General features: G+C 36.4%; 21 protein-coding genes and 3 long non-coding RNA genes across 45 annotated transcripts; 15 read left to right on the plus strand and 9 right to left on the minus strand.

Moving 5' to 3' along the window:
* Window positions 1-273: 273 nt before the first annotated feature.
* On the plus strand, window positions 274-3,831 carry LOC131433061 (serine/threonine-protein kinase polo). 2 transcript variants are annotated; one of them, XM_058599814.1, is made up of 6 exons: window positions 274-749; window positions 1,354-1,578; window positions 1,641-2,262; window positions 2,331-2,658; window positions 2,719-2,965; window positions 3,045-3,831. In XM_058599814.1, the coding sequence occupies exons 1-6, from the start codon at window positions 648-650 to the stop codon at window positions 3,234-3,236; spliced, it is 1,716 nt and encodes a 571-aa protein (XP_058455797.1). In that variant the 5' UTR covers window positions 274-647; the 3' UTR covers window positions 3,237-3,831. The 2 variants fall into 2 exon arrangements, with proteins under 2 accessions (XP_058455797.1, XP_058455798.1); XM_058599815.1 differs by having other exon boundaries at window positions 1,641-2,235.
* A 20,396-nt stretch (window positions 3,832-24,227) lies between these two features.
* Window positions 24,228-223,545, plus strand: LOC131433055 (protein TANC2). 5 transcript variants are annotated; one of them, XM_058599800.1, is made up of 11 exons: window positions 24,228-24,367; window positions 54,383-55,344; window positions 190,553-190,747; window positions 199,993-200,150; window positions 213,043-213,334; window positions 213,659-213,907; window positions 218,416-218,754; window positions 218,818-221,241; window positions 221,301-221,652; window positions 222,378-222,630; window positions 222,699-223,545. In XM_058599800.1, the coding sequence occupies exons 2-11, from the start codon at window positions 54,399-54,401 to the stop codon at window positions 223,056-223,058; spliced, it is 5,568 nt and encodes a 1,855-aa protein (XP_058455783.1). In that variant the 5' UTR covers window positions 24,228-24,367; window positions 54,383-54,398; the 3' UTR covers window positions 223,059-223,545. The 5 variants fall into 5 exon arrangements, with proteins under 5 accessions (XP_058455783.1, XP_058455781.1, XP_058455784.1 ...); XM_058599798.1 differs by lacking the exon at window positions 24,228-24,367 and adding an exon at window positions 35,583-35,939; XM_058599801.1 differs by lacking the exons at window positions 24,228-24,367; window positions 213,659-213,907 and adding an exon at window positions 35,584-35,939.
* Window positions 24,412-25,693, plus strand: LOC131433064 (phosphatidate cytidylyltransferase, mitochondrial). Its single transcript, XM_058599821.1, has 2 exons — window positions 24,412-24,503; window positions 24,567-25,693. Exon 2 carries the CDS (start codon window positions 24,570-24,572, stop codon window positions 25,602-25,604), a length of 1,035 nt encoding a protein of 344 aa, XP_058455804.1. The 5' UTR covers window positions 24,412-24,503; window positions 24,567-24,569; the 3' UTR covers window positions 25,605-25,693.
* LOC131428781 (GPALPP motifs-containing protein 1) lies at window positions 27,234-28,134 on the plus strand. The gene is made up of 2 exons (XM_058592826.1): window positions 27,234-27,926; window positions 27,982-28,134. Exons 1-2 carry the CDS (start codon window positions 27,234-27,236, stop codon window positions 28,132-28,134), a joined length of 846 nt encoding a protein of 281 aa, XP_058448809.1.
* Window positions 223,546-227,943: 4,398 nt separating the features above from the next.
* LOC131433070 (uncharacterized) lies at window positions 227,944-236,498 on the minus strand. The gene is made up of 10 exons (XR_009230017.1): window positions 236,132-236,498; window positions 235,854-235,922; window positions 235,598-235,651; window positions 235,223-235,347; window positions 234,401-234,507; window positions 233,438-233,553; window positions 233,136-233,228; window positions 232,850-232,940; window positions 232,564-232,619; window positions 227,944-228,413 (listed from the first exon to the last, which is right to left on the minus strand). It is a non-coding gene; the product is annotated as an uncharacterized LOC131433070 (long non-coding RNA).
* A 1,813-nt stretch (window positions 236,499-238,311) lies between these two features.
* On the minus strand, window positions 238,312-239,660 carry LOC131433067 (small ribosomal subunit protein eS1). Its single transcript, XM_058599823.1, has 3 exons — window positions 239,279-239,660; window positions 238,872-239,181; window positions 238,312-238,603 (listed from the first exon to the last, which is right to left on the minus strand). Exons 1-3 carry the CDS (start codon window positions 239,617-239,619, stop codon window positions 238,442-238,444), a joined length of 813 nt encoding a protein of 270 aa, XP_058455806.1. The 5' UTR covers window positions 239,620-239,660; the 3' UTR covers window positions 238,312-238,441.
* Window positions 239,661-239,753: 93 nt separating this feature from the next.
* On the plus strand, window positions 239,754-240,824 carry LOC131429621 (mitochondrial import inner membrane translocase subunit TIM14). Its single transcript, XM_058593857.1, has 3 exons — window positions 239,754-239,852; window positions 239,919-240,158; window positions 240,629-240,824. Exons 1-3 carry the CDS (start codon window positions 239,850-239,852, stop codon window positions 240,740-240,742), a joined length of 357 nt encoding a protein of 118 aa, XP_058449840.1. The 5' UTR covers window positions 239,754-239,849; the 3' UTR covers window positions 240,743-240,824.
* Window positions 240,825-246,072: 5,248 nt separating this feature from the next.
* LOC131429804 (single-pass membrane and coiled-coil domain-containing protein 4 homolog) lies at window positions 246,073-246,969 on the plus strand. Of its 4 annotated transcripts, none has more exons than XM_058594178.1 (2): window positions 246,073-246,138; window positions 246,444-246,969. In XM_058594178.1, the coding sequence occupies exon 2, from the start codon at window positions 246,509-246,511 to the stop codon at window positions 246,689-246,691; it is 183 nt and encodes a 60-aa protein (XP_058450161.1). In that variant the 5' UTR covers window positions 246,073-246,138; window positions 246,444-246,508; the 3' UTR covers window positions 246,692-246,969. The 4 variants fall into 4 exon arrangements, with proteins under 4 accessions (XP_058450161.1, XP_058450160.1, XP_058450159.1 ...); XM_058594177.1 differs by lacking the exon at window positions 246,073-246,138 and adding an exon at window positions 246,145-246,276; XM_058594176.1 differs by lacking the exon at window positions 246,073-246,138 and adding an exon at window positions 246,146-246,346 and having other exon boundaries at window positions 246,425-246,969.
* A 310-nt stretch (window positions 246,970-247,279) lies between these two features.
* LOC131429801 (programmed cell death protein 6) lies at window positions 247,280-248,567 on the minus strand. The gene is made up of 2 exons (XM_058594173.1): window positions 248,440-248,567; window positions 247,280-248,380 (listed from the first exon to the last, which is right to left on the minus strand). Exon 2 carries the CDS (start codon window positions 248,355-248,357, stop codon window positions 247,833-247,835), a length of 525 nt encoding a protein of 174 aa, XP_058450156.1. The 5' UTR covers window positions 248,358-248,380; window positions 248,440-248,567; the 3' UTR covers window positions 247,280-247,832.
* A 36-nt stretch (window positions 248,568-248,603) lies between these two features.
* On the plus strand, window positions 248,604-250,017 carry LOC131429800 (S-adenosylmethionine mitochondrial carrier protein homolog). The gene is made up of 4 exons (XM_058594172.1): window positions 248,604-248,649; window positions 248,745-248,848; window positions 248,913-249,592; window positions 249,643-250,017. The coding sequence occupies exons 2-4, from the start codon at window positions 248,789-248,791 to the stop codon at window positions 249,746-249,748; spliced, it is 846 nt and encodes a 281-aa protein (XP_058450155.1). The 5' UTR covers window positions 248,604-248,649; window positions 248,745-248,788; the 3' UTR covers window positions 249,749-250,017.
* Window positions 249,764-250,733, minus strand: LOC131429802 (uncharacterized). Its single transcript, XM_058594174.1, has 2 exons — window positions 250,264-250,733; window positions 249,764-250,202 (listed from the first exon to the last, which is right to left on the minus strand). The coding sequence occupies exons 1-2, from the start codon at window positions 250,444-250,446 to the stop codon at window positions 249,996-249,998; spliced, it is 390 nt and encodes a 129-aa protein (XP_058450157.1). The 5' UTR covers window positions 250,447-250,733; the 3' UTR covers window positions 249,764-249,995.
* A 997-nt stretch (window positions 250,734-251,730) lies between these two features.
* On the plus strand, window positions 251,731-253,954 carry LOC131427865 (DALR anticodon-binding domain-containing protein 3). The gene is made up of 5 exons (XM_058591418.1): window positions 251,731-252,373; window positions 252,429-252,610; window positions 252,667-252,800; window positions 252,855-253,022; window positions 253,086-253,954. Exons 1-5 carry the CDS (start codon window positions 251,799-251,801, stop codon window positions 253,203-253,205), a joined length of 1,179 nt encoding a protein of 392 aa, XP_058447401.1. The 5' UTR covers window positions 251,731-251,798; the 3' UTR covers window positions 253,206-253,954.
* A 4,575-nt stretch (window positions 253,955-258,529) lies between these two features.
* On the minus strand, window positions 258,530-266,842 carry LOC131427864 (protein CLEC16A homolog). Its single transcript, XM_058591417.1, has 10 exons — window positions 266,469-266,842; window positions 266,267-266,406; window positions 265,831-266,209; window positions 265,195-265,769; window positions 264,916-265,125; window positions 264,496-264,615; window positions 260,197-260,389; window positions 259,867-260,132; window positions 259,214-259,805; window positions 258,530-259,153 (listed from the first exon to the last, which is right to left on the minus strand). Exons 1-10 carry the CDS (start codon window positions 266,669-266,671, stop codon window positions 258,670-258,672), a joined length of 3,162 nt encoding a protein of 1,053 aa, XP_058447400.1. The 5' UTR covers window positions 266,672-266,842; the 3' UTR covers window positions 258,530-258,669.
* A 116-nt stretch (window positions 266,843-266,958) lies between these two features.
* On the plus strand, window positions 266,959-268,085 carry LOC131427866 (splicing factor 3B subunit 6). Its single transcript, XM_058591419.1, has 3 exons — window positions 266,959-267,133; window positions 267,193-267,311; window positions 267,749-268,085. Exons 1-3 carry the CDS (start codon window positions 267,104-267,106, stop codon window positions 267,969-267,971), a joined length of 372 nt encoding a protein of 123 aa, XP_058447402.1. The 5' UTR covers window positions 266,959-267,103; the 3' UTR covers window positions 267,972-268,085.
* An 8,778-nt stretch (window positions 268,086-276,863) lies between these two features.
* LOC131427849 (protein NASP homolog) lies at window positions 276,864-298,647 on the plus strand. 6 transcript variants are annotated; one of them, XM_058591394.1, is made up of 4 exons: window positions 276,864-277,022; window positions 296,907-297,635; window positions 297,698-297,972; window positions 298,185-298,647. In XM_058591394.1, exons 2-4 carry the CDS (start codon window positions 296,930-296,932, stop codon window positions 298,443-298,445), a joined length of 1,242 nt encoding a protein of 413 aa, XP_058447377.1. In that variant the 5' UTR covers window positions 276,864-277,022; window positions 296,907-296,929; the 3' UTR covers window positions 298,446-298,647. The 6 variants fall into 6 exon arrangements, with proteins under 6 accessions (XP_058447377.1, XP_058447381.1, XP_058447379.1 ...); XM_058591398.1 differs by lacking the exon at window positions 276,864-277,022 and adding an exon at window positions 296,158-296,243; XM_058591396.1 differs by lacking the exon at window positions 276,864-277,022 and adding an exon at window positions 296,217-296,351.
* On the minus strand, window positions 279,327-296,044 carry LOC131427851 (uncharacterized). Of its 3 annotated transcripts, XM_058591399.1 has the most exons (5): window positions 295,420-296,044; window positions 288,183-289,281; window positions 285,129-285,407; window positions 283,654-283,791; window positions 279,327-280,351 (listed from the first exon to the last, which is right to left on the minus strand). In XM_058591399.1, the coding sequence occupies exons 2-5, from the start codon at window positions 288,517-288,519 to the stop codon at window positions 280,077-280,079; spliced, it is 1,029 nt and encodes a 342-aa protein (XP_058447382.1). In that variant the 5' UTR covers window positions 288,520-289,281; window positions 295,420-296,044; the 3' UTR covers window positions 279,327-280,076. The 3 variants fall into 3 exon arrangements, with proteins under 3 accessions (XP_058447382.1, XP_058447383.1, XP_058447384.1); XM_058591400.1 differs by lacking the exon at window positions 295,420-296,044 and having other exon boundaries at window positions 285,162-285,407; window positions 288,183-289,146; XM_058591401.1 differs by lacking the exons at window positions 288,183-289,281; window positions 295,420-296,044 and having other exon boundaries at window positions 285,125-285,263.
* A 3,364-nt stretch (window positions 298,648-302,011) lies between the features above and the next one.
* Window positions 302,012-303,550, plus strand: LOC131432525 (uncharacterized). The gene is made up of 2 exons (XR_009229887.1): window positions 302,012-302,727; window positions 303,090-303,550. It is a non-coding gene; the product is annotated as an uncharacterized LOC131432525 (long non-coding RNA).
* Window positions 303,551-427,121: 123,571 nt separating this feature from the next.
* On the plus strand, window positions 427,122-837,085 carry LOC131431618 (serine proteinase stubble). Of its 5 annotated transcripts, XR_009229703.1 has the most exons (16): window positions 427,122-427,638; window positions 448,926-449,472; window positions 499,453-499,488; window positions 536,269-536,305; window positions 614,450-614,540; window positions 684,832-684,855; window positions 717,261-717,317; window positions 768,984-769,326; window positions 769,514-769,782; window positions 769,844-769,989; window positions 770,048-770,327; window positions 775,796-775,985; window positions 776,171-776,468; window positions 836,271-836,420; window positions 836,502-836,789; window positions 836,885-837,083. XR_009229703.1 is itself a non-coding variant. In XM_058597443.1 (15 exons), exons 7-15 carry the CDS (start codon window positions 717,305-717,307, stop codon window positions 836,634-836,636), a joined length of 1,809 nt encoding a protein of 602 aa, XP_058453426.1. In that variant the 5' UTR covers window positions 427,122-427,638; window positions 448,926-449,472; window positions 499,453-499,488; window positions 536,269-536,305; window positions 614,450-614,540; window positions 684,832-684,855; window positions 717,261-717,304; the 3' UTR covers window positions 836,637-837,085. The 5 variants fall into 5 exon arrangements, 4 of the variants coding, with proteins under 4 accessions (XP_058453426.1, XP_058453427.1, XP_058453424.1 ...); XM_058597443.1 differs by having other exon boundaries at window positions 769,529-769,782; window positions 836,502-837,085; XM_058597444.1 differs by having other exon boundaries at window positions 769,685-769,782; window positions 836,502-837,084.
* LOC131431621 (protein croquemort-like) lies at window positions 703,480-705,323 on the plus strand. The gene is made up of 5 exons (XM_058597448.1): window positions 703,480-703,652; window positions 703,706-704,011; window positions 704,072-704,904; window positions 704,958-705,048; window positions 705,103-705,323. The coding sequence occupies exons 1-5, from the start codon at window positions 703,521-703,523 to the stop codon at window positions 705,229-705,231; spliced, it is 1,491 nt and encodes a 496-aa protein (XP_058453431.1). The 5' UTR covers window positions 703,480-703,520; the 3' UTR covers window positions 705,232-705,323.
* On the minus strand, window positions 739,125-757,057 carry LOC131431620 (UDP-glycosyltransferase UGT5-like). 2 transcript variants are annotated; one of them, XM_058597445.1, is made up of 5 exons: window positions 756,782-757,057; window positions 746,789-747,949; window positions 745,722-746,152; window positions 740,577-740,796; window positions 739,125-739,683 (listed from the first exon to the last, which is right to left on the minus strand). In XM_058597445.1, the coding sequence occupies exons 2-5, from the start codon at window positions 747,415-747,417 to the stop codon at window positions 739,386-739,388; spliced, it is 1,578 nt and encodes a 525-aa protein (XP_058453428.1). In that variant the 5' UTR covers window positions 747,418-747,949; window positions 756,782-757,057; the 3' UTR covers window positions 739,125-739,385. The 2 variants fall into 2 exon arrangements, with proteins under 2 accessions (XP_058453428.1, XP_058453429.1); XM_058597446.1 differs by lacking the exon at window positions 756,782-757,057 and adding an exon at window positions 748,272-748,457.
* Window positions 837,059-888,443, minus strand: LOC131431623 (uncharacterized). The gene is made up of 5 exons (XM_058597450.1): window positions 888,054-888,443; window positions 837,708-838,376; window positions 837,566-837,645; window positions 837,366-837,513; window positions 837,059-837,299 (listed from the first exon to the last, which is right to left on the minus strand). Exons 2-5 carry the CDS (start codon window positions 837,925-837,927, stop codon window positions 837,214-837,216), a joined length of 534 nt encoding a protein of 177 aa, XP_058453433.1. The 5' UTR covers window positions 837,928-838,376; window positions 888,054-888,443; the 3' UTR covers window positions 837,059-837,213.
* LOC131431617 (probable serine/threonine-protein kinase clkA) lies at window positions 847,520-913,481 on the plus strand. 2 transcript variants are annotated; one of them, XM_058597439.1, is made up of 8 exons: window positions 847,520-847,834; window positions 879,138-880,009; window positions 889,838-890,322; window positions 898,448-899,122; window positions 899,591-899,721; window positions 911,997-912,202; window positions 912,370-912,487; window positions 912,565-913,481. In XM_058597439.1, exons 2-8 carry the CDS (start codon window positions 879,522-879,524, stop codon window positions 912,688-912,690), a joined length of 2,229 nt encoding a protein of 742 aa, XP_058453422.1. In that variant the 5' UTR covers window positions 847,520-847,834; window positions 879,138-879,521; the 3' UTR covers window positions 912,691-913,481. The 2 variants fall into 2 exon arrangements, with proteins under 2 accessions (XP_058453422.1, XP_058453423.1); XM_058597440.1 differs by having other exon boundaries at window positions 879,161-880,009.
* A 4,838-nt stretch (window positions 913,482-918,319) lies between these two features.
* LOC131431622 (MICOS complex subunit MIC27) lies at window positions 918,320-919,371 on the minus strand. Its single transcript, XM_058597449.1, has 3 exons — window positions 919,212-919,371; window positions 918,815-919,150; window positions 918,320-918,750 (listed from the first exon to the last, which is right to left on the minus strand). The coding sequence occupies exons 2-3, from the start codon at window positions 919,146-919,148 to the stop codon at window positions 918,383-918,385; spliced, it is 702 nt and encodes a 233-aa protein (XP_058453432.1). The 5' UTR covers window positions 919,149-919,150; window positions 919,212-919,371; the 3' UTR covers window positions 918,320-918,382.
* A 5,808-nt stretch (window positions 919,372-925,179) lies between these two features.
* LOC131431624 (uncharacterized) lies at window positions 925,180-926,003 on the plus strand. Its single transcript, XR_009229704.1, has 2 exons — window positions 925,180-925,440; window positions 925,730-926,003. It is a non-coding gene; the product is annotated as an uncharacterized LOC131431624 (long non-coding RNA).
* Window positions 926,004-955,474: the final 29,471 nt, after the last annotated feature.

Here is a 955,474-nt window from a genome sequence, read left to right on the forward strand (position 1 = left end):
TCTGCTAACAAACGAAATTTCAAATTTACATACCAATCTGAAAACCTGGCATCTGTTGTTCTGACGCTCATTATTTCGCTATTTTGCGACGATTCCGTCGCATTCTGTGTCCAGCAGAAAACCACTATATATCTCGTTACTGTTATGTGATTAGTTTTGTGACTGGCTGATTTCAGTTATGTGTGTAAATGTGGCATATTGTCGTTACGCCCTTCAAGCATATCGACTGGCATCAGGTTTTGAAATAGATTTCGCTCGTTTTAAATGAACACATTGAGCACGAATACATTCGCAGTATTTCGTCAGTTGCAAAGCCCGCAAAAGTTGTGACCTCCTCCATCATTGTCGGATTGGGAAAACTCTTGCGTGCTGGTTGTGCTAGAAAACTAGTTTTCCTGTGAGTTTTATTTTTATTTATTGGAAGTTGGAGCTCTCTGATTGTCGTTTGTTTTCTCGTCAACCGTTTGTGTCAGTCAATTTGAAATTCGCCCTACACAACTAAGACTACCGAGTAAAGAAAAAGACGGACTGTTTTGTGTCGCGAGAAGATATAAAGAGTAAGAAGAACCATTGGTAGGAGTCGGTTGCTGGTATCCTTGGAATTTGTTGGTATCTATTGGAAGCAGTTTGGAATCCGGCCATTCATAATGAGCTCTATAAAACCAGATGATAAGTCGAGTGATATCCCGGAGAAATTGTACGATGCTACCACGAAACGAAACTACAAAAGATTGCGATTTTTCGGCAAGGTGAGTTTCAACAAACTAAATGTCGTTATCCTCGGTTGAGCTTGAAATGGCTGTATTTTCAACTCTTATAATTGTCGTGTGGTCACTGATTGTTTTATATTCATTATATTCATAGTTTGAAAATACTTTGATGTTTGAATTTTAGCACTGATCGAATCCTAACCTCAATTCAATTGTTAGATACTTATTTATTTTGTTAAACTTATCAAATATTTCCGATGCCGATGCGATTGTTGTTCGTTTAAACACTTTTTATTGCTAAGGTCGTGTATAAGAACTACATGAATTCCACCAGCTTGATAAAGGTTTTGGTTTGACAATAGAAATAGTTACAAACATGATTTCAAATTTTTTTAAATATGAAAGTTTGAGTATCTTTAATATCTTGTGTACTAGGTATTGTGGTTAAATTTTCTGTGGTGCCATGAGGTAATGTTTTTTTTCTCGAAATGTTAATGTTTTCATAAATCAAATATCGGTTTTAGCCGATAATATCTAAACATGTTTGGTTTTTTTTTACCCTGGCTTTAATCTCTGGTTAATCATTCTATAAAGTTATGTTCGTGGCAATGTTCTTAATCAGTTTTATACTTTCGTTTTATAGGGTGGTTTCGCAAAATGTTACGAGATTATGGATGTAGTTTCGGGCGAAGTGTACGCCGGGAAAATTGTATCCAAAAAGCTCATGATGAAACACAACCAGAAAGAGAAGATGACTCAAGAAATCACAATTCATCGTTCACTAAACCACAAAAATATTGTTGGTTTCCACAGTTTTTTCGATGATCCGTTGAATATTTATATTGTCTTGGAACTGTGCAAGAAACGAGTGAGTTTCAACATTTGATGGTAATAATTACTATATTGCTAAATTTGTTCATTTTTTCACAGTCCATGATGGAGCTGCATAAGCGTCGAAAAGTCATAACCGACTACGAGTGCCGCTACTATATCCATCAGGTGCTGACAGGAGTGAAATATTTGCACGAAAGGCATATCATCCATCGGGATCTCAAGTTAGGTAATCTGTTTCTGAACGACGATTTACACGTTAAGATAGGAGATTTCGGACTGGCTACTAAGATCGAATATGAAGGTGAACGCAAAAAGACGCTTTGCGGAACACCGAATTACATCGCTCCGGAAATCCTTAATAAAAAAGGTCATAGCTATGAGGTTGATATTTGGTCAATCGGTTGCGTTATGTATACGTTGCTTGTCGGTCAGCCACCATTCGAAACGAAAAGTCTGAAGGATACCTACACTAAGATCAGAAAATGTGACTACCGTATACCGGCGACATTGCGATCAAGTGCAGCCGAAATGATCTGCTCTATGTTACAATCAGATCCTATTAAGCGACCAAGCGTTGGACAACTCTTTGATTACGACTTTATCTCCAGTTGCCACATTCCAGCATCACTGCCAATCTCTTGTTTAACGATGGCTCCTCGAGCTGATCAACTGGAATCCACGGATCGCACGGGTAGGAAACCACTTTCTGAAGTGAATGGTATTAATTCTGCGCTACGTTTACCTATATATTTGTCTGAATTCGTCTATACTTCATCCACTTTTCAGATGACACTCGATTTGAATCATCATTTCTTAAGAACAATTTGCACGATGCAATCACGGCTTCTGGTACAATATCGCGGCACAACGAGGGTTACCGTACTGATATTGATAACCTTTACAAACAGTTGAGTTCACTGATTGCGTCGAAACCTCCTAAATTGATGGCCAATTTGGACGATGAAAATACCGATCCGGCCGTACAGCCACTGTTCTGGGTGTCGAAATGGGTCGACTACAGTGACAAATACGGCTTTGGTTATCAGCTGTGCGACGAAGGGATGGGAGTGATGTTTAATGACACCACTAAATTGATTATGCTTGCCAATGGACTGTGAGTTTTTAACCGACAAATATTAAATAGTTTAGTATACTGATAAAACCTAAATTCTAGCAACGTACATTTCATTGACAAGGAAGGAGTGGAAACGTACATGGATACACATAACTATCCTCCTCAAATGGAGAAGAAAATGAAACTTCTGTCCTATTTTAAACGCTACATGACAGAACACCTTGTCAAAGCCGGTGCCGGAGCTGTAAACATTGAAAGTGATCAAATCTCTCGTATTCCTCATCTGCATACTTGGTTCCGTACGATGTGTGCGGTGGTAATGCACTTGACCAATGGCACTGTTCAGGTAATTGGTTCAATCCAACGTTAACACATTTGTTATTTACTTTGAATTTAATTTTACGGCTTCTTTCTTCCTGTACCAGCTTAATTTCTCCGATCATCAAAAAATTATCCTGTGTCCACTGATGCGAGCTGTAACGTTGATGGATAATAACAAGAACTTCCGAACATACCGCTTTTCCACCATCCAAGAACAAGGATGCTCAAGCGATCTGTACCAGAAAATCAGATACGCCCACGAGAAACTAAAGAAACTGTTGGAAAAGCTGACGTAGATTACAACAGTTTTCCTGCGGTGACATGAAGTTTGATAGCTCAATTTAGCAGCAACGTTTTCTCAACACGACAATTAACCGGTGACGCAGTGCTTTGCGATCAGTTTCTCTTTGGAATTATTTTTACGTCCTGTTTAGTATGCTATAAAGATCTAGATTTATGTTATTTTCCGCGTAATAAACGAATAAATGTGTTGTAGGAACGCTGTTACCGGAATATCTGCCTTTCTTTGAATTTTGCAGAGGGATTCATATGACCGTAATATCGAAAAAGAAAAAAAGAAATATATTCAGTATTCCTAACAGTTGAAAACATAGATAGAACAAACTGTGCCTTCTTTCGTAACAGGGCTACGGCGTATGAAGTTATCCTTTAAGTCCGTTTTCCTTGTGGTGGAAAATGAAATCGGTCTATACAAGCCTAGCTATCTTATCGATCTGCTAAGCTCGTTTTAAATCATTACTCGTAACAGTACAAATTTGTGCAGAGAAGCGGATGAAACCAGTAATACCTTGAACTTTGTCGATTCCATTTGTGAGGAGTATGATAGCGTTAAGTTAAGCGTTGTAGATAAATAATCGATTTTAAAATAAATAAGCATTTTGTAAAAAAAAAAAATTGTGCAATTATTGTCATTTCGAAGCACATAACGCTCTTGAGAACGGCTAAGGGCTTGGGTTCATTTAGGGATTCGACGGGACTTTAATCCTCTACAATGTTCATATAATAGATTCATAGATTCTTTGGTTTAGAATTTTAGTATAAGCATAAGTAGCATATGAGAAAAAAACTGTTGTTTATCCACCTAATGAAGTGGTTATGCCTTTCTTTTTTTCATTAAGATAATTTCGGACTCAAATTTTGGTTGATTTTTTGTCTAAAATTCATTCCAATTAATTAGGTTAGTTCACAAATGCGTGTTTCAACGCTAACGTCGCATATTCGATGAAATTCCCGAAACCAAAAGTATCAGCAAGAACAAAAAATGTGTGGATAGAAAGATATGCGTTTTAACGGCTACTTCGCCTCTACGATTAACGCCCTGAAACTGGAAGCGTCAGTCATGTGGTCTTCAAACTTGATCCACAACCCATTATTAGTTTGAAACGAGCCTGAACTTGTTGAAATCGTTTTAACAATCTCTGAGAAAATTGAGTGCAGGGATAAAAGGCACTTTTTTATGTATGCCCTCTATGTAAGGGCCCTTATGCCATTATATCTCTGAAACTAAAAGTGACAGCCAATTGATCTTCGAATTTCATTTACTGCCTGACTGGCTCACGAATGAGCTTAAGCTTGTGAAAATCGATGTAGTCATTCCCAGGAAAACTTACTTTTGTCGTTTACGTCAGGATCCGGACATATAATGGGATCATAAACAGCCATTCCTCGATTAATATTAGAAAAGGAGCAGGATTAATAAACCTTGCGGACAGTTGAAGGCAGTTGACGACAGTAAGTACATTACATGAGTCATGCCTAGCGTGAAACTTCAATCCGATTGAAAGTCTCTAGAGCTGATCTACCATATATCTTAAAATCCGTTTTTGACCATAACATTACTAAAAAAGATTTAAATTGCGTATTTCTGTATCCATATTCAGGAAACCTTCAGATAAAAGAAACTTGCGACTAGTGTTAAGTTATGCATTTTTTATTCTAACAATAAATTATTAGTGTAGCTTCGATAAGAAATTGTTTGTGATTTTGTACATTTTACTCCACAGATTTTCTTACTGTTTCTCCTTTCTCAGCAAGTATTTCTTCAATGTTTCTTTTTCCGTTGAGGTCGGTGAACCAATTTAAATTGTCTGCAATAATATGATGATTTTGACAGCCCTCACAAGTGACAATAACCACTCCACTTTCATAGGCTTGTTTAGATATTAATTTTGTGCTTCTGCAGCCACAACTTTTGCAGGTAAATACCAATTGTTTCTGGCTTTGAATTTTTCCCACAGGTTGATTGTGAAAGTTTCTATTTAAATTTGCAGGTAATTTTATTGCTGGTAATGTTCTCGAAATTGCGTCATTCGATATATAATTGCATGCTACATTTGACTTTATGAATGTTTGCAAATGACCACGAAATCTCGTACCACTGCGCAACAGCTGGAATGAACTGTACATATTAGATGTATAACTGCAAAGAATGTAAAATTAAGTTTAGAAACTATAAAAAAATATTCAAATGTTTACCAGTTCTTTGGAGTTATCAAATCCGATAGATAACATGTAAGCAGCGTTGCCAGGTTGCCAGATTTTTCTTGCTTTGCCAGACTAACTAACAAAATCTTTTGCATATTTTACAAATTTCACCAGATTTTGTCAGATCTCAACAGATCTTTACGCTTTTGGCCTCTAGACGCTAGGTGGTGAGACCTTTTTTTGCTTACGAAAAATGAAGCCCGGTCAAAATTTCCAACAGACACAGATAAATCCGGATGTTTTTTTGAGTCAGAGACAAATTTCTGAAGAAATAACATGGCAACTTTGCATGTAAGACGAAAGCATGCGGTGTTTTTAGCCCGGTGGCAAGTACCCGCATATGCATGGCTGCCAGATGGCTGACTAAACGCTGCCAGCTGGAAAAATATGGCTGGCAGACATTCTGGTGACCGACTGCCTCACCGCTGCCAGGAATACAACACAAACGATACACCCGTATCCACCTAAGACAAGACCTGACAACTGAGGGGGCTGCTTTTGTTCCAAAATGGACCAATTTCTGATTGGCTGATTTTGATGTTGTTACCCGGACATTGTGGAAAGAAAAAACTTTTGCAGGGTACGCGAGCAATGATGCCAAGTGTAAAGAAAATCAGAAAACAAGTTTATTGAAATGTATAATTTTAGCTCACCAATGAAAATTAAAATTTTCAGAGAATTTTTCACTTTTTTTCAATCTCATTTGTAAGAAATGTTTATAGTGGCAGCACTGTGTAATTAAAATCAGCATCAAGCCGTTTTTCTTTTTAGTGAATTAAAGTTTAACCAAAAAAGATTTTTTTAATTAGTGTAAACTCGAAAGTGTGTTTAGTTTTACGAGGAGAATTAACTGTTGTGTTCCACACTGTGGTCGCACTAAGCATTTCTATCCAAACTTGACTTTTTCCGGTTTCCAAAAGATCCGGCAATACGTCAACAATGGATTCGATTTTGCGTTCAACATGAAATATTTCGTGTTTTGTCATCAAAGCTCAATTAATTGTTTTTAAGCATTAATGTTTAATAAAAAATGAATTCACCAAAACACGTTTTATATTTATTTCAAATAAAAAACCGAGTCTAAAAATTTTAATTTAATACTTATTGAAAAAATTATTTCTTTCAAGAAATAAAAAACTGCTGGACTATCCGTCCAATTTGGTGTCTAAAATACAACTGATTTATTTACAAATTTTTGATTAGTTTACATTTTTCTTATGTCTATGTTAGTTCTTTAATCTATACATTTTCCTCTCATTTGAGAGTTTTCCGAATAACAAAATAGATGTGTGCGTGAGATTTACTCAAAATTTACCAAAGCAAAAGGAGAATCCAAAATTAAGCGAAGAGTGGAAATAGAGAGCGATTCTCTTCTCACCACTCGATCAAGGATCTAAGTGGTGAATATAGCTTACGCATAGGCGAATAGAAACATAACAAATCTATGCCGTAAAGGAATAAACATTGAATTCTGTTTATCCTGCATTGAGGATAAGATTTGGTCCTTTTTTTATTGCCCCAATTTCAACATGAAGGCGGTCTAGTCGATAAATATACAACCGACGTCTCCGTCTAAGTCTAGACCGCATGTTCGTTTCCTTGGTTTACAAATCATTTTGAGATTAAAATTTATTGGTTTAGGTTATTGTAAACAAGCTCAAATTCATCCTCGTAATCTACACCGGACCCCGTAAATCAACTATGTAGATTTACAAACAAAATAGGACCTCCGGACCCCGTGAAAAAATTTCCTTGGAAATTAAGTCGGTTAATTTGATCTTTCATCCACAATAATTCTAGGGTAGTAATGAGCTGGTGGCTGTCTAAGCTCATTAGTTTCAATTTCAAGATTTTTTATCTCTCTGGCTGAATTTGAAAGATCATCGTTCACCTCTTTTCGTTGTTTTTTTATAGCATTTCTATGAGATAGAAATGTCGTCAATGAATCCCAAAACGACGCTAATAATTGCCATCCAAGACCGTAGATGTCATATAATATTTTTTAGTGCATAATAGTGTCGAAAACAAATTTTATTATTCGTCCAATCATATAAATTCCTATGAATGTTGATGTTACATTTCCTATCCAATTTGACCATGAAATGAACTTTTTCCAATATTTATTTAAAACATTTTCGATTATCTTTTCTGATACTAATGCATCAAAACTGAATCCCTGATAATTTGGGTGTTGTCCCGATAAGACTTTATGTAAAATGGTTGAGGCTATTCTCCTATCTCCTTGCTCATAAATCATATTTCGCATTTTATCAATGCTGTCTGAATCATAAACGCCACTCTCCATTAAACTCGGAAGTGGGGTGTATGACCACGTAGTTATTATGTCAGTGGTTAATTTGTTGGGTGATGTGGTCTCTCTAAGACGTCCGTCTGTAGTGTACCATCGATTTCCAAATCTGAATTTTGCTGGGAGTATAGGGGTGCAATCAATTTCAGTACCTCTTTTTTGCAATATACGAGTTACTGGAGTCAAAAACATCGTTGCATTATTATAATTGACTGGTATCTCTTGGTAGCATCTCTCAGATGTTCGATAGGTTACATAAACCGGTTTACATTCCAGTATGTGAAGCACTTCTCCAGCTACAACTGCTGTGTACCCAGGCTGCTTTACAATACTATTAACAAATTCTGTGGGATTCAATCTTGCTAGAGTTAGCTTTGTTTCCATCATGGCTTTATCAATTTTACACATTTCAGTCATAATGGTTCCATAAACATCGTCCAGTTTTTGACCAATATAATTTTCCACCAACGTGATTTTTGAATTAAAATATGTAAAAATATCATAATTCTTACTTGTCGGTTTACGCTTAAAAGGAGACCTGAATTCAGCTTCCTCTAATATCAGAATGCGAGGATGATCTGTTTTGTAACCAGTATATCCGCAAATTTTCGTCACATCTCTTGTTTTTATTGAAAATAAATGCGTATTTGAAATAGTTGTATATATAGCGTTAAATTTTCCTCCAACTTTATGTGTATTATTATCTAAAGTTTTATTAACTATACCTTCATATATTACCTCAAACTCTGTATCTTCGCACCTTTCCTTCAGATTTATATCCCAAGTTAAATACCCATCTTCAGAATCTAAACATTTTCCATGGGTATAAATACACACTAATCCATTTCGCAATTTTATTTCATTATTTTCAATATCAATTGTTGCCATATAGTCGCGCAATGTTATTTCGTATTCATAGTAAACTAATTCATTAGTCCACGTATAAAACGGTGTTCTATAAGTTCCTCCATCGCAAGTGCTACCTTTTACATTTCCTATAATTAGAGCTTCTCCCCGTGTAGTTCCATTTCGTTTTAATTCTCTCAAGTTATAATCATGTGCAAGATTTAAGGAATTCAATAAATGAGCTCTTCTGCACTCATCCGGAGTAAATTCCTTTACTATATAGGCATACCCATGTTCATAATCAGAGGTATGCGAGTGCATGCCACAATGTCGAATTGATCTTTTAATTATGACCTTACACTGAAATACTTGCGTTGTGCCTTTCGAATTTCTTTGAAGGACTTGAATTGGAACTTCCTGTGTTGATAAATTTTTGCTAGTTGGTAGACATGAGGCTACATCTAATAGCGAATAAGATGTTAAGTTTACTTCAGCGTTGGTGCAATCGTATGCAATGAACCCATTCGAAACTGCTCCAAATGCTTGGCAAATGAGCAGTAATAATAATAGTATATTCAAACATAAGTTATTCAATGAAGTAAACCCTGTACTGCTTTGTATTTCTAAAGTTGGTTTCTTTGAATTATTTTTTAATTTATTTTCATCGTATATAATACGTTTGGGTTTGACATCCTGATTAATGTAATTCACTGTTTTTGAGGACTCGCTAATTTGAGTTTTGGCGGATGACTCTTGTTCATCCGCACTACTGGTCCTTTTAACGTCTAAAACGGTTAATTTAATAACTGGTCTTATTAAATCACCTTTCTCTGTTTTAATCTTTACAGATCTTATAATTCCATCTTTGCCTGGCCTGACAGCGAGAACCAGGCCTTTGATCCATTTTCCTCTTTTTTCCTCATTCGGGAAAATAACTAAGTCGCCTACTTTAATCTGCGTCACGGAATTTAACCATTTTTGTCTCTTAGTCAAAGAGGGCACATATTCCTTCAACCAGCGATCCCAGTACAGTTTAGCTAATTGTTGCGACCTTTTCCAATGTTGTCGGAGACCTTCTGAATTTGAAATATCATTTATAGCAGGCTCCGCATCTCCAGCGCATCCTATTAAAAAGTGATGTGGAGTTAACACTTCGTCATCTTCCGTTTCTAACGGTATGTGAGTTAATGGACGACTGTTTATAATAAATTCAATTTCAGCAAATAACCCTCTGAGCACATTTTCAGGTAGAGTATGTTGAACAAATTTCAATATACTTTTCACCTCCTTTACCATCCTTTCCCATACTCCTCCGAAATGAGGTGCGGATGGAGGATTGAAGTGCCATTCAATTCCATCGCCTGCTAATCTTTGTTTTATTCTTTTAAGATCATTGTTCGCCCCAATAAAATTCGTTCCGTTATCACTAAACATATAGGTTATTTTGCCTCTTCTACATTGCATATTTTTGAGACATATCATAAATTCATCGGTACTAAGTGAGTTTGCCAAATCCAAATACACAGCACGTGTGTTCAGACAAGTAAACAACACTCCCCAGCGTTTTTCTTGTCTTCTACCAATGGATACATGAAGTGGACCAAAATAGTCCACACCAGTATAAGTAAATAGTTTCAAATTAGGTATCATTCTGTAGCTGGGTAAAGCAGCCATCATAGGAGGTTGGGGCTGAGCAGATAGATTCTTACATAGCTGACATGACTTTTTTATCCGCTTCATGGAGGCTCTAACGTCTATTACCCAAAATTTTTGTCGTACCGAAGCAATGGCGGCATCCATCTTTAGGTGAAAGAACTTTTCATGATAGAATTTAAGAATCAGATTCGTAACGTGATGTTTTTTCGGTAATATTGCGGGATGCTTTGCCGTATATGAACATGCTTCCGCATTTCCTATACGTCCTTTACATCGCATAATGCCATTATCATCCATAAATAGCGTTAGATTTTTAAGTGAGCTTTTTTCACTTATTTGAAGATTTAGATACAATTTAGACATTTCTGATGGAAACGACTCCCATTGTGCCTTTCTTATAAGAAGTATTTCTGCTTCATCAAATTCCTTCTTTGATAAACAATTTGTGTGTGGCTCAACCTTTATTTTTGAATAGAGCCGATCTAAATAATTCAATGCTAAACAAATTGACCTTTTCAATCTTTTCCAGTCTGAACACCAGTCGATGTTGATGTTCCTAAATTTAGGTATTTCAACCCTTTGTAATGTTTGTATAGGTTTCAGTTCTTCGGTGGTAGTTAATCTTATATTCGATTTAGGCCAAGATAATTCATCGCTTTTCAGAAATATCGGTCCATCCTTCCATTTAGAATTGAACCTCATGAATTTAGTTGCTTCATCAGCCGGGTTATTTATTGTATCAACCCATCGCCACTGGGACACGGTTGTACTGTCTAATATTTCGCTAATTCTTAGCCCTACAAACTGTTTGTATTTTCTGGCTTCTACTTCATCTTCCTTCCATAAAAGCCTGGTCTCATACTGGCCACTTTCATAACTAGTATTTTCCATAATACTTAGTGCTCTTTCTTCATGTTTCGATACAAGCGGTTTATTTGTAAATCTTACCCCCATATCTTCAATAGAAAAAGAATTATGCATCATTTTTCCTATAGAGGTTTCCTCTTTATTCAATTCTTGATGCATGGCTACGGTATGGGTATTACTTGGTTCGCCTGTTTTTCTTCCATACAATACCCACCCTAGTCTTGTTTTGTTGGCAATAGGTTCGTTAAATCTGCCAGATTTAGATTCAAAACTCTGAATCATGTATGCATGAGGTAAACCAATTAGTAATTTTGGTTTGCCATCTTTATATCCTTCCAACTCCAAGTCGGATAAATAAGGATACCGTTTCTTTAAGTCTGCAATATTAATCGATTGAGACGGTAAACACATCTTCTCTATTGTACGTACATTTCTTAACATGTAGGATCGATTGCTAGATCCGGTTATACGCACCGAGACCTCTTCACTTTCTTCATCCTCTTGTATTTCACCATTTGTCCAAGTAAGGGACAATGGCCTTTTTTTACCCGCCAAATTAATATCGTTTTTGACTTCATTCAATAGTAAACTTATAGATGATCCCAAATCAAAAAATGCAAGAATTTTAGTTCTTGATTTTCCGTTACTTAACGTAACTGGAATTATTTGATAATAAACTCCATTATCTATTTTATTATGATGATTAATCTGATTATTGATATCTGGAGCATTATTATCCCTGTTCGAAATTTGTTTAAAATTTTCATGCAATGCGGGGTGATGATTCTGTTTACAATTTCCGATATTGCATTGCCGAGTAAATTTACAATCTTTCTTAAAGTGATTGGAAAAATTGCAGCAACCGAAACAAATTTTATTTTTTGATAAAATTTCCCTTCGATCTTTAACGCTCATCTTCTTGAAGACCGAGCATTCCGTAGTTTTGTGATTTAGATCACAAGTAAAACATTTATATCTTTTTTGTTTGTTGTTAAATTTACCATCTAATTGAGCGAATACATGTTCTTTAGTTTTGGGGTTTATTGTTTTTTCTCTTTTTTCAGATTGCAACATCGTCGCAAGCCTTTTATGTGGAATCAGCCAATTACAGAATATTTCTAAGCTGGGTGGACTATAAACAGAATCATCTTCCTCCCTATCAATTTCATGCTTCAACCATTGTTGATGAAGATTGGTAGGAAGTTTGGCTGATAAATCTTTGATCAATCTTTGATCCTTAAGATAATCAATTTGATTTAAAGCTTTAATATTTATTACTAGGTTTTCGACTGCTGTAATAAATTCGATCATTGTTTTGGGGATGTCGAAAGTCGGACTTTTAATTGTAAGCACGTCTTTCAGTAACCCTTCATAAATTTGGCGAACACTACCAAATTGTTGTTTTAAAACTTCCATTATTTTTGGAACGTTTCGTTGATCTAACAACAAAGGATCAACTAATTTTAGGGCATCCCCTTTTAAATGTTTTTGGAGTCTAGAAAGATTTTCTAGATCCGAAAACTCACCTGCCTTTGTAGTTTCTTCAAAGGTGGTTTTAAATTTAGGCCATACTTTATATGACCCATCAAAGTATGGTAGTTCCATCATAGATTGTCTCGCTATGATTTTTATTAATTTTTCAGAGGAATCCACTCCTCTGTTTGAATCACTCACACCAGATGGACCTGGTAGAATGAATTCATTTTTAAATGAACTGAGCATTTCAGAAATTGCATTCTGTTGTGCTTTGAACATTTCATTCGTTGTAAATTTAATGACCTCTTTCTGGGCCGTTATCATTTCATTGGTAGAAGTGCAAATTGCTTCTCTTTGCGCTTCTACCATTCCCTTGGAGCCTTCCAACTCTAGGGCTTTCAATTTTTTATACAAATGAGAACATTTTGGACAACTCCAATAGTCTCGTTTTTTTGGTAAATTCTCGAGTTTTACGCATCGTTGGTGTAACCAACGATCGCACTCATCACAACACACCATTGCATCATCATTATCTGGTTTGTCGCAAAGTGGACAGTGACCATTTTCGTTTTTCTTATATAAAAAAGTATCCATTTACTTGCCTTAAAATTTCCGCTCCGCTGCCGGTTGGGTTTGCACCAGCCTTGTTGAGCCGGTAATTTTCCAACTGTCCGTTGGAGAGTTTAGGTTGCCGACAGTCCGTCGGATTCAATCACCAGCGTCTGTGCCGGTTGATCACCAGCCTTGTTGAGCCGGTAATTTTCCAACTGTCCGTTGGAGAGTTTAGGTTGCCGACAGTCCGTCGGATTCGATCACCAGCGTCTGTGCCGGTTGTTTACCAGCCGTGTTGAGCCGGTAATTTTCCAACTGTCCGTTGGATAGTTTAGGTTGCCGACAGTCCGTCGGATTCGATCACCAGCGTCTGTGCCGGTTGTTCACCAGCCTTGTTGAGCCGGTAATTTTCCAACTGTCCGTTGGAGAGTTTAGGTTGCCGACAGTCCGTCGGATTCGATCACCAGCGTCTGCGCCGGTTGTTCACCAGCCTCGTTGAGCCGGTAATTTTCCAACTGTCCGTTGGATAGTTTAGGTTGCCGACAGTCCGTCGGATTCGATCACCAGCGTCTGCGCCGGTTGTTCACCAGCCTTGTTGAGCCGGTAATTTTCCAACTGTCCGTTGGAGAGTTTAGGTTGCCGACAGTCCGTCGGATTCGATCACCAGCGTCTGCGCCGGTTGTTCACCAGCCTTGTTGAGCCGGTAATTTTCCAACTACCCGTTGGAGATTATAGATTGCCGACCGTCCGTCGGATTAAAAACTTCTGACAGTCCGTCGGTTCACCAGCTCCGTTGCCGGTTTGGTTTGCACCAGCCTTATTTAGCCGGTAATTTTCCAACTATCCGTTGGAAATTTTAGATTGCCGACCGTCCGTCGGATTAAAAACTTGATAGCTTGGATAGCTATTCTTTTAAGATTCTCATCAATTTTGTGAGAATCTATTACTGTTGAGTTGTTCCTCTCTGGAGCCACCATGAAAAAATTATTTCTTTCAAGAAATAAAAAACTGCTGGACTATCCGTCCAATTTGGTGTCTAAAATACAACTGATTTATTTACAAATTTTTGATTAGTTTACATTTTTCTTATGTCTATGTTAGTTCTTTAATCTATACATTTTCCTCTCATTTGAGAGTTTTCCGAATAACAAAATAGATGTGTGCGTGAGATTTACTCAAAATTTACCAAAGCAAAAGGAGAATCCAAAATTAAGCGAAGAGTGGAAATAGAGAGCGATTCTCTTCTCACCACTCGATCAAGGATCTAAGTGGTGAATATAGCTTACGCATAGGCGAATAGAAACATAACAAATCTATGCCGTAAAGGAATAAACATTGAATTCTGTTTATCCTGCATTGAGGATAAGATTTGGTCCTTTTTTTATTGCCCCAATTTCAACATGAAGGCGGTCTAGTCGATAAATATACAACCGACGTCTCCGTCTAAGTCTAGACCGCATGTTCGTTTCCTTGGTTTACAAATCATTTTGAGATTAAAATTTATTGGTTTAGGTTATTGTAAACAAGCTCAAATTCATCCTCGTAATCTACACTTATTTTTTTCTTAGCATAAAGCTATTAAAAATCTGTAAATATGGCTACACTGTAGCCGATATGTTGGTATTTATTCCACAGGGCGAAAACGACGAGAAGGATGATTCGGAAGGAAGAATAAGAAGCCAGTTGTCAGGTCTTGTCTTAGGTATCCACCAGGAATTTTCCACATTGAAATCTTTGACATTTCCAGCGAAGGTGAGAAGATGAAAACGCTCGGCTAACTTAGATACAGACGACTTTGTTTTGTCAAATAGGATTTGACAACCGTCACTGAATCAATTTTGGTAGCCGTGTGGTGGCCATGGCTGCCCAGGTAGCCAAAACGCTTTGCGGGTATAAGGCGCTCCGGCAAATGCTATCGTACACTGATCAAAATCGACACGTTGGACTGATGTGTTTTACACTCAAATTCGCCGTATTTGATTCGACACTCTAATTGTAAGTGTAAGTCTATTAAAATCTGATTCAAATAATACAATATTGATTTCTATTGATAACACAATTGATTTTCATCAAACAAATAGCAGATTTATTTTAATGTTACTTAGTATTCGATTCGTTCGACACTTACATTCGAATTGTCAGACAAATAAATATGAACTTATGAAAATCCTTAGATTTTAACAGATTTATACCTTTAATAAATAAATTTGATATAAATTTATAATTGAAATGTCAGCATTCAAATAATTTGTTTGATATAGTGATAGAAAATCTGATCCAATCAATTTCACGAAGATTCTTATCGCCATTTTGGTCTAAACCGTTTTATTATATGCTTGACACTTAGTATTTCGACATGTTGTTACATTGATCTCTGTCATAAAGTTACACGCTTTAATCTCATGTACAAAGCATTCTATATCAACAAGTCTGCACTTAATATTAATATGTTATGACATTTGATTGAGCCATATGACGACGTACTTGATATGTTAGTGAGTCTAGAACTTGAAATGTACACGCAGAAAAAAAAATTGTAAAACTGATCAAATCAGGGTTCACAACAACGAATTATTTTGTTGATATAGTGACAAAAGAAAATCTGGGTAGATTCAACAAATATTGCTGACTGAAACTACAAACAATAATATTTATTTAAAATTGTTTGGTCTAGTTATTTTTACTAATATATTGTTTAAAATCAAAAATGTTTTTCTTATACGTCCTGTCATTTTTATTACCAAACAATTTTTCAATAAATTCAACTATTCAATTCAGTTCGGGGAAAACAAATTGAGGATAAAATCAACTGAGTATTCTAGTGAATATTAATAAATAACTGGTTCGAGACAATCACATTATTTTCCAAAAAATAAATCAGTTCATTTCACTGAACATTTTGTTGAATTAAATTGATGGATAAGGTATTCGAAACACATTTTTTTTTAAACAAATCTTTTGCTAGTTAATTCACTTCATTCATTTCATTAAACAAACCATACATTCGATGATTTATTTTAAATAAAAAAAATTAGTTGAATCAATTATTAAACTAGTTAGAATTAAAAAAACGTTTATTTGGAATAACTATTTATTTTTGGTTCTAAACCAAAGGTTTTTTTGTCGTTAAAGAGAACATGGATTTCTTTTAAATAATACTCAACTTTTGTTTTAAGTTATATTTTTATTCAAAAATTCGGATGGGTATACTAGTACCCTTGGAAATACAAAAAATCCTCGATCTTAAAAAAAATAATTCAAATTTGATGATTTCATGGTTCACCTTTTTCCAGTTCAACGGTGATTACAAATGCACGACTAAATAACAATATTATCTCGCAGACCTCGAATACACTAAATGTGACTAACCACTTAAATTATTTTCTTACTACTATGAATTTGTAGACCCTCAAAGGTTCTATGGCTTCATCGACTGATATTGATTTTTTTAGATCTGAATGTCGGACGTGTTGAAAATATCAAATCGTCATAAAAAAGACAAGATCATAACAAATGAATACCGTAGATTCCGATGGAAACAGTTTACTAAGCTCCGCTGCCCGGTCTTCAAGCTGCTTGTGAGTCAATTTACCAAAGCGGTCTTTGTACTCGTCGATGACTATGTGCGTAATGTTTCTCCTGTCTGTTTTACTCAATACTTTCGTCTCTTCGTACACTTTCAGGATGCGTTTACCTCTGGCTGAATTATTCAGTAAGAAAGAGGCAGTACAGTTCTCGCTTTTCATTGGACTTCGGTGGGTGCTACTAACATTCTCACTTGACTTCAAAGGTTCTACAATGATAAAAAATCATTAAATTGTTATGAAAAAAGATGTTTTCATTATCTAGTGAACTAATGATGATACCTGTGAGATTCTCCAGGAGTTTAAACCAGATATGATTCTCGTTCGATCTGCAAGGTACGGCTCGCAAACAAGGGTTTCAATTTCTTTTCTTTGTATAACTTTGAGTAATTCGATATCGTATCCGTTATCTATTTGAAAAAGAAAAACAATCTAATGAACATATTTTACTTGAAAAAACACCATTTATACCAATAAATTTTTTAATGACATTTTTGCATACTCCTAATGAACGGAGTAATTTCACAATGTCGAGAGATTCCCAATCGATTTCTTCATAAATATCCTCTAAAGAATCACCAGAGTCGAAAGACACTGGCGATTGATTATCGCATCAGGTGACGATTGCTTCGATGTACAATCGAAGGATGAAAATATATTTTTATTCTCCTCCGACATAACCTACATTCACGAGATATAAGTTAGATACTAGACAATTTGCGTAGTATGGTAATAATTCTTAAATTGATATATTCATTAAATTTGGATAGTTTCTTTACTATAGAAAACTAGGGACTGAACATGAATATAATCATAAATCGATACTTATTAATCAATCGTCAGTGATTATAAAAAAATGAAAGTTATGAGACAAAAGCCAGAGAACCAGATGGTAAAGTATATTATTCCGGTTCGAGCAGGGAATTGGAATATATCATATATTTTATTAGGATTCGTTTTCTCATGAAGAGAACGGCTAATGCTCGCATATAAATACCGTAAACAGTATAATGGCGATATGTTTCGTTGGCTAAATCGAGGAGTATCGAAAACAGTTTGGAAGAATGATAAATTATCATACTTACGGTGTAAAACTACTGCCACAGAAATATTTAAAAATAGAACTTTAATAAAATTTGAGCGCTTTCTTTTGTTCATTACTGATCCACGGATAATGGTACTTTTTTTCTCCGCAGCAGGGATGCCAGGTAATTTTCCAAAAATTTGTGATCAAGCCAAAAACCTGTCTGTAAATATCTGTGCACGTTTCCCGTACCATAATAGCTGATTGGAATCATTTTGGTGAGCAAAAAAAGGTCTCACTACCCAAGCTAGGTACCTTTTTATTCAACCGCTCTGTACTATTTGGTGCTAAACTGTGATCGATTTCAAACATCTGTGATCATTTTCAAAAATCTGTGCCATTTTTAAAATCTGTGCAGAAAGTTGAAAATCTGTGAAACACAGATTAATTCACACCTGGCATCCCTGCTCCGCATTTTACACTGATCGAAAACAAATTAAATTTAGTTGATTAATTTTAATAACAAATTTGGTTGTATCACATTGCAAAACACATTCTGTTAGAAACAAACAAATATTTTTTTAATGTAAAGGTGAAGCTGAGTTGAATCAACTTTATTATTATTCATTGTTTTGAATTAAGTTTTGTTTACCAGCAATAAACATTCTGATTGATCTTAACAGTATATAATATTCGATTAATTTGCTGTTGTTGTTTATTTTTGCAATAATTTTAATTTAAATTGAAACTGATATCATTGTTGTTGTTAAATACAAAAATATTTCAAAACAATCACACTGTAGTTTTAAATAAACAGTCTTTGAGTTTAAAAATCTACTAACACTTTTGTTATTTTAAACAAGCCCCATTTTTCTGCGTGTATTAAGAGAAACACATTTTAAAAGGGTGTTGAATTTTAGCAGTGTAGCCCAACTTATGGGGAATTTTGTGGGCAATCAGAACGCTTATGGTGAACAAAAAATCGAGCATTTCAAATCGAGTAGTCTTAATTTTCTTTATCGTAGTGATGATATTCTGATCGATAATTTGTTAGGGAAGTGCGGTAAAGGCTACTGAATAAACAGTTAGTTAGTAATATCCAAATTTCTGTTAGCCATTCTTCTTCATTGTTTTGGTCTTTGCAGAAGGATCCTGATCACAGTTACATGACATCAGCTGTTTTTCAAAGAACGGCGAATCTAATGTCGTTTTCGTTTTTAAATTGCACTACACCGGTGTAGCGAAAGCTGCACTGAAACCGTTCGTTTTTGCCAATTGCACTACACCAGTGCTACACTTTTTCTGCACCGATACCACTGGTGTAGCACTCATCAAAAGTTTGGTGTAGCTCTGTGCAATGGAATCGTTTATGGTAGTCAATGGTTACTGTTTATGTTTTCGTCATTTTTGTTCGTTTATTCATGCATCCGTGTAGCCCTGCACCGGTGTAGTGCAAATTAAAAACGAAAACGCCATAACATTGACAGCAAATGGAGAATAGCAGGAGCTGGGCGTTTTGTTGATCACACCAGAGCTGCCAGGTTATTTTTCAAAAATTGTTTTACTCGCAAAAATCTATCTGTTCACGCAAAAATAAAAATATTCCGGCGAACAGACATGACACTATGAATAAATTCTAATACAAAAAAAAATCATAGGGCACTAGTTCCACCTATATTGAACTGCGTGAACTATTTACTATTGGTACACCAACTGTGTTATGTTGAAGTTTTTTACTAGTTGGTTTCCCTCAGTTTGTCAACACAGATCAGCTGCGTGCAGATATGCCTGATTTCATCCGGCTTTGTATAATATTTGAAAATGAATTGTCGCAATAAATTATGAGATTACGTTTATAATATTTTCAACGGTTTTAGTGATGTTTGAAGGCATCAGAAAACTGACTTCTCAGGTAACAGATCGTCTGAAAAGTTCGTATCGTTTCTATGAGAGGGTGCCACTAGAATTAAATCCATACCATTTTCAGTATGTACCAACCTTCAAAAGATACGTGTATAAATTTGACAGCTGTTTGTTTATTAGTTTGTGAGATATTGCATTTTGAGTGAAGCTACTTTTGTTATTGTGAAAAAAAAAATGGGAAAAAAAGGAATTTCGTGTGTTGATGAAACACTACTTTTTGATGAAAAAAAGTGCCGCCGATACCAAAAACTGGCTTGATGAGTGTTATCCAGACTCTGCACCGGGCGAAGCAATAATTCGTAAGTGGTTTGCAAAATTTCGTACTGGTCATATGAGCACCGAAGACGATGAACGCAGTGGACGTACAAAAGAGGCTGTTACCGATGAAAACGTGAAAAAAATCTACAAAATGATTTTCAATGACCGTAAAGTGAAGTTGATCGAGATAGCTGACACCCTAAAGATATCAAAGGTACGTGTTGGACATATTATTCACGAATATTTGGATATGAGGAAGCTTTGTGCAAAATGGATGCCGCGTGAGCTCACAATCGATCAAAAACAACAACGAATTGATGATTCTGAGCAGTGTTTGGAGCTGTTATATCGAAATAAAACCGATTTTTTTCGTCGATATATAACAATGGACGAAACATGGCTCCATTACTTCACTCCGGAGTCCAATCGACAGTCAGCTGAGTGGACTGCACGCGATGAACCGAACCCAAAGCGTGGAAAGACTCAACAATCGGCCGGTAAGGTTATGGCGTCTGTATTTTGGGATTCGCATGGTATAATTTTCATCGACTACCTTAAAAAGGGAAAAACCATCAACAGTGACTATTATATAGCGTTATTAGAGCGTTTGAAGGGCGAAATTTCAGAAAAACGGCCTCATTTGAAGAAGAAAAAAGTTTTGTTTCATCAAGACAATGCACCGTGTCACAAGTCGAAGAAAACCATGCTGAAATTGAACGAATTGGGCTTCGAATTGCTCCCTCATCCACCGTATTCTCCAGATTTGGCCCCCAGTGACCTTTTCCTGTTCTCAGACCTCAAGAGAATGCTCGCTGGTAAAAAATTTAGAAGCAATGAAGATGTAATCGCTGAAACTGAGGCCTATTTTGAGGCAAAGGACAAATCGTACTACAAAAATGGTATCGAAAAGTTGGAAGATCGCTATAATCGCTGTGTCGCCTTTGATGGCAATTATGTTGAATAATAAAAACGAATTTTGACAAAAAATGTGTGTTTCTATTAAACGATACGAACTTTTCAGCCGAACTGTTACGTGAAACCGATTATTGGTTTGTGGTATATACATAGTTAGTTTTTCGCACGGAATGTTTAAAAACTTCATTATCGAGTGTTGGGAATTGTCACCCAAAATTGAATGGCGGCAAACCAAAAGCAAGTAAATATCGTAACAAAACATGGGTTCGATTTTGTATTGCGTTGGAGTATGAGAAAAAGGGACAATTATGTATTTAGTTTTGGTAATATGTATTAAATCTGTATAACTGCATGAAATCCACATGGACGTAAAATGAACGGTGACCCTAGTGAAAAATGGGTGACCCATATATTTCCTGATGAAAACAAAACAATATGTAAGAACGATTTCACGTAGCATCAGACAACTATTACGGTTACGGAACGACAACGTTAATCGTAAGCAACTCATATGAAGAGACACAACGTCAAGTTCACGGAACATTTTGACGTCGGGTACGTGAATAATATTCGGCTAAAAAAATTAATCAATAAATCTTGACGTCGACCGAAGTTAATTGATTGATCGTCTGAATCGTGTTTAATGCAGGCGTTTCCTGATGAAAACAAATCAATCTCATTTGCACTTGTGGTTGTAAACGAGCTGTCAGAAAGCCCAATGAAATAAAAGAACATAGTCTAGATGACAGACTGAATGTTTTTGATAGGGTAACCTGGTTCGTGCTTTATTTCTTTATTATTGTAAAATCAACAGACACATTGTAGTCCTAATGATAGTTTCTAATACTAAGTAAAAAATTTGCTTGAATTGTTTTCCGTGAAAGGTTGAAGTCAAATCCAGATGATACACGATTGAACGATCTTTGCAAGCCTATAACGGCACCGTTTGTTCCATAGTTGGTGCGACGTAGAGGTAGTCGAAGAAAGGCGTTGTTACGGAGAGCACTGGGACGAACATTGATATTAACCTCATGGAGCAAAGCGGGGCAGTCAATCCTATCATTCAAAATATCAGCTATCATCAAAGCACGCGACAGCTCTCGTCGTACTTGTAGTGTGTCAAGACCAGAGCTAATAAAAGTCATTTTCATTGACTGAAAAATAAATGAAAATGACAAGAAATTATTGTCACTCTCAGTTTCGCTTGCAAACTATGAGAACGAAATCCATGTCCAGTCAATGACATAAACGGGACAGTAGTTTCAAAATTGTGTTTTTCCTTTCATTTGCCCTTTCAGTCATTTGCAGTTTTCAGTGAAAATCCTATAGTATTCAGTGTCGATATTCAACCAAAGCTGTGAGAATTGAAAACGACAGAAAAAGGTTTCACAATAAGTTTTAGATGTTGGTGCTCGAATTTGTAGTAGTTTTGGGATGTAATTACTTCGATTTGCCATATTTTAGTCACTTTTTATAGCCAAGCGTCACATATTTTCAATACACCGATGCAAGAATGAAAATTTCAATTCTGCTGTTGCTACCTGAAGACGTCAGTTTGGTTTCGTCTTGTCATAGAAGGAAGAGTGACGTTGGCAATTATGCTCTCTCATTTTTTCGATGAGAAACTAAAATGCTTCGTCTCTCTTCGTTTGTTCTGGTGTCGGTCATTTGCGAATGAGACAGAAAAACATTGAAAACGAGACTGCTGAAATGGTTTCTTTCATTGAGAATGTGTGACAATTTTAAGCTCTGGTCAAGACCAATCAGCAATCCGCGACTTTCATAGCTCGGCAGTTGATGTGGATTATTCCAAGGTAATCGTCGAAGAACAAAACGTACGAATCTTCGTTGTATAGATTCTATTCTATGAGCTCCATTGAGGTAAAGAGGGTTCCAGACAACTGAGCAATATTCCAAAGTAGAACGAACGAGTGTACAGTATAGAGTCTTCAGGCAATAAATATCATTGAAGTGCTTAGCCATTCTAAATATGAATCCCAAACAGCGTGATGCTTTCGCAACAATGTAGTTAATGTGCTGTTTGAATGATAACTGCTCATCGAGAAAGACACCAAGATCTTTGACGCATGTCGATCTACTAATCATGAATCCTTCAAGATAATATTCGAATTTGAACGGTAACTTTTTCCTTGTGAACGTAATGATTGAGCACTTCTCGGGATTCACTGTCATATGATTGATTTTGCACCAATTCGCAAAGATTTCCAATTGCCGTTGAAGGAATGCCGCATCTTCTGAGCTGCGGATGGTATTATAGATCTTGAGGTCATCAGCAAAAGAAACTCGTGGTCCATCCAGACAAAGATTTACATTATTGAAGTACAAAAGGAAAATCAAAGGGCCAAGATGACTCCCCTGTGGAATTCCAGACGTTGCAACAAATTCTTCGGAAACACAATCATCAATTTTGATAGTAAGACGTCGATTGCTGAGATATGATTGTATCCATTGAATGACGTTTGTACCAAAGCCAAGTCGATTTAATTTTGCAATTGTGATGTCATGATTGATTTTATCGAAAGCAGAAGAGAGATCTGTATAGATAACGTCCGTCTGCAACCCGTCAGACATAGCGTTTGTTATGTAAGATGTGAAAAATACGAGGTTAGTAGCTGTTGAACGCTTCGGCATAAACCCGTGTTGAGTATCATCAATGTACTGCTTGCAATGGTTAAAAATTTGAGTCAGAATGACTTTTTCGAATAATTTAGGTATTGCGCTAAGAGAAGTGATACCGCGGTAGTTGTTCATATCGCTTTTGTCGCCTTTCTTGTAAACCGGATACATAAACGAAGCTTTCCATAAATCCGGAAACACTGCTGTAGTTAATGAGGTTCTGAATAAACGATAAAGTGGTGATATTATTCCAGCCGAACATTTCTTCAAAATAACTGCCGGTATGCCATCTGGTCCTGCAGAACTCGAAGACTTCAATCCAGCGATAGTCATCTGTACCGAATTCACGTCTATATCAATGGAGTGCAAAAAGCAATTAGATACCGGAACGTTGATTGCCGCTCGTTCGATTTGCTGTGGGGATAATGCTTCAGTAGAGAAAACACGAGCGAATTGTTCCGAAAAGAGCTGACAAATTTCTTGAGTACTCGAACTACTTCATAACTAGTACTAAATCCTAAACAATGCTTTAGGCCAAATAAAGAAAAAAAAATCGTACTTTGTATGAAATCTGTATAAATCTGTATTAAACATAGGAAATCTGTACAAAATCTGTATTCTGTATAAAATCTGTATGGACATGTAAAAATCTGTATAATACAGATAAATCTGTATAAATGGCATCTCTGCTCACTGTAGAAGTATTAGAATTTGACATTCGATGAAATATTAATTTTAAAACAACAATAACAAAACATTCTGCGTTTAGGAATTACAGTTTTCTTATTTTTTTATCATTTTAAAGTGAATCATAGTGATTGTAATCTATGTTAGATATATTCCTTGGCACTGATAAATATTAGCATTGACATTCCGGTAAGTTCTGAAGTACTTCATATTTCATTTCGATGTGCACCATTATCGATTATATCATCAAACGATGTAATTCCATCGTCAGATTTGACATTTTGTTTCGATTTGTACGCGTGTGAAAAGTCAAATTTGAGAATATGTAATATCAAAATGAACTATTTTGTTTTATTGTGATAAACTGAGACATTCGTATGAATCGTAGGCGATGAAAATAGAAGAAAAACTAATGATGCTGACCAAAGGAAATACCGCTCCAATGTTTTATCGGATTCTGTCTCGGTTTCCACAAAATTTTTCTTTCTGTTTTGCTTACGGTTCCGGAGTTAAGCAGCAGCTCGGATATAATTCTGTTAATAAGAAGAAAAACATGATTGATTTGATCTACGCTGTAGATAACGCTCATCGTTGGCACGCAAGTAATCTGGAAAGAAATCCGGAACATTATTCGGCCATTCAACTTCTAGGAAGTGGATTCATCACGAAATATCAGGAGACAATGGGAGCAAAAGTTTTTTTCAATACTTTAATTCCAATACCAGAAGAAGATGTTGTCATCAAGTACGGTGTTGTTACAACTAAAGATCTGCTAGAGGACTTAAATGGTTGGATTAATTTGTATCTTGCTGGGAGACTTCATAAACCTGTTGAAATAATACGGACGGCGGCCGGCTCAAAAGTTCAAAATGCGATAGACAACAATCTTAAGGCAGCTGTGCATGCTGCACTACTCTTATTACCAGAAAAGTTTACTGAATTTGAATTGTATCGGGAAATTTCAAGTTTGAGTTACGCGGGAGATTTTCGCATGATTTTCGGCGAGAACAAAGATAAAGTGAACAACATCGTTCGACCGCAGCTGGAAAATTTTCGCAACTTATACGCACCTACGATAGCTCAATTGCAGCATGTGCTGAACCTTCCACTGGAAAGTAGTGACAATTCGATATGCAGCCAAGATCGGTCCGAGAAAACTGTTCTGTATCACCTAAATAACCTACCAAAGTGGCCAGTGAGAGAGATCGTGTGTACACAAACAAGCGGGCGCTACAGAGAAGACACAGAAGATATTTTGTCGGCCGTTTCTAAGTCATCGAACTATAAAGAAATTGTCTCCCGATGTCTCCGCTCGATCGTATGGAAGAGTAGCGTGACGCAATCGCTGAAAAATATTCCTACTGCCGGCATTGGCAAGTCACTTAAATACAGCTGGTCGAAAGCACTTAAGACGTTCAATTTATAACTTCGATGCATTTATTATATCAAGAAATTGAAAACTAGTCTCATATGTTGTTTAAGTCTTTAGTCTATAATAAATATTGATTAAACATTGTTCTTTATTTATTTACAACTTGATATAACCTTAAACACATTGAGGGTGCGGGTTGTTATTCTGCACAAAACTGCCGCAAATTTGTACTTCAACGTACCGTGGTTGTTGAAGTAGTAACTTGATTTAATATGCATATTTGAAAATTGACAAATTATTAGTATGTTGCTCTTATAAATTACTGTGTGGCCCTTATTACCAGTGTCACTACACGGTGAAAACCAAGTGAAGTGACTGTGACCCTTATTATCGGTATCACTTCACGGTGAAAATCGAGTGGAGTGAGTTTAGGTCCTCAGTACGGAAGTCGCTTCAAAGGCAAAAGTAATTATTTGGATGAACTTGATGTCATTATGAACATCACGCCACCAACATTTCGTTGCAAAAACGAGTTTTTTCCACTACAGTGATCACTTCACTATGCGTGATACTGGTAATAGGGAAAATCAAGTGAAGTGACATGTAAGTGAAGTGAATGTGAAAGTGGAAGTGAGAACGGTAATAAGGGCCTGTATGTTTAACCTATCCCAGGTCTTACTTGCAGCGGTTTATAAAACAAAAATGTTTCCATGTGTTTTGTTCATACATCCAAATATCTATAGCCCAGAACTCAGGGAGGAGTAAGCTCAGTAAGAATTCCGATGACTCATTTCGTGTACAAAGCATATCGAGTTTCAAGGTTACCTTTTCATCGACCAGCCCTGCCTCAATGTAATATTTGCATCAAATAAATTCAACCATTACGAATAAAAAACTCGACCTCAATAATTGTCATGTTAGACCTAGGAGAGAGACAACTGGACTTAATCATTAAAATCTACAGAAAGCGAAAATTCACTTCTCATTATGCAGAGCGTTGGATTTTATAATAGCCAGTTTTCAAATATCTAAGTGCTCAAAATTCGCAGGATTCGCTCGATAGTCGTATAATTATTTAGTACATTATACATATGATATGTTTCATATTTAGTACTTTTCTATTATTTTCTTGTTTCAGTAAACAGTATCATGTCAGATAGCGACACTTCGGATTCCGATTCTGGAATACGTTTCAAAACGACCTCAACGCGTTACAAAACGGATGAATCGGATAAATATTCACCTTCTACTGGTTTCGCACGCTTAGTATCATCTAATAAAAGACATAGTCATGACAATGATCGAGAAAAGGATCGCTATAAAAAGCGCGATAGTAATCATACTAGCCGACGTAGCAGAACAAGTAGTAGAAGCAAAAGTCGTAGTCGCAGTAGAGATCAAAGAAAACGCAAAGAAAAAGAGCATCGTAGTCATCGAAGCAGATCTAGATCTCGATCAAAGCGATCTTCACATAGCAGAAGAGAGCGGAAGAATAGTTCCGATAATATAATCAGCAGTTCACACACCCAAACAATAGTTTTAGATAAAAATACTGACGAGCAATCGAAAAGCGTACAGAATAGAATTTTAGATATTTCTGTATCTTCCCTTTCTTCGCAAGATGAACACATTGGTAAAGAAGAAGTTTCCGAAAACTACTTTGGTCCCGCACTTCCTCCTACAATGCAAAATTCGGAGGACAAATTGACTGATAATGAGTGTGGAGAAGGGGTAGAAAAGACTGATGAATTTGGTCCAGCTCTTCCTCCAGATTTAGCAAACAAACATCTAGTAGAAGAGACGCAACTTTCTGATAAAAATTTGCGTATAATTGGACCAGCTTTGCCAAGCAATACTCAAATTAACACTGAACCAATGGAAAGTTCGGAATCAGAACTTTCACCCTTCTCTGAAGAGGAACAGGTTCCGGATGACGAAGATTTGATCGGTCCTCTACCAGGTGGCTCCAGTTCAAGAATGAATGTGGAACTAGAACAACGTGCCCTTGAAATAAAATTAAATCGATTTAATGAACCGAAAAATGTGAATGTTACGTCTCGTGAAGATTGGATGCTCAAATTACCTGACGTACGAAAGGTTAGTGATATGGGCCTTGGAGCGCGACAGTTTCGTACCCGTGAGAAACAAGACATAGGTGATAGAACCGTTTGGACCGATACACCATCCGATAAAGAACGAAAGAAATCGAGCAGTTCGTCAATAGATACAACACGCGATCGCGATGAGGAGCAAGAACGTCGAAGAATCGCTGAACGGGACAGACAGCAAGAAGAAATGGTAAAAAAACACAAAAAGAAGCACAAGCGGGATAAATCCTTGTTGGACATACATAAAAAGAAATTAGAAGAAAAAAAGGTTAGTGTTGTCGCTAGAACAATTACTTTTCTTAAATGTTCATTGTTTGTTACAGAAGCAGGACACGGCTGAACCAACGCGAAGACCTTTCGATCGCAATGTCGATTTGCATGCAAACCGTTTCGACGAAGCACAGAAAAAAGCTATTTTCAAGAAAGCGCAATTGTTGGACACGCGTTTTTCTAGCGGAGCATCTAAGTTTTTGTAGAGATCATCAAATTATTTTACAGCTGGCGTTTTTTTCTTCTCGTTTAGAAGTGCTGATATAATTTGTATTGTGAGCGTACTGTTTTAACTGTTCAACAAAAGGTACAAAAATAAATTCCTAATTTGACTGGCACTTGAAATTGTGTTGTAATGTTTTTAATGGCATTTACGCATAATTGTCCCTTATTCTATAAATATGGTACAATTATACTTGAAAAGGCATTATACCTACACTCAAAATTCACGTTCGATTTACTTGAAAAATCTCGTAAAATGGGTTCAAATGTCAAATTGAATATTTTACGTGACGAAAATGAATGTTATACGAACATCCCTCGAAATGAATAGAATCATCACATAAGATTTACGTGATCTCTGCAGTTAGCAACTATGTCTTTATTTATGTATAACGTATGATACGCTAAACAATTTCAAAAGTTCGTCAATGTTGATGAAAGTCTGCGAAAAACCAGCTTTTCAAAAGTCTGCAAAAGTCAAATCTGCAGATCTGCCTTCTCTGATTCACACCTATTCGGCACAGTGCCGTTTCAGTGCAGCTCGCCGCCAGTGTAGCGTCCGTCCGCAAACTCAAATTCGTCATCACCGATATTTTCTATTTTCACTGAAGTCGGTATGTCCCTGCCTTTGATGTGCCAGAACGGGAACTGTACGGAAGGGTTCCGACAAAAAAAAAAGAACACTGACGGTGCACTGAAGGCATTTTCACTGAACCGTCACGGAACTGAACCGGAACGGAAATGTGTGAATAGTCCTTTAGCATTAGAGACCGCCCGTGTGTTGCTACTAGATTATTGATCAGAAGCAAGAAAGTTTGCAAAACATTTCTCTGAAACAACTTACTTGGGAATTGCACATAGTTTCACATTGTGTAAACTGCATTGATCCCTGCATGCTGATCAATACCGACGGCGGCCACGCCCGAATGCAGATCCAGTGCTGTAAAACTTCATTCAATTCAATTGAAACCGAATGTGAAACACACTGACGATCTCTCTACTGCAGTAAACTTCACACTCTGACCAGTGCGGTAAAATTTCATTTTCAATCGAATAATATGAGATAAAAATGAAATTTATGGCCACTGACCGTCAGCATATTCCTACTAATTCATTTGACTTTTGCTGCTATTTTCAAGTGCTATTTTCAAGTGAAGTTCCCAGAATTCATCGTCAGTTGAATAATCGCACCTAGTCAATTGAAGTATTGCTTACTCAGTTTCAAGTGCTAAGTAGTATAGATGCTTCATTGTCTTCACTCTTGGTAGTAAGCAAGTTCAAATGAATATATTTATAAATGGAGTAAAGTATTAAAAAAGAAAACTGAAGGAGGAAATTATTGATTTATGTATATTCTGTAAATGATATTTTGGCTATATAATTTGTCTATCATCTATTATCTTGAATCATTTGAAGGCCGCTCTCACACTATTGGAAAAGATATTTTGTTACTTCAAGAGATCAACTGACGGTGGTAAAACTGAGCTTCGATTAGAAGAGAAACGAGTGAAGAACTGAATGCTTCGTCAACGTCAACGAATGTTGTGTGTGTGTGTGTTTTTTTTACAAGGTGAAATACCTTATGTACTTTCCCAGCTCACGCGCTCGGTAGTTGTCAAGCTACCGCTATTGTGAACCAGTGAGTGGGACTGGCTGAACCTTACCCACGAAAACACCTTGGGCATCTTGCCTCGATCCCCCCGGAACTACGCTAAGCTCAAGTGTGTGTGTGTGTGTGTGTTTTTTACATTAAATACTTTATTCATTATCCATTTTTTGTCTACATTTATATACAGTGGCTACAATATTTTAGTGACAGTTCCTAACTTCACATCTATGGAATTATCTGCTTAGCAAAGCAAAGTCTTGGCATTACATTCCTTTTTGTGGAATTTGGCCTTTCTGTTTCAACAGGCTTCGCAGCCGATTCTTAGTGTACAGAATCATTGCATGGCTAGTACTATGGATCCTACTGACACTAAGAATCCTTCCAGGTCGGGGCTCGAACATACGACAACTGGCCCGACTGAAGACCTACTGAAGACCAGCGTCCTATGCATTGAACATTGTTTGCGACTTTTATTTCAGATTTGGATTTATATCCTTGAAATTGTATAGTTTTATCTACTTAACCTAAACTACACTAACTACACAGCGCTCCAGGCGCGTATACAGGGGGGTGTTTTAGGGGTTCAAACCCCCTCCGAAACTCAAAAAAGTATGATATTATGTAAACTCTTTTTTTCAAATAAGTAAAAAATAAAATGAATAATTTTCAACAAACGACTCCACAATAAAAAAATTTCAAATAATTATATAAAAAGTTCCATTTGTATGGAAATTGATCAACATGTTCTGAAACACCCCCCGAAATTTTTTTCTGGGTGCGCGCCTGCAGCGCTCTAATAATGGGATGTTTAGAAGTCGAACATTTAGTTTTGAACTTATTGGGACGAATAAATAAAATGTAGTAAAGTCTGTTGTTTGTAGTGTCTTCTCAAAAACAAAGTCCACAGAGTATAACGCGGCTTGGTATGAATAAAAAACAAGTTCGAACATGTAGTTAATGCTACTTCCGAATTTAAGCATTCACTGCATACCGTATCGACACAGAGCCGGAAAAGCTGGCATAAGCATGCACAAAACAAAAACGTATTTACATCTGTAAAAATGCCACTTTTTTAATTTCTGTACTTTACTTTATCAGCAAACACACGAGTAGCAACCTCTAGAGCTACCTATCGAAAACTTGTAGTAAATACTACAGTTTGTAGCATGTTTTGACAGGAACGTGATCCACACGTAGCATTTACTACCGAAATTCAAGCATGCTACATTTTATTCATACGGCCCATTGTATGTGTTTTCAATTTACTGTTCGATTATTTCTTGTTCAGCAATTGTATGACCATGAGAAGTTCTTGTCCATGGAGGTAGATTCAAAATCATTTTTGAAAATTTGTTTTGAATGACTTGGAGCTTGTTTTTGTGACATTTTGCGCAATTTTCCAAACTGGAACTGCATACTCAATGACTGAATAAACTATTTGCCTATAAACAGCTTGTTTGTTTTGAGGTGATAATTTAGATTTTCTGTTAACAATGGGTAGAGAGATCTCAATAAAATGTTGCATTTTAACACTATTTTGTCCGTATGTGACCTAAAGAGAAACTTGCTATCCATGGTCAGTCCTAGATAAACTGCCTCATTCAACCAATCTATTTTAGAGCCATTTATTTTAATTTATTTATTCTCATGTAGAAAAAGTCGGAGATTTAGAGTGGGAAAATACGATAGCTTGAGTTTTAGTTCCGTTGATGTATATTTTACAACTGCTGAAATAGTCGACCAATATATCCATTCCTCATTGCATTTTGTTTAAAAATAAACTAATTACGCGGTCTTTGTAGATGACGGAGGTGTCATCGGCAAACAGTGAGAGTACGCCTTCATTCGGAAGTGCCGGAATATCTGACGTGAAAATATTGAATAATATTGGGCCAAGGATACTACGCTGAGGTCTCTTTTTACACGGGGGATACGTGTCGCGTAAAAAACCCGCGTAAAAATACCGCCTTATCAAATTTTTTTTTGTGAAAATCGACTAGGAACATAGGGTCATAGGAAAATTTTGAGACTTTCAAAATCGAAATTTTTTTGATGCCGAAACAGAACCGCGTAACTTTGGAAAACCGCGTGATCTCGGAAATCCGCGTAACTTCGGAAATCCGCGTTAAAAAAGCTGCGTAAAAAGAAACCACATTAGAAAAAACCGCGTAAAAAGAGACCCCAGTGTACCTTGAGGAACACCAGCGGGAACATGAAATTCATCTGATGATAAATTGTTAACGAAGACTTCGAAACTTCTGTTTGATACTTAGTTTCTAATCAATTTTACCGCAGGTAAGTTGGGAAGTTAAGATGATGCATTTTATGAATCATGCCAGACATTGTCGAATGCTTTTTCAACATCTAACAAAATCATGTCAGATGTTTTCGAAACAGCTTTAACACATGGATCAGTAAGTTCCGAGACTAACAATGAAAACAACATTTTTTTGCAAAAATTTTTTTTTATTCATCAACATAATCACCTTTTAGGGTGATACAATGGTTCCAACGTTTTTCCAAATTTTCAATACCATGTTTATAAAAAAAATTATCTTTCGCTTCAAAATAAGCTTCAGTTTCAGCGATGACCTCCTCATTTAAGCCAAATCTTTTTCCCTGGAGCATTTTTTTAAGATCAGCAAAGAGCCAGTAGTCACTGGGGGCTAAATCTGGCGAGTAATGAGGGTGGGAAAGTAGATCAAAGCCCAATTCGTTCAATTTCGCCATTGTTTTTATTGTTTTGTTCATTGCTGTTTTTATTCCATCGAAAGCAATCGCGGCACCCACTTGGAAAAAACCTTTTTCATGCTCAATTTTTCATGAAGCATAGTAAATACACTTCCATATAATATCTGTGTCATCTCAGAAATCTCACGGAGCTTCACTTTACGATCTTTCATTGTAATTTTTGTCACTTCACTCACATTTTCCGGTGTAACGGCTTTCACAGGTCTACCCGAGCGTTCCGCGTCATTTGTGTCGATACGACCACGTTTAAACTCGGCGAACCACCGACAAATCGTTGCTTTTGATGGACAAGAGTCCGGATAACATTTTTCAATCCATTGTTTCGCTTGCACGGTGTTTTTACCCATTAAAAAACAATGTTTTATCAAAACACGAAACTCGGTTTTTTCCATTTTTTAAACAAACTACAAAACGACTTTACTCCAACCTCGATAACTCAGCTGTTTCTGGTCGGATCGACTTAAAATTTTGACCCGTTTCAAGCAAAGGTTAGTACTCTAGAAAGACGTGGTTACTGGTTTACTACGAGCGCCATCTCTGCTCTAGTCTCGGGACTTGTTGATCCATGTGTTATTTCTGGAGATGGTGTTATTGACTCTGACCAACTGGTGAATAACGACATCTTCTAAACCCAAATTGTTCTTCAGGAAAAATGTTATTGGTATCTGCAAGCTCTAACAAACGAGACAGGATTGTTTTTTCGAACATTTTGGACAGTTTAGATAGGACACTGATCGGACGATAGCTCTTCGGACAGGTGGGATCCTTTCCAGGCTTTATTACTGGGATCACTTTGGTCACTTTCCAACTAGAGGGAAAGTGACTAAGGACCAAACATTGGTTGAAAATAGATGCAAGATGTTGGAAAAACCTAACGCTAAGGTGTTTGAGCTCTATGTTGAAAAAAGAGTCAGCACCCGGAGCTTTAATATTTTTTGACTTTTTGATGGATTTTTACAATTCTTCTTCTGTGATTACGTGAGTACTGCTTTCGATAAATATTTCTTAACCTAATCAATATTTTAGTGGTAGCAACATTCAATATTCAATAAATGACACTTTTCACGAATCAACACACATTTGCTACAGTTGCATTATCACTCAAAATAACTGTTTCGATCAATTACTTTACTATAAGTTGTTTGATACACATTGAAATAAGACTTTTTTGAGGGCAACACTTGGGCACCGCATTGTACTCCAAGTGACACCAACTCTCTCCTCTGAACCTGACTAGATACTTGCAACACCTCGTAAAGTAGCTAATAATTTGAAACTTCTCATGATGCCCAATTTCGGTTTCAAACCCTACAAACTGTTCCGAAAATGTTTTATGGTGGTTGTTGGATTTATCCCTACTGCCATAATGAACAGCCGAATCAGTAAAGTTGCTCAGATATTTTTTATGTCAATGTATTATGGTGGTTTAGAGTGTAAGGTGCTGGTCTCGCCGGCTTTTTGTTGTATGTTCGAGGCTTGACCTGGAAGGATTCTTAGTGTCAGTAGGATCGAAACACTAACCATGTAATTGTTCGTGACATTGATGATGATGCGATGTCGGATCCGGAAAAAACAACAGCTTCCTATGGAACCATAAGACCTTTGATTTGAACTTTCATTTCATCTCATAGAAAACGAAGTGAGTTCCATTTTTGAATTTTGGCCACTATTACCGGTACTTCCGGAACCTAAATTCGAGTGACTAGTATAGTCGAAGTAAGATTATCTGGTGACGATCACACCACTAGATCGATTATTACAGTTTTTTTTCACACCACTAGATCGATTAATACAGTTCAGGTTTTAATACAGTTTAATATAGTTTTCAAAGCAATTTATAAGAATTATTGCTACCAGAAAATATGTGAATTTTATAGAAAGAATAGTACACTTGCAATTAATGACGTTTGACTGTTACTATTGGATCATGTATCAAGTTCCAAGAATAAATGGCTGAATACTGAATTCTGAATTCTTTCCTACATTCTTTTATCCATTCAATTATTTCGGATATGGCTCAACTGATTTCGAAAATTTGGCTCTTTTGGAAACTATAATATGGTCCCTCCGGGCCAGGACTTTTTCAGGGGGCCCGGAAACTCGAATATTTTAAATTGATTTTTATTCTTCATAATAAAAAATATTAAAAATAAAATCTCATTTGGCATGTGAATCAGGTATAGCCCATAATATTGCAATCCCCCGGGCCCGTATTTTCTCTCGGCGGGCCTGAATGTCAGTAGATCATGATGCACACTTATTGTTCCGAAGATATAACTGAATAAGTGATGCAACAAATCCCACTCTTTTCCAATGATCAAGTTCAATTCTTTTACTCCCAAATCTGCGTTTGTGATCCTTTACGATATAAGGTTCGTAAATGGAGGTTTGGGAGTTCAAGCGATAAAGCTGCCTTTTGGGAATCATCCGAATCATTCTGGAAATTATTTCATCTACTTAAATTTGTTTCAAAAATCTGCTCTTAGAAGGACATATTGCAATGATTTGGATGATAAGAGAAAACTAATATCACACCACTTGGAGGATTAGAAAGCGGTATTTAGTGTGATTTTGGAAAGTTATGTGTTTTGTACTCTATAACGATCATAAATAGTTGACATAGTACGGAAATATTATTGAAGTATTCCTTTAGTTTTACTCTGGTGAGTACTCAAATAAACACCAATTGGCAAAGTAGCTTTGGAGTAGTATATGGTTCCGAAATAAAAATTGTATTGCTAAGAACACCCTTCCAAACAATATAATGAACATTGATTACAACCTAGATGAACTGAGAATATGTGTATGATTATGTTTATTGTTTATTTCAACAGCTTTTGAACTACCTTTTACGAATTTTTCGTCTATTTGTATTTTAATATAAGCATACACGTTTGAATACACGCAACGTTTGAAAGACACTCGGTGGAAACGCATTTTCCCTTGTATCATTGCATCTCATCCGTTTTCCTTTTTGCTTCTGTCTGCCGAATAGTCCCGCCACGCTGAACAGCAAAAGAAGTACCAAACGTGTCTACTCTTCCTTGAGGATTAGTTTTCACTTTCATTTCGTAGACGCAACATCTCGCCGGTCTTCGACATTCCGGTCGCGCCGTTTCTATTTAAATAGAACAGAATGTAGCGAATTCGCTGAGCGAATAACAGGAATTTTTTGTGGAAAATTTCTGTACGTCCGTCAAGTGATAATTTTTTGTATATTTGTTTATTTATTTGTGTACTTTCCTGAGGAAGTAAAAAGAAGTAATTAATAATTGGAAGTATCATAAATAGTGCATTATAACAATTTTTTCGAAAAAGTGTACGAGAAGGCGCAATCGAACTCACGGTTACATCACTCGAGGCTTGGATTACAATTGATTTTTTGAAAGATTTAGGATGAAATAATCTAAAGTTGCAAGATCAGGAAAGGTTAGTTGCTTGAATCACTATTTTCTTTTAAAAAAATTGACTTTTTTGTTAACATGTGTCTTTAATTGTGATGAAAATTTTAACTGTTGTCAACTGTTTAATGTACTGTTCTCTAATAATATACCGACTGAATATTCGTGTATATTCGTGTTCTGTGGCAATGGTTGCATAATTCATATTTGAAAATTTAAAACTAGTATTGCTACCCGAACTAAAATAATTTTGAAGAAAGAATTCTGCCTATGTGATTTTTAACTTAAGGCGATTGATGTGTTTTTGGATTGGATTTCAATTCAAATCATTACTAGCACAGGTGATCACTATTTCCGTGGCTTCCGGAACCGAGTATCAAGTTATCGTGTGTCCTACTGGATTTTTGGAGATACGCAAAAATGTGTCTATCAATGCTAAAGTGCTGAATTTTGGTCTACGTGCTTTGGGAACAGGGCAGACTTTTTTGATATTTTTGATTTTGCGTCATAACGCAATGAGTAAACATCTACCACATCTATCTTATGATGATTAATCACCAAGTTTTGTCAATCATGAAATTTTGTTAGATGGTTGTCTTCAATCATAACTCTAAAAGGAATTTCATATTTGATCAGACTCAGACTCCGTAACTCCGGAACCGAAACAATCATTTGTATGGAATTGAACAGTATATCATGAGGTAGGATGACTTCATTTGAGCCCAACTTAATGAGAATCGATAAATTTCCGAGAAACTGATGATTTATTCTGGGCCGTATTGATCGCTTTTTTTAGGCTCCTGAACCCGATTATCGAATTAGACGGAATTTGCTCGACCTTGATTGGAAATCAATGCTCAAGACCTGTAAATTGGCGCAATTTGATGTGCTTTATTTTAGAATTTTACCATTCTGATTAGTCTACTACACTCAAAAACTCATAAATCCGAACTCGCGAATAAGATCCGAATGATCGTGCAGCGTAAATGTTCATAAATGATATTTTTAAGGAGTTTGTTCGAGTTGTCATTTTCAACTGTACTGGGTTGACATTAATTAAACAACCAAGTTGAATCGACTTTTTCGTATTAGTGCTCGTACGAAGAATCGTTAGCTTTTAGTTTTATAATGCGGCCCTTGTTCAGGAACTGTATAATATTCGGAAAATATTATACAGTTTATTTTTTTTCTTTTTATTATAGATTATAGAGACTTTAACCTTTAGGTCAATCGCCTCTTCGGGACAGAAAAGTTTTCTGACCTTATGTGCGGGGTTGGGGATCGAATCCAGATGGGCTGCGTGTATAATTTATAGTCAGTAACTACCTCATGTCATTTTTAACTGTACTGATCGGTAATTTGTAACAAAGATTCGGCAAATGTTGTACTATTTTGTCGTCAATTTCACAACTGGTGGGCTAGGCAAATTTCATAGCTCGTTAGTGGAAAAAAAATAGGGAAAAACCTTTTCTAATCCACCCAGTTGTGTAATGATGCCTTTCTCATATTACTTATATTTTTATAAATATCACTAGATGATTATGTCAATAAATTTTGTAGAAAACTTGAATAAAATCTAGAGAGTTTAACATAAATGTGAAAATCGGTTTTTACCAACTGACTTTCAATTTCGGAGTGAATAAGTGTAGAAATTTCGATTTCAAGATTGTGTCTATGCAAGACGATGTAAAACCGAGCGAAATCATTTAAACTAGCTTTATAATTCTTCAATGAGGAGTAAAACAGGTTTTGCTTCTTAGAGCCGATGCAAAGACATTGTTTCCAGTTTCATCATAATTTGTTAATTGAAAGTCGAGTAATCCATAAAATAAGAAGGGGACTTTGCTAATAAGATGACTATTGGTACAAAATAACCCTATTTAGATTAATAGCAAAAACTCTGTTATATTGAATTTGATTTGTAGAAGTATCAAAATCGGCCGATTATGAATGCCTCGAACATATAGTAGTCGCAGTGTTGTTGCTATCATTAGTTTTTTAATATGGTCATTATTATCATGATAATTATCATCGCCCTGTATTTACGGAATTGGAAGTCGGATCCGGATGAAATTGAACAGTTACTTCTAAGATAATGGAAGCTTCGTGTTAAATCAAGACTTGTGAAAATTGATTCTACCATTGCTGAGAAATCGAATCGAGTTCCTCTTTTAGAGTTTTCCTTCGCTACTTTTGGTGCTTCCGGAACAGAAAACGGAACACCAGTAGGACCGAATAAAGTTTATATATCCACCAACTAACAAGTTCAGCATACTAGAAGCATTTATCAGTGAGTTTTATGGGCCTATTTTTGCTATCTATATACTGGGGAAAAATACTTACGGAATTGATGGAATTTTTTACTTATCGCGCTGTAATTCCGGAACAGGAAGTTTACAAAGCTGTAGAAATCTTGATTAGTGAAAATCGGTTCAACCGTCTCCGAGAAAATCGAGTGCACATGTTTTCATTAATTTGCACATATTACCATGTAACTCCGAAACCGGAAGTCGGATCCAAATCAAATTCAATAGCAGGCTATGGTACTGTAATACCTTTTACGCTGGTTGCATGGATTGCTCCGGTTTTGCACTTTCGAGCAGAAGTGCAATTTTTTGACAGTGTTTCATTGTAATTTCTACTCGAAAGTGCAAAATCAGAACAATCTACACCACCAGTGTTTTTCAATGAAAAACGCCATAAATTTGTGAAAATCGGTTTAGCCATCTCTGAGAAAAATGAGTGCATATTTTTCCCATTTTTTTGGTGCATATTACCCTGTGTTTTCGCTTTCGGATCGGGATGATATGAAGCAGGCTATGGGATCATAAAACCCTACATTTGAATATAAATGCAAACATCGGTACAGCCATCTCCGAGAAAAGTGAGTGCATATTTTTTGTTACATACACACAACTATTTGCTCAGTTCGTCGAGCTGAGTCGAATGGTTTATGACATTCGGCTCCTCAACAGAGGCCAATTGAAAAGTCGGTTTTTTTTCAAGAGGAAATAAACTTAAACAACAGACAGCACAAGCATTTGTGTTAGTTTTGTTAATAATGATTATGAAGATGTTAAATTTATTACTCACTAAATATGCCATAGAGCTAAGAATTCATTGATTTGCTCTTAATTTTACTATCATATCATATTTACTACATACATACATTTAAAATTGCTCAAAATTCTTGGCGCTCATCGAATCTATGGCGTTATCGGAATTGGTTATAATTCTTATAGGAAACATGATGCAACCGTTCTACGGGGGATCGCAATATTTTATTACATTTTACATATAGGTGGCCATAAACCGTGGACTGAATGACATGTTCCATACGGTGTTCCGTGAAATTTCAGACCCCTGAACAGTCGGCCTGGTAACCGCTTTCCGTCCGTTCACTGGCGTCCCGAATAAAATAAAATGTTTCCAGCCATTTTCATTTACTTGTGAAATAACACGTTTATGGAATCAGATCAGAATCGACCTGAGGGAAATGCATCTAGGTACGCATGTGTTGAAGCAGCCAACCCCTGTTCGTAGTATTTTGTCTATCGATACGAAAGTATTTTTTCACAACGTGAGTGGCTTACGTTTCCATACATCAACAAGGAAGCACATCATCAACTAAATCTTTAGGCGGTTGTTGACCTTCCTAGCACGCGGAATCGAAGTCAGTGACTTCCAGTAGAAATAACAACATACAACCACGAACATACTGTCAGTGAGAAAATCCAAGGGAAAATTCTCACTACCAAACTGAACCACGTAGCAACGTGATCCTGGTGAACACGTCGAGGGTTCAAAGATCTTGGGGTTTCTTTTGTTTTTCTCCGTTTAAAGGGAAAGGCACAGCTTACTTCCTAGAGACACGTGTTGTTTCTACTCATCTTCTAAATCTTTTATTTCCTTCTCTGTGTCCACGTTTCTAGCTACGCAGGCCTACAGTTTATTGCTTGGGGTGTGCGTAGGATATATTCATAAGGAAAGGTGTTACAACGATTTTAAACATGTGCGCACAGTGAGAAAAGGAAACAAATTCGCTTGAAGGAGCACATTTTCCCTTTCAATGGCTCTCTGGACCGGCCTGTGCAGTTGCTGCAATCTCGAAACATCAATTCTTGGATGTGTGAATCGTTTTTTTTTTGTAATTTTGAAACAAGAGACGATTTTACTTTATAAATAAGAGACGATTTTACTTTATTAATTTACACTGGTTTGGACATCGGAAAAGACAATGTATCACCATCAGCTTTCTGTATGCGTTGTGGTTCATGTTGAACTGCCACTGTATTTGAAAATCGGAGAGAAAACGTAAGCAAATAATAAAACCGCATTTTATTTTGCTGCAAGAGAATTGCTTTTAGCCAAACCTGGATTCGTTTCCGGATATCAGTCGTTATATTACAAATAATAGGAACATGAATTCAAATTACCGTGCACTTAAACATTTTTACCATATTTATCAAATTCGGGGAAACCGAAGTTCACTTCAAATATTCATCCTGCCACAAGGATCGTAGCACTAGCAATACAATGGTTCTGTATGTTCAGAATCGCCGCGGAGTCTGTTGAAGCAAAATGATCAAACGTTACAAAAGGAATTGGCTTTACTTTAGCTTTGGAGTTCGGACCATTTGTGGGTTATTTCTATTTATATTATTAACAATATCACTGAAACTATTAATTATTTTGTTCCTTTATCATATCACGTTCGTTCAAATTTAGAACTAAAATTACTGATGTAGACACGATCGACTTTGAGACATTTTGAATGGTGAATTGAAATTTTGAACACTCATCATCCTACATTTTTTGAACCGAAAGTCAGAATAAAAAAAATTACAGCAAAAATCAATTAAATCTAAGTATGTGAGAACCAGTCTGAGAAATCGTAGTGAGTTCCGTTTTAGCGTTTTGTTTACTATTTCAAGAACTTCCGGAACCAGAAACCGGAAGCCAAACATGCCGATGCAGGTTCATTTGGCCATACACTAACAAAACTTACAAATTGTAATCGTTTTTATAACAGTTGCGATAAGTGTTTACGCTCTTTGCGTGACGATTTGGAATTTATAACACTCATCATACGATAATGCCTGAACCGGATATCAGATCTGAATAAAATTCAACAGTCGTCTATGGTTTCTTGGACTTTCATTTGAATCTAAGAGCAAATTCAGCAGCCATATGTTCCATATGGAAGCAAAAACTGGAACAAACGTATCCCCAGCAAGCCGTTCTAGTTTTATTTATTCGACCAGTTTTTCTGTCATATTTAAAACTGGTCTACGACGCCGTTCTATTTTTTGTATATTTGAAACACGAGTAAAACACTGCTGGGGCTGCCAGTTTTTCTTGTCATTAAATTCAGATTTAAATTTTGTAACTGACATAAATTATGCATCTAGAACTAGAACACTACTGAATATGCCCTAAGTTAGTGAAAATCGGTTCAGTCATATCTATTTAGGAATCACCTTTTGTAGCATAACCGGGGCTCAGTATAGTCGAAATGAGTTTGTTTGGTCATAAACCAACACGATATATGAAAAAGTTTGAAGTTATTTCAACAGGAAAACATTGTTAAATATTTTTGTTTGTAATTCAAATATAGAAAAAATTGAACGGCAGTGTATACCAGTTTAAATTTGACAGTAGAACTGCTCGAATAAATAAAACTAAATCGGCATACTGGGGAAACGTTTGTTTCAATTTCAGTTATATTATAGACCACCCATATGAATCTTGCAGCTGCTGAACTTTCTCTTATCGATCTTCTATATAAAACTTCTAGCTGCTGAATTTGTTCTAATAATTTTTATTTTTATTTTTATCATCCCACGGCATGCTTGGATTTACGTCATGTGTAACTCATTTTTTCTACGAGTGTACGTTTGGTAAAATCGTCATCGCCGAGAATAATTTGTGAACATTTTTTCGCTTATTTACTCATATCACCCTCTAGTTTTGGAACCGAAAGTCAGATTCGGAAATGTATAATATTCAGGTGCCTAAGAACATGTTCAGGAGGCATTTAGGGGTTAGCCAAATTGTGTGCTAGGGCACATAACCGTTTTCATTATTTTTACGTTTCGTCTTTGACTGATCAGTGCAGAGCAGTTCAAATTGAACTGCTTAGTGCTAAACTCGGTAGTTCAATTTGAACCGCTAAGCAGACATAAAGTTTCTGCTACTTACAGAACACTTTTTGTTTTGCAACGAAGTGCAATGTCTTAGCGGTTCAAATTGAACTGCCGAGTTTAGCACTAAGCAGTTCAATTTGCACTGATGAGTCAAAGACGAAACGTAAAAATAATGAAAACGGTTATGTGCCCTAGCACAAAATTTGGCTAACCCTTCGGCACGTCAGAAAAGACATTGCACTTCGTTGCAAAACAAAAAGTGTTCTGTAAGTAGCAGAAATTTTACGTCTGCTTAGCGGTTCGAATTGAACTGCCGAGTTTAGCACTAAGCAGTTCAATTTGAACTGCTCTGCACTGATAAGTCAAAGACGAAACGTAAAAATAATGATGTTCAGGAGTGTTCTAGTTTTAGATGCATAATTTATGTCAGTTTTAAAATTTAACATTTAACATTCAATTAAATAAGTGCTGATAATACCACCCATAAACACTTAAACTGCAAACAAAGCTTGAGAATAAGTTCTTTCCAATTCCGAAGGTGCGATGTGTAGTAAACACTAACGATCTTAACACCCAAACGCTCGGGTTGGGATTTTCATCGATTTTTTTTTTCAAAAATTTGTAACTACTGAATAAATTGACCGATCTTGATGCATTTGGTGTCAGAAAAACCGGGTATTCTTTAATTTCATTCTGCCTTAATCGGTGTTGATATGGTCCAAAAACACCGGTGTTATTCTAGATCGCCTTGGGGTAAGTCGATTTTGCCATTTGGGGTATTCTATCTAAAAAACTAAAAATGTATATGGGAACAGTTCTGGAACAATCTGAAATGTGCAAGATTTACTAAAACGCATCAATTTGAAAAAAATAATCATTTGGCCAACCATCGCAGAGGGTACTGGAACCGGTTACAAAACTTCTGAAAGACTTTTTTTGAAAAGACGCAAACAAAAAATCGATGAAAATCCAAACCCGAGCGTTTGAGTGTTAAAAGTCATTTTCAGTTTAGTTGAAAATGACTATTAACACGAGTGGGACGACATGGGTATTGGATTAAGATCTATACACGCAGCGACAGAATTAAAGAGGAAGAATGCTGAAGCAACTAATTTCATCGACGTAAATCACTACTAGAGTTATATTATATGAAATTCTCGTTGATATCAATGACGATGCTGACATCATACGCCACAACTAAGCGGAATAGACGTCGTCGTATAATTTACGATAGGGATTGAAGATCTGAAGACTGATTATTCATTTTATGGAACGACAGTCAATGATCTCGTGAATTGTTGAGTGAATGGTTTAAGTTAACTTTCAAACTTTAAATTAGTTCTCATAATCGTTTTCTTAAAGACAACCTGTTCCCTTTTTTAAAATTTTTCTCTAAAAACAAATGATAGTGCTTTTTAAACTCTCATCAGAAACCGTGTTAATTGCGAAAACCGTGTAAATAAAAACCGTGTTAATTCCGGAATCCGTGTAAAAAAAGCCGTGTATAAAAAAACCGTGCGAAAAAATACCGTGTAAAAAGAGACCTTAGTGTACCTTTAATTCGAATCTAAGATAGTGAAAATCGTTCTAGTCGTTTGAGTAAAATCAGAATAAGTTCCATATATTTATAAGCCTGTAATTTCGGAACCGGAAGTCGTATTCGAATCCAATTCGATGGGATTGTAAGACCTTTCATTTGAATCTAAGATGAAGAAAATTGGTCGAGCGGTCTCAAATAAAATCAAATGCACTTTTTCAAAATGTCGGATCCGGATAGCATTCAAAAACAGGCTGTGAGATTATACTGCCTTTCATTTCAATCTAAGTTTGAGAAAATGGGTTAAATGGTATCTGAGAAAATCAAGTGCACTGCTTTAATTTTTTAGTACATTTTACATCATTTCTCTCGAACCGGGAGGTTAATCTGGATAAAATTCAATAACAGACTGTGGGACTAAGATACCTTTCATTTGAATCTAAGTTTGTGTAAATCGGCCCAGCCATATCCGAGAAAATCGAGTGCGTATTTTGGTTACACACACAGGTATTTTGCGTACTAGATGAACTGAGTCGAATGGTATATGACATTCGGCTCCCCAACCTCGGCCCAAAAGTCGGTTTTCACATTGATTATATATTTTTTATGGCGTTTTCGTTTTTAATTTGCACTACACCGGTGCAGTGCTACACTAAGGCATGAATAAACGAACAAAAATTACGAAAACATAAACAGTAACCATTGACTACAATGAACGATTCCATTGCACAGAGCTACACCAAACTTCTGATGAGTGCTACACCAGTGGTATCGGTGCAGAAAAAGTGTAGCACTGGTGTAGTGCAATTGGCAAAAACGAACGGTTTCAGTGCAGCTTTCGCTACACCGGTGTAGTGCAATTTAAAAACGAAAACGACATTAGAAATTGTATCAAAGTTCAAGTATAGCCATCTAAGCAGCCCGGTTTTTACTTTTGTCACATACAAAACTATGCAATCACTGTGGAGAAACGAGTGTGAGAGGAAATTCTGTGCGATTTTTTTAGAAATACACAAGCGAGATATATTTGAATTATGAGTTTCCTCTGACTTATTTTAAAATGAATATAGAAGAATGATATAAATAAAATGGATAATATTACTAGAATCATACATGTTTCAATCATCATTCTGATTATCATTTCAAGAGATGTTCATTTTCTCTGTTTAATTATAGATGATAAAATGACCACTTTAACAGAACTGATTCAAATTTCCGTTTGTACATGAATAAAACCTGAATGTACATAATATTATATTTTAAGTCATGACAAAGACCAAGGATTCATCTATATCAACCGTCATCTGAAAAGTGACATTGTTTGATTTCCAAAATAACTACCTCCTTACCTCTGTTGTTGGGAGGCAGATTTCCAAGTATAATCAATCAGTGCAATGCAGGAAGCATCTATCTGAGGTTGTTTGAAAATTTCTTTGAATCTTCACCTCAACTGCAGCAGCCGACATCCGATTTTGATGAGAACGTTGGCGGCGACTTGGCTGTGTTCGCGTCATTACGCACGCCCATGCCATGTGGTCGATACTGCGCCTGGTTAGTTCTGAAGTCAATGTCAAGCAAGATGATGCGTTGAAATCGTCGGATGTGTGTATGTTGATGATTGAATGCACTAGGTATTGGACGCAGCGACCAAGCATCCATCGGAATGCAGGCAAGCAATATGGCTGCATAATGCAGCGTGGCTGAACAGAGGAACAAGACAAGACTGGTTTGCTATTTTTTTTGCTATTTCGCACTCAGACATGCCGCACCGGATGTATTTTTAAACATTGTGCTAAATTTCATTCTGTTGCTACATTTTCGGTCGAACTTAGGAAGAGTTGTTTAAAGCTTGATAACAATACGGCATCACTGTATCGTCGTGAACTCAGTGCAAACTCGTGGGCGGGTGAAGCAGACAAGCATAAATCAAAGCAACAATTACTTCCTTTTGCTTTGGGTGATCCATCGGAAGTCGTTGAGGCCACGTTTTTCTACATGAATCATGAGGGTCAACGACAGTAGACTTAGGGGAACCGGATTCGTCTTGGAATAATATACGTTTGAACTACATTTAGAAGAAATTATATTATGTTTTTATAATATATTTATCTTGCAGATTTATGATTTTTCTAAACATTGTTTCAATCGTTTTTTTGTTTTTTTTGCCCGAACTTACCATAATAAAGAATTTCTTCATAGCGACCTAATTTTGTTCTTTCAATCTGGTAAATATTTCATTATAAGTCAGCGGATTACGATGTGGTTTAAACCAATCCTCTCGTGTCGCCCCTGAAAAGCAATAATCATACACACTAATCTCAGATTTTGCTGTCCTTGTCGGTAAAATATGGTAAGCATTATAAGTGAACGATGTGGATATTTATTATCGATTCATTCCGGAAGTAGTGGAGTTATCAACGTTTTCTCAGAGAAGACTCCAACGATCTGAGAACTGTTTAAATTTGTAGGCTATGTTAGCTGACGCTCATACAAGACTCGATGAGAACAGTCCGTGTTGGCACTGCATTGGAGCTGCCAAAAAGGACATCTTCAACTAAAGGCAACCGTTTACCAACGGTAACTAGTGAGCGCAGTACTTCTGTTTCAAAAACACTTTCACCATCAAATCAACTCACAACTGCAATCAATGTACAACAAGGCTAAAGAAACTAACAACAAGCCCAAGACTGCCAACAACAATGAAAACAAAAAAAGAAGGGAAACTATTTATAAAAATACTTTTGACAGACGAACAGACATAAACTAAGAGCACAATTTACAAACAGTTTTGGCCCAAATTTAAAAGATTTTTTCCCGTTTTTGGCATCAGCCTAAGTTTGTAGAAATCGGTTCTGCTATCTCGAAGAAAATTGAGTGAGTTCATTTTTGAGAAAATAAAAAGAATTTGAGCCCAATTTAGAAGAATTTTTCCTTATCTTGTTTCATCGCTCTGAATCAAAGGGTTTTGGACACTATTTTCGGTACTTCCGATATCAGGAACAGAGCACCGATATATCAAAAATCAAGTTCAGTTCGAAAAAATCTTGTGATTTTACATCTTATAAGATGCACATAACTGCACGGAAAGACCGAAATCAGCATTTTTGCGAAAAAATTAGTTGATATTCTGATTTTAGTTAGTTATTTTTTGAGACAACTAAAAAAATCTTACTTTTGCTAATTTAAATTTTTTTATCCTCATTCCCTTAATAATAATAGAACATTTGTTGAAATGGCTATTTTTTTAGTTGAATTCACCAATTACACGTGCTGTCATTTCTTAGCTACGGCACACGTCATTTCGGTTCAACTAATTTTTCAGTTGAATTAGAGAAATAAAACGTTGTTTTCAACCAACATAAATAGTTAAATTGGTTTCTGCAATTTGCAGCTATATGGCGCTCTGTCACCGAAAACAAGTTCACACCGTAATTTCTACTAGCCACTAGATGGTACACTACTACCGAAAAAAAAATTCAGTTGCGGTTGTCTTTTCTATATTGGCAGGTATAAATACGACGTTGTATTGGAGAAAAGAACATAACAAAACAGAAACTTCTTTACGAAATATTTTCTTCTAAATCGCTGTTTTCTTCATTTGACTTCGCGAAATCGACTCTCTCACTGAAAACTTTGAGCACTCGGAAACAAAAACCGAATACAAGTAGTACACCGGACGGCGTAGCCCGGAAGGTTGTAAGATACAAAAACATCGTTTGACATATACAATTAGAGTGCAACATTCGAAACTCACTTCACTGTTCCGCGTAAAAACATTAGTACGCACAATCGCTTCAAATGCGCACAAATTCAGAATAAATCCACTTTCCACTAAGAGTTTACGTCATTTTTACATATCGGTTTAGAAATTTATATATATATATGGATATATCGTAACACATGCGAAAAACATCTAAACAATTTACAAGCAGTTTCAACAAGACTTTTAGCTTTTTAATAGATTGTTTTACTTTGACACTTTTCATGAGATTTTGGCTAATAAACTTGTTAATAAAACCCATTTCATTTTTGTTTTCTTTGTGCTGTCCTTCAGCATTGATGGTGATAGATAAATAGAAAAAAAATTTCTGATTTTAATAACAAAATTAGTTGTCAATGAGAACTTCGTGTTGGATTGAATTATTGCTGGTTTGTGTCCAGGGTATTCGCCAACTAAACACATTCTCTAAATATAAGAGTTTTTTTTAGTAAAATAAATTCTCAATTTTAACTAATTTTATAGTTATTTTGGAAATTTTGTTGTTGAAATCAACTAATTTAAAAACAGTAATACGAATTAGGCGCAGAGCTAATTTCGGTCGTTCCGTGTGGAGCGTCGTATTTCATACAAATTTATTTTCAAGAACATGTAAAATTGTGTGATTTGAAAATTACATGTCTTGAATTCGAATGAAATAAAAACAAAAGATCGATAGCAGCAGCGCGACTTGAACCGAGAAACATTAGATCACAAGCGCATCGGTTACTCGACTGGACCGCAGAGCTCATATCTGGTCATTGAATAATTGATAAATATAAATCCATACAGCGGCACTTGGTAGCCGAGTGCAAATTACACTCCGAACATGTATAATTCTGTGTGAGTGGAATATTGCGCCATTTAAAAAATTAAGTAGTTGTGAATTGTGTCGTTTGTAGAATTCTGTCACCTGAAAAATTCATTATTTTTTTCTGTGTAATTACATGACTAGTTCAAAGGATTTTATTAGTTCTTACATCGTCATGTATAGAAACACGTACCTAAAATAAATATTTCTCTATACATCATCATATAATTCCGGAACCGGGAGTCGTATTCGATTAAAATACATTAGTGTTCTATGGGTATGTGAAACCATTTGAATCTTGAACCAAGTTTGTGAATGGCTGAACTGACCATCTCGGAAAAAAATGAGTGCATATGTTTTGAATTTTTTTGTACATATTACCCGGTAATTCCGAAACTAGAAATCGGATCAGGATACAATTCAATAACGCTCTGAAAAAAACTGAACAAAAATTTCGCAGTGTTTTCGAAAGATCCAATTTAGACTCGAAGGAACTTGAAGGTGCTGTAATGTTATAATATTAATGTCGATATACCATGCGGAATGATTCGTGAACACTTGCTGGCAAAAACGAACAAATTGGTTGGCAAAACGAGAAAAAAAACATATGGTTAAAAGAACAATTTATTCCGCGTTTGGAGCTACGTAATCTAAACTATTCTGATGAATTAAATTTTAGAGAATTTTCGCTAGAGGTGTTTCTTGAAAAAACGTTTCGTTATTTTGTTAATTTGTACAGATAATTTGAATGAGGAAAATAGTAAACAAAATCAAAGGGTTTTGAAGGATGTTACAAAAAATGAAAAAAAAAAAAACGTTTCAATGTTGTTGTTCCCATTTTCATATAACGATTGTTTCATTTGATGAAAAGAACATCAGTCGGACTTTAAGAAAAACAGTTTTCAAATTCTATGTCTCTTCAGCGCATCCTTTGTCATTTGCGAAGCATCTTTACCAAATGTGAAATATAAAGTTGAAGTTACAAGATGTGTTCCAGCTAAGAGACAAAACAATGATTCGAAAGACATTTGTACAGTGATTCAACATTTGAAACAAAAGCATTTTACGGAAAAAGTCTCATATATGATTTTTTGGACTGCCTAAGTTAAGGAGTGTATCGAAAAGTAGTTAGCAACATTGATTATTGAATAAAAAAGCGAAAAAAAAACATATTTTGACATCAGTTTTCGATATATTGTAGAAAAATTACATTTTTATGCATTTCACTGATTATATTGAAGAAAATCCTTTGGACTTGACATTCTTCATTAAATTCTGCACAGTTACTTTTGTGACTTTCCTGGTGGCAGCTGTCCAGTTTTTTTTAACTCCTACATGTTTTGGGACACTGTACCTTCCTTCCGAAAGTGCCGCTTGACAATTGGCCGAAGATCCGGGCAGTTCGGTGGGTTGATGCCCTTTTCCACGAATTGTACATTATTTTTTGACAACCACTGTAGAACGGAGTTGGCGTAGTGGGCTGAAGCCAAATCCGGCCAGAAGAGAGGAGAAGCCTTATGCTTTCTGTACAGTGGCAGCATTCTCTTCTTCAAACATTCTTCCTCGTACACCTTGGCGTTAATTGTGCCCTTCGTGAAACCACAGGTACAAATTGCTTGCCAGACCAACACCTTCTGTCCAAACTGTCTCATGTCTCGAAAGGACAATGTATGGAACATTTGTAGAACTAATTTGATACTATTATTTTGCTGAAGAAAGTGTGTTGATACGTTAAGGCGTTTAAGAGTTATGCAATGTTTTTGAGTTTTTTAAGGTATTTTTAAAACTAGTTTAAATAAGTTAAAAAAATAACACCCTTCCAATTTTCTCCTAAATCTTTACTTATATTATGACCTTTCAGGAACCGCATAGGATACATTTTTATCGATCTGGCATCTAATGAATATTGATATTTGAAACTTGATTTGTTTTAGATGAAAAAACAATTATAACTTTTTACTGGTAGCTCATATGAAAAAGCTTGGTTGAGCAAAATTGTGTGCAATGATTAGTTCAACAACTCTTTTAATGACAACTTTTCGGTGGAACGTTTCACAAAAACGTTGGAACAAAAAAAGTGATATTTCAGAAGCCACACTACTTTCACTCGGGAAAATTGATGTAACTCGATAAAATGAAGAGCTAGAGAGGTGCTTTTTTCAGTAAAGTTGCTGGTAATAAAATTTCCTACAACTTTATTGTACAACAAAATCATTTTTGAGTACAGTTAAGAAAGTTAGATTTCAGATTTCAATTTGAATAAGGACTACCCTAGTAACTTTTTTCATCAAAAGGAGCGCCATTTGATTACAAACAACTTTTGTGAAAACACCAACTACAAAAAACTAATATTTAATAGTGAAAATATTTTTGTCACGGTAATTTCCCGTTTCGGACCATAGTGCATTGTATGAACGCAAGAGCCCATACAAAATTACTGGGCTGCTCGAAGCGCCTCTACAGGAGAATTGCTACTTGGTGATTGCTTTTTAAACAACCGTTGCATTTCTTACACATATTGAAATCTCTACTTGGATATCTGTTCTCTGTGGTTATAGTGACACGAAAGATCGAGATAATTGCACCAATTTTTATCAACCTTGAGCAAATGTGTTGAACGGAGATGGATCTAACTAATCGTTTTCCGAACAAAGCGAATTGCTTAAAGATTTCATGTTCAAATTCATTAAAATGTCAGTTTTTTTTTACTTAGCCTGTGTTTTTCCTCTAGATGTCACGTGTCTTGCTACTGACACAGAGAACAGATATCCAAGCTAGTAAAAACTTTATTTTAAAAAGCTGTGCAAAGCATAGAGAACCTTAGCGTACGATTTCACGTGCATGAATAACCATTGTATACAAGCTCGAACACAAGAGTCCATAAGCGATTGCTGGGCTGCTCGAAGCGACTCTGTAGGTGAATTGCTACTTGGTTTTCAGTTTGCCAAACAACCGTTAAATTTCTTACAAACATTGAATTGACTACTTGAATGTCTGTCCTCTGTGCTTTTGAATCGAACTGCATGTGTTAAACAATGTGTTTTTCATATGAAATTCATACAGAATCTTGTGGCAACGAAATATCTTATCGTGTTGATGTACATTCCAAGAGAATGTAACATGATTTCCATTGAAAATACACAGTTTTCACACCAATCTAATGAGTTAGATGAAATTTTCATGTTTTTTACATGTCGTGAAATTTTAAATGCAGATGATTCTAACGTGCAAATTTTTATTAGAGTATTGAGTTTCCTGAATCCTAAACGGAATCGCCAAATTACTTAATTTTGATTTTTTTCCACTTAACATCGGGGTTTCGTTCGAAAACTGAATTCTAGGTAAAAACCGAGTTTCGTGTTTTGATAAAACATTGTTTTTTAATGGGTAAAAACACCGTGCAAAAAAGATTTCTTGCGTCGTCACGTGACCATGGACGAAACATGGATACATCACTACACTCCAGAGTCACCGTGCAAAAAAGATTTCTTGCGTCGTCACGTGACCATGGACGAAACATGGATACATCACTACACTCCAGAGTCGAAGCGGCAGTCATATGAGTGGCGCACAGCTGGCGAAAGCCGTCCGAAGCGTCCGAAAACGCAGCAGTCAGCTGGCAAAGTCATGGCGTCAGTTTTTTGGGATACGCATGGCGTGATTTTCATTGACTACCTCGAAAAAGGTAAATCGATCAACAGTGATTGTTATATTGACTTACTGGTGCGTTTGAAGGAGGAAATCGCAAAAAAAACGACCGCACATGCAGAGAAAAAAAATCCTTTTTCATCAAGACAATGCACCCTGCCACAAGTCGATGAAAACAATGGCGAAATTAAACGAATTTGGCTTTGATCTGCTTCCCCACCCTCCATACACGTCAGATTTAGCTCCCAGTGACTACTGGCTCTTTGCTGATCTTAAAAAAATGCTCCAGGGAAAAAGATTTGGCTCAAATGAGGAGGTCATCGCTGAAACTGAAGCTTATTTTGAAGCGAAAGATAATTTTTTTTATAAACATGGTATTGAAAAATTGGAAAAACGTTGGAACCATTGTATCACCCTAAAAGGTGATTATGTTGATGAATAAAAAAAAAAATTTGCAAAAAAAATGTTGTTTCCATTGTTAGTCTAGGGACTTATTGATCCATGTGTTATTGACTCAATTTTTGGTTGAATGCGGCTTGCTTAATTTTATCTTATTGACCGAAAGTTTCGCTGTTGGGTGGTTTTGCTCTTTGTATTGAAAAAGAGAGTGAAAGAAAAGATTCAAAACATTCAAAAACTAAGTGAATAGAAGTCAAACCATTTGTAGTTTTTATTTTCCGAGTATATAAACCAAAGAGAGCTCAATTAGCGTAGACGTCATTATTAAATTTCATTCAAATTTCATCAATGGTGAACTATTTAATACCGTCACAGAGAACAAGTTATCAAAAATAATATTCTTAGGTTAAGTTTGCCAATTGATCAAATTACATACGTACTGCAACAAGCATCTTGTGACACAGCTGTGGAGAAAGTAGAAATGTGTTCGGGAGATTAATTGCACCTTCTTCTAGAAGGGGCGATATATTTAGAAGCAGTGCAATTTAAAAGTATACTGAAATGCATTTGTTGTGGGTATGAGAAGATCTTAATCAGAAGACAGTCTCGATTTACAATTGTCTGAATGTGTTGACATCTGGAAAATTGGGTGGAATTTTGTTAGCAATATAGTATAGTTATATTAAACTGAATGTTCACTATGCTAATTTGGTGGCTTTGGTCACAATAGGCCAGTTGTAAAACTCGAATATGAGCATTGTACATTCTTTTTAAACTACAATCACAATAACTTGGCTCACAGTTGCAATTAATTCTGATGGACATTAATAGCTACTTCAGGATGTATATTTTTGTCCTCATCTGCTGCGTGCGCATCTATACCAAAGGAACCATAGCGCATGCAATGGAACCAGTGGCGTTTTCTTGGGAAAACGAATAGGGAAATACACTAGGAAGAAAACCGTATGAGCCGCCTGATCGGAAGAACCCCCAGCAAAGATTTTTATGCACGCCGACGAAGGTAATTGTCGGCGGGAGAACGGTGAAGAGGTGTATGTATAGTGCGAATGACAAAATACTGAACCCTACGTATGGTCTAAGGTGCGACATGATGTGCATGGCTGGAAACCGTTTCCATCCATGTTGCAGGAATGTACGCATATAACGATGATGCTGTGCTGTTCGAATGCACGCTGAGATCGTTACTGAGGCTTGCCTAGATCGAGAGAGTTCCGCTGGGCCGTTATATAAGTGGCAGGAAAATTAACTATAAATGTACAGATGTATTTTCACTGATGACGACAGCCAACGGGGAGTTTATCGTTACTTCCCCTAGAGTATGTTCAACAAATTCTTGTGTTTTATCCTTATGTCTATTATTACTCTACCGTCTGGTGTTGCTATGATCTAAATTTATTTGCAAATGTGAGAAAAAACCAGTATGCTATTCTAACATTATAAAAAACATCGTTACTGTGTAATAATGCTACCTATAATTGTGAAAATATGTTGTTCGAAATTTCAATCTTTATACGTTGAACCTCAGAAAGATAATAAGACTGTTTGAAAATACATTCAGATCCCCGATTTAACTATGGCTGTTCAGATTACAATGTACTGGGAGTTTTTCGACGTTTAATGCGCAATTAAGATACACTAACAAATCTACGGTTTTTGAAATTATTATGGTTGTTATTTGTGCAACAAAAAATTTACGCGTAATTATTGTCGTTTCCAGATTTCCCTTTTTTTGCACTAAAATTACCCAATTAAGAAAGTTCTGTCTACAAGACGCATGAACCTCGTGTAAAAAAACTTTACTCACCCCTATTCTGTACTTCGATTGTATGAAAAACTCGATTGAAATAATACGATTCGAATTCAATCGTAATACAGAAGAGAGGTGACTGTATATTAAATGCTGGCGTGAAGAATAGCTATGAAAATATTGAATTTTTTCCAGCTAGAACTTTAAACGATAAAAAACGTATCTCGGATCAATCGGATATCAAACTACAGCGCAATCCAATTCTACCCTTCTATCACTTATTTTGTCTAGTGTCCGTGCCAAACCGTCTTTCTGACGAGCAACGGATGAACGCACACTTGTTGAAATTTACTATTACATAAATGTACGATTGTAATATTTTTCTTCATCTCTTTGCATTTTAAGGACAACTTATCTAAAGATGGATGATTCGATGGAAAAACTACTTAACGATTCGATCATTTCAACCATGTCAACCAACACCGACGACCTTGGATCTTCAGCCGGGGTTGACAATTTGAATTACGTTCCTGGAAACCCGGAAAGTGCGGAGTACGCAACCATTGTGAAAGACAGATTCGTTCCGGAGTTTCTCGTTGGAGAATGCAGCCGACCAATTGTTCCTAAGGCGGCGCGACCCGTTTCCATGTACGAACCGTGGATTGATACCAATACTTTTACCTCTCTACCAACGGAACTGATGCCTTTATCGACCAAAGTAGTAGATATCGATTTTGAATCAGATTTGTTAGCTCGCAAAGTTTGTTGGGAAGCGGAAGATGCTGACGATTTTATCACTACCCTGGACGAGTCTGCTATATTAGATATGGAATCATGTGATGATTTCCACGAAATATATACACAGCCTAATTCTAAATTGGTTGTATCGGCAGATATCCATCATCGATCCGAGCTGAATGACAATAAGTACGAGGAGATTGAAATTTATGCTACCGTGAAGAAAAAACCTCGCGAGAAACCTACCGCTCATGCTCAAACAGTTGACTGTCAAGTGATGATTACTTCCGGTGGACCGATAGAGAAATTTCCGAAAATAATGACTACTTCTTGCTATGGTGAATTACACTCGGCAAATACCATCAGCGCATGGCATGATTCCGGTTCCATAGTAAAAAGCAACGAAAATTTATTGGATTCACGTACATTTTCAATTGGAAATAACAACTCGATGAATAACTCAATTGTGGATGGTTTTTCTTCGATGGCAAGTTCTACCTGTGAAGCCAATTCCATGAACTCATCTATTGAAATTATGAAATTTTCAACCAATGAAAAGACACGTGTGAAATGGTGGGATGAGTTTACCGAAGAAACGGAAGCAGAACTGAAGGAAATAGCGGATAAAGGTTAGTAGCAAACTATCTTCTTGGAATTTCCAATGTTCTATATTTTTTGGGCTTTGGCACAGATAACAGATATACAGGCTTAAAGCCGGGTATAAATAAACGATATAAAAAAAGATATACAGGCTCGAACAAAAATTTTCAAAATCCTGTGTGAATGCCAAATTTGCTATACGCTGCACCCAAAATAGTGTCGCAACGCTCAATAAGTGTATTTCATACACAGTTCATATGTGAGCCTGTATATCTGTTTTCTGTGCTTTTGGCATGATATAGTTGTATTTAATTATGTTAAGCACCAAGAAACAGAATGCGACAAAAAGTTTTATCGCTGGACTATACAATTTTCTAAAGAAACAATAAACAATTGATGTCGGTATGCACTTAAGATGCATTCTTGATGTATAAAAAACTGCGATATCCACTTCCAGACCAACGTGTATAGATAAAATATATCAAACAAAAACGCAGACAGTTTAACGAGTTCAATAAACCAAAATCGCGAGACGGCTGTCGATGTTTTCGGAGTGCATTTTTAAAGACGAGAAAAATCTAAAAATACCATTTTTTGTGTTTAGCAGACAAAGTGCTAATGATCACCAACAATAATCTAGAGAAGCACTAAGACTTCTGTTTTGGCGTTAAAATGTAATTCTTTTCGTCGAGATTTAACAGTAAGCACCTGTCGATCAACAAACGTAAATTCACTTCATTGAAGTAAATAAGTATTAGGAAAGACCGAGGCAAAAACATTCAAAGGGCAAATACCCAAACCTACTGTTTCTTTAAAAGCATTCATTCAAATTACGCGCAAAACATCTACAGTCTTCGTTCTTCGTTGCTAATGCTGCTAGGTAAGCTTGTTTTTTATCTTTTATTTGAGTGAGGAAAATAGAAACCCAGAATGTTTTGTCGTTGAAAATTTTATATGATTTGTTTTTTATTTTTAAAGAAAAATTTGTTGGTCGAGGCAAATACGCCCACCTAACACATATATAAATGTTTACCTGCCTGAAGACTAGAGATGAGATTCGGAATCCACACATCGAAACCTAATGAAATTTGTCTGAATTCTAATATATTTTTCCAAAGTTGAAAAATTTTCGTCACTTTTCGTAGAACTAAAAATCGTTCAAAAAATTCGATAAATTTAATGTCTAATTTTTCTCAAACATTTTTGAAATTGTTAGTTTTGTTAAAGTGCCAAAGGATTCCACAATTCAGAAAATTACGAGAAAATTAGGTGAACTGGGATTCGCAGTGTCCATGAGTCGAGTTAAAAGAACGCATTAATCAGGAACATTTCAAATTTGAAGTTTATCTTTTAATTTTGAGTTTCGTAAAAAATGTCGACTAAAAAATAGGTAAACTCATTTCCGAGCTTTCGAGACTGCACTGTATAAAATACATGTAAATGATAAAATAATTTAACATCTTCATCAAGTAATAATAATCAAATACAGCTGAACATGCTCGGTTCCTTTGTTCTACTACACTGTTTCATCGTGTGTGTGTGTTTCACGTGCAGGGTAGTTTAATTATCAATACAATTTTCCGGATACGTGTTCGAGTCTACAAATTCGTTTCCCGTCTCTTCGGTAGCTTTTTTCGTGGTTTTAATTACACAGTTTTAATTGCATGTCATTTTTCAAATCTGTTTTGCTCGTTAGATACTGATCAAATTTATAAATAATGCACTTTACTTAAGAAATATTGTTTTATGCTATTTTCATGCGAGGTTCTTGAATTAATAAAGTGCGCGTATTCTCCCCGGCACACAGTAATCCCAATCATGCCAAAATACGTTTTTTTGATTTGGGGGTTAATAATGGAGCTTTCATGTCTTCAGAAGAATTGCTGTTTGCAATAGTGCGGTTCTTTTAATATAATCAAAGTTGTCATTTTTCCACCTACAAGTGAGTTAAAAAAGTTATTTAGCATACATTGTAGATCATGTTCAAACAAGAAAACATGCCAAAGACATGCACACTTTAAAATGAATTGGTGTCGAGATATAATGCATTGTTTATTAGAGACCCCCAAAATCAAGTTTTTCTATCATAACTTTTTTCAATGAATTTATAGAATTTTCGGATGTTCTACAATTATATTTTAATTATCAAAATACATATTTTTTTCACAAACTAAAATGTCTTTGAACAATTTATTTACAAAATACTACACATTCAAGTATCAATATCTCGAAAATGTGGAAATATGTGGAACCAATTTCAACCAAGTGATCAGATAATTATCAGAAAAATTATTAGTCAAAGCTTAAATTCGCTTTAATTTATATGAAAACACACTTTTGAAAAAGCATGTCCCAACATTCCCCAATATTAACTCTGCACCCTAAATTCAATATTTGTCAAAGTAAGCGAGAAAATAGGAACAGTTGAAAACTTAAAACAAAAGCAAAAAGAATTTCCTGAGGTAGACAAAGTTTTCAATGTTTTGTATTTCATTTTTGTTTGTAAGGAACACTGTATCAGGAGACCGCTCGGTTCTTGTTTATTTAGTTTTTTTCTGCTCCTATTTCCTCGCTCACTTTGATTTTTTTTGTGGGACCACTGTTCGGTCGTGGGTGCGGTTTGCCGAGGGTATACCTGGTCATATTCGCCACTACTTCAATTTATTTATTGTAACTATAAAAAAAATGATAGATGTTTTATTCCTTAGGAAAAATACTAGCGGGTGATAGAAGTTGTTATTCTAGAATCATTACCTTTCTATTGAGAAATAAATTAAAATATTCGCAATTCGTACAGATCACTATTGAGCTTCTCTCAGATCGCTTTTTTTATGCTTAAGTTATCAGTGTAAAATTTTATTATATTGTTACAACCTAGATAATTAACAAACATAAATAGTTTTAGTAAAATAGCATTCAATAAATTCAAATTCTTCTAGATCCTTCTACCGTTTTCAAAGTGTAAATTGATCAACAAAAGCGAAGTAAAAAGTCTAAAAATATTTTAAACTGGGCTCAAAACTATTCCACTCAAGTGTCATTGTCAGTAGACGGCCAATCAAACCAGGTATCCTGGTTTAGGAAGCACCGGAAAAAGTGTTCATACATTCCAAAATGGTTCTCTCTCGCTTTTCTCAGAGATGCCAGAATCGATATTCACAATCATAGGTTCAAGTGGAATCAGAGCCGGTGAAACATATTAAGCCCAGGTGGGTAATTATTCGTACCGGGGAGAACGACTCACTATTTTGAAGTATTATTTAGTCGATTTTTAAATAATATTCTGTTTCGATATAACTTTGCATAAGACGCGTAAATTCGATATTTTGTTGTAAAACAAAGTTGTGCATTTAAGGGTTGCATACAATATCAAACTACAAAGTTTCCGCAATATATATTTGGAATATTAAGTCAGCAGTCTTTTAGGTTCCGTATTAACTTATTTGTGTTTGCAAATTTTCGAAATTATTTCTTTGAGAATTTTGGTTACCCTGATCGTTTAGTTGGTCGGGGTTGATGGTGAAAGATGTCTCGCATGAATCGAAAGCAATGTCTTGGAATTACATTCCTTCTGTGGAATTTGGCCGTCGGGGTTCGAACATATGACAACTGGTTTATAAGACCAGCGCCGTATGCATTGAACCGCAAACCCGAGCGAATCGAACGGTGCACAAAACAAATCCAGCCGCTGCTATGTATAGCATAACGAACACTCAGATTAAAAACAAAGCTTTGTGGTATTCTGATTTTAACGTGACCAAATTAAACAGTCATCCGGAAAAAATGTGAGCAAGTTTTGATAAATGTTATGGATGAACACAAAATCAAAGTCCGACTGAACTGGAAGTGAGTTTATGATCGAATGCGAAAATCTGGACATGAAAAAGATCTTTTTCAAATAGGTGCCTCGTTCGCTCACAATCTTTTCAAAGCAACAACGCATCAACAATCCAGAGAACTGGTCAGCACTGTTTAGTCACAATAAAAAGGATTTCTTGCATTGGTATGAAACAGTGGACGAAACATGGATCTATCTTTTTTCTCCGGAGTTGTTTAAACATTTAGACGGGGAAAACGCAACAGTTAGCTGAAACAAGTATGGCGTCAGTTTTTAGATGCTCGACGTATAATTAACGTCGACTATCTTGAAAAGGAAATACCAACAAAAGTTTTCAGTTATTAATGCGTTAGGAGTTATTAATGCGTTTGAAGTATGGAATTGTAAAAAACGGCCTCATATGAAGCAGAGAAAAATATATTTAACCAAGACAATGGCCCAGCCCTCAGCGACTACTTGTCATTTGATGATCTGAGAGAGTCATCGCCGCAACTGAAGCCTATTTTAAGGCCATGGGCAAATCATTCTATAAGTATGATATAAAAATTAAGATTAAAAAATAAAGAAATTTTGCTCAAAAAATGTTGTTTTCCCAGTACTCTGAACTTTTTGGACGATGTGGAAGCAACCTTCTCTACGGCAGTATCGAACCGCACAGAGTGCAAGTCGATTCGACACTGAATTTGGTTTTCTGTGAGTAATTGAAGAGCAGAAATCATATGGAAAGCGTGAAGTTATGTGTACGACACCGTCATATCAATTAGAGGAACGACAATGGTTTGAAAAACAGGGAGAATTAGACATTGTTCGTGGTTGAGTTGCAGATGTTCAAAACCTAACCACTGTCTATATGGTTTTACTTCTATGTTATGAATTTGTACCCCGGTATAGAAAACAAAGACGCAATCCTACGTCAAATGATTTTGAGTGATTTTATTTATGTCAAGATAAAGAATGGAAAGGCTAGATGTGACAAGGTTGATTTTAGCAAGCTGAAATCTTTTACTAACTTAACTTTCGCAAGAGGAGTTGAACTTAAGCATCTCATCAATGCAAATCACTCGAGGCTCTGGTATGCCGGAAAGTACCGATAAAGGTCTTTTACCACTTACTATCCAAACCGACAAAAGAATAGTTATCAGAAGTTGTTACTTTCTACTTGCGGCTGCATTCTCGTACACAATTAATTCTTCACTATCTCTAATAGTGAAAAAGTAAAAATAGCATGATGGGTTTCCATCAGATAGCGGTGAGTGCTTATAACCTAGGCTAAACAGCCAGCACGCTGTGACTCTGGGGGTATAAGCAATAGTTCGAACAAACCTTTCATTCTGATGTTCAACTAGCTGTATAGAGATTGAGAAAAATATCCATACAGTGAAGATTTCTGCATGCTCAAATGACCGTTCTCACGCCTCACCTTTTTGTTGTATATCTTGACATCCTTGCTCTACCTTGAGTACTAGCATTTTATAATTCTGATTTTATTTATTATTCTCAGTTACAATAAAACTACTTTTATTGATATAAATGATACTAATATTACTATTATTTTTGGTTTAAAATTTCAGGTGGGTAATTACCCACCTTTGGAATTTTCGGGTGGGTAGTACTACCCACCGTACCCACCTCTTTCACCGGCCCTGAGTGGAATGGTCCCTGAATTTGAAGAAAAACTAATAGAGTTTGAAGGTCATATTAGATTATGGTTTCGTTTTCTTGTAAATAGCATAACCGATCTGAGAACTATTTCATTTTGTAGGTTATACTAGTTGATGCCCATAATTATACTTTTTTGTTTGCTTTCAATAATATTAGTCTGAAGAATATCACAAAATTGTATAAGAGAACATGAGTGGTATGAGAAAGGCATAATTACACCACTAGGTAGATTTTAAACAGCGACGAGATGTCCTGATGTCGCAGAAAAAATCACATAACAATTCCATTGCTCGTGCAACGATCCATGAATCTATTTATAGAGGATTACTAGCTTATCATACTAGTTGCGTGCTTAACCACGTGTATAATTTAAATATGTCGTGTACAATAAAATATGATGTCTTGCCTCATCACTCTGTTCGGTAGGTCAAACAGATTTGGACTTGAATGCTACAGAATTCTATCGCTTGAGCTAAATCAATTGTGCGGACAAAAATAAATCCAATCAATATTCGTATCATTCACAGTTTGGATACAATGGATTGTCTGAAGAACTAGACCATTTTGCATTCATTCCCTCTGATCAGTTTGTGCGTGCTGGAAAAGAAAACAAAAAATGCAAACACCGAAAAATGAACTGCAAAATCGCGAAGCAGACACGAATCGTTATCGCAAAATTAAAAAAAAAGTGTAGCTTCGTGTAACTCGGAATGATTGGTTTTGTCTCAGTATTGAACTTACGGTTGACTAGTTAAGGAAGTGAGGTGCCTTTTTTAATACAACAGTTCTAACGAAAGGCATTATTTTATCAATGAAAATAATGTTTTATTTAACGAGATCTTCACATTATTTGTCATTAGTAGGTGTGAAGTGAAGATTTTCAGTGTGTTATATATGAACAAAATGTTTCGGAGAAAACATGAAAACAACAATGGCATTCGAATGGGCACTCGTACTTACAGCAATGGAAATAGTATCACCAATCATCGTTTCGGTAAATATCAATCAATATCATTTCTAAAACTAGCAATTCGGAAAATTAATGGCCGGTTCGGCACACTCTGGTATGTCGCGTTTTGCCATTGATCAGTATGGAAGAGCTTAAAATACGTGTCACTTTACTGATAAGTGAGCTCACCGATTCAGAGTTATAGACGTGCGATTTACTTTTGGTAACAATGTTGTTTATTTGTGTTTACCTTGAATGTGATAAGGCGCCACTTTGAAGACAGTCTCCCTTATGGTGTTATTTAAAGATTTTCACGATTAGCCATTTATTTAAAATACACTTGTATGTATGAGAATTCCTTTTTAGCGTTCTTATATAGAAAGATTATGCAAAGCAATGGCATTACATTCCTTTTGTGGAATTTGGCCTTTCTGTTTCAACAGACTTCGCAGCCGATTCTTAGTGTACAGAATCATTGCATGGCTAGTACTATGAATCCTACTGACACCAAGAATCCTAGATTATGCAATCGCTGTGAAAACCGACTATCGAACCAAGAATGTTGAGAACGCAAAATGTATGTATGAGTATTTTTTTTTTTTACAAGGTGAAATACCTTATGTACTTTCCCAGCTCACGCGCTTGGTAGTTGTCAAGCTACCGCTATTTGTGAACCAGCGAGTGGGACTGGCTGATCCTTACCCACTAAAACACCTTGGACATCTTGCCTCGATCCCCCGGAACTAAGCTTAGCTCAATACTTCGGGGGAGGCTGTGCTCATGCACTTCTTCGTTTGGGAGAAAATGAGCTCCCGTCTCTTTATCCATCTCGGCTGTGCTCATGCACTTCTTCGTTTGGGAGAAAATGAGCTCCTGAGTTTCTCTCTTTATCCATCTCGATCCACCTTTGGCGCCTCGACAACCCAATGCCGCTACGTCGCGCCACACTACTCGACTGATCCCCGACGATGGATCTAGCCTACACCGACTGAGAGTTTCCCCTTTTACGCCACGCGGGACACCCGAAGGAGTGCCGAGGTCTGCTCTGCGATTCCGGTTGGAGCATGGCGTCCGATTCGCTGATGCTCCGACGACTCGAATCGGTGTTGTGGTGTCTACTCGACTAGTCCCCGGTGATGGATCTAGCCTACACCGACAGAGAGTTCCCCGACGATGGAAGTTCTCCCGAAACCGACGTTTTCGATCCCCGTCCACGGCCCTACCGTAAGGATGCCTGGGTCGATCCAATGATGCCGGTTGGAGGATGGCTTCCGGTTCACTGGTGCCCCGACTATCTTAACGGTGCTACGCCACGATCTACTTGTCTAACCCCCGATGAAAGATCTAGACTACACCGACGGAGAGTTCCCCGGCGAAAGAGGCTCTCCCGACACCGAGCCCCCTGTTGCACCACACCGGACACACGAGTTGCACCACACGGCGCCAACGATGGCAGTCATTTCGCTACGCGGTTGGATAAACCGTGGGCAACTGAATATTACATGCTCCGGCGTTTCTTCTGTTTCCTGGCACTCAACACACAACGGCGACCTCGCCGTGCACTCGAGTTGTCCAAACCGACAGGTTAGGAATTAATCGATGCGTCCACCTTCCCTTCTCCGCGTTGTCCCACTGCTGTTGTCATTTAGTGAGCGTGTTGGCTCTCTCTCTGCTCCGGGCTCGTCATGTGCCTCGATCCCTGTAGCATAAGCTATCCTCTTCCAGTAGCAGACAGATGGGGATCATTCCGGCTATCACGTGCACAGCGTCTGACGATATTGTTCGGTACGAACTTGTCACGCGCATTGCCATCAGTCTGAAAGTGCGGTTCAACTGGGCTCGGTTCCTTGTTGTTGTCAATGCCATCGACCACGCTGGAGCTGCGTATCGTACGATCGATGATGACACGCTCGCTAGTAACCTCCTCTTGCTACTGACAATCGCGGAATTATTGGGCATAATCCGAGATAACGCCAATATCACCTTCATTGCCTTCTTGCATATGTAGTCAACGTGACTGTTAAAGTTCAGTCGATCGTCCAGTATAGCGCCCAGATGCTTGACCTCACGCTTCGAATTGATGATGCACTCACCGACCAAGATGCTCGCATGTTGCGCCGCTTTTCGGTTGCTGATGATGACCATTTCAGTCTTTTCATGTGCCAGCACAAGCTTCTTTTCCCGTATCCAATTCTCAACGATGTCTACTGCCTCCATGGCGAGAACCTCCACCTCTTCTCGAGACTCGCCGATTACTAGGAGCGCCACATCATCCGCAAAGCCGACAATCCTAACTCCCCTGGGCAGATTTAGCTTCAGCACTTCATCGTACATACGTACCCTGTGGAACGCCAGCCGTGACAGACATATTTATGTATCCGGCGTTTGTCTCGTATATCAGCGTCCGGTTCTGAAAATAACTTTTCAGAATCTGACATAGGTACTCTGGTATCCTCAACCTGTGCAGAGAGTCGGCTATTTCTACCCAGCTGGCACTGTTGAAAGCGTTTTTCACGTCCAATGTGACCACCGCACAGTAGCGGTTTCCCCTTTTCTGCTGCTTCTGGGCCTTTTCCATGGTTTCCCTGACCACTCGTATGGCTTCTACAGTGGACCTGCCTTTCCGGAATCCGAACTGCATGTTCGACAGACCGTTCTCGCTCTCAGTGTACTTTGTGAGCCTGTTAAGGATCACTCTCTCCAGCAGTTTTCCGACTGTGTCCAGCAAGCATATAGGCCTATATGCTGACGGATCGCCAGGTGGTTTGCCTGGCTTTGGTAGCAGCACCAGCTTCTGCCGCTTCCAGATGTCAGGAAAACTACCATCCTCAATGCATTTTTGGAATGTAGTCCTGAACATGTCTGGATTCTCCAGAATCGCAGCTTTAAGGGCCACATTTGGAATTCCGTCCGGGCCTGGAGCCTTCTTCACCGGTAAGGCTTTCGCTACCGCAAGCAGCTCCTCGTTTGATACTCGGATTTCGTCGCCGTGGACATCCTGTACGTCGTACAGTACTGGCGGCCATATCGTAGGCTCATGCTTCGGGAACAGGGTCTCGATGATAGTTTTCATCCTTTCCGGGCACCTATCCGGTGGAACTGCTGGACCTTTCATCTTTGCCATGGCCATCTTATAGGCATTACCCCACGGATTCTCGTTGGCGTTGTTGTTCAGCTCTTCTAAACACTCTTTCTTGCTGAGCCTGATTGCCTTGGTGAGTGCGGCTCTTGCTATTCTATAGGGCAACCTTCTTTCCTCCCTTTCGCCGCTGTTTCTAGCTCTCTGCATCCTTCTCCTGGCATGTAGACAACGTGCCCGCAGGTCAGCGATCGTCGAATTCCACCAGAACGCCGGACGTCGCCCATTTCTGGGTTTTCCCATTCTAGGCATGGTTGCATCACACGCACGTGATAGTGTTGCAGTCAGCTCTTCCGCGCTGAGGTTTATTGTGTTGCGCTCGAGCCTCAGTGCTTCCACAAATACGTCCTTGTTAAAGTTCGCTGTTTTCCACTTTCGCTCACCAAACTGCGTTCTGCTTGATTCCACCTGCGAGTTGCGTCCAACACAATACCGGATCGCTTGGTGATCGCTGTGGGTGTATTCTTCGCACACTCTCCAGTCCATGCTCCCTATCATTCCCGGGCTGCAGAAAGTGACATCTATGATGGACTCTCAACCATCCTTACGGTAGGTGGTGGTGGTACCGTCATTGGCAAGATCTACGTTCAGCTTAGCTAGGGCCTCCAGAAGACTGCTTCCCCTTGGGTTCGTGAGGCGGCTGCCCCATTCGACCGCCCAGGCATTGAAGTCACCAGCTACTACAGGGTCCGGCACTCGAAGTGTAACCAATTAAAAATGCCATAAATTCAGTTTGGAAAATTACTTTCACTTAATTCAAAGTACAAAATGTGTAAAAATAATACAAAATTCAGAATCAATTCACTTTTGCTCGATATGACCACCTTTTGCCTTGACTTGATGACTTGAGAGAGCGAAGGAGTTGCTTCGTTTGGCCGAAAGCGGTCAATTTCCGAACATTGTATTTTCTGACGAGAAAATTTTTCCAATTGAGCAATTCGTAAACTCTCAAAACGATAGGGTTTACTTGACCGACCGTTCATACGAGAATTTAAGTCATCGATTGGCCACCAGGAGGCAGCACCCGCAACAGATAATGGTTTGGGCCGCTGTAACCGCAGATGGGCGCTCTTCAATCGTTTTCATCGAGCCTGGCGTCAAGGTAAATGCGACATATTATCGGGAAAGTATTCTGGAGGTTGCTTTGAAGCCGTGGGCAGACAAACATTTCGGTGGTAGACCATGGACGTTTCAGCAGGACTCGGCACCGTCTCACAAAGCTCGAGTGAACCAAGAATGGCTGAAAAACAACGTTCCGAACTTCATCACGTCCACACAATGGCTCTCGAATTCACCAGATGCGAATCCAATGGATTATTCTCTTTGGGCCATTTTGGAGAGCAAAGTCCGAACTAAAAGATACACCAGTCTCGAGGCGCTGAAAAAAGTGATTGTCCGCGAGTGGGCCAAAATACCTGCAAGTCACATTCGGCCAAACGAAGCAACTCCTTCGCTCTCTCAAGTCATCAAGTCAAGGCAAAAGGTGGTCATATCGAGCAAAAGTGAATTGATTCTGAATTTTGTATTATTTTTACACATTTTGTACTTTGAATTAAGTAAAAGTAATTTTCCAAACTGAATTTATGGCCTTTTTAATTGGTTACACTTCGAGTGCCGGACCCTGTACTACTGGTCTTTGGTCGGTTAGCTCTTCCGTTAGTTTGTCCAACATTTGGTTGAACTGTTCGATCGTCCATCGTGGAGGTGCATAACAACTACAGATAAAGACTCCGTTGATTTTGGCTATAACAAACCCTTCATCTGCGCAGTGCACCCCTTCTTGAATGGGGTATTTTCCCACTGCCCATATCGCTGCCGGGTGGAATTTGGTATGGCTCCGAAATTATCGCAACATCGCATCTATGTTCCGCAACAGATTGCCGCAGAAGATGTTGTGCCGTATCACAGTGGTTGAGATTGATTTGCACTACCTCCACTGGGACTTCGTTGCACTCGCTCGTTTGAAGGCTGGGCATCTGCTACCGCCTGTAGGATGTTTGTTATCCTCCGTGGCAGCGCAAATAAGGCATTTCGGAGGCTCCGTGCAATCCTTTGCCTTGTGACCTTCCTCGCCACACCTTCTGCATAGTTTGCTCCTATCCGGCCCTTGACAGTTCCGTGCGAAGTGACCAAAACCCAGACACTTGAAGCACACGTCCGGTAGCTGGGAAACGCTCAGTGGGCACACAGACCAACCCACACATATTTTCTCCACTTTCAACGCTTTATTAGCTGCATCTACTGGCAGCTTAATTGAGGGTACCTTGGTGCCGTCAGGTCCATTCCTGATACGGATGGTCATCTGGACCTCTCCTAGTTCGCATTGCTCCTTCAGGGCTAATTTTACATCCTCCTCCGTAGTAATCTCGTCCAGATCTTTACACCGGAGAGTCGCTTCCGGGCACAAGGCTCTTACTTCCACCTTGTTTCCGAGGGCTTTCTCGGTAAGCTCCTTGTACGAGATGCTGCCTGCTTTGGGGTTTCTTTTCAGCTCGAGGAGCATCTCACCATTACGAGTGCGCCTGACCTTTTGCACGTCTTCCCCTAGCTCCTTAAGATCCGGGTTCATCCGCATAGCGCGTAGGACTTCGGCGTACGAGTCGTCGCTCGCTTTGACGATGAGAGCCTCGCTCTTATTCCTCGTCCTGACGACCTTACGTTTTTTGGGCGGGTTTTTCTTGCTCGCTTTCTCCTTTTTTTTGCCGACGATCTGCCATTCAGTGCGGCTGTTTACCGCGTCGGTTGCTTCTGGTGGTAGTTTAGCTCCAGTGACACGGGCATCCTTGTGTCTCTTGGGACCACCTGGTCTAACATCTCCAGGCGATGCCCTTGGCCTCTTTGGTGTGAAGAAGGGCGTAGACTGCACCCCAGGGGGGACACTACTCGCCGTGTTGACCTCCCTCTTAGCTGTGTCGGCTTCTGCCCTTTGCATTTGCGCTGCGCGACGTGCCTCTAAGGCAGTTTTCGCCGCTAACAACTCCTTCTCCCCAGCTTCTGCTCTCTGCACTACGCTTTTCCACTCCTTTACAGCTGAACCAAGAGTGCCTTGGAGCTTAATCACCAACGCCTTGATGTCTTTGTGCACGTTACTTCTCTTATCCACATACTCGTGTAGCTCGTCCACCAACTTTTTCGCTGCCTCTACCCTCGGTGGTTTTGGTGGTTTCGTCCACGCGCTATACTGCTGCTGACCCTGCTGCTGAGCCTGCTGCTCGTTCGTGTGCTGCTTTTGCACCTGCTGGGTTTGCGGCGGCGGTGTCCTCACCAAGCCACTCTTGACAAACGGATTTGTCACTTCTTTCTCAACTTCGATTTCGATTACTTCCATTCTTCAGGGTCCCCACTCCGGGCCGCTATCTCCACTCGTTGTAGTAGTCGCTTATGATCCCTAGGTTATCTTTGCGAGCAGGGAGGCCTAGCGAGGGTTGAACACGTACCTTCATAGGGTTCGTGTCCAGGGCCGGATCAGCGTAAGCCAGGAGTGCTCTCAACTGGGCCTACTACCCACCTTAATTGGTGCGAGTATTGAACGTACCCGGAGGCCTGCCAAGGTTTTAACGGGACGGAGGCAGACGTACTGTTGGCCCGCTCGCCGTTTCAAGTCGGTATCACCCTTCCTTACTCAGGGAACAGAACAGCACGAATGTCAGCCCATCATCGTCATCCGATCCATTATCCGCATCATGTCCGTTGTTGTTCGCCGTGGCCAGTATATAATAATCAGGGTCTTACTGGTATCGAACCTGATGTACCGGTTGGCACTCCTGCTGGGCTTGTGTGCTTTGAGCGGTACACAGTCGCTTTGCTAGGGCCTACTTGCGGACACATGCAGCTTTTTATAGAAGTTCAACAGAGCCCACTGCCGAACCCCACCACATCCTAGGCAGGCCCCCTAACTCGCAGTGGCCATGGGGAGGGGTCGTTAAGCCCTTGGACTAGACCCTGCTGCCCCGATGTATGTATGAGTATGTACCTATGCGTGTGTATGTATGTGTGTGTATTATGTGTGTGTATGTATGTGTGTGTATGTATGTGTGTGTATGTATGTGTGTGTATGTATGCATGTAATATGTTTGTGAACTCTGCGTGTGCAAAACACGTGCAAGTTTTTGCACTGACTTTTCTTATAGATGGCTAAACCGATTTTTACAAACCTAGATTCAAATAGAAGTTCTTAAGATGCCGTACATTTCCTAAATTTTCCATATATACGACTTCCGCTTCCGGAATAACAGGGCTATTAGTGTAAAAATGTAGAGCAGCAATATCCTTGAACATTGTTCATACACGGGTATAAAATCGATCTCGTAAATGAGCTAAATCAGTCATGATTTCAGGAAAATACTGTATTTTGATGTTATGAATATACACCATGAACAATATTCATGAAATGAATAATTTCGACTGATATCATGATCATAAATCATGAAAACTAGAAGAATTATTCCGAACCTTGACTGAGATTGTTCATGATTCCAGGAATATTTATGATTAGGTTGGAATTCTTTTGAAATCAATTAGGCAAGTTCATTCGATTATTTCGTTTTATTTTAAAAAAATAAACAAAGGGCAAACTCAACATTTTATTCTTCGAAGGTAATTGAAAAAAAATTATGTGTCTATTTCCTGTAGAAGATCGCGTGTACTTTTAGGCATTTCTATTATTGATGCGGGAATTTTGAATAAATATGCTTGAATGAAGACCCACACAAGTTTGCAATCTGAAGCGTATTCTAAATGCAATACATATATTATATTCATGCATAGACATATAGCATGAATAATGTTTTCAGCTGCATAATCTGCTCCACCGAACATAACAAATATGCAGGGGCGACAAGTTCCATGAAATATTAGGGGGGGGGACACAAAAAATTATTACTATAGATCATTGAACTTTGCTATATATAAAGCATTTTTATAAAGGAAAAGGAGAGGTTAGAACAAAGCAACCAAGAAAAAATCACAAATATTTTCCCTACTATTCCAGTAATAACCAATATTCGAAAGCGGGAAAGTATTTATGTATTTTATACTAACAGAATTTTCTCGTGGGAACAATGTTGCGATCTTTTGACTCACGAATTCGTTGAATCTTGCATTTAGTTCAATTCCTTCAACGGCGGCGTCCGTTTGTAAGAGTAAGAGGTTAGAAGCATACCTTTTTTGAAATGTTGCTCTTAGTATCGGGATTTTCTGACGTCGTAGGTTTACTGAATAGCATTTTCTTAAAGTGGATTTTGTTTAATGAAATGGAAATGACAATACGAATGCATGGTAAATTGGTTTATTTATTAGCTTAAGATTGTTTTCTTCCAATTCACTAAATTCTTCGTTTGTTGTTATACCATGATCCCCAGTTACAATACCTATGTAATTGTCGAGACCAGCTCGCCATAAAACATTCTCCAAATCTAATTTTGGAATTTCTGGGTCAAATCGTGGATTATGTCTTTTGCTCATCGGTAATTTCAATTGCCACTAGCGGTAATGTAGATCTAATAAAGTGAATATACTCGATTTGCGCCTCTTTATCCATTTAACAGACCAACTGTAATCGATGATTGTGACAAATAAATTTACGAATTCAGAAGAAAAAAATAATACACGCCGGAATGCCAACGTTTTTAGCGCAAAGTTTGCAGAAATAAAAAATGTACTATGGTCGCGTTTTTTCCAACGGCCAATAACAGATCGGCTGAAAAGTTCGTATCGTTTCTATGAGAGGGCGCCACTAGAATTAAATCCATACCATTTTCAGTTAGTACCAACCTTCAAAAGATACGTGTATAAATTTGACAGCTGTCTGATTATTAGTTTGTGAGATATTGCATTTTGAGTGAAGCTACTTTTGTTATTGTGAAAAAAAAGAAAAAAAAAAGGAATTTCGTGTGTTGATGAAACACTACTTTTTGATGAAAAAAGTGCCGCCGATACCAAAAAATGGCTTGATGAGTGTTATCCAGACTCTGCACCGGGCGAAGCAACAATTCGTAAGTGGTTTGCAAAATTTCGTACTGGTCGTATGAGCACCGAAGACGATGAACGCAGTGGACGTCCAAAAGAGGCTGTTACCGATGAAAACGTGAAAAAAATCCAAAAAATGATTTTCAATGACCGTAAAGTGAAGTTGATCGAGATAGCTGACACCCTAAAGATATCAAAGGAACGTGTTGGACATATTATTCACGAATATTTGGATATGAGAAAGCTTTGTGCAAAATGGGTGCCGCGTGAGCTCACAATCGATCAAAAACAACAACGAATTGATGATTCTGAGCAGTGTTTGGAGCTGTTATATCGAAATAAATTTTTTTCGTCGATATATAACAATGGACGAAACATGGCTCCATCACTTCACTCCGGAGTCCAATCGACAGTCAGCTGAGAGGACTGCACGCGATGAACCGAACCCAAAGCGTGGAAAGACTCAACAATCGGCCGGTAAGGTTATGGCGTCTGTATTTTGGGATTCGCATGGTATAATTTTCATCGACTACCTTGAAAAGGGAAAAACCATCAACAGTGACTATTATATAGTGTTATTAGAGCGTTTGAAGGACGAAATGTTAAAAAAAACGGCCTTATTTGAAGAAGAAAAAAGTTTGGTTCATCAAGACAATGCACCGTGTCACAAGTCGATGAAAACCATGCTGAAATTGAACGAATTGGGCTTTGAATTGCTCCCTCATCCACCGTATTCTCCAGATTTGGCCCCCAGTGACTTTTTCCTGTTCTCAGAACTCAAGAGAATGCACGCTGGTAAAAAATTTAGAAGCAATGAAGAGGTAATCGCTGAAACTGAGGCCTATTTTGAGGCAAAGGACAAATCGTACTACAAAAATGTTATCGAAAAGTTGGAAGATCGCTATAATCGCTGTATCGCCTCTGATGGCAATTATGTTGAATAATAAAAACGAATTTTGGCCAAAAAATGTGTGTTTCTATTAAACGATACAAACTTTTCAGCCGAACTGTTAAGTCACCCGTTAATTCATTTTTCGAGAGAAGCTGCAGGCGAATCGTTGCAAATAGAATATTTATTTTAATATCAGACGAAAGAGAGAACATTTCTTGTTTGTTAACTGCTGACATAAGCTCTTCCAATTACCAATGCAAGAAGCGAATGTTACTTACCTGGTTTTTGCGGTAAAAACGAATTCCATTATAAATAAAGAAAAAGAACAATGGATACGTGTATGTTACGCAACAGAACGATATCTAATGTTAATTTTACTGTACTGAGCGCTGGAACAGCCAACGAATAAAATGAATATGGAAATCTGCTTAGCGTGGAAATAATTTGAACATGATTTGACAAGTATTTGTAACGCTTGTAACAATCATGAAAGTTGCGCATGATCGCGCTCTTTATTTTTCATGAAATTCGCCTTTTCAATCATGATATCATGAACAATGATCATGATATCATAAAGTAATTTATTTTCTTTATCATGATTTTTTGTTCATGAATTTAGAAACGATTTTGTTTCCGTGTATATTATTCGTCTTTGTAAATCTTGCTAGAAGATGACTAAATAATTTCGATTTAGTTATATCGGCTTCCAGTTTCCGGTTTCGGAAGTACCGGAAATAGTGGTCAAAAACTCTGAAACGGAGCTCACTTTATTTTCTTAGAGATGGCTAGGCCAATTTATACAAACTTAGACTCAAATAAAAGATCTTACTTAAATTTAAGTACGTTTTAACTTTTATCTGGATCCAACTACCGGTTCTAGTATTATAAAGTAATGAATGTTGAAAAATTCATACCGTAATTCAAAGAGACGATGACAAAAACGTAAAAACTCTTCGGGACTTTGCTGAAACTATTCCAATTTATTGGCTTTCTGGTTCTGGAAGTTTCGGAAATTGTAGCCCAATTTTCCTAAAAGTAGATCACTCCGATTCCTTCGAAATGCCTGATTCAATTTTCATAAACTCAGATTAAAATAAAGGTTATTATGATCGAATACGAAGCTGCTGACCTTTGTCCTGATTCTTGTTCCGAAATTGCTAGGTGCTGCGGGTTTAAACTTACAAACCGCCGTCTAGGACGAAGATACAAAAAAAAACGTAAAACAATGTCCAAATTGCACTCAAAACTTCTTCAATTCATGAATCATTCTAGTTGTTGATTATTAGGCATCGACTAATCTGGTCTTCGCATTATGGTTCCAGATGTACCGGATAGAATGATCTCATACTCCAGAATGGAACTCATTCACTTTTCTTAGAGATGGATTAGCCGAATTTAAAAGACGGTGACGATGCAAAATAGAAAAATAATTTTCTGAGCTGAGATCTAACCCGATTTGTAGGTAACGTTAGTTCTTGCCCGAAATACTTTTTTGAAAAATACTGTTGCTTTATATTTGAGAATATCAGTGATATGAGAAAGGCATCATTGCACCTCTAGATGGATTAAAACAGATTTTATAGTAACCAAACAAAGGATTGTTTTTTACTTTATTCTGTTATGGGATTTTGGTCACATCGAATTATATTTCTTGTTTCTAGCGAGTTGAATGTAAGTTAAGAAAACTTTCTGGCTTGAGAAAATTATTATTTTTTATTTCAGTGAGTTACAAAGGATCAATGAAAAAAAGCTTGTGAAAAAACAAACATTTGTAAAATTGTAAATTGTATGGCTCCTGCCCCATACTGCATTTTTGTAGTAGCCATCAATCAATTGGAACGAAAATAAAAACCATATTAGTACATATTGTAGCCTTGATCGTCAACGAAGTTTTTCTTTCGAAATAATCAATCAATTCGATGATCTGAAAGTTAACTATAGTTCATTAAACAGAGTAGTTTTAATATTTGGCTTTTCGGTAGATTACCGGTTGTAAGCAGTAACGATATTTGAAGCCAACTTAAATAATACAAATAACAGGTGTTGAACTTTTGTAATATATTTCATTTTTTCATTTTAAAAATTTAGCTTGAAAATACAGAAACATATATATTACTATTTTAATAATAAAAACCTGTTTTAATCCACCTAGTGGAGTAATGATGCCTTTCTCATATCAATCATACTATCATATATAATACTGTGGTATTCTTCAAAATAATTTTCTTAGATTCTTAAAAGAATAACCGAAATCGGTTTGTTTGACCGTCTACTGATAAAAACTATCAATTGGAAAAGAATTGAGGTCGATTTAGAAAACTTTTTACGGTTTTTCGCTCTTTTTAGTGATGGTATAAAATTTTTAACACATTTTACCCTATATTTCCGGATCCGGTAGTCGTATCCAGATGAAATTCAGGAGTTACGTATGGGACCACAGGACCTTTCATTTGAACCTAAGTTTGTAAAAATCGGTTCCGCCATCTATGAGAAAAGTTAGAACACATATTTTGATTTTTTTGCACATTATACTCCATAACTCCGGAACCGGAAGTCGGATCCAAATAATATTCAGGAATTTTGTATGGGACTACGACACCTTTCATTTGAATCTAAGTTTGTGAAAATCGGTTCAGCCATCTCCGAGAAAAGTTAGTGAAAAAAAACGTTACATACACACATACGCACATATACACACACACCCACACACAGACATTTTGCGTACTCGACGAACTGAGTCGAATGGTATATGAAACTCGGCCCTCCGGGCCTCGGTTCAAAAGTCGGTTTTTACAGTGATTGCATAACTTTTCTATATGAGAAAGGCAAAAATACATACTTATTTGTTTTGTACCACCAGGAATAATGTTTGAAGGATTAAATCTCTAGCCATGCGATCGTCTTGAACAGAACCGATTCCGTCTTCCGAATCAGGATATCTAGGGTAACAGTTCCTCAATTCATCTCTGCTCCAGTTTTCATCTTATTACATATAGGAAAACCATTAGTTAGAGTGAGATCTTTTTTGCTTTGAGTTTTTGCGATGCTATAAAAGCAGTATTGCACAATTTTCAAACTATTTTTTCTGCAGTATTGCTTCTTAGAGCCGAAGTAAAAATATCGTATCCGATTTTTTACAATTCGTTGATTGAAAGTCGAGTATTCCGCAAAATAATATGACGACTCCACTAATGAGATGACTATTGGAACAACAGCCCTGTTTTCATATCGGAATACCAAAACCAGTTTTACTTTACTGATGTCATTGTTCTAGTCAGAAGATTATGTAGCTTGTGACATAACCGACAATTTGCACATATTTTCAATCCGTCCAATTTTCTCGGAAATGACTTCAACGCTTACAATAATCTTTGGTACGCTTGAACGCTACTATTGGGTCGTTGAACAAGTTTGGCTTCCACATCCGATTCCAGTGATTTAATGGTAGCCAACCTCGAAGATGACTGAACCGTTTTAGACAACCTTAGACTCGTTTGAAATCTACGTAATTCATCAAGGTCGAAAATCAAATGGTATACAATTTTATACAAGTGTCGAAACCGACAAACTGTACTTTCTTCTGTACGATTATTGTTTTCTGAAATGACAACCCAAGTAACCAGAAGTTCCACAATTATATTCATCTTTATTGTATTCGACTAGAGCTATCGCACAGATTTTTAACTTTAGAGTTAAGGAAAAAAAATAAAAAAAAATAAATACTTTATAGCTACACAGTCAGCATACAACTCACTGTAAAGATCGTCCACAAATAACACGAAAAGAAGTGGTCCGAGATGGCTCCCTTGCGGTACACCCGAAGTAACGTGAAACGAATCCAAGAGTGCAGATCCGAATCGTACGAAGACATTACGATCCGTGAGATATGATAGAATCCGATTGGTTAACCAATCAGGGAATCCACTACGCCTCAATTTTTCCACAGCGAACTGATGAGCCACACGGTTGAATGCTTTTGAAAAATAAAAATACACGGCATCGATTTGTTGTCGTTTTTCAAGTTCGTCAATCAATAAAGAAACGTAGCTCATTAAATTGGTAGCAGTAGACCGCTTTTTGACGAATAACTTAAAACATCCACTTTCTTGCTGCTTAAAAGTACACGCGAAACATTTGAGAACTTGAAGGTACAGATCAAGTTTCGCGTGAACTTTCTAGCTGCTTAGGAAAACACGTGGCAATTTTTGACAGTTCCGCGTAAACTTTCTGCTTAAGAGTACACATGGTGCTGAGAGCTGCTTAAGCCAAATCAGTACCTTTTATCCGAACTTTTGGTTAGTTGTGAACCTATTTAGACAATCATATATATTAATTTAAAAGTCATTGATTGAGTTTCACAGGCCATTGGCTAAAGTGATGAAACCGACCAATCGCACTGTTCACCGTTCCTTCAATTTTAGATGGTTCAACGAATTTTGATAAACTTAACCTTGTTTGAAGGCAACTTTGACCAAGTTCATGATCCCGTTGCCGAAATATAATCTAATAAGTGACGAAACCAACAAAATGGAGTTTCTTTTATTCTTGAACTGAAAAATAACTGGAACATTTTTTTATGGATTTATCTTTAGGATTTCTAATAAAGTTTTCTAAACACGAACCAAAATTTAATATTATTATATATGAAAATTGTATAATTATGTATGAAAATTGTTTATAATCGTTTGAGTCATTCAATTAGTTTAGTTGAAATACACAAAACTACCAACGGCTTAGTATGCTATGAATACTTAACAATAAACTAATTGTGTTCGATAATTCGTAATTTTTAGACGACACTCTCTCTGCAACTTCAAGAGTTGCAACTAAATAACTGGAGTAGTGCATAAAGTTACTACAAAAACATAATTTTTTTTGGATTGTGGGTGGCTTTCTGTTTATATTCAATATTAAACGCACCTTGAAGGTAGACACGAGATGTTCAGTATTACATTTGTTCATGTGATCGCCCCGGTTTGCAACGTAATAAACATTTCTTGCGCCTTTCAGCACTGACCTTTTACATTGCATTATTAATACTGTTAATTTTTGCCCCGAACTCCGATTAATGCGATTAAAGGTCAGGAACAGACCTTGGTCGCTGTTGGTCGCTTACGAAGAAACTTAACCATGCAGGCTCAGTGTGCCACAACAAACACCCAACCCAACGCCAGATAGTCTCGTGCTGCTTTATGTATGTCCATCGGAGCCTTATGAATGTATTTTTTATGCGGAATAATCAATAAGACTGGAATGAGACCGCGAACATAATTTACGAGAGCCCTAATTATACTTGTTGTGCAGTTTCGCTGCAATTTTTGTCTGTGGTCAAGATGTGGATGCGGAATTAGTGTTGCTATCAGGTACATCTCACCGTTTTGTAGTTTCTTATAAAATTATTCATACAATAGCATCATTCTACGGTTAGCAAGTAGACTACAAGCCCAGGGTTATACTAAATCAAGGTGATCATTTGTTTACATTATTATATTCTTTATCAGGTTATTTGAAGATGCTTCCCAAAGAAAATGTAAATTTTGTGATAAAAGTGATAATAAAGAAATACAGTTACAGTAAAAGTCTGTTTAGAAGGTTGATGTGTTCAGCTGAATATTAAAATATTAGAAGCTTAAGGCTAAAATAGAACTTTGTTATTTAATGTTACTATAAGTTGTGGGCAGTCGTCGGAGTAGACAAAAACTAATGAAAACACTCTTAGAAAAAATGAAATTTACGCTTGACGTAAATACAAGTATGCCGTAATTTCTTTGGTGATGACACAATTTTACATCTATTAACATGTAAACATAATTGTTGTGTCTGTATCGATGTAAGCTTCAGCTAAATTAACTGTGAAGTTAAAGATATGATTTATCTTTACATGCTTCGAATTGCACATTTAAGTGAATTACGACGCTCCTTTTATGTGCATCTATAAAGACGTAAGTTTACACGATTTCTTCTTAGTGTGTAAACTCTTAGAAAAAAATGAAATTTACGTTTGACATAAATTCAAACAAATCGTAGTTGCTTCGGTGATGACACAATACTACAATATTAGTTAGAGTGAGATCGGTTGCCTCTGTTTGATAGATTAACCACATGAAGTTTGCGCGTCGCTATAACAGCAGTATTGCACAATTTTCGAATTATTTTTTTGGCATTGCTCGTTAGAGCCGAAGCAAAGATTGTATCCGATTTCACAACAATTCGTTGATTGAAAATCGAGTAATCGGCATAATAATATGGCGACTCTACTAATTTATTTATTTATTTGTTTATTTGGGAAGCAGAGAAAAGCCCGATGGAGATGAAATATAGAAATCGCTCTCTCTCCAGCAGGCATAAAACCTCCTCATCTTTTTTATCAACAGATTACATTAATCCAACAGATACATTTACGTTTAAAACTAGCAATTAAATCTAACAGTCAAAGCTAAACTACTAACCCTATAACTAACTAGTTGATGACACAGTATTACAGCATTACAGAACAGCTTCCTTGAAAGCCGAGATAAGAGAAAAGTGAATATGAAGATGGAAGAAGAAGGTTAGTTGAGGGAGGAATGAGTGAGCGTGGACGAACAACGGGGTTAGAACCGGCATGTAGATCTAATTAATGATCAAAATGATGGTGGAAGACGGAGAAAATGAGAGGGAGGACGAACGGGTTAGTTTCGGCGAATCTGATTGGTTTCCAATGAAAATGGTGAACAGTTATTTACTGGATAGTAAAGGAATCATTGAATAAGCATTTTATCGCATTACGCGGGAGATGAAAATCAAAGACCTGCGAGCAACTGTTAAATAAACGACACATACTGAGAAACGGTTCATTATAGCCGTAGTTAGTTCTAGCACGAGGGATTCGTAAAAATGGATGTGAACGAAGATTGCGACGATGGATGTCAAAACTGACCAATCGTAGGAGATCAGGACAATCAATATGTGATTGTATTAAATCATCGATGAAAACAGCCTTGTATACGTTTCCAGTTCGATTAGTCGGCAACGATCTTTATAACTTGGAAGGTTTAATGGGTCTTTCCATGGTAGATTTCGAAGTGCAAATCTATTGAATTTGCGTTGAACAGCTTTAATACGATCAATATCAGTTCTTTAATACGGCAGCCGCATATTCAAGTGATGATCGGACTAGTGTACAATAAAGAGTTTTCAAGCAGTGTATGTTAACGAAATTTTTGTTAATTCGAAATATGAAGTCTAAGAGTTTCGATGCCTTCGAAATCACGTAAATGATAGTTTGAAACATTTTAGTAAGAAGTGCAGATCATTGAGGCAGAGTAAAAATATATACGGTCCTAAATGACTTCCTTGAGGTACTCCCGAACTCACTGCAAACGGTGATGTTGTACAGTTTCCTATTTCAACCGACAGTAATATATGAATGCATCAAATCCAGTAAAGAACCACCAAGGCTAAGTCTGTTAGGTTTAGCAATTGTTATTTGATGGTTTATTTTATCAAATGCCGCTGAGAAAACAGTGTAGATAGCGTCTACCTGTAGACGAGATTGCATGGATTGGATGATAAAAGATGTGTAAGTTTCTAGGTTAGTAGATGTTGACCGTTTAGGCATAAATTCGTGTTGATTTTCAGATATATAGTCGTCGCACTTATGAGTTATGAAGTCGAGAACAATGATTCAAATAACTTGGAAACAGCACATAGGGAGGCTATTCCACGGTAATTTGTAATATCTGATTTTTTAAAAACCGGGAATATGTAAGATTTTTTCCAGAGGTCTGAAAATTTTCCCAACTAGAGGGACATTTTGAACAGCATTGTCATTGATAAGACGAGGCTATCCAAGCACTTTTTTATTACTATTTAAGAAATACCATAAAGTCCTGCGTTTGTGGAGCTTTTTAATTTAAAGCATGGTGTTGTCAAACAGGGGAACGAAGAGGAACATAATGAGATGACTATTGGAACAATAGCCCTACAGCATGAATTTTCAGAGCTTTCTCCGTAATGTGTAGGAAAAGTATTCTGATATTTTTGAAATACAACTTTTTTTTATGCGAAAATCGGTTTAGTCGTATATTTTTGGCTATTTAAAATATAGTTGGAAAATGAGTTTATAACGATTTTAAAAAGGACTTACACAAATCAACAGTACTTCCTTTTGCGTAAGAAGAGGTTAGACAATCGCTCTGAAAACCTACATTCGAACCGAGGGCCGAGAGTCATATACCATTCGACTCTGCTTGTCAATAAGAGAAAAAGTCTGTGTGTGTATTTGTCAAAAATGGACACTTGGTTTTCTTAAAAATGGCTGATCCGGTTTTCTCAAATTTAAACTAAATTATAATTTTTACCGTTTTTATAAATATAAAAAAATAGGTTAGAATTCGCTCAAACTTTAGAACAATTTTCCGAAGCTCGACGGCCGAGTGTCATATACCAATCGTTTCAGCTCGACAAACTGAGCAAATGTCCGTGTGTGTGTGGGTCTGTATGTGTGTTGTCAACAAAGAGGTCGAGATTTTAGAGATGGTTGGACCGATTTTGATAAAACTACTGGAAACTAGAAACCGGTACAGTCGATTTCTCATCGATTGCGATGGCTGTCACAATAGTAGATTGGTCTTTCATAAATACAAAGTATAGATGCCCACCTTAGTTAAGGTGTTTGCGTTTTCATAGCCCGGTCGAAGCTTTAGCATACGACAATTGGCTTGATAGACAAGCGCCTTACGCATTGAAGTGTCAACCCGGGAGCAGTGCAGTAAAACTTCGTTCAATTCAATTGAAACTGAATGTGGAACAAATTAACGATCTCTCCACTGCAGTAAACTTCACTCTCTGACACACACAATGTTTACTGACGGCCCGAACGAGCAGCAATAAGTTCATTACTCGTTTCTCTTCAATCGAGGCTCATTTTAATTACCGTCAGTTGATCTCTTGAAGTAACAAAATATCTCTTTCAATAGTGTGAGACCGGCCTTCAAATGAGGTTCATGTAAACATTCGAATTGGTTCAAGATAATAGATGAAAGACTAATCAGATAACTGAAATATCAATCACAGAATACACATAAATTAATTGTTTCCTCCTTCAGTTTTCATTTTGAATACTTTACTCCATTTATAATTCTATTCGTTCGAATCTGCTTACTACCAAGAGCGAAGACAATGAAGTAGCTATACTATTTGGCACTTGAAACTGAACAAACAAAACTTCAAATGACTAGGTACGACTATTCAACTGACGATGAATTCTGGGAGCTTCACTTGAAAATGGCAGCAAAAGTCAAATGAATTGGTAGGAATACGCTGACGGTCAGTGGCCATAAATTTCATTTCCATCTTATATTATTCGATTGAAAATGAAATTTTACCCACTGCCCGGGAGTTTATACTTTTATAGACATTTTGGCGCGTTGATTATGAGATCTTTGATTTGTGCCTAAGTGAGTAACTCTAAGAAATCGATATAATTACTATTTCGGTTTGTTTTGACCATAAATTGCGAAGTTTCTGTAACCGAAAAACGGGGACCGGTGCAGCAGAAGTGAGTTGGTTTGACAATCAATTAACACGATTTTCCAATCGGTAAAGTTAAAGACCTGTTTTGAAGATTTTGAATCTCTGTTTAAACTTAACTTCTTAAAAATTGCTTGAACCATCGCTGAAAAATCGATGAAATTTTCTTTATATTATTTTTTTATAAATACTTTAGAGCTTCTGGAATTGGTAATCAAGGACCAAAACAGTCGTAGCCCAGTCCACGAATCTTATTTAGAAATCAGAAGTAGAATCAGAGGTATCTGAGAAAAGAGCATGTTGGAAATGTACGAAAAAGAATCGATATTCCGAGACAAATACATGGATTTGAAGCGGACTAGAGAATAAATTACAAATCTTATTATGTCTGCTCCGGAATCAGAATATTCTTTCAATTGCTTATTTTCAGAAAGATACGCTAATATGATGTTTATGATATCAACTGTAACTGGTTGAGCGCAAAATAATCAAATGTTTTGAATTTCAAAGTGAAATAACAGAGCTGATATTTGAACTTGACAACATAATATCGCAAGTTGTACGAATACGAATGACCCTTCACTTCTGTCATTCTTCTAGAAGTTGATATCCACATTTCCCGTAAACAGTTTTTGGTATCGAAAAGTAGGGCATCGTAACATTATCTTGCTGTCGATCAGTGGACCTCGTTACCTTGCTGGTATCTCGGAACGTGCAAATAGAGAGCGGACTGGTACAGGTGACGATTTCTCGTGGACAGTGACCGTGAAATTGTGAACTGCTTCATTGGGGCACGGGCTGACGGCCACAACAGAGTAACACAGCAAAGACGGCTTAATGTAAGTTACGAAATAGTCAGCCAGCTCAACAGCAGTGCACTGATATGACGTGAAACCGTGCCAGAAATTTATTTTGGTTCCATCCGGCGGAATGAACATTGACTCTCAGTCCCCGGGTTATCGGGAGCATGTGTTGGAGGGATCAACGGTTGCGGAGAAGCGAAAAGATAACGAGATTTTAATTGAAGAACGCGAACAGAGATAAAAAATTATCATTATCGTTGTCCGATCGAATATCAGAGCTTGGGTTTTAATTGATGTGCGGACGCTGACCATGTGCAGTGGTGCCACTAAGCTGATGGTAGCTGATTGTTCGGGTGCTCCGAGGATCCTATATGTTCCACTAGTACAAATGCGAGACCTCCAGCATGTTGTAAAGTTTATGAGAGGACATGAGATTTAAATGGACGGTATAGCTACTGAAAGGAAAATCGACAATTGAGACATGCCGCTGTGAAGGATTCAGTTTTGTTTTGGTTATTTTCGAATGCATTCTGCCGTGTGTATGGTAATGATACGGATTTTAGCGAGGGGTTCTTTATGGGAGAATGATTAATGATCTTCACTTACTTTCAAATTGTATTTTTTCATAAAAGCGGTATAGTTTGGCTGGCATTGATTTTTTTAATCTGCCAGTATAAATGCTCATCAACTGATAATCAACATAGTCACAACTCATATCCATATGAACAGAATAAAAATGATGGCAAGAGACTGAGTTAAATAGTGTCGCAACCATTGGCGGATTAACGACTAATAATAGACAACTGATTAACTTGATGTACAAATATTGTCCTGCTATACTCCTTACGAGTCGTTATGAATATCAATAATTTTTATCGAATACTAAAAAGTTTGTTTGTACCCCAAAGCAAAGAATGAGAATATATTTAAAATTGAACAACTTAAAAAAACTACGGCGTTCAACATTAGAACTACAATGTTAATCTTTTGTTACTCTTCCCGTTGAAGTTGTAATGATAATCGTTTGATACCAACCTCAACGGCGCGTAGGCAAACAGGATTATTACGTTGTGTTTGCAATATTTCATGAAACTGAACGATCGGGGTAGTATTACGTAGTGAAAAATACTTAGCTGTTGCATCGGTGGTCAGATATAATTCATAAGCAAGAAATATTTGCGTACATATGGAAGGCTAGGGTAGGGGCAGGTTACTAGAAACAGATTGAGAGCAATCGATGAATGGGTTAATACATAAGAACTAGATGGCCAGTCTTAAAATTGGATTGCTTTATATCCTACTAAGAATTCGTATTATCGGTATACTGTTTACTCCCGAGGTCTCTCTGGTAAGCACACATCAGACCAGTTGGACTTTACACCAACGTCGTTATACCGTACCATTACAGGTCCTATTGGAAGGGGGTTGAATGTAAATACCGACCGCTTCAGACTTGTTGACGACGGGCTTATAATTTATTACGCGATAGGGCGGAATTGGACACCTTTCGCTTACCAACGTAAGGTTCTAGGAGTCGAGCAGCATACACACAGAACTAGATCAATGGGGTTGATGCTAATCGTGACTAGCAGCGGGACGAGATTTATTGCAAAATGTTTTCTGGCTGCCTTTGCAGTGATCAGTCTCATACTAATTATTGTATAGGCCAAGTATGTACGAGATATGCAGCAGCTGCAGGGAACAGGTTGACTTTTTCGATTATTAAGTGCTCGAGTCAGCAAGCGATGACCGAGTGTGTCACTTCAGTATGACCAGTATTTTACTAGTACCTACATGCAATATTGTGAATGGCTTTGTTTAGTTTTAAAAAGCAACTGCACAATCTGACAATATGACGAAAGTACGATATCATTGCATTAAGCCTTCATATTTTGGAGTTTTCTTATTCGTCGCAGTAATGTCATATTGAGACAATACTTGTGTGGAAATTCGATCATAATTCTGTGAGACATGTTTTTAATAGAACGCACAACGTTTTAATTACAATTGTAAACACTCTCAAACTTCTGAGCTACGCGTTTTCGCCGTTATTTTATATGATTCCTCTGAGAGCTGAAATCGGTTTGTGAAGTTTATTGAGACCCTTGGAAAGCTTTATACTATTGTTTGATTTGTTCACTTTAACTGTATATTCAATTAACTTTAATAGGTATCTGACTATTGACTTCATAGAAGGATCACGAGAACGATGATATTGTCTTCGAAGAACATTTTTCAAACAGATGAGCAGTTTAAGATTGTCGTCCATAATTTAATTTAATTAAATTCAATCTATCTATGACTATAGAAATAATTGGATTGATTATTGCTTTATTTGAAATTCTAAGTGTTCTTGGGAGATGATCTGAATTGAAGTCTACATGGGTAGTCACTACAAATGTGACGTTGATCCATTAAAACCAGATCGATAGTATGTAGAAGGGTTTCCTACAGAAGAAAAACAAGTTGGGCTATATAGAAATAAAACTGAATAGTTGCTGGTTATCAGGTCTGTACCCAGGATTTCGATTCGGGAGGGGCCCTCAGATAAAAAATAATGCTACTGAAGATTACTTACCTTATGATAAAAAAAAGAACCGGAATTTTAATTTTAAAATTCCCGCGCTTGTCCAATCGGTAAACTTTTATTCTCTCAACGTTGGCAACACTTTTATACACATTCTGTCAAATTTTGACGCATATCGTACGATTAGTTTTTGTTTGGCGTCTATACAAAGAAGTTGAAAAATTTTCGTGTGGCGATTTTTATAATGGATGAAAATTTAGAACAACGGCTCGCCTTCGAAGCGCCATTCGGTCGATTGTTGTGCGGTTTCGACGTCATATTCATAGATCCACACCTCATTACCAGTTATGATGCATTCGATGAATGTGGGGTCACTATCTGCGTTGGAAATCATCTCTTTGGCCACATTAACACGACGCTGTTTTTGAATGAAATTCAGCTTTTCTGGCACCAGCCGAGAAGCGACGCGTTTCAAACCCAAAACATCAGTTCAAATGTGTTCGGCTGATCCATAAGAGATGCCCAACAACACAGCAATCTCTCTAATCGGTACAGAACGATTTTGCAACACGATTTGCTTAGCCGATTCAATGTTTTCTTCAGTAACAGATGTTGTTGGGCGGCCAGGGATCTCATCATGATCCAAGCTTGTACGACCACCTTTATAGCATTTATACCACTCGTATGCCTGTGTTTTTCCTAGACACGATTCACCAAAGGCCTTTTCTAACATTTTCAACGTTTCGGAACACTTAAATCCATTTGCAACACAAAATTTGATGCACGCACGTTGATCTAACTTTTCATCCATTATAATAATCCCCACACGAAAATTTTTCAACTTCTTTGTATAGACGCCAAACAAAAACTAATCGTACGATATGCGTCAAAATTTGACAGAATGTGTATCGGACACTTTAAACTTTTCCACTGGAACTGTCATTATGGAGTATTCAAATAAAATTTGTGACTGTGACCGTGAAAAGGTTATTGTATTACATTTCTTTACGTTCACTATCATGCTATTTCTGTATCACATATCTAAGACCTTCTAAATATTTACATAGCACAACAATTCACAAGACTTTGCCATATATTCTAAGATCATTTACATTCCTACAACCGGTTCGTGGAGAACGGAAAACATCTTCTAAATTTATAGGTCATATTAGTAGATGGTCATATAGATTTACTTTGGCTTTACTGGTTTCAGGTTCTGGAAGTAGTGGTCTTAAATTTCAAAACGAAACTCACATAAATTAACGTTTTAGCACAGATAATAGCACAGATAAGCACAGAGTACGATGAAGCCAAATCAGGTGAACGAGAGTGATGCCCAAGTAATTCATAGCCTGAACCGTTGATTTTAACCATGGTAGCGATGCTCAGGTGCTTCATGTAAGGCCATTTTACAGCGATTTCGGTCTTCAATCACTTCATTAATGCACGCTAATACTGGTTTTTCTCTGATTCGAGGTAGTCCTCCAAAAGTATACTATTGCGATCCCAGAAAATGGACATTATGATCTTTCCGTCCCATTAAGACGACCTTCGAGGCACTAGTGCCGCTTCGAAACACTCGTGCTGTACTCGAAGTGCGCTTGCGTTCGTCTTTCTAGCTCTAAATAAGTATGTGCGGGATCCAGCAGCAGGATATCTTTCTCATCTTCAGAATCTTGCTCGCATACTTTCTATTTCTGGTCGTCAAGTACAATTTTATATATTATTATTAAAAATAAATACCCTGGTTTCATCCTCCATTTTTTGTGGTATTGTCTCTGTTCTGATTCGTAGGGCCTGCTGCTGCGTGCTTTATCGGCAGTAGAGTTTTGACCATCACGCCACTCTCAAAACCACTATCTCACGGTGTAATCTACAGGACCGCCCCATAATGTTCCTCAAACTCCTTTTTACCTTTCTTTATAGAAAGGTATTAGAATTGCTGGAAAATCCACTTTAGAACGGAGCCTCGAAGACCCATAGTGTTGTATACCATTCGACTCAGTTCGACGAGATCGTCTGTGTGTGTATGTGTGTGCACTTTTCGAGGATATTTTTACCGCTCAATTTTCTCAGAGATGACTGAACCGATTTTAACAAACTTGGGCTCGTTTAAAAGCAACTATCGGGCCATTGATCAAGTTCAAAGATCGAATGGCTGTGACGTTTGGTTCCGGAGATATGATGGTATATATGACGTAACCGACAAAACATGTTGTTTTTTACCGCGCAAGTTTCTTGGAGATAGCTGAACCGATTTTAACAAGTCTAGGCCCGTTTGAAAGCTACTATTAGGCAATTGATCAAGTTCGAAGATCAAATGATTGCGACTTTGGGTTCCGAAGATATGATGGTATAAATGACGTAACCGACAAAACGTGTTGTTTTTTACCGCGCAAGTTTCTTGGAGATAGCTGAACCGATTTTAACAAGTCTAGGCCCGTTTGAAAGCTACTATTAGGCCATTGATCAAGTTCGAAGATCAAATGATTGCGACTTTGGGTTCCGAAGATATGATGGTATAAGTGACGTAACCGACAAAACGCGTTGATTTTTTACCGCGCAAATTTCTCGGAGATGGCTTAATCGATTTTAACACGCTTGGACTCGTTTGAAGGCTACTATTGGGCCATTGATCAAGTTCGAATATCAAATGGCTGTGACTTTTGGTTCCGGAGATATAATGGTATAAGTGAAGTAACCGACAAAATATGTATGTATATAAGGGTGCCAATATTTTGGGATCACCTCTAATTTAGTTAAGCACTATTGTTCAAAAGTTTAAGTACCTCGAAAAAAGTCCCCATGCAAAATTTAAGCTAAATTGGACATAGGTAATAAGGGGTGCTACCCAGCGGTTAAGGTTTGAAAATTTTCGATCTTGAAAAAGTACCATAGGGGGGGATACATTAGATTTCCGAAATCAAAATATTTTTTTTGATGTTAAACGTCTTGAAATTGCATGAAACGTCGAGATTTAGTGACATCTAAAAAAAATATTTTTTTGAAAAAATCGACTTCTGTGACATAGAAAAATTTTGAGATGAGTCCCAGAAAGTCAATTTTCCGAATTTTCTTTTTTCAATATGACACTAAATCTCGACATTTCATGCAATTCTAAGACTTTTGGCATCACAAATTTTTGGCATCACAAAGTTTTGTTTTGCAAGACATTGTTATTAATTGAATTTATGATGTCCATTACAATAAAGAGTATGAAAATTTCTCTGTGGTTTCATTCATCGAACATCTCTTGAATTCAAATCATCGCTATTCAAGTAACATATGACATAGACATATAGCAATTTGTTTTAGAAAGGTAATTTTCTCAGAAAGGTAAACGTCTATTTTATACTTGTTTTTCTATGTCGCTACAATTCGATTCGAATATGATGTATAATGTTGGGAAGAATTTCGTGTTATAGGAGAAGAGTCTATACATATTATTCAACCGTATAGCAAAGCAAAGTCTTGGCATTACATTTCTTTTGTGGATTTTTTCCTTTTTGCTTCAACAGACTTCGCAGCCGAATCTTAGCGTACAGAATCATTACATGGCTAGTACTACGATTCTACTGACACTATGAATCCTTCCAGGTCGGAGATCGAACATACGCCAACTGGCTTGTAAGACCAGCGCCGTATGCATTGAACCGCCAAAACCGTGTTGGCCTTCAAACGTGTGCTCACTGCATTTCTGAAAGGGCCCAGTTATTTTAGGAGAATCTAAATTAAATAGGCTAAATAAGTCTTGGAACGGACTTCTCGTTTGAACGAGTCTTTAAAAAGACTGATTTTCAAGATAGTCAAAAAACTGATTCAAAAAAGGCTTATCAACTCGAAAAATTAGAAAGACTGATGAGATTAAGTAATAAGTTTAAGTTATTATAACTCTTTGGATGCACATCTTTAAAAACGGCTGATTGATTATTAGTCTTCTAAATGATTGTTAGTGTTTTGGGTATCCTTGGAAAAGACTGTGAAGGGACGATTTATTCTAGAAAAATATTGTCATATGAAACAGGTTTCATTAGCTCATGTATTTTACTAAGAATCCACTAAATATTTTTACATAACTATCGTTCAGTTTTGTAAAAGTTTTCGTACCGTTGCATCAACTTCCTTCAATTCCCAAAACCAAACCCTCTTCCCAACTTTCACAGATACGCAAATGACTACAGAACCAAAACTGCGCTTCAAATAGTTGCACGATCAAGTTTATTACCCGACCTACTCGCTCTTAACTTTCAGTCCGATGTATGTTTCCATCATCCGCTCAAAGTTGCATGTCACAATATCAACGTTGTCAGTTAGCTCTTCTAATCACACGTTCCAGTATAATAAAACAGTCAATCCTTCACATCAATCTATCCACCGTTGTGTCGTTTGATTCGTTGATTTCAATAAATTGGTGATGCTTTCGAGTTTTCAAATCAATGGCGAAATATATTTAATTCAAAGTGTTGGCCTTCGCTTTCAACAAATTTTGTTCTTTTCACGGTCAATTGATGGATATCATCTCAAAAGAAATGGATATCTTCACCTTTCATTTTTATTTATTCATCGAGCCATTTTCGTACATCCTCGAAAGTCTGGAAGTGTTTCATCTGAAAGTGCCGGTTTGGTAACTATAGTGTGTGGGGTAGGATTATCTAACCAAGCGTTGGAACTTGTTCTTTTACCAATTTGACTGAATGAGCAGTAACGCTTCAGAATGATTTTGTTTCGATTTATGTGTTTTTCAAATTGATCATTTGTTGACGGTAGCGTACGATATTGACACTTTTAGAAGCCGGGTTTAAGAAGCCTGTAGTACACTACTCCCTTCTGATCCCACCAACCATACACACACATAGCATTGTCTTTTTATGCGTCATTTGGGGACAGCAATATGACATTTCAAATTTGTATATCAGGTGTACAACTTTGCTTCCGCCGTTTTCCGATAGGTGGCTGTACCGGCTGAGGCTGGTCAAAATACATAGATGATAATGCCTTTAAAGTAAGTGTGTACAGTGCCTAACGAATTGTCATCGCCGTTTCAGTGGCAGTTGTTCTTGTTTTCGTGTTATTCACGCTCGAAAATGTCTGTTTATGTGCCCAATTCTGCCATTTGCGGGAGCTCAAGCGCATCGAATGCTCTCAGAAACTTACGGTGATGCTGCTCTGAGAGTTGTTTCAACGTTTTGAAAATGGTGGTAGAAGAGAAAAAACCTTCAAAGATAAACAACTAGAAGCATTGCTTGATGAAGATTCGTGCCAAACCCGAGAAGAGCTTGCCGAATCGTTGGGAGTGAATCATCAAGCCTTTTTAAAACGTCTCAAGACCCTGGGCATGATTCAGAAAGAAGGAAACTGGGTGCCGTACGAGTTGAAACCGAGGGACATCGAGCGCCGTCTATTTGTATGAGAGCAACTGCTTCAAAGATAAAATCGTAAGGGGTTTTCACATCGAATCGTAACCGGTGATGAAAAGTGGGTTCGATACGATAATCCTAAACGCAAAAAAAACATGGGGAAAGCCCGGGCATGCTACTTCGTCGAAGGCAAAACCGAATATTCACGGCGCCAAGGTTATGATTTGTATTTGATGGGATCAGCTCGGTGTGATTTACTACGAGCTCTTAAAACCGGGTGAAACCATCACAGGAGATCGCAACTGATGCGCCTTAGTCGCGCGCTAAAAGAAAAGCGGCCACAATATCAAGAGCGACATGACAAAGTCATCCTCCAACACGACAATGCTCGGGCTCACGTCGTAAAGATGGTCAGAAAGTACCTGGAAACGCTAAAATGGGAAGTCTTGCCCCACCCGCCGTATTCCCTAGATATCGCCCCTTCTGACTTACACCTATTCCGCACACGGCCTGGCAGATCAGCATTTTCAATTCTTCGAAAAGTTGGAAAAATGGATTGCTTCATGGATAGCGTCAAAAAAGGACTCCTTTTTTCGCACCGGGATCCGAAAATTGCCGGAAAGATGGGAGAAAGTTGTCGCTAGTTGACGGACAATACTTTGAATAATACATCTGTAAGCACTTTTTCGCAATAAAGTTTGGAAAAAAACGGCGAAAGCAAAGTTGTACATTTTGAGAATTTTTTTTTAATGAACAGCAATATTTGTTTCTGTTTTCAAATCAGTTGACGATTAGAAAAACGAAGCAGTATTGCAATGGTAATTGCATTAGCCAACTCTTCTTCTTATTTTTCTGTTCTTGTATAATATCGGCATAATTTTCCCAGTGGTGGTAGTGTGGCAATGCCTATTCACGAAAGCGTGAAAGGGCGCTAGTCTTAAAAACCAGTTGTCGTGAGCTCGAGCCTCGACCTGGAAGAATTTTTAGTATCAGTAGGATAGTAGCCATGCAATGATATACGATATGAATCGGCTGCGAAAGTTGTTGAGACAGAAAGGTCAAATTTCATAAGTTTACGTCGTTTTTTTGGTAACATTCCCTGAACCAAAAGTATCAGCAATAATCCATTTTTAATCGATCATTGGCCCAGAAAATATTGCTTATACTTATACGATTATGTTTCCAGAACCGAAGGAATTGACCAGTAGCCTTGAAATCAAATAACCCAATAGAGGCGTCAAAGTTCAATTTGAACTGCTCTGCACTGATGAGTCAAAGACGAAACGTAAAAATAATAAAAGCGGTTATGTGCCCTAGCACAAAATTTGGCTAACCCCTAAATGACCAGACCTGCATCGGCCAGAAATAGTCGAAAACACGTTTTTGTTCGGCACGTCAGAAAAGACATTGCACTCCGTTGCAAAACAAAAAGTGTTCTGTAAATAGCAGAAACTTTACTTCTGCTTAGCGGTTCAAATTGAACTGCCGAGTTTAGCACTAAGCAGTTCAATTTGAACTGCTCTGCACTAATGAGTCAAAGACGAAACGTAAAAATAATAGTCAAAGATTTTCTAAATCGATTCAGGCATCTAAGAGAAACTTTAGCAAATAAAAAAACTGTGACCTGTCGCAAACGTCACTTATAGGATTATATTTTCATAAACGGGAATGTTCACGATGACACTTCCAAATTTGTCCAATGACTGTTAAATAAGTGTCAAATTGTATAGAGAATTGTATATCGAAGTTCCGATCTAGAGTCAGTTTCCCAAACAATTCGTTATGCTTTCTATAGAGCTTAGCCGAAATGGCGCTTTGTCGGTTATGTCACTTTTGCGATTACATTTCCGGAACCCGAAGTGTCAAGTTTGTTATCTTTTAAATTTGATTTCAAACAAGCCGAAAATTGATGAAATCACTTCAGTTATTTCCGAGAATTTAGAAAAATGTGGTTTGTCAGTTACGTTTGTTATACCAATATATCTACGAAACTGGGAATGTCAGCCATTTGATCATCGAATTTGATCATCGAATTTGATCAATGACCTAAGATTGTTGAAATCGGCTTACACATTTCCGGAAAAAAGAACAGATTCATAATTCGTTGAAAAGAGCTCCTTTATATACATAACTTTTTCCATATCTCGTCGAGCTGAGTCGAACGGTGGAAAGAAAGCTAGGAGATTCCAGGGCTCCGATTCGATCTTTTCTATAGAGTAAGTCAAGAACGGCTGGTGATCATAGTATGAATAGCAGTCAGCTAACAGCCGAAAGGAAGATTAACTCGTACTCCCAAGCACATTACTAATGAATGCATAAAATGTCTATTTTGCATTCATTTAAAAGGACGAAAAGGCATTTCAAGCACCACTATACATCATGTGATTTCGCACTATAAGCTTGTCAACATTGTTGTTAGGTTACACGACAAAACGTATTGGATCAACAAGTGTTCTCGGTATGAATACTAAATAATGTGACCAGTATGTTTGATTCGTTATGTACCTTAATTCATTCATCTTCTCATATATCAAGCAATATACTCTCATTTCAGTTTTTCAACCATTCGAAATCTGCTTCCCTAGAAACCAGTATTTTCGAGCAGTTCATTCAATACTCGCAGTTCATTCTCTAAACTAGCGATGTAGTAAAGTTTTCAAATTCATTCAACTCTTTCGCGGCAATACAAGTTGATAAATGTAGCTCGTGAAGCCCGCGATGACTCCATACACGTTTCTCGTTTCTATAAACTGGAGGCTTGCAGGCGTGCTATCGATAGACCGGTACCACCTTACGGTGTTCATCACGGAGGGTTCAGTTCAGTCGCAGCCACCGTTCGCTTCGGATGCGTTGCAGTAAATTCGCTGATTCAGACGCCATTCCTCGCGGTTTGATGTTTTTTCCATGCATCGGTTGTTGTTTCTGTTCTTTTGAAGACCATAGAGCATACCGGTTTTTGCTGCTTTGTGAACGTCTATTTCTGTCCGAATAAAGTTTTTTGCTACTTTTGCAGTTTATTTTGTTCAATTCGAACGGCTAGTGTTGATGGAAACCTGTGAGTTCTAACCCGGAATATTGATGAAGCGTGAATTGGCAGTCTGATAACAGTGCCAGCAGGTCGCATGTGCTGGTGGAAAAGACTTCGCTGTGAATCATAATTTGGTGATCTCACGACACAAAACTGCTAGCGTGCTGAAAATGGACGGGGGACTAGACGTATGCGGAATTAGCTTGCGTTTGAAGGTACATCTGATGTAGGTTACCCTTACCGTAACTGACGAAAGCAAAATGTGAACAGCTGATAACGTTGAGTGTGTTGTTCTTTTAAACGAGATATAGTTGATTGGAGGAATGTTACGTTGGTGGATGAAGCAATCAGACCTATTTCCGTGAAAAGTTATCGTCAGTAAATTCCAATATGGTGCGGGGTTTCGATAATAATTCACACGAGTGCCGTCTCACAAACAGACCGGTGGCGATGATGGATGTATGTTTTAGCTAAATAATGAAGCCTACAGCTTCAGAGATATGCCGCAACGTGTGAATGAAAGGTGAATAAAAATGAGCATACGATGTAGGAAGTGTGTACATTCATGAATCGAATCATTTCGGAAGATGTGAAAAAGAAAAATCTGGAAACATAAACAGTGAGCTAGAAGAAATAATAATAATAAAAAAAAATAATGTAGGTCTTGAAGGAACAAAAAAGAGTTCTTCTCGTACCGCAATTAAAATGTGAAATGTCTATAAAAGAATCGGCAGTGGTCGTCTGTTCACCGCGATGACCATCAACATCAGCGTTCAATACTGCCATCAGAAACGTTATATGAGGAACAAAAGTAGGTGTGTAGTCCTACGTTCCATTCGGGTTTAATTACAAAACATAATTTATGTACCTCAGCCAGTACACCTTGTAGAATTACGATGCACTTCTTCGAGTATAATAAGTATGTGGAAACGGCTGAAGCACGTTGGAAAAAAAGTTCTCTTTTTGTACTCACTCATGTTGTACTGATTCTTCTTTGCTGTTAAGCCTCGTGGGATCACCTTTACATAATATAATGCATAAGTGCACATCTCTGTCGGTTGTTTTATAATGCCTGAAGCTGCAAGTGTGAGTGAAACTATACATTCTAAGATAGTGTACAAAAGACGATCAAACAAAAGACTTCGATAACGATTCAAACGAAGATAGCAAAAAGAAAAAGTAGTGAAATGTTTTATTGCGCAAAAGATACAAAAACAGAAATAATTGATAATGATAATTCCAGGTAAAGATATTAAGTTCACAGCAGAGTGAGAACCGCAGGAATAGATAAGTAATACACAAATGTGAAAAATAAACGAAGATGTTTGTTTGTGATTGGGAATAACTAGGCATTGTGAATGCGAAACGGTGGCACCAATATTTACCGACCTATTGAATTGAATCAGATCTGTGCACAATTGCTAACCAATAGTAATTCATTATCAATTCAACTAGCTTCAAGCCTGTGAACAGCAACAATCGCGTGCTTCTCATCGTGCTACCAGCGGTGACAGTGAATGGTGAGATAGTAGTGGGGTTGATAGATTAACTATTATCTCTTGTGTCAGTCCAGTGTTAATGAGCTGAAATCAAACGTCCTGGAAATGCCTATCACCACAACGAAAGCAGCCAGTGCAATTGCATCTAACGGAAAAGATTCGTCTACGACTGCTGCAGCTCCCAGAGCTAGTTTGCTGGCGTCCGGTAGCGGTGGAACTGATGTACAAAATGTCCCCAATTCTGTTGCTTCAACCGCTCTAACTGCCAGCGGACGAAGTGTACGACCAGGTAGTGGACTTAGCCTGAGTGTTCTAGGTAAATATATTATGATGAAGTATTAGGCATGTTACTTTTATTAATTAACAGGATCCATGAGCTGGTCGTACGAACACTACAAATATTCGCCGATGCGGATATAAAAGGCAGTAGTATATGAAAATGCAGTCAGAGTGTTAACTGAGATACGCTCAATTACTGTTAAAATACTATTACAAACTATTGAAACTTCTTTCAATGGCTTCAGTTTCGTGTGGGCAGAGGAAAATTACTATACTTAGACAGTTGTGTTTTGCGATGGGTAGGGTTGCGTATTTGCAATTGACAACAGCTCTATTGACAACACATCGGTAGTACTCAAAATTTAAGTTGGATTAAATGCTTTAGTAAACGAAACGGGGTTTTCTGTAATGTTCCCATAAATAGCATTTTCTACAATATTGTCGATGTCAAAAACTCTCTATCTGCTTCCAGTAAAAAGTTTATTTTAGTATCTCTCTTTGCACACGTACTGCAACATGGCCGTTTTATCCTATAAAATCATGTTAATAACCCCCTCCAATTTTATGAAAGACACAAACAGGAAAAAGTTTACGATAATACCGCAACATAATTGAAGACATGGAATTTCAGTTTTAGACCATTGTGCTTTCGATAGAATGTACCATTTGGCAAAAGGCTACTTGAATAATTGGATTTCAATGAAGCAGAATGGCATTTGACGAAATGTGCTAAAATTTCCGTATGAAACAGAAGTATCAAAATGTCTGACTCTTTCTGCGTTCCGTTTTCGTATCTTTAGAAGTAAAAAAAAATGAGTTGCATTATTGTAATTTCGTTTCACATATCATTCTGTGATTCCGCTATCAGAAGTCGGATCCAAACGGAATTCAGGAACCTTGTTTGGGTGTATACGACTTTTCATATGAATCTGAGTTTGGAGGAATCGGTTGAGTCATCTCCGAAAAAATCGAGTGAAATTATTTCTCACACACGCATTTGCTGATCTCGACGAAATGATTCGAATGGTATATAGGTGTTATGTTCTTCCAGCATTTATTGCTGTAAGTAGTTGAAATAAATATAATTATGGAATTACTTTCAACGTGAAAATGCTGCCATCATCTTGTCATATAATGTTTACATGTCATATTTGTACGATTATGTTGCCAAAAATGAACCATGCTAAAATCGGTCCGAGCAAAAAGTCATGATAAAAGATGCTGTACACAGTTTTTTTGGTACTCAGAAACAATTGTATGTTACATTATAAAAAATCGTGTTTCACGTTGCTCCCAAGCATTGCTTTGTCATACAGCGCTAAAAACTGCTACTGCTGGAATAGGGGGAAAAGTCGCTTACACAAAAATATCGATAATTCCGTTAAAAATGGACGGATTTTAACAATCTATGGCTTGTTGGATAGCTATTACCGTGCGGAATCTAAATCTGAAAACTTATTTTGTTTTCAAAGTCAATTGTGACAGATATTGTCACATTAAACATTAAACTTCGTATAACTCGAAAAGTAAACATTCGATCTCAAAACCATTCAATAGCGTTCAGGGTGACAGGGAGACCCTTCATTTGCGACTAGACATTAAACTTCGTATAACTCAAAAAGTAAACATTCGATCTCAAAACCATTCAATAGCGTTCAGGGTGACAGGGAGACCTTTCATTTGCGACTAGTTTGATCAAAATCGGTTCAGCCATCTCTAAGATCTCGACCTCTTAGTTGACAACACACACACGGACATTTTCTCAGTTCGTCGAGCTGAATCGATTGATATATGACACTCGGCCCTCCGGGCCTCGGAAAATTTTTCTAAAGTTTGAGCGAATTCTATGCCTATTTTTTATATTTATAAAAACCTGTTTTTATCCACCTAGTGGTGTAATGATGCCTTTCTCATATCAATCATACTATATATAATACTGTGGTATTCTTCGAAATAATTTTCTTCAATTCTTAAAAGAATAACCGAAATCGGTTTGTTTGACCGTCTACTGATAAAAACTATCAATTGGAAAAGATTTGAGGTCGGTTTAGAAATTTTTTTAAGTGATGGTATACAATTTTTAACACACTTTACCCTATATTTCCGGATCCGGGAGTCGCATCCGCATGAAATTCAGGAATTACGCATGGAACCACAGCACCTTTCAGTTGAACCTAAGTTTGTGAAAATCGGTCGCACCATCTATGAGAAAAGTTAGAACACATATTTTCTCTTTTTGCACATTTTACCCCATAACTCCCGAACCGGAAGTCGGATCCAAATAATATTCAGGAATTTTTTATGGGACCTCAAGACCTTTCATTTGAATCTAAGTTTGTGAAAATCGGTTCAGCCATCACCGAGAAAAGTTAGTGCAAAAAACACACACAGACATTTTGCGTACTCGACGAACTGAGTCGAATGGTATATGACACTCGGCCCTCCGGGCCTCGGTTCAAAAGTCGGTTTTTACAGTGATTGCATAACCTTTATATATGAGAAAGGTAAAAAGCTAAAACGAAGTGGGTTCACTATTATATGTACTTCCAGCATTCGGAACCCAAGAACCGGTATAATCGAAGTCGGCTCGTACGGCCACCAACTAACATGACGTACAAACTGTACTAGTTTTTATTCAAATTTTGAGGATTTTACCATCGCACTCTAAATGACGATTTAAATGTGTGTTGTATCCGAATTTCATTTCAGCCTAAGATTGGGAATAAGCGTTCCGCCAGTTTAAGTGACGGTGTACAATATTGAACACATTTTACCCTATAACTCCAGAACCGGAAGTCGGATCCGGTTGAAATTCAGGAATTGCGTATGACACCGTGAGACCTTTCATTTGAATCTAAGTTTGTCAAAATCGGTTGAGCCATCTCCGAGAAAACCGAGTGAGATTATTTGACACATACACACACAGACATTGCTCAGCTCGATGAACTGAGTCGAATGGTATATGACACAATTTTTACTAGTCGGTTTTTCAAGTGATTGCATAACCTTTCTATATGAGAAATGCAAAATGTAGCAAAATGTAGAAGCAGAACAGTTGAACGGATAGAAGAAGATATTAAATTTCATAAACTGTCTCCAGTGCAATGTCATGTTTGATGGCGAAGAAAGATGAAATGATATTTGTACACCAATCTGTTCCTCTGTACCAAAAAAAAACTGTAAATGTAAATGAGAATGATAGTATCAAATAAGTTATCCCGGAAAAATTAGTTCACGGCGGATCGATGATTGATTACTTTGGGATTGAGGCATATTAATAGTCATTATAATCAGAAGCTTTCGTATTTCAGAGTTTCGTCATGCTTGCTGAACAAACTCTCAATGTTTGTGTTTACTGTAGCCCAAGTAATATAAGCTCCCCATTATCTTAATTTATTGAAATTAGAATCGTTACATGAGTTGCATTGTACTCTGAGCTCTGTGTTACTTAAACACGTTATTTGAAGGCTACATGAAGCGAACAATTGTTACAATTATCTCATAGCATAACGAATGATTGACATTATCAACATGGAAAATAATGGTTATTAGATATTAACAACAGTTTGCATACTGTACAAAATAAATATATGATGTAAATACTGTAAATGGGTCAAATTAATCTAGTATTGCACAGTGTAATGTTTGCGACAACAAAACTCCCGATGTAAAATACAAGTAAATACTGGTAATGGTACCCAATCATCTCAGCTCCACTATTAATCGCATATACAAAATCCATAAGTTAGAGTGGGATCTTCTGTCTTTGTTCGATCTATTGGTTTCGAGGGTAAGATGGAAACAGGTGAATTTGCTTCGAGTTTCGCGTTGCTTTAACAGCAGTATTGCAACAATTGTCAATCCATTTCATCTGTGATATTGTTTCTTAGAGCCAAAGTGAAGATATTGTATTCGATTTTATCACAATTTGTTGACTGAAAGTCGAGTGTTTCGCAAAATGATATGGTGACTCTACTAATGACATGGCTATTGGTGCATTAGCATTAGATCTTTCACCGAGGTTATATAAATACTACTACTGACTATAAGTCAGACACAAATATTAATCATACGTACGGCGGATTGTATATAATTCAGTATATTATAGAATCATAACATTGAACAAAAATCTGAATATGCAATAGCAAAACAAAAATATATTATTAGTGCCTGATAATTCACAGGATGTTCTGTATACATACAATATTCAACTTACAGATTTGCTTTTGAAACGAAATTATACACGACTCGGTAGCAAACTTCCAGCAACTATTAAACACATTGAATCCGAACGCAAACAAATAGTATTTATATGCATAACCTGTACAGGCTCCTCAGGGTATCATACAACAACTACTGAGAAAATTATTTCGTCACGCAGCTCACGGTGGCGATATACATACTATCCTTCGGTCATGTGCCAGTAACAGATAATCATCTCAATAACGGTGCCTATCGCTGTGCAGGGCTAATCGATGCCTCGAGGTGGAACGAAATATTAATACCCATTTCCGTTGGACTCCCGTCCGCACAGCGGCACAGTACTCACAGTTTCAAAGCGGTTGCATCATTTCGTCGTAAATATATCCCAAGCACTTTGGGCCTTCTGTTTGCAGATTACTGCAGTTGGAATTGTAGACAAAGCCTTGCCGTCCATCAGACGGAACGGGTTGTCCGCCTAGATCGGTCTTCTAAATTATTAAACTCCAATTGATTGATTGATCGCTTCGGGGTGAAAAGACCGCCTGGAAGCGAAAGGTGCGCCTTTCTCGTATTAAAGGAAACTGACACGTGATAGCATATTTTGCTAGGCGCCACCAGGTACCGTACACTGCACTAATGTTACGTATGCACGTGGAATTCAATACATTGGCTATCGGTTTTCAAAATAAATTCCTCAGAATCGAGCAAGATGCAAGCGCAACAGCCGGTAGTCACATCATATTTGTCACAACTCATTCGTTTCTGCTCTCGTTTGCATATCAAGAATTGTGTCCTAAACCACTCCACATGGTAAGTGCCGAATGCTTACAGTCGAACCTTGAAAACAAAGCGGAATATGCTACGCTTTTGCATTCCGCCGCAGGAAAATAAACCGGGCTGCCACCGCATGTTCCAATTGTAAAAAAAATGTACCGACGCTTATGAATATCGGCTGTACAAGTAGCAGCCGCGGTAACAAATTATGCAAATGACAGCCTTTGCGTTCCTGGAATTCATCATCACTGATCCAAACATGTCTGGCACCGGTCATATGACATTTGTACGTTGTACACATAGCCCACTATAATGACCAGCAGTCAATAAAGGTGTGCGGTTGTATTATTGTCGGTTGTATGCTGTGATAAAAAAAAATATTGCTAAAACGAGACAGAAAAAAGTGAATGTTGGCTCCGTTTTCGTACAGCTTGCTGCCGTCTGCTTTCAGGACCACATGGAAAACGGGTGAAAGTTGAAATAAGAAAAGCCTTTGCCGTTCAACTTCGTTCATTTATACTATGCGTAATGTTCTGTTCAAATTTAATTAAACCTTTAATCGCTGAACCTATCAGCTTGTTATAATTGTTTTAAATTAGCTTCGCGTTTTTTTTTTACTTTTTGTTATTTTTATATTGAACTGATCAATCTTTAAAGTTTGTAGAGTGTAATGGGCAGTACAATATTGGGGCAGATTATTTCCGTCCGGATGCTTTGACTGTCAATAACTCAAATAAAATATAATTAACTCGATCGGTCGGTTACAGAAAGAACGATGGTTTCGCATACAGCGCTCTGTTGTAGCTTTCGAAAGTTACTGCTCAATATCATTTCAGCTTTCTGAAATCCGCGGCAAATTGTGAAACACGAGTCGACAAAATGCTGATCCCGGAAACACATTTTGGCGCTCCCTTTGTTTCGGTTATGCAGTTCGCAAACCGACCCCCAGGCCAGCCGGTCCCCATCGAGAAGAAAGGGAGAAAATTGCCAACCGAACTTTTTTTTTCTTCTCTGTAGTACGTGCGAGGTCAACGGACAAATGCATCGCCCCAGGGTGAAGAAATGATGTGTGCTATGTGCGTCTCCGCGAAAGTTTACAGGGAATGAAATGAACTGGTTCAGTCCAGGTGAAACTTCCTTTCCCTGACTGACCGTTTGCACTACTATACTGTTCACTGATGGCTTCCATGCTCCTTCAGGCAGGCTCCGTTTACAGTGCTCTGCTCTGATCGGCTGATTCTGAAGAAGCTTTGTGTTTGAAAAACACTTAACGTTCATCAAATATTTACTGCCGAGGACTGCTTCCATTTCTACAGACGAGTGTTGCCGTGCTTCGCTCATTCGAAGGAGATTTCGCTACTCAACGAGCAAATAGAGAAGATGAGTCAGGCTGGCGCTTTAGCGCTTCCATTGACTTACTACACTAGTGTGGAACACTTCAACCTGCGATCAACAAGGAAAAGCTTCTAGAATCACACCATGTGGTGAAGATTTTTCGCCGCTTTCAAGTATGTGTTTGACCGGGCCATACCCAGATACAACGACTTGATCAATCACTTTCCCTGATCGGTCTTTGCCCATCTTCATACGTGCGGTAAAAACCGGCTCGGTGTTTCTAAGACCGAATAAAGGGTGTAGAACAAAATCCAGCAAAGCCGAGAAATTCCGACAAGAAACTGTAGAGGAATAGAACTAAAACGTATATAGTTTTCAATGATATCATGTACGGAGCATGATTTCAACATTTTTGTAAGATATGTAAACTTATTTAAAAATGAGTTTTTTTTTGATAAACATTGTAATTGCTTAAAACATGGTAACGATACATTTTACCCACTTTTCCTCAGCCAAATAATATGTACGAACCGAGTCATTAAACGATAGTGGATGGCTACGCGATGTACCACGTAGCATGAGAAATAATGTGGAAGCCAAAGAGCTTCCCTTTTTCTTTGCGTTCTCAGGCAGGATTGTTTTAAAAACTTCTCGCAGACATGGTCGTAATTTGAATCATGTGTTCGTCTGGCCGTTAACAGTGTTTCGTGCTCGAGTTATTTGATGGCTCTAGCATAAATTCTAGTGAATCAGGTTGAGACATACGAAATCATTGTGTTGTTTTCACGAATCTTCAACGTCAGAGTTTGAGCTATAACTTTGATGCCAAATTATTCGCAGCAACATTTTTATATCTCATTTGAATCGAGTGAATAAAGAGATTTATTGATTCGGATTTATTTGAAAAATTTTACAGTATAGGCTTTATGAAGTTTCTCGAGTTGCTTCAGTTCTAGTGCTTTTGCTTAGTAAATAAGTTTTTCTTATTATCTCTTATTATTCTTAAGCGATAATAATCATTAACATAATAAACACCGAACTCCTGCGTGAAATGTTCTTACATATTTCTCTGAATCTCAAAAAGTTTGTTCAAACGAAATAATCTTTTAATAATTGAAAAAAGAATAAGATTTTTTTTCAGTTTCTTACACGACACACCTCAGACTAACTAATTTAATCTCTATTTTCACAATTACATTCCATTTGAAGGATCTCTAGTTGGTCTTATAATCACTAAACAGCATGTATCGTAAGAAAATGTTCCTTAAGATAGCATTGCTGAAGAAGCGCTACTTGTAGCTACTTGACAAGGGACGCGGAAGAGGTGAACTCACCACCACCTTTTCGCAATGATGAACCCTATTCGCTTGTTGTAATAAAATCATTGTTTATGAATTAGGCTATATTTGTGTTCTGCATATGCACTATAATTTCAACAAATTCTAAAAATTAGACCAGTTTTTTCTCAAAATGACTCGGTGGAATGATCCGCTCTCGTACAAGAGACTTCAAGCTTCTAGGAAGTAGAATGAGCGTAGAAAATATTTTGATTTATATCGATTATCATCACATAAAACTTTGGAATAATTCTACTGTTATACCCAGGCTTTTGGTAGGCTTTTATTAAATTGAATACCGTTAAAGATATTTTTTTAAACACTTGAAATAACACAACATGAGAGATTATAAAAAAATACTAAATAAACACATATTTCTTGGGCGATATTTTGACAGATTCTGGGGAAAAGCAAGTGAATTATATTCATTTGTACCAATTACTAAACTGGTTTAAAGAAAAGTCATCGACTACCTAGGAAAGTTATCATTCGACACGAAGCATATCTGTAGCTATCAACAAAAAATGGAAAATTATTGACAATACATGTTTTTAAAATTAATGAGTGTGCAAATTATCTGGATTCATTGTTCCATTTAGGTAAATTTGCACGGAATCGTAAATTTATCGCAAGAGCGAAATGCTGGACAGACCGTAATATTGCCGTTCTCTATAGAAAGGGAATAAAGTCTCTGATAAAAAAACGACTTTGAAACAGAGTCCCGAAAACCCATACTGTTACATACCATTCGAATGGAGTGAGTGAAGTAACGGGCAAAACGCATTGTTTTTTACCACTATATTCCGTCAGAAAGTCGATCTTTACAAATCTAAAGTCATTTGAAAGCTACAATTGGATTGTGGATTAAGTTCGAAGATCAAATGGCTGTTACTTCTGGTTCCGGAGATATAATGGAATAAGTGACTTAACCGACACAAGGCGTGGTTTTGATGCCGCTCGATTTTCTCAAAGATGCCTGAGCCGATTTAAACAAGTCAAGCCATCGAGTTCAAGAATTGTATGGATTTCACTTCCGGTTCCGGAGATATAACAGTATAATTGACGTACCCGACTAACCACAAATTTTTCATAGGCTGATTTTTTTCTCGAAGATGATTCAATGAATTTCGATAAACTGTTGCTTGTTTGAAAGCTAACAATGTGGACCAAATTTGAAAGGGTTATGACAAACATTTTCGAGAAACATAATCTTATATGTAACCGACAAATCACAGTGTGATTACTATAAATGCATCAACATTTCTTGGAGATGAAAGAATCGCTTTCGAAAGACTTAGACTCATTTGAAAGCTACTATTAAGTTATTAGATATGCTCATAATGCTAATTAACAATGCTAATAAGCAAACTAAGAGATGAAGGTTAGTAATGCAAAAGCAGGGCAATTGCCCTTCATAAGCACTTTTAATGGAGGAAATGTCGAACCGATTCAAAAGGGCTCTGCCAGGTTTGTATGGCTAGAATTTGGCTGAAAAAGAACCGTTTTTTATCTCCAGGGAAATTTTTCTCTTTGAAACAGTTGTTGAACTTTTGCCAGACTCTTGTCGGAATTCTAGCAGTATATCGGAAAAAGCTTCAAGCAGGCTAGCAGAGACAGTCGTCATGGAGAAACTCTGGTCGTCGCGTGCCGGAGGGGCCGTACAAACACACGATGTCTAATGTACTGGTGAGAACCCGAACTTTTTATGATTGATTTTGTATTTTTCTCACAAAATTCGTAGCAAAACGTGGTTCGAAATTTCATGCACTACGTCACTATGGTGTGTTGTTGTGATCACCACAGTTTACACATTGTGAAGCAGACAATACCCGGGTACTCAAACAAAAATTATTGTTTTGGTAAATTATTGTATTGGCAATTCAAACACTAAACAATGAATGAATACTTTTTATTTTATGCGATGATGTGTCAATTTTTTGTTTAATATATTTACTAACATCTTTCGTCGGGTGTTTTTTTTTTGTTATAATTTAATTATTGTTATTAATTGCATACGACATAAAATATGCATTTGAAGCATAGTCAAAGCATCGCTTAGAAGCAAGTCAAAGCAACACATTAAAATATGAGCTCGTGAAAATTACTGACAATAATTGTTACAAATTGTCATGATGAAACAAAAGTGGATTAGGGATGCGCAAAATTTTTCTCTATTACTCATATCGATCATTTCTATTTGATTGTTTTGAAATTTGTTATGATATAAAATATTTAGTACTCGATTATTGTGTTCAGAAGTTGTTTAAGTTTTACTTATGGGAGTGTGGATCGATATATAAACATAATTATAATCAAAATACTTTGAATATTATAAATCGCACTACCGTGAAAAAATGGGAAGAAGAACACTAATTGTAAATTTAAGGCACTTCGACACATCTCAGCTCCACCATTCACCTTATCTAATGAAACCATTAGTAATACTGAGTACGATAGTATGATTGCAAAGCAAAGATATGTTATAAAATTTCTTTTGAGAAATTAGATCATACTTCTTAAACAGACTTCGCAGCCTATTGTTATATATCATTATAAGACTACATTTAAAAAAAAATTGAATTTGACAGGTGACTTAATCCCTCATACGATGTAATTCATAAAGACCTAATTTGTCAAATGACGGAAAACTTTATTTGTAATGACTTAATGTTAGATGAGCTTGAATTTTACTGGCTTCGACTGTAACTTGCGTTCTGCTAGTAGGTTCGAATGTATAAATTTAAATGCACCTTTTACTAACCAAGCAGATGCATGCTTCTGTGGCTCAGTCGATTAACAGACGTACTTGCGATCCAATGATTCTCGGTTCAAGTCGCGGTGGTTGCTATCAGTATTCTTTTTTTTATTTCAATGAATTTCATGTCATGGAGTCACAATTTTAAATGTTCTTCAAAGTAAATTTGTGTGAACTGCGACGCTCCATTTATGTGCATTTAATAAGATGTAAAATCACAGGATTTTTTAAAGTGTGAATATTTTTTCCATTTCATCAAGCAAATTTAGACTACATATAAATGGTTTACAATGTTTATTTACATACTATGCATTATTTATACGACAAGCTGAGATTTAATTTGATTTTTGGATATAGTAAAGTCAAAACGTTCGCAGTATTGATTGTAGTGGTGCATTATTCGATTGACTGGACCATATTGAGCATTTTGCTTGTGTGTCTTCCTAAAAATAATTTCATGGTTCGTAGATAATGGCTAGGTATATGAAAACCTAAATGCAAAAATAATGAATGTATTGAGAAATTATGTCGCTAATAAAATAAAGCATTGTAAGGTTCGTTCTTTAGGTAGAGGAAAAGCTGTTCAGTTTAATTTACGAAAAGCATATAAAAGAACTTGTGTTTTGATCGATTCAATGCATTCTTCGTAAATATTATTATATGGATTCCATACTTGGCTGCAATATTCCAAGATGGGTCTGACATACTATACAGCAATTTGATTGTATGTAGGTCTTAAAAGTTATGACTGAAGCGTTTAATAAAGCCCACCATATTATTGGCTTTGTTAATTATTGTATTGTAATGTTTCACAAATGTGAGATTGGAGTCTGAGATTACGCCTAAATCTCGTACAATTTAACATTTTTCTACCATTTGATTGTCTAAACATATATCAATAGATTGGGTTTCGTTCTCTCTACTAAAAAGTTATTGAGTTATTTACATTGAGTTGGATTAGACTTTTACTGTACAAAAAATGGAATAGATTGATATCGTTCTGGAATATTGCAGCGCCGTTGATATTTATAATTCCCATGAAGAGTTTTAAGTCGTCTGCATATATATATATATATATATATATATATATATATATATATATATATATATATATATATATATATATATATATATATATATATATATATATATATATATATATATATATATATATATATATATATAAAGGGTGATTTTTTAAGAGCTTGAGAACTTTTTTAAACAATAAAACGCATAAAATTTGCAAAATCTCATCGGTTCTTTATTTTAAACGTTAGATTGGTACATGACATTTACTTTTTGAAGATAATTTCATTTAAATGTTGACCGCGGCTGCGTCTTAGGTGGTCCATTCGGAAAGTCCAATTTTGGGCAACTTTTTCGAGCATTTCGGCCGGAATAGCCCGAATTTCTTCGGAAATGTTGTCTTCCAAAGCTGGAATAGTTACTGGCTTATTTCTGTAGACTTTAGACTTGACGTAGCCCCACAAAAAATAGTCTAAAGGCGTCAAATCGCATGATCTTGGTGGCCAACTTACCGGTCCATTTCTTGAGATGAATTGTTCTCCGAAGTTTTCCCTCAAAATGGCCATAGAATCGCGAGCTGTGTGGCATGTAGCGCCATCTTGTTGAAACCACATGTCAACCAAGTTCAGTTCTTCCATTTTTGGCAACAAAAAGTTTGTTAGCATCGAACGATAGCGATCGCCATTCACTGTAACGTTGCGTCCAACAGCATCTTTGAAAAAATACGGTCCAATGATTCCACCAGCGTACAAACCACACCAAACAGTGCATTTTTCGGGATGCATGGGCAGTTCTTGAACGGCTTCTGGTTGCTCTTCACTCCAAATGCGGCAATTTTGCTTATTTACGTAGCCATTCAACCAGAAATGAGCCTCATCGCTGAACAAAATTTGTCGATAAAAAAGCGGATTTTCCGAATGGACCACCTAAGACGCAGCCGCGGTCAACATTTAAATGAAATTATCTTCAAAAAGTAAATGTCATGTACCAATCTAACGTTTAAAATAAAGAACCGATGAGATTTTGCAAATTTTATGCGTTTTATTGTTTAAAAAAGTTCTCAAGCTCTTAAAAAATCACCCTTTATATATATATATATATATATATATATATATATATATATATATATATATATATATATATATATATATATATATATATATATATATATATATATATATATATATATATATATATACATATATGCACTTTTAGATATTCGAGTATGCAGGAAATGTCGTTTATATGTAAAATGAAAAGAAGAGGCGTAAGGTTAGAGCCCTGAGGTAAGCCAGATGTTACATTAATTGGTTTAGAGTTTATGTTTTGGAAACGAACTACTTGTATATGATTCGTTAAGTTTGATTCGTGCCATTTCAGAAGCCTATGTTCGTTGCCATCTGTTTGTTTGTGGTTTGTATAGAAGTAATGGTATTTCATTACGGTCGAAGGATTAGCAAGTCGGCGTTAAGAGTTTCTACGCCAGCGTTCATTGCATTCAGAGTGAATGTCACAAATGCTAGGAGATTTGTGGTAAATTTTGTGCTAGGGCATATAACCGGTTCAAATTGAACTGCCGAGTTTAGCACTAAGCAGTTCAATTTGAACTGCTCTGCACTGATGAGTCAAAGACGAAACGTAAAAATAATATGATTTGTGGTAGTTTGGCGAAATGTCCCGGGTTAGCGGTTCAATGCATAGGACACTGGTCTTACAAGCCAGTTGTCGTATGTTCGAGCCCCGACCTGGAAGGGTTCTTAGTATCAGTAGGATCCATAGTACTAGCCATGCAATGATTCTGTACACTAAGAATCGGCTGCGAAGTCTGTTGAAACAGAAAGGCCAAATTCCACAAAAGGAATGTAATGCCAAGACTTTGCTTTGCTTTTGGTAGTTTGGCGGCCTTCAAAAAAGCCATGCTGATTATTTGTTATTACATTATTCAGTTGGTGAAAAATTTTTTCGTTTACACATTTTCAAACTGCCTGAGGCTCGATTTCTACGACAACAGGCTTGTAAGATCAGCACCTTATGCGTTGAACCTCCAACTCAGGGTGTTTCACAATTATAGATTTTTATTAAGTTGATCCGCAAGCGAACACAATAAATATGCACATATAAAAACAGTTATCATTTTTCTTAATGTTTCTTCTAGAGCCGGAGATGATCGTGTTTGAATTTAAGACTATACTCGTGTTTTCCTGCTACAACATTGTCTTTATTATAACGCAGGTACGCAGCTGTGTATAATTAGTAATTTGCATTTTTATGCAGCCAGTTTTGCATGTTCCACAGATACTGGTTATGATAGTTGGCAATCTTGAAAGTATCGTACTTGATGACATGCGAACCTGAAATGTTACTTCAAAAGTATCGTGGTGAAATCATCACGACCTAATTTGCAATTAGTAATTGGCTGTGCATAGAATGCGTTACTAGAAATAATTTAAAACACCGTTTTCAGTCATCTAGTTAGTGGTTATGGAAGAAATTAGACATCAACATCAGTCAATACCTATGTAGTTCATGAGACTCATGGTCACAGCGGCGCGTGCAGAGCGTTCAGCTATCAATATTCTTCATGGTTTGCATCGTGTTTGAGACACGCAAACCGAATCGCGAACGGATCGAAATAGCTAATCGAGCGTGATTGCATGAAAACAGTAATTTGGGCCGAATTTTCAACAGCCAAGAGTTACTTTTTGTTTATTATTTTGCTGCCATTCTCGGACACGTCATCAAACACATGTTCGCCTTGACTCGACCCTCGACTATGGCCCGGATTTGTGCACGCCGAAAAACACTTCTAAGCATTGGTTGACCGAATAAGGTGCACCGAAATGCGAAGGAATGAGATAATGATGATTATGCTGTTATTTAATCGATTTCTGCTGCTTAGATGCTTGTGGAAAAAAAACTCATATTAAAACACCTAACGGAGTGAATGGGATTTGATCGTCAATGTACTAGATGATATTGACCAACACAAATTGCACCACATTTAAGGGATGGGTCGATTTTAATTCCCCCCGGTGAGTGACCGACAGGTTAAAACCGGGTTAAAATAAACAACTAACTGACTAACTCGATTTCAATTCGTTTGGTGATGATATTGCAGATGAATATTCTATCCATAATCATATTTACGTTTTATCTCCCCTTAACTTCATTGAACTACTAGTGCGACTTGACGGTTTTAAATGAACCGCTTAGAAGACGAAAACATTAACTCTACTGTGAGTGATACAGATTGCATCGAAGTTCAATGTCTAATGCATGAAATAAAATACGTTCTATAAACTTTGCATTCTGGGCCTTGGATAGTCTTTTTTAGACGTATATCAAAGCCATTAAACATTTACCAAATTTCTAAAGGTTTGACATCACGATTCTCTTCAATCAAAGAGATCATAAAAGTAAATAACGATAAAATTCGTGTTGTGGTAAATAATTTGAAACACGCGAATGATATTGTCTCTTCGGAACATTTCAATAAAGAGTATAAAGTTTACATACCCTCCAAAGATGTCGAAATTGACGGTGTTGTTACCGAAGCGAGTCTTTCGGTAGATGATTTACTCAAGCATGGTGTTGGTCGTTTCAAGAACTCTATGCTTGAGGGTGTGAAAATACTGGAGTGCAAACAACTGTACTCAGTAGTTTATGAAGAGGGAAAAAAAGTTTATCGCCCATCAGACTCGTTTCGAGTGACATTTGCCGGATCTGCGTTGCCGTCCCATGTCTATGTCGATAAAATTCGCCTCCCTGTTCGGCTTTTTGTTCCAAATGTAATGAATTGTACGAACTGCAAAAAATTCGGACACACAGCTACTTACTGTAGCAATAAACCAAAATGTATTAAGTGTGAAGGACCTCATAAAGATAATGATTGCAACAAGGAAATTGAAAAATGTATTTATTGTGGGGAAAGTCCTCATGAGGATATTTCAGTATGCACTGCATTTAAAGTGCACAAAGACAAACTTAAGCTTTCTTTAAAAGCACGGTCTAAGCGCACATATGCAGAAATGCTTAAAACGGTCATTGATGTCCCCCCTTTGGAAACCGAAAACGGGTTTTCAAATCTAGAGGAAACAGAGGACTCTGACTCTGACGAAAATAGTGAAGGTAATTCGTTTATCACTACCCAAGGGTCAGTTAAGAGAAAGAAGTCTTCTTCCAAATTACCAAAAAAGACACCTAAAGTTTCATCTTCAAAAAAAGATCCCCGTGATAAACAAAAAAAGTCAAAACCAAAGACTGTGCCTCCTGGTTTGTCAAATTCACAAACCAATCCAGGATCTAGCACAGAAAAAGGTAATAATCCTGTGGGCTCCATTTCACAGCCACCAACAGGATTACTGAAGTTTTCGGAAATTGTTGAATGGATTTTCTCAGCATTCAATATATCTGAACCCTTAAAGACCCTCATAATGGCATTCCTTCCAATAGCTAGAAATTTTTTGAAGCAGTTATCAGCTCAATGGCCAATTGTCTCAGGTTTTGTATCTTTTGATGGATAATTTATCACCCGCCGCAAATGATACAATCACTGTCCTGCAGTGGAATTGTCGAAGCATCATGCCAAAACTTGATTCATTTAAAATTTTATTGCATAGTCAAAAATGTGATGTATTTGCTTTATGCGAAACATGGCTTACTTCAAACATAGCTTTAAATTTTAATGATTTTAACATTATACGTCTCGATAGAGACTCTCCGTATGGTGGAGTGCTTTTGGGAATTAAGAAATGCTATTCCTTTTATAGATTAAACATCTCTTCAACTTCTAGTATAGAAGTTATTGCTTGCCAAATAAACATTAAAGGCAAAGATATTTGCATAGCTTCGGTTTATATTCCTCCAAAAGCACAAGTTGGACAGCGACAGCTTAATGAAATGGTTGAAGCCCTTCCTGCTCCACGATTGATTCTGGGGGATTTAAATTCGCACGGAATGATGTGGGGTTCCGTTTACAATGATAGCAGATCATCTTTAATACAAAACATTTGTGACAATTTTAGCATGACGGTATTAAATATGGGTAGCATGACACGGATCCCAAGACCTCCTGCACGCCCAAGTGCATTAGATCTATCTCTTTGCTCAACATCAATTCGACTAGATTGCACCTGGAAAATATTGCCTGATTTACACGGTAGCGATCATTTACCAATCATCATCTCAATTAGCTGTAACAAATGTATTGCTAATTCAGCTAGTATTCCATATGATTTGACAAAAAATATCGACTGGATTAAATACCAAAGTAGAATCTCTAGTATTTTGAATTCAATGGAAGAGCTCCCCCCACTTGAAGAATATGACTTCCTCGTTTGTTCGATTCTGGAGGCCGCAGAACAATCCCAAACTAAACGCTTTCCTGGGCCAACGACTAACAGAAGGCCTCCCAACCCCTGGTGGGACAAAGAGTGCTCAGAGGCTAAACTCGCAAAACAAAATGCTTGCAAGACGTTTCTAAAACGGGGAGGAGGAACTCCTCAGAATTTTGAAAAACTTATGGTTTTAGAAACCAAGTACAAGAGCATACTTCGAGCCAAAAAATGTAGCTATTGGAGACATTTTGTCGAAGGTTTGTCAAGAGAAACCTCAATGAGCACTCTTTGGAATACGGCCAGACGAATGAGGAATCGTAACGTGGGCAATGAGAGTGATGAATACTCGAACCGATGGATATTTGACTTTGCTAGGAAAGTTTGCCCAGATTCTGTTCCTACGCAGAGCATTATACGGGAATCTCCTCCAAATAATGGTTTTATTAATAACCCATTTTCAATGATGGAATTTTCTATAGCACTCTTGTCTTGTAACAATAACGCCCCTGGGTTGGACAGAATTAAATTCAACTTGGTGAAGAATCTGCCCGACCTCGCAAAAAGACGTTTGTTGGAATTGTTCAACAAGTTTCTTGAGCAAAATATTGTTCCACCTGACTGGAGACAAGTGAAAGTTATCGCCATTCAAAAGCCGGGGAAACCAGCTTCCAATCACAACTCATATAGACCCATTGCGATGTTGTCCTGCATCAGAAAATTGTTCGAAAAAATTATTCTACGACGTCTCGACACTTGGGTCGAGACGAACGGTTTGTTGTCAGATACTCAGTTTGGCTTCCGTAGAAATAAAGGGACGAATGATTGCCTTGCATTACTTTCGTCTGACATCCAAATTGCCTTCGCTCAAAAGCAACAAATGGCATCTGTATTTTTAGACATTAAAGGAGCATTTGATTCAGTTTCCATTGATGTTCTTTCAGACAAGCTCCACCAACATGGACTTCCAGCGGTTATAAATAATTATTTGCACAACCTTTTGTCAGAGAAGTGCATGTATTTTTCACATGGCGATTTGGCAACATTCAGAATTAGCTACATGGGTCTCCCGCAAGGCTCATGCCTCAGTCCGCTCCTCTATAATTTTTACGTGAATGACATTGACAGCTGTCTAGTAACCCCATGTACACTAAGACAATTGGCAGATGATGGCGTGGTTTCAGTTACTGGGCCCAAAGCTATTGATCTGCATAAACCATTGCAAGATACCTTAGATAACTTGTCCGTTTGGGCTGTTCATCTTGGTATCGAATTCTCTGCGGAGAAAACAGAGTTAGTCGTCTTTTCAAGAAAGCATGATCCCGCGCAGCTTCAGCTCCATATGATGGGAAGAATGATCCAACAGGTTTTAACTTTTAAATACCTCGGGGTGTGGTTCGATTCCAAATGCACGTGGGGAGGACACATTAGGTATCTGATAACGAAATGCCAACAAAGAGTAAATTTTCTTCGAACAATAACAGGATCTTGGTGGGGTTCTCATCCGCAAGATCTAATAAAATTGTATCAAACAACGATACTTTCAGTGATGGAATATGGATGCGTTTGTTTTCGTTCCGCTGCAAACTCTCATATTATCAAACTTGAGCGAATTCAGTACCGTTGTTTGCGAATTGCCTTAGGCTGCATGCATTCGACACATACAATGAGTCTTGAAGTTCTGGCGGGAGTTCTTCCATTAAAAGATCGATTTTGGGAGCTTTCATCACGCCTGCTAATAAGATGTGAGGTGCTGAATCCCATGGTAATTAATAATTTCGAACGACTAGTCGAGCTTCGATCTCAAACAAAATTTATGACAGTATATTTTAACCATATGTCACAGGAAATCAACCCTTCAAGATATATTCCTATCCGTGTCAGCATCCTAAGTGCCCCTGACTCAACTTTATTTTTCGATACATCCATGCAGCGTGAAGTGCGTGGAATCCCGGATCATCTACGCTCGACGGAAATCCCAAAAATATTTTCAAGTAAGTTCAGGCATATTGACTCTGAGAAAATGTTTTATACGGACGGATCGCGAATTGAAGAAGCGACAGGGTTTGGTATGTTCAACAATAATGTTTCGGCCTCATTTAGGCTTCAAGAACCTGCATCTGTTTATATAGCAGAGCTAGCAGCAGTTCATTATAGTTTGAGTGTAATCGTCACATTATCTCCAAACCATTATTTCCTCTTCACAGATAGTCTGAGTGCAATTGAAGCCATTCGCTCAAACGCTGCTGGCAAAAATGAACCGTTTTTCCTGGGCAAAATAAAACAGTGCCTGAACGACATATTGAACAATAATTATCTAATCACTATAGTCTGGGTCCCGGCTCATTGCTCCATTCCTGGCAATGAAAGAGCCGATATTTTAGCCAAACGTGGTGCTATTGAGGGTGAAATTTATGAGCGACCGATTGCTTTCAACGAATTCTATAGCTCGTCTCGCCAAAGAACACTTGCCAGCTGGCAAGCATCTTGGGATAGAGATGATCTGGGTCGGTGGATGCACTCAATTATTCCGAAAATATCGACAAAGGCATGGTTCAGGGGACTGGATGTGAGTAGGGATTTCATTCGTGTGATGTCCAGACTCATGTCCAATCACTACACGTTAGATGCACATCTCCTTCGAATTGGGCTCTCCGAGACTAATCATTGTGCTTGCGGAGAAGGTTATCGGGATATTGATCATGTCGTTTGGACATGCGTGGAGTATCGTGATGTCAGATCTCAACTAATAAATTCTTTGCGTACCCAAGGTAGACTATCCAATATCCCAGTTCGAGACATTCTTGCTTGTCGTGACCTTTCATACATGAAACTTATTTATCATTTCATAAAGAAAATTGGAGTTTCAATTTAATAAAGGCCCCTTTTAAGACTTAGTTCTGATCCCAGCTGCGTCCATGAGTTCAACCAATAGCTAAATTAGAATAAAAATTATGTAATGACACAAACAAACTCGAAACAGTTTATGAAATTATCAACAAAATGTCTGAAAATAACAGCTTATTTTATAATTTATAGAAGTTAATCGTTTGGTTCAAATAATATTTCCGAGTAGATTTCATAATTAATGACGAGTTACCTAAGATGATATTTAAGCTATAAGAGAATATGTTTTAATAAATTCAAAACGTTGTGACTATGTTAGAATTAAATTAGGATAAGAATATTATGTAAAAGTGATGCTACGGCGAAGAAAAACTTATGTAAACTGCCTTAAGAAATAAACGTATTTATGGAAAAAAAAAAAAACTTTGCATGAATCTAGGCTAATTTTTAACCAAACCCATAAAGAACAACTTGATGGCAACTCTAAACTAGTTCCGTCAGAGGCATCAGTTTAGATATTGAACTGAACGGTGCAATCTGAAAAGTACCACTCGCAGTAGGGTTGAACTAGTAAGTCGAATCGTAAAAATTATTAAAATAGATTTCATTCCATTTGCATAAATTTGGACTTTTTTTTATCAAACCCACAAAGAATTGATTTTTTTGTATACATTGATGTTGCACCCAAAAGTCAAACGTCTATTTAAATTAAAATTTTTGAGCTAAGGCTTCTGGATGATCAATTTCGATTCTATCTGTGATTTTATCGATATTTTTTTATGACAAGCCTATCCTTTGACATCAAAAATTTCTGAATGAAATCGACGAAAACTAATATTACACGTAATACGCTGCTACTGTATCGGGTCCACGAACATAATTTCTATATATAATGGCAAATGACAGATTATTTTTGTTTACTTTCTCTTTCGAAATATACTTTATAATCTGTCATTTGTACTTAGGTCATAATGAAAATTTTTCTACAGATTTACAAATTTTGCTGTCTGATCTGCATTTTCGGCATCCCCAAATAAAAAGTATAGAATCTTCTTTCTGGTAACTTCTATTTTGAACACCCTGTAGAATTTTGTGTCATCATGAATGCTTGATTGATATTTTCGAAGTCTTCTACTTGAAAAAAATCATGGATTTCATTTTCATCTTCCCGATGTATGACTGTTCTCAGAATTCTGCTTTTTCACGCTTACATTCATATATGTGTGCTTTGTTAATCTAATTAATCATCATTTGAGCACATTTTCATAAATATCTCAGCATATCACCAGTCTGAATAGTGAGTTTTCAAATAATTTAAATAATTCCGAAAAGAAATGCGCTTCTACATATTTGTTTCTGGTTGTCCTTGTTTATTTGCCATGCTACAACTTCGAGATTCTTGGATGGCTATAGCATCGTATGTTTGATTCAGTTAAATGAAAACAACAGCAACAACAATTGCTTACTCGATTATCGCTAGTCAAGAACTTTTCCACCAACTGTCCCATAACAACTGTGCCATCATTAGTGGTTCATAATTTGATTGACTATAATTATTGACAATGAAGTTTTCGAGAAAATCAGAGACCCATTACTGCCAGCTTCGAAGTTCCTCAAGAAGGACTCAGAAAATTTTTTGACTAGAGATTATATTGTATATTGTAAATTGAGTCTTAGAAGTCATGTCTCTCATAGACAATCATTAACTTTTCGGTAAGTTTTTGTCGAGTGTAGTCTTTTTCGAGTCCATATGAACCGTTTGGTCTCAAAAAAGCATGTAGTTTAAAGGACTATTCACACATTCCAGTTCCGTGACGGATGGATAAAAACAAGTTACATGTAAAGACCATACCAATTTCAATAAAAAGGCTACACTTGTTATGAAACTGGTATAATTTTCAACAGTTACTTGTTTGTATCCATCCGCTTCTAATAATCGAAGGGCGTGCACAAAAATACAGCGCTAACAAATGCTTTCAAACATAAGTTCATTATCAGTTTGTAAAAAAAATAACTATGGATTTCTTTGATGATTGTATAACCTATCTTCTAAGAAAAGGTCAAAAATGCATAAAAAAACGCAAGCCACCCGAGAGTAGCCAATCGATGGAAGAAAAGAGAGTCGAGCCTGTCGGGTTGAGATTTGGAACAATAAAAAAAGCGAACTTCATGACTAATTTTGTATTGGTATCTGGCAGCAGTCTGTTCGCTTTTGTTAACGGCTGGCTGTGGCTTTGCCATACGGTTAAAGTACCATCATTGAAGTCATTTAATTTTCCTTCTGCCGGGCGGTTTGTGGTGTCCGGTCGGTCTGGTTTGATGGGGCTGTCCGGTTGCTTCACTACCATTTATAGAAGACGAGACTTCGACAACTTGCGGCCATACGACTACACTGACGACGACAATGCGGCTGTCGCCCGTGTCGGTCTGTTTACCTCCTGGAAAGGCTCTAACCGGAGGGGAAGGTGTGCGAAATCGGGTTTTGTGTGGTATTGAACCTCAACGGCGCAGACGCTCCTGTTACAGCCCCGACGAGCCGACTCAACACTGTAGGTGCAATGGTGAAGGCGGCAGGCAGGCGTTCAAGAAAGGCACAAATGGAGTGGAGGACGCAGGAAACATTTCATTCGCCATGCCATGGTGGAAGTCGAACCTACTCAGCTGTCTTAGATAGAGATAGAGCGCGAAAATTCATTCCAGCCACAGGTCGGGCGTAAAATAACTATGAAATTAAATCTTAAATAACTACCTTTCAGACCGAGAGCTTACGAGCTTGCTGCACTAGCAGAGCGCCATATTCCTGAAGACGGGAACCTGGCTCGTCAGTTGCTGCCGTTGCGTTTTAAGTCTGAGATGGCTCCGTCGACTGTGGTTCATCTGATTTTACATGTTGTTGATAGAATGATGAGGAAAATTAAAGTTGCATACACAAGATAATGATCATACTTCCTTTCGTGTTTTGTGAATAGGCGTATTTGCTTAGAAAGGTTTAGTGGTTGTTTTGTTTCACATGCTTCGTCGTGTGAACTAGAAGCGCCATGAATACAAGACCAAGGGAAATACATATTGTTAAATACTGTAAAGGATGCATTACTGAATGCAGTTCATTCATTACTGAATAATGTAAATTTTAAATTATACAAATATTCATACCACGGATCATACGTAACCCTTCCTGCAAATTTTCATGGCCAAGATCAAACAATTTTTGTGGACGACCAATATTAGATATTTTAGTGTCGTTCTATCCAATAGGATTATCCCCTTGGCATTAAAAATTTCTGTCCCGTTTGGGTGTTTAATAGAATGTGCCTGTCTTATGCATTGGAACCTCTTAGAGTCGATTTAAACCTATTTTTGGGGCATACGCTGGCGCAGATATATGTTTATGCATTTTGTTAGCACGCACTATTATTCACGCGACTCAGAAGTAAAAACTTCACAAATACGTAAAAAATATCGGCATCTTGGCGCAGCTCTGAAATAATTCTTTTAGTTTTAATCACCTTTCCTGGAATGTTGAAAATATATTAAGTTTTCTGGTCGCTTGATCAGTAACTTCTTAATTATCTACGGTTTGTTTGAATCATTTTTCATACCGCACTAAGGAGCGTATCGAAAAGTAGTTAGCAACATTGATTATTGAAGATCCGGGCAGTTCGGTGGGTTGATGTCCTTTCCCACGAATTGTACATTATTTTTTGACAACCACTGTAGAACGGAGTTGCCGTAGTGGGCTGAAGCCAAATCCGGTCAAAAGAGAGGAGGAGCCTTATGCTTTCTGTACAGTGGCAGCATTCTCTTCTTCAAACATTCTTCCTCGTACACCTTGGCGTTAATTGTGCTCTTCGTGAAAAATCGACGACCGCAAACCACAGGTACAAATTGCTTGCCAGACCAACACCTTCTGCCCAAACTTTTCCATCGCCACAGTGGTGTCAGCGTCGTCCAGGTCCTGGTCCACCGATTTCGTATAATATTGCGGTCCGGGCAGCGCTCGAGAGTTTTCCTTGGCGTAGGTTTCGTCGTCGATCAGGATGCATCCGTATTTATTCTGTAGAGTCCGGTTATACAGTTATCGCGCTCTTGTTTTTGCCTGAACTTGCTGTACCAGGAACTTTTTCGGCCCCTTCTGTTTGTTGTACGTTTTCAGGGAGTTCCGAACTTTGATCCGTTGAATCATCCCGTTGCTGGTGTTGAACTGCTTGGCCAAATCCCGCGTCGACGCCGATGGGTTTTTCCTGATGTACTCAACCACTTTTAAGTCCCGGCCGGGCTGGCTGGCGTTTTCGGATCAATTCGACTCATTATTGAAACGATAAACCGTACCGAAACCAATCGATTGCGCAGCTGTTATTGACATGTAAACAAACATGTCACCGCAAAACACGCTGCAAAAAATTAAGCCATTTCAGTGTAATAACTGTTTGAATGCTGCTAACTACTTATCGATACACTCCTTATCTTTACTCTTTTACTAATGCTCCTATTTTCGTATGGGGTACGGATTTTCGATATACAGTTAGAAAATTGATTAGAACCTATGTCGTTTTTCAAATGGATTTTTTAAAAATATTGTACTGTATAAGTACTTTCAGCTCCGAAATCACATTTTAATAAGTATTTAAAACCGGAATTTTAGGATAGAGTTTCTTTGAAAGAATTTTAAAAATGAATCAAATTCCTTCAAAACTGAACAGTAATTATTTCTAATATACAAATCTTGTTACTTCACTAATGCTAGACTTGTTTCCGATTTCTGAATCCGATCAACTGAGAATTTGGTAATATTTTAGTTGACGACCAAACAGAGTAATAGTTTTTTAGGAATCCTTAAAAATAAAGCTTATGTGAAAGGCAAGGGGTTTTTTTTAGGGTGGATTTGTGAAGTTATTATACAGGCTCGAACATTTTTTTTCAAAAACCGATTAAAATTCTAATTTTGCTCTACGTTGGAAGTAAAGAGTGCCACCTACTCGACTGCTCGACGAGATTTTTCAAAACATTCCACCTCGTTTCGAAACGATAACATAGTTTAAAAGCTAATATTGAATTTGGGATAAAGTTTGAAAATCAAATGGTTGACACTTTCGATACTGAATATATAATAGTATAAGTGACGTAATCGACAGCCTGGTAATCTAACATTTTTAATCGAATTTGGGACAGTTATGGAGAAATTTGCCGGTTCGAGAGATGTAAACTTATATGTGACGTAACCGACTAATCCCGGTGATTTTTAGAGCGCAAAATTTTTTTCGGAGATGAAAGAATCGACTTCGAAAGACTTAGACATACTTTGCAAACTTGAAAGCTACTATTAGGATATTTGATAAGCTCACAATTCTAATAGCCGAGGATAAAATCTTACAAATATTTGAAAAACACTCTAAATGGCATTATCACACCACCAGATGGATTAGGAAGGCTTTTTAAAACAATTGTTTTCAAAAACCTATGTCAATTTTAAATTTGGTGTACGTTTGTAGTACAACAGTTTCAATCGTCATGCGATTTCCACAAGTGTGAAACACACATTTTATTATAATGTTGTTTTAATCACACGGAAATTCAATCTGAAGATCGTGATAAAACAAAAAAAAATTTGTGCTTTTAACCTACAGTAAAACCAAAATTTAGCGTGAAGTGAATGCAGCACGATTTTACACACAGTTCCAATGCGAGCCCTGCCTGTGATTATGAGGTATGTGGTTTCTCTAATGCATAGTTTCGCAGCATATCCTGCACAAAAAAACTTCAGTGTAATTTAAGCATAAAAAGAATTCCTATTTCCATTTTGAATATTTCTCTGATGAGAAATACGTTCAATAACCAGCCTTAGTCATTGGATTTGAGACCAAAAAATATAACACAAGAAAAACGAATTACACAATTAAGCCTAGGAACGAGTATTAATCAAGTCTGGAACAAAAAATTAGTCGAATGAAATCTCGATCCGTTAAATGATATTCAACAAAACTTCGGGAATCCGGAAGCTGGCTGATAATACACCAAATTTTGCCTTCATATGTATGTGCAAAAATTTTGCCAACTCAGTCGAAATCAAACACGTTCGAACTTGTAAAAACAAATAACGCCTCTTCACTGGCCTGTTATTCGATTGTCGTTTGTAGAGATAAATAAATTAAACGATTTCCCCCACATAAACGTCTCGCAGCAGTCATTCCGACCGGGGACATGCGGAGGCGCGTGTGCAAACCATATAGACCGACGGGGTTTCTGAATCGAACCAAAGACTTACTCGATGCGAATGACTGAATGAATGTAAACGTCATTGCAACTTGACTCATTCAATCCTCTATAAAACGTATAACGTATGCTCGTTGAACCGCTGATCTGTTGGCCCACAAGACTAGGCACTGAGTAGGAGACATTACGGCTGCATTTGGGATATCGCAAACTCAGACCCATGAAGGTTTGAAGCAAGTTTCCGCTCTTCGTCATCTGCCCGTCAGTAATTCCCGAAAGTGGGCGATCCAGAGGTAGTAGAATGGAGCTCAGCTGAAATCTGCAAACTGGCCCTGAGTGGTCGTCGATGATCTAGTTGCAAAGAGCCAATCAAGCGGAAATAGGTAGGCTGACTTACGTTCAATACTCGAAAGGTGTCATGAGATTTCCTTTTGCATACAGTCATAGTCATGCACATATTTACGCATGGCTAATATTTGTTCACCAAAAAGTAACGCGAGAATATGCCGCAGTAGGATGACAGTTTTGGCGGCCAAGTAAACGGTATAATCAATTACAGTGATGTCACCTGTACAGATCCCACCTCTTCTATTTACGATATTTGGCAGACCGGAGGTACCGAAAGAAAACATGACGACTATCATCAGTCGTAAATCTGCTCACAGGAAAGCGAAAGCAGCACCAGCCACGTAATTATTAACAATAAAATTTTACAGTAATACAAACTGCAGCAACACGATGGCCATCAAGTTTTATTGTTATTCGTATGGCAACAATACCTCTCGTGAAAACTATTTTGCAGACTATGGTCAGCCATGCTAAGGGTCAAGCCGCAGTGACCACTGTGATCGTGATAAGTATGGCCAAATGGTCAGTCTGAGTTGAACGAGATGACAGTTGCATGATGAGCTGCGCAGATTTTTACTGCGTGGGATATTCGATCAAACCATGGGAAACAAAACTGTTACGTGTGCGATCTGAACCAGTGGATCGATCAAACAACTGGGAATGGAACATTAATTTTCATGGCCAGGAGTGGTAAATCTCCTGCACGCTTATGTCTTACCATTCCGGAGGTCTCCGATGAGAAACTTATCGTGGTTTTTCGTGGAGTAACACGTAAGATCAAATACGAGTTCATGGCAAAAAAAACGAAACGCTATAATATTGAAAAGTTGGAATAAAACTAATTAGTGGTAGTGCTGTTCGAAAAATTACATGTGTAATTCTGTCTAACTATGAAAAAATAGTATGTCATGTCATAGGTAATATATGCAAATAAACTTCAATGGCTGGATACTTGACTATTGAATAAATTGGGTTTCAAAGATCGCATTCAAGTTTTCTGATGGGATTTTAAACTAATACCGATTTAGCTCGAGGTAGAATCTAACCAATTTCTGCCCATACAGCTGTCACACTACCAGTTTTAAAGCTTGATTTAACGCCATTAATCCGACATCCGGATCAGTTGCGAGCCTGATTCACTCACTCTGCCATTGTTAAGTTCAAACCCATTCAGTTGGGTGAAAATTGTATATTTGAATAAACTACTCTAGGTTTTTCTAACCGAAACGACATAAATATCTTGTAAATAGTGCCGGAATCAGAGAGCATACCATCATCTCACAATTAATACTTCATGGATCTGAAGAAAGAGACATCAACTGTTCTTTTGAAGGAAATATTTGCCGTCAGTGTCACTCCAAACGAACAGACAAAATGTCAAAATCAATGTAAGAATAAGAAATTGTCATGACACACCTATCATACCTTATGATCAAAAAAGAACCGGAATTTTCATTTTAAAATTCCCGCGCTTGTCCAATCGGTAAACTTTTATTCTCTCAACGTTGGCAACACTTTTATACACATTCTGTCAAATTTTGACGCATATCGTACGATTAGTTTTTGTTTGGCGTCTATACAAAGAAGTTGAAAAATTTTCGTGTGGCGATTTTTATAATGGATGAAAATTTAGAACAACGGCTCGCCTTTGAAGCGCCATTCGGTCGATTGTTGTGCGGTTTCGACGTCATATACATAGATCCACACCTCATCACCAGTTATGATGCATTCGATGAATGTGGGGTGACTATCTGCGTTGGAAATCATCTCTTTGGCCACATCAACACGACGCTATTTTTGAATGAAATTCACCTTTTTGGCACCAGCCGAGAAGCGACGCGTTTCAAACCCAAAACATCAGTTAAAATGTGTTCGGCTGATCCATAAGAGATGCCCAACAACACAGGAACCTCTCTAATCGGTACAGAATGATTTTGCAACACGATTTGCTTCGCCGATTCAATGTTTTCTTCAGTAACAAATGTTGTTGGGCGGCCAGGGATCTCATCATGATCCAAGCTTGTACGACCACCTTTGAAGCGTTTATACCACTCGTATGCCTGTGTTTTTCCTAGACACGATTCACCAAAGGCCTTTTCTAACATTTTCAACGTTTCGGAACACTTAAATCCATTTGCAACACAAAATTTGATGCACGCACGTTGTTCTAAATTTTCATCCATTATAAAAATCGCCACACGAAAATTTTTCAACTTCTTTGTATAGACGCCAAACGTGTTTTTCCTAGACACGATTCACCAAAGGCCTTTTCTAACATTTTCAACGTTTCGGAACACTTAAATCCATTTGCAACACAAAATTTGATGCACGCACGTTGTTCTAAATTTTCATCCATTATAAAAATCGCCACACGAAAATTTTTCAACTTCTTTGTATAGACGCCAAACAAAAACTAATCGTACGATATGCGTCAAAATTTGACAGAATGTGTATAAAAGTGTTGCCAACGTTGAGAGAAAAAAAGTTTACCGATTGAACAAGCGCGGGAATTTTAAAATGAAAATTCCGGTTCTTTTTTTTATCATAAGGTACATTCTGCCTAATACTGCATAGAATTCGAAAGAAAGAAATTCTCCACACGTTTTTGTCATGTAAATGTATTCTTCTCCTTCGTTTTTTCATTAATTTTTTTGATTCGGCTCAAAATCCTTAAGGTTAAACCGAGCCGATTTATCTTATGTATTTTAAGTATGAATAAAGTCACTGCAATATTTCTTTGCACTGGGTCTCTTCGAAACCCTTTCGCTTAGAAGAGAGGCATTCTTTTCACTATCCAACGAGGCTTGGAAGGCTATTGGTTTACCTATTGCGTCTTCGTTGTTCAATTTGTCGTCGTTATTGCTGCTTTCATTGCATTTGTTGGTGTGAAGAGACGCACAGACGAGTAACTCGTACGGTATTATGGCAGGATTGTCAGTGTGAAATTCTACCATTGTATAAGAATATGATGAAACTATTTAGTGATGGGTACAAATAAATCGTTTGGCATACAGACGAATAGTTGCGTTGCGCGGTGACGCCAGCGTTTTGACAAATACTTTTTGTGTGCTCCTCCACAATTCGAGCATCGTTATAAGTTTTTTTTCCAAAAATTATACTTATCCCCTTATAACCTGAGTTATTTTCGCCCTTATTATTTTTCGGCTTTTCAATGTCGTTATTTTTCCATAGCAGATGTATTTTGTTGTAGTATTTTATTGTTGTCATTGTTTGTTTGAGTTCTGGGATTGCTTGGAGCCGGTATAGAAATGTTTCCCGTTTATCAAAATGGCTAGGGGTCAGACAGTATTGATAGGTTACCCGTTGACCTTCTAATGTGATAAGAATCTCTCAAAGAATAGATTTCGCTAAACGCCGACGTAATTCACGAATGTCATTGCGTACGCCTGGGAAAAAATCGTCACACTTCTCTCTCAATGGAGAAAAATCTCACCGTTCGGCGTTATTTGTTTTCTGAATAGAGTAATTTTTGATCAAAAAAATCGAATTTTGAGTGCTAAACGTGGTTTTCCAATAAATAAAACGGAAACTTTGGGAATGAAGACAAGCATGAAAAACCTGTTTTAATCCACCTAGTGGTGTAATGATGCCTTTCTCATGTGCATATACCCAAGTAACAATTTTTGTTACGCTAGCTTGTTTGTGACTAGTTTGCAACCAGATATTTGAGTGATTGTTACTAACATCTAACCACTTGCATGACTCAAAAAGCGCAGTTTCTACTAGTTGTTAGGTCGGCTAAAAATAAGTTGTCGTTACGTTGTAATGTCATACTGAAAGAACTTATCTTTTCATAACTTGAAAATAACTTGTTTACAAGTAAACTAGTTGAAACTTAGTCACCATCGATATTATAAACATTGAATGAATACAGAACACTTTTCTATCATCAATAAAAAAAGCAGAAGAGTGCTTTAAATCACAAACTTGATACAAGGTACAAATTTCACAACGATTTTAAAACTGTCGAGCGGAATTAAATTTTACTTAACTGTTTTTTATGCGCCGTCAATCAAAATCTGTTTATAAAGATATAAAAAAATAAACAGCAAAATAACCCTATGTTCAGAATGCTCAAAATTATTCCAAGTAGAGTGATTTCTCATCATTTTAAATTCATATATCATGAGAATTATAGAATTATCACAATCGATGTTCAATCCCTATATTATTTTCTTCGTGTTTATGACAGTGCATAGAACAAAAATGACTATTCTGCCTTTCACTATTTTCGGCAAAAAGTAGTTTTGAAAAAAGTAATATCCTGGTTTTATTTATGTTTCACACACTTCTTGAGACTCCATATTGTGTTCACCATATTCAAGCCAACAAAGGTTATTTTGTTTGCATTTTCGTTATCATAACGTTGGGAAAACCAACCGATAACTGTTTGAATCATTGAAGAAGTTATATGTTATAATCTTATAATATCTAAGTTATTACTACATCAATTCACAGTAACGATTTACATATACGCTTACGTATTTATAATGGTTTCGCAACGGAAAATAAACCTTTTTCAACTAGTACCTAAAAGCATAGCTGTGATTAAAGATATGTTAGAATCAAGTAACGATAACTTATAAATGATAGCTAGTTCAATGTTTACGTTATAAAGAAACATTGCTGTCACCTTGTTTAACCAATATAACATGAAAAAAATGTTCGTGCTCTTGTTGCAACACAGTTGGGTTAAGTGGTATCAAAACTTGTTACGGGTTGCTACTATTGAAGTCAAATAAACTTATTTTCAACTAGTAGCTAGAAGCATTGTTGTGATTATATGTTTGGATTAAGTAACGATAGCTTATAAATTATATTTAATTCAATATGACACAAAGATGTTATTATTGGAAACCTAAATAACTATTTCGTAACTAGTTATGTTATGATGAAACATTGCTGTCACCATGTTTTAACCAGTATAACATAAAAAACATATTCGTGCTCTTGTTGCAATATAGTTTGGACTTTGTCGTATCAGAACTAGTTGCGGATTGCTACTTGGGTAATATTGTGGTATTCTATTCAAAATTTTTCTCTTCGATTTTTGAAAGAAACCAGAAAGACACACACACACACACACACACACACACACACAGACATTGCTCAGTTCGATGAACTGAGTCGAATGGTATATGACACTTGGCCCTCCGGGTCCCTTTTCACTAGTCGGTTTTTCAAGTGATTGCATAACCTTTCTATGTGAGAAAGGCAATTGTTTTTGATAGATAAACGAAAAATAATCAAAATGGAGTGTTTCCTTTAATTTAGGCTTATCGTTGAGTTAACGCGTTGTTCTCTTCCGCTTTTTGTATGTTTTGAGCCTATTTTGACAATTATTCACTAGTTCTGTGTTTTTTCACAATAATATTATTATTTTTGTCATCTATTTATAACACCGCGTCCAACGCATACTTGGAATGTTGATTGTAAAGTATGTCGTCCAGTCGAATAGGTGTTGTACAAAAACAAGTCTACACATGACATACATAGGTTGTATAGTTCAATCTGGTATCGATCAAATTGACACAGTAGTCGCCATAATTGTAATTATATTCACAGAACACGCACCAGCAGGTGTAGAAATAATTATCACTCTGAAGAAGTGGCACATGATTATCGCTAGTCAAAGGTTAATACCGTACTATAATTTTCGCACCATTCACTGCCGAAAATATCAAGAGGTCATTAGGTAATTAATGTAAATTCTCGCTTCATATGTGGCACCATTTCATGATGCAAAATTGGTAACCAGTTTCAATTATCTTCTTCCTTTCTGGGCGCTAGCTGCAATTAAGTACCAGTGCTACCGATTATCGCATGCCTTTAGTGGTGCTCGAATCTTGTTTCAATTATAATGAGTCAGTTTTACTGATGTATGATTTGGAAATAAACGAATGAAGGTCTAAAAACAATGTTAACTTTGGTGGAATATGTTTTCAAACCGAATAATTGATCAGATCTGATTAATCTAAAAATACATTCACTACTTACAGTATTACCTTGTGTTCATTTCGCGTCATCGTCATAATTTCGCTTTGACACCTTCATTCCATGTCTTCAACTTTGGTTGATAGCAAAGCAAAGTCAGAGTACTGCATTCCGATGCGGAGCTTTACCTTCTGTTTCAACAGTCTTCACCTCCGCTGCATAAGTGTACAGGACAATCGCATAGCTACTGCTAACTCTAAGAATCGTCCTGGACTTGAACATACGACAATTGGTTCAACATTGTATATTCTGTATCACAAACTCAGGTTGCGTTGTTTTGGAAACCAACCGCCATTGTAAATCGTTTTACCTTTTTCTATAGAAAGGTAATAGAATTGCTGAAAAATTCTGAAAAATTGAAAAATTCAAACGGAGCCTCGAAAACCTCAGCTCGACGAGATCAGAAAATGTCTGTGTGGGTATGTGCGTGCACCTATTAACGATTTTTTTACCGCTCAATTTTCTCGAATGGCTAAACTATAAATAAGCTATATAAATTAAATTAACTTAGATTCGTTTCAATGCTACTATGTGTTCATTGAATAGGTTTGAAGTTCAAATTGCTGTAGCTTACGGTTTCGGTTATATAATGGTATAAGTAACGTAAACGCGAAAACTCATTACCGCTCAATTTTCTCGGATATGGATTAACTGGTATCAATAATTTCAGGTGTAATAAATTATCTTAATAAAAAGGTAAAACATATTTTAATAAGACTGTTTCGATAAAAGAGAAAGACATTATCACACCACTAGATGGATCTTTCTACCTAAGGTTCATTTCTGGAACGTACATAGTCTGTGAAGGACCTTGGTGTCCTCTTGGACTCTAAGTTAAATTTCAAAGAGCACATTGAGTTTACTATCTCCAAAGCCTCCAAGCTTTGGATTCTTTTTCCGCGTTACTAAAGAATTCGATGATGTACATTGCTTGAAAGCATTATAATGTGCCTTAATTCGCTCTACGCTCGTATACGCCTCGGTTGTCTGGCCACCGTACTACCAAAACGATATCCAACGCATTGAAGCAATTCAACGAACAATTGTTCGATTTGCTCTGCGTCGGCTTCCTTGGAGAAACCCTTGGAACCTTCCAAGTTCCGTCGCGATGTCAGCAAGGCTACTTTTGTGGCTGATCTCCTCCAATCAAGAATAGACTGCTCCGAGCTCTTACAGCATTTACAAACTGATATACATATACTGATATATAGAATCCCCTATGCTAGAAGTAATTATGGGTATAACGAGCCTTTTGCCAGCATGTGTCGAACATTCAACCACTGTTCCAATTCATTTGACTTTAATCTATCACGAAACATTGTCAAGAAATTGTTCCTAGGGTTACTATCTAATTAGTTTTAGTTTTAGTTAGTTTAGAAATACTATGTTTAAGTGAAATGTATCATTTGGATGACTGTATTCTGTTGATGCAAAAGATGAGGAGGTTTTATGCCTGTTGGAGAGCAAGTGTGACAGACGCTAACTCCACCGGGCTTTTCCCTGCTCCAAATAAACAAATAAACAAATAATACTAATTTGACTTATAGAAATGGCTGATTTGGTTGAACTTGTTTACTATTTCACATTTCTATAACGAGGTAAGCTTCCTCACTGTAATTTTTCGCAGTTTCTAACGTAGAACTACATCTTTGTTTTCCATGTAGGGATGTGAATTTAAAATACAGAAAATAAAACAGTGCTAACAGCGTTCATGTTTAGTACAACCGATTCTAAAAACAAATTATCAATAGCATTTCACCTATTACTTGGAAATATTTCAGAATTTTCTTATAAATAAAACTATTTATTCCAGATGATTTGTGATCGAGATTTCAAATAATAGCGAGCAATGTCTAATTTTCCCGGTTTGTCAAGCCATTATCATGGGGTCCCGTAACAGAGATGACAGTTTCATAAACATAAATTCATGGTTTTCATAGAAGAAAAGCCCCTACACAAAACAAGAATCAGTATTGGACCGACTTATACTCTTTGCGGTTCGTAATGCCGTAGGAAATGTTGCTGTACACAGCAAGAGGATTTATGTTATGCGCCTTTTGCCACCCACGTCATTTATGCTTACGTTCTATGCATTTTTCCGTGCAGTAGACGATGTGTAATTAAATCGAAAATCTGTTTGAATCTACAATTTTTAACACCTGACTACAGTTTGTATGGATCTATTTCCCGTGTTTTGGATTCACTCTCCTGTATAAAGAACAAAAATAGTTAGCTTAGATACAAGTAAGTTTATACGGAACACAAAAAACTCCTGCCTAGATATTTAAAACAAATTTCAGCAGTAATTTTGACGATAGTTGTGTAGTCCTACGTCAATTGTTCAAACAACCCAATAGTGCTAACCCTCGTAGTTTTTGTTTCAACTTAGGGGCGGGTATGGTCCAACACTTTTGAAAAATCTTTTTTTTTCTTATAGTAAAATTTTTCAAAAATATTGTGTGAAATTTTCAGACCTATCGGAACAAAAGTTATGGATCTTTATCTTTGCTTATCTCATACTGCGAAGAAGTAAGAGCTCGCAGCTAAGGCCCGAGATTTCTGCTTCGATTGACTCAAAAACTTGACAAAACATTCTTGATTATTTTGCAAAATTTATGACATTAAAGATTATTTTGCAAGTTAAATATTATTAAAATTGTGATGAATAGCTTTTTCTAATAAAATCATAAGTAATTACTAAACAATGTACCTGGTAGATTATGGACGTAGAATTGATTTTTTATAAAATATTGTGTATAAAACATACAACATCTGCTACATAATAGGGTGAGATCGAGTAGTCATCTTATATACGAAAATCGTTAGTTAGAGTGAGATCTGCTGTCTCTGTTCGATAAATAGACTTTGAGGGTAAGATTAAAATAGATGCACTCGCTTCGAGTTTTCGCTTCACTATAACAGCAGTGTTGTACAATTTTGGAACTATTTTTTCTGCGGTATTACTTCGTAGAGCCGAAGCAAAGATATTTTATCCAACTTTATCACAATTTGTTGATTGAAAGTCGAGTAAGTTAACATAGCGACTCTACTTATGAGATAACTGTCGGTGCAATAGCCCTATCTTGTTTTATAGTTGAAAAACTAGGCATACGTGACAATAAAACAAATACAATTTAAAATTGACTAAATAAGAAGTGCTATTAGGAACTATAATAACTAACCATCAATAGCAAATAGAATCGCAATGGAACAAATCCATAACTTTGTTTTCAAAGTCCTTACATTTTACCCTATTTTATAAAAATAATGAAAATACAATCATGTGTAAAACAGTTCAATGCTGAATGCATTTTGTTATGTAATAGGAATCATGTACAAAATATTTACCGTTCAATTGATTGGAAATGGGTTTATACGGTTCTACTTGAGAACCCAACACCTCCTATTTTTGGGACTTCGGACCGGAACACTTGATGCTTGAATCTCATCTCCTACACACTAGAGATGGTCGGGTATCGGGTATTTTAACCGAAACCCGACCCGTACCCGTACCCGACGGGTTTTTGGTCGGGTACGGGTAAAAATTTTTATTTTCAATCGGGTACGGGTCGGGTACGGGTAAAAAAATTTACTGCTCACTCGGGTACCGGTCGGGTACGGGTAAATTTTTTTTTCTGATCGATTACCCGACCATTTGTACTTCACATAAATATGTTTACACGTTGATGAGAATTTTTTATTGCAAAACAGTACTTCCGAAAAATAAACAATTTGATTCAAGGGGTTTTGACATTTCCAGAAAAAAAAACATTTCTTTTCTTCATTAAAAAAAGCGATCAATCATAGTTACGTAAAAAGTTATGTGAATATTTCCCGCCCTACTTTGTTTATAACATATTTAATAAGACACACTGCCTAAGACAGCTCTAAGATGTTGCGGTCGGAATCTACTTTTCACGTAGGTTTTAATGGACTGCCAATTTAAAGCTGTTTAATGCACAATCCAGTAAAAATTATTTGATTTATATATAAAATGTAGTGTAGTACTCATATCACATTCAGATACAAGAAAACTGTTATTTTAAATATTGGTTGGAGATTTAAAATTTTCATATAAATCATTAGGAAGTTCTTCTTATTCTTTACTTCTGAGTGGTGTTACCTCACTTGAAATGACTCCGATTGATGGCACAGCAAGTTGGGCTATATTGCCAGTTAATTTTCGGTTTTTTTCACTGGACTACAAGTGAAAATCTTGATACGTGACAACGTGGAGTCGCAAAAGTACGGGTGAAAATCTTTTCTCGCGAAATACTAAAATTTTCACCGTGTGTACTCGTTGAGGGTTCCACCGGAGGTGGCAAAGAAGTTCAATTGCTGTAAAAACCACCAGCTACCGTTTACATAGTGGGTGTGGGTTTGTGAGGCTTACAAAACGGGCACAGTTGACAGATAAATTTAAATCAAAATCATAATTCATTTGGCTTTGTAGTAAAAAATTGTAACCAAAAAAATATTCCTGCGAATGTTCAAACTACTTACACTTGAAGGACTCACTGTTCACCATTTTCAAAATTGATTTTTTCACACCGGGAATACACGTACATTGTTTGATGTTTGGTCAATACACGTAAACGAACTGATGATACTCTATTCGTTTTAGGGGATGCTCGCATAACATTCATTTTCGTCACGTATAATCACAAACGAATTTCCAGACATGACAGTCACGATCTTTTTTTGGCGCACATCTACGGTCCTCTGTGAAACTGGCACCAATGGTGATAAATTGGTTGCACTGCTGAGTTCCCATCATCGCATTCATAATGCAAATGTCAAACCGTGAGAACCCTTTCGATACGTTAGCTCATTTGTATATATTGAGATTTCATGGCACACTTTGGTCGAAATGATAACAATGCAATTAATCTCGCGCTCCACCAAGCGGTGAGTGCAGTCATTTCAGAAGGTACCGGGAACGGACCAGATTTTTTTTAATATTTGTAAGCACATACATGTCTCTATTATTTGTCTTTGGTATAATATTCAATTAGACATTTGGAACCATTTTACGTGATTTTTCAAGTGATTTGAATGTGAATTTTTATTTGTGTGTCAAGATAATGAGCACGCTTACTTGTGGCTCTAAAGAATCGAATCAAAAGTCACACTGTTTCGTAAAAACCATACCTACCCAAAATTGAATAAAACTGGTATTACGACATATTGGGTAAATATGCTTCTCGAAAAATTTGAGTAAATATTACTCCCTTTTGATGACATGTGTAAATGAGTATAAAGTACCAAAGACATTGGAAATCTACAGGGTCCGCCATCTAACATTTATTTTTGAACTAGCGGTTATTTCGACATTAGTAACCTCAATGTCACTTCTGATTTGACAGAAACTTAGTTGTATCCTTCCGCTGAACGAAATTGGTTGTGTATACGCTTGAGAAACGCGTGAAAATAGTGCAGTTTTACCTTGAAAATCATGGTAATGTTGCGGAATGTGTGCAAAAAAAATCATCTTCTCGGATGAGGCGCATTTTCATCTCGGCGGGTCTGTTAATAAGCAAAATTGTCGCATCTGGGGAACGGAAAACCCGCACGTTATCGTGGAGAAGCCGATGCATCCTCAGAGAGTGACGGCCAGCCGAGGCAGCAGTTTGAATGAAATTATATTCCACAATTAACCGGAAGGATTGTACTTTAATATGAAAAAAATAAATTTTGAAATCGAATGAACCGTTTGTGTTTTATTGCATGTTTAAAAAAAAGTTACATGACGGACCCTGTATTCATGCTTCACAGTGTATTTATATTTTTAAATGTAAACAAGCATTTTAATGTATTTTACTTACCAACTAGAGCCTGATACGGCTCGATATGTAAAACACTTTAATTTTTCCATACTGAATTTTGGTAAAATTTTTACTACTCATTCGGGTCGGGTACGGGTACAGGTAATTTTTAATCGGGTACGGGTAAAATTTTTTATTTTTTTCGGGTACGGGTCGGGTACGGGTAATTTTTTTAAATTATTGATCGGGTACGGGTCGGGTACGGATAAATTTTTTTGCTGATCACTCGGGTACGGGTCGGGTTCGGGTATAAGAATTTCTATACCCGACCATCTCTACTACACACATCCGTTGGTCATATTCAAATGTATTAAAGAATCGAAACATGCATCGAACGTGATACGATTAGTAAGATCAAAACCGGTCGTTCTTCCTCGACCTACAATTTTATAAACTCCCAAATTCTCGTTGTATAATGTCCACAAAAAATTCTACATTTATCATCAAAATATTCATTTGATGGTCTATAGCTAAATTATGAAAGATAAAACCCAGAAACGCTCAATTCTCTAAACTGTTCGGAACAGTAAAATTATGCAGAATCTAATTGAAAAAGATAGCATATCTTATCTGAAAATAATAAACAAGATAATTAGTTGTATTAAAACAAATAGCCAAGCCAAATTTTTTTCATTATAACTGTAAATCCAATTTTGTGATCCAGTTGACTGGTTTCCTTCGTCGTATGATTTATTTGGATGCATCACAATGACGAAAGAACGTCTGATAGACGAGGAATTCTTATGGAAGAGCACTGGCCAAAGTTTTTTTTTCCTTTTCGTTCGCCTGGTATCGTTTTTGTGGTCTCAACACGCTCTGTTTTGTCGTTCCTCTGCCAGGAAAGTGCATAAGAAGGAAATTAAAACTTAAATATTTTCCCACGTTTTGTTTTCGTGGAAGTTTTACTTTGTTTTCATGACGCTTGAATTCCACTTTTTCCGACGATTCGCTCAAGCAGACTTCCATTACGTTTACTGATAATGTTACCGTGTTCTTAGGTTCATGCTTCATTTGAGATTTAATTGCCCTTTTGTGTTAATTTCAAGTTTTCTTTATATAACCCTAAATGCCAACAAACATTAACCCAATGTACAATGTGAGAAATGATCTTTGCCATTCAAGCGCATCAACCTGCGACTGGGACCAATCAAACCAAATCATTAAAACTGAACTCGCTACTAGCGCAGCCTCTACGCTATCCCCAGGTGACGCGAATCAGTCACCCCCGACTGATGCGCGCTGCATATACTCTTTTTAATGGCCATCACGAGTCTGTTGAAACATCCGAAATTGATTTATCGCCAATTTTTGTTTGATGAACCGTTACTCATGGTAGCCTTTGGCGCCGACCAACCAAATCAGAAGCATATCTGACCTCCACACGCCTATCAAAATTTGTTGTTTTGCAAAATCTCGTCATACAGGCGACATAGCCTGCCTATATAACAAACAAATCCATTCAACGACGCTAAGGTCATGCCATGTTTTCAACGCTGCCAAATCTAACAAATTAATGAAAAGTCATTTGTCCAGCAGAAATGCCCATTACTGTGAGACCACTCGCTGTTTCTGACAATGATACTATTCAATGTTACTTTGGTTCGACAAATTACGTAATTGATTAGTAGAAAAACAATTTTCTACTTTTTGAATACTACAGGGGGTACATTGAATTTTTTTTGTTCATTGGTTCATGGCTGTTCGATTTAATAATCTGCAGTTCTAGTGCTATGAATAGATATCTTTGTCGTTTCGTGCTGTTTCGTTAAAACTAGGCAGGTTACAAACGGCGGTCGCCTTTGTCGCTTCACCTTCTAACGATGTGCGATGTTGAGAAATTGTCGCTATGGCGATCTTTATCTGCTCACGATCATCCGCATTATAAACTCAGCAGACTACGGTGCAGTGATTGTCTACCCCTAGAGAGTGGGATGAACGTAACCCCACTGGAAGCTGTTGCTGTAGGCAGCTATCTGGGGCTTGTTTCGGAATTTTATGGCTGTGACATTTGGCACATCATTTCTACCACTATGCCTGACAACGATGACATAATTCCGTTCGGTTGTTTTTGGAAAGCTGCGAAAAGAAGTCAAGAGTTTGGTTAACATATTTAAAAAAAAAAACAAATATTATTTATCCAATAGTTCTTTAGTCATGTAATACATTATTAATGATATTCTAGCTATGGCAGATGTCAGTTGAATGCTTTTTTAAAGAATTGCAAAACAAAGTGGAAAAAAACATATAAAAAGATGCATCTTGCTTTTTTCAGAGTGTCCAGTTACTTTTCTACAACTTCTTCTTGGGCATCAAAACTTTGTAGAGTCGGTTAGTAGGAGTGGGAAGATCAAACATTTTCCTACTGAATTTTCTTGAAAATACCGAAAATACCATTTTTTGATAACAACTTCTTAAAATTCTACAGTTGCCGGAAACTTCCTAAGCACAGAAATCTCCGTAAAATTTCAATACTAGTCTTGCTCAATTTTGTTTTGGAATAGAAGAAAATTTGAAAAAGTTAAGGATTCGGTATGTTTTTTTTTCCAAGAGACGTTTTCTTCCGAATAAATCTCTGATTTTAAGTTTTTCTTAAATCCTTTATGCATAACTTGAGACATATAGTGATTTCAAATGATTTCAATGTGATTTGCACATAGAATGACAATAACTGTCACAGTTTTCGAGTTACAATGATAAAAAAAAACATTTTCCTATCGCCACAAAAGCGTTCTGAGGCAAGAGCCGTACAATCTTTAATCCACTTGTCACGATGAATTTTGTTTCATTATGGTAATTCTTTGAAATAAAATTATTATCATATTTCCTTGATATACCGTAACCTGGGTTGCTGGTTCAATGCATACGGTGCTGGTCTTACAAGCCAATTGCCATATGTTCGAGCCCCGACCTGGAAGGATTTATAGTATCAGTAGGATCGTAGAACTAGCCATGCAATGATTCTGTACGCTAAGAATCGGCTGCAAAGTCTGTTGAAACAGAAAGGCCAAATTTCACAAAATGGAATGTTTTTCCAAGAATTTCCTTGATTCATCGAAAGAAACCTGTAGGGTACCATACCCCGAGTCATACTTTTCGTCATGAGTTTTAAAATAATTGCTGACTCACAATTTTTTTAACGGATTAAGCTTCTACGATTTTTTATTGTATCATAATTTTCCCGATTTTTTAATAGATTGAATATGTTTAAGTTTATTGTATTATCTATAATCTGTTATTTTTATTTATTTATGAATGATATGATGTTGTTATTGGCCCTTATTACCAGTATCACTACACGATGAAAACCAAGTGAAGTGATTGTGACCCTTATTATCGGTATCACTTCACGGTGAAAGTCGAGTGAAGTGAATTTAGGTCGTTATTATGGATGTCGCTTCAGAGACAAAAATATTTACTTGGATGAACTTGGTGTCATTGTGAACATCACGCCACCAACATTTTGTTGAAAAAATAAGTTTTTCCCACTACGGTGATCACTTCACTATACGTGATACTGGTAATAGGTAAAATCAAGTGAAGTGATATGTGAGTGATGTGAAAGTGGAAGTGGGAACGGTAATAAGGGCCATTATTATTATTATTAATATCATTTATTTTACCCTGGCTTTAGCCTTTTGGTCGTTCAAGCGGGGAGAAAAGAATTTGATGCTGTTGAAAAAATGACAAAGAATTTCATTTTACAAAAACTATTAGACAAAAAAATTGAATTTCATTTTATTGTTCAAATACATCCAAATTATCAACACTTGAACAAAACATTTAAAATAGTTTTTTTTCTGAGCGATTTGACATTATAATTTCCTCGAACCGGAAGATATAGAACCGCTTTATCATGTGTGCGATTTGTTATAACATCTTAAGTGACGAAATGTATGCTTAGTCCGATGATGATTTTTGAGTGTTTAACATTTTAACCGTGCCGAAAATCAATCAATCTTTCTCTCATCAATCCCCTTTTCTCTTTGGTTTTTAATTCTCATCAGTAAATTTCAATTATATAGGAGTTTTGGTACCGCATAGGTTACCACTTGAATATTATTATTTAGAATGTCTCAGACATGTGTTACAAAAATAATAAGACAGTAAACGCAATGAAATGTAATACAATATCAGTTCCAGTGGAGAAGTTTAAAGTGTATGTTAAAAACAGCCGTAAAATCCGTGAATTAGGTACATAACCCAAGTAGCAATTAAAACTTGTTATAATTGGCATGTTTCACAATTGCTTCATATCGGTTATTTTTGTTAGATAACACATAGAAGTCCCGAGACTAAAGCAAAGATGGCGCTCTTAGTAAACCACTAACCACATCTTTCTAGAGTACTAACCTTTGCTTGAAACGGGTCAAAATTTTAAGTCGATCCGACTAGAAACAGTTGAGTTATCGAGGTTGGAGTAAAGTCGTTTTGTAGTTTGTTTAAAAAATGGAAAAAACCGAGTTTCGTGTTTTGATAAAACATTGTTTTTTAATGGGTAAAAACACCGTGGATTGAAAAATGTTATCCGGACTCTTATCCATCAAAAGCAACGATTTGTCGATGGTTCGCCGAGTTTAAACGTGGTCGTACCGACACAAATGACGCGGAACGCTCGGGTAGACCTGTGGAAGCCGTTACACCGGAAAATGTGAGTGAAGTGACAAAAATTATAATGAAATTTCGTAAAGTGAAGCTCCGAGAGGTTGCTGAGATGACACAGATATCATATGGAAGTGTATTTACTATCATTCATGAAAAATTGAGCATGAAAAAGGTTTTTTCCAAGTGGGTGCCGCGATTGCTTTCGATGGAACAAAAACAGCCTGTCACAAGTCGATGAAAACAATGGCGAAATTGAACGAATTGGGCTTTGATCTGCTTCCCCACACACATACTCGCCAGATTTGACCCCCAGTGACTACTGGTTCTTTGCTGATCTTAAAAAATGCTCCAGGGAAAAAGATTTGGCTCAAATGAGGAGGTCATCGCTGAAACTGAAGCTTATTTTGAAGCGAAAGATAAATTTTTTTTATAAACATGGTATTGAAAAATTAGAAAAAACGTTGGAACCATTGTATCACCCTAAAAGGTGATTATGTTGATGAATAAAAAAAAATATTGCAAAAAAAATTGTTTCCATTGTTGTTTCTCGGGACTTATTGATCCATGTGTTATGTAAGACAATTGATTCAACACGTTTTTGTAAGGGATGTAAAATTTATTCATATTACTGCTTGTGAAACCAACTCAAAAACCTGAATGGATTAAGTTCCACATCCGGTTTTTCAACTGACTGTACGACATCATTTGAGCAGTTTCAATTCCGGTTTCCACTTAGCATATATTACTGTTGCGAAACATATGAAACAAGAAACTTGTTGCCCATCATTCAAGAAAAGTGCGCTTCTCCAATCGCATAATCGTTGCGAGAAGAGTTAATAAATTCAGTACTAGAACAATGTATCCTTGGGAAGCAAACTTCAGTAACATTATTTTTTAATCTTTGGGCCCCTCCCGAAATGAAATCCTGGGTACGGGCCTGGTAAGCAAGTACCAAAACTTTTTCACATTGTCCACAGCGATATGATTAAGATTTCATGCTACTTCAAATGTTATATTTCCAATATAAATACCTACATATTTCGTACTCTTTTACCTTTACAATTTTCATAAATCACTAAATTTACGGTTTGCCAGTACTCTTTTTATAGTGTTCCTGTTTTACTTACTATTGAAAAGCAGTGGTGGCACATTGTGATAGAAAAAACGGCTACACGAGGGAGCGATTTCCGATGCGAAAACAAACGATCATTAGCGATAACATAAGATTACCGTCTGCATTTGAACTCTCACTTGCCTCAAGCGCTGTATATCGTGCCCTTGAACAACAATAAATATACATATATGTTCACTGCACTTACTTACACTTGGCCGATACTAGGTATAGCCATTTCTGATCATGGTCGTATGCAAATGCATGCTGCCAGCTTATTCTTGTTTGGGCATCGTACACAACGTAATCCAATCCGACGGAAACCCATATTTATAGAAGCCAAGTATGAAGCGATAAGAGCTAATATTTAAAATATAAATAGAGCGTAGCGATTAAGCTTCCTGTCCACAATCTGTTGTAGCTGCCACAAGGTAATCGATGTACAGTAGTAAGCAGTTTAGGCGTTATTCGCACACTTCAAAGAAATAAATTCACGATTGAAAAAAATGAAAATGAATTTACACATGCAAAATTTTCCCTCGACTCGATCTATTAACGCCTTAAAATTCTGAAACCTTCGGTTGGTTTTTGAATCATTTTCTACTATCAGATATTATTAAAAGGTTATAGTTTGCCTTCGATTCTGTTACGACAGATTCAAATAAAAGAAAATAAAAAATGGTAATTTAGCGAAAATTTAAAATAATTTCTTCAAAATTCACATGAATTTACAGCGAGAAGACACGTGCCCACATTGCAGACAATAAGACAATCGCGCTTGCGACAGCGACACAATCAGCATAGCATCATCACCATCCAACTATTTTACTCTGTCATGAGCAAATAAATAATACTTACTAACGAGCAGCTTTTCGTAGGAAATTATTACCCTACATAGTTCTTGGGATTTACACTGTTTTTTTTGTAACTAGGTTTCCTCTCAGGTGAACGGCTAGCATAAATGCATGTATCGCCAAGGAACTGCGCTGTTGTTTTATCTGTTTATTTGATTACCACTGAACATAAAGTAGGACTATTCAACGGGTTTCTTCCTCCATTGGACTTCTTGGTATTCTTTCTGCGCTTTACGAAGGCAAGCCGCGGTTGCTTATCGGTCGTTTAGACGCCGCTCTGTAATGTTTCGGTGCCTAAGCCAAGTAGAGTGTGGAAATATGAAGTGCTTTATCTCTAATCTAAAGCGATATAAATCCCCACCGTTTTATTTATTGGTTGTTTTTATCTGGACCTACCCTTCTACTTGTTGTTTTCGTGCTCCTTTTCGATTCTGTTTCGCTGGGTGTTTCGTTTCACTAAAGTGGTGCTGTTTGATTTTGGAAAGGGTTTTAGTATTTGTAATAATTGAATGTTTATTTTTCTCTCTCTTATTTGTTACAGGTAAGCAATCGGCAGTACAGTACAGAACAGCTATTACGTATGGGTATGTCAAATATAGATATGATATTTGTTTTATCTTTGCTTCTATTAGATATGGCAGTTTCTTCGCTGCAGAGAAATAGACTTCAATTTATATGTAATAATGATAGTTTTTCACAGTAATCTTTTTTTTTCGTTTCGATTAAAGTCATTCGCCTCTTTGGGCCAGAAAAGCTTTCTGACCCTATGTGCCGGATTGGGAATCGAACCCAGGCAGGCTGCGTGAAAGATATCGGCTTACCCATCACGCTCACCCTTAAATAGTAAACGTCAAACTTCGTCACGTTCACAATTTTGTTTTACTTTTTTCATAAATGTAAAAAATAGGTATAGAATTAGTTCAAACTTTAGGAAAACTTTTCGAGGCCCGGAGGTCTGAATCTCATATACCAATCGATTCAGCTCCACGAACTGAGCAAATGTCCATGTGTGTGTTGTTAACAAAGAGGTCGAGGTCTCAGAGATGACTCGACCAATTTTGATCAAACTGTTCGTAAATGAAAGATCTTCTCGTCGGCCTGAACGCTATTGAATGTTTTTTTGATAGGATGTTTACTTTCCAATTATATGAAGTTTTATGACGAATTTTTCAGTTTTTTGACAATATTTGTCACAATTGTCCTTGTCAACAAAATATTTTTGGAACTTAGAGTCCACATGGTAATATCTATCCAAGAAGCCATAGACTGTTAAAATCCGTCCATTTTTAACGGAGATATCGACATTTTTGTTTAAGGGACTATTCCCCTTATTCTAGCAGTAGGAGTTTTGACCGCTATATTATAAAGCGATGCTTGGGAGTAAAGTGAAACACGATTCATCATACTGATGCATGCAACTTTTTCTAAGTACCAGATAGACTGTATACAGCACCCTTTCCAATGACATTTTGCATCGTTTCGATTTTAGAACGGTTCGTTTTGGAAATATCGAATTCGTTTGAATATGACATATGTATTGGAAAGGCGGCAGTATTTTCGAATCCAAAAAACAATTTCATAATTATATTGATTTAAACTGCTACTGCTACTTTGAAGAACATAATTTCTAGCATCTATATACCATTCAAATCAGTTCGTCGAGATCAGTAAAGTGTACGTGTGTGATAAAAATATGAGCTCACTTTTCTTCGAGATGGCTTAACCGTTTTCGACAAATTTATATTCATGTGAAAGATTTTGCTCCCGAACAAAGAACCTGAATTTCATCTTGATCCAATTTCTGGTTCTGGAACTACAAGATTATATGTGCAAAAAATTAAAAATAGTGTAACACATTTTTCTAGTAACTTACTGAACCGGTTTCCTTCCATAAAAACATCCTACTTTTAGTAAGATCCGACTTTCGATTCCGGAGATGTAAACATGTCAATTTCACATAAATTAATCTGGTTTATCGGGTTTGCAGATTTTGGTAGTTGATAACCAAATGAACTTATTCCAGTTATACCGGTATTTGGTTTTCGATCCCGGAAGGTACCCAGCAAATTTTATTTGGAACGCAATATGATTTTGCAAAGATGGCTACACTGATTTACATAAATTTCGAATCGAATGAACTCGCTTTCAATCCTTCAACTAACTTCGGCTACACCTGTTTCCGAATTCCGGTTCCGAAAGGGAATAGAGAAGATTAATCTTGTTTTCAAGGAAGGCCAAAACGAATTTCAAGACCAAAAATTCTAATTAAAAGACTACAAAATTGCTGAATTTTATCCGATTCAGGAATTGAGGAATTATGTTTTCCAATGACACAATGTTCATACGACTATTATTGTTAATGATTCTCCCCATTCAGTGAATTCAGTGAAAATACTGTCGGTCCGAAAAAGAAATGAAATGAAAAAATATCATGGGAAAACGAGCATTACTTTTGATATATAAAAAAATCTACCAGTTGTCATTATATGATGATTGGGATGATTGAGAGTATCATTAACCATTGAACAAATTGATTCTGAAAATTTTCAAAATCTGCTCTCGGGACTTTTTGATGTGGAACATATCTTTATTTCCTATATAGGGGTGCAAATCAGAAACTCAAGAAAAACTACACGTAGAAATGTGGTCAGGTTTTATACACTTACAGCTCAGTCTATTTTGTATCAATTATTAATATTATTTCATCATTTGATAGGAAATATTTCTAAGTTTCGATTTGAATGTATCAAGCCACGTATTTTCAATTCTATATGATTGATATTTTGATTACTAGCGAGCAGTGTCCTATTTGTCTGCTAAAAATTTTCATCATACCGGATTTCCCTGCCATAGACGACTTTTTTGAAGGAGTAAGCGTTCTGATTGGTCAATCGATGCAAAAGCGAAGCTGTTGGAAGCACGCGTCCTACTCGTAGCATGCTAGAGGTAGGTTGTTGCTAGACAACACGACAAAAACGTGCCATAAAACGATTTGAAGCTTTAAGGGCTGAGGCCAGTTGTTAGCGTAAAACCACGTGGCTCGCTGTGCGTATTACATTTCTCTCCATGCTCTCTCGTAAATGTGTAAAATGACTCTCGATGTGGCCGGGTGACCAGAAAAGTATCGATATTTTCGATTACAAGTTTGACTACATCACATAAAATCCAAGAAAGCTGCCGCTTGTTTGGCAGCCTTTTTGAGCCGATTTTATTTCTCTCTCATGTTTCGTTACGTTACCAGGGAACTAAAATGGCGCCGACATAGAAATCGACTTACATTTACAAAAATTACATTCACTTAATTTTTATCGCGACAACATAGGTGTATGTTTTTATGCACTAATCGCATCTAAACTAAATTATCTAGACATTGTCAGGATAGATTTTTTATCCATGCTTTTGAAGGCGAGATATTCAATGAACAGGTTGAAAGTTGCCGTTTTCAGCTATGCAATTCTTCCTTCAGAAAAAAGACTTTCTCGATCGCTCAAACAAATCATTCTGAAATTTTCACAGCATAATCTAAACTAATTTTCTAAGAGATTGTCAGTTGGGTTTTTTGATATTCGTCACCGTTTCTGAGAAAATCAGATTTTAAGCGTGAAAATAGTTCTTTAAAACGCCCTAAAACACACTGGCCTCAGCCCTTAATTGGAATGCTCTGATCTTGTGTCATGCAAGCTCGGAATTCCATGTTATGTTGTTTCCTCATGAGAAATTGACAACTACCCTTGGATAAATTTTGAGTGCTTAAGATTAATTTCTAATTTATATTAGATGAACTCGATTGAACACCTTTGAACTTGATTATATTTTTTATTTGAGGATAGGTGGAATTAAACGCACCCTTGCCTTGCTCAGAAGTTAACAATTTTGTTCACAGAAATTTCAATGAAACTGAAAGTCCATCATGACAAGAGATTACTACTGAACTGATTTTCATAAACTTAGATTCATAAAAAAATCATTACTTTCCTATAGAACGCTTTTGCACTTAATTTGAATCCAATTTCCAAAACATTGTAGAAAATATGCAGATTCATATGAAACGTCTTATGTACCCATTAAAAGCTATTAAATTTTATTCGAATACGGCGCCCAGTTCGGATGGTGATAGGCAGAAATTTTTTAATTTCAAGAGCCTGTTTCTAATCATAACTTTGTAAAAACGAACAAAACCACTTGAATTAGCCATATAATTCTTATTTTTTTTATATAAATACGTTTATTTCATAGACAAATATAATTCTTATGTTGTACACGTTTTCCGATTCCCGCAGTACCGAAAGTAATGGTCAAATATCTTGCCGAAACAAAAAAGGAGGAATTCCCAGTTTCCAGTTAGGAAAGTAGTCAAAAATAGCAAAACGATACTTTTTTTCATTTTCTCAGCGAGTGCAAGAACAAACAATCTTGTTTATATTACTAATTCAATGAAAAGTTTTTTCACGAAAGTATGAGTAATATGAGAAAGGCATCATCGCACCACTAGCTAGATTAAAATAGGCTTTTTGAATTTGGTTTCAATAGAGATGATAGATTCCACACATATTTCAATGGAAGTTTGTTAAGTTTTCTGAAAAAAAGTCCTGAAAAAGTCCTGAATATATTATCTTTTTATATTAAAAGTTCAAGGCATATTTGGTATTCAGTTGTTCAGCTAAAATGAGACTTATTTTTCGTAAGCTTCAAACGGCTTGTTGATTGAAACCGCGATAGCTTCAATCGTACTACCTACAATATTTTAACAAATTCATGCTTCAAGCATGAGGTATATTATTTACCTTGAAAGAAATCGTTTTACGAGCTGAAATATGGCTCGATACATTTATATCCATGCAGTCTGGAACTCCAACAGCATAAACGTTTCGACCAAAACCGAATATATTGCACCCAAGTCCGCAAGCCATCAGAGAATGGAGTGTTTATTTTTCTTCCGATTAAATCAAATAATTGTTGAAAATAAAATCTAGAGGACAGGTCGCTCCTATAAAAGTTTCAAGTGTGAGATCGCCGAGACCTTGCTAGCATTATGGTTGCCGACTGAGACTTTGTGACCCATGGTAGCAGTTGAACTGACCAGCACCGCTTCAGAATGGACGGGTGGCATGAATCGAATGCGGTGAAAGTAAACAATATTTCAATGTGTTTGAGCAGCGATAAGTTGAACCCCACCGAAATCTATATTTGTTTATTCAACGCTGCTCATGCGAAGCTTCGGTTACTCTAAATAAAACCCAACAAATTATCTTTGCTGCTGGATACCGACTTTCGTTTTGCTTGTTCAAATAGCTGGTTAGTTCTTAGGGGTTTCTGGTTTGTTTTATTGAGGCTTAGAGTAAAAGTTATGAATTTTGGATTTTCAAAAGTTGTGTTATGAAATAGTATTGTACTCAATCAGAATGAACTTAATACACCTAACGGAAAGAGCCAAATTTGTGTATTGATCCAAAATGTAAGAACATAGCTCGACTCACAACGCTAATCAGCTCATTGTTTAAACTATATGTTAACTAATTTCTGCAAATATTTATCTTTAAAAATACGTGATTAAAAACACAATTTATCACAAGCGGGTCATATTCATTGGAGGTCCCATCTTATTCAAGCATTCATTATGCATAAATTCAATACCGATATTTTCAATGCAATATTTTCCAGTGTACAATATTTATCATGGGGATCACCAGGTCACATTTGTACTCAGGCAGTTCTCCTCAATTACAGCTGATTGGCTGTGTTTGATTATATTTTATTTGATAAGTAACGCGATGAGGAACCCTGGCTGGGCAATACGGATGTACTTACGGTTGTCTGTTCGGCTTAGATGCAAATATGTTCGACCCTCTACCGCCTGAGACACACTCAGCCCGTTCGGTGCATGCGTTGGTTCGGCTATTCAAAGTTGATGAACTTTCCATTTCGCGCTCTAAGTTGACTCAGCCAGCATAACATGCATTTGCAATTTACTGCTGCCCAGGAACTGCCTACGCCAATGCAAATTCACATTTCTCGCAAGCAGACTTTTGATTGAAGAACTTGCGACGCGGATAGAGTTGTTTCTTATAACGCGGGAGTACGGAGTGAGCATCTCTGTTTCCACGCAACCGTCAAAGGTTTCCGCTGCCTACGGTGTTTGTTTCGATGCTTAAATGCATTTTAAAATAATCAGTTACAAGCTGTTGTACCTCTGCTTTAGATCATGATGATAGTAGCTGCTGCGGCTGATGATGTTGATGACGATGGCAACGATAATACCGGCCTGTAAAATGTCGCGAAATGCAGTCCAATTGATGCCCAGCATTGCCCGGTGCAACGCGTAAGAGTTTACCTCTAATAAATCTCTGCAACAGCATCATACATGTTATGCAGTCTCTCTGTAGGCAAATAGGATTACACCAGAGATTCAGGTCTAACGCAAGTAGTACTGCATCGACCGATTATCGCCTTGCCTCTCTCTTTCTTTACTATCGCGCCCCAGCTTGCCTGCACAGATTTCTTCGTGATGCTAAATAACCAAGATATGAACAGAGATAGTGTCCATTGAATTGAAAATTTGCATATAAATTTTCCTTTAATTAACTGGTTGACACCCTCTAGAGTGGCCCACTGAGTGTTACTGCAGCATCGAAGTAGTTTCTATCATAGCACGGATCGGTTTCCCGTTTGACGTAGACGCCCACATATATCTCTTCGGAAGAGATCAGTGCTCCAGACGCCATTTACCACGGTGCAGTTTCATCCCGAGACTCGTGTTGAATTTCTAACATTTGCTGATATGTTGCTGAAAAGTGCTTCCTTTATTATTACTGCAGCAGCACACGATAATTTATTTAAATCCAAATTTAATGCTTAGCCAGGTGTATTCATAGTCCGCACTCAATAAAGCTTGTTTTTATGGTTTAACGAATCAGTGACGACTCACTGGCCGACAGGAAATGGGACTTTTTTTTACAAAATGCCCAGGACGGAATTTACGATCAGCTTAAATAAGCGCAACCAACGTGCCTCTTGATTGGAATTAGGCGTTCGTTTGGTAAGATTCGAATGCAGACAAGATTATAATTACAAACTACCGTTACGGATATCGATACTCAACGCCTCTCCTTCGTTAATTTGGTCAGGTCAGATGTATTGGATTGAAATGATTGAACAATATTTGCTGATTAAAAAACGCTTCATAATACAGATATCGAATGAATACATCATAGCTACTTGAAAATGCTGATTTTGAACTTCTTGTTCTATTTTGTTTGTTATAAATATTCAGAAACTAAGTTAATTATTCAGTCATTGCATAATTTCTACTAAGCTATTATAATCGAGTCAACGAGTAGATTTCTTGCTGAATTCAATATATATAGCTAAGAAAATTTAGAAACAGATACGCACCTAGTTTTGCAGAAATCCTAAGTGTAATTCTTTATTCATTTTCGATAGGGATATACGATTCAATCCGGGTGTTTGTCAATTAATTCTTTTATACATATGAAATGGTATAATGTATTCAATGCGTTTATGTGGAAAAGGGTCTCTTTAAAATTCCAAATTTATATACCAATATACCAATATAGGTATATAAATTAATCAAAATTGAGCCAATGAAATGACAGCTAAGATATAAATAACCAGCGAAACGTGTCTCTTGAGCCTGTTTGTTCTGATTCCAGATACATACTTGGGAATAACGCGTTTTTTAGCAATGTTGAATTTCTGTTTACAAGAGGATATAAATATTTACTCTCTTTGACTATTATATTCGTCTGGATTCCTTCTATGTGATACCAGAAAGAGCGATTTGTATCATAGCATATTAGTTCTAAACCATCTTATGTGATGGTATGATTACTTCGTTTTTGTTTAGGGAAACAAACTCTGAACTTACGCAGAAAGATAATTAATTAGTGTCAAGCACTGTCAAATGCTTTTTTTAAGTTTAGAAGAGAAACTGCAGTGTATATACCAGAAGATTTACAGTTTATGAGTAGTTAGTTTCGTCTTAGTAATGTCATTTGTTGTGTTGTGTAGGAAAGTATTATAAAATGTTCCTCTTAAGAAAATAATGAGATATTTCTAAATGTATTAAAATATTTTTTTCCAGAATGTGGGTATTTCATTGCAATACGGCTGAGAAATATAATTGTCAACAATAACATAACAAAAGACATTATGCCTCAAAACAATGATGCATTATACACTTTAAAATATCAAAATAGTAAAAAAAAACAGTGGAAGAAATATTGCTTGCATTAAAAATTATTAACGTAATCAACTTATTGCAATTGGAAATCCAAATTTGAAATATTAAAGATGTGGTTTTGCTTCTTTGCATGTTTAAACCATGAATAGAAACATAAGCACTGCTAAAAGTTAATTACTAAATAACAGCCGAGTGTTAGACGTTTTATACAGATAAAATGCTTATTTATTGGACGCAAAATCATACATTGAAAACTGCCTAGTGATATTCTCAGTTTATTCATATTTTCCAGCAGACGGTAACTACCAAACTTGAAGAGCAGAAAGATCCTACAAAAAGATAGTGCTAGTGATATAACTTTTGTTTGTCTTGAATGCTTAAAAAGGGAAGGAGTGCGTTCTAGCCAGTAGGAGCGCCTTATTCTACTTTCCACTATCAAATATGTCGTGTTGTTTTATTACATTTACATAAAAAAGTGCAACGGAAAGTCATTGCATCTCTGTGAAAGTGTACTCTTTGAGTAAACATGCTGTAAGTGGTTTGTTTCATTTCACTAAATTTTCAATCCGCATCTATGTTCAATTTCTTTATGTCATTATTTAACTATGAATTTATTAGAATGATCACGAGAACGATTATATTGCCGTTGACGAGCGTTCTTCAAACGACTGTGCAGTTGAAGATTGCCGTCGATGATAGAAGAATTGAATTTGTTTTTCTTGTAAAACAATTTCTTGAAATCTGTTTTCAAACCAATTAACCCCATGGTAGTTAAGTAGAGAACTAATTGCTATGATTTTTTTACTTGAAATTCCGAATGTTCTTGAAGGACGACCTAAGTTAAAGTCTACATCAGTAATCAGTTCACTATTAGTGCGACTTCGATCAGTTTGGACTGGATCGTAAGAGTAAAGAATGATTTTTTACAAAAGTGAAACAAGTTGGGCTATGTGAAATTAAAACTGTATAGTAACCAGTAGAGAATTGATTACGAAGAAGTCGTACATTCCGGTTACTTTGCCGGTGATTTCATGAACTATGCTTAGCATTTAGATACCCTATTACGAAAAATTTAGATGAGTTTTTGCAAATCGACTTTAAATAAATATATTTGCTCACCGTGCATTAAAATGGCTAATACGCCGTAGCAATAAAAAATACTTCCTAAATGGTTTCTGTTTTGATTCCCATACTCTCGATAAGTTTAACAGCAGAAAATAAATATACAAGCTCACAGATGTACTGTGAGAAAAATTTGCTCATTCAGCGTGACGAATAATTGGAGATGTCACCGCGATCGACACTATTGAGTGTACACTTGGGTGCCGCGTTCACATGAGATACTATTTTGGGTGTTCACTTTTCGCTACACGGAAAATAGAAACTACCCAAAATTAGCTATTTTCGACTCATCCAAGCACATTCATTTAATAAGGTAATTTTGAGTTAAATGAAAATACCTCGTTTTGAGTTATTTCCTCGAAATTATTAATTGGGTAAATATTACTAACTTAGAAAAAGTCAGGTTTGGGTAAAATAAACTCACTTGATCGTAGAAATAGCTGAAATGAGAGTTTTGCAACTTATCCAATTTAGGAAAAAAAATAACTTACCTGTAAAACAAGATTCTCCCAACCACAAAAATATAAGGAAAACAATCAGATGATTAAGAAAACACCCCAAGTAGCAAATGTAACTTATTGAACTTTCAAGATGTTTTACAATTGATTTAGAAATGTTATTCATGTTAGATATATTTAGAAATATATATTAAAATTGGTTGTGAAACTTATCACTATTAAGTTTCACAATACTATCGAAAAAATCACTGTAGAACAACTTTAAGTACATCTAGAACAATTCTGCAGTAAATCACCAACTTGTTAATGTTTCACTAGAAGCTTTACAAAAAAATTCACATCGTCATGTAAAACGGGAGTAACTATAACAATTGTGCAACTTATCAAAAACTTTCCAAACGGCTGTCATAATTGCCCAAGGCACAATATACGTCGAAACTGCTATAAATCTCTTGTGAAAGAATAATTAGTGAAATGATTGATGCTCTCTGCAAGGCTAAAAATTCTAAGCCGAATTGATAAACTTGCTGTAAAAAATATATTTCTGCACAGTACGCATTGTTTTGGCTTCCTCTTGAATTTTCAGATCAGTGTGTGCAGTTTTCTTCATTTTTAGAACAACATTGATATAAAATTCAAAACTTGCAAAAAAGTTGTGCAAGATGTTTGAATTGAAAACAAAACTTGCAGACATGAGATTATTATCATAAAAGTTGCAGATAATATAGTTCAATCAGATAATTTGTATTCGGTTCTCATCTCGCGGAAAAAAAGCAGACCTGACATCACTTTTCAAAGATATTGAACGAAAAGTTAATTTCATCATAGTTACTCCCATAGTTATATCACAGATAACAGATATACAGGCTCGAACAAAATTTTTCAAAATCCTGTGTAAATTTCAAATTTGCTATACGTTGGAAACACTTCTGCCACCAAGGTGCAACCACGATTTGGGTGCAGCTTTCACATGAGCCACAATTTTTTGGTGCAACATTCACTCACGCTAGAGTTTTGTTTTGCTGTTGGGTAAAATGACAAGTTTATTTTTGTTTTATTCCGATCGATTTCTCGTGTGATTTATGCGCTATGGAAATTAAGTTGTCTTTAACACTTAGAAAAATCGTGTGGTAAGTGTAAAAATTGTTGTAGTTGGAATATTCCTATAACAGGCAGGAGGATTTTGTTATCGTTGCGGAACGTAGTAGAATGTTTTGAAAGCTTGAGGCGAATAGTCGAGTAGGTGGCAGTAGTGAGCTCCTTCTTTCTAACGTATAGCAAATTTACAATTTACACAGGTTTTTGAAAAATTTTGTTCAAGCTTGTATATCTATTTTCTGTGGTTTCATATTGGAAGAAGGTAAAATTCGATGATTTAGTTGACGTCGGATAAACACCCCTTCCAGTAACACTGTCATGTTGATAAACAACATAAGTTGGGATAATTTTGATTTTAGAAAGGTTTCGGTCACAATAGCAATATGCATTTTGTAAACTTTAAGAAAGTTAAGAAATTAATCTGCGCTCTACTTTAAAGAGCAAACTTTCCAATTCCAGGACCCATAAATAAGATTACTTATACTTTGTTATGAATGTGTTTCATAATACTCAAACATTAATTTGCAATAAATTTTCAGTAGTCTAAATCCTAATTTTTTTTAACTGAAACACAATCTACTACGAAACAAGCGAAAAAGTTCCGTTGTAAGCGATTCGAAAACTAATTGAACTTTCTTATGTCTGATAGCATTGTCCTCTAATGCCCGAGCTATGAACTTGTCACAATCCACCATATACGTACTCAATTATTTGCGTCATTTGCTCTTTTTATTAATCATTTAATTAGAAGCTCTAATGAGCCATTTTTCATTGCATTGCCACCTCACTGCTATGCATCGTTCGGCCTTTCCTTATGCAGGTCTGTGTGGCTAAGAGTGAGGATTCAACGCTGCTGTGCAAATCTCCCAGTCAAGTTTATGCTGCATCGTAGTACCGCTACACCAGAGAAGCTTTCCGTGAGTTTCATATTGATTGGTGGTGCACTTGCATATTGCCGTCGTGGCGCTGAATTGTAGATTTATGCATGCTTCTTACTGGTTTTTCCAGTAACATTTAGATTTTATGGCTCAACGGCTAAGACAAGTTGTACTTCAATCTTTTTTTTAGGGAAAAGGAAAAAGTAAACCACAATTACCCGACTTAAGCCAGATTGACTTGACGGTAAAAATCGTTCAAGCTACGTTTCACGCTTATTTGTCGGCGATAAACTTGATGGCCGGCTCGGCATGGTATAAAAGTAAAGAGACATGAATATCACGACTTATGACCTTTATCATTTTTATTGAAGATTTGCTGAAATGATGTGAAAAATGTGCAGGTTCGCCATGAGAGATCTCATTTGGTGATAAATTGTTTAGCCTCAGGAAATGGTTTGCTGTGAGAAGAACGATTGTATCTAAGTGAGTAAATGAGTTCGACTTAAATGTCAAAGCTTAATGCTGCAAGTATGGCACAGTAATATTCCTTGATAATGACCTAATGAAAGCAATTCTGCTTGGAGAAATAGAAGAAAAGGCGATAAAAATCATTAGTAAAATGATCTGTTTTACACACACTGGAACTGCAGAAGTAGAGAAAACAAAAACCAAAGAAAATTTATGTTGCGGGTCAGAGTTGCATCAGCGTTAACAACAACATTCCGTAATACAAAGCAATGTGCAAAAACGGCGAACTAAAGTGCAATGTACTGCTGGAAGCAAAAAAATCCAATATTGAGTGGCAAAACAAAAATTAGTAAACGGAAGTAAATGCCAGTTCGCCTACGGGATGTAATAATTCAACAGTAGGCGTATAAATAACTGACAATCCGGATTAGTTACGCAGTCCAGTCCTATGTTTGCTCGGTTCACAACAAAGTTGAACGAATTACCGGCTGAACAGGTTGAAAACAAGTCAAAATTCTCATTAGGATTATTTGTGGCCGTTGCAGCGCGCACGTCAACGACAACGTAAACACATACAGCTATAGGCAGTGGAGTGTCACTGCCATGGCTAATTCAGGTTTACTGATTTCTTTTGTTGCAGTGCGGAAGTTCTACTTGGTTTTGTTTTTTGCCAATCAGTGAACCGTTATGAGAATGCTTTTTACCAATGCAGACGGATGCATGGTGGTCTATTGAGATTTAGAATACATGAATAAATATATTTAACCTGCTAAGACAAGACTCATGTTTGATATTAAATTGTATTTTAACCGAAACAGTTAGTAACTAACAGCTACTAACAAGATTTGTCGATTGGTCCAATTAGACTTAACACATCTTATTCAGTACAATATTTCCATTATTCTTCTAGTTTCGTTAATTGACGAAACAATTTTATGTGTCACATTCGATAAGACCGCCAAACCCTTATGGACTAAAACCTTCAATTCCTTGAATTCACTCATTTCTGGCTTTTCAGAAAAACGTTCATCGACCGGTCACGACAAGTCAATCGCCTCATAACCCGATCAACATGTCGTATCTAAACTATTTCTCTTTTTGATACTTGTTAGAACATTTTGATATTTTAATTACTAACGAGACAAGACTTATATCAGCACTTGCTACGAAAACAGTTTTTTGTTATAAACTTGTTAGGGCTTGATGATCGAAAAGTTTTCGGGAGCAAACGGCAGGTGTTAGTTGCACTTTTTATAAATGAGCTCAAAATCTATTGAAAACAACTTTTAGTTAGTGTTCATAGAGATTGGAATATAAAAACAATTCATTTTGTTTATCTTATCCATTTTTGTTTCGAACTAGAAAATATAAAGATAAGTGAATGGTACATGATAGCTTAAAACGTTTAGATTCAAGATAACATAATAGATTACTCACACCCGACAGTTGCAACATAACAGCTTAACTTTAGTGCAGGTCTGCTAGTTCCACTAACTGTTAACATAATTTGATGTAACCAAAGAACGTATTTAAACTAGCTGGTCATGACAGGGTTGATAAAATAATGTTGAAAAAAAAAACACTATAATAACTCTGGAAGTTTACTCGTCTCCGCAGCCACACTCTAAGGTTTTTGCGTCACTCCGAACATCTCGTATTCCTTTTCACAAAAACTTTGTACATGTCGAAACGATTCGCGCGAAACGTGACCTACCAGTTATTTTTATTTGAAATGGCATTGCTTCGGTCGTTCGTAAAGCAGAATGACTAGCAGAACTCAGTACTGGCGCTAGTCATCAAATTTCACAAAAAAGCTCAATAGGTGTACGGTGCGATTGTATTTTATGCTTATAAAAACTAGTCTAGTCGTAGGCTTCGGTGATCTTGAGGGCAGTATAACGTAAAAAGAGACACTTCGATTTTTTTTTGTTATGATGTAATATGTCGATATGTTATAGTCGATTCACTTCAATTCATCAAATTTAAGCGTCATCGATTAAAACAATTTGTTTACTATTTCCTGAAGAGCTCAATGCTTTTTTTTTATTTAAAAGATATTTTTATTCAGTCCTATTTGTTATACGTGGCCGATTGAGCCGATTTTTTAGATAAATTTTTTTTTGTATTGGATCTCGTTGTCAACCCTTTTTCTAGAGAGAGAGGAGCTTCCATTTCCCTTCTGAAAGGATTGAGAGGCACTTTGTTCGTGGCTCGATTCGTCAACGATAGACGCATCGGTGGTATTATTATTGATTTTTGTCTTCTATTCGTTTACCTTTTTATTCGCAATCTTCAGCTCGTTGCTAGTTGCTGTAGATGCGCCTTGTTGTACATTGGTTGCAATTGCTGGTTGGTTTGATGGTGGAACAGAAGTACTGCGCTCACTAGTTTCCGTTGGTGAACGGTTGACCTTGTGTTTGATTGAAGATGTCCTTTTCACAGTTTCAGTGCAAGGTTTTCCGTAGTGTGCAGGTTGTTCACAAAACTGACATATAATTAGCTGATTTTCAGAGGTAATCAGCTTTTTACACGGATGTATTCCATCTTGACCACAAACGATGTAAGATGGAATTGTCTTACGTAATTGCATACGTATCACTCGCACGCCATTCCGGATACCGGGGAAAAAAATCCTCCATACTTCCCTTTCGATGGAAAGAACTTCACCATACTGCGACATGTTTTCCCGAACGTACTGATCGCTGGTTTGCGGGGGAAGGTCATGCACGCGTACTTCTTGTCCACCATGTACCCAGGGATTTTATATTTAACATTGTCATGATCAACACCGTGTACCTCGTTGTGAACCGAGGCAAATGCAATTGCATCTCTTTCACGTTTGAACATTATGTACACACAGTTAGACGCCTTGTTGAATTGAATCTCACTTACATTATTAGAGTCTAGATGCATTCGTTCTCTAAGTAAGATTTGCTGCTGGTCTAACTTTGCAGTGCTTGAAATCTATACAAATTGAATTTGGTCTTGTAGGCCAAGTTTCAGGCTTTGTTAAATCGTATTGCCCATTTCGTACACTCTATTGTTCACTGTACTGTATTGTCTTTGTTTCTGTTGTTTCGACCGTATATGATTTGCGACCGTAAACGATTTCCTACTGTGTCGGATGAGATGCTAGCACGAACTGAACTCAATGTTGACATAATAGTTGTTCATTGTTATACGGTTATAAAATTTTGTTACTATATTAATATTTTTTGTGTGTGTTTTGTATTGACGATACAAACATCACATTTTATTGATTTAATTGTGTAATTAAGTCTCACCACTATCTCAATTTAAACATTTTGTTTGTGTAGGGGAGTTTTCATCGTTATTTTTATCACAAAATGTATAGGTGAAACATTTCTCAATACATAACACAATTGTTTATATATTCGCTATCTTTCCATTGAGCACAACAGAGTGACGCAATTAATTGAATTGTTATTCGTCAAATAACTGTTTTTTTTTCAAAATGTCTTAAATCTATGACAAACATACTCAGACTTCCACGCAGACTCGAAAATGTAGGTATCAGGAGACGTAAATTTGCCCAATTTACTTTAAGTATGTGAGCACAAACTTCTTCGAAAAAAGCTGAAACACATCGAAATCATCGAATTACTACTGATTTCAGTCCAAAGTAATTGTTGACGATCATAACATTTTAACATATTTCATTCTTAGCGGGTATTCGCGTAGTATCAAAGCAAAGGTACTATAATCCGATTAGGAACGACTTAAGTGTACTATAATTCAAAGCTTCTAATTGTGTAACAAGATGAAACAAGGTACCATAGAAAGAGTCGAACCATGTTTAGTCAAACAAAAATCGTATTTTCATTTCACACTTTTTTGCTGAATCTCGGCAAAAGAAAACGTTGCAAAAAGTCTCTGTAAACTTAATTTTGACAAATGTCAGTTATTACCGAAATCGTTACCAAAAAGTTTATTGTCTGTTCGGTATAACCTTTGCTGAATGTTCAGCAAAAGCAACGAAGTGGAATTTATGAATCACTGAGACTTCAACAATTGAAATTAAATAAAGATATTTTTAAATTATAAGCAATCGTGGATCACGATTTAATTTTATTTTTGTATAACCATACAAAAAATACATTTAATGACTTCCCGACGATGAAAGTAGAATGTGGAAAGCACTCTCTATAAATAACCAACAAACAGTTTGTACTTACTGAATAGATCGAAGATTCTGACGTCTTTCTCTTGAACTATTTCTCAAATATCATTAGTTTTTTTCTAATGACCACCGGGAAGTTTCTCCAAAATATTCCGTCGGAAAATAACTGCGGTAGTATAAACCGAAAATTTAGAACGAAAATGACAGTTGTCTTGCTGAAGTTCGGCAATCGCTAGCACATACTACGAAACGTCCAACTCATGTGATCTCTATTTTCGACAGACCTGAAAACTCCTCGTTTTTTGTACCAACACATTGTTCGCACCAAAATTAACTAGAACTGAAATTGAACAAATTTGCTGCATTTAAATTATAAGATGAGTTCGGTTAGGTAGAGTAAAAATATATATGGTCCAAAGTGGCTACCTTGAGGGACTTCATACATTTCGAGACCAATTCAGTATGACCGTAGCCATTTAAGCCATAATTCTCTGAAATCCAGTCTATTGACTTCAGTAACTGTTAACCAGTAACTGATAACGAAATGAATCCATACTTCAATTGTAGCTATTTTTATATCTTTTGCATTGTCCATACTGGATTTTAGATGTGTTATTGTTGCAGTTATGCGGTAAAAAATTTAGAACTACAATTTTGAGCAATTTGTATAGGCGCATCCCGAGAAAATATAGGAAAAAAGCGTTTTTTGCTTACAATAAGAAATGTTCTTGGCTTGAGTGAGAAATAGCATCGACAGGGGACATAAAGTTTTTTAAGACTATGCAGCATCCGGATGTCAGAGGAACCAGTCAAGGAGGAGAGTTGATTGAAGCGGTTCAACGTTTTTATATTTTTGGATAAAAAACTTTTTACTTTTATCCTAAGCTGATGTTGCGCCAACGCCGGGCTCGCGATCTAGATCTAAACACTCTTGCTTGAGTTTATTTGAATTGTTATCGAGCTGCCAACCTACTAATATATTCAATACAAACGATTTTCCAGCTGACATAATAACTCCATTAGGGCTCATTTATAGGAATGGAAATGACTCACCCACCGATCGTTAAATCTGTGCCGACCGAGGTGTTTGCTTTAATTGGCGGCGCTCTGACAAATTGAATACCCGTCGCATCACTGCAAACTTGCGCCCGGATTTCTTGTTTGCACTGTTCAAATACCCTAGAGTAATAACAAATTCCACCAGCTTCGAACAATGGCTTGCTTTCCACTGCTAAAGTAGTGGGCTTTGTTTTATCGCGATTTTATACGGAAAATTTGTTTTATTAACTTGTTCTTTTGCAGTTAGTCATAACGGATAACACAACATGTGTTCTCGCTTTCAGATACAGTCGTTTACGTTGTTAAAACTTAAACTAGTTCAGCTCCTTATAAATTATTGCTAGCGTGCATTTTTAAGCAGCCCCATTAGATCAATAGTTTTTTGATTCAATAACAATTAAAATAATTATTTACTTTCCAAATTCATTGCAAAATTATTTGTAGCAAATCGCTATATTAGTAATTAGTTGTTCCAAAAAATAAATAAACGTATTAGAACTCCTGCTGGTAGCCTGCTACTTAGCTTTTCATGCTGAGTTCACATGTTGACCGCCTGCTAAATGTATGTACTACGAATCATTATAAAAATTATTCCCACTTCAATTAAATCCGCCGAGCTTTGTGCAGCGGCCACAGTTCGTCTCTGCACCGCACATAGTGATTAGATTTTTTTTTTCATAATAATAATTTCCATTTACTCATGTCATCAAGGAGCACTTGCACTTTCACTTTCTGCGCCGATACACTGAACATTGAAATGATATCGACTTTTACTCTTCCTGGGCACTCTCGTTGATAGATGTTGTTTTATGATTTCACTCACAGCTTTCAAATCCCAGCCAGACCAACGTGCCATCTTGTTTGTCTTCTATTCGAATGTTGAGGGTCTCGAGTGGCTGTATGCTTATGTCTTATGAGTAACCAACGCTAACGAGACAAGTGATCGTTATCATCGCACATTGCATAAAGCTATTAAAAGCTGAATAAACTTATGTGATTGACTTTCTGCTAAGTGAAATAATAGGCAGGTATACCGAAGGAAAGCACAAGGCATCTACCAGGTTGTTTATAAGGGCGTTCGATAAATCGTTAAATGAGTCTCACATAGTACACCTTGGGTGAGGGAATATGGACATGGAAATCCATTCAATTACATTGTTACTAATTGGGAATAGGGATGCTAAAATAACTTAAAAGGTTTTATTTAACACATATTTTGAACACTCATATACCGTGTACATTTGGAAAAAATATGTAAATGTAATGTTATATGTTCAAGTCCCAATCTAGAAATAACATGTCTATAACATTATAGCCCTAACCATAACATTAATAGTATAATGACTCTTTGAAATTTTTTTATATATTTTTATTAATATCAGTAAACCGATCGATAGTAAAGCTTTGTTTGTTTCTATGATTCGAACATTTTATGTGTAATTCAAATGATTTGTGCTTCAGAAATCAGCGGCAATATTTTGGTGGACAATGTCAAACTTCAGTCAGCTCATTGTTCTTTATTTTTCCCATACACTAATTATTAATGTTGGCAAGGACCCAGAAAACTCTTGTAACTCTGAATCAGCAATATGAAAGCTTATTATGAAATGAAAACAATCAGTATTCGGAATTCGGAATGCATACTATCCACACATATGTATTATCATTTATTAGCTGTATATTTAGCCTATTAGCGATTAATGCTATTATCATGTAGCATCATCCGTTATTTATTATCTGGAGTCTGAGGGCACCATGCTCGCAAAAAAGGATGTTGCCAATAATTTGTTCGGGAAATATAGGAGCTGGATCTTGTTAATATGATGTCTTTGCTGGAGTGTAACTACATGTATTCACAATATTTTTAAACTATATTTTAAGAGTGATTTTTAAAATGAGCGGAAGTGTTTTGAATGCACTATTTTCAAATCGTTGTAATTCGGAATCTGTTAATAGTATATAAATGGTGTTCAAGATGTAGTTGTAGGAAATTGATTAGGCGCTCTAGAAAATTGTAGAACAAACTGGAAAAATAAAGTACAACTACAATTCGAAGTTTTACAAATGTCTGAGAATTTTTCCAAGAGAAACTTCTTTTAGGATTGCTGGAAATCCGACTTTTGATCCAAGCCTATCCCTAGTTTTATATACTATTTGACTCAGCTCGACGAGCTCGAAATCATCTGAAAGTGCATGTGTTCTTTTAGTAGAGAGGCAATGTGGGCAATCTTCATCATTACCAGAGTGGCTCAATTGGCAGGGCATCTCCGTGGATTACAGAAGGTTTTCATGATTGAGCTTTACCTACGGGAGATTTTTATCATTCTGTTCCTCATGCAGAAAACACCCAGTGACTGAAAAGGCTCTAATCTCATTTCACGACAATAGACACCAGCACCGCTCTCAACCTCAATCCTTCTCTGTTTCGGAAAATAATGCAGATAATTGATATATTGATTACATCGAACAACGTATCTATCGTAATACATCGGCTTGCTTGAATATCGTATAATTTTTTCTCGTCTATTGAGAACCCATTCAATGTTGTTACAATTCTATTTTTGCTATGTCTGTTATTGAAAAATATAAATATTGTCCTTAGTCAGTGTTGGTGATTGCCGAAAATTTGACACAAGCTGCTATATTGCTATCTATATTGTATACAACATTTTTAATCCGGTAGAAGATGCTACAAGAACTCGAGTCTCTCAATGCATGAACCGTGAGAGAATTTTTCTACATTTCTTCGCTCCACTTCATACTCTGAGTATTTCACGGCCCTTAAAAAATTTACAGTCTGATAATGATCGTTGCTGTGTGGAATTTCCCAAGAGAGAATCGCAAGTTGACAATTTCGCAGAAAATCGAATCGATGATTCAACTTGATGATTCTCATACTAGGTTGCCATATTTCAAAACCCTTGTGTGGAGCATTCACAGACATTTTCATAGACACAACTTATACAAAGGTTATATGCACATAGTTAGAATAAGCGGTAATAGTGAAAAGATTTTATCGCAATTATCCACAGCCCGTATAGAATCGGATCGCAAAACGAGAATGAGCTACCGTTTTTTGCTTCATAGAGGATCCCCACAGCAGCGTGCTAACCTTTGATTCTCAGAAATGTCATCGAGAGAAATTCGATCTCGCACTGGTGTCTATTCTATGTTAAATGAGCCATGCCGGGTGTATGTTGCTGCGATGAAATCCGTCTCTCTTTGATGGCACTGATTAAATCGTGTGAAGAGTTACTAGTGAGCGTTCTTTGATACGATAAAAGCCATCCTTGTCCTTAGTTTATATAAAATTTTACAAGTAACCGAATTGGAGTACAGAATCATCAGGAAGTGTACCAAAAATAAATTAGCTGATAATGCTGATGAAATAGGAATTTTCGAATCAGCTCTTTGAAATTACTGTTGTAGTCCTGAAAATACATTAATTTATAAATACAAGGTTCTAAATGAACGACACTGTTACCTATTATTGTACATGCATTAGAAACAAATCAAATCCCTGTGAATGATTCCTGCCTATGAATGAGCGGACTCTGTTGTAAATGAACGAAACACACTTATAATTTGTTGAAGTACGATTTACACTCAGATCACAGTCTTACAACATTTTCCTTTTGATTAGAAAAACAATCACTGCAAAAATCGAACGTTTTTTTTTTTTAATCCAATCTGGAGTAATTTTATTACACCCTCGATATCTGAAATTTGCAAAATGACACCTAGGTTAGTATCCGCTGTCGAAAACAACTCGAAATTTGCGGTGTTATAAAACAATTATTGATCGTTATGATTAGGATCGAACAGGTCGATTCCCACAGTGGCAAGCAGTTTAAATTTTCGATTTCTTCTTCGATCTATACCTACACTTTTATAAAAACGATATAGTCGCAATGCATCACATGGTATGCCAAATATAATGTATCAGACGATAAACAAAATATCACAAAGCAATGGATGACTATAAAAGGTAATAATTTAAATCTTTTCAGAAAGCCTACCTATCCACTACCGTCTCGCATCCTTGCTCACACTAACACTGTTGAGCATAGCCGTATGCGTATCGATTGGTTCAAAACAAAACCAATCGCAGCTAATAATTAGCATAATCTAGTTGAACACACCAGGCATTAGGGCACCATTAGACTGTTATAGGCGATAAAAGGCCTTCGACTAGATCTCGTTGAGTGCAATCCATTAAGTTAGGAAGAAATGTGCACATTTATGGTCCATCCAAACTTCTGCTCCCAGAATATTTATGATTTTTGTTATTTAAAATCGAAAGGAATTAATATATCTAGCAGTCTATTTACGGTTGATTTGCATATGACAACAATGATCTACAATCCAGTCGACGTCGAGAAAAGGTGCTTATGCCTTACATGTTCCACTCAAGGTTAAACTTCGATGGGGCTCCACAACCGATTGTGGCGTTATTAGCAAACATTTGAATTGTGTGCGTCTCCACAACCAGACGAAAATAGTGATTACTTCCACAGCAAAGGATTATCGCCATTCATGTCAAATATGTCGCTTAGCCCATCATTCAAGTTTCTTCAGCACCCGTTGAAGTGTGAAGGCATGCTAAACGGCCTGAGAATAACTTCGTCTGCTGACCAGCATCAGTGTTTAAATCGAAACCCAATCGTAAGATAGAGCCGTCTTGTCGTGGATTAGACACTATGTTTGACATGTAAATTAGATGTGTTTTCCCTTTTGGAGTGATGTTCCAACATATGCTTTGTCCACATCGACTGATTTAGGCGCAGCTTATTGTTCATATTACAAACTCTATAAACTATGGGTCATTCAGCTGCTGTTTCCTACTGAGAATTGAATACCCCTGCGGGTTTAATTGGATTTATATGACGTTCGTTATACTATGACACGTTGATTTCATGCCACACACAGTTTAATTAGAAAATACACACAAAATAAGTCACTTTTTGATATCAGTCGGACAGTCTCAGAATCAATATTGAAACTTATTACGAACCGCCTATGCAAATGAATATAGGCAATGAAAAAACTAGTCTCTCGTCGTTAGTAGAGAGCGTCAAAAGCTTGTTGGAAAAAAAAGCATTTTAATTATATGCAGCTACTGTCAGTCCTAGCGAGTGACACAGACACTGCGTCTCAGTCCAACACGGGGTGCGACCTGTTCTGCTGGTGGAACAAGGTCTGCGAACCATACCTGTAGCTACATGTCTCCCAAACATTGTCCCTCCGTTTACCGGTGAAATCGTGATTTAACTAATGTACGTCAACAAACAGATTTTGTAGAGACATTCAAGGCGTTGTCCAGTAGCACTAGGCTGTAACAGCATGTGTATCGCTCTGAGCTAGTTGTACAATGAGACGGTTGTAATCATCATGGAAAGTTTTTTTCTCGCTTTCGTGGCGTTTAGCATGAGAAGCGGAGATGTTTACTGTTTTGACAGTGGAGTAGAGTGATTCATATTGTGTTACCTAGAGACGTCCAAGCTAGAACAAACTTCCTCAAACGACTGTGTAAAGCATTCAAATGAAAATTCGGTAGAAACGACTATTGTAAACGATTTTGCACGCATAAATTACCATAATATGCAAGTTCGAACCAAAATTACTGCTTGAAAATGAAGGTATATGTACAGCAAAATCAAGTCAAAGAATAATCCGCCGTACAACATTACATCTATTCTATGAATGAATAGTAAGAAAATACTTGTTTGTTTGATCACCTATAAATTTATAATCACCTAACTCTTGATATTCGATAGCAGAGATTACATGTCACACTGTCATAGTATCATAGTAAATTAATTAATATTTTTTTCTCGGTACCCGGCTGCTCAGATCATCCGATGTAAACAATGAACCATTTTTTGTGGTAAATAGAAACAATAAATGGACGTAATAAACAATTAGGACGCGCGTGAAGTCTTTCGATCTTTGTTGAGTTTTCATTCGCTCCGCAAATGAAAAAAAATGTTACATTCATACAAACATACGTACACACACAGACATTTTGCGTACTCGATGAACTGAGTCGAATGGTATACAACACTCAGGCCTCGGTTCAAAAGTCGGTTTTCATAGTAATTGCATAACCTTTCCATATGAGAAAGGCAAAAAAAGGTAAAAAGTGTGTCCAAGTCATGTTTCACACAAAATACTGCAATCAGTGAACAAATTGATAAGTTTTTGTATGCATTTATCCCACATGAACTTTTGTCACATGCTCTTTTAGAAAGTCACGTGTGGATTGACCCAGTACTTTTCGTCTTCGTCTTTTTTATAAAAGATTGTGCTAGTGATGCGAACCATTTGGATGTATACAAAAAATGTGATCATTGTATATATAAGAGGATAGAAAAAACCTCTTCATATCTCAAGACACTTACGAACGTTTGGTGCGTTGATGGACCATTGCTTTGTTCCAGTGTGTTTATAAGCAGTTTTCAAACCACACACGCAGTTCAATGTTTTTTAGTGAAATTAAAATCCGTCAATTTCCGCATCAGTAAAGTGGGTACTCTCGGAATTACTCCGTGCCGCACTTTACCAGCAAGAATTGGAAGTACGTACGTACTGAACCCATTTACCTCTTAGTTCAGCCTACCAGCAGCTCGCTTACTCACGACTGTGACTCCTGGTGTTTTCACTTGCAATTATAGCAAATACCGCCAATTCTACTTCAACTTGTTTTTTGTTTTTCGGACATTCAATTACATATGCGTTATGAACGAAGTTGCTGTAGACCCACCGGTACCATCTGTTTATGTTCGTTCGGTTTCTGTTTTCCCAAGATGAGCCATCACGCTCATGTGCCTACTTACCATCATTTACTAATTAGCGAAACGCTATTTTTTCTGTGCTGTTTGCCGCACTCTAATCTTCTGCATCGTGTTGAATTCTTGCGCAACTTTCACTCGGAAAGCGTATAGCGTTTCCAGTGTGGTTAAAGTTCGGGTTAAAGTTGGAAAAGTAAATATTGCATGGATCAAACATAAGATTATAGATTTTTGGCTGGTTAAATTTTTAATTGGGTTATTTTATTTATTTGTTAAAGAAAGCCGTTATCTGCACTGCTATTGATTCCGTTATATGGTATATCAATGGAAAATAGGAGCTGTTTTGGAAGATAGATTTTCAACGCTCACCTCTTGGTAATTTATGAAACCATGACACCTTTCATTTGAATCTTAGTTTGTGAAAATCGGTCCGGCCATGCCCGAGGAAACCAATTGAGTTCCGTTTTGGAGTTTTTTTTTATCACTATCAGAGGGTCTAAAAAAATTCCGGAATATTATTTAAATATGACTTCCGATTTTGGAAATACAAGGCGATATCTGCAAAAAAAAATAAATAAATCAACTTTTTTCAGAAATTGCTGAGCCGAACTCAAACGTAAATTTAAATGAAATATTCATTTTCTATGTGAATTTCATTAGGATTTTTTCATCTGAATTTCATCTCCAAATTCCCGTTCCGGAATTAAATGATAAGTGCTTATATAAAAAGACACACATTTATTAATATTAGAAAAGTAGTATAGTTTATAAAACTCGTTAGTTGATGTCCATATAAAATCAATAAATAAATCAGTAATAACTACCGGCTCCCGATATCCCATTCTAAACAGTGGTCAAAAACTCTAAAATAGAACTCACTTGGATTTTTCAGGGATGGTTTGGCCGATTCAAATGACAGGTTTCATAGTACTTTAAACACGTTCTAATTTTTTTCAGGATCCGTTTTCCGGCTCCGGTATTATAAGGTAATGCATATTTAAATTTTTTAAATCATCGTTCAAAGTGACGATACAAAGAACATAAACACTCTTCGGAACTGTACTTAAAACTATTCCAATTGGTAGATCTTGCTAGTTGATACCGGCCCCAGATTCCAAAAAAAGTGATCATATGTTTCAAAACGAAATTCGTTCCGATTTCTCAGAAATGGTTTTACTCAGATTCAAATGAAAGATATTATGGCCTCATATAAATGAATCATGAATTTTGAATGGATCAAACTTCTTTTTTCGGTGTTACAAGGCGATGAGTGCATAAACTTCCGGACCGTCGTTGAGATGCAAAGAACGTCAAAATTCTTCCGGTCCCGGATTTCGGCTCCGGAAGTACCAAAAATAGTAGTCGAAATCACCATGATGGAACTCAATTCGATATCTTGAAAACGGCGTAACCGATTTCCACAAACTTAGATTCAAATGTGTCCCTGTCCCGGGTTGGCGGTTCAATGCATAGAGCGCTGGTCTTACAAACCAGTTGTCGTATGTTCGAGCCCTCACCTGGAAGGATTCGTAGTGTCAGTAGAATCGTAGCACCAGCCATGCACTGGTTTTGTACACTCTGAATTGGCTGCGATGTCTGTTGAAACAGAAGGTCAAATTCCACTACTGGCTTTGCTTTAGATTCCAATGAGAGGTCTCCTGGATTTCCTTCGGGTCCGACTTTCGATTCCGAATTTGTATTGATGAGTTTTTGAAACTTTAAACTGCCATTTAAAGTGACGAAGCAAAAAATCGGATAAATTTATTTCAAAGCCAGGGCTAGGTCATGTTAGATGATGGGCATACAATCTGAGCGGAACTCACTACGTTTTCTCAGATATGTCTTCACCGATATGAGAACTTCTTCAATTTGTAGGTTATGGTAATTGATGACGAAACAAACTTTTTTGTTTTCTTTCAACAATTCAAGAAAAGTATTTTATAGAATACTATAGTATTACATATGATAGTATGAGTGATATGGAAAAAGAATCATTACACCACTAGGTGGATTAAAACAGGTTTGTTTAACATGTATTACACTGTAACTCCGCACCTAGAAGTCGGATCCAAATGAAATTAAGATGTTTTCTATGGGGTATAAGACCTTTCATTTAAATATAAGTTTCGTGAAAATAAGTTCATGCGAAAAAATCAAGTGAAATTATTTTGAGAAAATCAAATGAAATTATTCACTACAATTACATTATATTAGCAATCTCGACGAATTCGTTCGAATTGTATACGAAACACGACCGTTGAGCCCCCGTTAAAAGTCCACAGTGATTGCATTCCTAAAATTATGATGAAACACTAACCAACGAATACTAAAATCACGATTTGAATGTATGTCTTATGTTTTAAGCGATATAGAAAAAAAGAATTTTATTCAAGTTATGTTATGAAAAGAAATCTTGATTTCTCAAGTTAGTATTGATACACGAGTAACGGATAGTTAGGAAACTCGCACCAACAAACCGTTTTAGTCACGGTAGTGAACACAAGTATATTTGTATAGACTAATAATATATCAAATTATTATCAAAGTTTTGATATATATTAGTATTTAACTTATATGCAATGTTACGGAACTACACGCCATTGAAGAACTTGGCCTTCTATGTCAACAGCCTTGCAGCAGATTCTTTGCGTATAGAAAAAGTTGCAATACTATTAATACGATCCTACTCGGTACGCGAACAATGTAATGGATTGACTAATTGGATGATATCTAAAGACCGAACAGGCTCTGTATGGGATAACAGTCAAAGAGCGTGGGAACTTATGATCGTTAGAAATCATGTACACCGTGAAGTTATGCTCCAGTAAATAAATTATGTTGAGAAAAATGTAAAGTGCTCAGCAGGTTTCAGGTATCATTCGAGAGTTCAAGTGTAGTCAGTCCCTACCCCTAACCATCCTGTTTTTTTATCTTCGTCAGAAATCCAATAGCATTGGCCTGATTATCACGGTCCACATCGATCAGATTTGTGAATGAAAACTATTATAGTAACCTGAAACATGCAAAGCTAGTGTAATCAAGAAAGCCTCATGCTAGCAAATAAACTAGGTGGAGCCTTCTTGTTTGGTGTGGGAAAAGCGTAACTTGTTGACTCGTACCCATTTGCTGCGATGTCCTGTTGGCAGTGGCAACCACGCTAAATGGTTACCGACACAAAGAACTGCAACACCAAAAGGGGCAGTAGGTCGATTTGCACGAGAGCGCTCGTCTAGAATGTGGAGTTGGAAATTTTATCCGGTCGGTGGAATTGAATGAAAATCGCATTCAGAGCTCGTCTGACCGCTAGTTTACGCTGTATGTGAGCGAAATGATGCAGCAATGTTAAAAACAGGCCCCAAAAAGTTTCATACGAAGAGTTGCAAAATTGTTCAAACTAGTTCTACGGTACGTTTGTGTTGAGTTTGATATTTATGCGATTATTACGAACATCTAATCTTTCTCAATTGATTGGGTAGTTTTGATAAAAATTTTGATAAGTTCATCAGATACATACACGTAGAAAAGTTTGTTGTAAATTATTCGTATAAAATATTACCCGTAATGCTTGACCTAAATGCATGCATTATGTACTAAAACACCGTTCTATGCAGTCGAATATGCCAACAGTGGATATGTACATTCATTATAAATCAAGTATATTTTGCTGCGCAAATTTTCATTCATTGGTTGGTCTACAGTTGTAGTTTTGCACAGCGCTGGTTATTCACAGGTAGAGCCGATAGAACATGATGTAATTTCTGAAGAAACTGGTCCCCTTTCCAATAGTCAAACTAGTAAGCTGTAAAACTAATCGTTAAACTCTAATACGAAAATAGGTATGTTCAAGTAAATATGACGATAGCGATCGACAAGTTTGATGGATAAAATATACGGCAAGTCTAGTCGAAAATTTTTATGAATGGATGTATATCAGGTAGGTGCAAGTGAAAGAAAAGAGCCACGATAATATTACTGAGCATTTGTCAATGAAACGCAGATAGCCTGTACATAAAACAGACACGGTACGGCGAATTTGCGTAGGTTGAAATTTTACGACACGGTATACGATCAAGTGGGTTCATTCCCAAACGGAGTATTTTACCAGGTTGTATGATCTCGGGTGTCGCTTTCCGGCCAGTGGTGAAAAAGGCGACTTGGAAAAAGGCAGAACTCAACTAGTCAATGAGCTAACGGTTTCTGCTTGGTTTTACGCTCATGAATGAACGCCTCGTCGTTATTTAAATTAGCCACATCTCCGCTTTAAAGGACTCTTTGTGAGATTACTTGGTCTGTCTCAGTACAATGCGGACACGCAGTTGATTAAGGCTTTATTATTGAACAATAAACTAATGAAATAATTTGCTTGTCAACAACGACGAATGAGGAAGAATTTATAAAATGTAGGATAACTTCACTTCGAACATGGCTTTTGACTTTTTACAGAATTCATCCGAATACAACTGCAGGGAAATAAATCTTCAATTGAATGCCTGAATGCAAAAATCGTTTAGGTGCAACATAGAAAACCGGTAAAAGTATTTTTTGATTGCAAAAACCGGATAGAACCATCTTGTGCAAATGCCGTACTACAACTCTTCTTTCGAAACAAATGTATTTATCCTGTTCTTACATTCAAAGTTTTTTTTTTTGCGACTAACGCTATGCAGGAAGCATGATTTGCTGGTTTGTTACGGGCGGTCTGATTCATGCTGCGATTCTTCACTTGTGTAAGAGTTCAGTTAATTGTCCGCTATATTTTCGCTATATCGTTGTGGTATACCGCACTACACTTTTATTATGTCACAATTAGATTATCGTTTCGAATGAATAATTCTACTGTTTCTTTCAGTCGTCATTTGATACAGAGATGATTGTATGGCAAAAATATCGTATTTAAAATTACAAATTTCTCACGTTTTTTTCGAGGAAACTAAAGAAAAATTTGCAATACTATGAAATTACGTGATACAAAATAAACGAGTGAATAGGATTTAGACAAAATAGTTGATTCATTGCATTGACATATTCTAAACAGTTGTTATAAAATCATTTTAAATCACCAAATAAAGGTCAACAGATTTCACGCGCGTCTTGATTCTGTATTTTTTCCGCTTTATTATTTGAATTATTTATTAAAATTATTAAATGGTTATATTGGTTGATCTGGGCAGCCGGCTACGGAGAAAAATATTAATTTTTTGTTTGAAATATTAATATCAAGTGTTTTTTACTATGTATTCAATATACCGATATATGTTATCTCTGCTATTAACTTTGTAATATCAACGAATTTGTGCAATAGTTGATTTTTATCATTCATTTTATAATCCTGAAAGACAATCAATAACATGGAAAAAGAAAACATTCTAAATAAAACTTTTTTCCGTAGCTAGACGGAAATTTATAGGTTGAATGAAGAGATAATTTAATAAAATAGAGTCATCAGAAGTGAAATATTGAAAATATCTGACAACTGAAAGGAAAAATAAACTCCGTCAATTGTCGCCTTTTACGACATGGAAGCAGAAACCCAGTTGATCTATTCTTGGTTCATTTTTTTCCGCCGGATTCCACACGGCATCTAGGCTGGTACTGTCCGGAGAGAGCTAATAGGTACTATCAATCTCCTAGTGGACCCCAGTCCCTTCACAGCACTTGACTTCTTTTGAGTTCAGAAACTTTTTCAATCCCTTACTAAAAATGTAGATTCACGAGATACCTGAGATTGTAGGTATGTCATGTTCCATATGACCAGCATGAGAAAACTGTCAGCGCGAAGGATGTCACGTTTGCTCACATTGTACACGTCGAAGACGTGTTTAGTGTTGTAGAGGACTGTACTCGAAAAAAAATACAACCGACAAAATTGATCTCCAAAAATTCGTTTTACGTCGGATATTTTTGAAACTCTCATGGATGAAATACACTAATATTCGCTATGTTTTTGAACAGTTGGATTATTTAATGCCCGCACCTTGGGTTCCACCACTGCTTTCGCATAATAGCACGAGACCAATTCCAGCCAAAACAGAGTGTCACCTTCGGGAGACCGGAGGAAGGACAACAGGCACTTTTGAAAGCACTCTTCTTTAATAAATGCACGCAGACATTTATATGAGTTCACGAACTTTTTCAGCCCCGTAAAATGGATTCAACGCCAAATTTAAGAAAAAACGGCCCTATTGGACTAGGAAAAAAAAATCATGACACCTTCACTTTCGCCAAGGCCAAATTTATTGAATTGCGCTACGAACTGTTGCCTCATACATCGTATTCTGCGGATCAGGCTCTCGGTGATTTCTTTCCATTTCCAAACTTGAAAAAGTATTTCCAGCAATTAAGTTAGGGTGAAACCTAAAGGTTATCTCTACCATGAAGGCATATTTTTATTTTTTCAACGTAAGCTCTAATTATTTGAATATTTTACTATGTGTTTGATAATTCAAACTAAGTTTAATGTTCCTATACAAGTTCAAATTTTTGTCTTCGAAAACTTGCTTGCTGATCAAAAATATTTTTCCAATACTCTTTTAACTTCAATTCGAAAAATCGCTTGGCTCGAAATTGATACAATTACCAATAGTCTAATATTCACTAGGCGTGCTACGGAATGGTATGCCGCATTGCTAAGTACAGAGCTTAGAAGAGACAGGCAGCGTAATTTACTACTAAAAGGTCACTCGTACGGATAGTCCCTTTCATTTTTTATTATATTTAAAAAACCACATCCACCCAGATTCACATTAATGGGATGCCCTGTAGTAATGGAAAGCAATCAATAATAATAAGGTTCGACTGTTTGTTTTTTGCTTTTCACTTTCTCAATTGTTCAACTTGTTGTTTACTAACCGCGTACACGAACTTGAATGCTCCATTGTGTGATTATTAATGAGTTAAAGCGTAATTTTTCACTGCTGGCAGCGTTGGTTGGCAAAAAAACCATCGAAAGATGTAATCATTCCCATTTGAGTGTTCTTTATGTTGTTTTACTTTAAAAATTTGTCCATGATAGTCAATGATTATTCGAAAATCATACTCTATAGCAAGATTGCCATGTATATGTCTAGTCAAAGATTAGTTTGAATAAAATATGGTATGTTTAAAAATGATATAATCGTTGTTTTAGCAAACGTCACCAACAATTCCACAATCATCAACTCCCTCGCGTGATCTGACAGTTTTGCATTCATCTTGTTAATATTTCAATACTTATCTGAAGTATCTTGCGCATGAACATCGCAAATGGAACTCAAACTACTTCACAGTACAACTCAGCATGAGAGCGATAAGCTCTAATGCAAATGCAGTCATAAATTATAAGTAGCACGTGAGCAGCTGTCATAAAAATTCCGCTATTCGGAAGCCTCATTTCGTGGAACGAACATCAAAGTGGCAGGGGCATGAAACCCGAGGGCCCAATAGATTTTCGCTCGAGGCGCTCAACTTAACTTAGTGTCTGTCACGGGTTACAATGGAAATTGGGTTCAAATCACACCAGGACAGCCGACATTCAACATGAGCACGTAATGAGAATTAGATTTCAATTAGCAGGAGATTAATTTTGATCACGTTTTATATGATATTAGTGGTTGCGAAAATCCGCTTCACCTGAGGCTTCTTGCACGGACAGACAGTGGTCTTGCATTTTGCCAACAAGGTGGCATTTTCGTTTGCGAAACTGCCGCTTACTCGATCTCGTTGCACTTTGTGCACGATCTAACCAGATAATCAACCTGCTGTTAATGTTTGTCTTGCCGATATATGTTGGAAGAGTCGATCTTGCTTGATTGTTTATAACTACGATGAATGGTTTCTCTGGTTTTATGTTCAAAACACTTGGTATGGAGCTGTGAGTTTGCAAAAGTTGGCTGAATGTTATGTTTTATACGACTTATTGAAAATGCATGATCGAATTCTTGCTTATTAATTATTTAGCGATGCTTTGTTATACTTAACCTAGAGCATACGTATTTATTTTATATTCAAATATCTTTTCACATAAATGCCTAAACTGATTCTCACGTGAAAGAAATAAAAATAAATTCAAATAACAATTTGTTTGCATAGGAACCTAATTTGACGCGCCATTATAATTCCAATACCGTATGGGGGTTTGGGCTTCATGGTTTTATCCCGAGTATTTTGTCTTCAACAACGTGCGCGCATACGATCGAGGTAGACCAGAGGAAATATCCATAGTAGTTTGTTGTTGTTTAGTCCCATATCTAGACGACACAATTCGAGGTACTAAAAATAGTCGATGACAATAATTTATCGACGGAACCTGGTATGAATTATACAATAAGTGATATAAACCAGATATGCCGCACCCGATAGTAAAAATTTCTTGATTTATTATTTTTGAATAACCTATAAAATTCTCCTCTAAAATCACTCATATTCGCTTCGTATATTGAGGACGAAAGCAATATGTAATTTATATGGGATGGATGACGTTCATCTGACTTCTCAACCAGAGTCCAAACTTAAGGCATCAACACAAAGATGGCATATAACAGCTTAACAGGATTTGAGCTACCATCAGTGAAAATTTGAACGCTTTCAAAGAATATTTGTATCATTAACAACAAGTCGAAAACCAGCTAGAGAAGAACGAATTCAATCATAGTTTACAATTTTACTTCCTTAAAGCTAAAACAACGGCGTACAACGTTATTTTTTATGACAGTTTTAAAATTTTGACACTCATCTTGACATATAATTTCCGACCCGGAAGTCGGATTAGTTGAAATTGCATAGTATCTTTTAAGACAATTAGAGAGCTTCGAATTGAATCGAGATTTGTGGAAATCGGTTAACCGTTGCTGAGAAATCGAATAGAGTTCCGTTTTAGGAGCTTTTCTTCACTATTATCGGTGCTTTCGAAACCAGAAAATCTTTTATACATGTAGTAAATACCATAAGACCTTTTATTTGAATCTAAGTTTGTGAAAATCGCTTCAACCATCTCTGAGGAAAGTGAGTGATCATTTTTCCCATTTTTTTGTACTTTGTACATTTTGTAATTCCAGAACCAGAAGTCGGATCGAGAATAGCAACCTATGGGACCATAAGGCCTTTCATTTGAATCTAAGTTTGTGAAAATCGATTCAACCATTTCTGAGAACTTAGAGTGACATTATTTGTCACATACACACAGTCATTTAGCTGTCATACACACAGTCATTTAGCTGTCTCGACGAACTGAGTCAAATGGAATACGAGAGTTAGCCCTCCGGGCTTCGTTTTTAAAGTCGGTTTTCACAGTGATTGCATAGCCTTTCTAAATGATAAAGGCAAAAACAAAATGTTATACCCAGTTACAAACAAAATAGTTTAGGTATGATGTGATTTTTGAATTCCGCATGAATTAAAGAAAAATCACTTTTTTAAACGTCTTAGTATCAGCGGCACAATGCTGATACGTAACAAAAAATTATGATAGGGGACGGGTATAGCGTGATGGGTAAGTCGATGCCTTTCACGCCGCCCGCCTGGGTTCGATTCCCAACCCCGCACATAGGGTCAGAAAGTTTTTCTGGCCCGAAGAGGCGAATGACATTAATGTTAAAGCCTCTTTACAAAAAAAAAATTATGACTACCAAGGACCAAGCGGAATGAGCCACCAAAAAATCACATTAGAGGCTGAGTCTAAGGAGTGTATCGAAAAGTAGTTAGCAACATTGATTATTGAATAAAAAAGCAAAAAAAAAACATTTTACGCATTTCACTGATTATATTGAAGAAAATCCTAGTTTCTGTGAAACGCTCGCACTTTGGACTTGACATTCTTCATTAAATTCTGCACAGTTACTTTTGTGACTTTCCTGGTGGCAGCTGTCCAGTTTTTTTTTTAACTCCTGCATGTTTTGGGACACTGTACCTTCCTTCCGAAAGTGCCGCTTGACAATTGCCCAATACCTTTCAATTGGTCGGAGATCCGGGTAGTTCGGTGGGTTGATGTCCTTTTCCACGAGTTGTACATTATTTTTTGACAACCACTGTACCCGACCCGAAGAGAGAGGAGCCTTATGCTTTCTGTACAGTGGCAGCATTCTCTTCTTCAAACATTCTTCCTCGTACACCTTGGCGTTAATTGTGCCCTTCGTGAAGAAAATCGACGACCGCAAACCATAGGTACAAATTGCTTGCCAAACTTTTCCATCGCCACCGTGGTGTCAGCGTCCTCCAGGTCGTGGTACACCGATTTCGTATAATAATACGGTCCGGGCAACGCTCGAGAGTCTTCCTTGGCATAGGTTTCGTCGTCGATCAGGATGCATCCGTCTTTATTCTGTAGAATCCGGTTATACAATTTTCGCGCTCGTGTTTTGCCCTGAACTTGCTGTACCAGAGACTTTTTCGGCACCTTCTGTTTCTTGTACGTTTTCAGGGAGTTCCGAACTTTGATCCGTTGAATCATCCCGATGCTGGTGTAAAGCTGCTTGGAAAAATCCCGCGTCGACGCCGATGGATTTTTCCTGATGTACTCAACCATTTTTAAGTCCCGGTCGGGATGGCTGAGACCCGTTTTCCTACCGGATCGGGGCAAATCCTTCATGGAAAGGGTCTTACCGAACTTCTCGATAATATTTTTGACACTGGTGTGGCGCACTTTCACCCGTTGTGCAATTTCGTTGTGCGTGACACCACTTTCTGAGCACCAAGTGTGCAGAATTTTCTTTCGCGTTTCCGGATCAATTCGACTCATCATTGAAACGATAAACCGTACCGAAACCAATCGATTGCGCAGCTGTTATTGCCATGTAAACAAACATGTCACCGCAAAACACGCTGCAAAAAATTAAGCCATTTCAGAGTAATAACTGTTTGAATGTTGCTAACTACTTATCGATACACTCCTTATTTGCTACTTACACGAAGTCAACCTATCAACTCGGAAGTGTAATGTCGCAAAGTAAATTAGACATTGAACCTTAAAAGAAGAACTTAGAACGGGTCAATCGAAAAGGTGTCGTTACATCTTGGCTCACATCAAAAATTTCTGCTGCTGAATTAAAAAGTTATGTCACTTCTTCCGAATAGTACAATAAATGTTTAAAACTGAATAACTACCGTTACAATGTCTAATTTCTCAACGAAAGTTTTTGAAATTTAAAGTTCTTCGTTTTCAATCAATGTCACTGTCAATATATTTTTCAAAAAACATTTATTTTCGAAACGATTTTAAACCTAGAGATCTGAAATTTGTTTAGACAGTTATCATTATTGCAAACAGAAACGATTTGAGTTTGAGTTCACTGATTCTACTGAAGTTTAATGTGTACAATTGGCGAAAGCTTTAATATACTTTAATGAATGTTTTATAGTCACTTCTGTCAAATGTATTTGTTGAGTGTCCCTTTATTTTCATCTAGTCACGTACCCAGAAAGGGGGGGGGGGCCCGAGGGGACCTGGCCCCTCCCGAATTCAAAAACAGATATATAATTATTTAGAAGGTCTCAGACATGTGTTACAGGAATAACAAGACGGTAAACGTAAAGAAATGAAATACAATAACAGTTCCAGTGGAAAAGTTTAAAGTGTCTGGTAAAAACACCCGTTAATTTTTATCTTTGGACCCCACCCGAAACGAAATTCTGGGTATGGGCCTGTTTTCATCGTTGCCAGAGTCTCATTGTCTTTGTATTTTAATGGTGTTCTTAAAAACATATTTTAATTTATTTCTTAAACACCAATAATACCTAATACTAATGCAAAAAGCTGCACTTTTTTCACTCTTGATTTTTAATTCAAACAATCTCAGTTACTGGTTTTATCAGAAACAATCAATCTTCTAATGGAGTGCACTTTTAACCGCGAACGTATTTTGTTTCATTCGGCAACTTTGTTCTGCTTCGCCTCACATGACAAAAACTACAGAAAATATCGTCAGGGCACACGAAGCTCTGCTGATGGTAGCTGCGGATTGAGACTTATACTGTAAAATGGATGCAACCCAATGCGGTTTGAATGTTTCTTACTAGTGGATCGGCAGCTTAAAATGCACGGTAAACAAGATAGGTTGGGCACTTAATTTACATTTTCGTTTTAATGTTCCATGCTCCATGAAGCAGCATGCCATTACGTTTCGTACTTTAGTGATTTCGATGCTACCAAGCTTGACGAAAGAATAGTTCAACTTTCCCGATGCATTTTCAATTTCTCCCAATATAATGATGTGCTTGCCAACAATAATTCAATCAAGTCTTATTTTTTTATTTATATTTACCACAAAGTATTTGTTGCTTTCGTAGATACCGAAAACAAACGTGCAAACAGATGTGTTCAGCATTGCACTCAGTAACGGAATCTGTGTAACACACGAAGGTAAAAACAAGTACAACTTTGATTGCATAAGACCGCCCCCTTCTCCTTCCTCCACAAATGGACAATCGTGATGTTGCCTGAATCAGTTCGTACAGTTTACTTCCTTGGCTCATTGGTTGTCGCGTTGGATGGCATTGTCTTAAAGCTCAGGTCATCAATCATCAATCGCGAAATACCATGGAGTGCATTGCACAGAAATCAACTTTCATCGCTAAGCGCATTATATACATTAATTAGGACGATTATATACCCCTTTTCGTTTACAAGCTTCATGTGATTTAAAAACGCGAAGATTTTTTTCAATGGTGATGTGTACACATATTTTAAAAATCCATTCGCTGAAAGTTAATAAATATCAAACATATTCCACATAATTTGATAATTTTGATCATATTTCATACCTTTCTACCATGCAAACTATGCTGGATGTCTTGAGGCATTCGGAGGTATTATTTCAACCAACGATTGGTGGAATTATACTGGATTTCTGTTCCATGTCGTAGAAGCTCACAAATACGAGAGCACCCAAGTCAATGTGAGTTTTCGTACCAATGACTGAAAGGTTGCTTGAATAATGAAGTCGTGAATGGAATATCTGTTTATTTGTTTTACATTTTATCATAGTTTTATCAATTGAATCGTTGAAATGGACTGTTAAGAGTTTTGCTCCGCACAAGTCTCCTGGAAAGAATAAAATGTTCCAAATGTTAATGTCTATCCGCACTAGACCGATCCGATTATCTTATTTACTGGGTGGTTACTGCAATGTTTTCCAGGATAATATATTCGTGATTCTGTGTGGTGTACAATCGGCATTTTCACAGAAAAAAATTTTGGTCTTCTACTAACAATAACTACAGATTGCAATAGTTTTGACCTCAATTCAGAATATTTTTTTTGTCATTTTTTGCCTCGAACTTTGCTTTGAACGACGGTATAACATTTTTATCACCCTGTAATTCCTGAAACGGAAGTCGGATCTGGATGTGAAATTCAGGACTCATGCATGAGACTATGAGACTATGAGACCGTTCATAGTCATCGTACATTTCCCTATATTACAGCATTACAATTGTGATGAATACTATAACTCTCATAATATAATGATTTACAATACATATAACATTGGCGACGGGTAAAGTATGATGGGTTAGTCGTTGCCTTTTAAACAGCCCACCTGAGTTTGATTCCCATCCCCGCACATAAGATTAGAAAGTTATTCTGGCCAGAATAGGCGATGACCTTGAGGTTAAAACCTCTATAATCTACACAAAAAATAGTATATTGAATATCAATCTCGTTCGTACGCTCTTTTTATCAGCAACGATAGATGAACTGTAATCAATTATGTGACCACACTGGATAATAGGCTCAAAGAAACACCAATAACCTGCCTTTTAGTGTTGTTCTAAGCACAGATAGCAGATATAAAGGGTCACATATGAACTGTATGTAAAATTTGAAATGAGCAGCATTGCGAACACTTGTAGATGTCGCCGCGATCTACACTATTTAAGGGCTCCATTCACATTAGGCTTCATTTCTGTTGTACTATAGGTCGTAATCACAAATTTATTTTTGTTTTATTTCGATCTTCCGATTAAAACGACATTGGAATAAAATGCGTATTTCACAAATGTGGAAATCACATGAGAAAAGTTCCAATCGTTGGCAAACTGTCGAGTAGGAAATAGTAGTGAACTCCTTATTCCGAGAAAATTTGAAATTTACATAGGTTTTTGAAAAATGTTCGAGTCTGTATTGCAATAAAAAAATACTAAGTATCCTAAGTAAACGTATGCGTTCATCATCATTTGTCTTACTTGCATGTGATCATTCCTCGGTTTTAAAATATCTTATCAATTTTCTTTTAAATTGCATATCTGCATCAGCCATTATCTCGGTATTCTATGATTGCATTTTTCCAGTAAGTGGACAATTTTCGACTTAATTTTATACGCCGGCATTTGAAACCATTTCGTAAACTGAACTTTTGCGTTCATCATTGCGGCACGTTACGAGCCACTACTTCAATACCGTAAAAAATGAAAGTTACAGGTTGTTATGGAGCTGCACATTGGCGGATGCTGCTTCCTGATCATTGCATTACTTGTAGTTTCTAATACAGTTTGCACACGTAAAAACAAAACCTAACACTGCGCAGGTTGGTTTGAAGACGTCATTAGTACGCTTGAAGTAGGGACAAAAACTTCACCACGCTCGGGACCTTTGCTTACCTTGGATTCAAGCCAGTTGCCTGTGTGAGAAACAATTTTACTATGAAAATCACTGCCACTAATGCTTGCGAGGTGTACGAAACGGTAGACGACCCCGACAGACGAGGTACAAGTGGAATTGTCAGGACTGACGAATTTATAGTCGGCTTGATTTGTACCTTATAAAGCGTCGAAAATTGAGATGAGAAGTGCTTGACATTTCAGCATAAAATCGTTAAAGTATGCGATGAAGGCTGACTGAACTCAAATGACTGGAGATTGATATTGAATATTTTACTGCACAAGATTGGATAACTATTGAGTGTTTTCTGAGCGCCATGAATTTATTATATTCATTGGATAAATAAGTTAAATGGTCAGTTCAGAGTTCATTAAATTCGAAATCCTACATTGTTGCAAAAGTTTTTAATTCACAGTTTTGATCATTAACCTTTCAATGACTGAATGAATTTTGTGTTTTTGCTATGGATTTTCACATTAGAATTCGAATGAATTTTGACAAAAATCATTCAACGTTAACAATTTGTAAATATTTTTCAGGCTATTAGCACTGAAAAAATTGGTTTTACTTTGTAATATGTAACATAAATCTACGTTGGCATTCAAAACTATGTAATTTTAGAATTAGCCATTCAGTTTTCATTCCAACATGTAACCATAAAAACTTACGGTCTTTGAATCAAAAGCATGTATCCAAAGATTACATAGAAAATCTAAGATTGCAATATAATAAATGCTTACTGTTTTGGTAAAACGTTTAGGTCGAACTGCTTCTGCACTGAAGTGAAGAGGGTGAAACGCAATATTTTTGTTTCAAAAGAACCGTTGAATAGTTCAAAGATTTAACTTGCATGATTGTTCTGCTATAAATTAGGCCTTTTTCAACTCTAGCGCTATAATTGACCTGTATTACACACCAAAAAAATTTGAATAATATAGGTGACTTAATTTCTCATACGATGTAATTCATAACGACCTAATCTGTCAAATGACGGAAAATTTCATTTGTAATGACTTAATGTTAGATTATCTTGAATTTTACTGGTTTCGACTGTAACTTGCATTCTGCTAGCAGGTGTGACTGTATACATTTAAATGCTTGTTTTACCAGCCATGCAGATGTGCGCTTCTGTGGCTCAGTCGATTAACAGACGTACTTGCGATCCAATGATTCTCGGTTCAAGTCGCGGCGGTTGCTATAAGTGTTCTTTTTTTATTTCAACGAATTTCATGTCCTGGAGTTTTAGACACAATAATAAATGTTCTTTCACGTGAATTTGCGTGAACTGCGACGCTCCATTTATACATCTAATAAGATGTAAAATCACAGGGATTTTTTTAAGTGTGTAAGTATGTCTTTCAATGTCGCATTCAGAACCATCTTAACACCCATCTTAATAACTTCAGGAAGTACGAGATTGAACAAAGAAAGGAACCAGGTCTGCTTAATCACATGTCACTTGACAGTTTACAAGCATCATCCACGTTCAATGTTTGTGATCTTTTTATGCTAACACTTCAGTAGCGTCTTTTGCCGCATTATGTGTTGTATCTAAGCTTTTTGAAATAATTGTTGTGGATTCTGTCACGCACAATTGCTCTAACAATATATCTTCAATTTAACTTGGTTTATACCAAAACGAATACCAAGTTAAAATCAGGGACTGCATAGACGAATCTTTTCCAGAAAACTCGGGGCACTTCAAGGTAGCCATTCGAACCCTTTTTGTTCGTACTCTGTTTGAATGATTTAAACCTTTTGCTTCAATGCCAGAAGCTATTTTTCGCTGATAATTCAAAATTGTTCCATCTTGGATATCTTCTCTAATTGATAGATCAATAGAATGGTTTGAACGCATCAAAATGCTCTTTAATTTCTTTTACTCGCAAACACTGTAAAACTGTAATTTTAAGGAACAAATCGAATACACAATCTCTAAGTCTTGAAGGTTAGAGATTATATCTCGTATCACGAAGAACTTTAAAACATATATTGCTATATTGCGCACTGGCCTGCTCTATTCTCGAATAAGGTACTTTCGTTTGGGCTCCTTATTATTATCAATCAGTTTCGATAATTTTTTGAACGCTCGACAATCTCGAACTGTCTGTTATAATTTTGGATAATTAAAAAGCTTTCACTCAAATGAATCAGTTCCTAATAAATTGATATTTTCATACAAATTTGTGTTAATCTGAATCACACGTAGTAATGGTTATGGAAAATTCGAGTTCTAACGATCCCAATCGAACGAAGAGTAAATATCTCTTTGCTTTCCAACCAGATTAACGAACCATCCTCTAATGTGTTATATTTCATTCCATTTGCTTAGTCACGTCTGACCGATTGTTAAACATTGTCATACCAAAAAAGAAAACTACAGCACCGATGCTAACATAAAACACATTATTTTGACATTTCCTAATTTGCCATTCGTTCACGTCAAATTCAATCAATCAATGTTAGCGAAAGTATAAAAACTTGCACCGCAACATATCCGTAAATCTTTGCTGTTGACGCTAGTGATGTTAGTCTTGTCCAGTGATTTAACTTGAACCTCTGCTGTCGCGTTCCTTTAAGGTGTTGGTCCAAATGTGAAATGGCACACCGTCTCGGGAGCACATCAAGATCGAGGAGATAAATTTTGCGAATGTCGACATTTAGATACATGCTTTGTCTCCTATTTCCAATATGCGTTGTACGACTAGGATGCAATCATAAATTTTGTTTTGATGTTACCGAGCAGAAATGCTGGTTCAAATATTCAAATGTCTACCGACACGTTTTAGAAAGACTGCGATCTTCAATGTGAGTCCTAATAATATGTTTTAGCGAGAATGGAAGAAGAAAATCGCTGATACTATTCAAAAGTACGCGGACCGATGAAGTTTCTTCCAATAAATTTGAAAACATTTATGAAAGCATGCCAAGAGCATTAAACGAAATGAAATCTAAATGAAAAATATAATAAAACATCGTGTTCTAGGTGTCTTTCTCCAAAAACGAAATATTTTAATACTCAAAATGATCCTGACCCAATGATTTCAAATTGATCTTTAGAAGAAGTATGTATATTCATAGCAATAAATAAAAATTAGTAAAATCAGTCGGTGTTGAACAGTCGTTCGCACCGCACGCGTATAGCTCTTGGCTCCTGGAATTTTTTTCTGGCTACCTAGAGTTTCATTGATTCAAGGCTTCAGTCTATTTCAAGGCTACCTGAATCACTAACCAAGTGACTAAGTGATACAAAGAGTGATATTAGAGTGACTAAGTGATACAAAAAGTGATATTAGAGTGACTAAGAAATTAATCAGCCTTTTTTAAGGCTAGCTAGGAGTCTAATTGAAGACTAATTTAGCCTAGTTAATTCAATTTAAAATTTCATTAATTTAAAAAATGCCTGCGTCCAACCGGAAAGGCAACAAGCCTAAGGCTAAAAATAATTCAATACGGAATAAATCACAATCCGTTATTCAACATTTTTCTAATAACATTCACGATCTTATAGAATCTGAATGTAAAAATAAAAGACAACGGACGGATTTCCCTTCCATTGATCCTATGCCGTCTAACAATATTTACGAGATTCTTCCTGAATCCGATTGTAGCGACATAGAAGAAAATTCTTCAAAAATTCCCAAAATGGACGCTTGTCGTTCTGGGAAGAAACATCAATCTATGCCACCAGTGACGGTGATGATTTCCGACTTCAAAGCATTCCGTACTGAGCTTTCTACTTTTCTCCCGGAAGTAAAAGTCTCATTTCAAATCGGACGAAGAGGAGAATGTCGAGTCTTGGTGGATGGATTGGAAGATTACGAACGTCTTATTCGATATTTGTCCGAGAAACTTCATAAATTTTATTCATATGATATAAAATCAGACAGACCCTTCAAGGCTGTCTTGAAAGGATTATCAAATGATCAAAGTATTGATGAAATTAAAAATGAACTAAAAGAACTGCTTGGTTTTGCCCCTTCCCAAGTAATACTTATGAAAAAAAAGAGCGAATGGTACTTCTAAACAACGCTCTGGAATTTCCCATGAACTTTACCTAATACACTTCAATCGAAGTGATGTAAACAATTTGAAAATTTTAGAAAAAGTACGTTTCATTTCCCACATTAAAATTCATTGGGAACATTATAAACGGCATAATCGTATTGCAAACTTAACGCAATGTCGTCGTTGCCAAGGCTTCGGTCATGGAACCAAAAATTGTCATATGGATATACGGTGTTTGAATTGTGGTAAATCGCATTCGAAAGACGTTTGTCCAATGAATGAAACCACTGATAAATTTTCATGTTCAAATTGCAATGGAAATCATAAATCCAATTATTTGAAATGTCCTGTCAGGGAAAAAATTTTAAACGCTCGTTCGCTTCGACAACAAGTCAAATCAACGACCTTAAATTTACAGAACATACCTGAAAATACAGGTACGCCTGCCAATTCATCTTCTAACGAAAACAATTTATTGACAGGTAAATCGACCTCGCCATCATCTTCTTCTAATGTCAGTTATGCTGGTATATTAGGTAGAAATCTATCACCTATTTCTTCTAATGTAAATAATCAAAACACAGGACCGCCTTGCAGTTCTTCTTCTAACGAAAACAATTTATTAATAGGTAGACCGGCCAAATCATCTTCTTCTAATGGCAGTCTACCTACAAATATTCCTTCAATGCCATTCGCTTCTTTAAATGAAGTCGATTTAGGCGATATAACTGAAAATAAAATGATCTACCTACAAGATCAACTTTTTCAAATGATCATCCAAATGAATTCGACTTCATCACTTTTTGAAGCATTTCAAATCGGATGGAAATTTGCAAATAATATTATAATGAATTTAAAATTTAACAGTGATTTTAAATAATTATTTGAATATTTTAAATTGGAATGCTCGATCTTTGAAATCGAGTGAAGATGAATTTTATAATTTTCTCAAAGTTCACAAAATCCATATTGCCATTGTGACAGAAACTTTTCTTAAACCAAATGTCAAATTGAAAAGTAATCCACATTATGTGGTTCATCGATTTGACAGGTTTACTGGAATGGGTGGTGGAGTTGCCATTTTTGTCCAACGGCAAATTAAACATCGAATTTTACCTTCTTTCAATACTAAAGTTATTGAAAGCTTGGGAATCGAAGTTGAAACCATTCATGGAATTTATTTCATCGCTGGAGCATATTTGCCATTCCAATGCACCGGCGAACAAATAAATTTCTTTAAAGGCGATTTGCAAAAACTTACAAGATATCGATCGAAATTTTTCGTAATAGGGGACTTAAATGCTAAGCATGTCCAGTGGAATTGTAGGCAAAATAACAGTAATGGTAAAATACTTCATAATCAACTCTCAGCTGGTTACTTCACAGTTCTTCATCCCAGTAATCCTACTTGTTTCTCTTCCGTGAAAAACCCGTCTATAATTGATCTGGTTCTAACAGATCAAAGTCACATTTGTAGTGAACCGATTACTCATGCTGACTTTGACTCAGATAATCTTCCTGTAACATTCAGACTTTCCAACGAAGCTATAATTAATCCAATTAGTTCTATTTTCAACTATCATAGAGCTAATTGGTTGGATTACAGATCTCACATTGAAAATCATGTGGATCATGAAACTATTTTAGAAAATTCTGCGGACATTGACACAGCAATTGATAATTTGAATCATTATATTATCGAAACTAGAAATCTTTCAGTTCCCAAAGCTCAAACTAAATTAAATTCTCCTATCATCGATGACAATCTTCAACTGCTCTTTCGGTTGAAGAATGTTCGTCGACGACAATATCAACGTTCTCGTGATCCTGCTATGAAAAACATAGTTAAGGATTTACAAAAAGAAATTAAACATAGATTTACTCTTTTGCGAAATGAAAATTTCGCTAAAGAAGTTGAACAAATTAAACCATATTCTAAACCTTTCTGGAAACTTTCTAAGGTTCTTAAGAAACCTCAGAAACCAATTCCTGCTCTCAAGGAAGGAAATCAAATACTTCTTACAAATGGTGAAAAAGCTCAAAAGCTAGCTCAGCAGTTCGAGAGTGTCCACAATTTTAATTTAAACGTTGTGAGTCCTATTGAAAATGAAGTCTCACTGAAGTATGATCATATTTCAACCCAAGTGTTATCACACGATGACATTATTGAGACGAATTTTGATGAAATTAAATCAATTATTAGGAAACTCAAAAACATGAAGGCTCCTGGTAATGATGGAATTTTTAATATTCTTATTAAAAATCTTCCCGATGTTGCCTTGAGACTCCTGGTTAAAATTTTCAACAAGTGTTTTTCATTAGCTTACTTCCCAAAAAGATGGAAAAACGCTAAAGTAATTCCTATCCTAAAACCTGATAAAAACCCAGCAGAAACATCAAGTTATCGCCCAATTAGCTTACTTTCTTCTATCAGTAAACTTTTTGAAAAAATTATCTTGTTGAGAATGATGACTCATATAAATGAGAATTCAATTTTTTTACCAGAGCAGTTTGGATTTCGTCATGAACATTCAACTACTCATCAACTTGTCAGAGTAACGAACATGATAAAATCAAATAAATCTTCTGGGTTATCCACTGGAGTTGCTCTTCTAGACATAGAAAAAGCATTCGACAGTGTTTGGCACAAAGGTTTAATAGCAAAAATGTCTAATTTCCAGTTTCCTATTTATTTGATCAAAATGATTCAAAATTATTTAACTGATCGTACTCTTCAGGTTAGCTATCAGAATTGTAAATCTGAATTGCTACCCGTACGAGCCGGTGTTCCGCAGGGTTCGAGTGTAGCTCCAATCTTGTATAATATTTTCACTTCTGATCTTCCAAATCTACCCGTTGGTTGTCAGAAATCGCTATTCTGTGACGACACAAGTCTGTTAGCCACAGGTAGAAATCTAAGAGTGATCTGCAGTCGCCTACAAAGAAGTTTAAATATTTTCAGTGATTATCTGTCAAAATGGAAAATTAAACCAAATGCAGCAAAAACGCAATTAATTATCTTTCCTCACAAGCCAAGAGCTTCTTTTCTTAAACCAAACAATAGTCACATTCTCAAATTGAATGGCTTGGAATTGACATGGTCTGATCAAGCTAAATACTTAGGTTTAACGTATTACAAAAATCTCACTTTCAAGGATCACATTGAAGGAATCCAGGCAAAGTGTAATAAATATATTAAATGTTTGTATTCTCTTATAAACAGAAATTCTAAGCTCTGTCTAAAAAACAAATTGTTAATTTATAAACAAATTTTCAGACCAGCCATGCTTTATGCGGTACCAATTTGGTCAAGCTGTTGTTCCACCAGGAAGAAAACGCTTCAAAGGATTCAGAATAAAATTCTGAAAATGATTCTGAAGCGTCCTCCCTGGTTTAGTACAAATGAGTTACACAGACTCACAAATATAGAACCATTAGATGTAATGTCACATAATATTATAAGCAAATTCCGACAAAAATCGATGCAATCTTCAATTGAATCGATTCGATCTCTGTATTAGTTAGTAAGTTAGTATATAAGTTCCTTTTCCCCATTACACAATACAAGTAGGTTTAGAATTTTCCCTACACAAAAATCTCAGAATTGCGGAAGCAAATAATGTCCTCATGGTAATAACCAAATCATACAATGTTGCAAATATTCTTCGTGTAACTAATTCATTCATCTTCCTCGCTGTGATTATACTGCCTTCGAATATGCCAGTCTCGAACAACGTTGAACTATTCACTGCTCGAAAGAGAGAAGGGTGCGAAAGGAATAAGCAATAATCGTAGAGAACCCGAATATACTAATCCATTCTTCGCTGCTGGTATACATCGTGCATGTTCGTTTTATACATTCGTTTGTCATTCGTTCATTTATTTTATTCTTCGAATTGGTTCGAATAGCGTCACGGCGAAGATCGTTGGTTTCCATTCTTCGCGAAGCATTCTTCATCTAATAAATTCATCCTATCTCGTTGCGTAGCAGCAATGGGAGAATGCTGGAATATGGTTCATCACATACACATAAGACTATGGTAATAGTGCGGGGGGAAACATCTTAATTTGCATGTTTCAAAGACAGCACGAACGATCATCGCGAATTAGGTTTGGCGATGATCGCTGTATGAATATTCGTTCGATATTCGCGTTAAGTCATTCGGGGGTATGTCCAATGCGAATAACAACTGCAAGGAATAGATATTCGTGCGAGTAACGAAGCAGCGTCGGCTTCGTTCGCGCCCGAATATACGGACAAGTCCGAATACCAGAACGATTATCGAACAAAGGCGAAGGAAAGCGAGCGATGTTCATAGACATTCGTTGTATTTTTGATATTCGAGCAACATTGCCAAATCATATATATAATAGGGCTGAAAAGTCACCACTTGTGGCTGAACACCCAATTTAAATCTTAATAATTTAATTTTAACTCATATTCCAATTAATAGTTATTTTAAAAAAAAAAAAAAATAGTAAAAGTCAAACAACCGAAAACATGTGAAAATCATATTTATTTCCGTCATTTGGGGGTTTGGTACCTCGTGGGTAGCCGTTTTGTGCAAAGTGCACATGACTTATTTCTAGTTTTTACGTTTCGTCTTCGACTCATCAGTGCATCAGCAGATTATGCTGAACTGCTGATGCAAAACCCCCGGATCAACATAATCCGCTGAGCAGACGTAAAGTTAATGCATTTTGCAAAACACTTATTTGCGCCGAGGCGCTATGTCTAACCTGACGTGCCGAAAGAACGAAACAAATTCGACGGCATACTGACCGCTAACAGATTTTCGTCATTTGGGGGTTTGGTACCTCGTGGGTAGCCGTTTTGTGCAAAGTGCACATGACTTATTTCTAGTTTTTACGTTTCGTCTTCGACTCATCATATTTATATTTATTTATTTTTATTTATTTATTTTTTTATGAAAATAAATATCGTTAACTTTTACCATTTTTAATAAATATAAAAAATAGGTATAGAACTTTGGAATACTTTTCCCAGGGCCGCAGAGCCGAGTAACATATACCTATCAATTCAGCTCGACGAATTGGGCAAATGTCTGTGTATGTGTGTGTATGTGTGAAAAATGAAATGGCGTGAATCCCGGAGATGGAAAGATCGATTTTGACCAACTTAGTTGCAAATAAAAGATTTTACTGGCAGTATGTACGCCATTTTTGCCATTCTCTATAGAAAGGTATTAGAATTGCTGGAAGAACCGACTTTCTAACGGAGCCTCGGAAACCCATAGTGTTATATACCATTCGACTCAGTTCGACGAGATCGGAGAATGTCTGTGTGTGTGGATGCATGTGTGTGTGTGTGTGTGTGTGTATTTTGACGCGCTCAATATTCTCAGAGATGGCTAAACCGATTTTTACAAACTTGGGCTCGCTAGAAAGCTACTGTCGGAACATTGATCACGTTAGAAGATCAAATGGCTGTGGCTTTTGGTTCCGGAGATATGATTGTATAAGTGACGTAACCGATAAAAAGCGTTGTATTTTTACGCGCTCGATTTTCTCAGAGGTGGAAAGCCTCGGAAACTCATAGTGTTATATACCATTCGACTCAGTTCGACGAGATCGGAAAATGTCTGTGTGTGTGGATGCATGTGTGTGTGTGTGTATTTTGACGCGCTCAATATTCTCAGAGATAGCTGAACCGATTTTAACAAACTTAGGCTCGTTTGAAAGCTATATATATATATAGCTATATATATATATATATATATATATATATATATATATATATATATATATATATATATATATATATATATATATATATATATATATATATATATATATATATATATATATATATATATATATATATATATATATATATATATAAGGGTGCCAATATTTTGGGATCACCTCTAATTACCTAAAGCGCTAGAGCTTTCCTCATGCAAAATTTGAGCTAAATCGGACATGCGTAAGGGGTGCTGCTCGGCGATTAAGATTTTAAAATTTTCGATCTTGAAACAGCACAATGAAATTTCCAAAATCGAAATTTTTTTTTGTTTATTGTTTATTGTTTATATTTATTGTTTATTTATTATATTTCGAATTTTGTGTCATCTCAAAAAATTTTTTTTTGAAAAAATCAACTTTCTGGGACTTTTGATATTTTTTTTCCCAATAAGTCGATTTAAAAAAAAAAATTTTTTTTCGAGATAACACTAAATCTCGACGTTTCATGCAATTCTAAGCCTTTTGGCATCAAAAATTTTTTTTCGAAAATTTCATATACTCCCCCCTGTGGTGATTTTTCAAGATATATGAAAATTCCACTAAGTGGACTGAGGAGGGTTTTTTTAGATTAGCATCACTGTTCTCATACAAATAGGCAACGCAAATGTCAAGCACTAGTTTGGAAAAAATGAAGCTGACTGTGTGACATAAACACTGAAGCATGCTTTTGTGAACTACTCGAATCAATCTGAATCAATTAGTATCCGAAATCATTTAATAAAAGTATGAAATATATTTTCATGTGACTGTTATGGAAGAAAAGATAGGCATTATCACACCACTAGGTGGATTAAGAATGGTTTTCGATTTTGAATCTGATGAATACCTTCCGAGTTAAACAAACTTCTATGTCATAATTAGCAGTTTTTTGATAATATCTGTCACAATTGACCTTTAAAAGTAAATATAGTTTCAAGTTTAGATACCTTATTGTAATACCAATCTAAGAAACCATAGATTGTAAGAATCCGTCAACTGTTTATGGAGATATTTTTGTGTATTCGATTTTCCGTCATATCCCAATAGTAAGGGTTTTGAACGAAGCACGATGAAATGACGCTTGGAATGAAAATTAGACACAATTTTTTTTTACAATCGTTCCTGAGTGATTGACAAATAGAATATAGTGCTCTTCAGCGCGATTCTTAGTGTCAGTAGGATCCATAGTACACAAAAGGAATGTAATGCCAGGACTTTGCTTTGCTTTTCAGCGTAGTATTTTTGCTCGATTTGTTTTTAGTACGGATCCTGTTTTGGCAACATAATTATTTGACTGTAAAGCGTTGAACTTTATATTGGAAACTCTGCATTATAACAGTTCGGCTGAAAAGTTCGTATCGTTTAATAGAAACACACATTTTTTGCCAAAATTCGTTTTTATTATTCAATATAATTGCCATCAGAGGCGATACAGCGATTATAGCGATCTTCCAACTTTTTGATACCATTTTTGTAGTACGATTTGTCCTTTGCCTCAAAATAGGCCTCAGTTTCAGCGATTACCTCTTCATTGCTTCTAAATTTTTTACCAGCGAGCATTCTCTTGAGGTCTGAGAACAGGAAAAAGTCACTGAGGGCCAAATCTGGAGAATACGGTGGATGAGGCCCAATTCGTTCAATTTCAGCATGGTTTTTCGTTGTTGTTTTTGATCGATTGTGAGCTCACGCGGCACCCATTTTGCACAAAGCTTTCTCATATCCAAATATTCGTGAATAATATGTCCAACACGTTCCTTTGATATCTTTAGGATGTCAGCTATCTCGATCAACTTCACTTTACGGTCATTGAAAATCATTTTGTGGATTTTTTTTCACGTTTTCATCGGTAACAGCCTCTTTTGGACGTCCACTGCGTTCATCGTCTTCGGTGTTCATATGACCAGTACGAAATTTTGCAAACCACTTACGAATTGTGGCTTCGCCCGGTGCAGAGTCTGGATAACACTCATCAAGCCATTTTTTGGTATCGGCGTCACTTTTTTTCAAAAAGTAGTGTTTCATCAACACACGAAATTCCTTTTTTTCCATTTTCTTCACAATAACAAAAGTAGCTACACTCAAAATGCAATATCTCACAAACTAATAATCAGACAGCTGTCAAATTTATACACGTATCTTTTGAAGGTTGGTACTAACTGAAAATGGTATGGATTTAATTCTAGTGACGCCCTCTCATAGAAACGATACGAACTTTTCATCCGATCTGTTATTCGAACTCAAATTTTTATAACCAAATCGATTGTAACTGTCTTCAACTACAACCAACGAAAAACGAAATGGTCATTTCATTTGAATATATTCAAGAATATATATATATATATATATATATATATATATATATATATATATATATATATATATATATATATATATATATATATATATATATATATATATATATATATATATATAATGTATAACGTGTGTACCTTTCCCATGCCTTTGTTTAAAACCGTTGCAAGTATGAATCAATGAATTAACTAATAATTGCATAACTATTATTATTATATAGTTAATAACTTGTTTTAGTTACATTTATATAAATTCATGTATTTCACATGCAAATATTTTTGGTGGTATATTCAAAACTTTTGTGATATTAATGATAAGCATAAATTCCTAAGATGATCATATTTTTCACTTTTCCACAGATTTGGCGGCGATTCGTAAAATTTTAGAGAACGAAACTGGTGGTGCGCTCTGTCCTAGCTGTCAGATGCCCTTCGATAAGGGTAAAAAAAGAAAGCTTATAGACACTTGCGGACACGAACGATGTTACTCCTGCATGTTCCGGAATGAAATCTGCCCGATTTGCCACAAGACCGCCCAGCAGGATATCGATCACGGTATGTATTTAATGTATGACGAATTAAATTAATTGGAACACTTGTAATATGTAGTACCCACGATTAATATTTTAATGCACCTAATTCAATTCAATATTCAGATTGTTTCAAAAATTCGCTTTTTTATTCTGATGCTCCAAACAACCAGGGGAACCCTACTTGAGCAAAGCCTTAGTTTTACATTTTTGTGTAATTTGACTTTCTATTTCAACACAATTTGCTGTAGAACCTGCTGCTACGTCTGGACATGATGCAGACGATGTATATGATTAACTGTGGAATCCAACGCACAAATTCTTAACATAAATCTCATTCAAGTTCAAAAAATGTTTATTCTCAAAATAACTCTTCTATTTCAAAACACAATATAAATTATTTGTTTAGTTATAAAAATCAAATAGAAATTATTCACAACATGCGATATTTACTTCCAAATGTCTCCCAGTGCATTTCTATTGCATTACTTCGTTATAAGACTACTATACCATTACAGACTGTGATTGACTTGCCAGACAGATTGGCTCGCTGGCATACTTTTAAAAGTGATTGCTCATTATTGCATGTCGCACCAGACAGTAGAACGTGTTTTCTCGTACATACCAACTGTCGTCGGTTCGTTGTTACCACCTGAAAACGTAATTTCAGCGATCGGTCAGCTAAATGGTGTTTTTTTATTTATCTACATGATTATCAATAGGACTCCTACCAATCCCGAACGCATAATTGCATTTTATGTATTCTGATCACCTACCATAATCCGTGATAATGAGCCTGCCCTGTTGTAAACGACTTGTGCTGTCGATTTTGGTTCGTGAATCCTTGAATCTGGTAAATTCACCATGCATCAATCAAGTTATCATCGACTTGCCAGGCGCGATTCTCGCTTCTCTATTTTTGGTCACACGCTGAAGTATTTCCACTACACAAAGCAAGGTAAAACCTTTGTACTACAATCCCTTTGCAGAATTTCAACCTTCGGCTTCGACAAGCAACAAGAGGTGTCTCGTTATAATGGAGTATTACTAGATATGCTTGTGTGTTAGGTTATCGATCAATGGCATTTTGTTGAAAGATAACATTGAGTTTTGCCTTTATCCACAGAAAAGATGTAAAATTGCCGGAGAAACCGACATTTGATCGGAGCTCCGGAGAAGCATAGTGTAATACACGTTTCGACTCAGCTCGACGAGATCAGAAAATGTATGTGTCCACCTTTAAAAGATTTTCTTACCACTCAATTTTCTCGGAGCTGGCTGAGCCGATTTCCACTAGTTTGAAAATCAAATTGCTGTCATTTCTGGTTCCGGAGATATAATGACATAAGTGACGTAACCGATAACACACTGATAATTTTTTCGTTTGGAAGCTACTATTACGTCATTAATCAAGTCCAAAAATCAATATTTCTCGAAGATGCCTGAATAGATTTCGAAAGTCTTAGACGTGTTTTAAAGCAATGATTAGATTATTTGCTAGGCTCACAATACAAATTGCCGACGTTATAAGCTTATAAATATTTTAATGAGACTATTTAAATATCAAGAGAAAGGCATTGTCATACTGTTAGATGGATTGAGAAGGGTTTTTATTGAAAAAATGGTATGCAAAAAGTAATAATTCTCATAAACGTTACCTAAAGACAATAAAGTTTTCACTTCGCGATTTTATTTTCAAATTTTTAATTTTCGTTTTGTTTGGCTAGCTTTATGTTTTTCGCGTTTTATTAATAACGACCAACAAATCACCTGTTCAACAAGGACTACAAGCGAATCATTGCATTGCATACATTTAAACACCTGATGAAAGAGAAAACATACACTTTTTGATTACTGTTATGAGCAACGCTCAGCGAGTGCCGAATTGTTAAGAATTCCTCTTTAAAGAGAATGTTGACAGATGTCATATTGGTCGATATTGAAAAAGCGACATTGATCTTATAGTTAAAGTGAACACGAAATTATGGCAGCATTCAAGATTGGCTTCCACGCTTAAAAATAGTTACTCAAAAATGAGTAAGATCTCACTCATCTACAGAAAAAGTGGAACAACTCTAATTTAGAGTAACTCCGAAGTTACTCAAATTTGAGTTCTTCCACTGGAAACGATATTTGGGTAAAATCTACTCATTTACTGAGTGATACTTTATTTGTACATGTACCAAAAATAGAGTAACTATCACTCAAATTTTGAGTGAAATTTTATTTTACATTTACCAAATTTGCAAAAAAATTGCTCCTTTTCTGAGTGTATTGTATTAAAATATTAAGTAATTGAACTCAATACTATATCAAGTGGTGGTCGCTTGGAGTAGTGTGTCAATCGCAAATTAACATACATGTCAGTTATGCTCAGGCATCAATCATACACTTTTTCCTCATAACGACTCACCCTCGAAATACGCGATCTCACTAACAAAAAATACAACCTGTTACTACAAATGGTTATTACAACTTTTAGACTGATCTTGCGAATAGTAACAAAAAAACGAGTTCTTGCGTTAAACTCAAATTTAGAGTAGGAGTTACTCAATATCATTGATGATAACTACTCAATTTTTGACGTTTCCATGTATCATTTGAAAATGAGTAACTAGTACTCAAACTTTGAGTAACTTTTTCTAAGCGTGTCCACTTTTTGCCCATTGCACATAAATAGACCAATTTTTTCTCAGTTCCTCTTTGAAGTGTACTATTATTTTGTTTCAATTATAGAAATGTTGACACACATACATGGGTATTTGTCGATAAAGATTTTTATATTTTTATCTGGTACGGATCGAGTTCTTGTTTGAAAGAAAAATTAGTCTGGGGTTCGAGTCGGTTACGGGTAAAAGTATTTTATTTTCGAACGGGTACGGGTCTGGTTCGGGTTTGAAAAAATGCTTACCATCTTACAATCTCTAATACATTCATAGCGAGAACGGAAATTCAATACATTTAAAACTCGGTTGTATCGAGCACTTAAAAACAGAAAGCCCTGGCATCGCCGATTAAAAACTAGTAATCGAGTAACAATTAATTACTCAATTTCAGAATTAATCACACACTTAGCTTACAAGTCAGTTTTCGTATGTACGCGGCTTGGCCTAGTCGGATTCTTTTTATCAATAGTCACTAGCCAAGCTGTACGATAAGAATGGTAAATCTTCTACAAAATGGACGTAACACTTTGTTTTACTTATTAGTTCTCGTAGATTCCATGCAGTGCAACATACATACAATAAAAATGGAGTCATATTTTGACTAGTTTAAACTAACTCCCATTTTTTGTGTGTAATAAATCATTTGAAATTTGCCCTTGTCGTTGGATTGAATCAGTAACATTTCCATCAGCCGGCATCAAGTTGCACAATGTGCGGATCGAATCAGCATGAAGCATTAAATTCGCGCACTCCTAAACTCGACCCGCAATTGACCGTTCCATATCCATTAACTTAATCCTTCACATTAATTCAATAACATATCACACGTTTTTATGTGCTCAATTTCCATTTAGGGGCCAAGAGTTGCGCCTGTTGGAGTAACGCAAGAATAAGGGTGAACGTTTAATTAAAGAAAAAAATCACCCAACAAAACCTATTTTACTTGATGAACGACAGACGAAGGATCTAGAAAAAAACAAAAACAAGATTAAAGCTGCGTTCAAAGCTACCCGTAGAATCACGTGAAACAGGGTCACAATTTTTGCATCATCACGTTCACTTCTACGGTCCGCGGAAGGGGAAACTGAGGAAAGATCAATGGCTCCGTCAGAGGACATTAATCGGATAAAAAAATCTGCCGCAACGAAATTGCATTTGTAAAAGGAATCCGCTTCTGCATTTCGCACATGTGTATTTAAGTCACCACCCAGTAGAAAGCTTTTCGAATAATATGCATCTCGTTCAGTGTCCAATAAATAATATCAAAGCCACTAATTTATGCATTCGTGTGTCCGTTCTAATTTATATTGCCTTATTGTTGATTTATTAACTTATGAGCTGTCGTCCCACCGATGTGTGGTGCATTTGGTTTGATTTGAATGAGCATCCAAGGTAGTCAGCTTCGAGTGACTTGAATCCGTCCTAAAATTTTACTGTTTAGTATAGGAGTTGTCAGAATTTTTCTTGAAATTATTTGTGCTCAACAAAAATACGTTGAACATCACATCACTTTCCAAGGCTTATAGTTCTCAGATAATATTTTATAACTGCACATTTTTCCATTTGGATTTGACATCCTTGAATATTCGTTGTCAGGTTTTGAATCGTCAATTTTTATTATCGATGAGTAATATTTGATACCAGCTGGAATTGGAAATATTTCTCGTTTTCGTTCACTTAGTGATGTAATGACGCCTTTCCCATATCACTCACATTCTCATATATGATAATGTGGTATTCTTCAAAATACTTTAGGGGGACGGGTATAGCATGATGGGTAAATCGATACTTTTCACGCAACTCGCCTGGGTTCGATTCCTTACCCCTCACATAGATTCGGAAAGTTTTTCTGGCCCGAAGAAGCGAATGAGCTTAAGGTTAAAACCTCTATAATCGAAACATAAAAAATACTATAGAAATACTTCCCCGGCGAATGACCAATTATGGTTCAAATCGGGGTAGATAAAAAAAACATTAATAATAATAACTATAGAAATAAAAAAAAGATTGGTGAATGTTATGAAGCTGTTGATCCTGCATATTACACCATGAAATAATGGTTTTAAGAGTTTCGTGATGGTCGAAGCTTCACTACCCCTGATAGTGTCAAAACTACATGAAATGGAACTACATAAAACCGGGAAAACATAAACGACAATAATGATAATGCAGTCACGTACCCAGAGGAGGGGGCCCAAGGGGCCCGGGCCCCTCCCGAAATCAAAAACAGACATTTTTTTTTTATTCAATAATATATTATAATATTAAGGCACACTGCTTAAGCTCTAAGATGCCAAGGGTATTTACTAATCTTAATTACGACTAACTTAAAACTAGAACAGTATCATTATGTAATGTAGTATCGGGGTAGCGGACTCTCGACAATTCAGCTTTCAGCAGGCGAGGTGAATTGAATATTGGGTGAGGGTCTTCCAAATGGCGAATATCCATGTTGGCCGCATCCTTCGGTCCGTGTGGGTCCGCGGGAAACACCCCCAGGGTGAAAAACAGAGATATAATTATTTAAAAGGTCTAAGACATGTGTTGTAGAAATAACAAGCCAGTAAACGCAAAGAAACGTAACACAATAACAGTTCCAGTGTAAAAGTTTAAAATGTCTGTTAAAAACACCCATAAAGGGCACACCGAGAATTAGGTACATAAGCAATCTTCAGTAACATTATTTTTTTATCTTTGGGCCCCTCCCGAAATGAAATCCTGGGTACGGGCCTGTGATAATGCATAAAATCTCGCACATACATAAAAAGACGAACGCAAGCGCACTTCGACTACATGTTTAGTTGGATACATTATTATACACCAGAGAACAGAATGATTATCCGACAGTGGACTGAAGCCGGCATGAGTGTCTCAAAGGAGGCTCAATGTGTCGGAAAGGCCATTGTTGTTTTTCCGAATCAATAATACATCAGCTATTCGTTCGAAGTTAAAATATTTAAAATTCCTGGTTATAAACATTAGGTTAAAATTATTTTCAATTCCTGGTTATACACGAATAATAATTTTAGATTCTTGAATTCAAATTCTCTATTGACTTACGTTTAGCAACTTTTTATAAACTAGATGTGAACAGTATACCGTTTGGTTTCTACAACCTTATTTAACACTGAGATGAAGTTAGGATATTTAACTATAGTTGACCTACAAAATCTATTAGAACTATCAATTATATCAATTATCTACATAAAACAAAGTTTCAGTTTACCTTGAATTCCCCATATAATTTATATGACAAATCCATTCGGAAAATGGGGAAAAATTATAAAATTATTTTGTATGGAATTGGATTTTTTTCATTCAATGCACACACTTAGAAAATTTCGCAGAATTCGGGAATTTTTTACCTAACGCTGAACGTTCGGTAATGAGTTCGGCAATAAAATTGATTACCGCTCGTTCGGTTATTGCTGAATTGTCAAACAACTACCGTCAACTGTAAACCAAATGATAGATTCAATGCTTCGGTAATATTTTGTCTTTGTTAACTTTTGGTTAAAATTTTGAACTTGAATGGATTTAGGGATTTCATAAAACAACATACTTTTCAAGCTTACGATTAGGTTTTTCGGATTTGAATATTTTTCTTAGAAACGAGTGAAGGAAATTCGAACCAGTCGTGACTTGCACCGTGACTATATATCCACGAAAAAATATAAAAAATGTCTGAAAAAATGTAACTTCATTTCCCGGTTGATCGGCATTACGAGCACTTTTTGGAACATCGCACAATCCGTCATGCCCACCAGAAATTACTCTCGAACGAAATGTATTGGCAGCAAGTGGACATGGTGATTTGAAATTATTATTTGCCTATAAGTAAAAAAAGCTTTGAATAGCGTACCTCGTTCTATTCGACGAACCCTCCAAGATATTTTTTTCCGTTTGGTTAATAAAGGCACTTACTGAAAATTTCAATAACTGTTTGACAGTTAGTTTTCACAACAATCAGTATTTACAGTATTCGGTTAGGGGCTGTCCATAAAAGACGTCACGCCGTAAGGGGGACGGGGGTGTTTCATAAAACGTGACCTTTTGTGACAGGGGGAAGGGGGGGAGGTTTTTGGAATGTGACGTCCAATATGTTCAATGAGCGCATTTTTGAAATACCTAATTGTGTTACTGCTTTGCTCTATTTCCTGAAAAAATCTTCACAATAAACGTTCACATTATATATGAAAACGTGTATTTGTTGATGTAAAAGCTTCTTCTTGTAAATTCGGAAATGAATGATGCAGGAAATCATTTCTGTTGTGATCAGCAAAAGTGCACGGAGGAGCGAGTAAATTAGCGAAATTAATAAATTTTGCCGTGCCTGCCGGACGGTATGGTTTTTACCGTACTCGGCGACTATTCAGAGTTACTCCATGAATTGTATATCTATTTACAGAATTCTCTAATGAAAACTTGCGCAAAACTGATCGTCCGGTGAAAATTTGCATAATTGTTGTAAAATGAAATTCATGTACTGAAATATCGGTAATTTCTATTGATTATCGAAAGTTTTCGTCAAAAATATTACCGAATAACGGAATCAAATCTTATTGTGCATGCCTAAGGCTCGTCTATTTTTTTTTGACAAAAAACAGTGCATTTGGGGTAAAAATCAAGAAAACACAGTACATCGACTTTGAAAAAAACAGTACATTTTACAGTTTGCATTTTTCTAAAAATAGTGAATAAAAATCTAAAGCAAATAAATTTGATCAGCATCTTTCGAGGAAAAAATGACATTCGAATACAACTATGCATGTAATGAAAACCACGAAAAAGCCACCGCAGAGACGGGACTCAAACACGTAACTAGCTCCTATCCGGGTAAATTGTTTTGTCAATTAAACTATCCTGCATGTGAAACACACGAAGAAACAGTTTAATTGAACAAAAGAACCAAGCATGTTCAGCTGTGCTCGGGCACCACGGCGTAATCATTTCTCTGTTGCAACCCCTCTGCCTGTTGTTTCAGCGCTCAATTAGTCTGTTTGTTTTTCGTGTCATTCACATACAGGGTAGCTTAGTTGGCAAAACGATTTCCCCGGATAAGACCTAACTACGGGTTCGAGTCCCGTCTCTGCGGTAGCTTTTTTGCGGTTTTCATCACACAGTTGCATTCGCATATCATTTATGCGATCAGATCTGTTTTCCTCGTTAGATACTGATCAAATATAAAACTAGCTCAATACGACTCTATGCCTTAATAAGACGAATCGTTAAAAGCAAATAATTATCAAACGATTTTTTTCATAATCTAATTTTCTTTTTAGGGCATTTTTAAGTTTGACAAAAACTGAAAACTGCACGAATTTTTCATCAAACATTTTTGAGAAGCGTATGATTCTACTTAGTAATTCATTTTCTTACGTTGGCATGTTAGTAGCATTTTCAATCAATTTCACTCGAATCGCATTTCACTTTGTTTATCGCTATAAAATTCTAATTTCCACTGCCACGCCACTATACTTTCACAATACGAATACGCTATTTAAATTACTTTTGCAGTATTTATTAGTTCATTTCAACAAACTTATAAAACGGATACAATGATGAAGACTACAAAAAAGCAGTTCGAAATCGGAATCTGTATTGTAATTATTACACCTTAGTGAAAGTGCAGTGACGTGACAGTGGACAATAGAATCGAATGGTGACAAGGAAAGTGAAATTGGTTTTTAATGATTATTTCCAAGCACGATTAATTTAAAATTACCTCAAAAATAACATGGTGGGCTTTTGGAAAATGATGCATATAGACTGTCATCAACATTTTAAAAGTTTATTGCGTAATATCCAAAAAACAAAATTGCACCAGTCAGAATATTAAGCATTAAGCGCTGAAGCTGATAAATAGCTGTGAGTACATGTTCTACGAATTCTTTTCAGCAAAAACGTGTAGTTATTATTGAATTACATTGTTACGATCTTGTTTAATTTAAATGCGTTTAAGGTCGTTTGGGACCACAAAGATGTCAAGTTCTTACCGTTTTTCCTTTCGTTGTAGAACAACACTAGAATTTGAACATGTCCCACAGAAATATAGACTTCCAAAGAAAGTTAGCCGATAAAATTGAAAATAATAATAATATTTTAGGAGAACATAACAAAAATAAAAATAATTTCAATGAACATTTCCACATACCGTTCGATGATTTTGACATTAGTCATTTGCTGCGAATCCATCGGTTATTCAAATAATTTAAGTAAAACGAAATGAAAGCGTGCTTGTGCTCTATTAGATTAACTCAAAGTACTGAGTTCAATTAATAAATGTAATAAATTTGAAGTGAAATGCGAATCACTTGAGTCCTTTGATAATTTTGCAGTCTGAATGTTGTTCGAGCTCGGGTGATTTCATGTTTGATAGAAATAATGTGTGCCTAGATATGAATTTTGGGACAGCTACTACATAATAGATTCTAATTAAATTCTATATTCAAATGATTGATAAGCTGTCCATGACCACATATGTAATCATTCAAACTATGTACCCCGTATCTTCTAAAATTTCGGATAATAAATTAGCATAAGATTACAAATAATTAATACATTTCAATCACATTGTTAATTCAACTGTTTTCTTAAATTTCAGACATTATATCCCGGCACGGTGGCTATCTAAGCAGAAATATGCACGGTTACGACACTGGCATCGATAGCACCACGACGCTGTTGAGTCCACTCGGATCGCCACGACCAATTTGCCGATCGCAAGCCAAACTCGGCGGACATCTTTCGCCAACATATCAGGTATGATTCATTTTTCAAATCCTCATAATGATTTTCATTTATTTTGCAACACCTTGTCATGACCAATATCAGCCGATATTCATCATCGCAGTTATTACCGTGCTCTGTGTTCAATGATAAATACATCAATCTGCGCTCCTAGTAGATAATTGCTGTACATGACCTTAGGCTTAATTAACTCCTTGGTGGATAGACTCGCCGTCGGCGGTTAGCCTTAAAACACAGCGACGAAAAATTCCAAATCGAGACAACGGAGATCTTAATTTCTCGTTATGTAAGATTTCTTAAACGTTACTAATATTCTGATTGGCTTCGCTCAGCGATTAGTTTATTATCTTATGGTGGCTATGATCATCATACAAAATATTCAGTCAGATAGCTTGTCACTGGCTTTTTCCAAGCAATTATGACGTTGTAAGTCAGATAACTAGTGTCCTGACCTTTTTGCTCTACAGTGTAACAGCAAAACTCAACGTTCGCTTACCTCCAAAATGATAGATGACCGTTACAAAGTCGTAAATTAATTTTGGCCATGAAATCGTACAACTCCAGTTTAGGCTGCCGTTTGCATTTGATGTCTATCTGATCCGTCCTAACTCATTACAAAAGCGGAGAGCCATTATTCGCAGGGAAACTAATTGAATCGTGTCTTTTTGCTGGAAAACAGATATATAGTCGCAATTATTGCCGTGTTTGAACATGAAATATTGACGCGTTTAACCATTAATTGACACTTTTCGTCACGCTTTCTTGAGACTCGATAGAAAAAGGTTAGCAAATGTAGGCTTTTGTCCGCCTCGCCAGATCGTCAAGTCGGCCCAAGCCAGGCTAAGTCAAGACAGTCCCTTGAGCATGATTGCAATGCAAATTACACAGCTCGTTGACGGTAGCTTGACTATTGATGCGGGTTCCATTGCTCAACAAAAACTAAAGGAAACCTAATGTTACATAATCGCTTTAGTAGCAGTGATTGTGTATCTTAATTTGAAATAATGGCATACACTATGACTATGTGTGCTATTATTTGCGTTGAAAAAGGTTCGCAAAATGGGTTTATTGAAAAGCAATCTAAAATCCAAACTATTTATTTCAGTGGACTTCGTTAATCAGTTGAACAGTATTGAACATCCTCGTAAACAAATAAAATTTTACAGCATTTTCAAAATAAAGAAATGGTAGTATGTTTCAGTAAAACTAATCATTTTCATGCCGTTTTCCGATAAGACGTATGCAGTAAAAAAAATTGTTTTTATTCGCCTAACAAGCAACATGTTTTTGTAAAAACTGCTCATAGAATTGAAACAAAAGTTTGTTCGGGCGTGAAATAGCATAGCATTAAAATCGAAATAGTTTAGAGTCAAAATAAAAAGATTTTTTTTTTAAATTTTTGCAGCATCGGTCCAAATGACGGTTTGAAATTTAAAACACACCTCTTCCTGTAGTTCCGGATTACCTTTTATTTGGGACTTTTGTTTGTGCAAATTGGTTGAGTCATCTCGAAGAAAAATGCGTGAGCTCCGTTTTGGAGGTTTTGGACCACTATTTCCGGTACTTAAGGAACTTACATGACAGTAGCATGAACTTACATGACATGGAGCAGTATTGACGACGGCTTGACATTTCAAACCCTTATCACACTATAAATCCGGAACCGTAAATCAGATCCGAAAATTCAGAAATTTTGTATAGGCCTTTCATTCGAATCTACTCAAGAAGATTGAACCGAGGCCCGGTGTGTGTATGTAACATTTTTTTGCACTCACTTTTCTCGGAGATGGCTGAACCGATTCTCATGAAAGGGTCTTGTAACCCCACACAAAGTTCTTGAATTTTATTCGAATCCTACTTCCGGATCCGGATTTACAGGGTCATATGTGCAAATAAAATTAAAATAAGTGCACTCACTTTTCCCAGAGACGGCTGAACCGATTCTTACAAATTTAGATTCAAATGAAAGGTATCATAGTCTCATAAAACTGTTGAATTCCATCCGGATCCGACTTATGTATATATATATATATATATATATATATATATATATATATATATATATATATATATATATATATATATATATATATATATATATATATATATATATATATATATATATATATATATCTCAAAATAACACAAATTGTTATACATATCAACTAAAAAAAATAAATGGAACAAGATTGACCCAATAGACCTGGTCATATATTCCTATTATTAGTTTTGACTTATTCTTTTGATGTTAAGGGGGTCGATTTGGCAATTTTCTCGAATACATGTATTGTAGATTGAATTTACAATACAAAGTGCTGTTGTGTTCCAAACTTTAACTCGAAACCAAGTCTTTAAAATTTGTGGGAAAGATTTAAAAAAATCTACCAAACAGATCGAATCGAAATATTTACAGACTCATTTGTAGATATAACTGAAGGCGTAGCATATTTTCGAAATCTGTTTTTTCTTTCTCATAAAGAAAGGCTTATTACTCAAATATAGTAAATAAATTCCTCTATTTTACAAGTCTAGCAAGTTGATAACCACACAAACTCACATCAGTTATACCGGTCTCCAGACACCGGTTCCGGAAGGAAACATATATATATATATATATATATATATATATATATATATATATATATATATATATATATATATATATATATATATATATATATATATATATATATATATATATATATATATATATATATATATATATATATATATATATATATATATATATATATATATATATATATATATATATATATATATATATATATATATATATATATATATATATATATATATATATATATATATATATATATATATATATATATATATATATATATATATATATATATATATATATATATATATATATATATATATATATATATATATATATATATATATATATATATATATGTTTCCTTCCGGAACCGGTGTCTGGAGACCGGTATAACTGATGTGAGTTTGTGTGGTTATCAACTTGCTAGACTTGTAAAATAGAGGAATTTATTTACTATATTTGAGTAATAAGCCTTTCTTTATGAGAAAGAAAAAACAGATTTCGAAAATATGCTACGCCTTCAGTTATATCTACAAATGAGTCTGTAAATATTTCGATTCGATCTGTTTGGTAGATTTTTTTAAATCTTTCCCACAAATTTTAAAGACTTGGTTTCGAGTTAAAGTTTGGAACACAACAGCACTTTGTATTGTAAATTCAATCTACAATACATGTATTCGAGAAAATTGCCAAATCGACCCCCTTAACATCAAAAGAATAAGTCAAAACTAATAATAGGAATATATGACCAGGTCTATTGGGTCAATCTTGTTCCATTTATTTTTTTTAGTTGATATGTATAACAATTTGTGTTATTTTGAGATTTTAACTAATGAAAACAGTTGAAAGTTAAAACTTATGATAACAATATGATAACAAAATCAGTTATGATGTTTTATTTTCGTTTTTACAAGATTCAAGATAACGTTCATCAATTGGAAAAATGAGTTCTTCCGTTGCTTTATATAGAAATATAATGATCAGAATTTCAAAAAACTAAAACTAGAAACCAAATCACTAAATAAATTATTCATTTAAGAAAAAAATGATTTAGTTTTTCTGTGTTAAATTTGTTATCTAATTTATTACAACTATTGTTATAAATTTCTGCTTTCGGACTTCTGTAGTTATATCAAATTCAAACATAATTGTGACACAAACGTTTCAAAATCTGTTACGGTTTGTTCCCGCTAGAGTCTTTTTTGTTATGATTTTTGTTAGTTTAACAGCTTACCAGCCAAAAATATTTCAAAATTTGTTACAAAATATTTCTGAAATAAAATACTCCAGTTATTATAATACTGTTATTACCATCTGATCGGGTTTTTAATCAATGTTATCTTTTTCAAGAGCGATACAATCATTTAAGCGCTTCTCTAACTTCTCGATGCCGTACTTATAGAAGAATTTGTCTTTTGTCTCAAAATAGGTTAGACATTCTACAATCGCTTTTCCATTTGGAAGAAAATTTTAACCAACAAGCATTTTTTTTAAATCAGTGAAAAGTCATTAGTCAGTATTCGCTAAGAATAGTTTTTCCTTTCACAAGATAGACGATGAAGATTATACCATGTGCATCCCAAAGTACTGAACCCATAACCTTACCAGCTTTGTACATGGTTCACTGCAGCCCACTCAGATCATGATTGTGTCGAGCCCGAAGTGACGTAATGGATCCATATTTCATCCATTGTTACATATCGACGCAGAAAACCTAATGTATTTATTTTAAACAAAACCGCTCTGAATCACCAACACGTTGTTGTTTTTTTATCGACCCACTATGAAAGAGCTCTCTCATGCATAATTGTAAACACACTGCCTTCTGATATGTTTACGGCCTCAGCTATCTTACGAAATTTCAATTCACGATTAGATATATTTTAATTGAGGGCTATTTTGATATTTCCTGGTTTATACTGCTTACTTTTCTATTTTGATATGTTCTACGGATGTTCAGCGTCATCCAAGAACTTCATTGAGAACAGGTCTTAATATCTTCACGTGCAATCAGCTTGTATAACATGTTCAATGCTGTTTATAGTTGTGGTTTTTCATGCTATTGAGCATGGATCGAGTACAAGAATTTCGTTAATGCACTTGGTTACCGCAGGAGATCTAAACGCTTATGCTCCATGTAGTTATTGGTTGAACAAGAACATCCTCTTAATTCGGCATTGATCACATTGATTGAATGTAATACAACGAATATGGAACCGATAATCTTTACATTGGTTAATCTTAATGCCTACATTCAAAGACCTATAAATACATATAGTACCACGAGTACATACAGCACTTAAGCGTCAAGTCACCAGCTACGCGCGTATTCACCGATTTCTTTTTTTCCAGAGTTTTTTAGTATGTTAGGCATCTAACTCTGAAAAAAATCACTGGATTCTATAAAAATGAAACAATTCAGTAATGTACCCAATATTCCCAATATTCCATTCCCAATATTCCGTTTACTGAACCATGTAGGATTCATTCGTTAATCAAATTCGGGTGAATTAGGGTTCTAGTGTATTATTTTAAATATGATAACGAATAGAGGTCTTGTTTTAAAAATTAAGAGAAAATTTGTCGTGGCTTAATTCGATTCCACAACACATTTGCCATCGATTATTTAACCATTTCTGTTCGTTTCTCAAGAGTTGAATGAAATTGTTTTATGATGAAATGATGAAATTATTTTATTTTATCACTGTTAGTATTTCACTATTTAATCCTCTTAAATCTGAGTCAAGAGGTGCGTTTCAGAAATACTGCGAACAAAATAAACAGTGCTAAGTATTTGATACATTAAATCATAATTTATTCTAATTGTTCCTTAGATACACATAAACTACCTCATTTGTTTCAATCAGCTTGAATAATTGGCATTTCAAAAGTATACCATTCTGCTAGATGTTAGTATGGTATGAATTAAGTGCATAATCTTACGAGCGTTATAGAAACGCATTAAAATTAAATGCACCCTCAATGTCATCACCTAGGTGCATAATTTACTCACTCTGATTGCACATTCGCATATATGCACAAAAATGGAGATTTCATGCTAAATCAGGTGTTGGGCGCCATAAACATGCACCGCTGAGGCAAGGTAGCCACCGCTGACCGTTTGCGCAGGTAGGCCAAGTGTCACATCAATCAAACTAAATGTAGCGATCATTTATACGCACGTTTCATGCTGTACATGATCAATTTAGGTAGACAGCAAATCTATCTGTACATTTTGCTAGCGTGACGAGAGAATGTTAAAAATGTGTGCAGTGATAGGAGATGCCATTACCTTGTTTGAAACGCAAAAGTTCTTCCATGAAATTGTTTCTAATGATCTGAATGCTGCAGCAAAATTATACTGTTTTATGTATATCTCGTTTGAACTATAAGAAGTTAATTCAATGTGATCTTATAAATTTTGTTTGATCCTCTTAACAAGGGTCTAAAGCTATACCTGAATTCAATACATATATTGTTATAACAATAAGCTGCTATCGCAAAGCGAATACATCGACACTGACCAATGAATGAAAAAGTCTATCCAAATTGACTATTCCGAATAAAAAAGACTCATTGTATCAATTTATTCCATGTGATTGGAATCGGTAAACTATGCGCGGTAATTCACACCTTTGCTTGATCATTTGTAGTAGCTACTATGTCATTTGTATGCGAAGAAGAAAAAACACTCAAGTAAACAGACTATTGTTCTACTCATTGAAACCATTGGCGGTTGCGCAATCGAGCCTCCATGCTTATGGTATCATTAGGGGTTCATTTGAACAAAATTGTAGCCCTGTTCACTTATTGCGCTAACCTACATATTTTCACAGTAGCTTGTAAATTGCAACACAACTTTGAGTAAACTTTGGATTTTGCTCATTGATTAACAGTGTTCCGAAGGATTTGGTTTATTGGAATTCAGGGTAGCTTACTGTAAAGGTTGAAATGTTGCGATGCACGTGGGTAAACTGCCAGAATTTTGACAAAGTGATCATCATTATATCTTGAAACACTAGTTAGTAGTCTTCAGCCGTCTCGACTTGAATCATCTATGACGAACAGAAGATTGTGCTAGCACTAAGTGAGTTGTTTATATAAAATGACAGTGTGCTATTTACTACAGAATTTTAAAAATAAAAAATAATAATACTATTTCACCTAATATTATCGAAATATTCGGACCGAATATAAAATTCACACATTTCGTTCGAGTTTTCCTTGCAAAACATTACTCGATCGAAAACAAACGAAAATTTACATCAGATTAAAATATTCCGAATCCAATTATTATTATGACAAATGGCATTATGCCAAATGACCATTATGCCAAATGCCCATTATACCAAATAACTGTTATGCCAAATAACCATTATGTCAAACGACGTTATACCAAACGGTATTATGCCAAACGGGCTGTAAAAATCTGTAAATTTTGATAAAATCTGTGTTCTATGACACAGAATCTGCGTGGAAAAATAGGCAAAAAATCTGTGGTTTTACAGAAAAATCTGTGAATATGGTAACTCTGTCGCCACCATTGCATACATAATTCTGAAAATTAAGTTGCGTTTCTAATTAATGAAAACATAAGTTATTTAGTTTACACATTTTATTTTCATACTCAATCATAAGATTCAAGTGTAATTTTTGCAATCATTCTAAAAATATGTTTATAAATAAGTTTTCTTACAAATGGCGTAACTTAACTTTTATTCCAGTGATTCAGTACCCTAATATGCGTTGGAAATCTACAGCTTCAGAATCAGTATGTGTCGTTTAGCTAAAGCGTCCTTTCCATTGTAAGAAAAGTATGTACATTTTTACAATGGAAATTTTGAGTTTCGTGGTGAATGAAGTGTTGTTATGGGGAGTTATTTAAATCAGAGGTGGAAATAAGCCCATTTTGAGCATGAAAATGTGAATCAAGATTTCCGATTGTGAATCAAAAAACCGAACACCGCGAATTAAAAAAGTTGGGTAACAAAACTAAAATTGCGATTATATTTTGAATTGTGGGAAATGAAATTGAAGACCTTTTTAATTTATAAGCAAAATCAAAAATTTTCTTATCAAAATCATTCGTTTTAAAATTTATTATAATATCTATAATAAGTATGTGATATGAAAAGATAATACTGACAATTTTTATTTACTGTGAATCAAAAAATTTGCTGACCCCTGATTTGAATATGATAAAAACAACCGCCGAAATTTATCGTATTTTCGTGGAAGTGTATGGTGAGCATGTTCTAGCTGAGCGAGTTGTTTGTACGGTTCAGAAGTAGCAATTTTGAGTTGTAAAACGAAGAACGAGTCGGAACACCACCAAAGTTTGAAGATGAAGAATTACAGGAATTGCTCGATCAAGACACGTTACAAATTAACTCGAAGTTACTAAACCAGCAATTTGCTAACGTTTAAAAACAAAGGGAATAAACCGAAAGGTAGGCAATTGGATGCCATATGAATTAAACCCAAGGGACGTTGAACTCCGTTTATTTACTTGCGGACAAATACTTCAATGGTACAAAAGAAAAAGTTTTTTTCGTCGAACTGTTACTGGCGATGAAAAGAGGATCCATTACCCACCACACGCCGCATTGCTTAGACTTTGCTCCTTCCGATTACTATTTGTTCCGGTCGAGGCAGCTTGGCGTTGCTGACCAGCACTTCTCCAATTATGATCAAGTAAAAAATAGATCGATTCGTGAATTGCTACCAAACCGGTCGATTTGTTGAGAAAGATAAGAAAAAGTAGTGGCTAGCGATGGACAACATTTTGAATATTGACTTTGTAACTATTTTTTGTCAATAAAGTTTCAAATATTGAAAAAAAAAACGGCACGAACTTATTTATACTTCCAATACAAATAATTTGGATTACAATGAAATATATATTCCCAAATACATAACTACAGCGATGATGTAGATAATATAGCGTTAATTCAAAATTCCAGTTTAAATGAAGTATCAAAGCAGAATAACAAAAAGGTTACACGTTTCTCTGTCGATATTCGAAAAGATTTATTTCCGTACACAGAAGCAATATGAATCAGCTGTCACATCGTATGTAATGTATATCGCGAACGGTAGCATCGCTGGAATACGGTATAATTTTTCTTCTTTTCTCGTCCGCGCAAAACATGGTATCCTACCTGGTAATCGCCAAAATTGGACATGACGGAGAAACGAGTAATGCAACTTTTGGCTGAAACGGGGTACATTTATGGGTTCTTCTTCGTGCTCACCCACCACCACCCCTGGCCAAACAAGTAATACATTTTGACCACATCTGTCGTAGAGTGACCAGTGTCAAATAGACAAGTCTGTATCATACTTAACATGATAATTGAAAATTAGTGAAAATATGGTAACAATATGTGCAAATAAAGCTACACAGACGATACCTGTGATAATAGATCTCTTTATACTTTAATAAATTGCATGAAAATAACGTTGTTATTATGATATTCATATCTATTATATTTTACAATCTCTAGGATTTGATAAATTAAGCGACTGGTGACTACAAAGACTAGCGTTCCCGAATCAATCGCGCTCACCTACATTCGCTGCAATTGTTTGTTACGAACAGTCACCCTATAGTACATGCAATGTATGGCGACGTCTGATCAGTCGAGCCCGTCGTAAAAGTCGGCAGCTCACTGCTGGATTCCTTGTATCTGAGCAAAAATTGAGAACGAGTCAATTTGTTTTAGTTTTAGATACTCTTACTGGTACAGAATTGGAATCTGTCCATATACAGTAATAATTTATCAGAGAAAACGATCAGTTAACAAAAAAAATTCGCATATTTAAGAACGGAAATATTCCCCAGAAACCTAATTCGATTGAATGAAATTAAGTGCAGACGAATTGTTTGTTAGATTTTCTTACAATTCTGCCATTTCTGACTGCGGCCTTTTTCAAGGAAAATTTTGTCATATTGTTTATATAGCTGTCATTTATCGCCAACAATGTAAAATCTGGTGGATTTATGATGGTCCATATTGTAGGCAGGATTTTGAATTCGAATGAAACTGTTAATAAATACCTAATTCGTTCAAATTCAGAAGCTCGGGTACGACGAATCAATCACGGTATTTAAATACCGACGGGTAGGAAATATCAGATTTATTTTCAATGCAGAAAATATTACTTCAATTGGTAGGTTTCGACAATTGTTGATTGATGAATTGCCGACAATAGCAGTCAACAAAGTCGGAAAAGGAACTCACTTTCTTGTCCCATAAACTTCCAATGAATTTTATTGATATTCAGTTCGGCGAATCCGGTTCTTAATTGTATGTGAATTTGTAATGATTACTGTACGGTTTGTTTTAAATTTTAAAGTTAAGTATTTTGACGAATTCTATAGTAATGTGCAAGTTTATGAGAAACGTACTATCCTACCAATTAGTGTACCGCGCTAGAGAAAGACAGAAATATTTGCCAAAAAAATATATTTTAGTTGCATTGATATTCATTATGAAGTATAAATAGTATATAAAAAAATTACCACTTGAAACACTGATATAGCACTCAGAAAAACTTGCAAGTAAAACATTTTTAATAATTCTAGAGAATGATATTCAAATGCATTGGAGTTAATACGACTACTCGCTTCAATGATTACTAAAAAAAATTAGAGGGTTGTATGCAAGACACGACCGATCACGATTACATTAAAATAAAATAATTCTAAGGTACCCATAATAAATAGAAAAATAAACATAACGATGGATGTACTAAAAGTTACAAATTACAAACTTGCTCTACTCTACTTTCTTTCAGAACAATTGATTCTATATTTTATGCTGTCAACAAATTTTTACATTTGAAATATCCTTTAAATGAAAGTCTATTATGATGATTTCAAAGTTACTTAAAAGAATTAATTTTGATGAGTCGATATCATATTAGGATTTCAATCTGATGTTGCTATCATCATCAAATATCAATTTGTTCTAATTTTGATGTTAGACTTTACTCGGGAAGGTTGTCAAAGGCATCAATCAGACCTGGTGGAATAAGATAGCTAAAACGATGGACGAAGAAGGTGTGCGCCGCCTAATGAGCTGTGTTACAGGAAAAATTCGAGAATTCCTTCGAAACCATGACCAATAATTTTATCCGTATTTTTTCTTAAAAGTATGAAGAAAACGCTACATTCATATAAAAAAGATCTTGAATTCAATAATAAATAACTGAAATACAGGCAATTGTCTTTGTTCCAATTCTATCTGATGCAAGTTTTAGGTTACACGATTATTGTTTGGTTTAATAATAGGATCTGAGGGATTATGCTGAGAGACAGTTTTTTTATATCGTTTATAAGATAGTTCTTTGTATTTAGCCACATTTGATGACAAATAATTATCTATGATTATCATCATTACACAACTTTATACTAAATTTATTTGCGCGCCATCGTGTTGTTCGTATGTAAATGGAGATTTCAGTATGCAAACTACCCGTTGACAAATTAAAACGTTTTTAAACTTTTTCGAATCAAGTTAAATGAGACAAATTTATCAATAAATCACAAAGATACAAGCGCTTCAAATTAGCTTCGAAAAATCTATCGCCGATAATTCTAAGTTGGCCTGCTAGTTACCGGAGAATCAAGATAAGCCATGGGTAAACTAAAGCAGAAATGTATTCGGGCATATATTTATAGATTCCCTTTTGTGCTATAGTTCATACTGCGCAAATCGGACGAGAGTTTGACATCATTCACTGAGACTGTCATTGGTTCGTGAAAACATAGGACAATTAAATCCAATCTTTCAATGGTATGCAATTGAAATACTAAATCACGTTACCGCATAAGTTTAAGTTAAATGTTTTCGAATCGATTGGTAGGTAAATTATATAAATTCATCAACAAATGACTGAGTTCTAAGCGTTATGATTTATGATAGAAAAAGATTCCGCGGTTATTTTTGCATTTTTTTAAACTGTTAGGGCATATTCAGGAGTGTTCTAGTTCTAGATGCATAATTTATGTCAGTTTTAAAATTTAAATCTAGAAATTAAAACAAAATAAACTGGCAGCCCCAACAGCGTTTTATCTGTGTTTCAAATACAGAAAAAATAGAACGGCAATATATACCAGTTTTAAATTTGACAGTAGAACTGGTCGAATAAATAAAACTAAAACGGATTGCTGGGGATACGTTTGTTTCAGTTTCATTTACATTATAGACCACCCATATGAATCTTGCAGCTGCTCTTAGCAAAAGTTAGCAAAAGCGACAATCCAACAAGCGAACGCATATACAATCTAGTCATCACCTCACCTCATTCGCAGTCAAGCATCAACTGAAATCAAGAAATGATTTGCAGCATATATTTATAGATTCCTCTTCGAGCTACGCAGAATGATGCGGTGTTTTTATGCATGACGCAAAGTCTCCTATGCCGAACAAGAAAATGACGTCAATTTGGTCAGCTGGGATTGGTGGATGAAAACATAGGTCAATTCTAACCATTTTTTCAATAGTATGCTATTGAAATACTGAAACGACGTTGCCATACATGTTTAAGTTAAAAGTTTCCGAATCGATGGCTGTTAAATTATATCAATCCATCAACAAATGACTGAGTTATTAACGTTCAAATTATGACAAAAAAAGGTTACGCTGCTATTTTTGAAACTTTTAATTGACCCCCGGCCCCGTATAGTGAAGAGTAAGGCATTTTTAATGCCAAAAACTAGTTCATGTCAAAAGATAACTTGAAACTTATGGTGTGGCCATAATTGCATTCCGTCAAAACGAAATTGAGGTGTCCAGCACTACGTACCTTTTGTGATTTTGACTGTAACAGACTCGAAATAATTATTATACGGTCATGCGTATTATTGAGAGCTTCTTATTATCCAGACACGACATATGATTACTGAGAACAGACATGTAGTGATTTCAACGTTTGTAAGAAATTTAATGGTTGTTGTTTAGTGATCACTAAGTAGCAACCCGCCTATAGAGGTGCTTTGAGATGGTTCGAGCTTGCATAAATTGATAATACATTCATGCAAAGTCTCATGCAACGGTGTTTCAACGAATTTTCAGTTGTATGCTTTACATAGGTTTTTTTAAAGTTTATATTAGCTTGGATTTTTGTTCCTGTGAAAGAAGAAGAATTGAGAAACGTCACAAATTTGACTGACCAACATTAGTAATAAACGAATCAAAAACAGAAGTTAGATATTTCTATAAGACTTAAGATTACTAAGTGCCAAGAAGACTACTTTTATTTGTTTAATCTAAGGCGCATTGTTAACGTTTCTCCCCGCTCTTTGTGTCATTTCAGACTCCAAATGATCTCATGTCATCGGATGTATACAAATTGAAAGAACGACCGCCACGATGTCCTTCCGGTAACAGCAAATCGGAGCCCCATTACGCTAGCATATCCAATACCTCTTTTGGAGTTGGAATGAAAACCTCGCAGCGAAGTGGACTTAATAGCAGTAGTGAAATTTCCTCCAGTGCATGTGCAACACCTCCGCAAAACCGGAGACGTTTGTTCAGTCCGAAGAACCTGCGAAGTCCGTTCGGTTATCGTAAAAATAATGCTACAACCGACAACTCAACGCTCTCCGGTAAGTTTAGTGTTATGTCATCGTTATTAACAGTTAAGAGCAATTAAGAGATCAGATCGTTTAATCGGTCTGATATTTTAATTTCCGCTTCAGACAACGTGTCTATAGACATGCTAAATCTCTCCGTCACATTGAGGATATTTTTAATGGTGGAATTAAGTCTTAATACCGTATCCTGTAACCCATAATTATGAAAATTTATGCAATTTTTTATCTAGAATTTGATTAAAGCACTCTCCCAAAAATCCGTCATCCTCAAGCGTTTATATTCTACCCATATCTGTTATCTTTGAATCTATAAAACCAAAATCATTCCGGAAACAGGCTTAGCGTCTTTGCTGAATCCAGCAACCTACCACCGAGCAGCGGCCGCAGGAACCAACATGACCGCGTCGTCCACCAGTGAAACAGCAACAGCAGCCGCCATGGTCAACAAAAGGCAACGGAACGCTAATGATAGCCATAAATTTCATCGTCTAAGTTTAGGTACAGCGTCGATGGTTTTCGGTAAAATCAAATCCCTGTGGTCAGCGCAAACGTCGACGGCCAACTCCGGACTGAATCAATTAGCAGGCACGGGTTATTCCGAGTTCTTCTGGTTGCTTTGTGTGGATTACATGATTTTTATTTACTTATTTATGCCCACGTTTTTTCTTGTTTGGATTAATTGTTTGATTTTTAGTTAAGATACTTTCCTTATGATGTTTGTCCGTGCGATTGAAACTAATTGATCGACTTTTATGTGTTGAGTGCTTAGTTTTTTTTATATTTTCTTTTAATTTACCTCTTTTAAATGCAGTTTGCATGCTTCTGTGTTAGATAACTTAAAATAAAATTAAATTTTAGAATTTTCTTAATTGCAAACAAATAGACATTTTGTATAAATTTTTTTTAAAACAAGCAGTTTTTGTTTATCAAAACCTGTTTCAACCCACCTAGTGATGATACCTTTCTCATATCAATCACACTATTATATATAATACTTCAAAATATTATAGCAGAACAGCCGAAATCAGTTTGTTTAGCCGTCTACTGATAATGTGATGGTATATAAAAGATGGAAATGAAGCAAGTTCAGATTTTTTAAAGATATGTTCGCTCCTTAAGTGATCATCACGTGGGAAAGAAGCAACACTTTGAACAGAAATGCTGCGTCATCCAAGTATCGACATGGAACAAATTCTGAACTTTATAACTTAAGTAATATTCTATTGTTCATGGAACTTAATGTTGAATAATTTTCCATGGGGTGTGGTTCAAAACCCCCCTCCGCACGGGCCTGATTTGAACAAATTTGTTCTGAATCTTGAAAACACTACATCTGTTACCTCTTGCTACAAAATATAAACTAGTCTAAAATAGGGACTATATTGGTCTCAAGACACCAATTTTCCAAATTGAATTATCAATAGATTCGGCTTTGCTTTGAATAACCAATCAGAGCGATTCTAAGCACAAATTATTTGCAAACAATCGAAAATTTAACAAATTCCACAGACATTCAGAGATTACATGGCTAGTGCCACGATCCTTTTGACACTAAACCCCCTTCCAGGTCAGGCTCTAACATACGATAACCGGCTTGTAAGATCAGTTCCCTATCAATGGACAAGGGGGAATGACTTGAAGGTCTCGAAAAAGAAGTTGTGATAATTATTATTGAGTTTCAAATTTAAATTTTAGACCTACTAAATCAGATTTCGTTCATATCGACTCGAATACCTGCTCTTCAGGATTCAGGATGCAATTTGATTCACGTTCCGACCGGAGCAGGATGGTACAACGATACGATAGCTTCATACAATTGCTAATCGGCAAACTGCGGTTAAACGAAATGCATTGCTAATTGTTCGAGTGGACATACATCATCACAGCCGGCAATGATCAGTCCCATTGCGTTTAGAAATTAGAAGAAGTTACTAGAAGTGTACAACCTTAACAGCAATTCATTTTAAGAACGAAAAAGTTAATTGGGCTTTCAATTTTCTTTACGGATGAATTCTTTGTTCTTTGAAATGTCGAAGCGCATTGTTGCGTAATTAATGTTTTGGTATCTGATTCTCGATCTTACATTTTGTAGCAACTTGAGAACCGCTCAGTTTCAGGTGATCGTATTTCATTCGCGGATTGTTTTATGCTCTCACGAGGCAAGATCGCAGCATAAAAAAATTGGCGAGTCAGCTTTACATTAAAAAGAGTAAATTATTACCAATTTAGTGCCCCGAAAGGTTTCAGAATGCCCTAAACCAGTATGATTACTTTTGTATTGAAAATCCAGACAACGAATGAACACTTTGATGTAACCAATATTAGTAAGGTAGGATGCTTCAAGCCTCTTCGCCACTCGCTAGTAGAACGTTACGAATGATCGGTAAATTTTCACAAAGGCGAAGAGAGTGGCAATTCGCGATAATGGTGCACCGTGCATCGATCAATAAACTTCGTCTTCTATATCCAGACGGCTGTTGTTCTTCCACATTTATCGAATATCGCAGTGCTGACTCATCGTAAAATGCAGACGCAATTTTTGAAATCAAACCGTCTGGGATGCATCTTGATAATGCTGGTAGCAAACGAGAAATGCAAGAGATCTTGATATACTATTGATAGTGTGATTCACATACGTTGATTTCAAATATTTACGGAATCCAACGGAATGCATTTAAGAATGAAGGAATGCCGTTCTATAGTCACGTTGCATGGATGCATACTTTATTGTCGAAAGTTGTGACTTGATAATGATAAAAAAGTAGATCGTTTGACACTTTAAGAGCGATATTGAAAATTTATCATGTGTACAATTTTGCTTCCGCCGTTTTTTTTTCAAAATTAAAGACTTTATTGCGAAAAAGTGCTTACAGATGTATTATTCAAAGTATTGTCCGTCGCTAGCGACAACTTTCTCCCATCTTTCCGGCAATTTTCGGATCCCGGCTCGAAAAAAGGAGTCCTCTTTTGACGCTATCCATGAAGCAATCCATTTTTCCAACTCTTCGAAGGATTGAAAATGTTGATCTGCCAGGTCATGTGCCATGGAACGGAATAGGTGGAAGTCAGAAGGGCGACATCTGGGAAATACGGCGGGTGGGGCAAGACTTCCCATTTCAGCGTTTCCAGGTACTTTTTGACCACATGAGGCCGAGCATTGTCGTGTTGGAGGATGACTTTGTCATGTAGCTCTTGATATTGTGGCCGCTTTTCTTTTAGCGCGCGACTAAGGCGCATCAGTTGCGCTCGGTAGCGATCTCCTCAGATAGTTTCACCCGGTTTTAAGAGCTCGTAGTAAATCACACCGAGCTGATCCCATCATATACAAATCATAACCTTGGCGCAGTGAATATTCGGTTTTGCCTTCGACGAAGTAGCATGCCCGGGCTTTCCCCATGATTTTCTGCGTTTAGGATTATCGTATCGAACCCACTTTTCATCACCGGTTACGATTCGATGTAAAAACCCCCATACGGCTTTGTCTTTGAAGCAGTTGCTCACATACAAATAGACGGCGCTCGATGCCCCTCGGTTTCAACTCGTACGGCACCCAGTTTCCTTCTTTCTGAATCATGCCCAGTGCCTTGAGACGTTTTGAAATGGCTTGCTGACTCACTCCCAACGATTCGGCAAGAATCTTCATCAAGCAATGCTTCTAGTTGTTCATCTTTGAAGGTTTTTTCTTTTCCACCACCATGTTTGTCTTCGACATCGAAATCACCATTCTTAAAACGTTAAAACCACTCTCGACACGTTCTTTTGCTCAAAGCAGCATCACCGTAATTTTCTGAGAGCATTCGATGCACTTCAGCTGCATTTTTTTCGAATTGTAACTGAAAAGTAAAACTTCCCCCATATGGCGAGAATTGGGCACATAAACAGACATTTTCGAGCGTGAATAATACGAAAACAAGAACAACTGTCACTGAAACGGCGATGACAATTCGTTAGGCACTGTACACACTCACTTTAAAGGCATTATCAACTATGTATTTTGACAAGCCTCAGAGGGTACAGCCACCTATCGGAAAACGGCGGAAGCAAAGTTGTATACCTGATAAACAAAATTAAGTAATCGAATTTTGTTTATTTTCATACTCAATGATTAATTGAGCTCATCTTTGTTACGAACACAAATCGAATTGAAGGTAAACCTACATAACATAACTGAACGAAACTTATTATACAGGGTGATAACACCAATAATTGTTCGCGAAGAATGTTCGCTAGTGAGCTTTTCACAACTGATTTTTAGACATGTGTGATCAGTTTCAGCGTAATATCCAATGTCAGCGATTTGAAGAACTAAATTTTTCAATCTTTTGACGAAAGTCATGCCACCAAAAGTCTATTCATCGAAAACCATTTCGTCAAATTTTATCTATTTCGCTGAAAAATTATTGTCCAAGTTGATCATAAAGCTAAATTGATTTATTTCGTTTTATTGAATATTTGTTTGAGTTCTGAATTTTGAAATGTGTATAAAGATTCTCTTCCAAAATCATACCCAGCACTTGTTGCAGATTTGATAAGATAATTTTTTAATATTTCTACGTGTAAATCACGAATAATTTGCTGATTCAAGAGCCTTAAAACAAATGTATTTATGTGGACGAAGCATGGTTTGCTTGTTTGTTAAGGGCAACTTGATCCGTGCTGCGTTCCTACAGCGGCAGTTTGTAAAAACATTGAATGTAAAAACCGGATAAATACAATTGTTTTGGATGAACCGGTTAAGTTTTTGTCTGGTTTTTGCATTCAAAGTTACTTTGTCCGGTTCTTGCAGAAAAACGATTTTTAAACTATTCTTGCATTGCAACATCCATGTCCGGTTCTGGGTCTCAATGTTTTTATCTGATTTTTGCATTCAAAAATACTTAAACGGGTTACACTTATCCGATTTTTGCTTTCAGCCGTTCATATGAAACGTTATTCGAATAAAGTAATTTGATTAAGTGATTATTTAGATGTTTGATTTATTTTCTGCATGTTGAATGTATTTCACCGTTTAAATATATCGATATTTGTTCATCATTGTAGAGCTTTCCTTTTTTGCTCTGTCTCTCTCTCTCTCTCTCTCTCTCTCTCTCCAGATGATGAAGGTGGAAACGTGAAACCTATGTTGCTCAACTCAAAATCGAAGACATCTCAAGACGAGCTGCAGGTTCGACTTGGATTCTTCCTGGAGAATAACCCACGCCGCAATATGCGCGTACCAAATCAATCCTGCAGCTCGCTCACCTCCACCAACACGAGTCCGGTATCAACGCTGACAGGATCGTCCGAGGCCGACGTCTCCCGAACGTTGCAGTTGCAAGAACCTAACCACTATAATAACGGCTGTGATTCCATCGGATCCATGATGTCAGTTTCTATATCGGAGCAAAGTAATGCCTCATCAAGTCCACTAAGTAGACGACATTCGGTTACCAGTAAGTATAGCATTAATCTAGTATCTAGTGAACTTAAACGAAAAAAAAAATTTTTTTTCGCAGCATCTCAAAACGGTGTAAACATGGATGATCTAACCCTGTTCAAAACCCGAAAAACGACAGTACGGAGATCTGCAAGATCCGGACACATCAAGGGCCCAATAGATCCTAAAATTCGCTTCGCGCAATATCGTCCACAGCAACAACTGACATTAAAACCGCTTTTCTTCGAAGTGCCTACTCAAGAACCCGATCCGTTATTTGTCGGTCGTCATTGGCTAGTACGGGAGCTGGCCAACGCGGTTCAAGCTACTGATTCACCAGGAATCTTGTTAAGTGGTAACCTCGGAACAGGCAAAACGGCACTCCTTTTACAGCTCGTAGAGTACTCCTGTTTCGGTAGACGGAAAGAGATGCCAATCCAAGAAAATGATGGAATATATTGCCAAATCAATGTTGCACACGACCGATTACGTAGTTTGGCCTCACACGTAGTCGCTTATCACTTTTGTCAAGCGGACAATAATTCGACTTGCCTTATACCAGATTTCATCCATTCTTTGGCAGCTCAGCTTTGTCAAGCACCTCAGCTTTCTGCCTATCACGAGTTTTTGCTTGGAGAACAATCTCTGCAGAATGTGTTGAGTGTTAAGGAATGTATCGCTGATCCCGAGCGAGCTATGATCATGGGTATACTAGAGCCCCTTTCTGCATTGCGCAGAGTAGGAAAAATAGCACCTAAAAATTGTGTGATCTTGATTGACGCCTTATGTGAAGCGGAGTACCATCGACCGGATCATGGTGACACCATAGCTTCTTTCTTGCAAAAAATGACAGAACATTTTCCTACGTGGCTCAAAGTGATTGCTACCATTCGAACCCAAATGCTTGAGTTTACCAAAGGTTTAGCCTACACAAAGATGAGCCTCGATAATTGGAATACTAACGAGAGTTTACAAAAGGATATCCTCGAGTACATCACATTCCGAATAAATCAGAGTTCCAGTATTCAACACAATATTGCTGGTGGAAAAGAGATCATCAATACAAGCCTACATTTTAAATTCGCTCAGTACTTGCTCACACTGACAAAAGGTTCCTTCCTCTATGCCAAGCTAACGCTGGATCTAATCGAGCGTGGCAGCTTGGTGATCAAATCGAGCAGCTTCAAGGTGCTCCCAGTTTCACTGGCACAAATTTTTCTACTTAATTTCAACTTACGCTTTCCGACCGCGACTGCTTACGATAGGATCTCTAGTATACTGAGCGTTTGTCTATCGGCTCTCTATCCATTAACACTAACTGAAATTTTCTACTCCGTCAATGCTCTGATCGTGGAAGGCGAAGGTGGTGAACATATTGATAGAGATGAATTTCTGTGCAGATTCAAGACTCTCACCGGATTTCTAATCAAGCGCATCGATAATACGTACATGTTCTTCCATCCATCCTTCAGGGAGTGGTTAATTAGACGAGATGACGGAGAAAGTTCAAAGTTTCTTTGTGATCTCAGAAATGGACATGCCGGAATCGCGTTACGATTTTCACGACTGCAAGCTCCACTCGATCCTGAACAGGCACTCGAGCTTGGACATCATATTCTAAAAGCTCACCTTTACCGTTCCGCGCCACAGCACCAATCGCCAAGGGATCTGCAAGCATATTGGGTAGCATCAGTGACGTCCTGTGTATCGTCCGCACTTTGTACATTGAGAAACGTTTATAACCCTAATATAAAGGTATCAAGGTTGCTACTACTTGCTGGAGCGTCACCAGATCATGTAACAAGTTTTCTTGGAAATGCACCGATACTTTGTATAGCTGCACATGAAGGAATCGTTCCAATGGTGAGTCTGCTTTTGGAATTCGGAGCAAATGTCGAAAAAACGAACAGTCAAGGCTGTACTCCTCTTATTCTGGCATCCGCAAAAGGGCATTGCGACGTTGTTCGACAATTAGTTGCTGCTGGTAGTGCTCTAGGACAAACCGACACATCTCAACGCTGTGCTCTAGTACATGCCGCTGTAACCGGAAAACTGAAAGTAGTGAAGTATCTGGTAGCGTGCGATTGGAATGTTAGATCTGATAGCAACGACGTTACTCTGGAACAAGCAGCCCAACAAGCACTAATAGCAGCTGCCGGACATGGCAATACCGAAATTGTCGAAGACTTTCTAGATATGGGTGAGGTACATGTGAATCGATTGGACATTATTACCGGAGAAACTGCCCTCACCACGGCATGTGCGAATGGACATACCGAAACCGTGACAATTCTTCTTAGTCGGGGAGCAACAACTGATATAAAGAATAGGAAAGATCAATCCCCTTTGCTTATATCTGTCAAAGAAGGGCATTGGGCAATCGTTGAGCGATTACTTCAGAACCAGACTGACACTGAACAGAAGGATAGCAATGGCAAAACGGCACTTATGGTTGCAGCGGAAGAGGGTCATGTTGGAATCATAGAATTGTTACTTAACAGAGGTAGTTATTTACAATAAGTTAATTAGGTTTAAAAGCACTCAACTCTTTCATTTTATCAGGAGCTGTAATGGGTACGCAGGATAAAGATGGTTTGACTGCACTCAGTTGGGCCTGCCTTCGAGGTAAACAGCAAGCGGCCAAATGTCTGTTGGAACGAAATGCAGACAAACAACATGCTGATGGTACGGGTCGAACGCCGCTAGATTTGGCAGCTTACCAAGGATCAGCTGCGTTGGTGCAAATGTTACTGGATCATGGCGCACAGATCGAACACGTTGACATCAACGGAATGCGACCTTTAGACCGTGCCATAGCATGCCGGAACGTTCAGGTGGTGCAAGTCTTTTTGAAACGCGGAGCTAAACTTGGCCCCGCAACCTGGGCGATGGCTAATGGCAAATCCGAAATAATGTAAGTGTAATACAGTAAACTCGAATATTTGGCATAACTATTGGTTTGATACAGTAAACTCGAATATTTGGCATAACTATTGGTTTGTGTTAGAAAATGGCCGACGTTATTGAATGTTACTTACTAACGAGATCAGTTTGTTGCAAATCTATATAAAATTGGATGAGTCAGAAGTTTCTTTTTCTTAACATTTTAAAATTCATTTTCGTCTTTTTAATGCATCGCAGTTCAAACTGAACTGCTAGTGCCACTTAACAGCTCAACTTGAATCACTAAACAGACGTACTGCTTAAATTCTACTTGAACGGTGAAAACATTGCGGAAGTAGACTTCAAGTTTTACTCAGCGAATTAAATTAAACTATTGAGTTGCAATAAGTTTGAATATTATTTTTTAAAAGAATTTAAGTTGTTGTGAATTTGATTTTGACTACCGTTTGATTTCTAGACCATTGATTTTCTACTCATGTAAACTTTGAGTCGAATATGTTTTTCCGTACCAACTCTGTCCTTGGATAATAGCTTAAATTTGAATTCAATGAAAGTTGAACATAGTAATGAATTGATTCACAATAAATAGTTGAAGGCAAATTTGTCCAAACTCTCTAATTTTGATCGAAAATAGATCACAAAAGCCCAAAAAAAATTTCAATTCAAAATCTCGTATCAATAAATAGTCATAAAGATGACGTTCCAGAGCTTTAAATTATAATTTTGTTTTTTTAGGCTCATACTATTGAATAAATTACTGGAAGACGGAAATACACTGTATCGTAAAAATCGTCTACAAGAAGCCGCCCATCGTTATCTATACGCACTGAAGAAGATACCTTCGACTACCATCGTGTCCAATAACGGTAATATCCCGGAAACGATTTACACTGCCGATGCCAACAACAACTCTGCTAACAACGCAACGTTCCAGCAGCTAAAGTTCAATTTTTTACTCAACCTTTCGCGGTGTAAGAGAAAAATGAACGTAAGTTTTAGTTAGGTCTCGCGTAAAGCTCACCAATGTAATTTTCATTTTAAATGCTACTTTAATAGGATGCAGCAGATGCTATTGAACTAGCGGCTCAAGCTATTGAAATCAAACCAAATGCTTATGATGGGTACTACGCTCGATCCAAAGCGCTGATGGAATGCGGAAATTACGTCGAAGCACTCAGGGATGCGGGTGTTGCGATAACCAAATCGCATTCAGCTTCACTTGAAATACGTGAAACGCTAACACGTTTGCACAGTGATCTAAAGAAGCGCCATACGTATACTGTCAACGGAGCCAACAATTCAATGCTAACAAATGGTATTGGAATAGTAGATGGAACTGGTAGCAGTACGAGATCTAGTTCAGTTCACAGTAGCCGTTCAATAGCCGAGTCCATGGATATAATCACAGACTTGTGATTAAATATTTGAATACAGTAAGAAATATCATAGTGAACAAAAAAGAAAAATTGAAAAAGACTAAAGCAATCAATCATTCGCAATGCAATACGCGCCTCAGTAGTGCTATAGCTTCTTTAGAATAATATTTTCGTAAAATTTATTATTTTAAGCATATTATGTTCGCTGCACTAAAAGTGCACAATACTATAGTAACGAGTAATTCCTTAGAACAAAACAGTAGTGTGCAACATGTATAGAGTAGACTCAAATATTTAAATTCGTTTTAAACTTAGAACCTATACATAGATTAAATTATTCACATATTAACATCAACCACACTTCACTTCTATAAAATATAGCGAGTGCTGTATCAGAAGATTTTTTTTTCTGTAAATACGAACTTCATTGTCCACAACCCTTATGCACTATTCTATGATTATTATTATTTATCGAGCATGTTAACGAAACTATGAGAAGAATTTGATGTTTCCGATCATTTCTAGATTAGAAATAAATTATTTTTATATGTAAATGATTATATCTTATGATGATATAAAAGAAATTGTGTAAAATAAAACAATAAAAAATGTTTGAAGATAAACCTAAACCGCCAATATTTTTTAAACTTTTTAAGTACACCATCCATTTGGTCGTTCGATCATTCTCGCTGTTCCTTACTTCCTTTTTTGCCTACCGAGCTTTCACTGGGTTGTTCATTCTAACCATCAAAATTTAGTTTTGTGTACGAGCAAGTAGCTTTTGTAACTCGTGGTTCATGTGATATTCGCAACATATTTGTTTCGAAAATACTGCGTTGATCTTCTACCAACATAGTCTAGGTCTCGTAGCTGTATTCATTCATAACTGATCTCGGTCGATTGTTTGCCGCTTTTAAATAAAAAAAACTCTTCTTAATTCACCTATTTGTGTGTTAATGTTTTTCTCTTGCCATTTAAATAGTCACATTTGAAAGATTCAATTTGATTTTCAAGCTTCGTCCAAAATTCAATAGTAGCTTTCAAACGAGCCTAGACTTTTGTTAAAATCGGCTGAACCATCTCTGATAAAATTGGGCGGTAAACACAACACGTTTTGTCAGTTACGTCACTCCGTCCGGTTACGTCATACCATTATTTCTCCGGAACCGGAAAGACAGCCATTTGATCATCAAACTTGATTCACAATTCAATAGTAGATTTAAGGGGCGGGTAGGGTCTAACTTTTGAAAATTAATTTATTATTTTCTTTATTTTATAGTAAAACATTTCAAGTATATTCTGTGAAATTTTCAATCCTATTGGAACGAGACTCTGGACTCTGGACCTTCATCTATGGCTATCTCATTCTGCAAAGAAGTAAGAGCTCGGCGCACAGGCCCAAGATTTCTGCTTCGATTGACTTCGAAACTTAACAAAACATTCTTGAAATGTTTCATTATAATAAATTATAAAAGAAAAAAAAAATTAAAAATGTTACACCCTTCGGGCTCCCTGGAGTAATAAATTGTTTCCATTGATTTTATAGACAAATAATTTTTAACGAGTTTTTCTAGAAAGCAGGTTTTGAAAGTCCGTGTCCATCATCATTCAAAAACTACTGAACCATTTTTTTTTTCAAATTTTACACACACTTTCTACATATAAAAAACGAGACCCCAAAGTTTTTTTCGTTGTTTGTCACTTTGGGGAGGTTTAACAGTTACAAAATGGCGGTTTTCACTTTGAACCTCCAAAAATTAAAAAAAAAGATAAAAAAATCATACAAAAACGTGGGAATCTAGATAAACTCATACTCTAACTATGCTGCGTTCATTTGTGCACTTCTGATTAGTCTGCGCTGGGATACGGTGAACACAGCAAATCATGATTTTAAAGAAGCGTCCTCAAAAATACCTCTTCATCGACTTAACTCATGGACTTTCCGAAAGAACGCTTCAATAATATCCGATATTGAAATCTCGGAAAGTCTTAATCCCCAGTTCTTATTCGTGGAAACTGAGGGAAAATTTTAAATGCTCTTTTGTAATGAACAAAAACTTCCTTAATTTAGTTCTAAATGAAACTGCCTGCTACAATATAAACGAGTAAAAAATACACAAAATAGTTGTTTAATTGGCATATTGAAATCACTCGAAAGCTCTATTTAACAGATAAAGCGCATGAATTAATTATGCTATAATTTATATAAAAATATTTGAAATCACCAAAAAAAACGGTCAACAGATTTCACGCGCGTCTGTATTGTTCTATATTATTACTATATAATTTACCGCGAAAATTGTTTAATTAAATTATTATTGTATTTACTTCAAATCTATCGGAGTAGCATTTTCTTAATATTCATTTAACACATCGATTTATGTTATTGAAAGTGTAGTATTAACGGATCTTCGTGATAGTTGATTTTTATCATTCAATTTATGAGTTAAAAAACAAATAACATGGAAAGAACAAAACGGATAAAACTCAGAAGCTAGATGGAAATAGATAAGAGATCATATTGACGTATAATAATGAGAAAATATTTTTGAACAAAACTCTTTATTGAATGAAGAGATAATTTAGTAGCCAGATGTGAAACGTAGAAAAAATCTGATAACTGAAGGAAAAAAGAAACTCCTGCAATTGTCGCCCGGATCTATTCTTGGTTAAGTTTTTTTCCGCCGGAGTTTCGGAGAGGGTTTGAATATACGAACGAAACACCAGGCGCATTTTAAAAATCCACGCAGCAAGTCATTTTCGTCACAAGTTTGTAAATAATTGCTGGCACACGAATTTTTCAACGGACTCAGATTCTACGATAGTTTTTTGAATTATGATATATTTTCCCCGATTTTGCGAAGGTTTTCTATACTTTTATAGTTTAACTTTGTTGTATTATCTGTGATCCGTGAAAGCTCCGTTCAAATCTTTTTATTTGTTAAAAATGGCATGATTTCGTTGAAAATGTGACTAAAATTTCATTTAATAATAACTTTTATAAAAATATGTTAATGTCAGAGAAATACTAGTTAGATGATTTTGTATGACGAAATGAGAATTACTAATCATCAAACGCCAACGCCAGCAAATAAAAACATTAATAACATCATTTATGTTATTTCGTGAAAAAGTGTGTTATGAGCGTTTTATGTTCAAATATCTTGAATTTGGCTACACTTTGGAAAAACGTCAAATTTGATGCTTTTGAACTATAAAATCATATTGTAGTGATTAAATGATTATTTTTTATCATAACGTTTCGCGAATACAGACAGGAAAAAATATTCCAAACAAAAGCTTTTTTTTGTTTATACAGTGATCGTTTTGTTGTTCTAAGAAAGGAACACACATATATACACATGCATACATACCTTTCTTGTATTCCACAATCAAGCATCATAACATTGAGTTACTATTTCTACTCTAATAGATTCTAACTAAAATTAGTGTGCCAATAGTCATCTCATTAGTAGAGTCACCATGTTATTTTACCGATTATTCGACTCTCAATAAATATGTGGTTCAATACTATTGTTTTAGCGACGCAAAATTCTACAAGTTTCATGTTACTCTTGAATTTAATCTATCAAACAGAGATAACAGATCTCATTTTAACTAATGGTTTTCGTGTATGAAATGACTAATGGATTTGAGATGAATGGGAATACCGTTACCCAATTTCTATTGGTCGATCGTTAAGTCCTGAGCTGAAACGGTGGCCTTTATTACCGTTCATGCATGCAGTTACTCTTACATTTCTCACACATCATCTCAATCATCAGGTCCCAAACGACACATCCTCACAATAAAAACTGGATGAACATCGTTTGACAGCTATTAGTAGTTTGCTCATTGGTTTAGTCATTATTATATTATTCTATTCTACAATCTCATTCCACAGTATTTATTCCATGGTACACAATCCACCAATGGACTACGTTCACTCCAGTTAATTTCCACTTCACACAGGGTCGGTAGTATGAAAATGAAACATAAAAAAAGAGCTAAGTTAAGCCCTACCGGCCTCTCCAACCCCGGATGTTGGAGCGTAATGAAATCAACATCTTATTCAAGTCGTACAATATCTTATTCATTTAATTAAACTATGAAGCTAAAAGCTGTAACGCATATCTTTATCATCGGGAGATATTTACTCTCGCACTAGTACTTATTCTAGTTTTGATGAACCATGCCTGCTATTTCTCTTTGATGGCACTGATCGTATTACCAGAGAGCGTGTTTTGATACGATAAAAGATACGTTGAAATTATGAAGGTACGGGAGGCAACATTGAATTGAACAGGGTCATTTCGCTAAAAGTCATTTAACCGAAAGCCACTTCGCCGAAAGGGTTAATTCGCTAAATCCTTCAATTTTCTTAATAACGTAATTGGAATTGATTCAAAACAAAGACAAAAGAAAGGGGTTTACGCCCCTTTTGTTGAACTACTTATGAAATATCTTATATTTAAAATTACGGATAAATCCATGATCCTCAGAAAGGAATTCGCAAGAAAACTTAACTTCATTAGCTACTAAGCACCAAAGCATTTGCATTGGTGTATCTACCAGGTAAATGTTCCCGATAGCGGGTCGGCTGCCAATTCAGCTGGCATCGCCTCGGCGGCTTCGAACCACCGAGCCATCTTGGTTTCGGATATGTGGCTGCGTCACATCAATTATCAAATTATTTCTAATTAATGTGATATATTCGAAATTACCCTTTCGGCGAAATGACCCATTCGGCGAAACGACGATGATCAGTAATTCTGCTGCAATAAGGGTTAGAATAACATAACATATATAATCATAGAACACGACCTCAGAACAAGCGGAATTTTAAATGTTTTACCCTTCTATAGAGAAACATAATTTCAAGGACGTCGGACGTCACATATCAAACACATTAGAAAACAAATGCATGTGGAACGAAAATTTTTATTGCATGTAATTTATGTATCAACAAACACACCGCAAAAGCCTTGGTATTACATTCCTTTTGCGTACTTTTTACCTTCTGTTTCAACAGACTTCGAAACCGATTCAAAGCGTACAGAACCATTGCATGGCTTGTGTTACGATCCTACTGACACTGACAACCCTATTCTGCATTTCGATCGATTCTGATTGTTTCAACAGAATATGAGAATTTGCATTCTGCAATTCGATCGATTGCTACTTTTTTGTATGGAAAACTCGAACTCGTTCGATATAAAGAACGCACAATTTTGAATTCGGTAGAAGTAATCCGTTCCGATCGAATTTCAGAACAGGGGTGTAAGAACCTTTCCAGGTAGGGGCTCGAACATACGACAACTGGCTTGTAAGACCAGTGCCCAAATGATACCCGTCATTTTATTATGTTACGCAGCATACGAAACCAGTAAGTGTTCTGAAAAAAAAGACATAATGTGAGGTCGATTAACAATCTCAGTAGGTACTGTAAGCACAGAGAACAGACACCAAGCTAGTACAAACTTTTTCAAAAAAAGCTGTGTGAAGCATACATGCAAAAATTCGTAAAAATCATCGTTGCGCACGACTTTGCACGCTTGAATAACCATTGCACTATGGTTTGAAACGGGAAATTAGCGTGACAAAAATATTTTCACTATTAAATATTAGTTTTTTGTAGTTGGTGTCTTCACAAAAGTTGTTTGTTATCAAATGGCGCTCCTTTTGATATAAAATATTACTAGGGTGGTCCTTATTTAAATTGAAATATGAAGTCTAACTTCCTTAATTGAGCTCAAAAATGATTCTATTGTACAATAAAGTTGTAGGAAATTTTATTTTGAGCAACTTTGCTGAATAAAACACCTCTCTAGCTTTTCATTTGACCGAGTTTATTTGTTAAAATAATCCATCTGACAATTAAAAGTCCTAATGAATAACACGAAGTACAACGAACAAACTTATAACAAGGATACACTTAATAATTTCTGTGAGAACTTGTGGATCGGCTCACCAAATTCAAAGAGATGCTCAACTTTGGAAAATGCACGTATACATGCTGTCATTGGTTCATGTTGTCCGAAAGTAGTACGATGAAATCTTGGTTGGAGTTACATCAATTGTCCCGGGTAAAAGTAGGGTGGCTCCCGAAAAATCGATTTTTTTGTTCTAACTTTTTTGTGAAACGTTCTATGGAAAAGTTGTCTTCAGAAGAGCTGTTGAAATAAATATTGCGCATAATTTTGCTGAGTAAAGCTTTTTCATATGAGCTACCAGTAAAAAGTTATGATTGTTTTTTCATCAAAAACTAGTCAACATTCAAATATTAAAATTCATTAGATGCCAGATCGATAAAAATGTATCCTATGCAGCTACTGAAAGTTCATAATATAAGTAAACATTCAAGAGAAAATTGGGAGGGTGTTTTTCTTTTAACTCATTTAAATTAGTCTTGAAAATACCTTGAAAAAACTCAAAAACATTGCATAACTCTTAAACGCCTTAACGTATCAACATACTTCAGCAAAATAATAGTATCAAGTTAGCCCTACAAGTGTTCCATACATTGTCCTTTCGAGAAATGAGACACACAAAAACTACAGCCGAAAATAGATTTTTTGCTGAACAATTTTAATTTATTTATTACCAAAATAACTGATTCAGTTAAGCTTAAGCAACAGAGACACTGTGTAATATGGTTATTCCGAAGTAGAGGCCATGATGAATATATCAACAGAAATTTTCATATATCTTGACAACCAAAGCTCAAACAAGCTGGTGCAAGTTAGTGAAACGCAAATATTTTTATCCAAATCGTACCGAGAAGCCTTTTTTCTCATCCACTTGTGTACCGAATAGCCTGTGACAACCGGAAAACGATGCACAATGAGTTTTCGTTAGAATAAATACAATCTACTCATTTTAACAAACTAATGATTTACTTGGGTTTCAGGAAGTGCTTTGTCTTACGCAAAGCTAACGGATTTAATGATTGCTGGTAGAAGTAATAAGGACATTTTACAGTATATCATTCAAGAATTGCGTATGAAAACCCCCACCTGGCGTGTTAGCAAACTGAACAAGACCGTGAAGGGAAGGGATACAAATACAGGGTGATTTTTTAAGAGCTTGAGAACTTTTTTAAACAATAAAACGCATAAAATTTGCAAAATCTCATCGGTTCTTTATTTTAAACGTTAGATTGGTACATGACATTTACTTTTTGAAGATAATTTCATTTAAATGTTGACCGCGGCTGCGTCTTAGGTGGTCCGTTCGGAAAGTCCAATTTTGGGCAACTTTTTCGAGCATTTCGGCCGGAATAGCCCGAATTTCTTCGGAAATGTTGTCTTCCAAAGCTGGAATAGTTACTGGCTTATTTCTGTAGACTTTAGACTTGACGTAGCCCCACAAAAAATAGTCTAAAGGCGTCAAATCGCATGATCTTGGTGGCCAACTTACCGGTCCATTTCTTGAGATGAATTGTTCTCCGAAGTTTTCCCTCAAAATGGCCATAGAATCGCGAGCTGTGTGGCATGTAGCGCCATCTTGTTGAAACCACATGTCAACCAAGTTCAGTTCTTCCATTTTTGGCAACAAAAAGTTTGTTAGCATCGAACGAAAGCGATCGCCATTCACTGTAACGTTGCGTCCAACAGCATCTTTGAAAAAATACGGTCCAATGATTCCACCAGCGTACAAACCACACCAAACAGTGCATTTTTCGGGATGCATGGGCAGTTCTTGAACGGCTTCTGGTTGCTCTTCACTCCAAATGCGGCAATTTTGCTTATTTACGTAGCCATTCAACCAGAAATGAGCCTCATCGCTGAACAAAATTTGTCGATAAAAAAGCGGATTTTCCGAATGGACCACCTAAGACGCAGCCGCGGTCAACATTTAAATGAAATTATCTTCAAAAAGTAAATGTCATGTACCAATCTAACGTTTAAAATAAAGAACCGATGAGATTTTGCAAATTTTATGCGTTTTATTGTTTAAAAAAGTTCTCAAGCTCTAAAAAATCACCCTATATAAAAACGGCGTTTAGAGAACATTTGGGCCTACGTATCGGTGAGCCATTGCCATCAGGAGGTAATTCCAACGACGGAAACACGGTCCGGAAATTTTTCAAGAAGTGGAAAAAAAACATCAGATATAACAGGCCTTGATGAAAAACTGTTGGAAGGATTTCACGTTGTTCTCAGTGTAATCAATAGTCGATAAAATAAACGTCGACGAATTCCAAAGTTACACTGAGAAAATACGAGCATTGTAAGTATCGTTGTATGGCTGATATCCACTATCACCAACTGCTCATAAATTGTTGCTACATGGAGCCACGATAATTAGACACGCAATTTTACCTATTGGTATGCGTAGTGAAGAAGCTCAGGAGACTCGAAATAAAAGTATTCGGAACTTCAGAGAGCATTATGCTAAAAAATGCAGCAGAATCGCGAACATTGAAGATGTTTTTAAAAGGCTGCTGTTATCTTCAGACCCTATCTTGGCATTGTCGAACAAACAAAATAAGAGAAGTTCAAAAGACTTACCCGAACAAGCAAAATGTTTAGTTTTAGATAATAATTAGAATAATTCATTGCTTAATTTATTCAATACATACCAAACCATAATCAACTGTTGTCTTATGTTTTATTTTGAATGTAAGCGATACGATCATTACGATAACGGAATCAAAATCAATTGAATCAGTTATTTTGGTAATAAATTAATTAAAATTGTTCAGCAAAAAATCTATTTTCGGCTGTAGTTTTTGTGTGTCTCATTTCTCGAATGGACAATGTATGGAACACTTGTAGGGCTAACTTGATACTATTATTTTGCTGAAGGAGGTATGTTGATACGTTAAGGCGTTTAAGATTTATGCAATGTTTTTGAGTTTTTTCAAGGTATTTTCAAGACTAATTTAAAGAGTTAAAAGAAAAACACCCTCCCAATTTTCTCTTAAATGTTTACTTATATTATGAACTTTCAGTAGCCGCATAGGATACATTTTTATCGATCTGGCATCTAATGAATTTTGATATTTGAAGGTTGACTAGTTTTTGATGAAAAAACAATCATAACCTTTTACTGGTAGCTCATATGAAAAAGCTTTACTCAGCAAAATTATGTGCAATATTTATTTCAACAACTCTTCTGAAGACAACTTTTCCATAGAACGTTTCACAAAAAAGCTTTTTTCAGCAAAGTTGCTCAAAATAAAATTTCCTTCAACTTTATTGTACAATAGAATCATTTTTGAGCTCAATTAAGAAAGTTAGACTTCATATTTCAATTTAATAACAAACAACTTTTGTGAAGACACCAACTACAAAAAACTAATATTTAATAGTGAAAATATTTTTGTCACGCTAATTTCCCGTTTCAAACCATAGTGCATTGTATGAAAGCTCGAACGCAAGAGCCCATTAGGATTACTGGGCAGCTCACAGCGCCTCTGCAGGAGAATTGCTACTTGATGATTACTTTTTAAAACAACCGTTGAATTTCTTACAAAAATTGAAATCTCTACTTGTATGACTGTTCTCTGTTCTATAAGTTTAAGTTTAGAAATGTATTACCTTTAGAAGCAATGCACATATTGAATGTATCATAGCGGAAGGTCCGGTTTTTCTATCTGAAAGTGTAAAATATTTGGTTTCGTTATTCGAGGAAAAACAAGCGTTCTAGGTAATAGAAGAAAAATGAAATCAGTTGCCAGTGTAATCTTTAACAAAATCGAAACACCTTACTTTCGTAAAACACAAAAGTAATAGACGTCATCGAATTGAGTTCAGTCTCGTCATCGGTATCATCAGTTAGGGGGGTAAATGTTTATGTTTAGTTTGAAAATAAAGAAATACACACCTTGAAGTACGTCCGCACACATATGATAAAATGTATTAGAAAAGCATCGAAACATTTGCATGTACCTCAACACTTCTGCGATTCGATGTTCCTAGAAAATTAAAAACAGTGTCAGTATCTTAAAAATGCATGCTTCGAAAACTATAAATACTAGAGATTCAGTTATATTCAAATGCGTAGGAATTTAGGAACAAGTTTTCTTCATGTTTCTATCGAAGCGAGCTGAGTTGGAAATCATCATGAATGGATACTAATAGATTGATTATAAATGAAAAAAAAAACTTACCATTTTACGTCGCCATTACTGAACACGCTCCATTAGCTTCACCAGGACTAGAAAAGCAATGTTTATCTTAGCACTATAATTTGACCGAGTGCTCTGAAATGAGAAACTATAGTTGATAAGCGAAAACTATAATCGGGATGTCTGCATATGCGAATGCTCAATCAAATATCAGTGTAATATAAATGCGTAGGAATTTAGGAACAAGTATTCTTCATGTTTCTATCATGGCGAGCTGAGTAGGTAATCATCATAAAAGTCGAGCATTCACAGTTTCTTTTTAGGTCATACGAATGAAAACTTACACATTTATGCAGAAATTCTTAGCGGAACAGGTTCACACATGAGATCATCCAAAAGCGCAGTTTTACTAGAAAGTTTATATTTCAAGCTCATGAAACTGCTCGCCATTTGGTCAATCCTGAAAGTAAAATATTTGTAATGTTCTTACACAAAATATCGTTAACTTTTGACTAACAGATAGAAAAATCAGACGCCAATATAATCTCAACTCAAATCGCAACATTTTGCTTTTGTAAAACACAAAAGAGATAAATGTCATATGATTTGAATTCAGTCTCGTCATCGGTATCATCATGTAAGGTATTTAAATCAATACAGTTGTTTGACCCTACACTGTTAAAAATGGCACGATGTCATCATATGCAGGCATATAATCACTTCATGTAAAACTTGAAATTTATGAACATTTTACTTAGTTCATAAAAATAGTGCCAAAACTGTTTACATTTACATTCATTTGAGAATTCAATTTGTGTAAGAAATAGTGTTTTGAAAAGCAATCATCAAGTAGCAATTCTCTTGTGTAGGCGCTTCAAACAACCCTTATGGGCTATTTTGTTCGAGCTTTCATGCCTGCAAAGTCAGGAGCAACGGGGATTTTTAACTGAATTTTACTTGTATGCTTTACACAGCTTTTTTTGAAAAAGTTTTAAGTACGACGAGAGCTTTCCAATTTGCTCCGCGCGGGGCATATCAATGTTCGTCATATACTTTCGTATGAATGACATAGATTTTAATTAAATAGTGTTTATTCAAATACATTTGAGGTACATTTTTTCATATACATTGCGAGATATTTCAAATGGCGAAACATTTAAATTCAATGAAAAAAAAAAACATATCTAAGTGAGAAACACAACAGTTTCTGATTGACATAAAAAAGCACGTTGAATTCAAATCGAAATAACACGTGAATCGATCGTTCTTTTTTAGCAGTGTAGGGATCAATGAAATGCAACATTTACCTTTTAGATAGATTCACCAACCAGGGAATGAATGAATGAACGTTTTAAACGTTTGGTCTTTTGCCGAGGTTACTATCAGAATATGTTTATGTGATTGCATGAATAATCTGAGAAATGAATAAATAACATTAGCATATATATTTTATAATAATTCAAAGAAGAGTTCAGCCAAAAAAAGTTCAGTCATAACTAATGCGTAGGAATTATAGGAACAAGTTTTCTTCATGTTTCTATCATAGCGAGCTGAGTAGGTAATCATCATATAAACAGAACATTTATGTCGTTTTCGTTTGATGCCGAACAAAACCACCAGTTTTCTTAAACAAAAACGACGTTGGTTTCTTTTAGGGCTGCGAAACATTTCGCGAAAAATTTTATCCATTGGTTAAAATCTGACATTCGAGTAGTTATTTACTACGGCGGTCAAAGATAATTCTTTTCATGAGCCATGGTTGTTTTTGACAGTTCGATAATTATTTTTCATACACTGAAAAAAATTATTTCTTTGTAATTCATTCCTATACTATTTTGCCAAAAAAAATACTTTCACAAAAAATGTGGATGTATTGACAATCGGATTATATGTTTCTCGAAGTATTTCTTATGTTCACTGTATTGCAATTATACTACATATCATTTTATTTTCAGTTTAAAAAAATCCATCTGCCTAATTTTGAATTGACTAGAAGAATTAAGCTTAAACTCTATGAACGTAGATTAAACGAACTACGAACGATCGCAACCCGGTAAATTTTCAAAGTTTAACCAAAAGTAAAAACAATTCGCGATTCACAGTTATAGGTGATATGAATAATAACTTACACATTTGTGCTGTAGTTTTCAGCGGCGCAGGTTCACACTTAAATTTATACAAAAGCACTGAGTTTTACTATTGATTTGATGCATTAAATCACGTAAAAATGCCATGCCATCTGGAGATTCGCATCCTAAAAATAAAATATTTGTAATATTCTAACACCAATGTCGTTCCCTTTTGACTAACAAATAGAGTAAATCAGACGCCAATATAATCTCAAATCAAATCGCAACATTTCACTTTTGTAGAATACAAAAGTTTTAAATGTCATGTGATTTGAATTCAGTCTCGTCATCGGTATCATCATGTTAGGTATTTTAATGGATAGAGTTGGTAACATTCTACTTTTACCCTATGGATTACAGAAATGCAGTAATTACCTTTCAGGTGGATCGACCAGTACGAACAAACATTGATGTGATCGCAAGAGTATCCTGTGAAATGCATCAATATCATTAGTATAACTGTTTCGCTATGCTCAATGTCGAATTATTCAAAAAAAGAAGTTCAGTGAAAAACTAATGCGTAGGAATTATAGGAACAAGCTTTCTTCATGTGTCTATCATAGCGAGCTGAGTTGGAAATCATCATGTTTTCACCAGGAATATTAAGTAATGTCAGTGCGTAAATACTTACATGCTACGCTGTTCCATGAATCAGTTGCCAGTATAGCAGCAATAGTTTGCTGCTTTGACCACTACGAAACTATAAAATAATGTCTTTTAGTGATGGGGAACGTAAAATATTGATATCGATCGTTATGATGACGAACAACTTATCAGTATTGGTTTCAATGCGTAGGAATTGTAGGAACAATTTTTCTTCATGTTTCTGTCAAAGCGAGCTGAGTTGGTAATCATCATGTTTTTGTATCGTTTTAACTATTTTAACATTCTTAGAGCGTAAATACTTACCATGTTCTGATGTGTGACTGCTTTGCGAACATGTAACATGTATCAAGATGAAACGGTATCAGGTCATTTCGCCGAAGGTCGTTTGGCATAACTTTGCTGTTCGGATGACAATTCCTTGCTGTTCGGATGACCACTGCGAAATGATCGAAGAAAATGTGTAGTTAATGATGGGCTACCTAAAATATTGATATCGACGGTTATGATGACGAACAACATCAGTATTAGTTTCAATGCGTAGGAATTGTAGGAACAATTTTTCTTCATGTTTCTATCATAGCGAGCTGAGTTGGTAATCATCATAGAAAAATATTATCTGTAATTCAAGTAATATACTCAACTTTCCATTACACGGTCATGAAGTCAAAATTTCATATAATATATAACATAATCTGACATAAAAACAACATACAAAAGTTAAATATTGTAGATACTTAAAATAAGCAAAAAAATATCGAATGAAAAGCGCAGGCCAGTATAATCGAATAAAGGAACGTTGAGTTGCTTGTAAATAATTAATATAAAATGCACCTTATGCACGAATCCTATCTTGGAAACTGGTGGAATGATTCAGCAACCTACGAAAAAAAAATCTTACATTAGAAAAAAATCAACTGATTAGAAGAGTATCATGATTTTTTTATGCAAAGTTTAAGAGTTATGCGGTTTTTTTATGCGAATTTTCAGAGTTTTGCGGTTTTTTTATGCGGTACGTAAATTTGCATAAAAAAGATGGGCATGGGCTAGTAATATTTTTCTCAATTTTGCCTGAAATTTCCGATTTTTTCCTTGATTTTCGGAATTTCCAGGTCGCTTGCCACCATGCTATCTCCAAGAAAATTGATTGCATACACTTCGGAAATTTGCATTAAAAAACCCCGCAACTTCGGAGATCCGCACAAAAAATAAACGCGTAGCTTCAGAAATGAATAGTTGCACTATTTATGTTTAATTTAATTTAATTCCACTATTTCACGTTATTACACTTTCACAAAGTCTCTATACTTTAATGAAGCATAACAAATGTTACAATATTTATACTCGTATTTCGGAATGTTATTTACATCCTTCTTCAGTGTATCGATTTTATAAGTTTGAAAACAAACTTTTAAAACCGATACACTGAAGAAGGATGTAAGTAACATTCCGAAATTTGAAAACAAACTTATAAAACCGATACACTGGAGAAGAATGTAAATAACATTCCGAAATACGCGTATCTGTATTGTAACGTTTGTTATGCTTCATTAAAATATTGTGACTTTGTGCAAGTGTAATAACGTGACAGTGAAATAGTGGAATTAAATGGTACATAAATAGTGCAACTATTGAATATATTCCGGTAACAGCTCCAGGTAAAAATAGTTCAGAAATCAGATTTTTAATTTTTTTTTGTTGCCTAAAATTCATGAAACATTGAGATCTGGTGTTATCTAGACAAAAGTTTGCTTAAAAAGTTTTAGATTTTTAAATCGAAATTGTATGAAACATCAAGATCTGATGTAGTCTCGAAAAATCGACATAAAAAGAGCGGCATAACACCAGATATCGACACTTCGTGACAAAACAAGAAAAACGTATAACTTTGAAAATTCGCATAAAAAATAGCGTAATCTTTGTAAAATTAGGATGAAAAACGACCTGTGTATTTTTATGCATACACACATTCATGAAAATTGATGCTCGAGTTTTAAGTTTTGTCGTCGATATAACAAGAGTATTGCAGCTTCATGTCGCATTAGCATAAAGAAAAACAAGTACTTACCTTATTTTAGGTGATGTTTATATTTCATATTCAACATACATTGTATCTGAAATTATGAAAAGACACATTAATCGTGCTGGCAGAACATAGAAAATAACATTAGATTTTCTAATTTACGTCAGTTGTAATCATATTCATCGTTCATAATCGTTAGAATTCAGAGACGAGAAATAACTAAAATATGATCGCATCATCACTTTAAATCAAAAGAGAATTTCGTTTTCTCTTCAATAATTACCTTAAAAATGTTACACTAATAATGTACTGTATTCTGATAATCTGTAATAAAAAAGAAAGTAAAAACAATTGCTATCGTTGTTTAAAATCTACGATACTCACCTAACCCAAACATGGGATTGAAAATGTGGAATTTAAGAATTTAATAACTATGATATTGAAAATGGACATAAAACACATGTTTCGTTTACAACAGCGTCAGTTGTATTTACGCGCTCTACCCTACCAACGCACACACTTCTGTATCAGGTTTGCTGTTTGCCGGATTCACATGGAAATTCTTCTTAATTTATAGCGTTTATTTATGCTGTTTAAACCGATTCCTGTACTGGCGGTTCGTAGCCCTCCGGACGGTCAATGGTGACACCGCCTTCGGCAGCTCCAGTAGAAACTTCGGCACCTTTGCCACCGCCGTCACCGTGCAGCTCCAGTAAGTTGGCCAAATCGAAACGAGGCTTCTTCAAAACCTTCACCTGTAATGAATTATTTTTTTGACGATTTACTCATTGTCACAATTTTTTATAAACAAGCTTTTTAGAATCCAGAACAGACGAATCACTCATATTACTTATCATGTACTTTTTCCTATTTATAAACAACAATCTATAATTTCAACTTTCATTCAAAGAAAAAATTGTGTATAAAATAGTATTTCACATTAGCGTAAAATCTTTCTGTTGTCTACTTTGCAAACACCATTATATTATGATGTCGAAAAAAGTCAAGTGGAAATCCACTTACCTTACGAATGTACACATCGTGCAATGGATAAACTCCTTGGCATGCCTTCTCGATATCCTTGGAGATCGAATCGGGCAACAACTTGTTGACGACCTCCTTCAGATCGGAGCTGGTCACATCTCGGGTGATGATGGTCGTCATCTTCTTGCGGATTTCTTTAATTTGGGAATGCTGAGCATAACAAGTCTTACGTTGAGACGCTGCATCCTTAATAGTAAATCCAATGCAGAAAACACGCAGCAGATAACCATCGGTGGTTTTAACATCGACGGAACACTCGATTAGTGTTTGCCATTTCTTGACCATGGATCTGAAAAAAAAGAATTTCGAAGAAAATACATTGATTAGCGTTGTTTGCATACGATGCGAGACAGTCAACAAACCGGCATTGCAATTCAACTTTTTACCTCAGTTTATCGGTGGTCAAATCCATACCATGGAAGTTGCACAGCACATTACGGCCGTGCACATCCTCCGCGATCAGCTTGAACTTCCGGAAAGACCTCTCGGCATCGGTGTCATTCTGCAGATCAGCCAGCGAAACTTCAAACACGCGGCCCTTCAAACCGTCCGAAGCAATTCTGGTACCTTGGGTACGGTTTACCAAGGTTTTGCCAACCTGGCGTATCGCGAACATATTCGGTGCTTTCACATCGTACCAGTCCTTGCGAGTAAACGGATCTACGACTTTCTTTTTCGAGCCTTTTTTGCCTCCTTTCGAGGTGCCTTTATTTTTGCCGACCGCCATGATTACACTTCACGATCAAAAAGAACGGAAACAGCATTCGTTTGACAGTTCATACACCACGTATCCACTGAACTAACTTTTTAGAACATTTTGACAATTCAACGTATTTGACATTTCGAACTAGTACTACATTTCCGACTGTCATTTTCGATTGTCAGGTTGTTTATGTATTTTATTTTGATAGCAATTGCACAACTTTTCAAAATTTGCATTTTTAATATTTTCGTAAAATGGTATTCAGTTCATGCATAAGAAAGGGAACAGATTCAGATTCAGATAACAGATTCGATTACTTCTAGGCAGGTTCCATGATTTTGGCAGGACTGGGATTGGCCGCACTAGGCTTCGGAGGCAGAGCGTTGATGCGGCAAATGCCGAATGCAGCAAGCAAAATGCAAGAAGCAATACAAAGTTTGCCCAAGTTCGATGCGGAATCGATGGCTAGCTCCAAGTACTATCGTGGAGGATTCGAACCAAAAATGAACAAACGAGAAGCTGCCCTTATATTGGGTGTAAGCCCTTCGGCATCTAAAATGAAGGTAACGTGTGATGTAGAATAAGTTCCAATCGTTTTGGAAAATTTAACAAAACACACCCAATTCTGTTTTTACACGGGAAATATAACCGTGCCATAATACCGGGTAAAATAAATCCGAATTATCTCGCAATTCGCAATATTTGTGAGAAACATTGAATGATTTTTTAAAATAACGGATTTTCTACAAGGTTTTTGAGTTTTATTTCATTACGTATCTACATTTATGTATATTGTCTATGTGAATTATGTGAACTTAGTAAAAATGTTTCCTCAACCGTGCGAATAAAGTAATGTTTAAAGAAAAAATATGTATTCAGAATAAAAACGAAATTATGCTGCCTACTGACTCAGTATTCTCACACCGCTACAAACTAAGCGTTGCATTGCTAATAATGGAAGTAGACTTAATTCAAAGTTTAATGTAGAGTAAGAATTAATAATAAATAATATAAATCTTTTCCTTTTCATTAGATAAAAGATGCACATAAAAAGATCATGCTTCTGAATCACCCAGATAGAGGAGGATCGCCGTATTTAGCAGCCAAGATCAATGAAGCGAAGGATTTTCTTGATAATGCGAAATAAGGAAGACAATCACTGATTATTTTATGTACATAGTACCCCTATCCTTTGTTCAAGTTTAATCTAATACACAAATAATGATGAACATGTCTATTTCTTTTTTGGCATTAAAAATGCCTTACTCTTCACTATACGGGGCCGGGTGTCAATTAAAAGTTTCAAAAATAGCCGCGTAACCTTTTTGTGTCATAATTTTGAACGTTAATAACTCGGTCATTTGTTGATGGATTGTTATAATTTAACAACCAATCGATTCGGAAACTTTTAACTTAAACATGTATGACGACGTCGTTTCAGTATTTCAATAGCATACTATTGAAAAAATGGTTGGAATCGACCTATGTTTTCATCCACCAATCCCTGCTTTACAAAATGACGTCAACTTATTGTTCGGCATAGGAGGCTTTGCGTCATGCATAAAAAAACACCACATCGTTCTGCGTAGTATGAAGAGAAATCTATAAATATAGGCTGCACAATATTTCTTTGCCTAGTTGATGTTTGACTGCGAATGAAACAAGTAGCTCGTCCAGTGAGCTGATGACTGGATTGTATATGCGTTCACTTGCTGGATTGTCGCTTTTGCATTATGTGTTGGTGAAACTTCCTGCTGTCTGCACAACACCGCTTCGTGTTCGCTTGAATATCTTATATATCATCTAGCTATTGAAGAACCGAACCAGCATTGTTATCGGTTCTTTTGAAACATCCCATGTATTTAGCAAATTGTTGGTCGATTTTGCCATTAAAAATGCCTTACACTTCGCTTCCCGAGGCTGGGTGTCAAATTAAAACATGCAAAACTTATCGCGTAACATTTTTCTGCCATAATTTTGAACGCTCATACCTCAGTTATTTGTTGATGGATTTATATAATTCAACAACCAATCGATTCGGAAACATTTAACTTAAACTTATGAGAAAACGTCATTTGAATATTTCAATTGCATTCCATTGAAAAATTTATTTGAATTGAGTATTTTTTTTGGTTCTCTGGTAACTATCAGGCTAATTTAGTATTATCGGCAATAGATCTAATTCGGATCTAATTTACAGCGCTTGTTCCTTGATGATTTTTTAATGGAATTTCCTCATCCTCGCGTTCTGATTGGCTGGTGCTGTCATGGGTTAAATCAAACAGGTTTTTCAATAGTGTACTATTGAAAAACTTCAATATTGTTGTAATACACGTTCAAGTTGAAGATTTTCGATTCTATTGGTAGTTAGATTATATAAATTCTTCTACAGATCACTGAGCTATGAGCTTTCAAAATACGAGAAAGGCAAACGCGCCTTATGAATTATCTTCTTTGATACTCGTTTATACCAAACATTTCAGAAAAGTTTAATTTTGAACTATTTGAGAATATGTCACACAACTGAAAGTTTTATCATAAAATTGTGATCATATTTCCGATGGCATGTAGCAAGAATTATGTTGATTCGTTAGATATAACAGGAGATATTCACGATCAAAAACTTATCACTCTCTCAGAGGGTAAATTTTGAAAAGGCGCCCCATAGTAAAGTAAGTCGTATTCACGACAAAAGGTAAAAATGATATACGCTTTTTGACTTTCCCAAAATTTTAACCCCTGAACTATCAGGTGTACAACTTTGCTTCCACCGTTTTTTTTCCAAAATTAAAAGCTTTATTGCGAAAAAGTGCTTACAGATGTATTATTCAAAGTATTGTCCGTTGTTAGCGACAACTTTCTCCCATCATTCCGGCAATTTTCGGATCCCGGCTAGAAAAAAGGAGTCCTCTTTTGACACTATCCATGAAGCAATCCATTTTTCCTACTCTTCGAAGGATTGAAAATGTTGATCTGCCAGGCCGTGTGCCACCGAACGGAATAGATGGAAATCAGAAGGGGCGACATCTGAGGAATACGGCGGATGGGGCAAGACTTTCCATTTCATCGTTTCCAGGTACTTTTTGACCACTTTTGCGACGTGTGGACGAGCATTGTCGTGTTGGAGGATGACTTTGTCATGTCGCTCTTGATATTGTGGCCGCTTTTCTTTTAGTGCGCGTCTAAGGCGCATGAGTTGCGTTTGGTAGCGATCTCCTGTGATGGTTTCACCCGGTTTTAAGAGCTCGTAGTAAATCACACCGAGCTGATTGCACCAAATACAAATCATAACCTTGGGGCCGTGAATATTCGGTTTTGCCTCCGACGAAGTAGTATGCCCGGGATTTCCCCATGATTTTCTGCATTTAGGATTATCGTATCGAATCCACTTTTCATCACTGGTTACGATTCGATGTAAAAACCCCTTACGATTTTGTCTTTGAAGCACTGCTCACATGCACTCGTTGTCCCTCGGTTTTAACTCGTACGGCACCCAGTTTCCTTCTCTCTGAATTATGCCCAGGGTCTTGAGACGTTTTGAAATAGCTTGCTGACTCCCTACCAACGATTCGACAAGCTCTTTTGGGTTTGGCACGAATCTTCATCAAGCAATGCTTCTAGTTGTTCATCTTTGAAGATTTTGGCATTAAAAATGCCTTACTCTTCACTATACGGGGCCGGGTGTCAATTAAAAGTTTCAAAAATAGCCGCGTAACCTTTTTGTGTCATAATTTTGAACGTTAATAACTCGGTCATTTGTTGATGGATTGTTATAATTTAACAACCAATCGATTCGGAAACTTTTAACTTAAACATGTATGACGACGTCGTTTCAGTATTTCAATAGCATACTATTGAAAAAATGGTTGGAATCGACCTATGTTTTCATCCACCAATCCCTGCTTTACAAAATGACGTCAACTTATTGTTCGGCATAGGAGGCTTTGCGTCATGCATAAAAAAAACACCACATCGTTCTGCGTAGTATGAAGAGAAATCTATAAATATAGGCTGCACAATATTTCTTTGCCTAGTTGATGTTTGACTGCGAATGAAACAAGTAGCTCGTCCAGTGAGCTGATGACTGGATTGTATATGCGTTCACTTGCTGGATTGTCGCTTTTGCATTATGTGTTGGTGAAACTTCCTGCTGTCTGCACAACACCGCTTCGTGTTCGCTTGAATATCTTATATATCATCTAGCTATTGAAGAACCGAACCAGCATGGTTATCGGTTCTTTTGAAACATCCCATGTATTTAGCAAATTGTTGGTCGATTTTGCCATTAAAAATGCCTTACACTTCGCTTCCCGAGGCTGGGTGTCAAATTAAAACATGCAAAACTTATCGCGTAACATTTTTCTGCCATAATTTTGAACGCTCATACCTCAGTTATTTGTTGATGGATTTATATAATTCAACAACCAATCGATTCGGAAACATTTAACTTAAACTTATGAGAAAACGTCATTTGAATATTTCAATTGCATTCCATTGAAAAATTTATTTGAATTGAGTATTTTTTTGGTTCTCTGGTAACTATCAGGCTAATTTAGTATTATCGGCAATAGATCTAATTCGGATCTAATTTACAGCGCTTGTTCCTTGATGATTTGTTAATGGAATTTCCTCATTTAAATGATTCCAAAGCTTCAATATTGTAAGCTTAAAAATGTTTTAATTTGTCAACGGATCGGTTTGCATACTTTAATCTCCATTCCCATACGAACAAAACGGTGGCGCGAAAATGGATTCAGTATAAAGTTGTGTTATTATGATAATCATAGAAACTTCTTCTTCATTATATGTGACTGAACAAGTTGTTGTCCCACCAGGTATTAAACGCTTCAAAAGATTCAAAATTAAATTCTGAAACTTATTTAAAAGCAGTCTCCTTGGTTTAGTAGTATAAATGAGTTCCACAGGCTCACATATACAGTACAATTAGATACAATATCATATAGTATCAAAGATAAACTAAAGGTAAGTTTACTTGCGATTTTACATGTATCGTTTGAATAGCAACCCTCGTAGAATTTGGTTAACCGCCAGTTTCAGTTCAATTATTATTTGCATCAAAACACGCATTGTAAGTATGACAATGTTCATTCATGTGTTAATAACATCAAGTTACAATATGAACAAAATTTCTGAATTTTGTTGCGTATCAATTTCGTATATTCCTAATATGCCAAAGCGAAAATCAATGTAAGTAACTAAATATTTTATGCGGACTGTTTCACATTTTTCTTCCTCGTATTGTTGCCATATTATTTACCGACACTTTCCGAAGATTATCGACGATTTTGAAGAAGGATTAATAAAATTACACTATTACTGAGCTTACTGGTACAACATTTTTCGTTAAAATAAATAAAATCTTCTCTTGGATCGATTAACTGTTAATAAAATTAATAAGTTTGTATGTTTCTCGAAGATTATTGTCATAAAATAAAACAGTTTCATTTGTTCAGGATTAAATCTTTAGGTTGTTTGTATCTAAAATTGAGCTTTCAAGTAACTTTGAATTCTAGTTAAAGGACGTTATTCAAAATCTTAACAATGTAAAAAATTGTGGAAAGGGATCAAAATTGAATATAATTAATTATCAAGAAAAAATCTAATTGTCAATTTTATCATTCGCCACCAATCTAAGCGCTTAAACTAGAGCAAGTTTGTAATTAGTCAATTGAAAAAGTTTTTAGTTTAGTGTATCATCATCTCTTTATTTTTGTATATATTATGAAGACCTTAGAAACGTTCCATTTTTAATGTTATTGTGCTCGGTCGTGTCTTGAATACAACCCTCTAATTTTTTTTTTTACAAACTTTCTGCTGTGGTTGTTCTCAAGAACGGCACATTTGCGTGAAAATGAAATTCAAAGTCTCTAGAGATGATACTTTTCGCAAGAACTGTTGAATCCATGAAATTTTTAATGAGTATGTTATTAACAATGTCCGACAAAAACGAGTAAATTCATTTGAATCTTTAATGAAATGTAGAATAAAAGTTTTTGCTCTGAGAAAAATGTCTGATGTACGATATTTGGCCGAAATTTGTTTGGCATAGATTCTTTTGGTATAACTTTTGATAGGCGTAAAATAAAAAGACATACTTGAAAAAGTCAGTAAACTCGTTAGTAAAAAGCTGCGTACCTCAAGTTCTATGTACAGTATGATGCCAGGAATCGGTTAAGCGAACAGAACAAATAAAATGCGATTTTAAGGATCTGTAAAATTTGACGAATGTCTGTCATGATGCCATGCTTAGTTTAGTGGAATATTACAAACTCAATCAAAAAAACTGTGACCGCCAGTTCAGTTTACATCGTGGTGGCAACCCGCATAGTTCTGGTACGTTCGTGTACTAAAACAAAGCTGTAACAGAAGTGGCAAACTCGGTTTGTTTATTTAAGTGAGTTTCGCCCTTCGTTAACTCTGGCAGAATATTATTTACTTCAAATTTGAAATTTGGCACACCAGCGTTACCGCAGTTAGGCATTGAAGAGATTGAAGACATTTGTTACGTTTGATACCTGTCAGGTGCGTGCAAGCAAGTGTGTGTTGAGTTGATACAATCGTTTCGACACGTCGCGTTTCATATATCATACGCGTAAAGAAAAAGCGCAACAGCTGTGATATTCAAAATATACATTTTTCTGAATCGTTTGTAAAAAAAAGGTTGACGATAATATTTGAACAGTACATTATAGCACAGTAGATTAGTTAATTGAAGCGGATTTCTTAAGTTGTAAGCTAATGCCAGCGTTCCAGCGTGGCACTTTTAGATTTTATACATTTGTATTCCAATGACAAAATCCAATTACAGTTATGTTTTACATCTGCAGATTGATTGTTCGATACGCTATCTTATCGTCGTTTGAATAGTAACAATACCATTTAATCATTCAAAATGCGAAAGCTGCGAGGCGGACAAACTCGCGAAACCCGCAAACAGAAGCAGGAGCGTCGAGAGGAGAATATGAAAATTCAACAGCAGTTGAAAACAATTGTGCTTCCCACTTGTGGAGTCATATTTCTGTGTATAGTGGTTTATGTATTTTTAAAAACACGCCCACGCTTTGAAGAATTGTGAGAAATACGCTAATTCCAGCACTGTTTTCAAATTTTCCTGCAATACTACATAAAATCTATTGAATGCTTTATGTTTTACTACGTTAGTAACTTCTTTATAGTTTTCTATATATTTTGACATTTTGTCATATTGTTCCCAGTTGTCAAATAAACAAAAAACAGCATTTAACTAAATAATATATAAGCGTAAATGTACGTTCTAGTGTACAAAATGATGCACCCTTGCGGTATATTATAGTGACAAAACAAATATATTTGAATTGTCGACAAGTGATCAAAGATTTTTTTTTGGAATTTTATGAAAACTACCCTTTCGGAGATCGGTTGGTTTACCCCTTTTATCAAATGTTTCTCTTATCAGAATGCGGAAAAGTTGCTTAGATTTTTAGGTCTCATCTTCGGGTTACGGAGTGCAAATAAAGCACTTTGTGCAGTTTCTAATCACACTAGTTGCAGCATTAGGAAAGATATAAAATTTATGCTCGACAGCATTTAACAGTCAGTTTATTATTTCCAATTCTCAACTGAATATCAGTTCTTAATCTTGAAGAAAAAGGCTTTCGGATGAGTTGAATTACATTACACAATATTTGTATACGGCAAAACGAAAACTGTATTCAAAATATGTAAATTGCGCAAAAACTAGTTTGGCAAATTTTTGTTGATTCTCTTGTTTTTATATGTTCTTGTAGACTTTTAAAAGTAAGATAACAGGTAGGTCTATAGTTTTGTATACTGTAACAATTTTATATCGCTTAGAAGTAAACGTTCCTTATCGATAGAAGTGAGGGTAATCAGGCGCACTGTTTATTTTGATTCTTCATTACATATTAGAACGAAAATTGTTGCATATGTATAATACCACAAGTAGTAGTTTCTAACGTTGTGACAATTCTGAATAACTGATACTTAACTGAACATTGTTCGGCTAATGATTTTTTCTTCGTGTAAAACCGAACAAAACATTATTTTTTTTAAGGAATTAGTTTAATAAGAATGGGTTTCACATATCGTTTGCCATGATCACTGATTGGTAAAATAATATAACAGAATGCTTAAAAGATTATTTTTAGCTCTGATTAAAAAATACTCATGTGAGAATTTCACAGAATCGACGAGACAAGTATTTCATAGAATTTCGATTAAATTTTTAGACTGAATACCATATTTAGAAACTGTTCATAATGGATTGTTATCACTCCGTCCTGATCCGTATCGTACTGTCTGAAAGCGGATGTTAGAGTGTAGAGTATGACGCAGCATTGGATAAAATCATCAAACAATATCGTGCCGTTTCCGTATCGATCAAACTTTCTTATTAGTATATCGTACAGCCCATCGGAGAGGCGATATCCGAATGCAGTCAATGCTGACTTCAGCTCATTTTTGTCGATGTTCCCCGAGTTATCCGTGTCGAATGAACGGAAACAGTTTTGCCAGTCTGTAACGTACTTCCAAAGTGCACCAAAATCCTGAAAATTTACGCACCCTCGATTTGACCGATCAAACATCCCAATCATTAATCGGACGGTTTCCGGATTAAATGGGTTCCATGTCCCATTGGATAAGGCTTGTTGCAATTCGTCTGCTGAAATGAACCCGCTTCGGTCTCGGTCGACTTTCTGGAATATGTTCCATAGGAACTGTTGATCTGGCATACCAGTCATTGTTGTGGCGTGATTTCGACTAACTATGTTTCAAAAACGATTGAATTATTGGAGTACGGTAGTAGTGACATTGAATACTTACGAAAATAAGTTTGATTAGCTAACGTTCTACGTAAAACAAACAAAAATTACTTGAACTCGTTCCTTCGCTAACTTTCGCTTATGACGTATGTGACTCATCTGATGCAAAATCTGACGTTCAAGAAGCATGTTGTTTTGAAATACATTAAGCGTTACATACGTTACAATCGATGTGAGCAGGGATGGTTTTCGTTCGCAGAATATCGAATTGGTAAGTTATGTTTAGGCATGGTTTACATGAATTACTTCATTTGAAAGTAGTGATCTTTTTGTTATGATATTATCCATGGCACTGGTACATGCTAGTGTTTCAGGTTTGAAATTTGATTACAGCTGAACTTATAGCAAACATGACACTTGAAGCAAAAACTCTTTCTTCAACGGATTTTGTGTACTGGTCCTCTTTGATTGTAAGTTACTATTGTAGATTCCAAGTTCAATAAAAAAGCTGATCAAACGATTACTTGATTTTAGTCTGGTGGAGTTGCGGGGTTAGTGGTAGACATTGTGCTATTTCCAATCGACACAATCAAAACACGTCTTCAAAGCGAACGCGGTTTTATCCGCTCCGGTGGATTTCGTGGTATATATAAAGGGTTGGCACCTGCAGCGGCTGGTAGTGCACCGACAGCTGCACTGTTTTTTTGCACTTACGATGGTCTAAAATCTCACCTTGGCCAGTTTGCTACAAAAACCCAGCAACCGTACGTACACATGATTTCTGCTGCCAGTGCCGAGATCGTTGCTTGTCTTGTTCGTGTTCCGGTGGAGATTGCGAAACAACGTAGACAAGCGCTGTCGTTAAAGTATAACACATCTTCATTGGAAATTTGGTTACATGCGTTGAAAAGTGAGGGTATTCGTCGTGGATTGTATCGCGGGTTCGGCACAACAATTATGCGTGAGGTTCCATTCTCCTTCATTCAGTTCCCTCTTTGGGAATACTTCAAACAAAATTGGACAATGGTGACTGGGACCACATTGACACCTGTGTCAGTTGCTATATGTGGGGCAGTCGCTGGTGGAATAGCAGCCGGATTAACCACTCCACTAGATGTGGCAAAAACTAGAATCATGCTAGCCGATGAGATTGCAACAAAGACAAGTGTCTACCGAATTCTGCGCGGAATTTATCAAGATCGAGGAATTAAAGGGTAAGCTTTATGATGAGATGAAAACAAAATTTAAAGAAAAACTTTTTTAGAATTTTTGCTGGTTTTGTGCCTCGCGTGTTATGGATTACACTTGGTGGTGCCATATTTTTTGGTTTCTATGATCTGACCACACGATTATTGAATTCGGACGAATAAAAATAGTAAAAACGATGGAATAATTAGGACTTACTTTTTACTGAAGCCAAAGTGTTTTAAATATAACAAGAATAGTGATCAAAATATTGATCGGAAAATATTAATAAATCTATAACAAATAAGTATTACTTTTTGGTGTATGCTTGACTGGAATGCGAATACATAGATTTTTTTTAATGCTAGCGCTAAATGCACAAACTTAACAAGGGTATGGCAAAACGGAAGAATAAATTATTCCTACAAGCTTTTAGGTGTACAACTCAGTGTTACTTGAGTACATTTTACAATTGTTAACTCCCTTGAAATAAGGCTCATCCAGTAGCAGTTTACCCTTCAGTAAATGTTCTGTTTCTAGATCCTCATTGTCCTCCAGATCAGATGAATCAAATGAATAGCTGGGTACGTAGGAACGCTTTGAGAATATTTTATCCTTTTTCCGTGCCATCAGATAAACCTATTGAGTGCATATTTGGGTGATTTATGTTTTTAAGTTAAATTTTGAATCGAATGCTTACCATTATCGAAAGAAGCATCACAGTAATTAGCACGGCCAATGGAATGAATATAAAACGCAGGCTTTCTGAATTTCCAGAATGTGATTTATCATAATCTGGAATGGCCATTCCCAGTTCCGTATCTGTACTAGTTTTGAGCACAGTGCCGATCGATAACACAGTTTCATTTAATGTGGAATTCATATTGGGACTGTTTACACTTTGCTGTATAATTTATATTTTTATCGCATAGATAAGCACGGAGTTTTTCCTATGAGAATGAAATCGATGAAATCATTTTAATTTTTCATACCAAGTATATATCCAATTTGCACATCCTTTTCTAATACTTCTTTACTGTTAATTAAATTTGTAGACATAAAACAATAACAGCAATCATACGAAGAACCAATAAGTTTTACTATCCAGCTCTTATCTTGAGTGCCCTGATCTCTTCGTTATGTTCTGCGCCAGTGTGTAATTGCAAAAAAAAAACAAGCAAAACGTCGTAGCGACGGCACACGTTCACAGAAACGAATAGATATTTACCGGCTAACACAGTAACGCACACGGTATATACCTGAGAAGGTCTATCCGCACTAGGCCGACATGACTCTAACTTTCTCTGCTTCGAATATCATTCAGGCAAAAAATATGAAATTTCATTATGATATCGTATAGTTTTAGCCACAAGAATATCGTATGGAAATCATAAGACTGCCTTATGAAGTCACGAAAATTGGAATTCCAATAAAAAGCCTTATGAAATTCATTCGAAATTTTTTGGAACATTGTGTGAAATTTCTATGACAAACATAGCTTCTCTCATATACTGTGGAATTCATAAATTGTTCGTATGAAAACTATAATACAGATTGCAGAGTCGTGAACATTATAATAGCGGTATATTGTTTATATTAATCTTTTGAAATGATGATTTTGATGCATCATTAGACTTTCAATGCTCATTTTGAGTGATGGATGAGCTGCACATGCACACAGTTGCATTTGCAACTAATCCATTAGGCTCTCTGACAGCTCACTTACAACCACAAATGCAAATGAGATTGGTTTGTTTTCATCAGGAAACGCATGCATTAAACGCGATTCAGACGATCAATCAACTTCCGTCGACGACCAGATTATTTTTATTAATTTTTTCAGCCGAATATTGCTCACGTATCCGACGTTAAAATTTTCCGTGAACTTGACGTAGTGTCCTTTCATATGAATTGCTTACAATTATTGTTGTTGTTCCGTGATCGTTGCATGCAGGCGATAGTCGCTTGATGCTGCGTGTGAATCGCTTTTACATATTGTTTTGTTTTCATCAGGAAACGTGCTGACCACCCATTTTTCAGTAGGGCCGCCGTTCATTTTTCACCGGGCATAGAAACCTCAATAGCTGAAAAAAGACGCCATCGGGTCGCTCGAGTCGGTCTAGTGCGGATAGGCCTTTAATCGAAATTGAGTGATGCACCGTCGGTATCAAAATAATTATTGTTATGTAGTTATGTTGAAATATGGTAAATGCTATACGATAGTATTCATTTGCAATGGAAGTTTTGCGAAACCTTCAACAACAGTTGGCAAAATTTTTACAGCATAACTTGAACTTAAATAGGTTTGTATTGAGGTATCAAAACAAGCAGCTAGCAGAAAGTGGCGATATCTTAATTAAACAGAATGAGTTCCAAAATTTCAACGAAGAAGAACTAGCTACATTGGTCTCCGTTAGTAAAGAATGGGAAATCTCCGTAAAGACAGCACAGCTGACAAGTACTGCAAGTATCAGTTTATTTCTGAGTAGAGATAGAGTATATCGGGCATTCATCCAAAAATGCACGGAAAGTGGTTTTGCAGGGACAGCTCGTGATAAACAGATACTTTTAATTTGTGATATCGATGAAAATCAGAATAATCTGTCGATGGTAGATTTTAGAATATTGTCTGTTAAAAATGTGGCAAGTAATTTGTTACGGTTTGATGGTTACAAAGTATCCAAAGAGTTTAATGATGGTGTGCAAACCATGAGCATAACCAGAAATCGCTCTAAACAATCTACAGATAGTTATGAAATCCTGTGTGGCTCAGTGGCTACATGCGGAATTACTGCTGATGAATATATCAGGTACTGCTATTGATTATCTACGAATATCTTTTGAACATTTTTGTAATCCCATCAGGAAACGTGCCAACGACATGCAGTTAATCGCTCAGCACAAGTATGGGATTCGCGTTAAAGACCATCGTCGTTTTCAAAATACGATTATTAGTCTCGGTCGATCTGCAGCCATCGTAGATATGCTGGAAGCAAAAGCATCCAGTCCAATTGATATAAGAAAGAACAATAATCAATCTAGTAAAGGTAAATTCACTTGTCGTCAAGCATCGTCGACATTCTTAGACAATTTGCCGTTTCAGGAGCCCAGTTTGTCTTGTACAACTACGCTCGTTTATCAGTACTGTTTAAAACTTTTGAGGAAAAACAAAAAACGAACTATTATCCACAGTTACCATTAATAATAGATATCGATTTTAAGCTACTTAAGGAAGAGGTTTGTTGACAATTTCGATTCTGGTTTTTTAATTGATTTAAATTTACGTTACAGGACGAGTGGCAATTGTTTTGGGTTTATGTAGCTGGTTTTCCCACTATGATCAATCAAGCCTTAGGAGACGGTCAATTAAGTAGATTGGCTCCTCATGTAGTGCTTAGTTTCACCTCGAGTCTGGTGATATGCCTCAGCAAATATTATCGACGCATACGAATACTAACGGTAAATTATGTTATTTACAGGTTTTTTTTTACTCATTCACTAATACCAAAATGTATTCAACAGGAAAATCGTCAACACCTTCTACCAACTATGTTTGCACGAATTTATCTATTACAAACGGTGTACAATGTATTATCCACTTTGCTACAATTACTGAACTTAGAGCCTGTAACAGAGATGTAAAATGATTTTCTACGACTTTCTCTCAAAAATCATTCCCCAGAAAATAAAACATTGAACTCCAGAAAATTATCAGCGAAGTAATTGATATTGCTGCTGGAGAAACTTGTAGCAGAATGTATCAATTCCTAGAAAGTCATGGACCACAATAAGCAAATACCCAGGAACCCAGAAAAAAGTAGTAATGTACATCATTTGGACAAGGATCTGAGTCACGGCCAATGACTCAACACTATGATATTCCTTCTTATAATCAAAAACCTCAACTTGACGCATTTTTAAATCGTGTATTGAAAAACTTGCACGCCTTTCATTTTAAAGGATATGTAACTTGTTTAATGTTTGATTTTGACATTTTGCCCTTCTAATGTGAAAATCGTTAACCAGGCGAATGTGTCCTTATAGTTTCTATATATTACATTTTGGTGGGGAAAGGGTTCCAATCAGCTTTTTACAGCCCTGTCCAAAACGTATTGCCCTCCCCGTTAATTTGTATCAGGCCGAATTAGCGCATGCGCGCCATATAAACGCCTCTTTCAATATGAGGAAATTATATTATTACCCAATAGTTTCTATTATTTATTCATGTTGGTTTTCTTACCTTTGGTCATAGTTTATATTCTGTTTTACCTTAATTCCAGTGTTCTATTCAATTGTGTTTCGTAAGTGTCTTTTGTTTTCCTTCTATTTTATTTCCATTCCGTACTTTTGCTGATGTTATTTTATTCCCTGAAATGTAAAAGTTAGTTGTATGCAGTGGTGTTTTTATTCTTACCGATGTTCCATTTTGTATCTAAGATTTCCTAAGAGTGTTAATTAAATTATTTTCCAATTTTTCAGCTCCACATCTATTACATTTGTTCCTGCTTTTCTTGAGTATCTTATTCTTTATTCCGGATTTCTTGTTCATGCTCAGTCATCCATTTCCGAAAAAAAAGAGAGACAAAAAAGGATTAGTGTTTTTTTATGACATCTTTGTACGGCCGGTCATGATGGTTTGACGGAAAAAAACTGAGAACATGCATTTTTATTTAAATTATATTGACACTTGGGTTCCATAAGTATTGCTACAGCATGTTCACATTTAGTTGTCTTCGGTTGATCCTTGACAGTGTTACCATCCGCTCAGGCACTTTTGAGCATCTGGTGTACACTGACCCACAATCGAAATGCATCACTACCAATTTGGTACAACGCACTCAAAGGCACGGTAAAATGTATATTGTATGTACACACAAAAACACATACATACACACACAGTCACACACATACACACATACATACATACCCACATGTATTCCACACGCAAGCATTACAACATTAAGTTACTATTTCTACTCTGGTAGATCCTAACTAAAATTAGTGTGCCAATAGTCATCTCATTAGTAGAGTCACCATGTTATTTTAGCGATCACTCGACTTTTAATAAATGAATTGTGATAAATACGAAGTCTTTGCCTCGTCTCTAAGAAGCAATAACGCATAGCAGTAGTTCGGAAGTGGTTCAATACTGCTGTTTTAGCGAAGCAAAATGCTCCAAAATTCATGTTACTTCTGAAATTAATCTATCAAACAGAGATAACAGATCTCACTATAACTAATGGTTCTCATATATGAAATGACTAATGGATTTGAGATGAATGGAGGTACCGTTACCCAATTTCTATCTCTTCTAATGGTCGATCGTTAATCCTGAGCTGAAACGGTGGCCTTTGTTACCATTCATGCATGCACTTACTCTTACATTTCAGTCACACATCATCTCACCCATCAGGTCCCAAACGATACATCCTCACAATACAAACTGGATGAACATCGTTTGACAGCTATCAGTGGTTTGTCCATTGGTTAAGTCATTTCGTTCTATTCTACAATATTCTATCTCATTTCACAGTAATCCTTTGTACACAAACCACCAATAAACGTCAAATATGGACTCGATTCACCGTTCACCTGTTGTCATCGTGTGAAACCCAATTGGGATACGTTCACTCCACTTAACTTCCACTTCACACTGGTAATAGGGACCGGTAGTATGAAAATAAAACATAAAAAGTGTTCAGTTAAGCCCTACCGGCCTCTTCAACCCCGGATGTTGGAGCGTAATGCAATCAACATCTTATTCACTCACAATCGAAATGTATCACCATATACGGTTTGATACTACGCATACATACATACATGTATAAATATATACAGGAACCAATGCATACTGACATACACACATCCATACATACATACACACACATGTGTACATACATATACATATATTAGTGGCCTTTATTACCGTTCTTGCATTCCATTTCACTTATACTTCACTCACATATCACTTCATCCATCAGATCCCACACGAGCACAACACAACCTCACAGAATAAACGTCAAAGATGAACTTAATTCACCATTCAACTATTCCGTTATCGTATGAAACCTGATTGGGGTACGTTCATTTCGCTTAATTTCCACTTCACACCGGTAATAAGGGCCGTTAGTATGAAAATGAAAAATAAAAAAGAGCTCAGTTAAGCCCTACCGGCCTCTCCAACTCCGGATGTTGGAGCGTATTGCAATCAACATCTTATTCAAATCGTTTCATGGCTCAATCAATAAACTCAATAATTAAACTAAAAGTTATAACACATATTTATATTAAATTGTATCAATAATTAATCGTATCTGATGATGTTTGCAATACCGTCAAGCCCATCAACCACGGGAGGAAAAATCGTTAACTAGGCGAATGAAAAATAATAATATGTACACGTTACTCGGCTTTAATTTTCCTATAAACAATAAACAATACAATTTCGTAGCTGGTAATGCGATCTACGAAATAGTATACAATATGCTTGAATTCACTGCTTAAACCCAAAATAATTATTATATTTCGTAACATTTGCAAGGTCCTATTCTACTATCACCTCTATTCTGTACTTCGATCGAATCGGAATATTTCGATCGAATGTAAAAATTAGCATTCTATAATTCTTATGCGTTTGTATGAAAAATTCGAACTCGATCAAGATACAGAATGCAAAATGGGAACAATCCGATTCGAACGAAATAAATAATCGGGGAGTATAATTTCTTTTCACATGTTGGTAACAAAATCGAAGCAAGAATAGTTACGCGTAAAACTGTTGCTCGTGTATCGCGAAAATCCGAACTACTCGCATTTTTTCTGATTCGAATGGAACAAACTGATTAGAATGGTATATGACACTCGCCCTCGGGATCTGCGTTCAAAAGTTGAGTTTCACAGTGATTGCGAAATCTTCATACTGAGAAAGACAAAACGTTTGTCACGTTTGTAACAACATCGCAATTGATCTGCTCTGTTTTGGTCGGATTTGGCATTTTTCCATTACGAAAAAATGTCAAAAATTAGAATGCTACGAACAACGTTTAAGTGGCATAAAAAATTATTAATCCTTTCAACATGCCAGAGCTTCACCCAATAGAAAAAATATTGGGCCACCTAGGAGTGTGGTGATGCCTTTCTCTTGTCATTGACACAATCCTATTAATTTTTTTTCCTTTTCATATTAAGATAATTTCTGACACGAATTTGGGCTTTTTTTTATACAAACTCATTCAAATTGATTCGGGTAGTTCACAAAAGCATGCTTCCACGCTTGCATATTCGGCAACATTTCCTTAAACCGACTGTATCAGCAATAAAATATTTGAACATGATCATTGTTCACATTGGTTTGTCGGTTACGCCACTTGCACGATTATATCTCCGAAACTTGAACTGTCAACCATATGACCTTCGAACGCGATCTAAAACCCAATATGAGTCTCAAATGAGCCTAAAATTTTGGAAATAAGTTCTTCCATATCCGGGGAATTAGAGCGGTAATGAGTTTTGTCGATTACATCACTTATACTTTTATATCTCCGAGCCAAAGCCATTTGATATTCAATCTCGAACGGTTTCCCGGATAAACTGACGCGATTGGTCAAAGTAACGATGGATAGAATGATGTGCTACGTCCGAGTATCTGGGCTCTCTCGAGGCAAGGTGGTGGAATATCTTGTTCAATATTGCTTTGGAAGGTGTGATTCAAAGAGCGAGGATCGACACGAATGACATAATCACAGCTGCTAGGAGACCCACCCATCATATGGACAGCTTAAATCGGACGTCTACAATTAGCTGGGCATGTCACAAAGATGTCGGATGACAGACCAGTGAAAATGGTTCTTGAATCTAATCCGACCGATACGAGAAAAAGAGGGGCGCAGCGAGCAAGGTGAATCGATCAAGTGGAGGGCGATTTACGAAGCATCCGTGCTTTGAGTTGCTGGCGACGAGTAGCCATGGACCGAGTTATGTGGAGACGTATGCTTGATACAGCAAAGAACACCCCAGGATTATAGCTGTTAGGTAAGGTAAGATCAATGATCTAATATTAATTTTCAAACGAACCTAAGCTTTTCAAAATTGTTTCAATTATTTCCGATAAAACTGAGCGTAAGGAGTTCACACCTTTCGGAACCTGAAGTAATAGTCATTTGATATTCAAACTCGATCAATGACCATTCGGAACCAAAAGTGATAGTCATTTGATATTCGAACTCGATCAATGACCCTAGAATAGCATTCAAACGAGTTCAAGCTTGCTGATGTGGGATATTGATTTTGCCATTTCCGATAAAATTGAGCGGTAAAAAAATGGGTTTTATCGTTTACGTCACTTATACCATTATATCTCCGGAACCATGAGTGATAGCCATTTGATCTTCGAACTTGATTAATATCCCAATAGTAGCATTTAAACGATTCTAAGCTTGTCATCTCCGAGAGAATTAAGAGGTAAAAAACTCTTTGAAAGTGTGCGTCTCACCTCTTAATTCTCACATACACATGTAGACATTTTCCGACCTCATCGAGCTGAGTCGAATGGCATAGAGCACTAGAGGTCTCTGGAGTTCAGGTCCGTCGTTTTTTCAATATAGAGAAAGATATAAAAGAACCTTTCTCTAAATTGAAGCTTGATCGAGTTCTTGTTTGGTCACTTTTTGATCGTAACACTCTTTTCTCTCTGTATACGGATTTGGTGTTACGTCAAGTATACACTTTTGCCAAACCAAAGGGCAGCACATCGCGGCTAGGTATGTCGGATTTCTCGAATTACTCGATTATACAATAATTGCGTAAATTTTTAGAAATTTTAAAAGTTTTTTAAATCGATTATCAAGATTTTGAGAACATCCCAACGTACTTTGATTTCCAGTGTTCAACTAGGACTGAATTTTACTACTTCGTTACATGATTTCAATGTTTTCTCTATACAATCTTTTACAGACTATCGTCAACAATTGCGTAAATCATTAATGTGATCTTGTTTATTCCACCTAATAAATTCATTCGTTTTTTAGATTCCTCTAAGAATTAAAAATTGAATAGTCCCAAAATAAAACATTTCTTAAACAACACTAAAGAACAAATACCATCACAGCTAGACGGTTTCGATAACGCCTTTTTTCTTCTGACGTTCTTCGCCAGCGATAAATGAAGTCTCCTCCGATGTAGGACTAAGCTCTACTGGTATTGTGATAGCTGCCGGATTGATACCGACAGACACAATCGTAGGAACTGTATGTTCTTTTACTACGAGACCAGTATTGCCCGCGAACTGGCTACTGCACGCAGCTGCTTGCATACTGGATGGTTCGAGACTTAAACGTGAAGGTGTATGGGAGCGAGAAGCTGCATTCGATGAACCACGTGAAACGGGGCTTGAGTTTTGTGAACGACGGAAATCCTCTAAAGGGATTTCCTCCGATCGTGGCCGGGGCACACGTGGGCTAGATTCTCGTGACCGAGGCGTACTCGATCGATTGTGGGAAGAATCACGTGGTTTTGCTGAGGTAACTGCAATTGGTTGACTGCTTTCTCGACGTGCTGGATTAGAGCTTTTGCGACGTGCTCCTGTTGCATCGCTGCAAAGAATAATGTTTTCTTCTAAAAATGGTAAATATGGTTAAACTAATTTGAATTACCCATCAATGGAACGACTTGAATTGATTTGTACCCGGCTCACGCTTCCGGAAGGCATGCTATCTCTTCTCAACGCCGCTGCCACACCAGGCACTCGATTTGCGGTGGAAAATAAGGGACGATGTTCTCTTAGTTGACGTCCCGTTCCTGATCGTAACATGGAGCCGGGCACCGAAGACCCACTGGTTCCTGCGAGCGACGGAAATTGCGTATCGTTCATTTGACCAGGCACCTCCAACAGTTGAGCAATTTGGAACATTTTCTTCTGGCGAGCTTTACTACGACCTTTTGTGAGTCTTTGTTTGGCCGCCATACAGCGAATATGATCGTCGAACATGAACTTAGCTGACAGTATCGGAGTACGATTGTTTGTTGCACCACCACGATGAATAGTTAAATGCAAACTTCGCGAGTCTTCCTTGTCACCGTTGACTTCAACATCCTGCAGGAATCCAACGAATTTGGCAACACCCCAACCCAGTCGTTTACTGTCTGGTTCTACCAGAATAAGCTGCAGAATGTCCATCACTAAAAATCTACGGTATTTTGTTCCATCGCGCATCAGTACTGTGCATGCAATAAGATCACTGTTATCTGAAATTAACAATTACTTACAATGTACCTCAAGTTTCTTCACTTGTACCAAACATCTTACTTAAATCCAGTGCATTTTCAACTTGTACGCAGTGACTAATGTTTGTCAGCGGTAGCAAGGTTTCCTTTTCCCCGGTAATACATTGGCACATCCTTCGCAGTAGAAAGAAAACACGAATAGCCCGACGTGCTTTTTCAACCTCTCCACAGGGTAACCGACGGGTGAAACTGATTCCAGTCAATGGTGTTCCCGTTGGGGGCAGCAAAATGTTCGAATCGTTGCATAAAAACTCTACATTTAAAGTAGATTTCACCATTTCGTTGTACCTAGAACAGCAGAACAAATATGAGTTGGCGTGCGATGTATTCGAGTAAATAGTTCATGTATTACTCATCCTCGAATAAATCCAAAAAGATGTCCTCGGATTTATAAAAGTTCCTTAGAACAGTCATACTTTGATTGCGCGCAGAGAAAACGGAGTGTTTATGTTGTTCGCTTATGTTAATGTTACTCGTGCCGATTCCAACAATTTGAGAAAATAACTTTAGTGTTAGTTCGATTGTAACTAATCGAATTCGACATGCTGGAAAGAGAATATCAAGAAATCCGGTTTCGTCAATCACAAGTTAAAGGGTGTATTAGATAAAAATGGCACACCGAGAATCCTCTGTAATTTTTCAACAGTATGAGAAAAATGTCTGAAAATTTGAATAAATCTTATAGATAGTGTATTCTTTACATCTGTTAAGTTTCTTAGTTATTGATGCAGTAGTTCCAGTCTAGGACAGCTATGTGTCAGCTTTAAGATCCAGTTTTAGACAAGCTCATGATTGGTTGAAGCAAGTATTAGATTTGGAAAACAATGTTACAGGGTGAAATAAAAGTGTTGCTAGGATCAACGGCAATGGTTTGTTTAATAGTGGGAGAAACAAAGTGTTTTTAGTTGATTACTGTTTAAAATAATCTGTGCATGTAATAAATATAAAGTGCAAAGCATTGTTTTTCAACCGAAACAGTTCGAAAAAAACAGCACTGAAGTTGTACCGATTTCAATAAGATTTCGTGCTCCGATTAAAATGATTTCAGTTCTGTGTACGAAGTGATGAAGAGGTTTCGTTCTTCAAAATCAAAGCGAAACCAGGCTTTGCAGTGTAGGTCTATTGAAACGGTTAAACAACAGTAATGATTGTAGAACAACAAACACATCCGAACAGCTCCATTTTTCCGAATCAACGCTAATGGAAACATGAATTTCCTGAAACGATACTACTGATATGAACATAAATAAATGATGGAAAAAATCATCATTTTTGCGAATTTTTTTCAGAACGATCGTCCAACAAAATAAATTCAAAAGTTTTGGATAATAAAATGCATCATTCGAACAACATTTTGTATTTTTTTATGGACAAATATTGAGAAATAATTCAATGAAAAGGTTTTCGAGGACGCTTCTTAAAAATCATGATTTGCGGTGTCCACTGTATCTCTGCGCAGACTAATCAGAAGTGAATAAATCAAAGTAGCATAGTTAGAGTAGAAGTTTTGCTAAACCCCAACGTTTCTGTTTTAAAGTTTTTTTTTGTGGTTGTTCAAAGTGAAAACTGCGATTTTTCATGAAAAAATCCTCCACTTTGTAGCTGTAAAACCTCCCCAAAGTAACAAACAACGAAAAGGAAAACGTTGGGGTCTGGTTTTTTATATGTGTGTGCAAAATTTGAATAAAATGGTGCAGTAGCTTTTGAATGACGATGGACACGGACTTTCAAAACATGCTTTCGAGAAAATCTCGTTTAAAGTTTTTTTTGTGTATAAATTCAATGGAAACAATTTATTATTCTAGGGTCTAACATTTTCAAAAAATCTAGGGTCTAACATTTTCAAAAAATCTCATATTTCTTTTATAATCTGTTATAATAAAACATTTCAAGAATGTTTTGTCAAGTGGGCCTGTGTGCCGAGATCTTCCTTCTAAGCAGTATGAGATAAGCAAAGATATTTGCTCATAACTTGCTGAATTTTGTTTCGATAGCTTGAAAATTTCACAGAATATTCTTGAAATGTTTTACTATAAGAAAATAAAAAAAATAAGTCCTTTGGTAGGGATGTCAACAACAGCTTGTTATTTGACACGAAGTTTCTAATTAAGAATTCTGCATTATTATGCTTAATAATCATAATATCCTTTACTTTTTTAGTGGCCTCAACTACTGTGTGAAAACTGTCTGTGTAGTCGTCGTCGTAATATTTTTTTATATTTAAAAGATATTTTTATTCAGGCCTATTTGCGTACAAGCTTTACGTGGCCGATTGAGCCGATTTTTTTATTTTTTTTTGAGTTGGATCTCGTTGTCACCCTTTTTCTAAAGGGATTTTCCCTCCTGCAAGGATTGAGGGGCACTTCGTTCGTGGTTCGTCTCGTCATCCATTACCGCATCGATGGTATGGTTGTCGATTCCCGTCTTCTTTTCGTTGCTAGCTTCATTGTTGTTGGCGGCTGTCACAGGTGTACTGGGGTTGCTTGGGGTTTGTGTGAAGGAAGCACCGTTGTCCGTTGGTGTAGTAGTCTCCTTGTCCAGTTTATCACATGGCTTACCATAGTGAACAGCTTTTTGGCAATATTGACATGTGGCCATCTGATTGTCATAGGTAACAAGTGATTTGCACGGAATTCTTGTATCTTGACTGAAAATCACACAAGGAGGTATAGGCCTTTTCAAGTGTATGCGTAACAAACGTACGCCTTAGAGAATACCGGGGAAAAAGTTCTTCCACTTTTCTTTTTCGATAGAGAATCTCTCCGTATTGGGACATAGTTTTGCAAATATATGAATCGGTGACCCTTGAGGGAAGATCATGCACACGCACTTCTATAGTACTATCTTCCATATATACTGAAATGTTGCACTTAATGTTCTCGTGCTCCACATAGTGCACATTGTTATTGTCTTTTGCGAATTGAATTTCATCCAACTCTTGTAATCCAACTGGATGCAAATCACATTATTTGTCTTATTGCATTGAAGTAAATGCACACGTTTAATGTCAAGATGCATTTGCTCCTTGCAAACCTTCAAGTTCTCGTATCGAAGGTCCTTTTTGAACAGTTCAGTATTGTGATTTTTAACTATCTAAGCGCACGCTGACGAACAAATGGATCCAAATATCATCACTTGTATAACATATACATCAGGTTGTCGTTTTCCATTGAAATCACGCCATGAGAAACATTGTTTCCTTTGATCTAGCTTAATTATACACACTTAACTGAACATTTTCGTAATATCTTCAGCTACAGCGACTGGGCCTTTTCTAAATCTAATTGTAACTCCAAATGATAAGGTGATTGCATCCGGTCCTGATAATAGTGCTGAGTTAAGTGAAACACCTTTCACCTTGGCTGCGGCATCAAATACTAAGCAGGGTTTCGATGGATTTTTATTTTTATTGATGACGATAAATTGAGGTAAATAGAACATATAAATTGAGGTAAATAGAAACATATCTACAGTTTAATAAAATAAATTCCAAAACGCTTATTTTTGGGTAATTAATTTTTGTAGCTTTATTTAAAGTATCCAACATATTCAATTTGAGAAAAATACTAACAAACAGAAGTGTCCAAAGATTTGGTGCTATTCTCAAGTACAACCATCATAATCAATATTCTTGTCAGACTTTCTCTTTGTATCATCCAGTGATTGTTAAATGTACTCGTATACTTTCCACAGTAACAGGACTTAAAAACAAATTGAACCTTAACCCTATTGAAATTAATAATTTTAAAAAGATGATCCGAAAACAATATATGCAATATCAAACTACATTGTTACCACCGAAACTGACAACACTTTTTCTACTACCCTGCAGTAATATTAATTTCAACAACTTGTACTTGCTTATGTCAATGTCAACCAACCCCGAGCTGCTCCGAAACTGGCTCTCGAAGTGGACTAACAATTGTCAGGTCCTGTCCTAGGTTCTAATAGCAATTAATTCAAACTTATTTTTCTTTCAAATCCGAACCCTACCCGTACCTGATAAAAATTTTCACCCGTGCTCGACCCGGACCCGAAACCCGACCAAATTTTTAATCCGAACACAACCCGTACCCGTTGAAAAAAAAATCGACAAGCGTTCCCGATCCGAATCCGTGATGTTATCATGATATTAAATAACAAATATTAAAAATCAATTATTTTACAAACTAGAGAGCTTCATCATTCAAAAACAATCAAAGGCTTTTCTCAAAAACCGATTACTTTGTAACCAAAAACCTCTAAATGTTAACAGGAGGTATTTTTTACGTATGACAGTGAACTCAGAAAAAAAACACATTCTCAAAATGTCACCATTTGTCCCGGTCTCCCCGACATGGAAGAGTTTCTTAAGAAACGTTTCATAAGGAACTACACAGTACTAACTCTGTTTTGGCTTGATATAACATCGTATCAATACGTTAAAAAACGTGTTGGAGCGGCACAGAAGGGAGATAAAATTGCTTCAAAAAATGTAAATCATACCTCATTTGTAGGTTTGTAACCCAGAAAATTTCAAGAAATTCGATAATCGTTTTAGTTTTGTTGAGTAAATATGTGTGAGCCATTTTTATCGGATGCACCCTTTACATGAGTTGATTGGCCCTAAATTAGTACTGTTCTGCTAAATTGTTTAACAAAGAGTACTTACATGGTTGATTCGAGAGCGTGATGATTTGGAGTAGTTTTTCCAGCAGTATTACATTATACTTAGAACAGCCGGTCGGTGAAGAGCGGCTCAGTACAATTTCAAGCCATTCGGAATTGACACCTAGAAATACGAAAAACATGGGACTTTTAATTATTTTGTGCTCAGCCTACGTTGAATATATATATTTGAACAGTAACACAATATACGTATGACAGAAAGAATTTCACCAACCATCTACCATCATTTGAATACCAGAAGTTTGAATTCCACGAAAATGTGCATAGTCAGGTTGTGAGCAGACAGTTATGCGTAACAGGGCGAGTAGCGTGAATGATAAGCGAAAATGAGATTATTGTTTAGCACCATCATATCTAAATTACATGAATATACGATTTCTGAGAACATGAAACATCGTATTACCTTTGTTGTTTGCTAAAGCGTACAACAAACACAGGGCCAGTAGTGCTAAATAATCGTTCTCGGCACAGTCTAGTGACGAAAGCACCATATCGAGAAATGGTCTGTTAAACTCTGGAGTTCGATATGCAATAAGCAATAGTTTTTCCTTTTCTTCGTCCGTAATGTTCACCTTTTCTATTTCGTCCGATAGTGTTGGTGGGCTTGGCGAATCTTTGGGAATGACGTAAAAAAAACGATTATACCAATGATTAATGTCCATCCTAAAAACAGGCCACCTACTTGATGTCTGAGGCTCATTGGTCGAGGTGCTACTGCTGCTATTGGCATCTTCCGCACTTGGGTCATAGTTATAGGAACTGGATGATGCAGCCGAGCTTTCCAGTGCTTCTTCTAAACTTTCCACAGGTTGTCCAAATCCAAGTGCAACAACCTCTCGATTTTCAATGTAGGCATTCAAGATTTGTGATGCTCCTTCTTTAAAAACGGTATGGTCCGCATTCAGGATGACCCAAGTGAGCGCGTTGATCAGGGGGCGATGCGTAATTACCAGGAAAACAAGGGATAACAAAAATAGTGCTACCACACTGGACACCCGAGGATTGTTCAGTTCCTTGATGTCAATATCCACTACTTTGTTAAGCACGGCAGCCAGATTTCGTGTTACAACTGCCATTGAAATAGGCGGGCTAGGCGTTAACGAAAATATGTATAATGGGACGAGCAGCTTGTGAAGCAAATGTTCTGTGAGAACAGCATTAAGATCAGGGATGTCCAAGCACAGTATATCGTTCAGGTAGTGCAAGTGATCAAGATGTTCTGCTACAAGATTAGCTAGACGATGCTGAGATTGATGACTGAAAGAACAATAGTAAGACTTAGTTGACCACCAGTACACGAAATTACGTATAAACTCACTCGGTGTCGTTACGAACACATGCGTCCAACTCCAGTATGTGCTTTCCGATGAACCAGACTAAATTACTAAAGTAAGGTGCGGCTGTCTTGTCACGAATGAACTGTAGCATATTTGGATTCTGCACCTTGTAAACATTCAAAGTAATAGTACGTACAGCAATGCGTACCATGGATTCTGGATGATTGAAAAATTTGATGGCTTCCGTATAGAGAGGGAAATCGTTCGTATGCTCGTTGTAGAAAAAGTGTATTGTATGGGTATTTAGCTTAAGGCTGAGTGTTTTCAAAAACAGAATGTAATATCCCATTACGTCTTCATCCGAAAAATCAAACTTGTGAACGATTATCGAATTTACTAAGTTGTTACTCAACAAGTAATCTAAAAATAATTAAACACAATTTATTTGCCTCAAAATTGTTGATAAATTTTACTCACATAGCGACGTCTCATTACGAATGTTTTCGAAAAGGATGTTTAACGTTTGTAACAATTGAACACAGACGAAACTCGATCCCCCGCTTTTCTGTCGCATAATGTGGAGGAAGTACGAGAGCATATTTTTTTCTAGAAAGAAACTAAACAGAGCAACAAGATTATTAGAAGGCCACCGTATTTTTTACCTTTTACGGATACTTACTCGAATACCGATGAATCATTCTGATCGCCCCATATGAGAATTTCTGCTATGCATCGAAGGGATTCTACGAGCAAACCGCGGTTGCTTTCGGACACCGTAGTATTGCGTTCTAGTACACTGTACAAGTATTTCAGATGATCCAGCGAGAGTCGATTCTTAGGACGATTCCATCCTCCGCCAAACCAACTTCTACTACGAAACATTTCGTTGGTTTGAGTGTAACTTTTTTTCTAGTTCATAGCAGGAAATTTTATTTTTGATTCAATGGACGTTCCAACGAATTTGAACTTAACTTTTTCATCACTAAATTATTTTCGTACGGGAGTGTGTATACCTAATTGCAAAATAAAATTTTCTCGCATGACACCTGTCACTTTACAAAAAGAAAACAGTGTTATCATCGGTGTTATGCCCTTTGAAATTTATCCAGATTATCATACTGCTGTCAACGACGGAGTACGTTCTCTAAGTTTTAGTAACGGATGTAACCTCACTGGGTAAATTAGCGATAGCATCGTTGACATTTCATTCGTTTCATTAGTCTATCTTGAATCAACTAAAAACAGCATCGTTAAAAACATTAAACAACATTGATTTGTGTGACATAGTTAATTGCAGCTAAATAATCTTTCGAAATGGCTTTGGCTATGCAAAAACGGAACAACGTACGCATCAATCCATAAACATAAACAATGCATATACAACATATATTTTATCATTTCAGGTGCGGCTACCTCCGGAGGTGAATCGGGTTTTATATGTTCGAAATCTTCCGTATAAGATCACTTCTGACGAGATGTACGATATTTTCGGTAAATACGGTGCTATTCGACAAATCAGAGTGTAAGTTCATTAATATCAAGTAAAAATACATATAACACTAGATTAGTACTATCACTACTCCTGATTGATAGTCTTGAAACGAAAAAGATAGTAGAAACAATAGTATTTTTTTAAAGATAAACATCAACAAAGCCAAACCAGTCGGAAGTGACGTTCTCTTGCAGATAATCACTTTCTTTACCTGGTCTACTAATAATTAGTTGCTATACCTTATGTTCGATCGAACGCCAAAGCGGTCAGACAACATAATCAGAACGATCGACGGTGAAATTATATCAGTATTTTTTTTACTTCTGCCTGATAAGAACTAATATTTTTAGTTAACTCTTTCAACATATTAAATATACCGAAATAATGTTAATTCTAGCGACAGACTCAATCTAGTGTTGTGTATATATTTTACAACTCTGATTATTATTTAAAATGTTTCGTTTTAGGGGTAATACTCCGGAAACGCGTGGTACTGCCTTTGTGGTGTATGAGGATATATTTGATGCCAAGAACGCCTGTGATCACCTCTCTGGATTCAATGTTTGTAATCGATATCTGGTGGTACTTTATTACCAGTCGACAAAAGCCTTCAAGAGATTGGACGTGGATAAGAAACAGGACGAGCTCGACCAGATGAAGGCGAAGTATAATATTAATTTCGACGAGTAAAAGTTAACATAGTTTTTATTTATAAGCATAGGCGATACGAATGATTAAACATTATTTCATAAGCTTACGATTGTATGTCAATAAACTTTGTAACAATCATCTCTAAAACCTAAACTGCTTTTGAATTGGAAATTACAGAGTTAGTAGTTCCTATGTTGATTTTCATCCAGGTCATATTAATAATCTGAATATTTAAATAAGTTTCCCGACGAGATTGTTTATTCACTAATTGTATATCAGCAAAGACAGCTGACTGGGTCAAAATTTGTGCTCTAATGGTTGAAACAGAAGGTAAGTAGTTTAATCTAAACTGATGGTTGCAATTATTCATTTATTCAACGATATTGCAAGAATATCAGAAAAACTTTTTATTATTCAATTATTCATTTATTGAATGGGGCTGGGGTCCACTAGGAGATTGATAGTACCTATTAGCTCTCTCCGCACAGTACCAGCATAGATGCCGTGTGGAATCCAGCAGAAAAAAATGAATCAAGAATAGATCCACTGGGTTCCTGCTTCCATGTCATAAAAGGCGACAGGAGTTTCTTTTTCCTTTCAGTTATTAGATATTTTTAATATCTAACTGATTGAAATAATTCACTTCTGATTATTCTACTAAATTATCTCTTCATTCAACTTATCAATTTCCATCTAGCTTCGGAGAAAAGTTTTCTTCTTCCATGTTATTGATTGTCTTTCAGGATTGTAAATTGAATGATGAAAATCAACTAATGCGTCTGTTGACTTTTGTTTGGTGATTTAAAATGATTTTATAACAACAGCTTAGAATATTCTAATGCAATGAATCAACTGTTTTGTCTAAATTCTATTCACTCGTTTATTTTGTAATTTCATTTATAAAAACAAGGGAAGTTTTTATTCTTTACGCGATAGTATTGCAAATTTTTCTTCAGTTTCCATGAATAAGAGCTGTGAATCAAGACTTCCCGGGACTTCAATATAGGATATTGTTGAAACGTTCACTCGGGAAGTGGTGCATCCGAGCATCTTGAAACCGGAACATACTGAGTCGTGCGCGAATACTACCAATGCTGAAATTTTTACTAACAAATATTCTTCTCCCGTGACACTTGTGGGATGCGCAGTAGTATATACGGCCTTTAGTAACAACAAGTGTTGGACTAACATCCCTTTCCATTCCTTAGACGATCTACGTTCGGGCCTGGCCGACGCCGGTACTGATCAATGAATTCTGAGATTACCAGAATATGTACATTGAAGGATGATTTATCAGTCCCAGGTCGGATCATCTAATAACTCCCTGTACTATTTCAGCTAATCCCGATCAATAACGGAGTAGCAACCAGGGGTGGTCGCTCAAGCTCAATTATTCATTTATTGAACGATGTTTCAAGAATATCAGAACAACAACTTTATATTCACGAGCATGTGTAAAGTGTGCTACGATCAAAATTGGTAAAACAAGATTGTTTATAAATCAATAAAAATTCAATAATAATTCAAATCATACATCTTTTTCAAGTTCATTTCATACAAAATAAAAAAAGAACGCTCCATAACAAGGTTTCATCTAACGCTACAAAACCACGCTAAAGGACTAGAGATGGGCAATTCGCTCCTGAGCTGTTCCAATGAATCGAATCATAAAAGTGAGCTGACAGCTCACAGCTCTTTTTAAAAGAACCACAGCTCACCAGCTCACTTATTTGCTACCCAGTTCGCCGCATTGTTGAAGAGGGGAATAAGATACGAGCTGAATGGATCTTCGGCTCTTGAAGAACGAGTTCTAAACGAGAAAAAAAATTGCACCAACTTTCGTTATTTCTAACATGCCTGCATCTATCCTTCTTTAACGGATTGAATGAGACATTATCAGTAAGAAATCTTACCTCTCATGGCGCAAGAAAAACGGGCCACAAATTAACCATCAGTTCAATCTAAATGAGCTGATGAGCTGATACATCGAATCGATTCATTTTGGTGAGCTGATCGGTTCGGAGCTGCTCACCAATATGAGCTGTTTCGCACACCTCTATAAAGGACTACTTATACATATTCGATTCGGTACAGTAAAGGCACGACATCGTGCCAGGGTTGCCACATTTAAATCTGCATTTTTCAGAAGAAAAATCTGTAAATCTGTATCGCTCAAAAACCTGTATTGAAAATCTGTATACAGAAGTGATAAGAAATCGTAGCACAACGGAATAAAAAAGTCTTTAGAACCCAAATTTAAAGAAACCAAAACTTTTCTCAGTCTAAATTTTATGATTTTGTAGTTGAAAAAAACGCTGGAAGTTGTTTTTGCGTTGCAGCCACAGACTAACAGACAGGACACTCAAATTAGATTCTTCAATCATTTTAACGGTCATTTCGAATATTCCTTTATTTGGGACAGTACTCACATGTGTCATGATGGCGCCACGTTACCCTATCAAAAACATCCTGTCTGTCATCTATACTGTGTTTATTTTTTTCATTTACCGACAGAGTTGCCATTCATGCAGAATTACCTGTAATGTATTGATTTGTATACGTCCATGCGAATTTCATGCAGGATACAAATTTAATACATATTGCCAAAACTATATACAGAATTATGCCTACTTCTCATCCTCCAACGCAATACAAAATCGAACCCGTTTTGTTACAATATTTACTTGCTTCTGGTCTGCCGCCACTTAATTTCGGATGAAAACTAACAACACAATAAAAAATAGTCTAGATGAACAACGCTGAGTCAAATAAATGGTTACCTTCCAACATCGCGAAAAAGTTAAATATATGATCAACGTAATCCAAAAATTTATTGTGACGATTCATTTTCAAAAATTTTGATGAAATCAGGCATCCCTGCAAGCAGCTGATCGGTGTTGACAAACGAGGGGAAACCAACTAGTAAAAAAACTTTTACGTAACATAAGGGGTGTACCGATAGTAAATAGTTCGCGCAGTACAATATAGGTGGAACTAGTGCATCACGAAAAATTATTTTTATAAGAATTTACTCATACTGTCATGTCTGTTAGTCTGTGTTGCAGCCTTTCGAAATAATGATTTGACGAAAAACTTTCAAAATCCATCTTTTCATCTTATCAGAATCAATTTTGAAAGCATAAGCAATTACGCTACGCTAGTTGTAAATAAATGTAAGCATAAACAAATCTTTATTAGCAGATAGAACATCTGTGTTTACTGTCCTTAACATACTCTTTTTTATTTAGTTTTATAATCTTTTTAGAATTAACACACAATCAGGGTAATGTTTTCGCATTGAAATAATAATTAATACCATCATTTAATATATTTTAATTTGATATTTATTCAATTTTTAATCCACGCTACCAAAAATCTGCATTTTTTGCTAAAAATCTGTAATCTTCATATACAGAATCTTGGTCACAAATTTATCTGAAAAATCTGTAAAATGCAGATTAATCTGTATATGTGGCAACCCTGCATCGTGCACGGACACTGATATATTAGGCTCTCTGACAGCTCACTTACAACCACAAATGCAAATGAGATTGGTTTGTTTTCATCAGGAAACGAATGCATTAAACACAGTTCAGACGATCAATCAACTTCGGTCGACGTCCAGATTGGTTTATTAATTTTATTTAGCCGAATATTGCTCACGTATCCGACGTTAACAAGTTCCGTGAACTTGACGTAGTGTCCTTTCATATGAATTGCTTACAATTAATGTTGTTGTTCCGTAATCGTTCCATTCAGGTGATAGCCGCTTGATGCTGCGTGTGAAGCGCTTTTACATATTGTTTTGTTTTCATCAGGAAACGTGTTGGCCACCCATTTTTCAGTAGGGCCACCGTTCATTTTTCACCGGGCATAGAAACCTCAATTGTTTCGTTGGTTTTCTATGCGCACATTCACACCTACCGGACGGAGTGCCTTTTCAGTGCTGCACGCCGTCAGTGTAGAGAAAAATAGAACACTGACGGCGCATTGAAGACAATTTCACTGAACCGCACGGACAGACAAAGTTATTGCCCGAGGGGGGCTTCACTTCCGAAATTTGTTATTTTTACAATAAATTTGCTTGAAGTTTCTTTATTCCTCCGAGATTTTATTTATTCTGGTCGACTCTTGTAAGCTTGTAAAAAATTTTGGACAATCCAGAAAAATCAATCAAATCCCAAATTTTCAATCCATTTTATTTATGTCTAATTTCTACAATTCCATCGATCATTTCGAGATATCTGGCAACCATTTAAAAGAAATAAAAAAAATAATACATTTAAATTTGTTGTTCTAATTTAAATTTCTTATAAAAATCTGCTTGGAATTTAGACAGCAAATCTGTTAAACTGTAAATTTCAAGCAGTTAAAAATTTTCAATAGCTCTTATTTCACATTATTCTGTATCATTCAATATTTGCTGTCATTCCAGTCCAATCCCAACTATTCTAAAAGTATTTATAGTATTATTTGATTTATATAGTTTTACTTGTTTTGATTATAGTAACGATTTGGAGCCACTATTGATTTATGAGCCTAATAAATTCATCATATCTCGTGAGTTTGCAGTAATGGGAGAGTACTGGAGTATGGTGAGGTGGCGTATTTAGGGGAAAGAGGGGGAGGGTCCGAAGGGGCACTCGCCCCGGGCGCAACGTGTTTAGGGGGGTGGCAAACTAATCCTTGGGACCTTTTTTTTTTGCTCGCCCAAATCATTTTTCCAGAGATGGACTTCAGCTTTGTTTTTTTTTGCTCACTAAACCAACGATGGGGGCGGCAAATCTCCCCGGACGGCAAATCCGCCCCGGGCGCCAAATTTTCTCGGTACGCCACTGGGTATGGTTCATCACACACACATAAGACTATGGTACTAATACAGAGGAAAGCGTCTTAATTTACTTGTTTCAAAGACAGCACGAACGATAATCGCGAATTAGGTGTTGACGATGATCGCTGTATGAATATTCGTTCCACATTTGCTTTAATTCATTCGGGGCTATGTTCAATGCGAATAACAACTGCAAAGAATAGATCTTCATGCGAGCAACGAAGCAGCGTCCGCTGATGAACCTAATTCTCGGTGTGGCTTTTACAGGTGTTTTAACAGACACGTTAAACTTTTCCACTGGAACTGTTATTGTATTACATTTCTTTACGTTTATTGTCTTGTTATTTCTGTAACACATGTCTGAGTCCTTCTAAATAATTATATATGTGTTTTTGATTTCGGTAGGGGCCAGGGCCTTTTAGAGTAAGTGAAAAAAATTGCAGTTGAAAGCCCTTGTGATTTCGAAACAAATGTATTTAAAAGTATAAGCTTTTGAAATGAAAGTAATGAAGCTTTTGAATGAAGAAGCAACACTGAATAGTGTATATTTACACAAAAGTGACTAAATATCTTTAGAGCTAATTCAGCATCTAGAAGAAGATATGGAAGATCTATAATAGAGCAGAAACTGGAACAAACGTATCCCCAGCAAGCCGTTCTAGTTTTATTTATTCGACCAGTTCTTCTGTCAAATTTAAAACTGGTCTACAATGCCGTTCTATTTTTTGTATTAGGCTCTCTGACAGCTCACTTACAACCACAAATGCAAATGAGATTGGTTTGTTTCCATCAGGAAACGCATGCATTAAACACGACTCAGACGATCAATAAACTGCGGTCGACATCCAGATTAACTTATTATTTTTTTAGCCGAATATTGCTTTAGTATCCGGCGTTAAAATGCTCCGTGAGCTTGACGTAGTGTCCTTTCATATGAATTGCTTACGATTAATGTTGTTGTTCCGTAATCGTTCCATGAAGGTAATAGTCGCTTGATGCTGCGTGTGAATCGCTTTTACATATTATTTTGTTTTCATCAGGAAACGTGGTGGCCACCCATTTTTCAGTAGGACCGCCATTCATTTTTCACCGGGCATAGAAACCTCAATATCTGAAACACGAGTAAAACGCTGCTGGGGCTGCCAGTTTTTCTTGTTATAAAATTCAGATTTAAATTTTGTAACTAACATAAATTATGAATCTAGAACTAAAACACTACTGAATATGCCCTTATGCATACGTTTCGATGTGTCCCGCTTGTGAGGAATTCTGGCAACCGTTAGAAGGCTGGCTGCATTCCGGCCGCTGTCAAAATTGTCCAGGCGAAATTGCGTCATTATCTAGCCGTACGTGTCTTGTTTATTTCCCTCCTCTTTCTTTTATCTGTTTTTTTTATTCGACTTCATTCGATATTCGTCAATCCCGCATGTACGTACGAAAAACGAAGTATGGAAAACAAGTGGGATATAGCGGCCCTTACACGAGTCATTAAAAATGTCATTACTAAAAAATAATATCATTTTAATGAACGTGTATGGTGCAGTAATGACGAGTTTTCCATCAAATTTGAAATACATCATCACTTAGTCATCATTAGAAATGACAAAAATAATTCCCGTGTAAAGGCCGCTTATCATGGTTATGTTGTTTCTCGAGGAAAAAATGAGCGCCTACGGGATTATTATTACTGTCTGGTGAGTGTTTCTGTAATTTGTTGTAGTTAAATATTTATTGATAGGTTATTATTTTTAGTTTTATATTTCTTCAAGTATTCACAGGACTACTTTGAAAGCGCTGTGCAGCTCCCCGCACGTCTTTTTGGCTACCTGTGCAGCCATAGCCCCCAGACGGCTACCAAAATTGATTCAGTGACGGCTGTCAAATCCAATTTGGCAAAACATAGTCGCCTGTATCTTAGTTAGCCAAGCGTTTTCATCTTTTAACCTTCGCTGAAAATGTCAAAGATTTCGATGTGGAAAAATCCTGGTGGATACGGTTGTATCGTATGGGGTGTATATCTGGCAGCGGTGAGGCAGTCGATCACCAGAATTGCTGCCAGCCATATTTTTTGGTAGCGTTTAGTCAGCCGTCTGGCAGCCAAGCGTATGCGGGTTGGAGGATTTTTTATACCGAAAAAAAAGTAAATGGTTCTAACGAAATGTGCTGATTCCATCTGCCATTGTTTACCTCTGGGGATGCTGCCTGAGAGCTATTGAGGTTGGAGCATTGGAGCAAACGTCATTCGTAATGTTATCGATGGAAAATAAATAATATGTAAATAAAAAAGCTTCCAATACATATATTTCATTATAAATATTTTTATTTATAAGTAAAAAAACTGTTATTTATAAAGCTTTTCTATTTGCAACCAATACAGGTAGCTTTTGTATTAATATGAGAACACAATCATTCTAACAGAAACATGCTCTCCATTGAAAAGAATACTGTTTCATATTAAATGAAGAGCCATTTTCGAAATAAAAGTTTCCTGGCTCCTAAATTGATAGTTTTTACTTTCTGCAAAAAAAACCAACGAAAGCTCTCAAATTTACCAACGATCTTCGTAAAATATAACCAACGTTATTTTTTGTGTGTAAGTCAAATCTACGGGTAATTTTATCATCTCATTTACTATTTCCAGTAGTAAAAGGTTCGGAAACCATCTAAAATAAAACAAAAAATAGTTTCTCCTTTCCTTACTAGCAATTGAAGTATCGCCCTGTTTGTTGACATGGAACACGGAGTGCGACACTTACGTAAACAAATGGAATGACAGTTTCGCCCTTTGTAGTTCTTTGTATTACTAAGATTGAGATTTTTGTAGAATCCGAATTTTTAGGCAAAATTGTAGGATTCTGAAGCATTTATTAGTAGGAGAGAGAAACTCGATTCGTTTATTTTCTTCTTTGAAAAACAGCTGATATCTGATATACGTGCACTTTTCGTTGCTAATAGTATGTTCAAATTAGTGCTGATATCTAGTGATATTGGGATATACTTCATATCCGATGATATCATGTGCTATATCACTTGATATGCCATACAATTTGATGTCAACGCGTATAACCATTTTAGCATGATATCCGGGATATCATGTACGATATCATATCAACTTGTCAAAAATCGCAACTAGCAACACGGATAATGGCATTGAACGCCAGTGCTGTCAACTGTTTTTTCCAAAAATCTATTTGGTGGAAAAATCTATTTGTACAATATTTCTTGAAAAATCAAACATCGATTTAGCGCAGAAACTGGTTTTGCGACCAAAAAAAAGGTCGCTCGACCTGGTTTAACCCCTATGGAATCCAACACAAAAACTGAAAATCGAAATGAAATTTATCTGCATGAAAATTGAAATATCGGTATTTTGAGAGAGCTTATCTGTATTCCTGTATCGAGTCCAAAAATCGGTATAAATACCGAGAAATCGGTATAGTTGGCAGCGCTGTTGAACGCACTCATTTATGAACGTCACTTTGAGAGTGACAATAAACAATAATTATAATTTCGAATATTTCAACGAAAACTGACGTTCGGAGACCATTAAATGCAAGACTTCAATTCACGCCTTTTTTTGAGAACGGCCAATAAGCCATCCATCAACATTCACTTTGAAGAGTAATTTCGGAAGACTCGGCACTCGCTGAGAGTAAATCATAATAGTAAACGGCAGAGAAAAGTGTTCTCTTTCGTCTGGTGTTAAATTTAATACTCTATCTTTCATAGCTCGCTTGCAATAACTTTTGAAAGTGGAAGTTGACAGGTGGTTTATTGGCCGTTCTCAAAAAAAAAAACGTGTGAATTATTGATTGAATTGTAGGAGAGAAAATCAATATTATTGATCTTACCCCTAATGGGAACATTCAATATGACAACTTGACTGTCAAACGATATCATTTCGATCATATGTGAACACTTCCACGTGATATGCATATCATCTCGGTATATCAAGTGATATAAGCGCTAATGTGAACATGATATAAAAACAAATCAGAGAAGCAGAATAAGATCATTTAATTATTATGTATTTTTTCGGTGTATATTTTGCTTTGCGATAATCGAATCGGACATAATGGCAGCTCTGATTTTGATGTCTAATCTGAACGCGCCATTTGTCAAATATTTCGGCGTCTTGAAGAAATTGTCCACTGAACATTCGGAAGTGATTTGCGTGAGCCGAATTTGTTTCGTTTCAGTATAATTCTGAATTGTTTTAATCTATTTGAGAGGCTGTTCAACTTTATATTATAAAATCGGTATGTTAATATAATATTACTCTTCAACAGATTACAATTAGTATTCGAGTAGCCGGGTTGAGATACTAGAAAACTGCATACCTATGCATATTGTGCAAATTTTTGGTTGATATTAATTGAAATTGGCAATGTGTTGAGACGCCATGAGATAGGGTTAAAAGGCAGGCAATATGTTTCATTGTTTGTTTTATCACAATATAAATTTGACAACATTTTTTAAACCGGTAAATTGCTGTTGTTTTAACCCTTAAACTAGCGTAGATGTGTCGACTTGATTACAGATTTTCAGCAACAGACCGGCGAAGGTATTTCTTGGGGAAGCCAAACAAACATGACGTCATTTCGTTTTCAGTTGTTTATTTGAACCCGGTTTTAATTTTTTGGTTATTCGCCGGGGACATTTGATTTCGTTCTTTAAAACAAGAAAGTATTGTTATTTATTGGGAAAACTTCAGTTGCCAAATTGATAATATAAAGTAAATAATTGCTAAAAAATGGTAGCGGTGATTCGTATCTGCCATGCTCTACGGATAATAATGCAAATTCATCAACTTTCAGGCAAAATGAGTAGTGAAAATCATAAGGTAAATCTTATGATTCATCAAAAATCACCATTTCAAAGAATAATATGAAAAATATACCTCTTTTATAATGTTTATGACTCTGCAATATACACCTCATCTTTCACTGTAATATTTTTCATACGAACAACTGATAAATTCCACACTATATGAGAGAAGTTATGTTTTTCATAGAAATTTCGCATTATGTTCCTAAAATGTACGTATGAATTTCACAAGGCTTTTTATTGAAATTCCAATTGTATCTTCATAAGGCTGTCTTGATATTCTTGTGTTTTTAGTCACGATATCATTATAATGAAATTCCATATATTTTTTGCTTCAGTGTAATTTCAGTTATTTACACTGAGACAAAATGATCTTCGTAAGAACGAATTATGACTTTCAGACATGAGGATAATAAATGTATTGAGGAAGTCTTCGTTTTCGTGCTTTGTCTCTCTAAATTTGTTTGAAATTTTAAAAATATCATTTTGTTGTGCTGGAACCGGAAGCTGGATTCAAACAAAAGTCAATAAGACACCGTAAAAATTTTCAAACAAAAGTCAATGAGACACCGTTTAAGTTTGTGGAAATTGACGGCCGGTGGGAGTTCCGGTTTTGAGTTTTTAATCACTATTTTCGATACTTCCGAAACCGGGAACTGATAACTATTATAACTGAAATCGGGTTGCAACTAACAACTAAGTAGCAACTAGCATAATCTATATATTGAAATAGCCAAATTAGGAAAAAAATCGTTTTTGCATTATCGCTCAAAATGACGGGTTGTAATTTTAAAGACACCTCACCCCGTATTTCCGGAACCGTACAAAATTCTACACCAACTTATAGGAAAACAATACCTTTTATTTTCATTTAAATTCGGTCCAGCCATCTCCGAGCGTAACGAATGGTATATGACTGTTTTCACAGTGATTGCATAGGCTTTCTATATAAGAAAACCACAAGGAGGTAGGTGTTGATGCAATATTTTCAAATTCATTCAAACATAGAAGGAAATTACCCATCGTGTCAAACTCATTGCTCATCAGTATCAGGTATAGTTATATTTTTTGAGTATGGTATAATAATGCACTCAGCTGAATGTTTTTATTATAGACGATTGTTCATAAACCACTGAGAATACGAATAGATAAATTGTTCATACTCAAACAGTTACTCTTACTCATAAGACGTATTTTGCTGTATCAAATGTCGAAATAATTAGGGATGAAATGATAAATGCAGATCTATAGCGGCCCTTACACGAGAATTATTTTTGTCTTTTAATGATGACTAAGTAATGATATTTCAAACATAGAAAATAGAATGTCATCAAAGACACACGGTGACGAATGAGATAGGAATTTGTTAGCACTTCGTTATTTCTCGGTTGATTTTCCAGAAGGCCGTAACAGCAAGTGACAGTTTCTCTTCGTTTACTTTCTCTTCTATTAATTACCAAGCGGTTTACACGTTTATCACTTAACTCTTTGCATAGAATGATGCTCGAAACGTTCGAATTCCAAACAGAACTGTGAAATCCAAGAAAATCTTTTTAGATCACATCACAAGAGAGAGTAAACAAAGAGAAACTGTGACTTGCTGTTACGGCCTTCTGGAAAATCAACCGAGATTTCACCTTTTGACGACCTTTTGCATTCCTAAGTATTACGTATTACGGTCAGCTTCTTCTATCATTCGTGTTTCTGTGATATGAGTTGATAAAACTACAATAATATTCTGGTAGTTAATGTTGTTTATTTGTATATAGTTTGAATTCTAATGCATCTGGATTTTAAGGCAAAGCAATTATATGAAATTTGATGCAGAATGTCGATGAGTATTGTTACATTCAGAGTTGTAACTTATTTGTTTGATGTGTTTTGTTCAACGCTTGATTATGATTCTCTAACATCATCATTTTATCCTATAGATAGAAGGGAGAGCAAACTGTATGAATAAAAATGTCTAGCAATGAAAGCATTGCAAAGTCGTGTTTTGCTTTTTGTTGATTCGGATTCTACTTATTTCAATGGCGTAAAGAGCTCATTTCAAAACGTCCGATGTATAGCTCACCTAATAATAATAGCGTTCAAAAAGCTTGAGTTTGTTGGTGTATAGCGAAAGAAACTTTTCATATAAATCTCATGTTTATTTTTCAAAATGCCTTTCGTCTGTAAAAGTCTTTTGGTTCTGTTGTTTATGCTTCAAATGCGAAACTGATGAAAAGCTATTAGTTCTACATCTAGAAGGTGGATTTGTAAAATGGGCGTTTTTAATATCAACTTGTGTAGTAAATTGAATAGATTTGTCCTAATTAAATGGACGCGCTATGCTGGTGCTCTAACCTATAGGTCAAATCAGTACAGTGTGAAGAGTATGCTTGTGGCAATGTTTGATTAGCAATATTTTAACAACGCAAATAGCACCGCAAACCATTTCATGTCACATTGTAAACAGCAACTTTGTTGAACTTGAATTTAACTAATCAAATCATCGCCGAGAGTGGATTAAATCTCATGATCTTGGACAGCAATATCCAAAGGAACGACGTGAAGGCGCAAAGAACAACGCCACCCCAGCCCAAGTCCAGGCTCCAAGCGGTCACGATGACTCGAGCGTCCAGTAGCGGTTGTGCATATAAGAAGTCGGGTTTAACGGCAACCACCCCATCGATGGAAACGCCATAGTCGATCTCGGTCAGCGGGCGTCCTTGCTGGCGCTTGAAATGTATTATCATCAACGTGAAGAGCGCGAACAAAGCTGAAAAGGATACCGTGTAACAGAGCAGATATAAACATTCTTATTAAAATATGCATACCAAATGGAATATGGGAAATTGTTGTCGCTATCAGCTACTGCGACAAAAAGAATTCAAGTTTTTAACAATTCCTCTCCCACTATTAGCTTTATTTACATGGATATTGGAGGATTATCTGGTCCTGATTTTGCTGTTATTATTTGTTAACTTTTGTTTAGTAATAATTAGTAATATACTTTTGGTGACTCCAATGGCTGGGTTAGGTTAGATGCTTGATTTGAAGCATACAAATTACTCAAGTGGTACCAATGTGTCTGATAATGCTATGAGTGAGGCGTTATGCAGTCGATTTAGTAAATGAAATTAGGTCCGATTGTTAATTCAATCCCAACACATAAATTTTCTTCCTAGATAGCATCATTGAATAATGCTAAAAGATTTGGAAATATGCAGACAAATGGCGTTAAATGACAGTTAATAGAGTATGTTTGAGCTTGTTCAAATGTTATCAGGGATTGATAATATTTTAGGCTTGAATTTGAAATTCATAGCAGGAATTAATTTCCTATGATTCTCTCTATTAAACTTTTCTTATTTTTCTTCCAATTACAAATTGTATTTGAAGGATTGAATTTTGTTCGCCGAATCAATTTTGGTAGATGGCTTTTAAGCGCTCATCATAAATTTCTTCTAATGTGTGTTTTACCATTTTTTTGATGTCAAGTGCTATCGCAAACGGAACAAAGTAGGAGGAGGATTCATGTTCATTATTCCATCAAAAGCCGTTTTGTCGAAGGTCATTCCGATGAAAGAGTATTTTGACTGAATCATACATTAATCTAAAAATTCGTTACAGTTTATCAACTGGCTAATCTTCAGGTCTTACTTCCATTCGTTCAGATTCAAATAAATATTAACTCAATTACGAAAGAAAGACTAGTAAAATGAACAAATCACGATATCTTCTGCCAAACGATATAGTTGGTGAAATGATTTACGAAGGAATAAACCTTTCGACGATATAAATCCAGTACGGAAACGTCCGCGATCGCAAAACTACCAAAATATTGTTTTTCTGAGTAACATGTGCAAACAAATAAAAAAAATCCGGTGATTATTACATTCCTTTTATGGAATTTGACTTTATGTTTTAACAGACTTCACAGCCGATTCATAATGTACAGAACCATTGCGTGGTTGGTGCTACGATCCGATTGACACTAAGAACAACTCCAACATACGACAACTAGCTTGTAAGACCAGTGCCCTATGCATTGAACCGCCAACCCGGACATGTTTTTATATATGACATGGAAAAATCGAGCCAAATACTTTAAACTAGCCGTATAATTCTTCTTCCGGAAGTATCGAAAAAAGTGATCGTGTACTCACTCATTGGAAATCACTCCTATTTCTCGAAAATTCAGAATTTTCACAAACTTAGACTCAAATGAAAAGTATTATGTTTCCATTAGTTGATGTAGAATTTTATTAATACTCTTGTTCAGTTGTTTGGAATCCTCGCTTCCTTAATGGCGTTATTAGAATCGAGTCGATTCAACGTAGATTCGTTTTATTCTCTCTTCGCCGTTTACCTTGAACAAATCCTCATCAACTACCGAGCTATGAAAGTCGCGGATTGCTAATTGGTCTAGACACACTGCAAGTAAGACGGGAGCTGCCGCGAGCTTTACTGATAGCAGATGTTTTGAACGATAGGATTGACTGCCCCACTTCACTCCGTGAAGTCAATATCAATGTTCGTCCTCGCAACAACGCTTTTCTTCGATTTCCTTTACGCCGCATCAACTACGGGATAAATCGTGCCGTTATCGGCGTACAACGGTCATTCAATCGAGTGTCAGTGTTCGACTTCAATCTTTCACGGAATAAAACAAGGGTAACTAATTTTACATAAGGCGAAAGTCTGAACTTAGCGCTTGACTTAAGGCTAGAATGGAGTACACTATCAAAAATTTGTTTTATTTTTGATAATTTATTGAAATCAATCGGACGTCTTGAGCTTAGTTTAATTTTTCTCAGTGTCCAACAAAAAACATATTGGAAAAAGATTGATGAATGAAATAGCATAAATGAAAATTTACGTGAAAGTTACCGCTTGAGCGCACAATTTTCTCCAACTCCGAAAATAAACTAATTAAACACATGTTCACCGTACACCAAAGCTACCATACGTGTTCAGACTTCACACGGCAGCTGTGTGGTTCAATTCTCAGTTTTGTCCCTTTGGCATCATACCGCCGGACAATAATACGTATTACATTAAGTAATTCCTCTGAATTGGTGAAGGGGCTCAGTTGAAATATCTCACATATAAGTATGCAGATAGAAAACAAGAGAATTTAGTTGGGTGATTTTGAGCGGTCTGTTCTCCTACCGGTTCAATCCTTTGTCAGTATATATCCTCATTTTCAATACCCGATACAAGTTAGGGAGAGTTCTTCCTCCTAACCAAAAAATATATTATATACATAAGTTTGTAGTCACGAAGAAAAATGTCTACAAATAGTCGTAATTTGCAAGCAGTTATCGAAAAGATATTTTACAGTGGCTTCGCTACATCCAAAGTTTCGCTTCAGCCGCAGAAGATAGATGGAATGCAAGAAAATCGCGACAAATTTTTTTCAGATTTAAATACAACGGCCGAGCCAAAAGTAGTAATAAGATAACACTAACCAGAAGTTGATTCTTTGACAAACAGGTGAAACAGGCTCGTTAAAATTTTACAAAAGTCGTTTTGCGGAATGTATCTTGAACCACTCAGAATATCTGAATCATCCGAACAGGTTATTATTGGAAAGCCTATTGCCAAAAAGTACATCAACATGATTTTACGTCACTACGATTCATCATTCCGATGTGATGAAACTGAACGGAACACATTTCACCAGCTGTCAGTGTTGTAGCAACTGATGATACTTATAAATTTACTGCATGTTATCGTCGCTAGTTTAGCACGCGAAAAATAGTTCTAAATTTACATAGAGCACTTGTACTGTGTCAAGAACACCCATTTCGGTGGTCATTTATGTGTCAGTCATGGTATGGTTTGCATGTTTGCAACGTAAAGAAGCAGCCCATATTTGTACAAACCCATCGACTTTTTCGCTAGACCATGTGCATCACTTGTTATTCAGCGAAAATGAGCCTGTTTCTGTTACATCGCATGTTTCACGAAGATGCCATCCATTGTTTTTCTCTGTCTTTTGCCATACTATCTAGGGACTGTTTTTAGTGGGGCAATAAAAAAGGCGCGTGAAGTTGAGGCTATTTTTGTACTTACCGGCCAACAGGTACATCACTCCAGTGACCAACACAGCACTAATTTGCCGTTGACATACTCCGAAGGCTCCTACCAGAGCAGCACTGCCCAGTATAATAAGGCACACCAGTGAGCACGAGATCGATAGGTTTTGCATTCCTTGAAGTGGTGTTGATTGTGGAAATAAAAAAATACAGTTCAATGCAGTGCAAATGCGGTTGTAGATTTCGGAGCATAGAGAAAAGAAGTGTGTCGCATAGTGCAGTCCATGGATTTGTGAGGGTAATAAACTTTATACTACACGCAGAAAATATAAATCAAATTTTTGTTTCGTCTGTTAATCAATGCCATGTTTTATCATGTTCCAAGCGAACATCGATACTTTTGTTTGAAACTGTCGCTGTCTTGCTTGATAGAAAGTTTTCAGAAGCTTTTCATTTGACTGAAGTTCTCCTTCTTTGTAGCAAATATGTATGTGTAGTCAAAATGACAAAAGAAATCGTAATTCAAATCAGAGTCATGAAACCAACGAAACTGCTGGAACTAATATAGCATTTTTTTATGATTGAGCTATTCTAGATTATTAGGGTGGGTACTTCTATTTCTTAAGGGATCCACCATTGGTTTTTGAAAATGTGTTTCTTTTCTCAACTAAATCAACGTAGTCGCTAAATTTTGATAGAAGCTAAGTTTCGTAGATGCATGACTTAAATAGAATAAACATTTCATTTCTTGTGCTACTGATACACCTACCCCAATAACTAAGCGTTTAATTTTGGCCATTTTGCGGTAATTGTGATTGAAAATTTATAAAAAAAGCAATCATGTAAGCTTGTTCGTATGGGTAAAAAATGCTCTTGTATTGTCAGGTATTAGATTATATATAAAAATATGTGATTCAAGCGATTTACAGCATGTGCGTGATTGCTTGTTGTATGAATAACTTGTCATCCAGATGAATAGTGATATTTCTTTATGAATGATCGAACAAATATAAAGCGCTAGTTCAAAGCGTTTCCTAGAAAGAATTGTCTAATGTTGCCAAAATTATTTGCAGTACACCAGATGTGAACAAACTTCTGTTCTTACCTTTATTAAATTTTCATCATTTTAAATATACTTCAATGACAAGTTCTGGTTTTATTTGTGATCAACTCTGAAAATCTAGTTGTCAATTTTGTTGGTCAACACAATTACAAAAAAAAGTTTTTGCAATGTTTCCAAGTGTGATAAAAAAGAATTTTTTATACAGATGGTACTAGATCAGAATACTTGAGCCATAATGAGGCTACGAATATCATGAAACTAAATACTTTTTATCTATTGACAACCTAGAATGAACATTTGTGGTGAATCCGAAAAGGTATTCCCACCCTTAAAGTAGGATAAAATATTATGAAAATCTGCCTCTGGTTACCAGATAGCGCACATATAAATGTATAGTTACAAATATAGGAAGCATATTAAAAAGTTTTATCACATATGGTTGTACCTACTTAAATGCGGATGTAATGAGGGCTGGAACTCACTGTGTTGCCATTCAGCTCGGGTATTTTCTTCATTATTAGTGGCGCTGTCGGTATTGTCGGCGAGATAGTTGACGCATTGATCGACCTGCGGGAAGCCATCGCTCGACATCGATCGTATCTCATCCGGTGTCAGATCGACGCACAGCGTCCAAATACCTCCGTTCATTGGCACCAGAAATACATTTGCTCGGTTATCGAAGGCAGGTTTGTTGCTTTTCGCTCCGTATCGTCTTGGTAGTTCCAATTCTGTGTGATATGAATTGAGTTGTATAGATTGTAGATTAAATGAAACTAGAATAAAATGTTCATATTCGGCTGAGACTCGTAAAAATATTATGAAATGCATAGTGTTTTATAAAATTTCTCTGTTCACTTTTATTCTCGTGAAAAAAAAACAGAATTTTTGGACGAAATAAATTGCCTGGAATGTCTCTACTTGGCGAATCATGCGTGCCATTTGAATGATTCGGAGTGTTACTTCCGATAAAAGGTCTTAGTGAAGCCAAAACTAAAATTGAGACAAATGAACTGTGAAAGGTTTCAAAATAATTAAATTAATAGTTAAGAATCTTAATCAATGCATTAGCAGTTTTTGTTGAACTGCTTAATGCCACCTCGCTGTTCAACATAAAAATAAATATTATAAATGTAAATTGATAACACGGACTCAAACAGGATAATAATGTGAACATCGATCAACAGATGACCGCTTATTTATTCACGGAAAACCAAAAACATACAGACAGTGCTTTCATCATTCATTCATCAATGCGAGGAACGAGCAAAAAAAGCGTTCAGCGCAGCTATAGCACTCATACAAACAGACTGAGTTACCGGCTTCGATGCTGAAAATATACACGAGCAAACAGAGTGGAGAACGAACCATTCCATACATACTTGCCGACGAGCGTGCTCTATTACGTTTAATAGTATTGAACCTTCTTGAAAAACAGTATTAATAATTCTCTTTTCTCTCAAATATAGGCAACTCGTTCAAACAATTCCTCGGTAGTATAAGTGATTCAAGCACACTATCGTTGGTGAACCATTCATCATCAAAGAATACTGTTGAATTTGAATGTAAAAATAATTTAAATCATTAATGTATTCAAGCATAAAAAAAATAAATTTAGAAGGTTTCACGCTGCTGTAGATTTTCCACATCATTTTTTACTACCAGTAGCTATGATTAATGTTCATGTTTATGAGATCTTAACTGCAAGCAATGGCCAAACAGAGTGAAGAAGAAGAAGTAAGCTTCATCTGTGCTTAACGATTTCACTGCTCACTCGTTGGGCTAGTAACCACATGAAGAGATTCATGTATGTACAGCCGACGATGAAGAACCAACAATAATCTCTCGTTGCTTCGCTCACTAATGTAAAAGAGAATGAGCAACAAGTAATACTTCTATACGCTTACCTTCCAAGTACAGAAGAGCTTTGATTCACTAATACATACCAATGTGAACCAACTCCGTCTGCTTAGAAGTGTCTGACGAATGGTTCAGTTGCTGGTGCATTCATGAACCATGAAGCGAATGAATGATGCTTACTTTTATTCAGTTCATTCATTTTCCAAGCACTGCATACAGACCTTTGAAATACTTCTGTCTATCTACAGGGTGAAAATGGCTGGAAAATTCGGAGGATTTTCCGAGTCTTATCAAAAATAGCTCTGAAAAATGAGTGTTTTTGTGATCTTTCACAATTATCTGGAAATATAATGCGATGACATAATTTTTTTTTTCAAATAAACCTTATGATGGATACAAAGATCACATTCGGACAAATTTTTGGAAAACCTTTTCACGCTTTTCATAGAAAATCCACGAATTTCAAAAATTTCCACGAAATCGGTTATATGAAATTCGTTGATTTTCCATGAAAAGCGTGAAAAGGTTTTCCAAAAATGTGTCCGAATGTGATCCTTGTGGCCAGCATAAGGTTTTTTTGAAAAAAAAATTCATTCCATCGAATTATTTTTTCAAATAATTGTGAAAGATTACAAAAAAGCTCATTTTTTTCAGAGCTATTTTTGATAATAATTTTCACCCTGTAGATAGATAAAAGTATTTCAAAGGTCTCTATGTTTCTGGTTTTGTCAAATTTATCAAAATTTCCATCGAAAATTTCCTAAAACCACCCGCGCGCATGATACTTGGACGATGGCCCAATATATTCCGCCGCTCGCACCGAGTCAGTATTTAGGCAATATTTCACTGTAGAAGCTTCGCATTCGAGGAAAATGCTGGAAATGTTTATCATAGAGGAGAATAACAATCTGATTCTTCTAAGAACTTATTGACTGCAAACTATCAATGACGCAATATTTAAATAACGCCTTTTCGTTCATTCGCAGAGCAGCGGATCGTTTTTTACTTGCTTCGCCGTATTTACATGTGTATTAGAAAATGTTTGACGTGAATAAGTCGAACATTATTACATCACATACTGGAAGCGAAAAAGTAGAAGATTGGAAATTTCACGCAACCAATGAACTAATAAGATCGAATTTAGATATTCGGAAATGTGAAAGAAGCATGCCAGTATTAGTATTCGCGTCATTTAGTTATGTCTGAAGTTCTAACTCATTGTATACGTATCCTTAAATTTCTCGGAAAATTATAAATGATCAGTTTTTGCAATGACTGAGTGGAACCATGTATTGGAGAAGCCAAATGAATGAGAAACTCACAGAAAAGATGAGTTTTTTGAAAAAGATTTGAATAAATCACTATAAATGATATCCCAACACGAAAACAGAAAATCACCCAATTTAGAGAACATTCCACTAACATCAAGCCACCAAGCTATCACAGATTTCTTTCATTCGGTGTAAAAATGAACGTGTAACGTAAAAATAAGAAAATAGTCATGTGCACTAAGCACAAACATGCGGTACCAAAACCAGCAAATGACAATATTTGTATGTTAGGTAAAGTTACTACCAAAAACAATCTCGTCCTATGTCTTGTACATATTAGTATAAACGAACAATAGAAAAATACTAAATTCTTACCTTTACTTCTACCATCCTGTGTCTTTCGGTGTACATCGGATACTGAGAACTTGGCTGCCCGGCCATCGAGATACCATTGCAGCTCAATCGAGGACTTGTTGCTTAGTCTATCGAGCTGTTCCCGGTTCCAGGACACGTGTTCCCAATGGTCGGTCATAATGGCGGCACAAAGCATAGCGGTAGCACTGGATGTCATCAGCAGGGTGAAAAAGAGGAACATAACCGGTGGTGGCATCATGCAGCAAGTCGTGTTGGGTTGAGTCTGATGTGCAGTAGAAGTGATGGTAGTTGCTCCTTGTCCAGCGGCTGTGGTCATTGTTGTGGTCGACTGTTGCATACTAGGCTTGTAATGAGGATAATAATAGCTGTCAATGCTCGGAGATTTATCGTAACTGCTACTGCCTAGATAATCTTCGTTCGAGTTGTAGCTGATGTTGTTGTTGGTATCATTGGATGAACAATTTGCGTTGGTTAGGGCGTCATAATCATATTGGTAATACTGGTGTGATTGTTGCCGCCGATGGTTATGAGTCGACGGATGTAGCTGGTATCGACACGAGTTGTTCCGGTGTATTACCGGCCAACTGCGTGTTGTTGATTTGTTTCTAACGTAATCTGTCCTTTGGTGGTCCACGGTGGCCGTTGTAACTGGATTCGTGACGTTGATATCAATACCAGAGTCCTTGATTGAGTTATGGTGATGGTTGCTACTGTTTTCCGGATGTATACGATAATCGTTTGGGGTGGCAGTTTCAGACAGGATGTGTGTTTGGTTATGGGGCTTACTGTTGGTTGTGGTTCCGCTTTCCGTTCCTAGCTCGAACGTGACAGCAGTTTTGTTGGTCGGTACCGGCGTGTGGAGGGGTGCTACAATCGGTGGTGATAGGCTGTATGTTGTGACGGTCGAAGCAGCCGGTAGACAACGGGTCGTCACCTTTATTTTACAGCCTCCCGATCTGTTTTTTACGAGTCATAAATCGGTGTCACGTTTCTTCATTTTGTCGGTGGTGCTGTCTATGTTTATCTTTGAAATGGCAATGTGCACTTCGAGACCGGGGGATGTTTGAGTGTCTCAGTAAAACCTAGTTTTATGGCCGACCTATATTGCGGAACGATAGAGAGAAAATTACACTGCGAATTACAGGCTACTTATAACACGGAGTGTTGGAAAATTGAAGAGAGTTATCATTCAAACGAAAAACGATACTGCAAAACGACATGTTGCTTAGCATTATTATTACAAGACGTTAGAAGGATGCATTAGGTCTCTAGTTTTTTTTTACCATTTCTACAAAGTTGAATTCAGTAGTCTCATTTATATGTGCTAATGATACACGTCCACATATATCTTAGTCGTTTAGGAAATAAAAGTCGTTTAATTTGGGCTCTACTCGACGCATGCAATGATGTCCTTATATGAATAATTAATTATTTTGTGGCCGTAATGGGAAGGAACGCTAAATAAATAATTCGGCCGCATGTTCGTTTGATATTTATTGAACACATAGTTAAAGCTCCGTTTGTTGCCCTTTCCATCCTAAATTACGACTCACAGAGGCACTGATAAAGATTTTATGGACGTATTTCCTTTAACATTCGTATCAACGCTCAATAAACTGATTACTCTGACGGTTCATTGAGGTAGTGAGATAATTATATTTACAGATCTGACAATTATGCGTATGATTGAACTTAATAATCGAATAACCATTATTTCAAACTTATCCAAGCTCCTAGAAAAGATAACTTACACAAAAAACCTGTTTCAAAGCGAATATTTCGTAATTTATATAATGCTCAACGGAGAAGTGGGCACAATCAAGATTAAAGTCGATCAACCTCATTATTTAAATGATTACCTACAATCAAACAAATGTAATTTGTAAGAATCAGTATTAGACAAATTAGTTATGTTTTGGTGGATTGGAAAATCAAATGCTTCAATTTTCAATTCTCATCTTATCCTTTGTGCTAATGCATTGAACTGAGCTAGTAGATTTCAGTCGAACCATTACAATGATTTCGATATATTAGTTGAATGTGTGAGCAGAGATGGTTAAAAGTTACCGTTACTCTATATGTCAATAACAGCTCGGAAGTATATTGGTCGAAAACATAAAATCATAATGATCTAATAATTCTGTTAATATACAAACATTAAAATATTACTGAATCATAGAAGTTTCACTGCAATCTACTAGAAAATTTATAGTGCATATTATCTTTCTCCGGAGGCCGTATGGAATCCGGCGGGAAAAAACTTACCAAAAATAAATCCACTGTATATATGCCGTAGAAGGCGACAATTGCAGGAGTTTTTTCTTTTCATTCAAGAAACAGTTTGTTTCAAAAATATTTTTTCATTATTTTACCTCAAAATGGTTTCTATTTCAATTTAGCTTCTGAGAAAAGTTTTATCTTGTATTGGTTTCTTCTTCCATATTATTGCTTGTCTTTCAAGATTATAAATTTTATAATAAAAATCAGCTAAGCGAAGATTCTTCAACATTACAATGTTAATAATAGAGATAACATAGATCGGTATATTGAATAAATAATAAGAAAATACTTGTTTGTTTGTTCACTTATAAATGTTTGATCGACTAACTCCTGATAACCTATAAGAAAGGTTACGTATCACATTCCAGATTAAAAGAAATAATTTTACAATTTGTTTTTCGGTAGTCGGCTGCCCAGATCAACCAATATGAACAATCAACCATTTTCCGTGGTAAACAGTAATAAAGTGGAAATAATAATCAATTAAGACGTGCGTGAAGTCTGTTGATCTTTGTTTAGTAATTTAAAATGTTTTGATATACGTACTTTATCTGATATCTTGATATCTTTCGGATGATTTCAATATGTCACTATAATGAATCAACTATTTTGTCTAAATCCTATTCACTCGTTTATAGTGTAGCAACCAATTTTATTTGGAAAAAATTAGGGAAGTTTCCATCCGTTTCGCAGGGGGGTTTATATTTTGCCTTCAGTTTTCACGATTAAGAACTGTGAATCAAGAATTTTAGGACCTTCACTCAGGAAGTCCATGAGTTTTGTTGTGTATCAGAGCATCTTGAAACAGGAACATGTCACGTGGCACTACCATTACCATTACCATTACTGAACTTTATGCTAACGAATATTTTTCTCATGTAACATTGTGGAATACGCAGTAGTATATACGGCCTCTAGCAACACACAAGTATTGGACTAACTCTTCCCATTCCTTATACGATTTACGTTCAGGCCTGGCCGGCAAAGCAAAGTCTTGGCATTACATTCCTCTTGTGGAATTTGGCCTTTCTGTTTCAACAGACTTCGCAGCCGAATCATAGTGTACAGAATCATTGCATGGCTAACCCGGGACAAGGCCTGGCCGGCGCCGGTAATGAATATCGAATTCTGGGGTTACCATAAGATGTACATTCAAGGACAATGTGCCAGTTTCTGTACAATTTCAGCTAATCCGATCAGTAACGAAGTAGAAGGTCAAAAATTCGTATGTCTCATACTTGTAACATGGTGTTTCATACATGAGCCAAAGATCTTCTATATAATTGAGAATCTCCATGAAATAGGAAGCCCTTTGGAAGATTCATTCGCGCATTTAGCGTCCGTGAAGTATCTCGATATCCTTTCGATGGTGCTAATTATTCTGGGCTTAAGAAAAATTGGTTTTCATCTTTCTCAATTTACAGAAGGTGATTCCCTTTCTCTAAGGGATCAGAACATTTCTGTTCGTTTTTACAGTAGTGACCAGAATAAATTGCACAACCGATTTTTTCCGTTACCTTCTCCAATACTGACATCATCATCATCATAGATAGAATACAACGTGCTTCGGACGAAATGAAGACTGTTATCTGTTTGTAGTACTAGTATCTACGAATATGTTCGTAAAATATTACGTCAAAATTCGAAATTTTTGTACTATTTTTAATTACATGATGTTACATTATACACCTTTTCATTGTAATGCTTCCTGAAGCTTAAGTTCTTTTTCGAATTACACGAAACTTTGGAAATAGATAAACATCTATTTCTGTCATAGAATGTACAAAAACTTGTTTGAAAATGATTATTTTACTAATCTTTTTATTTAAATTTCCCAAAGAAATCGTAATGAAAGTACCTTCTTTACACTATTTTTTTAATTTTAGATGTAAGACGAAATATTTTTTAAAGATGTTCGTAAATACTAGTACTACAAAATTTGTTTGAATCCACCTAGTGGTGTAATGATGCCTTTCTCATTTTCAAGTTCTCCTGTATATTACAGCAGAATTCCCAAAAACCCACAATTTAAAAAAGTTTAGAAAATAGTTTTGAAGATTTCTGTTGCATAATACTGCTGCATTCATATACTACATTTGAATTTAAGTTAGTGAAAAATTATTCAATCATATTTGAGAAAGTGTGGTGAGCTACATTTCAGGGTAACAGAGGTATTTTGGCCTACTTTAGGATTAGTTTTATTTTGGCCCACTTTGTAAAAATATCCATCAAATGTTGTAATACCTTCGGAAACCCCTTCAGCAATAGGTAATTTAATGTGATTAACTTCAAACTAATGCAACATGGGTTACTTAACATCGATTAAATCCATAAAGTTTGTTAGGTGGGCCAAAATATATGAAGTGACCGAAATACCTGTTACCCTATTACATTTGATTACTATTGTTGGTACCTCCGCAACCAAAAGCTGCATATCGGCATAGTGACGTTCGGTTCATTCAACCATACACTAATATGACCTAAAATTTTTTTAACGATTCTCTATGAAGACTTGAATTTTAGAAAATAAATGTACCCGTAGTCGGACTTGAATAAAATTCAGTAGATCTTTCGTGGGATTATCAATGGTGGTTTATTTGGTTACAGACTCTTATGGTCGACAAACTAGAAAAATTAACTAGCAAATATAAAAAGGTAGCTTATGAAAAAAAATCTTGAAACTGACATTTTCACACTAAGCACTCTACTTCTAGAAGCAGAGGTTTAAGCCGAATGAAAATTGGAATATTCTTATAGTATTTCAAGACCTTTCATTTGAATATAAGTGAGTCAAAATCGGTTCAGTCATTTCCGAGAAAAGTGAATGATATTATTTTACATATTTGATGCATATCACCCTGTAATTCCGGAACCGGAAGTCGGATCCAAATGAAATTCAGGAACTTTGTATGGGGTCATGAGACCTTTCATTTAAATCTAAGTTTGTGAAAACCGTTTTTTATCCATCTTCGAGGAAAGTGAGTGACATTTTTTTTTCACATTTTTAATGCATTATTTCCACATTTTTGGTGCATATCACCCTGTAATTCCGGAAACGGGAGTCGGATCCTAATGAAATTCAGGAGCTTTGTATGGGGCCATAGTACCTTTCATTTGAATCCAAGTGTTTTTTAAATCGGTTTAGCCATCTCCGAGAAAAGTGAGTGACAATATTTGTCACACACACACACACACACACACACACACACACACACACACACACACACACACACACACACACACACACACACACACACACACACACACACACACACACACACACACACACACACACACACACACACACACACACACACACACACACACACACATTTGCTCAGTTTGTCGAGCTGAGTCGAATGGTATATGACATTCGACCATCCGGGCGGTTCAAAAGTCGATTTTGGCAGTGATTGCATAACCTTTCTATATGAGAAAGGTAAAACGATAACATTTATTGAAAATTCGGTTGTTTCGTGAAAAATGGAGGGGCCTTGAGTAATAGTTCAAATTTTGCTGCAACTATGCGTTACGCTTGTTACATTGATGTGTATAGCTTCAGGCTTATCTTGGTTGTGATTGACGATGTTCGTTTCTGTGCAGTAATGATTTCGAATGTGGTTTATATGGATTATTTTGCGTATGATTTCAATTTTCAAATTTTCATGATTTATATGATTTCTCTTTGAATATCTTCTTTCATTAGATCAAATTGAATTTAATTATTCTTAATCATTTCAAGTATTAAAATACCACCTTTTTGGAGAACGACACACAAAACACGTTCTGCTGTAATTGTATACAGTTTATTGTTGCTCTGCATGCTTTCGCACGTTATTTCGAACGAATATTTGACAGTCCGCTTGAACTTAAACTTGAACCTTGTACAAGCATATTAAATTGTGAAAATTGTACAGACGTGTTATTTTAACATTTCATGTCAGAAAAATATGCTAAATATTTATAGCAAAATACTGATGAGAATGAACCATTTCTTGTTGTTATGGGAGATATTAGAGAATGAGGTGAAACAAGACAGTTTATTCTGATTTCATAATCAAATTATATCTTTGATTTTCACTATTTGTGTGAAAGGTATTTTAAAATCAGAAAAATCAAAATATCTAAGAATATATAATGGTGTATTTATACCAAACATTCTCATCTGTCATCTCTTATGATACCATCCTTCTCATTATTATACCTCTAATTTCGTAGAATACTTTCCGCATGTATGGCATATTTCGATCATTATAAATTTCCCCCAGAGAAGTAATGTTGCTCATAATAAATATAAAGGCTCTCTTCCATGATTTTTAATCATGATAGTGGTTTCAGATTTCTTTCCATGTAAACTTATTTCTATCAGCTACTTCGTCGTTGAAGGTATATTTGAGCCTCCCGTCTAAAGAAATGCTCTTTTGAGGGTGATGGATATGAGCTCCAGTACGATGTTGTGATTGCTTTGAGTGTTTCTGTTGTTTAAATATTAGCATGATATCACAGAACAATAATATTTCAATGCGTTCCATCGCAATGAAAGTTATTTTATTGTTGAACAAGGCCAACATTTTCATGTTTTTGATTCGCTTTTTGGCATAATATACATTTGTATGATTTGCATGATGTTAAGGTTAATCGTTTGGCGTAAGTTGCTTGAGTTAGTTAATCTTGTGTAAACGCGATTTGATTGGGATTATAACAACCAATAGCTTTCTACTCTTCCTCATGGTATAACCTACTCAATTAATTGTAAGTTGACTTCATTCACAAGTTAACTATATGCTGTGCTAAGAAAAAATAGTTCAAAGCCATTAATTATCATTTACTCAATCGATATGGAAATTAGTTTCATTTGTTTTCGTGATAGAATAGTGAACTGCAATGTAATGAAATCTCAGGATTTATCACAATACATTTTTGCGCATAATTGATTTGATGTCAACAATATTCTCACCTCTTAAAAATCTTTGATTTGTTTGTTGGCTAGCACTTTTTTACACGGCACATATATCCCGTTTTGTAAATTTCCAGGATTTTTTTTTTCACGGCGATGTGAATAGCAAAGTCCGGTTCACACTACTTATAGAATCTGGTTTGCACTGCTTATATATTATATATGTAGAACCTTCACACTTTCTGCTTTCGTGGGGTTGATTGCCTTACAACTGTTCCAATTTCGGTTGTAAAGTCTTCCAATGCGAGTTGCACTTTTCTAAATTCTATGATAGCCCTATAAACTTACTCCATCGAAGATATGAACTTGATTCTCAATTAATATAATTTAGAAAGTAGAGACACAACATTTGCATAATACTTTTGAAGCCTAGTTTTTCGTGGTACTACCAGCAAAATTTATCTGCATCTAGGAAAACATTCAAAGGCCAACCTGTACCGGATTTAAAAATAAAACAAAGCCTGGTTCAGATTTTTTCTTTGGATCCTTAAATTTTCTACCCTGTTTCTTATTCTTTCTAACACTCTTTGCAACCGTGTCAGGACGGACTAGATTGTAGTTCTTTACGTGCCAAGTGTTCGCGATACTTTAATCCTTGCAGGGCGAATTGCCTTTCGTAGGAATTTGCAGTCGATGAGAAGAAAGAAATTCGCCCAATGTTTACTCTGTTGTTTTCTAGCACTTATACACCCACATACATGTGGATTCAAAGCGTGCGCACTGTCGCGTCAGTGCTGAAGCGGAAAATCAATAGGACGGACTGTGTGTTTGTCCCTTTTGTTGTTGGTCGACCGGCTTTCGACTGAAAACGTGTGTCTCCCATCGTAAGGACTCATAATTTTACTACCGGGTCTCGTGATAAGAACTACGAACACGTGACTCTGTTGTGCGTGATTCTACGATGCTGTCAAATGTCATCGTTCGCGATAAATGTGAAGTGTATCTTCTTTTTTTTTAAATTTTATTGTAGTCGGTCTGTTTTGATCCTGTTTGCAATTTTAGATTCTGATTATTGTTTAGAAATTTGTGCTTAGACAAAGGTACATGAACGGCGTTTTACTCGATTGAAGAGTTTTCTTTGTTCGGTAGCATCAAGTTAATTCTGCTCCATCTTCAATCTCCTTCATTTCTTTTGCTGTTACACAAAATTAATTAATGACAAACAATTATTACATTGAAGCTAAAAGACGAACTTCTAATCAGCATCTCTATATGATGTCAATGGCATCATATGAAATTCAAGTGTTTTTTTGTAGGTATAATATTAGTAATAAAAATCGCTTACTTACATTGCAGTTATAATGCTAATCTAGCAATTATAATTCATTTATCCTATTTATTTATTATTTTCATTTTGATGGCATAAACTATTTGACTTCAAAATGGTCAATATAAATGAATCTAGATTATTACTGTTATTTATTATTACTACTATTATTACTGGATAGAATAATTTTTAATAGTTGTTTAATGTCTTTTATTTGCAGAATCATCACATTTTGTCAAAACCATGGCTGAAAAATCGGAAGTTCTCGTAACGAAAGAAGAGAAGATCGCCGAAGCAAAGGAATTATTCGGTCGGGGCAGTCGAAACTATTGTATGAAACAGTACTCGGATGCTGCTGACGATCTAAGCTCCTGTTGCACTATTTACTCTGAACTATATGGACCAACTGCTGCGGAATGTGGCGAACCATATCTAGTCTATGCTAAAGCTTTGATTGCACTATCTAAAGAGGAGAACAATCTGCTTGTTCCGGAAGAGGGTGCTGAAGGGGAGGACGATGGTGCAGATGATGATGAAGAAGGAGGTGAAGATGAAGGTGAGGATGAAGGTGAAGATGGTAATGAAGAAGAAGAAGAAGAAAAGGAAAAACAGTCGGAAGAAGCTGGAGAAAACACAGAAAAAACTTCGAATGAAAACAAGGAGGCAACAAAAGATGAAAATCCTACTGCTTCTTCTACTTCGGTAGAAAATGAACCCCAGCCTGGCCCGTCAACTTCAAACGGTACTGAACAACACGAAGAAACTGAGGAGGGTGAAGATGAAAAAGGTGGAAGCAGCCTGCAAGTGGCCTGGGAGATACTTGAGTTGGCTGTAAAAATTTTCGAGGATCAAGCAGATAAATCACCAACTAATTTGTCTGAATGCTATATGGAACTTGCGAATATATCTTTCGAGAATAGTAATTACTCTCTGGCAGTCAATGATTACAGTAAGATTAATTATTAAAGTGTATGATACTATACATCTCATGGTTTATTGTAATACTTTCAGAAAAATCACTCGAAATATACGGAAAGATCGGTGAACCCAACAGTCGTCTTATAGCAGAAATTGACTATAAAGTTGGATTGTGTCATATGATGCTGAACGAATTCCCGGAATCAATCAAATTTTTCCGAGAAGCTTGTGCCGAGTTGAGTAAAGTTATTGAGCAAGAAAAAGCCAAGGAGCAGACTGAGGAAACAAGGGCCACTATTAAGGATCTGGAGGAAACCATGCAGGAAATCATTGAAAGAAGTCGAGAGGTCGAGGAAACTACAAAAACGGTTAGTATGTTTTTACATATCGGATACTACTAGAACGGAAACTAATCTCATGTGAAGTAATTTCCAACATAATATAGGACAATTATCATTGTTCATATCAATTCGATTGATAATTCGAAGAATCGGTTTTTGCACTTCACAGACATCTTAAAGAATTCATGTTATACAGTTTCTAGTGAATAAATGTCGATTTTTTTTCTCGGTTATTTTAGTCAATCGAGGAACTCAAACGTGAGCTATCGAAAATCATCGTCAAAACGGGAACCGCGAATGGTACTGAAGTGCCCGGAGAACTTGTTTCGTCATCTTCCTCGAGTAACGGAGTTTCTTCAGGATCAAAAGCTGCTGACAAGCCGAATGATATTTCGCATCTTATTAAGCGGAAGAAACCAGATACCACCGAAACCGAAGTTGAAGGATCACCAGCAAAAAAGACTGCAGTCGAGGCGGAGGAAGTTAGCGAAGGAGTTTGATTGGAATAATCTGTTTTCCACTTTTCAAACTGTTTCCAGTCACATTTTGTTTGTTTTTTTTTTAAAGTGAACATGTTACTTGAAGTAAATGTGTTATTTTTTTACTCATAATTCAGTTATCTCAGTGCAGTTTTGCATAGACACATGATTCAAAATTAGTTCGTATTTTCCTAACATATAAGTCAACAGTAATTTATCGAAAATAAACTATTATCTATGTGTAATGTCTTAATACATATTTTATATTGGATCACTAAGGGTGAAATTTAGATTAATGCAGTGAACAAATAATCCTAGTTTCGGTTTAAGAGGTACAAATTATTGAACAATGAAAATCACACTCATTCTTGTTTACGTCCGTATTGGCAATACGACGAACGGGTACATTCGAACGAATACGAATAAGCCATTCTTTTTTTTTTTAAATAACTATTTATTGGAATATGAGTTAAAATTAAATTATTAAGATTTAAATTGGGTGTTCAGCCACAAGTGGTGACTTTTCAGCCCTGTTATATATATATGATTTGGTTATTACCATGAAGACATCATTTGCTTCCGCAATTCTGAGATTTTTGTGTAGGGAAAATTCTAAACCTACTTGTATTGTGTAATGGGGAAAAGGAACTTATATACTAACTTACTAACTAATACAGAGAGCGAATCGATTCAATTGAAGATTGCATCGATTTTTGTCGGAATTTGCTTATAATATTATGTGACATTACATCTAATGGTTCTATATTTGTGAGTCTGTGTAACTCATTTGTACTAAACCAGGGAGGACGCTTCAAAATCATTTTCAGAATTTTATTCTGAATCCTTTGAAGCGTTTTCTTCCTGGTGGAACAACAGCTTGACCAAATTGGTACCGCATAAAGCATGGCTGGTCTGAAAATTTGTTTATAAATTAACAATTTGTTTTTTAGACAGAGCTTAGAATTTCTGTTTATAAGAGGATATAAACATTTAATATATTTATTACACTTTGCCTGGATTCCTTCAATGTGATCCTTGAAAGTGAGTTTTTTGTCATATGTTAAACCTAAGTATTTAGCTTGATCAGACCATGTCAATTCCAAGCCATTCAATTTGAGAATGTGATTATTGTTTGGTTTAAGAAAAGAAGCTCTTGGCTTGTGAGGAAAGATAATTAATTGCGTTTTTGCTGCATTTGGTTTAATTTTCCATTTTGACAGATAATCACTGAAAATATTTAAACTTCTTTGTAGGCGACTGCAGATCACTCTTAGATTTCTACCTATGGCTAACAGACTTGTGTCGTCACAGAATAGCGATTTCTGACAACCAACGGGTAGATTTGGAAGATCAGAAGTGAAAATATTATACAAGATTGGAGCTACACTCGAACCCTGCGGAACACCGGCTCGTACGGGTAGCAATTCAGATTTACAATTCTGATAGCTAACCTGAAGAGTACGATCAGTTAAATAATTTTGAATCATTTTGATCAAACAAATAGGAAACTGGAATTCAGACATTTTTGCTATTAAACCTTTGTGCCAAACACTGTCGAATGCTTTTTCTATGTCTAGAAGAGCAACTCCAGTGGATAACCCAGAAGATTTATTTGATTTTATCATGTTCGTTACTCTGACAAGTTGATGAGTAGTTGAATGTTCATGACGAAATCCAAACTGCTCTGGTAAAAAAATTGAATTCTCATTTATATGAGTCATCATTCTTAACAAGATAATTTTTTCAAAAAGTTTACTGATAGAAGAAAGTAAGCTAATTGGGCGATAACTTGATGTTTCTGCTGGGTTTTTATCAGGTTTTAGGATAGGAATTTCTTTAGCGTTTTTCCATCTTTTTGGGAAGTAAGCTAATGAAAAACACTTGTTGAAAATTTTAACCAGGAGTCTCAAGGCAACATCGGGAAGATTTTTAATAAGAATATTAAAAATTCCATCATTACCAGGAGCCTTCATGTTTTTGAGTTTCCTAATAATTGATTTAATTTCATCAAAATTCGTCTCAATAATGTCATCGTGTGATAACACTTGGGTTGAAATATGATCATACTTCAGTGAGACTTCATTTTCAATAGGACTCACAACGTTTAAATTAAAATTGTGGACACTCTCGAACTGCTGAGCTAGCTTTTGAGCTTTTTCACCATTTGTAAGAAGTATTTGATTTCCTTCCTTGAGAGCAGGAATTGGTTTCTGAGGTTTCTTAAGAACCTTAGAAAGTTTCCAGAAAGGTTTAGAATATGGTTAAATTTGTTCAACTTCTTTAGCGAAATTTTCATTTCGCAAAAGAGTAAATCTATGTTTAATTTCTTTTTGTAAATCCTTAACTATGGTTTTCATAGCAGGATCACGAGAACGTTGATATTGTCGTCGACGAACATTCTTCAACCGAATGAGCAGTTGAAGATTGTCATCGATGATAGGAGAATTTAATTTAGTTTGAGCTTTGGGAACTGAAAGATTTCTAGCTTCGATAATATAATGATTCAAATTATCAATTGCTGTGTCGATGTCCGCAGAATTTTCTAAAATAGTTTCATGATCCACATGATTTTCAATGTGAGATCTGTAATCCAACCAATTAGCTCTATGATAGTTGAAAATAGAACTAATTGGATTAATTATAGCTTCGTTGGAAAGTCTGAATGTTACAGGAAGATGATCTGAGTCAAAATCAGCATGAGTAATCGGTTCACTACAAATGTGACTTTGATCTGTTAGAACCAGATCAATTGTAGACGGGTTTTTCACGGAAGAGAAACAAGTAGGATTACTGGGATGAAGAACTGTAAAGTAACCAGCTGAGAGTTGATTATGAAGTATTTTACCATTACTGTTATTTTGCCTACAATTCCACTGGACATGCTTAGCATTTAAGTCCCCTATTACGAAAAATTTCGATCGATATCTTGTAAGTTTTTGCAAATCGCCTTGAAAGAAATTTAATTGTTCGCCGGTGCATTGGAATGGCAAATATGCTCCAGCGATGAAATAAATTCCATGAATGGTTTCAACTTCGATTCCCAAGCTTTCAATAACTTTAGTATTGAAAGAAGGTAAAATTCGATGTTTAATTTGCCGTTGGACAAAAATGGCAACTCCACCACCAATTCCAGTAAACCTGTCAAATCGATGAACCACATAATGTGGATTGCTTTTCAATTTGACATTTGATTTAAGAAATGTTTCTGTCACAATGGCAATTTGAATTTTGTGAACTTTGAGAAAATTATAAAATTCATCTTCACTCGATTTCAAAGATCGAGCATTCCAATTTAAAATATTCAAATAATTATTTAACATCACTGTTAAATTTTAAATTCATTATAATATTATTTGCAAATTTCCATCCGATTTGAAATGCTTCAAAAAGTGATGAAGTCGAATTCATTTGGGTGATCATTTGAAAAAGTTGATCTTGTAGGTAGATCATTTTATTTTCAGTTATATCGCCTAAATCGACTTCATTTAAAGAAGCGAATGGCATTGAAGGAATATTTGTAGGTAGACTGCCATTAGAAGAAGATGATTTGGCCGGTCTACCTATTAATAAATTGTTTTCGTTAGAAGAAGAACTGCAAGGCGGTCCTGTGTTTTGATTATTTACATTAGAAGAAATAGGAGATAGATTTCTACCTAATATACCAGCATAACTGACATTAGAAGAAGATGATGACGAGGTCGATCTACCTGTCAATAAATTGTTTTCGTTAGAAGACGCATTGGCAGGTGCCTTAGAAGAATTTTCAGGTATGTTCTGTAAATTTAAGGTCGTTGATTTGTAACCGTTTGTTACAAAGTCCTCTGATTATTTTTAGTATATGTTTAAATGTTATTTGTACTGTCACGTTTCTAAATGTTAATACAAGGGTTTATTGTTAGTAGGGTTAGTCAAATAAAAATGTTTAAAAATTGTTAGATTATATGTTAATTGTAAAACTAGGATTAGTAGGGTTAAATAAATAAAAACACACAATTGTCAAAACACTAAAACAACACAGTGGGTACAAATGAACACCGAAGCGTATAACAGAAAATGTAAGGTGGCGGAAAGCTGTTCTACGGCTGATGAAGTACGATTGCGCGGCACACTAATTGTTCGCGCCTGGAAGGAGGTAAAAACAACCGCCAAATTTCAGTGAATAGGAAGGAGAAGAGCAATCGAACCCAGAGCAAAGGTTCAGAATTAATCTGGCGTTCGTGTGCTGAGGTTCAGTAGAGCAGTGAATAGTTTGAAGATTGTGGTATTTTATAGAAATTGTGAGGTGTGATAATAATTCGTTCAGGTAATTATATAGAGCTTACGCAGACCCTGTCAGCTTGGAGCGATCTCAATCTTCAGTTCAGCAACGCCATCGCACGGCGTCTCATTCAACATGTCATGTCAATTGTATGGGTGCGCAGCCCTGCTATTTTGGCGCGTACGAATTTGACATTCCTCTCCCCTACTTCTATGTATGAGATTCGATGCGGACTCACCTGAGGGCGACATGCTCGCAAAAAAGGATGTTGCCAATTATTTGTTCGAAAAATGTGAGAGCTGGATATCTTGTTAATATGATGTCTTTGGCTTACGAACAGAACTGAACAGAAGCCAATTGTGCCAGTCCGGGTAAAACTAATACCCGTATTACATATACCCTCACAGGACCTTTTGGTATATTTATTGATCGCCTTGGACTGAAGGAAAATCTTCCCAAGGTAGCACACGATTCGGCCTAGTGAGCCCTGGATGCTCACTACGTCTAACCCGTCAAAGACCAGCGATTGTTCTCTGGCCTTGGGCCATAACTGCAAAGGAGAACATACCCCTCTCGGCACGGTCACTCCGGTATCGTCCTGGGCCTGTCGATCTCCGTCAAAGAGGGAAGACGCCAGTACTAGCCGTAACTTCAACCTAGAACCCACCAATTTCGACCAACCGGAATTCTACGCCAGCCATAGTTCCCGTACAACCGCACCGTCTGTAGCAGCCACGCGAGCGCTCGCCGGACCATCCCAATTCACCTAACAACAGCATTGGTACGTACCAGGAAAACCCCACAGCACTCACATACACTCACACTTACAGATTGAAAAAAATAAATAAAATAAAGTGAATCCAATAAATCCGTTTTGTTAGTCCAAATACATTTCATTTTTAATTCACAACCCATATTCAGACAGGTGACAGTACCCTACAATAGTTGTTCGCGAAGCCCCTCCGAGTACCCAGTAGTAAGCCGACCCTGAGACCCAGCTCGAGGGGTCTCTTGCTATTGAGCTTTTCCGGGATACACAGTAGAATAGTTACAGATTTGACTTGTTGTCTAAGCGAACGAGCGTTTAAAATTTTTTCCCTGACAGGACATTTCAAATAATTGGATTTATGATTTCCATTGCAATTTGAACATGAAAATTTATCAGTGGTTTCATTCATTGGACAAACGTCTTTCGAATGCGATTTACCACAATTCAAACACCGTATATCCATATGACAATTTTTGGTTCCATGACCGAAGCCTTGGCAACGACGACATTGCGTTAAGTTTGCAATACGATTATGCCGTTTATAATGTTCCCAATGAATTTTAATGTGGGAAATGAAACGTACTTTTTCTAAAGTTTTCAAATTGTTTACATCACTTCGATTGAAGTGTATTAGGTAAAGTTCATGGGAAATTCCAGAGCGTGGTTTAGAAATACCATTCGCTCTTTTTTTCATAAGTATTACTTGGGAAGGGGCAAAACCAAGCAATTCTTTTAGTTCATTTTTAATTTCATCAATACTTTGATCATTTGATAATCCTTTCAAGACAGCCTTGAAGGGTCTGTCTGATTTTATATCATATGAATAAAATTTATGAAGTTTTTCGGACAAATATCGAATAAGACGTTCGTAATCTTTCAATCCATCCACCAAGACTCGACATTCTCCTCTTTGTCCGATTTGAAATGAGACTTTTACTTCCGGGAGAAAAGTAGAAAGCTCAGTACGGAATGCTTTGAAGTCGGAAATCATCACCGTCACTGGTGGCATAGATTGATGTTTCTTCCCAGAACGACAAGCGTCCATTTTGGGAATTTTTGAAGAATTTTCTTCTATGTCGCTACAATCGGATTCAGGAAGAATCTCGTAAATATTGTTAGACGGCATAGGATCAACGGAAGGGAAATCCGTCCGTTGTCTTTTATTTTTACATTCAGATTCTATAAGATCGTGAATGTTATTAGAAAAATGTTGAATAACGGATTGTGATTTATTCCGTATTGAATTATTTTTAGCCTTAGGCTTGTTGCCTTTCCGGTTGGACGCAGGCATTTTTGAAATTAATGAAATTTAAAATTAAATTAACTAGGCTAAATTAGTCTTCGATTAGACTCCTAGCTAGCCTTAAAAAAGGCTGATTAATTTCTTAGTCACTCTAATATCACTCTTTGTATCACTTAGTCACTCTAATATCACTCTTTGTATCACTTAGTTAGTGATTCAGGTAGCCTTGAAAAAGACTGAAGCCTTGAATCAATGAAACTCTAGGTAGCCAGAAAAAAATTCCAGGAGCCAAGAGCTATACGCGTGCGGTGCGAACGACTGTTCAACACCGACTGATTAAGCCATTCTTGTTTTCACTCGCGATTCGTTTGCCACAAATGCTAAGCCTTGATTAAATCAGTCCAATTCTTGTGATTAACCATATGCGAAACGTTAGAATGTATGTCAGTTTTGCTTCAAAGGAAACGTGTATTCGAACATCATTCGTACGAACGAAAAGTCCCATTCTCGTTTACGGACGAATAGACGAAATGCCGTGGTTTCGATTCGTTAGTTTTATTTGGCGAATCAATCGTTCGAACACATTGGAAAAAGTTTAACCGATTTCCAACAAATTTATTTTTGATTCTAAAGGTGATTTGTAATCAAATCATAAATTTGTGTTTTATTGCAGAAAACATTTAGAAAGCATAGCAGTATCGTAAAATGCTGTTTTATCTGGCGAGCCTTCAAATATATGCGCGGTTCCAAAATTTTACGCATCAAATTTTACATCTATTAGGTACTTTATGGAAAAAACGCCATGGGAAAACATGCTTTATTCTATATTAAATGCATGATTTTACCAATGTAATAAATATGTAGACTGTCGAAAACATGACAAAACTGCAAGAAAAATGTAATATATTTTTCGCAGATACTACTGATCGGACTACTATTTTAAATGCGTTTTTTACTTTGCACGAAGTTCAATTTGAAAATTTAATTTACCGACTTGAATAAAATTGGTCCTGAGTACGATATTTATTTATTATGTAGCATTCGTCACTTCCTTGATGCTTGGAATCTTCCTAAAAAAACTACCTGCGATACCGATCCTTCTTTTGTACAGGAATCGCGTACGTACACCTTCGGGTGAAAACAAGAATGACTTGCTCGCATTCGTTCGAAAGCATGTGTTCGTCGAATAGTCGATACGGACGTAAGCAAGCATGATGATACAAAATCAGCGAAAAACACAAGTCAAATAACAAATGATAGCAAAGATTTTTAATTACAACTAAAATCTGTACCAGTACCTGTGTAGTGTGTATAGTTTAAAGTTGGATGGGCGTTGTTTTTATGCATGTACGATGTTTAAAAGTGTGATTGATTCGAACGTAAACGGGAATACGAATTTGATATACTTTCGAACGTATCGCATACGCCCGTAAACAGGAATGAGGGTAATTAACATTTTAATATTATAAATTAAGGTGGAGGTGATAAAGAACAATCATAGTCATTCATGAAAACGTTTAAAAACTGTTACAAAGTCACCCAGGTTTACGGTAACCGTTTGAAAATCCTTCAACAATAGGTAATTTAATGTGATTAGCTTCAAATTTTTACAACATGGGTTACTTAACATCGATTAAATCCATAAAGTTCGTAGGTGGACCAAAATATATGAAGTGGCCAAAATACCTCTGTCACCCTAGCAGAAATGAAAATTTGCAATACAATTATTACCACAGAGACGATATCTGAGCCCATTTTCCTTTTCGGGTATATCACTTTACCAATAAAACTATACTGCACAACACAACAACACAACACAACGCAGAAATCAGCATAAATGCTTACCTCTGTACATGTTTAACTGTGCACAATCACTACACAGCTCGATCCGAGCTCGATCCAAAGCAATGTCCTGGCATTACATTCCTTTCGTGATAATTGGTCTTTCTGTTTCAATAGACTTTGCAGCCGGTTCATAGCGTACAGAATCATTGCATGGCTAGTGTTACGATCCTACCAGGTCCAGGCTCGAACATACAGCTGGCTTGTGAGACCAGTGTCCTATGCATTGAACCGCCACCCCGGTATAAACTACTGATCCGAGATCGATCCACTAATCGCAATTGTCATTCTAACTCACCCTATGTATTTTGCTGAGTTGGTAACGATATGAGATTTTTGTCTTTTTGCACCTTCCGGAGTTTAAGGAATCTGAATTGGATTGGAACAGTGTGGTTTGAGTTTTGAGTTGTCACGAAATCACCCCGTCGATTGGAGTGACTTTGTGACAGTATTGGTTTTGGCTGGAAATGCATGGATAAAAATGACTTGTTTAAAGTTACCTCATTAATAGCTTGAACCTTTATTCTATATTTCAATCCAATCGAACGAAATACAGAATGCAACTTTCCAATTTCGATAAATTTATAGGTAGTAATATAGGACCTTTATTATTTCTCTTATACATAAATAATTTAGGCAACTTGAATCTTAACGGTACTCCAAGACTATTTGCCGATGATACAGCCTTATTCTATCCCCATCATAATATCAGTGCCATTAAAAGCTCGATGAACAGTGACCTAGATGTCCTTGACAAATATTTCAACGCTAAATTATTGTCATTGAATTTACTTAAAACGAGATATATGATTTTTCGTTCCATGCAAAAAGTGTTACCAATTCATGACAACCCGAAGCTAACAGATTACGTGATTGAAAATGTAAAATGCTTTAAATACCTGGGCATACATCTTGACCCTACTTTGTCTTGGACTCATCATATAAGTTTTGTTGAAAAACGTATCGCATCTTAATGTGGTATCATGTGGAGAGTGCGATCATATGTTCCTCGGCGTGCAATTTTGAGCTACTACTATGCTTATATTCACTCACAACTTAATTATCTTGTATCAGTCTGGGGCCGTGCAGCTAGCTCTCATCTGAAAAAATTACAAACTCTTCAGAATAGGTGTCTTAAAACCATTTTTAAGAGACCTCTGCTGTTCTCTACGTTTTCATTGTACTCCGACCAAGCTCATAATGCTCTACCAATAGCTTACTTATGTGACATGCAAACCTTGTTGTTCGTTCATGACACCTTGCATGCCACGACACATCGTAACATACAGTTTTCAACTACAAACCATTTGTACGCGACGCGCCGTAATGGCAACTTGCAACGCATTCGAACAACCACAACTCTGGGCCAAAGGCGTATTCTGTTTGTTGGTCCTACAAAATTTAATGCACTTCCTCTTGACATACAACAAATCAACATCCGTACCATATTTAGATCTAGATTGAAGCACTACTTTAGACAAAGACTGAATGAAATTTTTATACAATAAGCGTAAAGTTTAAACAATCGTAATCTATCTGTATATCAATGTTAGTTAAACGTCAACAGTATTATATTATTCGAGTCGGTGTTGAACAGTCGTTCGCACCGCACGCGTATAGCTCTTGGCTCCTGGAATTTTTTTTCTGGCTACCTAGAGTTTCATTGATTCAAGGCTTCAGTCTTTTTCAAGGCTACCTGAATCACTAACTAAGTGACTAAGTGATACAAAGAGTGATATTAGAGTGACTAAGTGATACAAAGAGTGATATTAGAGTGACTAAGAAATTAATCAGCCTTTTCTAAGGCTAGCTAGGAGTCTAATCGAAGACTAATTTAGCCTAGTTAATTTAATTTAAAATTTCAAAAATGCCTGCGTCCAACCGGAAAGGCAACAAGCCTAAGGCTAAAAATAATTCAATACGGAATAAATCACAATCCGTTATTCAACATTTTTCTAATAACATTCACGATCTTATAGAATCTGAATGTAAAAATAAAAGACAACGGACGGATTTCCCTTCCGTTGATCCTATGCCGTCTAACAATATTTACGAGATTCTTCCTGAATCCGATTGTAGCGACATAGAAGAAAATTCTTCAAAAATTCCCAAAATGGACGCTTGTCGTTCTGGGAAGAAACATCAATCTATGCCACCAGTGACGGTGATGATTTCCGACTTCAAAGCATTCCGTACTGAGCTTTCTACTTTTCTCCCGGAAGTAAAAGTCTCATTTCAAATCGGACGAAGAGGAGAATGTCGAGTCTTGGTGGATGGATTGGAAGATTACGAAAGTCTTATTCGATATTTGTCCGAAAAACTTCATAAATTTTATTCATATGATATAAAATCAGACAGACCCTTCAAGGCTGTCTTGAAAGGATTATCAAATGATCAAAGTATTGATGAAATTAAAAATGAACTAAAAGAATTGCTTGGTTTTGCCCCTTCCCAAGTAATACTTATGAAAAAAAGAGCGAATGGTACTTCTAAACCACGCTCTGGAATTTCCCATGAACTTTACCTAATACACTTCAATCGAAGTGATGTAAACAATTTGAAAACTTTAGAAAAAGTACGTTTCATTTCCCACATTAAAATTCATTGGGAACATTATAAACGGCATAATCGTATTGCAAACTTAACGCAATGTCGTCGTTGCCAAGGCTTCGGTCATGGAACCAAAAATTGTCATATGGATATACGGTGTTTGAATTGTGGTAAATCGCATTCGAAAGACGCTTGTCCAATGAATGAAACCACTGATAAATTTTCATGTTCAAATTGCAATGGAAATCATAAATCCAATTATTTGAAATGTCCTGTCAGGGAAAAAATTTTAAACGCTCGTTCGCTTAGACAACAAGTCAAATCAACGACCTTAAATTTACAGAACATACCTGAAAATTCTTCTAAGGCACCTGCCAATTCGTCTTCTAACGAAAACAATTTATTGACAGGTAGATCGACCTCGTCATCATCTTCTTCTAATGTCAGTTATGCTGGTATATTAGGTAGAAATCTATCTCCTATTTCTTCTAATGTAAATAATCAAAACACAGGACCGCCTTGCAGTTCTTCTTCTAACGAAAACAATTTATTAATAGGTAGACCGGCCAAATCATCTTCTTCTAATGGCAGTCTACCTACAAATATTCCTTCAATGCCATTCGCTTCTTTAAATGAAGTCGATTTAGGCGATATAACTGAAAATAAAATGATCTACCTACAAGATCAACTTTTTCAAATGATCATCCAAATGAATTCGACTTCATCACTTTTTGAAGCATTTCAAATCGGATGGAAATTTGCAAATAATATTATAATGAATTTAAAATTTAACAGTGATGTTAAATAATTATTTGAATATTTTAAATTGGAATGCTCGATCTTTGAAATCGAGTGAAGATGAATTTTATAATTTTCTCAAAGTTCACAAAATTCATATTGCCATTGTGACAGAAACTTTTCTTAAACCAAATGTAAAATTGAAAAGTAATCCACATTATGTGGTTCATCGATTTGACAGGTTTACTGGAATTGGTGGTGGAGTTGCCATTTTTGTCCAACGGCAAATTAAACATCGAATTTTACCTTCTTTCAATACTAAAGTTATTGAAAGCTTGGGAATCGAAGTTGAAACCATTCATGGAATTTATTTCATCGCTGGAGCATATTTGCCATTCCAATGCACCGGCGAACAATTAAATTTCTTTAAAGGCGATTTGCAAAAACTTACAAGATATCGATCGAAATTTTTCGTAATAGGGGACTTAAATGCTAAGCATGTCCAGTGGAATTGTAGGCAAAATAACAGTAATGGTAAAATACTTCATAATCAACTCTCAGCTGGTTACTTTACAGTTCTTCATCCCAGTAATCCTACTTGTTTCTCTTCCGTGAAAAACCCGTCTACAATTGATCTGGTTCTAACAGATCAAAGTCACATTTGTAGTGAACCGATTACTCATGCTGATTTTGACTCAGATCATCTTCCTGTAACATTCAGACTTTCCAACGAAGCTATAATTAATCCAATTAGTTCTATTTTCAACTATCATAGAGCAAATTGGTTGGATTACAGATCTCACATTGAAAATCATGTGGATCATGAAACTATTTTAGAAAATTCTGCGGATATCGACACAGCAATTGATAATTTGAATCATTATATTATCGAAGCTAGAAATCTTTCAGTTCCCAAAGCTCAAACTAAATTAAATTCTCCTATCATCGATGACAATCTTCAACTGCTCATTCGGTTGAAGAATGTTCGTCGACGACAATATCAACGTTCTCGTGATCCTGCTATGAAAAACATTAGGATTTACAAAAAGAAATTAAACATAGATTTACTCTTTTGCGAAATGAAAATTTCGCTAAAGAAGTTGAACAAATTAAACCATATTCTAAACCTTTCTGGAAACTTTCTAAGGTTCTTAAGAAACCTCAGAAACCTATTCCTGCTCTCAAGGAAGGAAATCAAATACTTCTTACAAATGGCGAAAAAGCTCAAAAACTTGCTCAGCAGTTCGAGAGTGTCCACAATTTTAATTTGAACGTTGTGAGTCCTATTGAAAATGAAGTCTCACTGAAATATGATCATATTTCAACCCAAGTGTTATCACACGATGACATTATTGAGACGAATTTTGATGAAATTAAATCAATTATTAGAAAACTTAAAAACATGAAGGCTCCTGGTAATGATGGAATTTTTAATATTCTTATTAAAAATCTTCCCGATGTTGCCTTGAGACTCCTGGTTAAAATTTTCAACAAGTGTTTTTCATTAGCTTACTTCCCAAAAAGATGGAAAAACGCTAAAGAAATTCCTATCCTAAAACCTGATAAAAACCCAGCAGAAACATCAAGTTATCGCCCAATTAGCTTACTTTCTTCTATCAGTAAACTTTTTGAAAAAATTATCTTGTTAAGAATGATGACTCATATAAATGAGAATTCAATTTTTTTACCAGAGCAGTTTGGATTTCGTCATGAACATTCAACTACTCATCAACTTGTCAGAGTAACGAACATGATAAAATCAAATAAATCTTCTGGGTTATCCACTGGAGTTGCTCTTCTAGACATAGAAAAAGCATTCGACAGTGTTTGGCACAAAGGTTTAATAGCAAAAATGTCTGATTTCCAGTTTCCTATTTATTTGATCAAAATGATTCAAAATTATTTAACTGATCGTACTCTTCAGGTTAGCTATCAGAATTGTAAATCTGAATTGCTACCCGTACGAGCCGGTGTTCCGCAGGGTTCGAGTGTAGCTCCAATCTTGTATAATATTTTCACTTCTGATCTTCCAAATCTACCCGTTGGTTGTCAGAAATCGCTATTCTGTGACGACACAAGTCTGTTAGCCACAGGTAGAAATCTAAGAGTGATCTGCAGTCGCCTACAAAGAAGTTTAAATATTTTCAGTGATTATCTGTCAAAATGGAAAATTAAACCAAATGCAGCAAAAACGCAATTAATTATCTTTCCTCACAAGCCAAGAGCTTCTTTTCTTAAACCAAACAATAATCACATTCTCAAATTGAATGGCTTGGAATTGACATGGTCTGATCAAGCTAAATACTTAGGTTTAACGTATGACAAAAAACTCACTTTCAAGGATCACATTGAAGGAATCCAGGCAAAGTGTAATAAATATATTAAATGTTTATATCCTCTTATAAACAGAAATTCTAAGCTCTGTCTAAAAAACAAATTGTTAATTTATAAACAAATTTTCAGACCAGCCATGCTTTATGCGGTACCAATTTGGTCAAGCTGTTGTTCCACCAGGAAGAAAACGCTTCAAAGGATTCAGAATAAAATTCTGAAAATGATTCTGAAGCGTCCTCCCTGGTTTAGTACAAATGAGTTACACAGACTCACAAATATAGAACCATTAGATGTAATGTCACATAATATTATAAGCAAATTCCGACAAAAATCGATGCAATCTTCAATTGAATCGATTCGCTCTCTGTATTAGTTAGTAAGTTAGTATATAAGTTCCTTTTCCCCATTACACAATACAAGTAGGTTTAGAATTTTCCCTACACAAAAATCTCAGAATTGCGGAAGCAAATAATGTCTTCATGGTAATAACCAAATCATATATATATAACAGGGCTGAAAAGTCACCACTTGTGGCTGAACACCCAATTTAAATCTTAATAATTTAATTTTAACTCATATTCCAATAAATAGTTATTTAAAAAAAAAAAAAAAGTATTATATTATTCAATTTTAGATATTAAACGTGGATCCCTTAAAAGGAAACTTATTTCCACTGGGATTCCACATCAATAAATTAAAAAAAAAGATCATTTTGATAGAAATACAGAATAGGGGTTGAATCTATTGATGAGGAGACTTTACAATATCGAAGCATTTTTAACAAAAATTATGTTAAATTAGCACACGATTCGGCCTAGTGAGCCCTGGATGCTCACTACGTCTAACCCGTCAAAGACCAGCGATTGTTCTCTGGCCTTGGGCCATAACTGCAAAGGAGAACATACCCCTCTCGGCACGGTCACTCCGGTATCGTCCTGGGCCTGTCGATCTCCGTCAAAGAGGGAAGACGCCAGTACTAGCCGTAACTTCAACCTAGAACCCACCAATTTCGACCAACCGGAATTCTACGCCAGCCATAGTTCCCGTACAACCGCACCGTCTGTAGCAGCCACGCGAGCGCTCGCCGGACCATCCCAATTCACCTAACAACAGCATTGGTACGTACCAGGAAAACCCCACAGCACTCACATACACTCACACTTACAGATTGAAAAAAATAAATAAAATAAAGTGAATCCAATAAATCCGTTTTGTTAGTCCAAATACATTTCATTTTTAATTCACAACCCATATTCAGACAGGTGACAGTACCCTACAATAGTTGTTCGCGAAGCCCCTCCGAGTACCCAGTAGTAAGCCGACCCTGAGACCCAGCTCGAGGGGTCTCTTGCTATTGAGCTTTTCCGGGATACACAGTAGAATAGTTACAGATTTGACTTGTTGTCTAAGCGAACGAGCGTTTAAAATTTTTTCCCTGACAGGACATTTCAAATAATTGGATTTATGATTTCCATTGCAATTTGAACATGAAAATTTATCAGTGGTTTCATTCATTGGACAAACGTCTTTCGAATGCGATTTACCACAATTCAAACACCGTATATCCATATGACAATTTTTGGTTCCATGACCGAAGCCTTGGCAACGACGACATTGCGTTAAGTTTGCAATACGATTATGCCGTTTATAATGTTCCCAATGAATTTTAATGTGGGAAATGAAACGTACTTTTTCTAAAGTTTTCAAATTGTTTACATCACTTCGATTGAAGTGTATTAGGTAAAGTTCATGGGAAATTCCAGAGCGTGGTTTAGAAATACCATTCGCTCTTTTTTTCATAAGTATTACTTGGGAAGGGGCAAAACCAAGCAATTCTTTTAGTTCATTTTTAATTTCATCAATACTTTGATCATTTGATAATCCTTTCAAGACAGCCTTGAAGGGTCTGTCTGATTTTATATCATATGAATAAAATTTATGAAGTTTTTCGGACAAATATCGAATAAGACGTTCGTAATCTTCCAATCCATCCACCAAGACTCGACATTCTCCTCTTTGTCCGATTTGAAATGAGACTTTTACTTCCGGGAGAAAAGTAGAAAGCTCAGTACGGAATGCTTTGAAGTCGGAAATCATCACCGTCACTGGTGGCATAGATTGATGTTTCTTCCCAGAACGACAAGCGTCCATTTTGGGAATTTTTGAAGAATTTTCTTCTATGTCGCTACAATCGGATTCAGGAAGAATCTCGTAAATATTGTTAGACGGCATAGGATCAACGGAAGGGAAATCCGTCCGTTGTCTTTTATTTTTACATTCAGATTCTATAAGATCGTGAATGTTATTAGAAAAATGTTGAATAACGGATTGTGATTTATTCCGTATTGAATTATTTTTAGCCTTAGGCTTGTTGCCTTTCCGGTTGGACGCAGGCATTTTTGAAATTAATGAAATTTAAAATTAAATTAACTAGGCTAAATTAGTCTTCGATTAGACTCCTAGCTAGCCTTAAAAAAGGCTGATTAATTTCTTAGTCACTCTAATATCACTCTTTGTATCACTTAGTCACTCTAATATCACTCTTTGTATCACTTAGTTAGTGATTCAGGTAGCCTTGAAAAAGACTGAAGCCTTGAATCAATGAAACTCTAGGTAGCCAGAAAAAAATTCCAGGAGCCAAGAGCTATACGCGTGCGGTGCGAACGACTGTTCAACACCGACTGATTAAGCCATTCTTGTTTTCACTCGCGATTCGTTTGCCACAAATGCTAAGCCTTGATTAAATCAGTCCAATTCTTGTGATTAACCATATGCGAAACGTTAGAATGTATGTCAGTTTTGCTTCAAAGGAAACGTGTATTCGAACATCATTCGTACGAACGAAAAGTCCCATTCTCGTTTACGGACGAATAGACGAAATGCCGTGGTTTCGATTCGTTAGTTTTATTTGGCGAATCAATCGTTCGAACACATTGGAAAAAGTTTAACCGATTTCCAACAAATTTATTTTTGATTCTAAAGGTGATTTGTAATCCAATCATAAATTTGTGTTTTATTGCAGAAAACATTTAGAAAGCATAGCAGTATCGTAAAATGCTGTTTTATCTGGCGAGCCTTCAAATATATGCGCGGTTCCAAAATTTTACGCATCAAATTTTACATCTATTAGGTACTTTATGGAAAAAACGCCATGGGAAAACATGCTTTATTCTATATTAAATGCATGATTTTACCAATGTAATAAATATGTAGACTGTCGAAAACATGACAAAACTGCAAGAAAAATGTAATATATTTTTCGCAGATACTACTGATCGGACTACTATTTTAAATGCGTTTTTTACTTTGCACGAAGTTCAATTTGAAAATTTAATTTACCGACTTGAATAAAATTGGTCCTGAGTACGATATTTATTTATTATGTAGCATTCGTCACTTCCTTGATGCTTGGAATCTTCCTAAAAAAACTACCTGCGATACCGATCCTTCTTTTGTACAGGAATCGCGTACGTACACCTTCGGGTGAAAACAAGAATGACTTGCTCGCATTCGTTCGAAAGCATGTGTTCGTCGAATAGTCGATACGGACGTAAGCAAGCATGATGATACAAAATCAGCGAAAAACACAAGTCAAATAACAAATGATAGCAAAGATTTTTAATTACAACTAAAATCTGTACCAGTACCTGTGTAGTGTGTATAGTTTAAAGTTGGATGGGCGTTGTTTTTATGCATGTACGATGTTTAAAAGTGTGATTGATTCGAACGTAAACGGGAATACGAATTTGATATACTTTCGAACGTATCGCATACGCCCGTAAACAGGAATGAGGGTAATTAACATTTTAATATTATAAATTAAGGTGGAGGTGATAAAGAACAATCATAGTCATTCATGAAAACGTTTAAAAACTGTTACAAAGTCACCCAGGTTTACGGTAACCGTTTGAAAATCCTTCAACAATAGGTAATTTAATGTGATTAGCTTCAAATTTTTACAACATGGGTTACTTAACATCGATTAAATCCATAAAGTTCGTAGGTGGACCAAAATATATGAAGTGGCCAAAATACCTCTGTCACCCTAGCAGAAATGAAAATTTGCAATACAATTATTACCACAGAGACGATATCTGAGCCCATTTTCCTTTTCGGGTATATCACTTTACCAATAAAACTATACTGCACAACACAACAACACAACACAACGCAGAAATCAGCATAAATGCTTACCTCTGTACATGTTTAACTGTGCACAATCACTACACAGCTCGATCCGAGCTCGATCCAAAGCAATGTCCTGGCATTACATTCCTTTCGTGATAATTGGTCTTTCTGTTTCAATAGACTTTGCAGCCGGTTCATAGCGTACAGAATCATTGCATGGCTAGTGTTACGATCCTACCAGGTCCAGGCTCGAACATACAGCTGGCTTGTGAGACCAGTGTCCTATGCATTGAACCGCCACCCCGGTATAAACTACTGATCCGAGATCGATCCACTAATCGCAATTGTCATTCTAACTCACCCTATGTATTTTGCTGAGTTGGTAACGATATGAGATTTTTGTCTTTTTGCACCTTCCGGAGTTTAAGGAATCTGAATTGGATTGGAACAGTGTGGTTTGAGTTTTGAGTTGTCACGAAATCACCCCGTCGATTGGAGTGACTTTGTGACAGTATTGGTTTTGGCTGGAAATGCATGGATAAAAATGACTTGTTTAAAGTTACCTCATTAATAGCTTGAACCTTTATTCTATATTTCAATCCAATCGAACGAAATACAGAATGCAACTTTCCAATTTCGATAAATTTATAGGTAGTAATATAGGACCTTTATTATTTCTCTTATACATAAATAATTTAGGCAACTTGAATCTTAACGGTACTCCAAGACTATTTGCCGATGATACAGCCTTATTCTATCCCCATCATAATATCAGTGCCATTAAAAGCTCGATGAACAGTGACCTAGATGTCCTTGACAAATATTTCAACGCTAAATTATTGTCATTGAATTTACTTAAAACGAGATATATGATTTTTCGTTCCATGCAAAAAGTGTTACCAATTCATGACAACCCGAAGCTAACAGATTACGTGATTGAAAATGTAAAATGCTTTAAATACCTGGGCATACATCTTGACCCTACTTTGTCTTGGACTCATCATATAAGTTTTGTTGAAAAACGTATCGCATCTTAATGTGGTATCATGTGGAGAGTGCGATCATATGTTCCTCGGCGTGCAATTTTGAGCTACTACTATGCTTATATTCACTCACAACTTAATTATCTTGTATCAGTCTGGGGCCGTGCAGCTAGCTCTCATCTGAAAAAATTACAAACTCTTCAGAATAGGTGTCTTAAAACCATTTTTAAGAGACCTCTGCTGTTCTCTACGTTTTCATTGTACTCCGACCAAGCTCATAATGCTCTACCAATAGCTTACTTATGTGACATGCAAACCTTGTTGTTCGTTCATGACACCTTGCATGCCACGACACATCGTAACATACAGTTTTCAACTACAAACCATTTGTACGCGACGCGCCGTAATGGCAACTTGCAACGCATTCGAACAACCACAACTCTGGGCCAAAGGCGTATTCTGTTTGTTGGTCCTACAAAATTTAATGCACTTCCTCTTGACATACAACAAATCAACATCCGTACCATATTTAGATCTAGATTGAAGCACTACTTTAGACAAAGACTGAATGAAATTTTTATACAATAAGCGTAAAGTTTAAACAATCGTAATCTATCTGTATATCAATGTTAGTTAAACGTCAACAGTATTATATTATTCGAGTCGGTGTTGAACAGTCGTTCGCACCGCACGCGTATAGCTCTTGGCTCCTGGAATTTTTTTTCTGGCTACCTAGAGTTTCATTGATTCAAGGCTTCAGTCTTTTTCAAGGCTACCTGAATCACTAACTAAGTGACTAAGTGATACAAAGAGTGATATTAGAGTGACTAAGTGATACAAAGAGTGATATTAGAGTGACTAAGAAATTAATCAGCCTTTTCTAAGGCTAGCTAGGAGTCTAATCGAAGACTAATTTAGCCTAGTTAATTTAATTTAAAATTTCAAAAATGCCTGCGTCCAACCGGAAAGGCAACAAGCCTAAGGCTAAAAATAATTCAATACGGAATAAATCACAATCCGTTATTCAACATTTTTCTAATAACATTCACGATCTTATAGAATCTGAATGTAAAAATAAAAGACAACGGACGGATTTCCCTTCCGTTGATCCTATGCCGTCTAACAATATTTACGAGATTCTTCCTGAATCCGATTGTAGCGACATAGAAGAAAATTCTTCAAAAATTCCCAAAATGGACGCTTGTCGTTCTGGGAAGAAACATCAATCTATGCCACCAGTGACGGTGATGATTTCCGACTTCAAAGCATTCCGTACTGAGCTTTCTACTTTTCTCCCGGAAGTAAAAGTCTCATTTCAAATCGGACGAAGAGGAGAATGTCGAGTCTTGGTGGATGGATTGGAAGATTACGAAAGTCTTATTCGATATTTGTCCGAAAAACTTCATAAATTTTATTCATATGATATAAAATCAGACAGACCCTTCAAGGCGGTCTTGAAAGGATTATCAAATGATCAAAGTATTGATGAAATTAAAAATGAACTAAAAGAATTGCTTGGTTTTGCCCCTTCCCAAGTAATACTTATGAAAAAAAGAGCGAATGGTACTTCTAAACCACGCTCTGGAATTTCCCATGAACTTTACCTAATACACTTCAATCGAAGTGATGTAAACAATTTGAAAACTTTAGAAAAAGTACGTTTCATTTCCCACATTAAAATTCATTGGGAACATTATAAACGGCATAATCGTATTGCAAACTTAACGCAATGTCGTCGTTGCCAAGGCTTCGGTCATGGAACCAAAAATTGTCATATGGATATACGGTGTTTGAATTGTGGTAAATCGCATTCGAAAGACGCTTGTCCAATGAATGAAACCACTGATAAATTTTCATGTTCAAATTGCAATGGAAATCATAAATCCAATTATTTGAAATGTCCTGTCAGGGAAAAAATTTTAAACGCTCGTTCGCTTAGACAACAAGTCAAATCAACGACCTTAAATTTACAGAACATACCTGAAAATTCTTCTAAGGCACCTGCCAATTCGTCTTCTAACGAAAACAATTTATTGACAGGTAGATCGACCTCGTCATCATCTTCTTCTAATGTCAGTTATGCTGGTATATTAGGTAGAAATCTATCTCCTATTTCTTCTAATGTAAATAATCAAAACACAGGACCGCCTTTTAGTTCTTCTTCTAACGAAAACAATTTATTAATAGGTAGACCGGCCAAATCATCTTCTTCTAATGGCAGTCTACCTACAAATATTCCTTCAATGCCATTCGCTTCTTTAAATGAAGTCGATTTAGGCGATATAACTGAAAATAAAATGATCTACCTACAAGATCAACTTTTTCGAATGATCATCCAAATGAATTCGACTTCATCACTTTTTGAAGCATTTCAAATCGGATGGAAATTTGCAAATAATATTATAATGAATTTAAAATTTAACAGTGATGTTAAATAATTATTTGAATATTTTAAATTGGAATGCTCGATCTTTGAAATCGAGTGAAGATGAATTTTATAATTTTCTCAAAGTTCACAAAATTCATATTGCCATTGTGACAGAAACTTTTCTTAAACCAAATGTAAAATTGAAAAGTAATCCACATTATGTGGTTCATCGATTTGACAGGTTTACTGGAATTGGTGGTGGAGTTGCCATTTTTGTCCAACGGCAAATTAAACATCGAATTTTACCTTCTTTCAATACTAAAGTTATTGAAAGCTTGGGAATCGAAGTTGAAACCATTCATGGAATTTATTTCATCGCTGGAGCATATTTGCCATTCCAATGCACCGGCGAACAATTAAATTTCTTTAAAGGCGATTTGCAAAAACTTACAAGATATCGATCGAAATTTTTCGTAATAGGGGACTTAAATGCTAAGCATGTCCAGTGGAATTGTAGGCAAAATAACAGTAATGGTAAAATACTTCATAATCAACTCTCAGCTGGTTACTTTACAGTTCTTCATCCCAGTAATCCTACTTGTTTCTCTTCCGTGAAAAACCCGTCTACAATTGATCTGGTTCTAACAGATCAAAGTCACATTTGTAGTGAACCGATTACTCATGCTGATTTTGACTCAGATCATCTTCCTGTAACATTCAGACTTTCCAACGAAGCTATAATTAATCCAATTAGTTCTATTTTCAACTATCATAGAGCAAATTGGTTGGATTACAGATCTCACATTGAAAATCATGTGGATCATGAAACTATTTTAGAAAATTCTGCGGATATCGACACAGCAATTGATAATTTGAATCATTATATTATCGAAGCTAGAAATCTTTCAGTTCCCAAAGCTCAAACTAAATTAAATTCTCCTATCATCGATGACAATCTTCAACTGCTCATTCGGTTGAAGAATGTTCGTCGACGACAATATCAACGTTCTCGTGATCCTGCTATGAAAAACATAGTTAAGGATTTACAAAAAGAAATTAAACATAGATTTACTCTTTTGCGAAATGAAAATTTCGCTAAAGAAGTTGAACAAATTAAACCATATTCTAAACCTTTCTGGAAACTTTCTAAGGTTCTTAAGAAACCTCAGAAACCTATTCCTGCTCTCAAGGAAGGAAATCAAATACTTCTTACAAATGGCGAAAAAGCTCAAAAACTTGCTCAGCAGTTCGAGAGTGTCCACAATTTTAATTTGAACGTTGTGAGTCCTATTGAAAATGAAGTCTCACTGAAATATGATCATATTTCAACCCAAGTGTTATCACACGATGACATTATTGAGACGAATTTTGATGAAATTAAATCAATTATTAGAAAACTTAAAAACATGAAGGCTCCTGGTAATGATGGAATTTTTAATATTCTTATTAAAAATCTTCCCGATGTTGCCTTGAGACTCCTGGTTAAAATTTTCAACAAGTGTTTTTCATTAGCTTACTTCCCAAAAAGATGGAAAAACGCTAAAGTAATTCCTATCCTAAAACCTGATAAAAACCCAGCAGAAACATCAAGTTATCGCCCAATTAGCTTACTTTCTTCTATCAGTAAACTTTTTGAAAAAATTATCTTGTTAAGAATGATGACTCATATAAATGAGAATTCAATTTTTTTACCAGAGCAGTTTGGATTTCGTCATGAACATTCAACTACTCATCAACTTGTCAGAGTAACGAACATGATAAAATCAAATAAATCTTCTGGGTTATCCACTGGAGTTGCTCTTCTAGACATAGAAAAAGCATTCGACAGTGTTTGGCACAAAGGTTTAATAGCAAAAATGTCTGATTTCCAGTTTCCTATTTATTTGATCAAAATGATTCAAAATTATTTAACTGATCGTACTCTTCAGGTTAGCTATCAGAATTGTAAATCTGAATTGCTACCCGTACGAGCCGGTGTTCCGCAGGGTTCGAGTGTAGCTCCAATCTTGTATAATATTTTCACTTCTGATCTTCCAAATCTACCCGTTGGTTGTCAGAAATCGCTATTCTGTGACGACACAAGTCTGTTAGCCACAGGTAGAAATCTAAGTGTGATCTGCAGTCGCCTACAAAGAAGTTTAAATATTTTCAGTGATTATCTGTCAAAATGGAAAATTAAACCAAATGCAGCAAAAACGCAATTAATTATCTTTCCTCACAAGCCAAGAGCTTCTTTTCTTAAACCAAACAATAATCACATTCTCAAATTGAATGGCTTGGAATTGACATGGTCTGATCAAGCTAAATACTTAGGTTTAACGTATGACAAAAAACTCACTTTCAAGGATCACATTGAAGGAATCCAGGCAAAGTGTAATAAATATATTAAATGTTTATATCCTCTTATAAACAGAAATTCTAAGCTCTGTCTAAAAAACAAATTGTTAATTTATAAACAAATTTTCAGACCAGCCATGCTTTATGCGGTACCAATTTGGTCAAGCTGTTGTTCCACCAGGAAGAAAACGCTTCAAAGGATTCAGAATAAAATTCTGAAAATGATTCTGAAGCGTCCTCCCTGGTTTAGTACAAATGAGTTACACAGACTCACAAATATAGAACCATTAGATGTAATGTCACATAATATTATAAGCAAATTCCGACAAAAATCGATGCAATCTTCAATTGAATCGATTCGCTCTCTGTATTAGTTAGTAAGTTAGTATATAAGTTCCTTTTCCCCATTACACAATACAAGTAGGTTTAGAATTTTCCCTACACAAAAATCTCAGAATTGCGGAAGCAAATAATGTCTTCATGGTAATAACCAAATCATATATATATAACAGGGCTGAAAAGTCACCACTTGTGGCTGAACACCCAATTTAAATCTTAATAATTTAATTTTAACTCATATTCCAATAAATAGTTATTAAAAAAAAAAAAAAAAGTATTATATTATTCAATTTTAGATATTAAACGTGGATCCCTTAAAAGGAAACTTATTTCCACTGGGATTCCACATCAATAAATTAAAAAAAAAGATCATTTTGATAGAAATACAGAATAGGGGTTGAATCTATTGATGAGGAGACTTTACAATATCGAAGCATTTTTAACAAAAATTATGTTAACTGCAATATATGAAATGAATATTCTCAAATATATGCAAAGATAATTTTGTGTTGAAATTTATTTATTTACTGTTTCAACAAACTTTGCAGCCGATTCATAGCGTACAGAATCATTGCACGGTTAGTACTACGATCCTACTCACACTATGAATCCTTCCAGATCGCAACTCGAACATACGACAATTGGCTTGTAAGACCAGTGCCTTATCGGTTGAACCGTCAAGTAGCAGGAGTAGCGGAATATATTATTTCGCGTGATGGCTCTAGCAGTTCAACACAATCTGCTAATGCACCGATGAGTCGAAGTGCACAAACTGCTTATCCCCGAATGACCCATAGAAGTAGTCGGAATACAAGTTCCAATAAAGCGACTACGAGAAAGTGAGGCAGATGAGCTGGAACGTAAGCGTAGGAAAGTATTGAAGGAAAATTAGTGTCATCATGCAAAAACCTGATAAATTTTTCTTATCTAATCTCGTTACCGCTCGTTTGGATTAAACGATGAAATAGCTGGGTAAACGAGGATAAACGAGCAATGTTACACAGATCTGATTTCTGTGGGAACGGGAGGACTGCCTCACCGTAGTGATCTTCAACGACGGATCACTGATCACATTCGCGGCTTACAGTCGCATCGCGGGTCGAAGGTTCCGGTAACATTTACGGATCACTGCGCATTGTCCAGAATTATCTATGCGGTGTTAAAAATGAACTTCTTTCTCCATGCCGTTAAGTCCTAGTCCGTTGCACGAGAACAATTTATTTAATACAAACCGTACCGACACTTTTTCTTCAATGGATAATTACTTTAAAACTGGTCAAATCTGTTTTTGGAACGTTTACCCAAGCAACCAGAAGTTCCACGATTACTTAAACCATCCACTTTCTTGCTGCTTAAAAGTACACGCAATACTTTTGAGAGCTTGAAAGTAGAGAACAAGTTCCGTGTGAACTTTCTCTCTGTATAGAAGCTGAATAATGTATTCTAGAAGTAGCTCTTTCGGTTGCATCGCGCGAACTTTCAAGTGTGAATAATTACTTAAAAACGGGCTGCTTAGAGTACTATTAATGAACTTCATAAGCTGCTTAAACCAAATCAATCTCTTTTATTGCCAGCAAAGTAATAAACCCTGCAAAATGACATTCGATGAAAAACTTCCAAAGGAACAATTCACTGTCGTTGAAAACCGTCAACAGAGAAGCGATTTCTTCGAAAAAGAAATTGATTTTGTCGAAGAAGTTGTGATCGACCAAAGAATGGAAAATTAAGTAACGGAATAGTAAACATTGGTATTCTATTAAACAGATCACTTGATTTATTTCAAGACGAATAATTTCAATAACCCTGTTTTTCTATTACGTAGCTTTCATAAGTTAATTTTGGTTATAACAGCGAATTGGTTGGTTTTAATATGTTGGTATTTTGTAATCCATCTCTGGAATAGCTCTAAAAGTATAGTTTACGCAAAAATCTTGAATTCTTTAGGGAAATGTTCCATATAGTTTCAATTGAATTCTGCGATGATCTACTGATTGGAATTTACAGCGAATAATTTTCGAACACTGTTCTATCCATCCAGCACGCAGCAATTTAAATTCACACATTGGAAGAATGTTCTCAATTACCCTGCAATTGAATTGCTTCAATTTCTTTTCTGGCTGGTGTAAGTGATCACTATCCACACAACTATGTTGTGTGATATCCACATGATTCATGATAATGGGTGTGGTGGGTGATCTACTCAACAGAATGCATGATTTGTTAGTTCTGCCAGAATGAACGCGTAAAGTTATCATAGAATTGCTTGATATCGTGATTTCTTTAATAAACACGCAAAGCCAAAGTAAGTAAGTACACTGGACGCTCAGTCTACGACCATGAAAGCGCATATGGTTCATAATATGAATATAATAATTATAATTAAACATGCGTGAGCAGATGTTCTGTACCGTTGAACTAGGTCAGGACTGTGTCGGATATCATTGTAGTAAACTATAATCGGCTATTGGTCTGAATCTCTATGGAAAATAACCGGACGATTGTATAATGAATAAGTTTTCTGCTTACATTTCGAATGAGTTTGATGTCTACTTCATCTGGCCAATTTCGGGGTTCTCTTTTCAAGATATCTTCGACGTAAACCCATTAAAATCAAAATCCAGGAATTTGAACATATGTGTGCAATATTCGAAATGTTATCCGTTTCTGATTATCACCCCGATTCTGCAATCCGACGGATTTGTGATACGAACGAATCTACACTTTCGTTCGAGTTCGAGTTTTGCATTTTTTATTCCATTCGACTTGAATGATTCGATCGACTCTTCTTCGGGAACACTTGAAATTTCGAACACCAACCATCAAAACTGTCAACACTACTTACACAATCTTTTTCTTTTTGTATTATTCATTTTTTAGTAAACGAAACCGCCACACTTGCAAACTTATGATTATAGAAAGTATAGAAAACTTACTCAAATGTAGAAAAAAACATTTTCACACGTCTCAAGATCTGGACGATTGAATAGGGACAGTTTATCGTTATAATTTTTTGCAGCCTTCTTGCCTTTATGCTTTTTTCTTTTAATTATTATTTGGTGGACAAACTCGGCTATGCTTGGAATAAGTATTGATTGACCTTGATTGCGAAAGCACTAAAAGCGGCTCTTACACGAGACAATATTATTGTCAATACAAGGAGTATTGACAATACTTTTGATCGTGTTGTGGAAACTTCATCGAATTGACAAAAATATTGTCAAAAATCATCATCAATCCGACAATACTTTCTCTCCAGAGAGGAGATTGTTTAATATTTGCAAAGGACTCTTCTCTCAATGTTTCAGTATTCAGTTGTAATATTTAAAGCGCAAAGCGTTCGATTTTTTCGAAAAATTCGGGCACAAGTTACCAAGCCAATTGTATTGACGATATTGATTATATCGAGAGAGAGAGAGTTGGCATCACTGTGCCTGAGAGTACCATGCTGTGCCTAAGTGTAGCTCTCAAAAAAGTCTATTTCAATGTGTGTCAAACAAATTGTAGTAAAGTAACTGGTAGTATGATAAAAAACGATATTTCATTCAAATTAAAAATTGATCATTTATTGTACGAGGTTAAACTTGAGTATAATGAAAACCGGATGAAGTGGTGGTTACGGCATAGTGAGCCGACGCTAAATCCTGCCAAAGCAGTGGAGGTGTACTATGCTTCTCATATAAAGGCAGCAATCTTCTCTGGAGACACTCAGATCGATTCTGCATTTATAGTTCCGTTAGTGTAAAAAAGGTTGACTTCAAACCACAGGAACAAATTGCTTGCCAAACCAGTACCTTTAGACTGAATTTCTCCACTTGAATCGACCTGTCTGCATCACTCACATCCTCCCCAACGACGACAGTAAAGTATTGTGGACCTGAAAGGGTTTTTGAGTCTTGCTTTACACAAGTCTCATCGTCTATCAAAACGCATGCATCCGGACACTGCAAAAGAGGCGAATACAATATCCGGGCCCTTGCTGCTGCTCGCTTCTTCTGTTCTACACTTTGTTTCGAGATTTTCTGCTTCTTGTAGGTCTTCAGGTGATTTCGCCTCTTGATACACTGGATCATTCCGACACTCGTTCCTGCTTTTTCGGCCAAATCACGTATTGACATTGATTTGTTCTTCATGATTAGAGATACCATTTTCTGGTCCAGTTTCAAGTTGGAAGATCCTGGTTTTCTGCCTCTTCCTGGTAGCTCATCCAAAGAAAAGTGTTCCCCAAATTTATACATGATTGTTTCAAGACTGGCATAATGAATTCCAAACCGCTTCGCCAATTTTCGCATAGTAATACCCTTCTCACTTAGCCATATGTTCAGCACGGGAGCGGGTCATTGCGCCGAAAGCCATTTCGCCGAAAGTCGTTTCGCCGAATGCCATTTCGCCGAAAGTCGTCGGAAGTGGCGGCCTCTTGCATACAAACCTGTAACCGCCTCGTTTGCCCGGTCTACTGAAAGCTAGGTTTCTTTAGTTTAGTTAGGTCCGAACGAGCGGTAGCGAGGTCGGACAGCACACGAATCAAATCGATGTGGCGAAGCCGCATTAGATATTTTTTAATTTAGTAAACGGAAAACACCACATACATTTGCTTGGAATTGCTTTGATGATTAGTAGTCAACAAGTTTCTTTGGGAACTCCGTTCTGAGGATCATGAATCAATCTTTATTCAAGAAATACTTTAATTTGTCTTTATTTTAAATCGATTCCCATTACGATTTTAGGACAACTGCAGGAATCGGCGAAATGACCCTTTCGGCGAAATGGCTTTCGGCGAAATGACATTCGGCGAAGTGGCCCATTCGGTGAAATGACATTCGGCGAAATGACCCTTTCGGCGAAATGACTTTCGGCGAAACGGCTTTCGGCGAAATGGCTTTCGGCGACATAACCCTGATCCGTTCAGCACCTTAATTTTCACGTTCAATACGCGACATTTTGAAAACGCAGAATTTCAACCGCACGAACAAGTAAACAAACGAAAACTGACAGCGAAACGCACAGCATGACGTTATCTGAGCATAAAAAACCATCACATGTATTTGTGTACAACACAAATGTATGTGGATAGCTTATTTTCGATACACTCCTTACGTTGTGTTAGTTAGTGAAAGTGTTGTTTATTGAATAATGCTGATTAGTAAAACTAAAAAAATGTTCCAGCAAGGGATACTGCGAATTTACCGTCCAAAGCTAAACTATGTCAATCGATCGAAGCGCCATCTGTATATCATTGTCGGTGTTATCAGATTTTTTTTATCAGATTTAAATTAAATGTGTGAAAATTTACAAGTCAATCGAGTGATCCAAGGAAAAAATTCGGTTTGCAGCAAATCCATCCGTGAGTGTTTATTTTTTCAGTAGTGGTGTGTTATCTCGCATTGTTCACAGCAATGCGAATAGGAGAAGCAGGATACTGGTGATACAGTTCCTTAGAGATATTTCACATTTTTCTTACTTACAATGTCTTATTATATTTCTTCTTACTAACAATCGGACTAGACTAAACTCCGTCGATTATTCGGGGAACGTTTGATCAATGGATTTCTTTTTCTTCGAGTTAAACGCTAAGTTTGAGACGCCCTCGTGAAATTTATAACCGTGCAGATATTTCTTGCGACCGTGCTTGACTGGGACGTATGTAAATATAGTTAAGACTGCGAGAAGGAGCCATTTGGTATTTTATTATTTTGGTTACGGAGTAGATATGGACCTCAATTCGTATCGCGTAAGGCGTTGTTGTTCGATTAATGATGATCGAGTGATATCTTGCCAGTATTACGGCTGTCTATTGAAGAAAAAAAAATCGGAACACAATGAGCTAAACGTATGAATTGATAACGAACCTCCCGACAGCCGCCAGTTCGAAGTTTTACAAATTTCGGAGGAAATTTCGAATTTCAGTAGGAAGCACATATTAATACAAAATGCAATGAAATTGCAACTTATTTTCGGTAGCCAGCTACCCAGAGCACATGATAATTGAGGCCTTGTTTTTGCTAGGGCATGCTAATATTATTCGAAAATTTACTAACAAAATAACCCGTTCCTGTGAAGCATTTCTCGGTTTTCACATGCAATATGCATTAAACTAACAGTCTTTCCTTTCCAAGTAGTTCTGCATTGGGACGTGGTCGGCGTCGGTATTGATCTGCATGCAGTTAACACAATGTGAAACTACGTACTATTCCCAAGTAAGTTGTTTCAGAAAAAAACATTTTGCGAGCTTAATTGGTTCTGATCAATAACGAAGTAGCAACACACGGCGGTCTCCATTTGTAATGCTTTCATGTCAAAATATATCGGAAACGGCTACTTCTACTACTATATGAAAATTTATTCCATATTTTATTCTGTAATGTTTTATCTGTAATTACTTTATTTTTCAATCGTTTTAATATCAAGTGTTTGTTTGAAGCTTAAGTTTAAAAAAATATTGAAAAAAATAGTTGAAGATACGTTTGTTTTAAATTAATTTTTCGGTTAGTTTTTTTCCGAATTCATTTTAGTACAATTTACATTTTACGAGTTACTGTTGGTTATTTTTCTATTTCTCAAAAAGCATCAAACTTTTTTCGAGAGTTAACTTTAACAACAAACTTCGGGTGCAGCCAGAGTTATTGTGATTTACGAATCAATGCGAAGCGTTTTGGTGCAATGCATTACATCTCATTCAAAGAATGTTTGTATATGACATGTTATTAATTGATAGAGATTGCTACAGTTTCTCTCACATCTCATTTAATACGGTCGACACAATTCACCGCTTATGGCTGCGACAACTGATATACGGAATAGAATATAGTGTTGTGAACAATTAGACGGTATCGAAAAGAGCTAACTTAATGAGCGAACGACGATAAGGCAAATATACAGTCATTGGCATACTTCCATTGTTGGAATGGCGTAACGTCATTGCATAAAAGTATATTTATGTCTGCAGAATATATTTAATGTATATTTTTCATTCAAGACTACATTGTGATTATGATATGTATGGGAATTTATTTGAGGACAGAAGATTTAGGATCATTTTGAAAAATACACGGAACGACCGAAATCAGCATTTTCGCGAAAAATTTATTGATTTGCTGATTTTAGTTAGTTATTTTTTGAGACAACTAAAAAAATCTTACTTTTGCTGATTTAGATTTTTTATTCTCATTCCCTTAATAATAATAAAATATTTGTTGAAATGGCTAAGGCACATTTCATTTCCATTCAACTAATTTTTTAGTTGAATTAAAGAAATAAAATGTTGTTTTCAACCAATATGAATGATTGAATTGGCTTCTGCAATCTGCAGCTATATGGCGCCCTGTCACCGAAACGGTAACACCGTAATGACTACTAGCCACTAGATGGCACACTACTGCCGAAAAATTTTCAGACGCGGTTGTCTTTTCTATATAGGGAGGTATAAATACGATGTTGCATTGGAGAAAAAGACATAAACGAAACATAAACATCTTTTTGATTTTTTTTCTTCTAAATCACTGTTTTCTTCATTCTCACTGAAAACTTTGAGCACTCGGAAAACAAAAACCGAATACAAGTAGTACACCGGACGGCGCAGCTCGGAAGGTTTGAAGATACAAAAAAACTTCATCACAATTAGAGTGAAACATTCGAAATTCACTTCACTGTTCCGCGTAAAAACATTATTACGCACAATCGCTTCAAGTGCGCACAAATTCTGAATAAATACGATTTCCACTAACAGTTTACGACATTTTTACATATCGGTTTAGAAATTTAAATAAAGATATATCGAACACATGCGAAAAACATCAAAACAATTTTGCAAGCAGTTTCAATAAGACTGTCCTTTTTAGCTTTTTAATGGATTGTTTTGCTTTGACACTTCTCATGAGTTTTTGGCTAATAAACTTGTTAATAATACCCATTTCAGTTTTGTTTTCTTTGTGCTGTCCTTCAGTAATGATGGTGATAGATAAATAGAAACAAATTTTCTGATTTTAATAACAAAATTAGTTGTCAATGAGAATTTCGTGTTGGATTGAAATATTACTGGTTTGTGTCGAGGATATTCACCAACTAAACACATTCTCTAAAAATAACAGTTTTTTCAGCAAAGTAAATTCTCAATTTTAACTAATTTTATAGTTATTTTGGAAATTTTGTTGTTAAAATCAACTAATTCAAAAACAGTAATACGAATTAGGCGCAGAGCTAATTTCGGTCGTTCCGTGTACATAAAAAGACATTAAACGAAACCGTCAATTCCAACATAAAATATAATTACTCCAGTGACCGAATAAGTAGCCACAAGAAAGTCATGGTATATATCCATAGCTCTCCGACAGTCAATCAGATACTCTGTGAAACGATATTGATCGAACGCTGCATGTTGAACTACGGGATACGATCAACGTCAATTCGAGTGGTCATGACAAGAATATTTTATTCATACTCACATGCGAGCCTTAATAGAGACGCAGCAAATCCAATTTATTTTAATGATTTCCAATTTTATAGATACATCTAAATATTGAGCAACGGCCAAGTGACCGATAGCGATTCGCATCGGAAACAGTCATCATAGAAATTGAATAGAAAAATCAGTAGGGGTTTTGATATCTTCAATCACATAAATGCAGTTATCGTGAAGAAAATTTGCTGATATACATGCCCGGAATGATTTTCGATAGCTTTGAATGGCTGGAATAAAAAAAGCCGAATGATAAAACCAGATTGATTCATTTCTATAACTATTGTCTTTACTGGAATAATTTAAAATTAGCCAAAATTAGCCATATATTATTTCAGTTTTGAATATCATATAATCATTCCTACTTTTACACTTTGAGTATCTGGGTTGACGATTCAACGCATGAGGTTCGGGCCCAGACCGGGAAGGATTCTGGGGGTCAATTGGATCGCAGTGCTAACCATGCGATGTCTATAGTGATTACTCATGTTTTAAAAAGGGAAGTAAGTATTGTACACACTTAAATTGGATTACCGACCTCAGCTGTTCAAATCTCGGTAGATGATTTTGTCGGTAAAATTCACGTTTTATCACTGCGGTACCTTGAGGTACTGCTGTCAACAAATGTTCATTTGTGCTGATATATCAGTAGAATGGAAATATTCGGTAGTTCGGCTGTTCAAAACTCGTCAAAAGAGGCAAGATTTACCGAACGAAATTAAGTGTGTAGATGACGAATAAATAGGATGGCAGAGAAAGGCGAAGCAGTAAAATATCTGTAATCATTCATTGATGGAACCCTTGTGTAGTAATTGTAGTAATAGAGTGTTTTGTCACGCACAAATTCGTCTCAATTATTGTTGACCAGTGGAGTGCACACGACTAATTTTATCTTGTTCCGCTAGCATCGCGTTAAAATGCCAGTGCTACTGGAGAGAGGTTTGGAGAAAGTTAGCATACTGGCATGTACAATTACTCTAACAATAAATCGTGCGTCCATTAGTTTGTCCACTGGGTGTACCACGCAGTAATGATAGTTTTCTGGTAAGGAATCGTGGCAGGGATTGATCAAAAATTGTAGTTATTGATCAATTGCAAAATTTCGTTTAATGCGATGCGATGACAAAATTGTGGTCTTGTATAACATTTGATATTATTCTATAGCGAAATTTGAGTGTGTTTTCATGTCAACCATGTTTGAGCGAATGGCTTCAATTGCACTAAGACTATCTGTGAAGAGGGAAATAATGGTTTGAAGATAATGTGACGATTACACTCAAGCTATAATGAACTGCTGCTAACGCTGCTATATAAACATATGCAGGTTCTTGAAGCCCGAATAAGGCCGAAACATTACTGTTAAACTTACCAAACCCAGTGGCCTCTTCAATTCGTAAACCGTCCGTGCAAAATATTTTCTCAGGGGCAATATGCCTGAATTTACTTGAAAATATTTTTGTGATTGCCATCGAGCGAAGGTGAACCGGGATTTCATCCACTTCGTACTGCATGGATGTGTCGAAAAATAAGAAATATATCTTAAAATATACTGTCATGAATCTTGTTTGAGATATACTGCCATGAATCTTGTTTGAGATCAAAGCTTTCGAAGTTTTAATAACGAGAGAATTCAGTATCGCACATCGTATTTGCAGGTGTGATGAAGGCCAAAAGCGACCTTTCAATGGATGAACTCCCGCCAGAACTTCAAAACTCATTGTATGTGTCGAATGCATTCAGCCTAAGGCAATTAGCTGTCAAAGATACTGAATTCGCTCTAATTCAATTGTATGACAGTTTGAAGCGGAACGAAAGCAAACACATCCCTATTCCATCACTGAAACTATCGTTGTGTGATACAATTTTATTAGATCTTCCGGATGAGCATCCCACCAAGATCCTGTTGTTGTTCGAAGAAAATTTACTCTATGTTGGCATTTTGTTATCAGATACCTAATATGTCCTTCCCACGTGCATTTGAAATCAAACCACTAAAGACTGTCCCAGAAAGTATGGACGCAACCAAAAACCGCTGTCATTTCGCAATGGTTCAGAATCTGTCAATTTTTATGGCTGCGTCCTGTCCTAACCTCTTGTGCAGTTGTTTATTCGTTTGCATTAGTTTGTTTCGAAATGAGTGGACTTTCAGCAGAACAACGTCAAAAATTGTGTACAAATGGTGTACAGAACGCGGACTGTCACTGAGAAAGATTGCAAAAATGGAAGGAGTAAGTGAAAAAGCCGTGCGAAATGCAATCAGGAAGTTTGGTGAGGATAAACCGAAAACGGGTCGAAAAAAAGGTCCTGCTAACCCTCAGTTGGATAAACGTATACTGAAGGCATTCGAGCAAAAGAAGGAGGTTTCAGTTCGGGATGTGGTCAAAAAAGTGGTCACTTCGTGCTAAAGAACGTTTGAATCTTTGAACCTATAAGAAGCAGAAACAACCAAAACGTAGTCCGAAACAAGAAGCATCGATCAGGCCGAGGGTTCGAAAGCTGTACAATACGATTCTTGCTGGAAATTTCAACTGCATAATCATGGATGTCGAAACCTACGTGAAACTCGATTTCAAATCCTTGCCGGGAACACAATATTATACGGTGCGAGGAGGGCAAGTGCTAAACCAGTCCGAGACATCGATTGAAGTCGAAAAATTTGGTAAGAAAGCTATGATCTGGCAAGCAATTTGTAGCTGCGGTAAGATTTCGAAACCCTTCATCACCACTGCTTCAATGAACTGCGAAATATACATCAAGGAAAGTTTGTCTTCTGGCTATATCTTGCTTCTTGCCACTAATCGAAATCAACGGTAGATTGGTATACTACCAAAAATGTTACTTTCCTCCCAAAAGACATGAATCCACCAATTGAGGAATTTTGAGCATTAACGAAGGCACATCTTAAAAAACATGTCTAGGCAGCCGAAACCATTCAACAGTTCGAAAAAGATTGGAAAAAAGTGTCAAAACTTGTCGCCAAGAAGTATGTACGGAATTTAATGAGGAACGTTCGCAAGAAGGTGCGCAAGCTAGTCTACAATGGCTAAGTAGCAAATGTTGAGAATAATATTCTGTTGTTGTAGTCTAATATTATCAGCATATTGAATAAAATTTGAATATCTAACACTTGTGAATTATTTACAGCGAAATCAAAGTGCGTCCATACTTGCTGGTACAGTCTTTATAAGCACTTTTTTGGTTTTACACGGGTATCTTTTTTTGATGGTGAAATTTTCTTAGGTTTTCGGGTAATTTGTTTTTGGTCGCATCCGGATGAAATTCAGGAACTCCGTATGGCACCGTAAGACCTTTCATTTGAATCTAAAATTATAAAAATTGGATGAACGGCCTCTGAGAAAATCGATTGCACCTTTTTAGTTCATTTTGCACACTTTACCCCATAACTCCCGAACCGGAAGTCGGATCCAGATGAAATTCAATAGCAACCAATGAGACTACATGGCCTTCAATTTAAATCCTAGTGGAAGAAAATCGGTTTAGTGGACTCTGAGAAAATCGAGTGCACTTTTTCTTCATATTTTTTGCACGTTTTACCCCGTTACTTCCGAATCGGAAGTCCAATCCGAGTAAAAATCCTATGGGACCAAGAGACCTTTCATCTGAATCTAAGTTCGTGAAAATCGGTCCAGCCATCGCCGAGAAAATTGAGCGCACATTTTTGTACATACACACATACGTATACACACACATACACACACAAACACACACACAAACACACACACACACACACACACACACACACACACACACACACACACACACACACACACACACACACACACACACACACACACACACACACAGAGTGAAATTTGCTCAGTATGTCGAGCTGAGTCGAATGGTACATGACTCGGTTAAAAAGTCGGTTTTCACAGTGATTCTAGAACCTTTCTATATGAAAAAGGCAAAAAGCAAAATCTTGGCATTGCATGGCAATTACTACAATCCTACTGACACTAAGAATCCATCCAGGTTGGGGCTCGAACATACGACAACTGGCTCGTATGTATATATGTATATAAGTAACTGATAGCTGTTAAACGACGTTCATTTTGTGAGATTTTGATATGTTCGTGAAATACTTAAGATCCATCCGATTGAGTTATTGTGGAACCAATTTCAAAGAAATATGGATGGATCAATTTCAAATAATGTGCAATTATTTTCTAGCAATATAAATAAATACATATAAAACAAAACGAGTATATAAATAATAGACATTTTATCTAGTCAATTATATACGTACGTTATTATTTATGCTAAATCTGATAATGGAAAATCGTAATGTGACGTACCGTGAAATGGAGACAGCCTTGGGTATTAGTGTGGAAAGATTATATGTTATTTTTTATGAACATTTAGTCGTGAAAAAAATATTGTTCAAGTTGGATCCCACATAATTTGACAATTGCTAAAAAAAAGGCTCGATGTCGATTGGTACAAAGAAATGATGAATCGTAGTGCTTCAAATTTGGTGTTTAACATTTTCACATGTGGCGAAACATGGATTTACTCATATGAGCCCGAAACTAAACAGCAGTCGACTGTACGGGACTGCTTAAAAGAAGAATCAAATCCAATAAAAGTTGTTCCCGCTCGAAGCACTTCAAAGAAAATGGACTTTTTTTTGTATAAATGGACATATCGCTACCGTTGCTTTAGAGGATCGTAAGACCGTCAATTCTGATTGGTATACCATTTGTTACCACTTGTTTCTGATTGGTATACCACTTGTTTGTCAGAAGCGAAATCATTCTTTACCACAATAATGCAAGCTCTCGGTTCAAACATCCGAATGTTGAAGCACCCAAATCGTCGAATTGATGGGTCACCCGCCCATCCCGACTTGACACCTAACGACTTCTATTTGTTACCTTCCGTGAAAAATAAGCTATTGAAGCGTTCAAAAGCCATGTTTTGAGAGTCCCTTAAGAAGTGTATTGATTATCTAGAAGAATATTTTGAAAAACAATAAAACCATTTCCTACATAATACTTTTTTTCATTTTTAGGCTAACTCTAAATGCATAAGTAACAAGCCTCGTAATTTTTTACTATCAAAATAAATGAACTTTTTCGATAAGTTTTATTCGATGCCATTTACACGACTTTGTTATTTCCATTACTAGATTAAAATATGAAAATCTATTCTTTGCTTACTTATAATTTAATTTGATAATTTAATAATTTAATTTAATGTAATACTTAAGGATACTTTAGAACGATAGCAATATCATTCATCTTGTTTCGCATAAACAATGTTATAATCATTTATTCCACCTTAACTCGTTTCTTACGATATGTTTGGTGTGAGTCTAAGAAGGTTGAAATCGAAATATTAAAAAATTCTGCATAGTCAATTATTGGAGCAACATGAAATAGTTAAGGTTGGAAGGCGCCCTCACTTAAAAATATGAACGAGCAGCCTTCACTGTTCAACGAAACTAACCTTTAAGAATTTAACTAACTACATAGTGAACAAATCGGAGGGTAATTTGGCAATCAGTATGGAAACGACCAAACGACAGTATGGAAGCCTTCGAAGAGGCGCTTCAATGCGATTCATAACTACCCCCTACCAGTGGATGGCTGTAAGACCAAACATTGCGAAATTATCTAACCTTAATATTAAAATGGCTCTTCTACCAGTGTGTGCTTCTGTTTTTGTTTCCAGCGATCGCCCAAACATAATGGAAAGTGACATTCACCCAACCATTCGAATGCGTTTAAAATCAGACGAATTACAGTCAGCATTCATGAAACAATGCAAATGATGCAATCACAGGAGGGAAGTTCAGAGCGGATTGTCTATCATTATATAAATGGTTAAGGGTGCCTAACGAGAGTACGACATTGTGGTAAATTCTATTCCGCATTGTTTACTTTCGTTCAATCGGTAATGTACTAGATTCCGTTTATTTAAGTTACAGAGTATAGACTTAAAGGTTAGATGAAACTTTCCCCCACACATGTAATATTCAAAAGTGAATACGTTACAAATGGACTTTGTATTGAAGTTTATTGTCAATTTCCTCAGTATTTCCAGGGTCGCCGAGAGGGAGGGGGATGCTTCGAAACATTTTTATTTTTCGCATTTATTTAACACATAGATCAACACGTTAAAGCCATCTCGTAAAGGGGTATTTTTTTTCGATGTTATGTTTTCAAAACTCAATCATTAGACATCACAAATGTTGACTAGTTTCAGTTGGGTATATAAAAGTTTATTGAAAACGAAATGGAAAGAGCAAAACAAATTATAAGAAATTTATTGTATATCTGAGTTGATCTGTAGAAAACATGTGTGTGCTCACAAAAATATTACATGTTTTCACAAGTCGTAACATTACTACAATTGTTGTTGGAAGAATGATTGAAAGTTGTTTACCCATGATACTTTTTTGCATGTTTTAAAACTTCCTCATCTGCTCGAAAATTCAAAAAGTTGAATTTATAGTAGGATTCATCACTAAGGATAGATTTGAATCTATCTGAATTTGTATACAATACATTAATAAACAGTAGAAAGACGCCACCGAAAGTTTTTTTTTTACGAAATATGTTCCATAATAAGCTTTAACCGTAAACGAAATCGAATAATGTTCATGTATTCGCTTCTTGGTGTTGAGCTACATAGAGTAAGCTGCATCAAAGATCTTGGTGTCATACTTGATAGCAAATAAATTTTTTGTGAGCATATATCGTACATCGTCTCAAAGGCATCCAAGCAACTCGGTTTTATCTTCCGAATGACGTCTTTCAAAAACATCCACTGCTTAAAAGTATTATATATTTCCCTGGTTCGCTCTGTATTTGAGTTCTCGACAGTAGTCTGGTCACCTTATTACCGTAATGGAGTACAACGAATCGAGGCTGTGCAACATAAATTTGTCCGATTTGCTCTACGTCAGCTGCCTTGGAGAGACCCTTATATTCTTCCTAGATATGAACACAGATTTAACCTAATTGGACTTGAGCTACTTAGCGATCGACGCAACGTCTCTAAAGCAATGTTTATTTCCGATTTGATACTTGGTCATATAGACTGTCCTGATCTGCTTGAACAAATGGATATAAACATCCGACGCAGAACTCTCCGGAGCAACTCTTCCCTCGTCATCCAGTTTTCTAGAACAAATTACGCGAAGAATGAGCCCCTGTCTAGTATGGCTCGCATATTTAATCGGTGTTATACAATATTTGATTTTAATCTATCTCGTGTCACTCTCAAACGTTTATTTATTGCTTTTTTTAAAACTTGACCTATTATTGAATGTATTTAAGAACCTTCGTATGTAATTTAATTTTGCTTAAGTGTAATGTAGTTAATGTTTGTATATAAAGTATAGCTCGTATTAGTTTTAAGTAAAATTGTATCATTTGGATTTTGTATTATCTGTTGGTACTAAAAGATGAGGAGGTTTTGCGCCCTTTTGAGTAAGTACTAATAGTTGGTCAACTCAAGAGGATTTTTCCCTGCTCCAATAAACAATAAACAATAAACAATAAACAATAAACAATAAACAATAAACAATAAACAATAAACAATAAACAATAAACAATAAACAATAAACAATAAACAATAAACAATAAACAATAAACAATAAACAATAAACAATAAACAATAAACAATAAACAATAAACAATAAACAATAAACAATAAACAATAAACAATAAACAATAAACAATAAACAATAAACAATAAACAATAAACAATAAACAATAAACAATAAACAATAAACAATAAACAATAAACAATAAACAATAAACAATAAACAATAAACAATAAACAATAAACAATAAACAATAAACAATAAACAATAAACAATAAACAATAAACAATAAACAATAAACAATAAACAATAAACAATAAACAATAAACAATAAACAATAAACAATAAACAATAAACAATAAACAATAAACAATAAACAATAAACAATAAACAATAAACAATAAACAATAAACAATAAACAATAAACAATAAACAATAAACAATAAACAATAAACAATAAACAATAAACAATAAACAATAAACAATAAACAATAAACAATAAACAATAAACAATAAACAATAAACAATAAACAATAAACAATAAACAATAAACAATAAACAATAAACAATAAACAATAAACAATAAACAATAAACAATAAACAATAAACAATAAACAATAAACAATAAACAATAAACAATAAACAATAAACAATAAACAATAAACAATAAACAATAAACAATAAACAATAAACAATAAACAATAAACAATAAACAATAAACAATAAACAATAAACAATAAACAATAAACAATAAACAATAAACAATAAACAATAAACAATAAACAATAAACAATAAACAATAAACAATAAACAATAAACAATAAACAATAAACAATAAACAATAAACAATAAACAATAAACAATAAACAATAAACAATAAACAATAAACAATAAACAATAAACAATAAACAATAAACAATAAACAATAAACAATAAACAATAAACAATAAACAATAAACAATAAACAATAAACAATAAACAATAAACAATAAACAATAAACAATAAACAATAAACAATAAACAATAAACAATAAACAATAAACAATAAACAATAAACAATAAACAATAAACAATAAACAATAAACAATAAACAATAAACAATAAACAATAAACAATAAACAATAAACAATAAACAATAAACAATAAACAATAAACAATAAACAATAAACAATAAACAATAAACAATAAACAATAAACAATAAACAATAAACAATAAACAATAAACAATAAACAATAAACAATAAACAATAAACAATAAACAATAAACAATAAACAATAAACAATAAACAATAAACAATAAACAATAAACAATAAACAATAAACAATAAACAATAAACAATAAACAATAAACAATAAACAATAAACAATAAACAATAAACAATAAACAATAAACAATAAACAATAAACAATAAACAATAAACAATAAACAATAAACAATAAACAATAAACAATAAACAATAAACAATAAACAATAAACAATAAACAATAAACAATAAACAATAAACAATAAACAATAAACAATAAACAATAAACAATAAACAATAAACAATAAACAATAAACAATAAACAATAAACAATAAACAATAAACAATAAACAATAAACAATAAACAATAAACAATAAACAATAAACAATAAACAATAAACAATAAACAATAAACAATAAACAATAAACAATAAACAATAAACAATAAACAATAAACAATAAACAATAAACAATAAACAATAAACAATAAACAATAAACAATAAACAATAAACAATAAACAATAAACAATAAACAATAAACAATAAACAATAAACAATAAACAATAAACAATAAACAATAAACAATAAACAATAAACAATAAACAATAAACAATAAACAATAAACAATAAACAATAAACAATAAACAATAAACAATAAACAATAAACAATAAACAATAAACAATAAACAATAAACAATAAACAATAAACAATAAACAATAAACAATAAACAATAAACAATAAACAATAAACAATAAACAATAAACAATAAACAATAAACAATAAACAATAAACAATAAACAATAAACAATAAACAATAAACAATAAACAATAAACAATAAACAATAAACAATAAACAATAAACAATAAACAATAAACAATAAACAATAAACAATAAACAATAAACAATAAACAATAAACAATAAACAATAAACAATAAACAATAAACAATAAACAATAAACAATAAACAATAAACAATAAACAATAAACAATAAACAATAAACAATAAACAATAAACAATAAACAATAAACAATAAACAATAAACAATAAACAATAAACAATAAACAATAAACAATAAACAATAAACAATAAACAATAAACAATAAACAATAAACAATAAACAATAAACAATAAACAATAAACAATAAACAATAAACAATAAACAATAAACAATAAACAATAAACAATAAACAATAAACAATAAACAATAAACAATAAACAATAAACAATAAACAATAAACAATAAACAATAAACAATAAACAATAAACAATAAACAATAAACAATAAACAATAAACAATAAACAATAAACAATAAACAATAAACAATAAACAATAAACAATAAACAATAAACAATAAACAATAAACAATAAACAATAAACAATAAACAATAAACAATAAACAATAAACAATAAACAATAAACAATAAACAATAAACAATAAACAATAAACAATAAACAATAAACAATAAACAATAAACAATAAACAATAAACAATAAACAATAAACAATAAACAATAAACAATAAACAATAAACAATAAACAATAAACAATAAACAATAAACAATAAACAATAAACAATAAACAATAAACAATAAACAATAAACAATAAACAATAAACAATAAACAATAAACAATAAACAATAAACAATAAACAATAAACAATAAACAATAAACAATAAACAATAAACAATAAACAATAAACAATAAACAATAAACAATAAACAATAAACAATAAACAATAAACAATAAACAATAAACAATAAACAATAAACAATAAACAATAAACAATAAACAATAAACAATAAACAATAAACAATAAACAATAAACAATAAACAATAAACAATAAACAATAAACAATAAACAATAAACAATAAACAATAAACAATAAACAATAAACAATAAACAATAAACAATAAACAATAAACAATAAACAATAAACAATAAACAATAAACAATAAACAATAAACAATAAACAATAAACAATAAACAATAAACAATAAACAATAAACAATAAACAATAAACAATAAACAATAAACAATAAACAATAAACAATAAACAATAAACAATAAACAATAAACAATAAACAATAAACAATAAACAATAAACAATAAACAATAAACAATAAACAATAAACAATAAACAATAAACAATAAACAATAAACAATAAACAATAAACAATAAACAATAAACAATAAACAATAAACAATAAACAATAAACAATAAACAATAAACAATAAACAATAAACAATAAACAATAAACAATAAACAATAAACAATAAACAATAAACAATAAACAATAAACAATAAACAATAAACAATAAACAATAAACAATAAACAATAAACAATAAACAATAAACAATAAACAATAAACAATAAACAATAAACAATAAACAATAAACAATAAACAATAAACAATAAACAATAAACAATAAACAATAAACAATAAACAATAAACAATAAACAATAAACAATAAACAATAAACAATAAACAATAAACAATAAACAATAAACAATAAACAATAAACAATAAACAATAAACAATAAACAATAAACAATAAACAATAAACAATAAACAATAAACAATAAACAATAAACAATAAACAATAAACAATAAACAATAAACAATAAACAATAAACAATAAACAATAAACAATAAACAATAAACAATAAACAATAAACAATAAACAATAAACAATAAACAATAAACAATAAACAATAAACAATAAACAATAAACAATAAACAATAAACAATAAACAATAAACAATAAACAATAAACAATAAACAATAAACAATAAACAATAAACAATAAACAATAAACAATAAACAATAAACAATAAACAATAAACAATAAACAATAAACAATAAACAATAAACAATAAACAATAAACAATAAACAATAAACAATAAACAATAAACAATAAACAATAAACAATAAACAATAAACAATAAACAATAAACAATAAACAATAAACAATAAACAATAAACAATAAACAATAAACAATAAACAATAAACAATAAACAATAAACAATAAACAATAAACAATAAACAATAAACAATAAACAATAAACAATAAACAATAAACAATAAACAATAAACAATAAACAATAAACAATAAACAATAAACAATAAACAATAAACAATAAACAATAAACAATAAACAATAAACAATAAACAATAAACAATAAACAATAAACAATAAACAATAAACAATAAACAATAAACAATAAACAATAAACAATAAACAATAAACAATAAACAATAAACAATAAACAATAAACAATAAACAATAAACAATAAACAATAAACAATAAACAATAAACAATAAACAATAAACAATAAACAATAAACAATAAACAATAAACAATAAACAATAAACAATAAACAATAAACAATAAACAATAAACAATAAACAATAAACAATAAACAATAAACAATAAACAATAAACAATAAACAATAAACAATAAACAATAAACAATAAACAATAAACAATAAACAATAAACAATAAACAATAAACAATAAACAATAAACAATAAACAATAAACAATAAACAATAAACAATAAACAATAAACAATAAACAATAAACAATAAACAATAAACAATAAACAATAAACAATAAACAATAAACAATAAACAATAAACAATAAACAATAAACAATAAACAATAAACAATAAACAATAAACAATAAACAATAAACAATAAACAATAAACAATAAACAATAAACAATAAACAATAAACAATAAACAATAAACAATAAACAATAAACAATAAACAATAAACAATAAACAATAAACAATAAACAATAAACAATAAACAATAAACAATAAACAATAAACAATAAACAATAAACAATAAACAATAAACAATAAACAATAAACAATAAACAATAAACAATAAACAATAAACAATAAACAATAAACAATAAACAATAAACAATAAACAATAAACAATAAACAATAAACAATAAACAATAAACAATAAACAATAAACAATAAACAATAAACAATAAACAATAAACAATAAACAATAAACAATAAACAATAAACAATAAACAATAAACAATAAACAATAAACAATAAACAATAAACAATAAACAATAAACAATAAACAATAAACAATAAACAATAAACAATAAACAATAAACAATAAACAATAAACAATAAACAATAAACAATAAACAATAAACAATAAACAATAAACAATAAACAATAAACAATAAACAATAAACAATAAACAATAAACAATAAACAATAAACAATAAACAATAAACAATAAACAATAAACAATAAACAATAAACAATAAACAATAAACAATAAACAATAAACAATAAACAATAAACAATAAACAATAAACAATAAACAATAAACAATAAACAATAAACAATAAACAATAAACAATAAACAATAAACAATAAACAATAAACAATAAACAATAAACAATAAACAATAAACAATAAACAATAAACAATAAACAATAAACAATAAACAATAAACAATAAACAATAAACAATAAACAATAAACAATAAACAATAAACAATAAACAATAAACAATAAACAATAAACAATAAACAATAAACAATAAACAATAAACAATAAACAATAAACAATAAACAATAAACAATAAACAATAAACAATAAACAATAAACAATAAACAATAAACAATAAACAATAAACAATAAACAATAAACAATAAACAATAAACAATAAACAATAAACAATAAACAATAAACAATAAACAATAAACAATAAACAATAAACAATAAACAATAAACAATAAACAATAAACAATAAACAATAAACAATAAACAATAAACAATAAACAATAAACAATAAACAATAAACAATAAACAATAAACAATAAACAATAAACAATAAACAATAAACAATAAACAATAAACAATAAACAATAAACAATAAACAATAAACAATAAACAATAAACAATAAACAATAAACAATAAACAATAAACAATAAACAATAAACAATAAACAATAAACAATAAACAATAAACAATAAACAATAAACAATAAACAATAAACAATAAACAATAAACAATAAACAATAAACAATAAACAATAAACAATAAACAATAAACAATAAACAATAAACAATAAACAATAAACAATAAACAATAAACAATAAACAATAAACAATAAACAATAAACAATAAACAATAAACAATAAACAATAAACAATAAACAATAAACAATAAACAATAAACAATAAACAATAAACAATAAACAATAAACAATAAACAATAAACAATAAACAATAAACAATAAACAATAAACAATAAACAATAAACAATAAACAATAAACAATAAACAATAAACAATAAACAATAAACAATAAACAATAAACAATAAACAATAAACAATAAACAATAAACAATAAACAATAAACAATAAACAATAAACAATAAACAATAAACAATAAACAATAAACAATAAACAATAAACAATAAACAATAAACAATAAACAATAAACAATAAACAATAAACAATAAACAATAAACAATAAACAATAAACAATAAACAATAAACAATAAACAATAAACAATAAACAATAAACAATAAACAATAAACAATAAACAATAAACAATAAACAATAAACAATAAACAATAAACAATAAACAATAAACAATAAACAATAAACAATAAACAATAAACAATAAACAATAAACAATAAACAATAAACAATAAACAATAAACAATAAACAATAAACAATAAACAATAAACAATAAACAATAAACAATAAACAATAAACAATAAACAATAAACAATAAACAATAAACAATAAACAATAAACAATAAACAATAAACAATAAACAATAAACAATAAACAATAAACAATAAACAATAAACAATAAACAATAAACAATAAACAATAAACAATAAACAATAAACAATAAACAATAAACAATAAACAATAAACAATAAACAATAAACAATAAACAATAAACAATAAACAATAAACAATAAACAATAAACAATAAACAATAAACAATAAACAATAAACAATAAACAATAAACAATAAACAATAAACAATAAACAATAAACAATAAACAATAAACAATAAACAATAAACAATAAACAATAAACAATAAACAATAAACAATAAACAATAAACAATAAACAATAAACAATAAACAATAAACAATAAACAATAAACAATAAACAATAAACAATAAACAATAAACAATAAACAATAAACAATAAACAATAAACAATAAACAATAAACAATAAACAATAAACAATAAACAATAAACAATAAACAATAAACAATAAACAATAAACAATAAACAATAAACGAAATATGTTTTACTTCAAAAAAGTTTAAATATATGATTGAAGTTTCATATCTTATAGAAAAGATAGTTCTGAATTCCTAAAATGCAAGTATAAAACTAAATTCTCTGAACATATCTCGTGTTAATGTGTGATAATGATAATGGACCATATCGTGATAATGGTCAATAAGCCACCTGCCAACTTCCACTTCCGAGAGAAACTGCAGGCTAGTTATGAAAAATAGAGTATTAACATCAACACCAGACGAAAGAGGAAACTTTTCTCTGCCGTTTACTATTATGACTTACTCTTAGCGAGTGCCGATTAATTCGAAATTACTCTTAAAAGTGAGTGTTGATGGAATATTCTTTAAAACATATTTATTCTTCGACTTTGATGGTTACTTCTGTTGACTTATGTTAATTCTTAATACGCATTTGGTGACCACAGACCAACGAATCCTCTTGATTGATGCTAAGCGTCGTCATCCTTTCGTAAAGTAGGTAAAGCATCAACGGCAATTTGATGATTGGGAATATGAATTAAATTTTCACTATTGAATGTAACTGAAATGAAATTAAAATTATTTATTAACATATTTAACATTCTGAAACTTTAACAAATTGCTGGTTATGATTTAGAAAGAACTTTTGCGTTCGTAGGATTTATTTAATAAACTCAGTTTGAAATGATAGATTCAAACATTTGTGAAAATATTTTTTTGTATCATTATCATATATATGTGGTACTTGACTTTTTGGAACTAATTACACTAAAAAACCAAGTTTTGAAGCGACTAAGGACTGTGCTCCACCAAAATGCAAAAATGGTAATAAAAAATTAATTTCAAACATGAAATTTTTTATACTCTCTGGAAATCGTAAAGCTGGATTATTCACCATCTCTCAGATTAAATGCCGACCAAAATTTGGAGCTTTTCAAACCCCTCGTTTGTTCCAAATAACTAGGGGTACGTGCCACTTGAGCCAATTAGTTCTGATTCCTGATTCAGCCTTCAAAATGGGTCACCGGGTGGTACTATGAATTTTCAGTTATTACAGATACACAAGTCTCAATGAGATACAATGAAACTTCGATTGTTTGCAGACATTCGTCAGAAATTACAGACTTTTGAAAATTGTCGCGATCTTTTCTTTTTGCTAGCTAAACTTATTATATTACCTGGCATCTCTGATGATATGCAACACGTGGATAACTTGACGGCTTCAATACATCCGTCATATAAGTAAGAACTTTAGTTTTCTGGTTCTGTTAGCCATGGCGACTTCAAACAAATCGTTCAAGTCAAGGAAAATAAACTTTAATGTACTGTTTACTGCCATTAAACGTTGCTTAGTGGATAAGAAGCCAATAAATTCGTCTGCAACAACGTATTCAATCCCGCGAAGCCGGTGGAAGACCGGCCAAATCAATACCAAAGGCGCCACCATCCAAATCATCGGCCAAGAGAGCCAATGCGAAGTTATCATCAGACAATGAAGACTTTGGTCCAAAACGCCTCCGAAAAGAATAAATTCCGTTTTTTCTTTGAATATTTGCAGTCTTTGCTTATATTTTTCCATTTTTAACGAAATTTCTTGGGGTGCCGGTAACCGAACACCTTTTTTAGAAATGGCCATAATTTATCACTTTACTAAATTAATAATTAATTGTTTTTCAATATATTGAATCAACTTAGTTTGAAATTTCTTGGGGTGCCGGTAACCGAACACCTTTTTTAGAAATGGCCATAATTTATCACTTTACTAAATTAATAATTAATTGTTTTTCAATATATTGAATCAACTTAGTTTCTTATTCAGTTGTTAGCTAGGGACTTTAGCTTTCCATTGAAGGTTATATGTCCGCATAATGTGCACTTAGTCAGAAGTTATAAGCTTAAAAGAAAAGGGTGCCTGTAACCGAACCGAACCGAATCGGCTGCGAAGTCTGTTGAAACAGAAAGGTAAAATTCCACAAAAGGAATGTAATGCCATGACTTTGCTTTGACTTTTTTGTTCCTAACCGAACACTCTCCCCTATATTTAATGAATAATTTAATGGAATAGAGATAGTTTGCATGCTCACGATCAGCCTGGTATATTTTTCGCAAAGTTGTACTTCCGTATTCTTTCGAATCTAGTTTTCCTTAAGTAAAGCTAAACTATTGAAATATTTGTCTGATTGAGTTGACTGAATTTCGCAGTTAAATTTTTTTCAATAAAAAAAATTTAGAGACCACATAAACTTCGAACAAAGATCCCCTTTCCCTCTCGTTGACAAACGTAGACTTTTATAAAACCCTCCGAGAGTTTACGTGGTTTATGAATGGTCCTTTAAAGCTACTCATCAAATCATGAGCAACGCTAGCTTTTCAAATCCGGCACAATGCTACCTTTCTACAAATCCATGTCGTTTTGATAGACCTTTCCTATTTATCAGAGCATGCCATTCATACACGGATAAAAATCCAAAGTCGGTACCATGTTTAAAAATTCATTAAATATTGAAACATGTCCTTTTATAAAATTTCATGAGAAAAATGATTGATATCATGAAAATCTTCATAGGAGATGAGTTATTGTTTATGATATCAATTGTTTAACTCGTGATATCATGAATAATAACGCATGATTGACATGTTTCATTATTTCATATATTTTAATCAAGGTACTGGCAATGGATTTTTATCCGTGTTCCGTGTTCTGGTGAGTTTGGCGGATTTACCTTAGTGGCACAAAATCAACATCATTGGTTTTGTGGTACTCCATCTCAGGTTTCGCGTAATGCCACGATGTCAGATCGACCTAAATCAGAGTGTCATTTTCGTGGTACCGGAAGTGCTTCTGGAGGCATTTTTCATAATGAATTAGGCCGTTGATAGTACCGGTCGATAATCACGGTTTTCTGAATTTGCTTGTCGATCGTCTGCAACACCTACTACTTTTTGGCGACCTTCTTTATCCGTAACATATAGGTAGAATTTGCAAACGAAAAATTTCAGGCCGAGGATCTGCTTGGCGCCCTCTTTAATGTACGTCTCGTCGTCCATTATGGTGCCTTTCGCGGGATTTTGCCACTATATTTCGTTTGTCTGTTCGATTAGGGGCATTCCTTACCTTGAATACATGAAGTTCGGCTCGCTTCATTGTCTGCTGGACGAACAATACGGACGAATTGACCTTGGCCACGTTCCCAATCGAAACGTTCGGATTGCGCTTGAAATTATCCTTCACCTTCCTTACTTTCACGGTGTTGCATTTCTTCGCCTTTTTTCCGCTACTCTCTCGACGCTGGGTCGTTTAGGTCTTGAACGATTCTACCACGGTTTAACACGGTCGAATTGTCGATTCGCAACTGTTTCACGGTTCACCTACGGAACTGATCAGAATTTTACAACACTGTTTTGCATTTTTTCAGTACAGCCTTTACATTTCCCAGTTTATCAATAGAGAGAGACACAAAAAGTAAATCTTTGAAAACCATTTTCAATTATATCTTATTACTGTTTCAACTAGCATATTATGCACTTTTAACAAACAGTACCTCAGAAAACCAATAACCAATAACCAATAAACTTAGAAAATCGCAAGTATGACAATTGCCATGTTCGACGATCGTCGCTACCATAAAAGACACATGCCGCTAGTTGTGTCCAGCAAACGCAAAGGTATAATTTGATTTATTGCGTATCAATGACCTGTCGGTTTCAATTTTTGTTGATTGATTTATTGGTATTTAATCAGCCCATCAGACGAGTTTCTCCGGACGTGGGCAGTTTTTTTTCTCTTTCGTTTGCCACCTCTGCTTGAAGAATGGAACGCAGACAAACTGATGTACGAAATCGGTCTGTTTTATGGAATAATTATGTACTTTCATTATTTTGTGTCACTACAATCGAGCCAAATTATCATGTTCGGTGCAAAGTATTTCATTGAATTGACGTTTTGGATTGGTGTTCTTTGGGGTCATTTTTTCGGGAGCGATGTAAAGTGATTTGGAGAAGTCACATTGTCAAGTTTGCCGTAGACTTCACTGTTTGAGAATTGATCCTTACGAAATTATTGGGTCGCGCACCAAAACAGTTAATAAGGATTTTGGAATTTGTAGGATGGTCAGTAGGATCTAAGCAAAATTCAATTCTTGTTATTTTGAAAGTATTTGTTCGTCTTGTTTAACTTAGTATTTCTAAAACGAACTAGTGAACAGACCAATGAGAGGTAAACAGATATACGTTGCGTATTTTGCGGGTTCTTTGGACTCTATCTATGTGGGTTTTCAAGGGTTGCGTTAGTCTTTCCGCGGACCCTTAAATGCGTACCAATGTCATCTGGAGGACTCACGGGTTATATTCAATCCACCGGCCACTACCGATCGACAGCTAAAGGCCAGCTAAATACGACATTACCTAATGATACTACCCTAGTTTTAAGTTAGTCGTAAAATAAAATTAGTAACTTCCCTTGGCATCGTATAGCTTAAGCAGTGAGCCTAAAATATTATGTTATCGATTAAAAACCTATTTTAATCCACCTAGTGGTGTAATGATGCCTTTCTCATATTACTCATTACATCATAAATATAACCGTGAAATTCGCAAAAACAACTGTTTATTGAATAGAAATAGGAGAATTTGCTCGGACCTAATCTTACAAACTCTATAAACCCTGTTTACCGTGTAGTTCCGGAACCGAAAGTAGTATCCACAACAAATTAAGGAATTCCGTATGAAACTGTAAGACTTTTCTTTTGAACATTTTGAACGATTTGGCCATCTCCAAGAAAAGTGAGTGAGATACTTTTTGTAGTTTTTAATCACTATTTCCAATTCTTCCGAAACCGAATTCAGATAAACGGAATAGCCGAAGTTGGTTCGTTTGCTACCAAAAAATATGACCTACAAATTGGAACAGTTTCGAACGTAGTTAAACCTATACTTACTATCTCATGCTCTATTTTGATTAAACCAATTAAACGATATCTAACAAACTAAATGAACCTGCGTTTCTGTTACTTCTGCATATGTAAGTCAAGCAAAACAGCATGAATCAGCAGCATAAAACATGTAGTAGGATTATTATTATTATTATTATTATTATTATTATTATTATTATTATTATTATTATTATTATTATTATTATTATTATTATTATTATTATTTATTTTTTTATTTAAAAGATATTTTATTCAGGCCTATTTGCGTACAAGCTTTACGTGGCCGATTTAGCTGAGTTTTTAGATAACATTTTTTTTTTGTATTGGATCTCGTTGTCACCCTTTTGCTAGGGGGAGAGGAGCTTCCATTTTCCTCCGGCGAGGATTGAGGGGCAGTTTGTTCGTGGTTCGTCTCGTCATCCATTGCCGTGGTATTGTTGTTGATTTCGTTGCTAGTTGCTGTAGATGCGCCTTGTTGTCTATTGTTTGCAGTTGCTGGTTGGTTAGATGGTAAGCTGTTAATTGCAGCTGGTGTACTTTGTTCTATAGGGGATACGTTGAATGGTTTCGTTGAAGCGGATGCTTCACTGTTGTTGGTGACTGTCACAGGTGTACTGGGGTTGCTTGGGGTTGGTGTGAAGGAAGCACCGTTTTCCTTTGGTATAGTTGTCTCCTTGTCCGGTTTATCACATGGCTTACCGCAATGAACAGCTTTTTGGCAATATTGACATGTGGCCAGCTGATTGTCATAGGTAACAAGTGATTTGCACGGTATTCTTGTATCCTGACCGAATGTCACATAAGAAGGTAAAGGCCTCCTCAAGCGCATGCGTAACAAACGTACGCCATTTAGAATACCGGGGAAAAAATTCTTCCACTTTTCTTTCTCGATAGAGAGAATCTCTCCGTATTGGGACATAGTTGCGCGAATATAAGGATCGATGACGCTTGAGGGAAGATCATGCACACGCACTTCTATAGCACTATCTTCCATATATACTGGAATGTTGTACTTGATATTTTCATGCTCCACATAGTGCACATTATTATTGTCTTTAGCGAATTGAATTGCATCCAACTCTTTATAGAACTTGATGTAAACAACATTATTGGTCTTATTGCATTGAAGTAAATGCACACGTTTAATGTCAAGATGCATTTGCTCCTTAAGCAAACCTTCAAGTTCTCGTATCGAAGGTCGAATTTTTCACTGTCTGAAGTCAACAATAATTGTATTCTTTCGTACCGGCGGTAGCTTTTGTTCGTTTGGTTCACTCATTTCGAGATCGTTCTATTGTTCACTACACAATACTGTACTTGGTTTCCTCTGTCCCGACCGTAAGCGGTTTTGGTTTGTCGACTGACTTGGATGAGATGTGAAACCGAACTGATTTAGTTTATATTCTTCATGTGCTGCATTTATGGCTATTTTGAGTTGATTGCAGAGGTCTATGTAATTTTGAAGATGAGTGTAACATTTTTCTTGTTTGGAAATTTTGTGTGCTTTTTGCTTTCTATTTTTTAAATGTTTCAGTTGTGAATTGAACCATACAGGTAATTTGCTATTATAATTTTTCCGTCTTTTTTTCTTCGGTAAATTTTCTGCTAATATATTATTTACAATTTGATAAAATTTTCTATTTCGTCGTCGATATTCCCTTCTATACTCAATACATTTCGCTAATTAATTATATTTAGTCTTCGCTTGACTTCTTCAAAGTCAATTTTATTGTATTCCGGCACTTCCTCGTACTCCAAGTCGTAGGGAAGGGAGGCATTGTGTGAAAATAATGAATATTCAATTGCGGTGTGAAATGCTTCATTTTTCCATAATGGCAGGTTTGATGCACTCACACAAAAGTCTTCTGTGCAATTTGTCAAAAGAAGATCTAAATATGCATTTTGTCGATTTTTTACGGAGTTTACTTGATGCAGGCCAAAATTAGAAATTTTGTCGAAAAAGTAATGCAATGTTGCATTTTCTCCTACGACTGGAAGTAAGATGGATTCATTTTTAATGTCAGAAATGAAGTCCGCATGACGTTGGTTGAAGTCGCCAAAAATATGAAGGTCTCATATTCGAAATAATTGTGTCTAAAGATTGAAAGAATAATTCAAAAGAGAATTTGTTCGCATTTTCGGGGGGGAAGTAGAAGGAGCAGAAAATATGAACTTCACCCGATATTGAGGCTTTGGCGAAAAAAAAATCTGGAGGTTAAGAGGCGAAAAAGTTTTTGAGAATTTTGTTATACTTACTTCACAAATTTCTGGGTCTATTACTTCGTCAAAGGGCGTCATTTGTTTCGAAAATTTGGCTGGTAAAATTTGTTCGTACTTTCGCGTACTTGTTGTAAGTGACGGGTCCGCTCACTGGATAGATAGTTTCGATATGAGTCGAGGTCTGCTACGGCTTCGTCCGGCTTAAGTCCATATTCTTGATGAACTTCAGTGAAGATGCGCAGGAGATGTTCAGCAGATACTGGAAGTCTTTCGGAGACTAGCAGCATTTTTATACTAGTTGGAGTGTGTCCGTCGATGCACGCATTGGATGATTGGTCCTTCATGTATGCTAGATAAAGTCGCACGATGTTCAAAATTTTTGGGTCGCGAAGTCTAGCTTTCAAGAACCGACCGTCGCCATTTGAAGACTGTTCAGTCAGTCGCACAATAGGTGGCCGCATGGGGTCCAGTTCAGATTGACTGTCCTTAGTACTGTCGAACGAAATTGCGCCAGTGCAGTTGACTCCGATTGATGATGGTTCGGCGATGTTGTTTTCTGGGTATTGGACTATAGATTTATTGTTGCTGCCTTCTGCTGGGGTTTTCCGATAAGGGTTGATTGTTTCGCCATTTTGTAGTTTACAAATGTTGAGGTAATACTGACATTTGTACTTCGTTGTCCAGAAAATTGAATACGCGCTGCTGCCAGTAATTCCTTGTACGAAGGTAAGGCATTTTGGATAACCGACGGTTATTATCTAGTGCTATTAGTAGCGAAATAGTAAAAATTTGTTAATATAGTGGCCTTAAATAGAATGTATTTTTTTAAAGCGCTAGATGAAAGGCCAAAGGGTCGGAACCCGTGACCGATTGAACCATATTTTTGCTATAAAAAATAAGTTTTTTACTATTGGATCTCGTTGTCACCCTTCTTCTAGGGGTGAAGGAGCCATTTAGCGAAGATTGAAGGTAACTTTGTCCGTGGCTCATATCATTCATTGATTCATTGTCGGAATTGTGGGTGGTTTCCGTTTTCTTGTTTTCTTTGTTGCTTGTTGTCTTGGGTTCGCCATTCAGGATACCGGGGAAAAATCTGCCATACTTCCCTTTCGATGGAAAAAATTTAATCGTACTGCGTCATATTTTCCCGAACGAATTGATCGTTGGGCTGCGGGAAAAGGTCATGCACGCGTACATCTATTTCATTGTCCACCATGTAAATAGGTCGAATGAGATGCGAGCACGAACTGAAATTTGGTCAAAATAATATTTGGTTGGAGGAAGATCCTCTTTTTTATCGAAAATTTGTGTTCAGCAACGAAGCTTATTTCTGGTTGAATGGATACGTCAACAAGCAAAAATCGAATCTTCATTCAGTAATAGCCGTTCAACCGAGAAGGTTGTGTATAGAAGCGTACAGTTTAATAACGCTGGTTAGTTTACACGCGTTAAATACGACAACGGTTGAACTACAGGTAGAGACCTGTTGGCAGCAGCCGTTAAAACGTAAAATCGTGCTGCATAAGAGAGCCCTAGTGCTGGGCCAAGCTGGTGAAGGAAACAACAAAGGGCGTTTCCCAAGCTCTACCCAGGCCACAATATACAGCCACAAGTGCTGAGCAGAAGAGTGCAAAGGCACACAGAAGCAGGAGAGTGCAAAGGCACACCGGTGCGAAGGCACTTCGGTGCAGAAGCATATCGGTGCGGAGCACAAGGAAGAAGGAGACAAGACAACTCGGTCTTTCCACTGCCATAAAACACGCAGGTATACACCGGTGACCTGCGCTGGTTGCAGCTGGCGAAGACAAAAGTAAATCGGAAATCGAGTGGTGCTGGATGTCAGGTAGCAGTAGCATCACATCCAACAATCAGCATCCAACAAGAACATCTAGAGCAACGAGGATCTACACGGCAGTGCAACGGAGATAGACAACAATTTCAAGGTAGAAGTTTTTTCTTTTCCTTTTGATTGAGTACTGTGTAGTGTTGGTTTCATTTTTTACTTTAAAGTTTGATTAAAAATTTTAATGTGATGGATGAATCCATGGACGTAAATCCTAGCATGAATCCTATACCCCCACGAACGAAAAAATATCAGGAGAGCTCTTCTGGGCCTTGGATAGTATTTTTTAGACGTATATCAAAGCCATTAAACATTTACCAAATTTCTAAAGGTTTGACATCACGATTCTCTTCAATCAAAGAGATCATAAAAGTAAATAACGATAAAATTCGTGTTGTGGTAAATAATTTGAAACACGCGAATGATATTGTCTCTTCGGAACATTTCAATAAAGAGTATAAAGTTTACATACCCTCCAAAGATGTCGAAATTGACGGTGTTGTTACCGAAGCGAGTCTTTCGGTAGATGATTTACTCAAGCATGGTGTTGGTCGTTTCAAGAACTCTATGCTTGAGGGTGTGAAAATACTGGAGTGCAAACAACTGTACTCAGTAGTTTATGAAGAGGGAAAAAAAGTTTATCGCCCATCAGACTCGTTTCGAGTGACATTTGCCGGATCTGCGTTGCCGTCCCATGTCTATGTCGATAAAATTCGCCTCCCTGTTCGGCTTTTTGTTCCAAATGTAATGAATTGTACGAACTGCAAAAAATTCGGACACACAGCTACTTACTGTAGCAATAAACCAAAATGTATTAAGTGTGAAGGACCTCATAAAGATAATGATTGCAACAAGGAAATTGAAAAATGTATTTATTGTGGGGAAAGTCCTCATGAGGATATTTCAGTATGCACTGCATTTAAAGTGCACAAAGACAAAATTAAGCTTTCTTTAAAAGCACGGTCTAAGCGCACATATGCAGAAATGCTTAAAACGGTCATTGATGTCCCCCCTTTGGAAACCGAAAACGGGTTTTCAAATCTAGAGGAAACAGAGGACTCTGACTCTGACGAAAATAGTGAAGGTAATTCGTTTATCACTACCCAAGGGTCAGTTAAGAGAAAGAAGTCTTCTTCCAAATTACCAAAAAAGACACCTAAAGTTTCATCTTCAAAAAAAGATCCCCGTGTTAAACAAAAAAAGTCAAAACCAAAGACTGTGCCTCCTGGTTTGTCAAATTCACAAACCAATCCAGGATCTAGCACAGAAAAAGGTAATAATCCTGTGGGCTCCATTTCACAGCCACCAACAGGATTACTGAAGTTTTCGGAAATTGTTGAATGGATTTTCTCAGCATTCAATATATCTGAACCCTTAAAGACCCTCATAATGGCATTCCTTCCAATAGCTAGAAATTTTTTGAAGCAGTTATCAGCTCAATGGCCAATTGTCTCAGGTTTTGTATCTTTTGATGGATAATTTATCACCCGCCGCAAATGATACAATCACTGTCCTGCAGTGGAATTGTCGAAGCATCATGCCAAAACTTGATTCATTTAAAATTTTATTGCATAGTCAAAAATGGGATGTATTTGCTTTATGCGAAACATGGCTTACTTCAAACATAGCTTTAAATTTTAATGATTTTAACATTATACGTCTCGATAGAGACTCTCCGTATGGTGGAGTGCTTTTGGGAATTAAGAAATGCTGTTCCTTTTATAGATTAAACATCCCTTCAACTTCTAGTATAGAAGTTGTTGCTTGCCAAATAAACATTAAAGGCAAAGATATTTGCATAGCTTCGGTTTATATTCCTCCAAAAGCACAAGTTGGACAGCGACAGCTTAATGAAATGGTTGAAGCCCTTCCTGCTCCACGATTGATTCTGGGGGATTTAAATTCGCACGGCATGATGTGGGGTTCCGTTTACAATGATAGCAGATCATCTTTAATACAAAACATTTGTGACAATTTTAGCATGACGGTATTAAATATGGGTAGCATGACACGGATCCCAAGACCTCCTGCACGCCCAAGTGCATTAGATCTATCTCTTTGCTCAACATCAATTCGACTAGATTGCACCTGGAAAATATTGCCTGATTTACACGGTAGCGATCATTTACCAATCATCATCTCAATTAGCTGTAACAAATGTATTGCTAATTCTGCTAGTATTCCATATGATTTGACAAAAAATATCGACTGGATTAAATACCAAAGTAGAATCTCTAGTATTTTGAATTCAATGGAAGAGCTCCCTCCACTTGAAGAATATGACTTCCTCGTTTGTTCGATTCTGGAGGCCGCAGAACAATCCCAAACTAAACGCTTTCCTGGGCCAACGACTAACAGAAGGCCTCCCAACCCCTGGTGGGACAAAGAGTGCTCAGAGGCTAAACTCGCAAAACAAAATGCTTGCAAAACGTTTCTAAAACGGGGAGGAGGAACTCCTCAGAATTTTGAAAAACTTATGGTTTTAGAAACCAAGTACAAGAGCATACTTCGAGCCAAAAAATGTAGCTATTGGAGACATTTTGTCGAAGGTTTGTCAAGAGAAACCTCAATGAGCACTCTTTGGAATACGGCCAGACGAATGAGGAATCGTAACGTGGGCAATGAGAGTGATGAATACTCGAACCGATGGATATTTGACTTTGCTAGGAAAGTTTGCCCAGATTCTGTTCCTACGCAGAGCATTATACGGGAATCTCCTCCAAATAATGGTTTTATTAATAACCCATTTTCAATGATGGAATTTTCTATAGCACTCTTGTCTTGTAACAATAACGCTCCTGGGTTGGACCGAATTAAATTCAACTTGGTGAAGAATCTGCACGACCTCGCAAAAAGACGTTTGTTGGAATTGTTCAACAAGTTTCTTGAGCAAAATATTGTTCCACCTGACTGGAGACAAGTGAAAGTTATCGCCATTCAAAAGCCGGGGAAACCAGCTTCCAATCACAACTCATATAGACCCATTGCGATGTTGTCCTGCATCAGAAAATTGTTCGAAAAAATTATTCTACGACGTCTCGACACTTGGGTCGAGACGAACGGTTTGTTGTCAGATACTCAGTTTGGCTTCCGTAGAAATAAAGGGACGAATGATTGCCTTGCATTACTTTCGTCTGACATCCAAATTGCCTTCGCTCAAAAGCAACAAATGGCATCTGTATTTTTAGACATTAAAGGAGCATTTGATTCAGTTTCCATTGATGTTCTTTCAGACAAGCTCCACCAACATGGACTTCCAGCGGTTATAAATAATTATTTGCACAACCTTTTGTCAGAGAAGTGCATGTATTTTTCACATGGCGATTTGGCAACATTCAGAATTAGCTACATGGGTCTCCCGCAAGGCTCATGCCTCAGTCCGCTCCTCTATAATTTTTACGTGAATGACATTGACAGCTGTCTAGTAACCCCATGTACACTAAGACAATTGGCAGATGATGGCGTGGTTTCAGTTACTGGGCCCAAAGCTATTGATCTGCATAAACCATTGCAAGATACCTTAGATAACTTGTCCGTTTGGGCTGTTCATCTTGGTATCGAATTCTCTGCGGAGAAAACAGAGTTAGTCGTCTTTTCAAGAAAGCATGATCCCGCGCAGCTTCAGCTCCATATGATGGGAAGAATGATCCAACAGGTTTTAACTTTTAAATACCTCGGGGTGTGGTTTGATTCCAAATGCACGTGGGGAGGACACATTAGGTATCTGATAACGAAATGCCAACAAAGAGTAAATTTTCTTCGAACAATAACAGGATCTTGGTGGGGTGCTCATCCGCAAGATCTAATAAAATTGTATCAAACAACGATACTTTCAGTGATGGAATATGGATGCGTTTGTTTTCGTTCCGCTGCAAACTCTCATATTATCAAACTTGAGCGAATTCAGTACCGTTGTTTGCGAATTGCCTTAGGCTGCATGCATTCGACACATACAATGAGTCTTGAAGTTCTGGCGGGAGTTCTTCCATTAAAAGATCGATTTTGGGAGCTTTCATCACGCCTGCTAATAAGATGTGAGGTGCTGAATCCCATGGTAATTAATAATTTCGAACGACTAGTCGAGCTTCGATCTCAAACAAAATTTATGACAGTATATTTTAACCATATGTCACAGGAAATCAACCCTTCAAGATATATTCCTATTCGTGTCAGCATCCTAAGTGCCCCTGACTCAACTTTATTTTTCGATACATCCATGCAGCGTGAAGTGCGTGGAATCCCGGATCATCTACGCTCGACGGAAATCCCAAAAATATTTTCAAGTAAGTTCAGGCATATTGATTCTGAGAAAATGTTTTACACGGACGGATCGCGAATTGAAGAAGCGACAGGGTTTGGTATGTTCAACAATAATGTTTCGGCCTCATTTAGGCTTCAAGAACCTGCATCTGTTTATATAGCAGAGCTAGCAGCAGTTCATTATAGTTTGAGTGTAATCGTCACATTATCTCCAAACCATTAATTCCTCTTCACAGATAGTCTGAGTGCAATTGAAGCCATTCGCTCAAACGCTGCTGGCAAAAATGAACCGTTTTTCCTGGGCAAAATAAAACAGTGCCTGAACGACATATTGAACAATAATTATCTAATCACTATAGTCTGGGTCCCGGCTCATTGCTCCATTCCTGACAATGAAAGAGCCGATATTTGAGCCAAACGTGGTGCTATTGAGGGTGAAATTTATGAGCGACCGATTGCTTTCAACGAATTCTATAGCTCGTCTCGCCAAAGAACACTTGCCAGCTGGCAAGCATCTTGGGATAGAGATGATCTGGGTCGGTGGATGCACTCAATTATTCCGAAAATATCGACAAAGGCATGGTTCAGGGGACTGGATGTGAGTAGGGATTTCATTCGTGTGATGTCCAGACTCATGTCCAATCACTACACGTTAGATGCACATCTCCTTCGAATTGGGCTCTCCGAGACTAATCATTGTGCTTGCGGAGAAGGTTATCGGGATATTGATCATGTCGTTTGGACATGCGTGGAGTATCGTGATGTCAGATCTCAATTAATAAATTCTTTGCGTACCCAAGGTAGACTATCCAATATCCCAGTTCGAGACATTCTTGCTTGTCGTGACCTTTCATACATGAAACTTATTTATCATTTCATAAAGAAAATTGGAGTTTCAATTTAATAAAGGCCCCTTTTAAGACTTAGTTCTGATCCCAGCTGCGTCCATGAGTTCAACCAATAGCTAAATTAGAATAAAAATTATGTAATGATACAAACAAACTCGAAACAGTTTATGAAATTATCAACAAAATGTCTGAAAATAACAGCTTATTTTATAATTTATAGAAGTTAATCGTTTGGTTCAAATAATATTTCCGAGTAGATTTCATAATTAATGACGAGTTACCTAAGATGATATTTAAGCTATAAGAGAATATGTTGTAATAAATTTAAAACGTTGTGACTATGTTAGAATTAAATTAGGATAAGAATATTATGTAAAAGTGATGCTACGGCGAAGAAAAACTTATGTAAACTGCCTTAAGAAATAAACGTATTTATAAAAAAAAAAATCGAATCTTGGTGAAAACCAGTCAGAAGCATTGCAAGAGCTACCAATGCATCCCCAGTCACTGTTTGTTGTGGATTATGTACATTATTCGTGTAATACCGGCCGATATGTTGGAAAGAGTGTGCCAAAATTTGACCTTGCGTATGGGCCATCTAAAGCGGAGCTGCGGCCAACATTTGCTTGAAATCATCTAGAGACATAACATTATATTGATCATTCTATCGATTTTAATAAAGATTTAATCAATTTTCTCAGTTTTTTTTCTGAAAATCAAGTCCTATACCCCTTAAAAATCATCCTTTATATCAGAAAAAACTACTATTCTATCGTTTTGTTTGATTGATGAATTGGTTTCATTAGTCAATAATAAAATCGGTACATTTTCTTTCAAATGTGTTTTGATAAAACAGATAGCAGCTGAGAGCTCAAGTTCATTACCATCACATGGTAACGTTAGTTTCATCACATGGCATCAGTGTCAATCTACGTAGTAATAAAGCTACGTGGATCTTGTCAGCATTATGTCATACTCACTCGTTGAGCTACATCTCGGGCAGATATTGAATTACCATTCCTTGTAAGTGAAATCAATAGACAACAAATTGTAACGCATTGGTACATTCTTGATGGGCATTGCCTAGCCGACTGCTCATCGAACGGTACATGATGGAACAGCGGAACAATCGGAACGCTCCGGTTCGAACGAAATCTCGTGCCCATAAAGCGATTCTGACAGGATGCGATTGTGAAATCCGACGCCTTTGCGCCACTCACGATTCGCAACATACTCGATTTAGTGCTGTAAATATGTTATCATTCTTCCAGAAAATCCAGAACACACATCGTGCGGTAAGGCTCGCAGTTCATCATCACTGCCGCTCGTTCAACGCTCGCAAGTAATTAATCACCCTAGAGTAATCCTCAATTGAGCTAGGGATGAAGCATTCTGTATGTATTCTGGAATCTGAAATTTTTGTAATGGTTGTAATATTTTCTATTTTCTGTAATTGGATTCCACTGATGAATAGATAAATGATTACCATTGCATGCCGATTGAAAATTGCACATCTCTAGTAGCACAGATCTTCGTTAAAACAAAATATGCACTACCCAGACAGTCCGAACGGTCGAACGCATTAGCACGTGATGGCTTGAATTTTAAATTGCTGATCTATACGCGCAAGTAAACATTTTTCAGAATTTTGCAAACGCCAATGCACGAAGAACGGAAAAAGTGTAGAGGAAAATTGCATAACTGGTTTGGAGTTTCTTCCATTAGCACGTGCTTGCGTGGGTTGTGCCAAATAAACATGAACCGCTCAGGTAGATCATCCGACTACCAGGTTTCTGGTATGGCAACCACGAGTGCCCATTCATCGGAAATTGGATTTTGTTTATTTCATAAATTAAAATTCTATATGATTTTATTCAATGCACATAAATACACCACTGACTGTTCGCATGTAGCTTTATTTCTGCCGACAAGAGAGGAGTTCTTGGTTAGATTGGTTCGGATGGCAACGGCGCGTGAAAACTTCCTGCAGCGAAGTCTAACTGTTCGAGTTCAATCAAATTCATGGCATGTAAAATTTCACGATTGCATACATCGTCAGTTTTAATCTCCATCACAGTGTCTGATTGTGGTTTGCGTGTAATTTTTAATTTATTAGTTTGCAACTGAATTGCAATACGAGGATGCGACAGTGTTTCGAGCATATATTTACGAAGCATGATTTGATTCTCATCCCAAACAATCGGTAGGGTCTAACACTTTTGAAAAATCATTTATTTTGTAATTAAAATACAAGAAAAACCTCTCATTGGTATCTAAGTATGTTAATATCGGCCAACCCACTTTTGATAGCCTTAAGTGAGTTTTAACGCAAACATTCTCGAGCATACATCCACACACATATACAGACATTTTGCAGTGTAAGAATAACTAGTTTTAAAATTTCCTATTGTTCTAATAGAGAAAAATTAGTGTAAATACCGTTACCAAAACTAAAAACAGCAATTTGAACTTTCGGATTATTCAGGTATCTGTTTTTGTCTCAATCAAATGTAAATTAGTTATTCACATCAGTCATCAGAAAGAAAAGGTTCAATTGATTAATAAGTATTAGCCAAAGAAATCTCAATGTTTTCAATGATCTTATCAAAATAGAATTGTGCCTGGAGATGTCTTAAAAAACTCGATCAATAGACTTTTCGAAGTTGACAAAAGCAAAAAATAGTAAAATAAAAGAATGCACTTATGATAAGTAGGTTTGGTAGCAGTTTCTTCCTTAATTTGATACTAGAATTTGTTACAGGCAATAAAACTGAGCTGAACGATTATATACTCGGTTTCAAATTTAATGCAAAAATGTGAAACAGAGGTACATATAAAGTTTGCAGGTTCTCGCTAAAACGTCTGGAAAGTTTATAAAGATCGGTTTGTAATTTTCCAAGAATCCGATTTTACTTACATTTCGAAACTTCGAAAAATTCAACAGCCGGTTATCTAGAGCCTTGACCTTTTTATCTATTTTCCGCAGTGACTCATCTGAGGAAATTATACTCATAAATCCGCAACTCTGTACCAAGAATGCGGATAAATTTTAATAGCAGCGAATAATGCAAGACAAGAAGTAAGAAACTGATTTGTGTTCCCATTCCGATTCTCATTTCAACTACTAACACGTCGGTCAATAAGTCCTCGGACTGACAGACAGATCGCGTCACTGATCCAAAGCCTTTCTAGCGTCTAATAAAGATATCGGTCAGGTGTCTTCTGTCAAATTTCATGACACACGGTACATTGGTGTGTTAGTTATTGTTGCTTTTACTAACGTTACTTTCTTGTTGTCAATAAGTATGTTTCTTCATGTGTTTTCACAGGAAGGGCAGTTTAATTGGCGAAACAATTTCCCCGGATATGATCTACCTACGGGTTCGAATCCCGTCTCTGCGGTAACCTTTTCGCGGTTTTCATTACATAGATGTATTCGCATATCATTTTTCCAATTTGTTTTTCTCGTTAGACACTGATCAAATTTAAAACTAGCTCAAGACGGCTCTACGTCTTAACAAGACTAAAACAAATCATTGAATGTTATGTGTTGATAGAAAACTTGTTTTACTGAAAATGTTGGAACGCCGTTGGAACAATTGTATTGCTCTGCAAGGAGAATACATTTGATAATAAAATCGGAATTTGGAAAAAAAAGTATTGTTTTCTTTGTCAGAGTGGGGACTTTTAAACCGATCTGTTATTACTGGGGCTTTCGAATCTATTTTGCCATTATCTAAAACAGATTTGTGAATTGGAAATACTATTCCAGTATTGCAGATCTAGGCACTTTTTTTTGCGGCCACACTGATATGACTGATTACTCGTATTCAGACTTTTGCAGAGCTTCTGAATCCGTATGCAGGGTACCGCAATAGCGGAATTGAGTCTGAAAGGATATAATCGTTACCCATAATACTGCAAATGATTTTTATATTACTCGTTATTTTAATTAACCCATAATTACGAGACAGTAAGTCAAATTTACAGAACGTAGTATTTTTAATTGTGCTATAATGCCTTTCATTTGAAACCAGTTTTGTGAAAATTAATCTGATCATATTTGAATAATCAAAGTGAGTTCTTTTCCGAATTCTTTTGAAAACTACTCTATGGGTTCCCGATTTTGAAGAGCCATGCCATTATGGGGTGTGAATATTTGTGTGTGTGCTTTCTTTATTTATATAATTATTTTATCACTCGTACCGGCGTACCGAGGAAGTATGGCGCCCAGGCAAAATAAGAATTGCGCCATCATCGTTGGTTTAGTGAGCAAAAACAAGTTGAGCTCTATCTCCGGAAAGATGATTTGGACGAGCAAAAAAAAGGTCCCAAGCAGTGTTGGTGATTGCCGAAAATTTGACAGAAGCTGCTCAATTTCTATCTATATTGTATACAACATTTTCAATCCGGTGGAAGATGCTACAAGATCGCGAGTCTCTCAATGCATGAACCGCGAGAGAATTTTTCTACATTTCTTCGCACCACTTCATACTCTGAGTATTTCACGGCCCTTAAAAAAATTACAGTCTGATAATGATTGGTGCTGTGTGGAATTTACCAAGAAAGAATCGCAAGTTGACAATTATTGCAGAAAATCGAATCGATGATTCGACTTGTTGATTCTAATACTAGGTTGGAATATTTCAAAACCCTTGTGTGGAGCATTCACATACATTTTCATAGACACAACTTATACAAAGGTTATATGCACATATTCTAAGTGGCAATAGTAAAATGATTCTATCGCAATTATCCACTGACCATACAGAATCGGATCGCGAAACGAGAATGAGCGACCGTTTGTTGCTTCGGAGAGAATCCCCTTAGCAGCGAGCTAACCTTTGATTATCAGACAGGTCATCAAGAGAAATTCGCTCTCGCACTGGTGTATATTCTACGTTCAATGAACCATGCCGGTTTTTTGTTGCTGCGGTGATATTCGTCTTTCTTTGATGGCACTTATTGAATCGTGTGAAGAGTTGCGAGTGAGCGTTCTTTGATACGATAAAACCCATCCTTGGTCTCAAGGATTGGTTTGCAGCCCCCCTAAAAACGTTGCACCCGAGGCGAGTGCCCCCTTCTCTCCCCTCTAGATACGCCACTGTATCATTCATAATCCCGGAATAAGTGGCAGATTGAACCACAAGAACTTCTATGTTTGTGAAAATCAGTATATGTGAGTTCCATCTCGAAGTTGTTTATTCATAATTTGTATAATGGTAGGATTTCAGTAGTACAGAATTTTCTTTTTTTAGTCCGTCGTGCACAATTACCCGGAACTAAAAGTTGGATCAGAATAAAATTGAATAGCATCTTCTGGTGAATGTAAATTTTTCCTTTTTTTAAATCTCTTAGAAAATTAAATACACAGTTTCTTTTTTTGTGAAATATTTGTGTTTATTGTCAGATCTTGAATTAGGTCAGCATACAATATTTACAAATCAAGGTGAAACATTGTTTCAGCTACATTTATTCTACCGTTTCTTTTATTTACGAAGCAGATGTACTTTATAAATATATTCAAAATTTGCACTCTTTTTCTGTTGTCCAAGCCTCTGAGAGTAGGTCTGACGAGATCTTCGAACGATAGGCGTGTCCATCCGTTTGTTATACCTGTTAACTTCTGCTGTAGGGCCGTTCAAGCCGGCGCGACACGAGTACAGGTACTAAATTTGTGGCAGAGGGTTTCTTCCGTTTGATTTCCACAGTGTGTGCAGAATTCATCTGGAGTACGGTGCATAACGAACAACAGTTTGCGGTGTTCGATCTTCTCGTCTACTAGGAGATACAGCTCCGATCGTTGCGATGAGGAGAGCTGATTTAGAGCTATGTTTCGCCACGTGCGTGGCCAGTCGTTTGTTGGGTTGTGCCGTTCCACCCTTGCCAGATCGGTTTGCTTCAAGAAATGTCATTGTATTAGATCGACGGACGGGTTTTGTTGAAGTTGGTGGGGAATTTGGGATATATTTGAGAGGATTTGTATGAGGTAAGAAAGATCTGCTGGAATTATTGGGCGGGGATTTTCGTGACGAATTAAGGATTTGTAGTAGGGTAGGGAGTCGATCTCACGAAGATGCCGGTTAACTGCTAGCGATTTGCACTTCAGCGCTGGTAGTTGCAGTTTCAGTCCACTCTCTGTTGCGGGTCAACTGCATCATTGGGACGACTATCATTCCTCTCCATAGAAAGGTTCCCATCGTTGATGTAATTTTAGCCGTGTGTACTGCAGGGGTGGTAGTATCGATGACATGTACCATATCCTTGACGTGCCGAACGTATTGACTTTTTGAAGAAGTGTCAGCTGCCGCGGAGAGTGCAGCCACATAAGCTGAGCGAATTTTTTTTTTGTTATCGCATCCTAGTTTATTTTCGTCATCATCCGTATAGAATTAACGAACACAACACCCAGGATTTTCACCGTATCCATTGTTTGTATACACGTAGTTCTGATTTCTTACCCTTCCCAGTCTCCAACGTTAACAGAAGTTCGGCTTGCGATTACAGAAAGTAGATTTATGAGATCTTCATTAATGCCGAGTGAGCGCATGGTTCGGAAGAGAAATGAGTGTCGTACTCTATCGAACGCTTGGTCCAGATCGAAGCTGATGGGTTTATCGGCACGACGACGGTGTCGCAAATCAGCTATTCGGTCTTTCAGCGGGTAGATTTCCTGTGAGCGCTTCGTTCAGCAGCAGATTTAACTCTCGGTGGATGACGTCGAACATGCGTTGGTAGAACTCTGTCGGGATGCCATCGATGTCGGTAGATTTTCTGCGTACACTAGTACGTATTCCGGCTAGAATTTCTGCTGTGGTACTCTCGTTCGTACATGCCTCGTTCAGTGGGTCGTTCGGTGGAATGACTCTCTCTGACACAAAGTCATTTGAGCTCTCGTCATTTGTTTCTTCACCGTAGAGACTCGAGAAATAGTCTGTCGGGATGTGCGACTCGATGGCACGTGGATCCTCGACGATTTCTCCCACCTCCGTCTGTAGTTGCGTGATGATAATTTTTTTTTACTTCGCCTCTCTCCCAGTTGAAAAACCGATGTCGTTTCCCCCGCGACGTACGTTTCATTGATTCTCATGAACGTGTGTGAGAAGTTTCTTTGAAGCTCCAACATTCAACATTCATTAACATTCCTGGGTTTTAAAAGTATCCGTCGTACGCTAACCGTAGCTCAGCATATAATCACTGATGATGACTGTGAAAATCTTCGAAAACTTCATGAGATTTCCATTTGAAGAAACATTTTATCTTGGGCTTAGCATATGTCAGTCACCATTCCACCCATGAATGATAATTTGTGCGCTGTCGGGTCCAGTACTGCCACTTGTACTGAAACTCCTTGACATTTTCATCGGTTAGTAGATGGGGTCCCAAGTAACAATTTTTGTTACGCTAGCTTGTTTGTGACTAGTTTGCAACCAGATATTTGAGTGATTGTCACTAACATCTAACCACTTGCATGACTCAAAAAGCGCAGTTTCTACTAGTTGTTAAATCGGCTAAAAATATGTTATCGTTACGTTGCAATGCCATACTGAAATAACTTATCTTTTCATAACTTGAAAATAACTTGTTTCTAAGTAAACTAGTTGAAACTTAGTCACCATCGACATTATAAACATTGAATGAATCCAGAATACTTTTCTATCTTCAATAAAAAAGCAGAAGAGTACTTTAAGTCACAAACTTGATACAAGGTACTAATTTCACAACGATCCAAAAATTGTCGAGCGGAATTCAATTTTACTTAACTGTTTTTTATGCGCCTTCAATCAAAATCTGTTTATAAAGATATAAAAAATAAACAAAATAATAATACTATGTTCAGAATGCTCAAAATTATTCCAAGTAGAGTGATTTCTCATCATTTTAAATTCATATATCATGAGAACTATAATATTATCACAATCGATGTTCAATCCCTATATTATTTTCTTCGTGTTTATGACAGTGCATAGAACAAAAATGACTATTCTGCCTTTCACTATTTTCGGCAAAAAGTAGTTTTGAATAAAGTAATATCAGACCCTGTCAGCTTGGAGCGACATCAATCTTCAGTTCAGCAACGCCATCGCACGGCATCACATTCAACATATCATGTCAATTGTATGGGTGTGCAGCCCTGCTATTTTGGCGCGCACGAATTTGACATTTCTCTCCCCTACTTCTATGTATGAGATTCGATGCGAACTCACCTGAGGGCGACATGCTCGCAAAAAAGGATGTTGCCAATGATTTGTTCGAGAAATGTGAGAGCTGGATATCTTGTTAATATGATGTCTTTGGTAATATCCTGGTTTTATTTACGTTTCATACACTTCTTGAGACTCCATATTGTGTTCGCCATATTCAAGCTAACAAAGGTTGTTTTGTTTGCATTTTAGTTATCATAACATTGGGAAAACTTACCGATAACTATCTGAATTAATGAAGAAATTATATGTTATAATCTTATAATATCTAAGTTTGTAATGATTCACATATACGTTAACGTATTTATAATGGTTTCGCAACGGAAAATAAACCTTTTTTCAACTAGTAGCTAAAAACATAGCTGTGATTAAAGATATGTTAGAATCAAGTAACGATAACTTACAAATGATAGTTAGTTTAATGTTTACGTTATAAAGAAACACTGCTGTCACCTTGTTTTAACCAGTATAACATAAAAACATGTTCGTGCTCTTGTTGCAACACAGTTGGGTTAAGTGGTATCAAAACTTGTTATGGGTTGCTACTATTGACGTCAAATAAACTTATTTTCAACTAGTGGCTAGAAGCATTGTTGTGATTAAAAATATGTTTGGCTTAAGTAGCGATAGCTTATAAATTATATTTAATTCAATATGACACAAAGATGTTATGATTGGAAACCTAAATTACTATTTCGTAACTAGTTATGTTATGATGAAACATTGCTGTCACCATGTTTTAACCAGTATAACATAAAACACATATTCGTGTTCTTGTTGCAACATAGTTTGGACTTTGTCATATCAGAACTAGTTGCGGATTGCTACTTGGGGTCGCAGTCACCAAAAACCACGACCGTGCTCGCGTCCTAGTGAAGGAAGGCAAAGTCTAAGGTTGATGTCAGAGTGAACGTGAAACGCGGTGTAAAGCGAAGCGATTCAATGCGATGTGTTGTTTTCGCATCGCATTCACTCTGACAGGTTTGCTTTGATCAAATGTACTAAACTCGCACGCGCGTCTTGACACTATGAGTGACGCTTTCACTCTGACAGCAACCTAAGCGTTAGAGCTTTATGGTCAGTAAATGAGCAGACGTGCGTGTGTGCTGTTAGCAGGTTGTCGAGAAGTCCACTGCTGACATACATGCGATCGAGACGAGAACGGGCATTCCTGTTGACGTAAGTAAAACAAGCATCGCGGTGGCATAGCTTCTCCCAAACATCGTGTAGTTTCAGCTGCTGCATAGTGGTCTTCAGAGCAGAACTGAGATTCGGACTGCTCGGATCGCAGTTTCGAAGCACGCAATTGAGGTCGCTTGCTAAAAAGACGTGTTCTGTACCATGCCGGAGATAATACGCCAACGTTTCATTGAAAAATTCCTCCCGTGCCGTACGTTGTGAGGAACCGGAGGGAGCCCAAACATTGCAGATCGTCGTATCTTGTACTCTCAGTGCAAGATAGGCTGCCCGTCTAAACTTCTCTCGACGTGAGAGACCTGGATGTGTTCTTTCAGAGCGATAGCGGTGCCTCTTCTCACGTGATCGACATTGCAAAAAACCACGAAACCCGGCAAGGAGAGTTGTTCGTTCTCTACTTCGGCTGTAGCCCGCTGATATTGGGCAATTCGTCGTTTTGCGACAGTTTCTTGTTGTAACACCGATCTTTGCCGATGTACGCATGGCGAAATCATACTTGCTGTAGGTTGGCTGCTAGTAGGCGTTGTTGTACCAGCCGGTTTAGCCAGTTCGGGAAACGTTTCAGACGTTAGTGGAGGTGGTGTCGAGTTGCTAGCTACGGCCAGTCGCTTATTGACCGATTTCGTAGCGTTTTGCTTTTTCGGCTGCTGTCGTGACACATTTTGGCTTGTAACGTTTGCGTAGCTCTTTTGAACAAGCAGTTTTTTGTTTTGGACACAAGATATGCCTGTGTGTGACTGATCCTTACAGTGCCGGCAGGATTGTAGCTGTACTTTGTACACAATGCACGCTTGTTCACCATCAATCGTAACCCACGAGTCTATGTTCCGTGTCACGATCATCCGAACAGACCAGATTCCGAGTGGATTTCCCCCGAAATCAAACCCTTTGTCCCATGTCATTTCACGAATCGTTAATACTTCACCGAACGCGCTCAAAAATTTTACGATTTTCTCCTCGCTTACATCTTCGGGGAGGTCATGTACCTTCACTTCGACATTTCCATCCTACAATGTTATTCGGAGTTTGTACTTCTTCCCCTCTAACTCTACTTGATGCTTTTCGTCGTGTTCGTCGACCACTTTTTGTGCTAACTCAAGCTCACTAACCTTCACGAAAGCACACGCTCCACCTCGGTGGCACTGCAGTCTCATGACATCTTCCTTCTTCAAGCCAAGCACTGTACGGCACAACCCATGCACTTTTTCGAAAGATGGCTTTATGGGGAAGGCCGAATAGTCTATTTTGAAGATGTTTTCACGCCTCATCACAGAAACCGCTTACGCGACGCGGCACAATCAAATCGAGTTTGGGAAAAACACACGAGTATAATTTCGGTTTGACTCTCGGATAGCGTAATCAGATAAAACGTCCGTTCGGTATCGAGAACAACCGATGTATGAACAGTTTAGTCACACACACGAATGCAAATATAATGAAACTCTCAAGAAGTGAATGAACTCATATTAGATATGTTTTTTTTTAAGTTTCTTATGTTACCGAGGTTGCATTCTTCTGTAGCCAGCTTGTCGTGGGATCGTCTAGGCCTTTTGAACGATTTTACAACACAGAATACGGTCGAATTGTCGATTCCTTACTGTTTCGCGATCATCTTCTTGGGCGGGCCTGGATTTTGCCCAGCCGCGCCTAATATTTTTCCTCGTAGCACTTCTAGCTTGTAATCCTTCTCGATAACCGCTTCACAGATTGTGCCGAAATTTTTCACATGTAAACATTACACTCTAAAAATGTTTACTCAAAATTTCGTCAACTTTTACTCATACAATTAAGAGCTATATCCAAATAAGTCTTGCATTTTTTGGGTAGTCTTCAGTCATTGCATACATATTTTGCAAAACAATTCGTTTTGACTCGCTGACCTCCGCTACACATACATTTGTAAATATGTAAAACGGAAATCCAAGATGGCGACTTCCGGTTTATCGATATTGCTTAAAAACCCTTACAATATGGGTATTTTCGGAACAGGATTGATGAGTAGATGACGGAAAACGATGTTTGAAATGGTTCGGAAATCCAAGATGGCGACTTCCGGTTTATCGACATTCCTTAAAAATCGTTACTATGTGGGTATTTTCGGAACGGGATTGATGAGTAGATGACGGAAAACGATGTTTGAGGTGGTTCGGAAATCCAAGAGGGCGACTTCCGATTTATCGATATTCCTTAAAAACCCTTACAACATGGGTATTTTCGGAACGGGATTGATGAGTAGATGACGGAAAACGATGCTTGAAGTGGTTCGGAAATCCAAAACGGCGACTTCCGGTTCTTTGATATTGCTTAAAAACATTTTCAATAAGCGTATTTTCTAAACGGGTTTGATGAGTATATACCGAGAAATTATGTTTAAAAGCGCTTCAAAAATCAAAATGGTGAGTTCCGTTGTATCGGTATTCTTTGACGATCATTACGATATGATTATATATCGTTTAAAAAGATGTTATGCCTTTGACAAAGGTGTTTCCTGTTTATTGTTTGAATATTGTACTATATTTTCGAAATGACCATAATAACAGCTATAATAATTTTATATTGTTATAGTTATACACCCTCATTCTTGTTTACGGCCGTATGCGATACGTTCGAAAGTATAGCAAATTCGTATTCCCGTTTACGTTCGAATCAATCACACTTTTAAACATCGTACATGCATAAAAACAACGCCCATCCAACTTTAAACTATCAGTTCTGGTACAGATTTGAGTTGTAAAAAAAAATCTTTGATATCATTTGTTATATGACTTGTTTTTTTTTCACTGATTTTGTATCATCATGTTTGCTTACGTTCGAACGAATGCGAACAAGCCATTCTTGTTTTCACTCGAACGTGTACGTACGCGATTCCTGTGCAAAAGAAGGATCGGTAGCGCAGGTAGTTTTTTAAGGAAGATTGCAAGCATCAAGGAAGTGACGAATGCTACATACATAATAAATAAATATCGTACTCAGGACCAATTTTATTCAAGTCGGTAAATAAAATTTTCAAATTAAACTTCGTGCAAAGTAAAAATAAGTATTTGAAATAGCCGATCAGTAGTATCTGCGAAAAATATGTTGCATTTTTCTTGCAATTTTGTCATGTTTTCGATAGCTTACATATTTATTTCATTGGTAAAATCATGCATTTAATATAAAATAAAGCATGTTTACCCATGGCGTATTTTCCATAAAGTACTTAATAGATGCAAAATTGATGCGTAAAAACTTTGAACCTCGCATATATTCAAAGGCTCCCCAGAAAAAAACAGCATTTTACTATACTGCTTTGCTTTCTAAATGATTTATGCAAAACACAAATTTATGATTTTATTAAAAATCACCTTTAGATTCGAAAATAATTTTGTTAGAGATCGGTTAAACTTTTTTCAATGTGTTCGAACGGTTGATTCGCAACATTAAACTGACGAATCGAAACCACGGCATTTCGTCTATTCGTCTGTATACGGGAATGGGACATTTCGTTCGTACGAATGATGTTCGAATACACGTTTCGTTTGAAACTAAAATGGCATACATTCTAGCGTTTCGCATATGGTTAATCACATGAATTGGACTGATTACATCAAGGCTTAGCATTTATTTTAAAAAGTTTACTGATATTTGAATATTTTGTGGCAAACGAGTCGCGTTCGAATTCATTCGAGTGAAAACAAGAATGGCTTATTTGTATTCGTTCGAAAGTACCCGTTCGTCGTATTGCGGATACGGACGTAAACAAGAATGAGGGTGATATTGTATGCTTTCAATATTTTATTGAACAACTGGAAGTCTCAATCTAATATTTGAAAGCAATCACAAACATTAAAATTTGGTTTCAAATCAATGACCGTGTTCAATTTTTTTTATTTTCAGTGTTACACTTATAATTCCAGTTCATTGCCGTTTCAACCTTCCGAGCGAACGGACGTGATTTGGATTTACTGCGAAAGCATTGAAAACCAGTTGTGTGTGTGATAAAGTGGTCGGACGATATTGTGTGATAGACAATAGTGCTTTTTCCTCTGAGAGGTTTTTTTTTTTCGCATTATATAATAGAACAGTGCCTTATTGCGAGCGGTCGATCGAAACGGTACCGTTAGCCGATTATTGTTTCGCCGATCAAGGCCAAGTGTGAGGATTATAAACAAGCGGCCATTGTGTGAGGATTATAAATAAGTGTGCCTTTTCCTCTCGGAGGTTTTTTGCACATCATCAAAGCGGCGATACGCCGATCGACGAAGTCCAGCTTGATGTCCCCCGTTGGATCTTAGTTAAGTACCTTTACTTCGTTTATTTTTATTTCTTTATTTGACCATTATATTCCCCCCCGAATCATTTGTTTTTGCGCGGAAGTAGTTCCGCTATGTCTAATTTAAAACCTACCCCCCCCCGCTCCCGATGTTCAAATGGAGACTTCCCTTGTCAGTAAAAAGTCCCGCATAAAGAGCTATCCTGATGGGCTCGCACTACCGGCCGGGCCTTACGCGGTCTATTTCCGGACCAAATCAAAGGAAAAAAAACTGAATATTTTAAAAATATCGCGGGACCTGAATTCGCGATATAATACCATAAAAAGTATAGATAGAATACGGCCAGACAAGCTCAGGGTCCTGTTTACCAGCTCAAAACAGGCTAATGAGCTTGTTCAAAATGATCCTTTTACGCTGGAGTACCGCGTCTACGTGCCAGCTCGTGAAGTCGAAATCGACGGTGTGGTCACCGATTCGAGTTTGACTTGCGAGGATATTCTTAAGTACGGGGCGGGTTGTTTTAAAGACCCCTCACTTAAGAATGTCAAGATACTGGATTGCAAGCGATTGCATTCAGTATCGATCGCCGGGGATGGAACAAAGTCTTATCCCCAATCAGACTCTTATCGTGTGACCTTCGCCGGCTCGGCATTGCCCAACTACATCCTCTTGGACCGGGTTCGTTTGCCTGTTCGTTTATTTGTACCCCGGATAATGAATTGTACCAATTGCAAACAACTGGGGCATACAGCTACCCATTGCAGCAATAAGCCACGTTGTGCTAACTGTGGGGAAGCTCATGCGGACGGCTCTTGCGGTAAGGATGCTGAAAAGTGTCTCTACTGTAAGGAGGGTCCGCATGACCTCTCTGACTGTCCCGCTTACAAACTGCGAGGAGATCGGATGAAGCGTTCCCTGAAGGAACACTCCAAGCGTTCCTTTGCCGAGATGGTTAAGAGTGCCACCCCTCCTAAACAGGCAACGAATCCATATGCCTGCTTGTCAACTGACGAGAGCGATTCTGACGACCCTTTGGAAGGTCCATCTTCAGCGGTCCCTCATAGCTGTAGGAAAAGAATGAATAAATCTTCTCATAAGCTACCTAGTAAGGGTTCGAAGGTGTCTTCCGAAGGGCTTCGAAAAGTTACAGCTAACGGGAATCGGGAAAAATCACCGAAGCAAAAAGCTCCTGGTCTCGGAAAACTCAATTCCGAGATGGAATTCCCACCGCTTCCAGGGACTAAAAAATCCCCAAGCGTCCCTGAAAATCCACCAGAGAACCAACTAGGTGCTGGACTTATAAAGTTCTCTGATGTTGTGGACTGGATTTTTACAACTTTCAATATTTCAGACCCTCTTAGAAGCATTTTAATTGCTTTCATGCCAACAGTAAAAACATATTTGAAGCAGTTGACTGCAAATTGGCCCCTTCTTTCAGCGATTGTATCTTTCGATGGCTAAATCATCCACCGAGGTCACGGATCTAATCACTGTTTTACAGTGGAATTGCAGAAGTATTATCCCAAAAATAGATTCATTTAAATTTCTAGTAAACAATCTGAAATGTGACGCATTTGCATTGTGCGAAACTTGGCTAACTTCTGAAATACCCTTAAACTTTCACGATTTTAACATTATTCGTCTGGATCGAGATAATCCCTATGGAGGAGTACTTTTGGGGATCAAAAAGTGCTATTCTTTTTATCGAATTAACCTCCCCTCGATACCAGGTATTGAAGTTGTCGCATGTCATGTTACAATCAAAGGTAAGGACCTTTGTATTGCTTCCATCTACATTCCCCCAAGAGCCTCGGTTGGGCATCGGTGGCTCAGTGATATCGTAGAGCTCCTTCCTGCACCGACGTTGGTTTTAGGAGACTTTAACTCACACGGTACGGGATGGGGCTGTCTTCACGATGATAACAGATCAACTATGATCCATGATATCTGCGACAACTTCAATATGACAATCTTGAATACGGGAGAAATGACACGGATTCCTGCACCACCAGCAAGACCAAGTGCGCTGGATTTATCCCTTTGCTCGACATCGCTACGGTTGGATTGCACGTGGGAGGTAATTCCTGATCCCCACGGTAGCGATCATCTACCGATCGTAATATCAATCACCAGCGGCTCAAAACCATCGAAGACAATCAATGTTTCGTATGACCTCACACGAAATATTGATTGGAATAGCTGTGCGACCTCGATATCTGAGAAACTTGAAAGAACTCATCAACTTCCTCCGGAGGAAGAGTACACGTTTTTGGCTGGCTTGATTCTCGACACCGCGACTCAAGCTCAGACGAAACGTGTACCCGGCGCGAGAACTAACATCCGTCCTCCCAACCCGTGGTGGGACAAAGAGTGCACAAATTTAAACGCGGAGAGAGCCTCCGCGTATAAAATATTCAGAAAAAATGGAACACCTGATAATTACCGGAATTACGCGGCGTTAGACGTTAAAACTAAGAACTTGATTAGAGCCAAGAAACGCGGTTACTGGCGTCGGTTTATAGACGGCTTAACGAAAGAAACATCTATGAGTACTCTTTGGAACACAGCCCGACGAATGCGCAATCATAACACCACGAATGAAAGCGAGGAATATTCCAACCGCTGGAAATTCGATTTCGCTAAAAAAGTATGCCCAGACTCTGTTCCGGAACAGAAGATCACCCGCGCCGCGACACCAAATACAAACGAAACACCGTTTTCGATGGTAGAGCTCTCACTTGCACTCTTGTCATGTAACAATAAAGTCCCGGGATTAGACAGAATAAAATTCAACTTGTTGAAAAATCTGCCAGACCCCGCCAAAAGGCGCTTGTTGAGTTTATTCAATAAGTTCCTTGAGGACAACATTGTTCCACATGACTGGAGACAAGTGAAAGTGATCGCCATTCAAAAACCAGGAAAATCAGCCTCCGATCACAATTCGTATCGGCCGATTGCTATGCTTTCCTGTATCCGGAAATTGTTCGAAAAAATGATTCTCTTCCGTCTAGACAATTGGGTCGAAACTAATGGCTTACTTTCAGATACACAATTTGGTTTCCGCAGGGGTAAAGGAACGAACGATTGTCTTGCGTTGCTCTCAACAGAAATTCAAATGGCATTTGCTCGTAAAGAACAAATGGCGTCAGTTTTCCTAGACATCAAGGGGGCTTTTGACTCAGTTTCTATAAATATCTTATCTGAGAAGCTGCATCAGCATGGTCTTTCGCCAGTTTTGAACAACTTTTTACATAATCTATTGTCTGAGAAACACATGTATTTCGCGCATGGTGATTTGTCGACAATACGATTCAGTTACATGGGTCTTCCTCAGGGCTCATGCTTAAGCCCCCTTCTATACAATTTTTACGTAAACGACATCGATAAATGTATCAACACATCTTGCACGCTAAGACAACTTGCCGACGACAGCGTTGTGTCTATTATAGGACCCAAAGCTGGCGATCTGCAAGGGCCGTTACAAGATACTCTTGTCAACTTATCCACATGGGCTCTTCAAATGGGTATCGAATTCTCTACGGAGAAAACTGAGCTGGTTGTATTTTCGAGAAAGCGAGAACCAGCACAATTACAGCTTCAACTAGGGGGTGAAACCATAGCTCAGGTCTTCACATTTAAATATCTCGGGGTCTGGTTCGACTCCAAAGGCACCTGGGGATGTCACATTAGGTATCTGAAAAGAAAATGCCAACAAAGAATCAACTTTCTTCGTACAATAACCGGGTCGTGGTGGGGTGCCCATCCAGGAGACCTGATCAGGCTGTACCAAACAACGATATTGTCCGTGATGGAATACGGATGCTTTTGCTTCCGATCCGCGGCGAACACTCATTTCATCATGCTGGAAAGAATTCAGTATCGTTGTTTGCGTATTGCCTTGGGTTGCATGCAATCGACTCATACGATGAGCCTCGAAGTGCTGGCGGGTGTTCTCCCATTGAAAAACCGGTTCTGGGATCTCTCATATCGTTTGCTCATTCGATGCGACATTTTGAATCCTCTGGTGATTGAAAATTTCGAAAGGTTAGTTGAGCTTAATTCTCAAACCCGTTTTATGTCCTTGTATTTTGATTACATGGCTCAGAATATTAATCCTTCTTCGTTTGTTTCCAACCGTGCTCATTTCTTGGATACTTCTGATTCTACTGTGTTTTTCGACACATCCATGAGAGAAGAAATTCGTGGAATTCCGGCTCACGTGCGCCCTCAAGTGGCCCCAAATATTTTTATAATAAATTTAGAACAGTCAACTGTGAAAAGGTGTTTTACACTGACGGATCAAACATTAACAAGTCCACAGGCTTCGGCATCTTCAATCAAAACATCACCGCTTCTTACAAACTCAGTGATCCGGCTTCAGTTTACGTCGCAGAATTAGCTGCTATTCAGTACACCCTCGAGATCATTGAAACCTTGCCCAAAGACCATTACTTCATTGTCACGGACAGTCTAAGCTCAATAGAAGCTCTCCGGGCAATGAAGCCAGGAAAGTGTCCCCCATATTTCCTGGGGAAAATACGGGAACATTTGAGTACTTTATCTGAACGGTCTTATTTAATATCGTTAGTCTGGGTCCCTTCGCATTGTTCCATTCCGGGCAATGAAAAGGCAGACTCATTGGCTAAAGTGGGCGCATTAGAAGGTGATATTTATGAAAGACCAATCTGCTTCAATGAATTTTTCAGTATCTCTCGTCAGAAAACTCTCGAAAGTTGGCAAACTTCATGGAGCAATGACGAACTGGGACGATGGCTACACTCCATTATCCCTAAGGTATCGACGAAACCTTGGTTCAAGGGGATGAACGTGAGTCGTGATTTCATTCGTGTTATGTCACGACTCATGTCAAATCACTATACATTCAACGCACATCTCCGGCGTATCGGGATCGTGGAGAACGGGCTCTGCACCTGTGGCGACGGTTATCAGGACATCGAGCATGTCGTGTGGTCGTGCGTAGAGTATCGCGACGCCAGGTCGAAGCTACTGGAATCCCTCAGGGCCCGAGGTAGACCGCCTGAGGTTCCGGTTCGGGATGTGTTGGCGAGTCGGGATAGTTCATATATGCTTCTCATATACCAGTTTCTCAAACACATTAATATACAAGTGTAATCTGTTACATCTGGCTTAGAAAGTTCCTCCTATTTATCGACGTTGTTTCAACTGTGGCTAAGAATTATTTCTCAACTGCAGGTTCGACACTAACTTCCGCCGATTATCCCGATTCCTCATCCGCCGGGTATTCGTAATCTGGGGGTGTTTCCCGCGGACCCACACGGACCGAAGAATGCGGCCAACATGAATATTCACCAACGCCATATGGAAGACTCTCATGAAATATTCAGATCACCGGCCGATCACCACATGAAGGCTGGATCTGCCAAAGTCAACCACTGCGACCCAAATATGACATTACTTAATGATACAACCCTAGTTTTAAGTTAGTCGTAAATTTTAAATTAGTAAAAGCCCTTGGCATCTTAGAGTTAAAGCAGTGTGCCTTAAACATTATATTCTTGAATAAAAAAAAATAAAATAATAATTCCAGTTGTTTTAGTGTATGTGATAAGGGTGAAAAAAGTACTGTTACTCTCATCAATACTCATTTGTTTTAATTTAAACTTATCAAAATCTTATGTCAACTTGCCCGTCGGAATATGGTTTAACATTTTGTAAGCCATTGAGAAAAAGGGATATTATTTGGCTCAAGTGGTAAGAGTCAGTTAGACAACCACATTACACTGAATTTCTAACATTTATGAGCAATTCCAGAAATAAATAGCAGATAAACTGACAGGATCGACTTTCTCCGAATGGGATGAAACAATGTACACCTCTTCAGTATGGCTCTTCCTGATAAAGGAACCTTTGCGACTCGATATTAATTTTTAGAATGTCGAAATATAAAACCGTAATTAACCACTTCAAACATCGTTTTCCGTCATCTACTCATCAATCCCGTTCCGAAAATACCCACATTGTATGGGTTTTTTAAAAATATCGACAAACCGGAATCCATCTTGGATTTTCACTTTTCTTTTCACCACTTCAAACATCGTTTTCCGTCAACTACTCAACAATTCCGGTTCGAAAATACCCACATTGTGAGGGTTTTTCAGGAATATCGATAAACCGGAAGTCTCCATCTTGGATTTTCAAATCACTTCAAACATCGTTTTCCGTGAACTACTCATCAATCCCGTTCCGAAAATACCCACATTGTAAGGGTTTTTAAGGAATATCGATAAACCGGAAGTCGCCATATTGGATTTCCAAACCACTTCAAACATCGTTTTCCGTCATCTACTCATCAATCCCGTTCCGAAAATACCCACATTGTAAGGGTTTTTAAGGAATATCGATAAACCGGAAGTCGCCATCTTGGATTTCCGAACCACTTCCAAACATCATTTTCTTGCACCCACTTATCACATCCGTTCCAATGGCCATGTGATTGGAGGTTTTCACATTCATTACACAAAACGAAGTAAATTCCAAATAACGTAAAATTTTTTTACGAACCAAATCCCAAATAACATAAACTTTTTTTACGAACCCCGTTTAGTTCGTAAATGGAGGTTTCGGTGTATTACATAAAATGTGTTTATAACTGTTGATTTTTTAGGCGGTTTGTTTTTTCCAACAGAAATTACTCTATTGTCTGAAAGTTGTTTTTACAGTGTAAAATGACATATCTACTCAGTATTGTTTGGCAAATCATCATGAATAGGTTAACTTCAGAACAACACTTCTAAATCGTGAAAATTTATTTTAATTATTCAATTAAAACTTTTTAAAGAGCACTTCGTGAATTTTATGGAGCACATAAACGTCCGTCTGAGACCATCATAAAGAACGTAATTAGAAAATTTCGGTCTACATTCATTTTTTTGGATGCCAAGTCATCGACAAGAATGAAAAGGTGCGGTCTATGGGTTGGTGGAGTCATGGGTACTTATTTCTTTAAAAATGAGTAAGGACGGCGCGTTACCGTGAATGGAAATCGATACAGAACCACGATGAATGAATTTTGGTTGCCAAATCTTCATGATATGGATGTCGACGAAATGTGGTATCAACAGGATGGTGCCACTTATCATACTGCGGCCGAAATAATCGACTCATTGAAAGGACATTTCAACGATAACATTATTTCGAGAAATGGACAGGTGAATTGGCCTCCGCGTTCATGTGATTCGATTATGATTTGTGATTATGTTTTGTGGTGGTACGTAAAGTCATTGGTTTATGTGAATAAACCAGCATGCTTTGGAAACCAATGTTCAACGTGTCATTGCTGAAATACGCCCTCAAATGCTTGAAAAAGTGGTCGAAAATTGGATTTCTAGAATGACCTTTGAGAAAAATAGTCGTGGCGGCCATATGCTCGAGATCACATTTAAATGTAAATGCCAAGAAATTATCTAAAAATAATAAAACATTTCATAATTTGGCATGTGTTTTATTTAAATTACAAATCAGCAAGATCTTAAAAACACCATTTATCAACTCAATTACATTTAGTTGCTCCGCATACTTGTTAGCACGAAAGCTTAATATTGCGTAACGGAATGTATTACCAAGAGTAATTTGATTAAAGGTAAGTAAGTTAGCTAGATATTTTTTCTGCAATGTATGTAACTTAGTAGATTAGCAAAACGGATATTAGGAATATTTAAATGACGGAATATTATAATACAAAAATGCAAGAATTTAGCAAAGTGTAATAGGACAATGAAATGAGATTTTACTGATTTTAGTAGAGATTAATGAAACGTCTCAACATTTCTCTTGGACCAGAGTTCCGCATTTACGAGCTGTTCTTCCCAGTGATATTCAATCTCAATGAAGTGATTTACACTTAACTCATATAAATGAGTTTAACAACAGCAATTACTAATTGATACAATCTTGTTGATACGATCTCTGGGTGGGGTCGAACGAAAAATCGTTCCCTCCTCATAATCACCAATCCATTAAAAAACTTTACTCGATTATAGGAGACATTAATAAAGTACAAAAATGGGACAAAAAGGTCACTTCAGAAACTTTAAATGAATAAATTAATTCCCGAGGCAGTGAAAGTGGTAGCATGTTGCCAGCAACACGCATACTTCGGTATCGTATCGTCGGGGAGTATTCTGTCGACCGAGGAGCATGCTTTTTCCGATGAATCTCACCTTTGTCAACGGCCGCCGGCCTCGAACATCCGAAAAAGAAGGAAGCGAAATTGTCGGATTACTGCTTACTTTTAGCGTGTTCGTAGCCATCTGTACCGTTCCGTTGGCCAAACATCGCGATCGTACCGCTGCATGTGATAAGCGTATTTTTTGCCGGTTGGATACGCTGCGGACGGCCTTCATCAATACTGCCCTGGTCGTGGCCAATCATCGCTGGTTGACCAACCGATCTTTTGGGTGAACGAGATATGACGCGTATAAGCATCAATAAACAATTCGAAAATGCCAAACATGCCGAAGCCGGCGAATGGAAAATATGTCAAATTGCGATGTTGACCGCGATGATAATGGACGACCCGAGGGCTCGTCATTCGGTTGCCACGGTCTCACCTCGTCAAATATCGGGAAAGAAAGCAGTTCACGCCATGTGACAAGTTTATGCGACCTTAAAGTAGAATAAAATGTTTTCACCACCGGTCGACCCAGACAGAGGAACGTGTGATTTAGTAGACAGCCGAGCCTGTTTCGGAGGAAGAGCATTTCCTGGCTTTGTGCCGACCTCGACAGAATAAGTTCGATAAATTTTTCCCGTCAATTCCTTCAGCTGGCAAGCGGTCCGACCCTACAGGGCGAGACAGTGTACCTCAAAGCTGAGCTGCATCCCCAGCACGTCCATGTGAATTAATTATATCCATGGGACCAAGGCGTTCGTGTAAGATGTGTAGATCGAAGCGACAGGTTTGATAATAAAAAACAGCAAGACAATTGCTAAAATAATACTCATTGAACAGGTAGGTAACGAGTTTCAGTATAAGTAAAACGATTATCTTATCCCCTTCTTGTTTCTTTTTTTAGTATATGTTAAGGGGAAAGGTTAAGGATAACATGCTTTCAAGTTGAATGGAGAGTGTTATTTATGATAATTGACTTTTACTTTTGCGTATATTCTTAAGCTTATTGTTTTAATTTTGCTTATATTTTGGCCAACATAAACTTTCTTTTCTGCGCAGTACACCCAATAATGTATCAAGTATTGAACTATCATTTATTTAAAGTAGAAAGTGTTAAGCACAACTTTTCTGCTCTACTCTTGTGCGCATTTTCACGAAGCTACCGGCTGCTGAACTAGATGTTGCATATCCGACTCCTAGATGTTATTCGACTAGCAGACATTGAGATACAGACACTGTTTGTCATTGTTGACTAATAAACACCTGCGTTTGCATCCATTGAATCTACAGAATGTGGTTCCAGCGGGGGATCATCGTGAGATATCGAAGATGTTAACATATAGGTTGAAGAAAGTTTAATTTAATTAATGGGATCGGAGGAGGGACACCATTCGTACCTTGGCCGTATGCGTCCACGAGCATTCGGACCAGTTTTCACTCTTTGTCTTTCAATCTACAAGACATTGTCTATGAAGTACACTATCATAAGCCTAATAAGATTCTTTGGCAACTGGTAAAAAAGAAACATTCGACGATTGAATCGAGTATCAATTAAACATTCGATATTGTGTATTGCAGGCAGGGACGGCAACTATGGGAAAAGCACTTTTTGCCCCTTCAAAATATTTATTGGAGTTGTCATGCTCTCCCAACATTTTGGCAACTGGAATAAATATTTAAAAATTTGCTAGAAATATCTTATAATATAACACTTTTTTCTGTTATCATCGTAATTCGACTTCGTAATCGTTCATATTTTCTAACTAAGTTACTAAAATTTGTGTACTAATTAACTACAATCTGTTATACTTTACCACTTTTGAATATTGATTATTACTGGTAATAATAAGGCAAATGTTGTGATCGTGTCATAACATTCGGAAGAGAAACTAAACTTGCTTACTTGGTTGCTTTTTATTTGCTCTAACTTATTCGTTCCCTTTATACAAATGTTTTATATATTGCAAAATTTGATAATCTGTAGTAATAATTTTAGAAATAACCGATATTTTGGTTAGGGGATACCGGGGCTACTCGAATATCTTATAAACCAGCAATTATGAGGCGTTTATAAATAACGAACAATATATAATTTTCCATGTTTACCAAGCCGTACTCATTGCTTCCCCTAAGAGAAGCGACAATTTCGTATACATTGAATCTTTTTGCATTTCGTATAGAATGGACGCGAATATTTAAACTGAGCCTCTTCACACAATTGAAATTAGTATTGAATCGACTTGCATTCTGTGCGGTTCGTTTGTGCCATGGAAAAGGATTCTATGCTCATTAGCTTTCGGTGGATTTTTATACGCCATTCGCCTTGAGGCTCCCGTGGCAATGATTCTTATTGCAGTTCTGCTGATTTTTCCCATTCGAGATGATGAACTACCTTGATCATCGAGTGCTGGATAATTTTTATCTGGGGTAACATTATGCATCCAAGTAGAATCGACTTGTCCGTACAAAGGAATGCAAAGTCTTGGAATTACATTTCTTTTGTGGAATTTGGCCTTTCTGTTACAACAGACTTCGCAGTCGATTCTTAGCGTTCAGAATCGCTTGGAGTAGTGTGTCAATCGCACCTTACTACACATGTTAGTACATGTGCTACAGCATGCGAGGAGGCAGGAACGCCCGTAGGGCCTCTAAAGCCGCTTCTCTACGCAGATGGCAACAAGAGTGGGACAGCTCAACCAAGGGTAGGTGGACACATCGGCTCATACCTAGGGTCTCGAGTTGGTTAGATAGACCTCACGGAGAAGTGAACTTCGGCCTGACGCAATTCCTCACAGGTCACGGGTGCTTCAGATGGTACCTCCACAGGTTCGGCCACGCGACATCCCCTGTATGTCCTGGCTGCCCAAACGAGATCGAGACGGCAGAACACGTCTTGTTCGCATGTTCCCGTTTCGCGGCTCAAAGGAGTGAGCTACTGGAGGCATGCGGCATTGACACCACACCGGAGAACCTGATCCAGAGAATGTGCCACTGCGTAGAGAACTGGAACGCAGTGTCGACCGCGGCATCTCAAATTGCGGGCATATTGCAGCGGAAATGGAGTGCGGAACAACAACAGGCAGTCGCGACCGCTAGCCGCGTGCAACCGTAGTAGGCTCAAGAGGGATCAGCGAATAAACGTCGGTCCGGGAGAACCTCCTTCGCCGGGGAGCTCTTCGTCGGAGTAGTCTAGATCCATCGTCGGGGACTAGACGAGTAGTACGTAAAACTGTTAGGATCGTCGGGGCGGCAGTGAACCGGAAGCTATCCTCCAACCGGAATCAAAGGATCGACCCAGGCATCCTCTCGGTCGGGCGATGACGGGAATCGAAAGCGTCGGTTTCGGGAGGGCCTCCTTCGTCGGGGAACTCTCCGTGGGTGTAGGCTAGATCCTTCGGCGGGGGCTAGTCGAGTAGTTGCCACAACACCGATTCGAGTCGTCGAGGCGCCAGCGAACCGAAAGCCATGCTCCAACCGGAATCGCGGGACCGACCTCGGCACTCCATCGGGTGTCCCGTGTGATGTAAGAGACTCGGTGTCGGGAGATTCTCCTCCTCTCCGTCGGAGTAGTCTAGATCCTTTGTCGGGGATTAGATGAGTAGATCGTCGCGTGGTACCGCTAGGATTGTCTGAGCGCCAGTGAACCGGAAGTCACGCTCCAACCGGAATCATGGGATCGATTTCGGTCGGGACGTAGACGCGTACCGTAAGCGTCGGTTCGGGAGAACTTCCCTCGTCGGGGAACCCTCCGTCGGTGTAGACTAGATCTTTTGGCGGAGACTAGTCGAGTAGTTTCGCGACGTAGCATCAGTTTTGGGTCGTCGAGGCGCCAGTGAACCGGAAGTTACCCTCCAGCCGGCATCACTGGACCGACCTCGTCATCCAACTGGTCGATCCCTCGAGAGCAGGATGCTGATCCCCATTCTGCATAAATCTGGGGAGGGTGCTGTGAGTACCAATAGCCTTCCACACCGAAGTAATACCTAGCGGTGGTGCCGGGGAGGTAGGGTTGGAGATCCAAAGTGTTTTAATGGGTAGTTCCAATCAACAGTTGGGTAGTCCTGTGGAGAGTCCCACACTCCGTGCGTAAATGCATTTCACCTTGTGAAAAAAACAAAAAAAAAACACATGTTAGTAATGCTCAGACACCAATCAGACACTTATTCCTCATAAATGACATATTTGATTTCTGTGCATTGTAGTGATTATTGATTATTGAGTGCTTTTGATTACGTGGAAAATTAAATTATTTTCGCGTCTCAAAAATGAATTGTTTGTACGGAGCTAAGCCGGACAAAAACGTGGGGCTTAACCTGATCAACCATTTTCGACTTGAAATTCTTAACAGATTCTTGAAACATACCTAAATATTGATATCTTTATTATTATTATTCAACTTCTTATCACTTATTAAAACTTGCCATTCAATTTCTTATCACTGATTATACAAGATTTACTATAAATTTGAGTAAAACGTTCATTATATGTAGCGACTTAATCAAAGAGTTCTTACTAAAGACTCTAAAGTCAGTTTCAACATCAATTATTTGGTACTGCAGGGTGTAAAGTTTCTAGACAATACCTAGATTCCCAACACGCTAGGTTGAAGCTAACAGACAATCCATTCGAACACGGTTTCATTTATTTTGCGCTCAGTTATCCTAGGATTTAGCGCCCTACTGTATAGGGTCTAATGGGTGTTTTTTTCAATTTCCAAAAAGTGTCCGGTTTCAGAAATTTTGGATTTTGGGTTGGTTACTTCTTGGTGACTTTCTACGGAAACTATTTTTCTATACCACAAAGTGAGAATTGTAGCTGAAGGATGAAACTACACAACCGTATAGACAACTTAGGTAAAAGCTTAGTTATAATGGATACTTTTTTCCAATTTCATAAAAATGTCCTGCTTGCCCCCGGTCTCCCCTAAATGAATTTTATTTTACAAATAATAGTCAAATTCATACCGAACGATCAGTTATACGTTAGTTTTTATTACATAGTTTTGTTAATGAATATACAATTAATACGGCAACTCGACTACGGTACGGTAAAAATCATGTCGTCTGTATGGTAGAATTAACTTCCACTTACCGAGCTTCCGTAAATTCTGATTGTCGCGAAAGCTAACTGTCAAATTTTCCACAAGAATCTTTAAATTTACTAAACGATAAACATTTTTTTGAAAGGCTCGTTGTATGGATTGCGGTACATGTTTTTAAAACATCAGTTATTTGTTTATTTATTATCAGAAAATAATTTCATATCCATTTGCTGCCAATACATATCGTTCTGCACAGAAAGAAAAGATGAAACTTACACGACATGTAAACCAATCGTACTATTAAACAGACATCAGTTGAAACGAAAATATTATTTAAAACCATGATTGATGTGAAATTACATTGAAATGCATTTACTTTTTCATCGAACAAGGCTGTATATTTACAAATCGCTTAGTTTTGGAATGTAACATTCCATTCAATTACCTGCTCCAAATATGTGCATGAAATTAATGTAAATTCACAAAATATTTTTATCTGTGTGGTGTATTCGACGGATTGTGCGGTGTGCTCATAATTCTGGTCATCCGGGACAAGAAGTCTCATTTTTCTTAATTTTTACCGGAAGCAACTGATAAATATATCTTTCTTTTTTCGTGGATCTATTATGGGAATGAAATCAATTTTCATCACTCGTTTCTGTGAAAAACTTGTGTTTTTTAATAAAAAAAAATCAACAACAAAATTACCGAACCTTTCGATAGATTATTCCATTTGGTTTACAGAACTGTTCGGTATTTGTTTGACAGTTCAACAACATTTTAATTACCGTTCCATCAGTAATCAATTCAATTACCGAACTGATTTCCGAACGTTCAGCTGTTGAAAATTCGGTAAAAAAAATTATCAAATTTTCTTAGTGTATGGCAAGACACATCATCAGTGAATCAAGGGAACGTGCTTCTTGAGCCAGTTTGATCAAATCGGATTACTGCATTACTATTAACCGACCGGTGAGATTTATTAAATATAGTTTATCTTACACTGTCCCTGCCTTGCAGCAATTTTACATTGCGATCGTTAGATGGTCTTGCAACCCGTGGTGGTAATGGTAAGCCTTTTGTCGTTATATGTTAATCCAAGGATGCTTTTTTAATATCAGTACAGTTTAGTAGTTTTATTTTTAAATCATTGAAAGTATTTCAATAGTCGTTCTGTCTCTGCCAAAATGGTAACAGATTCAGTTTAACTTATGACTGCATAATTGTTTGGTTAGAAAACCACAAAGCATTTCACTGTCCTCGGTTCGGTGTCATACTAATAATGGTCGCAAAAGTGTGAAAATCTCTCCGAGAGCTCAGACCTAGGTGGAAACAACGACACAATCGATTTGTGTTAATCACTTGCTGGGTATATAATTTGAAAGTGTATCCATTTTTCCAATAGCTCAGCGTGCAGCGCGTGAAATTGCATTTAGGACGGATGTAAAACTAGTTCCGTGATGGTGTTTAAGATTGTTTGAGATTAGCGGTGGAAGTGTATACAAACAAATTAATATCCAGCATCATTGAACGTGGGGGAGGTGGAGAGAGACAGTGACAGTGACAGTACCGGTGTTGGTCAGCTATATAATCAATTAAAATCGACATTAATCGTTTTCCTTTTCGAGCATCACCATTATGATTCGCACATTATCGTCGGTTAGATGCGTGTGCGTTGAAAGATATAATCTATTAGGTCGGGCATGGATGGGATGCCACAATAATAAATTTCCGGTTGAACCGCACAATCTTGGCATTGTCTCTCCACGATAGCTCGCAGCTACTGTGCTTTTTAAGTTATGCTCACCGGCACCGAATCAGGTCGACGTTTTTGTTCGAATTCAATTAAACAGTCTGCGCCTTACCACTTCTATACGATTATCCATCGCACGCACGTGGGAAGTTGAAAAGCGTCTTTCGATGTTTCACCCGCCGAATAGGAGCGGAAAAATTGACGCTTTTTATGACACTTTTGTTGGTGTATACTTTTTTTCGCCTTATGTGGATTGAAAAGAAAAGTTTTACACGTAAACTTGCATTGTTTTCTCGTTTATTGGCACACTAATGTTGTTATGTTGTGCTGCGAGGTGATTCCATGATGAAAGAGGCCGGCATTTATGATCACAATAAATAGCAATTTGAAACGGAATGAGGGAAAATAATTTTGACAACGAAAATGAGTTAGAGACACTTTCGTTTTCGGTTTGAAGCTGGAGACAAGTTTGATTTTGCCTTTCTCTCATCGATTTATTTGTTTCATTGAATGTGAATGCGTTGTATTATAGATTCACAGTTAGGTGATTTGTAGCATTTCAAATGCTCAATTGATTTTCTTTCAACGATTTAGTTGTTTTTTTTTATAATGTGAGTGTATAGTGTTTTAGTTTCAGACTGGGATGAGTGCTGCTTTTCAAATATAATTTGACATTGATACATTGTTTTCAAAAACATCCATTTGAATAAAGGTAACTGTAACTGATAAATGGTCAATAACCAAAGTGTAAGGGTGGAAAACCAGAGAAGCCAAGTCATTTTTTCAAAAATGTGTGCTCGCCACAATAATCAGTTCTGTGTACATCTAAAATTAATACAGAATTGTTAGTCTGTAATGTAAAACGTCAGAGGAATCAGTAACAGCATGTAGCAAAAAGCTTCGTCAAATTTCAACAAAGGCAATTACGGAACGACAATCACATAAAGATCGAAATCTTTAACGAAAATCGAAGACGATTCAAATTATTCAAATGTGTCATCAAGTATATCAATTAATGATTAATTCGTGCAGAATTCCAATTCCACAAATGTTCAAAATAAGTCATGATTTCGGGGAAAGAGTGTATTTTCATGTTATGATAACACACCAGCCATTTGGATCGATTTAGCTGGAATTTAAGTGCTACGCATCTTGCAGTGACGGGTAACTTTAGGCGTATTTTTGTCTTTTGAAGCATAAAATCAAGGGTCATAAAATATAAAAACATTTCAAATGAGAGAGAAATGCAATGGTATGATCAACGTATTTTTGTGCGTGTAATCACATTATTTTTTGACTATATCGAATGTTTCAAAACCTATTTCTTTGAATAGAGAAAAAGTGAATAGCAAATAGCGAATTTCTTCTAAACATCAATTTGAAATTCAATCCATCTGATCCCTTTTTTATAATTGCGTTTTTACAGAACGACGCCCAGAATAATATATTTTTGTGGAGAACAAGCCTCTAAATGGTCCAATAACAAATTTCATGACAATCTATCCACTAGTGTTTGAAAACAGCTGATCGTGTCAGACGAGTTCTGGTTTTCATCTAGCTATGGAAAAAGACGCACCAGACCATTCATGCATAAAAGCAACAGTGAAACTGAACGAATTGCGGTACGGATTAGTCGACCATCCTCCGTATTCTCCTGACCTGAACCCCAATGACTAGTATCTATTTCCAAATCTGAAAAGGTTTCGTCGAATGCTGGGGTCATTGCAAAAACGGAAGCCTATTTTGAAGCCTTGACAAATCTTTTTTTTTTCAAAGGGCATCAACATGTTAGAGGACCGATTGGTGAAGTGTATCGCTCTATATGGAGATTTTACTGAAGAATTAAAAAGTTTTCATGGTAAAAAATTAAAAGGAGTTTTTTTTTCTGTGGTTCGCATCGTCGCTTCAAATGATGGTATTTCAATTGTTACACGGGTAGAAATCCGTTACTGCTGTCATGATTAGAAAATTATGAAACCAATCATTTTAACTTCTCATGAAACCATGAGCAATAACTCTTCTCCCATGAAAACTAATCATGGTTCGAAAAAGCGTTACTTGACGAATGTATTGCCTTCAAAGCGCGTAACTCCAATTTTCTACCCGGATATCACTTTGAACCCTCTGTAATTTGATGTGATAGATTGCTTAATAGATTAATGGTAAGGCAAAAAGCGGACTTTGAGAAGCAAGAACTATTGAAAATGTTTACTTGATCCTGAAGCATATTCATGTTATAATCGTGTTGTTTTACCCACCGGCTGTTAGAGAAATGGCAACATAAAGTTATGAACCGAAAATTGACGTCATGAGAGACTAAACACGGCTACACATTTCATTTGACAAACATCAATGTTACATTTTGTTTGAATAAATTTTACATATTTGATGTGTCCGTTGTTGCTAGATTAATATTCCGAGAGCTAGCGTAAACCAACGATTAAATGCGATTGTGAATTTGGAACACCATCTAACGAAAATCAGAAAAAAAATTGTTTAGCACTTTGAATAATTTGTTTCATAGACATTACAACACAAGCTGCATTGATTCACCTAAATATTTTAAATAAGACGATTTTGCAAACGATGTTTTAATAACATAAAAGGAAAAATCAATCCATGGTATTTGCAAGAATTCGACATAAAGTTTCCTTTCAAGAGGTTTGTTTTGTCTAGCAGTTCGTTTATGTGATTAAATTCTGAAACACAAAATCAAAACTGGAACAATAAACGCAAGTAAACACGTTATTTAAGGTGTCGTCGTTTTTCAAAAACATAATATTTTAATTGTTAATGATTCTGATTTAAAGAAGTACGTCGTGCTTTTCACTGTTTTGCTATTCAAATGTACACCATTTGAGACATTAGTTAAAATCGCGTAGAAAATACGTTCATCACTCCATTCCATTTAACTCTAATATGAAATCTTCATATTTTAAAACATAACGCCTGAATTTATGTTGCAAAAATTACCATCATAGCAAAAACACGCCTGAAGTTATACTCAACAACGTGAAGTGCGTTACGTTTAAATTTCAGCGAAATCAGTTCAAATGGATCATGATCCGAGAAGTTTTATTCATGGTGTATTATCATAACATGAAAATATATTATTTTCCCCAAATCATGACTCATTTTGCTCATTTCTAGAATCGGAATTTTGCCCGGGTACTCATGTGACCGTAATACCTTTCAATGGAATCTAAGTTTATGAGATTCGGTTTCAACATTTCTAAGAATTCGATCTGAGCTTCTACACGTCCAAATGCGTTATAGATTTACTTTTTGCTCGACTTTAATTCGTCTAGATTCATCAGATTTACAGAGTAACTGAACCATAGAGCACTGGTATTACAAGCCAGCTGTCGTATGTGCGGGCTTGACCAGGAATGATTCTTAGTGTCAGTTGGACCGTAGAAACCGTCATGCAATAGTTCTGTATGCTACGAATCGGCTGCGCAGTTTGTTGAAACAAACTTTGTTTGTCGAATTCCACAAAAGGAATATTGCATTCCATTTATTAACAGATTTTTTGATAATTTAACAATCATTATATCAATTGGCAGTGCCAGATGCATTTCTAATTTCGGTAACATTGCAACTGTAACCAAAAGACCTTTCAACCTTTAGTAGTGCAAAGAATACTTAGATGCAAATCAGGCGAAACAAAATCCTTGAAAAGTGTTTCTAGAACCTGATGGGAGAACCCCTCAGAATTTCTGCCAATTGCTGATTTTAGGTACTAGCTACAAGAGTGTGAAGAAGTGTAGCAACTACAAAATTCGTTGAAATTACCCGGAGTTAGTTTATTTTTAAAATCATTTTGCCTGCATGTGGAATACTTTGGACTTTTTGTTCGTTCGGGCTGTTAAGCTGGCCGATCAGCAATACTAATTAAATTTGGTCTCGTTGGTAGATATTTTCTAACAAATAACAAATTTTCTAACAAGTATCAAAGAGAAACAGTGGGTATCGAGTTCTCTACGAAGAAGACACAGCTAATCGTCTTCTCAAGGAAGCATGATCCCGCCTAGATTCGGCCTAAGTTTAGACTTTCAAATGCTTCGGGGATTGGTTTGATGAAATTTAAACAGAGGACAAATTATGTTCGATCAATAACAGCATCTGGATGAGAGAAATATAGAAAAATTGTATCAGACAACTGTTTTCACAGCGATGGAATAGGGATGCGTTTATTTCCACTCCACTGCATACACTCATATTAAATATGCAAGTTATACACAGAGAGGAATTGGTCTAGTTTGAAACAACTAATTATATTATTGAAATCAAAGTAAAATATTTATCGAATCGAACCTTAAAATTGTCTGTTTCAAACCAATGAGTTATATTAATCCAAATTATGAATTTAATAAGTTTCTAATCATTTAATATTATTGTTGTAAGATCAAAATTGTTTGATTACACCAAAAAAATTGGTTATTTTAAATCATATTTAAAGTTGTACCAATCAAAATTCAGCTTGTTGGATGATACACATTTCAAATCAGTTCAATCTAAAATATTACTTTGAATCAACATATATGTTGAGTATAAATAACCTAAATGTTCGTTATGGTAAATACCATCCTGACGATTAAGTCAAAACAAAATAGTTTTTCAGTTTGCTTCGGTTGCTTTCATCATTAGATCGCTTCTTCTCGACTGTGTTTAGTTTTCGATTCATCTCAGTTTCCATTGTTTTTGAAGTGATTTTATATTGTAAAAAGTGTGAACTAAACTGTGCAAATGTGCATTCAAGTAACATTATACATGATATTCAAGAGCATTATATTAAAATGAAAAGAATCAAACGTACTACCAACGAGTCGAAGACATTAATAACGTTTCTTCCGTTGATTATAGGTCCTCTAGTGCCCGAAACAGATGCTGTATGGCAGCTTGCATGTGCTTTGGTAAAAATAGTTCACATCTTACTTTTGAGAGAAATTCTATTACCGTTGGTCAAATAGCTAAAATCACTTATAACATTTCATCATAATCAATATGTAAAACCATTCTAAGATACTCTCGATTCGAAACATCACAACATGGTACAGTACATGGTACACACATTGGTCAATGAGGTTTGAATCGAAACATAAAGAATTCATAGCGTATTGTAGAATTAACAGTAATCGTATAGATATGTGCTCAACCATAGCCATAAAATCCGGTTTTAAATTTGCATATGATTGTGTCAGAAACAATTTCTCAACCTCGAAAATTACATACGACGAAAGTCAAATATATTTTAATCAATTCCGGTCTGAACAAGAGAAGTATAACTTTAATTCAGTAAATGTTAATGTTTGCAATCGTATGAAATAAGCACTACAACTAAGCCAGTAGTAGAAAGTAACATTAAATACAATAATAGCAATGTTATAGATCTACATAATTTAGAAGGGACCACTTATTTATGACTACGTAACTACAAAACTTAAAGCAATGTACTTATGTGGAAAAAACAAACGAAAGAATTAAATTCATTTCCTTTCCCTTAACCAAAACACTGCGTTTTACCTCAAAACTTCTCATTTCGTTCGAACAAAAATTTTTCTTTGAATCAACAAGAAGTAATGATTGCACTCACTATTTTGTTGCTCATTTTAGAAAAAAATCTCAGTATGTGTAATCCAAATTTTGTTTGAAATAAGTTGTGAAGTATGGTTGAATTTACCTAATAGTTTTCAGCTGTCAAACTGGAACAACTATAATTATAGTTGTTTCAAACGAATATTTGTTGAAAATACCTTAAAATCGGAGCTGAAAACAACCTTGTACTCCAGTTTATTTCGAAGTTCATAGTCAGTCAAAGTAAATCAAAAACATGGTTGTGCAAATTTTAATGTAGGAATTAGATTGAAGTAACCTTCAATATGGTTGATAGTACCATAGATTTTTCTCCGTGTAGGAATACTTCAAAATATGATAAAAGGGAAGTCTATACGATGCATGCACATAAGATTAATAATTAATAAACTTAAACTATTATATTTGGTAACATGGATGTTCGACGAAGAAAAACAAAAAGTATTTATAGAAAAAAATGGAAGACATGGTCTTAGTTGTTGAATCAATAGGAAACTTTCAGGGTACGAAATGCGAAATGCAATATGAAGCTATTAACAATCATTACTTTTTTGATCCTCCATTTGCGACTATCATTTCAATCAGTTTGTAAGCATGATTAATGCTAAACTATTACTATTTATTGAGCAACCTTGAGATTATTAGCGCATGTGGTCATTTTACACAATTTTCGGATAAACCTGACCACACTCATGTTGCTGTCATCCGCAAGCAATACGTACAAATGCGTCCTGTCTGACTCACTTGACACCGATCACACACAAATGAGTAATTCATTATGCAATCGTGGCCTGCTGTTTTTGTCAGCTTCTTTCGGTTGAATGCACATTGAGTGAATCACTTTCGTTTACGACTGTATAGTAATTGGTATTCTGAAGGACACTTTCTTCGACACGCTCAGAAATTTGTTTTGGATGCGGCTACGTTATGACTGGACGGGAATATTTGTTTATGAGTATCTTTTTATGCTCATACAATGAATACCGTTGAACGTTGTTGCCAATGAAGAACGTGGATGAATCAACTTTGATGATAATCTTTCCGACACGAGTGTGAAATTTGTTATAGCACAAGTCCAATTCGCTGTACACTTACCCTACTTGAACATATGAACAAGATTAAAGATTTTCAGATATTGCATGGGAAACAATCCGTTTCTCGAAATGAGCAAAACGAATCATGATTTAGGGAAACAGTATATTTTCATGTTATGATAATAGACGTTGATTAAAAGTTCTCAGATCATGAACCATGACAAATTTCGCTGAAAATTAAGCGAAACGCAATTTACATTGATGGACATAACTTCAGGCGTGTTTCTGCTACGATGGTGACCTTGTCAAATTAAATTCAAGTGACTTACCCTTCAAATACGATTTAATGAAATGGTGTTATAAACATATTTTTGTATCCGATTCCTTCATTTTTGGAATTTTTCACGCAACCTAATGTCTAAAATACTATACCTTTGAATAGTGAAAAGCTCAGCAGTTTTTTTAAGAGGTAAATTCCAATTCAATCAATCTAAATCACTTGAATTTATAATTAAAATATTGTATTTTTGAAAAACAACGACGCTTAAAATAACGAGTTGTTCAAGAAGTTTGACGTTCATTGCTCCGGGTTTAATTTTGTATATGAAAATTCACTCTAACGAACTGCGAACCTCATAAAAACAAACTTCATATCGAAATCTTGCAATTAATTTTGTTATAAACTGTGGAATGGTTTTCAATATTTTTTTTCAAAAAAATATTTAGATGGATCAATATTGCTTGTGGTGGAATGAAACAAATTGAACAAAGTGGTTAAACAAGGTTTTTAAGACTTTTATTAGATGGTGTTGCAAATTAAAAGTCGAAATTATTTCTCGAGTTACGCTAGCTTTCGAAACGTAATTCCAACAACAACAGATAAATCGAATATAGTAGTAAACATTCAGATATATCCGATATATTCAGACAATCTGTTTATTATCTTTCATGATGTCAATTCTCTTTCAACCGGTGGATAAAAAAAAACATAATTTTGAATTATTAAATGAATATTTCCCATAATCAAGTTAACTTTTTAGTAGTTTTTGTAATACATGTAGGCGTTTTGCCTTCCCATCAACGACGCCAGATCGTGAGCGCTAAATTTCCGTATTCCATCTACTATGGGGGTGGCGGTAGAGGAAAAATCCGTTTTTAATCCACCTAGTGGTGTGATGATGCCTTCCTCATATTACTTATATTTTCAAAAATATCACCAGAAGATTATGTCAAGAGTTTTTTTCCCTTCTTGAATAAAATAAGAAACTTTCTTTGAGTATGAACTAACATAACCTTTTCAATTTGTAAACAGTTATGTCAATTTAATAAGAATTTTTCTCTATTTTGCATCGTCGCACTAAATGATTAAACACACTTTACTCTATAGATCTAGAATCGGAAGTCGGACCCGGATGAAATTTAATTAGCGACCTATGAGACTGTAGGAACTTTAATTTAATCCTAACTTTGTAGAAATCGATCAGATCATCTCTGAGAAAATTGTTTGAGTTTCGTTCTAGAGTTCTGGCCACTTTTTCCGGTCCTTCTGAAACCGGGAACTTGGAACCAGTATAGCCGGAGTCGGTTCGTTTAGTAATCAACTAATGTAGCCTACAAATTGAATTTGTTTTGAGACAATTCTAGAAGAATTTTACCCCACGGAACGACCGAAATTAGCTCTGCGCCTAATTCGTATTACTGTTTTTGAATTAGTTGATTTCAACAACAAAATTTCCAAAATAACTATAAAATTAGTTAAAATTTAGAATTTACTGTGCTGAAAAAAACTCTTATTTTTAGAGAATGTGTTTAGTTGGCGAATATTCTGGACACAAACCAGCAATATTTCAATCCAACACGAAATTCTCATTGACAACTAATTTCGTTATTAAAATCAGAAACTTTGATTCTATTTATCTATCACCGTCATTACTGAAGGACAGCAGTGTCAAAGCAAAACAATCCATTAAAAAGCTAAAAGGGACAGTCTTGTTGAAACTGCTCGCAAATTGTTTAGATGTTTTTCGCATGTGTTACGATATATCCCTATATAAATTTCTAAACCGATATGTAAAAATGACGTAAACTGTTAGTGGAAAGTGTATTTATTCAGAATTTGTGCGCAGTTGAAGCGATTGTGGGTAATAATGTTTTTACGCGAAACAGTGAAGTGAGTTTCGAATGTTGCACTCTAATTGTACACGTCAAATGATGTTTTTTTGTATCTTCTCATTCCGGGCTACGCCTTCCGGTGTACTACTTGTATTCGGTTTTTGTTTTCCGAGTGCTCAAAGTTTTCAGTGAGAGAGTCGATTTCGCGAAGTCGAATGAAGAAAACAGCGATTTAGAAGTAAAATTTTCAAAAAGAAGTTTATGTTTCGCTTATGTCTTTTTCTCCAATACAACATCGTATTTATACCTGCAAATATAGAAAAGATAACCGCGACTGAAATTTTTTTCGGTAGTAGTGTGCCATCTAATGGCTAGTAGTCATTACGGTGTTAACGAGCGCCATATAGCTGCTAATTGCAGAAACCAATTTAACCATTCATGTTGGTTGAAAACAACGTTTTATTTCTCTAATTCAACTAAAATATTAGTTGAATGGATATGAAGCGTGCCTTAGCTAAGAAATGACAGCACGTTTAATTGGTGAATTCAACTAAAAAAAATAGCCATTTCAACAAATATTTTATTATTATTAAGAGAATTAGAATTAAAAAATCTAAATTAGCAAAAGTAAGATTTTTTTAGTTGTCTCAAAAAATAACTAACTAAAATCAGAAAATCAACTAATTTTTTCGCCAAAATGCTAATTTCGGTCTTTCCGTGCCTATTTTGCATCTTCGCTCTGAATCACGGTCTGAAATTTTAAACCCCCTTTTACCCTATGAAAGCATGATGAAATTCAATAGCTATGGGACTATGAGATTTTTGTCTTTCTCATATAGGCTATGCAATCACTGTGAAAACCGACTTTTTAACCAAGGCCCGGGGTGCCGAATGTCATATATCATTCGACTCAGCTCGATGAACTTAGTACATGTCTGTGTTTCCTAAAAATATATAGAACCTTTTATTCAGATCCAGATCCGACTTCCGGTTCCCGAGCTAAAGTGTGATAAGTGGAAAATTACCAATTTCATTAGTATTTTTTCATGGACGATGGTCAAAGACAGGTACAAATCCCATAAAGCTGTCAGTTAAATTCTTCCAGTTTGAAGAGCTTGTTAGTTTGTGGGCATGAAAATATATAAATATATAAAATATATATAAAAATATACAATATGTACAACACCAGTACGGGGTGAAACGGGGAAAGAAGAAAACGCAAAACGAACGATACGTGCTTTGTTCTATGTCTTACACGTTATAAAAAATGTAACGGTTACGGATGTCTGCTACTAGTGTGTGATATTGGTAAAAGACGGTGCTGCTTAAAGTATTAGCTATTTTATGATAAGTGCGACCGAAAGAATAAAAGAATGTAAAGCCGGTGTAAAATAATAATAATAATAATAATAATAATAATAATAATAATAATAATAATAATAATAATGAAAATAATAATAATAATAATAAAAATAATAATAATAATAATTATAATAATAATTATTAAAATAATAATAATAATAATAATAATAATAATAATAATAATAAAAATAATAATAATCCTACTACATGTTTTATGCTGCTGATTCATGCTGTTTAGCTTGACTTTTGTATGCAAACGTAACAGAAACGCAAGTTTGTTTCGTTTGTTGAATTTCGTGTAATTGATTTAATCGAAATAGAGCATGAGATAGTCAGTCTAGGTTTATGTAGGTTCAAAACTGTTCAGGTCATATTCGTTGCTGGCAAACGAACCAACTTCGGCTATTCCGGTCATCTGAATCCGGTTTCTGAAGAATTAGAAATGGTGATTAAAAACTGCAAAAAGGATCTCACTTACATTTCTTTAAGGGGCGGGTAGGGTCTAACACTTTTGAAAAATCATTTATTATTTTCTTTATTTTTCATATGTAAATCATTCTAAGAATTTTCTGTGAAATTTTCAAGCCTATTAGAACGAAACTCTGGAAGTTATTGACCTTTATCTATGGCTATCTCATTCTACGAAGAAGCAAGAGCTCGGCGCACAGGTCCAAGATTTCTACTTCAATTGACTTCAAAACTTGACAAAACATTCTTGAAATGTTTCGTTTTAATAAATTATAAAAGAAAAAATATGATTTTTTGAAAACGTTCGACCCTACGGGCTCCCTGGAGTAATTAATTGTTTCTATTGATTTTATAGATTTTTGATTTAAACGCGTTTTCCTCGAAAGCACACACTTCCTACATATAAAAAAACCAGACCCCAACGTTTAATTTTTGAATTTAAATTGAACGATAATTCTGGAAAAAATTTGCGAAAATGATGATTTTTTTCATCGTGTGAGTTTCGTTTTTGGAGCTTTTCTTCACTATTATGGTACTTGCGGAAGCGGAAACTGGGGATTAGTAGTCTAAAATAGATTTATATATTCACTAACAAGATCTGCCAACTAGATGAATTTAGCAGTAAGTTTTATAAAACTGTGCATCTCGTTTCGCCATCACTTGTGAAAAAATACTCATGAAATTGAAAATTTTCACTAATCGCACTGTAATACCGGACCCGGAAGTCGGTTGGTGTATCATCCTGTAATTCCGGAACCAAAAACCGAATCGGGATAAAATATAACAGCTGTTTTTAGGACCATAGGACCGTTCATTTGAATCTGAGTTTGTGAAAATGGGTTCAGCCATCTCTGAGAAAATTGAGTGACATTATTTGTAACATACACACACATTTACATTTTGTTCGTAGAAAAAGTCTGAAACAACTTTCAGTGTTAATTATTGCACAGTTAACACCAAATCGAACTGCACAAAGTATAGTATAGTATGAGAGTGTGCCGAGTCGAAAGTATGGTCATAAGCGCTCCAGCTTTGAACTGACAGAACTCTGACGTCTAGAATCGACAACCCAATCACATGTTTCTGTTTTTTTCTTCGCTTCTTTTCTGAACGTTGTAAAATTCGTAATCATGGTTACCAGTTATGCAGACATTCCAGAAAGCTCCAATGAAAAACTGTGTTTTTCATCCATTTGATCAACTTTTTCTCGCAAAAGTTTGTACATGTACTACAACCTTTGAATGCATTCTGAAAGTTTGTTCATTTGTTTGTTTGTTTGCGATTGCGACACTTTCTGAACAAACATATGCGATGATTCACCAAAACCGAATAAATTTTCAACTAGGGAGAAAGTTCGAACACACGCTGCAACAGGTTCGTTGGCTCCAAACGATGTCCGATGGAATCTTCGTTGTAGCAAACCTGTTGATCGTGGAGTTCGTTGTGAAATCCGGAAGTCGATGAGAGACAGGATCTTTGGAGAGTCGATTTCGCCACAAACGCAGCTTGTTGAATCTTCCTTTGTCGTTCCAGGGTGTCAAGACCTAACAGGCGATATCGATCAGGGTACGGTGGCAGATCCAAGGGATTTCGCCAGGGAAGATCTCTTAGTGCAAGCCGAATAAATCTTTTCTGAACACGCTCAATCCGCAAATTCCAAACGAGTTGATATGGACTCCAAACTGGCATTTTCCAGCAATGGTCGCACTAAGGAACAGTATAACGCCTTCAAACAATGTGGATCCTTGAAATCTCTGCTGATTTTAGCTACAAATCCGAGTTGTTTCGTTACCTTAGACATTATAGCAGAACGATGCAGATTAAATGTGAGTTTGGCATCCAATACAACACCAAGGTCGTTAACACGGTCAACTCTTGTAAGTGTTTGTCCATCAATTTAGTAGTCGAAGATTAATGGACGAAGTATTCGGTGAAATGTAATCACTTGACATTTGGCAATGCTGATCACAAGATGGTTTCGTCGACACCATGCGACAAATTCATCTAGCAGTTCTTGAAGATGGACGCAGTCCTCATAATTACGAATTACTAACTACAGCTTCAAATCGTCGGCGTAGATCAGCTTGCATCCATAACCAAGCAGCAAAGCGGCATCGTTGAAAAACAGTGCGAACAGAAGGGGACCCATATTACTGCCTTGTAGAACTCCTAATTTATTCGTAAACGGGGATGAAACTGAGGTTCCCAATTGTACACGTAGGACTCTACCACACAAATAGGAACTCAACCATTCAACGAACTTGTGTAATGCACCAAGTCGCATCAGGTTACATAATAGAATTCGGTGGTCTATACGATAGAATGCCGCTTTTAGATCGGTGTATACTGTATCAATTTGTACCCTTTCCTCTATACGCGAAAAGCAGGTCGAGGTAAAATCGAGCAAATTTGTACTAACGGATCGTCCTGGCATAAATCCATGCTGATCGGTTGATATATAGCTTTTTATACGAGAAAGAACAACAGAGCTGACAACTACTTCGAATAGCTTGGAGGCAGCAGATAGGCTCGTAATACCACGATAATTTCTCACGTCCTTTCGATCACCGTTTTTGTAGATTGGAAACATGAACGACTGCTTCCGTCAAAACAAACGTTCTGAGGAATGATTGAACATTTTCGCTTCGAATTCACGAAGTTCCAAAAATTCCTAGGGTTCCTACGTAGGTCCGTTTGAACTCTCATGACGTAAGCTCTACAGGGTCCGGCACTCGAAGTGTAACCAATTAAAAAGGCCATAAATTCAGTTTGGAAAATTACTTTTACTTAATTCAAAGTACAAAATGTGTAAAATTAATACAAAATTCAGAATCAATTTACTTTTGCTCGATATGACCACCTTTTGCCTTGACTTGATGACTTGAGAGAGCGAAGGAGTTGCTTCGTTTGGCCGAAAGCGGTCAATTTCCGAACATTGTATTTTCTGACGAGAAAATTTTTCCAATTGAGCAATTCGTAAACTCTCAAAACGATAGGGTTTATTTGACCGACCGTTCATACGAGAATTTGAGTCATCGATTGGTCACCAGGAGGCAGCACCCGCAACAGATAATGGTTTGGGCACCCGCAACAGATAATGGTTTCAGCAGGACTCGGCACCGTCTCACAAAGCTCGAGTGAACCAAGAATGGTTGAAAAACAACGTTCCGAACTTCATCACGTCCACACAATGGCTCTCGAATTCACCAGATGCGAATCCAATGGATTATTCTCTTTGGGCCATTTTGGAGAGCAAAGTCCGAACTGAAAGATACACCAGTCTCGAGGCGCTGAAAAAAGTTATTGTCCGCGAGTGGGCCAAAATACCTGCAAGTCACATTCGGCCAAACGAAGCAACTCCTTCGCTCTCTCAAGTCATCAAGTCAAGGCAAAAGGTGGTCATATCGAGCAAAAGTGAATTGATTCTGAATTTTGTATTATTTTTACACATTTTGTACTTTGAATTAAGTAAAAGTAATTTTCCAAACTGAGTTTATGGTCTTTTTAATTGGTTACACTTCGAGTGCCGGACCCTGTATATAAACCGGCATTCAATTTGCGGTATTCATCACTCGATTTTTTGAAATTTTGTTTTAATTCTAAGCTCCCCTAACGACGGTCTCTGGCTGCGAAGCATTGCTCTGGCGCAGTTCAATAGCTTCCAATTTAGTTTAACTGAGTTCAACTTGCATGAGTTAACCCAGTTAAAAATTTGTCGGCCGAAGTCGGTCCGATTGTCGAACCGATTGGTCAAGCTCTATCATCATATGATATCTATCTATCTATCATCATATGATACAGCAGAAAAAACTTTCTGTAATATTATATTAGGTTCTATATAAAATCAGTATTTTGCAAAATCCGTACAAAATTCAGTAAATTTTACCAATGTACTTGAAATCTGAAAAATCCGTATATCTGGTAAACCTTCATGAGTTTATAAGAAGTTAATATTATCGGTTTCATGATTTTCAACTTATGTTTCATGTTGCGTCATAATAAAACATCAAAGCAACTTTTTTATGTTTTATTAGTCAACTTCATTTTCCGTCGAAATGAAATGGTCAGCTTATGGTAAACTGTCCTGACAAATCTTTATATATTTGGTATTAAATTTCTTGAAAAATAAAATCGAATGCTTCGTCGATCTGATATTATAGGAACGTCATAACATAATTCAATACAGCCTTAAAGAAACCATAAATACATTGTTGATATACCTTGCCCTTCTGTCGGACAACACGGAGAATGTATGTACGTAACGCAAAAAATAGTTGCTTCACTCAACGTGGTAAGATAAAGTTATATATTGCACTTTTGGCAACTTTTTAACGAAATCTGGACATCGTTAGGTAGGTCCACCAAGCCCACGAAAGGTCATGACTTTCGATGTCGATGATCTTACTTTGTGTCCACTTTCTTTTCCGAACAATACTAAAAAGCCCTCGTGGACAGAAGGTGCAGAATATATGTTCGTTAAAATACCGCCATTGTTTGTATAGTCACTTGAAGGTTCTTTATGGGCCATTATCCGAAGTGCAGTGAAATTTTTTTTGTAGCAAACCAAGCATAATCGTTTTCTCCGAACGAAAGTGAAATAAATTTTTCTTTATTATTCGCACTCACTCACCCACCCAGCTTCACTGATAAGACCAAGCTTATTTTGCGAGCAGGCAGATGCACAAACACGTGATATGAACAAAGAGATGCCCCAGCGGATGGATTTTGATGAGCGTGGCTTCGGAGCAAGTTTTTATTGTGTTATGATTTGATTCGACACACCTCCAACATGCAACGATTCAGGGTATTTTGATTGGCAAAAACGCAATTAGCAAAGATAAACGTAAGATACTTATGCGTTTTACTTTATGGCATTTTCACGAATTGAATATCTAACAGAAGCAAGATGAGGACATGTTTGTTTCTATAGTTACACACGATTGAATACATAGCCTTTTGAATGACGAATAAATAGGTGGAAAGACTTGCTGGAGAAAGAAACGTGTGTAAAAATTAGCTTAGGTAATATTAAAATTCCTTCAGTAGGTGCATATGGTATAAAAATAATTAATGCAATTCTACGAAAGATCTTAACATTATTAATAGTTAATTTTGAATCTAAGAAACCTTTCTGCAATCATTCAAGTTTAAACAATTAAAGATAAAGCGTTGCGTACGACTGCGTATGAGTTCGTGAAACTGAGCATAATTTAAGTTTCTCCAGATGAACATTGTATTTGGCCATGGGCTCACACCGCAAGCAAATTGAAAAACGTGCCGCTAGGAAAACGATGCTGGACAGACGCTGCTTGCACCAGTAGTAATTATTCGCATTTGATTGTGTGCATGATTGTGTGTATACATAAAAAATTCAATCGAAATCGAAAATATTACTAATCTATCATGACTATCAATGAGCAACTTTTTCTTCATTTGCAGATGATTACATGTTTCTCCATTTCATGGTTTACGTCACACTAGGCACATAGGTATGATATATGGGCATGAATCACCGGATACGAATCATGACCGAACGGTTTTGAAAATCAACTAGCAGTGCCATGTCTATCGATTGTATATCGGATTTTTCAGATCACCGTTACTGGACTGATAGTGAAGAAAATAAATTTTAGTTCTAGAATAGGTGTATTGGCATAATTTTCTCTTTTCGATGAAGAATAGACAAACAAATTGATATAGTACAAAAAAACTGAAGGAGTTAATAAAACGACTTCAATTGTTATGGTAATAAACTAGTTATCATTTTGTTATAATAATTACTCGAAATAAGTGCAATAATAGTCGCATATTTTTATGTTGTGAATATGAAAATATTCTTCCTATTATTGCGAATACTGTCTATAAACTTTTGCACTTCCTCTATGATGTGTTTGTTGACAATAAATAAAAAATGTGAACGGTTATTTTCCACGAATCAGTATTATAGAATAATAAAACTTCGAATTTACACAGAGCACAGCAATATTGTTACTATTTTGGGCATGCTTAGCAACTAATAGAGTCATTTGATCTTCAAACTTGTTCAATGGCACAATAATAATTTTCTAATGAGCCCAAGATATTGAAATATCCGAGAAAATTGAGTGGACTGAAAAAAGTATATAGAATGACATGAAGTATATTTGTACACTGGGCTGAGTAGAATGGTTTTTAACGCTTGGTTCTTCGATCAAACGTCAGTATTTGCGAATGTGAAGCTTGAGTCATTTAATATGTGGACACACTGTTTATTTTACTGCAGTGCTTCTTGTTATCGGATCAAAAATGTTTCACAGCAGTTTGTTTTCTCTTTCAGTGCTGAAACTTTCGTCACTATGTATTCCGTTTCAAAGATGTTATACTTGATGGAATCCACTAACGAAGATTAATATTTGACCGACGAATTCGTGTTTGACGTGAGAAGGGTTTTACTTATTACGGGTCAGTAAGCAACCGAACAGAACACTGAACCTAAATCTAGTAATCAAAAGGCGTGTTTGGAAGTTGTACAATACAATTTTCGCGAGATACGAAGGTTAGATCCTCATGAATGACGTAACGTACGTGAGCAGCTTCCTGCACGGCCAAAATTCCGATTCTAGAAATGAGCAAAATGAGTCATGATTTGGGGAAAATAGTATATTTTCATGTTATGATAATACACCATGATCAAAAATTCTCGAATCATGATCCATTTGGACTGATTTCGTTGAAATTTAAGCGTAACGCACTTGACGTTGTTGGGTATAACTTCAGGCGTGTTTCTAGTATGATGGTAATCTTTGCAACATAAATTCAGGCGTTATGTTTTCGAATGTGTCGATTCAAATAGAAATAAATGGAACGTTTTCTTACGCGATTTTAACTAATGTCTCAAATGATGCACATTGGAATATCAAAACAAAGCACGACGAGTTTCTTTTAATCTGAATCAATAACAATTAAAATATTATACTTATACTTATTCTTTTATGACGTCAATTTTCGGCTTATTATCTTTATGTTGTCAATTCTCTTTCAGAATGTGAGTAAAACAACACATTTTCAGTAGTTGTTGCTTTTACCTTACCTTTAACCTAATAAGCAATCCATCACATCACTTGAAGCACAGGGTTCAAAGTGATATCTGGATAGAAAATTTGAGTTACGAGCTTTGAAAGAAATACATTCTTCTAGTAACGCATTTTCAGACCATGATTTATTTTCATGGGAGAAGACTTATCGCTCAAAATTTCATGAGAAGTCAAAATTATTGGTTTCATGATTTTCTAATCATGACAGCAGTAATGGATTTCTTTCCGTGTGTATAAAAGTTATATGATACCATTGGTTGAGATGATGTCTCCAGAAAATTCAAATACGTTTGTGCCACTAAATTTGCAAGAAAGCTCTTGATCTGGCAAGGTATGTTATTTGCAGCTACAAAAATACTACAACAACTAAAAATCTATAGGGGACGAGTATAGCGTTATGGGTTAGTCGATGCCTTTCACTCTGCACACCTCACCGATCCCCAACCCCGCACAAAGGGTCACAAAGCTTTTTTGGTACGAAGAGGCGAATGACCTTAAGGTTAAAATGTCTACAATTGAAACAACACAAAATACTAAAAATCTATCAATTTGCCAATATAGGAACAGTATTGTCTTAAAATCGTATTCTTCCATGCATGGCTAACATTGGACTTCACTCGGGAACTTCGCCAAAATGAAAAATTCTAGAAAATTATGAAGATGAAACTTTATGAACAAATTTATAAAAAACAGAGTCGAAGACATTCGAAAAAAAAAACAACGAAAACACTGACAAAATCTATATTAAAGATGGGAGAGAGGCGAAATTGAATATTTTTGTGTAATTTAAATCGTAATTCATTACAAGTTATTCATTCACAGAAAATTTCAAGAAAATCTGTTAGTCGGTTTAATTTTGGAGAGAGTGTGTGCTATTCTTATCGAATATGCTCTTTATTCACACTTCGAAAAAAAACTGTGGTCTTACATCTTATAAGATGCCCATAAATGGAGCATCTCATTTTTCTCAAATTTACGTGCAACGGCATGTAATATTGCATGTTTGGAGAATTCCATGACATGAAATTCATTGAAATAAAACAAAATACTAAGAGCGAGCGCCGCAACTTGAACCAAGAATAGTTTGATCACAAAGTACGCCCGTTAATCGACAGTACCACAGAAGCACACTACTGACTGGCTGTAAATGGTGCATATAAATTAAACCATTATTTCCTAGCGTATGATATATCATATGGAAAACTTCCTATATTTTAATGCATGTTTACTTTAGAAGTTTAATACCTAAAAGCTTTACTAGAGCACTAGTTAATAGTTTACACTTCTAATTTCTTTGTAAAGACTGTCCCAGAAAGTATGGACGCAACAAAAACCGCTGCCATTTCGCAATGGTTCAGAATCTGTCAATTTTTATGGCTGCGTCCTGTTGTTTACACTCTTCTCTAACCACTTGTGCAGTTGTTTATTCGTTTTCATTAGTTTGTTTCGAAATGCGTGGACTTTCAGCAGAACAACGTCGAAAAATCGTGTACAAATGGTGCACAGAACGCGGACTGTCACTGAGAAAGATAACAAAAATGGAAGGAGTAAGTGAAAAAGCCGTGCGAAATGCAATCAGGAAGTTAGGTGAGGATAACACCTTTGAGGATAAACCGAAAACGGGTCGAAATAAAGGTCCTGCCAACCCTCAGTTGGATAAACGCATACTGAAGGCATTCGAGCAAAAGAAGGAGGTTTCAGTTCGGGATGTGGCCAAAAAAGTGAGCACTTCGAAGTCATGTGCTAAAGAACGTTTGAATCTTCGAACCTATAAGAAGCAGAAACAACCAAAACGTGATCCGAAACAAGAAGCATCGATCAGGCCGAGGGTTCGAAAGCTGTACAATACGATTCTTGCTGGAATTTTGAACTGCATAATCATGGACGACGAAACCTACGTGAAACTCGATTACAAATCCTTGCCGGGACCACAATATTATACGGTGCGAGAAGGGCAAGTGTTAAACCAGTCCGAGACATCGATTGAAGTCGAAAAATTTGGTAAGAAAGTTATGGTCTGGCAAGCAATTTGTAGCTGCGGTAAGATTCCGAAACCCTTCAACACCACTGCTTCAATGAACAGCGAAATATACATCAAGGAATGTTTACAAAAAACGACTTCTACCCATGATTCGATGCCACAAGAATCCTGTTGTCTTCTGGCCAGATCTTGCTTCTTGCCACTACTCGAAATCAACGGTGGAATGGTATACCATCAAAAATGTCACTTTCGTTCCAAAAGACATGAATCCACCAAATTGCCCACAACTTCGACCAATTGAGGAATTTTGGGCATTAACGAAGGCACATCTTGAGAAACATGTCTCGGCAGCCGAAACTATTCAACATTTTGAAAAAGATTGGAAAAAAGTGTCAAAATTTGTCGCCAAGAAGTCTGTACGGAATTTATTGAGGAACGTTCGCAAGAAGGTGCGCCAGCTAGTCTACAATGGCTAAGTAGCAAATGTTGAGAATAATATTATGTTGTTGTAGTCTAATATTATCAGTATATCGAATAAAATCTGAATATCTAACACTTGTGAATTATTTACAGCTAAATCAAAGTGCGTCCATACTTTCTGGGACAGTCTTTATAATAAAATTGTTTTCAAGTGTCTATGTTTTATTTGTATTATAACCTTGCAAATTAGCAATAACGATAACGAATAACGATGTATAGGTTTTTCGATCGAATATGGTTCGGTCGAATCCTAGCTACCTTTGATTTTGCTAGCGTTATTAGGAATAGGAATGAAATACGATCGAAAAAACGATACGTCGTTATTCAGAATAAGGATGAATACTTCCATATTTTGACAAACTATTGCCAAAGATTCAAATTAGTTATTTCAAAAGTGAAATTCCAAAAATATATGTTAAACAATAAACAAATTGTGGTTGACATTTGAACGTATGATATATCATACGGTGGGGTAATGCAGTAGTATTTTTCCAAAGCATATCGTTAACCGATAAACTTGAGCATCAAAATTTTGTGATTAGTTGAAGTCTTTCGAAAATCTCTTGCGATCAGTAAATCAAATCCATTTTGTTATATCTTCGAAATGTGGAATTTTCAAAAACATGGCTGCAAAAAATAGTGATAAGGACAGGAACGCTAATTCTAATTCGAAATACGTATCTGTGATATAACGGTTATTATACATTTCCGAAGTGTTGTTGTGTATAGTGACGTGAATACAGTGGAATGAAATGAAGTTAAAACATTATTCTAGTGAAATTATTCTACTGAACGCTCAAGTAACAAATTAGTGGCCTCAGCATTAGTTTCTTTACTCTCATGGACAAATTGCTCTATTAGACATCCCGAATATAGTCATCTTCGAACTAGATATGAACAATGAACAATTGTCGATTATTGCAAAATACCTACTGACTTGGTTTTCTCAGTTGACCAATTGTTTTCGAAGGTTTCCCATTGCACTGTTTATATCTAATCGTAGTCTGAAGTGATCTATGCCTTCGCTATTTTTTGTTGTTAGGTGCGGCAAACCATCGCAATTGTTTGTTGATGTCGATTCAAGAGTAGGCGTGTGTGTATACAATTTTCTTTTTAATTCTGCTTTAACCGGGAAACCACATATCTATGCTGATCTTCGCTATTCAGTCGGGTTTGTGAAGGTACGAATGAAAGAAATCGAAAGTTTTTTTTACTCCAAATGAAATCTTTAATCACATTAGTAATTAGAAGTAAATAGAGATTTGATACTTGCACTTTTAAGGCCAGTTCAATGCTTCCTCTACTTTTGAACTTGCCGATTGCTTGAAAAACGAAGCGATGAAAATTGTCATTAAAATCATTTCAACAGCAAATTGGAAATATGTTCACTGGAGCTTACGAAGAAGTTAATTACTGTGGCGTTTAGGTTACAGATATCGGTTTAGCAGATACTTTGAGTTGGTTATTTTCAAGTTCAAACAAGTTTACTAATGGAAAATTTAATCAAAAATGAGAGTAAGTTGTAGTGTTTATTGCCAATGGCGAGTCTTCACCAGATTGGATCGACGCTTGTCATGTCATAAAATCGTTTGTGGGAATAATGTCTTTCTCAGTTCAACTGCTTTTGCTAGATCAATCACCTTCTCCACATTTTTTATGAGTTGCAATTGAACTGTTCAGGAAGATTAATTTCATGAAAATTGTTTCGTCATTCTTTAATTTATTTCTCGTAATAGAAGTATTTACAGAAACTTGAAACATTGAACGTCATGAGTATTAGCTTCAAGTTACCCAACACACTGACTCGGGCTGAAAGCATAAATTATATTATATTGTGGGCTACCGGTCAAGGATGTCCGACATCATCGCACTTTGAAAAGTGAAAATTCGTTCAACAGACAGACATAACTGCTTGGTGCACATATTCAATATCGCTGTGCAGTGAAAGAAAACGTCCGAAAGACTATCGAGCTGAACCAGCGAGTGAATGAAAAGTGAAAATCGACACTGTTTCAGATGAGTAGCCAAGTGCCAAACAAAACGGCAAGCATCTCTGAGCGATGCCGTCCAGCCCGGTATGGTTGGAAGCATACAAGGTCCGAAAAAATGTCAACAAATTTCTCCCGACGATCTTGGGAAAGGAGTAATTATTTTTCTACTCTAAATAATACAGCTGTTGGGCTGCCGTGCTTGTACCTCGACCTCGAGACGCGAATGTCGCCCAACGGCAAGAGCCAGCTAAACGCGCACAAATTGCTCTGGGAGTGACAATAATATTAATTGCTTTATAAAAACAATAATTACTCCCCGCCTGATGCGCCGATTTCGGTGCTATAGGGAGCAAAAGTTTGGTGTCTTGCATCTCGTGAGTAACTGCAATTTGTTTTAGTTGTCAATGTTATTAATTGCGGCCTTTTAAAGAGAGGCTAAAATGCTGACTTAATGTTGAGGTTAACCGTTGGACAAAATGTGAATGTCCTCGCGATATAACGCAAAGGCTTATGCTGTGAGACAAACCTCATTTTTACTAATTAATAATCCTTGCGAATTACACGCGCATGTTTTATTTATTGTGTAGTTTTGCTCATCAATTTAAAATTAGTAAGGAGAGACAATCCACTGTAACCGTCGTTACCATTGAAAACGTGCTTAATCCACCTAGCAGTGAGATGATACATTTTTTATCAATCAGTTTGTGTTTTTCGCGTGAATATCCTTCGCTGTGTTTAGCTGTCATGAAATTTTTTAATGGCCGTCTTTTTGAATGAATTGTTATTAAAATTCTGGAACTGCAAGACGAATCGAAGATAGAAATTGTATGAAATCATAAATTGTTCATTTCAATCTAAACATGTGACAATCGATTTAGCATTCTATGAGATGTTGAAGTGAATTCCTCTTGAAAGATTTTGTCATTATTTATGGTACTTCCAGAAACGGTATTCAGCGGCCAGCAAAACCCAAAATAGTTTGTATGTCCATGAATTAGCATGACGAGCTCGGAATAGTTTTGAGCCAAACTTTGAAGAGTTGTTGGTATCGTCATCTCCTAAGACTGTTTGAATTTTAAAAACTCATCATCCTGTAATTACAAAATTGGAAGTCGGAATCGGATAAAATTCACCAATTTTGTATGGAGCTATAATTATATTTTAATTTTAATTTTTGTTTGTTTCGCCTTCTTTTAGCTTTTCTATTCCCGATACTTTCAGCAACGGAATCCGGAAATCGGTGTAGCCGAACTCAGTTAAATTCGCCTAATGGTTTGAAAACTATTTTTTTAGACTCGAAATTTTTGAAAATTAGTGTAGCCATCTTAGAGAAATCGTAGTGCATTCCACATAAAATTCTTGGGTATCTTCCGGCAGGCCCGTACCCTGGATTTCATTTCGGGAGGGGCCCAAAGATTAAAAAATAATGTTACTGAAGATTGCTTATGTACCTAATTCTCGATGTGCTTTTTACGTGTGTTTTTAACATACACCTTCAGTTCACTTTCACACCTCATCCAAGTCAGTCGATAAAACAAAACCGCTTACGTTGGGGACAGATGAAATCAAGTACAGTATTGTGTAGTGAACAATAGACTTCGAAAATGAGTGAACCAAACGAACAAAAGCTACCGCCGACACGAAAGAATACAATTATTGTTGACTTCAAGCAGTGCAAAATTCGACCTTCGATACGAGAACTTGAAAGTTTGCTTAAGGAGCAAATGCATCTTGACATTAAACGTGTGCATTTACTTCAATGCAATAAGACAAATAATGTTGTTTACATCCAGTTTTATAAAGAGTTGGATGCAATTCAATTCGCAAAAGACAATAACAATGTGCACTATGTGGAGCACGAGAACATTAAGTACAACATTGCAGTATATATGGAAGATAGTGCTATAGAAGTGCGTGTGCATGATCTTCCTTCAAGCGTTACAGATTCTTATATTCGCAAAACTATGTCCCAATACGGAGAGATTATTTCTTTTCTAAATGGCGTACGTTTGTTACGCATGCGCTTGAGGAGGCCTATACCTTCATATGTGACAGTCGGTCAGGATACAAGAATCCCGTGAAAATCACTTGTTACCTATGACAATCAGATGGCCACATGTCAATATTGCCAAAAAGATGTTCACTACGGTAAGCTATGTTAAGGTAGCGCTTCGCCGTGGTCAGGTCGAAGCGAGACAACTCACTGCTTCCTCTTGCTTTGTCGCCGAAATTTCACCCTAAATTGCAAATTTCTCTAATACTAACCCGATTCACGAAAAATCAAAAACATACAATTGTAGGTAAATGATTTTACTATGCATTTGGCGAAAAATATCAGTTAGAAAGCTTTTCTTTCGCGAGATTTCGTGCGAGTTTTGTTAAACATTTTGTTTTATTTTTGCCTTTTCTCGCTATAAAGAACTCGCATATGTAGGGATGTGCTACGTTTTCAACAAAGCGTCAAAGCTAGTAACGATGAAAATCATTGCTGATTTCTCGTTCTATTGAAACATGAATAGTAATTATTTTACAAAGTAGTAACACTTACTTACATTTTCTACTCATCTATATTCAACGTTTACGCAGAGAGAACGGAAAACGAAAACAAAAGAAATGTTGTTAGCGTCTACCGCATGTGGCATTTTGCACACCCCAGTGCATGCGTTGACATTGTGTGCGTGCGGAAGAATAAGGAAAAACTCATTTATTTTTATAACTCGCACGAAATCTTTCGATAAAAACGTTTATCCGGCACAATTTATATACGAATCGATAGAAAAATTAATTATCTAGAATCGTATGTTCTTGGAATTTCCGTTTTCTTTCCCGTTTTCTCACAATTTTGGGTAAAGTGCGTGAAACCCCGGGATAGGCAGCGAACTCCCGTGACCACGGCGAAGCGCTACCTTAAACTGGACAAGGAGACAACCACACCAAAGGACAACGGTGCTTCCTTCACACCAACCCCAAGCAACCCCAGTACACCTGTGACAGTCAGCAACTGCAAACATTGTACAACAAGACGCATCTACAGCAACTAGCAACGAAATCAACAACGATACCACCGATGCGGCAATGGATGACGAGACGAACCGGGACCAAACTGCCCCCCAATCCTCGCAGGAGGGAAATGGAAGCTCCTCTTCCCCTAGAAATAGGGTGACAACGAGATCCAATACAAAAAAAAACTCAGCTCAATCGGCCACGTAAAGCTTGTACGCAAATAGGCCTGAATAAAATATCTTTTTAATAAAAAAAACATACACCTTAAACTTTTCCACTGGAACTTATATTGTATTACATTTAATTACGTTTACTGTCTTGTTATTTCTGTAACACATGTCTGAGACCTTCTAAATAATTATATGTTTTTGATTTCGGGAGCGGCCAGGGCCCCTCGGGCCCCCTCTTCTGGGTACGTGACTGTCTTCCGGGATCAAAAACCGAGTACTGGCAAAACTGAAATAAGGTTATTTGGATGTCGACTCTTAAAGTCTGTGAACGCGACAAACCCCATAACTTTATGAGAAATTTTTACACTAATCACCCTGTATCTCCTGAACCGGAAGTCGGATCTGATTAAAAAACAAGCAGTTTTTATGAGATCTTAAGACCTTTCATTTGAATGTTAGATGGACGAAATCGGTTCAGCCATCTACTAGGAAAATGAGTGACATTATTTTAATGTTATTACATATATCATCCTGTAGTTCCGGAACCAGAAGTAGGATCCGATTGAAATTCAGAAACCTTATATGGAAGTATAGGAGCATGTTCATATGAGTACAAGTTTGTAGTAATCAGTTTATCAGCATATCTCCGAGAAAAATGAATGAAATTATTTTTCACCCACAAATTTTCTTATCTCGACGAACTTCTTTGAATGGCATAAGTGTGTAAGAGGTTGTGTTTTTTCAGCAATCATCGTTGCAAGCAGTATAAATCAATATAAATATGAAATTGTTTTGAATTTGAAAATACTGCCATCTTTTCAGGCCCGTACCCAGGATTTTGTTTCGGGAGGGGCCCTCAGATATAAAAAAGTAAGTTAATGTTACTGTGCGCCTTGTATCGGCGTTTTTAACAGACACTGTAATCTTTTTCGCTGGAACTATAATTATTGAGTATTATTGTATTACATTTCTCAATATTTTCTGTGCTGCCATTTCAGTCGCACATGTATAAAACCTTCTAAATGTCCATTTCTAGAGCACTAAAATCCACAAGAGTAGAGATAGATTTTGAGATGTGTTTCGAGATAGCTCTATTACTTTGATTCGTGGAGAACAGAAAACATCTTCTACATTTGTAAGTCATATTAGTTGATGGCCATACAAACTTACTTTGGCTAAAGAGATTTTGGTATTATGTTACGGAACTAGCGGTCTAAAATTCCAAAATAAAACTCACATCGATTGCTCAGAGATGACTTGAGGTTTGTGAACAGATTATAGTTCGAGGAGGCCAAAACAGGTGAACAAGGTGGATGGGCAAGTAATTGAAACTCTAAACCGAATAATCGCTCCATTATTGCACGCAAATACTTGCATTGAGGTAGTCCTCCAAAAGTATATTATGACAATCCCAGAGAACCGGCATCATGATCTTTTCGACCCATTGAGCCTCCCTTCCAGACACACGTGCCGCTTCGAAGCACGACTTCAGTCTATTGTCGGGTAATCGTTTTGTTCTCTGGTGTATTATAGTGGATATAGCCAAACATGTACTCGAAGAGCACTTGCGTTCGTCTTTTCAATCCTAAATAAGTATGTGCGAGATTCAGCGGATATCTTTCTCATCTGCACAATTTTGCCCAACTATGGTAAGCTCGCGCACTTTCTGTTTCCGTTCACCATTTTAGTGTCGAATAATAAGTCGGATCTGATTAAAAAACAAGCAGTTATTTAGTTTTGACACTGTTCGCATCGTATCAAACATTTTTTTGCCTTTCTCATATAGAAAGGTTATGCAATGACTGTGAAAACCGACTTTTGAACCGAGGCCCGGAGGGCCGAGTTTCATATACCATTCGACTCAGTTCGTCGAGATCACAAAATGTCTTTGTGTATGTGTGTATGTATGTATGTGTGTGTGACAAATAATGTCACTCAATTTTCTCAGAGATGGCTAAACCGATTTTCACAAACTTGGATTCAAATGAAAGGTCTTGAGGTCTTATACAAAGTTCCTGAGATTCATATGGATCCGACTTCCTTTTCCGGAGTTACAGGGCGATATGCACCAAAAAAAGAATAAAATAGTCACACACGTTTCTCAAAGATGGCTGAACCGATTTTCACAAACTTAGATTCAAATAAAAGGTTTTATGATCTTATACAATTTTCCTGAGTTTCATTTGGATCCGACTTTCGGTTCCGGAATTGCAAGGAAATATGAGAAAATTTATGAAATATGCAAACAATTTTTTCGGAAATTTCTTGACCACACAATCTGAGAAACAAATAAAAGGTCTTGAAATTCTTTAAAAAGTCCCCAAAAAGTTTATCCAGATCCGACTTCCGGTTCCGGTATTACAGTGCGATTAGTGAAAATTTTCAATTTCATGAATATTTTTTCACTAGCGATGACGAAACGAGGTGTATATTTTTATAAAACTTACTGCTAAATTGATCTAGTTGACGGATCTTATTAGTTAGTGAATTTATAAAACTACTTTGAAACTAGTAGTCCCCGGTTTCCGCTTCCGAAAGCACTGATAATAGTGAAGAAAATCTCCAAAAACGGAACACCCGTCGACTTCTCAGCAATGGTTAAGCCGTTTTTCACGATTCATTATTCGAATTAAGGCTCTCATTGTCTTAAAACATACTGTGCAATTTCATCCTGATCCGACTTCCGGTTCCGGAGCTATAGGGCGAGGAGTGTCATAACATTCAAATTCAAAATGACGATGCAGGGGAACAGGTATAGCGTTATGGGTAAGTCGATGCCTTTCACGCTGCCCATCTGGGTTCGATTCCCAACCCCGCGCACATAGGGTCAGAAAACTTTTCTGGCCCGAAGAGGTGAATGACAACAATGTTAAAACCTCTATAATCGAAAAAAAAATGACGATGCAAAACTGGTACGCGACGACGGTACGTGCGGCTTTGCTACATTCACAGCGTGCTTTGTTCAATTTCGTATAGCGTGCAGGGTTGCCACATTAAAATTTATATTCTTCAGGAGAAAAATATGTAAATTTCTATTCCTTTTATTCAATTTGTACCTACTTGTTAGTGTTATTACAAGATCATGATAACGATGCTTTCCAATCCAAGTGCACTTGTTGGCTTTCTCATATAGAAAGTTTATACAATAAGTTCTAGATAATTCGACACAGTTCATCGAGCTGAGTAATGTATGTGTCTGTGTGTGAGTATGTGTCAAATAATGTCACTCATAAAAAACATCTCGTAGTCCTGTAGGTTGCTATTGAATTTCACACCATCATTTAGAGCGACGAAGGGTAAAATTCTTCTAGATTTGGCTTAAAACTGATTCAATTAGTAGTACCAGAAGTAGTGGTCAAAAAGTTGAATACGAGGCTCACTCTATTTTCTTAGATCGATTAGAGATTTGATCGATTTCCACAGACTCAAATAAAAGTTCCTACAGTCTCATAGGTTGCTGTTTAATTTCATCCGGGTCCGATTTCCGGTTCCAGAACCATAGGGTAAAGAGTGTTTAATCATTTAGTGCGACGATGCAAAATAAAGAAATCAATTTGACATAACTGTTTAGAATTTGGAAAGGTTATGTTAGTTTATACCAAAAGAAAGTTTCTTATTTTATTCAAGATTAAAAAAAATTTCTTCACAAAATCTTCTGGTGATATTTCTGAAAATATAAGTAATATGAGAAAGGCATTATTACACCACTAGGTGGATTAAAACAGGTTTTTGTTTCTGTTTCTGATTTCGGGAGGGCCCCTCGGGCACTCCCTCTGGGTACGTGCCTGCATCTTTCTAATACATATGTCATATTCGAACGAACTGTGCTAAAATCGAAACGTCATGAAAAAGGGTGCTGTGCATAGTCTTTTAGGAGCTAAAAAACAATTGCATAAAACAGAATTGAAAATCTTGTTTCACTTTGCTCCGAAACATTGCTTTATTATATCAATCGCGTAAAACTCCTACTACTGAAATAAGGCGAAAAGTCGCTTACCCAAAAATATCGCTATTGAAGGATATTCTCTCGTTTCTCACCCAATGTGGTAAGGAGCTATAGTCAGAAGGGTTCATCGTTCTTCCTGGAGTGAATGAATCCCTTCTGTATTCACCTTAAATAGGGTTTAGCAGATTGTTTGGCATCCTTTAGGGGGTACCGAATTTACTTCTACTCGTACATACTGCGAATCGTTCTGCATTATTCAGGGAGTGCAGAATGGTGTCGCTTTTGTAAAATCTCTAAATCCTCTCGGAAGTTGAAGGTTTTATTAACTGTTCACCGTTTATCAGAAAGAACGCACATAGTAACAAACCTAAATAGGTTTTACAGCAGACTGTTCGGGACCTCGTAGAGGTTCAAAATTTACTTCTGCTTCCACTAAATGTGATCCCCAACCGATTGTTCAGCATCCCTTAGGCATGCAGAGTTTACTTCTGCTTTTTTGTGTTTCTGTGTCGTCAATTTTTCCCATCCTCCTAGTCCAACCCTTATCATTTCCTTTCAATCCTTCCCTCTTATATATCGGGAAAATGATGCTAAAAACAAATTGATGGCAAGGCACAAATCTCCAAATATCAAGGGGAACGTGCCATTTGAGCCAATTTGTTCTGATTCTTGATTCCTGAACAGATATTATCAAAAAATCGTTCCTGAGATCATCGGTTTTGAAATTTGTAATGAATTTTTGCTTAGGCCCTTTTCAAAAGTTAGGCTACAGTAAAAATGGCAAACTGATGATACCAATTATATGTATTGTCAGGTCATGAAAAAGCTTACGAGAAAATTTCAGCCCAATCAAAAGTTACAAATAGAATATAGACCTTCAAATTCTCCGGTACTCGATTCGTTAGTCGAGCTTACATATGTAATTTTTTTTTTTCATAAATACGTTTATTTCATAGGCAATATACATAAGTTTTTCTTCGCCGTGGCATCTACAATACATAGTACTTTAAACCTAATACATTTCGAATATCCTATTAGTATGTTGGTATTCATTAGTTAATCTAAACACTGTTTTTATCAAGCGAGTTGCTATTATAAATTACATTAAATGAAATACATTTATTTTGTACATGATCTTATAACTATTTCAGGTTTGTTTGTATCAGTTCATCACTTTTATTTAATATAAGATAGCTGGCTATTGGTTGAGCTCATGGAAGAGAAAACAATCTAACATAAAATAAAATTTAAATTGGAACTCCAATGGACTTAATGAAATAATAAAGAAGTTTCATGTAAGGAACGTCACGACAAGCAAGAATGTCGCGAACTGGGACATTGGATAGTCTACCTTGGGTACGCAAGGAATTTATTAGTTGAGATCTGACATCACGATACTCCACGCATGTCCAAACAACATGGTCAATATCGCGGTAACCTTCGCCACAAGCACAATGATTAGTCTCGGAAAGTCCAATTCGAAGGAGATGTGCATCTAACGTGTAGTGATTGGACATGAGTCTGGACATCACACGAATGAAATCTCTACTCACATCCAGTCCCCTGAACCATGCCTTTGTCGATATTTTAGGAATAATTGAGTGCATCCACCGACCCAGATCATCTTTATCCCAAGAAGCTTGCCAGCTGGCAAGTGTTCTTTGGCGAGACGCGCTATAGAATTCATTGAAAGCAATTGGTCTCTCATAAATTTCACCCTCAATAGCACCACGTTTGGCTAAAATATCGGCTCTTTCATTGCCTGGAATGGAGCAATGAGCCGGAACCCAAACTATTGTGATTTGATAATTATTATTCAATATGACGTTCAGGCACTGTTTTATTTTGCCCAAGAAAAAAGGTTCATTTTTGCCAGCAGCCTTTGAGCGAATGGCTTCAATTGCACTCAGACTATCTGTGAAAAGAAAATAATGGTTTGGAGATAATGTGACGATTATACTCAAACTATAATGAACTGCTGCTAACTCTGCTATATAAACAGATGCAGGTTCTTGAAGCCTAAAGGAGACCGAAACATTATTGTTGAACATACCAAACCCTGTCGCTTCTTCAATTCGCGATCCGTCCGTGTAAAACATTTTCTCAGAGTCGATATGCCTGAACTTACTTGTAAATATTTTTGGGATTTCCAACGAGCGTAGGTGTTCCGGAATTCCACGCACTTCGCGCTGCATGGATGTGTCGAAAAATAAAGTTGAGTCAGGGACATTTAGGAGGCTGACACGGATAGGAATATATCTTGAAGGGTTGATTTCCTGTGACATATGGTTAAAATATACAGTCATGAATCTTGTTTGAGATTGAAGCTCAACTAGCCTTTCGAAGTTATTAATAACTAGGGGATTCAGTACCTCGCATCTTATTAGCAGTCGCGACGAAAGCTCCCGAAAACGATCCTTCAATGGAAGAACTCCCGCCAGAACTTCAAGACTCATTGTATGTGTCGAATGCATGCAGCCTAAAGCAATTCGCAAACAACGATATTGAATTCGCTCTAATTTGATAATATGAGAGTTTGCAGCGGAACGAAAGCAAACGCATCCATATTCCATCACTGAAAGTATCGTTGTCTGATACAATTTTATTAGATCTTCCGGATGAGCACCCCACCAAGATCCGGTTATTGTTCGAAGAAAATTTACTCTTTGTTGGCATTTTGTTATCAGAAACCTAATGTGTCCTCCCCACGTGCATTTGGAATCAAACCACACCCCGAGGTATTTGAAAGTCAAAACCTGTTGGATCATTCTTCCCATCATATGGAGCTGAAGCTGCGCGGGATCATGCTTTCTTGAAAAGACGACTAACTCTGTTTTCTCCGCAGAGAATTCGATACCAAGATGAACAGCCCAATCGGACAAGTTATCTAAGGTATCTTGCAATGGTTTATGCAGATCAATAGCTTTGGGTCCAGTAACTGAAACTACGCCATCATCTGCCAATTGTCTTAGTGTACATGGGGATACTAGACAGCTGTCAATGTCATTTACGTAAAAATTATAGAGGAGCGGACTGAGGCAAGAGCCTTGCGGTAGACCCATGTAGCTAATTCTGAATGTTACCAAATCGCCATGTGAAAAATGCATGCGTTTCTCTGACAAAAGGTTGTGCAAATAATTATTTATAACCGCTGGGAGTCCATGTTGGTGAAGCTTGTCTGAAAGAACATCAATGGAAACTGAATCAAATGCTCCTTTAATGTCTAAAAATACAGATGCCATTTGTTGCTTTTGAGCGAAGGCAATTTGGATGTCAGACGAAAGTAATGCAAGGCAATCATTCGTCCCTTTATTTCTACGGAAGCCAAACTGAGTATCTGACAACAAACCGTTCGTCTCGACCCAAGTGTCGAGACGTCGTAGAATAATTTTTTCGAACAATTTTCTGATGCAGGACAACATCGCGATGGGTCTATATGAGTTGTGATTGGAAGCTGGTTTCCCCGGCTTTTGAATGGCGATAACTTTCACTTGCCTCCAGTCAGGTGGAACAATATTTTGCTCAAGAAGCTTGTTGAACAATTCCAACAAACGTCTTTTTGCGAGGTCGGGCAGATTCTTCACCAAGTTGAATTTAATTCTGTCCAACCCAGGAGCGTTATTGTTACAAGACATGAGTGCTATGGAAAATTCCATCATAGAAAAGGGGCTATCAATGGAACCATTATTTGAAAAAGATTCCCTAATAATGCTATGCGTAGGAACAGAATCTGGACAAACTTTCCTCGCAAAATCAAATATCCATCGGTTCGAGTATTCCTCACTCTCATTTCCTACGTTACGATTCCTCATTCGTCTGGCCGTATTCCAAAGAGTGCTCATTGAGGTTTCTCTTGACAAACCTTCGACAAAATGTCTCCAATAGCTACATTTCTTGGCCCGAAGTATGCTCTTGTACTTGGTTTCTAAAGTCAAGAATTTTTCAAAATTCTGAGGAGTTCCTCCTCCTCGTTTTAAAAACATCTTGAAGGCATTTTGTGTCGCGTGCTTAGCATCTGAGCACTCTTTGTCCCACCAAGGGTTTGGAGGCCTTCTGTTAGACGATGGACCAAGAAATCGTTTGGTTTGGGCTTGTTCTGCGGCCTCCAGAATCGAACAAACGAGGAAGTCATATTCTTCAAGTGGGGGGAGCTCTTCCATTGAAGTTAAGGCACTTGAAATATTACTTTGGTATTTAATCCAGTCAATATTTTTTGTCAAATCATATGGAATATTAACTGAATTAGCAATGCCTTTGTTACTGCTAATTGAGATGATGATTGGTAAATGATCGCTACCGTGTAAATCAGGAAATACTTTCCAGGTGCAATCTAGTCGAATTGAAGTCGAGCAAAGAGATAAATCTAATGCACTTGGACGTGCAGGAGGTCTTGGGATCCGTGTCATGCTACCCATATTTAGTACCGTCATGCTAAAATTGTCGCAAATATTATATATTAAGGATGATCTGCTATCATTGTAAACGGAACCCCACATCATTCCGTGCGAATTGAAATCTCCTAAAATCAAACGTGGAGCAGGAAGGGCTTCGACAATTTCATTAAGCTGTCGTTGTCCAACTTGAGCTCTTGGAGGAATATATACTGAAGCAATGCAAATGTCCTTTCCTTTAATGTTTATTTGACAAGCAACAACTTCTATACTAGAAGTCGAAGGAATATTTAATCTATAAAAGGAATAACATTTCTTAATTCCTAAAAGCACTCCACCATACGGAGAGTCTCTATCGAGACGTATAATGTTAAAGTCATTAAAACTTAAGGCTATGTTTGATGTAAGCCATGTTTCGCACAAAGTAAATACATCACATTTATGACTATGCAACAAAACTTTAAATGAATCAAGTTTTGGCATGATGCTTCGACAATTCCACTGCAGGACAGTGATTGAATCATTTGCGGCGGATGATAAATTATCCATCAAATGATACAAAACCTGAAAGAACTGGCCATTGAGCTGATAACTGTTTCAAAAAAGTTCTAGCTATTGGAAGGAATGCCGTTATGATAGTCTTTAGAGGTTCAGAAATATTGAATGCTGCGAAAATCCATTCTACAATTTCCGAAAACTTAAGTAATCCTGTTGGTGAATGTGAAACGGAGCCCACTGGATTATTGTCTTTCCTTGAGCTAGTTTCTGGATTGGTTTGTGAATTTGACAAACCAGGAGGCACAGTTTTTGGTTTTAAATTTGGCTTTTTAGCTTTAACACGGGGATCTTTTTTTGAAGATGTAATTTTAGGTGTCTTTTTAGGTATTTTGTGGTTTGTTAATCTCCTCTTAACAGACCCTTGAGGAGTGACAAACGAGGTATCTTCACTATTTCCGTCGGAGTCAGATTCCTCTGGCTCCATAAGATTTGAAAAACCGTTTTCGGTTTCCAAGGGGGAGACATGTATGACCGTTTTAAGCATTTCTGCATATGTGCGCTTAGACCGTGCTTTTAAAGAAAGCTTCATTTTGTCTTTACGCAACTTAAATGCAGCGCATACTGAAAGATCATCATGAGGTCTCTCCCCACAATAAACACATTTTTCAACATTTTTATCGCAAAGATTATCCTTATGAGGCCCTTGACATTTGATACATTTGGACTTATTACTACAGTAAGTAGCTGTATGCCCGAATTTTTTACAGTTCGTGCAATTCATAACATGCGGTACGAAAAGCCGAACAGGAAGACGAATTTTATCGATATAGACATGGCTAGGCAACGCAGATCCGGCAAATGTTACACGAAACGAATCTGAGGGACGATACGACTTTTTTCCATCGACAATAGATGCTGAGTACAATTGCTTGCACTCGAGTATCTTAACTCCCTCAAGCATGGAGTTTTTAAAACGACCAACTCCATTTTTAAGTAAATCATCGGCCGTCAGACTTGCTTCAGTCACGACACCGTCAATTTCCACCTCCTTCGATGGAATGTAAACTCGATATTCAACAGAAAATAATTTACAGGTTACAATTTCGTTCGCCTGTTTCAAGTCATTGACAACAACTCGAATTTTATCTCTATTAACTTTACATATTTCTTTAACTTCAGAGAAATGTGATGTCAAATCCTTGGTAATTTGCATCAAATTTAAAATCTTTTCTTTTTTTCGAAGATAGACTATCCATGGCCCAGTGGTACCCTGTGGATAATGTTTAGCCCTCGGAGTATTTAAACTCTTACTAGTATCCGGAATCGGATTCGGATGATCTTCCATAAGATCATCCATTACATTAAATTTTTTTGTAAATTAATAATACCAAAATAAAAACTTATGTTTAGTAAAATTTCAGATATAAGAAATAAAAAATAAATTAAATTAAATCTACCTTGTAGCTGATGTCTCTGTTCCTTTATCGTGAAGAACGACGTGAAGCTCTTCCAACGATTTCCAATTGGCAGTCTTCTGCTGTTTCCAATTGGCAGTCTTCTGTCGTTTACTGCTATCTCAGTTGCTCTGCCGTCGTTGTGAACACCACTGCACTTGCTGTGCTGCCTGTACCTGACCCCAGGTACAGTGCTTTTGCTCTTGGTGGCGATCAAATGCGATGCTTGCAGTGTAGCACCTCGCGATATATGCCGTCTCTTTTGATCCTACGCAGCGTACAAATTCTGGTACCTGGTAGATCAGCACTGGGTTGCTTTAGCACCTTTGTGCCTTTGCACCCCTTCGTCTTCGCACCTTTATGCGATGGCACCTCTGTGACTCGTCACTTCTATGCTCTCGCACCTCTGTGTTTCTACACCTCTGTGCGTATGAACGGGATGGCCTTCGTTGCTAGCTTTCCAGTCGGGAAACGCCCCGAATATTACGTTTGCTATGGGCAGTTTAACTACCTGAAGCTTAGAATTGTCTCGGTATCAGCCGTTAACTCACGAGCCAGTACAATCGAAACACAACCTCTTCGCTTGAATGGTTTTTACTGAATGACATATGTAATTGATGACGGAAAATAATCGAGCGCGAATTTATCATATCTCTAAACAGTAGTCAGAATAGTCGTTGGCCTCTCGAAAGGTCCTACTATCGATGGCAGTTATCTATCAATATAGGGTGCAAAACAGGTGTTACATATAGTTATTTACTTCCATTGGCGAAAGAAGTCTTTACTTTTAATGGCAGCCGATAGTGCAATTCAAAAGAAATTGCGAATATTACTCTCACTAATGATTTTAAATGATGCGATAAATGTAGAAGGAAGATAAATATGGACGCGTCTCCCCCTTCTGATCTTCAGTGAAGAAGTTATTAGTTCAACGCAGCTGTAATCACAAATGAAACGAGACATTTATTAGTATAAGGTGATTTTTTAAGAGCTTGAGAACTTTTTTAAACAATAAAACGCATAAAATTTGCAAAATCTCATCGGTTCTTTATTTTAAACGTTAGATTGGTACATGACATTTACTTTTTGAAGATAATTTCATTTAAATGTTGACCGCGGCTGCGTCTTAGGTGGTCCATTCGGAAAATCCGCTTTTTTATCGACAAATTTTGTTCAGCGATGAGGCTCATTTCTGGTTGAATGGCTACGTAAATAAGCAAAATTGCCGCATTTGGAGTGAAGAGCAACCAGAAGCCGTTCAAGAACTGCCCATGCATCCCGAAAAATGCACTGTTTGGTGTGGTTTGTACGCTGGTGGAATCATTGGACCGTATTTTTTTAAAGATGCTGTTGGACGCAACGTTACAGTGAATGGCGATCGCTATCGTTCGATGCTAACAAACTTTTTGTTGCCAAAAATGGAAGAACTGAACTTGGTTGACATGTGGTTTCAACAAGATGGCGCTACATGCCACACAGCTCGCGATTCTATGGCCATTTTGAGGGAAAACTTCGGAGAACAATTCATCTCAAGAAATGGACCGGTAAGTTGGCCACCAAGATCATGCGATTTGACGCCTTTAGACTATTTTTTGTGGGGCTACGTCAAGTCTAAAGTCTACAGAAATAAGCCAGTAACTATTCCAGCTTTGGAAGACAACATTTCCGAAGAAATTCGGGCTATTCCGGCCGAAATGCTCGAAAAAGTTGCCCAAAATTGGACTTTCCGAATGGACCACCTAAGACGCAGCCGCGGTCAACATTTAAATGAAATTATCTTCAAAAAGTAAATGTCATGTACCAATCTAACGTTTAAAATAAAGAACCGATGAGATTTTGCAAATTTTATGCGTTTTATTGTTTAAAAAAGTTCTCAAGCTCTTAAAAAATCACCCTTTATATAGTACGTTGAAAAGGCATGATTCAATTACCGTCCGGGTTTCAATGAATCGACAGTTTCAATATCTGCCATGAATAGTTTGGTCTCCATCTAGTCCGGAAAATGATTATCAGTCTGATAATATTCAATTTTTCAAATTCATGTCAAACCAAACACTGGACACGGGTTTTCATCACGCCTTTCGTTGAAATCGTTCAAAACACACACCAAAGTCGCCTGGTCGAGATACACGGCTTCTCTTTGCGAATCAAGATCGAGATCAAAATCGATTAGATACCGTTTCGAACACACATATTCTTACTGTGCTATGATTCGTGCTATGTGTATGCTACGACTTGGGCAATGGAAAAGTGGGAGAAATTTTCCTTCTCATTAGCAGCTTCTGTTGCGGTTGCTGGTTGCTTGCGACCGCAGTTTCGTTGCGGACAGAGTGCGACTGCGGAAGAGAAAAAGCTTTTTTTTTCTACGCACCGCACCAGAGACTGATAGAAGCGCTTCTTTGCTTTGATGCGTTCAACACACGACGAGGCAGCCGCTTGTGGGATATTGGGTTAAATGTTATGCGAAAAAAGGCTACCACCCGGTCTAGAGCCTTATTTTGGAGAGGGGAGCAATGAATCCTCTCTGTTGTTCTCTTTTTTGTTGACTCTTCTCTTTTGTTTCTCTTTGCAGCTCAAATCGCAGATGCATCGTTATTTGCTTATTAGCTTTTCACATTTCTTCTTTGGCCATGTGTTCATACGTGGATATCGTTATTATCTTTTACCCGTTTGTTCTTTGCCAAGTCGATACTCCGGTTTGATTCAAGTTTTTCTTGTTCCAGAGCTAATTCTCTCATTCGCTCTCGGCTAGGGTTTACCTTTTACCTTGAAATCGTTAAGCCGCTGCCGTTTAGTGGCCGCCTCGGGTCCGCCGTTAACGCCGCCAAAATCCACCGTTTCCTGCCGTCGCGTGTTGCCGCCCGCAATGATGCATTACTACTTTGCCTCGGTTCGACTGTTTGCTTCTTGCATCGAACCTCGATAACGTTACCATCATCTTGGACTCTCTGTCAGTAGTCTTCCGACTGCGATCCGGTTCAGTCGCGTTTGGGGTGTTTGTTCCGAGCATTGACGTTTCGACCGTGTTAGTGCAGCTGAATGATCCAGGGAATCTGTCCGTTTCCGGTGGCTCCCTGATGGAGCACTGGTGTGCTACCCGGTGTGCAATAGTGATATTTCTTTCGCAAGGATACTAGACGTTTTTTATCGACTGCAAGTGGGATTTATTTACCTTATATTGGATGAAAATTTTTCTGAAACAGATTTCAATTTTCCAGTGGCGACAATAATTAATCAGTGTTTTTGGAAAATTGTTTTGAATGATCTAGCAGAAGATCGTTTGATTGTTTGAATACTTGATTGAAGATTAGTGTGACAGTGATTCAGTGACGAAGTGTTAGACAACTCAGATTTCAATCTGGCAAAGTTTTTTTTTGGACAGGTGGAAAGCGGCATTTCGTGCAATGTGTGAAGTGAAGAGTTGAAATAGCTACAGGTTTATGGTGCTACGATCATGTTGTTTGAGATTTATAGCTGATATAAAAACTGGTGAGTAGCATTTCGGAGCCTTGGTATTGTGTGTTTTTTTGTTTTCGTGTCAACTGTACCGATGATTAATAAACTTGAAGTTATGTAGAATCTTTTAATAGTGATTAGGAACTCGAAGTGACACAATATATTTTTCTTACGACTTTTTATTGATTTCTTGGCAACGTCAAGATAATTATTTTGTGTCATTTATAATTTTTTTTTTTTGTATTGTTTTCTGTTTATAAAATTAGATGTAGTTTATTAAATATGCTAGCCCGGGTTGGCGATTCAGAGCATACGGCCCTGTTCCTACAAACCAATAACCGTATGTTCGAGCCCCGACCTGGGAAGATTCTTAGTGTCAATAGGATCGTAGCACCAGCTATGCAATGGTGCTGTAGGTAACCAAGGCTTTTTCATCGAAAGGCATAAAAAAAAAAACGGATGAAGTAATCTATGAATTTTCAAGTCTAATTCTGAAATTTATGGAAACAAACATTTATGTTTTTTTTTGTAATTTCTTAATGTTTCGTCGAATTTAGGATACTTCTCAACAAATGTTTATAGTATATTACTTGTTGGCCAATTGATAAATATAGATGATAAATTGCCGACTTTTCAAATCATTTTCTTATTTTTTAATTATTTTGAATATAAGAAGCAACTTGATTTCTTGAACAAATGAATGCATATTTTTTGTTAATTTATGTTTGGTTTTGTGCATATATTTTGATCAGAAGATGGAACATAACGTTATTTATTCGATGTTTTTTTATATCTAATTGAATTTAACAAATCTAGCATTGACTTACTAAGCATTAAAGTTACATTGATTAAAAAATTATCGTGTTCCAATTTGGCTTAACATCTACAATTGTTTTGTATGTATTTTCGTAAGCAACAGTTCGTATGAAAAGTTCATATCGTTAAATAGAAACACACATTTTTTTTGCCAAAATTCGTTTTTATTATTCAACATAATTGCCATCAGAGGCGATGCAGCGATTATAGCGATCTTCCACCTTTCCAATACCATTTTTGTAGTACGATTTGTCCTTTGCCTCAAAATAGGCCTCAGTTTCAGCGATTACCTCTTCATTGCTTCTAAATTTTTTACCAGCGAGCATTCTCTTGAGGTCTGAGAACAGGAAAAAATCACTGGGGGCCAAATCTGGAGAATACGGTGGATGAGGGAGCAATTCGAAGCCCAATTCGTTCAATTTCAGCATGGTTTTTCGTTGTTGTTTTTGATCGATTGTGAGCTCACGCGGCATCCATTTTGCACAAAGCTTTCTCATATCCAAATATTCGTGAATAATATGTCCAACACGTTCCTTCGATATCTTTAGGGTGTCAGCTATCTCGATCAACTTCACTTTACGGTCATTGAAAATCATTTTGTGGATTTTTTTCACGTTTTCATCGGTAATAGCCCTTTTTGGACGTCCACTGCGTTCATCGTCTTCGGTGCTCATATGACAAGTACGAAATTTTGCAAACCACTTACGAATTGTTGCTTCGTTCGGTGCAGAGTCTGGATAACACTCATCAAGCCATTTTTGGTATCGGCGGCCCTTTTTTTCATCAAAAAGTTGTGTTTCATCACCACACGAAATTCCTTTTTTTCATTTTTTTCACAATAACAAAAGTAGCTTCACTCAAAATGCAATATCTCACGAACTAATAATCAGACAGCTGTCAAATTTATACACGTATCTTTTGAAGGTTGGTACTAACTGAAAATGGTATGGATTTAATTCTAGTGGCGCCCTCTCATAGAAACGATACGAACTTTTCAGCCGATCTGTTAATGATCCTTGATTTACGTGTCATAAAAATTTCGTTATTTTTTGTGTACTTATAAGTTAGAGTGTACACTGATGTTTTTATCATACAGTTTTTTATTGATTTTTTGACGAATTTCAAAAGTAACGCATTTTCGAGCAAATTTTTGCAGATATTTTAATTGATATTTCCGAAGTAAATTTTTTTCATGCATTTCGCATTTTTCATGAAGGAAGGCTATGCAATCACTGTGAAACTTGACCGAGACATAGAGAGCCGAGTACCGTATACCATTCGACTGAGTTCATTTGAAATCACAAATGTATAACAAATGTATGCACTCACTTTTCTCTGCTATTGTATTTAAAAAAAGTAAGGAAGTGGAATGTTTGAAAAAAATATATATATTCCTTGAATTGTGCTGGCCCAGTTAGTTGAAGATAAAAAAATTTGCTTTCGATTATACCAGAAATAGTGGTCAGATACTCTCAAAACAGCCCCTCACTTCTTTTTCTCGGAGATGGCTTAACCGGTTTTCACAAACTTAAATATAAGGTTTTATGATATCAAACGGTATTATAAAGCATATTTAAATCCAGTTTCCGGTTCCGGAGTTATAGGGTAGAGTATGTTAAAGGCTTAGAGACTTCATTAAGAGTGACGATGCAAAAATCCTAAAAATCATTCTAAATTTGTCTCAAAAGTGTTTGGTTCTGAAAGTGATGTTAGCGGCTGGCCAAGTAGATATTGACTCTCATGAAAAGTGTTTTGAAGAATCCCACAGTAATATGAGGAAAAATAGAACAGAAAAGATTTTAGCACACAAGTTTTCTGTTAAACGGATTTTTTTTTATTTTTCTTAAAATTGTATTTTTTCCTAGCATGAAAACAAATTTTAATGTATATATTTTTTTACTTTCGAAAGTTATAGCTGCTTGATTTTTATAAACACCACATTATAATCTTACTTTTGATGACGCTAAGCTTCCAAAATACGTATGTGTTTGGTTCAAAGACATTTAATCGGCTTTAAAACGTTACTTCTATTCTCTACCATAAAAAGCTTGCTTTACCACTAGAAAGCCCGGAATTAGTATATATCTATATAGCCCAAAAGCAATCATAATGACTGAAATAGAGAATGTCATAAACAAAATTTTCCATATTTTTTATATTATTAACAGTCATATAACAAGTTATGTTCTACAGAAAATCACAAATATCTAAGCATATGTGCCGTTGTGTACATATTGTTTTTCTAAATGGATTCGAAAAGCAGTCAAAATGATTTCCTTGAGCAATCTAGTGTAAAGTATTTTCAACTATCAAGAGCTTCTTTTAGGTAATTACCACTAAATTTAATCCACGAACAAAAGATCGTGCGAAACTCGTGCTGAGTTTGGAAAATGATTTACGTTTACAAGTAGCATTACATGGACTAATCGATATCAACTTCCTTATTCATCTCTTCATTTTGCATTTGAGATAAATCTTTCTACAACTTCTTGTTCTTATGCACTTTCGGCATAATGTCGTCCACGACGGTTTTTTAAACGCTGTTTCAAATACAATATGGTTGTGTTGTTACCAGAGGACAAAAACAATGATTTGACATGTGATTTATGCGGTCCATAAACTCTTGTGTTGATCAAAACCATCCGTTGCTTAATTAATATCTCAGGGGATTGAAAGTCCAATTGAATTAGTAAAGTGGTGCTTCCGATGTCCCTGATGACAAAATAAATGCATTAATAGAAATGTATTTCAACCATCCACAAAAGAAAACAAATGTATATCGTTTACTTTTTTTTACCGCGTCGCTTCACTGGTGCAGAGTAGAAAAAGATGCTCTGATTGCATCCAAACTCGAACGAGTGTAGTCTAGCGTCATAAACGATAACGCTATCATACGGTTTGGTTAGTCTGGCACTGAAAACGGTTTGATACAAACTCTCGCTTACATTAGCCATTAATTGCTCAAAATTACCAACAGTTGTATTTATCGATATCGGAAATAGAGCAGTAAATGGGTCAATGAGTTGTTCAATTAGCATAGAACATGTACGGAGTTCTGTTCAATCGTGGTGCTTTCTAAGCTGTTTTCCATCACATCCAGAGTAGTTCAATTGGCAGAACGATTTTCGCGGATTAAAGAAACTTTGAGGATTCAAGACCTGTCTTTGTGATAGTCTCAATTTGCTGCTATTTCACGTCAATCTGATTACTGACAAAATGCAGAAAATTGATTGGAGTGAAATGATTGGTATTCGAATTCGTCGTGGGGTATTTAGTAGGTAGGAAGAGATTTCGACGTTTCTTTTGTTTCTTTCTAGTAAAATCTTTAAAATCAAATGATTATCAAAATAGCCTGAACACTAAACAAATTTCACTGAATTTGGAAAAGGCTGACAGTAATCAGTTCGGTAATTTAAACTATTGGATACTTCATTAAGTAGAGTTATTTAAAACTAACGAATAAATCAGAAAACGATATATACTGTAATGATGCCTTTCTCATATCAATCATTCTATCACATGAATAGCTGAAAGCAAAAATCGGATAAGTGCAACTTAGTTTGGAAAACCGTTTAAGTATTTTTGAATAAAAATCGGATAAAAACATTGAGAGCTACCGACTGTCGCTGACGAAGCATGGTTTGCTTGTTTGTTAAGGGCAACTTGCTCTAAGCTGCGTTCCCACAGCAGCAGTTTGTAAAAACTTTGAATGAAAAAACCGGATTAATACATTTATTTTCGAAGAATCGATTAAGATTTGGTCCGGTTTCTGCATTCAAAGTTATTTTGTTCGGTTCTTGCAGAAAATATGTTTTTAAACGATTCTTGCATTGCAAATTCCATGTCCGGTTTTTGCTCTCAATGTTTTTATCCGATTTTTGCATTCAAAAATACTTAAACGGGTTTTTTATACTAATTTGCACTTATCCGATTTTTTTCTTTGAGCCGTTCATATATAATAACTAGCTGACCCGTCGAACTTCGTCTCGTCAGAAGAATTGTCAAAAGACTAAGTGGTCAACGTTTCTCTTCATTATTTTTCTGATTACTTAACCTACAATCAACGGAATTCGACACACACTCGCTTTAGCTCAAAAAGAAGAAATACTACCAAAGATTAATGTGAAAATATGTAATACCTCTGTTAAGCTAAAACTGAACAAATACACAGATTTCTATTCTGAACAGTCCGTTTTAAGGAATTACTCATACGTAAATGTTCACCCGACAGAACCGAAGCAGTTTCTTATACACAAAAAATTTCTATTTTTGTGTTCGGTAATAATTTTTCCGGCAACGATCTGTAAAATATTATTTTTACTGAAAGTTACGAAAAATTTATTCAACTTACGGTCATCTGTCAAAAAACTACTGAATATTGGAAAATCCTATGTAAAAGTTACAATTATTTATTTTTTACTGACACGTTCTGTGAACTCTGAAATGTCATTTCTCTTGATGAACTCAGTGAAAGCTTTACCAATATTCGGAAAATTAATAAAAAATAATGAAGAATTTCGGTAATCATATCTATACATTCAGCAGAAATAAAGATGTGTCAAATAACATAATTTTCGGACATTTTCAGTGATGGTATACTATTTTTAACCCACATTAGCCTATATTTCCGGACCCGGAAGTCGGATCCGCATGAAATTCAGGAATTACGTACGAATTAGGACCTTTCATTTGAAGCTATGTTTGTGAAAATCTGTCGCGCCATCTATGAGAAAAGTTAGAACATATATTTTCTTATTTTTGAACATTTTACCCCATAACTCCCGAACCGGAAGTCGGATCCAAATAATATTCAGGATTTTTTTATGGGACCTCAAGTCCTTTCATTTGAATCTAAGTTTGTGAAAATCGGTTCAACCATCTCCGAGAAAAGTTAGTGCAAAAAAACGTTACACACACACACAGACATTTTGCGTACTCGAAAAACTGAGCCGAATGGTATATGACACTCGGCCCTCCGGGCCTCGGTTCAAAAGTCGGTTTTCATAACCTTTCTATATGAGAAAGGCAAAAAGTGGTGCGAATTGATTGCTTGCGAAAAATAGATAATACTGATTCCTAGCGGTAATTTTTCATTTAGTGAATATATTCAAAAAGCCTTCTACAACTTTTTATTTCAGCACTCTAAAAATATGAAGGGTGATCCCATATTCTACTGAATTGCATCCGAAAGATATCTGATCATTTTATTTGAATAAATTATTTCTGGAGAGCAAATGTAATTGAATTCATTCATCACACGAAAATAAATGAATTAATCGGATGGAAATATATTTTGAAAACTAAATTGCTCCTTCCTTTCCCAGATCTCTAATACAATTTACCAAAAAAACAGTAATACTTTACGGATCAAGACGTTTACATATTTTTAGAATTGTTTTGTAAATTTCACCGAACGTCGGTATTGAATGATGATGAAGTCATTAGAATTATGACAGATCGAAGTTCAGTGGAACTGTACCGATCATTCAGCAAATAAAACTTTTACTGAACAGATTACCGAATGTCCAGTTGTTTGAAAGTCAGTTAAACTGTACCGACATCCGTAAAAATAATTCGGTGTGTACAGCTGTACAGCAGCGAGAAATTTTTCTCAGAATCTGTTCTGTATGTTCAAGTTATCAAAAAGTACCATGCGTACTTTAGAGCTCTAATAAAGTGGATATTTTCAGGTACTGGGGAATTTTGATTGCTTGGAGACGACGCTTAAATTGTAATTTGATATTGATCTTACCAGTTTGCACATTCTTCACAGAATATGCAACATGAAATAACAGTCTTCATTCATTATGGTAATCATCTTGAATATTGATATCTAATAACCACTTACTGTGTGCGCTTAGTCTAATCTAAATCATTTGAAAGAAAAATGCAAGGAAAATCTCTTAGTTTGACCTTAGCGCTTCTACAGCGCAATCTTTACATTGATTCATTAAAAAAATTTCTGATTTGTTGATCTTGTCCCCGCAATGACCAATACTATTCATCTGACTCCATTGAACACAATTCATCAACTGATAAATGATATCAAAACTTCTTCTCCTGCCTACAACGGTTTTCTAGAACAGTCATTAAGTCATTCATGTCGTTTTCGCTTGATGCAAACCTAACCCAGCTTCCACTCTAACTGCTGTCAAACCGTTTGTTTGAAGTCAGTTTCGAACCTAGTTTCAACGTTGTTGAACTGAAAATCGAGTCAGTTTCGAACCTGTTTTTTAAATCAGTTTTACTCAAACCCCCGTTGCTAAGTGCGAAATCAACACAGTTTCGTGAAAAGTGTTTGTTTGATGAAACTACCTTGGGTCAGTTTCAGATTTTTTAAGCGAAAACGACATTAGTAAGCAATAATTTTGATATCCATTTGAGCACGTGGTTCGAAATGACGAATTACATCGATCAAGTATGCATGTGAAATCTCGACACTAAATATCTCGTTGCGCGCCAAACAATTTTTTCAACGATCTAGTATTCTTTCCTTCGACGGCCAAACACTTATGCAACTCGTTATGCCTCAAACACCTATCGATGATCTAGCAATCATTGGCGACTTTTTCAGTGGAAAATTCCATTGTCCATACAAAATAACTTTATTGGTTTTTTCCACTTTTTCGGTAAGTTTTCCTAATTTTTTTGATGTACGAACCCGGTGGGGGTAAAAACTGATCAAACAAAAAAAAAGCATCTCAATCCGTCCATCCGTTCTTACGTGATGCGATTACAAAGAATGATCTCTGCATTTTTATATATATAGATAGATAGATAGATAGATAGATGTGGTATTCTTTAAAATAATTTTTTTTTCTATTCTTGAAAGAATAACCGAAATTGGTTTGTTTGACCGTCTCCTGATAAAAACTATCAATTGGAGAAAATTTTGGTCGATTTAGAAATTTTTTAACGGTTTTTCGCCCTTTTCAGTGATGGTATAAAACTTTTAACAAACTTTACCCTATTGAACTTAAGTTTATGAAAATCGGTCACGCCATCCTTGAGAAAGCTAGAAAACATAATTTCATTTTTATGCACATTTTACCCCATAACTCCGAAACCGGGAGTCAGATCAAAATGAAATTCAGGAATTTTGTATGAAACCTAAAGAACTTTCATTTGAATCAATTGAAGACACAAGATCACAAGACATTTCATTTGAATCTCAGTTTGTGAAAATCGGTTCAGCCATCTCTGAGAAAAGTTAGTGCAAAAAACGTTACATTATGATTCACACTAGAGGATGAATGTTGGTAACAATTTCTCAACTTTTTTGTTGCGAAATGCTCAGTAATACGCTACCGTGAATAACTTACAAGATACCAAAGTTAGATATTCTATGTCGAATTTACTAGTGTTCAGTGACTTAAAGTTGAACCATGCCGGAAATTAACATCAAAAAAAGGTGATAAAATCAGGATCGATTGCCCTAATTTAGATCAAACTGCAAGCATTTTCAAAATAGAAAAATAATTGTATTGCACCGAAGCAGAGGTAAATTCGACTCAAGACCCCAGTCTCAAAGACGATTTTTCTCAAAACAAATATTTTTCAATACAGCAGATCTTGAGATTTCATGAATTTTCAAAACATCTGACAACAAAAAATCCACATAAAAACCCGCATAACTGAAGATATGTGGGTTTTTATGGGGATTTTAAAAGATGTGCGGACATAACCGAAGCCAAGATGGCTCGGCAGCACAAAGCATTAGATATTTTTTCATTTTTACTTCCAAAACGGAAAATACCACCTTCATTTGCTTGGTAGATACACCTAAGCAATTGCTTTGATGCTTAGTACCTAATAGTCAACAAGTTCTCTTAGGAACTCCGTTCTGAGGTTCATGAATCATTTTTTTATTCAAGAGTACAAGAATCAATTTTTATTCAAGAAGTACAATTGTAGGTCAACAAAACGGGCGTTAGAGCTATAATCTTCCATTTGTCTTTATTTTAAATCAATTCCAATTACGATTTTAAGACAATTTCAGGATTCGGCGCGATGATTCTTTCGGCGAAATGGCTTTCGGCGAAATGGCTTTCGGCGAAACGGCTTTCGGCGAAATTACCCTGATCCATAACTAACTAACATAACTTACTAATTGAAACTGTTTTTAACCAAATTTTGAAAACTTTTGACGTTTTTCTGTTTCACAGCTCTAAATGACGTTTTGAGATTTAAAACACACATCACCTTGTATTTCCGGAAGTTGGTTCCAGAAAAAATTGAAAGCAATCAATGGAACCACATGACCTTCTGTTGGATTCTAAGTGTGTGAATATCAATTTTGCCATCTCTGAGATAATGATGTTTTGGAGTTTTTGACACTACTTTCGGTACTTTAGGTTTCGATGACTTGAAGTCGACTTTTAGCCACTATGACTTCTTTTCATTATGAATCATTTAATTTAATTCAGTGACATTATTACTTTGTTTTTATATATTTTACCCTGTAATATCTGAAGTCAGACCCGGATAATATTCATTATCCATCTAATAGATTTGTTCGAAATCAATTTCTAGTCTGAATCTTGTACTTATCACTGACGATTAGCAAAGACTGGGATGCGAAAGAATCGTCGATTATCGATTCCAGAAGCTAGAAATATATTTTCAAAATTTACCGTCACGATTAATAAATTCAATTATGGCAGAAATTTAGTTTTTTTTCACGAAAAACAGATTGTTATGCTCTTAAACGAAACGTGAGTAGATGTAAGCATAAGCGTAAGACCGGAAGTTCTCATCAATAGGAATAACGAACAACCAAATAAAATCCGAGTGTGTAAATATATAAAAAATCTATAAAATTCGCTCAATTTAGGAAATTCCAATCGATTCAGTTTGAAAAATTGAGCAAAATATCAGTATATGTATACCCAACAAACTTTATAGTCCGATTTAGGCCCATAGGTTCCTAAATATTGGATTTTGGGTGGGTCATTTCATCGTGACTAAACTCAGGCATATTTTTTCAAATTACAAATTGGGAATCGGAGCTGAAGGTTGAAATTACACAACTGGGTAAAAATCTAGGTCTAATGGGTGCTTTTCCAATTTCCAAGAATTGTCCGGTTTCACCAGAGTGTCGGTGTCCGGTTTAACCCTGCAGTTTCTGAAATTTTGGATTTTGGATTGGTCACTTCATCGCGACTTTGTACGGAAACTAATGCATGTATTTTCGAACCACAAATTCGGAATTGTAGCTTATGACTGAAGCTTAACAACGGTAGGGGAAGATGTTCGGTTGCCGGCACCCCACCGTAACTTAACTTTTGACAGAAAGCAGATAGCGTCATTCCGACAAATGTCATGTGTGTCAAATTTCAATTGCGTGAAAATCAACACAAAAGTTTTTATGACTTTTTTATACTATCATAAATTGAAAAGCATCAATCGAAAAGGTGAATGGATTGAAAATTTATGAGGTGCAATCGATCTATTTCGTGATTTAATACCGGATGCTATCAAAATTATCGTAACCAAAGATTTGTTTTGTCATTTTCAAAATGTCTACCAATTTCGGTTACCGGCACTCCATTTTTTTCGACAAATCGTAAAAAAATCTTAGTGATATGCAGGCTGCTGTCGAGATAAAGCAAGCCAAAGTTTTGGTCAAACATCTAGCTGCGTAGAAGACCGGCCAAATCAACACCAAAGGCGCCACCATCCAAATCATCGATCAAGAGAGCCAAGGTGAAGTCGCCATCAGAAAATGAAGACTTTTGTCCAAAACGTTTCCAAAAAGAAAAATAAATTGTTTTTTCTTTGAATAACTGCAGTCTTTACTTATATTTTCCCATTTTTAGTGAAATTTTTAGGGTGCCGGTAACTGAACACCTTTTTTGAAATGGCCAAAATTTACCACTTTACTAAATTGATAATAAATTTTTCTTCAAACGATTGAATCAACTTGGTTCAGTTGTTAGCTAGGAAGTTTTGCTTTTCATTGATGTATATATGTCCGCATAATGTGCACTGTTAGTCAGAAGATATAAGCTTAAAAGAAAAGGGTGTCGGTAACCGAACACTCTCCCTTATAAATAAACCTAGTTGTATTGGATATTCTTTTTTCAATTTCCTAAAAGAGTTTGGCCCGTTCTGTTTTTTTTTCGCTAATGACCTAAGAAACAAAGTTCCTTTAATTCCTTGATAGCTCATGATAACTCGGGGTGTTTGTTTGTTTATTTGTTCAAACAATTCATCTGACAAATAATAGTCTGAATGAAGGGAAAAAGGTACAAACGGTCAATTTATAAAAAAGGAACACTTGATAATTTTTGTGCAAACTAATGCGATGGTTACCCAAATTCGAATAGATGCTCAACTTTGGAAAATGCTCGGATACATGCTGTTATAAGTTCATGGTGTCCGAATGTAGTACGATGGGACCTGTGTTGAAATAGACTAGTCTAGCGTAGAGGTCGCTGAGAAGCACGGAAGTCGAAAAGAGATAAGATCTTTGGAGAGTCAATATCGCCGTTGATTACTTTAGCCACAAGTAACATTTGCTGTATCTTTCTACGTCGCTCTAGTGTTTCCAGTCCAATCAGGTGACAATGGTCAGGATACGGTGGGAGATCCAGTGGGTTCCGCCAAGGGAGGTCCCGCAAAGCAAATCAAATTAATCTTTTTTGTACACGTTCTATCCGTAAATTCCAAACCAGTTGGTAAGGACTCCAAATTAAACACGCATTTTCAACTAGTGGACGCACCAATGAACAATACAACGCTTTCAGACAATACGGATCCTTGAAGACCCGACTAATTTTTGCAATAAATCCGAGTTGCTGCGTTGCTTTGAAAATTAAAGTTGAACGGTGTAGATTAAAGGTGAGTTTAGCATCCAACAAAACGCCGAGATCATTGACAAATTCGACTCTATCAAGCGTTTGTCCATCAGTTTGATAGTCGAATACTATTGGATTTATTTTACGATGAAAAGTTATAACTTGACATTTCACGGTACTGATAATTAAAAAGTTCCGTCGACACCAGCCTACGAAAATATATAGGAGCTCCTGAAGATGGACACAATTTTCAACAGCATGGACTGCCAGATACAGCTTCAAGTCATCAGCGTAAACCAATCTGCATCCGACGCCAAGTAGTAAAGCAGCATCGTTGAAGAACAGCCTAAACAGTGGTGGACTAAGATTACTGCCCTGAGGAACACCCGATTTATTCGTGAACGGAGAAGAAATACAAGAGCCAAGCTGCACACGTAGTACTCTGTCGCATAGATAAAAGTTCAACCATTTTACAAACGTTCTCGAACAATTTTGCTATTATTATTCCATGAAATATTCGATTAAATTCAACTTTTAGATCGGTGCAGATTGCATCAACTTGTGACTTTTCTTCGATCCGAGTAATACATGTCGTATTCACTGATAGTCCACGCATAAAACCATGCTGGTCGGTAGATATGTATGTCTTCGTTTGAGATAATCGCCCTTATTATGAATAACGTCGTATCGTTTTTTCGCTCGTATTTCATTTGTATTCCCCATAACGCTAGCAAAATCAAAGGTAGCTATGATTCGATCGAACCACATTCGATTGAAAAATCAATACGTCGTTATTCAGAATAAGGGCGAATATGGAAGCGCTTACTACTAACTCAAATAGTTTCGACGCTGCTGTCAAACTAGTTATACCACGATAGCTTCGAACATTCAGGCGATCGCCACTTTTAAAAACTGGAAACATAAAAGACTGTTTCCAGATTGTTGGAAATATACCATGCCTAAACAACTTAGTAAAAATTGCACATAAAGGATCGGTCAGGACGTGAACGCAACGGCTATAAACTATTGCTGGAATACCGTCAGGTCCCACAGAGTATGACTTTTTTAGTCTTTTTGCGGCGGTAACGATCATATCAGGAGTAATTGTAAATGTAATTATATCCACTAAACTGTTAGGAACATCCAGGGTACGAAACAATCGTCTGATTCATCTATCCGGCAAATTTCCTCGTAAACGACGTAAGCTTTGGAAGTCTCCAATTCGCGATCACGTGTAGTGTTCACAGTGATCATATTGATTTGGATAGAGACGTGATCCTTTGTATGAATGAAACGGATGCTGGGTGAGTATTTTCTAAGGCAGTTCAAATCAACGTATTTTCCAGTATCCACATTTCTGTTTATTTTGTTTGACATGAATAACCTGCATTCTTTCGGCTTTATTGTGTAAATACTCTTAACACAGTATTTTGAAAATGAACGCGAGAAGTACTAGGTTCATAGCAATCATTTCTAACGATCATAAAATATTGTTTGTTTTCCCCATCTGGCCAATTCATTTGAGTAACCTCTTTTCGTTTAGCTCATTCGAACACTGTTTTTTAGGATTGAATTTGTATTTTTTCGTGTAGGCATATCTGTTGTGCAGCAGTATTCTTTCGCCCATTTGTGATTCATTTATTACACTTAGGCATTTCTTCGTTATCAAACCCGGCGCAGTAGCCAGAAAGCCCAGATTGCTGAGTGCGTGGAGGTGAAAAAAAAAGTTACGAAATGGATTTTCGATCCGGCAGTCGATAACAATAGAAGCCGCCAAAATTTGGGAAATTGCTCAATTATCGGCTCACAGTGTTCAATTTTCCTCGCACCTATTAAATTGTTCTGGTGTTTTGCGAACCATGTGATGTACCTACCAGCAGCCAGTCTTTGGCTTACTGGTCAATTTCGCAATGGCCAACGTTTCGTAACAGTTGAGTGCAGCGCACTCAGATTCAGGCAGTTTCGCGAGACGGTCGGGGAACACGATAAACTTTTTTTTGCATCCCGAAAGCATTACCGGGAATATGGCCCGATTTTTGCCGACTGACGCGGCACGAGGTGTTTCGAAAATGTAGGTTATAAAAATTCAAATTAATGACAGGCTCCGTAGCGCTGCATTACTGATAGAATGGCGGTGCGTCGCTTATGTGAGCCACTCAATAATTTGGAATCAAGCTGATTTTCACATAAACTTACAAAGTATGCCACCATTAATAAGTGCTTCGTGACGTAGACTTCGGTACAGTTTTCGATTGAAAATTTTGGCTTGCTTTGACTATTTTCGAACGTATTTACCAACAGTACACTCGTTAATGAGTCATGACAAAATGGTGATGGATTATGAACATGTATTTGGAGATGATTTAAAATAGTATGGACAAGTTAAAAACAAGCATTTTTCCTGGTCGGTCTGATATACCGTTCGATATTTACGAATAATTTAGTGCAATTATTACAGTATTACAGTATTAATGGCATACAATTGGGTTTGCAGAGTAAATACTTAAATTGAGTAGTTGCGTTAGAGAAAAAACTTCATTTGGAGATACTCTGAAACAATGTATCGTGGGAAAACGAATCAGAATTTACTCAGATGAATTATTATGCATTGAAATTTTGATTCTCGGAATAATATTGGTCATTTATTATTTCTTTGTTAGCACAATAATTTAAATTAGACCAGAATATTTCTCTCTCTCTCTCTCTCTCTCTCTGTGTGTGTGTGTGTGTGTTTGTGTATGTCTTTGCACTCACTTCTTTACTCGGAGATGGCTAAACCGATTTTCACCAACTTAGATTCAAATGAAAGGTCTTGTGGTCTAATACAAAATTCCTGAATATTATTTGGATCCGACTTTCGGTTCCGGAATTATGGGGTAAAATGTGCAAGAAATTGTGAAAATAAGTGCACTAACGTTTCTCAGAGATGGCTGAACCGATTTTCTCAAACTTAGATTCAAATGAAAGGTCCTGTAAAAAATTCCTGAATATTTTTTGGATCCGACTTCCGGTTCGGGAGTTATGAGGTATGTGCAAAAAAAAAGAAAATATGTGTTCTAACTTTTCTCATAGATGGCGCGACCGATTTTCACAAACTTAGATTCAAATGAAAGGTCCTGTGGTCCCATACGTAATTCCTGAATTTCATGCGGATCCGGATGCGGATTCATTTCTAAATCGACCTCAAATCTTTTCCAATTGATAGTTTTTATCAGTAGACGGTCAAACAAACCGATTTCGGTTATTCTTTTAAGAATCGCAGAAAATTATTTTGAAGAATACCACAGTATTATATATGGATAGTATGATTGATATGAGAAAGGCATCATTACACCACTAGGTGGATTAAAACAGGTTTTTTTGTTAGTATTAAAATTACCAGTGTTAATGAACTGAGATCTATTACCAGGGGGCTCCTTGTTGTGCTTTTTGGTGTGGGGGAGTGTGGTGGGCAATTAAAAAAAAACTTTCACATCACGAGTTGAATAATCATTACCCACTGAACATAGTCAGATAGACACTTTACGAAGGGGCAAAAAGAAGCCAAATAGGTGGATCCAGGGTACATCACTTTTAATAATAAGCAGTTCTGCCAAACGTTCCACGGGAGTGTTGAAGAATCTCCTTTCAATATCTACATCATATGAATAAGTCGCAGTAAACGCCATCGCAATGGAAATTAGTCCCAATAGGTGGGGTGAAGAACCTTTTATCCACGTATTGTTAATAGTAACAAGTTAGCATTTCCACTCGTTCTGCCCATTTCTTTTGGGTACCCTGATGGTCTCTCTCTCGATATCTTGTAAAACTATGTTTCAATAATAATACAATATTATAAATACAGTTAATAACAAGAATTTATCATATTGATATGACTTTTTTATAATAGATATTTTTATTCAGGCCTATTTGCGTACAAGCTTTACGTGGCCGATTGAACTGAGTTTTTAGCTAATTTTGTTTGTATTGGATCTCGTTGTCACCTTTTTTCTAGGGGGAAAGGAGCTTCCATTTCCCTCCAGCGAGGATTGAGGGGCAGTTTGTTCGTGGTTCGTCTCGTCATCCATTGCCGCATCGGTGGTATTGTTGATTTCGTTGCTAGTTGCAGTAGATGCGCCTTGTTGTACATTGTTTGCAGTTGCTGGTTGGTTGGATGGTAAGCTGTTAACTGCAGCTGGTGTACTTTGTTCTATAGGGGATACGTTGGATGGTTTCGTTGAAGGGGATACTTCGTAAAACATAGTTTTACGAATATAAGGATCGATGACGCTTGAGGGAAGATCATGCACACGACTTTCTATAGCACTATTTTCCATATATACTGGAATGTTGTACTTAATGTTTTCGTGCGCCACATAGTGCACATTATTATTTTCTTTTGCGAATTGAATTGCATCCAACTCTTTATAAAACTGGATGTAAACAACATTCTTTGTCTTATTGCATTGAAGTAAATGCACACGTTTAATGTCAAGATGCATTTGCTCCTTAAGCACTGCCTGAAGTCAACAACAATTGTATTCTTTCGTGTCGACGGTAGCTTTTGTTCGTTTGGTTCACTCATTTTCGAAGTCGTTCTATTGATCACTACACAATACTGTATTTGGTTTCTTTCGTCCCGAACGTAAGCGGTTTTGTTTTATCGACTGACTTGGATGAGATGTGAAAGCGAACTGAATGATATGACTTGTTTATAGCAAAAACGGTTTGAAATCTATAATGATGAATGATGAATGAATCATCATTATTTTGGCAACTATGATGTTGTTATGTTATATGTTGTGAAGTATCATACTAAAACAATATGATACTCTATTTTTCTCTGAATTTCATATAAAACCTCAAACTTACTGCTAGACTAGGTTCAAGGGTACGGTACATTTCGAACACCGTACCCGAACGAACAAAGTACGTACATTAGTTAGAGTCAGAAGCGCCTCTCCCAACTAAAACGCCCCTCTTTTTTTTTTTTTGATATTTAGGTCTTTTCTTAACAAAAGTTTTTTAACTAACAATATCTTTTTGTGGGATCTTTCTGCTATTTCCAGTTGTCGTCTAAATAAGTCTAAAATGTCGTTGCAGTTGTCGTCTAAATAAGCATTTTACGCGCACAAAACGTCAAAGAGTCGGTTGCTATGTTGTAACTTTTTTTTTATCAGTGCTCATAAAGCAGTTCATGCTTCAAACAAACAAAGAAACAAAGTCATGTTTCCGACAGGAAAAAGGGGGACAAAGCTGGATTTTCTTGATATCTCTTTTGGACAAAATTTGGAATTTCGTTTTGAAACACCCTCGAACTTTACTTCAATTTACTTTATATTCATTGTAGTCGTTTTTTTAAATTGTTTATATTTCTACAGAATGGTATGCAAAAAATTAACTTTGTAACTTTGAACAATTTTTGTAAAAAATGGCAAGAATAATTTTCTAACCTTCAATTATTGACGGAATATCAGTTTTCCAAATATTCATAAAGATTTGTTAATGTAAATGATATTATCGTGAGATTTTAAAAAGTACCCCGCTTTGCCCCGTACATGGGGAAAAGCGGGGAAATTTATTTTTGTAGTACTTTTCTATACACCGGGGCCGTCTTAGGTTCTGGCGAAACAGTGATAGAGGAAAGATAAAACAAATCAAATAATAATCAAAGTGAAGGATGAGATTAAGATGATCGGAGCAAAGCCGTGAATTTCAGTGTTACCGTTTGTTTTTTTTATTTGGCAAGAAACAAGGTTTATAGCCCTTCACAGAAAGAAATAATGAAATTTACACGACATGTAAATCAATGGTAACATGGAATAGTCATGGGTTGAATCGAAAGTTTAATTGAAAACCATCATCGATGCAAAACTAAATTGGATTGCATTGAGATTTTAATGAACAGAGCTGTATCTTTCAATTAACGCTTAGTTTTGCGATTAAATTATATTGAAACGTACAGAATTGCAAAGCAACTTTATGTTTAATTATCTGCTTCAATCATATGCATAACACTAGATGTAAATTCACAGAATTCACACACCGAAATTGTAAATTCGCATTGAGTAAAAACGAAAATGATGATTTGAATTAAAAGAAAATTAAAAGAATGTGGTTTATTGTTCATTCCATAACTCATACATACATATGGGGCATTCCACGCAAAATCAGCCACCCAAAATTATTTTTTTCATCTAACTATCTTGTTTCGGTAAAGAACGCGAAAATATTCGACACGTATTTTTTTATTTCGATATGGTACTTGGAATTTACGAGATATGATTTTTTGAAGTTTCGCGTTTACAAAAAAGAGCCTTTTTTCAACAGCCTGTATTGTAAAATCTAATAAAGATACAAAAATTCGTCCAAGACATGAAATGTGCGTCTTTTCCTTAGCTTTCAAATAAGTGATTCCATAAAACAACCTTCAAAGTAAATTTGATGAAAAAAGTTTAAAGAAAATCAACCTTGGGCCTAATTTGTTTTCTTTTTTTAGTTGAAAAAAGAAGCCTTAGGGACTTAACTCAATCTTGGCGAAGTTTCAGAGTTCAGAGATACAGTTGCCAAATTTTCGAAATATGGATGTGGACGAAATGTGGTTTCAACAGACTGGTGCACTTGTCACACTGCGGCCAAAACAATCGACTTATTGAAAGAACATTTCAACGACAACATCATTTCGAGTAATGGACCGGTGAAGTGGCCTCCGCGCTCGTGTGATTTGAAGCCACTCGATTATTTTTTGTGGGGATACGTGAAGTCATTGGTTTATGTGGATAATCCAGTAACGATTGGAAACCAATGTTCAACACGTCATTGCGGAAATACGCAAATGCTTGAAAAAGTGGCCGAAAATTGGACTTCCTGAATGACCTTTTTAAAAAATAGTCTTGGCGGTCAGTGCCCGAAATCATATTTAAATTTTAAAAGCCAAAAAATTATCGACCAAATAAAAATTTTTTGGCCATTTCATAATTTGGCAAGTGTTTTGTTTAAATTTGAAATCAGCAGGCTCTTGAAAAAACACCCTTTACAAATGTATGAGTTCGGGTTAGAACAACAATTAAGAGTGTGGTAAAAGTGAAGAACTATCTCGAGTGTGGTATTCGGTGCTTATTTGGGAAGACTGTACCTGATTTGAACCTTTCGAATAACATGGACTCATGCCAATGCGTTAGCAAAAACGTACTTGAAATCCTACTTGTCTAAAAGTATAGTTGGGCTTCTTAGTTTCATACCCATTTACGAATAAATCAGATCTACAAACCAGTAATATGGGTTCCACTCTGTTCGCACCGTAGGCCAATAATTATGAGCTATTTGAAAGCTATTATGAAAATGAAAACAAAACAATCTTTCATAATTAAAAATTACGCCATGTCCAAAGTACCTTCCATATTTTTAGAAAAGTTGCATTTTCGCCATAAGAATTTTGATATTGCGTAAGGTGACTGATTGTCAACAACAATGTTACAGAGCTCGATATTCGGAGTTGGTGCAAGAAAGTGTAAGCGAATTTTGAAGAAAAAGGGCTCTCTGAAGTACTTGCGAGCGCCGACGGTGTACTGAATGAGTCTTTCTTCTATCTTGACCCAGCTATCGATAAAGTGATTTCTAGACGTGAAAATAAATAAATGTATATACTACCTTGATCAAAAAGTTCCTGGTATTTATTCAGAGAATTCAAAATACAAGATCATTCATCAAAATCGACATTCAGTACTCCCCATCGACTGCAACACACTTATGCCAGCGCTTAATCCAATCCTCAAAACATTTTTTATATTCAGTTTTCCATAATCTCATATCGGGTACTGAAACGCGTTCCACGGAACGGTTTCTTGAGTCGACCGAATAGGAAAAAGTCGCAGGGAGCTAAATCAGGTGATTTCGGTGGGCGCTGAATAGTTTCGTTTTGTTTTTTGTTTCGGATAACGATGGCATTGTGCAACGGTGCACGAGTTGTTTTCCCAAAAATCTGGTATTTTTCGGCTAACTGCTTCACGACTCATAACGCTAAAACCATACTCCTTGTTGACGGTCTGGACTTGTGGAAGGAATCCTCTCATCATCATTCAAAGACTCACGGCCACTTCTGAAAGGTTCATGTCACTGAAAAACGACAGTTTTCTTCAGAGTATCATTGCCGAAACACTCTTCTAATATTTGCAATGTCGTCGCACCATTGAAACCGTTTTTTAACGCAAAATTTAATGCAAACTCGTTGTTGCAAATTCAATTCCATTTTGAAAATTGCGCAAATTCGAGGACACGTACAATCGCAGATGTACTCAATTCAGCGTAACTTTTACAAATGGCCAGGTATCATGCTGATAATTTGATAGAATATCAATAACAGATGTGGCAACTTGAAAAAAATCTAACCGGGTGACTGAGAGCACCATACGGTGGTGATTCTGGGAACTTTTTGATCAAGGTAGTAAGTTCTCGACCAGGTCCTGCAAAAAGTAATATAACAGTTATGTTTACTTGTGTGGCTAATGGATTCCACCTGTGGATGTTTTGCCACATGAAATAAATTTCAATTTTTAACATCACCAGAAACGCTACATAGAACAGGAAAAAAGACGTTTTAAACGTCGGAGTCCAGCTGTTTCTACTCCACGTCGTACGTTGCAATATCATATAGCAATAACTGTTTGTATTTGAGTAGACAGATTACAAAATTGCGCTTTGAGCAAACTAATTTTAAATTTGAATTAGAGATGACATTGTTATGTTGATAGCTAGAAGAGCTTTACAATCTAGCTATAGGTTAATTTCAAGGTAACTTATTTAGCTTATTTTAAGTACAAAGAGTATTCCAAAAAGTGGCCGAAAATATTGTTGATCCATATTTACTGTGGCCAAAGTACTATTGGGGTGGCGGAAATAAACAAAAAAAAAACATGATATTTGGAATCGACAATTACAAACACAGATCAGATGTCAGTAACAGATTTTTCGGTTTTATGTTAGCAGTGGAGCTGTACAACAATAGAAATGTAGGCAGAGCTCTTCCAATGAAAAACAAGTACAGAACATCTCAAGAATTCGATAGTCCCACGACAAAAAGGCCTAACTGCAAATGAGAGCCTCTCTTTGTTTACTTTTTCTTTTGATTATTACGGAGCCATTATTGCAAATTCTCTAAAGTTTCCAATATAAATCAAAAGATTGTAGTTTTACTTTGAAAGTTTTGCGAAGAGTAAAGCGTCAAATATAAAATCAGTTCGGTAAATCGTGAAAGAAAAAGTAAACAAAGAAAAACTGTCATTTGCAGTTAGGCCCTTTTGTCGTGGGACGGTCGAATTGATGGTTTACTGTTAATCAAACATTTAAAAAATGTACACAATTCCCAAGGGCAGCTGATTTTGTTTTGTCACTAGAACAGTTGACATAAACCTAAACGAACCGATCATTTTGTCATCCCGCTCAATGTCGGTTCTTTGAAGCGTGTCGACTGCTAAGTCAATAGCAACGTCCAGTTTCGATGTAGTGTTGGCATGTGTCGCTTATGTTGTTTTTTGTATGCACAATCTAACGGACTTCTCAGTATCCCACACCTGAAGAATGTCGATATTCTGCGTTCAGTTTGTTAATAGATTAAACTAAAAGAAATATGATTCCACTTATCGATAATTTAACGGAACATATTGAACTTTTAAATCTTAAAAAATTCCTAGTTCTAGTACTCATTCTTACTATTGTTTTTCTTTCCAGAGCTTGCAAATTTCGTTGAGTGGTTCGGGATTAGCCGATATATGTAGATTTTTATGTCCTTCTCGCTGCAGCCAGTCTTCCGGATTTGATGTGTGCTGAAGTGAACGATAACTGAATGACTCATTGACAGGTTGGAGCTAAGAAAGTGAAACCCGCAGAAAACTTCAAGCACAGCTCTGTTGGACCAAACCGAAAGAAGAGGAAATCGTAAGGCAATTGTAAACATAGTTGAACCGTTGGCTGAACTAGTGCTTCTCTGCGTGTGATCGACAACGTTATTCTGGAGAATAATGAAATTGACCTAGAAGTGGAGTTTGCGTAAATCGAGTGTGAATTTGATTCGGTCGAAACGTGCTTGTATAGTGGACTTTCGTCACCTACGGAGTCATTGAAATTTCCCAGAGGTGAGAAGCACAAAAGAAGAAAAACTCAGCATCTTCGCACAGCATAGATCCTACGTAAAGAACGGTTTCCTGTGAATCGATATAGTGTTTTATGTAGAATTGATCGATCCGAAGAGGAGCTAAACAACGGACAACTAATTAAGGTAATATCTGTTGTTGCCTTTTATTTTTACTGTTTTATTCACCTTGGCGTTGGATCGCTGACTCCGAGTGAGCCAGACCGAATATCGGTGGTTTTATTGCTTTTTGGCGGTCGACGTTTATTGACTTTTTAAGAACGAAGCTGGATCCGTACATAAGCGTGGTGATGCAACGCACGTTTATTCGTGTTGTAAAACGTAGGTTAAAATTCAGGTTCCCGGTTTTACTTTCATCTAATTGGAGTTCGTTGTACTGAACATTTTTAGTCGGAGGTCAATCTCTCCAATGGGAAAGGGCGGATTTCCCTAAATTTCTCATCGAAAAAACAAACCGTCTATTTTTTTATTGTTTTTCCTTTAACGTTTTGGCATTGCATGGCCTAGGGGCAATGGAACCGTACGGACTGCGGGCGTCTAACTCAATGAAATCCGTTGTTTCGTTTGTGTGTTGGTGGTGGCGCGATTGTGATCGCACGTTTATCTATAAACCTGTAAAATTTCACCCATTACTATCATCTAGAAGGAAGATTTTGTTCGAGAAAATTGCAGATAATGAAGTGGATGCTGTTTTTACAACTCAATTAAATCCGTTTGTCTGGCTGATTGATCGCGGGTATTGTACTTTTGGTGTGCTAATAAACACCATCCGAAGGATGTAGTGAATGAACGACGTGATTAGAATGGGCAGTGATATAACGCTTACTGCTGTTCTACATTGTAAAGAAAAAAAAACAAGAGATGTATAGCTTGATCGTGATGTTCTGGGGGTTAGTTCCTATCATTCTATAGAACAGATTTTATGACGTGGAAGTTGTATAAAACCAAGCAACGATGATAATTTATTACATTTAAGAAATATAGGCAATCCTAAACAGCATCTTCATTTTTAATAATAATAATTAAAAGTACGATCATAATATTGATATCATCTGTCACGTTTTTCTGCAATCGGATGCTCCTAATAAACGTTAATTATGTTTATCATTGTTACGCTTCGGTTTTTACTCATCAATGCATTAGTAGTTCATGTTGAACTGCTAATGTCACCCAGCGGTTCCACGTAAACCGTTGAGCAGACGTAAAGTTAATGCTTCTTTGCACCGAAATGTCGAACGATGATAGGACTATTGCAACAATAGTAATTTCATTAGTAGACTTTCAATCAACGAATTATGATGAAATAGGATACAATATCTTTGCTTCGGTTCTAAGAAGCAATACAGCAGAAAAATTTGTTTGAAAATTGTACATTCCTGCTGTTATGAGATGACTACTGGAGCAAAGGTGAATGGGGGTACCGTTATCCTATATATAGTCATGTGCTCTTTGCTCAAACCGTTTACCTAGCCTTATCCCAAAATGACTACGAGCCTTAATTATTGTTGAACAGTTGAACTCATTGAACAGTTTGAAGTTGAGTAGAAAAGGTGTTAGATGACTTTTCAGAATCTATCTTTACAGTTAGAATGATTTTTTAAAAATAAAATCCTCTAGATTATAAATATTATTTATGAATGTATAAAGATCTAGATTATATACGATAAGCTCTACCAATGCTAAGCACAAATATTACTGTGCTTAGCATTGGTAGAGCTTCAATATTTTTTGTATAAGTATTCTTTGTTTTACTTTGAAGGTTTGAATTGAATTCTTGTATTTTCTTTAACCATACGATTCAAAGTATTCCATTTTAGTCTTTTCATGGCAACGGTTAACTGTTATGCCGTAACGTTAATATTTTAATTCAAGAGCATCTCCAACAGCATGGTAGCTTAGGAGTTTGATCGGTCGTGTTGAGGAATTGGTATCAGAGGCATATCCATCAAAATATTACGGCGAATAATTTTGCATGCTTTTTATTCCAATCGTCGTAGCTCGGAAACTGCTACTTCAACACAAATGGGGTCGAAGAAAGGTCGTAGGAAACCAACAGGAAATCTTGAAAAAGTGAAATATACATTGTATAACTAACTAAGTGAAATATACATTGTATAGCTTAATCCACCTAGCAGCGAGATGATATCTTTTTTTATCAATCCGCATGTGTTTTTTGTATGAATATTCTTCGGTCTTTTAGTTCTCATGATATTATTTTAATGACCGTCGTTTTAAGCGTCAATTTGAGATTTCAATCACTCATTACCCAGTAGTGTCGAAACTTGCAAATCGGATTGAATTTGAATCTAAACGTGTGACAATCGAATGAACATTCCATGAGATGTCGAAGTGAATTCCACTTTAGTGTTTTTCGTAATTATTTACGGTACTTCCAGAGCCGGTATTCAGGAACCAGCATAATCCAAACCGATTCGTATGGCCATAATTTAATATGACGAATAAATTGCAATAGTTTTGAATCCAACTTTAAAGCTTTTTGGGATTGTTATCTTCTATATCGGTTTGCTTTTTAGATTTCATTTGAATCTTAAATCGGTTCAGCCATCTACGAGAGAAATGAGTTACACGATTTTAAGTTCGTTTCACATATCATCCTGTAGTTTCATGAACCTTGCTTGGGAGCATTCGATTTTTCATATGAATCTGAGTTTTTAGAAAATGGTTGAGTCATCTCCGAAAATAAAACTGCAGGAATAGGGGAAAAAGTCGCTTACACAAAATTGTCGATATCTCTGTTGAAAATGGACGGATTTTAACAATCTATGGCTTGTTGGATAGGTACTACTGTGCGGAATCTAAGTCTGGAAACATATTTTGTTTTCAATGTCAAATGTGACAGATACTGTCGAAGACAAAAAAAAAATTTACATGAAAATTCGTATAACTCAAAAAGTAGACATCCGATCTCAAAACCATTCAATAGCGTTCTGGGTGACGGTGAGACCTTTCAATTGCGACTAGTTTGATTTGATGAAATATATATATATATATATATATATATATATATATATATATATATATATATATATATATATATATATATATATATATATATATATATATATATATATATATATATATATATATATATATATATATATATATATATATATATATATATCAGGCGCGTAGCCAGAGAAAATTTTCGGGGGGGGGGGTTTTAGAACATGGTGATAAATCAACACATGTACAATTTATATCACAATGTTTCCCATGGGTTATAATTTTTTGTTTCGGGGGGGGGGGTTTGAACCCCTAAAACCCCCCCCCTGTATACGCGCCTGATATATATATATAAAAGGAAATACATTTACCAAGGATCTTGTAACTATTTGCATTTAAATTTTTTTCGTAATATTTTCAATTTAAACTTGCTATTGAAGTCAACATTCGGCGTTGATACGGTTTGTGTTCTTTTAAAAATGAAGGGTATACATAAAATAAAGAACAATTTATGAGTATTTGCGGAATTTCAAGTTCTCGCCAACACCCGATAGCCAATCAAGCACTAGGATATGATTTTAGATCTCAAGAGTAATAAATTTGTTCATATAATTTACTGAGTTGTTATGGAATTATGTCGCTACATACAAACAATTGGACTAAGATCTTCTTCGTTAGAGATATGCTGTCTTTTCACCTGAATAAATATCCTTGCGATAATGTCTTAGTTTTAATAAATATCTGTGCCTTTCAAAAAATGTCAATTTCACAACATTCGATACATATTTTCTCAAATTCCTCCCTCCCCTCTCCACCTTAAAATATACCTTATAGCAATCTATGAGCAGTAAGGATTACTTGTTCCAGGTTAGGTGGTAATCTATTGAGTTGTTTCGGGGTTATGTTCGATCATATAAACAATTTTTCCTTTGCACTACTTCCCGTCTCCCTTCGTTGACACCCGTACTTCATTCAATCTTTCTCCTCCCCTAGAATACCCTTATGGTTATCTGAAATGAAAATAATATCTGCACACAGCAAGAAGTATCGTGTTTTTGGAAAAAATCTACAAACTTCACATTAAACTCCCTTTTTCAAAGGTATAAACTGCTACATACTGATGAGTCGAAGACGAAACGTAAAACCAATTTGAAAATGGGTTTATGCACCTAGCATAAATTTGGGGGTAAAAAAGTAAATTTTTTCCCTTGAAATTAGCCTTATTAGAGTTTTACAAAAAGTATATATGGTCTTCAAAAAGTATCGATTCTCGTCAAATTATAAATTTTTATAATGTAACCTTTGAATGACACTTGCTACGCTCTCTTCCCTCTAAAACTGTCTAAAGTGTCGAGTTTGTTGGCTATCCCTTGTGTGATTCCGGAGTTATGCCGTTGCAAACATACAAACCCACGTTGTAAAATACCTCGTGATCACGTTTTTCTATGTGTTAGTGAGGTTGTCATTTTATTTTGGAATAACAGAGATACGTGAAGAAGAAAAACATAAACAAATGACGTTCCGGGAGTTGCTTTTATGAAAATATTTAGAGTTGATTCTGTTTGCGAAAATATTGACAGTGAAATGCGGTGTTTTGTTCCGGTATGTTTCAATCGTTTTCATCACCTGCATTTGAAATGCCACCCACAGCACAATCACTCCATTATCCGTAATAACTGTAATAGACACCACAGTGCGATCCGCCAAATCCTTCCTCCAACGAAATGAACAGAATCGGATGTGTGTAAAATTTTCTATATTTCGACGTTACCTTGCAACCCTTGAAGAAAAAATGTCCAGATTTTCAATTAGTGCCAAAGATTCGCCAGGCTGCGCGACAACTGGAATAACTTAGGCTGTGAACCATTTCGCGATTAATTTTAACTTTTGGTTAAAATCTGACACTCGAGTGGTTAATTTAATGTTGTCAAAAATAACCCTGCTCGAGAGCATGGTTATTTTTGATAGATCGATAGTTATTTTTCAACACTGAAAAAAATCTCGCAATGAAAATTCTAATACTAATTCTTTAGTTGAAATTATTTCCAGTGGAAAATAAACCCAAATAACTTTCCGTCCGTCAAATTTTGAAATGGGCCACAGTTCTAGTCAAATTTAACTACTCGACACCAAATAACCACTCAAGTGTCAGATTTTAACCAAAAGTTAAAATTAACCGTGAAATGGTTCACAGCCTTAGAAGTGAAATCCCGATCTGAAATGGTCGTTTGTTTATGTTTACATGCTTGAATCCCGGCGCGCCATACTTAATTTCGTGAGAAAATTACCAACACAACCAAAACTGTCTTATCACGCCACCAGTGTATTTTACGTCGTGATACAAACCTGCATTTTACTTTATATAGAAATATTTTTGGTTTCCAAATAGTAGTGAAGAGAATCTGAAGTGTACTAACTTCGATTTATCATATTTTAGACACTCGTTCTAGTCAAACTTAAGAGATTTTGATTTAAATGAAGAAAGAATGAGCATTGAAATTTGATTGAATTTATCTACAGATGATATTTTAGTTTCGTCTTGTCGTAGGGAAGCGAGTGACATAGGCGTTAATACTCGATTATTTGTTGAATTGAAAGACGAAAAGGCTTCGTCCATCTTCGTTTGTTTTGAACGCGATGATTTACGAATGATACAGTAAACAAACGAAGATTAGGCTGTTGGTTGGAATGGATTCTTTTTGTTGTAAATATGAGACAATTATCGGCTCCGCTCCAGAGTGGTTCTGAAGTGGTACGTGGCCAAAAGCTAATGAATTCTTCGAATTGCCGGAATTTTGACCGATCGAAAAGTGCTGGGTAACTGCAAAGTAGCGATTTCAACGAAGCGGCGAGCAATCCAGGATATCGAGATATGTTGTCTTCCCAGTTTGATAAACAAAGAAACTTTTTTTCTGGGGAAAATTTGGTAATTACGCATAGCTATTCAATGCGATGCACTGTTTTCGCATCGCATTCACTCTTACAGGTTTGCTTTGATCAAATGTAACTAGCTCACACGTGCGTCCAGACGCTTCGCGTGACGCTTTAGTGCTGGTTAGGTGAACTTATTATGCAAAGTGTCGATGAGAAAATGCGAAGAAAAAGTAATCGAAGAAATACTCTCAAAGTTACTAAGGTCCTTGTTTCTACTGTCCACATATTTAATGACAAGTCAGTCTTTTCTGTTCATATCTATTATTTTCATTTAATACGTTTATGGTCATAACAGTGATAGTCAGTAAAGGTTATTTTTCCGGTATTATAGAATTCCTGATTCATTCTTGATAGCCTATTGTAAATGTGGAGGGTATCGTATCTTTCCAGGTAATGGTGTTACCAATAGATCAAACTAATATTCGAAATGCGTTTTTAACGATCCACGTGCGGCTTCTCGCCTAATTTAAACCTTCCCGCGTACCACTTTCTCCATCATTTATTCCCACCGACACAGCAATAATGCTATGCAATTGATATTTATTATGCACATCGATGCCATTAAACAGCACTATTTATATTGAATGCGTCGACTTGCTTCGTGCACAAGGCCGATGGTAGTCTGGTGGCTGCTGGCAACTGTCTTTGCCCCCAACGAGCACTTGAGGCTAAGCAGTCGGTCCGTCAACCGACATTTGTCCCTGTTGCTATTCTTCACAGGAAAACAAAAAATCGTGCCGCCTTACACGAGTGCAGTGCAGGTATCGATACGTGTGTGGTACAATTTTGTGAAGACTGCACTCGAAGAGCTAATTTTCAGTTTATTTGTTTTTCCTTTTACGTTGGAGAAGGAGCTCTCTATGGCCGTTTCGTTGATCCGTCGGACGCGCCGGGTGCTGGCGGAATGCTTACAGTGCGGTATTCTTCCCGAGGCCCGAAGAGGTGAGTAGCGTGGAGTGTGTGCTTTCTGCTCTTCCGAGTATCACTTCGAATATCAACAGGCTGACCGGCTCAGTTGGGCTCAGGGTTGAAAGCCTGTACGCGCCTAGACTGCGGAGGAGCGTCACGCTCGTTCGGCGAGGGAGGAAGTTAGTCTGCGTGCGTTCGGCACTGATTTCCGTAATTTGTTTCCTCATCCACGAATCGATTTTAATGATCGGATGTTTTCTTTTGGAGCGCAATTTTCGAAAAAAAAACTTTGGAAAAGACTGGCGACCGGTAACAAATTGCGGCTCGATGCCGAGATATTCCAAGCATTAATCGTTACAATTTATGGAGAAATGCTGGGAAAACTGATTTACTGTACAGCGAAAATAGTTCAATTGCAGAGGTCAGCCCAATTTGTTTCGCTGGTGGATGAACCGATTTCTGGACACGAGGTTTTATAATTCCCTGTAAATAGGCTGAGGCTAGCAAAGAACGTGTCTGTGGACTTCGCTGAGAATGTAACTCCTATTAGGTTTGACCTGATAATTTCTCAACCTCATATTTATAATTATCAGAGCACACGTGTGCCCAGGAACATGTAAACTAATTTTCGGACTGTTCCAACGGACTTATGGGTAATGCTATGAAATTTGCTTCGATGATACACTGTGATTTCTCTTTAATGATGTGTGTATCGATCAAATAACATAGATTGGTTTGCTAAACAATGTGGTTAGATTTAATAATATTGTTTATCTGATCAAATCTGAATCGTAACGAAAGATGAACAACAAAAAGGAAAATCTGTTTTTTTTTCTTTTCTTCAGAACGTTGTTATGCAATTTCATTGCCCAGTAAAATGCGAACCATATGGTTGGGCAAGCAACTTGGCAGTAATTTCGCTCCTGGTATGGTAGTTGATTTTATTGCTTTTCAAATGGCTCACAATATCCTTTATGTGCGCAGTGCAAATAACCTCCCTACCAGTTGACTTCTAGTTCTGCCATTGGTACGAACAGAGTAAAAAAAATATACTTCATTGAAATGTTAGTGGCACAGCAAACGCACAGGTAGACGAATTGGATGCAGAATCATTCAGCGAGAAGGGCGAGAAGTCTATTCCTGATGCTAAATGGTTTATTGTTACACCATTTCTGTTTGCTGCTGGCTGAACTTGAACCGTAGTCCAACCGCAATGTTGGTCCCACTTGTTTATGATGGTGGTCAAAATTTTAAAAATGACTTCTATTGCCATAAAATAAGTTTTTTTTCAATAGTCAATTTAAATTAGTGTAGCTTTTATGTTAAATAACTATTAAATTTTCATATCAATTGATCTAATATTAGTTCATAATGATTGTTAGAAATTTGTATTTTGAATAATTTTTGAATTTTGGGCTCAAAAAACTTGAAAAACTTTCAACGTTTTTGTGCATCAATGTAGAAGACCCAAACTTAAGTTGGTGTAATGTAAGTACCTTTCGGTACCTCCGGAACCGGAATCCGGATACCAGTATATTCGACGTGAGATCATATAAACTATTGAAATCTATTAACTAGTTTTTTTTGCGAAATTAGCTCATCTTTGCAACTTATACCTATTGTTAAAGCAAATTCTCAAATTTGCAGTTTCTTCAATCATCATTCTGGGATTTTGGAACCGCAAGACAGATTCAAAAAACTAGGAGACAATAGGACCTTTTTTGAGCCTAAGTTTGCTGAAAATGGCTCAGCCATCTCTGATAAAATTAAGTGCATATTTCTGTTACACACACACACACACACACACACACACACACACACATATGGTCATTTAGCGAAACAGGCGAACTGATTCGAATAATACATGACACTCGGTTGAAAATGCCACTATTAAATTTTATTTGCATCCGACTTTCGGTCCCGGAGTTACTGGTGATAAATAAAAAAAAAGTTTCAATGTCGTGTTTATATACATTAAAAAGAATAAAACTACGTATTGTTTATTGTTTCTCTTTTATATAATTTTGATCTGGTTAAATTTTTGATTTTCATTCGCTTTCTATATTGTTGCCAACACACAAAAAGTAAAACTATCCAACAGATAGAGAGAGTTTCGTTCAATACGCTAAAACTAAATAAACCGCATCCAACCAAAAATTGAGTCAATACGACTCAACCGTTGAGTAAATACCACTTACTAGTGAGTAAAGATAGCTCACTTTTCAGTATATTTTATAGACAGAATATACTTAAAATTAGAGAGTTTTACGGTTTCGTGTACATGGTGTTGTAAAATCGAATAAATTCCGTTGAACTAGCCATTTATATTGTGTACGATTTGCTAGTTGATGCCCAAAACCTATGATTTCAGTTATTTCGATTCTCATTTCTCGGTTCCGGAAGTAATGCGAAAAGTGGTGAAAACCTCTTCTCAATCCACCTAGTGGTGTTATAATGCCTTTCTCTTGTCATTCAAACAGTTTCAGCAAAGTATCAGCAACAATCCATTTGAACTTGATCATTGGTTACTTTCTGAAAAAAGTGTGGATAGAAAGAAAAAAAAGCCGGAACGAAAAACGAGGAAAAAATTGTGTTTTGTCGGTTGCGTCTCTTATACCAATATACTTATGGAACCAAAAGAGACAGCCACTATATATACACACTTGACTCACCACCCAATAGTAGCATTGAAAGGTGCCTAAGTTTGTTCAAGTCGGTTCAGCCATCTCTATTATCTTTCTATAGAGGAAGGCAAAACCTCGAAACAAAACCTCTCTTCCTAATTTTCTCAAAGACCTCAAATGCGATTTTCACAAACTTAGGTTCTAATAAAAAATCTTACGATTCTATCGATAGCAATTGATTTTCATCCGGATTCGACTTTCTGTTCCGGAGTTACAGAGTGAAGTGTGGTTTTCAATCCGTCTTTCAGAGCAACGAAGACAAAAGAGAAAAATTCTACTAAATTTGGCTCATACTTGTTTCAATTTGTAGATTATTTTAGTAGCTATCCAAACATTGATTCGGCTTCACTGGTTTCCAGTTCCCGGTTCTGAATGTACCGAGTTCTCAAAAACCTGAAAATGGAGAACTCACTTGATTTATCAAAGATATGCAGACTAAAATGTGAATAAAACTCCAAACCGTCAGATTTAAATTTTTTTTCAGGAATTCAGACCCAAAATCTAGGCCTGGAATCAGAACTTATGTTCAAAACACACGAAATCTTATGTATTTCTGTCAGGAGTTCTGGTCTATAACCCAGGTCCAAGATGCAGGCCTAATATTCGGATCCTGATTTTCGCTCAAGAAGCCAGGTCCATGTTCTGAAACTAGGTTCATAATTCAAGTCCAGAATTCAGGTGAAAAGTCAAGGTTAAGGATCTAGTTTCAGGTTCAAAAACTCTGTCAGGTGTTGATCCGGGGTCGGAATTCTGGTCCAGAACCAAAGTCCAAGTCTAGGTTGAAAATTAAATTCCAGAATTCAGATGCAGAATTCAGATTCACTTACAAAATCTCTGTCAATAATTTTGGTCTAGAATCTTAGTCCAATTTCAGAATTCAGGATTCAGATCCAGACTAAGAATTCCGGTCCAGAATCGAAGTGCCGATTTGAGGTTCAGAATTCAGATTCTGCACTCAGATGAAAAATTCATGTTCAGAGGTTAGGTCAAGTTATTCAATTCAGGTTCAGGTTCGGAGTTCCACTTATAGTACGGAATCATGGTCTGGAATTCAGATCTTGGCTTAGAATCCATGTACATTCTCCAGGTCCAGATTCAGAATCCAAATAAAGAATTCTGTATCAGCTTCAGAATACAAAATCGGGATCCAAGGTCAGAAAGGAGGTCCCGAACTCAGATCCAGAAACCAGGTCCTTAATCATACTTCAAAATTTTGGCCCAGAATCCAAGCCCAGAGTTATGTTTCTGAATCCAGCTTCAGGTTTAGAATCAAGCTCCAGATTCATGATTCTGATGTATTGCTAGTATTTCTGTCAAATATTTTGAGTCAAAACCTTGTTTGGAATCTTGAATCCGGTTCAGAATCCTGCTCCAGATTTAGACCCGAAACCTTCATCGAGAGTTCAAGCCAAGATCGGGTACAGGTCTAGAATCCAAATCCATGCTCAGTATTAAAAAGTAGATTTCTACTTCAGGCTCAGAATCTCTGTCAGAATTCTGGTTCTAAAACCATGTCCAGATTCAGTGTTCAGATCCAGAAACCTTGTTGGATATCCAACTCCATGGTCCTGGTTTAGAAACCTGGTATAGGTTTAGAATCTCTGTCAAAAATTTAGTTTCAAGTTTAGAATTAAGGAATCCTAGAGAACTCAGGTCCAGAATCCAATTCAGGCTCACAGTACAAGTGCAATATAGGTTCAAAGTTTAGTTTCGGAAAATCTGTCAGAAGTTTAGAAAACAGAATTCTGACTCAAAATCCTGGTCCAGAATCTAGGTTAAGGTATCTGTCAGGAGTTCAGATTCACGATCTATCTCCAGGTCTAGAATCCAGATCCATGTTCCGAATATAAGTACTGAATTCTGCTCCAAGCTCGGAATCCATATTCGGATTAGGAATCTCTTTCAAGAATCTAGGGTCAGATTCAGTATTCTGATCCAGAAACCTTGTTCGATGGTTCAATATTCTAATCCAGTGTTCAAGACTAGAATTCAGATCTAGATATCGCTTAGTTATTACTGGGTGGGAGGACTTGGGAGTTTTTCTAACAATCATAGTACCAAATACTAACAAATGTAATAAACACAGTCATGCGCATCTTTATCACCAAAACTTATTGTTTGTCGTAATTTCCCCTGTGGAAAGTCGTCGCTTGAGAGTCGCAAATAAATCTTGCCTGTTTGATTTAACATGTTTTCGTTTTTTCTCTCACACAAGAAGTAAAACCAGAACTAGAAATGACTCGAAAAGTTACCTCTTAAAAAAATCATAGTGTTGCCCACATACGCCACAAGAAAATACGCCTAATGCAGAACTTTTCTTCATTACCCAACTCAAAGGTGGTCTGAAATTATGACTGATAAAATGAAAATAATGAAATCCAAAAACTGGCGTCATAAGCTTTCAGAGACAGTTATAAATCCGTCCACAACCTTCTCCAATCCGGGGAAATCACTCTGCCAACTGAACTACTGTAGATGTTATGATACACAACGCAGTAGAATTCCGGCTAGAAAAGAACTTGGTATTTGATCTGACTGTGCACGCTCGGTTAAGTTCACATTTTAGTTGATCCCCTAAGATCGAATTCCGCATCTTAAAATCTTCATTCCTCTACCAGTCTAACTCACTTTATTTCTCCGTTTGAGCAATGATATGTGAGGTTTTGTTGCTGTTTGCTTTTTGCTTGAACGAAAGGGTCTTGAATTAACAATTAATTTCTACCCCGTTGGGATTGGAAGCAAATTATTTTTTGTATCATTTCTATCTTTTATATATTTAAATCTCGAATTAACTGCAAAAATGTTGATTGTTGTAGAATTTTAATAACTTTTTCCTACTTGGTGGGTAGTAGAACGAATAATATATTTAAAATGGGCATTCAACCAAAAAAGTTTGGGAACCACTGCTCTAGATGGAAATTATACTGAAGAATAAAAAAGTTTTCACAGTAAAAAATCGACTTTTTCTTTGTTAGTCTTCTCATTTTATGGAGTACATCGTTATAATACAGGAAAAAAAGCAGCGGACAAAGATGACTACCTCTAGGAATTAGAAAAATAGCAAAGAACTCTGGAGATAGATTGCACTTTATTTCAACCGAAATTTGATCAAATTCAACGAAGAATACTGGAACCGAATATCAACATGTCCAAATTGATGATTATAATAGCGTTCAATCTTGTTCGAGCGAATAACTTCAGCTTGAGCTTAATGAGCACCTTAAGCCCAAGCTGAAGCTGTTCGCTCGAACAATATTGAACGCTATTACAATCATCAATTTGGACATGCTGATATTCGGTTCCAGTATTCTTCGGTGGCTATCGGTGATGAAGCCAATGACAAACAAAGTATTCGTAAGGAGTGTATCGATAAGTAGTTAGCTACATTCAAACAGTTATTACTCTGAAATGGCTTAATTTTTTGCAGCGTGTTTTGCGGTGACACGTTTGCTTACATGTCAATAACAGTTTCGCAATCGATTGGTTTCGATACGGTTTATCGTTTGAATGATGAGTCGAATTGATCCGGAAACGCGAGAGAAAATTCTGCACACTTGGTGTTCAGAAAGTGGTGTCACGTACAACGAAATTGCAAAACGGGTGAAAGTGCACCACACCAGTGTTAAAAATATTATCGAGAAGTTCGGTAAGACCCTTTCCATGAAGGATTTGCCCCGATCCGGTAGGAAAACGGGTCCCAGCCAGCCCGGCTGGGAATTGAAAGTGGTTGAGTACATCATGAAAAACCCATCGACGTCGACGCGGGATTTGGCCAAGCAGTTCAACACCAGCATCGGGATGATTCAACGGATCAAAGTTTGGAACTCCCTGAAAACGTACAAGAAACAGAAGGTGCCGAAAAAGTCCCTGGTACAGCAAGTCCAGGCCAAAACAAGCGCGCGAAAACTGTATAACCGGATTCTACAGAATAAAGACGGATGCATCCTGATCGACGACGAAACCTATGCCAAGGAAGACTTTCGAGCGCTGTCTGGACCGCAATATTATACGAAATCGGTTTACCAGGACCTGGACGACGCTGACACCACGGTGGCGATGGAAAAGTTTGGGCAGAAGGTGTTGGTCTGGCAAGCAATTTGTACTTGTGGTTTGCGGTCGTCGATTTTCTTCACGAAGGGCACAATTAACACCAAGGTGTACGAGGAAGAATGTTTGAAGAAGAGAATGCTGCCACTGTACAGAAAGCATAAGGCTCCTCATCTCTTCTGGCCGAATTTGGCTTCAGCCCACTACACCAACTCCGTTCTACAGTGGTTGTCAAAACATAATGTACAATTCGTGGAAAAGGACATCAACCCACCGAACTGCCCGGATCTTCGGCCAATTGAAAGGTATTGGGCAATTGTCAAGCGGCACTTTTGGAAGGAAGGTACAGTGTCCCAAAACATGCAGGAGTTAAAAAAAAACTGGACAGTTGCCACCAGGAAAGTCACAAAAGTAACTGTGCAGAATTTAATGAAGAATGTCATGTCCAAAGTGCGAGCGTTTCACAGAAACTAGGATTTTCTTTAATATAATCAGTGAAATGCATGAAAATGTAATTTTTCTACAATATATCGAAAACTGTTTTTTCGCTTTTTTATTCAATAATCAATGTTGCAAACTACTTTTCGATACACTCCTTATTACATTCCTTTTGTGAAATTTGTTCTTCTGTTTCAGCACGTCTCGTAGCCCAAGTAGCAAATGTAACTTATAGAAATTTCAAGAGGTTCTACAATTGTTTTTTATGTTAGATATGTTCAAAAAGATTTTTAAATATATTAAAATCGGTTGTGACACTTATTACTGTTAAGTTTTACAATTTAAGGTACATCTGAAACAATTGTGCAGCAAATCACAAACTTGCCCACGTTGCACTAGCTGTTATAGAAGCTCAGCAAAAATTTTCACATCGTCATGTAAAAACGAAGTAACTAAAACAATTGTTCAACTTATCAAAAATTTCCAAATGGCTGTCATAATTGTATCGGACTCAATATATGCCGAAATGGCTGTATATATCTTGTGAAGAAAAAAATAGTGAAATTATGCTCTTCGCAAGGCAAAAACTGATAAGCCGAATTGAAAACCTCGCAGTAAAAACTATTTTGCTACCGAGTCCACATTGTCTTGACTGTCTCATGAAATTTTAGGTCAGTGTGTGCAGATTTCTTCATTTTTAGAAACACAATTCGAAACTTGCAAATAAATTGTACCAGATTTATCTGCTTGAAATGAACGCAAAACTTGCCGACATGAGAATATTATCATAAAAGTTCCAGAAATACAGCATTACATATGCAATCAAAACAAAAAACAATGAGATAATTTGTAACCGGTTTTTATCTCGCGAAAAAAACATGAACAGACCTGACATCACTTTTTAAAGATATTGAACGAAAAGTTAAGTTCATCATAGTTACTCTCCTAGTTATATATTACCGCTTGAGCAACTTGTTTTTGCAACTAAAGCACACCTACAGTGCGTATCACAAAAGTCGGGTTCACTAAGATGAATGACTAAATTATATTGTTGTTTAAATCAACTAGTTTGATAAATATAAAAACAATTGTTTTTAAAAAATAAAAACAAAAATTTCTCTTTTTAATATTTACACGTTTATATTTCCATTTATTTAGGTAAAATAAATCATTACGTTGGGTGAACCATTTTCAACACACTGTTACCCTCGATGCCATAATGGAAAATATTGAAGAAAAATTCATTCCAAGATTTTTCAGATTAATTGAAACATTGATTTAAATCGTCTGAAAAGGTGTATGAATGTTTGATAACTTTCTTATACATATTTAAAACACTCTCCCGATCATGTTCATTGAAAAGAATAGATTGTTATTTTCATAGAAATTGATGTCCAATCATCAAAACACGTACATTCGAAGGCGCCTGAAAATTTCATGCGTACGAAGACATGTTTCACCATAAAAATGCAGTTCGTTGTCGATTTTCTATTTACTAAAACATGAAAGATCAATTCTACAATATGTAGTATTACCATTTATTTATGTGAAGAATATTTTTAAAGTTCCATGTTTGTGTTACGAGCAGTTGTTTTGAAAATCAAATCTGCAACTTATTCATTAGAGATTATGTTTGCTATTTTTTTGTAAACATCAATTCAATTCTTGTTTACATTACGTAGTAGTTTCACAATCGTTTTTTCGCTGATTTAATTGTAGCATTTGTAATGGGATCAATGCATGAGTTTTTGTATCAGTTGCACAATAATTGTGAATAAATGTTCCCAACGACGGAAGAACTTGAAGATATGTTGCACAACAAAAAAAAAAATTGCGCTTTTTCCATAACACAACAGTTACTAGAATAGTAATATAAACTAATTTGATTAATTGCACTATCAGTAGAAAAATACAGGACAGGAACTTAACGTGCTACTTGGGAGCCGATTTCTAGCGTAACGAGTGTATCGAAAATAAGCTATCCACATACATTTGTGTTGTACGCATGTATTTGTGATGGTTTTACCTTTTTTATGCTCAGATCACAGCATGCTGTGCGTTTGGTTGTCAGCTTTCGTTTGTTTACTTGTTTATGCGGTTGAAATTTTGCGTTTTCAAAATGTCGCGTATTGAAAAGGAAGTGAAAATTAAGGTTCTTGGCATATGGCTAAGTGAGAAGGGTATTACTATGCGAAAAATGGCGAAGCGGTTTGGAATTCATCATGCCAGTGTTGAAACCACCATTAATATGTTTGGGGACCACTATTCTTTGGATGAGCTGCCAGGAAGAGGCGGAAACCCCGGTTCTTCCAAGCCGAAACTGGACCAGAAAGTGGTATCTCTAATCATGAAGAACAAATCAATGTCAATACGTGATTTAGCCAAAAAAGCAGGAACGAGTGTCGGAATGATCCAGCGTATCAAGAGGCGAAATTCCGAAACAAAGTGTAGAACAGAAGAAGCAACGAGGGCCCGGAAATTGTATGCGTTTTGATGGACGATGGGATGTAAAAGAGGACTCAAAAACCCTTCCAGGTCCACAATACTTTACTGTCGTCGTTGGGGAAGTTGTGAGCGATGCGGACAGGTCGATTCAAGCGGAGAAATACTGACATGGCAAGCAATATGTTCCTGTGGTTTGAAGACAACCATTTTTTACACTACCGGAATTATAAATGCAGAAGTCTATCGATCTGAGTGTCTCCAGAAGAGATTGCTGCATTTATATAAGAAGCATAGTACACCTCCATTGTTTTGGCCGGATTCAGCGTCGGGTCACTATGCCAAAATCACTCTTAATTGGTTTGTGTAAAAGGGTATAGATTTCGTTGAGAAAAATATCAATCCACCAAATTGCCCTCGGCTTCGACTCATCGAACATTACTGGGCAATCGTGAAGAGGGTCTTTAAGAAGACTGGTTAGGCAGACGGGAACATTTGGGCTCTTGCGTCCAAAAAATGCGATGCACTACTTGTCCGGAATTTGATGAAGAGCTTTCGATCAAAAGTTCGAAAATTCGTGGAGGAATAACTTAAATGTCATCCGGTTTTCATTATGCTCGAGTTTAATCTCGTACAATAAAGGATCAATTTTTAGTTTGAATAAATTATTTTTTTATCATAATTTGAAAGAAAAATTGTGAGATAGCTTATTTTTGATCCACTCCTTACAGAACAACCAAAGCATGGCTAGTGGCACGTTCGCACTGACGCTAGAAACTCTTTCAGGTCAGGGTTCGAACATATGACCACTGTCTTGTAAGATCAGCGTCCTATGCATTGAACCGCCAACCAGTATGTCGATGCTATACAGCTATAATAGCTAGCTTAGCTTATCGCCCTTCACTGATTTTGATTGGGATCCGATTAGAAATTAATTATTGAAACTGGATTTTTTTGCTTTTATATATTTTTTTTGCTTTTTTAAACTGTTCTACATATATATATTTCGGTCGTGATTTTGTAAATTTTTTAATCTAGCTGTTAGTAAAATTATGTTGTTGTTGGATGTAAAAAATGCGGTTTTCTAACTGAATAACTTGATTATTTTTATATCTTCAGTCTATCACGAAAGATTGATGTGATTTCTTGTGCTATTTTGCCGGACCTCGACTCACTATGCGATGGTGGCTTGAGGTGGTGAGCGCTAAATGGAATCTTGCCAAAGTTGCGAAGCAGTTACACCAGTTGCTCGTTTCGTTCAGCACCATAATCTTATTCGTCCATTCCGGAGGCTTCCCAGTGAGCGTCCTTCTCCCTTCTAGAATCGAATGTAGTATAAATTGAATAATATGCGCATATTTATCGCATCGTCTATTTAAGGTCAACAAGGTAGCTCTGCGGTATGGTTTGATACCAGAGCCCAGCAACTTAATGGCATAATGGTTCTAAGATTTGAGGAAGCAATCTGGTGTCTCGGTGGCAAACTCAGTTATAGCACCCATCCCTACTGGGAGCCTTTATATTTTTTTTTCATCGACGGTCAACAGGTTTTTAAGCGTTCGGTTGTTTAATCCCCGTTGAAGTCGAATCTTCTGATCGTCACCGAAGCCGTTGCTGCTGTCATTTCTTCCACCACCATCGGAATTGTTAGCCGATGTCGATGTTTATGTTCATCATGATATTCTGATATTTTAATTTGAAATAAATTGTTGATAGTACGGCACATATACCCTTGGTCTAACGCAGTATTGTCAATCTGGTCCTTGCGGACCGCGTAGAACACACAATGTTGAATAACCAACTTACTCCTAAACCACCGTCTGTCGTCATCAAGTCAACTTAATTGTAAATGCATTCGAGGAACGACTTGTTGCCCATCAGTCGCTTTACAGGTTACCGGGGCCAAAGTGTCAGTTGGGCAAACCCTCCTGAGAAGAAGCTGTTTGACATTGCCTGTGTGCGACAAAATGATAAGTGAGGATAAGGTGAAGTAGGTACCTGTAAAGTAATTTAGTGTAATTGTTATAATGGCTATAAAGTTTCCGTTCGTTTGTTCTATTGCTCCTAGCGTTGATCGGCGGAATGCTCCTGCTATGGGGGCATAAAAAGATACGGCCGTTGGAAGATGAAGCTGAAAATCGTCACCGGTAAACAATGAAGATATTTTTTGCGCTTCTTTTATGGAATGTAGTGAATGAATTTATGTAATCGCATAATTGTATAGAGTATGAATAGTGCTACTGTTACTTGAGGTTTCCTACACTGTGTTGCAGAAAATAATGCCCTCGCCAAGGTAGACGAACAGAGGATGCCAATTACACCTATGAAAGGTGTATAATTCTGGTTGAAATATAATTAAACATAGGACATGGGAGTGGGTAATTGACAAGGGTAATTAGTAGGTTTTGCAGAAACTTTTAGCATGACAACAAGATTATTGGTGGAGATTTCAAATAAAAAATAAGCTGTGCAATCGTTTGCCACCTGCGAAGTGTTATGGCGGATGTTTGCATTGTCGTTGCCATGCCTGATTTTTAGTCGTGATTGTGTAAGTTGATAATTAAAAATCATTTATCATATGTGTATTCTCAGTAAGCATGTTGAAAGCTTTTCGTATTCGTATTCGGTTTCCGTTATAATGATACTGAAACTATGCATTTTTTTTTAAATTTCACTCAACTGATATTATCAATGTACGATAAGCGAAACTCAAACCGCTTTAATTACAAGTTTCATTACAATGTTTGAGGTAGAGAACATAAACTCTAGAAAAGCTTGTTCGACGGTAATGAAATAGGTATTTACTAAGTGAATCTAGAACACTGCACGTTTAAAATCTTCAAAAGAAATAGAAGCCGTTGTAATTTGCTGAACGTTTGCTAGTGGTCTTTGATAATGATGATTGTGGTAAAGATACTGAAACACGTGCCGATAGCGAAAAGTTTTGTCATCCTTTTCTGCGCATAGATCTACTGATAATAATATATTACATTGGAAAAAAAGTTAGAATTTGTAAAGTTTTGTGCCATATTTCGAACTCAAAATATTTGTGCGAAACTTCCACGAACCTTTGAGGCTTTTAATCTTTTCGATCGAAACCTTCCAATACAAACACATCAATGTCAACTCTCACTATGAAGTTTAGTGATTTAAATCCACCTTCTATTTCAGGAATCTCTAGTGTATTCTATCTGCCTACACTGCAGACTCTTTGAATTGATGATGGACAGTAGTTCCTATATAACAGGGGTACACCTAATTAATTTCCGGTTCATTCCGTGTTGTGCTGCTGCTGGTAAAACATAGATGTCATTTCATTTCGTTGTATTGATTGTCAAAACCGCGTTGGAGTTGTTTTGAAAAGATTTTTCAATCGATTTTTTATCGTGCGCCCGAATCAAATTCTGAACATTTGCGCTATGAATTGCTTTTCAACTTAAATCAAATAAAAAAAATTAGAGTTGTACTACTGAGCACAATTGCATTAAAAAAGAAACAATGTTTGATTATGGTGGGTGCACTTAACTAAAGACTTATTCTATTCAAAGCACATAGATTATTTGCGAATGAGAACACTGACGATTAAAATCTTTCATAATAATTTATTTTACTCTTTCCAAAAATTCTTATATGACTGCCAACTTTTCAATTCTAACAGATCGGCTGAAAAGTTCGTATCGTTTCTATGAGAGGGCGCCACTAGAATTAAATCCATACCATTTTCAGTTAGTACCAACCTTCAAAAGATACGTGTATAAATTTGACAGTTGTATGATTATTAGTTTGTGAGATATTGCATTTTGAGTGAAGCTACTTTTGTTATTGTGAAAAAAAATGGAAAAAAAGGAATTTTGTGTGTTGATGAAACACTACTTTTTGATGAAAAAAAGTGCCGCCGATACCAAAAAATGGCTTGATGAGTGTTATCCAGACTCTGCACCGGGCGAAGCAACAATTCGTAAGTGGTTTGCAAAATTTCGTACTGGTCATATGAGCACCGAAGACGCAGTGGAAGTCCAAAAGAGGCTGTTACCGATGAAAACGTGAAAAAAATCCACAAAATGATTTTCAATGACCGTAAAGTGAAGTTGATCGAGATAGCTGACACCCTAAAGATATCAAAGGAACGTGTTGGACATATTATTCAAGAAGATTTGGATATGAGAAAGCTTTGTGCAAAATGGGTGCCGCGTGAGCTCACAATCGATCAAAAACAACAACGAATTGATGATTCTGAGCAGTGTTTGGAGCTTTTATATCGAAATAAAACCGATTTTTTTCGTCGATATATAACAATGGACGAAACATGGCTCCATCACTTCACTCCGGAGTCCAATCGACAGTCAGCTGAGTGGACTGCACGCGATGAACCGAACTCAAAGCGTGGAAAGGCTCAACAATCGGCCGGTAAGGTTATGGCGTCTGTATTTTGGGATTCGCATGGTATAATTTTCATCGACTACCTTGAAAAGGGAAAAACCATCAACAGTGACTATTATATAGCGTTATTAGAGCGTTTGAAGGACGAAATTTAAAAAAACGGCCTCATTTGAAGAAGAAAAAAGTTTTGTTTCATCAAGACAATGCACCGTGTCACAAGTCGATGAAAACCATGCTGGAATTGAACGAATTGGGCTTCGAATTGCTCCCTCATCCACCGTATTCTCCAGATTTGGCCCCCAGTGACTTTTCCCTGTTCTCAGACCTCAAGAGAATGCTCGCTGGTAAAAAATTTAGAAGCAATGAAGAGGTAATCGCTGAAACTGAGGCCTATTTTGAGGCAAAGGACAAATCGTACTACAAAAATGGTATCGAAAAGTTGCAAGATCGCTATAATCGCTGTATCGCCTCTGATGGCAATTATGTTGAATAATATAAACGAATTTTGGCAAAAAAATGTGTGTTTCTATTATACGATACGAACTTTTCAGCCGAGCTGTTATTGGAGAAGCTAAATGAATGAGAAACTCACAGAAAAGATGATTTTTTGGTAAAAGATACGCTCAGAGACAGGACTCGAATCTGCGTTCTTATGCAATCTGTGCATACGCGTTACCATTTTCACCACCCAGTGCTTGAGCGGAAGAATAGATATTGAGCTAGAAGACTAGTGCTTGTTGTCTGATGAAAAGATTAGATATTTCGATATATGACACCGGTCGTGAGGCAGGTAGGATTTAGACCATGTTCCAGTATTGGTCGAACTAGCGAGCAATGTAATGCCTTCAAACAATGTGGAACTTTAAAAACCTAATTGTCGTGTCGCTTTTGTTATTAATGATGAACGATGGAAATTAAAAGTGAGTCCAACACCAAGGTCATTAATACGATCAACTATTTGAAGCGTCCGTCAATTTTATAGTCAAAGTGTAATGGATTTAATATTATTGGAACGATTTAAGGCTGAAATTGCTTTAAAAAGGTCTCAAACTAAGCGTAAAAATATCGTTTTATCGCGACAATCAACGATTTAGGGTTTCAATTGCCTTCCCATCCACTTTATTCGCTCGATTTGGCTTCCTCGGACTATTGTCGGTCGGAGTTTCGTTTTGGAGTTTTCGACCGTTACATTCGAAACCTGAAACCGAGAACCAATATAGTCAAAGTAAGTTTTTAGGGTCATAGTTTTGAGGCACATTAATAATATTTCTTCAGTCCTTCGCGAATTGGATGAAGCCAGTTATCTCGGAACACTCTTTATCGTGTTGTTCATGACTGAACTATGCAGTGAATTGTCGCCATTTCAAGTAATGTCTACAGATCTCTGCCCGAGTTGAAAATTCAAAGTATAAAACACGATCCAGATGTTTTCTGTCCGAGTTCTGACTTGGAAGGGTAGAACGTAGCACAGACCACGCAATGAGTCATGTACATTTAAGAGTTGATTGCGAGGTCTGTTGAAACAGAAGGTCAAGTTCGGCATCAGAATGTAGTTCATTGACTTTGCTTTTTTGCAGATGATCTTAATATCTATCACACCTGTCACGTCGGGTGCTTTATAATTAGGCATAAAGAGGACGTACGTGAGAAACTGCATATGAACGTGAACCTTGTGAACGTTTAGAAATGTAATACAATAACTTTATCTCAGGTACACTCACCAAATTTATTTGAATTCTTTGTGATGGCAGTTCCAATTCGAAGAGTTCCATCTATTAAAAACGTAATCCTTATTCTCGATCACAAGCCATGTCTCATCGAACAGTTTACTTTTATTACTGCAAAAGCCTATGCAGTTTTGGGACTTTTCAAACGGGACGCAATTCACATCGCACTAATACGCAGTATTCGGGAATACGGAGTTATAATTTGGACCGGATCAATCGGGTAGAAAGGGAACAGAAGTGTTTTGTCCGTTTTGCACTCCGAAGACAATCTTGGTAAAATACATTTCAATAGCCCCATTGTCCCATGCTATTGGAGAAAAGTAATGTTAACCTCTCGGATAGATCCGTGTGGAAAGCAGGCGTTCTTCGAAGCTCAACTCATCGCATACAGTACTCCCATGACAATGAATATTTGTCACGTCACTTCTAATGACAGTTTGAAATTTTCAACACACATCACCCTGTATTTCCAGGTATGGAAGTTGGATCTCAATGAAATTAAGCGTCGTATAGGATTCGGTTCAGCAATCTATAAGAAAACGGTGTAAGCTTCGTTTTACATCATCACACACTCTTGAAATTGATGGTTTTAATACTCATCATTCTGTAATTCCGGAACCGGAAGTCGAAACTGGACAAAATTTTTTAGTAATCTATGGAATCATATCATATGAGAAAGATAAAAATCGATTCCTTCCCTTTTAACACTTAGAACTTTTTGCTCCAATCCATGATAGTCCCATCCAAAATTTATAACTAATTATTTAAATTGCTAATTAGGCGGATACAAATATTTTTTTTTAATTATGTCACCCCCCCTTCAAAAGAAATCAAATTAATGAAGGGGAAAATATTATTTTTTTACATTGATTTTTTTTATCAGTTGACCAAAATTTTTCAGTGTAGAAGAGAAAACATGTTTTAAAATGGACTTTTTCGGTAGGTATACGTACTCCGTAGTTTTAGCGCTGGGTATAACATAAACAAATATTTATCAGTTATAGTATCCATCAGCGCTGCCAACTATATCGATTTTTGTACTTGATACTGGAATAAAGATAAGCTGTCTTAAACACCGATAATTCAATTTTTACAGATATATATCGGTTTTCAGTTTTTGTGTTTGGTTTCCTACGATTAAACCAGGTTGAGCGATCTTTTCCTTTTTTTTCTCGCAAAACCAGTGTAGATCGATTTAGAATTTTTCGGGATAGATATTGAACAGATAGATTTTTCCGCCAAATACAGATTTTCGAAAAACAAAACTGTTGGCTGCTCTGGTATCCACATATGAATCAAAGTTCATTGTCATGTGAGATCTATCATGATATCAACCAGATACAAAATTAGTGAACAGTCATGGTAAGTTTCAAAAACAATTTTCAATAGATCCTCAAAACACACTTGCTTCACAGGAAGAAACAATATCGGTGGCAGTACGCGTTGAACGTGGGAAAAAGTTGATTCAACAATCGGTTGTATCTGTTCAGATCACCGATGCTTTTCTATTAGTGATCGAGCGGGTAACTGGTCCAATTCCTGGCGCAAAATTGCGAATACACAAGGTACTTACGGGCCACAAATCTTTCAACAAGGAGGATCTTTTCGACGTTGATGTTTCATCAAAGCTATGCGACGTGATTTCCGCACTAAGATCGTGTTCCAAAATTCTTTGTATGCTACTCGAAAAGATTCCGGATACTCGGACAAAGACAAATATATTTAAAAAAATAATGCAAAACGCTGCTACGTTAAAAATCTCAGAAAAGCATGAAATTAGAGATGGTCGAGATATAATCTTCAACAAAGTGGTCGACTATCTAAGTAAATATAACCTCGGTTTCCGCACATTCCAAAAAACCGAAATGTATATGTTCATGTCATCATTGGTTTCTGTAATCTCTACCCTCGATGGACACTAGCATAAGATAGAATCCACCTTGCGTTCAGCCGATTGCATCCCTGTTGCTTTACGATTCCAACCAGATCATGGTATAACCTTCGGGGTTCTCCATCATAATGGCATGAAGAAGAAAAGCTGTTCAAGACTTAAATCAGCTGATTTGATTAACTGCTTTGAAAAACTCGACAGATTGATTTCTAAATCTTTTCTCAAAACAACGGAATGGACTGCTGTGTTAAATGATGTTGAACAAATGAAGCTGTGTTTGGCAAAATACATCGACCATATTAATCAAGCCGATATCAAACGAAAAGCTTGTCTATCACATTCTGAAATTCGTGAAAACCGATCCATACGATTGATACCTGGTTCTTCTACGCGAAGTGAGAATAAAAAAGTAATCTATAACACTCTAGAAGATCATCTTTCGAAGCAACAATCATATGTAGAAGTTAGTATGATATTTTTGGCAACGGTTGATAGACGAGCGAAATACAACTATATATATGGTTTAGTCCTTCCATTCGCTGTAAATACTTATCGATCTCATAAGCCAGTGACAACTTTCATCTGGCGCATTTCTGATATCGAGGATACATCTGCCTTTGCCACAACTATTGCTAGGATTGAAGCAAAGATCGTATCAACTGTCCAGTCTGATAAGAACAAGAAGGCACGTGAATTGTTTTATGGCACGACAAACTGGACGAATAAGAAAACCAATCAGTTTATTTCGTTGATAGAAGGTGTTGTATATGTTTTATATGTCTATGACAATATTTACAAACGATCTTTTACGTAGGTAACGACACAGACGAAGAGTGCTCGCCCTCGAATGTTAAAGATAGTGTTAAGTTACTCATCGACGAATGCTATGAATTAGATGAGATCGTCGATATAGAAAAGGATGCACGAGATTGCCGAAAGAATCGATTCAAACATTTTTGGGAGGCTACCGCGCAGGTATTAGCAGAGAATGACTACGCTGTTGCGGAAGAGAGGCGTCATGGGGAAACATCTTGGATTTCTCCATTATGTGTATCATTGCGAGATCTGATGGTTAAATGTGAAAAGAAAATGGAAGAAATATTCACCCACTGTGATCAGAACGTTATCCCATCATACGAATATTTTCGTATCCAATTTCAACCAAGGAACAGCAAATCCGCTGTTAGTAAACGTTTTGACGTCCAATTTGGTTTGCAGAAACGAATCCTTCATAAAGCTCATGTGGACCAGCATTATGGAGCTAAACAGTTTCAGTATTAAAAAAAATGGCTGGTGAGTATTCAACGTTCGCCAAACTCTGATTTCAATTCTAATAATACAAAATTAGGAGCTCCAGTTAGTGCAACCAAACGACAACGCTCTGTGCTTATGGCAGGATTAGATCCCAGGGGATTAAATGCTATGGATCATGACAATATTCCCCAACATCTTGTCCCATCAGTCTCATTAAAGTTAGTTCATCCGAAGGAGATCAACGAATCATGGTATGGAGGTGAACCACTGATCATCCTTAAGGATGCAATATTTCGACCATCTAGTGCTTTTAGACATGCATCTGAGCTGATCAAACACCTATCTGACACTGACAAACAGAAACCCATGATGTTTATTGGGACAGATGGAGGACCAGATCATAACGTGACATCGATACAGGTTATTCTCATCTGCATTTCGTTGTTTTTAGATCAAAATTTGGATTACTTGTGCGCTGTTAGAACATCGCCAAATTTCTCGGTTATCAACCCAGCCGAAAGATTCATGAGCACAGCTAATATTGCATTGATGGGAGTATCTTTGGCACGCAATTCCCTAGGCAAAGATGAGAAAAAGGTACATTCTCTACTGTCAAAAAAACAGTGGAGAGATGCCCGAGTGAAGCACCCGAATGTCGATTATAGAAAAATGGCTTTGGATGGAACTAAAGATCGCATGTAAGATCGACAACGTATGCTCTACAAATCAAAAAGTGTACTGATCACCAATGCAAGTTTCACATGAAAAGGCGAATGGATACGTTCAATTTCGATAAAATACTGTGGATGCCATCAGCAGAACCAATTGATGACAAATTCAAGGATTTTGAATCTGTCTATGGTCACCAAGAACCACACGATAAGCATGTACCTAGCAAAAATTCGAAAACTGCGTTTATTGAGTCAGCTTTACCAAAACCTTCATTTCCACTAGCTGCATCCCGTGCACGAACGATTGCAATGCAATTTTCCTCGCCTTTTGTATTCTAAATATGCGTTGAGTAAGGATGATGCTGCGGCCTTAAACAGATATCTGGAGGAAAAACTTGTCATTTGTGAGGCACAACTGGAAGAATTTCCAGATGTTTTTCAAAATTATAAACTGAATTGCTTTGATCCTGTTTCACTGCATTATTATCAGGCTGGCCCCTCGCTTCCAGATTTCCATGAATTGTGTTCCGAGTGTTTGAACAAATCAACTGTTGCTACCGTAAATAAAATGCTTTTTTTGTAAAAGATGCTACGCAAATGTGAAAAAAGCACACAAAAACTGTAGATCGTCTTCAAAAAGGCCGACCTAAGAAGCAATAAAATGCTGTTACCATGAATATTCAATTTGAAATACACGTGTTATACCATTGAAAATAATTTTTAATTTGCATTTATCTTTAATTTTTTTGTCCCCCCCCTTTACCATGAAATCATCAGATGGACAAAACTAAAAAAAATAAATTTGAACTGCATAATCATGGACGACGAAACCTACGTGAAACTCGAATATAAATCCTTGCCGGCACCACAATATTATACGGTGTGAGAAGGGCAAGTGTTAAACCAGTCCGAGACTCAGATTCTTCAGATTCTGTGAAAGACCATATTCAAATGTTGTGAACTTTTGTCTCATCTCTTTATGGAGGGGCATAACATTTTTCTTTCAGACAATCACCACTGGCGTCAAACGACACTGAATATTGACTAATTATAGGAAAATGCCGTTTATTCCAACAGTAACGGCAAGCATTTTGGCAGATAATGAATTCATTTCGTCGAAACTTGGTCACCGCTCTACACTCCATTCTCAACCGTTCATTTTCGACCGTTTTATTGAACTAGTTGCTGATGGGAAAGACCATCGAAGGCTGTGTTATGGGAAAGCTTCGCCGAGTCCAGCGTCATCCATCATTTTGATAATTGTTCTAGCGAACGAGGTGGCACAACTGTTTGTGTAAACGAGTTTCTATACTATAATGAACGATCGATGAATGAAAATGATAAGGTCCGTTGTGGACTACCGTTTTGCATTGATTTGTTTTCTCCGACTCTTTTTTGTTTGTTTTGGCTCTGATACCGTTGGTACTAATGGGCCTAGCAATGAACCTCTCCATTCAACAATATAAGCACATCATTTATCTGCATCATCTTTGACACTTGCACCGGATGTTCCATATCTAATGTTTCTCATTTCATTAAAATTCTTTAAATCATTTTTTAAAAGCATAGCGGTCCATATAACTTGGGCGGCTTCGGCATTAAAATGTGTCCTCCTATTTCTACATAGATCTAGTTTATTTGGTTTTACTGGCTGCGGTCCGACCTATCAGCGGATGTTTTCTGGCTCCATTAAACAGATGAACCAGTTTCCCAATGTTGCTCTGCCATCAGCCAGATATAGGTATGGTTGAGGATGCTGCAAAACGCACTTTGCATCAGCAGTGCCCGGAACAGTTGTATTTTCAGGTAAAAGCTTTGCATAGTTTAACTCTGTAACCAACCTCCTATCGACCGGAGATTGTAAATTGATGCCTTTCTTTTTATCAAACGGTAAAATATGTGTTATGCAATTTACAGCACGTTGTTTTCTAAGGCCGCTGCTGCAGATTTATCTCGGGTATAACTTTTAAGATGTGTGTTTCTGTAGGTACAAACGAGCACTTTAACACATGTTTTGCTCCTTCTAAGTACTCGTAGCAAAACTTGAAAGTAGGCCGGTGTTTTGAAACGAGAAGAACGCTGGTATGAGGTGTTGGTCGCGTTCCGTTCGCACTTTTACCTAACCGCTTGGTATGTGGCGGGTCCGCTCCAGGGCATTTGTTGAAGCAATTTAATGATTAATTTTTATTGGAAGCGACTTCACGCGAAATTGTACGGAACTGTACGGTGTGAAATAGCGATCTTAAATGAATATCTACAAACACACACGTCGTAGTGTGGCGGCTTTAGTTCAACGATCAGGCTCGACTGGCACCTTGCGGTTCCAAATAGCGACTCCTTCGAAGCTAACCAAAGCTCCCCTCCGTGATCTCCGGATGTATCTCATAAACGTGTTTCTCTGAACTGGAAGGTCAGAATGGTGAGGTAATATTAATGCTTTTGATTAACCTCTGCTATGCTTTTAATTCGGGCAAACAGTTCGACGTAGCAGGAAATCATTTACTCTAATAATCATTTTCTCTTGTTATGGTAATGAGGATGAAAGTTGTCGACATAACTATTGCACAAGTGAAGTTTGTCAGACTAAAAAGACATGCTTGCCGGAGAATTACTCTGTGCATCTTCCATGGCAGTGCTTCTCGCTACGTGCGTGTTACATTAGCCTTATGAAACCGCAGTCACTTTCCTCGAATGCAAAGCAGCGAACTGTGAATTGAATTATGCAATTGTGTTTTGTCACATCGCACAGTATGCGACTCGACTGGTTTTCGTTTGTCGATTCGCTGAAACAGAAAGTATTACCGCTAAACGGTGACGACGATTTACTTATTTTCGTTGACTCCGAAATGATGTGAGAATGTAATATTTGATATGATTTTCAATGAAAATATATGTATAATCTCTCTACATATGACTGTTTTTTTATTATAGAGGTTTTAATTGAAAAGTCACTCACTTCTTCGGGCGCGAAAAACTTTCTGATCCTGGGTTGCGGGGGTAGGAATCGAACCCAGATCGGCTGCGTTAAATGCGTCGACTATTCCCCATCACGCTATACCCGTCCTCTGAATCTGACTTAAATTGATCAGATTCATGTAAATCAAATCATGAATTGTTCGATAAATTCTCGTGATTTTACACCTTATAATATGCACATGAATGGAGCGTCGTATTTTACACAAATTTATATTCAAGAACATGTACAATTGTGTGATTCGAAAACTACATGGCTTGAAATCAAATGAAATAAAAAAACAAAAGATCGATAACAACAGCGCGGCTTGAACCGAGACACATTAGATCACAAAGCACTAAGTTAATCGACTGAGCCACAGAAGCACATATCTGCTTGATGAATAATTGATAAATATAAATCCATATAGCGGCAGTTGGTAGCCGAGTGCAAGTTACACTCGGAGCCTGTAAAATTCTGTACGAACGGAATATAACGTCATTTGACATGTTAAGTAGTTATGAATTGTATCGTTTGTAGAATTATGCCACCTGTAAAATTCATAACTACTTTCTGTGTATAGTTTTCCAAATAAATTTACTTCAACACCAAGAGAAATATTGTACAAATCGAATACAATATGCACTTTAAAAAAAATTGAATTTTGCAGGTGACTTAATCCCTCATACGATGTAATTCATAAAGACCTAATTTGTCAAATGACGGAAAATTTTATTTGTAATGACTTAATGTTAGATGAGCTTGAATTTTACTGGTTTCGACTGTAACTTGCGTTCTAATAGCAGGTGCGACTGTATGAATTTAAATGCACCTTTTACCGGCCATGCAGATGCATGCTTCTGTGGCTCAGTCGATTATCAGACGAACTTGCGATCCAATGATTCTCGGTTCAAGTCGCGGTGGGTTGCTACAAAATTAATTGTTTATTTACTACTTAAAAATTAACTCGAAACAGAAAAACGTATGAGGTTGGTTAATCTGTTGAATTTGAGCAGAGGTCATTGACGTCACTGTGTTGATCATAATGAATACTGATGGCTTCCAAAGGCAATAGAATTGCTAGGATAACCGACTTTTGACGCCAACCCTAGTCGGCATTTCCACTCGACAATGTAAGAAAATGTTTGTGTGACATTTTCATAATTTGCTCGGAGAATGCTAAGCCGACTTTAGTAACCTTGAGCTCGTTTGAAGGCATTATTGCGTTTTGAATCAAGTTCGAAGATCAATTAGCTATCACTTTCGATTCCAGAGCCATAGAGGCATTGGTGACGTAACCGACAAAACGAATTTTTTTCTCTGTTCATTTTTTTCGGAAATGGTTGAACTGATTTATGCAAGCTATGGCCCATTTGAAAGTTGCTTTTGAGTTGTGGATCACATTTCAAGATAAAATGGCTATCATATCTGGTCCCGGAGACATAACGATATGTGACATAACCGACAAAACGTAATTATTCTCATCGCTCAATTTTATCAATATGGATAAACCGATTTTCACAAGCTGAGGTTTATTTGAAAGCTATTATTGAATCATACATCAAGATCGGAGAATTGCAGATACTTCCAGTTCCGAAGATATAATCGTATAACTGACGTAACCGACAAATCGCGTTTTCTCCGCATTTTTTTCAGAAAGTTATCAATGATAAAGTTCGATTGTATTATTGATGATACTTTTTGTTTCGACAAAGCAAAGTCTTGGCATTACATTTCTTTTGTGGAATTCGGCCTTTCTGTTTCAACAGACTTCGTAGCCGATTCTTAGTGTACAGAATCATTGCATGGCTAGTACTATGGATCCTACTGGCACTAAGAATCCTTCCTTTGTTTCAAAAATTCTGTCCAATATGGGACGTAAGTGTTGCGTCCCAGTTTTGTGAACTAATAACCGAAACAATCTGAATGAAATCTCAAATTGGTAATCTCCAACTTTTTCTATATGAGGAAATAGCTTTTGTCAATTAAAGTATCCTGCATGAGAAACACACTGCACCAATCAATCTAATTGAGCAAAAACTAGGTACATCTGTGAACAGTCAGTACGCAGTTCAGATAGCAGTCATACCAATGAGTAATTCTCCCGTTAGAAAATACTCCGTTTTACCTTTTGTACTTTTTAGCTTTCACCTGGAAGGTGCTACAAAATTTATACCAAATCTAGATATAATAAGAATTTATACCAAATCTAGATATAATTAAAACTTATACCAAATCTAGATATAATAGTGAATCAAAATATATTTATAATTTCTGTAATTTCAACCTTAAACGAGACTAATATTGCAACTTAATTAGTTATAACTAATTGTTAACAGCGTAACAACCTCAGTTATAATTTTGTTTCATAGTTTGTTCTCGAAACGAATAACGCATAATAGTCCATTTTTTTCTTTTTGTGACATTCAGCTAACCAGAGATCATTTGGTAGAAACAGGAAATGAAAATGATAGAATGATAGTAATCAAGGGAGAGCAAGGATGTGAAGAATTCATTACTGAAGGACTCGAACCTGCGTTCTTATACAATCCATGCATACGCGTTTACCATTTTCGCCACCCTGAGCTGTGGTAGACACAGTTCTACCGCAAAACTGGGTTGGTAGGCGTTTATTGAACAACGGTTTAAATCCTAGCCGCCTCACGACCGGTACCATATATCCAAACATCTTTTCTGTTCATCAGACGACAAACACTAGTCTTTTCATTTAAATCCGCTCAAGTCCTGGGTAAGAGAGTGTATTTATAATCGCTTTTTACCTTCTATACTGTGCCAATCGCTACCTGGCTATCATCAGCGTTAACTAAATCATCTTTTTGTGAGTTTAGCATTCATTTGGCTTCTGCAATATCCAGCTCTGTGAGTTCATCATTCAATTTGCTTCTCCAATATATATTTCCACTAAGTAATTGCAAAAATTAAAATTTAAAGAGCTTTATTGAGAAATACCATCGCATACACTTTACATTCTAAACCTCGCCCGTCCGACTACAATTTGTTTACTTCGATCGGACTCGCATTTACAGAGTTGCGTTTTGGCATTTTCGAAACAGTCGAAAATGATTCGTCGAATGGTTCGCCACGAAGGAAAAAAAGTTGTTCGTGGATTTACCTAAAATTTACCTGTAAGATGGGCGAAATGTTTTGAATACAAAGTCAATACTTTAACATAAAAAAATCATATTTCCCAGAAAGTTTAGTGTTTTCGCCATCGAGGAAAACGGAAAATTTCATTCAATAGCCCTGGTACGATTTCGAATAGATCGATAGAAAGGTCAGTACGCTGATTACATTTCAAAAGAATGTTTTAATCTACGGTTGTTATGTATTTACGTGATCAATGTAATTTATACGACAAAACATGAAGTAAACTAACTCGGATAAAATGTTTCAATAAGGTTGGCAAACCTAAGTAGCGTTTTTCTAAGATGAGTCAATTTTGATGATAGCAACCCGTTAAATTTTTAATCAGATTTCAATTTAACTTTTATTACTAATGCGTGAAAGTCGTGCTTTGAATATTTTATTTCATTGTAATACATTCACGATTTGTTGTTTCTGTTTCTTAAGAACTAAAGTAAATATACAGATTTAATTGTAAAATGAACATTAGCCCTGAAAGATAAATTAACGAATATGGATATAAATTGATTCATACACATATTATTTATATTTATGACAGGAAAATAAATCAATTTATACCATTTGTTGGCCTGATTGTCTACAGAAATCGCGCGCTTTTTATCGTTCAAAGCTAACCACACGAAGTTTTTTTTTCTCTCATCTTTACTCCTGCTTCCGTTGGCGTTCAGTTAAAGTTTATTTAATTAACATTTCTTATGGTTGAATCGAATATGGGTTTGGGGAGAAATGAAATCGTTGGCATGAGAGGTCGATCGAATTCATGGCACCATCTGTCGATTGGGTTGTTTTGACCACACAATGGAGCGTAGCCGAGATTTCGGTGGTGTTAGGTGTGTGAAAAAACTGGAATGGATGCGCGGATGATGATCTGGCTGATTTATAGTTCACGATAGCAGGTCAAAATCTGGTGTAATGATGGGATTAGCAGAGGAATAAAGATAGTGTTTGTATGGGAGGACTCTACGTATCAATCATGCCTCTCACTATGCCGAGATGGAATATATGGTCCATCTCCAACCGCTACTACATTATTCACTGTGAATTTACCGGGAGGATCCATTGTTGATAATGTTAGGGGTGTAATAGAAACTTCTAATCCTAATAACCTACAAACACATCAACAATTTAGAAATTTAAACAAAAGCTTGCAGATCACTAGCGCCATACACTTAATCGAATTCAAAAGTTTGATCAGCATCTGTGCGAACTTTCGATAAACTCAATAGAAGATTGATTGTTCGATATTTTGAAAATTCGAATATTATAAATTGAGCGACGCAAGTTGACATACCTGGATGTCAAAGTGATTGATGATTGGAATCAAAAAAGTTATCATACGCTCATTTAACGTAACTCATGAGCTTTATATTTAAATTCTAGTATCGGTTTGAGCGAATTTTGTTCAAACCATGAGTATTATCGAATTTGATTAGAAAGATTAGAGTTTTCAAACAGTTGAGTGAAAATAGTATATCTACCGCCACGGTGAATCGATCTTTAACAGAAATTTGAGTAAAAATCACAATTTCCGAAATATTCGTTTGATTATTACCGAATTCTAGCTAATTCAAAATGTTATGATGAAATAAAAGTTCTGTAAAATGCAGTCATATATTTTCTTCGATTTTAGACAATAAACTTCAAATACGTTTTTCTAGGCAGCACGTTTTACAAGTCTGTGCCCATCGTCATTTGCAAACTATACTTCACCAAATATTTTCAAATTTTGCACACACTTTCTACATATAAAATATCCAATCCAAACGACAAGCACTAATCAATAACAAATTTTCAAAGAATACAAGTATAATTACTAATTATTAAAGCCCAAACACCTCTCGATTGTTTTAAACCTAACAGAAGGAGAAATTGAATGCCATTTCAGATAGCGCACTAGATGCTACGGTCTGACATCATTTTCTGTTCGTACCGGTCGCTAAATCTATCAATTACCAAACAGTAGTGAAAAATGGCACGCTAGTTACACGTAATCATACACTTACGCTTCTAAAACTCAGACAAAATACCTTTATTAGGTTTAATTCATTTATCACGTTTTGAGTGCGACTGGCAGCCATAATTTCTCCTACTTGGCGGCTATCTCTTATTTTCCTACCATACAAATCTAAACAACCAACGATTGGTATGCGGGCTAACAGTGACTACTGGAGAAAGACCTCCGATATCTCTGCTGGAACGACTACGGGCAGAAATTGGCAATCAGCTGTGATGCTGATATTGCTGATGATGATGGCTACGATGATAATGGTGGCGAGACTTTCTTTACGAAAACCCAGTGTGAGGGCCTGCATCAGTTGTGAAGAAACTGAAAAGAATTCATTCACAAATCGCGAGTTCGTATAGATCTCCGTGTACGTGTCTGCGAAAATCTGGTGCCACTTACGATTGGTGGTGCTGCAACGATCAAATTCAACTGAATTCGTGCACCGTTTTATCTAACCACCAGCAATAATGATCATTATCATCTTGGATTCTCCACTCCTTCTCGGGCTGTTTGATTTGGCTGCGACTACGCCACGGTTTTGTGCTATAATATATAGGTAAGTGCAGCTGCATTCAAGCCGGGCAAAGTGGTTAGCGTGCTAGTCTCCTCGTTTCCTAGCCTCATGCCATTTCGGGGGATACATTTAAATTCAATTGTTTCAGCTCACTGGTGTTACTGTTTGGTTTGGTTTGGTCTGTCCGGTAATCCATAAGGCATAAGGAGCGGAAGGTTCCCTGCCCTGGAGCCTCCTACAACGTTTCAGCATACATACCGACATACGTAGAGAGCCATAATTCCATCAGCATACGGAGATAAGTGAACTATGGTGGGTCTTAGCTATAGCTATTGTATTACAATTATGATTGCTCTGAAAAGATTTACAGCCGCGGGGAGTTTATAACTTGCACCAGTACGATTGTGGCGCTTTCCATTTATGAACAATTCAACACATCGAACCAGCATAAGCGAATGTGTTTAATGCTGTATGTAAGGTGCTGTGGAATTGCCGGGAACTCCTTCTGGGGTGTATGATTCAAGATCAGAAGCAAGCCGTACTGCACCTTCCTACTAGATGACGCGTAATGATTATATAACGGTCAATTTGCTAAGCCAAACAAATGTGGGACACCACATTCGGGAGCAGCTTTGAATTGTGATAGGTTATGTATGTTGATTTTGTCTATTGCAATGCGGTTCAGCTTATATAACTTATATATTCATCTGCAATCCTTACTAGCTAACAGTTAAATAATGTTAACATGGGTTCAATTTACTTATGTTATGTGAATAGTGCTTTCTGTCGTTTAGTGCAATCTGCATAAGTTCCGTTGCTAACAGACTCCGTTCATCACAGTATAATAAAGCATTGCCAAAATAACATCAGAAGTTGATATTTACAGGGAAAAGGGGAACAAAGCGGGTTTTTTTATATCTCTTTTGGTTTATGGAACCAGCTACCGAAAAATTCTGAAATTTTGTTTTGAAACACCCTTGAACTTTACTATGCATTTTCGCCAATTTTCTTGTAGAAGTAGGGTAAGGGGTTCGGTTGCTGGCACCTCACCGTCACTTTTAACAAGCAGATGCGTCATTCCGATAAATGTCATGTGTGTGTAATAGTAGCACGTTCTTTTTGTGCCGAATAACAAAGCAAACAGACGCTTGTACTTTTTGCTGCGCTAAAAACAAATTTGAATTACGTGAAAATCAATACAAAAGTTTTTTTGACTTCTTTATAGTATCATAAATTGAGGAACATCAATCGGAAAGGTAAGTGGATCGAAAATTTATGAGGAGAAATCGATTTACATCGTGATTTAATACCGCATGCTGTCAAAATTTTCGCAAAGTTTGTTTTCATCATTTTCAAAATGTCTACCGAGTTCGGATACCGGCATCCCATTTTTTTCGATAAATCGTGAAAAATTGTCAGTGATATGCCATATATTCAACACATCTGAGCTGAACTGAAGTAGATTGCCCGTAATTGCACTTCGTGATTGGAAATGTACAATGAACCAAGAAAATGAAGCTTGGGAAAAGTAAATCATTTTCACTGTGCATACCCACTCACTCCTAACTTTTTATTAAATGATCTATAACGACGCTGGCTACGACCAAAGGCTGTGCTACTGAGGGAAACGAAGGAATGTTAGTCCGATACTCGTTGTTTCTAGAGACCGCGGGTACCACTGTATCTCCACGAGCATCACGGGATAGGAGATTTGTTAGTAGGGAGGGAAAGAGATCCGGATATGTTTTGGTAAACAATATGATCTCAACAAAACCTGATTTTCGATACTCAGGAGAAATATAATAAGTAAGAAAAATATAAAATATCTCCAAGGAACGATCTCACCAGTATCCCTTTTCTCCTGCTCGCCCTGCTGTCAGCAACGCGAGATGAAACACGACCACTGAAAGAATAAAATAAAATCACTCGCGAATGGGTCCGCTGCAAACCAACCCTAGACCTTCAGTCTGAATGACGCGATCGACTAGAAAACTTTCAGACATTCCATAGAAATTCGACAACACCGACAATGACATGCAGGAGGCGCTTCGATCGGTTAACAGGTTGACATCGTTGAAATTTGGGGCGGTAAATTCTCGGTTTCCGCCGCTTGAGCATCTTTAGTATCGCGGATCAATATTATTCAATAAATAGCACTCTCACTACTAAACACACATTTGCCACACCTGCACTATCACTCAAAATAACTATTTCAACCAAATTTTTAGCTATACGTATCAAACAACACATTGAAATTATATTTTTTGGAGAGCAGCACCAATACACCGCATCGCACTCCCAGTGATGCCAACTTTCCCTATGCCATATATTCAACACATCTGCCATATAAGTAAAAAGTTTTGTTCTCTTGTTCTGTTAGCCATGGGGACTCTCAACAAATCGTCCAAGTCAAGCAAAATGAATTTTAATGCGCTGGCTTAGTGGATAAGAAGCCAGTGCGGTGCTTAGTTGATAAGAAGCCAATGAATTCGACTGCAATAACGTATTCAATCCCACGAAGCCGGTGGAAGACCGGCCGAATCAACACAAATGGCGCCACTATCTAAATCATCGGCCAAGAGAGCCAAGACGAAGCCACCATCAGACAATAAAGGCTTTTGTCCAAAACTCCTCCGAAAAGAATGAATTCCGTTTTTTCTTTGAATAATTGCAGTCTTTACTTATATTTTTCCATTTTTAGCGAAATTTCTTGGGGTGCCGGTAACCGAACACATTTTTGGAAATGACCAAAACTTATCACTTCACTAAATTGATAATACATTTTTTTCAATCGAATGAATCAACTGTGTTTCTTAATCATTTGTTTGCTAGGGACTTAAGCTTTCCATTGATGTATATATGTTCGAATAGTGTGCACTTAGTCAGAAGTTATAAGCTTAAAATAAAAAGGTGTCGGTAAGTGAACACTCTCCCGTATTATAACACATGGATCAATAAGTCCCGAGACTAACAATGGAAACAACATTTTTTTTGCAAAATTTTTTTTACTCATCAACATCACCTTTTAGGGTGATACAATGGTTCAAACGTTTTTCCAATTTTTCAATACCATGTTTATAAAAAAAAATTATCTTTCGCTTCAAAATAAGCTTCAGTTTCAGCGATGACCTCCTCATTTGAGCCAAATCTTTTTCCCTTGAGCATTTTTTTAAGATCAGCAAAGAGCCAGTAGTCACTGGGGGCTAAGTCTGGCAAGTATGGGGGGTGGGGAAGCAGATCAAAGCCCAATTCGTTCAATATAAACTGCACCTGAATCATCGACTCGTTGCTGTTTTTGTTCCATCGAAAGCAATCGCGGCACCCACTTGGAAAAAACTTTTTTCATGCTCAATTTTCCATGAAGGATAGTAAATACACTTCCATATGATATCTGTGTCATCTCAGCAATCTCACGGAGCTTCACTTTACGATCTTTCATTATAATTTTTGTCACTTCACTCACATTTTCCGGTGTAACGGCTTCCACAGGTCTACCCGAGCGTTCTGCGTCATTTGTGTCGGTACGACCACGTTTAAACTCGGCGAACCACCGACAAATCGTTGCTTTTGATGGACAAGAGTCCGGATAACATTTTTCAATCCATTGTTTCGCTTGCACGGTGTTTTTACCCATTAAAAAAAATGTTTTATCAAAACACGAAACTCGGTTTTTTCAGAACTACAAAACGACTTTACTCCAACCTCGATAACTCAGCTGTTTCTGGTCGGATCGACTTAAAATTTTGACCCGTTTCAAGCAAAGGTTAGTACTCTAGAAAGACGTGGTTACTGGTTTACTACGAGCGCCATCACTGCTTTAGTCTCGGGACTTATTGATCCATGTGTTATTTATGGCATTAATTATACAATCCTTGTAATTTAATTCACTTTATATCCATTATTATCTTTTTTAATTATTTATTTTTCGACAGGATGGTATGAAAAAGTTAATTTTCTGCTCGATGTAATCTGTGAACCGTTTTTATCAAAATTAAATAAATTCACGCTTTAGAGGGAGGGGGTGATTTAAAAAAATGCGTCAAACATGCGTGCATTTGGCAAAATGTTACACAACGGAAGTTTTTTTTGACTGCCAAAGCAAGTAGTATAATATTTTAGTATGCTATTGTATTTGATTAAAATCCGACTTCGGATTCCGAAGATTTGAGTCGACTAGAAATACCCATTTGGCACACAACATCAGAGGGGATAGATCTAAATGCACCAAATTGTTTCGGTTCGTAGGTCTTGGTGACTTATTGAGACTCCTTTGTTTTTCAATTACCGCTTCCAGAAGTCTCAAGTAGCACACGTTTTTACTCTACAATGACAGTAACTTATATGAAACGAATAAATTGAAGCCTTAGCAACTTGCATTATAACTGCTGTTCTCAGTAACGAATATTTGATTTGCAAATCAGTCTCATTGAAACAGAGAAATTTACGTTTGTGTCAAGTTACAGTTTGTTGATATTTTTTTCCATTCAACATTTATGTACAAAAGTTGTCATCCGATTACCTAATCAAAAATTTATAATTCTAGCTTGTTAAGTCCGGAGCTACCTCGTTTTGATTAGGTCGTTTGGCATAATACCGTTTGGCATAATGCCGTTTGGCATGAAGCCATTTAGCAATGGCTATTTGACCTAACAGTCATTTCTTTCAGAAGTTACAAGAAAAAAATTATTTGAATGGTTTTGCCCTTTAATATGTTGCACTTTACTTGATGAAGATAAAGGATTGTATTTTAAAACGTTGACTATACACAAAATAATGCAGGGAAACTTTTCGATAAGAAAATTATATTTAAATTCGAAAAGATTGTAAAAGCATCGTTAAACTTTTTGGTGGACAGAATATTGGTCATACCTACATGTACAAAAGGGAAATGTTTCGGTTGTCCGAAACTTTTGGTGCAAAGCTATCAGAGATGTTATTATCAACGTGTGTAGGGTTTTTTCCTAACTTTAATATAACTTCTCTGCTTTGTCCAGGATACAAAGGATATAAAGGTTTCTGTGACTTTTAATTTTGTTCAAAATCTAAATTTGTCGGCACGTGATCTTGCGAAGAAACTAAAACTACAGATAAGCAGTGATGTCCGAGCTCAGCACACGAGATGACCTATACATGCAGTATGTGCGTATTAAGCTCATGTGCTGTGCTTTTCAAACCAGACTCATGAGCGTGTGCTATTTGTGTAGTCCACCTTCGGCACTTTCGGCACGTCAGAATAGACATAGCACTTTTAGTGTAAAATAAGTGCGTTGCAAATAGCAATTACTTTACGTCTGCTTAGCGGATTATGTTGGTCCGCGAGGTGGCATTAGTAGATCAACATAATCTGCTACCGACAAAAATCGATGCAATCTTCAATTGAATCGATTCGCTCTCTGTATTAGTTGGTAAGTTAGTATATAAGTTCCTTTTCCCCATTACACAATACAAGTAGGTTTAAAATTTTCCGTACACAAAAATCTCAGAATTGCGGAAGCATATGATGTCCTCATGGTAACAACCAAATCATATATATATATATATATATATATATATATATATATATATATATATATATATATATATATATATATATATATATATATATATATATATATATATATATATATATATATATATATATATATATATATATATATATATATATATATATATATATATATATATATATATATATATATATAATAGGGCTGAAAAGTCACCACTTGTGACTGAACACCCAATTTAAATATTAATAATTTAATTTAAACTCATATTCCAAAAAATAGTTATTAAAAAAAACATAATCTGCTAATGCACTGATGAGCTGAATGCGAAACGTAAATGATTCAAACTAGTCATGTGCACTTTAGCACAAACCGGAACCCAAGAGATTCCAAACCCCCAAATGAGTGCTAAGGAGCTTTTCACCAATTTTATGCAAACATTTTTTTGTACTATACTGTACTATACTATTTACACCGTAATGCGAATAAACGTCGATGCCGAGCAATTCCAAAAAACATTTTCGAGTATTTCGGGACAAATTTCCGAAGTAATGTTTGATTTGCTTTCTTACCATACCTAACAGCTATATTAATTGGGTGTCCTTCGCTGTATCAATCATATGTATATATCTAACTCGGTCTATGGCTGCTCGTCGCCAGCCACTGAATACATGGATACTTTGTAGATCGCCCACCACTTAATCGATTCACCCTGCTCGCAGCGCTCCTCTTCTACTTGTCTCAACCGGATGGATCAAATTCAAGAAACCTTTTTCACTGGACTGCCGTCTGGCATACTAAAGATAGCTGATTCTCCAAGAAGCTGTTGTTTGATTTAGCAGACCATGTGTAGTTGGGGTTGAAAATCTAAAAGTACGCGTATCAGAGGCCACGACTCTCCAGCTCTGTATTGGAATGATTTGGCCTCTTGTCACTATGCGAAATCCGTTCTAATGGTATAAGATGTCGAACACGTGCCAAATAGTCAATCCACCAATCTGTTCAGAACTTCAACCAATAGAGAAATACTGGGCTCTGTTTAGGCGGAAACTTTTCGAAACTAAAAAGCAAAGTCTTGACTTTTCGAAACATTCCTTTTGTTGAATTTGGCCTTTCTGTTTCAACAGACTTCGCTGCCGATTCTTAGCGTACAGAATAATTGCATGGCTAGTACTACGATCCTACTGACACTATGAATCCTTCCAGGTCGGGACTCGAACATATGACAACTAGCTTGTAAGACCAGCGCCGTATGCATTGAACCGCCAACACGGCAATAAAGCAAAAAGCAACACCGGTGATTTCACGAGAAGATGGAAAATCATCACCTCAGGCGTATCTGAGTACACTGTGTAAAACCACAGGAAGTTCGAAAATTTTACAGAAAGAAGTATAAGTAAATAAAGAAATTAGGTTGAAGTTTTGTTATCGTTTAAAAAGTGTGCACTAAAGAAACAACACATGTTTTAATAATATATATTACTTTCAGAAAGTGCATAGATTATTCCGTTTATAGTTCCACTCTATCTTGAGTCTTCATAAAGAGATAAAATAAACTTTATTTGATTATAGAATATTATTTTTGCGTCTAGAAGCATCCATTATCACTTCTTCGGCTGTACCGAGAGGAGTCGCTGTTATCCTAGGCAAAACTCACCCACTAAGGTTAAAGCAGATGTAAATAATTCCGTCTCACTATCGAAAATCAGGAATGGTAAATTTCTATTACACGTTTCTTGTTTCCTTTGAACGAATAACCAAAGATTAATTCTGGTGGAAGGTTAAATTTTGTTTCTAGCCCTTAGAATATATTAGAAAGTATGTCAGTAATTCTGTCAGAATCAAAAAATTTATGCATTACATCACACCAAGCTTCCTGATTAGCGGTTCCATCCAATTGAACAGGCCGTTGAATGAGTATGCACCGTTTCGCCGGGCTACAACCTAGCAGTTACGCTGCACCGCAGAGATAGAGAGAGGAAGAGAGACAGGATACCTCCCGTAATAGATATTCAATGATCGGGCGGAGATTATTGCACGACGGACACATCCGAGCTAACGGTTTTCGTTAACTGGTTCCATGAGCAGAGCTCGCGAAATGGAATGAGCGAAAACAAAACCCGCGTTCCATGTGGACGCCTGGGACCGGGTGGTTGTTTGGCCTACGATTTTGCCCTGCAATGTTGTAACCACTGACCGATAAAAACTATAATAGACGCAAATATACGAAAACATGCTTGGACAAGACGATTTACGATGAAGGGTTCTCGCGGCAAGTAGTGAGCAAGCACACAGTGAGCCTGAACTTTCGCTTTCATTCTTGGTGTACAAGTAATCGTGGTTCACTCCACCATATAAACCAATATGAATAGAAGAAGACCGTCACCGTATGCAGGTCTTTGGAGCATCGACAGTAACATGGAATGTTTCGGACCTGTCTAGGTAAATTGGGTAAGCAATGTGCTCTGGTGCCGCCAAGCGGCTAGGTCTATATATTAAGTATGAACAGCCATGTCTTATCTCCCAGGGTGTACATGGAAAGTACTTTGCAGCGAAATAAAGGAATAAGCGAACCGTACCGGTTGCGACGGGGTATTCTTGATTCTTGACCATCTGTGTGCGCAGTCGGTATTGTTTTTGTAATTACAATGTTGGTATGTGGTCGGCTTCCACGGGGTCTCAAAGGGGAATTGGTCGCTGGAACGTTTTACCTAGATTTGCTCATGCTGCCGGTTTTAGTGGGACGCGCCAGTGAACTCTGCATGCCGGCGCGCAACCGTGTGGAATAAAGCCAGTTAGCGTGGAAAGCCGCATCGGCCAGATAAATAATGGGCAATTGGATAAACCTGTTCTGAAATCAATTGTATAATCGCCAAGTCGTTTATCCCAGTTTTATTTCCACCGACCACTTATGATGTTCGTTTGCAGGAAGCCACAGTAGAAGCACTGAAATGCTGTTCAGTAACTGACCGTGTCGGAATCAATTATCAGGCTGCGAGCCTCCGGTTTCGAAGGAACATTTTCTTTTAGTTTCGTCACGATTTGCGCCGTACTTTTTGATCAATTGTTTGTCCATGTACTTAAAAATCGTCGTGGCCGTTCAATGAATAAATAAAAAGAATAAGGATTTTCTATAAATTGTTCTATCCACGATTTTGATAGTTTGTGTATATCTCGTATATATGTGTTGTTTTGTGCTATTTCGCTTAAGTTCCTAATACGATAAGTGAGTTCAGCAGAAATAAACTAGCGCAGTAATCGTTGTAATTTTCAAAGAGGAAAAGCTAAAAGTGACACTTATTAAACATCCCTCTAGCGTTCATTAGAGACAACCTTCTGATGTGTTAGTTGATGTGCTTTCAGTAACGCTTCTTTTGGAAAATTAGAAACAATGGAGAAAAAAGTATATCGTACGTGGATCAAACACTGTTTTTAAAGGAAAATAAAATCTGTGGTAGCAAAGAGGTCAGCATTAGTCGGGCTCTGCTCCAATAAAATCAACAACTATTAACTGGTATGCTAAATTAAAGCGCAATCGTTTAAATTACGATAATGCATCACGCTCTGCTGATATTGTAAAGATTCTAGATAAAGGCTAAATTCAATGAAATGAATTTAGAATTTCTACCGCATCCACCATATTTGCCAGATTCAGCCCCTACCTTGCATGCTGGAAGAAAATGTGCATCGCATGAAGAAGCAATCGCTAAGTGGTGTTGAAATGTCAGAGCGCCGTTGGAATAATCGTTTCAACTATTTATTGGGGTTTGTGCTAAGACATGAATCAGCTTTGAATTCAATTTTAACCTCATCACCAGAGCTTAAAATTGTCACGCATTCTCTATGAAAGAAACCATTCCAACAGTCTCATTTTCAATGTTTTACTGTCTCATTCGTAAATGACCGACACCAGAACAAGCGAAGAGAGACATTATTGCCAACGTCACTCTTTCCTCTGTGACAAGACGAAACCAAACTAACGTCTTCAGGTAGCAACAACAGAATTTCAATTCTCATTCTTTCATCGGATGTATTGAAAATCTGTGACGCTTGGCAATAAAAAGTTACTAAAATATGGCAAATCGAAGTAATTACATCCCATAACTTCTTTGGAAACCAAAACTACTACAAATTCGAGCACCAACAGTTAAAACTTATTGTGAAACCTTTTTCTGTCGTTTTCAATTCTCACAGCTTTGGTTGAATATCGACACTGCATACTATGGGATTTTCACTGAAAACTGCAAATGACTGAAAGGGCAAATGAAAGAAAAAACTACAAGGATCAGCCCCATGGGGTTGTTCGAGCCATTTATGTAGATCAAGGCAAATAAAATTTCTAATGATCGACAATTATGAGTCCGCAAATGCACGAGAGTCTGCTTAGATTGATCTTTATTAGGAACTACCACCGAACACGCGAACCCAGAATATAGACTCTATTTGTCGTGATTTGTATTTGTTTTGTAGCCGACAAAATTACATCAATAGCCCAAATGTATGCAATTATATGTTTGTACACGCTTGCGATACGGATATCGATATTTAAGCTTCTCTTCGCCAAGCTTATGTTCAAGTTTTGTATGCAAGCAGTAATTTTTATAGCGTTTCTCTACCATTACTACCATTCTGCGATTTCGGTTGAAGCGATAAAGTATTTCTCATTATCAATCGAGTTCATCTTATATAAATTAGAAATTAATCATGCACTCAAAATTTACCCTGGGGTAGTTGTCAATTTCTCAGGCGAAACGACTTATGGGATTTCATCCAATCTTGCATGACACAAAATCAGAGCATACCAATTGAAGCTTCAAATCGTTTTATGACACTTTTTGCCTTGCTGTGCAGCAACAACCTACCTCTAGCATGCTACACGTCGGACTGAAACGTTAGCTATAATTTTGCTTATATTTATAGCTTCGCGTGCTTCCAACAGCTTCGCTTTTGCGATTTTTTTGAGCAATCAGAGCGATGCTTTCCCTTTGATACATCGCTTACTCCTTCAAAACCGTCGACTATGGCAGGGAAATCCGGTATGCCGGAGATTTTTTGCAGACAATAAAGGACACTGCTAGCTATTAATCAACATTTCAATGATATACAATTGAAAATACATGGCTATGAACATTCAAATCAATACGTAGAAATATTTCCAATCAAATGGTGACATAATATTAATAATTGATACAAAATTGACTGAGCTGTAATTGTTCAAAACCTGATCACATTTCTACGTGTATTTTTCTTGAGTTCCACATTGAAACACTATTTTGAAACTACTGTCCCGCTTATGTCATTGACTGGACATAGATTTCGTTCTCATAGTTTGCAAGCGAAGCTGACAGTGACAGTAAGTTCTTGTCATTTTCGTCTATTTTTAAGTCAATGAAAATGACTTTTATTAGCTCTGCTCATCACTATCAACGAGCAACATGAAATGAATGAAACAGTGAAATGAGAGTTTTGCGGAAAGCTATCGTTCAGAGGAAGGACTCGAACCTTCACCGATGCTTTACCAACAACGCTTCTCTGGAACATGTGCATGGAACACTCTCCAAAGCGCAACAGATGAAGTACCGCTGAACTTGAGAACAATATTGCACGCAAGCCGACTAAATACTCTACTACTGCCCAAACTGCTGGTTGACCTCTTTTTAAAAATTAAAACTCGGGCACTAACACTTCTCACGCTTATCTATAGAAGGACCCTTTGGGATTTTTTAATTTTGTTTTTTGCTTTATGTTGCTGTTAAGAAATCCGAAAGCGTCCTGCTGGTGAACTGTGGGGAAAGTGGAATTGGATGGGACAGTTATCCGAGTGTTAGTCTTCGAAAAGAGTGATTAGTAGAGCATCTCTACGGTAAAGAGAAGGATGTTTTTCGGAGTCCTCGAGTATCTCAAGACGATACTTTCTCGCAAAAAATTCATTTTTCGCTGTTTCATTAGTTTTCATCTTCTCTCTGTTGCTCTTTCGTAGTTATGGTTATAAAATTGTATTGCTTTTCAAGAGGAATACATTGATGAAAATTAAAACGATGAAACGAAATTTGGAAAAAAATCGACTTGTTACCCTTGTAGAGTGTTGAATGTGAGAGCATGACTTTAATAAGTAGAAACATTTTCATAAATGTATAAAATAAGATGTACTAGATTCAATCCCTAATTATGTGGCTTTCTGGTCTATAACCATTTCGACTGATTCTCAACAAGGAATGTAATTTTTAAACGATTTGAGAGAATCAACAATCTTTTTTCACATTATTTTCACGAAAAAATTCTGTTCAAACTGATAAGCAGCGGAAAAAACAGAGGTTTATTTATCATGAAACTTAAAATGCTCACAGATTGTTTTTATTATTCTTACAATAAAATTTTTATTTTGAAATGTATCAATGTAATTTACCATATGTATAACACATAAAACATTTTTTATTTGATTATCGAGTTGTAGTACACACATAAAATCTGCTTTTTGGATTTAACACGAGGATCTTTTTTGAAGGTGTAATTTTAGGTGCCTTTTTGGTAATTTGTGGTTTGGTAATCTTCTCTTAACTGACCCTTGAGGAGTGACAAACGAGGTATCTTCACTATTTCCGTCAGAGTCAGATTCCTCTGGCTCCGCAAGATTTGAAAAACCGTTTTCGGTTTCCAAATGTGGGAGATCAATGATCGTTTTAAGCATTTCTGCTTATGTGCGCTTAGACCGTGCTTTTAAAGAAAGCTTAATTTTGTATTTACGCAACTTAAATGCTGCGCATACTGAAAGATCATGAGGACTCCCCCCACAATAAACACATTTTTCAATATCTTTATCGCAAAGATTATCCTTATGAGGCCATTGACATTTTATATCAGGTGTACAACTTTGCTTCCGCCGTTTACCGATAGGTGGCTGTACCGGCTGAGGTTGGTTAAAATACGATAATGCCTTTAAAGTGAGTGTGTACAGTGCCTAACGAATTGTCATCGCCGTTTCAGTGACAGTTGTTCTTGTTTTCATATTATTCGCGCTCGAAAATGTCTGTTTATGTGCCCAATTCTCGCCATTTGCGGGAAGTTTGACTTTTCTGTTACAATTCGAGAAAAAAGCAACTGAAGCGCATCGAATGCTTTCAGAAACTTACGGTGATGCTGCTCTGAGTAAAAGAACGTCGGGAGTGGTTTCAACGTTTTAAAAATGGTGATTTCGATGTCGAAGACAAACATGATGGTGGAAAAGAAAAAAACCTTCAAAGATGAATAACAATGTACTACAAGCTCTTAAAACCGATGAAACCATCACAGGAGATCGCTACCGAACGCAAATGATGCGCCTTAGTCGCGCGCTAAAAGAAAAGCGGCCACAGTATCAAGAGCGACATGGCAAAGTCATCATCCAACACGACAATGCTCGGCCTCACGTCGCAAAAATGGTCAAAAAGTACCTGGAAACGCTGAAATGGGAAGTCTTGCCCCACCCGCCGTATTCCCCAGATGTCGCCCCTTCTGACTTCCACCTATTCCGTTCGATGGCATACGGCCTGGAAGATCAACATTTTCAATCTTTCGAAGAGTTGGAAAAATGGATTGCTTCATGGATAGAGTCAAAAAAGGACTCCTTTTTTTCGAGCCGGGAACCGAAAATTTCCGGAAAGATGGGAAAAAGTTGTCGCTAGCGACGGACAATACTTTGAATAATACATCTGTAAGCACTTTTTCACAATAAAGCTTCAAATTTTGGAAAAAACGGCGGAAGAAAAGTTGTACACCTAATACATTTAAATTTGTTACGACAATAAGTAGCTGTATGTCCGAATTTTTAACAGTTCGTGAAATTCATAACATGCGGTACGAGAAGCAGAACAAGAAGACGAATTTTATCGATAAACAAATGGCTAGGCAACACAGATCCGGCATATGTTACTCGAAACGAATCTGAGGGATGATAAGACTTAATTCTATCGGCAATAGATGCTGAGTACAAATGCTTGCACTCGAGTATCCTAAATCCCTCAAGCATGGAGTTTTTAAAACGACCAACTCCATTTTTAAGTAAATCATCGGCTGTCAGACTTGCTTCAGTGACAACACCGTCAATTTCCACCTCCTTCGATGGAATGTAAGCTTTATATTCAACAGCAAATAATTTACAGCAGATATTACTACATCTGCTGAAGCTGACGTAAACTAGCACCAAAAATGTCATATTTGTACAGTAAATCAGACACCTTCATTGTAGTATATTTTCAAATGACGACACATGTAAATTTACGTCTCAGTAGTATTGTATCTCTCGTCCAGCAGGAAACAACAATTGTAAATGGTTACTTATTTATCATTCCGGAGTACCGATTCATATAATAATATTGATGTACACAGAAAGAAATAATGAAATGTAAAATTATAGAAACTTAGAATAGACATCGGTTGAATCGAAAGTTTGGTTGAAAACCATCAACGATGCAAAACTAAATTGGATTGCATTGAATTTTCAATATATGACCCTGAATCTTTCAATCAAAGCTTAGTTTTGCGATTAAGTTATATTGAAACGCACAGTATTGTAAAGTAACTTTATGTTTAATTTCCTGATCCTAGTATCCTAATATTTTTATCTGTGTAATACCTGAATTTGGAAATACACTTGCATAATAATTCTAACATAATATTAGCTCTTCGTAAGGTCTATGATGCATGCGAAAAGCGCTTTGCTTTGCCTGAGTGGGTTGATTTCAAATTTTGGGTAATCTGTTGGTTTGCGAAGACTTGTGGGATATTCAACCAAAAATGCGGCTCAACACTGAAGAAAATTTCGCACTATAAACAGTTTGAATTTAACACTGATTTTGAAAAAAATATCCACGATTCGGAAGCGTTGTCAAACAATACTGAGTAGAGACGTCATTTTACACTGTCAAAAACAAACCTCATAGGAAAAACACCCGTTAGCTTGAAAAATTATCATCTTTCAACAGCACAGCGGAGCGCGAAAGATGAACGGTTACAGCCCTCATTTCTTCTTATTTCTACTTGAATTTATTCTACCATTTTGCATCATTTACAGTTTCTGATTTACAACTATTTGAAGAACTGAAATGCTTTCAAAAATACAAAAATAAATCTTGAATCAAACTAGTTTCTCCTTCCCTGTAAAACGCATAGCTTGCGTACTTAAAATGTGCCACGACTTCTTATCTGTAATGTTGGCAACAATTCAAAACTTTTAATCCGAAATATTGGTAGTGTCGTTAGCTTCACATTGTAATTGACAGGTCGTTTGCTCGTTTGGAACTAGAAGCTGTCATTCCAAACGAACAGCTGTCGTCACTCTGGTTATATGCACTTTACTGACAATGTGTTTGAAATCGAAATCGTAGCAACTTAAGTTGAGTTCTGCTGTAATTAAATAATTATAATTCAATGAATGAATAAACCATTGTTTTGCAATCGACCATAATTACTTAAATTTGACATAAAAGTTTAAAAATTCATGAATTTTATACAATGACTGGAACTAAAACTTGATGGCAAAGTGCAATAAATTTAGTGTCATCTTTGTAAAATATATAGTCTAGATTTAAATATGTATAACTTGGCTCACTAATGTTTAAAAGAATATATTATGTTTTTTATTTTCAGGTGATGATCAGGTCATGAACAGTCCATTTAAAAAAGGTAAATATGCCAATCAGGAAAAGTAATTTTGTCTTTTAGTGTTGAAGATTATTTTCTACTCAATAAAAATAACAGGAATGACTTCTTGTTTGAAAAATACTTATTATTTGCAGGTGAGTTAATTTTTCTGATGATATTGGTAGTTTTTTTTCAAGTTGTAGTGAGTATTTGTGTTAAAAGTTAGTTAGTTACACAGAAAAAAATTATGAATTTTACAGGTGACAGAATTCTACAAACGATATAATTCACAACTATCAAAGACATCATATTAACAAGATATCCAGCTCTCACATTTTCCGAACAAATCATTGGCAACATCCTTTTTTGCGAGCATGTCGCCACCAGGCGAGTCCGCATCGAATCTCATACATAGAAGCAGGGGAGAGAAATGTGAAATTCGTGCGCGCCAAAATAGCAGGGCTGCGCACTCATACAATTGACATGATATGTTGAATGTGATGCCGTGCGATGGCGTTGCTGAACTGAAGATTGATTTCGTTCGAAGCTGACAGGGTCTGCAACTACTTAATTTTTCAAATGACTCAATATTTCACTTGCACAGAATTTTATATGCTCCGAGTGTAATTTGCACTCGGCTACCAAATGCCGCTGTATGGATTTATATTAATCAATTATTCAATGAATAGATATGACCTCTGCGGTTCAGTCGAGTGACTGATGTGCTTGTGATCTAATGTTTCTCGGTTCAGGTCTCGCTGTCATTCGATCCTAATTTAATCCTATTTTCAGGTCTTTCTTCGTAATATCAATCGATTTTCATCGACCGCAATCAGCCTGCTTTCGGTATGCGAGAGAAAGTTTAACCAGAAATACTACTTTTGGTATAAATTAGGGGTAAAACGGTTTAAACAGGCTAGTACTGTCATTTCCATTGTGTTTAATTGGATCACAGATGTTTTGCATGTATTATGAACCAATATTGATAGATCGCATTGGATCTGCTTCAGGATTGTAGATCATATTTCAACTGAATATTATATCAAGAAAAGAAATGGGGTAAAACGGTGCAACGAGTTTTCTGCTGTCAATAAAACTATATGCAATCGATTTGTTAGACTTTTTTACATCGGAAACACTCTATTCGCTCTTCTGCAAGTTCTTCGGTTTCATGTTGTATAGTTAAGCTTGAATACAATGCAGTATAAAAAGGGATCTTGGGGTAAAATGAACATGATAGTGTTTCGTGCGGTCCTTCTAAATACATGGAATCGATTTTACTGACCATTTTACACCAAAAAAGTGCTTTGTGGTCAGCTGTATCATGCCTCCAAAAAATCGTCGCGGTTGTGGTTCATTTTTCCCCACTGTGCAATGGATGATGAGATAAGCCGCGGACAAAGTGACCCCTCGGATGGAAATGGAAACTCATCTCCCCCTAGAAAAAGGGTGACAACGAGATCCACTAGCAAAAAATAAATTGTTAAGTAACAAAAATGTAAGCCAATCGGCCACGTAAAGCTTTTACGGAAAAAGGCCAGAATAAAAATTTTATTATAAAAAAATCCTCATAACTCAAGAACATTTCTATTAAACAAACATCGACAATTACATGTAAGAACGACATAATTATTTTTTGTTTGTATTTGCAGATAAGACTTATCTATAGCTACCAACATTTCATAGTTATATCATGTTACTGTCAGGCTTTCAGTTTCTTTACAATTCCTGCGTAAAAAGTTTGTAACCTCTGAAAAAAGTATTGAGTTAGTTGCAAAACTTCCAATCTACCCCTAAATACGTTTATTCTAGAATACTTTCATGAAGAGATAATTATATGATTTGTGACGTTTGTTGCCGTAAACATTTGAGATGTATGTGAAGCTTTGCTTTTAATTAGTTTACATCAACGCAGTGAATGATAGTACGCTTTGATTTTCCTAGATTTTTACTGCAAAACCTCGAATCTTTGCATGACTAGAACATACAACAACTTTCTTATAAGATCAGCACTCTACGCAAAAAAAAGAACAGTAATTCGTCTAATGACGGAACTGTACAAGAATGACTTAATCTGCGCATCATATGATTCAAAACATTGTAATACACGAATCAAATGATAAATCAACAGTAATATTATGTTATGGTCATTTTTGACGTTCCAATAGGTTGTTTTCAAAAGTAGTAATTTTACACGATGTTATCTGTATGTGTAACCAATTATAAATTTAAATATCGTTCAGCTCTCAGCTGTGGTAGTTTTATATGGTTTTTTCTGCATGGTTCGCGTACGAGCGAACGTTATTCTTAAATGTCTAATTAATTAATTAGTTTATAAAAGCAGTGGAGATATGATCAAAAACGATTTGTATAATTAATTTACATCTCATGTTTCTTCACCGTTTTATGAACCGGGAATTGCAAAAATCATATGAGATTTGGCGCACCTGGTTAGCACTACATTTGTCGTTATTTGACATCAACTCTCGAGGATTTCGATGTGCAACAACAACAGCAAGATTAATTACCAGTTGCGGCTTTGGCCTATCGCACAGGAGGGATTCACCTCGGCAAAGTAGCAAAATGTGCCATTTGGATCGTTCGCTTGTGTATCAACTCCGGTTGACGTACGGAGCATGCACATTTCAACATGTTGTAGTACTGGGCCTACTGGAACGGCTTTCATGTCATATCCGCTAATGACTCATAACTCAAATTCTTGCATCTGCAGTCTGTCAGCCATCCACAAGAAAGCATGATTGATTGCATTAATTTCCTTTGACGTGCCCACAGATTAGTGTTCCTTGGCAATGTGCCATCGGACAAGTGCCCAGTTGATCCAAAAAGGCTTTGCTCGGACAGATTTCGTTACCGTTGTTGTGATCGAAATGTGCTCTGGTGAAACTTTGCCACACAGAAATCAGTGCAGTGTTCCATGGGACGAGTCGGTTGGAAAAATCGAACATGAGCAAAAACCAGTGACAAAATTGGCGTTGACGATTATGAGTGGATTTTTACGGATTTCTCTACGGGCAAACACATACGGACAAGATCGTTTTCTTTACTACAAACGGATCAATAAATTGCTTCGGTTCGAAATGAAATTAGAAAACGAGAAAGTGCTCGTGCTGTTGGGTTTTCCTGGGAATCTTCGTGTGAACTTCAGCGCCCGGGTCGTTAAACCAGATGCGAAATGCTAAACTCACTGTAAAATTGAAGCTACCGGAAACCCTTTCGCATGATATGTTCATGATATGTAAAGTTCCTTTCTGTCCTTGACTATGAGCTTTGGAAACTAAATTCAGAACAGCACAATTAATGTTCATTACCATCAAATGTCTTGCTAACGATTGTTTCATTCTTCTAAATGCTGTTACACTATTCCAAGCGACCGCCACTTGATATTATGTTTCGAAGCTAGAAATCAATTGTAAACGGAATAATAAATAAACACAGTAGGGTTATTTTAACTATTGAGTGTCAATTACTCAATATTTAAATACCATACGCATTGAAAAGGAGCAATTTTTACCCAATTTGCTTACATGTGAAAGAAAATTTTGTTCAAAATTTGAGTGCTAATTACCGAATTTTTGGTTCATGTACAAATAAAGCATTACTCAGTAAATGAGTAGATTTTACCCAAACATCGTTTCCAGTGGAAAAACTCAAATTTTAGTAACTAAAATTGAAGTTGTTCCACTTTTTCTGTAGATGAGTGGGATCGTACTCATTTTTGAGCAACTATTTTTAAGCGTGTGGTACGCGTGAATCCCAGCAAACATGTCAGAGTACACGCGACGTAGCGACATTCATTCTGACGGTAAGTTAAAGACTGTCCCAGAAAATATGGACGAACTTTGATTTCGCTGTAAATAATTCACAAGTGTTAGATATTCAAATTTTATTCGATATACTGATAATATTTGACTACAACAACAGAATATTATTCTCAACATTTGCTACTTAGCCATTGTAGACTAGCTGGCGAAACTTCCTGCGAACGATCCTCATTAAATTTCGTACAAGTATTGACACTTTTTTCCAATCTTTTTCGAACTGTTGAATGGTTTCGGCTGCCGAGACATGTTTCCTAAGATGTGCCCAAAATTCCTCAATTGGTCGAAGTTGTGGGCAATTTGGTGGATTCATGTCTTTTGAGACGAAAGTGACATTTTTGGTAGTATACCATTCTACCGTTGATTTCGAGTAGTGGCAAGAAGTAAGATCTGGCCAGAAGACAATAGGATCCTTGTGGCTTCGAATCATGGGTAGAAGTCGTTTTTGTAAACATTCCTCGATGTATATTTCGCTGTTCATTGAAGCAGTGGTGATGAAGAGTTTCGAAATCTTACCACAGCTACAAATTACTTGCCAGACCATAGCTTTCTTAACAAATTTTTCGACTTCAATCGATGTCTCGGACTGGTTTAACACTTTTCCTTCTCGCACCGTATAATATTGTGGTTCCGGCGAGGATTTGTAATCGAGTTTCACGTAGGTTTCGTCGTCCATGATTATGTAGTTCAAATTTCCAGCAAGAATCGTATTGTACAGCTATCGAACCCTCGGCCTGATCGATGCTTCTTGTTTCGGACTACGATTTGGTTGTTTTTGCTTCTTATAGGTTCGAAGATTCAAACGTTCTTTAGCACGAAGAACATTTGACTTCGCAATGTTCACTTTTTGGGCCACATCCCGAACTGAAACCTTTTTGCTAAATTTCTTATTTTTGATAAGAATGTTTGATGACTAATTGATTTCATACAACTTCCTAGATACTATTTGTGTTAGTTGAATCAGTCCCTTTATCCATGCATAATTAATGGCTTTCCATACTTCAGAGTCGAACAAAGTTTCTTTCAAATCGGAACAATCGTATCTACAATTTTTGCTCAGATGACAGTTTGTAGACAGTTCAAGAATACTTGGAGTTTGGAAAATTCTGGGAGTCCATCATGAAGAATGCATGTTTGAACCAGTATTTATTCATTTAGTTGTTTAATGATGCCTCTCTAATTAACGACTCTATGAAAAATCATCCTAATTTCCATTATGTTTTTTTTTATCGTTACCAGTGAATCCGGAACCAGAAACTGAGAATCAGTTTGATAAAGTTCACTAAAAAAAATTTACAAATTTTGTTAATTTTGAGAGGTTTTGAATATGACGGTTAGATGATTTCAAGTCTCATTACCCAGTAATTCTGGAACCGGAAGTCGGATTCGAATAACAGTTAATAACAATCGATGGCATTTTAACAATTTTCAAACAATTCAGTTCACATTATTTTCGTGATTGAAAATTGAGTGTATAGAAAAAAAACACCTTTTTAGTAAAAAAATTCAAGTGTGCAAGAGCAATGGCGACGTAATGCGATGTAAAATCGACAAGTGACATTAGATGATGAGTGTATGTGTCGAATCCCGGTAAAAGCTAACACATTGTTCGAAATCCAGCCAAATACATTCACTGATTTTGATATATTTGTTATTTACTAGTAAGTTAGCAAATCAAAATTTCGGGTTACCTACCCTTTTCGGCATTTCATTTTACTGTACTTAGGAAGCGGTTTAAAGTGCGTGGTAGACTGGATGCACCTAGAAATAAATGTACAAAAATAATCACGAATTATTAAATTAATCTTAAAGGGAAAACTGATTAAAAATTATATCAATTATTCATCTAGATTCTGAGTTTGTGTACTTTTATTTGATCATGGAAGCATTCTACTTGAAATCCAACAAAGTGCACATACTCAGAGTCTATAGATAGTCTATAGATAGATAGTTAGTCTATAGGTAAATTGTTGAAAAACTTTTCAACCAAATTTGCCTTCTTCCTCTTATTTTCCTGTAAACTTCGCCAAATTCTAGATAATTTTTCTTCTAACTTTCTGAGTACTACAGAAGCATGTATTTCTAGGTGCATCTATTTTACCGTGTGTGCCACACGAAAATTTTCACATTCGCTTTGATTTTTCACTTTTTTATAATCAGGGCTGGGAAAATCATGATAAAAAATCGTCAAATAGACGTAAAAGATCGCTTGTGATCTTTCCTAACAAAGATCACTAGTTGATCCGTTGATCAGTGATCTTTAAATCACATCGATAAAAATCGGTAGTGATTTTTAGCTAAAATGATTCTTTGATCTTGGTGGAGGAAAATCACACATGATCAAGATCAGACATGAGTGTCGATTGATCTACATTTGAAATCGTTGATCCACCGAGTAGGGGTGTGAAAATTAGTGACAACAGCAATTCTACAGGAATTTAAAACTAAAGATAACGCGTGTCAATGAGACTTACAAAATCGAGAACAATTATCAATTTTGTATGTTTGGGGAGGGTTTGAACGCACATCAGGCGTTGTATTTGAATGGCGCGTTTGAATTGCCGTAGCAAAGCCTGTACTCATATAACTTCTGTGTAGGATATTCAAGCTAAATCGGGTAATTAATCAAAGCAAAGTCTTGGCATTACATTCCTTTTGTGGAATTTGGCCTTTCTGTTTCAACAGACTTCGCAGCCGATTCTTAGTGTACAGAATATCATTGCATGGCTAATACTATGGATTCCTTCCAGGTCGGGGCTCGAACGTACGACAACTGGCTTGTAAGACCAGCGTCCTATGCATTGAACCGCAAACTCGGAACTAATCAGCTACTTTGTGATTGAACATGTTTGTTTTATCATTATAATAATTATTAATCGAAGCATATATGTTAATGTTATTTTCTGGTTTTATTGATAGTACTCTGCCAACACGGTATTGCTGAATAAATTTCAAATACATCAAGAAGCATGAAATTCCGATGCGACCGACCAAACAAACTCATTGACATTCTTTCATTTTAGTAAAGTGGCTATGATTTTTCTCAATCGCTGTGCAAGTGCAATCAAAACGTGTTGTGGTTTTTCAATCCTAACCAACACATGTATTAACCGGTGTGGTTTATAACCCACCTCTGCTTACTACCTATCATTAGATTCCAGAAAGTTGGAAAATCTACAATTTCCTGCGATTGGTGCTTATATAAATTGACTAAAATTATCAGTGCATAACTTAAGTTCGACCGTTTGACGGCATCATCTTTCAATACTCATATTAGGCAAATTTATTAATTTCGTTAGTTTACTTGCCCCTTCGTGCACTTTTGCTGATGACATCATAAATCAATCATTTCCGATCGAATCAGTAGTGATTTTTGTAGAATTTAGATCTTTACTGATCTTTTTTTCTTTGGCTAAGATAACTTGTGATGAAATTAGTAGTGATTTGTTTTATGTATGAGATCAGTGATCTTAAGATTAGCAGTGATCTTAGTCATTTAGATCATTAATGATTTTTGATTTGCGATGATTTTCCCAATCCTGGTTATAACCAGAATAGTTACTAATCTTTTTCACTAGTTTCGCTTTTTAAAACCAAAGCGAATATATTGAATCTGATTCCATGGCCAAACGTTATTTGTAGTCCGAATAATGAGTTGAAGAAATGCGGAAGCTCGACTTACTTCTCTTTCCTGACAGCTATAGTCCTGGGGTGTCCTTTACCGTATCAGGCATGCGTCTCCAACTAACGCGGTCTATGGCTGCTCGTCGCTAACCGCTCCCGGCACGGATCACTTTTTAGATCTTTCTCAACTTAGTCGATCCACATTGCTCGCTGTGCTTTTTTTCTTCTGGCTCCAACCGGATCCGGTTCAAGAACCAGTGGCAAGATTATTAAGATGATTATTGGTATAATTGCCCTACATATTGTTTATCGAGCGATCGACTCAATTAGATATCTGTCAGACAGGAAAGATTTCTTAACTGTTAGATTGGATTTTAGAAAGAAAATTTATTTCATTCGTCATTCAGCAGATTGAGCTAATCAGGTAGTTACACTGTTTCGTTTATATCTAGCTTTTTTTTGTATATAATGACTATGATTTGTAGATTCTAATTCAATGAAATTTTCTAAAGATGCACGATTTTGCGTAACTAATGTATATATCAGGGATTCAGAGCAAATGTTGGATTCGATTAATGATTTCATGGAAAGACATCGATCTATTGAACCGGGTCAACTATTGCAAACGCATTAACTAGCGCTTGGAATGTACTATTCCTAAGCATAAACCTAATTCCAAGAGGAATGTTCCATTTGCCATCCTCCGGCGGTCTCTAGATGGAATTTTACTGTAAGGTTGCACCTCGGTCAGTTCTCGTTAATGATATCCTCCGGAGGAAACTAGTTTTCGTGTGATGCGTCGGGAACTTGTTAAACTGCAGCGCAGTGCAGAGTCAATATACTCCGGAACGAAAATTATTTCTGCGATAAAAAGTTTAATCCCGTAGCTCTACTTCAGCTACTTGAAGGTGGTGGAAAGTTTTCTGTTAATTATTTTCAACGTTTTGCAAGCATTACGCTGCAGGTGAAACCGCACACACTCAATCTTCATACGTGATCAGAATCAGAGTGCGAGTTTAGCCTTTCAAGGAAATAGTTTTTCACGGATTATGTAATACTTCAGATCTTATTAGTCGGTTTCTTGATTCTGGTTGGCTTCTTGTTAATCAGAAATACACCCGATGTGACATTTGGCGATGATGTCTTAAAGTATTAGATTAGGATTTGTTGCTTTAAAAGAATCCGCGATTCATGTCCTAATTTTACAAGTAACTTTGTTTACCAGCTGACTACAACGAAGATCGGTTCGAAAAGTAAACATGGTTCGTTTCGATGGTATTTAAATAATTTAACGGAAATGTAGCATGAACGATAGTCGCATATGATACTCTCATGGATACTGTGTTAAATCGAACGATTTCACGATGAGTCAGGATTGCCGTAAAACAAACATTTTAGTCCTCGGGATAATGATCCGATCTTAAGTTTTTGCGTGGTTTATAGTTTTGCTTATGTTTCGTTCAAATATATTCGATTGTATGATTATCTTTCAGATTATGATCATCTTTTCTCGCGCGCTTGTTTACTTTCTCGTTGTTCGACACGAGTGAGGAAGCTATATGTTCATAACTTTCGGAGAGCATTTGATTGAAAAACATTGTTCATATGACGGAATGGCGGGGTGACGTGGAGTGGAGAACCAGGAAGAATATGTTCCATTCTTGCCGTGATTCTTTTTTTGCCATGATGAATCGTTTTCCCATGACCAGCGTTAAATCAAATGATACACCAGAAGCAAAACCAAAATTGGCTTTAGAACACTGAACCTTTGAATTATGTGTAGACAATTGAGTGAGTGCTGATAGCTGTCGAAACTACCGGTCGGCTGGCGGAATGAGAAGAAAGTCCGGCTGGACACATCATCTGTACAATAGTAGCTCATATGAATTGTAGTAATTGGTGGGTTTGAGGGGACGAGCAAAAGTATGATCCGCGCAGGGTACAGGTTCGCCATAGCCGCAATCTCCTTTTACTGTAGCACACTGGAGTAGACCCACTACGCTACGGTAAATTTTTATAGACAAACAGCCTCACTCTGGCGGACTCTGCCACCACTCGGTGGAGGGGCAAGAGACGAAAGTATCGTCGTAACCTTGTCTTGCTAACTAACCCATCAGTGAGTGCAAACAGGCAGCGCCAAATCCCAGCTTGTCTCCCTTCTTTCCTGGCACTTGATCTCTGGGCGAGGCAATAGCCAAGTTCGTCTTACAAATTACACCTAACTGAAAAGAGTAAACAGGAAAATACCGCACATATGTGTATTACGAGTCGAGTAGCTCAGCCGATCGCAGTTGGAATGGTTTTAATCTCGGGAGGTTTCACAACCTTCTTTCATCTCACTTTTTTTGTTATTAGATTCTTTTGGCTCTACACGTTGAATACACTATTAGCCTAAGTGCAATTAAAGAAAGAATAGAGAGATATCGGAATAATGAATGTACGTTTATATCATGCGGTTTTCTGGGTCGGTATGCCACTTTTGAGTATCCGCGGCATTGAACTATCGCTAAGGTCAACGTTTCGGCAATGAAACGAACTGTTTTTGAAATGATTGGAACTTTAGCTCGTGAAGTGATATGATAACAACATCTTCAAACAAGTTTATATATTTTATGTTCCGCAGTTGAAATTGAATCGAGAGTGCAACAGTGCAGTTCTGCTTGACAAACATAATTCGCTGGTTGTTATACATAGCCAGATATTCCGGAAGTTTCACTTTACCGTAATTTTCTTTTCAAGAATACGTTTATTTCTTAAGGCAGTTTACATAAGTTTTGCTTCGCCGTAGCATCACTTTTACATAAAATTCTTATCCTAATTTAATTCTAACATAGTCACAACGACTTAAATTTATTAAAACATATTCCTCTTATTACTTAAATATCATCTTAGGTAACTCGTCATTAATTATGAAATCTACTCGGAAATATTATTTGAACCAAACGATTAACTTCTAAAAATTATAAAATAAGCTGTTATTTTAGGACATTTTGTTGATAATTTCATAAACTGTTTCGAGTTTGTTTGCCAGTCATAATTTTTATTCTAATTTAGCTATTGGTTGAACTCATGGACGCAGCTGGAATCAGAACTAAGTCTTAAAAGGGGCCTTTATTAAATTGAAACTCCAATTTTCTTTATGAAATGATAAATAAGTTTCATGTATGAAAGGTCACGACAAGCAAGAATGTCTCGAACTGGGACATTGGATAGTCTACCTTGGGTACGCAAAGAATTTATTAGTTGAGATCTGACATCACGATACTCCACGCATGTTCAAACGACATGATCAATATCCCGATAACCTTCTCCGCAAGCACAATGATTAGTCTCGGAGAGCCCAATTCGAAGGAGATGTGCATCTAACGTGTAGTGACATCACACGAATGAAATCCCTACTCACATCCAGTCCCCTGAACCATGCCTTTGCCGATATTTTAGGAATAATTGACTGCATCCACCGACCCAGATCATCTTTATCCCAAGAAGCTTGCCAGCTGGTAAGTGTTATTTGGCGAGACGAGCTATAGAATTCGTTGAATGCAATCGGTCTCTCATAAATTTCACCCTCAATAGCACCACGTTTGGCTAAAATATCGGCTCTTTCATTGCCAGGAATGGAGCAATGAGCCGGGACCCAGACTATAGTGATTAGATAATTATTATTCAATATGTCGTTCAGACACTGTTTTATTTTGCCCAGGAAAAACGGTTCAGTCTTGCCAGTCATGTTTGAGCGAATGGCTTCAATTGCACTCAGACTATCTGTGAAGAGGAAATAATGGTTTGGAGATAATGTGACGATTACACTCAAACTATAATGAACTGCTGCTAACTCTGCTATATAAACAGATGCAGGTTCTTGAAGCCTAAATGAGGCCGAAACATTATTGTTGAATATACCAAACCCTGTCGTTTCTTCAATCCGAAATTCGTTCGTGTAAAACATTTTTTCAGAGTCAATATGCCTGAACTTACTTGAAAATATTTTTGGGATTTCCGTCGAGCGTAGATGATCCGGGATTCCACGCACTTCGCGCTGCATGGATGTATCGAAAAATAAAGTTGAGTCAGGGGCACTCACGATGCTGACACGGATAGGAATATATCTTGATGGGTTGATTTCCTGTGACATATGGTTAAAATATACTGTCATGAATTTTGTTTGAGATCGAAGCTCGACTAGTCGTTCGAAATTATTAATTACCAAGGGATTCAGCACCTCACATCTTATTAGCAGGCGTGATGAAAGCTCCCAAAATCGATCTTTTAATGGAAGAACTCCCGCCAGAACTTCAAGACTCTTTGTATGTGTCGAATGCATGCAGCCTAAGGCAATTCGCAAACAACGGTACTGAATTCGCTCAAGTTTGATAATATGAGAGTTTGCAGCGGAACGAAAACAAACGCATCCATATTCCATCACTGAAAGTATCGTTGTTTGATACAATTTTATTAGATCTTGCGGATGAGCACCCCACCAAGATCCTGTTATTGTTCGAAGAAAATTTACTCTTTGTTGGCATTTCGTTATCAGATACCTAATGTGTCCTCCCCACGTGCATTTGGAATCGAACCACACCCCGAGTTATTTAAAAGTTAAAACCTGTTGGATGATTCTTCCCATCATATGGAGCTGAAGCTGCGCGGGATCATGCTTCCTTGAAAAGACGACTAACTCTGTTTTCTCCGCAGAGAATTCGATACCAAGATGGACAGCCCAAACGGACAAGTTATCTAAGGTATCTTGCAATGATTTATGCAGATCAATGGCTTTGGGTCCAGTAACTGAAACCACGCCATCATCTGCCAATTGTCTTAGTGTACATGGGGTTACTAGACAGCTGTCAATGTCATTCACGTAAAAATTATAGAGGAGCGGACTGAGGCATGAGCCTTGCGGGAGACCCATGTAACTAATTCTGAGTGTTGCCAAATCGCCATGTGAAAAATGCATGCGTTTCTCTGACAAAAGGTTATGCAAATAATTATTTATAACCGCTGGGAGTCCATGTTGGTGGAGCTTGTCTGAAAGAACATCAATGGAAACTGAATCAAATGCTCCTTTAATGTCTAAAAATACAGATGCCATTTGTTGCTTTTGAGCGAAGGCAATTTGGATGTCAGACGAAAGTAATGCAAGGCAATCATTCGTCCCTTTATTTCTACGGCCAAACTGAGTATCTGACAACAAACCGTTCGTCTCGACCCAAGTGTCGAGACGTCGTAGAATAATTTTTTCGAACAATTTTCTGATGCAGGACAATATCGCAAAGGGTCTATATGAGTTGTGATTGGAGGCTGGTTTCCCCGGCTTTTGAATGGCGGTAACTTTCACTTGTCTCCGGTCAGGTGGAACAATATTTTGCTTAAGAAACTTATTGAACAATTCCAATAAACGTCTTTTTGCGAGGTCGGGCAGATTCTTCACCAAGTTGAATTTAATTCGGTCCAACCCAGGAGCGTTATTGTTACAAGACAAGAGTGCTATAGAAAATTCCATCATTGAAAATGGGTTATTAATAAAACCATTATTTGAAGGAGATTCCCGTATAATGCTCTGCGTAGGAACAGAATCTGGGCAAACTTTCCTAGCAAAGTCAAATATCCATCGGTTCGAGTATTCATCACTCTCATTGCCCACGTTACGATTCCTCATTCGTCTGGCCGTGTTCCAAAGAGTGCTCATTGAGGTTTCTCTTGACAAACCTTCGACAAAATGTCTCCAATAGCTACATTTTTTGGCTCGAAGTATGCTCTTGTGTTTGGTTTCTAAAACCATAAGTTTTTCAAAATTCTGGGGAGTTCCTACTCCCCGTTTTAGAAACGTCTTGCAAGCATTTTGTTTTGCGAGTTTAGCCTCTGAGCACTCTTTGTCCCTCCAGGGGTTGGGAGGCCTTCTGTTAGTCGTTGGCCCAGGAAAGCGTTTAGTTTGGGATTGTTCTGCTGCCTCCAGAATCGTACAAATGAGGAAGTCATATTCTTCAAGCGGAGGGAGCTCTTCCATTGAATTTAGAATACTAGAGATACTACTTTGGTATTTAATCCAGTCGATATTTTTTGTCAAATCATATGGAATACTAGCTGAAGTAGCAATGCAATTGCTACTGCTAATTGAGATGATGATTGGTAAATGATCGCTACCGTGTAAATCAGGCAATATTTTCCAGGTGCAATCTAGTCGAATTGATGTTGAGCAAAGAGATAGATCTAATGCACTTGGGCGTGAAGGAGGTCATGGGACTTTACCGTAATGTCATTGCTGGTTCCTTGGATCACGCTCCGATACGATACAGAAGTCGTTTGCACTCGCAACTATCCAATATTTCGAGAGTTATTATTCAGACGAATGTATTTTCCATTAGATTTTTTTTTAATTTTGCGCAAAGCTTAATATAATTGAAGAGTTATCGGTTTAATATTACTTCTATTTATTTATGAACTTTCTCGACATTTTATTGTAACAAAGGTTTCCTTGCTATATCGGCATGCTCTAGCTTTACGTTTGATTGCACCCTTTAAGTTATGTACGGTGTTACCTGTTTTAACAAAATATTTCTCATCATTTGCCTTTCCTCGCGATTTTACACAATATTATGGGACAATTATTTTCTTATTGAACAGTTTTGGAGTGTTCGGAATATTGCAGTTTTATGGAACAATTTTGACTTTATCATAATGGCAAGATGCCAAATCATACCAAATTAACACGGAAGTCATGTGTGCTTGAATGTAATGTTTTTATAAAAGCTCGTCGATGTCAATTTGAAGATAGGTAGGTAGATATAGATCGTACCTGAAATTATGACGATTTTTCTGTTTAAACCACAACTACAAAAAGACAGCCAAACGATGTATTTTTAAAAGAACTTCGACAATGCGTGTTTGTGTGTTTAACCTATCCCAAGCATCACTGTCTGGCAGCGGTTTATGGAAAAAGGATGTTTTCATGTGTTTTGTTTATACGAACAAATAACTTCAGTTTAGGACTCAGGGAGGTGTTAGCTCAATCGAATTTCGATGACTCATTTTTTCTCATAAATACGTTTATTTCATCAGGCAATGTACATTAGTTTTCCATCATACATTGTACTTTGAACCAGGGGTGGAAATAAGCAAAGTTTTTGATTCACAGTAAATAAAAATAGTTTGTATTATACTTTCATATCACATATTTATTGTACGTAATATTATGAATTCTGCAACGAATGATTTTTGATAAGAAAAAATTTTGATTTTACTTAGAACTTATAAATGTATTCATCGTTATCAGTATTACTGTCTGATTCGGAATCAACATTTCAACAAAATTCGGTTTGTTTTAATGTTTTAATGCTACTCTGTGTTCATTCAACAGGTTTGAAGTTCAAGTGGCTGACACTTACAGTTCCGGTGATGTAATGGTATAAGTAACGTAAACGTCAAAACTGATTACCGCTCAATTGTCTCGGATATGAATTATCCGATGTCAATAACTTTAGACTCGTTAAGTGAGATTATTTCGTCGGTCGCATCGGAATTCCATGTTTCGTGATGTATTTGAAATTTATTCAGTAATACCGTCGTGGTGGAGTAATATCATCAATGAAAACAGCTAATACTATTAACATACAAAAATAATTATTTAGCTTTATTATAATTATTATTTAGCTTGAATATCATACATAGAAGTGACAAGAGTGCAGGATATGACTACGCCAATTCAAACGCACCATTGACGCGCTGCGCCAAATGCTGCGCTCCAGTTACTTCTTTTAATCAAATTCGTGTCAAATAGCGTTTCATTGGATTTAATCTAGATAGTGCATGAATATCATCATCAGCATCAACCAGCTGAAAGTAAAACAAAGTATTTTGTCGCTATAATCACTATTTGGTGTGGTATATTGTTTTACTAATTTTTAATAATTAATTTTTAAATTAACATTATCAATTGGACTACGATCCAATCTGATTATTTTCATAAAACCTCCATCGAGCATTCATTTCCTTTCATCTAAAATTTATTTTACTGCAATTAAACAACATGTTGCGAAATCGAATACGGTTTGTATCAAAGGAGAACATGTGTTGAAACTTCGTAAACTGCGCCGTAACGAAACCGGTGTTTTTCCCAACTCTGGTGACAAAGACTGTTAAACGAGCATTCCTGAAAGTTACAAATTAACAATTTCCCTCAATTTGAGTAATAATAGTAGCTCAAAATCACCACCGATCAGTATTGATTTTGATCGATGTGATTCAAATGTCACTGATCAACTGATCTTAAAAAGATTAGATCAGTAGTGATCTTTATTGGGAAAGATCACAATCGATCATCTTTGCTAGTGATTACGATTTAATGATTGTTTGTTTTTGATTTTCCCACTTTGAATGGGATAACCGGATAGAATCTTCACTGGTACTTTCAGAACAAATGTGTTGGTTTTATCGACGACACGACCAGACACTCCGAAGAAAAATCGGAATAAAAAGTGTTCGTGTGCGATTTACCACCAGTTACCATAAATATAGCGACCCCTTGAAAATGACAAAAACTAACTATTCGAGCAACACTGTTTAAGTTGCTATGAACTAGTTACCAAGGAGCACCAGAATAAATAAACAAACAGTTTGAAATAGTTGTGGAATAATTCCACATTTCATTATTAAGAATCTTTTACAAAAAATTACTGATGACGTGTCTGGATCGATAGCTTCCGTTCGAAAAGCTGTTTCTACGCTAGAACAAGCAACAACACAGATCCGCAACGTCGTTTGTCAAAAGTTTGAAGATGCAATCAAAAAAGATAATTTGGCATCGGTAGAACGATTCTTCAAAATTTTTCCTTTAATTGGAATGCACGATCAGGGAACACATCAGGTGGTGGATCGGTTGATAAACTGAATGCGAGAGACATTGATGCCCTCATTGGTGGAATAACAATAATTCATTCGAGTTTATAGAAACACTGTGGTCGACTGGAGCGAGTTATCAAAATGCCTACATTCAATCGGCTTGGTGGACTAGTTTTAAACCAGGAAGTTCGAGCAAAACTGTAAACGAGGAATGTAATTCTGGGAACGTTATGAAAGTGATCAATGCTTAGTTATATGAATATATTCCCTCTGAAGATAACACAAGAGAAGTTTTTTATTGCCTTAAACAACCGAAATCAAATTTTTGGTAGTGAATAATTTGCGTTGCCGGTACGGTACGCCACTACGAATTACATATTCGTTATGAGACAAGTACTCCAGAAGTGTCGAAAATACAACGCGCCATTGAATTCAAAGCGGCATACGACACAATCGCTATGGCAGATTATGCACGAATGCGGATTTCCGTATAATTTGACGTGATTCTTCGAGGCAACGATGGATAGAGTAATGTGCTACGTCCAAGTATCTGGGACGCTCTCGAGTCGTCTCAAGTCTCAGAGAGGGCTACGGCATGGTTTTGGATTCTTTCGTCTCTTGTTCAATATTGCTTCGAAGAGCGAGGATCAACACGATCTTCCGAAAGTACGTACAGCTCTTTGGCTTCCCTGACGATGTTGATATTGTGAAGATTATGGAAAGAAACATCGAACTGATAGTCGAAGCTAGAGGTATCTGACTGGCTATAAAATAAAACAAATTAAAAAAATGAGCAAAAATGACTCAAAACTCTTTGAAAGAATGCATTTAATACCTGCCAGCGCCAACTGGTTTCGTTTCAAGTGAGAATCTCTTGTTTTTGTTTACATACCATATGTAGTTACCAAGGCTACTGGTAACTGTTTTTCAAAATCAATAACTTATCAACTTGTGTTGCCAGTTCCAACATTTTTTCAAGCAAATCCGTTTTGACATTACCAGTTACTGAGGGGTAGTTAAATTTGCGATACAGTTTTGATAGTCGAGTGGCAGGTCGTGTCGTCGGTTTTATCATGAAAACTTTGCACATGTTTCCCTCGGCTGTGGGATTCATTCCAAATATTGAATGTTATGTATTTTATCGAACAGATTCAAAGTAGTTTGCTGTATTAATGCTGTATGCGCTTGCAGTTCACTTTTTAACCTACATGTTGTTTGTGATCTAAAAGATTTTTTTGCCTACTGGATATTGATGACGGAATTTTCATTTTAATCTAACTGTATATAATTCAGATATTTTTATCTTGACGAATTAAGTTCGATAATATATGCCTGTTAAAATATTTTTCGGATTCAAAATTTATGAAAGTGTAAAAAATTATTTCAATTATCGATATTTTTATTTTAAAAAGTAGTTTAATAGAATTAAAATTACTAACATGATTACTATATTTAATTCTAGATCATATTTGAATGATTTTTATGTACCACGCAAACAATTTTAAATAAATTTTAAGGTGGTGTTGAGCAAGATCGCATCAGGGTTTTCAAAAAATAGATAAAAAACTTTAGAATGATTGAATAGTTACAGATACTTTTCCCCGCTTTTGAAAACCTAATTATTAACAAATGTGCCGTACGCGAAGGAAAGTAATTAAACAAGTCTCAGAAAACATACTGGGGTATGCGTGGACCGATCTGCAAATGATTTTTTTTTGTTCGAAAGGTGACGTTTATGCGGAGGTTTTAGGTTATAGTACATAAGAAAAATCCTTCGGAAAAGTGGAGAAAATCTTGAAAAATGTTATGTATGGCCTTGGAAATTTTCCACTCAATGCATGCTAGATCTTCAATGATTGTTGGGCGCGTATCGAGTTGTGTAATGCTTGCCCACTGGAGAGAAAAATATGAATACTAGATTATTTATAAAATCGTTTGGCGCCAAACGAGCTGATTTGTGTTCAAATTTTATTGAGCCTACTTGATTCACGTGTTTATTTGTTTCGAACCACATGTTCAATCAGGTATGGGCGCCAAATGAACAGCATACAGTTTTCCATTTTTCGCCGTCAATTCAAATTAAAGAACGACATAAAAAAGAAAGTGCTTTCTTAAAAGTTCAGAAATGTGAATCTCTATCTTCACGATGCATGTAATTATTGTTGTCACAATGACTGAACTTTCATCCAAAAACAACAAGATTGAAGTGTGCAATGGAACAATTCCATTTGAATTCAAAGGTTGTTTTATGTTTTTTTCGGCTTAAATTTTACATAAACATTACAAATGCCCGAAAAGTAAAATTAACATCACCAGTTGGGGTCAGTTGTAGTCCTACTTCTTGAATTTCTGTAGATTAACCCAAATAAAACTGTTACAAAAAGTACATTTGATTGATAAATGAAATAAATTTGGAGTGAAATGCGAATATAATTTGGAAGGGTAACGACTTCCCCGTTCACCGAAACTCCAGTAGTCATTTCATATGCGAAAACTAATTGTCAGAGTGAGGTCTGCTATCTCTGTTCGATAGATTGACTTTCAGAGTAAGTTTAAAATAGGTGTTTGCGTCGCTATAACAGTAGTACTGGAAAAATGTTCAACTATTTCTGTCAAATCCATTCACCTTCAGCACCAATAATACCTTGGGAGATTTTGTGCGTATTTTTCGCAAAATTACCTCTAAATATTGGAGAATGTTGGACATCATGGATAGAACGGGGTTTGAGAATCATCACATTGAAATTTTTCACCTTTTTTAAACGATACATCGACTTTCTCACACACTGAAAAATTGCCAAGACTCATTTTATCATTCAACTTCATTGATCGCGAACAATCATGATCACATTCTTCTGAAACCGAATTTCGCTCAGGTCGTTTGATTATTCTGATTTTGTGAGTGTTCGAAATAATTTCCATCCAAAAATAATTTTTCAGCGGTGCGAAGTTTGCCGGGAGAGCTGTAGGTACAGAAATAAGGAGAACAAGTGCAGAACGCACAGGAACAAGTGTGGAAGGTACAGGAACAGATACCAAAAGTGAAAAAAATACAGAAAGTACAGGAACAAGTAGTGAAACAAATACTGAGAATACTGTAACAAGTGCAGAGATGACAGGAACATGTAGAGAAAGCACAGGGAAATACAGAGTACTGAAACAGGTACAGAAACTGATACATAAAATTGAGAAACAAGAACAGAAAGAACAGGAATAGGTTCAGAAAGTACAACAATAAGTACAGAAAGTACAGGAGCAAGTGCAGAAAAAATGTCAAAGTTAAAAGGTTAATGGCAAATGTTATCGAGAGAACGATTCCAATGATACCTACTGACATGTCATTCAAATTTAAACGTCATATTACCGTCAATAAAGCACAAGAGTAATCGTAAGGAGTTTGTGTCATGAAGTTTGAGTTTTTATATGGAAAATTGTATGTTGCCTGTTCGCGTGTTGGCAAACCATCGGTTTAACATACTTTCACTGAGAATGGAGAAACAAAAAATGTTTTCTTTATCGCAGAGCAGCTATTTTCAACCTGTGGTCCGCGATATAAAAATGTTCCGTTTTATTGACAATAACCATTCAAATTGATTGAAAAAAGTATTGATTTATTCACATCTAATCTAATATCATTGCGCTACGAAGTGTGCAGGGGTCCGCTAGTAACGATATATTTTTTTACTAAACTTATTTCGTATCATCGAATACAATTCCTGAATATTGTTTGAATCCGAGTTCCCGTTCCGTAATTAAAAAAAATGTGCAAAAAATGAATATACGTGTACAACTTTTTCTCGGAGATGACTGAACCGATTTTCACAAACTTAGATTCAAATGAAAGGTCTTATGGCTCCCTATAATGGTCCTGAATGTGGTTTAGTCCGGCTTCCGGTTTCTGAATTATGGTGTAAAATGTAAAAAATGAAAATATGTGTACAAACTTTTCTAGGAGATGGCTAAACCGATTTTAACCAACTTAGTGGATCTTTTGTGAATCAGCTTTTAGGGTTCTATATGAAACTTCTGAATTTCGTCTGGGTATGACTTGCGGTTCTGGAATTACAGGATTAAGAGTGTTAAACATTCAAGCAGTTATATAGAGCAGTGATGCAAAACACGGAAAATGGGATTGCTGCGGGCTCAAATTGATAGGCCTTGTAAGTTGACGAACAAACGTATATATTCCAGCTCTACCAATCCCCGGCTTCCGTTTCCGGAAGCATAGGAATTAAAAAAAATTTCAAAATGAAACGAACTTACTTTTCTCAGCGATGGCTTGAACGGTTTTTATTCTAATGATGTTTCTATGATTCCAAATGGAACTCCTGAATATTATCCTGATTTGTCTTTCGGTTCCTGAAATACAACGGGATGAGTGTCTAAAATTTCAAGCGTTTTTATAAAGCGAACCGATTCACACTTGCGCTGGTACGGAAGAAGAAAACAAAACACCGCCTCGGCGACCGAAACACGCTGGTGAAGAAAATGGAACAATCATAATACTAGAAACCGCTAAGAATGAATATTGCATTCATAATCACCGAGGAATCTTGCGATGTTAATAACTTCCGAGTTGTGGTTGCCATTAGCAACACGAGTTAAAAATGTTAATTTTGAGTATTTTTCTCTACTGATCTCTGATTAGGATATATCAGATATAGGAATAGTTTTAACTTGTGGGCTTAAAGGTATCCGTTTTATACCGTGAAAATGCACTGCATTCGAAAATAAACTTAACGATGTCTTATAGTGCAATCATGTTCAGGGTGACATGTAAAATTTCATCCAAATGCAGTCATTTGCTTCGTTTTGGCAGACGATTTTTGTTAAGGTGTTAGGTAGTATAATGAATATGAAAAAGTGATTTTCGCTCTCTTGTAGGACAATAATATTTGAAAACCAAAACGGCGAAGGGAATCAATTTAAATAACATGGGACTCAACGCATCTAAAGTAGAAAAGAATTTAATTTGCATTCGATCTTGCATGCAGTGATTATTTATGGGTACAGTTTTACGCAACAGTATCTTTTAACGAGCTTTCACTTACATGTCTTACACAGCTTTTAAATTAAAGTTCGTTTTGACTTGGATGTCTGCTCTTTGTGTCAAAAGCCAAAGGTTCTAAAGCTAGTTAGTCTGAGTGAATTTATAACAAATCCTAAAATTGAAATGCAACACTGTGGAATTTTAAGTCGTTTGAAAGCTTGTCGATTAGTAAGACTCCAATTCAAACATCCATTTTGGAAAGGTTCGATAACTAGCAGAAATACTCCATGGGAACAATATATGAATTTTTCACTGTTCCACTTTTTAGGTCGGTCGTCAGACACGCACTTCCTAAATTATGTAGTTCGTTGGAAAATGAAGCCGTCCATTCGGTAAAATGCAACACAACGACAATGCGAACGAAATGCCCAGTAGCGTTTCCACAATCTCGACCGGAGTGTTCTCCATCGGAATCCAATGGAGATTCCATGAAAGGCTAAGATGGTGATAAGGATGATTTGTTCGGTGCAACCGCAGTGGGTGAAATGAGCAGCGCCTTACAGTCGAACAGGTTCTGGTTAGAACCACGCGTTGGCTGTAGGGTTCGGTGGTCAATTGTTGTCGAGTGTGTTAGAATGTAATAATAAAAATTGTAATTATTATTGCATATATTATGGTTTAATAAGAATGGCGGCTCTATATTGTCTGACGTTTCAATCAATGGTTTATTACGAAAAAAATTATTAAAGTCTTTTTTTAAGTATCGTATGCCAACGAGCCAACGAATTACCTAACTTTCAACTAATCCCTAGTGCTAAATACCATTAAATTCTGCTCGACGTGTGTGTGTGTGTTCGTTGGTTGCGTATATGATAAAACTAACGACTTTTAACCATCTTCAAATTGAGTTCTACACTAAAATAATCGATTTTTTTAAATAATTTATTTTGAACGAAATTTGATCCAAAGTCATGGCATTACATTCCTTTGGTGGAATTTGGCCTTTCTGTTTCAACAGACTTAGCAGCCGATTCTTAGTGTACAGAATCATTGCATGGCTAGTACTATGGATCCTACTGACACTAAGAATCCTTTCAGATCGGGAGAAATTTGATCCAAGATAGGTTATTATAATCCTTGTGAACCGTTCATACATTATAAGAAAAAACAAATTCTGCTTTTTTTGGCATTTAGGTGATAATTTGCAAATATTATCAATTTTTATAATCATCAAAACGTGTTTAAAACCACCTAATAATGTGAAAATACCTTCTTCATATTTATTCTCAGAAATAAAAGCTATTTTTTATCAATCCGCATGTTTTTTTAAGGTTTCATGAAATTATTTTAATGACCGTCGTTTTAAATGGTAGTTTAGAATATCAATCACTCATTACCTTTTAATTTTGGAACTGCAAATCGGATCGAAAAAAGAAATTGTATGAAAAAATTAAATTTATTCCTCAGAATCTAAGCGTGTGACAATCGATTAATCATTCCATGAAATTAAATTTAGAAATCCTACATGGCTAAAAACAAATTTCAATTTATGAATGATTTTGAACATTGCATTTTTGTTTTAATCGATCGTGTCCCCTATACAACCCCGTAGTTTTTTTTAACGCGCGCGTTGAAAGTTTTCAAAATTAAACTAGTACGTGAAATTATCGATATTCGTATGTGTGGAAAAAGCATGTCAGTTTTATTCGTATTCACGTCAACCAGTTATGTCTCTGACATTACCTTTCCGTCTTTTTATTTATGAAATTCGTTTTGGCCTTCTTTGCGAACATGATTGAGCTTCTCTATCGCTGATACTTTCGGAACCTGAATTTGGAAACCGGTGTTGACGAAATCAGTTAAATTTAATAAAAGGAGTGTAAACCATTTCGAAATGTTTGAAAATCAGTGCAGCCATCTTTAAGAAATCGTAGTAATTTATTTTTTGGGTGCCTTCCGGTATCGAAAGCCAAATTCTGGTGCAAACCCGATTAATTCATGTGAAATTGACTATTTTACACTAATCATCTTGTATCTCCTGGGCCGGAAATCGGGTTTGATTAAAAAATAGTTTTAATGGGATTTTAGGACTTTTCATTTGAATCTTAGATGGAGGAAATCAGTGCAGCCATCTATGAGAAAAATGAATGACATTATGTTAATATATTTTTGATTTTATTCGGTTTACAAAAATTAACCTTATATGGGTAATATGAGTATATATTTTTTTCTAGCAATTCTAGTTGTAAGCAGTTTAAAAACATCATAAATATGAAATTGTTTTTAATTCGAAACAGCTGCCACCTGTTTAATACACATGTGATATTCGAGCCATTATGATGCTAAAAATGAACCGTGCTAAAATCGGAACGATGCAAAATGCCATGAAAAAGGATATTGTACACAGTCTATTTGGTGCTTAGAAACAATTCCATACAACAGTGTTAAAAATCGTTTGTCATGTTGCTCCCAAGCATCGCTTTATCGTACAGCGCTCAAAACTCCTACTGTTGAAATAGGGGGAAAATTTATTTATACAAACTTATCGATTTCTTCGTTAAAAATGGACGAATTTTTTTAGCTATTACCGTGTGAAATCCAAGTCTCAAAATATTTTTTTTTACAAGGACGAGAGTTAACATTTGCTTGTAAATGAAGTATTTTTGATTGTAATGAGATTTTGTGGTGAATCTACAGTTAATAGAAATGAATTTTCATTTATATTTCGTATGAAGATGCGTGATTTGGTAAGGTTATTTCATCGAATCATACCATTGTCTTAATGTTTATTTGGTATACATATAGTCACTGCATCTTCGTTAAATTGTGTTGTTTTATTGATTCTTATAGAGGAGAAATAAATTATTTCTCACCGATAAGAATCAATAAAACAAAACGAATTCTTTTAAGGGGCCTACCCGTTAACACTTTTGAAAAATCATTATTATTTTCTTTGTATTTTCTTATATTAAAACATTTCAAGAATATTCTGTGAAATTTTCAAGCATATCGGAACAAAGCTCAGCAAAATATGGGCCTTTATCTTTGCTCATCTCATACTGCGAAGAAGTAAGAGTTCGGTTCACAGGCTCCAAATTTCTGCTTCGATTGACTTAAAAACTTTTAAAAACATTCTTGAAATGTTTCATTATAACAAATTATGAAATATAAACCTTTTTCAATCCACCTAGTTGTGTAATGATACCTTTCTCATGTTACTTATAATTTCAAAAATAACACCAGAAGATTCTGTGAAGAAATTTTTTTTCAATCTTGAACGAAATAAGAAACTATCTTTGGGTGTACACTAACATAACCTTTTCAATTTGTAAACAGTTTTGTCAAGTTAATAAGAATTTTTCTTGTATCGTCGCACTAATTGATTAAACACACTTTATCCTATAGTTAAGGAACCGGAAGTCGGATTCGGATGAAATTGAACAGCAACCTATGAGACTATAGAAACTTTTATTTGAGCCTGTTTGTGGAAATCGATCGAATTATCTCTGAGAAAATTGAGTGAGTCTCGTTTTAAACTTTTTGATCACTATTTCCGGTACTTCTGGAACCGGGAACATGGAACTAGTATAGCCGAAGTCGGTTCGTTTAGTAAGTAACTAAACTAGCCTGCAAATTGAATCAGTTTTGAGCCAAATCTAGAAGAATTTTACCCTCTTTTGTATCGTCGCTCTAAATGACGGTGTAAAATTCAATAGAAACCTATGGGACTGTGAGATTTTTTATTTTACGAGTGACATTATTTGATACATACTCAAACACATACACGCACAGACACATACATTGCTCAGTTTGATGAACTGCGTCGAATGATATAGAGCACTTACCCCTCTGGGCCTATTTTCACTAGTAAATTTTTCAAAAGATTGCATTAACTTTCTATATAAGAATAGCAATAAGTGTACTTTTATAGAAAAGCATCGTAATTGAGATCTTGTAATAACACTAATAAGTAGGTACAATTTGAATGAAAGAATTATAAATTTACATTTTTTCACCTGCAAAATATAAATTTTAATGTGCAACCCTGCACGCTATACGAAATTGAACAAAGCAAAGCCGCACGTACCGTCGCATACTAGTTTTGCATCGTCATTTTGAATGACGATTTGAATGTTGACAATGACACTCATCGTCCTATAATTTCGGAATCGGATCGGAAGTAGGATCAGGATGAAATTGCACAGTATATTTAAATACAATGAGAGCTTTAATTTGAATCATGAATCGTGAAAAAACGGCTTAACTGTTGCTGAGAAATATAAGTTAGTTTCATTTATGAAAATTTTCTTCACTATTATCAGTGCTTTCGGAAGTGGAAATCGAGGACTAATAGTCCCAAAATAATTTTATATATTCACTAACTAACAAAATCTGCCAACTAGATGAATTTAGCAGTAAGTTTTCTAAAAATGTGCACCTCGTTTCGCTATCGCTTGTGAAAAAATATTCATGAAATTGAAAATTTTCACTAATCGCACTGTAATACCGGAACCGGAAGTCGGATCTGGATCAGCTTTTCGGGGACTTTTCAAAGAATGTTAAGACCTTTTATTTGCCTCTTAGTTTATGAAAATCGGTTTGCGAAATTTCCGAGAAAATGGAGTGCGCATTTTATCATGCAAGTGGAGTGAATGTGAAAATGGAGGTGATAACGGTAACAAAGGCCACTATCATATATAATACTGTGGTATTCTTCAAAATATTTTTTCTTCGATTTTTGAAGGAATAACCGGAATCGCTTTGTTTGACCGTCTACTGATAATGACTACCGATTGGAAAAGTTTTGATGTTGATTAAGAAATTTTTTCGTTTTTTGGTTGGCCGCTTTAAGTGATGGTTTAAAATTTTAAACACACTGCACTCTATAATTCCGGAATCGAAAGTCGGATCCGGATAAAATTCATGAATTTCGTATGGTACCACAGGATCATTCATTTGAATCTAAGTTTGTGAAAATCGGTCAAACCATCACTGAGAAAAGGAGTGAAATCCATTTGGGAAAATATGACCACTATTTCCGGTTCCTTCGGAATTGGAAACCGGGAATCAAGAATAGCCGAAATCAGTTTTTTCCATTACTGATAATGACTATCAAGTGGAGTAGTTTTGGGGCCAGTTTAGGAAAATTTTCAAAGGTTTGTTTCGCCCATTCAAGTGATAGTATAAAAATTCTAATACACTTTACCGTATAATTCGGAAGCCGGAAGTCGGATCCAGATGAAATTCAGAAGTTTGGTATATCATCAGAAAACCTTTAATTTAAATCTAAAAATATGACGGTTCAGCCGTTTCTAAGCAAGATCTGGTATACCCAAAATCAAGGTATTTGGATTTGAATGTATTTGATTGAATTTTCCGTATCAGGTATAAAAACAAGTCCCTGAAAATATTTTTTTTCATTTATTAGTTTGGAATTCAGAAACCGGAAGTCATATCCGGATGAAATTTGGTAGAATTATATGGGGTTGCAAGACCTTTCATTTGAATCTACGCTAGTGAAAATTTGTTGAGCGGTTTCTGAGAAAATTTAGTACCCATTTTTGTTACATACACACATACATACAACACATACAGACAAACACAGGCAGAGCTGAGTCGAATGGTACATGACATTCGGCACTCTGGGCCTCGGTTGAAAAGTCGGTTTTCACAGTGATTGGATAATCTTTCTATATGAGAAAGGTAAAAATAAATGATTTTTCAAAAGTGTTGAATTCAACCCGCCCTTAAGAAAACGCTAGACTTTTTATCGTATTTAAAGGTTAAGCAATATTCATTTCGACTCATTATAATTTAGTTTTAGTGATTGGTTTCATTTCCATTATTGGTCATCGTGCTTTTCGGTGTTTTGAAAAATGTAACGCGTATTGAGTATACGATGGTTGCTCGGCTACAATCAACTACATCACCTTATTTCCTTTGATTGTTAATGGCAGTGCAGGGGCCTTGAGAACGACGAGGAAAGCGATGCACAACTGGCAAGTGGAGATCATTTGTCTGCGCGGTAAATTGATTCTTTGTTTTTCTAGAGAGGTATGCATGCGATTGCACCGTAGGAACATCTCGGAGGGCACGATTAGCGAGAATACAGCAAAATGAATAGAAGGAGCAAAAAAAAAAAACGGCTTGCAAAGAGAACTACACTTGCTTGCCTAGTTGATGTAAAGCTGGCTCGTTGCAATTTCATTTGTTTATTTGTCCGATGATTGAGACGTAAATTGAATGCTTTTAACAGCAGCTCCAACTCACGCGTCGTCTCCAGTTACATTTGATCCTGGGCGTTTCTGGGAAAGACCTATTAGGTATACATATATGTAGGCGATCATTTGCCGCGGCAATCGGGAATGGGGATTGAATTGCAGTTGTCTGAGAAGACTGGAGCACGGAAATCAATTTAAGACTCATGAATAATATCAGCCATCAGTTAGCAAGAATGTGTCCCTGCTGCTTGAACTGGTGGGTTTCCAGTGTGGGAACATTTATTGTGCCGGAGGAGGTAAGATTCCTTACTACCATGAGCTTCATCGGTTTTTTTTTTCGATTATAGCGGTTTTAATCCTTCGCTAAATTGCTACTATATGTTTGAAATCGTACCATGATCTGTTGAGTAAATTCCTGGTTTTGCAGGTATTATTAGGTAATTAGTAAACGTTGTAATCAATGTTCGAATGAAAAATATTTTAAAATACCTATGCCTTTTAGTATGTTACTGCTATTTGTTTCGATTAATTTGGAATAAGCAGTATAAGCTACCGATCGACCATCAAACTGGCACATCAGTTTAGTTCCTCGAATTCCTTTGGCAACATCAAACCACAAGCGCTTACATCCGTCAATCCTGTTATCTGATTGTTCCGAGAACGTTTCTTGCTGGTTCACCCTCTACTGCGTTACCGCTAAATTGAACCGATGCGAATTGAGGTCACTAACTGTGATGCGCTGACTGGCCATTCCGTAGAGCACCCTAATGCGTGTGTTCCGCAATGGCTGATCTCCGCGATTATCGCTATCCGGCGGGATAATCTTTTTCCTGCCGCAGCACTAACGGATTTTCAATGTGTGCCGAGCAAGTGTGAAAAGTTCTGTTTTACGATACGTTCTGATCAACTGCTGTTCATTAAATCATTGAATATCAAGCACAGCGCGGAGTGAACCGTTCCAACCGCAGCCATCAAAAAGAAACAGAAAGAGAGAGAGAGAATAAAAGAGAAAGAGAGAGATGCATTGGGCCGGTGCGTGAAGTATCGATAGCATAAATTGTGCAAATGTTTTGAAGAATAAAAACGGAGAGAGCATAATGCGAGAACGCAACCGAACGACGCTGCGTGATGTACGAGTGTAACGGTAATACGAAAGGAAAATCTTTTATTTATGTTCTTCGACTAGTCCTAGCTGGATGAAAATGCAGTCTGCCGCACGATGCGCATAAAGTGCATTGCGTACCATGCCGGAGTCAATGCGGCGATGTAATCGGTCCAGCTGTGGTGTTGGTTAGTCAGCGAGTGAGCTACCATCCCAACGTCAGTTTGTCCTTACCCCCTTACTCGTGTTCGTTTTGTCTACGGTGCTTCTATCTAGATTCCATGCCACAGTTTTCCGTTATATTTCTATGCTGTCTATATATGTGTATCGATCTGGGTCTACTAGCTACTTGCTCCCAAAGCTACGCGATACCATCACGCCTGCTTTAGAATTCTACTGATTAATCCTTGAGATTAAATTTCGGTTTTAGTGGCATCTGTATTTGGGTCCCTGATTCGTTATGATCCGGTATTAAACTGCGCAGGAAAATCAGCACCGCAGATTTTGCAAGATACGGTGGCCTGTGGCCATCGTCGGCTGCATGAATTGAAACAGAGAATGTGGTAAAAAGTGCGCCGTTACTTGCTAGGAAAGAAAAACAATTAACAGTCACGGTGGGGTTCGTTCAGCCAGGGAAGACCCACGGCTAATAGCAATGCATTAGGGATTCTCTTCGATAAAACAAACAGCGAGACATTGCTCGAAGCATCCGGAAGACGCGTGTCGGCTATAAAACAAACTGAAATTAACATGCATATGCTAGATTAGATAAATCATCAACAACTGTAAGACGATTGTGAAATTAATTAACTAGTCGACTGTCTTCCACCTGTTTTTGGCATTAGCTTTTTATTTGCATGCTTTTTCGCACGATTAAGTCATTCAAGTAATTCATACATTTTAATGAATTTCGGTGTCTGGTGGTTTTGTTCTCGGATTCAGTAATAAATCAGCTGGTTATCACTTCGCTGAAGCAAGGTGTCAGGCACGCGCTCATTTTATAATATATTTATTTCATATTCTCTTTCTAGAACCGCATCATTTATGTATAAGCGCGAACTTAAAACACCGATTTGGATAGTGTTTTATAGTTTCAGTTTTGCATAGTAGTAAATCTTATATAATATAGAACCTAATAATTTATAAAACTCAAATGTAAATAACAATTGGGCTTAAGCGTCGTTCATAAATTAAGTCACGCTTTAAAAGGAGATCGGGGGTTTTAAATATTGTGACATATTGCAACAATGCACAGTGGTCCGGATCCACAATTTAGGGGGACAAAAACATTTGTGGCTTAGCCTTATACTTTAGAGCTATGATGTCTTCGGAACAAACGATCAGTGAAAGATAGGCCATATTTTGAAGCATATGGTATTAGGGTGGTTCTAATTATTAGGGTGATCCAAAAATTATTATCCGTATGTGTTGAGATAGAGGACTGCATCCTTCGGCAAAATTGTAGGGAAACTTATATCAAGCAACTTTGCCGAAAACACTATTGTAGTATCTCTAACGGTTTTAGTGTTACAGCTATTTTAATAGATCGACTTAGGGTGTTCCTAAAAAAATCAGATTTTTTGCTCTAGCTTTCTTAATATTCACTTCTCGATTTTGGTGTGTTTGAATATCTTTTAGAGTTTGTTGAAACCAAATTTTTCATGACTAGCGCATTCAGGTAGCATTTTCTGAACCGAAGTTATAAGCAAAACTAGTTCAAAAACAGATCATTTTTAAAATGCTATATCTAACATTGGAGCAAACGAAAAAAAATCGGTTTCTTCCATTCCACTAAACGATTGAAGTTCTGCGGATGGAACTGCCTATACTTGCGAATTGATTTATTTCGACTCTCTTGCGCTTCCTTACTGTACATTATTTGCTATCTGTTTGGTTCCCTTGCGATTGATTGTTGAGCAAGAAGGCTGGATAATCTGGAACAACAATTATCCTTCATCTGTTTCCCTTTGCTAATCAAAATAATAATCTTTCAAAAGGAAAACACGGAACTAACAGCAGGAAGTGGACAAAGTAAATGCAGAAATTGCAGAGCTTTCTCCCACAGTACTGGGGAAAGTATTTGTATCAACGAAGCTAGTGTTCTGTCTGAACGATACGAAAGTGTTAAACGACATAACAGGCATACACTCCCAAGCTTGGTACATATGCAAGCGCTCAGGAAAAGCTCTGAATTTTTCAAGAACTGAAACAAATGAGAATAATCCAAACAAATATCAATTTGGAATTTCGCCTCTACACGCAATGATTCGATCTATGGAACTTTGGCTAAAAGTGAGTTATTGTTTGCATATTGAGAAACCGATATGGCGCGTGTCCCGACAAAATCAGCATGTCAAGGAGCAAGAGACAAACATACTAACGGCATTAAAAGAGCAGCTAGGGTTACGTATTGGCAAAGACATCACATTAACAAGATATCCAGCTCGCACATTTCCAGAATAAATCATTGGAAACATCCTTTTTCGCGAGCATGGTGCCCTCAGGTGAGTCCGCATCGAATCTCGTACATAGAAGTAGGGAAGAGAAATGTCAAATTCTTGCGCGCAAAAATAGCAGCACTGCGCACCCACACAATTGACATGATATGTTGAATGTGATGCCGTGTGATGGCGTTCCTATACTGAAGATTGATTTCGCTCCAAGCTGACAGGGTCTGGCATTGGTGAACCATTACCTGGAGGCGGCAACTCGAATGATGGTATCTGGGCCCGTAGAGTTTTCAAAGATTATAACACAGTAGCGCAAATCATCGAGTTAAATGGAAATATACTTGAATGGTTTTTTTATAATCTTAACGTTGATAAACAGCAATGTAAAGATTTCGGTACCTGCTTTCCAGGAGTTTGCTGAACAAACAAGAATTCGTTTTGTGGAGCTGTATGGATGGTATGCTCTGTCGCCAACCGTGCATAAACTTCTTGTGCATGGGACTGCAATTATAAAACATGATTTGCTTCCTATTGGTATGTACAGTAAGGAAGCGCAAGAGAGTCGAAATAAATCAATTCGCAAGTATAGGCAGTTCCATCCGCAGAACTTCAATCGTTTAGTGAATCTAGAGGATGTATTCAAACGATTTCTTTTAACGTCTGATCCTGTAATAGCATTATCGAATAGAGTAACAACCAACGTGAGTGTACTCCATCTTCCCGATTATGCAGCTGAGTTAACATTTTTAATTTTAACACGCTAGAAGGCAGCAATACTTTATTTTAATATGCATAGATAATAAATTTCTTACATGAAAGAGCAGTTTTCAATGAAAAAACCCAATGTTTGAACACAATTTAAAAAATTTAAAAAAATATCTCCTTCGCCATTTTTTCTATAAACATGCTCGAAAGTATTTTCTATCAAATGAAAGAAACCGATTTTTTTTTCGTTTGCTCCAATGTTAGATATAGCAGTTTAAAAATGATCTGTTTTTGAACTAGTTTTGCTCATAACTTCGGTTCAGAAAATGCTACCTGAATGCGGTAGTCATGAGAAAATTGGTTTCAACAAACTCTAAAAGATATTCAAACACACCAACATCGAGAAGTGAATATTAAGAAAGCTAGAGCAAAAAATCTGATTTTTTTAGGAACACCCTAAGTCGATCTATTAAAATAGCTGTAACACTAAAACCGTTAGAGATACTACAATAGTGTTTTCGGCAAAGTTGCTTGATATAAGTTTTCCTACAATTTTGCCGAAGGATGCAGTCCTCTATCTCAACACATACGGATAATAATTTTTGGATCACCCTAATAATTAGAACCACCCTAATACCATATGCTTCAAAATATGGCCTATCTTTCACTGATCGTTTGTTCCGAAGACATCATAGCTCTAAAGTATAAGGCTAAGCCACAAATGTTTTTGTCCCTCTAAATTGTGGATCCGGACCACTGTGCAATGGGGTAAGAGGGATTTGCCAAAACGTTACGTCACGTAAGCTCAATTTTGATTCGAATTTTTCTGCGAGAATTGTGCTTACACGAGAAAACTAATTACAGAGATAAACGTTAAATTCGAGGAACGCTATTTCTTACCAACTGAAACAAAAAACTAAACTAAACAAAAAAAACTTATTTTTACTAAAATTATCCATTGAAAGTTCTGATCCAAAAACGTTCAATCCGATGTCCTGTGTATTTTAACACACAATAGATTGTTTTTGAGGCAATCTTTTAGTTAACGAAGAAAATAATTTTCTATTTACAACATCTTCTTTGATGACGGTAACGATTTACTTATCTTACCTAATCGCTATCCCGGGTAGAAGTGATTTGCAAACCAATAACACATTCTATTTTTAAAACCAAACATCTCAATGGTTGAAATTAACATTATGTAGTTTGAAATCAGAGTTAAAATATCAGAAATCATACCGAAGGCTTCAATAGAAAATAGCAACAATATATAAAATTATGTCATTGTAATATCAAACCAAGAACAAAATATTTCTAGAAGACCAATTTTTCAGTTATTTTATATTCTAGCGTTCAGAATAGAGTTACATCATAAGTATTTCTCTTATCTGATACTGATGCAGTTTATTCAATAGTATTTTATTTAAAGATAGAGCTACTGGATCAATTTACTTAATGAAATTGGAATAACTCATCAGTAACGAAATAAGATATAATAACTAATTTTGATGCTAAACAGATATTGTACAATTTCTTGACTCCTTGGATGAAATGTCAAGGTAATGTCGAATATTGCTATGGCAGCACAGAAACATCAAGACATGTTTTTTTTATAATAAAATTTTTATTCTGGCCTTTTTGTGTAAAAGCTTTACGTGGCTGATTGGTTTACATTTTTGTTACTTAAAATTTTTTTCTGCTATTGGATCTCGTTGTCACCCTTTTTCTAGGGGGAGATGAGTTTCCATTTCCATCCAACGAGGATCGGGGGTCACTTCGTCCGCGGCTTATCTCATCACCCATTGCTTCATCGTCGGTGTTGTGTGTGATTTCCGTTTTCTTTTCGTTTTCCTTGTTGATCGTAGTCTTGGGCTCGTTGAGAGTTGGTGTAGATGCGCCTTGTTGTAAATTGGTTGCAGTTGCTAGTTGGTTGAAGGGTAAGTTGTTAACTGCAGCTGGTGTACTTTGTTCTATAGGGGATACGTTGGATGGTTTCGTTGAAGGCTATGCTTCATTGTTGTTGGTGGCTGTCACAGGTGTACTGGGGTTGCCTGGGGTTGGTGTGAAGGAAGCACCGTTGTCCTTTGGTGCGATTGTTTCCTTGTCCAGTTTATCACATGGCTTACCGTAGTGAACGGCTTTTTGGCAATATTGACATGTGACCATCTGATTGTCATAGGTAACAAGTGATTTGCACGGAATTCTTGTATCCTGACCGAAAGTCACATAAGAATGTATAGGTCTCTTCAAGCGCATGCGTAACAAACGTACGCCATTTAGAATACCGGGGAAAAAGTTCTTCCACTTTTCTTTTTCGATAGAGAGATCTCCGTATTGGGACATAGTTTTGCTATAATAAGAATCGGTGACGCTTGAGGGAAGATCATGCACACGCACTTCTATAGCACTATCTTCCATATATACTGGAATGTTGTTCTTAATGCTTTCGTGCTCCACATAGTGCACATTGTTATTGTCTTTTGCGAATTGAATTGCATCCAACTCCTTATAAAACTGAATGTAAATTGTTGCATGGTATTTGGTCTTCTGCCTCACCGGCGGCTATTTTGTAGAGCATTCCTTGTGAGGAATGTCGAACCACTGTGTGATTGATCACTAATGTGCCAAACATAGTCGTTCGAAAATTTCACTTCTGATAAAACCACATCGGTTTGTAATCTATATTTTGCATTAAAATCCTGGTTTTTCTTACTCAGTGGAAAATAATCGGTTGTCATCAATATTGGTTCAAATGGTCTGGTTTGGTTTGGAAAGGTGGTTCGAAATTCTCCATATGTTTTCAAAATGACAAATTGAGTGTTTTTATAATCCTTGAAATTTAGAAATAAATTTGCATTTTTAAATTCCGCAACTTCCAAAACGTGGAATTTTGCTCCTACTTTAACCTCTATTTCTCAGATTTCGAACGTATCGGTGCGCATTTCATTGTGAACTCCTGTCAATGTTTATTACTGTTTTTTTGCGATGAACATTGAGATTTGGTCCCATTAACTTCATTCGTCTACATTTCACCTTCCCTGTTAATTTCATATCAATACGACAAAACATTAAATCTGTTATTCTCTTGACGTTTATGGGTCAGAGTAAGTTTTTCACCATTCATTTTTTTGGTTTAGTAACAATTTTTAGACCAAACCGGAGTAATCATTTTTTCATCGTGATTAGAAATTATAATGTCATGGTTTTAAATAGTGCGTAAGCCGCGCTCGATCCTAATGCGAGTCGCGAGTCGAGCTATATTGATAGTTCTATAAGGGGTAATGAGTCCCAAGTTGTAGTTCCGAAACTTATCAAGAATTTATCGGAAGCTTATTTGTTGTTGATCGTTGTTCTCTTAGTTCGCATTGCTAATGGATCTACCAAACAGTGCTTTAAAATTTCATTCAATTCAATTGAAATCGAATGTGTGCACACACTGATGAGCACTCTACAGCAGTAAATTTCACATTCTAAAACACATCCTTCGCATTCGCACCGAATGGGCATCATCCCGTCCTTCATTCTCTACCCGATCAGATGCACATAACAAAATCATAACACAAGTATAACAGTTGAAAGTTAAAACTTATGATAACAATATAATAACAAAATCAGTTATGATGTTTTATTTTCATTTGCAAGACTCATGATAAAGTTCTTTAATTGAAAAAATAAGTTCTTCCGTTGCTTCATATCGAAATATAATGATCAGAATATCCAAGAACTAAAAGAAGAAACCAGATCACTGAATAAATTATTCATTTAATAAAAAAAAACCTTCAACAATTTTGGATTAGAACGATGCTAAAAGTTAGCTGTGTTATAGTTTTTCTGTGTTAAGTTTGCTATCATTAAATTTATTGTTATAAATATCTGCTTCAGGACTTCTGTAGTTATATCAAATTCAATAATAATTATGATACAAACGTTTCAAAATCTGTTACGATTTTGTTCCCGCTAGAGTCTTTTTTGTTATGATTTTTGTTATTTTAACAGCTTACCAGTCAAAAATATTTCAAAATTTGTTACAAAATATTTCTGAAATAAATTATTTCGGTTGTTATAATTCTGTTATTACCATCTGATCGGGTATCTACCGAAGGTCAGTTTAATCACCGTCAGTTTATCTCTTGAAGTAACAAAATATCTCTTACAATTGAATGAGAGAGCGGCCTCCAAGTGAGAGTTATTTAAACATTCGAATTGATTCAAGATAATGGATGAAAGATAAACCAGTCATGAAAACTGAAATATCATTTTTAATACTTCGAAACACATCTCAATACATTTCAAACAGTCCAAATTATCGATTTTAACTCGCTGGTGATAATTGAAAACTTAAATGAGAACCGCCACCCTTCATTTATCATTATCGTCGGAGAGAGTTTTGTGCTATCGAGTTGATGTTTATAGGCATTGATTAGGCATTCGCGCTTGCTCACTACCCACAATGACAGAAGACAATGAAGCAGGTAGACTACTTGACAATACAAACTGAGCTAGCAAAACTTCAAATGACTAGGTACGGTTATTCAATTGACGATGAAGGGACATTCTGACAACCAACGACTATAAAATTCATTTTCAGCACAATTAGATTGAAATGAAGTTTTCCCGCACTGCTACAAAACGTTCAATTTTTGTGACCTTATATTCTAGTACTTTTTGACTCTATATTATAGTACTTTCATAACTATTGTATTCGAATAGCTATTATGAAGCATAAAACTGTTTCTCCAAAAACAAAAGTTAAGTTTGTAAAGTTAAGAGTATTCAGTAAAATTCTTCACTTCGTAAATTATTATAATTGAAATTCCTTACCACTTTATCAAAATAACTGATCCAAAACCTAAATAATATTTTTCTGTAAAGTTAAAACAGCTAACAATTTGATTATATAAAGTAAGTGAAATAAAATATTACATGTTGCAAAAAAGATTGATGATTAACTGTTGCAAAAAGATTGATGATTAACGATTTCAACTTGCATTACTCATTTATATAATCAAGTATAGCGGTTTCATTGATAGATTTATTTTATCTGTCGTTACAGGTGGACCCATCCGAGGTTTCTTATGAAGTCGGAGCAGGTATGTAATAGTTTTACGTACTATTGTATGTGTATACAGGGTCCGGCACTCGAAGTGTAACCAATTAAAAAGGCCATAAATTCAGTTTGGAAAATTACTTTTACTTAATTCAACGTACAAAATGTGTAAAAATAATACAAAATTCAGAATCAATTCACTTTTGCTCGATATGACCACCTTTGCCTTGACTTGATGACTTAAGAGAGCGAAGGAGTTGCTTCGTTTGGCCGAATGTGACTTGCAGGTATTTTGGCCCACTCGCGGACAATAACTTTTTTCAGCGCCTCGAGACTGGTGTATTTTTAGTTCGGACTTTGCTCTCCAAAATGGCCCAAAGAGAATAATCCATTGGATTCGCATCTGGTGAATTCGAGAGCCATTGTGTGGACGTGATGAAGTTCGGAACGTTGTTTTTCAGCCATTCTTGGTTCACTCGAGCTTTGTGAGACGGTGCCGAGTCCTGCTGAAACGTCCATGGTCTGCCATCGAAATGTTTGTCTGCCCACGGCTTCAAAGCAACGTCCAGAATACTTTCCCGATAATATGTCGCATTTACCTTGACGCCAGGCTCGATGAAAACGATTGGAGAGCGCCCATCTGCGGTTACAGCGGCCCAAACCATTATCTGTTGCGGGCGCTGCCTCCTGGTGGCCAATCGATGACTCAAATTCTCGTATGAACGGTCGGTCAAGTAAACCCTATCGTTTTGAGAGTTTACGAATTGCTCAATTGGAAAAATTTTCTCGTCAGAAAATATAATGTTCGGAAATTGACCGCTTTCGACCAAACGAAGCAACTTCTTCGCTCTCTCAAGTCATCAAGTCAAGGCAAAAGGTGGTCATATCGAGCAAAAGTGAATTGATTCTAAATTTTGTATTATTTTTACACATTTTGTACTTTGAATTAAGTAAAAGTAATTTTCCAAACTGAATTTATGGCCTTTTTAATTGGTTACACTTCGAGTGCCGGACCCTGTATAAGAGAAATTGTTTGGAAACAAAAATTTAACGATCTTTCAATTGAATGAGCTTTCACAAACTCCGCTTTCTAAAGCGAATAAGATTTCCAAAAATATTTTGATTATTTCCTACTTTATATTGCCGAGTTTTTATCTCCAAGTATCGAAATGTGGTGATGCTATACGGTCAAGTTCGCTTATTAATGTAGTACTACGTTTTAGCTTTTGTGGTAAATCTATCTATGCCAGACAGGCTTAGTGCTGAAAAATGCTTGAAGTTGTCATTTCTCCAACGTAATTATCAAGTGATAATGTTAGATACCGAACGAGGTTGTCAATGCGTTCATTTATCTTGGAAAACTAGTGACATGCGATAATGATGCTAGCAGCGAGGTGAGAAGGGTTTTTGCCTCTACGAATATGACTTTCTACGATTTACTCAATTCATCCCCTAAAGTCCCGTAGCTTGTAGGCCCGCGCAAAACTAGTTCTGCTGATACTCTCTGCATGCTAGTATTGTATGACTATGAAGCATGAACGTTGGGAAAGCCTATTATTGGGTTACTCGCTGACTTCTGAGCTCAATACTATTAGAATTAGCTGAGTGCTGATTGAAAAATGTAACCGATACATCATCCATTAGAAATATTCAGTAGAAATAAGCAAAATAGTTTACTTTGTATAACAGCTTTGGAAAGAATAACTCTACATGAGACGGGATTAGCGAGATGAGTGAAACTATTACCTTTTGACAACCTACCTGGATTCGTATATGGAAAGTTTTTCTGACCTAAGCGGAGCACACAATTACATGTTTACGATGAAAGGTAAAAATTGATTTCTATGATACTGTGATGTAATAATACAAATTTTAAGTTTCATCGTAAGTTTCCAGATTAGATTAGAGTAGATTAGATTAGATTAGATTAGATTAGATTAGATTAGATTAGATTAGATTAGATTAGATTAGATTAGATTAGATTAGATCAGATTAGATTAGATTTGATTAGATTGAATTAGATTAGATTAGATTGATGTAAGATTTCATGTATTATAATGAAATCTTGGATATCTGCCAACGATATTTCTTCATTATGTGCAAATGAAATGTAATTTGTTACCTTCAAAAGCGACACATCATATTTAAGTTGGAATTTGTATGTACCTTACTAAAAATACGTATTTCAAATGAAACAAAGTAATATTTAAGTGCAATTTTAACTAAGTTTGATGACGTAGGATTGAAACAATGGCATGGTCAAATGATTTGGGCATTAAACTATTTGAAAACTTACACTGTTCACATAGTTAAGAATTTGCATAAGTTTAACCTGTAGTTCCAGAAGCGGAAGTAGTATCCACAACAAATTTAATAATTCCGTACGAAACTGTAAGACTTTTCTTTTGAACCTATAATTTTGTGAAAATCGATTTGGCCATCGTGAAGGAAAGTGAGTGAGACCCATTTGCAGTTTAAATCACCATTTTCAATTCTTCCGGAACTGGATTCAGAGACCGGTGTAGCTGAAGTTGGTTTGTTTGCCAGCAAAAAATATGACCTAAAAATTGGAACAATTTTGAATCTAGTTAAACCTAGACTTACTATCTCATGCTCTATTCCGATTAAATCAATTAAACGAAATCTCACAAACGAATCAAACCTGCGTTTCTATTACTTCTGCATATGTAAGTCAAGCTAAACAGCATGAATCAGCAGCATAAAACATGTAGTAGGATTATTACTTTTATTATTATTATCGACATCATTGACACCACCGGCACGGTATTACCGGATGTGAAAACTTCATATTTTTTCAAATGAATTTGAATTCATTGACATTCGTTTATTCTTTCGATAGTACCGGTAATTGGTAATTTTCCACTTATCATGCATTAGTTCCGGAACCGGATGTCGGATCTGGATAAAATATTTTAGAAATTTTTAGGAAACTATAAGACCTTTCATTTGAATCTTAGTTTGTGAAAATCGGTTGAGCTGTTTCAGAGAAAATTGAATGCACACTTTTTCTCTAATTTTCACATATTACCATGTAATTTCGGAACGGAAAGTCAGATCCAAATGAAATTCAATAGCAGGCTATGGGACCAGAATACATTTTATTTGAATCTTAGTTTGTGAAAATCGGTTCAGCCATTTCTAAAAAAAGTGAGTGCATATTTTTGTTACATACATACACACATACACACACACACACACACGGACATACACATTCACACACAGACATTTGCTCAGTTCGTCGAGCTGAGTCGAATGGTATATGAAATTCGGCCCTCTTGACCTCGGTTAAAAATTCGGTTTTCACAGTAATTGCATAGTCTTTTTATGTGAGAAATGCAAAAGGACGACCGTTTCTCACTTGAAGCGCTGTCAGTGTCACCGTGAAGTGGGAAATCTATGTTTACTTAATTTATGGTGATAGTTTCTGTACTTCTTGATATCGTCAATATGACACAATTTTTCTCAGTGCATTTTTAACACGATGAATAGTGCAACTGAGGACTAACATTTGACATATGGATTATTATTATGGAATCGACGTGATGTCAGTGATTTAAACAGATCAAACTGATAGTATTTTAAAGTTGAAGGAGTGCTGCGGGAGTTTGAAATCTTTTCAAGACTTTAGATTTGAAGGTTTTGTTGCTTAAGAATTCACGACAACACAAGAAATAATGCATGTTGCATCATTGAGTGTGACCCAAAAAGATATTTCCATTCAAATATTTCAGTACCAACAGAATGAAATCCACAAGTCAAACCTGAAGAGCTGACCAAATCGACGCCGAAGTGAATTATTCATGTAGATTAGATCACACTTAGTACACTGCAGGATCACAGAACTGTTGTACACGGAGACGAAATAGTACTCAATGATTGACACTTTCTTCCTACTTTGGAGTGTTTTCTAGATGTCACCTTTCGTTGTCTTCTTCGATTGTTGTTAGAAAACAAAGTGAAAATCACCAAACGAGAAGTTAACATTAAGTATGTCACATTTAATCTTAAGCTGAACCAAAGTAGTACAATCATTTTAAATCGAGTACTTCTACTTAGTATTAGGTTTCTCCATGCAACACATTTATTGAATGAAAAATACTAAAGAATAAATGATATGAACAGTTTTCTATAGAAGACCATTGTATTGAAGCGAACGGTCTGAATATGTAACCTTGGATGAGTCTGTAATTTTACATAACGATCACGCTCGTTCACATTCTCCGACTCAGGCCCAAAACATTAAAACTGCACTTTCAAACAACCTTCAACTTTTTCAAGCCTATCGGAACCAAACTCAGCAAGTTGTAGGCCTTTATTTTTACTTATCTCATACTGCGAATAAGTAAGGGCTCGGTGCACAGGCCCAATATTTCTGCTTCGATTGACTAAAAAACTAGACAAAACATTCTTGAAATGTTTCATTATAACAAAATACAAAAGAAAAATCATGATTCACATTCTACTTGTAAAAAACCAGACCCCAACGTTCTCCTTTTTGTTGTTTGTTACTTTGGGGAGATTTCACACCTACAAAATGGCGGATTTTTTCGTGATAAAACGTAGTTTTGAGTTTCAATAGCCACCAAAAATTAAAAAATCAAACAGAAACGTTGGGGTTTAGAAAAACATTTACTCTATCTATGCTCTATTTGGATCCTACCCCCCTTAAGTTTTTGGTCCGCAATTGTGAACCACATGTCAAATCAGAAACCTTCAATGATTTTGTAATTTTTTATTAAACAGCCCAGTGTTATGTATTCGGCTTTCGTTTGTCATAACTTTTTTAACTCCTAATGAATCGAAACAAAACTTATGCCACTGAAATAAAGAGCTTTTTTTTAAAAAAAATAAGTGTCAAAGCATCTTTATTTGTGTACAGATAATGAGTAAATCGAGTTTCATGGGATGCCAAAAGTGCTTGAATAGATATCTCTTGTTTGAAAAAAAAATTACGGGCAATATTATTGCAACACAAAAAACACTATTTGCAGAAATATTTGTTGTCAGTTACTAGATAACCATATCGAACTAATTGAATTAGTAATTGTTCAATGGTTATTTTTTCCAACTGTGATTTCTAATTCAGGTAAGAGGAATTATTCAGATGTTATTATGGTTATTTTCCCCGTAGTCTGTAATCTATTTTCCAAAATAAAGCGGTTTATAAATATTGATTCGACTTCAACACATGTTTTCAAAAGTAAATTATGAAAAATTCCAGCAAAATCAAAACCATCGCGAGCTCGAATAATCATTCATGGAAATAATAATTATTCAATTAGGAAAGCTTTGTTTATACAGATTTAAACTTAACTGGAAAAACTTTATTACTATTTCATCACCTGCTGACTGAAAATTCATGAAATGATTTAAACGGAAAGTATAATTAAAGATAAGAAAAATAAATCATCGCTTCAAAGCCTTACTGACGTTACGTTCGCGGTTCTGTCTTTCATGCCAGAGCGGAACTAGTCCGAGGGAAGTGAACTTGACAAAAACTATAATTCACGCTGGTAGTGGAACGAAATCGAAATTTCTCCAAATTGAATTATATCGCCCAGATCCGATAAAAGCATCGGTGAACCCGAGCAGCGCAGAAACCCGTTCGTTTACTTATAGTCAGCGACTAGTTGAGGTTTTGGAAAGTATATAATTAAAAAAACAGCAGCAGCGACCCAATCTGTATCAAAAATACAATTCGCGCACTCTTGGGCCCAGTTTACTTTCGCTTTCAGCACAACCGCTCGAATGGAACGACGATCGCGGAAGGCGGCCCGGCCGCAGTTCCTCTCAGTCTGGACCGTGACCTACGAGAAACCGAAGTAGAACCAGACACAACGTAAACTCGACCTCTGAGGTGGTCCAGCCAAATTTCCACCATCCACTCCGTGCATAAATGGCCGGGAATCGGGCGGACGATTGATCCGATCCGATCGACTGGTTAAAAGTAAAAGTCCATCATCTGTTGGTTCATTGATTCGCATATCTGTAAATCACGTTCCATCAATCATTTTACCCTTGAGGCGCGCCAAGGGTCAATTGGTGCAGTTGCTCCAGTTAGCCAAAGTGCTGCCGTTTTCCGTTCCTCTCTTTCCTTTTCTTTGGCAGAAAAAGAGGCCACTCCGTCTATTCCGTGTGTCGGCAGACAGACCAATCGACAAAGAGAGCATTGTACTCCAGTCGGCTTTAAATCTGTAATGAATGCAAAGCATTAAGAAGCTGGCCACGGATCGCCGCTCGGCCGAATTTGCCTAAAATGCTGATGATTGAAACAAGTGGATAATTATAGAGTATAGCTTTGCGAACCGTCAACATTAAAACAGAACTTGAAACCATTTTTTTCCACAATCTGGGCAAAACCGAGCATCAGTTGTATACAACGGATTATGGGTTGTTCTGATGGAAATGAGTTTCCAGTTGTTTCTATTGGCTATGCTTTAGAACTTGGGATTCAGGTTTTTATTGTTGCATTCAGGTTTTATTGTCCGGATCTTGCAAAAGAAGAAAACGTTTTCAAACGAGTTTTCCTTGAGACATCCGTGTCCGGTTATCGCATTCAAAATTTTTATTTGGTTTTCCATTCAAAAATATTTGAACCAGTTTTCTGAACTAATAAATTACATATATCCGATTTTTTCTTTCAGCCATCCATTGGATAGTGCTGTATGCATGTAATTCTGGAATATCTTTGTTGTATATTGTAACATAAACGTTTTCTGCACAAACCTAACGATACAAGCATAAACATTTTAGTACACGAGTTAAACGTTTCTGCGCAAAATTTTATTCGATTGAGATAAAATTTGCTCCTTTATACATATGTGTCTCTTGCACTAGTGTAGACATATACTAAGATGGAACCAAAACATACTCCATTGCCTGTTTCATACGTTCTCAGATTTTAGTACTATTATCTTAAATCTTATTTACTAATTTGTCAGTTGAGTGTTTAGTAGAATAAATTCATTTTATAATATCATAACATTCTAGGTAAATATTTAATTTAGACTGGACAATGGTTTAAATGTTAATATTAAGGATATAAAGGATTGTTAATAGAAGCATTTGTATTTCTGGAATCAGTTCGTGAAAAGGTTCGGTATGAAATTTATATTGAAGTGGTTCAATTTATTATACAAAACTATTCGCAGCAGTTAATTTGGTAAGAACAAATTCGATGAAAAATAAATAAGATCGGGCGTTTCGAGAAATCGTTCCTTTCACGAATGATTTCGGTCTCACACCAAAGAGAGAGTTTTCAGTGATTCAATAACTATCGATTGCCTATAGATTACTATTAATTTGAACCATTTACACTGGTGCTGAGAGATTATCATACTTTCAACTCATTTTTGTACCAACAGATTCCAAAAATTCAAATGATCATTAATTTCAAACAATTTCTAATAGAATCATTCTAATCTTGAAAACACAAACTATTGCACCGAAACTTCCATTTACGATCTAAACGGGGGTTCGTAAATTGAGGTAGTTCGTAAAAAGTTTACATTATTTGGGATTTGTTAGTAAATAAAGTTTACGTTATTTGAAATTTACTTCGTAAAAAAAGCTTTGTGTAATGAATGTGGCAACCTCCAGTCACACGGATATTTTCGGAACGGATGTGTAAAGTAGGTGCAATGAGGTTTGGGGTCGTTTCAAAATCCAAGATAGCGACGTATATTGAAAATAATGAACTATAAATTACCTTTTTATTCAATTTCCTGTTCTAAATATTCGCATGCAAAATTCGTCGTGATGCCATTCTCACTATTTTGATGCAATTTTACATTTTAGAATTGTTGATCATTCCTTAAGAAATTTCCGGCCGAAGTAAAATCCTTTGGTCTTCAGTTATGAAGGCTATGTTATGTGTTGATACAGTTTCAAATATTTTGCATCGTCATTTTGTACGAAGGCTTAATTTTTGTAGCTTTCTTGACCCAGAAGTTGGATACGGATAAAACTCAACAGCCTATGGGACAAGAACCACTTTTGATTAAATCAAAGTCAATGAAATCTCCCGGGTTGGCGGTTCAATGCGTAGGACACTGGTCTCACAAACCAGTTGTCGTATGTTTGAGTCCCGACCTGGAAGAATTCGTAGAATAAATTCATTTTATAATATCATAACATTCTAGGTAAATATTTAATTTAGACTGGACAATGGTTTAAATGTTAATATTAAGGATATAAAGGATTGTTAATAGAAGCATTTGTATTTCTGGAATCAGTTCGTGAAAAGGTTCGGTATGAAATTTATATTGAAGTGGTTCAATTTATTATACAAAACTATTCGCAGCAGTTAATTTGGTAAGAACAAATTCGATGAAAAATAAATAAGATCGGGCGTTTCGAGAAATCGTTCCTTTCACGAATGATTTCGGTCTCACACCAAAGAGAGAGTTTTCAGTGATTCAATAACTATCGATTGCCTATAGATTACTATTAATTTGAACCATTTACACTGGTGCTGAGAGATTATCATACTTTCAACTCATTTTTGTACCAACAGATTCCAAAAATTCAAATGATCATTAATTTCAAACAATTTCTAATAGAATCATTCTAATCTTGAAAACACAAACTATTGCACCGAAACTTCCATTTACGATCTAAACGGGGGTTCGTAAATTGAGGTAGTTCGTAAAAAGTTTACATTATTTGGGATTTGTTAGTAAATAAAGTTTACGTTATTTGAAATTTACTTCGTAAAAAAAGCTTTGTGTAATGAATGTGGCAACCTCCAGTCACACGGATATTTTCGGAACGGATGTGTAAAGTAGGTGCAATGAGGTTTGGGGTCGTTTCAAAATCCAAGATAGCGACGTATATTGAAAATAATGAACTATAAATTACCTTTTTATTCAATTTCCTGTTCTAAATATTCGCATGCAAAATTCGTCGTGATGCCATTCTCACTATTTTGATGCAATTTTACATTTTAGAATTGTTGATCATTCCTTAAGAAATTTCCGGCCGAAGTAAAATCCTTTGGTCTTCAGTTATGAAGGCTATGTTATGTGTTGATACAGTTTCAAATATTTTGCATCGTCATTTTGTACGAAGGCTTAATTTTTGTAGCTTTCTTGACCCAGAAGTTGGATACGGATAAAACTCAACAGCCTATGGGACAAGAACCACTTTTGATTAAATCAAAGTCAATGAAATCTCCCGGGTTGGCGGTTCAATGCGTAGGACACTGGTCTCACAAACCAGTTGTCGTATGTTTGAGTCCCGACCTGGAAGAATTCGTAGTGTCAGTAGAATCGTAGCACCAGCCATGCAATGTTTCTGTACACTCTGAATCGGCTGCGAAGTCTGTTGAAACAGAAGGTCAAATTCCACTACAGGAATGTAATACCAAGGCTTTGCTTTGCAATTAAAGTCGGTCTAAGTCAGAGAATTCAAAGTTAGTTCCATTTCGAAATTCTTGTTCACTATTTTTGGAACAGGAATCTGTTCGGTCAAGCAGGTTAGTTCGGTCATCAACTAGCAAGCCTTCGGTATCTTAGAGCTGAAGCAGTGTGCCTAAAAAAATAATAATAAATAAAAAAAGACTAGCAAGACCAAAATATTGGATCAGTTCTTACCATAATTTCTCACAGCTCTTTGTATTTTCATTTTAAATGAAGGTTTGACATTATGAACGCTCCTCGGAACTGGAAGTCAGAACCGGATAAAATAAAACAGCCCTATATGAGACTATAAGATCATTTATTTTTTTATCTTTTATTTAAATCGATGAGAAATCAAAAAGAGTTCCGCTTTGAGTTCTTGATTCCGTTTTTCTTTGCGAAACTCATTGGTACATCCGGAATCGGAAACCGTAGATTTATGTAACCGAAGTGAGTTCGCTTGATCATCCAGTTTAAAGGAATTCGCGACCTCATGAGAAAGGCAAATAAACTCTTGATACATTTCTCTTGAGCAATATTGACAGCAAGATAACGAAATACTGGAAAAAGAATGCCCTCGAATAGGATTTAAACCAGCGCTCGCCGAATTATACCTTGCCGTATGAAAGTGTGAAATACAAAATCCCTGCGTGCGTGGTGGACGATGCTATAGAAGTACGTGTACATGACCCTTCCACGCAGACCAGTGATCAGTACGGACCAGTACGGAGACATTCTTTTCATCGAAAGGGAAATATGGTGTAATTCGATTGGTATGGATGGAACTACATAGGGCAATTCCATCTTACATCATTTGAGGTCAAGGCAGGAGATACCCTTGTGAAACGTTGATTACCTATGAGAATCAGCTGATTATGTGTCAGTTTTGTGAACAAACTAAACGGTAAAACTGAGAAAAGGACATCTTCAATCAATAACAAGGACAACCGTTCAGCAACGGAAACTAGTGAATCCAGTACTTTTACCTCAAAAACCTTTTCTGCATCAAACCAGCTAGCAACTGCAATCAATGCCCAACAAAACTTATATACAAATGTGTGGCATTCTTAAAAATGATTTTATTCGATTCTTAAAAAACAAAAAGGTTTGTGATAAACTAGTATAACCTACAGGGTGAAACAGTACTCAGGTCGGTTTTGTCATCTCTGACGAAACGAAAAGAGGTACTTCCGAGACCGAAATCTGGGAACCGGTATAAGCAAAGTTGGTTCGAGAAAAGTGATTGGGATCCATTAGGGAGGCTATGGCTACTATCTTAGGCCGTTCATCAAAAATTTAATAACAAGGAAAACCAAATTAACGTTTGGTCGTTTAATGACAATGATATCGATTGGGATAGTTTTGAGGCAAGTATAAAAATTATTTTACTACTATTATTTTATTTTGCGTCCGGAATCGAGTTGTTTGGTTGTCTATTGACAATTGCTGCCGATTTTTTACGTGTTTTGCTTCGCTGCTTCAAGTGATGGTATCCAATTTTTAACAAACTCTACCATATAATTCCGGAAACGGAAGTCGGATCCGGATGAAATTTGGATGTTTTATGTGGAACAATGAGACCTTTCATTTGAATCTAATCGGGCACGCTATCTCTGAGAATCTCCTCTGTTCTTTTCACTAATCACCCTGTAACTCCAGAACCGGAAGTCGGATCAAAATTCAGGCACTTTGTATAGGATAATTATACCTTTCATTTGAATCTAAGTTTGTGAGAATCGGTTTAGCCGTCTCTGAGAAAAGTAAGTGCACTTATTTTCATTTTATTCTTGCACATATCACCCTGTAATTCCGGAACCGGAAGTCGGAATCAAATATAATTCAGGAACTTTGTGTGGGGTTACAAGACCTTTCATTTAAATTTAAGTTCATGAAAATCGGTTTAGTCATCTCCGAGAAAAGTGAGTGCAAAAAAAAATGTTACATACATACAGACATTTTGCGTACTCGACGAACTGAGTCAAATGAACTGCATAACCTTTCTATATGAGAAAGGCAAAAAGGAAACCACTTACAATAATACTTTTGACAACAACAATACCACTGATGCGGCAATGGACGCGAGACGAGCCACGAACAAAGTGTCCCTCAATCTTCACTGGATGGAAATGGAAGCTCCTATCCCCCTGTAAAAAGAGTGACAACGAGATCCAATATATCTCCATGCATTCGACACTTACAATAAGTCTTGAAGTTCTGGCGGAAGTTCTTCCATTAAAAGATCGATTCATCACGCCTGCTGATAAGATGTGAGGTGCTGAATCCCATGGTAATTAATAATTTCGAATAGCTAGTCGAGCTTCGATCTCAAACAAAATTCATGACAGTATATTTTAATCACATGTCACAGGAAATCAACCCATCAAGATATATTCCTATCCGTGTCAGTCTCCTAAATGTCCCTGACTCAACTTTATTTTTCGATACATCCATGCAGCGCGAAGTGCGTGGAATCCCGGATCATCTACGCTCGACGGAAATCCCAAAAATATTTTCAAGTAAGTTCAGGCATATTGACTCTGAGAAAATGTTTTACACGGACGGATCGCGAATTGAAGAAGCGACAGGGTTTGAAATGTTCAACAATAATGTTTCGGCCTCATTTAGGCTTCAAGAACCTGCATCTGTTTATATAGCAGAGCTAGCAGCAGTTCATTATAGCTTGAGTGTAATCGTCACATTATCTACAAACCATTATTTCCTCTTCACAGGTAGTCTGAGTGTAATTGAAGCCATTCGCTCAAACATGACTGGAAAGACTGAACCGTTTTTCCTGGGCAAAATAAAACAGTGCCTGAACGACATATTGAACAATAATTATCTAATCACTATAGTCTGGGTCCCGGTTCATTGCTCAATTCCTGGCAATGAAAGAGCCGATATTTTAGCCAAACGTGGTGCTATTGAGGGTGAAATTTATGAGAGACCGATTGCTTTCAGCGAATTCTATAGCTCGTCTCGCCAAAGAACACTTGCCAGCTGGCAAGCTTCTTGGGATAAAGATGATCTGGGTCGGTGGATGCACTCAATTATTCCGAAAATATCGACAAAGGCATGGTTCAGGGGACTGGATGTGAGTAGAGATTTCATTCGGGTGATGTCTAGACTCATGTCCAATCACTACACATTAGATGCACATCTCCTTCGAATTGGGCTCTCCGAGACTAATCATTGTGCTTGCGGAGAAGGTTATCGGGATATTGATCATGTCGTTTGGACATACGTGGAGTATCGTGATGTCAGATCTCAACTAATAAATTCTTTGCGTACCCAAGGTAGACTATCCAATGTCCCAGTTCGAGACTTGTCGTGACCTTCCATACATGAAACTTATTTGTCATTTCATAAAGAAAATTGGAGTTTCAATTTAATAAAGGCCCCTTTTAAGACTTAGTTCTGATTCCAGTTGCGTCCATGAGTTCAACCAATAGCTAAATTAGAATAGAAATTATGTAATGATACAAACAAACTCGAAACAGTTTATGAAATTATCAACAAAATGTCTGAAAATAACAGCTTGTTTTATAATTTATAGAAGTTAATCGTTTGGTTAAAATAATATTTCCGAGTAGATTTCATAATTAATGACGAGTTATCTAAGATGATATTTAAGTAATAAGAGGAATATGTTTTAATAAATTCAAATCGTTGTGACTATGTTAGAATTAAATTAGGATAAGAATTTTATGTAAAAGTGATGCTACGGCGAAGAAAAACTTATGTAAACTGCCTTAAGAAATAAACGTATTTATGAAAAAAAAAGATTCAATATAAACAAATTAAATAAAAATCGGCTCAATCGGTCACGTAAAGCTTTTACGGTAATAGGCCTGAACAAAATATCGTTTAAATAAATAAAAAAAATATCACAGGGCCCATAGCCCTATAGGCTACTAGACCCTTCGGTTATGACTAAAATGTTTTGAAATTACAGTTATTTGAATATTCAAATTTTGAATTATCATATAAGTGACGACGTAAAAAGGGGACTCAATTTGTAAAACTGTCGTAGACTTTTTCCCAAACCAACTTCAACATCCGCCCTTTTCGAAGATACGTCTTGTTTTGAATTAGTATCTTCTTCTGTGTAAGATAAAAGGTTTTATACACTGAAGTCGTGTGCAAAGTTTCATTCAATACGGAGTATTCGATGCCAAATCTTAGCATTTTCCATTATCAAGCGCTATATTGAACAACTTGTTGGTCCACTGTTACTTTACCAGTGAGTTGAACCATCACCATTCGCATCGTTACACATCGTATAAGATTGCGATTATTGATGGTCCTTAGTAAAATACATTTTGAGTTCTTTGCCGACAAAGTATTTTTCCTACGCAAACGAGACGAATATTTGTTCATATACGTAGCCCTGGCAACACTAAGTGTTGAATATGGATTTGATGTTCTTATCATAAAGTTTGACATTTTTAACCATTCGCATCGTCAGAATATTCTGTAATTTGAGCGTTATTTGTTTTATTTAAAGTGAAAGTTTTCAATCAACTTATGGCGTTTTCGTTTTTAATTTGCACTACACCGGTGCAGTGCTACACTGAGGCATGAATAAACGAACAAAAATGACGAAAACATAAACAGTAACCATTGACTACAATACACGATTCCATTGCACAGAGCTACACCAAACTTTTGATGAGTGCTACACCAGTGGTATCGGTGCAGAAAAAGTGTAGCACTGGTGTAGTGCAATTGGTAAAAACGAACGGTTTCAGTGCAGCTTTCGCTACACCAGTGTAGTGCAATTTAAAAACGAAAACGACATTAGTTTGATTTTTGGCAGTGTAGCACCATCCTAAGCGACTTTAAAAAAAACTGGTATAACGAATTCAATCGTAGTCGTAATTCGAAGGTTTTTTTGGCAGAAAACATCGATGCTGTGAAAAATTTGATGATGGAAGAACGCCATGTGACGTACCGTGGAATGCAGGCAGCCCTAAACATTACTAAACAATTGTTGACTGTATGGGTGTTCCGAGAAGAACCTAATCCAAAAAAAAAGTATTTCGCGCTTAAGACCGTCAATTCTGATATGTATACCACCGTTTGTTTGCCAAAAGTTTTTCATGAAATAAGGAAAACAAACGCAAGATGCTAAATAATTCTTCATCACGATAATGCAGCCAGGCACGTACCCAGAGGGGGGGCCCAAGGGGCCCTGGCCCCTCCCGAAATCGGAGTAAAGTTACTTTCATTTTAGGATTTTTAACCACTATTTCCGGAATCAAGAACAGAAATGAGTTTTTTTTCATCAACTAACAAGATCTGTGAATTAGATAATTTTACCAACCAGTTTTAGATAAACCGCTTCTTCCTGCAATCGAATTTTTTTCGAAGCTCAAAAGTCGGTTTTCACAGTGATTACAGTCAATGTCAAAATCAAAAGAAATGGTACCAAATGGCCAGAAAATGCCATGAAGATTAGTACTGAGCAAAATAATCATAGTTTTAGCAGGATTCTGCGCATGAAAAAGATGTTCTGCCGCTGGACTTGCATACTCAGGATCAAAACGATGAACGCAAGCACACTTCGGAAGCATGTCCGCCTATGCTGATGATGATGGTGTCAGTTAGTTAATGTTGATGAAGTCTAGATCCATTATTATACACCAGAGAACAGAATGATTAACCGACAATAGACTGAAATCGGCAAGAGTGCTCCAAACCGGCCTAGGTAGGCTAAATTTGGCGGAATAGTTATGAAGTCGGTTTTGTGGGTTTGTCTCGGTATACTTTGCGTGGACTACCTAGAAAAAAGGAAAACACTTTAGACAGCAAATGTAAGTCTGCATTATTGATTGAAAATCGGTTTTTCAAGAAAATGCACAGATACACAAGAGCAGAGTGTGAGTTTCATTTTGGAGTTCTGACCCCTTCTTCCGGACCTGTTCCAAAACCGGAAGCCGGATTCGGTTAAAATAGCATAAAAGTCTATGAATCCATAAGACGTTTCATTGGAATCCATTCTTAGATTTGTGCAAATCGTCCTAGTCATCTCTGAGAAAATTATGTGAGTTTTTTACCGCTACAATGAAGATTTTTCTGTTGTTGCATCGTCACTCTCAATGACGAATTTAAATTTGTATACTCATCACCCTGTAAAACCAGACCAGAGATGTAAAGTAAAAGTTTTAAATATTTTTATGCAGGGTTGAAGAAGTCTGTAAACTCGAAAAAAAGTCTGCGGACTTCCAGTTTTCTTCAAATAATGATGTAAGGAATTGGTATAGTGAACAAAAAAAAAAGACCGCGGCAATTTTAAAAGTCTGTAAAATTTCACAAACGACTTCAAAAAACGTGATTTTCAAAAGCCTACAAGAAAGTCTGCAACTGAAATCTCTGATCCAGACACGGAAGATGATTTGATGATATTAAATAGAATCATATAAGATTGTAAGGCACCTCATTTGAATATAAATTTATTAAAATCTGCTCGACCATCTGTTCGACAAATAATCAACCAATTTTGCAAACTAGAAGAGCTTGAATAGTTTCAAAATATTTGCTCCTTTTTACATCGTGAACACATAAGAACATCCTTTTTACATAGGAACGCACCCTTAAAATTGAATGTTTTAATACTCATCACTCAGTTTTTCCAGAACCAGAAGTCGAAGCCGAACTATGGGACTATATGATAAAAGAAATGTAAAAACGATCCCTTCCCTTTGACACATATAACTTCTTGTTTCAATCCCTCATTGTCCAATCCAAAATATGTGAGTACATATTTACTTAAATTGATAATTACTTGCATTCACTCTTCAGAAAAAAATACTAAAGACACAAGAATCATCAGTTAAAAGCATTATATGTTATTTGTGGGCCCCTCCCGAAACGAAATCCTGGGTACGGGCCTGAATGCAGCTCTCACACATCGGCTCAAACAAAGAATATTTGAGCACCCAAAACGTCAAATTGATGGGCCACCCACTGTCCAGTTCTGACTTGACACCTAACGATTTCAATTCGTTCCCTTTCGTGAAGAATAAACTGTGTGGAGAGTGATTCAATACTCCTGAAGAAGCTGTTGAAGCGTTCAAAACCATATTTTGGTGGTAGTGGAAGAAGAGTGAAAAAAATGGAAGAAGAGTGGAAAAAATGGTATGAAAATTTGTTCAAGCGTATGCAAAAGTGTAATGATCATCTAGATGAATATTTTGAAAAACTATAAAACAATTTCCGATCAAATATAATACTGTCTTCATTTTTAGGCTAAATTCATAAGTAACAACCCTCGTATCATTTATTTAGACCCGGTTTCAAACGAGATGAATAGATTTATGGTAACAAGCAAGCTAAAATCATTTGAATAAATTCAGAAAATTATAATATTGTATGATATTGTGTTGTACTCGTAAATGTGATCTTCATTGGTACAATTTCGTTGATTGGAAATCTATGACCGATTACAGTTTATCTTAAATCTTTATGGAGAAAACACAACTTTTCAAATTACATCACGACGGAGATACTATTTGCTAGACTCGAGTTGTTGAGTATAGCTGAGATTGCTGTTGAATAATATGATTATTTGATTTCATTTTAAATGTACCCTTGATTATACTTGTTAATTGTTGCATGAAATATAGCCGTCTTTTCACTGTCAATGATCTGCTTCCACATCGCATTAGAAAGTAACCCTATGGAAAAAATACCCTAAGGAAAAAAACACTCCAACTGGTTCAATTTCAACAGAAAAAAAAACAGAATTGCAACGCAACGGTTCTGACGATGCGTAGAAGAAGAAGAAGAAAAAGAAGAGAGCTATGCTCCACCAAATGACTGCAATCATTGCAACTGCACAACCACGATGGGCATGGCGGCGATGGCCGACAGCAACCGCGATGATAAGTGCGGCGTTGATGATCTTCAATGCAAACCCACTCGGACCTGTACTTGGTTGTTTGTCTCGCGGGGAAATTGTATCGCCGTGTTTCTTCCTGACCGCAACGGGTTTGCGGTAGTGACCACGAGAGCTGGTTGAATGATCTCAAAGTATTCCGATGTTACGTAAAAGCACTTGAGATGCGAGTAATTGCACGTGGGCAGAGCGAGCCGGTATAGCAGGTGTAACCGGGCTTGCAGATCCCAGAGAAGTTAAAATTGATTGTGAAGTTGTACCTTTCAATATGTGTACCTATGACAAATGAGGGAAACCAGGTGAGTTTCATCTTCTGCAAAATGGTGAGAAATTATTTAATTCCTGTGAAATAATTTGTATAACTGTTCTGAGTATAGATTTCCTATTCACCTAACCCTTTCACACTCATGTTGTTTACCTACATTAATCAGGTGGCTTGTAAAGCAAACAGTAAAATAAAGATACAAAAGTTTTCAGTTGAATAATTGCACAAGTTTTTATTATTCGTATCCCTCTTTAAGTTTCTCTACCAGATTTACGAGATATCAACATCTTCCAAAAGTTGTAGTAGAAGTGCACTTATTTGTCCGTTATCCAAGAATGCATCAATCGTCAGTTTTGACCTGCATAACAAATCTGCTCTTAATTACTCATTGATGAAGTAAGCTTATAAAACAACACTGTTTCCTTCGAATGTTAAGGCGTTCATATTCATTCAGATATCATGACATCTTCGTTTTCTACTGCGAGCGTTCGTCAATGTATGCTCGAAATTCATACTCGATTTACAACTGTAGGGACCGCCTTTGCGGATGATTTTACTGCACCAATTTTGTTGATGGTATTAAATTTTACTTTTATTAAAAATATTTATTTCACGAAAAATGGCCAACGTTTCGAAGGTTCATTCTTTTATTTTTCAGAACAACTAAAAATATTTCCTAAATTTCAAGCATAAACAATATATCGCTTTCTTCTGCTTACACATCTCCTGCCATTTCATTGTGTATGTTTGTTGCTCATCTGCATGCTTTTAATTTTTGTTCTACTGTTTACATTACAAAATTTGTGTTCATGTATCTTGTTTGTGCTTTTAGTGTAGAAAGCAGACATCCAAGCTCATAAAGAGTGTTTTCTAAGAGCTTGCTGATTTGAACTTTAAATAAAACACATGCCAAATTATATTATGAAATTTTATTAGGTAGATAATTTTGTTGCATTTAACATTTAAATATGATTTCGGGCATATGGCCGCCACAACTATTTTTCACAAATGCCATTCTGGAGGTCTAATGTTTGACCACTTTTTCAAAAATTTGAGGACGTATTTCAGCAATGGCACGTTGAATATTGGTTTCCAAAGTGTCAATCGTTGCAGGTTTACCCACAATTTCGCTTGTTGACGTATCAATTCAACCAAAAACGCACCTCATCATCGAAGAGAATTTCGCGGTATAAACAGTTTTAATTGAACACTGATTTTGAAAATAAATTTCCACGAATTGGAAGTGTTGTTCTGAAGTTAACCTATTCATGATAATTTGCCAAACAATACATGAGTAGAGACGTCACTTTACACTGTCAAATTACCATTGCATGCAAGTTCGAACGCAAGAGTTCATAAGCGTTTGCTGAGCTGATGAGAGCGACTCTACAGGCGAATTGCTACTTGGAGATCGTTTTGCCGAATAACCGTAAAATTTCTTACACACATTGAGATTACTACTTGAGTGTCTGTTCTTTGTGGTTTCAGTTATTTTGAATGCTGCTATCTGCTTGATGAAAAATATATGTAGTCGTTGAAAGAAAAACATGTTTTAATCCACCTAGTGGTGTAATGATACCTTTCTTATGTATAATACTGTGGTATTCTATTCAAAAAATTTTTCTTCGATTTTTGAAAGAAACCAAGGGATTGCTTGTGCATTAACTAGTATAACATACAGAATGAAACAGTGCTTTGCTCGTGTAGATTATCTTTAAGAAAACGAAGTGGGTTCACTATTATATGCACTCCCGGCACCGGAACCCGAGAACCGGTATAATCGAAATCGGTTCGTACGGCCACCAACTAACATGACGTACCAACTCTACTAGTTTTTATTCAAATTTTGAAGATTTTATAGAATTTCGCCATCACACTCTAAATGACGATTTAAATGTTTGTTATATCCGAAAATATGCAGTAATTTTTGGTGGGACCATAAGACCATTTGACCCTAAGATTGACGGTTTTGACTCTAGTTTACAAAATTTTTTACGTTTTTAGGTTTCGCCGGTTTAAGTGACGGTGTACAATATTGAACACACTTTACCCCATAACTCCGGAACCGGAAGTTGGATTCGGATGAAATTCAGGAATTCCGTATGGGACCGTGAGACCTTTCATTAGAATCTAAGTTCAAACCGTCGCTGAGAAAAATGAGTGAGATCCATTTTGGTATATATGACCACTATTTCCGGTGCTTACGGAACCTCCGTCATTTGCTTTTTTAGTTCAGGAAAGCTTTCTGATTTTATGTTCGGGATGGGGAATCGAACCCAGGTGGACTGCATTCAAGGAGTTGACTAACCCATCATGCCGTATCCGCCCATGCCGTGGGCCAACATTTAATTCAACTTATATTGAAGTAACATACACAAATAAAACAGAAAAGGGTTGAAAGACTTCCGATGTTGAAGAGATGAGTCAAATGATATTGTTGTTGATTAGAATTAGTTTTTGACAAATTGAAAATAATTTTTCATGTGAAAATACCTATTTTCAGTCATTGGATCATATATCAAAAAATCTAATATATCTTGAAACGACATTATAAAAGTAGTTTTGTAGTACTCAAAATTAAGGTCATTTTTGCATTTTTTTATGATAAAATAGCGATAAAAATATAACGATGAAATCTCTACCTTTTCGTTGAATGCATATCTTAATTTGGACACTCTGTTTGTTAACCTGAGTGACCATTTATTGCCACTGTATCATCATCTCTGTTGCATCCCTATTTATTTTTTTATTTTTGTGCAACTTTTGTTATCAATTGCCCAATATTTCTCCATTGGGCGCAGTCGAGAGCAGTTGGATGGATTGATCCATCCCGTTATATGATACCATTGTAGCACTTGTCCGCTGTAGTGATAGTTTTCTTTTTTTTTACGAAAACGTTTGGATTTTGGTCTACAGATACCAATATTTTGCCATATCGTAAGCTTCTTGAAGATTTTTTGAACAAAAATGAATTTCCATTTCGGTAGGGACATCACCTCGTTCAATGGCGTGAAGGACTTTTTATCTGGGAAGTTGCCCATAATCCATCTTCCTGTACGTTTCGTCGTCCATACGGATGCGAAAATCATATTTCGTAAGATATTCCCGTCTCGTTACTGCATCGTAGTGAAGAAGAATCTAAACCTGCTGGACTAAACAGGTCGTTTATTAATTAGTATCCTGACACCTTGTTCTGCTCACACTTTTGTAGAGGTATGAGGTGGGACCATCATCATCATAATGCAAGATCCTGACGAATGCTTTTGACGGTGCTTCGGCTGGTATTGAATTTCTTGGTGATAACAAATACCATAGCCCTAAGGTTTGTCCTATTCGTACTCAGTACCTTTAAATACAGCTTTTGACTCTTAGTTCTACGACTATGCTAGCAGTGATCCTGCTAATCGATGGTATACCGGTTCTGTAAATTTTTTTGAACGCTGCTCACGATCGATTTAGCCATTTATTAAAATTAATTAATCGGTTCACGACTTCCAACAAATGTAACTACCCATTAGAACATTCCGACAAAAGAAGAACCGAGGCAAAACATTCAGCTTTAAAAGAGAAGGAGCGCTACAGTGAAATAAACAGTATGTTCAGATTTGCAATGACTCAAGCATCAGATTTAACACGCTATGTCAATAACTGCTTCGAACTATGACGTCCCACTTAGTTTTGAACGATTAGTCCAGTAAACATCCATCGAGAAATTTCATCAAGCATTTCAAGTCATCGCAATCAACGCAGAAAACCAAAAATAAAGGTTATTCGAGTTTTATATGTGTTATGCACTCGATTTCTCCCCCGGGATACTATTGAATTAGTAGGTCGCGGTAACGTAAGGGGATGAATGTTTCAACTCTCATTTGAAAGTGAAAGAGTAAAACCAAAGTAGGTTTGCTTGTTGGTCCAATTATCTGTGAAATAGTTGAAAGTCCACTTCAAGCAACGATTATGTAATCTCTTTTCTTAGTACTGTTGGCTGTTATTGTTTATTGTGTAATTGTAGAATATTTCCTTAAATTGTGATTTTTATGAGATACTTCATAAATACTTCCCCTGTATTCATCTTTATAGCTTTGTGAGACTATATTTAGAATCAAAAAAGTTTTTAACGCTATCGACATTTGGTGTTAGCTTCAGGCCAACATTCAACATTCGCGGGGCTGTGGCCACATTTATAATACAAGAGGTAGTAAACACATACTCATCATCGGTCATGTTTTTCCCCCCGTGTGCGACTGCAAACCGATGATTAGAGACCGCAGCTTCAATGCGCCGGTATAATTGCAACTGGTACCGAAACAATACACCAAAACCAATGCGTACTTTTGTAGTCCAGCTTCGCCGTGCTTCTCCACCGATCGGGATATTCGGGCCACGCTGAACCAGTGGTCATCGGTATTTATGATATAATTTTTGTGTTTCTGTTCCAGATAATTATGACCGACATTTGTTTTCTCACCGTTGTTCACATTTCTTATTTCGTGTGTTCTACACTGAATTTTTATTGGTCTTCAATTTTTTTTGTTCGGCTTGTTTTCTCTCCTTCTGGGATGCTTTCTGGTAACCGAGAATATCCATAAAGCGGATACTGAACTCTAAATGAAACTGTTAAATCCAGTTGGCCGTAGTCGTTTCCTGATGCAGTCATTAAGAGGACATTGATGCTTAAGCAAAATTGCAGCAATTGACGACTTCGGGCTATTCGGTGGAGATTTGTTTACTTGTTCCATTCCTTGGTTTCGATGTATGAAAAAACAATTTCGTGTTGTGTAATATTACTTTCGTTGATTCTTAAATTGTTATTTGTTCAATTAGTTTTATTAGTTCTTTATTTTTAGTTAGAAACTTGGACGGTATACGCGAAAAATCGCATAGGAGATTTTTGGAATCCAAATTGATTGATTCAATTTAGTGTCGGTTTCACTAAGATCATGCATCTTATAGTAAACTGTTTCTGGTGATTACCTAAAAATGCATTTCTTAATTTTTGTGGTTGGCGAATCTTTAATTTAATAAATCCGTCATTTGACATATCTTTTTTTTAATTTCGAACATGAATATAAGACGCAACTCGAGATCCTCCATCTTAATTTTTTATGCTACGACGAAAAGCTATCATCAACTTAGTTTTTCTATTTTATATATATGAACATATGAAGAGAAGAGAGTTTCTTAAAACCTAATAAAAGTTTGTTTTAGCTTGAAAACCTTGTTGGTTAATGTCCAAATAAACTTACTTGGGCTATATCGGTCTCCGATTTCCGGTTCCGGAACAACCGAAATTCTCCAAAACGGATCTAACTTCGATTTCCAAGAGGTGGTTTAACCAATTTGCTTTAACTTAGATTCTGCTTCCGGTATTACATCCAAACCAACTTACACATAAAGTATACTTTATTTCGAACCTACTTCGTAAAAAGAGGTTTTTGCATTAAATGAAAATGATTTCTGGGTCATTGATATTCCATGGAAACCACTACAATAAAAACTATGATTTGCTCAAAAACTAATCTTAATTGGTAATAGTTGCAGATGACTTTTTGGTAGCTGAAGACTGTTTGTAGTCGCCTGTCACATTGTTATTAACGTTTGTTAGATCAGAATCGCTGTGTTAATCTAGTTGCTGGTGCTAAGCAGTTGTCATTTTTCTTGGTTGCAGATGACTTTTCTTCAGTTTCAGCGCAAAGGCAATGAATAAGTAATTCCCGGAATTGACATGTGATCAGTTGCTTCTTGTGAGTTGCTAGCAATTTATAAGAACACTTCGTTTGACTGAAAGTTACATAAGAAGGAATAACCTGTAGTGGCATCAAAGTACCCGCACACTATTCCGGATACCAGGTAGGAAATTCCGACATTTTGTATTTACCGTTGTGGTATTCAACATTGTGCCACACAGTCACAAGTTTTTTGAATTATACCTCCAATACAATTTTTACGTACATTTGATCTTTTAATACGATTTCAACTGCTGTAGGTCACTTTACAGAATTTAGAAGGCAAATGTTTGGACTTTGTACACTGTATTGTTTTTGTAATCGCGTTTTGACTACTTTGAACGAGATACAAATGCAAATCCCAAATGAATGACAGATTCAATAAAAGGTAAATAATTGATGCTGCGAAATAAATAAGCAACAAAGTTTACCTCTGAGACGAATGTCGAACTTTCAACCCGTGGAACTGTGTTTTGGACTTCTCCTCTGAGTTCTTTGAACTTCACGTTTAAATATTTCAAGACCGGTCACTTCTAGGTGAAAGTCGCCCTGAGTAAATGTATAGTTTCTGATCTGAAGAACCTGGTTCTTGATTATTTTGTACTGTCATTGCATTGATAGCGTGGTTCGAAATTATTTTTGAGCGATGTCACGAGATTGGCGATAAGCGACATATTCCAGAAATATTGTATAGCTGTTTGACTGTTTCCAGTTTTTTTCAAAAGTGCAATGAAATCCGCTGTCTTGACATGTTTCCACAGGGTCAAAAATTTGTTAAAAAGTCTGGCTTGAAGACAGTTTAGAATATTCACCTTGTTGGAATTTGACTTCGTTGGCTTTGTACCAGAATACCGTGTTCTTCGCGTAAAGAACTGATGCCAAGTTTGGCCGAAACAGTAGTGGATTATGATGTTTTTGGATCATTTATTTATTTATTTATTTATTTATTTGGAGCAGGAAAAAGCCCACTGGAGCTGAAATAATAATCTCTCACTCCAGCAGGCATAAAACCTCCTCATCGTTTATATCAACAGATTACAACAATCCAACAGATACATGTATGTACTTAATACTATCAATTAAAACTAATCCTAGCTAACTAACTCCGACACTAAACCCATCGGGTAAACGTTGGTGATTTTGCATTAAAACTAAAGAAAAAAAGAAATATGCTTTAAAATGGGAGGTAGAAGGAGGGAGTGGTGAATGAGAGTTGGCGAACGAAACGGGGTTAGGTTCGGCATGTAGATCTAATTAGTAGTCGAAAAGATGGTGGAAGACGGATAAAAAAAGAGGGCTAGCAAACGAGGTTAGAACCGACATATAGATCTAATTAGTGTTCAAAAAGATTAGAGAAGAACGATTAAGAGCGGAGAAGAGGAGATACAACAGGATTAGTTACAACGAGCGAATTTATTAGTTTTCAATGGAGATGGTGGAGAGAACGAAGGGATGATCGAGCGGAAATATCATACTTACATCATACTTACGAATCGGTTACTAGCTGCTCCAATGCTTACACCTTTTCTTTTACCAACTGACTAAATGAAACGTTGGGAATACTTTGGGGAAAGCTTAATGCACCGGATCTCCAGACACGAAGATTTACAGATTGAAAAGTAAACAGTAGTACACACTAATAATCACTACTTAAATTATTATGGTTGTACTTTGGATTATTTATCTAGCAATTGTTGCTGTGCAAGAGTATGTTTGCGGATCCTGCAGGATTCGTCTATTATTTAAATATAATTCGAGAAATAAGTTTGGCCTTTTCAAAAGACAGGTTTGGTAATTTTTGAAGAAAAAATGTATGTCTTGATATATTTTGGGGAAACAAAGTATGCAAAGTGCGTTCTGGTAGTTAAGTCTACATTTCCTGCAAGTTTCATTTGAATTTGAGAAGATGCTGCCAACACCGAATACGATTTGGTGAGAAATACGTCTGTATAGCTTGAGCCAAAAAATGATCTACACGCAAAAAAACTGATTTGTTTCGCTATCATGTTGATGAAATAACAAAGTTGAGCAGAGCCTAAAACCGCATACTTGATGAAAGAATCCAACCCAAGAGCCTCATAATAGTTTTTTTACTGTCTCATTTTCAAATGACCGCATCCAATACAAACGAAGTGAGATGAGGCATTTTCGTCTCTCATTGAAACAAAAAGAGTATAATTGCCAACGTCACTCGTTCCTCTATGATAAGATGAAACCAAACTAACGTCTGTAGGGATAGTCAGAAGAACTTGAATTATCATTCTTTCATCGATATATTTAGCGCCTGTGACGTTTGGCTATAAAGACTTTCTAAAATATGATAAATCGAAGTAAGGTGTGTATCGAAAATAAGCTATCCACAAATTTTTCTTTCAAATTATGATAGAAAACGACATTTTATTCAAACTAAAAACTGATCCTTTATTGTACGAGGTTAAACTTGAGCATAATGAAAACCGGATGAAATTTAAGTTATCCTTTCACGAATTTTCGAACTTTTGATCGAACGCTCTTCATCAAGTTCCGGACAAGTGTTGCACGGCATTTTTTGGACGCCTGAGGCCAAAATTTTTTGAACTCTTGCATGTTCCCAGCTGCCTTATCAGTCTTCTTGAATACCCACTTCACGATTGCCCAGTAACGTTCGATGGGTCAAAGCCGAGGGCAATTTTGTGGATTGAGATTTTTCTCCGAAATTTATACCCAATTGAGAGTGATTTTGGCATAGTGAGCCGACGTTAAATCCTGCCAAAACACTGGAGGTGTACTATGCTTATTATATAAATGCAGCAATCTCTTCTGGAGACACTTAGATCGATAGATTTCTGCATTTATAGTTCCGGTGGTGAAAAAAATGGTTGATTTCAAACCACAGGAACATATTGCTTGCCATACCAGTAGCTTTCGACCGAATTTCTTCACTTGAATCGACCTGTCCACATTGCTCACATCCTCCCTAACGACGACAGTAAAGTATTGTGAACCTGGAAGAGTTTTTGAGTCCTCCTTTACATAAGTCTCATCGTCCATCAAAACGCATGCATCCGTACACTGCAAAAGACGCGAATTTCAATAAGCGACATTTTGAAAACGCAGAATTTCAACCGCACAAATAAGTAAACAAACGAAAGCTGACAGTCAAATGCACAGCATGCTGTGATCTGAGCATAAAAAACTATTACAAATACATGCGTACAACACAAATGTATGTGGATAGCTTATATTCGATACACTCCTCAATTACACCCCAGAACCTCTTTGAGAACCAAAACTACAGATTTAAGCACCAACAGGAAAAAATCATTGAGAATTGTTTTTTGTCATTATCGATTCTCGAAGCTTCGATTGAATATAGACACTGCACAGTATACGATTTTCACTGAAAATCGAAAATGACTGAAGGGTTAATGAACGAAAGAACACAACTTTGAAACTACTGTTCCGTTTATGTCATTGACTGGACTAATTTGCAAGTGGAAATGAGAGTTACATTATTATCTCGTCATTTCCGTCTATTTTGAGTAAATGAAAATGTATTTTATTAGCACTGTATTATGCACTTTGTAGTTCATATTAGTTGACGACGGATCAGGGTAATTTCGCCGAAAGCCATTTCGCCGAAAGCCGTTTCGCCGAAAGTCATTTCGCCGAAAGGGTTATTTCGCCGAATGACATTTCGCCGAATGGGTCATTTCGCCGAATGCCATTTCGCCGAATGCCATTTCGCCGAAAGCCATTTCGCCGAAAGGGTCATTTCGCCGAATCCTGAAATCGTCTTGAAATCGTAATTAGAATTGATTTAAATTAAAGACAATCGAATGATGATTGCGTTAACGCCCGTAAACTTACCATTGTACTTCTTGAATAATGATTGATTGTTGTATTCTTGAATAAAGATTGATTCATGAACCTCAGAAAGTAGTTCCCAAGAAAAATTGTTGACTATTAGCTAGTAAGCATCAGAGCAATTGCATAGGTGTATCTACCAGGCAAATGTAGGTGGTATTTTCCGTTTATTAAGTGAAAATGAAAAAATACTAATGCGGCTACGCCACATCGTTTTAGTTCATGTGCTGTCCGACCTCGCTACCGCTCGTTCGGACCTAACTAAAGCAAAGAAACCTAGCTTTGAGTAGACCGGGCAAACGAGGCGGTTACAGGTTTGTATGCAAGAGGCCGCCGCTTCCGACGGCGGGTCGGCGGCCGACTCAGCTGGCGTCGGCTCGGCGGCTTTGTGCTTTGTGCCGCCGAGCCATCTTGGCTTCCGTTATGTGGCTGCGCCACAACAGTTATACAGGAGACATAACATGCAGGAGATATGACCCTTACGACAAAATTACCCTTTCGGCAAAATGACCCTTTCGGCGAGATGACCCTTTCGGCGAAACGACTTTCGGCGAAATGGCTTTCGGCGATATGACCCGCTCCCGTTGACGACAGGCAGTGAAGTTTCGACCATCACTTAACTCTTATAATCACTATCTCACGGTGTAATCTGCGGGATCAACAGCCTCGTAATATTAAACTGTTTTTGTTTCCGTTTCTTATTTCTCGCCCCCCTCTAGGAATGTCCCTGCCACTTATAAGCATTTAAGTCGCTCTAAAGACTGGTATCTTATTATTTAATCGTTGTTAGTAGTTATGTTCTTGAGTTGTTTGAATAGTTTAAATTCTAAATCATTTTTTTATAACTGTAATTAATCAGTTTGAATATTATTGTTGTTTCCCTTCTTATAAACATACAGTTAGTGGCGTGATAATGTCTTTCTGTTGTCATACAAACAGTCTCATTAAAATGTATTTTTCGTTTTTACTTTTTATTTATTATTGCTGGTCAGGCAGGGATTTTTATTTTACGGGGCTTAAACGATATAAAATCAATTATAGATTATACCCAAGTAGCAATTGTTAAAATTGACATGTTTCACAATTGCTACAGTACGGTTATTTTTGTTTGATATGTTAGACAAGTGATTCCACGTGTTTTTGTTACAACTTCATTCATATTACGGCTTGTGAAACCAACTCAAAAACCTGAAAGGATTGTTTTTCAGATTTTACTGACTGATCACAAAAACACTCATTTTTTCAGCGCTATTTTTGATAAGACTCGTAAAATCCTCCGAATTTTCCTGCCATTTTCACCCTGTAGAGAGATAAAAGTATTTCAAAGGTCTGTATGTTTTTGGTTTTGTCAAATTTTTCGAAATTTCCATCGAAAATTTCCTAAAACCACCCGCCCGCATGGTACTTGGACGATGGCCTTAATCATTGATTACTTTCTAGTAACTTGTGCGAGTAGATGAAAAAACGAGATTTATCGGTTATATTTTTCCATAAATACGTTTATTTCTTAAGGCAGTTTACATAAGTTTTTCTTCGTCGTAGCATCACTTTTACATAGAATATTTATCCTAATATCATTTTAATATAGTCCCACCGCTTTTTGAATTCAATAAAATACAATCATTTTATTTTTTATTGAATCTACTCAAGAATATTTTTTGAACCAAACGATTAACTGCTTTAAGTTTTAAAATAAGCTGGTATACATTATGTTGATCATTTCATAAACTATTTCGAATTTGTTTGTATCATTACATCATTTCTATTCAAATTTAGCTATTGGTTAAACTAATGGACGCAGTTGGAGTCAGAAATAAGTCTTAAAATGGGCAATTATTTAATTGAAACTTCAATTGTCTCAATGGAATGATAAAGAAGTTTCATGTATGGAAGGTCACGACAAGAATGAACGTCTCGAACTGGGACATTGGATAGTCTACCTTGGTAAACAAAGAATTTATTAGTTGAGAACTGACATCACGACACTCCACGCATTTCGAAACGGCATGATCAATATCGCGGTAACCTTGGCCACAAGCACAATGCTTAGGCGCGGAGAGTCCAATTCGAAGAAGATGTGCGTCTCACGTGTAGTATTTATCGGTTATGTAGCTTATACGATGGTATCTACGGAACTTAAAGTATCTGCAGTTTGATCTCCGATCTTTGATGTATGATCCAATAGTGTCTTTCAAACGCGCCTAGAATTATTGAAAATGGCTCAGCTATATCTGAGAAAATTGAGCGGAGGGAAAAATTACGCCCTGTCAGTTTCGCAACTTATTCCATTATTTCTCCGCAATTGGAAGTGAAAGCCAATCAGTTAAAATCGGCGCAGTCGTTTCTTAGAAAATTGTTGGAGTGATTTCATCGTCCTAGACTTTTCCTTTTCAACATAAAACAATTCTGCTTGATGTTTCAAAACATAACTTTAACTGCTTAACATTCTAGCTCAATTAGTTTCTTTCTAGCAAGCAGATCCACTTTCAGTACTGCACTGTTTCTGGTACCCACAATCACACTCTTCCAAGTCATTTAGTTCTCAGTTACAGAATCTTTTTCCTCGAGCTATTCCGACATCACGACCAACCGTTTTGCCATTACCGGTTATGTTTTACGCGTTTAGAACGTAACAGCGGCATCGCACACGAGGGAAAGTATCACTCACAGTTAACAGCGCACGTAGACGTACAGAACATCGGGCGGGGCATACTTTTGGTTTCGCTCTCTTTCACTCTTGTTTTTTTCCCTTAACCCTAGCTGTATCTACAATGCGTGTTAAACGGTCTTCTTGGTGGATGCTAAGCTTGCTGATTACATATCGCGCATTGGATCATACTTTACCAGAGAAGATAAGGCGCAAGCAAACCACTTTCATTTAGTTCTGGTCAGGGAAGGCCAACCGAGACTTAAACGGTGAGGTTCTTGTCAGGTCGAGAGGAAGATGCTCGCACGGTTCGTATCATTGCTCGGCAATCTGATTCTCTCGGGCAGGTTGTGTGTATAAATATTAATTTTCTCTAATTGCTAGAAAAACTCGTGCTTGCGAATAAGAGTCCTCTAGAAGCAAGCGAGCTCAACAAATTTAAAGATTAGGCTTCTGATCGTGGCAATTATTCAAACCGCTCCAACGCCTGCCGGTGAAAGATTTTCACCTGTCTGAGAGTTTAACCGAAAAATATGGACTGGTTTTTTGTTTGTGGCAGATGTAATTAATTACCTTTGCAATTAGAGTTAGTATTGAATACTAGTGCAAGCACTTGGAGCGTTTCCTTTCGGTCTATCTATTGGCAGGTGGAACGGATGCCGTGGGTTATTTATCGCGGCTGTCCGAATAGCTGATAGGAAAAAAAAGCACAGTGCCTAGGCATCCTGAACCCGTTCTGCGAACCAATCTAGGCCTTTGGACGACAAGATTTATTCAGTGCTGGCCGCCGCAGTAAAAGAAGGTTATACTACCGGTCATAATTTATTTTTCTCCTTCCGTCAACCGGCGATCACAAATAGCGGGAAAGATTTTCGCGATAAAGACAATGCCGTCTGTGTAATGGCTCAATTGGACGTAAACAATGCCATTTTGTTTCGGAATAAATGTTTCTTAGGTGATCGTGTTTAATAAATGACGGAATAAGTGGAAACAGATGGAATTGTGTTCCAAGATTATTAAACATTTTAATTGTCTATTTGTTTTCAGGTTTTTATTCATTAGCGGTATTTGTTTTGCCTTTCTCATACAGAAAGACTATGCGATCACTGTGAAAACCGACTTTTGAACTGAGGCCCGGAGACTCAGTTTATCGAGATCACAAAACGTAAATGTAACAAAAATGTGCATTCGATTTTCTCGGAGATGACTGGATTGATTTTCACAAACTCAGACTCAAAAGAAAGGTTGATTTGAATATTACCCGGTTCGGACTACCGATTCGGGAGTAACGGAGTAAAATGTGAGAAAATTAAGTAAAAGTGCACTCGATTCTCTCAGAAACCGCTCAACTGATTTTCTTCAAATTAAATTCAAATAAAAGGCTTCATATTCCCATAGGCTGCTATTGAATGTTATCAAGATAAAATATGCAAAATGAACTAAAAAAGTTCACTCGATTTTCGCAGAGACCTCTTATCCAAAATTCACAAGCTTAGGTTCAAATGAAAGTTCTTACAACCGATTTTCATCCGGATACGACTTCAGATTCCGAAATTACATGTTGATAGGTATAAAAATTGAATTTTCTGGAGTGTGTTTTATACATGGCACGGAAAGTCAAAACAAAAACATTCAAATAGCCGTCCACTTCAGCAATCAGGCAGGTTTGGTAAGTGGATGACAAAATACGTTGATTTTGGGTATACCGGATCATCGTTCCCGGTTCTGGAAGTACCGGGAAAGTGCTTGTTTGTTCCAAACTGGAAATAACTCAAATTTCTCAGAAAAGGCTTGTCTTATCTACGCAAACTCAGATTTAAATGAAAAATATTTCCATAAGATGATGCAGAATTTTATACAGATCTTGATTCCGGTTCCGGAAATACAGGGACACATGAGACAATTGCTTACGGTCGAGACGATAGAAACAAAGACAATACAGTGCAGTGAACAATAGAATGTACGAAATGGGCAAATACGATTTAACAAAGCCTGAAACTTGGCCTACAAGGCCAAATTCGATTTGTATTGATTTCAAGCGCTGCAAAGTTATACCAGCAGCAACCGAAATTGAAATCTTGCTTAAGGAAAGAATGCATCTAAACGTTAATGATGTAAGTGAGATTCAATTCAACAAGGCGTCTAACTGTGTGTACATTATGTTCAAACGTGAAAGAGCTGCAATTGCATTTGCTTCGGTTAATAACGGGGTGCACAGTGTTGATCATAATAATGTTAAATATAAAATCCCTGTGTACATGGTGGACAATGCCATAGAAGTACGCGTGCATGACCTTCTACCGCAGACCAGCGATGGGTTCGTTCAGGAAAGTATGTCGCAGTACGGTAAAGTTCTTTCCATCGAAAGGGAAGTATGGCGGATTTTTTTTTCTGGGTGTCCGTAATGGCGTGCGAGTGGTACGTATGCAACTACGTAAAGCAATTCCATCTTACATCATTTGTGATCAAAACGGGACACATCCGTGTAAAACGTTGATTACGTATGAAAATCAACTGGTTACATGTCAGTTTTGTGAACAACCTGCACACTCAGTTGCACTGAAACTGCGAAAAGGACATCCTCAAACAAAAACAATGATAACCGCCCAGCAACGGAAACTAGTGAGCGCAGTACTCCTGTTGTACCATCAAACCAACCATCAACTGCAATTAATGCACAACAAGGCGCGTCTACAGCAACTAACAACCAACCCAAGAATGCGAATTACAAGGAAAACGAAGAAAAAACGGAAACCAACAAAATACCACCGATGCGGCAATGGAGAACGAGACGAGCCACGGACAAAGTGTCGCTCAATCATCGCAAGATAAAAATGGAAGCTCCTCTCCCCCTAGAAAAAGGCTGACAACGAGATCCAACGGTAAAAAATTCTTTTTATCTGATAAAACATGGCTCATTCGGCCACGTAAAGCTTGTACGCAAATTGGCCAGAATAAAAAAAAATTATAAAAAAAATAGATTGATTTTGACCTTTGTTTGGATCTCACTTCCGGGGGAAATGTGTTTGAAATTTTAAACCGTCATTTTGAGCGATGATGCCAAAAACGAAGAATTTATTTTAACTTGGGTAAAACCTGTTAAAAATTGAAAAGGTTATGCAAATGTATGCCCAAAAAAACTTTGTTGTTATTATTCAATATTCAAAGAACATTCCTTTGAAGTGCCCCTTAGTAATATTTATGAAAACATACTGGTTTTTCTGTTGTATTTCACAGGTGACTATCAGAAATTCCGGAATCGGAATAACGTTCCGAATAAAATTTTGCTGCGGCAATTTTGAATTGTTTTACCTATCAAACCTATAAAAAAATAGGTATAGAGAAATTTTCCGAGGCCTAGATGGCCGTGTGTCATATACCAATCGATTCAGCTCGACGAACTGAGCAAATGTCCGTGTGTGTCTGTTTGTGTGTTGTCAACAAAGAGGTCGAGATCTCATAGATGACTGGACCGATTTTGATCAAACTAATCGCAAACGAAAAGTTTCATTATCACCTTGAGCGCTATTGAATGGTTTTGAGCAAGGATGGCTTTTATCGTATCAAAGAACGTTCACTGGCAACTCTTCAACGATTGAATCAGTGCCATCAAAGAGCGTTGGAAATCATCGCAACAACAAAAACCCGGCATGGCTCATTTAACATAGAATCGACACCAGTGCGAGAGCGAATTTCTCTCGATGACATTTCTGAGAATCGAAGATTAGCACGCTGCTATGGGGATCCCCTCTGAAGCAACAAACGGTCGCTTATTCTCGTTTCGCGATCCGATTCTATACGGGCGGTAGATAATTGCGATAGAATCATTTTACTATTACCGCTTATTCTAACTATGTGCATATAACCTTTGTATAAGTTGTGTCTATGAAAATGTATGTGAATGCTCCACACAAGGGTAATATTGCAACCTAGCATGAGAATCATTAAGTTGAATCATCGACTCGATTTTCTGCGATAATTGTCAACTTGCGATTCTCTCTTGGGAAATTCCAGACAGCAACGATCATTATCAGACTGTAATTTTTTTTAAGGGCCGTGAAATACTCAGAGTATGAAGTGGAGCGAAGGAATGTAGAAAAATTCTCTCGCGGTTCATGCATTGAGAGACTCGAGTTCTTGTAGCATCTGCCGGATTGAAAATGTTGTATACAATATAGATAGCAATATAGCAGCTTCTGTCAAATTTTCGGTAATCATCAACACTGGTTTTGAGAAAGGATGTTTACTTTTTGAGTTACACGAAGTTTTATGTCAAAATTGTCAGGTTATTGACAATATCTGTCACAATTGACGTTTGAAAACAGAATATGTTTTTAGTCTTAGATTCTGCACGGCAATAGCTATCCAACAAGATATCGATATTTTTGTGTAAGCGACTTTTCACCTTATTCCAATATTAGGAGTTGTGTGTGAGAAATAATTTCATTAACTTTTCACGGAGATGGCTTAACTGATTTCTACAAACTTAGACTCATGTGCCATGACAGTCCTATACTCCCATATAAGGTTTCTGGATTTCATTTGGATCTGACTTATGGTTCCCGAACTACAGAATGATATTTGCAATGAAATTAAAATAGTGTCACTCATTTTGCTAGGCTGACTGAACCGATTTCGTCCATCAAATAAAAGGTCTCAAGGTCCCATAAAAACTGCTTGTTTTTTAATCAGATCCGACTTTCGGTTCTAGAGATACAGGGTGATTAGTGTAAAAATTACACATAAATTTATCGGGTTTAACGGGTTCACAGATTTTGAGAGTCGACGACCAAATAAACTTATTTAAGTTTTACCGATATTCGGTTTTCGATCCTGGAAGGTACCCGAAAATTTTATATGGAACGCACTACGATTTCTCTAAGCTGGCTACACTTATTTTTAAAAATTTCGAATCTAATGAAATGGTTGACAAATCCATTAGGTGATTTAACTGACTGACCGATTTCCGAATTCCGTTTCCGAAAGTGTCAGGAATAGAGAAGCTAAAAGAAGACCAAAACGAATTTCATAAACAAAATTCAATTTAAAATAAACTTATGGTCCCATACAAAATAGATGACTTTTATCCGATTACGACTTCCAATTTTGAAATTACAGAGTGATGAGATTTTAAAATTCAAACCGTCATAGAAGATGGCAATACAAGGAATCTTCAAAATAGGACTCAAAACTATTTCAAGTTATTCGTCATACTAATTCATAGACATATGAACTATTTTTTAGTTATGCTGGTCTCTAAATACTGTTTCTGGAAGTATCATAAACAATGAAAAAACTTTAAAGAGCAACTCACTTCTACAACTTGTCGCAAATGAAGAGCCTCCTTTTCTGTCAGAATGTTTTTAAAATCTGATGTTTACTTTTCGAGTTACAGAAAGTTTTATATATGTAACCTGTGTCGTTGTAAACAAAATGGGTTACTAATTCAGATACCTCATGATATTACCTATCCAACAAGACAAAAGTTGTTAAACTCGATCTTCTTTTATTGAAGATATCGATATTTTCAAGGAATTTTAAGGGCTGCATGATAAAGTGATGTTTGGGAGAAAAGTTAAACACGATTTTTAATACCGTTGTATGCAATTGTTACCAAAAATTTGAAAAACTGAGTATAGCACCTTTTTCATGACTTTTGCTAAGTTTCAATTCTACCACCATTCTTTTTGACAACATAATTGTTCGATTAGTATGATATAAATTTTTACAAGCAGATAAATGAAGTATGTTTCAAATAACAAAACAGTTAGCATATTTTTAAATTTGATTTCAAGCTAGAATATGATTGTTTTGAATCATTTTCACCATTCAACATCAAAAATGATTTCAATAAAAATTTTGGTCTAGCCAAACGAATAAAATATTTGTTTGGCTAGACTAATTTTTAATTACATGTCGACAAAAGTTGAGCTGATGTTATCATTATTAAGAATGTTATAAAATACCTAACATATTTCCTTTATAAAAAATATTTGATGCAGGATCTCTATCTTGACAGGGCCGATGTAGCATTGGATACTATAAAAATCGAAATACCAGGACTCGATTGTGGTATGTAAATAAATCGAACATCTCACGACAAAAGGGCTGACTAACCCATTATGCTATACCCGTTCGCTTTAAAAAATTAGAAAACGAATATAAATCGAGATAAAAGTACTGTCTGAAATTACCTTGCAAACTAGCATGAAAGATATCACTTTATTCTTAAAAACAAACAAAAATGTACGATTTCAACAAACAAAACCGTTAGTTTAAATAAATAATCGTTTTAAACTAACTTATTCAACTAAAAAGTGTAAATTTATAGAACTTAAATTATTAACTGTATCTTACGTTCGCTCATTTAAAACTGATTTTACAAGTTGAATTTAATGAGAAATTGTTTGCCCAGAAATTGACAAGGAACGCATAAGTAAAATATTTATTATTGTTATAAATTATTGACTGAAAAAAAATGAATCCACTGAGAACAATTAAACATCCAGTTTTGTAGTTTTAGGCAACTAAATTTACAGTTTTAAACTAGTTTTTTATTTGTCACTATCGCAATTTTTTTTTAATTCGAGGCCATAGAAGTTTTTGGAACAGTTTTTACGTATGGCCTATTTCGCAGGGTTTGTACCTTCAAATTCTATAACATATAATAATTAAAAGAAGACAGAAGGAGATGCAAACCATTAGCTTCGAAATGAAGAGCTGTTGGTAACGATCGGGAAAGATTTGTAGTATGTTCAGTAGTATAAGCCATGCAATGTTTTTGTACGTTAAGTTACAACTGCGAAGTCTGCTGAAATAGCACGAGTGGCTTTCTTTTTAGTATTGGTTGGACTGAAGTCCTTGACAATGACGATGTCAATGTTGCAGTACAGACCGTTTGTTATCAATCGTTTTGTGCCTAAGCAAAAAAGTAGGAAATCAACCAATCTGAAGTTGCAATTCACCGAATTGAGACGTTAAAAAACAGAAAAATTTGTAGCATTGAAGCAATTCTTTAGTTGTAGCCGTTTTTTGGCGATCGTCAAACCAAAGACTAGTATTTCTTAGGGCCAAAAGGTATACAGTGGATTCAAGCGACGATGCAAATAAGGGTAAAATTCTTTTAGATTTGGCTCAAAACTGCTTTAATTTGAAGACTATATAAGTCACTTACTGAACGAACCGACCTCGGCTATACCGGTTCCAAGTTTTCGGTTCTGGAAATACCGGAAATAGTGACCAAAAACACTAAAATGAAAATTTTTTCATAGATATTATGGTCGATTCCACGAAGATGTGTTTAAAATTTCAAACCGTTATTTAGTACGACGATGGAAAATAAAGAAAATTTTCTATTAGCTTGATATAACTATTATCAAGTTGAAAAAGTTATGCTATTTAAAATTATTTCAATTTAGGTATATTCAAGTTTGAAAAAAAAAATTCTTGGAATATTTTTGAAAATATACGGCATCATTACACGGCTAAGTGAATTGAAAAAGGTTTTTTATGTTTCATAGACTTCTGTGTTCGTAATATTCAAGTTAACAAAAAGTTTTCTTCGTTGAATTTTAGTTATCATTTCGTGACGAAAACTGATATCTATCTGAATCAGTGCATCAACTGTATGATATAATAATGTAATATATTTTATTTTTATTTTTACGTTTCGTCTTTGATTCATCAGTGCAAAACAGTTCAAATTGAACTGCTTAGTGCTAAACTCGGCAGTTCAATTTGAACCGCTAAGCAGACGTAAAGTTTCTGCTATTTACAGAACACTTTTTGTTTTGCAACGGAGTGCAATGTCTTTTCTGACGTGCCGAACGGATAAAGTGTTTTCGACTATTTCTGGCCGATGCAGGTTTGGTCATTTAGGGGTTAGCCAAACTTTTTGCTAGCGCACATAACCAGTAGCAGAAACTTTACGTCTGCTTAGCGGTTCAAACTGAACTACCGAGTTTAGCACTAAGCAGTTCAATTTGAACTGCTCTCCACTGATGAGTCAAGGACGAAACGCAAAAATAATAAAAACGGTAATATCTATTTTACTTCTATATTATTTCACAGTAACGATTTGCATATTCGCTTTAGTGTTCAGAATGAAAATCATTTTCTTACAAAATGGGCGTTCTATAGAGAACTTTATTTATTTTTTTGATCAGTTTAAAATATCTTACTTTTTTCCATAAATATGTTTATTTCATAGGCAATATACATAAGTTTTTCTTCGCCGTGGCATCCACAATACTTTAAACCTAATACATTTCGAATATCATATTAGTATGTTGTTGTCATTAGTTAATCTAAACACTGTTTTTATGAAGCGAGTTGCTATTATAAATTACATTAAATAAAATACATTTATTTTGTACAAGATCTTATAACTATTTCAGGTTTGTTTGTATCAGTTCATCACTTTTATTTAATGTGCGATATCTGGCTATTGGTTGAACTCATGGAAGAGAAAACAGTCTAACATAAAATAAAATTTAAATTGGAACTTCAATGGACTTAATGTAATGATAAAGAAGTTTCATGTAAGGAAGGTCACGACAAGCAAGAATGTCGCGAACTGGAACATTGCATAGTCTACCTTGGGTACGCAAGGAATTTATTAGTTGAGATATGAAATCACGATACTTCACGCATGTCCAAACGACATGATCAATATCGGGGTAACCTTCGCCACAAGCACAATGATTAGTCTCGGAAAGTCCAATTCGAAGGAGATGTGCATCTAACGTGTAGTGAGTGGACATGAGTTTGGACATCACACGAATGAAATCTCTACTCACATCCAGTCCCCTGAACCATGCCTTTGTCGATATTTTAGGAATAATTGAGTGCATCCACCGACCCAGATCATATTTATCCCAAGAAGCTTGCCAATTGGCAAGTGTTCTTTGGCGAGACGCGCTACAGAATTCGTTGAAAGCAATCGGTCTCTCATAAATTTCACCCTCAATAGCACCACGTTTGGCTAAACTATCGGCTCTTTCATTGCCTGGAATGGAGCAATGAGCCGGGACCCAAACTATTGTGGTTTGATAATTATTATGCAATATGTCGTTAAGGCACTGTTTTATTTTGCTAAAGAAAAACGGTTCATTTTTGCCAGTAGCGTTTGAGCGAATGGCTTCAATTGCACTCAGACTATCTGTGAAGAGAAAATAATGGTTTGGAGATAATGTGACGATTACACTCAAGCTATAATGAACTGCTGCTAACTCTGCTATATAAACAGATGCAGGTTCTTGAAGCCTAAATGAAGCCGAAACATTATTGTTGAATATACCAAACCCAGTAGCCTCTTCAATTTGTGATCCGTCCGTGTAAAATATTTTCTCAGAGTCAATATGCCTGAACTAACTTGTAAATATTTTTGGAATTTCCATCGAGCGTAGGTGTTCCGGGATTCCACGCACTTCGCACTGCATGGATGTGTCGAAAAATAAAGTTGAGTCAGGGACATTTAGGAGGCAGTCACGGATAGTAATATATCTTGAAGGGTCGATTTCTTGTGACATATGGTTAAAATCTACCGATTTCGGTTACCGGCACCCCAAGGTGTTCGGTTACTGGCACCCCATTTCGTTCGACAAATCATGAAAAATTGTCACAGATATGCAGGTTACTGTCGAGACAAACATCTAGCTGCTCATACAGCAGATGCTCCGGGTAAGAAAATACTAAGTCAAAAGTTATGAGCTTAAAATAAAAGGGTGCCGGTAACCGAACACTCTCCCTTAATTGTACAGACAATGATACGATTGTGAAGTTCTAGTCAGTAGTCTGACTGTACTTGGCTTGTGAACTATGTCTCGAAAAACCTGTTTCACAATTTTGCTCTAGTTAGCTGATTTTTTTTCAAATCAAAAGAGACCAATTTCAATGTAGCTCGATAATAATATAATGCCGATTGGCTCGGTATCCGATGCAGTCAGGTTTTGTCACAAAAGCGGACATAATTCCCATTTGGTTTTGTTGACTCACAGCAAACACCGCCGGTGCAAGTTATGCTGATGGTGGCATTTCCCTTTCTTTGCAAAACGAAAATCTCACAACCTTAGGCAACTGCCTAAGGCTCACCTCTAGCCCAAACGGGTCATAATGAGCACACATGGTCTTTTGTTGGCGTTTCGCTTTCCGACAGCAAACGGCTCACCCAACTCAGCTCAACAGTCAATCACATCGGGGCGAGAAGAAAATCATTATGCTCTCACTCGTTCCGTTGGCCCATAAACATGAAAATCGCCTCGTAAATATGCCTCGAAGCGTATGCAAGCTACTCCTCTCATGCACCGGTAAACATCAACTGGGAAAAGTAGAAATCCTAACCCGTCGTGTCATATATGGCTTTTCGTCTAATCAAAGTTGAAATATATTGTTCCGAATAAATGTGACTATCACGTGATTTAAGTGGCTGGCCTTTTCATCTGTTACAGTCGAGGTAGTGTTGTGACTGGCGGGAAATGATTGAACTACTGTAAGCCGGCTGATTTGATTTGATTTTATTTCCTATTTAGCAGTGGAAGTGGAATGTTTACCAATGGTTCCGGTGCAGAAAGAAAACAGAAGCCATATGTTGCAGTAACGAATCGCTTTTCTTCGAGCTTGCATTTGAATAAAATGTGTACTAAAACACCACAGCCATCACCGTTCGTGGTTCGTGGTACGTGGGGAAAAGTCCCACAGACAACAAAAGCACCAGAATCGGATGGCCATTCGCTTACGAGATGGCCATAAATCAACTATTCTATTAGTCGCCCTTGGTAAGTGCACGTACATACCGAGCACATCCGTGCACCTTGAGACAGGCTGCCAGTGTCAAGTCCACCGAATGCAAGATGCTGGCTCTGACTCTGGCTCCGGCATTGGCCGGGTTAAAAAGGAAACCGATATGCGGATGAAAAATGAAATATTTATGGAGCAGTAAAATTTATGTTAAAAGGTCCGCTTTGTTCTTCGGCAGAGCATTGCGCCGTACTAGCTGCGGAACATGTGCGATGTGACGGCTTTTCTGTGCCAATGGGCTCTTTTCCCTTTTTATATCGTTTGCGGGCCAATATAGCTATCTGGGTCAGTGCGAGATGGCCCCTCGGTCACGGGTACGATATGCGTAAATAATTGACACATTTTTGCATAGTCCTATCAGCGGGGCGTTGAACGTAAATACAGATATTGACGGTTTCATTACGATTGCGGTGTTTATGTTTACTGTTAGTGCATGGATAACAAATAAGGACACACACACATATGCTTTCAATTAAATGCATTCAATACTCTTTCATTAAGCCGGTAGATCTAGACGCAATAATCTTGCATGAAAAAGTGCGATTTAATGCGTGTTGCTGTCATTCCAGTTGACTACTAGTTTAACCAGTTAGTATCTATTTGTAGGAATTCGATATGGAATTTTCGAAAAGGATGTAATGTACATGAAGTTGTTTTGTATTCAATTGCGAAACTTATCAGTGAAATCTGTTGCGGTGGTACCAAACATTTATCCTATTGTTTGTAATTGTATTTCAATAATGTTTTGTCAAATTTTAAAGCCTATCGGAACAAAACTCTGGAAGTTATGGGCCCTCACCTTTTCTTAGCTTACACTGCGAAGAGGTAAGGCCAAGAGTTCTACTTCGATTGACTTGAAAACTTGACAAAACATTCTTGAAAGGTTTTATAAATATAAAAAAACATGATTTTTCGGAATTGTTGGACTCTACCCGTACCCTAGAAAAATGAATTGTTTCCTTCGGTTTTATAGAAAACTAGCTGAATAACATGACGTTGCTCGGAAATGTTTCGTGACGGCATGACTGAAGACAGATACTGGAATTGGTCCTGAAAATTGAAGTAGTCTGAACGTGGTGAAACACAACTTAGAAGGCAGTCCGATTGAACAATACTGCGTACATGCTCAGACTGCGCTCGTATGGCATATTAGAATTTTGATAATCATATTTTTCATGGTATGGTACTCGTCAAATCGGCTCAGTTTTTTGTTCGATTTCTTTTTTTATGAACCTTTGAAACACCTTTCTCTTCATAAATACCTTCTAAAAAGTATCTGTGTTTGTGAAGAATTAAGGCTTCTCCTCACATCCGATTAATATTTCCTTAGGCTCCCGTGCTTATACACATTTGCTTATCCCTCCTCACTATAAATAGTATGACGACATTATTTCCACGTAATTGATTCATATTGGGTCGGCAATCATAAGTATACTAGTTACATCCATTTTTGTAACCTTTAATCATAGATTTGAAAAAGTTCGTTTTAAACGTCATTCATAGCCCAGAAAAACAAAGAGTCAAGGTGCTTTGGTGTACACTGAGATCTTCTTCTACGCGGTTTTTTATGCGTTTATTTTACGCGGATTTCCAAAGCTACGCGGTTTTTAGCGGATTTCCGAAGTTATATGGTTTTTTTGTTTCGTCTTAGAGATACATAAAATGTCGAGATCTGATGTTATCTCTACATTCATTTTAAGTCAACTCTCTGACACTTAGAACTAGAATGAATTCAGTTCGGGTTTACATCTCATCCAAGTCAGTCGATAAATCAAAACCGCTTACGTTGGGGACAGAAGAAACCAAGTACAGTATTGTGTAGTAAACAATAGACCTCGAAAATGAGTGAACCAAACGAACAAAAGCTACCGTCGGTACGAAAGAATACAATTATTGTTGACTTCATACAGTGCAAAATTCGACCTTCGATACGAGAACTTGAAGGTTTGCTTAAGGAGCAAATGCATCTTGACATTAAACGTGTGCATTTACTTCAATGCAATAAGACCAATAATGTTGTTTATATCCAGTTCTATAAAGAGTTGGATGCAATTCAATTCACTAAAGACAATAATAATGTGCACTATGTGGAGCATGAAAATATCAAGCACAACATTCCAGTATATATAGAACATAGTGCTATAGAAGTGCGTGTGCATGATCTTCCCTCAAGCGTCATCGATCCTTATATTCGCAAAACAATGTCCCAATACGGAGAGATTCTCTCTATCGAAAAAAAAAAGTGGAAGAATTTTTTCCCCGGTATTCTAAATGGCGTACGTTTGTTACGCATGCGCTTGAGGAGGCCTATACCTTCTTATGTGACATTCGGTCAGGATACAAGAATACCGTGCAAATCACTTGTTACCTATGACAATCAGATGGCCACATGTCAATATTGCCAAAAAGCTGTTCACTACAGTAAGCCATGTGATAAACCGGACAAGGAGACAACTATACCAAAGGACAACGGTGCTTCCTTCACATCAACCCCAAGCAACCCCAGTACACCTGTGATAGTCACCAACAACAGTGAAGCATCCCCTTCAACGAAACCATCCAACGTATTTCCTATAGAACAAAGTACACCAGCTGCAGTTAACAGCTTACCATCCAACCAACCAGCAACTGCGAACAATGTACAACAAGGCGCATCTACAGCAACTAGCAACGAAATCAACAACAATACCACGACAATGAATGACGAGACGAACCACGAACAAACTGCCCCTCAATCCTCGCAGGAGGAAAATGGAAGCTCCTCTCCTCCTAGAAAAAGGGTGACAACGAGATCCAATACAAAAAAAATTGTATCTAAAAACTCAGCTAAATCGGCCACGTAAAGCTTGTATGCAAATAGGCCTGAAGAAAATATCTTTTAAATAAACTAGAATGAAAAACTTCTACCGAGAAAAAAAACAAACTGGCAGTCATTTTTCGATTGTCGAAAGACTTTCAATTGTTAATATTTTTTTTAAATAACAATGAATATTTTTGTTTGAATTTCCGACGAGTAAAACGACGTTTGATTCATGTTGATATGTGCAATAGTTTTTGAATACGAGTGGCACCCAGTTGAAAAACATGTTTTAATCCATCTAGTGGTGTAATGATGTCTTTCTCATATATAACATTGTGGTATTCTATTCAAAATTTATCTCTTCGAGTTTTGAAAGAGATTGTTTGTGCATTAACTAGTATAAAATACAGAATGAAACAGTGCTTTACTCGCGTAGGTCATCCTTAAGAAAACGAAGTGGGTTCACTATTATATGCACTTCCGGCACCGGAACCCGAAAACCGGTATAATCGAAGTCGATTCGTACGGCCACCAACTAACATGACGTACCAACTCTACTAGTTTTTATTCAAATATTGAAGACTTTATACAATTTTTCCATCGTACTCTAAACGACGATTTAAATTTTTGTTGCATCCGAAAATAATAAACTTTTTGTTGTATGGAAATAGTAAGTTTTGGTAGGATCATAAAACCATTCATTTGACTCTAAGATTGGGAATAACGGGTTTGAGTCCAGTTTACAAAGTTTATTATGGGTTTTGTTTCGCCAGTTTAAGTTACGGTTTACAATATTGAACACACTTTACCCTAAACTTCTAAACCGGAAGTCGGCTCCAGATGAAATTCAGGAATTCCGTATGGGACCGTGAGACCTTTCATTTGAATCTAAGTTTGTGAAAATCAGTCAAACCATCGCTTAGAAAAGTGAGTAAGATCCATTTATGAATATATGATCACTATTTCCGGTGCTTCAGGAACCGGAAACCGGGAACCAGGATAGCCGGAATCGGCTTGTTTAGTTGCCTACTGATAATGGCTATCGATTTGTGTAGTTTTGAGACCAGTTTAGAAAATTTGTTACGTGTTTTGTTTCGCCGGTTTAAGTCACGGTGTACAATATTTAACACACTTTACCGTATAACTCCGGAACCGGAAGTCGGATCCGGATGACATTCAGGAATTCCGACTACACACACACATACACACACACATACATACACACACATACATACACACACATACATACACACACATACATTGCTCAGCTCGATGAACTGAGTCGAATGGCATATGACACTTTTTGCTAGTCGGTTTTTCAAGTGATTGCATAACCTTTCTATATGAGAAAGGCAAAAATGTGATTTGGAGAAAAAACCAAATTAAGTTTCTATTCGCGACTTATCGCATCTGGGCGCGAACCGTCTCCCACTTTTTTTTACCAACTTCATCTGTCGCGTGTACCTTTGGGCATAATTCTGTATCATTTCTAAGAGTATTTTCTATCAGTTTACAGAATTTTTTTTTGGAATCTGGCCGTAAGAAGATCGTAATGATGCAAATCACAAGGCAATAACTTTGCTTCCATCTTCCATCGTTCCTTCTGAATTATGTTATAAATTAATGGATAAGCAAAAATCAGACATTGGAATACAATCACAACTTAAATTGCTTATTTGCTTCGGAGTCATGCTAATGTATTTATAAGAAATCATTTGTGTTTATTGATGGCAGATTGATAGGAAAAGGCATCATAAAAGATTATGAACGGGTTAACCACGACTGCACTTTGCATTTGCAAACGCCGAAGCAATGTTCTGTTTAAATACATCTGATTGTATTCTTATACGTTTAAGTTGTTGTAGCTGTTATAATAACCTTCTGTGTGCTTGCGGAAACCGTGAAAATATTCAAACATAAGCTTTGAATACCATGTATCGAAATATTTGGCTCGGTCAATTTTTTCAATTTTTGTCACTACACAGACTACATAGACAGTATTGGTTCATCTAATTAGTTTTCTATGCATATCTAGATTATTTATAAAAGTTATATACTACTTATGTACACCTAAGACGATTTTTCGGAAACAACGGCTTATAACAAAAATATTTCCAGGTTATAAAATATATTTTTATGATGTCCGATTAATACCTTTTTTCACGCAGTTCGTTTGAGTAAATTTTCAAACATCATTACAAAGAATACAAAAGGTATACCCGCAGAACTAAAAGAACAACTGTTAAAAAACGCAATATTTTTAACGACGTTCTACGGAAATGCAATATTTCATGCTAGAAAGATTTCAAATTGATTGAATTTAAATTTATTTGTACAAAAAGTTTGATATGCACTTTCACTGTTCGATGGCAGCATTTCATACTGTTAAATTCTAGTATTCTCTAAATATTCTGGAATCGTGTCTAAAAGCTACGATCATCGTATCATTCCATTTAATATTTCGAATCCTTTTAAAGATTATGTTATGTCCTGAATTGATTTCACAAAGAAGACGAATCTAAGAGAAATAAACCTGAAGTTATACTCATCAAACAAGGCGTGTTTAATCTTAGTGTACTATTTATATAACATGAAATTACACTCTTTTCCCGAAATCATGACTTATTTTGCTCATTTAGAGAATTGGAGTTCTCCCCCTCTAGTAAAGGGGTGCCTGAAGTAGTGCATTCATTGCACTGCCTGAATGCGTGTGCTTTCAAAACAAATTACTGTTAAAAGAATCTAAATCTGATAGAAACGAGCGCTATAATTTTTAAATGCATATTTAGGGGGTGTTCCCGTTTTTCGAGCTGAAAAATCGAAATAAGCTGCAGATTGTTTACAGGACTTCTGCGGAAAGTCGTATTATTGTTTGGGGTAAAAATCTAGTGAAAAATGACATAAAACTTAAGACGCGATTTTCTTCAAACCAACTTTTCTCAACCTCTTGGCAAGATTACTCGGAAATATTTTTACAGAATTTAATCAGTGATATATAAAATTATTCGTCATGATTCAATGACAAAGATAACTTTCTATAATGATGATACAAAACAATTAACTATTATTCTTATCAAAAAAATTCGAATTCTTGCCTTTCTCAATAAAAAGATTATAGAATTACTGGAAAACCGACTTTTGATTGGAGCTTCAGAGACTCCAAGTATTATATACCATTCGACTCATCTCGACAAATTCGGAAAATGTCTGAGTGTGTGTGTGCAACTTTTTAAAGTCATTCCTCTCCGCTCCGTTTTCTCGGATATGGCTGATCCGATTTTTACAAACTTAGGCTTTTTATACCGAATTTTCAACAGCTGAACGATCGGTAATCAGTTCGGTAGTTTAATTGATTACCGATAGTTCGGTGTTACAAATTTTGCTGAGCTATCAAAGAACTACCACAAACTATAAACCAAACAATAAATGACTTCGGTAATTCGGTTCTGCCTGTAAGTAAACAAAAAGCTTTAAGTAGTTCTAAAGTTTTAAAAACTTGTTCACCTGTACCTCACACCATTCGACGAACCCCTCAAGACTTCTTTTGTTTGATTTATAAAAAGACACTTATTGAAAATTTTAATAACTGCTTGACAGTTAGTTTTCACAACAATCAGTATTTACGAAAGTTCGATACTTGAAAGATAATTTTATCTTATAAACGGTATGATTTTTACCGCACTTGGTGACTATTAAGATTTACCGTATGAATTGTATGCCTATGTACAGAATTCTATGATAAAAACTTGCGTGAGACTGATAATCCGGTAAGAATTTGTATATTTTTTCTAAAATTAAAGTTATCTACCGAAATATCGGTTATTTCTATTGATTACAGTAATTTTTCGTTAAACAAATTATCAAAATGTGTGCACACACTGAAGAGCACTCACCTGCCGTAAACTTCACATTCTAACACACACCCTTCGCAGTCACACCGAATGGGCATCATCCCGTCCTTCATTCGTTTCTCTTTCTATCGAAGCGCAGTTTAACCACCATCATTTATTCTCTTGAAGTAACAAAATATCTCTTACAATTAAATGACAGAGCGGTCTTCAAGTGAGGTTCATATAAACATTCGAATCGGTTTAAGATAATGGATGAAAGGTAAACCAGTCATGATAACTGAAATATCAAATACAAAATGAACATAAATTAGTTGTTCCATCTTTGAGTTTTCATTTTTGATGTTTCGAAACACATCTCAATACATTTCAAACAGTCAAAATTATCGATTTTAACTTGCTGGTAATAATTGAAAACTCAAATGAGAATCGTCACCCTCTATTTATCATTTTGGCCGGAGAGAGATTTGTGTTATCGAGTTGATGTTTATGCCAATTCATTCGCACTTGCTCACTACCCACAATGAAGACATGGAAGACAATGGAACAGATAGACTACTTGGCACTACCAAACTGAGCAATCAAAACTTCAAGTGACTAGGTACGGTTATTGAGTTGACGATGAATGATAAATGAATGAGAAAGGATATGCTGACAGTCAATGGCCATAAATTTCACTTTCATCAAAAATATTCGATTGAATTGAAGTTTTACCGCACTGGCTGTGGTCCATTCGACGACCAATTGGCTGTCGCTTTCTGTTCCGGAGATATAATGGTAGAAGTGACGTAAACGACAAAACGACAAAACTTATCTTCTCTTCGTTCAATTTTCTCAGATATGTCTCTACCCATTTCAACAAACTTTGGTCCTTTTTAAGCTCCTACTCGATCATTGATCAAGTTTGAAGCTCACTACTAGTTCCGGCTGCGGAGATATATAATAATATAAGTGACATAACCGTCAAAACGATTTTTACAAGGTTTGATTCGTTTGAAAAATACTTTTGAAATATAATAAAACAAGTACAAGTACTTAAGCGAATGTAGGGAATTCCGAATTATGGGGTGTTTCGAACTAGTCTCATCTGTCATTATTCGTCATCAATCTATACAAAACTTTTGTCATCGTATTATTTCAGCTTCATCGAATTTTTTTCATTAGCAGTCGACCCGATCAGACATTTTTTGTACTCTCTGCTATAATCAAGTGATTTTTTAGGTTCCAGGTTTTAGGTTTTCGATTTGTAAATACTACATTGGGTTTCCAACACTTGCGTTAAATCAAATAGGTTAGTATCTTTAGATTCATTGTGAGTGAATACTATTTACACTCTCAAAAAATTGTTTCCATAACATTTGGTTTTCTGACTAATGTACGGATATTTGGAAGAACACAGCATGTGGGGAATGTCAAACCACTACGTATTTTTATGCTCCTGAATTCTTAGATTCGAAAATTCCCAAAACATGGCAATTGAAGCAAAGTTTAATCTTTAATTTAGTAAATTTTTTTGAAAAATTACGTGGTTTGAATGATTTATCAGTCAGAATCGAAGTGTGGTTTGTAATTCTCCACTTTCTTCTACTGCTTAATTTATACTACAGAAATATTTCCAATATTAGCATTGTTGGTAAATCGCTTTACAAAACTGGCATTGAAGGACGCAGATGAATTGAGCTCACTACCTGAGAATTGGTGCATAGGTATGTGCTGAGAAACTCAAACGGATTTTCTGCTAGTTCAATGATTATTTATACAATTTTGAAAAAATACGTATTTTGAATGACTTACCAGTCAGAATCAAAGCTTGATTCGTAATTCCTTATTTTCTCCTACTACTCCTTTCATACTACAAAAATATATCCTAGTATCGCCTTACAAAGTTAACGATAAGGGACGTGGATAAATTGGGCTCATTGCCCGAGAATTGTGCTATAAGTATGTGCCGATAAACTCAAACGAATTTTTATTGCACTTAATTTTTTCGACTCTAACATTCAAAGATTAAAAAAAAATAAACAAACAGATAAGTAGAAAAAACTTTGTGTGGAAAATTATCAGATTATAAAAATTTACTATATCTACCAGCATGCTCTTAGCTTCTTTTTATTTTATTAAAGACTGTCCCAGAGAGTATGGACGCAACCAAAAACCGCTGCTAAGTTATTTCGTAATGGCTCAGAATCTATCAACCTACTTGAAACTCGATTACAAATCCTTGACGGGAAAACAATATTATACGGTGCGAGAAGGGCAAGTGTTAAACCAGTCCGAGACATCGATTGAAGTCGAAAAATTTGGTAAGAAAGCTATGGTCTGGTAAGCAATTCGTAGCTATGGTAAAATTTCGAAACCCTTCATCACCACTGCTTCAATGAACAGCGAAATATACATCAAGGAATGTTTACAAAAACGACTTCTACCCATGATTCGAAGCCACAAGGATCCTGTTGTCTTCTGGCCAGATCTTGCTTCTTGCCACTACTCGAAATCAACGGGAGAATGGTATACTACCAAAAATGTCACTTTCGCCCCAAAAGACATGAATCCACCAAATTGCCCACAACTGCGACCAATTGAGGAATTTTAGGCATTAACGAAGGCACATCTTAGGAAACATGTCTCGGCAGCCGAAACCATTCAACAGTTTGAAAAAGATTGTAAAAAAGTGTCAAAACTTGTCGCCAAGAAGTCTGTACGGAATTTAATGAGGAACGTTCGCAAGAAGGTGCGCCAGCTAGTCTACAATGGCTAAGTAGCAAATGCTGAGAATAATATTCTGTTGTTGTAGTCTAATATTATCAGTATATCGAATAAAATTTGAATATCTAACACTTGTGAATTATTTACAGTGAAATCAAAGTGCGTCCATACTTTCTGGGACAGCGTTTACTCAAATTTACTCAAAATATCACTATCAATTAGTATTTCAATCGCCTCATAATCTATCATCAGACATTCTAAACTGTGCAAAACCTAGCTTTCTATAAAAATTTCTTCTACTCGACAGATATAAATCATTTCGTCTCCTTACCTGACAGCGCCAATTGGCCGATCGGCTGGAAAACGTTTAGCCACGCGTCTGTCGTCGTGCTGCACGTGGAAACTAATGAAGTAAGCAAAGCCTAATGACAGAAAGCGTTACATTTGCCCGTGGCTGTGCCGGCAATGCAACGGAAGGAAGAAATGAAAATTATATGCGCTTTTCACTCGGTGCAACTTGCACGGATAGACACAGGCGGACAGTCGCCGGGACGGACGAAGGTTCCATGCAGCGCCTAGTAGAGTTTCACGTGCGGCAAAACAAAACCGAAAGCTAGCGCACATGACGGTTAAACTACGGGCGCACACGAGACAAACTACGGCCCACAATTATGACGTTCAACATGACGTTGTGTCGGTCTTTCTATCGTGCGTAGATCTAGTGAAAGAGAAAGACTTGACGTGATTTTGATATGGTGATGAGATTATTAGTATCGTTGTTGTTGTTGTCGCCGTTTGCTATTGTTGCGGGTGGTATTCCTCCGGGGTAGTATTCCTATCAATGTGATTGGTAGACAGTGACCCAGTTCATCACGTGCTCTAAGGTATTTGGTGAATATCAAGATATCCATGACAGGTCATAATTGCAGCGTGAGACCATGATTTATTAGATGTATGCTATGGCACTGAAAAGAAAATGTATTGTTCGTCCGGATTCTTACAAACCAAACAGATTTCACATGAATGAAATGGAAAACAAGGACTGATTGCTTGTACTATTTTTGATATCCATTGAGATAGGCGGGTACCGGCTTCATGGTAATATTTTGCATGCGGTCAGTTGTACTTTTCAGTCAGTTATAGTTATGCTCCTAAATTTTCTAATGAACTCAAAGAAAGACCTCTGAGAAGTAAGGCATTGTAATTGGAAATTGTTTTCAATTGTGCCGCAGAACAATATTGCGTAATTTGACAGTGAATAAAATCGACTGTTTCCTGAATAGTTTACCGTACCGGGTGAGCACGTGTGTGACGATGTAATCCATCATCAATCTAGAGGTGAAGTTCTGCTTTGGTCGGTTTCGGGTTGGATTTAGACAGGAATGGGCCAGCAGGCGTGTTAGATTTCAAACTCATCAGCATCATTAGTGCCTAGCACCCAGCTTGCGTTAATTCGTTTGTTATTGTTGCTTACGGCAGTATGAACTCGAAAGTCGATGTGAAAGGTTCTTCGAGCAGCTGTTGGATTTTCACACTTTGCAGATGATATGACTATGGATTTTGAAGTGATGGTACATTAGCAGATAACAGGAGCTTAATTATTGGTTATTACCGTTAATCGGAGGTGATTCCATTAGTAAATTGTATTTAGCTACAATTAGGCTACCTCGAACGTATACAGCTTGCGTTGTTTGAGCTTCATAGCTTTTTTTTGCTGCAGAAGTGAGGATTAGATAAAACACTATAGCAAGCAGTAACAGCAATATTTAGACTGTTGTCTTGAATAGCATGGACACGTGGCTGATACCGTACGGAACCTAAAGCAAAGTTTAATAAGAAAACTCAATAGTTTCCCAACATCCACAGACACTAAAGTAACACAGACCATGCATTGTTTTAGCGGGTGAAATAATCGCGATCAATTTGTTTTTATTACGTTCGGTTATTTAAGCAAATTCAATTATACGCTACTGCATGAAAAAAGGTAAAAATGCATCTTCGTGGAATATGAACGAAATGATTGATGTCGTTCCGTCTTGCCAACGGTCATGTGAAGTGTCCAAAATGCAACTTTCTCCACCATGTTTCCAATGTACATTTACAATGAAGACATTAAATTACGAGCGCCCTTTGCAATTTACATAATTATACAGTCACGTTGAAGACTTGCGAAGATGAAAATTCGGAAGCATATTGCTAAGTGGGAAATGGGAACAGTATGTGAACAATATGTTGATGGAAACAATCTTTCCATCTTGCTAAATTGTTTATATTGATAGTTATCGAGCGAGAGTCTGTTAACTAGACTTTTCATAAGTAAAGTTACGACAGTTTTTTTATTCACTGGTGCTAGTATAACATAGATGTAAACTTGTTTCAGAGATGTCTTTTGTCTTTTGCTCATTTGTGAAATTCCGTTAGTATTGATCTTTATGTTACACTGCAAATTCTTTTGAAGTAATGACTTTACTTTTCGCGGTTTGAAGATTGGCATTCACTCTTTTTGGAACAATGAACACTAGAAATAGTGAGAATATGGGGGATCACCGCGATCACCAACTCGAGTGTTTGCTTCAATGTTACAAAAAGTTTCTCTTTGTTCCCGACAGACAATGATGTTCTCTTATCCCTCACAAAAAATTTTCAATTACAACAAATGAAACATTTCCCACGCGATCCTCACAAATGTAAAACTCACATTTTATTCCCATGACATTTGGGTCACACGTGAATTCAATCGAAATAAAATAAAATGATCTAGCATCAAAACTAAAATTTGGCGTGGTGGGAATGCAACTCGAAATTGTGGCGTTCGTGATGACATCTACAATTGTTAGCCGGCTGCTCATTTAATATTTTACACACAGTTATATGGGAACCTGTTATCTGTGATAAGATCAATCATAGTTTGAGTTCGACAACACGCTTAAATTTTTTAGCAGAAACTCGTCTTGGCAAAATAATAATGAAATTACTGAGAATCTCGGAAATCCTAAATTTATTAACAGTCAATTGTTATCGAACTTGTCAGCAACAACGTTGCCGTTCAGTTCGGTTTCACATCTCATCCATGTCAGTCGATAAACCAAAACCGCTTACGTTCGGGACAGAAGAAACCGAGTACAGTATTGTGTAGTGAACAATAGAACGACCTCGAAATGAGTGAACCAAACGAACAAAAGCTACCGCCGACACGAAAGAATACAATTGTTGTTGACTTCAGGCAGTGCAAAATTCGACCTTCGATACGAGAACTTGCTTAAGGAGCAAATGCATCTTGACATTAAACGTGTGCATTTACTTCAATGCAATAAGACGAATAATGTTGTTTACATCCAGTTTTATAAAGAGTTGGATGCAATTCAATTCGCAAAAGACAATAATAATGTGCATTATGTGGAGCACGAGAACATTACGTACAACATTCCAGTATATATGGAAGATAGTGCTATAGAAGTGCGTGTGCATGATCTTCCCTCAAGCATCAACGATTCTTATATTCGCAAAACTATGTCCCAATACGGAGAGATTCTCTCTATCGAAAAAGAACAGTGGAAAAATTTTTTCCCCGGTATTCTAAATGACGTACGTTTGTTACGCATGCGCTTGAGGAGGCCTATACCTTCTTATGTGCCATTCGGTCAGGATACAAGAATACCGTGCAAATCACTTGTTACCTATGACAATCAGATGGCCACATGTCAGTATTGCCAAAAAGCTGTTCACTACGGTAAGCCATGTGATAAACTGGACAAGGAGACAACTATACCAAAGGACAACGGTGCTTCCTTCACACCAACCCCAAGCAACCCCAGTACACCTGTGACAGTCACCAACAACAGGGAAGTATCCCCTTCAACGAAACCATCCAACGTAACCCCTATAGAACAAAGTACACCAGCTGCAGTTAACAGCTTACCATCCAACCAACCAGCAACTGCAAACAATGTACAACAAGGCGCATCTACAGCAACTAGCAACGAAATCAATAACAATACCACGGCAATGGATGACGAGACGAACCACGAACAAACTGCCCCTTAATCCTCGCAGGAGGAAAATGGGAGCTCCTCTCCCCCTAGAAAAAGGGTGACAACGAGATCCAATAAAAAAATTTTTTATCTAAAAACTCAGCTAAATCGGCCACGTAAAGCTTGTACGCAAATAGGCCTGAATAAAATATCTTTTAAATATAAAAACGTGTTTAATCCACCTAGCAGTGAGATGATACCTTTTTTTATCAATCCGCATGTGTTTTTTGCATGAATATTCTTTGTTGTTTCAGTTTTCATGACATTATTCTAATGTCCGTCGTTTTAAGTGGCAATGTGAGATTTTAATCACTCATTACTCTGTAATGTCGAAACTGCAAATCGGATCGAATTTGAATCTAAAAGTATTACAATCGACTAAACATTCCATGATATGTCGAAGTAATTTCCACTTTAGAGTTTAGGGTAATTTAAGGTACTTCCAGAGCCGGTATTCAGGAACCAGCATAACTCAAATCGATTCGTATGGCCATATGACGAATAAGTTGCAATATTTTTGAGTCCAATTTTAAAGCTTTTCGGGATTGTCATCTTCTATATCGGTTTGAATTTTAAAAATTCATCATCCTACAATTCCAGAATCGGAAGTCAAAATTGGATAAAATTGAATTTAATTTAATTGAATTTTTGTTTCTGAAATTTGATTTGGCTTTTTTTTAGAAAACATCAATCCCCGAAAAAATTTTAGTGAAATAATTTGTCACACGCGCCTTTGCTGATCTCGACGAACTGAATCGACTGGTATATGGTTGTTATGTTTTTCCAGCATTTATTGCTGTAAATAGTTTAAAGTAATATAATTATAGAATTACTTTCAACTCGAAAATTCTTTACATATGGCATATTCTAACGATTATGTTGCCAAAAACGAACCGTGCTAAAATCGGTCCGAGGCAAAATATCATGCTGTACACAGTCTTTTTCGTACTTAGAAACAAATGTATGTAACGGTATAAAAAAATCGTGTTTTATGTTGCCCCCAAGCATTTCTTTGCCAGACAGCGCTCAAAACTTCTACTGCTGGAATAGGGGAAAAAGTCGCTTACACAAAAATTTCGATATCTCCGTTCTGGTGTCGATTCTACGTTAACGCTTACGCTTACTTCGTTCTTGCTAAACAGTTTTTTTTTTTAATTCGTGACATAATCGTCGATTTTATTTATTGTGTATATTATCATATTGTACTTTAAGCTCATCGTCACTGGACAATATATTTATATTGTTTTTTATCGCATCAATAAACAAAACTGAACCCGATTTACATCGATCGTCGTCTGCTGCTATATTTGCCTTTGTTCTGTACTGCGCTTCGCTATCATGGAGACCAAAAAACAATGCGGTGAATGTCAGTTGGAAATAAACGAAATTGAGCCGTTGTGTTGTGGCTTCTGCGAACGTTATTTTCATATCAGCCAGCAGTGTTGTGGATTTAATTTTAGCCGTGCCAATAGAGAGCTCTTCTCGCATGGAAAGGCCTTGTTCGTATGCTCAAATTGCCGAAACGAATTAAACGGTAAGAGTGTTAAACAATATATCTCCGACAAGCTTTCATCTGGAGCTACTTCGTCATCCGACTGCGAATTATCTGAAGATGGTTTACCGGCACAAGTGCATCAGCTGTTCAAGTTAGTCGAAAAATTGAACAAAAAAGTCGACTCTCTATCAGACAAGCCTCCGATTCGTACGAAGGATAATAATTGGCCAAGACTTGGTGTCAAACGTCGTCGTGGTAATGAAGGCCAATCGATCGGAGTACCATCTGATCGCGGTACTAGCACTATTGACATAAGCGACTTATCTGTACCATCTTTGACACCCATTGTAAGTCAACCAAAATTTTGGCTTTATTTGTCCGGTTTACACCCTCTGGTCACAGCCGATGATATGCAGAAAATAATTTCTCGCTGCTTAAAGCTAACTGTACCGGTTGACGTTATTCGTTTAGTGCCAAAGGACATGAATGTGACCAACCTTACGTTCATCTCCTTCAAAATTGGACTTGACCCATCGATGAGAGATCTCGCTCTTGATGCTTCCATTTGGCCTGATGGTATATTATTCCGTGAATTTGTTGATTTATCAAAAAACCAAAGGACTTCGAGCAATCTCAGTCAGTTGTAACTGATTTAGGACGAATTGACAACAATATGGGTGTTCTTTCTGTGGACGGTGGAGACTCTAGGGTTTGCACTATACTTGACAACTACTCTCGGACGTTTTCTTCAGACGGTGGAAACCCTAGGGTTTCCACCAGAGGCGAGTATTCTACTATACCTATCATTTCGAGACCTGATGTCTCTCTGTTGCAGCTTCCTGTTCGTGACGATTGTCGTCTATGGATATATTATCAAAATGTTCGAGGATTGCGGAGTAAAATAGACGATTTTTACTGCAACGCACTTGAAAGCAATTTTGATGTGATCATACTAATCGAGACTGGTCTTGACGCAGCAATAAACTCAACGCAACTATTTGACAATGTGTACAATGTGTATCGTTGTGACCGTAATAATAGAAACAGCAAAAAATCGAGGTTTGGTGGAGTATTGATTGCGGTTCACAATCGTTTCGTCAGCTCAATGATCAACGTTGTCAATGGAGAAGCTTTAGAGCAAGTGTGTGTATCGATGTCGATTGGATGTAAGCGACTAATGTTATGTGCTATTTATATTCCTCCTGATATCAGCAATGATGTTAATATAATGCATGCACATATTGAATCAATTAGCGAGCTAATAAGTTATGGTTCAGATAACGTCCTGCTATGCGGCGACTATAATCAGCCTAAAATATTCTGGAGCCAGGAAGAGGATGAATTTCGACCTAGTAACTCTGTTACTTTGCCGAGAGCTGCCTCGCTATTAGTTGATAGTATGGACTTTTTCAACTTACGACAAACGAACCCTATTCGCAACTATTTAGATCGCACACTGGATCTTGTGTTCTGCTCTAACGATATGGTAGTCGACATTGCTGCGTCCGTCTCACCGCTCTTGTCAATTGATCGTCACCATCCACCGTTGATGATTAGCACTCCGTTTGCAGTTTCGGAATTGCCTTTGGATCACTATACCGTTGATGATGAGTTGCCGTTGGATTACAATAAAATCGACTTCGACATGTTTTCCACCGCTTTATCTGAAATCAATTGGACGATTTTATTTGATGAACTAAACACAGATGAAATGGCTGATACGTTCTGTTCCGTGCTTAACAATTGGATGGATACTAATGTACCGATTCGTCGCCCTAGCGTTTCTCCTGTATGGAGTACACCACATTTGCGCAAATTAAAGAGAAAACGTAATACTTTACAGCGACGATTACGAAACTATCGTTCAACTGAGCATAAACGCAGCTTTCATTTAGCATCCAATGAGTATCGAAACCTGAACTCGTCACTCTATAAATCATACGTTTTACGTGTGCAAACTAGTTTAAAACGACAACCCAAGAGGTTTTGGAGCTATGTAAATTCCAAGAGAAAGAACTCTGCAATTCCTGCTAGCATCTTCTTAGATGATACTGAATCATCAGCCGATATGACAAAATGTGAATTGTTTGCCACTCATTTCGCGTCAGTGTTTGCTGCCCATTCCGTTGCAACGTCTGAAATTAATTTGGCCATTAGGGATGTTCCTGATAACCTGGTCGATTTTGATATGCCACATGTTACACCTGATATGGTTATGAGAGCTACTCTCAAACTTAAAAGTACGTTCACACCAGGTCCGGACGGCTTACCTTCTGTAGTGTTTTGCCGAAACATTAGAGTTCTTGCTGAGCCATTATGCAGAATTTTTAACCAATCGCTTATCGAATCTCGATTTCCGGCAATTTGGAAACAATCGTTTATGGTCCCTGTTCACAAAAAAAGGTGATAAACGGAATGTTGCAAATTATCGTGGTATCACGAGTCTCTCAGCCGCATCTAAAATTTTTGAAATTGTCGTAAGTAGTGCTCTCCTCGAAAAAGCTAAACGTTATATTTCGAATGATCAACACGGATTCATGCCGGGGCGATCAGTTACCACAAATGTACTCCAATTCGTTACAACTTGTTTTGAACATTTGGAGAAAGGAGCGCAAATTGACGTTATTTATACTGATCTTAAAGCTGCTTTCGATACGATTGACCATGGGATTTTATTAGCAAAATTATCAAAATTAGGAGTTTCTGAGCGTGTTACAAATTGGTTGAGATCTTATTTAACTGGTAGAATACTACGTGTTAAGCTTGGTTCAACAAAATCATCAAGTTTCACTAATTCGTCCGGAGTACCCCAGGGTAGCAATCTTGGTCCGTTATTGTTCATTTTATTTTTCAACGACATTTTGCAAGTTCTGATGCCCGGATGTAAATTGGCGTATGCGGATGATCTGAAGATTTACTCTATTGTTCGATGCATTGATGATTGCGTTCGCTTTCAAGCAATATTGGATCAGTTTGTCGACTGGTGCCATCGAAACAAGCTGACAGTGAGTGTTTCCAAATGCGTAGTCATGTCTTATTACCGCATCAAACAGCCTTTAACATTCGACTATGCTGTTGATGGTGTCGTCCTGCATAGAACTCATCAATTTAGTGATCTAGGTGTGCTGCTTGATGAAAAGCTCACTTTCAATATGCATCGATCTGCCGTAATCGCAAAAGCTAACCGACAATTAGGGTTTATTACGAAGATATCGAAAAACTTCTCGGATCCTTATTGTTTGAAAGCACTCTACTGCTCACTCGTTCGGCCCATACTAGAGAATGCTTCAATCGTTTGGCATCCTAATCAATTGACTTGGAGCTTGAGGATAGAAAATGTACAGCGTAAGTTCATCAGATATGCACTGCGGAACCTACCATGGCGTGACCCGATAAATCTCCCACCTTATGTTGATCGTTGCAAGCTGCTAAATTTGGAAACTCTTCAACGACGTCGTTGCATCCAACAGGCTGGATTTGTTGCAAAACTCTTGAATGGCGAAGTTGACAGCTCTGAACTATTGTCATCATTGAACATCCGAGTACCATCCAGATCTCTGCGTCATGGCTCATTTCTTGTACCTCGCTTCCATCGCACTAACTTTGGATATCATGGGCCGTTTACATCACTGGTTCGTACTTTTACATCTGTTGAGGAACTATTCGAATTCGGAGAACCGTCTTGCCGATTTATCACACGGATTAAAAATAGTGTAATCATATAATATAAGATTATATTTCATGTAGACTTTAGTCAGATGGAATTAATAACAATAAAATAAATAAATAAATAAATAAAAATGGACGGATTTTAACAATCTATGGCTTGTTGGATAGGTATTACCGGCAGAATCTAAATCTGACAGATACTGTCAAAAAACTTAAAATTTTGACATAAAACTTCGTATAACTCACAAAATAAACATCCGATCTCAAAACCATTTATTAGCGTTCTGGCTGACGGGGAGACCTTTCATTTGCTACTAGTTTGATCAAAATCGGTCCAGCCATCTCTGAGATCTCGACCTCTTATTTGACAATACACAAACAGACACACACACACACACACACACGGACATTTGCTCAGTTCGTCGAGCTGAATCGATTGGTATATGACATTCAGTCCTCCGGGCCTCGGAAAATTTTTCTAAAGTTTGAGCGAATTCTATACCTATTTTTTATATATATAAAAAAGGTAAAAACGTTGCGTTAGCTCAGTAAAAGTGTTCAGGATTGAATAATGAATTGCCGAGTCATCAGTAATCGAGTGTAGAAAAGATTTTGTTTTATTATTGTTAATCATCTCTGAATCTAAGGTCTGGGAAAAGGATGTTTTATTGATGTTCATTTTAATTCAAAATTTAAGAAAGAAAAACTCACGTAAAAAATCCCATGGTTTAATCGTTGCTACTAGTGCTTGTTTGTTCGCGACAAAATCCGGACATCTCTAAACACGTGTATCTCAGAAAATACTTCATCTACTCGTGAAATAATTCGTAGACTGGTAAACGTTTGTCTGTTCATTGTCTAAAACCAATTTTCACTGATACTGCAAGACTTTAGATTGATGATGTTAAATCCGGATCTATCAGTAAGAAAACTAATATTGCAGAGGAGATCTTTTGTAACAAAAATAAAAATGTAACAGACTTTTATGCATACTTTCAAGCACCGGCAAGGTACTTTGGTGACTACGAGACTTTTAGCAGGTTCCCGGAATGTCTTTTAATTCTACCATGCAACGGAACGGCGTAGGGGAGCATTTCAGGATGCAAAAAAGGCCAAGTTTACTAAAAACAATAGTTGGATTGGTAGTCAATATGTAGCTGTGGTCATCACTTTAAGAACGGTATACAAGGTAATATACTGTGTAGTATGCCTAAAGAAACGCTCTTTATGGCCTATTTAGGCATCTTGTTACTAATCTGGCATCTTGTTATTAATCTGTCCAAAGTTTGTCCCGAACAAGCCTTAATGTATATAAAAAAGGATAGATTATGTTTTCATTTACCTTTTCACGGAATATCTAAATCTTTATCTTCACCCAATTTCCACCACGATAAGAAATGATGACGTGGTGCGTTGCCAAGTCGACTCACAACATTAGATGACAAGTGTCTTGGCAAATTTCATTGAGAGCTAACACATTGTTCGAAATCTCGGAAAACGGATTATCTAATTTCGGTATATTGGTTGTTTACTGACAAGTTCGGCAATATCATATATATTGTCATATTTAGGCAAAAAATGCTTTGCCGAGATGTCGAAAGATTACATTAACGAAATTCGGAAATGAGCATTAGATTACATTCAGTAGAATCTCGTGTTGCCGATCTAAATCGGCATTTCATTAAAGGGCGGGTAGGGTTCAACACTTTTGAAAAATCATTTATTATTTTCTTTGTATTTTCTTATAGTAAAACATTTCAAGAATATTCTGTGAAATTTTCAAGCCTATCGGAGAAAAAATCGACAAGTTATGGGCCTTTATCTTTGCTTATCTCATACTGCGAAGAAGTAAGAGCTCGGCGCACAGGCCCAAGATTTCTGCTTCGATTGACCTAAAAACTTGACAAAACATTCTTGAAATGTTTCATTATAAAAGAATACAAAAGACAAAATATGATTTTGTGAAAATGTTAGACCCTACGGAGTAATAAATTGTTTCCATTGATTTTATAGACAAAAAACGGAGTAATAAATTGTTTCCATTGATTTTATAGACAAAAATCTTTGAACGCGTTTTTCTCGAAAGCAGGTTTTGAAAGTCCGTGTCCATCGTCATTCAAAAACTACTGAACCAATTTTTTTCAAATTTTGCACACACTTTCTACACATGAAAAACCAGACCCCAACGTTTTCCTTTTCCTTGTTTGTTACTTTGGGGAGATTTTACAGCTACAAAATGGCGAATTTTTTCGTGAAAAATTGTAGTTTTCACTTTGAACAATCACCAAAAATTCAAAAAATAAAAAAAAAATCGAACAGAAACGTTGGGGTCTAGAAAAACATCTAGCTGCTTTGATTTGTTGACTTCTTATCAGCCTGCGCTGAGATACAGTGGACACCGCAAATCATGATTTTTAAGAAGCGTTCTCAAAAATACCTCTTCACGGACTTATTTCTCAATATATTTCCACGGACCTATTTCTCAATATTTTTCACGATTTGTTGCACGATAACTCTGAAAAAAAAAACTTAAAAATGATGATATTTTTCATCGTTTTTTCAAATATACTGCACCTGCACCTGAAGAATGGAGGCTTTGTATAATTAACCTATACTATACTATAATGTAGGGTTTGAAGCAATTACACGGGAAAGTTCGGGATCACAGTTTGTAGTTGTATCCTGAATTAGAGTGGTCAAAATTTAGTACAGTTTGATTAATCATGCTGGCAGCTTAGCAATGACATGCACATCAATCGAACAATGACACACTTGCTTCAGTTGCCTGTGTTGATTTAGATGATGTTTTTGATATTTGCGTGGATTGAAAGTAAAAAATATCTCGATTATCTTATCCCATTATAGATATGATTGAACAGAAATGAAAGTTTTCTGTTTTCACTTCTGGTTTCTTCAAAATATCATTAATATAGCGAGTCTCTTCGAATAATGTATCGTTGTAAAATAATTAAATGCACTAAAAAGTGTAAATTTGTTACTGACCACTTCTATAATAACTGAAGTTGGTCAAATTTGAGATTGTGCTCCTTGCACTCCTACTCTTGTTGTCAACCTCTATAATGAAGAAATGCTCAATACTGCACTTCATCGTTTAATTCCACCCTTCGTGTTGCTTCAAGGGATTCATCAGTTGGAAAACGAAAGTCGGCCTGGCAATTCCCTGGGGAAACACGACTTCCAGTTCGTTGGGGCCTCGATGACTCAAGACTAGAGCTACGTTATGAACCTACTCGGTGTGGCTCACAACTATGGATCTACAGCGACTGAGAGTTTTTCGAAGGAAATTTTTCCGGGACCAACGCTTTTAATATCCGTCTTTGAATCGGCCGGAGCTATGGCGCGATCTACTAGTCCCCGAATGAGCATATAGGATTTGTGCCTTTCCGTGGATTGCTCCGGGTTGGCGGTTCAATGCATAGGACGCTGGTCTTACAAGCCAGTTGTCGTATGTTCGAGCCCCGACCTGGAAGGACTCTTAGTGTCAGTAGGATCCATAGTACTAGCCATGCAATGATTCTGTAGGCTAAGAATCGGCTGCGAAGTCTGTAGAAACAGAAAGGCCAAATTCCACAAAAGGAATGTAATGCCAAGACTTTGCTTTGCCCTTTCCGTGGATTCTCATCATTTTCCTGATGAAAAGGCAAGGATAAAAAGAACATAGAAAGGAATTGTTAAGTGAAAGAGGGGAAAAGACAGCACAAAACAAATAAATCGTTCGGCACTCCTGGACGAACGGTTTGCAATATGTATAAGCAGAAGTAAATTTGGCACCCCATACGGGATGATAAACAATCTGCTTAAACCTTTTACGGTAGGAACAGAAATGATTCATTCACCCCAGGGATAGACAAATATCGCCATAAACCTGTTACATCATTTGATAAGTTTCAGTAAAAGTTTTACCAAGTTTAAAGTAAAACTTAATGTTGGATCTTTGTTCGATGCTCATTTTCCTACTGACACTACAAATGTACTGTCACATTTAGTTCGATATCTCAGCTTCTACACGTGCAAATGTCATGAAAATTTTATACGACAACAAATTTCAAACAGATGGCGACACTAGGAGCCGAATTGTTTAAAAAGACCTGGAACTTTTGAATTGTATCTTGTATGCACCAAGTGAATGAGACCACTTTAGTCTCATTTTACGACAGTAGACACCAGCACCAGCACAATGCCTACAGAGACTGGCTCAGGACTACGAAAAAATGTAACTCTCGAAATGTAACTCGCTTTAATCGAAAATATTATATATATTTGAGGTGTCTTTTACATTTCTGTAATATACGCGCATTCCGCAGGCGTCTTGAATCTTTCCACTAATATCTTCAGCCTAGATAATTGAAACATTCTCTATTGCAAGCTGTCTGATGACTCATCTGTTCGAATAAGCGTATTACTTATTGCATTCTCTAGAACAGTGATTCCCAAACTGGTCCCTACAGCCCACTAGTGGGTATTAGCTCATTTTCAGTGGGCAATAAACTTAAAATTGTTAACAGATGGGCAATGATTCGCAAATAGTGGTCTTCGATACTTAAAAAATCTTTCTGAAAAAGGCCCTGAGTAAAATATATTCTTTACAAATTTATATAGACATGTGGGTAATATATCATTGCGAAAAACAATTCCAGTTGCAAAAATGAAGTGATTAGTGCTATATTCAATTCTTGTGAGATTTGTGAGAAAGAAAACGACAGCAAGGAGATGATCATTGAAATGCTGTTACGACCAAGAATTTATCAAATAAGAATGAGTTTCAATGTTTCGTTAGAAATTCATGTCATGTCTATAATCCAAATTGAATTCATGTAAAATACAGGAAAAAAATAAAGTCCATGTTCAGAATCCAGATGGTCAGAATGATTTTCAAAGTTCGAGTCCAAAATCTTGTTCAGAATCCTGATGCCAGATCCAGACTTCAGATTCATGTTCGGAATTCAGACCCAGAATCCTGCTTCCCGATTAAGAATTTAGGATCAAATCTAAAAACCTATGTATTCCTGTTAGGAGTTCAAGTCTATAATCCAGGTCCATAATGCAGGCCTAAAATTCAGATCCCGCTTTTCGCTCAAGAAGCCAGGTCCATGTTCTGTAACCAAGTCCAAAATTCAAGTCCAGAATTCAGGTGAAGAATCAAGGTTCAGGATCTAGTTTCAGGTTCAAAAACTCTGTCAGGAGCTGATCCGGGGTCAGAGTTCTGGCCCAGAACCAAAGTCCAAGTCCAGGTTGAAAATAAATTCCAGAATCCAGATGCAGAACTCAGGTTCAGGTAAAAAAATTCTGTCAATAATTTTGGTCTAGAATCTGAGTCGAAGTTATGATTTTAGGTTCAGAATTAAGATTCTGCACTCAGATCACAAATTCATGTTCAGAGGTTAGGTCAAGTTACTCAATTCAGGCCCAGTTTCTGAGTTCCAATTAAAGTACGGAATCCTGGTCTGGAATCCAGGTTCAGATTCAGAATTCAAATAAAGAATTCTATATCAGTTACAGAATATAGAATCAGGATCTAAGGTCAGAAATCAGGTTTTTAATCATGCTTCCTAGAATCCATTTCCAGAGTTATGTTTCTGAATCCAGCTTTAGGTTTTTTTGAGTTTGGAATCCTGAATCCAGCTCTATAATCCTGCTCCAGATTTATACCCGGAACCTTGTCGGATATACAACTCCAGGGTCCTGATTCAGAATCCTGGTCTAGGTTTGGAATCTCTGTCAATAATTTAGGTTCAAGTTTAGAATTGAGGAATCCTAGAGAATTCAGATCCAGAATCCAATTCAGGCTCACCGTTCAAGTGCAAAACAGGTTCAAAGTTTAGTTTTGGAAACTATGCGAGCTTACCATAGTACAAAAGCTTACCATAGTTGGGAGAAAGAAAAAGAAAGTACGTGAGCTTACCATAGTTGGGCAAGATTCTGCAAATGGGAAAGATATCCTGCCGCTGGATCTCGCACATACTTATTCAGGATTAAAAAGACGAACGCAAGCGCACTTCGAATGCATGTTTGGCTGGATCAACTATTATACGCCAGAGAAATAAATGATTACACCACAATGGACTGAAGTCGTAGCGGCACGAGTGTCTGGAAGGGAGGCTCAATGGATTGGAAAGATCATGATGCCGGTTTTCTGGGATTGTCATAGTATACTTTTGGAGTACTAAAGTGATTAAGGACCGCAATCGCTGTGAAAGGGCCTTACATGAAGCACATGAGCATCTCTACCATAGCTAACTAAAATCAACGGTTTAGTGCTCCAATTACTTGCCTATTTACCTAGTTCACCTGATTTTCCCTCCTCGAATGATAACAGTGTTCCCAAACCTCAAGTCATTTCTGAGAAATCGATGTGAGTTTCGTTTTGGAATTTTAGACCGCTACTACCGAAACCTGTATAGCTAAGGTAAGTTTGTATGTCCATCAACTAATATAACCTACAAATTTAATAGATGCTTTCCGTTCTCCACGAATCAAAGTAAGGGAGCTATCTCGGACCATTTTTAAAAATCTATCACAAGTCTTGTGGATTTTTGTGCTCTAGAAATGGACATTTAGAAGGTCTTAGACATGTGGGATTGAAATGGCATGACAGTAAACGTTAAGCAATGTAATACAATAACCTTCTCTCGGTCACAGTCACAAATTTTATTTAAATACCTAATAATGATAGTTCCAGTGTAAAAGTTTAAGGTTTCTGTTGAAAACGCCGGCGCACCGGATATTATATACTTATGCAATCTTTAGTAACATTATTTTTTCATCTGAGGGCCCCCTGCCGAAACGAAATCCTGGGTACGGACCTGATCCCCTGTATTCCAATTTCGCACTCAAAAACTTCATTCCTACCAGTCGATTTCACTTTATTTCTCCGGTTGAGCAATTATATGTGCGGTTTTCTTGTTGTTTTGCTTACCCAATGTTTGAACGATAGCGTCTTGAATTAACAATTAACAACCGTAGAACCAATAATATATTTAAAATGGACATTCGACCAACAAAGTTTGGGAACCACTGCACTAGAAGATCGTAGCACCAGCATTACAGTAGATCTACACACTATGAATCGGCTGCGAAGTCTGTTGAAACAGAAGTCAAATTCCACAATAAAATGTAATACCAAGGCTTTGATTTTACTTGAAAAAAAATATGTCGGAGCATTTTACGCTAACCAATAAATACAAGGTGAGATGAAAAAACTGCAACAAAGTAAAACGCCATAATTTTTTCATTTTTTTTTAAATTTTATTGAATGAAAGCAAAAAATGTCGGAAATAACATCAAATTTGAGAATCGGTTTAGATTTGTTCGAATTGGCCACCTTTGGCACGAACTATGGCCTTCAAACGGCCAATGAAACCATCACACGCTGCCCGAAAGTGGCTCTGCGGTATTTTGTCCCATTCTCGGCGAAGCGCTTGCTTGAGATGATCGACACTTTGGTATTTTTTAGTGCCAACCTTGCTTTCCAAAATACCCCAGGCACAATAGTCCAACGGATTGGCATCCGGAGATTTTGGTGGCCATTGTGCGGTGGAAATGAAGCGAGGAACCTCATTTCTTAACCATTCTTGGGTGGCGCGTGCTGAGTGCGATGGTGCTGAGTCCTGTTGGAATGTCCAAGGTCTGCGGCCGAAATGTTTGCGTGCCCAGGGCTTCAGAACTCCCTCCAAAATATTTTCGCGATAGATTTGCGCATTTATTTTGACCCCACGGTCGATGAATACGAGCGGCGAGCGACCATCGGCTGTTATGGCGGCCCACACCATCACCATGGCCGGCTTTTGAGTTCTGGTGGCCAACCGAAGTTGCAAATTTTCAGCTGACCTCTCTGGCAAGTAAACACGATCATTTTGATTGTTTACAAACTGCTGGATAACGAATGGTTTCTCATCGGAGAAAACCAAATCCGGCAGTTCACCACTTTCGGCCAAGCGAAGCAACTCTTTAGCTTTTTCGAGTCTAACTTTTTTTTGCGCATCAGTAAGATCTTGCACTTTTTGGAACTTCAATGGCTTTAGTCCAAGCTCATTTTTCAATATTTGCCGAATGGCATATTGCGATATGTTCAGCTCACGAGCCATTTTTCGGCCACTGCGACGCGGATTTCGTTCAATTCGCTTCTTCACTTTTCGAACCATTTCTGCCGATGTTGCTGTTTTTTTTCGTCCACTTCCTTGACGTCGGGCTACGCTACCAGTATCACGGTAACGAGCGATGGTACGAGACACAAAAGATTTATTCACTTTTAAATGCTGGAGGGCTCTAACGATAGCCACTTGTGGTTTTCCAGCCAAATGCAAAGCAATCACACTATCACACTTGAATTCCATCACAAATAACTTTTTTTCTGAAAAATTCGCACCAAAATGCTTTTGTGCGCTTGTAAATAATATAATGAGCTGTCACTAGAATAAATCTGACAGCTGTGGGACGAGCGGTTTAGAAATGGCAGCAGTCTGAAGTTGGTTGCAGTTTTTTCATCTCACCTTGTATATGTTAATAGACAATTTACATTAGTACAATTCAAAACTCAACGCATTTCATATGTACAAGAAAGTATAAAAAATACTGTTCAAACGATTTGGTATAATTTAACCGACATGTTGCATGACTAACACTTCACGGCGAGGTTGAAAATCAGTTTTGGTCTGGTAGTAAACCTACATCAGATTTTATATGCAATGGCACTGCAAGTCGATCGTGTTACAGACATTGTTTGTGCTACTTTTTATTAATCTTCTCTAACAGGGCCACTTTCGTTAGAAAAATGTTCAAAATGCATACAAAAAAGTTTTATAAACACATTACAGTTTGAATAATGCATGATGACACCGACTATTCCAATCCATCAAGTTCATCTGCACTTTCCACTAAAGATGTTTACGATTCAATCCGCTTTCTGGGTTATATGTCAACGACCTGGGGTGTTGATCGGTTACTCTTCATGTGTCAGTTTACCACCTCTACACGTAATAAGCACTATTGACAGCAACCTGATGACCAACATATCTGAATTGAAGCCGAGCACATCACAGCTGGTATCATATAACATATATCGGTTGGTCGTTCTAGGGTAAACAGCACAAAAATTGAACCTTGCCAAAATCGATTACTTTTCTCATAGAGCTTGTGTTAAAGACTTTCCTATAAATTGCATTTTTCCAGCTCTTAGGAATAATGCGACTCCGGAAACTTTTAATCATTGCTTATCATGGCACCACAGAAGGTCGCTGGACCTTCAATAAATTACTTCAAAGACTTTTCCCTCCACGCCAAGATGATGATATTAAGTGTCGCACCGATCAGTGTGCAGACCTGAGAACTAGCCAAAGCTAGCTGTGCCTCCCGCGAGAGCGTAGTTTGCGAAAAAAGGACTGAAGTACCGGGGAAATGGGGGTAAATCTGCACCAACACCTAAAATAACTGTATCAAAAGGTGTAAATCTGCAAACAAAAAGTGGCGGAGAACGCACACAGGGCAAAATGGAAGGAAAACTATGATAAAGAAAAGAAGATGATTTCGCACCTTGTCCGCGTTCATGCTACTTTCGGTTCTTCTGTGGTAGTCTCTTACGAACTAAGTTTTACGGCGGTGAGCAGCCTCTGATGATCCCGCTGAGACTGGCAAGCTTCGTAAAGTTGGCCACTAGCATGATGATAGGTGATGGGCACGAAATAAAAAACAAGGTAAACCATATTATGCGGTTATTATGGGAGAACGGTAAAAGATTGGGAAGCTGCCATCGTATAGCGATCGATTATCAACGATGGGTCGTCACCTTGCATCGAAAGACTCCCCACCAATGAGTGAGGCTTGGCCGGTATCACCAGTAGTTCGGTACCATGAATTTCTCATGCTAATTATCGGGCAGGAAATGTGAGAACTTCTTAGGACGAACGACACTGAAAACGTTACAAACCGCAATCACTCTTCGGACTTATGTTTCTTCTCTTCGATTCGTCCTGAGGTGTGAACCTGCTCAGCTTAAGCTAAAGAATACTTGGATTGGATGCCTTGCATTGGCTTCCACACTTACTTTGATTATGCGGTACGATTGAACTGAGAATGGATTGAAGCAAAATTTATCGGCCAAAGTTTATTATTGTGTACCGAGTTATAAAACAAGCTCTGTATTCTGTCTAGAAGAAAGTGTCCTGCTTTTTCCTCTTTGGTTGTGTTCGAATTGTATTTGTTCAGTTGTGCATGACGATATCCATTATATAGAATATTTAAGTTATATAAATATCAAAAAACGCTTGCTGATGGTAATCAAAAGAATAAAAAAAATTTGTTTGCATAGCATCATGAGAAAACTTGGCAACCTTGCGGTACGAAATAAGATTTTGAAGATTTTTATTGTCTAGCGGGTAATTTTAGATTTTTTCAATCGTTGAATGAACAAGTGAAAAGTGAACATTACTAATTATGAAGTCATCCAACATTGAATAGTGGTGTAGTTATGTAAAATGGTGATCACGTTTTGAGACGAATCAATTCGTCTGGTGATCGTTTAGAGACGAATCAATTAGTAAATATTCAGAAACATGACGAACTGTAAAACTTGAGACGAAAATGTTTTCTCAATTGGAAAGCGAATTTATTTTTTATGGAACGAACGTTCCCTGAATGATTTTAAACCATTTTTTGTTGAGAAAGTGTAAAAAAACTTTCATATTAAATAAATATTCGTTTTAAAACATTTCACAGTTTGGCTCAGGTACGTTGAAACATATGATTCATGTAATGATATGAAGGGGTGGGATGGAATTAGGAGCTCAGATGAAAGAAGGAGCCGTTACCCTATGTGAAAACCCATTTGACTTGTTATTGGAAAAGAAATCCGCCAACCGCCTACCAATATCAATGGCTTTTGAATAAACAATCTATCTATTTTGCACAAAAGAATTACCATTTTATTGTCGACTTCTTGAGCTTCTAATGGTAAATACTGATAATTTTTTCGGCGTTTAAATTTTTGTTGAACGACTCTATATATCTGTAGGTTATGTATCCTCAAACTTGAACTTTTACCGGTTTTTTGACGGTACACTGGATGAACTCATGCTACATGGAAACTCACGTATAAGTGACGTAACCGACAAAACGCGTTGTATTTTAAAAGGTTCAATTTTCCCAGAGATAGCTGAACCGATTTCAACAAATTATATTGAAACTTACTATAGAGCCATTGATTAAGTTCGAGAATAAAATGGCTGTCACTTCTGGTTACGAAGATACAGTGGTATAACTGACGTAACCGACAAAACACACTTTATTTTTTATCGCTCAATTTTCTCGGAAATGGCTGAGCCGATTTCAACAAACTTAGACCTAAACTCGTTTGAAAGCTACTACTGGGCCATTGGTGAAGTTCCAAGATCAAATAGCTGTCACTTTCGGAGATATAATGGTACAAATGACGTAACCGGCAAATGCACGCTCATTTTTTCTCGGAGATTGCCGATCCGATTCCAAAAACTTAGGCACGTTTGAAAGCTACAATTGGGGCATTTGTCAAGTTCGACGATCAAAATTCTTCAATTACGTAAAACAAAAACTGAAATCTAATAGTTTTCCTTCAAAAATGTTTTTCAAGGGTAAGACTGCTGACAACTCGGAAGATATTTGTACACTATTTGCAAATTACTTCCAAGAAACCTTTACTACGTTTCCCGAAGAGGAACGAGACCGTGAATATTTTAATTTCTTCCCTGAACATGCTTGTGACATTAATATTCATCACATTAGTGTCCAAGATATTATGCAAGCGCTCAATAAATTAGATATCTCTAAACGTCCCGGACCTGATGGGATTCCTCCCGCGTATTCATGAAAAAACTATCGTTAGAACTAGCCACACCCTTGTTTTGGCTTTTCAATAAAGCACCGGTATTTTCCCTAAATTATGGAAGGAATCCTATTTGGTCCCGATTTACAAAAGTGGAAAAAAATCAGATGTGTGTAATTATCGAGGAATTGCAATTATCTCCTGCATTCCTAAACTTTTTGAAGCGAATCAATGAAAAAATGTTTTATCAAGTTAAAAATAGAATCACTAATATGCAATATTGATTTTTTAAGGGTCGCTCGACTAATACAAATTTACTCGAATTTGTCAATTACTCACTGGCTGCTATTGATAAGGGTAATTACATAGAAGCTCTCTATACTGACTTCAGCAAAGCATTTGATCGCATTGATATACCTATGTTATTATTCAAACTACAAAAAATAGGAACTGGTTCTGAACTACTCAAATGGCTTGAGTCGTACCTAACTGATCGTCAGCAAATGGTTCGATTTAAAGGGAGGATATCCAACCATGTCCTAGTAACCTCAGGAGTTCAACAAGGTTCTTATCTAGGCCCTCCCTTATTCTGTTTATTTGTAAACGATATATCTCTTATTTTAAAACACACAAAAGTTTTGATTTATGCCGATGCCATGAAGCTCTTTCTGGAAATAAAAACTGATGTAGACAAGGTGGTATTTCAAAATGAAGTGCAAACGTTCCATGTCGGGTGTAACAAAAGCCGTCAATAAATGTAAAGTTATAACTTTCAGTAGGAAACCACACACCAGATATCACAATTAAACTAGGCGATCAAACAGTAGAAAGATGTATCAGAATTAGAGATCTAGGAGTAATTTTAGATAAAAAGTTGACTTTCATCGATCACTATAATACGATAATAGGCGGAGCTAATAACATGCTTCCATTTATAAAACGCTTCAGCTATAATTCTCGCGATCCTTACACGATTAAAACATTATATATTGCCTACGTATTGTCTATACTTGGATATTGTAGCATTGTTTAGTCCCCATTCTCAATCACTCACAAGGAACGTATAGAATCAGTTCCTATTATTTGCACTCCGTAAGTTAGGTTGGGCAAGATTTCCTCTACCCTCATACAAAGCTCGTTGCATGCTCATTGACATCCACACACTAGAAGAGCGTCGAGAACAATTAATGGTTTCATTCATACATAACATCGTTACACATCGGATTGATTCATCTGGACTTCTGTCTAAACTTAATTTTTATATACCTTCCCGACAATTACGAAACCGAGCTATATTCTATACAAGTCATTATCGTACCAACTATGCTAAATTTGGCCCAGTCAAACAATATTTTAATTCAATACGACCTAGGTCCTAGAACATAATGCACATTATTGTTTATTTTAGAAAATATCACACGTGTTAAAATGTAATCAGTACAATGTAATGGTCTACTATAGTTTGACGAAAAATAAATAAATAAAAATAGCTGTCACTTCTGTTTTCGGAGATAAAATGGCATGAGTGACGGAACCGACAAAAAGCATTTTATTCTTTTATCCAAATTTTATCTTCAATAGCTAAACCGATTGCAACAAGCTTAGGCACGTTTAGTAAAAAAAAACTATTGATTCAAAACTGGTTTGAAGTTCAAATGAATGTCACGTACGGTTCCGGTGATATAATGGCATAAGTGATGTAAACGATCAATTCCATTACCGCTCAATTTTCTCGAGACTAAAATTGAGTTGTGGATCGAGTTTGTAGATCATTTGGCTGACATTTCAAGTTTTGGAGATATAATTGCACAAGTAACGTAATAGACAGATCAATTTTTTCTATCCGCATAATTGTTTCAGAGATTGACCGATGATCACGTCCAAATGTGTTTTTGCTGATGAATCAATCTGAATGAATTGGTATCAAAATTGAGCTCAAATTAGTGCCAAAAGTTATCTTAATAAAGAAGGTAAATTATGTCGCGAGGCTATCATTAGTAGTCAATGTAAGTAAACTCTATTGCTAATGTTATTATAATTCACCCCGGTTTTAACCAATAATGGTCATACGCCGAGGGGAAAGTAGTGAAGTCTATTGGACAATGAACGAAAATTACTAGTATCTGTATGATTAAGTACATTGACGTCACCCAAAAGTAGCAAAAGAAGAAGATGTAGCAGTGTTTGTTGATTTTTCCACTTCTGCCTTTTGTAAACGTCATTGACTAGTGTTCACATATTTCTTTATTAATCGATTGAACCAAATTTAATTCTAGAACGGAATTCTGAACTTGAATTCCGAAACAGAATTAAGAAAAGGTCAGTTCCAAATTGTAGTTACAGAATTCGAGTTCCGAATTTATTTGCAGAATTCAGGTTCTAAATGCAGAATTCTCCAGATCTAAAATTCATATTAGGAATTTCATTTCAGAAGTCTGGAATTGAATTTTTTGTATCGTAATTCTGGATTCGAACAATTGAACAACTAAATTCAGTTCCAAACTCTAGCCATGATACTAATTCTAAGAATCTAGTTCCAGAATCCAGAAAGTGCAAAGAGCAATCCACGCCACTTGACAACTTCAACGAGAGCTCTTCTCTTTCACACATATACACCACTGTTATATAAAGTCTGCACGCATCACGAGTGCGCGTATTTATTATCCGTAGATTTGGTTTCAAGTGTATTTATACTCATATGTTTAAATTTAACAGCTAGAAGCTCTAAGCCATAGAGACAGGATTCCAGAAATGAGTGATCGATGACGAATAGACGAACTTTAATGAATAAATTTTGAAGTATTGATTTTAACATCAGACGAAAGAAAAAACATTTTCATTTTAATTAATGCTATGAATGACTCTTAGTGAGCATCGAATCAGTCGAAATCTTTCTTTTGGTGAATGTTGACTGATTTATTGGCAGTTATCAGAAAAAGTGCGTGATTTTATAATTCTCCGTAGATATCTGGAGAAATAATGCGAAATCTGAAAATTTCTGGAGAGTTAAGGAAAAATTAGTATATTTTAAAAGGCTCATCCGTAGATCCGTAGAAAACACTGAAATCCGTAGATCTACGGATAAATCTGTAGGGTTGGCATCGCTGATGCAGATCCTTTCACAGAGGTGAGCACTCTGGTGTATGGTTTGCGTATAAGAAGCATGGGACACGCAAAATCAGCAAATAAAACAATTTATCGTTGAATTTTCGTTTTTCCTTGCAAGTTTTTCATAGCAAGGCCAGATCTACTCTAATTGAAGTACACAGATGTGTTCGCACACCATAACGCGCCAGTGATGACTTGGGCGTATTTAGGCGAGAGCACGTGAGAGAGACTCATGCGAAGTGAATGTGGTTCTCTCGTACCAGTTTCTTTCAATACAAGCACGCACTCAAAGTCTGTCTAATGAACACTGTGAAGAAGTGCGCTTTCCACTTTGTGTGGAGCACACCAAATGTATCCGCAGTGTATAAATGAAACATACGCACTGGTGTATCACTTTAGTCAAATGCCATCTCTGTAAAAATATTGAAAATACAAAAGCACTTTTTGAGTCTGAAAACTCATTTGATTTTCACAGAGATCATAAAATCCTTGAGATCGGCTCGACGCTAATGAGAAAATTAATTGAAGCTGAGATTGTACGGTGGCAGATGTTTCGTATAAGTATAAGTATCAAAATTCCCTAGTTTCCCCTAAATGCCAGTCATTGTCAAAACGGTCAGCATGAACATGAACAGGGTTTTGCTCTAGGTATATAATACTGTTCGAAATCTTGATTCAGATGTCTTTTTAGTAGAAACTAGCTGAATTACTCGGCGTTGCTCGGAAATGTTTCGTGAAGGGAAGGCCGAAAAAAATTCTCGAAGTTGTCCTGCTCAGTGAAATACTCTTGTAGTGAAACATAACTTAGACGGAAACCCGATCGAACAGTACTCCGTTCATGTTCAGACTGCGAATGATCAGTGTCCCATCTCAGATCTCACAATAATCATAATTTTCATGGTATTCTCGACAAATTGGGTCATTTTTATATTTGAACCCTTTTGTTAGGAACATTTAAAGCACCTTTCTCTCTATAAATACCTTCTTAGTAACCTCCGAGTTTTATATCTATATGTGCTTGTAACGTACTTCCGTACTTCCTCGTCACAATCGATCTACAATACTTCCATGGATATAATCACTTACAACTCCCTCCTCTTGATAAAAATTTTATGACAACATGAATTGTTCAAAATTTTCCATCTGATAATGATTTTTGATGCGTACTATAGAATGACGTTTTTATATAATTTATTTTACCAAGGTTTTAACCATTTTGGTCGTTCATCGGAGAGGAAAACCTATAGAATAATGATTCAGTTAATACAAATGTTTTTGTAATCCTATTTCCATCACATTGAGTTGACAGTTTTCTCAATTTACATAATAAAATGCACATTGATTGTATAATTTCGTCAATTCAGATCAATGTTGAGAATACTTATTTCCCCTTCCTCTTGTGAATATATTTGTGAACCTCTCTCAGTTGCTAGGAATATACTGTACTCGTAAAGAAGTACCAATTTTTCGTAAAACCCGATCCATTTTCCTTTACACTTTCCATGTTCGGGGCACTTGCTACTCTCTCTCACCCTCAAAATAACCTTATAGTATATTTTGCTTTAACTTCCTTTTTGTCAGTGAACTTACTACAGATCTCCTCCATGATTACCCTGAGTAGTGTAGAAAGTATCTGTGCTTTTCAAAAAATATCGATTCCCACCTTTGGTACATGTGCCAAACTTGGTGGCGATTCGTTTAGTTGTTTTGTAGTTATGCTGAGACTTGAATACACTCACGTTCATAGGCAGACAAAGATTATTTTCCCTTAGTTCTTTGAATTCCCCGGCAAAATGGAACTAGATATTTTGTAATTATTTAAAGAAAAATTCGACCTTGAAACTCTTGCCACTCTCTTGTTTTATAAAAACTGGGAGATTAAAATTTATTTTCAAAAACCCCTCCTTCTAGTCTAAATGTCGATTCTATTCAAATTTCGTCATTGACCCTCTCCCCTCATGTTAAGGACACTTCCTACACACTTTCCTCCCTGAAAATGCCATAATGATCATTTCTGAAGAGCAAGAAGTATCTGTGCCTAATTTGATAACAATCCGTTCAGTAGTTCCGGAGTTGCGCCGTTACAAACATTACATCCCCTTTTTAGAGGGACGTACTACATCCACCCCACACGAATACCCTAAGTTGCACAAAAAGTATCTATGGTCTCCCCTGTTAAGGATAGTTGCTACGCTCTATCCCCCATAAAAATACGCTTACAACTATCTCTGAAGAGCAAAAAGCAGCTATGCCAAGTGTGATAGCAATCCGTTCAGTAGTGTCGGAGTTATGCCGTTACATCCCCCTTTTTTAATGCACTTGCTACATTCACTCCCCATATCTATCATATCTAAGGCATGGAAAATGTTTGCATGATCTTCAAAAATTATCTATTCTTGTCAAATTTTATGAAATTTTTTTCCTTGGCCCCTCCTGTTAATGATACTTGCTACGCTTCCTCCCCTATAAAAATACCTTTATGGCTATTTCTGAACAACAGGAAATAACTGTACCAAATTTTATAGCAATTCGTGCAATAGTTCCGGAGTTATGCCGTTACAAAAAATGCACTCCTTTCTTAGAGGCACTTACTACACCTTCTCCTAACAGAATATCCTTATAATATTATCTAAGTTGTGCAAAACGTGTCTTCAAAAAGTATCGATTCTCGTCAAATTAGATAATATTTTTAATGACCACCTTTGTTAAGGACACTTGCTACGCTCCCTTCCCCCATGGAAATATTCTTATAACCATCTCTGAAGAGCAAGAAGTACATGTGCCAAGTTTGATAGCAATCCGTTCAGTAATTCCGGAGTTATGCCATTACAAACATTACACCCCCCTTTTTAAAGGCACTTGCTACATCCACCCCCATATAATCATATCTGGTATATATGCAAAATGTTTCTATGGTCTTAAAAAAGTATCGATTCTCGTCAAATTAGATAACTTTTTTCATTAGCTTCCCCTGTCAAGAACACTTACTACGCTCCCTCCCCCCATAGAAACACGCTTATGACCATCTCAGAAGAGCAAGAAGTATCTGTGCCAAGTTTGGTGGCAATCCGTTCAGTAGTTTCGGAATTATGCCGTTTTAAACATTACACCCCCCTATTTAAAGGCACTTGCTACATCCACCCCCTATATAGTCATATCTAAGGTATGCAAAATGGTTCTACGGTCTTCAAAACGTATCGATTTATGTCACGTTATATGAATTTTTCCATGACCTCTTATGACACTTGCTACGCTCCCTCCCATATAAATATACTCCCTAAACCATCTCTGAAATACAAGAAGTACCTGTGCCAAGTTTGGTGGCAATCCGTTCAGTAGTTCCGAAGTTATCGCGTTACAAACATACAAACTGACATCCATATATATACCCACAATCATTGTTGAATATATATATATATATAGATTAGACGTTTCGAAGGAATATCTTTAGGCAAAACGACAACAAATATTTTTCGGCAAGTAGATTGTCGAAAACGGGAACAGCTATTCTGCAACAGTCACGCATATCAATCTAGATTGAAAATCAATTAAATAATCAATGTGGAGTGGCTGTTGGTTTTCGTTTATTAGCAATGTTCGAATCCAATTGACGATAAATATTTGTTGTCTTTTTGTCTTGAAGATGAAGAGATATTTCTTCGAAAGGTCGATCTTTAACGCAAAATAAATATTTTGTTGAGCAACGCTTGACCAAAAAGCTATCTTACAATTGATTATTACATCGAAATTGCTACACATCACTACTCACTGATGTGCAGTGATTACGATATAATACCATAAAAATATCGGTGTCGTTCTTAGAGTTGTAATATTACACGAAAACATGAAATATCATAAACGTATACAGTATTCAGTTGCATTAGTGTTGTTTTCGGATACTGCAAAACCATTCCCATTTTTGTATAAGTGATTTCATTTTCTAAATACTGTCTTGATTAGGACCTATCGATTATAATACGATTATATTCTAACAAAATATTTAACTTGTGTTATTGCTGCCGTATGAAAGTAACGTATTTTTTAAATTAAGCCATCATTTTCCATTTCTACACAAAATCACAATTATCCTAATATTAATCTTCTGTTTCTTTTATTTCCAGATAAGCTTATGTGAAATGTAATAAAAAAATTTGCAAGCTAACAAAAAACAAAAACCACTCTTAAATGGAGCCGAGCTCCCGGAGCAATCGGGTAAGTACCATTAATTTCTCCTTTGCTTCTGATGCCGATAGCAATAAAAGTATGAAACATTTACCCACAACATTAATCATGTTGAATAAAATAAATACATCTGCCATATTTTTGTCGAATTGCGCCACATTTTGGCTGTTATTTTCGAGCACTTTGACTTGCATTAGCAGCGTTTGCCGTCCAGCATTAAAGTGCACAGGATCATGTACTTAAGATACACCAATTTCTCTCATTATCATTCGAAAACGTACCCACCAAGTGGCTCGCCGTGATTACCAAAACATTTTTCGGTTTTTATCTCGTCGCCGGTCATGAGTGCAAGGAGGCAGATCCCGATGAGCAATCTCCCATATAATGTCGGACGCCTTTTCTCCGGCGGCTGAAGTTCACGGAGCAAATCTTCATATGGAACGGATGGAAAAATGCAGCTCGCATCGCATCTTCAATGTGAAGCCTACCCTGACTGCACCGTGAGTGCGTGCTTTCGATGCAACCTAGCGGTCCGCTGCTGTCTAAGGCGCCCAAAGCGGAGTATATGAATAAAATATGAGAATTGTTTTACTTTTTATTACATTTCGCTCCTTTTCGGCTTCGGCACGATTGCCGGTCACATTTATGAGTTTGTGTGACTGTAATGCAGTAGTTTTTGCTTATCGCAGAGACGCAGTTTCCCACACGCAGGTGGTGAAGCGCTGCTTGGAAAGTGATATGATGCACACCTCGTACAACGCTTCTAGATGTTGTTTTTTTCTATTACTGCAAAAAAATCGAACGAGTTGATTCTTTAAGCAATATGAGTTAGTTTTTATTCAAATATACGAGTGGTTTTAGTTGTTCAATCGAGAGGTCCCTTTTCGTTGCTTTGTTTGTTTGCTAGGAAGTTATGAATTCATTGATTATTGATAAATTCGAAAGACTGTTCGAGCTCCATGACAATGTATTTTAAACACATTTACTACTGATACATTCGTGCATAGTGATGCGTGTGGACTCGGATTAAGTGGACGCAAAAAATAGCACATTGATAGCAACATCAGGTTGAAATCTTAATTTGAATTTAGCACATCAATTTTTCCATTGATATCATATTATGTTAACTCAACTTGATGCTATGATGTTCACATGCTACAGCTTTTGGATATGACTGAGCTGCTAAATGTCACTATCAACTAGCAGCTTTGCACGACGAAGATTGGAAAGCTTATGTCACTGGACTGATGTCAACCAGGCTCTACCAATCATCATATATTGAGTGTCTGAGAGCCGATCTGTCATAATATAAATTCTCTCGATATTATACTCACCAGGACGCTCATTGATTGCTGATGCGAATGATAATATATTCATTTCTCCTGTCACTGCTTGATTACGATGTGACTAAATATTAATCAAGCAGCATAAACATTGAATTAAATTCATTTACACCAATAAACTCCGCAAAAAACAATGAACTTTATCAATTTATGTTTATGTTTGTACTCTCATGGATTTTTTTCATTTCAACAGAGAATAGGAATGAGAGAGAAAACAAAAAAGTCGTCTGTCTTTGACTGAGTATACTTCTACTTGGTCATAGAACTATCGAGTATCTCATTTGACAGACACTTTGACCGTACCGATTACAGTTGATGATGATTTTAGTCAGTCTGTCAAGATCATTTGCCATGATTGACAATTTGCAACTCTGGATATGAGTAAGGCCAAGAACACATTTTCGTATTTATAAATTAGCCACACTGCTGGAAGCGATGGAAGTATCGAAATCAGTATACGTACACGGACGGAATTACCTGTGTACAGTTTTTAAATCAACACTGTTTTGTATTCCATATATCGTATCTAAACTATTTCCTCTTTTGATACTTGATATTTTAACTGTTAACTTATAACTGCACTTGTTACGAAAACAGCTTATTCATATAAACTTGTTATTTGATTTACCGCTTGTAATCGGCAGTGACATAAATGTTCACCATATCATTTGGGGCAGCACAGATATAAATTTGAGAGGCTCTGATATGATGGAATTTGTGAGCAGTACAAACCTGCACATAGTCAATGCAGCAAACCGTCCAACTTTTGCGAGATCTGGAAGAGAGGAGGTTTTGGACGTAACTCTCCGCTCTGATAGAATTGCGCATGAGTTGGTGAATTTCTCGTTTCCGATGAGCTCGAACCTTCGTTGTCTGATCATAAGTACATCTTCTTTGATCATTCAAACATTAAATTTGATATTATCACATATCGTAATCCCAAATCTACAAAGTGGGACCTCTATGAAGAGAGCTTAGCGACTAGATTTTACGGATACCAACCAACAATTGAAACACCAATTGATTTGGAAAATGTGGTCGACGAGACAACTTACTCATAGTTGCAGCATATGAAGAGGCTTGTCCACTTCGGATTGTGCGAGCTACCTTGGTGGAATGCTGAACTTGCTAGACTAAGGAAACTATGCAGAAGAGCTTGGAACCACCGACGCAGAGATGGGTCGGAGGCATTCGTGTCGGCTCGAAGGGCTTACAAAAATGCTCTTCGATCGTCTGAGCGAAGTGGTTGGAAAAGCCTCTGCACAAATGTCTCTAGTCTCAACGAGGCTAGCAGATTAAATAAGTTACTTTCGAAGTCTAAGGACTTTAATGTCGGTTTCTTAAGAACTTCAGATGGTGAACACTTGTCTGATGAAGGTGATGTACTTCACTATCTTTTTAACACTCACTTTCCAGAATGTATGGAGCCATCACCGATAGCTCTTCCCGAGACTTTTCAGGTAGTTACGATTCTTGGGCCCTTGCTCGAAGCGTTGTGACGATTGAATCGGTCAGATGGGCAGTTGGGAGTTTTGCTCCGTACAAGTCTCCTGGAAAGGATGGAGTTTTCCAGTCCACTACAACCCTGTTACATGATGTTGTTTACAACATTGAAAAAGATTTCTCACAAAAGCAATCTTGCTTGGGAGTTTTCCTAGATATTGAAAGTGCCTTTGATAACGTGTCTTTCAATTCAATTCTGGAAGCAGTCCGTGGTCATGGCATACCTTCAAGTATCACAAATTGGATACACGCAATGTTGAGCAATCGACTAACACTCTCTTTGATTTAATGCAGCAAGCCCTGCGATCTGTTCAACTATGGTGTTGTCAGGTTGGATTTTCTGTAATTCCGGGCAAAACATCAATGGTGCTTTTCACTCATCGTAGGATAATCACAGGAGCTCGTCCGTTACAGTTCTTCGGTTCAGAGGTCACTGTGGTCGATCAAGTTAAATACGTCGGGGTTATTCTTGATTCAAAACTGAATTGGTCTTCTCACATTGACTTCAGGATTAAAAGAGCTTGCATGGCTTTCGGCCAATGCAGACGAGCTTTTGGAAAATCATGGGGACTCAAACCCTGATACATTCATTGGATCTACACAACTATTGTTAGACCAATTTTAGCATATGGATATCTTGTATGGTGGCAGAAAGGAGAAGTCCGACAGTTCAGTCAAAGCTAAATCATCTCCAAACGATGGTCCTAATGGCGATGACAGGAGCAACTCTTACTGCTGCTCTAGAGGCGCTACTGTACATTAAACCACTACATGTGTTCCTAAAACAAGAAGCTTTATCTTGTGCATACCGTCTTAAGGTTACAGGGCTTTGGAACAGTAACCCTTTAGATTATGCTACTAGCCACAGTCGCTTGCGGTCTCAAATGGTTACGTGGAATGAGTATTTACTCGCTTCTAGTGACCTAACTCTCACATGCAGTTTTGCTTTTAAAACATTCAATGTCAGCTATCCTCTTCGTGTTGTTTTCCTTTGGTTGTTTGGAACGACAACTTGATGAACACATAGGTACGGTTCTCTGTTGAATGGTCGTGCTGGTGCTGGTGTCTACTGTCGTGAAATGAGGCTAGAGCAGTCTCATTCACTTGGTAGATACTGTACTGTGTTCCAAGCAGAAATCTACGCGATTCTTATGGGTACCCGGCCATTCTGGTATTACTGGAAATGAATGGGCTGATGAGTTGGCTAGAGCTGGCGCAACGAATGATTTCGTTGGCCCTGAACCAGCTTTACCATGTGTGATTTATGTGAATGCGATTATGGCACTTCATATCATCTGATATGTAACTGTCCCGCATTGACGCAACCACGTATCCGTATGCGGAGCTACAATTAAAGGATATTCTCTCGTTTCTCACCCAATGTGGTAAGGAGTTATAGTCAGAAGGGTTCGTCGTTCTTTCTGGAGTGAATGAATCCTTTCTGTATTCACCTTAAATAGGGTTTAGCAGATTGTTTGGCATTCTTCATGGGGTACCGAATTTACTTCTGCTCGTACATACTGCGAATCGTTCTGCATTCTTCCGGGAGTGCAGAATTGTGTCGCTTTTGTAAAATCTCTAAATCCTCTCGGAGGTTGGACGTTTTATTAACTGTACATCGTTCATCAGAAAGAGCGCACATAGTAACAAACCTAAATAGGTTTTACAGCAGACTGTTCGGGACCTCGTAGAGGTTCTGAATTTACTTCTGCTTCCACTAAAGCAGATTGTTCAGCATCCCTTAGGGGTGCAGAATTTACTTCTGCTTTTCTGTGTTTTTGTGTCGTCGATTTCCCCCATCCTCCTAGTCCAAACCATACCATTTCCCTTCAATCCTTCCCTCTTATATATCGGGAAAATAATGCTAAAAACAAATTGATGCAAGTCCAAATCCAAATATAAAAATATCAAGAGGAACGTGCCATTTGAGCCAATTTGTTCTGATTCCTGATACCTTTCAAGAAATGGTAAAAGAGTTGATCTATTCCCTTTTTTTAGTTTCTCAAAAAAGGATACGAAATCAACGTTCTACATACATCATATAGTCCATCGGTTTTTTTTCAATTTGTTTTTATGTTAAGGGTCCATTAGGTATGACTACTACATCACGTTTCCCCCAAGGAGTTACGTATCATTCAATTTGTTTAACTGTTGCCGATGATTGATGCGCAAATTATTAATCAATATCTTCAGTCCGTTCGCAGTAACAATGCGAGGACATGAAAAATAAACCCGAGGTCAATCGGTTTGACCCCGTTGAGAGGCTCATAAATCAATGATAATTCACACCAATCCTTGCCATCTTACTCAGTCATCAAGTCAATCGGTTCAGTGATATCACTTTCACCCTCTACAATCGCATGATTGCAAAACGATAGGCCCACTCACTTTCAATCATTATTCGTCAAATCCCATGACTTTCATCGCAACATTCCTCGACTGGCACTTCCTGGGAGGCTCTCCCACCGATTCCCCGGTACATCAACGACGCCTCCGGGTGTCGTCATTCATTGTTATTACTATTATCGTCGTCATCACCATCATCATTAGTGACTCTCATTTCTCCATTGCCATTCTTCGCGGCAATAGCAGTGTTCGAGTTCGAGTGTCAGCGCCTCGAATCGGAGCGGCTTCCTTCTATCTACCTTATTATTCGAATGTAAACATGCGCCCGCGTGGAATTGAAAGATGAAAATCACCATCATAGAAATCTATAACAAACGTACCGGGCATAATATAGGCATACGAACGCTCACGTAGGGTTCATCGTTTGTTCTGGCATTCAATGCGCTGCATCATCGTCATCAACATCGTCATCATCCGTCATCTCCGGCAGAAGCCAAATGCCGCATCATCATAGTTGCCGTGTTCATCATCCACGGCTCGCCCAGTCATAAAGCATGAGCAATTGAGCATAAGCGTACCAACATCCATTCGGTTGGGCCGAGTGAATGGGACAGTGTTGAATTGATTTATGCTTTGTTTATGTTTATGCTGCTCAGCATATACTTGTCTTCTCGCGCGAAGTGGGATGGGCGTTAGTAGCTTTGTCTTCAAGTTCCCCATTGCTGAGCGAGTTAAGCTTTCCATTTCGTTTGTTTGATTGTTTCGCTTTAGCATATTTGACTTCAACGGTCGGATTATACAGTTTGGGTGAGATTTTGGGAAACGGTTTGAATAGTGTTTTATTATCACTTTGTGTAGTGAATGGTTTTTTAGCATTGCAGATTAAACGATTTTTCTTTCTACCGAAGCTTGTTTTCGAAATCGAAGATAATTTTTATGTTTTTCATATATTATCATTATGTTTACATTTCATTTCAGGGCTATTTCATTAGATTGTTTGAGTGTGAACTGTGTACTAGGAATTTGTGTATGGAGATTTCAATTACAAAAACATCATCAAGCTACAAATTGTTTAGTAACATTCTTTATGTATATTCACTACAAGACCTTTACTTAAGAGATAACGGAATTTTATAATTATTTTTGACCAATAAATAATGGTAAATATGGCTTAAAATCACTTCACTACAAAGCACAGCCTTATATGGTTAGTTGTACTGTTGATGTAGAACAAAGATGAAGAAACGGACACAACAAAAAAAATGAATTTTACTGCTAACCTAATCCCTAATTTGCATTCGGCTAGCTCGTGCGACTGTATGCGTGCACAGATCGAAAAAATCTTGTAATTTTACATCTCATAAGATGCACATAAATGGAGTGTCGTATTTCGCACAAATTTTTATCCAAGCACATGTAAAATTATGTGATTTGAATATTACATGGCTAGAAATCGAATGAAATAAAAAAAAACAAAAGATAGATAGCAACAGTGCTCCTTGAACTGAGAACCATTAGATCGAAAAGCACATCCGTTAATCGACTGAGCCACCGAAGTACATATCTACCTAATGAATACTTGATACATATACTACATTGAATGAAAAGTCTCGGTCATTGCAGAAATGAAAGCCTATTTTGAAGGTCTTTAAAAATCTTTTTTGTTTCAAAGTGCATAAAAATGTTGGAGGACCTGAGGACTGAAGAATGTAATTTTTAGTCATTTGGAAAATTATGTTGATGTGAATTGTATTGTTTGTAGAATTATGTCACCTGTAAAATTCATAATTTTTTTCTGTGTGTTTCTGTGGCTCAGTCGAATAACAGGCGTACTTCGTGATCCACTGATTTTCGGTTCAAGTCTCGGCGGTGACTGTATCAATATTTCAAATAATTTCATGTTATGAAATATTCGAGTCACATAATATTACATGTGATTTTGCGTGAACGGCGACGCTCCATTTATGTGCATCTTATAAGGTGTAAAATAACAGGATTTTTTCGAAGTGTGTAGCATTCTTGACATTTATTGTTTTCGTTTCTTCTATTGTATGGTTTATCGAAGCTTACACGGATACAAATCCATTGCCGGTTCCATGATTGGGAAATCATGAAAATTATGAAATCTTTCTTCTCATGAAACCAGGGCTATTATTGATGGCTTTGTAAGCAAATCCCATAAACATTTGCATGATTTGAATCATTTTGCTCATAATATCATTAATAATAGGTTTGATCTCATGGGAAGGCACGTCTCATGATTTTAATAATTTCTTAATTATGGTACTGGCAATAGATTTTTATCAGTGTATAATTAATCGTTGCAAGATTTAATCTATGATTGATTAAGGAGTGTATCGAAAATAAGCTATCCACATATATTTGTGCTGTACGCATGTATTTGTGATGGTTTTTTCATGCTCAAATCACAGCATGCTATGCGTTTGGCTGTCAGTTTTCGTTTGGTTACTTGTTTGTGCGGTTGAAATTCTGCGTTTTCAAAATGTCGCGTATTGAAAAGGAAGTGAAAAACAAGGGGCGGGTAGGGTATAACATTTTTGAAAAATCATTTATTATTTTCTTTCTATTTTCTGATAGTAAAACATTTCAAGAATATTCTGTGAAATTTTGAAGCCTATCGGAACAAAACTCGGCATCATGCCAGTGTTAAAACCATCATTAATAAGTTTGGGGAGCACTATTCTTGGAATGAGCTACCAGGAAGAAGCAGAAAACCCGGTTCTTTCAACCCGAAACTGGATCAGAAAGTGATCTCTCTAATCATGAAGAACAAATCAATGTCAATGCGTGATTTGGCCAAAAAAAGCATGAACAAAAGTGTCGGAATGATCCAGCGTATCAAGAGCCAAAATCACCTGAAGACCCACAAGAAGCATAGAATATCGAAACAAAGTGTAGAACAGAAGAAGCGAACAGCAACAAGGGCCCGGAAATTGTATTCGCGTCTTTTGCAGTGTCCGGATGTATGCGTTTTGATGGACGATGAGACTTATGTAAAGGAGGACTCAAAAACCTTTCCAGGTCCACAATACTTTACTGTCGTCGTTGGAGAGGATGTGAGCGATGCGGACAGATTGGTTCAATTGGAGAAATTCGGTCGAAAGGTACTGGTATGGCAAGCAATATGTTCCTGTGGTTTGAATTCAGCCATTTTCTGTACTACCGGAGCTATAAATGCAGAAATCTATCGATGTGAATGTCTCCAGAAGAGATTACTGCTTTTATATAAGAAGCATAGTACACCTCCACTGCTTTGGCCGGATTTAGCGTCGGCTCACTATGACAAAACCACTCTCAATTGGCTTGCGGAATAGGGTAAAAATTTCGTTGAGAAAAATATCAATCCACCATATTGCCCTTAGCTTCGACCCATCGAACGTTACTGGGCAATCGTGAAGAGGGTCTTCAAGAAGACTGGTAAGACAGCTGGGAACATGCAGGAGCTCAAACAAATTTGGGCTCAAACTTCCAAAAAATGCGATGCAACACTTTTCCGGAACTTGATGAAGAGCGTTCGATCAAAAGCTCGAACTAAATAACTAAATTTTATCCGGTTTTCATTATACTCAAGTTTAACCTCGTACAATAAAGGATCAATTTTTAGTTGGAATAAAATATCGTTTTTTGTCATAATTTGAAAATAAGTTTGTGGATAGCTAATTTTCGATACACTCTTTACAAATAAATCAGAATTGACATAATATTTGAGAGTTGTCGATTTTCTTGAGGGTTTCGCATAGGTATCGGTTTGGGCAAGCAGTTTGCTGTTCAACATAAACTACAGTGCATTGATGAGCCTAAGACGAAACTTGAAAATAAGTAAAAAAAGTCCTGTGCGCTAATTATAATTCGGTACTCAGGCGAAACCAAATTGTCTTCAGAAATTTCCAATTATATTTTCATGGAACGGACAACATGGAACAGTAAGCAATCCCGATCATAATCAAAGTTTTTAAGACATGTATCTCTCTTTGATACTGGCTAGAAACTTCTGTGATTTTTAACTATTAATATTTCGAACTGATACATGTCAGAATTTGTCACGTTATTTTTATTGATCTCACGACAAAGAACAATTAGTAATAAAGACTGTACTTGAAAAAATAACGCAACACTTTCTTTTGTGTGTGCACTTTTATCACACGAATAAAAATTCATGGAATTTTCTGTAAAATTAGTTTGGAGTGCAATGTAAATCTGTTAAGTGATTATTGATACAGCTTTCAAGCAAGAAGTGCTTCGAGCTGAGAATCGACAATGCGAAGTTCAATTCATGTAGTTTTGCCATTGTTTCGATTGACTTGTGATACGGTGCGTTGTCTTGATGATACAATTTTTTTTTCTTTCCATATGCGGACGTTCATTCGCAATTTTAGGCTTTAAGGTGAAATGTAGCGGAATGCGAAAATCGCGTTTTTGATCAATTATTCAAAAACTAGACCGATTTTCGAAAAACCAAAAACACTTAAGTTTTCGAAATCAAATTTATCATAACTAAGTATTCTTAGAATTTTGAAATCTTGCTTTGCCGAGCCGAAATTGGTTTTTGAAATGTATAAACGGTAACTGTTCCGTCCCACGGGGATGATTTTAGAACTGAAAAGTAGTGTTTGTAGCAGAATTTCACAAAGAATCTGAAAATGCAACTCAAAATTATAAAATTTTAGCTAAAACAACAGAAATATGAAAAAGTTTACATAAACTTTTCGCATTTTTTTATTGCTTGCGCGCTGCTGTTTCGTATTGAGGTGGTGTGCGAAATGCACGGTGGGCACGGTGGCATTATACCGTGAGCAAAAATTACACATAAAATAATGACGCGAATTTATGCAGCATTGGGTTTTGTGTTGAAATAAAAACTAATTGAATACAATAAAATTATTATTGTAAGAAATCGTTTATTTTCTAAGTAACTGTCATTTATAATGCTAATAATGTCCAATTCTGTTGAGTTCAATGCATTGATGATGCTGAAGCAATACAGCCTGGCTGTGTGATATCGTATAACAGGTATTATTTTAGATTGAAGCAATTTTTATAGCAAAACTATAACTTCATCATTGACAAGCTACTGAATGAAATACAAACCAAGTATTATCGTGATAAAAACAATGTGATAAACATTGAAAAACAACAGGCATATACATGGTTAGCAAGTTGGTCAATACATATACATATAACCTCATGTTAGTCATTCATAATTACTCATGATTTATAGCTCTAGTGTAAGAGTAATCACTAACAATAATGATTGAATTAACATATATTCAAAGTGTGAAGGATTCAAAAATCCATTACGTCCAGTCTTGTTTACAAGCCAATATATCGAGAGGTAAGCCCACTGTGCTCAATCATTGAAAAAAGTTCTTGTTTCTATGTGTCCGGTTTTCTTGGTATGCTTTGTGCGACGGTTCGTTCAACTGAAGCGGATAAAATTTTGCGCGCATTCTATGACGCTACATTTCACCTTAAACTCTCCAATAAAGCTATATCATATTCACTGTTAATGGTATTTCCCTTCTCAAGATAGACGATAAATATTACACCACGCGCATCCCCAAAATAACGCGACCATAACCTTTGCTGTCCACCCAGATGACGATCGTTTTGATTCTGGAGTGAACTAATGAATCCATTTTTCATCCATTGTCACATATCGACTTAAAAATTCCGGTTTGTTACGTTTAAACATGACCAAACACTGCTCAGAAACATCAATATGATCTTGTTTTTGGTCAACAGTTAGCAAACACAGCACCCACTTTGAACAGAGCTTTCTCATAGCCAAAAGCTCATGCAATATAATGCCAACACGTTCTTTCGATATCTTCACGAGGTCAGCTAACTCACACAACTTCACTTTGCGATTATTCAAATTTTGTGTTTTTTTTATGTTTTCTGGTGTTGCCACCTCATTTAGAGGTCCACTGCGTTCTGCATCATCGGTGTCTCTACGATCACGTCTGTCAGCAAAACTACGTTTTAAGGACTATTCACACATTTCAGTTCTGTGACGGTTCAGTGAAGGTGCCCTCAGTGCGCCGTCAGTGTTCTCTTTGTCGGAACCCTTCCGTTTCGTTTCCGTGCTGTTTCCGTTCCGGTACAGCAAATGCAGTGGCATTCACGTAAACTCGCATGCGAAATTTAGATATTCAAGGTATGACTCGTCAAGTAGAAGAATGAATAAACATCGATTTTGTTTCGTTCTTATGCATATGAGTCTATTTTATTCAACTTTGCCGTTCCCAGTTAGCAATGGGTTAAATCTATCATAACTACTCGCCTTTCAGTGTGTCATAACGCAAGCTTTCCATGTGTAAATAAGAAGGAAAACTCGTTCACGACTCTCATTAGATTAGTGCCACCAGTATAAAAACTGCAATTATTCGTTTGTGGTGGGCCTTTCAGGAGCTTCGATGGCATTAACATCCCCTTATGCATTCCTCATCAGTGCTTTCGTCTTAACTTAATTCTCATTTAATTGGTTTTTCTGCAATATATGGTTGTTCATTGAAATTGTCTCATACCACTGCGATCATTGATCTGGTTATATTTTCTGGTTGAACCAGTTTTCATTGCATGTTATAAATTTCACGAAGTCAATGTTGTTAGAGACAAGAAGTTTGTTTGGCTCCCTGCATCGTCCCACACGTCATTAATACAATTAAGGACGTGTTTAGGAAAGGTGTGCCATAAATCGTGAAGCTTGATGCATTTTTCTTAGGACGGTACTGAGCTACTTACTGGAATCAGCTATAACTTATGATAATTTTCAGGTATTGTTCAATTTGCAAGAATGATTTTTTTTTGTTCAACGATAGTCGAACTATTCGCACCGATTTATATTAATTGATCCTGCGTCCTAACGAAAAAATTGAAATAAATCATTATGAAAATTAATGCTAGATTTTGTAACCATTCATATTCTGATGATTACAAGTCAGTATTATACACCAGCCAAAATTTCTGCCAAAACTTTACAAAGAAGATCTTCGGGTGATAAATTATAGTGGTGTTTTTGTTGTAGAGGAGAAGTGAAAATTAGTGCGCACTTAAGCTTTTTGAAGTATCACAAATAAATTTTTTTTTTCAAGATTATAAACACATCTACGGAAACTAAGAAAAATGAACTATTAGAAATAAATAAAAAACTTATTCTATAATGACAGATTTTATACCTACGTATTGATATGAAATTAACAGAGAAGGTGAATGTAGCCTAATCAAGTTAGTAGGGCCAAATCTCATTGTTCATTGCAAGCAAATTACGTCGCAGTGGAGCATACAGCCATCAAATGCATAGGAACCCGATTATCAGGGAATAACAAAAATGTATCTCTCTTTGATAATTGTTGACAATATGATCAGACTTAAATTAGAATTTATTACAGAAATTGCTTTTGTTATAAACTTGTTATTACTTACTGATCGGGGAAGCATCGACGACGATTAAAGCGAACCCGCGGCTGATGAATGGCGAGATTGTTTTTTAAAATACAATCCCAAAAAGAACTGTCTGAAGAATCAGCGAGTGTTGGTTTAATGCAGTGATTCCCAAACTGGCTCCTACAGTTCTTTCAGTGGGCAGAAAACTCAATATGGTCAACAACCAAAATGGTGAGTCGCAAATAATACGTTTCTACATTTAAAAAAAATTGGAGAAAGTTTCAAAGCTAGGATAACAGTTCGGCTGAAAAGTTTGTATCGTTTAATAGAAACACACATTTTTTGCCAAAATTCGTTTTTATTATTCAACATAATTGCCATCAGAGGCGATACAGCGATTATAGCGATCTTCCAACTTTTCGATACCATTTTTGTAGTACGATTTGTCCTTTGCCTCAAAATAGGCCTCAGTTTCAGCGATTACCTCTTCATTGCTTCTAAATATTTTACCAGCGAGCATTCTCTTGAGGTCTGAGAACAGGAAAAAGTCACTGGGGGCCAAATCTGGAGAATACGGTGGATGAGGGAGCAATTCGAAGCCCAATTCGTTCAATTTCAGCATGGTTTCCATCGACTTGTGACACGGTGCATTGTCTTGATGAAACAAAACTTTTTTCTTCTTCAAATGAGGCCGTTTTTTTTTTAAATTTCGTCCTTCAAACGCTCTAATAACGCTATACTATTGTCACTGTTGATGGTTTTTCCCTTTTCAAGGTAGTCGATGAAAATTATACCATGCGAATCCCAAAATACAGACGCCATAACCTTACCGGCCGATTGTTGAGTCTTTACATGCTTTGGGTTCGGTTCATCGCGTGCAGTCCACTCAGCTGACTGTCGATTGGACTCCGGAGTGAAGTGATGAAGCCAGGTTTCGTCCATTGTTATATATCGACGAGAAAAATAGGTTTTATTTCGATATAACAGCTCCAAACACTGCTCAGAATTATCAATTCGTTGTTGTTTTTGATCGATTGTGAGCTCACGCGGCACCCATTTTGCACAAAGCTTTCTCATATCCAAATATTCGTGAATAATATGTCCAACACGTTCCTTTGATATCTTTAGGGTGTCAGCTATCTCGATAAACTTCACTTTACGGCCATTGAAAATCATTTTGCGGATTTTTTTCACGTTTTCATCGGTAACAGCCTCTTTTGGACGTCCACTGCGTTCATCGTCTTCGGTGCTCATATGACCAGTACGAAATTTTGCAAACCACTTACGCATTGTTGCTTCGCCCGGTGCAGAGTCAGGATAACAATCATCAAGTAATTTTTTGGTATCGGCGGCACTTTTTTTCATCAAAAAGTAGTGTTTCATCAACACACGAAATTCCTTTTTTTCCATTTTTTTCACAATAACAAAAGTAGCTTCACTCAAAATGCAATATATCACAAACTAATAATCAGACAGCTGTCAAATTTATACACGTATCTTTTGAAGGTTGGTACTAACTGGAAATGGTATGGATTTAATTCTAGTGGCGCCCTCTCATAGAAACGATACGAACTTTTCAGCCGATCTGTTATTATGACCAGTTGGTATAGACATGTGGGATATTTTTCAAGAAATCATTGCTAAATCCTGTCCAGGATCAAACAAATCTGTTAGTTGCAAATATGTTGAGAATAGTAAACCATTAAACTCTTGTGAGATTTGAATCTGCATATGTTTGCATTGAGCTGCATGTCACTGACAATAGCCTGTAGCCCCTTATTAAATTGCGCTTCAGTAGGACGTTGTTCGTGGAATACCATCCCTTGATGCCAAGATGACAAATCCTTCCAAAACAGAATATAGCACTTGTACTGATTGAGGAATGGAAACAAAAGTTTTTCCTGGCGCTCCGGTACATACATTTTTGGTTCATGATACAAGTCGTGATTCAAATATCGCTTTTCTTGCCATTAACAAGTAAATATTCTAATTAAATACGTTAGTCAGTTTGGAATTGCGACGCGATGAATTTAAACTGTTGAGCTTCGCATGCAAACTTTTAAAACCTAAACGTAATATGGATGTCGAAAGTTTACAGAATCTTCGTACTTTGACCAATGACAGGATCTGCAGAAATACTGCGCAAATTAAGAATTTCTAATTTAGTTATTTCTGTGTTTTAATGTTCGGAGATAATTTTAAATGAAATTCTTTACCTATGAATACATAGAATTATGACGTCAAAGTTATTCTACGTTTTCATCAAGAAACTGGAAAAAGAAGTAATTCAAAAAGCTAAACTACTCACTGTTAGCTGTTTTCTCGGATGATGTGGAATTAGTTTCGAAAACTAATCGGTTGTATGAAATTCTCTGCTATTTTTGTCTCAGTTCTAAGTCAAATTATTAGAAAAGCTGTTACGCACCCAGAAAAAAAACTTAGTATTGGTCACATATGCCTAAGCCATACTTTGCATGATAACATTCCCAATATTTAACTTTAATGCATTACCCAACGGAAAAGCAGACTGAGCAATGACTGATAAAATAAAATATCGAAATACGAAACCTGACGACACAAATTTTGAAAGGCAGATCCGGGGAAATCGTTCTGCCAATTGAACTACTCTGGATATGTTGAAACACAGTTCAAAAGATTTCCCGATAAAGAAGAGCATATGGTATATGATGTTACTCAGTGTTTGTTCGATAAAAACGCCAAATATTGACACTAAGAATCCTTCTCTTGCCGTTCAATTGAAATATTTATAAGATTCTATTCTCCACTATTAGTGTGAGCTTATCGAATAACCTTGTAGTAGCTTTCCAACGAGTTCAAGTCTTTAGAAAACGATTCATTCATCTCCGATCAATTTTGGTGCATTAAGAAACACTGGTTTCGTCGGTTACGTCACATATTTCTTCCAAATTTGATTAACATTGGCTTTCAAATAAGCCTAAGTTTATCGAAATTCTTTGATGATAGATTTCAACCGATGATCTTCAGAACCGGAAGTGGTAACCATTTAATTTTCGAACCTTATCTAAATTTCAATAGTAGCTTACAAACGAGCCTATACTTGTAGAAATTGGTTAGAGATGGTTCTAAGAAAATTGTGCGGTGAAAAACAACGCGTTTTGTACAACTATATTTCCGGATCCAGAAGTGACAGTCATTTAATCTTGGAATTTGATCTACAATGCAATACAGTAGTATTAAGATAAGCTTATGCGTGTTAAAATCGGTTTCAACACGTTCTGTCGGATACGTCACTTATACCATTACATCTCCGGAATCAAAAGTCACAGCCTTGTCTTCGAACTTGTTCAATGGTTAATAATAGCTTTCGAACGAGTCTAGGTTTGTTGAAATCGGTTCAGATATATCTGAGACAATTGAGTGTTAAAAAAGCGTTTTGTCGTTTACGTCACTAATACCATTATATTTACGGAACCAGAAGTGGCAACCATTTGATCTTCGAACTTAATCCACAATTCTATAGTAGCTTTCAAACGAGCCTAAGTTTATAGAAATCGTTTTTTTATCCATCTCCGAGAAAATTGAGTGTTGCTCGAAATTTTGAAGAGAACAGTTGATTAAAAGAAGGAGCTTCGAATACGTGAAGCGTTATGAGCCTGTTTTGCTGTTACCTTACACAGAGACAAAATATTGGTGACTTTCCTTAATACTGTGAAACAAGCGCGTCGTTCAAAAATAGAACACTAAGCGTAAATATTTTAGGAATAGCTGTTATGTACGCCTTTGTGGAGCCAAACTAAATTAAAAAAAAATTAAATTAAAATTTCGTTTCAAAGCATTCAAAGATATAGTAGAACGTGTTTCAGAAGACGTGACTTTGTACTTTTTTTTCAAATGTGTATGATTTTTTTCTTAATTCTTTAGTTTGAGACGAGTGTTCTGGTTTCTCTTACTATTGACGTACATAATCGTTTTAAAAGTTTTTACTACTTTCACGATTTTTCTTTTGTCGTGAATACGACTTACTTTACTATAGGGTACCTTTTCAAAATTTACCTACTGAGAGAGTGATAAGTTTTTGATCGTGAATATCTCTTGTTGTATCTAACGAATCCACATAACTTTGCTACGTGCCATCGGAAACATGATCACAATTTTATGATAAAATTTTCAGTTGTGTGACATACTCTCAAATAATTCAAAATTAAACTTTTCTGAAATGTTTGGTATAAACGAGTATCAAAGAGGATAATTCATAAGGCGCGTTTGCCTTTCTCGTATTTTTAAAGCTCATAGCTCAGTGATCTGTGAAAGGATTTATATAATCTAACTACCAATAGAATCGAAATTTTTCAACTTAAGCGTGTAAAGAAAAAGCATTGAGGTATTTCAATAGTACACTATTGAAAAACCTGTCTCATTTGACCCATGTCAACACCAGCCAATCAGAACGCGTTCTGAGGAAGAGAACAAAATATCTGCTGCTGTACAACAAATCGTTCGAGAAAATGTTCCGAACAGTGTTTAATATCGTAGTGAGTTCCACAATTTGGTCCTTCTGAAAGGCAGGAATGAATCCCGTACAGCATCCGTATAGTTTCTTTCAATGAAATGCAAATCCGAAATGAAATATCGAAATTAAAATTCTGCATGCTGCTATTTTTATAGCCGTTAGGACAGCCCATTATTGAAAAAGCTACAAACGAAACCAGGTAAAAACAAACCTCTCAACAAAAATAGGATCAGTTTGGATTCTATCGCCACTACGAGCAGATGTATTTTGTGTCGTTTGCACTTTTCGCTGTGTGAAATCCACAGTAATCTAGATCAAGTGAAGCCTTCTTTGTTTTTGCGAAAAATGTGGGAAAGGGGAATGCTTGCATAATTCATATAATTGATCAACTAATTGATATTCGGAAGTGTTAAGGAACATGTCAGTTGTTTTCGTATCCACGACATCCAGTTATGTCTCTGACATTACACACCCGCCTTTTCAAATTTTTTCAATATACTGTAATATATCATATAAAATATGTCAACTGGATGATTGAGTTGAAGTTAGAAACATAATTTTACTGATGGAAACAATTGTTATATAATTGAATGTTCAGTGCATTCTCATATCTCGCTCTGACTATTACACTCAATACCACCCATCGCACGGCGATTTGTGAAATGAGGTCAAGGTGAGGTGAGGCTTTAAGGTGAAATGTAGCGTCATGAAATACGCGCAAAATTTTATCCGCTTCAGTTGAACGAACCGTCGCACAAAGCGTACCAAGAAAAACGGACACATAGAAACAAGAACTTTTTTCACCGCGGACCCACACGGACCGAAGAATGCGGCCAACATGAATATTCACCAACGCCATATGGAAGACTCTCATGAAATATTCAATTCACCGGCCGATCACCACATGAAGGCTGGATCTGCCAAAGTCAACCACTGCGACCCAAATATGACATTACTTAATGATACAACCCTAGTTTTAAGTTAGTCGTAAATTTTAAATTAGTAAAAGCCCTTGGCATCTTAGAGCTTAAGCAGTGTGCCTTAAACATTATATTCTTGAAAGAACTTTTTTCAATGATTGAGCGCAGTGGGCTTACCTCTCGTTATATTGGCTTGTAAAAAAGGCTGGACGTAATGGATTTTTGAATTCTTCACACTTCGAATATATGCTAATTCAATCATTATTGTTAGTGATTACTCTTACACTAGAGCTATAAATCATGAGTAATTATGAATGATTAACATGAGGTTATATGTATATGTATTGACTAACTTGCTAGTTCACCAGGCCCTTCCCGCCGATGAGATAGTATTTACGTAAAAGTATTCACCATTAACTTTTTTTCGGAAGCGACTTTCGGAATTATATAGCATGATGAGTCTAGAAATGTCTGTTTCAACGATAACGAACCGAAGACCAAACAGCCTCTGGCCTCCGGTGCCAGAAATCATCAAAAGTTTAATAATTTCTTAGATTACATTATTGGAATTCATTCCAATTATAACTAATAGTTCATCATACCATGCAGTCAAAATTATTTAGTGAATCTTTTCTCAAGCACATATTTGGGGCACGAAATTTAATATAAAGTTATTTCGTAGTTCCTTATTATTCAATCGATTTTGAAAGCAAAATCAAGCGTTGATTCATTGTTTTCATGATAATTGAAAAACCAATGAATTCTAATAAGTTTTCCATGCTAACTGGCTCGAAGCTGACCCTCAATGTTTATCATGTTGTTTGTATATCAGGTTAATGAACGATAATACTTGGCTTGTATTCATTTCATTCAGTAGCTTGTCAATGTTGAAGTTTTAGTTTTGCTATAAAAATTGGTACAATCTAAAATAATAGCTGTTTTACGATATTACACAGCCAAGCATTATTGCTTCAGCAACATCAATGCATTGAACTCAACAGAGTTGGATATTATTAGCATTATAAATGACAGCTACTTAGATAATAAACGATTTCTTATAATACCCATTTTATTGTATTCAACTCATTTTTATTTCAACAAAAAAACCAATACTGCATAAATTCGCGTCATTATTTGATATGTAATTTTTGTTCACGATATAATGCCACCGTGCCCATCGTGCATTTCTTACACCACCTCAATACGAAACAGCAGCGCGCAAGCAATAAAAAAAATGCGAAAAAAATTATGTAAACTTTTTTAAATTTCGGTTGTTTTAGCTAAAATTTTATAATTTTGAGTTGCATTTTTAGATTCTATGTGAAATTCTGCTACAAACACTACTTTTCAGTTCTAAAATCATCCCCGTGGAACGGAACAGTGACCGTTTATACATTTCAAAAACCAATTACGGCTCTGCAAAGCAAAATTTCAAAATTCTAAGAATAACAACTTAGTTATGATAAATTTGATTTCAAAAACTTAAGTGTTTTTGGTTTTTCGAAAATCGGTCTAGTTTTTGAATAATTGATCAAAAACGCGATTTTCGCATTCCGCTACATTTCACCTTAATAGCAGTTTGAGCTTCAACCGGCGCGTTCAAAGTATCATGCACGTGTTCAACGCGGTTTTATCGGCTGCTGCCAGAGTAGATTAGTTGGTAGAGCATACGCACGGTAGTGAGGAGAAGGATGTAGGTTCGAGTCCTTTCTCTGGGTGATACTTTTCCGTGAATATTGATGTTTTTCGTTTGTTTCATCTGTCCTTTTTTCATGGGTTTTGATGGAAAGTGAAAGCTGAGTTTAAGGCAACTTTAGTATATTACAACACAAACCCTAAAATGCTATTTATTACTGAGTGGATGTTATTTAGAATACATTGTTGTAAATTTCAATATTCAAAACTGGTTGATTGATCTAATCATTGAAATGTACTTCAACAAAAATCTCCAATCTTCCAGCTTGGTCAACAATTCATTATACAAAAAAGATCTTATGCAGGATATAACTTAAATTCCATAAGTCGAACATTAATATTTACTCGTCAATATTCAACCCTTGTACGGTATGCTATCCAGAAAAGCCATCGGTTCGATTAACCTCGATGGTAACGAGCGGCTATCGTGACCATCAAAGCACTTGGATCCATGGGTTAACCTTACATATTTGAACGCGAGAAAACCGCTGTTAAGCAAGCGAATCTGAAAAAGGAAAATTTTAATTATTGTTTTTAGATTTGCGGTGGCAGTGGCACCCTCCTTTATCAACCTATTAGAATCCGTCATCGATGGCTCGAATGTGATTTTGCACACCCAACTCTGTGGTCGGAAATGTGAAGTTTATTTTCCTGTCAGCGCAGGGCACCTTCGGCGATTGGCGATTGGCGATCGGGTTGATCACCTCTTCTGGTACCTGATGATGGGGGCACCGCTGGGATCGTTTTGGCATCGACACTGAAATGTAGGCCGAATTCAATTCGCGTGAGACAGATTGGCAATCAGCGTGTAGCTGTTTTTATTTTTTTGGCCAACGGGTTTAATCGAGAGCATTTTTGATTTCTCCGTTCTTCGGAATCGCGCGTACGAGATTCACTGTCTGTCAAGATAAGATCTCTTATAGCAATCACCAATAGGCGGATCTTGCAGACATGAAAGAAGTTATTTTTTTTTCGCGGGACCTAAAGATATGCCAATGTCCAGGATTATGAGTAACGACTGCTTCGAGATTGTGTTTATTTACGGGGGGCTCGTTTTACGCTGCCAGGTTTCCCTTTCGATAATCGAGGTTCGGTGAAATTGACATGAAGTGATTTGCCTGCAGGCTTCCTCGAGCCGAAAATAATTCCAAAGAATTGAGGAGATGGTTGTGAAGCAAACATCATTTGCGCGCGAAAGTGATAGCATTAATTTTATATTGATACAAGAACCATCGTCAACTAACATCTGAAATTATAAGGAATCGTCAGCTTATCGAAATTGATTGCAATATGATGTACACAGAAAAAAATATATCTACTATTTGATTTCTTTCTACTAAATTTTTAGTTGTTTTAAATCTTTTCCTTCATTATTGTGTAAAAAACCACTCAACAGCAAAAGTTTCGTTCAAGAAACTAACCTGAATTAAACGGCATTCAACCCGAATTGAGTCAAAATGACTCAACCATTGAGTAAATATAACTAGAGGGCCCATAACCAGAGTGACGACATCTCATCCGTAATGTAGGCAACAAATCAAAACATTTAATCCGGAATGCTGGCAGTTTCGTAAGCTTTACATTCCCACTTAGAAAAACAACGTTCAACGGTGGTCCTTCATTGGTCCAATACGTTGGATCATTGTTCCAATGAAAGTCCAATCAATCGTTCAACGGGAGGCCAACACGGAACCTTCGTTTGCCGATTTTGAAACAGACCGTTGAACCGAATGCCATTTTTTCGTTCAACAAACCCGGCAGACAGAGGTCCATTGTTGAGCCATTTTTAACATAAGGAGTTGGAGCCCCGTTGGACTAGTGTTACTGCAGAATTTCTGAAGTTTTTTACACTTATTTGTTTAAACTAACAATACATACCTGCTAACATTCTATGTAAAGGTAACACTTAATTTTCACACTATTTTTGCAAGACAAAAAACAACAACAAACCGTTCCAGCAAATTGAACGAGTATTTCGTGCAATATTTCGTTCAACAAGCGCTCAAAAAAACAAAATTGAACGGCCTGATGAGAGGGTTGTACTTGACAAAGCTGTCATTCCAAACAACTAGCTGTCGTCACACTGTTTAAAGGCACAATTATACTATTTACTATTGAGTAGATATAACTCACTTTTCAGTATAGTTTTGAAAATGCCTTATGTAAACTATTTAGGACCACACACCTAAAAATAGAACGCGACTCCGATGTTTGGTGGAAAGTGTTAAAAATTTGGTAAGGGTGAAACGTCTATCCAAGCCTAAGATGGTATTCGATTGCTTTTAGCAGGACAAAATTAATTATTCATATCACATTGATTTTGTGGTATAAATAATTCATTTTGTCCTGTTAAAAGCAAATATTTTAAAGCAACCCTTTTATCACAAATTCACTGTCTACAATTACTAGATAACTTTTTGTGTATATTTCATTCCAGTGTGTAAATAACTGTTGTAATCAAAGAATTTATTTAATTCCACATAAATCGTTAAAAGTCTTCCCCGCATCGTTGGTTTCTTAACCGGTCGGGATAATAACAGGGCAGAACTGAAGTGAAATCAATTTAACTGCCCATTTTCTTCGAAATGTTGTAAACCAAATGATCTCATTCGCCAGAGAATGTAAATAAAATAGAAAATCTAATCCAGTCACGAGCACGATGTATGGAAATTGATCCGTTGCAGGTTGGTAACCTAGCGGTACGACCAAAAAGCGGACAGGTGGAGGAGCTATTCGAATCCGAAAGGAAGCTAAGAAAGACTTTCTGTGCCATTCTGTATCGAAACGCGTGTGGAAAACTACAAAATCGTGTACCAAATTCAAGTTGCAATTTTCTGGTCTATATTTAGAAGATTAAGGGATTAGGAATGTTTTAGCGTAGAAATATCTGGATTGTCCGGAGTTTAAATTTTACCTTCACAGCAGCAACCCACTGACCAAGACTCACTTTCGCTTTCTTGTTTGTTCCTTTACGTTGATGAGGCATTTCTCACGTGAAGAAGAACGTCGAAGGTAAACACAGAACAAGTTCTCAGAACGATCACATTACCTGTCTAGCTTGGGCTCGTTTGAGCTGATGTTAGTTTCATTAACCTTTGATGTTGAGGTCGAAGGGCTGTCGCGACAAAGCCGCTCGATAGTGCTTCAGTTCACTGGACGGTTGGTTGGGTTATTCCCATCGTCATTTAAACTCAATTAAATTCATCAGATATGAGAATTTTCGTGTAATTCGGTAGCCTCGTTTAGTGTACGTGTTGGTAGAAATATACGGTTTTGATAGTTACCACATAATAAGCTTCAGGACTTGATTGAGAATGTTTTCATTTTTTGTCCAAAAGATTTATTTCAATTTTTATTGAAGTGTTGATAATTTGGTTCTGTTTGATTATCAAAACTTTCGTCAAATTTTTGAAATAGTCATGCCATTTTTTAACATTTAAAGATATTTATATAAAAATTTTACAGATCGTAGATCATGCAATAAATTTATTGTATAAATATAAAAAAATTGCATATATTTTCTATACAATTTGTGAAAATATTTGTTTTTTTTTCATTGTTCTGAAATTAAAAAAATATCGGGGAAAATGTCATAATACAATAAAACATCGTCAATTCTTGACCGGGTTTCATACAGAAAAATATATGTTTGTCAGGTTCGGGTCGGATACGGGTGCCGATTTTTTCTTTTTCAACGGGCACGGCTCGGGTTCGGGTTAAAAGAATTGGTCGAGTATCGGGACTTTATTCGGGTTCGGGTCGGGTACGGGTAAACATTTTAATTTTTTTTTATTTGGTACGAGTCGGGCTCGGGGTTGGAAGGACAATTAATCTCGGGTTCGGGTCAGGTACGGGTGAACGATTTTTTATTTTCGATCGGGTAGCAATTTAAGTTGAGGTGGCCATGGCAGTATAATTTTTACTACTAAAGCACAGATCTGCGTAAGTCGAAACGTGAATAAAGTGAAAATATTTATGCGTCGAAATGTCCGTAATAAAGAAACTGATCACTATTTCAGTCAGATCAATACTTCTTTCTCTCCAGTTACCTCAAATTTTTTCTTTGATTAAATCTTAATTTCCTCTGCTTTGTTTGCAAGGGGACCTTTTTACAGATCATCCAAATTTTCTAATAAATTAAACTGATCGATAGCTCTATACCACTTTTCTGTCTCCTACGGAATCGTGCATAAATTATGCCACAATAAAGTTTCCTTTTCCTCCCACCTTGACTCAATTTTTTTTCTTCTTGCGAATTTTTGAAATTATATTTTTGGTGCGATGGAACCTTCCTCATGCATATTAATTGGACTTTGAAGTACAAAAAATGGATAAAGTTTGGCAGTAGTCTTATCGTTTGAATCCAATTTTGATGACTCATGCAAACATTTTCGAAAAGCTTTCTAAATGAAAAAATGTTTTGTTAGGATGTGTCAAGACGTTAGAATAAATTTGTTTGATTCTCTGATAGTTTACGGACTTAGCTGGTGCTTGAGCTTCAGCAGTGTCTAATGTTGTTGGTTCCCCAGCTATTATATTTGAAAGACTGTTTCAATACACCTGTTGGTGTAATGACCTTTCCCTAAACGTAGAGATGAGATTATTCGTAAAATTTGCATTTGAATTTTATTTTGAAAAATTTGTATGATTTGTAGAAATTGGTACAGATAAAATAAAGAGCAAATTTTTATCACACACACGCACATACATACATAAACAAGCATAAATACATACGCATATATTCGGAATCCAATAAACCGAATTGAATGGTTCAAGTAACTTGACCTTCCGTTTTCGTCCTCAGTTGAAAAGTCGGTTTTCAAAGTGATACAGTAATACAATGAGAAAATTAAATCTGCCGGAATAGAAGATTTGCAAGAGTTGACTCATGATTTGTAGTTTTGTTTGATCGTTCAACTCGGAATTATTTCGGAGTATTATTTTATGTAAAAACACTTCAATATGAATTTTAATTTTAAAAAACAAATTATTTTTTTGTATGCCAATCTCATTGCTAAATTATTGAGGTTTTGAGAAAGGTTCTAGTTTTGTAATTTGTTTTTCATACTACATTTCCAATGGAAAAAGGAATGTATATAGGAATAGAACCATTTATTTAACATTACATTAGTTTTTTTCCTTTCTCATACAGAAAGAATATGCAACCATTGTAGAAATCGACTTTGGTAGCGAAACCCGAAGGCCCGAGAGTCAAATACCATTTGAATCAGTTTGTCGAGATCGCAAAATGTTTGTGTGTATAGCGACCCTTACACGGACAATATGATTGTCAATGAAAGGCGTATTGACAATACTTTTGATCTTGTACTGGAAACTTGGATTGACAAAAATATTGTCAACAAATCAAAACTGTTCATCAATCCAAAAATACTTTCTCTCCATATAGGTAACTGTCAACGATGTACAATGAACTCTTCTCACAATGTTTCAATGTTCAGTTGCAATATTTGAAGCTCCAAACGCTTGATTTGTCGAAAAATGCGGACTCGAATGACCAAGTCAGTTGGATTGACGGTATTGACAATACTTTGGATTGACGATAATATTGCCACGTGTAAGGGCCGCTTATGCAGATATGTAAATTTCCGAATTTCTACCGTTATTCTGACAACCTTAATAAGAGCTCTTCTCTTTTACTCATCACAGTTTTACCTCTAGCACATGATCGCACCATAGATATCTGCACTGAAGTACACGTCGCTGTGCACTTTGGTGTGCGATACAAAAGAAGTATCGCACATTCAGCAAAAATATAATTTCTTATGTATTTGAGAAAACTGAACTGAACTGAACAGGGACAGCCAGGGTAGTTTCATCAAACAAACACTTTTCACGAAACTGTGTTGGTTTCGCACTTAGCAACGGGGATTTGAGCAAACCTGATAAATAAACTAGGTTCGACACTGATTCGGTTTTCAGTTCAACAACGTTGAAACTCGCTCGGTTCGAAACTAGCTTCAAACAAACGGTTTGACAGCAGTTAAAAGCAGTGGAATCTGGGTTAGGTTTGGCATCAAGCGAAAACGACATTAATAAATTTTTGATTTTCACTACTGCAATTAAAATTATCAAAGCAAGGCCAACTCTGCTATCTATAAATCATTACAAATCACTGAAGTGATCGCGAACTATTGCACAAACTGGTGTATTTAGGCGAGCACACGTGAGAGCGATTCATGCGAAGAGAATGTGGTTCTCTCGCTTCAGCATATTCAATCACAAGTGCACACCTGAAATCTATCTATCCGGCACAGAGCACAAGTGCGCTTTCCTTTTCGTGCGGTGTTCGATAGCTACATCCTCAGTGCAGGTATGCAACTTATGTACGGCTACATGAAATTTCTGAAATCGAAAAAAAATTTTGATGCCAAAAGGCTTAGAATTGCATGAAACGTCGAAATTTAGTGTCATCTCGAAAAAAAAATTTTGAAAACATCGACTTTTTGGGACTTAGAAAAAAAAACCCAGAAAGTTGATTCTTTCAAAAAATATTTTTTTTTTGAGATGACACTAAATCTCGACGTTTCATGCAGTTTTAAGAGTTTCGGCATCAAAAAATATTTTCGATTTTGGAAATTTCATGTACTCCCCCCTATGGTGCTTTTTCAAGATCGAACATTTTTAAACCTTAACCGCCGGGCAGCACCGCTTACGCGTGTCCGATTAAGCTGAAACTTTGCATGAGGACATTTTTCGAGGTGCTTAAACTTTTGAGCACTAGCGCTTCACAAAATTAGAAGTGATCCCAAAATATTACGTTACATATACCATCATATATCTGGAACCAAAAGTCACAGCCATTTAATCTTCGAACTTGATCAATGCTCCGATAGTAGCTTTCAAACGAGCCCAAGTTTGTTAAAATCGGTTCAGCCATCTCTGAGAAAATTGAGCGCGTTAAAATACAACGCTTTTTGTCGGTTACGTCACTTATACAATCATATCTCCGGAACCAAAAGTCTCAGCCATTTGATCTTTGAACTTGATCAATGGCCCAATAGTATCTTTCAAACGAGTCTAAGTTTGTTAAAATTGGTTCAGCCATCTCTGAGAAAATTGAGCGCGTTCAAATATCTTCTAAAAGTGCACACGCACATACACATACACACACATACACACACAGACATTTTCCGATCTCGTCGAACTGAGTCGAATGGTATATAACACTATGGGTCTCCGATGCTCCGTTCGAAAGTCGGTTTTTCCAGCAATTCCAATACCTTGCTATAGATTAAAGCAAAAATTGTGCACAGTTATTTGGAAAATCCATTGTGGTCTGAATCTAGGCTAGCTAAACAGCTAAAATTGCCCAGAAATACCATATAGCGCGTTATCAAACGGTATAAGGAAACATTGACGACGATTCGGAAGCCTAAAGCCAATCGTCGGAGTGGAACTGTCGACCTGAAACTGCGTGGTAAGAGTTTGAAGACGATTAAGAGGAATCCTAATCTGTCGGACCGTGATTTGGCCAGAAAATTCGGTGCTGCCCATAGTACCGTGAGGAGAACTCGACTCCGGGAAGAAATCAAGTCGTATCAAGCTAGCAAACAGCCAAATCGGACCATAAAACAGAATAGTGTGGTCAAAATTCGTGCTCGGAAACTATATGACCAGGTGCTGACCAAGTTCGAAGGGTGTCTTCTGATGGACGATGAACAAATAAGACAATGACATCGGAACGATATCAAAAAGATACCGATACCGATACCACGACCATCCCGTAATGTTTTGGCCAGATTTGGCAAGCTGTCATTACAGCAAAGTCGTTCAAGAATGGTATGCAGAGAAAGGGGTCCAGTTTGTTCCGAAAAACCTTAACCCACCATACTGCCCCCAGTTCCGCCCTACTGAGAAATACTGGACAATCATGAAGAGGAGACTCAAGGCAAAGGGAAAGGTTGTCAAAGATATCATTCAGATGATGACCTGGTTGAATAAGATAGCTAAAACGATGGACGATGAAGGTGTGCGCCGCCTAATGAGCCGTGTTACAGGAAAAATTCGAGAATTCCTTCGAAACTGTGACGAATAATTTTAATCGTATTTTTTCTTAAAAGTATGGAAAAAACGCTAATAAAAGATTTTGAATTCAATAATAAATAACTGAAATACAGGCAATTGTCTTTGTTCCAATTCTATCTGAAGCAAGCTTTCGGTTGCTGTCAGAGTGAAAGCGTCACGCGATGCGTCTAGGCACGCGTGTGAGCTAGTTGCATTTGATCAAATCAAGCCTGTCAGAGTGAACGCGATGTGATAACAGTAAATTGCATTGAATCGCTTCGCTTCACATCGCGTTCTGCGCTCACTCTGGCATCAACCTTAGACAGCTATTGAATTGCATGCTGAACCGACTTTCGGATTTGGAACTATAGGCTGAAATGTGTTTGAAATTTTAAATCTTTATTCAGAGCGACGGCACAAAAGAGGAAAAAATCTTCCAAATTTGAATCGAGACTGTTTCAATTCGTAGGCTATGCTAGATTATGCTCGAATGAACTTTCTTGATTTTAGGATTCAATGGGAAGCTTGTTGAAGAATACCATAGTAGTATTTAAAATGTATCATTTCAACACTCTCCGGTTTTTTTTTACTAAAAATTGGAGAAAATTCGTGATTTGTAAAATTGCCCAAATGATTGTAAATGGGTTTCGAAATTGCCATTCGAAATACAGCGACAAAATAGAAACTGAAGCCTACAAAGGTTAAAAAAAAGTTTTCTTTGCACCAATAGAAGAATTTAAAAAATATGTTACGTCTAAGATGAGTGCAAAGTTCATAATTGTTACATGATTGTTTTGGGGGATGGGAAAGTGTGTTCAGGATGCATTCGTCACATTATATAAATCCCCTCCACATGATTCTTTTCCTCGTTTCTACCATTTTCACCAGGAAAATTATAAGAAACCATTGCAAGGTATTAATCTTAGCATGAATGGAAACTCAAATTTTGACTACGTGCACTTGTTATGAAAGTGAGTGTCATTAATTTTTGAACTATTTTGATTCGAACAACTGTAACTGTCAAATTTTGCAGGCTTCTGAGTATTAATATCGACTCTAACGTTCAGTGAATGTATCTCGACTGAGTGTTGAAATTAAGTTATTAGGATCGTTCGAAACGCCACGGAAACGATAATTTACTCTCCCAACCGAATCGAAGCGCAATGGTCTCCCTCGTGTGGCATCACTCTCTACTCAAAGTAAACAAGCGTGGAAATCAAGAACCGCTAATTCCGTGATTACCTCTGTGTCTGTTACGTAAAAAGTCAAAAAAAAAAAATGGCATCATTCGCACTCGTTGAGGTAATCGATGAACTGCACGTTTAGAAAACGGAAATTCAAACCCTATTGAAGTTATGAAGGCGCCCGCTGGTATCAAATCGTCAAATTGCCTAAGCGAGACTTTAGCCGTCATCTCTGGGATGGGGTGCACGTTCGATTTAGCTTCCGCGCTCCATTCGTTGCTTTTCATCGCACATTTTCACCACATGCCGGAACTGATCCGGCTGAACAAAATGTTGATTTAAACCGGTTACGACCGTCATAATTTTCAATTTCAAACGCTTTTCCCAACGTGAGAAAAAACGATCCCTAATCGATTTTCTGACGCTGGTGTAGCTGACCGTTATTTTGTTTATAAATCATAAAAAGAACAGCGCAGTAGGTGGGAGTTGATGAAAAACGTTCAATCTGTCCACTGGGGTTGTCTTTGTGTTTCATTATTTTATGTCCAATCAAAAAACTTTTCTCATAGTTGTGGCATTTGTTTTGGATGCAGTGATAGATATTTGTTGTTTATTGCTCACAGAAAACTTGTGATAAATTTTGTTTTTAAATCTGTATACAGGATGTTCTAACAATAACATTTTTCGTGCCCTACAACGAGAACAGTAATTATTTTACACGATATGTAAATCAGTAGTACTTTGAAATAAACCTCAGTTAAATCAATAGTTGGATGGAAAATCATCATCTTTGTAAAACTAAATTGGAATGCATTTATTTTTCAAAGAATATGACTGTTTATTTGAATTATTTTTTCGTTTTGTGTTTAAAGTATATTAAAAAAATAAACAGCAGTGAAGTAACTTTATATGCAATTTCCTTTTCCAAGTGTGAGCATGCAAATAGATTTTAATTTACGAAAACCTGTTTTAATCTCATATCTCACATATTCTTATATATAAATGTATGGCATTCTTCAGAATAATGTTCTTTGATTCTTGAAAAACAAAAGGGATTGTCCATAAACTAATATAACTTACAGAGTGAATCAGTACTCATATCGGTTAGGCCATCTCTGAGAAAACGAAAACCGGGAACCAGGAAAGTCGAAATCAATTTGTTTGGCCGTCTACTGACAATGACTGGAATTGACGATTGGAATAGTTTTGGGGCAAGTTTAGTAATTATTTTACGTTTCGTACTTCGCCTACTTTAGATTTCTTACTTTGTTTTAGTTACTGTATAAATATTTGAACAATCTTCATCTTGTAATTCCGGAAGCGGAAGTCGGATCCGGCTGAAATTCAATATGGGACCATTTCATTCAACCTGAACTTGTGCAAATCGGTAAAGCAATCGCTGAGAAAAGTGAGGAAGTGATTGAAATAGGAATTTAAATAAAATTAAGGAATTTTTATTGGATTACAAAACCTTTTTTTTTAATCTAAGTTCATGAAAATCGGTTCAGTCATCTCTGAGAAAAGTAAGTGCAAAAATATGTTTTTTACATACTGACGACTTTAACTGCCGCACACTGGAAACGAAAATCGCGGCTAAAAAGTGAATTCCTAATGAAGTTGCTTTACACCATTCTGCTGCTCGTTTTATTCCAACAGAATTAGCAAGCTTTTGGTGTGGTTTTGCTCTGTGTCATGCTGTGACAGTTCTTGGGCAAAATTATTCTGCTCGCTCCATTCCAAAATTGTGAGGTCTTCGGTGTTGCTCTCCCGTATGTCTTGTTTCGACAATCATTGCACAGAAAATAATGAGAAAAAGTTGAATTTTCATCTTTTATACCGATACAGTTGTACAGCAGCAGATATTTTGTTACTTACTTCAGAATGCATTCTGATTGACTAATGCTAATGTGGGTCAAATCAGATAGGGTTTTCAATAGTGTAATATTGAAACACTTTAATGTTGTTGCAATAAATGTTTAACATAGAAAATTATGGGAGATTATAAAAATCCTTCTACAGATCACTGAGCTATGAGCTATCAAAATTATGACTAAAAATCTAACTCAAACACGCGTCATAAGTTTACTGTCTGTGTATATAAAATAACATTTTAAGGTTAGGAGAGGTTAGAGAAAATAAAAAGCCACCAAGTAAGCCTTGCGTTACTTTCTCTTCCGAATGATTTGGCACGATCACAAACATTTTCCTTAGGTTGCTGTCAGAGTGAAAGCGTCATGTGAAGCGTCGAGGTGCGCGTGTGAGCTAGTTGCATTTGATCAAAGCAAACCTGTCACAGTGAATGCGATGCGAAAACAGTACATCGCATTGAATCGCATCGCTTCGGCCCGCGTTCCACGCTCACTCTGACATCAACCTTACTATTCTAGTAATAATCAATATTCGAAAGTAGTAAAGTGTGGCACATTTAACATTGTAGTAAATTAGTTTAAAAATTTTAGTAACTTAGTTAAGAAATATGAACAATTACGGAGACGATATAAGATATTAGAAATGGCAACTCCAATACATCAATCTTTTGGAAAGGCAAAAAGTGCTTTGACCACCCCACATAGTTACCGCTCCTGGACATAACTCATCATGACTTTCCGCCAGAAAAAGCAGGATCTGGAATAAAGGAAGGAAGCTTTCTACATATAATCAACAAAAATTTGTTGTTACTATACTTACTGATTGGATCGTAAAATGTTTTCTAATGACCACCGGAAATTTTCTCCGATATATTTGGTTAGAAAAAACTGCGTAGTGCCGAGCGTAAAAGTAAAACGGTAATGACAGACGTCTTGCCGAATTTCGGCAAAAGCTAACACATATTTCGCAATTTCGGCAAAGCATTTTCTGATCTCTGGAGAATTGTTTATCACCGATGAGTTCAGCACAAGTTTTTGCCAAATCTCTGTCTCAACATTTTACTTTACCGAGCTCGAGAATTGGGTTTAAGTGTGTATAACTGAAAATGTTATTATAATTTGATGACCATATTTCCGATGACTTGTAGCAAAAATTATGTTGATACGTGAGATACAACAAGAGATAACCACAATCAGAAACTTATCACTCTCTCAGAAGGTAAATTTTGAAAAGATGCCTTATAGCAACGTAAGTCGCTGGTTTTAATGCTCGGGAGCAGCATAATTATTGTAATCGTTCATTGAAGGTTACTGTGAAGCACGGTTTCAAACTTCCATAGACGAGTTTATGATTTTGAAAAAGGAATATTTCATTTGAAATACTTAAAAAAGCAAAGATGCACACTAATTGCCGACTCTCCACTATGCCAAAGTATTTTTAATCATCTGTATTTATTCTGGAACTTGGGGGACTCCGAATAAGAAGTTCTAAGATCCAATAATTACTTGGAATATTGTTCTTAGGATCAACACTGCCCCACAGAAAGAATTATAATAGCTTTTGTATACAATTTGTTTGTTGTTCATAGTTGATGACCTTCGTACTGTTAATTTGTTTACTTTACACTAATTATTTCATGCAGAATCACAAGCATGGACCGATTTTAATCTCGGCGAAATCAAATACCGAAAAAAGGCGGTAAACCGATATATAATTTAAATTCCGCACGGAAAGACCGAAATTAATTCTCATTCCCTCAATAATAATAATACCGAAATTCTTATTCCCTCAATAATAATAATAATAAAATATTTGTTGAAATGGATATTTTTTTAGTTGAATTCACCAATTAAACGTGCTGTCGAAATTCTCATTCCCTCAATAATAATAATAATAATAATAATAACAATAAAATATTTGTTGAAATGGATATTTTTTTAGTTGAATTCACCAATTAAACGTGCTGTCATTTCTTAACTAAGGCACACTTAATTTCTATTCAACTATGAAACGTTGTTTTCAACCAACATAAATGGTTGAATTGGCTTCTGCAATTTGCAACTATATTGCGCAATGTCATCGAAAAAACGTTAACACCGTAATGACTACTAGCCACTAGATGGCACACTACTACCGAAAAAAAATTCAGTCGCGGTTGTCTATTCTATATTGGCAGGTATAAATACGATGTTGTATTGGAGAAAAAGACAAACGAAACAAAAACATCTTTTTGAAAATTTTTCTTCTAAATCGCTGTTTTCTTCATTCGACTTCGCGAAATCGACTCTCTCACTGAAAACTTTGAGCACTCGGAAAATAAAAACCGAATACAAGTAGTACACTGGACGGCGTATCCCGGAAGTTTGGAAGATACAAAAACATCATTTGACATATACAATTAGAGTGCAACATTCGAAATTCACCTCATTGTTCCGCGTAAAAACATCATTACGCACAATCGCTTCAAATGCGCATAAATTCTGAATAAATACACTTTCCACTAAGAGTCTATCCTTTTTAGCTTTTTAATGGATTGTTTTGCTTTGACACTTCTCATGAGTTTTTGGTTTGTTTAAACTAAACCAATTTCATTTTTGTTTTCATTGTGCTGTCCTTCAGCAATGATGGTGATAGATAAATAGAAACAAATTTTCTGATTTTAATAACAAATTAGTTGTTAATGAGAATTTCGTGTTGGATTGAAACATTGCTTGTTTGTGTCCAGGATATTCGCCAACTAAACACATTCTTTAAAAATAAGAGTTTTTTTCAGTAAACTAAATTTTCAATTTCAACCAATTTAATAGTTATTTTGGAATTTTTGTTGTTAAAATCAACTAATTCAAAAACAGTAATACGAATTAGGCGCAGAGCTAATTTCGGTCGTTCCGTGCGGCAACTATTGTGTTTAACATAATATTTGGTATATAATTTCCAAATTTGAGTGCAGAACTGAGCGAATTCAAAACAGAAAACATTTTTTCAATCCACCCAGTGGTGTAATGATGCATTTCTCTTACTATTTATATTTGCATTCTGTCAAGATTTTTTTTTCAAACTTGAATAAAATCAGAAACTTGCTTTGGTATGAACTACCACCACATTTTCTTTAAATTTTATAAAAATTTCACACCTCGTTTTGTCATCACTTTTGGAAAAATCCTTATGAAGTTGAATTTTTATTCACTTATCGCACTGTTATACTGGAACCAAAAGTCTGATCTGGATTAACATTCGGGGACTTTAAAAAAAAAATTAAGACCTTTCATTTGCATCTTAGTTTGTAAAAATTGGTTATAAAATTTCCGAAAAAATTGTGTGCACATTTTCGTTCCAATGAAAGTTTGCAATCGGTCACGCCATGTCTGAGAAAAGCAAGTGGTTTTCTTTCATTCTGTTGGTGTATGAACCGGAAGTCGGATCGGGATAAAATTCAATAGCAATCTATGGGACCAGAACACCTTTTATTTGAATCTGAGTTTGTGAGAATCGGTTCAGCCATCTCTGAGAAAATCGAGTGACATTATTTTTCACATATAGACACATACACACTCATGCACACACACCCAGCCATTTTCTGAGTTCGTCGAGCTAAGTCGAATAATATATAAAATTCGGCTCTCCGGGCCTCAGTTCAGCTACTTAACTTGTCAAATGACGCAATATTTCATTCGTACAGAATTCTACAGGCTCAGTAAAAATTAATTCATAATAGTTTAATTTTTTACCTGTAGGAATCAGTTATGGAAAATAGAGTGTGCTTCTACTTCAAGCAAGCTGTTTTAGAATAATAATAGTAATATGTTGCCGATTTTATTGGATAGTGTTCTATTCGAAATTGAATATCTAATAATATTATAAACTCGTATAATTATTTTGCAGTTTGTATAAACATTTTAAATATAACTGGAAACTCAAAGAAAACTCATATGTGTGAAAACCTTTAGTTTCGGTACATTCCCCGACGACAATCTGGGTCATTTGTTTTTCGCATGAAACTGAAAAAATCGGCGAATGAAAACTGTTTCTCATATTTATTTATTTATATATTTATTTATTTGGAGCAGGGAAAAGCCCGGTGGAGATGAAATTTATCAATCTCTCTCCAACAGGCATAAAACCTCCTCATCATATGTATCAACAGATTACAATGATCCAACAGATACATTTAGGCCTAACACTACAATTAAAACTATCAGTTAGAACTAAATTTATAACACTATAACTAGTTGATGACACCAAGTATAGCAGTATTAGTACTCTTACTTAGAAGGTGAGAGAGAGGAGAAAAGTGGTTAGATAAATTGAAAACAAGGGTTGGTGGAGGGGGTGCTAAACGAGCGAAAACAAACGACGGGGTTGAAATCTAATTAGTTATCAAAAAGATGGTGGAAGATAGAAAAAAAACGACGAGGTTAGAATCGACATGTAGATCTAATTAGTGATCAAAATGGATGGTGGAAGACAGAAAAAAGAGGAAATAACGACCAGGTTAATTTAGGAGAGCGAATCTAGTTAGTTTCAAATGAAGATGCTGGAGAGACGGAATGGGGGTTGAATGAAAATAAAATATTAACGGTTCCCGACAAATCCTAATCTGACAGGTGGCAATCATCTTATCTTATCTTGTGCTATCACTATCCTAATCAAAAACTTCAACGCTAACGTTAGTCATGTATGTTTAAACGGTATTCGAATAGTAAAACTAATAAAGTTGGTTGGAAAAGAACCCAATAAATAGGTTTTTGACAGTATTTCAAGGTAAATGAAGATCGAACTCGTTAGAACAACTGTTGAATAAGCGACACATACTGGAGACTGGTTCATTGAAGCCGTAGTTAGTTCTAGCGCGAGGAACTTGGAGAAAAGGATTGAATCGCAAATTACGACGATGGATGTCAAAATTTAGCAGTTGTAGGAGATCAGCGCAGTCAATCCGGGATTGGATTAAGTCCGCAACGAAAACAGCTTTGATGGTATCCCGGCGAACAGATAGCAAATCGAGATTTATGAGTCTACATCGATTTTCGTAGCTTGGAAGATTGGATGCATCTCTCCATGGCAGACGGCGCAAAGCGAAACGAACAAATTTCCGCTGAACAGCTTCAATTCGCAGCTTATCAGTTTGATAATACGGTGCCCAAACAACGACAGTGTACTCAAGGGTCGAGCGAACTAATGCGCTATATAACGAAAATTAGTATTGAAAATACTAAGAATTTCGGAAGATATTAACTTCCACAGATCGCATAGAATCCAATAAAACTCAATTTGTGAGAAGATTCTACTGAATACTCTAAAGCTAGTTGCCTGATATTAGCAAAAAGTATTATTACTGGACAAGAAAAAGTTTGAGTTAGAAAATCATGTTTTCCTTAAAAATGCTCATCTTGTAGTATGTCTTGATTATATTCCTACGAATCCTACACGCATGAAAAACGATATGAACTCTGCTTAACAGATCGGCTGAAAAGTTTGTATCGTTTCTATGAGAGGGCACCACTAGAATTAAATCCATACCATTTTCAGTTAGTACCAACCTTCAAAAGATACGTGTATAAATTTGACAGCTGTCTGATTATTAGTTTGTGAGATATTGCATTTTGAGTGAAGCTACTTTTGTTATTGTGAAAAAAATGGAAAATAAGGAATTTCGTGTGTTGATGAAACACTACTTTTTGATGAAAAAAAGTGCCGCCGATACCAAAAAATGGCTTGATGAGTGTTATCCAGACTCTGCACCGAGCGAAGCAACAATTCGTAAGTGGTTTGCAAAATTTCGTACTGGTCATATGAGCACCGAAGACGATGAACGCAGTAGACGTCCAAAAGAGGCTGTTACCGATGAAAACGTGAAAAAAATCCACAAAATGATTTTCAATGACCGTAAAGTGAAGTTGATCGAGATAGCTGATACCCTAAAGATATCAGAGGAACGTGTTGGACAGAATATTTGGATATGAGAAAGCTTTATGCAAAATGGGTGCCGCGTGAGCTCACAATCGATCAAAAACAACAACGAATTGATGATTCTGAGCAGTGTTTGGAGCTGTTATATCGAAATAAAACCGACTTTTTTCGTCGATATATAACAATGGACGAAACATGGCTCCATCACTTCACTCCGGAGTCCAATCGACAGTCAGTTGACTGGACTGCACGCGATGAACCGAACCCAAAGCGTGGAAAGACTCAACAGTCGGCCGGTAAGGTTATGGCGTCTGTATTTTGGGATTCGCATGGTATAATTTTCATCGACTACCTTGAAAAGGGAAAAACCATCAACAGTGACTATTATATAGCGTTATTAGAGCGTTTGAAGGACGAAATTTCAAAAAACGGCCTCATTTGAAGAATAAAAATGTTTTGTTTCATCAAGACAATGCACCGTGTCACAAGTCGCTGAAAACCATGCTGAAATTGAACGAATTGGGCTTCAAATTGCTCCCTCATCCACCGTATTCTCCAGATTTGGCCCCCAGTGACTTTTTCCTGTTCTCAGACCTCAAGAGAATGCTCGCTGGTACAAAATTTAGAAGCAATGAAGAGGTATCGCTGAAACTGAGGCCTATTTTGAGGCAAAGGACAAATCGTACTACAAAAATGGTATCGAAAAGTTGGAAGATCGCTATAATCGCTGTATTGCCTCTGATGGCAATTATGTTGAATAATAAAAACGAATTTTGGCAAAAAATGTGTGTTTCTATTAAACGATACGAACTTTTCAGCCGAACTGTTAACACTGCATCTGACAATGAAATCGAACCAAAGAACAAAAAATTCTGGCTTCAAGCCAATTGTATGTAGATGACAATCCTCTCAATAAGGTGTAAAAAAGTAGTTATACTGAGTTTATGATCTGCTCCAAAATCGGTCGAAACAGTCGAAGTACTACAAACGTTAACATGTTAACGTACACTTTTCTGTGAAATGTCAACAATTTTTTTCCAATTTCTACAATTATTAACTTGCAAGATAAAATACCCTCGTCTTCAAGTCTCTTGTAGGATAATTGAAGGTTGATTCAACATAACACCACTTTGTAGCATAATTCGCTGATCACGATATTCGTCTGCCATAATTGATTATGACATCGGATTGACCAGCCACTTGTTTGCGTTTAACACTGGAGAACAAGTTAATATACGTCGTCAACCATCGAAAGAAAAGCGGTTACCTGTAATCTTTTTCTTTGTGCTGGAAACTCTTATCGCCCTCTCGAGAGCTGGTTAGCGAGGAGGATGATGGCTCTCAAGTACCTTCACTCAAGACCTGCTGCTCATAAAGTCTCTTATCTAGTACACAATCGAACAATGATCCTCCAGATTGCTCTCCAGCACTCGGCGGACTCGACGACGATCGTTGAATCGATGGTCCCGCCAAGTGTGGCGGTCTGCACACCGTGAGCAAGGTGCAACGATGATTTGGAAATTCTCATAAACATCACTGTTTCGTAGTTACAGTCCGTTTCGCTCCGCTTCTATTTTCTCATCTGCTTTTCCTCGATCAGCTTCCATTGCACTTGGTAATTAAATTAACTTGTTTTAGCCATCGACAGCTAGTTGAAGTGAAACTAACAGGCTATCTTTCTCGCATTCAGTAAGAAACTTGCTCGGGTATCATGGAGCTAATCGATTCAGATGGCAAGCTCTTTCACATTCCAGAGATGATATTTGTTTGATTTTTTTTCTGCTGCATATTTCTACTTTTCTCATACTCGTCGCAATGGGAGTGTACAGTTGCAGTTGGAGGATCGTTAGACATCATAATAAAACGTTTCAATTTGCAATATTTATGATTTGCGAATAATGTTTTCGAGTATATTATTAATTAAAACAATAAATCTGTATATCTAAAAAATTGCTGTTCATAACTTTATCACTGTTTATAAATGTCTTAATTTATTGTTTATGGGTAAATAAACAGCTCCTGTATCCGTATTTTTAGTAATTCAATCTAGTTCAGCGATATAACAAATAATCTTTTCCACAAACCCGTTCCCTTATTCCGTTCCCTGAAATTTGATCTGCACTATGGTTAAAAAAAAGGATAGTTATGTTATAACTTATTCTTCCCATGTGAAATTTGCTCCAATAAATTGTGTCGCGAGAATGCCTGCATTCCTGTGCGCCCACATTAATAGCAGGTTGCTCGGTAGCTGTGTATCATCAATTTTCCTTTCCTCGTAAGTAATTGCTGTAAATGCATTCCATTTGTTTCACCTAATTGATACTTGTGTAACCATGCTCATAAAAACACCAAACCTATTGCCCTAAGGAGCTAGTTGCACCATACAAAATTGCACATGACTGTCCGGATCCATTTGTACCGCGCCCACCTTCAGCGATTTGAAAACTGCAGGCAAAAAAATGGCACGAGAGAAAAACAGACCAGTAAAACACTCGTAGCTATATTAGCTGATTTTCAAATCTAACAAAACAGGTATCACTGGAAATGGACACGGATTCTGCCAGAAGCTCATTGCTGTCCCCAGCTAACAGATCGTTAATTCAATTAAGTTTCAATCTTTTACACGATTTGAAATTGGCTTGTGTTTCACGACACGTTGCTGATGGCGACCACAGTTACCTCCCTTAATCCGATCGGCTAAACGGACTACGCAACCCGATAATCACAGTCGCAATAAATTCTCGATAAGTATTATGAATAGTTTTCATTTCGGCCGGTAGTAATCCAGTCTAGTCTTCTTGCCTTACCTTCCAAATCTATCCGAGCATACCTAGAAAGGATAGCTGTACCAGGGTTTACCGGATCACTAAACATCGTTTACTCGATCGTTGGATGCTCTTTATGTGGGCAGCTTCCCATCAGCCTGCCCTGGCGTGTACCATTCAAGCTAGAATAATAATGCGATCAATTTTAAGCAGGTACATTGATCCGCTGGGCCGAAGGGGATAATTGAGTTATCGGTTGTTCGTGGACTGGAAGCCGCTACTGTCGATGTCCGCACGCCGTATTTAAGCGGCACCAGAAATTGCATTGCCGGCGGAGTACATGAGTTTGTTGAATAAATAAATAGCGAAGGAATTACCGGCCACACATTGTCTTAATGGGACATGGAATGCTACCAGAAGTCAGTAGAGACGATCTAAACTGTTTCAGTAGTGACACAGAATGTTTAAGCCGGATCAATTTGGAACTAATTCATTTTTTCTGACAATGACACATGAGGTTTTATCGGATTGCATCGCAAATGGAAATTCATTCAAATATCTTTTGAAACACCCAAACCTTTGTTCACGAACATTTGTTTTACGTTACCACTTTTTATGTAACATTTTCCACGAACCAAATCCCAATTAACGTTGTCTTTTTTACGAACCTACTTCGTGAAAAGAGGTTTTTGCATACAATGACAAAGATTTCCAGCTCATTTATATTCCATGGAAACTACTGCAATATGGGTATTTTCGGAACGGGTTCGAAGAGTGGATGTCGAAAAATGATGTTTGAAGTGGTTCTAAAATTCAAGGTAAATTAATATTTCCTGAAAACCATTACCATCTTGGAATTCAGAACCACTTCAAACATCATTTTCCGACATCTACTCATCAAACCCTTTCAGAAAATACCTATATTGTAAGGGTTTTAAAGGAATATTAATAAACTGGAAGTCACCACCTTGGATTTTGAAACGACTCCAAACATCATTTTGTTGTACCCTTTTATCACATCCGTTCCGAAAATGGCCATATGATAAGGCGTTTCCACATTCATTATACAAAACCCAAATTCCCAAATAACGTAAATTCAAAGAGCCAACTTAAGCTTTTTTTACGAACTAGCTTCATTTATGAACTCCCGTTTAGTTCTTAAATGGAGGTTTCGGTGTATTACGAAGCTTTCTCTCCTTTGTATAATATACTTCGATTTATCTCGAAAAGAAATTGCAAAGTTTCATAAACATGCTTATGTTTAGTATGCCTGGCTGCAGAACTAGGACTGTTTAATACACAGTATAAATATATGTAGGAATTTGAAGAACAGTTCTAAAGTACTTTCATTTAAATGAAACATGATAAAATCAGGATTGACATTCTCGGATTTTGCAAGCGTTTTGCACACACGTCGAATATGACAAACCATTTGTTTTGCTTTTGTGGAGCGACTAATTCGACTCAAGACATTTTGTCGTGAATACGACTTACTTTACTAAGGGGTGCCTTTTCAAAATTTACCCTCTGAGAGAGTGATAAGTTTTTGATCGTGAATATCTATTGTTGTATCTAACGAATCAACATAATTTCTACTACATGCCATCGGAAATAAAATCAAAATTTTATGATAAAATTTTCAGTTTTGTGACATAATCTCAAATATTTCAAATTAAACTTTTCTGAAATGTTTATATAAACGAGTATCAAAGAGGATAATTCATAAGGCGCGTTTGACAATTCTCGTATTTTTAAAGCTCATAGCTCAGTGATCTGTGAAAGGATTTATATAATCTAACTGCCAATAGAATCGAAATTTTTCAACTTAAACGTGTATAGCAAAAGCATTGAAGTATTTCAATAGTACACTATTAAAAACCCTGTCTCATTTGACCCATGTCAACACCAGCCAATCAGAACGCGTTCTGAGGAAGAGAACAAAATATCTGCTGCTGTACAACAAATCGTTCGAGAAAAATGTTCCGAAAAGTGTTGAATATCGTAGTGAGTTCCTCAATTTGGTCCTTCCGAATGCTAGAAACGAATCTCTACAGCGTATTGAAAGTTTCTTTCAATAAATTATTCAAATTCGAAATGAAATAATCGAAACTAAAATTCTCTATGCGGCTATTTTTATAGCCGTTAGAATCACCCATTAGGGAAAAAGCTACAAACGAAATCACGTAAAAAGAAAGCTCCTAACAAAAATTGAATCAGTTTGGATTCTAACGCCAATGCGAGCAGGTGTGTTTTGTGTCGTCTGCACAGCTAGTTTCGCTTTCGACAAGAGCGATTACATCACAGCTACCAGTCATTAGAATTGGTGAAAAAACAACGGTGGAGAGCATTACACAAAATCAGACGTTCTAATGGCTCTAACAGTTTCCTAAGAAATATTAGGATTTGTTGTTCGCAAATCGAAGGTAGCTATCCTCAGTTTAGTGCATACCAAGAACAGTTTGGTTAGATTTTTGCACTTTTCGTTGTGTGAAATTTACAGTAATAGAGATCAAGTAAAGCCTTCTTTGTTTTTGCGAAATGTGAAAAAGGGGAATGCTTGCATAATTCATACAATTGATCAATTAATTGATATTCGAAAGTGTTGAGGAACATGTCAGTTGTTTTCGTATTCACGACATCCAGTTATGTCTCTGACATTACCCACCCGCCTTTTTAAATGTCGATCTTTTCAATCTGTTTGAATCTAAGTTGGAGAAAATCAGTTACGTCTTTTCGGAGAAAAGTGAGTGAGTTCCGATTCGGAACTGTAGACCACTATTTTCGATACTTCCGGAGCCGGACTCCGAGGACCCATATATCCGATGTGGTTTTGTGTAGTTATCAACATACAAGACCTGTGGAATACATTTATTTTTTTAATTTATTTTCCATCTGACCTATGTTGGGCTTCATAAAATATTGGTAAAATGGAAAAAGCCTATTCAAGAATTAGCCATTATCTTTGCTACCTTTAATAAAGATACATGCTTACATGAATGCATTTTTACAATCTTAAACATAGCTAATTAAATGAAATATAAGTGTTTTAAAAATCCTTAAATATAAAAAACTTATCATTCTATCCAAGTCTCTTAAATATCTTTTTGAAAATTACTTCTTTCATTAAGTAAACTATCGGATTTGCAGTTTTTTTCCACTCATCACTCAGTAACTCCTGAACGGGATTTCAGATCGAAATTTATAAACTTTCTGTAGGGCAATAGTGCTTTTCATTTGAGCCTAAAATCGTTAACGTCGGTTCAGCCATTTCGCATTTTCGCACATTTTGCTTTGTAATTCTAGGATCGGATGACCCATCCATACAAAATTTCCCATACTACACAAATTACTCATATCATCATAAATATTACGGTGGAATTCTAAAAAACTATTCATTGAATAGAAACAAGAAAGTATTCTCATCTTATCCAAGTCAGTCGATAAAACAAAACGGCTTACGTTCGGGACAGAAGAAACCAAGTACAGTATTGTGGAGTGAACAATAGAACGACCTCGAAATGAGTGAACCAAACGAACAAAAGCTACCACCGACACGAAAGAATACAATTATTGTTGACTTCAAGCAGTGCAAAATTCGACCTTCGATACGAGAACTTGAAGGTTTACTTAAGGAGCAAATGCATTAAACGTGTGCATTTACTTCAATGCAATAAGACAAATAATGTTGTTTACATCCAGTTTTATAAAGAGTTGAATGCAATTCAATTCGCAAAAGACAATAACAATGTGCACTATGTGGAGCACGGAAACATTAAGTACAACATTCCAGTATAAGATAGTGCTATAGAAGTGCGTGTGCATGTTCTTCCCTCAAGGGTCATGGATCCTTATACACTAAGGTCTCTTTTTACACGTTTTTTTTTCGCACGGTTTTTTTATACACGGCTTTTTTTACACGGATTCCGGAATTAACACGGTTTTTATTTTCACGGTTTTCGAAATTAACACGGTTTCTGATGAGAGTTTAAAAAGAACTGTCATTTGTTTTTATGAGAAAAATTTAAAAAAAGGAGAACAGGTTGTCTATAAGAAAACGATTATGAGAGTTAATTTAAAGTTAACTAAAATCATTCATTTAACAATTCTAATTTGATTTATATTCATCTCTATGAATTCTTCCCCTTTAATTCTGTCTCTGAGTGCATAAATCTTCATCCAATACCAATATCTTCCCACTCAGTTTAGTTGAAAATGACTGTTAAGATCGTTAGAGTTTACTACACATCGCACCTTCGGAATTGAAAAGAACTGATTCTCAAGCTTGATTTTTTTAAGTGTTCTTATTTATCATCCAATGTGTTTTATCAAGTATGCTGGACCCTTCTCGTAACCTCTGGTTGTTTTTCAGATTTCCGTTTTTATTGTGAAACAACAGTTACATTTTCACAGTTATGTGCACCTTGTAAAAATTTGAGAGTTAAAAAATAAGCTTTTTTTCCATTCAAATTATCAAAAGTTTCATTTTATCCAAAACAAAACAAACAAATAATCAAATCTACGGATTTTAGAATTATTACGTCAAATTTTCCACGCAGTTTTTTTGCATGGTTTCCGCAATTAACACGGTTTTCTTTTACACGGATTTTTTTACCACGGTACGTAACCCCCTTAGTGTATTCCCAAAACTATGTCCCAATACGGAGAGATTCTCTCTCTATCGAAAAAGAAAAGTGGAAGAACTTTTTCTAAATGGCGTACGTAACGTGCGTAACAACATGCGCTTGAAGAGGCGTATACCTTCTTATGTGACCTTCGGGCAGAAGTCAAGAATCCCGTGCAAATCACTTGTTAAATATGACAATCGAATGGCCTCATGTCAATATTGCCAAAAAGCTGTTTACTACGATGAGCTATGTGATAAACTGGACAACGAAACAACTACACCAGAGGACAACGGTGCTTCCTTCATACCAATCTCAAGCAACCCCAGTACACCTGTGACAGCTACCAACATCAATGAAGCATCCCCTTCAACAAACAAAGTACATCAGCTGCAGTTAACAACTTACCCTCCAACTAACCAGCAACTGCAACCAATGTACAACAAGGCGCATCTACAGCAACAAGCAACGAACTCAAGACTGCGAAGAATACCACCGATGCGGCAATGGATAACGAGACGAGCCACGAACAAAGTGCCCCTCAATTCTCGCAAGAGGAAAATGAAAGTTCCTCTCCTCCTAGAAAAAGGGTCGGCCACGTAAAGCTTGTACGCAAATAGGCCTAAATAAAAGTATCTTTTAAATAAAGAAAGTATCCACAACAAATTCAGAAATTTATCCCTGTTTACTTCGTCGCTTTAGGTGGCGGTATAAATTTTTAACACTGATTCCAGTAGCTCCAGAAGCGGCAGTCAGATCCAGATGAAATTCAGGAACTTTGGTAAATGCTTCTGGAATCTGAAATCAGGAACCAGAATAGTCGGGGTTAATTTGATAGGCCGTTTACTAACAATGACTAATAATAACTGTAATTGTTTCGAGCACAATTTAGACATTTTTTACGTGTTTTGTCTCGCCGCTCTAAGTGACGATATAAAATTTTTAACACATGAAAAGGTTTTCCAAAAATGTGTCTAAATGTGATCCTTGTAGCCAGTATAAGGTTTATTTGAAAAAAAAAAATTTCATACCATCGAATTATTTTTTCACATAATTGTGAAAGATCACAAAAAAAACTTATTTTTTCAGAGCTATTTTTGATAAGACTCGGAAAATCCTTTGAATTTTTCAGCCATTTTTGCCCTGCAGATAAATAAAACTTTTCAAAGGTCTGTATGTTTTTGGTCTTGGCAATTTTTTCCAAATTTCCATCGAAAATTTCCTAAAACCACCCGCGCGCAGGGTACTTGGACGATGACCTTAAGTAAATAATATTTGAACTTCTCTGATGATCTCTTAGTCCTTTGAACTAACCATATTATCCTTAGATCGGTTTCCAGTCCCAAAACCAGTCACGTATCCAGAGGGGGAGCCCGAGGGGCCCTGGCCCCTCCCGAAATCAAAAACATATAATTTTTTAGAATGTCTCATACATGTGTTACAGAAATACTAAGACAGTAAACGTAATGAAATGTACTACAATATCAGCTCCAGTGGAAAAGTTTGAAGTGTATGTTAAAAACAGCAGTAAAAGTCACACCGAGAATTAGGTACATAGGCAATCTTCAGTAACATTATGTTTTAATCTTTGGGCCCCTCCCGAAATGAAATCCTGGGTACGGGCCTGCCCAAACTAAAAAAAATGGAACTTACTTCATTCTTGTATTTATTCAAGATCCAATGAAACTTTTCATAAAATTTTGAATCGTATAGGAAAGTTATGATCACAGCACAAGGTGGGCCTGAACAAGTATTTTATGTAGAAACGGTATCATCAGAGTCTTAAGAGTTTAGTGAAACAAGTAGATAACTAAGTTTGAATTTATTTCAAGAGCAACAAACTAAATGCACTTTCGTCCTTAAGCAGGTCAAGAAATATTGATTACTCAGTTCATACACGTTCACATGTCGGCTTAAGATAACCACTATAAATCAAGCCAGGAATAGTTGAAACTTTCTTTACAGTTCAATACGATACAAGGATTAAAAGCTCCCATAAATGATTCGTATGACGTTTTGAGCACTCAGAAGTGATTAAAACAGCTTGCACCGGCCGACGCCGATGGTTGGGTGATGTTTATCTCCTATTCAAGAATTCCAACTAAGGAAACCTGATTTCCCGGTACCTGCAATGATTAAATAATAACAGCACGTGATGCGCCCCGTACGCGGCGCGTCAAGCTCAGTTCGTTGATCGCTGCTAGTTCGTGATGGTAAACGGTCGGAACGGTTGATTGCCGGCGACGGATCAGCCAGCTGTGAGAAACTGATTCTCGGCCGAAGAGTGTCGTTTCGTGCTAATTATAGGGATGCTGTATCCTCACGTTTTCTGACAAATCGTCATTTCATATTTATCTACATGCATAGATCCGCCTGCGGTATGTGACTGGCGGGTAAAACTGAATGCCTTGGCAATCGATACTACACTCCCCGCATACAACAGCAACAAAAATAAAACTCTCACGTCACTCATCAGGAAGGTTCAATCGCACTCGTTCTTCGGCGGAGATCAAGTTTCCCAACTAGGTTTGTGCAAGATTGTTGCCTCATGTGAGTAAATGCGGTCTCGTGGTATTTCGGTTGATAAACCTGCAGCAGTGAAAGCCTGATCTGACTAAAATTTACACTTTCAGCTTATGTTTTATGATTTGTCTAAATAAAATAAGTACCGCACGGTAAACGGGTTCAAGTTCAAGGCAACCATAGTGCATCGGGAGAAAATTCAACCTGTCGAACCTGCATTTCTTCCCATAAATAGAACGATAATCGACTGTTTGTTTAGCTTAGTCGTCATGCTCTTCTGACATGCCTGACGGTACTCGAATCGGTTACCAACGGAGAAGACGACTGCTGACGGTAATCGCAATAATAATAATAATAATAATAAAAATGAAAATAAGGAGGATAAAGTGGATGTTGTTGATGATGATGATGAGAACAGATTCACAATGGGTGTGAAGGTGGAGTCGGCGGGAACAATAAAGAAAGGTAAATCGAGCCAACTGTAGATCGTAGTGTGGCGATATGTACACGCCAAATTATTGCTGTATTCACTCCACATTTTACTTCTTTCAGTTCGGTTGGATACACGTTTTGTGCCAATTTGAATACCTTTTCACAAGTTGTTGGGACGAGTTTTTCATTCTGCATCTTGTTAGAACAATCCCAAACATTATTTCGTAGCTTGGTAAACTGTTCATTTGTACATTTAACGACGTGAGAGAATCCGCGAAGATGCGCCCGATAAACAGAAGAACTGTGGTTCTTGTTGTAAGTCTGCTGCTTTATATTTCCTGTCTGCTTTGGGCTAATTCCTGTAAAACTCTTTCTTTTATTGTTTTCGGTTTTGCCCCGATGCGTTTCCCATTGTGCATTGAGTCAGAATGACCTTGACAATCGAACAACAGGCTAAACAGGCTTGATGCTTCTTCGTTGGTGGCACGATCCAGTGCGCGGTAGGTAGGTTCGTACACCGGAGTTGGGAATTTGATGGTGCGGTTGAGGGAGATTGTGGACATTGTTTCAGTTCAATGTCTGTAATTGCTGCAATCCGCTTTGTATAGAATGCTTTCGAAATCTTTTTTGAAGTGTTTTTATTTTCGGAGCAAAGAGTTCTGCTTCGTTTTTTTGGCTTTCTCGTATGAACAAATACTACGCTAACATTTCAAAATTCAAGTTATTTAGAATGTATATGATGATGGTCATGGTGACTATAATGTGTTGTACCAATCAATTGTAGCAGAGTCACATTGTGTTGTCAGTAAGCAATCAGTTTCGCTTATAAGTACCACGGAAACGTTCAAGAATCTTTTTCTAGTAACAAACTTTCTTGAGTCAATCGCATATCATTGGGGCCCGTTAATAAATTTCATAAAAGTTTACGTAGTCAAAGTCATTTTTTCAAATTCTAGAAGAAGTTTATCATCGAAATTCAGCTAACCGAGACAGAAAAATGTTTGACAAATGTTTGAGAAAAAAAATTATCGAAATCATTAAACCACTTTACTAAAGCCGTTTTGCCTTTCTCATGCTATGCAATCGCTGTGAAAACCGACTTTTTAACCGAGGCCCGGAGGTACACATATCATATGCCATTCGATTCAGCTCGATGAAGTGAGCAAATGTCTGTGTGTGTATGTGGATGTATGTAACAAAAATATGCACTCACTTTTCTAAGAGATGGCAGATCCGACTTTCACAAACTTACGAGAGTACGATAAGTGGAAAATTTTCAATTTCATGTGCATTTTTTTCATGAACGATGGCTGAAAAACGAGTGAAGACAAACTCCAAAAGTAGAACTCACTTAGGGACTGTCCATAAAAAACGTCACGTTTTTTTTTGACGATTTTTGACTCCCCATCTCCCGTTTGTCACAATTCGTCACAGAAGCAAAGACCCCCCACCCCCCTATGTCACATGTCACGAATTCAAATTAAGTAAAATTCATCTCAATACATTCTCAATATGTATGACAATCCATACAAATATGAGGGAAAATCGATTTATTACATGCTGTCATTAGATTAAAAAATATCCCTGAAACTACAAAATCATCGGAATTATTTTATTAATATCAATTATATAAATTAACATAAGTATTTGGTTGGATATGATGAAACATGTTTTATTCCTCCTAGAGGTACACAGATATATTATTGTTTTAGGTAAAGAATAATATTTCCTTAGTGTAGCATACAGGACTGAGAAATTAAAGACCAAAACCACATCAAAACGAGATCACTGCCGAAGAATCTTTTCAAGATCAGTTGATCAGTGAATTCTAAATCACATATGATCAAGATAAGACATGACATGATCTACGTCTGAAATCGTTGATCTCCCGCCCTTTTTCAAATGGAGTACAATTGAATAAACTGCATCAGAATCAGATAAGAGAAATTCTTATGATATACTATTATCAATGCTAGAAAATCAAATTACTGAAAAAATTGTCAGTGCATAACTTAAGATAAACCGTTTGAAGGCATCTTTTTCTTGTTTACTCACATTAGGCAAAATTTATTAATTTCGCTAATTTACTCGCTCCTCCGTGCACTTCTGCTGATCACAACAGAAATGATTTCCTGCATCATTCATTTCCGAATTTACAAGAAGAAGCTTTTACATCAACAAATACACGTTTTCCTATAGAATGTAAACGTTTATTGTGGAGATTTTTGCAGGAAATAGGGCAAAGCAGTATTTCAAAAATGCGCTCATTGAAAATATTGGACGTCACATTACAAAAACTTCCCCCTCCTTCCCCCTGTCACAAAAGGTCACGTTTTATAAAACACCCCCTCCCCCTTGCGGCGTGACGTCTTTTATGGACAGCCCCTTAAAACTCTAAGCGATGCTTGAACTTATTTTCACAAATCTCGATTTAAATTGAAACTCATTTTTTCTCAAAAACTATTGTGAAATTTTATCCACATTTGACTTCCGGTTCCGCAATATCAGGGCGATGAGTGTCAAAGCCTTCAAACCGCCATATAAAATGACGATACAAAATCAGTACGTGCCGGTACGAGCTGGCACGGAAGAAGAAAAGACAATTCGAATACAGCGAGCTTTGTTAAATTTCGTACACGCTATATTCAAAACCAAAACCAACACGTAAGCTGATTACTTACTCACTTTCCTCAGATAGAGCGAGACCGATTTTCACAAACTTAGATTCAAATTAAAGGTGTTATGAGTCCATAATAAACATTACAATTTCATCCCAATACAACTTTCGGTTCCGGAATCACGGGGTGAAGAGTATTAAAAATTGTATATCATTTTAAGTGGCAAAGTCAAAATCGTGGAAAAAATCATACGGTTCATTACGGTTTCATACAGAATCCCTGAATTCGTTGTGGATAAAAATTTCAGTTCCGGAAATATAGGGTGTTTTGATTCGTAGATTTTTCTAGATTACGTTCGAACAAACTTTCCTGTTTCTATTCAATGAACAGTTGTTTTCAAAACTTCATAGTAATATTTATGATGGTATGAGTAATATGAAAAATTCATCATTGCACCATTAGGTGGATTAAAACGATTTTTTTTTCTACCGTTCATCCGTTAAAGACGTGTGAGATTCACTTTTTTAATGTATTGTTCATTACAATATGAGTCAAATTTAAATTAAGATTTAAATTGGGTGTTCAGTCAAAAGTGATGACTTTTCAGCCCTATTATACATGATTTGGTTATTACCATTAAAAAATCATTTGTTTCCTCAATTCAGTGAGTATTGTAGTGAAAATTGAAAACCTATTTGTAATGTGTAACGTGTGAGATTCGTTGTATCCCTTTGTTGTCTGTGTATCATGAATACCTAACGTTTTAAGATTGTAACGTTTCAAGATTGTATGACTTTCATTACTAGAAAATAGACACTATTGGAATTCCCTAAAGATAATTGGACACTATTGGAATTCCCTAAAGAAATTCCCCACACTATTGGAATTCCCTAAAGATAATTAAGATTTGATGAGGCAGAAAAAAAATCTTCTTTCTCAACACAAGTTCACGAAATTTTAAGTTCTATGGTAACTAAATTTTAGCACTCAGAAAAGTTCGTATTCTGTACACTATAAATTGGCTTCGAGGTCTGTTGAAACAGAAGGTCAAATTGCAAATACCACGGTTTTGCTTTTAAACTTATATACAAATGAAGAATGTTTTAGCTCTGTAACTTGCTATTGAATTTAATACGGATCCGACTTCCGGTCCTAACGGGGTACAATGTTGCATAAAAATGCAACCCGTCGTTTAGAGCAATAATGCAAACAAACGGACAAATTCAAAATTTGATCGAAATGGTTTCATTTTACAAATTATGGTAGTTAATGGCCAAACAAACCGATTTAAGCAATACCTGCATACTTAGAAAAGATTACATCTTTATAGACGCACACTTACAATCACAATACAAATCATGTAAAGATAAGTCATATCATTAACTTCACAGTTAATTTAGCTGAAGCTTACATCGATACAGACGCAAAATTTATGTTTACATGTTAGTAGATGTAATATTGTGTCATTACCGAAGAAATCACGGTATACTTGAATTTTCGTCAAGCGTAAATTTATTTTTTTCTAAGAGTGTGGTTCCCAGTTCTCGGTTAATAATGGTCAACAGTTCAAAAACAGAACTCTTTCCATTTACTCAGAGACGGCTGAGCTGAATTTGACAAACTTAGACTCAAATGAAAGGTTATAATTTACTTAGAAATCTGAAATACTGATGATAAATACAAGTAGTATTCGAAACCAGAGATGGCATTTCACTAGAGTGATACACCAGGGCGTAGGTTTCAATTATACACTGCGTATACATTTGCTGCGCTCCACACAAAGAGGAAAGCGTATACTTCTTCTCAGTGTCCAGAGAGACAGACTTTGAGTGCGTGCTTGTGTTGAAAGTAGCTGATGCGAGAGAATAACATTCTCTTCGCACGAATTGCTCTCACGTACTCTCGCCTAAATACACACAAGTGATCACTGGCGCGTGATGGTGAGCGAACACTTCTGTGAACTTCAATTAATAGAGAGTAGATCTGGCCTTGCTATGACAAATTTGCAATGAAAATCGAAAATTTAACGATAAATTGTTTTATTTTGCTGATTTTGCGTGCCCCACGCTTCTTATACGCAAACCATACACCAGAGTGCTCACCGGTGTGTACACCTCTGTGAAAGTATCTGCATCCACCTCAGAGAATTTATGAGCTAATGCTCTAGCACTTTGGTGCGATTCAGTGGAGGAGGTAAAAGGAAATAAACAAACGCACTCATGATGCGTGTACACTTTATACAACAGTGTTGTATATATGTGAAAGAGACGAGCTCTCGTTGAAGTTGTCAGTGCGAGGGGAGAAATTTTGCTTGCTCTTCGTCACACAGAGGAGATGGACATCTCCGAAACACGTATCTGTGATGTGACGTCTATTATACATTTTTTTAAAGTGTTGTGAGATACATACTGCATGTGTATAGTGACGTGATATACCTGTAGTAGAATTCAATGGTGTAAACATTTTCTATTCTATCAAGTTATACGGTTAGACTGCTTTTGATTTTTGCTCGGATCCGACTTGCGGTTTCGGAACAACAGCGTGAAGTGTGTTTTAATTCTCCTAGTGTTGTAATGATGCCTTTCTCATACAACTATTCATGAATATTACTAGAGAATGTTTCAAAAAACCTTTTTTTGATCTTAAATAAAAACAAAAAAATTGTTTGAGTATACACTAGCATAACCCTTCCAATTCATAAAAAGCTTTGAGTCTGGTTTAGAAGAATTCTTCGTTTTTTATGCCTTTTCGTTCTACATGACGGTATAATTTTTATTCACACTTCATCCTGCCGCTCTGAAACTGAAAGTCGCATCCGAACATCCCAAGTAGCAATTAAAACTTGTTATAATTAGCATGTTAGACAAATGCTTCAGATCGGTTATTTTTGTTAGATATGTTAGACAATTGATTCAACATGTTTTTGTAAGGGATGTAAAATTCATTCATATTACTGCTTGTCAAACCAACTCAAAAATCTGAATGGATTAAGTTCCACATCCGGTTTTTCAACTGACTGTACGACAAAATCATTTGAGCAGTTTCAATTCCGATTTCCACTTACAAAATATTACTGTTGTAAAACATATGGAACAAGAATCTTGTTGCACATCATACAAAGCAAAGTGCGCTTCTCCAATCGCATAATCGTTGCGAGAAGAGTTAATAAATTCACTACTAGAACCATATTTGCTACTTGGGAAACGTCAATGGCAGACTATTAGTCTATAAAACCTTTCATATGAGTCTAAATTTGTGAAAACCTACTGTCTCTGAGAAAATGAAAAGAGCTTTTGAAGTTTTGACTACTATTTCTGAAATATCCGGAACCGGGCACTAGAAGCTGAAATCGGTTCATTTGATAAGTAAATAACACGACCTAGAAACGGAAACAATTTGAGTCAAATTCAAAAGAATTTTGTCTTGTTTTTGCTTTATCGCTGTAAATGACGGGTAGCAAATTCATACACACTTAACCGTATATTTCCGGAAACGAAAGTCTGATTCGGATGAAATACTATACTTACTTTTGGGAACATAAAACTTTTCATATAAATCTAAATTTGTAAAGATCGATTCAGCCGTTTCTGAGAAATTGAAGTGATTTCCGTTTTTGAGTACACTATCACTTTTTGCAGTACTTCCGGAAACGGGAACCATCGCAAAACCTTTCGTTTTAGGCTTGCATAAATTGGTTGAGCAGTCTTTGAGAAAACTGAATGCTCTTTTTTCCTTTTTTGTACAGTTTACCACGATGCTCTCAAACCGTAAACATGATCTGGTTGAAATTCAATAGCAGACTATGGGACCTTTCCATTGAATTTAAGTTTGTGAAAATTGGTCCAAATTTTTGAAGGATTTCCTAGTAATAATTATGAGTTATATGACAAAGACATCATTACACCAACAAACTGGAATAAAACAGGTTATATTTTTATCAAGATGCCACTAAATCCTTTGATCAAATCATTTAAATCCCTTTTCCAGTTCCGAAGTTACAGGTTGATATATGAAAATATTTTTAATAATATGCATACAATTTTCTAAGAAATGATTAGACTGACTTATATTCGAACGGAAGGTCTAATGGCTCTATAGACAATTGTTGACTTTCAGTTGAATCCGACTTCCGGTTTCGAAAGTATATAGGGCCACACCGATTTTTATTAACTTAGATTCAAACGAAAGTACTTTAAATCCGACTTCCGGTTCTGGAATAACAGGGCGATTATCTTAAATATTTCACTCCCAAAGTGTTTTATCATAAGGTAATAATTTCTTTTTAATGATATTATTCACGGCTTTCTCAGTCACTTTTCAATTGGTGAACGATTTATCTCTAAATTGCTCAACGTTTCGGCTGTTTTTGATGGTCTTTCTCAATATGTTGTAATGTTATGTTTTGTCGTGAATACTTACTTACTTTACTTTACTTTGGGGTGCCTTTTCAAAATTTACCCTCTGAAAGAGTGATAAGTTTTTGATCGTGAATATCTCTTGATGTATCTAATGAATCAACATAATTTTTGCTACATGTCATCGGAAATATGATCACAATTTAATGATAAAAAATTCAGTTGTGTGACATAATCTCAAATAATTCAAAATTAAACTTTTCTGAAATGTTTGGTATAAACGAGTATCAAAGGGGGTAATACATAAGGCGCGTTTGCCTTTCTCGTATTTTTAAAGCTCATAGCTCAGTGATCTGTGAAAGGATATATATAATCTAACTACCAATAGAATCGAAAATTTTCAACTTAAGCGTGTAAAGAAAAAGCATTAAAGTATTTCAATAGTATACTATTGAAAAACCTGTCTCATTTGACCCATCATGTCAACACCAGCCAATCAGAACGCGTTCTGAGGAAGAGAACAAAATATCTGCTGCTGTACAACAAATCGTTCGAGAAAAATGTTCCGAATAGTGTTTAATATCGTAGTGAGTTCCACAATTTGGTCCTTCTGAAAGGCAGAAATGAATCCCGTGCAGCATCCGGAAAGTTTCTTTCAATGAAATGCAAATCCGAAATGAAATAATCGACATTAAAATTCTGTATGCGGCTATTTTTATAGCCGTTAGGACCGCCATTAGTGAAAAAGCTACAAACGAAATCAGGTAAAAAAGCCTTTCAACAAAAATTGAATCAGTTTGGATTCTATCACCACTGCGAGCAGATATATTTTGTGTCGTTTGCAAAGCTAGTTTCACCTCCGACAAGAGCGATTACGTCACAGCTGCCAGTCATTTGCATTGGTGAAAAAAACAACGGTGGAGAGTATTACACAAAATCAGTCGTTCTAATGGATCTAAAAGTTTTCTGAAGAACTATTAGGTTTTGTTGTTCACAAATCGAAAGGAAATATCCTCAGTTTAGTGCAAATCTAAAACTGTTTGATTTGATTTTTGCACTTTTCGCTGTGTGAAATTCGCAGTAATCGAGATCAAGGGAAGTCTTCTTTGTTTTTGCGAAAAATGTGAAAAAGGGGAATGCTTGCATAATTCATATAATTGAGCAACTAATTGATATTCGGAAGTGTTAAGGAACATGTCAGTTGTTTTTGTATTCACGACATCCAGTTATGTTTCTGACATTACCCACCCGCCTTTTTATTGTAGATATTTTGTACATAAAACTACGTGAAAACACACAAAGAAAACATGATTTACTAGTATGTATATTCAGAACTCACTTTAGTCTGGTCGTTTTTTCTTCGAGTGTTTTCATGTAATGTTATGTTTAAAATATCTACGATAAATACATCAATTTACACTAATAGTACTGTTGTTGTACCGTTGAATTCCACTATGTTATATCACGTCATTACACTCTCACAAAGTCACTATTTTCACAGTCACTATTTTTCCGAAAGTGTATCAAACGTTATAATACAGATACGTATTTCGGAATGCTATTTGCATCCTTCTTCAGTGTATCGGTTTTATAAGTTTATTGAAAGAATGCTGCAGTGAAGTTCCTATTATACAAACGTAAGTAGGTAGAAACGTAAGTAGGTAAACCACAAAATGAAAGGTAAAAACAGGTAACAGAAAACTGGAAGAGTTAAGTGTTTTCTATGTTTGTTTTTATCTTGGATATGGGTAGTAACTGGAAAAGCCAAGAAGATCTATTCCCTTGGTCTCGGTTTAATAAAGAGATGGAGTTGTTTTTGAAAATTTCTAAACTTTCTGCTGAATCTAATTTCCATGGATTGGAAATTTGTCTTAAGATTTTTATGTCATTAGTAGTGAGTTCATGATCTTCAAAAAAGGCATGTTCTGCTACTTTTGACTTGAAGTGATGTGGTAGTCCCTTTTCCAATTCTTTGGATGCTTTCGTTATTTCTGAGATATGTTCCTTGAAACGAATGTCCAGTGTTCTCTTTGTTTGTCCGATGTATATTTTATCGCAATGAGGACACGAGATTTTGTATACCCCAGACTTTTTCAAATTCTCTGTAGGATCTTTTGTAGAACCTAGTAGAGTTTTCAATTGGTAGTTCATACTGCTGAACACTAAATCTAAACCAAATTTTCTTAGTTTTGATTTTAGTGGGTGTGAAATGTTTTGATTGAAGTCCACTGATATTCTTTTAATATTTTCAGAAGGGGGGGTCAAAGTTGTAAGTGATTGTTTTTTCAACAGTCTTAATTTTTTATCGAAGATGGTTTGAATTGTATGCTCTGGATATCCATTGAACTTTCCAATTTCGAAAATAAATTTTTTCTCTTTTATCGCAGCATCTTTTCTAAGGGGCAAGGATAGCATTCTGTGAATCATATGGTGGAATGCTGCCATTTTGTGTTGATGGGAATGATTAGAAGTATTAGGTATGACACGGTCCGTATTGGTTGGCTTCCTATATATTTCGAAAGTTAAGGATTTTGCCTCCCGGACAATAAGAATGTCCAAGAAAGGTAAACTGTTGTCTTTCTCTTCCTCATAGGTGAATTTAATATTTTTATGTAAATTATTAATTATTTCTAAGAAGTTCGATAAATCGTTGCGTTTGATGATGCAAAATATATCATCTACGTATCTCCACCAGCGATTAGGTAATAATCCCTGCTTACTTAAAAGTTCTTCAAGGTTTGCCATGAATAATTCACATAAAAACGGGGAGAGTGGATTGCCCATTGGTGCCCCTTGTAATTGTTTATAAAATTCCCCTCTGAATTTGAAATAATTTACATCCATGCAAAGCCGGGTTAGAGTAAGATAAGACCGTACTTTGCATTTCCATAAGCTACTACTATTTTGTTGAAGTAACCAATCTTCCAACAGATTGATTGAGTCCTTCACTGGGACACTTGGGAATAAGGCGGTTACATCGAAAGATACCATCATTTCGTCATCTTTGATATCGCCTGAATTCTGAAGTTGAGTAACGAATGTCTGTGTGTTAGGAACTGATTTACTGAAGAATTTTTTTGGCATAGATTGGAATTCTTTTACTAGCCATTTGGATATTTTTTGAGTTGGGGCCCCTACTGAAGAAATGATTTCCCTTATTTCGTTACCAGGTTTATGAACCTTTGGTAGTCCTTTTATTTTGGATAAAGAGGGGTTAGAAACTTTGAGACTACTGAGATTGATATCGAAGTTTGGGTTGCATTCATGAAGAGTTTTATCTACTTTTTTAATAATATCTGGAAGGGGGTCGGCTCTTTGTTTCCTATACCCATATCCAAGATAAAAACAAACATAGAAAACACTTAACTCTTCCAGTTTTCTGTTACCTGTTTTTACCTTTCATTTTGTGGTTTACCTACTTACGTTTCTACCTACTTACGTTTGTATAATAGGAACTTCACTGCAGCATTCTTTCAATAAACTTATAAAACCGATACACTGAAGAAGGATGCAAATAGCATTCCGAAATACGTATCTGTATTATAACGTTTGATACACTTTCGGAAAAATAGTGACTGTGAAAATAGTGACTTTGTGAGAGTGTAATGACGTGATATAACATAGTGGAATTCAACGGTACAACAACAGTACTATTAGTGACAAAATTCTACTAACAGCTCAAACAGAAATTTAGTGACAATGGTTACCAAGCCAAGTGAGCCTAATAGGTTTATTAAGTTAAGAAAGAAAATTGTGGGAATATCGAGAGACATTGCATTTTTGAAAAAATGCAGTAGATTTGGATTAACTCCTACATGCTGCAAGGTAAAGGGTAGGAGATCTTTTTCTAAAAATATTCAAAATAAAATTCAACACGAAATTCTGAAAGAGAAAACTAAAAAATTGTTTAGCATTCTGAACGTGAAAACTTTGGAATGTTATAATCTTCATTTAAAATTAGCGAAACAATATCCCCAAGGTTTCGAAATTTTCCTAAGCAAAGTTAAATTTGCAGAACACTGCGAATCTGAGCGAAAACGAATTCTCCTTCACAAGAAATTCGAAAATTTACGTTTCAAAAATTCCGCACGCCGCCCCCCAAAACCTCCAATACAGTTTTCAGAAGACTTCCTAATCAATCGGTCATCTCAGAATTTTACCAACGAACAAACAAAACTTCTCAATCTTGGGTTAAATTATGCAATTTCTTCTAAAGTAAATCTCGAACAAGTTATTATAGACGTAGAAACAGGCCTAAATAACTGTAATCTTTCTTTTTCTCAAATTAATGATGCCAGAACTATTGTAGCTGATATCATTAAAAATACCTCACTGAAAAATAAACAAAATATGGGTGATGAAGAAATAGTGAAACAATTGCGGGAAAAGCCTGTATTTTATGTTAAGGCAGATAAGGGAAACAAAGTGGTAATTATGGACAAAGAAGATTATGATAATATGATAATTAAAAAAATCAATGACGGCCCTTATAGGAAACAAAGAGCCGACCCCCTTCCAGATATTATTAAAAAAGTAGATAAAACTCTTCATGAATGCAACCCAAACTTCGATATCAATCTCAGTAGTCTCAAAGTTTCTAACCCCTCTTTATCCAAAATAAAAGGACTACCAAAGGTTCATAAACCTGGTAACGAAATAAGGGAAATCATTTCTTCAGTAGGGGCCCCAACTCAAAAAATATCCAAATGGCTAGTAAAAGAATTCCAATCTATGCCAAAAAAATTCTTCAGTAAATCAGTTCCTAACACACAGACATTCGTTACTCAACTTCAGAATTCAGGCGATATCAAAGATGACGAAATGATGGTATCTTTCGATGTAACCGCCTTTTTCCCAAGTGTCCCAGTGAAGGACTCAATCAATCTGTTGGAAGATTGGTTACTTCAACAAAATAGTAGTAGCTTATGGAAATGCAAAGTACGGTCTTATCTTACTCTAACCCGGCTTTGCATGGATGTAAATTATTTCAAATTCAGAGGGGAATTGTATAAACAATTACAAGGGGCACCAATGGGCAATCCACTCTCCCCGTTTTTATGTGAATTATTCATGGCAAACCTTGAAGAACTTTTAAGTAAGCAGGGATTATTACCTAATCGCTGGTGGAGATACGTAGATGATATATCTTGCATCATCAAACGCAACGATTTATCGAACTTCTTAGAAATAATTAATAATTTAAATAAAAATATTAAATTCACCTATGAGGAAGAGAAAGACAACAGTTTACCTTTCTTGGACATTCTTATTGTCCGGGAGGCAAAATCCTTAACTTTCGAAATATATAGGAAGCCAACCAATACGGACCGTGTCATACCTAATACTTCTAATCATTCCCATCAACACAAAATGGCAGCATTCCACCATATGATTCACAGAATGCTATCCTTGCCCCTTAGAAAAGATGCTGCGATAAAAGAGAAAAAATTTATTTTCGAAATTGGAAAGTTCAATGGATATCCAGAGCATACAATTCAAACCATCTTCGATAAAAAATTAAGACTGTTGAAAAAACAATCACTTACAACTTTGACCCCCCCTTCTGAAAATTTTAAAAGAATATCAGTGGACTTCAATCAAAACATTGCACACCCACTAAAATCAAAACTAAGAAAATTTGGTTTAGATTTAGTGTTCAGCAGTATGAACTACCAATTGAAAACTCTACTAGGTTCTACAAAAGATCCTACAGAGAATTTGAAAAAGTCTGGGGTATACAAAATCTCGTGTCCTCATTGCGATAAAATATACATCGGACAAACAAAGAGAACACTGGACATTCGTTTCAAGGAACATATCTCAGAAATAACGAAAGCATCCAAAGAATTTGAAAAGGGACTACCACATCACTTCAAGTCAAAAGTAGCAGAACATGCCTTTTTTGAAGATCATGAACTCACTACTAATGACATAAAAATCTTAAGACAAATTTCCAATCCATGGAAATTAGATTCAGCAGAAAGTTTAAAAATTTTCAAAAACAACTCCATCTCTTTATTAAACCGAGACCAAGGGAATAGATCTTCTTGGCTTTCCAGTTACTACCCATATCCAAGATAAAAACAAACATAGAAAACACTTAACTCTTCCAGTTTTCTGTTACCTGTTTTTACCTTTCATTTTGTGGTTTACCTACTTACGTTTCTACCTACTTACGTTTGTATAATAGGAACTTCACTGCAGCATTCTTTCAATAAACTTATAAAACCGATACACTGAAGAAGGATGCAAATAGCATTCCGAAATACGTATCTGTATTATAACGTTTGATACACTTTCGGAAAAATAGTGACTGTGAAAATAGTGACTTTGTGAGAGTGTAATGACGTGATATAACATAGTGGAATTCAACGGTACAACAACAGTACTATTAGTGACAAAATTCTACTAACAGCTCAAACAGAAATTTAGTGATCAATTTACAGTTTTCCTTGAAAAATACCATTAAAAACGGCCGAAACATCGGGCAATTTTATAAATAATTCATTTGCCAATTGAAAAATGACTGAGAAAGCCATGAATAATCATTAAAAATAATCTTCCAGCCGTTACAATTACCTCACGTAGTAGTTTCTTTAAAATTGATTAATATTTGTTGTCTAATTTGTAGAACTGGTTAGTTGATGACCAAAAAACTCAATACAGTTAAACTAGTATTCGATTTCCGGTTCCAAAGATGGCTGAACCAAATTTCACATACTTGGATTCAAATGAAACGTTTTGTATAGTTCCGCATGAGGCTGTTCAATTTCATTCAAATCTGGCTTCCGGAATTACAATTCGTGAATTCTTTGAAACAGTTCCAATGCATGAGTTTTGTTAGTTGATTGCCATGGGAACTTACTTCTGCTATACACGTTCTGTGATTCAGTACTGTAAAACCGAAAATAGCGGTCAAATTTCTGGAATTGAATATATATCTTTTTCTCTTATTGACAACTATGAGAAAGACATAATTACACTACTAGGTGAAAGGCTTTTATGAATTACGATCCAGTACAGCTAAAGTAGTATCAACTTATTTTCTACTATTCAGATTTATCTTCTTACAAAAACGGGAGTTGAATAACCCAGGGATACCTTTTCATTCTTCTTAAAAAACTTTGCATGCATCTAGCAAATCCTTTAAAAATGTTACCAATTTCCCAGACAAATTTTAAATAAATTTTTGTTTGTTTTAATTTATAAATACTTGAAAAGATGCCGCATACGAGCTCTGCTCTATTACACGTGACTAATATAATCAATTTGTATATATTAAATTTCAGGCATGAATTGTTTCCCTCGTGCTAACGATTATCTAGCAAACTATTCATTATAATTTTGTAAATCGTAGCCAGGCTCACTCGTGCCAGGTAATCCACTAGCAAAGTAGCAATTTTACGCGCTGCTAGGCATAGATACTGTAGAATCTACGCTGCAATCGATGCCGTAAAGGGAAAAAAAGTAGTTTATCGCGATCTGAAATCTGCCATCGTAACATTTGTTCTTCTTCCGCTGGAACCCGGCCAACCATCGCCAATGAATGGCGGTGTGCACATGCACTTACGACCGGTACACTGTTGCACGACTACAGCCGGTTGCAGTCTAGATATTAGTAGCTTCGCACCAAAAATAATTGTGCGGTGCTATGACGGTTTTTTTCTCTTCTTTTAGACAAGTCACTCATGTGGCTTCTATAACGGAACAGATTGTCTGGACAGTGGAACGTCTGCGAGCGTTACGATTTCAGCTACAATGTTCTACTTGAAATGCCTGTTGCATTTTCGAAGAGCAACGCCGGTTTCAAACTGTAGACCTAGAAGATACAGGATGACCAGTGATCTAGTTTTTGCGTCTTGTTGGTTTTATCTTTCGCTAGAGGCCTAGTATTATTGGTTTGCATTAATGACATTTCGTGTGGGTTGTAGCAATTAAATAGAGGTTCGATTGGCATTCCAAAGAACAGTTAGTTATCAGTTGGAAAGAAAAGGATTAAATGAAATTTTGAAATTGCGTTCCTAATGGACAATAATGTTGCAGTGCTAGAAAGAATTTTGAGTACAAAATTGCATTCACAATGAAAATTTTTGCTTAATAGGATGAAAATTAAAATATGGAAGACATTGACGAGCTGATCAATTGACCCTCCACATTCGGAGCTGTGCAAATTTCCATTAACGAGCATTATGTGAAACCTCTAAAATTTGACAGCATTAACCTCCACTTACTTTCACAACTAAGAGTGAGGCATTTTCAACCGAGACGTCTGACGGTTTAGCTTAATTCATAGGCAAAGCCAGAGGTACGACCAGTAACTTGTTAGCTCGGTGTAAATAGAAATGTGTGCGTTCAAAGCACTGCATGATCACTGGGTATGATGATGGATTAAAGCTGACGCCGCTTCTGTCTGCCGCGGCTAATGCATGATTGAAGCCGTGTTAGATATAATTAGACCGATGGAAGACGATGCAGATCTTGGATAACGTTCTACCGCACTCCGTCAAATCAGCAGCGGGCAGCAGAATGAGGTATAATGATAGAACAACGCCTCCGTAGGACCGTTAGACATGATCTGAAATTGCTGGCCCTCCCAGTGATGGTTATGTTGAACCTTCGCCACCACCGCCGGTGCAGATTTCGATTTCATCTATGTAGCCATCAGAAAGACGGTAAGGAATTACAAAGCGTCTGCTGAGTGAAAGTAATGGTCAAGACCCTGTCATCGGATGCGTTCGTTTTACGACCAGCGTGTGAGTAATTGCATAATTTTGCCGCAAAGAGCTTAACGGGATCGGCTGTAGAACTATTTTTTTCCAATGCTTAATGAGTCTCTTTTGATAAAACAACAGAAAGTTGGACATTTTACCCACTCAGTCAGTTTCTTAATGCATGTACGCCGGGTAAGCCTAGCCCACCACCTAATGGATGCCGTTGACGCCGGTCTGCTCCGGCGAAGTGTAATTGCGTCCATGTTAATGGATCAACTAACGGGTTTCGGCTTGGGCATAATGACGATTTGGCGATTAAACAATACTCATCAATCATTACGACAAAGTGCGTCGCTCCCAAGAACTGCTGGAACTATGCAACTGATTGGTTCACATCGGAGAATCTTTACAGGTGTGAAAAGATGTTGGAATTAGTGGTCATATTGAACTTTGACCAATTAAAATTTGGTTGACTATTTGATATTTTGTATGAGGTTTCAATATTGTTGAAACTTTTGAAACATAATTAAGCTGAAGTGACAACAGACGATAACGTGACTGTGGTGGGTTTATGTCGATGTTCAAAAGAATCAGATAACAAGCAACTTGTTATGAGGTTCATTAAGCTGGTAGAAACTTGATACTCTTTTTCATTCATTTGAAATAAAGTGAGGAAACTGACGCGTGTGTGATGGACAGAAAGAGTGTACTGGTTATAAGCTACCAGCCATCAGGCGGCGGAGAATAAAACGCGTTCGATGTATTACGGAGAACCCTTCGATCATAAAATTGCGTTATCGAAGTTTTTGATTTTTGCGATAGTTGATTTAACTAATTTCTTTTTGATTCAACCGATATGATTTTTGATTTGCAAATATTCAAGTAATTGAAAAATATGTTGTTTTGAATGCTGTCAAATGCCGGAGACAGTTGAAAGCAAAACAATAATCGCAATGCAAAATCAACAACTTTTTTAGTTGAAATCTGTTCGCGTCGCTTCAAAATGTCAATGAAAACAACATCGATGATTAAAGCGTTTGGTGAAATTGTGTTCATTCGATTTGAGAAATTATCTAACAGCGATGTTGTGATAAAGTTAACCTTGTTTAAGATGAAAAAGATTTGGTGAAAAATTAGAAAATGTTAATGAATGATCATCTCGTAATCTTTCAGGTATGCGCAAAAATTTTATGCTTCTAATTCGATTTACTTCCATTAAACTAATTTAATACTATTATTTTGCCGAAGAAAGTATGTCGATACGTTAAGGGGTTTAAGAGTTATGCAATGGTTTTAGTTTTTTGAAGGTATTTTTAAAACTAATTTAAATAAGTTAAAAAAATAACACCCTTCCAATTTTCTCTTAAACTTTTACTTATATTATGACCTTTTAGGAACCGCATAGGATACATTTTTATCGATCTGGCATCTAATGCATATTGTTATTTGAAGCTTGACTAGTTTTTTATGAAAAAATAATCATAACTTTTTACTGGTAGCTCAAATGAAAAAGCTTGGTTGAGCAAAATTATGCGCAAAAATTAGTACAACAACTCTTCTGAAGACAACTTTTCCGTAGAACGTTTCACAAAAAAAAGTTAGAACAAAAAAAGTGAATTATCAGGAGCCACCCTACTTTTATTCGGGAAAATTGATGTAACTCGATCAAATGAAAAGCTAGAGAGGTGCTTTTTCAGCAAAGTTGCTCAAAATGAAATTTCCTGCAACTTTATTGTACAATAAAATCATTTTTGAGTTCAATTAAAAAAGTTAGATTTCAGATTTCAATCTAAATGAGGATCACCCTAGCAACATTTTTCATCAAAAGGAGGCCATTTGATTACAAGCAACTTTTGTGAACCAACTACAAAAAACTAATATTAAATAGTGAAAATATTTCTGTCACGCTAATTTCCCGTTTCGTACCATAGTGCAGTGTTTATTATAGTTCAACGGAATAACAACGCGTTTGAAAGGAATGCATGCGAATGTTAGTTCTAGTCCTGCACGGAATGACTGATATTAGCTATGCGCCTAATTCGTATTATTGTTTTTGAATTAGTTGATTTTAACAACAAACTATAACTATTAAATAACTTGAATTTCAGAATTTACTTTGCTGAAAAAAATTCTTGTTTTTAGAGAATGTGTTTAGTTGGAGAATACCCTGGACACAAACCAGTAAAGTTTCAATTCATCACGAAATTCTCATTGGCAACTAATTTTGTGATTAAAATCAAACAATTTGATTCAATCTGTCACTATTACTGCTGAAAGACAGCACAAAGAAAGCAAAAATCAATTTGGTTTTATTAATAAGTTTATTAGCCAAAAACTCATGACAAGTGCCGAAGCAACACAATCCATTAAAAAGCTTAAAAGGATAGTTTTGTTGAAACATCTTGCAAATTGTTTTGATGTGTTTCGCATGTGTTGCGATATATCCATATATTTTTTGTGTGTTGAATTGCAGAAGCCAATTCAACCATTCATGTTGGTTGAAAACAACATTTTATTTTTCTAATTCAACTATAAAATAAGTTGAATTCAAATATAGTGTGTCTTTGCTAAGAAATGACAGCACGTTTAATTGGTGAAATCAACTAAAAAAATGACCATTTCAACTAATATTTTATCATTACGAAGGGAATTGAAAAAACTAAATTAGAAAAAGTAGAATTTTTTTAGTTGTCTCGAAAAATGACTAATTAAAATCGGACAATCAACTAATTTTTTAACTAAAATGCTGATTTCTGTCTTCCCGTGTGTCTTTCGAAAAAAATTGTCCCTAAGAATATCCTCCGAATGTTTTCATTGATTATGTGCTGTATCTTAGGAGTATGCGTTCTCAAGGGATGGTGTGTTATTATATCATATCAGAGATGACAAAACCAACTTCCACAAACTTGGGTCGCACTATGAACAATTTTTTTTCCTTTAAATTATTTTCCTTCATTTTTTTCTACTTTTTAATTCATTTTTTTTAAGTATGTGAAATCTTACGATAGCACTGGCAAAAGCAGACTTGAATAGCAAAAACGGTCAGTAAATTTACCACTTATTGCATGCAATGTGATCCTTTTGACATCTATGTATATAAAGAAGGATGTAAGTTTGTATGTTTGTAACGGCATAACTCCGAAACTACTGAACGTATTACCACCAAACTTGGCACAGGTACAGTGCTGTAAAACTTTATTCAATTCAATTGAAATCGAATGTGTGCACACACTGACGATCACTTTACTGTAGTAAACTCTTCGCTGTCGCATCGAATGGGCATCATCCCGTCCATCATTCGTTTTTCTTTCAACCGAAACTCAGTTTAACCACCGTCAGTTTATCTGTTGAAGTAAACAAAAATCTTACAATTGAACCAGAGAGCAACCTTCGAGTGAGGTTCATGTAAACATTCGAATTGGTTCAATATAATTGATATAAGGTAAACCAGTCATGATAACTGAAATATCAATTACAAAATGAACATAAATTAATTGTTCCCTCTTTCAGTTTTCATTTTTAATGTTTCGAAACACATCTCAATACATTTCAAACAGTCGAAATCATCGATTTTAACTTGCTGGTGTTATTTGAAAACTCAAATGGGAACCGCCATCCTCTATTTATCATCATAGTCGGAGAGCTATGCCTTTTCATTCACAACACGACAACGACAACGAAACAGGTTGACTACTTGGCACTACAAACTGAGCCATCAAAACTCCATGTGACTAGGCACGGTTATTCAATTGACGATGAATTTTGGAAGCATCGGCAACAAAAGTAAAATGAATGAGAAGGGATATGCTGACAGTCAACGGTCATAAATTTCATGTTCATCTAATAATATTCGATTCACAAGGTGTTTTGAAGTGTGTACGAAACAATTAAAAAATCGTAACCAAGTTTGGCACACGTACCAAAGGTGTGAATCGATACTTTTAGCCGAGCAAAGATACTTTCTACACTACTCAAAGGTGGTCATTAGGAGAGCTGTAGTAAGTTCACTAAAAAGGGGAGCCCGAAGTAAAATTTATAGTTCTTGACTAATACAGATACTACTTTGGTATCAAAATAGATTATAAGATTGTTTTGAGGGAGAGGGAGTGTAGCAAGTGCAATAAACATGAGGAGTGTAAGGTGAAATTGATTAGATTTTACGAAAAATGGAACTTCATAAGCTTATTTCTAGCAATTAAATGAGAGTCAAAAAAATATTCACAAGAGAGAAGCGGAATAAGTATTCTCAATAAAGGAGGTAACATTGATCTGATTTTATGAATAAATCATACAATCATCGTGCTTTTTTAATGAAAATTGATAAGACTGTCAACCCAAGGTAATGGAAGTAAATTTGCGACAACATTTGTATACAAGTATCACACTATGTGCCCCTTGTCAACAGCAGTCTTTCGTCAATTTCGTGGTTATGTCCCTAACATTGCCCACTAGAAGCTTTTTTTATAATTAAATATTTGATGAATGTTTTGTCAAAACTTTTGGGCCTGTACACCGAGCAGTATAAGATAAGAAAAGATAAAGGCCCATATCTTTCAGAGTGTTATTCAGATATACTTGAAAATGATTTTTCAAATGTGTTAGACCCTACACGCCTCTTAATTAGTCCTGTGAGTTAATAACCAAATCAACTGACTTCTGTTATTCTAATCCGAAGTTTCCAGTCCTGAAAATGTCGGAAATAGCATTCGAAAATCCAAAAATATAACTAACTTCGCTTTCTCAGAGATGATTTTATCGATTTTCTCAAACTTTTTTTTTAAATGGAAAGGGCTGAGGTTTAATTGAATTTAAACCGGATTTAGCAACCTATTCCAGAATTTTAGGGCAATAAGCATTCTAAATTCGAAACCGTTATTTAAAGTGACGATTCTGAGCGATAAAAAACACTGTTACAGTTTGTACCAACCAGGATCGAAAATTCCAAAATGGAACTTGTTTCGTTTTATCATATAAATGATTATGAGAGAGGTATCATTTTAGAATTAGGTGGATCAAAACATGTTTTTTACCATTCATTACCCAGTAGTTTCGGAAGCGGGAAGCAGATTCGAATAAAATTCAACATTTACCAACGGGTCTCCTATACTTCTGCTTCTATCTTGGAGAAGTCGATGTAAATTGCATTTTAGATGTTTCGAATACTATTGCTGGTGATTTCCGACACCTGGACCAGTTAGGCCGAAGGAAATTTGTTTGGCCAATTAACAATGCCAGTAATTTTTTTATTTAGCGTTTCATCTACGACTCATCAGTTCAAAACTGCTATCTAGCTGTTAAACCGCTAAGCAGTCGCAAAGCTTACTCTTCTAGAGTAATAATTCTTTCGACTATTGCGCTGGTGCGCAATGTAGTTTGTAATATCTTAAACGCTCCGGTGTAAAACGAATAACTAGACTTTTTCACTTCTTCGTTTCCCTCTCTTTTGAGGTAGAATCATCGTCTTACATTGTCATTGTCACTATTCATCGAGGGTTGGGAGGCAATTGTTCCACTAATCGCGTTTTCGTCCATTGGCTGTTATAACCTTTTGTCAGGTTAAGTCAGGATGCTATATTCCGATGCGGAACTCGTCCTTCTGTTTCATATATTATTACAGTTGACTAGTAATCCAGGCTCAGAATAAAACGAAATATTTAAAAGATATTTTTTATTCAGGCCTATTTGCGTACAAGTTTTACATGGCCGATTGAGCCGATTTTTTAAATAATTTTTTTTTTGAGTTTTATCTCGTTGTCACCCTTTTTCTAGGGGGAGAGGAGCTTCCATTTCCCTCCTGCGAGGATTGAGGGGCACTTCGTTCGTGGTTCGTCTCGTCATCCATTGCCGCATCGATGGAATTGTTTTCGATTTCCGTCTTCTTTTCGTTGCTAGTTGCTGTAGATGCACCTTGTTGTACATTGGTTGCAATTGCTGGTTGGTTGGAGGGTAAGTTGTTAACTGCAGCTGATGTACTTTGTTCTATAGGGGATGATGAAGGATTCGTTGAAGGGGATGCTTCATTGTTGTTGGTGGCTGTCACAGGTGTACTGGGGTTGCTTGGGGTTGGTGTGAAGGAAGCACCGTTGTCCTTCGGTGTAGTTGTCTCCTTGTCCAGTTTATCACATGGCTTACCGTAGTGAACAGCTTTTTGGCAATATTGATATGTGGCCATCTGATTGTCATAGGTAACAAGTGATTTGCACGGAATTCTTGTATCTTGACCGAAAATCACATAAGAAGGTATAGCCTTCTTCAAGTATATGCATAATAAACGTACGCTATTTAGAATACCGGGGAAAAAATTCTTCCACTTTTCTTTTTCGATAGAGAGAATCTCTCCGTATTGGGACATAGTTTTGCGAATATATGAATCGGTGACGCTTGAGTGAAGATCATGCACACGCTTTTCTATAGCACTATCTTCCATATATACTGGAATGTTGTACTTAATGTTCTCGTGCTCTACGTAGTGTACATTATTATTGTCTTTTGCGAATTGAATTGCATCCAACTATTTATAAAACTGGATGTAAACAACATTATTTGTCTTATTGCATTAAAGTAAATGCACACGTTTAACGTCAAGATGCATTTGCTCCCTAAGCAAACCTTCAAGTTCTCGTATCGAAGGTCGAATTTTGCACTGCCTGAAGTCAACAACAATTGTATTCTTTCGTGTCGGTGGTAGCTTTTGTTCGTTTGGTTCACTCATTTCGAGGTCGTTCTATTGTTCACTAGACAATACTGTACTTGGTTCTTTTTGTCCCGTACGAAAGCGGTTTTGTTTTATCGACTGATTTGGATGAGATGTGAAAGCGAACTCATTCGTTTGACATCAACTGCCAGGCACAAAAGTTCGATTCTATTGTTTTTTTGAAATAAGATTGAAACAAGAGTGAAATCAACACATAATTAACACATCAAATACATATAAATTATAACACTAAAGACTTTTTTATGCGGCAGATACGCACCGCATAAAAAGTATCCACATCCTCGCAAAACATCGGAAATTTTAATATGCTATGATATTTAACAAAAAAAACTTCGAAAATCCGCACGAACAAACACAATTTTTGAAAACCGCACAAAATAAAAACCGCTTCAAAATAGACTTCACTATCCTATTTGATTGACTTGATCCATCTAAAACTTCAAGTCTATCCGTCTATTAGCAACAACACGATTATTGTTCTTTGAACCAGCTCTGTCAATTAATGCGACATGCCTGCCGTGTGTGTATAACGAAAGGTTAATAACTGGTTCAAACACAACAGCTAGTGGCTTGGCATTTCTAACTTGGTATAAAATGCGTATTCCAGGCTGTCATATAGGCAATAAAAAGAATAATGATGGAGTGATTGATTCTAGGCGAAAAAGGAAACTTTCTATCATATGCGATGGATTTCATGCTCCAAATGCGATTTGGTGTGCAGTTTTAGAAAAAAATACCTTTCTTGTGCAACAAATTATAATGGTTCTGTTTTTCAAGCTATTCTCAGAAGACACCATAATTTAAATTGTCATAAATAAAATGTCGCTCTCGTAGCCAATGCAATTTCAATCATTTTCTAACATTCATTCTTTTTTTCTTTTTTCAGATTTACGTATCTTTTTCTATTCCGGTAAGTAATTTTCATAATTGTATTTTACTTCCGTACGTCTGTGAGTTATGGAGTATTTGACATAGTTTTCTAAAATTCTGAATTTATTATTATACAATGTGTTGTTTTCGCCGACAAACAATGTTTTTAATCGCTTACTACACTTGATTAATGATAAACTGAATGTCGAATCGATAACTTTGACCAACATTATGATCGAGTGTATGAGTCTCTTGCCAATTCTTAATCTTATCTTTCACTGTCGTAACGATTCTGTTGCTCAATCTTATATAAGAAAAACAGGGTCCACGAGACGGAAGGAGGAAAGGGGGATTACCCCTAGGTCAGGACTTTTTCGGGAGGATCGGAAATTCGAAGATTTCAAATAATTCTTCATAATAAAGAGTATTGAAAATAAGATGTTAAGTTGAAGTATTTGAGAATCTCTTTGTTCGATGATATTCCCATGCCCACAAATTGAAGGGCCCGAATTTTCTTTCGATGGTTCTGATTAAGGGGACAGTACGCGCGCACCGACTCTTAGGAATGACTTGTTTGCGATAAGCGCAAACAGCTGGCAGCAGATAAGAATATCACAGATATGAAATTCATCTCTGCATGAACCTGAATGTGTAACGTTGCAGTTATCAGCAGAAAAGGTAAAAGTATTATCAGGAAAACTATGACCGCGCTGCGAAATAAATTTGTTGGTAGACTGCGTATTTTTCGGGTTATAAGTCGATACAATACAGAATGAGCTCAGAAAAAAAACTAATTCTGTTCAATAATCGAAGTACAACGTGATGCTAAAGCTACTTTTATTGGCTTGAATGAACGATATAAAAATGAGTCGTTTAATTCTGACTTGAAATTTCGAAAGTAACGGTTAGTAATATCAAAAAAACTTTAATGTAATATTGACGTGGAAACACCATGGCTCATATATAGTATTGGCCTTGTGATTATTTGCATGGTGACTTACTATGAATTATGAAACATTTAGTATATGCTCACAATTTTGTATGAGCTCTTGAATATGAAAATGTTTCGAAAGTGGGTATTCTCACAACTGATCAAATACAAAGTATCATTACGAAGGCTGAATTTTATGTATAGAAATTTTTGAGAAATTCGAATTATTACCGCAACCATCATATTCGTCAGTTTTAGCTCCCTGTGACTCATTCCTGTTCTTAGTTTTAAATCGGACGCTTGCTGAAAAGAGATTTGCATCGATTGGTGAAATCATCGCTTATACTGAAGCGTTTTTTGAGGCTAAGAAGGAATCGTGTTTGAAAAGAAAAGTAGAAATGTTGCAATGACGTTGAAATATTTATTTATTTAGATCCGGCTTTAGTCCACGATCAAATAATTGATGTGCTCTTCAAAGAGAATTCAATTAATAATAATATACAAATTTGGAAAAAGTGATGTTTTCTTTGTCAAACTGGAGACTTTTTCTCCGACGCGCTACGACAATAACAAGCTGTGTCGAAATCTCATTTTGTTCCGAATTTTATGAACCTTTACATGAGTTGAAAACAATGCACAGTGAAAAAGAAGAAATGATTAAAAAAATATTTAGCTTTTAAAATTAATCAATTTCATACATTTTATCTCTTGTTTTAATTTTTTGTTTTTGATTTTGGTGTAGAGATGATTACCACTGTAACATGGCTGCTCGAAAGAGGACTGACTTCTACCCTACAAAACATTTTGATCGGCCAGGTTTATTAGATGATAATACATAGCATCGTAAGTATTGCTATCGTTTTACAGCATCTGTGAGCTAGACATTCATGTGACCGCGGGAACACAACTATGACTCCTTTATCATTTGTGCTGAAAGTGAGAAACACATCAACGGGTTTCACTTTCGTAGAATGGAACCGGATTCAGATCTATTAGAGTTCGTCTCTGCCAACAGCCAACAGCCAACATCTTCAATGGTAACGATGGCCGCACTTGTTCGCGTACATTACCGACAGTCATCAGTGAACGTTGAGTAATGAAAGTCTATCGAAACAAACAGCGAAATTGAAGCCTACTAATTGAAGCGACTTGGATGGAACAACGAGCTCAAGCTTTGTCTAATTAGATACTAGCAGTTGTTCAGTGCTTCTTTAATTAACTTCCCATTTGAACATTTCCACTTTCAAGATGTGTTGATTCCGGTTCAGATCTTGCTTTGAGAATGATTTTATCATGTTAGTTAATTCATCTTCACATTATCCGGAGTACTGAATTTATGGTTCCATATCTTCTTTCGACATGTTAGGCACTACGTTTGTGATGGGAACAGGTTGTCATCATTCTTAATTTTAACTCCACTCTATCGGAGGCAATCACACTTGATACAATGTTAGAAAGTTATTTGCAGAATTAAGGTATGCTTTCAAATTACTAGAGCAATTCCAGAAATGAGTTCTATGTAATCAGATTTCACTTTCTCTGATCTGAATTAAACCTTGTACACGTTTTCAGAATAACAAACAATTTGTTTTGAACATTTAGGGGTTTTAGGTTTGTACAATAGGTACATATTTCGTTTCGATTTCTTCACGTTTCAATTTTGGCTCATCAGCTACTCAGGTGAATTTATCTGACTTCGGCTACACCGATTTTCGAATTTCGGTTCCAATATCGAATCGTTTCAAAAAGCTCAATCGTTTTCTCAAAAAAGGCCAAATCGAATTTCAGAAACAAAAATTTAAATTAAAATAAACATACATAATTAATTAATTTTACCCAATTCTGACTTCCGATTCTGGAATTACAGGATGATGAATTTTTAGAATTCAAACCGATGTATGAGATGACAATCCCAAAAAGCTTTAAAGTTGGACTCAAAACTATTGAAATTTATTTGTCATATGACCATAAGAATCAGCTTGAGTTATGCTGCTTCCTGAATACCGGCTCTGGAAGTACCTGAAATTACCCTAAACTCTAAAGTGGAAATTACTTCTACATATCATGGAATGTTTAATCGATTGTTACACTTTTAGATTCAAATTCGATCCGATGTGCAGTTTCGACATTACAGAGTAATGAGGGATTGAAATCTCAAAGTGCAGCTTAAAACGACGGTCATTAAAAAAATGTCACGAAAACTGGAACACCGAAGAATATTCATGCAAAAAACACATGTGGATTGATAAAAAAAGGTATCATCTCACTGCTAGGTGGATTAAGTATGTTTTTTATATAAATTAAAAAATAGGTTTAGAATTCGCTCAAACTTTAGAAATTTTTTTCGAGGCCCGGATGTCAAATACCAATCGATTCAGCTCGACGAACTGAGTAAATGTCCGTGTGTGTGTATGTGTGTGTGTGTGTGTGTGTCTGTATGTGTGTTGTCAACGAAGAGGTCGAGGTCTCAGAGATGGCTGGACCGATTTTGATCAAACTAGTCGCAAATGAAAGGTCTCCCCGTCACCTTGAATGGTTTTGAGTTAGGATGTTTACTTTTTGAGTTATACGAAGTTTTATGTCAAAATTTTCAGTTTTTTGACAATATCTGCCACAACTGACCTTGAAAACAGAATATGTTTTAGACATAGATTCCGCACGGTAATAGCTAGCCAACTAGCCATGGATTGTCAAAATCCGTCTATTTTTAATGGAGATATCGATATTTTGTGTAAACGACTTTTCGCCTTATTCCACTAGTAGGAGTTTTAAGCGTTTGATTATAAAGCGCTGTTTTGGAGCCAAATGAAACACGATTTTATAAACAGTCACAAGCAATTGTTTCTAAGTACCAAAAAGACTGTGTACAGCATCTTTTTTCATGGCATTTTGCCTCGGACCGATTTTAGAACGGTTCGTTTTTGGCAACATAATCGTTCGAGTATGACATGTAAACTAGATGATGGCAGCATTTTCAAGTTGAAATAAATTTCATAATTATTTTGATTTTGATTTGAAGAACATAACTTCCATATACCATTCGACTCAGTTCGTCGAGATCACCAAATGCGTGAGTGACAAACAATTTCACTCAATTTTCTCAGGCTAAGCCGTTTTCTCCAAACTCAGATTCACATGAAAAGTAGTATGGGAGTCCAAACAAGGTTCCTGAAATACGTTTAGATCCGACTTCTGGTTGCGAAACCACAAAATGATATGTGATCGCGTAGATGGCTGAACGGATCTAAGATTCAAATGAAATCTAAGAATCATCTATGATTCAAATGAGAGGTCTTAAAATCCTATAAAACGTATTACTTCCGGTTTCGGAGATACAGGGCCCAAGTAGCACGTTAAGTTGCTGTCCTTTATTTTTCTACTGATTGTGCAATTTATCAATTTAGTTTATATTACTATTCTGGTGACTGGTTTACAAAAACATAGGAAACATATTTTCTAATGAATATGTTTCACATTTGATTTTCTATACAACTGCTCGTAAGACAAACATGGAACTTTAAAAATATTCTGGCAATAAATAAAGGGTAATACTACATATTGTACAATTGATCTTTTATGTTTTAGTAAATATAAATTGACAACGAACTGCATTTTTATGGTGAAACATGTCTTCGTACGCATGAAATTTTCAAGCTCCTTTGAATGTACGTGTTTTGATGATTGCACATCAATTTCTATGAAAATAACAATCTATTCTTTTCAAAGAATATGATCGGAATAGTGTTCAAAATATGTATAAGAAAGCTATCAAACATTCATACACCTTTTCAGACGATTTTAATCATATTGATGTTAATCTGAAAAATCTTGGAATGTTTTTTTCTTCAATATTTTCCATTATGGCATCGAGGGTAACAGTGTGTTGAAAAGAAAATGTTTCACCCACCCTAATTATATATTTTACCTAAATAAATGGAAATATAAACATGTAAATGTTGAAAAGAGAAATTTTAGTTTTTATTTTTATCAAAGTAGTTGTTTTTATTTTTATCAAACTAGTTTACTTAAACAACAATACAGTTTAGTAATTCATCTTAGTAAACCCGACATTTGTGATACGCACTGTAGGCATTATTTTGGTGAGCCCATGTGCTTTAGTTGCAAAAACAAGTTGCTCAAGCGGTACTATATAACTATGAGAATAACTATGATGAACTTAACTTTTTGTTCAATATCTTTGAAAAGTGATGTCAGGTCTGTTCATTTTTTCGCGAGATGAAAACCGAATACAAATTATCTGATTTGATTTTTGTTTTCATTGCGTATGTAATGCTGTATTTCTGAAACTTTTATGATAATATTCTCATGTCGGCAAGTTTTGCGTTCATTTCAAGCAGATAAATCTGGTACAACTTATTTGCAAGTTTCGAAATGTTTTTCTTAAAATGAAGAAAACTGCACACACTTACCTAAAATTTCATGAGGCAGCCGAGACTATGCGGACTCGGCAGCAAAATAGTTTTAAATTGTTCTGCAGTGATTTTTTCGGTAGTATTGTAAAACTTAACAGTGATAAGTTGCACAACCGATTTTAATATATTTAAAATTCTTCCTGAACTTATCTAACATAAAAAAACAGTTCTAAAACAATTGTAGAACCTCTTGAAATTTCAATAAGTTACATTTGCTACTTGGGGGTGATTAGTATAAAAATGTCCATTTCACATAAATTAATCAAGTTTATCGGGTTGGCAGATTTGGATAGTCGATTACCAAATAAATTTATTTCAGTTTAATCAAAAATTTAATTCACACTACAATTTCTCAAAGATCGAGTTCGCTTTCACATCTCATCCAAGTCAGTCGATAAAACAAAACCGCTTACGTACGGGACGAAAGAATCCAAATACAATATTGTGTAGTGAACAATAGAACGACCTCGAAAATGAGTGAGCCAAACGAACACAAGCTACCGCCGACACGAAAGAATACAATTGTTGTTGACTTCAGTCAGTGCTTAAACAGCAAATGCATCTTGACATTAAATGTGTGCATTTACTTCAATGCAATAAGACAAATAATGTTGTTTACATCCAGTTTTATAAATAGCTGGATGCAATTCAATCCGTAAAAGACAATAACAATGTGCACTATGTGGAGCACGAGAACTTAACTTCAACATTCCAGTATATATGAAAGATAGTGCTATAGAAGTGCGTGTGCATGATCTTCCTTCAAGCGTCATCGATGCTTATATTCGCAAAACTACCCTTCGATCATAAAATTGCGATATCGCAGTTTTTGATTTTTGCGATAGTTGATTTAACTAATTTATTTTTGATTCAACCAATAACGTTTTTGATTTGCATATATTCAAGTAGTTAAAAAATATGTTGTTTTGAATGCTGTCAAATGCCGGAGACAGTTGAAAGCAAAACAATAATCGCAATGCAAAATCAACAACTTTTTTAGTTGAAATCTGTTCGCGTCGCTTCAAAATGTCAATGAAAACAACATCGATGGTTAAAGCGTTTGGTGAAATTGTGTTCATTCGATTTGAGAAATTTATGATAACAAGTGTTTATCTAATATCGGTGTTGTGATAAAGTTAACCTTGTTTAAGATGAAAAAGATTTGGTGACAAATTAGAAAATGTTAATGAATGATCATCTCGTAATCTTTCAGGTATGCGCAAAAATTTTATGCTTCAAATTCGATCATTGATTTACTTCCAGCAGTTTGTTTTACTTCCAGCTGTTTGATACCGATGATGATGTTCATGCATTAGCAATAAAACGCTTTTTGACATGAATTTAATTTATAAAAGTAACAGGAGCGAAGGGTTTCAAACACACAGAACGCGCTGCGATTGAATGGCGCGTTTGAATTGCCGTCGCAAAATTCCAATTCCCAGCGGTTGATGCACCCAAGCTCATATAAATTGACTAAAATTTTCGCAAATCAATAACATTGTTCGAATTGATTCAACTATTTGCAATGTCTAAAACAAATAAAACCGATTTATTTTTCAACTAACAGAATTTTGTTTCAATAACAACACCAGTTATTTCAACTAAAATATTTGTTGAAATTGAAAGGTATGTGTCCTCACTAATTGACAGCATTTTTTTTCAAACAGTTAAATTAGTTGTTTCAACCATCGTTTCTGCTAATCGAAAAACAAAAATGACAGTTTAGTTAAAACAACAATCGATTAGTTGTACCAAATTTTAACCAATCGAATTCAGAAAATCAACTAATATTCTGGTTGAAATGGGATCGCGGGTGGTTCCGTGTATGTCCCAATACGGAGAGATTCTCTCTATCGAAAAAGAAAAGTTGAAGAACTTTTTCCCCGGTATTCTAAATGGCGTACGTTTGTTACGCACACTCTACAGCTGGGTATTGAATTCTTCACGGAGAAAACTAAGCTGATAGTATTTTCAAGGAAGCATGAACCTGCACAACTACAGCTTCATCTAATGGGTCAAACCATAGCTCAGGTTTTCACATTCAAGTATCTCTGAGTCAGGTTCGATTCCAAAGGTACCTGGGGATGTCACATTAGGTTTCTGAAACGAAAATGCCAAAAAAGAATCAACTTTCTCCGTACAGTAACCGGAACTTGGTGGGGAGCTCAACCAACAGATCTCATAAGGCTGTACCAAACAAAGAAATTATCCAGTATCGTTGTTTGCGTATAGCCTTAGGTTGTATGCAATCGACTCATACGAGGAGTCTCGAGGTGCTGGCGGGAATTCTTCCGTTGAAAAACCGTTTTGAGATCTCTCACATCGACAACTCATTCGATGTAGTGTCCTAAATCCGTTGGTTATCGATAACTTTGAACGGCTAGTCGAGCTTAATTTTCAGACCCGATTTATGACATTGTACTTTGATTTCAAGTCAGAAAGAAGATATTTGTGGAATTCCGGATCCCGTACGCCCTCAAGTGATCCCAAATATTATTAATGACAAATTTGGGAAGGCGACTGTAATAAAATGTTTTACACTGACGGATCACATCTCGACGGGTCCACTGGCTTCGGTATTTTTAATGAAAATTTCACCGCCTCCTATAAACTCAGTGATCCAGCTTCAGTTTACGTCGCAGAACTAGCTGTAATTCAGTATACCCTTGAGATCATTGATACTTTGCCTGCAGACCATTACTTCATTGTATAGGACAGTCTTAGCTCTATCAAGGCTCTTCGCTCAGTGAAGCCTGGAAAGTACTCACCGTTTTTCCTGGGGAAAATACGGGAACAACTGAGTGCTTTATCTAAAAATTCATACTGGATTACCTTGTTTTGGGTCCCATCACATTGTTCCGTAATGGGCAATGAGATGGCGGACTCACTGGCCAAGGTGGGCGCATTACATGGTGAAACTTATGAAAGACCAATCTGCTTCAATGAATTTTTCAGTCGTTCTCGTCAAGACGCACTCGTCAGCTGGCAAACCTCCTGGAATGATGGATGTCTAGGACGGTGGTTACGTTCCATTATACCGCAGGTATCGACGAAAGCTTGGTTCCGAGGGTTGGATGTGAACCGTGACTTTATTCGGACAATATCAAGGCTTATGTCCAACCACTACTTGCTCAAAGCGCATCTTTATCGTGTCTTACTGAGACTAATCACTGCGCTTGCGGTGACGGTTACGACGACATCGAACATATTGTTTGGGTGTGCTCCGAGTATTGTGACGCCAGACTCCAGCTAGTCGAGTCCTTTCGGGCCCGAGGTAGACCGTGACGTTCTGGCGACCCGAGATCCTCTTTACATGACTTACCTCTATAACTTCTTAAAAACCATAGACGTGCAAATCAAGTGCTCTCTTTTTCTCTTCATTCTACAATCCACTGTACCAACTCATCCTTTTCTTCTATGGAACGGTATGATATACGATGAACGATTTTTCGGGCTGCAGAAAACGCCAAAAATGTCCTACAGTGCGGGTCAACCGCTACTACACCATAACTGGAAGAAACATGAAAAACCCAACCGGGAAACTCAAAAACAAGCTGTGCATAAATATGAATTCTTAATGACAAGATTTATTGTTGATCTGGTCCCACCCTCCCGATACTCCTTTACTAATCCTAGGGGAGTAAGCCACCCCTTAATATGGCTTCCCTTCCATCTATTTCTAACAACAAGACCAACGGCCACGTTAAGCTAACCACAATGAGCCAAATAAAAGCATTTTATTAAAAAAATGAAAACAGATCATTTAATTTTCTCGGACATCGCTGAACAGATTTTTCGCAAACTTTGAATAAAGCGAAAGTTCTAATGATCACATAGCCTGCGGTAAAATAGCATCTAAATCCAACTTCCGTTACCAGATTTCGGCTATACCGATCCCCGATCTCCGCTTCCAGGAACAAAGGAAATGATGACTAAAAGCTCTAAAAAAAATTTACTCTCTTCGATTTGTCTGGGATAGTCGTAACAATTAAAAACCCTTCTTAATCCACCTAGTGGTGTGATAATGCCTTTCTCTTCTTTCACAACAGTTTCATGAAAATATGTTTCATACTTTTATTAAATAATTTTGGATACTAATTTTGACACCAATTGATTCAGATTGATTCGAGTAGTTCACAAAAGCATGCTTCAGTGTTTATGTCACACAGTCAGCATCATTTTTCGAAACTAGTGCTTGACATTTGCGTTGCCTATTTGTATGAGAACAGTGATGCTAACCAAAAAAAAACTACAAAGATCAGCCCCATGGGGTTGTTCGAGCCATTGATGTGGAACAAGGCAACCAAAATTTCTATTGATCGGCATTTTTAATCAATCGTCACACTTTTGAATCCGCAATTGCACGAGAGTCTGCTTATATTGATATTGATTAGGAACCAACACCGAACATTGTTTGTTTTATAGCCGACGAAATTACACCAATATCCCAAATGTATGCAATTGTACAAAGATACATACTTGCGATACGATTTTGATATTAAAGCTTCTCTTCGTCAAATTTGTGTTCAAGTTTTGTATGCAAGCAGTTATTTGTATAGCGTTAAGTTTCTCTACCATTCTGCGTTTTTGGTTGAAGTTTTTCTCATTATCAATCGAGTTCATCTTATATAAGTTAGAAATTAATCGCACTCAAAATTTATCCTGGGGTAGTTGTCAATTTCTCAGTCGAACATGGAATTTCATTCGAGCTTGCATGACACAAGATCAGATCATACCAATTGAAGCTTCAAATCGTTTTATGGCACTTTTTGTCTTGCTGTCTAGCAACAACCTACCTGTAGCATGCTACGCGTAGGACTGAAACGTTAGCTATAATTTCGCTTTTATTGATAGATTCGCGTGCTTCCTACAGATTCGCTTTTGCATTGATTGGCCAATCAATGGTATGCCGGAGAATTTTAACAGACAAATAGGACACTGCTCGCTACAAATCAAAATTTCAGCCATATGTTATTGAAAATACGTGGCTTGATACATTCAAATCGAAACATAGAAATATTTCCAATCAAATGATGAAATACTATTAATAATTGATACAAAATAGACTAAGCTGTAAGTGTTTAAAACCTGACACATTTCTACGTGTATTTTTCCTTGAGTTTCTGATTTGCACCCCTATAAAGAAAATAAAGATGTGTTCCACATCAAAAGCCTTCTTAGTCCACTTAGTGGAATTTTCATATATCTTGAAAAATCACCATAGGGAGGAGTACATGAAATTTTCGAAGTCGAAAAAAAATTTTAATGCCAAAAGGCTTAGAATTGCATGAAACGTCGAGATTTAGTGTCATCTCGAAAAACAATTGTTTGAAAAAGTCGACTTTTTGGGATTTAGAAAAGATATGAAAATTTTTCTAAGTATCAGAAAGTTGATTTAAAAAAAAATTTTTTTTTTGAGATGACACTAAATTTCGTTGTTTCATGCAGTTTTAAGAGTTTCGGCATCAAAAAAAAATGTTCGATTTTGGAAATTTCATGTACTCCCCTCTATGGTGCTTTTTCAAGATCGAAAATTGTCAAACCTTTACCACCGGGCAGCACCCCTTACGCATGTCCGATTTAGCTCAAATTTTGCATGAAGGCTTTTTTCGAGGTGCTTAAACTTTTGAGCACTAGAGCTTAACGAAAATAGAGGTGATCCCAAAATTTTGGCGCCCTTATATATATAAGAGCGGTAAAAATCAATGTGTTTTGTCGGTTACGTCACTTATACCATCATATATCTGGAACGAAAAGCCACAACCATTTGATCTTCGAACTTGATCAATGGCCCGATAGTAGCTTTCAAACGAGTACAAGTTTGTTAAAATCGATTCTGCCATCTCTGAGAAAATTGAGCGCGTTAAAATACAACGCTTTTTGTCGGTTACGTCACTTATACTATCATATCTCCGGAACCAAAAGTCACAGCCGTTTGATATTCGAACTTGATCAATGGCCCGACAGTAGCTTTCAAACGAGCTCAAGTTTGTTAAAATCGGTTCAGCCATCTCTGAGAAAATTGAGCTCGTTCAAATACAACGTTTTTTGTCGGTTACGTCACTTATAAAAGGTGATTTTTTTGAGGTTAGGATTTTCATGCATTAGTATTTGCTCAGATTTTTTGAGGTTATGATTTTCATGCATTATTATTTGCTCAGTATGCTTTGACATTTCATCATGAATAGACTTACTAACGAGCAACGCATGTGAATGGGCCCTAGAAAAGTTGGCAGAAAATCCGCTTTTTTATCGACAAATTTTGTTCAGCGATGAGGCTCATTTCTGGTTGAATGGCTACGTAAATAAGCAAAATTGCCGCATTTGGAGTGAAGAGCAACCAGAAGCCGTTCAAGAACTGCCCATGCATCCCGAAAAATGCACTGTTTGGTGTGGTTTGTACGCTGGTGGAATCATTGGACCGTATTTTTTCAAAGATGCTGTTGGACGCAACGTTACAGTGAATGGCGATCGCTATCGTTCGATGCTAACAAACTTTTTGTTGCCAAAAATGGAAGAACTGAACTTGGTTGACATGTGGTTTCAACAAGATGGCGCTACATGCCACACAGCTCGCGATTCTATTGCCATTTTGAGGGAAAACTTCGGAGAACAATTCATCTCAAGAAATGGACCGGTAAGTTGGCCACCAAGATCATGCGATTTGACGCCTTTAGACTATTTTTTGTGGGGCTACTTCAAGTCTAAAGTCTACAGAAATAAGCCAGTAACTATTCCAGCTTTGGAAGACAACATTTCCGAAGAAATTCGGGCTATTCCGGCCGAAATGCTCGAAAAAGTTGCCCAAAATTGGACTTTCCGAATGGACCACCTAAGACGCAGCCGCGGTCAACATTTAAATGAAATTATCTTCAAAAAGTAAATGTCATGTACCAATCTAACGTTTAAAATAAAGAACCGATGAGATTTTGCAAATTTTATGCGTTTTATTGTTTAAAAAAGTTCTCAAGCTCTTAAAAAATCACCCTGTACTATCATATCTCCGGAACCAAAAGTCACAGCCATTTGATCTTCGAACTTGATCAATGCCCAACAGTAGCTTTCAAACGAGCCCAAGTTTGTTAAAATCTGTTCAGCCATCTCTGAGAAAATTGAGCGCGTTCAAATATCTTCGAAAAGTGCACACACATACACACACAGACATTTTCCGATCTCGTCGAACTGAGTCGAATGGTATATAACACTATGGGTCTCCGAGGCTCCGTTCGAAAGTCGGTTTTTCTTGCAATTCTATAGAGAAAGGCAAAAACTCGGACTCAAGAGAAAAGTCCTAAGGCTTTATAGGTCGATAAGAAATTTGATCCAGATCTGACATCCGGTTTTGGAATTATACGTTTACGCCGAGTGTTATAAATGTCAAGCCTAAATTGAGGATGACTATGCATAATGCGTTAAAACCATTTTAACTGATCCAACATATAGGTCTTGTTAACTGATGGTCATACTACCAGTTCACTTGTCTATTACGATACTGGAAATAGTGTAAAAAATCTAGAAATGAACTTGCACCTATTTCACATATTAGCGATTATGAGAAAGATATTATTCCACCATAAGATGGATTAAAACAGAGTTTTTCATCAGCAACTCGTGTCGCAGTATATCGCGCGCGTATATTTAAACTTTTTTATTTCGACGCAAACGTGCAAGTAGGCACTCTTTTTTAAATAGTAATCATTTTTTAACATACCGTCGCGTAAACATGGAGAAGTGCGGAATTAGTAATTGTACTGTCTACGACAATCGCTATCTCTGGAAGTGTCACGGAAAGTGCAATCGAAAATTTCATGCAGCCTGCGTGGGAACACAGAGAAACCACGAAGAATTATTAAGGACCTTCATGGTACCTCTCTGTATTGACTGTCAGCAGGAATTTGCCGAAGAACTGCAAATGAAAAAACTTATTCATCAACAGCAGGAATTGAACCAAACAGTCCGTGCCCAAATTGAAGCAAACCATGCTTTATTCGCACAAATAAAAAGCATGAAAGTATCACATGACGCTCTCGACAGCATGGAATCTCTTTTGCTGAAGCTAGAAACGGACATAAAAAATGTAAACATTAATACATGCAACGCGGCCAGTAAAGTCATAAATCGCATTTCATCACTTTTGAATGAACGCGACGAAACTTTTTTAGCTGACATAAAAACCGCCAACAAGCAACTGTCCACTAAGACAGAAGTAAACCTTGAAAAAGTGTTTACTTTTTTCGAAAACAAAATTGACGGCGTGCAAACAAATATTAATGAAATAAAAAGTATCGACCCACCATGCAGCTTATCATCGAAAGAATTTTTGGACGACATCAAAGCACTGTGCAATGAAGCAATAATGAAGAAAGAGCAAGTCCCTCAAGCTCATCCATGTATTGCTGAAGAAATGGGAATCAGTGCCCAGTATGCTAAACCTTCGGAAGAAAAAGCTGACTCGAAAGTCACGTCAGGCTGGCGCTTCATCGGCAGCAAAAAAAATATGGAAATGCGACTGGAGCGAGTATGACAAAAAACAGCGCACTCGACGACTGCAAGAAAAACAAGCAGAAAAAGCAAACCTCAGACGAAAACATCGGAAGCGGAAACAGCAAAATAATACAAATTACAGTATACGCAGTAAAAACAACAACTACACCAACAACAGCAAACACGACAACAACAACAACAACAACAACAGCAGCAACAACAACAACAGCAGCAGCAACAACAACAACAACAACAACAACAACAACAAAAACAACAACAACAACGACAATAATGTGCACTACAACAGCAACTTGAACACTAATAGTAACAATACCTGCCACAACAATAACAATAATGTGTCATTACAATATACCTTACCCTTGGACAAAGACTTACTAGCAGCTGCACGGGTTCAATTCTCCGGGAATCCAGGTGCAGATATTGCCTCAAAATTCATAAATTTTCAAAAAGGTGAAACAATCAACCCTTACAAAGGAACAAGAAGTATTCAAAACAACACTACTCCGGTCTTAGGAAGTAATGACATCGAAGCTGCACCATCCACTAACTATATGAACACATCTTCAATATCACAGAACATAAATACGTCTGCAATATCACAGGACATGAATACAGACAGCCAATTCGAAATTGATCCAATGCGTCCTCCAATTGTACGCCTTACCTCACAATCTGCAAATGGCGACGAACGCTTCTTAAAAGCAAGGCTTCGTGACCCGAAAATAATGCACGTCGTCCGTCTGTATTTGTCATACATGAAAAATCAACAACCTACAGTATGCATCGAGGGTATGACACCAACTAGTATAAAAATGCTATTAGCATCAGAAGGCCTTCCAACAACACCTGACCACCTCCTACGAATCTTCATCGAAGTGCATCAGGAATATGGAATGAAACCTAAGGAAGCGCTGGCCGACCTGGACTCTTATGGGAAATTTTTGACAAGTGAACGTACCCGCCGACTCCAACTAATCCGGGAAGCCGAACACAATTTTACAAGGCCGAATTTTCGGAAATAACGACGCCCTTTGACGAAGGAATAGAAACAGGAATTAGTAATGTAAGTATTCCAGAATTCTCAAAAACTTCTTCGCTTCACAGACAAAATGTGACTGAAATTTTGGTCTATTGCCAAAATTTCAACCGCATGAAAAGCCCGGCCAAAATGAAAGAAATTCACCAAAATTTAATAACCTCCTCTTTTGACGTAATCCTTGGAACTGAAAGCAGCTGGGATGAAAGTGTAAGAAGCGAAGAAGTATTTGGAAATAATTTTAACGTATTTCGGCACGACCGAAATTTATCTCTCTGTCAGAAAAAATCTGGAGGTGGAGTCCTTATAGCCATTAACTCTTGCTTTACTTCTGAAGAAATTATTACTCCTAAATATAAAGAATTTGAGCATGTATGGGCCAAAGTCTCAATATTGGGAGAAGAACATATTTACTGCTCTGTCTACTTCCCACCCGAAAATGCGAACAAATTCTCTTTTGAATTATTCTTTCAATCTTTAGACACAATTATTTCGAATATGGAACCTGAAGTAAAGCTTCATATTTTTGGCGACTTCAATCAACGTAATGCGGACTTCATTTCTGACATTGAAAATGAATCAATCTTACTTCCAGTCGTAGGAGAAAACGAAACATTGCACTACTTTTTCGACAAAATTTCTAATTTTGGCCTACATCAAGTAAACTCCGTAAAAAATCAACAAAACGCATATTTAGACCTTCTTTTCACAAATTGCACAGAAGACTTTTGTGTGAATGCATCAAATCTGCCATTATGGAAAAATGAAGCATTTCACACCGCAATTGAATATTCATTATTTACACACAATGCATCCCTTCCCTACGACTTGGAATATGAGGAAGTGCCGGAATACAATAAAATTGACTTTGAAGTAGTCAAGTGTAGACTAAGTATAATAAATTGGCGGAACATACTGAGTACAGAAGGAAATGTCGACGTCGAAGTAAACAAATTTTATCACATTATAAACAAAATATTAGCCGAAACTTTGCCTATGAAAAGAAGAAGAAAAAATCATAACAGCAAATTACCTGTATGGTTCAATTCACAACTAAAACATTTGAAAAATAGGAAACAAAAAGCACACAAAACTTACAAACAAGAAAAAAGTGACGCTCATCTTCAAAATTACTTAAATCTATGCAATCAACTTAAAATAGCCATTAACACAGCACATGAAGAATATAACCGCAAAATTGAAAACGAAATAAAGACTTGCCCTAAGAACTTTTTTAACTACACAAAAACTAAACTAAAAAGCAACAATTTTCCATTTCAAATGCACCTCGACGAACATGTAGGGAAAAATACTACAGAAATCTGCAATCACTTTGCAAATTTTTTCCAAGAAGTATATACATCTTATTCAGAAACTGACCGTGACCGTGAATACTTCTCTTTCATACCTGCATTTTCCAACTCCATCTCTGTAAACTATCTATCAGAACATGACATTTCGACAGCACTGAAAAACTTAGACGCCTCAAAAGGGCCTGGACCTGACAGTATACCACCAATATTTTTAAAAAATCTTGCTGAAGAACTTACACTACCACTACAACTACTTTTTAACCTATCACTTAATAAATGTACTTTTCCTAAAGCATGGAAATCTTCCTTTCTTGTACCAATATTTAAATCTGGTGCAAAATCTAACATTCGGAACTACCGTGGAATAGCCATTATCTCATGCATTCCAAAATTATTTGAAAAAATTGTAAATGAAAAACTTTTTCATCAACTTAAAAATGTAATAACAAACAAACAACATGGCTTTTTTAAAGGCCGCTCAACTACAACAAATCTCTTAGAATTTATGACATTCACTCTGAATGCAATGGACGCCGGAAACTACGTAGAAACTCTTTACACTGACTTTAGCAAAGCCTTCGACCGTATTGACATACCATTACTTCTACACAAACTACAAAAATATGGCATAAAACATACTCTTCTGGAATGGCTCAAATCATACTTAACGAATCGTGTACAGGTAGTCCGCTTCCAAAACATTCTGTCTGAACCAATCAATGTAACTTCTGGCGTACCTCAGGGTTCTCACTTAGGGCCTCTCCTTTTCATTTTACATATAAACGACATTTCCTTCATACTCAAAAATCTGAAAGTGCTTATATATGCAGACGACATGAAACTCTTCATGGAAATTAAAAATATTAACGACGCTGTAATATTCCAGAACGAAATCAATCTATTCCACATTTGGTGCTGCAAAAGTCTACTCCAACTCAATGTAAAAAAATGTAACTCAATAACTTTCAGTAGGAAAAATGAAACTATACCTATAAACATACATCTAGGAAATCAACTTGTAGAAAAATGTAAAATTGTAAGAGATTTAGGCGTAATCTTAGACTCCAAGCTCACTTTTGTGGAACACTACAATACCATAATCAATAAAGCTAATAGCATGCTGGGCTTTATTAAACGCTTCAGTCATAACTTTCAGGACCCATACACAATTAAATTATTATACACTACATATGTCAGACCTATTTTGGAACCTTGCAGCCTAGTATGGAATCCATACAATATTATTCACGAAGAACGCATCGAATCTATTCAAAAACAATTTCTTTTATATGCACTTCGTAAATTAAACTGGACAGCATTTCCTCTACCATCATATGAAGCACGCTGCATGCTCATCAATATACATACACTTAAAGAACGCCGCGACTTTGCAATGCTTTATTTTATCAGCGACATTATTTCTCAACGCATTCAATCAGCTCCATTATTATCGCAATTAAATTTTTATATACCTAGCCGTCAATTACGTTCCAGGAAATTATTTTTAGAAAAACAAGCTAGAACAAATTATGCAAAATTCAGTCCAGTCAATCGAATAATGCGCCATTACAATCAATACTGCGAACATCTTGACCTTACTATGTCTAAAAATCAAATCAAATCTCAGCTTTGTCGTAGAAATAATGCGTAGTATGTAAGTGAACATTGTAAACAATTTATATGTAGTCTACATTTGCTTGACGAAATAAATAAATAAATTCATTTTAACAGTGCATTTTGTTGCGTTATCTTAAGCTTAGAATGACAGTGGTTGTTGTCTTTATGAAGTCGTTTTTTCAAACTTCACAGCAACGTTAATTTCAAACCTAAGGGTCCACGGACAACTTTTACTCCAAAGGAGTCCGTGCTGTAAAAAGTTTGGGAGCCACTGCTCTATAGTACTCTGCGTCTGTCCAAAAAGTTACAAGTTGTACGACTTGAGAGTAATTTATCAATTTTATTATTGAAACCTGAGAGAGTAACTATCGGGTGGGTTTTTGGAATGATCTGATTTAAAAATTGGAACTATACTATTCTGAACCATCATATGAAAGGATTCAGATAAAATATGGTCAGCACAAGGCCCTTGACTGAGCCCCTGAAGAGATGTACAAAGTGTCATTCAAATCGGTGAAAGTTGATCTTGATTGTGTCTCTGTAAATTTCTGGAACTGCTCATTACTAAAATAAAAGCTCGGAAGTTAGTATATTTGATTGAATAATCAAGTGTACATAACTAACATTTGCTACAGCTAAAGTGAATTTTTGTTATTTAATCTTTGGTTCATACTATCACTATGATAACGATTCGCTTTTGCCAGATCTACCTCCCATTTAAATCTAGAGGAGAAAACATTATTGATGTTGATTCAAAAAGGCTTTATCTCAGCGATAGCATGATCCAGCTGGTAGTTTGAGTATTAGCTTCAAATTAAGTAAGGCATACTTAGTCAGTACGTATTGCGAATTCAAGCAAGTAGCTGCGATATGGGCTGCTGTTGTAATTGTTCGAATCGTACCAAGAAGGTTTGTTCCTTCGTTGGAGTGGTGATCATTTTTGGTCTGGCAGCATTTTTTGGATTTGGCCTACCAGCAATAGTGGAATCAATGGCGCGGAAAGTGAGTAACTAATTTTTTTTGCTATTTGCAAAACTAACACGTAATTACATTAGGAATTCATAATGGAACCAGGCAGTCAGGTCTATGAAAACTGGATTACATCTGAAGTTCCTAAATATTTGGATATTTACATTTGGGATTGGAAAAATCCTGAAGCTATCACCGAGGAGAACATTCCCTTACAATTCGTCGAAAAGGGGCCGTATGTGTTTTTGGAAGATCACGAACGACATGACATAGAATTTGATTCAAAACACACTATTACATTCCGGCAGAAAAGAATCTGGACGTATGTTCCGGGCCAATCGAAGGGAGATTTTTACACCGACACCGTGACAACTCCTTCTACCTTCCTAATGGTGAGTAGATGGGGATTGTTGCCAGTAAGAGCATTAATTGGAAAATCAATTTTTTTGTAGTCTGTTGGAAAATTGGTAAATGGTGATCCAGATAAAGCAAACTCGCTTGATAAAATTATCAGACTAAACAATTTGGTTGATGGAATTACTTACAATAATGTTCTCGTGCGAGATATTTTGTTTGATGGGGTTGAAGATAAACTGCTAGATGCCATGAAAAAGCTAAGTAGTCTTCTACCGGAAGGTGTCAATGTACCTGACTTCGACGGGTTTGCATATTTTGCTGGTCGAAACACCAGCGTGGAGTATGATGGCATTTTTCAAATGGGAACGGGCACTGATCAGTTTACTAACAGCGGTTTGCTAAGGACTTGGAATAATGAATCGACTGTTCCGTATTTCCGAGATGATTGTGGTAAGGTGCATGGGTCAACTGGTCAGGTTAATCCTCCCATGTCAAGTGATCAAATTAGAAACCCGGAAGATTATCATCTGTTTATCACGGATGTGTGCAGTGCCTTCAGCTTGAAGTACGATAAAGAAGTAAAATTTGAAGGACTAGATGGAATGGCTTGGATTGGAGATAGTCGGGTCTTCGATAACGGACACCACTATTCAGAAACGGATTGCCAATGCACGGCGCCAGTTGATGAGTGCCCAGCTGTCAAGCCAGGCATACTTGACATTTCTGGATGCAAATATGGCGCTCCGTTGTTTGTTAGTTTTCCACATTTTTATCTAGCAGACCAAACCTACCTGGTTCATTTGGATGGGCTTAATCCCGCGCATGAGCTCCACGAGTTCCAATACATTATGCATCCGTTTTCAGGAATTCCGCTGCAAGTGAACGGCAGATTGCAGTATAATCTGCAAGTGAAAGATTACGGATTGGAGTGAGTTGATCCTAATAAAGTTTTTTCTCAGAACTAACTACGTTTTTTTGCAGATGTACAGAAGGCTTACGTGATTTGGTGTTGCCGCTATTCTGGGTTAATCAACGAGTAGCTTTAACGTCGGAAAAAATTGACGATTTGAAGGTATATTGAAATATCAGTTGATTACAGTTGGTTATTCATTTGATATGTTTTTAGACTGTTGACACGCTTCGGGCGGTTGGAATTTACATAGGTTTTGCGTTACTTGGCGTTGGTATCATATGGCTTGGAGTGACTCTCTACTGCTGTATATACGTGTGGAAAAATCCGAAAACAAGCGTTTAAATGTGTACACAATAGGAACAATTGTTTTTATCGGTTTAAAGTATATTCCTAAGTAAATAATCTGAACTTAATGTTCAGACTAGTTTCAAGTATTTCAAATTATTACATCATTTTCATTCTGTTTTTTTATAGTTTGTTTCTAGACAAATTCAAAATCAACTAATTTTAAATTTGAAATCCATTTCTGATGCTTCATATTTGAAACTACTGACAAGTATACCTGAATTTCAATTATCTTGGTAAACACTACAGTCGGAATTCAGTTTGCAGCTTTAGTCAAATTTCTTGTGTGCTGAGTTTTTAAAAGTGTCCAAGAGGAAGGTTTGATTTCAAAAATTTAAAACGTGTTAGAAATTAGCTAGTGGTGTAATGATGCCTATCTCATATCAATCATATTCTCATATATAATATGAGTATTTTATTCAAAATATTTTTCCTCGTTTCTTGAAAGAAACCAAAGAGATTGTTTGTGCATTAACTAGTATAACCTACAGAATTAAACAGTTCTTTGATCGGTTAGGTCATCCACGAGAAAACGAAGTGAGTACTACTATTGTTGGTACTTCCACAGCCGGAACCCGAAAACCGATACAATCGAAATCTTTTCGTATGGTCATCAACTAACATGACGTACAAACTCTACTAGTTTTTGTTCAAATTTTGAAAGTTTTATACGATATTGACATCGTACTCTTAACAACGGTGTAAATTTTTGTTAAATCTATAAAACCTTCCATTTGACCCTAAGTTTGTGGAGAGTGAGTGAGGTCCATTTTGGAATATATCACCACTATTTTCAGTACTTCTGGAACCGGAATCTGTGAGTCAGGATAGCCAAAAGCAGCTCATTTAGGGGTTCTTCGGTGCTTATTACAAGTGTGTTGCAAATAGCTTTACGTCTGCCTAGCGGTTCAAATTGAACTGTTCAAGTTCACAGTAAGCAGTTCAATTTGAACTGCTCTGCACTGACGAGCATAAGACGAGACGTAAAGATAGCAAAAGCAGCTTGTTTGGCCGTCTACTGATAATAATGATCGAATGGAATGGTTTATTGGTCGGTTTAGAATTTTTTTCCGTGTTTTGTTTCGCCTCTTTAAGTAGTGGTATAGAATATTTAAAACACTTCACCCTATAATTCTTATCTAAGTTTTTTAAAAAAGAAGAAAAGTGACTAAGTAATTTGAAATTGGATTTTTTACATTGATCACACTATACTTCAGGAACAGGAAGTTGGATCCAGATGAAATTCAGAAGTTTTGTAAAGGATTATAAGACCATTTATTTGAATCTAAGGTTGTTAAAATCTGATCCGCTATCTCTGAGAAAAGTTAGCACATATATTTGAATTTTTTGCACATTTTACCCCATAACACCGGAACCGGAAGTCGGATCTAAGCAAAATTCAGGAACTTAATAGGAAGTTTGTGGAAATCGGTTCAGCCATCTCCGAGAAAAGTTAGTACAAAACAATGCTACACACACACAGACAATTTGCGCAATCGACGAACGATGAGTCGAGTGGTATACGAAACACGTTCAAAAGTCGATTTTCGCAATGATTGTATAACCTTTCTATATAAGAAAGGTAAAAACAATTTTAGTATTTACTATGCTAAAGTATAGGGATAGAAATCTGGCTCCTAAACTATCAATCCGATAAATTTTTTATCATGCCATATACATTTGTACTTCACTTTTTGAATCGCCAAAATTGAGCCAAATAAATCAAAAATTTATTGAGAAAACCCATCGTAATCTACAGTTTAGTGATTATTTTTTTCTGATATGGGTTTTATAAACCGCAATATAGATTAGGCAAAACTGCAGGAACGTGTTAAGATTCTGGCTATGGGACACGTTACTCAAACAAATTATTGATTTCAAATCGCTAAGTACTTGAAAAATCAGGTCAATTAATTTTCGTACTGGTTTGCATGACTTCAATGAGAGATCATTTTATTTATTTATTTATTTATTTATTTCTTATTCCTTCATCCGACCTGTTATAGTCTCCATGAAGCATTGGAAGGGGAAAAGCCCAATTGAGGATAATTCAATCGTCAAATTGGGCGTAAAAACCCCTTCATCATTTCTGACGGTTGACAATAATACAATTATACATACATTTTCATATTACATTATGGGATTACACTTATACATTACATTAATCTTCTTAGTATATCTTTAAAAACATCACATGAAATGGAAAAATCAAAACATTCATAGGCACTATTAAAACTTGGTTCGTTTTGTCCATAGTCAGTACGTTGATAGTCCAGTCTTAAAAATTTCCTCGATCTTAAAGTTCTAGGTGGTACATTGATATTTACTCGAGAAAGGATATTAGGAGCATCAATTTGTCCCATCAATAGCTTCCCTATAAATACAGCTCTGGAAATATATCTCCTTTTTAAAAGTGTGTCCATATCCAGTAATCGACAACGATCAGTATAAGGTGGTGATTCTGTCGGGTTGCGCCAAGGTAAAGCTCTGAGGGCATAGAGGAGGAACTTAGCATGTATTGATTCGGTTAATCCAAATGTCCGATCGGTTAATCATGTTGTCCGCCAACAAGATGCGATTTGAGCCAATCGGTGAATGTTTCCGATGCACCTAGTTTTCGAATTTTCGCTAGTAACAGAGTATGTTCATCACGATCGAACGCTGCTTTAAGGTCTGTATAAACTGTATCAACCTGTGCTCCATCTTCAATGTTTCTGATGCAGTGTGACGTAAACTGAACTAAATTCGTAGCTGTTGATCTACCGGGGAAAAAATCATGTTGATCGGTCGATATGTATGATTTGGTTTTTTGAAACAGAACATTGATAACGAGAATTTCGAATAACTTAGAACCAGCACAAAGATAAGTGAGCAATACCATCTGGGCCAGTTGATGTTGATGACTTCAGTTTTTACAACGCAAAAATTATTTCTTCGCATGTGAATTGAATGTTACCAAGACTTATAATATCGCAAGGAACATCTCTGAGCCCGAATTCCAACTGAGCAGGATCAAATGAAATTGTGTCGAAGACACTTAAGAAGTGTTTAGCGAACAAGTTGCAAATTCCAGTAGATGAATTTGAACATTCATTTCCAAGAGTCATAGTAGAAGGGAGGCCTACCTGCTTGCGTTTACTATTTACGAAAGACCAGAAACGTTTTGGATTGTTGTTTAAGATCGGCTTTGGAACATTATTCAAAATACACATTTAAAAGAGACATCTTGTCTATTAGAGTGCAATTTGCTCCCGAAAGAGAGGAAGATGACGGATCGATGGTAGCATAACCGTAGGAAGTTTTCTTACATACAAGACCAGGTTGATGGAAATCTCAAATAGCAAATGAGAAGTAGAAGGATCCAGTTCACTTGCAATATTCGAGCAATTCCAGAAATGCTTAGCAGATCATCAGACTCGACCTTCTCCGGTTTGGATGAAACTTTGCACATGGTTTCAGTATGGCAAACCATAAGTTTTGAACCGATGGAGAGATCAATTCGATTCACGACTGATTTTTGAAAAGGGCGTATGTATTTTTGCATTTCACAAAAATTGCCTTTTTCAAATCGTTGTAATTCGGAAACCGTTAACTGTACAAAAATGGCGTTTAGGATGCAGTTGTAGGGAATCGATTGGGCACTCTAATAAAATATACAAAGAGCATGATTTTAATTATTTTTTGATAATTTTAATTTTAAAGCTGTTATTAAAACCTACAGATTGGTGGCTATCCCATCCGTGCCTTTTGAAAAATGAACAGTTTACGTCTCGTTGTAATTCGGAAACCGTTCATCGTACAAAAATGGTGTCCACGAAGAAGTTTTTTTTTCTCAATAATTTCAAAATTAACTAAAAAAATTAAATTAAAAAAAATCAGGGTTTCGATTTTTTTTGATAATTTTTATTTTAAAGCTCTTATTAAAACCTACAGATTGATGGCTATCCCATCTGTGCCTTTTGAAAAATGAAGAAGTTACAGCTAAAACAATTTACAGATATATTCGTTCACAACCAACATACATACCGGCGAATTGCTTACCTAAATTCTACCTGTTCCACATATAAATATATATAAATATATTTTGTCTGCTAAAAATCTCTGGCATACCGGATTTCCCTGCCATAGACGAATGATAATACACCATGATTAAAATTTCTCGTATCATGATCTTTTCGGACTGATTTCGATGAAATTTAAACGTAACGCACTTGAAGTTATTGGGTATAACTTCAGGCGTGTTTCTGCAACGATGGTAATTTTTGCAACATAAATTCAGGCCTTATGTGTGATTTTTGCAACGATGGTCATTTTTGCAATATAAATTCAGTGCAAAGCACGACGAACTTCTTTTAAAATGACAATATTCTGTTTTTGAAAAACGACGAGGCAAGAGATAACGTGTTTACTTGCGTTCATTACTTCAGTTTTTATTTTGTGTTTCAGAATTTGAACATTTAAACGAAGTGAATGAAAAAACACGAGTGAATCAAAGCTTTTAAAAAAGAAACTCTATGTCGAGTCCTTGCAAAAAAATCGTCTTATTCATAATATTTAGGCGCATCAATACAGCTCATGTTGTTATATACATATATATATATATATATATATATATATATATATATATATATATATATATATATATATATATATATATATATATATATATATATATATATATATATATATATATATATATATATATATATATATATATATATATATATATATATATATATATATATATATATATATATATATATATACAAATTAATTAAAGTGGTTGATCAAAATATTTTTCTGATTTTTGTTAGATGGTGTTCTAAATTCACAATCGAATCAAACGCTTGCTCTCGGAACATTATTCTAGTAACAACGATAACATCAAATATGTAAGAATACATTCGAACATACAAAATGTAACATTGATGTTTGTCAAATGAAAAGCGTAGTCGTGCTTAGTCTCTTATGATGTCAATTTTCGATTCATTATCTTTATTTTTTGTGTTATGTTGGTAAAACAACACGATCATTAAATAACATGCTTCAGGATCAAGTAAACATTTTCAGTAGGTCTTGCTTTTAAATGTCTGCTTTTTGCTTTACCATTAATCTATTAATCTATCACATCACTTGAGGCAGAGGGTTCAAAGTAATATCCGGGTAGAAAATTAGAGTTACGAGCTTCGAAAGAAATGCATTCTTCAAGTAACGCATTTTCGAACCGTGAATAATTTTTATGGGAGAAGAGTTATTGCTCATGATTTCATGATAAGTTGAAATGATTGGTTTCATGATTTTCTAATCATACCAGCAGTAACGGATTTCTTTCTGTGTAGCTTACGTTTTAATCCTGCGTGTAGCATGCTAGATGTAGATTGTTGCTAGACAGCAAGACAAAAAGTGCCATAAAACGATTTGAAGCTTTAATTGGTATGCTCTGATCCTGTATCATGCAAGTTCGGATGAAATTCCATGTTATATCATTTTCGCCTGAGCAATTTGCAGCTACCCCAGGGTAAATTTTGCGCGGGTTGGCAGCTCAATGCATAGAACGCTGGTCTTACAAGCCAGTCGTCGTATGTTCGAGCCCCGACCTGGAAGGATTCTTAGTGTCAGTAGGATCCATAGTACTAGCCATGCAATGATTCTGTACACTAAGAATCGGCTGCGAAGTCTGTTGAAACAGAAAGGCCAAATTCCACAAAATGAATGTAATGCCAAGACTACTACCAGGGTAAATTTTGAGTGCTTAAGATTAATTTCTAATTTATATTAAGTGAACTCGATTAACAATGAGAAAATGTTTATCGCTTAAAACGAAATTGCAAAATGGTAGTAATGGTAGAGATACTTAACGCTATAAAAATAACTGTGTGCATACAAAACTTGAACACCAGCTTGGCGAAGAGAAGCTTAAATATCGATAGCTGTACCGCAAGTATGTACAAAGATATAAATGCATACATTTAGGATATTGATGTAATTTCGTCGGCTATAAAACAAATCCAAATGTAAAATGGCAGATCAGCTTATCTTGAGTTTATCTTTGATACTCTATTTCAGGAGTTCCCAAACTATTTTGGGTCATGGACCCCTTTACTAACATTAATTTAGGCCTCAGACCCCCATCAACAAATTTTTTTGAAAATTCAATTTGTTGCTTTTTACCTTTTTTTATATATATAAAAAATAGGTATAGAATTCGCTCAAACTTTCGAAAAATTTTCCGATTCAGCTCGAACTGAACAAATGTCCGTGCGTGTGTGTGTTGTCAACAAAGAGGTTGAGATCTCAGAGATGGCTGGACCGATTTTGATCAAACTAGTCGCAAATGAAAGGTCCCCCCGTCGCCCAGAACGCTATTGAATGATTATGAGATCGGATGTTTACTTTTTGAGTTATATGAAGTTTTATGTCATAATTTTTAGTTTTTTGACAGTATCTGTCACGCTTGACCTTGAAAACAGAATTTGTTTCCAGACGAAGAGTCCGAACGGTAATAGCTATTCAACAAGCCATAGATTATTAAAATTCGTCCATTTTTAACGGAGATATCGAAATTTTTGTGTAAGCAACTTTTCACCCATATTCCTGCAGTAGAAGTTCTGGGCGCTGTATGGCAAAGAAATGCTTGGGAGCAACGTAAAAAACGATTTTTTATACTGTTACGTACAATTGTTTCTAAGTACCAAAAAGACTGTGTACAGTATTTTTTTTCATTGCATTTTGCCTTGGACCGATTTTGGCACGGTTCGTTTTTGGCAACATAATCGTTCGAATATGACATATTGGAAAGACGGCAGTACTTCTGAATTCAGAACAATTTCATAATAATATTGATTTAAACTGCTGACTGCAATAAATGCTGGAAGAACATAATTTTCATATACCATTCGAATCAGTTCGTCGAGATCAGCAAATGCGTATGTGACAAATAATTTCACTCATTTTTTTACCTTTTTTTCGAAGATTACTCAACCATTTTCTACACACTCAGATTCATATGAAAATTCGTATGCTCCTAAATAAGGTTCCTGAATTATGTTTGGATCCGACTTCTGGTTCCGGGACTACATGATGATATGTGAAACGAAATTAAAATTGTGTAATTAATTTTTCTCGTAAATGGCTGAAGTCCCACACAGAATAATTAATTTTATCCAATGCTGACTTCCGATTCTGGAATGACAGGAGGATGAATTTTTAAAATTAAAAGCGATATAGAAAATGATAATCCCGAAATGCTTGAAAGTTGGACTCAAAACTATTGCAATTTATTCGTCATATGGCCATACGAATCAGTTTAGGTTATGCTGGTTCCTGAACACCGGCTCTGGAAGTACCTTAAATTACTCTAAATTTTAAAGTGGAAATTACTTCGACATATCATGGAATGTTTAATCGATTGTCCCACTTTTAGATAGAGTAATGAGTGATTAAAATGTCAAATTGCCGCTTGAAACGACGGTCATTGAAATAATGTCATGAAAACCGAAGCATATTCATGCAAAAAACACACATGCGGATTGATAAAAAAAGGTATCATCTCACTGCTAGGTGGATTAAGCACGTTTTTAATATTAATGTAAAATACTTACCAATTTCTGCGGATGGTCAAATAAACACAACTTTTTAGCGTAAATATTTCAAATAACAACTTATATCGAATAATAGGGGGTCGATTTCTAGACCTCATCGACCCCCATAGTCAGTTTTTGTTAACGTCGACCCCCGCAACAAGAATATCGACCCCAAGGGGTCTATATCGACCCCAAGGGGTCTATATCGACCACTTTGGGAACCCCTGCTCTATTTGATTGCATGTAATAATTCTATATATGTTAGTCTGTGCAACTTACTTGTACTAAGCTCCGAATCTTTTGAAACGTTTAATGATGGAACAACAGCTTGTTCAAATTGATACTGCATAACGATTTGCATTGCATTGTTTTTGTTACACTTAGTCCGGAATTCTTCTATGAGATTCTTAGAAGCAAGATTAGACCAACATATTATGCTTTATAAGACTAAATCAATTTCTAACAATTCAATTAGGTTACATGATTATTGTTTGCTTCAATAATAAGGTCTCAGGGATTATGCTGAGCGACAGTTCATTGTGTTTAGCCACATTTAACGGAAAAGAAGTATCTATGATTATCATCATAACACAACTTTATACTGACAACCATGTTGTTCGTAAGTAAATGAAGATTTCAGTATGCACGCTACCCGTTGACAAATTAAAACCTTTTTAAACTTTTTCGAATCAAGTAAAATGAGAAGAATCCATCGACAAATCACCAAGATATAAGCGCATCAAATAAGTTGGTTATCGGAGAATCAAGCTGAGCCATGGGTAAACTAAAGCAGAAATGTATTCGGGCATATATTTATAGATTCCTTTTTGTGCTATAGTTCATACTGCGCCAATCGGACGAGAGTATGCCATCATTGACTGCGACTGTCATTGGCTCGTGAAAACATAGGTCAATTCAAACCAGTGTTTCAATGGTGTGCAATTGAAATACTTAAACGACGTTACCTCATAAGTTTAAGTAAATGTTTCCGAATCGATTGGTAGTTAAATTATATAAATCCATGAACAAATGACTGAGTTATGAGCATCCAAAATTATGACAGAAAAAGGTTACGCGGTAAGTTTTGCATTCTTTAAATTGACACCTAGCATCCAATAGTGAGTAAGGCGTTTTTAATGTCAACAATTGACCAAAAATTTATTAAATAACAGATCGGCTGAAAAGTTCGTATCGTTTCTATGAGAGGGCGCCACTAGAATTAAATCCATACCATTTTCAGTTAATACCAACCTTCAAAAGATACGTGTATAAATTTGACAGCTGTCTGATTATTAGTTTGTGAGATATTGCATTTTGAGTGAAGCTACTTTTGTTATTGTGAAAAAAATGGAAAAAAAAGAATTTCGTGTGTTGATGAAACACTACTTTTTGTTGAAAAAAATTGCCGCCGATACCAAAAAATGGCTTGATGAGTGTTATCCAGACTCTGCACCGGGCGAAGCAACAATTCGTAAGTGGTTTGCAAAATTTCGTACTGGTCATATGAGCACCGAAGACGATGAACGCAGTGGACGTCCAAAAGAGGCTGTTACCGATGAAAACGTGAAAAAATCCACAAAATGATTTTCAATGACCGTAAAGTGAAGTTGATCGAGATAGCTGACACCCTAAAGATATCAAAGGAACGTGTTGGACATATTATTCACGAACATTTGGATATGAGGAAGCTTTGTGCAAAATGGGTGCCGCGTGAGCTCACAATCGATCAAAAACAACAACGAATTGATGATTCTGAGCAGTGTTTGGAGCTGTTATATTGAAATAAAACCGATTTTTCTCGTCGATATATAACAATGGACGAAACATGGCTCCATCACTTCACTCCGGAGTCCAATCGACAGTCAGCTGAGTGGACTGCACGCGATGAACCGAACCCAAAGCGTGGAAAGACTCAACAATCGGCCGGTAAGGTTATGGCGTCTGTATTTTAGGATTCGCATGGTATAATTTTCATCGACTACCTTGAAAAGGGAAAAACCATCAACAGTGACTATTATATAGCGTTATTAGAGCGTTTGAAGGACGAAATTTCAAAAAAACGGCCTCATTTGAAGAAGAAAAATGTTTTGTTTCATCAAGACAATGCACCGTGTCCCAAGTCGATGAAAACCATGCTGAAATTGAACGAATTGGGCTTGCTCCCTCATCCACCGTATTCTCCAGATTTGGCCCCCAGTGACTTTTTCCTGTTCTCAGACCTCAAGAGAATGCTCGCTGGTAAAAAATTTAGAAGCAATGAAGAGGTAATCGCTGAAACTGAGGCCTATTTTGAGGCAAAGGGCAAATCGTACTACAAAAATGGTATCGAAAAGTCTGAAGATCGCTATAATCGCTGTATCGCCCCTGATGGCAAATATGTTGAATAATAAAAACGAATGTTGGCAAAAAAATGTGTGTTTCTATTAAACGATACGAACTTTTCAGCCGAACTGTTACATGGGATATAATATATAAGATACTCAAGCGAACCCGGTGTGCCGCAAAGAGCAGGAAATTGCTCCAACGCACAATATAAAAGCGACAATCCAGCCATCACCTCACTAGACGAGCTACTTGTTTCATTCACAGGCAAGCATCAGCTAGGCAAAGAAATATTTTGAAGCATATATTTATACGTCGTTTTCGCTTGATACCAAACCTAACCCAGTTTCTACCCTAACTGCTGTCAAACCGTTTGTTTGAAGTTAGTTTCGAACCTACTTTTAACGTTGTTGAACTGAAAATCGAGTCAGTTTCGAACCTGGTTTTTATATCAGTTTTTCTCAAACCCTCGTTGCTAAGTGCGAAACCAACATAGTTTCCTGAAAAGTGTTTGATTGATAAAACTACCCGGGGCCGATAATAGATTCCTCTTCATACTACGCAAAGCCTCCTATGCCGAACAATAAAATGACATCATTTTGGACAGCTGGGATTGGTGGATGAAAACATAAGTCGATTCTTATCAGTTTTTCAATAGTATGCCGTACATATTTAACTTCAAAGTTTCCGAATCGAATGGTTGTTAAATTATATCAATCCATCAACAAATGACTGAGTTATTATCTTCCAAATTTATGACAGAAAAAGTTTGCGGCTATTTTTACAAAATTTTAATTGACACCCGGCCCCGTATACTGAAGAGTAAGGCATTTTTAATGCCAAAACAATTTTCCGAAACTTTTTATCGCTTACCCCCTGCCTTAATCGTATAACTGTAAAATAGACTGGGACTCAATGAAAGAAAAATTTAATCCATATTGTAATCTTACGAATGATATCGATACGAATAACTATAGATTCCTTCCGACATATTTTAGACATTATTGGTATGATTGAATGTGCCTAAAATCGTAGCTGAGCAATTGAATAAAATACGTTTACACTAAAAATATTTTTTCCACTTATGTATTCAGGAAGAATTTCGAAAAATTCGAACGACTTCCTCACCAAACCTCTCTTAAACTTTGAGTAGATATTGTACCAAATATCTAAAAAATAATAATAACGATCATATAGTCATTTCAAAGAATTATCATTACATAAAGCTGACTTAGATCCATTCAAATCGATCAATTACATCCTCCAAATCTTTATACTGTTGCAGGCAGCTTACGAATTCCACCTCAATTCTTACATAATGCAACTGCTATTACCGGACCAAACATAGATAATTTCTATTCATACCGCCCTACTTTGGCACGATCGCCCGTGACCCCATTTATTGCCTTCACATGTTTCGGAAGGCGGAATTCGATCGTGTCACCGATTAACGAAAGCAGCATGTCGTACTAGCACCACTTGTACAACGTCGGTTATTGATCACCATCGTTGCGGTGGGCTGGAATCCAATATCGGCTGAATGAGGTAGAAGGAATTCGCTAATTACATAACATTCGGTTTAGTTGTATGTATGGCCATCGCAGTACAATCAGATGCTACCAGTCGGGAAGAACTAACAGCATGCCGTTAGCTGTCAACTCACACTGTCTCGTGACAGAGTACCTTCCACCGGGGTTTTCTAATTGCGAACTGTCACCGGGGCTGTGGTGAGTGATAGATGACACAAAATCAAGATAAGCCCTCCAACCTGCGTAAAGTGAAGATTGGTTTCGAGTGGAAGACTCACCAGATGTATCCGAGTATATTGAGTATTTGTGATTTGTTTTGAGGAGCAGGAAATAAAAATAAACTGAAGTAATGTTCTGTTGATTGCAAGATCTCCCTATAGAGATTTTAAGGAAATATCTGATCTTATGATTGGATTCGATATTATGGCCACGAAAGAGTATTTTTATTGCAACTGAATTGATTATATCATAATCTGTCATTAAATTTTAACTCGTGTCTCTAATCAAGTATAGTATTAAGCTTGTGAAAATGAAAAATTGACTATAATTTGTTTAACTAATTACTTACTTCTTTCCGTTTCTTTGCTTACAGATCTGCTGATATGCTGATATTCATGTCGCTACAGCTGGACCCTGATGGTGGATTTAGGTAAATAAATATCATTCGAAATTGCCGACAAGAAACATGCTTCCTTACTTTTCAATTTATGCTGTTTCAACCGGTAGCAAAAGAAGCCAAACAGTCGTGATAAACGGTAGATGATGTCGGTGAGAAGATCGTTTAACGCAAGGTCGCTCTCTGCGTGGGAGCCGTGGCGGAAAGGCCGATTTATCCCAAGAGTCTCTCAATCTAACCACAGTGGGGAGCCCAATTCAACCACATTAATCGTGCTTTGCACCATTATGAAACTTTTCAACCGAACAGGCTGCAAAGTGTCTATGGGAGTCGGTTTGCCGTCCACTGCGGAGTCCACCTTCGATTTTGGCGTGATCGGTTTAAATCATAGAAATATTATATCTGGGCGGGTTCGTAATGAAATGGTGAATGATTTTCGAGGCTGCCCACCACGGCACAGTTTACTGAACTTGATAGGTATATGATCTACGATATTATTTGAACTCCGCCTACCGAAATAACGTTGAGATTAGTCAGGCTGGGATAGCTGATTTCACATATGTCACTTTATTGAAATTTATGGAAAGAATAACTTTATAGACGTTTGCCATTAAGAGTTCGTAAAAACAAATAAAGGTCCTGCTGACTTTCTGTTAAAGGGAGTATTCGATAAAAATGGTACACTGAAAATCTTCTGTAGCTTTTGAACCGTATGAGTAAAAAAAACCTGATCTTTTTCATAGCGTATTGTTTACATTTGTCATGTTTCATAGCTGTAATATAGTAGTTCTATTATTTTTTTTTTGGAAACAATATATTGTCCGTGAAAAATATTGTGCACTTGCACTCAAAATGAGAATCGAAACATCTTAGAAAAAATCTGCGTGCGGAAACTTTACACGAACTTGTACATCAAATCGTGTTGCATCGTGAAGGATGATGAAACTTTTGTCAGGGTTAACTTTCGTCAACATCCAGTGTTAGTGTCTTTAGAAAAGGAGACAACGAGTATTTTACTTACGAATAATACCACAAAAACCCAATACATGGTTACCGGTGGTCAGCGTGGGTGCGGGCGTAATAGTTGTCATAAAGTATCGGTGGATGGATATGTGCATCTTGGAACACTAATGTTTTGCGATAACGTCGTTACCCGCGAGATGAAAAAAAAAACAGAATTTCGGCTTCGAACCGGCATTTTACGATCTCCGTAACCAGCTGAGGTATTAGAGTCTGCAAGCGAAATCAAAACTTACGTAGAACAAGACATTGATCCACTATACAGTATAGCACTATACAGTAGAGATGGTCGGGTTTCGGGTACTACGGGATCCGCGAAGTAGTTTTGAAGGGTCGGTGTTTTATTCTTTAGATATTCAATATCTTGACACAATGTTTCTTATATTGTAGCACTCCTAGTTGTCGGATCGAGAACGTGTTGGAAGTAGTTTGTTCGTTTTGAAATATATCTTTTTGAAAATGTAATCACGATTATCCTTATCACCTGATCGAAGTTGCAAGCCGAAAAATTTTCGAAAATCCCTCGAGGTCAGGTTCAAAAATCGTGAAGTCGTTGAAATCGATCGACTTGAAGCGTTATCAAACATTTCCGAGAACGGCATACTACCAATAAGCAGGATCACAACAAGCGGTGTAGTAGAACTAATGTATTTGAAGGAGTTGAGAGTGATCCAGGGCCGGATTATGATATCTCCAATTGTAAGGAGGATTCATCTGCTAGAAGGATTTCGGGCCCGTAGGCAACCAAACTAAAACAAAAGACGTACCCAAAAGTTGAGCAGTTTAGTTTTTATGAAATGCCAATGGGTATGAGGATGGATTATGGACAGCTTACGAGACAAGTCATTGGTCAATGTATTGTCCCTAACAAGCTGATATTCGTTTAAAATCACAATAAAGCTTAAATACCTCGAAAAAAAACTTTCTGAAGCGATTGTGATGACTTGAACTCAGATCACACCAACGAACTAGTATAGAGAGAGAGAAAGAAAACGCATTTAATAGAAAGCTAGGCCTAGAAATTATGAACATACTGAAATAAATTATACTTACCGTGAAATGATATCTAATTTGCTAAATTCATTACAATCTTTGCTTAAAGTTAAATAATTGTTTTTCGCTAGTGTAGATAGATAGAGTTCTTAATTGACTGAAATGTTTCCACGTCACTTTGGTTATGTTGAGTCCGCTTCCTTTACCACATGGTAAATTTGAATGAGTTAGGAATAATATCTTCCACTTTGGTAGCGGCATCTGGCGACCGACATTGACCCTTCCTAGGATGAGCTTTCAGGCATGGAGAGTTTCTACCGGGTGATTTGGAAGGTGAGCTTTGAGCCTTCCTATTAATATTATAATGTTAGGTTTGGGCCAGTAAATTTGGCGCCCGGGGCAAAATGAGAGATTTACCGCCCCCCTAAGAACGTTGCGCCCGGGGTGAGTGCCCCTCCCCCCCCTTAGAAACGCCACTGGTTTGGGCCTTTGAATACCTGTTTAAAGTTTGAACTAAAGGAAATTAAAAAAAAACAGACAGGCGATTTTAACCTATATCGAAAACTGGGATTTTTGGACCGTTAAAAACCAGAAAATTGAATTCCGCAATTCACTTACCACCCTGAAAATAACTGCGTATTTCGTAATGGTGTCAGGATTGAGGAGTCTGATAGAAGCTGCGCCTACATTCGCTTAAAAGGTCGCGTATGCAAAAGAAAATGATTATTGATAGAAAAGCATGCAAATAGAACCCACTTTTATTGAATCTGTTTACTAAGAAATATAATTTGTGATTCTCGTATTATTTTCGAAGAAATATAAAGTGTCAGAAGAACGAAAGAACGGTTCAATAGAACTAGTTCTTTCGGTAGAACTATCAAGTTCTGATGTTCTTTGATGTGAACGGTTTTGCCTATCTACATAAAAGATATTGTTGGAATTCTTCACTGAATCTATGTTTGATTTTCTTTTGAAGGTCCTCAACTATGGATTCCATAGTAGGGTCACAAGAATGTTGCTATTGATGTCGACGAAGGAGCAGTTGAAGGTTGTCGATGATAGAAGAATTAAATTCAGTTTGTGCTTTTGGAACTGATAAGTGCCTAACTTCAATCATGTAATGACTTAAAAAATCTTCTGTTACCAGCGAATTTTCCAGAACAACTTCATTGTGAACATTGCTTTAGGTATGAGATCTGAGTCCTAGCCAATTAATTCCAGGTGATAGAATATGGAACTAATTGAGTTAATAAATGGTAAATTATCTCAATCAAAATCTGTTTGAGTAATCAATTCACTTCGAATGTGAATTTAATCTGCTAGAACCAGATCAAATGTAGAATTTGTAGGTTTTTCATAGAAAATAAATTAGTTGGGCTATTTGGAAATAAAACTGCCTAGAAACCAGCGGAGAGTTCATTATGAAGAACTCGTACTTGCTGTTTAGTGTTTAGAACCCTATTAAAATAACTTGTTTTAATCCATGTAGCGGTGTGATGATTCCTTTCTCATGTTACGTATATTCTCAACAATATTACTGTGATATTCTTGAAGAAAAAAATAGTTCATTTAATAGAAACAGGGAAGTTCGTTCGGGTGTAATCCAGCTCAAGAAAAACGGTTGAGTCATATCGGAGAAAAGTGAGTGGGTTTCGTTTTGGACGATTTTAACCACTGTTTCCGGTAGCTTTGGAACGGGATTCCGAAGACCTGTATATCCGATGTGAGTTTATCTTGTTAGACCTATCAAATAGTGGAATTTATTTACTATTTTTGAGAAATTTGCTTATCTTTACACATTCATCGAAGAAAGTAAACTGTTGAATTTATCGATTTTCATTCGTCACCCTGAAATTCCGGAACCGGAAGTCGAATTCCTATTGAATTCAAAAATTTTCCATGGGGCAAGACTGATTTTCATTTGAGCCTAAGTTTTTTAAAATCTAATCGGAAAAAAATGACAGCATATTTTTGTCAAATATTCACACAGACATTTGCTCAGTTCGCCGAGCTGAATCGAAACTGTTAGATTTGGTTTGATTTGGCAAGCTGTCACTACAGCGGATAAGCTTTACAGTGATATCAAGATAATGGGGTGGGTTTCTTCGAAAAAGACATCAATCCACCCGACTGCCGGTTACTTTGCCCATTTGAGAAATATTTGGAAACTAGCGGACCCCTGCACACTTCGTGTATCAGTAAAAATTGTTCTCTCATTAACATTTGCTCTTAACCTTTTAACTTTGAACTGTTTTTCTGCATTTGCTTATGTACTTTTCGCTGTACTTTCTGCACTTGTTCCTGTACTTTCTTTTCTTGCTCCCTTTTTTCTGTACCGGCAGCTGTCCCGGCGAACTTCGTAACATTCAAAAATTATCTTATGGGATGGAAATTATTTCGTGCACTCACAAATTAGAATAATCAAACGACCTATGTAGGAGTTCGGTTTCAGAAGAGCGCGGTCATGATTGGATCGTGTCTGGGCCAATTGAAGGCGTTTGGGCTTTAATGAATCGTACTTGAAATTTGAAGCAATTCATGAAATTTGGAATTTGAGAAAAATACGCAAAAAATCTCCAAAACAAAAGCACAAAGACATCCTTCGAAGGTTTAACGTATTTATCTGAAAGTAACAATATTTGAAAGAAGTTTCGCTTACTCGTAACAGCGATTATGATTTTATGTTGGGGTATTGCACCAATAGTTATCTTATTAGTTGAGCCGCCGTATTATTTTGCCAATTGCTCGAATTTCATTGAATCAACGAATTGTGATTAAATCGGTTACAATATCTTTGCTTCGACTCTAAGAAGCAATACTATAGACAGAAATAGTTGGTAATGCATATGTAAAATTTAAGCCGAAAAAATATAAAAAAAACATCCTTCGAATTCAAATGCAACTGCTCCATAAAGATAGAGAGCTGAATAGTTTTGGTTTTTGAGTTAACGCTGACAATTTAACTTTGCCATATTGGAAACATATGTTGAAGAAGCCAAACGAATGAGAAACTCACATGAAAGATGAGTTTTTGGAAAAGAAAAAACATGCTCAGAGGCTGGACTCGAACCTGCATTCTTATGCAATCCGTGCATACGCGTTTACCATTCCCGTCACCCTGAGCTGTTGTAAATACAGTTCTACAACAGCACCGAGTGGGTAAGCGCACATCGAACAATGATCTAAATTTTAAATTCTAGGTACATCCTTACATCCAAATATCCTCTCTGATCATCATACAACACCATAAGTTTCCACTCAGTCATTGCAAAACTGAACTTAGTTATGGCGACTTTACGTCAAACCAACTGAAAATTGATAAATTTTTTATAGGTTAAAGGTACACTAAAAATCGGTTGCAAATTCTGTTGACCCAGAAGGTCACATTCCACAAAAGGAATTGAATATCAAAGGGACATGATATTCAAAGAAAAGTTTGAGACTTCATCAAAATTAAATCGGAATATTTTTTTCACTAAAAGTGCAATAAATAACCTTCATTTTTAGTAATACTTCTTTGTTATATCTTTAATATGAGAAATAAATCAAATGTCCAGCGATCGATTTTATTTGACTCAAGCTTTATTAAATTATTGAATTTTTGATAAAAATCAGTTGGTATATCAATCAATTAGATACCATATTGGCGAAATATTCTATATTAATGAAGTAATTGTAAAAATTTCATGAAATAAACTTATCATTTTATATCACTTTAACCTAAATTAATGCATCCCATTTAAAAATTAAAGGCAAACTATCAAACGTACACAGCAAAAATATATAAAAATTTTCAGGTGACGCAAATCCACATATGACTCAATTCATAAGAACGTAATTCGTGACGTGAATTCACACGATACAGCAACTGGATCCATCAATGATTAACCTTATCAAAAGCGTTTGTAATCTATAACAGGTTTGAAATAGACATTTTCTTTTATATTACTTTGTTTAAAGCTACGATTGAAATTTATTGTGTCATCGGACTTTGCCATGATTAGGAGATTTATGATTAACGTGAGCTATAATTATCAATATCTAAAACTATAGCCGTTGGCGAAAAATCAATTTATGATTCCAAATTAAGACTAGACACAGAACAGATCAAAAGGAGGGCTAGATAGTTTCTCACCAGGCTCACATGTTAAGATAACGAGTTAGGCTTAATTCTCCAGGGTTATTAACATTTTTTATGGGTCCGGTTCACTAGATTAACGGTTTTCATTAGATAACTCTGTACCTTGCGATCTTGAATGAATCGTTTAGCGCGGATGGTAGGTGGAATCATAGTTCCAGTTCTATATTCAATCGTTCTGGATGGCCGTTTTCATTAGGGAGGCAAGTCCGATTCCGATGTGTCGATTGTATATAACCATTCATCAACCGAAGAAATGGCGTATTCAAAACAGGTCAATCCGTGGCAAACATGTTTCGAACGCCGTCCTTCTGTATATTCTATGTCAGCAAGTTTTGGCACTCTTGAATGAAATGTTTCAAAGAACACAGACACACACAGACATACTGATTAGTGGAGATGTTGTGCCAATTAATTACCTGCAATATGTATTTTGTCTGGATTAGCATAACATCGTACAAAGTTTGGTTCGACGGAAGTCAAGTGGAAGCGGGATGATTGAGTAACCGCAGAATGAGGTGGAATAGAACAAGCTCTCGTGTTGTGAAAACAGGTGTCATTTAGGAACAGTTCATTGGCAAGCTGTGAGAAAAATGGATCGATTTTAAATCAACGGCTAAAAGGGGCCTGGTTAGCAATTAGCTCACCATAGATGGCTCACAAAAATTTCTGGGCTTATTCATATTCAAGACAAGGCATCGAACTGTGTTCGAAATATGCGAGAAATGAATAATTCTGATTTGAAACAAATATTCCGTTTATTATTTTGGCGTTCAACATGATTGAGATTAAGATAAGCTAACAAAATAATGTTTAGTAAACTATCACCTCATCCATCCTATTTCCATTAAATTCAAAATAATGAAGGCTTCGGCTTTAGTAGCACGCTTACTTTCCATTGCGATTAACCCGTCTAGCTGACCACCGCTCGGAGCTGAGCGGCGTGCAAAGAAGCGAGAACTAACGACCGGCGACCGGTCACCTGATTGTTTATAAATCACCATTAAGTCTCCTTGTTTCCCACTTTGATAAATCAGTGCTGGTTTCAATACACTGCAATGGGCAGTCATGTTTAGCTTGGGAATCATGTTTAACTTAGTGCCTACTCATGAAGACTTCCAAGACTACAAACAATTTCATGTGTTCAGAGGCCTAGCGAGACACTGGAGTTAATTTTGTCGATTTATTCACTAATATCAAACGACGAGCCGTTCTCATTTCATAAGAAGACTTAAATGACGTCGTTAACCTTTAAAGATTAATTATCTAGTGAATGTAAATGGAGATTGTGATACCCACCCACCCGTACTGATTCGTCCAGATTGTCATCAATTAGACTCGTTTGATATATAAACACTTCGCCGTTCCTCATAACCCCGAATCCAACCTCCAGCTACCGCCCATCTCAGTTACAGCAACATTGTATAAAAAGTAACAAGATCAAACGCTTAGTTCGTACGCGCTGCAACCACTTGTAAATATGATTGATGGCGGTTCTCTTTTTGTACCAACTTCTGACTATCCCGAGCATGGAGCCACCCTAAACCCTAATGATCCGTGATTGACACGTGTTGATTGACTTTGCAGTTCATGTTTACGGTCCGGAAATGACTTCTGTGCGGACCTGACTTTCGTAGTATGATATGATGAGGACAGATTTACCGTTTCACTTTGTTTCTTTGTCTCTGTCGTAGCATCTTCACCTAATTGGATCTAGACTACAGCGGTGCTAGGAAGTTATTACAGGTTAAACTGTTATTTTCGGAAAACTAAAAATATACACTTGGAAATTACATCATTTCAGACCGACATATGTAAGTTCATCATAAGTTTACAACAGACAACTAGTAAGATAACGCTTCGTTGGTCACCGTTTGTGTGATTAATTTGTGATATCGTAGTTTAAAAGCACATCAAACTAGTTCAATTGATTAATATGCAATTAAATATAATTTTAGGCGCAACAAGATTGTAATTCGACCATTGGATTTTCTTCCTGAATTTTAGACAATATTGATATGTGAATTTCAATATTTTTGAATCTATTTAGCAATATTTTATTTATTGACGTGAAACGAATATTTTTTCTATATATGAGGGAAAATTAAAAGTTTAACTTAAAGCAAAGGGCAGGTTTTAAAAACATACAGCTTTGTCAGTTTCGAACTTAGAAAAAATCGTGTAATGTGTGTGTATGTAACATGTGTGTGTATATAACAAAAATGTGCACTCGATTTTCTCGAAGATGGCTGAACCGATTTTCACAAATTTAGATTCAAATGAAAGGTCTCTTAGTCCCATAGGTTGCTATTGAATTTAACCCGGATCGAACTTCCGGTTCGGGAGTAACGGAGTAGAATATGCAAAAAAAATGAAAAAAGTGCACTCGATTTTCTCAGAGACCGCTCATCCGATTCTCTTCAACAAAGATTTAAATTAAAGGTCTTATGGTCCCATAGGTTGCTATTGAATTTCATTTGGATCCGACTTACCATTTCGGGGAAAACTGTGCAAAGTGAACAAAACACGTTTTATCGATTTTTCCAGAGACCGCTCATCCAATTTTCACCAGCGTAGGTTCAAATGAAAGGTCTTACAATCCCATATAATCCTACTAAATTTCAAACGGATACGATTTTCGGTTCCGGAATTATAAACTGATAGGTAAAAATTTCATTTTCAGCGGCGTGTTTTTATATGTGTCACGAAAAAAATCCATTAAATACAATCAAATTGGACAGATTTGATTAGATGATGACTAAACACATTGATTTTGGGTATACCGGATGTTCGTTTCAGATTCCGTAAGTATAAAAAAGTGATCGTGTACTAGAAACCGGAAATTACTCCAATTTTTTAGAAGTGGAAGAACGGATTCTCACAAACTTAGATTAAAACTGAAAGGTATTGTAGTGCCATACCAAATTCCTGAATATTATTCGGGTCCGACATCCGGTTCAGAGATGTGCAGAAAATGATTAAAATAAGTTCACCAATTTTGGTCAGAGATTGCTGAAATGATTTTCACAAGCTTAGATTCAAATGAAAGATCTTGTAATCCCATACAAAAATTCTGAATTTTGTTTGGATTGGACCTCCGGTTCTAGAGTAATCGGGTTAAATGTGCAAAATGTTCAAATATGCGTTCTACTTTTTCTAAAAGATGACGTGACGGATTTCTACAAACTAAAATTAAAAATTAATGGTTTTATGATTCTATACAACACTTATGAATTTCATCTGGATCCGACTTTCGATTTCGGAACTATAGGGTGAAGTATGTTAAAATTTTTATACCATCACTGAAAGGGGCGAAACAAATAACTTTAAAAAAATTTCTAAATCGATATCAAAACTGCTCCAATCGGTAATCATTATCAGTAGACGGCCTAACAAAGCGATTCCCGTTATTCCTTCAAGAATCGAAGAAAATTATTTTGAGGAATACCGCAGTATTACATTTGACAGAATGATTGTTATGAGAAAGCCATCATTACACTACTAGGTGGTTTAAAACAGGTTTTTTACAACTAATTTACCACATTTGTATTTGGTATATTTTGAAGTGAAGAAAAATGTAATTATACATTGAAAAAGCTGAGTATTCGCGTTACAGATTTACCAACGTCATTCTTGTAAAATTTAGTACTTTGACGGGTTGATTCACTTATAAATTTTATTTTTCTGCGTAGTGGTATTGTTGTATCTATATTTTTACTCAATGGTTTGGGTGGTTAAAACCATGTTTATTCAATTATACATAATTTTCATTCTCTCCTTCCTCATATAAAAAGGTTATGCAATCACTTGAAAATACGACTAGTGAAAATTTTCATATACCATTCGACTCAGCTTGTTGAGCTGAGCAATGTCTGTGTCCAATAATCTCACTAGGTTTTCTCGGAGATGGCTGAACCGATTTTGACAAAGTAGGATTCAAATGAAAGGTCTTGTGGTCCCCTATGGAGTTCCGGTAAAGTATTGTATATTGTACACCGTCACTTAAAGCGACGAAACAAAAACCGTAAAAATTGTTTTAAACTGAACTCACAACTACACAAATCGATAGCCAGTAACTAAACAGTAACCGATTCCGGCTATCTTGGCTACCGGATTTCGATAACGACGGGATGTAATAGTCATATGCCCAAAAATTGATCTTACTAACCTTTTCCAGAGATTGGAGAACCGATATTACCATTCTTATGGTGAATTGATAGGTCTTATGATCCTTCCAAAAATTACTGCATATTTTCATAAATTTCATAAAAAAAATTACACCGTAGTTTAGAGTACGATGTCAAAATCGTAACAAATCTTCAAAATTTGAATAAAAACTAGTAGAGTTTGACGCCATGTCGGTTGATGGCCATACGAACCGACATCGATTACACCAGTTCTCCGGGTTCCGGTGCCGAAAGAACCTACAATAGTGGAACTGACTTCTCTTTCTCGTGTTTCGTTCTGAAGGTTATACTAGTTAATGCACAAACAATTCCTTGGTTACTTTCAAGAATCGACGCGAAACATTTTGAATAGAATATCACAGTATTATATATGAGAATATGATTGAGCTGAGCTGAGCTGAAGTAGATCGCCCGTAGTTGCACTTCGTGCAACTTCACCTGCACTATCACTCAAAATAACTTTTTCAACCAAATTTTTAACTATACGTATCATACAACACATTGAAATTATAATTTTTTTGAGAGCAGCACCATGACAACGCATCGCACTCCCAGTGATGCCAACTTTCCTCTCTATTATATATGAGAATATGATTGATATAAAAAAAGGCATCATTACTACTAAAAAAATAACACGCAATGCTGGTTTTCACACACTTAAATTGGATTTCCGATCTCAGCTGTTTAAACCTTGGTAGCTGATTTTTAATTAAAATTAAAATGAACATTTCATCACTGCGGTACCTTAAAGTTCTGCTGTGAACAAATGTTTGATTGTGCTGATGTATTAGTAGAATGAGAATGTTCGGTAGTTCGGCTGTTTTAAGTTCGTCAAAAGATGAAAAAATTACCGAATGAAGTTTAGTGTGCAGTTCCTTACAGATTTACGACGGTTGTGAAGGAGTAAGTAACACACAGCTGAAAAACATCACTTTGATTGTTCGTTCAGAGCCCACGCGAGATTGTGGAATTGCACTATAAATATAAGTAATATCATTTCTAATGCTTCAGCCTCTACACGTCAGAGGAGGGTTGCTACCAGCCAGCAAACGTCACGCGAAGTGATTGATACAAAACAACTGTATGCTTTGGCAGTATGTCTCCGATCAAGTTGAATTAGCTTGCACCCGCTTAATTGTTGCGTAACGCATGCACTCGACATGCTTGCTTGTTGCTACCAAAAATTGAGTCAAAACTCACCCAATTTCGCAAAAACCACACCTAACCAAGATTGAGTAGTATAGGTATTACCTATATGCAGATACATTTGATTTTCGCAAAATTTACGTAGAACTTATTTTCTTTTGTTAATAGTAAATGAGTGAAAGTACCCATTTTTCATTAAAAATCAATTTATTTTTCTTTTCAACAATTTCTCAAGAAATAAAAAAAGTATTATTTTGATAGTTTTATTATTTGCTTAGTTCATTTCTGTTTTAATTCTGTGTGTGCACTGCTAGAAATGTTATGAAGGTTTTGGACGTAGAATGTGGTTTTCACAACTACTGTTCTTTCATCGATTTTCTGGCGATTTTGTCACTATTTTCCGAACAGTCTGGCTCTTAATTTTGATAATTACAATGGGCATAAGACCGTGAAGCATGTTGGCTAGTGTCGGAGCTTGTATACCGAAGGCGCAGAAGATTTTGATTCCATTGATTTTTGAAACATATATACAGTCTTACATCTCCAGATATTGCCACTAAGCAACCACGCAAGAGACATTTGGAATCTATTCATGTTTCACAATGTATTTCTATTGCACAATCTAGGCAAGTATTTTAATGAATTTTACTTACCAACTAGAACCTGATACGACTAAAAAAATTTGTCTAAAAATTTTCTCCATCCTGACAACCTGTAAATTACTCGTTCAAGTTTAGAAATGTCGAATGGCGCGATTAGGTAATTTTGACTCAGTAATCGTTTTAAATTCCAATCATATTTTGACATCTGTTCACAGTAGTTGAAAATGTGTATTTTTGATTCACTTACTGAGAAACCACAAGTAAAGGTAGATATGTTTCGGAGTTTTAAGAATTTGCATTGCTCGTTTAAACTTAAATTCCTATGTTAAATACAGAGCTTCTTTGAATAATGAGAGAAACTTTAACGTTCCCAACAAAATCGCATATTAGTGGAACCATAACGCGACCGTAAATCGCCTCATGCTACTTGAAAGAATTAACTTTAACGTACCAGGAAGATCATTGCGAAGAACTGGTTTTCTTAGACGACATTTCATCGCACACAGTACGGTCAGAACAAACCAATGGATGTTTGTTGGCATCTTTGCAACAATGAATATATTTGCAAAAACACGTTTAAATCAAAAATATTAATAAGTTAACATTAGTGTTTAGTTATATAGTTAAAGTCTGTGAGAAAAATTAACTCTAATCGAAGACAACAAAGATAACCAGAATAAATCACTGTTCAATCGGTATATATTTCTCATTCATCTTCATTCCAATCAGGAAAATGCTGTTTACTTAATTGTATACATTTCAGTAAACGTCTATCTTTTTAAAAATTACAATGTCTTCAAGTTTTTCTCCCAGTAAATTATACAATAATTCGGAAATATAGTATTCTTTTGTATAACATTTCAGTAGTTGATTAGCTTCGATCTTTTCATCGCGAAACATTGCTTCAATGAAAACTTAAAACACATATTTGTAATATTGAAAGATCTACCAAAATTTCTTTGAGCGATTTATCTTCACCAAAACGATAACGAACAACATATGATTGAGAATCATTGCAAAAAATGTTTTGTAAGTTTTTCATGCCTGTATTGATATGACATGCATTATGCAATATTTACTCAATCTCTCCCAATACTCCTTGTTTGTCCCAGCATTGGTACATTGCGACCTTGACAAACAATAATTTGAGTTGATGACGCATAACCGATCAAAAACTGATGAATCGATTAATTCCAATTATTCAGGTGTTCTTCTTAATATGCTTCTTCCACACTTTCGAGAATTGATAATTGTTCGTATTAGTTCAATTTATTGAGTGAATTCTGCAGCTGTATCGCTTCTATAATTGTAACGGAGTATCTACACTAAAGCATTACTCATTGGCTACAATCACATTCTACCACGCTGAATAAATGAAAGTAAAAGATACAATAAACAATGTTTTAGTTGTTTTTTGTAGATTTACATACTCAGTGAAGGAAAACCTCGCATAGTTTTTTTTGGGAATATTTGAATGATTCTAAATAGAACCGATTTGTGAAATTTCTCAGATGTTTACAACTGCTTAGTACTTTTTGCCATCATTTATTTAACTATATCAGAGGCTGAATTCTGGATATTTGGGAACTGGAGCTGAACTGATGAACTAGATCAAGAATTCATCTCTCACATTCTGGTACTAACCTGGATAGAGGAATTCAATTCACTTCGAAAATTTAGTTCCAGAACCCAAGTTCCGAATTCAACTCCAGCATGCAGGTTCTGATTTCTGGAAATCAAATCTGGAACTGAATTTAAAAAATAAATTCTGAAACTGAAAACGTCTTGTGTTTTAGTCTTTGTTAAGACGTACACACTTAAAACCGTTTCTCGAGCTCGGCAAAATGAAATGCCGCATAAGATCGGCAACACACCATTTTACTGACCATTCAGTAATCCACATACTCTTTTCCGAAAATCGTTAAAATAATATGCTGATATCTCGGTAAAGCTCGTTCTTTTGCCGAGGATTGGCATAGTATTTTACTGAACTTGTCAGTAAACAAGAAATATACCGAGATCAGCAAAACCGTTTGCCGAGAGCTTGCTCATGGAACTGGAAAATATCTAAATTGGATGAAGGAAAAAGAAGCAGAAACAACCAAAACGTAGTCCGAAACAAGAAGCATCGATCAGGCCGAGGGTTCGAAAGCTGTACAATACGATTCTTGCTGGAAATTTGAACTGCATAATCATGGACGACGAAACCTACGTGAAACTCGATTACAAATCCTTGCCGGGACCACAATATTGTACGGTGCGAGTAGGGCAAGTGTTAAACCAGTCCGAGACATCGATTGAAGTCGAAAAATTTGGTAAGAAAGCTATGGTCTGGCAAGCGATTTGTAGCAGCGGTCATATTTCGAAACCCTTCATCACCACTGCTTCAATGAACAGTGAAATATACATCAAGGAATGTTTACAAAAACGACTTCTAGCAAGAAGGTGCGCCAGCTAGTCTACAATGGCTAAGTAGCAAATGTTGAGAATAATATTATGTTGTTGTAGTCTAATATTATCAGTATATCGAATAAAATTTGAATATCTAACACATGCATTATTTACAGCGAAATCGAAGTGCGTCTATACTTTCTGGGACTTTGCCTTTGCCGCCGACACTGACTCGAGACTTTGTTTTTATCTTTTTTTGCTATCTACGGGGGAACAATGAAACTAAATTCCAAATTCTGATTCAGAGTTCTAAAATTTTGTTCTGGTACCCAGAGCCAGAATTCATATCTTGAATATTGTTCCCGAATTCTGAAGTTGAATTCTTGAATCAGAATTCTGGATACGAGTTTCGGACTTAAATCGAAACACTAAGTTCAGTTTCAAAATCTAGTCAAGATATCAATTCCGAAAATCTAGTTCCAGAATCTAGATAAAGTCTTAGTTTTAACTTTTGAAACTGTGTTTAAATTCTGAAACCAAACTCTATACCTCAAATTATGTTCAGAATTCTGATGGACCCGAATTCAGGATCTGAATTCAGTTTCAAAAATCAGTTTTAGATTTCAGTTCCGGAATCCAATCCAAACGAGGCTTTCTACCACGTAGAAGGCCTATTTTTGTTGCTGTTGGTCCAGTCCAGTCCAGTTTCGTCTAAAACACAAAAAGAAATGATCGATACTCATACAGTTCCTTCTCAGCAGGCCGTTCAATTTTGTTGGTTTTTGAGCGCTTGTTGAACGACATATTGCACGAAATATTCGTTCAATTTGCTGGAACGGTTTGTTGTTGTTTTTTGTCTTGCAAAATTAGTGTGAAAATTAAGAGTTACCTTTACATAGAAAGAAGGTTTGTTGTTATTCTACGTGAAATAGAAGTATTGTACAGGTATGTAGTGTTAGTTTAAACAAATAAGTGGTAAAAACTTCAGAAATTCTGCAGTAAAACTAGTCCAACGGGGCTCCAACTCCTCATGTTAAAAATGGCTCAACAATGGACCTCTGTCTGCCGGGTTTGTTGAACGAAAAAATTGGCATTCGGTTCAACGGTCTGTTTCAAAATCGGCAAACGAAGGTCCCGTGTTGGCCTCCCGTTCAACGATTGATTGGACTTTCATTGGACCAATGATCCAACGTATTGGACCAATGAAGGACCACCGTTGAACGTTTTTTTCTAAGTGGGTTGAATATCGGGACTGAGACTACCTGACAGGTCCGGTGAAACATGTAAAACTCAGGTGGGTAATTTTTCATACCGGAGGGAACGACCCACTATTTTAAAGTACACTAAAACCGCAATTTACGCGTTTTATTCGAAACAACGCGATTTTTTGTTTAATTTACGCGATGATCGCGTAAAAAAAGGTTTTTGTATAATGATAAAAATTTCAATTTAAATACATATACAAAAACGTGCTTAATCCACCTAGCAGTGAGATGATACCTTTTTTTATCAATCCGCATGTGTTTTTTCCATGAATATTCTTCGGTTTTCATAACATTATTTCAATGGCCGTCGTTTTAAGCTGCAATTTGACATTTTAATCACTCATTACTCTATCTAAAAGTGGGACAATCGATTAAACATTCCATGATATGTCGAAGTAAGATCCACTTTAGAATTTACGGTAATTTAAGGTATTTCCGAATAAATTGCAATAGTTTTGAGTCCAACTTTCAAGCTTTTCGGGATTATCATCTTCTATATCGGTTTGAATTTTAAAAATTCATCCTCCTGTAATTCCAGAATCGGAAGTCAACATTGGATAAAATTAATTAATTTTGTGTGGGACTACAAGTTTATTTTAATTTGAACTTTTGTTTCTGAAATTCGATTTGGCTTTATTTGAGAAAACGATTGAGCTTTGAGAAACGATTCGATACTGGAGCCGGAATTCGTAAATCGGTGTAGCCGAAATTAGACAAATTCACCTGAGTAAATGTAAACTTTGTTTCAAAATGTCTAAATATCAGTTTAGGCATCTTTGAGAAATCGTAGTGCGAGTTAAATTATTGGGTGCCTTTCGAATCGAAAACTGAATACCACTAAAACTGAAATAAGTTTATTTGGTTGTCGACTATTCAAATCAGCAAATCTTAGATGATTCTTAGATTTCATTTGAATCTTAGATCGGTTCAGCCTTCTACGAGGAAAATGAGTTACACAATTTTAATTTCGTTTCACATATCATCCTGTAGTTCCGGAACCAGAAGTCGAATCCAAACATAATTGAGGAACTTTGTTTAGGAGCATACGAATTTTCATATGAATCTGAGTTTGTAGAAAACGGTTGAGTCATCTTCGAAAAAAAGGTAGAAAATTGAGTGAAATTATTTGTCACATACGCATTTGCTGATCTCGACGAACTGATTCGAATGGTATATGGCTGTTATGTTCTTCCAGCATTTATTGCTGTAAGCAGTTTTAATCAATATAATTATGAAATTCTTCTGAATTCGGAAGTACTGCCATCTTTCCAATATGTCATATTCGAACGATTATGTTGCCAAAAACGAACCGTTCTAAAATCGGTCCGAGGCAAAATGTCATGAAAAAGTATGCTGTGCATAGTCTTTTAGGTACTTAGAAACAATTGTATGTGACAGTATAAAAAATCGTGTTTTACGTTGCTCCCAAGCCTTTCTTTGCCATCAAGCGCTCAGAACTTATACTGCTGGAATATGGGGGAAAAGTCGCTTACACAAAAATTTCGATATCTCCGTTAAAAATGGACGGATTTTAACAATCTATGGCTTGTTGGATAGCTATTACCGTTCGAAATCTAAGTCTGAAAACATATGCTGTTTTCAAGGTCAATTGTGACAGATACTGTCAAAAAACTGAAAATTTTGACATAAAACTTCGTATAACTCAAAAAATAAACATCCTATCTCAAAACCATTCAATAGCGTTCTGATTGACGGGGAGACCTTTCATTTGCGACTAGTTTGATCAAAATCGGTCCAGCCATCTCTGAGATCTCGACCTCTTAGTTGACAACACACACACATACACACACACGGACATTTGCTCAGTTCGTCGAGCTGATTCGATTGGTATATGACATTTGGCCCTCCGGGCCTCGGAAAATTTTTCGAAAGTTTGAGCGAATTCTATACCTATTTTTTATATTTATAAAAAAAGGTAAAAACATGCTTCAGGGAATTGAATATTGTGAAATGTATATTAATGAATTGTTTAATTTAAAATAATCTAAATAAGAGCGTGGGCATCCAAGAACTATCTGGAAAACTAATATTTTATGTAATCGCTCTTATATAACTATTAAGTGCGGTATGTATTCGTAGTACTATTTACAGAAAATTTACATACTGTGATAAGATCTGTAGAAGAACTTGCTCATTCAAAACCTCTACCAACGTAACCGATGATCTAACCGAAAACTTCCTGGAGTTTAGACCTTGAGATCTACCTGTGTAACAAAGTGTATTATCAAACTTATCGTTCTCGGTCTGCTGAATGCTCGTATACCTTAGATCTGTTTTCACTGATGTTCTTGAACGGCTGGGAACCTACCTGTAACAGCTATAAATAGACAAGTAAGCAATGTGTAGCTCTAAAAGTTCGAACTACAAACAAAAAAGGCATTCGTCGTTGTAGTTCTTGCTGTCAGAGATGGCATTTCACCAGAATGATACACGCTGGCGTCAGATTCTTGTCCACACCGAGGATGCAAAAAACGAAGCATCGCACAAAGAGGAAAGCGCACTTCTTCTCAGTGTCGAATAGACAGCATTTGAGTGTGTGCTTGTGGTTAAAGCAGCTGGCGCGAGTGAAACACATTCTCTTAACATGAATCGCTCTCACGCGCTCTCGTCTAAATACACCCAAGTGACCACTGGCGCGTGATGGTGAGCGAACACTTCTGTGAACTTCAATTAATAGAGAGTAGATCTGGCCTTGCTATGAAAAATTTGCATGGAAAACCGAAAATTTTACGATAAATTGTTTTATTTTGCTGATTTTGCGTGTCCACGCTTCTTCTACGCAAACCATACAGCAGAGTGCTCACCGGCGTGTACACCTCTGTGAAAGTATCTGCATCCACCTCAGAGAATTTATTAGCTAACGCTTTAGCACTTAGGTGCGATTCAGTGGAGGAGGTAAAAGGAAATAAACAAACGCACTCATGATGCGTGCACACTTTATACAGCATTGCTGTATATATGTGAAAGAGAAGAGCTCTCGTTGAAGTTGTCAGTGCGAGGGGAGAAATTTTGCTTGTTCTTCGTCACACAGAGGAGATGGACATCTCTGCTTGCTGTGAAACAGTGTAGTCCCTAAGGACAATACTCCAAGTAGTTCTTGGATCTTAGCTATTAGGCGCTAAAGCATCGGACGCAGCAGGATTGTTCATTTTATTTATACTAAAATCAAATGAAATTTGATAAACCTTATTTTACGAGAAAAATTTGAAATAACGCGATGCTTCATTTAATTTACGCACCCCCGGCTCTACACGTAAATTAAGGTTCCAGTGTATTCCTTTATTCTAACGGAAATTATATTCATCCCGTAAAAGTGCAAGGTCGTTTTTTTCTTAATATTTTGTTTCTAAAAAACATTGCATGTAACATTGGACTACCCAGCTAGTTTCAAAATCAATGCCAACATTTGTTTTCAATACAATGGCAGCAGTGTTTTGTCATCCGTTTTAACTTATTCGTGTCTGCGAAATTTCGAAATTATTTCTTTGAGAATTTTGGTTTGGAAACAACCTATCTTCGATCTAAATGTGGCGCGAGTCGAACGGCGCATAAATCAAATCCATGAACAATTCAGCCGCTGATGTACACAACGCGTTGATCAATAAGTCCCGGAACTGACCCAGAGATGACGTTTGTGATGTCGAACTAATCTAATTTTGCGAAAGTACCAACTTTCAGAGAACATGTGTCAAATTTTCACATCAATAGCATCACAAACACTGAATATAAGTGACGTTATCGAATAACGAAATCCGTGTATTGATAAAACATTGCTTTTTAAAGGGAAAAATCAGCGCATGCCAAGCACTAGCTTGAGAAGTATTTCCCTCACTCGGATACATTAAAAATAAAAGTTTGTGGAGTTCTGATTTTGAGCGTGGCCAAATGAAACAGTCAACCGGAAAAAATAAGCATATTTTAATAATCGTAATGTACGAACGCAAAATCAAAGTTCGTTCAATTAGATGTTCTGAGATGGATAGCACATTAACTGGAAGTTCTTCTTCGATCTTGTACGAAAATCTAGGCATCTTTTCCAAATGGGTGTTGCATTCGCTCACAATGCGTTTGTATGAAACAGTGGACGAAACATAGAACTACTATTTTTATCCGTAGTCATATTATTCATACAGGGAAAGCCACCTGAAAACGTAATAGGTAGCTGAACAATCATGGCGTCTGGTTTTAAGATGCTTGAGGTATAATTAAAATCGACTACCTGGAGCTAGAATGTACCTTCAAAAGTGATTAGTACATTGATTTATTGATGCGTTTGATGTGTGAAATAGTAAAAAACGGTGTTCATAAAATTAACACAAATATCACCGTTAACCAAGACAATGCATCGTGACATAAGTCAATGAAATAATTAATCGAATTGGGCTGCAATCTGTTTCCTCGCCCACCTTATCCACAATAACCTAGCCCCCGGTGACTGCTTGTCCTTTACTGATCAGAAAAAGACACGCAAGTGAAAAATGTTTGGCTCGCACGAGACAGTCATCAATACAACTGAAGTCTATGACAAATAATTCTATAAAGATGGAGTCTATTCGATACAGAATCTTGTTTTGTATGAGTAATTTTATTAAATGCGAACGCACTCATTGGAACCCAGAAATCTTATGAAAATCGTGTACAGACGTAATTGTCTTATTTGCTAAAAGAAAACATGACAATGATTTTCCTTCCTAACTGAAGTTTCAATCACTAATTATCTGAAATATGCGTAGAAATATTTCCAAGCAGTTTGTGTAATGATATTGAAAATCAATTCAAAATGATTGAGATATTAATGTTCAAAAGCTGTTTGAACGGTATTATTTTCTGTATTTTGAATTTGCAGAATGGTGAAGAAAACATAAACGTAGTCCTACGTCAAAAGATTTTGAGCGATTTTATTTATGTGAAAATATAGAAGCTGAGACAAGACAAGTATCTTAGTACCTCAACCATCAATTTTTACCAAAGGAGCTTAAACATCTACTGAAAAAATTTCGATAAACCCCTTCTACTATTTACTATTAGATTCGTGAAAGCTACCAGAAGTTGTTACTTTCTTATTGCTACTGCATTCTTCTTTTGCCGGTTCGGATAGTGAAGTGTAAAAGACCTTTATCGGTACTTTCCGGTATATCGAAGACTTGAGTGATTTACATTGATGAGATGCTTAAGCTCGGCTCCTCTGCTGGAAGGAGAAAGTTAAGTTACTGAAAGATTTCTGGTTGCTCAAATGATCCTTGTCAAGTCTCATCTTAATAAATATATTGTTAAATAAAAAAAGTCTCATTTTCTGCGGTATGTCTTCACATCTTTGCTCTACCTTCAGAACTAGCATTCTATAATTTGGATTTTATTTATGATTCCGAATTACTATAAAAAGATTCTTATTGTTATGAATAATACTAATATTACCGTTGATTTTCGCTCGAAATTTCAGGTGGGTAATTACCCACCTTTGGAATTTTCGAGTGGGTACCGTCGTTCGAATACGAAACAGCCCTGCAAGCGACATAAGTTTTGAGTTATTCACAATTATCTCACAATGTAAGCAAGTTCGACTTCTGTCTCCGTGATAAACTTTTTCAATTTCGCAATCCTATCTCATCAGCGAGTGTTCTAATCTGCCGGGGTATCGATTAAGCTGAGTTCAAGATGACTACGACATAACGAATGAAATGATATAAATGACTGCGATCTGGCATATTGTTTGTCAGTCCGGTAGGCTGACAGCTTCTCCTAAGCCCAACACTGCCAGGCGTGCAAGTTGTAACCCTATCAAGCATTCACTATAATGATAAGGATCGAAAACTTTCTACAGGTACCATTCATTCATGCATCATGTCCTACATTTTGTTCAATTTAAAAATTGCCAAATATACAAGTACTAGAAGTTTATTGAAAATTTGGTTATTTTTTAGTTTAGTTCCACAAGAACTTTTTACGGTACTTTTGTTATCTGAATATCAATTTTCCGCTATTTTGTAATTTTATTTCGTGATTCTCAATTTTGTAATTTTATTTCGTGATTCTCACATTACTCGGATTTGTTTTAGACTAAAACAAAAAAATATGGGTTGATGGTTATTGCGGTTCCTTAATTTATTAATTTTTCATTATAATACTTAGTATTAAATTTTAATTCTAATATCACATTTCGTGTAATCCTAACTTATTAGCTTCTGTAAGGTGGATCAAAGTCATTCGAATCAACCCATCCGCGGGTATCACAACATTGAAATCGATATAGTAACGATTGTTGTTTATCTCTACATTTGCTAATCTAATTTTTATGAGAAAGTGCGACTGTTGTAGCGAAGTCCCGAACCTCCGTTCGCTTACATCAGTTTGCACTTTCTGCTACCGCGTGTTACCATTTCAAATGGTAGACTCTTCGAGTAACGTATGGCACGGTAGATGAGGTAGGCAATCACCAGTCCGACTATTGTAGCGAGGACAGCAACCGTCAGTGTGACATCTAGCATCAAGTACTGGAACCACGACAGCTGCGGAATACGTAAATGCCCGGTACCTTCCTGGCGGACAACATATTCGATCCACCAGACTGCACGGTCCAGCGAGCTCATCGGTTGGTCCGCTAGAAGACGGTTCAGTTTGTTCATGTTGGATTGATAACTGAAAAAGATGAGAAGAAAATTAGAAACGTTTTTTTGCGGTACAAACGAGCAGTTTTGTGTGTGGAAGTCTTTTTTTTATTTTCGAGTAAATTTATTAGCTATGTATCTAGCAAATGTTTTAGACAATTTTTCGAAGAGTCAATTTTTCCCAAAAATATACAACTTCTTCCACAAGCCCATGTAAATTTTCAAAGAAATTCAAACTCGTAGGGGATAAACATGTGATCGACGTTTCAATTATTGACCTTAATAATTTTCATGTGTCGTAAAAATGGAATCATATGACAACTAACGTAACATGGTTGAAAAAATTTACATCCCACCTCGTATGATTACCAGCACCTCGTATGCAGCTCTCGTCTGACAGGTTATCAAAAAACGGGATTAACAATTTACGAGTAATTCATAAAATATGACCATCGAGGTCGTACCAGTTGATTGAAATTTGCATAGCAATATCAAATAAACTTCGGATTGATCGTCTCAATAAACGTCTTACATGAAATGTTCGTATTCACTTAATAATTGTTGCGCCACTTAATAATTGTTGCGCCTGCGTTGTATCGTGGTGCTAATTGTGCTCATTCTATTTTTGGTCTAAAGAAAAAGGACTACTTCCATGTTGGTACACGAGATTCGTGACGCTGGCATGATAATTTCATCCAAAGTAAATTTTTGTTTTTCCTAATTTTGAACTCATTATAGTTGGAAAATAGAAAAATCAAACATTTTTGTACGTTTGTAAGTAAATAACCAATCTTCTTCTGTTAATCCTGCATCAATAAAGGTGGTAAACACCGAAAAAAATAGGTTACACATACTAAAGACAAGTGCCGTAAATCTAGTAATTAATGAAACTTCTTAAATCTACGTAAATATAGAAATACTTACTCATCCAACTGGAAAACATCCTGAAGTTTTTCAATGATAGTTGCTTGTGTTTCAAAGTCAATCAATGAAATAATGCCGGTTTCATATTTGGCAATCTGGCGCAGGTAATGTTCTAGTGAGGTCGAGTAACTGATTCCCAACACCGGAACCCGATGATGAATGGCGTCCTCGATGTTTCGCTGACCGCCGTCGGTGATAAACAATTTAACCTTCGGATGAGCTGTTATTATTAAATTAAGAAAGGATGAAAATACATTATAACGAAATTATATTGGCGTGACGTGTGACAAAAACAACTATCCTTTGAAATGACAGAATATTAGATACGGAAGCATTGTTCGTGGTCGGCCGAAATCATGGTTTCCGGTTACAATATTTTCAACTAGATGTTAAGCATATCATGTTTTTATTTACTGTAACGAAATTGTTTGTTTTTCACGCTTGCTGTTGTTTATCTTAATAGTAACTTAGCACTTAAAAAAACATTTGCTTGCCTTCCCACGACGCAAACTACTTATGCACCGTTAGTAGTAAACAGTAAACAACAACAACAACGACGGCGGCAATATGAGTAGCACAACAACAGGCCGAGCCCCCAGCCTGTCAGCGAAACCGAATGATTCGCCATCGACGTAACAACTTAGCGCATTGATCAAAACAAGTTCCCTTCCGTGCAACCCCCATCGACCGCTAAACGATGGATACGGGGGCTTCTACGTCGACCGACCGCACGGATCAACATGTTTTTGTGTAAAACAAAGTCTTCCGTTCTAACCTTCGTGCACTTAGTTGGCTTGTCTAGAGCGGTTTGAATCTATATGTATTTGTCTGCTCTGAATGAAATTTTCATTTTGTTTTTACTGATGAGGAAGATTAATCTATTCATCAGTTGGATAAAGAAATGATTGTTTGTCTCGGGTGAGTGTGCATAACAAATAAAGACCATGGGAATAACTATTTTTACCATGACATCTTGGCAGAGTTTCTTCATTTACAATAACTATACGCAATTATATGTAATAGGCAAAATAAGTTGTTTTAATTATTGAATGGCATTTTGTTCTTGATGAAATTTTTAGAAGCCATTCTGTAGTTACTCTAGTAGAAGTGAACTACAAAAACAAGGGTCAACTTAATCATTGAAACAAATTATCTGGATGGTAAAATATGACCTAACTTTGATTGAATGCTAGACTCTTAGAAAAAAAGAAATTTACGCTTGACGTAAATTCAAGTATGCCGTAACTTCTTCGGTTATGACACAATATTACATCTACGAACATGTAAACATAAATTTTGCGTCTGTATCGAGGTAAAGAAAGCAATTCATGTAGTGGAATTTTGTTTCAACAGATTTCACTGCCGATTCAGAGTGTACAGGCTGGCTGGTGCTACGACGATTCTACTGACACTACGAATCCGTCCAAGTCGGGGCTGCTTCCCGATCAGATGGTAATAACAGAATTATAACAACCGGAGTATTTTATTTCAGAAATATTTTGTAACAAATTTTTAAATATTTTTGGCTGGTAAGCTGTTAAAATAACAAAAAATACTAGCGGGAACAAAATCGTAACAGATTTTGAAACGTTTGTATCATAATTATTAATGAATTTTATATAACTACAGAAGTCCGAAAGCAAAAATTTATAACAATAGATGTAAAAAATTAAATAGCAAACTTAACACAGAAAAACTATATCACAGCCAACTTTTAGCATCGTTCTAATCCAAAATTGTAGAAGGATTTTTTAAATTAAATGATTGATTTATTTAGTGATCTGGTTTCTTCTTTTAGTTCTTTGATATTCTGATCATTATATTTCGATATGAAGAAACGGAAGAACTTATTTTTTCAATTAATGAACTTTATCATGAGTCTTGCAAATGAAAATAAAACATCATAACTGATTTTGTTATTATATTGTTATCATAAGTTTTAACTTTCAACTGTTTTCATTATTTGTTAAATATCTCAAAATAACACAAATTGTTATACATATCAACTGTTGATATACTTGTGTTATGATTTTGTTATGTGCATCTGATCGGGTTCTAGGTAGTATTTCCTGATAAAACAGATGCAGTAGCAGATGCATAGCAAATTCTGTTAATATTTTATGTAACTTGACCAAAAGTGTTGACTGCTTGACATCACTTGCTCTTGTGCTTAATGTAAATTAAATTGTCAAACATTTGAATAAAAGCTTGTCTAGATATACCACGAACCACTATTTGGAATACTACCTAACGCTGACAATTACTCGAATTGATCGTTAACTGACTATGCTACGGAAATTTGCTCAGAATTCGTTCCTACGCCGAGAATTATCCGCGAGTATCCTCCAATCAATGATGCTATTGAGAGTCTCTTTTCAGTGATAGAGTTTTCAAAAGCTCTTTTGTCATGTAACAATAATGCTCTTGGGTTGGATTGAATTAAATTCAACTTGTTGAAGACTCTGCTTGATCTCGGTGAAAGAAATAAGGGTTAAGCAGGTGGGCACGAATGTGAAAGGTGCTGGTATGTTTTTTATCTCGAAATTTATTATACTCAACATATGGTTTCATGTTATTTGCTACGTTTAACAAGCGCTCTACCCATTCCGATCTCTGAAAAACAATTTTCGGCCTCACCTCCTAGCCCCTGGTCTTGAAGTTCTGGTAGTTCTTTCATTGAAAGGGCGAGGTACTGATTCAACTGGTTTCAAATAACTCCAAGAGACCAGTCGAATTTCTAGCCCAAACAAGACTCAATAATAAAATAGTTTAACCACATTTCACACAAAACTTAATTCCACTCAGTAATTATTATATCTTTCGACGAGTTTTTAACAGCTGAACTACCGAAAATGTCAATTCTACACAGATAAAAATATTTTATTTTCATGCACATATTGGGAGCAGGCAATTGAATGGATATTTACATTACAAAACGAAGCGGTTTGTAAATATACAGTCTTGTTCAATGAAAAACTAATAAATTTTAATGTAGTTTTACATCAATCATGATTTTAAATCAGATTTTCGTTTCAACTGTCTATTTCATAGTACTATCGGTTCACATGTCGTGTAAGTTTCATCTTTTCTTTCTGTGTACCGAAAGATCAGCGATAAGAAAGATTTGTAGAAGTACTGAAAGGAACCGCAGTAAATAAACGTCATATTTTGCTGCAAATTCGTTTAAAAATTACTTGCCGAGATTTCAGAGACTGATATCGGTATTTAAATTTAAGCGTGCAAAACTTCGATTTATCCAGATATATTCCTATCCGTTAGAGATGGTTTGGTTTTTGGGTATTTATACCCGAAACCAGAGCTGCAAATTTTCAGTCATGTCAAATGACCTTGACAGACTGACCAAAATCATCGTCAACTGTAATCGGTACGGTCAAAGTGTCTGTCAAATGAGATACTCCATAATTCAATGACCAAGTAGAAGTATAGTAGTCAAAGACAGGTGACGCATTTTGTTCTCTCTCTCATTCTCCTATTCCCTGTTGAAGTAAAAAAATTCCATGAGAGTACTAACATAAACATAAATTGATAAAGTTCATTGTTCTTTGTAAAAAGTCATCGGATTTTGGAGTTTATTGGTGTACATGAATTTAATTCAATGTTTATGCTGCTTGATTAATATTTAGTTACATCGTAATCTAGCAGTGACAGAAGAAATGAAGATAATATCAATCGCATCGGCAATCAATGAGCGTTGTGAGTATAATATCAAGAGAATTTAAGTTATGACAGATCGGCTTTCAGACACTCAATATATGATGATTGGTAGAGCCTGGTTGGCAACAATCCAGTGACATAAACTTTCCAATCTTCGTCGTGCAAAGTTGCTCGTTGATAGTGACATTTAGCAACTCTGCCCGAAACCCGACTCGAACCCGAACCCGACCGGTATTGGTCGGGCTTGGGTACAGAAAAAAGATAGGTTTGACGGGTTCGGATCGGGTTCGGGTGCCGATTTTTTCATTTTCAACGGGTACGGGTCAAGTTCGGGTTGGAAAAAATTGGTCAGGCTTCGTTTTGATTCGGGTCTAGGAATTTTTTCGGGTTCGGGTAATTTTTTTTATTTTGTTATCGAGTACGGGTCGGAGGGAAGAAATATTAATCTCGGGTTCGGATCAGGTACGGGTAAAAGTTTTTTATTTTCGATCGGGTACAGGTCGGGTTAGAAAAAATGCTCACTTAACCAAGCAAAGCCTTGGTATTACATTCCTGTAGTGCAATTTGACCTTCTATTTCAACAGACTTCGCAGCCGATTCAGAGTGTACAGAACCAGTGCATGGCTGGTGCTACGATTCTACTGACACTACGAAACCTTCCAAGTCGGGGCTTGAACATACGACAACTGGTTTATAAGACCAGTGTCCTATGCATTGAACCGTCAACCCGGGACAGTACCCTAAATTTAAATGTTTTAGAAATCAATGTTGAAATTGTTCCCGATCAAATTGCTATATAATTTCAATTATGTTTCTGTAATCGCTTAATGTGAAAGTAAAATCTTTTAATGATGATAGATAGACATAATCGAATATTTTTGTTTCTAAAATCAAAATACGAGCAAATCGAGCTGTACCAGGAAATGTAATCTTCGATATCAACAAGCCCACTCTAGCTGATATGGAATGTGCGTAGCAGGCCTCCGAAGCTCAACCAACCGGTGGCTCACGGCGTACGTAAACAGGTTTTCAACGGTAACCGATGGGTAGAAAAAAACAAAAACAAAAACAAAACAAACAGCGATGACGTTACGAATTCAGCCGTTGGTTTTGTGAAAGAGAAAAAAGGTGCCAAGAAAACGTGTTTCAAGGCTATCTGTGCTATTTTGCTAGCGATACTACCGATTGCAAAAACATGCTTCTTTTGATTGTATTCAAGGCACGGGGGGGTATAGTTTCCGAATTTAAACCGCTTCTTTTCGATTAGATAGCAGCGTCGAATAAACATTGGATGGAAAATGGGATATGATTCTTGAAGGCACCCTACCCTAGGTAATGCGCGTTTGATAGGTATGCAAAAACCCAAGGACAAGCCTGTCCGCTTCCTTGTTTGTGCGCCGAACAAAGTTCGTATATTATCTTTTTTTATTGACTACTTATTTATGCTGATATTTACGCAATCTCACTCACCAAGAATATCCTCCTGGGGTAGATGATATGACTGATAATTTCGAGCGGACGTATTGACGTGCTGGCCTTGATTCCAGTTCCAAACGATCGTGGCATCTAATGTTTCCAGTGCTTTGACGATTTTCTCCAAACGATAAGCGTCAGCTACTGGATCCAGATCGAGACAGACGTAAACGATCGGTTCTTGAGAGTGCTCCAGAAAATGGATTAAATCTTCCGTCATTTCGTTCACCATGCTCTGCTTCCGGTGTATTCCACCGAGATAAATGGTGGTCGGTCCCACAGGACGAACATTCCCCAGCGTTTGGTAGGAGTTGATTAGAAGCAGATCCGCTTTTCGTTCGATCTCAAAAAGATCGGGAAGATCGGAGCCAAAGTTTTCGCTGGCGATAAGATTCTGCTTGGGAATCTCTTCAGTGTAGTAGTAGAAACTGTAAAGAGAACGAAAGTGATTGAATAATGTTTGTCTGACGTCAACGGCTTAGACGATTGTTGACAGAAGGGTAATGATGATTTCTGTACTTATCGACAAGTGCTTGAGTGTGTGAGACGTAGGTAAAATGATCTGTTTGTTAGTTTAGTGAAGTCATAGTCTAAGTGGGATGATGAGAGAGTAGTATACGTGGAAAGTTTTAGTCGCATCTATCAATCTTTTGAAAATATGATTTTACCACAAAACAACGGGGTATCGCATCGCGAACACTTGTTAGCTATTTAATAAAACTTAATCGAACCTTATCAGTTGCAATGCACATGTAATCGTAGGCTACTTAGAGCTACTTATCATCATCAGTAAAATATAGTTGCATGTGGCACATATGCGGCTTGTGCACGGTTAGTAACACACAACTAGTTCAAGTACTAATCGGACCGCTTTTTAATTACGTGCGGCTAATAAGTCAGAACCGGCGGTGTCGCAATTTAGAACGTAAAAGGTCGAGGTTGACCTGGGCCGTGGTGTCAATATCGATAATTATAGGTTTGCTATTGTGAAGTTATGAAACATATGAACAGTATGATAAATTAGAATGTTTGAAATTTTTTAGCTGACCGGAAATCAAACTTACCGATACCAAATGGTAAAAAACACGCTGGAAATCCTCTGTAGAAGACTTAAATCCTCGGTGAACGGCATAAATATACTCGGGTAGCCAATGGGGTGGTTTGGATTGCCTAGTGCCTCATGAGCGTTGATGTATGCTCCACCGTTCGAAATTCCTACCAACGGGGCATCGAAGTGATGAGCGAAGGCATTCATCAAACTCACCCCGGACCATTCGACCATGACGATGTCGAACTTTGCGCTTCCCTGGATCAACTCTTGCACCAATGGGTGCTTGAGTTCGGCTTCGGATATCTTTCTCATTACGTTGAACACATTCCGGAGCATATTTCGAGCTCCAAGATTTGTCTTGTATAAGTCTTCTAGAATCGGCAAATTATAGACAAAACTCAAATCGATTTGTTCGATACTTTTCGCCAGCGACCCATTTCTGGTTATGCGAAGATCAATCGGATCTGTAGTCAGAAGTGTGATGTGGTGGCCTCTGTTAGCCAACTGTTCTATTAACGGTCTATACGATAACTGGTGTTCCTTGAAAGGCACGGGAAATATTGCCAAAATGTTAGCACTGTCCGAACACCCGACAAAAATGCTTACAGCAAAAATAATTTTAATCACCAAAACCACCGCCATGTTTTCACCGGAGTTTGCAAACACTATACAAAATTGCACTATTCTAAAACTTGTTGCTTATCTTTCACTCAGCTGCGGCTTTCTTTTTCGTTCTTATTCCATTCGCTCAAGTGATCACAGAATGTGCAATTCTCGCGTGACCTTTCCAGTCGACTGAACAATTCTTCCCTATTGACCGCAATTCAAGCTTGATTGGCGACTTTCTTCGCGAAATTCAATTACTATTCATCGCTACCCAACCACCATACGCGGTCAGGCTCGGATCGCTTTCTGGTGCACACTTCCGCGACGCGAATCACTTTGCTTCGGGGCGCAGCGGCTCTGCACGGTACCAACCAATAGACAAATCAGTCTCACTTTAGTTTGAATTGGAAATCACGTTTTCACTGATTGGTTGCTGGGTGTGCAACGATCACGTCGGTATTGCACCGGCTACTGCGGTTATTGTCATTGCTGCCCGCCCGTAAACGATGTCAGAATCAATTGAATTCTTTGTCCGCTGAGCGTAGTCGTAGGTGTGCCGGGTTAAGATCTGTGGAAAAGCAGGATGATTCGATGATCAGCAAGTGGCATTATAAATAGAATGAATCATTATTTAATTTAGATCGAACAGTGCATTCAAGAAAAATATAGGTTGAACTAATACGCAGTACCACGTGCCATGTGGTGTAAAATGTAAGCTGCTTGTTTGTAATAGGGAAATATTTTATTTTAACCCGCATAGCGTTTTGGGTACCTGGGCAGCCTTGGCCACCAGACGGCTACCAAAATTGATTCAGTGACGGTTGTCAAATCCAACTTGACAAAACAAAGTCGCCTGTATCTAAGTTAGCCGAGCGTTTTCATCTTCTTACCTTCGCTGAAAATGTCAAAGATTTCAATGTGGAAAAATCCTGGTGGATACGGTTGTATCGTTTGAGTTGTATATCTGGCAGCGGTGAGGCAGTCGGTCACCAGAATGTCTGCCAGCCATATTTTTCCAGCTGGCAGCGTTTAGTCAGCCATCTGGCAGCCATGCGTATGCGGGAAGTAGATATCAATTGGTATAGAGATAAAAATAATCAAAATTTAATACGAAACTCAATTTATTAAAACAACTAGTAAGAATGAGATCTCTGTTAAATTTGTACAAAAAGAACTGATGTTACCAAATACATCAATCTTGCCTTTCTGTATAGAAAAGTATTAAAAGACCCATAGTGTTATATACCATTCGACTCAGTTCGACGAGATCGGAAAATGTGTGTGCACGTTTCGAATATTTTATAACCGCTCAATTTTCTCAGAGACTTATCGTTCCGGAGATATGATGGCATAAATGACGTAACCGACAAAACCAGTTGTTTTTTACCGCGCAATTTTCTCGGAGACTGGATCACCTCTAATTTCGTAAAACGGCAATGCTCAAAAGTTTTAGCACCTTGGAAAAAGTCTCCATGGGAAATTTGAGTTAAATCGGATATGAGGGGGTACGCAAAATTTCCAAAATGGATTTTTTTTATGCCGAAAGTCTTGAAATTGTATGAAACGTTGAGATTTAGTGTCATATCTAAAAAAATGAGCCCAAATTATTGTCAGAAATTATCGAAATAAAAGAATAATATATTTTGCACAGTATAAAAAAGGCATAATATATTTTTTATTGTCTAACATATATTTTTGGGATTTTGTTATAGAAATAACTATTTTAAATCTCTGGCAATGGTTTGTCAAAAGATTATAAACATGTATTACTACTGATTGCGAAAATAAAACTATCAAAGTATGTTGCTTCTTTTACCTCAGTCATTTGTGTCAACTTTACAAGGTAAAACGTTGAAAATTAAGAGCATTTTAGGTACAAAATTAAAATGAAAGTATATATTATCAGTTTAAGTTCTAGTGAATCTGTCAGTTATTGAACTTCTATACCGTCGTTCTACGCATAATTGTACCATTTATATAGGAAATCATATACGATATGGGATAATTATAAGTAGAGCGGTAGTATACTAAGCATGTATTTAAAGATAAATAGTTTTGCGTTTAAAATATCATACGCTATAGCATAATGGGTTAAAACAAAACAAAATGAAGTCTATGTATAGTATTTAGCAAGTGTAACCAACTATCTCTTATTGCTTATTTTTACAGATTATAAAAAAATGAAGACCTTTGGCTCACAAAGTTTGGAAAAATCCTGACACTAAGATGCACATGAGTAAAGCGTAGCAGTGCACGCAAATTTAAATTCCAGAATATTAGGTCTGAATTTAAATTCAGAAAAACACCAATTTTTTTTCAACTGGGTACATTTGTTAAGTTACATTCAGTCATCTGTTTGAAATATGTCATAACTCGTTTGAGAGGTGAGATGCTTGATTGGTATTCGGATTCCGTGAAGTTTGATTTTGAATCAAAACTAAGACTAAAGACTAAAACTAACAACTGAAAAGGTTATAAAATTAGAACCAATTGGCTTCGATTTAGATGAAACTTTGCCCATGTTTTAAGTATGAAAAACCATTTGTTTTGCACATATGAAAAGATTGTTTTTTTTTAAAGGACGTTTGTAACATTTGCATGTATTTTGTCCAAATCATTGAAATTCGGAAATTGTTAATAGTTTGAAAAACGATGTCCAAAAGGAAGTTTCAGATAATCAATTGAGCAGTCAATAAAAAAATTATGCTGAAAAGGTCGCTTTTTGATAATTGGAAAATTAATCGAAAATTATGAATTACAAAAACAAAACAATTCTTTCATATATTTTACAATATTTTGATTTTGAAATAAGATTTCAAAATGACAATAATACAACAAAATGACAATAATAATTCCAAAATGAATAAGTTACAATAAAAACTTGCATATAAATTCATACAGCCGCACTTGCTAGTCGAATGTAAATTAAATTGGAAACCAGTAAACTTCATTCTAATTCAACATAAATGCATCACAATTGGAATATTCCGTCATTTGACAAGTTAAATCTTTAGAAATTTCATGATATGTAGGATTTTTTTTTGGTTCCGATTATAGAGGTTTCAACCCTAAGGTCATTCGCCTCTTCGGGCCAGAAAAACTTTCTGACCCTATGTGCGGGGTTGGGAATCGAACCCAGGTGGGCTGCGTGAAAGGCATCGACTTACCCATTACGCTACACCCGTCTCCCGTATGTAGGATTAGGTCACCTGATTAGATGTGGAGTTTAACATTTTTATGTGTACTGATTAATAAGATCCCACAACTATAAAAATCTCTGGTTGGAAGTCATCACTACTTTCGTTAGCAAGTTGATGAAGGCATTGCGCATTCGCTTCAAATCAAGTAGAGACTCATATACGTCTCAAAAATCAACTGAAGTTGTGTACACAAATGTAGTTTTTTTTTGAGTGGGCTTTCTGCATAAAACTAGTAGTCTTTTTCTACACAAAAATTTTCAATCGCCGTTAATAATCCTAAATTACAAAGGAAAATAAGTCTCGTTACATTTTACGCTACTTTTGTGGTCCTGAGGATAAAAGGTTTCGTCAATTACAAGTGCTTTCAAAGGCTGTGTGATTTAATGTCTATTCGCACTATTCCGGGACGATCCGGGACGTTTTTTTCCTCATCGGAAATCTTTATTGTCGGAAGAATATAAAGGAACAGTTCAGAATAACTATTGGTTCTTATCAATAAGCCACGCGCATTTGGAAACTTGACTAATGTGCATTCGCCGCATCGTTCGTTCTGATTCGTGTGCTGCCCGACAACGCTGCCACTTTTGCCTCCTAAATAAGGCATAGCGACTAATTAGTTTCGAGTAGATCGTACAAATGAGTCGGAATCCGTTTGCTAGATTGCATTTTTTTAGTTGTGAGTGTATATCGGTGCTTTTGCCTTTCTCATATAGAAAGGCTATGCAATCACTGTGAAAACTGACTTTTTAACCGAGGCCCGGAGGGCCGAATGTCATATACCATTCGACTCAGCTCGACGAATTGAGCAAATGTCTGTGTGCGTGTCCGTCCGTGTGTGTGGATGTGTGTATGTATGTAACAAAAATATGCACTCACTTTTCTCGGAGACGGCTGAACCGATTTTCACAAACTAAAATTCAAATGAAAGGTCTCATGGTCCCATAGCCTGCTATTGAATTTCATCCCGATTCGACTTCCGATTCCGGTGATACAGGATGTTCCAAAAAATGGAAAAATATGCACTCACTTTTTTCAGAGATGGCTGAACCGATTTCCACAAACTTAGATTCAAATAAAAGGATTAAAAGTCCCATAGCCTATTGAATTTTATTTGGATCCAACTTCCGGTTCCAGATGTGAAAATTAGAGAAAAAGTGTGCACTCATTTTTCTCTGAAACGGCTCTACCGATTTTTACAATCCAAGATTCAAATGAAAGGTCTCATAGTTTCCTAAAAATTTCTAGAACATTTCATCCAGATCCGTCCTTTGGTTCCGGAACTAAAGCGTGATAAGTGGAGAATTTCCAATTTCATGAGTATTTTTCCACAAACGATGGTCAAAAACAGGTACAAATCCCATAAAACTGTCTGATAAATTATTCTAGTTTGCAGAGCTTGTTAGTTTGTGGGCATAAATAACTTAATTCGGCACTTCTGGTCCCCCCTTTTCCTGTTCCGGAAGCACCGAAAGGGTTGAAGGAAAACTCCAAAAATAGAACTCACTTCGATTTCTCTGCGATGCTTGAACCGATTTCCACAAATCATGATTTGAATTAAAGCTCATATTATCTTTAAAAATACTGTGAAATTTCATCCGGATCCGACTTCCGGTTCCGCAGTTACAGGGCGATGAGTGTCAAACTTTTCAAATCGCCATATAGATTGACTATATGTACAACACCGAATGAAGAAGAAAACACAAAACAAACGATGTGTGCTTTGTTCTATTTCATACACGCTATGAAGGAATCGAAACGGTAACGGATCTCTGCTAATGGTGTGTGATATTGGAAAAAGACGGTACTGCGGTTGATAAAAAATTTAGCTATTCTATGATAAGTGCGATTGAAAGAATGAACGAATGTCATTGAATTCAAATTTATTTGAAAAAAATATGCAATTTTCACAGCCAACAGTGCAGTAATACCGTGCCGGTGTTGTAATGATAACGATAATAATAATAAATGTAATAATCCTACCACATGTTTTATGCTGCTGATTTCTGCTGTTTAGCTTGACTTTTATATGCAAACGTAACAGAAACGCAAGTTCGTTTCGTTTGTTAAATTTTGTTTAATTGATTTAATCGAAATAGAGCATGAGATAGTAAGTCTAGGTTTAACTAGGTTCAAAACAGTTCCAATTTGTAGGTCAGATTTGTTGCTGGCAAACAAACCAACTTCGGCTATTCCGGTCATCTGAATCCGGTTTTGGAAGAATTGGAAATGGTGATTAAAAACTGCAAAAGGGTCTCACTCGCTTTTCTTCAAGATGGCCACATGGATTTTCACAAACTTATAGGTTCAAAGGAAAAATCTTATAGTTTCATACGGAATTCCTAAATTTGTTGTAGATACTACTTCCGGTTCCTACTTTCCTATTTCTATTCAATGAACAGTTGTTTTAGCGAATTCCACAGTAATATTTATGATGTTATGAGTAATATGAGAAAGGCATCATTGCACCACTAGGTGGATTAAAACAGGGTTTTCCAAGGTAAATCAGAGTGAAGTAGTAAGGAACATTTGCGTAATTTGCCAATATGCTTAGATATGAAAAAAAATACATTCAGAACATCGGTATGGACAATGAGCTCTACGTGTGCTATGCGGTTTATGTTGAACTACGAAGTGGCATAACTGTCCATTATAAACTGTTATGCACTGATAAGCCGAAACACCATGTTAAATTAGTAAAGTTGGCCCGATCCCTATCATTTACTTACGGGGTAGAGTTGATTGGTAAATCGACGTTTGTTTGTTTGTTCTATTAGCGACTTTACCCGTTAATCGACGTTTCATGAATATTTCGAACGGGTTAAGTGTGATAGACGCGATAAGTACTTACGGCAACCTTATGTCATTGGGTGCTAAAAAAATGGTTGGATTTGCCTAGAAACAAGTCGTTTTAGAAACGTATTGTCACTGAAGATGAAAAATCTACTTATTATGATAATCACCATAGTCACAAAAAGTTACGTCAGGTCCGTCGAGCTGGCTACACCCTAAGACAGAACCGGACACTATATATACACTTTTAGAGCTTGTTTTGGATCAGCTCATGATTTGTTGAAATTGACATAAGCAAGCACTCGATTTTGAAATTAATGTTATTGTAGGGTGAAATAAATGTGTACGATTTTTTCATATTTCTGCTTAATTCGCCTTGCTCCACATTGGGAATTGATTCACATTCCTTGGAAATTAAAATAATAATTAAAAAATCAGCTAAAACACTTCTGATATGTTCACTACTGTGCTCCTAATTTCATCTCAAAAGTTTTGTATTCATCCTATCGTTGGTACTTTATTCATCCCATAAATTAGCAATGGCGACAGTAATCAAAACCAAAATATTGCACTATTACACTCTCAGGTTCAAAATGTCAGAATTTTCCTTAAAAAGGGCCTAATGCCAACTATGACACAACACACGATATTAAAAAAAACAGTTTGGAATCATTTCGACGTTTAAAATTTTTTGGATCGTTTTTATTACCTTTCGTTCCAAATTTAAAATTTTACATTGCAGTTAATTTGGAGAATTAAAAAAAAAACAAAAAAAATTTGTTACTATTTAGCCTTTAGCCCTTCTAAAAACAAAATGTAGAACCAGAGGTGCCATTCATACAGATTTATCTGTATTGTATAGATTTTTGCGTTCGCGTTCGTTAAATCAGATTTCAGATTTTCTAAAATTAATACAGATTTGTAAAGGTTCATAAAAAGTGAGAAGTAAAACGTTAGACTTTTCTCTCTGAGTATTTATTAGTACTTGATTACAGTACTTCTTTAAAAGTTTATTAATCAACGGACAAATCACACGTTAAAATGGAAATCTTTTGTGCAAATGTTTGATGATGAACTCTGATAAACATTTATATTAAAATTTAAAATCAATTTGAATTTGATTTGAATTGAAATTTGATCAATTTTATTAGTGAAAACAGATAGGGCAGATACATATTTTCTATGAAAATATCTGGCATCTCTGTACACAGCCGATGAAATACACACATTTAACAGTGTTATGGTGACGTATAGTGAAAAGAAACCAGTGCTACTAGATTTGCCACAATGGTTATTTGATTAGTATTTAACACGCTCTATTTGGTAATATTAGAATCCGAAACAGTTTTATTTATATATAAATATCAATGATATAATTAAACTAATGTCACGGATACCAGAAAATACTTGTTGATGAGAATTTAAAGATGAAAAAATATGTTTTTTTTATTTAACATTATGAGAAAACTTGGCACCCTTGCGATACTAAATGAGATGAAAACAAAGCGCAATCAAGTGAATTAAGTGAAAAACCTTCATCTCATATTTTTCATTGCTTTTATTGCTTATCAGGTAATTTCAGAAGTCTTTAATCGTTGAATAAACAAGTGGAAAGTGAACATTACCAACTATAAAGTCATCCAAAATTGAATAGTGGTGTAATTATGTGAAATAGTGATCATGTTTTGAAACGAATCGATTAGTAAATATGTAGAAACATGATGAATTGTAAAACTTCAGACGAAAGTGGTTCCTGAATCAAAAAGTGAGTTTATTTTAAATGCAAAAAGCGATCGTTGAATGTTTTAAAACGTTCCACAGTTTAGTTCTGGTACGTTTAAAGATATGATTAATGTTCAAAGTTATGAGGTGAAGGAATGAGATGGAAATTGGAGCTGAGATGAAATAGGGAGCCCTTACCCTATGAAGCGTAAATTTATAACTAGGATAGAGCACACTAGGATAGAGCACATTTAGCGGTTCTATACAAAAACTATTTAATAAATAGTGTTTGGGAAATCCAGACTATAATTTATAGTTCTAACTTCGCCCCTTCCGACAACGACATGTTGGGATCGATGTAGAACGCTTTTACCGGAATACTCTGTCTTCTTTAGTCGAGATTATAAAAAAATAACCTAATTCATTCTCGCATTCAGAATTCACGAATTTCTATATAAATGAGCAGATGAAGAATATTTCAAATGAAATATACGAAACCATTATTTTTCTATGGAGGCAAAAGTATTTTATACAAAATACTACACACTTAGAAAAATTTACATCTTAATAGATGCACATAAAAGGAGCGTCGCGATTTACCTACATTCACAATTCAAAGCATGTAAAGATAAGTCATATCATTAACTTCACTGTTAATTTAGTTGAAGTTTACATCGATACAGACGCAAAATTTATTTTTACATGTTAGTAGATGTAATATTATGGCATCACCGAAGAAATTACGGCATGCTTGAATTTACATCAAGCGTAAATTTTTTTTTTCAAGAGTGTAGAAACGTACTTGCAGGGCTCGTAAATGTATGTGCATGGATCATAAAAATCATGGCACCAAGGCTCCGTCAGAAGAGAACGGTGGCTTAAACCCCGTTGACCTCCGATCAGCATACAGTGACTTTCGCATTTGAAGCGAAATTATAGATAAATGTGGACTTGCACCTAAAGTTCTTAGTGTTGCAGTTGGCAAGTTAGATCGAATAAATTGACTATATCTCCCGAACCTTCCCAAACTTGTTTGCAACTAAAATAGCAAATGATTTTTAGTTTCAATACTTGTTCTTTTTTTTTTGTTTCGAACGAATACTCTTCATGGTATCATTTTATCCCACGTTTGCACCAATTGCAGGAGTTTTAATCACGTAAAGCTCCTACATTGATAATTTTTAATGTAGGTCAGCTAATGGAAAGTATCGTTCAAAACATTTTGATAGCAACGGTAGTGCATTGACCGCGAACCGAAAACAAAGATTACCGGTAACCGCACAGAACCGGCTGAGATACGGTACGGATGCACTGTAGCAATTTTGCTCGTTACTGGTTCCCAGTTATAGCGTCTTCGAGAAGAAAAAAAAAACAAAACATATTCTGATCCGCCATCCTTCTTCACCATATGGTAAAACAAGTTTTTGCCATGAAACCCGTTTTTATGCAATATCATGATTTCAATCATGAACAACGTTCTGCTTAGCACACATGCACAAAGAAAACTTCACTTTCGTTGCCGATAACAGACTGCTGGGAAGCCGTACAGCTGTTCGGGCTGAGTCACACAAATTTAATCCTTTTGTCCACACATGTTGCTGTCGGTTCTTTATTTCACAAAAAAAAAGAAAAACAATCTCAACAAAGACCTTGATTCTGGTTAATCGTCCATGCTGTAGACATCATACCTTTAAAGGCACTACCGAGGGCGTCTGCTTAGTTTTAAAACTCTTATTCCGGCGTATCGAGAAGCCCCTTAGTAGACTGCACCACTGCACTGCCACTTGGCTATTGAACTTATTTCGTCACCGCGAACAATCAGCTGTTGAACCGGTTTCCGAGTGTATTAATAGAAACAAATTTATCCAGTCTCTTTTATTCACTTATTTTATTCGACTGCACGTCTAGTGCCGTAGGTTTTCCGTTGTTCACTGTTCGAGTTTCAGTCGAGAACTGCGGGGAATCAACGGCTGCGGCTATGTTATGAACTTGGCATTCACGTGGTGCTCAGCCAACCCGCGTTGGTCGTCGCGATCAAACAACGCGGTACTCACTTCGAGCCAGTCCGCGACGCTCGGCGTTCATCCGAAGCGGCAATGTGCGATGGCCGGTTTGTTTACCGAATGTTGTTTATGCAGATCACGTTCAAAACAAGCCCAGCCACTCGAGAAGCAGTTTGTTTTCGCGAATTCGAAAAAATGCGTTTTCCGTTTATGGTCTGTGACTAAAAGGTCTCATTTTGCGCATCAATTTGCAATCGTGTTTAACGTTTGGAGCAGTCATGAGAATTGTTTTTTCGACCAAAGTACAGTAAAAATTTGATACGGTATCGCCTTTGTACGTCATCTACAATTTAAAAATAGGTACCACTCACTGCCTGTCAGGTATTCAGGAGGATTCTGATAATCCATACGGCGAGCAGTGTAGTGTGTCAAAGACCATCACCATTGACCCTGAAACTTTTGTGTACGATGTGTCACTTTCTTAATGATGATTACAATTTATATACCACCTACTGAAACAGGGATTAACTTGAACAAAGAGTCTTTGACTTTTGTCTGGCTGTGCTGTTGTTGCATGGTAACACACGCAATGGTCTTAGTCGTTACTTCTGGTTAACACATGACTGGACCTCGAGATGCGGTGTAACAACGACGCGATACATGATAAACCATATTCGTTACATTTCATTCGAATGAAGGCAGCAAATGCAGTATAGTACGACTGCTTCCAGTTAGTTATGTGCATACCAGGGCGCTATAAATGCTATTAGATCAACAGACAACACGTGCCGTAATTTGTTAGATACACACGACTTCGTGAAGTGCGTAAAGGAAATGTAAAACTGATTATACATTTACTCATGCGTACAATAGCATAAAAATTATTTTTAGAATGAATGAGAAAGTATAAGCATTTTAGTTTGTTGGATGAATTAATAGACTTTGTAGCGTTCATTGCATTTCACGGTAAGTTTTGAACAATTCCACACAACACGAAAAAATCATGTAAATTTGCATCTCTTTAGATGTACAAGAAATGAGCGTCAAATATCTTTTAAATTTACTGTTCAAAGCATGAAAAACGAGTCATATAATTAGCTTCATTAACCGTAAGTTTACTTTTTTCTAGTTCTAGCTTTTCTAGTTCTGCAGGAATTTGTTAGCAAGTCATCAGATTTCACATACTCCGATTTGGATGAATCTTGACATACATCTTGAGAATAGTAAATCTTTCGACTCAATACTGACTTTTCAAAAAAATGGATGTACTTTTGCATGCATTGTTTTTTTCAAATCTTTGTAACTCGAAAACCAAAAATGGTGTCCAAAAACCAGGAAATCAATCAGGTATTCAAAAAATACTATACGAAGAAGTTTCAGCAAAAACAATCAAACAAGTATTTATAAAACTTTAAGTCCTTGATAAAAAAAAACCTGTTTTAATCCACCTAGTGGTGTAATGATGCCTTTCTCATATCAATCATACTATCATATATAATACTGTGGTATTCTTCAAAATAATTTTCTTCGATTCTTAAAAGAATAACCGAAATCGTTTTGTTCGACCGTCTACTGATAAAAACTATCAATTGGAAAACATTTGAGGTTGAATTAGAAAAAAATTTAAGGTTTTTCCCCATTTTCAGTGATGGTATACAATTTTTAACCCACTTTACCCTATATTTCCGGATCCGGAAGTCGGATCCGCATGAAATTCAGGAATTATTTATGGGACCACAGGACCTTTCATTTGAACCTAAGTTTGTGAAAATCGGTCGCGCCATCTATGAGAAAAGTTAGAACATATATTTTATTTTATTTGCGCATTTTACCCCATAACTCCCGAAGCGGAAGTCGGATCCAAATAATATTCAGGAATTTTGTATGGGACCTCAAGACCTTTCATTTGAATCTATGTTTGTGGAAATCGGTTCAGCCATCTCTGAGAAAAGTTAGTGCACTTATTTTCACAATTTTTTGCACATTTTACCCCATAATTCCGGAACCGGAAGTTGGATCCAAATGATATTCAGGAATTTTGTATGGGACCACAAGACCTTTCATTTGAATCTAAGTTTGTGGAAATCGGATCAGCCATCTCCAAGAAAAGTTAGTGCAAAAAACGTTACATACACACATACGCACATACACACACAGACATTTTGCGTACTCGACGAACTGAGTCGAATGGTATATGACACTCGGCCCTCCGGGCCTCGGTTCAAAAGTCGGGTTTCACAGTGATTGCATAACCTTTCTATATGAGAAAGGCAAAAACAAACAAACCAAAGATTTTGCAGCTTAAGAGAAATACTTATAATGACCTTTCTTGGTGAATTGAGGTTCTCATTACATTCCCAGAGCAAATTTGTCACCTTTAAGGATCAAGAGTAAACCAAGTTAACTTGTGTTGGTAATTTGTGTATTACGTACATTTTATTTGGTACGTATGCCATAGATCTGTGTATTCATATATGCAGTGCACCGAGTTTTTCAAAGTGGATTGCACGATTGAGTTTCAAACAATCTTTTTTAACAATAATTTATTCTCAAATGAATGTTAAGCCTGACATCTTGGATGAAGTATCACTTTTGATCAATTTTTCACTAACGTTTCAATATAAGCAAAACTAAATATTTTCTGTTACAAAAGCCGTTTGCCGGAAAAATAAATAGTTTTACGACAACATTCCATACCCATTACCTTTCGCGTGTTAAAATAAAGGTTCCTTTTTGCGAGTTTACTTATAGAATACGTACCTTCTTTATATCGCAATAATTTCTGCAAGAGGAAATCCAAATAGTAATGTGTTTGTTGCTAATCAAATGTGTCAGTGGAAGTAAGCTGGAACTGAAATAATTTTCCTTGAGCAAGCTATATGCTAATTTAATCGTTATTGTTAGATATTACTATTACACTAGAACTATGAATAATAATAATAATAATAATAATAATATCATAATTAACTAACATGAGGTTATATGTATATGTATTGACTAACTTCTGAGTTTAGCAGCAAGCATGGATTTTCTTTCAAAAGAACGATTGAAGACAAGAAAACATTCAAGTATTTTCGGTATCCTTGCCAGTAGTTCACCAGACTCTACCCGACAATGAGATTCATCGAAATTCCTTATCGAATAAAAAACTGTCGAAATAAAAAATTGCTGGACACTCATAGCCAATATATTCCATTCTAATTGACTTTCATTGTCATCTTCGAATAAGTAGAGAGTGGTTATACTATTATTCAATAGGATCGTAGCACTAGCTATGTAATCGAAGCTATGCTAAGAATGGGAAGCGAAGTCTGTTAAAAAAAATGGTCAGATTCCCCAATAAATGAAATACCAAGACTTTGTTTTGCTTGACGATGTTTATTCAAGTTTTTTATTATCTAATACAATTAAAGTTTGCTTCATTTAGAATTGGAACAAACTTTTGCTCATATTGTGGCGTTCCCGGTGGACGGATTTGGAAGCTCTTGGCGCCCACGTGTCGGGAATTTTGTCAGCTTCACGTATGATTTTTGACATTCCGCAAATCAATTGTACTTTGTAAACAATCAACATGGAAGCCGAAAGAAGGGGAAAAATTATGCACACGGAGAACCCTTCGATCATAAAATTGCGATATCGCAGTTTTTGATTTTTGCGATAGTTGATTTATCTAATTTCTTTTTGATTCAACCAAAATGGTTTTTGGTTTGCATATATTCAAGTAGTTGAAAAATATGTTGTCTTGAATGCTGTCAAATGCCGGAGACAGTTGAAAGCAAAACAATAACCGCAATGCAAAATCAACAACTTTTTTGGTTGAAATCTTCAAAATGTCAATGAAAACAACATCAATGGTTAAAGCGTTTGGTGAAATTGTGTACATTCGATTTGAGAATTTTATGATAACAAGTGTGTACCTAACAGCGGTGTTGTGATAAAGTTACCCTTGTTTGAGATGAAAAAGATTTGTTGAAAAATTAGAAATGTTTATGAATGATCATCTCGTAATCTTTCAGGTATGCGCAAAAATTTTATGCTTCAAATTCGATCATTATTTACTTCCAGCAGACTGTTTTACTTCCAGCTGTTTGATACCGAAGATGATGTTCATGCATTAGCAATAAGACGCTTTTTAACATGAATTTAAATCATAAAAGTAACAGGAGCGAAGGGTTTCAAACACACAGAACGCGCTGCGATTGAATGGCGCGTTTGAATTGCCGTCGCAAAATTCCAATTCCCAGCATCAACCACCCAAGCTCATATAAATTGACTAAAATTATCAGTGCATAACTTTAGTTCAACCGTTTGAAGGCATCATTTTAGGTAAATTTAATAATTACGCTAATTTACTCGCCCCTCCGGGCACATTTGCTGATTAAAACGTTTTTCTACATCAATCGTTTCCGATCGAATCAGAAGTATTTTTTTAGAATTTAGATCTTTACTGATCTCAAAACAAACAAACAAACAAATAAAACCGATTTATTTTTCAACTAACAGAATTTTGTTTCAATAACAACACCAGTTATTTCAACTAAAATATTTGTTGAAATTGAAAGGTATGTGTCCTCACTAATTGACAGCATTTTTTTTCAAACAGTTGAATTAGTTGTTTCAACCATCGTTTCTGCTAATAGAAAAACAAAAATGACAGTTTAGTTAAAACAACAATCGATTAGTTGTACCAAATTTTAACCAATCGAATTCAGAAAATCAACTAATATTCTGGTTGAAATGGGATCGCGGGTGGTTCCGTGCACAGTTATTTGGAAAATACATTGTGGCTTGAAATACCGTATGGTGCGTTATCAAACGGTGTAAGGAAACATTGACGACGATTCGGAAGCCTCAAGTTTCGTCGGAGTGGAACTGTCGACCGGAAACTGTGTGGTAAGATTCTGAAGACGATTAAGAGGAATCCTAATCTGTCGGACCGTGATTTGGCCAGAAAATTCGGTGCTGCCCATAGTACCGTGAGGAGAACTCGACTTCGGGAAGGAATCAAGTCGTATCGAGCTAGCAAACAGCCAAATCGGACCTTAAAACAGAATAGTGTGGTCAAAATTCGTGCTCGGAAACTATATGACCAGGTGCTGACCAAGTCTTCTGATGAAAACTATGTCAAGGCTGACTTCGGGCAAATCCCAGGTCAAAAATTTTACTTGGCAACGGCTCGGGGGGATGTTTCAGCCAAATTGGAATTTGTTTTTGGCGACAAATTTGCAAGAAAATTTATGATTTGGCAGGGCATTTGAAGCTGTGTCCCCAGTTCCGCACTATTGAGAAATACTGGTCAATCATGAAGAGGATACTCAAGGGAAAGGTTGTCAAAGACATCAATCAGATGACGACCTGGTGGAATAAGATAGGTAAAACGATGGACGAAGAAGGTGTGCGCCGCATAATGAGCCGTGTTACAGGAAAAATTCGAGAATTCTTTCGAGGTTGAACCGTAACGAATAATTTTATCCGTATTTTTTCTTAAAAGTATGAAGAAAACGCTACATTTGTATAAAAAAATATCTTGAATTCAATAATAAATAACTGAAATACAGGCAATTGTCTGTGTTCCAATTCTATCTGAAGCAAGCTTTATATGGAGATTGAACCAAATAAATTATGTTCTTCTATTTAGTATAATGATAAATTTTTCATGAACGTATATATTTTTGAATTCTGGTTATGTCACCAGGTTATATAATTGTTACATTTTAAAATGTTCTTCATGAACTATAATACTTGGCTTGTATTCATTTTATTCAGTAGCCTGTCAAAGTTGAATTTTTAGTTTTGCTATAGTGAACTGCTACAATCTGAAGTAATACTTATTTTTTGATATTACACAGCCAAGCATTATTGCTTCAGTAACATCAGTGCATTGATTTCAACAGAGTTAGACATTACTAGCATCATAAACGACAGTTGCTTAGAAAATAAACGATTTCTTACAATACCCATTTTCTTGTAGTCAACTCGTTTTTATTTCAACACAAAACCCAATGCTGTGTAAATTCGTGTCATTATTTAATAAGTAATTTTTGTTCAAGATATAATGCCACCGAGCCCACCGTGGATTTCTCATACCACCTCAATACGAAACAGCAGCGCGCAAGCGAAAAAAAAATCGGAAAGGTTTTTGTAAACTTTTTCAAATTACGATTGTTTTGGCTAAAGTGTTATATTTTTGAGTTGCATTTTCAGATTCTTTGTGAAATTCTTCTACAAACACTACTTTTCAGTTCTAAAACCATCCCTGTGGAACGGAACAGTAACCGTTTATACATTTCATTTTACGGCTCAGTGAAGCAAAATTTCAAAATTCTAAGAATACTTAGTTGTGGTAAATTTAATTGTGCCAAAATTTACATATTTGTGCGCTTTGTTTAAAAAAAAATGGTGACACTCCAAAAAACATCCTGATGTAGTGTCATGCTACCTAAAAGCAAAGACATCATATTAACAAGATATCCAGCTCTCACATTTCCCGAACAAATCATTGGCAACATCCTTTTTTGCTAGCATGTCGCCCTCAGGTGAGTCCGCATCGAATCTCATACATAGAAGTACACTGAAATGAAAATCTTACTTATATTCATTAGATTTGTCATATGAATCATACGCAGAATATAATTCATAGAAATTATATGGAAACTTATAATCTTTATTTAATGTGTACGTCAAATCTAAATGAACGTTATCATAATGAAAGTTATAAAAATATCCCATATAATTTATATGGAAATCCGATGAAAGTCGTGAATAGTTGTGTTATCGATATTCATCAACTGCTCCAGACCATTTTTTTCGGGAAGTTTCGCATCTCAATGTAATTTTAAATCGCTGACAAGACAGCTCATCCAACTTCGTTCAAGGATAGGCGTTAACGAACCATGAAATATATCCGGTACATTTCATTACTCTATCTGTTTAGTAAGATTCATTTTTTTATTTTCAGTCTCGGGATCTCACTTCTCTTTCGCAAATATCATGAGGTGCTCCCTTATCGAATGGAATACTAGTATAGCTTGAATCCTCAAAGAAAAGTAGTAGTTGGCAATTATCTGCTATTCGTATGACCTATATTGAAAGTTATATATATAGGGTAACAGAGGTATTTTGGCCACTTCATATATTTTGGCCCACCTAACAAACTTTATCGATTTTATCGGATTTTATCCATGTTAAGTAACCCATGTTGCATCAATTTGATGCCTATCATATTAAATTACCTATTGCGGAAGGGTTTTTCGAAGATATCACAACATTTGGTGGATATTTGTGCAAGTGGGCCAAAATAAAATCAATCCTAAAGTGGGCCAAAATACCTCTGTTACCCTATATATATATATATATATATATATATATATATATATATATATATATATATATATATATATATATATATATATATATATATATATATATATATATATATATATATATATATATATATATATATATATATATATATATATATATATATATATATTTATATATATATATATATATATATATATATATATATATATATATATATATATATATATATATATATATATATATATATATATATATATATATATATATATATATATATATATATATATATATATATAAATAAATAAATTCGAAGTGAATATAATATGCGCTTCATAGATTGTTCCAATATATGTTGTGCGGATATCTAGTAATGGTTATAAGACGCGCCAATAAATTTGACTCAGACTGGAAATTTCATTCGTTATATGGAAATCTTGTGAAAATAACGTTAAGAAGAGTTTTATGTTTCATAAGATTATCTCATATATTTGACATGATGTTGAACACATCTTGTAAATATTATTGGAAATGCTAATAGCGCAAAATCATTAGAATATCATATAATGTGAAAAAGAAAATTTAGCTCAGTGTAGGGGAGAGAAATGTCAAATTCGTGCGCGCCAAAATAGCAGGGCTACGTACCCATATAATTGACATGATATGTTGAATGTGATGCCGTGCGATGGCGTTGTTGAACTGAAGATTGATTTCGCTCCAAGCTGACAGGGTCTGCTAAAAGAGAACTTCAATTATCATGCACATAACGCAAAACGTCAACGTCATCGAAATGTGTAATTATTTATACACGGAAAATAAAAACTACCTATTGTTTGACTTCTTTTTACTTAATTTTGAGTTCTTTTGAATCTTTTCTTCCGTTCGCTCCTTCCATTGTTGTCAAAATACAAAGAGCAAAGCCACCCAACAGCGAGAGTTTCGTTCAATAAGCCAAAATTAAGTAAACCGTATCAACTTGAAATTGATTCAATACGACTCAACTGTAGACTAAATATAACTTACCATTGAGTAGATATAACTAATCTTTAAGTATTTTTTTGCACGTGCCTTACGGAAACTACCTAGAGCCACTTTACCAAAAATTAGGTTATTGAACGGAACCCCCAAATTGGGTGGAATGTACTTAAAATTAGGTTGTTTTGCGGTTCCATGTAGATAGCAAAGTCTTGGCATTACATTCCTTTGGTGGAATTTGGCCTTTCTGTTTCAACAGACATCGCAGCCGATTCTTAGTGTACAGAATCATTGCATGGCTAGTACTATGGATCCTACTGACACTAATAATCCTTCCAGGAATTGTGAAATTATTTATAGATACCGCGTTTAAATTTCCAAGTCATCTTCCGTCAGTACGTATGATCTGTATCTGAAATAGAGAAGGAATGTTATTCATGGGGAATCAAAATACTCCTATTTTGGATAGTTAAGATTTAATGTTGAACTACGTTGACCAGCTCCAGACGAGTGTTAGTTCAGCCTTCATCTCAAACGTATCAAGTAATTTCGGATTGGTAACTACTTCCAGGCATAAGTTGGCTGTTTTGAATTCACCCAACGACTAATCGCCTGTTGCAAGGACCTACTACCTACTTGATGGAATGTTCAACATAAATTATGAGAGAATATGTAGCAGCGCCGCACGTGCCCCCCACTGCCCCTCTGTAAAAGCGACCCTGGTATGAAATCAAGTGAGCAACTATGCAATCTACAAATTGAACCACGATTATCATGTAAACAAACAGCTAGGTGAGCGTTTTGCGATGAAGCGGTCCTCGTGGCTTGTGATTCTCAATGACAACAAAGAGTAGATGATTTTATTGGTAGTATGAGATATTCAAAAAGTTTAGAGCAAGAAGAATTTTTAGTGCCCAAAAGAGGCTATTTTACTGCCAATATTATTACCCAAGGTAATAAGTAATACCTGAATGTTCCCAATTATGTTGTTCATAAAAAAATGTATCTTTTGATTTGGACCAATAACGCAGTAAAAGTACTCTTGTGCTTATCCTAATTGGCTATCAGAAAGAATCGCATATGAACAAGATATTTTTGATCTAAATATAGACCAAATTTGTGTTCCATACAGCACCCTTATTTACTGAAATGGCAAAAGAAAAAATAATTGACATTGTATCGGAAATCACATTGTATGGTTGCGAATAAACAATAAACGAAATCATTAGTTTGCATTAGCGTTCTACTAGTAAAACATTGCGTTATTTGTGTTTCTAATAAACACACTGTTTCACATAAACAACATTATTCATGTATTCAACAGTTTTGTTTACTTCTGCTATGCGATTACTCATATTTGATTTATTTCTGCAGATTTCTTTTGATATAGAATATTATGAACCTGGATATTAAATGGAGCGGAGGGTGTGCCCTAAGGTTAAGTGCAATATAAATTTCTTTCAATCTATTTTTAAAAGATTTATTATTCAGTGGAATTCACTTTGGATAGATCAGATTCGGGCACCCTTTGTATACGCAAAGATCTTTCGATTCCAATTCGGAATTGGTAATGTGCGATCGAAAGTTTACGAAAAAATATATGGATCAATAAACTTGAACATTTTTGCAACTCTCACTCAGTGTAAAAATAAATTCGGTTATTATTGATTAGAATTAATACCGTAACCTTGAATCGAAGAAGGAAATTGAATGATAATAAATTAAATTTTTTGTCGCATCCTTGCGCATGAAAATAAACTGATTTAATCAATTTTACACGACATGTTAATCAACGCTGTTATGAAATAAACATCATTTGAACCAAAAATTTGATTGAATTACAGTAACGATATGAAATTGTGCTGCAATGAATTGATTTGTCATTTTATGAGACTCATTAGTAAAGGGTGTATTCGACAAAAATGGCACGCACGTACTTACTCATCTAAATGAAACTGATTATCGGATTTTCTTGAAATTTTCGTTGAGCGACTACTAATGAGTTGCGATTAACAACATTGGTTTTATTCATTTCAGTTTCCATTTTTCGAATGCTCTCATCAAACTTTTCACTTTAGTTATCAAATTTTCAACTATTTATTTTCCTAGTGTTCTAATTGTATCTTCATTTTTGCGACATTTAGCTGTTCAACTCCTCTGGTAGAAGTTTCTTATTCTGACGTCATGGTTGGGATTACTGTTAAAATAACAATAAAACTTGCCAAATATAAACAATACACTATGACTAAGACCCCGGAATTGTGGTTCAGAACGTAGGGCGCTGGTCTAACAAGCAAACTGTCGTGTGTTCGAGCCCGGAAGGATTCTTATACCGTTTTTGTTTTAGAACCTACACGCGGGCGACTCTGACTCCGAGTAAAACAAACATGTGGTACGCGCCTTAAACAACCACTCATATACAAAAGAAATAAATAAACAAACTCGCATGGATGCGTGGTGCGACCCGAGACAATTTTCAGAGCAAAACTACGCTATTGGAGTCCGATCTAGAGCGACCCCAGGTTGCTAAAACAAACTAATCCAAATTTTTTTTTTCGACTCTGGGTCAGCTCTCGGGCTGCTCTGATCAATAAACGAAAACGGTATTAGTGTCAGTAGGATCGTGTCACTAGCCATGCAACCTATGTTTTGTACGCTCCGAATCGGCTGCGAAGTCATTTGAAACAGAAGGTCAAATTCGAGAAAAGGATATTATTAATACTTTAGTTTGCTATGAATAAGATTTTACAAAAGAAGTTACAAAATATTTTCGGTGTGCCATTTCTATCGAATACATAATGAATCATCACCTAATCTTATTTTATTGATAAGGATGTGATAAATAATTTCATATTCAATTTCGTGCCTTAAATATATACATGAGAAACGAAAAAAAATATTGAAATAATCTATGTAACTGATTATCTATTACAGAAAAAATGACATTGTGAAGCAGTAATGAAAGGAAATGAAATGGAAAACACTGTGTTCACCCTTTTTGTTTATGCGAACAATATTTTAGAAATTTGAATTAGCTCATCCGTCTACGTTGGCTTCCAATGCAATATGCTATGCTAATAATAGCTTCTCAGCTGGACTGTTGAGGTTTTATTACCGGAATCACGAGCAGATTTAGACAAAATTTCGTTCAAATGAACCTACACTGGCAAGATCTAGGAACGTTAAATCAAACAGACCACTTCCCTTGGCGGCAAACCATTCGGAGCATTGGTGAGTCAGCGCGCATGCATTTACAGTCGATAACGCAATACGAACTTTGCATCATCGCCATGTGTTTACGACGAGATTCTCCCTACTGCGGAAACTATTGTCATTAATTTGTGCAATAAAATGAAAGGAATTAGGTTTTGTTTTGTAAACAAAGTTCGCGTTAGAAGTGATTGAAATGAGCTCATTTATTTTGAACCTCTATGGCGTTTTTGGAATCTATCCAAAGTTTATGAAGTATTTCATATACTATGTTGGAACCACACCAATCTGTAGAAGTACAAGAAGCAGGAGAACCAAATAAAATTTTCTCAATCTGAAGAGATAAATCGCCTAAAAATGTTTATTCCTCTTCCCATTTCAGGTATAACGAAACGCTCCACCACGATGTGGAGTCGATGGAAAACATCGATTCTACTGGTCATCATGATAAGTTGGATAGCAAAGGCGACACCTGGTACTAGTCAAAATTTCAAAATTACTCCTAAGCCCTGTACAGTAAACGGAATAGAAGGCACCTGTATGTTTGTGTGGGAATGCATCAAGTCCGAAGGTCAGCACGTGGGTGTTTGTGTCGACTCATTCATGTTTGGGTCCTGCTGCTCACACAACCTGACTGATAATGTGATACCACAAAACTACCATCAGACTGTAACCTATCGTCCAAAGCCGGCTGGCAGCAACAAGCATAAGCCACAGAAGCCTAGGTATTATAATAACCAGCACTGTTTGTCTATCGTGAATAACAGATACTAACGATTACCTCCACGAACGGCAGTCGTCAGATACACTAATACTATAATTGCCCTATTTTTTCGTTTCATCCCTTTTATGTGCTTACTCCCCACGCGTGCCAACCTAAAACCACGATTCTGTGAATGAATGAACATATAGTACTTTCGTTAGTAGCAATGGCTACACAACCATATACCGCCCGGGTAATGGCGGTACATTAGTAATACGACCGTCGCATGTTCATCACCAACATCACCACCCACACCACAAACCGTCGTCATCCTCTTCTAGCAGTTCCAGTAGCAGTAACGCCATCAGTCATATTTTTAGTCAAAAGCCAACAGAGGGCACTGTAAATAAACATTCTACCTTATCGACACCCGCACAGCAGTCGGATTTGGAAATGGCGGCTAGCAGTATGTCGACTGGTAGGTTTCTTTGCTACGTGGTTAACAACCGCAATTTTTTAATTTAATTTTTATTCCAAAGGAATATTCACCACCCATTGGCAAGCTACGACTGAACCTAGTTTCATCACGAAAACCCGGCCACCAAAACCAAGCAAGCCGTCGAAAAAACCCATCCTATCGGGTTCAAATAATATTCAAAGTACTATATTAAAACCAAAACCATCGGTAGGATGTCGTAAGTATTGAAACAAATATTACATGTAATCAATTTTTTCTCTTTCAGGCCAAGCCGACCAAATCAACTACCACTACTGTTAAATATACGACCACAACTAGTATTATTAGCACAACTACGCGGAGGCCAACAACGCAGGAACCTCCGACATCAATAATGTCCTTCTCAACGGAGCTGGTACCACCGAGTACCACTACCATTGACACCAACACGAGCCTAGCGGCGGTGTCGTTATCGACTGTGATTGACGGTGGGAGCTTTTCGTCGTCTCCCGAAATGTATACGATGGCTCCGGGGCGGTCCACGCTGTCAGCTGCAAGGAACTACGGTGAGTTTTCAATTATCAAAAATAGTACGGGAATCAGCTGAACAAATGAATATTGTTTGCCATTCCATGAACAACATCGTCTGAAATATCGTGCAAAATACTGACATTCATTGTGAACAATTTTCACAATACGCGAACAAACAGTCATAGTTGTTTGAACTAGTACAAATCGAATAAGCTGTTGATTATACGAGAGGATCAAAAACTGTCAAAACTACACCATAGAACACCGTGCATTAGTCGAATGTCTGTAGCCGTTCTCGATTATTACTATAAAATGTTTAAATATTGATATTCAAATCGGTTAACCATGTGGTTTAACCTGCATCCGTCCCTCAGAAATTGTTATTTTGTATCAAACTGATAAATGCAATCGAAACGTACTGAATTCATACCAAAAATCACAGGATAAGATTTTTTGAACACTTTTACAATATTTGATTTTCTTTTCTACTTATGTAAGATTTGATACAGGTGGATAAATTCTAAGAATTTACTAAGGGCAGTAAATTTACCAAATGCATTGAATACAGAAACGTGCAACATATTTCCAAATGTATCCCCTGACCACAATTTTTTTTTGCTAAAACACTGATATTTGGCATTCGCTCGTTCAAAACCTCGATAACGTGTTTTGCCTTTCTCATACAGAAAGACTATACAATCACTGTGAAAACTGACTTTTGAACCGAGGCCCGAAGGGCCGGAGGGCCGAATGTCATATACTATTCGACTCAGCTCGACGAACTGAACATGAGTGTGTGTGTAGATGCGTATGTATGTATGTATGTACTCGATTTTCTCAGAGATGGCGTGACCTATTTTCACAAAACTTAGATTTAAACGAAAGATCTTATGGTCCCATAGATGTTGAATTTTATCTCGATCTGACTTCCGATTCCGGAATTACAAGACAAAATGTGAAAATATATGAGAAAATGCGCACTCAATTTTCTCGGAAATTTCTAATCCGATTTTTACAAACTAAGATGCAAATGAAAAGTCCCCTAAATGTTGATTCAGAATCGACTTCCGCTTCCGGTATTACAGTGCGATTAGTAACAATTTTCGATTTCAAGAGTATTTTTTTACAAGCGAGGACGAAATGAGGTGCACATTTTTATAAAATTTAGTAGTAAATTCATCTAGTTGGCAGACCCTGTTAGTTTGTGGATATATAAATCTACTTTGGGTCTACTAGTGCCCGGTTTCCGCTTCCGAACGCACCGGTAATAATGCAGAAAAACTCCAAAACCGGAACTCAATTCAATTTCTCCGCACCGGTTGAACCGATTTTCACAAATCATGATTCAAATTAAAGGTCTCAGTGTCTTAAAAAAACACTATGCAATATCATCCAGATCCGACTTCCGGTTTCGAAATTATAGGGCAATGAGTATCAAAACTTTCAATCTGTCATACAAAATTATGCAAAATCGGTATGCATCGGTACGTGGTGGTACGGAAGAAGAAGAAAACGCACCTGCCTAGCACACAGTGTGCTTTGTTCAACTTTTTTTGTTTATTGATCAGAGCAGCCCGAGAGTTGACCCAGAGTCGCCCAAACAACTTTTTATGTGTTTGTTTTAGCAACCTGTCAGAGTCGCCCGCGTGTAGGTTCAAAAACGAAAACGGTATTTGTATAGCGTGCAGGGTTGTCACATTTAAATCTATATTAACTTCGTTCCACGGAAATGACATCAATAAGACCTCCTTCCCCCCTTGTTAGATACACTTGCTACATATTTACCCTGAAAATACTCCTTGAACCTTCTCTAAGACTAGAGTGTTATCTGTACTGATCAAGATGTTTCAATTCTCGTCAAATTCGATCAGTTTCTCTTAAGATCTTCCTTCCAGGGACACTTGCAATTTCCTTCCTCCCATATCGAAACACCATTATACTTCTTTTCTCTGTGCAATACATATTTGTGCCAAGTTTGGGTGATATCTGTTGGGTGTGAATCATGCGAACGTTTATTTTTATAAACAAACAAGTTCAAGGTGTTCTGATGGGCTCAAGTTCACGTTGAATACTGCCTTTATGAATTGTATCAATTTGATACAGGGGAACCACAGTGTGATATTTTTTGGAGTGTCTTCTGGTGATATCGTGAGAAACGCAAGTAGAAATATTAATTACTTCATCTTGAATTTTAATTTGAAGGTGAAATTTGTATCCATTTGATACAAAGAACCGATTCGAGTTAAGAATTAAATCTTTTTCGATAGAATTCCATCGTGTCCAAAACTCTGGTCAGTTTGATGGAAAATGCATTAACATTGCTCCACAGTTGGTCCCATGAATGACCTTAGTTGGGTATATCGGGTATACCATTTTTTCAACTCGTACCCGACCTTTACCCGATTAAAAAATATAATCTTTACGCGTACCCGATCCGAACCTGTAAAAATTCAGGTATTCGGGTTCTCTCTACTCTACTAATGATACGACTATTAGTACAATAGCCCTACCTCACAAACGATTGTCGATGCTGTATGCTCTAAGACTACCCAATACTAGGTCGAACTGCCAGGTAATTAGTAGAATTCAGAGCTTGGGAACAAAATGGATCTTGTGGGCTGCATCCAACTACCGGATCACTTTGGGCCAAAAGATGACTGTACCGTTGTGCTTGCGGATGAACAGGCTTTTCAGGCATTCTTCAATGCCATTGTCGAGGTTGTGACGAATGGTTCCATTTTCAGACCTCAACTACGAATCGTTTGCCAAATCATGGCATCCTTCGCGAACTTTTTGACAAATAAAAACTTGAACCTTCCCGTGCTTTTTCCCACGTCCAGTAGCAATGTAAAACTTTTAACAGGGGTTGCTTAAAATCGAGTTTGGTGTATGTTTCGTCATCGATCAACGATCAACTCTGGTGTTTTGTTAAAATATTGTCGTACAGGAGCCTCGTACACTTTTTGACCACGGAATTCTGTCTTACGTACCGGTTCAGATTACTAACTTTGTGCGACTTGTATCCTTTCCTGGCAAGCATGTTCAGCACCGTTTGAAAGTTGGTGTTATACCATCTGATCTCATCTTGGTATGATCGACCGAAGTTAGCTTTAATACCTCAATACTTTACTGCGTAGCTGACGAGTGTAAACCACGTTTAAACATGGAAAAAACTAATGTAATATTGATTTTCCTCGTACTAGAATGATTAGCGATCGAGTACCATTAATTATGGATACTTTGTTATTTCTGGGCATTTGAAAAATGGTATTGGCTCCATTCAAAATAAACGTTACCATCTACCATTAAATAAACAAATAAACATTACCATCTCAGAGTAACAACTTTTTCTTCCACTTCTACTATGTTTATTCAAATGAGTTTGCCCGTTTTTCTAAGAAATTGTTAGAACGGTGAAGTAATTGAAAATTTGCCTACCAATTTGACAGTTCTTTCTGAAAGTATCATCTCTAAACAAGCAGCGCCTCTACATTTAGTTTTAGCGTCATTGTGCCAATCGGGGAGATGTCGGCTCGAAAATGCTTTGTTTGGTATCTCTTCGCCCTTTTGCTCTAGCGATACATAATGAATGCGTTAAGCTTTTTCAGGTTGACGTGGTTGATGCACTGGTGCAGAATTGTCCAATGACGGGCCGATTGAAGCACTACGATCGGTCTATCGTGCTTAATCGGTCCGATAATCGGGCCTATGATCGGACCGATGCGGGTCGACAAAATTCGCCGAGTATCTTCAAGAACTTATTGTTCTTTCGACTCCATTTTCAAAACAATGCTTTTGTGTCAGCAAACCGTATGTCACACAGACAGTGAAATTACGTTAGCGGTGTTGGTTGCATACTAACAAATAGGAAAATGTGGATTCATAAACCATACGTTTTTGGTTGTCAATATAACAACGCTAATGCAATTCCATTGTGGTTGTATTTTTCTGTGCACATACCTAATTAAACTGAGACACTCAAGTCTCTTGTATGCGGTTTTTAAGCGATTTTTTTATGCAAATTTCCAAAGTTATGCGGTTTTTTATGTGAATTTTCAAAGCTAAGCGGTTCTAGATTTGGTGTTATTTAAAAAAAAATCTAATCGAGATACAAAAATTCTACTTATTTTCAAGACATCCGGCAAAAACAATTTTTTTCGGTTTTCAAGCGAATTTTCTATGCAGTACGTAGCCCTTGCTCACAAAAAGACTTGAGTTAGTTCGCTTTCACATCTCATCCAAGTCAGTCGATACAACAAAACCGCTTACGTTCGAGACGGAAGAAACCAAGTACAGTATTGTGTAGTGAAGAATAGAACGATCTCGAAATGAGTGAACCAAACGAACAAAAGCTACCGCCGGTACGAAATATTACAATTATTGTTGACTTCGGGCAGTGGAAAGAACAAATGCATCTTGACATTAAACGTTTTATTAAGAGTTGGATGCAATTCATTTCGAAAAAGTCAATAACAATGTGCGCTATGTGGAGCACGAGAACATTAAGTACAACATTCCAGTATATATGGAAGATAGTGCTATCGAAGTGTGTGTGCATGATCTTCCCTCAAGCGTAATCGATCCTTATATTCGCAAAACTGTGTTCCAATACGGAGAGATTCTCTCTATCGAAAAAGAACAGTGGAAGAACTTTTTCCCCGGTATTCTAAATGCCGTACGTTTGTTACGCATGCGCTTGAAGAGGCCTATACCTTCTTATGTAGCTTTTGGTCAGGATACAAGAATCCCGTGCAAATCACTTGTTACCTATGACAATCAGATGGCCAAATGTCAATATTGCCAAAAAGCTGTTCACTACGGTAAGCCATGTGATAAACTGGACAAGGAGACAACTACACCAAAGGACAACGGTGCTTTCTTCACACCAACCCCAAGCAACCCTAGTACACCTGTGACAGCCACCAACAACAATGAAGCATACCCTTCAACGAAACCATCCAATGTATCCCCTATAGAACAAAGTACACCAGCTGTAGTTAACAACTTACCCTCCAATCAACCAGCAACTGCAAACAATGTATAACAAGGCGCATCTACAGCAACTAGTAACGAAATCAACAACAAGGAGGGAAATGGAAGCTCCTCTCCTCCTAGAAAGAGGGTGACAACGAGATCCAATACAAAACAAATATTTATTTATTTAAAAAATCGGCTCAATTGGCCACGTAAAGTTTGTACGCAAATAGGCCTGAAAAAATATCTTTTAAATAAAAAAAACGATTTTAAAGTGTATAATGGTCTGAGACATTTGACTAATAAAGTCTACGTTTGGAAGCGAGAAGAAAATTTCCGCGATTATCGCAAACCAGTAACAAAATAGCACCTGAACCCTGGTAACGCCAATGATTCATTATTCATTACAAAATACTCATAACCATAATTACGAATCCACTTCTTCACGTTTTCTTAACTAATAAAAACATGCAGCTGATTATCCTCGTTTTACCTAACTATTTCCGTTTTTTCATTCTTCTTCCCATAGAGTGCGGAGTGCAAACGATGGGTCGTCCGGAAACTCGAATCGTAGGTGGAAAAAATGCCCCCTTTGGCCGATGGCCCTGGCAGGTGTCGGTGCGGAGGACGTCCTTCTTCGGGTTTTCCAGCACGCACCGGTGTGGCGGAGCGGTAGTCAACGATAACTGGATTGTCACCGCAGGCCATTGTGTAGATGAGTAAATGAGTTTAGCGTTTTATGTAGTCTTAATTCAGAGTTGTTTGCTATTTTATTTCACAAAGTGAATTTAAACTTAACTGTCATAGTTCCGTTATTCAATGCTGCTATCATCACGTACTGTGTTGTGAACTTCTGCATTTAATATCAGTTTTAATGTTCCTTTTCCGTTTAATTTTCATTTAGCCTACTAACGTCACAGATACGAATACGGGTTGGTGAGTATGACTTCTCGCACGTGCAGGAGCAATTGCCGTACACGGAACGTGCCGTCGCAAGGAAGGTCGTACATCCCAAGTACAACTTCTTCACGTACGAGTTCGACCTGGCGTTGGTGAAGCTGGAGCAGGCGCTGGTATTCGCACCGCACATAAGCCCAATTTGTCTACCAGGAACGGATGATCTGCTAATCGGTGAAAACGCTACCGTCACTGGCTGGGGGCGGCTCAGCGAAGGCGGAACGCTACCGTCAGTACTGCAGGAGGTAAGTTCCCTCCCAGAGGGAAACTTTTCAAATTACTTCTCAAACAGAGTTACGCTAAATAATTGAAGTTGTTGTGCAAACAAACTTTCTCTGCGTTAGTGCAGAATACGTCGGTTCAAACAGGCAGTCTGTTTGCTTGTTCGAGAATCATCATTCTGCCGCCACTTAATGCCTGCACCATTACCGCTAAGAGAACTGAAAATGCGAAGCGGAGTTCTGTCTACCCCTGGCACGGTGTTGAATCTAAGATGGGTGTAAAAATTTCGGGATTCGTTTTGCAATTAAAACAAGCGAAAGCAGCATTTTCGGGCTACAGCAAAACTGATAGTATAAATCAATCGCTATTCAACTTATCGAAAACTTCATCTTTATCGATTTAATTGATTATTTTAGGTGAATATCGCGGGAGAGCATCGGTTATTTGAGAAGTGTTCTAGATTTAATCAGCTATAAATTTAAATCGGAAATGCTAGACTAGGCAAGCTCAGATAAGCACGATCGAAAGAAAAAAAATGAAATCTATTTTGCGCTCTACGTGATTGCGTCAAACTTTCGAAATCTATTCGTCTGCCGCCCAAAAATAAGATAACCGTATTCTTTATTAGCTCCGCTACTACATTAATATCAATGTTAACTCGTTGGTCGATAGGATAAGATGGATATTTGTGCATTCGCATCGAAACTCTTTTCGAAACAAAAGAAACCTTCATTTAGAGAAAAGAAAATATCCTACATTTGTCTCAAAACTGTTTCAATTTATGCCCGAACAAACTTTGTTGTTGGTGGTGAGCTCACTTCGTTTGCGTCCCTTGTCGGCATTTTATTCGAGTAGCGATCCGCTCCGGGGAAACCGTTTTGAGTCAATCGAAGGCATCAAACTTGAATTGCTACGCGCATTGAAGGCTATTTCGGAAATTGACTTTAATAAAGGAAAAAAAAAACGTTGGCACAAGTGTATTGTGTCCGGGGGGATTTCTTTGAGAGGGACGAAATAGAAATTTTAAGAATAAATAAAGAATTTGAAATTATGAACAAAGCTTTTACTATTTTTTGCCCACAGTAGTAAGAAAATTTATCGCAGTTTTAGATTTCATACTACCACAATTGCAAGAGTTTCCTTGTTCTCAATTCGATAACCGAATTTTTTAGTGTTTCAATTTTAGTTGTTTTTTTTACCTAACTATCCCTTCGTTCAACATACATATTCAAAATTATTTATTCTTTATTTGTCGAGCCTTCCCGCTTCCTTCTCTTAGGATACGAAACCGGCGAACGAGCATATTGGGGTTGAAGCCGGGTTAGAACAAACGATATATATTAAATTAATTCATTTTTACAGATAACTCTTTCTTTTAAATTTGTTTTAGCATCTAGGAACAGTTATATCTGAATAAGTTCGTTTTTTTTCATATCATTTCTAATCTTCAGGACTACAATTTGATTGATAAAAATCATATCTTGCGAAAATCTTTTAAAATTACTATATTAATAGTGTGAATAAATAGGCCGTACTGCTTTTGTGATATGTTGAAGAAATAAACGGAGAATATTCGAAATGATAAATCTTCTCACTCTTGATAATCGAATTACCACCATTGGGATTACCATCTGTACGGATCTCACCCGGCAGCATCGGACCTAGAAAAAGATGTCGGACTGCCGTATTTTCAAAAATTATGTCGGGGTACAGATTGACTTAACCTCTTAACCTTCTCGAATCTGAAACTGTTATATTGATTTATATCTCTAGAGATGTTGAAAAACACCTCTCAACATCTTATACTCAACGGGAAAGCATAATTTTTGATTCATGCTATCGGTAACATATTCAGCAATTTATTATAAAACATTCAGTAGTATGAGATAATTATGAATAACTTTTAATTTAAGTTTTTCTTAAGGATTTGAAATCAATGATCATCAAAGTGAAGGTCTCATGGTTGGTTTCAATCGTTCTAGCCTGTTCAGTTTACAAACAATTCATTTCGTTTGGATCAAGTCTAGACTCAGGATACAAGTTTAAAACTCAGATTCAGATTAAGAATTCAGGCCCTGAATCGATGTTCAGAAAGCAGGTCCAGAATTCAGACCCGCAACCCAGGTCCGGATTCCAGGTCCAGAATTCAGGTCCATAATACAGAATGCAAATCTAGAGCCCAGCTTCTAAATTCAAAGTTCAGAATTCAGATCATAATTAATAATACAGGTTCTGAATCCTGATTCAAGCCAAGATCTTGAATTCTGATCCTGGATCCAGGCTAATAATTCTGGTTTACGATTCAGGTATAGAACTCAAGTCCAGGCCAAGAATTCAAATCCAGAATCTAGGCCCAGAATCCCGATCCACGTCATGAATTTATGTCTAACATCCAGTTCCAGATTCCAGATTTATAATTCAAACTTGGAATCGAGGTTCGGACTCTGGGACCAGAAGTCAGATACAGAGTTCAAATCTAGAACTCATTTCAGGTTTAGCATCTGAATCCAAGTCCATATCCAGAATCAATCCGCGTAAAATCAGCCATCAAAAAAGTTTTTTTTCAACTATTTTTTTTTCGATATAGAACTCGAAAATATTCGACACGTATTTTTTTATTTAAATATGTTACGTGGAATTTTCGAGACATAATTTTTTGAAGTTTCGCGTTTACAAAAAGAGCCTTTTTTCAACAGCCTATACTGTAAAATCTAATAAAGATACAAAAATTCGCCCAAGACAAGAAATGTGCATCTTTTTGTTAGCTTTCCCTCACATCTGAAGAGTTAAAAAAAAACTGTATGTTATCATTATTTTAATAATCATGTAAATGCTTTGCCCCAATTTTACTCGGTTATTGCCTACATGGTGCACACAAAACATAATTTGCTTGCAAAAAATCGAATTTCTCAAGTAGGGAAGAAGAAACCCGACGCAACGAATTTTTTGAGTTTTGAATTCATTGTTACATCGCGATTTCAACTGCTGCTAACAATAAACTGTCAAAGTTAGGATTCGATCAGTGGCGCGACATGTGTCGACAAGTTAAGCCCGTATCCAGGCGAGTTGCGCTGCGGTAAACTCCGCGCGTGCGGGTCGTGATTGAAAAATTCACTGCTCCGAAAGTATTTATCTTTCCACTATGAAGCTTTGCCAAGATTGAGTTAAATCCCTTAGGCTTCTTTTGTCAACTAAAAAAAAATTAGGTCCAAGCTTAAATTTTTTTTTATTTGTTTATTATTTTTTTACTTTTTCCATTAAATTATCTATAACGGTTGTTTTATGGAATCGCTTATTTGAAAGCTAAGGAAAAAACGCACATTTCATGTATTTGGGCGAATATTTGTATCTTTATTAGATTTTACAGTATAGGCTGTTGAAAAAAGTCGTTTTTTGTAAACGCGAAACTTCCAAAAATCATATCTCGAAAATTCCATGTACAATATTGAAAAATAAAACATATGTCGAATATTTTCGTGTTCTTTACCGTAAAAAATAGTTAGATGAAAAAAAAATTTTGGGTGGCTGATTTTGCGTGGAATGCCCCATACAGAAACCCGGTTCATAATCTGTATTTTTCACCCGGGTCTTCCAGGTATAAAATTTAGGTCCAAATTCCAGGTTTAGATTTTAAATTTTACATCTAGGTCTTGAATTAAGCTTTAGAGTTCATCTTCAGAGCTCAGATACAGAAACCAAGTCCGTACTCCAGGTCCAGTTTCTAAATCTACAATCAAATTTTGAATGCCGGACCTGGTTCAGAATAGAAGTCCAAGTCCAGAATACAGATTCTAAATTTAGATCCAGAATATATAATAATAACAGTAATTCAAGCCAAGAATTCAGGCTTATAATACAAATTCCGAATTAGGATTCAGAGTCCATTTTTTGAATCCAAGGACTATGTTCTGAATCTAGGTTTCAGTTCAAATCATAATATCAGATCTAGCTCTAGATCCATAATTCTGATCCACAATCCAAGTCCAGAATCCAGGTTCGGGATTCAGATTCAGATCCGGAATCCAGGTTTGGAACACAGGTCCCGAATTAAAGCTCAGAACGCAGCTCCACATGGAAAGGCATCCGTTACTGCTGTTGTGATTAAATAATCATGACATTAATCATTCTAACTTGTCATGAAATCATGAGCAATAAGTCTTTTCCCATGAAAATTAATCATGGTCCGAAAATGCGTTACTTGAGAAATATATTTCTTTCAGAGCTCGTAACTCCGATTTTCTACCCGGATATCACTTTCAACCCTCTTCCTCAAGTGATGTGATAGATTGCTTAATAGAATAATGGTAAAGCAAGAAGCAGATTTTGAAAAACAAGAGCTACTAAAAATATTTATTTCATACTGAGGTATATTTCTTTCATAATTGTGTTGTTTCATCCAACAACTGACAGAGACTTGACAACATAAAGATTTCAAATAAATATTTTAAATAAGACGATTTGGCAAACGATGAAACAAAATTAAAGAAAAATCGTTCCGCGGTATTTGCAAGAATTCGACATAGAGTTTGTTTTAAGAGGTTTGATCCACACCCTCATGGTAACAACCAAATCAGATATATATATATATATATATATATATATATATATATATATATATATATATATATATATATATATATATATATATATATATATATATATATATATATATATATATATATATATATATATATATATATATATATATATATATATATATATATATATATATATATACATATAATAGGACTGAAAAGTCACCATTTGTGGCTGAACACCCAATTAAAATCTTAATAATTTAATTTTAACTCATATTCCAATAAAAAGTTATTTAAAAATAAAGGTTTGATCCACACGGGTTTTTTCATGCAGTTTGTTAGTGTTTGAATTCTGAAACACAAAATCAAAACTCCAGCAATGAACGCAAGTAAACACGTTATTTTAAGCGTCGTCGTTTTACAAAAAACATATTTTAATTTCTAATGATTCAGATTAAAAGAAATTCGTCGTGCTTTCCACTGTTTTGCAATTCAAACACGGAACGACCGAAATTAGCTCTGCGCCTAATTCGTATTACTGTTTTTGAATTAGTTGATTTTAACAACAAAATTTCCAAAATAACTATAAAATTAGTTAAAATTGAGAATTTACTTTGCTGAAAAAACTCTTATTTTTAGAGAATGTGTTTAGTTGGTGAATATCCTGGACTCAAACCAGCAATATTTCAATCCAACACGAAATTCTCATTGACAACTAATTTTGTTATTAAAATCAGAAAATTTGTTTCTATTTATCTATCACCATCATTACTGAAGGACAGCACAAAAAAACCAAAACTGAAATGGGTATTATTAATAAGTTTATTAGCCAAAAACTCATGAGAAGTGTGAAAGCAAAACAATCCATTAAAAAGCTAAAAAGGACAGTCTTATTGAAACTGCTTGAACATTGTTTTGATGTTTTTCGCATGTGTTCGATATATCTTTATTTAAATTTCTAAACCGATATGTAAAAATGTCGTAAACTGTTAGTGGAAATCGTATTTATTCAGAATTTGTGCGCACTTGAAGCGATTGTGCGTAATAATGTTTTTACGCGGAACAGCGAAGTGAATTTCGAATGTTTCACTCTAATTGTGATGAAGTTTTTTTGTATCTTCAAACCTTCCAAGCTGCGCCGTCCGGTGTACTATTTGTATTCGGTTTTTGTTTTCCGAGTGCTCAAAGTTTTCAGTGAGAATGAAGAAAACAGTGATTTAGAAGAAAAAAAATCAAAAAGATGTTTACGTTTCGTTTATGTCTTTTTCTCCAACACAACATCGTATTTATACCTGCCAATATAGAAAAGACAACCGCGTCTGAATTTTTTTCGGCAGTAGTGTGCCATCTAGTGGCTAGTAGTCATTAAGGTGTTACCGTTTCGGTGACAGGGCGCCATATAGCTGCAGATTGCAGAAGCCAATTCAACCATTCATATTGGTTGAAAACAACATTATATTTCTTTAATTCAACTAAAAAATTAGTTGACTGGATATGAAGTGTGCCTTAGCTAAGAAATGACAGTACGTTTAATTTGTGAATTCAACTAAAAAAAATAGTCATTTCAAAAAATATTTTATTATTATTAAGGGAATGAGAATAAAAAATCTAAATCAGCAAAAGTAAGATTTTTTTAAATGTCTCAAAAAATAACTAACTAAAATCAGCAAATCAACTAAATTTTTCGCGAAAATGCTGATTTCAGTCGTTCCGTGAATGTATATCATTTGAGACATTAGTTAATATCGCGTAGAAATCGCGTTCATAACATCATTTGATTTAATTCATATTCGAAACCTTCATATTCTGAACCATAACGCCTGAATTTATGTTGCAATGACTACCTTCGTAGCAGAAAAACGTCTGAAGTTATACCCAACAACGTCAAGTACGTTACGTTTAAATTTCAGCGAAATCAGTTCTAATGAATCATGATCCCAGAACTTATAATCATGGTGTATTATCATAACATGAAAATATACTATTTTCCCCAAATCATGACTAGTTTTGCTTATACCTAGAATCGTAATTTTGCCCGTGCAGGTCCAGAGTTATGGTCCAGAATATAGATCCGGAATTCAAACCAAGAATCGAGATCATGAACACAGATTCAGAATCTAATATTCACGTTCAAATCCAGAATGCAATATTCTCATTCAAATACATAAATCTGGATCCTAATCCTGATCTAGGTCCAGACCTATATTTAATTCTAGAATCTAGTTACAAGTTCTGATTTAGATATAGGATCTGAATTTGACCTAGACTAACCCGGATTATGACCCAGACTAATTATATTACTGGTTCAGATGTAGATCCTGATCGCCTACCACGTTACCGGCCCAAATCCACCTCCTGGAATTGGTACCGGACCGTCATATTACGGGTCGTGGATTTCGACGAGTTGGTAAGATCAGGTCTAGTTTCAGGATTTGGCGACTCACAATCTTCTCCTGTCTTTTTCTTTCATTTTTTTATTTATGAATTATTTATGAATATGTTCGAAAAAAGATACCGATAGAAGAATATAGTGTGTTAGTTCTAATTTGAAACTAACAAATATGAGAAATTCAATAAAATGATTCGATGGGTACTGGAACTTACTTATCGCAATATATATCTTCTAATATGTTACTGTGCCACCTGAGGGGTGATCAGTGGAAAAACCTCGATCCCTGGTCACAGCCACGGGGATCTAGTGAGGGTGGGCTTTGCAACAGCCTTCTTTTCAGGGCCACTAGCTCGATCGTGAGCAGAACTTTTGCTCTCAGGGTCGGCGTTAACAAGAGGATGCTGATTAAAAGAACGTAGTAACCTTTTAACTTCCGTTTTTATTCCTTAACCTACTTACAATTTTACGGCCGGCGAGGGAGATTCCTGATGTTGCTTCCGTTCCGGGATGGTGAACGCGTGCTCCACGAGGTGTTGAGGCGGTCGTCACCGCTCGTGTACTCTAAGGTGATGTCGGTAATCCAGTGAGCTGGATCTGTCGTTGCTAGGCTAGAGAAACTCTCACATGTCTGGTCTGCTAGGCGAGGTGTCCGTACTGCGACTGGGTTTTGCGGCGGCAAGTTCCTCTCGGCTTTAATCCAAGATCTTCGGCTGAATTAGCGGGACATTCACAGGTCCGCTGCGATGGGTTCCTGCCTGCGAGACGGTTCGTCTCGATGTTCAAGCGGTGAGATATATCTGGGCACTCAGCCGAAACTATCGGGTCCTATGCGAATTCCAAAATGGAGGGAGAAGGGTTAGATTGCTACTGGGTTTTAGGTCTTACGAATTTTTCGAGAGGTTTAGTTGTTCAGTAAATACCTGATTCGTTCTATCGACAAACTTGCTGATGATCTCGGTGGACTAACTGTCGATTTAAACGGTCTTACCAAAAACCGATGTGGTTCGTTTAGTGGTTGAACTGAAATAGACCTATCCTGAATTCTCAGACCCAGTAGCCTTTTCCTTTTTCCCTTTTATATCTCTTTTGTAATATTCTTTGCCTTGTCTTCCCACAATCGCGACACTACGTTTCTGTTGGGGCAACATCAGGGGTGTATCGTGTTCAGGTGTATTGATTTTGTATATATATTTAATTTTATCTAGCCTTATTTCTAGCGTTTAATTAATTTAATAACTAACTTGAATTAATTTTAATTCGTTTCCTAGTCCTAGTTGAATTATTTAAATTTTATATTTACATTACATTCGTGTTACATGAGGATCATCAGAAAAGGAATATAAAGAAAACAAGTGCCGAAACCTCGACGGTAACAAATATTTGCATACAGTTGCTTAATCTGTTCTTAAATTAAATGCTTAATCGTCAAATTCAACACAAAAATATTATTATTCTACTAGGAGTCACGATATAATATCATTTGTTATAAACAGTTCGAGAATGGCGTTATTACCTCTTCAACTAAATGTTTCCATATTCTCCGGCTCCCTCCCTTAATGTTTATACCATAAACAGGTGAATTACGAATCACTTCATGAAACATCGTTTTCCTACTAGCACTGAATAAATTTTCACGCAGTACGTGATTTTTCCTTTTTTTTGTGGATAGCGAAGTTTTTCTCCAATATGAAGGTTGCTTCCAGTGTCGAAAATCGCTGCAAAAGTTTGTATTCAACCAAACATACTTTATTAGGGTGGTAAGCCTCGATATTGCAACCAGACTTAGTGTTGTATGCCGTGTGACAACCTAATGAGAGCTTATGGCTGTTAGAAAATTGAATCTCGAAAGATTTTGCTCTTTCTGTATGTACTAACACCTACCAACGAATGAAACCGACATATGTACGTGTTGTTGGGAGAGAAGGTGAAACCGCCTCGAATTCGATTGCCTTGGGCACTGGCGAAGCGGTTAAGTATAACCTCAATGTTCACTACTGCAGTAGATGTTTAAATTGCTTTTTATTTGTTTGATCTCTTTCATTGTTTAGTTTTGCCATCCTGCCACATTCCACTTTCTTCCTGCTGGCGCAGATTTCAGGACAGCTTTTTACGATTATCCTTTTGTCGAACAGTGTCTCGAAGAAAAATAATTTTCGACATTCGACATTAAGCTGGCTAGACGGGTCTGCCAAGTCAGCGTCCGTGGGAATTGCCAGCAGCCAGAAGCATGATCCGCTGTGAAAACAAAGCGATACTTGCTTCCAGCACATTTCGAACGATGCACAAAGTTATCTGTTTCCATAACGCCTGGCATACATTGAGGAGGAATATTTTCGTTGGTCACGAAATAGGAAATACATTTGATAGATGATTCCTTGATTGCTAGTGTTGGAGTAGGAGATATAACCACTGTGCAGTCGGTCGTAAGCCAGCCGGTAGCAAATTGTGATGCGAGGAAAGCGCCTCAGGATATAAATCCGGAAAAGAGTAATAGTCGTGATTGCTTTCACGCCTTCTGAAAGGCTCGGTTTCCCATTGTTAAACATTCAGATCGACCAGATCTTTTTACATTCTACTAAGAATATTTTTTGTTTCTTTGTCTGATCTGGGCAAAGAAGTAATCGTTGGGGTTTTATTAAAGTCAGTGCTAGCTTTGCAGAAAGTTTGAAGTGGAACGAAACACAAACGTATGTAAGTGGTTAGGTTTTATTTGCAATGTTAAATAAGGGGCTGGGGTTCACTAGGAGATTGATAGTACCTATTAGCTTTCTTCGGACAGTACCAGCCTAGATGCCGTGTGGAATCCGGCGGAAAAAAATGAACCAAGAATAGATCCAATAGGTTCCTGCTTCCATGTCGTAAAAGGCGACAATTGCTCTATTTTACTATATTATTTCTTCATTCAACCTATCAATTTCCGTCTAGCTTCAGAGAAAAGTTTCATTTAGAATGTTTTCTTCTTCCATATTTTTTTTAACAATTTTTATTTAGGCCAATTTGCGTATAGCTTTACGTGGCCGATTTACCCATGTTTTTGTTACATAAAATTATTTTTTTATTGTTGGATCTCGTTGTCACCCTTCTTCTAGGGGGAGAGGAGCTTCCATTTCCTTCTAGCGAAGATTGGAGGTCATTTTGTCCGTTGCTCGTATCATCCATTGCTACATCTTTGGAGTTGTGAGCGGTTTCCGTTTCCTTGTTTTCATTGTTGATCGCCTTCTTGGGTTCATTTGCAGTTGCCGTAGATGCGCTTTGTACATTGATTGCAGTTGATAGTTGGTTAGATAGTGAAGGTGTTTTTGAAACAGGAGCACTGCATTCACTAGTTTCCGTTGTTGGGCGGTTGTCCTTGTTTTTGTTTGTTTTCGCAGTTTCAGTGCAAGGTTTGCCGTAGTGTGCAGGTTGTTCACAAAACTGACATGTAACCAATTGATTTTCATACGTAATCAGCGTTTTACACGGATGTATTCCACCTTGACCACAAACGATGTAAGATGGAATTGCTTTACGTAGTTGCATACGTACCACTCGCACGCCATTCCGGATACCGGGAAAAAAAATCCGCTATACTTCCCTTTCGATGGAAAGAACTTCACAGCTAATCCCGATCAGTAACGGAGTAGCAACCAGGGATGGTCGCTCAAGCTCAAGCTCAAAATACCCAATGTTAAATAATTTCAAAAACTCGTTTGAATGCGTAGCAAAAAGTACAAGCGTTTGTTTGCTTCGGTATTCGGCACAAAAGAACGTGTTGCTATTACACACATGACATTTGTAGGAATGACGCTATCTGCTTTCTGTAAAAAGTTATGGTGGGATGCCGGCATCGAACATCTTCCCCTACTCTGTTTCGGACGGCGTAGTCCGAGCGAAATATACCGTGAAATAACAAGAAGCCACAGAGAAGAATAACCGCCTACTACGAGTATTCTACACAAACACAATCTTATTTTCTTGATCGAAAACAAAGTTTTGAACAAATGCGCACAAATTCTGGATAAATACATTTTTTACTAAGAGTTAACGGCATGTGTTTAATATGCATATATCGTAATGCATTCAAAAACATTAAAACAATTTGCAAACAGTTTCAACAAGACTTCTTAGCTCTTTAATGGATTGTTTTGCTTTGACTCTCCTCACGAGTTTTTTCCTTATAAACTTGTTAATAAAACATATTTCATTCAAGTCTTTCTGCAGCAATGGTGACGAATACAGTCAAATTTTCTGATTTTAATCACAAAATTAGCCAATGAGAATTTCGTGTTGGGCTGAAGTTTGGCTCGTTTGTGTCCAACCAACTAAACACTTTCTCTAAAAACAAGAGTTTTATTCAGCAAAGTAAATTCTTAATTTCTACTAATTTAATAGTTATTTTGGAAATTTTGTTGTTCAAATCAACTAATTCAAAAACAGTAACACGAATTAGGCGCAGAGCTAATTTCTTCAGACTGTTTGCTTGTAGGGTACAGAGAGAAGATGTTTTATTATGTTAGATGATTGCACTACAAAGTTGAGCAGTTCTAAGCCATATACACTCAAACCTCCATTTATGTAATAATCGGGGGTTCGTAAATCGAATTATGACGTAAAAAAGTTTTCTTTGTGTATATGGGGCATCTCACGCAAAATCAGCCACCCAAAATTTTTTTTTCATCCAACTTTTTTTTTCGGTAAAGAACTCGAAAATATTCGACACGTATTTTTTTCCAATATGGTACGTTGAATTTTTGGGATATGATTTTTTGAAACTTCGCGTTAGAAAATAGAGCCTTTTTTCAACAGCCTATACTATAAAATCTAATTAAGATACAAAAATTTGCCCAAGACAAGAAATGTGTCTTTTCTTTAGCTTTTAAATAAGTGATTCCATAAAACAACCTTTAAAACAAATTTATTGAAAAAAAGTTAAAAATTATAAACAAATAAAAAAAAATTCAAACTTGGGTCTAATGAAAAGATTAATACTTTCGGAGCAGTAAATTTTTCAATCACGACCCGCACGCGCGGAGCGTACCGCAGCGCAACTCGCTCGGATACGGGCTTAACTTACCAATACATGTCGCGCCACTGATCGAATCCATACGTTGACAGTTTATTGTTAGCAACGTTACAGTTAAGATCGCGGTGTAAAAATGAATCCAAAAATCATGAGTAGGCGCTAATATTTTTGAAGCAGTAGTATAATATCTGCGGCAGATGTGAGCCGGAAATGGTTTTCATTGTATGCAAAAACCTCTTTCTACGAAGTAGGTTCGTAAAAAAAGTTTACGTTATTTGGGATTTGGTTCGTAAAAAGAGTTACGTTGAGAGAGGTAATGTAAAAAAAGTTTACGTAAACGGAGGTTTGAGTGTGTTTATATATCGTTTGATAAAATCGAGCAATTAATTGTAAAACGTCATCGAATCAGATACGTAGCGGCATTTTTTGTTGTTGCCGAATGTTCACACCTTTTCTAGACTGGGCCAAACTGTCCCAAGATAATAGTTTCTATCAATCTTCCAGTGGACTCCAGCCGTTGCAATTTGTTTAGATACATTCAAATATAAAAACCAATTTAATCATATCAAAAAGTGATATTTTCATACGTTATTTTTATCTTGCATGGTTCGAGTGTCATATAGAATCACTGCCCTAAATGAACTACTCAAAGCGGCATTCATATTTTTACCATACCTCCTTCACTGGTGGCACAACGTGACCAAAACACTTTATCCTACATCATCGATACGTGCTGTTATGAAGACACCTGTTTCGACACTTTTCTTCAACGCATGATGAAATCCTTATAAAATAAGTAGACCTTCGGCGCATAAAAACCGATTGCAAATCATCACGTATCCACTTCTCGCACAAAATCTGGCGTACTTCTGGTCACTACACAGCTCTCTACAGCTACGGCGGCACAGCAGCATTGGAAAACAATTTATAGCTCAATCGGAATAAAGAGACCAGGACCTTTTTACGATGCCGCATCGAATTTGGCGTCGGCAAGTATAGGAAAAGTTCACATCGGGCAGGACATGTCAGGGCAGGAACACAACTGGAAATCGTACTTTTCGTTTTTATGTGTCAGCATTTGTTAGCTCGAATGGTTGTTTCTGACTCGAACAATAGGGATGTACGGGTCGGTTGGGGACCGATTGTTCGTTTGAATAGTTATACTCGCAGATGTTATGTGCAAAAAGGCTTCCTTCAACGACATTTCAATTGGTTGTTGAATGTGTTAGCGCAATGCCAACCGTAATATCTGAATACATTATAAAACAAAGACATATGTTTTGACTTAGAAATTTTGATTTTCAAGTAAAAAACTCGTGACCTTGAATCACCATTGCTGATCAGCTGCCAAGTATAGCTTCTTATAAAAGTGTTATTCATTGAGTTTAAGACGAATCGTTAAGAAAAATTATTATTCAGAAGAACATTTGAATTTAGCATACAGCATCGGTATCGCAAACTCGGACGACAGGCCGGCCTTAAAATAGGCTCAACGGAAATCAACGGCATAAATTGAAAATCAAATGCAACTAGTCATCTTCCAGCACCAACGTCTACGTAAAATGTTCTTTTCTGAACTATCATTATTATCATAAAGAAATATTTTCTTAAAAAACAGATTGATGAAACGAAAATAGATTATATTCAAGCTTTCGAAATAATTTACAGTGACAGAATATTTCCATCTTTCTCGAAGCTTGAATACATCGATTCTGCCATTCTTGAGGCGAGGCGAGTTGCATTTCGGATTCGTTTGGACCCTATTTCTGGGGGTTATGGATTCTGATGAATTATTAATCGTAAAAAAACTTTCTCTATGAGAAAGTTCAAGTGCCTTCTAGAATGTTGTTTCAGATTTGGCATTGCTTTCTTATTTTTTCTGATTCCTATAATCCATACTCTAAAATGGATGCTATGAATTTGAACATCACTCCAATAAGCAGTATTACCTTTGACAAAAGAATTCTAGTGGAATGTCACCAGAAATGTTACGACATATTTTGCTTTGAATAATACAACGATCTTCTAGCATTGTGAAGTCCAAAAGCTGATCATTTCCGCGTTCCAATGCATTTCAAAACATTGTGTTGTTTCGTCCTTTCCATTGCATTCGCCTTCGACGAGTAGTGGTTGGACGCAGATGCGAAATAAAACGATTTATCAAGATTTTTATGCACATTTACAATGAAACAGTTATATTCGTTGCAAAAGTGAAAAGTACTTCTCAGTCTCACACCCCTGGAACTTTTCAAGTTAAAGCGTAGTTTAATGGATAAAGTTTATTCATTTATAGTCTCACTTGAACTGTTCATCCAGACAAAAAGAAGGGGAGCCATAGGTCGGTCCTGGCATCGGAGCAGAACCAATGTGTTCAATCGATAACCAACAATTCGTCGAGTCAGTATTAAGCGAATTGTCGGTGCCAATAGTTGGAGCTACGTGATGGAGGCGCATAGCAAAAGTATGGGAAGAAATATCCGTTTTTCCATTCCGATGGGAGTTTGCTAGTCATTATGCTTTACACGGACACCGACAATAATGGTTCATAGCTACGCGTTGATGTGGAATAAAATTTGCGAAGCTTTCAGTAGTTCGAATAGCAAAAATTGTAAATGAGTTTGTTGTCAACGGTCGATAATTATCTACCAAAATGATTAATATGTAAGCATCTTAGAGCGAAAGAGGATTTTTTTCTTCTCTTATTTTTGATTTGAATCCTATGCGTTCTTTATGTCTACTTCAGGCATTTTAAAAGCCTGTTTTAATCCACCTAGTGGTATTGTGAAACTTTTTTCATATAACTCATATTTTCATTAACATTACTAAGCGATTCCCAAAAAACTTTTCCTTGAATATGGAATAAGAACAAAAATATTTGTTTGACTATACATTAGCATAACCTTTTCAATTTTTAACAGTTTTGACCCAAATGAATTTATCCTTTTTTGCATTTTCGCTCTAAATGACAAATCACAATTTTAAATACATCTCACCCTGTTGTTCCGGAACCGGAAGTGAGATCTGAACAAAGGTCAAAAGTAGTCTATTTTTACAGACGTGGACCCTTTGTTTTGAAGTCTAAGTTTGAGAAAATCGACTCAGCTGTTTTATGAGAAAATGAAGTACTCCCGGAACCGAGAGCTGGAGCAGTTTTAAATCAAATTTAGAAGATTTGTTACGTTTTTTTGCATTATCACTGTATATGACGAATTAAAAAATTAATTTTAACAAACTTGGGCTCGTTTGAAAGCTACTGTCGGGCCATTGATCAAGTTCGAAGATCAAATGGCTGTGACTTTTGGTTCCGGAGATATGATTGTATAAGTGACGTAACCGACAAAAAGCGTTCTATTTTAACGCGCTCAATTTTCTCAGAGATGACTGAACCGATTTTAACAAACTTGGGCTCGTTTGAAAGCTACTATCGGGCCATTGATCAAGTTAGAAGATCAAATGGCTGTGACTTTGGTTCTGGAGATATGATTGTATAAGTGACGTAACCGACAAAAAGCGTTGTGTTTGAATGCGCTCAATTTTCTCAGAGATGGCTGATCCGATTTTAACAAACTTGTGCTCGTTTGAAAGCTACTATCGGGCCATTGATCAAGTTCGCAGATCAAATGGTTGTGACTTTTGGTTCCAGATATATGATGGTATAAGTGACGTAACCGACAAAAAACACGTTGATTTTTACCGCTCTTATATATATAAGGGTGCCAAAAATTTGGGATCACCTGTTTTTTTGTTAAACTCTAGTGCTCAAAAGTTTAAGCACCTCGAAAAAAACCTTCATGCTAAATTTGAGCTAAATCGGACATGCAAACTGCATAAAACATCGAAATTTAGTGTCATCTCAAAAAAAATTTTTTTTTGAAAAAATCAACTTTCTGGGACTTTTATATTCCCAAAAAGTTGACTTTTTAAAAAAAAATTTTTTTCGAGATGACACTAAATCTAGACGTTTCATGCAATTCTAAGCCTTTTGGCATCAAAATTTTTTTTTTCGATTTCGAAAATTTCATGTACTCCCCCCTATGGTGATTTTTCAAGATATATGAAAATTCCACTAAGTGGACTAAGAAGGCTTTTTTTAGATTAGCATCACTGATTACAAATAGGCAACGCAAATGTCAAGCACTAGTTTGGAAAAATGATGCTGACTGTGTGACATAAACACTGAAGCATGATTTTGTGAACTACTTGAATCAATCTGAATCAATTGGCGTCAAAATTAGTATCCGAAATTATATAATAAAAGTATGAAATAAATTTTCATGAGACTGTTATGAAAGAAAAGAAAGGCATTATCACACCACTAGGTGGATTAAGAAGGGTTTTTGCATTATCACTGTATATGACGAATTACAATTTCATTTCCTTGCATTTCCGGAACCGGAAGCAAGATCTAAATAAAGTTCTACATAAGCTTATGTGAACATAATACTTTTCATTTAAGTCTGAATTTGCGAAGATCGGTCTAACCGTTTCTGAGAATTTGGAGTCATTTCCGGTTTGGAGTACACGAGTGCTTTTCCGATACTTCCGGAAACAGGAACGACGATCCAGTATACCCAAAATCTTTTATATTTATCAGCCTGTATTTCCGGAACCGGAAGACGAATCCGGATGAAATTTGAACCTACGCTTGAGAAAATTGGATGAGCAAAATCTGAGGAAATCGAGTGCACTTTTTAGTTCATTTTGCGCATTTTACCACGTAACTCCGGTTAGCTAGGCTTACACGAAAGACGTAAGTCATTATTAATACTTTTGTCTCCAAATATGTTAACAGTTAAGCTACGTAGTTGGATCTATTCCAATTTATGTCAAAAATTAGCTGGATGAAAACAATTTTAGAATGAGACAAATTGAATGCCAAGAGAAAGGGTTTTCTCATAAAACAATTGTCTTACAAATTATTCACTACACTGTATTGATCTTTGTTTCTTTCGTTCCGATCGTACACTGTTTTGACTGTATTGAACGAGACACAGAAGCGAACTATATAATAGTCTAGTCAAAGGGAAAGTATCCCAAAATATGTCTAGTTGATAAACCAAAGCAAATGTTTTTTTTTTTTCATAAATACGTTTATTTCATAGGCAATATACATAAGTTTTTCTTCGCCGTGGCATCCACAATACATAGTACTTTAAACCTAATACATTTCGAATATCATATTAGTATGTTGGTATTAATTAGTTAATCTAAACACTGTTTTCATCAAACGAGTTGCTATTTTAAATTACATTAAATGAAATACATTTATTTTGTACATGATCTTATAACAATTTCAGGTTTGTTTGTATCAGTTCATCACTTTTATTTAATATAAGATAGCTGGCTATTGGCTGAACTCATGGAAGAGAAAACAGTCTAAAATAAACCTTGGGTACGCAAGGAATTTATTAGTTGAGATCTGACATCACGATACTCCACGCATGTCCAAACGACATGATCAATATCGCGGTAACCTTCGCCACAAGCACAATGATTAGTCTTGAAAAGTCCAATTCGAAGGAGATGTGCATCTAACGTAAAGCAAATGTTTTGATGCTTTGTAATAAAAAAGTCAACAAGAATATGAAAGGATCAATCTCGGAATCAATCTGTGGATTAATCTCGGAAGTTCAATCAAGAGGGTACTATTTCTAAATGAAATACATGGGGGAATGATTTATTCGTTATTTCAAATAGAAAACATTTCTGATATATCACGGATCTTATTACACAAGATAGGCTGGAACACAAGTGCCTTTGATGTTTTTGACTTTCTAATATGCAATCACTGTGAAAACCGACCTTTGAACAGAGGTCCGGAAGACTGAGTGTCGATCGATTTTCACAAACTAGAATTCAAATGAGAGGTCTATTGGTCCCATACCTTGCTATTGAATTTTATACGGATCGAACTTCCGGTTCGAGAATCACAGAATAAAATGTGCAATAGAAAACTTGCACTCGATTTTCTCAGAGATCGACCAATTTTCACAAGCTTAAATTCAAATGAAAAATCTTACAATCCCACAGAATTTCATCCCGATACGTCTGCTGGTTCCTAAATTACAGGTAGATAAGAATAGAAAGTTCAATTTCAAGAGTGTATTTCCATTCATGACTATGAAGAATCGAGCAAAATATTTTCAACTAGCCTTATATTTCTTCTATAAAAGGTTTGGTTAATTGATGATCACAAACTTATATTGAAATTAAAAGTATTGGTTTCCTTTAAGTTGATGAAGAATGTTATCCGGTTCCGGAAATACAGGATGAAATGGGTATAAATTGACGGCTGGATGAGTAATCTGGAATTACTTTCAAAAAGTTTTCTTGCTTTCAAAAAGGTTTTCTTGGCGATGTCTTCAAAGATTTTCCGTCACCAGGTGTGGTTTACTGATATGTGATTAGAATCTCAAAAACCTTGTCTACAAAGTTCTTTTGAAGAGATATAGAGAGTTTTGAGGCTTACTTATATAGAATAGCTCTCTTCTGTACAGGCAAAAATTCACTGAAATTCTCAAACCTACCCCGAACATTTCATATTCAAACCATATTATCTTCAAATTTCGTCGTAGATTCATTTGAGATCTTTCAAAACTTAAATAAATCATGTTTTTAGTTTTCAATCGTAGATCATTTGCCTTTGTATTTTCTTTACGAACAAACTCGAAGATAGCCTCGATTTCGGTGTTCAACTCACTGGGCTACGTTGTCTACTCGAACACCTGCAACTATTCTGGTATGAAATACATCCCTCTCAGCAGGCTGTTCTATTTTGTTGGCCCTTGTGCGCTTGTTGAACGACATATTGCACGAAATATTCGTTTAATTTGCTTGAAAGGTTTGTTGTTGTTTTTTCTCTTGCAAAAATAGTGTGAAAATTAAGTGTTACCTTTACATAGAAAGAAAATTTGTTGTTATTCTACGTGAAGTAGAAGTATTGTGCAGGTATGTATTGTTAGTTTAAACAAATAAGTGGAAAAAACTTCAGAAACTCTGCAGTAAAACTAGTCCAACGGGGCTCCAAATGCTCATGTTAAAAATAGCTCAACAATGGACCTCTGTCTGCCGGGTTTGTTGAACGAAAAAAATGGCATTCGGTTCAACGGTCTGTTTCAAAATCGGCAAACGAAGGTCCCATGTTGGCCTCCCGTTGAACGATTGATTGGACTTTCATTGGACTAATGATCCAACGTATTGGACCAACGAAGGACCACTGTTGAAGGTTTTTCTCTAAGAGGGATGTTATCCGTACGAAACTAGGGTAACAGAGGTATTTTTGTCACTTCAAATATTTTGGCTCACCTAACAAACTTTATGGATTTAACCGATGTTAAGTAACTAATGTTGTATCAATTTGAAGCTAATCACATTAAATTACCCATTGCGGTAGGGTTTTTTAAAGATATTACAACATTTGGTGGATATTTTTACAAAGTGGGCCAAAATAAAATTAGTCCTAAAATAGACATAAAAAACCTCTGTTACTCTACCTAAGGGATCACACAAGAACGTACGGAATTGGCATCGTTTAAATTTGGCATCACTACCGCAGAGCTGTTGTGAGAATTGGAAAGGTCTACATATTCTAGTACTGCCATTCGGGGTTTCTTTTTCGTAAATTTATATTTTGCTGTTACTCTCATTACTTGTTTTGCCTATCTCATATAGAAAGGTTATGCAATCGCTGTGAAAACCGACTTCACAACCGAGGCCCGGAGGGCCAAGTGTCATATACCAATCGACTCAGTTTGTCGAGATCACAAAATGTCTGTGTGTGTATGTATGTGTGTATGTGACAAATAATGTCACTCAATTTTCTCAGAGATGGCTGAACCGATTTTCACAAACTTAGATTCAAATAAAAGGTCTTAAGATCCCATACAAAGTTCCTGAGTTTCATTTGGATCCGACTTCCGGTTTCGGAATTACAGGGTGATATGCACCAAAAAAAGGAAAAAAAAAGTCACACACGTTTCTCAGAGATGGTGTGACCGATTCTCATGAACTTAGATCTAAATGAAAGGTCTTATGGCCTCATATAATTTTCGTAAATTTTATTTGAATCCGACTTCCGGTTCCGGAATTAAAAGTTAATACGTGCAAATTTATAAAAAATGCGCACTCAATTTTCTCGGAACTTTCTAAACCAATTTTTACAAACTAAGAAGCAAATAAAAGGTCTTGAGATTCTTTAAAAAGTCCTCGAAAAAATGATCCAGATCGGACTTCCGGTTTCGGTATTACAGTGCGATTAGTGAAAATTTTCAATGTTAGTTAGTGAATATATAAAACTTCTTTGGGAAAACTAGTCCTCGGTTACCGCTTCCGAAAGCACAGATAACAGTGAAGAAAATCTCTAAAAACGGAACTCACTTCGATTTCTCAGTAACAGTAACTCAGTGACTTTCACGAATCATGATTCAAGTTATAGCTCTCATTGTCTTTAAATATACTATGCCATTTCATCCTGATCCGACTTCCGATCCGGTTTTGAAATTATAGGGCGATGAGTGTCAAAACATTCAAATCGTCATAACGATGCATGACGCCATGACGTCAATGACGATGCAAAACTAGTACACGACGGTACGTGCGGCTTTGCTCCGTTCGCAGCGTGCTTTGTTCAATTTCGTGTAGCGTGCATGGTTGCCACATAAAAATTTATATTTTTCAAGAGAAAAAAATGTAAATTTTCTAATTCTTTTATTCAATTTGTACGTACTTGTTAGTGTTATAACGATGCTTTTCTATAAAAGTACATTTTTTGCCATTCTCATATAGAAAGTTTGTGCAATCTCTTGAAAAATTGACTAGTGACACGTAGCCCAGAGGGCTAAGTGTTCTATATCATTCGACACAGTTCATCAAGTCGATCAATATTGGTGTCTGTGCCTGTATGTGTTTGAGTATGTGTCAAATAATATCACTCGTAAAATAAAAAATCTCATAGTACCAAAGGTTGCTATTGAATTTCATCATGCTTTCATAAGGTAAAGTGTGTTTAAAATTGCACACCGTCATTTAGAGCGACCATGCAAAAAAGGGTAAAATTCTTCTAGATTTGGCTCAAAGCTTATTCAATTTGTAGGCAATATTAGTTGCTTACTATACGAACCGACTTTGGCTATACTAGTTCCAAGTTTCCGGTTTTAGAAGTACCGGAAATAGTGGTAAAAACGTGTTTAATCCACCTAGCAGTGAGATGATACCTTTTTTTTTTATCAATCCGCATGAATTTTCTTTGGGGTTTTAGTTCTCATGACATTATTTTAATGACCGTCGTTTTAAGCGGCAATTTGTGATTTTAATCACTCAATAACCTGTAATGTCGAACGCTGCAAATTGGATCGAATTTGAATCTTAACGTGTGACAATCGATTGAACATTCCATGGGAATTCGAAGAAAGTTTCATTTTAGAGTTTACGGTTATTTACGGTACTTCCAGAGCATAAGCCAAAACGATTCGTATGGCCAAAAAATAAATATGACGAAATTGCAATAGTTTTCAGTTTAACTTTGAAGCTTTTTACAATTGTCATCTTCTATATCGGCTTGAATTTTAAAAACTCATCACCCTGTAATTCCAGAATCGGAAATCAGAATCGGATAAAATTAATTAATTTTACATGGGACCATAAATCCTTTAATTTGAATTTTTGTTTTTGAAATTAAATTTTTTGAGAAAACGATTTGATACTGGAACCGGAATTCAAAATCAGTATAACCGAGGTCAGTTAAATTCACCTGACTAGTTGTATAGTTTACATTGGATTCAAAATGTTCGAAAATCAGTGCAGACTGACGGAACAGCAAGATGTTTTATAGAATCTTAAGACCTTTCATTTGAATCTTAGATCGGTTCAGCCATCTATGAGCAAAATGAGTTACACTATTTTAATTTCGTTTGACATTTCATCCTGTAACTCAGGAACCAGATGTCGGATCCAGAGGTAATTCAGAAACTTTGTTTGGAAGCACTTCTCGTATGAATCTGAGTTTGTAGAAAATGGTTAAGTTATCTCCGAGAAAACTGAGTGATATTATTTTCCACACAAGCATTTGCTGATCTCGACGAACTGATTCGAATGGTATATGGGTGTTATGTTCTTCCAGCATTCATTACTGTCAGTAGTTTAAATCAATATAATTATGCAATTGTTTTTAACTCGAAAATGCTGCCATCTTGGCCATCATTTGATTTACATATGTTATATTTGAATGATTATGTTGCCAAAAACGAACCGTGCTAAAATCGGTCCGAGGCAAAATGTCATGAAAAAGGATGTTGTACACAGTCTTAGTGGTACTTAGAAACAATCGTACGTAACAGTATTAAAAATCGTGTTTCACGTTGCTCCCAAGCATTGCATTATCATATAGCAGTCAAAATTCTTACTACTGGAATAAGAGGAAAAGTCGCTTAAACAAAAATATCGATATCTCCGATGAAAATGAACGGATTTTAACAATCTATGGCTTGTTAGATAGCTATTACCGTGTGGAATCTAAGTCTGAAAACATATTCTGTTTTGAAGGTCAATTGTGACAGATATTGGCAGAAAAGCTAAAATTTTGAAACAAAACTTCGTATAACTTAAAAAGTAAATATCCGATCTCAAAACCATTCAATAGCGTTCAGGGTGACAGGAAGACCTTTCATTTGCGACTAGTTTGATCAAAATCGCTCAGGCCATCTCTGAGATCTCGATCTCTTAGTTGACAACACACATACAGACACACACGGACATTTGCTCAGTTCGTCGAGCTGAATCGATTGATATATGACACTCGGTCCTCCGGGCCTTGGAAATTCTTTCTAAAGTTCAAGCGAATTCTATACCTATTTTTTATATTTATAAACAAAGGTAAATAGTTTAAAACGAGACTCACTTAATTTTCTCAGAGATGATTTGATCGATTTCCACAAACAGGCTCAAATAAAAGTTTCAATAGTCTCATAGGTTGCTGTTTAATTTCATCCGGGTCCGACTTCGGGTTCCAGAACTATAGGGCAAATTGTGTTTAAGATTTTTTGTTTGGTAAATGACTTTTCGATCTTCTTGAACTGAGTGATTTCTGCGATTTGTGATTCAATGAACATAGATTAATCACGTGAATTACAACGCGAGCTGCGTTCCGAACAATAGTTTGTGAAGCGTTCTCACTTTCATGAACTTTCCTCATTCGCATTCATGAGCACGTCATTCGCATCGTCCCCAATACTTCGAGGAATTCTACCAAGAATTGTCCCTAATACCGACGGGTAGCTCTCTTTCTTTGCAGTCACAGCTGCTTCTAACATTCCTACGTAAGCAACCCGACTCGGTTTATTATTCATGCGACGGAGATGATGTGGCACGAGTTTGAATTTCTTCACTTGGAATTCCATTTCATTTCCCAGCTTTCACGTTGCATACCGAGTGATGGAGCGTCGAGTATTTCCCGCCAACTGGCAGGGCAGTCTCTGACTGATTGCGTGAACTGAAATCGTTCTGAGTGTATTCAAATAAGTGGCAGCAGAAAACGAGTGATGTGCCTGCTGATAGCACTTACATACGACCTGTTTTAATCTGACCCGAGTCGAGGTTCATTCAAACTGACACCGCCCTCGTGACATCCTTTGAAGAAAAAAAAAGCTCCAACACAGATAACTGAAGACGACCAGCTCCATCACAAGTGTATCTCGCTACACGCTTCCTGAGTAATCTACATCTTTGCAATACCCTTGATACGTAGGATAATGTTTAACATCGTGGCTGGTTTGCATGTTGGTGGTTTTGTCCCAATTCATTTACGTAGTGCGGTTTGGATCTGAGCGCTGCACAGTGGCATGACATGTGTCAAACTTATGTTGAAGAAAGTTTGATGGCGAAAGGAAAGTTTCTGCAGATGTTTTTGGATAGATTTGAATGGAAGCGCACTATGGTTTATAAACAGAATTTCTCTTGTTTCTAGAAATGTTTTTCTCTTTTTATGGACCGTCGCCATTGTTTTTAAAGTGATTTATATGTATTATTAGATTGAATAATATTTATTTGTAGATAGAATCAATCGGAAGACTCAAAATAAAAATTCAAAATTCCTAAAATTTCGTATTTGCAACAACAACAAACAAACTTTACCTGAACAAATTTGTACATAGATGAATCACTGTGCGCTGCGACGGTTGTTTCCCAGCTCCCGGTGGGGGTGTTGTCTGACAAGTCAGGAGCAGAATAAGAACAAGATGTAAATCATGTATGGAGAACCGGTCCTCCGAAAACCACCACCCAACCGTCATCCACTTAATGTAGTTGACACATTAACATACTAATGGCGGTGGTCTGGCACATTACGCAAATTGTAAGCCCGGATTATGAACGAAGATTTTTCAGAGCTTTATTCGTGCTGGCTTTTTTGTCAGGGTCGTTTTTAGGAAGTTTAGGGATTTTGAACAGAAGGAAAATACACATATAGCTGAAATTGTTCACATTCGTACTAGTTTTGGGGCAGCGACTAAAGTTACCTTTTACTAACAGTGCCAGTCTGCTCTCTTCCTGTATTAATTATAACCTAACACTTTCGATATATACTTTCCACGAGCTTATCGACTTACTCGTTTCAAAAAGAGCTTCAAATTTTCCGATTCCATCGAGAAAGTTGTTCTAAATTGTTTGTCTTCCATTGGAGAAGTCTTGGATATGCGGTTGAATGCATGCGGCTTAGTTGTTACAAGCCAGTTGTCGTATGTTCGAGCACCGATCTGGAAGGATTCTATTTATTAAAATTGGATTGTAGTTCTATCCATGCAGCAGTTCTGTTCTCTAATAAGTCTGTTGAATTGGAAAAGAGTAATTCCTCAAAATTAATGTAATTCAAATACTTTCCAGTTATTTATGTTTGCGAAGTTGCATTTCCATTAAAGTTCAAAATTTTATATTTGATTTGCTTCCGGTGACTGACTTACGTGACACCTTGTAACAAAGCCTATTTAGCTCATTTTTCGGTATTCTAATTGTATGCAAGCATGAACACTGCTTAGAAACACTTGGACCTTGACGGGTGCTTAGCTATCGTTTGGAACATGCACGGAACGACCGAAATTAGCTCTGCGCCTAATTCGTATTACTGTTTTTGAATTAGTTGATTTTAACAACAAAATTTCCAAAATAACTATAAAATTAGTTAAAATTGAGAATTTACTTTGCTGAAAAAACTCTTATTTTTAGAGAATATGTTTAGTTGGTGAATATCCTGGACACAAACCAGCAATATTTCAATCCAACACGAAATTCTCATTGAGAACTAATTTTGTTATTAAAATCAGAAAATTTGTTTCTATTTATCTATCACCATAATTACTGAAATGGGTATTATTAACAAGTTTATTAGCCAAAAACTCACGAGAAGTGTCAAAGCAAAACAATCCATTAAGAAGCTAAAAAGGACAGTTTTTTTGAAACTGCTTGAAAATTGTTTTGATGTTTTTCGCATGTGTTCGATATATCTTTATTTGAATTTCTAAACCGATATGTAAAAATGTCGTAAAATGTTAGTGGAAATCGTATTTATTCAGAATTTGTGCGCACTTGAAGCGATTGTGCGTGTTTTTACGCGGAACAGTGAAGTGAATTTCGAATGTTTCACTCTAATTGTGATGAAGTATTCGTATTAGGTTTTTGTTTTCCGAGTGCTCAAAGTTTTCAGTGAGAATGAAGAAAACAGTGATTTAAAAGAAAAAAAAAATCAAAAAGATGTTTATGTTTCGTTTATGTCTTTTTCTCCAATACAACATCGTATTTATACCTGCCAATATGGAATAGACAACCGCGTCTGAAATTTTTTCGGCAGTAGTGTGCCATCTAGTGGCTAGTAGTCATTACGGTGTTACCGTTTCGGTGACAGGGCGCCATATAGCTGCAGATTGCAGAAGCCAATTCAACCATTCATATTGATTGAAAACAACATTTTATTTCTTTGATTCAACTAAAAAACTAGTTGAATGGAAATGAAATGTGCCTTAGCTAAGAAATGACAGCACGTTTAATTTGTGAATTCAACTAAAAAAAATAGTCATTTCAACAAATATTTTATTATTATTAAGGGAATGAGAATAAAAAATCTAAATTAGCAAAAGTAAGAATTTTTTAGTTGTCTCAAAAAATAACTAACTAAAATCAGCAAATCAACTAAATTTTTCGCGAAAATGCTGATTTCGGTCGTTCCGTGTGCTATTGGTGGAAATGGCCAGGTGTGTTTAATGTTCTTTTTCATCTTAACATTGGTATTTTCCAAAGTACTTCGACAGTTCACTTTATTTGTAAGTAAGTGTTTACAAATCGTTCCGCATGATTCCATTCAATTTTACAGTACCTTCATGTAGTGTGGAAGCTAGATCTTTGAGAAACATAGCGAGGACTTTTTGTTGTATTTTTTGTCGGTTTGCTGGTAACGCGATTAGGAAAACCTTCAACACTTACTGCCTTTTAATAGCAATTTATCCGTTTGCCTACGAACTGCCTCGACATCCCCATGTAATTAACAGCAGCTTATAGCGTTAGTTTAATTCCTTACCTTAATTTTTGTTACTAACATACATTAGTTAGCGACAACAGATTTGAGTGATTGTTTTTTATATCTTTTTATTTCTAATCTTTGGTGTGATTAAAAAAGCGCAGGATTGTACAGTGACTAGTAATATATTGGAAATCAGTTAAAATAAATTGAAAACCTTTTTTTAATCCACCTAGTAGTGTAGTAAGGGCTTTCTCATATTACTTATATTTTCAGAAATATCACTATAAGATTCTTTTTTTTTCCATAAATACGTTTATTTCTTAAGGCAGTTTACATAAGTTTTTCTTCGCCGTAGCATCACTTTTACATAATATTCTTATCCTAATTTAATTCTAACATAGTCACAACGTTTTGAATTTATTAAAACATATTCTCTTATAGCTTAAATATCATCTTAGGTAACTCGTCATTAATTATGAAATCTACTCGGAAATATTATTTGAACCAAACGATTAACTTCTATAAATTATAAAAAAAAGCTGTTATTTTCAGACATTTTGTTGATAATTTCATAAACTGTTTCGAGTTTGTTTGTATCATTACATAATTTTTATTCTAATTTAGCTATTGGTTGAACTCATGGACGCAGCTGGGATCAGAACTAAGTCTTAAAAGGGGCCTTTATTAAATTGAAACTCCAATTTTCTTTATGAAATGATAAATAAGTTTCATGTATGAAAGGTCACGACAAGCAAGAATGTCTCGAACTGGGATATTGGATAGTCTACCTTGGGTACGCAAAGAATTTATTAGTTGAGATCTGACATCACGATACTCCACGCATGTCCAAACGACATGATCAATATCCCGATAACCTTCTCCGCAAGCACAATGATTAGTCTCGGAGAGCCCAATTCGAAAGAGATGTGCATCTAACGTGTAGTGATTGGACATGAGTCTGGACATCACACGAATGAAATCCCTACTCACATCCAGTCCCCTGAACCATGCCTTTGTCGATATTTTCGGAATAATTGAGTGCATCCACCGACCCAGATCATCTCTATCCCAAGATGCTTGCCAGCTGGCAAGTGTTCTTTGGCGAGACGAGCTATAGAATTCGTTGAAAGCAATCGGTCGCTCATAAATTTCACCCTCAATAGCACCACGTTTGGCTAAAATATCGGCTCTTTCATTGCCAGGAATGGAGCAATGAGCCGGGACCCAGACTATAGTGATTAGATAATTATTGTTCAATATGTCGTTCAGGCACTGTTTTATTTTGCCCAGGAAAAACGGTTCAGTCTTGCCAGTCATGTTTGAGCGAATGGCTTCAATTGCACTCAGACTATCTGTGAAGAGGAAATAATGGTTTGGAGATAATGTGACGATTACACTCAAACTATAATGAACTGCTGCTAGCTCTGCTATATAAACAGATGCAGGTTCATGAAGCCTAAATGAGGCCGAAACATTATTGTTGAACATACCAAACCCTGTCGCTTCTTCAATTCGCGATCCGTCCGTATAAAACATTTTCTCAGAGTCAATATGCCTGAACTTACTTGAAAATATTTTTGGGATTTCCGTCGAGCGTAGATGATCCGGGATTCCATGCACTTCACGCTGCATGGATGTATCGAAAAATAAAGTTGAGTCAGGGGCACTTAGGATGCTGACACGGATAGGAATATATCTTGAAGGGTTGATTTCCTGTGACATATGGTTAAAATATACTGTCATAAATTTTGTTTGAGATCGAAGCTCGACTAGTCGTTCGAAATTATTAATTACCATGGGATTCAGCACCTCACATCTTATTAGCAGGCGTGATGAAAGCTCCCAAAATCGATCTTTTAATGGAAGAACTCCCGCCAGAACTTCAAGACTCATTGTATGTGTCGAATGCATGCAGCCTAAAACAATTCGCAAACAACGGTACTGAATTCGCTCAAGTTTGATAATATGAGAGTTTGCAGCGGAACGAAAACAAACGCATCCATATTCCATCACTGAAAGTATCGTTGTTTGATACAATTTTATTAGATCTTGCGGATGAGAACCCCACCAAGATCCTGTTATTGTTCGAAGAAAATTTACTCTTTGTTGGCATTTCGTTATCAGATACCTAATGTGTCCTCCCCACGTGCATTTGGAATCGAACCACACCCCGAGGTATTTAAAAGTTAAAACCTGTTGGATCATTCTTCCCATCATATGGAGCTGAAGCTGCGCGGGATCATGCTTTCTTGAAAAGACGACTAACTCTGTTTTCTCCGCAGAGAATTCGATACCAAGATGAACAGCCCAAACGGACAAGTTATCTAAGGTATCTTGCAATGGTTTATGCAGATCAATAGCTTTGGGCCCAGTAACTGAAACCACGCCATCATCTGCCAATTGTCTTAGTGTACATGGGGTTACTAGACAGCTGTCAATGTCATTCACGTAAAAATTATAGAGGAGCGGACTGAGGCATGAGCCTTGCGGGAGACCCATGTAGCTAATTCTGAATGTTGCCAAATCGCCATGTGAAAAATGCATGCGTTTCTCTGACAAAAGGTTGTGCAAATAATTATTTATAACCGCTGGGAGTCCATGTTGGTGGAGCTTGTCTGAAAGAACATCAATGGAAACTGAATCAAATGCTCCTTTAATGTCTAAAAATACAGATGCCATTTGTTGCTTTTGAGCGAAGGCAATTTGGATGTCAGACGAAAGTAATGCAAGGCAATCATTTGTCCCTTTATTTCTATGGAAACCAAACTGAGTATTTGACAACAAACCGTTCGTCTCGACCCAAGTGTCGAGACGTCGTAGAATAATTTTTTCGAACAATTTTCTGATGCAGGACAACATCGCAATGGGTCTATATACTATAGGATTCTGTCATACAATTTTATTTCAAACTTGAATAAAATTAGAAAATTTCTTTGGGTAACCTTTGGGTAACTAACAAAAGCTTTTAAATTTGTACACAGCTATGTCAAATAAAGAAGAATTTTTCCCTATTTAGATGAAATTAAATAGCATTCTTTAGGGCTATAAGACCGCCTAATTTGAGCCTGAGTTTGTGAAAATCAGTCAAGCTATCTCTGGGAAAAATGAGTGAGCTCCGTTTCGGAATTTTCGACTACTAATTCCAGTACATTCAGAGTTGGGAACTGGGAACCGGTATTGCCTACGTCAGTTCGTTTAACAAGTAACTTATATATCTTACAAAATGAAGCTGTTTTGAGCCAAATCTAGAAGACTATTTCCTTACTTTGCATCGTCGCTCAGAATGACGTTGTGCAATTTCAAACACACTTTACCTTATAGTTCCGAAACCGGAAGTCAAATCCGGAAGAAATATAGCAACCTATGGGACTATAAGCCATTTAATTTGAGCTTAAGTTTGTGAAAATCAGTAAAGTTATGAGTTACATTATTTAACAAATACACACATACACACAGAGACATTTTGTGATCACGAAGAACTGAGCCGAATGGTATACGAAACTTGATCCTCCGGGCCACGCCGATTTTTTAAATGATCGCATAACCTTTCTATGTGATAAAGTAGAAATTAATTACCGTTTCGTTGGAAGTACATAATAGAATAAATGATTTTTACGTAAATAATAAATCCACCTAGTGGACCTAGTGTATAATTTAATCCACCTAGTGGTGTAATGATACCGATTTTTGAAAGAAACCAAGGGATTGCTTATGCATTAACTAGTATAACATACAAAATAAAACAGTACTTAGCTCGCGTAAGAAAATAAAGTGGGTTCACTATTATTAGTACTTCCGGCACCGGAACCCGAAAACCGGTATAATCGAAGTCGGTTCGTACGGCCACCAACACATTTTGAAAATTATATACTATTTTGCCATCGCACTCTAAACGACGATTTAAATGTTTGTTGTATCCGAAAATATGCAGTAATTTTGGTAGGACCATAAGACCTTTCATTTGACCCTAAGATTGGGAATAACGGTTTTGTTTCGCCGGTTTAAGTGACGGTGTACAATATTGAACACACATTACCATATAACTCCGGAACCGGAAGTAGGATCCGGATGAAATTCAGGAATTCCACATGGAACCGTGAGACCTTTCATTAGAATCTAAGTTTGTGGAAATCGGCAAACCGTCGCTGAGCAAAGTGAGTGAGATCTATTTTGGTATGTATGACCACTATTTCCGGTGCTTCCGGAACCGGATATCGGGAACCAGGATAGCCGGAATTGGTTTGTTTACTTGCCTACTAATAATGACTATCGATTTGTGTAGTTTTGAGACCAGTTTAGAAAAGTTTTTACGTTTTTTGTTTCGCCGGTTTAAGTGACGGTGTACAATATTGAACACACTTTACCCTATAACTCCGGAACTGGATGTCGGATCCGGATGAAATTCAGGAATTCCGTATGGGACCATAAGACCTTTCATTTGAATCTAAGTTTGTCAAAATCTATTCAGCCATCTCCGAGAAAACCTAGTGTGATTATTTGACACATACACACACATACACACACACACACACAGGAACATTGCTCAGCTCTATGAACTGAGTCGAATGGTATATAACACGTGGCTCTCCGGGCCAATTATTACTAGTCGGTTTTTCAAGTGATTGCATAACCTTTCTATATAAGAAAGGCAAAAAGCGTGTTATTTTGAATTACAAATTGATGCGATGCACAAATTTTACAAAGAACTTTCAACTGTGAAGGGAAATTCAGTTCTAGTTAAATGATTAATGTAGGTTAAACTAACACTTGTTAAGACTTTAAAACCCACCATAAGATGATCATGTTGTTGTGATCGATTCTTGATCCACATATTGTTGTGTTCGGTTCAAGTAACTTATACTATTTTCAAAGAAGTTTATCACAGAACGGAATGTTCTTGTTATATCAATGTTCCAAACACTTCCTGTGACGTCATAAAACTATTGCAGTGTTCAAACCACCTATTTACCTTCAACCAATAAAAAATGTGTATGCAATTACTTTACCATTACGTTACCGCAATCAATCAATAGCCGTCTGAATTAATTATTTTCAACTAGGAGCTGTAAGCATAGCTGTGGTAAAAAGGGGCTACCACGTTTGGCATAAAGTCGTTTAGCATAATACCGTTTGGCATAACGCCGTTTGGCATAATAGTTATTTGGCATAATGGTTATTTGGCATAATGGTCATTTGGCACTCGCGGCCTTCGACCGTCTCGACCTGAATCATCTATGACGAACAGAAGATTGTGCTAGCACTAAGTGAGTTGCTTATATAAAATGACAGTGTGCTATTTACTACAGAATTTAAAAAATAAAAAATAATAATGCTTTCATGTAATATTTCGTTCAAGTTTTCCTTGCAAAACATCACTCTATCGAAAAATAAACGAAAATTTACATTAGATTAAAATATTACGAATCCAATTATTATTATGACAAATGGCATTATGCCAAATGACCTTATGCCAAACGGGTCGCCCCCGGTAAAAAATATAAACTAATAAACGATAACCTATAAATGAAAATTAGTTCAATATGACAAACAAACATACGTGGTGATTTGAAACTTAAATAACTATTTCGAAGATAGAAAAAGTGTAAATTATTGGTTGCATGCATTTGTAATCACTGATTATGTGTATAATTTACTGTTTTTATTGACGATATTCCTACATACTAATCTTCACTCGGTAATTTTTACATCATTTGACGAGTTTAGAACAGCCAAGCTATACAGAAAGAAATAATGAAATTTACACGACAAGTAACATGGATTCGAAAGTTTGATTGAAAACTGTCATCGATGTAACACTAAATTGGATTGCATTGAACTTCAACATGAATAGAACTGTATATTTCAATTGATGATTAGTTTTGGATTTAAATTATATTGAAAAGTACAGAATTGAGAAGTAACTTTACTTTTAATTTTCTGCTCAAAATATATGCCTGAAAGCACTTTTCGCTGGAAAAACCCTGCTACCGATGTTTGAACAGGTGAGATCGGTAATTCAATATGAGTGTACATAACCGGCTGTTGAAATTTCATATACATCGCGAATCACAAGATTCCAATGCATGTCTATTGAATTAAACTTCCAATCATTGAAATTCTTTCTTTCTTTCTGTCGCACTTCCGTTAAGTGGCTGTGATTTTACTCAACCGTAACACCGTGTTTAACCAAACCAAACACCTATAACAGACATTTGTGCCCGCACCGGTTGTATAGTTTCTTCAATACGATTGGAAACACTTGCTCATGTGTGCTCGTTTCTGATGGACTCGGTTGTGTTTTCAAAACGGTGTAGGTTTTCGTATCCTTAATAGCGTGTACGAAAACGGTCAAGGCACGCTGCGTTCATCATTTGTAAAGCCGGTGTAGTGTTTTCTTATTCCATAACAATGCGTACCGGTTTTGCATCGACAATTTATATGACGGTTTGACACTCATCTCCCTGTAATTACGGAACCGGAATTCGGATCCGGATGAAATTGGATAATAACTTTTGAAATAATGAGAGCTTCAATTTTAATCAGGATTTCGTTAAACTATTGCTGAGAAATCAAAGTTTGTTAGTTCCGTTTTAGAAGTTTTTCTTTACTATTATCGGTGCTTTCGGAACCAGAAACCGGGAATTTGTAGTCCTAAAGTATGTTTATATATCCACCAACTGACAAGAGCCTAAACTAGAAGAACTTACTAAGCAGCTTTTAAAAGATTGAAAGATTTTACATTTGAGGATTAGTTTGTGAAAATCGGTTAAGAAACTTCCAAGAGAATTACGAAGAAGAATTCCGAATTCGCAATATCTTATAAATTTGCAATATTGCTTTGTAATTCCGAGACCGAAAGTTGGATCAAGATGAAATTCAATGTCACAATAGCCAACTATAACACCTTTCGTTTGAAATGAGGTTGAGAAAATCGGTTCAGCCTTTTCTGAAAAAATGAAATGACATTTTTATCACATACGTACAGTCATAGATGAAGCCACATACACACACTCAAGACATTTGCTACGTTCGTCGAACTGATGCTCTCCTGGCCTTGGCTGAAAGGTCGGTTTTCTCACCGATTGTATAACGTTTCTATATAAGAAAGGCAAAAACTTGTCAGAGGATTGTTGCAATTGGTTTAGCCATCTCCAGGAAAATTGAACGAATACAAAAATCCAATCTCTTCAAATGATATAAAATACTATCAGTCTTTGGGGTTACGATGAAAAGTAGATTTTTCAACAATTCTATATTCTTTCAATATAGACACTCAAGGAACCAATGAATTTCACTAACTGTAAGTTTCATACACAAAGCATGGATGACGGATGAATTTAATTTTCTTACTTAATTTTCTTTTTTAACTTAATCGTGAATATCTCGATTTGTATTACCGGCAGCAACATAATTCTTTCACCATTTCATCAAAAATATGATCAGGAATTTAGGATAATAATTGGAACAGAGTGAGATAACCACAAACAACTCTAAAATTAAATTTGCTAAAACTTTGAAAACAACGCGGAAAACTCTTTACTTTTGCTTGTCTTTTTCGCACAAGGACGACGGTTTTGTGGTAGTCAGGACATCCTAATCTGAATGCATAAAAAATGCGTTTTGTTTTCAACGAATGCACAGTTAAACCTTTGATACATACGAGTGAATTGGAGAAGATGTCGCTTAAAGCGACCGATTGTGAAAGAGACAGTTCGGGACGGTCCATGAAGCGGAAGAAAACTGCAAGTTCCAGAGAATCATCTGTCAGCCATGTGTCAGTGGTTACAATGAACACCTACGCTTCACTGAATATTGATACCAATCCGGATGCCGATCCGGATAATATGGATAATGCCACTTGGAAAAAAGTGACCAGGAAAATCAAGCTTCCACCGTTGATGGTTGCCAATGCAGATTATCACTCATTGCGGAAGGCTCTGCATTCATTGAATGTCGCACCAACATTATCAAAACTTAAAAAAACCGGCTCTGGCAATTCATCGAATGAAACGTCGGGAAGAGGATAAACGCACGTACAGAGTCGCATTGTACCTAATTCACTTCAAGAGAGGTACGACCACGTTGAAGCAGCTCAAGGAACTGAAGGCCATCGATCATGTCATCGTGAAATGGGAACCCTACCGCAACAAACGCAGAGATCTAACTCGCTGCATGAAATGTCTACACTTCGGGCATGGTGCTCGAAATTGCCACATGATTAGCCGTTGCAACAGCTGCGGATCGGATCATGCTACCAACGAGTGCGCTAAAACGTGCTGAGTTCCTGAAAATAAGAAAACAAGCTACACCTCAGCGACAATCATCGAAGAAGAAGGTTCCACCTGTACCACTTGTACCGCCATTGGACCCAGTGAATTTTCGTCGACATGAGCTCTGCGCTCCGTGGTTGCAAGACGAAAATGAAGCAGATTCAAGTGCTCGGTTCATTTTTTTGCATTTACTTTTTGTATTTATTATTTTATATATTTATTTTTTTTTTATTAGAACATAAAAGAAATGAAGAAAACGAAAGATGAGACTCAAACTAGATACCTATTGGACGATTTGCTTGAATGACACAACTTTTTGGATGTGGGTTCGAATGAGACGTGCCTGGTTGAGAAACAGAATCGATTTCGTCCAGCGCACTTTCACACGGTAAAAAAATCTGTTTGGGAGTGTCAATCCGATCGAGGATTTGGTTCTTCACACGGAATTTAAATGTAGCGATATTGAATGAAATTTAAAAACGATGTTTGAACCTGATAAAATAAACTTCCAACCAGTAGATCATAACAGCACTCCATCAAATATGGTTTCGTTCTAAGCCTAAACCATTTTTAGCGATGTTGTAAGTGATCGAGAAATGAAAAGGTTCGAAATTATCCTCAATTTTCAACATAATGGCGATAAATCTTGCTTCAAAGCTGGTTTCGAACAAGGTTTGGTCTGGTATAAAAAGAAAATGACATAAGATTCAAATGAAAAGAATGCGAACCGTATGCCATGATGATGGACGATGAGTTAAAGTATGATGACTACATTGATATTTAATTCTGTAAATTTGATTGATTGAAATTCTTCAAATTCAGATGCAACCGATTTGATTGGCAAAGGAACTGCTTAAAACATTCGTCGAATTTTGCCAATGGGTGCCCCTGGTATTTGCCTAATATTTCTCTGCGCAGAAACGGACCTGCTTCCTTTCGTCAACGTTTCCCACGAGCGATAGGAGCTTATCGTACCTCTGTTTAAGGAAAAGTTTAGTATCCAAGTTTTCTTGCTCCATCCTCCCGACATCAGAAGATAACGCTTTAAACAGCAGCCTTATATTAGGGAACGGCATTCACGCAGCAGTCGCTTACGTAAAGTGATAAATACACTGCTCAGAAGTAAAGAAGAGTTATCCGTAGAAATGGTCGTTGTTTCAGAATTTGGCACTGCTCATCCATCGTTTGTCATTGATGAAGTTTCGACATTTCTGTTCCATTCGAAAAGGTTTCTTTGTTCATGTAATGAATCTACATCCTGATCCTATTAGTCGAATCAGGCTTGTTCAGAACAAACCAGACGGTTTGTTAATTCTGCGGAGCTCAGTTTTCTTTGCTGAAATGATTACTGAAATATTTTACCGTCGATAGCTTTGGTGTACTGAAGCGGAAAGAAGACATTTTCCTCTAATTTACATCTTGAGTAACATCTGGGACAATTCGATTCCAGTTCGACAGATGAGTGTATTCAAGGGCTTATTCGTTCGAGCATAGCACTTAGAAGAAATTAAAATTTTATCATACTTCTTTATCATATTGTTTTTCGTTTGAAATCGTAGAGCTGCGAATATGAAAATAATTTGATTATAACTCATTTTCGTACTCGCATACATAAAACGAAACATCGCGAGTGCTCGCTGGAGATAAAAAAAAAGTCGTCACCTGGAAATGGAGGTTTTAAAGGCTAAAAAAATAACCTTTGAACTAAGTGAGAAAATGTTTTTTTTCCCGATCGCAAAACATTTCATAGCACAATTCGTTTCTCATCGCACAGAACGCGTCCTGCCAATATGGATGTCTTCCTTCTGGGTTGTCGGTTCTGTTTTCATCGTAATCAATTTGCCTTCCATTCAAATGGCTTTTCATTTTTCCGCCCGTCTGTACTGCAGAAGGGAATAAATTAGGACTCTTGTTGGAGAAATGTGTTATGGAAGGAGGAACGAGTAATGAAATAATTACGATAACAACGAACACAATAAAGCTCTCTGTAATGGGATTACATCGAACAAGGTACTATGGTACTGGCGAAAGGAATCAATTAGGAAATGTTATATGAAACATTGTTCACTGAATGTACTACCACTGTCAGATTGAATTGATTGAAAATCAGCTAAAACAATACAATTATTACGAAGAAGGACAGACAGCAGACAGCGCAAACATTTGCAATTATCCTTCAACGGTTCGTCAAACTAAAGGTTGAAACTTCAGTTATTATGCTATGAGTAGGACAGTACTGGAGCTTAAGTAGAAGAAGAAATAAACTGCTGCTTACGACAGCAGACTTCCTTTCTTTCTCCGGAATTCGTTCATTGACAAGCACTTAAAGAATTTTCTTTTCAGTCTACGAAATAAAGTCATTCCATTCTTCGGTGAAAATAGGAACGTAGCAAACTCATCGAGTGAGGAGGCAATACATACCTAGAACTATCCGGACAGTAAAATGAAAAATGAAAAGGGAAAGAGGAAAAATGTTCGCAATTTGCTCCTAACATTCGATTCCTTCCCCCGTTGCGGTTCTTGTGACATCATTATTTCTTCTCTACAGTGACTGCAATTTTTTTTGCAAAAGCAAACCGCAGCGATCACGACCTTCCACCGACTGACTGTTAAAGTACGTGACTGTATTTTTGAGAACTCTATGCCTGTTGATTCCCATTTTTTGTTGTTTTGCTATGTCTGTGTTCTCGATTTTCCTCGTGAACAGTCAATTAGAAAGGGCCGAGTTGAACGTAGCACTTTAATCGTGGAGCTGCCGTTTGAAGAGATTACTGAAAATTCTGAACAAAAGAACTCTTACGCACCAACAGCCTTGACAAAAAATTTTAAACATAGTTTAATCATAACAATCATCGAGTTTTTGTACAGTTCATATTGTATTTTGATTATAGTACAAAACTATCCTAACTATTTAAAGAACAGCTTTTTCCATTTAGCAGATTCGCTATTTACTTTTTACCACTACATTTGAAACAATTTCAACAAAAAAATCAACAAGAACATCATTCCAACGTTTTCCAACGACAAGATGAATTTCTGATTTCGTCTGTGTTTGTGTATCTCAATTTCGAATTTCATTCAAATATCTATATGACGAAATTCTAACGAATTGGACCGTAATGTTTGCCTCAACTACAATATAAAAACCTGTTTTAATCCACCTAGTGGTGTAATGATGCCTTTCTCATATCTCACATATTCTCATATATAAATGTGTGGTATTCTTCAAAATAATTTTCTTTGATTCTTAAAATCAGGTTTGTCCATAACCTAGTACAACCTAAAGAGTGAAACAGTACTCAGGTCGGTTAGGCCGGAATCTGGGAACCGATACAATGGAAGTTCGCGAAAAGTGACTGGGATCCATTTTTGAGTCTATGGCTACAATCTTCGGTCATTCATCAAAAACCCAAGAACAAGGAAAGCCATATTAATGTTTGGAAGTCTACTGACAATGACTACCGATTGGAATAGTTTGGAGGCAAGCTTAGAAATTATTTTACTCTTTACTTCAGGTAAAGGATTATGTTGCCAAAAACGAACCGTGCTAAAATCGGTCCGAGGCAAATTGTCATGAAAAAGGATACTGTACACAGTTTGTTTGGTACTTAGAAATAATTGTATGTAACAGTATAAAAAATTGTGTTTCACGTAGCTCCCAAGCATTGCTTTGTCATACAGCACTCAAAACTCCTACTGCTGGAATATGGGGAAAAGTCACTTATACAAAAATGTCGATATCTCCGTTGAAAATGGACGGATTTTAACAATCTATGGCTTGTTGGATAGCTATTACCGTGTTGAATCTAAGTATAGAAACATATTCTGTTTTCAAGGTTAAGTGTGACAGATACTGTCAAAAAACTAAAAATTTTGACATGAAACTTCGTATAACTCAAAAAGTAAACATCCTATCTCAAAACCATTCAATAGCGTTCTGGGTGACGGGGAGACCTTTCATTTGCGACTAGTTTGATCAAAATCGGTCCCGCCATCTCTGAGATCTCGACCTCTTAGTTGACAACACACATACAGACACATACAGACACACACATACACACACACACGGACATTTGTTCAGTTCGTCGAGCTGAATCGATTGGTATATGACATTCGGCCCTCCGGGCCTCGGAAAATTTTTCGAAAGTTTGAGCGAATTCTATACCTATTTTTTATATATATAAAAAAAGGTAAAAAGGTAAAAAGGAGCCATCTAATTATTTTTTATTGTTGAATCTTGTCGCTACCCATTCACTTTTCTTTCCTATCCAGCAGATTAAGAGAGAGCGATTTGCTATTCTTGCCATGGTCAATTGATTAGTCGTCGATGTTATTGTAAAAAGCATCGTTATGAAATTCCTATTTTTTTAACCGTTTTTGTTATTTTTTTAGGTATTAAGTTCGTGGTCAGATAAAGCGGGTGTACCTAGTTATGCGTTGGACGCAAGTGAAGCTTTAGTTTATGTGAGTGTTGTTTTATTACTAGGTTTTTGTCTCCGGGGTTCTGAGTTTGCTTGGGGACAGTGTAGAATAAATCCCGTTACTCTTAGATATAGATGATTTCTAGGTCTGTTTCTCGCAATATTTGCCGTAGTAAACAGATTTTTGACAACATTGACATGACGGCAGTTGATATTTGTAGATGACCAACGATTTACATGGAATTCTCGTAAAAAATGAGTCTGTTTAAAGTCAACATAATAATATAATAATGACATAATTGTTTTTAGCTTATTTTATCAAGGGGGGGGGGGGGGTGGTAATTGCATATTTAACCAAATGCACGATACGTACAACCTAAACTGTCTGCCAATATTATACTTCATAAGACTATATTAATTTCTACATGATTATTGTTTGGTTCAATAGTAGGAGCTTAGGTCTTACGCTGAAAGATAGTACATTGTGTTTAACCATGTTTAATGAAAAAGAAGTATCTACACTTTGAACTGAATTCTTTTGCAAGCCACCGTTTGGCTTGTAAATGTCGATTCCAGTATGAACACTAAACACACATCCATTTTTAAGCGTACAATATTGAAGTAATGCTTCGAATCAAGGTAAATTTGAAAAATCCATCAACAAATCACCGAGATATAAGCGCTTCAAGTTAGGTACGAAGATTCTATCACCGATAGTTCCAAATTGGTCTGCAAGTTACCGGAGAATCAAAATAAATAGCTAATTGAAATTCAATATACTCAAGTGAACACTGCATCAACACATCGCATACATATGTACAAAAGCGAATATCCAGCGCAAGTGATTGGTTGTAACTTTCAGTCTCGTCATCCACTCACTCCACACACACACACACACATATATATATATATATATATATATATATATATATATATATATATATATATATATATATATATATATATATATATATATATATATATATATATATATATATATATATATATATATATATATATATATATATATATATATATATATATATATATATATATATATATATATATATATATATATATATATATATATATATATATATATATATATATATACATACGATGCAGAAGGGAGCGATACTTTTTCTTGTATGACGTAAGTCCTCGACTCGAAGCAGAATTGCTACTAAATGAAATTCGAGGAGTCGAGGAGTAAGTAACGATCAAAACCGTCGGCCGTGCGAGAGAAATCCAACGGATGACAGTATGATGACATGCTGTGATTGGCTTGTGAAAACATAGGTCGATTCAAACCAATTTTACAATAGTATTATATTGAAATACTGAAACGAAATACTCCTGTTTCAAAAACACCTCCACCATCTAACCAAATATCAACTGCAATCAATGTACAAAGCGCATCTACAGCAACTGCAAATGAACCCAAGACTGCGATCAACAATGAAAACAAGGAAACGGAAACCACTCACAACTCCAATGATGTAGCAATGGATGATATGAGCAACGGACAAAATGACCTCCAATCTTCGCTAGAAGGAAATGGAAGCTTCTCTCCCCCTAGAAGAAGGGTGACAACGAGATCCAACAACAAAACAGTTATATTATGTAACAAAAACATGGGTAAATCGGCCACGTAAAGCTATACGCAAATTGACCTGAATAAAAATTGTTATAAATAATAAAAAATTTAGAATATTTAAAAGGAATATAGACGCGATACTATCGCGTGGAGAGTTCGATCTAGGCCACCACATAAGCATGTTGAAAAGAGTCTAAAATTACGCATATTTTATCCTTATGCACTTTTACGATCTTTTTGAACGAAGAGATTCGCAAAGTCTAATCTTATGATATCTGTTTCAAGTTAGGGGGCTTCGATTTGCACCTAATTCTGCTGGGCTATGTGAAACTGCACAGTATCTTTGAACACATTGAGAGAATCATGATTCGTGAAAATCGGTTTTCCCGTTGCTGAGAAATCGAAGTGAGTTCCGTTTCTGGAGCTTTTTATCCCTATTTCCGGTGCGTTCGGAAGCGGTCACCGGGGACTAGTAGTTCCAAAGTAGGTTTATTTATCCACCAACTAACAATGTCTGCAAACTAGATGAATTTACCAGTAAGTTTTATAAAAAATTTGCACCTCGTTTCGTCATCACTTGTGGAAAAAAAACTCATGAAATTGAACATTTTTCACTTATCGTGCTGTAATACCGTAACCGAAAGTTGAATCTGGAACCACTTTTCGGGAGCTTATTAAAGAATTTCCAAATTATTTATTTGCATCTTAGTTTGTAAAAATCGGTTAAGAAATTGAATGCGCTTTTCCTCATAGATTTGCACACAAGGAGTGTATCGAAAATAAGCTATCCACAAATTTTTCTTTCAAATTATAAAAATTGATCCTTTATTGTACGAGGTTAAACTTGAGTGTAACCGAAATTTTAGTTATTCCTTCACGAATTTTCGGACTTCGGATCGAACGCTCTTCATCAAGTTCCGGACAAGTATTGCATCGCATTTTTTGGACGCTGCAGCCCAATTTTTTTTTGAACTCCTGCATGTTCCCAGCTGCCTTACCAGTCTTCTTGAAGACCCTCTTCACGATTACCCAGTACATTCGATGGGTCGAAGCTGAGGGCAATTTGGTGGATTGATATTTTTCTCAACGAAATTTATACCCTTTTCAGCAAGCCAATTGAGAGTGGTTTTGTCATAGTGAGCCGACGCTAAATCGGGCCAAAGCAGTGGAGGTGTACTATGCTTCCTATATAAAGGCAGTAATCTCTTCTGGAGACACTCACATCGATAGATTCCTGCATTTATAGTTCCGGTAGTGTAAAAAATGGTTGACTTCAAACCACAGAAACATATTGCTTGCCATATCAGTACCTTTCGACCGAATTCCTCCACTTGTATCGACTTGTCCGCATCACTCACATCCTCCCCAACGACGACAGTAATGGATTATGGAAGGGTTTTCGAGTCCTCCTTTACATAAGTCTCATCGTCCATCAAAACACATGCATCCGGACACTACAAAAGACGCGAAGACAATTTCCGGGCCCTTGTTGCTGCTCGCTTCTTCTGTTTTAAACTTTGTTTCGAGATTTTCTGCTTCTCGTAGGTCTTCAGGTAATTTAGCCTCTTGTTACGCTGGATCATTCCGACACTCGTTCCTGCTTTTTTGGCTAAATCACGTATTGACATTGATTTGTTCTTCATGATTACAGATACCACTTTCTGGTCCAGCTCCGGGTTGGCAGAAACGGGTTTTCTGCCTCTTCCTGGTAGTTCATCCAAAGAATAGTGTTCCCCAAACTTATTAATGATGGTTTTAACACTGGCATGAGGAATTCCAAACCGCTTCGCCAATTTTCGCATATTAATACCCTTCTCACTTAGCCAGCCTTAATTTTTACTTCCTTTTTTAAACGCAGAATTTCAACCGCACAAACAAGTAAACAAACGAAAACTGACGCACAGCATGCTGTGATCTGAGCATAAAAAACCATCACGAATACATGCGTACAACACAAATGTATGTGGATAGCTTATTTTCGATACACTCCTTATTACCTTGTAATTCCAAAATTCGAACATAGACAAAATTCAATAGCGAGCTCTGGGAACATAGGGCTTTTCATTTGAAGCTGAGCTTGTGAAAATCGTTTAAGGTATCTCTCAGAAAATCGAGAGTGACATTATTTGTCACATACACTCATGCATTCATACATACACATTCACACAGACATTTTGTGCTCTCGACGAACTGAGTCGAATGATATATGACACTCGGTCCTCCTGGCCTCCGTTCAAAAGTCGGTTTTCACAGTGATTGCATAGCCTTTCTATATGAGAAAAAGAAAAGCAACCCAGATTCCCGAAGGGGTGTAGATATATAATTATTCAATTAGAATAGGATGAATAAAATGTCTAGTTAAGTGCGCAATATTGTTCTACAACAACATACCGGAAACATAGCAATTAATTGTGAATAGTTTGAATAATTCGGCATTAAAGGAAAAGTCGAGCGCAGCGGCTTTTTTATACTATTGAAAGTATTTATTTTCTGCTGTTAAAGTTACTTTATCCTAGTCACTTAGTGAATAATCTATCACAAGTGCTTAACCAAACAATCATCCAACCCACGAATAACGATATTATACTCGCGTCACAGCATCGTTCCAAAGTCCGATTTGAAGCATGCTATCAGTTATAGACTTCCGATTTTTGCGTCAAACCTATATATCACGCTCTGTGGTGGGTTTCCGTTCCAAAAAGACAGATTTCCCGCTGCTCTTCTCATGCATGCGGGAATGCTTTATCAAACCAGTCCTTTTTGGTTACCCATGAGGGAGAAGGATCTTATCACGTGTGAGTGAAACTAAGCTGAGCTTCTGTGAACGAGCTTTTCGAATAATTTCCATCGTTGATGCTCACGACACTAGCTAGTACTTTGGGAGGCACCCCACGGGAAAAGTGTGTTCCTTTTTATACAAAGTTGTTTATACCAGCCGTTGGCTGAACATTCGAAGAAGGCAGAGAGAATATTTCAAATAAATGGCCTTAAAAGCATTTTTAGTGTGTGCATGGCTTTGGCAGTCGTTCGAGGATGGGTTCTTCTGAAAAGAGCAGAAACATGAAAAAAAAAAATCAAATACCAGTGAGACTGGGAATGGACTGCCGAGAAAGCCGAAGAAATTCAGACAAGTCAATTTCAAATGTGTTAGACTTGATTTGTTGATTCCGGCAGTCTGTTCCGTGGCAGGTTGGTTCCTGGCCTGTTTTGAGCAAAGTCATAATTTTGTTGCTATAACAAAAAATAAGTGTCGACTTGTTCAAACGACCTGAGTCAAAAAGCTTGAAAAGCATTGCCCGGTCGTGAAAATTAAATTAACTAAGGAATACGACGAGAATTGCCTGAATACCCTATATTTATCATTTGACAATGATGCCAAATTTCTCCCGGCCCAGCGCTGGGACTGCCTTCACATCTACAAAACCGTCTACAAAATGGAGCTATTATGGTATGATAACGATGCTGCGAACCCGACGGTATGTTTCGGCTAGCCTTCTAATGGGTTTTGTCAGAACTTTGTGCTATTAATTCGTTTTATGGGCAATCGTAAGACTTCAAAGAATGTGCGGTGATATCGGGCGTATTGATGTTTTATGGCTGGTCTGCAAAGAACAGACGCCGTTTGAAACACATAAAATATGCTACTTCAGTACATTGCAAAACTTCTGTCGATTCACGAGAGAAGCTGTTAATTATGAGCTAATCAGGTAAATGATGTATGCTTTTTCTGATGCATTTGTAAAAGGATTCGGATTCAGCTTTTTTATGCTGGTTTTGTTTGAAGCGAAAAAATGGTTAAGTTCTTCATATTATAATGGAAGTATTTGACAAACTTGACAAACAAGAATTGAAACCGATGTTAAGTGACATGAATGAGATCGTTCCATAATCGAAATTTGGAGACGTCCCATAAATCTCGAGTAAGGTTTGTTTTTTTTAACTATCTTTTACAGAATCGTTTATTCAGTCATCCAACATAGACAATCGGTAAATGCGCAAAAATTGAAAAACTTTTCTAGACAGTCGAAAAAAGTTTGACACAAAAGCGTCAGAAAAGGACCAGCTCGTTATCTGTTGAAAAAACTGTAGAAAAAGTAGACATAAAGGGTGATTTTTTAAGAGCTTGAGAACTTTTTTAAACAATAAAACGCATAAAATTTGCAAAATCTCATCGGTTCTTTATTTTAAACGTTAGATTGGTACATGACATTTACTTTTTGAAGATAATTTCATTTAAATGTTGACCGCGGCTGCGTCTTAGGTGGTCCATTCGGAAAGTCCAATTTTGGGCAACTTTTTCGAGCATTTCGGCCGGAATAGCCCGAATTTCTTCGGAAATGTTGTCTTCCAAAGCTGGAATAGTTACTGGCTTATTTCTGTAGACTTTAGACTTGACGTAGCCCCACAAAAAATAGTCTAAAGGCGTCAAATCGCATGATCTTGGTGGCCAACTTACCGGTCCATTTCTTGAGATGAATTGTTCTCCGAAGTTTTCCCTCAAAATGGCCATAGAATCGCGAGCTGTGTGGCATGTAGCGTCATCTTGTTGAAACCACATGTCAACCAAGTTCAGTTCTTCCATTTTTGGCAACAAAAAGTTTGTTAGCATCGAACGATAGCGATCGCCATTCACTGTAACGTTGCGTCCAACAGCATCTTTGAAAAAATACGGTCCAATGATTCCACCAGCGTACAAACCACACCAAACAGTGCATTTTTCGGGATGCATGGGCAGTTCTTGAACGGCTTCTGGTTGCTCTTCACTCCAAATGCGGCAATTTTGCTTATTTACGTAGCCATTCAACCAGAAATGAGCCTCATCGCTGAACAAAATTTGTCGATAAAAAAGCGGATTTTCCGAATGGACCACCTAAGACGCAGCCGCGGTCAACATTTAAATGAAATTATCTTCAAAAAGTAAATGTCATGTACCAATCTAACGTTTAAAATAAAGAACCGATGAGATTTTGCAAATTTTATGCGTTTTATTGTTTAAAAAAGTTCTCAAGCTCTTAAAAAATCACCCTTTATTAACAAAAGATTTACTGCGAAGCTTTCTTTTTAAGATGGAGTGTCTAACGTCTCATCGCCTATCGATTCTAATATCACACCATAAATTTCTCTTTAATCGACTGTGACCAATGTGGCGAAAGGGACTACAGCTGTTCGATTAGGCGGAAAATTCAATTTTATCTGAGCAACTTCTTCACGTAGTTCTACCGTTTCTGTCGCCGACCCAAAGACCGGGGAAGAGGGAAAGGATTAAACATAAGCGATTCATTTTTATTTACTACCAATGTTGACTGAATCGAAACGTTTAGAGCATCGATTGTATGGATTGTTTAGATTTGGACGAAGAATGGAACAGGTGGTGTTTGGATTCGATTCCACTCCATTAGATCCGGTTCCGGATGGAGACCATTATATCACGGCTGAATTATGTCGATGTCTTAACAACTAAGCTCCTTAATTCTTTTAAAGAAAAGGGAGAAGTCGAAATTATTGAACATATTGTCTTTTTTCAAAGGATATAAACCAAATTTACAGAGCAGCTTTATGCATTTTTTAACATTAGCTCACAAACACTGTTTAAAGTATTTGAATTTTTTGACAAAAGTTTGAGCACTTTTACATTTCCATTAGAAATTTTAAAGCACTTTCTCCTCTTTTTTTATGCACTTAGTGAGCATTCCAGCTGAAATCTTTAATTTCTCCTTCATCATGATTTAACAGATTTCGGTTGGACGTATTCCAAAGCTTCTCGGTGAATTCATGGGGCAAAATGCACCAAATTGGTCTCATACTATTTTAGCAAGTTATTGAAACAGTGGTATGAGGCTCCTCCAAACTGGTGAATTTTCTTTGTGCTGCCAAAGTGTGCTAAAAACTGTTCCAATATTCGGTTTTGTTAGCTGATGACCGAACAAACTGGATTTTGTTATAACGGTATCCGGTCTTCACTTTTGAAAGTACCGGATATAGTGGACAAAAACTCTGAATGGAACTAACTCAATTTTCTTCACTGATTCGATTTTCTCAAACTTAGAATCAAATGAAAGGACTTACGGTCCTTTATAGAACTGCAGAATTTGATGTGGATCTAACAACCGACTTCGCATATACCGGTCCTTGGAAATTTCCAAAATAACTATAAAATTAGTTAAAATTGAGAATTTACTTTGCTGAAAAAAACTCTTTTTTTTTAGAGAATGTGTTTAGTTGGTGAATATCCTGGATACAAACCAGCAATATTTCAATCCAACACGAAATTCTCATTGACAACTAATTTTGTTACTAAAATCAGAAAAATTTTTTCTATTTATCTGTCACCATCATTACGGAAGGACAGCACAAAGAAAACAAAAATTAAATTAGTTTTATGAACAAGTTTATTAGCCAAAAACTCGTGAGAAGTGTCAAAGCAACACAATCTATCAAAAAGCTAAAAAGGACAGTCTTGTTGAAACTGCTTGCAAATTGTTTTGATGTTTTTCGCATAAGTTACGATATATCCATATATAAGTTTCTAAACAGATATGTGAATTTGTGCGCATTTGAAGCGATTGTGCGTAATAACGTTTTTACGCGGAACAGTGAAGTGAGTTTCGAATGTTGCACTCTAATTGTACATATCAAATGATGTTTTTTGTATCTTCCAACCTTCCGAGCCACGCCGTCCGGTGTACTACTTGTATTCGGTTTTTGTTTTCCGAGTGCTCAAAGTTTCCAGTGAGAGAGTCGATTTCGCGAAGTCGAATAAAGAAATCAGTGATTTAGAAGAAAAATTTTCGAAAAGAAGTTTATGTTTCGCTTATGTCTTTTTCTCCAATACAATAATACAATATAGAAAAGATAACCGCGATTGAATTTTGTTTCGGTAGTAGTGTGCCATCTAGTGGCTAGTAGTCATTACGGTGTTAACGTTTTTTCGGTGATAGAGCGCCATATAGCTGCAAATTGCAAAAACCAATTCAACCATTTATGTTCGTCGAAAACAACGTTTTATTTCTCTAATTCAACTAAAAAATTAGTTGAATGGATATAAAGTGTGCCTTAGCTAAGAAATGACAGCACGTTTCATTGGTGAATTCAACTAAAAAATAGCCATTTCAACAAATATTTTATTATTATTAAGGGAATTAGAATTAAAAAATCTAAATTAGCAAAAGTAAAATATTTTTAGTTGTCTCAAAAAATAACTAACTAAAATCAGAAAATCAACTATTTTTTTCGCCAAAATGCTGATTTCGGTCTTTCCGTGAACAAACTTCCCTGTTTTTATTCGATGAGCAGTTTTTTCAAGAATACCACAGTAATATTGCTGAGAATACAAGCCAAATGAAAAAGACATCATCACACCACTAGGTAGATAAAAACAGGGCATTTTTTCAAATGATCAGCCACTTTGAATAAACCTTATCCAGTATAAAACTTTTGTCCTGGCATTTGTTGGAGATCAGCTTTGTCGCATTTTTCATCAAATGTTACTAGTCAATATATCCGAGAACTTTCTAGGACGGAACTTGGTAACAGTTTTCTTATATACATGTAATTCAGCTCTTACCTGGGTTTTCAATACATAAAATATTGAAATGTCTACCTTTTTGGTAAAATCACAGGTTGAAGTGTTGGAATTTCGGGGATTTCTGAAGCTTTTTTAGTCTGGTTTTAAATTTATAGAGTGGTATGTAATATTTGAAGATTGATTAACAAATTTTCATTTCTGCCAAAACCATGATGGCTTTCCCATGATAGCCAACAATATTCTTTCAATTCATCTTGGCGCAACGAAACGCGCATCTACTTAATTCTTAGGATGCAAATAATATATTTCAAATAGGCAAATAATATATTGCGCAATATTTGATTATTTCTGTGAAAAAAGGAAAAAGTTACAGCCAACATGTTACAATAATTTCGGGTTCGCCCTGTACACTGTTTATAGGGTTGATAAAAAAGTTCCTGAAACAGATGCCTTTCATATAGTGTATTGCGGATGACATTGTTATGCTTGAAGATATATTGAGGTTAATTGAGGTAGTCTGCGAACTACCGCCAAGATGAATTTGAGAGCTCCACTGGATTCACCGGGAGATTGATAGCATGTATTATTCTTTTCAAGACATGACCGGCCTACAGATCGTATTGCATCTGGCGACAAACATATTTTGTTCCTATTTTTCACCTGGAGCTGTTAGCGGAATATATTCAAACAGCTGCACTATTTTTGTACCATTTAATTCCACTATTTCACTGTCACGTTATTACACTTTCACAAAGTCACTATACTTTAATGAAGCATAACAAACGTTACAATACAGATACGATAACATTCCGAAATACGCGTATCTGTATTGTAACGTTTGTTATGCTTCATTAAAGTATAGTGACTTTGTGAAAGTGTAATAACGTGACAGTGAAATAGTGGAATTAAATGGTACAAAAATAGTGCAGCTGTTTTCATATTTTGTTGTTAAAAGTTTTACATTTTATGCTGATTTTGGCATTTCCAGGGCTTCTCATCTGTAGAATCTCTATATAATTCCAGTAGGTCCCGATCAGTAATGGAGTTGCAAACAGAAGTAATTAATATTGTTCAAGATTAAAAGACATTCAGCCAAATATAAAAGAATTTTACCCTTTATTGCATCGTCGCTCTAAATGACGCTCTAAATGACGCTCTGCAATTTTAAACCCTTTTTACCCTATGAAAGCATGATGAAATTCAATAGCATCCTATGTAACTATGAGATTTTGTTTTTTATGAGTGACATATATTTGACACATACACACACAGACGTTGCTCAGCTAGATGAACTGTGTCGAATGGTATAGAAAACTTAGCCCTCTGGGCCAATTTTCACTAGTCAATTTTCAAGTGATTGCATTAACTTTGTATATGAAAAAGACAAAAAGTGTACTTTTATAGACAAGTATCGTTCTCATGATTTTGTGATGATATTTATAAACAGGTACAAATTAAATTAAAGATTTACAGATCTACATTTACATATTCACCTGCAAAAATATAGATTTAAATGTGGCAACCTTACACGCTATACGAAATTGAACACACTGGACGTACCGACGCGTACCAGTTTTGCATCGTCATTTAGAATGACGTTTTATATGTTTTCACTCTCATCGCCCTATAATTTCAAAATCGGAAGTCAGATCTTGATGAAATTGCACAGTAAATTATAAGACAATAAGAGCTTTAATTTGAACCTATAAGTTTGTGAAAATTGGTTTAACCGTTGCTGAGAAATCGAAGTGAGCTCCATATTTGGAGTTTTTCTTCAGAGTTCGGAAGCGGAAATCGGGTACAAGTAGTTTTATATACTCACTAACTAACAAAATTTACCAACTAGATGGATTTAGCTGTAAATTTTGTAAAGTGTACACCTCGTTTCGTCATCGCTTGTGGAAAAATACCTATGAAATTCAAAAATTTCACTAATCGCTCTGTCATATTTGAACCGTAAGTAGGATCTGACTCAACTTTTCAGGAATTTTTTAAAGAATTTCCAGACCTTTTATTTGCATCTTAGTTTGTGTAATCGGTTAAGAATTTTCCGAGAAAATTAAGCACTCATTTTTTCATAAATTTGCACATATTTCCTTGTCATGCCGGAATTGAAAGTCGAATCGAGATAAAGTTTAATAGCAGTATATAGGACCATAAGACCTTTCATTTGATTCTTAAAATCATTCAAAACCAAATTGAAAATGAAATCAATATATTTAGAAATATATTTTGCTTGTCCAATTTAAATTTAATTTCATAGTTAATTTTGAACATTCTCGAAACTGGAACGTCACAGGCAAAACATCGGCACCGTCTGGAAATCGCACATTCAGCATCATTATTAAATTTTGATACCATATATGATGCAGAAATTTGTAAAAATCAATAATTATTTATTCACTCCATTCCAAAAAGTACAGGACCTAAAATAATTATTAAAATAATTCCAGCAAATAAACGTCAAACTCTTAAACAACCGAAATTCTCAAAGTTTAAATCAAGTTTAAAACATTAAAAAAAACATTTCTGTTAAGACTCGTTATTATAGATATAACGTTCGACTCAGTTCGTCTATGTGTGTGTGTGTGTGTGTGTGTGTGTGTGTGTGTGTGTGTGTGTGTGTGTGTGTGTGTGTGTGTGTGTGTGTGTGTGTGTGTGTGTGTGTGTGTGTGTGTGTGTGTGTGTGTGTGTGTGTGTGTGTGTGTGTGTGTGTGTGTGTGTGTGTGTGTGTGTGTGTGTGTGTGTGTGTGTGCGTGCGTGTGTGTGTGTGTGTGTGTGTGTGTGTGTGTGTGTGTGTGTGTGTGTGTGTGTGTGTGTGTGTGTGTGTGTGTGTGTGTGTGTGTGTGTGTGTGTGTGTGTGTTTGTGTGTGTTTGTGTGTGTTTGTGTGTGTTTGTGTGTGTTTGTGTGTGTTTGTGTTTGTGTGTGTGTGTGTGTGTGTGTGTGTGTGTGTGTGTGTGTGTGTGTGTGTGTGTGTGTGTGTGTGTGTGTGTGTGTGTGTGTGTGTGTGTGTGTGTGTGTTTGTGTGTGTGTGTGTGTGTGTGTGTGTGTGTGTGTGTGTGTGTGTGTGTGTGTGTGTGTGTGTGTGTATGTGTATGTTACGTTTTTTTTGCACTAACTTTCCTCGGAGATGGCTGGACTGATTTTCACAAACTTAGATTCAAATGAAAGGTCTTGAGGTCCCATACAAAATTTCCTGAATATTCTTTGGATTCGACTTCCGGATCCGGTATTATGGGGTTAAATGTACAAAAAGTTGTGAAAATAATGCACCAACTATTCTCAAAGATGGCTAAGCTAAGCAAAGATTTTCACAAACTTAGTATACTCGTACTTCACGAAATTTCTGAATTTCATTTGTATCCGACTTCCGGTTCCGGAATTATAGGGTAAAGTTTGTAAAAATTTTTATACCATCACTTAGAGGGGCGGAACAAAACACGAAAAAAAATCTAAACTAATCTCACAACTACTCCGTTCGATAGTCATTGTCAAAAGACGGCCAAACGAACTGGTTTTGGCTATCCTGGTTCCCAGTTTCCGATTCCGGAGGCACAGGAAATAGTGGTCATATTTTCTCTAATGGATCTCACTTACTTTCCTCAGTGATGGTTTGACCAATTTTCACAAGCTTATGTTACCTTCACGCGGGCCAAACGAAATCGTGAAAAAATTCTAAATCGGCCAAAAAACTATTGCAATTGGTAATCGTTATCAGTAAACGATCAACTAAACCGATTCCTGTTATTTTTTTAATTGTGAAGAATACCACAGTATTATGATAATATGGTTCATATGAGAAAGGCATCATTACACCACTAGGTGGATTAAATTAGGTTAGATATATAATCTATTTATTTTACCAGGTCGTCGTTTGTCGGGGTCAGGACTTTGATTTCAGTTCCAGTAGTGAACACAATTTAATCTTCCGCAATTAACTAACTCAATATGTTAGCTGCAATAAACATTTGCACAAACTTACAGTGCAGAAAACCAGATTTTGGATGCAACTATAATAATAGTCCAATAAAACATTAAATATTAAAGGAAGTATATAGTACTGGAATCCAATAAACAATTTCATGCAATAAATCAACGTTACGAGGATAATTATCCCGTGTGCGTTATACCATCTCGTGGCGGAAAAGGTTACTAATTCAATATTGTTTAATAGTTTGCATGAAGCATGCACCAGAATCTAAAAAGTCAAAAATTTTTGAGAGCATAATGTCAACTTAGAGGGGGAAGCTTTCCTATATTTGAAGTATTGTTTTTTTCTGACGAAAAAAATATTGCCAATATACAATACGACACCCAAAATAAGAAACCGTTTAAAGTCCTGTGCAGAGTTAGAATTAAACTTTTAGTCTTCACATTCAAAAGTTATGAAGTTCATTTATACCATTGAAATCGGATATCATTATCATGGTGAACCTGAATACAACTGGATTGATTTGTAAAATCAAGATATTGTAATCAGAGCTAAAATTGTCACGCATTCTCAATGAAAGAAACCATTCCAGCAGTCTCATTTTCAATGTTTTACTGTCTCATTCGTAAATGACCGACACCAGAACAAACGAAGAGAGACGAAGCATTTTCGTTTCTCATTGAAAAAATGAGAGAGCATAATTGCTAACGTCACTCTTTCCTCTGTGACAAGACGAAACCAAACTAACGTCTTCAGGTAGCAACAGCAGAATTTCAATTCTCATTCTTTCATCGATGTATTGAAAATATGTGACGCTTGGCTATGAAAAGTGACTAAAATATGGCAAATCGAAATAATTACATCCCAGAACTTCTTTGGAAACCAACACTACTACAAATTCGAGCACCAACAGTTAAAACTTATTGTGAAACCTTTTTCTGTCGTTTTCAATTCTCACAGCTTTGGTTGAATATCGACACTGCATACTATGGGATTTTCACTGAAAACTGCAAATAACTGAAAGGGCAAATGAAAGAAAAAACACAATTTTGAAACTACTGTCCCGCTTATGTCATTGACTGGACATGGATTTCATTCTCATAGTTTGCAAGCGAAGCTGAGAGTGACAGTAATTTCTTGTCATTTTCGTCTATTTTTCAGTCAATGAAAATGACTTTTATTAGCTCTGATTGTAATACCTTTTTCGGAAATGTTGACGAAATTCTGTAACTAGCCCTAAGATGAATTCGTTTCATACTACGTTTACACTAAGAGTTTTACAAAGATTGAAAATAAACTTTACATAAAAAACGGGTAAGTCGATGCCTTTCACGCTGCCCACCTGGGTTCGATTCCTAACCCCATAGGGTCAGAAAACTTTTCTAGTCCGAAGAGGTGAATGACCACAATATTAAAACCTCTATAATCAAAACAAAAAAACACTTTACATACACTTATATCACTAGAATTTTTTTATAAAACAATGTATTCTCTCACCAATTAGTAAAAGATACAGCTTAAAGTATTCACAGCTTATTTTTTTCGTAGAGTGCATATGCAGCAATGTTTTATATATTTGAGGTTGTTCGATTCAGTGTACTGAGTGGAAAAGCTGTCATATGTATATAAAAAAATTGTAGTGTGTTAGTAGCCTTTTTTGCCACCGCATTGTTACTCGTGAAACGCAATAGTGATCCATATTCATATATAATATATTTGAGTAAGTGTAAGCATGTTTCCAAGAACAATTCCAGCAATATAAAACTGCGCTTATATAAATTAAATGTTTTTGGGTTTTTGATTCCTGATTTTCCAGTGTTTTTCCACTATATTATTCTTCTTTTTTTGTCTAAGGAGTGTATCGATAAGTAGTTAGCAACATTCAAACAGTTATTACTCTAAAATTGCTTTAATTTTTGCAACGTGTTTTGCGTTGACATGTTTGTTTACATGTCAATAACAGCTGCGCAATCGATTGGTTTCGGTACGGTTTATCGGTTCAATGATGAGTCGAATTGATCCGGAAACGCGAAAGAAAATTCTGTACACTTGGTGCTCAGCAAGTGGTGTCACGTACAACGAAATTGCAAAACGGGTGAAGTGCACCACACCAGTGTCAAAAATATTATCGAGGAGTTCGGTAAGACCCTTTCCACGAAGGATTTGCCCCGATCCGGTAGGAAAACGGGTCCCAGCCTGCCCGGCCGGGACTTAAAAGTGGTTGAGTACATCAGGAAAAACCCATCGGCGTCGACGCGGGATTTGGCCAAGGAGTTCAACACCAACATCGGGATGATTCAACGGATCGAAGTTAGGAACTCCCTAAAAACGTACAAGAAACAGAAGGTGCCGAAAAAGTCCCTGGTACAGTAAGTTCAGGCCAAAACAAGAGCGCGAAAACTGTATAACCGGATTCTACAGAATAAAGACGGATGCATCCTGATCCACGACGAAACCTACGCCAAGAAAGACTCTCGAGCGCAGCCCGGACCGCAATATTATACGAAATCGGTGTACCAGGACCTGGACGACGCTGACACCACGGTGGCGATGGAAAAGTTTGGGCAGAAGGTGTTGGTCTGGCAACCAATTTGTACCTGTGGTTTGCGGTCGTCGATTTTCTTCACGAAGAGCACAATTAACGTCAAGGTGTACGAGTAAGAATGTTTGAAGAAGATAATGCTGCCACCGTACAGAAAGCATAAGGCTCCTTCTCTCTTCTTGCCGGATTTGGCTTCAGCCCACTACGCCAACTCCGTTCTACAGTGGTTGTCAAAAAAATGTACAATTCGTGGAAAAGGACATCAACCCACCGAACTGCCCGGATATTCGGCCAATTGAAAGGTATTGGGCAATTGTCAAGCGGCAATTTCGGAAGGAAGGTACAGTGTCCCAAACCATGCAGGAGTTAAAAAAAAACTGGACAGCTGCCACCAGGAAAGTCACAAAAGTAACTGTGCAGAATTTAATGAAGAATGTCAAGTCCAAAGTGCGAGCGTTTCACAGAAACTAGGATTTTCTTCAATATAATCAGTGAATTTTCAACAGCATAAAATAACCATAAATAACTTAAAATCTATGTTTTCTCAAACTTTTGGAAACAACGAGGAAAACTCATCACGTTTGCTTGCCTTTTTCGCACCAGGACGACGGTTTTGAGGTAGTCAGGCACATATCGGTTCCGTTGTTCTACTGGCCGATTGTAATAGGTTAATTGCTCATTTTTTCTAGTACGTTAGACGGAACTAGATATCGTACTGAGGTTCTTCCACCAACATTAGTAATAATGAGGTGGTAAAAACCTCAAATGTTCAGGTGGAATCAATGTAGCTCTTCTTCGCATTCGGACGTCGTGGCTAGCAGTAAACCAGCAGTAGCAGAGAACTGAATTTTTAGTTAAATTCAAGAACTAATCTCAGAAACTAGATTCTGGTCCACCTGAATTCTGAAGATAATTTTAGGTTCCGAATTTAGTTTCATACTTCTATTTAAAAATTTTGTTCCAGATTACAGGTTTAGAATTTAAAACTATGACTCTAGAACTGAATCCTATTTCTGGATTTTGAAAATAGTACAAATTTAGTTCCTTATTCATTAACTCGAATCCAGAGATATGATTTAGGATTTTTCAGGATTCATGAACAAAATTCAGGATATGAATTTTAGATCTGGATTCTGAAACTAAATATTTGGTCTGAACACCAAACCTAGATTTAAAAACTGAATTGAAAACCGGAGTTTAATTCCTGAATTTAGTTACAGAATTTAATTCATCAAATCAGTTTCAGCATTCATTTCCGGAATTCAGAACCTACATGTTGGAACTAAATTGTGAACATGATTTCTGGAACTAGATGTTGGAACTGAATTCAGTTCCTATATCAAGACTTGGAATTCAAGTTCAGAATTTAGTTCTATAACGCAATTTGGAAAATTCTAAAAATAACTTCAGTTCTTTACTTGTAGAACTAAATTCAAGACCTGAGTTTTTGATCTAGATTCCGAAAATTTGCAGCTGAATTCGGAGCGTGCGCCAGATTTATATATTAGTTCTTTAATTTTAACAGTTATAACCATTTAACAAATTACACAAAGCGGTTTTTAGAGCCACTAAAATATTTCCAAAGGATTTTGAGAAGTTCATTTCTACTAGTGTCTAAATCTACAAAACTGTATTTGTTCCGTGTAATTTAATTGTATGGTATAATATGTTTGCCGTCAATTAGTACTACTGTAGTATAGATTGATCGTAAAAATTCTGGAAGCGAAGCAATGAAAGTTGCAAAATATACACAATCTAATACGAATGATTATCTTTATCCTGAAGTGAGAAAGAAACATGTCAGTTTTATTCGTATTCACGTCCTCCAGTTATGTCTGTGACATTACCCACCCGCCTTTTTTTTAACTTTTTTATTCAATAATCAATGTTGCAAACTACTTATCGATACACTCCTTATAAAAGTTAGAGTGCCTTCAACCAGAGTAACGAGTTTGGAATGACAGCTTTGTTCCATACGAGCAAACGACCTGTTAAATTCAATGTAAAGCTAATGAAACTGCCAACAATATGGATGAGATGCCGTCACTCTGGTTATAGGCACTCCAATAAAAGTGTAAATGAACTACTGTCAAAGATTTTAAATTCTAAGGCTATTCGTAACGCTGTGATGGATATCTGTTCTAAAATGAAAGGTTGTCGTTTAATTTAAAACTGTCAAAAATAAAACTCGAGCTTGATGATCTTAACGCGAAGAATTAAAATCTGTCCAACATTTGACCGACGACACGACCTGCCACTCGTCTATCAAAACTGTATCGCAAATTTAACTACCCCTCAGTAACTGGTAATGTCAAAACGAAATTGCTTGAAAATATATTGAAACTGGCAACAACAAGGTCGAAAACTGTTGATTTTAAATAACAGTTGTCCATGGCTACGTATGTTGTTTAATTGCAACATATAAATAATCTCGAAACGAAAACAAAATGTGATTCCTGCGAATCGGAGGACAGAAGGACTATTGGTTACTACCTAACTCGGACGTACTGCTCAAGGTGATCATTATGGCCACCGAGGCCCAGAATTGTCAGGAAAAACTAAGCAAAACTGCATATTCACAGGTATTAGCTTTGAATCATCATTTTGTGACGGAGCCTAACTTTTTTTTACCTCCATTGTAGATCGGTGTGAATGAAACCACTGGTCTCATCTTGTTCTTCTTTATTGTTTGTTAATTTGAAATCTAAGTTTATTCATTCTAATGTAATATTTTAACATATAAATATATTTATATTGCTAAATTTAGTCAGATTATAGGCCCTTATTACCAGTATCACTACACGGTGAAAACCAAGTGAAATGATTGTGACCCTTATTATCGGTATCACTTCACGGTGAAAATCGAGTGAAGTGAATTTAGGTCCTTAGTACGGAAGTCGCTTCATAGATAAAAGTAATTATTTGTAATTTTCGTTGAAAAAATGAGTTTTTTCCACTACAGTGATCACTTCACTATGCGTGATACTGGTAATAGGGAAAATCAAATGAAGTGACACGTGAGTGAAGTGAATGTGAAAGTGGAAGTGAGAACGGTAATAAGGGCCATAGTGAAACTAAAATAAAATGAACACATCTCAATGAATTTTTCATTAGGTCTTAACAGCAAGTGTTTGTTCCTTTATTTACTTTCACTTTCAATTATTGGGGGAAAATTATAACGTTTTTTTCGAACTTTTTGATTGAATTCGGGGTTAATGATAATAATACGAAAATCCAGGCATCATTAAGTGTAAACGGGGAAACGGCTTGATAATTGACACAGAAGACAAAAAACAACTTGTTAAGGCCAGTTTGACAGCTTCAGAATCATGAATCACGCCGAACCGATTCGTCGATTTCTTTTACCCCTGGCAAGTGTACTGGTCGTTGTGATGATACTGTGGTGTATAGCAATCATACATATTCTGCCGTGAATAATCGGGAAGGGTGAAAATTGAAATTGATATTCGGGCTGCTTTTGATCGTTGGACATGTGATGATCTTGAACTAAATAGTGAGAATTCTTATTCAATTTTATGTTAATTTTTCCGCTGGATTTCCGATCTTCAATGTGACATCGTGAATAATTTCTGCCATAGCGCAATATATCTGTGTGTCGTGTGCAGGAATTCGAAAATCATTCCAACAAACGTCCTGGGTAGATAATTCAACACAGTTTTTCATTTAACTTTTAACGATATTGCCACGAATTGTTAGCGAAAAGGTTTCTTATCTAATGGAAGAATAATTTGTTTTTGTTTGTGTTGCCAAATAGATTCCTTGGTAACGAGTTTGTAGCAACCAGAAAAGTGTTGCTGGAAATAGCATTTTCAATAATTAACAAGGGGTCACTATATTTATGGTAGTTGGTACTAAATCACTCACAAACACATTTTATTCCGATTTTTCTTCGGAGTGCCTGGTCGTGTCGTCGATTTGACTGTTAATGTATTGGTGTTGTCAACTCACTGTGATGTTTCAAAACAGAAACAAACAAACAAACAAAATAAATGATTTTGAAAACGATATAAATGTTTGTTACAAACTTCTAGAGAAAGTATCTTAATGATAGTCAGTAGCGTACCGGGAGGGGGGGGGGGGGGCGAAGGAAGCATTCGCCCCGGGCGCAACATTTGAAGGGGGCGGCAAAGTCACCATTTTTTTGCTCGTCGAAGATCTTTGCGGATTTCCGGATTTTGGTTCACCTTTTTTTTGCTCTTCGAAGATCTTTGCGGATTTCCGGATTTTTGTTTTTGGCTCACTAATCCAACGATGGGGGCGGCAAAATTCTTATTTTGCCCCGGACGCCAAATTTCCTCGGTACGCCACTGATGATATTGAGCTACAGTGCTTTAAATAATACTGTATTAGTCAGTGCAAAACACTTCCTGCTTATATTGACAACTTCTGATATGTCATTCGACGGTTTGACGTTTCGCATGTCAGATCCCGCTTCACACACTCACGCGAGAAATTTAAAACAATGTTCTATTCGTGTTTCAAATTTCCATTAATCTGAAACAACCTCGGTATGCCACTGTGAATAGACATTACACGGTAAGCCTAAGATGGAGATAGAAGTTTTGCAGAAAATGGAAAACATGAATAAAAATCACTGAAAGCTCGAAATTCATTGCGGACGAAGTATGAGTAACTTATTGTAACTTGAAATAAATTTAACAATATGCATTTTTCAAACGCATTTTCTCATTTCTATTTGAGAAACAGAAACCGTAAATCCAATAACGAAATATATTCGAAACGTTGTACGCTTCTTGATTCAGTTACTCCGTTTATAATCATAACAGATTCGCATTGTTTAGTGAAACTTAGTCTTTCATGCTCGCCATTTTCACTGCCTTCCCGATTAGCTTCATTGTTTTTCTGAGCAATAAACGTACAAGCCGCTTTATCCTCGACCCAGATGAATAATTTATTGTTTTACTTTGTCGTTCGAGGATGGTCAAATCCACCGAGAGTACAAAGGAGAAAGTTTGTTTTTCATTTCAGCTTACTTTGCTGAGACATTTGCTATTTCGAAAATGCGTCTTTTTTATGTTCAACTAATTTTCCTTATTTGTCTACTTTTTCTCTTTCATTTTCCAGGTGTCGGTTCCGATTGTCAGCAATGATCGATGCAAAACCATGTTCCTCAGGGCAGGCAGACATGAATTTATTCCGGATATTTTTCTTTGCGCTGGTCACGAAACTGGTGGCCAAGACTCATGCCAGGGCGATTCCGGTGGTCCACTTCAGGTAAGCGTCGGCACCAATCTTGTTTCGCAACTGTCGTCGATCAACAAACTTTAATTGGACTTTTGTGCTTGTGTTCCACAGGTCAAAGGAAAGGATGGTCACTATTTTCTAGCCGGTATTATATCCTGGGGCATCGGATGCGCTGAAGCAAACCTACCTGGCGTTTGCACGAGGATATCGAAGTTTGTTCCGTGGATTTTGGAAACCGTTTTGTGATAAACTTTTATAACTCGTCTGCGAGAAGGATGACAAGTGAGGAGCCGTGTAATGGGAGAAGCGAAAAGTGTTCAATCAGTAAACGAAAAAGACTTGATTTTTATTTAGCACAATGTACGGTCCGAGAGATAGCAAAAACAAGTTGACACGCAGGTAGATCATGTATATATTTACTAGATTCGCCCACATCACGAATCGTTGCGATTATAGCTTCAATTTTAGTGAATCAGGATTTTTTTTCCCAATAGATAGCAATTGATGAAACCAGAATAGCCGAAAAACAAAGCTTGAACAGTCACTATAGAAGAACGATGTAAAATATGTAAAATTAGTTTGTAAGCTTAAACACTACCATTGTGTAAATACTTTTGTAACATAGTCTTAATGCATAAAACTAGAACCTTGATATTACAAATGTATATATTAATCGATCCTACACGCAACAGTTTTGCAATATTGTTAACACATCTGTTGTTAAATTGTATTTATATGAAAATAAATCATTTATTATAACGTATGTCCAAAGATTTAAACGTAATGTTCGAGCTGTTGCTGTAATTTATTGTCCGATGGTCCTTCAAATGTATCGTGGAATGATTCGCCTTTTGTCATCGAGGGATGCGTACACTCCAAGCAGTATCCATATAGCCACAATTAGTTTGGCTGGAAAAAGAATGGGCTTGCTTTTTTATAGGTGTTTTCTTCAAGATAAAAATAAACGATACCAACCACACGAAAATACCAAAATCCAGAAGATCCATGAGCTCTTCTTACCTTCACTATCGATCAGCGTGAAAATTTTGGAGAAAACTGTTACGAAAAATATTTCCTCTAGCACTGCATAAATCATGAAAACCTTTACGAGCGTTAGGTTCTCCTGAGAAGCAAAAAGCTGATGATGCAGAAAAAAATCGTTTTCAATTGTTTACCTTGAATATTCCTATGATGAGCAGCATTCCTGGAACCATCTTGATTAGAGTAGTTATTATATGATATGGCATAAAATCATCTAGTCGGAAGTAAATTTGTTTCATGAAAGTTAGTTTTTGGCTTATTTGACAAAAATCTCACCTAAATTTCCATAAAAGTCACATACTTTAGTCACCAATTCCTTATCGAATTGCATAAATGCGGCTGGGTTTGCTTTGCTGCACTGGAGATTCATCAGCTTCAGGAGTTCGATCGTTTCCATCGTGTAGTAGAAAGACGTAACTATCCACATGAAGCCCAAGAAATAGCCGAAAACTTTGTAACATTCTTTTGTACACATTCTGGATCCGCACACAATCATTGGTGTTTTTCAATGTTGTTGTGTTCAATTTTTGGACCTAATTTTGACACTTAGTTGATATAAGCAGGCTTTGAAGTTACGCTAAAAAGGTCGTGTGACCTTTCGTTGCAAAATTCGGTAAAATACACGTATTACTTGAAGTATGTCGTTTGATTCATTTCAACATCGTTGTATCATCATGAAGTAATATGATTGTTTCTCGCCTATTTTATTTTTCATATAAACATTTGCTATATTGTATTATGATTATCGATGGTTATGCCATAGCTCTTTTGTCTAAGTCTTATATTAGTTTAGAGCGTTCTGTTGAATATTTTTGAACTTCTGAGTTTGACTCATGATAAACAGATTCACACTCTCTCGTTTTACTGCTTCTTCCATATTATACGATTTTCTTGTAATGGATTCGAATGTTTTTGAAACTATCCAGATCTGCATTCCAAAGTAAACTGGAAGAAACATTTACATGATTGAAAGCAAAGAATTATTAAATAAATGCATATTCGATAGTTGAGCATTTTGCAGTAGTTTTGGAGTTGCATGTTAGCATAAATCAAATAAGCATAGATTTCTCACAGTACGGTGACACTAACAGCACCTCTAGTGACAAACGGGTGTACTTTTTTCCATTAGCTACTGTGGTTGTGTTAAATGCGCAGGCAACTTTTTGCATGCATTTTAGGAGCATTTACGCACCCATTCTCCACCAGACGGTGCTTTTGGTGTCACGGGTTTCTCAACTACATTACTATTACACTGGGAAATCTATGTTTATTTGATTTATGATGTTAGTATAAAAGATTGCTTTCAAAGCCGAATTTTTTCCTTGCATTTCCTTAACCAATAGTTTTACTTGCACAAGTACAATGAAAGATGAGCAAATCAACCTTTGAACCTATTCATAATCCACCTAGTGGTATCATAATGCCTCATCGAAACAGTCTCATTAAGAACTTTTTTGACCTTTTTATTGAGTTAATTTCTGTCAATAATTTGGTTTCATTTTTGACACTAATTTATCTAGATTGATTCGAGTAGTTCGCAAAAATATGCTTCAGCGTTTATGTTACATATCCGACATCATTTCTCAAACCAACCGCTTGACATTGCGTTGCCTTTTTGTATGAGCAGAGTAATGCTAATCTAAAAAAATGCATGAAACCCTATAGCTCCCGAATCGGAAGTCGGACCCGGATGAAATTCAACAGAAACCTGGATGTGGATGGGAGATAAATGGTCGCTTCTTCAATAACAGCATCATCAACGTGCACTGTTCACATGAGACAAGACCCGATGACGAGAAGCTGAAGCGAACCTACGACAGCTGTCCACGGCGGGATGTAAAACTCGTCATCGGCGACATGAACGCTCAGGTAGGCCGGGAGGTAATGTACAGGCCTGTGATCGGGCTGGGGAGCCTGCGCGCGGCATCATATGACAGCGGCCAACGATGCGTAAACTTTGCAGCCTCCCGAGGATTGATAGTCTGAAGCGCTTTCTTCCCCGCACGATATCCACGAAGCCACCTGTAGAACGCTTGATCAACAAACGGAAAACCATGTTCTTATTGACGGGCTATTCTTCTCCGGCGTCATCAATGTCCGCATCTAGCGCAGTACCAACATGGATTCTGACCACTATCTTATCGCGGTTTGTGTGCGCTCAAAACTATCGACGGTGCATAACACTCGTCGTACACGAACGCCGAGGCTCAATCTCGAGCAGCTACGTAGCGTATGTATGCAAAGGAATACGCGCAACAACTGGAGCTAGTGCTACCAACGGAAGAGCAGCTTGGCGCGGCGACTCTTGAAAACGGCTGGAGGAACATAAGGTCAACCGTGAGTAGCACTGCTGCAACCGTTCTAGGTACCAGATTAACGAATCGAGGAAAAAACTGGTTTGCCACCAGTAGGCCGAAGAGAAGAATGCAGCAAGTGTTTTCGGAGAAAAAAGCGCTAACAGGAAGATCGCGATCGCTGAATTGCGTAAATGATACCCGGAAGTTTTATGAGAAGGTGAATCGCTCACGTAGAAGCCACAGGCCATAGGCCAAAATGTGCAGAAATACCAGTGGTAATCTTCTCAACAAACGAATTTAAGGTGATAAACAGGTGAAAGCAGTACTACGACGAGCATCTGAATGGCGAAGCGCTAGATACAGAGAACAACACAGGACACAAACTGCACCTGATCTATCGGAGATAAGCGAAGAGAGGAACAACAAAACCATGTTCAATTCCTGCTACAACATGGAGGAGAGGTACTGGCTAGAGCGGTGCACTAGCAACTACCGCAACATGTGATTGACTGTTGCGACTACCGCGCAATCACATTGCTGAACGCCGTCTACAAAGTACTCTCCCAAATCCTTTGCCGTCGTCTACAACCAATAACCAAGAATTCGTAGAGTCGTACCGAGCGGGATTTACTGGAGCCCGCGCCACTACGGATCACATATTCGCGATAAGACAAGTACTCCACAAGTGTCGTAAATACAACGTACCCACGCATCACCTATTTATTGCCTTCAAAGCGGCAGTGTCGTCTGCTCGATCGAGAACAGCTAACAGATTATACACGAATACGGTTATCCGGATAAACTGATGAACCGATTGGTCGAAGCAACAATAGATAGAGTGATGTGCTACGTCCGAGTATCTGGGACGCTCTCGAGTCCTTTTGAATCTCGGAGAGGGCTACGGCAAGGCTATCTTGTATCTTGTTCAATAATGCTTTGGAAGGTGTGATTCGAAGTGCGAAGATCGATACGAGTGGTATGATCTTCCGGAAGTCCGTATAGCGTTTTGGCTTCGCTAACAATATTGTTATTGTGACACGTAACCTTGAGAAGATGATGGAAACATACATTGGACTGAAAGCCGAGGCTAGACGTATCGGACTGGTCATAAATGCGTCAAAACCAAAATACATAGGAGGAAAAGGCTCTAGTGAAGAAACAGCACCCCTCCCATCAAGAATATTGATGGACCGTGGTGATATCGAGGCGGTTGACGAGATCGTGTATTTGGCCTCACTGGTGCTCGCCGATAATGATACAAGCAGAGAAATTCAGAATTGTTTCAGAAGGCGTACTTTGGACTCAAATAAAAAAACCCTTGGATCGAGAAAAGTACGCCACCGCATGAATTGTATCATCTACAAAGCGCTCATTAGACCGGTTGTTCTCTATGCCGACGTTGGCTGGACTATGTTGACAGTATGTGTTTTTGAAAGAAAGATGCCACGGACCATCTATAGCGGGGTGTAGATAGAAGACGGAACTTTTGAATCACGAATTTCAACAGCTGCTAGGAGAACCACCCATCGTGCGGACATCCTCAATCAGGCGGCTATGATGGGCTGGGCATGTCGTTAGGATGTCGGACGACTTCCAGTGAAAATGGTTCTAGAATCTAATCCGACTGGTACAAGAATAAGAGGAGCGCAGCGAGCATGGTGGATCGAACAAGTGAAGGGCGATCTACGAAGCATTCGTGCTTTGAGTGGCTGGCGATGAGCAGCCATGGACTGAGTTATGTAGAGACGCATGCTTGATACAGCAAAGGACACCCCAGGACCATAGCTGTTAGGTAAGGTAAGTGAGTACATTAAAAGTAACTGTAAAATACTGCATTGTAATCAGGCACGTACCCAAAGAACCCTGGCCCCTCCCGAAATTAAAGTAAAGTAATTTCCATTTTGGGATTTTGTTACGTGTGGTTTTGTTTCACTTCTGGTGGCTGCTTTTCAGTACCGGACCACCAGTTCAGGATCGTTTAACTTTTGGGTCTCCTGGAGAATCTTCACTTCACTATTTTATTGGGGCGGACTTTCTTTCCAACCTGTGGCCACTGAGTAAATCGTTTCGGCGGAAACAAGTAACAAAATACACAAAATGGACGACACATCTTGTATAAAAAAAGACCGTACAATTTTTAACTTTTTAAACGCTATATTGTATCTATTCACTAATATTTTTACTTGCGCAAGTTTATTCGGTGAACGTCTTAGCTCAGCTCTCCGTTGCGGCCGTGATGATCGTTGGTCGACTTGATGATCTCGGCGGGCGACGACGGGCGGGACGGCACTGGCTTCGGGGCGGTGGGACAGCAACTCGTCTTTAGATGACGCAGCAACTCGGCCTGTCTGAAGCAGCAACGGAGGCCTTCGTTCCGAGGATAATACCCGGAGAGTGGTACTGCACGTACTATTTTCTTCGTTTCACAGCAAAGGCACACACAAAGGCACACACGGCTAGTAGCAAATGAATTTATCCGGCAAACTTAACCGGTCTATTGCACTTGTCCCGAAAAAAAAAACGTTCGTGGGATACCTTCGGTACTAAAAATTGATCCCTTTAGATCCACTTAGACCAGAATTCAAACGGAACGAAACGGATTGTCACTTTTGGGTAGGTGACACGGTGCTGCAACCAATACTCTCCCCGGCCAACAAAATACTAGCTGCCGCTCAAGGGTTTTCCCGCGGTTTTATCGGCTTGCTGTCCGTTTTCCATCCCAATCCTACCGCCGCCTTCAAAGCATGCCACCCCGCATTTTATGCTGCGATGATGACGATGATGACGACGATGACAGTGTGTAGACAGATGACAGTTACAATGTATTATCGTTTTCTGGTTGGTGTCTTGATTAATATTTGTACCTACTATACTTGTTTCCTTTTTCTAACTATTATTTAATATGTGATATGATTTTTTTTTCCTTCGGACCAATCCGCCACAGCGGTTTCACACCAACTATGAACACATTAGCCGCTTCCTCACCGCAGTTTGTGGGCGGAACATCAACAACACTTTTCCGAATCTTGCCGAGCGGTTGTTGTACTTGATTAATTCCGCTCATTCATTCATTATTAATGCCCCAGGGCGCAGGTACGCACGCATTCCCAACTCTTTCATTCGCGGCAGTATCACGAAAAGCTCTTTCACTAAATTCGTTTATAGATGGTTAGATTCCGAATTTCTCTTTTTAATTTAATTATATATTTTCCTCTCAACTGGTTGCTTCACTGTATCATCACAATTATCACCCTGTTCAACTCCTTTATAATTAGCCAATTTCACTTATTGAGTCAGACATTAAAATTCATCTTCGCAATCCATCATTACACGGTACAGTAACTGTCAACAGGTTTTCCGCTCTGCAGTTCAAATACACATTTTTGCAGCAACGTAACCGGCAAATTTCAAACATCGATCAACCAATCAATTTCCACCATCAGTTTCATCATCAAATCTTTTGCAAATTCTCATCACTGAACTCCGGATCCATAAGGATTTGGAAATTCGTCAGCAACTTGTTACAACCCAAACTGAACGAAACATAACGTCAAATCCGCACCGACAAAAAATTCAGAAGGCACCACGCAATTCGATTCACGGTCCAAACCGTACTGATGTGATATGATTTGATATATGAATTGAACAATAACAAAGATATATACATAAATTGATGAATATAAATAAATAAATAAATACTTTTGAATATAATATATAATTTAATAATCAATATGTAGTAAATAAATGTAAATGAATAAATAAATATATAAATATATAAATAAATAAATAGAATAAATAATTAAACAAATAAATAAACCCTACTTTTGACACCAACCTAGGCTATTAAGCAGAACTTAAACGTGACTCAAACGTGTAAACACGGAGTAGAAACGCGATTGACATTTAAATTCTACTTAGACATTTACTGACAATGAAAAGAAACAAAAATATACAATATTCAAAAATTATATACAAGCAGGACTCAGTGACCAAAGGAATTATATTGTGACCAAAGAAACACAGGTCACAATTTTTAACCACTATCTCCGGAATCAGGAACAGAAGTAAGTTTGTTGACCATCAACTAACAAGATCTGCTAATTGGAAGATTTTACCAACCCGTTTTAAATAACCCGCTTCTTTTCACAATCGATTTTTTTTTCGAAGCTCAAAAGTCGGTTTTCACAGTGATTAAAATCAATGTCAAAATTAAAGGAAATGGTACTGGATGACCAGAAAGTGCCATGAGGTTTAGTACTGAGCAAACATTCTTTGAAGAAAACTTGGAATCTAAAACTGGAACTATCGTCACTAAAAATGACGAATTTAGATTTTTATACTGTCTAGACCAGAGATGTAAAGTAAAAATTTTAAATATATTCTCTGATCCAGATACGGAAGTTGATTCGATGAAATTCAATAGGATCATATGGGATTATAAGACACTTCATTTGAATAAAAATTTGTTAAAATCGGCTCGAACATCTGTTTCAAAACATTTTTGCCTTTCTCATATAGAAAGGTTATGCAATCACTTGAAAAACCGACTAGTGTAAATTGGCCCGGAGGGCCAAGTGTCATATATTATTCGACTCAGTTCATCGAGCTTAGCAATGTCTGTGTGTGTATGTATGTGTGTGTGTATGTGTTAAATAATCTCACTAGGTTTTCTCGGAGATGGCTGAACCGATTTTGACATCCTTAGATTCAAATGAAAGGTCTCGTGGTCCCCTCACGTGGTCCACTCACTTTTCTCAGTGATGGTTTGACCGATTTCCACAAACTTAGATTCAAATGAAAGGTCTTCCGGTCTTATACGGAATTCCTGAATTTCATCCGGATCCGACTTCCGGTTCCAGAGTTATAGGGTAAAGTGTGTTCAATTTTGTACACCGTCACTTAAAATATTTTTGGATGCAACAAACATTTAAATCGTAATTTAAAGTGCGTACTAGTGAAGTTTGTGTGTCATGTTAGTTGGTGGCCGTTCGAACCGACTTTGATTATACCGGTTCTCGGGTTCCGGTGTCGGAAGTGCATGTAATAGTGAACCCACTTCGTTTTCTTGAGGATGACCTACGCAATCAAAGCACTGTTTTGTTCTGTATGTTATACACAAACAATCTCTTGGTTTCTTTCAAAAATCGAAGAGAAAAATTTTGAATAGAATACCACAATATTATATGTACATGAGAAAGGCATCATTACACCACTAGGTGGATTAAAACAGGTTTTTCTTATTCACATCGTGACTTATAGGAACATAAAAAAGTTGAAATTAAATGTTTTAATACTCATGCCTATTTGGTCAAATTGTTGTCCCACCAGGTAGGAAAACGATTCTTAGGATTCTGTAAATGATATTGAAGCGTCAGAGATAGTGCAAATAAGTTGCATATACTTACAATTACTATTAACCATTAAGCAAATTCTGACAAAAATAGAAGTAATATTTAATTGAAACGATTTGCTGTTTGTATTATAAATCACATCAGAAGCAAGTTTACATTTTTCCATACAACAAAAATCAAAGAATTGCTGAAGCAAATTATGTTAATAATAGAACTGAAAAGACGTCGAGCACCAAACTTAAACCTCGACAGTATGAATCAATTGATACTGCAATCATCCCTGATCTGAATGAATTCTAAGTGTCAGAAGGATCGTAGCATGCAATAGTTTAGTACGCTATGAATCGGCTGCGATATCTGTTGAAATAGGAGGTTAATTTCCACAGAATGCAATACCAAGATATTGCTTTTAGTATTATTAAAATCAGTAAAATTTCTCTGAAACCTTGAATTGAACAATTTTACTTACCTACACATAGCAGCAATACAAATCCCCATAATATCATGAGAACATCGCTATGGGCATCGAAAAACGATATGAGTATTGTGAACCAGCAGCCGAAAAAAAATGTTACATTTATGAATAAAAATCCACGGAACACTTTCAACACGAATCGCATGTCCTGCATTACAAAATGCCATAATTTTACTACTCGTGCAAACTTTTCAAACTGAAACAAATAGGCATGCTTACCAATGCAACCCCCACTACCATTAGCAACGACATGAGGCACCCGAGAGCCAGCATGAACACCAATGCAATATATGTTTCTGCATCGAATAGAACAAATTATAGTTATAACTACTAATTATAAAATATATTGGTACACTCTCAGCATCGTAGCCGTGGCAAAGTGGAGCTTCACACAACTTACTCATGTTACAGATTTCCCCGGAAACGCGACTACCATCCGGAATCGGGTTCACGCTGCAGTTATCACGCATAATTTTCTCACTTACTTTGTCCGCCTCCACGGCGATGCTAATTGCCCAGAAAATGTTACAGCAGGCATAAAAGTAGCAGAGAAATTTGAGAGTGCCACCCGAACACATTTCAGTAACGGAGTTTCAGTCTGTTGTTCGTTCCAGCTACCAGCTAAAACTGGCAGGCGATTTGAATTGGGCCAGCGGCAAAATCATCCACCCGTGAAAATAGATTGGATCGGATCTGTTGAACGGATGGCCATACAAATCATTTCGTAAACGAGCAGATTTCAATGATCGATTTAATTCGATGGATCAAAAAGATGAATAATTCAGCAACGCTCGAACGAAACACACGAGCTATACTTTGTTGAATTGAACTGCGGCTTCTTCAGTGAACTCGATAATCAAAACAAATCGATCAATCTAAATGATGGAAATATGTTCATATCCGGCAGCAACGGGAACGCATAACGGAATGTTTGCCTACCACAAACTACCCTGCGTTCCCAGTGCAAAAACCTTGTTTGTGATTGAGGCAAGTCTTTTGTTGGCAATACGAAGTGCTGTATTTACACCTTGAAAACAAAAACGTTTATATCGATGGGATTTACCTAGTATAGGACTACTTTGTAAGATTGTGGAAAGCTGGAGCAATGAGTCATAAAAACGATGAATAAAAAAAAGGGCTGAAAACGAATTTCCTTTTGCCGGATACCAACACATTTCCGTTGAAAAGAAAGTGCAACGGTCCTAAGGACCAAAAGAGAATAGCCTTTTGTGTCAAATATTCTTGTGTTTCACTCAAACTAAGAAAAATGCATTTTCTTTCGGTACCCGAGACTAACCCTCGAATTCATACTACTTTCACTAAATCGCTATTATCTTATCCGTCTCCATGAATAGGGAAGCAATGGCCGAGGCAACGTGGCTCAGACCATGACAGGTTCAAGTGGAGGCGACAATTTTCAACCATAAATTAGCTTTTACATGCTGCGATAAAGACATTTCATTCGTTTGCCTTACGTCAGCTATTTTTGCTACTCGTTTGCATATCTGATATCCGGAAGCGAGGCAAAACGGTTCCCGGGTACGATTTTATCATAGTATCAACCTATGACTGGCAAGCATCCGACAAGGAACATGGTAACAAGCATTCCTGACCAGAAAACCATAACAGCACTAAAGCGCAAGTTCGGAGAGAGCGGCACCCGGCTTCCACGAAGTGGCAAGCGAAGAGCGGCTGTCGCTGGTTTGTCCTTATCAGTGCACACTACCTTAACAAATCCCGATTCGGGGTGTATGAAATTCAGCTGAGATAATCACTTGAAACACGTGAGTCTCGCCGTTCGGGTCTTTGTTTATCACCATCGGCTGTTGAATTGCGAGCCTCTATTTTCTCTGTTGTGACCAGAATTCGTTCTCTCGCTCTCGGTTCTATGTAATTTTAGTCCTTTTCCCGGAATTGAGATAAAATATCCTTGCATTTTGTCGTGAAATGTTAGTCTTTCGTGAGTGTTCGAGACGAACGTTAGTACAATCATTGGAAAATAACGTGTTGTGGATACGGGAAGCCTGTCGTTCCAGTATAGTTTTTCACTTGAAAGTTCGGTTTAAAGTTTCAAACAGATTTCAAAAAGTGCCAAAGGAATTCGCAGCTGGAATCTATCTGGTCTGCCGTTGTTCTGTCTGTTGTGTGCATAAATCACAATTCGTGGAGAAAATGTTATTATTTGAAACAACAAAATAAATCACAAATCACTAGCGAAGATCACAGCAAGAATCGAGAACAGTCTTCTGTTACCAAAAGGATCCAGTTAGATTATTTGATGTAAGTGTTCAATCGAATTCGTTTGGTTATGAAAGCAGTGTCGCAGATTGGCTCGACAGCCAATCATGCATGAATGTGGTCTGAATAGTCATTCAAGGAATCAACAGAGAACGTTTTGTGCGGTACAAAGGAAAATCAAATGAAGGTGATTTCTCTATTAGGAGGCGATGTTGCGGAAAATCAGTACCATTACGAGGCATCAAATGGATATTATTTTTCTACTATTGCTTTTCTTGATTCCTAGATGTCGGCTGAGTTTAGTGCTTTAAGGATTCTGTAGGTTGTGAATTTGCTGGATTGTATTTATGATAGAATATATATGTTTCGGATAACCTAGGTAAATGTTGAAAATTTAAATTGATTGAAAATAAATAAATCAATCAATATATTACTGAAAGAAAAACTAATTCCTAATGTTATAAGATCGTAACAGGTATTAAATATATAGAATTATGGAAGTAAGTGAATTTTTCAAAGTTAATTTATTCATGCCAACTTAAAAAATTCCAATCGAAATCAACGGAAACACGAACATAAGGAAGGTTTTAAAGCGTACAAGGAATTATTGTGGAAACGTGATTTATTTTTATTCTCTATGAAAAACTAGTGCATTGAATGTCACGTTTATACAGGGTCCGGCAATGAAAATGATGCATCGAAACAAACCGATGAAGTTCATAAAAACAAAAACTTTTTATTTAAAATTTAATCAATTCTTCTTCAAAACAAATCACTGCTTGAAAATTTGTACATGAGTTTAACCACTCGCCACTGGCGGATCGAGGAACGCATTGTACGAGGTTCACTGAAGCTCTTGTGATATTTCGTTCCAGCGCCGGATGTCGCTACAGGACTCCCACACCTTCTGGATTTCGGCCTCCAACATGCTGTGGACAGTGAAGTCTTGAAAGTTCGGTTTCGGCAAATTGGTTGTCAATTCCGAACGCGCAATGAACCCTGAAAAGTGTTCCACAATCCACAGTCCAGTTTTCATTGCTTTGTGAGTCGGTTCCAAGTGCGGTGCAAAATTCCTGGATCGAAATAATGACGTGCCCACGGTTCGATGGCGTTCTTTGTGACTGGTTCCCGGTATGAATTTTGGATGATCTTCACTCTTTCAAGGCCAAAAATCCAACGGAAACCGACCATCACGGGTGGTTCCGATCAAAAGCATCGCCGAAGCTGGTCGTCGTCAGCTCATCGGCATAGGCTCGTAATTTTCCTGGCAACAACTAAACTTCTTCATTCAGTAAAAACCATTCAAGCGAAGAGGTTGTGTTTCGATTGTACTGGCTCGTGAGTTAACGGCTGCTACCGAGACAATTCTAAGCTTCAGGTAGTTAAACTGCCCATAGCAAACGCAATATTCGGGGCGTTTCCCGACTGGAAAGCTAGCAACGAAGGCCATCCCGTTCATACGCACAGAGGTGTAGAGACACAGAGGTGCGAGAGCATAGAAGTGACGAGTCACAGAGGTGCCATCGCATAAAGGTGCGAAGACGAAGGGGTGCAAAGGCACAGAGGTGCTAAAGCAACCCAGTGCTGATCTACCAGGTACCAGAATTTGTACGCTGCGTAGGATCAAAAGAGACGGCATATATCGCGAGGTGCTACACTGCAAGCATCGCATTTGATCGCCACCAAGAGCAAAAGCACTGTACCTGGGGTCAGGTACAGCAAGTGCAGTGGTGTTCACAACGACGGCAGAGCAACTGAGATAGCAGTAAACAACAGAAGACTGCCAATTGGAAACAGCAAAAGACTGCCAATTGGAAATCGTTGGAAGAGCTTCACGTCGTTCTTCACGATAAAGGAACAGAGACATCAGCTACAAGGTAGATTTAATTTAATTTATTTTTTATTTCTTATATCTGAAATTTTACTAAACATAAGTTTTTATTTTGGTATTATTAATTTACAAAAAAAATTTAATGTAATGGATGATCTCATGGAAGATCATCCGAATCCGATTCCGGATACTAGTAAAAGTTTAAATACTCCGAGGGCTAAACATTATCCACAGGGTACCACTGGGCCATGGATAGTCTATCTTCGAAAAAAAGAAAAGATTTTAAACTTGATGCAAATTACAAAGGATTTGACATCACATTTCTCTGAAGTTAAAGAAATCTGTAAGGTTAATAGAGATAAAATTCGAGTTGTAGTTAACGACTTGAAACAGGCAAACGATATTGTAACCTGTAAATTATTTGCTATTGAATATCGAGTTTACATTCCATCGAAGGAGGTAGAAATTGACGGTGTTGTGACTGAAGCAAGTCTGACAGCAGATGATTTACTTAAAAATGGAGTTGGCCGTTTTAAAAACTCCATGCTTGAGGGAGTTAAGATACTCGAGTGCAAACAATTGTACTCAGCATCTATTGTCGATGGAAAAAAGTCTTATCGTCCCTCAGATTCGTTTCGCGTAACATTTGCCGGATCTGCATTGCCTAGCCATGTCTATATCGATAAAATTCGTCTTCCTGTTCGGCTTTTCGTACCGCATGTTATGAATTGCACGAACTGTAAAAAATTCGGACATACAGCTACTTACTGTAGTAATAAGTCCAAATGTATCAAATGTCAAGGGCCTCATAAGGATAATCTTTGCGATAAAGATGTTGAAAAATGTGTTTATTGTGGGGAAAGCCCTCATGATGATCTTTCAGTGTGCGCTGCATTTAAGCTGCGTAAAGACAAAATGAAGCTTTCTTTAAAAGCACGGTCTAAGCGCACATATGCAGAAATGCTCAAAACGGTCATACATGTCTCCCCTTTGGAAACCGAAAACGGTTTTTCAAATCTTGCGGAGCCAGAGGAATCTGACTCTGACGGAAATAGTGAAGATACCTCGTTTGTCACTCCTCAAGGGTCTGTTAAGAGGAGATTAACAAACCACAAAATACCAAAAAAGACACCTAAAATTATACCTTCAAAAAAAGATCCCCGTGTTAAAGCTAAAAAGCCAAATTTAAAACCAAAAACTGTGCCTCCTGGTTTGTCAAATTCACAAACCAATCCAGGAACTAGCTCAAGAAAAGACAATAATCCAGTGGGCTCCATTTCACATTCACCAACAGGATTACTGAAATTTTCGGAAATTGTAGAATGGATTTTCGCTGCATTCAATATTTCTGAACCTCTAAAGACCATCATAACAGCATTCCTTCCAATAGCTAGAACTTTTTTGAAACAGTTATCAGCTCAATGGCCAGCTCTTTCAGGTTTTGTATCATTTGATGGATAATTTATCATCCGCCGCAAATGATTCAATCACTGTCCTGCAGTGGAATTGTCGAAGCATCATGCCAAAACTTGATTCATTTAAAGTTTTGTTGCATAGTCAAAAATGTGATGTATTTGCTTTGTGCGAAACATGGCTTACATCAAACATAGCCTTAAATTTTAATGACTTTAACATTATACGTCTCGACAGAGACTCCCCGTATGGTGGAGTGCTTTTAGGAATTAAGAAATGTTATTCCTTTTATAGATTAAACATTCCTTCGACTTCTAGTATAGAAGTTGTTGCTTGTCAAATAAACATTAAAGGAAAGGACATTTGCATTGCTTCGGTATATATTCCTCCAAGAGCTCAAGTTGGACAACGACAGCTTAATGAAATTGTCGAAGCCCTTCCTGCTCCACGTTTGATTTTAGGAGATTTCAATTCGCACGGAATGATGTGGGGTTCCGTTTACAATGATAGCAGATCATCTCTAATATATAATATTTGCGACAATTTTAGCATGACGGTACTAAATATGGGTAGCATGACACGGATCCCAAGACCTCCTGCACGTCCAAGTGCATTAGATTTATCTCTTTGTTCGACTTCAATTCGACTAGATTGCACCTGGAAAGTATTTCCTGATTTACATGGTAGCGATCATTTACCAATCATCATCTCAATTAGCAGTAACAAAGGCATTGCTAATTCAGTTAATATTCCATATGATTTGACAAAAAATATTGACTGGATTAAATACCAAAGTAATATTTCAAGTGTCTTAACTTCAATGGAAGAGCTTCCCCCACTTGAAGAATATGACTTCCTCGTTTGTTCGATTCTGGAGGCCGCAGAACAAGCCCAAACCAAACGATTTCTTGGTCCATCGTCTAACAGAAGACCTCCAAATCCTTGGTGGGACAAAGAGTGCTCAGATGCTAAACACGCGAAACAAAATGCTTTCAAGACGTTTTTAAAACGAGGAGGAGGAACTCCTCAGAATTTTGAAAAATTCTTGGTTTTAGAAACCAAGTACAAGAACATACTTCGGGTTAAGAAATGCAGCTATTGGAGACATTTTGTGGAAGGTTTGTCAAGAGAAACCTCAATGAGCACTCTTTGGAATACGGCCAGACGAATGAGGAATCGTAACGTAGGAAATGAGAGTGAGGAGTACTCGAATCGATGGATATTTGATTTTGCGAGGAAAGTTTGTCCAGATTCCGTTCCTACGCATAGCATTGTTAGGGAGTCTTCTTCAAATGATGATTCCATTGATAGCCCCTTTTCAATGATGGAATTTTCCATAGCACTCATGTCTTGTAACAATAACGCTCCTGGATTGGACAGAATTAAATTCAACTTGGTGAAGAATCTGCCCGACCTCGCAAAAAGACGTTTGTTGGAATTGTTCAACAAGTTTCTTGAGCAAAATATTGTTCCACCTGACTGGAGACAAATGAAAGTTATCGCCATTCAAAAGCCGGGGAAACCAGCTTCCAATCACAACTCATATAGACCCATTGCGATGTTGTCCTGCATCAGAAAATTGTTCGAAAAAATTATTCTACGACGTCTCGACACTTGGGTCGAGACGAACGGTTTGTTGTCAGATACTCAGTTTGGCTTCCGTAGAAATAAAGGGACGAATGATTGCCTTGCATTACTTTCGTCTGACATCCAAATTGCCTTCGCTCAAAAGCAACAAATGGCATCTGTATTTTTAGACATTAAAGGAGCATTTGATTCAGTTTCCATTGATGTTCTTTCAGACAAGCTCCACCAACATGGACTCCCAGCGGTTATAAATAATTATTTGCACAACCTTTTGTCAGAGAAACGCATGCATTTTTCACATGGCGATTTGGCAACAATCAGAATTAGCTACATGGGTCTCCCGCAAGGCTCATGCCTCAGTCCGCTCCTCTATAATTTTTACGTGAATGACATTGACAGCTGTCTAGTAACCCCATGTACACTAAGACAATTGGCAGATGATGGCGTGGTTTCAGTTACTGGATCCAAAGCTATTGATCTGCAAAAACCATTGCAAGATACCTTAGATAAATTGTCCGTTTGGGCTGTTCATCTTGGTATCGAATTCTCTGCGGAGAAAACAGAGCTGGTCGTCTTTTCAAAAAAGCATGATCCCGCGCAACTTCAGCTTCATATGATGGGAAGAATAATCGAACAGGTTTTGACTTTCAAATACCTCGGGGTGTGGTTTGATTCCAAATGCACGTGGGGAGGACACATTAGGTATCTGATAACGAAATGCCAACAAAGAGTAAATTTTCTTCGAACAATAACAGGGTCTTGGTGGGGTGCTCATCCGCAAGATCTAATAAAATTGTATCAGACAACGATACTTTCAGTGATGGAATATGGATGCGTTTGTTTTCGTTCCGCTGCAAATTCTCATATTATCAAACTTGAGCGAATTCAGTACCGTTGTTTGCGAATTGCTTTAGGCTGCATGCATTCGACACATACAATGAGTCTTGAAGTTCTGGCGGGAGTTCTTCCATTAAAAGATCGATTTTGGGAGCTTTCATCACGCCTGCTAATAAGATGTGATGTGCTGAATCCCATGGTAATTAATAATTTCGAACGACTAGTCGAGCTTCGATCTCAAACAAAATTCATGACAGTATATTTTAACCATATGTCACAGGAAATCAACCCTTCAAGATATATTCCTATCCGTGTCAGCCTCCTAAATGTACCTGACTCAACTTTATTTTTCGACACATCCATGCAGCGCGAAGTGCGTGGAATCCCGGACCACCTACGCTCTATGGAAATCCCAAAAATATTTTCAAGTAAGTTCAGGCATATTAACTCTGAGAAAATGTTTTACACGGACGGATCGCGAATGGAAGAAGCGACAGGGTTTGGTATGTTCAACAATAATGTTTCGGCCTCATTCAAGCTTCAAGAACCTGCATCTGTTTATATAGCAGAGTTAGCAGCAGTTCATTATAGCTTGAATGTAATCGTCACATTATCTCCAAACCATTATTTCCTCTTCACAGATAGTCTGAGTGCAATTGAAGCCATTCGCTCAAACGCTGCTGGCAAAAATGAACCGTTTTTCTTGGGTAAAATAAAACAGTGTCTGAACGACATATTGAATAATAATTATCTAATCACAATAGTTTGGGTTCCGGCTCATTGCTCCATTCCAGGCAATGAAAGAGCCGATATTTTAGCCAAACGTGGTGCTATTGAGGGTGAAATTTATGAGAGACCGATTGCTTTCAACGAATTCTATAGCGCGTCTCGCCAAAGAACACTTGCCAGCTGGCAAGCTTCTTGGGATAAAGATGATCTGGGTCGGTGGATGCACTCAATTATTCCTAAAATATCGACAAAGGCATGGTTCAGGGGACTGGATGTGAGTAGAGATTTCATTCGTGTGATGTCCAGACTCATGTCCAATCACTACACGTTAGATGCACATCTCCTTCGAATTGGACTTTCCGAGACTAATCATTGTGCTTGCGGCGAAGGTTACCGCGATATTGACCATGTTGTTTGGACATGCGTGGAGTTTCGTGATGTCAGATCTCAACTAATAAATTCCTTGCGTACCCAAGGTAGACTATCCAATGTCCCAGTTCGCGACATTCTTGCTTGTCGTGACCTTCCATACATGAAACTTCTTTATCATTTCATTAAATCCATTGGAGTTCCAATTTAAATTTTATTTTATGTTAAACTGTTTTCTCTTCCATGAGTTCAACCAATAGCCAACTATAGGATATTGAATATAAGTGGTGAACTGATACAAACAATCCTGAAATAGTTATAAGATCATGTACAAAATAAATGTATTTTATTTAATGTAATTAAAATAGCAACTCGCTTGATAAAAACAGTGTTTAGATTAACTAATGAGTACCAACATTCTAATATGATATTCGAAATGTATTAGGTTTAAACTACTATGTATTGTGGATGCCACGGCGAAGAAAAACTTATGTATATTGCCTATGAAATAAACGTATTTATGAAAAAAAAAAAAAAAACTAAACTTCTTAAATACGCTTCTTCAAAAACGGCTGTACGGTAAAGAGTTTCTCGTCTATAAACACGATATTCTCCAAGCGCGTCTTGTCTTTTTTTATCGTGAATACCACTTACTTTACTATGGGGCACCTTTTCTAAATTTTCTCTGTCCAAGAATGGGAAGAACTTACTCTCGAATATCTCTTGTTGTATTTAACAAAGCAACATAATTTTTCTCTACACCATTGGAAATATAGTCAACAATTTATGATAAAATATTCAGTAGTATGAGGTAACCAAAAATAACTCAAAACTGAAGTTTTCTAAAATGTTTTGTATGAACAAGCATCAATGAGAAATTCTCTGCCAAAATAAGGTGCACAAAATTCCAACCAAATGCATTGAACGAATCGTCGCACAAAGCGTATCGTGAAAAACCGACACATAAAAATACGGAATATTTTCAGTGGTTGAGTGCAGTGGGCTTACGAAATATTTTTTAATCATGTTCAATTCGGGAGCGGGTCATTTCGCCGAAAATCGTTTCGCCGAATGCCATTTCGCCGAAAGTGGTCTCGCCGAAGATGTCATTTCGCTGAAAGGGTTATTTCGCCGAATTTATCTATTTGTTTTTATGTCTCCTGGATAATTGAATGTGGCGCAACCACATAACCGAAGCCAAGATGACTCGGTGACGCCAGCTGAGTTGGCCGCCTCTTGCATACAAATCTGTAACCGGCTCGTTCGCCCGATCTATTCAAAGCTAGGTTTCTTTACTTCAGTTAGGTCCGAATGAGCGGTTCATTTGCACTGAGGTATCGGAAAATACCACAAACAATTACCTGTTAGATACTCTAATAAAGTCAACAAGTTTCCTTGGAAGATTATGAAAAAAAAATCATTTAGGTCTTTTTTTTAAATAATTATTTATTGGAATATGAGTTAAAATTAAATTACTAGGACTTAAGTTGGGTGTTCAGCCACAAGTGGTGACTTTTCAGCCCTATTATATATATGATTTGGTTATTACCATGAGGTCATCATTTGCTTCCACAATTCTGAGATTTTTTGTAAGGGAAAATTCTAAACCTACTTGTATTGTGTAATGGGGAAAAAGAACTGATATACTAACTTGCTAACTAATACAGAAAGCGAATCGATTCAATTGAAGATTGCATCGATTTTTGTCGGAATTTGCTTATAATATTATGTGACATTACATCTAATGGTTCTATATTTGTGAGTCTGTGTAACTCATTTGTACTAAACCAGGGATGACGCTTTAAAATCATTTTCAGAATTTCATTCTGAATCCTTCGAAGCGTTTTCTTCCTAGTGGAACAACAACTTGAACAAATTGGTACTGCAAAAAGCATGGCTGGTCTGAAAATTTGTTTATAAATTAACAATTTGTTTTTAGACAGAGCTTAGAATTTCTGTTTATAAGAGGATATAATCATTTAATATATTTATTACACTTTGCTTGGATTCCTTCAATGTGATCCTTGAAAGTGAGTTTTTTGTCATACGTTAAAGCTTGATCAGACCATGTCAACTCCAAACCATTCAATTTGAGAATTTGATTATTGTTTGGTTTAAGAAAAGAAGTTCTTGACTCATGAGGAAAGATAATTAATTGCGTTTTTGCTGCATTTGGTTTAATTTTCCATTTTGAAAGATAATCACTGAAAATATTTAAACTTCTTTGTAGGCGACTGTAGATCACTCTTAGATTTCTACCTGTGGCTAACAGACTTGTGTCGTCACAGAATAGCGATTTCTGACCACCAACGGGTAGATTTGGAAGATCAGAAGTGAAAATATTATACAAGATTGAAGCTACGCTCGAACCCTGCGGAACACCGGCTCGTACGGGTAGCAATTCAGATTTACAATTCTGATAGCTAACCTGAAGAGTACGATCAGTTAAATAATTTTGAATCATTTTGATCAAATAAATAGGAAACTGGAAATCAGACATTTTTGCTATTAAACCTTTGTGCCAAACACTGTCGAATGCTTTTTCTATGTCTAGAAGTGCAACTCCAGTGGATAACCCAGAAGATTTATTTGCTTTTATCATGTTCGTTACTCTTACAAGTTGATGAGTAGTTGAATGTTCATGACGAAATCCAAACTGCTCTGGTAAAAAAATTGAATTCTCATTTATATGAGTCATCATTCTCAACAAGATATTTTTTTCAAAAAGTTTACTGATAGAAGAAAGTAAGCTAATTGGTCGATAACTTGATGTTTCTGCTGGGTTTTTATCAAGTTTGAGGATAGGAATTACTTTAGCGTTTTTCCATCTGTTTGGGAAGTACACTAATTAAAAACACTTGTTGAAAATTTTAACCAGGAGTCTCAAGGCAACATCGGGAAGATTATTAACAAGAATATTAAAAATTCCATCATTACCAGGAGCCTTCATGTTTTTAAGTTTCCTAATAATTGACTTAATTTCATCATTGAACATCATATTTCAGTGAGACTTCATTTTCAATAGGACTCACAACGTTCAAATTAAAATTGTGTACACTCTCGAACTGCTGAGCAAGTTTTTGAGCTTTTTCGCCATTTGTAAGAAGTATTTGATTTCCTTCCTTGAGAGCAGGAATTGGTTTCTGAGGTTTCTTAAGAACCTTAGAAAGTTTCCGGAAAGGTTTAGAATATGGTTTAATTTGTTCAACTTCATTAGCGAAATTTTCATTTCGCAAAAGAGTAAATTTCTTTTTGTAAATCCTTAACTATGTTTTTCATAGCAGGATCACGAGAACGTTGATATTGTCGTCGACGAACATTCTTCAACCGAATGAGCAGTTGAAGATTGTCATCGATGATAGGAGAATTTGATTTAGTTTGAGCTTTGGGAACTGAAAGATTTCTAGCTTCGATAATGTAATGATTCAATTATCAATTGCTGTGTCGATGTCCGCAGAATTTTCTAAAATATTTTCATGATCCACATGATTTTCAATGTGAGATCTGTAATCCAACAAATTAATTCTATGATAGTTGAATATAGAACTAATTGGTTTAATTGAAGCTTCGTTGGAAAGTCTGAATGTTACAGGAAGATGATCTGAGTCAAAGTCAGCATGTGTAATCGGTTCACTACAAATGTGACTTTTATCTGTTAGAACCAGATTAATTGTAGGCGGGTTTTTCACGGAAGAGAAACAAGTCGGATTACTGGGATGAAGAACTGTGAAGTAACCAGCTGAGAGTTGATTATGAAGTATTTTACCATTACTGTTATTTTGCCTACAATTCCACTGGACATGCTTAGAATTTAAGTCCCCTATTACGAAAAATTTCGATCGATATCTTGTGAGTTTTTGCAAATCGCCTTTAAAGAAATATAATTGTTCACCGGTGCATTGGAATGGCAACTCCACCACCCATTTCAGTAAACCTGTCAAATCGATGAACCACATAATGTGGATTACTTTTCAACTTGACATTTGGTTTAAGAAAAGTTTCTGTCACAATGCAAATATGAATTTTGTGAACTTAAAAAAATTTATAAAATTCATCTTCACTCGATTTCAAAGATTGAGCATTCCAATTTAAAATATTTAAATAATTATTTAACATTACTGTTAAATGTTAAATTCAGTATAATATTATTTGCGAATTGCCATCCGATTTGAAATGCTTCAAAAAGTGATCAAGTCGAATTCATTCGGATGATCATTTGAAAAAGGTGATCTTGTAGGTAGATCGTTTTATTTTCAGTTATATCGCATAAATCAACTTCATTTAAAGAAGCGAATGGCATTGAAGGAATATTTGTTGGTAGACTGCCATTAGAAGAAGATGATTTGGCCGATCTACCTATTAATAAATTGTTTTCCTTAGAAGATGAACTGCAATGCGGTCCCGTGTTTTGATTATTTACATTAGAAGAATTAAGTGGTAGATTTCTACCATCATTTAATAATTTCTGGATTATTTCAGAAGTACTATTGTAGTTCAATAAAACGGAAGTAAACATTATCATTTCTCATTTGTCTTTATTTCAAATCAATTACAATCACGATATGAAGACTATTGAAGAATTCGGCGAAATAACCCTTTCAGTGAAATGGCATTCGGCGAAATGACTTTCGGCGAAACGGCATCCGGCGAAATGGCTTTCGGTGAAATGACCTTGCACCGTTCAATTCGTAACCAAATTATAATTGATTTTCTCGCCTATTGAGAAATTTTTCATTGTTTGTTACAGGTCAAAACCTTTGGCCTGATGATAATACTTCATCTAACAGATTCCAACTATGTATCATTTTATAAATGAACTAAATAATATTCAAACAAGATCTTTTTTATATGGATTTACAACTGGTTTGTAAGATGTTCATTCAAAATATTTAGTTTATGTAGTGTATATCATATTAATATATAAGTGAATAATAATATATTATTACTTCTCATGAGTTTTCGAATGAATTTTATATAATTTTTGTCCATGCTTGGCAACTGGAAATCAATGAATTATATTCTAGAATTGTTAAATTTGATTTTAGGAATTTTATTTTAAATCGTTATACAATCACTGCTTTTATATCGGTTTCTCGTGGCCGATTATTTATTTTTTATTGCTGGATCTCGTTGTTATCTTCTTCTTTGGAGGAGAGACGTTTTCATTGCTATTCAGCGAATGAACGCTATAGTTCATTGTTCGGTGTCACCATTATTGGCTCGTCATCGCTATTACTTTTATTTGTACAGGCGTTGGGTGCGTTGTTAGCTGTAGCTGACGTACTTTGTTCTACATATGATACAACTGGTTTCGTTGAGGATGTTTCATAGTTTTTAATGACTATCACAGAAGTACTGTTATGGGGTTGGCGTGGAAAAAGAATAGCTGTCCTTTGGCTTCTTGTTCAGTTAATCACATGGCTCACCATAATGAACCGTTTTTGCAAATATTGACATTAGGCCATCTGATTATCGTATGTAACAAGGGATTTACACGAATCCCTTGTATCCTGGCCGAATATTACATAAGAAGGTATAGCCTTCTTCAAGCGCATGCATAACAAAAGTACGTGGTTTAAAATACCGGGGATAAAGTTCTTCAACACTTCTTTGTCGACTCTCTCCGTACTGGGACATAGTTTTGCGAAAAATCGGGTCAGTAAGGCTTGAAGATAGATCACTCAAACGCACTTCTATAGCACTATCTTTCATATACACTGGTATCATAGATAAAACACAACTAGATTCCTCAGTGTAATAGTAATGTGGTTGAGCAACCCGTGGCACCAAAAGCATCGTCTGGTGCAAAATGGGTGCGTAAGTGCTTCTAAAATGTATGTATAAAGTTACCTGCGCATTTAACATTGGCCCTTATTACTGGTATCACTACAAGGTGAAAACCAAGTGAAGTGATTGTGACCCTTATTATCGGTATCACTTCACGGTGAAAATCAAGTGAAGTGAATTTAGGTGTTTACTACGGAAGACGCTTCAAAGACAAAAGTAATTATTTGGATGAACTTGATGTCATTCTGAACATCACGCCATCAACATTTCGTTGAAAAAATGAGTTTTTTCCACTACAGTGATCACTTCACTATGCGTGATACTGGTAATAGGGAAAATCAAGTGAAGTGACATGTAATTGAAGTGAATGTGAGAGTGTAAGTGAGAACGGTAATTAGTGCCACTACCACAGTAAATAATGGAGAAAAGTACACTCGTTTCTTTCTAGAGATGCTGTGTCAGTGTCTCCATACAGTGAGAAATCTAGGTTTACTTGATTTATGCTGGTATGTTGTACTTGATATATTCATGCTCCATATAGTGAACATTGTTATTGTCTTTAGCGAAATGAAATGTCGCCCATTCTTTATAAAATTGGATGTAAAAAACATTAATTGTCTTGTTTCATTGAAACCTTCGAGTTCTCGTATCGAAGGTTGAATTTTACACTGCCTGAAGTCAACAATAATTGTATTATTTCGTCGGTAGCTTTTGTTCATTTGGTCACTTATTTCGAAATCGCTCTATTGTTTACTATACAACACTGTACTTGGTTTCTGTCGTTCCAAACGTAAGCGATTCTGTTTTATCGACTTACTTGGATTAGATGTGAAAACGAACAGCGCTACGTTTCTGATCCATTTCTGATTATTTTTCCGGATAGTAATCAATTATAAAAATGAGACATACATCCACTGACGGCCAAGATACAACATAAACAAAGTGGCGAGGGATTGTCCAATGCTATTTCGTGTACAGCGTCATAATGATTGTTGAAGTAATATAATATTTCAATTAAATTTGAATTAAAATAAACTAAAATAGAACAGATATATTGTTCCAGTTATTGTATTGTAGAGGTAAAATTTCAACACAAAACATTTGAAACGCTAAAAAAAAATTTAAAAATAAAACATTGGAAGAATAAAACGAACGGTTGAAAGTGTTGCAAATGAAAATTTTACAAAAAATTGTAATTCAGGAGTTTTAGGCTTATTCACCAGAACTGAGAACTAGCTCGTTGAAAATTCGAGTATTTAGTAGGAAAGAAGAAAAATTGCCCATACTTTGGCGGCTCGATGTTGCAAGGTTATCACTGGTAAAGCTTAAGACGTTCATTATCTCGACTCAAAAAACTGGCTTATCTCGAAATATTGTATTCGTTCAAAGTCTATTTTCCATGAATTGAACGCATTTTGCTTTCTATCAGCAGTTTTTTACATCACAACTGAATGAGTTTTATACATTTCTCGTCACCTTACCACGCTAAGTGTAAGCTAATATTCGGCTAGTTAGTGCAACTGTACAAAATTAGATGTACCATTTGTCTTTCTGTGGCTCAGTCGATAAGCGGATGTACGTTGTGGTCATATATTTCTCGGATCAAGTCCCACCCGCTTCCGTTTCTTCATTAAATTTCAAGCAATGTAGTGTTCTAAACGCATATTAGATTCTGTTATTTATTCCATTTTCTTTATGTGATTGTTCAAAAACAGAAAAAGACATGAAAATTACTTTTATATCATCTGTAGATATACGTTTGAGAAGAAAAAAATTCAGTTTTTACAAATCGTTGTATCATCCGAGGTTGGTTTAAAAAAGTCATTTTCCCGTTAACACGATATCGTCCGAAGAGATCAGAGTTCAAGATTTATGAAGTCAATGTTCTGGGGCATTACATGCCTTTTATGGAATTTGGCATTTCTGCTTCACTTCATTCTCGAATGAATTGCATCACCTAAATATGTCGGTGAAGTCCCCTAGACAGGTTATTCGTATGACGAATCGGTCGCAACGATACACAAAGTTCGAGCCTGGGGTGATAGTCCCCTCCCCTTTCGGCGACTCTGACCTCAGATACTTTAAAACTGTTTAATATTTAAAGGCGATGTAACGATGTTCTCAGATGATATAACTATTCGTTAGAGCAATAAATAAAAAATCGATTTTTCATAGAGTGTCCCCTTGAAGACTGTCCCAGAAAGTATGGACGCACTTTGATTTCGCTATAAATAAATCACAAGTGTTATATATTCAAATTTTATTCGATATACTGATAATATAAGACTACAACAACATAATATTATTCTCAACATTTGCTACTTAGCCATTGTAGACTAGCTGGCGCACCTTCTTGCGAACGTTCCTCATTAAATTCCGTACAGACTTCTTGGCGACAAGTTTTGACATTTTTTCCAATCTTTTTCGAACTGTTGAATGGTTTCGGCTGCCGAGACATGTTTCCTAAGATTTGCCTTCGTTAATGCCCAAAATTCCTCAATTGGTCGAAGTTGTGGGCAATTTGGTGGATTCATGTCTTTTGGGACGAAAGTGACATTTTTGGTAGTATACCATTCTCCCGTTGATTTCAGGTAGTGGCAAGAAGCAAGATCTCGCCAGAAGACAACAGAATCCTTGTGGCTTCGAATCATGGGTAGAAGTCGTTTTTGTAAACATTCCTTGATGTATATTTCGCTGTTCATTGAAGCAGTGGCGATGAAAGGTTTCGAAATCTGACCGCAGCTACAAATTGCTTGCCAGACCATAGCTTTCTTACCAAATTTTTCGACTTCAACCGATGTCTCGGACTGGTTTAACACTTGCCCTTCTCACACCGTATAATATTGTGGTCCCGGCAAGGAATTGTAATCGAGTTTCACGTAAATTTCGTCGTCCATGATTATGCAGTTCAAATTTCCAGCAAGAATCGTATTGTACAGCTTTCGAACCCTCGGCTTATCGATGCTTCTTGTTTCGGACTATGTTTTGGTTGTTTCTGCTTCTTATAGGTTCGAAGATTCAAACGTTCTTTAGCATGAAGAACATTTGACTTCGAAGTGCCCCTTTTTTTGCCACATCCCGAACTGAAACCTCCTTCTTTTGCTCGAACGCCTTCAGTATACGTTTATCCAACTGAGGGTTAGCCGAACCTTTTTTTCGACCCGTCTTCGGTTTATCCTCAGAGGTGTTATCCTCACCGAACTTCCTGATTGCATTTCGCACGGCTTTTTCACTTGTTCCTTCCATTTTTGCTATCTTTCTCAGTAACAGTCCGCGTTCTGTGCACCATTTGTACACAATTTTTCGACGTTGTTCTGCTGAAAGTCCACGCATTTCGAAACAAACTAATGAAAACGAATAAACAACTGCACAAGTAGTTAGAGAAGAGTGTAAACAACAGGACGCAACCATAAAAATTGACAGATTCTGAACCATTGCGAAATGGCAGTGGTTTTTGGTTGCATCCATACTTTCTGGGACAGCCTTTAATGGACTTTCACTGCTTTCTTTCATACAATATGACTCAGGCTTTGGTGCAGGGAAAAGAAAGTCCGTAGGGCAATTAACCAAAATTACAGGACAATAAAGCTGAAGTTACGTTGTGTCATCAATCGAGATCATCTCAAGTGAGGTGACGCCAACCAGATAATGAATTCAGATAAAATTGATCATTCTTCAATTGCTATGAATCACTATAATTAATAAAATAACGATATCACTATAATTAATAAAATAACGATGATAGGTTCATATTTTTTCAAGCCTGTTTCAATCACTGGAACCTCCTGGAACCATATGAAGCATTTCTCATATCAATCAAACTCTCATATATGATGCTGTGGTATTCTTCATATTATTTTTTTCGATACTCAAAAGAATAGCCAGAATCGGTTTGTTTGGTCGTCCACTGATAATGGCTACCGATTTTGAGACAGTTTATTAAATTGTTTATTTATTTTGTTTCGCCCCTTTAAGTGATGGTAAAAAAATTTCTAACACACTTTACCCTATATTTCCGGAACGAGAAGTAGATTTTTAATGAAATTCAGGAATTTTGTATTGGATCATTCATTTATATCTAAGTTTGTACAAATCATTCCCGCCATCTCTGAGCAAAGCGAGTAAGTAATTTGAAATTGTAATTTTTACGCTAATCACCTTGTAAACCCTGAACCGGAAGTTAAATCAAGATGAATATCAGGAATTTTCTAAAAATTTATAAGACCTTTCATTTGAATCTTACTTTGTGAAAATCGGTTCCGCCATCTTTCTATATGAGAAAGGCACAAGTCAAAATCAAAAACATGTCAACTTACCACTGTTCCTTTGAAATATCAAGTAAAAAATCCTGTGATTACATCGTTAAAGACACAAATAATTAAGGTGTCGCATTTCACACAAAGTTACATTCAAGATCATGTTAAATTTTGTGATTCTAAAATTGATATTAGTGAAACGAGAGACAAAACCGGAAACCTAAACAACAGAGAACAGACATCCAAATGGAGATTGAAATTATTTAGCAAGGCTATAATCAAGTAGAAATTCGCCTATAGAGGCGCTTTCAGTAGCCCAGCAATCGCTTATGGACTTTTGCGTTCGAACTTGCATATAATGGTTTTTCATGGGTATAAAATCGTAAGCAACAGTGATTTTTAACCAATTTTCACTTGTATGCTTTAGACAGGTTCAAAAAAAGTATGTATGTGCTTAGATGTCTATTTTCTATGGCCTGGCATCTGGCTTGCCCAACAAATCAAATCGAAATTGTGTTGCAATCCACTGCACATATTACATAATAATATAATAAATATTGGATATAAAAATATTCAATTGCATGTACATATGAACATCAACCTTTGTATTGTGCTTCAGTTGAGAAATATTTTCAAACAGTTGTTTTGTGTTATATCGTTTATTTTGACCCGGTTTTAACCTAATTGTGGTCGTTCGCCGGGTGTCAAACAGCTGTTGGTAAAAAAGTGTCTGATTGAAAAAAAAACACTAAAATGGTAAGTGAGACAAGGTGAAAGTGAGACCAGCTTTACTTGTGACATATCTTGCCACTTGCACTGCACAACATATAATCCCACTTTGCACAGGGGTCAGCTAAACAAACTTTAAAGCTAAAGTAACCCAAAATACAAATGTTCCCACACTGCTGTTTAACCTGATCCACTTCTCTATCCCAGCCTCAGAGAAGTACAAATACAGTGTGTCCCATAATTATCCTCAAAATTTCGCACTTATTGAAATTTTCCCACAACAACATTTCCTACTTCCCATTTACTTCTATACATGAAAAGATATAATCAAAATGCTTTACAATACCTTCGAAAAAATTATTGTTGATATGCATTTACCATACAATCCATACATAGAATTTTTATGAAACTGATATTCAATGTGAAGCTTTTTTTTTTTCAATTATAGAGGCTTTAACATCTTAGGTCATTCGCCTCTTCGGACCAGAAAATCGTTCTGACCCTATGTGCGGGGTTGGGAATCGAACCCAGGCGGGCTGCGTGAAAGGCATCGACTATCCCATCACGCTATACCCGTCCTCTAATGTGAAGCTTACGGTTCGTTCCCGGTTTATGTTTTTGGCAGTGATATTTTAAAATGTTATTTGAATATTTTTTACAACAGATTCATGCTAAGATTTGATGATGAATTTTATCTACTCAAAATGCTTTGATTTAAAAACCAACAGGCTTGAATTTGTCATTAAAGAAGGGTATCCAATTAAATTGTTACAAAAACATTCTCTAAACAAACATGTCATAGAACGTCTTAAAAGTTCTCCCTATAGTTGTGTGACACACTGTACTTTTTTATCAGGGCTCGAGTCTTGGAATAAAATTTCCAGCAATCCATTTCGATCGTTGGAATCCGTGCCTGGTGTTTATATTGGTCCGCCTTCTTGTGCTCTTTCAGGGAAGCTCAGACTATACTGCGATAAGGTAAAAGTTACATCTAGCTTGTTAGCATGAGTTTCCGTTTTGCTTGCAATATATTATTTGTTCGGAAAAGTGTAGGATATCCTTTAAGGAGACGCATTTTTTCTAAGAAGAAACATGACCAAAGTCGAAAAAAGGTTATGCATATACTTTCTCGAATACTTTTTATTCGATGTGACACCTTCAAAGCGTGCCGTAAAATTCCATTAGTAGAAGTACTTCGCCAACATTAAAAGGGAAAAACCTTTTTTTCTGCGAGATACTAATATCTTTCAAACAAACGCCACATATCCGGTCGGAAACCTCAGAAGTAGTATTATTTTTATTTAAATTGACATTGAAATAATTTCATAAACTAACCAGTTGAAATCTCTGAAGACTTCGTGCAGAAGCAGAAAATCAATTGTATCGTATACAAACACCAAACACAAACACAAACACAAACACAAACACAAACACAAACACAAACACAAACACAAACACAAACACAAACACAAACACAAACACAAACACAAACACAAACACAAACACAAACACAAACACAAACACAAACACAAACACAAACACAAACACAAACACAAACACAAACACAAACACAAACACAAACACAAACACAAACACAAACACAAACACAAACACAAACACAAACACAAACACAAACACAAACACAAACACAAACACAAACACAAACACAAACACAAACACAAACACAAACACAAACACAAACACAAACACAAACACAAACACAAACACAAACACAAACACAAACACAAACACAAACACAAACACAAACACAAACACAAACACAAACACAAACACAAACACAAACACAAACACAAACACAAACACAAACACAAACACAAACACAAACACAAACACAAACACAAACACAAACACAAACACAAACACAAACACAAACACAAACACAAACACAAACACAAACACAAACACAAACACAAACACAAACACAAACACAAACACAAACACAAACACAAACACAAACACAAACACAAACACAAACACAAACACAAACACAAACACAAACACAAACACAAACACAAACACAAACACAAACACAAACACAAACACAAACACAAACACAAACACAAACACAAACACAAACACAAACACAAACACAAACACAAACACAAACACAAACACAAACACAAACACAAACACAAACACAAACACAAACACAAACACAAACACAAACACAAACACAAACACAAACACAAACACAAACACAAACACAAACCCAAACACAAACACAAACACAAACACAGACACAAACACAAACACAAACACAAACACAAACACAAACACAAACATGGATATAATGGTTTGTCATATTGAAGCTGTGTACGAAATCGGAGAAATTCGAGTATACCCCTTATACTGAACGCTTGCGACTGTTTCGAAAGGCTTCTTAGTTTTGTTGAGTCCAGTTTCTGAGAATGTTTGATAATGTGAGGTGAAACTGTTGTTGTGTTCATCGATTTCATGCAAGCACAATATATCAGGATATAGAACGTCAGAAATTGATAGTAGATATAGTTTTAGCATCGAAATACTGTTGCCATCGATACCTCTCTGTGGACGATTTAATAGCCCAGCTTTGCAACCAACTTAGGAATGTTTTAATATTAAATTATCTTTTGCATTAAATTTGACTTGTGGCTGCACCGAACTTTCTATCGGTATGCTAAATGGATTTCCATAATTGATTTCATTATTGTTTGCATTGCCAACCAAATACTGCAAGACTATAAAAGATAAGTGCGCTTTATAGGATCATTTTTGGGTATATATATAAGATTAATGAGCGCATCGGATAACTGCTGTGCAAAGTTTTGTATTATATACAGTACCTAGCGAATATAGTCGTCTTCTTGAGCAATTTTAATGCTATATATACTATACGATAGAAAACTATACGAAATTAGAAGTCTGTCAACGATACGAGTTTGAAATTTTTATTGAATTGTACAGAAAACAACTGAGGATTTTCAAATGAACTTTCCATCCGTGAAAGGGTAGCTGAATTCATCTGTGAACTTCCTATAATTCGGAATGATAACACATCCTTCATCCTTTGGAAAGCACACAAAGGATAGACACACGACCTCAACAGGATTGGTGTTGCGGCTGCGGAATTATCTTCGGACTTTATCTTTGTGAAGAATGGAAGTTATTTGATGTTACTCATTTATGTACGTTCGATCAAACTCAGTACTAACTCAATTTGGAATTGGTCTCGTAGCGGTGCATTTATGGGTTTCACATCATGCCTCATATGTAATTTAGTGATAAGGCAATGCATGTACAGAATGTTGCAGATTTAAACAATTTAAAATGGAGCAATCATGTTCAGGACGGTAAATTTACATTTTCGAATGAAATTGTTTGATAAAAATGAAATTTTCAACATTTCACTGTCAGTGTATTCTTCCTCATTCAATTGATTTTTGCTGCCATACTCAAATGAGACTCACTCACGCGATTAAATTGCAACTTATTCTGGGTAGCCGGCTACCCAGAGCAATAAACACATGATAATATTATTCAAAAATTTACTAGCAAACAACCCTTTCCTGTGATGCATGTGGAAATGCAGCGGATTCCTCGGTTTCTAGTTGCAACATGCATTGAACTAACAATCCTTTCTTCCCTAGTAGATTCTGTATTTGGACGGGGCCGGCATGGGTATTGATCAGCATGCAGGGATCAATGCAGTTTACATACTGTGAAACTATGTGCTATTCTCAAGCAAGTTGATCCAGAAAAACATTTTGCAAGCTTAATCGGTTCTGATCAATAATTTTTTCAAGTGGTTTCTAATCAATCACGGGAAACTCACGGGCGATTAACTCAGCTAAGGTAAGCTAAGTTTGCAATAAATTATTTTGACAGTATCCTCTAGTGGTATTTATGAGAATACTAGCTGACCCGTCGAACTTCGTCTCGCCCAAAAACTATTTGTTCGAATTTGTTTTAGGACAGCAAAATTGTCATACGACTAAGTGGTTAACATTTCTCTCCATTATTTTTCTGATTACTTAACCTACAATCAACGGAATTCGATACACATTCGCTTTAACCGAAAAAAAGAAATATTACCAAAAATTCATGTGAAAATGTTCTATTAAGCAAAAATCGAGCAAATGTACAGGTTATCATCTCATCCTTTGAATCAAATTTAAAAAGCACTGAACAGAGATCCCTATCTAATGGCTTCGACATTAAGGATATAAGGTGCCACGTTTTCTCTTCCAGATGTGATTCTTGCTTTCGGTAATCGATAAAAAAGCTCACTAATCAGAATTTTGTATTGATAAACTTAACATAATGTTGAAGATGTTCATTCAGTAGAGTAGGATATATTTACAATTTGTATTTAGCCCAACTGACTTAGATCTGACTTAAGCATAATTTTGAATAGTCCGTTTTTTTTATAAATTACTCATATTTGAATGTTCACCCGACACATCAGAACAAACTTTGAAGCAGTTGCTTGTACAGCTTTTAGGCAGCGAGGAAGTTTTCTCAGAACTTTTTTTTGTACGTTCAAGTTGCCAAAAAGTGCCACGCGAACTTTAGAGCTTTAATAAAGTGGATATTTTTCAGGTTACTATTGATTTACATCTCGTGTAAATTTCATTATTTCTTTCTGTGTATGCATTCCGTCATTGAGTCATTTGGCAAGCAATAATTTTAATACCCAATTAAGCACATGGCTCAAAATGATGCATGTAAAATCCCCACTACTAATCGTTGCGCACCTAACGATTTTTTCAAAGATCTAGTATTCTTTTTTTCGACGACCAAGTACTTATGCAATTCATTACGCGCCAAACATCAATCGTAGATCTAGCAATCATTGGCGACTTTTTCAGTGGAAAATTCCTTTGTCTATACAGAACAACTTTATGGATTTTTCCCACTTTTCCGGCAAGTTTTCCTAATTTTTTTATGTACGATCCTGGTGGGGGTAAAAACTGATCAAACAAAAAAAGACTCATGTAAATCCGTCCATCCGTTATTACGTGATGCCATTACAAAGAATGATCTCTGCATTTGTATATATATATATATATATATATATATATATATATATATATATATATATATATATATATATATATATATATATATATATATATATATATATATATATATATATATATATATATATATATATATATATATATATATATATATAGATAGATAGAAGATAGAAGATATATAAGAAATAAAGGGTCAAAGTGGGTGCCGCGTTTGTTCAGTACTGTTTGGAGCCATTTTACCAAATTAAACCAAATATTGGCGTCGATATATAACAATGGATTAAATGTGGATGTATCACTACACTCCAGGATTAAAGCAGTCGTCAGCCGAGTGGACTGTGCTCGGGGAGAACCGTTCAAAGCTACCAAAAACATAAACATGGGCCAGTTAGGCTATAGCCTCAGTATTATCGAAAATTCAAGGAATTTTGGTCATTGACTGCCTTGAAAAAACTAAGACGAAATTTGTAAGGAACGACTCCAAATTAAGAAGTTAAAAGTGCTCTTTCACCAAAATAAAGCGCCGTTTCACAAGTCACTCGTTACCGTGGTGAATTTACAGGAATTGGTCTTCGGATTGTTGCTTACTATTTTCACCGGATATTACCCCCAGTGACTACTACTTGTTTACAAGCTTGAAAATTGTGCCAAGAAAGGAGATTCTTCTCCTACAAAGAAGCCTTTGCTGAAATAAACGCTTATTTTAAGGCAAAAGGTCAATCGTTCTACCAGAAAGGTATTGAAATGTTAGAGAAGCGCATTAGAATTTCTAAGCAGAAGCTGTCATAATATTGCTGATCCATGCAGAATTAGCTTTGCTAGAAATACTTAAAAAAGGAAGTTTTATCACACCGGTGAAAGCCGGAGTTTAAGGTCTGAGGACAGAGGGTCACGTGTTGAGTTTCAAATCGACCACGTGGCTCGCTCAATTCCCTTTGCGCATCATATTTCTTTCGTATATGAGCAAACTGTACCGGGTTGCCAGCATACGTTTTATTATTTTGATGAGAAGTTTTATTACATTAATCTATCATATGGGGTGGACGTTACATGGATTCCAATGAACAATGAAAAAATATTCAACTTTCACAAAGATTGAATGTCTGTGTGTTTGACAGCCTTGTCGAGCCAATTTTATTTCTCTCTCCTCTTTCAGAATGTTATCAGGAAACCAAAGCGAAAAAATTGGCGGATGCATTGAAACTGACTTTGTTTCACAGAAAAATAAAAGATTTTATTTTTATCGTTATAACATATATGTTTTTATGTACTTATCGCATCTAAACTAAATTATCTAGACTTTGTCACGGTAGATTTATGATGCAAGCCTTCAAAGCCACTTCTTCAGTCAGAAAAAATACAACACGATCACTAAACTCAATGAATCATTCTATATTCTGCATCGTTTCCAAGAAAATTTAATTTGAAACGGGAAAATACAAACACAAACACAAACACAAACACAAACACAAACACAAACACAAACACAAACACAAACACAAACACAAACACAAACACAAACACAAACACAAACACAAACACAAACACAAACACAAACACAAACACAAACACAAACACAAACACAAACACAAACACAAACACAAACACAAACACAAACACAAACACAAACACAAACACAAACATGGATATAATGGTTTTTCATATTGAAGCTGTGTACGAAATCGGAGAAATTCGAGTATACCCCTTATACTGAACGCTTGCGACTGTTTCGAAAGGCTTCTTAGTTTTGTTGAGTCCAGTTTCTGAGAATGTTTGATAATGTGAGGTGAAACTGTTGTTGTGTTCATCGATTTCATGCAAGCACAATATATCAGGATATAGAACGACAGAAATTGATAGTAGATATAGTTTTAGCATCGAAATACTGTTGCCATCGATACCTCTCTGTGGACGATTTAATAGCCCAGCTTTGCAACCAACTTAGGAATGTATTAAATCCTCTTATGCATTAAATTTGACTTGTGGCTGCACCGAACTTTCTATCGGTATGCTAAATGGATTTCCATAATTGATTTCATTATTGTTTGCATTGCCAACCAAATACTGCAAGACTATAAAAGATAAGTGCGCTTTATAGGATCATTTTTGGGTATATATATAAGATTAATGAGCGCATCGGATAACTGCTGTGCAAAGTTTTGTATTATATACAGTACCTAGCGAATATAGTCGTCTTCTTGAGCAATTTTAATGCTATATATACTATACGATAGAAAACTATACGAAATTAGAAGTCTGTCAACGATACGAGTTTGAAATTTATATTGAATTGTACAGAAAACAACTGAGGATTTTCAAATGAACTTTCCATCCGTGAAAGGGTAGCTGAATTCATCTGTGAACTTCCTATAATTCGGAATGATAACACATCCTTCATCCTTTGGAAAGCACACAAAGGATAGACACACGACCTCAACAGGATTGGTGTTGCGGCTGCGGAATTATCTTCGGACTTTATCTTTGTGAAGAATGGAAGTTATTTGATGTTACTCATTTATGTACGTTCGATCAAACTCAGTACTAACTCAATTTGGAATTGGTCTCGTAGCGGTGCATTTATGGGTTTCACATCATGCCTCATATGTAATTTAGTGATAAGGCAATGCATGTACAGAATGTTGCAGATTTAAACAATTTAAAATGGAGCAATCATGTTCAGGACGGTAAATTTACATTTTCGAATGAAATTGTTTGATAAAAATGAAATTTTCAACATTTCACTGTCAGTGTATTCTTCCTCACTCAATTGATTTTTGCTGCCATACTCAAATGAGACTCACTTACGCGATTAAATTGCAACTTATTCTGGGTAGCCGGCTACCCAGAGCAATAAACACATGATAATATTATTCAAAAATTTACTAGCAAACAACCCTTTCCTGTGATGCATGTGGAAATGCAGCGGATTCCTCGGTTTCTAGTTGCAACATGCATTGAACTAACAATCCTTTCTTCCCTAGTAGATTCTGTATTTGGACGTGGCCGGCATGGGTATTGATCAGCATGCAGGGATCAATGCAGTTTACATACTGTGAAACTATGTGCTATTCTCAAGCAAGTTGATCCAGAAAAACATTTTGCAAGATTAATCGGTTCTGATCAATAATTTTTTCAAGTGGTTTCTAATCAATCACGGGAAACTCACGGGCGATTAACTCAGCTAAGGTAAGCTAAGTTTCCAATAAATTATTTTGACAGTATCCTCTAGTGGTATTTATGAGAATACTAGCTGACCCGTCGAACTTCGTCTCGCCCAAAAACTATTTGTTCGAATTTGTTTTCGGACAGCAAAATTGTCATACGACTAAGTGGTTAACATTTCTCTCCATTATTTTTCTGATTACTTAACCTACAATCAACGGAATTCGATACACATTCGCTTTAACCGAAAAAAAGAAATATTACCAAAAATTCACGTGAAAATGTTCTATTAAGCAAAAATCGAGCAAATGTACAGGTTATCATCTCATCCTTTGAATCAAATTTAAAAAGCACTGAACAGAGATCCCTATTTAATGGCTTCGACATTAAGGATATAAGGTGCCACGTTTTCTCTTCCAGATGTGATTCTTGCTTTCGGTAATCGATAAAAAAGCTCACTAATCAGAATTTTGTATTGATAAACTTAACATAATGTTGAAGATGTTCATTCAGTAGAGTAGGATATATTTACAATTTGTATTTAGCCCAACTGACTTAGATCTGACTTAAGCATAATTTTGAATAGTCCGTTTTTTTTATAAATTACTCATATTTGAATGTTCACCCGACACATCAGAACAAACTTTGAAGCAGTTGCTTGTACAGCTTTTAGGCAGCGAGGAAGTTTTCTCAGAACGTTTTTTTGTACGTTCAAGTTGCCAAAAAGTGCCACGCGAACTTTAGAGCTTTAATAAAGTGGATATTTTTCAGGTTACTATTGATTTACATCTCGTGTAAATTTCATTATTTCTTTCTGTGTATGCATTCCGTCATTGAGTCATTTGGCAAGCAATAATTTTAATACCCAATTAAGCACATGGCTCAAAATGATGCATGTGAAATCCCCACTACTAATCGTTGCGCACCTAACGATTTTTTCAAAGATCTAGTATTCTTTTTTTCGACGACCAAGTACTTATGCAATTCATTACGCGCCAAACATCAATCGTAGATCAAGCAATCATTGGCGACTTTTTCAGTGGAAAATTCCTTTGTCTATACAGAACAACTTTATGGATTTTTCCCACTTTTCCGGCAAGTTTTCCTAATTTTTTTTATGTACGATCCTGGTGGGGGTAAAAACTGATCAAACAAAAAAAGGCCTTAGTTAAGCAAGATTCTACAGACGACTACGTCTCAATGGGACGGGAAGATCACAATGTCGGTTTTCTGGGATCGGCATAGTATACCTTTGGAGGAGTAGTTCAAATCAGAAACAAACAGCATTAGTGTGCATTAATGAAGCGATTAAAGACAGAAACCGCTGTGAAATGGCCTTAGATGAAGCACATGAGCATCGCTACCATGGTTAAAATCAACGGCTTAGGATTCAACTACTTGGGCATCACACTCGTTCACCTGATTTGGCTCCCTCAAACTATTATCTGTTCCCAAACCTCAAGTCATCTCTGAGAAAACGATGTAAGTTTCGATTTGGAATTTTGAACCGCCACTTTCGGAACCAGAAACCGAAACCAGTATAGCCAAAGTAAGTTTGTATGCCCACCAACTAATACCTACAAATTTTGAAGATGTTTTCCGTTCTCCAAGAATCGGTTGTGCTACTCTATGCAGTGAATTGAAGTGAAGTGAATTGTGGAGTGTAAATGATTGCAGAATATATGGCATCATCACATGTCTTGTGGGTTGTTGTGCTATTTAAATATATAGAAGGTCTTAGACATGTGTAACAGAAATAACATGACAGTAAACGTAAAGAAATGTAAAACAATCACCTTCTTTCGGGCACAGTCACAAATATTATTTGAATATTTCATAATACTTAAAACCGCCAGTAAAAGGCACACCGAGAATTCGGTACATAAGTAATCCTCAGTAACATTTTTTTTTTCTTCTGAGGGCCCCTTCCGAAACGAAATCCTGGGTACGGGTCTGTTTGTAGTAGAAGAAAAATAACATTATGAAACGTAACAATCATACAAGGAGACTTTATTTTGTTTTGAACATTGTCAAACTCTATTATCAAGCAACTGATAAGCCATAAAAATTGGAATTCCAATAAAAAGCCTTATGAAATTCATACGAAATTTTTTGGAACATTGCACAGTGGGGAAAAAACGATCAAAAACGCGACTTTGCTCAATAATTTTATAAAAACATGAGCTAATATATTCAAAATTAGTATTTCTTATGCAAATTTTTCTGTAAAATCGATTTATGATAGTTAGAAGATCCGCAAAATTCACTATCATGCCCGTTTTGCTCCAATTCCTCTTTTTTCTGACTTTACTTTGAAAACTAACTGTAAAACTCAGGAAAAAATTCAATTCCACCAATCGGAAGGCATTCCTGACATGCTCATAAGTTAGATAAATGGATTGTTTTTAATAAAATTGACCGCAACCAACTGTATTCTGTTTTACCCACAGTCATCTTTTTCCGTGAATTTACAGAAAAAAAGTTCTACTGTTCGGTGTTTGAACCAATTTTGGTTAAACAAGACAGTTCTATGTTTCGCATATAACCTCAAATAATAATTTACAGATAGTGTTCATGATCGCATGCTTCGTGCTACATCGTTCTACCCCAATTTTCCGACAAATATAATTTTATGATGAATTCAGATTTACAATCCCGAAGCAGATCCAATATGACCTACCAACACTGGTTCATATTACGTGCAAAACATCTATGATCCAATTAAACACAACGAGAATGACAGTACTAGCCTGTTTAACCCGTTTTACCCCAATTTAATTCATAAGTCGTATTTCTGGTTAAACTTTCTTTCACATACCGAAAGCAGGCTGGTTGCGGTTTATGAAAATCGATTGTTATTACGAAGAAAGACCCGAAAATAGGACTACAAATGAATTCAATGACCGCACGAATCTTGTAATACCGTTTTACCCCAATTTATCTTTTAACAGAGTCTTAAGATTTTGCTCCACATTGAATTAATTTGTAATCCAATTTTCAGATCTTTCTTCGTAATATGAATCGATTATCATCAACCGCAATCAGTCTGCTTTCGGTATGCGAAAGAAACTTTAACCAGAAATACGACTTATGAAATAAATTGGGGTAAAACGGTATAACAAGATTCGTGCGGTCATTGAATTCATTTGTAATCCTATTTTCGGGTATTACTTCGTAATAACAATCGATTTTCATTAACCGCAATCAGCCTGCTTTCGGTATGCGAGAGAAAGTTTAACCAGAAATACGACTTGTGATATAAATTGGGGTAAAATGGGTTAAACAGGCTAGTACTGTCATTTCCATTGTGTTTATTTGGATCACAGATGTTTTGCACGTATTATGAACCAATATTGATAGATCGCATTGGATCTGCTTTTGGATTGTAGATCACATTTCAACTGAATATTATAACTAGAAAAGAAATGGGGTAAAACGGTGCAACGAGTTTTCTGCTGTGAATAAAACAATATGCAATCGATTTGTTAGACTTTTTTACATAGGAAACACTCTATTCGCTCTTCGGCAAGTTCTTCGGTTTCATGTTATATAGTTTAGCTTGAATACAATGCAGTATAAAAAGGGAACTTGGGGTAAAATGAACATGATAGCGTTTCGTGCGGTCCTTCTAAATACATTAAATCGATTTTACTGTCTTTTTTACACCAAAAAAGTGCTTTGTGGTCAGCTGTATCATGCCTCCAAAAAATCGTCGCGTTTTTGGTCGATTTTTCCCCACTGTGCATTGTGTGAAATTTCTATGACAAACATAACTTTTCTCGTATAGGTATAGTTTTCATATTAATCTTTCGAAATGGTAATTTTGGCAATTCATCATAAGATTTGCCTTGTGATTTTCACAACTCATTTTGCCTGAGAATAAGAATTTCGGTTTCGGAAATTCAAAGTCTCAAAGTCTCAAAGTCGTTTTTTTCAAAATTTTTTTTCTGCTATTATACCAGATCAGGACGGAAAAATATGAGTTTTAAGACATTTGATGTCAAAACCAAATTTTTAGGTTTTCAAGTTTTTTTACGCGGATTTTCGAAGTTATGCGGTTTTTCGTGCGATAGTTTTCGCGCGATACGTATCTCCCGCGTAAAAAAGACCTTAGTGTATGGCAAACATAGGATTCAAGGGTGTTCTTGATTTGTGCCGAAGCCATCATCATCCAGTAGAAGATGAAATAGAACGAGAATTGCATTTATTATCACAATAAACAGCATATTTCAAATGCGTTGGTACGATTATGGAACAAAATCCCATCAATTGTGAAGAAGCCACACGTCTACTGTGTGGGAGTTTCGAGGGCGAAACTGAAGATATTGAGTTCACTTTGTATTTAAATTCCTGTAGACGTTCAATCTTCAGCTCTTAGTCATTTGGGTACCGATACCGACACTACAGAACTTTCTAGGCTGCTGAAACAGAGAACCCGATCAGAGGGGAATAACAGAATTATAACAACCGGAGTAATTTATTTCAGAAATATTTTTTAACAAATTTTGAAATATTTCTGGCTGGTAAGCTGTTAAAATAACAAAATTCATAAAGAAAAAGACTCTAGCGGGAACAAAATCGTTACAGATTTTGAAACGTTTGTATCACAATTATTATTGAATTTGATATAACTACAGAAGTCCGAATGCAGGAATTTATAACAATAGTTGTAATAAATTAGATAGCAAATTTAACACAGAAAAACTATATCACAGCTAACTTTTAGCATCGTTTCAATCCAAAATGAATAATTTATTTAGTGATCTGATTTCTTCTTTTAGTTTTTTGAAATTCTGATCATTATTGTTCGATATAAAGCAACAGAAGAACTCATTTTTTCTAATAATGAACGTTGTCATGAGTCTTGCAAATGAAAATAAAACATCATAACTGATTTTGTTACAATATTGTTAACATAAGTTTAAACTTTCAACAGTTTTAATTTGTTAAATATCTCAAAATAACACAAATTGTTATACATATCAACTGTTGCTATACTTGTGTTATTATTTAGTTATGTGCATCTGATCGGGAAGATAACAACAATAATTAGCTCTCCTGCTATTTTATAATAACTGTCTTAACGGAAGTCCTTATGATATCGCATGTAGAAATCGCATATATCGCACAGCATTCTCGGAAAAAGATGAAAATGCACGCATATATTTCATTAAACAGTGGCATCCACTAAAATAATCAATCAAAGCGTTAAATTAGCGAACGAAATCTTGTTTTCGGAATCCCTCGTGTGCCCTGGAATAGATGTTCGTCTGGTGTAAAAATTCAATTATGTAAATTTGCCCAAACCCACCAGGGAAACAAATTATCCCGTTTGCGTTTCCTGCAATAGCTTCCAACCCCATGCAACCACCATCCGTTTTACATTTCACATTCAATTTTGCATCTACCTCTACCCTTTGAACGCTTGCCTCCCCCTCAATCATCGAATGGCACCTCGTAATTCTAAAAACATTTCCACGTATTCCCGTCATTCTACCCATATTTCCATTTCCTCTGCGGAAACCATAAAATCACACTCGCTGGCTATCTTTCTATTGAATTTTTTCACTTTTTCCATGCAATGTTTAACTTACCTTGTTCCTTAGTTCTGTTTTTTTCTTCGTTACAGAATACACCCCGAGAGTTATCGTACGAAATTATGCTACCCGTGAATATCGCCACCCGCTGACTCCGCGCCGGGTGGTTTGAGGTAACACATGAGTCTCAACGAGTTGTTCTAAAAACCAGCACTACGCTGCCAGGACAACTACACCGAAGAAAAAGGCAGATGCGTCGTCATGGAACGGTACCAAACTGATAGTCCTTCGTTGCCAGTAGTGAAAAGACCGTGCCACCGCTTGTGAAAATAACCGGTCGGTCCAAATTGAATGTGCAAAATTGTGGAAGAATAAGTGGAATAAATTACATTCTCCGGTGAAGAAAGTGCTAGATCGACAAGTTGGAAAAACGGAGGACAGCTGATAGAGAAAATGATTGGTGCAAAGCTGTTTCCGCTGCTGATTTATGCTCCGTTCCTTCTGGGCAGTGCCGTCGTTGCCGTTACGAATGTAGCAGATTTTATCGTATTTAATAGTGCTTGTTATGACGAGAGCGATTACGTGAATGATGAACATAATTTCAGTTTGCCAGATCTTATCGCGGCTAGTGATGTGATAATAAGAGCATTCGCCGGAGATGGAAATTACCTACGTCCTGCGCTGGTGGTTTCCGGCAGTGGTGAAAATGGAAGTAAATCCAATCCAGCTAGTGAACGTGAAATTGGTAAGGAAGCTGCCAGCAGTTCTGGCACGAAGAACTCCTACCGGCAGAAGAACGGAAATGAGAAAAATGAAAGTGCAAGTTCTCTAAACGATGAAGATTTTATTGTACGATTGGAGCCTTCCATCGTCTACAAGGGAAATGCAATCTTCAAGAAACTCAAACTGATCAACTGGCAGCATTACGTAGTCATCAAAAGGTAACTATATCTTAATTAACTGCCTTAGTAGATTTGCTTTATCTTAACTGTGCTGTATAAATTATGGCCGTGCAGAAATAATTTCAATTGAAATTGTGCAATACTTAATCTTACTTGAAACATGATGATGATAATGAAACATATACATATACCAAGCTATATTCGCATAGTAAGCTAATTATATGAATGAATGTATTACTCGAAAAACTTTGAAGTAGTTGTTCGAAATGTAGCATATTCATTACGCTTTATCTATGCTCGTTGTCATATATAACATTATTACTTTGTGCAATTATTATTTCACCTACTGATTGGAAATACTTCTACGCTTTGATTTAAGTGACTTAAAAAGATGTATGTTCAATTGTTTGTGGTTGAAATTTCAATTACCAGCAAAAAGTCCTTCTAGACCAAAATTTCATAAGATTCGGTTCCTTATTTGAAGTTTTTGCATTTCTCATATAGAAAGCATAATCCAGTCGACTCAGTTTGTCGAAATTTGGAAACGTAACGTGTGTGTTTGTGTGTATTTTACCAAAATTTATTATCGATTTTCTCGGATATAGCAGGACTTATTTTAACTAACCTAAATTCATTTTGGTCTCTTGGTTCCACAGTTTGCTATTGAGTTTTATCGGAATCAAACTTCACCCTTGAGAGTAACGGGGTAAACTGTGCAGAAAATCATGTTTTTCAATAACTATTTATTGGAATATGAGTTAAAATTAAATTATTAAGATTTAAATTGGGTGTTCAGCCACAAGTGGTGACTTTTCAGCCCTTTTATACACATGATTTGGTTATTACCATGAAGACATCATTTGCTTCCGAAATTCTGAGATTTTTGTGTAGGGAAAATTCTAAACCTACTTGTATTGTGTAATGGGGAGAAGGAACTTATATACTAACTTACTAGCTAATACAGAGAGCGAATCGATTCAATGGAAGATTGCATCGACTTTTGTCGGAATTTGCTTATAATATTTTGTGACATTACATCTAATGGTTCTATATTTGTGAGTCTGTGTAACTCATTTGTACTAAACCAGGGAGGACGCTTCAAAATCATATTCAGAATTTTATTCTGAATCCTTTGAAGCGTTTTCTTCCTTGTGGAACAACAACTCGACCAAATTGGTACTGCATAAAGCATGGCTGGTCTGAAAATTTGTTTATAAATTAACAACTTGTTATTTAGACAGAGCTAAGAATTTCTGTTTATAAGAGAATATAAACATTCAATATATTTATTACACTTTGCCTGGATTCCTTCAATGTTATCCTTGAAAGTGAGTTTTTTGTCATACGTTAAACCTAAGTATTTAGCTTGATCAGACCATTTCAATTCCAAGCCATTCAATTTGAGAATGTGATTATTGTTTGGTTTAAGAAAAGAAGCTCTTGGCTTATGAGGAAAGATAATTAATTGCGTTTTTGCTGCATTTGGTTTAATTTTCCATTTTGACAGATAATCACTGAAAATATTTAAACTTCTCTGTAGGCGACTGCAGATCACTCTTAGATTTCTACCTGTGGCTAACAGACTAGTGTCGTCACAGAATAGCGATTTCTTACAACCAACGGGTAGATTTGGAAGATCAGAAGTGAAAATATTATACAAGATTGGAGCTACGCTCGAACCCTGCGGAACACCTGCTCGTACGGGTAGCAATTCAGATTTACAGTTCTGATAGCTAACCTGAACAGTACGATCAGTTAAATAATTTTGAATCATTTTGATCAAATAAATAGGAAACTGGAAATCAGACATTTTTGCTATTAAACCTTTGTGCCAAACACTGTCGAATGCTTTTTCTATGTCTAGAAGAGCAACTCCAGTGGATAACCCAGAAGATTTATTTGATTTTATCATGTTCGTTACTCTGACAAGTTGATGAGTAGTTGAATGTTCATGACGAAATCCAAACTGCTCTGGTAAAAAAATTGAATTCTCATTTATATGAGTCATCATTCTCAACAAGATAATTTTTTCAAAAAGTTTACTGATAGAAGAAAGTAAGCTAATTGGTCGATAACTTGATGTTTCTGCTGAGCTTTTATCAGGTTTGAGGATAGGAATTACTTTAGCGTTTTTCCATCTTTTTGAGAAGTAAACTAATGAAAAACACTTGTTGAAAATTTTAACCAGGAGTCTCAAGGCAACATCGGGAAAATTTTTAATAAGAATATTAAAAATTCCATCATTACCAGAAGCCTCCATGTTTTTGAGTTTCCTAATAATTGATTTCATTTCGTCAAAATTCGCCTCAATAATGTCATTGTGTGATAACACTTGGGTTGAAATATGATCATATTTCAGTGAGACTTCATTTCCAATAGGACTCACAACGTTCAAATTAAAATTGTGTACACTCTCGAACTGCTGAGCAAGTTTTTGAGCTTTTTCGCCATTTGTAAGAAGTATTTGATTTCCTTCCTTGAGAGCAGGAATTGGTTTCTGAGGTTTCTTAAGAACCTTAGAAAGTTTCCAGAAAGGTTTAGAATATGGTTTAATTTTTTCAACTTCATTAGCGAAATTTTCATTTCGCAAAAGAGTAAATCTATGTTTAATTTCTTTTTGTAAATCCTTAACTATGTTTTTCATAGCAGGATCACGAGAACGTTGATATTGTCGTCGACGAACATTCTTCAACCGAATGAGCAGTTGAAGATTGTCATCGATTATAGGAGAATTTAATTTAGTTTGAGCTTTGGGAACTGAAAGATTTCTAGCTTCGATAATGTAATGATTCAAATTATCAATTACTGTGTCGATGTCCGCAGAATTTTCTAAAATAGTTTCATGATCCACATGATTTTCAATGTGAGATCTGTAATCCAACCAATTAGCTCTATAATAGTTGAATATAGAACTAATTGGTTTAATTAAAGCTTCGTTGGAAAGTCTGAATGTTACAGGAAGATGATCTGAGTCAAAGTCAGCATGTGTAATCGGTTCACTACAAATGTGACTTTGATCTGTTAGAACCAGATTAATTGCAGACGGGTTTTTCACGGAAGAGAAACAAGTCGGATTACTGGGATGAAGAACTGTGCAGTAACCAGCTGAGAATTGATTATGAAGTATTTTTTCATCACGGTTATATTGCCTACAATTCCACTGGACATGCTTAGCATTTAAGTCCCCTATTGAGAAAAATTTCGGTCGAACACTTGTAAGTTTTTGCAAATCGCCTTTAAAGAAATTTCATTGTTCGCCGGTGCATTGGAATGGCAAATATGCTCCAGCGATGAAATAAATTCCATGAATGGTTTCAACTTCGATTCCCAAGCTTACAATAACTTAAGTATTGAAAGAAGGTAAAATTCGATGATTAATTTGCCGTTGGACAAAAATGGCAACTCCACCATCCATTCCAGTAAACCTGTTAAATCGATGAACCACATAATGTAGATTGCTTTTCAATTTGACATTTGGTTTAAAAAAAGTTTCTGTCACAATTGCAATACGAATTTTGTGAACTTTGAGAAAATTATAAAATAATCTTCACTCGATTTTAAAGATCGAGCATTCCAATGTAAAATTATCAACTTATTATTTAACATCACTGTTAAGTTTTTGCAATGACTGGCGGGAAAAATATATTGGAGAAGCCAAGTGAAAGAAAAACTAACAGAAAAGATGAATTTTTGGAAAAAGATACGCTCAGAGACATGACTCGAATCTGCGTTCTTATACATTCCGTGCATACGCGCTACCATTTCGCCACTCTGATCTTGTTTCAGTCACTCTAAAACGCGAAACAGACATAGTAGCAACGTACATCGAACATGGTCTACATCCTGGCCGTCACCCGACCGATGCCTTACATCCAAACACCTTCTCTGTCCATCAAACACTAGTCCTCTCGCTTTATAGATCAGAGTGGCGAAATGGTAGCGCGTATGCACGGAATGCATTAGAACGCAGGTTCGAGTCCTGTCTCTGAGCGTATCTTTTTCCAAAAATTCATCTTTTCTGTTAGTTTTTCATTCACTTGGCTTCTTCAATATATATTTCCGCTCAGTCATTGCAAAAACTGAACTTAGTCATGGCGGCTTTACGTCAAACTAAAATTAATAAATCATCACTGTTAAATTTTAAATTCATTATAACAATAATTTGCAAATTGCCATCCGATTTGAAATGCTTCAAAAAGTGATGAGGTAGAATTTATTCGGATGATCATTTGAAAAAGTTGATCTTGTAGGTAGATCATTTTATTTTCCGTTATATCGCCTGAATCGACTTCGTTTAAAGAATCGAATGGCATTGAATGAATATTGGTAGGTATATTTCAACCTGTTACACTAGTGTAACTGCCATTAAAAGAAGATGATTTGGCCGATCTACCTATTTATAAATTGTTTTCGTTAGAAGACGAACCGGGGACTAGTAGTCCCAAAGTAGTTTCATATATCCACTAGCTAACAAGATCTTTTAGGGGTTATCCAATTTTTGTGCTAGGGCACATAACTGATTTTAATTATGTTTACGGGTCGTCTTTAACTCATCAGTGCATAGCAGTTCAAATTGAACTGATTAATGCAAAACTCGGCAGTTCTATTTGCACCGCTAAGCAGACGTAAAGTTTCTGCACGTCAGAATTGACATTGCACTTCGATGCAAAACAAAAGTGTTCTGCAAAAAGAACAGAAACTTTACGTCTGCTTAGCGGTTCAAATTGAACTGCCGAATTTTGCGTTATGCAGTTCAATTTGAACTGCTATGGACTGATGAGTCAAAGACGAAACGTAAACATAGTTAAAATCAGTTATGTGCCCTAGCACAAAATTTGGATAACCCCTAAAAGATCTTGTTAGTTAGTGGATATATGAAACTACTTTGGGACTACTAGTCCCCGGTTTCCCAGCGATTAAACCGATTTTCACGAATCATGATTCAAATTAAAGCTCTCATTGTTTTAAAATATACTGTGCAATTTCATCCAGATCCGACGTCCGGTTCCGAAATTATAAGACGATGTGTGTCAAAACATTCAAACCGGCATTTAAAGTGACGATGCAAAACTGGTACGCGTTGGTACGTGCGGTACGGAAGAAGAAAACACCACTGGCTTTTATCCGTTCGTAGCGTGCTTTGTTCAATTTCGTATAGCGTTCATGGTTGTGACATTTGAATCTTTATTTTTCAGGTGAAAAATATGTGTTTTTTTTTCAATTTGTGCCTTTTTGTTATCACAAATCATAACATGCTTTTCTATAAAAGTACACTTATTGCCTTTATCATATAGAAAGTTTATACAATCACTTGACTCAGTTTTCTCAGAGATGATTTGATCGATTTTCACAAACTTAGGCTCAAATAAAAGTTCCTATAGTCTCGCAGGTTGCTGTTTAATTTCATCAGGGTCCGACTACCGTTTCCAGAACTATAAAGTAAAGTGTGTATTAACCTTTTAGTGCGACGATGCAAAAAAGATTCTTATTAACTTGACATAACTTACAAATTGAAAAGGCTATGTTAGTTCACACCAAAAGAAAGTTTTTTCCGGTAGTGCAGTGATACCGTGCCGGTGGTGTAATGATGTCAATAATAATAATAAAAGTATTAATCCTACTACATGTTTTATGCTGCTGATTCATGCTGTTTAGCTTGACTTACATATGCAGAAGTGACAGAAGCGCAGGTTCGCTTCGTTTGTTAGATTTTGTTTAATTGGTTTAATCGAAATAGAGCTCTAGTCTAAGTTTAACTATGTTAAAAACTGTTCCAATTTGTAGGTCATATTTGTTGCTGGAAAACAAACCAACTTCGACTATTCCGGTCATCTGAATCCGGTTTTGGAAGAATTGGAAATGGTGATTTAAAACTGCACAAGTGTCTCACTCCCATTCCTTCAAGATATCCACATCGATTTTCACAAACTTATAGGTTCAAAGGAAAAGTCTAACAATTTCATACGGAATTCCTAAATTTGTTGTGGATACTACTTCCGGTTCCGGAACTAGAAGGTAAACAGGATTTGTGGAGTTTGTTAGATTTGGTCCGAACAAACTTTTCTATTTCTATTCAATGAACAGTTGTTTTAGCGAATTCCACAGTAATATTTATGATGTTACGAGTAATATCAATATGAGAAAGACATCATTACACCACTAGGTGGATGAAAAATGTTTTTTTTTCAATTCGCATGTGTTTTGGCGAGAAATATTCGTCAATGTTTTTAGTTTTCAGTAAATGTAATGTAATGTAATGTGATGTAATGATGCCTTTCTAATATTGATATTACTCGTGACATCATAAATATTACTGTGGAATTCGCTAAAACAACTGTTCATTGAATAGAAATAGAAAAGCTTGTTCGGACCAAATCTAACAAACTCTACAAATCCTGTTTACCCTCTAGTTCCTGATCCGGAAGTAGTATCCACAACAAATTTGGGAATTCCGTATTAAATTGTAAGACTTTTCCTTTGAACCTATAAGTTTGTGAAAATCGATGTGGCTATCTTGAAGAAAAGCGAGTGAGACCCTTTTGAGTTTCAAATCACCATTTCCATTTCCGGAATAACCGAAGTTGGTTTGTTTTCCAGCTAAAAATATCACCTACAAATTGGAACAGTTTTTAACCTAGTTAAACTTAGACTAGAGCTCTATTTCGGTTAAACAATTAAACGAAATTTAACAAACGAAGCGAACCTGCGCTTCTGTCACTTCTGCATATGTAAGTCAAGCTAAACAGCATGAATCAGTAGCATAAAACATGTAGTAGGATTATTACTTTTATTATTAACATTGACATCATTACACCACCGGCACGGTATTACTGCACTACCGGATGTGAAAATTTCATATTTTTTCGAATAAATTTGATTTCATTGACATTCGTTTATTCTTTCGGTCATACTGATCATGAAATAGCTATAATTTTTATCAATCGCAGCACCGTCTTTTACCAATACTACACACTAGTAGCAGACATTTGTAACCGTTTCGATTGCTTCATAGCGTGTACGATTGTTTGTTTTATGTTTTCTTCTTTTTTCTGTGTGGTATGTATTGTCGTTCTACATGGCAATTTGAAAACTTAGACACTCATCGCCCTGTAACTACGGAACCGGAAGTCGGATCTGAATGAAATTTCACAGTAACTTTAAATATAATATGAGCTTTAATTCAAATCAAGGTATGTGAAAAACGGTTCAAGCATCGTAGAGAAATCGAAGTTTGTTTTATTTTTTAAGTTTTTCTGCACCACTTCCGGTGCTTCCGGAACAGGAAAAAGGGGGACCAGTAGGGCCGAATTAAGCTTTTGTGCCTAACTAATAAGCTCTGCAAACTAGAAGAATTTATCAGACAGTTTTATGGGATTTGTACCTGTTTTTGATAATCGTCTGGGAAGAAATACTCATGAAATTCGTACTTTTTCACTTTTCACGCCTTAGTTCCGGAACTAGAAGTCGGATCTGGATAAAATGTTCTAGAAATTTTTAGGAAACTATAAGAGCTGTTTCAGAGAAACTTGAATGCACACTTTTCCTCTTATTTTCACATATTACCATGTAACTCCGGAACTGAAAGTCAGATCCAAATGAAATGAGACCATAAGACCTTTTATTTGAATCTTAGCTTGTGAAAATCGGTTCAGCCAACTCCGAGAAAAGTGAGTGCATATTTTTGTTACATACACACACACACATACATTTTCTCAGTTCGTCGAGCTGAGTCGAATGGTATATGACATTCGGCCCTCCGGGCCTCGGTTAAAAAGACGGTTTTCACAGTGATTGCATAGCCTTTCTATATGAGAAAAGCAAAACGGATTACGTTCTTTGGGATATGGTTCGTAAAAAGAGTTACGTAAAAAGAGGTAACTTGAAAAAAGTGCTCGTAAACGAAGGTTTGGGTGTAACATTTTTATTCAATTACCAGCCATACTGAAGATCAGAGTGGATGCACGGATAGTGACGATAGATGTTCGAAAAAAAAGTTGCTGTCAGTGGCATTCCAAACATGCAAATGACATGTCAAATTCATTACAAAGCACAAGACATTTTTTTTTAGTTATTGCGAACATACCGGATGAGACGTTGTCACTCTGTATACTTCCACTTTGCTGAAGACGTGTGCAAATCGAAGAAAACCTATCCTGATTTCGCCTTTTTTTCTTTTGTCGATTTCTGGAATTGCTCTATACTCTTCTACAACCCTGTTTAGTGTGTCTCTAGCAGCCAGACTCCGCTAGTGCTCGGAGAACACGAGATAATCACGCAGTGCCTATTATTTTCCTATTGCACGATGGTTTATATATAAAAATAACAGTTTAAAAAACCGATAATCGATAAACCCATTTTGATAAACATTTTAGATATATATTTTGCAGTCTATGGACCAGTCGATTGACTAAATTTGCACAGTGACCCTAATCTGAATTCAATCAAAACTATACAAACAACGAGATAAAACTAATGTACGAGTCTCGACGAGCGATGTAATTGATAACATAAGCTGTATTAAACCACTGTACGTATTGCACAGTGGTTTACTCAATTAGATTTATGGATCTGAGGTATGAGTATGATTGAATAAACAGATGTATTGCTTGGTTTCCGGACCAGATGGAAATAATTGAATACAATTTTCGTGAATAAATTTTACAGCAAGTTCAGACTGGTTAGCAGTTGAAATCACATTACGAATTCATGGCTATGCATTTAACAGTTACAATTTTTTGGTATTTTATTGTGATTCTCTTGACAACATTTTTTGTAGTTTCTTGCTAATATTTGATGGCGGACATGTTTCGAAGAAACCGTTTTTTTTTCAGAGCTTTTATAAACAGAATCGAAAGAAAGGAGTAAATTGAAAAACTGTGCCTGTGCTTCAAATTAATTTACTTTTTAATTGAATTTACTGGTCAGCTTAAAAACAATATGCTCCATTGTGCAGTTCACGGTTCGTTCGTGCAGCAGAGTATACGCCGTCCCGATGGCGTTCAGTTCGGCACAAATTCTATAAATTTCCAGCACAATTGTTATTCAATTAATCCTCCCAACATTGCGCTACAATTTCGTCGGGTCGGAACACTGTGGCCTGTTGTTTCCTATCCTTGTTCCACAGTTTCGCGTTCCAGCGGAGGCCGGCATTCGAACTCGTGGAGTTGCTAGTGGAGGATGTGTTTGAGCCTTGAAATCGATTCTAACTACCATATCTGAAAGCAGGAATATAAATCACACGCGAATAAACGATGCACAGCGGTTTCGGTTTTGTCAGCATTGCCAACATACCACGACTAAACCGGGTAAGTCACTGCAAATGGGGATCTGAGAAATGTTACATTCGGAATCAAATATTCACAGCATACAAAGTTAATTAATTAAACCTATGCTTTGCAGATGACCGCAACCACGTGCGATCGATGCGTTGAAATGAATGAACAGATATCGTGTTGCGGTCTGACCGTACACGTTTTACAAATAGCGTTGTTACTCGAGAATATGCTTTGTTTTGCAACATTAAGTTCTTATGCGATATTAGGCTTTGGAATCATTTTTCCACCCATTGAAAATGCTCTCCTTCTTGTCATTTTATTATTTATTGATGATTTCCTTAGCCCGACACTCCGATGTGGAATTATAATATTTTTTCTATAGAAATTTTCACTCTATTGATCTGAAACTCAAAGGAGTATATCAGAACTTCTTTCGTGTTTATACAGCATTAAATTTGATATTGACTTCATGTTATCCACCTTCATGCCATCGAAGCTAGAATAAGGCATATAATTAAAAACACTATACTATACTTGACATAATTAAAAACTATCAGCATCTCATCTTTTTACTTTCCCGCATTAATTTCAGCATTACTAGCAGCCGGTTGAGATTGAACAGAGAATCTTCGGTGCCGCATAAGATCGACGATGGCACACATGACCGCATCTTGGCGAACGGAACAAGCTCCACCGTAAACCAGGACAACAGTCATAACAGTAGATATAGTAGACCAGTGTGCAATCGTAACAAAAGCTTCACCAACAACATAAATAACAGTGCACAAGTACATCGGCACCAGACCCGCTCCAGCAACGGAACAACGGAAGACAATAACGGTAACAGTGAGGGCCCCAGCAATAGCAATAACAGTAACCTACACAACAACAATGAGTATAATGCGGAAAATAACACCCGTCAGAGGCTTATGGTTTCGAGCGTATTCAGTGAAATATTACCTACCGAGCTGATCATCTTTGGAAGATTAGACCACAGAAATAATCTGCAGGTTGATCTCTTCGATGGTTTGCTGTTCTGGAGCCAGGAATTGGAAAGCATGATTTGGCATGCGCTGGGTAGGTATTCTGAAAGTGGATTTATATAAATTTGTATTTTATACAACTAACTCTTGATACTATTTGGCAAAGAAAACACTTATTTTCATTCGATGTTGTTATTTATTTTCGATAGAACGTCAAACATACCTCTTTTGACAGTTGGTGCATGTTTATTAATAATCATTTATTATATTTAAAAATAAACCATAAAAATTGTTTTTCGATTATAATTTTGGTAAAGGACTACACATTTCTTTACTATGCTATCACATCAGAATAAATGTCGTCATTAATCCATACGACGTCCAACTTCATGGATGCCACGACTCGATGTGGAACGTTAGCGCTGTAAGGGAGTGCACACAAGCATGTGGCAGATTTACTTTGTGCGCCGTTCGCCAAACGAGAGGCAACCGATTTGTTCGGAATTTTGCTAGTGGGAATAATTGTCAACTGTGTTGAAAGTTGGATAAATTGTAATCTTTGAATATTTTCAGAATTCAGACATTTTACAAAGATCTGATGAGATTTTACTTGAAATGGATAATTTAATAGTAGAGCAAAATACCAAAATAAATGTGCATTTTTAAAATTATCTGCCCCATTTCGACGGCAGCCCTACCTCAATTTCGCGGTTATGTCTCTAACATCGCCTACTACAAGTTTTTATAAATAGAACTGAAAATGGTATATCATTAAGTTTTCTGATACATCTAACCATATCATAATTGTGATTTAATACTGGATGCTGAAGATGTACTTAAGTGCAGATTATATTATATTGCAGTTCTGTTGTTTAAACATGAAATTCAAAGAATTCAGATTTTTAATTAATTACGCCGTTTCAACAAATCTACACACAAATCTACATAGTAATTCTAAATGAATAATACAATTACCTGTATTATGTTGAATCGGCGTAATTCATTCAATATCTGCGTTCTTTGCATTTGAATTTTCGATAAAAAAAAATCAAAATTATTCGTTACTATACAAAGAAATATTTCAAAAATTACTTTTTGAGCGGTTAGTGGAATGAACAAAAAAAACGGCCACACATATTCCACATATTTCAGAAAAATGCTATCTACGGTCAGAAATTTTAATAAAAAGGATTATGTTTATCATAAAGCTGATTTTGAAACCTTCCTGAATTTTAAATCACTCCGAAATAGATTTGACATAAGTTTGATGCTTCCTTTTGCTTCAAGAATCTTATGAAAAATGGTCTACTAGTCTGGAATATAATCTCATAATATATTAGTAGGATTTTGAGGAGTTTAAAGTTGTTATGCTATATATGTGAAGTAACACTGAAACCTACTACAAGAATTCATTCAATTGAATATGTTACTTGGTATGTGTTCTGCTTCAATTTACCCACTCTAAAATACATGATTCGCGGTTCTCTATTCATACCCAAAGTAAGAATCTTTCTAAACAATTTAAAAACAAGTTTTTTCAACGGCATTCAACATGATGATATAAGATATATGATATAAGATATAAGTAATTGAAAGATTAAGAGTTTCCAGAAGTGAATGTAGGGGAACAATGTGATAGATGAAATTTCGATTAGTCATCAATAAACATGATGATTACACAATTGGTTTCTGGATATATTGGATATTTATCGTTTATAATTATCACATGTGCATTCAAAATATGTATCATTATGTTTTCAAATCCATTTCAACAATAAATTTACTTGCTATTGAATAGAAAACAATTACTCAATAGTGCTGATTCCATGTAAAAATATGAATATAAGTTTTTTGCTGCTTGTTAACATTTTACCGAGATTTTTTTTTAAATAAAACGATGGTTGTTGCAAAAAATTAATCGAGCCAAAATAATAAGCTGAAGAGTACTGTATTCAATCTTTCAATCATTCGGAAATGATAGTTTTGAAAATAGTGTCTAATTTTGATTCCAAGTATCATTTCATCGTGCTTCGTTAAAAACCTCAACTATGAATATGGCCAAATTATAACTTAAATATCACTTCTAGGTGGATTACTGACAACTTTAATTATATCAAGGGACAATTCCAAACAAAAATTCTTCTGAAGGCATTTAGGCTCCACAATCAACCTCTGAAGCGCGAACAAGAAACGCGTTTCGTTGTAATTGGAACCCCTGTCCACTGGAACAAGGGAGAAACAATATCGACATCATCGTTAAAAATAAACGGATTTGAAAATCTATGGCATGTTGGATAGCTATTACCATCTGAAATCTAAGTCTCAGAACAAATTTTGCTTACAAAGACAATTGTGACAGATAATGTCAAAAAATTTTGACATAAAACTTTGTATAACTCGATAAATAAACATCCGAACTCAAAAACATGCAATAGCGTTCACGCTAACGTAAAGAACTTCCATTTGCGACTAGTTTGATCAAAATCGGTCCAGTCATTTCTGAGATCTCGACCTGTTTGTTAACAACACACCTCAGTTCGTCAAGTTGAATCGATTGGTGTATGAAACTCGGCCCTCCGGGCATTGGAAAATTTTTCTAAAGTTTCTAAAACCGACATTTTAACAGAGGCCCAGAGGGCCGAATGTCTTATACCACTCGACTTAGCTCTACGAACTGAGGAAATGTCTGTGGATGTCCGTCCGTCCGTTTGTGTGTGTAACACATGGATCAATAAGTCCCGAGACTAAAGAAGAGATGGCGCTCGTAGTAAACCAGTAACCACGTCTTTATAGAGTACTAACCTTTGCTTGAAACGGGTCAAAATTTTAAGTCGATCCGACCAGAAACAGCTGAGTTCTCGAGGTTGGAGTAAAGTCGTTTTGTAGTTTGTTTAAAAAATGGAAAAAACGAGTTTCGTGTTTTGATAAAACATTGTTTTTTAATGGGTAAAAACACCGTGCAAGCGAAACAATGGATTGAAAAATGTTATCCGGACTCTTGTCCATTAAAAGCAACGATTTGTCGGTGGTTCGCCGAGTTTAAACGTGGTCGTACCGACACAAATGACGCGGAACGCTCGGGTAGACCTGAAGAAGCCGTTACACCGGAAAATGTGAGTAAAGTGACAAAAATTATAATGAAAGATCGTAAAGTGAAGCTCTGTGACTACTGGCTCTTTGCTGATCTTAAAAAAATGCTCCAGGGAAAAAGATTTGGCTCAAATGAGGAGGTCATCGCTGAAACTGAAGCTTATTTTGAAGCGAAAGATAAATTTTTTTATAAACATGGTATTGAAAAATTGGAAAAACGTTGGAACCATTGTATCACCCTAAAAGGTGATTATGTTGATGAATAAAAAATAATTTTGCAAAAAAAATGTTGTTTCCATTGTTAGTCTCGGGACTTGTTGATCCATGTGTTATGTATGTAATAAAAATGTGCTCTCACTTTTCTCGGAGATGGCTGAACCGATTTTCACAAACTTAGATTCAAACGAAAGGTCTCATGGTCTTATAGCCTGCTATTGAATTTAATTTGGATCCGACTTCCGAAGAAAATTAGAGAAAACATGTGCACTAAATATTGTCATAAAAGGTTGAACCGATTGTCATAAATTAAGATCTTAGTTTTTAGATTTTATAGTTATAGGAACTAAAACGAGATAAGCGGATGTATTCAAAGAACATTGTTTCACGGACGATGGTCGAAAACAGGCTAAAATCCTATAAAACTGTCTGGTAAATTCTTCTAGTTTGCAGAGCTTGTTAGTTTGTGGGCATATAAACTTAATTCGGCACTACTAGTCCCCCCTTTTCTTGTTCCGGAAGCACCGAAAGTAGTGAAGCAAATTCCAAAATTAGAAATCACTTCGGTTTCTCAGCGATGCTTTAACCGATTCTCATAAATCTTGGTTTAAATTGAAGTTCACATTATCCGTAAAGCTACTGTGAAACTTCTTTCGGATCCAACTTCCGGTTTCGCAGTTAAATTTAAAACCGCCATATAGAATGACAATATGTACAACACCGATACGTGTCACGTGGAAGAAGAAAACGCAACACCAACGATGCATGCTTTGTTCTATTTCGTACATGCTATAAAGAAAACGAAACTGTTACGGATGTCTGCTACTGGTGTCCCAAGTAACTATTCGAATGCCTTATGGTTTTGATTATAATTTATAGGAGTTTTGTAATTGATTTTTTAATTACTTTTATGACAACTAGTATAAGTGTCTCTTTTGACAAGTAATATCATGGTTTTTAAAGATTCTATAAAACCCATTACCTAGAGTAACAACTGGACGAAAAATAAAATAATTTGTACTACAATAAAACCATGCAAACACTCTTAATATTGCTTTCAAACATTTTCTTTGAAACATTATTGTCAGTTAAATTCTTTCATAAATCTAGTTTTGTGTGTGTGCGTGTTCATTGGATGTCAGTTTCACTCAGAGCAAATTTGAGGGTTCTAAATACATTTATGACACATTTGATGTGAGCTATTTGATTTATTGCCTTTTTAGGTTAAGTGTTATTTGCATTAGAGAAAATTCCATGGCCATTATAATGTTCTATACCGTAGCATTTATTGACATCAAATAACCTTCGAAATGCAAAAACGAGGATATATGATGGACTTTTATGCTTCAATTTCAGAACATATGCACAAGTTTAACGCAACGAAATAGTTTTATACAAAAATGACGATGAATCACAAAAAATATTGTTCATAAATCAAGGAGATTTTCGCATAAACCGCTTTTTTTCCAGGCAATTAGTTATAATTCTTATTTTCATCCATACATTCACGACAAAAAAAAGCGCATGAAGTTTTTACGTTCGGAAAAAGCCTCAAACTCGTAATTAAAATCTAATATAGTCATACTGATTGCATTCAAAGCAGACAGGATACACACATATTCAAGAAAATATAATCAAAACGACAGTTTATTCATAGTGGATGTGTGTATGTAGTATTTTTTGTGAAATCTCTTTTCTCGGAAATGGCTGAATCGATTTTCACAACCTTGGATTCAAATAGAAAGTTTTAAGGTGCCATAGGAAATTTCAAATTCACCCGATTTCCGGTTCCGGAATTGCAAGGTGATTAGTGTATTTGACTTTTAAGTTTCAATTTCGAATTACTTACACTCCTCATATATAGCGAAACCGATTTTCACAAACTTAGGTTGAAATTAAAGGTATCCCATATAATGCTTTAGAATTGTGAAGTATTAAATAAAATTCACTACCACCTAAGGCGACGGTGCAAAAGAAGGAATTTTTTTGTCGTGAATACGACTTACTTTACTATGGGGCGCCTATTCAAAATTTACCCTCTGAGAGAGTGATAAGTTTTTGATCGTGAATATCTCTTGTTGTATGTAATGAATCAACATAATTCTTGCTACATGCCATAGGAAATATGATCACAATTTTATGATAAAATTTTCAGTTATGTGACATAATCTCAAATAGTTCAAATCTAAACTTTTCTGAAATGTTTGGTATAAACGAGTATCAAAGAGGATAATTCATAGGGCGCGTTTGCCTTTCTCGTATTTTGAAAGCTCATAGCTCAGTGATCTGTGGAAGGATTTACCTTATGATAAAAAAAGAACCGGAATTTTATTAAAAAACGCAAAATTTCCATTTTTAATAAATTTCTTTATTATCGCCTTCAAAGTACTCTCCTCCTGCGGCAATACATGCATGCCAACACTTGATCCAATTTTCCATACAATGTATGGCCTTCAGTACGCCGAAGGTAAGGCCTTTAGTTCACGCAGCGAATTCTCTTTTATGGTCTCTATGGTTTCAAAACGCGTTCCCCGCAATGGCAATTTGAGCCTGGGGAAGAGGAAAAAGTCACACGGGGTCATATCTGGAGAGTACGGTGCTTGGTTGATGATATTGGTTGAGTTTTTGGCCAAAAACTGCGACACAACCAATGCTGTGTAAGCCGGCGTTTTGAATGAAATTCAGTTTTTTTGGCACCAGCCGAGAAGCGACGCGTTTCAAATCCAAAACATCAGTTAAAATGTGTTCGGCTGATCCATAAGAGATGCCCAAAAACACAGCAATCTCTCTAATCGGTACAGAACGATTTTGCAACACGATTTGCTTCGCCGATTCAATGTTTTCTTCAGTAACAGATGTTGTTGGGCGGCCAGGGATCTCATCATGATCCAAGCTTGTACGACCACCTTTGAAGCGTTTGTACCGCTCGTATGTCTGTGTTTTTCCTAGACACAATTCACCAAAGGCCTTTTCTAACATTTTCAACGTTTCGGAACACTTAAATCCATTTGCAACACAAAATTTGATGCACGCACGTTGTTCTAAATTTTCATCCATTATAAAAATCGCCACACGAAAATTTTTCAACTTCTTTGTATAGACGCTAAACAAAAATTAATCATACGATATGCGTCAAAATTTGACAGAATGTGTATAAAAGTGTATAAACGTTGAGAGAATAAAAGTTTACCGATTGGACAAGCGCGGGAATTTTAAAATGAAAATTCCGGTTCTTTTTTTATCATAAGGTATATAATCTAACTACCAATAGAATTGAAAATTTTCAACTTGAACGTGTATTGCAACAACATTGAAGTTTTTCAATAGTACACTATTGAATAACCTGTTTGATTTAACACATGACAGCACCTGCCAATCAGAATGCGAGATGTCTGCTTCTATACAAGAGCATCCATATAAAAGTTGAGTGGTTCATTTTTCCTACCATTTGCTGAGCAAATGTTCCCGAAACAAGCCACACAAGAGAGCAACATCGAGGACCTCACGAAATCCGGTTCCAGCCGGGCCGGGACACACCAAGAACCATCCTCAGATCTAAATGCAGATCTTGTTGATTATGACAATTCTTGGCACTTTTTAGTGCCCCAGATTATCATTAAGAGTTAATTAAACTTTCAATATTTCCTACCAAAAGATTCATCAAGAAGTTAAAATAATTTGCACCGTCACTAACACATTCAATTACGAACGGCAATGCGAAAGCAAAAGTGATGATGTTGAACACATCTTTATAATAGTAAACAGGGTTGCCATATATACAGATTAATCTGTATTATTATTATTTTTATTATTATCATTTTTATTATTATTATTATTACTATTCTTAGCATTATTATTATTATTATTATTATTATTATTATCATTATTATTATTAAAATTTCTTTTCCATACCCAAGATCGTCGATACATTTCAGACCAGGCCACTGCAATTGTCTCGTACTGAAACTTCGAGAAGAATCAGATATCTTCGAATTTCATAGCTTCAATAAAAATAAACTACAAATTTGTCGTACCTAGCCTATATTAGCAAATTAAAAAGGAATTGTTTCAATTTTGGAATATATAGTTGTAGAATAGTAGCTGTTTAATGTAACTAATCTGTACTTTAATGTAGGTGCATTGCTTCAAACTCTAGTAGTGAAAACGGGGAAAGCTTGCACAATTCACACAATCAATCAAGTAACTGATATTCGGAAAAGTGATAGAGGGGTGCCAGTTTTTTCGTATTCACGACATCCAGTTATGTCTCTGACATTACCCACCCGCCTTTTTTTAATTAGGTTGTTCCAATTTAATTAAGTTCTTTCAATTTGTAAGTCATATTTGTTACTTGCTATACGAACCAACTTCGGCTGTTCCTGTCCTAGAAATCCGGTTTCAGAAGTATTGGAAATAAAGGTATATAAAATTGCACTTTTCACCTTCCTTCAATATGGACAAATCGATTATCACAAACTTATATATTCAAAGGAAAAGTCTTACAGTTTCATATGGATTCCTGAATTCGTTGCGGATACTACTTCCGGTTTGGTAGCTACAAGGTAAACAGGATTTGTAGATTTCGTTAGATTACGTTCGAACATCACGTTTCTTAGGACCATATTTGGAATGTTCAGCAAAAAATTTTCGTTTCAATATGTGCAAAACGATGCATTCCAAATAGCAGGAAGCGGCTTTTTATGAGCTGTTAATTTGGGTTAAGACACTGGCAAACAATTCGGAGCTTGAGAGCAAGACCACTGTTCTTTCAATTGCTGAATCGAAGGATATGCAACAAATTTGATAAAATATAATTTATTACATTTCAATTCAAGCTGAAAGTAACCTTAACTCATTCATTAATCTTTTTATTTGCACTTTCTTTCTCTCTCTCTCTCTCTCTCATTCAATAGGCTGGAGCGAGTGGAGTGAGTACACACCGTGCAGTGTGTCTTGTGGTGTGGGAGTGCAGCAACGTTTTCGGCATTGTTCGAAAGGACTAGAACCAGAACAAAGCACACCTAAAACGGGAGGTAGCAGCCAAACGATGTCATCGGCACCGTTTCAGCACAAGTCGTATGTAAATATTGAGCTGCCCGTGGAGTATGGTTTGATGAATAATGAAAATGTAAATCCCTCGTCATCGTTTACAACACCACTGACGACATCATCTCACGGCCAAGGAGATAGTGAAACCGGAAGGGGACGTTCCCTTCCTCGATGGACCACGGTACCATCTACTGGTAGCTATAACCACGAGCAACAGCAGGAGCATGACAAAGCAGAACCTCGGGGAACGCGGGAGGACACTTCAACGTCAACGACAGAGCTTCAGTTTGCAATTGAGAGTCGTTTTAATGAAAGTACTAATGCAAATAGTAGTAAAAGGAGCATTCAACGGCATCCACAAATGAGCCAACGGCTTCGTCGAGTTTTTCTGCAACGTGAAAACCAACACAATGATTCCTTATTCCTAGAACAATCCCAGAGCAAAGCCGAAGGCAGTAGACACATCTCTGCCACCGCAGATTCTGGTTGTGAGGGTTATAACATTGAACAAAGGAATTGCAACATGTTTGAGTGCGCAGGTGAGATTAAATGCACTTCTTAGACTTGCATCGCACAATGATGTAAAAATGCACCACTCGGAGCTACGCTGAGAATGTGGCGGATGATGAGTGGCGCGCTCTAATGAGTACAGTAATCTCCCCGTCACAGTGGCCGATGAAACCCACCAATAGTTGGAACCTTGGATCCACAGTACCGCGAAGATTACTGTGTAACTAACATAACACGGTGAAAGTTTGCCTTACAGGGCAGAAAAAAATCTACCCGACAGTTTCTGGTTGCAATGGTGGCATTCTTCCAATTATATTTTCACTACCAACGAAGAATTTCAGCGTAGCTCTGATTGTACAATTTTTGTAACCAAGTTTTGGCACAGTGCGACTTGCGCACTAAAAATTTTACCAGAATTATCTTACTAGAATAATATTATTCGGACTGGTTCTGTAGTTATTGGATTATTTATTTATTTTTTATTTTCTTATCTTCAGGCTCAGTGGATCTTCTTTCGGCCAGTCTAAGTCACCAATCGACTGTAGCAGACATTTGGGAAAATCGAATAAACAACGGGATAAGTCAAACAGAAACAAATTTTACGCTATTGTTGAATGTTCGATCTAGGGTGAGTATTTGTTGCTATATTGTGTACTGAAGGTTAAAATCAATCGAATCGAAAAATATAAATCTTCGTGAATAAACAATTTGACCTATTATCGTTATTTTATAAAACCTGTTTCAATCCACCTGGTGATGTAATGATTTTTTTCTCAAATCACACGTATTCTCATATGTTTGACTCTTGATTGAAAACAAGCAAAAAATATTTGGATATCAACTAGCAAAATATAGAAATTGATACGGGTTTAAGTAAAATTTATAAGAATTTTTCACTTATTTGCATCGTGATCGAACTGTCTTTCATTTGGATCTAAGGTTTTTCAAATCAGTTCAGTAATCTCCGTAGGTGGCTTTTGGAACCAAGAACAGTTTAACAAAAGCTGCGAACCGTACCCTTGGAATTTGGTACATAACCCAAAGCGTATTTTGATAGTGGTGTTTGAATTTCCATTCAAAAAACCCTTCTTAATCCACCAAGTGGAGTGATAATGCCTTTCTCTTCTTTCATAACAGTCTCATGAAAATATATTTCATAATTTTATTAAATAATTTCGGATACTAATTTTGACACCAATTGATTCAGATTGATTTGAGTAGTTCACAAAAGCATACTTCAGTGTTTATGTCACACAGTCAGCATTATTATTCCAAACTTTTGCTTGACATTTGCGTTGCCTATTTGTATGAGAAGAGTGATGCTAATCTAAAAAAACCCTTCTTAGTCCACTTAGTGGAATTTTCATAGATCTTGAAAAATCACCATAGGGGCGAGTACATGAAATTTTCGAAATCGAAAAAAAACAATTGATGCCAAAAGTCTTAGAATTGCATGAAACGTCGAGATCTAGTGTCATCTCAGAAATTTATTTTTTAAATCGACTTTTGGGGTCAAAAAAAATTTTTTTTTTGAATAACTCTAAATTTCGACGTTTCATGCAATGTTAAGATTTTTGGCATTAAAAAAAATTTCGATTTCGGAAATTTTATGTACTCCCCCCTATGGTGCTTTTTCAAGATCAAAAATTTTCAAACTTTAACCGCTGGGCAGCACCCCTTACACATGACCGATTTAGCTCAAATTTTGCATGAGGACTTTTTTCGAGAGGTACTTAAACTTTTGAACAATAGCGCTTTACAAAATCAAAGGTAATCCCAAAATATTGGCACCCTTATATACATTAGCGCGGTAAGAAACAACGTATTTTGTCGGTTACGTCACTTATACCATTATATCTCCGGAACCAAAAGTCACAGCCATTTGATCTTTGAACTTGATAAATGGCCCGACAGTAGCTTTCAAACGAGCATGAGTTTGTTAAAATCGGTTCAGCCATCTCTGAGAAAATTGAGCGCGTATAAATATCTTCGAAAAGTGCACACACACACACATTTTCCGATCTCGTCTAACTGAGTCGAATGGTATACACTAAGGTCTCTTTTTACATGGTATTTTTTCGCACGGTTTTTTTAAACACGGCTTTTTTTACACGGATTTCGGAATTACCACGGTTTTTATTTACGTGGTTTTCGTAATTAACACGGTTTCTGACGAGAGTGATCACTGTCATTTGTTTTTTTGAGAAAATTTTTTAAACGGGAACAGGTTGTCTGTAAGAAAACGGTTATTAGAGCCAATTTAAAGTTAATAATTCACGAGATCATTGACTGTCGTTCCATAAAATGATTAATCAGTCTTCAGATCTTCAGTCCCTGTTGTAAATTACACGACAACGTCTCTTCCGCTCAGTTGTGGTGTATGATGTCAGCATCGTCATTGATATGATCGAGAGTTTCGTAACGTTGAAGAAATAGTCGGATTTATTAATCTCTTCAACTCTTCATCATATCGAGCACTACAGTATTTTATACCCATTTGAAAAATATAACTCTAGTAGTATTATGATTTACGCCGATGAAATGAGTTGCTTCAGCATGACACATAGTAATACCTTTTCTAATTTGATTCATATTCATCTCTATGAATTCTTCCCCTTTAATTCTGTCGCTGCGTGCATAGATCTTCATACAATACCCATGTCTTCCCACTCAGTTTAATTAAAAAAATTACTATTGAGATCTTTAGTGTTTACTACACATCGCAACTTCGGAATTGAAAAGAACTTATTATCAAGCTTTATTTGCAGTCAAAGTGTTTATGGGGTATTATTAGTACTTCTTTAGTCGAACGTTCTAAATTGTACGTATTATCGTTCTTTCGAAAACCGAATTCATTAAACATAAGGCATGAGCCATTTAGATTATTTTGATTATCGTACAACGTGTTTCCTGAGTGTTTCTAATTTTAATTTGTCATCCAATGTGTCTATATCAAGGGGAATGTGCAATTTGAGGCAATTTGTTCTGAACCTCAGGCTGGTTTTTAGATTTCCGTTTTTATTGTGAAAAAACAGTTACATTTTATCAAAAACAAAACAAACATATACTCAAATCTACGGTCAAATCTACGGTTATTACGTCAAATTTTCCACGTGGTTTTTTTTGCACGGTTTCCGCAATTAACACGGTTTTATTTTACACGGATTTTTTTTAACACGGTACGTAACCCCTGTGTAAAAAGAGACCTTAGTGTATAACACTATGGGTCTCCAAGGCTCCGTTCAAAAGTCGGTTTTTCCAGCAATTCTAATACCTTTCTATAGAGAAAGGCAAAAAGCACATTGATTTATGATCTTGTGAATATTTGTGTGACCCTCACTTAGTTGCTGGAAATATGCTGTACTCGTCAAGAAGTATCATTTTTTCGCAAAATTCAATCAATTTTACTTTATACTTCGCATGTTTGGGGAACACTCCCTCTTCCCTAAAATAACATAATGATCAATAGTTGCACTATTTATGTACCATTTAATTCCACTATTTCACTGTCACGTTATTACACTTTCACAAAGTCACTATACTTTAATGAAGCATAACAAACGTTACAATACAGATACGCGTATTTCGGAATGTTATTTACATCCTTCCTCAGTGTATCGGTTTAAAAAAAAACCTGTTTTGATCCACCTAGTGGTGTAATGATGCCTTTCTCATATCAATCATACTATCATATATAATACTGTGGTATTCTTCACAATAATTATTTTAGATTCTTAAAAGAGTAACCGAAATCGGTTTGTTTGACCGTCTACTGATAAAAACTATCAATTGGAAAAGACTTAAGGTCGATTTAGAAAATTTTTTAAGGTTTTTCCCCATTTTCAGTGATGGTATACAATTTTTAAACCCACTTTACCCTATATTTCCAGATCCGGAAGTCGGATCCGCATGAAATTCAGGAATTACATATGGGACCTTTCATTTGAACCTAAGTTTGTGAAAATCGGTCGCGCCATCTATTAGAAAAGTTAGAACACATATTTTCTTTTTTTTTGCACATTTTACCCCATAACTCCCGAACCGGAAGTCGGATCCAAATAATATTCAGGAATTTTGTATGGAACCACAAGACCTTTCATTTGAATCTAAGTTTGTGAAAATCGGTTCAGCCATCTCCGAGAAAAGTTAGTGCAAAAAATCGTTACGCACATACACGCACATACACGCACATACACACACAGACATTTTGCGTACTCGACGAACTGAGTCGAATGGTATATGACACTCGGGCCTCCGGGCCTCGGTTCAAAAGTCGGTTTTCACAGTGATTGCATAACCTTTCTATATGAGAAAGGCAAAAAAACAAACTTATAAAACCGATACACTGAAGAAAGATGTAAATAACATTCCGAAATACACGTATCTGTATTGTAACGTTTGTTATGCTTTATTAAAGTATAGTGACTTTGTGAAAGTGTAATAACGTGGCAGTGAAATAGCGGAATTAAATGGTACAAAAATAGTGCAACTATTGAATATATTCCGCTAACAGCTCCAGGTAAAAATAGGAACCTAATGATCTCCTTTGATATAAAAGTAGTATCTTTATTTGTCCAGAAGCATCATAATTTTTCTATTAAACTCCTCTTTGTTTAGTGAGCTTACTACGGCTCTCCTTCATGATATCCTCTAAGTAGTCCAGCTTCTTTATTAGCGGCACTTACTATCTTTTCACGCATATAAATATACTTACGACCATATTTTAGTTGTCATAAATATCTGTACCCCTCCCTTCTTGAAAATGCTCTTAGGATCAGCTGAAGTGTAAATGATATCTGTAGTAAGCAAGAAGCATCGTTTTATTTAAACTCTATCAACTTCACATTAAAATTTCTGCTTTAGAGGCACTCATTATATCTATTCCCACGAATGCACTTAGGACTATGTTTGAGTTTTTCTAAAAGTATGTGTGGTCTTCAAAAAATATCGATTCTCTTCAAATTAGATTAGAATCGTCTGCGAAGTCAGTTGAAACAGAAAGTTAAATTCCCCAGAAAGGAACATGTAATAGAAAGGCTTCGCTTGTCATCCCTGGAAGTCACAAAAGCCATGTGAATTTTATTCCTTATTTTTAATTTCAAAATTATTCAAATAGAATAAGTAGTTATTTCAGCTCCAGTAGTCGCTTCTCCAGTAGTCATATCATATACGAAAAGCATTATAACTATTACCATAGTTAGAGTGAAATCTACTGTCTCTGGTGGATACAGCGATGCCAACCCTACGGATTTATCCGTAGATCTACGGATTTTTGTCATTTCTACGGATCTACGGATCAAAGGTCCATCCTTTGAAAATCTACGGATTTTTCATTATTTCAAAAAATGCATTTTTCCCAGATATGTACGGAGAATGCTTGAATATTGTCGCATCATTTATCAAGATTTTTTTGTATGTCCAATTATAAAAACTATCAAACATCTACGGATTACTCATTTTAAGGAAGCCTGTCTTTATCGCTTGGCATTCCAAGCTGATGATTTTACGTAGTTTTTTTTTTATTTATTGATGTCCTTGTATCAGCGTACTAATTTTCATTCTAAACATTTTTTTTAGATACATTTAGTTAGTTTTCCTCATATAAGTTCACGGCAAACTCGTCTCAAAGGAGCATGTACGAGTATAATTAGACTTGGAGTCAAATCTACGGATTTGACCTCAGGAAAAAGTGGCATCACTGGGTGGATAGATTGACCCTCTTTTCCAAATAACGCTGCTTATCACTCGAATCCAACTTCCGGTTCCAGAACCGCAGGGTGAAATGTGCAAAACGTTGCTAAATATTTCCACTCCATTTTCTCACATATGGCTGAACCGACTTTCATGAACTTATTTCGTTTTTGTTTTTAACGCTACACCGGTGTAGTGTAGCAGTGATTATATTCGCTCCAATTTGGGTGTAATCAAGGCAACCTTTTCTTCCTACACCGCGGTAGTTGTAGATGGAAACGCATGATATTTAGTTCTAAGGGCATGTGACATATGATTTTAGAACTAAATACCATGCGTCTCCATCGGATGATGGTGATTTGATGGAGACGCGTGGTTTTTCGAATGAATTATTTTTTTAAAGTCTGATATTATACCCGTTAACATTTTTTAAAAATCTGAAAAAATGCAGCTTAATGTATTCAAAATTGATTTATTTTTTATGTAAATTCTAAAGTGGTAAGAAAATTGTAAGTCCAAATAAAAATATATCGAAAATTTTGAACATTTTTTTTTCATGAAATACATTTCATAAAATTCTGTACAAAAAAATAAAAAGGTTTTCCATAATTCCCAAAATATTCCTGATTTTTTTTCATTTTTTTTGCTAGAGGTTTTTAGAAAAATTAAATAGTATGAAAATCAGAAGAACCACCCTAACTCCACCGATATGTTATCAGGTGTACAACTTTGCTTCCGCCGTTTTCCGATAGATGGCTGTACCAGCTGAGGCTGATCAAAATACATAGATGATAATGCCTTTGAAATGAGTGTGTACAGTACTTAACGAATTGTCATCGCCGTTTCAGTGACAGTTTTTCTTGTTTTCGTATTATTCACGCTCGAAAATGTCTGTTTATGTGCCCAATTCTCGCCATTTGCGGGAAATTTAACTTTTCTGTTATAATTCGAAAAAAAAAAATGCAGCTGAAGCGCATCGAATGCTCTCAGAAACTTACGGTGATGCTGCTCTGAGTAAAAAAAACGTGTCGGGAGTGGTTTCAACGTTTTAAAAATGGTGATTTCGATATCGAAGACAAACATGGTGGTGGAAGAGAAAAAATCTTCAAAGATGAACAACTAGAAGCATTGCTTGATGAAGATTCGTGCCAAACCCAAAAGAGCTTGCCGAATCGTTGGTAGTGAGTCAGCAAGCTATTTCAAAACGTCTCAAGACCCTGGGCATAATTCAGAGAGAAGGAAACTGGGTGCCGTACGAGTTGAAACCGAGGGACAACGAGTGCATGTGAGCAGTGCTTCAAAGACAAAATCGTAAGGGGTTTTTACATCGAATCGTAACCAGTGATGAAAAGTGGATTCGATACGATAATCCTAAACGCAGAAAATCATGGGGAAAGCCCGGGCATACTACTTCGTCGGAGGCAAAACCGAATATTCACGGCCCCAAGGTTATGATTTGTATTTGGTGCAATCAGCTCGGTGTGATTTACTACGAGCTCTTAAAACCGGGTGAAACCATCACAGGAGATCGCTACCGAACGCAACTGATGCGCCTTAGACGCGCGCTAAAAGAAAAGCGGCCACAATATCAAGAGCGACATGACAAAGTCATCCTCCAACACGACAATGCTCGGCCACACGTCGCAAAAGTGGTCAAAAAGTACCTGGAAACGCTGAAATGGAAAGACTCCTTTTTTCTAGCCGGGATCCGAAAATTGCCGGAATGATGGGAGAAAGTTGTCGCTAACAACGGACAATACTTTGAATAATACATCTGTAAGCACTTTTTCGCAATAAAGCTTTTAATTTTGGAAAAAAAAACGGCGGAAGCAAAGTTGTACACCTGATAGTTCAGGGGTTAAAATTTTGGGAAAGTCAAAAAGCGTATATCATTTTTACCTTTTGTCGTGAATACGACTTACTTTACTATGGGGCGCCTTTTCAAAATTTACCCTCTGAGAGAGTGATAAGTTTTTGATCGTGAATATCTCCTGTTATATCTAACGAATCAACATAATTCTTGCTACATGCCATCGGAAATATGATCACAATTTTATGATAAAACTTTCAGTTGTGTGACATATTCTCAAATAGTTCAAAATTAAACTTTTCTGAAATGTTTGGTATAAACGAGTATCAAAGAAGATAATTCATAAGGCGCGTTTGCCTTTCTCGTATTTTGAAAGCTCATAGCTCAGTGATCTGTAGAAGAATTTATATAATCTAACTACCAATAGAATCGAAAATCTTCAACTTGAACGTGTATTACAACAATATTGAAGTTTTTCAATAGTACACTATTGAAAAACCTGTTTGATTTAACCCATGACAGCACCAGCCAATCAGAACGCGAGATGTCTGTATCTATACAAGAGCATCCATATAAAAGTTGAATGGTTCATTTTTCCTACCATTTGCTGAGCAACTCTTCCCGAAACAAGACACACGACAGCAACATCGAGGACCTGTCGTCTCATTGTTTCCCGATATGAATGCACGAGACACCGTCAGCACAATGCCACCGAAAAAGGCAGCCAAAAAGTCCAGCAAGGCCCATTGCCGAAACAAGACACACACGAGAACCATCTCAGATCTCAATATTTCCTACCAAAAGATTCATCAAGATGGGCAATGCGAAAGCGAAAGTGATGATTTTGAACACATCTTTATACTAGTATACAAATATGTCGTGCGAAACAGAGTTGCCACAGATCAATATGTATTTTTGTCGCGATTACTTTAGTATGCGGCCGAAAACAAAAATTGTTAGAACAAATGTTTCCACTTGATTTGCGCATTCTACTTTCCAGGCGTATCAGAACTGGCTAAACTTAAAGCAATTCTAAATATTTCTTTATCACAGTGATGTGGTCATCCTGAAAAGGACGGGGTTTTCAACGGATGGCCAGCTGCAGATGGCGAGGGATGATTTTCGTTTTCGTTGTCATGGGCAGCGTTACCGGCCAATTCCAACACTTCGGCAACCAAGTACTCCATCACTGCCGCCAGATAGACCGATGCACCAGCACTGACACGCTCGGCGTAGTTCCCCTTCCGAGGCAAACGATGGATTCTGCCGCCAACTGGGCACTTCAGACCAGCACGGTTTAAGCGGGACTTTGCCTTGCCCTTAACTGTTTCTCCTGTGTGCGTGTTTCTGCGTAAAAATTCCACAATACGCAGTTAACAGCTCGACGCAGCGATGCCAGATAGTAGTAGTGTTATTTCCGTAGATTGGCATTTTTTGGAAGCTTTCGCTGTGGAAAGCTTTTTTTTTTTGCTCGCAAGACAAAGCTAGTTTCCGTAGTTCTCCGTTGATAAATTTTAATTTCCGTAGATTTCCGTAGAAAAAATTCAATTTCCGTAGATTATGTCTACGGATCCGTAGATCCGTAGAAAATGTTCGAATCCGTAGATCTACGAAGATCTGACATCGCTGGCTCGACGACCAATTCAGTACTGGCTGCCGCTCTGCTAACTCTCTCTTTTATATCGTTTCACTGTTTCCCGTTCTGCGTATAGGAAAGGAATTCTAACAAAGGGGACGTCCGTCCACCGCTACTACACGTATAAAAGGAAATGTGATGTGAGAAATAGCGTCATTTAGGTTAAAGCAGCTACTCTGTACGTACGAGACACCGTCAGAACGATGGCTCCGAAAACAGGTAGAAAAGCAGATTTGTACGATTACTAACACATTCAATTACGAACGGCAATGCGAAAGCGAATGTTGAACAAATCTTTATACTAGTATGGGGTCGTTTGAAAATATGCCTTGCGAAACAGGGTTGCCATATATACAGATTAATCTGTATTATCATTATTATTATTATTATTATTATTATTATTATTATTATTATTATTATTATCATTATTATTATTATTATTATTATTATTATTATTATTATTATTATTATTATCATTATTATTATTATTATTATTATTATTATTAGAATCACTCTTGCATACCGAAGATCGTAGATACATTTCAGACCAGGCCATTGCAATTGTCTCGTACTGAAATTTCGAGGAGAATCAGATATCTTCGAACTTCATAGCTTCAATAAAAATAAACTACAAATTTGTTGTACCTAGCTTCCTATATTAGCAAATTAAAATAGAATTGTTTCCAGTTTGGAATATATAGTTGTAGAATAGTAGCTGTTTAATGTAACTAATCTGTACTTTAATGTAGGTGTATCGCTTCAAATGCTATTAGTGAAAAAGAGGAAAGCTTGCACAATTCATACAATCAATCAACTAACTGATATTCGGAAAAGTGATGGGAGCGTGTCAGTTTTTTCGTATTCACGACATCCAGTTATGTCTCTGACATTACTCACCCGCCTTTTTTTATAAATACAAAAAATAGGTATAGAATTCGCTCAAACTTTAGAAAATTTTTCCGAGACCCGGAGGGCCGAGTGTCATATACCAATGGATTCAGCTCGGCGAACTGAGCAAATGTCCGTGTGTGTGTATGTGTGTCTGTATGTGTGTTGTCAACTAAGAGGTCGAGATCTCAGAGATGGCTGGACCGATTTTGATCAAATTAGTCGCAAATGAAAGGTCTCCCCGTCATCCAGAACGCTATTGAATGGTTTTGAGATCGAATGTTTACTTTTTGAGTTATACGAAGTTTTATGTCAAAATTTTTAGTTTTTTGACAGTATCTGTCACATTTGACCTTAAAAACAGAATATGCTTCCAGACTTAGATTCCGCACGGTAATGGCTATCGAACAAGCCATAGATTGGTAAAATCCGTCCATTTTTAACGGAGATATCGATTTTTTTGTATAAGCGACTTTTCCCCCTATTCCAGCAGTATGTTAGTAGTTTTGAGCGCTGTATGACAAAGCAATGCTTGGGAGCAAGGTAAAACTACGATTTTTTAATACTGTTACATACAATTGTTTCTAAGTATCAAAAAGACTGTGTACAGTATCCTTTTTCATGACATTTTTCCTCGGACCGATTTTAGCACGGTTTGTTTTTGGCAACATAATTGTTCGAATATGACATATGTAAACCAAATGATGGCAGCATTTTCTAGTTGAAAGCAATTCCATAATTATATTGATTTAAACTACTTACAGCAATAAATGCTGGAAGAACATAACAACCATATACCATTCGAATAAGTTCGTCGAGATCGGCAAATGCGTGTGTGACAAATAATTTCACTCAATTTTTTTCGGAGATGACTCAACCGTTTTCTACAAACTCAGATTCATACGAAAAGTCGTATGCTCCTAAACAATGTTCCTGAATTATGTTTGGATCCGATTTCTGGTTCCGGAACTACAGGATGATATGTGAAACGAATTTAAAATTGTGGACCCATTTTTCTCGTAGATGGCTGAACCGATCTAAAATTCAAATGAAAAGTTTTAAAATCCTTTAAAACATTTTGCTTTTCAGTCAGATCCAACTTCCGGTTTAGGGGATACAGGATGATTAGTATAAAAATGTCTATTTCACATAAATTAATCAGGTTTATTGGGTTTGCAGATTTGGATAGTCGATAACCAAATAAACTTATTTCAGTTTTAGTGGTATTCAGTTTTCGATTCGGATTTAATTCGCACTATGATTTCTCAAAGATGTTTATACTGATTTTCAAATATTTTGAAACAAATGTAAACTAAACAACAACTCAGGTGAATTTATCTGACTTCGGCTACACCGATTTTCGAATTTTTTAAGAAAATGACAATCCCGAAAAGCTTAAAAGTTGGACTCAAAACTATTACAATTTATTCGTCATATTACAGAGTAATGAGTGAATAAAATATCAAATTGTCGCTTATTTCGACGGTCATTCAAATAATGTCCTGAGAACTGAGACACTGAAGAATATTCATACAAAAAACACATACGGATTGATAAAAAAAGGTGTCATCTCACTGCTAGGTGGATTAAGCACGTTTTTGCCTTTCTCATATAGAAAGGTTATGCAATCACTTGAAAAACCGACTAGTGAAAATTGGCCCGGAGGGCCAAGTGTCATATACCATTCGACTCAGTTCATCGAGCTGAGCAATGTCTGTGTGTGTGTCTGTGTGTGTATGTGTGTGTGTGTGTGTGTGTGTGTGTGTGTGTATGTATGTATGTATGTGTGTGTGTGTGTGTGTGTGTGTGTGTATGTGTCAAATAAACTCACTAGGTTTTCTCGGAGATGGCTGAACCGATTTTGACAAACCTCAAATGAAAGGTCTCGAGGTCCCATACGGAATTCCTGAATTTCATCCAGATCCGACTTCCGGTTCCGGAATTATAGGGTAAAGTGTGTTCAATATTGTACACCGTCACTTAAACCGGCGAAACAAAAAAACGTGAAAATTTTTCTAAACTGGTCTCAAAACTACACAAATCGATAGTTATTATCAGTAGGCAACTAAACAAACCGATTCCGACTATCCTGGTTCCCGGTATCCGGTTCCGGAAGTACCAGAAATAGTGGTCATATATACCAAAATGGATCTCACTCACTTTTCTCAGCGATGGTTTGACCGATTTCCACAAACTTAGATTCAAATGAAAGGTCTCACGGTCCCATACAGAATTCCTGAATTTAATTCAGAGCCGACTTCCGGTTCCGGAATTATAGGGTAAAGTGTGTTCAATATTGTACACCGTCACTTAAAATATTTTCGGATACAACAAACATTTAAATCGTAATTTGGAGTGCGTACTAGAAGAGTTTGTGTGTCATGTTAGTTGGTTGCCGTACGTACCGACTTTGATTATACCGGTCCTCGGGTTCCGGTGCCGGAAGTGCATATAATAGTGAACGCATTACGTTTTCTTAAGGATGACTTACGCAATCAAAGCACTGTTTAATTCTGTAACATATGTTATGCATAAACAATCTCTTGGTTTCTTTCATAAATCGAAGAGAAAAATTTTGAATGGAATACCACAATATTATATGTACATGAGAAAGGCATCATTACACCACTAGGTGGATTAAAACAGGTTTTTCTATTTGGAGGCAGTTTTTATATGCAAACCCGGCTACACCCTTTTGCACTCCAATATTCTATCCGATTTTTGCATTCAGCCGTTCAAATGTAACGGATGTTGAATGCATAATTTTATATATCTACAATGAAAAAATATGTTTCTTTAGCTGTACAAAGAAAATACTGTTTATTTTTATTAGCATTAGCATCAGAGACAAAACTGTTGATTTTGATATTTATTGTAGAACAAGTCTCATTATGTCGACGATCATCGCACCAACAACATTCTATCGCTTCGTTCGCAATTGATCAGCAGCTCGAGTTTGTCGATAAACTTCGTTAACGATGGCCACGGAGGGTTGAAAATAATTCAGGAAAAGTTTGGCCTTTCGGAGATGCTACCAATTGAGCGGAATTTATTTGACGGCCAATGGCATTCGATCGCTTTAAGGTAGGTCTGAGTTGTTCATGTGCATAGCCGAAGGGAGTATGCGTCAGGATGAAACAAACTACTCCATCCTGACTGCTGGCGACCAGCAGTGACGTGGTTCTTGCCCAATAATTCACTGCTGAATGGTAATGGTCGTCCTTTTGATAATTGTTAATTTATGATTGCAGTGGAAGGAACGGTGGCTTCATAACGGTGTACATCGACTGCCTGTGGGCTAACTCGTTCGTGCTTTCGAGAGGATCCATTCAACTGCCGCAGTATCCGGTGATTGAAGTTGGACACGATGTTAGTCAGCAAAATTTATCTCTATTGTTCCAATTGTTGAACGATGTATGCCATTCACCATTTTTTCTTCGTTGCAGATTGAGCTCCAACAGTTGACACTGGTCCCAGGCGATAGACATCAGTTACAGTGTGCCACGGATACAATTCCCATCACCGATACCGAAAATCGACAAGTGACCAACTATTTTGAAGGCCTGAATTAAGGTGTTTGACGTTTTATCGAATCGCGAAAATCGACTCAATGTAGGAGAATTTTGTTTTGTAAGAAATTACATTTTCCCATAGGACCGTATGTTAATGTAGAGATATTTTAAATTGTTAGCTATGCTTCGTAAATCGAAACCAGTACAGAAAAGTATTTTGAACTAAATCCAGTGAAAATAATTGCGGTACGCCGGATAAGTTTTGATGAAATGAAATTCTACCATGCAATCCAATTTTAGTCTTTCATATATAAAATAGTTTGAAACAGCTCCGCGTAAACGTGAATTTGGGATACGAACGTTTGTAACAAAGAAATAAAAACCGTCCCGCATGACTGACTTTTTAAATACCGGTCACCACGAAAATCGTTGAACGCATTCGTGTTTAAGGACACAGAGTATTCTAAAACAATAGAATACAGAACTTAATAGCTTACTAATTTTCAAACCGATCTTAACCAACTATACTTATACACAAGGAAACAATAAATTTAATAAAAACAACGGAAAACAATAATTGCCGGGCAGGAAATTGAGCGCGAATTGGATTGGATTCGATTTGTTGAGTAGCATTATTAAAAACAATCTATAGTTGATACATTTGAAATGGAAAGAGGATAGAAATATATATATGTACATTTATTACTATTTTGGTAAAAATTATCGACAAATATAAAATGGAACTTCGTATAGTTGAATATAATTTTATCGATGCAAATAAAATCAAATATTCATGCATGGTTTCCAGAGCCGTGCTTTAGGCCTACAAATTAAAACTTTGAACAACCGTTCTGATAAACCATTCCTCTATATCACAGCTATTCCCTTCATAATTATTTTCTGGTACTGTTTATGTTATACAACCCTTAGAAAAGAATCGCATCATAGATCATCCATTGATGTGATCTTTTTCTTGTTATTGACTACTTCTCTAGTTTTCAATCTTCCCCACTTACGAACCAATACGTTGAACTGATATGTTTTACCTACCAAAATAACTTGGTCTTATTACCTCGATTCCGTTGATATTGAGGATTAATTAGTTCGCTACGCTCTTCCAGAAATTCCAGTCATTGGTTCTCTCCAAAGGATACCGAATTCGGTCCGGTGATTCCGGGTGGAGTATGGCTTCTGGTTCCCCAATGTCCTGACGACCTTAGACTGGCGCTACATCACGAACTACTCGATCTAGTCCCCAACGAAAGATCAAGCCTACATTGACGGAGAGGTTCAACCGATGCTTCCGATACACGTTTACAGTTGATCGAAAGGGTGCAGAGGGTTCCGGTTCCCTCGAAACCTCGAAACCAAAGTTGTGGTGACTATTCGATTAGCTCCCAACGATGGATTTCTCAAAGAAAGAAGTTTCCCGACACCAAATTTTTTGAAACACTACACAGGACAGCACAGTACTGAAATCAGTTCGACAATTCCGGTGATAGCGTGGCTTCCGGTTCACTGGAGCCCGACGACTCTAAACCCGTATTGTGGCGACTACTCGACTAATTCCAGACAATGGTTCTAGTCTACAATAACGAAAAATTCCTTATAGATTGGAGTTATCTCGAAACCGTCGACTCCGATACCTGTTCATGCACCGACCGGAAGGATGCTGGAATCGGCTTCTTAGACTTCTTGCCTCGAACCCTCCCGGAACTAAGGGGTTGGATACCGAGGTTAGTCCTGCGATTCCGGTAGGGACACGGCATTCAGTACGCGGGCTCCCCTACAACTCAAGACTGGAGCTAAGTCAGGAAGTAGTGTGTATGCTAATTTAAACTCAGTGGGAAGGTCATGTGATCCCTAAGCGTTCAATCTAAGTCACAGTCACAAAAAATCGATTAATGCCGATTGCTGTTAGAATATTCCAAACACTTGTTCCAATCGTATTAAGGGGTGCGGCCACCATGCGCGTCAAAAACATAGAACAATTTCAGAAACGTGTTCCGGAAATATAGTGAAAGCTATCGAAATTTATTTTTCAGTGTTTTATCAAGTGCACTTCAAAGTACATAAAGAATATTGTTACATAATTCCGATAAAAAAGTTTTTACATAACCAAATTGCAGCGGCGGAGTTCCAAAACGGGCGAACCTGCTATGTCTTCAAATTTAAAGCAGGGACAAGAACCAAAGTTTATTTTGAAAGTATATATCATAAACTAAACTAGGCGATTTCAAAAATACTAATTTTTCGAAAAATATAAGTATATAAGTGAAAAGTTCGATTTTTCACATGAATATTTCATATTGTATTGTTTATAAAAAAAGAAATCTTTACGTGGTATACTAGATAATGTGTTTATACAACTCTCCAAATTTGGAAACAATCGATAAAGATTTGTAGCTGCTATGAGTTCGCCCGATTTGAGGATCGTGTTTCGAGAAAAACGCGTTTAAAGTTGTCTCAAGATGCATGAAACGCGGTGCGAGGCGCCTTCGTAAGCTGTCGTAAACAACCAGTTCGAGATTCGTTTTGACCACATGACCTTTTTTTCATTCTAGAGGGCTTTAAGAAATTTTAGGTTCATTAAAAAAATTTAATTTTTTTAAAAGTTTCACGGTGGTCTTACACCTAACATTATACCAGTTGTCGCAACTTCTTGTTGCAGCTCACCTCGTATCCAACCACGAAATGCAGTGTTTTATTTTTTTTACCTCGTGTGATCGGGCCTTAATCACTGCAATATCGAGCAGCAGTTTTTTTCGTGTGAAGGGACCATAATTCGATTACCACTGACATAAGAATGAAAGAGAGAGGGAGATGAAAAGTGTCAAGTAAAAAACAAACAAACGAATATTAAAAGTTATTTTTTCAAACCGTGGTAAATCTTGGCATTCTTTTGTTAAATATTACTTCAGCAATACATAAAAGAGAATTTTACACTAGTTAGAATTACTAAAAAGCTAGCGAATTCGTAATACTTAATGTAACGGCTTAAAAAGTAATTGATTATTCTAGTTAAAAAGTGAAGAAGTGATCAAGTTTAAAGTACGTTTTTACTAAATCAGGTTTGTCAGCCATCGTTTGTTGTCAACATAATTTCTTAAGGAATCAGTTTTAGATACCTACCTGATGTTTGAAAAGTTCAAAACGCAACCTGTGGAATAAAGCAAACCAAGATAAACACCAAATTTGGGGTAAATAAGACATCAACAAACTGATAGTTCTAAACCTAACCTAAAATATAAACAATCTTGTAGCATAACTCTTACCGGTTTATGAGATAAACATAAAGAAGGGCGCACAGACAGACACTAAACGTAAGTCCAAATTCAGTCTGGAATGTATATTCATTAGAGTTAAGAAAATGCAATTACCTTATTATCAATATTGTCAATATATGAATTTAATTTGTCTCTCGATAGAGATTTTTTAACGACGGTGTTGTCGTCACAGGAAATTGTTACCCTAAAATAAAACCAGTTCAAGAAATCGGAAACTTGTATCTGTATCTCGTTGCAAGTTCGCAACACTAGTTGTGTTTCTTAAATTACTTCGCTGAATTAATTTCTCAAACTGTTTAAGCTGAATGTTCATGTTTAGACGTCCGTTTTGAGTTTAATTCTAAGAATTATAATCAGATTTGGTTTGCAAAATTCAACCGACAACTGAAACTATTTTTTCAATTAGTGCGTCGTTTTGAATGTCACCCTCATTCTTGTTTACGGCCGTATGCGATACGTTCGAAAGTATATCAAATTCGTATTCCCGTTTACGTTCGAATCAATCTCACTTTTGAACATCGTACATGCATAAATACAACGCCCATCCAACATTAAACTATCACTCCTGGTACAGATTTGAGTTGCAATTAAAAATCTTTGATAGCATTTGTTATATGAATTGTTTGTGCTTTCTCACTACCAAGCATACACATATTTCAATCTCATTTAACTAGTCTCAAGATTCGTTTTTTTGTATGTATATGCAGGATTGACAAACATCAAATTAAGTCAAATAAAAAAAAAAGAAGGAAGAGAGAAATAAACAAGACACATACGGCGAGAAAATGACGCAATTTCGCCTGAACAATTTTGACAGCAGCCGGAATGCAGCCAGTCTTCTAACGGTTGCCAGAATTCCTTACAAGCGGGAAGGATCGGTAGCGCAGGTAGTTTTTTAGGAAGATTTCAAGCATCAAGGAAGTGACGAATGGTACATAATAAATAAATATTGTACTCAGGACCAATTTGATTCAAATCGGTAAATGAAATTTTCGGATTAAACTAAAAACAAATGCAAATTAAAAAAAAGCATTTAAAATAGCAGTCCGATCAGTAGTATCTGCAAAAAATATGTTGCATTTTTCTTGAAATTTTGTCATGTTCTACATATTTATTACATTGGTAAAATCATGCATTTAATATAAAATAAAGCGTATTACATCTATTAGTACCTAATAGATGTAAAATTTGATCTCAAAAACTTGGAGCCGACATATATTCAAAGGCTCACCAGAAAAAAAAACAGCATTTTACTATGACTGCTATGCTTTCAAAATGTTTTATGCAAATCACAAATGTATGATTTGATTGCAAATCACCTTTAGACTCGAAAATATATTTGTTGGAAATCGGTTAGACTTTTCTAAGTGTTCGAACGGTTGATTCGCAACATTAAACTGACGAATCGAAACCACGGTAAACGAGAATGGGACTTTTTGTTCGTACGAATGATATTCGAATACACGTATCGTTTAAAGTTAAACTGGCATACATTCTAGCGTTTCGCATATGGTTAATCACAAGAATTGGACAAGGCATTCGCCCCGGGCGCAACATTTGAAGGGGGCGGCAAAGTCATCTTTTCGGATTTCCGGATTTTGGTTCGCATTTTTTTGCGGATTTTTGTTTTTTGCTCACTAATCCAACGATGCGGGTGGCAAAACTCTTATTTTGCCCCGGGCGTCAAATTTCCTCAGTACGCCACTGGTTACACTCTCATCAATGAATCCCACGTGATAGTACAAACTATGGATTCAATGATATTGTATAGTGTATGTCGATTATTTAACAGCTGTTCAAATATATTCGATTTTCATTTTTCACGCAACACTCTAAAACACCTACTGCTAAGATATTTTACAACCTGGCTTCCATTGTGAGTTGTATGTTTGCATATTGTAGATATTTATAGAAATTAGTATGATATATCGGATTACGAAAATTTGTAAGATAATTACTACAGATACGGGACTCGAACCCATAGCTAACTCCTATCTGGAAAAACGTTTTGCCAATTAAACTATTTTGCATGTGAAACACATAAAGAAACAATCTAATTGAACGAGGGAACCGAGCATGCTTCGCTGTGCTCGGGTGCTACGCCATATCTCTATGGCAACCCCTGCGTCAGCAATTACTACACGTCGAACCGCGTCTATTTGCACTCTCCGCTTTACCGTCAGACGCTGCTTTGAGATTTTGCTTTCGTCCCTTTTGCTGCCTATGGCCTAGAACAGAGCCTGTAGCAAATTCTCGTTTGAATGATTATGAAAAAGGCATCTTTTCATACCTAGGATGATGAAAACAGATTTTTGATTCTGTAGATCATGAATAAAGGTCCCACTTTCATCAACATTAGAACGCACTTAAGGCTTAAGAGTCAAGGAAAAAAATAAAACATCTTGTTTCAACTAATGACACAATTTACTCGTTCGAATGTCACTTCATAGCATTGAGTCACTCAGCTATTTCTTCTCTGGAAAAACGGCATCGTAAGCTGATTTTGCAAAACCAGACATGCTGCTTTTCAGTTCGTCTAAACTGGTAGGAATTGTCGGTAGTTCTAGTTGTTTGTCGCCAGGTTTTACGCCGTACACAAAGTTGTATCCAATCGTGGCATATTTTTTCGCCTCCACCAATCCATGCTGAGCATACATTTCCGCTTCCTGTGGATAACAGACGGAAGCTACACCACCAGCACCGATTGAAGTATACAAAAGCCGACGGAAAAAGCCCCTGCGAAGTCCAAATATGAGACCAGATAATCCACCAATCGCAATTGCTCCATCGCGGGGTAGAGTATTATCTTCCTCATTCAGATAATCACGAGCGACTGAAAGCAGCATAGGAAAAATACTTTAACATATTTAATCACTAAAAAGATTCATTATTCTTACATTTAGTTTGCTTCTTTCCTTCTTCCCACCATTGGATGACTTGATTTTTCTGATCCGTCAACAGATGCGAAGCCTCTGAAACCTGTTCTCGAACCGTACGGATTCCACTTTCAATTAATTGCTCTGGCTTGGATAATGTTTCCTTTTTGTGGCCCTCACATTCACAGGATATTTTCTGATTGATCGGTCGATACAGGGGCAGTTCAGATGGTTTACAAATAATTTGCTTTGATTTAGCGGTAGTGCCTTCTGGTGAGCCACTGCCGTCGGCTTTGACGACGGCAGCTGCTCCCAGTAGTACCGGAGCAGTTCTGTTCAAAACATTCCGAATCATTGCTGAAAATTTTATTCTTTATTGTGAAATTCTAAGCAAAAGATAAATATCGATAGTACTAACCCTAATCCTAAAATTATGTAATTTTTAACACAATTGAGCGACCAATTTGCAGTGACGAGAAAATTTTGTTGTGATTGCGAACATATGATCTTGACATTCATTCGCTGTGACAGTTCCCTCTATCGTTTCGCCATCTCGAACGAATTTGGGAAACTACGTACAGAATGTGTGTCTCCGATGAAAGATGAAATGCGAATGAAACTAGAACTGAGATGGCGTTCCGAATTATGGCGTACTTCGATGGAAGATATTTTCATAATAAAAACTTTCAGTGTAATAGGGATATATCTAATGTCGTTTTCGTTTTTAAATTGCACTACACCGGTGTAGGTAAGGTGGCACTGAAATCGTTCGTTTTTGCCAATTGCACTACACCAGTGCTACACTTTTTCTGCACCGACACCACTGGTGTAGCACTCATCAAAAGTATGGTGTAGCTCTGTGCAATGGAATCGTTTATGGTAGTCCATGGTTACTGTTTATGTTTTCGTCATTTTTGTTCGTTTATTCATGCCTCCGTGTAGCACTGCACCGGTGTAGTGCAAATTAAAAACGAAAACGCCATAAGACAAGACCTGACATCTGGGGGGGGCTGCTTTTGTTCCAAAATGGACCAGTTTCTGATTGGCTGATTTTGATGTTGCCACCTGCACATTGTGAAAAGAAAAAACTTTTGCAGGGTACGCGAGCAATGATGCCAAGTATAAAGAAAATCAGAAAACAAGTTTATTAAAATGTATAATTTTAGCTCACCAATGAAAATGAAAATTTTCAGAGAATGTTTCACTTTTTTTCAATCTCATTGGTAATAAATGTTTATAGTGGCAGGACTGTGTAATGAAAATAGGCATCAAGCCGTTTTTCATTTTAGTGAATTAAAGTGTAAGTGTGTTTAGTTTTACGAGAAGAATGAACTGTTGTGTTCTACACTGTGGTCGCATTAAGCAGTTCTATCCAAACCTGACTTTTTCCGGTTTCCAAAAGATCCGGTAATACGTCAACAATGGATTCGATTTTTCGTTCAACATGAGATATTTCGTGTTTTGTCATCAAAGCTCAATTAATTGTTTTTAAGCATTAATATATAATAAAGAAATGCATTCACCAAAACATGTTTTATGTTTATTTCAAATCAAAAACCTAAAGTCTAAAAATTTAAATGGAATATTTTTTCCCTAGCATAGTTATTAAAAAAATCTGTAAATATGGCTACACTGTAGCCGATACGTTGGTATTTATTCCACAGGGCGAAAATGACGAGAAGAATGATTCGGAAGGAAGAATAAGAAGCCAGTTGTCAGGACTTGTCTTAGGGATATATGCATTTGGGAGGGACGGTTACCCTGTAACGGTTTTTCTTTAATAAATTTTCCTACAAATGTCGGATTGTTTAACAGTATTTTTAGATACAGGTTGACGACCAGACAATTTTTTTGTATTAAATCAGTTTCCTCATATTAAATCCCATACAAACTGTAAATCTCGGGCGCGAAAATATAGCTTATATATAGGTCGAGCTAGAATTGTGCATAGTTTCTATGGGACTCAAAAGAAACACGAAAAGTTTGATGGAGTGAGAAAATAAACCTTTACATATTTCCCCATACAACCCACCCTAATATGCACTATGTAAGAAATGTGAATAGAAATTTTATGAACTTTTTATACACGCTATTTGAACATAACTCATGGTTTGAGTTGCGATCACTCATATTAATAAACTGGAACAATATGTCAAAATTTGAGTAAAATTTGCTCAGGCCATGAGTTCTCTCGCATTTATTCATACAATAGAGTTTACAAGAATTTTCATGAAGTTGCATAGACAACACATACAACAATATCGTTGATGACAAGCGGTGAAATAAATTAATGTTCAAAAGAATTGAATACATGTTAACAAGTTAACAAATCGACCACTAAAGAATCTAGATTATTATATGGTGAGTCAAATTAGTGATCTATCATTCACCCTAAATTTAATGATCCTAATAATGGTATTACTTCATATGGTAATGGTAGGTATAATAAAATTAAATAAGGGTTTAGAGATTTGACGAATGTTCAACATGCAAACATTTTCAATTATTACTTTATTTTGTAATTAAATTGATCCGTTATATCTTTCTTTATCATCCATTACCAATGGTATAATCTACTCCAACACTTTATTAATTGGTGCTAGAAATGTAACATCAATTCTTCGAACCGAGGCCCCGACAAATGGAAGAATTTTGTTTTACAACGCTTTATTTTATAGGAAAGATTTTAAATCGAAATGACTAAAATGACCGTTCCGATATCAAACAGTGTAAAATTTGCATTGATGGAAACCATAGCGGATTGACGTCTCTTGATGATACTAGAATCGATGCAAACTAAGCTGATATTAGATAACATCCCTTTACTAAAACAGCAAACGATTTAATAAATTCGATTCCGGATTTCACAGGAGAATTAGAAACATGCTGATTCAAGGTCGGCGAGGGAAGTAGCTTGAAGAGCGGTTATTTCGACATTGGTAACCTTAATGTCACTTCTGATTTGACAGAAATTTAGTTTTATCCTTCCGTTGAACGAAAATGGTTGTGCGTACGGTTTAAAGGCACAAATCTCCAAATATCAAGGGGAACGTGCCATTTGAGCCAATTTGTTCTGATTCCTAATTGAAAATCATGGTAATGTTGCGGAATGTGTGTGAAAATTACGTATGAAAAATCATCTTCTTGAATTAGGCACATTTTCATCTCGGCGGGTATAATAAGCGAAATTGTCGCATCTGGTGAACGGAAAACCCTCACGTTATCATGGAGAAGCCTATGTATCCTCAGAGAGTGACGGATTACTGCGGATTTTGGCCTGGCGGCATCATTGGGCAATTTTTCTTCGAAAATGATGCAGGAGCCGCCGCCACGGTCAATGGCGAGCGCTACCGCGCCATTGGTTTCTTCTCGTTATTTGAAGAGGAAGACTTGGACACCATTTGGCTCCAACAAGACGGCGCTCCGTGCCACACAGTCAACGCTACGATCGATCTTCTGCGCACAGTCTTCGAAGATCGAATTATCAGTCGAAATTCGGATGTCGTTTGGCCGCCTTGGAGCTGTGATTTGACGCCGTTAGACTATTATCTTTGGGGGCTGTCAAAGATAAGTGTTATGTGGACAAGCCAGAGACAATTCAAGCCTTGAAGGACAACATTCGTGCAGCCACAGCTGAGATAAAGCTGCATACAATCGAAAATGTACTAAAAACTGGACCGACCGTATGGCGCATTGCAAGGCCGGCCGAGGCAGCCATTTGAATGAAATTATATTCCACAATTAACCGGAAGGATTGTACTTTAATATGAAAAAAAAAATTTGAAATCGGATGAACCGTTTGTGTTTTATTGCATGTTCAAAAAATAACGTTACATGCCATTCCAGAAAATGGACAAACATTAGCTCATATCCGGAATAAAATCCGCAATCATTATATTAAAAGGTAAAATATTTAGTTGACAAATGTCCTAAAATATTGAATTTTGTTTATAAAATAGCCCGTAAGATTATAAGTTCTTTTCGAAAATTGAAAATATGAAAATTCGTGTCAAAATGGACGATATCGGAGTAATGGCTCAAATAACTTGTTCCATACGTAATATGGAAAACTTGAGCATTATTACTATTCGTCCAGAAAGAAGTGGTACATGGAGATTATCAAACTTTTTTGCTCACTTTAAAACCAAGCATAATGAGGAATATACTGAAAATATGACACGGTCCAGAAAACGCCCAACTCCCAGTAAGTACGCAGATATGGAATTTCTCGTGGATTATGAGCAATATGATGATAATCATGCTGAAAAGTAAGTTCTTATTGTACCTGAAACATTCGAAGTAAAATATATCGAAAAAGATAATAATGATAATATCCCATTCGAAATTTCTAGCACGCGAAAGCTTTTTTAGACAAGCGCGATCATTCACCTCAACCACAGAGTGCGCAGTGCTGCTATTTTGGCGCGCACGATTTTGACATTTCTCTCAACTACTTATATGTACAAGATTCGATGCGGACTCGCATGAGGGCGCCAAAAAAGGATGTTGGCAATGATTTTTTCGGAAAATGTGAGGGCTGGATATCTTGTTAATATGATGTCTTTGGTGCCACTTTCACATGAGCCACAATTTTGAGTGCAACATTCACTTTTCGCTAGATTTTTGTTTTGCTGTTGGTTAAAATGGCAATTTTATTATTGTGTTATTCCGATCAATTCTCGTGTGATTTATGCGACATGAAATTTTTATGTAACAGGCAGGAGGATTTTGTTATCGTTTCGGAACGTAGTGGATCGTTTTGAAAGATCGCGGCGAATAGTCGAGTGTTTGCAGCGTATAACAAATTTGAAATTTACGCAGGGTTTTGAAAAATTTTGTTCGAGCCTGTATATCTGTTATCTGTGGTTGATCCATCTCGCCCAAAGAATATTCAACGACCAACACAAGCGTTAATACACGCATCGTTCATTCTGTCATTAATTGAGTATGAGTTTCTCTGAGAGATATTTTTTGTTAGTTCATCCATACACTCACTTGGTGACGTACTATCGTGATCGAAATTTCAGAGAGACAGTTAATTTTTAAAATGTCCATCATGATCATCAATCGGATGTATTTTTTTTTTTTTTTTTGAAAAATTTGTCGCTCGCGATTTATGCAAATGCAGCCAGTACAAACAAACAACCGAGCGACGCATATACTGGGTGCTCGAGACAAACAAAATGCTGCACTCTTGTTTCTTCTATAAATCTAATTTATACTAAAAAACGTTCAAATAGAAATAGTACATAAATCAACCAGCTGCGTATGTGAAACAAAGTCTTATAGTCAATATTTAGCATGAAATATTGCTTCATTGAATTTTCATTGCTATTGCTAATGCGTATTGAGAGTTGTCAAAAAACAAAATAAATTTGATTACGAGCTAAACTGATTATTTTCATACATTCATCCAGTATTTATTTCTTTTCATCTAGTATTCATTTTATTGCATATACAGTTTAACAACACTTTTATATCCGAGAGGTAATAATAACAAAACTCAGCTTCGGTAGTGTTTTTTTGATGGTACTCAAAACGTACGCGGCACACAAAAAAAAACCGTACCGCAGCGCAGTGTACACGTTCATAGTCAAAATTTCATATCTCAAACTAAACACAACCGGCTGTGGAACCGAACACGATGTACAGTGGGCGAAAATATGTGTTGAGAATAGGAACCCGGGTACAAGTGATTTGCAAACCAATACCAAATTCTGTTATTAAAATCAAACATCTCAATGGCAGAAATTAACATTATTTGGTTTGAAATAAGAGCTAAAATATTAAAAATCATAATAAAGCCTGCATGAGAGAATAGCTACAAAATAAATAATTCTGTCATTGTAATATCAAACCAAGAACAAAATATTTATAGAAGAAGAATTTGTTAATTATTTTATATTTTAGCATTTAGAATAGAGTAATATCTTCAGTATTTCTCTTATCTGATTCTGATGCAGTTTATTCAATGGTATTTTATTTGAAGATAGAACTACTGGATCAATTTACTTAATGAAATTGAAATAGCTCATCAATAACGAAATAAGATATTATAACTAATTTTGATGTTGGACAGATATTGTACAATGTCTTGATCCCTATCACGAAAATATCAAGTATCGCTATGACAACACAGAAACATCAAACCAAGATATGATGGTAAAATTTGTTATTATTTTGACCTTTGTTTGCTATTCACACCTACCCGGGAACGCTCCGTATCCTAATCGGAATTTTTCTCAACTCTCACTATATTGACTCTCAACTGAGAATAACGATCATTATAATTCGTGACTGAACAATTCAATACATTTTAACGTGAGAATGATAGTCACGACTGAGTGCAACATTGCATACGACATGAAACAAATTGTAATGCGGTACGTAGTATTATCACGATATAGGTAAACCACTAGCAAATGGTTTATTTTATCTCGGACGAGGTATGAAAGCGAGCTGAAAATTTGATAAATACGAAAGAACCACCCTGCTCGATATTTGAAATTGTTTTAAGCATTTGGGCGCATGCTTCGCATAAAAATCGATATTCACCTTAGAAGGACCGCAGTACTTTCATTTTGAATTTAGCAACCGTAGTGCTAACATTGTTCCGCTAGATTTCTTAGTTTGACATCATATATAATGTGTGTGTTGAGTGATTTTCTTTTGATAGAAAGGGAAGTATGACTTACACGAGAGCTTACGGTTGAATTTTATCCATTTAATGCAAAAATCACACCTACTTTCAGCTATTAATCGAACAATAATAATTATATAATGGTATTCTTCCGTAATGAGTTGAGTGTGAGAAAATTTTGAGCGAATGAGTATATTATCGATTTTTCGTTTCGTTTTTGTTTTGACCTTGTCGAAAAAACCAGTCAGCGGTTCTAATTGGCCTTTTTTTGTATTCCCAATCTATCGATCCAACAGCAAAGTTCCTTTGCCTGCTGGCTACCGCTGCAAAAACGAATCCATATGGACGAGACTGGTTGGACAATCTTGCGCATTCTATCGCAGCGGAACAACGACGAAATTGCGAAGGAATTCGTGAAACTCAAGTCAGAAGCACGGCAGGAGATAGCGGCTCAGGGCTAGAAAAGTTAAACACATGTGTTACGTGGACCGAATCGTTGAAAATGACTTGTATTATTACTAAATCATTATTATACTACTATTAATATAATATCATCATTGTTATAGGTTATGGTTTTGTCTAATTGTAATTCTTTTTTGTAAATAATCATTGATATCTATTAAAATTTGTTAAAAAAAATTTATTGATGTTTTTTATTGTTCCGATACGATTCCAAAAATTTGAACAATTATTCAATTGAAACTTGGTAATCATTGTGCAATTTTGGCTTCTAATTTCAAATTTCGACAGATCACACATTCGAATATATTTCCTGAAAACGACAAGTATGAGTTCCTTACAAAAGCCAACATCAACTTGTATCATTCTCTGGTGTTTAGTTATCCCAAAATAATCTCTTTAGAACATTCCTACTCACATACTTCAGTTTTTGGGTAACAGCGACACCCTGCTTATTTGAGAAAAATAATGTTGAAATACAGTAAGGTCTCCTACCAGTTGATTTACCGGAGGTGTGAAAAAGGAATCCAGCAATGAGGAATTCCAGAGCATATGAAATTTCGATTGATTGGTGTTGTGAACGATTATCTTGCTTCTGTCAATAGATAGCACTACACAGATTTCGGCAAGCTTTGCTAGACGAAAAATTTAGCATCATTCAATATAAATTTAGCACTGGGGCGGGCAAGGTTGTATGGAATAAAGATGAAAAGATTTATTTTCTCGCATTTTTTAATTTTTCGCGTTCCTCTAGAATTATGCAAATTTTTAACTCGATCGGTGAAACTATATTTCTGCACTCTTGGTTTAAAGTTTGTATAGGATCAGGACTGGAGGACTGGAGATCAACATATATCCTCTATAATGAACATTCCGACAGTGTTTTGATTAAATTATTGAGCGCTATTAAAAAGTGAAAAGCTTTTCTGATATTAACACACTTATGAGATCCATCGATATGCAGTTGTTTTTACTAATCTGTTAAAGAATCTTTAGTTGTGCAATTTTGACAAATATACACTGCCCTGCAAACGTTTGGACTCACCTAGAAAGATCTGTTCTTTCATTCAGCTTTTGAATCATCATCCTCAGACAATTGTTAGGCATTCGAGAATACCATTAATGAAATGAGTTTAAACATATACACTGTTTGTGATATTTCTCGTTACGTTATATATTGGTTTTATTTAAAATCACCATCCGAGCTCGGTTTTCTTTCGATGTTTGCTTTGCTCTTATCATTTTCAAAATTTAGAACAGAGTTTTAAAGCTGCAATTCTAATGAAAATCCTGTGCAATGCTCTATATGTGAAATTGTCTAAATTAATGTTATGTTTCTGGCAATTCAAAGCTAGTGTGCTTCGAAATCATTGGAGCACATTTTCAAGTGTCGATGCATCAAATCTGAGATAAAAACAATATCTGTTGCACTTTAATAGTACTATTTGTCACAATGTTCATATTGTAATATTTCGATAGAATAAATAAATGATAATTCAAAGAAATCATTCAGAAAGATGTTGCCATACAAATACGTACATTAAAATGTAGAATGATGAATAAAGTAACGAATAGAAAACTAATCGATTTTCTAAAGTGAGTCCAAAATTTTGCAGGGATGTATTTTCACTGTTGAAATATAATTGTAGAACATTTAAAATTCATTAAAAAGGCATCATCCCTTTTTCATATAGAAGGGATATAAAAATACTGTGAAAACTTACTTTTGAACCAAAGCCGATTGTAATGTATCAATCGATTCAGCTCATCGAGTTGAGCAATTTGTGTGAGTACGTATTTTTTTTACAAGGTGAAATGCATTTACGTACAGAGTGTGGGACTCTCCACAGGACTACTACTGTATAATTGGAACTACCCACTAAAACACCTTGGATCTCCAACCCTACCTCCCCGGAACTACCGTTAGGTATTTCTTCGGGGTGGAAGGCTATCGGTGCTCAATGCACCCTTCCCGAACTTATGCATCGTCATGGACGTCTGCGTCGTTCTCTCCTACTTTTGGGCCATTTATCTCTCGATTTTGAGCCACTCGTTTCGCTACAGGGGATCGACCAGGAGGATGTCGAGGTCGGTCCGGCGATTCCGGTTGGAGCTTAACTTCCGGTTCGCTGGCGCCTCGACGACCCAGGGCTGGTCTACGTCGCGAACTACTCGGCTAATCTCCGACGATGGATCTAACCTACACTGACGGAAAAGTTTCCCAACGACGGAAGTTTCCCAGGGACCGACGATCCCGAAATCCGTGAACGGTTTGAACTCATCTAATCCCCGTCGAAGGATCTAGACTACGCCGACGGAGTGCTCCCCAACGAAAGAGTTTCTCCCGACACCGAATCTCGTGTTTTGCCACACGGGACACTCGAATGAGTGCCGAGGTCGGTCCTGTGATTCCTATGGCGCCCCGACGACTCAACTTCGATGCTGTGGCTTCTACTTGGCTAGTCCCCGACGAAGGATCTAGTCTACACCGACAGAGAGTTCCCCGGCGAAGGAAGTTCTCCCGACACCGACCATTCATGTTACGCCACCGGGACACTGAGTGTCGAGGTCGATCCGATGATTCCGGTTGGAGTATAGCTTCCGGTTCACTGGCGCCCTTCCGGTTCACTGGCGAGTCTGAAGACTCGACTTCGGTGCTTTGGTTTATACTCTGCTAGTCCCTGACGAAGGATCTAACGTACACCGGCGAAGAATTCCCCGGCGATGGAAGTTCTCCCGTAACCGTCGGTTCCGATACCCGTGAACGGATCGATCGGCAGGATGCCTGGGCTGCTTCAATGATTCCCGTTGGAGGATGGCTTCCGATTCACTGGTGCCCCAACGATCCATACCGGAGCTACGTCGCAATCTACTCGTCTAATCCCCGGCGAAGGATTTAGACTACACCGACGGAGAGTTCCCCGACAACGGAAAAAGCTTCCGAACCGACGCTTGTTCGCTGATCCCTCTTTAGCGGCCAGCGGTCGCGGCTGCCTGTTGTTCTGCACTCCAATTCCGCTGCAAGATGCCCGCGATCTGGGAGGTCGCGGTCGACACTGCGTTCCAGTTCTCCTCGCTGTGGCACATCCTCTGGACTAGGTTCTCTGGTGTAGTTTCTCTGCCACATACATCCAGTAGACCATTCCTTTCTGTCGCGAAGCGGGGACAGGCAAACAGGACGTGTTCTGCCGTTTCAAGCTCAATTGGGCAGCCAAGGCAAGCAGGAGATGCCGCGTGGCCGAATCTATGGAGGTACCACCTCAAACAACCGTGACCTGTGAGGAACTGCGTCAGGCCAAAGTTTACTTCGCCGTGGGGTCTGTCGATCCATCCGGAGTCTCTTGGAATAAGCCGATGTGTCCACCTGCTCTTGGTTGAGCTGTCCCATTTCCTTTGCCACTCGCGTAGGGAGGCTGCGTTGGCAGTCCTGCGGGCATTCCTATCCATTCGCGTAACGTAGCACCCAGCGTCCTCCTTGATGAGCAGTCCAACAGGCATCATGCACACCACCACGCAGGCTGCGTCCGCAGATACCGTACGGTACGCACTGATCACGCGGAGACACATCAGTCTGTGAGTGCTCTCCAGCAATTTTGCGTTGCGTTCCCCCGGAGTGCCGACGCTCATACCTGGCTGCCGTACCTGAGGATCGAAACTGCCACTCTTGCCAGTAACTTGCTTTTGCTAGCACGCACCGGCCAGCTATTGGCCATCATTCGCGAGAGCGCCGCAATCGCCATTGAAGCACGTTTACAGGTATGATCTACGTGCTTGCCGAAACTGTGAGTATGTATAGATATATGTATGTATGTGTATGTAAACTCAGGTTCAAATGAAAGGTCTTGTAGTCCCATACGGAATTTCATCCGGATCCGACTTCCGACGACGACCGGTTACAAAGTGAAAAATGTTAAAAATATTATAAAAATTTTAACTGGTCTCAAAACTACTTCAATCGGGAGTCATTGTGAATAGACGGCCAAACACATCAATTCCCTTTGTCTTGGTTCCCGTTCTCCGTTTACGGAAATAGTTGGTCATATAGTCTAGAATGAAACTCACTCACTTTTCTCAGCGATGGCAGAACCGATATTACCAAACTTAAGTTCAAATGAAAGGTCTTATGGTCCCACTACTGAATTTTGTTCGGATGCGACAAAATTTCACACAGTCCACAGTGGTTCAAAACTGCAATTCCTTGCTTTTAATTATTTGGTGGCCTTATCGTAAACTTTTCCTTGTTAGTGTCTTCTGCAAAGTTGTAAGAGCGATTGACGCGTTCTTATGGAAATGAACGATGTTCCAGCACGCATGTAAAAACAAATAGAGAAATTTACTTTTTACTGGAGACATATAGAGAGGTTTCGTCTTCGATAATATTGGCGTCAGCGCTATTGTTGGTAACTTTGCTGAAAAACATATTTCGCTAACTATAACCGTTAACTGATTATTCGGTAGTATTACTAAAAGGTTTTAAAAAATTATTTTTTTCATTTCAATTCACCATAATTCTAGAGAACAGGTGTGGTCAACAAAGTGTTAGATTTTATAAAAAAAACGTTAAATTGTAAAGAACTTCTAAGCTGTATGACAATTATTTTATTTTGAAATGATTATGAATAGTTTCATATAAAAAAATTCAAAAAGTTGCAGATCAAACCACTCTAGTTAAAAGGTAATTTTAATTTACATCAAAACCTTAAAGAAATGGTTTGTATCTGATAGTATCATGGGATTCTATGAGAAAATGTATATCTGATGTATATGAGATTTATGGACTTTAGGACAATATAAGTATATTGTTTCTTCTCTACATTTTCACGTATTTTTACAAAATTTAACACTTTGTTGAGCAAACCTGGTCGAAAATGCGACCCGTAATAACAGGGCGTAAATAAAATGAGAACAGAACGCTAGAAACGACGCTCGGAGGTTCTATAAAATGGTCAACAGCATGAGAAGAATGCGACACCCGTACCAGTTATGATCAACGACCGAGACGGAAATCTGTTGACCGATCACACATCAGTGGCTACCAGGTGGAAGGAGCACTTCGAGCGACTATTGAATGAACAATCAATTGAAGAGAGCACGAACAGAATGAGGATTGAGGATGATTGGCAAGCTGTGGTTCCACCCGCGCTAGACGAAATATGAAAAGCTGTTAGACAGCTGAAAAATGGAAAGGCCGCTGGGAATGACGGGATCCCGGCTGAACTTCTCAAAGTCGAAAGCGAGCGGCTGTACTACGTACTCCACCAAGTAATTGGAATGATCTGGGAAGGAGAGGAAATGCCTTTGAACTGGCGGGATGGTATCATATGCTTTATCTACAAAAAGGGTCACCGACTTGATTGTAAAAACTATCGAGGCATAACCCTTTACACTGGTTGGTAAACGACTGGACAATGCGTAATTCTGGGTCCAATGTCTCTTTTAGCCTCCAGGCTAAGAACCACATTGGAACCAGAAATTCTCGTAATTCTGGGTCCAATGTGGTTCTTAGCCAGGTGTGACCTTGGTCATATGCTGACAGGGAAGGGGAGACTTGCTTTCTCTTTACAGAGAGCGAGCCTACCCGAGCGTTAGTTTCCCATGTTGGGACGGCTCGAAACAGTGTGGGACTCTAAACAGTGCTGACACGATGGCTCTCCGGCGAGACAGGAGGTTGGTGCAGGCTTAACAAACCGCCCGGAAAACACATGTTAAGTACAATCAGGATATAAATACGACTCTGAATAATCGGCAAAGACCTACGCAAAGACCTACGAACAAAGGACTACGATTGGAAGCTTGGCACATGGAACTGCAAATCGCTTGGCTTCCCAGGATACGAGGTGAGCTTCAAATCCGCGGCTTCGATGTCGTAGCACTGCAGGAACTTTGTTGGACGGGACAGAAGGTGTGGAAAAGTGGGCATCGAGCTACTACCTTCTACCAGAGCTGTGGCACAACCAGCGTTCTAGGAACGGGATTTGTAGTGTTTAGTAAGATACGCCAGCGCGTGATTGGGTGGAAGCCAATCAGTGATAGGATATGCGTATTGAAGATCAAGGGTCGTTTCTTCAGTTACAGCATCATCAACGTGCACTGCCATGAGACGAGACCCGATGACGAAAAGGAAGCATTTTATGCGCAGCTGGAATGAATCTACGACAGCTGTCCACGGCGGGATGTAAAACTCGTCATCGGCGACTTGAATGCTCAGGTAGGCCGGGAGGCGATGTACAGGACTGTGATCGGGCTGGAAAGCATGCACGCGGCAACAAACGACAACAGCCAACGATGCGTGAACCTTGAAGCCTCCCGAGGAATGGTAGTTCGAAGCACCTTCTTCCCCCGCAAAGATATCCACAAAGCCACCTGATCAACATAAGAAAAATCAAACCGATCATTTTCTCATAGATGGGCGATTCTTCTCCGACGCCATCAATATCTGCACTTACCGCAGTACCAACATTGATTATAACCACTACCTTGTCGCGGTTTGTATGCGCTCGAAATTATCAACGGTGCACAACACTCGTCACACAGGAACGCCTGGACTCGATCTCGAGCAGCTACGTAGCGTTCGTACTGCAGAGGAATACGCGCAACAACTGGAGCTAGTGCTACCAACGGAAGAGCAGCTTGGTGCGGCGACTCTTGAAGACGGCTGGGGGAATATAAGGTCCACTGTGAGTAGCACTGCTGCAACCGTAGTCCGACTGGTTTGACGGCGAATGTAAGTAGTTAGTCGAAGAGAAGAATGCAGTAATGGGGAGGATGCTGCAACACCGCACGAAAGCGAACGAGGAACGATACAGACAGGCGCGGAACAGACAGAACACGGTTTTCCGGAGGAAAAAGCTCCACCAGGAAAACCAAGATCGCGAAGCGATGGAACAGCTGTATCGCGCAAATGACACACGTAAGTTCTATGAGAAGGTGAGCCGCTCACGTAGAGGCTACACGCCACTGGCTGAAATGTGCAGGGATAGCAGTGGTAACCTTCTTACGAACGAATGTGAGGTGATCGACAGGTGGAAGCAGTACTATGACGAGCATCTGAATGGCGAAGCACAAGATACAGAAAATGACACAGGAACCAATCTGGGTGCACGCTCAGCCGACGACAGATTCCCAGTACCTGATCTGTCGAAGATAAGTAAGGAAATCAGCAAGCTGAGGAACAACGAAGCTGCGGGCAATGACTAGGTGCCAGGCGAGCTACTCAAACATGGAGGAGAGGCAATGGCTAGAGCGCTGCACTGGAAGATTTCTATGATTTAGGAGGAGGAGATTCTGCCGCAGAAATTACCGCGCAATCACATTTCTGAACGCCGCTTACTCTCCCAAATCCTTTGCCGCCGTCTATCACCAATAGCTAAGGGATTTGTACCAAGCGGGATTTACTGGAACTACACTACTGATCACATATTCGCGATAAGACAAGTACTCCAGAAGTGTCGTGAATATAACGTACCCACGCATCACCTATTCATTGACTTTAAAGCGGCATACGACACAATCGATCGAGAACAGCTATGACGAATCATGCACGAATACGGTTTTCTGGATAAACTATTGCGATTGATCAAAACAACGATGGATAGAGTGATGTGCTACGTTCGACGTTGATGTGCTACGTTCGATGACCGACACTGATGACCACCGATAATGACACCAGCAGAGAAATTCAGAGACGCATTTGGGCAAGAAATCTTGCGTACTTGGGACTCAAAAAAACCCTTCGATCGAGAAAAATGCACCACCGCACGAAATTGACCATCTACAAAACGCTCATCAGACTGGTTGTTCTCTATGGCTCCGAGACCTGGACTATGTTGGCAGAGGACCAACGCGCCCTTAGTGTTTTCGAAAGAAAGGTACTGAGAATCATCTATGGCGGAGTGCAGATGGAAGACGGAACGTGGAGACGGCGTATGAATTACGAATTGCAACGGCTGCTAGGAGAACCACCCATCGTACGGACAGCTGGAATCGGACGTCTACGATGGGCTGGGCATGTCAGAGGGAGGTCGGACGACAGCCCAGTGAAAATGGTTCTTGAATCTAATACGACTGGGACAAGTAAAAGAGGAGCGCAGCGAGCAAGGTGGATCGATCAAGTGGAGGGTGATCTCCGGAGCATCTATGTCTTGAGTGGCTGGCGACGAGCAGCCATGGACCGAGTTATGTGAAGACGTATTCTTGATACAGCAAAGGAAACCCCAGAACTATAGCTGTTAGGTAAGGTAAGACATAACACTCCTCAATCCTTGTACCTTGTAATTCTAGAGTTTTGTCCAGCAAACTGCGTCCATTGGCAGAATCCTTTGTCGGCGAATACCAATGCGGTTTTCGAGAAGGACGTTCAACGACGGACCAGATGTTCACCTTGCGACAAATTCTCGATAAGTTTCGGGAGTACAACTTTCGGACTCATCCTCTGTTTGTAAATTTCAAAGCAGCGTACGACTCAGTGAATCGTAACGAATTGTGGCAGATCATGTTAGAACATGGCTTTTCGACAAAGCTAATTAGACTGATTCGTGAGACGCTAGATGAATCGAAATCAAGCGTCAAGATAGCTGGTACGACATCCGATGCTTTCGTGACGTTAGATGAATTGAAGCAGGGCGATGCGCTCTTAAATTTGTTGTTCAATATAGCGCTCGAAGGTGCCATACGAAGATGGTACCGGCAATTGATTTTTATCCGTGTATTTAAAGCGTTCAACTAGTAGCAAAATCATAGCAATATTCATTTTTAATAGTAATAGTAAGTAACAAGAAAGATAAATTTTATGCAGCTACACTCGAAACTGCTTTTACGATAATTTTACACGGAAAACATTTAATTGTGGCACAAGTACAATGACCTGGCTAAATAAAAAAACAAACCGCTTCACGTTTAAAACGATAGTGATATATATTATATTCGAAACATTTTCTGCGTACATCGTGAATGAAACCATTAAATTTTTATAATGTATTCAAAAACGATTTTTTCGTGGAAGAGAAAGGATTCGCTTGATAGATTCAAGAGGCGTAGCAGGTGCAGGAAGGTCAGCGGAGATTCTCCAGAAGGCTATGTGTCAACATCGAACGGCGTCTCGGTAGAGCAATTTCATGCGCATCGCCATCAGAATGTATAGGGGAAAGGAATCTCTCGAGTAGTAAGCTAAACAAAGAATAAGAGCAAGGATAATAAATTATTTAGCTTTTAAATGAGCCACTGTCTTGCTTGTTTGCAGTCTAGTGATTTTCTTCTTTTTATGGGAAAAGCTTTCTTTTTGCTCCCTTAGTACCAGCAGCATGAGTATGGAAAACGAATGAAGCTTCCAAAGTGTCCCCAGCAGTCGCACATGTCGTTGTTTTTAATCTGTTTTGTTCCAGATTTTTTCCAGTATTTACTGCGAATCACTCGAATTCTATAATCTCGAAATATTTAACTGTCCTATCAACCATTTACAGCCGTAGACCGAGTACTTTATACTGTTAGGTTTCTGAGAAAATGTATATCCTACTAGTTGGAACAAGACAACACACGTACGTCTATATTATGGTGCACTTACTCATTGTGTCGATTAGACATAGCCGTTGAGCATTCAGGATAGGCGGCGTCAGATCATTTTTTAATTTATTTTACCGACTAGTACGACTTGCACCACCACAATGGTCATAGACGGATGGCAGATAGGCGTAGAGAATTTCCTTCGGAATGCACTCAGTTTACTCTAGGACAACCGATTATGTGTGCACTGGAAAACGGTGTTCGATGCAGTTCCATGCAGTAAAAAATTAAATGGGCAAAGCATTTTAATCTTTTTTAAATTTCCGTAAGGGCAATCGTAATCGAATTTTGCATGCAGTTGAAATACTGTTCAAATAATTGTGATAACATGATTTTTACAAGATGACAATTTTTCTGATCCAATTGGTTCTCCTATTATGCTTTTCGTTTCAACTAGATTAGATTTTGGGGCCGTTAATAAACTATAAATACCGTTGTGTATTTCCTGATAGGCTTTATAAAATGACTTTTGAAGAAGTTTAAAACAAAGCATAGAAAAAATGAAATAAAAGTTAATAATCCGGCCTTTGTGCATGTTCATCCAAGATCTAATAAACAAAAATAATTTACAGCAAAGTCTCCTCCAATAACAAACAGCATCGACAAACGAACGAATATGTTACCTGTTAACCAAATGTCTCCCAGCCAAACTTCGGCGCATGAGGTTAATAAAGTAACTTAATAGTAATAATAATAATAATTACAACGTTGTTATTGGAACTGCACACAAAAAATTCACTTTATTTAGACGAGTTTTTCTTGAAATTTTTTGCATCATCTATTCCTTCATCTAATCATTTCTGAATCGTTCCAAATTACTTCTTCATTTTTTTAATAAAAAACTATGCCAATGAGTAATAGTAATTAAGACCAACACCTTATAATTTCAACTTAATCATTTCATTGGGTTTATGTGATACTTTTTGTGATGACTTTTGAAAGGAGGTGTACATCATTTTTCTGCATGAAACAATAAAATAAAAATGTTCAAATTTAACAGAACTTGTATTTTCGAAAAAAAACAAAGCCTTGGTATTACATTCCTGTAGTGGAATTTGACCTTCTGATTCAACAGACTTCGCAGCCAATTCAGAGTGTACAGAATCATTGCAAGGCTGATGCTACGATTCTACTGGCACTACGCATCCTTCCAGGTCGGGGCTCGAACATACGACAACTGGTTTGTAAGATCAGTGCCCCATTGCATTGAACCGGGACTGCATACCCGGGACTTGCAATTTCGATGTTTTTAAATTAACTGAAATCAAATCGTTTCTGCATTTAGTAGATTATTCGAAAGATAAGCGCTTCGTATTTCGAGCTGGAAGGTAGACGCCCAATTATGTTCAGCTAAAAAATATAGCAACAAAATTGAAATACATTTCTATTTAGTTTTCTTACTTTATATACAGGTTTATAAAGCGTTTGTTGTTTTTTTCATTTCACATGGAATTTGGAAATAACATGGCTGTAGCTTAAAAAGAAACCTTTTTCAAACCACCTAGTGGTGTAATGATACCTTTCTCATATTTCTTATATTTTCAAAACCTCACTAGAAGATTCTGTCAAGATTTTTTTTTTCAAACTTGAATGAAATCAAAAACTTTATTTGGATATAAACTACCATCATCAGTTTGTAAACAGTTATGTAAAGTTACTATATATTTAAATGTAACACGCTTTGTGCTAGGTGGCGTTTCCTTCTTTCATACCGATGCGTACCGGTTTTCCATCATTTTGTATGACAGTTTGAAAGTTTTGACACTCATCGTCATCTAATTTCGGAACCAGAAATCGGATCTGAATGAAATGGCACAGTATCTTTTAAGATAATGAAAGCTTTAATTTGAATTATGATTAGTGAAAATCGGTTTGACCGTTGCTGAGAAATCGAAATGAGTTCCGTTTTTGGAGCTTTTCTCCACTATTACCGGTGCGTTCGAAAGTGGAAACTGGGGACTATTAGTCTCAAAGTAGATTTATATATCTACTAACTAACGAGGTCCACTTCGTCTAGGTAATTTACCAGTGAATTTTATTAAAATTTGCACCTCATTTCGCCATCACTTTTGGAAAAATCCTCATGAAATTGAAATTGTTTAACTTATCGCGCTATAATAACGGACCCAAAAGTTTGATCTGAATCAACTTTTCGGGAACTTTTTAAAGAATTTATAGATCTTTCATTTGCATTTTGGTTTGTGAAAATCGTTAAAGAAATCGCCGAAAAAATTTATTGATTATTTTCTCATAGATTTGCACATATTTCCTTGTAATTCTGCAACCGGAAGTCGGATCAGGATAAAATTCAATAGCTATCTACGGGACCAAGAGACCTTTCATTTTAATCTGAGTGTCATCTGAGAGACCAGGCGCGTGTGAAAGCACCACCCCTCGGCTCATTATTTTCGTCGTAAGTTTTAAAACCAGGGCTGGCCCGAAAATGTTTAACGGAATTTGGTTGTACTATGTTTCGTTGTATTATGATATTGATCAATTGTTAATAGAAATGTAATAAAATAATTATAATAATAATATTTTTCATGATTTTCATACAATAAATTTGAGTTTATTGTATTATCTGTTTCCTTTTTATTAGTATTATCTGTTTCCTTTAAATATTGTATGATTTTATAAAAAAAACTAAATATATTACTTTAGAATAACTTAATGGTTTTTAATATATTTCTTTCAAAATGTTCGTTTTTTCTGGGCGACCTTACGAATTATGATCCAATAGCTAGACCACAGATAACAGAAATACAGGCTCGAACAAAATTTTTCAGAATTCTGTGTAAATTTCAAATTTGCTATACGTTGGAACCACTACTGCCACCTACTCGACTATTCGCCGCGATCTATCAAAACGTTCCACTACGTTCCGGAACGATAACAAAATCCTCCTGCCTGTTACATAAATATTCGAACTATAACGACACTCTTAGAAAAAACGAAATTTACGTTTGACGTAAATTCAAATGTGCCGTAATTTCTTCGGTGATGACACAATATTACATCTACTAACATGAAAATATAAATTTTGCGCCTGTATCGATGTAAGCTTCAGTTAAATTGACTGTGAAGTTAATGATTTGACTTATCTTTACATGCTTTGTATTATGAATGTAAGTAAATCGCGACGCTCCTTTTATGTGCATCTATGCAGATGTAACATTTTCTAAGTGTGGATTTAAACACTTATCACACGATTTCCCTAAGTGTTAGAGACAAATTTATTTCTATGTCGCATAAATCACACGAGAACTCGATCGGAATAAAACAATAATAGAATTGCCATTTTAACCAACAGCAAAACAAATATCTAGCGTGAAGTAAATGTTGCACCCAAAATTGTGGCTCATGTGAAAGCGGCACCCAAATCGTGGTGACACCTCGTGTCGATCGTGGTGACATCTGCAAGTGTTCGCCACGCTGATTGAGCAAATTTAACACACAGTTCATATGTGAGCCTGTATATCTGTGGCTAGACTATCTATCGTTTGTAAAAGACCTGAATCTTCAACCAGATAAAAGAACTGTACCTAATTGCTTCTAATTATGCATCATTTTCATGAGGGGCATTCCAACAAGATCTAATACTTGTGGAATTTATTTTAACAATTGCTACTCAAGGGTGCTACTCCATAACTATAAGAGTTCAAAGAACATAGTCTTGGCAATATATTATCTTACGGCACTCAGCGGATGACTAAATGGTTAAAGCGAAGGTCAAATAAACAGATAATAATAATAGTAATATCTTACAGGACATGAATATAATTTTACAGAGTACGTGGCTTGCTGGCGTTACTAGTCGAAACTTTGTACTTATATATAAAAAGGAAATGTTTAATTAAAAAAAACTAGGTAAAGTTGTATGGCGAAAGCTAGCTGGTGTTTCTTTGCTTTTTCTGCTCTAATTGTATTCTGTATTCAAGGCAAATATTAAAGTATATAAAAGGTATCTCACTGCTAGGTGGTTTCAAAACGTTTTCTAATTACACAATTTATTTCTTTGAGCACGTCGTGCAATACCAAATCCAATGTCGCACCAATTTGTTCCACTAACTTACATAACATTTTGCCTATCATACATTACCGTTTCTCACACCAGCACAATACGAAATAGTAGCGTGGATTCAAATTCAGATTCTTTCAAAAATCAAAGGATATAAAATTGCTGGAAAACTGAATTTTGATCGAAGTTCCGGAGACCCTTCGGGTTACATTCCATTCGACTCAGCTCGATGAGATTGGAAAATGTTTGTGTAAGAACGATTCTTCGTGCTCAATTTTCTCAAAGATGATTAAACCGATTAAGACAAGTTTAGGGTCGTTTGAAATTACCAGTACCAAGCTAATTTGATCAGGTTTGGAAGGCTAATGGTGAACAGTTCCAGTTTGGATGATATAATCGTATATGAGATGTAAACAAAAAACCACCTTCTTCTCTTTTCGATGAATTTACTAGGAGTCAATGGTATACGACAAACTTAGGCTTATTAAAAAACTGCCATGAGATCGTTGATCAATTGGCGAACATTCTCGTAAATCATATGCTCTAGCAGTTCACACTAGAGATGGGCAACCCGTTCGCGAACGGTTCGAATGAGTGATCAATAGTTCTTTGTTGAAGAACGGTATTTCTCTAATAAAGGTGCGACATTACGAATTACCTTTTTCTCATTCATGTCACCTTTTTCTTCGTTTTTTTTTGCTCGCTAGGCTCAATCTCTCGTGTAGTCTTTGCAGAAACATACAAAGAACGAAAGAAAGAACGAAAGAAAGAACGAAAGAAGTAGTTCTTTTGATTGAACTCTCTAGTTCTGAACGGTTCTTTCAAAATGAACGGTTTTGCCCATCTTTACATTAATCCTTACAATGGTTCTGTCAAGTTTTGACCTGTTTGGCAAGCTGTCATTACATAGGAGAAGTGCTACAGTGGCTGAATGGTTTTGTCAAATAAACGGTTCTGCCCATCACTATTCACACTGGATTGTTAAATTCACCAAGAGGACGTGAAAATGCACTATGGTTGAGTGTTACAACTTCACCTATTGCGCCGAAGCGCAATATCTACTCTAACGTCTCGGGCAAAACAAGTTTGCAATTTCATTGTTTCTAATTTTCCAAAAGTAGCATCACTGAACGCACAAAAACTAGCTCACTGATGTGATGTATCGAATGTTATACACTGAAATGAAAAACTTATTTATAATCATCAGATTTGTCATATGAATCATATGCAGAATATAATTTATAGAAGTTATATGGAAACTTATATTCTTTATTTAAAGTGTACGTTAAATCTAAATAGACCTTAATGACCATAATGAAAGTTATGAGAATATTTCATATAATGTATATGGAAATCCGATGAAACCTAACTCGTTACATAATTTATATTCATTGGATATGTCTTATGAATCGTACACAGATGGTATTTCACAAAAGACATATGACAAATTATGACCTTTAATGGAACTCTACATAAAATCTAAATGATGTTCAATAAATTTTATATCTTCATAATCTTTATGATATTGATAAAAAATACCATATACAAGTTGAAGCTGAAGAAGGAGTTGTGTCCTCGATATTCATCAACTGCTCCAGACAAGTCTTTTTAGGAAGTTCCGTTATTTTAAATCGCTGACAAGACAGCTCATTCAATTTCGTTCAACGCTAACGGATTATGAAATAATTACTCGGTACGTCTTATCATTCTTTCTGTCTAATAAGAGGATTTAAATTATTTATTTATAGTTTCGGGATCCTCCTTCTCCTTCGCAAATATCATAACGACTAGTATAGCTCAAATCCACAATAAAAGAAGTAGTTTCCGATTCGTTGTGCATCTGATTCGTCTGTGCTATCTGTAAATATCTGATGAAATCAGCCAGATCCAAAGAAGTAAGTGTAGTTGAAATATTAAAATAAATTTTCATTATGAAACTCTTTACATACGCAAAATATAACAAGTTTTTAATAAGACAATTATATTTATGGTTTTTGATTCCCTTAAGCACCATTATCCCAGTATTTTAATTAATTTGAATCTTATATGTATCACTTATTCAATCAAATAGCAATAATTTGATCTATATATATATATATATACATATATATATATATATATATATATATATATATATATATATATATATATATATATATATATATATATATATATATATATATATATATATATATATATATATATATATATATATATATATATATATATATATATATACATATATATATATATATATATATATATATATATATATATATATATATATATATATATATATATATATATATATATATATATGTATATATATATATATATATATATATATATATATATATATACATATATATATATATATATATATATATATATATATATATATATATATATATATATATATATATATATATATATAACTGCTATATAGAACTGGGATGACCTCCATCAAAAGTTATATATAAATTTTATGAAACTAGTCATATGGTATAGATAAACCTATCTATATTAATTCGAAATGAATATAATATGCGCTTCATAAATTGTTTCCATGTATGTTGTGTGGATATCTAGTAATGGTTATTGGGGCGCGCCAATAAATTCGACTCAGACTGGAAATTTCATTCGTTATATGAAAATCTTGTAAAAATAACGTTACGAAGAGTTTTATGTTTCATAAGATTATCTTATATATTTGACATGATGTTGAATACACTTTGTAGCTATCAATGGAAATGCTAATAGTGAAAAATCATTAGGATATCATATAATGTGAAAATGAGAATTTAGCTCAGTGTAGAATTTTGATATCTGAAAGAACGCCAGATGGATTTTTAATTAGTGCCGCCATCTGCCTGTCAGACTGATGACTTATTGATCGACGTGTTGTGAACTGCTTTGATCAGTGCTTTGATGAGTGGAAGACGAAAAACCTATTTTATGAGATCACAAGACTACGTTTGTGAAAATCGGCTTTGGAATCTTCGAGAAATTTGAAGTGCACATTTTTATCGCATACGCATACTCAAACTGATCTCGAAGAACTGAGTCAAAAAATATTTCAGAGCGATTTTGCAGCCCTTTTATATGAGAATAGCCAAAAAGAACATTTTTTAATCCTAGGCGAATGACTGATATAGCTGGGGTAAAATAAATATAAATAAACCCTTTTCGACGAGCTGAGTCAAATGGTATATATATTACTATGGGTCTCCGAGGCTCCGTTCGAAAGACGGTATTTCCAGCAATTCTAGTACCTTTCGTATGATGATTGTAACGACTGGAAGATGAGATTTTATAAGTATTGGCGGCTTTCTCAGTCACTAGACAAACGATTTAATTCCTAAATTGCCCGACGTTTCGGCCGTTTTTTTAGGGCTTTTCAAGGGAAATTTAGACTCGACTAAATTTCCCTTGAAAAAAGCCATCAAAGTCTACCGAAACGTCGGGCAATTTAAGAATTAAATCGTTTGCCTAGTGACTGAGAAAGCCGACAATATTTATAAAAATCTCGTACCTTTCTATAGAGAAAGCAAAAACATTTTTTATTTGCGTTGCTTATGAGTTCATGGGCCCTTATATAAATCATAGTTTTTTTTAACACAAATACGGCGTTTGAAGTACACACACTGAAATAACTTAAATTTACTGGCATATAGTACATTAATAGTGATGTAAATAAGCTTTAATTGTATCGGAAATATGGCCTGTTCAGATCAGTTTGAAGCAGATTTGAAATAGAATAATTTTTCAATTAGTAGTGCTATAATTCTATATCAACGATGTTTGTCTGAATTTTATATTTTAAACATGTGCATAAAGAATATTTCGGCATTCAAAATACTGTCACAAATGTGAAGTAGGTAGAATAGTTTCATTTTGGTACGTACGTGATACCTTCATCAGAATGTAAGTTGTTATATTTAATCCTAGAAAAAACTCATAACTAGTTTTGAAACGCTAAGTCTGGCAATGTTGTAACTAAAGCGCAGATAAAATTTGTTGCTTGAGATACCAACTAATGCGAGGATTATGGAGAGTTTGGTCCGTGAAAATAGTTTACGTTACCTGGAATTAGCAGCTTTAATGATTTGTTAATGAACCAGTCAATATTGTTAAATTACGGATACTATTGAGGCAAGGTTAGACGAATAGGGGCTTAAAAACAATACTTTAAAATCTTTTGTTTTCAAAGCATGTCGATGAAACGGATGTTACTATCATAATTGCTACGCGCATTTACTCATTCAATTTTGGCATAAAATACCCATATTGATATAGTTTTTAAAGATAATCGATATAATGGCAGTCTAGCATCTATTCCAAACTCATTTGAGAAAGTTTAAGTATTAAATTTTATCTAGGGGTTTTAGTTACAAGCAACCGGCAAGAGTTGAGCGCACATGTCTTTTTCGATTTTTTCATATTTATCTTTTATGTTTGACTCGTTAGGGCATAACAGCTTATGTTGAATTGCCCCACCATTTAACAGTTCAAACATAAACCGGCAACCTTACTGGATATCGGTACAAGTTTGAACGTTTCACGTTTGCTTAGCGTTTTATGTTGAACTGCTGATTGATGTGGCAGTTCAACATGAACTGCTATGCCCTGTTGAGTCGAAGACGAAACGTAAATACAAGAAAACAAAATCATTTTAATCAAAATCAAAGAACTTTTAAACTAACTTCAAACTTCATTTCTCGGTTACTGTTTCTTAAATATGCTTCCAAAATAACAATACATTTAAATATTTCGGAGAATAATCAATGATCGGTCACTATATTCGGGCACTTTATAAAGCGAAGAAAGCAAACTATGGAAGTGTTCACTTTGTTGATTTTTCTTGGGGTTTAAAATAGTACAAAAATATCTACAACTCTTCTATGCAACTTTTCAGTTCAAGGACCAATTTTTGTCGTGCCAGGACAGACTCTTGCAGTAATAGTTGGCCTATGCGAAAAACCGTTTCTGCTTTCTGGCCTAGTACCAATTGAACTTGAGCATGTAATTTGAATTATGATTATCCTCGGGGACATTCACCATTTATTACTCCTTCATTATTTTTTTCTGGTACCCTGCATGGATGACTCTCAGGCTCGGCATTCATAGAACGTACTTCATTTATATGAATAGAATTGTAAAAAAATGATTCATTATTACTAGCTATGGTGAATGTTTGTAATCAAATTCACTGCGCTTGATTTTTACTACTTATTTATTACCACCCAAACTGAAGGTCAGATCCGAATGAAATTCGACAGTCTATAGATCTATAAAACTATACATTTGAATCTAATTTAAGTGAAAGTCAGCTGAACCATCTCTGCGAAATTAGAGAGAATTCCGGTTTAGAGTTTTTAATCACTATTCCGGGTACTTCTAAAACCGAGAATCGCAATTTATTTATTTATTTCTTTATTTATTCATTCTTATTTTTCATCTGACTTAAATTGCTTTCCATGAAGTACATGTAGGTGGGGGAAAAGTCCGTTTAAAAAGAAATTGAAACGCGCATTAAAAGTTCACATCCTTTAAAACACTGATTTTACAAAAATTGTTACAAGCTCGAATAGAATAAAATAGAAGGAATACATTAGACATAATATTCTTACAATAAAACTCCTATAAACTTAGTCAATATTCCAAGCCTATTATTTGAGTCACTGGAGTCAATATTTGCGCGTGCTATAATGAAAAGTTGTGAATCTTAAAGTACACCCAAATCTGATGCACTTTGAAAAGATTTATCAGGTACAGCCTAACTCCATTATATTGAATGTTTTTTGAGTGCAAATGTGATAACAGAGCACTACAGGTACGGGCCTGTGCTGAAATACATCTCCAAAAAATTCGAAAAATATCTAAACCTTCAAAACAATGTCTGAAACATCCCTGATTTTGTTCAAATTTTCCGTTGGAGCGGTTGAAATTTTGGAGAAATTTTCTTCAGCCCAAGCTCTTTTATATGTGGTATAACAATGCTTACCCGACTATAGTTTTTACAAACCATTTTTAAGGGATTCGCTTCCTTTTACACGGTTCCTTATTACAAAACACTCTACAAAAATTAAGATTTTGGCTTCAATCATCCCGTAATTTCAAAACCGGAAGTCCGGAAAATTTAAACTTTCAGGAAATCGCCTTTTTCAGTTTCAGTACCATATCCAAGTTCTCCACATTTATTTATTTATTTATTTACAATCAACAGACACAATTTGGTCCTAATGATAATTCCTAATAATATTCAGAAAATTTGTACGTATTCTGCTTCGTGACACATTAAAATCATACCCAGATGAAACACGGTTGAACGATCTCTATAAACCAATAATAGAACCGTTTGCGCCATAGTTGGTACGTCGTATAGGAAGTCGAAGAAAAGCACTGTTGCGGAGAGCTCTGGGTCGCACATTAATATTAATTTCGTTGAGCAAACCGGGACAGTCGATCCTACCGTTGAATATATCTGCTATATTATCAAAGCGCGTGATAATTATCGTCGCACGTCGAGACCCATTAATAACCCGCAACTTTCATAACTAGGTAGTTGATAAGGATCTGTCCACGGTAATCGGCGAAGAGCAACTCGAACAAATCTGCGCTGTATTCCCTCAAGCCAAGATCATTAACGCTAGTCGATCTTTCAATCAAGGATCCATCCAGGAAGTATTCGACATGCAATGGCATTTTTCTCCTCGTGAACGTAATGGCCGAGCACTTGTCTGGATTTACAATCATACGGTTAACTTTACACCAATCTGCGAAGATTAACAATTGCCGCTGGAGAAAGGCTGCGTCTTCTAAGTTGCGGATGATGTGATAGATCTTGATATCATCAGCAAACTATAAGCGAGGACCTTCCAAGGCAAAATTGACATCTTTGAAGTACAGTAAAAATATTAACGATCCTAGATGACTTCCCTGTGGTATTCCGGATGATGCGAGGAACTCTCCGGAAGTATGATAGTCAATTTTAATGCTAAACGACGATTCCTAAGATACGACTGTAACCAAGAAGAATGTTCGAACTGAATTCAAGTCTGTCCAACTTAGCAACCGTGATGTCGTGGTTGATTATATCGAAAGCGGAGGAAAGATCTGTATAGATAACGTCCGTTTGTAAACCGTTAGACATTGCATCAAACACATAAGACAAAAACGATAGTAAGTTTGTGGTTGTTGAGCGGTTAGGCATGAAACCGTGTTGAGTATCGACGATATATTGCTTGCAGTCATTGAAAATTGGTGTCAGTATAACCTTTTCGAACAGCTTTGGTATAGCACTGAGGGAAGTAATACCGCGGTAGTTGTTTATATCCTTTTTATCACCTTTCTTGTGGACTGGGAACATAAAGGAAGCTTTCCATAAGTTGAGGAAAACTTCTGTAGCGAGAGACATTCGAAATAATTTACAGAGGGGAGCGATTACTCCACGCGAGCAATTTTTAAGAATAACTGCCGGTATTCCATCAGGGCCTGAAGAATTTGAGGCTTTCATGCCTACAATTGCCGTCCATATTGAGTCTTCGTCAATATTGATGCAGTTCAATGAGTTATTAGACAGGGAAACATTAAGTGCTGCGGCAGTAATTTGCTGCTGAGTCAGGATTTCATTTGAAAAAATCCTAGAAAACTTTTCCACAAACATCTGGTAGATTTCCTGTGTGCACGAACCAGTACGATCTCCAAAGTTCATTGACGAGGGTAACCCGAATTCTTTCCTCTGCTCACTTACATGTTTCCAGGAATACCTTGGATTTGATTTCAGTTTTCGTTGTACGTTGTTCCATGTAGTTGGCATGGCAGCGCTTAACGGTTTTCTTGTACAACTGATTTATCTGCACGTAGTGATTACGCAGGGAAAATCCTCCATGTTTAGAATACCTCTTTAGAGCGGCTCTTTTGGTCGTTTTCAGATGTCTCACTTCCGCAGTCAGCCATGGTGGATGCCGGGTCTGCCGTCTCGATCGTTTCGGTACATAGTCGATTGCGTAGCTCATGACATTAGAAAACGTCTGCACAGCAGCATTGACATCATCGTTGTCGAGAACTTCATCCCAGTCGATTTGCGTCAAGAAGTCGGTCATATTGGTGTAGTCGGTTCTACTAAAATTATAGCAGATGATGTCCGTTGGAATGCAGGCGTTCTGTAAGCGATTCGAATCGAGCACGATATGTAATGGAGGATGATGACGAACAGAATTCACCAGAGGGAACGGTGAAGCACTAATCTTTGGTGCAACATCTTCTCTACTTGAAAAGCAAAGATCCAACAACCGGTTATTTTCATTAACGACAGGATTCGACTGTCGAAGAAGGTTGAGGTTGTAGCCGTCGAGCATGGTTGTAATGCCAATGTGGAAAGTGGAGAGCGTCGGATCAGGAAAGAAGAAGCCACCGGAACTTGTCTGCCATTTTATGCTGGAAAAGTTGAAGTCTCCCACAACCAAGATTTCATCTACGGGTAGTACATGAGTGGAAGAAATTTCTTGCAACGACTGTATGTGTGCATCGATTAGCGGTAGATCGCGGCATCGGTCCGGAGGGGGATATATCACACAAAGGTAGAGAGAAAAATTGACCAGTTTCAAACGTACCCAAACCTGCTCGACGCATTTACCAGATGCGGTTTCGATCAATTGCGCCTTCAAACGACGATACCCTGTGATAAGCACCCCGCCTCCAATAGTTTTTGAGTTATTTAAGGGTCTGCGATCGGTACGGAATACTTCGTAGTTGGATCCAAAACCTTGAACGGATAGCGTACAATCACTGAGTCACGTCTCCGAAAGAGCGATGATGTCGAAGCAATCATCCGAGCAAGCCAGCAAATAGTCGTTGATGTGCATGTGCATGCCTCCAACGTTCTGGTAGTACAAGTGCAGCGGTTGACTAGATTGATCGTGCGATGGATAACTGCAAACGACGAGAAGTGAGTCAATGCCTGAATCGTTTGATGCTGAATTGTACTTGCCGTCTGGGATGGTTTGGAAGACCCCTTCCGCGTTCCCACTCACAGGGCCGGGATGACTGGTGACCGCTGGCTGCAATAGCTCGACTGTGGGGAACGTATTAGGGGCTTCCATGGTGCGAACATCGGTGCATCCCGGTATCCGATTCAGAGCGAGAGGAGGACATCTATAAGTGCGAGAGAGATCAGCACTTGGAAAGGACAGAATATGCATATACTTGCCGAGATGAGACATTTGGAAGACTCTTTCACCACACCCACGCACAGGACCAGGACGACTGGAGAACGCTGGCTGCTGTGGCACGACTGTGGCGGGGGGTTCGAGAGCTTCCAAAATATTAACTTCAGTGCGTCCCGGTGTGGTTCCATTGTGCTCTCATAACGTTTTGTCATATTTTGGTACTACAAGAGACATCTATAGATGGCGGCATGTCACGGTAGCTAGTTGTGTTAGTGAATGTTTTCCAAACTGTGATAATTAAGCAATCACTATCAAATTTTGATCATATGTTCAATAAATTTAGTTTTGTAATTGTTAGGGTTGATGAATTGATTATAAATAGACTAGAATTCCTGGCACACCCTTCTAATAAAATAGTTATAGATGCCTTTCCTCCCCTGTTTTATTTTTTGTATTCGACTTTCCAAAAAATACATATTATAAATAAACTTGTCCAATGACTGTGCAAAATTTCCGTCAACAAAATCTACAAGAAAGGACATGACAAGATAGAAGCATCCCTTATCAAACATTTTGTGCGCTGGATATATACATATATCACGAAAATTACATAATATTAACGAAAAATTACAATACGACCGCTATATCGGCAAAAACCACTTTATATTGAATTCGAACAACAAACACAGCAACACGTGATACTAGAAACAATTGCCGATAGAGTTAAAATGTTGTTCATGACAATCATTCTCATAAATATGCTTCGCGGACAAAAGTTTGGGAATAGCTGGCGTAAGAAAATGAGCATATTTATGAAAAGAGAAACGACTATTTACACATGTACATGCATGTAATAAACCTACACACGTATATTGAAAATGTAAAATTTTATGATTGAATTAGTAGGAGCAATTAAAATATTTAAATTTCCCCTTTTGAAAAAAATTAAGAGACGAGAACAGCGTCCACATTTAATTTTGAGACTAACCGATGTTGGTATTGAGCTGTGCTTTCTCTGCAGTGATTTCATACTTGCGGATATCATATCTTTATGTTTGGGGCAACTACCTACGATCTTCATAAACTGAGCCGTGCTGTCACCTTCATCATGTTCATAAGTCGAAAGGTGCGACATGTCAACCCCTATGAACAGTATCTACTTTATTAGCTCTCCAAGGGATCATATTTCAAACCTCGACCGCAAATCCGCACAATGAATGCGTCATGTGTTCATACGCTTTCGGGCTGAGTTTGTAATTAGGATTAGACAAACTCCAAAAAAAACTTCAGGAAGCGCTGTCGCATGTGTACATTTGTTATGCATGCAGCACCATGCCGTTGGGTCGATTTTAGTGTCTGCTTTATGTCGCCCCCCCTCTCCCTGTGGTCAGTGTAAAATCATGAAATAGTGAGGCATCGGAGTTTCCTTCTTTTATATTTTCTGTACGTTCCACTCTTGCTGCTATCGCGGAAGACCTGCCAGTCTGTCTTGGAAGCGCTGTGTCTGGGAACGATGGCTACATGGGCTTACGAATCGCCGCCGTTGTTCACGCGCATATTGATGTGAGAAAGGCGACGTTGGTTCCGTTTGATGGCGGCAGCCGCAACCAAAACTCAGAGAGAAAAAGAGAGAAAATTCGTGTGAGAATCTGATTTAGTACGTGCCATGCCCGTGTGGCCCACATGGAGCATAATCGATAATGCGCATGACACTGGGTTATCCGAAATAGACATTAGTGGCACGAGGATTCTCTTTCCGGATGGCGTCGCCAGTGTACTGCGTTGAATCAGCATATTGCAGTTAAGCGAAAGGATGTGCCAAATGTGTAATTTAGCGACGATGGGGTGGATGTCACCCTACAACGGAATAACCCGAAGAATCAAAGATAACTGCTTCATTTTCTGATTAATAAAATACGTAGCATTCAACGTATATGGATTTTTTTTCCAATTCGATAAATAAAAACGTTCTTAATTCACCTAGCAGTGAGATTATACCATTTTTTTTTATCAATCCGCCCGTATTACATAAATATTATTTGGTGTTTTTAGTGATGTGATGTGTGATGTGATGTGAAGTAAGGCCACCATCAGTTCAAGGACTTGCCAGTGGATGCGGGTAGACTTACATTCACTCATTCATTCACCTTCTTACTATAGCTGTTACCGAAAAGCGAACAAAAAGGGTTGGGCGGATATGTAAGTAGAGTCACTTACTCGTATTCCGCGGGAATAAAAGATGCTCTTCCAACCATAATATCCAGTACATGAATGAAGCATATCGCTATACATGCTTGAACATGCCTGATGGTTTGTTTGAGAAGGGCGCGTCAGACTCATTTCAAACGTTCAGAAGGAAACAAGTTTCCTTCAAGTGACTTGGGCTGGCTATCCACAATCGCTCGTCCAGTCATCAATTCGTCCGATGCCCTGGTGCTCCCTCCCCTTTACGTCCCCGTGATAAATGTTTTATATTGATAAATACAATGAAACATAGTGTAATGAAATTAATATAACATAAAATGATATAATAGATTACAAAATAATAGAATATAATATAATTTAATTTAATTCAATATAATATAATACAATGTCATACAATACTCTTCTATCTTCGCAATACTGCAGGAAGTAGAATATTTTTCTTCTAATAAGAATAATAATATCCAAATCTATAAAAATAATATATGTTATTATTATTGATGACAAATTAATAATAATAACAATAAATATAATAATGAAAATAATAATAAAAAACAATATAATATAGTACAATGAAATATATAATAAATAATAGAATGAATAAAATGATATGTTGCGATATGCTATGATATTATATTACTTGAATTTATATGTCATTTCTCATCCTCTCATTCTGCCATCAACGCATTCCATCGACCAATTGTTACCACAGACACACGTGTAGGCATGAAACAGGAACCAGTGAGGACCAAGCTCACCTTGTGACGACCTTGATATTTAGTTAAAAGATTACTTTAACAATGATAACTCATATGGAAAACAAATTTATATTTTGCGCAGAGGTACGTAGTACTACTCATAATAAACCCTATAATATAATATAATATAATATAATATAATATAATATAATATAATATAATATAATGTAATATAATATAATAAAATATAATGAAATATAATATAATAACATAAAATAATGTAAGACGATAATATATGAAATAATATGCTATGATAACATACAATATAACAGTTAATGTCGCAGTGTATGTTACGCTCTACTAATAATAATAATAATACTAATAATAATAATAATAATATGAAATAATAATATTAATAATAATAATATTAATAATAATAATAATAATAATAATAATAATAATAATAATAATAATAATAATAATAATAATAATAATAATAATAATAATAATAATAATAATAATAATAATAATAATAATAATAATAATAATAATAATAATAATAATAATAATAATAATAATAATAATAATAATAATAATAATAATAATAATAATAATAATAATAATAATAATAATAATAATAATAATAATAATAATAATAATAATAATAATAATAATAATAATAATAATAATAATAATAATAATAATAATAATAATAATAATAATAATAATAATAATAATAATAATAATAATAATAATAATAATAATAATAATAATAATAATAATAATAATAATAATAATAATAATAATAATAATAATAATAATAATAATAATAATAATAATAATAATAATAATAATAATAATAATAATAATAATAATAATAATAATAATAATAATAATAATAATAATAATAATAATAATAATAATAATAATAATAATAATAATAATAATAATAATAATAATAATAATAATAATAATAATAATAATAATAATAATAATAATAATAATAATAATAATAATAATACTAATAATAATAATAATAATAATAATAATAATATTGATATCTTCGTTTAAAATGAATGGATTTTTACAAATTATTATCAGAAACACAACTGGATGCCGTGAATACGAATGCAACTGACACGAACATAACAAACCGCCTCCATCACTCGGCTCTGCTACTATCTGCTTAACGCGTCTCAACAGCCGATTCGGCTCTCCCTCTGAAAGATCCAAAGGTCTTCTGCGTTTTCCGCCTGCGCCCCATAATCAACACGTTAGCAACGACAGAATATGCTATGGATTTTATATAACAAATCAGCCGAAAGTTTGAATTACACTACAACTGCGAACTTCAACTATTTGAAAAATAATCCCGACACTGAATTTAATTCCGGAATCCAGTTCCAGCATGCAGGCTATGAATTCTAAACCTGTATTCTGGAAGTAAGTTCTGAAACTGAATTTTGAAACTTTATTCTAAACCCGAAATTAAGCCCAGAATTCAATCCCCAACTCAGTACCCGAATCCAGTTCCAGTAATAAGAAACCGAATGCGATTATTAATCTATTTATGCTGTCAGTTGAAGGCGAATTATCACCACGAAGTCCGAAAAGCGAATGAGAGCTGCGACCTCAGCCTTTGAGGTTTTCAACGACGCAGGAAGTCTACTGTTGGTGGAAAATCTTCACCACGACGTCCAGTCCTATCCAACGTACAAGAAGAAATAATCGATCGAATAATTTTTTTTCATAAATATCTGTTTATTAAACTTATTTTTGTGTATTACATCAACATTTTACAGTACAAGTGTTTTGACCCTTTGGCCTTTCATCTTTGTTGTTCATACGATTCGTTATTAATAATAGGTGTTTTAGTTACTCTTGTTTTACATACTAATGTTTAATCATAATATTTATTTTAATTATTTATAAAATATCTACCTACTTATAACTATCCCTAACCTAATACGTACAAATGTTGAATTATTTGTATTTCAGAGATTGAGCACCTCTTTTCAAATTTCGTGCAGTATTGTTCGAAATGTTGTTCTAGTATATCCAGGGAGGCTAGTATATCTAGTATATCTCATGTACTTCACTAGTCCAAGGGGGTAGATTTAGAATCATCTTTAAGATCTTACTTTGAATGCGCTGAAGCCTAAGTTTGTGTGTTCGTGCACAGCCCCGCCAAACAGGGACTGCGTATTCAATTGCGGGGTAGATGATTTGTTTATAGACAGCCATCTGATTCTTCAGGCACAGTTTAGATGTTCTACAAATCAGCGGATACAGAGACCTGATGAGTATGCTGCATTTTTGAACGATTTTGTCAACATGTGACCTGAATATCAGATGTCTGTCAAAGGTGAGTCCTAGATAGTTAACTTCGTCGGACCATTGGATGACCTCATCACCGAATCGTATTCGGCATTCGTCTGATGGAACAAGTTTTGGAGATCTTGAATGTGGAAACAAGATGACCTGAGTTTTTGCTGCATTGATCACAATTGTAAAATTTACAGCTTGTAAAATATTCCGTTAAAGCGTCCAAACCTGTCTGTAGTTTATTCTTCAGAGCATTAATGACACGATCTTTGTAAAGAATGGCAGTATCATCAGCAAATTGTGACAGAACACCACCACACGGAAGAGGTGGGATGTCTGATGTAAAAATGTTGTATAGAATGGGACCTAGGATACTTCCTTGGGGTACACCAGCAGAAATAGTAAATTTTTCTGAAAGTGCATTATTCAGAGAAACCTGGAATGCTCTATCTGCAAGCTAATTTTTGATAACTTTAATAAGATACATGGGAAAATTATACCGATGCAGTTTAAACACCAGGCCATCGTGCCACACATTATCGAATGCCTTTTCAATATCCAATATTGCCATGACAGTCGATTTGGACACTAATTTGCTTTGCTGGATGACGTTGTTAACCCTTGTGAGATGGTGAATGGTGGATCTTCCTTTCCGGAACCCAAACTGTTCTTCCAGTAATATATCCTGTTCATCTGCGAAAGTAAGAATTCGCCTTTGTATTGACTTTTCAAACAGCTTGGATAGGGCAGAGAGTAAGCTGATATGCCGATAGCTCTTGGAAAAGGAAGGATCTTTCCCCAGTTTCAAAACTGGGATAACTTTAGCTGGAAGGATTCGTAGTGTCGGTAGAATCGTAGCACTAGCCATGCAATGGTTCTGTACACTCTGAATCAGCTGCGAAGTCTGTTGAAACAGAAGGTCAAATTCCACTACACGAATGTAATACCAGGGCTTTGCTTTTTTATAACTTTAGCTAACTTCCACTTTGACGGGAAGTAACCAAGCTCCCAGCACCTGTTAAAAAGTTTAGCTAAGAAGACAAATGAGCGAATACTCAAATGTTTCCTCTCAATGTTGAATGTGTTGTCGAAACCGGGGCCCTTCATATTTTTGGATTTTTTCACAATAGCCATCAGCTCAATCGCAGTGACTCTACTTTCCTCCGGGACCAAGCTGTCTGATTGGTCAACCTCAGCTACGCTATCAGCAACGGCTCTTTCATATGGACTAACAATGTTGAGTCCTAAATTGTGAGAACACTCAAATTGCTGGCCTAGCGCATTTGCCTTCTTTACTGGTGTGAATAAAGGTATTCCTTCAGCTGCGTCCTGGGGTGACACCAGAGGAGGAATAGGCTTCGGTTTTTCCTTAAGCACCTTCGTTAAGGACCAGAAGGGCTTTGAATGTGGAAGAATTTCTCGAAGCTTTTGCTGGATGTTCCTGTTGCGAAGCTCAGATATCCTTTCCTGGAATATCCTAGTTAAGTTGTTATAAGAAGTCTTCTTATCTAGGATGCCAGTTCGTTGATACTGTCTCCGGTAGATATTTCGAAGTCTGATGAGTTTCTTGGTGACACTGTTAATTTGAAGAGAGGAACTCGGCATATGTTG

Source organism: Malaya genurostris, chromosome 2 (assembly GCF_030247185.1).
Source record: "Malaya genurostris strain Urasoe2022 chromosome 2, Malgen_1.1, whole genome shotgun sequence".
Taxonomy (NCBI): Eukaryota; Metazoa; Arthropoda; class Insecta; order Diptera; family Culicidae; genus Malaya; species Malaya genurostris.

Coding starts and splice junctions, on each gene's coding strand:
- LOC131433064 (XM_058599821.1), top strand. CDS start 24,570: ATGAAAATAGAAGAAAAACTAATGATGCTGACCAAAGGAAATACCGCT.
- LOC131431617 (XM_058597439.1), top strand. CDS start 879,522: ATGATTGGTGCAAAGCTGTTTCCGCTGCTGATTTATGCTCCGTTCCTT. Junction 899,722..911,996: donor TGTTGAATGTTCGATCTAGG/GTGAGTATTTGT, acceptor TATTTATTGTAG/AACAAGTCTCATTATGTCGA. Junction 912,488..912,564: donor TGATTGAAGTTGGACACGAT/GTTAGTCAGCAA, acceptor TCTTCGTTGCAG/ATTGAGCTCCAACAGTTGAC.
- LOC131427851 (XM_058591399.1), bottom strand. CDS start 288,519: ATGCAACAGTCGACCACAACAATGACCACAGCCGCTGGACAAGGAGCA. Junction 283,792..285,128: donor CTCATTACATCCGCATTTAA/GTAGGTACAACC, acceptor CACCACTTCAAG/GAATGCAAAACCTATCGATC. Junction 280,352..283,653: donor AGTGATGTACCTGTTGGCCG/GTAAGTACAAAA, acceptor TATCCTTTTCAG/CTTTGTTCGCGCTCTTCACG.
- LOC131428781 (XM_058592826.1), top strand. CDS start 27,234: ATGCAAAATTCGGAGGACAAATTGACTGATAATGAGTGTGGAGAAGGG. Junction 27,927..27,981: donor AGAAATTAGAAGAAAAAAAG/GTTAGTGTTGTC, acceptor TGTTTGTTACAG/AAGCAGGACACGGCTGAACC.
- LOC131427864 (XM_058591417.1), bottom strand. CDS start 266,671: ATGTTTCGTAGTAGAAGTTGGTTTGGCGGAGGATGGAATCGTCCTAAG. Junction 265,770..265,830: donor TGTGTTCGTAACGACACCGA/GTGAGTTTATAC, acceptor TTGTTCTTTCAG/TCATCAATCTCAGCATCGTC. Junction 259,154..259,213: donor TCAAGTCGTTCCATTGATGG/GTAATTCAAATT, acceptor TATTCTTTGCAG/CGATGCAACAGGAGCACGTC.
- LOC131427865 (XM_058591418.1), top strand. CDS start 251,799: ATGGAAGTTTTGCGAAACCTTCAACAACAGTTGGCAAAATTTTTACAG. Junction 252,374..252,428: donor ACTGCTGATGAATATATCAG/GTACTGCTATTG, acceptor TAATCCCATCAG/GAAACGTGCCAACGACATGC. Junction 252,611..252,666: donor CAATAATCAATCTAGTAAAG/GTAAATTCACTT, acceptor TTGCCGTTTCAG/GAGCCCAGTTTGTCTTGTAC.
- LOC131431621 (XM_058597448.1), top strand. CDS start 703,521: ATGGGCTGCTGTTGTAATTGTTCGAATCGTACCAAGAAGGTTTGTTCC. Junction 703,653..703,705: donor TGGAATCAATGGCGCGGAAA/GTGAGTAACTAA, acceptor TAATTACATTAG/GAATTCATAATGGAACCAGG. Junction 704,905..704,957: donor GTGAAAGATTACGGATTGGA/GTGAGTTGATCC, acceptor GTTTTTTTGCAG/ATGTACAGAAGGCTTACGTG.
- LOC131429804 (XM_058594178.1), top strand. CDS start 246,509: ATGCGAAAGCTGCGAGGCGGACAAACTCGCGAAACCCGCAAACAGAAG.
- LOC131429801 (XM_058594173.1), bottom strand. CDS start 248,357: ATGACTGGTATGCCAGATCAACAGTTCCTATGGAACATATTCCAGAAA.
- LOC131427849 (XM_058591393.1), top strand. CDS start 296,651: ATGAAATTCAAGTGTTTTTTTGTAG. Junction 297,636..297,697: donor TCTGGCAGTCAATGATTACA/GTAAGATTAATT, acceptor TAATACTTTCAG/AAAAATCACTCGAAATATAC. Junction 297,973..298,184: donor TCGAGGAAACTACAAAAACG/GTTAGTATGTTT, acceptor CGGTTATTTTAG/TCAATCGAGGAACTCAAACG.
- LOC131427866 (XM_058591419.1), top strand. CDS start 267,104: ATGGCTTTGGCTATGCAAAAACGGAACAAC. Junction 267,134..267,192: donor CTATGCAAAAACGGAACAAC/GTACGCATCAAT, acceptor TTATCATTTCAG/GTGCGGCTACCTCCGGAGGT. Junction 267,312..267,748: donor GCTATTCGACAAATCAGAGT/GTAAGTTCATTA, acceptor GTTTCGTTTTAG/GGGTAATACTCCGGAAACGC.
- LOC131433061 (XM_058599814.1), top strand. CDS start 648: ATGAGCTCTATAAAACCAGATGATAAGTCGAGTGATATCCCGGAGAAA. Junction 750..1,353: donor GATTGCGATTTTTCGGCAAG/GTGAGTTTCAAC, acceptor TTCGTTTTATAG/GGTGGTTTCGCAAAATGTTA. Junction 2,263..2,330: donor ACCACTTTCTGAAGTGAATG/GTATTAATTCTG, acceptor TCCACTTTTCAG/ATGACACTCGATTTGAATCA.
- LOC131433055 (XM_058599800.1), top strand. CDS start 54,399: ATGGATGATTCGATGGAAAAACTACTTAACGATTCGATCATTTCAACC. Junction 213,335..213,658: donor CGACAACTCAACGCTCTCCG/GTAAGTTTAGTG, acceptor TTCCGGAAACAG/GCTTAGCGTCTTTGCTGAAT. Junction 222,631..222,698: donor GGTGTAAGAGAAAAATGAAC/GTAAGTTTTAGT, acceptor CTACTTTAATAG/GATGCAGCAGATGCTATTGA.
- LOC131431620 (XM_058597445.1), bottom strand. CDS start 747,417: ATGGCGGTGGTTTTGGTGATTAAAATTATTTTTGCTGTAAGCATTTTT. Junction 746,153..746,788: donor TTTTTTACCATTTGGTATCG/GTAAGTTTGATT, acceptor TTCTCTTTACAG/TTTCTACTACTACACTGAAG. Junction 739,684..740,576: donor GATGTTTTCCAGTTGGATGA/GTAAGTATTTCT, acceptor CATCTTTTTCAG/TTATCAATCCAACATGAACA.
- LOC131431622 (XM_058597449.1), bottom strand. CDS start 919,148: ATGATTCGGAATGTTTTGAACAGAACTGCTCCGGTACTACTGGGAGCA. Junction 918,751..918,814: donor AGGAAAGAAGCAAACTAAAT/GTAAGAATAATG, acceptor TGCTGCTTTCAG/TCGCTCGTGATTATCTGAAT.
- LOC131431623 (XM_058597450.1), bottom strand. CDS start 837,927: ATGATTGTGTGCGGATCCAGAATGTGTACAAAAGAATGTTACAAAGTT. Junction 837,646..837,707: donor TGACTTTTATGGAAATTTAG/GTGAGATTTTTG, acceptor ACTTCCGACTAG/ATGATTTTATGCCATATCAT. Junction 837,514..837,565: donor TCATCATAGGAATATTCAAG/GTAAACAATTGA, acceptor TTTGCTTCTCAG/GAGAACCTAACGCTCGTAAA.
- LOC131431618 (XM_058597441.1), top strand. Junction 769,783..769,843: donor GGCTAGCAGTATGTCGACTG/GTAGGTTTCTTT, acceptor TTTATTCCAAAG/GAATATTCACCACCCATTGG. Junction 836,421..836,501: donor ATTCCGGTGGTCCACTTCAG/GTAAGCGTCGGC, acceptor TGTGTTCCACAG/GTCAAAGGAAAGGATGGTCA.
- LOC131429621 (XM_058593857.1), top strand. Junction 240,159..240,628: donor CTTCGGCATCTAAAATGAAG/GTAACGTGTGAT, acceptor CCTTTTCATTAG/ATAAAAGATGCACATAAAAA.
- LOC131429802 (XM_058594174.1), bottom strand. CDS start 250,446: ATGAATTCCACATTAAATGAAACTGTGTTATCGATCGGCACTGTGCTC. Junction 250,203..250,263: donor TGATGCTTCTTTCGATAATG/GTAAGCATTCGA, acceptor TGCACTCAATAG/GTTTATCTGATGGCACGGAA.
- LOC131429800 (XM_058594172.1), top strand. CDS start 248,789: ATGACACTTGAAGCAAAAACTCTTTCTTCAACGGATTTTGTGTACTGG. Junction 248,849..248,912: donor TGTACTGGTCCTCTTTGATT/GTAAGTTACTAT, acceptor ACTTGATTTTAG/TCTGGTGGAGTTGCGGGGTT. Junction 249,593..249,642: donor CAAGATCGAGGAATTAAAGG/GTAAGCTTTATG, acceptor AAACTTTTTTAG/AATTTTTGCTGGTTTTGTGC.
- LOC131433067 (XM_058599823.1), bottom strand. CDS start 239,619: ATGGCGGTCGGCAAAAATAAAGGCACCTCGAAAGGAGGCAAAAAAGGC. Junction 239,182..239,278: donor TTGACCACCGATAAACTGAG/GTAAAAAGTTGA, acceptor CTTTTTTTTCAG/ATCCATGGTCAAGAAATGGC. Junction 238,604..238,871: donor ACGATGTGTACATTCGTAAG/GTAAGTGGATTT, acceptor AATTCATTACAG/GTGAAGGTTTTGAAGAAGCC.